Source organism: Furipterus horrens, unplaced genomic scaffold, assembly GCF_987537825.1.
Source record: "Furipterus horrens unplaced genomic scaffold, mFurHor1.1.pri manual_scaffold_11, whole genome shotgun sequence".
Lineage (NCBI taxonomy): Eukaryota > Metazoa > Chordata > Mammalia > Chiroptera > Furipteridae > Furipterus > Furipterus horrens.
Window position 1 is genome coordinate 25,977,093 of NW_028327181.1, and position 1,016,237 is coordinate 26,993,329.

At 43.4% G+C, this 1,016,237-nt stretch overlaps 1 protein-coding gene and 1 pseudogene across 6 annotated transcripts; both read left to right on the forward strand.

The window, feature by feature from the left end:
• Positions 1-20,712: 20,712 nt before the first annotated feature.
• NTM (neurotrimin) lies at positions 20,713-961,900 on the forward strand. Of its 6 annotated transcripts, XM_090291029.1 has the most exons (11): positions 20,714-21,122; positions 551,059-551,143; positions 771,372-771,604; positions 843,344-843,469; positions 940,916-941,050; positions 942,936-943,056; positions 947,362-947,513; positions 948,587-948,613; positions 950,625-950,660; positions 956,595-956,627; positions 961,252-961,900. In XM_090291029.1, the coding sequence occupies exons 1-11, from the start codon at positions 21,041-21,043 to the stop codon at positions 961,347-961,349; spliced, it is 1,128 nt and encodes a 375-aa protein (XP_090147155.1). In that variant the 5' UTR covers positions 20,714-21,040; the 3' UTR covers positions 961,350-961,900. The 6 variants fall into 6 exon arrangements, with proteins under 6 accessions (XP_090147156.1, XP_090147155.1, XP_090147158.1 ...); XM_090291030.1 differs by lacking the exon at positions 948,587-948,613 and having other exon boundaries at positions 20,713-21,122; XM_090291031.1 differs by lacking the exon at positions 956,595-956,627 and having other exon boundaries at positions 20,715-21,122.
• Positions 35,221-35,328, forward strand: LOC149997288 (U6atac minor spliceosomal RNA; annotated as a pseudogene).
• Positions 961,901-1,016,237: the final 54,337 nt, after the last annotated feature.

Sequence of the window (1,016,237 nt, forward strand, 5' to 3'; positions counted from 1 at the left end):
AGCAACTTTGTTTTTGATCCACCTCCAAAAAGCCAGTGAACTCTTCCAATCATGGAGAAAAAAAATTGGTTATGGTGAACTTTTGAGAGATGTTAAAAGGTAAGTTAGATTGTAAATAATTTTGTATGTGATGAGACTCCATTGTATTTTAATTAATATGCCATGAGATACATTTTGAAATTTATTTAATGCTTATTCTTCTATTTACTTAAGTTTTCTGCTTATTGAGTCAATGTTGGCAACCCCATATTTCTATGAAATCTCTATTTCATCTAGATATTCAAAAGTATTGGCTTAAAGTTGTACCTAGCATTCTCCCAATATTTAAGATTTGATTCTTGTCTTCTTTCTTATTTATAATGTTGCTTGTATAATAAATTTCCTTTGATCACACTAGTCTGAGTTTTATATATTTTATTGGTCTTTTTGAATAACCACATTTTATTTTTATTGATTAGATTTTTTGTTTTTATTGTGATTTCTTTTATAGCTTTCTTCTTTTACGGTTATTAATTTCTTCCATGTATTCTACTGTTCACACAGCCCTGGCTGGTTTGGCTCAGTGGATTGAGCGTCGGCCTGCGAGCTAAGTGTCGCTGGTTCGATCTTCCAGTCAGGGCACATCAGAGAAGGAAAACTCTGACTCCAAAAAACCTCCGCTGCCTTGCGGCATACCTCTTCAGGGGAAAGGCTAAGGGAGTAAACCCCGACAGAAAATCCGGAGCCGGAGTCCCTAAGGCGGTTTGACATTGTAGTCAACACCGGCAACTCCTGCGGCGCACCTGAAGCCAAGCTGTATTGACTCCGTCTTTCCCTTGGACCCTTCAGCTGCGAAGAGAGGGGGGGGTCTGCTGCATGGGCAACAGCAGACCCTCCATATCACCCTGCCCAGGCTCTGTAGCTTCAGCGTCATCACAAGATGTCGATTCAACACGGGAGGAGACAGATACCATGTCACTCCCGAGTCGGACTGCACAGCCATTCTCGGCGGTGCAGATAGACTCTTAAGAAGCTACACCATCGTCTCTCGAGACGGACGGCTGCCGACGACGACGATTCTACTGTTCATTTTCAAATTTTCCCTTGTAGCCAGCATTGGCCATTTTAGTTCTAGCCAATGAAAATTAGTAGGATTTCAGGAAAACAGTTGTTTTCATGATAAAATTAGGTGGACAAAGGCTAATACTCTCTTTGCTTTTCTCCTTTCTGCTTGGAATATGAATGTAATGTCTGAAGAAGCAACAGTCATCTTGAGAGATAAAGTGAAGACTAATAGAACTGTTAAACCACTGACCCTGATATTGTTTAACCACTGAACCAATGCCAGTAACTGGCCACCATTGGACTGCTTTTTAAGTAAAGAAACATAACAATAGGTTCTCTCCTTCTTTTCAGGCACTGCATTGCTTTTTGGCCATTTGTTATTTGCAGAAATATATCTAACAGAGAAGTATGTCTACTGAATTTATTTCTAATGTTTCTTGTTATCTAATAAGGTCTTCTTAGACTATAAAATTCCTTGGCTATATTTCATATGATTTAACATATATGTTTTTGTTATATAAATCTATTTTGTAATTTTCATCTGAACCCCTGTTTAAACCAAGATTTTGCTCTTTTGGGGTAGATAGTTCCCCTTATTTCTTTGGGAATTTCTCAGTTTATTATATTTTGATCTGAGACTATGGCCCATAGAATTCTGATTATTAAAATGTATTGACATTTTCTTTTGGACCTGAAGATTTGTGAAATTTCCATGGTCAGTTTGTGAAAATTCCATTTTGTTTGAAAAGTGTTGTCCAGCAAAACTGCCTTATAAGAGGTATCCCTACAGTACAGTTTCCGCCTGCTGTCTCACTGTTGTCATTGGGATTTCTCACTTTTTGTCTGAATGTTTGTTGTTGTTGTTGTTTTATGACTCCCAACTGGTTTCTCTGTTCCCAGCTGAGACTTAGAATGAGCTTTTAAAAAATTCCTTTTTTGCCTTAAGCTTCTGAGATTCTGGAGTTCCTTTTTGTGTCAATTACTGTCATTTATCTTGATTACTTCAATATCCATTATACTTATAACTGCTGGTCAGTCTCTCACTTAAACTGTGAAAAACTGTAGGAAACCCCCCAACCATTTACTAACAGTTGTATCTATAATACTTGTAAAATGACTAGCACACAGCAGGTGCTAAATCAGTGCAGGACCATCCATCCAATGAATAAACGTGCCCTTCTGGATGGCAAGGATGCGTTGTTACCCTGTCTGGATGAGACAGAGCCTATCACAATATCTGAAAAAAGCTGGGGTCCCATATAGTCCAACATAGGTACTTGTTGATGGCTTAATTTATGAATATATGTCTTTAAGTCTCTAACTTGACAGAGAAAAATTTAAGAAATTTTATATTACATTTAAATAAATAAAACCACTCAACATTTTGTAATAAGACCTATGTTCTAAAGTGAGTATGTCATTATGGAATCAGTCACTGTAGCATGAGGGCTGAGGGTCAGACCCCAGCAGTTTTCTTCCTGGTTTGATTATCCAATGACCCCTGATCGTTCTGCTGCTCACTTTCCCCATCTGTAAGATGGAGAGGGAAATTAAAGGTGAACAAAGAGTACCATAGACAAATAAAAATTCTGGTTGTGTTCTCAGTACTTTCCTGTTCCCATGTGATTTAGACTGAAGTAAACATAACTGGAAAGTGTATTTGTGAATGTGTGTATGTTTAACCATACGCCCAGCGTTTATGAAGAATCACATTCTTGCCCCATGTAGGTGCTTTACTTGTGCAGTGACATTTCTGCAAAGATTTCATTTTCAGTAACATCAAACATAAATACTCATTAAAGCCACTTTTCCTCACAGAAGCCTTTGTGACCATGTTATGGTATTTCTGGATTCTGTAGGAGGGATGAACCACATCGAGGTGTGCATGCCTCTATCAAAGCGACAGAAAGTCACTGACTGAAGGCTTTCTGTGCTTCCCTTCTTTCAGGAACACATCTTTCACTTGAATGGGATGGCTGCAGAGAGCAACATTCTATCCATATCTTAATAGCCAATTTTAATAAGTTTTGATATTTTGTCAATATGTATCAACCCCAGAAATCTTTTCTGGACTAAATGCAAGGACGATATACTGAAGCCTAACTAATCTATGAAGTCAAGAATCTACTTAATTAAAAATACAAAAGGAAATCAAAGTTAAAGTTAATTTAAAAAATGTCCTGAAGTGGAATTGTTTGGTCATATGGTGGTAGTTCTATTTTTATTTATTTATTTTTAATGCATTCTTTTTCTTTTTTTTTATTCTTATTCTCTAACACCCTCCCATTTGGTAACCATTTGCTTGTTCTCTATATCATGGGTCTTTTTCTGTTTTGTTTTCTTTATTCATTTATTTTGTGTTTTTAGATTCCACATATAAGTGAGATCATGCAGTATTTACCTTTCTCTGATTTATTTTACTTAGCCTAATAACTGTCTAGGTCCATCCACATTGTTACAAATAGCAAGATTTCATTTTTTTTGATGAATAATATTTTATTGTATATATATACCACATCTTCCTTAGCCATTCATTTATTGATGGACATCTGGGTTGCTTCCATATCATGGTTATTACTAGTAATGTTGCAAAAACAGAGGGGTCCATTATATTTTCAAACTAATGTTTTTATTTTCTTTGAATAAATACCAGAAGTGGAATTGCTGAAATATATGACAGCTTTATTTTTTACTTTTTTTTTTTTGAGAAACCACCATCCTGCTTTTTTTTTTTTATAGTAGCTGCACTAACTTACAATCCTACTAACAGTATACAGAATTCCCTTTTCTACACCTCCACTCCAACACTTGTTGTTTGTTGATTTATTAATAATAGCCATTCTGACAGGTGTGAAGTTCTATCTCAATATGGGTTTTTAAAAAAATCTTTGTTTTAAGTATATTTTATTGATTTCATTGTTACAGTAGTACCAATTACTTTTTCCCTTTGCTCCCCTCCACCCAGTACCCCCGTCCCTCCAGCAATCTCACCCCCCTTAGTTCATGTCCATGGGTCATGCATATAAGTTCTTTGGCTTCATCCTTTCCTATGTTTTCCTTAACTTCACCCTGTCTATTTTGTACCAACCAATTATGCTTCTTAATTCAGAAATCATTTCTCCATTTTTCCCTCTTCCCTGTCCCAGCTGATAGGCTCCAAATGATCCCCATACCTATGATTCTGTTCCTATTCTGGTTTGCTTAGTTGGAGTTTGTTGTTATTTTTTAGATTCAGTTGTTGATAGTTGTGAGTTTGTTGTCATTTTAATGTTCATCGTTTTGACCTACTTTTTCTTAAATAAGTTCCTTTAACATTTCATATAATGATGGCTTGGTGATGATGAACTCCTTTAGCTTTACCTTGTCTGGGAAGCACTTTATCTGCTCTTCCATTCTAAATGATAGCTTTGCTGGATAGAGTAATCTTGGTTGTAGGTCTTTGTTTTTCATCACACTGAATACTTCTTTCCAGTCCCTTCCTGCCTGCAAAGTTTCTTTTGAGAAATCAGCTGATAGTCTTGTAGGCACTTCTTTGTAGGTCTCTGCTTTTCTCTTGCTGCTTTTAAGATTGTCTCTTTATCTTGAACCTTTGGCATTTTAATTATGCTGTGTCTTGGTGTGGGTTTCTTTGGGTCTAGCTTGTTTGGGACTCTCTGTTCTTCCTGGACTTATATGTCTATTTCCTTCCCAAAATTTGGAGAGTTTTCCTTCATTATTTCTTCACATAAGCTTTCAATTTCTTGCTCTTCCTCTTCTCCTTCTGGCACCCCTATGATTCAGATGTTGGCACATTTAAAGTTGTCCCAGAGGTTCCTAAGCCTCTCCTCCTTTTTTCCAATTCTTCTTTCCTCATTCTGTACTGCTTGACTGTTTTTTTCTTCCTTATATTTCAAATCACTGATTTGAACTCTGGCTTCCTTCTCTTCACCATTGGTTTTGTGTGGATTTTCCTTCATTCAATTTTGTATCACCTTCACTTCTTCCCTTATGTGTCTGCCATACTTAAACATATCTCTCAAGCCTGCAAGCATCTTTATCACCTGTGTTTTGAATTCTGTGTCTGTTAGGTTGGCTATCTCCTCGTTGCTTAGTTCTCTCACTGGAACCTTGATCCGTTCCCTCTTTTGGGCCATACTCTTCTGTCTCCTAATCTTGACAGGCTCCTGTGTTTGTTTGCCTCTGTGTCTTAGGTAGAGCTGTTGCACCTGTTACATTAAAAGGGGCGGAGCCTTAGATAAACAGTGACCTGTTTCACCACATTGTGGTGCTGTATGTGGGGGAAGGGTCTGAGAGGGAAAAATGCTGTTTGCTCAGCCCTCGCCCTTTTTCCAGGCACTCCTCCCACTTCCGTATGGGCCTGACGCCTCTCTAGCTATTGCCCTGGCCGTTGTTCCCAGAGTGAGTGGATCTGTGGACATTCTAGGACCTTGGGGGCCCTTTAAACAAGTGGACTCTACTGAGAGACTGGCAGTTTCTTCCTCTGCCCCAACCCCCACTGATTTGCACAGGCAGCAGCAATGAGGCTTTATTTTCCCCAACGCTGGAACTGAGAGCTGTGCAGTCTGGTGAGGAGCTGGAAGCGCTCCCAGGTGTCCCTTCCTACTTTTAAGATGTGTGATTGCTTTCTGCTGGCCTGCTGCTGCCACCACTGTTGCTGCCACCACACCACATCCTCTCGGCCCGGCTGCATCCTTCCTACCTGTCTGGATGAGTATATCTTCTTTGTATCTTTGTTTGCTGGACTTCCATGCAGCTCAATTTTCTGGAACTTCTGGTTGTCTCTAGTTTTGAGGTAGTTGTATTCCTTCTTAGTTGTGGAGGGAGAAGCAGCATGTCTGTCTAGGCCTCCATCTTGGCCAGAAGTCTTAATATGGTTTTAATTTGCATTTTCTTGGTGATTAGTGATCTCAAACATCTTTTCATATGCCTAAAGTTCTGTATGTCCTCTTGGGAAAAACGTCTATTCAGGTCCTCTGCCCATTTTTAAATTAGAGTGTGACTTATTTATTTATTTATTTGGCGTTAAGTTGTATGATTTCTTTATATACTTCGGATATTATCCCTTTTTTAGATGCATCATTAACAAGTATCTTTTCCCAATTAGTATGTTGTCTTTTTGTGTTGTTGATCATTTCTTTCACTGTGCAAAACCTTTTTAGTTTGATGTAGTTCTATTTGTTTTAGTTTGTTTGCCTTCCTTGATCAAGAAGAGATATCCAAAAAGATATTGCTGAGAGTGATATCAAAGACTTTACTGCATATGTTTTCTTTTAGGAGTTTTATGGTTTCAGGTCTGACATCTAAGTCTTTAACCAATTTTGAGATTTTTTTAGATATGGTATAGGACTGTGGTCCAATTTTATTTTTTGATGTTTTGGTCCAGATTGGCCAACACCACTTATTGAAAAGACTGTCTTTACTACATTATATACCCTTGTATCTTTTGTCCTATATTAATTGACCATATAAGTGATAATTTATTTCTGGGTTTTCTATTCTATTCCACTGATATATATATCTATTTTTATGCCAGTACCATGCTATTTTAATTATGGTAGCTTTAGAATATAGTTTGGTATTAAGAGATATTATGTCTCCTACTTTGTTTTTTTCTCAAGATTTATTAGGCTATTCAGGCTCTTTTTGGTTCCATATAAATTTTGTAATTAGTTGTTTTAATTCTAAGGAGAATGTTATTGGTAGTTTAACAGAGATTGTATTGAATATGTATATTACATTAGATGAATAAGTACACTTTAACAACAGTAATCCTCCCAATCCATGATCAAGGTATATCCTTCCATGTGTTTGTATCTTGTTCAATTTCTTTCTTCAATGTTTTATTGTTTTCAAAGTACAGGTCTTTCACATCTTTGGTTAAATTTATTCCTAGGTATTTTATACAATCTGATACAACTGTAAATGGTATTGTTTTCTTAATTCATTTGGTTATTTGTTATTAGTGTATAGAAATACAACAGCTCTCTCTATGTAAATTTTGTATCCTGCAAATTTGCTGAAGTCCTTAATTAGTTTTAACAGATTTTGGTGAAGTCTTTAAGGTTTTCTATATATAGCATCATGTTATCTGCAAATGACAGTTTTATCTTTTCCTTCCTAATTCAGATGTATTTTATTTATTTGTCTTATCTCATTTCTGTGGCCAGAATTTCCAGTAATATGTTGAATAGAAGTGGTGATAGTAAGCGTTTTTGTCTTGTTTCTAACCTTAGAGGAAAGGCTTTCAGTTTTTCACTAAGTATAATATTAGCTGTGTCATATATGACCATATTATGTTTAAATCTGTTTCTTCTATATCCACTTTGTTGACTGTTTATATAATGAAAGAATGATAACATTTTCAAGTGCTTTTTCTGCATCTATTAAGATTATAATAGAGTTTTTATTCTTTATTTTGTTAATGTGATTTATAGATATTAAACCATCCTTGCATCTTTGGGATAACTGCCACTTGGTCATAGTGTATACTCTTTCTAATGTATTGTTGAATTTTGTTTGCTAATATTTTGTTGAAAATTTGTTTTGTTTTTGAGACTTTTTATTGTTATCCTATTACAGTTGTCCCAGTTTTTCCCCCTTTGCCCCTCTCCACTCATCCCACCTCCAACTCCCACAATCAGTTCCCACACTGTTGTTCATGTCCACAGGTCATTCATACATGCTCTTTAACTAGGCCCTTCCTCTTCTTTCCACCATCACCCCCCTCTCACCTCTCCTCTGGTCTCTGTCAGACTGTTCTATATTTCCGTGCCTGTGGTTCTATTTTGTTCATTAATTTTGTTGATTAGATTCTTCTTATAGGTGAGATCATATATTTTTCTTTCACCTATTGGCTTATTTCACTTAGCATAATATTCTCCAGTTCCATTTTTGCACCTATGGTCATGAAGGGTATTGGCTTGTAATTTGCTTTTTTGTAATGTCTCTGGTTTTGGTATCAGGATAATGCTGGTTTTATAGAATGAGTTTAGAAGTGTTCCTTCCTCTTCAAATTTTTGAAATAGTTGAAAAGTATATGTATTAAATCCTCTTTGAATGTTTGATAGAATTTACCTGTGAAGCTGTCTGGTCTTGGACTTACATTTGTTGGGAGTTTTTTATTACTTCTTCAATTTCATTGCTAGTAATTGGCCTGTTTAGATTTTGTACTTCTTCCTGATTCAGTCTTAGAAATTTGTATTTTTATAAAAATGTACCCATTTTTTAAATTTTCATATTTGTTGGCATATAATTATTTATAGTATTCTTTACTTCTTCGTATTTGTATACCTGTGGTGTCAGTCAGATTCTTTGTATATCTGTGATGTCAGTTGTAACTCTCCTGTATGATTTCATTTATTTGGGTGCCCTCCCTTGTTTCCTTGATGCATTTGGCTAAAGCTCAGCTCTTTTATTTATCTTTTCAAAGAACAAGCTCTTAGTTTTACTGTTTTTTAATATTGTTTTATTACATATCTATTTATTTGATTTCTGTTCTGATCTTAACTATTTACATATTCTATTTACTTTGGGTCTTGGTTCTTCTTTTTCTAGTCCCTTTTGACATAGAGTTAAATTGATTATTTGGGATTTTTCTTGTTTCTTGAAGTAGGCTTATATAGCTATAAACTTCCCTTTTAGCACTGCTTTTGCTGCCTCCTATGAATTTTTTTAAATGTGTTTTCATTTTCATTTATTTTGAGATAGTTTTTAACTTTTTATTTTATTTTATCTCCTGTTCATTACTAAAGTAACATTAGTCTCTATGGATTTGTGTTTTTTTCCCCCAGTTTTCTTCCTGTGAGTAATTTTTAGTTACATGCCATTGTGGTCAGAACAAAAAATGCTTGATATGATTTCAGTCTTCTTGAATTCATTAAGGTTTTCATGGTGGACTAATACATAGACTTGGAAAAATGTGTTTTCTGGAGTTTTGAGGTGAAATGTTCTGTAAATGTCTATTACCTTCATCTTGTCTAATGCAACATTTAAGGCCATTATTTTCTTATCAATTTTATATCTAAGTGATCTAGCCATTGATGTAAGTGGGGAATTAAAATCCCTTCCTGTTATTACTGCAGATTTTCCCCTTTAAGTTCATTAATAATTATTTTATTTATTTAAGGGCTTTTGGGGGTAAATAGATATTTATGATTGTTATAACCTCTGTTTGGCTTGACCCCTTTTTAATTATGTAATGTCTTGCTGTACATTTTCTGTTTTAAAGTCCATTTTGCCTGATATAAGTATTGCTACTCCAGGTTTCTTTTTATTTCTATTTGCATGGAATATATTTTTCCATCTCTTCAATTTTAGTCTGTATCTGTCTTTGTATGTAAAATGAGTCTCTCGTAAGCTGCATAGAGATGGGTCAAGTTTTTAAAATTCATTCAGTCACTCTACATCTTTTTATCGAAGCATTTAATCCATTTGCATTTAAAGAAGTTACTGATAAGTATGTACTTATTATCATTTTGTCAAGCATTTTTAGTTGCTTTTATAGTCATCCTCTGTTCCTGTCTTCTCTTGATCTCTTTCCTTGTGGTTTGCTGTTTTTCTTTAATGTTTGTTTAGATTTCTTTATCTTTGTTCTTTGCATATCTCTTGTAGGTTTTTGGTGTGTAGTTACCATGAGGTTTATGTATATCATTCTTTATATATAGCAGGCTACTTTAAGCTGATAGTCATTTAAGTTGGAATATCTTCTATAAGGACTATACTTTTACTTTCCCCCTTTATGCTTTATGTTATTGAGGTCATATTTTGGATCATTTTGTGGTGTGTGTCTCTTAACTACTTACTGCAGTTTGAAATGAGTTTGATACATTTTTTAAGAACATTGTATTAGTTTTCAATGTTTGATTTGCTGCATTTATTGAATGCTTGGCTTTACCTGTGAGGTTTGTCCCTTTCTTATATTTTCTTATATCTAGTTATAGCTTTTGCCATCTACTTAAAGAAGACCCTTTAACACTTTTTTATAAAGCTTATTTAATGGTGATAAAATCCTGTAGTTTGTGCTTGTCCAGGAAACTTTTTATCTCTCCTTCAATTTTAAATGATGACCTTGTAGGGTAAGCTATTCTAGGTTGTGGGTTCCTTTCTTGCAGCATTTTAAAGATGTTCTGCCATTTCCTTTGGCCTGTAAAGTTGCTAATGAGAAATCAGCTAGTAACCTTATGGGGTTCTCTTTGTGTGTAGCTCATTTTTCTGTTGCATCCTTGAAGATTGTCTCTATCATTTTGTCTGTGATATGTCTTAGTGTGGGTCTCTTTGGGTTTATCTTGTTTGGAGCTGTCTGTGTTTCCTGGATCTGGATGTCTGTTCCTTTCCTAGGCTAGGAAAGTTTTCAGCCATTATTTCTGTGAATAAAGTTTCTCTTTCTTTCTTGCTACTTACTTCTTCTGGGATCTCTATAATGCAAATATTCAAGTGCATGATCTTATCCTAGAGGTCCCTTAAACTATTCTCATTTTTTATAATTCTTTCTGCTTTCTGCTCTTTTTATTAATTGATTTCCAGTTGTCTTTGATAGCTAACCTGCTGCTGATATCTTCTAGCACGTTTTTTTTTTTTAAATTTCAGTTATTATATTACTCAATCTGCTTGGTTCTTTATTATACTTTCTAATTCTTGGTTGAAGTTCTCCCTAAGTTCCCCTCCCCTATTCCACTCTCGAGTTTGGTGAGCATCCTCATGACCATTTATTTGAATTCTTTATCAGGCCAATTACTTATTTCCAGTTCTTCAGGGTATTTTTCCATCTTTTTCAGTCTAGGAGAAGTGGCCTCATGTAGAAGGTATGTACCTGTGGTTTTGGCAGCCAGGTAGGAGCCTCGTGGGTACCTCGGGCATCTGAAGCACTGGCCTGCTAAGCCAGAGAGGCTCCAGGTGGGGAGAACATGTGCCAATAGTAATTCCTTGTTGATCCTGTTTGCCTCCTTTTTAGGGCAAAACAGGGCTTGGGAGACCTCGCAGGGAGGCCAGCGCCTAAACCATGGTGCTCTCATGCACCTCCCGCTCCCACCCTGGAGAATTTTTGCTGTTCCTGTAGAGTTCAGGGCCCGCCACCCCCAGTCTCCTCCATACAGTCTCTCTATGGTTTGGCGTACAGAAAGCGGTCTTGTGTAGACCCACCTGTGCAGACCTTAGGTGCCTGGTGTCCTGGGGAAGCTGCTTAAAGCTGAGTAGGTGCTTCTGGTACCTGGAGAATTAGCCCTCTGGATCGGGTGGGTGCAGTGATGCCTCGTTGTCTCCTCTTGTTCCCTCTCAAAAAGCTCCAGGCAACGCCCCAGTGCAAACGCTGCTGAGGTCACCTCGCAGGCAAGCCAAAGCCCCTGGCAGAGCTCCCACCTGCCCTAGCGAAGTGGAGGGGGATGTAAACACTGGTGCTCATCTCCTGCAGCCCGAAGGGTTCCATGCACCGAGAGGGCCCCCCTTTACCTGGCCTTCTGCATTCCATCTCCTCTCACATGTTGTCAGAAGCTGTTCGTTCAGGGCTCAGCTGCCTTGCAGAGGTAATCACAACCTTTATGCATGTATATTTGCTTTTGCTCATTGGAGGGGGTGAGTTCAGCACCCTCCTACACCACCATCATTTTGGACCTCCAAAAATCACAGTTTTAACCTGAAATCAGTGTTTTGCTTACCTAAAAATCATTTCCTCCTAAATAATTATAGTTGTTTATCTTATTGAGGAATAATGCTCTTCTAGTAGGACAGCTGATATATACTCTGTGTCTACTGAGTGCCAGGGTCTTCCCATGTGCGCTGTTTGATCCTATCCTATGTTTGGAATGTAGGATAAAACATAATTCTAGGTTTGTTTTTACCCTTCCAGTTCACTAATGGGGTGTGTGCAACTCAGGCAGCTTAATAATCCTGCAAGGAAGAAAAGCATCATGGAAGTGGGGACTTAGGAAGAATCCAGCTCTGCCTCACGTCGACAGCCACATGTCTTCTCTGTCTTTAGGCTTCTAATCTGTCCTGAGATTGTTCTCTCTCATACAATGTTATTTTTGTTAATGTTTTCCTTGTTGTTGTCACATGATCTGCATGTATTTGTATGTATCTGTATGTATTTTCTTTTTTGCTCTCCATTAGAGAATGATTACTGATGAATGGACCAGTGGAGAGAGTAGGGGTTTAGGAAACCTGGGTCCTGGCCCCGCCTCTGCAGCTGCCACACCGTTTTTGACTGGGAGCCTTTCTCTCCTCCTGCTCTCTCTTTAGGAAAGCCAGGTCCTCTTTTTAGTCCAGTCATTTCTCCAAGATTATTTTCAGTTCTCACATGCTATAATTTTCTCTGACTCAGTCTCCCATCCAGAAATGAAAAATGACAGTAACAAAGATGGCTAATATTTTACAGAAAGATTATTCAAGAGAATGTGAAAACATACTTTGGAAATAGGAATTCTACTTAGAAAAAGATACACAGGTGTTAGAGTTGTTGGCTCTGTCCATAATGATGATCATAGAACAATGTTTGCAAGGAAACTCAAATTCATTTCTTTTATGTTCTTACCATTTACCCCTTATATCATCCTAATCTAAGGCTTCTATAGAACTGTGGGAATGACCTGCACACAGAGGACAGTGGGTGACAATTTTCAGAGTAACAAAGGGTAGAGGATATGGTTGAGTGGCTCACAGCACTCAGGACTCAAACAACGGTCTCTGTCCTTCTTCTTCTGAATATAAATCAAGGACTCTAGCTTTCTAAGCTGCCAATTCAACACCTTTTATAGGCACTTCATTCATGCAGAAATTAAATATATATATACTCCTTAGAGAAAGCACCCTTATTCTTCATCATGACACATAATTTGATCTTAAGCTTTCCTATGTGTCTTATATATAGGTTAGAATAAGTCAGATGTCTGTGATGGATACTCATTGCTGCTTAGCCATTCACCTCCCACCTAGACTTTGTGTATATCCTCCTCAAAGAATCTTTATTCTCCCCTAACACAATGTTGTTTAGGGGGCATCACATGGAGAAGTCATGTGTTTTATAAGGGTATTTATTACACCATGGCCTCTCATCACTAGGTCCCTTGTTTCCTGCCTTGCAAAGCAATACCCAGAATCACTAAGAAGGCCAAGCTCCCCATCACTGTTGGCAAAACCTTGTCCTCTCCTCCCCTTTCTCCATAGTCCTCACACCCTGGGTTTTCTGTGAAAGACAACAACCTAATTTATCCATCCTTACCAAATATGGTTGCATTTTTAAAGATTTGAAACTTTCAGTTGCATATATATATACAATTTTGGATAAATGAGAATCCAGACTGTACCTCTTGGACAGAGGGGGCTTCACAAGCAGTCATTCAATTAAAGCTTAAACTAAGGAATTCAAATGCATTCTGAAGAAAAGAAATAACACTGGGTAAGGAGCCCAAAGCGTTCACTCTACTGCCAACTCTGCTTCTAACTTGCATGAATGCAAGCCCGTTATTGCCCTGCTCTGGACGCCACTTCCCAGTGCAAAACGACAGCGTGACAGACTGAGAGAAATGGCCCTGCACTCTGTTTACCACACAGTCTTCCCCAAATGTGACAGGTAGACTTCAACATGCTTTTAGATAGTATTAGGCCAAATAATTCAGAAATATATAAGTTTTTTCTCAGGCCGGATTCTTCTTCTTCACAAAGTCTTCAAATTAGATACTTACATGGAGGAAAGTGGTCAATAGCAATAAAGTCACACCCCAATGCAGGCAGGTGGGCTGTTCCAGGTACCCCCACAACCCTTCCACCTTCCTGTAAGTTTAGCTTGACTCCCACCATTGCACTGTGCTCTCTGACCAATTGCCTGGTGGGCAGCAGGCTGCAAAGAAGAGGCTGCTGGGGCCCCTGCATGCGCCTGATCCCTCATGTGTGTGACCCGAGAAAAGCCCACAAATCTGCTGTTATCCTAGGAGAGGCACAAGCTGGCAGCTCACCTAGTCTGGAAGTGGTGGGGGTGGGGTTGCTTCTCTGAGGGAGCGACTTCTTTTCCTGTGCATTCTGCCCGATTCTCCTCCAGAAACACCAAGTTTCATTGCTTTCACTTTCTTTATTCTCTCCAAATCAACAGCAGCTACGTTTCTCAAATTTATTCCAAATCTTTTAGACATTCAGGACTCTCCAGTTTAGGCCCAGACTGCTTGCACTCTCAGTACCCTTGTACAGGCTCAAGTTCACCACCCTGATTTCTGCCGAGCTTCACGTTCACCGCCCACCACTGACTAAGTGACTCCCCTGGCTGAGTGAATTCCCACCTTCTGTTATTGAACGCTGATGGAGGCCAATGCCTTTTTGGTAGCTCTCACCGACTACCCTGGGCTGCCCTGGTCTTTCTGCTTTGGGTCTCAGTTTCCTTTGATGTGAAGCCAAGTGTGGGAGAAAGAGTAGGGTCTTGAATGTAGAAAAGGCCTGTCCGATTACCACCTGTGCAACTTAGGGGTAATAGTATCCACCGTGTAGGGACGCTATAATGGGTAAGTAAGAAGGCACATGTTAAATGTCCACACGGTGTCTGGCATGCAGGGATGTTCATTAACTGGTGGTTTATTCCCTTTAGCCCACCTTTAGGAGGAGGAAAAAAAAGGTCTGCTTTTGATTCCGTCTAACTATTCTAATTCCATTTTGATAATAGCACTTATTTTTTTTTTTTTTTTTTTTTTTAAAGCAAAGGGCCTCAGGCACCTACATCTCTACCTAAGGCTTTGGATAACATCTAGGTATTTACAATATATCAGGGAAAGTACTGTAGAAAGGAGAGGAAAACAAAGGAAGTTTATATTTATCTGTTTTCCACATGGGCCCTTCCAGCCCAGACCCGTTCAGTTGCAAGTGACCGAAGCTCAATTCAAAATCACTAAGTATGTTCGATGGGTACTAGACCTATTGGGGCAACCACTTCTTAAGTTATATAAATATGTAATCACTACATTGTACACCTGAAACTAATATAACTGCATGTAAACTGTAATTAAAAATAAAAAAAATTAAAATATCCTAAACAATAAGAGACTGGGAAGTCTGGTGGTGCATGCCGGCCTTCAGGCATGACTTGTCCCACTTTTGTGTTTATTTATTTAATTAAGTGTATCAGGGTGACTCTGGTTAAGACCCCCATGTACACTTCCAGTGTCTGACTTACAATACCACATCCGTGTACTTCATTGTGTCCTCACCACCCAAAGTCTAAAGCTTGTCCAATTTAAACAGCACCCTCTTTTCTTGGTTCTCCTTTCTTTTCTGTTGACTTCATTTCCTTGCAGACTGTCTCTACCTGTTAGGAAAGTTAGCACCCAGCCATACCTCTTTGCAAAAAGCACCTGGAAAACTCTCAGTGAAGAATTGATTAATGGGGCCAGGGTCACGTGCTCACTCCTGCACCACGGGGACGGCAGCCCCAGCCCAGCCACATGCGACTGACGCTGTGCAAACGGGAGGCAAGGGGGCCAGGCATTCAAAGACAGTGGGTCCTGGTCTCCTGCAGCCTGGAGAAAACTTTTAGCAGTAAGTACCCTGAAGGCAGTGACTCCGTCTGTGAAGTTCTTACTAAAGGTTATCCAGTCCAGCGATTTGCATTTTTCCAGCAAGCTGAATGTAAGGGCACAGGAGCCACTGTGTGTGTTACGCATTGAATGAGGGCTTTCACAGTCTTCATTTTGCTTAATTGACATCAGCTCTGTCACGTAAATGTGTTATTATTTCCACTTTAAGGACAAGATGGAAGAAGATGAAATGATATGAGAAAATTGAGGACCACAGAATTAAAGGTGATAAATGGAATTAGACTCAAATCCAGGTCTTCTGATTTTACATGTTAAATTCTTTCTGTTAAACTGCAAATATGTCATATCGCTTCTTTTTGAAATAATGATGATAATTCATAGGAATCAAGACCAGATGACTGTAACTATAATTCCGATTGGAAAACACTAAAATTGCTTGTTTTGAGGAATGCAGATGTAGGTCTGTGTCCTTAATCTCTGGGCTGTTAAGGGTTAGACTTTCATTTCAATACCAGGTTAAGCAAATTATCAATAAATCAAGAAAGCTCTCACTTGAGGGCAAATTCTCAAAATAGATCGCATATAATTATATTATTTGTACCCTAGAGCCAATCCATTCACATCAAAGCGACCATTTACGGAGGTCATGCCCAAGATGGCCTTCCAGGAACAGCCCCTTGGAAAGATGGTAGATGCCTTCTTCCTGACATGGCTTTCTCCCTCCTGGAAGGGACATTGCAATTCAGAGCTGGCCCCTGCTCAAGCTGAGGTGGGCAGAGGGCAGCCGGCTTCCTCCTCCCCTGGGGCAGAGACCCTCCCAGACTGAGTCCGCAAGCTCACCTCCGAGGCAGGCCACAGTGTGCGGAGGGCAATGCAGAGCCATGGCCTTTGTTAAGTCCTGAACATGCTGCTCTTTAGATTTAAGCTCCCGCAGTTTTTTCCATAATAGCTGAGAAAAATAACAAACACTGCCCCACACCCTTTTTCTCTCTTCCCTCCCTGCATCACACATACCTATCTTCTCCCCACCCCCAACCCTGTGTACCAGGCTTTGCTGGCTGGTTCTTGGGGCCTGCCCGCCGTGTATATGGGACTCTCCCCCCCCTCCTCCCAGGCCACTGTCGGGGTGCAGCTAGCGTTCGGACAGCAGGGCAGCCGGACCTCACCGTGACATTCCCGGAGTCACTGTGTGGTTCAGTTAGGTGACAGGTATGTGCGGGGGCAGTGTACAGAGAATCAATTCCTATTTGGACTGGCTCACCACACACCACGCAGAATCTTAAGCTATCTGATGATGCAAGTTTTATGAAATGTCATCCGAGCTGCCCTTTCCTCAGAAGTTAAAGACCTCCTCTGTCTCCCTTTTCTTCTCCCTTATTTCCTATGCCTCTTTCTTATGCCTTATCTTCAAACAGGAGAGTCATTTCTGTAATAGAGTTCTCTGAAGTTCAAGGATGCCCTGGGAGAGAATATCATTTTCCCTAGAATTTGAGGTCTCTTTTCTGACATTAATTTTGTCTTAGTATCATTCATCCCAACTCTGACCCTTGGACTGGGAAGTAAATGGTGTGGAACGTGCATCTGGCTTATCCAGGAGGCAAATGTTGTCTCGAAGACACCTGATGAGAAGTACTTGGGCCTCCTAACTCGGAGGAAGGAACTTTGATTGTTGAGTGAGGAACTTCAAACTATGCCCTTCCAATCAGAACTTCCCCCCATCCGCTTCCCTAGTCATGGCATTCCTTGTAGTCATAATGATCCCTAACCGCATGGAAGGACCACCCTGACATGGAAGGACTGACATACCCACTGTTCGGGGGCAGTTGCAGCAGAGGAGCATCCCAACTCCAAGGCTGGAAAGCCCCTGAGACAAAATGGAGACTAGAAAGCAAACACCCTGACTGTATCAACGTGACCCAGTCTGTTAGGTAAGGGGTGGGCCCGTTGAACAAAAGCCTTCTGCGGACAGCCCAGGACCAGGTCTTCGGTCTGGTTCTATACCAGTGAGGCTGCTGAATGATCCAACAAGCCTGTTTTGTGGGTAACACCGTGTTACACTCCATGCCGGAAGAGAGGGCGGGAGAAATGGCTTCTCCAGAAGGGGGGTTAACTGTGTGCTTTTGTGAAACGTGAAGGCCATTGGGAAATTTTATGCTGTGTGGTAAATTCAAGCCTTGAAAGAGCTATAGCTCTCTAGATGGTTTAGCATTTAGCAGCACTCAGAGCCCAAATTAGACTTTTGGTTCAGCAGTCCCTGAGGATGTATTTTGCCTTAGTGCATGCACGAAGTACAATTCTGAAACGAATCCCTGCAGGAGCCTTGGTTCACGGGCTCCAATGGCTCCGCCCAATGACACTTAGCAGACCACATCAGTCTCAATTTGGTTAAAATAGTAAAACAAATGGAAGTTAGCTGATGGCCGCGGTGGGTGGTGCTGGTTGTAACGCAGCTATAATTTAGCAGCCCCAGTCAGACACGAATGTAGATGACTCAGCCAAAGCCCCGCAGCCCCGTGGGGACAGAGCTGGGGTTTGTACCTAGTCAGATGCAGCCCCACTCTGTGCTCTCAGTCAACAGGTCATGATGATGACAAGTGTCTCTGAGTGGCCTGCAACGTGCCAGGCATGGTTATGTTGTCCGTGTATACAGATTGACTAACGTGGATCAGAAACTATGCCAGGTTACATCGTCTACCTTTCAGAATGTTCCCTACAACATAGCAGGACAAGATGGGGCATCTCAGACAGGTCTTGCCCAAAATTTAGGTGGTATATTTTTATCTCTGATTTGTAATATATGGAATCCCTTGCCAGCAGTATTCTTCCCTCTGCCTCAGATCTAGTCTCGACCTCACTTTCAAGGTGTATCATGACTTTCACCATCTCCACTGAACTTTTAAAACTATCAGAAAATGCCTGCCTATCTATTCTTTGCATTCTTATACAGTAGTTAGGTATGCCAACCATTTGCATCTCAGTTAATTCTAAAAGTGATACATTAATTTTCCCATACTTCTATTGACATATGTTTTGTTTTATACAATTTGTAATCTCACATGCTATTAAAAGTAGCAAAGAGGCTATATACAAGAATGTCTGACCTCTATTTGAATCCCTCACAGTATTTAGTATAAGATAGTATTTTAGAAATTCATCTGAGAGACAGATGTTTAGGTTCAAATCCTGGTTCCATTGCTCACCAGTTGTGTGACTGTGGACGAGTTTTATTTGGAAAAAAACCCTCAATGTTCTCATCTATAAAATGGGGGTAGTAATTGCACCACTTCATAGGTTGTGAGGAATTAATAAGAAAAATACATGTAGAACAGGGACTATTGTGCCTGGCACCGAGCGAATGCTCAGTAAATATCCACTAGAATTATTAATTTGTTCTTTCTGTCACTCATATGGGTGCTTCATAAAAATTGGTAAATGTATCGATTTACTGCAGCGCAGGGTGAGGGCATTTACAGATGTTAGTGTCTCCACCTGTCCGGGCAGGCACTAAAGATGACGATCCTCCCTGTCAATCTGGAGAGAAGTGCAATGGCGGTGAGAGGAACCTGCCTGTCCTTTGGTCCTGGACTGGTCACACCACTGCTGCCGCCATGGCGGAGCATGTCACGGCACATGTCTCTGTGCTGAACACTGCACGAAAAGACTAGGAGAGAGATGCTATTTCTGTTCATTGCAAGCTTACAATACCAAGGGTATTTTGATGGACGTGTGAGTTATAACATGGTAGCAGGGGAAATTCCCGTTAACATAAAACACCTTTAAAATGGAAAGAAGCCTCAGAAATTATTTCGGTGGTCTAGTTTGACAGATGAGAGGCCAAGGTTCACAGAAGTAGAAGGACCTGCCCACCGTCCCCAGGTTTGTGTGGAGCCGAGACAAGGGCGCAGGGCTCCCAGCCCCAGTGCTCCTTCCATGCAGAGCTCCCGGGCTATAGCCCTGCCGGGGCCACCGGTCCCTGTCACATACCATGTTGACAGATGAACAGTACCCCTGAAACCCGTGCAAATGGCAGTACTGTTTCCATGTCACCTGTATGCCCATAATTATAAACAGACAATATGTATGCTTGTGTTATGTAGTTAAAGAACATATACAGTAAACTATTAGGGGAATTGTAAAGAAATATAATAATTAGCTGTGGAGATCTGAAAGGCATATTTCAAAAATGTGTGTTGGGGCATTGTGATGTCATGAATTTATCAGAATCAGCTAGGAAATGTCTGTGAGGGGCTACGTTTTCCTGATGTTTTATTCACATCCCACAACTTGCTTTCCATAAGGGAAAACCCAAAAAGTTAAGTTATTGACTGCCAGGGCTTAGAGTTAGGAGATCTCTCAAGAAGTCGGTGCACCTGTTTGATGGTTTCTGCCTGATTTTTATTCTTACCCATCACCAAAGAGATGAATGTCTGCAGGACATTTTGTAACCACACACAAAGTCTATACCCAGAAAGTCCTTCAGCATGTCTAACTTAAATCCGTCTTGCTACGGTTCAAACTACAAGCACTTATACTGTTCTTTGTAATGAATGCAGACTAACTAAGGCGTGCAGAATAAACTCATCCCTTGATCACTCTCAGAGAAGGTTTTCCGTATCCAGACTGCAGTTCTTTTCAAATCTCGGACGTCTTCTTCCTTTACATGGCGTCATGGACACATGGGTGACTGTAGGAAATAAATTAAGTGACTGAAACAAAGGTGACAGGAGAAAAAAAAAAAGGAAGTTATTTATTATTTCCAAAGCACCCAAACAAGAGGGTGATTGGAAATATGAGAAAGACAAGAGGGGGGAAAAAAAAATCTGTTGTTGAATGATATTTTTATCAGAGAAGAAAATGGGCACCACAAATGAAATCTGACTCCTCTTTGCAAGTTTCACCAAGCACGAAAGTGTCCCTTTATAATTTCCCTTAAGCCGTTGCTGGCTATGGGATTTTTCCAGCGCAAAGGGAATCTGAGTTCAGGAGGCTAAGGGATGCCAGAAGGAAAGGGATTTTTTTTTTTTTCTTGATGCTTGCAGCTCTGAGACTGTCAGTTTAAAAAATGAAAGTAATATAGAAGGGACAAAGTGGCATTTATCATTCCATCTCTCCAGGCTCCTGTCTCTTTAATCAGCTAGCCTGATTTGCCCAGTAAATGATTCCGGAGAGTGAGTGTGTGTGTGCCCGCGCGCGTGTGTTGTAGCTCTGTCAATCCTTGGATTAGAACCAATGATTGCAGCTTGTAGGAGGGCTGTCCAGGGCCAGATTGTACGATGTGTCTCAGTGCCAGAGTATGAGTAGAGATAATTACTGAGAAGTCACACTCTCGCACACCCCCGGCTTTCTTGTTGTGCCCTTCAGCAAAACAGTGGATTTAAATCTCCTTCCCGGAGCTTGAGAGCAACGCAATCTGTCAGGAAAGAGAGAAAGAAAATACCGAACCTGACAAAAAAGAAGAAAAAGAAGAAGAAGAAAAAAAAAAAAAAACCATGAAAACCATCCAGGCAAAAATGCACAATTCTATCTCTTGGGCAATCTTCACGGGGCTGGCTGCTCTGTTTCTCTTTCAAGGTAAGAGCTTGCTATTGATTTGCCTACAGTAGACCCAGGAATTGTACAGTGTGCCTTATGCGATTCGCAGACTCCCCAGTCGGCTCTGCTGCGCGGTTTGCAGGTGGAGGGGAGAGTGTTTAAACAGCATGGCTGGGACTTCATCCTCCCTACCAGGCTGTGAGAATATTGATTCGATTCTGGCTGCTCCTGGAACGGGGGAATGTGTATGCATAACTAAAAGGTGTCTGGTGTTCCTGTTTAAGTACGTGGCTGCGTGCTGGTCTTCCTGGCTTTATGTACATTCTTGCACACACACACACACACACGCACACACATGACAGAGCACACACAGAAGGGAAAAATTACAGATTCCGAGGGCAGCAGGGTTGCTAATGTGTTGCTTGTGTTACTGGGGAAAAAAAATTACAAGAGCAAACTTTAAATATCGGCCAGTAAACTTGCATAGCTTCAAATAGGAGCAAAGGAAAATGCAGGCTGGAAATAATCAGGTAACTGCATCCTGCAAGGTTCTGGTCAGAGATCCAACTTGAAAGGATAAATCAATTTGCAGCCGCGGTGAACAACTGTATTAGTTTTGAATGTGTTTGGGGGTGTGTTTGTGGCAAGGATGGTGAGGGATGGGGGAGGATAACAAGCAGATAAAAGGCAGTGGGAATGCGCTCGGGGCTCTGAAATTCCTAAAAGCTTTTCTAAGTTGAAGGGAGAGAGGCAGTAGGAGTCGAATGCTAATTTTCTGTTTATTATTGGTCTGGAAGCCAGGCCACAGGGGCTGCAGCTGGGGGCCAGGCTTGCTCCTGGGCCAAGTGCGTGCTCTGGTGTTGACTGTGCCCTGCGGGCTACGTTTGGAATCTGCTTCAACCCTGGGTCCATTCGCTGCACCGTGTGGCCTCACTCTGTCCCAGCTCTTCTGTTCCAGCAGCAGCATTTTCTGCTAACCTGCTACTCCCACCCACCCTGTCCTTTGCATGGGTTGCGTGGAGATGGGGGTCTGGCTTGCCTTTGTCATAGGGGTTGAGACAGGCAGAGAAACTTTGCCCGGTGGTCCAGCAGGCTCTCCCAGAGGATCCCAGGTGGAAGCTCTGTCCTGGGCAGTTGTATTCCCAGAGGAAACTTTGGTCTCGCAGGGAGAAAAAGGATAGGAAGTCCCACCCACCTCTTTCCCTTCTCTTACTGCAATATGGAGTTCTCGTGGTCTCAACTGAGTCCCCGCCTCTAGCCCTGCTGACCCCCTTCAGCTGCTGTCCCCTCAGCATAAGTTTCAGGGGCTACAGTGGGGACCAGGCTGGGAAGAATCCAATGTGTGTGTACCCTTGGCTGAAGGAGGAAGGCAAGGGGAACTGGAGGGTTCTGCCTCAGATGATCAGGAAGTCACCGTGGTGGGTTTTGCAGGGTTATCCTTGACCTTGCCTGCTGCTCCCAGCCTCAGGATCTCTCTCCTCTCCCATGGAGGCATCGGTGGGTGGAAGAGGGAAGGAGCTAACTTGGAGGCATCCTTGAATGACTCCTCTTACGTAACACGGAGCAGCAGCAGCGTGTGTGAATGTGTGTGTGTTTGTGCATCTGTGTGTGCTCTCTGCTTGTTCTGGGTGCACAGGCTTACCCAGTGAGGTTAGCGCCCAACACTGGCAGTGGGGAAACTGAGTTCAGAGCCAGGCTCCCTTGGGGAATGGGCTTGTATTGTGCTAACAACAAGGGTAGAGTGAGGGGTCAGAGGAAGGGAAAGCGAAAGCCCCAGTCCTTGATACTTTTGCATCTGTCCTGAGATCTGTGTCTCTTCTATCTGTAACACTAAACCCGAGACAATGGCCAAACTTCCACCATCAACAGCCCCATTGGCAGCATGCCAGGAGCCCTGGGGCCAAGCTGAATTTACATTTAAATTAGCATACGTGATTATTTTTTCATCAGAAATAAATGCAGGGAAGCATAATATTTGCTCATACTTTGATTCATCTGTGAATATATGAGTAGAAAGTAGTGGTGTGCAATTCTCCAGGCTGAAATCTGATTTTGTGCTCTTGTGCCCATCTTGGGGTGGGGGTGGAGGTGATGAGGGTACTTCAGGTCTCCTCTCATTCTCCCAAATTCTGAGTTTCCTGGGAAAAATAATGGCCTTATTCGTACTGGCCCACCTCCGAGTCAGCTCTAAATAGACTTCAATCTGTCATAATAAAACAAGGCTGCTCTCTTTTAAGGCAGAATGACCCCCGGAAACCTCCATACCACATGGCAGGTGGACCAGCAAAGGTGATGACTGTTGTGTCTTTCAGGGGGTGGAGGCTGGATCCTGCCAGCTACCTCTGATCAAACTTGCAGAATTACTGAAGCAGCCCAGGTCTTGGCTGCAATAATCCCCCCCCCCCCCCCCATTGCATTGACCCAGAGGGACTTGTTAAAATGCAGTACACATTCCAAGGCAATTTTTTCTTCTCCTCTGTTTTTGTTTTAAGCTAGCTCTTTCTAGAGCTGCTAGTTTCTTGCCTTCTGGAGAAGGTGTGTCGGGTGCTAGGGGCAGGATATGGACTCCTGTCTGACCTGCTCCTAGCCCCAACCTGACCAGCAGCCATGATCCAGCTTAGGCGGGGGAGGGACTTCTGAGAGAATCAGCACTGATTAGTGACCGGCAGGAGGGAGGGAGGGAGGGGGTGATTAGCACCCTGGGGCTCTGGCCCTAAGACGCACCGGGGTTGATTAAGCAGCCGCTCCTCTCCGCAGGAACAGGAGCCTGGCCACGGATTAGGCGCTGTCCTTTTCAGCACCCCGCCCACCTTCCGCCTGGAGACGCTCGGAAAGGAATGGCTGCGTCTACTGCAGCTTTTCTCTTTCTAGAAACCCAACCATTTCTCTTTCGAAGGATTACTGCTGCTTTTCACACCTTCCAGTGAGCTTGGCTAGAGTCCTGTCTTACCTTTCTAATTTTCTCTCACTTCCTCACATTCCGCACCAACTTATCTGCCCACTTGAGACACGAACAGGGCAGAGCGGAAGGGAAAGGAGACCGGGCTGAATTCACACTCTCCTTCAACTCAGCGCTGACGGCATGGACACCGTTCAGCTGGGCAGCTCGGCCAAGTTCCTGCCACTCACAGTAAACGTTTGGGTGCCGGCAGCAACCTGCGGTGGGCGGTGCTTGCTGAGATGTGAGCGAGGGAGTTGGGACCGTAACAATGTTTCCTGGCAAAATGAAAAATCAGTTTGGGGTGACGGGACCCTGGGCCTTGATGTAAGCATTATGGGTACTTGGGAGCATGGCCACAAATAAAGTATAAATAGATACATTTTAAAGAATGCAGGGAAGAGGAACAGAGGAGCTTCACAAAGTGAACCCTGCCTACTCTGCTTGGAGCTGCCAACTCGGTGCAAGTTATAGGCAAGTTGTACATAGCTCAGTAAAGGCCGCTCACCTCCATCCTTCCTGCTCAGAGATGGCCCTATGAGCATTTGATCAAGGATGCTGGGGAGCGCCTGTGGGGACCAGCAGGCCTTGCTGCATAAAGGCCATTCTTGGGATTGCAGCTTTAGTTACGAGGTGCAAAGCCTAGGCCTCATGCGGCTCCTTCCTTTTGGCCCTTTTAAAGCCAAATATAACCCCAAGGTGTTAGCTTCAGCAACAAACCCCTGATTTCAGTTGTTTCTCAGCAAGCCCCTCCTCTAGTGCATATATGGAGGGCTGCTGAACTGTGTCCTTGGAGGGTCTCTCCCTAGACAGCCTGTCTTCTAGCAGTTCCCTGGGCTCTGTCCTTGGCATGCACGCAGCCCCGCAGCCCCGAGCCAGCTGATTGTCATGAGCGGGCCAAACAAATCAGTGTTGGCTTCAGCCACAGTTTCCCCCTTGGGTGGAAGTGAGCTCCCTTGATACCCTAAGAAGTAACAATGTTTCTAAATCCGTATGGGACATGTGATTCTGGCGTGTGTGGGAAACACATACCGAAAAGATGTGCAATACTCTCCGCTGTTCATGGTGGAGATGCTTTGGATGGGACCACATCTCATCTGAGGTTTGGTTCTGTTCCAGGTTTTTGGTCTGGAGCTAACGGCCTGCTCCAGCCCACCAACTAGAATGCTGAAAATGCAAACAAACAAACAAACAAAAAACTGGGATTTATATCTAACCTCAGCAGAGGCCCTACAGAATCTTCAAACAGGCTTCAGGCCCATGCTGCTGGCCTGGGCATAGTTCGGTGGGGAACATGTACATCTGAGCTCGAAACTTTCTATCTGTTCTGTGGGGGAAACTCTATGAGCCTGTCTCCCCACCTGCCTGCCAGGCTGGGGACCAAGTCTCCTGGGTGTCATAAGGACTCATTAACGCTTGTAATGCTCCAAACATATAGTGCTAAGTGGAACTCCATGCTGAGACGGGTTGTATTTATGCAGTTTACTTCCTTTTTGCTCTGTTGGCTTGTTACATGTTTATTTTATATCTATAGTCATTTGAAATTCAATAAAACAAATTAAACATAAAAAATGAAAACATGCAGAAATAAGGTAATCAACGGCATACAGGTTGCATGGGGCTGGGCCATGCCACTGTAGCTCTCCTCCCCAGGGTCTCCTGCAAAGTCCCGTTGCGTTAGAGAGTGTGTTGGGGAGGCCAGAGGGGCTTCAGAAGAAACAGGCAGGAAACATGCCTCCCACCCATTTGTGGAAGGAGACTTCTTCAGGAGAGGCAAGCCAGCAGTGGGAATGGCACAGAGTGGGAGCATGAGGAAGAAGGAAGATGGAGCTAGGAGTTTTGGAGGGAAGAAAGCCAGCTCTTAGCTGGATTGGGAAAAGGTGGGGAAAGAAGATCCTATCTTTTGCTTTGACTATGATTTTGATCAGCAACTTCTGAGCTTTATATTTCCTTTTATGTATTTACTTATGCGACCTTTTGGATTGAGCCTGCTCCTGTTATTGCTGTTTCAATGTAAGAGAGCTTAAACTTAAAAGGTATATGTGTTGATTCACGTTACCTCTCATTTGCTCTCCCCATTGCTCCATCTTTTTCTCTCCCCTCTTCTCCCTCTCTCTTTCGGCCCTTGGTCTCCCTTTTCTTTCTACCCTCCCCCTTTTATTCTCCTTTTCATTTTTCCTACTCCTCTATGGGAGAAATAATTGATCAGCTGACAGATCTAGGTCAAGCTGGCAGGGGTTGCTTCGCTTCATGCAGGCTTGCTAGAAGAAGAAGGGGACAGTCTGTCTTTCCAGTTCACAAGGAGCCCAGATGATATGGTGCAATGGGAGGGAGGGAGGGAGAGAGGGCAGGAGGGAGAGGCGCCAGTGAAGCAATGGACAAGTTGGTCACCCCCATGAGTGTACCTGGGATCCTATTGTTCACAGTCCTCAGCCATTTGATATTCGTGACACTAATTCTCTGTATCCAATTTATCCTCGCCTCTTTCCTGCCTTTTGCTCACCTTCTGTGCCTTGCTTGTTCCAGTTTTCCTCCTTCTTTTTTTCTTCTTGTCCCTCCTTTTCTCTTCTGCTTTTCTCCTCCTTCCAAAACTACACACAGCAGATCACAGAATCTCCCCCACTTAAGTCAGATTAGAGACGCGGCCTTTTGTTTATTTGCAAGAAGAAAAACAGCAACCCTGCCAGAAGAGCTCTGTAAGTCATTTGCAAACTGCAAAACAAACCAAGGAAGATTCACATTTTCATTGCTGAGAAGAGAGCATTTCAAGAGAGACTGTCAAGCTAAGAAATCAAATATTGGAAAACACATTCTTCAGCTTTGTTACGAAGGACATCTTAGGTAACTAAATTTGATTTTTTTTTTTTGGCTTCTCTAAGAGTATTGCCCTTTACAATAATAAAAGACTGGTAAAAAGACTGGCTGGCTTTAGCTTCACTTGCTCATTCAAATTCACTCTCTAGAGGTTCTTCCTTTGCCTTGTCCTGGTGATGCCACCAAATTCTAACACACAGGCTCCATGGAGTTGCTCCTTTGTTCATTGGCTCAATCACCCAGCACGTGGTTACTGAGCACCTCCTATGTTCAGCGTATTGTTCTAGGTGCTGGGAGTATAGCAGTGACTAAGACAAGTGAAAGGATGAGACCAAAGACAGAATACAACCTCCCCGATTTCTCTTGGCTTCCCATCTTTTTAACACATTTGGAAGCCCCAACAGGAGTAACAGAAGCAGGGGGAAGACTCAGTGACGCTGCCTCTTGTTTTTTTTTGTGCAAATGATGATGGGCAGCAAGAAAGAAACTAACTCTTGATCCTTTGTACATGGGGAGCATGGGGGAGGATGCAGAGCTCTAGCTTTGGGTTAATTTAAAAAAAATAAAAATAAAAAAAGCTGCTGCCTTTGCTGCTCCATGGAGTCTCCAGCCAGAGACAGGCTCATAGATGTTTGTTGTACCCTCAGTTAGCATGTGGGCGGTGTCAGTAGGTTGGCTTTGTGACCACAGCCTCTTGTCATTCAAGTTACTGGTTGATTCTTGGCACCATCCACACCCTGTCTGTTGGCCTCTCCACCTTTTTGTGCCCAGCCTTCTACACAGGACTAGAGGGCAAAGGAGGTAAGAGGAGAACACATATAAGAGGAGGTAGGATTTGCCTCAGGCTGCTAGTCTGGGTGAGATAAATGGAGTTCAGGGAACTTCTATGAGGGAGTCAGATTTTGGGATAGATTTAGGATAACCTCCCTTCTGAGAACACTTTTATTTGCTGCTCATTCACACACCGTAATTCAGGGTTCTTGGAATAATAAAGTCGCCATTTATTTGTTGTCCTCTGGTGCTAGGCTGTGTTTGGGACCCAAATCTTTCAATCCATCAACTTGTGCTTCAGCTGTGTGTACCCAAAGGGGACCTGGCTTCTCTTGTGCTCACACTGTGCTCTACAGCCTCCATGGAGTGCCTTGGGAAGATCACTTAGGAAGACTGCTTCTACCTGCATTTCTGGGTTGGCAGAGGTGATTGTCCTTAACTTTTCTCACGTAGAGGAACCTTCCTCATGGATCTATGATTCTTCCAAGTGAAGCAGCCTAAAGCAATTCTCCATCTTTTGACCTCATCTCAGGCATTGGTAGGTCTTCAGGAGGTGGGTACAATGTGTGCTTATTTGCAATACTCCCATCCCCTAAGCCAGTGGTTCTCAAACTTTGTGTATCATTGAATTGCCTGAGGAGCTTTATAAAAATACCAATGCCTGGATTCCATCCCAGACCAATTAAATCAGAATCTCCTCATGATGGGATCCCATATTGATATTTTAAAAGGCCCTCTAAGAGGTTCCAATCTGTAGCCAGATTCAAAAACTGTACCTCTAAGATCACCCAAGAATGTTCTAGGACCTTGGATAGGACACATCCCCTATATGAACCTCAGTTTTCATATCTGCAAAAGAAAGCAGTTGGACTAAAATATTTTCAAGTTTCATTTCAAGTTCAACATTTGCAATTCTGCAAATAGTCTTTTTGAGTAGAATACTTAAATGGTAGCTGTGCTGCAAGAAAATATCCCAAAGCAGTCTCTGCTTGCAGGAAGCTAAGACTATAAACTTAGTCACAAACTGACAACCAAAGTCAGAACGTGGGAGTGGTGTGTGTGCACACAAACACTGCATACTGTATGATATAGACTATGACATGTAGCCATGTATCCATCTATATCTTTATCTGCAAGACATGCTTAGGATGGGGAAAGGGTTAATTAGTCACAGCATTTCATGTATGGAAGAATCAGGAATGAAAATGACTCTTCATTGATCAATCACACAAGAGAAATTCAGGAGCCATTTGCATGTTGGTCAAGAACGAATGTGTCAGAGCTAGATTTAGGAAGTGATAAGCACCAACGAGTTTGGAAGCAGCTCCCTGCCTAGGGGGGAGGTTGCCGTAGCCTCTAGCTCCCTCCCCAGGAGTGGGGTACCCAGCACCCTGCTTCCATTGCTCTTCTCACTCCCAGCAAAGGCTCCAGCTCCAGCTCAGAACCTCAGTGGCAATTTGGCAGCGAGGGTGTTAGACAGAAGTCCTGCTGGCTCCATTCTCCAAGCCAGTCCGCTCCTGCAGTGAATGCAGGAGCGAGAACTTGTCTCTTCTGATGGAGTCAGCAGAGCTAAGGGGGGACGTGCGGAATGGAGCCGGCATGCAGACTGGTGCCAAGGGCAGCTGCTGGGTAACTCACAAAGGGTTCACACTGCTGAGTCAGCCAATTGCAAAGTCACCACCTGCTCTGACCCAGAGGAACTTTAAAGATGATTTCTTCCAATCCCTCTCTTTGAACTCCAACACCTCAACAGTTCAGCTAGAGGGGTCCCCTAGCTTCCATCTCCAACAAGGGGGAACTTATATCTCTCTAGATAGTCTATTGTATCTGACTGTTCAGGAAGACAGGAAGAAAAGGAAAACAAAGAAGGAGGATGTCTGGAAAGGAATTATAACGTAGTGACTATACCATTGCTGGGCCCCAACACTGGCTCCGTCACGTCCTAGTTTGAAACCTTTAGCAATTTAATCAACCTCTCTGTGATTCTGTTGCCTTTTTAATAAAATGGAGCTAACTATGGGATTTTCTTTAAGGCTATTATGAGGATTAAATAAGTTACTGCAGATAAAGTATTTGGAACTTTGCCTGGCACATAGTAATCTCTCAATAAATATTACCTAATAGCATCATGATTGCTGCTAAGAATAATTTTTCTTCAATATGACTTTTCTTCAAATATTTGAAAACATAATTTCTTTCTCTTTTCCCTCAAATATCCTTGTCACTAGGTTAAATATTCCAAGCTTTTCTTCTATTTTCTATATAATCATCCATGAAAAGGATGCTGATTGCCTTTTTCTAAAGGTATTTTGGTTACTCTGGATTCTTCTTCAAGTATTCTTCTCCCACTTGCATTGAGCAGCCCAAAATATTAAAGAATTTGGCATTTCCTGATTTTAAATCCCAACAGAATGAAGTCTCAGCTCTTAGAAGAGGCGTGGGAAGTCCCAAGGATCTTGCTGGGGGCAGGGGGTTGCCAGTCTCTGTCCTAATACCCTGTTCTCCAGTTCCATGGGCTCCAGAGGGAAGGTGGGGGGTTATGCCTTTTCCTCCTCAGGACACATGTGCACACTGCTTCCTCTGCTAAGGGCTACCCTTGTCAACCTCGCAAATACTTGTCACTCAAGATGGAAGTCCAGACTCAGCATCTCCTTAAAGCCCCTTATGTCCCCACCCATCGTGTAGATACCTGTTTACATCTCTATTTCCTTTACAGGCTGTGAGCTCCTCAGGGTCAGGAACTGCCTTAATTATCTTTGCATTCCTAGCACACCCAGTACAGCCCTTGGCACAATGTGGTGCTCAGTGTCTATGGGTAGAGAGGGGAAGGGGAGAAGGGGGAGAGAAGGGGAAGGGTCTAGTCAAGGAACTAGTATAAATGACCCACGGACAGGGACAACAGGGTGGGGATTGACTGTGGGAGCGGAGAGGTGCAGGGCAGGGGAGAGCAATGGGGGAAATTGGGACACCTGTAAAAGAACAACAATAAAAAAAGGCAAAAAAAAAAAAAAAGAAGAAAGAAAGAAAGAAAAAGAAAGGAGAGAGAGATTGAGAGAAAGAGAGAGAGAGAGAGAGAGAGAGAGAGAGAGAGAGAGAGAGAGAGAGAGAGAGAGACCTGAGATTCCCATTAGGTTTTTCAAGAGCCGTATGACTTATAGTGAACTGTTTTTCAACCCTTCCTTAGTTTATGCCTGTGGTGTTTTCCTATGTATACAACAAGCTGACCTCAGAAATTGCCTTCTCTGAAATCACCCTATTAGAGTCAACTCATGTCTTCTTTCTGGCAAGACCTTTTTGGGACTCTGAATCTCATATATTAGTAAACCCCTCCTGGCTATAATCAGTAATGAGCCATATGTTATAGGCACCTAGGTAATGGTAGATGAGCTCAGTATTTCTGGCTAAATTTACACGAAAACAGAAAATAATCACTCTAGTGGCCAATAGATCAGATGAGTAGAACTTACGTTGACATCAGAGGGAACAACAGGGGCAAGGAAAGGTTGGATCTAAGAAAAGAGGACAGTGACTGGATAGATTTATTTACCTGGAAGAGATGATATGCTCAAGTATTTTTTACCTTCTCTTCAAATATGCTTTTTCTTTTTCTTCCACAAAACTTTCCATTAGAGCATTTGACTCTCCTTCTCAACAGGCAGAAGGAAACTTGGCCCAGGCATGGAAGATCTTAATCCACAGCTACTTTTCTCAATGTAATTGTTGATGCATAGATATTATGGTTGGATAAACTAGTTTGCTAATTCTGAAAACAAATAATTAATTGTTTCATATTTCTTCTTCCTTTTCCTTTAAAGCTTCTTAATAGAAGGATCTAAATGTCTTATGCCATTTTATTACTTTCTTGCACTGCTGAAGGCCAACATAATTTCATTATTGAATCAAAAAGCTTTTTTTTATAGACTCCTAGAGTTGTGAGATACTTTGGAATTTGCCCAGTCTCCCACTCAGGGCAACGCTCTCACCTGAATGACCTTCACTGATTTCTGTTCAACCATTTCAGTGACTTTCAGTGAGCAGATACTACCTAAGACGTGGTCCCCACTTCTGATTGTCAGAATTACCTGTGGAGATGGTGGTAAGCAGATTCCCAGGTCCACCTCACAAAAATTCTCATTGAATAGGTCTGAATAACTACAGATGATTACAGAATAACCCCAGGGTGCAGATACAGCTGAGACTAGCTGATATTAGCACCCCTTTTCATAGTCGATATACTCTGTGAAAAAATGCTATTCTCACGGGCATATATGATGCCTACTCAATATCAACTTTATTTTATTCTTTCTTTATAAACAATGCTCTAAATTTGATCAGGGGAACAATGTGCCCATTCAAAATACTCACCTCCTGCATTCCCTTATAGTTGGGTATGGCCATGTGATGCAGTTCAGGTTAATGGAACATAAATAAGCATTTACCAGGTAGGATTTTGAGAATCATATTCAGGAAGCTGGTGCTTTTAGAACCTTCCAACCTCCCCCTTCCCCTGTCTTCTTGAGTGAGAGACTGACATACTACCTATAGGTCTAGAAGATAATTTGCAAACATGAGGACAAACAAACCCATCAAGAATGGCACAGGCCTTTAGGTTGACCCAAATGAGCCTGCTGTTCTGACAAATCAAAAATAGTTGAGTATAGATACTTTTACAACATATGACCCAATGTAATAGAAGAACCTAGGGTTCAAAATGACATAACACTTGTATCAGCTCTGTAATACATATTTCCATACTTTTCACTTATGAAAAAAAAATCTCTATTTAATTAGGTTTTTATTACTTGCAGCTTAATATAATTCTAATAAATCTACATGGGGCAAAACTTTGCCTCTTCCCGACTTCTGCCAAATAGAGCTACTGAAAACACAAATAATATTATGGGGTCCACTTTCTAAGAGATGCCTATCATGAACTCTATTTATTTTATCTTGACATTCTTAGTTTCTTCTCATGGTTATCATAGGTATAATTTCTAGACCACTAATCATCCTGATCATTATCTTCTGAACAGACTCCAGTTTAATAATGATCCACTAAAAGACATTACCAGACAGACTGTTCTAGATGTAGTCTGATTGACAAAGTGGGGAGTGGACTATTACCTACCATATTTTGGACTTTAAAGTTTTATAAAGGTCTATTCTATTATTGTAGTAGTTTCTTTTTCTTTTTCAAATATGCCACACTATTGGCTCATATTGATGTTGCACTCATTCCTCCGACAAAAAATGTTATTATACAAGACTTCTTCTATCCTTGCTTACAGTAAATTTTTAAAAATTTAAGTATTTGAGCTTTTATTATACCTTGGGTCCATTATTTAAATCAGATTATTTTTGGGTTTGGATGCACTGTCTTTATCAGCTCTATGTCATCCCCAAGTGACTTACACATGTCATCTGCATGTGACCAAAGTGGATAAAAAAAAACAAAAAAACATAATAGATCCAAGGGACTGGCCCAGTAGTTACTTATACTTATATTTCATCCACTTCAGAATGATTTATTCAGACTGTATTGTGTACTAACCATAAACAACAAGATGTAGTTCTCACCCTCAGTGAAGTAGACAATTTAACATGACATGGTAAACGCTGGGATAAAAACAAGCCATGTTTGCCATGGCAGCATCTAGAAGATTTTTGGGGGGCCAGAGAAGTCTCCTAGAAGAAAGGGATGTAAAACTGAGACACAAATATGATTATATTGAACCAGGCAGGAGGAGCAATGAGTGTTACGAATAGAAGAAAGTGCATATTCCAACACCCAGAGGCAGGGGTCACAGTAGGAATTTAGAAATCCATATCCATTCTGGCTAGATTGGGTGTATTTGTGTCATTTGGGAGCTCAAGAGGAAAGGAAGATGGTTTTAGGTAGAAAGACAAGAGGTGTAGGCAGCAGTCAGACCCAGAATGGTCTTGTAATTCTTATTAAAATTTTTCTACTGAGGGAAGGAAGTGTTTTGAAGGGCATATGGCAAATAGTAATATGATCAGAATTGCGATTTTATTGTTAAATAGCATTATTTAGGTTACTTAAAAATGTTAAGTCATTTAAAATGTTATACTCTAGTTATAGTGTATGAAATGAATTAAAAGAAGGCAAAACTAGAGGCAAGGGAACCTCCTAGAAGAGACTGCGGCCAATCAGGTTTGAGTTAGGCAGAGTGACCGCTGCAGAGAGGAAGCGATATGGGAGTACTAGAGAGTCTGGGAGGTAACAGGGTGTGGCTTGGAGATGGGAAGAGGGTAATAAGTGATAAAGGGAAATGAAGGAGGACTTCCGGTTTCTTGGTAAATGGTGCACAGGTGGGCTTTAGAGCAATGGTGACAAGTGCACTTTGGGTAATTATGGGTTCGAAGGTGACTGCTGGCCAAGAAGTTCTTGAATATGAAGTTGGCTCGATGGCTCTGAAACTTTGGAGAGAGAGCTGAGCTTGAGCAAAGATGGTCCTCAACACAGATACCATTGATTACCCATGAAGAAACTGGGAAGTAATGAAGAGAAATGAGGGCAGGCCAGTCATATTTAAGAATTGGAAAGAGGAGAAATTTTGCAAAGGTAATTGATAAGAATCAGCTAAAGACATATGAGGAAATCCAGGAGAGCATGACGTCATTGAAGTCAAAGGATTTTCCTGCAGAAGGTGGGGACATCAGCAGTAAAAACACTGCTGATGGATCAAGTGAGATTATACTTAGTGACAAGAACGTCTTCTACCTCCTTGGGAAAACAGTTCTGTGGGGTGGAGTCAGAGCGTGGGGGACAAAATTGGGGTAGGGTGAGGACATAAAATATTTAGATAATTATTTCAATTTTAAATTTTTGTGAGAAAGAGAGGAAGTAGGAAGACAAAGAGAGGTTGCAATTGGAGAGAATGCTGTTGCATTGTAGGATGGGAAATAGCTCTGTAATGCTTGTGGGTCAGGGCTCAGAGCAGAAGCAGGAAAGGAAGTTACAGAAGGTGACTGATCGTGTGAGGTCCCTCAGGCAATAAGAGAGACTAGGACAGGTGGCAAATCTTGAGCACAGGGAGAAGAATGAATCTTGAAGAGAAGGAGAAAGACCAATTCCATTACCAGTTAAAGTAAGGAAGGAGGAACATAGTTGAGACTATCCATTATGGCTAGATTCAGCTGCAAATGACAATAAATACACATTGAAAGTGGTTTAAATAAGATAGAAGTTTATCGCTCTGTTTACAATAACATTTCACTTTGCTCATGGCTGGTGTGGTACTACCCAAACCTCGGGACCCGGCTATTTCTGTGGTTTGGATTTGTTGTGCATGACCTTGACTCTGTGGCCTAAAATGGCAGCATCTGTGTATCAGGCAGTAGGATGGAAAAGAAGAGGAAGAAGAAGAGGTGGAATGCACAACTGTAATATTTCCTAAAGCAGGTTCCTTCCCGAGAGCCCTCACATAGCACTCTTCTTCACATCCCCTTTGCCAGGACGTAGTCACATTGCCAAATTGCAATGCAAGGAATGTGGGAAATGTATTATCCACATTGGCTGAACACATGCCCAGACAAATACAGGGGCCTCTCACCATGGAAGAAAGGGCAGATGAGTATTAAGAGACAATTACCGTGTTGTGTGAAAGGAGGGGCAAGGATGGAAGCGTTCCATAGCCCCATACCACACACATATGATTAAGATATTGCTGCCTACTTTGTGGCATCTAACCATAGGTTTTCAACATCTATAATCATTAGGGAAATGCAAATTGAAGCCATAATGAGATACCACTTTACCTCAATTAGGATGATTATTATTTTTTAAAAAAAGAAAGAAATATAACGTGTTGGCAAGAATGTAGGAAAATTGAACTGGAACACTTGTGCTTTGCTAGTGGGACTGCAAAGGGGTGTAACCACTGTGGAAAATAGTTTGGTGTTTTTCAAAAAAGTAAGAAAAAGAATTACTATATGATCTAATAATTTTACTTTCAGGTATATACCTTTAAAATTTGGAAGTACACCAGAGTTCATAGCAGCATTATTCATAATAGCTGAAAAGTAAAGCAATGAATGAATGAATGAATGAATGAATGAATGAATGAACAAAATGAGGTATATACATACAATCAAAGGTTATTCTGCCATAATGAAGTTAAATGAAATTCTGATACATACTATAACATGGGTGAATCGTGAAAACATTATTCTAAGTGAAATAAGTTAGATACAAAATGACAAATAGTGTATGGTTTCACGTATATGGAATACTTATAATAGGCAAAGTCAAGAGACAGGAAGTAGAGTAGGAGTAGGAGGAGTTGTGGGGAGGAAGACATGGGAAGTTATCATTTAATGGGTACAGTTTCGGGGGTGACGGAAAGTTGTAGAGATGGATAGTGGTGCTGGCTGCACAACAACGTGAATGTCCTTAATGCCATTGAATTATATGCTAAAGATGGTTCAGATGGTGACTTTCATGTTATCTATATTTTACCCCAATAAAGAAAAATGAAAAAAAAGAGCGAGGAGGTAATCAGCTGTCCTTGGCATAGTATGGATTCGAGTGAAGGTTTAAGCTTGATGGCATGAAGTTGAAGGAGTTTGAATTTGGTGGCTTTTTCATCTGAACATAATTCCCGAAAATGTGTGTTTGCACACATGTGTGTGCAGGTTAGTGTGTGTGTCCACAAATCTATAGGCTGGTTTTTCAGAGAGTGGGGAAGAACTGAAGCGGTTACTTGTATAACAGGCAGAAGGGCTGCCTAGTACATCAGAAAGATCCCACGTGGTATTAACCACTCCCTTCCTCACGGCGTTCTCTTTTCTCTGGCTTTTTAAGATTTAACATGACCTACCCCTACCTTATTTTGGTAGCAGACCATTCTTAAATCATATCTGAAACTTATCTTCAACTCCTTTCTTGTGTGATCTCCCTAAGGAGTGACAAAGATACATGTTCCTGAACTTGGCACAGAAATTCTTCCCTCTCTTGCCCCAGCCTCTTTCTCGCTCTGCGTTTTAGCATCCTCCTCATTTTGCCTCGCTGATCCTGGACACTGTCCCAGGACCCGGACTCCCACACTGATGCCCTGTCATAGCACAGTGCCTTTGCATAGGCTGCTCTCTGATGATAACACCGTCCCAGTGAGATTAGCACAGGGCAACACGTGCATCCTTGATTCCATGTGCAGGGTGATGGCGTGAATAAGGCCAGGAGAAGAATGTAAGAGGCTGAAAAAGGAGAAGAGTGTTTTGAGACTCACTCTCACTCACCATTTCTGCACCAGCCTTCCTACCAGTCCCTCCTAGCGGTTTCCCTGGTTCCAGTCTGCATTAGGGAAGGAGGAAGGGGTCTGGGCCGCCTGTGTTGTTAGAGTTGTGGCTGCCTGAGCGTGGTCGCGGAATCAGAAAGCGTGGCCCTTTCTGACGTGCAGCTGTCTGCCTTTCAAGAAGCTCTTCAGGTGACTGACACCACATTTTAAGAACCACTGACTTAAGGAGCTGCGAGTCTCACAGATGGGGGTGGGGGGAGCCCTGTTTGGAAGGGGCCACTCCCAGTGCGGGCTCTGACCTCACTGGAGGGCCCTCCGTTTCTCTGGAATATTTCCTCCTTAGGGAAAAAAAAAAAAAAAACCCACCAGGACAAAGCAAGCTTGGTGGTCTGTAACCTATGAAAATATGTAAAGTACGCAAGTAAATGCATATTCCCTTTTACTAGGTTTACCAGATTTAGCAAATAAAAATCCAAGATGCCCAATAAATCTGAATTCCAGACAAGCAGCAAATAATTTTTACTATGCATAGCACATACTCATGCTAAAAACTTATTTGTTATTTATCTGAAATTTAAATTTAACTGGGGCATTTGTTTTTGTTCTCTTTTTATCAAGCACCTGACTTTTGTTCAAAATGTTAGGTCCCTATGGGAAATAGTCTGATCAAAATCAGGAGAGTCTGAAAGATAGAAGTAAGTTTTAATACCTTGGTTTTTTGGTGTGTTTGCTTTAATTTTATTTATTTATTTACTTTTTATTGGGGAGGAACATGATTTGGCAGGGAAGAGAACGAATAGCTTCTTTTTGTGGCTAATTGGATTATTTGTGAAATCTACATTTGGAGGAGAGAGAGAGTGGGAGAGGGAGAGAGAGGGAGATGGTTGAAGGTGGCCCACTAGTAAGCAAGTTCCTCCTCTCAGTTGAAATAACTAATAACTGAGCACCTGCTTTGGACCAGGCCCTGAGACCAAAGGCCCCATGTGAGAAGTGTGGAGCAAGCTTCATGGAAATAGAGCTCCCTCCCTCGGGGCTCTGGCTCAGGGCAGTTCTCTTACAGACACCCCCTTACCTGCCCCTGGTGGCAGGATGCCACCTCAGAGGGTGGGACTCTGGGGCTGTGACAGGGGAATGAATGACAGGCCTCCTAACAAAACACAGCTGAGGGAGCAGCTTGCTGACAGAACAATTTGCTGACGCCCAGAATAGCTGCCCAGGCTCAGGAAGCAGCAGCCGGGAGTCAGGAGACATTTGGGGATTTATCATTCACCTGCCTTGGTGTCCGGTTTTCTGCGAACCAGCCTGCTTCCCACTGTGCTCTCCCAGACCTGCAGCCTCACTCTGCCGCCCACTAGGCTCCCAGGGCCCCAGCAACAACTCCCCAAACCATTCCCTGTCTTCTCCCTCCTGAGCCACTTGTGTTCACGCAAATGACTGGAAAAGCAGTTTTCAGCTGCTTTCTGGAGCTGAAGGGCATCCTGAGAAGCCTGTTATTGAAGAATCAGAAACTGAAAAGCAACTTCTTAGACAATGAATTAGCAGCTCAATGACTGCGGGTAAAGCCAGTGTACAGTAACTGGCTGCGTTACAAGCAGGAACTCCCCTGGGACGCAGTAATCAAACACGTGGCAACAGGTTGTCTGTTTCAACCAGCGTGAGTGATCAAAGGAGATTTGCAGTTAATCCAAATGTAACGCAAGTATTGGAGAGAAGGCCAGGGAGGGCGAAACTAGAATGGTGAGGGGTAGCCAGAGCTTTCTGCCCTGCGCGTCCATGTTCAACTGACAGAATGTCGGGGTAGCGGGCCAAATTGATGCATCTGAACCCTTGAGGCACCAACTAAGCAGAGGGGTAACGGATGGAGGCTTGGCTTCACATTGAAGCCAACCAAAAGGTTAATATCAGCACTTGCCTCTTTCACCTGACCCATAATGTATAATTTGGGAGTGAATTAAGTAGCATTTCATGATGTGCTTCGAAATTCTGAGCGTATACTTTGGAGGGGTGGGGGTGAGGTCAGGGGTGAGGAAGCAGTTGCTCTACCTGGAGGCGCTGATTCCCTAGCAGAATTTCAGGAGACAGTTCCGTTTGCAGGTCCGTCTCTGTGGTTCTCAAAGTGTGCTCCAAGACGAGCAGCATCAGCATTACCTGGGGGCTTGTCAGAAATGCAAACGTCTAATCCCCAACCGCCAGACCTGCAGACTAGCAGAAACTCTAAAGCGAGGGCGTAAAGAAGCCCTCCAGGTGATTCTGAGGCTCCCCGAAGTCCTCAAGTTTGAGAACCACGGGCTAATCTGACCACGTGGATGCTGTAGGTATCAGGTGGTGCTCAGAGCTCTTCTGTGGGCTTGAGTGTGGGCACACCCGTGGCCTGTTTCTGATCCCGGAGCAATTCTGTGCTGGCCTGCCCTGTCCCGATCCCTTCTCAGGGCTACGGGGCTGTGGGAAAGGGGACTTAATGTTTATTAAACATGTGCTAGTAGTTGGTGCCAAGCCCTGGTCAATGTTTTATGTGTGATATTATATTCAATCCTTCCTACAACGGTGTGAGCTAGGTCTTGTAGGTGTGATTTTATTGCTGGAAAAAATTTGACTTAGAAAGGTCAACTTGTCCAGGTCTGGGTATCTCCTGAGCCTATACTTTTCCATGACTCTACACAGTGTCTCTGACACATGTGTCCTCTGCCCCCAGAATGCCTTGCGCGTCACCTACAGGGAGCAACTACCAGCCTGGCAGGGCCCCAGTTCTTCTATAGGACTGTCCCTCCCCCACCCCACTGACTCCTTGCCTCATGTTAATTTCCCACCTGAGTACTGAGTACTTTATAAATAGCAAATCTAAAATGAATTTTCTACCAGCGATCATTAGCTCCCTTGACATCCATTAAACATTCTCACAAGCAGAGAGAAGTGACAAAGGGGATTGATTTTTACAGTATGCTTAATAGGGGAAAAGAAAGAACGGTGTTGACAACTCTTTTTTTTTTTTTTTTTTCTCCCTGTCCTGATATCAGGAGGAATTTGAAATCAGTTGAATGACTTTTATCTGAAAAAAACAAAGGCTACGCCTGGGGGCAGGAGGCAAGAGGGTGGGGATGGAGAAGCGGCCTCCCCAGCACCCTGCTCAGCCCATTTCTGTATCTGACAGATAAACATGAAGTTAGTTACCTTGTGCCAGCCACCAAGATGAATATGTCAGATTTAATGCTTCAAAATATATAGGGTCCAGGCCGGGCGAGAGGAGGGGTGGGGAGGAAAGCAAGCGGATTTAGGGGAGAGGGAAAAGAACCAATCTTCTGCTGAAACCGCTGGCAGAAGAAATGAGTTGATGCAGTAGTTGAAGTCAGAGAAGGCTGGCAACGTGAGGCACTGTAGCTGAAAATTTATCTTTGATTTCAGTTTTCCTATTTGTCAGCAATAATTAGATTCACAAAATGTTTTGCCACTGTTCTAAAATACTAATAAGTAGAGGCCTTTGTAGTGTGGTTAATGGAGTCTTTTTTCTCCTAGTGGTCTAGAGAAATTCCATTAAAGCGGGAAGTCACACTGTATTACAGGGCTTCAACCTATGTGGGCTCTGCTGCCGAAGCAGCACCCTTCCAGAGACTGGAGCCCCGGATGTCACCCCCAGAGCCCCTGGCTGGAAAGGGGGTTTGGGTGTCATTTACCTCAGCTGTCCATCATTTCTGACCTGCACAGACCACCCAGGGTCACGGGGAAAGCCGGCCAGCTAGAGGTAAAAGAAAAAGCAAATTCAATACAGCATTGCTGCCTGAAGTATGAGCCTTGCTAAGGATCCCCAACCCCCTCATCCCCACCCTCCCATCCCCCCCAAAACAGCAGGATGAAGAGGACAGGAGGAGAGGATGGTCAGGTGGGAAGAGCAGCCCATGTCTGGGGAGAGGAAAGCCATTCCCTGCCCATCACCAAACTGGACTCCCTGCTGGTGTTTATATCTCAAGCCCCACCCAGTGGCAGAACGGATCTGGGAGAACAGATCTGGGCCTCTCCCTCAGTCCCTGTAAGCGGAGATCTCTAGAGACAGGGTTTGATTCAAAGGTCCAAGGTCTATACTTTTTCCCAGTGGCTATTCCTGGAGGTGCCTGCACCTCTCTGATATCCCAGGGACCTCCCTGCAGGCCGGTGTGTGGGGAGAGGGCCTGACTGCACTCAAGGGGTTAAGTGTCAATTTCCCGCACTCCCCAGACAACCCAGAGGCGAGGAAGAGCCTGCCACAGCCTCGCCTCCCTTCTACCCTGCACTCCACGCCAGCCCTGCCCTGCCTTCAGGGGTTCTCCGGCTGTGGGCCTGCGCAGGGTGCTGGCGCTGGTCTCTGGGTCACCTTCTGCTAGGCACACTGCGGCTGGAGTCCCTAAATGCTGGAGAGGAACTCAAGCTGTCAGCTTTAAGCTCTCCACACCAACAGGGAGAAAGAAGCCCAATGGGCCTACGGGATTTCCCTCCCCTCCCCCCATCACTCCCTTCCTGTTCAACGGTGCTTTGCTTGGCCTAGTTCAAGTGTGACTTGGAACTAAGCCGTAAATAGGAAATGATGGAGGAATAGGTAGATGGGCGGGGCGGGGGAAGGGGGAATGACGAGGATTAACCGCTCAGCCAGGATAAAGGACAATTTGCAGAAGCCACTCCTAGCAAAAGGAGGAGGGTGCATCCATTCCATTAATGCAGGGTAACTCCCTCCCTTCCCCCACCCTGACCTAGCTCAGGCATCCTGCTTTCCTGGGCTGACCCCCCCGCCCCCCCCACCGCAGCCCTGTCCCGTTCTAACCTCTGTCATGCCTACAGTTCAGAGTGGACAGAGACCAGGAGCCTGTGCCCCTTCCCGAAGCGCAAAGACCTTCCTTTGGCCAGGCTTCTCTCTCTGCCCCCCTCCCTCCCGCTCTCCCACCAATCGCCGCTTAGCTGCGGCCTTGCTGTTCCCTAGTGGCACGTGCCAGATCTTATCCCCGTGCTGCACTTCAGGATGAAAGGAGGAGGGGATATTAAATCCACCAGTGATATGCGGGGCAATTGGAAGAAGCTTTTGTTGTGTCATTTCCTACCTCCTTCAGCCTATTAAGCAAACAAAAGTGCTTGTGGAATGAGAAATGTAAATGGCCAACGCAAGCCGATTAATCCTGGATGTACAATTCCATTAATAAGGCCTCTTTTTAATAGGCGGCTCCAGCAGCAGCGGCAGGCAGGCCAGGAATTGATGTATTCTCTGTAATTGTATTGCAACTAATAGGATATGAAGAAAATTGTACCAGAGAAGCAGGACTTTCAACACCATTTTCTGATCAGCTAAAATAATGACTTGCAGAGGAAAGTCTTGAAAAGAAACGACACACACAAAAAATATACCATCATCTGGGAGTATCCATTATTCCAAATCCTGGTCTGGGGATTCTTTTTCTCTTATCTTCTTCCTGATACCTCCCCCTCCCCCCGCCACTCCCCACACCCCAGCTCACCCTCTTCTCTGCCCTGCAAGTAATAACCTTGTTACTGCCCAGGGAGATCAGCCCCTCCCTGGCCCCAGTCTTCACCTGACACAGCTGCTCACAGACCAAGGTACCTCCGCCAACCTGTGTGGAAGTCAGGAGGATGGGAGAGAGGTAGGTGCTTGGAAAGGACCTGGTGTTGGCTCTTGAACTTGTTAGTTGAGTGACTTTGCGCCAGTCTCTTCTGCTCTCTAGGTTCCCTTCCAGCTTCAAGATGCAGTGAATCTCAGTATGTTTTCAAAGAGCAGGCTAGGAGAAAAGCTGGCGTCACAGCTTCCAGAACCAGAGAAGAGTGTGCCGTCCACCTGCCCAGAAGCTCAGAGGAGCCCTGGTGTCTCAAGTGAGATCTGCTGTGCATCCTTAGCCATGAATAAATGTTTTTTTATTTTTCACTCCTTCATTTACTCCCTCATCCAACAATTACTTTTATTTTATTTGTTTATCCTCACCTGAGGATGCTTATTGATTTTAGAGGGAGGGGAAGAAAGGGAGAGAGAGAGTGAGAGAGAGAGAGAGAGAGAGAGAGAGAGAAGCATCTATCAATTGCCTCTTGTATGCACCCTGACAGGGTACAAACATGTGCCCTGACTAGTAATCGAACCCACAACCTTTCGGTCCACGGGACGATGGTCCAACAAAGTGAACTGCATCAGCCATGCATCCCCTCAATCAATAAATATTGACAGGATACCTGTGAAGGGCTAGGCACTGCTGTGGGTTCTGGTGATGCAGCTGTGAATAAAGAACCATCCTTGCCCTCATGATGCTTGCAGTCTGTTGAGTAAGCAACAGTTTTGCGGAGCTGCACTCTGTACTGTATTAGGCCTTGGGGTGGGAGTGGCCGTTGAGGCTGTGCCAGGTCAGATCCGAAAGCACTGCTGCTGTTGTGGACTTGGCTGTGGGCCACCTCTGGAGCCAGGGACCCTGGCCATCTCTTCCCACGGCCCCTGCCTGCCTTTCCTGGTGGCCACGTCTCTGTCCTGCCCATCTGTATGCGGACTTTGACCCTCCCTTGGTTGGAAAAGGCTGGAGAGTAAATATAAAAAGAAAAGGCAAAGCACATTTCACTTGAAATCCCCAAGGAAACGGATGTGATTGCTGTACAGAAATGGTTCCAATAAGGGCAGAAAGGAATATTGCTTTTATAGCTTTTGGGACATAAAACATTTAGAAAATGTGATTGACTGGCAGGGTCTAATTTATCATTTATCTCATTCCCTCTGCTCTCTCACTCTCCCTTCCTCCCCACCGCACGCAGGCAGACAGTCACAGGCCAACTTTTTTTCCCTTTTTGCTTTCCTATCTTTTTCTCTCTCCGAGACTTGGGTTTATCCTCATTCTGTTAAGCAGGAGAACTCCTATGGCTATTTATAATTAATGCTCAGAAACCTGCCAATCCATTTAATGACACTAGCAGGTCATGGCCCCCTTATAGCTCTCCATTAATCATCATTAGAACAGCTCTGAGTTTTTACATTCTTTTAAAATGTTAATTCACCTCTGTAATGCTCCTTTTAGTTTAAACTGTAAAGAGGCAAGTGGCTGGCCCCTCCATGCTGCCTGCCAGGGGAAGGCCTGGTGCAGTTGATAAAGCTTGCTAGAGTTCCTGTGTTCCTTTGTCCTCCTCCCCCTATCCCCACTACCAGATGTCAACTGTTTCTTCTTTGGTTGCCTATACTTATTAAAAAAAAAAAAAAAAAAAAAAGCCTAGTGGCTTGAAGTTCCAGGCAAATAAGCACACTGACATCCCTGGACTCTCGGGGCCAAGGCAACACTGTGGGAGGAGTTACTGACCCAGTGTTGTGACACGTGACATGGTTTTGCAGTTCCTAAAGGTGATGGAGCCCAAAGGGCTCCAGGGGTGCATCTAGTGGAGAACTGTCCCTATGGTGTTGCCATTGCTCAAGAATCTGCTCCAAACAAGCAGCCATAGTCATCAAGTAAAGAATTCTCTTCCTTCCTGTCAAGAGAGTGTGCCCTGGCCCCGTTCTTTTGCTGTTAATGACCATGAGACCTTGGGCAAAACATTTAACCTCCTTCCCCATGCACAAAATGGGGCCCATATTGGTCTTGCATTATTGATAAGTTTAAATCTGTAAAAATTAAATGGAGGTGCAATCACACTAAACTTTGCAAACTGACCTCGCAATGCAAGGTGTGAGTAGTAGTATCATGTCTTGCCTTTATCTGCTGCTTCACAAATATGTCTCAACCTCCTGCTGAAGCAGTTCCCTGTCACCATTCACACCCTTGTGTGCATGCTCTCCAACCTCCATTTCTCTTGCATTTATTTTGTACTTCTCCAGCAAGAGAAGTATAAAATGTTAAATCGGAAAGGAGGGGAACTAAATTTGAATATCAGCTCCGTGCAACTCAGAGCAACTTCACCTTCCTGAGCTTCATTTCTCTTATTTTTGTACTTTATATTTTGAAGTCCCCTTTGTCTAGTAAATCCTTTGCATTTATTGCTTTCCCTGTGAGTCAGCATACAGGGCCATGGCAGTAATTCTGGCCCAACAAGGACAAACTGGTCCCTTTGCTTATCTGTGCTCTTAGATTCTTCTTGTCTTATTGAGCAATATGTCCCAGAGTTTGGAACACCAACAAAAGCAAACACAAATAGATGAGGAAATGGAAAACATATATTTAACTCATCTTTGATGCATTATCTGATTTCTCTGGACACCAGCCACCTTTCTGCTAGGCATTTGGAATTTGAACTTATTTTCAAGGCTGCTTCAGACCCACACATTCAGCTGAGACCTCACCAGGCACCTCATAGATGACATCATAGCATCCTTTTTCATACTCCACCAAAGCAGGTTAAGCTCGTTTTGTGTATGAATGAACTGAGCTTCAAAGGGGCTCTATGTCCAGTCCAAGGTTTATGTAGTTCATCCATTTCAGGTTCACAGGTCAAACCCAGATTTCTTGAATCTAAGTTCAGATTTTTGTTTTGTATTACTTCATCTTGTTTTGCTTATTCCTTCTGCTTTTTGGGTGACACTGAGTTGATACACTTTGGGTAAATAAAGATATACTTTGGCAACTGTTCCTGTCTGGGCATGAATTGTACTAGTGACCTATGATTTGGGCTAAAAACCTACTTTCCCACGTTTGATTCCTCATTGTGCTTACGTTCATGTTGGCATTGCGATGTATGAATAAGCTTCCCTATTTTCTACAGGGAAGCCCACCAGCCACCCCTCTTTATTTTCGGTCTGCCTACCCGTGTGGTCCCAGACCTATTTCTTCCTTTTGCCCTGAAAAGTATTACTGACACCCAAACAGACACCAGTCCCCAAGCTGGGCTTGGGCCATCTGTTCTGCCCATCACTTGAGAACACAATAAAACCTGCCTGACAATTATGTCAGCACAAAGGGCAGAGAGGGCTGCGTGGCAAAAAAGCTGTGTAAAATTCCTTCTTCTAAAGGTTGCATCAAGAATATTTCGGCCAAAAAGAGCTCTAACAGCAAGTAGAATATTGTGTCATCTGCCTCTTTTTCATTTCACTACTTTGTTTTATTAATGGATTTGTGTTGGTTTCTGCTTGGTACAAGTTAATAATAATAAGACCTTATAATCATGCAATGCTGCACACATTTGAAAGGGCTTTCACAAATCTATTATATCTTTAAATCTTCTTGACTGCAGTTGAATTTTAGAATGGAAAGGGCCTTAGAAAGCCATTTAACCCAACTCTCTCAGTTGATTATTATTGATATATTTTGTTTAGTTTGAGTAATATATTCTTATTAAGTATAATTTGGAAACCATACAAAAGTAGTTTTAAAAAAGATTTAAAGTCACTCATGCACAGTTACATTTAATATATTTCTTTCCATTTTTTCTCATTCTTTGCCATGGTTTTTATTATATAGTTATAATCATATCATTTATATCTCATTTTTTTCTTTTAAGAATAGCTCAGAAGCAATTTTCCATGTCATTACATAGTATTAGTGAACATAATTTTAATTGGTTTCATTACATTACATCAAGTAGATGTACAATACCATTACCCACTGTTTGGACATTTATGTTGTTCTAATTTTTGGCTGTTATAAATAATGTTTCATTGAACATCTCTACAAATATAGACTTATTCCAGTTTTAAGATTGTTTCCTTAGGCCAGCCTACCAGTAATCCTATTATCATCATTTCTTTTATTTTACTTAGGGAATCTGAGGCATAGGAAAATGAAGTAACTGCAGGTCCCATGGTTGATTCAAAGGGCAGCAGTCAGACCCAAAGTCAGGTCTTTTGTTTCTTGGTTTTACAATTCTTCCATTATATGGTAGTCCTTTGAATTTCTGAATGTAATAAAAGGAGTTGAAACATATCTTGGCTGTTCACATGAAAGTGATTTTATTTTTGGTATCCAATGATTAAGGAAAAACACAATAAAAACTAACACACAACTTCTGTAGCACATGTAACAATGTGTATGAAATTAAATACAGAAGTATCCATATGTATTTAGAAATAATATGAGTGATATATGTTGAAAAATGCCTATTCCATCATTTGATGATGTTTAATGCACACATGGCTCCTAAACCTCTGTTGAAAACCCTTGCCCCCTGAACTAGGGCCCATTGTCCTTTAAGAAAAAGGCATCGTTAGTTTTCTACCAGGATTGTCATTCCAAGCTAGAACCCATGGGAACAACACTCACTTCATACTGGGTCTTTCCTGTCCTCTTTAATTAACAGGGGTGGTTGAATGGTAGAAGAGAGAGAAGGTAAATATTATGAAGACTGAGACTCAGAACAAGTTTTATATAAAGAGTTCAAGGCTTTACACCCTAAAAGAATAGTCCTCAATAATAAGAATAATTTAAATTTACTGACCTCTTACTACGTACCTGGTACCATCCTAGTTGTTGTGTGTTTTATCCCTGGTAACTTTTAAAATGTTCCTATGAAGTGGGTGCTACATTTATCATAATTTTACAAAGCAGAAGACTGAGGAGCATAGAAGTTCATTTCACACAGAAACTGGTAGGGGGGCCGGGGATTCGAGCTCTGAGAGAGTGGCAGCCAATCCCAGAGCCTCACTCTGTGCACACAGCCTCCCTCACCCAATGTTCTCTGGACACGTGAGAAGTGTGATGGGGCGGGTCTTGGTCCTTGTGTGTTCAGCTTTGGTTCCCACCCTTATCATTATCATTCATTCAGAAGCCAACTATGGGGCGAGGGATAATATGGGAGTCTGGGGGCCCTCCTCTTTAGCAGCTGGCTTTTCTTCCTGCATAGAAACTGATGGGTGCTCTGGTGTGTTTAACAAAGAGACGACGGGTGATCATGATTAGAGTATTAGATTGGACCACAGCAAGTTGCCAATATTCAAGCGTTTTTAAAAATTATTTTTTAATTACGGTTGTCCCATTTTTCCCCCATTGCTTCCCCCCTACCCAACCCACCTCTTCTCCCACAGTCAGTCCCCACCCAGTTGTCCATGTCCATGGGTCATTTATACACGTTCTCTACTTATCCCCCTTCTCTCCCTCTCCCCTGATAACTGTTATTCTGTTCCTTGTTCAATTTCGTTCATTTGTTTGTGTTGTTCATTAGTCTCCTGTATCAGGTGATATCCATACGGTATTTTTGTTTCTTTGCCTGGCTTATTTCATGAAGCATAATTCTCTCTAGTTCTATCCATGTTGTCGCAAATGGTAGGAGTTCCTTCTTTCTTTTTGCTGCGTAGTACTCCACTGTGTAAATGTACCACAGTTTTTTGATCCACTCATTCTCTGATGGGCACTTAGGCTGTTTCCAGCACTTAGCTATTGTAAACAGGGCTGCTATGAACATAGGGGTGCATAAGTTCTTTTGAATTGGGGTTTCAGGATTCTTCAAGTATAATACGAGCAGTGGAATGGCTGGTTCAAAAGGCAGTTCCATTTTTAGTTTTTTGAGGTAATTCCACACTGTTCTCCATAGTGGCTGCACCAGTCTGCATTCCCACCAACAGTGCACTGGGGTTCCCGTTTTTCCACATCCTCGCCAGCACTTGTTGTCTGTTGATTTGTTGATGATGCCATTCTGACTGGTGTGAGGTGGTATCTCATTGTGGTTTTTATTTGCATCTCTCTGATGGCTAGTGATGTTGAGCATCCTGTCATGTGTCTATGGACCCTCTGTGTATCCTCCCTGGAGTAGTCAACCATTTTGCTGTCCCGTACCATTTTTGTAAGACTTGTTCTAGTACATGCATGTGGCCTGATTGCCTTTTCATAGAATATTGTAATAAAGTGAGGAAGGTGGATATCTAACCGCTCTGACCCCCACCCTCCAATCAGCACAGGGAAGCTGAAAAGGAGCCCAACTAACTTAGAGCGTCGTGGGAGAAGGAAGCTGTAATGAATACAGTTAGGATACCTGCTCCCTCCAGTCTCTCTTCACGTCACCTCAAGTTTACTAGCTGACCCCAACAGCGGCAACTTTGTTTCTGTTCCAACAAGCTTTCTTGAGGACTCATGTTGAGGTTCATATCTCCTCATGCTGAAGAGCACTCTCCTTTCTGAAATATAAAGCACCAGAAAAGCCCCCTCCAGAGGCCCGATCTTTATCCCTGCACAGTGTCTCCGTTCTGAGTCCATGCAGAGCCTGTCAAAGCCTGGGGTTTAGCGCAGCAGAGACCTTGGTTCGAATCCTGATGCTGACACTCAGTTTGTGAGCTTGAATGATTTGTTTATTCTCTCTCAGCTTTGGTTTCATCCACTGTAAAATGATGTGATGATTAAGTTCTAGAATATATGTAAAGTGATGGTAAACTGTGGACACTGAATGCAGTTTTGCACCTCCTTCTTTCTAAATCAGTGACCAGAGAAGGATTTCAGAGAAGTCTGAAGGTTGTCTTTTTACACAGAAACCATATGTGCTGCCCTGTATGTTGACCCCAGAGTTTCAAGGATAGGTATGCTCATGTGAACAATGGACCACAGCATTTGAAATGAGGTGTATTTTAGAAAATCTAGGACATGTGTTCTGTATTATTTCATCTGTTTTTCTTGAGCTTGGTGTAAGACCCACTTTCTGCTCACTCCGTCTGATGCTAACCATGTTTTCTACTGAATTTCCCTAACAGATATCCCTTCTCCCATGCCAAAATACAAAAAATAAAAATAAAAAATAGCCCTGGCCATGTGACTTAGTTGGTTGGAATGTTGTCCTGTACACCAAAAGGTTGCAGGTTCGATCCCCAGTCAAGGTGCATGTGGAAGGCAATGGATCAGTATTTCTCTCTCACGTTGATATTTCTCTGTCTCTCTCTCCCCCCTTCCTCTTTCTCTAAAATCAATATACACATCCACTGGTGAGGATTAAAAAATAAATAAAAATAAATAAATGAGGCACACTTAGAAAGAGAGAGAGAAAAAGATAAGGGAGGTGGATGGAGAGAAATAAAAGACAGATAAAGAGAGATACTAGGTGACAGACAGACTGACAGATAGATGGATAAAAAGATAGATAGGAAAACCCTTAGAATTCAAAAAGCAAAACATATATATACTTAGTGCCTAGACAATGCTTTAATTTAAAACAAAATCCTAGCGGCCGTATAAAGCATCCCTAGGCCACATAAAGAATCAACTCCCAGCTCATCTAGTTTTGCTTATTCACGCCAAAGGCCTGAATTCTATCAGGACATCTGTAGCATCTGAGACAGTGTGTTGCTGCTCTTTTTTTCTCAGGGCAGAGTATCAGGATCTCTCTTCTCTATTGATTTCTTAGGTTAAAACATGGGTTTTGGAAATAAGTAGACAGAGTTTAAATCCCTGATGTGTCCTCTGCTGTATGCAAGGTACATAACCTTATTAAATGTAGCTGTAATACCTTTGTCTTAGTGTTGGGATAAAGATTAATGAAGTAATATTAACATTGCTTGATATATAGTAGATATTCAGTAAATATAGCCACTGCATTTAATTTTTGATATTTAGATGTGTCAAAACTGGTGCTTATTTCTTCTTCCATTGGATGGCCTTATGGCTCACAGCTGCTTCTCTCCTCCTTGAGGCTGTTGGGCATTTGGACAAGATGTTCTGATTGGGACAATTAGACATGGGGAGTGAAAATAATTTCTTTCAGATGCATTTTATCATCAAACTCTTCATCACCTCATAATTGTCCTCATCATCATTTGAGTCAGACTATCAAGTATATATATTTAAAAAAAATTAAATCTAGGAGTTGCACCCAGAGAGGGACTAAAGTGTGACTGATGGCCACTGCTTGGTTACTTAGTTGCAGAGGGAGGAGAGACTGTTAGCTGTGCCTTGATCATCCACCCAAATTTTTGGATGAAATCACTGCTACTGTGGGATAGTGTGCCCTGTGAGCTGAAAGTCACCCTAAGATGATTTTTTGGATATAGTGCCAAATTTGGAAAGACCACTGGCAGAAACTGGAATCTTCAATGGTTTATATAGGTGGAAACATTTAGCTTCTCAAAACCCTAAGCATAGATTATATTCCAAAAATAATGTTATGCATGTCATGTCATAACTACAATAATAAAATGTTGAATCTACTTTTAGCAATTATTGTGATTATTGCTACATTACTCAATTTCCTCCACACAGCATCACTGCTATTCAGCATCTTGTACTGGGTTATTCAGAAGAAAATGGTCAATGGAGACAAGTCTTGTCTTCAGAAAGAGAGGTAGCTAGGCTGTAGAGAAAACAGAACCAAATGTTGGAGCAACCTGCTTGCCCGGTGGCCAAATGGAGTTTGGCCAATGAGATCCCCTGGGAAAGGTTAAAGGTATGAGAAACTAAGAGAGAGATAAAAAGGAGTTTCATGAAAACCCATAGAAGATAGAGGCCCTGTTAATGGAGTCATAGACACAAAACAAAATAAAACAACCACCAGTCACTAAATGGGTAGAGTCAACCCAGACACAGTGTATGCCCACACAGGATGGAAAGAGACCCAGAAAGAACCCAAAACTGAACATAAACCTACAATATAAGGCTAGTAACTAAAAAGTAATAATTGAAACAAAGCAGATAATCCAGGGTGAAAACTTAGACACAATGGGGTAGCCTCTGGTCATATTGGTTTTACTGGAACACTCAGTAAACTGTATGGTATCTATAGGGCCCCGAAGGAGGTCAGTGGAAATGATCAAAGGGCCATATCATAGGGCGTATCAGATTGTGTTGTTCAGCAGAAAGCAATCTAAGGAGTAACTAAATACAGATTCACAATTAAAATAAAGAAAGCTCTGTGTGGATGACTAGCAGCTGCTCTTCATTAGCCTTTGGGGACAGTAGAAGGTCAAACCTAATTTAATGGCTGTAGGAAAAGCTTAGACTGCATGAAAAGGGAACACCAACCAATCCGTGCACACTTCTCCCACATTCTGAGAACTTCCCCATCCTGGGCTGCCATCAGTCTCTAAGAGGAGATGCTGTTTGCACCCACCCTGCTTTCCCAGAGGTTGTTTCTGCTTCTGCTGGATGAAATACTGAGATACTGTGCTTCACTGTTCACCAAAGATGCAGTCTGCCCCCTGTCCTAAAGCTAACTGCACAGTCCCTAAACCCAGGTTCTCACGAATATCCTATTTGCGTTTTACTACTTACTTATTATACATGCTCTGGTCCTCTTTGTAAGCCCCCTCAATTTCCTCTCTTTTTCCTTCTGTTACATTTAATCAGAAAAACCTCAAGCTGTGTTGAAACTACCTGTCTGCTGTCTCTCAACCTGGACTTGGCTGAAAAAAAACAACGTGGCTGATGTCATCTTAAATCTCTGCGTGTGCTTCCTACTGTCCAGGAGTCCTACTGTGCGTTCCTAGATGGTTTGCTGTCTTTCTTCGAGACATTTAATTTGTACTGTCTCCCCATACTCAACATTTTTTCTGTCTTCCAAAGTCTCCTTGCTCCCATTTGTTGTGAATGAGGAAATATGAGCAATCAGAAACTAACTCATCTTCCAGATGCCAAATCTTTGAGTATAGCTGCCTTTCTCTACAAATAAAATGCCCTTTTGCGTATTAGAGTTCCACTTCTTGGTTTATGCTCTGGGGCCTCTCCCTCCCTCCCTCCAGTATTTCAATCCTGCAATTATCTTCCTCTTTCTTCTACATCATGACTTTTTCTTTCCTTGCCACTGGATCATTTTCATCTGCGCACACACCTGCTCCAATATCTTCCATCTTTAAAACAGCAACTCGCATGTCAACGACTTCTCTTGATCTCATGTCTTCCTTCAGCTACAGACGTATCTTCCTGCTCTCCTTCCCCAGTGAACCTTTTCAGAAGAATGATCTTCATTTCTTGTCTTCATTTTTTCTGTACTCGTTCACTCTTCAACTCTCCTTTCTGGCATCTGGCTCCCCCAATGTTGTTCTCATCAAGGTCATTGGCAATGTTTATATTGCCCAATGCAGTGGTCAATTTCTGATCTTTCATCCAGCTCTCAGCTGCATGTGACATAGTTGACCCTTTCTTCCTTCTTAAAAATGTTCCTCTTGGCTTCCCTGGCCTCATATTCTCCTGGTTCTCTTCCTACCTCATTAAATACTTCTTTTCTGTCTCTTTTGCTGACTTGTCTCCTCTGCCTGATGGCTATAGGCTGGGTTGCCAAGAGCTCTGTCCTGAGGCATATTCTCAATCCACTTTTCTAGGACACCTCATCTAGGTCTATAGTTCCCAGTACTTTATACTGGTAACTGTCAAATTTATATCTCCAGCCCAGACTTTGCCTGAGAACTCTAGATTTATGAAGATAGCTTAAACTTAATAGGTCCACTCATTCAGTTACCTCTATTTTCCCACATTTTTTAGGCTGCATCTTACAATCAATGGCATCTTATAATCACTCTTTGCCAAGCAGAGTTGTTTAGTTGCCATTGTCTGCACAGGCACACAAACTTGGTCACGTTTTCTTCACTTCCTCGAGTGATACGCATTGTTGATACTGCATGTGTCAGTTTTAACTGCCACTTAAATTTTATTAAGAAGGGATTCAATCACACAATGATTCAGCATTCAAAAATAAATTATCGTGTATAGAGGAATGCATAGAAACAGAACAGCAGGAGGTAAATTTTATAATAAGGAAGTGCAAATTTGCTGATAGAAGAATGACCACAATAATCAAGGACTTTCTAAAACCTAAGGCAGAAAGGGTGCCCACTGCTGACGATGTTGTTGAGATATGAGATATATAAAAAAGGTTGCCTAACACACTGCAACCTAAGGTGGAGGAAATCAACAACGTTCTTTGTAATAGAAAAATAATTCAAACCTATAGAAGATGGCATGACCAGGTCAAAAGGTGTTTTGCTTTTTTAATTGTTTGTTTCCTGTTTTAGTAGTAAGTAAGTGCTGTATCTTAGACAAGATCACACCTGTGCTGTGACGTGTCCAAAGTGGAGCACACTGTCCCATGACCTTGCAGCCCACCTGGAGGCTGTTCTTATTTCCATCTTCCTTAACTTTGCACATATTGCCTCAACACAAAACCTGAGAATCATCTGTGTCCTCTCTTTTCTTTACCCCAACATCAAATCTATCAGCCTTCCTCGTTAGTTCTTTTTAATAAATAGATCTCCAATCGATTTCTGTTCTCCTTCACTCCAATACCTTCATCCACAGGATCAGGCTATCTTGCCTGGACTATTGCAGTAGCCAAGTTTGGTGCCTCCTCCTTTTTGCCCCTCCTTTACCTCCTGACTCCTATAATCCATTCTCCAAGCAACAGCCTAAATAATCCTTTTCAGCATAAATAAAACACTGATCAGAAAGAATCTATGTATCCCCATGTTCATAGTAGCATTACTTACAATAGCCAAGATCTGGAAACAGCCCAAGTGCTCATCAGTAGAGGAGTGGATAAAAAAAGCTGTGGTACATCTACACAATACAATACTATGAAGCTGTAAAAAAAAAAAAAAAAACAAGGGAACTCTTACCTTTTGCAACAGCACACATGATCCTGGAGATTACACTAAGTGAAATAAGCCAGTCAGAGTAGGAGAACTGCATGTGATTTCACATATATGTGAAATCTAATGAGAAAAATAAACTGACAAGCAAACTAGAACCAGAGGCATAGGTACATGTAACAGATTGATAGACCTCAGAGGGGAGGAGGTAGGGGGACTGGATAAAAATGGGGAAGGGATTAACCAAAGAACATATAAGGATAGCGCATCCTGGACACAGACAATAGTGTGGTGAAGGCCAAGGGAGGGGAGGCTGGGGGCGGGATGGAGGTGGGCGAAGAGTGGAAAGTGGGGGAAATCTGTATTAATGTCAACAATTAAGAAAAGAAAACCATTGCTGAAAAACATGTTTTTTCCCCCTGCCTTAAATTAGTTTCACTTTGAGTGGCTTGCATAAGGATATGGTGCAGAGCAGGAAGATTACGTGCAGCTACCACAGACCCACAAGAGAAGCCTTGTTAACATAAGCATATAATACAGTGAACTTGGAAGGAAAAGACAACTCTGACGCTCTCCCTTTAGAGCAAAATCCACTCCCCTCCCCACAGGCCCCAAGGTCCTGACGTCTTGGATGCTTGCCTACCTCTCAGAGGCCCTCCCGTATCACCATCTTTCTCAATGATTTTGCTCCAGAAACCCTGTCGATTCTTCTGTTTCTCAAACTTGCCAAGTTTGTTCTCACTTCAGAGACTTCCCATGTGCTAGGTTTCCTGCTTGGGACTTTTTCCCGGCAGACCTTCCCATTCAGGGCTGTTTTCTATAACTCAGGACGTCCCATTCAGCCATTCCAATGTGCCCTATGCTCTCTGCCACATCTTCTGGACCACCTCCTTCAGGGCACTCCCAGCTTTGTGAAACTAGCTTGTTCGTTTGTCCCCTCATATATGACTTTCCCGCAACTAATATGCTAGTGCAAGAGGGAAGGGAATTGTCTCGCTCGTCATTTTGCCTTTCAGATTTAACATTGTATTTGGTAACTAGTAGATGATTGCTGGAAAAGATTAGAATTAATGAAGGAACAGATATTCTTTTTTTTCCCCCCCCAGGAAACAGTGTCTCTGAGTATAAGAATAATATCATCCTTCCAAAACATTAAATATAACTTCCTTCTAGAAATCAGGACAATTTGTTAAATCTCATTTACCCTCTATTTACTTATTTGTATAGTAGTCATACAGAAATGTTTATCTCTCTGGAGGTTGTAAGAATTAAATAAAATAAATTATGCAAACAAATATTTCATCAAATAGGTCACTTTATTACATTACTCCCAGCGTGCACACCTGCAGTCCAGGAAAATGCACAGATGGGTATTGACCTCTGCATTGAATGAAGACCACAGGGGAAGCCACCTCCCCCCACACACATAGTTACCTGGGTCCCCATTGAGTGAGTTTTTGGGTTGATTACCACAATTTTGGAAGTTAAGTTTACTTTTTACAGTGAGTGAGATAGGGCAACATTTTGTGCTGTAAATATTGGGGACCCCAGTCTGTTGCTAGTTCAGGCAGCGGCTCACTCCTGAGAGAACTAGTCCAGCTTTGGTTTGTATCTAGGGTTTCTAGAGAATAGTTACAAGGCTGGATTGAAACAGAAACCAAGAAAACAATACTCTCAGGAGAGGACCTTTGTGACTCAACATCTCTGTTCTGGAATATAGTGCATTTTCTTCCTAAATAGATTGGTTATGTGCCCAGAAAAAGCAGTGTCATGAAAGGGAGCCCTATGCTCTGTGTTATCCTTTGTTTGTCCGGTTTTATACAAGTGCTGCATACAGTGTCCTGGCACATAACACATAGAAAGACTTGTGAAATACCTTATAGCCACACCCAGTCTGCACATTCAAAACACTGTGACCCTGGACAGAAATGTGGCAGGCCAAACGGATGTGGGAAACGAGCCCCAGGCCCAGGGAATGCTTACAGAGTGGCTGGGGGATTGGGTGGAGGACGCGTGGGGCTAGGAGAGCAGAGTCAGTGAGGCTGGAAGACAGGAAAGAAAGCTCCGAGCCCTGTTTGACCCTGGCTCAGGTTTTACCATAAGCTAACTCAGACACCATGAGATGGCCCCCAATGGACTGGATTTGACGGGAGGGAGCCACGTGATCAGAAGCACCTCCAGCGGCGTTACTAGAAGGGAGTTCCTGGCATCACACCCAGAGCAATGCTGCTCATTGGCAGGAAACGAAGGGGACTCCTGATGAGGCTTGGACCTACCTTCTTCTCTGAGCAAATACGCCAGTAGCATTTGGGTTAATGAACTGTGCCTTTTAATAAATGGTTCTTATCTCGCCAGAGTGGTGTTGAATTGTCAGGATTTTAAATTAGCTAAATAGTTTTGTGGGTGGTACTTACTCACTGGTTACTGGGAAAGTAAATTTGGCCCCCAGCCTGGGCTTCTTACTGAATTAGGCAACAGTTAGTTATCTCTCTTGGGTTTAAGGGGAAATGTTTAAGATTAATGTGCAATGCCTCAACGCACCTCTTAATGGGCATTTTTAGGCCCACCCTAAACTGAAAGCCAGTTATTCATCATTGGGTCACTTACTGTTTGTTCTTCAGGCTTCAGGAGGAGATTTTTCTTGCCCAGAAATGGCCAACGGGCTCTTGGAAAGACCCTCCCTGCTGAAAGAGAGAGAGAGAGAAAATTCTTTGCATGTCCTTCTTTTGTTCATTGGTGCAAAACGTGTCCTAAGATGGGCAAACCCTTATTCTGCCTGTAAAAAGCTTACAATCTATAAGAAAGTTATGTGAAAGAGATAAGTTATGAAAGTCTGGGATTTTTGAAAAAAAGAAGAAATCAATTCTGTCCAGAGGAGAGGCAGAGTTGGGCTGAAGCCTCCAGGAGGTAGCATATGAGCAGGGCCTTGGAGAAAAGACATCCTATTTATGTGCGTGGAGATGTGAGGAGCATGCCAGGTAGATTTTTAGGCTTGTGTTTCTGCACCTTATAATGACCAGCCTGTGGGCAACTAACTAGTGGCTACTTTTTGAGCATTTGCTTTGAGACTGGTACACATTCTTAGCCAGAACCTTATGAGCTATCCAGTGGCAGTATTTCCATTTTACAGATTAGAAAACTGAGGCTCAGATGTGTTACATACTTTGCCCAAAGCCACACAGTTTTGGGTACACAGAGAGTCTAACTCAAGCTCAGGTTGATTAGTAACATTGATTTTGAGGCAATTCCTCTATAGAGCAATGTAAATGTATTCTAGGGGGATCGTCATCAGCACAAAGCAGATTCATCCATCATGGATCAGAAATTACATGGGGAAGAAAAGAAATGACTTAGCTCCAATTCTGTGCAAAGCACAGGGCCCTGCAGGAACTGTGGCAGACTTCAAGGTGACTCAGCCACTATCTGTACCCTCCAAAGCTGCCAGAAAAGGCACAGGAAGAACCCCGTCCTCCTCGACTGGAGACAAGCAACCCACAACAGAATCTCTGGCATCGGCAAGCACATAACGGACAGGTGTGCAGACAAATACTAACCACGGAGCGAAATGTAGTAAGACTGCAAAGTGTTGGCATCAAACACTGTCTAAGGAGGAGAGTGCATAAGGAAGGCTAAAAATGGGCACTTTGAGTCGTCATTCAAGCTCCCCCAGTGCCCCGTCTATGGTCCCCAGGGGAGGTGGAGTGAATGGGGAGCCAGTTAGCCCCAGCTGCTGGTCTTTCTTCTGCAGAGTGAGGCCCAAGTCCCACAGTGAGGGAGTGAGACCGCCCTGCTGGGAACTTCACGTGTCTCTGCCCCAGGCAAGGACTCCGCTGTGACTGAGGAGCGACAGAAAACAAAACCTGGCCTTTTTAGCTCCTCGGCAGGTTCCCGGGAGAGGCACCAGGGGGCCTACTGCGCAGGGTGACCTTGAGGAGGTCACGCCGGTGTCTGAAGTGGGGCTGCAGCACAGGGCAGGAGGAGCCGTGTGGCCATAAAGGAAAGACTGCGTCTGAAAGATCCGTTCCCCTTTCTTCTGGAGCAGACGCAAGGCACTGAATTCATTTTGCATTCATAAAGCCTTCCTTTGGAAGCCGAGGGAGGCATGAGGAAGCATGTTGGAGGGTCAAACACACATCTCCTTGGGCTTTCTTTCATCTGCCTTAAAAACAAAAATCTTTCCTTTTTTAATTGCCTCCTCCTGTAAAAAGGGCTAATCTTTTGTTAACAGGGGCCTCCCATGGCACCAGATCTCAGCAATGAATACAGGGAAGCCGGGGGGGGGGGGGGGGGGGGGGGGGCGGTGCGGAGCTGGGGAGAGGGACTCAGCAGTCAGAGAGGAAGGTGAAGGACAAGGTGAGTGGGAGCTGGCCAGCTGCATGGTCACCGGCAGTGTGACTTCATGGTGCTGACCGAAGCAGGCCTGCCTCGGAGAAGGGGCTTTGGGGTGCAAGTCTGAAAATGTGGCCAGTCAGTGCAAACTAGTTCCTTCACGGAGTGGGTGGAATGAGAACGGGTCTCCATGGATGGCATCATTCGACCTCTTCTCCTGTGACCTTTCCTGTGATTTCTTGCATCAACCTATGTTTTTGGTAACTATTTGGCCTTTAATAGGGAGGCACATCCTCCAATCTGTCGTATACAGATTCATTATCTTACTAACTTCTAAATATGGTGTTTGCTTTAGAATTACATTTCTAAATCAAAATATGTTACCACCCTGCTTAAAACCTTCCGTGACTCCCCATTTCTCCAGGAATAAAACTCCCGACACTACAGCACAGCGTGAGGTTCTTGTGCCCCAAGTCTTATAACCACTTCCCTTCTGCTTTACGGCCAGGCCCGGCCCGGCTGCCCCGCACTCCCATCCTCTTGGATGAGCCGTGTTCTGATATGACTTTGCTCCAGGGGTTACTCTGCCCACGATGCTTTCACTCCATCCTCTGCCTGGCAAATCCCATCCTGTCCTTTAAAATGCAGTTCCCAAGGTCAACTCCTCTGTGAAGCCTCCAGGAACTCTTCTTCACGGCGTTTGCCACTTTCTCTGAGATGTTTGAATGACAGTCCATGTGCTGCACTAATAATGCGTTTATTATATTATTTTTAGTGGGTTGTTTCGTGTGGGCATTTTTACCTCTGTGAGATTTTTAGAAGCACGGAATGTATCTTATCCTTCTTTCTAGCAGGATGCCTGGGACTCGGGTGACACTAAACACATGTCTAAGCTAAAGATGGCCATGGGTGCAATACTATTACAATAACCTGCCCCTCGGCATTCAAAGGTAGGAGGGAGGGAGGAGGAAAGAAGTTATGTATTCTAGAGATTTTATTTCATAAGGGAAGAGTAAGCGTTTGGAAAGAAAAGCCAGCTGGAGGATTTAGGTGGGCCATGTGTGTGTGTGTGTGTGTGTGTGTGTGTGTGTGTGTGCATGTGCGCATGTTTTGGAGCTGATGAAGGCAATCATCAATGAGAAGACTGCAGTTAGCAATGGTGGGGGGGGGGTGTCCTGAAATCAAGAGCAAATGATGCTGTGTTCCCAAACTTGGAGGAGGGGTCCCCTAGCAGCCCCAAATACCAGTTGCGGGCAGCACACCTTTCTGCCCACCATATCAGACTTACAGAGCACGAAGGGAACATTGTGGGCAAATCAGAACACATGACTGTCACTTTTTTATTTTCCTTCCACAACACGTGTTTGGAACAGAGCCCTGCAGACAGCTTTATGCAGCAAAGGAAAAAAGCTACAAACAGCATTTGTCTCAGGTGAAAAGAGCTGTGCAAACCCTTCACACGGCCACGCCTGAAAACATAGCTGCCCCTCTCTCTTCACAAGCCTGGAATTCCTGGGCCAGAGCCACTCTGTACCTTGTCCCTTTCCTGGGAAATAAGAGCTGGGTGTCAATCCCATAAAGTGTCATAGAATTTCTTTCTTTCTTTTTTTTAAATAATTTATTTGTTTGTTTATTTATTTATTTTCAGAGAGAGGGGAAAAGAGAAAGAGAGGGAGAGAAACATCACTGCGTGGTTGCCTCTCACTCACGCCCCCAACTGGGGACCTGACGTGCAACCTAGTCATGTGCCCTGACTGGGAATCGAACCAGCGACACTTGGTTCACAGGCCGATGCTCAATCCACTGAGTCACAGCAGCCAGGGCTGTCACAGAATTTCTAATAGCAAATTTCCCTTCGGTGTATCGAACCATAAGAGCTATAGATTTACCTCCTCCTTTCCTATCCCATGTCAGCCAGGAAAGATGTGAGGGCTAAGGATGCAGGACAGCATTTGTTTTGATCTCATAGGCCTGCAGATTCTAATCCTGGAATGATGGTGAACTCAGCAGTCTGGCCCCTGCAAACTGGTCAGGAAAGGCCACGCCTCAGGTTCAGCAGGCAGCACCTTTTAGGTGTGGAAGGAAGAAAGGAGAAAAGAGGGAGGAAGACATGACGGGAGGGACAGAAGAAGGAGAAAGGAAGGGGTGGGGGATGAAGGAAGGAAAAGACAAGGAAGGAAGAAGGAAAAAGAAAGGGAAGAAACGGAAAGGACAGAAGAAAGAAAGAAAGAGAAGGGAAGGGGAGAGAGATGGAGAGGAAGAAAATTAAGTAGTGGTGGTGGGTATGAAAGCAAATTAACAGTTTGGTTATCTGTGTATACATTTGTGACCCTAATATTCACCTGTATAATCTTTGTCACCTGACTTCAAAATAATAACCGGAATATTAAGACAAAACTGTGTTCCTTTCCCCACTATATTAAGTTAGACATTTTCATACTTAGCAGAAGTAGAAGAGTTTTGTTCCTCAAGTAATTGATAGTAATGAATTTGTTTGCTGAGTGAGGCGGTTTATTGATGACACTTGTATCTGATATGCTCTCTGTGCTTATAAGTAGGATTCATGCTTAGCTTGTTGAGTTAATAAAACCTACAAAGTGGTTTCAAAAAAGAATACGCATTACTCAAATGTAATTCTTGGCAAAAGCAGCTACCTCTTTATGGAGAGAGTGTGTGTGTGTGTGTATGTTTGTGAGTCATCACTAATTATACAAAAGGGAAAATGCCTGCTTCCTATTGGTTTGTTGAAATGGGGAACCTCTAGGATGGTGGGGGGGCATTAGTTCTAGGATGGTTTTAGATTCTGAGTGGACCTTTGGCCTGGCCCCGTTCCAGCGTTCTTAGGCCAGAGAACATTTACGGTCTGAAAGACCTTGTGCAGGATTTGAGTGACAATGACAGAATTCCTATGTCTCGTTTTGTGAGGTCAACATAATTCCTCGATCCTCTCTGTACTCCAACTCCTGCCACATTCACAATGAATAGGGGAAACAGCTGTTTCACCAGGGGAAAGAGTAGGGGTGTCGAGAACAGAACCGGTGCCACCCTGCAGCCTCCTCAGAGAAGCCACTATTTGCAAAAATACTGTTATCAATGTTACGGAGGTGATTAAAATAAACTAATCATTTCCCAAAATATTTATGTATTGAAAGTAATTCTAACTGATTGCCTTTAATAGCGTTGTATTCTGTTCTAGTGAGAAGCAGGGTGAATGTGTTTTCTTCTGCTTTCGGGAGCTCTGGCCCAACCACTGTGGTAATGACCCCACCACGACGTGCGCCCCCTTTCAGAACAGCACCTAATCAATGGCAGGGCCAAACCTCTCACACAGAGATATTCCCGTGGCTGCCTTCTCCTCCACCCAGAGCCATTTGTCACGGCATTGGGAGGGCCCTGTCCTGCTGCTACAGTTGGCATCACCTTCTCGCCGGAAGCCTGGGCAGGTCACGTTGCTTCTTTATGCCACAGCTGAAAGAAACAGTAGTCTGATTAAATTAAGGCAGACACACGAGCAGCTGGGGTGCCAAACCCAAAGACTTTATTAAAAATAATAGTGTTTGCGGCAGTGTTGCCTTATGAAGTTGCACATAAACACGTTGTTCCTACAGGGTGGGCAGTGGGCTCTCGGTAGACCAGACCCTTGGGAACAGGCGGGAAAAGTTATGGGGATGAAGAGGCAGGAAAAATGAGCTGGCGTGACTATGGGTGGAGTGGCCCGGCAGTGAGGAGGGCAGGAGGTGGTGAGGGGGCCTGGTGTGTCAGTTACAGGCAGGGGACACCCTGGGACAAACCCTCTCGGGAGCCCGAGTTCCCAGACCTGCTTGGACCCTAACCAGCGGCGTGACTTCAGGCAAAGCCCCAGGCTCACTGAATCTCAATTTCCTCTGCCTTTTGTGCAAATGAAGGAATCTTAAATTTTCTTCCTACTCTTATGACATTCTTGAATTTTAGGGAAAGGAAAGAGTAGGTTGTTCTGGTGAAAGGTGAGATAACATGAAAAATAGCTGAATTCTGGAGAAGAACTTTACAGGGTTGCAGTAGCTCCCTTCCTGAACACTGAGAGATGAAGTGAGCCTGGGTGCCCAGGGCCGTGGCGTTCCTTGCCCTCGGGACGGAGAGCTGAGGTATCTTTCTTCACATCCAGGACTGAGTGGATAGACCATCTGCTGCTCTGGCCTCTGGTCTGCCCCTCCGGAGCTTGCCCCTGCTGAGGCCCTAGGTCACTGACCGCATAACGGGGCTGACGGTAAAGGCCAGACCGAAGCCTGTCCTAGGAGGAGAGATGCTACAGCAGTAGAGGCAGCCAGCCCTGGCCTGCCGCTTCACCAAACATGTTCATCCTGAAGTTCAAGAACTTTCAGAAGGGAACACGGTCCTCTGAAGGAGGAGGGAGCAAGGCTGGCATGCTGAGGCTGTTTGGATACATGCATCTTTGTCTCCCACGCACACCCTGGCCCTCTGCCCGGAGTCGGTGGTTTTTGCAGGTATCTACATTTGCATGTTGCCAGTGATGGGCAGAGGTACACACACGGTGTTTCCCATTTCTTTTTGTGAAAATCTGCATCTTCATTCCTCCAATTAGAATGCCTTGCTTTCTCCATCAGGGTACAGTTCACCCTCAGTATCTGTGGGAGATTGGTGCCAGGACCCCCACGGGTACCCAAATCCGAAGATGCTCGAGTCCCTTGTATGTGATGCTGTAGTACTTGCCTATAAACTACAAATATCGCCTTATATACTTTAAATCATTTCTGATTGCTTATAATACTTTATAAATGTAAACGATATATAAGTAGTTGTTATATTGCTTAGGAAACAATAACAAGAAAATCTGTACGTGTTTAGAACAGAGGCAACCATCACGCGCCTAACTACACAGTACACGTCAGCAACAATGTGACTTCGATCCGCACCTGGTAGAATCCACAGAGGCAGAACCCGCAGATTTGGAGGGCAGACTGTACACGCATTTCCCTATTTCTTGCAGGCTCTTTCTAACCCTTCACGGGCTTGCGTGTTATTTCATCAATCTCCCAACAGGCCTGTCTGTGCAACGCAGCTGCCCAGGCCTCTGGAAAGCAAGTTATGCATTCCTGAAGCCTACCAGTTTACAGTCTGTCAATCTGCCCACTTGGCACCTAGCGTGAACAATCCCAACGACTTTGAGCAGCATTAGGTGCAGGCCAGGACTTGATCCTTCCCTTGAGACTGAGAGAACCGCTATCAATAGCAAATCTGAAGGCAGGTCGTCAGCCAAGGTAATCGGGGGTGGAATTGGAATGGAGTTGAGCTGGAATCATAGATTCTTAGAAAGGATCCTAGGTGATTTTCTAAGTCAGTGGGTTGTAGACAGCTTTTAACTAGTGGCACCTTCATACAAAGAGAATCTCCGGGCAGCCTCCAGTATACAAAGCAGGGAAAGGAGCCTGCTTGCTGAAAGCAGGTTTGCCCGGAACCTGGTGTGCTCAGCTCCTCACGGAAGCTGTATAAGCCTCCTTTTGTGTCCTGTCACATTCTGAACGCTATTGATCTAAGCTAATAAACTTTACTACTGATGGGGCCATTACAGACGGAGTTTTGGTAACTCCTTTATTCCTACACTGCTTGGCTTTGTCATTCTAAGGGTGCAGTTATTTACTGTGTTATTAAACACAAACAAAATAACTCCAAACTGTTTATCTAAAGCTGCATATCAGACGAGGAATAGTACAGAAATCAGAACTGTGGACACCTGCCCCTTAGGCCAGTCTTTCTTCCTCTAATCCAGAGTCCAGGCCAGCAGCCCCATGATCATGGGAACATGTTAGAGAGGCAAATTCTCAGGCCTAGATCCAGACTTATTGAATCTGAAACTGTGGAAACAGTTTAGTCTAATAGGTCTCCAGGTACTTCTGATGCATGCTGACGCCTGATAACCTCTGCCGTGGTTAAACTATGATGATCCTTGAGTTTTCCCAGTGATGCAGAATGTTCTCAGTGTTATATGGGTAATTTTCCCTGTGGTGTTTTTATGTGTTTATTTTGGTGGTGAGCGCAGGAAGCGACAGAGAAGGTTTTAAATATACAGAATGGCCCACATCAGTGACTTTGAGATTAAGGGTTTTGGGTTTAGAGTATAAAAAAACCTAGATTCCCAGTTAAATCTGTTGTTCAGATAAACAATGAAAACCTTTGTAGTATAAGCATGCATACACACTTCGACTAAAAAGTTATTCATTTTTTATCTAAAGTTTGAATTTAATTGGGCACCATGCCTTTTATCGGGAGTTCATATTTGGGACAGATCATGAATTAGGGAAATTTCCTCTTTCAGTCTTTTTCTCCTCCCTTCTGCGCACCTGAAGTCAGACACATGTCTCAGCACTGTGCTCCTCTTTTCCAGATCCCTTTCAATATTGGTGAGAGGAGCTGAGGAGACGAGGCACTGAAATATGTGAAATGGGAAAGGAACTAACCTTCAAGCTCATCATTTTTTACCATCATTATTTTACTTACACATTCGCCACATTATAAAAACTGCTGAGTAAGAGGCCAAGCCAACCTTTGCAGAATCACACGGCTGCCTCTCTCCGCCGTCCCTCCCGCCCCAGCAAACTCCACAGCCCTGCCTTCCACCTCCAGTGTTTGCTGATGGACTCACGGTACGGGCGTGTCCACTGCTCCTGGTCTCAGCTAGGCTTTAGCGGCAAAGCCAAGTCCATGTTTGTAAGACATACATCAGACTCTGCAAACAGACCCCGTTTCTACTGTGTGTGGGGGGGGGACAGAAGTAGGGAGTATTGGGGGACAAGGGCAAGCACAGTTTCATTGTTCTCACTCTAAGGTTTTCCAAATGAACTTGAATCTCCAGCAGAACTTCATTTGAAAATCAAAAGAAACATATGTAGAATCTTGGTTTTAGGGTAGTTTTATTTAACAGAGCTTCAATTAGGGAGTGAATGGGGAGACTGGGAGGAATGTCAGCAGAGAAGCACAAGTAGAATGGAAGACAAAGAAGTGTTTTCTCTTTATATTCCTTCTCTGATTTCCCTTGGTGGCAGGGAGACTTGGGTCTGAGAGTCAGTGGGCCCATTTTCTAGTCTCAATCCTATTTTAATATTATCATGTTAATTTTGAGTTAGTCAAAAACTTTTCTTATTCCCAATCTTTTCATTTGTAAAGTGAGACTATTTGTGAAATTAGACAACTTCTAGTTGATAACTAACAAATCATATCAATTTTTTTTTTTAGAATCTGATAAATACTTTTCCAGATCTTTGCTTATCTGAATGGCAGCTTAAACCCACTTCGTCCCTGGTAAACTGATGAGAGGCAAGAGGCCAGCTCATCATCCATAGAATTATGCATTAGACAAAAGGAAGGAGAAAAGAAAGCCAGCTGGCAGTTCCCCCCATTACCTTCTACAGTGATACTAGCAAAGCCCACTCAAACTGTGGGTTCAGGGCAAACTTTAATAAAATACAATTTTGGCCTAGGGATCTTTTTGATCTGATCAGTGTAGCCTCTCCTTGATGGGGAAGGCTTTCCTGGATCCAGAAAGAGCTAAATATTGTTGGATAGTTAGGGACTTATTTTTTGATATCAGTGGGAACGAGAGAGAGAAGTTCATTGTTCTAGAGATTTTTGAAAGTATTAGTGTGCAGCCTGCTGTGTGTAGGTTAAAAACGTAATCACCAAGAGGGAAAACATTCTGATATAAAAGAGCTTTGAGGGGGCTGGAGCAGCGTATTTATGTCCTCTGGTGCGGCCGGATGGGCTTGAAGCTGGTGTGTTGAGTCTCTCCGGCTGCCACAGGCTGGGCCCATTGTCATGGGCATGTCTTTTCTGGGACAGACGTGCACTGCTGAGACAGGCACCACACCTAGCCTGTTGATTGCCTAGCTGATGTTGAAGCCATAATAACCCAAAGGTCCCCAAGTTCCAGTCCATGCATGATCAGATCAACAGTTCATTTCTCGACTCTTCCGGGGCTCCTTTCCTGTGGGAGGAAGGTCCAGCAATTAGTTCTGACCCGGATAGTGGGTTGTTCTGAATACAGCCTAACTCTCCAGAGAATTCATGTTCAGGAACATGACAGCCACTGTTCCAGGCTGATATTTTTTTATTTCAAAGGAAAGCAGCATGCTCACGATCTTATTTGAGGTGTTCATTCTGACAACTGAAATGAGTGTTGTGAAAGTTACCAATAAAGGACAGAAGGGAGGAACCTAAGGCCACCGTAGCCTCTCAAAGTTCTTCTGGATCATTCCTTTTCCTATAGGAAGATGAGACCTAACCATCCCACGTGAAGTACGTCAGTCAGTGGCTTCTCTTCCCGTGATCTGTAGGATACACAATCAGGAGGCTGTTTTTCATGTCTCCCCTAAACCTCCCCTTTGGCGGTGCAGGTGTTTTGGAAAACAAACAGTCCATGATGGAAAATGTCCTTAGCTTCTGGCAGCCTCCCGATCGGTTTGGTTACAGGTTTCATTTGCTCTTTTAATGGGATTTTCTGTGAGTTATTGGCAGTCAGAGGGGTTCAGACAACGGGCTGAGCAGGAGGCATCATAGGCTCATAGAGTCTGAGAGCTGGAAGGAACACTTGGGTTTGCCTTCCAGACAGAAATCATTTTGTCTCGGGTTCAGCTAGGAGGTAGTGAGGCAGGGCTGATTTTTATCCAGTCTTTTTTGCCACACGACTAGACTGATGGAGACCTTTAAATGCCAACAAAGCAATTTTGAGTGGAATTCAGAGCTCACTAGGAAACTAGTGTCGGAGCTGTGATGTTAGAGGAATCACAGGGCCCCAATGAACGCCTTGTATTCCAGTAGAAGCCTCCTGCCTGGGCAGCGGCCACCACAGCTTTATCAGCACCTCAGAAAGCTGCAGGGGTGAAGCAATGCAGGCCAGAAGCTCCCGGCTCAGGTCACTATCACGGTATCAGCTCAGGTCAGACACCACCTAAGATATTTAAATCATCTTTGTTTCCCATCTCCCACTCACCAGGGAGTTGGTAACAGTTCTTTCAAGGACTGGGCTTTGAGAGAATCAGAGCAGGTAGGGAAGAAGCAGACACCCTTGTCTGAGCGCCCCTGCAGCCTGCAGGTGTGGAGCAGCTGGAGGGCGGGGGCTCGTACTGGGATGAGGCCGACCGGGGTTGACTTGGCCTCCCAAACCTGTCTGTCCGCTCTCAGGCCAGACGGGGTGATGTTTGTGTCAGTCTTCTCTGCAAAGCCACTCCTTGCACCCTGGCGGGAATCACTGTGGAGGTCAGGAACAATGAGACTGACAGATTTTCCTGGGGAGGCTACTGATTCTCTATTAAGTTGCAAGAAAGCAAAATAAATTACCAAGGTCTTGTCTGCCCGTCTGTTGATTTTTTTTTTTTTTTTGTGGCCAGACATGGACAAAGTCTCAAATTGAGGAGGGTCCGTTTCCCACATTGAATCTTCTGTGAATTGAAATTAAGGTATGCCTTAGGAGCTCCACGAGTTTAAGTTTTATACTTTTATTGCCAAACAGACAGAGGCACTATTCCAGGTACAGACTTATCAGAGTGCACAGAGGCCCCACAGGCTAATGTGAGCTGGGCATGTCCTTCGGTTTAGCTTTCATTGATCGGTCTGTATTTTCCCTTGTCCACCTGTACATCAACCAGCCATTCATTTACCCATCCACCCAACAGTGAGTGTCCTAGCCTAGCATGTTCTCAGTACTCACTGATGAGAAGAACAGATCTGGGCTTTGTCTTTATCATTATCTTGTAGTCTAGTGCGGGAGTCATCAGTCCTAAGAAGAACAGCTAAATCGCTGGTAAATTATTTGTCTGATTTTATTATATATATGTTGTAAATCTGGCATTCCATGCAAGTCAATAAATATATAAGTGACATTTGTGGCAGGTACTATGACAATGTAGAGTGCAATGCGAGAGGATTAGGTGTGTGAGCTGGGGGTGGGGATTTTCACAGATAGCATGACCCAGAGAAGGGCTCTTGCAGGAGTCACATTTAAGCTAAAACCTGAAGGATGAGAAGAGACCAATGGCGAAAAGAAAAGGTAGAAGAGCATTTCAAGCAGGTTGGAGCATGAAAGGAGGGTGTGAGGGGCGAAATAGCTCAGCATGTTTTAAGGGACTAAAAGAAGCCAGTGCGGCTGGACTGAGTAGGTGAGGGAGAGAGTGGAGCCAAATGAAAGGGAAGGAGACAGAAGCCAGGTCATGCGGAGATTTGAAGGCCATAAAAGGAAGTTGGCTTTTATTTTACATGCTGTGACAAGACATTAGAGGGAGGGATAGGGATATCAAAGGGTTCTTTTAGATGCTCTGGGTAGGTAAAATTGAAGGAGAGCAATAGCAGACATTGGGAGATTATCCTAGTAGCCCAGGCAAGAGGTGTTAGTGGTCTTCATAAGAGAGAATGTGGGTCAAGGCAGATTGCATGTAATTCTTGGAGAAGTAAGACTGTCATCTGTACCCAGAAATCTCAAAGGTCTTCTGCATCCTTCTTCTTTTTAGGTTGTTGTGGGCAGGTGATCAAAACCTAGGTACAGTGTCCTTCTGTCGATTAACAGGCGGATAATGCAATTTTATAAATAACAGTGCAGTGGGCTCAGTCGTCATCGTCAGCAGCCATCCATCTCGAGAGACGATGGTGTAGCTTCTTAAGAGTCTATCTGCACCGCCGAGAATGGCTGTGCAGTCCGACTCGGGAGTGACACAGTATCTGTCTCCTCCCGTGTTAAATCGACATCTTGCGATGACGCTGGAGTGTCCTCTCCAGTGAAGCTGAAGCTACAGAGCCTGGGCAGGGTGATATGGAGGGTCTGCTGTTGCCCATGCAGCAGACCCCCCCCCTCTCTTCGCAGCTGAAGGATCCAAGGGAAAGACGGAGTCAATACAGCTTGGCTTCAGGTGCGCCGCAGGAGTTGCCGGTGTTGACTACAACGTCAAACCGCCTTAGGGACTCCGGCTCCGGATTTTCTGTCGGGGTTTACTCCCTTAGCCTTTTCCCCTGAAGAGGTATGCCGCAAGGCAGCGGAGGTTTTTTGGAGTCAGAGTTTTCCTTCTCTGATGTGCCCTGACTGGAAGATCGAACCAGCGACACTTAGCTCGCAGGCCGACGCTCAATCCACTGAGCCAAACCAGCCAGGGCATAGTGGGCTCAGTAATAACCCCTCTAAAAGGCAGGCAGATAGGCTCTAGAAGGCAGGCGGGTAGATTCTAGAAGACAGGCCAGGAAACTCTAGAAGGCAGGCAGGCAGGCTCTAGAAGGCAGGGGAGCAGGCTCCAAAAGCTGAGAAAAACCTAGGAAATGGCTTCTTTTCTGGAGCGCTCAGGAAGAACCAGCCTGGTTGATACCTTGACTTTTAGCCCAGTGAGACTTGTGTCAAATTTCTGACCTAGAGAACTGTAAGATCCAGTTATGTTGTTGTAAGCCATGATGTTTGTGATGATTTATTGCAGTAGCAATGACAGACTAATACCGAAGGTGACAATGATGAAATTGTGTAGGTTCAAGGCCCCCTTAATATGTCAGGATGTGTTTGCTGCACCCCTCCTGGTCTCCCTGGCATAGCCCTGGACTGAGGCCGGCCTCCCATCATAATGCGCTTCCCTTAGCAGCACAGTCAGCTAAGGACATGCGCGTCTTGGGTTTCTGGAATTGAACAGGCTCAGGAGACAACACCTAGGAAACCAAATAAGGAATGTATTTATTTTATTTCTTTTTCTGTTTTATAAAAGTCAATTTTAGTAAATATAGGGAACTATGGCAAGAACAATATCTTGTTAAAACTAGTGAGTATTTGTTGGCAAACACCTGGTGTAGTTGTTTTAAAGTTTTCTCTACTCAACTCTCAACCATGCTCCTGAGCATCCCCATTCCCCCAGCCACAGCACCTAGTCCTTGGCATTGGACTTTCTCTCTTGTGCCCTCACCCCTACCTTCAGGCCCTCTCCATGCCAAACCACTTGGAATATGTCTACCCTTCTGACTCTGGAGCAGAGCACTCTGATCCCTGTAGGCTGTGAAATGGGCTTGAAGCTTGAAGAAGATGTCACCAGAAGAGGGGTGTACCAACTTGCTCACTGAGAATCCAGCATTTTCCCTGAAAGAAACACACTTGTGTTTGACCACTGCTGCACCTGCCCTGGCACCCACTGCCCAGGTCTGTAGCTGGTCCTCAAGTCCAGTGGGGTGGCTCGCCCCCATGCTTCCTGCTCTGGCTGACCAAAGGACTTGGTTAGTGTTTTTGTTTTTTTCTGTGAAAGTGACAGTAGAGGAAAGGACAATGGCATCTATAAAAGACTTAGAATGCTGCCCTGCATGATGGTCCTTCCCTGGCAGAGGCTGCTGGCTTGCCTTCCTGCCTGGAAGAAAGAAAAGGATAGGACAGTGTTGAAGATCCTTTGATCTTTTTTCCACAGAGACTCTCTTTGAAACCAAGACTAATGATCTGGTAACCCTCCAGACAGGTCTCCCAGAGCAGGAACTTAGTTAAAGCTCATTTATAGGGATTTACTGCATATACTTTTTCACAGACTTCTCCAAGGGTCCATGGCAAAGACAGTGGGTGGGGGAAGACGTGTACACTAGTCATTATTTAGGCTCTCTCTTTTCCAGAACTGTCACCTCTAACCTGCCTGGTTCAGGCTTCCCACACTCTACCTCAAATTTAAACATAGCAATTGCTGACTCACCTAACATTTTTATTAAGAATGTTGCACCTTAGCCTCAGAGAGAGGCATATTTAGCATCATGATTATTTAGGGTTAGCTATTTTCTTTCTCTTATGAACACACATGAGGAGTCTCCTTTTCTTCTTAACTCTGTTATGATGACTGCCTTGCTAATAATTACCTATAAATGCGCTTTACTTGCATACTTACTGAGGAATTTAAATGCTCTCTGGAGATATTAGCTGTTCTGTCTTGGGAGAAGGTGGTGGTCAGATGCGTAAGCTGTTGAAGAATCAGTGGATCGACTAACCCAGAGACTTCTCATATTCAGACCTAAGCCCCCATTTTAGCCACAGGAAGTAAACTTTGTGTAGGTATCCTGCTTCGTCCTGATGGAGTAAGGAAAAACTGTGGTTCATCTTGATAGAGTGGAGGAGAGCTTAGGATTCTGATAGGCTGTTCACGGGGATAGCAGTGACATCTGATAGAAGTCACATCTGAATAGTTCTTACAACTATTTCAGAAATTGATATAAGCCTGGCTCCCATTTGCCACATTTTTTGTGCCAGATTGTCCAGCTAGACACCTGTCCCCTGTGTCTGAATGTGTGTTTCCTCTCCATAAGCTTTCACCTTTGGCCCCTTGTCCTGGCCAATCTGGCTGAGCAAGGTGACAAATTGCTGATTCTGCTGGCCATGTTCACTGCTTTCTTCTCTTATATTGAGTCCTCCTGTGACACTTTCTGTTCCTCTGGACTCAGTGCAGGTTTCTGACCATGAACTTGTGCTTGTGGTTACCCTCCAAAATTGACACTGTGGTTTAGGACCTCCAGGTGTTCATACCTGTGGCCTATTGGCCAGTGAGATGCTACAAAAGAGATGACAAAAAACGTAGCCCGTCTGTTTTAGTGTGTTCAGGCAGGCATAACTAAATGCCACAGATGGGGGTGGCTAAACAACAGAAGTTTATTTCCTCACAGTTCTGAAAGCTAGTGGCCTAAGACCAAGGCATCAGTAAACTATCTCCTTGGGTTGAAGTCAGCTGCCTTCTCCCTGCATCCTCAAACGGTCTTTCTTCTGTGTGTGTGCACCCCCCGCCCCAGCATCTCTCCGTGTGTCACATTTCCTCTTCTTATAAAGACAACAGTGAGATGGCATTAGACCCCATCCATATGACTTTATTTAATTTTAATTACTCCTGCAAAGAGCCTATCTCCAAATATTCTGAGGTACTGGGAACTAGGACTTTGATACATTAATTTTGGTGAGACAAAACTCTGCCTGCTGCCTATGGACATGAGAATAATAATAATCGTCGTCGGCAGCCATCCGTCTCGAGAGACGATGGTGTAGCTTCTTAAGAGTCTATCTGCACCGCCGAGAATGGCTGTGCAGTCCGACTCGGGAGTGACACGGTATCTGTCTCCTCCCGTGTTGAATTGACATCTTGCGATGACGCTGGAGTGTCCTCTCCAATGAAGCTGAAGCTACAGAGCCTGGGCAGGGTGATATGGAGGGTCTGCTCTTGCCCATGCAGCAGACCCCCCCTCTCTTCGCAGCTGAAGGATCCAAGGGAAAGACGGAGTCAATACAGCTTGGCTTCAGGTACGCCGCAGGAGTTGCCGGTGTTGACTACAATGTCAAACCGCCTTAGGGACTCCGGCTCCGGATTTTCTGTCGGGGTTTACTCCCCTAGCCTTTCCCCTGAAGAGGTATGCCGCAAGGCAGCGGAGGTAATAATAATAATAATAATAATAATAATAATAATAACAATTCCTAAAACATAGTAAGTGTTTACTGGACACCAGGCACTCTTCTAAGCCCTTACAGATATCTCATTCAAACTTCACAACAACCCTTCAAAGTAGGTGTTATAAATATTCTCATTATTATCTGATGTATAAAGAGCTTACGTGACTTCCAGTAGAACTTCAGCTGGGAAGCAGTGGGTATAAAACATGAACCCAGAAAGTTTAGCCCAAATCTGTACTCTTAACCCCTCTGTTATACTACTACTATGAATAATGATCACATTTATTGAAAGTTTATATGTTCAGGGCATGATCATAGGAGCTTCAAGAACATGACCTATTTAATCACTACCATAACCCGGCATGAGTGTTACAAAATCAACCTCTTATAGGAGAAAATAGATGTTGGAGAGATAAATGAACTCATTTGAGGTTACAAAGCTAGTGAACACCAGAATGAGGATCTGGATGCCAGTCTGTCTGACTTCACAAAGCAGAGTCCTCAACCCCCATACAACGCTGCCTCTTGACTCTGGGGAGGTTAGGGGATTAGGAAGCAGCTCTAGTAAGTAGCAGTCTGGATTCTACTAACTTGGCTCTCTCTGTAAGAGCCACTTTGAGCCATGACCTTAACGTCTTATGCCTTGGTTTCTCCATAAGGGAAATAGAATTAAAGTGGCCAAAATGAAGAGGGGCGCAAACATCTCTTCCTATTCGTAGTGCTGGAGAAAGGGATGGTTTATCAAGTACCAGCACTTTCAGTTTTACTTTGGGAAGAAGCAGTGTGTGGGGGCTGTGAAGTTACAGGACATCGCTACTATGACTGGGGGCTTGGAAATCAGTGTTTGACAAGAAACGGCTGTCAAATACCTGAGTCTTAAAAACATGGGATGACTAACTGTAACTGAAAAACAATAAAATTAAAGAATAACAATAAACATTTTTTCAATGCTAAAAAAGCAAACGAGTGTTTGATTAGGCACAATTTAAATAGAAAATCATACGCTCTGAGCTCTTTCTGAAACCTACCTGGCAACGCATTTCTGGGGTAAAAGTCAAACTCCCTAATGTTATAAGTATCTTCTAAGGTAAACTGGCCGATCCTCCTTTCTCCAGATCATACAAAACCCAAGCTATTATAGATACTAGTTAGGATAGGAAACCTCATCTGAACCCCCTTCCTTCCCCTGCCCTTCAAAGGAACACATTCCAGTATAAATTAAGACGAGAGCACAGGAGAAGTCATTGTGGATGGCCAATCGTACTCCTTCCTTCTGTACTTTAAATCTGCTTACTTATCTGATGAATGTTACTTGTGAAGTTTATCTCTCCTAAATGTTAAATAGGTGTTGACTAGCTGAACAAATCATCAGCTTAAGATCGGGGACCATATCCCTTATTGTTCATGTACCAGTGAAGGAGGTAGTCTTCAAGCAGCAACCAGTGCATAACAAGATCTACACTCGCTGAGCATTTACCTTGTGCCAGGCATTGTCCTAGGTGCACTGTATCTTTGCTACACAACGTGTGGTACCAGGACCACCAATGTTTCCTTTGTTTGGGAGATTTTTGAACATGAATCACTCAGGCCCCGTCACAGCAATCCTGAATCAGAGTCTGCATTTGAGCAGGATCCCTAAGTGACCCATATGAACATTCTAGCTTGGGAGGTACTGCTTGGCATCATTTCATCTCTTCCCTACAGTGATTCCAGGAGGTAGAGATTATTGCTCCATTTTAAAGATATGAAAACTGAGGCTCCAGAAAGTTAACCAAGTTGCTAAGGTCCTATTTTGTAAACAGGAGTCAGACCAGGATGTGATTCGATTATCTGTCTTCATATTCCATGTTTTTTTCTGTTCTGTTATAATGATGTAGAGGAGAATCCATTTATAGTCAAAATTCAGTTCCAAACATACCTGGCTTCCTTAAATTTTCAAATTCCCTGGGGTAAAACTGATATGGTTAAATACGTCTAAAGGTGCTGATCAGTAGACTCTCTGTAAGTGCAGTTCATCTGTTCGTGCACACAGAGACCACGTTGTTGTTATTGAGCTTCTCTTGGGACCTGGCAGCATTGTGGGTTCTTCTAGGATGTGCCAGTGCCTGCTGAGAGGAAGAAAAATGCTTTTACTTCTACCCTTCTAAGTAGTTCTTCCTGGCCTGATAATCAAATTATCATGAGACAGATTAACAGAAAAATAACCACTTTTTTTATGTATGTACATGCAATGTTTTCCTGAGAATATGGGACCCAAGGACAAAACAAGCCGTTGAGGCTTATATGCCATTTTGGATTCAGGAGAGGGAGTCAGGGGTCTGGAACTTCAAAGGGAAAGTAGGCAATTCACAGGTAGATGGGAAAGTGTTGGTGCAAATGAGGCTCTTCCACGGGAACACAAGGAATGCATTTCAAGGACCCGCACCAGGGAGATAGCCATGCAGTAAAATGGTTTATTCATCTGGAAGGATGTCCCCGGGTTTCCAATGATCCATCTCCCTTTGTCCCATATGGAAAAAGTCCAGCCTTGTCCTCTGCAAGGCCAAAGCAAAGGACAGTGTCCAGAATTTTTGCTTCATACTCAAGCTCAGTTCAGTCCAGCATTTGGCTAGTTTAGTTTGTGTTCCTGGCTTCGATCTGTTGATGTGCTGAGGCATTCAGGCTTCCACCTGGAGCCTGCGTGTGGAGTTCACGCAGCCCATTGGCCATGTGGATGCTAAGTTAACATGGCTGTGAAGAAGGACACACAAATGCATGAGAGAGAGAGAGAGAGAGAGAGAGAGAGACTTTTGTTCCCCTAGGATTATAATAGTTGCTTTGGAATTGACCAAGTGCTTTTTCAAAAGAACCAATCAATTTCCCAAGTTTTTGTGGACTTTGGATGGGTCCCCATCCCTGAGTCAGAGAGATAGACCTCTATGGTCCAGCACCTCCCCCCTGTACCCCCCAACAATCAAGTACCAGGCAGGGGAGGGGCGGAGTATTAATCCCCTTGGCAAAGAAATGCTATGATCCCCTGGGATGTGAAGCTGCAGTTTCCTGGTGAAGCAAACACGCTCATCTTCCCCAGTTTATTAAGCTCAATCGCTAATTCCTGTTGCTTCCCTTTCCTTATTAATAATTGGTTAACTACTGATGGTAACAAGAACAAACATAGGGTAAACAAATTATTCTTGAGCTCCCCAGAAACAAGGGACTCAGACAGGAGCCTAACAAACAGAACTTGCTTGGTTCCTCTCTGTGTGCCACAGTTAGATCACATTATAATGCTAAGGGGGTAGCTCCCTTCCTTGAAGCAGGTCTTTCTGTCTGAATACCTTCAGGCAGGTACGCGGGAGGTAAGAGGCTCTTTTAGAATCTCTCTCTCTCTTTTTTTTAGTAACCACCTTAAAATAATACCCCAAAAGGCACAATTTGGGGTGGCAAACTCTGCTTTCTCCCACTTCCCAGGAGGAAGGGTTGTTGCTGAGTTGCCATAAAAGAGCTAGCTTGTCAGAGACCATGAGTGCTTTTTGATATCAACTCAGAATCCTCATAAATGCAGGAGGCAAAGAGGTCAACAAGCGTAACTTACCTCCAGGTAACTAAGTATTTGGTTCCTTCTGCATTGCTGGTCAGGATGTAGCACCTTTCCACCTCTTGTCTAGAGAGAGAGTTGCAGAGATCAGGCGGGAGTTCCTCCCCTAAAATCAGCAGTCAGGCTCTGCCTTTGGGCCTCAGGACTTTCACAGGTGGAGCGTTTTTAATTTCCGGAGACTTCTCCAAGAAGGGGCTAGGTGCAGTGTCCCCGTGTCCCTCTGGCCACCCGGCCCTGCCCGTGGGCTCCCAGTTTACATCCAGAGTGGACAATGAGCTTAAAGGTGCCATGCAAATAAACCCTAATGGCTTCCCTCCTGCATTTACATTAAGAGTTCCTCTGACTGGCATTATGATGATAAATGGAAGATGCTTTGCACCATTACATCAAGCACTAATGCAGAGTGGAAAGATTTTCGGCTGCTTTTCTTTTTTTTTTTTTTGAAAGAAAGGGAAAACAGAGAAAAAATAGCAGATGGGACAGCAATTGGCTCCTGGTATCCCGCCTGGTATCCTGCCTGGTTATTTGCATGCTGGCCCGGGTGAAGGCTGCAGGAGGTCGGTGCCACTTGCACTGCATGGGCCAGGGCCCCGCCCACTGCCAGCCTGAAGTTTTTATTTCTCACAGATTCATGAGCCACTAGAGCCATTGGACAGGCAGGCGAGCTGAGTTGCAGACAAAGGCCGGACGTAGCCATCTAATTGTCTGTGGACCAGTATGCTTACCTCAGAAGGAACCTTCTGATAATTTTATTGTCTAGTATACAATAGCTCAGTTAATTTTATGACCTCACTTGCATGTTTACCTTCTTCACGTAAGTCCACTTTGTCATTAAGATTACTGGACTAAGAGGGAAAAGTTCTTACATGAAGTTCTTATTTTCTCCCATCCTTGCGCGCTGGAGAAGACTTTCTGGGCTTCGGTTTTCTCATTTTGAAGTAAAGATATTTGATACTTATCTCTTGGGGATTGTTTGTGTTTTGTTTTTTGTTTTTGTTTGGTAGGGGACAGTTGATAAATAATTTAAATGAAAAACACATAGGTAAGGTTTTGTACAATGTAAGGACACAGTTTACAAATAACGTCCCATTGCTGCTTGCCGAGAATACAGACCATCACGTCTAAACAGTCCAGGGTAAGTGTCTCAATCAAAGATAGTCTTTTGATGTTAAGGCCAAAAGACAATAAAGTAAATAATCAATGTTAAAATCCCTACAACATGGTAAAGAGCATTTAGAAATCTGAGCACAAAGGAGTTCTGAAGTCAAGGTGGAATACTGGCTTCCCTCCAACACAGCCTGTGAATAAGACAGAGCTGAGTTTGTCACCCTCTGCAGTAAGGACATCACCAGCTCGATGGAGTCTTCCTTGTGCCTTTGAGGGAGGAGGGCAAACCTGGCTACTTACGGAGCTGTCGAGCCTGGTTGAACTGGGTTGTTCAGTGTGAGAGCTAGGAGGGGATCCATAAGGCTCTTGATGAAATCAATCAGTCAGGACTGGTGGGTACAAAGAGCCTTGGGGCAGAAATACACTTGATGGGTTATATTGATGCCTCCATGGATCTTTCTAGAAGTTTCTGGAAGGAAAAACATAGTTAAGTACAACTATTATCTTCCTGAGCAAGAGTCTTGGGGACAGTAAAGCTGTGCCAAAGAAGACAGTGGATGCCTAAAGACTGCATATGTGCAGGGAGTCTGGTCCCCAGCTGGGACCCTGTCATGGCTGATGACAGTGGGGACCATCTCTGGAGCTGCTGATCAAGGTCCTCTGCTGCTGGTAGATGGTGAGGGCCACCCTCTTGGGGACAGTCACTGAGGCGAGTCCCGCAGCTACACCCTTCTCCCTTCGTGACCCCAGAATGGTCCTATTTGGCCAACAAGTCATCTTTTCATTCAGATCCTTCTCAGCCTTCCTTCCTGAAGACTTCTAGTGGCCATCACTGGGGTGTCAGGAGGAAGTCTGGGAACTGAGAGGTCTTGATTTCACTTCCATATGTTTCTCTGTTGGACCTGTGAGTAAGGAGAGCGGACATTCTATTCCAGGATGGTAGGGGAAAGGGTGGCGTTTGCACACTGATGTGATCCTATGTTGCTTGGCACCCTGAGGAACTTCAGCTTTTTATCTGGAAGTAACCCAGTATGCAGGGGCAGAGTTTCTCTGCTCCCAGCTTTGAAGGAGTTGTACTGAGCAACTGTGAATAAAAAACAATTAAATTTGCTAAAGGTCTGCGAAATCAGATCTAATCTCTTTGGGGACTTGGAAAAAAACAAGCAAACAAAAGAGCTGAGTTATCGATTGCTGCATTTCAGCGGCTCTTAATCTGAAATGAAATCAGCCTGGACTGGGGCCTAAAGGCCAGAGACCCTAATATCCATTCTTCCCTTTTCAGAAGGCCCACCTGTCAGGACTAGAGAGCCTGCTCAACAACTACATTAGTAGGCAGGTGGCAGGGTGCAGAGAGCTGTGGCCACTGGGCTTTCTTGGAGCACAAAAGGCAAAGAAAAAGCTAGAATATTTTCTTACATTAAAGCAGTAGAGCAAATTGAGTTCACAGGGTCAACATTACTCTTCTTCACCATATCGACAGAAGCGCCTAATCTGGCTGACAGCGCTTCACCTCGATTCTTAGATTTCCCTTTTATGAGGGGTTGTCAATCTATCATATTCCCCCAAGTTGGTCTTTACCCCTTTGACCTTCAGAGGTGGATGGGGAGGAAGGCAGTAGGACTGGTGGCCTGGGGCTTGCCAAGGAGGAGAAAGATTTTGACCTTGAATAGACTAGGTCTGCAGCTTTCCCTGGCTTCAGGTCGTACCCAGGATGAAATGAGATGTCATAGGAATCTCACGGGGAACATCCGGTTCTGAAGCAGAAGACTAGCACCTGAGAGGTAAAGGTATCTAATTGTTTTTATTTTTGTTTTTGTAATTGTAAGAAAGATAATTTCATATTCCTCAAGGCAAACTAAGTGAAGGCCTGGAATAAAAGATGTGGATCTTTTGGCAATTAACCCTGAAAACACCTGGTAGACAAGGTATATGGTCTTAGCAAACACAGCTTCTCAGTTTACCAAGGAAGAGGTAAATATCCAATACCTATGTGTTAGTGAGCCCCTTTTGTCTTAGTCCATTTGGACTGCTGTCACAAAAAACCATAAACAGAGTGGCTTATAAACAACAGACATTTATTTCTCATGGTTCTGGGGGCTGGAAGTCTGAGATCAAGGTGCCAGCAGACCCGGTCGGTGTCGGGTGAGGGTCCCCTGCCCAGTTCGCAGACAGCTGTCTTCTCCCTGTGTTCTCAAATGGCAAAAGGGGCAAGAGAGCTCTCTGGGGTCTCTTTTTAAAACAAGGGCACTAATTCCACTCACGAGGGTTCTACCATTGTGACTTAATCACCTCCCAAGTGTATCACCTCTAAGTACCATCACATTGAGGGTTAGGTTCCAACATACACGTTTGGGGAGAAAACAAATACTTCACCTTTAGCATTGTTGAACTATGGTCTCCAGGAAGCCACAAAGGGACTGAACTCAGAACACAGGTATATCTAAAAATCTTTAAAATGATAACTTAAAATTAATTCAACATGAATAGGATTGGACCTCACTTCCAATCCTGCCCCTCACTGTTCTGCCCACAAACTTCCTTCACTGCTTCACAGATGAACTTCTCAAGAGTGGGTCTCTGAATATTATTTCTCAGGTCCTGACTGGTGTGGCTAAGTTGGGTGAGCATCATGCGCAAGGCAAATGTTGCTGGTTCGATTCCTGGTTGGGGTACATGTCTGGGTTGCAGGTTCGGTCCCATGTTGGCACGCATATGAGATGGGAACTGATCAATGTTACTCTCCCTCTCTGTCTCCTTCCCTTCCCCTGACTCTAAAAATAAATAAATAACATCTTTAAAACTTATCTCTCAGCCCACTGCAAATCAGCTTCTACTGTAACCCCTGGTTAAGGTCAACCATGACATTCTTGACTGATTTTCTCATTTCGGATTAATTTCCTTAAAGAAGTTGGCATAGTGAGCCACTTCTTCCTTGAAGTGGTTCTCAATCTTGGTATCTAGGGCTCTGTATTCTGTCTCCATGGTCACGTCTTTGCTCCTCTTTGTTTTCTCTGACCGAGTTAATGTCCAGGTTTGCAGAGGTTTCCTCTCAGACTCTCTCTCACATTTCTACGCACTCTCTGGGTGATCTCTCTACTCCCCCAGCTACCAAATTTACCCCTTTAGCCCAGACCTCTCCCCTCTGATCTAGGTCTATATTTCCAGCTACCAATTAAACATGGGCCCCTGAATGTCCCACAGGCCTCTCAGACTCACTGTGTAGAGAACTGTACTCTCAGGTTTCCTCCTGCTCATCTCATTATTGGGACTGATGATTTTTCCATTCACCGAATGGCATAGACTGGAACTTTTGTCCTGTCCTTTCATCTTCTCTCTGTCCACCTCCTTATTCAGATGAAGTCCAAACACCTTAGCTTAGCACACGAAAAGCACTATAAGCAGGCCACAACCTACCTTTCCAGGCCGACACTCACGTCAAAGCCAGGACAGTTTTCTAAGGCCCTTTTACTGCTCTTCAGCACTGTAGATTTATTATTATTTCTAGATTTGTCTACAACTACCCACTCCATGAACCCTGGCTGGTTTGGCTCAGTGGATTGAGCGTCGGCCTGCGAGCTAAGTGTCGCTGGTCCAATCTTTCAGTCAGGGCACATCAGAGAAGGAAAACTCTGACTCCAAAAAACCTCCACTGCCTTGCGGCATACCTCTTCAGGGGAAAGGCTAGGGGAGTAAACCCCGACAGAAAATCCGGAGCCGGAGTCCCTAAGGCGGTTTGACGTTGTAGTCAACACCGGCAACTCCTGCGGCGTACCTGAAGCCAAGCTGTATCGACTCCATCTTTCCCTTGGACCCTTCAGCTGCGAAGAGAGGGGGGGGGTCTGCTGCATGGGCAACAGCAGACCCTCCATATCACCCTGCCCAGGCTCTGTAGCTTCAGCTTCACTGGAGAGGACACTCCAGCGTCATCGCAAGATGTCGATTCAACACGGGAGGAGACAGATACCGTGTCACTCCCGAGTAGGACTGCACAGCCATTCTCGGCGGTGCAGATAGACTCTTAAGAAGCTACACCATCGTCTCTCGAGACAGACGGCTGCCGACGACCCACTCCATGTCAGGCCTCTCTACCCTCCAACGCCCTCAGTGCCTTATAGTCTACCAGACCTGCTTTGGGAGATGGCTCCCTTAGGAAGCCTCTCTCTTCTATCAGGTGGAAGTGGCCACTCACTCCTGGGTTGTCCCAGAATACACACCTCAGCTGTGTGTCACACTATGCAGTGACATATCTGTACCCAGTCCCCAAACTTGAAGACAAACCATAAGGAAATTAACTTTTTGCTCTGGTTGGTGTGCCTAGTGATTGAGCGCCAAGTTCAAATCAGGGAAGGGGTGATGGTGGACAGAAGGGGAAGGGACTAGTCAAAGCACATGTGTGAATGACCCACGGACAAGGACAATAATGTGGGAATTGACTGTGGGAGCTGGGATGGGATGGGTGGAGGACAGCAAAGGGGGAAATAATTGAGACAACTGTCATAGAATAACAATAACTTCTTTTTAAAGGGTAGATGTGGTCATGGCAGGGAGCTCTCCCTTGGCCCCGGGAGGATGGTAGTGCTTTCTGTATGATTTTTAAGGGACTGAGGAATGGGGAGGCAGACTGGTAGAAATGAATGTTTGGATTCCCTAAGCCACACGGTAGAGAGATGGCCGTAAGAGAGGGGCAGTCTCCTCAGAGCAGAGTGCAAAGGGCACAGGAGAGATGGAGAGAATGCGGGCAAGGACCCTGTGTCCCTCAGATTCCTGTTTGTGAACAGAGATAAGATACCTTCCCTACAAGGATGCGGCACGAATTTGATGAGTGTCTTGAATGCATTCACACATCATTCATGAACCCAAATTTAGCCTGTCATTGTTTTGTAGAGTAATTATCTGCGAGGCTGATGATAATGATGATTATGAAAACATGAATAATAAAGGCACAAAGTGACACGAAAATAAATAGCTGTATAACATACATTGAAAAGTTGAAACCCGTTTTAAAAACTGGAGAATGCTAAAGCCACTAGAATCAACAGCTCTGCTATTTCCATACAAGCTATTTCGGCCCTTATCAAGCTAGAGGTCTCTCATGTAAGGAAATGCTTCAGAATACAGTTTTGTCTAGTGTGATCAGCGTTTTTTGCTTGTTTGATTTTTACTCACACGGTATATTCTAATGGACGTATTCTGTAGGATTTATAATGCAATTATGAGTCCATGCCGTAAATTGCCCTGGTCTCCTGGGACAGCTGTGTTTCCCTCCAGTGTGTCCCACGCCAATCTGATGCTGCCCTGCGCGGCACTGACATCGCGGTTGCTGGTGCCCTTCGCAGTCCGTCTCAAGTGTTATTTGAGCTTCTTAAGGACAGGGACTGTATCTTGTTCACCCTACTCCTGGTACCCGGTACAGGCACAGCTCGGAGATGTTGCAAGTTCAGTTCCAGCCCCCACAGTAAAGCGAGTGTTACAATAAAGGGAGTCATAACCCTCTTTGTTGGTGGAGAGGCTTTCCTTGGATTGGTCAAAAAAAGTGCAGCCTCCATGAAGTGCAGTAAGTGAAGCACAGTGAAATGAGAAATGAGTTATGCGTGTACGGAGTAAAGCACTCAAGTTGTGCTCAAGAGACATTTGTTGGCGTCCGTGCGTTCATTAATACCCAGTTGTGGAGAGCCTTTCACGTGCGAGGGGCTGGGCGCGCAGGAGTGCCTGCCACGTTACCTCGTAGAAACTAGACTAGTGGGGCTCAGCCCCAGGAAATGGTGCTGTGGCTCAGTGGATTGAGCGTCGGCCTGCGAGCCAAGTGTCGCTGGTTCGATTCCTAGTCAGGGCATATGACTAGGTTGCACGTCGGGTCCCCAGTTGGGGGCGTGAGTGAGAGGCAACCACACAGTGATGTTTCTCTCCCGCTCTTTCTCCTTTCCCTTCTCTCTAAAAATAAAATAAATAAGCAAACAAAGAAACAAATAAATAACTAATTAATTAAAAAAATGGTGGTAAGTGCAACAAAGCAAACACACAACATGCTAGGGGCACGTGTGAGAATTGTTCCCCGGGTACGAGGGTATGGGAAAGGATTTTTGAGAAAATTCTATCAAAATCTCAAGTATGAGGGTGATCCATACCGGGAATACAGGGTGCGTAGTGAACTGCAGATGAGAGGAGTCGTCCAGACTGAGAGAGCCACAGAAGGCCTGAGACGGGAGGCGGCATCCCCGCGGAACCTGCAGAACACCTGAGGCCCACCCGGGTAAGAGGACCGGCCTCTGGGTTGCCACGTCAGTGATTACAGGGGACCGACTGGAATCCCGGGGTTTTCCTCCCCGGCCGCATGGCAGAGCAGGTAGCCGTGGTCAGGAAAATGAGAGGAAGCCCTGAGCAATTTGAGATTGACAGTGGGCCAAGATCCAGGCTGATTACAGAGGAGGGAAAAGGCAAGTTCATCCTGAAAGTCACATCAAGTTCATCGGGATTAAATGGTTTTTCTTAAACAAGACACCTGTCTTGTACCTGACGCTGTGTTCCAATGACGGGAGTGGAGCTGACAGGAGCCTGGACCCCCACAGCAGACCCTGCCCGTGTTCCTTTATAGAGGTCTCCCTGCTGATTACCACAGCGGGGGCCTCTCTGGGCCACACATCCTGGGCAATCTGCTTCCCCAGAATGCCGTCTCCCAGCAGGATCCTGAAGGCTGCCACCGTAATAGCCTGTGTCCCCAGAGACCCCCTAAACCTGTTGCTGGATCCCAGCAGGTAGCTTCTCCTCCCCACCCCCCGCTGTCCCCCGAGGCACACTGCAGTCTCCTAGCTGCAGGGAGACAGGCCAGGTGGTTCCTAATAGCCTGATTTGCAGCAGCTCAGCGCAGAAGTGTCACAGAGACCTGCCCCAGTCCCCATGGTCTTGATTAGGCTTGCTTTTTGCTGTTTATCGGTGTTACCTGTCTGTGTTTATAGCCACTCCTCAGCCATGCTCAAGACCACAGGTTTCCTGATGGGACTCACTCCCCAGGAGCTGGAAGGGTGCTCTCTCGTTGGGGTGTTGTGGGCAGTGAGAGGGCAGAGGGAAAGAGCAAAGGAGAAGGAAGGAGGGGGATTCCTTGTTCCACGTGTGGGAGCTACTGCTCCGGTTAGGGCACACGGGACTTGATACTCTTTTTCTGCCCCAGACACCTCCCACTCCGCACCTGCTCATATTCTCACACTGACCTTGAGGGGGAGTTGGAGGAAATGACAGGCAGCTAAGGAACAAAGGTACCTCTGGCCAAAGATAAGTCTAGGTTCATGATCTGCTCACCTGCGAGGCCCTGCCTGGCCAGGCCTGGAGCCCCAGGACAGGCAGAGTCACCCGTGCTCAGCGTCTTCACCCAGCCCCGAGCAGCCTCCTGGCCCTTCGTCCTCAAGACTGCACCTCCTGCTACAGCATCTCTGGGGGAGGACCTGTGGCTCCCAGCAAGTCTGCCCACAGCAAGTGGGGCCGGGGTGACAGAGCCCAGCAAGGAGGCCCCCCAACTTCTCATCACACCCTAACTCGCCATGACACCCCGCCACTTTTTCCCACTCCCTAGCACTTCCCACCACTGCTAAACTTTCTTGTCTGGCGTGGTGGAGGGAGGGAAGATGAGAGGCATCTACAAAAATAAATTTCAAGAAGAAAAACCATTGATACTTAATGAATCTTATTTGAGAGCTTTAAAAGAAGTTTGAGTGCAAGGGATTTTGACTATACCTGCAGTGGAGGGAGGATTCAGCCCTCTGCCTCTCAAGACCCTGTCTGTGACCGGTGTAAATTCTTACTGCTAATAATCCTATAGCAGACAGGGAAGCACTTGATTCCTCCTTAATGAGGGAACTGCCATTTTTGATGTAGGAAATCCTCAGGATGAATGCAGAAGTAGACAAATTCATTCATTACTTCATTCTCTGCTAGACACCAGGGAAATACTAGTTAAGAGGCAAGAGCTATCCCTTCATAAACTCCATAACCTAGTGAAGGAGACAGATAGTAAATACATTATTTTCTCAGTAAAAATTGAGAAAACAAATTTCAGTGAGAGGCACTGACAGGGGACCTCTTTGGTTTCGGAGGGTGACAAGGAAAACATTTTTGAGGACGTAACAGTTGAACTGAGATGACAAGGAGATCAACCACCTTTGACAGGTTAAGAGTGGCTGATGAATTGTTCCAGGTCACACAGGATGTAGTAGAATTAGGACCAGAGGTAGGACCTCAAGTCCAGGACTTACAAACAGAATGCTATTTTTATCAAAATAATTAAATATCAATAGTGAAATTAAAACACAATTGGCCTCAGTCCCCTCACCCAAGAATCCCATTTTTCAAAGGCAATCATTTTCAACTCTCATCTTTTTATCTGGCTATTTACCTCCAGATTTCTAAGTAACATTCTTATAAAGTTATTTCATAAATTCTAGACATTAATTTACTGCATAAAATAAAGGTTTAGAACTTTCACATGCCCTCAACCATCGCATTTACTTTTCCCATTTTGCCAATATATAGTTTTACATTAAAATTTTTGGTTGAATCAATAAATATTGAAATTCATCAGTAGAATGCAAATTAAAACAAGTAAATTATGATTCCACTTACTTTCTTATACAACTTCCTATTTTTCTTAGAGTTATTTATTTTTCTGTGTAAGTAGGCTGATTTCCTTCAGAATGTTTCCTTGTTGTGCCATAGAAAAGATGATCAGTTTCAAACCTGAGGCAATCTAGCAGTTTTTATCATTATGGTTGCAGTGCTGATTTGAGTATCCCTTTTAGAACCTTCAATTGTCCTGTTCCAATTTGAGGAATGCTCTGAAGGCTTGCCCCACCGTTGTCACCCAGAAATGTCCCACTGTAGTCCTCTGGCACCTCTCTCTCATTTTGGAATCTGTTTCTAGGACCCCAGTATTACCAATGAAATACCATCTGTTACCATTAGAAGTGGGGCTCTTGCAGTATGTAAAGGAAAAAATTTTCCTGAGACCTGCACAGGAGGAAGGGGCTCAGTGGTATGGTTTGTTGATGATGTATAATTAAGGGGGTTCCCCTCTTGACATTCTAATGTTTCATATTCACCCATCTTGCCATGAAAAGTCCAATCTTATCTTCAGTGGGGTCAGGATGAAGGCCACTGCCCAGAGCTGATGGTCCATCTCAAGGTCCAGTCCAGTGCAACACCTGACTAGCTTAGCGTGTGTTTCCAGCTGCAGTCCGTTGCTGTGTTTCGGTACTCGGGTTCCTTCCTGGGGCCCATGGGAACAAAGAGAGCTTCATTGTTTTCCTGGGATTATGTCAGCTTGGGCGTGGGATGCACCAAGTTGCTTTCTCAAAACTACCAACTTCTCAAACTTTCGTGTGCTTCGGGTAGGCCCACCTCCCAACCAATCCCTTCTTTCCCCAGGCTAGACTGGCAGGCCTCTCTGGTCCTGCAGCTCCCTCTGTGCCATTTTGACTTCAACTGCACATGTGTCTACCTTCCCCTGCTTCCACCAGAGGGGTTGGCGAGGTTTGTTGGAGAAATGCTGTCATCCCCTGGAGTGTGAGGCTGCAGCTTCCTGGATAACAAGCAGGTTTATGCTCCCCCAGTTTATTAAACTCAATGTCTAGTTCCCTTTGCTCTCTTTCCTAGCTAAATACCACCGGTAACAGCCTGCCTTTTCTTTTCTCAATTTTACCCATGATTTCAGTTACTTCCTGAGGAAAGCATTGACAACTTGCTTGTTTGAAAACGATCATATGCATTAAAATTTTTTAAAGAGATTTTATTAATTTATTTTTAGAGAGAGAGAAAGAGAGGGAAAGAGAGAGAGAGAAATATTGAAGTGTGATTACCATTCGAATGCCCCAACTGGGGACCTGGTGTGCAACCTAGGCATGTGTCTGACTAGGAATTGAACCGGTGACCTTTTGGTTTGCAGGCCGGCACTCAATCCACTGAGCCACACCAGCCAGGTCCTCCTTGTTTGTTGTTTCATTCATAAATACATGGTGTTTCAAGTTCATAAATATTTCTAGAGGTTTGTAGCCTGAATTAGCTTGTTTCTCCCACCAATTTCAGTTTTAACTTCCCCTGCATGGCTAGATCGGTTACTATGCATTCATTTGCTTTCTGTCCTGCACAGTTCTGATGACATATTTTATCTGGTGATGCTTTCTCTTTTGTTTGATTTGTCTATGTGGGTTTTTCCCTTTGCTGTTATTTTAGAGGGGTACTGGAAGGAAGTAGAACACAACAGTTATTTAGGCCACTACACGTAGTCCTGTTAAGAGTTATTTCAAGTGCTGGGTATTCCCTCCCTTCCTGTATTGAGTGCAACTCTCTCTGGCCACAACTTAAAATGAGCTGATGCTGCCCCAAAACAAAGCCCAGAGAACCGTTGAAAGTGCCATTATCCTAATCATGCAATGTGCTCTCATTTTCATTCCTGCTGAGGGAGGAGTGCTTTCCAGGACTACAATTCCAACCACAAAAAGAAGAAAGGGCAGACTGACATTTTCTTGACTGTTTGGAAATTTTTCTAGCACCACAAGCTGTTTATCCCCACTCTGGTTCTTACTGAATTAAGAAGGGAGGGGAAAAAAATCAATCCACTCTCCATATGCTGCACGGTAAAAACCACCACTCACTAAACATTATGGAATATGTAGGGAAGGGGGGAAAAAAGATAAATCCATCAACTAACAAGATAAGTGCCTTGTTCCTCCATCTGTTATTCTGTGTCCTTATCTGGAATAGGAGCATGGCAGCCACGATATATCTTGTGTCAGGTATTATATTCCCAAGTCATATGAATGAATTTTCATGCTAGTAACCATCCATGATCTAGCTCAGCCCCAGCTAAATTTGTCCTAAGGCATCAACTGTCTTTTTGCATTTGGAAGTCCATTGAATTCACAGGCAGGAATAAGGTTGGCTGCTGCCATGGGATGATAATATCTGTCTCAAAATATTTCCAGCATGGCTCTCTCTCTGCTGTGCATGGGCTGGTGGTGATCACTTAGTTTACTTACCTCTGAGAAAGTGCTCATGTCCTTCCAGGAGACACAAAGCAATGAGAGGCCTGGAGAAAAATCTAAATAGAGGTCTCGTGTATGGACACAATGATTGAATCATTGATTAGATGATTGATTAGATGTGCCACTTCTTACTCAGAATAGTGTTCAATTGGAATGGCATCTCCGGCTCTTCAGCAGCCCAAATTATGCCGTGATGATTTCCTCATTCAAAAAACAGGCTATTTCGAGGACTCAGACTTAACTGAGCATCCAGGTGCAGAAATAGAGATGACATGTGGCATCAGAACCCATGATTTTGGCATTTCCTACAAGGGCTGAACGTCTCAGTAATAACTTATTTGCATCTATGATCAAGACTGATCCTCACATTTTATTATAACGATAGTGTAATTCTATGTTATTATTACTGTCATCACCATCATCCTCATCTACAATAGCAGCAACAGAGGGTACATTCCAGTTTTCAGCACTTTGTGAAAGTTTTATCTGTGATTTTCTCCATCCATATAATCTGAGAGCATTTAACACATGACACCTGTCATGTGCTCCACAGGGTTATTTAGGCTCTAGTGTTCATGAGCGGGATTCGTGGCAGGAGTCCAGGGAGACACAATGAGCAACTTAACTTGGTAAGTGGTAAAAAGGTTGGGAAGAAGGAAACAGGTTGAAATATGTAGCAAAGAAATTCAGAAAACTGAGGCAATAACTGTAATAGAATAAAGAAGAATGAATAACGAAGTTTGTCCTCCAGATTTCTAGCTAGAATACCTAGGTTTATGGTTGTACCATGTTTGGAAAACAGGAGAGAATAAGTCATATATGGAGAGGAAAATACAGTAAGTTCTCTAGGGAATATATCGAGATGGAGATGCCTGTGAGTCACCCAAGGAGGGATGTCCTGCAAGCATTGAGTCCATGAGTCTAAAACTTGAGGGCGATAGAGATATAGACATGAAAGCATCAGGGCACAGGTGGTGTAGTAGGCAGCCTCTACGATGGTTCCCGTACATTCATCTTCATGCCCTGTATAATCTCTTTCCCTTAAATGTAGGCTGAACATATTGACTCATTTCTTTTTTTTTAAATCATATTTTATTGATTTTGCTATTATAGTTGTCCTGAAATTTTCCTCCTTTTTTTCCCTTCCACCCAGCACCCCAACTCCTTCAGGAAATCCTCCCCCATTGTTCATGTCCATGGGTCATGCATGTAAGTTCTTTGGCTACTCCATTTCCTATACTGTACCTTACATCCCATGGCTATTCTGTAACTACCTGTTTGTGCTTCTTAATCTCCTCACCTCTTCACCTATACCCCATACACCTCTCTCATCCAGCAACCATCAAAATGCTTTACCTATTCATGATTCTGCTTCTGTTCTTGTTTGCTTAGTTTGTTTTTTAGATTCAATTATTGATAGATATGTATTTTTGCCATTTTATTGTTCACAGTTTTGATCTTCTTTTTCTTAAATAATTCCCTTTAACATTTCATATGATAATAGTTTGGTGATAATGAACTCCTTTAGTTTTTTCTTGTCTGGGAAGTGCTTTATCTGCCCTTCAATTCTAAATGATAGCATTGATAGATAGAACAATCTTGGCTGTAGGTCCTTGCTTTTCATGGCTTTGAATATGCCTTGCCAATTTCTTCTACCTGCAAAGTTTCTTTTGAGAAATCAACTGATAGTCTTATGGAAACTCCCCTGTTAGGTAACTAACTTCCTTTCTCTTGATGCTTTTAAGATTCTCTCTTTATCTTTAGCCTTTGGCATTTTAATTGTGATGTGTCTTGGAGTGGACCTCTTTGCATCCATCTGGTTTGGGACTCTATGTTTCCTGGTCTTGTATGTCTATTTCCTTCACCAAATTAGGAAAGTTTTCTTTTGTTATTTTTTTCAAATAGATTTCCAATGTCTTGTTCTTTCTCTTCTGCTTCTGGCACTCCTGTGACACAAGTGTTGGACCTCTTGAAGTTGTCCCAGAGGCTACTTGTACTATTCTTCTTCTTTTTTTCTAGATTATTTTTTTTTTCTCATTGTTCTTATTGGTTGTTCTTTGCTTCCGTGTGTTCCATATCATTGATTTGATTCTCAGCTTCATCCACTGTACTGTTGTTTTCTTGTAAATTGTTCTTTATTTCAGTTAGTCTATCCTTCATTTCTGACTATATCTTTTTTATGCTGCTGAGGTCTTCACTAAATTCCTTGCATATCCTTATAACCAGTGTTTTGAATTGTGCATCTGATATATTGCTTATGTCCATTTAGTTTAGCTTTTTTTCTGGAGTTTTGATCTGTTCTTTAATTAGGGCTATGTTTCCTTGTCTCCTCATTTTGGCAGCCTCTCTGTTTGTTTCTATGTATTAGGTAGAGCTGCTCTGACTCCATGTCTTGGTAGTGTTGCCTAATGTAGTAGGTGTCCTATAGAGTCCAATAGCACAGCCTCCCCTATCACCAAAGCTGTGTACTTGAGATGCACCCTTTGTGTGGGCTGAGTACACCCTCCTCTTGTAGTTGAGCCTTGGATTCTGTTGGAAGATCAATGAGACAGATTTACCCATGTCAGTCAGCTGCAGGGATTGGCTGCAACCACTTACCACCAACCTCTGCTGTCTGTGGAGAATCAGCTATTCAGGTGCAGAATGGTGGTGGTGCTCCAACGTGGTCTATAGATAGCCATTATTAACTCATGTCTAATGAGTAGGCTACAATAGAAGTGATGGGCCATCACTTTCAAGAATATATTATAAAAGTATTGTGACTTCTACCTTGGGCTCTCTGTTATCAGTCCCTCTTGAATTACTCACTTCAGTAAAAGTTAACATCCATGGTGTGAGGAAGCCCTATGGAGAGACCCAGCTGGTCTACAAAAAACATATGGATGGGCTTGAAAGAAGACCCCCTCCCCCAACCACCCAGGTGAACTTCAGATAAAGCCAGAGTCCTGGCAACCCCTTGACTACAACTTCGTGAGAGATCTTGAGCCAAAGAGAAACTCAGCTAAGCTTCTTTCTAATTTCTTAGCCACAGAAACCATAAAATAATAAATGTCTGTGGTATTAAGCTGCTAAGTTTTAGGATAATTTATTACATAGCAATAAATTACCAATACAAGTAGTTAAACTTATAAGACTATTTGAGCTTACCCAGGAAGATGGTGTAGAAAAAGGGAAGTAAAACTAATGTTTACCAGTGTCTAAAGTATGGGGGGTGGGGCGTGGGGGGTGAGGGGAGAGCCAATATGAGGAACGGAAGAAACAGTAGGAGTAAAATGAGAAGAACCAGAACAACATTGCATTATAAAGACCAGGGGATGCATTTTTATGGAAAGAGAGCAAGCTCCACAGTATCAAATGCTGCATGTAGCTCAAGTAATATAAGGCTGAAATGTTCTCTATGTTTGGCAATTGGAATATGGCCTTCGATTATCTTATTAAGAACAGTTTCAGTAGGGTGAGGAGGATAACAACTGGATAGCAGTGAGTTGAGGAATAAACAATACATGAAGAAGAAAAAGAGAGATTATAAACTAATTTTTGTTTTGCTTTTGACTATGCTTTAAGAAAAATGATGTAAGAAGAAAAGGATGGGATGATAAAGGAAGATATGATATAAAATGATGGTTTTGCACAATGGAAGTGCTTGGATGTGCTTATGACTACAATAGGGGCAGAAGTAGAGAGTGAGTGAGTGAAAATTTCAGAATAGGTACAAGATGGCCAATGAAAGAAAGACACAGAGAATGTGGGAGAAGTTGGGGTCAAAGACACAAGGGGAGGCAGTTGGCCAAAACAGGATCATAGCTCATTAGCTTAAACTGGAGGAAAGCTTCTTTAAAAGACTAAACACAGTTATATACATTTCTGGAAAGGAAGATGAGAAATTATGGGATATTATACTTGACTTTTATTTTCTTACAAAAGCAGGAAGAGGTCTATATCAAGACAGTGCTTTTCAAATATTTCCACTCGATATCCCTAATGAGAGAGAAGAGTTAATGCACATCCATAATCATTTGAAGTCATAGCACAAAATATTCAGCAACAAGCTAAACAATTTAAATAAATTATTATTACATACTATTTATATTTATTCATATTACAGCCATATTTTAACATGAGGCTTTGAATTTGTTATAATATTTAACTTGCCTCTAAAATTATTCAAATAAGGTGTATATTTCTGAAAGCTGCATTATGCTTATCCTGTAGTATGTTTACTTGGTTCATTGCCCTGTACCCCTCTGTATTTATAGAGCAGTCTGAGTTCCAGCATTAAACCATTAATGCCTACTGTCCCATTAGCGCTATCAGATTTTGAAATTTATTCAAGTCTCAGTGGTCACCTTGGGAAGCAAAGAGCTTCATCAGAGTGAAGAAATGAGAAAAAGAAAATTTACCTTGAGTTGAGGCCATGACATGAGAAAGTAGAGTGGGAGAGACCTTAAGCCTGGGGCAGCATTGCCAGCCTTGGGTAGGTCTCCTTGGTGTATCCCCAGTAGTACTGTGTCTTAGCAGCCAATGAACAGACAAGCTCGTGTTCAAGGTCAGACATAGTGCCCAGTAATCAGCCCCACAATGTGGGAGTAAGATAGAGATAGGTGGGAGTTGTTGAGAAGTGAAATAATGTGACACTCGACTTCCCCATTTTTTTGAGTGAGGGGACCTGGCGGGCATGGACGATTTCTGCAAGATGAGATTTATACACACCATTTAACTTCCTTTGCTTTGAGAGGACACCACATAAATTATTATGAGCCCAAATATTCTTTTCTTCTAGATCAGGGGTTGACAAACTAAGGATCACTGGTCAAATCTGGCCTGCTACATCTTTTAGTAAATATGTTTCTATGGAAATATAACCATGCGTCTTTGCCAACATACTGTCCCTGGCTGCTTTTCCCCCGTAACAACAGATGTGAGTAATTGTGACAAAGACTTTATAGTCCACAAGCTTAAAATATTTATTATCTGGCTATTTATAGAAAAAGACCCATGTTGTATATCCACCTATGTTATGAGATAAAAGTTAGCAAAGAATTTCAGCAGATCACTCCTGCTCATTTGCAACAATAATCCTGAGTTTTCAGAACTTCAACTAAAGCCTGCTCGAGCCTAATGGAGGAAGTACTATTCTATACTTGTGATTACTCATCCTCACCTGGACCCCATCTCAAGGTTGGCAGTATAAGCCTAGTAGTATTTTCTGTGCTTAAACACAGTTTGTATTTTAATGAAACTTACTAGGTCTAACACAGCCCTGTAAGAATTGGCCCAAATTTCCAGTTTGCTGTTCTATTGGGAACCAGACTTTGCATCATCTTTCTTCACGCTTCTCAGATCTCCTCCTTCCACATTTTACTTTTTCACTCTTTTAGAACTCCCCAGCAATCGCACTCAGAGGTCTGGACTCAAATTCTGCTCTTTCCCTCTTCTTTGACCCTCTTCTTTGCAGATGGGGCACAGGATTAGTTAGCACATTTTTTAAAACTACGAATTCTTCATGTAAAAGGACTTACTGCACCGCTCACATTCAGACATGCCTTTGCTCACCCACCTTCCTCCTCTTCCCTTTTGGAATCCAGAGCCCTTGGCATCAACCAAAATGAGAGCTGTAGCCTCCCCTGTCGCCCTGGGTCACCTATGCCCACACGGAACCTTTCTCAAGTCGTAAGCGCTTCCCTGATCCAGGGTTTGGGATGAAGTCAACTGTAAGGACGTGGATGTAGGGTCAGTGCTGACTCCCTACGACTCACAGTGGTTCATGCAGTTTATAAAGTCTGGGTGATGCAGTTGTAATGCTTAACACACTTTGGGGCATCTGTCTTTACCATTATCCAGAGTATTCCCAGGAAACGTGTAATTTGAATAGGTCTCAGTTGTGACGGGTCTCAGTTGAAACTTCACAGCCAACCGTTAATTGTATTTGAAGGCACGTAAAAAATTCAAACTTAACTATGGCTTACTTTAAAAATCACTGAGGTCCAATCCAATGCAGAGAGTCAGCAACAGAAATATGGATAGCAGAGTTCTGGTTTCAGAAAACCAACTTATTTATAGCAGAGCCTCAGGCAGTAGCACTGACCACTTGGGCCCAGCCAGTCTGACAGGGGTTCCATCAGATCCCAGCACCTGCAAGTCCATTCACGCAAACTAGGCCTTAAAGGTGAAAGTTAGGAGAAGGGATACTTTGCTGGGCTATCTGGATTCACAAGGGTCTTGTTAGGCACCTTCTAACAAGGTAACTGCAGAGTAATTAATTTTAAACCCCAACTAGTCCCAAGGCAGCTCCTGACCCGGGCTGGACTGGGGTACTAGGAAATGGGGGAAAGGAGGATTGTGCCTTTCCCAGATCACACGCAAAGAACGGCTGCTCTAGACTCTCAATGCCTTTTACATATGCCCGCCATTGATTGAGCACCTACTGTGTGACGGTGTAATGCTGGGCTCTTTGTATCCGTTCCCTGTTTGACCAGAGGATGATTATCACTGACTAGAACTGCATCTGCAATGCTCCTGACGAGACAAACAGCCCGAAGGAGCCACAGATCACTCCCCAGAGATCTTATGCGCAGGCGGACGCTTCAAATAGCAGGACCTTAAACTTCATTTGGTGGAGGTGGTGGCATAGCATTGTAGGTGGAGGAATTGCACCAGGGAAAGTCGGTGCCATGAGTGTGAACCTGTTGAGAGAAAGCAATCTGTAGTGAAGGTTTTTGAGGCAGTCTCACTATGGGACACAGGGCGCAGCCCCCTGCTCTCCTCTTTCTATATGCCTGCGTCCTTTGTCACTGAAAGTCGGAAAGAGCACATTGCCCCTGACTGGGAAGGGACCCAGCATCATACAGTTTCCATGTAATGACCTGTTGAGCAGCGGCCATATGCCAAGTGCCATCCTGTATACTTCAGGCATGTTTTCTTATTTATTCTTTGAAAAAGATCTCTGAAGCAGGTGACATTGCTGAACACTTACAGATAAAGTAAATGATCTAAAATCACACTGACCGTAAGAGGTAAAGGTGGGGTTCCCACCCAGGTCAAGCTCACTCCAGACCCTCACACTAGTCTGGGGCGTTCGCTGAAACTCACAGGCACCACCCCTGAGTAGTAACTGGATATGAACATGAATGTGTATTGTACCCCAAAGCCAAAAATAATTATTTTTGCTAGTTTGCCATTTTCTATGGTCCTTGCAAAAGTGCCCCGCCCACCCCCACACCTTAACATGGGAGGTTGTGCGTCTGTGCTGTGGGTGGGTGCACACGCTCACTTAGCAGTCGCTTCCATCACTCACATATGAGGATGTTCCAGCTTGGTTTGGGGATGACCAAGAGGGTTGGTGTGGATCCTGCAACTGCTTCTTAGACCTCTAAATGCTAAGGTCCAGGGCAGTTCCTTTCTCTCTCGGTTTTTTCCTGAGATGATGCTTTAGTTTATCATTGTATCTTTTCAGAGTTCACATGCTTACCATTGAATAAACGAGACGCCCCTTCCCTTTGCTTCCCATCCGGTCCTGATGGATACTGGTTGTGTCTTCAGAGATTCCCAAATCCCTGCTCCAATTTCAATCACAGAACTCTCTGCAGTGGAGCAGGCTGGGCTGCAGCACCAATTCCTAATCCCCACTTTAGCGACGATTCCTCTTTCCTGAGCACTAGCTTCGGCAGCTCTTGAGGGAGGGAGAGAGGAAGGGAGGGAAAACCTAGCAATCTCTCCAAAGAATAAATATGATTTGTTTGTATTTGTATTTGCCTCCACGCTGAATTCTGATTGCACCCTGTGCCTTGACACTACAATTATTATTAATTTCCCCGTCTGCTCCTCGATTCTCGCTGCCTGCCACAAAGACGAGATGATGGATAATGTTAGATGTGGCAACTGGATGAGCTGGGGGAAGGGAAAGGAAGGGAAAGACAGATGTTCCATTATGAAATTTTGAATCTCAGTGTGGGCCTCCAGAGCAGAGGCCTAAATTGAAGCTGCCTTTGGAATTAGGATGAGGAAGGATCCCAATCTGCTGCGCTGCTGGCCTGGCCCAGTTTTGCATCTTTGCTGCACTTATTCTGCTTATCCTTTTGTGTTTTGGGCAGTTGGATTCACACCCATTTATGGTGAATGCTAGAAAGCAAATAAAATAGGACGTAAGAGACTGGGTCATCCTGATTCTTTGGGCTGTTGCTTCCCCACTTAGTGGCTTGGCTGAGTGACCACAGCCAGACTAGGTCCTGCTGGCCAGTGAGGTTGGGCCAGCTCCTGCTTGCAGTATCTCCTGATTTTTGTTCCCAAATGAAAACTTGGTAGCCCCTGTAGTGCTCCAAACTGAGAGCTGAGGAGGCTTTGAGGCCCTGGCTCAGGTTTCCTTTGCCCCATCTGAGCCGAGGGAGAGTGAGGGGCAGCATGGCCGGGTGGCACTGAGTCGCTCTGTCCCTGCCCAGTCGTCCTCACACCAGCGACTCTCCCACCCTCCTGGGCTTGTCTGCACTTCGGTTGCTGTCTGTGGCACAAACACTAGTTTCCAGTATGACATGAGCAGGGAAAGCAGGGGAAAGCCATGTCTTTAGACTAGACACTGTGCATATTGTGTGGCCCTACCTGTGCTTCCAGGTGTATCAATTCCAAGAATGATAGAATCTAAAAGCTGCAAAGGGGAGTTGGACTCTGCCCTCTGGGGACCAGGGTGACCTCCCGGTGCTGACAAGAGCCCTTGATCACGTGGAAACCAGAAGAGGCTGCCATGCTTTTGGTTTCTTCTTTTGCTGTGTCGTTCTGTCTGCCCATGAAGACCATGTGGAAGGAAAAGGGGGCCTTAGGCCAGAGTAGTCCCTCCCCTATTCTCCTGTGTTTTTCCCAACACCACCAAGCAATTCTCCAATTCTCAGAGAACTCTGGCTGGTGTCCTGCAAAGTTAACTCACTTCTGACACCATCTACTTGGAGAAGGCATCAGGCACCACAGCTAGAGGCTCACAAGACAGCCCCACTTCAGATGTCAATCGCAAGTCCGGTCATGCTTCTGTCTGACCTGCTCTAACCTGGAGGCTTCCATGGCCCCCTGCTTAGGTTCAATTAATTTACTAGAGCAGCTCACAGAACTCAGAGAATCATTAATGATTTATTATAAAGAACACAGATAGCCCTGACTGGTGTGGCTCAGTGGGTTGGGCATCGTCCCGCAAAGTGAAAGGTCACCAGTTCGATTCCCAGTCAGGGCACATGGCGGGGTGGGGGCACATATAAGAGGCAACCAATTGATGTTTCTCTCTAACATCCATATTTCACTCCCTCTCTTTCTCCCTTCCTCCCCCTCTCTCTAAAAATAAATAAATAAAATCTTGAAAAAATATATGACAGACGATCAGTCACGTGAAGAGGTATATAGGGCAGGTCTGAAAGCGTCCTGAAGGCAAAATCTGCCGCGGGGACCGGCATGCGCCACCCTGCACTCATTCACCACCCAGAGCTTCTCACATGTCAGGTTTTCATCCAGCGTACCCTGCAGCGGCTGCTCCCCCTTCCTGGAGGTCCATCAGTGGGCGTGGCTGGAAGTTCCCACCCTCTAAGCTCTAGGTGTTGCTGGTGACCAGCCAGCCTGCATCCTGAGGCCAGGTGGGGGCACCTCCCTAAATCACCTCATTAGCATAAGCTCAGAAAGGACTTCTTATGAATGAGAAAAGATACTCTTATCTCCAGGAAATTCTTAGGGTTTGAGGGGCTCTGTGCCCTGCACCTGAGACAAAGCCCACATGTATTTCTAATTACACTGCACCTGTCCTGAGGTGCTCCTCCCCAGGTGCACCGAGACCCTGGGAGCAGGCCTCACAGTTCAGCTCTTTCATTGGGGGCCGAGGCTCCTCGTTGAAGCCATGTCGGTGATGCTGGTGACATCAAAGACAGATGACAAAGCCACTGCATGTGCACGGCCTTCGACTTCAGCCAGGCTGGCCCATGACAGAGCTGAAGGTGTGGTGGCCATAGTTTTGAAGGAGTCTTGCTGGGGGCATCTCTGCTTTTGCTTGTTGTTCATCCTTTCCGAATCCTTGAAGGGATAGCAGAGGCCTCACAAAACACACGTCCAAATAGGAGGGGGAAGGAGGTGAACAAGCAGCATTTGGCCAACAGAGGACTGTGCTGGGTCCTCCCTGGGAAGGGAAGGAGGGAGAGGCGTGGGTACTCAGGGCTGCAAATCGGAGCAGTCAGATTAAGTGCTTACCTTTATTTTTTTTCTCATCAGCACAGACACTGTGGCTGGAAATGGAGCTGCCCTACAGTAATAACTCATGCATGAGATTAGCAACGAGGAAGGACAGCCCTGGGGTGGGGGTGCTGCTGGGTGAGAGAGGTCTACGGGGGGACTGTGTGCAGCTGCTTCTTTGTGTGGGCTCCAGCAGGACCCAGAGACCGGGACCTGCATGTGGAATTTACAGGTGGGGAAGGGACCAGCAGTGCTAGCCCAGGTTCCTCATTTTACAAATGGGGAGCAGAGGCTTGGACTGAGGGACGCACTTGCCTAAGGGCACGCAGCAAACTAGTGACAGAGCCCGGCTGGGACTTGGACAGGAAACGTTCCTTTCGGGCTCCTTTCCTCTGAGCAGTCCGGCCTACAGAGGGGTTACCAGTGCAGGCGGGGTCCTCGTCGCTCCAACTTCTCTAATCACACCCTCTCTCCTCTCCTAATTAAACGCCCTCCCCCAATCCTTGTAATTTCCATCAGCCGGGCCCTTCTCACGAGCACACGTGTGTGCATGCGTGCGTGAGTACGTGCAGGATCCATGGGGGACCCAGGAGTGCTCGCTGGCTTTACGTGCCCATGAGGGGCTGGAAAGCCGCCGGAAGCCCAGGTTCTCTCGAGTGTGCACTGAGTGCGGAAAGCCTGTCCAGACAAATAAGGCTCACTGGCAGCTCGCTCTCATTGCCAGATGGAAATTGGGGGAGTCAAGGAAAGACTGCTTGCTCCTGGCTATTCACCACGCCTATTCCATTCCTGGCACTGTCCTCGATTTTACTGAGACTAGCATTGGATTTGGAGACCTAGAATTTGAGCTGTCCAGGCGTGCTTTAGGTAGAGGATCCATCACCTCATGGAGGAATCTCTGTTCCATGGAGAGCGGCCCTCTTTGCTCTCCTTTCCCGCAGACCTCAGAGGAGAATGTTTACAAAAAACCTTCAGAAGGACTAAAGCCTAAGCTTCCATATGAAACAGCCTTCCCAAATACCACCTTCCCCACCAGCTCCCTGTCATGGCTAGCTCCCCTCTCAGCCCTCGGCGTTCTTTCTGCTCATGCAGTGGGTGAGGAAGAGAACCAGGGTCCCCATGTCAGGGGCAGGATCCTCACGGGGGGCCCTGGATCAGCCTGGGAAGTGGGGCATGGCACCCGTGGCCTGTATTGTCCAGAACTCCATCACAGCTCCTCTGCCTCAGCTTGTGCCCTGGCCCATTCTGCCTAGGATTGTCTTCCCTTCTTCATCTGACTAATTCCTACTGTTGCTTTCTGAGTGAGGGCTTGGTTTTCCCTCTCGGAAACCTCACCTGGATTCTTACCCCAGGTGGTTCCCCACTCACCTCCCTGTCACACCCTGTCCTGGCCTTGAGCATTCATCACAAGTTAATTTTCACATCTTTCTCATTGGACCATGACTTTCTCAAACCTGAATTGGACCTTTGTGGCTTGCGTGTGTGTGTGCATGTGTGTGTGTCAGGGTGAGGTGGGGTAGATACTCTTTAGTTGTTCTTAATAGATATTGTAACTTAGAATCACTTGGACATCTTTAAAAATATGTGTGCCTATGCTCTACCTCCAAATAATTAAATCACAATCTCTGATTATGGGGTTCTGATATTTTTATAAAAGCTCAAATATTTTATTTGGGGTTGAGAACCAGTACGGTAGATGCCTCAGCAATGTTTGAACGAGGAAACCCTCCTTTCCAACATTTAGGAATGTGAAGGAGACGGGAAGCACAATGGGTACCTCTAGTATCTGGAAACCTGCTTGGATGGGTTAAGCTCATTCCTTGTGGTCACTATCTATAGAAATTAGTCTATGTTAGTCATTGAAAAAAATAACTCCAACTTTTTTTTTTATATTATAAATTGAAAAGAGTTAATTGCTTCAGGTTTCATAATAAGGGAGGAATGTGTCTATGTAAAGAAGGAAACCTAATTAATAAACATTTCATTAGAAGCATTCACTGAGTGCCAACTACATGTAACTATATGCACAACCACACGATGCTGTGGGAGACACACAGAGCAAAGACAAGGGTTTTCAAGTCTGGGCAGTAAAACCAGGTAGATGCACAGGACAGAGTTTGATAGATGAGTATTCTCTCTCGATATTTTTAAGGAGTACATTAGTTGGTACAGATAATTAGAGAAGAAGACAGCGTACCATCAGGTGTTAATTATGCGGTGCAGAAATAATGGAAAGGAGTGAGAGAGGCAGAACTCATTGTGGAATGACATTTCGGAGAACGTTTTGCAGAGGAGAGAAGCTGTGGGTTCAGGCTGGAGGGATGGCCCTGCCCAGGACTCGGTGTGGGCAGAGGAAAGCCAGTTCAGGCCAGGGGACTCCTATGTGCAAATTCAGAAGTGGACATGTGCATGTGGATGTTTCTAAAAAGGTAGTTCTGGCTGGGATAGAAGGCATTTTGGGAAGGGAACATGAGGAACAGGTGGAAGAGGGGAAACCCGAACTGGAGATGAGAAGTATTGCTGGTGTCTGAGCTGGGGACACGGTGGTCACAGTGTGTTAGAAAACTGGTTCTGGCGGCAGAATCAGGCAGAAGGAGCAGCAACATGGAGGCTCCTAAAGGGCATTTTGGGTTATTCGAGCATGACATCATTGGGCTCCCACCCTTGGGGGAGTGGAGGGAGGGACAGGTGTGCCGCTTCCATGACCGTGAACCTTCAAGAGTCCCCACATCTCTGGGACAGTGGCCAGCAAGGCCTAAGACACCCAACTGCATGGACTGCTTTCGTTCCCCTGGGCTCTGGTGCCGTTACCCCATTTCCTGTGTCCTTAAAGTCCTTTCCTCACATTGCGAAGGGTAATTTGGGGACCCTGAATTTGGACCTGGGGTAGAGTTTCCTTTGAAAGGGGTGGGGGACAGGGCCATGGTGAACTTGATGCTATCTTATCAACATTAAAGGCTTTTGAATGTTTGGAGTTTTCTCAGCTTAATGGGCTGAGAAATGGAAACTCATTTAACTGGCAGCAGCCTGGATGGCCAGCCCACTGTGTTAGGGCCCGAGTGCTCGGAGCCCCCCAGTCTGCAGGCCCCTCCATCTCTCAGAGGCTCTGCGTGGCCAGGAAGATGTTAGCTGGACACATTCTTTTCTCAGCCCCCTGTCCATGGGTGGTCTCAGGTGGGGTCTCCCCTTTGAAGGCATTCTCCTTCCAGGACTTAGGGAAGGACTTTTCCTTTGCCAGAGCCTGGTGCCTCAGCCGAGGGCTACTTATTTTCAGTGTGTGCTGAATTGAAATGAGCCGGCAGGAAGCTTCCGGCCCAGGGGGCATGTGCATGCCCTCCTTGGTAGACAGGGGCGCCGATGCTGCCTTTCAGTCATGTAAAGGTTAGGTCAGGAATAGGAGAACATCTGTGTAGTGGGTACTCCAGAGGAAAAACTATTATTGCGTAGACATCATTTTCATCCTTTGAAGACACTGAGGCCTGAGGGGCTTCTTGGCTTTCCCAGGGTGTTTCAGCTAGTCATGGTCTTGGTGTGAGCCCAGCTCCACAGCTCGGAGGTTCCTGAGAGCCCCACATGCTTCCCTTCCAGCAGGCACAGTGCTGAGAAACAGGCTGGCCAGGTTCTTATGATGCCTTTGGGTAGGATTTTTATCACTCAAGTGACTGTGACTGCTACTTCTTGGTCCGGTGGCCCACATAGAAAAATGAATAAATACATACATACATACATACATACATACCACCATTGCCCATCCCCCCTTTGGGACTGTGTAATTATCAATGTCCTGAGTAATAATGTACACGGGACCCTGATTTCTTTTTATACTGGGACCAGCTCTCCCAAGACTGTATTTCTACCATATTTCCATGTCTTAGTGGAACTGTCTAAAAAGCAGACATTTTGGGGGAACATGTAAGTTTCCTGAATCTCTGAGCCTTCTTTCATGCTCAAGACATCCTCAGGACCATCGGTCAAGGGCAGAAACCCACTGATCAGCCCTGCACTCCCAGAACACAGGGCAGGGTCTTCACTCAGAGGTCCATGTGGAAAGTTGACCTTGCTTTGGAAACTGGGAAATAGAGGGGAAAAATAATCCCCTTTGCAGAAAATCCAACTTCTGCATCTTCCTGGCAATGCTTTCAAAGAGACGAAGCTTCTTTATCATTAGTCGTCGGCGACGGCAGCCGTCCGTCTCGAGAGATGATGGTGTAGCTTCTTAAGAGTCCATCTGCACCGCCGAGAATGGTTGTGCAGTCCGACTCGGGAGTGACACGGTATCTGTCTCCTCCCGTGTTGAATCGACATCTTGCGATGACGCTGGAGTGTCCTCTCCAGTGAAGCTGAAGCTACAGAGCCTGGGCAGGGTGATATGGAGGGTCTGCTGTTGCCCATGCAGCAGACCCCCCCTCTCTTTGCAGCTGAAGGGTCCAAGGGAAAGACGGAGTCAATACAGCTTGGCTTCAGGTGCGCCGCAGGAGTTACCGGTGTTGACTACAACGTCAAACCGCCTTAGGGACTCCGGCTCCGCATTTTCTGTCGGGGTTTACTCCCTTAGCCTTTCCCCTGAAGAGGTATGCCGCAAGGCAGCGGAGGTTTTTTTTTTGGAGTCAGAGTTTTCCTTCTCTGATGTGCCCTGACTGGAAGATCGAACCAGTGACACTTAGCTCGCAGGCCGACGCTCAATCCACTGAGCCAAACCAGCCAGGACACTTTATCATTAGTAAAGGTGAGTAATCTTAAGTGCTTTTGTTACAGAACCCCTGGGCTGCTCCAATTGAAAACAAACCCACGGGCTCTTTAGTTAGGGGCCCAATTGCCCGCAGCCAAAATTATAACTCTCAATACCAGAGTTTAGTGAAAAGAAAAAGAATTGTTTATTTAAGTTATATAGATTTAGCTATTTGTGGATTTCTGTTGTTAAGTCTTATGTTCTTTAAAACACCCATAAACACATATCCTTGCCTCCCCCCTTCCAAACCAGGCTAGTTTTAGAAAAGTCAGAGAAACCCTTTCCCTACTTTCCAAACACAGTTCAGCTTTACCAGTAGCTGCCAATCACTCAGTTCTGATTGGGGAGACCTCGTCTGTGTTATGGGGTCCACCAGCTTTTAATCCAGAACCTCGTGGATTCTTGGCCTTCTTGTAAACTGTATAGTTAGTCCTTTTGTAATCCACATGGTCAGTCTGTTCCCAGTCAAATCCACACAGTCAGCCTGGCTAAAATGTCTGCCGCTTATTTTTAAATCCCTGACTGTGTCCTCTGACGCAGTGGGCGTTGCAAACAGTTCTGACCATTCACAGAACCTCAGGCAGGATCTGTGTGCTTTCTCCATACCATCTCCTAGTCCAAGTCCCCTCCCATCTACCTGAGGCTTTGGATGCATTAAAGCCATTTTGCATAATGAAAGACACCAGCCACCAGCCTCAGGCATGTGGAGGCATTCCGAAAACTGCTTCCTTCTCCCCATCCCCCAGCCACAAACTCTGGGGAGTTTTGGAACACCCCTGTTTCTGTAACACTTTCATTTTTAGAAGGTTTGAGGGACAGTGCAACTACTTGGTACTAAAAATCCTCCAGAAAATCCAGGAGTAAGTTTTCTGCATGAGAGTACAAACTACTTGTTTCTGGTGGTGAAGGAGGAGGTGGATCCAGAGAGGAAGGGAGACCAGGACAAGGGACAAGGAAGTTTTATTCAAAAAACAAAGTGAGCAAACAAAAGGAAAAAGGCTTATCTAGGAAGTAGCGAGCCCCCAGGCCGCATAGAATCCCCACCTTCCTGTTGCATTGGTAGCTGGTGTGTTGGTAAGACGTGCACAGGTAAGTGAAATGAAGCATCTAAACTTTCATAACCTTGGCCGCCCAATATGTACAGAAAATATAAACTATTTGCCATTTCTAACATATGCCCAGGAACTGCTCCAGATATCTTCCTGGTGAGGAGAGTGTGATTACCGTAACATTTCTTCTGTTACCTGGGCTCACCTGGGCTCCCAGGAGTGTGAGCGTGTCCCTCCAGCCCGGGGGCTTGGGGGTGTGCGGGAGAGCCTGGCGGTTCCGTGCTGGGTTGTCAGGGTTCTTGAAAGTGACTAGACTAGCGCTCCTGCCCCCAGTACTGAGCTCGGAAGGGCAATCGAGACTGAAATGCCCGTCTCCTTTCCTCCTTTCCAACTCTGGTACTTCCTCGGTGATGGCTCAAAATTTCTGTTTGGGAGCCTTTCCACATCACACGCTGCTTCATCTCTAAGCACATTTTGATTTCCTTTGACTTTTTATAAGCAGACACCCCTCAGCTGCGAGAGGATTATTCTTTTTCTCTCTCTTAAAAACAAACACTTTCTTTTCTTTTCTCGTTCTTGTGCCTAGAAGGTTACGTGTGGCAAAGGGAAGCACTCCTCTACCTGCAACATGCCATTTCTTTTTTCCTTTTTCCTTCCTTTCTCTCTTTCTTTCTTTTCTTTCTTTCTTCTTTCCTTTCTTTCTTTCTTTCTTTCTTTCTTTCTTTCTTTCTTTCTTTCTTTCTTTCTTTCTTTCTTCCTTTCTTTCTTTCTTCCTTTCTTTCTATCTTTCCTTCTCTCTTTCTAACTACAGTCCAGTACACCTCGCTGCTTCCTGCTTCTTTTCAGAGTTGGAGCCATGGCCGGGATGTTGTAGGTGGAGACAGGGGAGGCAGAGAGGCAGAGCATTTATATCCATCCAAGGAAGCACACTATTTGCAGGTGCTATAAATCTGAGGAAGTCATCTCCGTGGGCAGTGTGTGTGCACAGAGTGCTGCAGGAAGGAGTGGGAAGCAGGGAGGCACAAACTGGAGCCTTAGAAATTAATGGCGTCTGCAGCCTGCTGCCACATCCTGATTTGGTAATAAGCTGGGGCCACAGAGAGGAGAAAAATCACCTGTGTACAGATCTTGTATTTGGCATAGTTTAAATAATTTTAAATGAAACTGTCAGCCTTAAGCTCTGATAGATGCCTCCAGCAAAAGATAAACAGAGAAAAGAGAAGACCCGGGCTCCAGGGAGGGGCAAGACATCACAATCTTTAATATTTTTAATCAGCCTGTCTTCCAAAAACAGGATGCACTGTTGCAGATATTCTTGCAGACACTCTTGCAGACAATAAATTTTCTCGTGTGTGTGTGTGTGTGTGTGTGTGTGTGTGTGTGTGTGTGTGTGTGTTGTTCAATGAAAGCATGGAAGCTGCATTTCAGAGGCTCAGTCAGACTTAAAATCTCTGCCTGGCAGCCGCTGGGCCAGTGAAGATGTCAGATGCTGTCAGTGGTGGCTCAGCAATGGATCCGAAACACGCCAGGGCAGTGCAGCCGTGGCAGCCAGTCCCTCGGACACATATGCTTAGTCTTGGCCCCAGATCAGAGGCAGGAAGGTGCTACAAACAAATAAGGCAGAGGAAGAGGTGGCCCACCCAAGTGGCCATGCAGCATCTAAGGGCCTGTGGGCTCTCAAGCGTCTCTGTGTTTGGGCTGCTGTGGGAATTTCCACCATCAGACTCTCAGAGCACTGAGTTAGTCCTCTGCCTTCACGCTAAAGCCCTCCTGAGAGGCTTGCTGCGAAAGGATAGAGCCATGAACAGGGTCGTCGTCGGCAGCCGTCCGTCTCGAGAGACGATGGTGTAGCTTCTTAAGAGTCTATCTGCACCGCCGAGAATGACTGTGCAGTCCGACTCGGGAGTGACATGGTAGTATCTGTCTCCTCCCGTGTTGAATCGACATCTTGCGATGACGCTGAAGCTACAGAGCCTGGGCAGGGTAATATGGAGGGTCTGCTGTTGCCCATGCAGCAGACCCCCCCTCTCTTCGCAGCTGAAGGATCCAAGGGAAAGACGGAGTCAATACAGCTTGGGTTCAGGTGCGCCGCAGGAGTTGCCGGTGTTGACTACAACGTCAAACCGCCTTAGGGACTCCGGCTCCGGATTTTCTGTCGGGGTTTACTCCCTTAGCCTTTCCCCTGAAGAGGTATGCCGCAAGGCAGCGGAGGTTTTTTGGAGTCAGAGTTTTCCTTCTCTGATGTACCCTGACTGGAAGATCGAACCAGCGACACTTAGCTCGCAGGCCGACGCTCAATCCACTGAGCTAAACCAGCCAGGGTAGGGTCTCTAATTTTGTTGAAGAAACAATTCTATGGAGGAGCCTGACCCTCTGTGGTAAGGAAAAGGCTGAGAAGAATAAGGAAGAGTCTCAAAAAGCTTGTGGAAGGAGGATTTAACAATGGTGCCCAAAGTTAAATAGAACTTGCCTAAGTTCCAATGCAAATGGAAGTTGGAGCCCAGCACTAGAGGTGCTAGAAAGGAAGGCTGGGCTTCAGAGAAGCAAAGCAGCTCAGTGCTAGTGGGTGGGTGTGGTCTGGGAGAGGCTCGGGCGCTGAAAGGCTCTCTGAGCAGGGCAGCAGACGCTCCCAAACTCTGTTCATCTCCTGTGCTCTGGGAGCTGGGCTGGGACTTCCCTCCCTTCTGGGTCCTCGCTGGAATGCCAAAATCAAGCTCCCAAGATGGAGAGCCAGCAAGGATCCTCGCCTCAGGGAGGGATGCATGAGAAGTTGAAGGTCATCTTTAGTGCCAGGGGAAATGGGATTGAGAAGGGAAGGCAAAACGCAAAAGCCAGCCTTAATAGCCTGTAGGTAATAACTCAGAGCCAAAGAGCATCTCTGGCTGTAGGGAAAATCCTGCCTATCTGCAAGGGCTTGTGGGTGTTTACATTTTGGGTCAGGGGGCTGGAGTCATGAATCTGGACTTTTTTTTGAGACCTACAGTTACATATTTTGTATGCTCTCACATGGCCGTCTGCTCCAGCTAGTGCAGTATTTGCTGGGCCTGGGATCCCTGTGCTTCTGGTCTCTAGGTTTATGTTTAGGCTCTTCTAACACTTGAAATGTTATCTTCTCAATTTAGTCAAAGCACCATGCCAGACACCCTATTCAATGATGGAGGTGCAATGTTGTAGAATCTGCTTCAGTTATACTTAAGGAGACCAACATTCATTTTTGGAAAATGGATATGTAGCATATGACAAACAAAAAAATTTAATAAACATTTACTGAGCATTCACTCTGTGCCAAGACCTGTTCTAGGTGTTGGGGTTACAATGGTGAAAATAGCTGAGTCTCTACTCTCCAGGACATGCAATAAAGAAAAATAAAGTTGAGTTGGATAGAGGGTCTGAAGTGTATTTCTTTAGATCGGGTGGCCAGGGCTAGCATGTCAGAAGGTGTGACGTTTGATCCCAGGCCTAAAGAAAATGAAGACATGGCAGGTAGTGGGAACTGACATGTGCAAAGGCCCTGGGGTGGGCACAGGTTTGTGAGACCAGTGGGCTAAAGAGGAATGGGGCAAGATAGGACAGCAGGAGATTGAGTCAGAGAGAGGGGTGGCCATATCTCACAGGGCCACCACAGTGAAGCATTCACATTTTCCTCTGAGTGAGAAGGAAAACTACTGGGAGTTGTAAACAGAGAGAGTGGATAGTGAACAGGTGGAAGAGGTAAAAGTGAATAGATTCTGTAATGTCAAAGGTCAAAGAGAATTTGCTGACCTGAATGTGGAGTTTGAAAGAGTAGTGTCAAGTGAATCTAAATTTTTGACTAGAATTCTGGGGAGAATGTAGGTTCCTTTAACAAAAATGAAGGTAATTGAGGGAGGGGGTGGTATACTAATGATGGGAAATGATTATATTAAGACATGTTAAATTTAAGATGCCTATTTGATAGCAAAGGAGATATGCTATGTAGGCATTTTTATGAGAATCTGGAATTCAGGGAGAGGTCTGAACTGGAGATTTTTGAATTATCTGGGCATAGAAAAGAGAGCAGGTTTGAGGTTGGGTCCTGAGTCATGCCAGCACTCAGGTGAGGAGAACGGCCAGGGAGGCAGGAACGAGGAGAGATTTCTTTGTGGGCAGGTGCCTTGTGCAGGAGAGTGATCAGCTGGACGAGTGCTGCTGCCCTGGGTAATTGGGGAGAGGCCCCTGGGTTCTGCCGTCTCATGGACTTGGCGGGAGCTTTCCTGATGAAATGATGGAGACATGGAGAAATGATTAATACTTAGAGGGAAGCCGCATAGTATGTATTTACAGGGTGCAGTATCCCACCATCCCTCGACAGCTCCTTTCCTGACCTCTGCTGACCCAAATCCCAGCCATCCCTTCAGGCCCATCACAGCCAGTCATCTGCTCCATGAATCGCCCTCATCTACCTTCCCTCTAGTTCGGTCCCCGCCCAACTGGAAGGGTTCCCTTCCTCCTTTTCACACACTGGGGAACATTCATGACCCTTGACCCGGTCCTGTCCACACTATGTCCACACTATAAGCCGCTTAAGGCGGGGAGCTGGGTAGTACCTTACTCACACTTCTATCTCGCTTCCAGTTCAGAGCACATTGCCTTCAGCGGAAGAGCCACCCCAGAAAACGTTTGCTGAGTTTAATTTCGAGAGTTGTTACAGACCTCAGGCCACCCCTTCCCAAGGCCATCTACACCAGGTGTCAAGTGCTGGAGCAAGACTTCTAGGACATTTTCTCTCAAATCACCTGGAGGACTTATTAGAACACAGACTTCTGGGTGCCACCCCATAGTTTCTGCTTTGGTAGGTTTGGAGAAACCCAAGAATTTGCATTTCTTATGGGTTCCCAGTTGATACTGAGACCTCTAGCTTAGAAGAAAACACCTTGAAAACTACTGCCTTAGACCTGAAATGTCATTTCTTTCAAGCATATCTGTTACATGGCTTCCCTGGGAAATCCGGCCCTGTGTGTGTGGGCGTGTGCGTGTGTTTGTGTGTGTGTGTGTGTGTGTGTGTGTGCATAAAGGCATCTGGTCTGGCTGCATGGGAGAATGTGAATGCCAATGCCACCTCTCCATGCTGTTACATGCCAGCACTGTCATGCATCAGCACCCCGCATGGAGCAGGGGTTACGCATCTACCTGGCTTTAGAGACTGGGCCAAATAACTGTGCTTCTGAATCTACTGATATCAAGGGCCGTAGGCCTCTTACACCCACCAGGAAGGGTGCCAAGGAAACACGTGCAGATTCCCCTGTGCCTTCTTCTCTACAGTTGTACCACCCGGGTTCTGAAAGGTTTCGGTGACCTTCAAGTGTATGTATTTAAGCTATCTTATAGACTTGTTCATATACACATCATCGAAGGCCTACATTTTATGTCCATCTACTAGGTTGTCAGGAACAAGACATGAGCCACATTGATCCTGATTATTCAGAATTTTAGCTGTTACACAGGGCCTATTTTTAAGAAAACAGACTACAGACAAAAATGTATTAATAGACAATTATGAACACCTAGGAAGAAGAAGAGTCCTCACTAGTAGCAAGCACTGAATCACTGTGACAAAGCTCGAGCTGCCCGACCTCACTTCCTTCTTACAATAAGTTACTTCAGAAATTTGATGGCCATCACTTTTTTAATTGGAGCAGAGCATTTTCCAGGGGTCTCCAGGATGACCCCTGATCGTGGTGCATTTGTACCTGACTGACTGACAGTCTCCACAGTGTTCTGAATAATGGATCAATGTACCTAAAGGAAGGCCTTACTCCTCGACCCTGTCCCTGTTTAATATTTTTATCAGCATTAGATAAAAATACAGCAGGCACAGGGATCACAATTTCACCTGATTCAAAGCTGGGATGGATAGTTAATAGTGTGACAGAATTAAATTTCAAAAGATCTGAACAAACTCAGGAAATGGACTGGGTTTTATTAAAAAAAGAAAGAAAGAAAGAAACAGTTATCTCAAAGCAGTTAAAGAAAACAAGGCTCAGTAGCAGAACCTTAAAAAAAGTTGAGAACCTTTAGTTGCTAGACAGCATCACATGTCATTAGTGCAGTGTGACTTCCCCAGGCGTTGATGCATGGAGCTGTATTAAGAGACCAGCAGAGCCCAGAACAAACTACGTTTGCAGTGTGACAAGCAGTTAGGGATTCCTAGGCAAACTGAATCTTGTCCGAGTGACCTACATGATGAATAGACTGGATGATGTGCCCACGAGTCTTATGATGACGAGTAACAGAAGGAACTGAGGAGCTTAGCTCTCAGCCTGGAGAGGAAAAAACTGAAGGAAGACACAGTGACTCAAGTATATGGAACTGTCTCATTGAATTCAACTTAGTTTGAATGGCCCCAAAGGCCAACCCTAAGATCTGTCAATGAAATAATAGAGTTACAAAGTTTGACTTAATATAAACATAAAACTCCTACTATTCAATGTTAGCTACAGTGAAACAATAATGAGGATAATGATGGAGTAAGCAAAATTTCTAATACATCATGGAGATTCATAGTCCTACTCCTAATACAGTGCTTGGTTCAACAAGACTCTTAGCATGACGATTTTGATCTCACTAGAGGAATGCAGCCCCTGGCTGAGCAATGATGTTGCAGAGGAGATGCAAGCATTAGATAGGAGCTTAAAAGAGAAGACCTTATGTTCTGAAGAGACTGTGACCGTGTTTTTTTAAGCTTGTGCACAGAGAGAACTGTCAGTACAACATATAGTTTTTCTTCAAATATTTTAGATTGATTCCTCTGGGTGTTTTCAAGTATGAGGGAAGTGGTGAAGATGAGGGTATTGGTTGCAAAGTCTGCTCTTGCCGCACAGCTGAGCGAGGGAGCGAGTGCCTGTGGGCCAGAATCTATGGGTATGTCTGCAGATGATCACTGTTTGTTTTATTGCTTACAAACAAGCAAGTCGTTGGTTGTTTATGGCTGATCCTGTGCCAGTATGACCTGGTTTGGCCAGTGCATTACAGTTCTAACTCCCTACTGTGATGAAGTAGACTGTCTACCACTCAATCAGCAAGTTGGGTACCGTATAGATGTACAAATCTTAGGAAAGCATTTCATATGTCTTTGTGTCCTCAGTGCCAGTATAGTGCCTGGCACCTGCCTGTATTCAATAATTTTTGGTTGATTTAAAAAAATGAGAAAATAGCTAAAGAACATTTCATATGGAACCAACTTTAAGAGCTCTGAGAGACCGAAAACAGAGAGGTCCAAGTTCAATATATCCTTACCTTACACTCCAGCAAGCCCAAGAAAAATGAGGACAGAGGTTTGAATGCAGACCTGCATGTGAATATTTATAGCAGCTTCATTAGTAAGTTCTCCAAAGTAGAAAGCCTGAATGTCCTTCATTTGGTGAGCAGATAAAAAACTAAGATACATCCACACAACTGAATACTACTCAGGATTCAAAAAGAAGAAACTACTGCCACACACGAACGATACTATGACTGAGACTCAAATGCATTAGGCCGAGCCAAGGAAGCCAGACCCAGGATTCCATTCACATAACCATTCTTCAAAGGGCAAAACTAGAGCAACAGAAAAAGGTCAGGGCCTGGGATTGGTGGTTGGAATTGGGAAAAGGGGGAACAAGGCAATTTTGTAGTTGATGGAAACATCTTATGTCGTAATTAAGAAGGTTGTTACATAACTATGTTTGTTAAAATATGTAGACATATACATTAAAAATGATAAATTTCACTGTGTATAAATTATATCTCACTTGAAGAATACAACCAGCAACAAAATAGAAGCCAGGAAGGGTTGGATCAGTCTCAGAGAAGGTAGGGTCAAAACCGGGCTTTGACATGAGTGAATGAGGTTTAGCAGAGGAGAGAGATGGAAGATTTCCACCTGAACGTTGTTTTTCTTTTTGCCTGAGTTCTCTCCTCCTTGGGATGGAGTTGCTACATTTTTGACTGGGGGACTTTTTTTCCATTTCAATGACTTCCTTTCCTTATGCGTCAAGGCAGACACCAAGCAGATCTGCTCCTCTTGACAGCAGTGGACAGCCATTTCCACCAAGCTCTGTCCGCGGGCCAGCTCTCCTGAAGGCAGGCATCTGGGAGCCTGCAGACCCTGCCTTTGAGCTGAAGGAGGTGATATCAAAGATTGACCTTTAATTACAAAGTGCCGCTTATCATCTACTCCTGAGAAAAAGGCATGGGAGAGAAGAGGCTTTAACTATTTCAAAGGTTCCAATATTTCTCCTCATCCTCTTCAAATACAGTAGAGAAATTGCAACCCGAGGACTTGGTGACCTGGGTTCTGAGTCCAGGTGAACCTTGAGGTCAATGACTTTGGCCTTCTGGGGCTCTCAGCTCTCTCTTCTAGAAAAAAAGTTATAAAAAGATTATGACGTGTTTGAAGTCCTTTCCCAGTGCCAACATCCTATCCTGTTATCTTGCTGTCTCTCAGTGAAAAAGCAGCTGGAGGTCATCCCACCTGAGCATGTGCCACACAGTTCCTTGCTGTCCCTCTAAATGATGCCACCAGGTAAACACGCCAGGATGCAGGGAATCATCTATACTTGGATGAGCAGTTGCTGAGAACTAAACATTGGACATTAGCTTATTAGCCAGGCATGTAATGTGTATTTAGTAAATAATAGCTAATATATGTTGTTATATAATAATAACTAATATTATTATTATCACCAGAAACATCAAAGGTATAGAGTCAGTGTCTGGAAAGTAGTCAAACACACCAACACGCAGATGATCGTTTACCATTAAATCTGACTCATAAATACTCTCCTTTCTTTGTTGCTTTAACTCTCTACAACATCCATGCTGATTCCCAGCCTCAGTTCAAAACCAACTTGGAATCCGGATCCGGGAGGCTCCAGGCTGCATGCTAATCAGGCAATGGCTGCAGGAGAACTCTGCTGGCAGGAAGGAGAGGGGATGGAGCCTGGGGGCAGCAGCTGTGGCAGCGTCTGGCTTCCAGAGAGTGATTGATCACCAGGTTTCTGACGAGCCTGTGGAAAGGCTGCGTGATAAAGCAGCACAAGCCATAATTAAAGTAACAGCTCTTGTTTTTTGAATCCTGTTTACAGGATGCTTGGCTTCCTAGGTGATATCCCTGTCCCCCACTTTAGGCTGGAGTGTTTCTTCCCTCTGGAAAGCTCTGCTGAGCATGGGTGGAGAGGCTGGGAGGAGGGCAGAGGGAGGATGGGCGCTGCTCCAGGGAAGGTGACCCCTTGGTTCTTGATTGAAATCTCCGCAGACAGCAAGCAAGTCCTGGGAGATCCAAGACTCCTGAGAATGGAGAGTTGCAGACCACTGCCCAGACCAGGAACTTCAGGATACCTGAGGACTGTTTGCCAAGAGCGATGTCATCAGTTTCCAATGTCTGTGGCAAGGGGGAGGAAAGCCACATCATAAATTCATTACTAAATTCGTTCTTTCTGGCAGCTGTCTCCAACCTGAGCGGTATTTTTCACAGAGTATAAATAACAGAGCCCCTGCTGCAGACTTTGTCTCAGTCTCTAACAGGAGTCCCATCCTCTGGGTTTTCTCCTCCTGTGCTGATCCCTCCTCCTCTTTTTCATTCTCCTTTTCCTTACTGCCCACATCACTACTCCCAGTGTGGCAAATGTCTTACAGACTCAGACCCTGAGACACCCCCAACAGGCACACAAATCAGAGACGTCTTTTGACGGAATCATGGGAACCAGCTGTGCCCTCTGGGTCAAAATGTCCCCTGCCAGCTAAGAACCAGATTCCATCAGAGACTCCGGCAGAATTTCATTTATCAATGTCCAGCCAGGGCTACGATGGGTCAAGGGTAGCTACAAGTCATGCTTAAAAAGTTGGTCATATAATTTGTAAACTTTTCCAAGCCCTTGAACATGTCATAGTGGGTTGATATCCCCCCTTGGTTAAGTCCTCCAATTGTCATTTTTTTACCTAGTGTTTCTGCAACATTGATTCAAGGACGAGTGACATTACAATCTAGGTGGAAATTATGCATATAGACACACAGACCCTGCTTCAGGTCTAGCCATGTCCCAATTTTTCCCAGTGGTGGAAAGGTTCCCAAGAACACACCACCCCAGACTGACTTCTGTTTGGGTCTGGTGCACACTAGGCAATGGACGTATGGCGGCATGGCCTTCCTGATGGGGCTTTGCTCGGCTGGCTGATAAATGAGTTTGTGTTCCTTGAATACACCCCAGCTGGATGGGTGGTGGCCAGCTGCTCAGGGATGAGCTGCCGTGACCCCACACATGGGCGGCCTGCTGGATCCTCACCTCTCAGGGCTGCTATGACCATGCTCAGTTACGGCTACAGATACCAGCCACCAGCCACTTTTTTCTCTGAATTCCAGACTGGAAGAAGGAACTGTTATCTCTAAATCAGACTAAAATCTGGGAAAAACCCAGCGGGTCCTGTCCTAGGAATAATAGGCCCACCGGAGCGGGAAGCTGCCAAGAGGTGTTTGCCCATCAAGAGAGAGTCACGCCCAACATTTCGCTCACTTTGCCAGCTACTATGCCACCCTCTATACATAACTGAAGTCCTTGTTGTGTATGGGCCCTCGTGCCCCAGGTCCTAAGGCCTTAGCCTTTGGGATCTGTGTACTAATCCAAGGCTATGTGGGTGCTGTAATTACACTGAGCTAGCACTAACTCTTATTTGAAAGTCAATAAAGTATTGAATTCCGCAGCAGACACTGTCTCTTTCTTTCTCAGAATCCTGCACCAGGCTCTCATTAGCACAGACAGACAGGACTGGATGCGCCCAACTCAGGCACCGGAATAACTCACGGAGGTCTGTGTGAGAGGAATTGTACCTAGGCTGGCAGAGAAGGTCTATGGTGGTCCCCTGGTTATTCCTGGAGTCACGAAGCCCTTTTCTGCCCCCCAATGCCACAACAGGATGCCCTGATGGGTGCTGATAGCCCACAGATGGCTGATGACCACCAGGGGCCTGGCCCTTAGAGCTGCCACGCCGGGGGGTGGGCACTATCACCCAGTGGGGGTTTCAAACAGAGCAGGATGTGTGTCTATCAGGAACCTATAATCTTTTGCCAATGCCCACCTGGCAGCAAAATGAGCAGGTGCATGATCTATTTGCCCTCAGACATCACTGATATTCCAGATGCCTGCTCAGAGTGGTTCCCAGCCCTGACAGCCGAGGGTTATGTTCATAACAGGAGCCTCGGGGAGAAAGCAAAGGAGAGAGGAAGACAACAGGAAAAATGAGCAAGAAGATGGGGAAGGAAACACAAACAAGAGATGTGAGGATATATTTCAAACTGATAGTGTTTGTGAGAAAAGCATCTTGGGGGACCCACAAAAGAGAATGAGTTCTGGTGGTAAGATTTATATGGGTGGAAATAGAAGGCTGTCCCCAGATTCCCAATGTCTCATCTCCATCTGTCCCACTCTGAAAGAAGTCCAATCTTGTATTCATCAGGCCCAGAAATAGGGCCAGTGTCCAGAGATTCTGTGCCATGCCGAGCTTAGTCCACATCAAAGCTTTGTCCAGTCCCCGTCTGTGCTCCGGCCAGCTGGTGCTGCTGTATCCAGTACCCAGGCTCAGCTTGGAGCCTGCTTGATGTCCACGCGGCTTCTGGCACAGATGCTAGGGCCACATGGTCGCTTTGGAGGGAGAATATGCGAATGAAGGCGGCAAGTGCATGTTACTGAGAGAGAAGGCTCTTTTAGTTTCGATTACACTATCATGGGTTTGGGAAGGACCAGGTGCTTCTTCACACTAACCAATCAGCTTCCTAAGCTTTCACACGCTTCTGATGGGTTCACCCCTAACCAATCTATTTCCTCGATCTTCTGAGGTTCTGTGTCTCGCATCCAATCCAATTGTTTTCCCAGGCTAGACTGACAGGCCTCTCTATGGTCACCACTTTGGCATCTCCTGAACATTTGCTTACCTCCTCCCATGGAATGGGCAAGTGAACAGGGAAGATTGAAAAGCCAGTCCTTCTTCCCTTTACAGGGGAGGGATGGGTGTTAATCCCTTTTGAGGGGCAATGCTGCGATCCCCTGGGGTGCCTCTGAATGCCGCAACTTCCTAGCAAAGCACCTTTATGTTTCCTAGTTGATTATGCTTAATTATGTCTGATTCTCTTGGCTTGCTTTCTTTAATAATATCTAGCTACCTATGCTAACAATAGGTCAGCCATGATTCAGTGAGTAATTTCTAGGTCCAGGGCTTGTACAAACTATATCTCGTTTGATTCTTACAGCAAGAGCTATTATTATTATCTTCAATTAATAGTGGAGGAAACTTTAAGTAACCTGTCCTAGAATATATATATATATAAACAGACACACAGCTGGCATAAGGCCTAAGAAATTGGGAAAGTTTGAGAAAAGTGATAACTATGCCCTAATACTGGCTCTTAGGAATGCACCCTGCCCTGGGGACCTGCAGCTGTGTGCTGGCGCCCCCCTCGTCCCCCAGAGAGGAGGACCATTCTTCTTGTCTCTCTCTCTCTCTCTTGCATATTCTGAAGCACAATTAGTTAATGTCTGTAATGTGTTTTCAACAGGGAAGTGCCACTTTACACACAGCTCTGAAACCTCTGGCTGGCTATCCCTACACATGCTATCTTTATTGAAATGAGGTGGTTGAGTGCATGATGGCTTCAACTCATTGCAATTGCTGATAGAGAAACAGAATCAAATGCAAAACTAATACACTTAGAAGGGAGGCAGTTTTTTTTTTTTTTTTTTGAAAGCAAAATAATAAAGCAATGATTTCTTCTCTCCTTTTAAATTATTTTCTTCGTGTTGGGGATTTGCAGGCTTATTCCTCTCTCAGTGCCCTGTTGTCAGCCTCTCCTACGGGGGGAGTGAAATCATCCATCCGCTCTCCAGCTCATCGCTCATGCACACGCAGCCCGTACGTGGATTGCAACCCAGCTCTTAGGTTTCTGGCCTACAGGGACTTTGAAGAATTGCTTTAGCAAATTGTAAATGATGAATGAGAAAACTTAAGCTATATTTGAGTGGTATGTTTTTGTATTTAAAGTTAAGATAGGGGAGGGAGGGGGTAAAGGAGGATGTGAAAAAACATAAGGGGAACTAAGGGTCAAGGAGGGGCAAAAAGGAAAAAGAAGGGGAAACAAACAGTAACTCAGAGAAGCCTGGATCTTAACAAGCATGTCCTTGGAAGTCTCCCTCCCATGGAGACATACAACAATTTCTCTACTTCCCATGGCAAGTCGGTAGCATGAGGAGACCAGCTCTTACCAGGAGTGATCTGGATTCCATCTGCCCAGCCTCTAGCTGTTGCTCTGGTTGCCAGTGGAAGTGGGTTTTGCAGTGTTGCAAGGGAAGCATTTCAGGAGACCCACAAGGGAAGATAAAGTCTGGTGATAAGACTTGTTTGTGGCACCAGATGCAAAATCATGGGAGTTCCCAATGTCCCATCCCTGTTCATCCTGCCATGGAAAAAGTCTACTCTCTCCTTCATTAGGCCCGGACATTTCGTGCCATGCCAGGGCTAGTTCTTTCTCACCACCTGGCTAACTTAGCTTGTTTTTCCAGCTGTGTCTTGGTTAGGGCCCGCATTCAGAGTCCACTGGCCATCAGGGTCACTGGTGGCTGCTAGTTGCACGTGGCTGCTATGGGAAGAATGTGCTAATGTATTGGGGTGTATGTTACCAAGCAAGAGAAAGAAGGGGCTCCTTTGTTAAGCTAATCATAATATCTTGGGCTTAGGATGGAGCAGGAGCTTTTTCAAAATAACCAGTTAACTGCCAGAGCTTTTGGAGTCTTCTAATTGGTCCACCCCCTAACCAATCCATCCCTTCCCCAGGCTAGACTGCCGGGCCTCTGTGGGGTCCATCTTGGCTCTTACTGTACATGTGCTCACCTCCCCCTTTATTGTTCTATCTCTCCCTCCAGCGATCTGGGGGGATGGACCGGGGGTTCTCTGGGGAGTGTGTGAAGCTGTAACTTCCTAAGGAAACAAGCAGCTTTAATCATGTCTGATTCCCTTTGCTCCCTTTCTTTATGAATATCCAGCTACCTATGCTAAGAGTTTCACGTAACTAAGGAACTCTGCTGCACTTCAGAACTCTGTTACAGGGACACTTTAGAACTGGCCATTATGAAAGTTTCCCCCAGATGTTTTTGTACTGTTTCTTCAAGGTAGAGGCCTGCCCTCTCTACAGCTCTACTTATTTTCATAAACCTGAATAGCTGACTGTTGGACCAAATTAGTGTTACAACAAACTGCAGGTTGTAACCCTTTATTAAATAATTTAGTGGTTTTCACCCGCGATTTAAAAAATGAAATAGAACAGAATTATCGAAGTGCATGACATATAGTAAGGATATTTTATGAACATTTTGCTTCAGTGGTGGTGGTGTGTCTGTGTGTGTGTGTGTGTGTGCGCGTGTGCGTGCGCATGTGCAGTGTTGTGATATAAAATAAACTTGTTACTGTGGGTCACAGTCTAAAGGGTTAAAAGCCTTGAGGCCAAATAACGTGGCAGCCCTCAGAGAGTCTGCAGACCTCTTACTCTGAGCCACTCCACGATAGTACTTGAATGTGGAAAATCTGGCAGGGATATCTTCTGATAAACTCTTCTATTTCCTCTGCCTGTGGAATTAGATGTTAGAGGAGACTCTCGCATACCACTGCCATCCTAAACTTTATAGACTCCTCTTGAGTCATCCCTTTGGATAGTTTGGGATGAGCATAGTTGGGGAAAGGAATGAGCTAGGATAACTCTAAACTTATCTAACAGGACAGGCATTTAACACAATGGCTCCCAAGGTGCAGAGCTCACTTTGATGGCTGCTGCGCCTCCTGCACACCCTACACTTTACCCTCCTTCCCTTCTTGCCCGTCTACTCAGTCACATCTGATTGACTGGCTGACTCAAAGAACCTAATAAGAGGTAACACCCCATATGATGAAGCCAATGCTATGTAATGGGTTGATTGACATCTCTGGGATCTGACTGTGCACACAGCCCCTCTTGCAGATAATGTTAATGGTTGAAGAATTAAAACATTGCTCAGTGCCTAATGAATGCAGCACGTGCCTTGTATTAGCACATGCCAGCTGCATTTCTGGGTACCAGGAAGCAGCAGAAATTTCTAAATTATTTATCAGTTTCCTTACCTCTACCCCAAAAAAGAGTTGGCTTATGTATGTATTTATTTCATGAACAGATATGCAGAGTAATTGCCTTGGGTTTTGGTGATTTTTTTGGGGGGGCGGGGGGCTATGGATTTTCTTTTCCTGATTCCACAGCAGGGGGAGAAAAGAGAAGATATCATGTCAACGTCATTGGAATCATAACACCTACTAATTTACTCCCCTGAATAAATAGAGAAGTTTATTTATGAAACACAGACAAGATGTCTGTCGAGTTGTTAATAGAGGGAGAGAGACTTGAATAGGCAGGGGCAATTGCAAAAGTTTGCAATCTCCAGAGCTCCCTTGGGAGGAGCAAGCAGGCAGCTCCTTCCCAGGCCAGGATCCTTGTGCCTTGGCAGCTGATTGACCAGCCAGACTTGGCTGTCAGAACCCATCACAGAGCAGACCAGGAGGCTGTGAGGGGTGGGCAGTACCTGAGGAGTGAGGGAGTGCGGCAGCTCCTTGTCCATTTAAAGGAGGGGAATGGATAAAATACCAAGGTGAGAGAGCAGATATTGCGGGTTACATTGTCTGTGCTTCTAGTCCTTTTCTTCTATTTTGGTTTTTTATATTTATCATAGAGGGGCTGACTACTGCTCTTTGTTGCAAACACACACACACTTCCGGTGCATCCTCTCTCTGTCTCTCTCCTCCCACAGCTGGCCCTCTGGGCCCCAGCACATGCTGCCATGTATCTCCTCTATGAGCCCTCCCGAAAGAAGCAGTATGTTGCTGAAGTAATGGCTACAGTCTGCTGACAGCCATGTCCAGGGGCTCTTCCCAGTGCTTTACATATAGGGTCTCATTTAATTCTCACTATAAACTGTGAGGAAGATACTCTTCAATGACAATTTTATATAGATGAGAAAGCCAATCTGGAGCAGGCTAATGAGTTGCCCAAGGCCATGCCCTCTACTACATGTCCAGACAAGATTTGGGTCCTACCATGTAGAGAGACAGGCATCTGGAATGTGGATCAGGAGACCAGGGTTTGATCCCTAACTGCTGAGTTATCTTGGGCAAGGTGTCCACACTTCTATGACCCTCAGTTTCTAGGCAGCAATTAACTATAATAGGAGGAAGAGTGTACTTAGGACTAGATTTCTTGGGTATAGACCCCAGTACTACCACCACTAAACTTGGGGAGTTACTTGACCTTAGTTTTATCATCTATACATGGACATGGTCATTAGCATCTCCCTCATGGGAATGGTTTTGATGACTAAATGAGTTACTGCATGTAGGAGAGTTAGAGTTGAGCTGGCTGCACAGTCAACACGTAGTATTTCTGAGCATTGTTCTTTCGCTTTTGTCTGTGTGTCTGTATTTATAACATGAGATGCCATGATCTTCAAGGTCTACTTTGGACTGGAAATCCTATGAATCAGGTTTGCCTACACTTCCCTAAAGCTTCCAGCTATGTATGGTGTGATGCCAATGAGAACAAAGTCAGAGGATAAAAACACCTTGCGTATGTATGTCTCTTTTATATTGTCAATGCCTGTTCATGTCTACAGCTCATTTCATGTTAATGTATAAACCTCACGTTATTCCTTGTGGGTAGGGCAAGGATTATTTTCCCTATTTTTAAGAATTATTCAGTGATTGGCTCAAGATCAGAAAGTTAGTGAACAGCAGGGTGCCAGGTCATGTACCCTGTTTCCAAGAGAGTTCTCTGTTGTCTTCAAGACAAAGGGACTTGAGAGTCTTAGTTAAATCCCAAGCAAGGAGGCGCCTCAGAAAATGAACTTTTGTCTAATTGTATTAGGCATATTCTACTCCAAAATAAAAGACTGGGCAACATGTCCTGGCTGTATTTCACTAGCTCATATTTCTCTAAACATAAAAATTTACTACTTTTTCTTTTTCTAACTAGAGAGCAATTAATCTTGTCTCCTCTAGACCCTCACACTGGCACACATTATAACTATCTTGAAAGCAGATGGTTCCCTGGGAGAAGAGAGATGTGAAATAACCCAAAGCAATAAGAAGGATTGGCAAGTTCAAAGCCCGGACAATGGGAACCAGTGCAAGTTGCCCTGAAAGGCTCCCCCAGATCCACTCCCGGAGGGCACAGGCAGGAGAGCAGGGGTCAGAGCACCAAGGGAACCCTGGTGGGTCATTTGCACAGAGCAGGACGGTACGAGGTTCTGAGGGAAAAGACAAGGCCAGAGACCTGTGAACTTAAAAGAGAAAGCAGCCAGCATTCTAGAAGCATCTGTCGAGTGAGAAGTATGAAAGCAGTGCCTGTTACCACCTACACTTCCAAACTTCCCTGGCCTGTATTATCTATACTGTGTAACCCATTTCCAGGCTCCCATGGGCTGCCTGAGTGGGCATCTCAGGTCCCTGAGGAAACCATAGCTCGGAGTTGACAGGAAACCTGCCGTGCACTTTTGCATCCTCTGCAGCCTCGCAGCAAGCTGGGAACATAGCAAACACTCGGTGAATTCCTGAAAAGCCCAGTTGGATTGACCAAACTGGATCCAATAGAAACATTATTTGTATGAAAGTATTGTGAGCTCTTAATCAATGGTGTGAGAAAGGCAATTGTGACCCAGGTAATCCAATAGGAGTAATTAATCCCCCAAATAATTCTCTGATTCCTCTAAACACAATGTACACTATTTTTCTTTCCAAAGAGGTTTTTCCTTATTTAATTCCTTTCCTATTCAACTGATATTAATGGGGCACATGCAACATGCCAAGAACATTACTGGTACGAGGACATACACAGCATGAAAACAGCCACAGTCTCTGCCCATGCAGAATTGGTCATGTATGGGGAAAAGATTGATATCACACCATAATTGCACTAATTGTATAATTGTGATAATGACACAGGCTACTGAGAATTAATGAGTGCTTCCAGAATATATAACAGAGAATCCTACCCAAATTGGCCCCGTGTGCAGGGTGGAGGTGAAGGAGCCACACCGAGGACGTATGTTTATATTGAGATTTAGGGGGTGAGTCTCAGGTGCTACATTACCTCACGCACAGGTTGAGGCAACAATGTTAAAGTCAATTTGCCTTCCTTAAGGACGGCCTGACTGATTGCTGGCGAGTTGGCATTGGAAGTGTGCCAGTAAGCCCACTCTCTCCTCAACGGCAGAGGCTCCGTCCAGGGTCTTCCCGGTAGCCTGCCTTCATTCGTGTGAGAAAGGGTCAGGAAGGTGCTCTTGGAAGTTCTGTCTGCTCTCTGGGATTGTTGGGAGTCACTCAGATCCTCCAGCTCCTGTCTTTCCACCTGCGGGCTCAGTGGTTTCAGCCTGTGCATGAGTTCTTCCCACCAATGACTCCAGAGGAGGAGAATCAAAATTTGCTTATTTAGAGATTTCATGGGGAATGTGGTTGTACTGCCCCGAGATGTCCTGGTTGGAGATTCCAACTGGCTTCCTGCAACTAAAACATCTCCCCTGACGGGCGGCACCCACACCAGGGCTCCCCCTTCCCTGGTGTGTCAGGAAGAACAACAAACTGGCCCAGTCCCAGGCTGTAACAGAGTCTCTTCTTTCTTCTGACACCAGCAGGATCCCCTTGCGGGAGTTGCTGTGTGGATATTTAACTGGGTGACACCTAGGGGGAGCGGGCCCCACTTTGCTGACCTGCTGTAGGTGTACCCCACAGGTGTCAGTGCTGTCCCCTGGGGAAGGGCTCTTGGATATCACTCTTGCTCCACGAAACTATTATAAAGGGAAAGACCAGGGACAAAAGGAAATGGTTCACATCTTTGAAAAGCGAAGGGAACATGGACAGAAAAGGGGACCGATCCCGTGAACAAAAGCCAATTGCCCTGGTTTAGAGATTTCACTTGTTCAGGGACCTAACATGTATTGGTTGGTGTGTGTGTGCATGTGTGTGCATGAGCATGTGTGCACGTGTTTGGGGCAGGGTAGGTGAAGGAGGGGAGGAACACCGGAGAGTATCGTAATCACAAAGTATGGGAGAGCCAACGTCGGTGCCAGAGGAAGGTGTCGGCATCTGTCCAGGCAACACACACCGTTTTCTTCATCCAGGAGGAAAGAAAGAGGAGAATTTAACTTTTTCTTTTTAAACTGATAGGTGTTTGGCGATAAATATATGAAACTTTACTCCTTTCAATAGCCCTCTGAGGTGTTCAACATGCCCATTTCACAGGTAAAAAAACTGAGGCTAAGAAAATAGAACTAATAGATGGCAGAGTTTTGATTCAGACCCGTGTCTGCATGACTCCAAATCCCACATTAATTCCACTGTATGCCAGGGCATCAGTCAGTCCTCAACCCTTTCTTAAGCTTCCTGTATATCACATTAATGAATTAATGTGCAAAATATTTGAGTTTCCACTGCAAGCATGGAATAGATTTTGGCCCTATAAGAAATAAAAGAAATAGTAATGATACTAATAACAATAATAGCTAACATTTACACAGTGATTACTATTTTCTAAGCTTTGTTCAGAACATTTAATAGATACTAACTTATTTAATGAGATGCCCGCCTCTAGACAACTGATTTTCAGATGCATCAGAACCATGCTTGGGAACAGGGAGCCTCTCATCTCTGATTATTTTGGGGTAGGGGCCAAGTAGTGGCAAAAGCAGAGAGCAGGCTATTGATAACCCCCTGCTGAGGCCAAGGCAGGCAGGGGTACCTTGGGCTGGGGCACAGTAGCTCCACGCCAAAAAACAAATTCCCCATGGTTTGCTGATTGCTTCAAGAAATTTTCCTAATGAAGCTTACGAACAGAATGTGTAGATCTTGGATGAGGGAGGGCGGGCTATGAATCAGTGGCTGAGGGTGCGTGTACCAGACTGGATTTGTTCCGCATTCCCTATAGAGGTTCAGCGTTCATCTGCAGCATCTGGGGCTGCCATAGATAAAGATGTCCTTTATCCTCTCAGCAAAGAGCCTGGGATGGGCAGGTCTTAAATCACATCAGGAGAACAAGAGGTGAACCATTACTTAGAGCTTTCTGGCGGAGAAACTTGGAAGCATACTTGAGTTAGAGGAGGGAAAATGGAAGCTAATATTGTTGAGCGGCCACTCTCATAAAGCACAGCAGTATGACGGGGTGTATTGAGCTCCTTCTCCCATTCCCTTCGTGGTTATTTCAGACCAAGCTATTCGCCCAACCTAGCATCGTGCGGTGGGTGCTTTCCTTCTAATCTTAGAGGATGAGGTGTCCCCGGCCCTGCTAAGGGCTGATCCTGCTCCTTCTGCCATAAATTCTGCTGGTTCCATCTCCTCGGGAACTTGGGTCCATTCCTCTCATCCATCTCTCGCCAGCATTTTCAACCTCTCCTTCCTTTGGATCTCATTCACTCATTCTACTTTTCTCAACCTATTGAGTTTTTCTTAAACATTTAGACTAACCACAAATCTGAAACATATATCCCTTTCTAATAATCACCTCATCTGTCTCCTTTCATCATCATTCTGATTGTTTACAGGAATAGTCCACCATCTTATTAGCCTACACTCACTTCTTAATCAACTATAATCTGGCCTCCAGTCCCACTATTTCACTAAAATTGCTTCTGTTAAAAGTCAGAATTGATGATCTCCTACTTGACAAAACCAAAGAACTTTCTGAGTTTCTCTGATATTTCTCTGAACATATTTGCATCTCACATCTTTGTGACAGCTGATGCAGCTAATCTGCTCGCCCATTCCAAAGCTCTTCTTCCTCAGCTTCTGTGATGCCTGCCTCCCCTCTCTCTTCCCACAATTGTCGTCTTAAGTGGTTCATTCACTCTTGGCTCACTTCTTACTCAACATGTTCTCCTTGCCAATTTCACTTGCATTCATATTTTTAAGTTCTATTTGTATGCTAATAATGGCCAAATCTTTATCTCTAGTCTGTGAGTTCCATACCTACACACCCACCATCTGCTGGACAGTCACCTGAGTGTTTCCCAGGCACCTTGCGCTTCACATTCCTTATATCTAACATTAAATTCATCATCCTTATCTCCTACCCCATTTACTGTCGAATTATTTTTTTCTTGAGTTATAGCATCTTCCTCTGACTCAGTTGCCCATCTAGGAGTCTAGACTTTTCAACATTCATCTTTTTCCAGAGCTCCATTTACAACCAGTCATCAGTCTTGAAATTTTTAATTCAAAGGAATTTCTTCTTTTGTCATACATGATGCCTCTGTCTTAGTTTAGCTTCTCTTTGTATTGCCCTTGGACTATTACAATAGCCTCCTATCTGTTATTCTTACCTCCACTCTGCCCATCCTCTACCCGACTCAGACATGTCCTCTGCACTGTCTCTAGAGCACTGTCTCTAGAATGTGAGTGTCCATATTCAATCAGACAAAGTCTAAACATTTCTGTGTTACTAGAAAGGTTTAATTTATTTGTCCCTAGCCTACCGCTCTAGCCTGTGCCCTACCCTTGCTCTTAAGGTTATATTAATAGCATGCTAATTTTAATCATCTCAGCATATCATAGTTAAATCTCTTTGAGTCTTCTGCTCAGAGTATGCCTTCTCCCTGCAACATCCTGTATTCCCCTCTCCTCCACCATGTCTTTGGCTCCACCAGCTTTTTATTTTGTCTTCCCGTTGAATGAGCACAGTCCTTTACAGGCACAAGGGAATGAATTTGTCAAGCCAAACCCAAACTTTATAAGTAGTCAGAGTAGGTGCCCACCCACATGGTTTGAATAGTGGGGCTTCTGGAAACTCACACCTAGTTATCTGTTATAGTTTAAACTGACTTCATTACTGGGTCATTCTTTTGATTGCCTTTGTTTTATTGTTTTTGGACAATCTTTCATAAAGTTCTCTGAGAGGAGTTACAGCACTTAAATCTTTATCAGTTCCTACATACTATGGGAAGGGTGTCATGGCAGTTAGCTGAGGACAAGGCCCTTGGTAAAAAGGGACATGAGATGATGAAAAATTGCAGTGAGGAAGGGGAGGAGTGTTCCAATAAAGAGACCCAAGGAAATGTCAGATATAACAGTTCATGTCACAGATCTAACCTGGTGGAATCATGTGGATGATGCCAGGAAGTTAGAATTCTACTAATACCCAGATCATGAATAATAAAAAATAATAATAAAAATGGTTTCCTGATTAATACAGAACAGAATCATCACCCATGTAGCCTTATGTTCATTAAGAAAAAAAAAAGAAAGAAAAGAAAACAAGCTGCCAAAAATAGATTATTTAATGGGATTTTACAGTATGGGCCAAAGTATGTCTAAAATTTAGAAATGAAAGATAAAGATAATCAACTGAGTACACTACAGGCTGTTGTAAATAAAGTGAGAAAGAAATTACGTTACCATCAACAGACAAGAAAGAGAGGAAGACAAGCAGGAAGAGAAAGACACATTTGATACACACGTCTTGAGCACCTACTACCCAGACACTGCTATGTCACGGGGACTATATTGCTAATCAATCCTTGCTTGAGTATCTACTTGTCACATGGAACATACTCACTATAAATATTTGTGGAAAGAAGGAAGAAAAGAATAAAGGAAGGATGAAAGAAAGAAGAAGGAAGGAGGAAGGAGGAAGGAAAAAAGAAAGGAAATGAGTGCCCTATTGTTAGTTCGTCTAGGATACTTTAAGTTAAATCTTCATTAACAGTTTTACTGTTTAGCTTTTCATCCTGTGGTATGTTCTTGCCCATGCTATGTTATCCTAGAAAATTCATACTAAATCCCTTCACCATCAAGATTAAAGAGCACTTTATCAGGCTAACCTACAGATTACACATGAATCTGACATGTAAAATTTGACGAGTTATTAAAACAGACAGCAAGTGTGTAGAAGAGTTCAGATTCTAAATCCACGTACCAATAAGACCCCAGCTGATCATGCGCAGGCCCTGCAGCCATTCGAGGAATTAGCTAATGCCTCCCTGCTTCTAGGCCACTTGGTGGGCCAGCCTTCTGGCACTCACCCAGGAGGGGCAGGTAAAGGTGGAACAGTGCTCGTGGCTGTGGCAAGTTCAGTCTTTGTTTCCTAATCATTCTCAGTTATTTACGAGCCCCAGAGCCATGTTCAGAGGACAAGCCTGTAAGTGTTGATCAGAGGGGTTTATGAGTGTTCTGGGCCAGTTTTATAAGAGAGCGGCTCCAATAAAGAATTTATCAAGACAATAAAAAAGAGAGACAAGAGCCGCAAGATGCTCTAGTGAAAACAGCTCTTTTATATTATGAGAGTCTAACAGGGAACACTCTGAACAAATGCCAGGCTTTGCCCATGCCCATCCCACCCATCCTTTCTCCTACCCAGCCCAACACATAGGCAGAGGATCTCTCTAATTGTCATCTTAGGGTCTGAATACTAAAGAACATTGTCATTTGTTTTTGTCTTATGATACTCAACCCCAATCCCTTAACCCAGATGGGTTTTTCTTCCACTTGAAATGGCTTTTGCGTTTGAGCTATTCTTGGGGATTTCAAAGATGGCTAGTTCTGGCCAATGAAACAGTTTTTAACTGAAATTGGACATCTTGACCCTGTAAAGGCCAAGTGCTTTTTCACTTAAACTGTCACCTACTTTTCAACTCAACTGGGTTTTTTATTGAGTGCTTACCATATCCCATGCATGTGTTGGGTGGGAGGGACAAAAGGTAGATTTCAGACAGCTCCTAGACTTGTGGGGTTCACCGTGAACACCCATGGGCTGAGTCCATCACTGATTACTAGTGCCTTGCACACTGCCTCGCGAAACAACGAGCTTAATAAAGGCTTATTTATAAGCATTCTGACTATGATAATTCAATTACTCAATCACTCATCATTTATTTGTATAACCGTCAAACTTGTTTTGAGCACATGCTATATACCTTCCATACAGAGATGAATTAGACATTCTCCTTGCCCTCATGAAGCATTTTAGAGTTTTGGTGGAAAAGACAGACGCACCAACAGACAACTACAATAATGGGCTGTTAGTTCTAACAGAAGTCTACAGAAGGGGTAAGTTTTCCAGACAGAAAGAAGAAACAAGTGATCTAGGCAGAGAGAACAGCCTGAATAAACTAAGAAGAGTGGAAGGGAGCACGAGAAGCTCAGAGGACCGTGAGCTATTAGCTGTAATGCATCGTAAGATGAGTGTTGGTGGACTATCTGAGGAGCTTGGATGAGGAAATGGCAGGCCCTGGGAAGCCCTGTGCAGTTCTTAAATAGTGGAAATAGTGGGGTTACAATATGTAAAGGGGGAGTTATAGAAATTGGTGGACCAAATAGAGGTCTATCATATTAATGCAAGAAAAAAAGGAGGAGGAAATGAACAAGGCCTGCAGCAGCAGGTATGCAGGGAAAGGAGTGATTCAAAGGTAACTGGCGGGCAAAGCAGAGGCTCTGAGAACTGGCCATGCGTGTGAACCGGGCGGGGTGTGGAGAAGGCGAAGCAAGTGAGGTGTTCACCTCAGCGCAGAATGTAACAGGGCACCAGAACTCAGTCATAAAGATGAATTAAACTTTAATGCAATACTTAAAAAGTAAAATCAATACTCAACATAAACACCCCATGAATAATAAAACATCAAAATTTTAGTAGAAAAAGATCAGTAGTACTGATTTTTTCCTTTTGCCTCTGGCTCCAGTGTGGCTGAAATTGGTCCTGCGCTGACTTTATTCAAAGTGTTGGTAGTTCGTTATGGTTTTTTTGTAGAGTTTTAATTTAAGAAATATTGCATTACATTTTGGTTTATCGTGATTACCAGTTTTTAAAGGCACTCTCTACAATTTTGCACCAAGGCCAGTGCCCCATTTACCTCACCTTAGTCCCAGACCTGGAACAGGAAGGGGGCGTAAGAGAGAGGAGGTGTTGTCGGGAGTGATTGCAGGGGTGGGGTCAGGTAGGATACATTGAGGTGCACCATGGTGTCCAACTCCACGGAGGAACTACTCGATCTGCTTCTAAAAGTGACTGTCCTCCCTGGATACCTTTCCTCTATCCACTGAAAGTTGTCGTCTTATGCTAGGAGTTTTTACCAAATGCAGACCCCGTCTATTGCCCTGCCTCTGAGCAAACAGAGTTTGGGTCACATGATGAAACTCACGTCCAGCTTGTGTACACCTTTCCTAAATGCCACAAATGCTTTGGAATAAGCATGGAAATTGGTTTCTAAGCTCCAGCAGTTTTTCAAATATGGGGCAGTTTAAAATAAAGCAGTATTATTAAAGGGATTCCTATAGAGCAGATTGTGGGAAATAGCAGTGAGCTTCCAAAACAGAAAATCAGGAGGAAGAGTCATAAAGGGCAACCAGCCATTCCTAGGAAAACGCTATGCGGGAGGGAACCGTGGAGGCCAGAGAGAGCCGTCAGCTTGGTCTCCGTCTCTTCATCGCAGTGGAACCCATTTCTTTCTATCCCCTGAAGCTTCTTTTCCCTTTATACCCTATCTCAGTGCAGTGTAATATATTCCAGCAATTGGGCCTGAAAAATATTACAGCCTTTGGAAATCTAGGAGAAAATTGGGTAGGGGATTTCCAAATTAATTGCAATGTGTAGATGGAGTACATCGGGGATGGTGAGTTGAAAGGGGGAAGGTATTTGCTGTATCGGAAGGCTGCTGTGTATAGGGTGATGCTTGGGTGGACAAAATGACAGAGGGGATAAAATGTGCATTACTATAGAGGATTTGGTAATAAAGGAAGGCAGATAAAAATCTGAGTAGAGCTTGTTTGACAACTTCAACTTCCTTAGAGAAGTTGGAGAAAGGTTTTCTCAGAGTGTGGGGTTGGGGTTAACATTTAGCAGGATAGTGAAGGTTAAAGGAAGTGAACGGGGAATTGAGCAAAGATAATGAGTGGATTTGGAAGCTTCCTTGCAGATCTTCTGCACTCAAAGACCGCGAACATGCATGACTCTGGTCTACATTTTGTATGAATTTAATCTCTAGCTGTGTTCAGCTTTCTGGGAAAAGACTTGGAGAAGCTGCGCCTTTGAACTGGTCCCAGACTGGGAATGTGTGAGGCATGGGACAGGTGAGGGAGCTGGGTAGTAGAAGAAGAGGGAGAACTTTGGAAGCAGCTAGTATTGGGGCAGTGACTGATGAGACCGATGATAAGGTGTTGAAAGGTATAGATGATTCGCAAGAGTCTCAAGCTTTCAGGCATCGCGCCGCGTTTTCATAGTATGAGAAACGGCTGTGGGGTCTATGTGATGAGCGGGTCCCCTCAGCAGAATCAGCCTCCGGTCAGCATCGGCTGCCATACAGCCTGAGCTTTCCAGAGACTGTGGCCCCTATTGTTATCTGGACTACAATCAATATGAACCCTGCATCATTAACAATACTCTCTTCTCTCTTGAAATGCAACCAGGCAGTCTCCTCGTAGGTAAAAAAAATGACTTATCTGCCTCTGGAGTGCCATTTAGAAAGGAGGTGTGGTAAAGAAGATGTATTTTCTTAGCAGCACTACAAGTTCCCCCTATCATCCCCACACCATCCCATAATGAAATTACTAAAGTATGCAAGTCATTGATGCAAGCAACATTCTCTGGTTGACAATGAAGACAGGTGCCATTAACATTTCTTACAAACACACTGAATACAGCTGTCAGGGCAAGAGGAAATTTGAGAAGGTGGGCTGCAATTAACCTAGTTGGAACTGGGCCAGGGAACCCAAGGTTAATGGCCCTGGGAATGGGAGCATTAATGACCACTAATGGTCAAGCCCCTTTGCATGTCTTACTCATTAGAGCTACCTTTTATATTCTATAAGGTCATGGCCTTTGGCCCTGGAATTGAGGGTAATGGAGAATTGCCACTCCCCCAGATGATGTGTTCTGCATTCTGACAGCTTCTGTCCAGCTCTTGACTCCCCATCACAATATTCAGGTATAGTGTGTAGCAGATCTCAAAACATACCAGCCATCTGCTGAGTGCTGCTGATGATAGCTAAGACATATACACGATGCATATTCATGGGCAAAAATTGCTTCGCGTTTTCATCCAACAGACTGACAAAGGCGTGACATCCTCCTGCTTTCACCTGTTTGGTTCTGGTATTCCATTTTCTACACACTCCTGGGTGAACTGAAATAGAATCTTTAACCACTCTGGAATGTGTCCTCAGTCATATTTGATGATGATGAGAATAATTAACATGTGAATCTTTGCAATCCTCCGCCCTGACTTGAGTGACAAAAAGAATGCTATTTCTGTCACCTAAGAGTCTCCTTTTCTCTTATTCCCTTTACCCTCCAAAAGGATTCTACATTTGCCATAAGCTAAATTTATGTGATAAGCTTTGGTCATGCAAATTTTGGATGCAGGTTAGAGATATCAACAGAACTGGAGTAGGGCAAAGGGGGGTTATCAACTCAGGGGAGAAAAGAAAAAGCAGAGACAAAGGAAAAAGGGGAAAAAGTAAAATTCAACGTGGGTGTGATTTGTTGGGGAAAGTTGGGCATTGGGATTGGAAAGAAAGAAACTTCAAGACAGCTCTGTTTGATGTGTGAGAGAAAAAGCAGAAGTAGGGGAAAGTGAAATTTTAAGAAGTCGGGTTGATGGTTATCAATCAGATCTCTTTGAGTATTTTTAGAGAGAGAAGGATAAACACTGGTGTTAATTTTAATTATGCCTCACTGTCGGAGTGCTTTACTTTGTGAAGGACACCTTGAGACCAAGTCAGGTGCAGTTCTGGGACTGTCTGAATTCACATATTTAAACAGAAGTCTGAAGGTGACACTTTGAGGGGAGTTCAAACAAGGACAATGACTTTGCTTCTTCCTTCTCTTGACCTTGAAGTCAGAAATGCATTTCGTGGTGCTACCTTCCCTAAATTAATTTCAAAAAGCAGAGTGAGGGAAAAATAGCTAAATATCCAGAAGTTCCATGTTATCTGTGCTAACATACATTTCCTCAAGACTTCATGGTTACACAGCAGTTTTATGCGTTCTTACTTACACCTTAACATAAACTCTCAGAAGAAGATAGAGCCTTTCCATTTCTTAAATGTGAAAACTAAACTCTAGGGCCAGAGACGTACTTGTTCAGTTACAAATTCATAAGAAGCACCTCAACCCTGGGTAAAAGTTTGAATTTTTATAAAAGAGAATAATGAAGAAGGAGAGCCGTTAAAAGTGAAAATTAAGTTCTTAAATAGAGGCAGGAATTCAGTGGGGACTCGGAGGTTTCGCACACCCAGCTCCACGCACACAGTTACTCTGAGCCCTTTGTTGAGAGAGAGGAACCAGCAGAAAGACAGCTGCGTCTCTCTCTGCTGCATCTCCTCCTGCATAATAGTCTCAGATGGCTGGGGGTCTCCTCTGCTTATGTGGCCCTTTTCTTTGGACCCAACAAAAGGGCAATGGGGGGTGAGAGGCAGGACAAGGAGAAGATGTCTGCATGGTGCTGCCAGCGTTGGCATTTTCTCAACAAACCTGTAAGATAATTCAAGCCATTGAATCATCCAAAATCATATGCAGTGACTGTCACTTTTCTGTGTGAACATCTCCCCGGCTGAACACAGGCATCTCAATAACCACAGTGCCCTAATTTTCTTTGTCGGAGGCAACAAAACCAGAAGCAATGATAGGAGGAGGGACTGAGTCCCAGAGGCACACTCTCTGGGAAGTCTCTTGGGCTTCAAGACATCTAAGGCAGATCTGAAAGAAAGCAGTGATTAAGGCTAATTTTCTGCCTGCATTGTGTTCTGTGTCCTGTTGTCTACACAAATAGCAATTGCTTTATGCCAGAGACATTTTTAGTGACTTCCTCTTATTGGGAAATTTTGTATTAAAATAAAAAGGAGACTAAAGGAAGATTTTTCAATTGAAAAGTGAGACTATCAGGGTACCAGTAAAAGATACAAGACTGGCACATACCCGGGAGTTGATTTTCCTTTTCAAATGCTAATATTGGAGAAGGAGAAATGCTTGAGTTCTTTAACTTTGCCAGTTAAGGGCCTGCAGGCCAAACCTTTCGTTTTAGGAGGACACAGTTCTGCCTCTTTGGCAAGAAAGCTGACGGTGGCCAAGGTGGGAAACATGGGTGACGAGAGGCTAACACGCTTCACCATTCCTGAGTCATCCAAGGTGGACCGTCCACAGGCGAAGTGACAGGGTCACATGGGATGCTTCTTTCCCCGGTGTGGACACTGTCCCTTCCCCAGGAGGAATGAGAGTTGGCTCACCCACTTCACTCTTACCCTTCCAGTGTGGGTTTCAAGTCCTACAGTCACTTATATAATATTCATCTATTCGCTCATCATCCAATCTATGAATGTATACAAAGGATCTTCTGTGTTGCAGACAGCAGACCAGGCCCATAAACTCAAACACGCAGTTTTGAACAGGAAGCATGATAGTCAAACAGAAATTGAACAGGGGCATTGGAATTAAAGATCTGAATGAAAAATTTCACCCAAACCCTTCTTGCCTTGGATAAATAACTTATGAGCTCACACTAGTGAATAGGGGGAGTAGGGTGAGAACTACTATACCTACCTTAGAGAGCTGGTGAAAGGATTCAATAGTACATGCAAAGCAACCAGCATAGAGCCTGTCACCAAACCAGGGCTCAGTAATGGTGACTTTATTCCATATTTCTTCTGAATTCTCATTTATTACCAGAAACCTTTTCTTTCCCCCAGGGATGCTTCTTACTTACAACTACCAGGGCATCAGATCCCCAGACCATATCAAGAGACACTTACTTGTGCCTGTTCCCATGCAAATCTGTGATTGACTTAACACCAATGGGCTGAAAGGAGGGAGGTAGACTGTGCCTTGTATAGTGGCACAGGGAGAGTTTGGGACCAGTTCCAAGCGAAGGCTACAAGGAATGGCAAGAGGCCCTTCCACACTGGGCACCATGCTATGCCCTCTGTTTAGATGATTTTGCAGGCCTGTGTGTAGGATGGAAATCCTGCCCCATCCGATCTCAACAACTCCAGGGGCATGCCAACTGTAGCGCTGGAAGGACAAAAAAGATGGCAACTTTCCAGAGCCCCAGAAGAGTCCTACGCCTTGGTCTTTGACCACCACAGCCGCCCCATTCCTGAGGATGTGTGGCAGGATCATTAATTTTTAAAAGGAATGAAGATGTGTGTTGAAGTTGAGAATAGGCTATAAATTAGCAATTAGTCAACTTCGTATCCAGCATCTCCTGCAGACAAAGTTTGGATACCAGGGAAGATCAGCTTGCTTTCCAGCCAGCCCCACTGGGAAGCTGGGACTTAATTTAAGCTTGCCTCCAGGTGTCACGTACCCATGCTGAGGTGTGTGTTCCACTTTTCTTGAACATGCTGACCCCAAGCTCCTGTCCTGCACATATTATTATGGAATCTTATCAGTGACTAATGACCTCCAAGGCTGAATGCAGGTTCAAGGGCATGACTATGAAAGAGAGAAGGAAGGTGTTGGTCTCTTTTTCTTGAAGAACCTATGGCTTAGAGCTTAACCCACACCTTGCCTGTGATGAACTATGTGACCTTGAGTAAATTATTTTATTTCTTTAAGGACGTTATATCCTCTGTAAAAATGGGGATTGTAACATCTGACAAGGTTGTTGCAGGCTTAATTTAGTTAACATAATCTCAACACCAAGCAGAGCAACCACCTTTTACTAGAGGCTCAGTTAATATTAGTTCCTTGACACAGGATGAAGGGCACTTGGCAAAGATTTGGTGTTTGATGATGATGATGATGATGATAATGACAGGAACATCACTGCATATGATCAGAAAGGAAGGAAAACATGGGAGTCTTTTGCCTCCAGTACTTGGCAGTGAGTTGGGTGCCAAGAGTGGAAGTGGGAGTGGACGCAGCTTTGCTGATCCATGCTACCAGCAGGGCCCCGACGTCCCAGCTCCTGGCCGAAGAGCCATCTATGGCCTGCACTACAGCCAGCTGCACGAGGAATTCGATTGTGTCGCTGATCCCTCAGCCCAGGCCTCTGCATCTCAGGTTCCCGGGGCCAAGCCACAGTTCGTCTTTTCTCCTCACAGTGAGAAAACTCTCAGAGGAGGTGTCTCTTGGCTCTCTCACCTTCAGCTACTACTTCAGCCTCTGAGTAACCCTTTGGAGCCTGGCAGAAATGGATTTCCGAAATAGAGTTCCACTGGTCTGGAAATGGCAGGGCAGGGACGTAAATTACCGAACCCCACACAATTCCTTCTCCCAGACCCGCTGGAACTTGGAGGTAGTTTCCTCAGGCATTAAGTTCTCTCACAGGCAGGCTGCAGAACCCCAATCACCCGTGGCCAACTGCCGCCCTCTTCCCTTTTCTTCTTTTCCTTTCTATCCGCGATCTTCTCCAACTTCCCTTTCTCCCTTGCCTTTTCATTTAGCCTTGCTCAAAATTGCTGAGTCCCAGATTCTTTTCTCTGCAGCCCCTCTTAGAAAGCAGACAAATAGCGACATGCCAGCGCTGGATGGGCCATAAATAATGCATAGTGCCCAGAAACAGCTGGAGAGGCCCTCTGATTACAAAGAGAAGATCTTTCAAAAACACATCATTGTCTTTACCCATCTTAATGCCACCAGTTCTGCATTCAGCAGAGACACATACCTACCTGTTCATCAGTATGAAGCCCCAGCACAGGGACACTGTTTCTCCTGTTGTCTGATCCCAGCTCCGCCACCAGGAAGGCCTGTCTGACAACCTCTCTTCCTAATTCCTGAGCTACCATTTCCTGAGCCATTGGAAACCTGCCAGAATGGTAGCCAGGCTAATTTCACTTTGAGGCTTATGTTTCATTATTTTAAACTCTTGTTATAGTCTTGATGTCTTGATACTTGCTGCACTCTGGAAGGGATAAGGAACTTTAACTCCATCATTTGATATATTTAAATACAGTGCCTAATAAGTTGCATATTCAGGACTAAGGGCTTAGTAAATACTAAGTGCCACACATACAAACCTATGAAGTTGATTATTATCATATCCGAGTTCCAGTTGAGGAAATTATGACTCAGATAAGTTAATTGATTAGTTCTAGGTCACTGAGCTAAGAAATTATAAAGCCGAGATTGAAATCCAGTATCTATGACTTCATGTTTCATGTTTATTTTTCTTTCTGCTAATTAGGATTCAGAATTTGGTAACCGCCATAGAGGAGTATATCAGTCAGAGTAACAGCAGAAAACAGAATTCTACTTGCTTCAAATGAAGATGTGATAATGAAGGGATGATCTGCAGAATTTGTAGACAGAGTAAAAACTCCAACAGGAATTTCGAGGCACCTAGTGATTCACACTCTAGGGAAGCTATTACCACCTCTAGACCTAAAGGAAAAAAGGGAAGAGCTGATGTAACTGGAGCCAAGAGGTGGAGTCTGGAAAAAGGGTCTGCCTGCCAGGGTCTGTGACCTGGAAGGCTTAGCACTGTCAGGACCGCAGCCATGAAGGGAACAGGGAAAAGGCCACTTCCGTTGTGAGGCATTAGCCAGACACTGATGGACCCAGCCAGCAAGGGAGGAAGTGATGTCGCTGGTAGGCCAGCATTCCTTGAGATGGAGCAGAGCAGAGAATGGCAGCGAACGGTGTGTCAACGGCTTGGCCATGGAGAACCAGGAGCACACGGGGCCCACGTGTGCTCCTTTCTCATGCAACTGACGTGTAGAAGAGTCATGCTTTCCTCCCCAGGCTCTGGACCCAGAGCTGCATATTCCATGAAGCTGATACAATTTTAACCTTTAAGGTTTATTTCCATGAAGTCTTGTTGAATAATAGACTACCCAGGAACTTGATGACTTCAAACAAATGTAATTCATTATGTCTTCTATTTCTATGGGTTGGCTGGGAAGTTCTGCTCGCCACACCATCAGCTAGATTCACTCATGGAGCTGCATTCAGCTGGGAGCTTAGCTGGGTCTGAAACATACAAGAGGGCCCCGCCTGCATGTCTTGGGTCCTTGGTGTCATGGGCCATCCCCACTGGTGGCAGCTATTCAGGGCTCTTGGGCATGTACTTCTGGCTGTCTGGCCTCCCAGGACCTCCTGTGGCCCCAGCCCCGGGTCTTGCACTGGCTGCTTCCAGCTCACCTGCACCCCAGCTGTGGCCTTGTCCCCCTCTTCCTGCTCCAGGCCTCAGGGCCTCCGAGGTGGTGGCACGTGCTCTGTTCGGTACCCCAGGCCTTCGTTTGTCTACCATAGTCTCAGTTCCTTCCAGGAAGATGGTGAAGTAATAGAAGGCCACGGAAGGATATACCGGATGGTGCATGGGAAGGGGGAAGTGCACTGAGCATGGGCCTCCGTTGGAAAAAGGAGGTGAGCTGCCCTGCACATGGTTTCTCTCTCTCTCTCTCTCTCTCTCTCTCTCTCTCTCTCTCTCTCTCTCTCTCTCTCTCTCTCTCTCTCTCTCTCTTTTTCTCCATATCATCACTTAATATCCTAGCCTAAATTTTCTTACATAGTAGTTGGCTTCCAGAAAGGCATAAGCAGAAGCTGTCAGGCCTCACAATCCTAGTTCAGGAACTGGGACACCATCACCTCTGCCTCATTCTATTGGTTGGAGAAAGTTGTGGGCTAGCCCAGGCTCCAGAGGAGGAAATAGAGACTCCAGGATGGGAGGAGAAGCATGCACACACAGGGTGGGAAGAATTGTTGGGGCCTCTCTTCAGAAAAGCCTGCACAGTTGCCTTCTCACTATAGCAATTTACACCCTTCTTATGCAGACACTATATTTACCTTTTTCCAAGACACCTCAAGTTTTCATCCCATCATGGTGTCAAGTTCAAGTCCAGTATCTCATGATCTGTCATGGGTAGAGATGTGCATGAAGCTCCTTGGGTTTGATGCTTGTTTAGCTAAAGAACTGTGAACTGAAAAATACAAATTCAGCTCCCCCATATTCAACAGTTAGCTGTAATACAATGGTAATACAGGAAAAGGATAATTGCAAAAAAACTCCCATTCAAAAAGGAGAGGAATGGGAAGCACATAGCCATTACTGGTCCACAGCAATTCTAAAATCTGAACAGGCATTTGCTGCCCATTCGCCTTTCCTAGGGGAAAAGACTTCCTTTGATTAGGACCCAGTTCTGTCTCTGTGAGGGTTTCCTAATCCACTGCTCTTGGTTCCACCATCTGAACTCTTGGTTTTCCTCTTCAATCTATTCTTCTTTTTTTCATAAGCAAAAACCCACACTTGCAACTGAAAAACTTTCTCGACCTGGTTTCTTCCTACAGGAAGTTGGGAGCTCCAATGCCTCTGGTCACTTTGAACTTTCCTATTCCTCTTTCCAACCTGGCAGTTCTCGCTTCAGGACAAAGCTCTTGAAAATATTGGGTGCTCTCTACCAGTCTAATTGGGGTTTTCTCCACATCTCTACCCCAGCACAATTCTTTCTGAGATTGACCTCTTTCCATTTTGCATGCCACTCTTATGATTCATAGGATTCCTCTTGTCTCAGAGAGATCTTAACAGGGGGTCCTCCAGACACACCTTGATTTGATCTTTGGTCTCAGTACCTAATTTGAGAATCCTTTGCCACTTCAAGAAACTGTTTTGGGGCCCCAGGGTTTCCTCTAAATTTTGCTTGAAAACTAATCAGTTCCTTTTTGGCATTTGTGTGTGTGTGTGTGTGTGCAGTGCCCTAACATATGCTACCAAAATAAGCCAATTGGCATCTTCAGCATGTTGCCTGGAAATCTCCTTGGCCACATTTGCAATGTGCTCGCTCACTGCACGGCTCTTGAAGCCTCTACTAATGCTCTCCTCTTCCAGCTTCGCCTGACACATCCACCCAGACCCAGTGCCACATGTCAGGGTGCAATGTAATGGTCTGTTGCTGTCTTTGTTATCTATTATGGAGCAGAAAACCTTTCCAAAATGTAATGGCTGAAAACAGCAACTGCGTACTTGCTCGCGATTTTGCAGTCAGTACAGGGCTCAGCAGGATGACTCAACTGTGCTCCACATGGTGATGCGGGGTCATTCTTGTGGCTGCGCTCAGCTGGGCGCTCCTTTGGGACTGGGCATCTAAGAAGGTCTCAGCCCATTATGTTTTGAATCACACTGTTGTAGAGCAGTAGGTAACAGAAATAGGGCCTCACTGGACTAAATCCTTTCAAAGCCCTGGAAGAGGCACTAAGAAAACAGTCACCTGGTCAAATATATTTTATAAACTATGGAAAAATAAGACTGCAATTAACCAGGACTTCTGTTACTGTTATTCTGACATAACGTTCATCACTTTCTCTGTGTCAAGTGACATTTGAATGGCCACAGCATTTTGGGATCCAGCTAAGAGGTTGAGTTGGGGATACGTTTAATTTACTTTATGTACTTTACAGTCTCCTTCATGCATATTGAATTCTTAGATGTTCTGATGTAGGGAGGCTCCTAGGAACATTCCTACTGCCTACATGAGACACCCAGTGTCACCCAGATGTAACATTGTAGTATGAACGTGTCCTTTGGGTCCTAGCATTGGAAATATATAGAAGGGAGGTAGAGGAAAACAGGTTGGAATGGTAGGGAGCTAAGGAAAATTCTTCCAATATCATAGCACACAAATGAAAGAGAGAGAGAGAGAGAGAGAGAGAGAGAGAGAGAGAGAGAGAGAGAGAGAGAGAGAGAGAGAGAGATTTCTCCAGGTTTGGCTGAAATCCAGAGAACCTATGTGACATTTTCAATCATGGTTTGGGAAGCTGAAAGCAACTGGTCTGAACTATCAGTTGAAAAAAATCAACCATGCTACAAGATATAGTGATCTAGCTTTCTATTCTTTCTACAGAAAATACGATAAAACCATGTAACAACATGATACAAATTATATAGCTAAGAATGGAGGGAAAATATTGCTGAAATATATTGGGGAGCTTAATAGCAATGTCATTTTTTAAAGTTTCTGAAGTTGTGGGTAATTTTTTGTTTTTTAAAATTTATAGCTTATGATTTTTCATTTTAAATAAACTGATTTATATCTATTTTGTTATTTGTAATTTCATGTTTTGTTTTGTTTTTCTTAATGAGACCCTCAAAACCGTATAAGGTCCAGGCCCCACTGAATCTGGGCCATGTCTGTACTTACACCAGAGATTTTTCCCTCTTAGGCAATGATAAGATATTAACTAATAAAATCATGGCACTATGCTATCTCTCAGCATTGGAGGAAGCATGCTCAGTGTAAAATGACTATCTGGGTTGTATCTCTGGGTAGATAGGGAATCAGAGGACACCAGAGCAAGAAGAGATGATATGAGGGATGAAAAAAGCAAGAGGGAAGTTTCCTGACCTGTTGGCTGCTGAGACAGAGATGGGACCAGTGCCGTTGGGCCACGGGATGCACTCAAGCCTAGTCAGGATCTGCCAGCACAGGGAGAGCAAAATACTGATGGTAGGGACACCAACAATAAAAGCTTAAGTCACTTATTCAATTCTTGTTCCAGACACTGGTTCAAGCACTTTGTATGGATTAACTTATTTGACCCTCCCAACAACCCTGTAAGAGTTTCCACAGTCCTATCCATTTTGTAACCAGGGAAAGCAGCCAGAGAGGGGCAGGGACAGGCTTTGGGGTGGGCTGCCCGTGTGGGGTGCAGCGGGGGCAGCTTCTCTAACCACTTGCAACGCTGCCTTGCGTTACCAGAGCAACACGCAGTTTACTGAGCAATTTTACAGGGAGCTTCTCACCAGCAACCCTAATAGCCCTGAAAGTTGGCAGGACAATTGCTGCTGCTCTCATTTTATGGGTGATTAATTGAAATCCACATTTGCAAAGTGACTTATTCATGATCACCCAGCTAGTAAGTGGTGGTACTGGAACCGAACGCCAGCTCTTGTCTGCTTTTCATTATGTCACACTGTGGATTAATACATTTTGGCTATAGCACTTTGCAGTTTCTAAAACATCTTTATGTTTAATAATAACGCAATAATGTCTACATCTTTATAAAAGGCTATTATTATTATTATCCTAATGTTACCAAAGAGAAATATCAGAGTCAGAGAGATTAAGCGCAGACCACATTGGCTTTCCGATTCCAAATTCTCAAGCAGCGTTCACTCCTTCACGAGTGTTTCCAATCTGCTCACTGAGTTCTGATGACAGCGGGGCCCTTCAGATGCTAGGAAAGCAGAAGATGAACCAATACCCAGAAACTTGGAAGTGCATGGTGGGCTCAAGGACTTTACGTGGCTTGATGTGGCTGGAGCATAGGGTAGATGAATATCAAGCAGAAAAAAACATTGGGGCCACATGGCGAGGGCTGGTAGTCCCATGGTGACCGCTCTCTTGCAGGGAACAAGCATCGAGACACACGGAGCTCTGTCCTGGGCAGTGAGGGAAGAACCTGAAGAAATTAATGTTCTTCCGCTGTAAACTGCCATCTCAACCGAAAGTAACAAACGTGTAGAAGGAAAGGAGAAAACAACAACAAACAATCAAGTGAGAACTGAGAAGTATTTATAAAAGAATAGATGAATGACAACATAAAATGATTATTGTGTCTCCTGAGTCTCAGGATCACAGACAAGGGTGTTATAATAGCCATAGTATTTAAAATGGCCCAAGGAACTATGGGGAAAGAGCCCTGTTCATTAACTGTTTTCTGTTTAAAATTGACCTAGAAGGTGGTACAGATCGTAGTGTCGTGGGTGGCCACTTAGGAGTGGGAGAACTCTCTTTCCCCCTGCAGTTCACTGGACTAGTTTTCCATAAGCTCCTCAGTGGCGATGTTACTAAGGGGGAAGCTGCCGAGGCTGCTGCTGCTGCTGACTGCTTGCTGTGCTGGGTGGCTCACGTACATCACCTGCGACCCAGCGCCACTCTCAGCTGGACGGGAGTGCTCCCATTTCAGAGGAGGCAGTGAGGCCCAGGAAGACGCAGAGACTTTTCCCATGCTAAGCCAGAGCAAACCTTGGGTTTAAAAGCATATAAACCCTAGGGTCTTTTTCCTACACTGTTCCCTACCCAACTCCTTTGTCCAGAAACCTGTACTGGGATTCTATTTTCTGCTCAGTCAAGGCTGAGCAACTAATATTCATGCTTGTGGCATCTACAGTTGAACCAATCTGACATATCATCCCAATTTTTTCTCTGTAGCCCCCATTTTAACTTTATTTTCTTAGAAACTTATAATCATTTGTCCTAAAATAGCTTTTATTTTCTGAAGTGTCTGTCATACAACAATTTCTATTTCCCTAGTTTTTATTAAGTACTATACTCAACATGTACACCATTCTCTCTTTCTAGAATGTGCTTCTCCCAGCTCTACCAATTAAAATTCTGTATGTCATTTAAGGCTATGCTCTCATGTTTCAGGCATGTAGAAAATCTTAATAAATGATTACTATCATTATTATTATTTTCACCATTACTGTTTTCCTGCCAATAAATATTTGCATGCCTACAATGCGTCCAAGCACTATGAGGTGTTAGAAATACAGTTATAACTAAGACACACTATGGGCCTTGAGGAACTGCTGGGGGGATGGCGCGGGTAAGGGGGATGGACGACTGGGAGGGAAGTGTGGCAATAGCAATACAGAAGGTGTTGTGTGACAGAGTGACTGGTGATGCAGGGGAACTATGAAGTTCATTTTGACATTGTCATAGAAAGTGTTCCAGAGGGGGGACTGGCCATGCTTCATGAACTTGTCAGCCAAGCAAATACAGCTTCATGGTGGACAACCAGTCAGCCCATTTGCCTGGGACCAAGGGCTTTTCTGAGTCTCTGATGGTTGAGTGCTACAACTGGGACAGACCCAGACACACAGGGATGGTCTCTCTCAAGGTAGCAGAGCCTGACAAGGTTTTTGAATGAATGAATGAATGAATCATGCATAAATACATGAAAGGGGTAATCCACTACACATTGACTGCTCTTTGAATAATTGCAAGCCCAGACCTGGTCTGGTGTTTTCAGTTGCCTCCTATAGGCTACTTCCCACCGTGGATGTTCCTTTTGAAGTGTGTGTGGATGGCAGAATTTTAATAATGAAGGGGGAGCTGTGACCAGAGCTGGGTGAAGGCAGCTCTGAGAAATCTCTTCTTCTCCCCCTCCCCAGACTGTGTGTTTCATTTAAATATGTATGACAACATTTCTCCGTATGTTATTGTATTATGCCACCCTTAATTGCATAATTCAACATTTTCAAGGGTATTTGGAGGAGGAAATGTGAGTGGTTCATTGACTGGTATTTGAAGGAAGCTGTAAATTAAATTAAAAAAACATGAGGGAAAATTAGTAGTCAAAGAGACTGATTGAGGGTTGACTGGGCCAACTCTGAGCCCCGGCCCTGGTGCCCAATGAACACATTTCTTTGGGTCTTTGGCCTCCACCCACAGCCCCTCATTCCCAGCGTGGTCACCAGGGGACAGCCAGAACAGGCCACCTCTGCAAGAACCCCTCCTGTGTTGTTTGTGCTTGTGATTTTGACACGCGTTTTGCAGATTGCATGTCTTCGCCTGCTCGGTGGAGCGTGGAGCGCACCCCGCACACCGGCTGTCAGGCTGATTGCAATCACACTGATTGGGAGGAGGTGCCCACAGCCCTGGCCTGCTCCTTCGTCCCCTGTGCTGCGTGCGGTCTGCCGGGCTCCTGGCTCCAGCTCTCTGCCCTGCAAATTTTCCTCTCCCAGGATGCTTCCCTTGAACTTCCCCCCACCCAGCATCACTTTGCCACCTCCCTTCTTCCGGGTGCTGAGATCATGTGCAGCGGCCTGGGCGAGCAGCCAGAAGAAGCTGGCATGAAAATGAGGCTGGGCAGAGGTGGCCCGCAGAGCCCGCCCGTGGCACATTTCAGCTCCAAAGCAGTGTTCCTGCCACAGGAACGGCCCTCCTCTCGGCTCAGCAACGGCTCTAGGTTCCAGTCCGCTTCATAGTCTTGCTCCAGACAGCCTGCACATTACTGCGTGCCTCAGCAGCCCATGTGCAAAGTGGTTCACCCCACTTCCCCAGGGGGTAGTTGTCTTAGCCAGAGAGACCGCTGAGGATGCAGAGGTGCCATGTCATCAAAACGGACGCCAAGAATTTGCAAAGTGATTGCAAGAAATCTGAATGGTTTTCCAGCTCCAGTGAAAGGTAAATGGGAGATGTCTGGCTGAAAGGAAAAATGAAAATGAACCCCTTAGGACTCAAGGCAAGCTGACTTCTGTGGTGGTACGTGAGTGGTCTTTGGCCAAATGTTCAGAATGGAACGGCTCCCTCTGTTTCCCTCTCCTGACACTGCACTTGTCCGGGTGTGGCTAGGGAGCAGGGGCCATTCTGGGGTCCTGTCCTTGTCTGAGACTTAGGGTTCGTGGCTGAAAAACCTGGGCAGTGAATTTCACCCCCTTGCCCCAAAGAATGCTTTTAAGGTCCCACTGACAGTCAGCAGGGGTTCAGTCTGTGTCTGAGACAGGGGAGGCCTCAGGCTGTTGCAGCTGTTCTCCCGTCCTGCCTGTGAATGGCCCTTTGCTCTCTGGACAGTGGTGTTTAGCTTGAAATGGGCCTACCCCCAAAGAGCAGGCCTTGTTCCTGCCTACAGACAAAGCAGAAATGGACCTGAGTCAGGTCAGGGGCCAGCAAGGCCAAGAGCAAGGGATGCTGGGGCCTGAACCACAGTTCTAGCTCTTGCCCTGCATCACCCCCTCCCCCAGAGGGGCCCCAAGATCCCCTGGGAGCACATGCTGAGTGGTGAGGATGGCAGAGCCCTCTTCACCAGGTGAAGCATCTTGACCCAGCATCTTCATCAGCTTATTTGGAGTGTTTAGCTTGTTCTGGTTCAATAATCCATTCAATGAAACTGTTAGTCCTGACATGAATCCCAAATTGGTGCAGGGCTGCAGGCATGCTGGTCTTCCCGCCTGGCAGAATGGCCACCTCCCCCAACCCTGTCAGCGAAAACCAGGTGATGTTGACATCATTAGCACAGATAATAGGAATCATGACAGCAACTCAAAACGGGCGCGGAGAGTCTCTGTGGGGCCCTGCTCACACAGCAAAGCCGCCCACAGATCCCGGGCCCACGTCACGCCCCATGCCTCTCCCTCCCGCTCCCTCCTGAGCAGAGATGGGATTTGCTGCCACTGAATCCTCTCCAGCAGGCGTTTGGTAACTCAGAGCCAGGCTTTGCTTCACAGCAAAGCTCTCAGGTTTTGAAAGAGAAACGTGGCTCTAGCTGCTGCTCTGGTCATGGACCGAGCGTTCCATTCCCATCTCCTCTCCTCCATGCCAACCCCTGGTGGTGAGGCCTCCGTCTCCCCCGCCCCCACCTCTGGTTTTTGCCATAGATGGGTGCTTCCAGGTCCTTCTCGAGCTCACGTCGTCCTTGGTGCTGTGGGTGGTACAAGCACTTTAAAGCCTGCCTGGGGACAGAGGCAGCCTTGACTAGAAGTTAGGAGCAAGGCTCTGCAGTCAGACAGACCGAAGTTCAGCTCCTGGCTCCGCCGCATCCTGGGAATGTGACTTCCGACAGGACGGAGCTTCAGTTTCACATGCCATCAAATAGGGATGATTGATGTACATATTGCTCGTCAGGTAGCTAGTATATACTGAGTGTTTACTAACAGATACTAGAATGATATTAAATATTTTGTATTGTTGTTTTACTGACCCTTTTGCTATTTTCATTATGATTATGATAAGGTTCTTCTGAGTCCTACAGATGGCTCTGACCTCTGCCCTGGGGCTGGGACCTTGTCCCTCCTTTTTCTCTGAAAAGAATCACAGCAGGTTATTTCCCTCTGCTTCTGCTCCATCCCTGTGGTCTTGCTGCATTACGGATGCTAATTCCCCAGCCTGCCTCCTCATCCAGCCTCTATGTACGCCGGAGCAGCATCTTCCCACCTGGGGCAGCTGCGCTGGGTCTGCAAGGGAGCGTTGTTGGGCAGGGCAGGCTGGGAAGCAGGGCCTAGCTGCCAGGGGCGGCCCCTTGCTCCGCTCCTCCCTTGATCTCCTTTCTTCTCTCGTGCCTCCTCTGGAGGCACCTGCTGGTAAGCAGGAGGATGGTGGCTCCTGGGACGCGCGCTACTCACTGGCATTGTCTTGCCAGTGGCAGCTCCTGGCAGGAGATGTGACCTGTGTGCTCTGCGGTGGCAGGAGGCTGGTCCTGGCATCCTGGGAGCACCGTCGTGTGGCCAAGTGGTCCCCAGGACACTCCATTCCAGTACTCAAAGGTCACTCTGACATTCAGGGAAGGTAAACAAGAAAGCAAGATGATTATTATGGCTCACGTAGCACTAGACAGTGTTATGTGCACAGAGCGAGTGTCCATAATCCCTTAGCAGAATGTCAGGCAGCATCAGATCGATGGTGCCACACATTCTCTGTGGAGCGCGTGACGTGCTGGACGAAGAAAACATTCCTGGGGTCTCTAGATGTGGTTTCAAATATGACCTTGTCAAAGAACGCCTACTCTGAGCCCCAGTGTTCTCGTTGTAAAACGGGTTTAGCGGTAAATACTTCGAAGAGTTAAGATGGTGTTGAAAAAGGTCAAGGGAAGGGCCTTGCTTACTTATGGCCATTCCACCCCCTTTGTCAGCCCCCTGGGCCTCGCCACTCCGCTCTGCCGCCGGGACCACTTCAACCGCTTACTGAGTCTCTCCACACCTCACTTGGCTTCTGCCCAATTCATTCTCCACACCATGCCGGAATATCCTTTTCAAACATAAACTAGATCATATCCTTTGCTTGTTATATTTATTTATTTTTAGACAGAGGGGAAGGGAGGGAGAAAGAGAGGGAGAGAAACATCAATGTGTGGGTGCTTCTTGCGCACCCCCAACTGGCCACCTGGCCCACAACTCAGGCATGTGCCCTGACTGGGGATCAAACTGGTGACTCTTTGGTTCTCAGGCTGGTGCTCAAGCCACTGAGCCACACCATCCAGGGCTCATTTGTTTTAAACTCTAATTTGGCTTCTTTTACAGAAAAAGTTCAAAATTCTCTAACTTCTGTGACTTCCAGTCTCATTGCCCCAAAGCTCCCTCCTGCCCACCATTCTCTAACTATGCTGGCCTTTTCTTATTTTAAAAAATATATTAAATTCCTTCTGAATCAGGAGAAAAAAATCTCCAGTCGCTACAACAGATCAGGTTCCTCTCCACCCAGGTTCACATGCTCTGAGAGTATCCTGTGACTTTGATGTGTGCGTGGACATCAGCTGTAGACATACCGCTACTAGTTTGCTTACCTTTTGTTACTTTGTGAATTATGTGCCCTCTTGGAGAAGCTACATTGCTGCCAATGAAGCCTCTGGGTGATATGCATTCTGGCCCCCATCACAGGCTACGCAAAGTACGATGGGGCCCTGGAAGTGGTGGGCGCTGGGGGATTCCCTGGGAAGACTGAAAGTTCTGTGCTGTTCTCCCAGCCCTGGCCTCCCTAGCGGGGGTGCTGCCCTGGTCCCATTTCCAGCCCAGCCATGACTATCTTGCTGCGGAATGTCACCTCCCTGACATGCTCAGCCCCTCGTGGCTGCAGTGGATCTCAGGGAGCGACTACCCCTCCCGAGCCATGAGTCACAAAGTTGTACTGAGAGAAGACTCCACACGTCCCTTCCCTTTTTTGGCCAGGTTATGCATTTTGCAGGCACAGACAGCAATAGCAATAAACAGAGTGTTTGACTCTTTTTTATATTTCTCTCCCTGAGGGAGTCATTAGGATATAAGATTTATGTATTCCACAGACAGGCAGTGAGTAAATATCCCCCAGGTCCACATGTTCTGTGTTTATTTATTATCTCTTTAAGTCTTATAACGTCCCTACGAGGGAGGTGTTATTGTTATTACCCTTATTTTACAGATGAGGTAACCGAGGCACCTCTCTAGGTGAAGGGATGTGCCTAAGACCCCACGGTTAGTTAGCGGTGCAGCTGGAAATCAGATGCAGACAGCCTGCCTCCCAGGCCGGGCTGACTGTCCAACCCAAGAGGCAGCAGCATCCTGCCCTCGTGGCGCGCGCATCCTGGTGAGGCGAGCAGGCAGCACACATGCGGAGACAGGCAACACGTCACATTTTGCAGAGAGAGCAGTGAGTGCTGCCCAGATATGAGGGAGGGACAGAGACGCAGGGAGACGGGGCGGGGAGGGGGCGTCTGCTGGGGGAATGCTCAGCAAAGGCTGTCGGAGGGGTAATTTGGGGCAGTGAAAAGGAGCTGGCTGTGTAAATCTCTGTAGGAGGGATGTCCTAGGCAGAGGACAGGGTGGGAGACTTGTTGTATTTGGGATCCACTCTTATGCTGGACCCCAAAGAGCAAGGGGGGGCATGGCAGGGAATGAAGTTCAGAAGGGCGGCAGGACCCCCACAAGAGGACCTGGCAGGTCAGCTGAGGCGTTTGGGTTCTATTGCCACATATGGTTTGGGGGTGGCCACTGCGGGGGGGAGGCGTCACTGGTCAGAGCAGGAAGCTAAGGTCTGATGCTGAAAGGTCGCTCTGGCTGGTTTCGGCAGAGTGAAATCGGGAGCACCATGACCAGGGTTTCGCCAGTCCAGCAGGAGGCGATGCTGAGGTGGGAACGCTCAGCCTCTGAGTCAGAGGGCCAGTCACGTGGCGCTGGCTGCGGAGCTGACTGTGGGGCAGAGGGTACAGGAACGCACTCAGTGCCCACCACGGGTGGCCTGAGTGACCGCCAGGAGGGTGACATTGCTTATGAAAATGGGGATGGCTCGAAGGGGAGCGGGCGCATGTGCAGCTGTGAGCACGATGCTGTGGCATGGGAGATGTACAGGCTGAAGTTCAAGGGCAGGTCGGGGGCTGGAGACACCAACATCCCGATGGCTCTGAAGCCCCGGCCTGGGTGAGGGCACACAGAGGGGGCGTGCAGAGAGCAGGGCAGACAGAGACTAGAGGAGAGGAGGCGCGAGGCCCCGCAGTACCGGGGGGAAACCTGCCGAGGAGCTCAGGAGCGCATGCCACCCCAGAACGGCAGGGAGTGAAAGGGATCCGGGAGGGGTAAGGGATCCGCTGGGCAGATGCTGCTTCGCGTCTGGCTCTAGTCTGGGCAGGGCTTCGCTCCCCTGTCTTTGGCTCTGTTTTTCCCAGTATCACTGGTTCCCTCCACTCAACTGAGGCACTGTGTGCTGGTTTAGGTTCCCGGGAGTCTTCCCACCCGCATGCAGTTTCAGCGGGCAGGGCCCTTCCCCTCTTTGGTCTATTTAGAGACGCGTCCCTGGCCCCCAGGACAGGACCTGACACTTCCTAGGTGCTTAACAAAATACTCATTGAATGAATTTGTTGTGTGAGGGGCAGATTGAGTGAGGTGAGGACTGAGAACCAGCCGCTAGCTTCGACAAGACAGAAATCTTTCGTATTCACCACAAGGTATCTTGCCACAGCGTCCCTGAACTCTGCTCGAGGGGACGTGATGGTGGGACTGGCAGACAGAACCTGCTCGGTGGTCCGGGGCGGCCTTTGGTTGAGGCTGGTTGTCTTTGTTTTCCCTGGGAGACCATGGAGAGCGTTAGCCGGCCCTGTGTGCACACTGACCGGGATCACCCAGCAAAGGGGGCGGGGGAGGCTGCCGGTGGTGAGGAAGCAAAGATATGGCGGAAGGCAGGGGCGGAGTCCGGAGCAGGGACAGCAGGGCGGACCCTATGGGGCCCTGAGCTCAGACAAGGGGGTGTCTGGAGGCAGGAGCAGGAGGCTCACTCACGGGAAGTAGAAGGGACAGTAGAATGGATACGTGAGGGGTAGACTTAGGGGGGAAAGATGAACTGTTACAGCTTTTGGGTTTTTTTTTTTTTTTTTTTTTTTTTTTTTTTCTGATTGCTCCCAGCTCCTTGGAGATATAAGTGAGGTGTTTACTGAAAAGAAGAGAAGGAGGAGGTTCAGAAGCTGAAGGAGAAAGCAGGGGCCGTAAGGTGCTCACCTCTGGCAGAAAGGAAAACAAATTTACTGGGAAACTGTAACCAGAGTTATGGGCAATTTCAGGCCCACTTGATACTTGAGGTTATAAGTTTAAACTCAGGCTAGGTGGCATCATGATGCATTTCCTTATAACCCACCGAGCTGTTCCATTCGAGGCAAAGTGAACCAGGCTGGGGATTAACTCAGATGCCATCAGCAAGCCCTGCATCGACCACAAAGGGGCTGTTAGTGCTTCCAGAACAGGCAGGTCTCAGCAGCAAGGCCTGAGCCATGGCCTTCAAGGGAAATTGAGTTCCAACAAAGGCACTCCCTGCCTGGCTGGGACCCACACTCCCGGGGACCACTCACGGCAGGTCCATCTGGCCGTGCAGCTCCCCCCTGGCCCCCTTCTTATGACTCCACCCCGGCAGACACTGACTCGCCCCTCCACCCCAAATCCACCTTGTGTCAGCCCCACCAGCTGCCCTGACTTGCCCTTTCCATCCCTCCTGCACAGCCCCGCCTGCCTTTTGGCAGCTGTGCCCACCTCTGACTTCAGAATGTGGACCCACTGGGCTCAGGTCCCAGAGGCCACCACTGATGCCTCTCTTCTCTTGATAGCGGGGGGTGGGGGTGGGGGTGCCCTCCAGTCAGGTGGCACTGCAGCCCCTGGCTCAGCTCTGCTGAACCCCTCGGGGCTGGGCAGGAATGGCTTTCTTGGATTAAGTTTCTTGGCAGAGAACCCAGAGGGCTTTGACAGAATAACACCAACATACTGCCTGTTCCAGCTCCAAATGGAGTTTGGAGTCCATTTCTCACGGCACGAGGGCTCTCTTGCTCACAGATGGGGTTGTCAAAATCACGTGTGTGCTTCTCTGTCCGTCTCTACCTCTACCTGGATTTACAGCTTTGTCAAACCCTCCCTGGTCTGTGCGTGCTCATGCCCTCTGGGTGTCGGTGCACGTCCGTCAGCTGTCAGCCTCCCTGGATATGGGTCTATGTATTGATCTGTGGGTTCCCTGCCATCGTGTGTCTGTTCTGCCAGCCTGCCCTCCCCTCCACTTCCTCTGCCTGTGCGCACTGCGCCTCCTCCCTTCTTCTGGCTCATGCCTCAGAATCGACACACACATGTGGAAATCAACCTGCCTCATCCTCGGCAATGCTATCCGAGCCAACAATAGGCAGATGATGTCCACTTGAAGGCAGGATGCTGCTCTGTGCCTGCAGTGGACAGAATGACATCTGGTCTTACAGTCATTAAATCGACCTCCCGCTTGACTGTGGAAGTCACTCACCGTGCGGGCCTCATTCACTGCATCTAAGGAATAGGGACAATGTGCACTGTCACACAGAAGTAGTTCAAGGTTCAGATAACAGGGTGTCACTGCATATCTAGCTCAGTTTCCAGAATATAGATCTTTAAAACTGTTCTTGAACCTATGGTGTATGGTCTTAAGCTCAAAAATAAACCATTGATAACTACCATTTGTTGAAGAATTATTCTCACTGTGTTAAGGATTTTGTATGCTTCATTGTATTTAATTTTTACAAAAGCCAATGACCTCGATCATCAAAGAGTGATCTCTGTAAGCTGGGACTTTCTTAAAATGCAGAATTTCCCCAAACCTTTTTAGTCAGAATTGTCATTTTAACAAGACCTCCAAGATGCTGAAAATGACACAATGCCATTAGGTATGCTTGTTTGTACAGAGGAACACACCAGCATCGAAACTGGTTGAACACTTTGGGCACACGAAGCGAACAGGGCAAGCCTGGGTTCTGAAACCGGCTTCCTCGACTTCAGTGCTTATCTCACCATCAAGCGTCTGCACTGGGAGGGTGTTAGCCAAACACACACACACACACTCACACTCTCATGTGCACATGGGGAGTAGACCCACAGCCACCCAGGACATCGAAGCTCGTGACCAGAAAAACCCGTGGGCCAAAGACCAAACAGGCTGGAACCTATCCCCTCACTGGAAGGGGGTTACGGTCCGGGAATGAGGAGACTACAGTTTAGCTAGCTGTGGGGTCCTGGGCGTGGTACCTCCTCTCTCTGAGCCTCCGGTTCTTCCTTAATAAAGCCAGATGATTGGACCAGATATGATAACAGCGGACCTCTGTGGTGCAGGTGATTCTGTCTTGACAAGCCACGTGCTTGAGAAGTTTGTCAGTGTTTGTGTTTGCTGTCAGCTACGGCTTGCACGTGGTGTCTGCGCAGGGAGAGAGAGTAACGGCCTTCAGGGTTGCTGCCGGATGGCTGAGTTCTGCACTCCCGGCCTGGCTTCGCTGACAGCCTTCCTCCAGCACAGGCAAATCAGATGGCCTGTGTCAGTTCCTGCTGTGATTACTCTGGAGCTTGTTTGTGGGACTCGAGGCCCTTTCATACATCATTCTTAGAACTTTCTCAAGGGGTTTATGGACCAAGGACATCTGGTGCCTGAGGCTTTATGTCAGGTGGTGTGATCATCCAAACAGGGGAAGGGCCTATAACACTCCAAAGGCTGGTGCCCGGATATCTTTAATTCCTTCTGAAGGGTCGGGGTTATTTCTCCAGCGGGAGTACTAATGGGATTCTAATACCCTGGCAAATGGGATTTTTTACAACTGCCATTCTGCAGTTACTGAGATGGCGTGTCACTGGGACAGCCCTATAAATCCTGCCAAGTCGCTCGGAGGAGGAGGAGGAGAGGGGAGCACAGGGCGAGAGCGCTCACGCATGGGGCCCGCCACGGGTGGGCTCGCCGAGCGGGGCCTCTGGGTCTAGTTCTCAGGATGAATTACTAACTCTGCTAGAGAGCCGAGATAAGCTGTGGAAATATGGCAGGGTGCGCAGCCCCGGGGCCTGAAAGAAACCAGACAGAATTTGATGGGAGTGAGGCAATGGGTCTCTATGAAATACACGTTACTCATTGCCTCTTTCTTTTTCTATTTGGTTTTCTAAGGACTCTGTTTCTGAGGGCTTATGAGCAGAGGAGTTAAGTGTGTTTGTTAAAAGCAGGTAACTCTGTTCTTTTGAGCCCAGTGGAATAGGACCCGCAGGAAGGCTTGTGGCGCGTGATTGTGGAGCAGGAACAGGCAGGCCCGTCCTGATGTTGGAGTTAAAACGGATGCTTCAGAGTGAAATCATTGCTAAAAAATGATAGGTATTTTGATAGAGAGATATTTAATGTTCAAACTAATTAGTTAACCTTAAGCGTAAGTTCCTTGTGAACCTAGGACCTCCGGTCAGTGCACTGTTTGCAGATCACCTTTAGATTACCGAACTAGGGGAGAATGAGAGGCGTATCGTGTACTTTCCATTCTAGAGGAGAACAGGAACACTCAAAACTTTCAAAAAGTTGTTGTTCCAGAATATACCAGCTTTAAATTGCTGGGTTAAGACTCAGAACTAGATGTGGTGATTTAAATCCAGCCCCTCCCTCCCCTGCAACACCAGGTTGCTTTCTCTGGGAAGATACTAGGCACAAATCCCCTTTCCTGTTCCAGGTCAGGCTACCTCAGGAGGCGAGCCGCACTGAGGAGGGATCTTAAATTGGGGGCTTGGGGTTGCTTATGAATCAGAGGTTTGCCCAAGGACCCTGATCCTGGTGCCACTGTGCGTGGGCATACCCCAAGTCTCCAATTTGAGTTCCCATTTACTCTGTCCTGGGAGCGCATTTTTAATACTCTTTGGTTTTGCATTCTTCCCCCCCAAGTTGGCTCGTCTGCTGCCATCCTCCCCCAGATAAAGACAGGTCACTCAGGACATTGCATCGTATTGCGAACACGCTGTAGTCCAAACCAAAAGGTAAGCTTCTCTAGGGTGAAGCTCACCAAGCATTTACTGGGTAAATGGTTTGCATATCTGGACCCTATGGGAGGTATGAAAAAACGTAAGACCCAGTTCTAGTTTTCAAGGAACTTATGGATTTCCTAGGGAGATGGGACATATCCATGAGTTAAAAACCAAAGTAATTTGTTTCCATTATATAGCTCTTTATAATATACTGCATTTTCACAGCGGCATCTCATTCTGTCCTCTCATTAGTGAGAGGAGGTTGGGATTTTAGTTTGTTCTATAAAGATAGGGAAATGAAGGACCAAAGAGGTAAACTGAGGCTTGTCCAAATTTATGAAGCTAAGATGCTTCTAAACTAAAGCTCTATCTTGGGCCTGTTTCTTTTTCTTTAAACTTTTAATTAATTTATTTATATATTTGAGAGGGAGACAGACAGACAGGGATTTGTTGTTCCACTTATTTATGCATTCATTGGTTATTTCTTGTATGGGCTCTGACAAGGGATTGAACCTGCAACCTTGGCACATTGGAACGATGCTCTAACCAGCTGAGCTACCTGGCCAAGGAATCCTGGGCCTGTTTCTGTAGACTTTTCTCTTCACTTCAGTGACTGAGTATGCAGCAACACCTGTGGAGGGCAGGACTGTGCGCCGGAGGACACGTGGCCATCGCAGGGATCAAACTTTGCAAATTGCATGAAGCAATCCAGACTTTTCCACTGAGGGGCACGCTGTGCAATTTCAGGGCTGGAATGAGCCCTGTCACCCTCACCCCAACTGTCACACTCCCATACTCCCCGCTTGGCCTGCCAGCCTTGGTAGACTTGCAACCCTGACCCTGGCTCAGCGTCCCTGCAGCTCCAGCCCAGAGATGCCGAGCCTATCAAGGTGGCATTTTCCAGGTCAAAGCAAACCCTGCTCCCAGCACTGCTCAGTGCTTCTGTCTGTGTCATTTTCCAGGTACAGTTGGGGAGTGGATGGCTGGGCCTGCTTAGCAGCTCTCCTTCCCTCTTTCCTCCCATCCAAAGTGTGGGGACTGGAGCCAGACAGCCCTCGGTTCAAGTCCAGCTCCAACTCTTAATGGCTGTAAATTGTGGCCAATGTACTAACTTCTAATAATCTAATAACTTCAGCCTCATTTTTTCTTTTTCAATTTGAATAACAATCTCTACCTGCCACATCACCATTACTATCATTTGGTTATTATTGCTTTGATTTTATTACCACTAGACCTTTCTAAAGGTCTCAAGGGCCTCTGTAACTAAAGGAACTGAAGTTCTACGGGCATGGCTGGAGCAGAGCTCTGCCTTCTGGGAAGCCCTGGGTGGGAAGGGTCTGTCTGACCCCTCAGCAGTGAGGAGAACTCTGTCCCACAAAGGGTGGTGCCTCCTGAGTCTCCGGAAGGAGCCAGAAGCCGTCCATGTGGATGTTGTCTCCTATGCTAAGTTCTGTCCCCAACTTACCATGTGCTTTGTGGACGTTACTTCACCTCTCGGAAACTCCAGACCTTCAGGTTGAAAACAGTTTGAAGGGAGTAGGGTTCGCCAAGGCTGTAGGTCAGAGGCGAGGGCCATGAGAACAGGTTAAAAATTTCGTGGCCATGTGCTCCAGGCCATGAGGACTTCTGAGCAATGCTTCTAGGAGCTCATGGTCATGCGTTCCCCTGAGACCTACAGCACTTGTACATTAGATGCCTCTGAGCAGGGTCACCAGGCGATGTGTATACACAGGTTCCTGGGACCAGCAGCAGAGGTTCAGAAGGAGGCAGGTCACCCTCTCAGAGCCCGAGCCAGGTGGATGAGCCCAGCAGGTGAGGCTGGAACAGCAGCCACTGGGAAGAGCACATGGTCCCAGCTGAAAGGCAGGCAGTCTGGCTGCCAGAGACCCTCGGCCTTGGCCTGCCTCTGCCCAGGAGTCCCATGATAGTCACGCTTTTACCCTGTAAACTTAAAACACCCCTCATGCCCCTCTCTGTTTAAGGATGGCTTACATAGGGTGATGTCAGTGTTTCCTGATTTATTCTACAGCCTAAAGCCTAATGTAAGCTTGACGTCAGGCTTATACTTTAAAAAAAATCATCCAAGAAATAGGCAAAAGAAAAGAACAAAAACTCCGAGGTTATACATATTACATGACTGTGTCCAGTCTCTGTTTAGATTGATTTTTCTTCATCCCCAATTGCAGGAAGCCAGAGAGATGGAATTGTTGTCTTGGGCAATCACGAGCAGAGGCACCTGACAGCTGAGCCCCTTCCTCCTCTTTCTGCTGGTAAACAGGCAACAGCTAGTTCCATTCTGTCCCCAGAATCCTCAGCTCTTACGGCACAGAGGCATTTACTAAATCCTATTGTAACTGGAAGCACTGTGCAAAGCCAATCTCTGTGTCAGAGGGTGACCTTTCAAGGCATGAGTGCAGAAGAGCCAGCCCCACACCTGGGAAGACAGGCACGAGGCCCAGCCCTGCAGCCCAGGGTCCAGCCCACGCCACCTGCTGCCCAAACCGATTCTGCTGAGAAACGAAGGGAAATGAGGCAGAGAGGTAACCAGGACTCAAGTACAGAGAACACAGCTTCTCAGTGCAAAGCCTACTGGCAAAGGCCAGGCCTGGGCACCAAATGTCTGCTTAGGGAGGGGTTCAGTGGCCGGGAGCCCTGAGGACACAGGTGGCCAGCTCCTGGGCTGCTTCTTTCCTTTGAGTGCCACTCAGTGGCACACACTGAAGCGTGTGCTGAACAATTGCAGAAATAATTTGTTCTGTGTTTGTTCATTTGTCTCTTTGTTCTCCTTCTAAGTGTATTTAAAATCTGTCTGTGTTGTTGCTGCCGGGCTCCAGTCTCAAGGTCTCAGTGGCTCCTTCCTGCTGCCTTGGCTCTGCGTTGCCCTGGCTGGGTCCAGCCCAGGCGGTGGCTCCTAAAGACAGAGCCCCGTGGGGACGGCCCGGACTCCGGTCTCACCTGGATGGAGAACCAAGAGGCTGACTCCTGCAGCTGCACTCCTGGCATCTGGCTAGGAGAAGCCCAGTGTCAAACGGCCAGGGTGCTTGTCCTCACTCTCTTCTGGTTTGAGTTTGTCTAGGTATCACTAGGCCCTGTCCTGCCGCAGGATCAGCCCTTTTCTGAGTTTCTGAGCTAATGGCAACAAAGAACAACGCCAGGAACAGCATGGACATGATGAGGCTCTCCAGACTCAGCGGTGCTGGCTGTGGCCCAGACTGCTCTGCTTTGTCGTTCACCTTCTCCCAATCTCCTTAGCCGCCTGCCAGACCAGGATCCACAACCGGGGTGGTAGGAGGTCCCATCACGTATGTAGTCCCTGGAGGGCCAACCCTGCACTCTGTGCTCTCTCCCTGTGTTGGCCTGGGTTCTCCTTCTGGGAAGATCCCCTTTGCTCATTCTTGATAAATGGCCCCCCTGAGCATTCTAGCGGCTGGCGCCTGGTTCTGAGCCCAGACTAGAGGCAGGTCCTGGTGTGCTGTCTGGTCCTTCCCAGCCCTTTTCTCCAGCTGCATCCAGGCCCTTTTTCTATCCTGTGCCTGCATCCTTTCTGCCTATGATGCTGTGTCGCCCTTGTGTTCCCAGTGCATGTTCTCTTGCCCTTCACTGCCTGGACCTCACAAACGATGCTGAGTTAACACACAGGCAGGGTCCTGCCCACAGCTGAGGGTGTGCACCCAAAGTGCAGAGTGAGCTCGACACACTCTCTAGAAAGAACCAACCTGACCTGTCTGTGCTGCTGACAGAAAGCATCCCTTCACTAGCATGTGGGAGGGACATTGTGTGGAGCCCACAGAGAAGAACTCAGAGCTTCTGCACCCAGGCTCTTGGGTTTCCACAGTGTATGACAGAGATGGCAATAGGCCATGGAGGAGGCCAAACCAGCAGACCAGAAACACCAAAAAAGGACTGAAACGACATTGGAACACAAGTCCAGGGCCAGCTCCTCTCTGAGCCTGTGACATGAGGGGAAGGGGTAGCGATTTCAGGCTTGTGGAAGACGGGACTAAGGAAGGATAGCTTCTTTCCTTAAACCGTGAGATGTGGTGAGGATAGGAGGAAAGAACCAAAACGAAAGCGCTTTGAACTATTTCAGGTTCAAAGGAGCTTTCAAGGATCTAAGGTGTCAGGATTATCTTTTAACCGCATGATAATATTGATTACATAGGGAGTGCGGTGGGTGTCTCTGGCTGCCTGGGCAGGGTCCTTGAAAGCTGAAAGTATTGCAGGTATTGTTGTGTAAAGGTCCTTGGCAGAGTGAGATTCGGAGGGAGATTTATAAAGGTGGTGGAGGGCCAGAGGTTAAGTTTTAGCTTAATTGTGTGTTGGGAAGTGGCTTTCTGCCAAGTCACAGCCCAAGGGGAAGAGAATCAAAGGTACCCTTTTCTGCGGCAGCATCACCCTCCCAACTGACACCCCTAATACTTTGTACCATTTTCACTGCAGCTCCTGCCTCAGGCACTCATGCTACCACACCTGGGCCTTGGGCTTAGCCAGGAGAAGTTATTATTAGTGATGATGATAATAATAATAGCAGTAAGTTATCTGACTTCCTTGCTAATGTTCTAGGTGAGAAAGTGTAAGAAAATTGTCCCTCACATAAATACTTTGACTGAATTTTCTAAGTTCAGATTCTGCTGCAGCTGATCAGGTAGAAAGAGCACCGATTTCAGAGTCAGAGGAAATGGGGCACGGATCTGCCCTGATGTTTACTAGTTCCGTAGTCCTTGGCAAGTCCCTTGGCTTTTCAACATCTTAGGTTTCTTTTCTTTACATGTAGGTAACATTAATACCTACCACATGATGTTGTTGTAAAATGCAAATGGGATGGAGCATGCGGGGCACTCATCTGACAGGCCTGCACATCATGACAGTTGTGTAATATCTGCTCTCATTAACAAGGATATTACTGCCAGCCGTGAGGAGGCTCAGACCCACCGTTATATAATTTTAAAAGACAGGTACAAGAGGCCTAATGAATCAAAATCTCTTTTGATAGTGATCTCTTTTTATACCAAAAATCAAAATCCCTGACCTAACTCCCAGTCTTTGTGAGGATATTAATTTAGATAATGCATGTCACAGAGCCCAGTGCCCAGTAGGGTCCCAATATCTGGTTCTACTCAAACTGGGGGAAAGTCCATGGCATCAGAGAACACTACAAAGAACAAGCTTTTTGCCAGGGATATGTGGTGCTTCCTGCCTCCATTTATTTATTTGTTTGTTTGCTTGTTTATTTAAAGGGGGGTGGGAGGGGAAGAGAGAGGGAGAGAAACATTGATGTGAGAGAGAAATATTGGTCAGTTGCCTCTAATACACACCCCAACCGGGAACTGAACCAGAAACCCAGGCCTGTGCCCTGACCAGGAATTGAACCAGTGACCTTTTGCTTTGTAGGATGATGCCCAACCAACTGAGCCATATTGGTCAGGGCCCTGCCTCCCTTTAGACATTTACTTACCTGCTCAGAAATGTTGTGCTGTGTGTCCTTTTCTCCCACCAGCAAGAGCCCTAAGTGAGGGGGATGATTAAAGGTAAAAATGACAGGAGCGAGTCACCTACCCAGAGAGTATGTAACAGATGAGGTAGGGGTTCTCTTGAGTTCAAGGTGAGAATTGTGAAGATCCTTTTCTGCTGGTGTCAGGAATGTTATTTTAGAAGGTGCAATTCTGGCCTTGGAAGCCAACCCTAGCTCAAAACAATAATTCACTGTTAATGAACTCACAGAGTTATGGCCCTAGTATCAGTGCTTCCCTCTCGTTCACTTGGGCAGTTTGGCTGGATCAGGTGTTAAGCATAGAAATGAGAAATGGTTCAGAGAGATTGCACACATAAAACGTCTTGTGAATACCCAGACTAATTTACAGTAATTTTTGTTTAATCGTACTATGGACCCCCATGCTAGGGCTGACCCAATGAGTCTATTTTCTACACAGATTCTAGATGAGGATCCAGCCACAAAGAGAAGACCCATATGGAATTTGGGTTTAGAAAATATGGACAACTTGTAAAACTTTGTAACTTTTGCAATGAGCTTAATAGAACTTATTCATCCCACTGATAACTATATGTATTTGTTTGTTTCTTGAAAAAAATAAGTACACTATGTATAGAAGGGGCAGTGCTTGATTGACTAGGTTTCCTTTAATCAATGTTTTGCTTGGAGAGCATGCTTTTAATTTCTTAGAGTGCTTTTACATATACTATCTCCTTTGATTCACACAGCGACCCTGGGGAGCAGGAAGCAGGTGTTATTTTATTTCATGTACCGGTGAAACCGAGGCTTGAGCTCTTGAGGCACTTCATCCAGGGGAGGTGGTGGCATTGCTGGAGCAAGCGCCTCTGGTTTGGAATCTGCACTGTGCCCTTTTCACAGGATGCTCCCATCACTCTTGAAGAGTTATACCTTGCATTATGAGAACATATGTATTGTATTAACTTGACATCAGGGGATGGGAAACTTGAAAAATGACAGAAAAATGTCTTGTGTGACTACTCAGGGGGAAGAGTGTCACTCTCGGTCTCTCTCTCCCTCTCTCCTGTAATGTAAAAGAGAATCTTTTTTTGTCTTCTCCTGGGCTCTTTTAAGTGCTTTCCACTGAAGTAGATATAGAGCCACTTTAGATTGCATTTCAGAGTTGGTTGCTGGAGCAGGAAAGGTGGCTATCTACCTTGATACGGCAGGGTGGGGGCGGGAGAAGGGTCATCATTGGAAGGAGCTCTGTGGGGAATCTTTGCCAACTTGGGCACACACTTGAATCTTCTAGGTAGTGATCAGAAAGTCTGACTCCTCATTGCCTGTGCTGTGGCCCAGGTCTGAGCTGCTGATTGGTCTCAATTTATAGATACCACAATCATGCCCTGCAAAAGCATGCTTGATTGTGTCTGTACCCAAGACATTTGTGAATGATTCTGAATAATGTGTAGAAAACGAGACTCTGGCTGCCTGAGTCGCATGCCGAAGACTCCAGGGTCACTGTAATGGGGAGCCTTCCCTTTTAATGTCAGCTCTGCCCTTTCTCTGCAGCTCAGTATGAATATTAGCATCGGGTGCACCCGACAGCTCAATCACAAGAGTTATTATTAACAGGCAAAAATGATACAAATGTTGGGAAGTGGTGCTGCAGAGATCAGATTGAGTTCTGCTGCGTTCCCCTTACATGTTAAATCCCATGTCTTACATGTGCCCTTTCTATAACCTTCTTAATTGGTTGCCCAAGCAGCAGTCTTTTTTTTTTTTTTTTTTTTTTAACTGCCTAGAGTGGAATCCAATCTCTGTGGCATAGCTCTTCTTTGTTTCTGCTCAGGCTCAGGCAGAATGGCCTTATAATCTTTGGCATGGTTCTTGAAGAGACTTTATAAGATCCATGGACCTGTATTCACCTGCCTTAAGGCCTTAGGTCTAATTAGCCCATTTTCCAGCCAAAGTCCCCATTCATTTAACTTCTCTTAATTACTTTCCCATTCTCCAACCTGGTCCCCCTCGCCCCAGCCCCTGCTGCTATCCGAGGTCGCATGGCCCATCTGTACCACTTAGTAGTCTGAACATCTACTCAGCCGTTGGAATTAGCACCAGCACAAACATTCTCATTTACATGGAATGCACAGAAGGTGACATTCTGCCTGTAACAATAGGTTATAATTATCATGTCGCTCATTTGTATTCTATTTTACAGCTTCTTGAATTGTTTTCACATGCATTACCCCATCTGAATCTGCTTACAGCGCAGGGAGGTTGGCAATTACTTATTCATTCCTTCACTCACCAAATATTTATTGAGGTGATTAAGACAGGCGTAGTTCTGACCTGGTGCAGCTTATATTCTAGACCGAAGCTTTGCTACTTTTTCCATTTTACAGCTAACCTGAGGTCCAGAGAAGTGAAAAGACTCTAATCACTCCCGTAATAGGTGTGAGAGGGAGAACTAGAACCCAGATCTCAGGACACTTTTCCTGAGCTTCTTCCCTTCACCTGGTTGTTCCTCTGAAGATACAGGGAGTCCGAGTCCCGCAGAGCCTGTGTTTCAGAAGTTGAGTACTTGGAATTCAGGAAGCAGCCTCCCATAGAAATTGTTATAAATGGTTACTGTGTTACAAGGCCATTCAACAAAAGCCCAGTTAACTCATTTAACCCATAATGTAGCTGAAGCATGCTACACAATTTCTTCCACGGCTACACCATTGGGGAGGTATTTCATTGGGATCATTCAAAATCAATGCTATGTGAATAAAATCAACTTTTGGCCCTTAGGCAGAGCACCATCCCACTGTAACAGGCCCCCATTTTTCCATTTTTAAATTTTCCTCATATTCTCTGCTTTCTCTGTTTTTTTTTTTTTTTTTTTTTTTTTTTTTTTTTTTTTTTATGTTTTGCAAGGAGCTAATGTGGATAAGCACCAAGCTTAGTTTGTGTGAATTGCATGCTATTAAATGAGTAAGTGATTGTCTGGCTTAAGGACAAATATATGACTGTTTCCATAGATACCTGACAACTAATTAGACCAGCATGTTTTCCACAGCCTATTTCAAGGACATTTCAGTTGTAACGCACTCTGATGTCCTATGTTGCAATATATATGTATATATTTCTTTTTATTAGCATCAAATAACTTCTAATACCTTTAATGAATATAAATTTGGAGTTTGGCCATTAATGTGTTAAAGTTGTGTTAGGTAAATATTAGGTCTCACCTACATCTTGAACAGTAATAAGAGGAGTTTCTTGCAGGGGTGTTTTATAGGGAAAAACCCTGAGTTCAAAATTAAAAACCAAGGGTTTTAATTTAATTATTATTTTTCTTTCTTTCCCCATCTCCTTCTCCCATTTGAGGTTTCACTGAGGCCTGAAACCTGCCTGATGGGGGAGGCATGGAGTTACAATATCAATGACCAACCCCACTCTTCTGTGCCTCTGGGTTTCGTGGGAGGCAGCCACTTTTGTTTAGTTCCTGCATTAGTACCTAGGAGGTGGCGAGTGGGCTTGAACCTCCATCCTCATCCACAGTTGCCTCATAGAATTACCAGATAAGAAAACGTCCAATTTCCAAGTGACTCTGTAAACTGTAATTCCTCTAGTGTTGGTAAAGTAGGAGCTTCCAGTAATAATAGTAGTTATAATAATAATATTTATTGAGCATCCAGTGTATAGAGGCACTCTTTTGGGTACTTTAAAAGGCAGGTTTGAGTCCTCCAGATAATCAGGTATTACCAACAGCTTTAAGATAAACAAACTAAGCTTAAAAAGTTTAGGTGATTTGCTTTATACTTTAAAGCTTATACATGGGAGAGATAAAACTTGAAACCGGAAGTCTGTTGACTCCAATACACCAAGAAGTTCAAAGGACTGTGGGTAAAATCAAAAGTCTACTATCTTTCATATCTGTCCATAACCCTTGGGTGGTGTCCAAGATAGCAGTTTGATTTACAAATGTCCTTAGATCTTGAATCATTCTTGGAAACTCAGGGAGCAAGAAGAGTTTTTAAAAAATTCTTCCAAATACAATTGATCTGTGATGATAAACTTGAATTCTACCCTTTGTGTTTTGTGATAGCTGCCAGTCATATTGCCAGGCCATGGAGTTTTACTTTATTTTGATGACTTAATGAGTTACAAGCTTTGTGTATATACTACCCTAAGTGGAAACATTCTCTGAAAGCTTTCACTCAGCACCACCTCCATCCAACTACATACTAAAAGGAATCTGTATTTATGAATTGAAACATGCTTACTTCTCCAGATGTTACTAAGGCCTCCATACCCATACCTTGCTACCTCCTGCTTCCCCTTTCTAATCTCTGAAAAATGTTATGCCTAGATTTTTCATTAACCCATGTTGCTCTCATGAAGAGTGGCTCTGGGTTCCTGGATTAAAGAAATCAGTAATTTTATGACTGGTAATCAAGCTCATGGGTGTATATTGATTAACTTCTGGGGTCATCCAATATCCTTCTCTTTCCACATTTGGTATCTATAGGATCTCTTTTAAATAAGTCTTATTTTTCTTGGGGCCACTGATAACTGCAATTATTGGAAGGAGAAACAATTTAGGAGAACTGAAATACAGCCTCAGCTGACCAATAAATTAGATGATCAAATGCATTGCTAACAACATTTGCAGAATAACAAAGACAAGCCTGCCTGTTTAGACATAGGGTCTTTCACTTTTAGCTAATGGAAGTGTAGAAATAAGACAAAATGATCTGCTGAAATCTTTACTGATAGGCATTTTATAACAACTGCTATGCAATTCACAGGTAAATTGATGCATTTCTGTGAAGCAGAGGCATCTAACTTAGAAGAATTTTCTCCAGGGAAACAGATCTATTTGAGCTAAATCAGAACAAGATTAAAGAGTGATTAACGTGCTGCTAATAAGACCTATGTAGAAGGTTGGAGGAACTGACATCATTTGACCTGGGACAGAATGGCTCCACAGAGATTTCCGGAAAACTTCATGTCCCAAACATACTCCAACCAGTGCTTTCCTGCCTCCACAGACTGTAGAGCCCAGGCAACGATCTTAAGCTGTATTATTAGGGATTTAGGCCAGTCTGTGGCTCTCAAGCCCCAGATGCAGGTTAAAATAACTTAGCGACCATTTTAAAACTTACTAATGCTTGGTTCTTACCCTGGACTGATGAATCTCCAGAGGTGAGACCCAAGCATTGGTATTTTATTTAAAAGCTCTGTTCATGATTCTGATACATAGCCAGAGTTGAGAACTACTAGTTTGACTAAAGGGATGGATTTCCTGTAAACACGTGTCCCAGAAACTAGCCATAAAAGCATCTATGAATGTCTTTAAAGCTTAGATGAGTCATATTTGAGCTGGATTGATTGTGGCTATGCCAGTTGACAATAGCCCCATCTCGGACTTGGTCATTTCTTCTAAGGCTACTAAGGCCTGGGAGCTTCAAGTCACAGAGAGTATCTCAGAGTACATTCTCAATTAATATTTGTTGAAAGAAAGAAAGAAAGAATGAATGAATGCTAAAAGACCTTAAAGGAGGGCAGCTCACAGTTTGTAATGCTGGTCTGCAGCAGTGAATTTCAGGAATGGCTTCCCAAAGCAACTGGTGCTTAGCAGAGAAAATGCCACTAGACTTTTTGATTCAAAAAATATCTGCTAGACTTTGACTTTCATATCAGAAACTGGTAGAGATAAAAGTCAGAATTCAAAAGTTAACAAGGGAGTCGGCAGACTAGAAGTGGAGGTAGCATATGTTGATCACTCATTTCAAAAGTGTAGAAGTGAAATAAAGAGAAGACAGTAAGGTCCACCTGGGAAATTCTCTGTGTATGTTTAGATATAAAGAGGAAGGATTGGTGGGGGAAGGTAAGATGCTGGGCAGGGCAGCAGAGCAGAAGGAAGAGGCTCCAGAGGAGAGATGACCGAGGACACAGGCAGAGGACGCTCAGAGTGTGTCACTGGTCTGGTTCACTAATGCTGGACAGCTGGCCACCCTGAAACCGTCCTCATCTGCAGATCAGCAATTTGCTCAGAACTTGCCTGGGCAATTCTGCTGCTGCGTGTCATCTCACGTCGGGTCAGTTGGTGGTGTTCGGCTGGTGACTGTGTTGGTGTAGAGGGTCCGAGAAGGCTTGACTCATGTGCTCACATCCCTTGTTGCCTCGGAAGCCCCAGTCACTTTGGCCCCTTTTCTCCTTCGTGTAGACTCAGGAATTTTCTGTGTGGTATCTCCAGGATGTTTGCTGGGCTTTGATGAGATAGCACAGAGCTCTGAGAGCCTAGGATGAAGCGGCCAATCCTCTCAGGCTGGGCCTGACTGGGATAATATCACTTCTTCTGAATTCTACCGGTCTCTCAAGGCACTGAGGCTGGCCCACATCCAGAGCGAGGGGCCTGGAATCCACCTCTCAAAGGCAGGACTATCAAATAATTTGAGGCCATTTTTAATCTGCTATAGTTACTCCCTAGAAGGAATAGATGAATGTAGAAAGAACAATTTTGAGGTAGAAAACAGGGAAAATTCAGTAGCACATACACTGAATTGTCTGGACATGTCAGTAAAACAGGGGTAGAGGCAAAAGAATGTAGATGGGGCTTCGGTATATACCAGGTTTCTGACCCTAGCCATTCTTAACCAATTAATGTTGGACTCTTCCCTCAGCCATCAAGTGTGGTTAGTAGTAAGACCTACCTGCGCCTGAAACTGGGTTCTTCAGGAAGCAGAATCTGAGACAAAATTTACCAAAAGGTTGTTGGTCAAGGTGCCCTTAGAATCCACATCTGTGAAAAGGTGGGGAGGAAGCAGACTTGAACTGCAGGACAACTCCAACTGTGATGTCGGCCAATAATCACCTTGTTGGACCCCATAGGAGGAGCCGTGGGGGGACAATGGCCCTTCAGAGTAATTCAACTAGGTTGAGATGGCCAGGTCTTTACTTAATCATTGCACGTGGCCACCTGGGGCAGGACCAGGCCCTTGAGCGAGATGGCTCTCTCCCGCTGATTGGCTTGCTAAAGGGACTGAGAGCTGAGGGCCCCTGCGGATAGCATGCCTGGCAGCTGGCACCACAATGCCTCACTGGAGGGGGATTGGAATGTGCACCCCATTTTTCCATCGTGGGGTGTGAGTAATCCTTATAGACACCAGCGCAGCTCTTGTACACAGTGCTCACTGTGTACATGACAGCTTTTGTTTGCCAGTCGCAGTTGTGATAAATGTCTGTAGGCTAGAAGGGAAAGGCAGCATGCTGACCGACGATGTGGAGCAGGACCAGAAGGTAGCTAGGGAGAGTGTGCAAGGGTCGTATCAGCATTTAATAGAGTCTGGTGGGCAAGGAGTCAAAGGTAGCCAGAAAAAGCCCCGCTAATGGACTGGGCAGATTTGGGAAATTGCTAATACTTTCCCAGACCTGTGTCAATAGGAAGCACTCTCTTCACTGCGTGAGTGAATGAAAAGGTCATGGAACCACACTTTCTCTCTTTCCCATGATCACTCAGCATTGCTGGGGCAGGAGATAATGGGAAGATTATGGGCTCTGAGTTCAGATCCCAGCTCTCCCATCACCAAATGTGTGAACCTTAGCAAGTTTATTAATCTCTCTGGTCCTCAGCTTCTTGGTTTTAAAAGAGAGACCACGTGGCAAACTTATAGGGGTGCTTAGTGGTAACGTATATGTAAATTGCTTGGAATAAAGGCCTGGGATCAACAAGTGGGAATTTTCATGGTGGAAGAGGTCACTGTGAGCTGCTTCTTTGTCTGTGCAGACATTACCGCTAGGATGAATCCCAGAACATTAGACTTCACTTAAACATGGGACAAGCATTTCTGTGTCAAGCTCTGAAATGCACACTTGCACATGTGTGCTCTTGCTCCAGCCTCACAATGGCACCACAGGGAGCATGACTGTCCCCCCAACTGAGGCTCAGAGAAGCTAAGAGACCAAGGGGTTAAGTAGTACATTAAGCAATATTGAACCCATGTCTTCTGACTCCAAATCCATTCTTTTTACTGTGTCCCAATGACCTGCCCTAAGCTGAGGCACAGTGAAGTATTTCTTTGCATGCCAGCATAGAGCAGGGGTCCCCGGTCCCTGGTGGTGCTCACAGGACAGGTCTCCAGTTTCAGGTTGACTGATCGGTGCAGGCTGGGTGCGCATCTCCACCATCAGCTTGGACTGTCAGCTTTCTTCGTGATGATTAAAGGAAGGTAAAGGAGGCGGAAAAGAACTAAAGAAATCATCTTTGTACATTTTAATCTGAGTCCTTTTTGAGCAGTGTGATAAGGCAGCTTGTGGAAATGTCAGCCTCTCCTTATCTCTAATTGACTTCTGCAGAGGCAGCTCTAATCCTTGTGTGCACAGGAGCCTGGAATGGAGAGATGAGGCCAATTGATTCTTCCTTTTTAATTAACAGATGGTCTGCTTAAAAAGCAGTAGTATGCAGGGGGCAGTTTGGGAACAGGGGGGAGTGTGCGAGAGGGTCTCGCCTCCATTGTGTCCACATTTAGAGCAATATTGACAAGCATCAGCATTTGGTTTAAATTGCATCTCATCATGGGTGTGGTCACAGAAGGCTACGTCCTAGGTGATGCGGGAGCTTCTGTTTTTTTCCGGACTCTAGCAGGAAGACATGTTCATTTACTAGGCGTGGTGCATGGCATGGGAGGTGGATTTCAAGGTGTGCATTTATGCACATTGTTCCCCACACTGCCCTCCATGCAGTGCTTATCCAGGGCAGTTAATGAAGTTAGTAGTTTTCATCCTATCTAGTCCCAAGCCATGCAGACTCAGTCTGGCTTTTGGGGAGAGGTCTCATTCATACGACTGAACAGAGTATGGAGCCATTTTGCCCCAACCATCGCTGACACGCCCACATGTCTCCCCACACCTGGAGCTTACTGCCTGTTCTCATCTTATGTACCTGGTTTACGGGGCTGGTTTTTGTCCTCGTTCGGGAAAGCCTCCTTATTCTGAACTCCAGACTCATTGACTGCTATCTTTATTTTCTACAAAATAACTTCTATTCTTTTCCCCACCCGGGAGCTGGATTTTATATTGGGCACTCTCCTCCCCTCCTTCGTGACTAGTCTTACTTTAGCTTGACCAACACAATACATAATTGTGATTTATCTTTCCTGTTCAATGAACAGTATTTCTACCCGGATATTTTCATTGCCATACCCATTCTATTCCCAAAATTAGTCTCCTGGCACACAGTTACCTATCCAGATAAAAAGTAGGATTTGCTTTGTCTCCTGGACATTGTTGTTGGAGCACAGCTTTGCCCCAGGTGAGGGTAGGAGAGGAGGAAGAAGCATTGTTGTTGAATTAGCTTCCCAAGGCTCATCCCTGCGAGATCCAGTTCTATTATTTCTTCATTCTTTGGCTATTTTCAAGATCCTAGCACTCCAGTGTACTTCAGGGCCAAATGGCCTTAGGTCATGATACTTACACCATCATTGGAGCATGCACTAGAGGATAATGGGCTTTTAATTAGTGCTCTTAATTTATTAATAGATGGGTGATAGGGGAATGGACTCGATGGCCTCAGATGTTTGCACTTCCAGGATTTAAAGATCTGGCTGTTCTGTAGTTTGGAAAGCAATAAATGAAATGGCTATTCATAATGTTCTGCCCATTCTGTCATACAAAACTTCCACTTTTCTCTTTTTACTGTTGTTCTTATTTTGTTTGTTTTCATTTTACTTTTTATTTATTCAGGAGGACATATCAGTCTGGGATATGTCTTTATTCTCCATTAGAATAATATAAATATGTTCCATCAGGATGGGGACTGTGTTTTATCCATAGAGGTAGCTCCATAATAGTAATAAAAGCTGACATTTATGAGGCACTTACTTTTGATCTGAGATTGTGCTACCTCCTTTCCCTGTTCACTTCAGTTAGTGCTTATATTCATTCTGTGAGGGAGTGCTGTTATTATCAACGTTTTACAGTTGAGGAAAAAGAAGTTGGGGGATAAGAAACTTGTACAGGTTCATGCAGCAAGTGAGCGTCAGGGATGCGTCATCAGGATGCAGCATAGTCTTTCTGCATCTATCCCAGTGGCTGACACATAATAGATTCTCATTTGTTATTAACTGAATGAATGATAAGTTAAGACTTGGATACTGTTTCCAATACTGCTACTAACTTGAACAGTCTCTAAATAACTGAGTTTTCGTCACCTTATCCGCTCCCTTCCACAACTCCCAGCATATAGCAAGGGTTCTGTACATATTTAATAAATAAAAGTTAAATAAATGGATGAGTGAATGGTTGATCCAGAAGTCTTTTCTAGGTCTAATAGTCTATAATTGTAGCTTACTTTGTGATCTGTCTCTTCTCTGGTCTCTCATACTCCCTCTGTGTTTAGACGTTTGGTATATTCTATCCTCTGTTGGTTCTAAATATTCAATGTGTATGTTGTGTATTTTCCCAGTAAATTCTGTTATATTTCCCTTGTCTGTCTCATGGCGCCTAGCCCAGTGCACAGAATATAATTGAGTATTGCTTCAGCACACTTCAAGTCAGAAAGAACACTGAGAAAGAAGTAACCTCCTGGGCTGTTGTTTCAGTCTTTAGAGAAACTGCCGCGAGGTTTCTGCTAAACAGATGCTTTTGACAGGTCAGGGAGCAACGTCCAGGCTGCTGGCTTAGGTACAATTTGACATCCTGCCAGAGTGAACTTGCTGCCTGTCTATGAGTGCGAGTCTCTAGAGCAAAAGGGTGTTGTACAGAGTTTAGGAAATCTGGAGTACAATGGTCTGAAAGACCCCAAGGTAATTGATAAAATACCTCTAACTGAGTGAATGGCACCCTGAGATGGTTGTGTGCTTGCACACGTGCACACACACTTACACAGATGACCCTGCTTTAACTCTTTCTGACCCTGAAAGCAAATGTGAGAATGCAGATAGGCTTTTACTTCCCAAGGAAATCAAGAAGAACCATGGTAGTCAGTGTGAAGAGTAGCCAAGGAAATTGCAGCTCCCTTCAACAGCCGAAACTCCAGGACAGAATGAGCCCTAACGTGAAATCAAGTCTGATCGGTGCATGTGTTGGCTTCATGGTATGGATATGCATCTGGAAATCGTAGTTTCTCTTAGGAAGTGATTAAAACTCAAGAAGAAGATGGGAAAATCCAGGCTTAGAGTGACTACTCACCTACCCTTATTGATCCTCCTTGCACTTAATCAGCTTGTCTTTCTTTGAAAAAAAAAAAAAAGCATAACCATTCCTGTTTTATAATCTCATAAATAATTCACCCTTAGAAGGAATGAACTGTTTTATCCTAGTCAGCCCGCCTCCGCAGCCACTCCCTCCCTTGCCTGCCCTCTCAGGAATCCCCCGCTCCCCCCCTACACCTATGTGGAGTTCATCTGAGGTTTGTGCAGATGCCTTTGAGAAGGGAGCAAACTTGGTATCAGTCCTTGTGCATCCACCTCATGCCACTGAACCCTTCTGAAAAAGCAGGACCGGTCGGTGCTTCCCCTGTACTTCAGAACACCTTCATACATTAGATATCACGTCACCTGGCTGTGATGCCTTCCTCGGATGCTCTCTAGGGCAGGGACTGGGCCCCTCTGGTGCCTAGCACAGTGTAGGCATTTAATAAGTATTTGCAGAATACACAAATGAAAGAGATTATACTTGGGCTTGAGATTTACCTAGACTACTGTGATGGAAGCTTATATCTTTTATAAAATCTATTTTTCCCTTCAAGAAGGTGGAATGTAGGAGACTTGAAGGGCAAAAAGGAAAGGAAGAAATGCATTTACCATGGCAGTCATCCAGTAAAGTTTGGTACTTTAAAAACAACTTATTTAATTGGGGGACTTGAGACCTCACAAAAGAGAAAGGAGGGTGGGAAACTAGGAGGGGAAGAAAAAGCACTTTCTCTGCTGTAGGGAGGACTGGGGCATGAACAAAAGCCCAGTGATTCCCACAAGAATAGAAGCTGGGAGGACTACAACTACATGCCAAGGTGCAGAGGCCCTGCCAACCACAGCTCCTGTGGGCATTTGCCCTTAGACGCAGCCAAGGAAAGGGATTTAAGCCGGTGAATGACATCCTCCGAACAGCTCAGCTGGAAAGGCCACTTTGGAGAGAAGACGGAGCCTTATCCTCATCTTACCTTCTCTCTTTCCTAACTGCTAAAGGAAGCAAAAGAAAGACTTAATTGCTGGACTACAACAACCAAGACTGTGTGGCTGATGGAATCATTTATGCAGAAAAAAAATGTGGAAGCCAGTAAGGCATGACTATGAACTGGAGTGGGCGAGAAGGGAGAAAAGCAGGGGGTGGGGGGACTGATCAATGAGCAAAGTTACGAGGAGAGGCCCCTGCATTGGAGAGCACAGAGTACCTGGACTCTGAGCAATGGGCTTCGACCTATCATCTCCCCAAATCCTCACCATCAGCATTGCACGTGGACCAGCATGCTGTCCTCCCACACCCTAGATGAGGAAGCTGGGCTTCAGCCAGGTTAGATAAGAAGGCCCAGGCTGCATGGTCAGACCCCATGTGTCAGATGCCACAGTGATGCTATTGAAGCAGAATGTCTGGAGGAGAGGGAACCCCTTCTTTTATCTGACTGGATGTTTCTCTTGTGGTGTTGCAATTCTAACAGCTTTTTCTGAGCCATCAAGGCTTCCTGTCTCCACACTGCATAGAACTAAAGCAAAACAGAAACGCTTCTAAGACCAACCAGTGTAATTAAATATTTATTGAGCTCCTGCTATGAGTTAGGAATGTTACTATGTGCTGGGGACACAAACATGAGTAAAACATTGTCCCTGACACAGGAAACTCCCAGTCCACCTAAAGAAATCATAGTGAAACAAGGTAGGGTGACTTAATAACCCACCGCAAATGTTAAGAAAACAAGTAGGAGAACAGTAAGACTTCAGACGTGAGGAAATTAGCCAAAGCTGCTGTGATAAGTTGAAGTTTTTGAAGACAAGATGGGAAAGACATTCCAGAAAGCAGGAAGAGCATGCACACAAACCTGGAGAATGGCAGGGACCATGACGTTTTGGGTCTAGGGATGTTTCATGAGGAGATAGTCAGCCTTCATGATCTGTTGCCTTAATGCAAGTATTTTTGTTTTTGTTTTTTTGAGGGGGACGTTAGCATGGTAAAATATACATAACATAATAGTTGTCATCTTAACCATTTTTAATGCACAATTTGTTGACATTAAGTACATTCACAGTGTTGAGCAACCATTGCCACCATCCGCCTCCAGAACATTTTCATTCCGAACAGAAACTCTGTGCCCATTAAACGAAAACTGCCCATCCCTCTTCCACTTCCCTCCAGCCTCTGGCAATCTAGATTCTACTTCGTGTCTTCATTAATCTGCCAATTTGAAGAATTTCATATATGGGAAGTCATACAATATCCACCCTTTTGTGACTGGCTTATTTTACTCATAATGTTTTCAAGGTTCATTTATATTGTAGCATGTACCCGAATTTCATTCCTTTTGTGGCTGAATCATATGCCATTGCAAGTATGTACCACATTGTGCATATCTGCTGATGGGCAACTGGGTGGTTTCCATCTTGTGGCTATCAAGAGTAGTGTTGCTCTGAACATTGATGTACAAGCATCTGTTCGAGTCCCTACTTTCACTTTCTTCCTGGAGCTGCAGCATTATAGGGTAGTTCTATGTTTACATTTTTGAGAAAATGCTAAACTGTGTACCACAGTGGCCGCACCATTTTGCAATGTCATCAGCAACACACAAAGGTTCCATTTTTTCCACACCCTCACCACCATTTGTTGTTTTCTTTCTTTTTTAAAATTATATATGATTCTCAATCCTAATGAGTGTGAAGTCATATCTTACTGTGGTTTTATTTGCATTTACCTAATGACTAGTGCTATTGAGTGTATTTTCATGCACTCACTGATCATTTATATACAGCCATCCCTCTGCATTATAGCTCCACATCCACAGATTCCATTGATCACACGTTTAATCAACTACAGACTGAAAAAATGTTGTTATGTAGCTATGATGGTTGCATCCGTACAAGTACAGACTTTTTAAAATTATTATTCCCTAAGCAATACAGTATGACAACAATTTGTATAGTATTAGGTATTAAAACTAATCTAGAGATTATTTGAAGTATATGTGAAGATGTGCATAGGTTATATGCAAATCCTATGCCATTTTATATAAGGGACTTGAGCATCCACAGGTTTTATCTGTCAGGGTCTTAGAACTAATCCCTCATGGATACCAAGGGAGGGCTCTTTTCTATTTTGGAGAAATGCCTGTTCAAGCTCTTTGCCACTTTTGAGATAGGTCTTTTTCTCTCTTTGGTTGGTTTTGAGTATCAGGAGCTATAAAATTGGAACTAAATGTAACCAACACAGTTTTAAGTTGATTCGTTTTTATGTCTAGTAAAGCACAGCTCTGCCTTGTTGAGGCGTGAGACTGTCATTGCTGTATGTTTTCTTATATTTCCTGAGTAAGTAGCTTCTCCACAGTCCCTCATGGCCCAAAGTAATAAAACTCAGGGCAGATGTGGGAATAGTAAGTTAAATAAAAACCCAGAAAACCACCAAGAAACAACCTGAGAATATCAATCGCATATCGTGAAAGCCACCGGTGACCCGCTCTCACGCGCTCATATCATGTGAGCTCCCAGGGTGATTTACGTCCCAGAATGTAAGGAAGTGGGAAAAGGTGGTTCAGCTTGACCTTTATGAATGAATGCCTTTCTCCGAATCAGTAGCTCTGGCCCTGGAGAACAGAGGAGTGGATATTTTTGATCATGTAACTAGGGGGCCTAGGTCAAGGAGGACCCTTGCTCACCAGTTTAAGGGCTTCTCTGCCTGGTCCTGACTTGGTCCTGGGTGGTCAGATAAGCTACAGTTGCTGCTCAGTCTAACAGATTTAGTCCAGGATTAAAGATTAGAAATTCTGCCCTCACATCCTAGCTCTGCCCACATTCCTTGGGCAACCTAAACCTTAGATTTCTGTTCTGCAAAGTGGGGGGGGGGGGGTTGTCACAGAAAAAAAGCACTGTGATAGGTTTCCTATAAAACAAAGCATATTCTGTACATAGTTGACCTGACAAAAAAATACAGTTTGAAAGATGTTAGAGAAGAAGGAAAAAAGTGCAGGATGAGGCAAAAGAGGTGACACTGGCAAAGCACACCTCCATGGAACGCACATGGCAGCTCTGCCCAGCGCCCAGAACGGGTGTTCTCTAACCGTCGGAAATGGGTTTCATTGTGTTCTGCTGTGAAGGCCCCCCTCCACACTCTCAGAAGCCTTCTCCCCACCTGGACTCTCCTTTCTCCTGGGCCCCCAAATTACCAGGCTTCACAAGCACCAACCCCTACGGTGCCTCCCAGAGGGAGCTTCAGCTGCATTCATGAATTCTGCATTAAATCTGTCATCTCCCCAGTCCAAGGGAGCAGCTGGTAGTGGATACTCATAGCATGGGAAGAAGTCATCACTTTGCTGGGTGTTTCCTTGAATAATAAGTGAATCGCTTGTGACATTTCTGAAAGCATCTGACGTTGCTGTCACCAAGCCCACACTACAGCCCGGGTGTCAGGCAGTGTGGGCAGGCTCTCTCTAGTTTGAAACGTGGGTAATTTGGAACCTCTCCTGATGCTCATAGTCAATTGTCATGAACGATGACATCGAACCGGAGCCAGGGGCCTGGGGAGTCACACACGGGCATTAGAATCAAGCTTTTATTATTAGCTGGTGACCTTGGGCAAGTCGTAAAGCATTTCCAAAGCTTGGTTCGCTCCTCCGTGAAACTGGGAGTGTGGGAGGGGGACTGATCTCACCAAAGATCTCCCGTGGGGGTTAAACAGGATGATCTACCCCACCACAGGTGCTCAATAAATCTTAGTTCCTTAGTTCCTAACCTGTCCTAAAAGAAAACCACGTGCTTATCTTGGCCCAAAACATAAAGCCTTATTGCAATATTTTGGGGAGAGAACAGAAGCAGGAGGCAGAAAAGGAACTTTCCCAACAATCCCCTGGGATTTTCCTGGGCACAGAGCCGTTCTTGAAAAGCCGCGTGCAGCGATGGCTGTGCCCCGGCCGCGGCAGGAGGGGTTATGCTTGGCCGGAGCGGGGCTGTGAGGGTCTGGCACACCAAGCCCTGCAGACCGTGCTGCACCCATGACGCTGCAGTGAGCTCAGCCCGCCCACGGCTGCGCAGCCGCCCGGCACAAATCCCGTATTTTCAATGGAGGAGCCGCTCCAGTGGCACTGAAGAGAGGGGAGAAAATTAGACTTTTCCTTGCAAGCAGGTTGGCTCTGCAACCACCACTGAATATGTTTTTAAAATTCACGTTGGGTTTGCCGCCCGGGATCCTTGATGCTGCTCACAGAGGGAAGGGACACGAAGCTTATTTGTTTGTGTGCCCCTGTAGCCAAGGGTGGTCCAGGGGACAGCTGGTAGCTCTGAAGCATGACAGGCCACAGGCAGAAGGAGGACTTAATTAATGAATGTACTGATTGTGCCGCTACTACAAGCCGGGCACTGTGCTAGGCACAGTGGTAGATAAAAGCAAGGCCCAGGCTGGCCTTCTGGTGTCTTCAGTTCCAACAGAGGGTGAGCATACATCAGGGCGTGCAAAGTTAAATAGCAGTGTAAGAAATACGCAACAACTCAATTCAATACTATGGAAGATGTCACCCAATACTCCAGTCCGTGATTAATTACCGAATGAATGGCGCAAACATTAGTGCTATGGGAAGAAATGGATCAACGTTTACTTATTGACTGCCTCCTACAGGCCCACAGCCGTTAAACAAGCAAGGTGTTTCTCAGGACCCCTGCCCTCACCTCTTCACTGAATGCTGTTTTGATGCTCTTGATAGTCCATTAAGTGTTAGGCAAAAAACGTCCGTATCAGAATCTCTAACCTCCTGCCTTCTGGATGCTCAGGCTTGGTACTTCCGTCCCCAAAAGGAAGGAGGCAAAGGCTACAATTACCCAATAAGAGGCCAGCAGCCATATCCTCTGGTGCGTATCTCCCTTGGAGTAGTTATCACACAGCCTTAAAACTGTCCATGCATCTGTCTCCTTCATAAGAGCACGAACCATCCATGGACAGGGCCTTGCCTTATTTGCTGTGGCAGCTTCCTCTTTCCACGGTGCACTATGACCAACACGCAGAAGCCACTCCCAAAACATGGTTGACTGAATGTTCATAAAGAGTACTACTGACTTAAAGAATTACTACTGCCAAACACTCCCATGTCCATGGCGAACTCTCAGGATGGGACAATGCTTTACAGGAAAGAATGACTCTTGTCAAAAGGCTCATACTGGAATAAAGATAGAGATGGTTGTTTGGGTGGCAGCACCCCCCCTTATTTATTCCTTCTCTTGACAGAGAACTTGGGGATGGGGAGCTCTAGGTGAATTATATCTTCCCTGAGACAGTCCCAGGAGCAAATGGATCACTTCCATCCCACTGGCCTTAGGATCATGTGGGCCCTCCTTCTGATTGGGGCAGAAGAGACAGACGGCATCCATGAGAGTAAGATGCAGCATAGCCTGGTACCGCTCAAGTTTGCTGGGCCTGTGGATGAATGTGGTCCAGCCTTGAGGGCAAACCCAAAGGCAGGTGCAGAGTGGAAGTTCAACCTAGATTTTCTCAGCATCACCCTCATTATTAGAGGGGACGTGCACAATGCAGCAAGCAATTCATAAACATTTAATGAATAAACAGATTAATAAACAAAGCAGTGGATAAGAAGTTTTTAATTTTTTCTACATTTTTATATGGTTATAAAACATACAGAAAAGGTAACATAATTTTATAGTGAACACCCAGTAACCCATCACTAGAACTTACCATTAATATTTTACTTAGTTTTCCTTCTCAGAAATTCACCGATTTATCTACTATCTACCCGTCAATCTGACACTCTGGATTTTATAAAGAATATAGTCCACTTAAGGAAGCAAGGCATATATGTGCAAAACTATTACTCAGTGTTGTACAGGATGGAGCTAAATAGTGAGATAGAGGCACCATCTGGTTGGAGCTGAGAAGGCGATCTTCCAGAAGAATGAAATAGTTAGAAACCCTTTCATGGGGGGAAGCAGGGCCTCAACTGGGCCCAGAAGATAGTGTAAGATTTGGACAGGTAGAGGGAGAGGGCCTGGGCTTAGTAGGGGTGGGATCCCAGGGGCCAGGTGAGAAGCACGGTTCTGACCAGTTGCTGCACCATCCCCGTCCTCATGCCTGGCGCAGTCCTGGTGCCGTTCTCATCCCAAACTTCGGTGCTGAGAACGAAAGCTCCGTAGGAACACTGAGGGCCTTCAGACCCTGAGGAAGCTGACCATCTGTCTTCTTAAGTGGAATTCAAGACATTGGGTCAAAGGAATGAGCCCTTTTCACCCAGAATGAAGTTTGAAAGATATATAGTTGACTATGTGTGGGACGCTGGAACTTGAGGAAGTGGTTAGGACGTGGATGGGGGATTTTGAGGTCCGTCCTGAAGGTACCTGGTGAGAGCTTGTCCGCCTGCTTCCCAAGCAGGGAAAGTAACACACACCTGATGGGCGCCTCGGCTCCAGGGTGAGCTACTGCCTCGGGTGGGGTAGGGCAAGTGGAGCAGGTGCAGCGGAGGGTGGAGGCAGTGTGTGGAGAGGCAGCAGCTGACAGACCCATGAAACACCAGCCTTCCTCTCGGCGTCCTCTTGGGAAGAGGCTGCTGAAGATCAATTTTAAAAGGCTCTTATTAGTTTGTTCCTCCTTGGGACATTTGCTGGTAATGGAAATCAGGCAGAATCCAGGCTTGCACTTAAAAGTCAGGTAGAGCTCGTGCAGGGCAACGACTGAGCAGGTCTGCACAGTTGTGAAAACCGGTTACCCATCCCCTCGCAGGACAGGGATTGGTTGCCTGCAGCTGCACCGCTCTGCCTGACCTCTGTCTCTTTTCCTCTCCTCTATCCCAGAACCGCCCTCCCCTTTAACCTGCATTGTTTCTCTTCCTTTGAATGGTTTGCTAAACATGGATTCGGTGCACGTGGAGCTCCCTGGTGAGGGAATCCACCCCTTCACTGGGCAGCGGTGGCCCTGGACTGTGCTGGCTGGAGTTGGGCCCGGGGGCCTGGTGTTTGCAGAACAAAAGATACCTGTCCTGTGAATGGCTGAGCCATGCTCAGCCAGGGGGAATTCGCGCCAGTGCAGTGGGGGGCAATAAGCCCATTCGCTTTGCAGGGCAGCCTCTGTGCACATTGTCAGCAGGATGGAGAGCACTCACTGTTTTCTCCAGCTTTAGAATTTCCATATTTATTGCTTGTTTGCTACCACTAGGGAGATGAGAAAAGGAGAAAGAATAACTTCCTCCATTGGAAAGTTTAAATATGAACATGTGAGCTTTCCTCTCCCATGTCCCTTGCAGTTCCAGCAACACAGGGAGCCCTAGAAATGTCAGAGCTGGAAGCACGTGAGAAACCCAACAACATTGCTTCATTTTACACACAAGGAAACCATGGACAGAGAGAATAAAGACAGTTGGTCAACGTTGCACACCTAGGTAGTGGCAGGTATAGCCACGTAATCTTATGTTAATTTCTCATCACTACACTATGCAGGCTCTACTTCTATTTGTCGGAAATCTGCTTTGTGTAGGAGGTCCTACTATGTGTAAGGTGGAGTGCAAGAGCCTTGTGTGTTACCTGCTTTCATCTCCATGAGGCCACAGTGGGGAAGGAATTCGTCCCCATCCACTCAGCTGTTGAAGTGATGCAGAGGCAGGGCCGGAGGGAGGAGTGGTCACTGCCCTGGGGGACCACACCATCTAGCAGACGTAACAACACAGTAAGGAGTGGCATGCATTGGAACGTGAGCACTTCGTGCCTGGCATGCGTTGTGTGCTAGACGTTCATTAAAGCACGAGAGGGGCTCTCCCCCAGCAGGGAAAGGCTTTCCGAGGGAGCAGCACAGAAGTTACCTCCTGGAAGAAGTTCAGCTGATAGCAAGTGGGAAGGCATTTCTAGCAAAAGGAAGAACATGAATTAGGATGTGTTTGGGAAACCCCATGCAGGCATGTATGCATGGGTGATGAATGTATGTGCAGAGGTCATGGGAAGGAGGACTAGAAGGTGGGCTCAGTCACTCATAAGATGGATATTTACAGGGCCTGCCATGTGCTGGGCACTCCCGTAGGCCTGCAACTTTGTAGCCGGTAAGACAGAGGGTGGAGGCACATGCTCACACAGATTGATGTGACAGAGAGTGGCTGGGAACCTAATTTGACTGGAGCCATTTGAGGTAAGACGTGAATGACAAGGAGAAGCCAGCCATGAGAAAACCGGGGTCAGGGAGCCCTCCAGGCAGAGGAAAAACAAGTGGAAGGCTTTGAGGCGAGAGCAATCTTGGCACATTTGGGAAAGAGAAAATAAAAGGCTCATGTGAAATGAACTTTGGTGGAGTCTACCAGCAGGAGAGGAGCTTGGGCAGCTGACCAGGGGTCGGACTAGACAGAACCTTCTGGTCCGTGGTTTGCAGATTGAATTTCATTTCAAGTGCAGAGAGAATAAGGTCTAACTTCCTTGCCTGTGTATCTGGCCTGGGACTTGGTCTTGTGGGAATAGCACACCTGGGTTTGCACAGACATCCTGGTTTGAGCCCTGATAGTCGTGCAGGCTGTGAACACCCTCAGCAGGGAGTCAGTCACCCAGCCTCCCACTTCATCCTTGCTTACTGCAGGCCTGCCACAATTGTTTGGGACCATATTGTGGAGCCCCTCAAAAATACCTGGCCAATTTATTAGAAAATAGATGGCCATTCATGATTTATAAAAATGGAGCTAACATAATTAAAGCCATTTAAGCATGGTTAAGGTACTAACAGCCTCTAGGGTAATTCAGTTTACACAAAGATGTCTTTCTGTTGAAATTTGGGGACTTGTTTGGATGTGGGAAGGATAGGGGGCCAATAGACATGGCTTTCTTGGAAGTAACAGAAGACCATCTCTATCCAGATGTGTCTGTCAACACCCTCTCTTGCAGGCTGACTGAACTCTGCAGCCCTCATTCTTCAAGACTTGAAGTTAGAAAGGAACAAGCTTTCACATGCCAATCAGAGCTGAGAGAGACGGTGGACTCTGTGCTTATCACCCCTGCGGTTGTGTTTTCCACCCTCTCCTCCAGTTAGGTGTGACATCTTAATAGGACCTGCTGCTTTAAGAATCTTTACCAAGTTAATGAAGCTCATGATCTCACAATCACATAAATCATTGCCAGCCCCCCTAAAGTCAATTCATATTTCTGTAGTTCGTTAGTGGCTCGGGAGGAAATTGCATTTATTATAATTGCCTCTAATTGCACCAGATTAGTGATTACAATTATTGATGGCAGCTGATTATTCATTAGGCATCAAATCAATTCCCGTGCTTCCTCATTACACCAAACAGTAACTCTGATGACGAGAGGTCTAAAGGAGGCCATGTCCACCCCCCTCCCTGCATGGCAGGCAGCCTCCCTGGGCGGCCACTAGGCGTGCACCTGAAAACAATTTACAACTTAAAGTGAAAGACTGGAATTTTTCCCTTTCCCCATTCAATGCTTAATGCTGAGCCCAGTGCTGACTTATGATATTGTGGAATCAGTTAAACATCGCCAAAGGTTATATGGAGGCCCCAGAATGCTCCAGAATCAATCCATCTTCCAGGATGTCCTTCTTGGCTACATAATAAAAACTTCAGAGCTCCATGCCCAAATCTTCTGGAATAGATGCAGCCTCGAGTGTGGAAAGAGAACAGGCCTTAGAGCCATACAGACCAGATTTGAAATTCTGGCTGAACCCTTGCAAAGTATGTAAACCAGGCAAGATACTTACCCTGTTTGAGCTGTTGACTCATCTATAGACTATAACTCAACAAGTATAAGGTCTTCTCTGCTTCTTGTACTGACTTTTGGACTCTCTCACCTGGAACAGTGTTGGCAGGGAGTAAGCACCCAATAAACACCTGAGGAGCGAATTCAAGAGAATCACAATATCCTCCTGTGAGAGGTGTGATGAGGGCTGAATTAAATATCATATTTAAAGATCTTGTCTTGTACCAGCCAAGGCTCCATTGCTAAGTAAATGTCACCTCTTGCCCATCTCTATTTCCTTCATACTTTAACATCTAAATTATCTTCAAAAGTTTTATTCTTTATCTCTATACATTGCTCAATATTTATTGTAAAAGTGTCATTCATGTATTTTCTTCTTGGTGAACACCAGTGTATTTGCAATAAAAGAGCAGCTTCCAGAAGACCCTTGCATGGTGGGTTTTGTTCCTTGACTCACTCATCAGTACCTACAGCACTCCAGGTACTGGATCTAGAGGAATTGAGACATAACTAAAACATAGATTTGACCTTGGACATATCACAACCAAATGGTAAACACTGCCCATTCTGTTTTCATGATTTGTTTTCATTCAAGGAATGTGCAAGGTCTAATAAGTCCATGGAGAACAGAGAAATCGATCTCAGCTTGGGGGGTCAGGAAAGCCTCAGAGAAGTAGCATCTGAGATGAGCTCTCAAACTGTATGGAATTCTTCAAAGGCTTAATGGAGTGACTAAGTTTCCAAGAGAATGAGTAGCATCTGAAAGGACAGAAAGGCAAACGTGAGCCTGTCTTCAGAGCTCTATGTGCATGTCCGGGTGTTGCTACGTGGCCCCATGGGTAACAACCTTCATGACTAAGGGGCCTTTCCTCGTCTAGTAGATGAGATCTCAAAAATGTGGGGTTGCTCAGGAACTTTTTTTCCTGTGGACATTTTTGGGACCATATGATATCTTGGACGACACAGAATCCTAATATAGCTTTTACCCCAAATTTCCTGGTCACCCAGATCTCCCTCCCTGCTTCGGCAGCATCCTCATCCATCAGCTCTCCTACTTTCCCCAACCCCCCTACTTCCACTAGTGGTCCAGTTCGAAGACCATAAGTGTCTGCAAGGAACAGAGGTATGAACACATGTCTGTGAAGACACAGAGTCAGTCCCCTGCACCCCAGAGAGGGGAGGGGGCGGTGGGGGAAAGGAGGCACACAGCCAGCTCCTGGTCTACATGGGAGCTGGCACTAGGCCCCTGGCTGCTCAAACCTGAACCACATAATGGATCTGACCTATACCCAGGTCTCTAGGGATATAAACATTGATTCCCCAAAACTATCTAAAGTCAGGGCCAGGACCCTGCAGAACATATCCCTGGTGCTTGTTCTCTTTCAGGCTTTACCCCCTCACAGCTATCAATCACTGTGTCTCTTCCGGGGCAGCCAAGGGGAACATGGGCCTTCTCTGGGCCAAGTGAATTCATCTTCTGCCTGAGTCTCTTGTGCATCCTACCTCTGAGCCAGTTGGAACTTCTTTATTTTGTCTTCATACCTCCCTTTCCTACATGCCAGGTTGCTGATCCAGGCAGCAGGAAACTGACCCTTTTCAGTAGATGGCATGTTCCTCTACCACCTAGCTTCCAAATGTCCCATATAGTGGCAGTTTCCTCTCCAAAGGCTGATCACTCACAGGGAGGAAATGCTTTTACTAGGAACATCGCTTCCAGAGAAACAAGAGAATATCAATATTGCATGATAAATCAAAATCCCAAACAATACTTTCTCTTTCTTGGCAAATGTACCCCCCAGTCACTTTTCGAGACCCACTAGGGGACAGTCTCTCCTGAAGGGCAACAGGACACTTGACCACTGACTCGTAAAGGAAATTGTGTTCCGTGAGCTTCTGGTGGCCAAGAAAAGCCACTGTGGGAAGAACCAGAGGGAAGTTCTGCCTGGGACCAAGAACACAGGGGTTGGTCTGGGTGGCTGCAGGGTGTTACCTAGAGCCTGCCAGCAGCTCTGACATGAGATAGAGTCTCTGCTCTACTCTGCTCTCCTTCGCTCTGGCAGAGCTCCCCCTTACTCTAAACTTGCAGGAAAATGCAGGTCCGCCCCCACCTCTGCCCTGTTCTCCATCAGCCTGTGGCCTGAGTCATCCTGGTGACAGTTGGTAAATGAGTCCCAGTCTAGCTGCTTGCGCAGGATGGTTGTGCAGTAAGAGCCTTCATCCTTATGGCAGGCACATTAATGCCAAGTTTGCTCATCCTAATTAATAACAGTCAGTAAACACCAAAGCGAGCTAATGATGATTACAGGCCGTAGCTCCTACATGTTGGCAAACACACCAGGCAGGTGGCTTCCCCTCCCTTCCCAGAAAAGAGGCTGGGACTGTTTCTTGCAGAGATGCCACCCCTCCACAAAGCCACGATCCCCATGTTTAGTAAATCCCGTGTTCCTCTTCACCCCAGTTCCTGCCAAACAAGAAGAGGACAAGATTTGTGTAGCTCAGTGGCATGGAAAAAAATCTGGCTTCAAGAATAGATGGCTGGGAAGCAGGCCCTCGGGTCCTTTCAGGTTCCAAGATAGCTTCCCCTGGCACTTCGGAACAAATACATTTTTCTGTGTTTTCCAATATTTTAAAAATATTTTTCCAGCTTCCAAAGTAATGCAATTTGCTTTGAAAAGTTAAAATACTACAGAAGTATGTAAAGAAGAAAGGGAGTGCCTCCGTTAGTCCTACTGCAGCGGGGGATTGAGACACTGGCTGGCCTATGGCACTCCACCCCACCTCACTTTCCTCCAACTCCTCTTCTTTCCCAGCTCCCGCTCTGATTTGATTCTTTTGTATTCCTGGCGTACACTTAGCTCCGTTTGACTATGAAAGGACCCCTGTTATGAACCTTTCACTCCTCATCCTGCACAGCTTTTACCCGCCCTCCATTCTGAGCTGCTTTCTCCTGATTCAGGGATTCGTCCTGTCGCTGCCTTTCTAGGTGCAAGAAGGCGGCCCGAGGAGGCTCTCAGGCCACGGCGTCCTGGGAGGCCGCCCTGTGGAATGTGTTCCAAGGATGAGGGGATGAGACCCAAGCATATAAACACCCCCTCAGCCAGGTCTACGGCGACATTTGGGGACTGTTTCCCCTCTCAGAATGGCCCTGACGCTGTCCCCCTGGGATGCAGGCAGCTGTGAAGACAGAACTAGTGGGTTTAAAAGATCTTCCTCGGGAGGCCATCAGCCCCAGGTTGTGAGCTCCCCGAGCCACCCCGGAGCTGAACGGGAACTGGATGTCCAGTCACCTTCTAAGGTGACTCGAAGACAGCGGGGAGAGGGCATCCAGGGAAGAGAGCAGGCCACTGTGCTAACAAAACTGCATCCAGAGTTGGGTCTTTGGCTGCGGGACCTCAAGATCCTCTCAGTCTATCAGTATTTCTTTGTTAACTTTATTCTTCTTCTTACAGAAATTAGTTCATTAGGCCATAAGAATAATGTTTCTTCTATCACCATTCAGGCAATGCTTTCTTCTTCCGTGGACTGCTCTGTCTATCCCACTGAGAACTGGTTCTCTGAGGGCTTGAGAATGAAGGGCATATAAAGAACTGTGAGCCCTGGCTGGTGTGGCTCAGTTGGTTGGAACATCGTCCTGTGGACTGAAGGGTCACAGGTGTGATTCCTGGTCAGGGCACATGACCAGGTTGCAGGTTCAATTCCTAGTTGGGGCACATATGCCATTAGGGGCCTGTATGAGAAGGCAGCTAATTGATGTTTCTCTCTCACATCAATGTTTCTGTCTGTCTGTCTGTCTGTCTCTGTCTCTCTCTTCCTCGCTCTCTTCCCCTCTCTCTAAAAGCAATGAAAAAATGTCCTTGGGTGAGGATTAAGAAAAAAAAAAGAACTATGAAAGTGGTCATGCAGGATTGGTAAGGATGCAATAAACAGATATAAGTAAGTAATAGGGTGCTGGGAGAATAGCTTATCTTGTCTTTCTAAATGTATGTTTGCTTTCTATGTCCCTCTTTCTGTGACTATTAGTCACTCCTCCATTTTCTCCACCGCTTTTTTTCTCTCTTATCTTTCTGATTCTCTTCCTTTTCCATTTGATTACTATAAGAAATTGAAGGGTATGTCTAACTTTGGGCCGATACATTTAACACATTCATTTATTCAGCCATTCATTCACTTCAGCAATGTTAACGGAGCTCTCGCTCGGCATCAGTGTCTTGGCTCGGTTCTCAGCACAGAGAGATGAATAGACGATTTCTGCTCTAAAGCAAAACTGAATCAGCAAGGGGAGAGATACGTGAAATCAAAGGAACGATTAAATACAGGCAGGATAGGATGGGAGTTTAAGGAAGGTAATGAGCATGCCTATGGGGTCATTTCAGGGAAAACTTCACAGAGAAAGTGACATTTGGGCTGAGCGCTCAGCTGTGTTGAAAGTGTTGCCAAGTGGAGGGTGAGAGACAGGGGGCTGGTGGGAGGATGGCTTTGTAGGGAGAGGGAGCTGTTTGAGCAAAGACCTGGAGGCGTGAAGCAGCCCAACTGCTGGAATGCCTGACAGTAAGCTAACCTGGCTGGGGAGGGCGGCTGCGAGGAAGGAGCGGAATGTGATCATCAGGATCTGGGAAGCTACTAGGAAATGCAAACAGTATTTCTGCTTGGATCATTAACTGAGGGAATAAGGGGGGGGGGGGCGTTTACATTTTACCTAATACTTTGCTATCCTATATGAATTCTTATAACTCGAGCATGAACTGCTTTTATGAAAAAGTAGCACTAATAATTTATAGCACCCTGTGCCATGTGAAGGCATTGGGCCTCTTCTTTTTCACGATCAGGGAGGCAGAAAGGATTGCAAGCAGAATAATGGTATGGTTAGAGTTCAGTGGCTAATGCTCCATGTGTTCCGTTCCTTTCCTTTGAAATAGCTGAGTATATGTTCTTTATGTATTTCTTGAACAAAATAAACCAAGTTGTTTTTTACCTATATGTAACCCTTGGTTGATTTTATTTTCTGTATGTCAGTGACTCTGGATAGAAACAAAATTTCCTATTGCTCCATCAGCAATTTCATTCCACCCCTGATTGTTGTCCCATGTCCCCGTTATCCCATTTCTAGACACCTGCCTTTTCTTTTGCATTCTGCAAAGCAGGGATTTCCGCTACGGCTGAAAAAGTGCTTACCAATCCCTGGCCGATGTGCACTATGTCATGTTTTCCAGACCCACAAGTCAGCCTTGTGCTGGCCGATGCACTGAGCTGCCCAGCTCCTCTCATTCGGAGCTTCTCCATCTGCTGTCACCATGCAGTAGCAAGAGCGACCCAGCAGCCTCTGCAGCTGCCTCAGCCCCTGGGGGAATGTAAATGGAACAACCGCTTAAACCAGGAGTGACAGACACCCTGCCGATCTTTGTGCAGGGCTGCCCAGTTACCCTAGGGAGGAGAAATCCGCTGGACTTGGGGTTTGCGAGGGAAGTGAAAGGTCCAGATGAAGAACATATCCCTTTCTTACCCCTGCTTCTCATGCTGTACCTTTCTTCTCCTCCAGCCCATCTCCCGGTCTCAAAACCCTCTGAGTGCCCCCACCCCCACCCTCACTGCTGCTGGCCAGCCCGAGTCTTCCAGGCAGGGCTGCTCTGTCCTTGTCCCAAAGACCCTAGGCCTTGACTTTATGCTGACCATGGCCTTCCCACAGTGCTGCTCCTCCGTATCCTGTCCTGTGAGCCCTGCCCCACCTTCCTCCTCCCAGACGTCCCTTGGACTTGAGTCCTTGTTCATCTCCTTGTCCTCTCCACTCCCACGGACCTCACCACGTGCTTTCCCACAAAATTCACATCCTTCCTGGATTGGCTGCTCTTGGTTTCTCTGTGTGTCAGCTTTATTTCCCTGTGGAAAGTCCCAGGAAGTGGAGGTCAGGATGGATGCCATCAATATCTCTCAGACCCCACAGCACAGTGCTAGGCAGCAGATGCTGTGGGGTGGGGGGGTGGGGGGAAGCAGAGGAAGATCACAAACTTGTTTTCAAGATCATACCAAAAAGAGCAGAGACTTCGGAAAGAGACAGAGTGGTTCCCACTCAGCCTCTGCCATATTAATGAAGTGATTTGGGGCAAGATCCTGAATTTAAAGGAGCTTCTCTTTCCATAAGTATAAAATAGGGTCACTGATACTTCCCCGGAAATTTCAGTGACTGTTAACTAGCTATGTAAAGCAAGTGACTCTGGGCTTGGGTTCCTAGGTAGTTAGGAAATCCCTTCCTTCTGAAATCTTTGCAAGACTTTTTCTCTTTTGGTCACAAGCATGTTTTCCCTCCCCAACCCTCCCTTTCTGCATTTTTCTAAGCCAATCCCACCCAGGAAAGAAATAGCCCCCAGGCACTACCTCCAGGTGATGCCTCAAGCAATGAGTCAAGAGAAGACAGAAAAAGAATTGTAGAATATATGTACATGTGTGTCTGTCTAGAAGGGAGGGGTGAAGCTTGATCACCTTCTTTTATATTCATGGAATTCTTTTCTCTCCAGAGACTCAGTGCTATATAAATGTAAAGCTATAATAATTATGGTAATACTCAGATTAAATGTGATACTGAAAAGGCTTCAGGAGATACAAAAATGTGCTGATTTTCACTGGAATGGGTAGAGCAAAGTCAGCTTTGCCATCTTGACTTCTTCATTCTGATCCAGTGGGACTGCCTAGCCAGGGGGTGCGGGGAGGGGGGGCAGATGAGAGTCTGATTCCTTGGTGCTTTAATTATTTATATGATATACTTCAAATGCACCCATTGCCTCTAGGCCTCTTAGTATATCTAAACCCAGCAGTTAGCATGTAGAGGAAATGAAAAGAAACAAGCCGGCAGCAAACTTCCACCATGGACCAATAATTTAAAGTCAGTTACCAGATAACTGGGAATTTGGAACACTGGTACAGAAAAAAAAAAACTACAGTAATCAAGATCTGTATAGCCAAAGATCTGATTGTCCTCAAAATTGGGGGTCTTTGAAGACGGAATTCATGCCTTATGCATCTTTATTTCATGTGTGGTACATGTGAATATATGATGGTTAAAAGTATGAATGAATAAACGATCAGAAGCAGAAAAGCTCTTCATCTCCACCATTCACTACTCTCCTTAATGCCCTCAAAAATGACACCAAGAAAATATGGCAACAATTCAGAGGTAGGTTGGGCAAGGGAGCTTTACTCCTTTCTTGAATATTCTCGGATCCCACACACGAGTTTGACAGCAGAAGCATGGAAGCATGGAGTTTGAGGTATTTAATTAAGAGGGACCCTTGTATCTGTCTGTGATGGTCCTGCATTAGGTGAATGAGGAAGTGTATGTCTGGGGTCACACCTTACCCAAAAGAGACTCCAGGCAGAAATGGACAGAAGGACAGTCAAAGGTTTCTTGACTACCCACAAGCCGTCAGGCTCTAAGCCTATTATTCTACAATAGCCATGGAGTAGCGATTACATCCTTAATTTCTCAGGAACAACGACAAAAACAACAAGAGCAATAAAAAAATAAATTAAAAAAAAAAAAAAAAGCAAAAAGCCTGGGCTGGTGTGGCTCAGTTGGTAACGGAAAGGTTGTAGGTTTGATTCCCAGTCAGGGCATGTGCCTAGGTTGCAGGTTCAGTCCCCCATCCAGGTGCAAACAATCCCTGGTCTGAGCACATATGGGAGGCAACTGATCAATGCTGCTGTCTCACATCAGTGCTTCTTTCTTCCCCTTCCTTTCTAAAAAGCCATGAAAAAATGTCCTCATGTGAGGGTGGAAAAAAAAAAAAAAGACAAAACTGCAATCCAAGGATGCTAAGTCACAAAGGGCTGTTTTGTTCTGGTACCCAAAGCTTTTTACCCACATGCTCAGGTGCCATGGATACTGAGAAAAGATTTTTCAGTCAAGGAAGAATTCTGCTGGAGGTTATTCAAGGTTATTCAGTTATTCCATACAGTCTTTCAACAATCTTTGTTAATGAAGAGTCAGGAAGCAGTGCTGGGGGTGGGGCTGGGGGTAAAATATTTATTGGAGAAAATTAAATTCTGTCCCAAAGATGAGTAACAGTTCCTGATACTAACAATGAGATTCCTTCTTTCAAATGATAACACACAATTTAAGGTAGCACCCTTTCCATACTCATGTGTGCACATAATGGCTTATGTTAGTATAGTTCAAGTGGGAGGACTTGCATTTGATGTCTGACAAGGCAGACCCATGAGCACACATGAAGGGCTTGCATTGCTCCAGGGAAAGCATGTGGCTCTAAAGCTACAGAATCAGGTACCCACCTTGGCAAAAGTAGCAGGAATAATATCAAGACAACTACAAGAACAATAGATAACTGTATTAACTATTACTCTGTGCCAACATTCTTCGAAACACATTTATGAAATGAATTAAGTCTCAGAAGGAAGGAAGGAAGGAAGGAAGGAAGGAAGGAAGGAAGGAAGGAAGGAATAAAGAAAGGAAGAAAAAGAAGAAAGTCTTCTGAAATAAACACTGTTTTGTCTCTTTTTTAGATGAGGGGACTGAGGCTTACATATGTAAAGTAGTGTGTTAATGATACCCAGTTGGTAGTGGCAGAGCCTGCATTCAGACCCCAGAGGTTTACTCTATAGAGCCCTCACTACTCCATGCTATTTCATGGAGAGGAGGGACTGCGTGAGCTTTAGAGAACAGAGTAACAGTCCTGGAGTGAAGATAATGACATAAAGGGAAGACTTCTCAGACAGCCAAGAGAGTAACTGAATCTGCCAGGACTATGCAAACAAAACAGAGGATGTCTGAAGGCAAAAGGAACACACTTAGAGTGTGGAAATGCAATAGACAGACAAACAAACAAACAAATAACTGATGGTCACAGAAGTCTGAAGATATGGTATTACTCTTATTGTCACCTTGGTGATTCAATCCTCAATACTCATGAAGCCTCCAGAAAGTCTTGTAGCTGAGAAACCAATTTAACTTTGTTAAAACCAATGCGTTGCAAAGGCATAGAACCATGAGTCAACTCATCTACCATTCTGTTACAACTGTTGTTAAAATTCTTGTAGATGTTCAAGAGTCCTCTACCCATGAGATTGCTCTGGTGGCAAAATGCTTATTCCCATGGCCTCTTTTCTGCCTGTTTTGCCTTTGAGAGGACCCACAGATGTCCTTGTGGGGACATTCTCTAGGTAATTAGAGAAAGGAACACATACCAGGAGCTATGGCTGCAATGGCAAGCTCTGAATTCTCACATGAGGAAAAATAGCAGGGAGCTACAGCCAGCCAGCTGATAAGGCTTAGCAAACAATTAATTTTTGGAGGTTAAACTCTCACCTCCCATATCAAGACTACCACACACTCACATATAGCAGAAAAAAAGGGCAGGACCTCCTTGGCCTTCCAAAGCCATTACACAATAGTCAGGGGAATTGAAGTTTTCTGTTGGCTAGGATTGCTACAAATACCTTCAAAGGAAGTGTCCTGCAATTCACATGTTTTAAGCAGAGTTTAATATTTTAGACAATTCAGTAGACTCCAGTGAGCAAAAGATTAAAAGAGGCATTTTACAAATAAAAAGAAGAAGAAGAAGAAGCCCAAAAGGCCAATTTAACATCAGTAAGTATCACAGAGAGAAAAATTAAGGCCACAGTGAGATGCTAAGTTGCACTCACCAGAATGAGGAAAGAAAAAAGGGATGAATGGATCAGGAAAAGATAGGAAGGAAGAGAAAGGGAGAGAAGGAGAGAGAATAAAAAAGAAACCTGGCAGTACCAAGTATGGGTGGGACAGTAGAGTAAATTGGGGCAGTCACTCTGGAAAATGGTTTTATTTTATTTACCAGAGTTTAAGATACACACACCACATGACCCAGGAATTGAACTCCTAGTTGTAAGAAATGGGTGCACATATGCATCAGGGGATGTGTGTAGATATATTTCTAAAATGTTTAAAATAGCTTCAAGATAGAAACAATGAAAATGTCTATCACAATAGAATGAAGACATGTCTCGCAGTGCATTCACTCAACACAATGTCAAACAACATTGAAAATGAATCAATTCTGCCTACACATAACAAGGATGACTCATGCAAATCACACTGAGCTGCAGTAGCCAGACACAGAAAGAACACATACTGCGTGACATTTCCAAACAGGCAAAATTAAACTCTTATGTTTAAATTTGCATACTTAGATGACACAACTAACGAAACAAAACAAAACAAAACAAAACAAAAACAGGGCAAAGCAAATGAACACTCCAACGAAGTTGTTACGATAGAATTTAGGGTGGGGAAAGGCAGTGTGAAGGAGAAGGGACGCACAAGTTCTGGGGTGCAGGCCATGTTCTTTTTTCTTGTCTGGGTGGTGTTTACAAGGGTACCCGTTTAATAATAATTAATATAGCTGCACATCTAGGTTTTATGCACTTTTTACATATTTTATATGCTATATACTTTTAAAAAACCTAAGTGCGAACTCAGAACAATTATACTCTCATGAGTGTTAGATGAATCCTTACAATGGCCTGAAGGACAGCTTTACCTGGTGTCCAACAGATGCCCTAAACACTAACAGTTATAATTGAACTCATCACTTCTGATCTCCAAGTTAGCTTCTTCTTTTGTGCTTTCTAATTTTATAAATGGCAGTACCATCCCATTCGAGAAACCTGAAGTCATCCTGTTTCCTCTTTCCATATAGTGTATGTCCAGTTAGTTCCTAAACCCAACTTATTCCCACCTCTTATACATTAAAAAAAAAAATTATCTCTACCTTTCAGGACCACTACCACAATTCTAGTCCAAACTGCGCAATCCCTAATCGATGTGACAGTAACATACTTCCCAGTGTTTTTTTTTTGTTTGTTTCTATTATTCCTTTCATATAATTTCATTTGCCTCACTATTCCCAGAGGAATCTTCTTCAAATGTTACATCAGAATTTTAAGTTTTTCACCATTTATCTATCACCTGTAAAATTAAGCTGTAACCTCTCTGTATGGCATACACAGCTGTCTACAACTTGGCACCTACATATATTTTCACTCCCATTTCCAATGAACTTGACTACAGGCTATTTCCGGTCTTCTTAATCTAGCCTGTTATTCTCTCTGCTGCCAATGCTTTATTCCCTTTCTTTCCTTTGTTGATCCCACTCATTTAACAATTGTTCAAGGCCCAAATCAAATAGCTCCTCCTCTATGGTTGCTTCTCTTTTTGCCTTTAGTGCTTCTAAGAGTTGATTTCCCCCCATTTTTACTGTTTTGATAGCTTGGACTTAGTTTTATTTTGTTACTCAGCATGCTCTTTAGCCATTATATGTTTATATGTCTGTCTTTCTTTTATATCATATGAGCCTTTTAATGGCTTTATTATATTTATATCTACTGTTCCTAAGACAATGTTTGGCACAAGTATGATGTGAATAAAAGCTACTGAATGAGTGAACAAAAAATGACGTACACAATAACCTGTGATAACCTTGAGGTATGCCATGAACTACTAAGTTCCTCCAATATTCGCTGATATATCAGTTGTTGATCAAACAAAATATTGTCACTTACGACTTTCGGCAGGGCAAATCAAGATCCCTGACAATATAACAATTCCTAAATAAGTATTGCTACAAGTACTCTATTTTTATATACAAAATTTATGTATGTTACTTTAAGCACACACATGAACACATACATCTACAAAGGAATAACTCATGAATACAAAGGAAGATAATATGATACTTCTAAACTCTCTTCTGTTAATTTCTCCAAGTTTCCCCACTGCTTTGGACTGCTAGCTTAGATCATTCATGAGCAAGAAGCAAAAGAATCTTCAGGATTAAGTTATATGTTAACACTACTTTGCTATTATATTAAGAGCCATTAGAGTTCAACATGTTTTTAGAGTCACCTGACCTCTTTTTCTTCTTATTTCTTGGAGAAACCCAACCTCTGCCTGATGGGTTTGGTGTTGCCTTCTGAAGGGCACAGCCTTCCAGCTCTATCCCTGATCGGGGAATGGAGGCTGAGGATAGCATGACATTTTTCCAGCTGTTCTTTCTCATTAAACCACTCAGGGTGTCTGTGGGTTACCAGCTTGGCAAGACATAAGAACCTGGGTCAATTGGTTAGGTGTCATCCTGAAAAGCAAAAGGTCATCAGTTTGGTTCCAGGTCAGGGCACATGCCTGGGGTGTGAGTCTGGTCTCTGGTCTGGGCATGTATTAGAGGTAACCGATCAATGTTTCTTTCACATCAATGTTTCTCTCCCTTTCTTTCTCTCTCCCTTCCCCTCTCTCTAAAAATAAATTAATAAAATCTTTAAAGAAAAAGACCTGGGTCTTTCAAAGAAGCCATATGTTTTCCAAGTCACCAATATGTATTAAATACAGTTAATTTTACACATGTCACTAATATAAATACAGTGTTCTCAGCCTGTGGTCAAGGTCAACTTATACCTCCTGTCATTTCATTTGTTCATTTTGGGGGTTTAATTATTAGGAGAAATATGGGACAAACTGAACAAAATTCCATTAGAGGGGCCATTTTGTCATTATGATTCAATCTATATTGTAGACAATCTTGGAGAGGTGAAAATACTTGAAACCTATTAGTAGTTACACAAGTTTTTTCTTGGTGATGGAATTGCTGATAGAACAGAGCCTGCAGTGTAGGAATATTAACTAATGGTCCAGAATTACCTAAATTTTATGCAAATTTTCAGTCTGTGACATGCCAATTACAGACCGATTAGGCATGAATGAAGCATGGAGCAGTTCAGGGGCATTCTGAGAGGCTCTTTCCTCACTTTCATCCATTGGTCCGAAGCTGATTGTCAACTTTGGTGTTCAGGTGGGGTCTAGGGAGAGGAACGTTTCCAGCTCTTGCCCAGGTAGGAAGGATCCGTGCACTACCTTCCCTTCCTGCTCTTCATTGGCATGTTCTGTTTAGGTTAGAAATACACAAACAAGAATCCCTACAGAACTTGCTAATCCTTTATTCACTGAGAGTTTGCCCTCTGGGTCCAGTTACTTAGAAACAGAAACCATTCTATGTGTGGGGTGAGCCTGTACTGGAGCCACATTTACGCTCTTCCTTTGCTTAGTCCTTCTACTTGTTTTGGGAGCAGCACCGGAGCCCTGGGGCCCTTCCTGGTGCTAGCCCATCTAGCCCCTGACTGTTTGCATCACCACCTGTGCACATGACAGACCCTTTCAGATGGGCTTAAGACACAGGGGCTGGAAATATTCATAACTGTCCTACCAACAGCCCATGCACAGTCAGATTGCCAGGGAGTCAAAGGACAGAGAAGTCTGTTCCCTGATCCTCAGAGTTTTATGTAAAAATGCTACTGGTTTTATTCATCCAAGAATCTCACTTATATCTCTTTTTTCCCCTAGAAATACAAGTCAGTTTTGTTCTCAAGTTGTCGGTAATTCACTCTGTGCATATGCCCATCTCATTATTGAAAGAGTTCCAAGAAAATTCCTTGAGATTTTTAAAATATCACTTGACAGTGGGGTTGGCAGTATAATAATATGCAAGCTGTCCCTTCATTGGCCTAAAGAATATGGTATTGGAAATCAGCTAAATGCCATTAGGATCACTGGATGTAATTTTCATGTCTTTATGAAGACAGTGGTCAATCTGAGAAGAGGGGATGTGGTCCTTCCTCTGCTTGGATTTCTATGAGTGCCTGAGTAAACACTAACTATAACTTAAGACTGTAACAGAGAGAATTTAGGTGTCTGATGTACCATCCTACTTGTATGGACTCATGCTCAGAAAATGAAAAGTGAATAAAGATAAAGGAAATAGGAAAAATATATAAGCAAATGAGGTAATATTGCAATAATTATTCAGTTTAAGTGAAAGATTTGTCATCTTTCTTAGAGTGTTTGAATATTTTTGAATAAAATATTTAAAATATAAATGAAAATATAATTATGAAATACATATGAAGGTATGTAAAAGAAGGTCAAGACTAAGGATTGCTTTTGTTTGTTTTATTTCATGTAATCAGCATTTCTTCTGCCCGACTTGGATTTTTGTTTGTAAGCCCACCTCCATTTTCTGTGAATTTACAGCCATGTACCCGAAGGCCTGATCTAAAACTTTTCTTTGTAGTCTCTGTACTGAAACATGTAGGCACTACAAACAGTGTTCCTCATGTTACACCAAAAAGGCTTATCCACTGCTCCTGGTATCTCGGTCTGGTGTCTCTTGACAGTTCTCTGGGAAAGTGATAAATTGGTCTTTTTTTTTCACATTTAAGGACACTGCTTGGCTTCCCGTCTCCTTTTCTCCTAGCCTTCTTCAGATCTATGGGAACATAGGTGGTATGTTTGCTTCGCAGTCTCAAATGTATTATAGTCCTGACCCCTAACAATTTTGTGTTTAAAAACAGAGGTAAAATGTGTAAAATTGTGTCTTAGTTTCAAAGGCTGTTACAATGGAGTTCTGTATTAGTCAAGATATAGACTAAGATGCTTCAACAGGATAACTCAAATTATAGTGTCTTCATCAAGGTATAAATGCATTTCTCTTTTAAGTACTGATAGCCACAGCATTTAACTCTGGTTCCAAAGTGGCTGCTTCAGCACTTACTGTCACATCTGTAACCAGAACAGCAGGGAGGAGTAAGGCAACAAGAGGGTTTGTACACATGACCTGAAAGCACAGTACATATCACTTCTGTTCTCATCCCATTGGTCATAACAGTGTCATGTGCAGACCAAACTGCAAAAATGGATAGGAAATGTAGACTAGCTATTAAAACAGAAAGAGGAAAAGATATTGGTGAAAACTATAACTTTCTGCCACAGCTAGCTAACAGTCTCAAATTCAGGTGTTTTGACTCTGCGTATGATAATACTTTAGATGTGAAACATCAAATTAAGTCATGATTTGGCCCCCAAAATGAATAAGCACAATTGCTATATCATATGTCTTTAAGAGATCCCGCAGGTAAAAGTCTCAGGCAAATCCTATAATTCAGTTGATCTTTTCAAATCATACAGATATAAGTGACTTTGCTATTTTGTCATGTTTTTCCCATGGTCTTAACTTTCATGGGAGGCTGGGAGTTTTACGGTTTTCTACATTGAGAGCCCCAGGTTTTCTTTATTTCAAAATTACAGAGATGGCCGCAACTAATACATATCCCCATAGTTGAAAACATGGTTGCAGAAATTTTGATTAAAAAATCCATTATACAGGGTAAGGGCCAGAATATGTGTTCCAACATGCCATAAATTCTCTAGTAATCATGTACTTTTTTTTTTTTTTAATCAATACTGTGGAGTCAGCCAGTGGTATAACTTCCACGGAAGAGAATCTTTTGTGGAATTAATTTTCCATTAAATTTTTGTCGGGCGCCCTATATTCCAGAAGAAGTTATCAGCTTCCTACATTGTTTATTCATTCTGCTTGCTCCTCCCTCCCCCCTCTTTCCTCAAGTCACAGCTTCTGAATATGAAAAGCTATATTCAATGCTAAATTTATTCTTCCTGAAAAGCCTTTGAGGCCATCTTCATAATCACAACCATTTCTTATTTAATAAACAATCGCTGTCTCATTAAATGTAAATTAGTTCTTTATCCTTAGCGGTATTTGTTGAAATCTATTACTTACTGTGTTTACCAATTTTGTTTGCTATGGCTAGACAGCTTTCTGTAAACTACTCATAAATAGAAAGTTGAAAGGCAGTCACTTTCTCTCTGCTTAGGCACCTGCATTAGCAGCTTTGAACAGCCCCCTCCTGAAGTTATACTGATAGTTGCATGATTCCTGGTGGCAAGCAATTCGACCCTGGGCCTTTTTCGCTCAGGATGTCAATGTTCGCCTTCCAGGTACAGCACTGGAGAAGTCGGAGGACTTGCTGCAGGTGGGAAATGTGAGATCTTTGAAAAAAAAACAAACACAGTCAGCCTTTCGCCCAGTGGAAAATGAGTTCTTTAAAACTGCGGCACATTTGGCACTTTGATTCACTGGTTCCTTAACACGTCCAAGTTTCCTGGCTTACAGGGCACAGCGTCAGGCCCATCTGTTCCAGCAGGCTTTCCCTGATTAGATAGGATGCTTGGCAAACAGAGTCTTGGATAATGGATATTTGAATATTTTTGTAATTTCCAAGCTTGTGCCTAACAGCTTAGCAGTTGGCCCTACGTTTAAAGAAAATGGATAATAATCATGACTAATGTGGCAATTTCCATTCAAAAATTTCAAATGGTGCTTAATTAAATCTTCCAATAACATTTGGAGGCAAAGGTTCACCCTGCCCATGCTATTCATGAATTAAAAGGAGTAATAGGGTAGCGGATGGGATCTTCAGGAACTCGCGGTGGCCAGGCCGGATCAAGCGCAGAAACTGTGACCACTCACTTAATTGAAGACACTAGAGTATCTTTCAGAACTCAGCCCTGTGAATGGAACCAATCAACAGCAGCCTGGCTGGGAAACTGCCTTACAATTGCCTGGGAGAATGGAAGGACCACTCCGATTGAACCGCCTGAGGGTCTGCTGGTGGTGACAGAAGGCTGTGCTCCTGATCAGGTCCCGGTGAAGAGAAGACTTGCTACTGTCCCCATCGTACACTGGCCATTGGCTGACCAGCGGGGCTCCTGCAGAGCTTATCCTGGACTGTAGAGAATTTCTCATCAAAATAGTTCCAGAATGGATGCTTGTATTGATGTTAAAGACCTTCAATATAACAGCTTTATTGAACTCTTCTTGATAAAGTTTAATGTCAAAAACTCCATTAATAATAAAATCTAAAAACCTCACTATTTAGGAAAGAAGTCTTCTAGATGCAACCCCTCAGGTTAGGAGTGAGAAACTGGGCACCCCCATGGTCTGTCCCACCCACCCCAAAACTGATCTAAGTTCATTTCAGTTGCTTCCATCTGAGACTGGCCTGGGACCTAGGTCTTCTGACATGCAAGACAGTGACCCTTTTCTTCAGCATCACAGATGACTTTTTCTTCTGTCAAAATCTGAATCTATTTTTATTTTTTCATTTCCCATGGAGGACAGGCAGGAGGTGGAGTGATAGACCAATTTTCCAGTCTCCCACTTAAATTCATTCTTCTTATCACCCCAGGGCCATGGCTCTGTGGCCCCTCACGTCCCCCATCCTAATTCCTTTGGCCTTCCATTATAACCTTTCTTCCTCACCTCCTCTTGTCTCATTTTCTCAACGTGTAATATCAGGCAAATCGGATGTACCCTTTACCCTCTAGGGATGTTGGAAGATTGATAACATGTCAGGAAAAAGACTGGATTTATTAGAATTTCACAATATCCTATTTAAAGAGAGAATAGTCCACTGAGAACAAAAATTGGAATAACTTTCTCTTACATTATTTTTCAAACTCCTTTTCCTCCCTCTTATTATTACTATTATTTTAAAAAAAAATTGATCTGGTTCTACTATAATTTTAAGTCTTTTACAAAGGTTGCAACTGTCCCCAAGAAAGCAGGCCATGCACTGAAGCAGGACAGAGAGAAGAATGATACAGTGAGCCCAGCTGGGGGAACGACAGCCCTGTCAAGCTGACTTATGATGGATGAGGGAAAAGTCTATTTCTCATCTGTAGTGGGGGGAGGGGAGGTGTAAAGAGAGATGCACCAGGAGACTCTGGCCGATTCATCTTGCAGCAGATAAACTCAGAAGCTGCAGAGTTTTGAGCGGAAGAGAGAAAAAAATTGAAGAATCAAATTCATTATGTGAAGTATAATCTCACGAGGAAATATCAAAATATGTCAGCAGCATCCAAGCTGGGAGGGTGGGGGAGAGGGTGGGGAATTGGCTGATGGTATTTGTCAGCTGCTAAACCAGGCGTGCAGGCGGAGAGGCAGCAGCTCCACTGCTCCTGGTGCGAACAGCCTTCCTACCAAAGTGTGCAGGAGGCCCGGCAGAGCCGAGGGCATTGCGTGGTGGATGAAATCAGGAGATTCAGCAGGTGCCCAGGAGACCTCTTTGAAGGCCCTCCTTCCCCCATTGAAAACCCATCTTCACTGTCCCTCTCCTTCGCATTTCTCACTTTGAGGGCCTGCATAGGGGTTAGGTGTAAAAAATCCCATGAAAAGGGTTACAAGGAGCTTTCTCTCTAGACCATTCTGTAACCACGTCTCCCTAGCCATTCCCCATTCATTTCCAGATTCCGGCAGTGCTCTCTCTACCTAGTCCCAAGCAGCCTGCATCTTGCAAATGAAAGCGGATAGTTTGGGGAGTCCTTCACTGCCACTTGAACTGTGCTTGGTGGACTGGAATCCTCTTGGTTGGCGCCGCATAGGCATCAAGCCTCAGCCAGCTCCCTCTGACACACCTCTGCAGACCCGGCTCCTCCAGCACCCAGGGGGAGAAGCTGCAGAAAGCTCCTGCAACTCTAGGCAGGGGGCAGGTTTTGCAATTTCAATCTCAGGCCCTCTTCTCATTTCCAGAGTGACCTTGGGTAAATCACTTTCAACTCCCTGAGACTCAGTTTCCACATCTGGGAAGCTGAGATAATAGTTACCTGCCTCCTGGGCAGAATCTGCAAGGCTTAATTAATTAATGTTTGGCAAAGCTTCCGAGACCTTTGCTTGAAAGAATCCGTGTGAGTGCAAGTTATTATTATTATATCACTGGAGCCTTAACTCCAATTTTGCTGTTGAGGCTAATAATTATTTCTTTTCTGAAGAAGATAATATTAATTTTGACTCCAAGTAATTTATCAGGTAGTGGAGGAAAAATTACCATTTCTCAAGGACAGCACTGTCTAAATGGAAGTTCCAGCTGCCCCTCTCTGGGGAAGATTGCGAGAAAATATTTTGACAGCTTCCTGCTCTTTCTCCTGTCCCTGTCCTTTGCTCTCTTCACCCAGGGTTAAGGTGCTAGCCTGGGTGGGCCAAGGTGACACCTTTGCTGAATGTGCTTTTGGTTCCCAGTGCTGTGGGGTCCCCGGCCCAGCACTGAGTCCCACCGAGTGCCCTTTACAGCAGCCATTCCTCCGGCTCCCGACACTTCCTTTGGCTCAGCGTAGAAGCCAAATGCCAAGTAGCTTTAAGGAACATGCCTTCATACTATAACCTTGGATTGATTTCAAATAACTGGGCACCCTCTCTATTAAACGCATCAAACTAATTCACTTTGTCCAATGAACCGCCTCCCGCAGGACAGTGGTCCGTGTTTCCACAGGCATAAAAATAGTGCAACGTATTGGCAGTCATTTTCTCCCTTTCCTCTTCCTGTCCATGAGCCTTAATGGATTGCCTGGCTCCCCAGGTTGAGCTTCTCCTCGGCCCCTCTAGCAAACTTCCAGAACATCACTGCTTCTCACAAAGATCTGCACGTGCTCATGTTGCCGCATTACTGAGGCACCTCTGTGTCCCTGCTCCCTGGGCTTTGCCTTGACCCTCTAACCCCAGGCTCTCCAGAAAGTCAAATGAGTCTGTGTTACGGTAGGAACATTGTCATTGCATGTTAGCTTCAGAACCCGAGCATACATTGTGGGAAAGACTTTTACTCCCAGTAGTTCACGCCCTTGTTTCTGCATGAGCTTTTGGAAATCGAAGTTCACTCAATTTTACTGAGAAAGAAACTGAGGAACAAAAAAAGAACTTTTTGCTGGCTCTTCCTTTCATCCTGTGCAGCTAGTCCTAAGCCACACCTCCCAGCTTTAAAATCCATTTTCCTCTGTAAGTTTTTCTCCCCACGTCCTCTCTTCAAGGATGTGCTCACCACACACTCACTCACACACGTGCGCATCGTCACGCCACACTCACATACACAAACACATGCGCGCACACAGACGCATCTGTCTTCTGTAACTTCCGTCCTTAGCTTCAGGACACTTCACGTATGTGTTGCCCAGGCCACAGTGACCTGTTCTCTGTTGTATTCCAAGTACCTGTGACTTGTACCATCACAGCCTGTGACACCCTGGAAGATGCCAACTCTGGGGGCACCTCTCAGGGCACAAGCTGGGGGGAACGACAGTAATCCCTTGTGTGTAGTAGACGTCTGATGACTGCAAGGTGGCTGTTGAGTCATGGTCCCCTCTGGACAGAAGCAGTGAACGACTTCTGCGTGTCCATTTCCCGTCTCATTCAGTTGCATGTTGCCTCAAGGTTGCTTCCAGCCTTCGTGAAACACCAGCTCCTTCAAGAACCTGTTGTGTTGCGTGCCGTGGTGCCTTCATTCCTACTTGTCCTTTGGCCTGGAATGGCGTTAATTCCACTTCTTTTCTGGAAAGATACAATCAATATTCTTGGTCCAGGTAGAGCCTGTCCTCAGCGATGTCGTCAGGTGTAACCTGTGCCTCCTTCTCCCATCCAAGTAGGAGCGGGTCACTTCTACCTGGGTGCCACCTCCATACCTCGTGGTGACTCAGTCATTGCCATGCTGAACACCGAGCTGAACATTTATGTTCCCAAGGCTCCTTCCCCTTCTAGTCCAGGGGCGTCTTGAGAACAGTGTTGAGCCCTTGGTTGACACCCAATAGATTTTTAATGAATGAAAGTGTGAGCAAATAAAAGGCCTATGTTCCACATTTTTAGAGAAGAAAATAATCATATATGTGATTTACTTTGCACATGTGCTAGAAAAGTTCCTGAGAAATCTGTCTGGGGCCCTGGGGTCCTGCGGGCACCCTGCATATTACTCCCAATGAACGTGGTCTGATGCATCTCGCTGAAGTCATCTAGAATCACTCTGTTTTCAGCAAAACCGTGCACATATTTTAGTGACCATTCTATCCGTCAATATTCCTGGGGGGGGGGGAGGTCTTGACCCTTATGCCAGTCAATCTGCATCCTCAGGAAGTCCCACTTTTGTTCTACTTCCATTCTGTCATCCCATCAGCCCCAAGCTAGAAAACTCTCCATTTTAGAAGAAAATGAGTAATCTGTGTGTACACACAGACCGACGTGGTGAGGAAAGAAGATGTGATGTTGATACAAGATGATATTATTAGGAACCTGTTAAGTGGGCTCCCGGTGTGTGCTTTTAACGGCTCTCCCTTCAACAGAACCTCTCCACGCCACGTCTCATGTTGCGCAGTCAATGCAGTCGGGAGAACACTGATCGCAGCGCTGACGGTGCTGGGAGAAATTAAACATTTAGGGGCCTCCTCCAGCGCCATGCTGACTGAGCTCAAATGATGCTGCAAAATTGACAGGCACGTTTGTCTGTTCTTACAAGCTAGTATGTCTTCCTTGTGGAATGTATCACAGATTCTTTAACAGCAAGGAGACCAAAACAAATCAGGAGCTCCTTTATTTCAGCTCTGTGCAGCTTCTTCCGGGAGGGAGTCTTGGCGTGCCTGCCTGTGGTGGGCGTACACGGGTGCCCGTGTGCGTAAAGGTGTGCACACGCGTGCTGGATGCAAGGGGGATGCAGCAGGAGAGCCAGACTGGTGCTCCACTCATCAGGCACTCAGTGTGAGTCCTGAGCTTCCCAAGGCTGACCCTTTCTTCCTGGCCATTCTGTTAACTGAGCCAACGGTGCCAACTCCTGAAATGGAAGGACAGTCTTTTCAGCAGGGGAAAGCACCTCGCACCTCTCAGCCAAATTCGGCGCAACTTTAAATCGATTAGTAAAACTCCTAAAAAGATAACATTGTTGGGCTAAGTCCTAAGGTTTCCCGCTTTCTCTCAGACTGTATTTTTATTAAGCTGGAAGCTATTTTTAGTTTTTGTTTTTGTTTTGGCTTTTAGGAGAGGGGGAAAGGGAGAAAGAGACTCTTATGACCTGCAGCCTCTTGTTTGCAGATTATTTTTTAAAGATGCCCAGTAGAATATCAATTGCCTGTGATTAGAAGTCCACCCAGGTACTACATGGAATGGAAGCGGCTTTAGAAGTGGGAGCAGTTCCCCGGTGAAGCCACCCATTTTCGGTTCAGAAGAATGGCTCGGGTGAAATTTTACCTGAAGCGGGAGCTTGGGGAGGTGGGGCTAACTTGGGGCAATGGACCAGGCTTGAAAGAAAAGTTTTGTACCCTGCTCCTGCCTATCTTTGTAAAAAGCAGGCTGTGTCCTCATTGTCAGAGAGGTTGTTTGGGGGTGGGGGACAGGCTGGGGCAAGGGGTTAGGGAAAAGTTGGAGTCTGGTCAGAGGTACTTGAAAAAAATGGCTCCAAAAGCCTCAAGAACTCTCTCTGGACATGCTGCTGTTTCGAGCCTGTTCTATAAATTCTTTCACTTCACGAGTAGTCAGATTTACCACCCCGCCCCCCAGTATTTTTTAATCCTCACCCAAGGGCACGTTTTATATTGACTTTAGAGAGAGGGAAAGGGAGGAAGAGAGAAGGATTGATGTTAGAGAAACATCGACTGGTTTCCTCTCAGGCATACCCCGACCAGGGATCGAACCTACAACCTTTTGGTGTACAGGGTGACACTCCAAGCAACTGAGCCACCTACCTGGTCAGGACCTGGACATTTTAAAAAATATATACTTTTCTCTCTTCAGAAATTATGATCATCGTAGGTGGAAATGCATTGTTCGGATGCGTGAATGCTAGTGTTTCTGCCCCAGATGACTTCACAAAGATGCTGCCTGGACTTATGCCTGGTGTGCACCACCACGAGAAGAGTGGCACCCCCCCCCCCCGGCTGGGTGGCTGAGGGATGCTGCCCGCCTTCCAGGTCCCAGACAGCCAAGTTCTCACCCAATGTTTACAGGCACAAAGGTCCTGTTACAGCCCATGGGCTGTGCTCGGCAAGCACTGGCCTAATGAATGCACTCAAACCGCACTGATGCCTATTCTGGATGTTTGCTGTACGTGGGATCGGACAACACGCGGCCCTTTGTGTCTGGTTTCTTTCACTTAGCACATTGTCTGTAAGTCTGTCCATGCTGTGGTGTGTGCCGGTGCTTCGTTCCTCTTTATCAGGGGCTCTCTTTCCCGCGCTGTCTTCCATTGGAATGTCTTCTTATTTACGTGCATAAATATCCAGGTTGTCCCCCTCCCGCTTTTCGAGGTCCAAGAAACCTGGCCTTCCAGCGCAGGCTCCAGGTTCACCCTTCCCAGCCTCGGGCACCGTTGTCCTTAGAAGTAGCTGCGTTCCTAGCGGGCCGTGATTCCCAAGCAGGGCAGCTGCAGGGGTCCACACATCAGCTTCCCATCCTGGCTGCTTCTGTTAATTCCTGCCTTCTTCCCAGATGCCACCGAGTCTGCCTAACTCTTCCTTTTCCTCTGATCTTTGCTCTCAAGTCTCCTGACCCTGTGCTCCTCTACCCACAATGGGCCAGGAATGACCCATGGCTTATTTGAAATGCAGGTTCTTGGATCTAAACCTCAGAGGCCTTCATTCTAGTCCTCAAAATAGGCATTTTTCAAAAGAGCTCCAGGAAATTATAAAGTGGGTGGTTCTGGGACCTTAGTTTAAAAAACTATTATTTCCATATAGTACACTCCTCCCTCAGTTTTCAGAAGCCCCCTTTGTTCCCTGGTTTTATCTCTCCTTTCCAGGGAAGAAAGGCCCATTTTCCATCCAGCTCCCCATTACCTCCCCACCTTGTCAAAAAAATTAAAATGTCAGTTCTTCGTTCACTCCTTTCTTGAAGCATTACCAAACCTGAGGCATGCTAGGTGCAAAGCCGACAGAGATAAACTGCCCATGGCCCCCATTGCCAGGGGTTCACCTCACCTGGGATGGACCCAGGTATGTAACGAACTCCGTGCATTCCTCCAACATTGGCCGTGTGCCTATTAAATGGCCTGCATACGCTGAGCACAAGGCCACAGCAGCGAGCAAGAAGCAGCGTGGTCAGACATAAGTGCACAGACACAGAAATAAGACTCCCTCAGTGCTAAGGGCAGAAGAACAAACTGAGGAGAGTGAGGGATCAAGAGGGACACGAGATGGTCTTCCCTGAGCAGAAGGCAGGGAAGGCTCCTCGGAACTGGTGACTGGGGGCGGAGCAGGAAGAAGCGCTCTGTGAAAGGCATCAGGCCAGTGCAGCACCCGGAGCCCTGTGACCGGGGCTGAGTTAGCGTGCCAGGGCGTGAAGAGCAGATGCTCCTGAGTCTGTTTCTGAGCCGGTGTCCCTCGTTTGAAGCTGGGCCCCAGCCTCCCAAGATCTTGTATGAACATACTTAAGTAAAAACAGTCACCCTGAAGCAGGCCAGGGCAGATCCTTCAGGGTAGAAGGTGGACACTGAGCAGGCAGATGACAAAAGCCAATTGCACCCAAAGAGTAAAGTGGGCTGGACTTACTCACAAACTCTGAAAAATTCTAAAACCCAGAAGAGCTATGTAAACCTCAAAAGAAATGCATGTAGAACAAGTTTAAGGGAGTGGTTTAACAGGTTGTGAATTTATAAAGTTCTTTACCCACAAAAAATAGTGCAGGTTAAAATAATAATTTAAAAATAATAACCATGCAATGAACAGAATTGCTTGCCATGCGCCCAGCACTGCAGGTTCATAAATGAACAAGAGCAATCCAATCCCTGCTCTCCCAGAATGCGCAGGGGAACAGAGAACAGAGCCACTGAAGAAGTGATTAAGGCCACACAGCAGTGCAGTGTGGAGAGAAAGAGCTATGGCTTTCCAGTCAGACTGTGGCGAGTCCCAGTTCTGCTGTGTGGCCTTGGGCAAGTTACTTAGCTGCTCTGTGCTTCAAATGACTCATGTTTAAAATGGGGATAATAGTAGTGTCTCACTGGGCTGTTGTAAAAAGTAACGTGCTTTCAACAATGCCTGTCACACATTAGTATTCAATTAAGGATTAACTATTATGTACCTGGCCCTAACTGTGCTACATCTAAGAAGCGGAAGTGGAATCAGTAGTGTATCAGGAGCCCTTTTCCAGTCTGGAAGAGCTTCCCACATGAAGTGGCATTGTAGTGGCTCCAAGCACTGTACCTGGGGAGCTACATACACTCATATAAATCCCAAAAAGTCCCACAGAGCAGGTATTATTCCTGTTTTGATTTACCGAGGAGAAAAGAGGCTTTTCAGGAAATGTGAGCATTTTGCTCAAGGTTGTCCAACTACAAAGGGACCCAGGTTCCACACCAAAGCTCACGTTTGTTCTTAGCATGTCACTCTCGTGAAGACACCATTCTGGGAGGAAAGCTTTATAATTAGTTATTGATGGGGACAAAGATATTTGTGATAGCTATGCCCGGCAACGTGATGTCTCTCAGAACCAGAGTCAGAAGAAAATCCAGGGCAGGAAAAACCGTAATATGTTCCAGGGAGGCGACTCAGAACTTCTATCTATGCTCTTTGTTAGAGAACGCAGTGTGGAGGGATGGGGGGGGGCATCTGAACCCCCTCTCTGTGGCTGCTCCCACAGCTAGGGGGCTGCCCTCTGAATCTGGCACCATGTCATTAAAGGAAGGCAGGACTCAGCCTTCCAGAACTGGGTCACAGACAGGCCTCAGTGCAGAGGGACTCCTTTTAGGTAACATGGGCTTTGCAAGGAAGCGAGAGCAGATGGAAAAGTGAAGTTTGCCCTCTTAAATAGTGTGTGGTTCCACAACACCAGCTTCCTGTCTTGGATGGCTCACAACAGCCTGGGTGAACAATCTTTCATTCATTTCAGATGAATTGTACCAATGCCGACTGACTTCACAAACACAGGTCAATGTGCACACAGGCACACTCGTATGTAGCCTCACCCACTATGTGAGGCTGGCAGGACGTCTGAAAGTGTGCCCGCTGGTGTCCAGACAGCTCAGTGGGCACAAGACAGCAGCCTCTGCCTCTCAGGAAGGACACTGTGACCCCGGAACTTCTGTAGGAGGCAGGCAAGTCAGAAGGACCCTAATGTATGGTGCAGCCCAGCTCTTCCCAGTGGGTACGTCCCAGAACGAAGGACGCTTCTGACATTCTGAGCAGCTGAACACATTTGGTCGCCTCAGAAGCTCTCGTCTGTGGTGCTTCTCCAGAGGAATAAAAACCAAACCTGAATGCCGCCACTCCCGTCCCAGCCCTTCCATCCAGGCTGGGTGTTCCTGTTCCCCCCACCCCCGCGCTGTTCCCTTTGTCTTCCTGGGCCTGGCTGCGCTTTCTGATCCTCAGTGTGACAATTTCAGCTGCCACTCATGTTCGTGCGGAGCGTGTTTCCCTTTCCCTTTGGATACTGTGCGCCCAAAGAAAGGCAGCTCCCCGAATAGAAACGCGTGGAGACAAACAGCCAGCAGCTCAGACATCCCCACCAAAGCTTGGGGAACTGAAAAAAACCCCTGTTGCCCGAGAAATGGGGCTATTAAGGTGTGACGTAGTTCTCACTTTCAGGCAGAACCCAATCGGGAGGGGATGAAAACTTCAGTGTTTTAAGCTACCCAACTCTTCTGCTGATGAAGGAGAACCTCCCCAGCTGCACGTGGAATGAGAAACAGGCCCAGTCTCACAGTGAGCAGCACCCAGGTGGAGAGCGCGCAGCCCCGTCGTCACCTCCTGTCTATACCTATCTGTCACTTCCCCACAGCCTCCGGAGTCACCATGGGGGGCGGGCAGAGAGGGAGCTCGGGACCCAGTAAAGATCTCCGCTGGAGTTGAGCGGGGAACACCACCCCACCTTTGAACCCTCTCTTCTTCCCCGGAGCCCCAGGAATCCCACACAGGAACACAGGGCCTGGTGACTTATGGGGAGAGGGTTGGAGAGCCTGGTAAATTTCAGCCTTCTGGCAGGAGCCCAGGTTTTTTTTTCAGTCGTTCCTCAGAATAAAATTTGACCCACAACCAGGGTTCAGGGTTGACATTCTGGCTCTGCTCATTTATCACTGTATTCTCGAGCCTCAGTTTGCTCATTTGCAAAATTCCTGCCTTTCAGAACTGTAGAAAGGAACCCATGAAGTGTTTTATATAAAGTGCTCACAGTAGGAAGCCGATATAAATTAGCCTGTGTGGTGTTTTCAAATTGCAAGAAAACGAAGGCAGGGACTCCCAGCCAGCAGGTTAGGCTCATTTCAACTGAAAATAAATTCCTCCAGTTGTTGCATTGAAACAGAATTTCGGTTCTTTCTCCAAATCTCACCTGTAGATTAATAACAAAATACCTCTCCCAGGTAGGTCCAGCTCTGCCAAAGCCCTTTTTTCCAAAAACAGTTCCCTCTGCTAAGATTGCAAGGGAGGAACAGGAAAGAAAATAAATGGAGCTTATTTCAGCCAACAGAAAGTGCCCTCTGGCCCACCCAAGTTTTCCTGCCTCCTAATCTCTGTTGAATGAGGTGAATACCCAATAGTAGTGCTTTACAGAAAGGTAGGGAACTTGTCTCTTATAATGAGAACCTGATGCTCGGTCCTCCTGGGGGCTCCGTGGTGAGAATGAGCTTGCCCCTGCCTGTGGATTTCTTCTAAAGGGTTAGAAGTATTTTCCACCTGGAACATTCCAGTCCCAGAGGTTTTTTCCTTGGAGCTCCCAGGCATGCGGTTAAAGGAGACCACAGCAGATCATGCTAACTTAGGTGGCAAAGGCCTGTGTGTTCTCTCCCTTCCTCTGCTCTGATGCCATTTCCTTCATTGCCTCTCATGCTTCCAGCACATGGTTGTTAGACAGAATTCAGATTTCAAGGTGCGGGAAGCGAAATGTCCAGGGCGTGTTTATGGGTTGGGTGAAGATTTTATAAAGCACTTAGACAGGCCTAGCACAGCCTTCTGAAGTTCAAAAAATCTTGAAATGCCAACTTCATTCTGTATAGTTGCAGGTGAACCATGCATTAATGACTACAATTTGGGAAATGAAATGACTGCCTTCCCCACTTTGTTCAGTGAAACATGAGCCGAAAGCAATCCCAGGCATCCATAGGCCATAATTTAAAGCCCCTCATGTCCACCACTTCCTTGGACTCATACAACATCAGAGGCAGAAAAAAAGGATTGTTCTTACTTGCTCATTTTATATAGACGTGGGTAGTGGTGATGTACTGTGTCTGGGGTTATGCATGTGGGTGGGGGAATCTCAGACTCCATGCATGCAGTATACTCATGGGACCACGCTGATGGACCCAAGAAACACCACCTAGAACAGGTTTGTGCATGGGAGTAGGGGTGCACATCTGTGTGTGCACACGCATGCATATTTATATTCACATAGTGCGTGCTAGGATCACCCCTCAGGATGGGTACTCCCAGAGTTCCCTGGGAGAAAAGACAAGAGGAGAACAGCGGAGGGGAAAGAAGGGGCTGACTTAGACTTTGTAAAGAAAGCCTATTATCTCTCCTTGAAAGTTCCCTTTCTTCCCTCAGATTTGCATCAGGGACAGCCTCTTCGTCATGGTCACTCAGTAGAGAGGAAGAAGACACAAGACTCTCTCTTCTCCCCCTAACGCTTCTGCTGAAAGGGCTGGTGAGCTGGAGCAATTAGAATTAGCAGCAAGAGTCTCCGGTCCTCTGCCTCCCTCCAAACAGATCCCTGCCTGGCCAGGAGCCTAGTTCTCTCAGGCTTGCGAGAGACCTTAGGCAGCATAAATTTCAATCTGTGCTTGAGGCAAGAGCACCCTGTTTTGCAGGGCTTCCCAGAAAAACAGTCTCTTTGGATGGTTCTTTAAATAAAAAGGGAGAAGAGGGCTCTACTGTTCACCAGTTTATGAAATTGTTGCACACTTACCTTCCTCTGAAAGAGTCACAATAGAGTTGGGCACCTAAGCCTCTGAGAAGGCCTGCAACAAGGAAAACATTGTTCAATTACGGGACGACTAACAGGTTTTTATACGGACGCAGTTTAAGCAACTTCAGGAACAGGAAGCCCACTATTACATAAAACTTTTTTTCTAACGTGTTCTTACAATATGTCTTAGCGTGTATGGACATGTTTTATTTTCTAGTGGAGGTGTTTCTAGAACACAAGGACTATATACCTTATTATTTGTATCACAGTACATACCATTTAGTCCACACTGCTCTAATAGGGCATATAAAAAAATAGAAATAATATAAAGTAGTCCATTCTAACTGAGTAACATATTTAATGACATGATGTTGTTTCACTGTCGGACCACTATGACTTTCGGAGTTCAGACAATTGAATCAGAAGCTACCTTTCCGTAACTCCCAGCCTGTTCCTCCTCCTTTCACCCCATTTATGCCTATAGTTTAGCTGAATATCTTCAAGGAAATAGTTTAACAGTGTCCAAGAGCAATCACGGGTGGGGGCGAGGGATGGCAACGACAACAAAGATGCTTAGCCTCCTCTAACTCCAAAGGAGTGCATGGTGCAGGACATGTTCCTGTCCCTTGGAGCACATTTTTCTCTTAGTAACTGATTTCCTCTCTCTGGTCCCTTTACGCTCTTGCTCCCTCCTGGCTGGCTGGGTACTCTGTGGATTCCAGCCGAATTATCTCAAGTGGCAAATACACTCTACAAGGAGGAGAAGTGCAGTGCATCTTCCATTACCAGGGTTAAAATTTCATTTTGTTCCTTGTCTGATGCTATTCAGGACTGTTATCTTCCTTCGCGCTCAATAGGCAATAGAAATATATATGTCGGCAGAAAGCCAGCCTCAGACACGGCATCTAGAAGATGGGCTGGAAGGGGGGAGTCATTGTGATTTGTGCTCCTCTCCTTCCTCTCTGCTCCTGCCAATTAGAAAAGGGAAGGAGCGGCCCCAAACCACAAATAACAGCTGCACCACTGAAATCCCCTGCTTCCAAGCATGGTTCTATTCACATTAGCTACACATTCTACAGGCATGCATCCCTTTCAACTATTCTCCAGCACAGTTGGAGAAAGATGAGAGGAAACAGCAGGATGTCAATATTTAAGGGGTCTTCTTTCAAAGGAACCAGGATTAGTCCATTGTTAAATGTGCTGGAGGTAAAGTCTGTCTTGGCACCCTCTCCCCTTCCATTACACTGCCCTGTCCCCTACTCCCTCGGACTGCAGCTCAGACCTGTCTCCACCCATGGTTTGAGCGTTTGCCTTATTCTTCAGTCCTAAGATTATCAAAGATTCCCTGTGTTTCTACCTTTCTCCTTTAATGTTCTAAACACATTGGAGTAGTTCTACTTCACACCAAACCTTTAGCAACTGTGAAAGACAGCTTTTGTTTCAGCAAAAGGCAATGCCTCGCTCAAAAGTAAAAGATCAGCTCTAGTGATAGGCTGACACAGCAGAGCTCATGGGAACAGAGACAGCTTCTGAGACAGCTGCAAGAATGGCCAATGGGCACCTGCCTGTGTCAAGTGTGATAATAAGAGGAGCCCTGATATGAATAACAGCCTGGTTGCTAACAGCAGAGCCCTTGGAGTCAGGTTATGTGGATTAGAGTCTTAGCTCTGTCGATTTCCACCTGTGGGAGCCTGGGGAAGCGCTGCATCTTCATCCACAACATTAGGCGTCATCATGTCACCAACGATGGCTACTGTGAGATTAAATGAGATAATCTTTGTAAATGCTTAGCACAGTGCCTAGCTCTTTGTAAACACTCAAAAACATTAGGTTCCAATACACTGATTAGTAAGTGTAAGGCCATGAGATATAAAGGCAAATTTCAAGGACTTTGGGGTCAAACCTCAGTTTGAATTTTGGTTCTTTTGATTACAGGCTGTGTGATTGTAAACCATTTATTTAACCGCTTTTTAGCATCAGCATTCTCGATGGTAAACAAGAATAATTGTATTTTCCTCATTAAGATTGTTGTAAAGGTTGAGGAAATCATGTGTTTCAAAGTACATTGTAGCTAGGAGGCATTCAATGCATGTTTGGGGGCAGGAAATCGCTGGGAACAAATGACAAGGACTCTTCGGGGCATTTAGAAGTGTGATTTCAGTAATGGACTTGCTCAGGCGCTCTGTCCTAAGGCTATCTATCAGCTCATATAGCACTTCGGTGGGACACACAGCAAATGTGGGTAATGGCATCTCGATTTTATTAACAAAGCGAGTGTCCCAAGCACCAGTCAATACAGCACAATCAAGTACAACCCTAGGCAGACCGATGGCTTTCTTCCTTTAAAGCAGCAATTTTCAAATTGCATTTTGCATTTCACTTTTTTGAGATGGATATAAAATGGACCATTATTATAATATACAAAATAGTGAAGTGTTCGCAGTGAAGGGGCTGCGTGGCTCCTGCCTCGTCCCCCTCGGCCTGGCAGTGGCCTGGGAAGTGCCTAGAAAAATCTAGGACTCCGCAGGGGACGGTCTGGAAATCAATGCACGGTAAACACAGGGTTTTCTTCAGGCTCTTACAATGAACAGTGTGGATTAACAGTAAATTTCCTCCTGTCTCAGATTTATTAATATTAGATCATGTCAGACAAACCTCTGTTCCTAGTTGGATGATGTTTTCCAGGGAAATGTAGTAGGCAGAGTGAATCTATTTCAGGGGTGCATTTTATGAGGGCTTTTGTAATAGCTTTATTGGAATGATGAAGAAATTCATGCTGAATGCTAGTCAAATTAGGTATATTAGTAAGTGGATGAAGAACTATAGCCAACAGGTGCTAAAAACTAATTGATCAATGTCAAGCAGTGGGCTGCCAGAGTCCACGGGACATAAACGATTCCATCAGCAACTTGGATGAAGACACAGAGATGACACTTATCAAATTTGTGGATGACATGAAATTGGGAGGAAAACCAAATTTATCAGGTGATTGAGTCCAGAAAGATCTTGTCAGGCTGGAGGAATGGGCCAAATCTAAGATGATGCAATTTACCAGGGGGAACACGCAGGATCTTATGATTAGGTTGAGAAAGTAAATGACTCACTTATGAGTTTATATCATATCTTATGTTCGATTCAGGCATGGCTTAGCTAAGTGCAGGAGGTGGGGGCTCTTTCTGAGGGTCCTGTAGGTAGGTGTGAGCACTGCAGATGGCACTGGCAGAAAGGTCAGCATGTCAGGAACCACGTGAAGTCTAAGGAATATGGCCACAGGACAGGGTGTTGGGTCAGAGCTGGCAGCCAGGTACATTCACTAACCATTAACCTCTCTCTCAGAATATTCATCATAAGGCCATAGTGTATGATCTTGAATGGCCCAGGCTCTAGACTCAGACTATGTGGGATTAAAAACTGGCTTTGACACTTACCAGCTGCATACTTTTAGGAAGGCAAACTCCTCTGTGTCTCAATTTCTGTATCTGTAATATGGAGCTATATTTGTAGTTACCTGCCTGATATAGCTCTTGATCCAGATCAATAATGCATATAAAATAGTTATTCTCTAGACTGCTCTCCCCTAGGAGCACAGCTTGATTGAAGGAGGAAAGACAAGGCTTAATATCATTATTATTATTATTATTATTATTATTATTATTATTATTGGAATAAAGGTGGTAGCATTAAAACAGAACACTATGCAGGAGATCCCAAGGCATGAAAGCTTAGCAAGACAGTCACAGGAAGTAAGATGGGGAGCCAGTTACCAGGGACTTCACAGCAATGAGGAAGCTGGTGGAATACTCAAATTTAAGTGATAAAAAAAAAAAAAATTGTGGAGTCCAAGTCAAGCTAACAATTGATGGAGAGCCTGAGGTATCAGGCGAGTACACCTTGAATCTCTGGTGTTTGCGAGCAAGATTGATTACAGAGACCAACACAGGGTGGAAACTTATGAAGAATTTCTGCTCTGGACCCTGCTCTGAGGAGCAGTGGGGCACAGAGGCTGGAAATTAGGAGGAGACTAATGGATTGAAGTAGAGTTTAGTGTCAGCAGGGTGAAAAGGAAGAGGAAAAAAATAGGGTTTTACTGACTATCAGTTTCCTACAAGTTACAAGAGTGAGGTACTTGGGTCATTCACACGTGCTGCATCCCTGTGAACCAGTCAGACAATACCCAGAGCACCATGCTAACCACTGCACCACACTTTCAAAAGTTGCGAATGGCCCACACGGGCCGGGATGGCACAGCAACACGAGTGCATGCTGTGTGAACAAAGGGCAATAGAGCTGGCAGTGTTCTCGGAGAAAACCAGAGCCACGGCCACACACGGACACGGGACCTCTTCAAATAGGGGCAGGGCTGTCTTGTGAAGAAGAGTGGCTCATCCTTGCTCACTACGCTGCTGAGCACCAGGGAATGAACTTCTGTTCTGAAATTCAAAGTCGATGAAGTGACAAGGATTGACGCTTCCACTTCGAAAATGTCCCACTTGCCGTGGGGTGGGCACCGAGAGAGGGCATTTCAGCAATGCTTAAAGAGAGTTGGGCTAGATGGGTATCTTTCAAACATTTTCCCAGGCTGAGAGTCTACATTTTTATGAAAATGCTATGAAACAGTTAAGTCAACCCCAGGCTTTTGGCTGCCGTTCCAGCACATCCATGCCATCTTTGCAAAGGCTGTGCTGGACCACGTCCTCCCTGCTGTCAGGAGCAGACATCATCCTTCAGTGAGCTGTAGTTCATTGCCGAGCCAGGAGGTGGAGCCGGTCTATATCATACCTGGAGGGCCCCCCTGGGAGGCTGGTGTGATGAAGTTGAGCCCCAGAGCTCTCTGCGTGGATTGGCAGCCATAAAGGAACGGGCTAGCTAATCGGCTGCCATCTGTCTTAATTTGGCTAACCCACTCCATCGGATGCCACAAGCAGCTCACTTCCTATATTTATAAACATCCCCAATCAGTCATTTCTCTGCCCGCTGTCACATATTTGTGGCATTAATGCTGGCTGCTTTATCACAGATTGGACTTCATTTCAGGCATAACTCTCCTCTACTGTGGTTCTGAGATCTTTATAGCTGCATTACAGTATATGGCTGAGTTGTGATTACACATCAGTACTTGAGGCCACATATAGTGATCTGGCCCACACCCACCCACCTGCCACTCCTGCCCTCCATGGGCAACTACAGACACACACAAAAAAGAGCTCTATAAAAGAGAGAGAGAGAGAGAACAAAGGGTCAAGCAGATTTCTTCCAATAGGCCTCAGGGTCTACCGGGGCCATCCGCAGAGCTGAAAACTCTCAGGGTTCTCTTTTTTTGGGCAAAGTGAGCTGACAGGTGGAGAGAGGTAATGGAAGGGAGAGAGAGGGGAGAGGGAGAAGTCTGGAATTGCACTGACCTTTCTCAGGAGCCCCAGTGGGGCCATACCTTTTCTTTATCTTATGTCTGAAATCGGGATTGTCAGTTAGCATTTCTTCTTACTCACCATGTCTTGCTTGCCACATTCATAAGATTGGTTTTTTATAGAAAAAGACACACAAACAAAAACCTTCTTGTCCCATTGCATTTGGATTCTTGAAGATCCTAAATGGACCCTGGGAGTCACACTCACAGAGGAAGTAGCAACAATTCCCTCTTTGGGGAGTCATGGCGGCCAGTAAGAGGTGAAAAATAGTCATATTGGTCGGTAGATAAACAAAATACTTTGCATGCGGGGGTTGGGGGGTAAGATTTGAGAGAATTATGGGCTCTGAGTTATTGCTAGAAGAGTGTCATATATCGAGTATACAACACACATATCCAAAACATGCTTTTTCATTCTGGAAAAACCCCAATGTCCCGTCTTCATGGCCAACACTTTTTCCTTACTCTTTACAGCATTGCCTTCGGTGGGTGGAGCCTGATCTTCCTTCCCAGGGTCTCTGAGTCTCAGAGGCTGTTTGCAGACCTCCACAGGCATCCTCTCGCTGCCTGCAGCTGCTCAGGGCTCCATCACCTCGATAGGGCAGTCCCACCGCCTCTTTGCCATGTCTTTCCGCCTCTCTCTTGCTCCTGTAAGATACTGTTCTTTCCCTTGTTCCCCAAGGAGGCATGAGCACATGGTGGCAGCAGAGGAGAGTCACTTCAGGGAAAGAAGAAATTGAATTAGATATCAGATATCACCCTTCTGAAATCCATCACTCAGGACTTTTCACTGGGGTCCCCCCTCTCTTGGCACCCTAGTGCTTCTCTGAATTCCAGGGCCCCCACCTGTCCCCTGCCTGTTCTCAAGGGAGACAAGTGAGCTACCTTAGCTATCCTAATGCTCCAGAGGCATTGCTCTGCCCACAAAGAACACAGGCTTTGATGTTATTCGGCAGAGCATTTCCATCTGGATGATCTCAAAGTCCTTTTCTGGACCAGGCTCTGACTTTTAACTCGCGAAATCAAAAACATTCAGGTGTTCCTCACCCTCCACATTCTCCCCTCAAAAGCTCCACTCGGGATGAATTCTGCTCCCTCCCCACCCAGTCTCTAGCATGCAGAGAGTACTCAGCAAAATCTGTTGTAAATTAACATCAGGAATAGCCCTGAGGGGGGAAATCTGGGCTTGAGTCTTTGCGACTGGCACCAACCAGCTTAGGCGCTACTTGGAGAAGGGAAGGAGTCCTCTCTGCCTGCTGTCAGCCCTGGCCTCCGACTGTATGTGAACAAATCCCCCGGTCTTTTTTTAGAACCATAGCAGTAGCTGCACTTCTAAATTTACATGCTATAACAGCTAAAGTTAACTTAGCAGTTAATTTATGCTTCGAAGTTAACCGCCTGCAGTTTAAATTTTAGCTTCACCGCCTACTTGTTGTGTTTTGTTTTTACCATGGAGGAGCCTCCATTTTCTCATCTGAAAAAGGGAATAATATTTACCTTGTTGTTGGAGGGAGAAACAATCAATTAATGCCTGCAAAGCACCCAGGACGACAGTTACTGGTACGGAGTTAACACTTAGTTTATGCATTGAGATTATTCATAATAATCAATGTCACAATCGCCCCCCCCCCCCCCCCCCCCCGGCCATCACTTGTCTTTTGGGCAAAACCTGGAAAACGGAAAAGCAGCCCTTTCGCAGGCTTACCCAGCCTGGGGGTGATGCCACCGCGTTGGAACCGGGCCCCGGGAGTCCCCGTGGCTCCAGCTCTGCGCCTGCCAACTTCTCACTCCTCAGTCTGTGAATCGTGGCCAGGCTTGCTTTTAACTGAAGTTCTAAGGAGATGTAATGGAAGGGATTTCCTTTAGGACGAGGCTGCGAAGGCTGCTCGGCTATTATACGGTTCCCCTCCTCAGCCTGGGTACTTGCCGCCCCCGCTCCCTTTGATCAGCCCAAGCGCGTGACTAACCTATTTCCACAGCGCTGGGGACCGCGGTGGGAGCCGCTCCCGCGCCCGCCGGTCCCGCAGAGCGGATTCCGCTCTGTAGTTTCCCCACTGGATTGTGATCGCTAAGCTGAATTCCGTTCTGCTGGCCCCGGAGAGTAGAAAAGATGGTATCTGTGCTTTGAACTGAACTCATTTCAGAGAAATCTGAGGCCCCGTAATAGAACCTCCTCCATCCCCCGCCACCCCCCCCCCACAATATATATACTTTCCATTATCTAATTCTTTAGCCCTTGGGGCAAATAAGAGATTAAAATTAAATCGGTCTTAGATATCCTCTTCATAAAATATTAAGAGAAAATGTCTGTGTTAACAACGTTTTAACATGCAATGATAAACAAACTGCAGTAATTGGGTATTTTTCTCCTGAAGGTCATATGCCTACACACAGAGCGCCCTGGCAAGCGAGCGATTCAGAAGAGGAGCTGCGCCGTACCGTCAACAGGCTGCGCTTCCTTGGGTCCAAGCACCTTCTTTAACCACTAATTAGTTACTCCACCAGATAGCCTAGGAGGTGCGGGCTAATATCTGCTTAACACACATGGAAACTCGGAGAGAGAAACGCGGAGTCCTTCCTCAAGCAGCAAGTCGGAGGCAGGAGTTTTTGGCTAAATCCTCACAGATGGACTATGAATAAGTCACAAAGTGGGGCTGAGAGGAGAGCAAGGGTTATTTATCCTACATTCCCTAGGAAACTGTTTTATTCTTTCATTTGCATGAATCCCATAGATAAACCCCTGAGAGATGCCGCCATCTCTCCGCTTAAATCAGGGAGTCCTTTGTCCCAAGAGTCTCCAGCTAGATGCCATTAATGAGGATCTGCCCCTGACTAATAGGTGAGGGCTGCTGGGTTTTGAGGGCCCATTTCAGCCACAGGTGATTTTTTAAAATGTGGTTGCAGAGCACAACCCAGCGCTCCACTGCATCTTTCTGGAACTCTCCTGCAGTATGGCTGGTACAGGCAAAAAGGTCAGACTTGAACTGGCTGCAAATCCTCTTTGCTGACACCGCTGAGTCACGGCTGTGTGTCCCTCAGTCCCCGTTCCATGCTTCTCTTGAGGACTTGTAATGGCCTTTCATGTAAATCCACTTGCGACCACTCCCAATAATTACAGCATGAAAAGGGAGCTTTTACGACCGGCCACTGATCCAGCCAGCATTTTCTAATAATACTTTGCCTTTATGTCCCAGGATCGCCAAGCAATTTACGAAGATTAATTAGAAGTGCCTCAGAACTCTCATCCTTGGTGAAGGCAGGGGTGGAGGCCACGAGAGGGGAGCTAAATTAGCCTCACACTCAAGGAGTGGGGAGTGAGGATGCTAAGTGAGGGCTCGTCTGGTTCAGGCATGGCTGTCTCTGAGAATAAAACCCTGCGTCCCATTAGCAGGCAACCAAGAAGTAAAGTGTCATCTGATCTTCCATAAGGATTCAGTGGGGAAGAAGTACCGAGACTCAGTGTATTTATTTTTTTATTTGAAAAATGATATAAATACCCAAATTTATTACTATCCCTGGGGTCCTGGCAAGATGCCTCAAACATCCGTAATTTTGCAAGATTGCAGTTTGAGTCACCCAGACTGGTCTTTTTCACTTCTTGCTCTGTCCTGACCCAAAGACTGCTGTACCTGGTCCCCCGAGAGATCAAAGGTAACACTAGTGTCAATGTGACACTGTGGAAGATGGTAGCAAGGAGGCTGCCTGCTCAGGTTTCCCCCTCCCAGTGCACCATGGAGCCTGGAGTCTGGCGGTGATGTGAAGACCAGACTGGAGAAGAATAGGACTCTATCAGGCCATTGAGGAAGTGCAGCTGTGGAGGGGCCAGGGGAGGGGCTGGGGGAGAGCTGCAGTGACGTCCTGTTTTGTTTTTGCAACCAAGGCACAAATTAAGGAAAAATTAGAGACTTTCTTTGGGAGATTGGACGGATGGAAGGAGGACGAAGACAGGGAAGCAGAGCCTTTAAGGACAGCAATTTGAAGACAGCTGAGACAAATCTGTGGTCGGTTCTTTCTTTATTTATTTGGTGGATTCGTTAGTGATTTTCTTTTTGGAGTCCAGATCCGGAGGGGTTCCCCCCCCTCCTTTCCCTTTTTGCACCATGCACATGTAAATGTGATTGAGAATTCTTTCGTCAGATCTGCTGCCTTGGCTGCCTTCCTGCCAGCTGGCCTGGCTGGGGAACCCACAGTGGTGGCTGATTGTGATTGACAAGTTCTCCCAAGTTTTATGGGAGGAAGTTTGGCTTAGGAGACACTGCCAGACCCTTGTCTGGGCTTTAAGTATCTGGAAGGAAGAAGGGCAGAGGGGACCCCCCCCTCAGCAAGCATAGCGGCTAATGCATAACATTTCTTACTATTATCACCACAACATTCTGTGCAGAATTCTTGATGCCCAAAGGTCGAGTCCATCTTGAAAGGCCATGGAGCCCTGGCTGGTGTGGCTCAATTGGTTGGTGCATCATCTGGTAAACCAAAAGGTTGCTAGTTCAATCCCTGGTCAGGGCACAAGCCTAGGTTGCAGGTTTTGATACCCAGTTAGTGTGTGTTCGAGAGGCAGCCAATCAATGTTTCTCTCCTGCGTCGATGTTTCTCTCTCTCTCAAAGCAATAAAAAAAAAAATACCATCAGGTGAGGATAAAGAAATAAAAATAAAAATAAAGACCATAGAAATCACACCCCCTTCCTCTGTCTCTAAACTAGGGCCTTTCATCAAAACCCCAAGAGGTATAGAAATCTTGTCCACTCAAAATGACTGTAGTTTATGGCCAATCTTGTCTTATGCTTCTCTGTTTCAGCTTACTCTTCATTTTTTTGCCCCTGTTTTTTCTCTACCTTAGCTTCAGGCCATATTCATTTGCTAGTACATTTTCTTCCTTCTCTCCTTTCTTCTTTCAGGCCAGGTAAATTCTCACCAATTAACTAGAGCCTGAATCAAGGCTCAGACCCTCACAGAGTTCTCTCTGGTACCAAAATGGGATCATGTTTACAAACTGTTGACCATGGAGCCCGGCATGTAATAACTGCTCTCTAAGATCAATGACATTATAGCCTATCACAGATAATCTCATGTGTGTGTGGTCTTAGTTCTTCCTTGTTTATCTTGGGTTCACAAAGCTACATGTGTGACGTGCCTTTAGAGGTCACCTTTTGCATAGGGTTGTGACAGCCAGCCGCTGAGATGGCTCCTGAGATCCTTGTTGCCAGCTGTTCATGACCCTTGGGTAAACCCCTCCCCTTAAGGGTAGGCTCCATTATGGACTCAATTCTAACAAAAAGAATATGATGGATGTAATGGGATTTTACTGCCAAGATGAAGTTATAACCAGACCCGGGCTTTCATCTGGAGCAGGTTCCCTCACTCTCTCTCAGACTGCTCACTCCGGGTGGAAGGCAGCGGCCATGCTGGGAGGCAGCCCTGTGGAAAGGCCTCCTGGCCAGAAACCAGACCCTGCCGACAATTGTGGTGAGCTTGAAGATCTCCCCCTTTCCAATGCATCCTTTAGCTGAGACCACAGCCCTGGCCAGCATCTTGACTGTGGCCTCATGAGAGACCCTGGGCCAGAGTCCGGGCACCAGAAACAGTGAGGTAATAAATGTTTTCTGTTTATAGCTGCTTAGTTTGTTACATAACAATAGATAACTCACAGTCGCTTCTCAGGCCACTATAATAGTCCATTCTCCTCTTCAGATGCTTTAAATTAAAAGGATAGCCCTGGCTGCTGTGGCTCAGTGGATTGAGCATCTGCCTGTGAGCCAAGTGTCGCTGGTGCGATTCCCAGTCAGGGCACATGACTAGGTTGCACGTCAGGTCCCCAGTTGGGGGCGCGAGTGAGAGGCAACCACACAGTGATGTTTCTCTCCCTCTCTTTCTCCTTTCCTCTCTCTCTAATAAAATAAATAAAGAAAGAAACAAACAAATAAATTATTTAAAAAAAAGAAATCAGTAAATTAAAAGGATACAGGTCCTCGGAAACAAAATTATGAAACCAACTTCAACATTAAAAACTATGTTTTAAGTGTTTATAACTCTTTGGAAGGAGCAATCTATATAACTGCTCTTACACTTTCTATATTAAAATTAGAGCAACTTTAATTATTGAAAAAGATATCAGACAATACTATATATTAAATTAATTTTAGTTGATTTCAAAAAGGAGGAAATGCTAATCAGGAGGCTGTGAAACAAACGGAAGTTTTCAGAAAAGAGAGGGATACTTAACAGTGCTTATGGCGTGCAGGTGTTACTCCATGCGACGTACATTGCATTATCTCATCTAAGCCTCACATTCATTCTCTGGAGTGAATTCTAGTACCAGCTCCATTTCACAGGCGAGGCACCGAAGGCGAAGAGTTTAAGTACATCTCTCAGTGGAATGTAGCTATGAATGTCTGACTTCAGGACCCATACTCTCGACCACCCACTCAAGTTATTACCTATAATACCATGTTTTAAGACTCATAAATGTTGGTCAACTGAAAAACTGATAAATTACCTAGATATAAAATGAATTTGACATTATAATGCATATTTTAGAATTCCACCTCACATATCTAAACCTTATTTTGCCAGTCGTAACACACACCCAGAAATAGGGTAGCTGCTGAAGGCTTTGAGGAGGCAGAGAGCATGATGCAAACAGAATTTAAGGAAGACTGAGAAAGCAACGTTATACAGGTAGCCATGCCCTGGTTAACCTGAAAAAAAAAAATGCATGTAGGCCCTGATTACCAGGGAAGCCACTGGGCTAGAAGCCAGTCAGGACACTCCATTCCTAGTGAATATTCTGACATCCGTCGTCTGAGTGAGTGAGAGCGGGGCATTTCTCTTGTCTAGGACACACGTTACTCATCACAAAGTGATGGTGGAGGAGAATTCATCCCGAAGTCCTTTCAGCAGTGGCTCTCCGGGTTGTCCCCCCAACTGTTCCACAGATGTGGGTACTCCGCCAAAGCTCAGCCCCTCACCCCCCATGCCTGCCTGCCCGTGAAGCCACTCACACCTGCTTCTGCAGAGGCGAGGCCTCCTCACCTCCCGTTCCCTGAGCACGATGATGAAACCAGAATGGTGCCCTCCTCTCTGTGGTATTTAATCCCAAGTAATGATTATTGTTTTGTGGTTAGCAGCTCCCATGTACAAGGTTTTGAATATGACATATACATGACAGGGAAGCACAACGCCACCCCTGCCTCATTACCTTTTCCACACACACACACTTTATGTACATATCCTTACACACAATCTTACAGACCCCTTACACACCCATCTCACATCACACACCCCTCTTATACCCTTCTATTCACACACACCTCACGTTCATATACCCCCCACAAACCTTATACACATACCTCGCACCCCTCACACAGCACACATGTACCACACACCTCAAGCACACAGCGCACACACACTTAGCACACCACATACCTTGCTCTCACACATACACCTCACACACTTGACGTCAGGTGAACGCGCTGGCATTACTGTCCTGGCCTCATGCTGAGGAGAAAAACATGAAATTTTCAGGGGACCTATTGGCCCCTACTCAGTGTTCCTTAGGTCGAGGTGTAAGATTTGATGTCAGGAAAGATAGGGTGACAGGCATGTGCCCATAATTTGGACATTTCTCACCTCAGAAAGTAGGGAAGAATAACTTTCTCCAAACCGAAACCCAATAAATAATAAATACACCTTTCCACAGCCATTCCCAGGATCTTAATAAATGGAGACAGTCCATAAGAACTAGCATGTTCTGCCCCCAGTACTAGAAACGCCATTCCCAAGATGATCCGTGAATGTCAGGCTGCAGCCTTGTAGACTATTTGGCTCAGACCCCTGCCCCTACTCACTCTCGCTCCATTGGCAAAGTCCATTGCCATCAAGCAGAAGCCTTCTTTCCTGCCCCAGTGGAAAGTCACTTCTGACGCTTCTGTTTTCCAAGCTAAGATTGTCCTACAGCAAGGTTGGCACTGAGGGCTGGTGTCAAAAATAAACTTAGGTCTGAGCTGGAGCCAGTGGGGGCATTTAGCTGGAGTGACCAAAAGCAGGGTTGACCAAGAATTGAGTATCATTAGACCTAAAACCAGCAGATAGGTTGGTACCAGAGGGGAAGGACCAAATGTTGGGTTGGAAGGTCAAGTGTGAGCTGCAAACTAGGGAAGAAAGTCGAAACTTAGGAAGGTCAGCACAAGGGCAAAAAACATGCAAGGCACACCCCAAAGGTTGGCTCCCATAGAATGCCATGGAATCTTTCTTTCCTCTACTTTGCATGAGCGCATTTGAATGGTCTTTTAATGTCCCAATATCAGGTCACCAGCAGCACTGACATATATTATAAGAAACGTTTTCCTTCTTTGAATGCTTGCTCTGGGCCAGATATCGAGTAAGAGCTTTACAACATTATCAAAATGCATCCACGTGGCAATTATGTTGAGTTAAAGGCTATTTATTTCCCCACTTTATAGATGGGGAAACACATCTCCTAAGAGAACTTAATCTGTCGAGGTGTATCGTACGTAGTGAGTGGCAGACTCAGAGTTTAAACCGAAGCCTGACCCCCAATCCAATGTTCTTACCCCTGATTTTTGTGATCCCCACTCACCGCCTAGGGTGTGAGAAAGCAAGCTAATTTGAAGTGTTCAGTCGCCCTGGAGAGTGAGCCCGCTTCAGAGAGCAGAGAGCAGGCCAGATAAACCCAGAGATGCTTGGGGGTGGTTTCAGTTCACTGCTTCCGAAAGTCGGCAACATTGATCCAGCCAGAGCTTCCACTCTTTATGGAAATTTCTCACCAACTCAGCCTTAAAGCCTCCAATTCTTCATGTTCCCCAACTCCCAACTGCACTGCTCCCAGTCCCCTCTTCCTGACACGATTCACTCATGGCAGAACCAGAAGGCTTGCAGAGCACTGGGAGGTCCCTGGGGCGGGGCCGGGGAGGCCCTTCTATGGGAGACCAGATCTGAAACAAATGACTTCCCACGGAGACCAGCTATGCTCAGAGGCCTTGCTGAGGATGCTGAGACCTCTCTGTGGGCCTGCCTGGACCACCTGCTGCTGATGGGCTATAGAACAGAGGCTGGGGAGACTCACACATGGTGGGAGGGGGGGTCCTCTGCCACCAACCAGGTTTAGGACCCAGCCTGCTGAGTTCAGTCTCCTCTGACAGACCTTCATGGAGATCCATGGGGTCCCTGCCCAACAGTACTGTCTGCCGATGAGCTGAGCCAGGAGTTCCCAGTGGGAATAAGGCAAAGCTGGGGCTTTGTTTCCCATAAAAGTCACTGATAAAGAACACCACCGAGCTGCCTGAGAAACCTTGGGAATGGTACTTATCCTCTCTGAGACTCAGTTCTCACACCTGTGAAATGAGGTTACAATATTCACCTCTTTAAGGGCAGTGACTATATCCTTTTAATCTATGAGTCACAGGGGCTGACCCAGGACCTGGAAGTCATAGCTGATCAATAATTACTCATTTAGCAGCACGTGAATACTAGGACGGTTGTGGTGCAGACCATTTAAATAACACATTGAAAATATCTTACAAAACTTGGCATATAGTAGATTTCCCCAAAAAGTCTCGTTTCTTTTGCCCTACAGCGGTGGAGGGAGTCATGTAACCAGGTGCTGACATTTTCTCTCTGAGTCACCGCACAACACACATACTCACGTGCATATATGCATGTGCACACACACACAACACACGCACACTCCCTCCTTTGCACAGAAGGGACTTTCCAGTGCTCTCTTCTTTTCCACAGCCTCTTGCTCTCTTGCTCTTCCTGGTCCCCTCGGCAGCCCTGCTTGCCCTGTTTCCTGTGCCACAGCCTGGGGTCCTCTCTCCCTGTCCCCGCCCTCCTGGGCTCAGAGCGCATGGGCAGCATCCCACCCTCTTCTCAGATGGTGTGCTGTCCCTGTCAATCTCTGGGCATGCCTGACAGCTGGAATTGCAATTCTCCTTGTTTACAATGCATTGTAATTGCAGACACAGGCTGTGCTGTCACTTGTAATTTTATCTTGTCCTGTTCTTTCCACACGCTCCCTTGCCTAAGTGTCAAGCAGTTGCCCTTGTGAGAGGTGCTTTTGGCAGGAAATGCGCTCTAACACTCAGGAAAAAACAAACTATTATTTATTTCTCTTTCTTTCCTTCTCCACTCAGATGAAATAGGACAAGAGCAGGCCTGCCCTTCCTGCCGCCCCCCCCCCACACCCACCCTCATCTCCTTTCCCCGGTTCTCTCCAGTCTCTCCAGCCACCGGAGCACCTGGTTCAGCTCTGACAGCTGAGAAAGCCATTTCTTTGCTGCCGTCTCAGCAGGAAGGTCCCCTGCGGACAGGTCTCCCTGAGGGCGGGGACTGAGCCGCACCAGAGTGCACAGCGCAAGGTGGCTCAGTTAGTGCATCTAAACAGGGCCAAGGGAAGTCCCACCCACCAAGGCCACGCACCGTTCTGAGAAGTCCACACGTGTTCCTGTGTTGGATCTCCCTTGCAGCTCTGCAAACCCAGCATTATAATCTCTGTTTTATAGGTGAGAACACCAAGCGCCCAGTCAAAGGTCACCCAGCGAGCAGCTTGGGGAGAAAGCTGGGATTCGAAGCTGCCTCCATCTAGTTCCCAAACCCCTAGTGTTTTATTGTATTGTTGTTTGTTCATTTCGCATGTTCATCTGCATTTCTGGGCACCTCAGTCTCTGCACTTCCGATCTTGTTTTATGATTGTCCATGTGTCTGTCTGCTGCTAGACTACGTGAGCCCTGAGGGCGAGACCTATGTCTGATGTCATTTGTTCATTTCAGCACCAGCGCCTTCACAGGGCTGGCATTCCTTTGCTTAGGTTGCTGTCTGGCAGTTGCTAAATTCTCTGCTCTAGCCTTATGTACTCTTGTTTCTGATGAACATGGCAAATCCTTTGCATTTAGATACATAAGGTTTATTATTTTAAACAAAATTAGAAGGCAGAACAATTCAGAGTATATACTTCTAACAATTAGATTTAAGAAAAACATCCACACGCATAGTCTCATTTATAGATTTTTTTAATTTGGCACTTGGGAGGGCTTTAGAGAAGCTCTGATATGTTCTGTAGATATTTGAAACCCACATAAAGTTGTTCCTAACTGTCCAAGTACTAGCAGTCTTTATGTTAGGGTAGTAAATGAATAGGCATTTTTTGTTTGTGTTTTTAGCTCACCTAAGTTTTATGTAATGCCTCACATTATAGCTATAACAAAAATAAAGATTCCTAATTTAAAAAGATTGGTAGCAATCCTCTTCCCAAGGAAAGTATTACAACATCTTGAAGAGACGTAGAAAGATTAATATAAGTTCTGTCTTGTTGATCAGCCTTAAGACGTAGAGAAGTTGTAGGAAAAAAGAGACGGTCATTACACACTAAATGTCACTGCAGTCTTTTCTCCCCTCTTCCTCTGTTTGTTGTTCTGTCTTTACTCAGCCACTCACACACTGTGTGTCTTTAAACTATTTACTCAACCTCTCTGTGCTTCCATTCCCATATTTGTACAACTGAGCTAATGATGCCTCTAACTTTGGATTTTGTTAGGCTTACATCTATCATGAAATGTATGCAGAATGCCTAGCATGGTGTCTAATAGACAGTAAGCCTTCAGCTAAGGTGGGCTCTTGTTCCATTGCTGTGGTGACACTTTGGGAGTAAGAACAGTGATTTGAAAGATGTTGGGTGACTGCAACTGAGTAGCAGCATGAAGCTGGAGGCTCTTCGGCCTCTTCGTGGGGCAGCAGGGCTCACACAGCCACCGCCCAGGTGCAGCCCACCAGCTGATCACCTGCTGGCATGTGTCCCCTCCCTCCAGGGCCAGATATGCTTGCCCAGCTGAAGGCAAAGAGAAAGCTTTGATGTGATCCAATTAGGGACACAGATTCTACATTCAAGAGGGCTGAGCAGTTCATACAGTGAGAAGAAAAGACCCTGAAATTAGTCTAAGTGCCCTGATCATATATCCATCCTCACAAGCTAAATAGCAGAGAAAGATGTACTATTTAGCAAGACCAACCCTGGGGTGTTTGCCTCTCATCAGCTGGGACCCTATTATTATTTTGCAAATGACATCTGCATCTGCAATGGATGCATTCCCCCCTCACCCTAAAACACACATAAATAAGTGATATTTAGAGCTTCTGGCTGTGGAGAGGCTTGACTGAGATCAGAGAACGCAGGCCTGCATCCCGCGGCACACCCCGCACAAGCCCCTAGGACAGCTGTGCACGCATGGGGGTTCGGGATGGTAGAGAGGGCATGTCAAGCCTCTCTGCCTCCCTATTTGAAACTATAGGGACCCTGCCTGGAATGAGGGGGGAGGGGAGGCAAAAGTAGCTCAGGAAAACCTCAGAATTGAAGTCCCAGTGCTTCAGAACAGATTTAGAGACGGAGCCAGGAAGACAGTGGTTTACATGTTGGTCAACCAGCAGGAGAAAGCAGCCGGCGGTCTTGTCCACCTGGGAGAATGAAAATCACTGGTCTGCAACCTACTGGAGACCATGCCTGGACTGTGGACGTGTCTCTTTTGGAAGCTGTGTCCCTGTGCCCTCACCATCCGCACGGCAGCGGAAAAAGCCCGGGCCTCCCTTCAATTCTACGTCTTGGTCCCTTTCTTTGTGAGAAGAGGGTAACAGCCATCTGGTGACTGTACCCACCTCATGGCATGGAACGGGGGGACACTGTGTTAACATCAAAACTGTTCTTGACCTGGCTCCCCGCTTTCCTGGATGAGAAGACACCTTGACCTAGATGCCACCAATTATTCTCAGCTCAGCCTAATGCTTGTCTTCCTCTTTCATTCAAATTCAAGATTATTATTGTTATGCAAGAAAGATGTCCAGGAATCACTACTTGTTTTTTTTTTAAAGAACAAGATAGTGAATATTCTAGGCTTTGAGGGCCATGGGTTTCTACGGCAAATACTCAACGGTACTGCTGTGGTGACAGAGGATGGCAGTCAGTGACTGTGTTTCAATAAAAGTTTATTTACAAAAGAGGCAGCGAACGTCGCCTGAGGGCCACAGGGTGCTGACCCCTGACGTGCTCCACCCACACTTTCCTGCTCTGCTTCCCTCCTCATGGCTTCCCCTCCCTCCCCCTCCCCTGGGCTCTGCTAGCCAGGGCTCCATGGGGGTTTGGTAAACCCACGGGAACAGGAGGGATGTCTGTGGACAGCATCAAGGCCCAACTCTCCCCGCCAGGCCCTCCCAGATCTTCCTCCTGCACCCTTGGACTTTATCACACCAATTATCCTCCCAGTTACCTGGAGGCTCAGCTTGAACCCTCAGGAAATTTAAGGGCCCCTGTAACGCTACATGGGAGGTTTCACCTGTCTATTGCTCTTTCTCGCCCTCTTTCCTTTCTCCCTCGCCCCTTCCCCTCTCTTCCTATAGCCTTCACACTCTCTCTTGCACGCCCCTGCCCTTTCCCCCCACCCCACTTTCACTGCTCTCCCCAGAGGGATTGGTTGGCTGGTGAAGCATCTGCACGGCTTCCCTCCACACACTCAGCTGGGAAACGCCAGGCTCCCTTCCCAGCCCATCCGCTCGCTCGAGCTCCGCTGTCCAGGCAGGGAGCCTCTATTACCCCAATTTTTCATTCTAGTCCTGAGGTCAGGGAGTCCTGGCTCCCACGTCTGTGTGAAACACACCCACCCTGCAGCTTTCTGGCCAGGCAGGAGTGGGCTCTGAGGGGCTCGGGCCAGCCAGCCTCCTGAGCCTCGCGCTCGGTCCCCACAGCAATGACTTTCCTTTTCACACTGCCTCCGGACCAGGGCGACAGTCCACCAACGTGTGTTTCCTGTTTGGTGTAAGGATCAAGGGAGTATATGTAAATCTCCTGGCAAAAGGATGCTACTTCATTATTGTCATCCTTTATTATTAGCTTTAGAGAAATTGCAGAAGAATTCAAAAGGGTCCTTTGCCCAAGGCAGAGAAAAAGTTCCTGAGCCTATCATGAAATCCTAAAAGAAAGGCAAGTCCCAAAACTCGCCACATTCCCAGCCTGGGCGCTCTGGGACCCACGCTTGCCCCTCCGGGCTTGGCCTCGTCCTGACTCTTGGAGCTCCGTGGGGGCCTGCCAAGTGCAGGGGCGGCCCTCTCTGGGCCAGAAGCGAAGGAAACCAAGTATATTTGTGACAGACAATTCACTAGTTATTGGAGGTGGTAGAATTACCTTAATGAGTGTTTTTTTTACATCAGATTCTTTAAGGTAATATTAAGGGAAGGTCAGATTTCTAGAGTTTTAGAAGCTTTTCCAGAACTGCTTTCTCTTTTAGCTGTGGCACCAGATGGTAATACTCTGGTGAATTTCCACGTTCCAGGGTTGAGGGGGATCAAAAGTAATAAAGGAAACAGACTAATAACACACCAGGTCCCCTCCACCACGTTTCTTCTTCTGCACTATCCTGCTTATGCAGATTGTATGCTACAGTAGTAACACATTAAGCCAGGTCTCAGTGGCTTACCAAAACAAAGGTTTACTTCTTACACACAGGCCAGTGTGTGTGTGTGTGTGTATGTGTGTGTGTGGTGTGTGGATGCTTTCCTTGACGTTAGGCACTCAGGGACCCAGGCTGATGGAGGTCCCATCATCCTGAAGCCACACCACATGGACTTTGTGCCCTTCACTGGTACCACAGCAGCAGAAGAGAGAACAAGAGAGCCACAAGTGTGCCCACTAGTGTGCCAGGCCACTTCTACACCTGTCCACGGACCAGAACTAGTCACGTGGTCCCGTCTAACTTCAAGGGGACCAGAAAGCAGGTGGGAGCACATAGATATTCAATGAGCAGTGGATGGTCCTACCACTACATCTTTAGCATCTTTAGACATTCTTAACAGTCACTTTAGGGAGGGACACTCGGTTGGCCGTATTATTTATATTCATTTAATCATTCTAAATAATTATTAAATATGTACTTTGTGCTAAAATATATTTCTTGGCAGTGGGATTATAATGATAAGCAGAAGAGCTTCTGTCCCTCCCTAGAATATCTCACAGTTAAATAATATTGTTCCACGAATACCATAAAAAGAAAGACACAGGCCACCATGGAGGTACCTGGCAGGAGCAGTTAATATGCTCAGGGACTCGGAGGCACTCAAAGAAAATATTGGTGGTGGTGGAGGAATGAAAAAGTTGAGTTTTCTCCAACTCAGGTCCTGTATCTTTCTATCACAGAGAGTGAAGCCCCGGAATCCTATCTCCCTGGTCAGAGTTAACCCCCAGGTGGTCTCCATTCTGAAAACAGGGACAGTTAGGGAGGAGAGAATAGAGTCCGGTTGGTACAAACAGGGGCTGCCCGAGGCTAATTGTCTTTCCTTCTCCTACGGGAGCCCACTTCCCCGCCAGCACACACCTTTGGCGGCCGAAGTTGCCTGCTCGGAGGAAGCCGCACGGCTGCGTCTCTCGCAGACAGGAAGCTATTCATCACCCAGGGTGGAGCTGCATGTTTGGACCCTCTTGCAAGCGGCCTTCTCTGGGGGATTGGGGTGAGGGTTGTGGGGAGACACCTTGCTGTTTAATAAATAATAGAAGAGATTCATAAAGTGTCAGGGAAGCACATTCCTCATGCAGAAATGTTACAGAATAACACAGGATGAATAATAGAAAAGGTTATTGAAAAATTCATAATTTCCAAGTGCCAGTGAAGGGCAGCTCCTGTGCAATCTATTTGCCTGTAGAAAAGTGATTAAAATATATATTATTGTCCTGTCTATAGGAAAATGTATTATTAAGTGGATACTAGCATGACATTTGAAAAATCCATTTTGTTCCATTTAGCAGAAAGGGGGTCTGGCTGCTGCTTTATGTAGCTGTTTCACAAGCATTTTAGTAAATCATTTAAAAAACAAAAAGGGGTTTTAATTATGGCCCCCTCCCTCCCAGCCATACTATTGCTTTGTATTTCTAGTTCTTTCGCCAAAGAAATTTTAAAATATATACTAGAAAATGTAAATACCCTGCCTATATTTACTCTGTCAGTTGCCGAGAAAGCGATCAGACCAGTGACCAGTACTTGCAGGATGGAAGGGGGGAGGGCGGGAAATGGACTTGCTGGTCCTGACACAACAAGAAACAAAGTGTAAGAGGCCCGTGATCCCTGCCACACCTAATGTGTGACTGCTCTTCTAAGCAGACATCACAATATCTTTCCTGGGAAACCAGGAGTTACTTTTGAAGTATACTAATAAGTGGTTCATATTTCCGCATACTGACTTGAGTTGGGATCAGGGACCATCTGATACAGCCGTGAGCTTCCAGGCAGGATGCCCCTCCTCAGCTTGAAGATCCTCCCACGCAGTAAATTTTAGGGAGTGGGTTCTGTATAGATTCAGACTTGGCACTTGGGATGGAGCGCCGCTCTGATCTCTGCTCAGTATTAATTTTCTCCTATAAGCTGAGCAAGGGGCAGGGGGCAGGATGGGATGTTCGAAGAACTGGCCACATCCAATCAACCTCAAGGTCTGATTTAGCCTGGACAGCTGTTGTAGCCCTGCGGTCTCTCATGTGCGTACAGATGGCCAGCGGTGGCCAAGGGGACATCCAGCAGTCGGTGAAGGAAGGAAGGCAGAAAGAACACGGCGTTGCAAGGAACACATCATAGTCCCTCCCGCTTAACAAGTAATTGTGTCAAATGGCCAGAATCACCTCACCTCCCTGGGTCTCACTTTAATGATGAAAAATAGAGCAATTTGCATCAGATCGTGATTTTCAATATTTTTATTTAAATCCACCCTTGTAAAAAATAGTAAATTAAACCATTTGTTCTAATAAAAATATCACTTGGGAGCAGACAAAATATCTTCTCTAGTAAAACAATAGTCAGAGGATCAAATTGCCTCCTGCCTCAAACCAATTTCCCTCTCCTTTTCCAAGGCAACCCGAGCTCTGATTCCACGGGGATTCCTGGCATGCAGTTTGAAAACCTACATCTTTGGTGATATACAAGTCCCTTTCAGCTATAACTTTCTGATATTTAATTGTGATCTGCGTATGGTTAGTAGAAATGACAGAAATGGCTACCTTTAGCCTCAGTTTTATTTCTAGTATTTAAGCCAACATACACTTACCCATTTATTCAATATTTATTGAGAATTATACCTGTGTTACATATAGAACAGTGGGCTATGTATTGCTTGAATACAGAATATGTGTAAATCATGGTCCTTGCTGAACAACCTGCTATCATTCAAAACTCAAGAAATGAGAGTGATATTGAAGGTACAAGTAATTTTTTTAACTGGTAAAACCCACAAATTAAGTTTAGCAAGAAACTAACTAAATATCTCTATAGTGTGTTTTGCAGGCCACTTCATTTATTAAAATGCCTCGTATCCACTCTGTCCCCTGTATTGAGGGCCAATTGCTCTTCATCCAGGCTGTGTGGGAATGGGTACCACCGTTGTTGAGATATTGGATCACTTCTGTGTGTCAGTGAAGACCCTCTGGGTCCTCTGCTACCCTGTTACCTTGTACCCACTTATCCTTGACCTTTCCTTGATCCACCAAGTCTTCTAAATGCTGGGCATAGGGACGAGGGTTCCAGGACCATAGAACACTATGACTAGAGCCTGGCCAGAGTGGTCACTGTCTGACCAATTATTAAATATGTTGAATTATGCCCTCCCCCAAAAAGTCAGTCTGTGTCTTTGCTTCTTAGATTCTAAGTTCCCCGATGATGGGTTTAACTTAATATTTACTCCCTATAGAGGTCTTAGTGTTTTTTTCCGGCTTGACAATCATAGTGAAACTAACATTCCTCTTTGGCATTTTAACTTGCTTTGTATTCTCTCCATTCTCCTAGATGATCTCATTTAGGTGGCATTTTTGTGTTACTGACTCTCAAATTTCTATTTCCAGCACAAACAACTTGAGTTGTAGATTCATTCACACATCTGTCTACTCGATAGTTCTACTTGGACACCATACAGAAAGCACAAAGTTAATATTCTCAAAATTGAGTTTCTTTTTTTATACTGTGTCATATACCTATTCCCCATCCAGTTGGTACATATGGCCAGTAAATAGTACCACCATCCACTCAGCTGCTCGTGACAAACCTTGAGGAGTCCTTTCTTTTTTTAATCCATATTCAGTCATGAGCAACTCTTGTCAATCTTACCTCAAAAATATACCTTCATTTTTAAATATTTTACTTATTTACTTTTAGAGAGAGGGGAAGGGAGAGAGAAAGAGAGGAAGACAATATCAATGTGTGGTTGCCTCTCTCATGCCCCCAAATGGGGACCTTGCCCACAAACCAGGCATGTGCCCTGACCAGGAATCAAACTGGTGACCCTTTGGTTCACAGGGTGGCACTCAATCCACTGAGCCACACCAACCAGGGCCAAAACATATCTTGTAACCACCCTCTTCTCTCCATCTGTACCACTACCATCTTAGTTCAAGCATAACCATCTCTCTACCCAAAACTAACTAGTCTCTCAATTTATATTTTTGTTTCCTTCCAATTATATTTTACATATCAGCAAGCATGGTAATGCTTAAACCTTTTGATCCTTTGTAATTACAGAAAAATTCAAACTTTATACCAGAGACTATAGGCCCTGTAAAATTTTCCCCATGCTTACTTCTCCCTGTGAATTTCATGCCATTTCTTTCTCTCTGCATAATGAACCATACTGGCTACCCTCAGTTCTTCCAATATAACAATACACTGGGATTTCTTACCCATTTCAGAGCCTTGGTCCTCACTTTCTCTGTCTAGACCAGTGCTTCTCAAACTGTGATGTACAGATGAATACTAGAGAAATTAATATGCAAAATATGATTCCATAGACCTTGGGTGGGGCCCCAAATTTGTGTTTCTAGCAAGCTTCCAAGTGCTGTTTACCATTGGTCAATAATTTGACTTTCTTATTAAGACAGGTGTGGACTCTTTCTGTTCCAGCTTATTGCTTGGCTAGCTCTTCCTCAGTTGTTTTCAAACAGCTAATCGAGGTTTAATTCACATACCTTATAATTCACTTGTTTAAAGTGTACAATTCAGTGCTGTTTAGTACATTGACAGAGTTGTGTAACCACCATTACAGTCTGTCTAAAACATTTTCATCACCCCATAAAAAATCCCTTCACCCATTAACAGTCACTCTTGATATCACCCCATACCCTCAGCATTGGGAAGCACTGGTCTATTGCTGTCTCTACAGATTTGCCTATTCTGGATATTACATATACATGGAATCATACAATATGTGGCCTTTTGCAACTGATTTCTTATAGTTGGCATGATTTTTCAAAGTTTATACATGTTGCTGAATATATCAATACTTCATTTCTATGAGCAAATATTTCATTATATAGACATACCACATCTTGTCTATCCACTCACCAGTTGCTAAACATTTGGGTTATTTTTAGCTATAATGACTAATGCTGCCATGAACATGCATGTACAAGTTTTAGTGTGGACATATTTTCATTTCTCCTCCGTATGTTTTTAGAAGTGGATTTGCTGGGTCATATCGCAACTCCATGTTTAAAGTTTTTAGGAACTGCTGAACTATTTTCCAAAGTGGTGACAACATTTACAGTCTCATTATCAATTCATGAAGGTTCTGATTTCTTTGTGTCCTCCTGAGCATTTGTTTTTATTTGTAATTTTGTTATAACTTTCCTAGTTAGTGTAAAGTGGTATCTAGTTATGGTTTTAATTTTCACTTTTCTGATGCTGAATATATTTTCATTTGCTTATTATCTATTTGTATATCTTCTTTGGAGAAATGTCTATTCCGATCATTTTCCCATTTGTTAGATTAGATTTTTGGCTTTTTGTCATTAAGTTTTTTTATGTATTCTGGATACCAGACCCTTCTGAGTTATGATTTACAAATATTTTCTTTTTAGTCTCTGATTTCTCACTTTCTCAATGGTGTCATTTGAATCACAAAAGTTATTACTTTTGAAGAAGTTCAATTTATATGATTATTATTATTATTATTATTATTATTATTATTATTGTCAATAATGTTATATTGTCATACGTAAGAAACCATACCCTAACCCCAGTTTGCAAAGATTTAACCCTCGATTTAGCTATTATGTTTAGGGCCATGGTTATTTTTGAGTACATTTTAATACAAAATGTGAGGTAGAAGTCCAAATTAATTAATTTGCATGGGTATACCCAGTTCTACAACATCACTTTTTGAAAATATTATTTACCCCACTGAAGTTTTTGGCCAAGTATCAGTTGATCGTAAATGTGAAGGCTTTATTTCTAGACTTTGTATTCTATTCCACTGACTTATATGTCTTTCCTTGTGACAGGGCCACGTTGTTTTGATTATTATAGCCTTGTAGTGAGTTTTGAAATCAGGCAATGTGAGTCCCCAACTTTGTTTCCACCCCCCCCCCCCAAGATTGTTGTACCTATTCTGGGTGTCTTGCATTTCCATAATAATTTTAGGTATAGCTTACTAATTGTGTAAATAAAAAAAAGGCAGCTGGGCTTTTCATAAAAAACATGTTGAATCTGGTCATAAATTTGGGTGTTTAACATTTTAACAATATTAAGTCTTTCAACCCATACTCATGGGGTGGTTTTCTATTACTTAGGTTTTTAAAATTTCTTTCAGCAATGTTTTGTCATTTTCAGAGTACAAGTTTTGCACATCTTTTGTTAAAATTCTTTCTGAGCATTTTCGTTTTGGTGTTATTGTAAATGGGATTATCTTCTTAATTTTACTTTTGGATAGTTCATTGCTAGGGTAGAGAAGTACAATTTGCTTTTTGCACATTTAATGTAACTTTGCTGTACTCATTTCTTAGTTCTATAGTTTCTTAGCTATTTCCTTAGGATTTTCTCTCTATAAAAGCATCTCATCAGCAAATATAGATGGTTTTAATTGTCCCTCTTCAATCTGGATGATCTGTATTTATTTATTTATTTTTTTGCCTAATTGCCCTAGCTAGAACCTCCAGCGCTGTGTTGAATGTAAGTGACCAGAGTGGACATCTTTGCCTTGTTCTTGATCTTAGGGGGAAAGCTTTCAGACTTTCACCAGTATGTCTGATGTTAACTAGGGGTGTTTTGCAGGTACCCTTTATCAGTATGAGGATAATCTATTGTATTTTTAGTTTTATTAAAAAATGTTTATATTATGTAAATATGTCTTCTTCAATTTTAGGTCAGCTTAAATCATCACTCCTAAGGAAGCTTTCATCCCAACTTCCTGGATGGTATCTTCTAAATCAGCTTCCCCAAGCCCTGCTTTATAATCATTGTTTTAGCCCCGTACTTCCTCTTTTATATTACTTATTAAAAACTCAGAGTACTTTTTCAACTTCCTTTTTTCTCCTTTGTCTACACATACTACATCAATGAAGCTCTCCCCAGGAAGGCAGGAACCAAGTTTGCTGTCTTCACTGCTATATTTTCTGTTTTTGCCACAGTCCCTGGCAGTTAGCAGTTGATCAATCAATAAATATTTTCTGTTTTCTGAATAATTGAATAGTTTATGAGTGAATGAGTGTCCTATATAAGTAGATGCCAAGTGGTTACTCATTAGATGGCAGCAGAACAAACTGATGGCCAGTGATTGAAGTTTAACTAGAGGTGACAGTAATGAACCTGGGAAATGGTGGGGGGGGGGGCAGAGCTGTAGGGGGGTGGGCATGTGGGAACTGATGCCAGAAAGAACTCTGTCAAGGTGGGACACCCTCATACCTTAGCCTGAAACTAGGACATATCATGTTCAATAGTCTGGGTTGTTAAAAATGTGTTTTGTTTATTTCCAGGGTAACAAAGAGCAATGATAGCTATTAAAGTCTCCCCAGTGGGCTTGCATCCGAGGCACTGGGCCAGTCTGCTTTTGTTGGGGGGGGCGGTGGAGAGAGAAAGAGTTCCTACCCAGCCCACTGCGTATCACAAAGGAAAGGCTGCGGCACGGGAGACGGCATGGTGGCTGGCTAAATAAACCTCCAAATGTAACTTTATCATCAGTTTCATCTCATTCCTTTTGCCACCCTGGAGTTAAATCTGTCCATTTCTCAGCCTCCCCCTCCTGAGCCCACATCGTGATCATCTAAATTAAAATCTGTTATCGGTTCCTGGGTAATCCCTTCTGATGCCCTGAGGACTGCAGGATCTGTCTTGCTCAGACCTAGCATGTAAGTGCTGATAGCTTTTGAGCAGCTGAAATGGCTTTGTATGGCTCACACAAATGTCTGCATCGCTCGCCAACAGCCAGGAGCTGGCAAAAGAGACGTTTGTGGCTGGAAGTTTTATGACTCTCGGAGCAGAATTGCCTTTGAGGGCAGCTCAGGAGGGCTTCTTGCCCTTCTCTGTTCACTTCCTCAGGCAGCAGAAGAGCGAGGTCCCAGGCTCCTCAGTGGTTGTGCTGCCAAGCTCCCCCCTGCCGGCAGCCTTGATCCAGCTGGTTATCGTGGTTATTTCAGTGACCAAACTGTACAAATTATAACTTGGAAATTTTCTGCTGGGCCAGTCCACACAATCGTGACATGCCCCATAATTTCAATGTTGTTGTTTTCTCATTTCTTTCTTCCCTTGCTAATGACTTTTCTCTCCGAGGGGTCTGGAGGTGACCAATGTGTACAGTAGAAAGAGCGTATGCTTGGGGTTGTCAGACCTCATATAATCCTCCCTCTAAAAAGCACCAGCTGCAAAATGCTGAACAACGTATTTGCGTCTCTAAAACTCAGTTTCATCGTCTACAAAATGCAGATCCTGATACCCATGTAACATTTACTTTAAAAAAAAAAAAGAAATTAATGATGGCTGTTTTTATCTATTGTCACTCCCCCGAGCTAAATTGTAAACTCCATGAAGGCAGGGAATGATTCTGTTTTAGTTCCTGTATTAGCAAAACCTAGCACACATCATTTGCTCAATAACCATTTTTAAATGAGTAGATGAGATGAGCTGGTAGAAGAGTGCTCAAGCCTTGGCCAGTGTGGCTCAGTTGGTTGGAGCAATGTCCTGTAAACCAAAGGGCTGCTGGTTCGATTCCCAGTGGGTAACCAATCAATTTTCCTGCATTTCGCTCTCCCTCTCTCTCTCTCTCTCTCTCTTTTTCTCTCTCTCTCTCAAAGCAATGAAAAAATTTCCTCGGTGGGAATTAAAGAAAAGTGCTCCAGGCTCAACATGATATATGACATAGCAGGTGTTTATGGAAATAGCTATTCCTTTCACTACTTTGAATGTGTCTCAGATTCTGCCTACAGATTGGCAAATTAGAACATCTCAATTAAGGAGGAAGCTCCTCCTTTCTCCTGGGGACAATGTCACACCATTTCTCCTAAGCGATGGGCCCCGACAGTCTGATATTTTCTGATCTGGGGATCTGTGCCTTGGTCAGAGCAGATGAATAATACTCCACTCTCGTTTGTGCATCTCATTCCTTGGGACATCTGCAGGGATCCCATGTCCACCCTTCCCTTTTCCCTTTCCAACCTGTCAGTTTTTCTTTTCTCCCTCTTTCTTTCTATTTGTCTTTCTTTCTCTCGCTCTTCTCCTCCCTCCCTCCCTCTCTCCTACTTTCCTTCTTTCTCTCCTTCTCCTCACTCCTTGCTTATGAATCCTCCTTTGATACCATCTGATGAAGTCGCTTCATTTTATTAGACAAGAAAACCTTTTCAGAGACATTGAGACTCAACGGTGTCCCACAAAGTTGGTGGCAAAATTATAATTAGATATCAAACTTTTAATCCTGATCTTTTTGGCTTTCTTGTATTTATGTATTTAGAATATTTTTTTTAAAAATAAACAAGGAAGCTCTTTTTATAAAGGAAAGACCATGTACATGTCCATTAATTAATGCCAATTAAAGTGGCAATGCTTGAGTTAGGGTGTGGACAGGAAACACACGCTCAGATTCCCTCTGCACCTGAGGAGGCTTGGGGTCTAGAGGCTGCTCTCCTGTGAGCACTGGATTTTCTGAGGAGTGACTGCTGGGGGTCCATTCTCTGCATCATACTGGTACTGCCTTTAAAAAAAAATTGATTTGAGAGAGAGAGAGAAAGAGAGTCGGGAAGGAAAGAATAAAGGAAGGAAGGAAAGAAGGAAGGAAGGAAGGACCATCGATTTGTTGTTCCACTTATTTCTAAGTGCATTCATTGGTTGCTTCTTGTACGTGTCCTGACCAGAGATCTGCAACCTTGGCGTATTGAGACAATGCTCTAACCAACTTCAAGCTACCTGGCCAGGGTTGGTGCTACCTTCCTGACTTTGGTTTATCTCAGTGACACTTTAGGCTTGGGATTTTGGGTATGGTGGTCTATTTCTCTTTTATTGTGCCTGGCTTAACAGTAGGGTGTTGAGGTGTGGTCAAAGCTGTATTATTCAAGTCACTTAAACACAGACAAAACCAAGTCTGAGAAAACACACTGCAGGGAAGCACCTTGCCCACACTTGGCAATGGCAGCTGTGACGTAAGCCTTCTCCATTTCGTGCTGCAGTCTCCTCCATATCTGCTGTCATGCTGTGTGGTTCCCTGACCGTGACTCAGCGTGGGTTTCCATCAACAGGCTTGACTTAACCCAGAGAATATTGAAGAGTTCTTGGCAGGCAGAAGGTGCTGAAAAGCAGACTGTGGTTTGCATTTGAGTTGGATTTATTTCTTGTTTCTTTTTCTTTTTTCTTTTTTTGTATAAATAACAATACCAGTCCCTAAGCCTGGCACTTAATATATTCTTACTTGCTAGAAGAGTAAATAATTACTCCCCTTTATTCACTCCTCCCTAACAGTCAAAACATGCTTCTGTCTTCAACTCTTTTACCCAGTTCTTAGTTCAGTTAATATAAATGCTAATTAGAATGTGACTTTAAGGTCATTGTTCTCTCTCAGGGGGAAGAGACCAAGGATGGGCTTTCTCCTTCCAGAGGATGGCTGATCTCAGGATGCCTGTCTTTCTCTTGCTTCCATTTCTTCATCTAGCAATGGAGGTGGGAGTCTCTGCCCTTGGCGACAGGAGAAATGCATTTCTTTGTTTCAGTCACTTAGAGTCTTGGCGTATCACCCTAGAGGCATCTTGCAGAAAACAAAAAAATGTACAAGCACACATTACTCCAGCTTTCCATGGTGGGTAGCCCTAAATAGGACACTTGCCAATAGCACCAAGAAAAATAGTTAAATTGTCAAATCATAAGGGTAAACTGAGAGAGAAAATAACCCTAGTTCCGGCAAACAGACAACACTGGGCATCAGCAAGGGTACAGTGAACTGAGCGTCTACTCCGATGGGCAGGGTGTTGCTGTGCTCCTGGATGATGCAGAATCAAATGTTTTGTGTTTAAACCAAGACAGGAAATCCTGCTCTTTCTACCCAAAGTAGCTGCTGAGCCAGAAAAAGAAGAGTAAAATCCATTTTAAAAACCTTGTTCCTGGGCCTATTATTGAACTCATTTGTGAAGAAGTATTAAATTCTTGTGTAGAACAGTGGAGAAGATCCATGAAGACTAGTGTTTAAAGAATTCTGCACCTGGAACTAAGAAAGCTTGATTTTAATATAAGAATTTGATTTTATATACTGGACTATGATTAGAATCAGAGTTTCAGAGAGGCAGATTCAGGAGAAAGAGCCCTCAGAGAAGTATGATAGAAGGTGGGGAGCACAGGTGGGTAGAACGTGGGCCAGCAGGGCCAGGTTATAGCAGGAATGAACAACAGTCTGAGTAGACACACAGTCAGAGTTCTCAGGTTGGGTAGAAGTAAAAAGGAAGTAGAAATATTGTTTGAAATCAATTTTGAGGGTCTAATATGCCAGGCCAAGGAGTTTATACTTTATCTTGACTCCAGTGGAGAAATACTAGAAGGGTTTTTTGAGCAAAAGAATGAAATGATGAAAGTGGAATTTAAGAAAAATTGATCTGGTTAAAGCGTGCAGAATTGGTTGGCTTGGAGGCATTAGAAGTGGCTGGATGACTTGGGATACTGATGCAAGTAATGTGTTTAGAGGTAATAGAAACCCAGAATAAAGTGGTTATAAGAATAGGAAAGAAGGATGGAGAAGAAAACATGTCAGCATTCATCACTGTATGTATATACAGGGCAAAGGGAATCATGGTAAGCCAAGGAGATGCCGACGTTTTTAGCCCTTGCACCTTTTTAGGTGGAAACATGGACAGAAAAATTGTTAGCCAGGAGGGGGCCCTTCTTTAAGAGGATGATGAATTTGATTCTACTTACATATGTTCAGTGAGATAATAGGGTATCCTAGCATAGGTAGGTGGAGAAACTCAATTAGAACTTTAACTCAAATGACACTTTGGATCTCTGCAGAACCAAGTCCTAGTTCCTGTGTGTGTGATAGCATTTTATAATACTTTGCTACACTCTGCATATGTATATGCATTTGGTAATTACAAGATAAATTCTCTGGCTCTTTGCCTCTCTGGCTCCTCTGTGTAGAATCATATTGCTCTGGGACTGAGAGAACAATAGATCAAAGGGGAATCCACGTGTATAAAGAAAGAGGAAAAGAGCAAGAGGAAAGACAAAGGTTTTTAATTCAAATGGGGCTAAGGATCTAAACACACACATGGTCCTATTGCTAGGAGCAAGGAACTGGAGCTAGAGGCAGAATGGAACTAAAGAGAAAATAGGTGTTAGGGAGAAAGACAGAGTAATGGAACTGAGGTGGAGCTGAGTGATGAAAGAGAAGTTGCCAGAACAAATGTGACACATTAAAATATGTCAACTGAGGTGGGAAAAGCTAGACTTTCCCCAAGTGGAGCTAGAATTGTCTACTTACATGTCTGGGTTTATGAACGTATGCTTCAGCAAATACTTCAAAAGTAGATTCCAGCCAGCCTTTGAGATGGTCCCAATGATCCCTCCCCGCCACTCCCCGGGCATATGGACCCATGTCTAGTGTCCTCCACAGTGAATGAGCAATGGCCCTCGGGACTCACCACATATGGAGGAAGTGATGGTATGTGGTGTCAGAGGCTTGGTCGTAAAAGGCATTGCCATTTTTCGCCTTGATCTCTTGGATCACTGGCTTGGAGAAAAGCCAGCCTGCATGCCCGAAGCACACTCAACATGCTCCTAGTCAATAAGTATCAACAACTTGGCGGCCGTGTGCAGGAGCTGCCTTGGAAGTGAATCCTCCAGCCCCAGCGAAGCCTAGAGACAACTTCAGCCCCAGCCTGCATCATACTGTAATCTTTAAGCGACCCTGAACCAGAACTGCCCAGTCAAATTACTCCTGAATTCCTGACCCACAGAAACTGTAAGAGAGAGTCAAGTTTTATTGTAATTTAAGCCACCAATATCTGGGCTGATTTGTTATGCAGCAATACATAACCAATACACGAGAGTCATGCAGAATGTACTGGAACCCTTTAGAGTGTTCGTCTCAGTTTTTAATGTGAAAAAATATTTTGGCTGCTGCAATGCATCACCAAGCTATTGAAATTTATGAATCAGATGTTTTCAGCCCAAAACCTATCCAAAAGTGTGCAAACTTTCATGGATGGAAGCAGAGCTCAGGGAAAGAAATGGATGCATATTAGATGTCAAACATGTGCTTATTTGAATTAAATTGTAGTGAAATTGCAGATGGTTACAGATGAAGCACTTTGCATTGTCACCTCACATGTTTATCAAATGCGGAACTACTGACATGAGCGCACACCACGGAGGGCATCGGTGGTTAGCCTAATGTGGCGGAACGTAGGTTTACCCAGCCACGCTGTGGAAGGCGTGCGGCGGAGCTCCCACAGGGACAGCGGCCTCTCTCTGGCTCAGGCCCCACGCACAGAGCGACAGCCCACTCAGCCCAAGCCCCACCATGTGCATCAGCAACCTGGAGTGGTCCTCTCCCGTGGCTGCAATAGTGTTTCTGTGACACCCACAACTTACCTCCACTTCAGTTAGAGCTGGTGACATTATTTACTTGTGATGCCATCGCCCTAGACTGAAGTGTAAGTCCCTGAGACCAGGCCCTTTGAAGGACACATAGCCTTAACTGCCCTCAGTGAGCCTCCTGGTCTGACCCTCCCCAGTGGTCTTCATTCAGGCTTCCCGTCCTCAATTCCCACTTGGCTTATGGGGCATTTTGCTCTTCCTTCTGGCCCAGTTCGTGCATGAGAGAATCTTGTTGGGGGCCTTTGCCTGGGGGCTAGCCCACATGTCCAGGCACTAGAAACTCGGAACTCACTCCTACAAACAGACTCCTGATGGCCTTACTTACCATCCTACCGGCTATGAGCACAAGCGAGTCCTTAGCTTGCCCAAAGCCCGAGCCTTCGCATGGAAGCCTCTGAAATAGGACTTTCCGTTATTCCCAAGTCCCCTGTGGCCCCTGTGAAGAGCACATTTTTCTGCCAGTTGGTACCATTAGAATCTCATGGTCCCTTCCTGAGGCAGCCGCTCTGGGGTGCTTTCCCCTCTTTTCTAGCACTGATCCCCGAATGTCAGGCTGAGGAGCGAATCCATGAGCAATCTAATGGGCATTTCATTCCAATTTAGTAAAAATTTAAAATTTACCATGACTCGCATGCAATAATCCAATCTAAAAATATTAATAAGTAAAGCTTCCGCTCACCGGGCATTGATGAAGAGCCAGGCACTGTGCCAGGAAGATTACACGGGAGATCCCATTTAGTCCTCCCCACAGCACCAAGAGGTGTTTTGATCATCTCCAGCTCAGAGGAGACAGACTCAGAGTAGTTGAGTATTTATTTCCCCAAAGCTGCACAGACTGAGACCTGAGTTTTTGTTTTCAGTAGCATCTCCCCACCCCCCACCCCCTGAGGTGCTTGGGCAGTCCCGCTGTCCTGACCCTGGAGGAGACCTGGGAGAGGATCACACACGCTGGCCATGACTTTGCAGCTGGGGAAACAGAGGAGCGGCGGTCCCCAACTCCGCAGCCCTTGCTCTCTCCTACTCTGGGCACCTCCTTTTTACAGGCAGACACACGTTGTGAATTGCTCTCCCTGCTTTGCAGAAAACCTCAAATGTCAGTGTCATAGAGAGACTTGGAGTGGCCTCAATACCGGGACGCACAATGACGTGGAGGCGCTCACTCCTTGCAAGATGTCACCGGATTCTGGGGTGACAAGCTGTCACCAGCCTGAAACTGAAAGAGTACATTTTTGAGGTGCGGCCTTTCTAATTGGGAACTCCCCTCCTGCAATGCAGAGAGCAAGCCTCTCGGGGCGTGTGGGTGCAGCGGGGAGATCTGTCCCAGGTACGATCTGGCCTGAGAGAGCTGTGCAGAGCTGGGGAGCAGATCCTGTGCCCATAGCTGCCTGGGGACTGCTCCCCGCTCCCTGCTCAGCAATTACAGGTCAGCACAGGAAAAGAAACACTTTTCCTAAAATGGGTCAGTGCTTTTTCTTTTGATCTCTTATTCTTCCCAAGAGATACCAAACTGATGCTGTTCTCACAGGAGGCGAGGGGCCGCGCAGAAGCAACCGCAGACCCCTAGTGGACCCAGAGGAAGGCCTTGGGCCCTGGCCCAGGGAGCTGCGAAGTTATCCCCTAAGGCGACAGCTGGCCAGAAGCTCCTCCATGTGGAGTTTTCTGGGGCTCTCTCAGGGTGACATTTTCACTAAGGTTGTCACTGCTTTGTCAGTTCTTGTTTAAAGGTCCCCTGGGTTGTAAAACTTTCACAGTCTGCTCCAGGTCTCCAGACACAAAAAGCTGTTGCAGCTGCATATTGTCCACCAAGACTATCAGATTGGACAACAGGCTTGCATTTACAATGGGCTTCGTGGAAGGGGAGCCTCTGGACAGTCTTCCATCACATGGCCAGAGTGCTGCCGGCCCCTCCCAGCTCCTTTCCAGTCCTTTGCTCTGTACTTCTGGCTCCTGGCCTCGCCCCTCCTCTGCCCCTTCTCTGCCCCGTAACCTTTGCAAGGTGACGGAAGTGGGAGACCTTGCAGCCAGACAGTATTTGTTCACCTTGAACCTGCCTGTCCATCCCAAAGTGGCAGTGAGCACATAGCTTTCCAGTCAAAGCAATAACCTGACTTCCCGGAGGCAGCACCCACAAGGGTTAAACACCTGGATTGAGAATTTTGGATCTGAGAGACTTGGGTTCAAATCCTGACCCTTCAGAATCTACTCACTGGAAACTGGATCAGGTTACTAAGCCTTGCTCAGCCTCAGAGCCCTCCTCTGAATATGGGGATGATAACAGTATCTTTTTCACAGGGTGAGGCTAGAGTTTAGCCTCAAGCTGGCTCAGACTGAGCTCTCCGTAAACAGCAGCCCCAATAGCACACAGGAAGCCTGCTTCACTAGCTCACAGCTCCTGAAAAGCAGGGATTTTCATCTCATGCCTCTGTGTAAGCCCTTCGGAGCTTCGCACGGTTTTGGGGGTGTCCATACCAGGGCTTTAACCAGCTGATGAACAGAAAGCTTTGAGTCAGGGCCCGTGGGCATAGTGGGACCCCTGCTGGCCCAAGGCTGTGACCCAGGGGACAGCCTGAGGACTCCCCACACCTGCCCTGCAAATCAAGGTTGTGGGTGTCTGCCATCAGCCATGGGCTTAGAGAGTGGGTGACACTTGAGCGAAAATACTCGGCAAATTGGCTTTTTCTTCATTTTCTGCTTGGTCTTGAGGAAACCCTTATACAAAGCCGTCCTGTGCGCTTCATTGCTCTCAGCAGCTTCCCGGGCTTCCTGACTCCCGTGCCTATTTCTTCAGGGAGTAGTACATCACCTACAAGTAATGGTTACTGGCTCTGCTCAGGAGAACAAGGCACAGGCGTGATGGCACCTCGGCAGGCCAGTGACACAGCATGGGACACTGTGCAAGGCTGGCCTTCACTGCACCCACCTCTCCTGGGTCGCGGTCCCCAGCCCTCTTCTCCTTTTTGGGCAACACCTGGTCAAACCGCTCAGTGCAGATCCCCATCACCCAGGACCAGGGTTTGGGAGGTGAAGGACAGAAGAAAGAGAACTATTTCTCCAAGCTGGAGAGTAGGAAAGGACAGAGGACACTGGGCTGGAGAGAGCCAGGCCATCAGAGAACAGAGGAAGCAATTTGACAATGAGGTGAAAATTGCCGCTGCCAATTCTCCCTGACACCCTGAGCTCTGCCCATGGGCTCAAGGAAATCTGTCACTGCTCAGTAAAGTCTGCAAGGACCTGGTAATGATTTAGTAATGGCCTGGTGCCTCGGGATGAGATGGAAGACTGCAGCTGTGCCAGGGGAGACGCTCCTGTCCTTAACCTGAGATGAGGACATATGGAGTGTCCTCCTCCCCAGCCCACCCTCAGAAAAGCCACAGGGACACAGAATGTGGATAAAAAATCAGGTTAGGATGGGGTATTAAAAATGCACAGATGGCGTGTGTGTGTGAGTTTGTGTGAGTGTGTGTGTGAGTGCATGGGTGAGTGTGAGAGTGTGTTAATGCATGTGTGAGTATATGAGTGCACACGTGTGGGTACATGTGTGAGCATGTGTGTGAGTGCATGTGTGAATGTGAGTGTGTGCGTGAGTGCACGTGTGAGTGTGTGGGAGTGTGTGTGTGTTTGTGTGGTGTTTGGATTTCCTCTCGCTGTTTAAATGAATGTGCCTTCCCTCCTCAAGGCCCTCCTCCTCTCTCGAGCATATCTCTACTTTATGGCAAATGGATTTTGATTCTGAAGCAAATTGACCTTGAAATAAGCTCCAGGATCTGAGTTTTTACACCCCAGATGCCGGGTTTGGAAGGCAGACTGCTCGTTCAGCAGATTCCAGCTCCATCGCATTGTGTCAGTCTAACAGGCAAAGTTAGAGCTGGGGGCCAGCTGCTGCTGCAGGCGAGTGTCGGAGTCTCTCGAGTGGTTGTGGCCTGGCCCTCCTTTCTGAATGTGTGTGTGTGTGTGTGTGTGTGTGTGTGTGTATAATTGAGGTCCTGCTTATATTTGGGAATTCTGCAGTGAATGGTGGGGGTGGGGGACTGCAAGGATCTAGGGTTGCACAGTTGCAGAAACTGATCACAAATCTGTCACATCACAGGGAAACTGAATATGGTTTATGATAAAAAAAAAAAAGGTGGCTGTTAAGTGCATGCATATGTGTACATGTAGAAAGCCAAAATTTTAATCATGCTTATGTTTAAGATAGTTATCTTATTCTCAGTTTTGCTGAGCTCCTGACACTCCTGTGTCCTAACATGCCTTTTGCATCAATAGGATATCGGCATTACTCTATTGAGATTGTAATTTACAAATTTTGATGTAATATGGCCTGAGACAGCAAGTATTTATTGAGCATCTGCCAATAAAAAGACAGGGGAGTGACTGTCTTTAAAGTGAAAAGGTAGCCCTGGCTGCCATGGCTCAGCAGGTTGAGCATTGTCCTGCAAACCTCAGGGTTGCTGGTTTGATTCCTGGTCGGGGTACTGCGTTGTGGGCCCCAGTTGGGGGTGTGAGAGAGGCAACCAATCGGATCGATGTTTCTCTCCCTCTCTTTCTCCCTCCCTTCTCCTTCTCTGTAAAAAATAAATAAATAAACTATTTTTTAAAAATAAAAATAAAGTGAAAGCCTGAACAGAAACAGTTGCATGGAAGCAATTACTGGTGCTCAGCATTTGAGTGTTATACTCTGCAGGGGCCAGGTCTGATTTAAAGGGGCTAGTCACTTTAATGCAACCAGGTGCTATATTGTTCACGAACTGAACTGGGAACAGGGGCTACTGCCAACAGAACCAAAATGTGCTCTACCCATTTTCAGCTTCCACAACACAAATTATTATTGAAACTTAACATTTTGCTAGGAGTTTTTGGTTGTCGTTGAAGCTGAAGCAAGGAAACAGATTTCTGTAAAGACAACCTGGTGCCTTTTAGAGATTATAGGAGTGAGTCTAGACCAGAAGGCACATAGGCAGTGAGGGGCAGGGGGCACAAAGCCATCCACTGTGCCATCTGACCTTGGGACAAGGAGTGATGGAGTCATCTTAGAAGACATCAACACAGCCCCTCTGGTCCAGAGCTGGCCTGCTCTGATGTGGCCTGGCACCAAACCTTTGGGATGAGAGCCGGGCAGAGAAATGGATAATCGGTTAGTGCCAAAATAGCAATCCCAGAAAGGCTTGCGGCTGCTCATTTGCATGCTACTCATTTCTCTTCCAGTAAGGGAGACCTTGGGGAGTGATTTTTATAAAAGTAAGACATTAGGTATAACTCTGGTTACAACAGAAACTCAGCAGACCCAAGACCTTAAAAGTCCCCCAAGGGTTACTTGGTACAGCCCCACCCCCTGAGCATGTCTATGCCCACCACTATTCCAGAATAATAATCTTTCAGTTGAAATATTTTTTAGGAAGGCTGTTGCATATACTCTTTAATTCACTCCTACAAAGCTAGCAGAAAAACAACCAAATTTTCTCTGGGCTATGGCTCAGTGCCACCCAGGATGGGTACAGATGTTCAGAAGCAGTCACTTTAGTCAGTGAATGTGCCGACACACCTCTTCTTTGTGGTCTCTGGTGACAGAGCCTGATTTTGTACGAGGCTCCTATTTGACTCTGAGCCATTCATTTTGGTGGGAGCAACATTTTCAGTTCAGAGAAGAGTGGTGGGCAGAAGTCTTTGCTCCAGATAATGTGAGAATGTGGGCCCTACTTTAGCCTTCCCAGTGTTCAGATCAGACAGGGAAACTGGAATTTAATATTAATTGCCAGCATTCCATTGTTGGTTTGTATTTTACCAAGTTCAGGAATAAATGAGTAGCAAAAAAAAAAAAAAAAAATTCATGTATTCTGGAAACTGAAATCTTAGAACATGTCCCATGCATGGATACAAGGCACTAGTTTTAATGGGCTAGAAGGTTTGCTCTGTATATAGTGATGCACATGTATCAGTCACTGATTATTTATGCTACCAAAGCAAGATGGCACTCCTAAGGAGGTGACAATGAAGAAGTAGGAGAAGTCACTATCTGGAATGTTTTTAGAGCATATGAAGAGTGATTGACAGGGCAAAAATCCTTTGGACAAAAATATGCTGAGAATGGAAGAATTAATGTTAGGGACAGAGATATGCAAAAAAAAAGAAAGAAAAGGAAAATGTTAAGAGTTTTGCCCCTGGAGAGTGTAGGTGAAGCTTCTGAGATGCAGTAGCACTCTGTACAAAATGAGCTCAGAAGAGAAGGCACAGCCCTGGCCAGTGTGGCTCAGCTGGTTGGGCATCACCCACATATCAAAAGGTCACTGATTTGATTCCCGGTCAGTGCCCAGGCCTGGGTTGTGGGTTTCGTCTTCTATCGGGACAGGTATGAGAGGCAACTGATTGATGTTTCTCTCACATCAATGTTTCTCTCCCTCTCTTCCTCCCTCCCTTCCTCTCTCTAAGAAAATAAATAAATAAATAAAATCTTTTTACAGAGAGAGAGAGAAAGGCCCTGACTTGTGTGGTTCAGAGGATTGCACATTGTTCCACCAACCAAAAGCTCGGTCCTTCAATTCCTGCTCAGGGCACATGCCTGAGTTGCAGGCCAGGTCTCCAGTTGAGGGTGTGAGAGGCAACCGATTGATGTTTCTCTTGCACATGGAAGTTTTTCTTCCTCTCTTTCCCCCTCCTTTCCCCTCTCTCTAAAAGTAAATTTTTTAAAAAGAGAGAGAAAGAGAGAATGCACAGGCATGCACATACCTCTGGTGACAAGAAATGTATGGAAGTGGTTGATATACCCCAACAACAAAAAAAATTGAGGTGGTTAAAAGAAAACCAAGACATGGTACTGAAGAAGCTTCCTTTTTTCTTTGACCATAAAAATAATATGGGGAGGTAACCAAGGCTGACCAATTCCACAACTGCTCCCAATCTGGTTTTGTATGAAAACACCTGACACAGACAAAAGAATCTGGAAGACGCACATCCCTAGTAACATTGATTGCTAGGACAAGAAACCACAGTGGGAGGAAAGGCCTTTCCAGCACTTGATGTTCAGTAATGAAATGCAAAAAGGAGAAAGTGAAATGCAATTATTCATTTAGTACTACAACACAGGATTTCACTCTGAAACTGTAATTTAGCAGACTAAAATGGTGGGCAGTCAGCAATAGACAGAATGTACTCATGAAGAAGGGAAGAAAGAACACATTTTGCCAGATAGTCCAGAGGATCATAAAGCAAAATTCATAGAAAAAGGAAAAAAGTGCCCAGATGAAACTGTAACATTAGATCTTATGAAGGACAACAGGTATTATATAAAAAGGGATATGGAAGATAAGTGCTCATGAAAATAACAGGAAAGAATGCAGAAGTACTATTTCCACCTCAAATATTTGTATACTAAAGCACAGAATATAGGTAGTAAATAAAGGTTAAAAGATTTATGACTCTAAGTTTAGCCCCAAGAGGACTAGCTGAAATAAAGTTTTCTTTACATATATTTTCTCTGATTTCTGACCCTCTTCTATTGCATCAAGGATCTCCTTGTGTCTACTGCTAAGACCATTCAAAGTCATATTCTTCTTTAAAAATCCCTTACTGATATTCCTGATTTTACTCTTGCCCATCCCTCCCTGCTATTCACTACTTACCAAGCAGAGCTATCCTTTTAAAACATAAATCAGATCATGTCACTCTCAGCTTATAATCTCCCGGTGGCTTCTCATTTCATGTAGAATACAATGAAAATGCCCCAGCCTAACTCACAAGGCTTTTATAATCTAGCCACTGGTTATTCCACAACTTCCTGTCCTGCCAGCCCTGCTTGCTCACTTAGCCCCAGCTGCATGGAGCTCCTTGTTGTACCTGCCAAGTATGCACCTACCTCAAGGCCTTAGCACTTGGCAGTTCTCTCTGCCTGGAATGATCTTGCCCCAGATATTCCCATGGTTGCTCAATAGCTTCAATCAAGTCTATGCTCATATGCTACTGCTGCTTCCTAATATATAACACATTCTCCACCCAAGCCCTACTGTATCCTTCTTCAAAACACATTGCTGATTGACATTAGATCCCCTATTTATTTGTTTATTCCATATTATCTGTCTCCTAGACTAAGATGTAATTTCTGTGATAGCAGCAATTTTGTCCGTTGGTCCACTAATGTCATCAGAAAGGGACTGGGAGCAGAGTGAGTCTGCTTGGGCCAGCCAGTACTGTGTGGGATCTTGACTTCACGCAGGAAACATTTCACAACACAAGTCAAGGTGATTTTGAGAGCATGTGTATTAAAGCTGGAAGCAGTGAAACAGAGGAAGTGCTTAGGGTAGAAGAAGCAACAGGGGAGAACTGGGGCGGTGCCCTGCTTTGGTTCCCCAGATACGTTCTAGGAAAGGAGTGAGCCACACTGGGCTGCGTGGACTCCCTGAGAAGTAAAAGTCACAGTGACAGAAGTGGGCCACGGTGGGGTTTTTAGCTCACGGGAACGCATAGGATAGGAGCAGCGAAGGGAGAGAGCCTACCTGGTGCTCTGCTTTGGCTCTCTGGAAGTGTTATAGGAAAGAAGCGAGCCACAGCGGGGCTGCTTCTAGCTCACTGAGAAGTCAGAGAAAAAGGGGCCTTGTAGACAGGTTCAGGGAAGAAACCCGGGACACGCTGCCTCTGCCTGTTGCTGCCCCTGTTGCAAGTCTCAAGGGGACTCTTAGGTTTTAGGAAAGAAAAGATACGCACCCAAGAGTCAAGAAGGCATGCGTGCGTACCAGAGCGAGCCTGCACTGGGTCTTTGTCTTGAGGGTTCCCATCTGTTTCTAAAGGTGGGAATTTTAGGGGAGCTTTATGCTGAGGAGCCAAAATAAGATTTATTTTGCTGACTTCACCCATCCTTGAGTATGTTTGGCACAAAGGGCACTAACTGGATTTCTGTTATCTATATTCCTGAGTCGGGTGATTTAAGCTACTTACCCTCTGGTTGGAGAGGAGGAGTGTAAACCGTTTATTCTTAAGGGTCCTTGGTTAGGGAAGAATTTTGTGATTTACTAGATGGCTATAAACTGGCCATTTAACGTTCTGTCTCAGTTTCTCTATTCTGATTGTCCTGGCTTACTAGCTTGCCTCACTCATATATCCTTAGTACTCAGAACATAGTAGTTATTCAATAACTATTTGTGAAACAAGTGAACTACTAGTGAATAACTAGAAATGATATTAACCAATGCCCCTGGTCACTAACAGTAATTGAATGCTACCAGAACACAAAACTAGATGATACAAGTAACCAAAAGATCTAAGAGATGTAACATAGAAGAGTATGAAGGAAATTCAGAGCTAATTAAATCCACTTTGTTTTAAGATAATGAAAACCCAAAATGTCTTTTTTATTAATTTTCACATAACTAGTACATGGTGGCCCAGACAGTAACATAGGTATCTATATTGACTGGCCAGAGTTCTGCTGTTTACATTATTCAGCAATTTGTCTTTTACAGTGACATGATTCTAACTGGGAAGACCAGATGTATTTTGAAGATTATGTAAGAAAACCTACAATAAACAGTGCAGTGGGCAATGAGGAGATAAAGAGGGGAGAGGACAGGTGTTCTTTGGACATATCTAAAAGACAGTCATGGGCAAATGCAAGGGAGAGTGTGCTATCTGTCCTCCCCCACACCATAGAACAAGAGTCACCCTGTGGAAAATGGAGCTACAGACGAGAACTAAAAGGGCTCTTTCCATGGGGAACTTGGTAAGACATACAGCACATATTAGGGGTCTTAAATAGCAAAGAACAACACAGAGTCAGGAACAGATCTCTTCTTAGATGCCTGCAAACAGCACATTAGCAAGGAAAGCTGAGTTCTGGGTAAGGCATTCGTAGCTGTGGTCATGGTAAGAACCCTGTTCAAGCCATCTGATGGTAGTAGACACTAACAAAAGGCCAAGGGTAAGGATGGGAGGGGACCCTTCATAGGGATCCAAACCCATCAGTGGTCCCTGGAGCCAGCAAATTTTATCTATTAAAAACAGTGTGACTTCATGGATACTCACACGATGAGCACTGGGGAAAGATGAACAGAAACAAAGTCGGCAGATGTGTGTTTTATTTCTCTTCCAGTCTGCAGGATCTCATGTAAACAGGCATGAAAGTTGGGATGCAGGTCTCCAGTGCATGTCAAGCTCTGTCACCAGCCGCACTGCACAGGGACAGCCATTCATTGACATGCTCAACAGAGCCTAGTCCTCAAAAGCAGTTTAGAGAGAATGAACAGATAATCTATTTCTTGCTTGAAAAGTTAATTTATTTATATTAATATGTTGTTCATTATCTCTCAGTTGACCAGATTATTAAATTAACCATTATTTGGTAGCCAAAATTCTGCTGCACTAACAGAATACAAATTGATTGTATCTATTCCACCACAACGTAGTTGAGATGAAGAAGAAAGGAGAAAAAACAGGGGGTAAAGCTGCTTCGGTTCTGTCTCTGCTTCCCTATTCCCTGCTGTATCCAATAGCAGATGGTATGACTATATGGGGGGTGGGGGAGGTTCTGACTTTCCCCCAGGATGTCTATACCCCAGTAACTCACCAGTGATTGTCTGTGCCCGGCCCTTTAGTTAACAAAGGAAGAAACCAAATGGGCTCAGTCAGTTGCTACTCATCTATTAAAATATTATTTTTGTGTTTGTCACTAAGACATTGGTTGCCCTTCTATCCAGGAGGTCTTACTGGTACATTGGCCTTCAAACTGGAGTTATCTAGAATTATCAGGAAAAAAAAAAAAAAACAACAAGAAAAAACTGTGAAACAGCTCTGAAGAAACAGCTTATCTCGGATGATCCGATAAAACTCAGCCACTCAGGATGTCCACAGCACTGGGAGGTGGGGCCCACGAGTACACAGGCATCACTTCAGCTGGAATTCTGTTTTGTACGTTCCTCCGAGACGAGCCCACCATGCAGTGGAGAGAGCTAGTTAAGTGGTGCCGTAGGCTCAGTGCAAAAAGTCTCCAGTGAGAAGATAGGATTGGAATCCCACTTCTACCACGTGGTGGCTGAGTGGCCTTGGGCAAGTCCCTTCACCTGCCTGAGCCTCAGCTGCTTCAGCATCACTGTAGATGCCGATACTATCTCCCAGGACTATTTTGACAATCAAATGAAAATATTTGGGGAAGGGCCTTGTACCGAGTAAAACCATATACAAATACTGGTTATCGGTAAAATGAGATCCTTTGGCTGTTCAACAACTCAAAGCCCTTGGCTGAAGTCTAAGAGATGCCATGTTTTACAGCAAATGCCCTTTCACACTAACTCATGTTAGAGGGCCCAACTGCTTCCATTTTAAAGTCCCGTCTTCCACTGCTTGCGTAGTTAAATGAAAATTCATTTGGAGGCAGCATTCTCCGAGCAAGACAGTGGTGACTAAATAAACAAATAATCAGCAATGGATTAGGCCCGGTAGGGATGATAATGTAGTGACACCAGCCGGAGGGAGTGATGAGAGCCGATGGTCCTCATCAGCCAAGAGGATCCGCTCTCCCACCCAGGGAAGAGAACACACTGCACAGCTAGGCACTGCGTGTGCATGCGGCTAGTGGGAAGGCGTGGATGGTGTTTGTTTAACTTATTTTTGTGCGTGTGTCCTGCTTTTCTTCAGTCAAGAAAAACCTCATGATTGCTCTGTGTGTGGGTAGGATGCAATGGCAGGCAAACCCTGGCAGTTCAGAGTCTGAGTCCCCACATCAACTCATATCTAACAAAAGCAGTTTCTTCAACAAAGATAGCTTTCAGGGAAAAGAGTTGATGGACCGATGTCGGGCTGTTTTTGCCCCCATTTTTTCTTGGGGCATTTTGTGCTTTAAGCTCAGATGTGCTTGGCGAGACAAGCGAATGGCAGGAATCAGATTCCATTTTCCAGCTCCCAGGGGTAATTCCCTGGTGGGGTCTGGTCTGGGCATTCTATCCATCAGTGTTCTGACCATTTTTCAAGGACTGACTCACCCAACACATCTTCGAGGGGCGGCACTGGACATGCTCTGCACTTAGGACACAGCGGACCGGCTCTGTGCTCTAATGCACATTCCATAGTGTTCTCCTCAGTAAAATAGACCCAGCACGCTCCACCTCACAGAGACCCTGAGCATTCAGTGTAGGAATTCAAATACAGAGCTGCGCCGGTGTCTGCCACCTTGTGAGCTATGGACATCCCTAGTGTCACAAGTCTATCCTGGCAGTTCCACTCCCCATGGCTCCTCTTCCCCAAGTTGCCCCAGGGCCCTGCCTTATGTTTGCACCATGTGAGCTCCTTGTATGACATGCTGTTTCACAGGTGTCTGCATATGAGAGTAGGAATCATGCCCCCACATACCATTCTAGCACTTGTAGCACTTAGCCTTTTGCTGAGTGTAGGGTAGACATTTAACCAACAATTGAATTGTTAACACAAGTCAGTTTTGCTTCATGAACAGTGAACAGTAAAGTCGGATGCCATCCATGCTAATCATTCAGGAGTCCATGGCCTATGCGGAGGGCAAGCCCTGCTCTGGCTCCTCCTTCTGTTGCTGAATGCGTCCTTCTCACACTAATCATGTCCTGCGTGCTTCCCGGCACCAGGACGCTGGGGGCGGTGAGGAGGGGGGAGGCAGCCAGGGTCTCCATCTCCACAGAGCACGCAGCTTAGGGGCTGCAGTCATTGGTCTGCTTTAAGTACTTTTGCTCCTTCCAAAATGAAAACATGAATGATTCAAAGTACTTAGAGATCTCGATACCTAAAAATCTGGTTGATATGTAAACAATAACCTGCACCTTCTTATATTTATCTGCCACTGAACTGGAAACAAAGTTACCAAATCCCATTTCTTTTCTTATAGAGAGAGTGGCCACCTGGAGAAAACACCCCATTAAAAAAAATACTTGTGTTCTATTTTAAGTGAGGTAAATTAAATTATGGTGGCCTTTTTTTTTTTTTTTTGGAGATGAATACGTCTCTTCAAAAGCATATGGCTATGTCAGAAGCCAAGGGGCAGGTGAGGTCGCTTGCCCTGATAAGGTCCTCTCTGGTGGCTCACCAGGAGTCCCCTGCATAGGCACGGGGGTGACTTTCTTATTCAATTCTTGCAATTGGCAGAGGCGGCAATGAGAATCTTCAGGATTCAGAGTTGACCAAATGCATAGAAAGCAATTCAGTCACTTCTTGGGATTCATAGAAATTAGTCTTATGGAGACTAATTTAGTCTTATGGAATGCGGGGCAAAGGGGAGGGAGCAATGAAAGAAGGGAAAGCAAAGCTTCATATACTTTTTAAAAAACTGTCTTTAGTATAACACAGCCACAGCCAAGTTCACAGAACCTCAGCTCAATAAAGTGTCACCACTGAACACACCCAACAGCCGGCACTCAGATTAAGGAACGGACCACTGCACACGAACACCCAGGCCACTTCCAGCAACTTCTCCCTCCCTCGCTCCCAAGTTCCCCTCCATGTGACTCCCAGCGCTGCGCAAGCAAATGGCATTAGAGAGGACATTCTCCTTATGTCCAACGTGTACTGTGATATTCACTCACAGCCTTGCCTGGTTTTCGGTTGTCATTCCAATATGTGAATATGCAACACATCATGGGAATCATTATAGCACAGATTCACAGAAAAGGAAGTTTTAAAAGTTTGAATACATTTTGACTCCATGTAGAGCACATACCTATTAAACAGTAGTGAGAAAAATAGCTAATTGTACCAAGGCATTTAGACTTCTTCAAATATTTCTTCATAGTAATTAGTAATTACTGCTATACTAATAATTAGTAATAATCAAAACTGGATGTAAATTATTCATCATTATAAGTGGTTCCTGCTTCTTGTTTAGGTAAAGAATCCTAATTTGTCACCAAAATGAGTGGAGGGGAGCGTGAACTACATCAGGCATCGAATCACTTAGCCGTTCATCCAAGCCGTGGCAGCTTACCTTAGAGCAGGCGAAGTATTCCTCAGTAAGAAATGATCAGTCTTTGAGATATTGATTTTGAAACATTCTGTGTGTTGAGTGGTGGCAAACATTGCACATGGTAAGGTGACAGGCAGAGGGAGGAGGCGGGGAGAACTAGGGGACGCCTTCTCCCCACTGAAATGAATGAGTAAACCAGAAAAGGTGAGGGCTCCTAGACCCCCTGCACTTACGCCCCACCTGTGACCCGTGAGCAGCCTTCTTACACACCCCGCTGCTCCTCGTGGGACAGTTCTGAGAAGGCGTAAACACACCAACAAACAAACAAATATCAGAAAATAAGCCCAGCTCGTCTTCCTCAAATGGCAGCCACTTGGGCAGAGGCTTCTGGGGCGCCTGTGCGTATCCCCCCACCCTGCCCCTGGTATGAGCTAATGAGGTGCTGAGGTGCGAGGCTCCTCGGCTCCCGACAAGCTGGTCTCTCCAGCAGGAGAGTTGAGAGGCTCAGGGACTGGGATTGGAGATTAATTAATGCTAAAAGACACAGTTTGATGTGGCAATGAAATTTCGATTATAATAATCTCTAATTATCTTGTACCACGAGCGCCCTGCCTCTCCCAGGTGTTTCCCCGTGGTTGGAAATTGCTATTTGTGCATGAAATACAGCAGACTGCGCTTCTGGAGGGCGAGAGGGGAGAGGGCTTTCGGTGGAGTGGGAAGAGGACTTGCACTGCCCAGCCTGTGTGCGAGGGAGTGTCTGGAGTACGTCTTTGAGGAACGTGTAGTATTTGAGGATAGTGAACTTGGCGTTATTTTACAGCAAATATAACTGAGGCAAGGTGAGAGGAGACATGGCAAAGGAGCCAAGCTGAGCCAGCATCCTTCTCTCTTGACTGTTGATCTCCAGGCAGACACCCTTTGCTGGGCTATGTCACCTCCCTGACTACTGGAGAAAAGGTTCCCTTGTGGGGTCAGATTATCTCACCGTTCCAGGTACCAGCAAGAGTGCTTTTCGTAATAGGGCTCTCCCGCTGGGATAGAAGTCCAAGCCCTAATGAGCTAGTGCTTGGACAAAGGAAATACAGCATCCCTCTGGGAGAACAAGGGCACCTTCTTCCCACTGTCCGCGGCTTACGCCCTACACAGCCAGAAGCCCAGGCACCTGAGGTATTCACTGCTAGCAAAGGCAAGGTGGACTGTTCAAGGCTGTGAACCTTCAAGGTTACTTCAAGATTCCTTGAAAAGTTTGGTGGCCTCTTTGAGCCAGGTGAGAAAATTGACAAAACGTACCTTCTCGAAAAACACATATGGATGAGGAGGTAAAATCTTTCACATTCTACGCACTCAGAGATCAGTAAGACATTACAAGAAACTCAAACAACTATTTACAGATTCTCCTCAGGTGAACCCTTCCACTCTGCTCTGTAAGCCACAGTTCGGGGCCCCACATCACCACTGGGTGCATATAAGGAAGGATTTGCAACTGGAAAAGCCGGCATTTGTCCTGCCTGTCGCTGCAAGAATCAATATGTTCAATCAAAGACTGAATCGTTACTGGTGTTTTATTCAGATGCCAGTGCTCTGAGAAGATGGTGGGTTATGCACCCTCAAAAACCATCTTAACATCTCATCTCAAGCCAACCTTTTTTATAAGGAGAAGGAGAGGTAGGTAAGGCATTTGGAAAAAGTTTAATTAGATAAGAGTTGCAGTCTGGTGTCATTTTCCTAGTATTTATCTTCTGATCAATAATTATTTATCTGCGACATCCCCTCCCTGGAACACAATGGCTCAGATAGCATCTCCAGATCACTTGCAGACCTCCTGGGGCACACAGGTTGAATTGCTTGTCAACCTCCTGGAGTCACGTGGGTCATGTATTTCAGTTCCTGGAACAATAGCTTTCCACGTGCATTCCTCACTTAAGCCTATTAACTATAACTAAAGCTAAAGTCTCTAACTGCTGAGCTCCCCTATTAGATTAATTAGAGCTTGGCCATATATCTGTTGTGAGGATCTGGGTGCACTACTTAACCTCTCTAACTTTGTTTTATTTTAGTTTGAAAAATGTGGGGGACAATGGGGGCAAGAGAGGACAACTATAACAGAACAACAATAAACAAAAGAAAAATGTGGGGAAAAATACTTATTAATAGTTCACATAAACTATTTTCTTGTGATAATATGTTGCCTACAATGTTCAGCATGCAATAAATGCTTAATAAACATGCTTGTTACCAAGTGTCAACCTGAGAAAGTCCAAACCTGTAAGGATTTTTATGAGTTTATTTGAGCCAAACTTACAATTGCTAAGAGCCAAACTGACAACTATTACCAGGAGGCAAAATCTCAACAAATTAAGAAAATGCTATAGAGAATGGCAATTTTAGCACTTATTTTATACATTACAATCAAAATTGGTGATAGATTAGGGAGGTGGAACTAAGCAAAGTGGGGAAATCTCTGGGATTGGATGAAAAGTAAGAGGACTATGCATATACTTCTTTGACATAGGTGGGTACAAGATAGTTAACAGTTAACAATTAGCATGATGATGAGAACATTGAGGGGATCAGTGGTCTTGTGCTCCGGTGGGAGATTGAGCTCTGAGGGGTCTGGTAAAGGGGGCTTACTCTGATATTTCAAAGGTCTGTTTTCTTAGATGCACAAAGACAATAGACAGGCTTGCCGAAGGTAAAGACTGACCTTTTTCAAGGAAGCTACAGGCCTGGGATGTGACTCCCTGTCATGACTTGCTTTTAGTTAGAAATTTGTATGTTCAGAGCATCTTCTGTGGTTAATTTTGGCCTCTGAGTTTGCAAGTCCCCCAGGCAAGCCTCCCCTGACCTTGTCAAATTTAGTATGTGCCCCCCTTTTCAGCCATGCAAAAATATTTTAAGCATTCCCAGATTTTTTACCCCCATACAAGGGCCATTGAAAAGCTTTTAGATAGAATCCTGTGTGTGTGTATTAAAACTATCTGCTCATCAGTTTTCTTTGGGGCATGTCTAAGAGCCAAGAGTCAGATACTCAAATAGTACTCAGGTCTCTCATCCTCCTGCCCCAAACTCACTCTCCTGTTCTCCAAGGAAGTTACTTCATCTGACCCTCCATCCAGACCAAAGGCTACCTGAGTTGAAGACAGAGAAAGAGCCTTCCTCATGGAGATATAAAATTAAAAGTGGGCTGATGTACTGTCAGAGGTTGACCCAAACATCAGAAAGGGACCCTAAGAAATTGCTACATCCTTGGGGAAGAGGCAGTAGTCCAGCTGGGGTAATGAGCAATGTATCCAAGAGCCAGAGATGTGGTTAAAGGCTGAAAGACTAAAAGAAGATGGACACAGTCCTGTAAAGAGGCAGTCAGATGGCTCTCTTGAGGGACATCTGGCACAGAGGGTGGGAGGGGCAGGGGTCCAGGTGAAGGGAGAAGCAGCAGGAAGAGCACCTCAGCCTGTTGCTCCGCTCTCTGCTGGGCTCAAGGGTCGGGAGCAGAGAGACCTGGGACGGTGCCCTTGTGCAGCTTGTAACTGGGACTTTGGGAATTTTTCTATCATCCCCTTATTAAATGAAGATGGCAGAGGTCTTCCCAGGGACTTAATAACAGATTCAATGAAGGGTGAAGCTGTGTGGCTGCAAATAGATTAAAGATTTTTTAAAATCTTTAGAACCAGTACAAAATGCCTACGTTGTTTCCTATAAGGCGCCCTTAGTGTGCTCATTTCTCGCCATGCCAGAACAGAGCCCAGTTTCACGTCCAGCCCAGGGATGCTGTATCACACCTCCCCCTCTGCCATCCCAACTGAAGGGCTGCCCAGCCTCTGACATGGTCTTATATTTGAAATGTTTTACATCTCACCTGAGGGACACCTCCCCTCTGAGCAGAGTTCTGAACACAGGCAGCTCTGTGGTGAGAAAATGTGCCAGCACGGGGATCCGCACACTGAATAATTGACCTGCCGGGGAGAACGGGACACTATTGCCTCCTGCTCACACTTATCTGCTTAAAATTGCTTCTATGGAATTAACCCCAGGAAGAGAGCAGCCTGCTTATAAGAAACACCCTGGAGAATGCAGGGATACAGGCCCGCAATTTCAAAATGGGAGTATTTACATCTGGTTGGCTTGGCTGAACAGAGGACAGAATCTCATTTGTTTTTTTATTAGACCCACAATCTATGTGTAAGAAGGTAGAATTCAAAATTGTGTTTTGTTATAGGAGATGTATCAGTTAACACTAGGTTTAGTTGCAAGTAATAAAAGCCTGAAAAATAATAGCTTAAATAATATAGAAGTCTATTTTCACCCTGGCTGGTATGGCTCAGTGGATTGAGTGCCAGCCTGTGAACCAAAGGGTCGCAGGTTCAATTCCCAGTCAGGGCATGTGCCTGGGTCATGGGCCGGGTCCCCAGGTGGGGGAGCATGGGAGGCAACAACACATTAATGTTTCTCTCCCTCTCTTTCTCTCTCCTTTCCTCTCTCTCTAAAAATAAATAAATAAAATCATTATACAAAGATATATATGTGTATACACACACACACACACACACACACATACACACATATATATATATATATATATATATATATATATATATATATATATATTTTTTTTTTTTCTAATATAAAATTCCAATGACAGGCAGTGCAGGAGTGCAGGGCTGGTTTGGTGACTGTGGTGATCTGGATCAATGTTCCTCTGTAACATTCATAGTATAAGACTGGGCCTCATGGTCTGGGTTAGAGCTCCAGCAATCAAAGAATTTACCTTCCAAGCAGCACAAAAGGAAGAGCAGAAATCAAAGGAACATGAACCAATTACACTTTAGGACAATTCTTAGAAGCTTCCACCCAACATTCCTGCTGGCAAGAACTTAATCACATGGCTACATCTAACTGCAAAGGTGACTGGCCACATGTTCCACCAAAAAATGATAATTCCATGAAGATGAGGATGAATGTTGAGATACAAAGTTAGCAATATCCACCTCAGAGTAGGAGACATCTGTTACATATTTTCATATCTAAAAAAAAAAAAAGTGCTGTTCCCAGGAAGAGACGCTTCTCAAATATTTTTATCTCTTCAAAGTCCCAGATTAACCTCTTATGATTAATCTTAGCTTCAAAAATTTGGGCGAGCCCTTTTAAATTGAACCTAGGGAAAATCAGGGAAATGTTCAGGTTTGCTGGACTCTTCCAAGTTCTCGGTCTTACCCTTTCCCATGCTCTGCTTGAGTTGAATAAAAATCTTCGTGTGGTAAGAGCTTACCAGTCCTGATGGGCAGTTCCTCAAATTGTTCTCTCTTTGCTTAGAATCCATCCTCCCCGCATATATCATACAGCTCCATAATGGAAATGAGATCTACAATCAGAGAACAAGTCAAGAGTCAAGGGCTCTTAATATATGATCCAATCAAGATCCAATAAGCTCCTTTAGAAACTCGGCTTTCTCTCTGTTATCTCTCTCCTGGGTAAGATCATGATGCTCTGCTTTCTACCCTGGGATCTCTTCGAGGTTAATTAGTTAGCTGTACTGCAGGCTGAGCCTTTATTGAATATTGTTCTTCTCTTTATCTCTCATATATTACATGAAATTTTAACTAGAGTTTGTTAGGGATTTAGTATCTTTTTCTTCTGAAAACCTAATATTTAATGATAGCTTTGTGATTTTATTCTTCGGAGCAAGAGAACAAGTTAGGATGAAAAACACTGAGAGGAAAACCATGCTTTCAGAAACCAAGAGCTTCCTCCACTTTGTATCATCTTATATGTTCCACAATGGCCAGCCCACTTTTCAATATCCTCCTGTAAACTCAGTTCCATTGTTCGAAGTGAAGTCAAATAATTGAGGAAGTACAGCATAGTAGTTAGAAAATCAGGATGTATTTGGAAATATATTAATTTCAGTAGGGTTATAGTCCTTTCTAACAATTTGATTACCTGCTTTATTTTTTAGATGTGTCATCTGTTAAATGATTTTTAGATTTGTCACCTGCTAAATGACAGTAATAAAACCAGTGTGGGTCACTGGGAAAAGTTTGAGTCGATGTATAGAAAGCAATTAGCTTACTAAGTATTCAGTAAGTGTGTGCGTATGTGTGCGTGCCTGTGTGTGTAGGCATCTGTGTGGGTAATAAATGAATTTACTGCCTAAAGTACCCAGACAGAGGAAACCACCCAAAAACAAAAAAGCACCCAAACTGTTACAATTTTCAAAGCCAAGGTGAATTTTTCAGTCATATATTATTTTCTAAAAGTTTCCTAGAAAATCAATAAGAAATTAAAACCATTAAGAGACTGGAGTATATTTTTAAATTGCATTTTCACTCTAGACAGTAGAAATTGATTCACAACTAAAAATGATGTGGAAATAAGCACTCTGAATACTTCCTCCCACTTTCCCATTATGACATTATTTTTCATTGTCACTCACTTTTGTTATGACAATTTTCATAATTGTTTGGTCCTATTTATACATTTAAGTGCATAAAGGTTCACAACCAAGGAGTTTGTGACTTCCCTTTTCTCCATTTTGATTAGCTCGTGAAATCTTACATGTCTGGGCATGTCAGTCAATTGCCTTAACGGTAACTCAGCTACTATGATATTTGGGGTCGCATTTTGTTCCCCTGAGATTTTGGTACACACTGCTCTCCTATCATCTAGCATTGAATGTTACACTGGAGGAAACTAAGATTAGCGTGTACTCATTTATTTTATATTTTTCTGGTGATTTTTCCCCCCTAGATGTCAGAGAATTCTTACTTTTATCCTCAATGTTTTATTATGCAACAAGGATATGTTTCAGCACTGATCATTCTGAAACAATTTTTTAAAAAAACATAGAGGGCTCTCTTGATTTGCAGATTTAGTTATGTCTTAATTTTAGAGCTTTTCTCCTGGATTATATACTTGCATACTTTTTCAGTGTATTTTTAGTTTGGCTTTCTTTCTTGTTGTTGTTAAAGAATACCACATTTTCTTATGCTGGATTGCCTTCATATTATATTCCTTTAATTTCTTTAATGACTTTGAATATTTCAGGTCTTTCCTTTATGCCAATAACTGAATTGTCCATTGTGTCACCTCTTTTATTACTAATTTTCAATTTCTTAGTCATAAAATAATCCTCAGTTTGGGCCTTAGATCCGTAGTCTCATTTTCTTTGTTCACCTCATTTAATTGCTTTTCAATCTTTTTCTAAGTTTTAATTTATTTTACATTCACTGCACAGAACAAAGCACTCATGAAGAATATGATTATACATTTTAAATTATATTTTCTTCCAAACAGGGTTCTTCACTTAAAGTCTGAAAAGCAAAGTCCCTCTCTTTACTTCTAATCTGGTCTTTTTCCGTCTTCCTGTGATGCGGTTTCTGAGCTGCCATGGCGATTTCTTTCTCTTTGATCATTCTTGGGCACCTCTGTTTAGATCATTTATTTGCTCTGATATTCTCTTCTCACTGAATCTGAAACCTGCTCAAAGAGCCAGGTGTTTGGCATTCTGTCTTACTTCCCATATCCTAAGGGCCCAGCAGAAGGGAGATGTCAAGGATTTCTTAATAATTAGGCTCTGATTTATTCTCTCATGTTTTCTTAGATATACATTCCCAATGGGGTTGTCCTAAACTTTGGAGTACAATTGGCCTTTGAACAACATGGGTTTGAATAATTGCACAGGTCTACTTATACATAGATTTTTTTCAATAAATATGCACCATACTGTAAAAGCATTTTCTCTTATGATTTTCTTAATAACATTTTCTTTTCTCTAGCTTACTTTACTGTAAGAATACAGTATGTGATACATATAACATGCAACAGATGCATAGCTGCCTGTTTCTGTTATTGGTAAGTCAATGGTAGGCTATACATGAATTTTTGACTGCATGGGGTCGGTGCCCCTACCTGCCTTGGTCAGTGGTGACCTGTATTTCCTTTTGAAACCCTGAAGACTCTTCTTTGAGCGGCTTCTCTGTTTCCTCTTCACCCATTCTTTCAATAATAGCTCCTGTTCCATGGACTTCAAGTGGAACTTAATGTCTGATGCATTGTTATGAAAGGGAGGCCCAACAGAAGTGGTTATTATGGCTTGATTCATCTTCAAAACTCAGTTTTCATACATTTATTAGCCTAGTTCTATCTTCTCAATGTCTAAGGAAAGAGTTTAAGTTTGCTGCATATCCAGAGCATATCACCCAAGGTGCGCGCGTGCGCACACACACACACACACACACACACACACACACACACACACTCTAACAGCCATGCAATTTAGAAGACAAACAGCTGGACAGAAAACCTGTTTTGGTCTTCTTAATGAATCAGAACTGCTACTATGGAGAGCAATTGCAGACTCGTGTAGGGAGGGGCCCGGTCACACATGGCACGTTCTGTTCCGCCATTGCACATTAGGGGGAGAAGGAGATGACAAGGCAGCCCAAGGTCCTGATTATCCAAAGCAGCGCAACTCTATCTCTTTGAAGCTATATTGAATCAAAACCCCCTCGTGAGCTCTTTTGAGTTGCAGATCTGTTTGCAAATGAGCTTGGAGTACACTGGGTAAACCCCATGGTTGGTAAATTCTATTTCACTTCACCAGTGAGCTGAAAAAGCATTGGATAATATGTTATGAGTTGTAGATCTGTTTGATTGCATTGTTGCAAAGTGGGAATTGTTTTGCAACATAGATTCTTAATCACTGAGGCATCTATGATTCAATGCCTCCAAAATTGGCTGAAATTGAAAGTTAACTATACTGCAGATGACTTATTCTGGTGTATAATTGAAAATAAGTTCTAATAACTCTTCTCGAAAGAGTTGCTCAGAGGAAATTTCAAGCCACACTCCCCTCTCCCCCCCAAAAAGTGCTTTCTCAAACAGACTCTTCCTCTGCATATGCAACAATGAAAATGTCCTAAAGTAGTTTTTCTGTGACTTGAATGCAGTGACCAAAAATGTGGATATTGAACACTTGTAAATTTATTCTGCAATGTGCTTCTAGAGCCTTTATGTTTGTGAGGTCTTATCATGTCTACCTGCAGTCACTTTAGAATCATTTTACTAACTTTGTGACATTGGCAATTATTTTTTCCCTGAGCTTTAGTTTCCATTTCTGCAAAATGAATTTAATAATATAACTTAATTTTTTCCTGGTTATCCAAAGCAATTTTGCATGGTTATTGTAAATATGAAAAATAATGCATTTATATGAATAACATCTTGTATATATTTGGCATGTAAGTATGGAAATTAAATATGGGCAGGTGGATATATACATAAAGTCTATATATTCATACATAAAGTTTATATATTCATACAGCTATTATTTACACACTCATATCTTGCTTAAATATGTATTTACACAATCCTGCACAATGGCAGGCAGTGACTAGGTGGGAGAATTGAGAGGAGACTCCTGGCCCTGTTATGGAACAGCAATTGGGGTCCCACTGCCTGCTGCCACCGTGTAGGCGAAATCCCAGAGGCAAAGGTTTGGTGGTGAAGGGAAGGAGTCTTTATTCAAAAGCAGTCACTTAAGCCTGTCAAGTCACAGCTTTAATCACTTAAGCCTATCAATTAAGGCTAAACTCTAACACCTGGGTTCTCTATCTTTTCCCTTGTTAGTTTCTATAGGGTTAGCTTACGAACTAAAACAACGTAATACAGAAGCAGTACCCAATTCTGGAAGAATGGCAGGCTTCTGCCTCAGAGCATGTTCCCTCTAGAACACCCAAGGAATAGACCTGCCACCCTCTGCAAGCCAGCCCGATCCTAGGCTGTGCCCAGAGTTCCTTCCCATCCAAAATACCTTTCATCCATTGGGAAACGCAGGCAGCTGCAGCACTATCACCCAGGCATCCTCGAGGAAAAAGAGCCCGAGAGAGAGTTAGCTCAGGATCCAAAAAAGCCCTTGAGTTTCTTTTTATTTCCATTGGCTCTGGAGGCTTCACCTTCTCAGCCAATCCCATCTTAGACAGCTTTCCATTGGCTCAGCAAACCCCTCCTGTGGCCCCTCCCACTTCTCCCCAGTGATCTTGATCAGCCACCCTAGGAAGAGCCGTGCAACACTCTGCTCCTTCCTCCAGGAGACTCGATTTCCAATCCTGCCCCGACACAGACTTGTTTAAACCTCAATTCTTCTATATGTAAAACCAACTAATAACTTCGTATATTTCATTAGACTGTGATAAATGTTAAATAAAAGAATGCAGAGTATCTGTCATATATTAAGTTCTTTGTAGATGGACACTTGTGCCCCTTATCTCTGGCTTTCCAGTGAGCCAAGGCAGGCCTACGTAGGCTCTTTCCTGTTGCTTCTTCTGTCCTAAGCCCTTCCTTGTTTCACTGTCCCCAGCATTAATAAATGTCCGCTCAAAATCAAAGTAAATACATTAAATTAAGTGTGTACTTGTACCAACAGCAGCAGCAGCATCTGCACTATCTGCACGGAGCCCAGTGAACAAAGACTGATTGGCACCCTCCCCACCTCCTCTCCTAATGGCAATAACCTTGAGCAAGTTCCTTCCAGGGCTCCATGAGGCCTCTCCCCGTCCGTGAACGGAGGTGCTAACACCTCACGTGTCATGAAGAACCTTTACCGAGATAACGCACACGGCAGGCACCAGCCCACATTAGCTGTGCCTGGAACCCTTCTCCCCGTGTCGTTGACCTGGTTTTAGGTGGAGTTGGCCTTTGATGTTGCTCTTTCCATAAAGCCTTCTGCTCAGGAGTAGTTAGATAGGCATCTCTGAGGTCAGACAGAAACCTAGATTACCTTTCAGAGTTGGCAACTTTCGTAGCCAAAGAAAGAGTTCCTGTTCACTGCTCAGCTTTGGAAAGAAATGTCTCCTTCTTCGTCCCAGGCACTGCGTGGCAGCACGAATGTCCAAGCCGTCCACTCAGACTCAGTGTCGGCGCCAACAACACTGTGCTCACTTCCCTCCCGACACTGAGTCCAGCGATGTGTGCCCTGCATGGCCAGGCTATCTGGCGCTGGTGCAGATGCTGCTCTTGAGCTGGCTTTCTCTATGGAAGGCCTGAGTCCTTTCCCATGGAAAAATAAATAAGTTAAATTTAAAAAAGCCAAACAGCAGGAGAAGAGATACCCCAGCCACTACAAAAGTAACCTCTAAAGTCTCAAAGGAAGGTGCGCTCATCTTACGAATACTTTCAGGTCCTCTGCATACAACTGTACCACGTCTCCTTTCCAGTTCCCAGGTTGAGTTTGTCCACCCATCTGCGTCCTCGGGTCCTTTCCAGTTGGCCCACTGTCCTGGCCCTGCTGTCTAAGTCGCCCCTGCTTCTCCAGGACAGCAGCTCTACCTGCTCATCCTGTCCCCCTGCTAGAGAATGAAGCCTGTTGAGCAGCAAGTAGGGAACAGACCTCCTCTTCCTGTCATGAAGAATGAGTCATACCTGCTCCTCACCCTGTTCTCTGCTCACCTCCGCCACCACCTGCTCACTTCTGCCACCACCTGCTCACCTCTGCCAACACCTGCTCACCTCTGCCACCACCTGCTCACCTCTGCCAACACCTGCTCACCTCGGCCACCACCTGTCTCTTCCAGTTCGGTGCCCAAGCCAAAAGGATAAAAACACACCATCCTTAAGTAGATGTTTTGCATGACATTTTACCTCCCAAAAGCCAAGCTAGCTTTGATGGTACACAAGAGAATGTATGACACACCTAGGTTTAGAGGAGGAAAACAAGAAAAAAATATTCTTAACCAAATAATGTACTAAAATGTTTAATAAAATATAACAGAATAATATTTCAACCACATAAAGTGAACAGCAGTCAACAGCGGTATTAAGAACCATCATCACTGTCATTAACAAATGAGGAGAGACTTTAAGGTTCAAGTGCTCTTCTAGTTTTCTGAGAACCCCAAGAACGCATCATCGCTAGCGTCAGAATTTATGAAGCTCAGGTGCTCACAATCACTGATATCACTTTCTTCGCTATCTTCATACTGACCAGACGCCCTGAGATTCAGCAGTAAAGTGGGGCATTTAAGCATCCCCAGGGGTTTCGCATGGGCCCACCGCTTCCTCTTCTAACAGCTGCCGCCACTGCCGACAGGTCAGGTAATACATATCACGGTCTGTGACGCAACATTCGCCCCATAAGACGCATAGACATTTCCCCCCACTTTTGAGGGGGAAAGAAGTGTGTCTTATGGAGTGAAAAATACAGTACATACTTGAAACAAACATGCTCTTAAAAATGGTAGAGTCATCTGTTTGCTTCCCAGACTCTGATTTCATTCTCTGCGTGTGGCTCAGCTTCTCTGCGGACTGATCAACAACACATACCAGGTCCCCTCCTTGGCCCCAGGTCCTCAGTAACTGTATCCCACAATGCCATGTGGCTTCACTGGGCACGGCAGTCTCAGCAGGTGTGGCCACAGCGATCTGTGAGCTCCTTGGAGTCTGACAAAGCCTGGTTCTCATGCGGGTAACCTTTTCTTTTTTTAAAAAAAATTATTTATTTTTATTGTTGTTCTAGCACAATTGTCACAATTTTTCTCTGTAGTGTAAGCTTTTCTGAGAGGAAGTATATAAATGTATCCATTCATAGAAATGGCCAATTGCAGGAAAATAGTGACCCTATTGATCAGGGTAGGAGTGTTACCATCATAGGAGAGAGTCAGATGGGACGGTCGCTTGAGTTTAAGTAACTTAGGAAAATGTTGTTCAAAAGCAGGCTTAGAAAGATGCCTAATAAGTAGGTCAGATAAAAAAGGTGTTATTCTGAAGTTTCTCTGGCTGAAATGGGATGAGGCTGACCTCAGGCCCTACCTGCTATGACACCCCATCCATAGCCCCCTTTAATGGTTGGAAGGCCATACCATAAGGATGGTTTGCATTTGAGGAAGCTAGATCCTCGTTCCAAGGTTCACCTCTAAATAGCAGAATAATCTCTTCGGCCGCAGGTTTAATATCTCCAGCATGGAAACAGCATAATTCTCCTTACATGTCATTTGAAAAGTTTTTTAAATTAAAAGTTAGAAAATAGTAATACTAACAACACAGACAATAACTTAGACTCATGGAAGGCTTACAGGCACTCTTCCAAGAATGTTGGCCTGAATTAACTCAATCTTTGCAGAAACCTTACTAGGCTGGTTACTATTACCAAACTCACTTAACAGCTGAGATACTGAGGCACATACAGGTCATCACTCATCAGAGGTCACACAACAGACGAGTGGTAAAGCTGGGATTTAAAACCAGGTCATCTGAACCCACACTGGTACTACTATCTTCTCTCGCCTTCCTAACTAATGTAAGAAGATGGTGGTCACAGCAGTACACAGAGAATATTAAGATATTTGTCAGCATCAAGCTACTTGCAGTCATAGCGTTTAAATAGAAAAGTGATATTGATATATATATTTTTTCCTTTCCCGGTGTTGCGGATTTCTAATAAGTTGCTGACTGAAATTTCTTCTCTTTGCTCATAGCGTTTATTCCCTCCATCACCCCAAAATTGCTGTTTATCAAGCGGGTTTTGATAAGGTAGAAATTCTGCTTTCTATAAAGAAGTCTTAAAAGCCAAAACAAGAAACCAACATGTGCTGCCTTTCACCTCAAACTGCAGATATCCTACCCAGGGGGTCACAAACATAGTTCTAGCATCCTCAGGAGTTACAAGACTCAACTATTTTACTGGTCACCTAGGAGGTGACTGAGTCTCTTCCCAAAGAACAGACTTCCCCCCTGTCCCACCAGACAAAACCCTCTCTTGGCACTCTCTCCCAAGCAGTTGGTGGTCTTGCGGAAGTGGGGTGGGTAGCCTAGTTCCCCTCTGGGTCAGCTGACCCAGGGAAAGACAGGAGGATCCATCCTGGGAGAGGATAGAAGCAGAGAAGCTCCAATTCAGAGAATGTCTTTTTGTTTTCTTTCTTCGGTGAGTTTGTGCTGGTTCTGTGACCTCTTTACATCTGGGAAGAACACAGTCCTAAAAGGACTTTCTTAAGCTTGAAACAGTATACATCCAAAGCAAAAGACACAGCATGTCCTGATGGTGGAAGGATAAACATGCAACTTACTGTCGTGATGAAAAGACAAGGACTAAAAACAAAAATGGGTTCAAGAAAGGTTTATTATATCCACAGATCTCAGAGCAGATCATTATCAGAGAATGTGCAGTTTTGGGGTCATTTCGTACATCGGCGGTAAAGCCCGGGAAGGACTGTTACCATCCCCAGCAGAGGCTCCCCTGCGGCCTCTCAGAAGCCACATTTTGGTGCCTCCTGAACCATAAGATTGACCTAATTTGCCATTTCCTGTCTTGCTAATGAGGCTAAATACATCCCACTGCTTCGCAAAAGACCTTTCAGTGCGAATCCAGAGCCCAGGCTGCAGGATGTCCTGGGGCACAGGTGACCTCAATTAAGTGCCACGCCTCCTACACCTGGGCCTGAGCCCAGCTCCATACGGAAACCACCTGTGAAGGCTTCGGAACCAGGTAGCTTCCCCTGTCCCTGCAGCGCCAAAACGACTACATGAGGATCTCCAGGAGGGACAAAAACACCAGTGTTGTTGAAAATCTTCGTCGGTGATTTGGACACTCGGCTAAGGTCCAGAGTGACTGTATCAGACACATGGATTCTCCTTTTAGGTGACCAGAGGCTGCTAGTGTCTGCCTTCTGTTTACCTGCCAGATTAGGGCGTTAAACTAGTTACTTGCATTTTCCAGAGAGTAAAACCAGCACTGCATGTTGCTCATCAGCACAAATACAAAGGTAATTGGGGAAATGGCATTGTTCAAGGGACCTGAAATCGATCTACACAAAACACACACGCTTAGGAGCTGTCCCTCTGCACTTGTGTGCCATGCTAGGCAGGTGAACGGATGTCCACACCATCACCACTTGCTAAAATCTCTGGTCAGGCTTACATTCAGTACCCAGGTCAACATGGTGGTGATGGGGATGATAATGACGTTGTTTTCCTAAAACATTAGATGGAGGAGTTCTGTGAAATGATAAGCATGACTTTGACTGGAGCATCAGGTTTTTATCTGCTAGTCCACCACTGTGACCTTGGACAACTCACTAACCTTATCAAGGCTTTGGGCTTTTATTATTCTGATTTATAAAAAAAAGGGGAGTTGGACTAGGTGGATGGTTTTCAAAAGGTATTTTACAGTGAAAGCCTGTTGGAGTAAACCAGGTGAAATCGGACTTTCTCTGGCCACGGCCAGGCGTTAGGAGGTGGGAGCAGCTCTCCACCTCTCTGAAGTCTCCCGAGACCGCCATGAAGCCTCTGTGTCTAGTGAACTCAGAAGGGGCGAGGAGAAGGGCTGAATCTCGTCGGCTGAGGCTGGTCTGGGTGCCCTGAGCTGCCAGCTGCCCGCCTTCTCCGATGGACAGCTACGCTGGCCATGCCCTCCTTTTGGAGAGAGAGGAGCAGGGCTGAGAGGGGTGGTGATCATGTGTGGTACCCCAACTTGGAAATTGCTGCAGTAAAGAATCTCCGAGTTTTCTTAAAGCTCTGATATTCTGGATTTGAAGACTTTTGATCCTTAAAACGTCTCTTAAATGAAGTGGAGAAAATAGAGATATCCATGAAAATTTTTACAACAGGGCCATTTCCTGGCACAAACTGCAGCCTCCTTGGAACAATTGATCAGGTGAATGGACCATGATGAGCATGTAAAACAGAGCCTGGAGAATGGGAAGGACAGGGGAAGAGAGCTCAGGAGGCCCCAGCATATTAGAAGTCAAAGCAGTTTAGAGTTGAGTCGCTTTTCCATTCTAGAAACTGGGGAGAGAGACAGATCATTGCTTGTCAAAAGAATACCAATTGGGGGAAGTGGTAGAACTTACTTTGAAGCAGATGAAACAATATGAAACTCCAATACGTAAACTCAGGTATCGCTCTGGAATTAATGGAGGACAAATCAGATCTGCTGTTAACTTAAATACCCATCTGCTCACCTCCCTGGAGCCCATAAATTTGTGGGGCTAATTAGTTGTTGCCGTCCTGAGAGCAGCGGGGGCTAACCGTGTTCCCTGGGGTTTTGTTCCACACACAGTCCGTTCTCCCTGCCTCTTCAGACACCTGAGCTGGAGGGGGAGGGAGAAAACTGAGCTGCTCACTCTGGAGTATTCCAAAGGGCTTGGATGAGACAGGGGTGGGCGTCCATGGTCTTACCTGGATCTTCCTGAAAGGTAGAGTGGAGAAATCTGCAAACCCATTTATGTTTTCTGCGCTATTACAACAAACATCGCTTTTTCTCAGCTATCCAATCAGCGTCCTGTCCCCTCCCTCAGCCCCTCTGCTGCCTGACTTGACTTCTCTAAAAGCAATTCTGTCTGTACCAGAAACGGGAAGCTTTAATATAGGCTCTTTAGCATAATCACTTCTTAATTAAGTCAGGCTATGTCTTGGTTTCTCAGAATCGTTTCCAGAGGGCTTAATTTTACTTCTGCTTCAAATTAATATTTTACATTTTACTCTTACAAGAAACAAAAAAAAAAAAAAAAGGAAAGAAAAAGAACTTGGGAAGAGGTGCATGAGAAAACGGTCCAGGGAGAAAGTGAGATCATATTTCAATTCCCATTACAGAAACATTCAAGCCTCTGTCGTTATTTTCGGCAAGTAATACTCAATCTGTAACATTCACTTGAGCAAAACAAAGCATGGATCAAGGTAATTAAATGGCACAACTCGGAGTGAATTAAGGGATGATTCTATCAACAGGCAACACCTGCTGATCTGACACTTCCCATGTGCTTGCTTTGTCCTGGCTGTGCCTGTCCTGCCAGGCTTGGGGGACGCCTGCTGACTATCCCAGCACGTAGTGTACCTGGATGCACCTGTGAGCAGGCACAGTCAGAGTTCTGGGTGCTCATTGTAGGGGTGGAAGACCAAAGAGACAAATGACATTATACCTTTGTCCTCAAGAGCTAGCCAACCACTGTCCTGTGTTTCGGCCCCGGCACTCCCTGGGGCTCTGTTTAACTCTCGCTATTGATTTTGGAGACATTGATCCCGGAAAGGCAGGGCGCCTGCTGTTCCATAGGAAGGCGCAGGACTGCTGGCCCTACCCAGCAACCCTGTCTGTTATCCATTCAGCCATTCAGAAAATATGCATTGACTTCCCACTCTATACCAGACTAAGTCCAGTTGCTGGAGCTACAACAATAAAATGCAGACCCAAGTGGCGTCATCATCAAGCCTCCAGACCTGTGGGTCACAGAACATGGGTCAGGCCGAGAATTCAGCGGTACAGACTCCCCTGGAGTGCATGAGGGGAGCTGGAAAAGGGAGAGCTGGGAATCCTCAAAGGAAGTCAGCAGGTGGATCTTGAACCTATAAGCTACTTAAAAATGGCCTGATTTGGATTTTTGCAGTAAGCTCAAAATAATGTGGATACAGATGCTCTACATGTCTTCTGTCATCATCTGTTATAAGGCGAGCTCTGCACAGTCTCCCAGGGGATACAGGTGGGGGTGGGGCCTATGCTGAGGCTGATGCGCTGGAAATGAGGTGCTGTGCTTCTGGCCCTATGGGTAAAGGTTAAGTGCAATCTTCCTAAGAGAGTTCTTCCTTTTCTCCTCAGATTCCTGTCCTCTCTGCCTCCCAGCTGAGATGGGTGCTGTCATGGTGGGGGAAGGGGGTGGCAGGGAGGTGGAAGATGCTCCAAGCAACCAGTGAGACTGAGTACCTAATCACTTACCTAACCACAAAGAGTATGTGAAGCTATGAGAACATATGTGATAATCAGGATTCCCTCACTTATCGCGGATATTACATTCTAGCCCCTCCACGATAGGTGAAAATCTGCGAAGTAGGAACCTTACACTTTTTTAAGTATTTATATATATTTTAAGGCTTTATAAACACTTCCCACACACTTGTAAACCGTCCCCAGTCCCTTATTAACCTTTCCCACTCCCTTATTAACCTTTTCCACACTTTTATAAACACTACTTATGTTCTTAAACATATTCTACACTCTTAAACCTATATACCTTTAACAACATATGTATACAGTACCACAAAATCCCACGATATAGTGAAAAATCTGCGATAAATAATTAAAAACGATACTTTAAAAAAATCCCATGATACAGTGAGGCCGCGATAAGTGAGCCACGATATAAAGAGGGACTGCGCGATCACCTGAAATTCTATTTCCAGGAGGATGTTGAAAATGTTTATCCTGAGGCCGCAGGTGGCTGAGGCCGCACCAGGAGATTTCCTTCTCCCTTCCTCTGCAGGAGGGATTAACCAGGTGTGCCCCCTCGGTCCTGGTCTCATAGCCAACAAGCAGCACCAGCAGAAAAGGGTGTCTACTACTTAGCCGCTCTCGCTGAGGAGCTGCGCAAGTTTGTTAGGTGCCACAGAAGCGTATCGTGCCGAACGCTACGTGAGATGATCCTGCAGTGAATAGCGGCAGGGGCTGAGATACCCATCCATGTACAGGTTTCCCAACAGCATATACTCGTTAGACAAGTGCGTATCATAAAGGGCTTAGTGTACAGGAATTCTCATTTTCTTCCCTCAATGTTTTATCAGCGCGATTGATTTGTCTTAAGAAGATTGAAAGATACATTTTCCTTTCGCCCACTTGAATAAGGAGGAAAACACTTCTCCAGAAAAAGCATTTGCAATGGCAATAAGTCCACGTCCATGCAGGTGCTCCGTAATGGCAGCTGGGACTTCGTCATTTATCTCATTTGGTGCATTGTTACCAAATGCAGCCACAGTGGACAGGCTTGGGACATTGCCAACCTTTACTTTGTCCACCTTTACTGGGTTCAGGGTTGGAGGTCTCTGTACACGTGGTCCATATAAAAAGGTATCATGGATTGAGCCCTTACTACGCGCCAGGCCCTGCTTAAAAGCTTTATTTACAGAAGGTCAACCACAATCATCCCATGAGATAGATACTATTATTAGCTCACTTAATAGACAGGAAAATTGAGGCACAGAGAGGTTAGGTGACCACTCAAGGTGATAAGAATATGGTGGGGTCTAGTTTCAATAGCAAGGCCGTGTGCTTGACAACGTTATCCTGCTGCTGTTCAGTTAGGCCCTTCCTCTGGAGAGGCACCTCCTTCTCCTCTGGAATGTATTTATGATTCTCAGCCTTTCTACAAAGCACAGAGTGCTGCTGGTCAGAGCCCAGTGGCAAGAGAAAGGGCAAAGGCAGCAGGCCTTCTGGGGAAGGAGTGGAAGAACACTCATTACATTTCAATAACACCTTTCATATTCAGACCTACATGCTAAATAGGGAAAGGAATTCTGTTTATTAAACCTCGCAGTGTGAAGTCTTCTCTGCCCTCAATCATGTCTTGTTCTTTTTATAGTCATCCGGCTTTAAAATTCACCTCTTCCAATTATTTATTTTGGCATTCTAGTTCTTGTGCATTTAGGTCTACATAGCTAGATTTGTAGGTGCACTTGGATAAGTATATATAATGCATGATTATATTGTATCCTTTAAAATGTGTATCTGTGTTTCTTGTTTCCTCCATTGGATTAGAAGTTCCCCTTGGGAAGGGTTAAATGTTCTCTCTTTCATATCATTCTCATGATAGGATCTTAGATGGGTCTCTAAAAACTGGGTTATGTGGAGCACACAGAATGAATAAACAGCTAATGTTGGGAATTGGATCATGACCTCAATACCATTCTACAACATCAAAAATGTCCATGGTGTTTGGCCTTTGCAAAGAGAAATATAAAGGCTTCTAACTATGAAGAGTATGAAACCACAAGACCAATCTTAGCTATAACGTGGATGTACCGAAGGACATGTGTAAAAGGCCACTAAAGTGTACTTGCACAACCAACTCAGGGAAATAGGCACGAGGGGAAGTCTACTTTATGGATAGGCTTCGAGGGAAAACACACGACTGATCATCTACGACAGGGGTCAGCAAACTGTGGCCTGTGGGTCAAATCTGATCCATGATCTGTTTTTAAAGTTTTACAGAAACACAGGCAACCTCATTCTTGGACCTGTCATCCATGGTTGCTGTCACAGAGCAAGTGCAGGGCTGAGTAGGGAGGCAGAGACCGGGTGACCAAGAGGCTAAGTATTCACCATAAGGTCCTTTCCTCTGCTTCTATTTTTGATGTATATCACTTTCTTTTAAACTTCACATGAAAAAAAAAATCTTTGAAAGGCCAACTGTCTCCCCATACCTCAGCCTATTTCCTTTTTCTTCTACAAATATCAATTTAAAAAGATGTTCAGAATTTCCATTTTGGCAAGTCAATTATATTCAGTGTCATGGGTTATTTAGATACAGATTTTAGATGAGGTTACAGATATTTTTTAAATTGTACTTTACCTTTTTAGAATATAACTTAGCATAATTGGTACTAAAATCTTTTGTGCTTTGTCTCACACTTGGAATCTCTTGCCAAATCCTGCAATTTGGCTAGGAATTTCTGGGGATAAGTGTGATAAACATCAGACAGTTCCGGACACCTCCAACCAGAAATGTGTAGAGGGAAATTAAAAAGAAATGAACTCGAAAGGGGGTTTCAACTTCAGACAGTTCAGTAAGATATATATCCTGGTTTTCAGTACTTGCTTTTACATTATAGGAGAACACAGGGATGTGCTCACTGTTTTGGGGGTCAAGTTTATACTATGTTCACCAAGGAATATGTAAAGCCCTAAGTCAAGAACTATGTGGACCCAGAAAACGTGAAAGGGAACATGGGACTGATATGCTTCCTTGCAGGGGCTCCCAGGCCTTACTTAGGCTGCCCATAAAAATATTTAGCTTTCAGACCCAAGCAGTTTCACTTGATAACTCAGGGTTAACTCATCTTAAATCTCACACATTTATCAGTAGAATTATATCCCACACCAACCTTCCTTAAGTAAAGGTCAAGGGGATCATGGAGAGGAGTCTAGGGATGGAAAGGCAAGTCCTTGAGACTCAGAAGCATTTGATCTGGGGAAACTATGAGTTCTCAGCAAAGAAAGAATCTTATAGCTTACTTTATACTTGAGAGTCTCACCAGGAAGGATTTCCTTAAGTGCATAGATGGGCCTAATAGGTTATCAGCGTGTGCTAAGCTTGACACAGAACATATCTAACCTTTGAGAATGGCATCAAAGAGGGCCGCCACCAGGTTGGCTGCTGTGCTACAATGTGGAACCTTATGGGAAAGAGACCCTTTGGGGAAGCCCTTCGTTTTCAATACAAGGAAGGATAAGATATGAAAAATAACTTCAGGGTGTGGGCTGCCCACCAGACAATGAGCCGCCCAGTCAGCTAAGTATTTTTATACATAATCTCGTTAGATTCTTGCCAAATTTCTGAATACTGTAAATCATGCTCATGTAATAAATGAGAAAATTAGGCCTTAACAGAGTTAAAGAATTAGTCCAAAGTTATGTATTTTTCAAATCATAAAACTGCATACAAATTCATATATATATATATATATATATATATATATATTTTTTTTTGCTATATCATGCTGGCTCAAAATATTATTGTCTCAAGGTCTTGGGAACCAAAGCTGGGAGAAAAAGTTGGGTTTTGTGTAGCTTATAGGTAAGTTTGTGTGTTGTGTTGTTGTTGTTTTAATCTACTAAAAATGATTTTAACACTTACTTTGGGTGACCTCCATCAGGCATATGTTGTGTCCTAAGCTAAGCGCAGTTTAGGACCTCATTTCTTTTGGAAAGGTACACTCTTAAAAACCCCATCTCTTAGTGACACTAAGCCGTCTTAATGATAATACTAGAAAAAGAAGCGATAGAAAGGATGATGGCGGCACATGAACCACCATCACACACACTCTTGTCCTTTCATTATATTTTATTATATGGCAAAAGCTATAGACACCGAGACATGCTGAATATTTTTCTTGGAGGCCTTCTGCAGGAATATTCGTGAACTACTTTTTGCGGCACACCCAGAAGGAGAAAACAGGGAGACAGAAATTACCCTAGGTTACATAAAGACAAATGTAAATCAAAGCGACCTGACAGCACTTGAAGCCTTAGCCAGAGACACAAGTTGACCTATGCTATCCCCGTGGTTGTGCCTAGTTGTGTTCATTCCACCATGTCACACACCAGGTACATGGGGGCAGGTTGCCCTGCTGATGATCACATGTATTCACTGCCACTCCCTCTAGAACACTGCAGTAGGAGATAAAACATTTCTTTCCCTAAATCCTTAAGTAATAATGATAGTAATTAAAGCACTGTGCATGGCGCTAATTAATCTTAATTAGGGAATTTACTTAAATCAATTAAATGTAGAAGTCATTGCTTTGATAACCACATCTAATGTTCAGTAGGAGGGGCTCATGAAACTTCCAGGAACAGAATGATTATGCATGTGGGGGTGGGAGAGTGAGAATAAGCATTGAATGGGACAAGTGGTCTGAGCAGTCCCAAGTTCCTCTTAGTACCCAGAGACAGCAACCTAATTCATAATCCTGAAATGCATAGGTGGGTAATTGTTTGAATCACTAGAGAAACATGGTTGAAGTGTACTGAAATAAGTCATAAAACTTATTACAAGATAATAAGATTGTATCTAGTCTCTGAGGTCACATGAGAGCTTCATAAGGTCAAGGAGTTAATCACCTCATTCAGCAGAAGCACCATAGATAAGAAAGTGGTGCAAGCGAACTACATCTATGTGGGGTTTAAATCTTCCAGGCTTCCAGGACAATAAAGATGTCCAGGCAGGAGAAGGGAAAGTGCATGATAGTCTATGAATAACCAATTGTTTGGGGCTTTTCTTTTTTAACTTTTGGAATGAAAACTTCTGGGGTATCAGTAATTGTTCAATAGATTTGCTTTGCAAAGTCAGCATTTTCCAGACTGATCCTCCTCCCACGCAATTCAACTAAGCCATCCACAGGTCGCCAGTGTCGCAGGGCACGGCTGTAGAACCTGAACAGGCGCAGTTCTTCCCCACTGGCGTGATGAAGGGACCCGCAGGCAGTCATACAGGAGTGGATCTGAGGCCTCACCGTCTCTCACCTCTTCAGTCTGTCATTTGAGGGGACAAGGCCCAGGGAGGAGCCGGGCTGACCAGAGTCCCCACAGGTCCTTCACAGTGCAGCAGAACTATGAGGGGGTCCAAGCGCTATTTCATGAAGAAGGAAAGGCAGAGGCGATGGGCACCAATATCCTTCCCTGAAGATGAAATCCCTGATAATGCTAAATACATGCCCTCTTAAATTTGGGGTTATACCCTCGCATCCTCCCCCATGTAAGGAGTGGCCTTGGAGTTATGTTGGTTAAATCTGGCCCAGAAGCTGATGCAGCTCCTGCATTTTTGTCCTCCTCCGATGAGGTGGCCCACGCTCATCTTCACTCCAGGCCCGAAACCTTAAGTTTGCTCCTCATTCTTCACCATGACTTCCCAGAAGCTAGATCTCAATCTACAGCTAAGACTAAATCTAGATTTCCTTGGTTTGTCAATAAAGACTAAGGAACAGCAAAAATAACAAAACTGCCATAAGGATGTTTATAAAGAAAAAAATGAAATATGTACCTGATTCATAGGAAGGTCTCAAATAGAGTTATCATCATCATCATCATTAATTTAAGAAAAGTTGTGTTAAAGGACATAAAAAGAGGAGTGGGTGACTAGTTTTCATCACTGCCATGGCTTATTAAAGAAAATGGGTTTAAATTACAGCAAAAAAATCTAATTTTTGAAAGATAAAGTTACTGGAAATTATTTTATTGAATTCCAAGGAAATATACAAAAATACCTCTGCTATCTTCTTGGAATGATAAATGAGTTATTGTTTGGAGAAAGGGGGCAATTCAGTGCCAGCTCCAAATGTTTTCAGGCTTTTAGAAATCATTAATCATTAATTAATTGTATGTAAGTTTAAACCTACTGATCAGAAATTCTAGTTTATGTTTGTTTCTTTTCTTTCTTTCTTTTTTTTTTTGGTACGTGTGGTTTATAAAACTGTAAATGAAAAAGGAAAAAAAGATTGCTATTACTTGTTTAGTTAAACAGAACAAGATGCTCTAGGTCTTGGCTTCTACAGCTGCCGACTCCTCTCCAAAGTATTTTACTTTCAGTTTGCTTTGTAAAAACAGATTAAATTAAGCTTTCTGAATATGCTTTTATTGAGGATTTACTTTGATAGATCTGTGTAGGTGGTTATTGCAAAATTAATCCTCAGTAAATACATTTTTGATAATCAGTTGATTTGCATTTAACACCCACTAATCACCACATAAAGTCTAGTCATGTATATCTAATCAAAAAACAAGTTGAATAAATACTGTCCAGTTATTAAAACCATTTATTGAAAATTAACTCCTTGTTGCTATCTGCACCCAAATCAATCGGACACATTTAATAGTCAATTTTAAGTGTGATTCCCTGGAAAATGGAACAAATCTGACTCATTGACATGGGATAGACATTGAGCTTGGGGTTCTTTGGTTCCAAGTTTGCTTCCTAGGCTGAGGCTGGATGAAGGGAGCATAAAAGCCAAAATGAAGTCCACTGGGAAGGAGGTACTTAGGGCCGCTCACCAGCCATGCCCTTCAGAAAACCTATTCGAGCAGATGAGCACTGGCTCCAAATAGCAGGAGGTGGTCACCAGACATGCTGTCCCTTGTCCCGGAAGCTGGCCTGCTTCCATCAGAATCCTGGAACGTGGTGGGACCAGGAACCGGAGTCTGCCACTGAGTTCTCCATCTAGGAGTCCATGCTTTGTGACCTCAGGTAGACAATGGCTTCCCTAACATCAATGACCTCTCTTGTAAAATGGGAACATAAAATGTTGACTTCATGAGCCTGCGTACCAAATGTGACACTAAGGAGTGCACACACAAGGACATTTTACATTGCATAGCACATAAACATAAATACCACTATTGGGATGTTTCTCCAATGAGAACAGGCTTGAGATAACGCACAATGGTTTCTATGAGGCTTCTTTGGCAACCAGATGCATTTACTGGGAAGGTAGTTGCACCAATTAACACTCTGATTTCCAGGGGTCATAAACCCAGACTGTCGAGATGGTGCTCCCTCTCGGTCAGACCCAAGTCCACACAGTTGGGGGCTCCCCTTCCTCAGTGCTCAGCCCACACCTGCTATTGATTGTTCTGGGAGAGTGCTCGTTAGCGGTGCCGTCCCACATGTAGTGGTTCCACTTGGGGTAAGACAGCAGTTGACCCACCATAAGTCTGGAACGAGCCAGAGTGGGTCCTGGGTTGGGGAGGACGTCCATCCTTTTTCTCCTTGGAACTCCATGACGTCAGCGTCTTGGAGCTAAGAGCTCTGGAGCATGGCTCAGCCAGCACGCCCTCCCCTGGCTGCTCGGCGGCCTGGAGGGCAGAGCAGGAGACCATCCCGCTCTCTCGGTGAAGAACGAGCAAACCTGGGAAGGGGCACCGCACAGTGAGCTTGCTCCTGCCTGCAGTGCGGCGGAATCTCGGCAAGCCCAGCGGCTTCAGGCCCTGGAGGAGGAAGCAAGCGTCGGGACATGTGGCAGCTGGCGGCAGTCACTCCTCCTCAGAAAGCCACTTGAAATGCAGCCTGTGCAATTGCCTTCATTTTTTATTGCTCTGCCAGACTGTTTGCTGGAGCAAACTTATTACCAATCTCCTAAAAATCCCCATAAAATCCATAGATCATAGGCTACCGAGTTATTACAGCCACCTGCCTCCACACGGGGCCTCTGCAGTGACTCACCACGGGCTGGGTTAAGCAGGCCTCAGTCACCAGGTCCCCATGGATGCACACTTCATGGGCCGCAGAACTGGCTTTGGAAAGAAGGAGAAAGAAGGAAGAAAAGAGTCCTCGACAGTCTCTCTTTTAAAATCTTCCCTTTTATGGATTTGGTTCTGAAGGTGTTCCTTTTATTCTTCTTTTATTCCTTCAGTCTCACATATCTCCCTGCACCCTGTCTGTCTTAGCCTCAAAAACAGACAACTTCATAGTCCTCCCAACTCCCAGCGGAGGATTGGCAGCAGCCAGCAGGCCCCAGCAGAGGGCGAGGCTCCGGCCTGGCTGGCAGCAGCTGTGGGAGAAGTCTCTGATGAATTTCCAAACCTGCCTTTGCTTTGGCTGTGACCAGCAAGCACAGTGGGGCCTCTGTGTTTTGCTGTATGAACAAGCACAGAACGAGAGAAAAGGCAGCCCCCTCAGCTCTGGCTCTTCCCCTCCCTTGTGCAGCGTGGCTCTGTGGAAGGAGGACAGGGAGAGACCTGCCTACCACTCTGCCAAGGGCATGTGCCTGCCAAGAGCGGGGCACTCTCAGAGCGGGCAGAAAACAAGTGCGTTCGATCGGCACATAGCACTGTCTCCTGTCCTCATCGGTGGAAAATGGGAGCTGTTTAGCGAGATGTAAACGTGGGTCCAGCCCTCTGCTCCGAGCAGAATGTCCTGGGCAGAGAGCATAAGGGCCCCACGTGTGTGGGGTCCGGCAGCAGCTTCCAGTAGGAGAACACATGGGCACGACATCCAAGCACCCCCCCTTAGGGCTCTGCCTCCTCAGCCTCTTCTGAGCTCTCCTGGGGAGTGGATTGTGGGAAGATCAAGATGCTTTGGTGATAGGATTAAGAAATTCAAATTGGTTGTTACAGAACAGTCATGGGGATATAAAGCACAGCATAGGAAATGAAGTCAATAATAGTCTGATAACTATGTGTGGTGCCAGAGGACTGTGAGATTTACTGGGATGATCACTTAGTAAGGTATATAATATCTAAGCACTGGGGTGTACACCTGAAATTAATATAATAATGTGCATCAACTATAATTTAAAATAAAAAAAATGATTTATAAAAAAATGCTTTAATGATGAAATGTTGCTGAAAGGGGGCTGTTAATTACAAAACCCATGCAAATAAAAGCCCTGTCTGAGGTTATTACAGCCTCCAGCCTTATCAAAAAGGTGGCCTGGGTGCTCACAGAAGATTTCTGTTAAATATTTGTTGATTGAGCACATGCCTTACTCTCTCCCAGAAAACAATGTCCAATGGAGGGTCCATTCCTTGATTGACTCAACAGACACAGGACACCTGTACCAGGTGATGGTATTGTCAGATGACCTCTTTCCATCCTCACAGTTATATAGGGGGATCACAGGACTCCTCTTTGTAGGAGTAAAGTCAACCCTCTTAGTGGGGGGAGTGAACGCCGGCCTCTTTTTCTCTCGGTACCGTAGCCCTTTTGGCAGAAAGCTTTCATTCCAAGCCTTTCCCTCGCAAGGTAAGGACAAGTCAGGAGGACCTGCCTTCTCAGCGGCGGGGCTGGTGTCCTCCTGGCTACCTGTTCCAGGGAAGCCTGTGAGGATGTGTGGGGACCTCGCGGCCCCAAGAACTGAAGTTGTAATGGGAGGTAACTCTCCGAGGCCATTTTTCCTTTCAAAGAGACTGAGTGTCTAATCTAATTCAGGGCTTCTCGGGGTCTCATTCCCCTCCAGCAGCAATTTGTTAGAAATACAGACTCTCAGGCCACCCCTCAAATCTGCTTAATCAGAAACGGGGGCTAGAGGTGAGCAGCCTGTGTTTTAACCAGGTCCCTGGGGGTCCTCAGACATGTTCGAGCCTGTCTCCTAAATGTGGCTGCATGTTGGAATCATTGGAGTCATATTTGGGTGTGTGTATGTGTGTGTGTGTATAGATATATTTAAACAATGATGCTTAGGCCCCAGCCAGGGGGCTCAGTTAGTTGGAGTGTTGTCCTGGAACCAAAGGGTTGTGGCTTCCATCCCCAGTCAGGGCGCATATGGGAGGCAACTGACTGACGTTTCTCTCTACCTTTTTTCTATCTCCCCTCCTCTCTTTAAAATCAATAAACATATCCTTCAGTGAGGATTTAAAAAATATGTAGAAAGAAAGGAAGGAAGGAAGGAAGGAAGGAAGAAAGAAAGAAAGGAAGGAAGGAAGGAAGGAAGGAAGGAAGGAAGGAAGGAAGGAAGAAAGAAAGAAAGAAAGAAAAGAAAAGAAGGAAGGAAGGAAGAGAAGGAAGAAAGAAAGGACGGAAGGAAGGAAGAAAGAAAAGAAAAAGAAAAACAGTTATGCCTGGGTCCCACTCCCAGGGGTTCTGATTTGATGAAACTGGAAGGAGGCTGGGGCTGGGGATTTAAAAAACTGCTCAAGTGATTCTAAGGTGCAGTCAAAGTGGCGAACCACCAACGCAGTCACCTAAACGTTCAGCTGTTGAGAAAAGCGGGCCTCAGATCCTTACTGTACTCCAGAACTTTATGTTTTCTGTTCTCTGGAACTCACAGCAACTTTTAGACATTTGGCCAGTCATTAAGGAGAAGATACTAATAAGCCACATCTAAGCCGGCTCCTTTCACCCCGCTTTCTGGAGACGTCTCAGATCAGCAGGAGATGCGCTGTGAGGAGAGGTCAGAAACAGCTGCCGGGGCTCCCTGGAGACAGAGGGAAGTAGCCTGTGCGGCTGGTTGGGCACAGGTGGCTGCTCCCCAGCCACCGGCTAACACAGCAGGTGGGGTGGGCTGCACCCCTGCTCACAGTCACAGACCCCTTTCCTCACAGCTTCCCCTTCGACTTCCCACCTAGGAGTGGTAGAGAAAGAAGAGTGAGGCCGGCAGGAAGGAAAATTGTGACCTCCTAGGTATTTTGCACACAGCCATATCCGACTGTGAAAGTCAATAAATACACTCACTGAGGAGAAAAGAATACTCTGTCCAGCCAAGCTCTGTGTGAAGCGATGAGGGAAGGACAGGTGTTTCCAGAGGAACTCTGGCCCCCAGTGGAAGCCAGAGCAGCATGAAAACAGCTCCCTTCTGCAATGCTGGGGTCAAGTCCATAGCCCATCTTGGCACCGACCCCCGCCCACCAGTGAACACGCTACCTGGCCCCTGAGAAGACCTCCCTCATCCCAGGAAAGAACATGAGGGCACATGAAGGACTGGCGGTCGGTCAACTCTCCTGGCTCTCTGTCACTCCCCCTGCTCTCAGGTTCCAGCGGACATTTCCCTGGGCCTCGGTCTTCCCACCAGCAAAGTGTCACGCCACACCTCTGTCTCCAGAGGGCAGCAGAGTAGCTGTGGGTTGGAGAGGTAGGCGGCTTTTGCATTTTAGCAACGTCCTGCATTAGAAAAAGTGTGAGAGATTCCACACCATCCCCTTCCCCTTTGGGGGCTGGCTGGAGAAGCGCTTTTAAATCCATCCCACTGCCTTTTAGAACACTTGTCTAAAAATACTGTACATCTAGATGACGCCACATCATTTCTCTACTTAAATAGACTCAGAAGCAATCCTCCTTTCTTTTCCTTCCGGCAATCCAGCTTGGGTTGGGAGAGAGCACCTCTGAATCCAGGGAATGGCTGCGGGTCTTTAGGAGCTCTTCTTCCAAAGGCGAAGACAGAGCTGGGAGTTGGCACAGAGGCTTGAGAGGTGCGAAGGAGACGGGGTGCAAGCTTGGACCACATATGGCCCGTTACACAGATGCTGTTGAAGGTCACAGCTGCATGACGGGGTCAGAGCTCCTGCTGACAGATTTTAGATCCCTGGTTTTAACCAGGGAGGAGTGTGGGTGAGTGTGGGCAGGAGAGCAAGGGACAGGGGTCACTGCCAAGCCCCTGGGTCCCAGCACCCGCCTTCCATCCCATCTCTCCCATGGAAGGCCCAAGGGACATCAGAGTGCAGGTTAGAGAGGAGCTAGTGTAGACTGAAGCCTAGAGGTAGCCTAGGGCCCAGATGAAGAGGATGCATGCCCTGTCAGTATAAACACCTCCCTGGAAGATGACCCATTGCTGTGGAAAGCACTGAACTACATTTAGAACAGAGCACCACCCCCTTACCTGTAGTTCCACTTTCAACAGGTACAGTTACCCGCCGTCAGCCACATGCCAGAAACCTCAAGGGAAAACTCCAGAAATAAACGCTTTACAAGTTTTAAGTTGTGTGCTGTTCTGAGTGACGAGACCTCGCGATGTCTCGCTCCATCCTTGCCCAGAACACGGATCACCCCCTGCGTCCAGTGCCTCCCTACCTGTTCCTCACTTAGGAGCCCTCGGGATTATCAGATGGACGGTCGCGGTACCGCAGTGCTTGCATTCAAGTCACCCTTTTATTCTTAACAATGGCCCCAAAGTGTGTCTGTATTGATGCCGGCCATCTGGATGTGCCAGAGAGAAACCATCCAGTGCTCCCTTTAAGTGAAAGTGAAAGTTTTCAACTTAAAATAGAAATAAAGACATCATATGTTGAGGTTGCTAAGGTCTATGGTAAGAAAGAATCTTCTATCCATGAAATTGTGAAGAAGGAAAAAGAAATTCATGCTAGTTTTGCTGTCACACCTCAAATTGCAAAGGTTATGGCCCCGGTGCGTGTTAAGTGCGTGGTTAAGATAGAAGGGCATGACATTTGTGGGTGGGAGACATGAACAGAAAACATGTTCTGACTGTGTTGTACCAGAAAGCATTGAACCTATACAAGGACTTCAGCAAGACACCCCTAAACAAGAGACACAAAGCCATGCCTGCAAGTATGAGGTGTTACTATATGATGTCTTGAGAGAGAGAGAGACAGACCACATTTATATGTTTTATTACAGTGTATTGTTAAAATTGTTCTGTTTTATTAGTTATTAGTTATTGTTAATACCTCACTATGCATAATTCATCAGTTAAACTTCCTCATAGGTGTTACTTATAGGAAAAAATATCATATATAGGGTTGGGCCCTACCTGCAGTTTCAGGCATCGACTAGGCATCCTGGAACGTGTTCCCTACAGATATTCTGAATGTGCCCAAGTCCTTTGTGCTTCAGGAGCCACCCTGGTGGTCAGGCATCCTTGGCTCCTAAACTCTGAGGAGCGTCCCTGGCGGTGGGACTGAAAGGGTTAATTGAACTGTCCTTCGTACTTGCTGTCAAGGTGAGGAATGGAAATCTGGAGAAGGAGAAGCTCTTCAGCAGAGACTATTTTGAACAGCCGAGCTGTTTACCTCTTGGCGTTTTATGATGACCCTATAAAAAGCAGCCACGAAAGTCACTGCAATGGACCGGGCTCGCAGAACCTTGTGCGGGATGGAATGCACCTGTCCCTCTGCAGAGATAGCTCGCGTGTCCAGGCTCTGAGCCCTCCAGGAGGGCGAGAGCACCTGGGGCTGGGGCAGGTCAGGGGGGAACTCCACCGCAGGCTCGAGCGTGCCCTTGCCGTGGAGGGATGGAGGACGAAGGTGGTCAGCGAATTTTTCATGTAGCATTTCGGTGGGAGCGGCTCAGAAAGGGCCAGCCTCTCCTTTGAAGGCTTCCTTGATAGCCTTTCGCTGAAACCCCGTTTCGGAGCTCCGCCCCCTCAGCTCCCCGGGCCTGCCCTGTCGCCTCAGCGTCACTTGCATCTCCTCCTCTGTTTTCCTGCGAGACTGTAAGAAGGCAAGGGTCCCATCTTTCATCGCTGCAGCCCCAGAGCTATCGCAGCATCTGCTCTACATAGATCCACAATCTCTTATCTGAAGTTCCAAAGTCAAAAAGATCTTGAAAACCTATTTTTCTTAAAACTCATTTTTCAGTAAAACCCGGGCTAGGTGTTGTCAAATTTGCAAAGTCAAAATGTAACAGAAGAGTAGAAACGATAGACTCTCCTAAGTGGCAAACGGAAGAAGTGCTAAAAGCCAATGAAGCAGCAAGCTTTGGGCACAGAGGAAAGAGTAAAACATTCTCAGGTGAGCCGCGAGGGGCCTTCCCTCGGCCGAGGCTTTGGACAGGATTCCCAAAGAGAAGGGGCCGGGGCAGGGAGATAAGCCAAGGGCAGCATTGATGGTTTTCTGAGTGTTTCCCAAATGTGTTTTATTCCTTTCTTCCCATGAAGTTTCCAAGCTTTCCTAGGTCTTCACCCCCATTTTTTCTTTTCCTTCCACATGGCCCAACGGCACCGTGCGGAGTACTTTTGAGGCAGTCTGCAGAAATACAGTCATCTATCTCCTAGAATTCTCCTGTTCTGCAGAAAATAATTCTGGGCCTTGCATATACAATGAGATCAAGAATGTTTTCTTGAATAAATGAAAACTTAAGGAGCGTGACTTTTTAAATCGATAAACTTTATTTTTAGAGCAGTTTCAGGTCCCAGCAAAATTGAGCAGAAAGTACAAAAATTTCCCATATACTCTCTGCTCCTCAACCCCCACATGATCAGCGTCCCCCAATATCGATACCCCCACCAGGCTGTACACTTGTTGCAGTCCATGCACCTACTTTGGCACATCATTATTTTAACACCCGTCTGTCCTTCGTCAAGAGAAAGAATGGGGGCAGACAAGGCATGGCTCCCTCTCCCCAGATCTGAGTCAGCATCTCTCTCTCTCTCCTCTTGGTCCATTGAGTGACCTGCCCAGCTACAAAGCCATAGAGCAGAGAAGGAACAGGACCACAAGCTTTGAAAGGTATAAACACTGAGAAGGCTGAGAAATATTCCCGTGCAACAGAGGGAAACTCATAGGCATAGATTTGAAAGTTGGAAAAAGGCCTACAAGATGAATTTCTCCCCTCAGGGTCCAGAGTGGGTCAAGCAATCAAGGCACACTGGCTCCTGACTTCTCATCCCTGGGAAACTAAGGCCACCCATCCTTCCCCAGCTGCAGGGGTAGCTGAGGCCCAAGGTTCTCTGTCTTTTCCCATTAGAGCAGCCCAAGGACAGTGGTCCTGAAAGCCAGGCACTTGGAACTGTGCGCCTATGCTGTTTATGAAGGGCATTTATAGTACTGCTGTGCACTCACAGCACCCAGACGGAACAGGCAGAGTGAAGAAACCTCCCATCTCACAGATGAGGGGACTGGGGTGAGCAAGCTGAGGGGTGGGGTCCAGCTGGGTCCAGGATTCTGGGCGTGCAGGGAGGGGCTGTGCTCTCTGGAAGCCCTGGCCACAGCCTGTGAGGCCACCAGATCACTTATTCTTAGGGTAACGTATATGAACCAACAACAGAAATAGCCACCCTTCTGAAGCAGAGAAGGGTGTTTTAATTTGTGTGTAGAAAAGTAAGTTTCTGAGTCAAATAATTTTTAATAGGTTTGCACGTGGCTCCTCACTGAGGACCTTCTCTGAGTCTTTATTGCATTAACATGGTCATGAGCAGAAGGGGGCCATATTAGCTCCTGAAACAGTAGACCACACGTTTCCATCTGTGGCAGAGAATCTTGAGGGGGAAACTCTTTGGGGAATGATCAAACAGGGGACATGTGGCAACTTTTGGGTTTCATTTTTAGCTCTGGATGTCCCCCATCAAGGTTCTCAGAGAAAATTGGAGGAGAAGAAAAACAGAAAACTAAATCTCTATGACAAGACTTAAAAAAGAACTGAGCTATCCAGGCATAAGAAAAAAGATATTGACCGGTCACTAAAATCAATGTTAAAATATTTAGCATGTTCGGGAACTTGGTCCATGGGGTAGTGAGGGGCTGTTCTGAAAGTAGCGGGTACAGAGCCTGGCTGCCCTGTGGCTGTGGGAGGTGGGGGTCCCCTTGACTGTGAAACCAGGGAATGATAATCATGCAGCTCCCAGCTAGCCTTCCGCGGCTGCAATAATGAGCGATTTCTGTAGAAGCAGATCTGAACGGTGGGACTCAGGGGAAAGTATGGATGCTGTGTGACAAAGAGGAGGATGGAGATCTTAAGTGAATTCAGCCCCACCAAGAGGAGTGAGGGGAAGGTGGGTGAGGGAGGAAGAGAAGGTTCCAGAACTGTGGTCGGCCTCTGGAGTAGGCATCAGCCGCCACTGGCCCCGGGCCCTGAGGCCCCCATCTGTGAGAAAAGAGGCTCCATGCACCTCTCCACCTCAGTGCCCATGGCTGAGGTCCCCCCTTGGTCTGTGTGTCTCCCCTTGTTCCTTCCTGACCTTTTCTGAATGAAGAGGGGGAGCAGAGGGAGAGCGGTAAGGGTTGGGAAGACAGAGAGCATGTGGGGACAAAGCAAAGGGGAAGTCATGAGTCAGAGGTTGGGCCCCAGGAGGAGCACCTTACTGAATCTCGTTTCATTAAATACAGCAAAGTAGGATGATAAAGTAATACTCACCAAGTGTTACCATTTCAAAGCTGGAGTTCTTGGCCTTGAGTTCAAAAAAGTTGTATATAATGTGATGCGTGGCTTTTTCTTCTGTCTCTCTTTTTATAGGTAAGTGACATTTCATTCTACTCATCCCCAAGGCAAAGTTGGATGTTTTTAAACTGGAAAAAAATGAATGGAGAAAGAAACGGGGAAGGTGGGAAGAGGTGGCGGTCGAGGGACAGCACAGGTAGGTCCCCACCGAATTCCCCACCCTCCGCCCAGACAGGCAGGGGGAGGCTTCTTCCCCAGAGTCTGTGGTGGGTGCCTTTCCTCAGGACTCAAGGTCAGGGGCATGAGCATGGCTTTGAGAGGGAGCTGCCTTTGCTCCTGGAGAGAGGTTGGTGCTGTCACCCAGGGCTTTGTCCCTGGTGACATTTCAGATCTGAAATGAGTTGGAGTCTTGTGTCCTGTGACTGGTGGGAGAGAAAGTAGGGGAAACCTGTCTCCATCTGGAGAGGCAGAATTCAAACATTCCAAGGATGAAAGCTGGGAATGTGCCCAGTGAGCTTTCTTGTCATGGCAGCACTGTGAATGTATGGGCATTTCTGGGCATGACAGGAATTTGTGGGAACACTGAGATCTTCTGGTACATTTACTTAATTTGGAGACCTGTCTAATTACTGTATGTGTGGTTTTCTGCTCCTGCCTGGTCACTGGGGTGAAAATACAGGAAGGAGAGTGGCTTTCTAGAGATGGAGGCTGACATGTCACAATAATCCCCTTACCTCTTCTTGATCATTCAAGAAGGGCACTTTGAAGTTCAAGACCAGTTTGGGTTTTCTACTGTTCTGAAACTCAACGTCTCTCCCCTAAGATTCAAGAGGAAATGCTTTTATTTTTTCTATAACTTTGAATGATCCACTGTAATAATTGACTGATGGCTCTGCCCAGATGTATTTGTTATTTTCTTTGAGAGAAAGACATATAAAACATTGTGTTTAACAGTCTATAGATCTCAGCTAGGGACATAAAACTCAATTCAATAAAAATATTGAAAATGTGCAGTCCTATCTTATGTCCAATTAAGGGAGATAAACAGAATTGATTCCGGCTGGGTTGGTAGGAAGGGGGCAAGTTAGCAAGGACTTCCATCTGTGCCTAAGGACTCAGAGAAGAACATCCCAGCCATACAGATGAGGAAAATCTGTAGATATAAGAAATTCTAGAAAGAGGCTAAAATACCAGAGTTTGTCATTAAAGGTATTTAATTTTGTTTCTAAAATTTGGATACACCAATGTTCTTTAAATTCTCTTTTTCTCAATGTCAACAAAGAGGGGAAGAAAAGAAAGCTCAAAATACAGCTTGCTCCTCTGAAATGGGAAAGTTTCATTATACTGGAAAATCACAAAACAGCTCTTTTTATGATGTGGTATTTTATATTTCCACTGAAAACATGGTGACTCGGTTGCATTTCCATGGCTGTAGACAGGCCTGGAAATGCTTCCCAGGATTGCCCTGCATAAAGGGAGCAACTGAGCCGTCATCTCTCTGGATCCCAATCCAGGAGAATGCTCTGCACACCCCCCAACCTGCTTTGAAAGTAAGAAAATCTGCAACCAAGAAGCAATCCTATACTCTTGGCCAATATGACAATAAAAAGATGGGTCCTTAGCCATAAGGTGTTCTGTGTCCCTTTGTCACAGACCCAGAGTTCTCTTTCCTGCCTTCATATCATGGTTGAGTGAGTCATTGACTAACTTGGAAAATTTGTCTTTTTTTTTTGCATGTGTGTGGAATTTGTCAACAGAATTAGGACTGTGACAGTTCCTCGTCTTGATAGTCTGCCTTTTATGCAGATGGCAAGAACTGGATGGGTGGGGAAGGGCCAGCATGCTCTCCCTGGCTTCTCCCTTGGGTGCCATAGCTTGCTGGGTCAGCTCAGAGACGGGCAGCATTGCAATGCATGAAGTCACACCTCAACATTTCCTGTTAATAAGGAGGTAATAGAGTATATGTTAATTTTATAAGAAAAGTTTCCAGAGTATATGAGTGCATGGGATCTATTTGAATAGTTTTAATATGTGATGGTTCTCTTCTCAGAAACATGAGAATAAAATTCTATTTGCACCTCCCTTACAAACAACACCTCCCCCGGATCACTGCACCCTGTGGAATGAGAGGGCAAGTGAGTAGCACTTGGACACACATACACCACAAAACATGCCAATGTGCCCATAACTCACACACACGCATGCATATTTTTAAATGCAAACACACAGAGTTGTGATTTTGCCTTTAAAAGGTGACAAAAAAGCAAAAAGACCGTTTTCAGACTGATCTGTCCTCTCACGGTTGTTTGTGAGATACGTTTGTGTTTCTGTTTTATGGCTCCATCACTTACCAAATGCCGCGCCCAGTCACTGTGTTTACCTTCACCACGCACTCCGTTTGCTTTGGAATGCATCGATCTGGCTGCCTCCCCCGCTCCAGCGCCCCAGGTTGAATAGTTAATCATGTGGGCTCCAGCATTGATCTACCTCTCTCTGTTTTTCTCTCCACTTCTGCTTGGCCTTCCTCGACCCTTTCTCTTTTCACACCAGTTCTTCCCTGAAAGGAGACCGGGCCATCTGATGGAATCTGTGCTTCTTGCGCACTGGGGTTTTGGGGTTTCAGGAAGCAGCTGAGAGTGTGAGGTGGTAGAGAGAGAAACAGAGGATGTATAGCAGGCCACACCAAGCCCAACCCACTGCCACACTTGCAAAGCCTGCTTTGGGGGGCTGCTGGTATTCCCAGTCTTCAGGCAAAGACCCTTTTGTTACATCTCTCTATAGCTAACCTTTACTGAGCTTCAGACCCCATGTTGAACAGTACATACATGCACATTTACACATATTTTATTTTCAAAACAATCCTGCATTGTTGGTTACATCACACTCTTTATACATACAGAGAAATCAAGGCTTAAAGAGGTAACTTTTCTAAGGTCACCTGACCTTGAATACTAGATTTTAATTTGTAACCCTTTTGCTCCAATATCCAAGGATTTAATTGCTTGTATGCCACCTCTGTCACTTATATGACCCCAGAGCAGCAGAGGGGAACAGGGAAGGGAAGTCTGTAAACTGCCCTGGGCTTGCACCTCTTAAGCTGTTTAGATCAACTAAACTCTTGACTTTGTAGACTCTCTCTGCACAGGGTTTGGGAGGAGCCAGAACAGGTGGGCAAAAAAGGACTAAGCACAGGCAGAAGAACTTGAGTTTGAGGCCTGCATCTGTCATTCATTCACTGTGTTCCCTTAGCTAATTTACTTAATTCTCTGAGCCTCTTACATCGTGACAAAGGCATAGCAAGTATAATGCTATTTCATAAGCTTAATAGGAGAATCATACCTATGAAAGGATGTTCTAACAAAACGTACATATTACCATTACCTGAAAAACTTCCTTTCAGTCTGGCTCCCCGGATCTCTAAGCCTAGTTCCTGATTTTTCTGATGAGGTCTAGAATTTTTGCCAAAAGAAAGGAACAGTTCTTGGCAGCTTTCTGAGTCTTCACTTCCTTTCAATACCAGGCTGAGTGGAGAGCAAAATTAGCCTGCCAATCACTCAGAATCGTGTGGGCCCCAGGAAATTAAACTCCCCCCCTCTCCAGCTGCCTATCCCCAACTGCCAGGTACCAAACGGATACGCAGGCCACACGTTTTTATTCCTATGTCTCCTTGTCCTATATGTTAATTTGATCACTTTATTAGAACAAAACAAATAACAAATCAAGCAGATTCGAGATGCGTGCAGTTCATTACCCCCAAGGCCAACGGTTATAGAATGCAGTCAGTGAGAAGGTAAGGATTGCTGTCTTACTTCATCCTTTTGGATTCCAATATTTTTTTTTTCCCTCCAGCAATGTTTAAAAATCTGCCATTATACATTGGTTAGCCTCTTCTAACACAGACTGAAAGAAGAGGAGATGAACCCGGGGCTTAGGTTCCCTCAGCACGGCCTTGGAGCTGTGTGACTGACTTAGGGGCTTTCGTGCATTTACGTGGCACTGAGAATAGAGCCCACGTGGCTGCTCTCTGCGGACCAGACAGGGGGCACCACGTGCAGTTAAGGGAAGTACGCTCTCAGTGCTGCTGTGTTTGCCCGTGGGGTTCACACTCTACCTCCCCCCCACACCCCCACCCCCACGACCCCCAACCCCCACCCCTGTCCCTCAGGGAAATTAACAAGGATCTCCTCTGAAGACGGACACCTAGAAAAGGCTGCTTTGTCTCACTCATCCTTTCAACACCTCGTTTCTGGAGTGAGTTATCTTAACCTTGACATTTGCCTAAGTATTTAGAAGAAAAGCCTTATTTTGTACTGCAGGGTGAAAAATATTTTGGGCACTCAGTGATTGTGTTGATGTGAAAAGAAGCGTAGATCCGATGGCTGGCAAGTGAAGGATAAAGAGCTTTAGATAAACTATTTGGTCGCTGTTATGGGCCTGACTTGTATCTCCTCCAAAGTGCGTATGGGAAGGTCCTAGCCCCCAGATGCTCAAATGTGACTATATTTGAAAACGAGCCCTTAAAGGGTAATTAAAGTAAAATTAGGTTACATGGGTGGACCCTCCTCTTCCTCCAATCTGTCTGGTGTCCCTATAAAAAGAGGATATCAGGACACAGGCACACACAGAGATGCTCGAGGACACAGGGAGAGTGGCCGTCTACAAGCGGAGGATGGAGGCTTCAGAATGAGACCGACTCCAATACACCGTGATCTTGGACTTCGAGTCTCCAGAACTTGGGAAATGAATTGGTCAAACCACCCCGTCTATGGTGCTTTGTTACAGCAGGCTGAGCAGACTAATGCAGTCACAGCCGGAGCTAGCTCATCAAGATTCAGCCTGGGTGTCTGGGAGGTGCTGAGACTCCCGTGGGCATGGAGAGGAGACGTACAAGCCAAATCTCTTCTTTGCCGGATTCGGCCTGACCTTTGGCAAGTTACCATTGCGATCCTCACTTTCTTATCTGTACAGTGGATATAGTGTCTGTATTGTATGGCTCTTTTGGGAATTAACTAAGATAATGAATAACAAGCATTGTAAGAATCAGTGCTCAATGTCAAGGTCTCTATCTTTTACTTCTCTTAATAATGATGGAAATAAAGGTTAACTGTAAATAAAATGTTGTGATTTTTAGTATGTGCCAAGCATTGTGCTAAATATTTACCCCAAAACTTCACTTAATCTGGCCTTTTTTACTTCTGGTAATTGAAGACAGCAAGTCTGTTCTCCAGACTCTCTGCCTGGGACTGCTGAATTCATCAACCTGTAGGTTAAGATCTGAATGAAGGCTCGTGACATTTCTACTCTTCATTTTCATCAGCTCTCAGCCTTACTGCATGGGGAGAACGATGTTGGATCATCGCTCATGGGAAGTCCATACCCCCTGTCTTGGCCTTCTGCCTTCTCTCTTACCATCTCCAGATGCTTCTCTATTTTAATGAAACTTAGCTACAAATACCTGCAGCCAGACTCTAAGGATTATTCACTTATTGTGATTTACATCACTGAGGATGAGATTATTGACCATGAATGCACAACACACCACAAACATACAAGACATTGAAAGGAGAGGGGTGAGACCATTCTGCCAATGTCATGGTCTTTTTGGCCATGAAATCTTACCTACAGCACACCCCTTGCAAAAGGGTGGGTCTCAGAATGAGGACACATCCTCAGTGAACACACACAGTTCTGACATCCTGAGATGAGAGAGGGCTCTGACTTCAGGCAGAAGCCGACTGAAACCCGAGAAGCCCTGGATGATGTACACCCATTCTGAGCTCACCAAGGACCCTGTCTTCAGCCTCTTGGGTCCACAGACAGAATCAGCCTATCCAACATGGCCAGACTCCTGGTGCCAGACTCACAGAGCTACACAAACTGAGGACGGGTACTCCAGAATTCCTACTGATCACTTGAATACGCAGGACACGTCTTTCCGGAGGTAACTGATATCCCCATTTCTGGAACCTGAGCTATTGACCAGTTTCCTGGTGGCTAAAGATCTAGAGCACAGGTTCTCCAAGTTTTTCTGCTGCAGCGTATCTGAGAGATACAACCCACCTGTTGGCAACCATGTCTAGGGCCATGCTGATTTTCCATAAGGGGCTGTGCAGAGGGGCTGTGTGTGCTCTGGCTGCTCCCTCACACCATGCCATCACCTGGGCCCTCAAGACCAGGGCGCTAGGAAGTCAGTGGGCTTGAGGGTTGGCTTATTCCATCTGGCCATCCACCTCTTTGTCTCACGTAAAATTCCTTCATTTATGATCTTTATTTTGCCCTTAAAGAGAAGGACCCAAATACGCAACCAAATCCGTGAGGCTCTGCAGGTTTCTGGTCTCTGCTACTCCACAGCTCATCTCTTTCCTGTGTTCTCCTTGCTTCAGCCACATGGTCTTTGCACTGGTCTTTAGTCCTCCTGCTTGACAAGCACCCCTGCTCTTTCTTTACGTGGGTGACTCGAGGCATTCTTTATAAGTCAATCCAAGATCCTTCCATGGGAAAACATCCCTGGCCCCTCAGCTGGGCCATGGCCCTGGGTGAGCCCTTTTCCCCTCCGTGCCTTTGTTCTGAATTGCATCTAAGCATTCACCGCTGATCTGATCCCAACTCCCCAGCAGACTGGCAGCCCCATGACAGCAGGGCAGGCCCTGAAGCTACTTTTTAATTTTAATCCTCACCCGAGAATATGCTTTTATTGATTTTAGAGAGATAGGAAAGGGGAGAGAGAGACATTGATGTGAGAAACTTCGGTAGGTTGCCTCCTGTATGTGCCCTGATGGGGATCAAACCTACAGCCATTTGGTGTACAGGACAATTCTCCAACCAGCTGAGCCACCGGCCAGGGCCCTGGAGTTATATTTGCTCCTCATGCTCTGCCCCGAACATGGGTCAGTGTAGGGACTAACCCTGCTCCCGAGGGACCCAGAGAGATTTCCCTGTCCCATAGCCATGAACTCCTTCCCAGAAAGGGACAGACCAGCTGTGGAACAGCTGTGGGACACAGCAAGGCTACTCTCTACGATTGATGCAAGTCCAAAGTGCTCACCACAGACCTCCAGAGATTGCACGATTTTCAACCCCAACCTCTCTTTAGAACTACTGCGAGAGCTTCTAAAACACTGATGCCTTGTCCAGAGATTTTCACCCAGACAGTCTCGGTGGGCCTGGGCACCCTCAGGTATTTCCACGTGCAGCCAGACTTAGGAGCCCCTGCCTTCCTGGGAGACATTTCCTCTTCTCTTCTCGCTGTGAGATCTTTGATGACTTCAACCCCAAGTGTGACTGTTTCCCAAGTTCTCATAGTTGTAGCATACTGGGTGAACTGCTTCTGGTTCCTCACCTAGCTTGATCCTCGTAATGACAAGAGGTTCTTGTGTCTTTCCTGTATTATGGATGAGAAAGTGTAGCCCAGAGCGATTAAGCATGTTCAGTGAGGACACACACAGCTCACTTGTGAAGAGGTAGCATTCAAACTCATGTCTACCTAACACCAGAGCCAGGCTCTAAATTCTGTACCATATCACTCTGTGCTCTTATTGTGAGGACTTCGGGGAGATGGGGAGATTTGGGGGATATATATATATATATATACCAACTTCCCACAATATGTACTGATCTACTGTATTCCTATGAATCCCCAGGTCATAACACTGATTGAGAATCAAAGTTAATACAAAAACTTGATTATATTACAAATGCCTAAATCCCTGGGCTGTGCTCCCTCGTCTATTGCTCGGCTCTGAGTTAGGAAAGGGCAGAGCTTGCTTGAACAGGAGTTGGGTAGAAGGTAGAATGAGGCAGCAGCAAAGACTTAAGACAACTAAATTTTTCCCCTTCTAATCCCCAATTTTGGACCAACGTGGGGCCCAGAAGTGAGTGAGGGAATTAAATTAATGAACACAATTTCTCCCTGTCATTGAACTCTGACTAATGAGTCTATTTCTGGGTAATAAGAAGGAGCAGGAAGTGACAAGGCAGTGTAATGAATTAGTGGCCCAGAACCTCGTTAGTCAGAATAATCTTTCCACGAAAGATAAATGATGCAAACATTAATTATAAAACCAGGATGGAAATGCATCCCATTATTTGGCTTCCTAAGAAATCTATCCCAGTTATTACAAGGCATTTCAAACAACAATAAAAATAATAAAGTAAGGGCTCAGTGAGAGCGGCGACCCCCAGGGAGACTCGGTGGGGGTAGCAATTGGGGCCAGCCCTGCTTTCTAAAGGGGCCTATTCTCTATTTGCCAGGGCGCTGACCTTGAACTCCTGGCCCAGGCTACACCCTAGGAAGGAAGGGACTGAGTCCTGCCCCAGCCTCCCAGCCTCCCGGGGATTTACAGCCTCCATGTCTCTCCAGCTAGGTCCTTCAGAGCCAGGGACTCTGGGTCCTGAAGACCCAGGGGAGGGGAAGACTTCAACAGAAACATTCTCTGCATTGAAAAAAGAGGGGGAAGGTCACAGTTTTTGCCTGAAGCATCCTAAAAAGAGGGTCAGAGATCAAAACTACTACAGAGGAGAAAATTGTGAGTTAGGGAATCAGGCTCTGAACTCTGCTAAATTCAAATCCTGGCTCTGTGTGTTTGGAAAAGTTACTTAGCCTGTTTCTTTGTCAGAGAACTGGTGATCATGGAGGTACCTTTAAGAAGATGTTTATGAGAATTGTCAGGTTGAGCACGGAAGATACTTGGCAGCTACTGAGGACTCAGTGGGTGCCAGTCATATACATGCATGTGTGTAATATAAGAGTTAGAGCGGCAGTGACACGGGTCATTGAAGGCAGTTCCACTGTGCAGATGAGGGAGGTGGGCAGGGAGCAGCAAGGTGCCTGCCCATGTCCGCAGGGGCAGCGAGGGCCTTGCCTCCTGGTTCCAGGCTCCCAGGTTCTGTCCTGTCTGGCTGTATACTGTCACCTGGAGTTTTGGCAGAAGTCCAGAAGGGAAGGCTGCGAGAGGGAGGAGGACTACTCTCAGAACAGAAGTAGAGAAGGCTGAATCAGTACAAATGTGGTTGCTGAGGCCATTACTCCAGAGAGTATATAAACCAGAATTAAAAACTATAAAAAAAAGCACTCGGCAGCATCCTGGTAATAAACTTGTCCATGACTTCTCGGGCTCAGAGCTCAGTGGTTCCTTGACTGCTGAAGATGTTCGCTCTCTCGTGCCCCTGAGGGGCGGGTGGTAAGGGAGGTCATCTGGGGAAGGGAGAAGAGCTTGAGCTGAAGAGGCTGAAACCCTCCAGCCTCCTACCCGGTGGCCTGCGATGGAAGTGGAGGCCGCTTGCTGCTTTTGTTCTTAAGGCTTTGTTGCTAACTGACGGGCAACTCTTCCTAATGAAAGAAGAAAGAAACAGTTAATTGGGAATGAATTTTAATTGTCTCTGACTTCTCATTTGTAGGCTATTAAAATGTATTCCCTATTAAGCAATCATATTGGGCCACAGCATTCTCGGATAATGGGCATCGTCCACCCAACCTCTTCCCTTAAGGCAAAAACTGAGCTCTTGGGTTTTAAGTAGATTGAACCAAATAGATGACAAAAAAAAGAAAAAAGAAAAAGAAAGAAAGAAAATCCTGCTGTTAAATTTTTTCTTTAATTTTAATTTTTTTTTTTTTAGCAAAAAAAAAAAAAGAAAAATGCCTGCCTTAGTTACTCTGCGGCCCTTGGTTTCCTTCGCATTTTGGGGTGCTGGGGGAAGGTTGTTCAGCTGGCTTTGGGCCGCCACCCCGACAGCTCATTCATTGTCCACCTGGAATGAAGGCTCCCCGTGGGGCTACACAAGACCCAGAAACAGAGCCCAGGCCAGGGCTGGAAAAGGACCACCCACTTTGGTTGCTTCCCCTTCCCCTTGCTTCAAAGGCTCAGTGAGCCTGATGTTTTTTAAAGCTTTATTGAGGTGTAATTCACAAATAAACTTGTGTACATTTAAGTCATACAATACGATGATTTGATTGATATCTGAATACATTGTGAAATCATCACCACAATCAGGCTAAGTAATGGATTCATCACTCCTCAGAGTTTACATTTCTGTGTGTGCATGTGTGTGTGTGTGCATGTGTGTGTGTGTGCATGTGTGTGTGTGTGTGTGTGTGTTAAGAAAAATCAGCTCTCCTAGGGCTCTCCTTAGCAAGGCTACAGTATGGTAGGGGTCCCTAACCCGGAACCGGGGGCCTGTTAGGAACCTGGCTGCCCAGCAGGAGGGGAGCAGGGGTAAGGGGGAGTCAGCAAAGCTCCTCTGGCCTCACGGCCTGAGCTCTGCCTCTGTCCCCATCTCCTCTCCTCTCCCCCACCCCCTCCCATGTCAGTGGAAAAATTGTCTTCCAGGAAACTGGTTCTTGGTGCCAAAAAGGCTGGGGACCACTGCGATACAGTGTCGTGAACTAGAGTCCCTGGCTGTGCATTAGCGCCTCAGAACTATTAATTCTGCATGACTGAGACTTCGAACCCCTGACCAATCTCCCTGTTGCCTCTCTTCCCTGTTCTGCGTCCCTGAGCTCTACTACTGTAGATGCCACCTGCGAGGTCACGTGGCCCGTGTCTTGCTGTGTCTGGATTATTCCACTTAGCATAATGCTCACTGCACCATTCAGAACAGCCAAGACACGGAAACAAACTCGGTGTCCGTGCGCAGATAAAGGAGAGAGAAAGAGTGCCCTTCAGTGCGATCTTCCTCAGCCGTAGAAAAGGAAGGCAATCCGCCATCTGGGACACGGATGGGTCTGCGGGGCCGGATAGGTCGCCTCGCAGGGACAGGGCCCACTTCACTGCTTGCCCCCCTCCCACCCCACTCGCCTTTGGCTTTTCCCAGAGGGGACTTGGGGTGTTGAGTACCCAAGCCATTGGGGACACCGTAGGTCATCAGATGTTGCTGAATAAGACGAGTCACGTGGTAGGGGAATGGGAGAGCCTCACTCTGGAGGTCACGGCTCCTGCCTCAGCCCCCTCCGTGAGGCGCTGTGTTAAGTGTAGGCCCGTTAGATGCTAACTGCCCAGGCCTCAGCCCCTTCCCTCTCAGCTTTCCCTAACCAGACCCCCACCCCCCACTCCGCTCCCATTCTCATCTGACATTGTCCTCACCTGATCCCTGCTCATGCCCTCTTCCTTCCTCCCAGGCCACCGCCCTCCTCCCCAGCCTCCCCTTCCTGGTCTCTTTTCGTTTGAGCCTGCCATCCCAAACGCCTTCAGGAGCCAGGCAGGGGTGTACGCGCGCACAGCCCCTGGCGAGGGGGCAGCAGGTGGGGACGGGCGTGGGCCACGCGTGGGCTGAGCGCCTCAAGCTCTGCAGCCCTGAGGACCCACAGGAGCCCCTCGGCCGCCCCAGGCAGCGCGCATACGCACGTGCGCCGCTCAGCCCCTGGGCACCAGGACCCCGGCCGTGGCAGGTCTTCTTCCAGGCTCTTCGGACTTCCTGGGACTCCTGTGCCTTCTCTGCCGACTGGCCACCTCCCATCCGTCCTTCAGACCCGTTCACACCACCCCCTTCTCCGTGTCCCTGCAGCCCTAGGACGGCATTAAGTACAGCGCCATGTTGGTGTTCGTCTTCTTCCCCGCAGGTTACCGGCACGTATGAGACGGGGACACGATCCCACTTGGGTGCTTATTTTCCTGGTTTACAGAGGGGGCTTCATGGGGGTCTATGGAATTGAAATAGCCGCGAACTGGCCCAACCTCTTCTTCCCAACCCTCAGAGCAACGCCGTGTGATAAACGCATCCCTGAGAATCAAGGAGGTCACCACGCGTTGGGGCGAGAACCTGCTGTGTTCCTTGTCTGAAGCCTAAAAATATGAAACTAGATCTGGACAGGCAAGTGGGCAGAGAAGGGCCAGGGGGTCCGAAGCCCGCTGACGTTCTGTGGGTGAGTTGTGAGGGCAGGGATGAGTCCGGGGGCGGCCCCACCACGCCCCGTGGCGCCCCCCAGCTGCGGCGAGTCCCAGGGCAGTGGTCGCGGGCGGGGCTGAGCGCTCCGGGCCCTGCCGGTGGGGCCCGGGGCGCGCTGCTTCTCACCCGGGAACATGCTGCTGGAGACGACACAGGGGACCCAGGGGGCGGCTAGCCTCCTCTGCCCAGGAAGCACGGCGACACCTCAGCTCAGGCTGCAGGTCTGCACTTTGTTGGAGCTCTTCCTCCATCGCATGTGCCCATATAAGTGCGCACATACGTGTCCTTTCTCCCATCCCTCACCCTCCTGGTCGCCCAGCTGTGGACAAAGCCTCCATTTTAATCCAACCCCCAGATATCGACACGACCGTTTTGGGGTGTCTGCCCACTGCCCTAAATGTCCCCTCTGTCAGGGCCTGCCCTCAGCGCCCAGCAAGAGCAGAGCTGGAGGAACGGCTAGGAAGGGCTCCTGCGGGGGGGCTCCCAGCTGACGCCCGAACTCCCAGGGAAACAGCATCACGTCAGCCTTGCGCCCTCTGGGCTCCCCGCTGGGGCTGGAGAACAGAGACGTTATGTTTGCAGACGTCCTTTCAAAACAAAATGCCAGAACCGGGAGACAGGGATTTGATATCTCCAGTGAGGAAAAAGAGTTGCTTTTGGCCTCCCCCAGCCCTTATTTCTCAGTCTGTTGGTGGCAGACTCGGATGTGTTGAAAGGCAGCACAAAGCAGAAGGGGTTGGGGAGAACATCGTCTAGGGGAGATAATTGACTTCAGAAAAGGTATGTCTGAGATGTAAGGAGAAAAACAAGTGAAAATATATTATTTTATAACCTTGATACTCCTGACCTCATTGAAAATAAATATACAGTCTGTGGGCTATCAGGTAGACTGGAAGAGGGGTCCTAGCACGGGGTGCTGGCGCCCTCTCGCGGCCATTAGAAGTAGTGCCACATCCCTTGTTCGTTTTACTGCCCGAGTTAAAAACCAGAAAGTGCCTTAGAGCCGACTGAGAGGAGAGGAGTTAATGCAAGTCTCTCTTCTCTGAACAAGGCATTTTGTCACTCTTAGGGCTGGCGGGCATTCTAGAAGAGGAGAGGTAGATACAGTAGGAATAAAACGCAATCCAAGAGTTTGGTCTGGTTTTTGTGACTGCATAGCTTTTCTGGGTCTTAGTTTAATCACCGCAAAATGAAACACGGGAAATGGACGGATGTCTGGCTCTTTCCAGCGGGCATAGTCTTTCAAGTCTCAGTAGCCCTTAAGGAAGGCTGAAACATCAAAAATCTGGCAAGTCATTGATTTTAGTCTGGTGGGGAAAGTGCTCGGGTTTTCTGCTTTGCATTTAAACTCATCCTGTGCTATTATTATAGTCTTTCTCTAGCTCCAGTGACTCTGGCATTAGCTCTGGGTAACAGAACCAGCCCTCTTGTTCTTATTTGCTGTTACAAGAACATTGCCATTGTCATTACTAAGTCTGACTTCCCTATCTGGTTACTTGTAACGCTACCTCCTGAAACTGGCGGGAGAGAAGCCTTCCCCTGGGCCCCAGAGGCAATTAAGGTCGGTTGAGGCCCCGGGCACAGAAGAAAATATTGGGCCCCTTAAAAAAAAAGAGAGAAACAGGGAAAATAAAAATACATGGTTTTGCGGGACCCTTCAGAAGTAGGAGCCCAGGGCGCGCGCCCGGTGCGCCCACCGTTAAATCCGCCTCTGCCCTGGGGATGTAGCGTAGAGGCAGCTCAGCTCACTCTGGATGTGGGGGATGGGTCCACAGAAGCTGTGAGCAGAGGGCACCCTGAGCTCTGAACTGGGAATCAAAACGTGGGGCTTCCAGTAAATCGATCTTATAGTTTCCTTTTCATCTGAACCTCAAGTCAGTTCCCCACTTAGTGCTAGAAAACGAAGCTCCCCAGCTTGTTGGGCATGTCAAAAAAAAGTGGGGGGGACCATTTTCTGCATTAATCCTTCCAGAAACAAAAGTCTCTGTTGCTTCAAATTTTTAACTCACGTGAGCAGAGTTCAACCTTCATTCTTCACCCTCCTGCCCTCCCGGAGGCCTTAGATGGACTTCCAGACGCTTCTTCCTCATAACTGCTTCCGGTCTTGGGTAAGACTAGCAGAGTCACTTATCTAAACCCTTGGGATATTTCTGTTTAGCAAGACAGCAATTTCAGGAAGACGCGCTGTTTTATTAAGTGTATGAAACAGTAGAGTAGCTCATCTGTTGGCCACAGTTTGTGAGTGGTTCTCTTGGCTCCATCCCAACACATTCTTAAATTCCTACCAGTGAGTGACTGGGATGTGATTTCACTGATGTTACTATAATTAGCTTGTTTCTTACAGCCTAAAAGAGAGTAGACCTTTTGCCAAATGCATTATTATAACCTTTTTGGGAATGATGGTCACATTGATAAGGAATTGGTACTTGTTGAGTGCCTACTAAGGGCCATGTAGTTTTGTATTAATTCTCCTATTTTTTGTTACAGCCGTAGAGGGGACATAGTAGTCTATCATTTTTGACAGACGAGGACAACAAGGCTCGGGAGGCTGAGGGGCTCATTCAAGCTCTCCTGGCTACCAGATTTGCAGGAGGCAGAACCGGCTCCCAGCTCTGGCTCTGAAGCCCATGCATTTCTCACAGTAGCCCTGGACCCCTCTCCTACCTCTGTCGGAGTTCCATGTGGGGCCTCTCCTCTCCTGGAAGGGGACTCAAGCTTTGGTGCAGGGTCTTTTTAGTCTGAGTATTCTAAAAGAGAAGGGCTTGTCCTTGGAGGAGGGGAGGCATTCGGATGTCTGCCTGCCTCCCCGGAGGAGCAGGAGTCAGGGCCCAGACGTAAAATCTGCGGGGGTCTTTCATTGCTTCAGTATTCAGCGCTGGGCAGGCAGGGAGCTCAAGAGAAAAACTTGGCCCATTAATTAGTCTCTTAGAGCATAACCAGGCTGGTTTATACCACCGTGTCTAAGAGGACTGATGACCACATTTTGAAATAAACACCTTGGACTTGAGCCCTAGGCTTTCTCTTTTGGAGAGTTGGAGATTTGACAGGAGACTATCAGAAGACTCAGAGGTCCATGGGCTCTAAAATATGTGTACATGTGGAAGAAGAACTGAAAAACAGGAGATGAAGAACACAACTGATTTCATATATTTAAGTGCTGTTGGGTAGGAAAGGGATGAGGTGATTTCTGCATGGCCAGGTAAAGCCAAACCAGTAGCCTAATTTAGGGGGAACAACCAACCCGATATAGAATAAAAGTGGAGGTTTGAGGTGATCAAAGAAGTAAAGGTGTTATTTTTAACTTTGGAGTATTTTAGCACTGGAGATGTGTATGTGTGTACATGTACATGTGTGTGGATGGTTGTGCATGCATGTGTGGTTCTGTGCATGTGTGTGGCTCTGTGTGTGTGGTTCTCCATGTGTTGTTCTGCATGTGTGTGCTCTCTGTGTGTGTGGTTCTCCATGTGTTCTGCATGTGTGTGCTCTGTGTGTGTGTGGTTTTGTGTGTGTGCAGTTCTGCATGTATGTGGTTCTCTGTGTGTGTGACTCTGTGTGTGTATGGTTCTGCATGTGTGTATGGCTCTGTGTGTGGTTCTCTGTATGTGTGTGGCTCTGTGTGCATGCGGTTCTGTGTGTGTGAGCTTGCATGCATGTGCTCACACATACAGAAGAAGGGGCAAATAGAAGATAGAAGATTTAATTAGATGACCTTTCAGATTCCATATTATATGGACTTCTATAATTAAATTTTTAGTCTGGGCCTTCAAGCACCACATTCATTATAGGAGAGATGTATTTGCACAAGAACTCTGTGGGGTGCATCCTTTTTTAAAGAAAAATTTCAAACCTTCAAAAATGTACTAAGAGGAGAATTCTGAACAGCTTTTACCCATATTTGCCATGTATGTTCTAAGAAATTCTCTCATATAACAACAGTGCAATGATGTAAGTTCCAGGGAATTTAGCAGAGACACGTCGCTATTCTCTCCAGCTTCCCTGGCCTGGCTCACTCAGCTGCACTCACCTGCCACCCTCCTGTGGACTTCTGTGTCTGCCACAGCTCCTTAGCCTTAGTCTTTCCTGACAGTGACATCGGTGGAAGCCACAGAAAGACTGTTTGGTAGTGCTGGGGGCTTTTCAAACGTTGCTCAAATCACCAGTAGATAGATCCATGCCTGGCACAGAAGATCCAAGAAGTATTAACAGGATAGGAGGAGATCACACTGTGGCCACCAGTCCCAGAGCCCTGGTCTGCTGGCTAGCGTGATCAGGGCCAGAGACAGCAGGGGTGGCGGGATGGCCAGGGCTTTCTGCTCTGTGCCCTCAGTGTGCCTCCTCAAGCCTCTGCTTATCCTCAGCTTCCTCACCTTCGCAGCGAGGGGTTCTCCTGGCGACAATGAGAATTAAGTGGCATATTGTAGGTAAAAGTGCTTAGTAAACTATATAGCAAAGTTTTAGACCGGTGCCATGTATTATGATTTATTATTAATATGCCAGTGAGGCTGCCTGAAGCTAGAATAGCACAGTGAGATTGGAAAGTCTGTGAAATGCTGTGCAGAGAAACAAAAGGGGGGAGGCCAAGTGCGATTGCTGGTTCTGCCTCTGGACACGGTCCTTCCCAGGATGCTGAATGCACCTCCTCTTAGCACGCACGTGCACAGGCTCTAGAACTAGGAGTGGCCGCAACCTGTTAAGCATTTACGGAGGGTCAAGTGCTTTGTCAAGAGAAGTCCAAATGTTGATAATGACTCTGAAAGTTCTTATTACCTCTCTGATAAGGTGCTGAGTTTTAGAGAGATTATGTTACTCACTCACAGTCACATACTCAGAAACAGCAGGACCAAGAAGGGAATTTCCAACACCTCCTGCAGAGGCAGTGCAATGTGCACGTGTGGGCACGTGTGTGCATGTGTGTGTGACTTTGTTCTTTCACTCTTCCCAATACATTCTTAATGGCCCAGTGACACAGAGCTTGTCAGCAGCAGCGCTTAAAAGAACAGAGTTATTTGAATCTGTAAATTACCAACCCTCTTTAAACAGGACCTTATTTAGTCATTGACATGCAGATATCTGCTAGTAAGACCTGGTTCTGCATTTCATTTGATGACTTTCTTAGGTTCATTTATTTACTGATTTTGCGAAGTGGTGAGAGTCTAAAGAACTCTGAATTCATGAGCACTGCAGCTTCCAGGGCCCCTGGTAACAAGCATCCTCTCTCCCTTCCCCTGCCTGGGACTCAGACCAGGGCTTGTGAGGGAGGAAGAGTGAGGTCCCAGACACCTTTCTCCAGAGCGTACCTTAGGCGTTCACCAGTTTCCCATGCCAGTTTCACCAGGGTCGATATTCCATCAAAGTTTATGGACTGACACCAGACATTAAACTTGCAAATATCAGATATTGCCATTGGTCTATGAACTGCTTGACTTCAAAGGGGTAGGGCAGCTCAGTCCTCAGGCTCTGTGCCCCTTGAAGCGGCATTGACCACATCCAGGACAGCGTGGGTCACACAGCATTCTGCTGCCTCAGATTCAACACGGAGGCAGTCTGGGTCTGTGGGCAAGGTCTCCTGAGTCTCCCACGAGCATGGCATAGCAAGAGGAAGCCATGTGAAATGGATGTCCTTACCCTCTCCCCTACCCGCCCCATCCTGGACCCACTCAGGTGTGTTCTGGAAAACCCTAGCTGGTGAGTTTGGAACTTTTAGACATTTAACAGTCCAGATGTCTGTTCATATCACGTCTACAAAGACAGCTCTCCTTTTCGTCTCTCCTTCTCTATCTCTTTCTCTGACAGTAGCTCTTTGGTTTTCTCTTTCTTTTCCATTTGAAGGAAGGGCTGTCATGGCTCTGTCCACCCTATACCATTGGCCTTTGACCCCTGCCCTCTGACCCTCCCTATGAAGCAGTAGCATGGCCCACTTCCCAGGGTCAGCCAGCATCACAGCCCATGGAGAGAGTTCCTTTTCAGGGCCCCTGGGACCAGTTTCCCCAAATCCCCGCCCCTGCCTTCAGGTACACAGCTTAATTGATCATAGTTATTGAAGTATCATGTTACATAATTGCCTTAAAAATGGGAAATATTCAGTTTTTGGAGGAAGTGCTTAAGGAGAACAATGGCCATCCTTGCTTGCCCTCTCCTTGTGCACTCTGCACCAGCTCCAGTTCCAGATGCCCTAGGGAGCACAGCTCGCCATGAAAATCACCCCGATTCTGCTTCCTCTCACATTAAGACTTGTTTCGCCAGGGGTCTTCCTCTGGCTCCTCTTTTGGTCATGGGTCCATGTGGCCCCTGTGCACAAAGTCAGAGGGCAGGTTTTCGGCATGAGTGAAGGGGTGAGCAATGGGGAAGGCGCCTGCGATAGTCTAGACTCTGGAGCAAATACTGCAAAGGGTTTCCATCTTGCTCGCCAATGACGATCAGCTTCACTGGCTTTCTGGACTGACAGGTGGAAGGCCGTGACTGACTGATAATGCCTGACAGGGCCCAGGCAGAGCAGAGCTGGCACTCAGCCATCCTCGCCTTCCACGGTGCTGATGCTGTGCCACTGAGTACACTGTCTCTTCTACTGTTTGTGTCAATAGTCGCATTTTGTCTGACATCTTCTGGGGCCATTGGTTTCCTCCAATAAGGTAGAAATAAATGCTGTAAAATGTTCCAGCGTCGTTATCACCTGAAATTTCTAAGAAATGGCAGGTCTTGGGCTCCAGCACGGGCATACTGACTTCTGTGAAATATGATCTGCCCCCAGGTCCTTCTGAAACAGGCTGACCTCCGAGAACCACTGTGGATCAGAACAGAAACACATGGGACGTGGGAGTTGAAATGGAAAAGGCTAGAGGTAGAGGTGACTTTTGATGAACTCCTTTCTTTTAACAAAGCCACGGAAAGGTAAATCTACTGGTTTAGGGTTGTCCGGGTAACATGGCTTGAGAAGCCCCTATATTTGATAGTATTATTCAGGGCAGATTTTACCAGGCTTCAATAAATCTCTCCTGGACAGTGGAGCACAGGGCCCTTTGGCTGGCAGCGTGATGTGAACCCTGACCTCCATCCTACACTGGTTTTGATGCTCTGTCTTGACTATCACATCAGCTTGCCTCCCCTCTGAGGCCTGTACTTGCTCATGACATTGGCATTCAGGATTTTACTGGAATGAATCAGAGAAGACACTGCATTTGGGCTGCTGGTGAGGAATGGGGATACTGATGACATAAACAGTGTGTATTTGTGCATGTGTGCGTGTGTTTTCTCTCTTTGAACACTAGAGCTAGAGAACCAAGGTCAATGAAAAGTGAATAGGTGGAGCTCCCCCCTCTTTCCAGTCTTGGGTGATATCTCTAGAAAACACATCCAGGGCCCAGACAGGCCCTGAGATATCACTCCAGCCATTGGGCGAAATGTTGCATTGCTTCCACAGGTCCCTGGCTTCAAACCTTTCTCATCAGCTGCTAACAGGTGGGAGCATTACTATTGGCATGCTCTATATCGGAACAGCCTCAATTTTATCTCCTGGAAAATGGGGTAATGCTGTCTCCAAGGCTGCTGTGAGGCCTAATCCGATGATGCAGGCACATAAAACAACTCCTACAGCTTAAGGAGCTTTGAACCCTGCTTCTAGGGCCATTCTGCAAGAATCAGGGGGCCAGCAGAAGGTTCTTCCTCTGCATGCTCTTGTTTTCTTGACTTCGCAGTGCCTTGGAGCTGTAGCATGCTAAGGCTGGCCATGGCCAGGTCTTTCCTGCGTCTGTCCTTGCTCAGTGCTGTAGGAACATAATTGCAGGACAGGAGAGCACTAATACCCACCCCCCCACCCCCCGGTGGCAAATGAAGTCAATGCTGCCAGGCTGGAGGAAGGAGGCACGCGGGCCATTCACTTTCGAAGACCTGACTCGGGCGATTGGGTCCTTGCTTCTCACTCCACTCTGAGAACATCTCTGCTCCAATGAGCTCTTGGTATCTGCAGAAGAGAGTCACCCAAGTTCAATCACGGTCTGATAGTTCTGTCTGAAATCAGCTACCTCTCACACCAGAAGCGATCTCTTTGGCTCTTGACTCACTTCCACTTTGGGTGTTGGATTCCTTCTTGCCCCTGGAAGCCCAAGAAAGGAGCAGACCCAGCACCCAAGCTGTCTGTGCTGAAGGTGTCTATCTGTGCTCACAGATCACTGTGTGTTTCACCTGCCAGCTAGAACCACCCTATGAAATAGAATATGCTTAAAAATGCATATACATGTCATAGAGACCCAATACCAGCTTCTCTCTCTCTCTCTCTCTCTCTCTCTCTCTCTCTCTCTCTCTCTCTCATACACACATATGATGCAGGGACACTTTGCTGGTGTGAATAACTCCCACATTCATCTCCACAACTTTTTTTTAACACTATTTTGTTTTATTGTTTTATTTTATAATTTCTTTTTTATTGTTGTTCTATTACAGTTGTTCCAATTTTCCCCCATCTGCAGAGCTTTTATTCCCCATAACTGAGCTCTCCCTCTCAAAGCAAAGCTTCCCTTCCTTCCTGCTACATCAACCAAAAGTTCTGCACATTTTATTACTCATCACAAGGAGATGCCACCCATGCCTCCCCTGGCTCACCTTGCTCCCTGGATCCAGCAGCTCACAGACTTCATCACCTCGTCTTTGCTCTGCTAGTAAGATAGGAAAGCATCCCTCAAGACGCTTCACTGGATCAGCCCGTGCCCTCCTGCGCCCTGTGCAGGGTGCAAAGGGAGGGGGTGACATGACCCTTGTCCTTGAGCACAAGGGAGAGTGCCCCTCCTAGGAGGTGATGAACGATGTAAGGGACTCCAAAAGCAGAGTGATGAGGTACATGCCTTAGAGCAAACACCAAGGCTGAAAATGGGTCCGAGGTATCGTGGGGTTCATTGAGCATCATTTGTGTGCGAGGGTAGGTTTGATAGTGTTAGGGGCTCATCTTGTCAAAGGTCAGCAGCAACCAGCCCTGAGGGCAACTGGAACATGCGTCCATAATGAAGTCACAATTGCTCTGGAAGGGGCGTGGCTGAGCTCTTAGGGGAGGTGGGCTGATGGGCAGGCAGTAGGTGGTCACATTTTGGGGGGGTTGCAGGGGACGTTTCAGCAGAAGGTCCTCTAGGCAGAAACTCCTGGATTTCCCGTTTTCATGGGATCTGCTGGTTCCCAGGATCCTCCCCTCAATCTTCCTAATGCCAGGGCCGCGTGGTTGTAAGGAAAGGATTCTCCGTGAGCGTGGGAAGGGCAGGCCGCGGTAAGAGAAGGTTCTCGTGATTGAACAGATTTCAACAGGACCGGGGTCTAACGGCAGCTTGCTGGCTGTGTGGCCAAACATTGAAGTTAACCCAGCCCGGGTGCAGTTTTGCCGTCAGAAAAATCTGGATTTGGTGGTGAGGACGAGGTGAGCCCCGCCAGTGCACGAGTGTCCCCCGCAGCCCCAGCAGAAGGAAAGGGGCTGGGGACGGCAGTGCCAGCATGAGGATGACATGGTAATGGCAGCCGACTTGGCCCCACCAGCCTTTCCAGGTGATCCACGGAGGGTCATGCTGGCTGAGTGACCAGCAATGAGCCTGCGATCACAGAATTGTTGCCTGATCCCACTCATGACCTGGAAACGGAGGAAAGGGGTTCTCTCTGCACTTCCTGGACCAACGCGGCCTGCTATTCCCGGCCTGGAAACCTCTCCCCACGGCCTCACCAGCTGGGCCAGGGGGTTAGGAGGGAGCACGAGGGTGGGGATGGCGCCCACCCACTCACAAACACTGTCCCAGCTGGCCTTCTGTCCTCTGGCCTATGCACTGGGGGTCTTTATGCTGATGATAAACAATGGGGCCTCTCCAGCGGGGAGCTCCATCTGCCTCCTTCCTGCCTCTTGACCCTCATCTCTGAGGAGCCCCCCGTCCCAACACTGCATTCTGGGAGAGACCAAGAAGACTTCTGGAAGCAGAGGATTGAACCCTGGCCCCCGTGTGACCTGGGAGGGTAACAGGCCAGGATCTCTCTCTGGGACTCTGTGTGCCCAGCCGTGCAGAGAGGGAGCTGAGACACTGATGTGAGGAAGAGGAGCAGGGTCCGTGTGTGGGGAGGCTCAAGAAGGAGTTTCTGAGGGTTACTGAGCTTTCCTGAGAACTCACAAAAACCTGATGTGGGCAACATGTTGGCTGAGACTAGAGGGGGCCACATGCCTGGTGTGGCTCTGCTCCAGGGCCAGAACTAGGGCCATCTAAATGGAAAGCTCAGCCTAAGAGACAACGTTCTATACTGGGTAGGAGGTAAGCTTCCCTTTGGTACCTGACACGGGTGTCTCACATGTTTTACAGCAGCCCTGTGAGGAGGGGATTCGGATGGTGTTTCAGAGACGAGGAAGCATGGCCCAACAGCTGGGGAACTTGACAAGGCCACCCAACCCCTCCTGTCTGTGCTTAGCTGCCCCTGCATTTGCCTCCTGCAGATCCTCTTCTGCAACCATCCTACGCTTGCCCAGGACATTTGCACGTGTCTCTGTCTTCCTGCTTGCTCTGTTCCATGTATCAAGCAGACTGTTTCCACTCTTTTTTCAGGTCTCTCATCCAATGCCACTTCACCAGAAATGCTTTCCAATCACCCTGAAGAGTAGAAACACTGCCATTGCACTCTAGGTTACCTTGGTTTAATCAGATTTCTAAGCTGTTTCTAAAATCTGACATATTATATATGTACTTGGTTATTAATTTAGTGATAATCTCTCTGCACTGGAATTAAAATTGCGTTTAATCATGGCCATCGTTCACGTGTCTAGAACACTGGCACAAAGAAGGCATTTAATGCATACATTTTTAAATTCTAGTCATGGTAAGGAGAGGGCCTTTTTCAACTCTGAGACTGTATGACGTTATGCTGGTATTGACACACTGGGCACCAGAAATCTAGACTTGGCCCTGTCCCTTGGATTTTATCATGGAGAGGGAGAAGCACATGTAAAGTGCGCAATAACCAGGGGCCCAAAAAGAGACCCAAGAGGCAGCCTTTTGGCTGTGCTGGTTCCCAAGAAGGCCTCTGGAAGGCCCGGCCTGGGGACTTGCTCAAGGTCATCTGATTCTGAGACCCCTGTCTGCACCTCTGACATGGACCCATGCCACACCACAGTGAGGCTGTTCGAGAGGCACAGATGAGAATGGGCTAATTTCCTTTGATGTTTTCAAAGGAAGAAAACAATTTCTCTCCCCTTCTGAGAATCTCTTAGCTGTAGGCTGGGGGATGCTCCATCTGTGTGAAATGCTAATTAGAACCTGTTTCACCCCAGGCCTGACCTGCCAGGGCAGAGGGAGTGAGCTCAGTGCCCCTGGTCTGTGGATGTGTGTGTGTGGGGGGGCAGTGGAGCCAGGGCGGCAAGCCACTTTCCCCAAAGCCGGCACTGACGACCCACACTGCGGCGCTGGGAGAGGGCGCAGGGTGAACTGCGAGACTCCGTGTTTGCAGGCCTGGGGGCTCGGACTCAATGTGCCTCTTCTTCATGAATGACCTCCACTGTTGTCAAGGAGCGAACAGTTCAACTAACCCAGTGTTCCAGGCAGTAACAGTGTTAATGCACGAAATGTGCAAAACGTGAAACGTGGTAGTTAGGAGTCGCTGGCCTGCTGGGAGCACGGGGTCTCAACGACCTGCCTCTCCCACGGTCCCCTCCACCCCATTGTCTGTATGTGGGGTTTCTGCCCTTGAAGATGTCTGTCTGCCCCTTCACCTCGGGTCTCCCTCAAGGCACAGGCCTGCTCTGTCACTCCTCAGGTCTACAGTAGAGGGCAGCAGTGTGCATCCTGCTGGGACACGACCCTCCAGGGTCTGGCAGAGCCCTCCGCTCCCAACCACTCCAGCAGGCCGGCCACTGGGTGAGGGACATCTGTCTTCCCTGTCTCCCTCAGTGTGTCCGCAGAGCTGCGCAAATACAGTTCACTTGCGAATTAATGCTATCCGAGCACCAGCAAAGCCAGAGTCAGGCACTGCTGGGGGAGAGGAGCATGTGGGCAGTGGGCACAAAGATAAATGGCCCGGGACGCTTCTCGAGGAGCAAACAACTCGACCTTAGTGTCATCAGGAAGAGAGGAACAAAGGGCCACAGGTGGAAAAGGGGCACCCTGAGCTGGGCCCCAAGAGGCTGTGAGCTGCCCTCTCCTGGCCTCTGCTGCTGATCCTTGAGCAGTTCCCAGCGTACCCTCCTCACCCCCCACCCCGCTTCCTTTAGCCGCACATGCGTGCGCGCTCCCCCGTGCTGGTGCTGAAAGTGCTGTAGCAAAGCAATCAAGTGAACTTATTTTAAAAAGAAAACTCATTTACCAAGCAGGCCTCTAGAGCAGTTGATGGAATAGCCCTCCTCTGGATGGAAATAGTGGTGTAATGGCTTCCCCGGGGCTATTATTGCACTGACATTACAGCAGGCTAATAAACCCCAGAGGGGTGCGATGTGCATGGCCCCCCAGTCTGCATCGGCGAGCCCGCAGGTGTTAGTGGGGACTGCTGTGCTTGCAACTCGGCAGGACGGCCACGGGAGGGCGCGCCTTTGCTCCGGCTGCTGGCTCCTGGCTTCCCGGGTGAACCGGGCTGGGCGGCTTCTTGCACGGGGAGGGCCCTTCTCTAGGACGCCCACCGGGGGCACTACGGGGGTGGGGTGGGGAAAAGCAGCCCCCTGCACTCTCTCCCCTTGCTCCTAGCAGCATTTCCATAAAACAGTTTGCAAAGCCAACCACACAGGCAGGGTTGGAAACTGGGTGGGTAGCTCACATCACTAAATCAGAAACTGGAATGCTAATGATTATTTTTAAAGCTTTTAAATCCCATTAAAATGTGTTAAATGTATTCTCTATAGGAGAAGTCTGTGAGTTGTGCTCCGAAACCCCAGACAGGACTAGTCTTTGGCACCTCCCTTCCACTTGCCTCTCTTGGGGTGCCCGTGGTGTGGTGTGGGCACCTCTGACGGGCCCCATTGTTCCCCAGCGACTGGATTCCTTTCCTTTGCATCCCTAGTATCCAGCCGATAGCAGGAGTATGCACAATTCATGTTTGAGCTGAACTTGGTATTGCTTTTTCTGGGGTGGGGTGGAGCCTGTGTAGAAGATGCCAACTACTTCCCGGGGTGTGACAACGACATCGTCTGTCCTGCTGTCAGACCATATGACAGTATTTGGGACTAGAAAATAAGGCCATCAGTCTCACAGACCAATCAATGGCAGATGTGCAATTATCACCTGAGATGGTCTCCCCCCAATCTCAAAGCTTGAGAATTCCAATACATCTTAGAAGTGTTTCCATAGCATTTCTAGACCGCTCATGAGCACTACAATGAACATGTTACTTATTTAGTTCTTTTTCAATGTAATTAGTTAGTTTGAATTTTACATGAGCGTATCCTTCAGAAAGAGCAAGTGCTGGCCGATCAGCAGCGGGTTTAAGTAAAACCCCCGGCCGCCCCCTGGTGGCCGAGGAAGACAGGGACGCTAGAGGCCAACAGGGCTTTCAGCTCTGAGCCAGCCTCTTCTTCTGGGAAAATTGAACCTTTCCTCGGGGTGTCCTCTGCCTTTGCCTGTGGCTCTGGGTGGGAGGTGAGCGACAGCCTGGGACCACAGGTGGTAAAAACTCAGGTGGCAGGGAAGCTGTCCAGGCCATGCCTTACCCTTCGCAGTGTGGCCTGAACTCCTGGAAAACATGCTCCCTACCCGCCTCCTCCCTGCCCCCCACCCCAGCCCACCTGCACCTGCAGAAGGAGCAAATGGCCAGTGAGTTTATGCCCCTTCCCATCCCAGCTCAGGACAATAGCTTTTCTTTAACGTTCAGAGCATTAAGTCAAAGGCTATTCAGTCCCCAGGCCAGAACTTAGAGGCTTATCTTGTAGTATGCAGTTTTTCCACACATGTTGCTTTTTACCCTCGTTCTTCCGAAAGCACTGGTTATTTCTGAAGGCAGGTGAGGTCAAGTCCACAAGGAGGGGCTGGCCTGGCTTGCCACGCCCTCCTGGGAGGGAGGGCTGGGCAAGGCCTTGTGCAGGGAGGGAATAGGGGCCTCAGCACAGGGGCCACCTGCTCTTTCTCTGTTTCTCCTGCTAGGAGGCAGGTAGCAGGTGCTTGGGCTCACCTGCGTGCCTTCTGAGAAGCCCAATTCAGAAAACACCTCCGCTTCTTTAGAGACTATGTTCATCTTCTTCTGGGCCACCTGCCTGGCGTTTTGTTACTTAGTCCTCTCCTTCCCCTCTTCGCTCCCTGCCTGCTGTGAGAAATGGGTGAGGTGTGGAAAAGAGGGAAATTATTATCTTACCAGCACTGCATACTCTTTCTCTCATTTCACAAAAGATAACACTGAATACCAACACTAACAGTGGTGACTGCACCTTGGGGGCGAACAACCTAATTGTACTTCTCATTTAGCGCCTTTCTCGCATTTCTTCTAAGAAGTGGGTCCCACCATCACCCTCACTTTGCCTCTGAGAAAATTAAGTCACAGAGCAGTTGCAAGTTGTTTCTGACCAGTAGGCTGGGCTGCTACATAGGCAGGAGCCACCGGAGTTGCCCAGGAGGCCTGGCAGGCAGAAGAGACGCTGCCTGACAGTTCTTGTGTATCTTCAGTGTGTTGGGAATAAAGAAATAGCTTCTATCGTTTCTCAGTTACCCCAGTGATGAAAAGTATATGGAACAGAGATGCAGACACATCCAGCGCAGAAAAAGGGAGGCTGGCCAGAGTGACGTGAGTTTTGGGTTCTCCCTGTTCCCTCTCACCTCCCTACTCCTCATCAGCCCTCCCCCACGCTTGGACCACAAACATCCAAGGGCTGAGACCAAGGCTTGCCTCTCTCTACCTTTCTTGCTGGCAGCTGGCACCATGGCCTCAACCACCTGCTCATTGTCACCACCTGCCAGCTCTGTAGAAAGACTTAACAAAGAAAAGGAATTATTTTGTTTTACTAGTAAATACAAGTTATTGGTCACATGCTTCTTACCTGGGACATCGGTATTTTCTTTGACACTGTTGGCTCCCTGGTCTGCAGGTGATGACTATTGTACATTGTCTGGTGATTTTGTGGGTTGGAATTCATGTCGCTGAAGGCCATAGTGAGGGGATCATGATCCACACTCAGGACTTGAGGCCATGGGTCTGTCCCCATACACATGTTGGTCCCTGAGCCCATCCAGTTGGAGGGGACACATGGACCTGGTGAGGAGAGGCCTAGGTCCTGGATTAAAGAAGAGGTAGAACTTACAATACAGCCAGGCCTTCCCGGTACCCTGGTCCAGATCACACAACCCATCAGAAATACAAATGAAGCTGCCACAATCCCGGGGAATGGAGCAGCAGGCCTTCCTCCAGGGGAGTACACGGGGCCGGGCTAGCGTGCGCCCCAGCATGCAGGGGCTGGGCAGGGCAGCACATGCCTTCAGGCTGGCACTCAGAGGCCAGAAGTCCTGGAAGCAATTTTTCACAAGCAGGATGCAGATTGTAAAAGATCTATCCGATAAATGGACCACCTAATAGAGGTGGCAATGACTGTCCTCTCCCACCAATAAAAATCAACCATGGAGAAAAGAAAAAGTAATAAATGTTACAGCCAGAAACTCTTCTCTCAGAGTAGACAAACCTGGCCCAAGGGATTGAGGATGAGTATGGCATTTAAAACTGGGGGAGAGGGGGTGCTGGAGGCAGGCCCAGAATCACTGGGATGAGCCCTGCCTGGAGGGGTCCTTTGAGGCCCAACCCTCCTGACATCTTCTACCCAGCATTTTCTCAGTGACAGGGCTGCATGGACTTAGATGCCAAGGCACCTGCTTGGGAGGCCAGAGCCTCCGTAGGATGCCAGAGAGTTGGCAAAGAGGCAAAGAGGCTGAGGAGCATCTGACTATCTCTTGTGGGCTGATTGCAGCCTTTCCCACAGCCTAGAAGGCCCGGGTGAGACCCCTGTACTCCAAGCTTGGGGTCAACCCACATACCTGGGCCCAATGCATGTTATGTAATTGGGCTACGTGGCCACTTCTCTCCTTTGGTAAGAGTCGGGGGGACTGACCACGATAGGGGAGTGATCCAGCGTGAGGATGTGGAGTGAGGCTACCCTATACATCCATTCTAGAATTCTTAACAGGAGGGCAGAAAGGGAAGGTGACTGCCTTTCATGAAACTCAGTTGGGGAGCAGACTGCTCTTCATGGAAGAGCTCTTGGATAAGCTGCTTGGTGAGGACAGTAAGAATAATGATAGCTAATGACTAAGCGAAGGTCCTTCCCTTTTTATTTTTATTTATTTATTTTTTAGTTTGATTATTTTTGTAATATGCTTTATTGATTATGCTGTTACAGTTGTCCCAATTTCTTTTCTCTCTGTTTCCCTCCACCCAGTGACCCCCCTCCCTCCAGTTGTCCCCCCAGTCCATGCCCATTGGTTGTGCATATAGTTCTTCTCAACATCTTCCTATCTACTCCACTCTCTCCTACTATGCTTCTTAATTCCTGTACCATCTCCCTTCCTTTCCCCACTTACCCCTCCCTGCTGACCTCCCCCCAAAATGTTCCCCATACCTATAATTCTTTTCCCACTCTCGTTGCCTACTTAGTCTGCCTTTGTTTCAATTTCCTAGCTTCTGTTGTTGGTTGTTGTGATACAGTTTTCATTTTAATGTTCATAGTTTTGACCCTCCTTCTTCTAAACCAGTCCCTTTTACATCTCATATAACAGTGGTTTGGATCTGATGAACTCCCTCAGTTTTAGTTTGTCCTGGAAGCAATTCCTCTGCCCTTTTATTCTGAATGACAGCTTCACTGGAGAGAGTAATTGTGGTTTAAGTTTTTGCTTTTCATTACTTTAAATATTTCTTGCCAATCCCTCCTTGCCTGCAGAGTTTCTTTTGAGAAATCAGCTGACAGTCTTATTGGGATCCCTTTGTATCTAATTTTCTTCTTCTCTCTTACTGCTTTTAAGATTCTTTATCCTTAATTTTTGACATTTTGATTATAATGTGTCTTGGTGTGGTTCTCCCTGGGTCCAGTTGTTTTGGAACTCTCTGTGCTTCCTGGACCTGTAAGTCTATTTCCTTCTCCAAGTTAGGGAAATTCTGCTTCATTATTTTTTTACATAGTTTTTCAGTTTCTAGTTCTTCTTCACCTTCTGGTAATGCTATAATTCGGATGTTGGCCCGCTTATAGCTGTCCCAGAGGTTTCTGAGCCTCTCCTCATTTTCCTCACTTTTTGTTTCCTCTTTCTGCACTGGTTGACGGTTTGTTCCTCCCCTATGTTCCAATTTGTTGATTTGATCCCTGGTTTTCCTTCCCTCACCACTAGTTTCATATGTGTTTTCATTCATTTCAGCAGGACTAGCCTTCATTCCTCCCCCATCTTGTTTAAGATCTGCTGTTAGGTCTGTAAGCATTCACATAATCAAAGCTCTGAATTGAGCCTCAGAAAGATTTCCTATTTGCTGCTTCGTTAGATCAGATATTTGCTCTCTGGTCAGTTTCGTAACTGGGATCGCTATGATGAGCCCTGCCATCCTGACAGTTTTGTGTTTTCCTTTGCTTCCTGGGCAGGGCTGTCACACCTCCTATGCTATAGAGGGTGGAGCCCTATGCACTTGTCACTACCAGGCGACCCTTCTCATCATGCTGTGGTGTTTTGTGTGTAGGGGCGGGGATCCAAGATGGATTCTTGCCTTTTACTCTCTGCTGAGAGACTGGGAGCCTTCTCCTCTGTCCCCACCCCCTCCGGCCCTCACAGTCTGAGGTAATGGGGGTCTGCCTTCCCCGGCATTGGAATTGCAAGCTGACAGGTTTGGTCTGCAGCCAGAGTTGCTCCCCAGGTGCTTCTCACCTCCCCCTAAATACGGTGTCTGTGCTCGCCGCTGTCCTGCCACTGTGGCTGCAGCTGCCACCGCCAGCACAGCTTGACTTCTCCGCCCCAGCTTCGCCCCTCCTACCTGTCCAGATGAGCACCGTTTCTTTATAACTTCATACGCTGGACTTCCATGTAGCTTTATTTTCTGGAACTTCTGGTTATTTCTGGTTTTGCGGTAGTTTCAGTCCTTCTCAGTTGTGGAGGGAGATGCAGCATGTCAGTCCAGGCCTCCATCTTGGCCGAAAGTCTTGGCCTTTCCACTTTTAGAAGGGTGTGCAAGTCTGGAGCTGCTGAGTGGTCAGAGAGGAGGAGAGGTCATGACTGTCCCAGGGACAGCCCGCAGGGTCCCTCCTCACAGTCCCCAGATGGTGGAGCTCTCTGGGTCTTCTTTAACAAACACTCACCTCCTCCGAGAGGGCTGCCCTACCTAGATGGCGCCCATGGACCGGACTACCCACAGGGCTGGGTCCCCCTCTACCTGCCCACCCCAACCCTCAGGGCCAGAAGCAGCTTTCTTTTCTTCTCCATCCTTGACTGAATTTGCTTCAGGTCTGAAGGCACAGGCAGGGCCCCTCTGTCCAGTGGCCTGGGGCAAAGAGGCAGCGAGCAGTGTTCTAGGCCCCTGTGGGTTTCCTGCCTGAGAAGCCTCCCGCACGAGCCACCCACGTGAGCCCAAGGCCTGTGTCTGTGACATTGCATGGCGTAGCTCATCCATGGGCTTGGTGGCTGCTTCTCTCCTTCTTCAGGGTCTGCCTGGGGCTCATGTCACTGGAACTTGGGGACCCAGTCTGACCGAGCTGATGAGAGGTCAGCTCACCGGGCATCAGCAGGCAGTCCGTCCCTCCGGTCTCCGTCGCTCCTGCCCCCAGACCTCTCTCCACAAGCACTGTGTCCGCAGCACCTAGGAGGGACCCCAGCTGCAGGCCTTCCCTCATCCTCCTTCGCACCCTGTCTCCTCCTTCATCCTTCCTCAGTATAAACCTCAAAGGGGAGGACAGTATGAAGACCGCAACCCCCAGATGCTCTAGCCACCTGCTTCATTTGGGTGGTGAAGTGGCCACACTGGGCCCAGACCCTGCTCCAGTAGGTGGAGGTTGCTCATCTCTTCTAGCCTGAACTTGGTTGGCTGGGATTCGTGAAGCTGCTGAAAGCTGGGGTGGGGTGAACTAATATCCCCTGAGCTTGTGCTGTGTGTTTTAGTAGTTTTTCATATGCTATCTTACTCATTTACTAAAAAACAAGCAAACAAAAGAACTGCACAAGATACCATGAACTTTAAAGGTTTCTTCATTGACAGCTTTTTAAACAAAGGAATTGACGGCAGTTTTGGTGGGTCTTGTCATCTGGTCCAGGAAGAAGGGTGTCTGGAGCAGCTCCTGGGTGGCCTGTGGATGTCACTGAAGTCATGCCATCCCGAAAGGAGACACAGAGCACCAGGTGTAGCAGGGAAGAGAAGAACACTCCTGTAGGAGTGGCAGCAGCTGCTGGCTCAGACTGACTTCTGCAGCTCTTTACAGCCCAGGGTCTCTCCCTTCCTTCTCTGCTTGCTTTGAGACCTTCCCTCTGTCATTTACTGAGGCCCCCGCTAGGGAGGGCTGTGGAAGGCGCCCCTCCCCGAGGCAGACTTCTGGGGGTACTGACAGGTGGCTGGTTCCTCTTTAAAGAAATCGAGGGTTAGAGGAAGAGGAAATGGAGAGAGAGAGAGAGAGAGAGTTAGTTTCTATGTATTTATTTCCATTCTGGCTAATGTGCCAAGACATGGGCACAGATGAAACTCGTAACTGGGCTCTGATGTGGCATCAGGGCAGAAGGGATCTTTCCCGGGCTTCACAAAGGAAGTCAGATAAATGTAGAGAATTGGGCAGGAAGCCAAGGAAACAAATCACCCCACCTCAGTACTACTCTTTGTGGGTTAAAGACACTGAGAATAAAATCCTAAGAAAAGAGGGGTTAAAACAGAAACCTGATTAAGGTTTAGTGACTCCAGAACCATTAAATCAAACAGAAGAATGTCACTGAGTGTCCAGGGTTAGTTTCAGATGCTTCAGCCAAAAAATAGCATGGCAGGTCATTAAATGAATTTAGTTGGGATTCTGGGTTTTTATATTGTGGTTAATTAATCTATGTAAGTGTTTATAATGGCAGAGCAACCACGAGCCAAGACAAATCATTATCAGGTTAAGTCATGGGCAGCCTTGGAATGGAATGGGGAGGGCCCTGGAACTGGGGGCTGGGCCTTACTGGGAATCACTGGGTTTTGAGTGTGGGGGTGGGGCAGAGGTCGGCCAGAGGAACTGACCCACAGTCTCAGAGTTGAGTCTCAGAGCCACGGCCAGTGCAGGGGGCCGGGGGTGGTGAGTGGTCCCGAAGCTTGCTCAGGGGCTGCTTTCCTAGTTCTGAGACAGTCTGTCTTAGTGAGGGATGGCGAGAAAATCTCCAGCTGCAAAATGTCACCTTCAACCTGACACTGGAGCCAGAGCATTTACAAATCTGCCTGTCACCATGACAGCCTGACAGATAGCAACCCTAGCCGAGTCTGAGTTAAATCGGCATCATAAGTCCTGCAAAAACTTTTGGCTCTTAAGAATTTTATCATCAAGACAGGTTAAGGGATGGGGGAGGGAGAGGTTCTCAAGGCTTGCAAACAGGAAGGAGACTGAGCCTCCTTAGGAACCCGGGCAGCTGCGGGATTATCTATTACCTGAGGGGAGGTGACGGGAGGAAATTACCAGCATCAGCCCCATCTGTTGCTGAGCACGGCTTGTTTCACCTTCCCTAATTCACTCCGGGTGTCATTTTCCCTTTGTCTCTTGTCATCTTCCAAACCCTCCATCCATTTGCCCGGGTGTTCCCACTAGGGGTTGTGGCTGCAGAAACAGCCTCCGGTACTTTTTCAGTGAAAGGCAGTCACTCCGAGCTGAGTCTCCCTCTCCCCTCCTCTCTTCACTGCCATTTCCTCCATAATTGATTAGGAACTGGAAGAGCAGGAGGAGAAGCTGTGATTGCTTTTGCAGCCTGGGTCTGCAGGCAAAGCACATTTCTGTGTCTGGCGTCCTCTCCTGGGACCTGCCTCTGTCAGGAAGAGGTGGCAGAGTATTAATAAGGAATAGCAGACACATGCGTGTCCCTGGAAGAGAGGTTGCAAGCACTGGCTCTCACATTATCCTCGCATGCTTGAGATCAACCTGCCTCCAACCTTGGCTTCCCCATCTGTAATGCAGACCTAATGCCTGTGCTTCTCCCACCGGCCAGGACTATTGTCAAGACTAAATGAGATAGTGTGAGGGGAAGCTCACTGTGCCTATTGAGTGAGAACGTTAATTTAAAGCACTGAATGGAGGGCCTCCGGTAGAATAGATGTTCCACGACTATCATCGTATGAGTATGCAAATATTAGTAATTGTGATTATGTTTGACCCTTGCAGTATCTGCTAGTCTTCTGGTTTGCAAGCTAGCTGCAATTTTTTTCCCCACATCTATTGAGTGAGCTCTATGTACCAGGTGCTGTATTCTGTCCTGGGGCAGCTATGGAGATTTTTAAAATGCAAGCAAGCAAAGGTGGCTCCTGGGTTTGGGAGCACAGAGTCTGGCGAGAAGATGTCACGAAGTTGAGAACAGGGGGCTTAGGTGTGCACCTGACTTGGAATGAATGGGGGAGGGTTGCCAGAAAAGGTCCTAACTGAAGAAATGACATCTGTGCTGGACTGGGGACAGGAAAGGGCATTGGAGGTGAAAGTGGGACATGGTTTTCAATATTGCACACAGACAGGGCATGCACCTGGCCCTCTCTGAGAACCGCAGGGCCCCGGCTCCGATGGAAAGGCCCCCTGATCTGAGACTGGATATTTGGACAAAGGAAGTATCACGCAAAAAAACATGTTTATTTCATGACAAGAATCATGAGTTTTCCTGAGGGCTGTGAAAAGCGTTAAAGGCTTTACATAGGAGTGATCTGGCCAGAGTTGCCTAGCAGATCCCTCTGGATCGGGTGAAGCCTGAATGAGGATCACTATGACATCACACCCCCGGACTAGCTCCCAGCTGAGGAGGTGCTCCCAGATGTGCAGCGTGGGGCGGAGGGTCCCGGGAGCCCGAAGGGAAGAGCCTCCAGGGAAGAGCCCCCACGGGCCGGCTGAAAGAGCGTGAAATTGCGAGCTGCCGCCACCAGAGGGCAGTGGCGGACGGGTGAAGTGCAGGCGGCAACCCGTTCTCCAGGCTCAGACCCAGGGAGAGTGGAACTGGCCGCTGTCTGCGGGGGGAAAAAGGCAGAATGTGTTGTCCAGGACACTTTCACCTTAAGATGTGCCGGGCCAGGCCAGGCCAAGGATACCGCTAAGAACGGATCTCCGCAATCTCACTGACTAGATCCACACTGAGAAGCCAGGGAAGCCGTGGTCCTGCTGGCGCACCTGTCGGTTCCCCGAGAGGACGCTGCAGGTAGACTCGGGTCGGCGCACGAAGCCTTCCTGAAAGAGCGATGCCGCACGCACGTCTGCACGTGTTTCCCTCATTGTCTACTGAATCCTAGGGCACACCTAAGAGGTACATACTTACACTTAACAAATGCCATTTAGGGGAGCTCCATGATCTTCCGGGAAACGAGGCAGGCAGGTCCTGACCGCAGAGCTCAAATTCTGCTTTTTCCCACCAAATTCTCCCAGTCGTCTGTGTCCGCTGAAACAGACTGTTTTTCTGTTTCAAACCTGCGGCGAGTCTCCGGAGAGTATCCCTGAGAACCCTAACCTGATACCCACCTTGAGGGTCATGCGAGGTGGTGCAGCAGGTTAGGGTGGCGGGACCCCAAATGTGTGAGCGTTAACTGTACCTGAGTTGCTTATGGACGTTTCCTACTTAATCCTTGGGGCAACCCCATGGGTGGGATTATAAATCCCATGTTCAAATGGGGAAACTGAGACTCAGAGAGGTTAAGTGTATCGAGGCAACTACCAGCATTCTGCGTACCCCGCAGCTGCTCTCTCTGCTTCCTCTTGCTCTGGGACAGACAGAAGAAGCTGAGTCTGAGTGCCCCTGGGACAGAAGGGCTGAAGTTCAGGAGCAAGGCTGAATGCGCTGTCTGCACTTATTACCATTCCAACAAATCCTTTTCCAATAAAAAGCTTCCTTCACATGATATACCTGTGACAATCCAAAGCCTAGGAGACATCTGGCTTACTGCCCCGCAGGGACAGTGGTTCATTCCATTTGGGGGGGGGGGCTTCTATTCTTAGAGGGAACACATTTCCTAGCAGGGTTGAGTGTTGAGGCCATGTTGGGTGCCACTGTTGCTGTGAGCACTGGGAGACAGAGACAGGGGATCCCTGACCCTAGCTAGGAGAGGATCACGGGCCCAGGAAGGAGAGCACAATGTGAACACAAGAAACCAGCGCCGATGCTGCCCTGGGATGCAGCCTAAATTGTTCCCTGTGGGGGTGGGGGGTCACTGTCTCTCAGGTTCAAGCTGTCTGGGAGATTCTGGCTATGCCAGCAGTTACTTGTTAGCATTTAAAGGAGAGAGCATTCCATGTAGATGATGCATTATAGAATCATACACCTGAAACGTATATAATTTTATTAACCAATGTCACCCCAATAACTTTAATAAAAAGGTAAAAAAAGGAAAAAAGAGAGCATTCTGTTTTTCCCCCACAAACACAGTACGGTTCTTCGGTTTACACACCAATTCTGGATTCTTCCCAGCATAGTGTTCTCTCTCTATTCTGTTGTTCTCATTTTCTCATTTTCTTTCCTAAAAATTAGGTTCATGCCTAAGTGACCCCTCTCCTGTTACCTAACTTCTCAGAACCTCATTCTTCTCATTGGATAAATGAGCATGATACAACTCTCTGGGTCTGGCTGCTACAAGAATGGAAAGAATTGGCATATATGATAGTAATTAGCTCAAGGGATGGCATATATTAAAGCTAAATAAATATTGGTTTTCTCTCCTACTTCACCTGTGTGTCTCAAACACACACACACACACAAGGCAAATCACAAATCTCACCAATAAATCTATGCTAAGTCAGAGGTTAACTTAGAAAATCCACAGAGTGCAGAGGCTTTGAGAGGACTGACATTCCTGGGGTTATCGAAAACAATCATAATAAATCTTTGGGAATGTCACCTTGCCCCTGGCACTGAAGACAAGAGCCTGAACACGTTCGAGGGATAGCCTTGAAGTGTGTAGAGAAAAGCGGCAGAGAGTCTGCTCGCAGCGGAGATGGGGTGGCGGGTTTTCCAGAGAGGTCACGGGGCACAGCGGATGATTGATTTGTCAGACTCTGTACTTGTCTGTTCCTCAAATTTAATTCCAGGAGGAGGAGCCGAGGCAAATGCAGTGAATGTGATAAAGGCAGAGATCACGTTCGTTGACATTTTGGAAGGAAGTCGAATATGTGGGTAGATCAGTCTAAAACCAGTCAGACTGCACTTCTTCAAGTCTCTCAAACTCCCCTAGAGGCCACTGTGGTCGCTGCTGGCATGGTGGCAATTGTGCTGGTCTACCATCGCAGCTTCGTCAAGAGTGCTTCACTTTTGAATGCTTTATGTATTGGCTGATTATTTTCGGCGCTTAGGTCCTTTAGTGATTTTGGAGCATTCTTAATCTTTCATTATCTCTTCAATATTATTTCTCAGCTCTCTCTTTCTGAAGCTCCTAGTAGGCATGTATTGGGTCTTCTCATTCTTAACTGCTATTTTATATTTTTCATTTTTATATTTCTGGGCGACGTCCCCAGATTTATTTTTCATTTTGGTAAGTTTATCTTCTCTGACAATGCTTAACATTTTTCATGACTTTGTTTTTTAGTTTTATTTTGAAAAGCTTTATATTTCAAGGTTCCACTTTTATTACATCTTATAATTTCATGTGTTTGATTCTGGCCTTTTAAAGAACTTTAAGATGAATTATTCCATAGCCTCTATTTAGCTATTTGATGACTGGGGGTCCATAGGGACCTAAGAGAATGTAGTTCTTTCCTCGTATGTTTGGTAGCTTTGGGTGGGTTATGAGCACATCCTGAACAGGAAAACGTGGGCACCGGAACTCTTGTGTGGCTGGGCTGAGAGCAATTCTGGGTTCACCTAATTCAAAAACCCAAACCCACTCACTGTCTCCATGCTCATTTTAGAATTTTTTTAAATGCAACATTTTTTAGAGGCCTCCAAGGGCTCCAGCCCTCTGTGTGAATGTCCTCCAGTTCCCAGCCTCAGTCCCCAGGCCCCTGTCAAGACTCGGCCTCTCACCTCACACCAGAAGTCGCACTCCCCAGCCCCTGGCAGTGCTGCACCAGCCAGTGCACTTGCCTTTCTATTTTTAAGTTCCCTCTTTGTTGCTGGTCCTTGGAGAATCCCCTTATTTTCTTGCAATCATCATCATCATTAGCAACATCATCACCACGGCTAACATTTATTGAGGCCTTGCACTAGGTGCCGGCTCCGCTCTGATTGCTTTATCTGAATTAGCTCATTCAACCCTCATAACAATACTCTGAGGCAGATGCTATAATTATCCCCATTTTACAGATGATAAAATTATAATTTCCTTTAAAGAACAAGCACTCCCCACTGGGGAAAAAGAAAAGTTCTAAATATTTAGGTAATAATTTGACAGAAAAGGAAGAAGAATCAGATTCATAAAAGCAGAGCGTTTTCAAGGTGCCCAGAGCTAGTTCACAGCAGAGGCAGCCCCAGCACCCCCGCGTTCTTACGCTCAGTGCAGAGCCGAGTGTCTGTGCTGAGGATGCCTTTAATGAAGAAAGTTACTTCTTACATTGTCGGCAATATTTGTTTTGTGGAGGAAAATGGAAAGAATGATAAGGGCATCCTGTCCATAAAGTTAACTTGGTCAGTTTTTTCTGGTTTCTGCTTTGCAGTTGATCTTCTAACTTGCCTTGTACTGGGAAGATATCAAAGGGATTATGCCAAGGGATCACAGGTTTTTTATAAGAGATTGGCTGTTATATTTTGTCTTCCAAGGAGGGTGTTTCTTATAAATACAGATAGATTTTCAAATACAGATGGAATATCTCGCAATGAAAAGTGCTAAGGTTCATGTGGACTCCCTCCCTTCATGGGAGTTATTTTGGAAAAAAAAAAATCTATCTATTGAAATCCTCTAAACAGTGTCTGGATTGTGCTTTGAAATTAAATTGCTATTCTTACAGGAAATTAGGGTTAAAAATTAAAAAGTATCAGGGAAACAAAGGTTCCTTCTGCCACCTTTTAGTCCAGAAGGTTTTCCTCTCATCATTCATGAGGATGACTGGGCCTGGGATGAAAGACAGGACCAGTCAGAAAAGGTAGGAGTAGAGGTCCAGCTGTCCTTGGGGTGTGACAGGTCTGATAAGGCAGGAAAGAGGAGGAAGAGGGCTGACACAGCCTTCTGAGTCAAAGAAGGCAAAGAATCAGCCAGAATGGTCAGGTGCCTTCACGTCTTAGAAGGCAGCTCTCGGCTCTCTTTGATGCTTTCTGTAGCCTACAGACTAGTCAAGTCCAGAGCCCATGGGTAGCCTCACCCCTCCTTGGGCAGGGGCAGGATGCCAAAAGGTCATGTGGTATCTCCAATATTTTCTACTTGTGTAGAAATTTGCATTCTTACTTTCATCAATCCCTGTCTCATCAACTGCACTGCTTGACTCAAAACCTCTGCTCGAAAAAAACTACCCAAGTTCAACTTGCTGTCTTCCTGACTTCGCCAATATGCTTTCCAACTCAGGCATCTTTTCTTGTCCTTTTCTTTGCCACCAAACCATGGATTTCATCTTCTATGTGACAATAGTTATTCCAATCAGTTCTCATTCATTCTCTTTATAAAACCTGAATTGGGTCCATCCACATCTATGCTATGCATCAAAGCTTCTGGCTTGAAGCAGATGTTTAGGACCATGGGTGGAAGATTAACTGAGGAAACACACAAGGGAACTTTCTAAGATGATACAAATAATCTACATCTTGATTACGATGGTATACAACTGTCAAAATCCATTGTCTGGCACACTTAAAATCTGTGCCTTTTAATGCTTGTAAATTACATCTCAACAAAGTTGACTGAATAAAAAAAACCCTAATACTGGACAAGGAGGGGCCCAGAACACTGGACCTTCACCCAGTCTCTGAGTCTCATCTGGAAACAGAAGTGGGCATGGACTATACAAAAGATGCTGAAATTAAAAATGTACTTTTTAATAATACATTTTTTTAAATGAGCATCTTTAAGCACCCATGGTAGTCAGGCACTATGCGAGGTCCTGAGGTGATAAGTAAAACTATCTCTAGTATAAACTTATAGTCTAATGAGGAAGACAGAAGAGTGGAAAGTTCCAATTCAGTGGATAAGTGCCGTGTTAGAGGCAACAGTAGAGAACTATGGAAGAACATTCAAGCCAGATGAATAGCACAAAAAGCATTCTGCAGGGTGTTCCTACTGAGCCCTGGAGATGAGGAGAAATCCTCCAAAATCACTGGCCAAAGCATCAGTCAGAAGATACTGAGCATGTATGTGTTGGCGTGTGTGTGTGTGTGTGTGTGTGTGTGTGTGTGTGTGTATTCAGTGTCTTGAACTAGACCATAGCTCTTGAAGACCAGGACTCTTGACCACATAGAAGCTTGGATACCACATTTGGGTTGAGAGCTAACTGAGGAGATGGGAAATTGTTAGTGCATGACGGCGCTGGGCACAAACTCTGTTGATCATGTTGTTCAGGCACTAACTAGAGAAGTTTGAGTGGCTGGGGTCCCCATTCTCTAGGAGTTAGGTTAATTCACATTTTATTTGTTATTTTTGATTATATTGGTTACCATCCAAGGAATTGTCTTCTTTCTTCAGACTTAAATATTTCCTCCTCATTGAAACTTCAGAAACTTTCTAATGACCAGACTTTATTTAATATGTCAAAGACAATTTGTATATCTATCAAGATGCTTGCTTGCTAAGGATCTCCTGTCATTCTATCTTTCTCCTTAAGAGATGTCCTTTTTTATCCCATGAATTTATTTATCATCTTTAAGGTCATAACTCTTCATTTTATATCTCTAGCCAAGATCTCTCTTCCTAGCTCCATTTGACCCAGTTGCTTACTGGGTCATACTAATCTTCTTAGCTTCACCATGGCCCAGTTGTTTACTGGGCCATAATAAAGCAAACACTTACGTAGCACTTCCTCTTTGCCAGGCAATTTGCATGTGTTAACTCATTTCACCTTCACAGGAACCCTTTAAGGAAGGTGCTATTATTGTATAGCAGCCTCTGGGATGCCTTCCAAGCACCCCAAACTCAGCATGTCCACAAGCGATGTCACAGTCATTCCCTCGCAACCTGCACCTCATCCTTCTACAGCTCACATTTCATTAAATGACACCATCTTTCCACTGGGTGCTCAAACATGAAACCCAGAGCTCATCCTTGACCTTTTTCAATCTATGTTTAATCATCAAGTTTGCTTCACCTTGTCCCAATTTTTCTTAGAAGAGGTGGCATCATAGAATGACTATAGGTTGTGTCTTTGGAGACAGACTGTTTAGTTCCTGCCACTTAACAGCTATGAGTCCCTATAAAAGTTAAACTTTCTGAGTCCCAGTTTCATTGAGAGAACAGAGAGAGTTAAAACATGTAATGCATTTAGAACAGCATTTGGAATATGATAATGAGGTATTTCTTCATCTGTGTCGGGTTCCAGTTAGTGGATAATATATAACACTAAAAAGAACAAGGAAATTGGTGACAGACAGACCTGGGGATACATGCTTTTTCTTAGCCACTTACTATATATGTGTGACTTGGTCCAGTTTCTTTATCTGTACAATGAAGATAATACCACCCAACCATGAGGCCATCGTGAGGAATGAAAGAAGAGTTCTATGTAAAGCCCCTAGCACAATGCCAGGCATATGAGAGACACTCAGTGACTGTCATTCCTCTTCTCCCCTGTCACTGCTGTTACACAGCCTCACCCACTTCTAAGAGGAAGATAAGTAGCTGTCAGAGTGGCATCTGGGCGTGGTGGAGGCAAAGAGGGACAACTCAGCAGATTTGTCAGCTTGGCCATGAACTACAGGATCCAGAATCATGGGCAAACATTGTGCCTCTCTCTAATACTCCTTCTTTCTTACTTTTTACCCTTTTTTAAAAAGATCTGAGTGTACAGTGAGCTTGTAAATCATGACCTATGTTTTAACTGTACAACCAAGGTCGAATACTAGCATTTCTGAACAAGTACATTCTCCAGCACTTCCTCTTTCTCTCTAGCAAGTACACTGCTTAGCACTTTTAATTTCCTCATTTAATGGTGTGTCGGTGGGGCCCTGGGGGTGTGGGCCTGGATGAACACAGGGCTGGCCTCACCCCCTCAGACGGAAGACCTGACGGGCCGTGGACGTGGTGGGGGTAGGACAGCTGTAGCATGTGCAGGGCCTGGTACAGAATAAAGATGTAGGACACGTGTTCAAATATCAGAAGCCTTTCAGGGTGGCAATAGGAGGCATGAAACCAAATCCAGGCCTTTCGGAGTGTGGGACCCTGTGGGGAAGACCTGGCTCTTGAACGCTCGTAAATAGCCCCAACTTCCTCCAGGCATGGTGTCTTTTTACCCTCCACCCTACTCACACCCCAGAAGACTTCCTTCAGGGGCAGAGTCCCTGACATCAGATCTCTGATCTCTCTTTCACCAAGACTCACTCCACTTTCTGGGTCCCCGATTCATCAGACTCTGCGTCTCCAATGACCTTCACTCCTTCTCTGTGAACAGCAAGGATGGTAACGATAAAGACATGCTGATTTTTGAAAGTCAGCCTTTAGTAATTGGTTATTTAGTTCCACCCAAAGGGCTTTAAAAATGATTTTCCTATTTAATCATTAGAACCATCTCATCAGTAGTCACTGCGATCACTCCATTTTACAGATGAATTGATGGACTTCAACAGAGCAAGTGTCTTGTCCAAGGACACGCAGTGAGCAAGTGGTGGAGCGGGAGGTGGAAACCACGCACTGCTTCCAGAGCAGGGAAGGGCACCCCAGAGCCCGGGAGACATGCGATAGGATGAAACAGTGAGCTACAGCCACGGCCAGCAAGCCAGAAAAAGGAGAAACTAACTGTATTTCTGACGAGAAGATTGAATACTATTAACATGTCAGTTGTTTCTAAATGACTTTATAGTTCTCAGGCAATTCTGAGCAAAATTCTAATAGTTTTGTTTTGTTGGAATAGCTGTCAGGGGAGAATAATGTTCACCTCTGTCCACAGCCAAGAAAACCCCCAAAGAGAAACCGAGCGGAGGGTGGGAGGAACAGCCTTGCGTATTTTAAATCATTTCACAAAACTACATATAAACTGTAGGATTCTGGCATAAGAATCAATAGATTGATATATGTAACAGAATCGATCGCCCAGAAATGCTTTTGTGAAATACAAGAGTTTTGTGCTTGAATACGACAATTTCAGAAATCAGTTAGGAAAGAAAGGGGTACTCAATAAAAGTAATGTAGTTTTTTCTAATAGTGAAAAATCTATATAGAGCCCAACTCCAAAATTACAGTTGGATTACAGAGCAGAAATTAAAATAGAAAACCATTAAAACTCGAAGTAAATTTAAGTACATCTACAAGGGGATTCCAGATGGAGAAGGTCTGCTTGTGCACAAAAGCAATGACATAAGAAAAAGAAGCTGATGGATTTGGCAACCTTAAAATTAAATTTTCCTCTGTGTTAAACACCTCAACATTTATAAGCAGCACTGGCCGGGTGGCTCAGCCGATCTCAGCATCATTCCGTGCACCAGAAGTCTGTGTGTTCGAGTCCTGATCAGGGAACATCCCTGGGGTGCGGGTTCACTCTTCAGTCGGGGCACATTCAGGAGGCAGCCAATCAGTGTTTCTCTTTCCCTCTTCCTCTCTCTGTAAAGTAAATAAAATATATCATCAGGTGAGGATTAAAAATTTCAAACAATAATCTGGGTAAATATCTTTAACGATAAAAGACACTGTTAATAGCTTTAACACAAAACACTTCAAAAATCAGTAAGAAAACAAACATTTCAATAGAAAAACAAGCCAAGGATATAAAGGACTAGTTAAAAATATGTTCATAATCATGTAATATAACAAAAACTTCAAATCACTTTTCATCAAAGAAATTTAAATTAAGATGGAAGTATGCGTCTTCTTGCCTCGCAGATTGGCAAAGGTTAGAAAAATGTTAACTCTGTCTTAGCAGTGGGTATTCGTAAACACTGCTGTCAGAAACGTAAGTTGGAAAGAGTTTGTGTGCAACGAAGGGTTTAAAATCACTACGCCCTTAAAATGTAACTAACAGAAGTATTCTTTTTATAAAAGGCTATTTATTGCAGTGTTTTATATAACAGTAAAGTAGCGAAAATAACCTAAATGCCCCGCCTTCATGGAACATACAGTAAAAGCGATGCAGATTCTGAAGTCACATGTTTATTCTTTCATCAAAAATCTATTGAGGACCTTCTATGTGTTAGAAATGGCTTTAACTCCTGCGAATGCATCAGTGAGCAGAACAACAAAAATCCCTGCCCTTAGGAAGCTTACATTTTGTATAAAGAGAAAATAGATAAAAGCATAGCATAAAAAATTATAGTAAATATAGGAAGATTTTTAAGTATTAAGAAGAAAAATATAGATGGTTTGGTAATAGACACTGACAATGAATGAGGTGGTAGGGTTGTGATTTTACTTTTTCATTTATTTGTATTTTTTAAAAGATTGTGTTTATTTTCAGAGAGAGCGGGAGGGAGGGAGAAAGAGAGGAAGAGAAACATCAATGCATGATTGCCTCTCACGCACTCCCAACTGGGGACAGAACCTGGCCTGCAACCCAGACATGTGCCCTGAGCTGCAGTCACTCTTTACTTAGTGTGTTACCTTTGAGATGTCTCTTAGCCATTCACATAGATTTTGAATAGACCGTTGGTTATGTGAGTCTGCGGGTTAGGGCAGAAGTCTTTCTTGCAGGGTTGACACATTTGGAAGTCATGGACATGTAAATGATTTGTAAAGCCATAAAGCCTTAAATCTTGATGAGATCACAAAAAGGAATAACGATACAAAAGAGAAGCTGCTCAAAGTGTGAGCCACAGACTCACCACCACGGAGAGAGTAGTTATTGTTATAACTTTGTCATGGAAGAAGAGAACCAGGAAAAGGTTTAAGAGGGAGCAGTTCTTATGATACAAGGGAGAACAAAAACAAGAACAGGAGAGTGTTGAATTCTGGAGAGTACAAGACTCAAGTCTGCTGTAGAGAGGAAATAATCAACTGTGTGAAATGCTGCTATTGGGTCAAGTGTGATGAGCACTTAACACTGGACAGGACACTGGATTAGCCATGAGTGACCGTGACAAGAACAGCGTTAGAGTAGTGGGGGTAAAACAACTGGAGATAGAAGTCTGAGGCAACCCACCGTGGTGCACAGAAGCATGTCCTTTTGCTAACTCAAGGACAATTCTCAGCTGTTTTTCTCGTATCAGTTCTTGTTCCTGGATCACTCCCACCATCTACCAAAACATAAGATTCCGTTTCTTTTCTTTAATTTACTAATGTAGTGGTTTTCAAAGTGTGATCCCCAGGCCAGCATCCATCAAGAGCACCTGCTGAGTTGTAAGGCGTGCGGATTCTCTGGTCTCACCCCAGACTCAGCAGATCAGAAACTGTGGGTTCAGGGCCAGAAGCCTGTGGCTTACAAGCCTTCCAGGCCATTCTAACGCACGATTCTGAGGCCGCAACAAACTGAAGGTTGTGGGACGTCGGACATGGTTTGATGAAGACGCCTGCGACTTACCTAGTAGGATCACATCTCATGCCACGCTGCAAACACCATAAAAATGACTAATAGGTATTTCTTGCTACAGGTCCTTTGGCCCGCGCGCACCTCAAGGAGTGCTGCTTCCGGCCACTTCACTGATTCCTTTCTCTCCAAGGTCTCCTTCTTTTTCCTTCATGAGCTATGCCACACGCTCTTGGGAGTAAAACACAATGCCTCCAATTTCCTTTTAGAGACGGTTTAGCCGTTTAGCCACTCCTAACCTCTGTCATTTCTCAACATTAGTGCTTTCAAAATATCCTCCCAAATAAGGACAAATAGACCTCCTGCAGGGGAAAGACTCTCCTGTATGTGTTAGGGCAAATATTTTATCATATAGTATTTGTGTGTTTGTGTGTATATAGGAATAGAGATTATTATTTATATATATGTATATAACATATATATATATATATATATATACACACATATATATGTATGCACATAATTGGGAATATTAGTAGAAGGCTTTTGTCTTTTCTCCTCCTCCTCCTTCTTCCTTCTTCCTTCTCAAACTTTTTCTGCAATAAACATATTTCACTAGGATGATAAAAAAACAAGTAAAGATTGGAAATAAAAAATAATAATGAATTAAGAAAGAAAGGAAAGAGAGAGTAAAGAAAAAGAGAAGCACACTAGCTCCTCTGTAGAATATTGGGTGTTGTGGTTTGACTGAGAGGAGGGTCCACGGGTTGTCAGAGTTGGGAGCGAGGCCAGCCAGGGCGTGGAGGTTTAAGCATGTTCATGATGGTGTACATGTCCCCAGTATTCCATCCCATCAGCTGTAGATGCTGCCAACTGCCTCTTAGAACAGCATAAGGCAAGGAATTAAGCCTGTCTTTGTATGGGAAAATAAGAATGTCATGCTACATATTGAGTGTGTAATTATAAAGAAATGGAAATTTTTCGAGCAATAAAATAGAAAATAGTTGAGTACATGTTCTAAAAATAAACTGCACAATGCCATACATGCAAGTAAAAGAAAGAGAAAAAAAGATTACACTCCAGCTACGCACAAAAGGGTATTGTTGTCACCTAACGGTGATAAAGTTCTGTTTCTAACCATTTTCTTTATTGTCCTCTACTTATCTACATGGTTCAGCCGAGTCTGTCTCAACTTAGCCTCAGCTATTAAGCCAAGTCCAAATGTTAAATGCCTCATTAACACTTCCTGCCACTAGTAATTTTTCTTAACTTCTCTAGGTCCCATTTATTTAAAAAATTTTTTTAAAGAACTAATGTCTGAAAAACTTTTCTCTCTTTCCTTCTGCATATTGTCCTTTTCTCTTTTATCCCCACATAAAGGTAGACAAAAGTAGGGTGACCATATTCTCTTCTCGTTGTACTTACAAGTCTTACTCAGGCCTGCTCCCTTCAGCTTAGAATCAATTTCAATGTGCCATGACATAGATTAAGCAAACACCACCATTAGAAGTAGCGTATATATCATATATCTTCACATAGAGTTGTCCCCTAGTCCATTGTCACTCCATGATGTCTAGGATACATCTGATACCACATTGCTCCTGTCCCTCTACAGAGAGGGGCCAGCTTCCACAGCCTTTGCTATCTCCCAAGGCCAAGAAACAAGGTATGGTGTTCTGAGTGGTGCTATTTCACTTGATTTAGGCTCATTTACATTTATTAAAATGGATTCCTTAATTTTTGAAACTGAAGCATGTCTAGAGCCACACTTGCTTAATAAATGTTTTTTTTTTTTTTCAATGACAAAATAAAGAAACAAGACTTGATTGTGCATGAAACTATACGAGGTGTTTCAGGAAGGTTCACAACAAACACCAGCTTCTAGGAGCCGATGATTATTAGAATGTGCTTCTTAGGTAAAAAATAGGCTACCCCTCCAGTACAGTGACTCAGCAAAGTAGAATTCGAAGTTTCTCTCACTTGACAGCTCAGAAGTGAATAGGCTAAGGCCACACAGTGGCTCTGTCATCTCCAATGTTTGTTTTCTATGAATGTTCCAATTATTACCAATTGGTAATGTGGAAGAAGAAATGTAGGGCAAGCAATGCACGTCTCTTCTGCTCACAGGCCATTGACTCTAGCTTAGTCACATGACTACACAGCTACAAGAAGCCTAGGACAGGTAGTCTGTTAAGCGCACAGTTGGAAGCCCAACTAAAAAATGGGAAGTGGGGAGAAGCAGTTTCTATTCGGGGAAAAAAGAGAGACAAATGGTTTCTGAAAGGTTCTGTTAGTTTTCTAGGGCAGCCATAACAAATAACCACAAACTGAGTGGGTTAAAGCAACAGACATTTATTTTCTCACAGTTCCAGTGGCTAAAAAGTCCCAAAATGAAGGTGCTAGTGGTGTTGGTTCCTTCTGAAGACCTTCAGGAAGCATCTGTTCCAATTTTTGTTTTACCTGCTGGTGGCTGCCAACAATATTTGGTGTTCCTTGGCTTAGAGACCTATCGTTCCAATATCTTCTTCTGTCTTTACGTGGTGTTCTCCTCACTCTATGTTCATCTAAATCTCCTTCTCCTTTACCTTATAAGATTCTAGTCATTGTAGGGACTACCCTAATCCAGTATGATCAATCCAGTATGATCCAGATTGTCTAAAGGCCGGTTTCTTGTGAGACCTCTTTCCTTGGCTCATAGATGGCTACGTTCTTGCTGAGTCCTTACATGGTCTTTCCTCTGTGTGCATGTCTCTGGTGGCTCTGTGTGTGTCCAGATTTCTCCTCCTCAGGATAATAGTCAGATGGCATACTGGTCTACCATAACAGCCTCATTTGAACTTAACCACCTTTTTAAAGGCCTGAGCTCCAAATATAGTCACATTCTGAGGTACTAGAGGTTGAGGCTTCAACACACAAATTTTGTAGGGACACTTCCATACAAAACAACACAATATCTTAACTTGATTACTCGTGAACAGACTCTGTATCCAAAGAAGGTCAAATAAACAGGTAGCAGGGGTTGGACTTGAATTTCATAACACAATTCAACAGAGACTATTAGAAGCATCCTGCATATTATGTCAGTGAGATATTTATATGTATACTTAACAACTTGATGAGGTATAATTGATATGCAATAAACTACACATAAATTGGTATACAATAAACTAGTGTGAAATTTGATGTTTTGATATATCTGTAAACTCATGAATTTTTTGAAGTCTAATTACCACGAGCAAGAGAGTAAACATAGACCCACCCTATCATCCCCTTTCCTGCCCACACAGCCACTGACTGACCTCTTTTCTGCCACCATACATTAATCTGAGTTTTCTAGAGTTTTAGATCTTTGAAATCACGCTCTTGGCTGACTTCTTCCACACAGCGTAATTACGTTGATAGGTTATTCATGTTATATGTCTGAAGTTTATTCTTTTATTTTTTTTAACAGTATTTTATTGTAAGAATATACATCCGTTTGTTTACGCATTCACATATTGATGGACATTTGGGTTGTTTCTAGTTTTTGTTGAGTAGAAATAAAGCTGCTGTGAACACTCATAAACAAGTCTTTGTATGGTTGTATGGTTTTATTTCCCTTGAGTAAATATCTATTACATAGTAAGGGAATGTTTAGTTCTTTGTGAAATTGCCAAACTATTTTTCCAAAATGCTACCACTTTACATTCTCTCCACAAGCTCACTATAGTTTTAGTTCTCCATATTCTTGCCAACATTTGAAATTTTTTTAATAGCCATTTTAATAGATGTGTAATGCTTTTGTGGTTTTAATTTGAATTTTCTTAATGACTAATAATGTTCAGTATATTTTTGTGTGCTTATCTGCTAATGGTATATATTCTATGGTGAAGTATCTGTTCAAATCTTTTGGCAATTTTTATTGAGTTGTTTTATTTTTATTATTGATATTTAATTTTTTTTATTATTCAGATTATGTGTTTATATATATTTATCAGATATATGATTTGAAATATTTTCCCAGTCTATGGTTTATTTTAATTTTCCTAATAGTTCCCTAAAGACCAGAACTTTAAATTTTGTTGAAATCCAATTAATTTTTTTCTTTTATAGAGTATGCTTTTGGTGTCACATCTAGGAAAGTATTGCCTAATTCAAGGTCACAAAGGTTCTCTCTTATGCCTTTTCTGTTTTACATGTAGGTATTTGACCCATTTTGGGTTGATTTGTGTATATGGGGCAAAGCACAAACTGAAACTTTATTTTTTAACCTGTGGATATGTACCATTTGTAGAAAAGAATTTATTTTTTCTCAATTATGTTGCCTTAGCATTTTTTAAAATCAATTATTTTTACAACTATAGGTCAATTTTTGGGCTTTATTTTATTCCATTGATCTATTCTATCTTTATATTAATATTACACTGTTTTATTTACTATAGTTTTATAACAAGACTTCAAATCGGGTAGAGTGAAGCCTCCAAATTTGTTTTTCTTTTACAAAATTGTTTTGGTTATTGTGTATGTTTTTCATTTTCCAGTCAGCTTGTCAATTTCTACTAAAAAAAAACCAAACTATTAGTATTTGGATTGAGATTATATTAAATCTATAAGTTAATTTTGAGAGAAATTTAATCTTAACAACAAGTCTTGTGACTGATTAGCTCAGTATAAATCTCTGCCCTTTAATTTCCACCAGTGATGCTTTGTGGATTTCAACATATGGGTCTTAGGTGTCCTTCATCAGATGTAGCCTTAAGTATTTAAACTCCTGATGACTTTTTTGAATTGCATTTTTTTAATTTAAATTTTTAACTATTTATTAGTAGTATATAGAAATTCAGTTGATTTTTAGATACAGTATTTTATCTTGCAATATTGTTACATCAGTTCCAGTAGGTTTTTCATAGATTTCATCGTATGTGCTATAATGACAATCGTGTTGCCTACAGAATAAGTTTTACATCTTCCTTTCCAACCAGAATGCCTTTTATTTCTTCTTTTTTCCTTATTGCATTGGCTAAAACCTTCAGCATGATGTTGAATAGAATCATGTGAGCAGATATTCTTGTCCTGTTTTTGATTGTAGAGGGGAAACATTTTGTTTTTAACTTTTAGATATGCTGGTAGCTATAAGGTTTTGATAGATAGTCTTTATCAGAGTCAGTAAGTTCTCTTCTAAATTTATTGGAAGATTTTTTTCCATAATCAGGAATGATTGTTAGACTTCGTCAAATGATTTTTCTCTGTTGAGATAATCATATGCTTTTCTTATTTTAGTTTGTTAACATTGAATATTATTACATTAATTTGATTTTCTATATATTAAATCAATCTTACTTTCCTTGGATAAAACTTTCATGGTCCTGATGTAGTCTTTTAAAATATTGTTGAATTCAGTTTAGTAAAATTTTGTTTATAAAAGGTGTGTGTATGTTCAATGGGATATTGATCTGTAATTTTAGTTTTCAAATGTCTTTTTACAATTTAGGTGTCCGGATATGCTGGGCTCATAGGATGAATTGGGAATTATTTCCTTCTCTTCAGTCTTCTAGAAGAATCTGTATTTGTTTTATATTATTTCTTTCTTAAATGGTCACTGATATTCACCAGTGAGGCCATTTGGCCTTACATGTTTTTTCTTTTCTTTTCTTTTTTTTTTTGTGGGAGAATTTTTTTATCCACATGTTCAGTTTCTTTTGGCTCTTATTTTTAAGATTTGTTACGCGAGACCAGTGCAAGGCTCAGCGTTGCCTCACTCTTGAGGCAAGCTACCTATGGGTACAAAACTCAGGGCCTTACAAATCACAGCTTTTCTAGTCCGGCACTATTCTTGGCCCCGCGCGAGGGCTACATGCCATTCCCTCAGAACCAGATGGTTCTTTCCCCAGACTTGGGTAGTTTCACCACACACGTGCAATGACTACTCTGCTGAATACTCGAGGGATGCTCTATAGATCTCTGGAGTTGCTGCTCTGTTCAGGATCACTTTCCTGAGAGTCTATTCAGAGAACTCTTAGCTGCCTTGATTTCCCTAGTCTCGTCGGCTCACTCCCGGACGTCCACTCGGCTCTGCCCGATGGCGTCTCTCCCAACACTCTCTCCAGACAGTCATCACGGGCGACGGCAGGGTCACCGCGTTTGTTTCTCACCTCCCAGGGATCACTGTCTTTCGCTGCCCGAAGTCTAGTGTCTTTAAAACCATTGTCCCATATAGTTTGTGTTGCTGCCATTATCATTTCAGAGAGAAGGTAACCTGGTGCTTGTTATTCCATCTTTGCCAGAAGCAGAAATCAGCAACTTGCTTTTGAATTTAGGGGAAATCATGCCGTGTCGTCCAGGAAAGGCAGCTGTTTGGCTGTGCCGGCTCCATGATGTCAGAGAGAACATTTAGGGAGAGGAGTAACAGCAGAGCCCCTAATAATCCATAGACGGCAAAGCTGCAGTAAAGTAAGCAGAGATCATGTGGAAGGTTCTTGTAACAGAAGCGCGAGGCTCAGTGACATGCAAGCTTCACATGGTAGAGGGGTCATTGCCTTAGGAGGACCGAGGCAGAGAAATGCTACGCTTCTGGATGGTCCCCTAAGTGCAGCAGAAACTTCACAACAAACCGTTCCATCCCGGTGGTTCCAGGCTAAACATGCTACTTACCTCGTAAGTGTGGAGGCATTTATGGAGGTCAAGGGGACCTTGTTTATTTTAAGTGTTTCGTTGTGCTCATCAATGCTAATGGGAATTGAGCAGCTGAATCATCATGCACACATTACACCCACTGGGAAATTCTCTCTCCAAAATTTAAGTGGAAAAGTAACAATGCTTTCAACTTCAGGAAACACTCATAAAGGTGCAAGTTGCAAATAATTGAAAATTACTTTATCCCGCATGTGCCCTGATAACGGGCTCCTTCCTTCCTTCCTTCTTCCCTCCCTCCCTTCCTTCCTTCCTTCCTTCCTTCCTTCCTTCCTTCCTTCCTTCCTTCCTTCCTTCCTTCCTTTCTTTCCTTTCTTTTTTGCAAGGTGTCATTCTTGCTAATGTTTATGCTTGCTTACCTTGAGTATATTTTTGCTGTCAGCTTTCTTGAAAACCTTTATGGAAGGGAACAGCCCCACCACCCTGGTGTTTCAGTGAGTGCTTCCTTAGAGCCAAGAAGCATGAGGATTCAAAAAAGATGACAGACACAGGCTACAGATACTGCTGCTTCAGTTGGCATTTTTAGAGACAATAGAGAAGTTACTAATTATTGAATGCCTCCATCAGAGCCAGGCAATATGCTAAGTGACAGAGGTGCCACTTTCAATTCTTACAACGAGAATGTGTGACAACATGACCTCCCATTTATGGAGACATAAGTGCAGAATCACAAGGCCACGCACCTTCTGAGATGCAGTTTGTCTGCTTTCGTATCTTAAGCTTTTTGCTTATGCTACTTGGGGACTCTTTAGGTTTGACTTTATAAATCTATTTAACTTATTCTGTGAGGTACTCTTGGAAAGCAGAAAGCTCTGGAGCTTTGGAATCAGACACATATAGTTTGTAAGGATGGCTTTACCCCCTAAATCATTCACTTATTCAGTAGATATGTATTGTTAGTGATGAAGAGGAATGAACAGAAATAAACCAGACTAGATTCTTACTCTGATAAATATGGTAGCCAATTGATGGTAGCAATGTTGGGATTCAAACCCAACTTTGCCTACCATCACCAGGTTGATGAGGCTAATGAATTATATTGGGTTGGCCAAAAGACACATTTTCCATTTCACCAATAACTTTATTGATTTGGATATTTTGAATATGTCAGCTATCTCCCACATGGTATAATGTTGATTGTTCTCAATTAATGTCTTGATTTGACCACTAACAAACAACTTCAGCTGGTCCACTCAATTGTGGAGCATCATCTAATGAGAAATTTCCAGCACAAAACTTCATGAACTCTTCTGACACATTGGATCAGTCATAGCACCTTCTCCATACACTGCATTTTATTTTTACATTTCAGTTGTGTTTTTATCTTTTTTGAAATAATAAAGCATAATATGCTGAATATGTTGCATATTTTCTCCCATCTTCAATATTAAAATGGCTACACAAAAATTCACCAATTTTGATGTTTTTTAAAATGCATGCTGATATGACAGCTGTCACAATACAATCTAACATAATTGTTCTGAATAAAGTTAAAGACAACTAGAGCCCTCTTATAAAAAAAAAGAAAACAAACTTTCTAACTCCAGAGGCAGTTCATTGCAGTGGTTAAAAGTATGGCTGTAACATAGTCTGCCAGAGTTCAAGTCTGTTCTTCACTGCTTACGGTCTATGAGATCTTGGGTAAATTACCTCAATCATCTTATTGATAAAATAGGGGTGATGAAAGGTGCTTACCTTACAGGGTTTTCATGAGGGTTATATGAGTGGAGCACTTAGATGAGTGTTTGGTTCATTGTAAGTACTCTAAAAATTACCATCTTTTTTCCCCTTGTTTGTATGTAGAAATACTTCCCTCTTTAGAGTTGATAGGAATGTATTGCTTTCTTATGGAAAAAATTATCACATAGTAAATTAATAATTTAAAAACTAGAAAGAACACTAGAAAATATATTTTAAAATACATACTGTTGTTCTGGCCAATATGGCTCAGTTGGTTAGAGTGTCAATGTCATCCCACACTGAAAGGTTGCAGGTTTGAACCCTGGTCGGGGTGCATACATGAGGCAACCAACTGATGTTTCTCTCTCACATTGATATTTATCTCTCCCCTCCCTCAAAAAGCATGAAAAAAATGTCTTCAAGTGAGGATTAAAAAAAAAAAAAAACATAATGTTGTTACCAGTCTGAAAAACCCCTCCTACCAAAGCTAAGGATCCTGGAAAACCAGAATAACCCAGATAATGAGCAGAAGAACTGCTACCAGCACCCAGAGGACCACAGGGTTTCTTTTTCCTTTATGCTGTGACGCTAGCCTCTCTCAAATTCCATCTTAGCATGGCAGCTTTAATGAGGAAGATACATGGGAGAGATTCCTGACTCCTCTTGTGGCTGGCTGGATGGCCTGGCACAAATTATCTAAACCCTCTGAGCCTTGGTTTCCTCATCTATAACATGGAGATAACAGTTCTTTCCTTATTAGGTTTTTGTTATAATAAAATGAGATAATGTTTATAAAAAATTTAGCACATTAGCTGGCATCGTAGGTACAGTACTTAATAGAAACTAATTATGCATAATGGCTGAGCACTGCCTTTGGAGTCCAGTATGTCTGGATCTGAGACCCATCTCCACCTGCCAGAGAACTGTGATCCTTGGCCAGTTATGGAACTACCTTCACCATCCTTTCAGGCTCTGGATCTCTATACAATAAAAATTGCATTGCCTCTCTCTTACGGTTGTGAGGATTAAAGAAAATAATGTTAATAAAGCACAAAATACACTGTCTGGCATATAGTCAGGGTCCAATAAATAATAATAGATGCAAGCATAATTATAATAACTTTACTATTTTTTAAATCACCTGGTATCTACTGTGTCCATACCATTATGTGCTTAAATAATGTGCTCCAATGTTCTGGACATGCAAATCAGCTACTACACTAATCAGTAACATCACCATGTGCCTGCTGCCTGGCTGCCAAGGGAGACTTTGGGGAGATTCCTTTGATATGGGCTTGTTATTATAGAGCAAGATCCCAGTCACTCTTCGAGCATGTAAACAATTGAATCCGTGTTTCAACTTAGAAACATGCAGAGTTAAAGATTTTGCCTGACCCTGGTAGAGAGAGAAGGAGGAGTGTGAGGGATAACCTGCTGATGAAGGTAAACATGTTTGTGTTGGTGTTTTATTTTCTACTCTCTAACAGATTCCAGTGGGGAGGAGGATTTCAGGGATGGTCACAGGAAGATGCTTGATTCATTTGGTTTAGCTCCAACAGACTTGAGGGGAGCTTCAGGGACTCTGGGGAGGGAAAAGGTCATTGCTATGGTGAATCAGTCCTAAAGAAGGACATCTCAAGGCCATCAGAACTAGTTTTTTCTCCTGTTCTGAGCTGCTGGCCTGAACTATCAGTTCTTCTTTGTCTATTGTTGCTATCACACAGTTGCAATATTTGTAATGTTCACCTTTAATTTCTAATTTTCCCAGTGAGGAAATGATGACCCAGAAAAGTCAAGTAAAATATCTAAAGTCTCATGGTTGGTTCATGAAGAGGAGAGACCAAATGTCATCTCTGACCACATTTTATATTTCTCATATCTCCGAATCCCAACATATATTTTATTACTATTTTCTAATTTTTCAGAAGAGGAACATCTCTGCACAGGAGGTGAAAGGACAGTTATTCAGGGTTGGTCCTCTAGTTATTTGATGGCAGATATGAAACTGGAATCCAGTGTTTCTGATCCTCAATTTCCGTGAAAGAAACTTTCTGCTGTACAACTTGGAAATATGAAACCTTCTTTTCAGCGTCTGGCCTTTGAAAACTATGAAGCATTATCTTCTATCATTCATATGATCTGGTGGTGTTTTAAGCTTGCTTGCCATGGCAACCATTAAAATATGAAGCCCCTCAAAGCAAAATGAGAAAGGCCACTGCAGTTCTCCTATTGTCCCTGGTGCTGGACAGTGCAGAGCCAAGAAATCAGTTGCCACTGAGCCTCTTCCACGCAGGTGATGCAGCTCACACAGCTGTCAGGCCACAGCTCAGTCTTCTCCAGGATGGTTTGCTGTCTGGTATCTGCCCCTCAATAGGCTCATGCTGACCATAGAGTAAATTAAAACAAGAATAAAAATGATAGGTTACAGAAGATCACTCCTACTCTTACTTATTTTCTTCCTCTCTTTCTCTGTCCATCCCTCACCTCCTTCCATCCTTCCTCCCTTACTTGCCATGTAAACAACAGAACCCTCAAATCCATGTTGCGTTGTAAATGGTTTTGGCCAAGCAGATAAACTCCAGCCATTGTCCCGAAGCCTCTGAGAGACCAGACACTGGACTTCATGAGAAATGTAATAGAAGTAAATTCAGCTCATTTGCTTCACCACCCTCTCCCTGGTTCTAATTTCCCCTCCTCCAATCTCTTCAGCAAAGAGGTGTGTGCATGTGTGTGCCTGTGTGCACATGTGTACATACGTGTGTTAGAGAGATCTGTGAAGATACTGAGTGTGTCTGCTACAGACAGAATGATGTGCTCCTGGAAGGTGGTTTGCTAACCGTTGACCCTGAGTTAAGAAGAACCCGCAGCGGGGTGGGCAGGGTGGTGGCTGAGTCGGTGGGAGAAAGTAGCAAGAAGGCCTAAGGGGCAAGGCAGTTTCTTTGAACCAAACACAGAATTGATGGTCAAGTGACATTTTAAAATAATTTCCTGGGTTGACGTTATCTATCAGGCAGTGCATCTCTTTAAAGAGGTCAATGAGAATGAGTCAGTGGAGGGAGGAACTGTACTTTTTATAGCAGGGATTACAAACTGATGCTGTAATTAGTTTTAAGTGGACAAGTGTATGTGTGTTGGGGGGCGGTGCAGGTGTCTAGGCCATTGCTTTGTTCTCCTGTCCAGATGTTGTGCCAGCTGCAGGGTGATGAGGGAGCTCATGGTCCTCACCTTCCCTACTTGTCTGATTCGTAGCTGGAGGCTTCTCTCTTTGGCTGACCATCTGGCTCCTGGCACCAGGAAGTAAAATTATTATTATTTTTCCAAATGAAGGGCTTTGAATCACAGCTGTTAATTACCCGATGATTATTAAAAACACATATTGCCTACTGAGGTTTCAGAAGACAACTCACGCATACTGTCTGCCCTCCCTCTCAGAGGCTCTTATCCTTAATCCACGTATATGTTTCTTCAAAGGACAAAATGTGATTTTATATACATTCAGGCAAATGCAAATAAGAAGGGTAATGAAGAGATTCCAGGACACAGTTTAAAATAATAAAGACTTTTTCTCCCAGCACAGCATGCTCCAGAAACTCAAATCACTTATCTTAGCCCAATGCTTAACTCAGATTACTTCTATTTGGGGGTCTTACAAATACCTACAGCTCCTCTCCTGGTGCTGACTAAAGCCAGTGTATTCAGATGGCAAGAAAGAAATAAAGAAGAAAATAAAGAAGGAAAGGAAGAAAGGAAGGAAGAAAGAAAGAAAGAAAGAAAGAAAGAAAGAGAGAGAGAGAGAGAGAGAGAGAGAGAGAGAGAGAGAGAGAGAGAGAGAGAGAGAGAGAGAGAGAAAGAGAGAGAGAGAGAGAGAGAGAGAGAGAGAGAGAGAGAGAGAGAGAGAAAGGAAGGAAGGAAGGAAGGAAGGAAGGAAGGAAGGAAGGAAGGAAGGAAGGAAGGAAGGAAGGAAGAAAGAAAGAAAGAAAGAAAGAAAGAAAGAAAGAAAGAAAGAAAGAAAGAAAGAAAGAAAGAAAGAAAGAAAGAAAGAAAGAGAAAGAAAAGACCTGGCAGAAGTGCTCTAATAAATTATAGATCTTGGCTGTCATGCTGGATTCCTGGAACTCAGGTGAGGGACAGATGGAGGCTGCCTGAGCAGGCAGAGGCTGGGGGTGGAGAGATCAGTTTATGAGAGGCGGTTCTTTGCCTGCCGGGGGAAAAAATTAGAAATTATGTCTGGACAAGGAAGAGGAAGCAAGCATGGAGCTTAGGACTGTGTGCTGGATTTGTGGTGCTGGCGGGGTGGATTCTGAATGTGGGGCATTGCATGGGTGTTCCACCTTGAATCCCAAGTCCAGAGAACAATGTGGTCAGACCCTTAATTGAGGAGTATCATGTGCTCTCTAAATTCTCTGTGTGGTGCTAGGCATGGTGGGGAGGTCAGACATCCAAGATGGGGTATCTTTTTCCACAGGCTTACAAACTAATTGGCAACAAAGACTACAATGGATGGTGTAGTTCATGAACAAAGGAAGACAGAAAATAACTGCTAATTTCACATTCAACAAATATTTAATGAATACTCATTAAATATCATCACCACATAAATCAAGTCCAGTATCAATGAACAAAATAGAAAAATGAGAACTAAGGACTCTGTTCTCTTGGAGCATACATTCTAGCAGAGGGAGACAAAATACATAAAATTTGAGGACGTGAAATATTCTCAGTGTTATATGTAGATAAATGATATGGGCAAAATAAATCAGAAAACAGGAATGGGTAGTCTTGGTGGGGGTGAACCTAATTACAAGTAAGGTGACCAGGGCAGACCTCATGGAAGAAATGGCTTGAGAATGTCATTGCCTGAGCAATACAGGCAACTTGGGAGGTGCATGCCAGGCAGAGGAAGCAGCGCCAATGAAGTCATGGAGGCAGAGGCAAGACCGGCACATTCTCTAATCATTAGCCTCAGTAACCGGAGAGGGGTGAATGACAGAGACTGTGGGGTGGCGGTGAAGCAAAGGAGGTCAGGGAGGACACAGGGGAACTGCTATACACACAGCACCTTGAAGGTCCCGTTTATTCCAAATATTTGGCTTGTGCTAGGAGTGAGGTGGGGCTCTCAGATGGCACTGAGCTGAAGAGAGGTATGATGTGACTGCCACTCTAACAAGATGCCACTGGTCCCTGTGTTGTTCTCAAACTTCAGCACGTCTCAGAATAACCCATCTGGCTTGTTAAGACACTTCTTGCTCAGCCCCACCCCTGAATTCAACGGGTCTGGCATAGCGAGTGAGGATTCGCATTGCTAACAGGTTGTCAGGTGATGCTGCTCCTACCGGTCTCCCAGGTAACATTAAGAACTGCTCTATGAGAAACACCAGGAAGAAATGAGGGGTAAAGCATTAGAAACTCCTTCCTGAAGGAAGTGGATTGATTTTTTTTTTTTTTTTTTTTTTGTCCTCATGAACAGATAGCATTTTGGACGGCAAAACGTAGACGCACTGAAGAAGAGAGGAATTACATGAGCAAACAAACAGTGATTGTGTTTTTTCTCCCCCATTCTGTCTTCAGCTGCGAAAAGTGTAGGGCAGTTTGTAAAACGTGGAACATAATTATCTTCATCAACACCTCTCTACCAAGCTCACCTTTGGCAAGTTCTGGTCCCTTTGGTGCCCTTTTCAAGGTTCTCCTTCTTGTATTATGTTTAAGAGCAAAGGGAGGTCTCACCTGTAAATGCCAGCCTTGGTCTGCGCTGCAGGCTGCTTGCTGTCAATACCTCCAGCACCTCTCACTCTTGGAGTCTGTGGCTGCTGTACCCTTTTGGCATCACAGGGCTTCTGCAGGACAGCAGCCTTTTGTTCCGTTGTCCAAATCACCCCAGCCCGGGGCTCCTCTGAGTGACGGGCTTCTACTGAAGTCTTGCTGGGCTGGGAGAGTTGATAGCATAGCACATAACAGGAAACAGCTTCAGGCACCCAAAACCAGGGTCCTAACAACTCCTCAGTCATCTGCAACTCTAGAAATTTCTCGTGAGTCATTTTTCCCAAGCCTCAGTCTCCTGTCTTAAAACTAGACCCTCTGTTCTCTCCCAAGAACCCAGCGGCCCTTGACCTTGAGCTGATTCCTATGTCATCTGATCGACTTCTAAATTCCTCTTACTTTGTTATCCAGAGTAGCTTGACTCTTCCTTTGTTTTGTCTTTACTCTTCCCCCAGTCTATACCCTTGGGGGTTTTGCTTTTCATCACCTGAAAGAGCCCAGCAAGGCCTTTTCCTAAAGAAAAGCAGAGTTTCCTTAAGAAGACAAATTCCATGGTTGTCTAGGGATTTCTAAAGCAGTTAATTTATATAGCAATATCTCCCCTGCCCCTTCTAGAAACACATATGATATAGCAAGATCAAATATATCTTAAATAGCTCAAAAACTGTGAGGGGGACTAAAATGAGGGGAGGAAATTAAAGTCAGGGTGCCAAACACATATTTTTACACCAAAGCATTGCTAGATTAGTTGTAAATTTGGCTTTTCATATATGCCTTTGGGGCAGCAAACTGTGGGGACCTATTTGTGAGCTGGTGACATCAGTTTACTGCAGCAAGAAGAGTAACTACCCACTAGGGGAGTTAGAGGGGCCAGCTTAGAAACCATGCCAGAGGAAGGAGTTTAGACTAAGTATTTAAGAAAATGAACTGTCATTGAAGGTTTTTGTCCAGAGGAAGACAGATGTTAGATAACATCTAAAGAAAATCATCTGGCAGAAGTCTGTAAGCTAGGTGATAACATAGAGAGTCTGGAACACGACAGCTATCCCACGGCTCAGACTAGTGCAACACCCAGGTGAGGGCCAACGGTGATCTCCTGGACCATTCTGCAGCCAAGCACAGCCCTGTGCCGAGCCCAGTTCCATGCAACCCCTGTCACCATCTTTCTGACCTCCCAGCGTGGTAGCCCTCACTCTGTCCTCTGCTCTTCTGTAGCACAGAGCAAACACACACCGCTTGTTATATCTCCATTGTAGGTATTTGTGGACATGTTTATTAGAAATATGTGCCATGAGAGCAGGGGCCATCTCTATTACCACTTCGCCTAAAGTAGACTGGAGGATGGTTTAGTCATCATTTCAACAACAACAGCACTTACTGAGAACTCCACCACTCAGCTAGGCTCCCTCTCCAGGTCCACAGGGAGTTGGGGGGCGGGTAATGGAACAAGTAGAGGATAATGCAGTATAGGATTGGGTAAAATGTATCAGTTTAGGAGTCAGACTGCATGGATTTGAAATCTGAAATGTCCAAGCATTTATAAGTATTATGAGTTTAGGCAGTTACATAATATCTGCCCTGAGTGTGTGTGTGTTTAGATTTTTAAACTTTTTATTTTTAAATGTTTTCCAATTTCAGAATAACTGCCCAAATAACAGAGTTTAATGTGACCTGCACCCAGCTTTCCCTAATGTTTACATCTTACAGAGCCAGGGCATGATGATTAAGACCAAGACCGGCACGTGGATGCAACAGCACAAGCTGAACTAAATGGCTCATGTATCTTTCACCAGATTTTCTGGCTTAAGATCCAGCACAGGATCCTATACTATATTTTGTTGATCTGTCTCATTAGTGTCTTCCAATCTGTAATAATTCCTCAGTCATTCTTGGTTTTTCATGACCTTGATACTTCTTAAAAGTCATCTTTTTTCTTTTTAAGTATAGTTTATTGATTATGCTATTAATTCCAATTTCTTTCCTTTTGCCTCCCCCTCCAATAGGTACCTCCCTTCCCTCCAGCAATCTCCCCACTCTTAGTTCATGTTCATGGATCATGCATATAAGTTCTTTGACTTCTCCCCTTCCTTTACTATTCTTAATGTCCCCTATTTTGTATGTACCAATTATGCTTCTTGATCTCTGTACCTTTTCCCCCATCCCCCCCGAGCCCCACCATTGATAACTCTCCGTATGATCTCCAGATCTCTGTTCCTGTTCCTGTTCTAGTTGCTTCTTAGTTTGTTTTTGTTTTTTAGACTCATTTGTTGATAGTGGTGAGTTTGTTTTCATTTTAATGTTCATAGTTTTGGTCTTCTTTTTCTTAAACAAGTCCCTTTAACATTTCATACAATAAGGGCTTGGTGATGATGAACTTCTTTAGCTTTACCTTGTCTGGGATGCAGTTTGTCTGCCCTTCCATTCTAAATGATAGCTTTTCTGGATACAGTAACCTAGGTTGTAGGTCCTTGCTTTTTATCACTTTGAATACTTCTTGCCAGTCCCTTTTTGCCTGCAAAGTTTCTTTTGAGAAATCAGCTGAGTTTTATGGGAACTCCTTTATAGGTAATTCTCTTCTTTTCTCTAGCTGCTTTTAAGATTTTCTATCTTTAACCTTTGACATTTTAATTATGTTGTATTTTGGTGTGGTTCTCTTTGGGTCCAACTTGTTTGAGACTCTCTATGCTTCCTGCACTTGTATGTCTATTTTCTTCACCAAATTAGAGAAGTTCTCCTTCATTATTTTTTCACATAAGTTTTCAATTTCGTCCTCTTCCTCTTCTCCTTCTGGCACCTTATGCATTTGCTGTATTTAATCATTTCTCTCATCATCATTATCAACAGCGTTTTGAACTCTGCATCTGTTAGGTTGGCTATCTCCTCCTCACTTAGTTCTTCTTCTGGAGCCTTGATCTGCTCCCTCTTTTGGGCCATACTTCTCTGTCTCTTCAAACTGACTGCCTCCTGTGTTCGCTTCTGTGTATTAGGTAGAGCTGTTGCACCTGTTATGTTTAAGGGGTGGAGCCTTAGGTATGTATTAGTATGGGGCTACTGGTTTCACCACATTGTGGCATTGTATATGGGGAAGGGATCAGAGAGGGAACAATGCCACTTGCTCAGCACTTGTTCCTTTCCCAGTCATTTCACCTGCTTCCTGTATGTGACTGGCACCCCTCTAGCTGTTGCCTTGGTGATGATTCCCAGAGTGGATGGGCTTGCGGATCTTCTGGGATGAGGGGATCTCTAAATAGACTCTCACAAGAGAAGGGCAGTTTCTTCCTTTGCCCCACCCCCCACTGATTTTCACAGTCAGAAGCAATGTGGCTTTATGTTCCTGGTGCTGGAACTGTGAGCTGTGCAGTCTGGCCTGGGGTGGGGGTCACTCCCCAGGTGTCCCTCCAGGCTTTTATGATGTAGGACCATTTCTTCATCTGGCTGGCCACAGCCCCTGCCTTGTCACTACTGCCCATCGCCCTCCATTGCCGCCACTGCCACCACTGCCACACCATGTCCTCTCTGCCCTGGGTTCCCATCTCTGCCCCTCTTACCTGTCTGGGTAAGTAATGCTTCTTTAAATCTTTATTTGTCAGACTTCCCTACAGTTCTGTTTTCTGGCAGTTCTGGTTGTTTTTGTTTTGAGGTAGATGTGATCCTTCTTATGATTGTGCAAAGAGGGAAAGTGAGTTTACCTACACCTCCATCTTGGCCGGAATTCTGTTTTCTTTATTTTTTTTTATTACAATCGACATCCAAGAGTATATTAGGTTCAGGTGCACACCCTAGGATTAGACATTATATAACTCACTAAGTGATCATACTGATAAATCTTATGTCTATCTGACACCATCCATAGTTACTTGACCATTATTGACTGTATTCCCCATGCTGTACTTTACAGCCCCATGACTGTTTTGTACTTCTTAATCCCTTCACCTTTTCCACCTTTCTCTCCAAACTCCCTTCCTGTGTGGCAACTGACAAAACGTTCTCTATATCTATGAGTCTGTTTCTGTTCTGCTTATTCATTTATTTTTATTTCTTTATTTTTAGATTTAATTGTTGGTCAATATGTATTTTTTGCCATTTTATTGTTCATATTTTTTATCTTTTCTTCTTAAAGAAGATCTTTTAACACTTCATGTAATACTGGTTTGGTGGTAGAGTGGTTGTTAGGAGCACTAAATGAATTAATATGTATAAAGCATATCAAAGAACATCTGGGATTGCCTGACTAGTAAGTACGTGTTAGCTAATAGGGCCACTACACAGTGGACATTCAATAGATTCTGGTGGGGTGAACTCAGGCAACTTGGTGCTTGAGGTGACATGGTGTAACTATTAAAGATGGGGTGTTGAGAAGAGTTGTTTTGTAAAAATTAATTTTACAGGTATATCTGTTTGTAATTAAGGTATAATTCATATACTATAAAGTGTATCCTTTAAAGTATACAGTTCAGTGGGTTTTAGTGTATTCACAAATTTGTGCAATCATTACTACTAATTCCAGACATTTTATCACTCCAAAAAGAAGCCCTATCTTCATTAGCAATCACTTCCCATTCTCTCTCTTCCCAGACTCTGGCAAATGGGCTAATATTTTCTATCTTTTCATATTTGCCTATTCTGAACATTTAATATACATGGAATTCTTCAATTCACGGCCTTTTGGTGTCTGGCTTCTTTCATGTAGCATAATGTTCTCCAGACTAATCCTTGTTGTATCATGAATCAGCGCTTCATTGCTTTTTGGGGGGGAGGGGGTTGAATAATATTCCGTTAGATGAGCACACCACATTTTATTCTCCATTTATCATTCGATGGGAATTTTGACTGTTTCTACATTTTAGTTATCATTAACAATGCTACTATGCACATTCGTGTACACGTTCTTTTTGTGGACATCTGTTTTTAATTCTCTTGAGTAAATACAAAGGAGTGCAATTGCTAGGTCATGTGGTGATTCTAGGTTTAACATTTTGAAGAACTACCAAACTGTTTGCCAAAGTGGCTTCACCATTTTACTATCAGCCATGTATAAGGTCTGCATCTCCACATCTTTGCCAATACTCATCAGTTCTCGTCATTTTTATTACAGTCACCCTAGTGGTTGTGAAGTGGTATGCTATGATTTAGATTTGTTTCCCTAATGACACTGAGCATCTTTCCAGATGCTTATTGACCATTTTTATGTCTTCAGCTCATTTTTTTTAACATTATGCTTTTGAGGTGGAGATTGTAAATCTAAGTAAAATCATCTAGGGGGTAACACATGCCTTATAAAGACACGGGCATATGTGTGAGCAGATTAAGACTGGAGTTAGAATTTTTGTAACAATCATCATATGGGTGTTTGATGAAGACCTAAAGAGGCAAGGGTTTTAGAAGGAAGAGAAGAACAGGGAATCCTTGAGCTTTGAGAAACATCCACATTCAGTGGGAGAGTAAAAGAGGAAACAAGAAGAAGAAAGAAAATATCTGCAGTAGTCAGAAATGGACTTAGGATACCTCATTGAGAGCAAACTTCAAATTTCAAGGAATTAGAATCAGCAAACTGCCAGAGGTCAGTGGTTTTTCCTTGAAATAAAACAGTCCCCAGGAAGATCATTGCCACTTCCAGAACCCAGTCAGTAAGGTTTCACAAGCTTTGGTTATAGCAAAAAGACAAAAACAAACAAACAAACAAAAAAATCTATAGGATAGGGTACCCAATGTGTCTTATGTCAGACTAATAGCCTACTTAAAAAAAAAAAAAATCTGTAAAATGCTTCACAGCTTCAAAATGCAGAATTGTGTTTCTTTTAATTTCTCAATTCAGAAAAAAATAAAACTAGTTTCATGAACACCTCGACTGTTGGTTCTAAAATCATGCATGTCCCACAACCCCCTGCTCCAGTGTGTGCTCTCCTTTTGCTCCTTCACATCCAATCTCTAGACCCCAGTTTTGCTCTACTTAGAGATCTCAAAGGAAAATCACAGCATTTTTGGGTCTTTCTCTATTTCATGTTCACCTAGTTTCTTCAGATCAAAGATATGTAGATCAGACCCCATTTTTCATGTTGCTTAAAATAACTCAGTCTGTTTGGGTAGGTCAATGGTTAGTTTTAATGCTGATCTTCCATTTGTGTCTGAGATCAGAACATTTCCTTGTATATGATGTTATTTAATCAACTCCAAATTCCTCAAAAAAAGCCCTTAACTGTTCCTGTTTATCAACTCTCATTTTAGTTCATTTTATCCCACTTTGGGCACAACTGCCGCTCACCCAGGTCCATTAATGAAAAATAAAGGTCATGGCTGGGGGCGGCAGTCATCCCCTTTGCAGACTTCCACACAGGCTTGTGTGTGCGTCTGTCAATCTTTTCAATTTTCTTCTGGATGTAGCAGAAGCAATCAAAACGTTGGCTGCAAAGCTTCCTCAAAGAAATGTACCCACGGGCAGGCAGCTGGCTGGCTGCACCCTATGATTGAGTTCACCAAAATGTATTTACAGTAGCAAGGGCCTGCCCAACACAGTCTCAAACACAGAAAATTCCTCTTTGGAAAATGCCTCTCAGGCTGGACATGCTGGCAGTTGGTGTCTATTCCATGCCTTGGGGCTGATTTCTCTGCAGACTTCCCCCCAGCGCCTCTATCTGTTCATGGGCTTGATTATGTGATCTCCTACTGTGCATGGTGTAGCATAATGGTTAGGAAGAGGCATGTACTTTCAAATCAAACTCTTTCTGTCACTTTTTAATTGGGCAATCTTGGGCATATTTTACATAAACTCTCTGGGCCTCCATTTATTTGTCTGTAAAGTGAAGATAATTAAAGAACCTGTTTCATAGAGCTGTTTTGAGAGTTAATGAGATGAGCTCTAGCAAGTTCTTTGTACAACAGAAAGGACAAAATTCATCTTGCATTTTGTTATTTATTAATCCAATTTGTTATTTATTCATCCAAATGTCCAAGCTAGATATTTCTGAATCTTGGTAAATATATGCTTCTCTCCTCATTCCTATTCTCTGTGTCTAATTGGCCTCCTTTCCTGCTGATTGTAGCATAGCAAATCTCTAGAACCCAACCAACCCCTCCTCTCTATTCCTGCTGCCATGGGTTCATTCTGGCCCTCACCTGTCCCAGTGGCTCTGCTTCCCATCCTCCACCTCCCTGTCCCTCTTGTCTTTCCTGAGGTCATCAGAGTTGTTTTCCTTACACCCAGAACTGGCCATGTCAGATTGAAAAACTAACTTTCTCAGTGTTAGGTTTTAGTAGGGGACTTTCAAGGCAATTTATCAATTGTAATTTTGATAAAATGCCACCCCCACAGTTTTGATATTTATGGGTCTTTTGCTCACACCCAGTCTTATTATTTCAAGCCTGATTCCATATTATTCCATCATATTTGCATTGCTAGTTTTATGTATTGTTAGATAACACTGAGTAGTTCTTAATGGTGTGGATATATATATATATATATATATATATATATATATATATAATTTGCTCAAGATACCAGGTCAAGGACTATAGCTGATATATATTTTCAATATGCATATACACATGTATTTTACTTTAAATGTTATTTTATTTATACTCATGCATTAAAAATAGATGTATTTTAATACATATATACCAATATTTGAAACAGTTTGATAATGAATCACATCTAAAGTTAATAAAGAACACATAAACATTAAAACATTGGTCAAACAGAAAGCAGAATGAAAGGAAAAAAAGAACCTTAGCCATAATTTTCATTTTTATTAAAGAGAGGCACCTCCGAGAAAGATCAAATCAACTAGTAATATTCATCCATATTGCAAAATAATACATGCTTGAGAAAGTGAAAGTCTCAAGTGCTTTAGTCATTTATTCTCCAAAATATGCTTCTTTTATGATTGATTCTGTTGGTATAATATAATGCTTTACATTAATATTAGTACAGTGATGAGCACTTGTTAATTTATAACATTAGCATAATGAATGTAATTATTACCCAAATCATAAATGCTTGCTTTAATGAAAAACAAATCATTTTCATGTCAGCTGATAGCTATGTTACCCTGCCATATAGAAATGTTGCAAGTTCCCCCGTCTCTGGGACTTCAGTCCAAATTCTGTTAGAATGGCATTCAACATATAATCTACTACTCCACCTCCTTTATCATTGCTCTACCAACAAGGACTTTGACCTTTACTTTTGTTTTCTGGTTTCATTCCCGTTTAACATTATCCTATGTCCCCGTGCCATTAAAACTATTCTAGAATGTTATTTTAATAACTGTATAATAATCTATCATATGGATATGCTGTAATTTATTTACCACCCCCACATTGTTGATTTTTAACATAACTTCCAATTATCAGATATCATGAGTAATACTATAAAGAACATCACTATTCTTAATTTTTGTCACATCCGTCGATATATTTTTGGATAACTTATTGACAACCATAAGTATGCTTAAAATAACAACTGGTGGCAGACTCCTGCTTGGTATAAACATATGTGACAACAAAGGGACCGTGCAATGGGGCAGTGCAGGGAGGAAGATGAGGGAAGATGGTGACAAGCCCGTTATCCAATGATGTTCCGTCCATAATTCTGCCTCAGAAGCTGACTTCTTGTATTAATTAAGACCTGCCCTTTTAATGGTCACTCTGGGAATATACATAGTTTTGGAGTGGCTGAATAACCATTATCATTGTAATTCAGCTACCATATTTGATAATGTCTACTTAAGGATCCAGTATATCCCTCCCCTCTGTCTTTGATTTATGTTTTTTTTTTTTTATTTTAGTGAATCCTTCCTTCCTGCCCACCTTCCTGCATTTCTATCTATCTGCCTACCAGCCTCTCAGCAAGCATCTCTGATGGGCCAAGTATGTGTTTGGTGGTGAATGAGATACAACCCCGCCCTAAAGGAATCAGCCCCATCATTTATAGGATATAGAGTCAATATTTTACTCAGGTCCCTAATTCTGGTGACTGCCAACTATTCATGTGCTTCCATTTTGCTGTCTTCTCTTACTTTAGGGAAGGTACATTATTAATACCCAGCCTCTTCTTCTCTGTTTTACCCCAAGATGTGTGAGTGTACGCAAGTTAATATTTCTCTAAAATACTCTGAACTTCTAGATGGAAACTACTCTTATTATTGCCACTATTAATAAGTATCATTATTAATAATCTAAATAATATCAGTATGACCAGCAGCACAGTATCCCTCCTGTGCCACCACTCACAATCATGGTTAGTTATTATACTTCTTTTTATTACTTCTTCACCATCACCCAGGGGTTGTTCAGAAAATTAAAATCCAATAATAGGAATGAATAATAATTAAAATAACACCAAGAACAATAGAAATGAGATGGCAAATATTGAAAAAGCAAAGAAAACATAACCAAGGGGCCAATTTCACTGTGACAGGTGCTAATAAGGTCAACTAGGAATATGTGACAAAATCCTTCCTGAGAACTTGAAAATTCCTTTCTTCATACTCAACGGCCTTTTTGCCACTGAGGTCCCGAGAGGTGCTGGATTGTATAACACTTATTTAGCTGATCCTGACAAAAATATGCTGCATGGGGGAAAAAGATGAAGAAAAAAGAGCACTCCTTCATTATGAGAGTCACACAAAGACTATTTTCCCTCTGGCTAGGTGCTGGCAGAGCTCCCGGGGGCTCCACGGCTGTCTGGTTCCTGCAGAAGGCCTTGTGGGGCTTAAAGGGGACTTCTCACTTCACTTCCTCTGCACTCCATTCAGCCTTGTAGGAACTGACCTTCAGTTTCTCCATCTGAAAAATGGGTGTATCGGTCAGACATACCACTCCTGAGAAAAGCCAATTACAATGGCTGTTTCTATGCAAAACATATACCATAGTCATGCAACAGTCATCTTGACGAAGCCTATAGATATTGAAAGTCAGACAGGCTGGAATTTTACTGTCTGAGACAAAATAAGGTGAAAAAAAAAGGAAACAGCTAGAATGGGCAGGTTCTGTTTCAGGTACCCCTTGGCAAGGGGTCTGACATTAAACAGAGAATGAATCACTGAGTTTTGCCTTTACTAGACACTAAATCATCACTTGTGTTGTCAGGTCCGTTGGGCACTTTTTACTGTTAATCTTATGACTGCAGTCAATGTTGCTGGCCCCGCCTGTACACAGAGCACTAGAGCAGGAGCCTGAGACCCCGGCCCCCCCTCCCCTCAGGTTTTCATTCATGAGATAACTATTCCTGTGTATGCTTGGGCCAGGTCTAGGTAAATAGTCAAAGCAGTATGACCCCCTCACCCCCCACAGATCACTCCTCTCAATATCTTAGTTTTCTCATAAAAAAAAAAAATCAGTAAAGGTATTGGGTAAGCTGTCCCTTTCTATTCTGATGCAGTCTGTCATTTCAAAGATGAGAAACTAAGGCCTGAGAAAAGTGACTTGTCCGAGGTGATGTGCTTCCCTGGATGCTGGGCTTCCAGAACCCCGTGTAGCCAGTTCTAGAATCCAGTGTTATTTTCATGTCAGCAAAGCTACTTTGTAGCCACAATGCCCTAAAATAGTCACACCTGTTCTTTATAGAGACACACATCTTTACATGTATTCTACCTGTCTGACAGCCATATTCTACTGCTCACAAGTTCAAAAGTGCTCCGCAGATACAGTTTATTTGGTGACTGAAATTGGCATTGTCTCCTGTGACACGTACTCTTCTCCACTTACAAAGTCCCGTGGCACCCGTCGAAGGGGCAGGGCAGGCCTGCCGACCCCTCCCCATTCTCTACTCTTTGTATCAATCAGCCCAGTGTCCGCTGCCTCCCCAAATGGACTTCACTTCCTGTTCTATCTCCTCTGACACTTTATCAGCTGGAGATGCCTCTGGACAGGGTTCTGTCAGCTCCTGAGATACGTTCCATAGCTGCAAAAACCTGTCTCTCCCCGGCAAGGATGCTGAGGACACAATAAAAAAGAGAAGAAGAGGCAGGTGATTAGTTTAACTCAGTTTTGGTAATGTAGCGTAAAACTCACCCCCGACCACTCTTAGGGTGGTGTGAGGGGAGGGAAGGGGAGGGAGGGAGGAGGAGAAGGAGGAGTGAGGGGACAGCTGTCACCCTTGCTTCTGTCCTGGAAGGAGTTTTGTCCCTCTTAGTTAAGAAATGAGTATTGATCCATCACATGCTCACGGATTCCTGTGGCATGTGTTTACTTTGACAAGGAGCCATTTTTAATTGAGGGTTCCCAGGCAGGGAGCAGTGCAAGTTCAAGGTGCCTGCACAGCACGGCTATCCTCAAGGAGCTTAAACTCCTGTCTGCTCTCTCATACGCACGGGGACAGTGCTCTACATTTAGTCAGAAACGCGCTGCTTCTGGGTGCCAAGCTGTCCGACAAACAGTGTTGGGGAGAGGAAGGGATGGGCCACCCTGGGTGCTGGCACACGGGGCATGTCAAGGTAGCCCCATCCAGGAGCTCACTGGAGAGAGGGGACTGTGATGTAGGAAGAGCCCCAGCCACTTGGTGCCGTGAGGGCCAAGGAAGGAAACAGAGGCATCGGAAGGATTGAAAAAATATTGCAAAGGGAGAGGCACAGCTGTCGGGGGGGTGGGGGGGGGCAGGGAATGTGGGGCCCGGCCCCTGTCCGGACCACAACCATTGGAGCTCACGGGGAACCTTTGTTCTGAAGTTCGGTTCCGTGCTTGTCCCGCTCCACTTCTCGGTAGAAGAGAAACCATTCATGCTATTTGTTTTACTGCGCCTCTGTTTTTATTTGGTATAAGCTGTGCTGATTTTTCAGCATTTTCTTATTCGTTATTGTATGTGCCCTCCAGAGCTCAAGGGGGGAAAAAAAGCATCAGACTTCATTTTGCTTCTCTCCTCCTGATCTTGGGGGAAGATTAATAGCTCTGACTTTATGATGTCTGTGTTTGCTGCTCCCTTCCCCCCTTTTCTTTCTTCTGTATGTGCGCCCCGGGCACCCCTTTCCCTGGCGTCCACAAGCACCTGCTTGCTTCCTGCCCCGGAGGGAGGCACGGCCGGGGAGAGCTGACACCCGGACCCAGGCTGCCATCCTCGGCCTTTTCTCTCCCTCGTCCAGCTCGGTTCCAGAAGTTCAGTGGTTTCTTTTCTGATATGAAAATTAATTTCGGGACAAAAAGAATTACGGCTGCACGGGGGCCTCGCCGGCGTTGTCTCGCCGCGCGGCTGTAATTACACTGTAGATCAAACTGCCTCCTTCCCTTCCGGGCCCCCCACCCCCACCCCGGCCGCCGTCCCTGAGGCGCCCCGTTTCATTAGCGGTGGGCCAGGTGGACAGCGATGGATGGGCTGGCTTAGCCTCACTGGGAGGTCTCTCTCCTGGGATTTTTTTTCCGGATGGACACATGAGATCCAGGCAAACCCGGATGGACCAGGATTCGGGTCCCTCGCCGCCGCGTGGAGTGCGACGCCTCGTCTTCTGCTTCCAGATGTCAGCCACGCGCGTCTGACCCGCTCCCCGCGGCCTCAGCATCGCTCCCGTTCCCATCCCACCGAACGCAGGCCCGTGTTCCGCTGCGAATGGCGGCCGCTGTGGGCATCAAAGTAAGAACCTGTGAAATAGGGCAGAACCGAGAAGACATTTCCCAGGGCAGTGAAAGCGAAGTGGCTTTTATGCTGTGTTGGACAGCGCGCGTGCTAAAGTACTCCCAGAAATAAACATGGCTTAACTTCGTGCCCCAGCTCTTGTCGCTAATTCTAAGGACACGCACGGGCGCCACGATTGTTGGTCGCTGTGATTAGACGCGGGTACCTATGGCTCTCCAGTGGACGTCTGCTCTTTGCCAATAAGCCATGTAATTATTACTCTCCAAAGAAGCTTATTTGACTCTGACATCTACAAGGCGCGTGCAGACTAGGTGTTCACAGATGTGACTGGCGTTCCCTTAGTGTCCCCGTAGGCTGGGTCCAGTGACTTGTGCGTGGGGAGAGGAGCGTTCACACAGACTTTATACATTAAAGGGTCAGTCTGGGAGGTGTGGGCAACACCCCACAAATGAGCCAAAGCTCAAGAATGAGATTCTGTGCTCCCTTAGATTAAACTGGGCGCCCAGGGATGTGGGCTCCCATCCCCGCTGCCTGGCCACTGACTGGCAATGGCCGTCTATCTTGTCGGTCCACTAGCCAGGTGAGGTAACAATCTCTCCCATGCTGGGCTCTCACTAGCATTTTAAGGATGATTGGGCTTCAATGTCTCTGAGGAGGGAAAGTTTTTTCTCATACTCCCACCCCCAAAATTATTTTTAATGAACCAATTTTAATAGTGTTTGGACTGTTCCTGAGAAATCAAAAAGCTCACTTTGTTAGAGTGGGAAAAAGCAAAAGATGTTTTTGGAATCAAGCATTTTAAGGTTCAAATCCCAAACTTCTTACTATCATAGATACACTATCCAGTTTCTTGGAACTTTATTTTTCCAATCTAGAAAGTGGAGATTATAATGCCTCCTAGTATATCAGTGCTCTTTCAACAACGAGACTAAAATATGGTTGTTGTTTCTAAGCTGCTTTATAACCTATGACAAACCTCTCGTCATCACACACCGTTGGCCTTTTTATGCCTATTATCCTGTCCTTTCTGACGCATACGGAGGACTTTGGAAATTAGGAGCGCTCAAGGCCACGGGCTGAACCCTGCCAAGCCACAGAGCACCTGCCATTTGCTTCCAGGCCAAGGTGGAAAGGCACCGCAGTCCTATGAGGGCTCTGCTCCCGGTCAGAGTGACAGTGTTTGCCAGCTGGTGAGGAGGGGTGTTGCGGTGTTACAAACAGTCATGGGTGGAGAATGGCAGTTGCCAGAGGCAGCCTGAGGTTCTGATTTCTCTTCACTCTTCAAACAGAGACAGGGACAGAGCAGCTGACCCTACCGTGAGAGAGGGGCTCAGATGAAGAGGAAACACCAATAAGGAGGAGGGACCTAAATGCACAGCCTCTTACACCTGGGAGGGTGATTGATTATCTGACATTTTGGTTTAATGGAAAAGAAAAAATGGTTTGGGAGTCAAATGTGGGTTTGAAGCTTCCCTTCGACACTTGACTCAGCAGAGTGCTGAGTAAGTTACTTACGTCACTCACTCTCAGCTTTCCTGTTCACAATACCAGAATACTGTCCCCCACAGGGTTGTGGAGTAAGACTGTTCAAATCCCAGCCCTACCAGTTTCTGTGTCTGGGTCTCATGGACAGCTTCTCACATCTATGCACCTCAGTTTCCACATCTGAGAAGTATCACCTGTCTCAAAGGGTGTCATGAAGGTGAAATGACGTGAGGCACACAGTACCCGCCATAATGAATACTCTACGGATATCTCCATTTTCCACTAGTAAGTGGCAGTTGTTAACAATAGAATTCTTTTATTGATATTCATTTATTATCCACAAAGTAGAGAGTTCTCAACTACTCATTAGACTAGAATAGGACAATAGTTAAGCCCTGTGCATGTTTTTAAGTGGCTTATACTAAAATCCCTAGGAAAATGTTACTTTATTAGAAACAGTTTTTAATTCTAGAATTCCCTGCTCTGTAATCCATGGTTCATATCCCCGCTCCTGTCCCCCTCACCTCCGTGCACTAAAACAAAGCTGCAGGCAGTCAGGTCCATTTCAAGGCAGCTGGCTGCGAAAAGCAGTTAGAATAATAGCTGCTTGACCCTGACTGTGGCAGCTGGAACTGAGGGCAGCCTAGGCTCTGGTGGAATGTAATCATCGTAATAGATCTTTCATTGTCTTTGATCATTTCCTGACCTTTAGACACAATATGTTTGCAGGGAACCCGGTGAACACCCCCAGGGCACCCACACCCAGGGGGTGACCTAGCCCACAGAGGGCTGGGCCTGGGTAAAAAGGAGTCAGGAGACAATGGTGAGGACCCTCTCACCTGTGGTACACTCACCTGGGGGTGTGGGCTCCATGTCACCAAGGGGTCCGTGTGCCTGAGCTCCGAGAGATTATCGAGTCCCATAGTGAGGCTGAGCCCCAGTTCCAAGTATACCAGAGCCACACAAAAATGCTCCTTTTTCTGGGTCATCTTTGGAAAGTGCGATTTTCCTCCTGAACACTTACTTGCCTTCTGCATTTGCTGCGGTGATTGCAGGCTTTCTGAAGGAAACACAGTTATAAAATAAAGAGATATTGATGCTGGATTAATATTCCAGTATTGTGAGCAACTAAGTTTGCAAGTGGAATTACAAATAAAAGACAGTGGGAAGGTGAGACTATGGAAGAGCCTGAGAGAGAAAGGGGAGAGCAGGCAGGGCTGAAAGAATGAGTGAGGAGCCCATATTGCATAATGTGTGGGCTAAATGTAGCAAGACAAAACATTAGAATGTATAGTCACAGAATACTATAAATTTAATCAAAAAACTCAAAATATGTAAATTCTGGGAAATTTTGTTGTGACCTTTAGAAGTATTTCTAAATAACATGTTACCTAATTCTGTAAGTGACTACTTTTATTGGTTGATTTTAGATTTATTCATTTTGTAGTCATTTGGTTCAACTATTTCTGTGGAGAAAAACACTATGTAAATTATGTGGTTTTAATTTTTTATTTTTTTTTATTCTTCAAAGAAAGCACCAATACAACTAAAGAGCATTTGAGTATCTTCTGGTATCTGTAATCTAAATTATGGTGTGGTTTTTCTCTTGAGCTGGAGAAATAACCTATGTGAATTACATAGAAATTGAGATTTTAGCCAAGTTATTTCCAATATTAGATAAAAGGGCACTTATGTCAATTTAAAAATGTTGTGAGCTCTGGATAAAATGTGTGAAAGAGGGAGGGTAAATTATTTACTTTCATTTAATTTCTTTCCATTCGAAGCAGGGGGAAGCGATTGTAAACAAACTGTTCTGCTAAAAAACAATGTAAGTAGAATTGATTGCTCTGGGAGAAATAGACAAAAGAAACCATGTATTCAAGTAGCATAAAATCTAGGTGAAGGGTGAGAACATAGAAATGAAATAATATTCTGCTTTTCACGGCAACAATCCAGCGAGCGCGTAAATTAAGTCTGTTTGAACCGAAGGCCTGAGTGCTGATGGTGTTCTGAGGAAATGTGTGAAGATGCTTCTCTGAGGGCGGACGCCACAGGCTGGTGGGCTCAACTTCACTTTTTCCAATGTTAATACATTGGAAGCCCCCTCTGGGGGCTTTAGCTTTGTTTGATGGTTCAGTTCAATTATTGCAAGAATGAAGTTCAGAGAAAACATCGTTGTCTTCTTTTCCTTCTCTTATGAAGCATGTGATTGTTTCAAGCTGACACTTGGTGGTAACCTCCCAGGCCTGGGCATCTGTTTAGACTTAACAAGTTGTTTCTTTGTGTCTTGATTATTTATCTTTTCCAAATTGTGTGTTTCACTGCTTATTGTTAACAATTATTTTTAATTTAAAAAAATAATAACTCTTGCCCCTACCAGTGTGGCTCAGTTGGTTGGGTGTTAGCCTGCAAACCAAAAGGTCGTGGGTTTGATTCCCGGTCACGATGCATGACTTGGTTGTGGGTCCGAGCTCCAGTCAGGGCAAGAGGCAGACATTTCTCTCTCACATGGCTATTTCTCTCCCTGTCTTTTTCCCTCCCTTCCTTTCTCTCTCAAACCAATAAAAGAAAAATAATAATAACTCTTATTTAGGATGTATCCATCTGGTGTCTGGTAGTTACTTAAGAAATAATTTTGATAGAGATAAAATGGAAGATAAAACGTAAGAGCCATATTATGAGGTTTTTTTCATTTACAAAATTTTCCTTAAAAATAAAGATGTTGTTTTCCAAAATGAGGTTTGGCAAAGCATATGGTAAAACAAAACAAAATATAATGCTAGAACCTTCATGGTACTCTTCCTGAGGGGTTAATTTGCCATGTGGATTTTAAGTTAATTCAGGATGATCGATTCAATGATATTTAATTGCCATAAGCAGAGTTTGTACTAAGTGCTTGGTTAGAATGAAGCCGTATCAGATTGATGAGTTATCACATTTTCAAATATATTTGCAAGCCACTGCGAGAACTTTCCCTCCACGTTTCAAGAACAACAATGAGCTTGGGAAGTTGTGAAATAGTGGCAGTGGTTGTTCTTATTCTTCTGAAAATGTACGCATCCTTCAGCAAGATCCAGATAAACTAAGTGCTTTGTCTAGAATTTTTAACTCAGAACCTCGGGGCATAGCTGTAGTCCCCAGGACGATTCTCTAATACTTGGAGTGCTCCGCCATCTATTATACTCATTCCCACACTCAGGTCAAACAGACCTTTTGTGGTCATTTCTGTTTCCCTTTCGGTATGTTTTTTCTCTAATACTCTGCCAGCATCTGATTGGTTCTTAGGGTAAAAATTGAATATATATTTCTTACTCTGGAAACTCTTGATATTCTAAAATTAGCCCATATTTGAGAAGCAAGTGCTAGTGCGCTTCCTACTTTCAAGATGCTTTCTCTGGCCCTGACCCATGTCACTCAGTTGGTTGGGCATCATCCTTCAGAGTGAAAGATTGCTAGGTCAATCCTTGGTCGGGGCATGTGCCTGGGTTGTGGGTTCAGTTCCTGAATGGGCGTGTAGGAGAGGCAGTCAATTGATGTTTCTCTTCCTCTCTTTCTCCCTCCCTTCTGCTCTCCCTAAGAATAAATAAATAAAATCATTTAAAAAAAGATAATTTCTCTGTAACTTGAAACAAGTCTCTTAACCTTTCCTGATGTCCCCATCTGTGAATCAGAGCTAATTTTTCCTAACTGTAGGAACCACTGAGAGGATTAATTTGTTAATGTTTGTAAAACTACTTTAGATATGTAAAGTGCTAAGCATTATTAAATTCCATACAAATAAAATTGCAATCTAGAATCTAAAGGGACTGAATAATTGACTTTATTCTTATGAGTTTATAATATTTTAGCAAATTTAGAAAAAAAAAGTGTTTGTTTCCCATCTAAATTTGTATAGAGATATTATTTGTAATACAGAACATGCAAATCAACCCCTTCTTCCTACTCAAGTTAATACAAACATAAAAGAAATGACAATCATTAGAAGCAAGCTAAGTGTCCTGGGGGAAAAGTAGCTTGCAATTTCAAACATTGCTGACAATTTCCTCTTTACACAGTCTGCAAAAAACCTGTCAAAGAAGGTAAAAGGAGTAAGGAAGTTTATTCAGGAATTGGATATAGATTGGGCAATTGATGGTAAAAACAGAAAGAATTCCCTGATTGGGTTGCTTTCTAGACTCAGACACAATTTTGGTGGATCAGCACAACATATTTGCCCCCATGCCCAACTTCTCCTGGACATGAGAATACAATGTGGAACTGCTTAGATGTTCTGTAGCCCAGAGACACTCAGGCCCTGATTATTATATATTCCCCTGACATAATTGTACCCCTGGTGCATCAACTCCAGCATGTGTGTCCTGCATGGACCGCTGGAAACTCACTAAATATTAGACCGCCTGGACCACTGGCTGCATGTGGCCTCACCTCCCAGGTGGGTGCAAACTCTTCGCTTAGTGACACAGGGCCCAAACGATGATTCAGCCGAAGCCATTGTCTGTATTTACAAAGGGTTGGTCTTCTTTAAGGAAACCCCACACACAAAAGCGGGCACTTCCCCTGGGGCTGCACTGACTTGCTCTCTGATTGATGGTGCTACCAGAAGCCACTTTGTGGAGTTACAGCCTTGGGGGACAATGATCATTGCTCCTGTTGCTGCGGCTGTATTTCCTGGAGCTGTCCCTGTAGGATTTGAAGGATTCCTAGAGAGAACAGTGTCAGGTCTAGGGATTAGGAGGTGCTGGGGTGAGCAGGGGGTGGGGGGCAGGTCAGGTTAAAGGCTCCGCCCCTCAGTCTCCTCATCTTTCAAACAGGGAGAATTATTAAAGCTACTGGCTGCCTTGCCGCGCGAAGCCAAAAATGATGTAACAGCATGAAGGTGCTGGAAAATTTAAAAGCCCTAGGGAAGTATGATCGGTGCTATCCAAAGCGCTATTTTTGCTATGATCAGAGCCTTCACCCTGGCTTAATAACGCCTGAGACTCCATCACTCCATCTTCATGTGTTATGGTTCACGCTTAGGAGACCTCAAGTCCTTACAGAGAATAAGTGAAGTTACAGCACAGAAATAAATTCCTCTCATGGGGGCAAAGAAACCTGATATTCTCTTGTGTTTTAATTTCACCGAGGAAGCGTTTCAAGGGAACACGCTCATTCTCTAATTGGTGCCCCCTTCTCTGCTGTGCCCGTAACACCTGGGCTGCCGGGCACAGGACAGAGACTATGAGGAGTGCTATGAGGGGTCAGCCTCTCAGCCTGTGCTCATCTATCTGCGGCCGATGTAGTTGCCCTCTCTCTGGGAGTCTTTATACTCTCCTGCTCCTGTGGATAATTAGAAGGACGAGGCATGTCGATATAGCAGAGAACAAAAAAAGGGGGAAAAAAGGAAACATCCCTCATAAGGTGACTTTCAGGGCTGGCGAGATTTAATTTATTTCTCTGTGGCAGCCATCGGGGACGGACATCTTTCACAGAGCCGGTTGGACATTCCCTGCATGCCGGTGTGACTGGGACAAACGCTCCTCTTTTTCAACCCTGGAACAGTGAAACATCGCCCACTGGGGAGCTCCTTGGTGGCTTGCACATAGGGCTACGATGGAAGTTTCACAGGCAAGGAAAGAGGAAGCTGCAGAGAGAAAGAAGATGAATGCTCAGCCCCCAGGCACTGAGTTGGCCTTTCTTGATCCTTACGGTATAATTTTCCAGATCAAGCTAAGCACTAAGCATGTTGTCGGTCTGCTCCTGTCCAATGGGCAGTTTCAGGCTGTGTCAGCTGGATGCGGAGGCATTAGCAAGCCTGCGCATTTAATAACCTTTATCTGCTGTGGCGCTCAGAGTGTTACACATGGTGGGTCATCGCTTTTCCCCTGCTTCAGATACTTAGTGTTCTTATCAAACTTACCATTTCAGTATCATCCTTCATGAGTTTTGTGCACCATCAGAAAAAACACAATGACAACAACGTCAACAAATTATTGTAACGCAGCCCCAACAGTACATACAGAAAAGAATCAGAGAACTGACGCGTTAAGTCCTGACTCAGTCGCTGACAGACATGCATTAGTAGTTTTAGCCAGCTCGCTCAATCTCAGAAACTCCATTTTGTAACCTGTAAAACTGACATTAAAATATCCACCCTGTAGGCTTGTGGTGAGGGAAAAAAAAGGGATGTCTGTTCCATTGTGAAACTCTATACAAATATGAGATGATTGGTATAAACATTTCTTGGAAGCCACTGTATCTTTTAGGAACAGTTTACTTTTTATGTAAATATGCCAGTGAGAAACTAAGGCACAGATGGGAAATGTACTTTTTCTTACTGCAATCTATAAACTAACAACTCTCAAAACAATTAATGCAGTCAAAACCCCTCTGAGCTTGAATCCCCTGCATCAGGATGCCGGCTGAATAACTTACAAGCACCCAACCTCAGCATCTCCTCTGAGTTTTCCCTGCAGATCTTTTCCTCCTTCCGGTTCCTTCTTCCAGCTGCCGGCACACATACCTGCGCCAGGAACTGGTGCACCACCCTGGCCTCCTCGTCTATAGAACAAACAGGCCTGGCTGGGCTTTTGCTTGTACCTCCTTAATCTTTCTCATGTCTGCCTCATTATCAATACTACTGATATCTTCATCGTCCCCTTTGGTGTTTCCCCTAAATGCAATAGCGTTGCTCCTGGCCTCTCTGACGCTAGTCTTCTCCTTCCCCATCCCTGAAATGATCTTCCACCATCTTGCCAGATCTACGGACATAACGTGCAAAAGAAACCATGCCACTTCTAAATGTAAAGCCCCCAATGGGGCTTCTTCAGGATAAAGAGGCTTTTTGTCATAGACCCCATCGAATGCCAACCTACCACCAGACATAGCTCTCACTGAAACTGCCAGTGGCACCAGGTCATTTTCCCGAAAGCCCATGAAATGTTCTTGTCTGTGCCATTCACATCCCCTCTCTTTGCTTAGAATCCTTCCCCCTGTTTCTTCATCTGGCAAGCTTCTCGTTATCCTGTGACCTCAAACATGTTTCTACGGGGACCCCAACAACACAGCAACCCTGTGTCACTGTGAGAGACAATGGGCCTCCCCCTGTGCTTGCCTCTGTTGGCTCTCATGGTGACTTTAGTGTTACCTGATACATCTTTCTTCGTGGGATCCATTGATTGGGTTCAAGAAGCTTCAATGCTACTCTTTATACAAGATTATGGAGCCATAGGCCAAATATGTGCAATTCTGTTGTAGAGTTGGTAGATCAGCATAACACATGCAGTCCCTTAGCCATCTTTGTTAAGGGTTTTTAATGTTCCAGGTTACAGTAGGTTCGAGTCAGCACAGCAGTGAAGGGGGTTCTAGGTCAGGTGCACAGGCTTCCCGGCAGTCGGTCCCCAGTAACACATACATTTGTGAACATAGACGCCTAGAGAGCAGAGGATGAGTCTTACCAGCAGGTGTCGCTGCAGCTAACCAGACACCCAGACAGGACTATCCTCAAGAGGCGTTAGGAGCTCTGTCTTGAATTAATAACATTCTAAATGTTTTCTATTTATATGTGAAAACTCACATTTCTTTCCCTTTTGGGACCAGGCTAGATCTATTCATTCTCCTTTAATGGCTTTGTAAACACCGTGGCTTCCGTGACCTGCTCCTCTCCTCTCTCTCTCCCTGCACCCATTAACTGCTTTTACTACATGGAGTGAGGAGTGATTTTTATTTTGATTGTATTCATTTCCTATAAGGAGAGAGGCTGTGAGTGAATTGTACATCGTTTCAAATGACTTTCTGTTTGAAAAATGTTCCCGGAGGGGCGCAATTCTTTTAATTTATTTAATCTGATGTGCTTTTGCAGACTCACTCTCCTCTGCAAAACAGATGGGAGGGGACTGTGGCAGGGCCTCTCTCTCCCTCTCTCTCTGTTCCCCTCGAGACCTGGGCTCCCTACAGAAAGTGTGAGAAGTCCTCGGGCTGTGGTACCACTATGCAATGCAGAAGTGCCTCTCCAGCAGCATGAGGTCCTTGACCTTTGAGGCCCTGGCTTCACCCTTCTCTGGGGCCTGCCTGTGTGACCCGCCTCCTATTTTGTTTGCACTTAGAAACAAGGATGCAGAGAAGCATGCATTCTCAGCACTTGGAACCATGACCATTGCATAAGAATCATACCCTTCTTTGGGCAATATAATAGATCAACCATCAAAGCAGGGGTGGGTATAATACAACAGGTGTGTTCAACGTCATTTCCCAGTGAAATTTGCTTTGAATAAAGTCATCATCAGCAACCATAAAGTCATCAGAAGCATGGGCCTAGAGGCCACACGGACCTGGTCTTGAATCCCAGTTTGGCCACTTCCTGAGAATGGTACCTTGAACAAACTAACATTTTTAAACCAGTTCTGTAGTATATCATAAAGGAATGAGAATATTATCACCTCCTGGGTGTGCTCTGAAAAGAAATGGCACAGAGCTTGCAAATTGCTCAGTCCCAGGTCTAGCACAGAGTAAGCATCCAAAAAGTGTCAAAATGCATGCAGTTTATTTTATCAAATGTACAGAATTAACACTGTAGGGAGATCATCTTTTGGGTTGGGGACACGTCTGTTCCAGCACTCACATCTTGGCATTGTCATCGTTTTCCAGGCACGACCGCTCAACCTCCTGCCATGGGCTCTGCAGGGCAGAGGCTGAGCCATCGGCGTCTCTGTGTCTGTCCTGACTAAGCGGGTTGTATCACAGAACAGCTTTCTGTGAATGCCCATGGAAAAGAAAGTTGCTAAGTTGTCAGTGACCACTTCTTGGTTTGTTTACTTAAGGTCCCACTTAGGTGACCTCAGGTGACAAGCCATTAGGCACCTGCTTACATGTGACAGAGAAAAAGCACCAATGATCTTAATGTTCCCATTTGTCTTGAACTCTGTCTTTCAGAATGCCTACCTTGCACTCCTTTTTGAGAAAGACATCTTTTTCTTTTCTTCATGAGCTTAGGCACTGCCAACTTTGTCCAAGGCTGTTGTACATGGTTGGTCAGACTTGACATTAAACAATCTATATTTCTGTGTGGGGTGGCTTTGAATCTCCCCTCAGTGTCTGGTTAGAGAGGGGCCCAAGGGACATTATACTCGGTTACATGACTTTGCCACATACTCGTATTTTTACTCTCTTTGTTTTCATACTCAGGAAAAATGTTACTCTGGCAATAAGACTATTACCTCCTTCCCTTTAGCTGTCACTCAGGTCTTCTGTACAAGTTTCTGTAGCAATTATAAGGCACCTAGTTCTGTCCCCCATCTTCCCGACTCCCTGTTGGGTGCCTCCATCAACTTAACTGCTCAAGGAAAAAGACCCAGTAACCCCCTGACACTCCCTTTTCTACAGTCCTGTCATCTAAGTCATCCCCAGATTCTGTTGATGTCACCTCTAAAATTCATCCTGAACTCTCATTTCCACTCTGTCCTCCAAGGCCATGCCTCATTCACCTCCTTAAACTACAGCTAGAGCCACTGACCAGTGTCTCCCCTCTGCCTCGCGCAGACCGTTCTCATCACTGGAGTCCAGGTGAGATTTGGAAAGCGTCACTCCCTTATGCTGCGCCTACGTCTCTATCAGTAAATCTCCACTCCACTTAGAAAAGACAGATGCAGAAGATGATAGATGGTAGAGCTGTGTTTCCATGCATGTGAAATTCTAGGAAAACAAAACGAATCTATAGTGACAGGAAATAGAGCAGGTGATATCTGGGGCTGGAGGAGAACGAAGATTTTATGATTTTCAGAAAAGGATGTGAAGAACTTTCTGGAGTGACGGAAATGTTCTTTATCTTGAGTGGGGTGGTGGTTACATAGATGTATACATTCATCAAAACTCATTGATATACATTCCTAAATAAATGTTTTATTGCATATACATATACATATATGCATATGCATATATATGTATAATACCTCAATAAAGTTGGTTTTAAAAGTTCAGTTGTGCACATAAGGGAACATCAGATTTAAATGGTCATATACAGAGGATTTACTTTGGACCTAGGGGAAATCCCATTGACCCTGGGAAGCAGAGAATAGCAATGATGCAGAGAAGAAAGCAACTAAGTTTTCCTTGATGTCATTTTTAGTTTGTCATAGCAAAATGAAGCTAGGGGCTCAAGGCGTCAAGATGCAGATGGACTACATTTAGCATTGCCAGAAAAAAATACAAGACGACCAGCTATATTTCAACTTATGATATACAACAGATAATTTTATTTATTTATTTATACATGTAAAATAATTAAGAACTACAACACAGAATTTTAGTATAAGTATCTCCCATGTAATATTTGAGACATATTTATACTAAGAAAATTATTTGTCATTCATCCAAAATTCACATTTAACAGGTTGTCCTGTATTTTTATTTGCTAAACCTGGCAACTCTTCTAGCAGCCCATATCATTATCAGAATGTTTGAAGTCATATGTGGAAAGATTTTTTAAAACCCTTTTGTATTTTGTGATGCTGCTCCCATGGAAAATTGGAATCGATACTATATACTGAAAACATTGTGGATTTTGTAGTGAGTTAGACCTTGACTCTAATCCCAACTTTGCATCCTGTTTTATTCTGAGAGTTTGGCCAAGTTATTTAACATTTCTTCAAAATGAGGATAGCATCTAACTCGTAGTTTTGTTTGAAGAGTGACAACAGGAGGATTGGGTATTTGTCACCCCTTAGGCAGAGGACTCTGCTTCTTTTTTTCGTGTGGCCCCACTTTGGTCAATAGAAATTGGTGTCTCAACTTAAAGAAACTAACATCACAGTGCCTGGATAGGAGGCAAGACCAGTTATTGTGGGCAGCAACCCTGATTATAAAAGGGATGGCTGTCACCATCAGCATCCCACACTGTCCCTGGTGCTTGTGAAGGGAGAGAGTTGCAGCAATGGCAGTAGGGATGGGACTGAGATGTCATTTTCACTGTCTTCTAATGCTTCTTCTGAGATGGAAGGAGGTCAAGAGCTGAAGAGGAAGAGGGAGGGGCTGACCTACTCTGGGGAAACTGGGGTGTGGGGTTCTTCTCATGTCAGAGAATTCCTACAATGGTGGATTATTTTATCTCAGGATGAGAAAAGGAAAGGATGTTCAAGGGGAATAATGAAAGCTGCTTACTCCTCTGACTTACTGTACCTGACAATAACACACAGACCTGAGGGCACATGGTGGAGTTTATAGCCAGTAAATTCCCTGCCATTAAAAGATAATGCTTCTTTATCTGCTATGCTGTTGACTGCTGTGGGAGGTCATTGAAGCAGAACCAGGGGCCATATTTAAAAAGAGGACCCAGCAATTTTATGATCCATAAAATCTTGGCTGGTAATGCAGCTTGGAGCAGGAACATCAAATGTCACCTGGGAGCTCATGGTGACAACTGATGCCTTCAGCTAAGGCTGTCTTTGGGACACTTCTTCTAGTTATATATATATATATATATATATATATATATATATATATATATATATATATATATATATATTTGTTGTTGTTGTTGTTGTTGGCAGCCGTCCGTCTCGAGAGACGATGGTGTAGCTTCTTAAGAGTCTATCTGCACCGCCGAGAATGGCTGTGCAGTCCGACTCGGGAGTGACACGGTATCTGTCTCCTCCCGTGTTGAATCGACATCTTGCGATGACGCTGGAGTGTCATATATATATGCCTTCAGCCCTGGCTGGTTTGGCTCAGTGGATTGAGCGTCGGCCTGCGAGCTAAGTGTCGCTGGTTCGATCTTCCAGTCAGGGCACATCAGAGAAGGAAGACTCTGACTCCAAAAAACCTCTGCTGCCTTGCGGCATACCTCTTCAGGGGAAAGGCTAAGGGAGTAAACCCCGACAGAAAATCCGGAGCCGGAGTCCCTAAGGCGGTTTGATGTTGTAGTCAACACCGGCAACTCCTGCGGCGCACCTGAAGCCAAGCTGTATTGACTCTGTCTTTCCCTTGGACCCTTCAGCTGCGAAGAGAGGGGGGGTCTGCTGCATGGGCAACAGCAGACCCTCCATATCACCCTGCCCAGGCTCTGTAGCTTCAGCTTCACTGGAGAGGACACTCCAGCGTCATCGCAAGATGTTGATTCAACACGGGAGGAGACAGATACCGTGTCACTCCCGAGTCGGACTGCACAGCCATTCTCGGCGGTGCAGATAGACTCTTAAGAAGCTACACCATCGTCTCTAGAGACGGACGGCTGCCGACGACGACGATATATGCCTTCAGTTGGAGTCCTGTCATGCATGCAGTCTACCTGGCTAGTACCTGACTGATGCACCTAGACAGGTATTTCTGCCTGTCACACACCATCTTAATTAATTCTACATGGTATGTGCACTTGCACGGTTAAGGCAGACTTGAATGGAGGAAGATTTGAGTACTGACTCTCTTTCTGCTCTTCTGGTACCTGTTTTCAGGGGTGCACTGTTTCCTTAGACAATGCTATATCTCTAGGGATATACCCCTGAACTCTGGGGAGATGTAAGGTATGCCAGTACTTTCGCAGGTGTGATTTGAAATTAAACCATCATATAGTTATTGCTGTTATGCTTGATGCTTTGTTTCCTTAGGAGGAGGTTATCCGTAAGGTATTCATACAAAAATAAGAATTCAGAATAATCAAATTTTCATACAAAGGAGGGGCATTAGGACAAAGATTAGTAAAAATGTACAGAAGTTGAGAAGAGAAACCCACTCAGATATTAAAATGCGATACCATTTTTAAAAATACAGTTATGAAAAATATGAGGTCTGTCCAGGAGGGATCCAGCCATGTAACATGAAAAAGAGACATTTATTGAAGATGATAGAAGAAACATTGTATATAGGACAATGATGCCTCAGTCCCTTCAAAGTAGGCACCTTGGGACCTTATACAGTTCTCCCAATCATCATCAGCTGCCTGGTTGTATTTTCTTGAATCTCATCAACAGTCTGAAATCTCTCCCCTTTCCAAGGTGATTTTAGTTTTGGGAAAAACCAGAAGTGACAGGGCACCAAACCTGGGCTGCAGGGGAGCTGAGTCACCTGAGTGATTTGATGTTTTGCCAAAAAACTCTGCATGAGACGTGATGCATGAACAGTCATGTTGTTGTGATGAAGCTGCCAATCACCAGTTGCCCATAGCTGCGGTCTTCTGAATATCTGAATAGTTTCCACAGAGGTATGTTCAAGCTTAATGCAAAATTTGATGCAAATTTGTTGCCCTAGTCGCTCTGTCATTTTGAATGTGACAGCCACACAGTATACGTGCTAACTCAATGGCATCTACTGCCCCCACTGACTAGTACAGTGAAGTCGCCATCATTCACGCATGTGCATTCCAGTCCACTCTCCTCAGTTTCCGGGTTACGTCGATGTCAAGAAAACCATTCTCATTGTATTTACAATGGCTGAACTTTTTCCGGGTAGACCTCATGTACTCTAAAGATAATGTCTGGATAAAGGACTTAATATTTAGTTACTATTCTACTAGATTTAAATTTTAAACAGACCTCCCCTGAATAGTTTATGGGTTTAAATGGGTCTTATCTCAGAGATCATCAGCTGGCCACTGTGCACTGCATGGCTCTGCTGAGAGCAAGTGGCCTTAAGCAACAAGCAGGAAAACCTACAATATAGACTACTTTATACCACTTCACATTGTTCTAGTTGGTGGCCAAAAATAAACCTTATTTAAATATCCAGCATTCCCTCTCTGTATTGTGGTTCACTTATTGTGACCTCACTGTATCGCAGGATTTTTTAAAATATTATATTTAATTATTTATCATGGATTTTTCACTATGTCACAGGATTTTGCGGTACTGTATACATATGTTGTTAAAGTTACGTAGGTTTAAGAGTGTGTAATATGTTTAAGAACATAAGTAATGTTTCTAAAAGTGTGGAAAAGGTTAATAAGGGAGTGGGAAAGGTTAATAAAGGACTTGGATGGTTTATAAGTGTATAGGAAGGGTTTATAAAGCCTTAAAATATATATAAATACTAAAATAAAGGTAAGGTTCCTACTTTGCAGATTTTCACCTATCGTGGGGGGGTCTAGAACGTAATACCCATGATAAGTGAGGGATCACTGTAGAGCTGCAAATGCTACCACTCTTTTCCCTAATAACTCTGATCTCATAATCCAACTTCGGTCTTTTTTCCACTCGCTAGTTGTAGCAAACTCTGATGATGTGGGCTTACTTTATTCTTGGATGTCGGTGAGAAATTGAATGTTATTTACACTGAAAAAATTAAGTCATACTTCACATTCACTAAAAATTCTGTCTTTAAAGCAATATCCCCAGAAGGGGGGGAGAGAGAGAGAGAGAGAGAGACTTTTTAAAAGTACATTATCATCCCCAAATTTATCAGCTTCGTACACTTGAGTTTTCTGAATAAGCCATTCATCTGTCTAGATGAGTCCTAATAGAAGTGACTGTTAGAACATGAGGGGACCAGCCATCTTCATTGATATAGGAGCCAGCCTTAATAATTCCAGGCATTTATTTTTGAAATGTTTAGCCTAGGATAATCCAAAGAGAAGAGCAGCGTTGTACCCTTATAAATACTGTTTGGAATGCATTCTCAGGAAACCTTCCCCCCTTCATGGTTCCACTGAGATCATAGCAGCTTCCATGAGAAGGTTTGCAGCTGTGCCATCCGGGTTCAAAGGGAAGGACTGGAAGTAACAGTCTTACTATACTCCATGTTCCCCGGTGCTGTTCATTGGCATATTTATAAGTCCTCTAAAAAATTGCTTCACGTTTTTCAGGGAATTGAGAAAATAATTCCATCTTCCTAATTCCAGGTAATGTATTCCTGAGGCTATAAAACCAATACTATAGAGGTTAAGACTGGCTGGCATTCTGGAGCCTGAGAGCAAACAGAAGACAGTATTCAATTTACACGACTTTGCAGATCTTATTCGAATATGCATTGGAACAAGGATATTTTCATTGGCTCGTCAGCTTTTCATTCATCACCCACTTTCCCTAGCTCTTATCCCCTCCTCCTTTTACTTCTAACTCATTTTTTTTTTTTTGCAAAAACAAACTTCTGTATTTAACAACAATTTTATTTGCTTATAGGAACAAATTCACAACCATATAAAAATATGTAAGAGGTTAGAAGGAAGGCTGCTGCTACATAGGAAGCAAGTTGTTTGAACATATTTAAGACATTTCTCATGGTGTTAATACTCTGGCTTGCTAGAACTTATTTTCATAGCTGCTATCAAACTTAGCAGGAAAGAATATACTTTACTTAAGTCATTAATTTACATTTACCTTCCTGAAATTGATAAGAAGCCACCAAAAACTTGATCCCAAGGGTACTGATCTCTCCATGAAGAGACAGACCCTAGTTTCATTTTTATTTTTAATGCTTTTTGAGGTATTCTTTATAGGAGAGAAAGCATGATGGCAGAACGTTAATGAAAAAAACTAAATAACTCTCTGAACATGAACCCATCATCTGAAAAACAGAAGCTAATTTTGAATTATTAAAGGAGGCTGGATCACAACTCACCACAGAGAAACAGAGGGAGGGAAAATGGTGTTTGGGAAGTCCAATTATTTCTAAACCAGGGACAGCCTTATTGAGTTGGGCAGAAAATTAATTAAGCTAATTAGAAAACCTCATTGGAATTCAGCAAGAAGTTATGAGAGGAAACATGACAACATTGGATGTAGTGGGAGAGGGAGAAGGTTCTGGGGGAGAGTGAAATGAGCTTTTCAGGAAGCAATTGGAGGGTGATTCACACACATTGTGGCTGATCGTTGGGTCACTTCGGAGAGAAGCAGCAGGGTTTTATAGACTTTCTGTTTCCCATTGTGGCTCTTCACTGAGCATTAAAAATGATGCCTGGTATATGTTACTAAAGAAAAAAAAGAGGGGAAAAAAAACCCTGAGATTTATTCCGAGGTTTCCATGGGATTTTATATTTATTTTGGTATTTCCAATATGCTGGTTCATCAGCATGGTGCATTGTTAAAAAGTGCTGGGTGGGTGGTTTTTTATCTTCGTGGATTTATGGAGTCCTTAAAACATCTGTTCCGTTCTGATTCCCCTGCTCAGTACAAAGACGTTCGTCAGGGGAAGTGTCTCACGTTGCACTGTTTCACTGCAACCGACATTGCAGCCACGAGCAGAGACCTGAGGGCAGAATCTTGGTGTCTCTAGCGGGGAAGGAAGGGCAAGGGGATTCCATTTCCAGGAACAGGCTCCTGGAAACATGGCTGCATGACTGGGTTTGGTGCTGAGAACAATGACACTCTGACATGAGGGAAAAGGGAGCCCACGAAAGGGACACTCGTGATGGGGAGTCACGGTGATGGGAAAGGTCTGCTGTGTTTCTCCTAAGGCCCCATTACAGACACCCCTTCTTCGGGGGACCCTTAGGAGTGGAGGAGCCATCGTACCTCCTAGGGGAAATAGTTACTGCTGTTGTTTTCTGAGAGAGTAAGGTACAACCTCATCAGGATGGACAGAAAATCAAAGAGGGGTAGGTCAAAACTCATGATAAAACACAAAAACACACACACACCCCCCCCAAAAAAACAAAAACCAAAACCAACTGATGCTACCATAGATCAGAAACACATTGAAAGATGAGAGGGAGAGATCAGAACTCACACTTTTCAATACCTAGCATGTGTCAGAAGGTTTTCCTCTTTTAACTCTTCTTCTTTCCCATGGCAGGTCCAGTGTAGTAGGCATTGTTAGTCACCCTACATAAGGGAAGTAACAGATTCCAGGCATTGAAATCTCACAGGAGCCACACCTCCTAAAGAGAAAAAGCTGGAATTCAAACCCAGCTGTTATATGGGCTGGCTGTTTGTGTCCTGCCAAATCCGTATGTTTAACCCTTAATCCCCAACATGATGGTTTTTAGAGACTGGGCCTTTGGGATGACGTTAGGGTTAGATTAGATCATGGGGGTGTGCCCCTCCTGATGGATCAGGCGCCTCTCAGAAGAGAAAGAGAGACAGACTTTTCTCTCTGTGTCAGGGAGAAACAGCTATGGGGCAAGCCCCGGACCCACCCAGGCTGGCACCCGGACCTTGAACTCCAGGTCCCAGAACTTGAGAAAACGAGTGTCTGTTGTGTAAGCCACCCACCCTATGGCATTTTGTCATGGAGGTCTGAGCTGGCTGCTCCATCGGGCTTCTCCCTTTCCCAAGGCCCAGCACTTTCATGGGCACCATGGTGCCTCCAGGAGCCCCCTCAGCAGTGACTGAGGAAATGGAGCATTTTTTGCGTAGGTGCCCACGCGGCTCAGTATAACAATGGGAAGAGGAGCCCTTGGAAAAGTTCTTGAAGTGCCAGGATGATGGAAATTTGCCCTCCTTACCTAGACAAGGGCCCTACTTTTACCCTCCTCTGGGGAAGAGTCAAAAGGCTTTAAAGGTGAAATATTGAGGCTTGGGGACAAAAAGATGCCAAAGTGGCTGAATTCTGAGTGTCCTTCATCACTGCAGCTCAGGAATACAGGCAGATGGTCAGCAGAGCCTCCCTACAGGCCAGGGGCCAGTCAGAGCTGCATGTTGGAAAATTATGACCTGAATGTGTGAGGCTGACACCGGGCATTCGGCTCACAGTCCCCAGACCCAGCAGGTGTGACGGCTTCTCGGCCCTTCTTTGGCGTGGGCCTCTTCTGAGGTCGTTCTTTTCCAATCACTAGCTTTGCCTGTCAAGCTGAGCCACGTAATGAGACAGGAGTCAATTAGTTCTCCCCAGTAGACCTCTCCCCTGTCTATTCTCAGCCTCCCAGGTGACCCCATTATGATAATGGCCCAACCTGGCTGCTCTCAGAACAGGCCGGAGGTAGACGTGAGGGCCTCCTTGAAATATGAATTACAGAGATGCTGGCAGACTACGGCTCTGTTCCCTGCTGGCTCTGGACAGGAGCCTTCTGTGTCCCCATCATCACTGCGGAGAGATGCCATGTGCTTATTCACACCACATGCTGCTGGCATCCCAGGAATGTCCCATCATGCCACTCATCCCAACAAGGAGCTCGATGTGCTGACACCTGCAGAGACAGGGGATTCAGAGAGCAAAATGCGTTGCTATCACTTGGGCATCCCAGTCTGAACTCAGTCTTTAGAGTAGGTGTACATTTTATGCCTTCAGGTATATGATAATGTCCCTCACTCTGGGCCACAATAAAGATATCTTTTTTATAAAAACTAGGCAGCCTCACTGCAGAACTTTGGGATAAAAATATTAGCAAGTCAGTCAGTCATCTAAATATGTAATTTAACATCAAACATCTTAGGCCTTCCACGTATTTGTGTATGTTAATATTGCGATAATACAACTGAAGAAACATTGTGATACAGTGACTGTTTCAATAATTTTAAATAATCTCAAAACAATACCATTCTTCTTGCCGGTGGCAATTGTGTCCTTCCCCAGAATGCCCCCCACCCCCAGGAAGGCATTCCGGGGGTCCATGTATGGGAGATTGGGGAGTGGTAAGATTGATCTGTGGTGCCAGATGGAAAAAATCTAAGGTGTGCCCCTGGGTTCCCAACGTCCCGTCTCCATCCATCCCACCATGGAAAAAGTCCAATTTTGTCTTCATCAGCGCCAGAAACAGGGCCAGTGTCCCAATATTTTTGCTAATATTAAAGCTTAGTCCACTGGAGCCCATGTGTCTGCCACACCCCCATGTGGCGGCTAGACCTTCATGGCTGCTATGAAATGTGTGAGTGCATGGGTCAAGCACATGATACCTAGAGAGGGGAAGAGAGAGAGAGAGAGAGAGAGAGAGAGAGAGAGAGAGAGAGAGAGAGAGAGAGAGAGAAGCTTGTTAAGTTTGGGAAGGACCAGGCACTCCTTTCAAACTAACCAACCAACTTCTCACACTTCCATAGGCTTCTGATGGGTCCACTTCTAACCAATCCATTCCCCAGCTCTTCCAGGGCTGTGTCTCTTATCCAACCCATCCCTTCCCCAGGCTAGACTGTCGCGCCTCCATGGTCGCCATCTTGGCTCCTACTGCACATGTGCTCACCTTCCCTATTATTGTTCTGTTCCTCCACTCAGTGATCTGCTGGGAATGACAGGTGGCTCCCTGGGGAATGGTTGAAGCTATAACTTCCTGGTGAAGCAAGCAGACTCCTGTTCCCTAGTTTATTATGTTTAATACTGTTTGATTCCCTTTGTTCCCTCCTTTGTTAATATTTAGCTACCTGCACTAACATTCTCATCCTCTGGCACAAATTCCATCCTGCCTGCACACACTGGTCCTGGTGTCAGTGCAGGTTGTCGTAGAGTAGTTATATAAAATTTAGCCAAGACAAAAGCTAAATTTTGTGATAATTTAAAGTAGATTAAATGTATGCCACACGTGATAAGCTGTTTAGTTAAGGGGACTATATTTTCCAAGTGATTTATAGCCTCAGACAAATTACTTTGTGTTCTGAGGGTAAATAAATCCACATGGATGTCTGAATCTAAAATGGGAAGCTGAGGAGCCCTTCTTACTACAAACCCCAGAGCTCCCATTCTGGGCCCATGTTGCTTAGCTTCATATCCATAGGCAAATCTTTAAAAAAGTTTTTTTTTTTTTTATTGCTTAATGGTTTCCTTTTCTCCTCCATTCTGTAAGCTGCTTTATATAGTGCATGTCCCTGTAGTTCTGGGATAATTTATTATTTAATTATGTAACCATTACATAATTCTTCAGCTTTACCTTCAGTGTTTCTATTGTTGTTAATGTAACTGCTATGGAGGCATGTAAATTTTATTTATTATTTCCATTGCAGGGCAATAATTATGTAACTCTACAATTGTGCAACTATTATTTCTATTTGTTTAATTACATAACTATAATTATATTAAACCTCTAAAACATTTGGTGATAGATTTATGCAGAAGATGCTAGAAGATAGCAATAATAATGATATATCAGAGTAATAATAAAACTGAATAATAGTATTAATATTAATATTAATGGCAATAACAATAATAAGCAGCGTCATTATCATTTTCTTTTTCTTCATGCTGTATTTGGTCTCTTTAATGGGTTCCTTCCCAAATCGCTGTGGTTAATTAGCTATATAACAGTTGGTACTCAGCAGTGGGTACAACCTCATTTCCAGACTTTACCTGGCAAGGCTGAGCTTTATAGAATACCAGATGGAATGGGTCTGTTCTACCGCCTTTTAATAAGACTTGGAGTGGGCAGATTTCTTTCTTTTTCATGTCACCAGGGTTCTTCCCATAGATAAGATACCCTGTGCCGAGAAACACAGATGTTGCGGAATCCTAAGACCCTGAGATGTGTTTGAGATGCGGGTGTGTGCTATGGATGGGCTGTTATAGTGGAAAGAGCATGGGGTTTGGAAAGAGACAGATCTGGATTGAAGTCTGGATCTGCTACTAACTAGGTCACCTTGAGCAATTACCTAACTCCTCTGGGGCACAATTTTCCATATCTAAAATGGGACTAGGAATATCTACATTGAAAAACTGTTATGGAAATGATTAAAACTATGGGTGCAAATTTCTAGGCTTATTGGCAGCTCTTATTCTGGAGTCAATGCTATTAAGAGGGAGATCTGGCTTGAAGTTACTCCTTTCTATGAATCACATTTTTCTAGCCTTCTCAACTCATACATGGCTAAGAGTTCCTTCCCTCCAACACCATAACATTTAAAGTCACCATAACAGCCAAAAAAAGGGCTAATATTAATCCAGGAATCACTGCATGCCAGGTTCCTTACATGCATTTTATGATTAATTATCACAACCACCCTAAAAGATAAGTATGATTATTATTACCTAGTTGAGGAAATTGAAACACAGTTTTTAAAAAATGCCAGAACCCTCCTGGATCCTTTGTAGAGGTGTCTGGATTGAGCTCAGTCAGCCCGTTTCCACAGCAGGTGTCCTTAAGCTACACTCTGTGTTCCTTCCAGGTCCCTATCCCAGCAGCTACATAAGGAAGAAGTCACAGGTACCTCCTGTGCTCTGAGGAGCTCACTTCCTTCTCTCCTTCTCGTGCCTCCTCTCCAATCCATTCTCCACAGAACAGCCTATATAGTCATCTTAAAATATAACTCAGGTGTCATTATTTATCCTTTTAGACCCTCCAATAGCTTTCCATTAATCTCAACTTCCTTCAGGGCCTAAATCTAAACATCTTCAGGACTTGACCCCTGCTTACCTCTCCAAATTCACCTCTTTCAACTGTGCGCCGCATGCCTGGTCCTGAGGCTCTCTCCAACTATGCCAAGTCTTTCTCAGGCTGTCGCACTCAGTTTCTTATGCCTGTTGGTCTCCATTTACATATAATTTCTCTAAAAAATATTTCCGCAAATCCTTACCTAAGTCATGCCGTGCCCCATGTCTCCCTATTCATTAATAAACTTCCTGTTTGTTTCACATATAAAATGTACTATTCTTGCAGTTACTGCCCTGGCACTGTGTCTGGCTTGTTCAGCCTTACCCTTTGGCATATATCTCAGGATCTGCAGTTCGGTAAACATTAGATTATGGAAAAAATGACCGTCTCCCTTTGGGTGGGCATATATGTCCAGGAGGTTTAAATCGTTCATGTGTGGTGGGAAGAAAGGGGGGTTGTACTCTCTCATGAGGAATACTGGTTAACATCCTGGAAGTGATATCATGCCCATCTTCTTAAGTTTAGACCCTGACGAGCATAGGCCGGGTACCAAGAATACGAAAAGAGCCGGGTAGTTATGTGGTCAGTTTGGGGACAGAGTGTGTCAGGGAGGAAGCAGCCGAATCACAGGCATTTGAAAGGCTGATAGAGAGAGAGCTTTCTTGCTCCATGGATGTGGGACAAGTCAGGGTTGTTGTACACTGACATTTGAGTGGGAACCCGGAGACTCATTCCAGGGGTCACACAGCCATCCCCCATTCTGCCAAGAATAACTCTCATGTATTCAGTTACCACCAAAGAACTCAGACTGACCAACCATCTATTGTAAAACCTGTCCTCTAGTTACTATTATTTTACTAAATCCTTCCTTTCCTTTAATTATACATATGTAATCTTAAAAATATTGGTAACATTATTTATAGCAATGTGTTCTTCCTCCTTCCCACACTTTTCTTTTTAAATCAGATGCTATTCATTCTTACACATCACATTTCAGTCACTGCCACATGAATAACAGGAAGCATAAATATTCAGATCCAGCCCTCTTTGTCCCTTTTCTAATTACCATTTTTCTTCTCACTTCACCTTCATGGGGATATTTCTCTCCCTTTTCTCCTGTGGTTTTGTCACCATAACTCTATCTTCTTCAGTAGTCATCACCCTATTTATCTTATTTGTAAATTAGTCACTAATATGACCAAGTAGGAATCACTTCATTATTTCATGTCCTCTCTCTGTATGTATTTTTTAGTTCTACCCAGAACTATGGGCAACTCCATAAATATCATGTAAGGGTTGCTAAGTCAGGCTTCAGAATCAGTTGCTCTGGAATCCTAATTTCAACTCAAGGGCACATTACTTAATAATTTTAGATCTCTGTTTCTTCATTTCCAAAAAGAGTTCAGCAATTTTACCTCACAGGATTTTTAGAAGAATTAAACAAGATAAACCATATAAAGTACTTAGTACTTTCTCAGCATAGCTCACTTTACTATTTTTGGGATGATGATGATGATGATGATGATTTTGCAGCAGTAATGAAAGCATTTATGTTCCTTGTGGCACCAGTGAAGTGTAAGACATGATTCCCAATCTGTGGGGCCCAGACCACACACAGGGCAGTGTAGACTTGATAACTAACATGACCTGCATACTTTTGTATTCTTTTTGTAAGTGTGTCGTTGCTGTCATGTTTAATAATAAGCCCACTTAAATGCTACTGATTTCATCAAATAAAAGTGAACCTGAATTGTGGAAGTATTGGCTTTAACAGGGTCTTGAAATCTGAAGGAGTTGTTAAACTCTGGCATAAGGAAACGGGTAGGAAGACCAGGCCTATATCACTGCCCCAGGCAGCTCCCTGTCAGAGCAACACACAATGAAACATTTGATGGCTTCTTTTCTGTTGTTCATGTTTCTACTGCACAGAGATTTCTCCTAAAATTTCTTATTTTTAACATTTCACACCCACATCTGAATCCTCTCTCTTTTTTCCATTCTATCAGTCCTTATTTTATTCTCCATTGCTTTGGTAATGTTAGTTGTTTTTTTTTTTTTTTTCTTTGTTTTTTAAAGACAAAAAACATCTTCTACTAAAACTATTCTTTCAATTAGGATGAGTAGCATTCCAATCCTCTTCAAGCTTATACCTCTGTGAAGATGCTAGCAGAGAAACTTCAGAATAAAACCAAGACATGGAAAGAAACAAGGAGGAAAGAAAGAGAAAGAAATAAAAGAACAAAGGAGAAAAATAAGTGTTCATCAGTAACTAGCATCTGGTATCCGTAAAGCATTTACCGTTTCCTTTTTATCTCAAGGTGAGAAAGTGCTCAAGGCAACAGCCAGTGATTCAAACCAAGGCCTTGGGCTCCAAGTGCTGTCCTCTTTCCACTTGTCCAAGAGAGAAGGCTGGAGAGGGGACCATCAATCATAGCACTGCCTTGAATATTCTGAACCAATTGAGAAATATACCAAGAAGTCAGATGACAATATTGGCTTTGTCACTGGTAATAAATAGTATGCAGTCTCAGGCAGACTGTCCATGCAGTCTCAGGCCTCCCGCCCATCTCCAGGCCTGTTTACCGCATGGTGGAGGGGACACTGCATTCTGGGTCACCTGTCCAACCACAGAACAGGTGCTCTGGAAGTTTCCCAGGCTGACCAATCAGGTAGATCTCTCCTCCCCTCAGGGGAAAGAGTGAGGGGGGAAAAGTTTGATTCCAGTTCAAGTTTTCTCATAGAAATAAGAGGATGAGGCTACATCCAAGTAACCCATTCTGTTATTTTGTTTGATCAGGTTTTAATTAAATTCTTTTTCCAGCTAACCAGGAAGCAGGATTTGTGTCTCCAGGCATCTGGTTTGCCCCTGCCCTGACAGATGGCCAACTCTGAGCTGTCTCAGACGTTTGCCTCCCTCCTTCTTTGTACAAAAGGTGGAGAGCCCAGGGTGTTACGGTGAAAAAGGAACTTGAGGCCTTGTATTATTGGGTTGGCCAAAAACTCAGTATGTATTTTTTCTGTAAAATAAAAGACAGATTTTTTATTTTCACCGATAATGTTATTGATTTGGATATTTTGAGTATGTCAGCTATCTCCCACAAGGTAGAATGTTGATTGTTTTCAATTAATGTCTTGATCTGATCTCTATCAACTTCAACTTGTCTACCCAACTGTGGAGCAGTGCCCAGTGAGAAATCTCCAACATGAAGCTTCACAAACCACTTTTAAAACATTTGATCAGTCACAGTACCTTCTCCATACACTGCATACATCATATTTTTTTTTGCATTTCAGTTGTGTTTTTATGTTTCCTGAAATAATAAAGTATAAAATGCAAAACATGTTATTTTCTTCTATCTTCAATATTAAAATGGCTGCACAAAAGTTCACCAATTTGGATACTTTTTTTTAATACACTCTGATATGACAGCTGTCACAATACAATCTAACAAAATTGTTTTGAATGACGATGAAGGTAACTAAGCACTACTAGAGCCATGTTATGGAAAAAAAACCAAACTTTTTGGCCAACCCAATAGCTCTAGACCCAGCCTAGCTGTAGAGAGCTGAAGCAGTCAGTACAGTGGGAGCTCTCTTTTCCTTCCATCAGCAGCAAACATACTCAAGTTCCACATGGCAAAACCCAAGGTCCTAGGCTTCCAGGGACAGTTGGCACAGCTTGCCTCCCATGTGCTCTTGGCAGGTCTGCTTGGCATTAGGTTTTTACTTCCCAGGCTCCAGGGTTATGACCACTTCTAAGCCCTGACTTCTTAAGATTTTCTTAGTAAGAAAAAAGTTTTCTAAATTAATTTGCTAGCCCGTGGGTGGAAATGTTAGCTTCCACATGCAGAGATCCCCAGATTCTGAACACCAGGAAGTGGAAGTCCTGATGTCTTTTGCTCATTGTTTATTTCCAGTGCTTTGCCATTGACCCCCGGAATGAGTGGGGGCACTGGCCTTCACAACTTTGCTCTACAGCGTCGCAGTCGGTATAATGCATGTCTGCTTGCTGCCTTCTTCTCTTGAGCCCATGTGGAGTCAGGGTTTGGTCAGAAAGGCCCATCATTGAAGAGACACCATCTGGGTCTGTCTCTATATCCACGGCCTGTAACTTTTGGTGGGTGGCATAGTTGTCTCTCTGTTGCTGTTGTACACACAGGACACCGGGTTTGCAGATGTTGAGATTCAGGATAATGCACCCCTTCGCATTTTTGTGGCCCCCGTTACTCACATGAAGAGGTCCTCTAAGCAGGGACCTAGCAAAACAGACCACCTCTCTGAATGAGCTGTAACCATCAACCATTCTCAGATGTAAAGTTGATGGAATAATAAGTCTGGCAATACAAAATGTAGTTTTTTGATACGAGGCATCTTGGAAATTCTCTAAGTGCTATATATCCATGTCACTGCAAAGCTTTGACCAATGATGTTCCTCTTGTTCGTGATTGCAGTAAAATGCAGTTTAGGTTTTAGATAATTCTGGAAGCACATGCTGGACATAAAGGTCCTGATGTTTGAGCTTTGAGCAGTGTCTGTCACATAAAGGACAAGACTGGAAACAGAGCTTCCAGATCTTCAGTCTTTTTCCCACCAGAACCTGATGAGCCTGAGGTCACAGTCTGTCCAAGGATGCTTGACCTCAGCTCATTCTGTGCCTTCCATCATCTTCATCACCCGACTAAACCTGAGAGTGGCTTAAAGTGAAATCGCAAGGCCCTCTTTGGGACTAGGTCTATACTGTCTCATAATTTCTTTATGATTTGGTCAGAAATGTCCATGTTTTAAAAGAGAGGGTCTCCCTATCCTGCTGGTCCCACGTGGTGGGCAGCCTGGGCTTTTCAGGTGTGGATGGAGGTTTCTGTGAAGGTGATGGGCTCAGGTGCAGCCATTTCCAGCACCAGCTGCACACACTTGGGCTCCGAGGTCCTCCCCCGACCCTCCCCCGGCCCTCCCCCGGCCCTCCCCCGGCCCTCCTCCGGCCTTCCTCCGGCCCTCCCCCGACCCTCCCCCGGCCCTCCCCCGGCCCTCCTCCCTGCTCTAGACCTGGCACTACCATGTGCCTTCCATCCACCTCTGCCCCATGCAAGCGCCTCTAAGCTCTGGGACTGGGAGAGCATATGCACCAGATTCCTGCACGTCTGAGGTGGTCATGTTGTTCTCTTTGGTTAAAAAAAATATCTGGAGAAATTTGACAATTGCTTTGGTCGTGGTATAAAACAGTGTGTGCTTTATTAAAGAACTCTGGAGTGAGACATGGAGGCCGAATTAGACACATGGTCAAAAGAGAGCTTCTATGTTCTCCAGGAACTTTCTTTTCCTTTCCACTTTCTACCCTCCTATGTTATTTTCAAATCTATTTCTCATTAATTACCTCAAAACCAACCTCAAGGTTTGCTGCTGTTTATTGTTTATGTGTTGTTTTGTTATTTGCATTTAACTTTAAAGAAATTGTTGATTATCTACTATATATTTGGCATTATTCTATTTGCTAGGGGTGTTGATTTGTGAAGAAATCTTGCATGTGTGTGTTTCTGTGCATGCGTGCGTATGAAGGGGATAGACATTTATGGCTTTGATATTATCCAAGGTGGGTTTGTACAACAACCTGTGCACTGACTATGTGAATGGTAGGGCACCAATGCTCACTTTAGTTTTTTCTTAATGCAGTAATTTTACGGTTATATTCATAGACTTTTTATGGGTAAAGAAGTAGAGTGAAATTCATCTTCATTTCCCATATCATTGATGCTCCACATATGTTATTGTCTGACACTTTCTGTATCCCTTTTCTCAGCATGAGTCTCCTATGGATACATTTTAAAACCAGAAATACATCATTAATGCATGCGGCAAATAATGCAAAGTGGACATCTTTATTTACCTCACCTCATGGCACTCTCTTCTTTATGACTTACCCCTGTTTTTATATGGCTAATGGGTTACTTCAAACTCATAATCTTAGCGACTCAAAGACAATGTCTTTATCCAAGAGTGGTAAGCAACCTGACCATGTTCCAAATTCAGTATGTCCTACTTTTGCACTCCGGGTGACTAAGCCATGCGTGATCTTCCTCCCTTTTATTACATGGTTTGGGTCCTCGTGTATCATTCTGTCAGCTACGATGGCTGGACTTACAATGCAATTCCCATAAGTGTTTTAAAACTTGAATTCAATAGTGCTAAGGACCTTCAATTCCTGACACCTTCTGTCACGCCATTTTTAAACAAAATAGTCAATAGCCTTGGTGTCATTGACTCTGCCTTCTTCTGTTTTTCCAAAATTGCTTTGAAACCGTCCACCAAGCTTGGAGCACTTAATTGTCAGTGAATTCTTCATAAATGTCAGTGGGAAAGCCATCTATTCCATGAACTTTCCTTTATCTCAATAGCTTTTATTAAGCTTCCTACCCCTAAGGCACTGGTTTTTACCCTTACAACCTCAATTTCTTCTTCCGTAGCAGCAACCAAGGGAGAACACTGAAGTGCTTCTTCATTTCTTCCTTCTCCCCATTTCTGTTTTCCTCTTGGGGATGTCCATCCTTATCACTCACACTAACCCTTGACTTTTCACACAATTTCATGAACTTTCTTAAGGATCTGAAGAAGTTGTTTTTAAAAGTTCGCCCAACCATAATCCTTTTTGGCAGAACAGTATGCACTTCTCCATTTTCTGCTTTCGGACTAGTCTTCTCTACTGTGATCATTCTAGCTAGGTGAGCAGAAAATCTGTTTGCCACAAATGTATTCATGGCCTACCGAATAAATGAGGAGGTCATATTTTTGGCTCCAAATATAATTTTCTTTCCTTGTTTTAGATAACTGTGTGGTTGCCAAAAATCGTAGCAAGAATTTTTCTATCACTTGCCATTAAAGGACATTCCTCAGAGCTATTCTCTCGTGGTTTCCAGGAATGCATTAAACTTAAGGTGAAAATGACTTTGCTTCTGTATTCAATATGAGTGTGTCTGTCATTAATGATCCCAGTGCTATTGTGGGTTACTTCCTGCCTAAGATGCCTGTGGATTTCAGGGCAGACAAAGATTTCAAAACTACTGAGAGAACCTCGGTCCTTCGGAGAAATCTGTGATATCTCGTGAGAAAAAGCGTACGTATTTCCTTCCCCTTTCTCTTCTTCTCCCTTCCCTGCACATATTCACACAGTTCAGCAATGCGTATCTCTCTCGGTGTTTTGTTTTTATGGAAGCTGGGAATAATCACTGCAAAGGTAAATTCTTTCCCAATTTACCGTCAGACTCGCCATTGCTTCTATTTCAATATCCCTGGATTGCAACTCAGCACAGGGCCCCTCCAGGGGAGACTGTGCTTCCAGCTAATCTATAATTTACAAAACACAGTCGGCTGCGTCTTAGAAAAAAAATATGTGAAAATGCTTTGCATGGGTCCTGTCCCCTGAAACTGTTAGATATGGAGCATCACTACTCAACTGCATTTGGCATCTTTATTTATTAGTTCACTTGGTTTGTGGTTTAATATCAGGTTGTTTTTTGCTGTGCACAGCACTTGCCTGACAATGAAAAGATCATGTTTTTGGTTTTTTTTTCCCCCTGGAGGTGGGCTTCTCTGCCAGGCAAAGAAGAAATGAAATGTTGGCAATTTTTAGACAGCAGAAATCAACATCATTGAAATGTTGTCATTTCAGTTTTTCTCACTTAATACATCCCCAAAGGAAAACATTTGCCCCCACGATTTCCCTCTTTTTCCATTGATAGCACCTGAAGGTATTCATTTAGGAAATATTGCTTCCAGATAGTGTCTTTGATCACCTCTTTTGTCATAAAGGAGTAGGCATTAAGTAACTCTTGGTACATGGTACATATTATAGCTCTGTCTGACTTAGGCACACCATGGAAAGAATTGCATGTACTTGGCCTGTTTCCTCTAGGAGCCATTAAGGTATACAGGAATAGAGGAAGCTCCACCATCACAATGCCTATGTTCAAATGAAGGCTTTCATGCCAAACAAACAAGGGCGATATGAAATTGGCACTGAGCCAATGCAAGTTGTGATGGGACTCATGCATAATAAGCCACTCTTTGGAAACGTATTGGGTAGGGCAGAGTAAGTGCTTCAACAAAGACAATCCACACTATTCATTGTTTTTCCAGCCAGTTCCCTGGGCCCGCAATCACACTAAACGTTCCTTTCTGGAACAGTATGGGTACCTGCTTTATTTCTACACTATACCTCTACCCTGCCCCTGGCTGGTTTGGCTCAGTGGATTGAGCGTCGCCCTGCGAGCTAAGTGTCGCTGGTTCGATCTTCCAGTCAGGGCACATCAGAGAAGGAAAACTCTGACTCCAAAAAACCTCCGCTGCCTTGCGGCATACCTCTTCAGGGGAAAGGCTAAGGGAGTAAACCCCGACAGAAAATCCGGAGCCGGGGTCCCTAAGGCGGTTTGACGTTGTAGTCAACACCGGCAACTCCTGCGGCGCACCTGAAGCCAAGCTGTGTTGACTCCGTCTTTCCCTTGGACCCTTCAGCTGCGAAGAGAAAGGGGGTCTGCTGCATGGGCAACAGTAGACCCTCCATATCACCCTGCCCAGGCTCTGTAGCTTCAGCTTCACTGGAGAGGACACTCCAGCATCATCGCAAGATGTCGATTCAACACGGGAGGAGACAGATACCGTGTCACTCCCGAGTCGGACTGCACAACCATTCTCGGCGGTGCAGATAGACTCTTAAGAAGCTACACCATCGTCTCTCGAGACGGACGGCTGCCGCCGCCGACGATACCTCTCCCCTGTGCCTCTCTCTCTCAAGGGAAGGGTAAGCATCGTGAGGCTACCTGGAACAGCAGGCCAGGGGGAAGCCCCATGCTTAATCTGGTCTCAGCTGCGAGGCTGTGCTGCTGTTTCACTGAGAAGTTTTCTTGGGCCTTTGTGGCTACAAGGCTTTTAAAGTCTTCCTTCATGTTGTTTGTCCTCTGGAAACAGTTACAAACCCGTGCAATTCCAAATTTCTGATATTTTTATTCCATTTCTTTTTATCTGCAAAGCAACTTACTCTTTCTTGACATACCTCGCCAAACACGGCAAGGGAAGAGGAACATATGCTAGCATTCTGGCTCTTTCCAACCACTTTCCTGAGATGCACAGACTCAGCAGCACTTGGTCTGCTTTCCACGCTAACAAGGGTGACAGTTTTACCAAATGTTTCACTACAGCAGAGCAGGGATATCCAGCTTGCTAGATCTGTTTCCTCACTGCCTACTGCGAAACTGCTAAGCTCCTGTCAGATATTTCAGCTACTTTTTTAAAGGCAGCATGTACTTCAAGGCCTTGATTTTTATATTGTTTTGGGTAATGATAGCTTCTGCAGCAAACAAATCTCACACTTTACTGGCGTTACAAGATAAGAGTTATTTTTCTTCCTATAAATCTTAGTGCTGGTCATCCTGGGTCGGGGGAGGCTGGCTTTCCTCCGTAGGGTGATGCAGGGATCCAGGTTCCTTCTGTTCTGTGACTCCACTCTGTCCTCTAAGTCATCAGCCTCCTCCCAACCCCCAAGCAGAGGAGGGAAGAGTGGGAACCTTTTGTGGACCGGCCTTGGAGGCGATGTAATATTACATATGCTTGGCTCGCATTTTGCTAGAACTCAGTAAATGGTTTCATGAAGTGTGAAGAGGCACATAAATGTGGTCTTTCTCTGGGAAGCCACTTCCCAGTCACAACAGTACACTGCTGAAGGTCAAAGCACAAAGTTCTGGTGGCAGGAAGCTACTTCCACCATGTGTGGAAGAAAAGGTTTGGAGGAAATTACTGAGCTCATTATAGAGGAAAAAACAATATTCAGTAATATTTATGTGTTTATTACATAATATGACCCTGGCTGGTTTGGCTCAGTGGATTGAGCATCGGCCTGCGAGCTAAGTGTCGCTGGTTCGATCTTCCAGTCAGGGCACATCAGAGAAGGAAAACTCTGATTCCAAAAAACCTCCGCTGCCTTGCGGCATACCTCTTCAGGGGAAAGGCTAAGGGAGTAAACCCCGACAGAAAATCCGGAGCCGGAGTCCCTAAGGCGGTTTGACGTTGTAGTCAACACCGGCAACTCCTGCGGCGCACCTGAAGCCAAGCTGTATTGACTCCGTCTTTCCCTTGGATCCTTCAGCTGCGAAGAGAGGGGGGGTCTGCTGCATGGGCAACAGCAGACCCTCCATATCACCCTGCCCAGGCTCTGTAGCTTCAGCTTCACTGGAGAGGACACTCCAGCGTCATCGCAAGATGTCGATTTAACACGGGAGGAGACAGATACCGTGTCACTCCCGAGTCGGACTGCACAGCCATTCTCGGCGGTGCAGATAGACTCTTAAGAAGCTACACCATCGTCTCTCGAGACGGACAGCTGCCAACGATTACATAATATATATGCATAAGTATTATTATACTTATATACAAATATTATTATACTTATATACAAGTATTATAATAAATACTTATATATGTAAGTGTTATAATGATATTATATATTATAATATATATTAAATATAACATTTTCACCAGTACCATCTAAAGGTGAGGCGGACACTCTTTGCAGGCCTGAGTTAGACAACTTGGTCTGAGAAGATTAATGTCAAGTAGAAAATGTAGGTGCCATGAAGAACAAATGTTACCAAAGCAAAGTCTGTGTGCCTGACGCTTTGAAAGGCCAAAACTCAAAATATCAAACTTTGGAGTAAGAAAAGTTTTATTGACTGAGAAGGTGCCAACCAAGAAGTTTGGAGACCTAATGGTGGCTCAGATCCATCTTGCTGGCTGGACTAGGTTAAGGGTTTTTAAAGCCCAGGAGAAACAGGGGTGCAAAAGTGCTGGGGGGCAAGTTTTCTCTGGAAGACCTTGGAACCTGGCTATTTATGCTAAAGGGGTGTCAACACTACATCTTCCTGGACAACAGACCTCTTGTTTCTGAAGGGTTCTGGTGCTCACGTTCAGGTTATGTCCTGGTCCTTTGGATCCATGTGGGTGAGGCTGGGGTTGGGCATGAGACTTCAGTTCTTGGTGCAGCTGCAAGTCAGCTAGTTCTCTCCTTGACACACACCCTGGCTCCATGACGTGTGGTTTTTTTTGGTCTGCTGTCTCTGAAAAGCAACTCAATATTTCATTAAATAGAATAGAACCACTTTTAAAAATATTTTATTTATTTATTTTTAGAGACAGGAAAGGAGGGAGAAAGAGAGGGAGAGAAACATAGATGTGAAAGAAAAACATTGATTGGTTGCCTCTTGAATTCTTTCCTACTGGGACCAAATCTACAACCCAGGCATGTGTCCTGAGCGGGAACCAAACCAGTGACCTCTCACTTTGTGGACTGACGCTCCAACCAACTGAGCCGCAAGGGTCAGGGCAGGGTAAAACCATTTTAAGGTGGTTCTATGGTTACACACACATCGTCTTTCTCACAAGAACACAGACACACCCTAAATTAAAGTCTTTTTGTAAACAATAGGAACCCAATTCATCTTTATGATACAAGGGCTTCTTTAAAAAACTTGAAATATATAAACTATCAATTTTCGTACTTGATTTTTTATGAGCAAACATTTTCCCATACACAACCCTGGTGTTAGTCTACACTGAAGCATACACTGTCAGATCCTTCTCTCGGCTTACCATCCTTAGAAGGAGTTGGGAGTAGATGCTTGACCTGAACAGTATGCTCTTGTACTGCTTCAAATTTTAGCATTAAAAAAAAACCCAAAAATATTTACTCTCATTTTTGCAAAAATGGCTCCCAAAAGTATTGTTAGTAACACTGCTAGTTCACTCTAATTTTCTGGCAAATTGACATGCTCAGATATTACAGGTGGTACCAAGTTCCTGGTTGCTTTAGAAATGTTAGCACTGTGTTAATGTAATAACAAAGTTTATCTACATAATTGTGAATGCTCCAGCATGCACTTCCACCAGAGTTTTTTACATTAATCACAAAGGGGATTGATAATGGCCTATCAGGGTTTTTACCTATGAGCAAATGTGTTTGACTCAATTATGCTTTCATGATGAGAGACGAATATACTGCATTTTGATACACAGATCATTGGTGGGTTTCAAAATATTTATCCCAGGGGAATAAGCCATGAGTGAGCAAGTGTTAAAAATTTTTTAAATTGATAATACTGTCATTATATCACCTGTCACAGTTTAGAAGTTTAATCCCATTCCATGAAGGAGATGAAAAGGTAAATCTGGTATGTTCAATAACAGTAAGCACCTGTCATTCAAATTCTAGGATTCAGATAGATTTGTAGAAAAGCAGCAGACACTCTCTACCAGGAGCCCAAACCTGCAGTGTTAGCTGGTGACTCACTTTCTAGAAGGTTAAGCCAAGCTAATGTAAGTGGCTCTGTGCATACTTACACTTTGCAAAAAGATAAGCTTCCCATCTTACTTCAAAAGCCATCAACTTTATTCTTGTAAACTTGAAGTTTATGATTCTATTTAGAGTCAGTAAAGTTGAGCAAGTAATTTAAGAGTGACTGATCAGACTTAATTCCACAGTAAAGTCCTTTTCATACACTTAACTTTTCAAAGATGGAAGGATTTTCACTTGTTTGTTTGCATTGATTTGAAATAGAAGGTGATTATAAGGTAGAAGGAAGATAATTTTAGTAGCAGTCAGGAATACCCCAAATTACAAGGCCCTCAAATTTTACATTCATCTACAAAATGAAGATTTTAAGCACATAATTTCTTTTTAAATCCAACTCTAACATATCATAATGGTAAAACACCATATCTTGATTATATATTTGAATCTCATTTTATCTTCTTCTTCATTATTGGCTCCCTTTCCTATTTTCCTAAACTTCTCACAAGCACTTGAAGTTTTCTAGTGACCAATTGTGGAGGGGAGAATTCAAAGATGGCCCACCAGGTTCTCACGCTCTGGTGCATGTGTGTCTGTGCAATTTTCTGTCTCTGAGTGAGGGCCGGGCCTGTGAATGTGATGAGATAGTCCATTGTCACTCCCTTGGCTAGTATATGTTTTGATCACAGCCTACTGGAGAGGGATCAGAAGTCAGACATGGATTCCAGCTGGCCTGGAGGAAGGCAGACCACCTTGGTGTGATGGGCCTGAAGGAGATACACCAAAGAGCCACACTCAGCCTCTAGGAGCTGAGAGTGAGCCCAGCTGATGACTAGCAAGAGCATGGGTACCTCAGTCCTATATCCAGCACAGGGAATGTGTTCTATCATGACCAGGGAGCTAGGATGACAATGCTAAGCCTCAGGAGAGATCACAGTGCTGGGCCAGGTCATGATGCCAGCCTCACCGGACTCAGGACAGAGGACTCATGGACATCTAACCCATGGAAACTGGGAGATAATACATTTTTTTGTTGCTTAAACTGCTAAGTAAGTCTGCGATAATTTGTTATGCAGCAAAAGAAAATTAATACGAGTATATATAAAATTCACATTAATGCGCAACTTCTTCCTTTTTATTTTATATTCATGCATTCTTACAAAAGGTATTTATTAAGTAGCTACAACATGGCAGATTGTGTACTAGGTACCAATACTATGCCCTTCAAGTACTATAACTTAGTGAAGATAATTGTTGCACTCCAAAAATAATCTAAATATTAAAAATGAATCACACATGCTCTAAAAGTAGCTTATAACTTGCATATCCAGGGTATCCATAGGGAAAGGGGGACACAAGGAAAAATTCTGTTATAAAATGCAACTTGAGTTAAGAGTTAAAGAGAAATAGATGTTCTTCATGTGTGAAGGGGAGAGAAGAGTGCTCCCAACAGAGTAGCTATATGACTAGTCACGCCAAGATGCTTTTCTAGGCATCGTCAAGGTAAGGAGGTGAAAAGGGCAGGGCTGCAGTGTAAGAGAGGGAGAGAAAGACATGCTTTGAAATGAGTATGAATAGAAAGATACAGATGTGCTATTCAAAGTACGGTTCAAGGGATAGCAACAGGGGCATCACCTGGGAACTTGTTAGAACACAGAACTTCGGGCCCCACCTACGTCAACCAAATCAGAATCTATGCTTGAACCATGTCCTCAGGTGACTCACGGGCACCTTCATGCTTTAGGGAGTCTTGATGCTGGTGAGTCTGAACATTACTATCCTTTAAATAAAGAGAGCATATTGATGTTTTAAGGTGAGTATTAGCACCATCAAATCTATTTTTTGCAAAAAGCGTTGGAAGAAGTGAAAAGGGATGATTGGAGGAGTATGAGACAGGAAACAGAGAAATCAATTAAAACATTATTTTAACACTTTAACAATTCCGGAACAGTGGGCATAGAAAGGAGTAGATAAGTAAGATAGATATTAAGAAAGCAGAATATTTAAATTTTGAACAACAGGCTAGATGAGCTAACCAAGGGACTCTGCATTACTTAAAATGAACCTCAGGTGTCTGGTTAATATGACGATGCAGAATAAGTGGTCATTTTTAAATGTAGGAAATACAGGCAAAATAATGAGTTTCACTGTGGACATGCTGCATTTGAGAAGCCTGTGAGGCTGAGGAGAAGACATTTGGCAGGAAGTGGATGCATGGGTCTAAAGGCACTAGGAAAGCCTGGTTCATTAATTTGGGTATCACTGAAGTAGTGGGAGTGAGTAAGTCTTCTAAACTGAGCATTTCAATTCCAGCTTCTAAAGTTTTTAAGACTTCTGGTCAAGATTTCCACTGGTACTTAATTTTTTCTCTTCCAACTTATTAAAAAATATTTATGAAAACACATACATGAATCCATTATTAAAAGGTTTAATGTGGGCTAAGCACACCAGGCCTCCCTTTAGATTGTGATGTGAGAGTATTCTGACTGCTCCCAGGTAGGAAGTGATGTTGGCATGGAGGAAAATCCATGTAACCATCAGTTCTCACATACCTTCACACTCACGGAAAAGTACACAGAATGGAGTAATGACCATGAAAGACTTGTGAAATGATTCAGTAGAATCTCTTATACTTTCAAGATGACTGTCATTAGATCCAAGATATCAGGGAGGAAACACAATTAAAAAAAATTGTACTACAGAAAACAGGAGACAACTTTAGAAGAAAAGCATCTTATATATACTTTCCATAAAAAAAAAAAAATGTTAAATCACTAGCTCTGTGGGGGAGAAAAAGGATAAAATAGAAGATAATGAAACAGCAGGTTGAGTGAAAAAGAGAGTTCCATTATATAAAGAAATATTTAAGGAAACTAAACAAGAGAAGTATAGGACAGACATAAACCTAAAATTTAATTGAACACATCTAAGATTACTTTTCAAAAGTAAATGATTAAAAGCAGAAAAATGAAAGCAGAAAGAATAACAATCTTCTCCTAAGGAGAATTTGTATCCTATAAAAACATACCATACAAATTGAGAACAACATATATTCAATACGTAATCATTCGCTGTTACATATTAATTTATAGAAATAAAACATTTAATAAAGACTAGATGAAATAAATTTTTTAAAAGAATATAGGGATATAGGACTTCTATTCAAATATATTATAATATTAATTTCTAATTATGCCAGTACCATATTATTTGGAGTACTATCCCTTTGTAGTATAGTCTGAAATCAGGATGTGTGATGTCTGCAGCTCTGTTCTTCTTTCTCAGGAACGCTTTGACTAGTTGAAGTCTTTTGTAATTCTGTACAAATTTTAGAATTCTTTTCTATTTCTGTGAATAATGCAATTGTAATTTTGATAGGAATTGCATTGAAACTATAGATTGCTTTGGGTAATATGAACATTTTTACAGTATTAATGCTTTAGATCAATGACTACAAATATGTTTTTTTATTTATTTTGTCTTCTTTAATTTTTTGTGTCAATATCTCATAGTTTTCTGTGTAGAGATCTTTCACTTCCTTGGTTAAATTTATTTATAAGTATCTTATTGTTTTTGCTCCTATTACATGGTCCTAACATCCTAACTGGGCTTTCTCTCTCCTCTTTTTTTTTTTTTTTTTTTTTTGCTTTTTCAGGTAGTTTATTGTTATTGGGTAGACCTGTTTTTATATCTGGAAACTTTTCTGAATTTGTTTATTGGATTTAACAGTTTTTGGTGGAATCTTTAAAATTTTCCATATACAAAATTATTCTTCTTACTTTCTAATTAGATGCCTTTTATTTCTTTTTCTGTCCTAATTTCTCTGGCTAAGACTTCTTGTATTATTCTGAATAAGAGTGGTGAGAGTAGACACCCTTATCTTAGAGGAAAATCTTTCAACCTTTCACCGTTAAATATGTCATCTGTGAATTTGTCACACGTGTCTTCTATTATTTTCCCTCAATACCCAATTCATTGAGTTTTTATCAGAAAACGATGTTGAATTTGTCACTTTTTTGGCAACTATTAAGATTATTATATAATTTTTTCTTCCATTATATATTTTTTTCTTTTTTTTATTTTGGTTTTTCAATTACTCTTCCATTATATTTATGTGGTATATTATATTTATTAAATTACATATGTTGAACCATATTTGCATCAGAAATAGATTCCATTTGATCATGGTGTATGATCCTTTTAATGTGCTGTTGAATTTGGTTTGCTATTATTTGGTTAAGAATGTTTGTTTCAGTGTTCATCAGGGATATAGGCCTATAGTTTTCTTCTCTTCCAGTATCCTTGTTGGGCTCTAGTATTAAGTTAATGTTGGCCTCATAAAATGAACTTAAGAGCATTCTCTCCTCTTAAGTTTTTTGGAAGAGTTTGAGAATTGTTATTAATACTTAAAAATGTTGCATTCAGCCCTGGCTGGTGCAGCTCAGTGGATTGAGTGCTGGCCCATGAACCAAAAAGATCGCCAGTTTCATTTTCAGTCAGAGCACATGCCTGGGTTTTGGGCCGAGTCCCCATTTGGGAGTGTGTGAGAGGCAACCCCTTGATGTATTTCTCACACATTGATGTTTCTCTCCCTTTCTTTCTCCCTCCCTTCCACTCTTTAAAAATAAATTAATAAAACCTTTTTTAAATGTTGCATTCAATTTTTACTAGTTCAGGTGTACTGTCGATTGGTTAGACATTTATATAACTTACAAAGTGATTCCCCAGTGAGTCTTGAACCCACCTGACAGTATATATAGTTATTTTAATATTATAGACTATAACACCTAACCTCTACTTTACATTTCCATGACTATTTTGTAGCAATCAATTTGTACTCCTTAATCCCTTTACCTTTTTTACCCGGTCCCCCAACCCCCATTCCCATCTGGCAACTGTTATTTTTGTTCTCTGTATTTGAGTTTCTCTTTTGTTCATTTATTTTGCCTTTTAGATTTTACATAGAAGCGAAATCATATGGTATTTGTCTTTCTCTGTCTGGTTTATTTCACTCAGCATAATAACTAGGTCCACCTATGTTGTTGCAATGGTAAGAATTTGTTCTTTTGTGTCTGAATAATATTCCATTGTGTATATGTGTTTACTTCTTTATTCATTCGTCTTTTGATTGGAACATTTACATTTAAAGTAATTATTGATAAGCATGTAGTTGATGCCATTTTATTAATTGTTTCCTTTTTTCTTTTCCTTTTTTATAATTCTTCTCTGTTTCTTATTTTCTTGCTCTCTTGTATGTTGATGATTTTATGTAGTGTTGTGTTTGGATTCTTTTCTGCTTATTTCTTTTATATTTCCTACAGATTTTTGGTTTGTGGTTACCATGTGCTTCATATAAGCCAAACTATGTTTATATCGGTATATTTTAAATTGATGGTCGCTTAAGTTTGAACACATTCTAAAATCACTACCATTTTCACTCACCCCCTACATGTTTGTTTTTGTCATTATTTTTTACTTCTTTTGTGTGTATATTTGTGTTTATCCCTTAATTTACTGTTGTAATTACACATCATCTTCCTACTTTTGCCTTTTAACCTTTGTACTAGCTTTGGTGTGTTGATCCACTGCTTTTATTATGTGTTTATATTTGTCAGTGAGTTTTTTTTTTTTCTTTGCAATATTTTCTTATTCATACTTAAAATTTTTTTTTTCTTCTTCTTTAGCATTTCTGTAATACTGGTCTGGTGGTGATGAACTCCTTCAGCTTTTTCTTGCCTAGGAAGTCTTTTATTTCTTTTACTATTCTAAATGATAGCCTTCCTGACTAAAGTAATTTTGGTTGTAGGTATTTGCTTTTCATCACTGGATATTTCATGCCAACACCTTCTGGTCTGCAAAGTCTGCTGAGAAATCACTAATGGTCTTTTGGGAGATAACCTTGTAGGTAACTCCTTTCTCTTGCTGCTTTTAAGATTCTCTCTTTGTGTTTAACCTTTGGCATTTTAATGATGTGTCTTGGTTTGGGCCTCCTTGGGTTCATATTGTTTGGAACTCTCTGTGCTTCCTGGACTTTTATGTCTATTTCTTTTTTCCAGGTTAAGAAAGTTTTCAGTCATTACTCCTTCAAATAGATTTTCAACCCTTTGCTCTCACTCTGTCTTCTTCTCATAGCCCTATGATGTGGGTGATATTACACTTAATGCTGTTCCAGATGTCTCTTAAACTATCATCATATATATATATATATATATATATATATATATATATATATATATATATATTTAATCTTTTATTTTTTGCTGCTCTGATTGGGTGTTTTCTGTTACCTTGTCTTTCAAGTTATTGATGCAATCCTCAGCTTAAAACCATTTGCTGTTTGTTCCACCTAATGTGATTTTCATTTCAGTTATTGTATTCTTAATTTTTGACTGGTTCTTTTTCTTTTTTTTTTTTTTCTATTTTATGTTTATATCTTTGTTGAAATTCTCACTGAGACTATTGATTTATCCCCTGAGTTCATTGAACATCATTATAACCAGAATTTTGAACTTCATGTCCGGGAGATTCCCTTCCTTTTGCAGAGTTCTTTCGTTATAGCTTTGTCCTGTTCTTTCATTTGGGGCATGTTTCTTTATCTCCTCATTTTTGCTGCTTTTCTGTGTTTGTTTTTATGTATTAGGTAGATCGTTTATGTCTCCCAGTCTTGACCAACTGACCTTATATAGTAGGTGTCCTATGGGGTCCAGTGGTGCAGCCTCCCTGGTCACCTGAGCCCATGCTCCAGGCATGTTCCTTGTATGGGTTGTGTGTGCTCTTTTGCTGTAGTTGAGCCTTGATTGTTGTTGGCATGTCAGTGGGTGAGACTGACCCTTAGGCTGACTGACTGTGAGGACTGGCCATAACTACATTGGATAACCTGTTGCATGGGGCTGTCCCCACGGAACAGAATTTGCTTTAATGGGGCTCCGGTGCTCACTGAGTCCACCCTTTAGGTTTGTCATCTGTGGTGCTAACTGAATGTTGCTCTGATGTAGTCTTGAACTGGCCACTAGGTGTTTTGATTCTGAGGCCTTCTGGCTGGGGCTTCAGTGCAGGCCAAGGTCAACCACTTCCTTTGTTCTGCCAGAGCTGTCTGTGTTTTGTACCTGCCTGGGCTGGGCTTGGAAGCATCTAGTAATGGCTATGCTATGAACCAAGCCTGGCTGCCATTAGCTCTTGGCTTGGGGCTCCTTGGCAAGAGGTATAGGGCATGCTCAAACCAGTCACTGTTTGTTTGGGTTTTGTGAACCTTTGAGAGATTTGAGAAAAGTCTGCAGCATGGACCCCAGCCAGCCACTTGTATGGATTTGCCTCTGACAAAGGTTCAAACCTGGTTCATGAATTGGGTGGGCAGGGTCTCAGAGAATCATCAGGGTGCCAGGTTAATGGTGACTTAGATTTCGCATTCACCTGCACCTGTAGGCTGTGGTGGGTGGGGGGAGAATGTAACAAAGGAACAGTAGTGCCTGCCAGCACATTAGTCCTAGAGAGAGCTACTCCTCCAACTCTCGTCCTGAAACCAGACAATTCAGTTCCTACCTGTATGTCCCTGATGCTTTTCAAGCTATTGTCCCTTCTCTGGAGCTTAGGACAAGTCTTTGTGAGCAAGAGAGTTTGTGCTTGGGCTCTTTAAGGAGATACCTGGATCTCCAGCAACCTTCTGTCTCACCTGGAGTGAGCGCCTAAAGATTTTCACAGTCAGCTATTGTGGAGACAGCTCTTCCTGGCACTGATGCTCTGGGCTTGGGAGCCCGGAGTAGGGCTGGGACCCCTCATCCCTTAGTGGGGACTTTCACAGCTGAGATATCCTTTCAGATTCCTACCTGTCACATGTGGGTGTGGGACCAGCCTGTTTTCCATATCTGCCCCTCCTACCAGTCTCGACATGGCTTCTTCATTATACCCTTAGTTATAGGAATTCTGTTCTGCTAGTCTTCAAGTGGGCCTCAAGGGTGCGTTTTTCTAATTTAGTAGTAATTTTGATATGATAATGGGGGAGGTGAGCACAGTGTTTTCCTATTCTCCGTCTTGATGGGAAGTCTCATTGGTATTAACTCTTTAAGTGTTTGGTATAATTCATCTGTGAAGCCATCTGGTCCTGAGCTTTTGTTTGTTATAAGGTTTTTGGTTACGAATTCTATCTCTTCACTTGTTATTGTTTTGTCCAGATTTCTATCGTTTTATAATTCATACCTGGTCAGTTGTAAATTTTCTAGGAATTTATCTATTTTTATAAGTTCTTTAATTTATTGGAGTTCAAAATAGAATTTTATGATCTTTTGTATTTCTCTGGTATCAGTCTCCCTTTCATTTCTAATTTTATTTGCATCTTTTTTTTTTCTTTGTAATTTATGCTGAAAGTTTCTCAATGTTTGACTTAAAACCTGTTTTATTTGAAGTAAGTATAGCTACCTCTGCTCTCTTTGTTTCCATTTGTGTGAAATCTTTTCTCATTCCTTCACTTTGAGCCTATAAATTTAGCAAGGTTGGTACAGGATCATTGTACAGAAATCAAGTTTATTTCTGTATCCTAGCAATGAATCAGAAAATTCTATTTTTAAAAAATCCCATTTCAAAAAACATGAAATATTTATGTGTGAAATTTTAAAAAATATGTATAAGACTTGTTCACTGAAGCCTACAAAACATTACTAAGGGAAATTAAAGTAAATATGAATAAGAGAAGATATATCATATCAATAGGTTAAAAGATGATGCCTTTAGATGCCAATACTTCCCAAATTATATATAAGCTCAACAAAATTCCAATCAAAATCTTAGTGTAATTTTTTTATGGAAATTGAAAAGGTGACTAAGAATAGCTTATATACACATTCAATTGATTTTCAACGAAGGTGTCAAAAGTTTGCATTTTCAGTGTATAGTAGCAAAAAGTAGTCTCAATATGGAAAATTAAACATCCATCCTTATATTATGCACAAATATCAACCCAAAATACCCCATAGTTCTAAATGTAAGAACAAAAACTGTAAAATTTCTATAAAAAGGTCACAAAGTAGGACATCTTTGTGACCTTCAGATAGGTAAATATACCTCATATCTGATACAAAAATCACAAGCTAAAGAGGAAAACTAACAAATAGAATTTATAAAAATTGAATTATTTTACTGTTTGAAAGTGTAAGACAATGGCAAGGCAAGCCACAAAATGAAAGAAAATATTCTTAACACATTTATTTGACAAATGACTTGTATATATAACCTATAAACTGATCCTACATCTCAATAGTAGGAGGTCGAATAACACAATGTTTTTTGTTTTAATGGGAAAATATTTAAACAAATCATTCACAAAAGGAAATTTATAAAATCTCAATAATCACAAGAAAATATATTCAACATCAAGTAAGTCATCAAGCAAATGCAATTGAAAACCACAATCACTACCACTTCTCACTTTCTAGAACAAATAAAATTAAAAAGACTAAAAATAAAAGTTTTAATCAATATATAGGTACAAATAGAACTCCAATATATTGACAGTAGGCATGTAAAATTATACAGTCACTTTGGAAAGTAATTTGACGTGTTTTTAAATAAAATTAAGTATCTAATATATAATTTATTAATCCTTAGGCATTTATCTAAGATAAATAAAAATGTGTCCACACAACAACTTGCACACAAATGCTCATAGTAGTTTCATTCATAATAATCAAACACTAGCCCTGACTGGATGGCTCAGTTGGTTGGAGCACCGTCCAGTACACCAAAGTGGTGTGTGTTTGATTCCTGATCAGATCCAGGCTGTAGGTCTGATCTCCAGTCAGGGCACATATGAAAAGTAACTCACCAAGGTTTTTCTCTCTCTAAAAATCAATAAAAACATATCTTTGGGTGAGGATTAAAATAAGTAAGTAAATAAAATAATAGTAGTCAAACATGGGGAAAAATGGTGATAGTCCAAAAGCCCATCAAAAAGTAAATGGATACAAAATGTTTGTATTATAACTATAAAATGGAATTCTATTAATAGTACACAGTAACACTTGATACACAAAACAAAGTGAATGAATTCCCAAAACATTAGGCTGTGCCTACGAAGCTGGACCCAAAGGAGAACAAATGATTTAATTCAATCACAGTAAATTCCAGAAAGGGCAAAACCAAACAATGGTGAGAGAAAAACAGAGCTGAGTTGCCTGGGGTGAGGGTCCAAAGAAGGGTGCAGGGGATGTTGATGAAATAAACCTCAGAGGAACAAGTGCTAATTTAAGGAGGTTTGGGAAATCCTCTTTCACTTGATTGTGGTGGTAGCTGCATGAGGGTAGATAATTGTCAAAACTCATTGGACTGTATACTTTAAATGGTTACATTTTATGAATGGTTACTAAATGTATTTTAATAAACTTAATAAGAGTGAGTTTACGAATAGTTTTAAAGCTAGTTTTTTGGCCTTGTTGTATTTTCCAAATTCTTTGAATTTATGTGTGAATATTTTCATAAAGAGTAAACTAAGTAAGAGACTGCTTTTATCCACTTGTATCTCTCTTGCAGTAGGTCTGTGTGAATACTCTTTGCAAGCAACCTCGTCAACTCTACCTAGTATAACCTAGAGTTACAAAAACTGTGGTCCTTTAAATCTTCTCACTGCATGCATTTGTAGACTTTCTTTTACCAAAGACATACTGGATTCAGCATGGAAAACAAAAACAAAATCTGGCAGGAGGTGATTAGCCTTTGCTTTGGATACTAGATTTACAATTTTCTTCTTCCATCTTGCTGGAGCTGACCTTACATTTCTCTCATCTTGTTATTAAGAGCCTGGGCACTGGCAGGAGGGGACTAGGCAACTCAACCATGCACAGAATGAGAGCAGCTGAACCATGGTGAGGTCAAAGCCAGATCAGAAACAAAAATCAAGATTATATGAATTTTAACAGGTGAAACATAGTGTGAAATGAGACAAAGATAAAAACACAGTTCTGAAATAGTCTCGAAAATGAGAGTCGATTCTTCCAGAGACCTAGAAAAGCTAATTTTACAACTGAGCCTTTGACAGCTCAGGCCAACACAGAAAGGATGTAGTATTACCTAATTATCCTTCCCCACTGCAAGAAAGCATGCCGCGTTTCTGATAGAAAATGTTTTGCCGGAGCGGAACTCAAGACAGAATTTAGCATGAGAACAATGAACTTTTGGTAATGAGGTAAAGGGTACCTTCAAATGAACTTTTTAAAAGTCAGAAACCCTGCTCAAAGACACAGCCCGTGTGCCCAAGAAGGCAGAGGAGGTGACATAATAAAGATGGTCAGTTTGGAACACAAGGTTAAGGCATTGGTTTTTTTTGTTTGTTTGTTTGTTGTTGCATTTTTTATAATCTGACTAAATACAGTGGTAGTGGCACCAGGAGAGAATAAAAGGAAACATAGCTGAGATGCTAAAAACCTTGCTCAACTATCAGTTACATTAGAAGAGCCTCTGGCTGATGCTGGGGCTCAGACAAGCTATGATTGAATCCTCTAACAAGTGCCTGGAGTGCAGGCATTCTGTGTTGCCACAATGGCCATATGCTTTCGATACCAGATGGGAAGGAAGATGTCACTCTGTTGTGAAAGTTGAGGAGCCAGACAGAAGGCTATCTCACTTCAGAACAGGTGGGGACAGCAGGGTTTCTTTCAGGTGCAGCCAGAATTTTCTTCAGGGAAGAGCTTTCTGTCTTCTAAAGGACTTCAGCGCATGTTTGGCGAAGACCTCAAAATTTTATACAACCTGTAAAAATGGCTATAACTTGACAAATTTTAAGACAAGTCTTATCTTTTCATTGACTTTCTAGGGGTGACACGGGTTAGCAATGATACAGGTTTCAGGTGCACAGTTCCACAACGCATCACCTGTACCCTGGTGTGTGCACCACCCCAAGTCAGGTCTCCATCCATCACCATTTATCCCCCCTGCGCCCTGCAGTCACCACTCCTTTGTCCATGTCCATGAGTGGTTTCTCCTTTTTCCTTTTGTGCTCAATCCCTCCCCACTCCCACCCAGTCCCCCAAAACAACAGTCAGCCTGCTTTCTACCTCTGAGTCTGTCTCTATTTTGCTTGTTGGTTTATTTTGTCCATCAGTGGATGAGTGGATAAAAAGCTGTGGTACACTTACACTAAGGAATACTACTCAGCCGTAAAAGAATGAATGAAGCCTTACCCTTTGTGACTGCACGGATGGACCATGAATGCTAAATGAAATAAGTCAGTGAGAGAAAGACAAGTACCATATGATGTCACTCATATGTGCAATCTAATGAACAAAATCAAGACAAGTCTTATAGCTGACTGCCTTGTTCATCATAGGAACTCTGGTGTTAACATTGTGGAGTACTCTTTAGACAGACTACATCTTGATGTGTTTGCCAAGATAATAAGCTCCACGGTGAGTTGAAAGCTACCCCTGTGCATTGGGGTTATGTATGTTTTAACATATTTGTATTCATATAAATGCTTTACAAATGCAGTATTTGCAATTTTTGTAAAAGTGATGCTGAGACTTCTGGGTTCAAAATCTCTTGAATTTAACCATTTCTAAATTTGGAGACTGGAAAAAGGCACAGTTTAATTCAGCAGTATTTTTTTAAGGTGTTTTCTTTTTAAAATTTTTAAAATTGATTTTGGAGAGAGGTGAAGGGAGGGAGAAAGAGGAAGAAAAACATTCAATTGAGAAAGAGGCATTGATTGGTTGCCTCCTGTACGCATCCCAACTGGGGACTGAACTTGCAACCTAGGCATGTGCCCAGGCCAGGAATTGAAACAGCAACCCCTTGATTTATGGGACAAAGCTGCAATCAAGTGAACAATCCCAGTCAAAGCTAATTCAACACTACTTAAGGTCCAGATGATGACTGAGCACTCCCCAAGATATCACAGAGATCGAGAAACAGTGATAGGCACTTAAGGGGATTTAAAAGAAAAATAAGAAAATGAGCCTGAAATGTACAAGTACATGATGAATCTTTTCGACTTATTATGTTATTTTATGCATATATATATATAATGTATTATGAAAGGAGAACTAGAAAATATGTCAAAGTACAGCTCTAATTGATAATATTTGATAACATTCAGAGACTGCACCTGCAGAAGGCTATTTTCATCCTTAACTGAGGTCGTTAATAGTAGAGGGTTTAGATACAAGTCTGAAGAGGCATTCACAGAGTACAGTCTGTCGGCCAGAGATCATTCCTGTCCACTGAGCTAAAGGCCAGTTTCCCAAATACTGCAAGCAGACTGAACTTTGTCATGCATGTTTTAATATGTTGGAATTATCTAAATAGAATTATACAAATTTTGGGTTTCTGTAAACATCCATGCATAGGCCATTCTGTGAGCAATAATATTACTAACTCTGCAGTTGTTATTGCTTTTGACAGCCAAGGCCAAACTTCTAATTAACTATAGAAACTACTGTCATTAAAGAAGAGAGAGTACATTTTTAAAATCTTTAGCTGAAATAGCTCTCAACCAATTCTTATTTCCAGCAAACTCTTGATTCTATTCCAGTTTTACATAGAGTTCCCCTACCCCTGGGATAAAGCCATACTTTATTATAATATAATATTGCTTAGCTAATGAGGTATCTGTGTCTATATGCAAGAGTGAAATTTATTTATACTCTTTTATATAGGTTTTGGTATTAATGTTTTGTGGATTTACAAAATAAATTTGGAAGTTTCCTTTTTTCTATGGCCCAGAATAGTTCAAATATCACTAGAATATAAACTTCAACTGTGAAACCATATGGTTCTTATTCCTGTCAAAAATGGCAGGTGTTCAATTCGATCTGCTCAGGGTTTCCACTTCGAGGCGACTCCTCATCAGTTTACATTTCGCTGGGAGAACATCTATTTGTCTATTGAGTTTCATTTGGTATTCGCTTAAAGTGCTTTCATCTGTTTGGAGTTGGGTTCTTCTTTTCTTCTTTTTCTTTTCTCACTTCTAATTGTGTCTATATTTGTTTATTTCTGTTTTCTTATTCAGGCTCACAGAGGGCTTTTCAGTGAACAAGTTGTTGGTTTTTCCCCCCTTTCTCTTTTTGCCTGTTTGTTTTTAATTAATTCCTGAATTCGTCCATGCTAATCCTTTCTTCCCAAATTTGTTTATTAGTTTTGTTGTTCTGTCTCTAATTTCTTAAGAGAAGTGTTTAGTGCATGCATTTTCATCTCCCTTCATTAATAATAGAGACAGTTAAAAGTACATTTTGTTTCTGGTGTTCTGTAGTCTCAATGCGAGATGTTTTAATTCAATTTATTTATTAGATAACTTGTGATTTCTTTTTCTAACCCAAGGATGAACTGGGATATATTTCTTATTTTCTAAGAAAAGGTTTTCCATCGTGCTTTTATTATTTATTTCTAATTTAAAGAATTTTGATCGGTGAATGTTACCTGTAAAACCTTTAATTTTTAGTATTTCTTGAAGTTACCTTGTAGTCCAGTGAAATATTTATTTTTAAAACTTTTCCTTGTATATACATAAATTAATACAGCATATTAGAATATAAGATTACATCTTAGGTCAGTTTTATTGACTATATTTAGTTCTACTTTTCATTATTATGTTTTGTCTACTAAATATGCCAAATTAATGAAAATTATATTACTTTTCCCCATTATAACTATTTTTATCAAGTATGTCTTGCATTATGGATAATTTTGTTTTATAAAATTGACTATATATATTGTACAATATATATAGATTTATATCTACTACATCATAATTAGTTTTATTTTTAAGTATAATTTGTTGAATATGCTATTACACGTGTCCCAATTCCCTTCTCTCTTTCCCCCTCTCTGCCTGGTACCTCCCTTCCCTCTAGCAATCCCTCCACCTTATTCATATCCATGGGTTGTGCATGTAAGCTCTTTAGCTTCTCCCTTCCCTATACTATTCTTAACATCCCCTGTCAATTTTGTTCCTACTAATTATGCTTCTTAACCCCTGCACCATTTTCCCCTCCCAGCTGATAACTCTTCAAATGATAGATATGGAGATATCTATGACTCTGTCCCTGTTCTGGTTGTTTGTTTAGTTAGATTTTTTTCTTTTTTAGGTTCATTTTTTAATAGTTGTGAATTTGTTGCCTTTTTAATGTTCATGGTTTTGATCTTCTTTTTCTTAAATAAGTCTCTTTAACATTTCCTATAATAATGGCTTGGTGCTGATGCATTCCTTTAGCTTTACCTTGTCTGGGAAGCACTTTATCTGCCCTTCCATTCTAAGTGACAGCTTTGCTGGACAGGGTAGGCTTGGTTGTAGGCACTTGCTTTTCATCACTTTGAATACTTCTTGCCAGTCCCTTCTTGCCTGCAAAGTTTCTTCTGAGAAGTCAACTGATAGTCTTATGGGAACTTCTTTGTAGACAACTCTTTGCATTTCTCTTGCTGCTTTTAAGATTCTCTCTTTATCTTCAACCTTTGGCATTTTAATTATAATGTCTCTTGGTGTGGTCCTCCTTGGGTCTAGCTTGTTTGGGACTCTGTGCTTCCTGGACTTGTATGTCTGTTTCCATTGCCAAATTAGGGAAGTTTCCTTTCATAATTTTTCAAGTAAGTTTTCAATTTCTTGCTCTGCCTCTTTTCCTTGGCATCCTTATGATTTGGATGTTGGAATGTTTGGAGATGTCCCAGGGGTTCCTAAGCCTCTCCTCATTTTTTTTCAATTTTTGTTTCCTCATTCTGTACTGGTTGACTGTTTTTTTCTTCCTTGTGTTTCAAATTATTGGTTTGAATCCCAGCTTCCTTCCCTTCTCTGTTGGTCTCCTGTGGATTTTTCTTTATTTCACTTAGTGTAACCTTCACTTCTTCCTTCTTTCATTTATTTATTTATTTATTTATTTATTTATTTATTGCTGTGCTGAAGGAGTTCTCTGAGCATCCTGATAATCAGTGCTTTGAAGTCTGCACCTGATTAGGTTGGCTATCTCCATTTTGCTTAGTTCTTTTTTCTGGGATTTTGTTCTGTTCTTTCATTTGGGTCATATTTCTTTGCCTCCTCAACTTAGCAGCTTCCCTGTGCTTGTTTCTGTGTATTAGGTAGAGCTGCTTTGACTCCCCGTCTTGCTATCATGGCCTATTATAGAAAAGGCACCTGTAAATTGTGTGGGCAGAGCCTTAGGTAATTGCCAGGGTGGGGCAACTCGCCTCACCACTTTGTGGCTGTATGGGGAGGTCTCAGAGAGAGGACAATGCCACTGCCTGGCACTTACGCTGCTTCCAATCACTTCACCTCCTTTTCATGTGTGGCTGGCATCCTTTCAGTGCTGCCCCTGTGGTGAATCCTGGAGTGGGTGGGTTTGCATATATTCTAAAACTGTACTGACCCTTTAAGCAGTGAAAACCCAGCAGTTTATTCTGCTCCCTAACCCCCACTGGTTTTTACAGCCAGAAGTAATGGGAACCTATGTTCCCAGTGCTGGAACTCTGAGCTGTATGATCTGGCCTGAGGCTGGGATCACTCCCTTCCAAGGTATGCCTCCTGACTGTTCCCCACTGCTGCCACCTTTCCGTGCCAGACTGCCTCTCCACCCACCCCCAGGACTCCCCCCCCCACCCCACTTATCTGGATTAATGTGTCTTCTTTAAAATTTTGGTTGTCAGACTTCTATACAGTTTAATTTTCTGATGGTTCTGAGTGTTACCAGTGTTGAGATCTGGTTGTAATTCTTTCTATGGTTAAGTGAGGAGGCAAAGCATGTCTACCTATGGCTCCACCTTGACTGGAAGTGCCAACATCATAATGACCCTTCATTCTGTGGCCCCCTCTTCTGTGTTTTCAGGAATTCCAGTCTACATTATTAATAGTTACAGTCTTTTCTGCTGACAAAATCGTACATATTTTTCCTATTATTTGAAAACAATATGAAATATAATCTCCCCAGTAAGATGAACTTTCATCTACAAAAATGTTCTGTGGGAATTTCATACTGTTTCCCACAGTGGCCGCACCAGTCTGCATTCCCACCAACAGTGCACTAAGATTCCCCTTTCTCCACATCCCCACCAGCAGTTATTGAGACTATTACGCTAAGTGAAATAAGCCACTCAGGGAAAGACAAATACCATATAATCTCACTTATAAGAGCAACCTAATGAACAAATTAAACAAATGAATAAAACAGAACCAGAGACATGGAAACATGGAACAGACTGACAGCTGCCAGAGAGGAGAGGGAGGAAAAAGGGGGTAGTGGTGGAAATAAGGTGAAAGAACTCGTTAAAGAGCACATATGAACGACCCATGGACAAGGACAACAGTGTCGTGAGTGGCTGTGGGAGCAGGGGGTAGACTGGGCACAGAAGGGCAAAAGGAGAAATGTTGGGACAACTGTAATAGAATAAACGAGAATAACACTGGGGAACATAATTTTTGTTGAGTTAGATCTGACACTTGTTTTTTAACTAACTTTTGGCATCTGAATCCAAAAATGACCGCAGTTTTTCCCTATCACGTCAACTTTTTAAGGTACAAGATATCCTCCCTTTGTCCCAAAAATCACACAAAATGTACATACAAAGGAAAATAAAGAAAAAATACCTGAATGTACTGTATACTTAGAGTTATTTTATTCATTTAAAGGCTATATATTGTTACTGTAAGTCAAATTGTGTACAAGTAGTAAAGTTCTGCTACCAAACATACATATTAAGGTATTTTATCTTTTGAAACGACAGGCTAGAAAATGCCAAAATGCGGTACTTGAAACAGTCTCCCTCAGTTGGCAAACTTTAACAAATTGCTTCATGAGACTCAGTTTTATTTGCAGAGGTGGGAATATAATGTTCTTTCTGTCAACGAGTGACTCATGTAGAACTTTTGGATCACCAGGTTTGAGGTCAGGTCTTGGATGCCAATTCAACTTCACCCAATGCTTCTCACAAGCTCTGCTGTCCCACATACACAGAAAACAGGGATACTTGGTATATCCACGTTGTTGACCAAAAAGGAAGCAGACCATTTTAAGGTCAACACAGATGATCCAATTGTGCTTGTGATATTGCAACAGATCAATGACTTTCTTTATGTCTTCATATTCTTCATGAAAACAAACTGAATGGCCAATTGGGACTGCACCAAATAAATTGCCATTGTGGAGGAGGACACACTTCAAGCTCCACTTTGAGCTATGGATGAACAGTCACCATTCAGTTGCATTATAGATCGGAATTTCCAATTCCTCCATTAAACCATGTATGTTATGGCAATACACAAAGCCACCGTCACTTCAAAGTACTGCAGAAATGCACTTTCTCTTGATTGAAAGTAGGATACCTTTGCTCCTTTTTTAAGCAAGTTTTTCTTGTGCAGTCTTGATGCTAGGAGTTCTGAAGCCTTTTTGGATAGCACCAAATCTCATGCCAAATCATTCAACTCATGCTGATCAAACCCCTTATGAACTGAGTCATTTTCAATTTCAAAATCTTCATCATTGCTCTCACTTAGTTCTTCACCATACTCCTGTTTTTTGAAAGAGGGTAGTTCAATGAAAACTGGCACTTGGATTTCATCTGAATAAGACACTGGGTGTACCACTAATGGTAGACTAAGACACCCTATTTTACATTTATTTTTCTTGTTATATCCTGACATTTTCACTATACAAACGTAACAGTCACTTGAATGATCTCTGGGATCTTGCCAAACCATAGCTATACCAAATGACAATTTATCACGTCTTCCCTTCACCCACATTTGTAAACTTTTGACACACTGCTTTCAGACCTTGTGAGGGGCCCAAGGCTTATCTTGATCACCAAGTTTTACTTTAAAATATGCAAAATAGGCTTACCTGACAAATGCGCTGATGTTTATCCTTTGACTGGGAATGGTGAAACTGCCACAGATATAACAAAATGAATCAGGGTTGTTTAGGCAATTACGATGAGAAATAGCAGAGGCTGAAGTGATCTGAAGGAAAGAAAATAAGTATGTATGTAAATAAAAAAATAAATCTGCTAAATCCTTGTATACGAACAAGAACTCAGACTACAATTTGGAATACGATTCACTATATAGAGCAGCACAAAACCTCTCACCACACTGTCTCATGTGTAACTGAATAGCCTAGACAAGTATGAACCTGTCGCTGGTCTTCAAGGTTGTCCCCCACCCCTCCCCACTCAAGGGAGTTTGCTCTCAGCCAATAGGAGAGCAGTAGTGTTTCCCTCGATCCAGGCTTGATCCAGCCTAGAGTGGTCACAGTAAGATAAGTTGTACAAAAACAACTTGATGTGATAGAGGAAAACTAACTGCAGTTTTGAAATCAGCATGCCTATTTAAGTCTAAAACAGCTGAAAAATCAAACTCAACAGGAATTATGTTAAAACCTGTTCCCCTGTGTAATAAGAAAATAGTCTTTTTCTTGCAATCTCCTATCCTCCTGAGTTAGATATGATGTGCTTGGGAAATTTTTCTTTCTCCTTCCTCTTAACTCACATCAAATCCTTGATATTCTTTAATTTACTTCTCCCACTTTCTTCCCCCACCCCTAACCTGAAGTTGTAGGTTTTGATGCAGCATTCTGGAACACTTTTATCATTTCTTTTTCAGTGCATGCCTTCTTTTACAAGGGTGGGCTTAAACACATGGCGAAGCAATCGCTCCTGATCCACTTTGGGAGGAACACAGAGAGGGGCTCATTTTTCCCTCCTGTTTCTTCTTCTCTCACCTCCCCTACTCTGCAGCTGCTGTTCTGTCTCATCCTTTGTGTGCTCAGAGTTGCTCTGGAGTATCTCCCTCAGATGAGCTATATGCATGAAGCAGTTTCTGAATTATTGCCTAGATTCAATATCTTTCTTTTGCTCTGACAGGTGAATGATATCTTGACTGAGCATAGGATTCTAATGTTGCCTTCATTTTCTCTCAGTCACCTGTGGATGTTATGTCAAAGTCTTCTATCGCCTGTGCTGCCAATGAGTTCAATGCCAGTCTGAATTTTTTACCTGGTTAGCCACTTGTTCTTCCTGTGTAGGAGCTTGTAAGATTGTGTGTTTATATAAAATTCTGGAACGGTATTGCAATATGCTGAAGCATGTGTTTTTCTTATCAATCTTGCCTGGAATAGAGGAAACACATTTAATATTCAGACACGTATATCATCAGCTTCCCCTCCCATTTTCTTCTTTCTTTCTTTTTGTTTTTTTGTTCATATTTTTGCCTCCTTCTTTTCCGTTATCCCCCTGCTGTGCATATTAAACAATTTTTATTTGTGTATTAAAGTTTTGTGTCTATCCTCATGATTATCATCCCTTTATGCTTTTAATATGTGCTTTGAGATAGACTTGGCCTCTGGTATTCCAGGCAAATTATTTGGGTCTCAACAATGGCACTTTCTCTTTCTATCGAACTTCAGAATATTTGATTCAGAATTTATGCAATTTTATTTTTACTGCAAAAACTTTTATGTGCTGTAAATGAATATATATATATATATATATATATATATATACATATTCACCTTAAGCAGGTTTATTTTGCTGAGCATATGCCCTCTTTTATTTGAAAGACTCTTCTTCTCTAACTGCTGTCTCCTCCCCTTAAGAGATTACATTTTTGTCAATAAATTTGAATTCAGGTCATGTTGAGAAATTACTAGAGATGTGATGGAAAATGTAGTAGTCTCTTCTGGGGATCAGTAGTGTAGAAAGTGAAGTTTCTCCCTGTCCCCAGTTTCTTTTAGTCTCCTGGTCATGGAAGCAGGGAGGACTCATCCCACTTGCTTAGCTTCTTCCTGAGGACCTGGGAGAACCAAGCCATTCAAACCAGGCAGATGGTAGATACGAATTTTTCACCTAGGATCATACAACTTGCTGTGGGATAGGCTTGTCCCAAAGTCCACCCGCCTTTTGGTCTGAACAAAGATTCCCTGAGGATGATTTCTAGTTCTTTCCCAGTGCACAGAAAAGCAAGTCCTATAGAAATTCTCTGCACAGAAATTCCAGTAGAGTTACTGGTATAAGAATGCTTTCTGGCCCCAGACATGTGTCTCAAGACAGATGAAGTTCAAAATAAGGAAAAGAGAGAAACATGAAGGTCACCACTCGACCAGGTTTGTTTTGGTCTCTCAGAAATATCTTTAAAGTAACTCTATCAAACTCACAATGCAAGCAGAAGCCCTAGCAATAACTACTGATGTATAGGAGTGCCCTAAGGTTCGCCAAACACATCTGATCCTTGAATTCATTCTGCATTATAGGAGTTATTGTGAGAAAATAGGTTCAAAATGTTTAGTACAATACCTAAATTTACAAGTTGGTTAAGAACAGCAACAACGAAACCAAGGTATTCTCTCTCTCAGTCCAATAATTTTTGTACAACTATTTTAACAAACAAGAGAAAGTCAAGGCTATTCTATCTACTTTAAGCTGAGTATATAGTAAAGTAATAAAAAGTATATATATATGTATATATATACACACACATACATAACACACATACATATATACTTTATAAAAATGTAAATAATACTAACCATTAATATAAGTAACATGCTTTCAGAAAATTGTTAATTTTTGGCTAAAGAAGAGTTATTTTTTAGTTGATATAGTGGTGTTCTTCTAAAGTGAAGGACAGTATCTTTCTTGCTTATTTGTTTTTGTGCATGTTTACACTTCTATTAAGTATCATTTGTGTGTATGTATACATGCATTGATATATACATACAGAAAAACCCACACATCCTCAGTGTGCAGCTTCATAAATTTTCCAAAGTGGACACATCAATACAACTAGCAGCAAGATCAAGCAACAGAACATTACCAACAGCTAAGAAGCTCCCTCCTGCTCCTTTTCACTCATCATCCACCCCTCCAAGGGTGATAATTACCATGACTTCCAACAGCTTCCCTGACTTCTGCAAGGACAGCCTGACTTACCATCTATAGCCAACTTTTAACACAGAAAGGTGGTTGTGTTTGATAAATATTTGTTGGGTGAGTGAATGAATGAATGCATCAATGAATACCTGAGTGAACCAAGTGTTAAGTGAAAAGATCCTTAGAGGGTGAAACATTGCCAAATTTGGCTTCGGAGGCAGAGATTGGAGCTTAATGGGTTGTGTAATTTGAGGAGTTATTTAATCTCATTGAGCCTCAGGTTGCTCATTTAAAAATAGAAACAGCAATGCATTTCTCATAGAGCTGTTTGTCATAAGCCTTAAAGTTAATGTATGTAGAACCAGTGGTTGGCGCCTAATAGGCTATTTATTATTGGGAAAGAAAAGGAATCCAGCTGTCTGTATTTGGGACATGACTAATCCCCTTACCTTGATCTTTTCTGTTTTAAATAACATTCACATTCTTTTGAAAATATGTTATTTTAATGCAGTGGAAAGAGTTTAAATATACTCAACATCCTAGCAAAGAAAAAATCAACAGAGAATGTCATGGGGTGTAGGGAGAGGCAGTTAGTTTGTGACCTTGAATGAGTTCAGGTTCTGTTCTGGATTCTTGCTCCTCTGCCTGTAGTGTGTCTGATCATAGTTAGTTTTCATGCACTTCTGATCCTCAAGGCCTTCGCTTATTCCTGGTGGTAGATGACCTGCCCATCTGTTTGGATTTAAGTTGGCATCATATCAAGCCCAAGTTCCAGTTCCACATGTGGTTGTTTCAGTTCCCATGATAATCTAGTCCCAAGCCACCCTCTGCCCCACCACTAGAGCCTACACTCTTCACTTGTGTAGCGTTCTACCACCTCCTCTGCACAAGCTCCCTCTATCTGACCACCACTCCAGCTATCCTTATTCCATCTGAGCCAGCAAAGGATGCAGGTAAGAGGCCATAATAAACGACACAGCATCTTCACACCGCTCCTCCTGAAACACCAAGTGTGGTCCTTGCTCTTTGAATTGGTATTGCTTTCATTTTGTTTCCAAGTTTAAAGAATAAGTGTAAAAGCAGTTGACTTGATATTTAAGGAGAATGATTAGGCTATAAAAATAGTTCGTTTTCTGCATATCTTGTCAGATATCTCTTTAGTAAGTATATATTTGTGGCATAATTTACGTAAGTTGTTTAACTTCTCTTATTAGCAGTTGCCTCTACCATAAAATAGAATGTCTGTATCAGAGTCCCCAGAGTGCAGCTGGCAAATGCACACACGGGAGGTGAGTGGAGAGAGTCCTCCTACAATGCAGGCCCTGGGCTTTTCCTTAGTGAGAATTGCTACTGCTTAGAAAGACTTTTCAGGTTCCTTTTTTCAAATCTGTTACCAAAACTGCAGAGCACTGAGAGCTACTTTGAACGTGACCTGAGAGGTGCTTATGGACCCTGTTCTGTTTTTAGAATAGTTTTCATAGTACTAACAATGATAACACAACTGCTGTTGGACTGTGACTACTTACTTAATTGTTATTACTAATATTATTAATGATAATAACTATGCTAAGTATCTGCTGAACTTCATGAAATATTCATCTCTGTCTTTTTTATACCCTAACCTCAGCACTTAGTTATAGAAGAGCAGAGATGCAAAGTCAATATATATCAGTTAATGACTGAATAAAGGAATGCCAGGCACTGGGCCCAATACTTTGCTATATTATCTCCATCAACTTGAAGCAACCCTATAAAATAGAAAGTATTATCTACATTTCACAGATTTAAAAAATAAAAATGAGTAGCAGAGATGTTAAGCAATTTACCAAACCAGAGCACCCAAACATTTCCCTCCCAAGTAAGTCTCCTTTACATCTGTATAGTGCCTTCCACTGCTCTGTAACAGCGCCTACTTTGGGAAATACAAGTCTTCTTTCAGATCAGTTACAATCCCTGGATTATGCAAACCTTACCATTCATGCCTCCTGAATTCCTCCCTATTTTTATTTTTATTTAAACGTGGGAATAAGAGCAGTAGGAGGAGATCCTGACAGAAGATTCCTGAAGCAGAGATGCAGAGTCTTGAGGCTTCTGTATGGGTCTGAGCCTCAGAAGGTAGGCACGGTCAAGCTCCGCCTTCCAGCTGCAGTGCTGGGCTCTGCTTCCCATCGTTCCTGTATCTAAGCGAGGTAGACAAATGGAAAGGTCGTCACCATAGAGCAACAAGAATGATTAGAGGGCTGGAGGGATTGACTTGTGAGATAAGATTAAAAGACCTCAGCATTTATCATTTGTCTGAGTTGTGACTGTGGGAGAGACAGGATAACCATCTACAAATAGTTGCTGGGTCTAATCACCTCAGACCACTGAACTCTCCAGGGAAGCAGATGCTGGTTGTCAGCAAGGAGGGAAGGGGGTTGTGGGGCCAGGCAGAGTGACAGCACACACACCGTGCTGAGTGCCACACCGCCTCCTGAGCCACTGGGCATGTTTGTGGGCTCTTCTGCACCACTTGCTTGGGGAGGGTAACTCCATCTCTGCCTTGGCCCCATGCACATTTTGGGTACAAACTGGGGTAGTCATTTTGTTATGGCCCACTTTAAAATAAGGCAACAGGGGGAAAAGGATAATTCTTTAATGCCATGGTGCTTAGAGTTATGGAACTCAGGTAGCATACTTGCAATAGCCATTATCCAAAACAGTCACCTGATGGCTTTATGACCTCTAGTTTCTGGTAGAAATTAGTACTGTAACATAAGTAGGCTGCCTTTCTTTCTTATCCATAGTTTACTACTTTATTTCCTTGGGAGCTATTTCAAAGAAGACAGATTTTCATTCCTTGCTACTTTTGACCAATTCATTGATTCAATTCCTCAAGTGCTTAAATAAATAATGACAATAGACTGGTAGAAGATAGGTACTCAAGGACCGTTCGTTGAACAAATAAATGAGTAAATGCGTAAGTAGTACGTATAGGGTCATACTGCACCTTCGTGTAGCCATTTTTCAGACATAGTGCCCTAGAAGGCATGAAGTCTAAAAACCAGATTGTGGAGAATTTAGAAAAGTAGAAAACGTCATGTCATGTGGAAAAACACTCCTGTTCTTTGAAAGCCTCTATCTGGATTGCTCTGTGTGAAGTAAAAAGCTCAACTCCCAAAGCTGCAGTAGGTAATGCCTTCTACGGATGCAGATTGCAGTCACCCTGGCCCTGTGGTAAGTGGTAGGTACTTAAGGGCTTGGAGTTAAGGGAACTGAATTTACATTTCGGCTCCACATCTCACTGGCTGCGCGCCCACAGGCAAGTTACGGAAGCAGTCAACAGTGCTACATTTTTGGACCCTGAGGTCAAAGGGGAAAACCACCAATATTATTTAAAATTTTTACATCATTTTGATCATTAATTTTTACATTCATTTTGATGTTTTAGAAATATATATTAAACTATGTCTGTTAATTACTGAGTTTTTTCACTCCTTTACATTTTGCTCCCAATGTAAGACCTCACTTACCTCACCCTCCTCTCACCCTTACAGTATTGCTTCTTCCTCGCCGCAGAATAGGAGAACGACTTCTCCCTCACAGGGTCCTGTTAGAATTTAATGTGATAGTGCAGAGCCCAGGAGCTCAGTAAGTGGCGGGTATTATTGTTATTGCTATTTGCTTAAGAAAGGAATAGTGGTGCTTGAAGACTATCCTTAGATGGGACTATTGGTACAAGATCAAATTTATAACTTAAAGAAGAGTTACCAAGTCACCTCTGAGCTGCCTGTTAACCTCCTTTTCTGTGGTTCTTTCTCACAGCAAAGCACTGTTCTATCAGAAGGCAGCAGGGCAGCAGGGACATATTCATTCGACGTTCCTCGGAGAATCCCGGTCCCACCAGTGCACAGGCGTGGGAGCCTCTTGGGAGTGTAGTTCATGTTTAGGCCAGTAGGGTGTCATGGTAAACTAGGTATGTGTGACACTTCCCTCCACTGGGTGTGGTCCAAGGTATGGGAGAGGCAGTGGCTCATCTCGTGACACGGCCAGGGACAGGGGATGCAACCGACAGGGCAGACAAGGCCGTAAAGGCTTCCGTGTGCTGGAGTAACGGGCAGGGGCAGGGTGCACGCGGTGCTCCAGGGACGTGCAGAGGGATGCCTCGTGCAGTGCCGAGCTGGAGGCTTCTTGGGGTAGGCGATGCCTGAGTGCGTCATGAGAGCTGACGAGACCTTCCAGATGTCAGGATGGGAAAAGAGGTTCAGAGGAGAGTGAATCAGGAGCAAAGGCCGTGAGGCAGCATTTGGGGTAGAAGTGTAACAGTCGGTGTGGGGCACATAGAGGTGCCCCACGCTAGTCATTTTACCGGAGATGATCTAATTTAGGGACTCGAGCAACCAGGTGTCAGAGGATGGAAAGGACAAAAGGAAGCCTTGACACCCTCCCGGCTGGGAGAACGGTGGACGAAGTGAAGCTTGTGGGACCTGAGAGCGGTAGGACGTGTAGGAAGGGCCCTGCCGGGGTGGGACCAGTTCTCCTAGGAGTGGCTGCCGCCTGGCTGCTGCTGGTCCTCAGGAATGGACGGGAGGGACCATGCAGAGCTGCGACCTAGACCTCCGGGGGCGGGGGCGCTGCCACCGCTCACGCGCGTTCCTGGGATGGTGATCAATGACGGAGCTGACTTGGGGAGTTTGGAAAGAGTCCTAGACTCAACATCACAAGGCGGAACACAGAGGGTGATTTGGAGCTGAGAGACACAGGGGCTTATAGGCAATGGGGACAGCTGGGCTCAGTGAGTGAGGTGAGAGGCTGGAGCGGGAGTTACAGCGGACAGCAGCCCTGTCCTGTGAGGCCCCGTGTAGACCCTGCCTGTGAGGCCCGGTGTAGACCCTGCCATTGGGGAAGGATGAAGCCCTGCCTCTCTTCCTCCTGGAGAAGATGGCATTAACAAATCAGCATAGAAGGAGCTGAATTTGTTACACTTACAAATCATCAAAGTGATCCTTCGCAAGTCATTACAAATATTTAGCAAGTGATTACATAAAAATACCTTTATTCCTTTTGTCTCCTCTTAGTAAAACTCTTCATTGTTTAATGAATGACTAAAGGATGTAATGATGTAAGTTTAATCAAATGCTTTTTAACATAAAAAAAGATTCTGAATAATGATGTGTTTAGTAAATAATAGTGTTCACCAGCAACTTTTACACCAAGTAAATGACTTAAGACTGTGTATTAGAAGCTAGTGAGGTTGTTTTTTATTGTTTTTCTCTTTGCGGTTTTCAAGGACGAATGACAGAACATCAACAAAACATTAAAAAGCATTTTGCACAGATGAACAACGATCTCTGTTCCATGTCTCTGTTCCCACACTCAGTGTGACTCCATCTGGAGGACGAGACAATGAGCCTAAGGAAAAGGCCTGTTTCCTGCCCTCAAAACATTTGCAATTGAAAGGGAGAGAGGCAGTGGACAAGTCGCATTTGTGTATGCCAATGGTGACATATTTCTTTGTCCCAGATAGAGGTCAAGGACACATGAGAAAAGGAGGATCCACTAAAATGCATGCCTTTCCCTCTAGTTGATGGCCCACTGTGGGTGCCATTGCTTACTTTTTTGTTCTTTTGCTAAAGTAGGCAAGAATCCCTCCAATATTGAAAAGTAATAACACAGTAAGTTAATCTGCATAAATCAATATGCATTTTACAATTACTAATGTAAGTCCCAGGTGTCTTCTCTCATGGATAGACTTTTTTATATTTTCTGAAAAATAACAGTCACTTTAGTATGTATCACTAATTAAAAACTCTTGAATAATTTCCAACAAATATTAAGTAATTATTGGCAATTCCATGTTAGCACCAGTAAATAATTATCTCACCTTGTATCACATAATTAAAATTACAATACCCCCACAACAAATATTAAACAATCATAAATAATTGCAATTGTGCACAAGTAGCAGCCACACATTCGACTCAGTTGTGTTTGTAATTTAAAATGACATTTTTCATTTGACTGCTGATTTATGAAATTTTAAAAAATCAATTTGCCTTTCTTAATGGGCCAATGCCCTCTGGGAATACACCAGATGTTCTTCTGCCCAAGGTTGGCAGCTGGGCAGGAAAAAATTAGCCAAGCATATTGATACAAGACCTAAACAAGAAAAGGGTAGTAATAATGGGTGGCGGGGTAAAATAAATTAACTAAAGATTTGCTTTAGTGGTTCTTGTGATCCCGAACTTGATAATGTATGTGGATATACAGGCTGCAGTCTGCAAGTTCCCCTCAGCACCTCTCTGTCCCTCTTTCTAGTTGCCATTGTTATCAGTGTGACATCAGAGGACCAGTACAGTGGTGTAATTTCCTTCTCTTGTGCTAGAACAGCATCTAACTGCAGGAGAGAGAAAGGGCTCATTCAGATGCTTCCTCGCATTTGCCCTCCCATAGGCTAGCTTCCACCAGAAGAAGGGCATGGGAGTGGGGCTGGCAAGAGTGAATCCAAAGCCTGATTACCTTAGAGAAAATAGCAATTTTTCAGTTGATTCACTTAACAAATATTTAGTGAGCACTTACTATGTGCTAGGTACTATGGCTGGTGCTGATTTTAAGGTTTCCTAAATTTTAAAAAGAGGGGAAGTGTTTTATCCCAAGCAATTTAAGGCCTTTTGATCTATGTCTGCAAAACACTATGTGGTCGTTGTCCATTTCTACTGCTGTGTGAATAACAGATGTGATGAAGATAGATCATCTCTTACTTAATGGATTCTGAGATATTATTATGGGTCATTTAGGGTATCTGCAGTCTTCTTCCTTGTAGATAGAAAATGACCATCTGTACTTGCACCTGTTTGGGGTAATTTAGGTGCTTTCAGGAAGCAGATGGTAACATCCACTGAACTTCTAGCTGTTCAATGATCTCCTCCCTATTAGACTATTAAGTTCCATGAAGGCAGAGTCCATGCCTATAGTAATCAAAAATTCTAAAACAGTAAAAAAACACAGCACAAACTTGGCAACACCTTGCACTCTTTAAAATCAATTAATATTTATCTTGAAAGACAAATAAGACTACATATGCTACTCCTCCCCCATCTCAATTTAACCCTAATTGTAAATAACATCCTATATGACCCTTAATGGACAGCATGCTTCAAACTGTCCAGTGCTAAAGCACAGAGTCAGGCTTGGGTGTTATACTCAGCCCTGAGCACTGCACAGCTCCGGAAACCACACCAAAGACAGTTTTATCTGGGCCCATGGGCATCTTTGCCCCTTTTATCAAGAAGGACTTTATTCATTTGTTCTCTATCCTCAGGTAATATGTTGGAATGCATAGGGTGGGGTTCATTAAAAGGTCTAGGTTGGGACCTTGGCTGGGTGACTCAGTTGGTTGAAGCATCTTCCTGTAGACCAAAAGGTTGTTGGTTCAATCCCCAGTCGAGGCATGTATGGGAGGCATCCGATTGATATTTTTGATATTTCTCTCTCACATTGATATTTCTCTCTTCTTTCCTTTCTATCTAAAATCAATAAAAACATATTCTCAGGTGAAGAGAAAAATAAATAAATAAACAAACAAACAAAATAAAAATCCTAATAAAATGTCTAGGTTGGAGAAGATAATTGGTAATTAAAGGCCACTGAAGACAGCAGGGAAAGCAGGCGGTCTTCAGGGTAGGAGTCCACTGGATACATCTGGCTCTGTGGGGAGGCAGGTTCTGGAGCTCTGAGTCCATGGGCAGCTGATCAAAGCAATGGTTCCAAGTGGATGGGAGTTCTTCTTGGAGATGGGCACCTATCAAGAGGGGAGAAGAAAAGACATAGAGGATGGGTATTTTTATGAGTGTGGCCCAATTGCTGGGTTGGCAAAGTATAGTCTGATTTTCTTAATAAAGCATTTGATTCATATCGAAAGTCACTTGAGAAAGCCTTGTTTGAATAGGTATATAGATAACGGTTCAAGAGGATGGAAAATAACACATGAGAGTTTCAAAATTATGATTGGTGTAAATTTCATTAAACAGCCAGGTTGGCCATATTGATATGTGGAGACACTGCTATGGGATAAAAATGTATTACTTTTGTAAAAAAAAAAAAAAAAAAAAAGATTCTTGTGGGTGGGACCTAGATTCTCAAATTGCTATGTTTTGGGGTACCATAGTGGTTTTATTAAAATTTAGTGACATATCCAATAGGATGTTTAATGGGTTCCTACATTTGTTAAATTCCCAAAGGATACAGTACAGAACATTTGGCAGGTAGCAGAAGGGTAAGTGAAACTCCTATGTCTCTGAGAGCTCTTTTTCGGGCAGCTCTAATATAGATGCTTCTACATGGGCACTTGCCAACCTATTTTTTGGATGATTGCTTTGTAGAATGCCAAATTTCAGTAATTTAAATGATGTGTCATTGTCATGTTCTCTCAGTCTTTATACTGACTCTGTCCTTTAAGCACTGACCCTTCTTTGAGAATTGGAACCATTAAGTGAGTCCTCTCCCTACTAGTGTTTAGTGCTCCAGTCAATGACGGCAGCAGGCCCACACGATAACATGAATTTGGACTTTGGCACCAAGTGAGTTTAGTGTGCATCCTAGTCTACGTCTTACCACTTATAAGACCTTGCCCACTTTTTTAAACGTTGCTGAAACTTACTACCTTGTTTTTTTTTTTTTTCTTTTGAGAATGGTGAAGCAATAGCCACTCCAAGGTCATTAATGGATTTAATGGAGTGATGCATGTGAAGCACCTGGTGTGGACCTTGGCACATTCTAGATCCTCAATAAATCTCAATTCCCTATGCACTTGGCACCAGGCCAGGCAAAATGGGCAATGCTGAAGCAGGAAAAGTGCTCTTATAAGTGCTTACACCTAAAAAGCAAACACATTTACCAACACAAAGGGCTCATGACTTTTGGAATCTTAGAACAGTGTTTATAGAAGTAAGCACAGTCCCCGTTGTCTTATCTGGAAGAGCCAACCTAAATAAATGACATTTCCCATGTATTGAAGACAAAGAAAGCAGCCTAGGAGGTCTGGCCGCCATTTAGTCCAACATTCTGTGTTTGCACTGGGAGAATGTGCTTTAAAGCTATGAACTTCAACTTCTACCCCTCCCTGGCCCCTCGGCTCTCAGTGGGAATTCTGAAACATGGAACCGCTGCTGTCCCCAAAGGAGGCTGTATGTCTTCTTTCCCTCTGCAAAAGATGTGGGCTAAAGAAATTGGAGGGGTACTTTCTGCTTTGTTTAAATAACATTTGGTTTTGCTGCTTTTAATCATTGGTTCCCCTGAGCATGGCATGCTTTCTGCAGCACACACTGGCTGCATACCTAACAGATATTTTCAATACAACAGCTTGACTTCCCTGCTGCTTAGATGATGGCAATTGGCTAGGTGTTCCATCCTCTTCCTTCTCCCCCCTCTATGGATACAAGGAGATTTCAAGTGCAATTTGGCCTTGCACATCAAACAGCAATTTTCCTGTAGAAACCACAACCTCCAAAAACTCTACCCTAATCAAATCTATCAAGCCCAATTTAGGGGTGAGCTTCTGTCTGTTTATCAAGGAAATGGAGTTGAAATTGCCCCCTTTAATGGAATCACAGCTGCCCACCATAATCTTTCACATGGATGTTTGAATTAATGGCAGGACGTAGCGCATGCTCTCCAACCTTGGAATTTGATTCCAGTTATAGGAAATTGCTATAATTTCAGTTCTGGGATTCTCATGGATGTTGGGGCGTTTTACGCCAGGGTTAGAATTAATGTGCCAGAGAAATTAAAGAATTCAGAAGTGGTTGGGGAAGGTTAGCACTTTACACAACACACAATGAGTCACCTCTGCATTATATCAAACCCACTGAGACCCATGTAAACTACTTTTACCAGTCCAGGAGGAAAAATAGAGGAATGACTTTTTTCTGGCGTTGAGGTTTTAAATCAGAATACAGCAGGTATAGGTAGCATGTATGTGTCCTTCCAAATATAGGGCAACTCACTTGGTTCAATTGCATGTCAGAAGTGGCCACATCGGGAGTGGGGGGCAAAGAACCCAGCTAAGATAGCTAGGGGCTTCCTGAGCAGGGACAGGCCAGCATCTGGCTGTAGTGCCACCCTCTCCCCCTTGTTCCTCCTGCAGTAACCTCAGGACATGCGGCTGTCCCACCGAAGACACAGTTTCCCTTTAGAGATTGCACTCCAAGCAGCACATGCATGCAGATGCCACGGCAGTTTCAGGCTAGGACTGAGTCATTTCATTTTTAAAAATGTCCTTACCAAGAGATATGCTATTCCTCCTTCAGGCATATTATCATCTTGTATTTATATAGAGCTATTCTAACTTGTTTTTTCCTTGCACATTTTTATGTTTTTATTCCACTCTATTCTCACAGTACAGAAGGGAGGGGAACTATTTAAAACGCAATATTGTAAATAAAGAAACCAAAGCTAAATGGCATCTCTAATACTGGTGGCATTAGAACAAAGCCTCCTTCCTGCAGAGCTAGTGCTCCCGTTATAGCGCTGACACCTCTCTGACACCTCTCGTGTTCTCGCAGTTCCGCCTACGCACTTGAACTGGGCACCTACATCCCCATGACGTCGATACAACCTGCCCTGCCCTGCCCACGCACACCTCCGGCTACACCTTTCTCCCTAAAGGAAGTGTCTCCTCCGCTTCTCCCTCCCTCAGGAAGTCATTCTGAGCATCAGGATAATTAGGTAATCGAGTTCCTTGCTTTGTGAAATGCACCTGAAGTGTTCCCCCTTCCCATTGCCAATAAAAGACTCCTAAATTAGAGAATCATACAAATTTAATAGATGTGGAGAGAAAGCCTATTCATTTTCTTCAAGAGTGACTAATGCCTCTCAGGAAAATCTCCCATTTAGAATTAATCAAGCTTTCCTCTTACATCCTTTTCTCGTTCCTTCCCCTCCTCCCCAGCCCTGCCTCTTTCCATTTTCCTGGAGGCCATCTGCATGAAAACAGCATTTCCGCCTCTTGGGGTTTTATCTGCCGCTCTTTGTTCTCCCTCGGAATTCCTAATCCCCCAGTACAGCCTTCATCTACGCACCACCAAGGGTGGGGCACCTTCAGGCAGGAGGACGCATGCCGCTGCTGCGATGAGCACCCTGGAGGCCTCCGAGTCTTGGTAACCAACAAGGGTTGCCGCTGGTACAGTGCGGGGCGTCAAGGCAGGGTCCTGAGGGTGGGCCGCCAGGACGGCCCTCCTGGGGCACCAGCAACGCTGCTCTGGTCCCTTGACCAGTGGTCAGGTGCTGACAGGTGTGGGCGTGGCTACGTGCCGGTGCAGTGAGGGCATTGTGCTAACCTTTCTTCCTAAACTTCCTGTGGTTGCCTAATAGCCTGAGCATCTGCCAAAAAAAAAAAAAAAAAAAAATAGGAAAAGCAAAAACAGTGCTATTTCCCCCCCCACTTTACCAAATGTCTCACGGGCCTACTGATTGAATTTTATCCCTTCTGTTGGGCTACATCCTCTGTTGCTGCTGAGAGCTGTGGAAGGCCGTCTCTCGCTTAGGCGAGAGTCTGGGGTGATGCCCACAAGGGCGGGGGGCCCCCGGGGCAGACGCAGACCCAGCTCCGGACCGATCAGGAATGGTGCAAGTAATCCAAACACGTGATGCATCCGGTGTCCTCAGTTTCCAGACATTTCACAGAGCTGTCAAGGAGCGAGTAAGACAAATTTACATAACTTTCCCCCATCCCTGGGGGGTGAGCTTAGTTCTGTGGGGGATTTTCTTTCCTTTCATTGACATACTCCGTCAGAGAACGTCGTGCGCTCCACGCTTCTGTCGTGTCTGTGCGACACCATTCTTAGCCACCGCTTCCCCCCTAACAGTCCAACCCTCCTCTTAAAGTGTTTCACTGACATTAATTATCAGATAAATTGGCTGAGTCTCCATCCATCCTACTTCGTTCTGCAACGTTTCACTTGGACCGTCTAGGGCTCCTCTCTGTGAGACTGGCCTTTCTGACCCTCCTCTACTCCTGTGGCCCCCACTTGGCACCTCCGCCTTTCTCTAGCTCCCAAGCACAGGTATTCCCCAGGGCTTGATACCGGACCCTTTCTTTCCTTCGCATTTTTATACTCTCTTCTTATCACCTCTGTGGGAGTGATGCCAAAATCTGTCTCCAACTTTCACTTCTGTCTTGAAATCTAATCCCTCATTTATAATTGCAGGAGGGATGCCACCAGCTCTCCCTCCCTTGTCCCTACATAAAATCTGTCTCTCGGGTCTGTCCTTTCATTGATTCTAACTTTATATTTTTCCACCCCCTCCTTTCCATCTTTACCCCCTTCATTCTTGTTTATTATTTAATTACTCCTCACTTGAACTATCAGAGCAAGCAACTAATTAATCTCTCTCCCTACGGTTTCTACCCTTGATATTATTAATCTTCCCAAAGCACAGCTCTGACCCTGACATTCCCTTATCAGAAACCATTAATGACACCTCCTTGCCAGGAAAGTAAAGTCCAAATTCTTTTTTCCAGGCACGGGTGAAAGAGGTTAGGCCAAACTCATAAGCCTGACACTCGTTGCCCTGTGCATGCTTTGCTCTGTCTCAAGCCGTTGCCTCTTCCTCTGAGTGCTCAAGCCTTTGGGGCCACACTTCACAACCCCTAGTTTCCTTAACAGGCCATTCCGGATGATGCCTCTGAATTGGATCATGCCGTTCCCTCTGCCAGGATTGTCATTCCATCCCCTATCCCTTCCTCCCCCGCTCCACCTCCACCTCGACAAACTCTATCATTTCTCAAATCTCAGTGTAAGGGTTATGTTTTCTGCACAATCTGCTTTCACCCAACTTGGCAGGGTTAGCCATGCCCTTCTCTCTTACTCTCACAGTGCCCTGTACACAGCAGTCCCTCGCTATATCGTGGTTCGCTTATCGCGGCCTCACTGTATCACGGGATTTTTAAAAATGTTTATTTAATTACTTACCGTGGATTTTTCACCATATTGCGGGATTTTGTGGTACTGTATACGTATGTTGTTAAAGTTACATAGGTTTAAGAGTGTAGAATAAATGTAAGGTTCCTACTTCGTGGGGGGTCTGGAATGTAATATTCACAATAAGTGAGGGAATACTGTGATAATGTCTGCTTCTGTAAGGCTGGGGCCACCTTGGCCATCTTATTCATCTTTATAGCCCTAGCACTCAACACAGAAAATAACATGGGATCAATGATCAGCCTTTGCCTTCTAATCAACATGGAATATTTGTTATTACATGAGCATTACTAAGAGTTCTTTTCTTTTTGCTTTTACGCTGGTTCTCCATTCCAGTTGGGATCCTTTCTCTGTTACCTGCTCACCAAAATTCTATCCATCCTTAACATAAGTTCAGTGTAAATATCTTCTCCCACAAGAAGCCTTCTTTGATCTTCTTTTACCAAATGTAGTTTTATGTGTGTGTATGTGTGTGTGTGAAACCCAAAACAAGGAAAGAGCATGATTTGTAGTTACCAGACTTGCATTAGAGTTTGAACTCAGACAAATAGAACTTTGTCCTTTCATTTTCAAAATGTTTGCTCTACATTGCTCTAATACTACAACTCCCCTTTCAAGGAAAATAATACTTATGAGGGATCCTACTGTCAGGGCAGCCTTGATCTGAGAAATCACCAGGACACCACTGTGGGAACAGGCAGTGGGTTTATTGAGGGAAAAAGGCGAAGGAGGTGAAGGGGAGAGGCAACTCCCAGACCAACTCAAGGGCCCATAGGAGCAAGGGGAATGAGGAGCAAGGGAATGGGGAACAGGGAATGGGGGCTGGAAATGGGGAATAAGGAATGGGGACTGGGAAATGGGGAATGAATGGGGACTGCTGGTCCTCCTCTTGGGCCCATAGGAGTCCCACCTGCACTTCTGCAGGCACCTTTTTAATACTTGTCAACCACACATTTTGGTGAGGATGAGTTTACTTATCAACATATTCAGTAGGTTATTTACATCTCATCGCTCCCCCCCCCCCACCAGGTTAGTTAACATATCGGGCTAGGTCCATTACCATTTCCCCTGGGAATGGGTTCAGTCCATCAACATATCCTTTGGGAACTGCTAAATTCATCAGCATATCTTTGGGAAAGGCTAAATCCAGGGCCAGGTTGATTAGCATATACCAGAAGTCCAGGTGGGCATTCTAGCTGCCTCCATGTTCTGACACCTATTATAGCACCTGGAATCCAGCAAACAATCAATAAATGTTAATTGAGGCTCTTCCTTATTTAAGGCACTTACCATTTTATGACTTTTAGCACAGAGGTTCATGCCATTTTCTCATTGTCAATAATAGAACAAAGCTTCCAGTGGAAGAAAAATATCTTATTCACATTTCTTTCTTCAGAAGTGACTATCAGAGCTCCTTATATTTTAGTTTAGAATACTTGTTTAATTTAATAAGCGAGCTGATTTATAAAGCTTTATGCTTCAAAAATATATAGTTTTATTGCTGGCACAAAATAAAACCTGATGCATATAATCATGCCTATAAAATGTTGGACATTACAATTTTGGTGAGGAGTGTAACATACGTGATAACATATTTGTATAGGAAAATCAGATTAGACAACCATCATTTCAATTTAGTGACTTTAGCACAATTGTTCAGTCTCTAAAAGAGGATGACCTCTTATATCTTTATAAGCATGAGAAAATGAAATAGCATTGACTTGACAACATTCTTTTCGAAGGTGGTCGATGAGGTAAATTACATTACGTGGTAAATTGCATGCAACAATTGAGCTTTTCTATAAATCTAAGTGAAAATTTTTTGAAGAACTTTGTTCTCAACTATGGAGAAACTTATAAAGAATTGTTTATATGCCTTTAAAGGCTATGCCTCAGAACCTTAGGTCTATCAAGTAACTTTCAAATTTAAAGCTCACTGAACTTTTGTTTTCTGTTTTGGCTAAAAAAACAAAACAAACAAAAAAAAAATCAACAATTGTCACCTTGCTTAGATTGCAAAGTTGATATGAGAACCATATATGAGGTTCTTGATTCCAGAGTTTGTTTATACATCCTTAAAGCCAAACAGAGTGTCTGGAGTAGAAAAGGTCCATAACTTTTTATTGAATACATAAATAATAAGAGGAAGATTTTTGAAGCTTCTAAAATGTAACATAGAAGAATTAATAGTATTATCTAGAGCCGCCCTTTCACTTTAGATAAATAATGAAACTCAGGGAGGACAAGGAAATTGCCTAATATCACACAGCAAGCTACTGGTGGAACAAGAAGCAGATTTCAGATTCCATGTTTCCTGGTCTAATGCTTTTTGCTCACATCACACCAAATCAGCTACTTCCCAGATGTGATGCATTCTTTAAAAATAGAACCAATTCAATGCAGCTAATATTTATTAAACACTTACTATGTTCCAGGTATGGTGCTAAGCACTATAAGGATTACAATATAAATTACACAGTCTCTCCTCTTAAGTTCACAACTTGGATGGAGGAGAAAAACTCATAAACCACTGCTAAGTACTTATTAGGAAATAATACTTCAATGGTGATATAGAGGAAGTGCTGCAGGCTTTCAGTATAAAGAATTAATACTTAGGATTATAGGATGGACAAAGTTGAAGGCTGTGGAGTGGTATTTATGGGAAAAGTAATATTTTAGCTGATTTTTTTAAAAAGCACAGGGCAAACATATGCTAAGAAAAAAAAAAAGTAAACAGTTTGGATAAAGGAAAATTCAGGAGCACAAAGAAGTGAGGGTGGGGGACTGTCACTCCCTCCCCCAAGGCTGGGACTTGAAGGAGCCATAACAGGAATTAAAGGATGAAGACTGGAAGTAGAAATGTGACCAGCTCCTTAAAGGCCATGGATGCCAGGTTAGGAACTGGGGCTTTGATATGTAGCAGGGAGCCTTTCCCGGTGCTTGAGGATGGACAGTGTCCTTTTTGGACGGCCATTCTGTCTGTAGCATGATTAGCATGGTGAGATGGGTGGGAAGGAGAGCAGTCACAAGACCACTCCAAAATCCAGAAACCAACTCAGTAGGCACACAGGGCTAAGAATAGAAAGAACAATTTGCAGAAGTGTCATGTAGAAGAATCAGTTGCTTGGGCTCTGGGTTCAGATGTGTTGTTTCTTTTGTGTCCTTTTACAAGTTTCTTAACTTCTCTGTGCCCAGTTTTTTATCTGCAAGGTGTGCACTTGCAAAGTGTTATAAAGCGTGCCTGGCTCACAGAAAGGTCTCAGTAAGTGTGAGTGGCTGATGGGCTGGAGGTGTTAATGTGGCCCAGGGATCTGATGGCAGGTACTTCGTTCCATTCACTCCTCTATTCCCAGTGCCTAGAAGAGTCTCCGACACTTATTAGGCATTTAATAAATATTTATTATTGCTTTTGCTATCATTATCAGAGTTTTCTGCCTTGTTTCCTCTCCCTCTATACCCTGTGATATGATTGCATATGAAGTTATTTACATGCGTTTTATAACTAGTGTATTCAGATGATATGCATTGATATGTGGAAGATGATTAATGTCACAATCTTTTCCAGATCTATCACTTTCAATGTATTCAGCAGAGGACTCGGGAAACAGAAGCTTTAAGTTGAACACTTTGGAGGCATTGCTCTTTGAATTTGATTTAGAAGATCAGGGAGCTAAGTTTAAGTTGTAATAATTCAAAAGACTAGGGTTCTGTGTGGCTGCTCAGTTGACTCACTGGGTCATGATAGCAGAGTCATGCTCTCTCTATGACTCAATTTACTTAGTTATGGAATGGTATTTATGACCTAACCTTATAGAAATTTCCATGTATGAGTGGATAGGTTTTGCTGGCTTAGGGAGGATGAAGGCTTAGTAGTGGACAGGGTGCATAGAGAATGCACACATTCCTAGTGATGATCAGGGGTTGGCAGTCCACTAACAAGTCTTCATGGACTGGAGTCCTTTGTGCATTTCTGCTTTATGTGTGTACATTCTTTTGATCAGAATTTTTTTTTTTGAAAAATGAAATTTCAACTTCTTGCAATAGATTTCTTTATTTTGAAAAATGAAAACCTCAGTAGTGAAAAAAGATTATTCCAGCCACCTTCAGTAATTACTTATACAGCATCTACTGAGTCACACACTCTGTTAAGCATGATATAAATAAGTATAAAGAAGCCACAGAACCCACAATTCATAGAACTGTGAACACCAAGGAATCATAACTATAAAATAGTAAGTTCCATAAAAAGAAAAGTGCTCAGATGGAGATGTATAAGATAGAAAACAAAGAATTAGCTCTGTTGAGTGGAGTTGGTGTTGTTCAAGGAAGGCGCTGGAGTCATGAGCTGGGTGTGGAAGTATAAGATCATGGTGGGCTGGGGGTACGCCAGGCTGTGGGAAACTGCACCTGCAAAGCTTGTACTAAGTGATCACTGTGCAGTGGTCTGCCTAGAGGGGAGCATATTAAGAACTAGTTTGGAAAGGGAGGAATCAGTCAGGTCTATGGAAGCATGCATGTGTGTACACACACACACACACACCAAGAGGCTGGTGGGACATAAGATAAGGCCTGGATGATGAGGTCAGACAGATCTAAGCTGGAATCCTAGTTTCTTGATCCTTTTGAGTCTCAATTTTCTCATCAGTAATACAAGGTTCATCAAATCAATCTAGCAGTGCTAATATAAATAGAAATGTCTAATGCTTTTTATTAATAGAAAATAAAGGAATTAATACATACATATGTGATAAGTAATATATTTGCTTAGTGGATACACATATACAATTCTGCATATATAAAATGTTCACAGAGAAAGATACTGATTGATTTGGTGATGGACAGTCAGTGCTTAACTTCTTTAAGTCCCTCCTTGATTTATAGAAAAACCTTTAAAGAATAGCACAGTCATTTAGATCAGCATGCAACAATGGCACACATTGGTTAGCAAAGAAGGGGTCCCACACTGACTGCTTTCTTGGGGTATCTTGGTCAATGATTGAACATTTCTGTGTCTGGCTCACTTTTTCAAGTTGCAGTGCTGTGCCGTGCATCCAAACTCTTCTCTCTCAGGGGCTTTGTAGCCATCGGTTCATGACCACACCTTCTGAAGTGGCCAGTAGTCACTGCTGTGGTCACGTGGAGGACATGAGCATAAGGCGGGGACCATAGAGGGGGAGAAATTACAAAACAATGGGCACCAATGGGGCGGGCTTCTGAGTTACACCTGTGCTTAAAACTGGGTTTGAACACAGGCTTCAGAATTACCTCGTTACGTCCTCATCCCTTTGGGTCAGTTGCTGTCTGTTTCATTGCTGTGAAATCTCCTTTCTCCTCTTTGGAGAACTCACCCCAATTTTGATCTGAGGCAGCTGTCCCCTGGTGACAACCAGCAATTCCTGCTAACAACACCGGTATAAGTTCTTGGCTTCCCCCTCGGCTCCCTCACAGACACAGGGGACAGGGTGCCAAGTGACACAGCAGCTTCTCTCGCTCTGCCCCAAGGTACGTGGGCTCCCAGTGGCTGTCTTCCAAATCACCTACCAGATTTGTTTCCCAAAATGCTGCTGTGGTGTCAATGTATGTTTTGATAGAAGGTTAATGCATACGTGAATACACAACTTTTTGATTTATTGTCCATGTGAGCTCATCACTCTTTCCTTTAAATTAAAACTCTCTCCAGATGGGGATCTGTGACACAGATTTATTGATCTGCAATAAAACCTCACTCATAATCTCTACAGATGCCCATTCATCTTCTCTAGAAAAGGGTTCATTATTCTGAATGCCCCAAGAATGAACGCAAGAAGCTAACTTTCTCCTTTTGTTCCCTTCCTGCCCCTCCTTTGCTTTTTGATTCTCTCCTCCCTCCCATTCCTTGCTCACCCCCTCCTTTTACTTCATGACACCAGATGAATCCCCCAAACAGAAGTGTTCCCTTTCCCCACCTCTGTCATGCTCCACCATATTTTTTACCTCTATGCCACCCACCCCCAAAGATGTCCTTTTTTGTGGAAATCCTGGAAGGGTTGTGACATTGAGTCCAATTTGTGGCTGTAATCAATAGCCTAATGCTCCACTCCACTCATTCAAGATGGGTTTGTATTCCCTGGTCTGGACAACACACTCTGAACTCAAGAGGTGAATGAGGTCATTAGACAAGGAGGCTTATGCAGCAAGACCGAAAGAAATCAGAGCAAGGGGCAGGTAGGCAGGTGCTAGGTCTGTGGATGAAACAGGGTGCCTGTGGATAAATAATGCTAACTATTGTGTGTTTTGTTGGGTCCAAAGAGCCTTCTGATTTATTGCCTAGGAGGTATTCCCGAGTACACCCATGATCGAGGCTGCTTTCACTGGTCAACAGATGGCTTGGTCAGTGTGCCAGGAAGCAGGGGAAGTAGCTGCTATCTCAGGCTTGACAGAAAGAAGGGCAAAAGGACTTTTGGAATGATCAGATGGATTGCCTAGTCAGGTCAGTGGAGTATCTCTTCACATTGCTAAAATCCTCTTGGATTTCCCAGCTGGACAAAGACACACAGACATCGTCTAGTCTAGTGTATTCCAACTGGAGTGCCATTATACACTGGTGTGTTTTGATTGGCTGCGTGGTGTGGTGCAGCACCCAAGCACATCACAGGTATCTTGTTATTGTTATTTTTTATTTACTTTTAAAAATATTTTATTTATTTTTAGAGAGATGGGGAGGGAAGGAGGAAGGGAGAGAAACATAGATGTGTGAGAGAAATGTCCATCAGTTGCTTCTTGTACACCTCCAACTGGGGGCCAAACCCATAACCTAGGCATGTGCCTTGACTGGGAATCAAACCTGCGACATTTCGGTTTGCAGAACAGCACCCGATCCAGAACCACACCAGCCAGGGCAGTAACTTGTTACTTTTAAAAATAAAGTGCTGAAGTTTGCAAATGAACTACCTAAAACAATCAATTAGAATAGATTCAAGGTTATACCTACAGTAATGTCATTTTTACTCACATGGAATATGATGGGATTACTTGAATAGGAATCAGATGCAGTTAGAGGTAACCTGGCAGAAATTACAAAATGTGTCTAGGGGTCTGCTGGGCAAGAGGCTGGCACCCACCACTAGGAGATGAGAATTACTATCCTGGTCTGTCCTCCTCATCTAGGCTGGAGAGTTGTCTTTAGAAACACCCTTTAAGTATTCATGTGTCCTCACAGCATGATCAAAAAGGCAGCTTCCCCTCCTCATTTTAAAATAGCAAAGTCATAACCCAAAGCCAAGCAGTGATTGGCAAAGTCAGGGTTTGAACCCAAATGTACCAATTAGCCCCCCGGTGTGTGCTTTCCACCGACCACTGCCCCTCCAACAGGCAGGCCTGAGGGGCCTGGGACTGAGGAGGGGGAGGTGAAGGAGGAGCATGTGGGAAACGCATCAGCATTTATCACTGTGATCGGAAGCTAGCCCAGGCAGGTTTAATCACCCCATGCAGAGAGGGATGCAGAGCAAGTTTATGGTTTACAGTGAGCAGGCTGACACAGCTGATTGATGTCAAATATGTCATGATGTATATTGTAAAGCGGGGAGATTTAATGGTGTAACTCGATGGCAGTCTTGGAAGTGAGTTGCTGCAAAGTACGGAGTGATGGATGGGCTCATTTACATGTAAAATTGCCAATGGCATTGACAGCACCGGTATGTGAGGGGAAGATAAGAGGCCCATAGCAAGTTCACTCTTGCCCTAGTCCTGGAATATTAAAATACAGCTGTGGCAGCATCTGGACTTTGCAATGGACTTTAAAGATATAATTATATTTTTACCTTTTAGCCCTGAGATAATCTACATCTTTTATAAGGTTTTCTGAAAAGCCACCATACCATCCCTGGTGTGGGCATTAACAGTAGATAGTGATGCTGGCATGACATTTATTTGTACAGAAGTTGTCCACAAACCAAAGCACTCCATGGCTTTTATGTGTTCCCAGCCGAACAATCTCAGAGTGCTTGTAGAGTGACAATGTAAAAGACCGACTATAAAATTCTGTTTGTCTCCCCCAAACTCTTGCCTTCTTGCAGTTTTCCCTGAGCTACACCAGCAAGAGTCTCTCTTTTTCTCCCCAACCCCACCCTCTCTCTCTCTCTCTCTCCCCTCCCTCTGTGTGTGAGAGTTTCTTTGCTATTCTCCCCTTCTTTTTCCTCTAATGAAACTGCCATTATTATACGTGGGTTAGTGTCTTACACATGAGAGTACAGGGAATTGATTTATCCTTTCAACAGTAATGATGTTTGGATCAACTCCAGCCAAACATTTGGCCTTGAGGATAGACTCCTCAACCTAAATTGTCCAGTAAGAGCACTTTATACTTGTCCTCCACCATTAGAAAAATGACAGTAGAGCATTAGAGTCTGCCTGCCTGGCTTTCCCTTCTTTCTCCATGCCTCTAGCCCTCCTTTCTTGTTTTCTTCTCCACACAACGCACCCCAGCATTGTGCTCGGTGCTGGGGACACAGCACCACAGGAGACACTGGGTTAGACCATGAGACACAGAGAAGGAAAGAACCTCACGGCAGTAGTTCATGCGGCCGCTGTCATTGCCCTGGAGGAGCCATGGGGACGCACAGGAATATCCCATGGGGCAAAAGGAGAGGTGTGGCTGTCAGGTAAAAGGGAAATTCTTGGAGGAATTAGCATCTGAACCAGGACTCAAGGTAGCAAGGCAAAGGAGAGCAAAGTGGGGAGGGAAGGTTTTACCAAGGAAACACTATGGCGCCCATATGTCCAAAGAAAGAAAGTGTTCAGAAAAATTCAAGGACCTGCAACTAGGATGCAAGAGGAAGCACCTGAGAAGGGGCAAGAGAAAAGGCTGAAGAAACCATCAGTGCCCTGTAGAGTCTGACTACAACCGATAAAAATGTGCCAACTATGACACCAAAGGGCCCCTTGGTACATAGGGTGATATTTTAGATTTGCCCTCTCTATGAGTTTGCCTCTCATTAGCTGGGTCGTTATTCTGGATATGATAGTCAATTGTGTGGTAAGAAAAATAGGTTGACAACAACAACAAAAAACTATCATCAAAGCCATGCTTTTATTTTGGGTGCTCACTGCTTGGAATAAAGCACATAATAGTTGGAACTAAGAATTTACCAAAACATGTTTGTCAATTTAGCTTAATGCGTTTTATGTATCTTTCACTAACCAGATGATTGTTACAATGGCTGCAAACTCGTTTTATACATTAGTTAACAGCATTTATATTTATCCAATTATTCTTTTATTCCTTCAGAACAAACTGAGAACCTACTAAGTTCAAGGCACCTTGCTAGGTGAGGGAGACATAAAGATAATAGCTTTTAAGAGTCTTTCTCATGGTATTTATATTATATATGTATATACGTATATATATATATATATATATATATATATATATATATATATATATAAAATGATTGTTGATACATCATAAACTGAGCTATTGTGAAGAATGAATCGGGCTCTGGAGAGTAGAGGAATTTATAGCCTTTTCTGGAATCTGGGATACTCAACAAAATAGGTATATGTCCTTTATCTTAAAAAATGTTTAGGAGTTTCCCATGGGCAAATTTTGCTGATGGAGAAGCTAGAGAGTTTCGATGCACACCCACATTGAGTTTTATTACATTTCAACAATAAAATTAAAATAATGATATAATTATTAGGTTTATTCAGCGCTCTACACTAATGTTTTATTCTCCTAAGGACTCGGTTGTGACATTATTTCTATGACTTGACTGACCATCAGGTGGTGGTCAGGACCAGAACCTTAGGAATCACAGAGACTGGGGCTCTAACTTCGTCTTAGTCACTTAATGGTTCTGAGATCCAGGATGGGTCACGTAGGCTCTTCTAACCTCCTTCCTCCTCTCTTGTAAAGTGTCTACTTCACAGGTTTCATAGAATGTTAAACAAGGTAATGTGCTTAGCTTGGTGTCCAGCATGCAGTAAGAGTTAAATAAATGTTAGCCATATATGATTAATAATATTATCATTATCTGTCATTTAACGCCCAATGAAACACTGAATGAACCACAACACAGTGACTTGATTGAGATAATGTACCTTCTAGAAACTAATAGAGCGCTCCTCTCATCTCTCTTCAGGAAGAATGTGGTCCCGTTGCAATAAATCACCAAACAAAAATGGGTACACCTGATTCTCCGCTCTCCACTTGGTTTTGACTCCAATTATTTTGCTATTTTCCCTAGCGTTTCCTTTATTGCTATTCAGCTAAAAACTTCATGAATGTGCAGTTTACTTTCTCTTCCAGATCATTAACAAAGCCGCGATGAACGCTCACACCTGGCTCTCCTTCCTCGCCACCCCTCCCTCTAGGTGCCTCCCCAGCTGGTTCTCTGTTAGAGCAGATTGTAAGTCCACGCAAATAGGTTCTTATCACACATATTTGCTGTTGTGTGAAAGCAAAGGTTCTCAGACCCTTCCGTGCAATTTCAGATGGAAGAACATTATCACTCCTCCCCACTTGGATCCTGAAAGGCACTCCTAAGCTTGGTCCTGTTCTTAATCCTCGTGTGCGTGTGTGTGTGTGTGTGTGTGTGTGTGTGTGTGTGTGTGTGTGTGTGTGCAAACAAAACGAAACGCACAAGACAGATGGGAAAGTGAGAGGCACCCCCGTTCAAACCACGCCGAGTCCTTGCTGCTTGTTCTGCGTTTACCCCCGCATTCCCCGCATTGCTCACAACCCCCACGCCATTGCCGTTTCCACAGCTGCCCTTTGTTCTGCGTCGCTGCAGCCTGGACTATGGAAACCTGCGCTTCACTCTCGATTCCTTTCCCTTCCTCAGCCAGCACATCCAGACGACGCGTCTCAAAGCCGTCCCCTCTCCTTAGCGCCACTGCCACGTTCCTCAGAACACACTGCCGGTGGGGGCTTTACATCCTTCACCTTTACTCTTCCCCAAGTCTTTTTCCTACTCGCCAGAGGTCTGCTCCAAGGCAAAGGTGATCTTGCGGCTCTCCTGTTGGAAATATCACCATAGCTTTCCAGCAGCTCACGATGAGATCCAGCTGGAACTCGTTGCTTGGCTGAGAAGAATCTTCCTAACCTTCCTGACCCGCCACCCCCAAGGCCTCCTCTGTTACCTGCCCCCGAACCCCACTTTCTGCTGGCACTGGCTAGCTACCATTTATGTGCTAGTTCAGAGCTTAAATACAGCCTCCTCTGAGAAGCTTTCCAGCCTAACTGCACATGTGGTCTGCTCTATGCCCGCTTTATGTTTCCATTGCTGTCCAGTCCCGAATCCCTCAGTCCGCCCCCACCATGCTGCGCTCCAGGGGCGTACCAGCCGCCGTTCTCCCTGCTGGGCTGTGTTCTGGGAGAGCAGGTGCCACCGCTGTGGTCCACAGGGGCCTTCCAGCACTGTTCCGGGAATGCAGTAGCTGCTCAATATGCATTGAGAGAATTCTTTAAGAATCATTTGAATCCTTTCATAGAATCCTTCCAGATTGGGGGAGGGAGAGAAAACCAGTCAAGGATGAAACCAAAATGACTGTGGGAGAGGGCGTGAGGACCTCTTTCTGTGCAGAAAGGGACAGTTTAGTTTATCCCCATGGTGGCCGTCCTGCCACCTGTATCTCCAGATAGTTCCTGTCCTGATCAGGACCCACGCCCTCATTTCTCTTAACTTGACAGTCAGCAGATGGGCCTAAATTGGGACATTTTCCAGAGGCAGGTTGAGTAAGCACCCACTGAGCTGACCCTGATAGAAATGCTTAAGAAGCTTTGCAGGAGGATTAAGCAGCCGCCTTTAATCTCACTTCCTTCTGGATGGTGGGAGCAGATTCCAGTGTGTGGCTGGGCTGCGTGGGAGCCTGTGAGTTGTGGACTGTCGGGGGGATATGCGCAGGGGAAGTCAGGAGGTGGGAAGGAGGGGAGATCTGGTAAAAAGCCAATCATTTCCATTTCAACATTAAAATGCCCCAACTGAGTATCTTCTCTTTTCTCCTTTATGTACTATGCAGAAAGCTTTCCTATTTCTAAATGTGAAGTGCTCTCATTAGTGGTTGGAACATTCTAGATTTGTGGGTTAAAGAGCAGCTGGGGATAAACCCAGAGACACAGAAGCAAAGGAGGGTTTATTCCTGGTCACATCAAGTGACTCCATGGAGGGGGACAGCCAAGGCTCCGTCGCTTGTCTTGATATGCATCTCAGGTTATCTGTTCTTTTCACAAGTGCCATGTGGTGGGCTTGGGGCACAGTGTTTGTCCCTCGGTTCCCAGTACTCCTCATAGAATAAACAGTTGTCCCCAAGATTGTCCTGCATGATAGTTTATTCAAAGACTTGAAAAGGGAGAGTTGACATTTTTACAAAATCCAGGGTATGTCCTGTCTCGGATAACCTATACCGTAGAGACAAATGACTACTGAGTGGGGAAAAAGTCATTGGATATTAAAGCTGGAAAAGACGTTTAAGGGCTATGTAGTCTAACTCCTCACTGACAGGTGAAGAACCTGAGTGGTGGAGACTTAGCCTCAAATCACTCAAGCCTGGCCTCCTTTGCCCTAGCACATTCGAAGCCCTAGCGGTTAAGGTTTGTGCCTTTGCTAGGAGCCCTAAGCAGAGCTAAATAGGTGTGTGTGTTTTTCGAGGCTCCTTTCGGCTTGAAGGCATAGAGTTGAGTTTCTAGGTGGAGGGCTCATTCTAAGCATTGCCTAAAATATAGGAAGTGCTGAGCGAACATTAATTGGATAAATGTTGAATTCGTGCTGTCTAGTTTCAGGTACTATGAGTGGGTTTTCTGAGTGTCTGGAAATTCCAAATATTTTACCTAACACTCCCGGAGATTTGTAACTGTTTTTCTTTGTTTCCTATGGCACAGTATCTATTTCCAAATATTTCTTATTCGGGCTGCATGCTGTGCGGGCCTTTTTAAAACTCTGGGGAACATGAAGATACATTGCCTAATTTGGGTTTAGCTCAAGCTATTGTTTCAGGTTTTAATTTCAGTATTTTAAAGTGAGCCTCTCCCTGAATTGCTCAGGCTTTCTCTGCATGCACATCCAGGCTGTTCTTAGTACTCTGTGTACCTGCATGGATTTCTCTGAAAGACTCAAGTGTGTCATTGTACCTATGTGTTAATAATGTATCTGATTCATTACTACTGCACGCCAAGCAATATGACCTCAGGGTGTGCTCAGGGCATGTACATGACATTTAAGACCAAGAATTATTTCACATAGAACAGGTCTGCTTAAAAAATAAAATAATCTTTAGGAATTTAGGGAGAGTGGGAATTTAGTGGATGGTGCTGATTTTTAAAAAACAAAGACTTAACCCTAAAACTGCTTCTCTCCATCTTTTGTTATACTAGGATTAGGACACTGGCCTCTGCCTGACCTGAACTAGCCTTGCCCTCATGGGGCATCTCAGTAGCATCTCTCACAGCAGAGGTCACACCCTCAAATTTACAGCTGCTCTGTCATTTCTGAGCCAATAACACAAAGAGACAGGGAGCCGATCTCAATGGCCCAGCAGTTCTCAGCATTCCGTGTGCAGCACACTTGGGTCTTCTGCAAAGGTTGTCCTGGAAGGGGTGCTGAGCTTCTGTGCTGGTCACCGACATGGCCTCCTCCCATCACCCTGGCTCTCCTTGCCCGAGCTTACTCATTGTCCAGCACGAGGCACTGGCCACACAGTTCCAGTGAACAGCGATCAGCCCTTGCGTACACCGGCTTGAAACCTGCCACCGCTGCTTTGTGTCACTGGTTTACGCCACACGGTGACTGAATATTTCCCTAACCTCACAGGGAGGGGATATGAAGTAGATGAGGCTGGTGCCAGCTCCTATCGCTGGGTTCGAATCGGCCCACTTACTGTCTTTCCAAAAACGGTGGATTCTCTTGCCTGTGCTTATTTCCAAACGGATATTTTATCACCGAACAAACTGCAAACGATAGGCTGGGGAGCTGGGTGTTGGTAATGAACACCCTGCACTCGCTTCCTCTCCCACATTAGCAGTTTCTGTATCCAGCAGTCGTCAGCTGCAGAGCCTGAGAGGGCCGAGGACGGGAAATCTTCCTCACTGCTTCCGAACCCACCTTCACGCTCCAGTGCCTCCCGCACAATGATTTCCAGGGAATTAATTTTAAATGCCTTTCTCCTACCCTGTCAGTATCTCCACACAGGCGCTCCCACTCCCCCAGGCCCTCCTGATTGCAACCAGCTCTCCCCTACTGACTTTAGTCAAGGGCTAAAACACATTGAAATAAAAGAGAAGACCATTTTTTTAAGGAGTTAGTAGGATCTCTACCTACTGACATAGACTAAAATCACACTAGGTGCAAATGGATCCTTCCTGGGGAAGAAACCGTATCCTCCTCGCCTCTCAAGCTATGCATTTGCATATTAATAGAATCTATGGACTTGTAGTGCTGGGCTGGGATATTAGAATCCGTCAAGCACAATTCAGTGCAGCAGCGTGCCCCTTGGAAATTTGTGAAAAGGGTGATTATTTAACATCTAGTGAAGCAGAAATACTCAATTTTCAAAGACAAGCCACACTTTCATTCACTATTAGAAGCAACATTTATTCATTCATTCATTCACTCAACCAATCATTATTGAATGCTTTCTCTCTCAGGCATTGTCAGTGACTGGAGATACTGGGGAAGAATAACAGTGTCAAAGTCTGTTACTATAGCATTTATCTATACTGCTTATCCAGATGTATCAATTGTTTGTGTGTAAGCCAGTCTATCTAGCACCTATGCGGGGTATAACAGGGATGATAGTAACTCATCTCTGCTTAGGGGAACATCTTAGATCTCCCCACAAAGATTTAGGACACAGAAAATGGACTGGGTCAATATTTGGGTTGGCTGTTTGACATGAGTTCTGGGTCATGGAGTTTCAAGATCAAACCTTAAGGGACTGCGGAGGTATCTGATGATCAGATTTCCCATTTTTTAATAGATGAGGACACTGAGATTTAGAGAGTTTAGTTTGCTTGCTAAAAGTCACAAGGCCAGTTATTGGTGGAGGTAAGATCAGATTCTACTTGTCCTAACTGCTTTATGGCTAATCTTTCTACTGTGTAAGTTCATGACAAAAACCTTTAAAATATAGCTGAAGAAGACTGTAAGAGACCATGTAGTCCAAAAACTTTCAATTCTGAATAGCCATTTAGAGTCACCTAGGGGAGCATGTAAAACCACTGAAGATGGGGTTCCAACCCCCCTCCGCATTTTAATTTACTTGATTTGGGGCCAGGTATGGAACTATGAATTTTTTAAAGATGTCCTGGATGATTGCTCGGTGTTGCTCTCAGGGACAACTTGAATGGACCATTCATCTATGCATTCTATTGCATGTTCACTCATTTCAGTCCACATATTCTCTTCAATATTAATTTCTTTGGGGAGGCGCACATAGACAATCTCCAAAGTAGTCCATATTCTTGGTCAGGAAGATTCTGCTAGCCTCCTGGCACACTGCAGGTCCTTCCCACACACCTTCCCCAGCCACCCAACATCCTTACAAAGCACAATTAGCCAGCCAGGCCCTGAGGCCAGCATCTCGTCCTGTTTTCCAAGTTTACCTCACAGAGAAGCCACTGAGGGCCCTGTCTCCATCAGCTGGGACCACATTTGTGTTCAGAGCCGTAACAGAAGGCACCAGGGGCTCGTTTCCCTTTATTTACCTTTAATTATAATTTTGCTGCGTGGCTCTGTCCTCTCGTGAGAACGGTGGCACCCTGTTAATGGGATTATGTGGTGTAGATGCCGCAGTGTGCCCGTGCGACTCCTCCTGTCTCTGAATTTCATCCAGATAATTGATTTGGGTCTGTTCCTTGACACTTGCCTCTGCGGCACAGGGTGTTATTAAGGCCTTTGTTCCATTTTTGAGTGACAAAGCCTTTACAAGCCAGCCAAGCAAAAGCGATTGGTGCATCTCTCACTTTCCTTATTAACTAACAGAGAATTGCAGGCAGCTTGAAACCCACTGAGAGAAATAATAACATAAGCAGCAGCTTGGGAGCAAAGTGGGTCTTTTCAGCCACAACAGCCTGGTGAGATTAACAAGGGCCCCTCCTCTCATGGATCTGTTGACTTCCATCTCCTCCGTCTTTCCCCCAATGACATCTCTGGCTGCTCCTCGACACTCTCCTAGTGCCCAAAGCAGCACAGTGGTCCACCGAGAAGAGCCGCCTGAGATTCCGAGGGGCAGCAGAACCCCCACATCGACACTGGGCATATACTCTATACCTCAGTTCTCTGGGGATTGAAATTACCCATCCCCATGATTGTTACTTCTTGGTGTTCAGGAGTTTCTATGCTTGCTTTTATGTATGGTTCAATAAAAATACTTATTATAAAAGATCTTAAACACACAAAAGAGAGAGAGAGAGAGAGAGAGAGAGAGAGAGAGAGAGAAGGTAAACATTAGTGTATCTGCCATTCAGATTAACAAAAAAATAAGTCACTCCTCCAGAGGGGTCGCCTGAGAGCCCTTCCCTCATCCCTTAGCCTCCCCCCATCCCCATGGAATTCAGTACTATTCCACATTTGATACACGTCATTCTCAGGCATTTTTATATATCTACCACATGCATGTCGCTAAGCAATGTGAAATACTGCTGGCATCTTTCTAAACTTGCACAAATGATACCGTCCCACACATATTTGACAATCTTAAAGTATTTTTTTGTGAGATTCTCCCACATGATACATGAGCTAAAGTTTTTGGATTTCCACCAGAGTACTAGATTCTGCCATTGGATGTGTCACAACAGCGTACTTGCCTATTTGTTTGTTGGAGGATGTGTGGTGCTTCCATCCGATTTTCTGTTACAAAGGTCAGTGGCATCATACCTGTGGTAACACATCGTCTGAGTATGCACGAGCCTCTCTGTAGGCACAGATCTCTATGTGGGCTTTCAGGCTGTGAGAGTCACACCTCTTCAGCTCTAGTGGGTAATGCCTAGGTGTCTCCAAAGGGATTTCCTCCTAAAAGTGTAAGAAGATGAAAAGTAGGAATTGCTAATTCCATTTTACATGTGAGCACAGAGAATTGCTGCTACCCTTAGTGCATCCAGGAAGACCTTAGCACTGGGGAAAGGAAAGTCATATGCCCCAAGCTTCCATTCTGGCTCTCCCACCATCCAGGGCATCTTAGCTGAAATGAAGCACCTCAACCTGCTAAAGGAACGGGGAGCTCATCCCTTGCTCCTGCTTTCCTTGGTGACTTTGATGTCTGTCCTGGAGCCATTGATGGGCAGGATCCTTAGACGTACTCTTTCTTGCAGCCCAAGCAGAATGGATTCTGCTCCATGAAAGGTGCTCTCTGTAACCATTCCCCCACCAAGCTCCAAGCACATGGGCACTCTCTCCTTGCTTTCCATGGAGTCAGGTGGGCACACTGACAAAACTTGAGCTTTGCAGTAAGAGTCTTGAATTTGTAATCTCACCCTCACTAATTTTGTGATAACAAACAGATACTTAAGTTCTCAGGTTCTGCTTCCTCATTTGTAAGGGAGGATAGTCACACTGCTCTCACGGAGAGGTTGTGAGGGGGAGGGCAGCAAACCAGAGCATAAGGGCTGGCTTGGCATTTGGTGCCCGACCAGGAGACAGCAGACGTGGCTTTAATACAAGTGTGCCCAAGGGGGGCCTGAGTGCGCTGCTGAAGGCAAAGCGGCTTCAGAAGAAAGCCTTGACCCCCACCTCCCTTCCTTCAGACTGCAAACCCCATGGTTGGAACACACTGGGGATTCTCAGCTCAGGGAGTGATCATGACAGTTTAAGAGAACAGGACACTTAGGAGACCTCTTTTAGACCTGCCCCGATTCTTACCCTAAGGAGACAAGTAGAACCAGTTTCTCTGAGGACAAAATCTCAGATATGAGTGCCTGAGACTTCTTATCTTGACCTTCTTCTTCACCTTTGTGTAACTAACTATACTTTGGGGAGGTGAAGAAATAATTTCCTTTCTCTCTCAGTGAAGACTCAGAAGTGTCAAGATACCTTTCAGATCGCCTTAGAGGTGGGAGGCTGGGTTAGAACCCACTGTGTGCTCCGCGGCACAGAGCAATGGCACTTTTATGCTGCTCTCTTCCTAGACCTCGTTGTCTCCTCATGCAGCTGTCACCCCATTTAATCACCCCTTTTCCTTGATTCTGTCTTAGCTCCGCTTCCCTGATGCTCTTCCTTCTCACCCTGCACTTTTGTTTTCTTCCTCATTCTCTCTGGCCCCTGGGAGCCTCACAAGTCACTCGCTGTCCCCAAATGTCCCCACAGAGTCTCATGCAGCCCTGCTGAATGAATGATTAGTAAAAGGAATATAATTGTTTAAAAACAACAACAAAAATGTCTTATCTGCACCAATGTGTAAAATGTATAATGAGAAAGCAGAATGGCACTAAATGCATTTTTTTAAAAGTCACCAACCTTTCAAAAACTATTATCCCTCAAATCAGGAGGAAGAATAAGGATGTGTGCACAGAGGTAGCTTTTCTTCTTCTGTGAAGCCAATAGCCCCTCACAGCAGCTGGTTCCCGTGTCTTGAATGAATAACTGATAAAGGGAAGGAAAATAAAAAAACTCCAGTAAAGAGTTTTTCACGGTGTCAGATGTTATATGTTACTTTTCTGTGGAGTTCAGATGAGGTCTGATAGTTGAGAGAAGGGCTCAGTACCTTTTTTGCTGGCTTAATGATGTCTTACTCCATAGGATAGGGCAGATGCATAAAGAGAAATTATGAAAACCAATGTGGAGGTGAATATGGAATTTCAATATTCAAGGACTGATTTGCTTCTCAAAAAAGGCAGATTTAAAAGGAAAGCCATACACACTAGAAAATATCCCATGTGACCAGACTAAAAGGCAATATCCTTTTGGGCACAGGCAGTAGCTTTTCTTTCTTTCTTTCCTTCTTTCTTTAATTCTTTCTTTCTTTTTAACACTCAAAGTCAGGTGACAAGTAAGCTGGTCTTTCTTCCAATAGGAGTCTGGCTTTCATAGAGGTGTCTAACCATTAGTGTTAGGAATAGGGAAGAAAATTATATCACCTGGGATGTGAGTTGCACTAATGGTGAGAATCACAGGCCATCCTAAGACTATGGAAATTCCTCACTGACTCCTAGCAGGTTATATTCTTCCCAAGGTTGGACAAAGAAACTTGCCCTTTGGAGTCAAGGCAGAATCCAAACAGATTCTTATCCTGTAGTCATTCACAACTTCTTTGAATTCACCGAAATCTCTTGGTTTTGTCCTTCAGAGGAAGAATAAATGGCCAAGGCATTAGTTGAGTATGAAATTAGATGTGGGAGAAGTTATTATGTCAACAGCGTTAGCCCCCCTGACCCACAGGAGATGCACATCACACTGCAGCTGAATAAAGGAATTTGCTATGAACCACCTGGTTGACCTGTGATGAGACTTCTAATTAACACGTATCTGGCTTTGGCTTTCTATTAACTACAGATAATACTGCTTGCTTGACCTTAATATAACAGAATACAGTCCTTAAAAATGCCTCAGGAACATTGGGTACAAAAATATAGAAATATAAATTTTTTTTGTTATCATTGCTTAATTGAAAAGACCATTTTCCTATCATATTTATATAGTCATAGATGGTTTTATCTTCTTTAAATTGCCCTAATATACACTGCTTAAAATAAAATAAATTTTAAAAAATAGAGGCAACTTTAAGTTAGAGAAGTAATTGTAGTCATATTATTTCAACTGGAACTAAATGGATTTCAATGACTAACCCCAGACATAAAAGGTTGTTACTTTGACCTAAGTTTACATTTGAAGTGCCCAAATACAAGGATGCAAGTCAGGAGGGTGAGAGTAAGTGGAAGACTTTCCCATTTTTGTTTGTTCTTGGAGCATCTCAAGGCTGTGTATGATTGCAGAGTTAGTTGTGTTTAAGTGCTTTGCTTTCCCCTGGGTTACAAACATCTAAAGGAGGAGAGCGGAGAAGAGGATAAAGAGAATTGAAAAGAATTCTCAGAAGGCCTTCTGAAGCACATCAGCTGAGGAGTGAGTTATAAATGAATCTGAGAAAAAGACATTTAATTTCCTTCCACATAAGCTTGAGGCTAAAGAGAACTTACTGGGCATAACGTTACTTATCAGCACCAGCAAATTTAAAAAAACAAAACAAAAACAAACTCCTTAGTGTAGGGGAAAATAATTCAAGCCATTTGGTAATAGTTTTCCCTTACATTCATTCAGTACATTGCAGGTCGTTGCTCTCTACAATTCTGCATTATTCAGTTTCACAAATGTTCATTGCATGCCCATGAGGTTCTTCGTGAGCACTGGGTTTGGCAACTTAAGGCTCAAAGAAGTCCTAGCCTCTAGATCTCCTTTGAATACAAGGTAGTATAGCAAGTTCTGTAACTGAATAGCACAAGTCACTAGGAAAACATAGAAGAGTGAGCAATTATTCCTGCCTGGACTTGCATTAATATCGACCCAGGATATGTACTTATGGAAGTATTCATTCATTCGATTGAAGCAAATAATTCTTGTTTGCCTGCACTGTGACAAATATTACACTAGTCCAAGAATAACATGAATGAAACAATCAGAAACTAAAATAAGCCGAATAAAAATAAACTTACTTAGGCTGTGGTCTTCCTCAGGAATGCCGTTCCTCATCTGGTCATGGAACTGGGGAATTAGTAGGAGCTAACAAAGTGAAAGAGAGAGGGTAAGCATTCCAGACAGAAGGAAGGGCATGTGTGACGTTCTTTTGTAGTAGGTACACATGTTATGGAGGAGAAGGCAGGCCCGTACGTCTGTGTGTCACAGAGCAAAGAGGCACATGGCATGTGCATTTATTTGCTAGGGCTGCAGGAATAAAGTACCATAAATGACGTGGTTTAGACCAACAAACATTACTGTTTTATAATCCCAGAAGGTAGAAGTCTAAGATCTCAGTATAAACAGCATTGGTTCCTTCTAAGGGCTGTGAGAGAGAATCCGTTCTGTGCCTCTTACCTAGCTTCTGGACATTTGTCAGACATATTTACTGTTCCTTGGTTGTAGAAGCATTATGCTGGTCTCTGGCTTTATCTTCAGGTAGCATTCTCCCTGTGGGCATATCTGTGTCAAAATCTTCCCTTTTTATAAAGACACCAATGATGTTGGGTTAGGGGTCCATCCTCTTGTAGTATGACTGCATCTTAACTTAATAACCATATCTTCAATGGCCCTATTTCCAAATAAGTTCATACTCAGAGATATTAGGAGTTAGGGCTTCAGCATATTAATCACAAGGGGACACAATCCAGTTCATAAAAGTATAAGATGAAACTGAAAGTGAGGCTGGCACTTTGTGCCTTTGACTTCTTTGAGGACTAGTAGGTCATGCTAGGGACTGGCTCTTTACCCTAAGATTTTGAGCAGAAGATGCATGGTCAGATTTATATTTTAAAAAGGTGTCCTTCTCTCTTCATCATAAAAATTCATCATTAAAATATTGGCTGTGGATGGAGTCCTTGGAAACTATTGTAATATCTAGGTGAGACGTGATGGACTATAGTATATGAGGATAGAGAAGATAAAAATAAAAAAAATAGATTAGGGAAATGTTTAAAAGATAAAATCAGTTGGACTGAATGAGAGATTTGGATGATAAGAAGATGACAGGGTCAAGGATAATAAGTGGATGAAAGGTGGTATCATTTAATGACACAGGGCCAAACTTAGCAAGGAGAATTTTGACTTTAGTCTTGTGTATGATAGTATAAAATACCTTTGAAGAATCCCGAAGGAAATATTAACTATGTTGATAGAGCACCTTAGAGTTCAGAAAAGAAGTCTGAGCTAGAGATATATGTTGGGGAGTGATTGCTTTATATGTTAATTTTCAAGTTAAACTGGGCATGTGAATAGGGAGGAGAGCGTATAACATGGAGAAGGCCCAGAAATGTGCTTTGATAAACCCCAAGTCCAGAAGACGATTAGAGTGGTATTAAGCCCGCAGAAGAAGAGTAGTCAGAGAAGTAGAGCAAAGAAGCCAAATAAGTAAAAGGAAGAAAGTGTTTCAAAGGGGGGAACTAATTAACAATATAAACTGTTGGTGACTGAGGCGCAACAATGGGACAGAAGAGATGCCCATTGGTTTCATTACATGAAGTTCATTGAAGCTGTAGCATGGCACCATAGTTGCTGCAGTGGGAGAAGTAGTAAACAGGAGGAAAGAAAATATACTATATATATATATATATATATATATATATATATATTTATATATGTCTTTTGAGAATTTGTTTGACTGTGAAAGCAAGAAGAAAAACGGGACTATGGATAGAGAGAAATATGGAGTCAAAGGAGAGATCCTGATGAAAGATTGAGCATGTGTAATGTTGATATAGGAGACAACCACTTATACAATAGAGTGAAAGAAAAATCAACAGTATCAAATTCTACAGAAGGCTGGCGGGGATAAAGCCCAAGTAAAATATTGAGAGAGAGAGAGAGAGAGAGAGAGAGAGAGAGAGAGAGAGAGAGAGAGAGTTTAACTAGGAGGAGCAATAACACCTGTACTGTAGAGAGTAAAAACAGAATGTGATCTGATACAGGTATGAGAGTGAATACACTCAGTTTGAGTATGAACACAGAGTGGTTCCAATAACGTGTCAACTTTTTCTAAAAAAATAAAACCTCCCTTTCCCTACAGCTAGCAGGGATTCTTAATGTCTGTTTAATTCTATAACTATTTTATTAAATTATTAAAACTCGTCCAGTCCAGTTTAATGTTTTAATTTAATATTTTATTCAAATTTGCTTCCCCACACAATTCCAATTTTGGTTTGAATAGCTTGTAATGTATATGGGGCTGTGCATATGGTCTTCTCACTCACTCTTTAAACCCACCTGCTTTCCATGGATAGATAATGTTCATGCAAGGAAGGAATTAAAAGGAAAAGATCAGTCTCTGACTCCTGTTAGTTTTAATGACACACACAGGCTCAAAGTGAAGAGATGGAGAAAGATATTCCATGCAAAGGGAAACAAAAAGAGAGTAGGGTAGCTATAAATATATCAAATAAATAGACTTTAAGTGAAAAATGGTAACAAAAAGACAAAGAAGGTCATTATATAATGATAAAGGGGTCAATTATTCAAGAAGATATAAGAATCATAAATACACACACACCCAATATCTGAGCGCCTAATTATATTAGGCAAATACTAACAGTCCTGAAGGGAGAAATAGACAACATGACTATAATAGTACAGGACTTTAATACCCCACTTTTAATAATGGGTACATCATCCAGACAGAAAGTAACCAAGGAACTGTTCGACTTGAATCAGACTTTAAATCAAATTGATCTAATGGGGGGGCATATACAGAATATTCTAACAACTGAGCACAGAATCATATTCTTATCAAGTACACATGGGATATTTTCCAAGATAGATGTGATAGGTCACAAAGCAAGTATTAGCAAATTTTAGAAGATTGGAATCATATCAAGTATTTTTCCAACCCTGATGGCATGAAACTAGAAATCAGAAGGGAGATTCAAAAATTCATAAAGACATGGAAATGAAACAACACACTCCTGCTCAACTATTATGCTAAAAAATATTTTGAAACAAACAAAACTGGAAATATAATACCCCCAAACTGACGGTAGGCTGCAAAAGCAGTTCTAATAAAGAGGTTTATAACATTAAGTGCCTATACTAAGAAAAAAATCTCAAATAAATAACTTTACACCTAAAGGAACAAGAAAAAGAACAAGCTCAGTCCAAATTAGCTGAAGGAAAGAGATAACAAAGATCAGAACAGATAGGAATGAAATAGAGATCAGAAAAGGAATAAATAAAATCAACAAAATTAAAACTGTTTTTTAAAAATAAAAATGTGACAAAATTAAAACTTTAGCTATATTAAGAAAAAAGAAAGAAGACTCAAATAAATAAAATCAGAGTAAAAGAGGAGACATTATGCATGCATGATACCAAAGAAATACACAGGATTATAAAACACTACTATGAACAATTATATGCAAACAAACTGAATAACCTAGAAGAAATGAATAAATTCCTAAGAACATATAACCTATCAACACTAAGTCATGAAGAAATAGAAAATCTGAACAGGCCAAGAATGAGAAGGAGATTGAATCAGTCATCAAAAACATCCCCACAAAGAAAATCCCAGGATCAGATGGTTTCACTGGTGAATTCTACCAAAATTGGAAGACATATTAATACCAATCCTTCACAAACTCTTAGAAAAATTTAGGAGGCGAGAACTCCTAAACTCATTTTATGAGGCTAGTGTTGCCCTGATACCAAAGCCATTACAAGAAAATAAGACTACAGATCAATATTCCTAATGAATATAAATGCAAAAAATTTCAATAAAATACTAGCAAACAAAACTCAACAGTACATTGAAGGGATTATATATTTCAATCATGTGGGATTTATTTCTGAGCTGCAAGGATGGTTCACCATACACAAATTGATAAATGTTATTAGAATGAAAGATAAAAAACATATCATCATCACAAAGAGATGCAGAGAAAGTATTTGAAAAAAAAATACAACATTCTTTCATGATAAAAATTGCTCAATAAATTGGATATAGAAGGAACATACCTCAGCATAATAAAGCCCATATGACAAGCCCAGAGCTTATATGTATATATATATATATATATATATATATAGAGAGAGAGAGAGAGAGAGAGAGAGAGAGAGAGAGAGAGAGAGAAAGAGAGAGTATATATATATATATATATATATATATATATATATACACACACATATTCAACAGTGATGAAGGGTTAAAAGTTCTTTCTTTAAGAGCAGAGGCAAAATTATATGCCTATTTTCACCAGTCTAATTCAACATAATTACTGGAAGTCTTAGCCAGAGCAATTGGCAAGGAAGAGAAATAAAAGGCATCCGAATCAGAAAGAAAAAGTGGAAATTGTCTTTGTTTGCAGAAGATGTGATCTCATAAATAAAAATTATAAAGAGGTCATCCAAAACTTATTGGAACTAATAAGTCTTTCAGTAAAGTTGCAGAATATGAAATTAACATACAGAAATCAGTAGTGTTTCTATACACTAACAAGAAAACATCTAAAAATAATAATAAAGAGTCAACATCAAAAAGCAATAAGATACTTGGAAATAAATTTAACCAGAGAGTTGAAAGTTCTGCACACTGAAAACCACAGACTTTAACACAAGAAATTGAAAAAGACAAAAACAAATGGAAACATAGGCCATGTTTATGGATTGAAAGAGTTAATATTTTTTAAATGTTCGTGCTACCCAAAGCCATACATAGATTCAATGCACGCTCTATCACAATCGCCATTTCATCCTTCACAGGAATATACAAAGAAAATACTAAAGTCTGTATGGAATCACAAAAGACCAGAACAGTTGTGAGAAAGAAGAACAAAAAGCTGAGGCATCACATTTCCTGGTTTCAAACTATACTGTAAAGCTATAGTAATTAAAACAGTATCATGCCAACATAAAAATAGACATCTAGACCCATAGAACAGAATCAAGAGCCCAGAAATAAATTCTCACATATACAGTCAACTAATATCTGATAAGGGTGACAAAATACTCAGTGAAGAAAGGACAGTTTCTTCAGTAAATGGTGCTGGGAAAACTTAATGACTAGATGCCAAATAATGAAATTAGACCCATAACTTTTATCAGTCACAAAAAAAAGATGTCAATATGGATCAAAGACTAAATCATGAAAACTAAAACTCTAAAACTCTTGGAAGAAAACATAGGAAAAAACCTTGCCATTGGTTTTCACAATGCCTTTTTGGATATGGCATCAAACATACAAGCAAAAAAGGCAAAGTTAGTAAGTGGGACTACAACAAGCTGAAAAGGTTGTGCACAGCAAGAGAAAAAAATCAACAAAATGAAAGGACAACCTATGGAATAAGAGAAAATATTTGCAAACTACATTTCTGATAAGGAGCTAATATCCAAAATATATAAATAGCACAACAAGTAAGCTTATTAAAAACTGGTAGAGGAACTAAATAGACATTTTTCTTAAAATGATATACAAATGACCAAAACATATCTGAAAAGGTGCTTGGCATCATTAACCCAGGGAAATCAAAATCAAAACCATAATGAAATATGACCTCATATCTGTTAGAATGGTCATCATAAAAACAACCAGGGATAATGAGTGTTGGTGAGGTTGTGGAGGAGAGGGAGCCCCTGTGTACTGTTTATGGGAATAGAAATTGGTGCAGCCACTATGAAAACAGTATCAAGGTTCCTCAGAAATTAAAAATAGAGCTACCATATGATCCACCAATTATACTTTGAGGTAAATATTCAAAGGGAAAACAGAATCTCAAAGAGATATCTGCACTCCCATGTTCATTGCAGCATTATTCACAATAACAAAAATACGGAAACAACCTAAGTGTTTATCAACAGATGAATGGATAAAGATGTGTTCAGATAGATAGATAGGTAGATATTTTGTAGCCTTGAGAAAAGAAGGAAATTCTGTCATTTGTAACAGCAAGAAGGGACCCTGAAGCTATTATGCTACATGAAATAAGTCAGAGAAAAACAAGAACTGTATGATATTACTTACATGTGGAATGAGAAAGGCCAAACTTATACCATCAGAGAGTACAACAATGGGGCTTGGAGGTGGTGGTGGTGGGGGGTGGATGGGGAATATTGCTCAAAAGGGTCAAACTTCCAGTTATAAGATTACCAAGTCCTAGGGATATAATGTACAACATGGTAATCATAGTTAAGACTGTATTTATACCTAAAAGTTGTTAGGAATTAGACATGAAGGGTTCTCGCCACAATGAAGAAATGTAATTATGTGACCTGATTGGAGGTATTAGCTAATGGTCTAGTGGGAAGCATTTTGCCATATGAAAGTACCAAATCAATACATTGTACATCTTAAACTTACACAATGTTAGATGTTAGCTACGTTTCCAAAAGCTGGAAAAAAAAGGTGAAAAAAAGTCTCTGCCAGAAGGGTGTTGGTAGCACTCTCAGTTGTGGGTCTTAATTCCTCGTTCAGTTTATCATCTACAGACTCAGGGAGGTCAGGTGCAGACCCCAACAGGCCCAGCTAGTGGAGTCTCCCCTAGTTGCTGTTAGTCCCTTAAGAACCAGAACTTAATTGTTTCTTCCAGCTTACTCATCACTATGTGCAGATGCTGCCAACCCTTTGCTCCATTCTGATGAAGTCCCAGCAAGCCTCAGCACCGGAACCTCATCCACTCCCCTCCCTTATGGCCTGTGAGTCTCCGGGACAGTCTGTGGTCTCATCCTCTGGACATACACCACATCATGTTAGTGTTCATCTTAGTGCTCATCTCGGCACTCCAACGATATAGCTCAGGTCAGCAGGACTTGCAGCTGAACACTGTTAACCAGGGGTCACTGGAAGACTTATTTTATTATCACAGACAGCCATCAACTTCATGAGAAATTTTGGTAGCAATCATGTTCCACTTGAGGGAGGAGAATAAGCCAAGGGACGTCTCCCCTTTCTTTTCCTGTCCCTCACAGCAGAAACCTTTTAGTCAGGTCCCTGAGGAGGTTATTGGCACCGTGACAGCCATTTCTCTGAACTGAGGATGTGGGATAAGCTGTGGTTGGTAAACTTAGAAAAATTGGGAGGTATCTAGTTAGTACTTTATCCCATGTTATTACAAGGATAAGATAGCAGGAAGTTGAGAATGGGAGAGAATTGGAATACAGGTCGGACAGAGTAACAAAAAACTTCAAACATTAATGGGGATTCGCTAGCAGTTATTGATGACATGTCTGTACAGAGGTCAATCTGCCCCACTGTTTGACACCATTGGCTGCTTAGGTGCAAGCATGGATCATACCAAGTTTTGGATTCCTGCCAAGCTCAAGGTATGAGAAAAATGCAAAGGAAACAGAAAAACATGGCAGTTTGAGATACTGGCGAGACTGTAAGTAATTGACAAAGAGGGTCATAGAATCCAGACAATTTAGGAGAAAATGTACAGAGGTTGTTGATTTTGGTGAAAAAGCAGAGGGATTGCAATACAACATCCAAATATAATATTGAAATATCAGTGAATTTGAAGAATTTTTTCAGCAAAAGTTATTGAAAAAAGTTAAATAGTAAGATGCCGTGTCAAGAGACTAGAAGAGAAGCTTAAGTCAGTAATTTAAAAAGTAGATTGGATACAGGTTATTGCAAAAGTTCTGATCCCTATAGGAGTAGATCCTTGAGGTGGAATAGAGAAAAGGGTCATTTATTGATTGTTACCATGCAAGGACCTGAGAAGTTAGGGAGTTGGATAAATTACACAGATTTCAAAGTGTGATGAATAAGGGAAGTGATAAGAGGGTTTGCAAGATGGCAACGCAGAGGAATAGGTGTAATTGACAAATGAGGGAGATTTTCAAAGCAGCAATTTTAAAAGGAAGGTGGATGAGTAATTGTATGGAAGGGGCATGATAATCAGGAAGGAAACGTCCATATCCTCAGGCTCTGAAGCAGCTGGGAGCTTGAGAGAAGATAAAGGTAAGGTTGCAAGGAGAGCAGGGTCCTCAGTGCATATCCAGATTTAGACAGCTCGAACAGTCGGCTAAGTTAAGGGATCTGTCATAACATCTTGAAAAATTAATGGAGGAAATATTCTAAATGGCACTGATGCATGAGAGAAACATAGGAGAGAGAGGAGCAAAGGTCAAGGATGGAACAGATGGATCTTCTCATTTTGATCTTGACAGAGGTGATTAGGGACAAGAACCAGTGTGGTTTAGTGGTGCAGTCTTGGACGTCCCTTTGGGGAGCATGTAGGAAGGTGTGTGCTAGTTAGTAAGAGCCAGAGGGTGGTTTCTAGAGCTTTTGAAGTGAGCTCCAGAATCTGCGGTCTCTGGGTCTCTGCCATCTAAGGGGCAGTGTGGTTGAAGACACAGGTGTGCAGACTCTGTGCTTACACAGCATGGGGCAGTGGCATTTCAGTCAGCCTGTGTGCAGATAAAGCTGGATGATGGTAGGACTCAGAGGGAGTGCATTCATTCAGTCACTCATGCATGAATCCATTACTTTCAAAACTCACTCAACAATTTTTTTTGAGCATCTACTCTGTACAAGGCTCCAAGTACACATTGATGGATGGAAAATGTTACTCTTGCCTTCATGCTTTCTAATTTTCACTTGGGAAAGAAAGAAAATAAATAGCAAACAAAGCCAATGAACATAAATGTAACTATATGTTGGAAAATGCTATACAGGTAGAAGGTAAGATGACAAGATAAAAAATAACAGGAGACACATTCCAATATAGAGACTTTGGGTCTCTGTAGACATAGGGCTTTGGAAATCTGATGAATCTGGCCATGTGAGCCATGGAGAGGAGAAGCATTCTTGGCAGGGGGGGAAAGGGCAATGGGGAGCACTGTGGCTTGCACACAATGGAATGGCCAAGAATCACTGACTGTGTTGTGGAGGAAGGATTGTAGGACAAGGAAAGAGGAATGAAGTGGTTAGGAACATTTGGAGTTCATCTCTGTAGAATCTGCGGTGTTGTGCCTGTCATTTTGTCCCTCCTGAACCCGTTTTCAGCAGCCTCTGTTTCCTCAAAAAATCTGAAATTTTGGAACCACACTGTATCCGCTCTGTCACCCTCTTCACTGTGATTATGCAGCAAAACTCGAGCTTAGTAGGTTGACAAAAGGTGAAAACAAAAATCTATTTTCACACTGAGTGGTTATCTTGAAGTTCAAGTCAAGTACAGGAAGGTAAATCATAGGTATCTGGCATCTGCTTAATTTAGCTTGCCATGTTCTAACAAAATAATCAAATCTGATAGACAGTTACCTCTCTAATTTCTAGGCCCATCTTTTTTCTACTCTTAAGATTATGCTCATCTGTACTTTAAGCAACTCCCTACCATCATTAGGGGATTACACTCTCTAGGTCTCCCATTTTAGGCATTGCCACATAAACCAGTTTTCCACTGGGACAAACTTATCAGTGTTTGGGCCTTAATTTTTTCTGTCTTTTTTGGGCAGAATTACAAAATGGTTAAGCTCTGGTATCAAATGGCCTGGGTTCAAATTCCTAGTTCAACACATAGCTTTGTAACCTTGAAAAGCTCTTAAAGGGTCCATGCCTCCCTTGCCTCTTCTGTAGGATAGAGGGAATAAAAGCCTTTACCTCACAAGGCTGTTTTTAGGTCTAAATGAGAGGATTTATGTACAGCACTTATCACAGCCCTGTCCATAGTGGTGTGCAAAAAATGTCCACATTATTATTGTTGGCTTGATTTTCACACTCCCACCCACATCAACACTATCCCCACGATCATCACTGTCACTACCACCAACAATATCACCCTAACACTCTACTACCACCATCACCCCACCACTATTACCACCACAATCACTGCTCTCACTACCATCATCACTATCACCACCACCACCACCACCACCATCACCCCACCATTATCACCACCACCACCACCACCGTCACCGCTATCACTACCATTGTCACCCTCTACCACCACCATCACCACAGTCAATGCCACACCGCCCTTACCACCCATATGATCAACACCACCACTGCCACTATGTGATTCTGATCAGCAAGTGTCTTTTCTTGGCGACTTCAGAGCCTCTCTCCACACCAAATCAATCTATTGAACTTTTAGTCCTCTTATTTCTTTTTTCCCCCTGTATTCATAGTACCATAGTTTCTATTAACCTCTCAAGGTATCAGAATATCTAAAGTTCACATTTGTATGTGAAACCAGTCATGAAATTAACCATAAAAATGTGAAGCTGGCAAAAAGCATTCATTTTAGCCTCATGGCTACTGTCATACCAGGAGACAGCCCCTCTCCCCATTTTTGTATCTTTCTCTGTCTCTCTCTTTCTACGCACACACACACACACACACACACACACACACACACACACACAGAGTCTAAAGCTCAAGGCATGCAGTTTCCTTACTCAGCCCTTTACCTAAATCTAGACACCTGTGGTAAGAGCTTCCAGGGCCCTGCTCCTCTTTATTGCCTCAGAGGAAACTTTTTCCTGTTTGGGATTCAATTCTTTAATCAACAGTAGTAGCTTTCAAGATGTTGGAGGGCTTCTTTTCATGTCTATATTCATAAAAATTAACAGGTGAATGAAATGGTTATGGTTTGCTATTGCTTGCAAAGCATGTTAACATATCTGGTCTCCTCCGAAGGCCCAGCGTGACCATGAGGGAGCCCCAGTGCCCCATTTTACAGAGAAGCAAACTTGGGTAGGAGATCACAATAAGCCGAGCGCTGAACCGGCCTCTGCCATGCACGCTCACCAGGCCCCAGGGGCATGGTGCACCAGCTCTAGCAGGAGGCTCTGCCCTAGTCTGGTGACTTCAAGGCTCCAGGAGGTCAGACTGGAGGCAGTCTTCCCAGGGTTCAGGCCACTATTAAGCCCCGCTCCAACTCTCAGATATGTAAATGTGGAAACTTTCCAGGGGTCCTCACTGCTGTGTAGCAATAACTTTCTCTGGGGGAGCCGCTCTGTGAACTCCATAGGAGAACATTCTGAAATTGTATTTATACTACATCTTTTCAGGAAAAATTAGGTCACAGATACTCTCCCTCTAGACCTCAATGAAAGAGAATGAATTTTACTTGACTCCTCTCAGACTAGCTCCATGATCAGATTATTCTAGGGTTTACAGAAGCCCCTTAAATATTCATGAAGGTGTAAAGAATCCCCAAATTAATCTACATAATGAAGGTAGAGAGCAGAGAGGTCTGATTTCCTACTACATATATATGTGAAACGCCAACATTACTCAATTCTCATGCAGGGGAAGATTCTTCTTTACACAAATGGATGAACAAAGGAAAAAAGAAAGCACTTTGAAAACCTACTCACACTCCCAAATCACCCATCAAAACAAGCCCCCCAGCCAAAGCATGAACACTCATGTCACACTGTAGAAGTCAGAGGGAGAAAATAAGCAGAGGACTTCTTTTGTGTGTATGCACAATGCTTCCTCCTTCCACACACCTGCTAACTCCATGTCAGAGTCCAGGAGACCAAATTCAGACTAAACAGCCAAGGGACTGAGCATGTGATGTTTGCCACAGCAATCATTACAGACAAAGCTCACGTCTGAGGGTGAGAAAGAAAACGGATGCCCTGAGGAGGACTTGACCCGTACATTTGTTCTTTGATGGTAAAAAGAAAAGAATTACGATTCTATAGACTCGGTAGCAGTAAAGAATTCACTATGAACTTTATTTTTAATCCGAACATGGGATACATTTTGTTGTGATAAATCCTAATGATCTATGAAAATTAGTTTTGTCTTCACCCTCAGCTTGGATATAAGGCAATCTAGTGCAGGAAACTAAGCACAAGATCTAGTGTGAGTTCTGAACCAATCACTTCCTAATTCTGCAGCTGTGACTAGGTCACTAAGACTTTCCAAGTCCTAGCTGCCTTGCCTGTAAACCAAGAAAAACAATAGTAACCCCTCAACTGAGGGCTATCAATGCTTGTATGAGAGTTTGCATGCAAACACACACATATACACTCACATACATATATCGAGTCGAGTCGGCAGCCGTCCGTCTCGAGAGACGATGGTGTAGCTTCTTAAGAGTCTATCTGCACCGCCGAGAATGGCTGTGCAGTCCGACTCGGGAGTGACATGGTATCTGTCTCCTCCCGTGTTGAATCGACATCTTGTGATGACGCTGAAGCTACAGAGCCTGGGCAGGGTAATATGGAGGGTCTGCTGTTGCCCATGCAGCAGACCCCCCCTCTCTTCGCAGCTGAAGGGTCCAAGGGAAAGACGGAGTCAATACAGCTTGGCTTCAGGTGCGCCGCAGGAGTTGCCGGTGTTGACTACAACGTCAAACCGCCTTAGGGACTCCGGCTCCGGATTTTCTGTCGGGGTTTACTCCCTTAGCCTTTCCCCTGAAGAGGTATGCCGCAAGGCAGCGGAGGTTTTTTGGAGTCAGAGTTTTCCTTCTCTGATGTACCCTGACTGGAAGATCGAACCAGCGACACTTAGCTCGCAGGCTGACGCTCAATCCACTGAGCTAAACCAGCCAGGGCTTACACATACATATATACACACACGCATACCTACACATATGAGAATACTTTGAAAATTGTTAAGTGGTATACAAATAATAAGCTAATTTTTAAAATACAATTTAGGCTGCTCTGTTGTAAGGTATTTGTTGTATGAGATCTTGTCTTTAGTAATTATGAATTAATTTGCTATTACTCAAAGAGTGAACAAAATATTTGTGAGATAGCAGGATTAGAATTATAGTTAATACTCATAAAAATAAGTTTTTCTCTGATAGTAATTGCCCCAGAAAATATTAAACTCACAGAATTTAACTTATTGGCTATGTCTTAAACAAAAGCTTATAAATATAATTCTCACCAAAATACTAGAGATTATGCCTGTTCATGTTTCCCTTAGATATCTATCCTAATTTTTGTATTTAAGAATTGAGGCACAGTAGAAAGAATGTGTGTTTCGCAGTCAGATAGACCTGAGTGTGACTGTTTGTGCTAGCATTTGTTACCTTCATCAGCACAAGTAATTCACTTAAAAAAAAAAAAAAAAAAAAAAAAAAACCTCACCCAAGGATATGTTTATTGATTTTAGAGCAAGAGGAAGGGAGAGAGCGAGAGAGGGAAACAACAATGTGAGAGAGAAACATCAATCAGTTGCCTCTCATAAACGCCCCGCCTGGGATTCGAACCCACGGCCTTTTGGTGTACGGGACGACACTCCAACCAAATGAGCCACTAGGCCAGAGCCCAGTAATTCATTTTCTATATATTATTGATATCAATACTTAACATTAGCTGCCACTCTATATACTCCAGGAAATATACTAACTGCTTCAAACGTGTTATCTCATTTAATCGTCAAAATGCCCAATGAAGTGGATGAAGTGGATACATATTTATCCTCATTTTATAGGGAAGGAAACTAAAGCACAGAGAATTTATAGAATTGGCCCATGGTAACAAACTAGTAAGTGAGAGAGAGGAGCTTTGGACCGCAACTGATTCCAGACTCATGCTACTAATTGGAAGAGAAGTTCTTAAAATGAGACATCATATTTATTACAAGAACAACTTCGAAAACTAGTCATCATTACCACCTGGGAGAGCCAGCTATATCCAGACCCTTCTTTTTAGTGCTTTAAATATAATATACTGTTTTCGATCCTTACATTAATTTTATTAAATAGATATTATTTTATATGTTTTGTAAATAAGAAATTTGAGAGCTAATAGGTTACTGTAAAAAAATTTACCCACATCCTGTGCACAGGTCACCAAAGGTAGAACCAAGATCTGGGCCGAAGTCTGCCAGCCTCCAAACTCCAGGCCTTTCCAATAGGCTTCACTTCTCTGTAAGGCTCATACTTCTCAGCAGCCCAGCCCAGTTTCTGGATAAGCTTCATCTAGAGCCTTAATAAGATCTGAGATTCCTGGAACCAGGCCCAGGTTTGGCGGTGCGAGATTGCTAGTTGTGGACTACGGAAGCGGGCAGGGCATAAAGACTGCACCCAGGGGTAAGGCTAAGTATTAAAAGGAAAGGACCACCTAAAGGAAAACAGAAGCAAAGAGGACCAGGAAAAGGTGCTACCAGGGCAAGCAGTGAGTAGGTGCTTCGGAGTTCCAATTGGCAGTGGGGACTGGAGCCATTAACGGACCTTAAGTGGGTAAAGACAACTCACAGGACTGAGGTCATCCCTCACTGTACACGTGAGTCAGAAGGCGGCTGAGCAGGCTACAGGAGACACTGATTGTGACTTCAGGCCTTTAAAAGTAAAATTCGGTGAAAGGAACACTCAGCTGGTATTTAGTTATCTCTCCATCTTGCCCCACCTTCTCTTCCATTCACCCCTGTGCCCTAAAGGCAGGCGCTCTGCCCTGTCTCCTGGGGCCTTAGTATCACCTAACAATAGTATAGCCTAACAATTAAATGTAAGAGGGAGTAACATTCAAAGGCACACATTCTGTTACGCAAAACAGGTAACTTCCTTTTTCTTCCTGTAATAACTCAGTTTCTGTTTCAAGATTGCATTTTGCTCAGTGACAGAAATCGTCATCTAATTATTTCCAAGGTTTGTTTTTTCTTTCCTCAGAAGTTGTACTAACTCCCCTTGTTCCTTTCCTCATCCGTTGTCTTCTTCCTTTCTACTTGGGCTTCATTGATTCTAGAAAGATTATGTAATTTCAGGGCATGGGAATGGGGTGAAGTTGGCAGAACATTAGATATATTGATTCTCATTTTTTATCCCAACGTCCTGTCTTGCCTTTGTTCCTTGAACTCTCTTTGAACCTCACTTGATTTCTCTACCTTTGTGCTACTCAGAATGAACAGGGAGCTCGGAGCCCACCATACTAAGGTCCCTTAAGCAAGCTTGTAAAGGTTGAAGTTTTTTCATGCTCAGGCTTAGGGCCTCCCCCCTTCTCACTCTATATAGTCTCTCACTCTCCACACTCTCTGCACCTACAGCCTTAATTATGATCTACACAGCACATCTTTGTTTGACATAATTTCATAGTTTCTGCCTCGAGTTACTCATTCCTCTTTTGTTCAGTCAACTACTGTTGATTGGTTCCTTACCATGTGGCAGGCAATACTTGAAGTAATAGCTCTGAGTGACAGAAGATGAGGTCTGACCACATAGAGCTGTAATGATCTTCATCATCACCATCATCACTATCATCACCATCATTATTACCACCACCATCACCAGGTATAGAGCAACTAGACCTCTGCTACATTGTTGTTGAGTGTCAAAATTGATACAGGCACGTTGGAAGATTGTTTAGAACTAATGACTACAGAATGTCACTTTATTTCTCCCAGATTAGATTCCCCAAGCATAGATATTTACAGGCTCCAAAAGGCATTTTACAAAAATGTTCATAAATGTACTATTTGTTTTAGCCTCAAAATGGAAGCATCTCAAATGTGTGCAGTCAAATGGATATATGAAATGAGATACAGTCATCCAACTATATTATAAAACGATAACTGACAAGCTATATATAACGTGGATGAATTTCACAAATATAATGTTGAGCCAAACAAGACAGACACAAGTGAATCTGTTTATATAGAGTGTAAAAACAGGCAGTACTAACCTGTTGCTAAAAGTCAGGAGTGTTACCTTTGAAGAGGAGAGATGGGTGGGGCCAAGGGCAGGGGTTCTCAGTTTTAGCAATGTTTTATTTCTTCAACTGGTCATGGCAATGCAGGTATATTCACTGTGAATATGTGAATATTTATCATGCTGTACACTTATGATGTATTCATTTTTTCTAATGTATAAAACCTTTTATTTCCATAAAACTTGTCTTAAAAATAACTAAGATATTTACCACCTTCCATATCCTGGTTCTTTCACTGTTTTCCAAGGTTTTTCAAGTATATATATATATATATATATTTTTTTTGAGACCTTCTCCAGGGCTGAATTCTTATTATAGATATTTGTAAACCTTTTATAAATCTTTTTGGACTTAAGTAATGAATAAATTTAAATAGTTGTTAAGGAAACTCTCATTTTCATATACCATTACACAGTACACTGCCTGGTACTAAGGGAGCACCAGATGCTTGGTATGGGATAAAAGGATGAATTAATGTTTTCTAAACCACATTAGTAAGCTTTCTTTTTTAGCATCTATTCTAGTATGCAATCTCTCAGACCCGGGGAATTTAAAGTCATTTCAAATAGATTTCTAATGAGCATGATCTTCCTGTGTGGTTCTCTCCATTTTATGAGTGGCTGGATCTTTACTGAGTCACTGCGGAAGTCAGTTTCCCAATAAGAGATGCTTTGTTTACTCTAAATATGTAAAAAATTGCTCATTCCTCAGGGGATTATTAATTGCTGGTTTACTAATTACTCTGTAACGTTTTTTACAAAATAAATTTAGGCAGTTGTTTGAATGAATTCTTATTTAAGTGAGTAATTAGTTGGATCAAAATAATTGATTAAATTAAGAAATTCTTTAATAGACATTATTTAGGTGTCAGTTTGATTTTGCTACTGGTGATGCATAATGAATTCATTGAATGATTAGTAAAAGATCTGTCACTCCTGAAGGGATTATTTTTTAAATAAAAGGGAAGTCTCTTATAAGGCCTATGAAGAACTCAAATATTTCCGGTGTGAGCTAGTAAACATTTTGCATTTTGTTTTTAAACTTTAGTTTACTGATCAAACTCAAAACAAAAGAGTCTGGGTACAGAAGAAAGTACATATATATGTGTGTGTGTGTGTGTGTGTGTGTGTATGAAACAAACAAACTGATGGGGAAGAAATAGGAAATTTTGAACCATGTTTGTGTCAAGACCCAGGTAGGGGTTGTCCTTTAGAACTAGGCATTTCAACACAGGCTTCTGTGAAGTTTACTTCTCCTTCAGGATCTTTTGAAAGAGGCTTTCTCTCTGTCCTGCCTTCTCTGACCCTTACACCCTCAATTAAGTAGGCAGTGACTCTGTAAGTTGAATTTTTGAACAGATTGTTCAGATTCTAAAACACTGTTCTCATTATAACATAGGCGTTCACTGGTAGACTGTCACCTTTCCCGGTGATTGCCTTTGTAATCTGGAGAATCAGCCCAGCTATTAAAGAGGGAGGCAGCAATGCATGAATGAGTTTATATGTAGGACAGTCACATCCGGTTGGTCCTTGCTGAGAGCCCTTTCTCTGTTTCATGACAGCTATGATTTTTCTAATGAAGAAACAGATCACTCCTAAGTATTGCTAATTCTTCCACCACATTTGCCCAGGATGGTTCTTAATCATCAGTTTGAAGGCCAACTAGAAGAAGCCCAGCTAAGAATGTTTAACGTGGGCCCAGCTTCTGGACCGAAAAGTCACTGTGCCCCCAAGGGCCATGGATAATGGTACAGGAGCCTCATATTGATGAACAGCCTTAACACAGGCTCCTCTGCAGGAGGGGTAACCATGTGCTCTGGGGGGATGCGGGAGGGGGTAGCGGGGCGGGGTATGTTACGGTGGTGACGTTCCCTGACATTGGGACACGTGTTCTAAGTGGGGATGACTTTTAACTGCCTGAGTTAGAAAGAGGTCGTGTATAATACCAGGTTTTATATGAAACGAAAATAAATTTTCTCTAACGTGAGTTTTCAGACAGGTTGTCCTAATATATTAACTTCTGTCTGTGTTTTGAATAGTCAATTTCACGGTGAAATGAGTTCTTAATAATATATTTACCACCTGGGAGAAATCTCCCAGCCACCTGGAAAGGAGAGGGGATTTAGTGCCTCCAAACGGAGACTGAATTATTTTCACAGTTATTTATTTATTTTTGCATCAGGTAACAGGAAGGGAAACCTGGTCCCACGGCAGCTGCCGCAGTGGGCGGGGCGTGCCCTGCGCCTCGCTGTGAGCATGCTCAGTAACGACTGATCTGGGACAGCGGACCGTCAAGTGTTAGAAATCTAGCCACATAGGATAACAAGGACCCTGAAGGAGTATCCTATGTTCCATTAAGTACTGGAGGCGATACAGAAATAGCAAAATCAAGTGTCGGACCTTGTTGGTATGCTACATTCCTCTGGGGCCCAAAGAAAGTAGAAGATCATAGCAGTGACCTTAGACTGGAAAACACTGGATTCACACCCTGGTTCTGTGATTTATTAGTTGTGTTTTCAATTAATACATCCTTCTGGGTTGCATTTTCTGCATATTTAAATGAAAATAATTATATCTACCTTTCAATGTTGTTGTGAGAATTGCAAGTAATGTAGGGGACATGTTTAGTTCAATGTCAGGATGAATGACCAATAGGGAGGTCATCAGTGTGAAAATATGAACAAATGAAAAAAAGTTAGAAACATATAACCGTGTGTGTATATGTCTGCATGTGCATGCACACACATACCTCAGTACAAAATATACACTCAAATTGATCTAACAGAAGCTATTGGAACTGGATGGATAAAAAAGTCATAAACCATTCACTCAACAAATACATACTTGGCACCTACCAAGCACTCTTCTAGGTGCTTTGTATATATCATGAATAAAACAAATATCCCTGTCCTCTTTGAGTTTAGTTTCCCAAGGTGGATAATTGAACAGACAATAAATGTTAAATGCAATAAGTAAATCATGTGGTATGTTTTAAAGTGCTAAGATAAAAAAAAAAAAAAAAGGGTTAGGGACTGGGAGTTTCAGGGCTGGGACAGGTTGCAGTTTTAACAGGGTATTCAGGGTAGGCATTCTTTATAGAGTGATATTAGAGCAAATCTTTGAAGGAGGTAAGAATATGAATCATGTTGGATGTCAAGGGGAAGAACAGTCCAGGCGAGGAATCAGCCCATGCCAAAGCCCTAAGGAGAATGTCTGGCATGCTCAGTGAGTAGCAAGTTTCTCACTAGCTGAAGCTAAATTAAGCCCAGGGACATTGTAGGAGTGAAGGTAATAAAGATAACAGGAAGCTAGAAAGGAGAGACTTACAGGTTATTGTGAAGATGTAAGCATTTACTCCAGGAGAAATTGACAGCCAATGCAGGGTTCTGCAAGAGCTTCCCTTTGGAAAACATCATGACATTTTTGGTTTCAATGTTGAAACTAGGTTTGGATGGCCATGGATAAATGCAGATGTAGGGAGAAGTGGTAAGTTTTTGGACAAACTCCCAAGGTAGGGAAACATGGTTTTTCTGATGAACTGAATTTGGACTGCAAGAGAAAGAGAAGAGGCATGTATGATCACAAGACATGTGACCTGGACAACTGGAAGGATGGACTTGTCATATGTTGAGATGGCAAGAACTATGAGTGGGTCATGTTTGGGAGGTAGGTCATGAGTTTCATTTTCAGATGCTGATTTTATTACATCTATTAGACATAAGTGGAGTCGAGGGGCTGCTGATTGTGTATTCACTTTCGCAGTTCAGCTTTGTACCAGAGACATACATTTGGGTGTTCCTGGCATATGGATGTTACTTAAAGCCATGGGACAAGATGGGAACTCCAAGGAAGTGACTGAGAATAAAGAGAGAAGGGTTGGGTTCTTGAGCACTCCAGTATCAAGGAGTAAAGAAGGAAAGGAGGACACAGAGAGGCAACTGCAAAGGAACAGTCAGTGATACAGAAGGAAGGCCATGACCCTGGACACCATGTGGAGAAGGCATATTGCAGTGGGTGGAGTAATTAAATGTTGCTGATGGATCAGGTTCGATGTGACCTGGGAAGCGACTCTTAGATTTTGGGCATGGAGCTCAAAAGCAACCTTGAGAACATTTTCAGATGAGCAGTGAGAATGGAAGTCTGTCTGAAAAGAATTGAAAGAGAATATGAAGAGCTAAACAGGAGACATTGAAATATACAACTTTTTCTGAGGAGATTTCCTGGCCACAGATGGTAGCAAAAAAATGACGGAAAAAGTAAGGTAAATTAAAACGACATTTTTTAACGGAGTAAACAACAGCACATTTGCATGTTGATGGAAATGATCCAGAAGTAAGAGAAAAAATGCCACATAGGACAGAATCATGTTTCATGCACAATAGATGAAGCAGGATTTGGTGCTCAACGGAGGCAGCTCTGATACAGATGCTGGAAGGTGGATGGAGGAGTGGTCAGTTACAGAAGCACTCTTCTAAAGTTTCAAATTAAACAAATATGTTTATTGACTTGAGAGAGAGGAAGGGAGACAGAGAAAGAGAGAGAGAAAGAGAGGCACATCAATATGAGAGAGAGAGGGAGAGAGAGAGAGAGAGATTCGTTGTCTCCCATTTGCGTCCCTACCAGGGATCAAACCTGCAACCTAGGTATGTGTCCTGACCAGGGATAGAACCTGCAACATTTTGGTGTATGGGATGATGCTCCAACCAACTGAGCCACCCAGTCAAGGCTGAACAGTTTTAATTTTTTCAGTGAAGAAGGAGGTGAGGCCGTGAGGTGAATCTGAGGGTGATGGAGGTAGTGCGAGAGGGGGAGGAAGAGAGGCGAAGGTGTAAAAATAATCATCTCGGGGAGTAGGATGGTGGATGAACTAGTGAGAATGATACAGCTCTCCAGGCCCTCTTGAGGCTTTTGATGATTAATTTAAACTGAGATCTTTCAATTTATGGTCAGATAAATAAGTTAAGTACAAGTTTTTGAGACATTTTATAGGTCATGAACTACTCGTGGCTCTGGAGATATAAAAATGAATAGGATGTAGTCCCTTTCCTCAAAGAACTCATCATCCTGCAGCAAGAGAGACTGAAACATGAAATCAATAACTATAACAAATAGTGATAATTCTATAATTGAGTTATACTCATTGTTCTGGGAATTACTGCCAACTGCTGTTGCCAAATACGGTGACACTGCAAGCTGGCGCAGTATTTCACGTCAGAATCAGAATGTGGTTCTTCATAGTTACCGTTCGTTCACTAAATAAACAGTTGCTAAGTGTTCAGCACTGTGCTAGGTGTCCATGGTACAATGGCAAGTAACTTCTGCCCTCAAAGAGCTCACCAGCTACCAGTTAATATGGTAATTTCCAGTGTTAGCTACACATTAGAATATCCTGTGTGCCTTAAAAAATCCAGATACCCGGAGCATATTTTATACTAATAAGTAAAATTTGTTCAAGTTCTCCACTGTTTTTAATCTGCAGTCAAGGAAGACATCTGCTCATCTAAGGAGCAGAAGTGGCAAAGACCTGAGGGATGGATGAACATGCTCCATTCAGAAATATGTGAGCAGTTCTATAAGTTCCGAGCAGGAGGCATCAAATAAGAGTGGAGGAGCAGAAGATGCTGAGGGACCAATAGCCAAGAAACACATCGGGCACAGCAAGCTCTGGATGGTTAATTAAACTTCCTGAGCAACAGGCGGAGGGAATCTCAGAAGGGCAGGGAGTTGGGAGAGGGCACTTTCCAGGGTTCTGGGCATTGGGCTTAGATGTAGGATGGTTTGAGGGCAGAAGTTAGTGAGCGGGGACTAAGGAGGGGTGGGTAGCTTTTTGTCAGCGATAAATCAACTTGGTCTAGTCAATGGCTTTATTTTAGAACAGAAGGATCTGAATGATTGGGTATTAAAAGAATTTGAGTTTAGATGGTTTGTGTCTTGTGTCACGGTTTGGTAGTTTATCTGGTTGGTGAGTTACAGCACAGTTTTGCAGGCTGTGGCTTCTGTTTCATTCCTCACGATTCAGTCAATTAAGCGAATGTGGCCTGCCAAGTAGAACACTGAGAGGAGCCTGTCATAACATAGTGTCCCCACAGAGGCCGCCACCTGGAAGTGACCTGGAGATGAGCAATGTTATCTACTGAGCATGTTCATGGAGGTGGAAAACTTCATGGAGAACTGACCTTTTTAAGAAAGGCAACTGTGGCCTTGATCGGTGTGGCTCAGTGGGTTGGTGGTTGTCCTGCAAAAGCAGAAGGTCACTGGTTGACTCCTGGTCAAGGCACATCCCTGGGCTGTGGGCCTGGTCCCTGATCAGGGTGAATGCGAGAGAGAATCGATTGATTGATGTTTCTCTCCCTCTCTGTTTTTATCCCTCTCTTCTCTCTCTCTCTCTAAAGAAGAAAAAAAAGAAAAGACAATTGTAAAGGAAATACATTGATGGCCTGGACATTTGCAGATGTTTTAATGCAAACACGAATAAAATTATTATCAACATGTATAATATGGATATTCTAAATATATATAAAAACAAAGAATAATAAAATATAAAAACACATACTAACTATTCATTTTTCTTACATCTTAACATTTTAGCCAAATTTACTTCAGACCTCTTTAATACAGAAATAAAACATTATGGTCAAACTGAATTGCCCTGTTTATTCTACTTCAATTTTATTTTCCATACTCTCTTCTTTCCCCCCAAGTATCCATAATTATTAATTTAGTGGGATTTTTAAAAAATTGTAATGCATTTGTGTATGTAAATAAAATATATCATTCTCCATAACTTTGAACTTTTATAAGTGATCTCAACTTGGTTATATCCTTCTAGCTACTTGCCTAATTTATGCACCTTTATGTTTTCAAGATTTGATTTATTGCTGTTGATAATATATGTATATTTGATATATTTGTCACAATATATACCGTATATAGTTCATTTATTTTAATTGCAGTGGAGTATTCCATTTTATGAATATACCACTGTTGGGTTTATTGTTGCAAGCCAATGGGTTGTTTCCGATTATTACAAACAATACTGCAATAAACATTCTTGTATGTATCTCCCTGTGCACCTCTGAGAGAGAATAACTGGATGTAGGGTAAGAGTACCTTCAAAATTTCTAGATATTGCCACATTGCCTGTTAAAATGGTTTTACCAGTTTACAGTCTCTCTAGGGTGCACGAGAGTAGGCAGTTTGCTGAGTGTATAATAATATCTTATTGTTGTTTTAATTTGTATTTTCCCGATTACCAGTGTTGAATATCTTTTTAAACACTTATTGGCCATTTGACTTTTCTCTTACTGAAATGCCCATTTTTCCTATTATTTTTTTTCTTTCTTGGCTAGTATGTATTTTAAATTTTTTTTCATATTTTGAATATTAATTTGTTTATAGTTATATGCATTACAATTGCAGGTTTTTTCTCCATCTGTGACTTGCATTTACACTTCATGATTTTGGTTCAGGGGGTGGGGTGATAGAGAAGATTTTTTTGCTTTTGTCATAACTAAAATTATATTAAATATAGTTTGTGTGTGTGCATGTGTGTTTGCATAAAAATTTTTTTTGCACGAGAAGCACATTAAAAACTCTCTTCTATTTGTATTCTGAAAATGAAAAAGCTTTGCTTTTCATATTTAGCTGTTTTATCTGCCTGCAACTGATTTTTGTGTATGGTTGGAAATGGGGTCCCAGCAATGTCTATCGATTTCCTAAGAATCTTTAAAGGTCATCTCTTTCCTAAATCCAGATTCCACATAATGTGGTCTGTTTCTGCCTTTCATTTTGTTCCAGTGGTGCATTTGTCTATTCGTAGACCCATACCATAGCGTCTTAACAGCTGTAGCTCTGAAACATACTTTGCTACCTGGTAGAATTGATTATTTCTGACCCTTTTTTTTCCCTCAAGTTAATGTTCAGTACCCTGCAAAAATCTCTTGGGGTTTTGAGTAGGGTTGTATTAAAATTTATAGGACAGTTTAGTGAGTATTGACATAGTTACAATGAAATTAAATTTATAGGTAATTTGATGTGAAATGACATCATTTTGATGGTTAGGTTTTCCATCCATGGACATGCAATGTGGCTGCATTTATTTAGGTCTCATTTATTGGTTTTCACTAAAATCTTATAACTTTTGCTGTAAATCTCTTACCTATGTTTCTTAGAGGCATCCATTCCCACAAACCCTATTTTGTTTCCATTATAAATACAGTGTCTCTGCTAATTAATTTTTTATTTGTGTCACTTGTGTTTAAAATTGAATTAATATTTCTATAGAGACCTTATAGTCAGCAACTTTTCTAAACTCATATGTTAATTCTAATTAATCTTTTGATTTACTTGGATTTCTACATAGACTCATCATATAATTAAAGGTCATTATAAGGCAGTTTATTAAAAATAATCATTTCACCTTTATTTCTTTGCATTGTCTCCCTGTCCTGACTCTGACTTCAAAGTTACTTTTGAACCCAAGCAGTGAGAGTGAGCATTTTGCTTTTGTTCCTGACAGTGATTGCTTTTAACAGTGGCACTACTGAATATGATACTTGTCATATTTTTTTGGTAAGCACTTTTTTTCAAGTTATGGAAATTTCTTATATTCATAGTTTTCTTTGAGTTTGTACCATGAATGTATTAATTTTTTCTCAACAGTTGTTCTGCATTAATTTATATGAATAGTAGTGTTTTCCTCCTTAAAGTTGACTAATCATCCCAGAAGTTAACCAAATAAATGTAAGTGTAACCCACAGTCTGGCTAAGGAAAATACCTGAGATGACAATAAATAAGGATTGGATAAGATGGTATTAATATCTAGAATTAAGGTGGAGAGATGTTCCTGCCAAAAATGGAATTCTACTCCATCGAAAACAATCATCAGCCTTGTTGCTTCTCAAATACAACTGAGAGGCCAGCAGCTTTGGCATCATCAGGGAGGCTGTTAGAAATGCAAGGTGTCAGGCCCATCCCAATGCTACTAAATCAGATCCTGCCTGTGAGGAAATTCCCAGATGCATTGTATGCCTGTTATAACTTGTGAAGCCTTGTTAGACATCATTCTTTAAACACCCGAGGCAAATCCATTCATGTAACTTAATACATTAATATGGACATTTTCTAAAATTATACCACATTTGCATTTCTGGGATAAAGCAACTTGGTCATTAAATAAAAAGACATCTATGAATATTTCATTTATATAAGTGAGAGTGATCTGTAGTTTTCTTTTTCTGGTATTATTCTTTTCTGGTTTTGGTATCAAGACTTCTAGCTCAGCAAGTGATCTGGGGAATATTTCTTCTCTACAGTTCACTTATCTTTATATATATATATATATATTTGTCGTCGGCAGCCGTCCGTCTCGAGAGACGATGGTGTAGCTTCTTAAGAGTCTATCTGCACCGCCGAGAATGGCTGTGCAGTCCGACTCGGGAGTGACACGGTATCTGTCTCCTCCCGTGTTGAATCGACATCTTGCGATGACGCTGGAGTGTCCTCTCCAGTGAAGCTGAAGCTACAGAGCCTGGGCAGGGTGATATGGAGGGTCTGCTGTTGCCCATGCAGCAGACCCCCCCTCTCTTCGCAGCTGAAGGGTCCAAGGGAAAGACGGAGTCAATACAGCTTGGCTTCAGGTGCACTGCAGGAGTTGCCGGTGTTGACTACAACGTCAAACCGCCTTAGGGACTCTGGCTCCGGATTTTCTGTCGGGGTTTACTCCCTTAGCCTTTCCCCTGAAGAGGTATGCCGCAAGGCAGCGGAGGTTTTTTGGAGTCAGAGTTTTCCTTCTCTGATGTGCCCTGACTGGAAGATCGAACCAGCGACACTTAGCTCGCAGGCCGACGCTCAATCTACTGAGCCAAACCAGCCAGGGGAAAATATATATATATATATATATATAGTATTTAAAAAACTGTCTCTTATGTAACTTGCAGGTGTACAGCATTATAATTCAACATTGTTATACACTACAAAGTGATCACCAGCATAAGTCTAGATATCATCTATCAGTACACAGTTTACCCCATCACCCATTTCCCCGATCCCAAACACCCTTCCCTCTGGTGACCACTAATCTGTTCTCTCTATCTGAGTTCATTTTTTGTTTTGTTTTGTTTTGTTTTTTGTTTTGCTTCTCTTAGATTCCACATATGAGTGATATCATACAGCATTTGTCTTTGTCTAACTTATTTTACTTAGATTTGTTATTGTGGATAATATAGGTGTATATATGGTATATATTACAATACATACCATATATTTCATTCACTTTAATTACACTGTATTGTTCCATCTTATGCATATACCACTCTTTATATCACATCTTTTTTATCCATTCATCCACAGATGGACACTTAGCTTGTTTCCATATCTTGGCTATTGTAAGGAATGCGGGAATGAAAATAGGGGTGCATATACCTTTTCAAAATAGTGTTTTCATATTCATCAAATAGATACCAGAACAGTGTGCCATATGGTAGCTTTATTTTTAGTTATTTGAGGAATCTCCATACAGTTTTTTAAAGTGGCTGCACCCATTTGTATTCCAACCAACAATGTACGACAGTTCCATTTTCTCCATGAACTCCAATATTGTTATTCCTTCTCTTTTTTATAACAGCCATTCTAATAGGTGAGGTGATATCTCATTTGCAGTTTTGATTGGCATCTTTCTGATAATTCATGATTTGAACATTTTTTCCTATATCTGTTGACTATCTGTATGTCTTTGGAGAAATGTCTATTCTAATCCTCTGACCATTTTAAAATTGGGTAGTTTATTTTTGGTTATTGAGTTGTATGAGTTTCTTAGGTATTTCATATTTTAACTTTGATCAGATGTGTGGTTTGCAAAGGTATTTTCCCATTTGGTAGTTTGACTCTATTCTGCCAGTGGTTTCCTTCATTATACGGAAGTTTTTCGTTTGAAGCAGCTCTATGTGTTCATTTTTTATTTTGTTTCCCTTGACTTTGGAGTCAGATTCACAAAGACATCACTACGGCCAATGTCAGAAGCTTACCATCCATGTTTTCTTTTAGGAGTTTCACGGTTTCATGTCTTACATTAAAGTCTGTAATGCATTTTGATTTCACTTATGTATATTGTGTAAGACAGTGAAGTGTGCCATTGGGACTTGGATAAGAAATGTGCTGGATCTAGAGATTGCTTTAGGTACTATGAACACTGTAACGCTGTTCATTCTTCCAACCCACAGGCCTGAAGTATCTTTTCAACTTTTTGTCTCTTCTGCAATTTCTTTCATCAGTTTTTTTTATAGTTTCCAGAATATTGTTCTTTCTCTTCCTTGGTTAAATTTATTCCTAGGTATTTTATTCTTTTTGATGAAATTGTAAAGGATATTGTCTTCTTCCTATATCTTCTGGATAGCTTGCTATTTCTGTATAGAAATACCTCAGATTTCTGTATATTGTTTGTATTCTGCAACTTTATTGAGTTTATCTGTTCTAACAATATTTGGTGGAGTCTTTAAGGTTTTCCATATATAGCATCATATCATCTGAAAACAATGAGTTTTATTTCTTTTTCTGATTTAAAAGTATTTTCTTTTTCTTGCCTAATTGGTCTGACTAGGACTACTGATTCTCTGTTAAATAAAAATGGAAAGAGTGGGCATCCTGGTCTTGTTTCTGATCTTAGATAAACAGCTTTTAGCATTTAGCCACTGAGAGTAATGTGAGATGTGGATTTGTTGTATCTGTATTTTTGTTAGAACTTATCTGTAAATCATTAGGTGCCTAATTATATTAACAAAGGCTAAAGAGACTTTTTGGCCTTTTCAGAAAACTACATCTTTTTTTTTTTTTTTAATTTTGGTTTTTCAATTACAGTTGTCCCCTTTTCCCCTAATTTCTCTCCCCCACCAGAAAACTACATCTTAACATTAGCAGTCCTTTAGGACTTTTACCTATTTTCTATTCTGGTACTTTCTTCTCTTCTTTTTATTACTTTTTTATTCCATATATTTCTTGAGTTTACTCTGTTGTCATTTTCTAACAATATTAGATTATTATATAATTAATTTTCAACTTAAAAAGTTTAAGTCTCCTATCAATAATTGTTTTAGCTGTATCTTCTCCATGTTAACATATAATATTTCATTAAACTTTAGTTCTAAATATTTTTGAATTTTTATTATTTGATCCACTGATTCAAAATTGTATTTATATTAAGGTATGATTTGCTCTTCAGACTAAATAGTAAATATCTGTGGTAAATATTCCATGTGTACTTGATAAGAAGATGTATTATGTAATTATTCTCTAATTCATTAGGTGCAGGTTTCTAAAACTGCTCAGTCAGGCAAGGCAGAAACTCTGGGGAGCTTGGGGACAAGTAGATGCTTGGCGCTGGGCTAGGAGAGAAGGATTAGCAGTAGCTCTCCAGTATGGAAGAGGACCTGTGTCATCAGTTTAGGACCAAGTGGCAGAGATCTAGTTATGCTGAGGGGAAGAAAATAGCAACAAGGTAGAAAATGGGGTAAGGAAAGGCAAGGCACGGAACAATGGAACCAGAGCTGAACCAACCAAGAAGTAGACAGTAGCAAAACCTGCCCTGGGGAAAGGACTGGAAACTCAGCACTGAGAGTCTGGCATACCAGTAATAAAGTAGGAAATTGATCATGTTGTAGTTAAGGTTTCTGGTTCTGGATCACAGATTTAATTTTAAATCTTCCTCTTTTTTTTTTGTTGTAGGAACCATGGTCATGTTATTACAGTGTGATAACCTTAATTTTCTTTTCTATAAAATATGAATAACAATGTTCTCCATATTGAGTCATTGTGAAAATTAACGTGTTTAGTTGATCTCTGAAGTTTATTGATGACTAAATGAATATTAGATATTATTGTATATTACATTTATTTTAATTATATCATTTAATAATATGAATACCTGTCACTGGTAATAATAATAATAAGAAGAAGAATTAATAATAATGTAAAACAAAATGAGAGAGGGTTCAGGACTAGAAATCTACACATTTCTGCTCAGAAAGCATCAGCACTTGCTCTCAGAGCCTAGGCTATGGGCAAAGCTGCAAGAAGAGGAGTCAGGACCAAACAGCTCCTTTAAGGCAGAGTCAGTATATACCAAGAATGAAGTCCCTTTAGAAATTGAATAATCATCCTCGTCTCCTGGGCACTGAGCTCCATCCAGCACTATTCTCTCATCTTCTACTCAGTTGCAGTGGCAGTAGCCACAAGTCAGATATCTGTCCAGAGCTGACCAACAAGTTCTTAGCTCAAGAATGGATCTTCTTTTTACACCATAGAACCTGGCACCAGAAAATCTCTTGAGATCAAACCCCAAAACCTGGGGTGGGAAGTCAGGATAAAATTCAATGATCTGGGGACAAACGTGAGTATAAGGAAGTCCCACTGCTTCAATATTAGCTCTTTACTTATTATTTTTCAGAAACTGAGGCAACTGCATGTGGGCCTCTGCCATGACTATATTTCAGTCCAGTGGATGAGATTTAAAATTATTTCGAAAAATGCCTTCTATTTGCATAGGCTTTTCACTCTGCAGGAGATATTTTCCTTTCCTCACCACTGTTATTCTTTTCTTCTAGGTAAGGGCTTTGCTGTTGTCTATGTGACTGCAGCCTTCTGGTCCTGCCTGTGTTGCCTTCCATAGAGAGGGTGCCAAATTTAAGGGACAAGTATACTTAAATTGTTATTTCTGAGAAAGAGTAGGATAGAACTCATCTGTCAGGTTGATTCTGGCTCTAAAAATATACTACTTATTTGTCTTATGAGTCAGGATGTTGGACAAATTGCCAGGACCCATTTACTACCTACCAGCTACAAGCCAACTAACTATATTATGATGCTAATATGGTCACTGTTGACTCCAATTCATAGAATTCTCCCATATCAGAGCCACAGCAATACAGTGACAATTTAGCCATCTAATAGAATAAGAATGCCTTAGTAGGAATTCCTGACTGACTAGTTCTCTCATGACCAAACAGAAAATCTGTGGTGTAAACAGTTTTCCTTGTGGAGGACTGAACCACTTCATCTGTAAATCACCTGGTTGCTAATCATGTTGCGAGTTGTTCTGTGTGCTTTGTGGTAATAGCCCAACCTGACCATTACCCACAATGCTTTAGGGTCAGTTCAATAACTTTACTGGGGATTGTGTTTCATATAATCTAACTATGCCATTCATCCCCTCATTTACCCACCGGGATGTATTCCATCACATCTGTACTGTGATAGATGAGAAGGATAGATGATGGATGAGACATACAGCGGTTCTCAAGGAGCTCAGAGTTAAAGCACAAAGGCAGGCACAGGGGCATATAGCTGCTCACAATGCAGTTCATGTAATGACACCAATAAGCCCACGGCTGTATGGGCACCCAGAGGGCTGCCACCTAACCCAAACTGTGAAGATCAGGGAAGACTTCTCAGAGAAACTATACCTTATTAGGCTCTTAATGGATGCATAGACTTTGTATATGTAGAGATAGAGGCCAAGAGAAGGGTGAGAAGAAACCAGCTGGAGAGAAGGTGCAGAGCAAAGGTACGGGTTTGAAAGAAATGTCTTACACATGGGAGCACAGGCCGTTCAATATTGTCTGTACACAAAGTGTAACAATTGAATGGCATGGGATGGAGCTGGAGAGAGAGACAAAAGTCAGGCAGGGCAGGCTTTGTACCATGGTAACGGGCTTGGATGCTACTCTGTGGGTGATGGACAGTCTGCGTGAGTTCTGAGCAAGGAAGTAGACATTGGCAGATCTGTGTGTTATAGAAACTTTGCCATAATTTGCGGGCAGAACATCAGTTAAGAAAAACATTAGGAATCTTATGAGCCTGCACAACTTTATTGAGCATTCAGTGTAGTGCCTGGTACATGGAGAATTACTTATCCATTGTTGCACAGCAAATGACTCTGCAATTTGTTGGCTTAAAGCAACAGACATTTATTTTCCTACAGTTGCTGTGGGTGAGGAGTCTGGGCCCTGCTTATCTGGATCTTCTGGCTCTGGATCTATCATCAGCTGAAATCAAGGTGTCTGCTAGAACTGTAGTCATCTTAAATCTCTACTGGGGTGGATCCATTTTCAAGCTCATTCCCTTGGTTATTGGCAGGATTCAATTCCTCCTGGGCTGCTGGCAAGACGCTGCACTCAGTTTTTGCCACATAGACCTCTCCATATGGCAGCTCCCAATGTGGCTGCTGATTTCATCCAAGGGAACAAGCAAGAGGCAAGAGATAGAATGTGCGCAAGAGAGAAATCACATTATTTTATAACCAAGTGTTAGAGAGTGCTGTATCCTGACGCTTTTTCTGAATTCTATTTGTTAGAAGCAAATTACTAGGTCTAGTTCATATTGAAGGGCAGCGGATTTACCTAAGACATAAATATTGGAGGGAGGGAAAGGTCATCGGGACCAACTTGAAGGTTGGTGACAGCACAAAAGGAATGTCCATTATATATTCATACAATGTTTAATGAATGGATAAACACTTTTTTCTCTCTTATTTATTTTCCCATTTTTGTAGCAGACTCTTCTGAGTATTATATAGATGTGTTGTGTCATTGAATGAAATTTTGTTTAGGGGGTTCTAAAGTTCAGCTATAAAACTTTTCATGGAAATACATATATATCTTAACCTCACCCAAACTTCCTTTTCTCCATGAAGGCGTAACTTTTATATTTCCCTTTGGATTTGATCTAAACAAATTATTTAATAGCAGTAGATAAAGACATGGAGTGCTCCAAGTAGTCATAACTCTCAAGTTAAAGTTTTGTTGATTGTTTGTAATAGATAGTTGATTCTGATCCTCTAAAAAGATAAAATGGTGGCCATTTAGAACCCTTTTTATCTACATGAAAGTTGCTTTCCTAATGATGTAGTAATATCCATCATAATGTAGCCTTCAGCAGCCTGCAAGGCTGTGGGGAAGGTAGTGATGGATATTATAGAGAATGCACACATCCCATGAAACATTCATACTTACACCAACCTGCTCCTTGCTGCTTCTTGAAGAGATCCACTTTCCCGAGCTTTGAGAACATGAATGTGTTGTTCATTTTCAAAATACTGTTAGTAACTAACATTTAGACAGTCTTTTACAAAGACCTGTTATATCTGGCATTGCCCTTGGTTTTCATTCCAGCTCATAAAGGTGTCAGATTCATGTCAGATCCTGCTTCTAGGGAATATTAGAGCCAGAACTAAAACCCAAATCTTCTCTTCTGAGTATGATTTATTTACATTATGATGCATTATAAATTTCCAACACTGTTTTGTTTTGTTTTGCATAATTTAAGGAGTGCTATTTGAGTCACTAGCTTATTATATTACCTCTGCATGTTTCTAGGGAAAAAAAAAAGGAGCCTTAAATAATTACTTTCCAAATAACTCACTTTTCTTATATGAGCTATTTTGCTTCTTATAAAACTTGTTTTCTCATATATAAAATAGGTGGTAATAATAATTAATTAGTTATATGAGACTAAGTGAATTCAATATAGTTAGGTTTCTAAACTTAGTTATATTGGTTTACCCAGGGCATGTTTAAAACAAAGCCCAATAGTAGATGAATTAAGAATTGAAAAGGAGGTGGAAGCTCAGATCTTCCTCCGAGGATAGACTATAATACAGAGCAGTTGTTCCCAGTATATTTTGGGTTAATTCATTGTTTAGGTCCCTTAAGGACTATGACCCTTACTTGCAAAACCCCCTCTAACAAAAAGATATTACATAGAACTTCAGAGGCAATTACAGATTGGCTAAAACTCATCTTTGAATGACAGTTAAGACCTAGAGGCACATGTCCTGCACTCCAGATGCTGAAGTGCCATTTACAGTGACCATTAACAGTAAGTTCATGCTCAAGATTAGCTTCAATGGCCTGTTAATAGTGAAAATATAAACACTTGAAATCATCCTATTGACAGGTAAAATGAACTTTCACATTTACAGTTGCAGCTTTGGGTATTTGGGTTAGCAGTTAAACTGTCTGAAGTGAAGGATTGCATAACTAATAATAGACATGAATATTCACTTAGTCCATTCATTAGATTATATCTACATCCTAGCAGTCGTTATATGGCATTAGCCCATTGTGACTGAAAGAAAAATAAAACTAGCATTATTTTCTTCCCTTTTCTACTTTATTTGTCTCTGGGATTAGCAAGTCTGACTAAACTATAGAGCCAGCCCTTCCTTCTTGACCCTGCAGCATATGCATTTCGATTAGGGAGACCCAGAGTAGGAAGGGTGGGTTGGCTACAGTAGGACTCCTTTCCTTGACATGAAACTTCGGCTTGTCCTTCCAAGTATAAGGTCATTATTCCTTTTCCACTTAAAGAAAACCAAACTACACACAAAAATGGATTAGCTGAAACTCTTTCAGGTATAGTGGCCGCGGAGAATGGGCTAATGAGGTGAACAGCAACAATCGATGTTCAAACGGAGGTCAGCAGGTGAGGCCGTGCCATCGGAGTTGGCCGGGATTGTTTAGTCAATAAATGACCCGGCAGGACATTGCCATAAACAAACTGCACCATCTTTAATGCAGGTGTGGGCTGAGGGGAGAGCGCTGACCCTTAGCATTGCTAGATTAGAAGAATAGGCAGCAGGTTATTTTTCAGACTTTTTCCAACAGATGGATCTACTGAGCGGAGTTGTGTGTACAGAGGCATTCTCTCTGCCCTCCTGCTCTGCTCTGTCTTTCCATCTTTGCAGGCAGCCATCAGTCCCACGGCTGTCTTGATAGCATTAGGGGGTGCCCATGTGCCCTCCTGAGTGTCCACACCTGAACTGTCACTTGTTTCCATCTGAGGAGAACCGCAAAACAGGGGACGCTTGGATGCTTTGCCAAATGTAAAGGAGAGTATTTTGAGTTCAAGTTGTATGTAATTATTGGTGTCAAATAAGTCTAAATAAAACTAAATGAAAGTAAAAGCTGGGGTAAAGATCCCAGTGTTTGAAGTCTTTGGGTCCATGTAACAATAGATCTGTGAAATATTGGGCAATGAAGAGTCCTCAAGGATACCCAGCCCAGCACCTGCCTGTCACAGATATACAATAAAACTGAAACCCTAAGTGATTAAATAATGCCCTGTTCACACGTCCGTCCTCTTTCTAACAGAAAAAGGTAGTTTATTATTTTTATTGTTGAGCTAACATTTCTGTTCAACGTGGTCATTACCCTTCAGTGAATCTATAAAATAGCATTTCCAGATTCGGGAGAGAGGGTTGATTTTCCCTACGATTATCTCTAGGATTGCTTGTGTCTCGAACCCCCTGGACTGAGTTAAAACTTCCTGCCCTTTGCCGCTGGCCTATAATCTTCTGTGCCCTGTGTCTGTATGTCTGGAGGCTGGGGGTGCGGGTGAGGTCAGCAGAAGGCTTTCCACTTCTGCGGAGGGTCCCCTGGGCTTCGCATCAGGGTTCAGCGTCCCTCTTTTGTGTCGCGTCTCCTTACACACATCTCCAGTAGAGCACCATCCAGGACAGACTGCTATTCTTGTCCTCTCGGGTAATGATCTACCGGAGGGCAGGAAGCATCCATCCCCACCCAGCATGGGGCAGCCATAATTAATAATTAAAAATAACTTTGTCAAGTGATGAATGTGAGAATGACCCACACATTACTCAAAACTCTGGTAAGATAAAAGGGGAAATAAAGGAAGAGGGAGAGAGGCGAGGACTGAGAAGCAAGCGGGAAGAGTGCGTTCTAGTGCAGGCGACAGTTCTGAGGAAGGATGTAGGTCACTCCTCTTTTCATCTCCTAAATCAGTTTGCCTGTCTGGAGCCAGGGCCTGGAACGTTCACCATGTTGGCAATGAGCTGGCTTTAGCGGCTGCTGGACTTGCTGCTAGAATTGTCCTTGATGTCCCGGAATGGAGAGAAAGGCAGCGGCTGGCAGAGAGGGGTGTGCAGCAGGCTCCTGCAGGGACGGCATGTGTAACCCGCTGGGGCAGCTCCCCGCGGAGCCGTGAGCTGTGTGCAAATGCAGTCGGCGGGCGCTTTGAAGTCTCTAGCTTTGGGAACTTCAAACAAGGAGACAACAGACAGATGATCCATGGGAAATTGATATCTAACAGGGCACAAAACTGCCTCCCTGTCACCTCAGTATTCTGCCCGCTCCCTGACAGTATTTACTTTCTGAACGTACCAAACATTTACTACCACAGAGTCTCCCACACCTTTAATTTTTCTAAAATAGAAAAGCTTGTATTTTAATAACAGCCATTTTAACTATTTCCCTTTTTATCTGCTTCACCTTAAACTGTAACTTTCTCTAGGTTTTGGAAGGCTCCCCAGAGAGCAGAGGAGTGAACAAGGTTTGAGGAAAGAGCTAGGCTGGCTGGTGGAATGCCCTGCCATGACTCAGCCCCACCCTGAGGAGGCTCAAGGACTGGGGTTCAGAGACAGCACCCACTGCTCAGGAGCAGGTCTTCTCCCCCTGCCTGGATAGAAACCCACACACCCTAGGCTCTTTGATTTGATCACTGTAGTAGTTGAGCTTACATTAGAGTCTACTTGAGAAACAAATATGGTTTCCCTCTGTTTATTCATCCATCCATCCATCCACCTCTCCATCCAGTCATCTACCTCTACATCCATCTATTCATCCATCACTCATTCACTCATTTGAATATTCAGGCAGATAGCCCATCTACAAAAATTTCTAGCACTCCTATTATATATGCCCAGCACTGTGCTAGGTGCTGGTAATAAGAGAATAATGTACAGTCCAGCCCTTAAGGAACGTTTATTCAACACCAGGAAAGAACCATAAGCAGACCGTTCCTTTATACAGCCCTCTTTGATATGCTCAGGGCAACTTGTCCCTCAAGTTCTGCTTTGATGGCCCATCCATAGTGACCTCCATTTATTACCACTTACAGTGACCAACTAGTTCAGGTTTGCCTAAGAGAGCCCAGAACTTCCCCACTTTTAGCGCTGAAAACCTCACTTCCCAGGAAGTCCCTGTTTTAGGCAAACTGGGATCTCAGATTCTCAACCAGTGGTTCTCAAACTGTCCCCAGCACCTCCCCATCCACTCAAACCCCACATATCCAGGAGGCCTCTGCATCAGCCAGGAGCTGATAGAAATGCAAATTATTGGGCTCTGCCCATGACCCGCTGGATCAGAAACTTGGGGTGCTACAGCAATCTGCATTTTAATGAACCCTCTCGATGAGTCTGATGCACATGAAGGTGTGAAAACCACTATTGCGAATTGGTCCTGACTTCTGACCCATCGGTATTTTTTTTCTGTCTTTAGGGGATCTTAGAATCCTGTAGGTGACTGACTGATTGAGTAAAGTAATTATAACCAGGTGCCAATGTTGATAATATATTTTCTGAACAAATAATAATTAATGAAGAAATAAATAAGCAAGCAGACAAGTAAACAGATTAGGTGTGATGGCTGAAATACACATACGGCAGCAGCAGAGAGCTGGGAAGCCGCATCTGGCAGCCTGGGGGTGTCCCCGTGAGAGGGCAGCATGACTGGGAGACCAAAGCAGTGCCAAGGCTCGCGCTGATGACCTGGAAGAGCGTACCCTCTCCTGGATCATATTTTTGCAGAGTTCTACAATGATTTTGTATAAAATCTCTTTAGCATTTGCCTTTCTGCATTTGGAGCAAATATTTGGAGAACCGCTGATGTTGCCTCTACATGAAGCCAGTTTCCAGAGCCAGGCTAGGAGTCAGAGCACCCGGCCTGTCACCTTGGCTGGGGCACTAAGTGGTGCTGAATAAGTAAGTTCGCAGGTTCTTTTGAAAACTATGTTATCATAAACTGCTGTTTCTGTGATGATCAGTTTATACACACATACTGTGTGTCATAACACAATATGTGACTGCTTTATACAATCCCATATGGAATAAATAATATATTTGGTTTTTCTGTAACAATAACAATGTAGAAATGCTAATAATAGAAATTACTGCATTGGGAGGGTCTGGGGTGAGTGCATGTAGCAAGTTAAGAAAGCAAGCCAGACACACTGTGACACATTGTGATAGCTCTATTTCTTAGGCTCACACAAAAAAAAGCATTGACAATCATAAAAGAGTCTCACAACGGAAGCATTCTCAGACTAAAACGGGTGTTTCCTAGAGCGTTCTCATGTGTGAGCCCTGGGAGGCCCTGGCCACAGGTGCGGAGAGGGTCCCTGGCCTGTCTTCATGGGAAAGACGCCCTCAGGTATGAGAGGTGCCCAGTACACAGTAATCCACACCGCGCACCAGGGCTTTCCCTTAGGGAGCAATGAGGGGAGAGAAAAGGTGCAGTGATAACTCACACATTTGGAAACCAGGCCGTGTCTGTCTTCCTGAGCACAGCAGACACTAAAGATGAGCAAGAGGACTGCACCTGCAGAGGGGGTGCTGAGGGAAGGCCTTCCCAAGGAGGGTGCATTTGGGTTAAGATCCCAAGGAAGAGAGGCCAGTGCCACAGAAAGTGGAAGGGGTTGCACTTCCACAGAGGAAATGCCAAGTGCTCAGGTTGTGACATCAGTGTGGGCTCACAGTTTGGGGGTTGTGACATCAGTGTGGGCTCACAGTTTGGGGGTTGTGACATCAGTGTGGGCTCACAGTTTGGGGGCTGTGACAGCAGTGTGGGCTCACAGTTTGCAGGCTGTGACAACAGTGTCGGCTCACAGTTTGGGGGCTGTGACAACAGTGTGAGGTCATTGTGTTGGGGGCTGTGACAACAGTGTGGGCTCGCTGTTTGGGGGCTGTGACAACAGTGTTGGCTCACAGTTTGGGGGCTGTGACAACAGTGTCGGCTCACAGTTTGGGGGCTGTGACAACGGTGTGAGGTCATTGTGTTGGGGGCTGTGACATCAGTGTGGGCTCACAGTTTGGGGGCTGTGACATCAGTGTGGGCTCACAGTTTGGGGGCTGTGACAACAGTGTCAACTCACAGTTTGGGGGCTGTGACAGCAGTGTGGGCTCACAGTATTGGGGTGGAAGAGAGTCCAATGTGGCTGCAGCACAGAGGGTGGGGCAGGGCAAGATGAGGTCAGGAAGAGAGACAAGCCCAGTATCTGGCCCTTGACTGGACTTTATTTTAATCACATTGTGAAGACACTGGCCGTTTTTAAAGCAGAGTGAGAATTTTAATTTATTATCCAATGGAATTGCTTTTGTAAGTGTAAAGGGCATACTTAATAATTACACCTGGGCAGCGGGTGTCACAGGTAAATTGGGGCTTACATTTTCTTTACCTTTGAGCAGCATGGTGACCTAATTTCTGTTGGCAGCTGACAGTGGAAGCCGCCGCATAGCAAATACAGGAAAGGAGAGTGATAGTGGAAATGGGAGCAGTGGAAACGGGGGTGACGCTCGTGGTCAGGGAGGAAGGCCCGGCCTCAGACCGAGGCTCAGTCACTTACAGTGCTGGGCAGGAACACTGATGAGCTGGCAATTTCAGATCATCAGAATGGAGAGGCACCATGTGCAGATTGGAAAGGGTAAATTCAGAGCAATTAAAATGAAGTACTTCTTTACTCAGCAGGCAGTAAGGGCATGAAACATGTTACTTCAAGACATGGTACAGGCTGCTAATCTAAAGAGGTTAAAAGAAAGTGAATAAAATGTGTTGCTAAGGGAAACTTAGGTTATTTTAGATACACCCATAATGCTGAGAGATTAATTTGAAGAAAGGAAAGTAACTATGGCCTCATCATACCAACTCCAGAAGCCATAGAAGACTGAAAATCTTTGCTTTGGGTTGATCAAAAAGTCCATTTAGTTTTTGCTTTTTTTTCTGAATAAAATAAAAGACACAATTTTATTTTCACCAATAACTTTATTGATTTGGATATTTTGAGTATGTCGGCTATCTCCTTCATGGTATAAGGTTAATTGTTCTAAATTAATGTCTCAAATTAATCATTATCAACTTCAACTGGTCTAGCCGACCATGGAGCATCGTCCAGCAAGAAATCTCCAGCACAAAACTTTGCAAACCACTTTTGACATGTTCAATCAGTCACAGCACCTTCTCCATACATGGCACAAATCTTTTTTTCCTTTTCAGTTGCATTTTTACCTTTCTTGAAATAATAAAGCATGCTATGCTGAAAATGTTGCTTATTTTCTTTTTCTTTTTTTAATGCACGCTGATATGACAGCTGTCAAAATACGCTCTAACCAAATTGCTTCAAATGAAGTTAAAGACAACTAAGCACTGCTAGAGCCATCTATGGAAAAACACAAATGAACTTTTTTGGCCAACCCAATATGTAACTCTGGCAATTTTCTCCTTTTACATGTTCCACTCCATACTAATAAGCTCAGATCCTATTCCTCCTAACAAAAAATAAAATAAAACAGATTTAAAAACAGAGCAAAACAAAAACCTTCTTTTGACTCTGTCATTCCTCAAACTAGCACATTTTTTCCTTTTTCCTGTTGCTGCCAAATTCCTTTAAATAGCTGTACATACTCACTCATCTCCTTTTGCCCCCGTTCATTATTCCTCACATGAATGCCTTTTAACATGCATCCGAACAGTTCCACTTAAATGTCTTTCTCAAGGATGCTCAAAATTCCTTAACACCCAATGCCATGAGCTCTCTCTTCTGATTCCTTCTTTTTTGTTTGCAGCACTGGGAGATCTCTGCAGTCCCTGAGATGTGAGACCCTCACTTCCTTCCATGAATTTTGACCTCCTTGGAACTGGGGACTGGGACTCATACATCCTTGCACCCATAGTAGCTAGCTTAGTATCTGACACATAAGAGAAGCTCGTGAAATATGGTTTTAATTAAGTGATATCTAAAGCGGCCTATGGTGTTAAGTGCTAGATCCCCATTTCCGACAGATGGTGACCACCCACTAACTGTTTCTTGAATGAATGAAAAAGGAAACTGTTGCACTGATGAGGCGGTCGAAGCTTGTGTGCTGCACCCCTCTGGGATGCGGCACGGTGTGAAGGCCACTGGTGTTTGCATCCGTGGGTAAAATAAGGATCCTGCGTCTACAGACGTAGTGAGCTCATCACCCATGTACTCCTTAGCAGCCCGCTGTGCTGATTTTTCCCACATTTTCCCACTACTACAGACTCCCCATCTCTGAAAGCCTAGCATCGTTCCTGCAAACATCAAATACAATGACTTTTTTTTCAAAGAATTGTGAACCATATTATTGTATAATTAAGGGGCACTTAGAGATTATGCCAACAGTGGCCAAATTTTCAACAAATACTACTCAATTTTTAAATTCCCATAACGTCAGTTATAAGACTGTCTCCCTACATTTATAATCAGCAAGAGCTCATTTTCTCCTTTAAACAAGCGAACTATGTATATATATACATTACCATTCAAAGTGACTGATCAGCTTTCATTAATAAAATGAAGAAATATTTATTTTGTTGCTGTGTCCCAGTGCTGTTCTAGATGCCAGAAATTAAGTGATGAATAAAAACAGATTATTCACTCATAACCCTGACCTAGGATGGGAACTACCCAGCATTACCATGCTGAATGTATGTAATTCCAGCCAAATAAAAGGCACATTTTAGTTATATTTAACTGCTCTGCGTACATGGAACATTGAAAATAGACATAACCATCTTTAAAGGCTCTACTACACCAGCAGAATCTCCAAATATTAAACCATAAACTTAGTCTAATAGCCCATTTTACAGCCAAGCATGCTGAGGGCCGGGCAGATTTTTAGTGGCTTACTAAGGGGCACGCACCCGAGCAACCATAACGCTGGGGCTAGCACTGAGAAACGGGTTTCCAACCTTGTGTGTTTTTCCTTTTATTTGTTTGTAGCTTTTATCCTCTTTCTCTGTCTTTGTATATATCGTTAGCGTATCTGAGAAGCCAAGTAGTAATGGAACCAGTTTTAGTTTTTAATCCATCATTTTGCAAACTTAATTTAACCATCAGCCTCTCATTTTATAGACTGGTTATAAACCTCTCCTGGGGCACAGGCCTTTCACACAACAGATTTAGGGGAACTCCGGCCCAGATAAAAAAAAAAGCTCACACTCTTTAACTTATTTAAATTTCTTCACCCTCCATGTGTTCATTTTTATCTTCCATACTTCTCATCTACATACACATCCTCTGCTCAAGTCAAACGCTGGGTGACTTTCTTCCCCGCTGCATCCGTTCTCCTGCGTCCTGGGCCCCCCTCCATGGGCCCAGCTCACTCCTGCCCGTCTATGAGCACCGCATCCAGTTTCCTGCAAAAAGTGCCTCTGGAAGCAATCACGTCTCCTCTCTGCTAGTATGTGCGTCTCTACCCCCGTTTGTTAGGGGAAAAAAGTGTGACTCTTTGCTGTGAGTTGTCGTTGCGTGTTTGTATGTCCTCGCCTATCAACAGGAGCCTTGTCTTATTCTTTATGGTGCCCGTAGGGCAAGCAGGCAGGAACATCTGAGAGATCTGAAAGCCAGTCAGCAGTTCTGCTTCCTCTCTGCCTTCTCTAAATGACATCTCCCATGTGTACATCTTTTCCACTCCCTTGTTAAAGCCTCAGTCCTGGCCTGTTATCTCTTGTCTCGTCCATGGTATCGTCTCCTAAGCAGTCTCCTTATCTCCTGCTCACCCATCTCCAATCATCCTCTGCCCTCCTACAAGATGACCTTTTCAGAATAGAAATCTGACCAAGTTATTCCAATGCCATCCCATCATCCGCAGGGAAGAGCCCCAACTTCTTCCCACGACCCAAAAGACCCTTCGTTGTCTGGGTTCTGACAATCTTAGTCTCTATCTCTCCCCACTCCATCTCTTCCCCGCTCCCTACCCCTCAACTTCCTTCCCAGCCTGTTTTACCATCTGAGCCCTTAGAGATTCTGGACTACACAAACTGTTTTGTGATTTTTTTGTGCATATGCCTGGAATGTTAACCCCCGCTTGCCCACATGCTCTCTCTTCTATCTGGTAGTTTTTCATTTTCCTTCATCTGCCATGCTTCTGCCGGTTACTACAGTTTTTGTAAACTGTCCAGGATAGAGAAGATGAATCTATGCCCTGCTTTGAGTTACGAGCAGATAGAAACCCTTTTTGAATCACCGTTCTATCTATATTACTTACCAAAGAACCAGGCCTATGTAATGAGCTCACTATTTGTTGAATAAATCAGCAAACTGATACATGGTCATAGTTCATGGGACCAGGGGGCTCCTGTGTATCGGTGGGCTACATGCATATAAAGTAGGACGCCCAGTTAGGTGAGAAGGGCCCTGCAAGGGGGGCAACAGCAGTGGCAGGTGCTTTCTGTCTCACCTGGACCGACTCTTGGCTCCCTGAATTTGCTTAAGTGATTTAGGAAGTTGAGCCCTACCAGCTGGGGCCCCACACACCTCAGTCCTACTTTCTGAAACATAGACCGACAGAGTGAAAGACTCACAAACAGTCCGTGGCGCTTAATTCTTCTTTGCAAATCCCCAAATCCAATGACATTGGCAAGAATCCAGACAACTTCCTTTCTTTGCCCACTGTTTCTCCATCCCCGCTTTCACATAGGGGTACCTCAGGTGCATAAAGTACACAAGGGGATAGAACAGTAGAGAGAAACTTTATTCTTCTAATCTAACTAATTCTTAGCCCAACTTTACCCATTGAGGAGCAGATTCCTAGGCAAGAAGAAACATGTGTTCCTTACATATGAGAACTGCAGTACCTATTAAAGTCCTCTGAGCGCTGAGAGAACCCAGTCACTTCTAGGGTTTATGCACCTATACTGGGCCACAGCTTAGATCTACAGCCTCCATGAGTATCAAAATGAAATCTCAGAAGCAGACGTGAGATTCTGGGTTGAGGGTGGGGCGAGAGCTGGCTGGAGAGTTTTTTTTTGAGAGAGGAGGTATCAGGGAACCCCCAGAGCACCTCACAGTTTGGAGATACACTAGAAAGACTCACAGGACTTAGCATAAGAGTTTACTGATAAGTAAGATTATTACAGAAATGTGGTGAGGATGCACGGCAGAACCATAAGGCACAGAGACACAGCTGGAATCTGGAGGAATCCGAACAAGGCTTCTTTGTGCTTCTCCTTCTGGGGGTTGGGGGGGTCACCCAGAGCTCACTCTGTTCCCAGAACACGTGCGATGTTTCTGTTCTGGAAAGCCCAAGAGAGACTCCATGCCCACAGTTCTCACTGGGGCTGGTCATGTGGGCATCCTCTGCCTACCAAGTACTAACCATTCCAGATTCCCAGAGGGAGGCAGGGCTCCAGCGGAAACCACATTTTCTGCACCAAAGTCCAGTCACAGGGAACCAGGCTTATCAGTTAGAAAACAGTGGAAACCCTCCCCAATTCCAAGTTCCCTGATGCCAGCCGAGGGCCTAGCACGCTTGCCTTTTTGAGGACAGCAGCCTCAGGCCTGCTGGGTTACCTCGTTTCTACACAGAGAACCATTCCCTTCCCTTGACGACAGCCCTGTTTGCCACTCGTTGACTTAGTCCGGGGAGATTTTTGAGCCAGTCCTACGTAAGGTGGGGCATTAGTGAAGAGCCCCCCCACGGTCCATGTGATTTATCTGGCTACTGATGACCCAGAATGAGCTGCAGGGAGGCCGTGTCTCTCCCCTATCTTTTGGCTCTGCCTCCGTTTTCCTTCCTCACAGACTCCAGTTCTCCATTATGTCTGGGTCTCTGGCCCAGGCCCCAGCTTACCCCCTTCACCCACCTTCTGAGTTCTTAGCTACTCTTCCTTGGAGGATGTGTTAATGGTTTTTACACCTTCATGCACACACAGTTCTCACCTCAGATCTGACTGGCTTGGTCTTTGTGAAGGGGCCTGGGTATCAGAAGCCATGGTCATGTTCACGGTAAGTGAGCTGGGCCTCACCGACCACACTGGCCAGCTACCTCTGATTGAACACTACAAAGAATTGAGCCCAATGTGCCATGGACTTTGCACCCCTCCCATTGACTGTCAGCCCCTTCCCAAAGGGTACGATCTTGGTATTGAAGGATTGTTCAACCCTGCACCTGGCTTTCTGGCTTCCCCATGGGAACCCTGTTATAAGAACTGAGCATGTCTTTTGGTGAAGGGTACCATGGAGTCAGAAAGAAGACCCCTGTCAGGTACCCACAGAGGACATCACCTTCTGTTCCAGGTGAGCTCCCCCGTCTGGTGCCAGAGAACGCCTAGACAGCAACACCAACAAATTAACAAAGAGAAGGCTGCACCGTCCTGTCACCAAGCTCTGGAAATGCCTTACACCGATGTGACCTGTAGCTTAATTGCCCACTTTAAAGGAGCCATTCTAAATTAAAACGTGATCCTCTGGCAATAAGAGGCATGGGGTGCGCCCCTCTTTTTCTCCTAGCATTTCCTTTCTCTCACTCTTCTCTTCCCATCTCCCTTCTGGTTTAAATCTTTTTATTTCTCCTGTCTTTCTGTCTGTTCATCCTTCTATGTCCTCTACCCATCTTTTCTTTTCTTGATGAAAATTAGGGGAAAAAAAACAACTTGATAGATTTTCCGATAACCTTCCAGAAAGTCTCACTGGGTTACATTTTGCTTTAATAGCATTTAAGCCAATCTGCCTGATGTTGCTGTAAAGGTCAATTAAATTCACCCTAAAAATTTCACTCCTGGCTCATTATACAATTGGAAAATGAATTAGAAGCACATGCTGCCCCTGAGGTTTCTGATATTTCACTAATGAATATGTCTTAGAATGTGAAAAAAAAAAAAAAAAAGGTGTTGTGAGCCACACAGCTCCTTGCAGAGTCCCTTGCCTGGCACAGATTCCTGCCAGAGAGAGCAGCTCGAGATAGATGAGTGTCATGTGGCCCTCGGCCCACCCCACGTTAGGGGATACGCACACTTGTCGAATGTCTAAGGGTGCTTGTCTGCTCTTCAGTGTCCCCCACCCCCACCCCACATATCTGGAGCCCATTCTTAAACCCCAGGTGAGACATTTAGCTCACCTTTCTCCCCATTGGCTGTTCTGAGTGTGGACGCAAGATCTACAGGTTCAGTTTAATATTAGCCTAAAAAAAAAAACAAAAAAAACAGGAATCTGAAAGTAAATCTTAGAAGGATCTGGGGATCCTCAGATCCTGTCGTGTGGAGAGACATGGTAGCTGTCAAAGAGAGAACAGTGTGTGGGAGAAGGAATATGCATTTCTGGCTTAACTGCAGCCAAGGGTACTGGGAACACAAAGTAAAATTTTGGTCCAACTTAAGGAAATAATTTTTAACTGACCCTCCTCCCCACTTAAAAGAAAAAGCCACCAGACAAGATAATAATTTACTTGTTCCTGAGTGGGTAGCAGCCTTCTTTCCAGGGGGTTTATGTTCCAGGTAAGAGGCTCATTCATTCATTTATTTATTTGTTCATTTAACATATGTCTTTACTGATGTGTCATGGACAGAACCAATTTGGGGGATGGATCTAAGCCCACATTCTGAACTACGCAGCCCCCTTATTAGCTATTAAGTTGTTTTGTTGTTTGTCTTTTATGTGGGTGAGCTTATGTTTTTAAAACTTTCCATAATTAGGTATCTAGTATCAAAGCCTGTGCTGACCTTCAGGTGATTACTCACACTGGGACTGCGGAGGACTTTCACGTCCCCCAAACAGCCAGGGCCCTGCCTCTTCCACTTGCATAAAATTGCAAACTGGTTTTGTTTTAGGGCACGATGGCTTCAATCCTCACCATAGGAGTTACTGAATTTCTGTCTCAGGGTTTAAGTATAAACCTAGCTGAATGAACTAAAATACATAGAGACAATTTCTCAAGTGTTTTAGGGAGGAGAAAGGAAATCTGTGCCACTCACCCTATATGTCTCGCACATATCCATATGGGATCTGAGAATTTCAGAGCTGGAAGGTACAATGAGTTCATCCCTTGGAGTTTTTCACTTCTAAAATGAGGAAACTGAAAGGGATTTCCTCAAATTGTTAGTGCAAAATAAGCGACCTTTCACACAGCGTCCCTGGACTCCAAAGGAGTTCCTTCTTCTCTGTATTGGCCCCCTCCATTTGCAAACATGTGCTTCTCCTGCACCTGCTGTCCTGGAAGGCGGGAGCCAGCGTGATGGGTGTTGAGGGCAGCCAATCAGGCAGTGAGGAAAGGCAGGCATGGACGGATGGCAGGGTTGTTGCCTCTGAGTCTCAGAGAGGGATCACCCCTTGCTGTCCCGGGCTCCTCAGAGCTGCCTCTGAGAAGGAGTTGCTCACATGCTCTCGATGTTTCCACTTTCATTTCCTGGTACCTGGATGTTCTTGTCCTTTATCTCAAGCCGAGCGTTCATTAGATGTTCTTGGAGTCCTTCTGATGCCACTGTGCATCACGCTGAGCCTGTTCAGTGTCCCTGCGAAGCACTGCATCTGAGACCCAGGAAGTGACAGTGGAAGTCACTCAGTCACTCATTAGAATCAGTGACTCAGCAATTGAGCCTTGGAGCAGCAGAAATAGAAACTAACGAGAAAGCCAAGGGCTAAAGATTGATGTTGGCCTGAGGGAAGGGTTTTCCTTTTCCTTCTTTCTAAGCTCAGCCTGCACGCCATGACTTTGAAGGCATTTAGCCTTCCAATCTGACTTTTACAAAACCAGGACACAGGGCAATATGCGTACAGTCTCAGGGTCTGCTGCCTGCTCCCTCCCTCCTCCCGTTCGCCGTCTCTTCCCCCAAACCCTCCATGAGCCCAGAATGTCCTCCTGTCCAAGAACATGAGCTCAGGCTGCCGTGCGGCCTTGGGGGCGTAGAGGGTGGGGGCCACAAGAGCTTGTGGGGCCGGCTAAATTTAGAAAGCATATGATACATTCGTATTGAGAAATCAGAGTTAGTTATACCGATATGAGCTAACACAATCAAATTTCAGGTAAACCAGTGTAGGTCCTGAGCGTGAACCTGAGGAATCTGCTGTCCCTGTAAGAAGGAGGTTGGCAAAATCAAGAATGCATTGCATGGGGTACCTCAGTTTGTGGTGCTGTTCCCAGCCTGGCATTTCAGAGGGAACAGAGAAGAGAGGGAGGTAGGAAGAAAGAAAAATGACAGGGAGTTAGATCTGTCAATCACTGAGTGACTGTGAAGACAAGAAATGGAAGGAAAACATAGTTTAGGATGTGATGAATCCTTCTTGAAGTGTAAGGGAGGAGGAAAGCAATCCAATTAACGACAAAATCAATCAACGAGAATGAGGTACTCCTCTGCCCATGGCAGGGCTTCTGGTCACTCGAGTTTTGCCACGTGAGGGCGTCTTTTCAACACTGCTGGGGAGCAGAATGGGCGGGGCTGACCCCGAGATCCTCTCTTTGGGCCAACCAATTTAAATTAAGACTATCATGGAAGCTAATTATCATTGTAAACCTACCCTCAGACTCACTCTCCCTCGTGCTCTGAACGGATTGCTTTATGGTCCTGTGCAAGGCTCTGGAACGGGTGCCGAGGATTTCCTGTGATGCTTTAGACTCCAGCAGGGACCAGGGAGCTCCAGAGTGTTAGGTTTTAAGGGGAAATAGAGAAGCTGTACCCTCTTTCTCTTTCATAGAAACAAAGACTCTTTGCATTGGGAGAACACTCGATTTTGGATTTTGATACAGTCGGGCCTTCTGCTGCATCAAAGAGCATCCCTGCATGAGATCTCTGACCAGGATTACCTGGCTTTGTTTGAACCCAACTGGTGGCAGGGAGCTTGTTACCTCTGGTCCTTTGTTGGGCAGGCTTCACAGTCAAAATGTCTCTCCTAATGTTGAACTGACATTTGCTGTGGCTCATTTCCTTGCTTTTGTCCCTGTTCTGCCTGCGCGCAAGGGCTCTGGGCGGGAGCAGCCCAAGGCCCTCTGATCCCAGCAGTACCTGAGCTTGGGAAACAGGAAAGCTGGTTTGTTCCCTCACTGGCTCCACCACTGGGTGCCATTCCACACTGGGGGTACTAGGTTCTGAGGGAGGCTCTCTTTCCTATTGCCTGGCTTTCGCTAGACGAGCAGGGAGACAGAGAGCCACACATTTAACTTACAGAGCTGTATTATACACAGTGTGTAAATACCATGGAAGGTGGGCATTCATGTCTCCATTTCCAAATAAGAAAGCGGAGGCTTAAAAGGATTAAGTGGCTTCCCTGTGGTCACATGACTAGCAAATGGAAAACAGCAATATTCAAGCCCATGTCTGTTAACTCCAAACAGGGTTTTCTTAGGTCACACCCAACAAACCATTGGAACACTTGGTTTATCACATAAGGATGTGCTTGTCGGTCTACTGCTAACAGCTACTGGAAGTTGAGGGTGTCCAGAAAAGTGCTGAATTTGTTGTATTCATATGGGCTAAATGGTCAGCTAGCATAAGAGTTTTCCAAAACTGGTTCCAATACTTTGCTTGACCAGCCTAACACTTCCCGCTCTGCACTTGATAGCTGGTACACACAAATAAACAAACAAAAACAGCACTAGCAGAGCCTTAGTATATCTGCCCACATGCTTGGTCTGACCTGGTGGGGCTAGCTCCCTCTGCCACATCCTCCCTACACACACACACACACACACACACACACACACACACACACATACACACACACATACTCTTTTGCCTTTTTATTCTTTATCCTATTTAGTCTTCTCTCAAATCACATTGGAGGAAACCAAACCAAACAAAAATATGGATGCCTATTGGGCGTGAGGGTCAGCACCCTCAATATCACCGGTAGATTGATGACTGGTGCTTCGGAACTGCCAGGCCAGTCCCTTGTGATGGGTGAAACTCAATTCTTAGTGAGGTCACCTGGGGGCCAGGAGCCGGGCACAAATCCACCCAGAGAGCGAAGCAACAGGGACCTGGGTACATTTGTCTGCAGGGACAGGTCAGTTTCCCCTTCAAATCTCCAGATCCCTAGGGAATGAATATTCAAAATGAAGAACTCACCTTGTGTTCATTTAATGTGTGCAAGTATGTTCCCCTCCTACAAATCTGTATGGGCTAAATATACCTGCACCCCACATGTCAGAAAGAACAATGTACCACAGACCGCCGACAAAGGGATTTGCAGTCAGAACGCCCTCAGATCACTTTTGAAATAACCTCGCTTACATTTTAAACAGGATGGTGGATTAATCATTTAGGCTACTGCCAGGAGGCAGCTATTAAGAGAGGTGGCAGGGAATGGCATTTTTCTTAAAAGGTTAAAAAATGTGGTTATTTTCATTACAGTGTCATGCTTTCTCTGGTTTAAAAATAAAATCCATTTGAACTTGGGCTTCTGTAGACAGACTGATATCTTCAGGAAAAGTAGGTTAATAGGAAATGCTTTTGGAGGGACCTGGTTTCTTCCCTGTCCTTCTGGAATTACAGCAGGACACTGTGCTGCTCTGCCACGAGGGCGAGCAGGAGGCAGACGGGTGGGAAGAAGGACCAACCTCTTTCCTTCCTGGTCCCCTGGACTCAGGAGTAGAGGCGAGGAGGACATTGCAGGATCAATTAGCAGCCTGCAAGTAAATTCACCAGCAAATCAACTTTTTAGATGTCCAACTGTTCGTCCTCTCAAATATTGCAGGCCAACCAGTCTGTCGTTTTCACTTTGCATCGGGGCTTGGGGAAAGAGTGTAGTTCAACTTGAACTCCAGGGCCTGCCAGAGACCAGTCCCCAGGGGCTGGAGAATGCCCAGTGGGTTTGGGAGTAGGCGGGAGGCCACAGGGACAAGGTCAGGGAAGCAGGGCATTTGCAGCAGAGACATCACCGCCGGAAAGGGCCAGAGTGCGTCTGCGTGCGTCTGTGCGGATGTGTGTGTGTGTGAGGCAGGGGATGGGACGTGGTGAGTTAGTGCTGAGGGCGCGAAAGGGACGATTTTACACATGACCACAGGTCACAGGATCCCACGCCAGCAGATGGCGCTGTGGGTACAAGTTTAAAGGCGGTGAGGATACCGGTTTGCTGGAGACCAGAGGTGATTCTCGCGTAGGATGCTGGAGTTAAGGGCAGATACCACCCTGTCTGCCTGGGGAAGGAGAACATCCTGAACAGGCTTAGGAGTTCTGCTTCTTCACCGAGAAGTCCATGTTGTTTCCACTCTATTGAATTGCAGCTTACAACTAAATAATTCCTCGTGTGGTTTCATCTGTAGGCACGGCCCTCCCACACCGCACCATGAATTAGGACTTTCGATTTTGGATGAACTTTAGAGTACAAGTCTTCCCTTTTGTTCTACAGACGAGGCGATGCGGCTTAATTCCGTGGTGCTTCCCTCTCCTGCAGCCTATCCCGCCATTCTTCGGAGGCGGGGTGGGGGTGGGAGGTTAGTTTTATCAAAACATCTTTTCCCTCATTTATTCCCACCCCCACGAAACTCCCCCACCCCCTGACATCTGAGCTCACCTCATCCTCTCCAGCTGGGGCTGCGGCCCGCCGTTGGCTGCTGCCAGGCGTTCACCCCCCAGCACAGCTCTGACGCTTCGGCCTGGGCCCAGGCAGGTCAGCGGTCGGCGGAGGCAGCCTCTGAGTCCGGGGCAGAGGATATAGCGCCCCTTTCCAGCCCCACTGGGGGTCGCCTTTCTGCTCCGCCCATTCAGGAGCCCAGAGGAGCTCTTCGCTCTTTCCCCTGGATACCTTGAGCTCTGTTTGTCTTTCTACGTTTGTTACTGTTTTTGTTTGTTTGTTTCAATTGGCCTTCTTTTATTTAACTCTCAAAGCCCCAATCTCATCAAATCTTTTTCAGTTTGTTGCCTGCCCCGTGAAATCAATCTGATAACACCAACTTAAAATATGCATTTCCTGCTCTGAACTCTCTGAGACTTTCATCCAGACCCCGTTTATAATCTGCCCCTTTTCCAAGATATTGTGGTTCCTTGCACAGGTTACCCCCCTTACCCTGAAGGTGGCTTACCTCCTCCTACTCCCCTAACTATTGCATGGAGGAACTGAGTAAAGCTTATGGGTAAATTAACACAAGAATTTGATCTTATATGCTTTTCCTTAGCTAAGCTTCAGTTTGAGGCAGCTGATGATGGTCTTTCCTCCAGCCCAGAAACAGGAGACAGTAGGGCCCTGTCTTTTCCACTAACTGCATGGCCATCAGCAATCACTCTCCCATTCAGTCTCCAGTCTCCTTAACTCTTAAATGAGGACATTCGTGGGATCAGGGATTTTTTACACTGCCCTCTAGTGGCTGACACGTCTACCTGCTGATCTCTCTCCACAGCATTGAAAGAAAAAAGATGGATTATTTCCATGACCAGGTGTGCCTCAGTTGTTTGGGCATCGTCCTTCAAGGCAAAGGTCGCGGTTTGATTCCTGTCTGGGCACATGCCTGGGTTGTGGCTTTGGTCCCGGGTCACGTACAACGTTTCTCTCTCACACTGATGTTTCTCTCCCTCCCTTCCCCTCTCTCTAAAAATAAAATTTAAAATAAATAAAGATAGGCTATGGCTTCTGGCAGAAACTTACTGCCACCTCTTCTCTGCAACTCATTTGATAACCACTGTTTCAGAGAAAGTCATTTCCAGCCCTATCACTCATCATGTACCGCTAAGATTACTTTTTCTACCCTTCGTAGTTGAAGGCTTTTCTCTTTTGGGGTGGCTGTGGAAGAAAACCAGGAGCTGAGAAGCTGCTGTCTCTGACATCTGTTAACATTCACTGGCTTCCCCAAGAAATTGGCCTGGCCTTTCCTCGCTTGTCTTTTGAACCAAATAAAATTTAAAATTATTTCAGATGACTTAGTTGATGCCAACTTTCAGCCTCTCAAATGCTATTTCTAAAAATGTATGCTCTCATTTTATTTTAATCTTAGTAGGATTGTAGACTGTTAGAAACAGAAGGAACTCTTCATGAGAATCTGAAAGACTTCACTGTGGGTCCCCAGGCAGCTGCCGCTGCCACACCTCTCACATCTTGTCCTTGTCCTTCTTCACCCGAGATCAGTACCGGAGCTTCTTTTGGGGTGAGAGCAAACCTTGAGGCTACCCCTTGGCCCACGTGTCTCTGAGCCGTTGCTCTCACTCCCCTTCCCTACACCCCGGGAAGCCTCATCGTTGCTCCAGCTTTGGTAAGCCAGCATGGGCGGATCACGGCCTACCTGTTATGTAACAGCCCTCTCACTTAGTTCACACCACAGCTCTACAGTGTACATACCAGTCTCGCAAGATGAAAAAACTGAGACATGAGAAGTTTAACTTGACTAACAGCTCCAGCCTTCAACAGGTGAAGCTGAAATATGAGCTTGGGAACTCTGACTACACAACCTTTGCTTATATTCACTTTACTGCGCGCACGTGTGAAGGCAAAACCCCTGGGGAAGGAAACATAGCCCCACGGTCAAGTCAGAGTAGGAGAGTGGTCGAGCTCTGGGTTTAGACTAAACTGAATCAGATCCTCCTTTTATCAGTCATTCATTGTATGATCTTGAAAAGGTTATTTTAATGTTTCTGAGCCTTTTTGCTTTCCTAGAAAAATGGAAAAATAATACTATTTCCAAAAAGAATACCACATTAACTGAAAGGCTAGGTGTGGCACACCTGGCAGGGGTGCCCAGTGAGTATTAGGTGCTCTCTGGATGTTGGTTTCCTTCCTGTGAGTAGAATGTTTGAAAGCCCTTTACTTGGCGGAGACCTTCTCTGGAGCTTAGACTTGGGCCTGATACCAGGCTGTGACCACTTAGGGGTCTTCTTTATGCTCTGCCCCTGTGGATCTTCGAGCAGGATCACTGTCCCCTTTCTACTGGGGCAAGAGATGCATTTTCATTTCCAAGGGCCAAGGCACTCTATTTCCCTTGAACTTCCAAAGGGAAAAAATGCTGATACAAAGATACCGACTTGCAAGATTTAGGGGCCAATTCTCAGAGAGAAAATAATTAAAATAAAATGCTTTCAGCTCAGTGTTTATAGTGTTTACCAATCAGGAATGAGCTTTGGAAATGACCTGTGTGTACGGCTCAATATTTAACTTCTTAAAAGGTGCCTTTGAGTTCCCCATCTGCTGAATTCTACTGAATCCTAATATTTGAGATGGAAACTCAGTTCTGTATTTTTAAAATATCCTTATTCCAGAACCACTGTGCTAGGCATGGTGGAAGGTGCTATGCTTGAACCTATTTAAGGACCTGACCTAGCCTAAAAACAGAATCTGCAAGCTGCCATCCACAAGGAGCAGATGGAAGAAAGCCCATTTGAAAGCGTTGTTATATATTTTATAAAACTGTAACTAAAGATATTGTCAGTTCATTATCTGTTGCTGCACATGCTAAACAGTACCAAGAAAGAATGTGTATGATCATGTGAGCTGGTTTGCTTCTGTTTTAATCCGTGAGGACATTAAAGCCAACATACGTTGTCTCTTAGTCTTGGCAGCTTGGAGCTAAATTTAGTGCCCGGTTGCGCTCAGTTGACCAGCCCAGGTGGTGCCTGGTATATTTCTTTCCTTATTCATTTTAACTGCTTTGTTGTCCCTATCTTCATTTTTAGCTATTCTGCTGTGTGTGTGTGTGTGTATTTCTCTAAGTAGGTGGAATATAAATCATGAGTAAATAAATAAAGTTGCTGAGGCAATGAGTGACTTATGAAAAAGAGGAGGTATCATAGGTAGGCAGACACAGCAGGACTGGATATTATTATAATGGGTTTTTATACTTTAGTGATGGAATTATAGCTATTAACTATGAAATATTGTTTATGCATTGTTTCCTGTTATATGTTTATTAATCGATTTGTATGAAGTTACATAAATAGTTTATCAATAAAAATACTTCACATTTATGGGCTTGTTTTCTTCCAATTAATTCAAGGAGAAATCTGGCAACAGCCTTGCACCTTCAGCTATCTCCCCCATCCCCCACCCCACCGCCCCGTCCGCCTTCTGCTGCTCCTACAGGCCTGCCCTGGGCTCTCTGGGGAGCCCTTTTCTCTCTGCGGTTACAACCGTAGATCCCTAGGTCCTTCCTTTCTCATCACGTACCTTGTCTTCTTTTTCTCATTATTCTGCAGCTTCTGTAGTTTCTCCCAATTAAGTACGAAGAGGTTCAGCCAACTGAAGCCCTAAAATGGGGGGAAATGGTCTGTGCATTTAAGGGACTTCAAGGCTTTTCATTAAGACATGCTGTGTACATACACAGAACTCCCTCAGCACTTCCACAGGCTTCCTTCATTCTTCCATGCTAGTGGACGGTGTTTTAGTGCACCTAAGACTTGGTACATATCACCAAATCATTCTCTACTGGGGACAGTGCTGCCCAGTCCCAGACGCCTGCCAGCAAGAATAGAGTAGACTCAGGATGCGAACTATTCACAGACAGGGGAGGAAGCAGAGCTCAGGTGTTTGGGCCAGTCTTACTTGACCTTCAGGCAGTCCTTCCTTAAGTTTTGCTGGGAATCAGCAGCGTCTGGCTTTGGGTGGGAAGCTTTGGAAAGATTATGCACAAGGAGAAATAGATATCGACACACTTAGGAATGCCCAGATTCATCAATTTCTCACTGTCTTTCTACCTTGCTTCATTTGTCTTGATTCTTGGACAGGGCCAGTGGCTGCCTCACATATTGGCTTGTTCAGCTAAGATCTATGTTCGTCAGTTTTCCTTTCTGCAACAGACATCCTATTTGTATCGTTGAAAAGTTACTTATTGTTTTCTGCTTTTCTTTGTGATAGCCCCATAGAGTCAGTGTATCTACGGGCCTGTGTGCAGGTGTAGTTGGAAGAACAGGGACAGTGCATGTAACGAGTACAAAATACAGCTGCGTATTTAAGAACACATCCTATCTGATGATTTATATTCGCCCATCAGTGGATAGTGGCTATATTGGAAGCTGAAACTATTAAGATTTCCTAATGAATAATGCTATTATGCTGTTGGGTATCGAGCCAGATTTAAAATGTGCAGTGCTGGCAACAAAACTAGCAACAGAATATTTAGTAACATGCCTCAGTGGTAGCTTCAATGTGAAAAGAAAACAGAGATAAGGACCTTCTTGGTCTTATTTAGGCTCCTACCGTTTATATCGGTTGGAGAAAATGTGGCCTGTCACCTCTCCTTCTGCACACAAATGGTGTCAGTCACTTTGACTGACAGTCCGGCAAGACAAACAATGAGAACGGCGAAACCATGGCATGAGGCATGCTGCGTGTATTCATGTTTCTCATCCTGATTTTAAGTGTTTTTTTTCAAGATGAGCTGTTTCCATTATGCCACTTAGTTTTCCAATTGCCATTATTAAAGATAAAAACAACAGCAGCACCAGCAAGATAAAAGTAAGCTATTCTTCATTAAAGAAATACTGCTTAGCATCATATAAAAATTAAATCTAGATTTCTATACATTTAATTGGTCAAATTTCTTAATTATTCAAATCTTACAGGCCCTGACTTTTAGGCTTGTAGTTAAATCTTGACTATTTTGCCATTTCTTGTGAATGCTCAGCTCTGGCCTACCAGTTGGTTTAAGTACAAATCTATTCAGATAAAACTTTCTCTATTCCTTCAAAAACTGCCTAAGTTATTCTGTAATATTCTAAAATAGTTAATCTAAAGGTAGGAAATGGAGGGTTTGTTTGTTTGTTTATTTTTTCTGGTTTGGTTAATCTTGTCCACGTCCACCAAGTGATTGATGAAGGCCTTTGTTACTGCCAAAGTCCTCCTTCTGATCCAGAGATTCTTGATCCCAGTTTGGATTCTCTGCGCCAGGTATATGGCTGCAGATATGAGAAACTTAGTTATATATTATGATCAGAAAAAAGCTCAGGTCAACTGGTGGTCATAGGCATCGTTCCCGTGCCGACAGGAATCCACACTTTGGGGTGCAATGAACAAGGAAACTTTATTCAATGTAAAACATTTCACAGCTGTGATACAGCATGGCTGTCAGGTGGCCCTGGGGCCAGGCCCCTCTCCGGCTACACCACGCTGCGCTCCTGCTTGATGGTCCGCTCTGCCCTTCTCTGGCGAGACATCTTCCATGTTTCAGCTCCGTCATGGAGACACTCTCTTCGGTCCTCAATGGAAAGGAAAACTGCACTGAGGACAGAAATCCCCACCCCTTGATCCCTAATTAGTCCATCCTCATTCAAATGAGGATGTCGAATCCTTGAAGTCTGAGTCGTTCAACAGGCACTGCCCTGATTGGTCAGAATAGATCTGCTTTGATTGGCCAGACCCTTGCAGCTCTGATTGGGTGGGGAAAGCCTCGGTTTTATTGGTTGAGACAGGATTCCAGAAACTCCTTTATAAGGGCTGGCTCAGATGGCAGGAACACAGTGGAGGCAGGAAGTTCAGTAGAGAAGTAGGCAGTTCAGTATTGGCTTCTCCGTGAAGTGCAATTTGTGTGATAGGCCCTGTGCAGAAATGGCTGCTGGGCTCTGTTTTCTAAAATCTGAGCCCAGTCAGCCACCAGGAACCTTCCTTAGTAAATCCCCCCACACACACACACGCACACACGCACACACTCGCATGGTTCACAGATATTAGCTTACTCTTCAAAGGATGAACTCAGTGAGACAAGACCTTGGTTCCCTTTCCTAGTGCCTCTTTGGATTTTATGGGTTTTAGGACCCAGTGGAGCAGCAGCTGGAGAAATGGCAAGAGCAGGGGGTTGAGCTCCAATAGAATCAGTGCCACATCCTGGATCTCTACCTATTAATTACAGTAAAATTAGACCAAAAAAATTACCAAACCCCTCTGAGCTTGATTTCACTACACATCAAATGAGATGAATACTTTCTTTTTTAAAGTTTCTTCCCCATTAAATAGAAACTCTAATTTATTGGTCTCATATATTGTGTTTCCTGAAAACATTTTAGGTAAAGATATTTTCCTAGACTTCAAAAGAAAAAAATAAAAGGATTGAATATCACACAGTGGTTGGTGAAATTCTTGAGAGCAGGATTCATGGCTTAGCTATTGCTCTGTCTTTAGACCCCACCGAGGACCTGATATAAAATATAGTAGGTTCTGCATTGATTTTGGAATGTCATATGGATGAATAAATGAATGAAAAAAACTATAATAATGCAAAAAAAAAAAAAAAATCTCTTGTTTCCTGTCCCTTGGCCAAGCACTGTTATGATTGCTATCATACAGAAGTAGAATAGAAAGCAACTCAAAGAAGCTTTCTGTAGGACTGGGAAATATGTGATGGGTTTTAATTCATAAGAAGGCAGAAGTATCCCAATGCACTTTCCTATTTACAGTGACCTGTATATAACCCTGCACAGTTAGTCATTTAATACAGGCTTTGATAATAATGACACTGAAAATGATGATAAACCTCTATTATATAGTTTCCAATGGACATTGTTCCAGAGATGGATATGACCATTTGGCAGAGGAAGATCTGATACCCACTCATTTATTTGTCCCTTTGTGTATTTTCCATTATTCCCATTGGTGAAAGACTGTTCAACCCAAGGGCTATTTTTTTTTTTTTTTTTGGTCCACCCTCCTTTGGAGGTTGGAGAAGTGACATCCTGAGGGGTAAAGGATGACGAAAGCAGTAAGGCTGCTAAAAGGCAGGGGAAGAGGAGCCCTTTGTGCAAGGGAGAGGTGGGCCAAGGGAGTGACACTTCATAATTTTGTTTTGAACTTCTCTGTTATTTCCAGTAAAGTGATTTCCTTGACATTTTCTTGTGGCATTTGAAGGAGGAGGGGAGTAGGTTTTTTTCTTTACCATCTTTTTTCCCTTTTCTCCTTCTTCGAAGTGATTTATCTGTTTTTTTTGTCCAAAAGACAACACTCCTCAGAGTCTAATAAACAGGGTGAGTGTTGCAGAAAGATGCACATTTGCACTACATGCTGCGTGGGGTTGTGTGTACATGGATGTGTGCGCATGCATGTTGAGTCAACATCTGTGGCCCGCATGAGACAAAATGCTGTTACATAAAGCTTGTGACAAAGACCCCAGTCACTGCACAAGCTGCTGCGGCACATTTAGAGGCCCATTCAGGTATATTCCACTCATCTCACACCACATTCAAACCATCCGGCTTGTGGGTTACTCATAAGCAATCTCTAATTTCCAGCTTGCCCTCAGATGCCTGGCCCTATTACTCACCTGATGTGTGATCATGAAAAGACTAATTAATTTTCATCTTAGCCCGAGCAAAACATAATTAGAGAAATCTTCTAGAAGGACAACATATGAGGCATTCCAAAGGCAAAAGCAGGTCATATTCTGCCATGAGAAGTGTCAGGAGACTGTCTGTTTCTGTCTTCTCTCTGCACGCCAGAACCGCCTTCAGAGACACGACTCAGGAGTGCAGCATCGGCAGGAGCTGAGAAAGATTGGTTACAGGAGTGAAACATTGTGTTTTCTCTGTCTTTAGGATAAAAATTACTGTGACTGTGCCAGAGGAGTAGGATAAGATTTAAGGAAATTACATGTATAAACCCTGAAGTGCTATATGAACGCAAAGTGTAATTGATATTGAGCTGAGGCTGGCTTTCCTGGAATTGAGTCCAACTCACTGACCTGCGATGGCCACTCTTTCAGTTCATGCCAAGTCTCCCTTGTTAAGGATCTGCATTGGTCAGTGCTGCCCGGCAGGACCCACACAGACTCACCACTTTGCTCTTCCTCACCTTGCTTCTCTCTTCATTTGATCTGGGGCTTTTAAGGGACAGACTATCTTCAAGTTCACTCCCAGAAGGAATCTGGCCAGAATCTCTGACTTGCCAAAACCTAAGAGAAATATTCTTACTTGCCAAAGACTTCACCCACAGCAGCAGAGACAGCAGCCGGCACCTGCTGGCCCGGAAGGGCCCTTCTGCGTCTCTTCTGGGACGTGACACCCCACACGGCAGTAGTGAAATATACCTATGCCAGGCATGCTGAAATCTCTGTGGGGTCCCCATTTTTCTTTCTTTAACTGATTACGGAATAAATGGAATTTGTAATCAGAAACCATAAAATGTCTGATTTATTACTTATCTTGATGATAATATTTAATAACTTGTGTATATTTCATCCCATTTTTCTAATGCTCTGCTGTGGAATTTTACTTAAAGGGATTCCATCCTCTATATCAAACTATCTTTGGCACAAAGCACCCTTTGGAGTAAGGGGTGCAGAGGTGTTGGGGGAACTCTCAGCTCCCTGCAGGTGGTTTGGGAATCTCAGATTCTCCAGGCAGGGCTAATAATCTCTTCTCATGTGGCAAGATTCTCACTAAACCTGTTGTGTGAGGTTTGGCAGGCTTCAATATCTACTTCCAGGGCTAGAAATTCTACACTTGGAGATTGATTCCTCTGAGCCTTGAAGACATTTTCTTTTTAAACTTCTGGTATCCTCAGAAGGAAAATATTACCAGGTAGATCGGGGAGTTATCTAATAGATGATTGAAAGAAAGGTCCCGAGAGAAGTAGATACAGAGGAATAGCTGGAGGTGGGGAGAGGAAAAGGCTCAGGAGGAAAAAAAAAACCAAAACAAAACAGAAGTGGGGATCACAACTAAGTTCACACACTTAGTCATTGTGCAGGGGTGGGGACAGATGTATCCTGTTAAGCTCTTATTCCTTTCTCCTGGTCCAGACTCTCTTCCGAGAGAGAGAGAGAGAGAGAGAGAGAGAGAGAGAGAGAGAGAGAGAGAGAGGTCTTCCCTTGATATCATACCCCATCACCCCTATATACCTCAGTGTTCACCTCCCCAAAATAAGAAGTCTACTTTTCTTATCTGCCCACCAGGAAATCAGTCTGAGGCCAGAGCAACCTTCCAGGTCCCAGAAATCACTCATATGTTGCCAATGGCCACAACAATGTCTTACTCCTTCCTAGTCCTGGATTTACATTAAATTCATTAAATTCTGTTGTTCTAACTCAGTGTTCTTCGATCTGGAGCAGTTGCTTGGCCTTCTGTCTTTCAGTCCCTTTCACACTTGGAGTGCATCCAGGTCTTCCGTTCTATGGGAAGGCCCTGAGCATGGGTCGGTCCCATCTTCCTTCCTGCCCAGCCCTAGGCAGTACACTCTTGGTGGGAGAACCACACAAACGGAGCTGCACTCCTCTCGGTGCAGCCCACTGGCCCACCTGTTCCCCTCCCAGAGATGTTACCCTTGATTCTGTGGTCAAGGAGGACCTTCCTGAAAACAATGTGAAAAAGTCTAAATTTGATGTCGCCTTGATGCCACTCCCACTCCGACACCCCAGTCTTCAGCACTCTTGTGCTTAAACCGAAGCACAGATGATGAGGTTGATTCGGCAAAATAGAGAGCTTCAGCAAGGTGGGGGTGGGGAACGGTCTTACCTGGCAGCTTCACACCGTCATGCTGTCCCAGGAAGGACATGGCAGACTTCATAGACAAAATACTCTCAATTACATTTTTAAAAACACATTTATTGGAAGGATATTTATTTTACTTTTCACCATTTGGATCACAGAAAGTGATGAACTCAGCTACTGCAGTACTTAGGAATAGACTTCCCCCCAAATGCCTGGCTCATGTTGTGCCTCCTCTCCTGCCACCTTTTAAATAGTTGCCCCAGATTCCTTCCTTCTCTCTCTATTGTATAGTCTTCTTTATGTTTCTGTGGTCTGTGACCTTAGAATCTCAACTAACTGAAAGGAGCATCTATGTTATGACAGGGTGTTTTATGATTTTTGTGCATATATGCATAGCGTTCATGATTTATTTATTTGGTTTTTATTTGCTTTTTGATTTTGCCACTTGCAAGAGTTACAATAGAAGAGTCAAGTCACAGTGGACCAGCAAGACTGGAGACTGGAGAAAATGGATTTCCCTCTTCCTACACTGCTTCCTCCTCCTCCCCCACATGTGCACTGCACACCGCCATCTGGGAAAATCCCTAAATCTCTTCTAACCCAGCAGCCAAATCATAAAACTTTTCATAAAGCAAAACCGAGATGACCATTTCTGAGAGTGAATTTCCCCTCCTTTTTGGAACCAAGGCTGAAGCCTTAAGGAGGCTGCAGGGTCCTTCCTGCATTGGCTCTAGCAGCAGGATTTCTGGGCATGCTCAGTTCCATGGCTAACAGACCCGGGGTAAAACTAAATTCTAGTCTAGAGGAGGAGAGGACTCAGGGGGCAGAAGATCACAAACTATAAATACCTTCAAGGCAACAATGCAAATGAAGGAAGGAATTATTCATCTGCTCAGCAGGTGCGAAGACCAGGAGCAATAGCCTGGAGCTGAGGAAGAGAAAGTTGAGGCTAGGGATTACTAGAAAACCTTCTTCTACAGGGTTTCCTGCCCAAGGTTCTGGACTTTAGAGTCCAGCACCAGGCGCCGGCAACAGAAGCATGAGAAGAGGCATTGGGAAGAAACCCTGACAGATTCAAGGTCACGGGGTAAACACAGAGCTTTCTGGTTATTATCCGTATTCTGAGGATGACAGCAATGCACAATCCTTTGCCTCAGGCATGTCATTTCAAACTTGGCTGTGCAGGAAACAAATTTCTCATGTTCGATCCTCTGTGACAGCTGAAGACCAACTCCTGCCCAGTCTCACTCTGGTTTCCTTTGCCCCCAAAGCTGGGATATCTATAGACAAGTCATGATCTACAGTGTTCAGTTATGATAGGGCCTAATCCCACATGCAACATGCAGGCTCCTGAGCCAAACTGTTTGGGAAGGAAGTGATATACGTAGATGCTTCAAAGATGGTGGGTGCAATGGAAAGAAAATTTCAGTAAGAATCATTAATGATTAAATTATTGTTTGGTTGGTTTCTGAATGTGTCTTACCTCCTCAATAAAAGTATTACCTGGAACAGGTAATACTTGGCTGGTGTGGTTCAGTGGATTGCATGCTGGCCTGCAAACCAAGGGGCTGCCAGTTTGATTCCCAGTCAGGGCACATGCCTGGGTTGTGGGCCAGGTCCCCAGTTGCGGGCGCGCAAGAGACAACCACACATTGATGTTTTTCTTCCTCTCTTTCTCCCTCCCTTCCCCTCTCTCTAAAAATAAATAAATAAAATCATTAAATAAGTAAGTAAATAAATAAAGCTTACCATTTGTGACAGCATGGATAGACCTAGAGGATATATATATATATATATATATATATATATATATATATTTAAAGTATTACGTGGAACAGAAGGACAAGTAAGGCCATGAATATGAGATCCACCTGGGTCTGAATTTCGCAAGCTAGATCAAAGACATTGAACTAGTGTCTCCACGGCCTCTCTGAGCCTGAAAAACTGGGATAATAATGCCTGCTTGGATGGCTGGTGTAAGATTTAGGTGAACTAATTAATTAGCACAGGCCTGTTACATAGCAACATATAGTTTACCTATTTCTCTTTCCCCTCACTGCCTCCCAACTCACCCACCTTCCAAGAAGAGTGCAAACTGCCAGAGTTGTGGAGTAAATTACATACATGGACACACATACATACCTGTGCATGTGTACATGAAGGTAGATATATATGAATATTATATATATTCTCTATGAATATTATATACATTCTTCTCTTCACCCAATCTACCAGGCCTACCTAGTGCAAAGCTGGACACATGGTGAGCAGTTGAAAAGTACTTATTGAATTACATTACACAGAGTGATGTCAGCATCTCCCAAGCATCCTTAAAATGAAGATTCGTGTTTTATTTCTGGTCATTTCTACTGTCATCAGTTCAGGACATGGATTGGTGGTAGAAATTATGGCTATTGTTAAATAAGCATAGATCTAGGCTAGAGGGACCCCCCCAGGTTCCTACACCTTGAAAGCTACATGAGCGCAGACACTTTGGGCCAGTCTTCTATCTACCTTGTGATGAATCTCAGAGCACACAGTGGTGCCACGACTTAGCGCAGCTTAGCTGAGACACAGACACCATTTAGCAAGTGTGATACCTACATGGCCATTTTACTGTGAACACATTCGTCTGAAGGTCAGCTCTTCATTCTCTTATCCTGGTCTTGATTCGGCCAGGTCTTTCTCTTACATCCAGGGGCACCTTAATTGCTGGTGGAAATTGGTAATACTTGCAGCTACCTGGCATTCCTAACTAGGTCACTGCTGCATGGATTTCTTACTCAGAATCTCCTCATTGAGGCCTTTCCCCAGGTTGCTTCTTGTCCTAGGAAGTGTCCAACCATATAAGGCATCCATTAATCTTAGACGGAATCTCCTGAGCCTCTGTAGAACTTGTGAAGTCCCTCTTAGTGAAAGGAAATCACTATATCTGCATATGATCTGCTTTCCTATGCAGACATCCTATGTTTTTCAGCCTTGATTTTGCTACTTTCTTATCTCCTGCCAAGGCCTTTGCTCATGTTATTAATCGAATTTAGATCTTCATTGTTTATTATTTGCCTTTTATCAAGTTGTCTTCATTAACACATATTGAGCAGTTACTATTTCAAATTAAGGCAATATAAATATAGGCAAATATAATTATTTTTTACAATCCTTATTCCCAAGAGTTTGAGCAGGCTTTGTAGTTGTGGAAAGTCCATGAATTTGGAGTCAGAAACACTGGGTGTAAAACCTAGATTGGCCATTATTAACACTATGATCCTACCTAATTTACTTAATCCTGCTGAATTTTAGTCTGAGGATAATAAAACCTAGAGTAAATACAAGAATGAGTGTAGGGTTTAAATTACACACACATACACACAGTATCTAGCACAGAGCAATCAATAAGTAGTAGACACTAGTATTAAAGGCACATTGAATAAACTGTACAAACAGCAAGAGTGTGTATCCCCCTCTGACTCCCTCATTAAGTTAAGAAAGGTCCTAAGGAAGTTTAGAGGAGAGAAAGGTTGTCCTCAACCTTCCTTTAGGGTGGCCCAAGGAGACTTTAGAATTGTCGTTTTCAACCTATGATTCATTTCTTTCCAGTCACTGAGTACCTTGCCTCTATACTATTCGATGCTAGTGATGGGGTATTAAGCAGGTGGAAGTGAGGAACAGACTGTACCCTCAAAGAGACAGGGCTATGAGACGTGAGAGGTATCGAAGGACACGAGCCCCATTGTTCAGGATGGGAAGCTGCAGGGTGAGAGCAAAATGTCTGCAAGGGTATCTCCATCACTAGCAGAGAAAAAGTTTACACAGCTTTCTTCTTTTTGCCTAATGTGGAGTAATTGAGATATAGAAATAGGGGGGAATCCAGGGAAGCTTCACAGACAAAGGGAACATTCCAACAAAGTTGATGTTTGTTGATTTATTGATAATAGCCATTTGTACCAGTATGAGGTGATATCTCATTGTGATTTTAATGTGCATGCCTCTGATGATTAGTGACATTGAACATCTTTTTACATGTCTATTGGCTACCTGCATGTCCTCTTTGAAGAAGAGTCTAGTCAGGTCCTTTGTCCATTTTTTAATTGGATTGATTTTTGTTTGTTTTGTGTTGAGTTACGTAAGTTCTTTATACATTTTGGATATTAACCTCTTATCAGAAGTGAATGTGTTCTCCCATTTAGTGGGTTATCTTTTCATTGTGCTGATGGTTTCCTTTACTGAAAAACTTTTTAGTTTCATGGAGTTCCATTTATTTATTTTTTCTTTTGTTTTTCTTGCCCAAGGAGATACAGAAGAAAAAATATTACTATGAGAAATGTCTGAGGTTTTACTGCTTATGTTTCTTCTAGGATCTTTAGGACTTCAAGTCTTATATTTAAGTCTCTAATGCATTTTGAGTGTAAGAAGGTGGCCTAGTTTCTTTCTCTTTTGTGTGTGTATCCGTCGAATTGTCGGAACACCATTTATTAAATAGACTATCTTAAACCCCACTGTATGTTCTTGTCCACTCTGTCAAATATTAATTGACCATAAAGGTGTGAGTTTATTTCTGGGCACTCTATTAAATTCATTTGATCTATATGTCTGTTGTTATGCTAGTAGCATGCTGTTTGGATTACTATGGCCTTTTGGTAGAGTGTGATATTTGGCAGTGTGATTCCTCCAGCTTTGCTTTTCTTTATCAAGTTTTCTGGGGCTATTTAGGGTCTTTTATTGATCCATATAAAATTTTGGAGTATTTGTTTTTGTTCTGTGAAAAATGCCATGGGTATCTTGATAGAAATTGTATTGAATCTATAGATTGCTTTGGGTGGTATGGATATTTTAATGATATTAAATCTTCCTGTCCATAATGTGGTATACACTTCCACTTGTATCTTCCCCAATTTCTTGTTTCGGTGTTTTATACTTTTCTGAGTGTAGGTCTTTTACATCCTTGGTTAAATTTATTTGTAGGTATTTTTTTCTTGAAATTGTAAATGAGATTGTTTTATTAGTTTCCCTTTCTGATAGTTCATTATTGGTGTATAAAAATGTAACTAATTTCTGAGGTTTTTTTTTTTTCTGTCTTACTTTACTGAGTTCATTTATCAATTCTAGTAGTTTTTTGGTGGGATCTTTAGAGTTCTCTATATACAGTATCATGTCATCTGCAAATAGTGATAGTCTTACTTCTTGTCTGATCACTATGGATAGGACTTTCAGTATTATGTTGAAAAAGAGTAATGAAAACAGGTATTTTTGTCTTGCTCTCCAACTTTAAAAAAATGCTTGTAGTTTTTGCCCACTGATTATAAAGTTGGCTGTAGGTTTGTTATATGGCCTTTATTACATTGAGGTATGTTCCCTCTATTCCCACTTGCTGAGAGTTTTGTCATAAATAGGTGTTACATTTTATTAAATGCTTTTTCTGCATCTATTGATATAATCATGTTGTCTTTATCCTTCATTTTGTTTATGTGGTGTATCACATTTAGTGATTTGCAAATATAGTACCAACCTTGTGTCCCCGGGATAAAACTCACTTGATCATAGTGTATAATATTTTAAATATATTTCTGGATTCAGGTAGCTAATATTTTGTTGAAGTTTTTAGCATCTATGTTCATCAAAGATATTGGCCTATAATTTTCATTTTTTGTAGTGTCTTTATCTGGTTTTGAAATTAGGGTAGTACTGAACTCATAAAATGAGCTTGGGAGTCTCCCCTCATCTTGAGTTATTTGAAAAGTTTGAGAAAGCTAGGCATTAGTTCTTTTTTGAATGTTTGGTGATAGTCAGCTGGTGAGCCATCTGGTCCAGGACTCTTGTTTGTTGGGAGTTTTTCATTATTGTTTCAGTTTCACCTATTGTAATCTGTCTGTTAAGATTACCTGATTCTTCCTGATTCATTTTTAGAAGATTGTGTGTTTTTAGGAATGTATTCATTCCATCCAGATTTTACAATTTGTTGGCATATAGTTGTTTGGAATATTTTCTTACAATCCTTTGCATTTCTTTGGTTTCAGTTATTTCTGCTCTTTCACTTCTGATTTAATTTGTTTGGGTTCTGTCCCTTTTTTTCTTGATGAGTCTGGTTAAAGGTTTGTCAATCTTGTTTAGCATTTCAAATAACCAGCTCTTGCTTTCATTAATCTTTTGTATGGTTTTTTAGACTCTATTTTGTTTATTTCTGCTCTGATTGTTATTATTTCCTTTCTTTTACTCACTTTGGGCTTTATTTGTTGTTCTTTTTCAAGATACTTTAAATGTGAGCTTAATTATTTATTTGAGATTTTTCTTGTTTCTTGAGTTGGCCTGTAATGCTATGAAATTTCCTCATATGACTGCTTTAATGCTATGAAATTTCCTCATATGACTGCTTTAACTGTGCCCCAAATATTTTAGGTTGTTGTGTTGTCATTTGCATTTGTTTCAAGGTGTCTTTTGATTTCTTACTTGATGTCATTGTTAACAAATTCATTGCTTAGTAACACATTATTTAGCTTCCATGTGTTTCATATCATTACCATCAGAGAAGATGCCTGATGGGCTATTGGTCTTCTTAAATTTATTGAGACTTGTATTGTGTCCTAACATGTGAATCTAACCTAGAAAATGTTCAGTATGCATTTGAAAAGAAAGTATATTTTTCTGTTTTGGGGCAAAATGCTCAAAAAATGTCAATTAAAACCATCTTATCAAGTGTGTCATTTAATGCCACCTTTCCTTGTTGATTTTCTGTCTGCAGGATCTATCCTTTGACACCAATAAGGTGCTTAAATGTCTGTATTACTATCAGTCTCTCCATTTATGTCCATTAAGCTTTGCTTTATATATTTAGGTTCTCCTATGTTGAGTGCATAAATGTTTACTAGGGTTATATTCTCTTGTTGGAGTTATCCCTTTATCATTATGTAGAGTCCTGTTTGTCTCTTATTATAGCTTTTGTTTTAAAGTCTATTTTGTCTGGTATAAGTATTGCTACTCCAGCATTTTAAAATTCCCATTTGCCTGTTTTAATTTCAATCTGTGGGTTTCTTTCATTCTGAGGTTGCTCTTTGTAAACAACATATACAATGGAACCTCAGTTCTCAAACTTAATTCATTCTGGAAGACTCTTTGAGAAGCAATTTGTTTGAAAACCAAATCTCCTTCGGTGTCTGAGAGACATGTGACTGAGTATACAGGTATCAGCATGAAAGTGTTTTGGGGTCAAGAACCAAAGTTTTGTTTGATAACTGAGACATTTTTTCCATGAACAACTTGGTCAAGAACCAAGTTGTTTGAGATGGGAGATGTTTGAGAACCAGGGTTGGATTTTATATTTGTCTTGTTTTCTTATCCATTCAGTTAACATATGTATTTTTATTGGAGCATTTAAGCTATTTACATTTGAAGTGATTATTGATGGATACAAATTTATTGACACTTTATTTTTTAACTATGTTTCTCTCTTCTTTTTCTTCTCCTTCTTAAAAAATATTCTTTAACATTTCTTATAATACAAGTTTGGTGGTAATGGAATCCTTTAACTTTTTCTTGACTGGAGATCTATTTGTTTCTCCTTCAATTTTAAATCATAGTCTTGCTGGGTAAAGTAGTCTTGGTTGTAGGTCTTTGCTTTTCATTACTTTGAGTTTTTCATGCCAGTCCTTTCTGGCCTGAAATGTGTCTTTTGAGAAATCAGCTGACAGTCTTATGGGAGCTCCTTGTAGGTAACTGTCTTTCTCTTTCTGTTTTTAAGATTCTCCCTTTACCTTTAACTTTTGCTACTTTAATTATGCTGTGTCTTGGTATGAGTCTCTTTCATTTCATCTTGTTGAGGTCTCTTTGCCCTTCCTGGAATTGTATGTTTGTTTCCTTCACCAAGTTAGAAAAGTTTTCAGCTATTATTTCTTTATATACATTCTCAATCTCTTTCTATACCTCTTCTCCTTCTGATACTTCTATGATGTGGATGATTATACCTCATGCTGTACCAAAGGCCCCTTAAACTAGCCACCTTTTTAAAAATTCGTTTTTTTTTCTTTTTTGCTGCTCTGCTTGGGTGTTTTCTGATACCTATCTTCCAAATCACTAATTTTGTCTTCTACTTTATTTAACTTACTGTTTAATCCTTCAAGTGTTATTTGTTATTTCAGATATTGTATCCTTCTTTTCTTACTGTTTCTTTTTTATGGTTACAATATCCTTTTTTTATGCTGTTGGATTTCTTACTAAGTTCCTTAAGTATCTTTATAACCATTGTTTTGAATTCTGTACCTGGTAAATCGCTTGTCTCCATTTCACTTACAGTCAAACCTCAGTTCTCTAACATCTCCCCTATCAAAAAATTCACTTCTCAACCAAGCTGTTCATGGAAAGGATGTTTCAGTTGCTGAAAAAAACTTCATCCCTCATCCCAACAACCTTTTCATGATAATACATATATGATCAATAGGTCACAAGGGAGGAGTGAGGGTGTTCACCAGATTTATACAAGGTCAAACTTGATGCCAATGCTGGGTCGAAGCCACTCAACATAAGTCCAAGGGTACAGAAAGGCTATCTGCTATCTGCTGGTTGCCCACAGACCTTCGTGATGGAGTGGGGTCTCAGAGAGTTGTCAAGATGAGGCTGGCCTAGTTTACAAGGCCAAACAGACTGAGATTTAGTCATGTGAATAGAGGGCTCTGCACCTGTCAGGTATGCAAGGAAAAGATGGAAAATGGCCCCTGTCCTGGAGCCACACAGCTCAGTGAGAATAGTATTTTGCCTGGATGTCCTGGAGAGATGGGACTTGGCAGAAAGGGGTTTTGGGGAATCCAGTGGTTGGGGCTAGCAGATATCCTGTGAAGGGAAGGACCTGGTCAGGCTTGTGAGAGGGTAGAGGGGATGTCCCCCAGCCTAGAGTCACATAACTCAGTCACTGAAACTCCCTGCATCTTCTTGGATCTCTACACCCTGGGTCCAGGCACCTGGTTCTGCCACAGTGTATGAGCTTCCCAGAGTGGGACCACAGGGAGTCTGGAGGATGGAGCTATTGCATTCCCCCAAGCTGATGCGGTATGGAAGGTAGTGTTCCACCCAAGAACAATGGTGTCTGCAATGTGGAAGAAGGACTCACACAGAGACCCTAGCAGCATTCCCTTCTGCTCTTTCTCTGAAGTCCAAAACCCCAGTCTCTCCTCACATGACTGTAGTCTTCCTGCCCTCCCTCTACTGGAGTCCAGAGAGAGCAGGGGCAAATGAGATTTTTGTGCACTGACCTTTTTAGAGGTAGCCTGGGTTTTTAGCAGAGTCCCATCTTTCCTTGCTGGTCAGAATCCTCACTGATTTTCACAGCCATATGAAATGTGGGGACCAGTTCCCAGCTCTGATGTTCTGGGATGAGACCCTTCCCTCCTCAGGGAAACTTTTGCCACTGAGATATCCTTCCAGATTCTTAGCTGCCACTCTTGGCAGCGGGGCCAGCCCTTTTCTCATCTCCACTTTCCTATCAGTCTCCATATGGCTTCTTCTATCAACCCTTGGTTATAAGACTTCTATTCAGCTAGTCTTCAGTTGGTCATCTAGGTTGATTGTTCTATAATTTATTTGTAATTCCAGTTTGGTCCTGTGAGGAGATGAACGCAACTTCCACCTACTTCACCACCATCTTGGGTCCTCCCAGTCTTCTTATTAATGCCTTCCACTAACTGAATGAGACCCATCCACATTGTGGTGGGTCATCTGCTTTTCTCAAAGTCTACATATTTAAATGTTAACCCCATGTAAAAACTCCCATTACAGAAACATCTAGAATAATGTTTCACTAAATATCTAGGTGTTGGGGCCCAGTCACACTGACAGATAATACTAACCATCACAGCATGACAAAGAAATGGATTCATGACATGCATACTTAACTCTGCTCACTGTAGTACTAGAGTGAATCAGAGAGTGGGATTTGGACTGAGGGTGGCATGAGGGGGTGGGTATGAGGGGGAAGTCAATTCACAACTGAGCTGAGAAAGTAGGGACTGGTAGAATAGAAAAAAAAAAGAGTAAGTGTTCTCTGTAATTTGTGATGGGTGTTGACATATATGGTTCTCAGACTAATTACAGAGAATATTGAATCCCATGTTGAAAAGTTTAGGCTTGATGAATAAGCAATTGATAATAATTAAGAGTTTCTATTTTATTTTATTCCTTTTTTAAAAAATAAGAAAACAGAATATGGATCAGAAATGTTTAGGACATCATAATTGTATGGGTCAGGCTATATTAAACGCACAAAAAATCATACCCTCTGTAATAGAAAATAAGTGGTATATTCTGCTTACATATTCCTATGGAGGATGGGGAAAATGGCAATATCTGGGAGAGAAAAGAACTCTTGTCTTTATCCTCACACCCAGGAAATGGCCCAAGCAGCTCCCATAAATGAGAAAATCAGGATGCCTCTTTATGTGCGCTTGTCAAGACCTACACAGTAGCACATAACCTTTTCATGTCAATAACAGTGCATCTCAAATAATTAAAAAGGAAAAGTCAAAACATTAATATTTCATATTCAGAGGTCACAATATCTCCAGTCTCCTTTCCAATGCTGGCGATAGAGAGCTTGTGGACTTCCCCACCATAATACCATAAAATCCAAACAAATCACAGGTAGGCACATTTCTACTCAAGACATCAGGAACCAGGGTCTGTCCAGTTCATGGCCAGATTCTCTGGGACCTAATTAAATCTCATTTTTTACAGCAAAAGGAGAGAAGGGACATCATCAAATCTTTTCACCTGGGAATGGCCTGCTATTCATAGGCAGATTATATAGAATGGGAGGAGTCTTACCTATAATTAAGTGACTGTATATTGTGTGTGTGTGTGTGTGTGTGTGTGTGTGTGTGTGTGTGTTTGTTTGTTAAGGAGGTACGTATAAATACAGATAATAAAATTTAATATTTATTGAATACTTAATATGACACAAGAGCTATTCTAAGACCTCCAAGGGAATCCACTCATTTAATGTTTACAATAATTGTATGAGATACTACCAATTTTTCTATTTTATAGATAAGGAAACTGACATGTTTGCAGTTGTTAATATGCCTAGGTTCTCATAGCTAGAAAATGGCAGAGGTGAAATTTGTGACTCTGGAGGCAGGGCTCAGTTCCTACTTGTACCATGGTGCCCATCTAGCTTTAGATATCTAGAGAAGAAGTCATCTGTGGAAAGTATGACTTTTCACAAATATAAGAGTTTTGCATCTAGCATGGGTAAACATTGGGTTCCAAGAGAGAGTACACTATGGGAAATTTGGGAAAGAGGGAACTGAAGGAAGAAGGACAGCAATCTCATATTGAGTTGTTGAAAAGATTATGCCCCTGAAAGGTGGATTGAGTGATCCCAGATAAACTCTGTCCCCAGTGAGTTTCTGGGACAAAGTATTCAAATGCAGAGAAAAAAGACTAAGGTCATTTTCTAGAACTTTATAATGGCTAATAATTATTGAGGGCTTCTTGTGTGCCAGGTTCTGTTCTTAGGCTTTTAGAGGTATTATCTCCTTCACCTTTACCTCAAACCATAAGGCAGGTACTGTTAGTGTCTCTATTATCCAGTAGAGAAAGCTGAGGAATGGAAAGATTTCAAAATATGTACCCAGATTTACGGCCAGGTAATAGCTGAGTTGACTTGATGCTTTGACTCATGGATTTGGGTCTGAGCTACGCAAGTCCTCACCCTAAAGTGAGGGCTGGTCTTTAAAAGTGGACCAGGGTTGATGGAGGTCTCAGCTTTGAGGACTAAGAAGGTCTACAAAGACTGGGCACCAACTGTTCACGGCCTGGGAAGCAGGGTGGATGGGATTAAGATATTCACTTCTGTTGAGCACCCCCTATGTTTCAGGCACTGGGATACAATCATAGAGAGGCAGGAAGGCCTCCTGCCCTCATAGAGCTGACAGCTTAACAGGAAGTCCCAGGAAGGAAAAGAGAAGAGAGCTGGCATATCAATAAAGATCAATGTAGTGTGGCAGAGCCATTCCCTGAAACCAGCATTTTTTTTACACTATCCCAGGCAGGTGGGGGCCCCACAGAGAGCCTGCTGACACATAAAAATGGCCTTCGGCATTTCTGCTGACACGTCATCTGTATCTGATGGAGCAACATCTTCATTATGAAATTAAATGAAAATCCTGATGCACAGACTAATAGATCACATTCACGTTCTTCCTCAGCAGCTGAGCAATAAAAATAGCAAAGAGCAAGGAATGAAGACAGAGCCTGCCTCCACCCCATCTGATACCACTGTCATACCCACCTGTCCTCTCTCTACAAACGCCATTAGCTCACAGAGGGGACAACATCTCATTACATTATCAGGCACCACCAGTGGTTCAATTATGGAACAACTAGATAACTTTTATCCAAGAAGTTCCTTGATGCAGTAGTGCTTCCCATGCACCCAGGACCCCTTGTTTTCGGCACAAGAGTGAGCAAACTTTCTATATAGGAAGTCTGCACACAGAAGCCATTGAAGATCAGAGAGCTGAGTTGATAGAAAAATCACAGAGGATATCCTGAAGACACTTTGATTCATTCTTTCCCACACAGGACAGACACAGGAATGGGTAAATCCCTTATTGAGAGACCAGGCCTTGGCTCCATGCCTTGCCTTCATTCTCTCTGGTTTTTCCATAAGACATCTCTTTACCATGCTGGCTCTGTCAGCTGGCACTGTTTCAGCCTGTTGCATGAGAACATGCTGGGCACAAGCAGGGCTAGGTGGAGCCAGGGCATAATTGGGACTTCCCTCTGTTTGGTTACTCTGTCCTAGATAAAAGCTCCCTTTTTCTCAGTCTCTGCCATCTCTCTCTTTGTGTTAATGGTCTCTGCCTGGAAACCACCAATTCCACGGCTGGCCATGGAGAGAGAACTTCCACACTGGCTGCATGGGCAGCTGGATCTCCCGACTGCCTCTAATTTCTGAAATGTTACTCATGCTGACTCAGCCCTCTGCCCAGGGGTGCAGTGGGAGGGGGATTTGTACTGAAGGAGTCTTTCAGCTTCGGTTCTAGTTTGTAGCTGGTTGAGCAGAACACTCTCTGATTCTGGGTTGAGTTATTTTTGCTCATATTTGGACTCTCAATCTGGATGACCATGACCATGGCAGAGCCATCCTTTGCTAACAGCTATTTTTTTACTTTTCTAGAAAAGAGGAAGGGGCTCATGTGGGTCCCTGGACCCAGTTTTCTCTGGAGACTGCTCCTGCAATTTCCATCTACCCTTCCTGGGTAACATTAAGGGCTCATTTATAGAGTGTCTACTGTGTGCTAGGCACTTTCAAGTGCATTAGTTCATTTAATCCTCAGGGTAAACCTGTAAGTTAAAACCATTATTTCCATTTCACAACTTGGGAGCCTAAGGCTCAGAGTAGTTAGGGCATTTGTCCAAGGTCAACTAGCTAGTAAAATCCACATCAATATAACGCAAAAGCCCCTGATTTTTCTATATTTTTGCATCTAGGTCCTTTTATCTACCTCCTGCCTATTACGAATTCATCTTGGTTTAGGCCCCAGTCCATTGTATTTCTCGCTACCTCTACTTTAAGACTTTAGCTTGGGACTAGAGCTTCTTCCAGGCCCTCCTTTATGTCCCCAACAACTTCCTAACCAGATCCAAGAAGGCTGACTCTACTCTGACAAGACTGAATCTAACTATTAATGTTCTTTAGGGGGTCACCTTTCGTCTGATGTGAAAGACACATCCTCGGTCCCCAATGATCTGGCAGACCTTTACTAGCCAACATTTATCCTTTAACACTGACAATTCTACCCTTCTCTCTGAGGCCAGCTGAGCCTTTGGGGTTCAGGGAAATATTCTGTCATAGGCTAGTAGGGGACCCATGATTAATACCTGACAACAGAGGAGAATTTGGGTTATGGGTCACTAATATGCAGGGAATACTGGAAAGACATGGGGCCTTTTTCCCAAGCGCCAGAGGGAAGCCAATTTTGCTTCTGATGTGTCAAAACAAATGAGCCTCAGTAGCAGTGTGCATTAAGTGAGGCATTTATCTACATGGGCCAACTAATAGCAGAGACAGCCTTCCACTGCGGGGCAGGTGACAGAGACCCAGGCTCATGAACCTAACTACAGAGCACGAAGTCCAGAGACAGGCAGACACCACAAGGAGCAGATCCATGATGTCATCTGTATCCCAGAATTTTCTTATCCTTTCTCCCTGCAATCTGTAGTGTCAGATTCTTGTCCTGATAGTTGAAGGATGGTTGCTTCACCTCTGCCCTCACTTTGGTTTCCATGCAGGGAGAAAAATAAGAAGTTAGGAGGGGGAAGAAGAGGTGCCAAAATCAGGAAAGCAATGCTGTCCTAAAACCCTCTGGGAGGTTTTCACTTTCAGACCCCTGGCCAGATCCTTGACATGTGGCCGCTTCTCCACTGTATGGAGGGAGGGTTTTTGTTTTGTTTTGTTTTTTTTGCTTAAGCCCACAACTGACCTAAAGCAACTCAGAAACAGAAAAGTAAGGAAGTTGGGGAGGACATCTAATAGGCAGATCACCAGCAGTGCCTGCCACTTTCAGGTTTCTTCAGCCACGTTGGCTTCTCCAGGGCAGAGAGAAGCACTAGAAGGAGACTCTAACATTGTATCCTGTACTGCTCTTCAGGACAGGCCCCTCCACGCTGCTAACACTGACTACTACAAAGGTCCTTGACAGTATCCCATCCTGTCAGTCAGTTATACACTGCTGCTCAAGACACCGGTGTTGCTCTGCTGAAGTTTGGATAATGCATTTTCCCTTTCTTTAAAACTGCTGAATTCCCATTTGCAAACAAACAAACAACACGGAACCAAAACTCTCTAGACAGCCATGTGGGGTTCCTCCTCCCAGCTTCTCTTCTCACCATCCCTGAGGCACAAGTGAACTCATTGTTTCTTAAACAAGCCATGATCTTTTAAACCTCAATTTCTTTGTTTGTTTTTCTATCCATTGCTGCAAATAATCTGATCCGTCTTCTCCAATAGGTAATTTTCTACCTGCCTACTCTACAAAACCATTTTGTCTAAGTGTTCCTCGATTCTTTTGATCCTTAGGTGACCTCATCTCCAAAATCTCAGACTTTCTAGGAATCACTGACTTAGCTCTCGTGCTGCTGAGAATTTATGTCCACATCTGTCTCCACCTTTAAGCTGTGAGCCACGCTCTCATACACCATGGTGGCCCTTGGACCTTGTCAGTGTATTTTCCTTATTAGCTTCCTTGTATTTATGTATTAGATCCTTACAATAGCACTGCTCTAGGCACTTTATATGAAGAAGGTACTATTATGGTTAGCCCCCTTTTACAGAGGAGAAAACAAAGCAAGAGAGTAAGTTGCCATAGTTACACTATGAGTAAGAGAAGAGTCATAATTGGGACCTTGACCTCTGGCTGTGGTACCTAGGCTTTTAGCCCTTGTTCAACACTGCTTCCCAGGCAAATATTTGGATAAAGAAGGAACGACACCATCGACATTGTCCAGCCTGTTTTGGAAAGGGCATCTCATACATGCTGAAGAGAAATATGTCCTTCATTCCTCTCTAGCACAGGGCTCACTTCTGACCCATCTGCAGGCCCAGCTCTTGGGAGCGTGTCGCAGGTCGGGGCTGACTTCCTTTGGATTCAACCTCAGGTTCAGTCCTTTCAGGTCAAAACCCACACTGTAGAATCTTGACTTGGCTGCCATGTGGTGCCTGCTTACCCTCTCCTTCCCCACCCCTGCCCTCTCTCCCGCTCCCCATTTCTCTGTCCCTCTGTTTCTCCCTCCCTCCGTCCCCTTCCTTCCCTCCCCTCCTTTCCTTTCAGGCTATAGCTCTCAATCTTTCGCTCCCCTTTCTCTGTCACAGATGTAAAATCCCCACAGCCATCTCTGACGCTGCCAACCGCAGGCATTCGGGAACAGCCTTGCTCCAAATCCTGCCTCCTATTTTCATATTTCCTGTGGCGCTTTGTAGAAATAGCAGAACAATTGCTCATCCATAGGAGGTAAAGGCAGCTGAATTTTATATAATTAAATGTTAAAGTGACAAAGTCTTCAGCCAATGGAGGGAACAGACGGAAGGGAAGATGGGGTGGGGTGGTTCGGGGGTGAAGGAGAAGTCCGGGCTCAGGCGGGGCGCCGCTGAAGCGGAGCGCAGCTTCGACTCCGCAACAGAATCTGGGCCTTCGCTTCTGCGTCTCCTCTGGCGGAGCTGCAGCCACCAGCTCCAAGTGGCCTCTGCCAAAGACCGCGGAATCAGCTGCTTCCAGAGGGACCTCGGGATCCTAGAAGTGTTGATAATCCGTTTCCATCTTCTGCATGGGTGGAAAAGGAAAAATGGTGGCTCGTCTCCCAGAAGGAACATTCTTAGCATGACGAGGGACAGAGATCAGAAACACCTGTCCGGGGCAAGCGAGCTCGGAGTTTCCGCATAAACACAGGTTTCCATGAAAACCAAACAAAGGGACCTAAGAGAAAAGCCAGACACATTCCACCGCAGCTCCATTTTAAGTGTCTCGGGGCCTCGTTCCTTTTAAGGGCAGGGACCGGAGGGCAAGCTTGGGGCAAGGCTGCACGGGCCCCCACCAGGGCCAGCCTCACCCCGGCCGCCTGCCCTGAGCAGGGGCGCGCAGGTACATGCTCGCCAGTCATTTGTTTCTTTGATGTGTGCTAAGTGAAACATAATTACCCACTTTGTCACATTGCATGTGCCTTTGAAGGCCTAGTGTGTGGGTTTTTTTTTTTTTTTTTTTAATACATTAGAATGTTCTCAAGGAGAAACTGTTATTTTGGGGGGTTGTGCCAGGAGTTCTACATGGTTCTAAACCACAGAATCACCAGAGCAGTGTCTCCCACTCAGGAGTGGCTACTTCACTGACTATTACCTACACATAGGTTTTAAAAAAAAAAAAAAAAAGAAAGGGAATATGGATTGGGGAGGGGTGCAAAGAGGCACATCTGTAATGCTTTGAGGAACAAAGCGGAAAGGACAGGAGGGGAAAGATGGGGCAAAGACTCACGGTAATGCACAGCTCGTGCATGAAAAACTGTTTCCAGAACCACGATGGCCATCTCTTGGGAACCCTCTCTCATCCTCCTTAAGCAAGCATTTAGTACCCTTCCCAAATCTCTGGGACTCAAAGCCCCGTTTCTCTGCTCACACAGGCTCCTCCTTCCCTGACATGCAGAGCGGCTCCTGGACAGCAGCATCCACCTCTTTCCCAGGATCCCCTGTCCCTTGACCCAGCTCCCCTTCTAGAGGAGGGCAGCGGCTGGCTACTCTGAGATAGTGAAGATCCATGCACACATGCAATGCGCACACACATGGAATACACATGCACATGGAATGTGCATACACCACGTCCTTGACCTTCAGAGTCTACACTTCTTTGTGGAGACACACTATATACCCCATGGTGACAGAGCTTCCTAAACACATTGTGAGCCTGTGAATGTTGCTAGGGATCAGGCTGTGAGTTTCCTTAAGTGCAAAGCCTGCTCATTATTGCAATTAATTGGCATTGCTGCGCTGATCATAAGGTGGCCGCCTGTAACAGCGACAGCAGTGGCCTGCTGTGTGTAGGGGGAGCGGTGGGGGGAGCTAAGCCCTGTGTAGTGTCTACAGTGGAGGATATAAGAAATCCATATGCATGTTCGTTTTTTGTAAAGCAAGGTTGCACTATTGGGTTTATATTAGCCATTTTCAATCATCTTTTATTAGTGTGAGATTGATTTTCTGTTCACTTTTTAAATGTATTAAACCATAATAAACTGAAGAACTTTTATCCCTGGTCAGCTGATTAAAAACATCATCTACCTCCCAATTGCTTATTAAGAAACTCGAATGAGCCCCTCATGAACACTCTCTTGAATGGGAACAGACATGTACTAAATGGAATGGTTATCTTTAAAGTGAAATCGGCTTATCATTTCCATCTGGACCCCTTTTGGCCATGGAATGGCAGGTGTCAGGGATTTGTCGATCATTCACTTACTCAGCCTGTCACTCTGGTCTTATTCTAGGCAAGCACTTCCCTGAGCTCAGGGTGCAAATAAATTTCAGCTCTGTTCTGGCCCCAGAACTTGTCTCAACCCCATCAGCTCACTAGGCCTCCGTTTCCTCATCTATAAAATTAGCACATTGAGCTAGTTGAATTACATAGGTCTTTTCAGCTGTAAAGTAAATTGATCTAATGAAAAGATGAAAAGACAAAGACCCTTTTAACAATGAGATTGTCTTCTTGTAGGGAAAATGTCATGTCTTTACACCCAACTGTAATGCAGGCAATATGTTTTCTATTCTACAGGAGGTATATGATATCGCAGAAATTTAGAAGAAAAAGAGAATTATTTCTGATTGGAATCACCAGAGGGGGGCTCTGTGGAAGGGGCAGGAGTGTCATTAGGGTTGTTTCTTGAAAAGTCAGTGTTCAATCAACAGGGACAGGGTAGAGGGTGGGGCTTGCCTTGTAGTGGTCACATCTCGTTCTGAGAAGCAAGGAAAGGGGAACTGGGATGACATGTGCCGTCTTGAATTCCAAAGTCCGAGGCCATTTCCTGATGGAGAAGAGTATTTCAAAGGGGCCCCATGCTGCCAAGAGATCAAGGAGGCTAACCATCACATCCTGAGCAAACACGGCTCAGAAACAGGCCGCTGGGCCTCCAGCTGCACCCTGCCTGGTCTGCCAGTGACCATCTGGGAAACCCCCGCAAGGTGCTCTTCCTGGTGGGAGCTGTCTCCAGGCTCCCCACGCCTGCGGTGTCTATAAATCCTGCTTATCGTTCTGTGGACAACAAGTGCTGCTTTTGCAGAAACTCGGAAGTGACACACTGGGAGATGAGTGGCAGGCAGGGTTCAGGGCTCAGACATTTGAGACCATCTTTCTTTTCTTTCTCTGTGACACATTCTTTCACAAGGCCTAGTTCTTGACCATGGTTCTGGTTCTTGTTCCATCTGTTTCTGAATCGTTGTCCCTCATAAATTATGGCCTTTACCCTATCTGAGTGCTCCCCATCTGCCCTATGAGTCATGGCATAACTTCTATTCCTTGGGAGGGAGGCTACATTCTTGCATTTATTGATCTGTAGTCAAGTAAAATGAGTCTTGAATTTGGAGTTAGAAATTTGGGTTTGAGACCTGGTATTTTTCACATGCTACCATGGGAATTTTGTCGGCTTCCTTTGCAAGTAGGTACCTCAGTTTACTCATCTGTCAAGTAGGGACAATGCTTCTTCTGGACAAGGGGATTGGGAAAGAATCAAATATCATGACAAAAGATCATTCATTTTGCAGCTTCAACACTTTAATAACTATTATGGTTATTATAACTGTGCAAAGGGAGATAATCTTTATCATTTAAAAAATGTTTAACAACCATTCCTTAAAAGAGTAATGTATGTGATTTAAAATGTTGTATATATGTGCATAGCTTCTGTAAAGCAGTGTGCAAATTCTTTTACTGCCAGGAGATCCCAGCTGATTTCTAACTTAAGACAGGTATATGGTGACTTGTCGCCTACTCTCATTTGTGCATTTTCTACTGGACACGGACTCCCTTCGGTGTCTTCACGGAGCATTTGGCTGCATTACTGTCCTGAAGGGTTACCTCCTCCTGCCCTCTGGGTGGTTGCACTTAAGTGATGGAGGGAACTGCTAGGTCCTGTGGCAGCCCAGCCAGTTTGTTCTCTCGAGGAGCAGATCACGTTGTGCACAGGACTGACAGGGAACCCTTGCTCTTCGCTCTGCATCGACAGTGACACTCAGACCCACTGACAGTCTTTAAGAGCAAGAGAGTCTTTGTCCTGAAGGGAGGCCATGGTGGGCTGGAGCTTCTCTCTGCAGGAAGCCCACTGCAGGCACCCGGCCTGCCGGAGCCCACAGGGTCGGCACTCTGCTTACAGAAAGGCAGTTTTTCCCCTGACCCTCATGTTTCTTCCCTGGGAACAGTCTGGGTACATCCTTTCTCACTCCAACGTCATTCTGGGAGCTTAGAATTCACTTTGAACCTTTGAGCTCTATGTTGAAATATTCTTCCAGGTCTGAGAAGATACGGGGAGGCAAAACAAAGCCAAGAGCGTGAAAGGACAGCGTATTCTTCCCAAACTGGGGACGTGGACATTGTGTTCTCAGTTATTTGTAGGAATTCCTAGAGGGTGAGGGGTTTTAGAAATATGAGCTTGTGGATGAATTACTTTGGGTGGGGTGGTGGGGCTCAGTTGTTCCGGAGAAGGCCCTGTAACATTGCGTCATTGATGGTCTAAAATATATTTGAAAGTGCGAATGTTGGAGGAGGAGAGGGTGAGGCAGAAGCCCACTCATGCAAATATGGGGACATAAATGACTCAGTTTTCTTCTCCATAAAGAAGATAATGATGCTGAGTTGCTTTGCTGGCAGGTTAGTTAATTGAGTGGGTGTTGTGTTAATTAATGTTGTAAAGAATTGCACCAGCTTAAAAACTTTAGAAGTACTCTGGTGTATGTAGTATGATGCCTGGTGCATTAGGCAGCCTGTATGCCAATATTTATGAGAGTGAGGGAAGAAGAGAAAGCTGGCAGCAAGAAGCAGAAGACATGCACACACAGAGCAAGGCTAGTTCAAGGCCGAGTAAAGGAATCTAAAGTAGTTGAGTCCCACCCTCATGATCCTAACACATTTTTCTTGATGAAATAGGCATGCCATCATTTATATGCTTGTGGCTACAAGTAATCAAATCTTTACTAATGGAGGCTTAGAAAATCCAGGCAGCAAAGAAGCCTGGAGGTAGGGTGTCCAACAGGTCAGTAATAGTCTCCGGAACCCAGGATCTCATAGTTAGTCTTCACCATGCTTGAGGTGTGGGGTCTTTCTTCCATGAGTGGGTGCTAGCTACATTTCTCCAACTCTTACCCTGTCACCTGAATATGACCAAAGACAGGAACCAAGGGGTTCTGGAAGGATGCACCTGTGTCTCTTTGATTAAGGAGGAATATTGAGCCTGTTCACCGTGTAACAGAATCATCCACAGCTGCAAAGGAGACAGGAAGGTGGGTCTCCAGCATTTTTAGCCTGTGTTGTGGGGGGGCAGGCTCTGTAAGTAGATGAGAAAGGTGGGGATGAAAGAAAAAAGGATTTCATATTGATGTTGGCATCTAACATCTTTGTAAACTTTGGGCTTGTCGATAAAGAGCTGGGATTTGTTGGGAAGTATGCACTCTGTGAACATCTGAAACAATTGTGCAGCTTCTCCCTAACTGCCAGTGACATTCTTGCCTAATTAGTCGCTGCAGATCCCGCCTCTCTGTGTTCTGTCTGTAAGGCTTTGGCTTTGCCATGCCGCATCCCACTCATGGATCATGCACAGCAGACCTTCCTGGATGTACACACGGCGCCTGCCTTGGAGCCTGAATTCCTCCATTGTAGCCCACCCGACGGAGAAAGTATATGACTGAGGGCTTGGGGGCCTCCAGCAGCTGTGTGTTCCTGTGAGGTTTACTAGCTCTGCAGAACAGGATATGGTAAAATATGTGTATGACAATCCTGAAAACAAATTCTGAACCCCTGCTTGGGCCAGAAAGAAATGGGAGCCGTCTATTGAAAAACCAGGCAGAAGGCCTAATGAGAAATTAGTCAGATGTTCAGTGACACTGTCTAACCCACAGGCTTCCATCTGCTTGCACCCCTCTTTCCAAGCATACCAGTTGTGTGTGTTCAGTAACCACCCGACCATCCTTCCCCTCATCTCCTCAAATTGCAAACCAGCAGCAGCAGAGTTTCTTCCCTTTCAGACCAGAGCCGCCCATAAAAGTTGTTCATGCTCTTCCCTCATTCCTGATGCATTTTTCATCATTAAAGGGAAAATGTCACTTTGGTGACAGATATTAGTATGACTGGTGTCAGGAATGAATCTTCCTTTCTCTGTCAGCCTTGCTTCACACAATCCTAAGACAATGTTCTGTTAAAAGGCCACTTCCATTTCCAACTCAAGTGGCATGCGAGAAGGGCAAGCTTTGGCCGTGATGGATGAGTTTAGTTAAGGCTGGAGCAGGGCCAGGGAGCACAGCTGGAACCTGACCCTTCCACCACCAGGCAAGCTTGAGGAGGTTTCTGGGAAACACATGTCTTATTTCCGGCTGAATTCTGTTGGAACATAGTCATAAAAGGACGAAGCCTGCAGCTCTATTTGGTGACAGCATTTAAGGGATAGAAGATTAGCCATCATCAACGGCATATGGAGTGATATAAATCCAAACTCTTATATTGGAAAGCAGATCTAGAAATGGAAGTTTTTTGTTTTTGTTTTTGTTTTTGTTTTTCCCAACAAAAATGCAAGCCAACCTCTCTAGATGTTTTCATAGGTGCAGGTCTGAGCCTTGAATGAGCTGGAGATGATAACATGCTCCCCTCTGCAGCATGGCTCAGCTGATGCTCTACATAAAATACCTTTCAGAACTAATTTAAAGCTCATTTTCCTCACGCATGAAAAAGACAATGGTACCTAGGCACCTCTCTCAATTACTCAGAGACCAATTGGATTCAATAAATGTTTGTTGAACTCATACACTGGGCCACATTCCTGGCTCAGTCTCAGGAAGGTACAAAGGTGAACAAGAAATGGTGTCTACCTTCAGAGAGCTTAGAGCCTACTAGGTACAATCAGGCAAGCATTCAATTATAATACAACAGTGTATGTTAAATGAGTTCAATTTATATAAATATATATGGATGTTTTTTAACCAATGGGGGAAATGAGGGAGAGGAGCATGGGACATTGGTACAAGTGTCATTTCATGACGGAAGTGGAATTTTAACTGGTCCTTGAAGTTTGAATGGGATTTACAGATTTGTGGGTGGAAGGACAGTGAATCCTGGCAGAGCAAAAGACTGCGTAAATACATACTTTGAGATATACAAATAGGCTGAGTAGTCATAGGACGGTGGATGAGGGTGAGGGGTGCAGCAAAAAAGACTAACACTAGAAAGTTTGCTTGGGCCATTTTTCAGGGCCTTCCTTGCCAAACTTGGGATTTGAACTGTACATTGTAGGCAGGGCAGCCACAAAAATTTCCTGAACAGGTGAAGAACATGAAAGAACAGGTAAAGAACATTTACAGCCAGGATTTCCTGACAGTAAAGACTTATACTTTAGCAAGATGAAGCTGGCTTCTGTGTCTGGAACTGTTTGAATCAGGAGTTACTTACATATTCTGACCCAGATATTATTAAAGACTATTTTGAAAAACTCTTATGACTTTGTAAAATTAAGTTTGTAGATAAAATAAGCTACCTATACACCTACTTAAAAAATGTCCTCTATAATGTCCTAAGTGGTTATACAAGAAAAAGAAATAAGGAAGATTGACAATCAAATAAATGTAAACTAATCTTCAGGCACAGCTCCACTGTAGGATGCAATGACGTGCAGGTGCCTGTGTCCGTACATGGAATCTCCATAAATGGCCACAGTACAGACCACGGCAGGGATGTAGAACTGGGACTCAAATACCGTGAAAAGCATTACCATGGGTCATGCAATTTTCTAAACTAGTGAAAAACTCTTGGTGAAGTTCTCACCAAATCAAAACACAACTTTCCCTTAGCTTAAGGGGAGTTTCATTCTCAGAGATTTTGTGAACATTAAAGTCTTGCAAAAAAAATTTGTGTTTATATATCTAATGCAGTACATGTTAGGCTTTTGATTAAAAAATAATAGGTTTCACTCACCTAAATGTCCAGCAGGCATCCGGCATCTGTGACTGAATTCCCCTGCATTGCTGAGTGTCTCGCCTCCTTGATCCCACTACCTGGCAGGAGTGTCTCAGCAATTATGGCGACAACCAGTCTGCTCCCCCTGCCCAGCTCCTTACCATCCCCAAGGAGTTCATGCTTCCCCTGTAAGAAAGCCCTGGTTTAGGTACAGGCAGAGTTGGGGGCGGGGCAGTTGAGTTAAGATTTAATTAAAATAGTAGAGAAAAGAAACAAGGGCGCCTTAGCTGCATCAGTGAAGTTGGAGAGATGGGGGGATGCAGGAGACATCCCTACGCAAGTGACATAATGGATGCAAATGGCCATAGTCAAGTTTAAAGCACTATGCAAATATTATTGCTGTTATACTAAAATGCCATTATATTCACTTCACAGAAGGGAAATCCAAAGCACTAAAATGGTGCAGTGACTTTTCCAAAGACATAGAACAGGTCAGAGATTACATTAGACACCAAATGCCTCAGACCTACATTTTCACTATAATTGCTAATGCAAAGGAGCGTCGACTCAGTGTGGATAATTATAAGCAGAGAACTAGAGCAGAGCAAAGACAAAGATGGGTACAACTTCTAGAAATAGTCCTGTTCCAAATGCCTATTTAGCACCTCCTTAAGCTACGGAATGCCTGGAAAACTCTAGGATTCCAAACAAAGATCTAGAATCTACAGTCCATTCACTTCTGTGTTTGTTTAAGCCTCTAAATATTCATCAGTAACATTTTGAGACAAAGGGAAAAAGATAATTATAAGGAGGATTTTTTTTCAAAATATTAAAGGTTAACAGGATTCTTGGCATTTGTGTCCTGTCAATTTCCATGTAATTATGCTCAATTCCCAGAATTCAGAGTCAGTTGTGCCTGTTAATACTTAAAGATGATATCCTTGGAAAATAATTTATAAGATCATTTCTCAAAATTTTCAGGTTCAAATCAAGCACCCTGGCTAATAGTTTGATTATTATTAATGTTATTCTTGGATAGGAAGTGCTAGGAGGTCATAAATTGGATGTTGGGATTAGAGTAGATTTTTTTTCGAAGAGTGTGATGAGCTAGCATTCCCAAGAGCAACATGAATGTACTGAAAATATTTATATAGCCTGATCTGTACACTTCTCCTATTTTTGGATTGATAAATAATAAGAACATGAGAAGGGCACCCCAGTTCCCTAGAATCCTATTGCCTCTTAGAAGAAATAAAGGGGTCTGGTAGAGAAGTCTGTGTAGGGCAGCGGTTCTCAACCTGTGGGTCGCGACCCCTTTGGGGGTTGAACAACCCTTTCACAGGGGTTGCCTAAGACCATCATAAAACACATATATAATTACATATTGTTTTTGTGATTAATCACTACGCTTCAGTTATGGTTGGGGGTCACCACAACATGAGGAACTGTATTGAAGGGTTGCAGCATTAGGAAGGTTGAGAACCACTGCTGTAGGGGAAGGTACAACTAACTGGCCTCACAGAAAAATATTGAGATGTTAGATTCTAGATGCTTTTACATCTTTATTCATTCAATAAGCCTTCTTACATTGATTTATCATTGAACATATTTTATCTGATCTTAGCTGAGATAGAGTGATTATGAATAAGGCACGGCCCCCTCCTTTTTCTGTTCTCTTGTAATCTCACACTTTCTCATTGTAATGTGTATTCCACTAGTGATTCATTGATTATCTGTACAATTATTCCTAATGTTTGTCTCTGCAGCAGACTCTAGCCTTGGGGGCTGGATCAAGAGCATGACAGTTCCTGTTATATCATATAGCCAACCCTAGTACATACTTGTTCAATAAATGCAAAAGGGGTGCTTTCATCTCAGCTGGGTAATCAGAAACAATCTTTCCAACAAACTTATTTGAACCTCAATTTTGGGGAACATTTTCTAGAGCCCTCTGGTCTTGTGATTGCCATTTCTTTGGATCTCTGGGGTTCATGTGCATGTTATTCAACTGTGTCTTCAGAAGATAAAAGTAACTAAGGCAGGTTCCCAAATGAAGTTATAGTCACACGCCTCCTGGAGAAACGCATCACATGGGACATAATCTAAGAACATAGGTTTGTGCATTGTCTATTGTTTTGGACTATGGCTGTCATGGTTCCTTTCCACTAGACTGAAAAGGTAGAATTCTATAAAACTGATTGTTCCCCATTATGTCCTGAAAAGTAGGCCAGCACAGGGAAATAGCAAGGTGGACCATGAAGACCATGAGGCTAAGAGTTTTAAGACACACGTAACCAGCTCTTCTGGAGTTGAGCCTTTGGAATGAGGGAGTTAATGGAAGTCTGGAAAGTGCTAGAAGTATATCCTGAGGTAATGTCCAAGAACACACTGCATGCAGGAGTCCTAAGCCATTGTTGAGAGGGGGAGTCAGGAGTCAGACATGGGGGAAAGAGCCGAGGAAGTGAACAGTAAGAACAGAAGGCAGTCCAGCTAATTCTACCTAAAGGGCACTTTCCCTTTGCTCAGAGCTCCCTTTTCACGCGAATCTCACACACACACACACACACACACACACACACACACACACACACACACACACTTTTTCTTGCAGCATTTCAAACATGTTCTTACGAAGTGTACACACATATCCTAGAATGGGTGGCTGTAAGGTATGCATGGGGAAGAATAGCATGATTCCTTATCCTAGCAATGTAGACAAATAGAATTACCTCACAAAAAGAAGCATGACATTAGAAAGGTCATACCAGGCCATATCAATTCAGATGTCCTAGTTACCAGTTTTGGACAGTGGTGATTTTGCATGGGAATCCTATTTCAAAGGTTAGAGCTATATATCAGACACCCCTAACCTAATAAACCAGTATGGGTCTGTCACCCACTAATTTATTAAAACCCTTCTTTATCCTATTTAGATATCATTTTTACCTTTATAACCTTTATACAGACATGCTTGTTTTTATGCTTGAACTCTCATTTTTTAATTTATTGGGGTGCTTTATTTCTAGCTAGAATTTGGACATTAAGTATATGGATACCCTACCCTTACACTTAATAAATACTGAATGTCTTCATCTACTTAATGTTCCCTCGTTTGAACTTTCTGCCAGAAAATCATTTTAATTTTTAAATTTTCCCCAGTTGTACTATTTACTTAAAGTCAACGACTATTTATCAAAAGTCTCTTATGTGCCAGAAATCGTGTTAGGCTTTAGGAATATAACAGAGCAAAAGACAGAGTTTAAACTCTTTCAAGTATTATGAATGTTAGAAGTACAATGCAATGGGCATTTATCCTAATTGAATGGAATAGTTAAAGTGAGGTCTTTATGGGGAAGTTAGACAGAAAAGAGCAAATAGAACGTAGACTGGGAAATATAAGGGCAATATTTTAGTCAAGAATGCACCATATACAAAGCCTCTGACTTGAGAAAGAGGAACCTTTGTGGGATTAAAAGACCAATAAAATAAAGACCAATATAGTTCCATAAGGGAAGAAGTGCCAGGAAAAAAAAAAAAAAAAGAGAGAGAGAGAGAATAGTCATGGGCCACACCTTCAAAGCTCAGAGACTTTGTGAAAGATTTGGGGCTTGATTCAAGCTGCTGTGCAGAGCCACTAAAGATTGGATTGGCGAGTGGCTTCATCAGATTTTCAGGAAAACTTCATTTCAGTGTGGAGATTGAAATAGATCTGGCAAGAACAGATGGGAGCAGGTCATGTAAGAGGGAACAACTGCAGTGCAAGAAAGAAAGCAGGACAATGGGGTAGCTTGGAGTAGAGTGAGGCAGTAAGTCTATGCCTGGACATAGAAGATATTTTGGGTGAAGAACTCACAAAAGAGAAATGATTGAATGAATCATGTGGGAGTGTGCAGTGGTGAGGGAGGAGAGATTAAATGTGACTCTAAAAGTCTCACTTCAGAAGTTGGGCACATGAAGTCTGTATTATTTGTGAGGCAACATGGTGACTATTATAACTAATATTTGAATACAGTAACAGAATAACCTGTATGGCCATGTAATACAGGACATGGTAATTTTGCATAAAGGCAACATTTCTTTATTTTTATATTTTCCAATATCCTAGTAACTTTCATGAGATGTTTGGCCCAACATTTTTTAAGTTTTTTATTTTTTTGCAGAAAGTCCTCATACCTGCAGGTAATAACACGTAGTCTCCTGGTCCAACATGTGTTGTAAGGACTACAGCTTGGAAGCCCTCAGCCATGACTGTTTCCAAGACTGTTCCTGGATGTAAAGGATAATCACTAGCAACAGTTTGTGGGGCTTGTGCCACATGTCATTCAGGGGCTTCAGTGGGTACCTTACACGTACTATCTCATTTAACCCTCCCTGCAAATACATGAGGTAGCTGATATTCCTAACTAGTATAGGAGAAAATTGAGGCTCCCAGAGGTAAGAAAATTATCCAAGGTCAAGCTGACAATTTGCTGAGCTAGGACGTAAAGTCAAAGCAATTAACACCAACATCCATGCTTGGTTTACTCCTTATCACTGTTCCTTAACCACGGCCCAGAGCCCAGCATCCCAGAAGCACACTTCAGATGATTTTTCCTGAAATATGTTATATTGCATTTACTCACTTCTTCACATGATCTCATAACTTTATGGATTATTTGAAGCTCATCCATGTCAACTGAAGATTTAATTAGTTAAGGAAACTTAATGTTTCTGCAAATTTGGGAGAGTTCTCTATGCATTCCCTTTGACAGATCATTGATAAAAATATTACATTTGCTTTGTCCCAGCAACTCTCCTTTAGGGAGGCCAGTATTAATCCTTCTCCATATAGAAACATGTCAATCTAGCCCTGATTTGTGTCTTAGCTTTAAACTAATTCCCTACCTTTGAAAAAAAGGCATCTTTGACCCTGACACATTGTCAAAACTGTTGTGAATGCCTAGGTAAATTACTTCCACATGTTGTCACTTATGCACATGTGCACTCATAACATTTTCCCTGTTCTCTCCCCACCCCCCAGGTTTAAAGCTACCTGAGGAGCATTTAAGTCCATGCTCCCAAGCCACTTACAAATTGCTCTGACTTCCTCACTACCTGCAGCGCCGTTTGTAGCTTTTTGGTAAACTAGATAAAGAACGTGTACAAAGGGTTTAGGGAAATCATTCCTTTACAGAAGGGAAAACCCATATCAACTCCCAGGTTAGAAGGGATGTGATGTTCTAACTACAGCCCTCTCTGCTTCCTTGTGAAAGGCCCTGAACTATTAATGGTAATGAGTAAAGATGAACAGATAAGATAAAAGCCAGGATAATGCACAAGTATATAGAAATGTGTTCAATTATTTCTTGAATTTCTAAGGTTCAACAAAATAAAGAATAAAGAGCTCTGAATACAAAAGATTTTTTTAAAAGACACGGTAAGGACTGTGTGGTGTCTTTAGTCTACCTTGACAGTGATCGTAGTAAGGCAAAACGGGAAGTGGGATGGTTTATGTATTAGCTTAGTCAGAAATACAAAGAACCATGGGCCCTATAGGCAGGGTGATGCAAGCCTTCCACAAACAAATGGTGGGAAACATGTTTAGTCCTCAGAAACATGTGTGGCATACCGTCCTGTCCCCCTATGCCCTCGTAAGCCCCCCTGATCATTCTCCTCTCCGGCTCCATTCCTCTGAGTACCACCCCCTCTCCAGGCCCTGCAAGGCAAACAGTGAATATTTATAAATCTAACTCAGGGGCCAAAACCTTTAGCATTCTTAAGGTAAACCAGTTCCTCTTTCTTGAGGGAAATTAACTCAGCTTGAACACTAACCCATCTGGTTGGGTGTTTATCTTTAATCCACATGTTTTACTACTAAATTAATTGGATGAAACCAGTGGGTGAGTGTGTGCATGTGTCTGTGGGCATGTGTGTGCCCGAGTCTGTGTGCAATATGGAAATGTCATAAATGTGTTATAATCATAGCAAAATAACATCCCAGAAGTTCAGCCAGGGCCACATTCATAATAAAAAATATTGATTGATTTCAGGGATAGCAAAGATCAGTTCTACCCAATTACACCCTCACTGCCCCTTATAAAGCAGCGTGACTCAGGCTATTTCACAGCTCTTAGTCTTTTATATACAACTGCTATTATAAAATGTTATTTGTGACAAATAAAACACTCTCTACGTCTATGCATAAGCATCTCTCTGTGTATACAGAATTTCCTGTGTGTTAAAATGGCTCCGCTAAGAAATTCAGGAGTGACTGAGACAAAAACACAGCTGACTGAGTCTAAAATACAAAGTCCAGTGGGAAAAAATACCACTACCAGAAACAGGGGAAGAGGGGAAGAGAGAGAGAGAAAAAGAGAGAGAGAACCATTAAAATATTTTTTAAAAAATAGGAGGAAGAAAGATAGTTATGAGGAACACACTATAGACCCTTCATGAATAGTTGAGAAGAATAGGCCCCCAAGAAGTCAAAAGACACAGGGTATAAAACTCACTAGTCCAGGTGACCTCTAAGGCCTTTCAAAGCATGGTATTCTAACAGTCTAGTCTTAAAGGATGGCTTAAATATTCTCTTTATGGCTGAATGCCTATCATAGACTATGATCTAGACAGCCATGTTCCAGCTAGGCTTTAGGGGAAGATTCCCAAATGGGCAATTAATTTAGATTTAATAGGACACTTACTGTAAGTTTAAATAAATGCCAGTTAAATATTAAGAGCATATTTATTGAAGATTAACATTGCTGGTTGCATTGTGGGATTTTCTTTTTCTTAACAAAACCCTTTATCAGAAGAATTATAATCTTCCTGGCCCTTCCACCAGCTTGCTTTACACCCAGTACGGCTCATTAATTACTCTGTATAGCACTTTTCTGACTTTTGAAGTAGATACCTTGGTGAATGAGAAGAGAGGAAGGACATGATGGGAACTAATAAGTGAATAAGAAGGACAAACAGCTTTTGAGAGAAGTGTTGAGAAGCATTAAAGCTACAGACCACTCGCATAAGAAGGGTCCTTGGCAGTCATCTAATCCCAACTCTTCCCTTCGACGGAAGGCAAAAGTGACTTGGGCAGCTTCATACAGCCAGGAAGTGGAAGACCTGAGTCTTGGATGCAATGCCCTTGACCTCCAGCCCCTCTACTGAGCTGTCATCTTATTCTAGAATAGTTCTTTCAAACTTCAAAAGTTCATTAACCCATTGCGCTGCATTAACATGAGATCTTCCCAAAGGTCCATTTAAAAGGATGGTTCCCTTAACAAATGAGGAAGCTAAAAATTAAAGAAAGCAAGTGGCTTATCTCAGGTGACATCGTGATGACTGGAGTTGAGACTAGAATCAAGGCCTTCTGGTTTAAAAATGATATTTACGGAATGTCACTTCTGACAAAAGGTAAAATGTGTTATTGAGCAAATTCTTGTCGCATTATAATTTACTTCTGCTGCTGCAGCTCTTGGCTGGAGAACAATGAGTAAAACCTCTAAAGAAAATGAAGAGAAGGATTAAAGAAAAACATGTGTAAGAAGTGATTGTTTAGGAAGAAAAGCATGCAGGGACAGAGGCAAGAGCCGTTCCTCTGGCAGCAAATTGAGGCTTTTAAGCTCCACACTGGGGGATGGAGAACTTGCCATACAAAGAGCTCTTTCTAGATTAGAAGGTACCGGCTGACTCTGCTTGGGCTGCACCCTGAAAACATTAGAATTCTGTCTATTTTTGCATGTAGACAAATGTTTGCATGTAACCTTGCCCCCTTCCACAGAGGGTACCAGGCTGATCCCGGATCACTGCCCTGGGATGTGCACCAGTAGAGTTGAAGAATCAGGCACAGGATATTATTATCAAATAACTAGTCTACCATCTAGACTTGGGGAGCCTTTGGATCGAGCCACCAAGCACACAGCAGCAAAGAAGGGTTAAAGGCTTCACCAGAAAGAGGTCAGAGGGTGGCGCTCCCGCATGATGAGATGCAGGTGCCTTTTCTTTATTTCAGTGTGTTTCGCTACCTTTCTGGTGACTGTGGGAACATGACTGAGAAAAGTTCCCGGCTGCCCAGGAAAGAGAAAGCTTATTCCTGTTTCTCCAGCAGAGGCTCTTTCCCACAGGCCTATATCCTGTGTGCTCTTGGAGAACACTGGGGTTGCCACACTGGGGTGCGAGCCGGAGGGTCACCCCTCTTCCTGTCCGGGTTTGAAAGCTAATCCACTTCCTCTCTCCGACCACATCCCAGCATGATGCTTTTGTTCCGTCTCTGGGATGAAACCCGCCAGGAGGTGTACACAGACGGTGCTCTCTGGCCTATGCTCTGCAGGCGGTTGGATTCTTCGGATGAATGTCACGCCTACATCGCCTGTGAATGAGGGAAGTGCCTCCACTGGCCGACCCCCCCCACCCCAGCCCCAGGCCAGGGCACAGGACCTGCTGTGCTTTGCCCCCACCTCGTAGCGGGGCTCTTGCTCAACTCTTCCCATCGCTCATCTCGTTTCATCTCACACCAACTGTGCAGTAGGTACCGTGATCACCACTATTTATCAAACAAGGGGAACTTATTTCCCCACGGCCACCCAGTTAGTCATGGAGAAGATGAGCGTTTGACTTCTGGTCCGTCTGAGTCCAAATCCCATGCTCATGCTTAATCAATAAATATGCACTGAATGAATCGATGAATGCATGAACGTGACGTTGAAGCATCTGGGAGTTTTCAGTCAGACACACAGCCCTGCAGACATGCCCATCCTTCCTTTAAATGAGCACCATCTGTGAACATGAAGGGCAGTCCATGCTTCTTCCGGGCTCAGGCTGTGAAGATTCTGTCCTGTCTGCCTGCAGCTAGGACCTTGCTTACACCACCCATCCCTTCATCTCCTTCTCACTATGAAGTCCTGGTTTAAAGTCATTTCCTTAGGAGAACCTTCCCTGACCTTCCAGATTCCATGAGAACCTTCTGTTACATGCATTCTTCCATTTACTCCTCATAGGGATTTTTGTAATTGTCACCAGCAACTGTTTCATAAAATTCTTCCTTAAAATCGGCCTCTCCTACTACACAGTGTGCTTTATAAGGGTACGTAATCCCCACATTGGTTTTGATATGTACCTCTCACCCATGGCTTAAATCCACCATCCAGTGCATAACTGGCATTCACTGTGCACCAACTGCCTGTTTGCTGAGGTGATGAACTTCTTCCCCGCATTTATAAATCTTTGGGAGCATCCCTTCCCCTCCTAACACCACTCGAACTGAAGCTCAGAAAACCATGGTCAGTGTCTGGATATCAGGACAAGTGTAATGGGAAATTTTTTTCCAAAAAGTAGGGACTTCCCAGCTCTTTTTTCTCAGCAACGAGAATGTTCTTGGGCTTACAGTGAACATGAGGATGAGCTCATTATAACTTCAACAGTCCTGAATGTATATACAAATAAAATCCCTGACAAGCCCAATAACACTGTGCTGTAAACAAATTGAGGGCAGGGGTATGCCTTCCATCTTGTGTCTCTTAACTTTCAACAGTTCTTGGTACATAGAAGGAGCTCAAGCCCTACTCATTAAAGTTTACTGAAAACACTGAGTGCAGTTGAATAATTGAATACCCAGAGATATACTGGGCAGTAATGACTTGACTTCCTCTATAATTCTGTCTTGCCTGTAGGCATAGCAGCTGAAGGAGGTACTTTACTACTTAGCTCTTAGGTAGTGTCCTTACCTGGTAGGTGCAGTGTAAAGAGCACTGGATAGGAGTGGGAGTCCTGAGTTCTTGTCCTGATCCACCAGTTATTAACTTTAGTCCCTATAGCAATTATCCCTCTGTCCTGGGGTTCAATCCCCATTTATAAAATGGGAGTGTGATACTATTCATCTTCCAAGGTTCCATCTGACTGTGTCATTCTGTGACTCTAGGAATACAGGGTCTTATTAAGAACTAAAATCAAGATGAGGAAAGAGTCTTCCCCACAGACCTCTGGCTCTTGGGATGTGCCCCTTTGAGCATGTGGCTTTTGCTTTTAACGTGCTTTGGCTTTGATTATTCACCCTGCTCCTTTTTCGTTTGCGTCTACCGACCAAAGGTTCTACTGGCCATCGCTGTGCTTCATGCATCTCTTACGAAGTTTGATGGCTTCCGAAGTGTATAGATAGCCTAACCTTTGTTATTTCTTCCTATCCTCCTTCTCCATTTAATTAGTGCCCCCTTTTTCCTCCGTGGAGGCTCCTCTCCCTCTTTTGCTCTTCCTTTTGAAATCCTAGTATGCTAGACTCTAGCCCAGCTGCACGATTTTATTTTGATCCTGTAATCATATAGGAGGAAGAATAAATAACATGTATATTTCCCGAGCCCCGCCCTGCCCTACGCCTCTGGAGGAGTCTCTTGACCCGGAGCGACATCACCTTTCCTGAGCCCACCTTCAGACACCTATTTGGTGCCATGCTGCCCTGCATTTGTCATCTTCTTGCCTGCACTCCAGTTTGGAATCTCCACCAGGAGAGGGGGGCCTTTAGCCTTTCTAGAGAAGAGAAACTGGCATTTCTTAAGCTAGTGCTCCTCTTTCGGGCTCCTGGGCAGAATATTCACAGCTCTTTAGCTAACCCAGGCTTGCTGTAGGTAGCAGAGTCAAACACAGACAACAGCTGGTTTCCTTTCACTGGAAATCGTTCCCCGTTCCAGCCCCGCTGTAGTGTGTGGACGCTGCCTCTGCCAGAAGTCTCCGTGTCCCTGTCCCCTCACCTGCCTGCCAGCACACCCTCATCTGCAGGGCAGGCTCCTGCACACCTCTCCCTTGCAGTCACGGGATTACTAAAGGGAATATGATTGTTTTCTTTTGCTCAGGCAGTGTGTACATGTGTGTGTGTGCATGTGCGTGTGTTTGAAAGGCATTGTCCTATAGATATTTTTATAACCTGAAGCAATTACAGCTGTCAGCACAGAGACAAGCTGTGACAAGTTGATTTATGTGTACAGTATGTGTGTATGCAGGGGGAAAGGGAGGAAGGAGAGGAAGACAGGGAGAAGGTGGAAGTGGGTGCTCATTAGGAATCTGCTTTCCAGGATGCAGAGGGGAAGTGGTTTCTATGAAGAACACAAATAATGAAATTGCTCTGACTGTCATCCCTTTTTCATTAACTTGGATATGTTGGAGAAAATACAATAAATCCAGCAGTTTTTATGAAGCAATAGACAGGAGAGACGATAAGCCACTAAATGTTGGTTATATTTAGTGATTAGGGGATGGGGAGGGAGTTAACATATGATTTTGATCTTCACCTATTTAAACCACTTCAATAAAGGGTTTGAAAGAAGTATTCTGCCTTGTTAATTGTAAGGGCCTCTGATCTTTCTCCACTTTCTAAACTTGCATTTTTTAATAAAGTTTGGATCCCTGGATTCAAGGAGCAAGTATGAGGTTGCGAGAGTGGATTTTCTTTGTTCATCCTGAGCAACACCCGAGCTCTGCTGGCTCTCCTTCCAGGGACTGCTTGGATGCTGCAGCTCAACACTGTCCCTTCATGGCCAGAGAAAAAGATGGTCTGACTGTCTTAGATCAACTGCTTGCAGACTGGTATAAATGGGACATCTTAAAGAGCCCGGAGGAAGAATTATTTTTCTGCCCAGCCATAATAATAAACTGGTGGCAGGCAAAATGTATTAATAGAGCATCTTCTACCTTAAATGGATGTCTAAGTATTTTACTGTAGAGTTAATCATGTATGTAGGCCCCTTGGGAAGGCCTGTTGTTGTCATTATCCACATTCCTAGATGCAAAACCTAATGCTCATTTGTACCTACCTGGGAATTAGATGCAAAAGCCAGGATTAGAATTAATCATGAAAGGAATCATCCCTGCCATTCTGGCTGCAGGGAAACAGCTCCAAAGACAGAGGAAGTCCCTCTCCTTCCTCTCAGCCAGCCTTCATTCCACATGAGGCAGTGAGAACACATTTACAAAGAGGGGTTGGTGGAGGAGGGAGAACAGGAGTAGTTAAAATGGGTGGATTCTTAGAGGAGAGTCCTTTGGCTTTTGGGAGAGAAAAACCCCAAATTCAGCAAACTGAACACCAGGAAAGATAATATCATACTGTAAGTCTGTTATCGCATAATATCTTAACTTGGTGAAATCACTCCATCTCCTATTTCTACCACTCTCCATTGTAAAATGGAGATGACATAGGGACTTGCAAGAATGAACTGGTGCTAAATAGGGGAATTCTCCTCCTTCTCTTTCAAAAATATAAACAAAACTCTCCTGCTCCCCATAAATGTCGTTTTTGCCCCTGATAGTAAAGTCTTTCATTGTGGTTGTAAGTTGACAATTGATTTTTTTGGGTGCTATATATCAAATGGTCCCCAGCAGCCAAACGTAGCAAGTGAGTCTCTGTGAGGATTTAATATCAAAAAGTCACCAGAGGAGAGTAGGGGAAAATGGGTCTAATGATAGGTTAATTGAGACCTTCAATGTAAAGTTGCTCAGCTTTTCATGGCTGATCACTTTCTGGGCAATTGTCAGAAGAGAAGAGTCAGCCTGCTCGGTCTTTCTTTGCTGCCTCGGAGTTTGGCTTCCACCCCTACACACCTGACCTCGGTCCCTACCAATCTAAAGTAGTTAGAGTGAGGGCAATGTGACAGGGGAAATGCTGGTGCCATCCTAACACACGCGTTACTTACGTGAAAGTGGTGGACTTTCATGGTACTAAGACCCTTAAAATGATTCTGGCTCTTTGGTGTTGGCTAGCTGGCTTTTGAGAAAGAATATTTTTGTTATTTGACAGTTTATCTATATCTATATATCTATATCTATTCTATCTATCTATCTATCTATCTATCTATCTATCTATCTATCCTCCTGGTTAGATTTGATAGAACGTTGAGGGGAAAAAACAAAGCCACTGTTGCCTCCTCTCTGTCCCCAGGGAGGGTATGAGTCAGTGCATGGAGCTCAGGTCTGGAATCCCCAGGAAGACAGCGTGGCAATGTTAGCCTTGCTGTGGAGGCTGGGAGGCTGGGGTATTCCCTCCCTGTTGCTCAGGAGCCAGGCCCTGGAAGGGGAATTCACCACATCCCATCAGAGCTGAAATTAAGGGAGACATAGAAACGTAGGTACCCAGGGACCTGCAGCATCTGCAGAGGGAAAGTGATGGGAACTGAGATGAATTCAGTTTCCCCCTAGACTTCAAAAATTTGAAAAACACACCTATTAAGGTGAAATCAGCTCTGCAAGAGCATGAAGCCCAGGAAACTGGGGAGTCCAGTGCATGAATGAAGCAAGAGGCTCACATTCATCTGGGTGAGCACTTCTGCAGGGCTAGCTAGCGTCTCTTAACATCCATAAAACAAGGACAAAGAATGTAAGTCAGAGCTTGATCAAGATTTTGATGCGACTGTCAGTTTCACACACTAAGTGGCTTCTGTGATTTTGCGTTTGTTTGGTACATGGACGATCTCTGTTTAGAATGGTGGCGTAGAGTCTCTGGTGTTTTAAACTAATTTTTATGGGCGGGGGCTTGGTGGTGTGGGCATTGACTATGGAATAAAAATGAGATTGTTCTAAAACAGCTTCCCGACACTCTAAGCGCTAACGGAATTAATCTGATAATTTTAAGGTGCCTGTATGCAAGCCACAGGGCTTTTCTTTCCTAATTAGTTTGTGACCCTTATTAAGATGTCCTGGGCTTACGAAGGCTGCGTGGTAACTTTGCCTTCTTAATTTGGAAGTGACAGTGTTTCAAGGCGGACAGTGGTTAAATTCCTTGGCTCAGCTGGTGCAGTGCAGCGGCGCAGCTCGGCGTGGCGGGGGTTAAGGTGGGCGCCCGCCTGCGCCCCACGCCTGCCCGCCCGCCCAGATGAGCGCGCAGTCCGCCAGCTCGCGCGGCCCCGACACCGACACCGGAGAAAGTGGCGGTCAGTGATGGAGCTGCTGCCATGACAACCCCGGCGGTCGGGGCCCGTGCGCGTTGGGGCTGCTCCCGGGAGGAAGGCGGCGCGGAGGCCGGGGGCGGCCGCTGAGCGTGGCGTCCGCGGGGCTCGGGTGCCGGCTGCGCCTCGCTTTCCCCAGCGAGCGAGCGAGGGAGCGAGCAGGGGGCCGCCGCGGTCCGTTTCCGCCCGGCTGCTCCAGCCTTGGCCGCCACCGTGGCCACTTCCCCAGCCGAGACCCGCTACATCGCGGCAGCTGCAGCGCGCATTTCGGCTCCGAGGAAGTTGACCTAGGAGGCTGCGGCAGGATCCCCGGGGCCGGATCCTCGCGCAGCCGTCTTCTCCTCGCACACCCCTACCGCCTCCTGCGTGTTCTACTTTTCGTCCCTGCCATTGTTACAGATTGTATTCTGCGGGCAATTCTTCCTCTGAAACTTAGAAAGTGTTGGATTTTCCCTTGTTCGAACTGAGCGATTGCAGACCTCCTCTGCCTAGCCGGATCTAACCCGCCCTCTGTCCCGCTTCGGGTACCAAAGTGCTTATTCCACTCCAAAGTGCCATGTCTGAACAGTTAATGGGAAGAAGGGACTCCTGAGACCTGCCCACACCTTTTGCACCTGCCTTGAACTTTCCCCTTTTCGGCCACCTTCCTCGGCCGAAGCAGCACCGAGGAACCCCTCCTTGAATGCCCTCCGTGGAAACTGGTTCTCCGAGGCCGGAGCGCTGAGGCTGGGCTTGGGGCAGGACTATTAGGCTCGCAGGAGTCTGCGCGCTTTTCTCCTGCCCGCGCCTCTGGATCACAGCTAGTTCACTGCTCCGTCCCTGCGCTCGCGCCCCCACCCCACCCACTTCCTGTGCTCGCCTGGGGGGCGTGTGCCGAGCGGCTGCCGGCGTTCTGGGAAGTTGTGGCTGCCGAGGATGGGGGTCTGTGGGTACCTGTTCCTGCCCTGGAAGTGCCTCGTGGTCGTGTCTCTCAGGCTGCTGTTCCTTGTACCCACAGGAGTGCCCGTGCGCAGCGGAGATGCCACCTTCCCCAAAGCGATGGACAACGTGACGGTCCGGCAGGGGGAGAGCGCCACCCTCAGGTAGGGAGCTGCCATTCTTCAATGACTTGACAATGATTTGAAATGGGGATGGAGAGAATGGGGTTGGGGTGCAGGTGTGTGTACTGGAGCAGCTGGTAGGGCGGTTACTGGTTCGGGGGGCTGCACAGTTCATGGATGCTCTGGATGCTCTGTCCCGGGAATGTTGGTGGTCTCATTGCTGTTCCCCCGAAAACTGGTTTCCTTGGCTCAAGAGGTGGGAAGCATGAGGGGTGGCTGGGCCAAGGAGTCCCTAAGATTGAGGACGGTGGCACTCCCACGCTGATGGCCATGGTGACTGCAGCCTGGATGGGGCTCAGTGTGAACAGTCTTTTCCGAAGGTAATGAGTCCCAAAGGGCTGGTCTGGCTTTCTGGGCATGACCTCACTCAGCCCAGGTCCTGGGGAGTCGCCAGCCATCTGCCTTACTCTGGCAGACTGGCTGTTTTGTCCTGGGCCTGACTGTGCCTGGGTTTTCTTGGGGACCTTCATGCCACAAGCTGGTGGGCAAGACATGCTTCTCCTGTTTGAACATTGCTTTCTGGGATCAAAATCATGCAGATGAGTCTGATTTGCCTGTGGAAAGTATCAGTTACTCTGGGAACTGTACTCCCTTGGGGCTGTTCACCAAAGCAGTATGTGCCAAACTCATCTGCCAAACAGAAGCTGAGTTTCAGTGTTGAGTCAGGCCCTGACTGGCTTCTGGGGCTAAGGATTGCAGGAACTAGAGGAGGAGGAGGAGAATCTCAGTTATGTTTGTGAAAAGTAGCAAGAGTCTTTCTCCCTGGTCACCCTGCCTACTGAAACGCTAGCTCAATTTCTAGTGTCTACAAACTACATGACTCATGGGAGGGCTACAGAGCAATTGTAATGGGACCTTACTCTCTGGACTTTTATAAAAGAATCGGCCTGAGTAATGAGTTGAGAAGATGGGCGGAAAGAATGGTTTTCCTATGTCTCTTTGACTTAATGTGCTCTCCTAAATAAAGTTTTCAAAACTGGGCCACTGAGTGAACCATGAGGCAATGTGACAATATGGCCACCTTTTGCATGTGAAGATGCTTGGGGCGAGTGCCCACTCTATTGCTCCCTGGTGATTGTTCTTCTAAGATTTGATGGCTTGTGGATGGTACACTTAAGGCAGTTCCCATGGGCTAGAAAATGTTGAGGAGGGGGTGCTGGCAGGACATTGCCAAAGGCAATGTGGGTTTTAAGGACCCACGCAGGTCCTGCAGACATCCCATGCTCCTTTGTCTTTTGGGAGCTAACTTCCATTGCCCCAATGAATTCCTAGTCACTCCTTGCTTCCTGAAACCAACCTCTTCCACTAAGTCCCTTAGGGATTATTTTGAACAAAGGTTACACATCTAACTACCTCTCGCCCTGAAATAACTGTATATCTGCTTCATAAAGGGGTTTCATGGAAGTCCAAATGTACTGCGATTTCAGATTACTTCAGAGAAAAACAAAAATGAAACTCTAAAGCAATAGAGTCAATGATATAGTCAACACTACATATAGTCAACACTGCATATAGTCAATGGTGTGTAGTGTTGTCTGGATGCCCCTTTGTCCCTAACCTTTGGATGTGAAGAGTAACCCCCAACAAATCAAATAGAGACATTTGCACGGGGAGAACATTTTAGAGAGAAATGGGATGGTATTTTCAAGGGGAAGATGGAAGGTAGTCAGCTCTATATTGATTTGGAAATAAAGAAGACAGAGCAAAGGGCCCTTGACAGACAGCAGCCCCCATGTGAGAGGGGCAATGAGGGGTGCTGGACAGTCCAGGATCTGGCCTCCAGGAGACAGCCCCCGAGACTCATGAGAATCAGAACTCTCCAGAGTGGCTCAGTTTAATAAATGCTCAGCCAGGGGATGAGCCTGGGTTAGTGGCAGCTTCTCTTTAAAATCATATTATCATGTACTGGCTGGCATGTCTCTCTTTGTCTTTCTTCCCATGCCTCCTCTTTTCTCATTCTGGGGTCCCTCTCCCTGTCTCTTTTAGGCACTAACATTTGTTTTTATTTTCATGTATGCCACAGACATACTGGCCTTGTCTGGGTGTATGGAAGAAATGGGATATGGCAGGGCTTCCTCTCTAGGCCCAGCTCAGCTGTGGCATAAAAAGGAAGGACCTCGTGGAACTTCTGCCCTTCTGTGGCAGCCCTGGGGCTGAATGTCCTCCTGGCATCAGGAGGAAGAGCCTCACAGTGAGGGAAGCCCTACAGGGCAGGGGTTAGAGGAACTAGAGTCTGCCTGATACCAACCCATTGGCCATGGACCTGAGTTAGGATGTGAAGTGGGCAGCAGGTTTATCAGGCAACCTGCACAGAGGATGCTCCTGCCTCAGCAGAATGACGCTTTTCTTCTCAGGCTCTGATGCACTGGAGCAAGGAAGTGCTGCCATATTGGGGTATACCTGTGTGAAGTGGTAGCTCTTAAACTCTCAAACACAGGCTCTGCATTTTGTACAGAGTCATGTAGGAATAGTGTACATAAAATTTGCCAATTTTGCACATGACCTGATTTCAGGATGCAACAATCCTGTGGTTCAGGGCTCTGAGTTAGTTTATTTTTGCTTTTGTGTGTGTACATGTGGGTCTTTTCTTTCTTTTTTCCTCCCTCCATCCTCCCTTCCCTCCCTTTCTTACTTCTTGTTTTCATTTACCATGTGACCAAACTACACAGAACCAGAACTAGGGAAGCCCTGAGCACCTCTGCTCTACCCTGGAGGGCCACTCTGCCCACATCACTGTGGGTGACAATGACTGTGATGCTTGTAGTTTTCTTCTCAACCAGCAGAGGACTTTTTGCTCTAATTTCATGTTATTCTGCTTTGTTCTCACCAGTTTAATTTCTGGAGGATCTTTTCCAGTCTTCAAAGAATGAATGTTTTCAGCAGTGGATTCTAATATGAGGAAACTTTTAAAACATGTTTTCTTTCATTTAGTTAGCATCAATAATTCTTGTGGAGGAATTGGGAAGACTTTTGCCTAACATGCCACTGGCAGCCTGAAAAAATTGCAAACAATTTGCAGTTTCCCACTTTGTCTGCTTTCCTGCTGATAGTCTGTGTGCATATTTTTTAGAAGGGTGAGGTCACATAAAGCAGAACGTACAGTAATAGGAATACTAACCAAAGTTCATTGGGCACTCACTATTTGTTAGGGCCTATTCTAAATGTCTTATATAATATCGCACCCATCATCCAACCTCGTAATGTTAGCAGTTAACCCTAATGAAAAACCTTATGATGCAGAGATTGTCATATCCCCGTATTACAGATGAGGAAACTGAGGAACAGAGCGTTGACACCATTTGATTAAGGTTGCACAGACAGGAAGTTTTGAAACCATATTGTGAGGCATTAGTAATAATAATGTTTAATGAGATGAATGCTCTTTCAATTATTGGCCAGTTGCTGTGTGAAACATTTTGTATATGTAGTAACATTTAATTCTCACAACTCTCTGAACTAGATTTAATTATTCCCATTTGATAGACGAGTACGCGGAGACCCAGAGAGGGGAATGCACCTAAAATCACACAAGTGGCAGTGCTGGGGTGTTGACTCAGGACTTTGCTCCTTGATTTTGTGCAATGAATTCTTTCTCCTGATTCGTCCCTGGCACTTAATCTCTCCACCTCTTATTGCAGCTTGTACCATGTGTTATCTGCCTCTCTATCTTCTTTCTCCATGTGTACTGGGGAGCAGCTAGCTCTTGAAAAGCAGAATCCATGCCTTGTAATGCTGTGAGCACTGTGTGCTTGCCAATATTTACTGAACAGATGAAATAAATGAAAATAAGCCAAACATATCCCCAGCCTACATTCAGTTTATCTTCTTACCACAGTTCTTTATCACTGTATTTAAAAAATACAACTGTGGTCAACCAGTGAAGATTTATTGAGAGGTTCTTAAGCGAAAGGCACTGAGCTGGGTGTTGGGATGTGAAAAGTCATGAGGTGGGGATGTCGCACTCCAGGGTCTGGGGTCCAACTCCGAAGGCCCAAAGGCAGGACTGCGGACAGGAGAGAATAATGACAGAGACAGGCACACAGTCAGAGGTGAGTGCTGTCTCTCCCGGGGCAGGACTGAGCTCCTCCCAGGGGGAAGCTGAGGAAGCAGTGAGAGCAGGAGAGGTTGAGGTGCCCAGCTGTGTGTGTGTCCATCATGAGAGACCTTCACGAAGTGTCTGTGTGTCACTTGTCAATTTAGATGAATCCGTGTCGTGCTTTTATAGATTCCCCAGATATTTCCTTGGGATCATCTGGAGAGTGAGTATTAGAGGCTGAGCTACACATCTGTCATGTATCTAGAATGTAGGCTTTGCCACTATATGATGATTTTTTTTTTTTTGGCGGGGGGTGGGTGTGAGTTAATAAAAATGTCTGAGAAATGTACAAGATTGAAGTTGAGTTTGATACAGCAGTTCCATGGCAAAGCACAGAATAATGTGGTTTCTGATACTTGGGAAAACCCATGGAGTCTTCTAGATGTGGGACACTGTGGCACTTAATTTGTCTCATGTAAAACACTCAGCATTTCATTTTTAGACAGGTGGATCCTCTGTTAGTCTCTCCAGCTACTCCATGGCCTCTGGAGGATGGAACCATGCTTTCTTCAGGTTCACATCCCAATACCTGGCTCATGACTTAGCCCATGGTTTTTGCTAATGAAGTCTGAGCAACTCTCCTCCCACCCCTCCCTTTACACACTCTGCTGTGGACATCTGGCCTTTTTTCTGTTTCATGAATACAGAAAACCTGTTCTTTCCACATAGCCTTTCTACTCATGGTTCCCATGGTTGGGAATACTCCACCCCTCCCCCTACTCTAGATCTTCCCACAGACAGTTATCGATCATCTTGGCCTTGGCTTACATGGAATCCCTTGCTCACTGAAGCCTTTCTGGACACTCACATGAAAATATTCCACTTCCACTTCCACCAGTTTCACATTGGCAGGTCATCCTGGCTTATTTCTTCAGAGCAATCCTCTGTATCTGAAAGTGTTCCCTTTCATTTATTTGGTATGCATTGATGATCTGATTTCCCCAATGGGACTGTCATTTCCTTGAGGGCAGGCACTTTCTCTGCCTTATTCTCCACTGTGTAACAATGTGGCACATAGCTGTGCTAAAAAAATAGTTTTGTTTGAGTAAATGAATGACTCAGTCTCTGAGGTCACTGTCTTCTTCCCTTTGCACTTCTCTGACCTTCTTCCTTAGTTGTCGTGTGGTGTCCTTGCCTGGACATGTTACGGTCCAGGTTGTGCAGCTGTGAGAGGCTGTTCTTCTGAGATGCGAGCCTGCTTTTGAGGATGTTACAAATACACATTAGTAACTGAGCTGGTGTCTTTCTGTCCAGGGCACGGATGGGTTGTATCAGTTGCCTGATACTTCATAGCTGTGCCCCCCCACGACACATGCCTTCTTTCTGCCAGGTCACCTCCCTACCCAGTACATTTGAAGACATGCTACTACTGTCTGTTGATGTGCGTAACCCCAGGTGAGCCTCAGGGAAATTAGCATTTCCAAGATAAAAAGGGCCACAGAAATGCACATCTCCACATCTCACCTCATCCTTCTTTCTCTCTGGAGTCTGCTGGCCATGGCTGTCTTGTGGTGTAACTATTGATCTGTTGTTCATGAGTTAACTCGTTCAGAATAGCAATGCCACTCAGGAAACATATGCTATGCCGACTGCCCCGCCCCTTCCTGGGATGACTCCTGTGTGCTCACCTGCAGGGCCTGCCAGGCATCCAGCCGGTGGACCGGGCTCAAAAGAGCATGCACAGATGGGGCTGCAGAGGGAGGCTCCTGGAAGCACACTCTGTCTGTCTAAGGAGCCAAAAACTAAAATGGGAAAATGAAAAACCCAACCAACCATGGGGCAGGAGGAGAAGGAGTGTGCCAGTTGTCAAGGGAACCTGGAGAAGGGTACAGAGGGACAGCCCAGGTCTTCAACACGCCTCACTTCTAAGGACAGGTGTTTTGCAGAAGTGTTTCTCTAGCGTTGGAAAGCATTACAGATAGCAGGGAGTTCACCGCCTTGTTTTACAGATAATGAGGCTAGTGATCATCAGTTTCCCATGCACAAGGTCCTCTTCCTGAAGGGGCGATGAGGGACTGACACCCAGCCCACACTAGCCTGTGAGCCTGATAGCCTAGGGCTACCGGCACCTGGAAGGAGGCTGTTTTCTTCTACTAAGTACAAAAAGCATCATGCTGACCCCACTTGTGAGGCTGTTCACTAATGGTTATTACTGTGCTCTCTCCTAGCTGCAGGTTTTTTTGGTACTAAAGTCGGCAGGCAGGCCTTCTTAGCCCTGATGATGTCCCTCTGACTTTGTTTGGGACAACTCTGTTTACCGGGTGTCAGGGGCTAAGCACTCTATGGGCAGGGGCTTATTTAACCCTCATAGCTGCTCCACAAGGTGGATGCAATTACTATTCCAATTTTACAGACTGGGAAACCCAAACACTGGGAAGCAAAGTGAGACATTTTCCCAAAGCACGCAACGTAGAAGCAGCTACGCCCGACTTCTAGGTTCGTTTTCATTTTTAACCGTAGGGATTTTTTCATTCTACCATGACTTCGTTGCCAAGTTCTTCTCTTCCCAGAAAGTGAATTTAGTTGTTTTCCCTGGCCCTGGAGCACAAGAATCTTTTTTCTTAGAAGTATTTTCAGAATGGGGTTAGTGGGTATTTAAGGTAGTCTGTGTAGCCAGTGGCATGGAGACACAGAGACGACCCAGGTGGCCTCCAGGGGTCCTTTGAGTCAGAGAACCCTAGGCTCTCCGTGGTGTGTTCAGAGTAGGGCTTTCGTTCCAAGTTCTTCCGCTGGCCTTTGCTTCAGGTACCAGCCATCTTGGGCTCTCTCACGGAGAGTGAATGATCTCTCAGGTGTCTCCGTGCATTTCACTGGAAGTGGGTATGGAACAAATCTAGGCGGAGGCACAACTCTCGGAAGAGTCTGAACGCCAGTGTATCTGGCTGTCCTGGCAGAAGTGGGCACCACAGTGGGACCTTGGCCTATGCATTTCCTTCTTTGTTGTACTAGAAATAGGATCATGGGCCTCTCTCTTGGGGAATCTTAAAAAAATGCAATTAATATTAATAGCATCTCTTTTTCTAAGCTCCAAGTCTCCACTTTACATGCTGCCATAATGGTAATATGTATAAAAATACATACTACCATTAACGCCACCAAGATGGCCAAATAAAACTCCTTTTTAGGAAACGAAGACTTGGCTGGGTTTAGGATGTAATTTTGAATTGCATGTGTGAGGAGAGGCGTAGCAATAGGAAAGTTAATGGACGTGCCCCTGATGGAAACAGTGATCAGCAAACAAGACTTTAGTAACACACATCCAACAGGGGTGCCATGCTAGAGGGAAAATGGACTGGCGGGCAGGGTTCTGTTAGCCCTAATGTGAGCACTTTCTCTGTGTGATCTTGGGCAAAAATGTTTAATGGCTATGTGTAATAAAGAGGACGGTTATCATCTACCTCAAATAGTTGTTTCAGGTTGAAATGAAATAATGAACATAAAGCTGAGTGTTATAAGCATGACTTTCTTTTCACGTGTATATCCACAGATATGCATGGATGATGTATGAACATAGAATATTCACACACCTAGCAGTGGTCATTATAAAGTATTATAGGTTAAGCACTCATGTAGCTACACTTTGACAGGTACACTGTGTCTTGCTTCTGAGAGATTTTTGAAGAAAGGCCCCCATCTCCCTGTGATTGTGCTCTCCTGTGTGTTTCTCTTACACATCTGTGTAGATTGTAGGTGTTTTCTTCAGTTCACATAACTTCTTGAGCTATTTTGTTCAAACAAGGGAGTGAGAAGACAGGTGTTTTTTTAATTTTTCATAACAAGATGGTTGCCTAGCAAGTTATGACAGTTCATGTCTCTGAAGATGAATTTCCTCCCAGGATAAACCATACAGAAGGTTCTATGGAGCCAGGTTATCTGAAAAAAAAATAGTGGGGTCAGGAATTTAAGGATAGATTTTGAATTTATAGACCCTTTTTTTCTTTATTTTCCCATGATATTCCACTGGAGTAAGCAGGCAAAATGAGGGTGAGGATGCCATTGCTTGCAGGGGTTCTCTGATTGTATCTTGCCCCTTCATTCACGTCTTCTCTTCATGGAGAGTCTGGCTCAGGGCTCGTGCAGATATGGGGAAAGTAGAAAAGAAAGCCTCTCTGCATTTGGTAATTTTTCTTATAGGCAAGTCTGGGGCAAGACCGGTGTGTGTGTCTGGCGTTAGACACTGATTCCTCAATTCACTGATGGCACCACAGGAATGGCACTTCTCACTTCAAGCCTATGTGATGGGGTTTAAATTGGTTTAAATTACATATAGCCATTCAATCTTGCATCATCTGCTTTCCCAAAATCTCATTATTTCATATGGTTATGTTTTTAGGGTTTACATGGGTGCATTTGGCCAACTTGTTGTCTTGTCAGTGTGAGATATTTTAGCTTTGAAAGATTTGGGGGGGTTAGAATTATCTCACAAAATCAACATATAAATTATGCTTACAATATTGCTGATGGTTTTTTAAAATAATAAAATTTTTAATGAAAACAGCATCTACCACTAGAATGAAAATGGAAAAATGACAAAACTGAAATTATCCTTCAGGCAAAGCTTTGTTTGCCCCGTGAAAGCAAAAGAAGATATAACTCCATGAAAATAATTTCTTGATCTTGTCTGGCTTTTAAGCAGACTATAGTGTAGTGGCTAAATGGAAAAGTGCTTTTATACTTAGAATAATCATCTTTGGGGAAATTTACTCATCAGGAAAGCTGAATCCCAAACAATTCTAACCAGTGGGAGCCTATGAGGAAGAAAGTAAGAAATGCAAACTATATTTCATTAGGTGCAGTAGTTATACATGAAAACTGTAGAAGCAACCCTTTGGTGTGTAGGTTGAATTGTGCCACCTTCCATCCCCCACGCCAAAAAAAAAAAAAAAAAAAAAAAAGATACATTGAAATCCTAACACCGAATACCTCATAATATGACCTTATATGGAAATAGGGTCATGGCAGATGTAACTCGTCGGCAGCCGTCCGTCTCGAGAGACGATGGTGTAGCTTCTTAAGAGTCTATCTGCACCGCCGAGAATGGTTGTGCAGTCCGACTCGGGAGTGACACGGTATCTGTCTCCTCCCGTGTTGAATCGACATCTTGCGATGACGCTGGAGTGTCCTCTCCAGTGAAGCTGAAGCTACAGAGCCTGGGCATGGTGATATGGAGGGTCTGCTGTTGCCCATGCAGCAGACCCCCCCTCTCTTCGCAGCTGAAGGGTCCAAGGGAAAGACGGAGTCAATACAGCTTGGCTTCAGGTGCGCCGCAGGAGTTGCCGGTGTTGACTACAACGTCAAACCGCCTTAGGGACTCCGGCTCCGGATTTTCTGTCGGGGTTTACTCCCTTAGCCTTTCCCCTGAAGAGGTATGCCGCAAGGCAGCGGAGGTTTTTTGGAGTCAGAGTTTTCCTTCTCTGATGTGCCCTGACTGGAAGATCGAACCAGCGACACTTAGCTCGCAGGCCGACGCTCAATCCACTGAGCCAAACCAGCCAGGGCTTTCAGATGTAACTAGGCATTTAAGATTAGTTAATATTAAAGTAGGGGGGGGGCCCTAATTCAGTATTACTGGTGGTGTCCTTATAAGAAGATGACAATGTGGTGACATAGTAGACACACAGGGAAATGCCACATGGTGATGAAGACAGGGACAGGAGGTCTGCAGTTGCTGGCCAAGGAATGCCAAAGACTGCCAGCGACCCACCGGAAGCTAATCAGAGGCCATGAAGGATTCTGTCCTTCAGATTTCATAGAAAGCGTCTTCTGTCAACAGCTAGATTTCAGAGTTCTGGCTTTCTGAGCTGCGAGGCAGTAAACGTCTGTGATTGTAAGCTATCCAGTCCGTAATGCACATGTACCACAGCACCAGGAAACCAACGCACTCGGGAATCATAGTTCTCTTAAATAAGCACCACACGTAAAGGGCCACTGAAGGGCCTGGATAGGCCACCCCATCACCCACCATGACATGAGCCACTGTGGTCCATGGAGGAGGCATCAGAGCTTTGCATGCGCTTAGTGTGACCCAGCAGTGATTTCCCAACCTTGTCACTACAAATACAAGCACACCTCATTTTACTGCACCTTGCTTAGTTGTGCTTCACCGATGTTGCCTTTTTTACAAATTGAAGGCAACACCCTCCACCAACCGAGAGCATATGAATCATTTACGGTGATACTCGCTTTGTTGTGGTGCTTGGGAACCAGACCTGCAGTATCTCCGAGGTGTGTAGGTATTTAGGAGGCTGGTCTGGTGTAGAGCTGATTACCCTCTTTTTCTCAAGAGACCATTGGGACAAACCCTATTGTATTTTACTTTTCAGGTTATCTTAGCTACCTCAGAAGTCAAAGACACCCCCCCCCACACACACACACAGGTCATGTATCATGGGTTAGATTCTTGTTACTCATAAGATCCTGTACATCCGATAATCTGGCCCAACAGCAAACCTCTCCCTAGATTCTTTATAAACACTTTTGCTCTCTGGTGTTTATGGCCTATCACCAGCAAAATCCCTCTGTCCCCAGTCTCTTCTTTTCTGAATGGTACTATTTCTTTTTGTTTTGTTTTTTTTCCCTTAAGCTGAAATTTGGCTATTTCCTGTGTTATTTCCATACCTGTATTCTGCTTACCAGCAGGCCTGAAGGTTTGAGAGTCATTCTCCTTGTTACTCTGTGACTATGAACACTTCTTTTTCCATCTTTCTTGAAATCCCCAGTTATACGGGGCACACGCCTTGGCCAGAGCCCCTTTCTTGCTGTGGTCCTCTGCTCGCTCTCCTGACCAGGGGTCGCTCTGCAGCTCCAGGCTGCACATCCTGTTGTTGATCTCCAGGTCAGTGAGTGACTCAGACCTTCAAACTCGATGCCCCACAACCAGTGCTCTTGACGTGAGCCCCCATCTGACGCATCGCCAGCCTCCCCTGACACAGCTTCCTGCAGTCTGTCCCTGTCTGAAGAGTGGGCACAGCCGTTCATCCAGCTGTTCCCGCCTCAAATATAATGGATACATTTTTTCCTTTCTCTCTTATGCTGTAGCTGATTCATCAGTAAATCCTGTTTGTCTTTACTTTTAAGATATATCCTGAATCAGATCACTTTTCACCAATTCAAACACTGCCTTTGTAGCTAAGCTGCCACCACCTGTCTTCTGAACTATCTATTCCAGTAGCATCTCATTTGGTCTTCTTTCTTCTGCTTCTGCTCTATCAGAGTCCATGCTCCAAGTACTAGTCTGAGTTATCACGTAAGAATATTAATCAAATCGCATCAGTTTCTGTTACAAACTCAACGGTGGCTTCCAGTTGTATTTAGAATGGAATGCAAACACCTCAGTGGTATAAACGACTTTGTGTTACCCGGTACTTCCTACCCTTGGTCATCTTCCTGCCCTGCTCACACAAATGTAGCGCACGGAACTTCTCTGCTGTTCCTGGGACCTGCGAAGTCCACCTGGGCCTGAGGAAGTGCTTTTCCTTTTCCAGGACCCGCTGCGAGGTGGAATTGTGGGATCCTTCATGGCTCTGCTCCGATATCCCATTCTTGAATAAGACTTCGTAGACAATGCTATTGGATGTAGTCATGCCCACCCCCATATCACTCTATCCCCTATTTAACTTTAATTTTCTCCATAGCCCTCAACACTTAGAAAACTCTGTTATCTATTTGCTACTTGCCCTCTCTTCCACAAGATGTCAGATCTGCTAGACCGTGGACTTTATTGACCTCACTTATAGCGGTGAGATTACTGCCTGGAATATGGGATATATTAAGTAATATTTGCTGAGTGAATGAAAAATTTATTAGGAATAATAGCAGGCTATTAATAGGGAAAATTATTAATTTTTTATGAGAGAGCAGAGACTTGGGCCTATCTCTGCCTTGGCATGAGTTTCAGTGTTCTCAAACGGAGCTCAGGTAGCATGTGTGTGACCTAGCATTGGTTTTCTCTTCTAGGACGGTGACTGGGACTGGGCACTCGGTGGGGATTGCTGGGACAGTGGGACACACTTCATGAAATCCACATGTGCAGACTCTAAATGACCTTTACATTTCCACTGTCTGAAGAGGTCTTAGAGAAAATCTAATAAACACTTGAAAATAAGGATTAGTTTCTAGTTCAAAGCATACAAACTTGGGGGAAGGGAGGGAAGCCAGAGATACGCAGAAATCAGACCGTGAGCCTGAAATTTATCAGATTACTCCATGTCTGCTATTTTATTTTAAACTTTTTCATGAAAGAGATTTTCCTTGAAGGCTGGAAATGTAGAGTTTAGAACTAGACCTCTCCCTGGGGTCAGATCCTGGTTCTGCCACCTCCTAGGTGTGTGATCTTGGGCAAATGGATTAACATCACCGCCCTTCACTTTTGCCTCTGTTTATGTGAACTAATCATAGGAATACTGAGCCAGGAATGAAATATGAAGTATTTAGGACAGTGCCTGGCACTCTGTGTGTGCCAGCTTTATACAGCTGGGGACGGACCGGGCATGACATGGATCTGCTGTGGGCAAACAGCACTGCTCTGTGGCTCAGGACCCTGGGGGAAGCACCATGGAGCAATACCTCAAACAGGAAGTGGCCTGTCATTGGTGCAAATTCTGCACCTACACAGGCCTTTTCCTGAGGAATGATTTTCAAAAATGTTGGCAAGCGTCATTGTGTTTGGAATGTGAGTACTCATCTGGGACTAGGGTGGCCTGCGCTTTACTCCTAGCTCTGTCTGAACTCCCTCCCTGCAGGATGTTTGAAAAATGCTCAGCTCCTCCAGGCTGACGTTTCCCTGTTTCCGAAATAAGAAGGCGGAACATGATCTGTACTGTGCTGTTCAGTTCTTTACAGTTGAGGAAGAGAGTCTTAGCTGTTTAAAAATGCATATTGTTTATTCTCTTCCCTGGGCAGAAAGCGGGGCAGCGTTTCCCAGCCTCTTTTGAATTTAGGTGTGGTCATGGGACAGAGTTCTACCCATAGGAATGCAGTGCATGGATTGGCTCATAAAACGCCCCCAGATGGAGTACTTCTTGCTCTTCCTCCTCACGCCATCTGGATGTTGATGTCCAAAATTACCTTGGAAACCGCTGTCCTATTTGGCCAGGTGGTGGAATGCTTACACAGAGTGGGGCTTCCCCCCCACCCCCACCCCACAGGCTGACCCAGAGCCCCATCTGTTAGATTACTGCATGAAGGAAAAATGCACTTCCGCAGTGGCAGGCTTCTGAGACCTTGGAGTTCATTTGTTACGGTAGCGAGCGCTAACCCATGTAATTGAACGCAACTCTTATCATTCATCTTTTCTGGTTTCAGCTGCATAGAAATACACAGATGCATGTTTTAAATCCACACTTAAGCACTCATTAAGATTTCCTGGCAAGGCTTTTGGTGATTTTTGCATGGGTCTGTAAGTGAGAATCATGACCTTTTCAAACTGAAGTTTCAAAGGTTTGACTTTTGTCTGCTTAACTCTTTACATCTCTGAACCAAGGAAGATGTCTGTGTTATCCTGCGCGCAGGTGAAAACCAGGGGCAAAGGAAAGTTTTACGTTGGAGTGGATGTGCCCGTGGCCACAATGGAGCCAACTTGAGACATGCTATAATTAGCGAAAATACCTCTGAGATGAAAACTTGCTTATGAATGGCTGGAGGTTTCTTATTTTATGCCAACTTTTGTGCCAGAGATATTCTAACATTTAGTGTTTTCATTGACACCCAGTGAAGAGACAGATGGGATGATTTGTTGGCTTGTTCTTTAAAATGTTGAAAATGAGGAGAGAAAGGCATTGTCAGAGGTCAGCTTTTAGAAGAGCAAGCAGGTGGCAAGGTAGTCCCATGTGCACCTGGCTGAAGGGGGAAGGCAGGTGTGGACAGGGAGGGGATGGCAGCTGTGCTTAGGGGTCTGCAGTGAGCCCAGGCGATGCAGAGACATCGAGGCATCATGGTTTGCTGGGGGCCGGGGCCCTTGTCTCAGCATGCTGCACAGTACCTGGTGCCTGATAGGAGCTTAACATGACCTTGAAGAATACATGGATACACTGTCCCATGTCACTGTAGCACTATTTACTATGCACCTGGTCCATTCCAGGCACTGTTCTATACACTGAGTTCCCCTCCTCACAGAGTGATTTGTAGTGAAGGGAGACTGGGACTGTAGACCCACACACTGAAAGAAAAAGAGCATCCTCTCCCAGCATGCAACTTGCCCAGACCAATTAGGAATAGGTGCCCTTCCCCCAGTCTGACAAGTCAGTCTAGGGCTCCTGGTTGGACAGACAAAGCTGTGCTTCTTCAGCTCTCTCCATCCAGGTTCTTTGAGCAGCACCCAACCTGCACAAATGTACCTAGAAGGCTCCAGCTGTCAATCAGTACGTAAGTAGAAAAAGCATCATGCCAGAAAGTAAAATATGGGTAAGGGGCAGCGTAACCTGGACTGCAGCAAGAGGGGCATTCCCAGGGTGGTCTGTCGGGAGCATGACAGTAGGGGAGAGCCCCGCAGGGATCAGCAGGAATCAGCCAGTTCCATGACCTATGAAAAGAAGAGCGGGGCAAGGAGGAGGCAGTCTCTAAACCAGACAAGGGTAAGGAGTGAAACAAGACAGCTTCGGACCTTGAGTGATTGTGAGAACTAGTACAGCATCAAAGCGAAGGAACGGATGATGATCGCAGCACAAAGAATAGCAGATGAGAAATGCATTTAAAACTCTCACATAAACAAACACAACACCTGTGTCCATGGTATTTGCTGTGTGGAGACGCCCGGCGGTTTCCATGGGGATGCACGCCAGGCGGTTGCAGCTGTGTGGTTCGGTGGCAGCCAGTGTCTGGGGCCTGCCCCCCCCCCCCCATACACATAAGCCATGGAAGTCTGGTGTTTTCTAATGAAATGCCATTCTTCTTTGGTCTATTATTCTTTGTTATGTTTTTATTTATTGCATCTCAAAATTATAAACATTTAAATACCAAATCACATCCCGTGTGCTATAATACCTGTTGCCATTTCCAGGACATTATATTGTGAAATTAGGCTGGCATTTTACCATCACGTGTGGATGTGTGAGTGTGTGTCAGCAGACACATATTTGGAATTAATGGGCCTATAGAAATCAGAGATGGATTAGGCCTAATGAGCTGTTCAGAAGAATTATTTAGCACATATTTCATATCTCTATTCAGTAATCAAACCTACACACTGTGTATGCTAAGAAGGTGAGGTTTTTTTTCCCCACTCCTTGACTTATTGCCATTTGTGCCTGGAAATTTAACATTTCACCCCTAGAGCATTTTTTGCCAACTTTATTAAGCATTCATTTTGACATTTCTTTGCCCTACGGGTTATCTTCAGTAGTGAAAAAAAATAGTTGCTTTGATTGTTATCATTAATATATAATTAGTAATTGGTGCCTGGCTCGAAGGACCCCTCTGGGATGCTGGGCCAGCTGAGATCAGGTGGTGGGGGTCATCGGGGACTGAGCCCTGCCATCTCCCCATTTCCTCCCTGTCACTGGGAGACAGAGCTCTGACCTTCTGAGTGTAACTGGAGGGGAAACTTGGAGAGGTAGCCTAGGTGGAAGGTGTGAATACATATATTTTTGGAATTTTTATTGAGAACAGATGATTTCCCTTCTGCCTTCTGTTTTCACCTAAGGTATGTAGGAGCTAGTGACCTTCATGCTGCAAGACCAGGAACATTGGGTTATTGCCCACTTTGGTTCATGTTCTTCCTTCAGGCATACATTTTCAACAGACCTTCAACTTCTAGTCACAAAGAGTTCTCTCTGCTAACTAACCAGAAGTAGGAATGGAAGGTGGAGTATTTGACAGGATGGAACTTTATCCAGAGAAGGATTGACTATTTAAAGCTGTAAGAGAGACAGGAAATTATGGGACTTGAAGGAAGCCACAGAGATGGGCTAATACGTTGTCCACTTCCAGTACTCCAACGTCTACCCTGTGGATGTTCTTTATGGCTCGGTTGGATACAGTACATAAATATAGATCCTAAACACATATACGCAACTTTTGTCAGTCTACAGAAAGTATGCTAATTGAGAATGTATTCAAGGATGGGAAAATAGATTCTGGGGTTGGGACAAATTTGAGCTCAAACTTTTTTTGTAAAATTAATAACTTCTGTGAGGCTTTATTTTCTTACCTGCAAAATGGGGTTAAATGATACCTTAATACCTGTTGTTGTAAAAATGAAATATAATAATAAAACCAAACACAATCTCTTTAGCAACATTTAATGGGGACCTATTATTCTACAATAAATGCTTTATCTGAACCATCTCATTAAATTATAATTATTTATAATAATTATATAAGGTGACATGTAAAAGCTTAAGAATTGTGCCTGGCATGTGTTAAGCATTAAACATGTTCCTTTCTATTGATAATACACAAACTAGCATAAAACTAGTTATAACTACTTATCATGGAGAGATGATGGCAGAAGATAGGCTCTCGTACATTCTGGCTCTTGCAGAATTGTAGACAAACCCGTTCGTCATCTTTTACCTGTGCTTTGCCCTGCTGTAAAGGTGCCCTTCCCATGCTCCAACACAGCCTTCTCTGTGGCTTACGTAGCTTGGTTGCTTTTCCCACCCCTTCTTCCTATTCTTTCTCTCCTCTGTCCCAGACACAAGTCCTGTGGAAATCCTATAAAAATCATAAATCTCACTCTTTCCTTGTTCTTTCCAATCAGAGCAGAGCTCTTTTTTTTTTTTTTTTTTTTGTTCCCATAGTTTGTTGTTAACAACCACTCGAGTACTCATTTATTCATCAAATCATTATTCAACATGTGCTAAGTGCCAAACACTCTTCTAGACTCAGGGATGCAAGAAGACAGTGAATGAAGAAGTTATCTAACATAAGGTCAGGCAGTGTTGCAGACTCTAAAGAGGAAAGCAGGCAGATCAGGCGATGGGCAGTGAAGAGCAGGTGCTCATTTTAGACACACTTTCCGGGAAAGGTCTGTCTGAGGGGGGACCTTCAAGTGAGATCTGATGAGTGAGGGAGTGAGCACCTGAACATTTGGGGGAGGCTATTCCAAGCAGAAGCACAGACGATACAAAGGCATAAAGGTGGGTACATCCTTGGCTTACACAGACGTGGAGAGGAGGCAGTAGTCCAGGCCAAGTTACTTGGCCATGGTGATCACAGGGACCACTTGGGGTTTTATTCTTAGTATGATGGAAACCACAAGAGCAGTGTCATAATTTTGGCTGCTGTGTATTAACATTTTTGGTTCATCTTTCTGCATTGTATTATTATTTTTATGTCTTACCTGTGTTCGATTTTAAGTTCTCTAAAATCAAAGGCCATGTTTGATTTGTATCTTTATATCACCAATGAGACAGAGATCTCAACTTGCCAAAGGGACTTCCCTCTGAGCTCCTACAATTACTCGCGCCACCTCCTCTTATCAGCCCTTCCTGTAACATATGGAGGGAGAATCTCTGTGTGTGTGTGTCTGGGTAGGCTCACAGTGATGCCCAAAGGATGAGGCCACTTCCAACTGTACCATTGCGTGGGGTTTCCCTGATGGATCATAAAATTCTCCTGGAGTACAAGCCCACTGACTTCCTTGAGTGAAGAAACACTATGGCATCTGTAAACTTTCATTTCATTGATGATAAAAGGCTCAGCTACTTTGCCAGGGTACTATTGCTCAAGGTTTTATGAACATTGAAATTGATGAAATGTCCCAAAAGTATGATTCGTGATAAATGCTTCAGCAGCGAGATCATAAGCTGTTATTCTATTCTTATCTTACTTTTTAATTGAAAACAAATTTAATTACTTTTGAAAAGTAAATAATTTGTGTTTATTTCACTTTGTTACTGTTGCCTTGACTGATGCTGTGTTGTCTTTTAACCTTACAGTGTGCATTGATGCTTTTTGAGGTCTCTATTTCACAATGATTACTGATCAATTGCAAGTAAAATATTACATGCTTCTGTTTTTAAGAGAGATACTTACATATAGCTCCTTATGGACTTTTCTCTTATTCCTTTATTTTTATCACCAAATTCATTTCTACTAGAAAGTGGGAATGCTTGGGACAGGGAGTGGTGAGGTTTTGGTTCAAGCAGACAGGCGTTGTTGAAGAATGTGTATTACTTCTTACACTGAGATGGGTCCTTCCTCCCTATGTTTAACTTTGAGCTGCTGGCCTCTCACACTGGGCCTGGCTCATGGTAGTTACTCAGTAAATGTTTGATGAAATGTTCACTTGAGTAGCACAGTCTTCTCTGTATACTAGGAGCTAAATATATATTATTTTCATTATTATTATAATATATTTTACATCAATGTCCATATAACATATCTACCTATAAAAACAAAATAAATTGATAACTTCTGTGCCTTCCACCCACCTAATAACTAGACCTTCTTATTATCCATGGAACTTCCTATATTCCCACATTATTTCATACCATGTCTCTTCTGAGGAACTAACCACTGGCCTGAACATGTTTTTTTTTTAATCATTTTCTTCTTTTCTTTAGAGTTTTACCAAATATATAAGCATTCTTAAGCAACATATTTTCTAGTCTTGTTTGATTTTTCTGTATATAAAAATAAATTTTATTTATTATCCTGAAAGTGTTTTTCATTGTTTATTTTATTTTCTAATAATTTGAAATTAATATCATCCTGAATATGAATAAAGGCAGACATCTGCTTAAGTCATTCCAGGTAATTAACTGGTCTACAACTCATTACTCAGAATGGTTCAATCTGTAGACGTGTGAATGTGAGTGTGTGTGTGCCCATGCGCACATAAACACTTGCTAAAACCAGTAAACATGGCTTTGACTTTCTCCTTGCATTTTCTATAATGATGCATTTTTTAAAAAATTAAGTTTTAAAGCCCTCACCAGTGTGGCTCAGTGGGTTGGTCATTGGCCCGCCAAGTGAAAGGGTCATTGGTTCGATTCCCAGTCAAGGGCGCATGCCTGGGTTGCGGGTTCTGTCCGTGGTCAGGATGCATGCAAGAGGCAACTGATGGATGTTTCTCTCTCACATCGATGCTCCTCTCCCTCTTCCTCTCCTCACCTCTCACTAAAAATAAATAAATAAAAATCTTTAAAACTATTAAGTTTTAGTGTTCTAAAATCAGAATAAGGTCAACATTATAAAATCTAATAAAATAAAAAAATATATATTTGATTGCCTTTTCCTCCCATACTGCTCTGTATTGGTCATAGGACACTTTGCACACATGTTACCATGCATAGGGCTTTGTGCTGAGCACCGTGGGGGCAATAAAGATAAAGGAGCCACTGCTCCTGTCCCCAGAAGCCTCCGATCTGGCCAGGTAAGGAACGCTTCAGAGCCAGGGCCTCAGAAGGAGGTTGAAGAGGATACTACTGTGGTCAGGGAGGCCATTTGGAATCTGCGATGGGGGAGGATCACAGAAGGGCCACTGTGGGCTTGCGGGGAGAAGGAAGCAGGAAGGGGCCTGAGTCTGTGACTGGAGCAGCGGGAGCTCACAAACTGGAGCTGGCGGTTTCTGGAGTGGGGGCGGGCAGCCGAGTCCGAGCCGCCTGGGATAGTCCCTGCGCTGTGGCCATTTCACATCTGAGCCTAGAGCAGTCAGGGTGTGCCAGAGCAGACTGAAAAGGGAATGTTCTCTATGGCTATCCTAGATTCAGTTTTATTCAGCAAGTATGGGTTGTTTGCCAGCCGTGTTCCAGGCACTATGCTGGGCTCTGTGACATACGGCAGTTAGCAACAGTCATGACGACCCCAGTCCTCGTGAAACTTATCTTGCAGCAGACTGAGACGATGAAAAAGATGAAATAAAATATGGAAAATATCAACTAGTGAGAGTGCTGTGGAGAAGAATGATGAATGTGAGGAGGTAGAAAAAGAGGATGAAGACCATAGTTTGGAATAAGATGTCTAGAGAGGGCCTGCTCAGTTCCTCTTGGCTTACCGTGCATTTCAAATTGTCAACAAAAAAAGGCATTCCATTATTTTGACATAAGAAACACATTAGGAAAAAAATTAAAGGTAACAGTTTAAGGCAGGATATACTTTTTTCAACATTTGAGGAAAAGAGATTGTACAGCTGTATCAGAAATATGTTTTTGTGTCTAAAACTCTTTGCAGCCCGAATGTTGATCTTTATCACCCAAATTCTTCTTTCCTCTATCTTAATTGCCCTTGTCAGAAAGAATAAAAAAATGGAAGCACTTTGTTCAGCTCTCTCACGGAAAACCTGTCTCCGGTCCACAGGAGAGGAATAACGAGATGGTACTGATTATTCATAACTTAATGAGCACACGCTTATCGTCCGTGGGCTTTGCAGGGAGCAGGCCAGGGATTTACGCTCTGCCCTCAGGAGGCTTGCTGGAAGCCTTTGAGCTGAGTCTGAGCTGGTGCAGACACAGGGGCCTGTGGGGACAGGAGAGCCTCAGGACAACGTTTAGCCCGAGGGCCTTTGGTACCAAATGGCGTGGGACAGTTTCACTGTCCGCACACCCAAAGCCCCTTCAAAACAATGGCCGGTGAATGAGCCAGAAGCCATCCATATGACAAGGAAATAATGGAATTAATACACAGATAGGGAAGCAGTACCAATGCTGCGTGCACCCGCTAGATCAAGACATGTCAGCTTTTCTCTCGGCTTTTCCTCCCCAGCGCCAACTGTCAGTGATTTAACTAACATTGTGTAAATAAATGTGGCACTCGGACAGCTGTCAGTGCGCCTGCTATCAGCACTCCTTTTGTCACGGAGAGCTGGCAGTGCCGCACTGTTTCTCCTGCAACTGTGGCCTGCACTGCCAGTTGGCTCCTGGGCCCAGGACTGGTCAGGGAAACGCACAGAGACCAATGGTGGGGTGGCCCGCGTCCTCGTGACCTGTGCAGACCCTGCTCTTAGAGAGCCACAGGCTTCGCTGTGGGCTCAGCTCTTCTGGTTCCTCTTGGCCAATTTGTGAGGCATTACATTTTCACACCCGCCCTGTCGCCCCAATTAAAAGCAAGGCTGTTGTTTTCCAAGCACCTTCGGGCTTGTTAGGAATTCCGCATCCCTGATCCTTTAGTTTCCCCCGATGGATTTGCTCTTCCTAAGTAAGGCATTTATTTATCTAGGTCAAGATACTAAACTTGCTGATTTCTACCATGGATGCTAGATGATTATTTAATGTTACGGAGCCGGATTCTCTTTGCGCTTTATTTTCCTCTGGCGCATAAGACAAATGGCTCTGGACTGTGTGTTAACTCTCCCAGGCTTAATCACGAAGTTTTATTAAGTTAGTGCTTTGGCGCACCTTGTTTCCCTGGGAGACTCTCTCTCAAGAATTCTTGCCCTATACCCAGCAAGAGCAGAGAGAAAGGAGGAATCTGTCTTAATAGAAGAGCCCCGTGGGCAATACAATTGGGTTATTGTAATATATGGAATCTAGCTCAGTGAGAAAAAGGGTGTACTGGGTAATTAAGCAGTCAGAAATATATTTAGTAATAATAAAAATTCTAGCAAACTTTTACTGAACTCTTTTTTTGGGGGGGGAGCCATGTTTCTCTTCTAAGTGCTTTGCATATTATTTTTTCTAATGATAGCCTGAACTACAGAGACTTTGAGGAACCTACTGAAGGCCTTAGGCCTGAAGCATGTCAGAGTGGGGGATGGTTCCGGACAACGAATCCCAGGGCCCAGGCTCACGGCAGCTGCATTGCACTTCCCCCATTGCATTTAACATGCGTGCTGGGTATAGCATTACCAATGTTAAAGGACCCAGGGCGTGATAAAATAAACCCACGCTAAAACTAAGTAACCAACTTTGTTTCCCCCCACTGCCCCTCCTGCTCCCAGTGAGTGAGAAGGCTTTTTATAGTACTGTGGAAACCCATCGGGAGCAGGATTAGAGGCTATCATAGTGTTATATGCAGAGAATATAGGGGGACAATGAAGAGAACGGACTCTGGTGTCACTCAGAAATTGGCTTAACCTCCTTGGTAAAGTAAGAATAGTAATTAATAGAAACCACCTTGTACAGGATGTTTTAAGGATCAAATGAAATAATTAATAGGAAGTATTTAGCAGTACCTGGTGCAGAGTAAATATTGATTCTCTCGTATTTATTTACATACATATGATGTGCCATGGATTCTGCAGTGTGTAAGTGTCAGGCTGTGCTTCTGGAACTTATATTCTTGTGAGCGGAGATAGTGAACAAACAGAGACCTATGCAGATATATCAGATTCAGTGAAGTGTGATCCATGTCCCCAGAGTGGCTGCTGTAGATTGGTGGGTTAGTGACAGTCTCTCTGAGAGGAAGTGGCGTTTGCGCTGAGATGTAAATGGAGAGAAGGATCTGGGACTTCGGCACTTCAGGCATGGGGACAAGCTTCCTGTGCTGCAGGGAGAAGGAAGGGGACCTTGCCTCGGAAGCAGAGCAGACAGTGGGAAGAGAGATGCAGGGTGAGGTGGGAGAGGCCAGACGGGCCAGGCTCTGAGAGCCAGGTCATGGATTTGGTTCTCATTTCCTTATAAAAAGGAGCCACTCCATGACATGGCCTGAGTTCTGGCTTGCAACAGGGTGGTGCTGGCTGGTAATTTGGGGAAACGTTTATAAATCCAAGAAGTTCAAACTCTGATACGTATAGAGGTTATGCCAAATCCAGGTGGGAAATGGAAGAGGATTTGACCATGGAGGGAGCCGTAAAGATTGAGAGATGCTTCCGAACACATTGCGTGGTAAATCAGACTAAGCTGATGTAGTTAACATAAGGGTGTTAGTGATTGCAATACCTGTACTCTGTGCACTTTGAAATAACACAGCGCTGTTGGTTTTGTTGGAGTACTATTATTGCAGCATTTACATAATGAATTATTTACCTCTTGAGATGTACTCAGAGAATTATTTGCCACATTACTACTTTGAATCAAAGATGGGTGTTCTGGTTTAGAAAGCATTACTACCCACCTCCCTGATTTAAAACACATTTAGGGGTGCCTATTTTTTGTTTTTACTTCCTTTCCCTATTTTACTTACGAAACTGAGATTGATTTTTCTTGTTTATTAGTCATAAAAATTTCCCCAAGAGTCACTTTTTGTCCCAGCCCATATCCAAAGTTCCCTGGAGTTATTTTGGAATTGAAGTGTATGTGTGTGTGTGTGTGTGTGTGTACACAGCATGAACACTGGCTACAGATAATTAAGGAAAGCACAAGGGGGGTATGATACAGGATGTGGTGAGGAGAGGAAGGGGGGATAGAGGATCCCCTAGTCTTGTTAGGTGGAGCTTTATAGCCCAAACTTACAGAGGAATCTTAGCCCTATATTCCAGCCCTGAGTCATGCAGGATAAAGAACAAAGACTGCAAACACTTTTTAATAAAATGCTGGCATTCACTATCATTAATACTGATATTTTGTTCTTATGCAAAATCAGAATTAACTTCGCAGCATTGTAATTTTGCTCAGGTATTGCAATAACCGGGAGTGATAAACATGAGAAATCAAGGAATTCACAGCTATATATGCATATATAAAGCATATTCTTAAATATCTCATTAACTTCTATGAGTATCAATATAAAATTGATGTTCAGAATGATGAACCAGAGATATCAACATTTAAAAATATATTAAATTATGTTCAGCATACTCAGTCTCCAGAGGCATTGAAGTGAGCCATATATTTTAAGCAATTTGTCATCAAAGTTGGTTAAAATTAAGATGATAATTTTCCTGCATACAGAATTAAACTTTAGTTTGTGTCAACATTCATTTGTATGATACATTGCATTTCTCTATATAATACAAAAAAACGGAATTATCACTGGAAAATGCATATTTCTTTTCTATGTTAGGTTTTAAGAGTATTTTAAGAAAGTACTGTTTCCCAGGTTGGTTTTTTTTTTTTTAATCAAGCCTTAGATATAGTTAAAGGAAACTGTTTTTCAAGATCGGTCCTTGCTCTGGCAGAAAGATCCTACCCCACGGTACATCAATGAGTGGAACTGAGGTGTGTGTAGCTCTTAGACAAAATCAATGCCAGGAGTCATCAGTCACTTATTATGTACCAGGTAGTATTCCAAGTGCTTACACCTGTCTCAGAACAATCTATGAGACAGAGTCTACTGTTATTCCCACTTTACAGGTAAGGAAACTAAGACCCAAATTAAATAACATGACCAAAAGTATGACTAGTAAGTAACAGAACCACACTTCTTATTCAGTCCTAAAGGAGAGTCTTATCCTAGTCTCATCCTAGTTACAAAGGAGGAAATCCAATCCACCTACCATTTTAACTCTAGTTCTGAGCTGTGAAAATATAAAGAAAAGAAGCAGAGGGGATATTGTTCCCTGCCTAGAACCGTGTTCAGCACATCTCCTCTATTATTCCGGCAGAAACAGAAGCTCTGCATTTTCACTCAGGCGTAGAGTCAGCAGTTTATGTGTATGTGTGTGTCTTTTAAATGCTCTCTTAGCAATTAATTATTCTTTTTAATAAACACAATGAAAAAGAATTATTATTGGACTCGTACTTTAATTGAATTAATAATTTATCCTGGCCATTAATGTTTTTTTAATATTCTGTGTATTATTTCTTGTTCTATTAGACAGCTATGGCAGGGAGATGAAATGTGAGGCTACATGGGGCCCGTGTGGATGGAGCACTCTGTATAATGCATGGGCTGCTGACAGTGATGGGTGCTGAGTGGGCGCATGTTGCCGGGAGAGAGTGTGAGATGCACTGATGCTTTCTCACCACTGCAAGCATGATCAAGGTCTTTTGGATAATTTCTTAAGCAGAGGTGAATGAAATAGCAAAGTCATTCACATACGATGCAAAATTCTACATCTGAAAGTGACTTCTAGAATCAAGTCCACTTCCATTTCTCTAGTTTTAGACTTACCTAGGCAAAGGGATACTTCACATTTAATACCTTGATAGCTCGGTTTTGGGTCTAACTATAAGAAATAAATTATAATCCCTTATAACCAGTATTCCATTTTGAGAGATAGCCTTTATGTTACAGTTCTAATGAAAGGCATGAGGTATGGATTAGTTATTTTCTAGGGGATGTTCAGCAAACTCAAAGGACAGAGAAAAGATGAAATTCTTAGGTTGTACACAGTCTGTCTTCTGTACTCAACTGCTTTTTATGTAAGATTTCTGAGCCAAACCTCAGAATATTATTGCTTGTTATATCTGGGTAATAATAAGTGTGATTTATATCCATTTAGCTAGCATACATTATGAATTCATTTATTTACTTATCAAACATGTATTGAGTGCTTGCTATGTGCAGAGCATTATTCTAGGTGGTCAGAATATTTAGGTGACCAAGATGAAGTCCTTAACTTCATGGAAAGTCACATTTTAGCAGATGATAAACACACAATTAAACAATGACATTTTTGACAAAGAAAAGGAGCAGGTGATGTGATGGAAAATAACTGGAGCCGGGTGGCCAGCAATGGACTCTCGAGATAGGCATAGTTGAACTGAGTCTTGAGGGATGAGAAGGAGCCAGCCAGGCAAAGAGCCTGGAAGGAAGTACAGAATTCTAATGAGAGGGAAAACAAGTACGAAGCTTGTGTGGCTGCAACTGTCTTGGCATGTTTGGGAAAGACAAAGAAAGTCATTGTGGCCAAGCAGAGTGACAAGAGTGAAAATGTGGTAAGAGAGGTCAGGTAGGTAGGCAGGAACCAGCTCTGTCCTGCCTTTGCATTTTTCTGGGCACAATGGGAAAGATTAGAGGTTTAACACACATACACACACACACACACATGCATGCACACACAAATAGCTTGGTTATTTTTGTGTATACTTCTAAAACACCATGACTATTCCATGTTTAATGTAAAGTGGAGAGAGTGACAAAAATAAAAGGCCACTTTAGAGGTTCCTGTGATCATGCCAAGGAGAGTCAATGGTGGTAGCTTGGACAAAGGATGTGGTACTGAATATACAGAGATATTGATATAGAAATACATGTTTTAGAGGAGAATGATAGGACATGATGCTGTAATTTGTTGTGAGAGAGTGGAAGGAATCGAAGATAACATCTAGGGATCTGATGTAAGCACTTCATGGATTATGATTCTTTTTACCAACATGGAAAGAACTGGAGAACAAGTAGTGGGGATGAGGGGGCTGGTGGAATGAGGAAGAAAGAGAACTGTTTTAGGTTTACTAAGTTTAAAATCAAAAAGAGTTTTCAGTGGATTCATTGTTGTGGAGTTCAGGGAAAAGATGAGAGCTGAGGGTATCAGTTTGGGAGAGATCAACTTGTATTTGTTGTTAAACTCTTGAAATTGGATAAAAATCATCAAAATAAAGAGAGGGTGTAGGTAGAGTGCAGGATCAAGGACTGGAGCCTCAAGGTTCTGCAATATTTAACATTTGGAGAGAGGAGGACCCAACAAAGCCTATAGAGAATCAGCAGCTAGTCACGTAGGGAGGAAACCAGGAGAGCATGATACCAACCAATCCAAGAGAAAAACATGTTCCAAAGAGAAGTAAGCAACTCTGTGGAATGCTGCCACAGCCAGGAACTCAAAAGGAGAAATATCTTGGCAATAAGGATTTCAGAAGAGAAGTAGGGGAAAGGAGCCCAAAAAGATGGTGGTAATTAGAGCTGTAAATTAAGTCAAAATAATTGTGTGTCATTTACAGGCAAGAAGAATGTCAAATGCCTTGCAACTGAAAAACAAATTGTGTCTGTGTTGGTTTTCAGACACATGCTAACTAGAATTTGATTGTGTGCAGAGGAGAAGGTTTTAGTAGAGATGGGATCACTATGATGTAAATAGAAAGGTGTCCTTGGCCAGAAGAAAGGACTCACCCTGGGTGTAAGAGTACTTCTATTGCTTGCTTTTTAAAATTTTCTTCTCTTAGCACCCCTTGATTCTTGTAAACTACTCTACTGGGCCAATTTTATTACACAGTTTTATGAATTTTCTAATGAGGCAGTTGAAAGTATGAGGAATTTAGCATACAAAGAAGAGGGTTTTCAAGATTTCTCATTTAGCGCCTAGGATGGATGACAAGATATTTTGTGGGACATAAGGGGCAACTAGAAGAGTAGTAGAAACGGATGCCAGTTTGGAATGGGGGGAATGGGATCTAGTGACAGTAGACGTGTGAGACAATATGAATATTGATTTGAGGAGACTCATCATGGGCTTCTTCATTACCCTTAAGACTTTTACCTGTATCTTCTCTTTTGTCAAAGCATTGATAGTTCCATTCTACGGATTGGAGCTGAACCAAAAGAAATCCATTTTAAGCTGTATATAGAACTTCTCTCTATTGTTAGCTTCCCTGTAGATGACTCCCCATAAGGGATGGAAGGTTATGCAGGGTTGGTCTCTATACCCAGTCTCTAGACAGAGAGCCTTACCAGGCACTGTTCGAAGACAGTTTCTTATTTGCACTCTTGATCTACTGCAAAATGCCACATGCAACTCCTGTACCATTCCACCTCCATATAATATAATAGGATAGCAACAAATTATTGTCAACCTTTACCAGGCATCTGACGCTTGAGGAAGGAGAGTGGGGAGTGCTTGTTGTCAATCAAACAAGCAGGACATTAATTGGTGTAATTTACAGGATAAATATTTTAAAGTTTACCGGAGATGGTCTGTATCCAAGTGTTTTCCATATAATACCAGGCACACACACACACAAACAAATTTCCATGCACACTGTACATGTCATTGCCTGCCATTCCATTAAAAGTGAGCCTTGTAGACACAGCTCACTTAATTGGGTTGCAGGAGTTATAGGCATTTTTTGCTGCAAATCATTGTCCCAGAACATTAAAGAACGTTTTCTTATTTTATTTTTAAAAATAACTCTTGGTGTTTTCCAGGGTCAGGATATCCTCTTTCTGATACTGGGTAAGTTTAGTGAAGTATTTGAGTACCTGATACAAAACAGGGACTCCATCACTCTTTGTTCCCAGCAAATGTTAAGTGTGGAAGACCAACTCATTGCTGAATATTGCATGCTATTCTAGTATTGTTACACCCTTGAAACACAAACACTATTTAATAAATTGACCAACCTTGTTTAGATGACATGATTAATTTATGAACCGATGCAATCGGGGCCTTTTAAAAACACTCTTTCCAAATATGGGTATAAATTATCAAAATATTTTGTCAAAGAGGACCCTTTCCAACAAATACATTAAACATTTCTTGTTAATTGATTCTGTTGACTGAAGGGTAAGTTTACAGGACAGTGTAGAAGGGTGTGTGGAAGGGCCCAAGGGGAGAAGGACACTATAGAGGATAAAAGATAATAGGCAGAGTTTACAATTTCTCACACATTTTTTTGGGGGGTTTATATCTTTTTTAAAAAGAGGCATTAAGCCATCAACCTGTTGCTTTGATTTCATTCACTAGTCAACATGTTTCCATTTTGCATTTGTGGGGCAGATGTCAACTCAGCCTGGAGCAGAAGGTGCACCTCTGACCACTTTTCCTTCTCCACCGACCCCAGCCCCAGTTCCTTGTAGGAGGGAGAGTGACTCAAAGATAAGAGCCCTTTGGGACAGGAATTCAAATTCTGTCTCTCCCACTCTATAGTTGGGTGTGGCCTTGGGCAAATTCATTCATTACTTAGCTTCTATTTTCTTACCTTCAACCATTTTTCTGCCCAAGGATTAAAGAACATGATGTGCAAAGGCATGGAGCCCATTCACCTCCCAGTCTTGGTGTTGCCCAAGGCCCATGTCCTCTTCCTCCTGCTAAGTCAGCTCCTCTACAATGGTTCAGGCCTTCTCAAGGTACAGGGGCTGTGGCGGAATCCTGAGGAATGTGACCTCAAGACTGTGTAGGTCACAGCTAAGCTGAGGTGGCCTGGGCTTCCAACCCATGCCTTTCTGACTCTTCTGTGTCCTTGATCTTTTTCACTAAACCATCCTGGGTCCTCAAACTGAACACGGACTAATGGCTCCAACAATCTATGTAGTTCTTTTCAGATTGTAAAGTATTTTCTCATATTCTCTTTGCTTATCTGTTTCCCCTGAGACTGACTGTACACACCTGTACAGCAGGGGATGTATCTTTGATCTCTATATCTCCAGAGCCTGGCATGGTTCTTGATCAATGATATTGTGGAACAAATGCAGGCTAAATGAATGATTGACATCAATTTCACGCCTACTGGAAGTCTGTGAGGTGTCAAGAGATTGGGATAAAGCTGGCAAAGCACCTAACACAGCCCAATCAATGCAGGTTTTTACTGTTATTGGGGAGGAAGTATTATTGACTTGGAACGATCAAAATAAAACAAAAAAAGCGCCACTATATAATGAATTTGAGCTCTCAACCCAATTCTTGTGTTCCACTTGACTTCATTGCCCTTCAATATGGATGAAGTGTATATCTATTCAACTGGGCAGGTGTTGGCTGCATAATCATCCACGTTAAAGAGCACACTTAAAGTTATTGAATGTCATCCCATATTATATAACTGCTTTTTTCTTCTACTTGCTTCCTTTTTCCCCTCCCTTCTGCAGGTATTTATCAATTATCTATTTTATGCCAGGGTTTCATTAGGTGCTGGAGATTTTAAAAAATAAAGAAAGCTATAATCTAATGAGAAGATGGACACTTAAACAACTCACTGTGATATAAATGGAACATGGTATAGCAGGGGCAGGGGCAAACCACTCTGCAAAAACAGAAGGGAGAGTGAATTAGTCAGGTAATTATTACTCGTGGCTGTAAGAACCACTTTCAGATGCTAGGAGGCCACCACAGTACACATTGATTTCTTACTCATGCAGTGTCCACTGCGGGTGACATAGTTCTCCTCGGTGACCTCTTCCATGTGGTGATTTAAGGACCTGGGCTCTTTCCATTGTGTGGCAAATTTACTTTGGAGTCTTTGCTTCCTTGCGAGTGGACAGAAGAGAGAAGTTAGAGAATTATGCAAAACCGTGTGGGACCAGGCCTGGAAATGAAGCCAAAATGTCACGTGTCCCCAACTAGGTGCAAGGGGGCAGGGAAAGACAACCTTGCCCTGGGCCTAGGAGGAAGATGATAATGATTTGGTGGGTCCATAACATTATTTCTGCACAGAGAACAGTTATTTCTATTGAGGGCAAGAACAGCAGTCCAGGAATCCAGGACAGATGGCACTGCGGAGGGGACCGCCTGTGCCTCCCTCGTGAAGAATGCTTAGGGTTGGCCTGTGGAGACGACGCAAGGCATTCCAGGCAGAGATGCTCAAGAACTAGACCTGCACCTGCAAAGCACAGGTAACATCATCAGGAGAGAGGTTTTGAGGTGAAGAAGCATTCAGGCTACATTTTGCTGTCGCTGCCTCCTCAGGTCTGCTTCTCGTTGCTGCCTTCCACTGTCCCACCTGATGGGTGTGCGTTTCCCTGCTTCCTTACCCGGTATCCAGACTGTCCTATCAGAGGAGATTGTCGTGTGCATCATGGAGGGGCCACAGGCCCATGTCCCCTTTGTCAGCTCTCTTTATTCTGGCCTTGCTTATCCCCTGGGCAGCTAGAATGTGGACACATGATCCAGGCCCAGCCTAGCCAAAGCCACATGTACGATATCAACTCTGGGCTGGCGGCACAACGGAGGAGAGGTGGCGAGAGGCCAGCCGTGCCCTAGGGTGGGTTAAGCAACCCGTGATTTAACAGACCCCTCCGGTGCTTCTGGTGCACGCTGCAAGTTGAGGACCAGTCCTTTCACCCGTTTCTCCTTGCTGAGTGCACCCTCAAAGTTCCTGATGCCATAGGTCCGGGATGGGCTCTGAAAATCGGCATTGCTGACAGGTTCTTATGTAGCACCTAGGCTGCTTGTCCAGTGCTTTTGCTCTATTGTATTACATGCCCAAAGATATAAAGAATAAAAAACAGACAGAGAAGGGTCATGAATGGTAGACTCTCCAGCCAGAGGGAGAGAGACCTGTAAGGGCAGCTGCGCAGTGTTACTTCCTACCTCTCTTTTCTGCCTTAGTCCTCTGAACACCTACTCTCATTTCTGCCCATCACTTCCCATCATGCCCGCCCACTCATACATGGGTAAGAATTTTAGAAACGCACCTTTCTTTTCCTCTCTCTCTATAGGTGCCAGTTCTGTCATTAGACATGTCTTGCCAAATTAGATCACAAATAAGCTAAGAATATCCTTCAAAATGCAGATAATCAAAAGCGCAGCATCAGGGTCTGATCGTTCGCTCCCATATCCATGGTGACGGCCCAGAGCTGCTCTCTTTACAGCCTGCCAGACATTCTAATTCTGACTCACATTTTTCTAAAAGGGGAAAAAAAAATACCTATTAGATTGACAGTCCTTAAAGATTCTTTCTTGGAGGAACTTGATAAAAGTCATATTTGGGCATTATTTGTATGTGAAAATTGTGCTCTTCCTGCTCATAAACTTTTGTGAAACAATTTTTTTTCCTTTTTTTGTGAGAGCTTAGAAAAGGTCTGGTAATTTTAAAACGTCATATGTGACACTGATATGCTTTTGGTAGCAGATAAATGCCACTGGCTGGAGTGAAGACAATTTGCCTGGGACATATGAAGGGCTATATAATCAGGACTGCTAGGCACACAGTGAAATTCTCCATTTGTTAAAAAAAAAATAAAAATAAAAAAGAAACGACCAGACACTGACTTGCAGTAGTTAAGTTCTGTGTTATCTTTATTACTCCTTCTACTTACATTGCATCAGCCATGGGAGGCAGGAGCTGCGGGTTAAGGCAGCAATTTTCACCCCTTTTCATCTCGTGGCACACATAAACTAACTGCTGAAATCTGACCCCAAAATAGGTATAATTTTGATTCATTCACATCGGGTTTTGCATTGGGTGTTGCTGGTTTTTTTGTTTTTGTTTTTTAAATTGACAATCTAAGGGAAAAGAGGTCAGTGCCCCTGACTAAATAGCCAGGTAGTGCATGTTTTAAAAATTTGGTGGCCCACATGGGTGAGCCATGGCACACCAGTTGAAAACCGCTGGGTTCCAGGCGAGTTCTTAACGAACTGTGTTGGGGAGGTCCCTCAGGCCGTCCTCTGGTCCGCACACAAAACAGGGAACACACAGGGCAGTTTGAACATCCCCATCCCAGTTTCTCCTTTGCTTCCACACAAGGAACAATGATATCAGCATGTAATCTCAGCGTTTTGCCCTTGAAATAAAATTCCGCCTGCTGCTCTGATATCCAGTAGCTTGCTCCTCACTAATTCGAAACGGGTCCCCGTGGGCCGGCGGCCCCTCCATCTGAATTGCAGTCTGCACTGCATCTCCTGTTTAGAATGAGGATGAGCGTGCTCACAGTGTTTAAGGGGTGGGCGCGGCTTCGGGGTTGGTATTCGTCGTTTCATGAATTATTTATTCAAGAGAATGTATACGGAGCATTTATGTGTTGGAGTATAAGCCTGATCACACTCGAAGGGGTGTCCTGGAAATGTTTCATGGCACACCATCACCATTTTGACATATGTAGCATGTGGAATCACAACACTGCTCCTGGGATGGAACAGGATTAGTTCAGTTTGGAGTCATTTGGCTCTCATGATGCAAGACTAAGTAAATGCGTTTTATCATCTTCCCTGTTGTGTGGGGATAAAGCCCCCCCTGGATCTTTTTGGGCTTCATGCCTGGAGTTTTGAACTAAACACAGTCCCATTGGTGTGGAGCTGGGTTTCATTGTTTTTGTTTTCATTTTGTTTGCCCCTTTCACCAAGCACACATCCAAGGAAACAGCAGTATGTGCTATAAAGGCTTATAGCATTTTCCTTATAGGGAGATTCACAAAGAATATAAATCAAGTTCAGTTTTTAACTATTTGTGTAAGACAAAGCCTCTGCTTTATTTCCTTAGTGTGTCCTGTCACAAGCATCCACGCACAGGCCCATGCAGTCAGAGGTCTCCTGAGACACCTAACCATGCATCCGAGATGTTTAATTTGAAGCAGTGCAGGAAATGACATGCACGAAGAGCCTTTCATAGGGGGCAGATCCAGCTGCGAGGTCACCTGGATCCCTTTTACTCCTCCAGGTGTGGCTGGGGCAGCTTCCTGACTCCCTGGACATCTTCACCTGTTCCTTTCTGGTCCGCTGGAGGTTAACGACCGAAGTGTTTATGTTTAGCCCCTAAAACATATGAAAGCAGATACTCCTCTCTGAAAATAATAAGAGCTTAAATATTACGAGTAAAAGGTTAACCAGGTCTTCTTCAACTTTTTACCTAAACAGTCAATAATTTCAATATCATTTGAGAAATTTACTCCAAAGCACATCATCAGCCAGACAATGTTTGTCAAAAAGAAAGGGCGGATTGCATACATTACTTGGTTAATTGCCCCTGTGGGGCAGTCTCTGAATTGTACAGTGACCTCCTCCTGTACCTTTCCCGATACCCTCCAGAGTCCCACGTGGAAGGTAAGTATAATTGCTCACTACGATGTGTCGGCCCTGAAATCTCTGGGCAACGGGAGTATTAAAATGAATAGATGGCGTCTGGCAGATCGCTTCCTGCGAGTGATAAGCAATCTTACCTATTAAGTGTCTCCCAGCGCAGGCAGATACTTCTATTCCATGCACAGGCAGCAGCGTGGGGTGATTGATTGAATATATCTGTACTTTGTATACAGCTAATGAACTGGGGACGGTTGCTTAAAAGGAAGACTGATAGAACCCAGAAGCCTATAGCCAGATTCTGGCCAGAAGGAGAATGAGAAAGCAGTCCAGGGAATCGGGGGAAAGGGGAAATAAATCAGGCAGATAGACATTATAAACAGGCCTGGGAAGCTGGGGCTTGCAGGCAGTGTGAGAGAGTCAGGGAACGGGAAGATGAGGAAATGGACCGCTGATGAATGCTTCACTGCTTTCCACCCTGAGCGCATTTGGATTGGGCAGCCGTATGTGCTTTCTAAAAGAGAATCTTCTTTCTAAGTCCTAGAAACATTCATCAGAGAAGAAGGCTGACATTGTTCCAATGCCTTTATTTTAGACAGGAGAAAGCCCCTCGGTAATAGAAATAGCCTCAAATTTAAACAGGCAGATTTCCCGGTCTTTATTGTTCTTTAAAATAAAAAAGGATAGATTTTATCATTGTTGTTTCAAAAAAGAAAAAAAAGGAGTAAAAGGACCCATGCTCACTGTAAAAGCCTTAATAATTCATTACATTAAGAAGGAAAATGACATTTGCTTGGAGAGCACTTGCTCCTCCTTCTTCAGAAGAGTCCATGACTTTGTACATAGTTTTACATTCATTTCTGCCCAAGTACAATGCATACAATATGAATTGTTCACGAATGAACTATGTTACACGTACTGATCTGTGGTTTCTTTTATTTACAAATAGTATATCAGCACTATGCATCCTTGCCAGTTTGGCTAAATTAATATCACTTCTTTCACCTAGATAAATAATATTCTATTCTGTAAGATGACATCATGTATTTCACTAGTTCTTTATAATTTATGTACAAGTTATTTCTAGGTCTTCTGCTCTGCCAAACAAGGCCATTATGGACATCTTGGTGCTTAATATGCAAGGTTCTCTGTAATGTGAACCCCTAGATATGGAATTGAAAGTTTGAGAAATATTATAAGACTTTCTAACAAAAAGATTATTGTAATGCACCATTCCACCAACTGTATATAGAAGCTTCCAAAAAACCTGGCCAGTAGTGGATGCTTTCAACTTTTTCACATTTGCCAGACTGGTAGGAGAGAAATGTTTAATTTGTATTCCTTGAACTATTAAGGTGAACATATGTTAATGTATTTACTGGAGATTTTTATTTCATTATTTTATTGTCTGTTTTTTTTCCATTTTGTCTATTTTTTAAAATAAATTTGCAAGAATACATAATGTGTGAAGGTAATTTAACCATTTTCCTGTATGTTATAAATTAATTTCCAGTTTGTTGTTTGCAATCTTACTTTATTTATAAAATATATTTTTCCTACATAAAATTTTTCATTTTTATGTAGTGAAATAAGTTTGCTTTTATGACTTCTGAGCTCTTCCCCTTCTCCAATTCAAGACTTTGAACATTGGGAATTAGTTCCTTAATGGTTTGTATAATTTAATTTTATGTTTAAATTGTTAATCCATCCGAAATGTATTTTATTTCAGGAGAGGGATGCAGCATTTTTCTTCTGTATAAACTGATTCCTAGTCCCGACGTCATATATTAAGTAACTCACTTACTCCCCCTGATTGGAAAAGCCATCTTATTATTTAAAAATGGCTGCATGTACCTGGAATAAATTCCAGACTCTTTTATTCCATTGATTTGTCAGACCAGTACTGAGTCAATTCTGTGCTGTTTGTAAGAATTAGAGTTTTGTCAATTTCTCAGTGCTTGTCAGGGAGGAGCTTTTCTAACTGCCACCCAGAGGACAGGACGGGAAGACGGGAGGTCACTCCACTCTGCTGGTGCCCCCTGTGGTCCTGATGACCATTTTGGCCACCCTGGCTCCTCAGAGCCTTTCTCCCCTCCATCTGAGACAGTGACCTTCACCTCACGAGCCCCCAAGGACTCTGGCTTTCTTGGTAGCATGGCCCCCCTGTTGGGAAGCTATTTGGCTCCCCATCTGCCTCCCCTGCACATGCAGCTGGCCAGAGCAGGGCTTCCTCCTCTGGAGAAAGTAGTCTTGCTTTGTAACACGATGCTCTCTTACATTATTTTCTCCCCAACCTGGCACCGATTTAATACAATTCAAGGAAAATTGCCCATCTACACCTCTTTTATTAGGTGTGGGGTAGCTTCTGGGTCCACCGGAGGGACTGTGTTTGCCTGTGGAGCAGGTGTCTACCTTGCTGGCCAGTGCTTCCTGCTCTCCGGTCAGCCTGTCTTCTCCTCAGACTGTGACCCATCACCTGTCTCCACTGGATCCCAGCTCCAAGCAGAGCGCCTGGCAAATATAGGCACTCAAAAAGTGGTTGACACTCTGGTCGGTGTGGCTCAGTTGGTTGGGCATCATCCCACAAACCCAAAAGTCACTGGTTTGATTCCTAGTCAAGGCACATACCTGGGGGGCAGATTCAGTACCCAGTCAGGGCCAAGAGAGGCAAACAATCAATATTTCTACCTCTTACTGGTGTTGCTCTCCCTCTCCTTCTCTCTTCCTTCCCCTCTCTCTAAAATCAATGAGCATGTCATTAGGTGAAGATTAAAAAAATTAAAGTGGTTGATGGAGGAAGAAAGGACTGAAGAGAGGGAAGGAAAGAAGAGCAGGGATGATAGAAGTATGTGCCATGCAATTAGAATGAATGCAACGTGTGTGTGACATGGGGCCCATGATTCTGACTTCATGATCTCGCTTCAACACTTGAGCTCTTGGAGGCCCTGTTCCCCCACACAGGGCTGCCATTCCGTTACCCACGTGGGGAGCGGCTCATATGCCTCAGTTTTTCCTCCTCAGGTGAGAGGTGGGGTTGGGATGAGATAAAGCATTGAAAGCATTTGAAATGGAGGCTGCTATTAAATAAGCACCCAATAAATATTAGTTTCTACTGATAGGATTTCTATTATTTTTATTATGATTATTGTTACTATCTTATTAAGTGGTAGGATAATAAATGCAATTACGTCTTTGGCCACAAGGCCATACTTACACTGAGCAAGGTATGATAACGAAAGATTAAATCTAATAATGATTATATCCAAAGCTATATTTTGGGGAGAACTAACAAAACTTAGCCATTCTCATGTGCCCAAAACATGGAGTTTGCATTAGTGTGATGAAGGACTGAATGAAAGGTAGTGCTTCCTGCTCAACTCTTTAGCTTAAACACCTTCAACACTCGCTGTTCCCTCTGCTGCAAAGATCTCCCCTAGGAACCTCAGAGTTCTTTTCTTCTCTCAAAAGAGCAATGTACAAGGGGAGACCTTCACTGTCCGCCGATATAACATAACACTACCAGCTCAACTCGGGGCAGTTCCTTAGTACTCATTACCACTGGACATACCCATGTCTTTTTATTTTTTACATTTTTCTTTATGGTTCTAAGAACATTTCACATGAATCTACCCTCTGAACAAAGTTTTAAGTCTACAGTATAGTAGTACTCAATGTGGGGCTATTGTTCTACAGCAGATCTCTAGAACTTGCTCCGCTTGCGTAACTAAGATTTTATGTCAGTTTGTTAGCAACTCTGTATTGCCTTTCCCTGGCCCCCGGCCTCTGGAAACCAACATTCTCCTCTCTAATTCTATGAAGCTGATTATTTTAGATATCTCATGTAAGTGGGATCATGTAGCATTTTTCCTTCTGTAACTTGCTTATTTCCCTTAAAATGTTTTCTAGGTTTATTCATATTCCCACTTACTGCAGAATTTCCTTCATTTTAAGGTTGAATGATATTTCACTGTCCGTTCAATCATTGGTGAACTTTTGGGTCAATTTCCACATCTTAGCTATTGTGGCGAGTGGTACAAATATATTTTTGTGTATTTATTGTTTGCCTGTCCATTGCCCATCATCCCCCACTAGAACCTAAGTGGCACAAAGGCAGTAGTTCTGCTTTGTTCACAGCTCTATCCCTGGGTCTAGAACAACACATTGTCCTGGACTCAGATCCCAGTGCATATTTCCTTTGTCCTCAATGGTGTACTAAGATGGAAAGCAACCTCGGTCTAAGCTTTAGACGTGCGCAGGAAGAAACTCCCAATGTGACTGGAGAACTGAGCAGCTTCGGCACCCCTGGAAAGTCAGGGTCTTGTGCCTGGTCCACCCTGAATACTGGTCCTAGACTCAGAACAGTGACCCACATTCTCATGGTCTCAGGTCCATTCTTTTGAATCATGACTAGTGTCCTGTACTAAGTCCAAGTCCCTTGTCACTTACAAGCCTGTTTTTAGCTGCAGATCCAGACCCACTCAGGACTAGAAACAGTCTGCCTTGTGGTTCATTTTTATAAGAAACAAATACTTCTTGCTCCTTTTCATGCCTGATATCACTATTTTTCCATCTTGTTGAGACTTTTATAGTTACCCATATTGCTTCCAGACTTCTTACACTTACTGTTGTTTACTCTGTGTGATTATTCTGTTACTGTTTTCCTCACTAGAATGTAAACTTTATGAGGGACGCTGCCCTGTTGGTTTTGTTCACCACCCTGTCCTGACTACAGACAATAGTCAGAGACTGTTTAGATAGTGCAGATCGATGGACTGACTTTGTTATACCTTCCTGCCCATATTACCCCCCATTGATGATAGGAATAGGATGCCTGCCCCTTTTCACACCTGCCTTCAGCTCCACATTCCTTGGTTGCTCTCGTGGCCTCCTATTTGGTCTCCCCCCCCCCCCCCCCCCCGTCTAGATTTCTCACCTTGCCATGTAGCTTATACATCAGGGATCCCAGAAGGATGCTTCTGAATTACAGCCCAGAGCGCATTTCTCCTCTCTTCCTGGCACATAAATCTTTGTCAACTAGATGGCATCGCAATGCCCTTGCCTGGTTGTCTGGCCGTTCAACTCTCTTGCTTTACCTTTTCTTTCCATCTTACCTCCCCTGTTTCTGCACTCTTGCTTCAGCCAGACCAGACAACTCACCTTCACCAAATATACTCCACATTTTCTTATTTACTCCGTTCACACGATACCCTCTGTCTGAAGATGCCTTTCACTCCCCCTTTACTGCATCCCTTTCTTTGCATATTTAGGTTCTACATAAACTTTAAAAAAATGCAGAATCTGGTTATATCCTGAATCTGCTTGGCCAGTGGCTAGCACTTCCCTGAGCTTGTGTTTAATATTCTGTTTGGTGGGGTAAGTAATGCCACCTACCTCACGAGGATGCTGTGAGGTTGAATTAGATATTGTGTATTAATGCTTTGTCATAGAGTAAGTGGTGCAGAAATATAAGCTATTATTTTTCTTCAAAGCCTGACTCAAACAAATCCCCCTCTGTAAACCCTCTTCTAATCTTTCCTGACATGGTCCGTCTTCTTCCTTCCCATTCTCTTGGAGATCATGGCAAAGTTGGCCATGTATTAAAACTCTTTATATACATGATCTATTTCTCCGTTATCCGCTTAAAATGAGAAACACCTTGAAGTCAGGCATCCTGTTTTGTGTTCTGCACAGTACTCTGAACATTGCAGTTGTTCCAGAATGGTTTCTCTGTTATTAATGAACTGAACCATTTTGCTGCTGCCACACTTCTTTCTATCATGATATCCTGTAGATTAGGTAAGGAGATACTATTTATCACTTTGGTAATGGCCCAGCAGCTGGGCCATTTTGAGCTGATAATATGGTACCAGGAAAGTTACCAACATTGAAAGAAATAAGAGCAGGGGGTGAATCAAAAGGCATTTGATGAGGCTCTTGGTAAAACAGTATGTCTCACCCATCCTTTTTCTTTAGTCTTTGCAACAGGCAATTGCCTGGAGCCTTCTCGGCAGATGGACCACGTTCGTGCCTCAGCCACTTAACAGCCATTACCCTAATTCCATGCACTGCAGCCAAATTAAATAATAAGTAAGAGCCTGTGGAAAGCTGGTTCGGAGACAATGTTGCTGCCTTTCACTTGATGGCCTCTCTGAAGCAGATGCTCGCTTTTCACCCTGTAAACCTGGTGCTGTGACTAAGGAGTGCTCCACACAGGAACAAACACAGAGTCTTGGAGGAGACTTGTCGGAACTTGAGAGATGGGGGAAATGTCCAGATTATGGAAGTCCAGCTTCTACCCACCACTCCCATCCTACTTTGTCACCTACCGAGAAGACAAGGACTTCAACCCAGAATCACAATAATGTGATTTCTGCTTTGATTGGTTACAAGTTGATTCTTGTGTTAGTAGATAACATAATGACCTACCAAAGTTCTCAACGAGGAAGTAATACCCCCGTCTTTTTCCTAACAGGTCTGATAATATGTCCTCCTTTATTAGCCCTCTTGTGTTCTTACTTACAGATCCTGCCCTTAGGAATGCTCCCCCACCAATTCCCAAATCCTATACAGCAGTCCCTCTCTATATCGTGGTTCACTTATCACAGCCTCACTATATTGCGGGACTTTTAAAAATATTATATTTAATTATTTATCGCAGATTTTTCCGCTATATTGCAGGATTTTGCGGTACTGTATATGTATATTTTTAAAGTTACGTAGGTTTAAGAGTGTAGAATATGTTTAAGAATGTAAGTAGTGTTTATAAAAGTGTGGAAATGGTTAATAAGGGAGTGGGAAAGGTTAATAAGGGTCTGGGAATGGTTTATAAGTGTGTGGGAAGTGTTTATAAAGCCTTAAAATATATAAAAATACTAAAATAAATTAAGGTTCCTATCTTGTGAATTTTCACCTATCGCGGGGGGGGCGGGGGTCTAGAACGTCGTCGGCGGCGGCGGCAGCCATCCGTCTCGAGAGACGATGGTGTAGCTTCTTAAGAGTCTATCTGCACCGCTGAGAATGGCTGTGCAGTCCGACTCGGGAGTGACATGGTAGTATCTGTCTCCTCCCGTGTTGAATCGACATCTTGCGATGACGCTGAAGCTACAGAGCCTGGGCAGGGTAATATGGAGGGTCTGCTGTTGCCCATGCAGCAGACCCCACCTCTCTTCGCAGCTGAAGGATCCAAGGGAAAGACGGAGTCAATACAGCTTGGGTTCAGGTGCGCCGCAGGAGTTGCCGGTGTTGACTACAACGTCAAACTGCCTTAGGGACTCCGGCTCCGGATTTTCTGTCGGGGTTTACTCCCTTAGCCTTTCCCCTGAAGAGGTATGCCGCAAGGCAGCGGAGGTTTTTTGGAGTCAGAGTTTTCCTTCTCTGATGTACCCTGACTGGAAGATCGAACCAGCGACACTTAGCTCGCAGGCCGACGCTCAATCCACTGAGCTAAACCAGCCAGGGCTGGTTAGAACGTAATACCCATGATAAGTGAGGGAATACTGTGCATCCTTCAAGGACCAGACTAAATATTCCTATCCCCGTGCACATGTCTCTGAGACTCAACTTTACTACCTACTGAGACTGACCACTTCCTCTTCTGAGAACCCTTCACACTGAATCTGAATATAATTTTTAATGGTATTTACTGCTTTCACACTTATATAGGGGAGGGCAAAAGTAGATTTATGGGTATGAGTACATAAAATGGACTTCATTCTTGTGTTAGTATTTATTAATTATTGTATTACTTTCCATATGAACAACTGTAAACCTACTTTTTTTCCAACCTTGGAAATACAAATATTTTCCAATACAAACATTTTGAATATTTGTATATATTCTCTACTGCCAGGATTGAGATTCCTGGGAGGCACCAATTCTATATTGTTCTATGTGCTTTCTACAAGTCTAAACGTATTTGTAATATATCTCTATATAGTCATATGTGTAAATACACATATGGTAAATATTTTTGAATCAATGCATGGAAACTCATGACATTTTAACTTTACCCTCTCTCCCAGCTCTCCCTGAGTGAGCCCAAATTCTTCCTGCGTGAAGGCAAATAGGTCCCTATGTCTGTAAAACATCCCTATCAGCTGTCAGTGCTCATACATGGTGGTCACAGATTAATTGAGATATATTCTAGAGAGTGTGGCTGTATTTTTCAACTTAAATTTTGGCAAAAAAGAAGCAAACTCAATTACTTTTTGTCAAAAAGAGGTAATTAATTACTCTGATATAAAATTTTTTATTCCAACTTTTACTTTATAAATAAGCAAACGTGGTTCTCAGCTGTATAGCTCTGACTGGTGGCCAGTCCACTTTCGAGCTCCTCTGCTTCTTTTGCTACAAGTTCCCAAAGTACAGAAAAGAGAGACCAGTCAGAGTTATTTCGTTGTGTTCTGCCATTAAGATGGCATATAGAGATCTAAGGTCCCTTATACAAGTAACATACACCAATTTGTTTGGGGTCAATTTGATCAATTTTGCAAAATTAGAAGGTAGCTACCCATCATGGCTCCTGAAGCAAAAGTGTCCCGCTCAGGTTCCTACAGGTGCTGCCCAGGAAGGGTGTGAGATGGAAAAAAAAAAACTGGGAGGTCTCTTGTGGCAATATTTCTTTGATGTTGCATAAGTGTGGAAAATGAGATGCTAAGTTATAAAAAAGAAAAAGAGAGGCATAATATAAACATTTTTCCTGATATTTTAATATTTTCACAACATAGATTAGAACCAAAAATTGAGACCCATTTTCCTGGTTACAAAGGTGGGGTGGAATGTGGCATGCAAGGTGTTTAGAACGGCGAAGCCAAGTGTGTGTGTGTGTATGTGCGCGCGCGCACATGTGTGCACACAATACTGAGGACAGGCCTTTGCAGACCGAGGGAGCATGAAATTAAATGAAATGTAGTTTTAAAATTATGTTAAATTCTCTGGAAAAGTAGACAGTGTTATCACCTAATCCAAAGGAAGAAGCTTTCTCTAGGTCGGTTATTTCATTGAATTTGTGGCTTTCTATGGTCGGTTTTGGGTGGAATTCTTGGCCTGGGCAGCATAAGTCCAGCCAAGCTCAGTGCTGGGCACAAGACAAAAGGGCCTCAGGCACCCATGCTTTTGGAGGACAGCAAGTCACTTTCTGTTGGGAAAGAAAGAGGATAAAAAGGTAGGGGAAAAACAAAATTGTTGGTAGGCTGAAAAGAGTTTAATGAACCAAGAGGAGAAAATATAAGGCATTCCAAGGTGACAACAAAGAGGAGAAGTGACTGGTCAGCCACAAAGAGAAAGCATACCTACAGCTGAGCCTGTCCTCAGAGAGGGGGATGGCTACCCCAGTCCTCCTCCGTATTACTTAGCATCCCCTGTCTCTGGTAATATCAAGCCATCTGTCAGGTTGGAGAGGTGAGTTGGTTTTATTTAATGATTTGTAGTTAAACAAATCAAACCGGAGGGATACAAGAGCCGCTCCCAACGCTGGCCCAGAGTGCGGTGCTGACAGAACTGTGGTTTAGGATGGGACATCCTTTCCCCTAAAGTAAACACCTGAAGGATGCCTCCTGGCACTGGAGGGAGTCTGGAAGCCAGGGGTCAGCCGTGCGGGGAAGGAGACGCAGGCATTGCAAACAGCACAAGGGGCTTCTCTCCGCACACCAGGAAGGGTGCCTCAGTGGGCTTGTGGGAGGGGCAGCGGTGCAGGCCCGGCCTGCTGTGCTCTGTCCCAGGCCCTAAGAAGAAGGGACGCAGCTATTGCAGCTCCACAGCACCAAGGCTGCCAGCCCCGCCTTCACCTGGAAGTGTGCAGGTCCCAGCTCTCTGCCGGGAACTGCCTGCTTTTCTTCTGGACTTCACTGGGTCTACTTTAGGCCAACAAGTTGGCTTGCTCAGAGCTCCCCCTGCCACAGCAGGGTTAGGCAGTCTCCCCTCTCTGCCAGCACCTCCTGAGCACCTGTGTGCCTGATCAAGCTTCCTGGTACAGTGGTGTCTAGCATCAAGTGTGTGCTCAATCAACTTTTTTATAGAATAACTGAAGTTTATTTAGGAAACAAAATTATTGCATGTTTGGTGTGGAAGTTTTAAGAAAAACAGATAAGAATGAAAAACACGTTCAATTAAAGCCATTTGTGTGTAATTCATCATCCACAATGTTCATCATTGTTTACATAACAGTATACATGCTTTCTCTATTTTATATATTTATGCACCTAATTATATTAATATTTTCTGTCTAAAAATGAATCTCTACATTACACAATTTTTTGTTATATGGAACTATGTAATATCTAATATTATAGATTATAATATCTTTATATATGTTATATATATATATCTTTCCATTTGATTAGTTTATAAATTATATTTTGTTGCTACGAAATATTCTCTTTTATATATAGATTATCATTTATTTAATGATCATCTATGGTTGGGCAGTAAGGCCATATCCAGTTGTTTTACTGATATACATATCATTCAGATGAACATCTTTGTTGTTATGTCTATCCACAACCATGATTATTTCCTTAGGATAAATTCTTCCAAGTGGAATGGTGGCAGAGGATATGGAAATAGCATGTTGATTCCTGCTGTCAAACTGCCCTCCAGATAGGGGCTCCATGCACTCCTGGGGCAAGGGAGTGTCCCAGTGCTCATTTCTCTACGCGCCCTCCACCCCAGTCAATGCTGACTATCCTAATTTTGTTTACGTTTGCTAGTTTGATAGGTAGACATACCATGTTGTTGTTTTAAATTCCATTTCTCTGACTAGTAATGAATTTGAACTTTTCCCCACAGAGTGATTGGCTATCTGATTTCCCTAGTGACCCACACACATGGGTCCTTGCTGGGATTCTGAAAGCACAAATAGGACCATTTTTAGGCCTCCCCTTTTCTTGGAAAGATATTATGTAGAACATATGGCTCATCAAATGTGTCCACACATATTTTTTTTAAGTATAAGGGGGGATGTACATGATCATAGAGGCAAATTGTAAACTGAGGGCAATTATAACACTTTTAAATCAAGGCAAAACTCAAAATATACATAAACAATAAAGAAAAGCTACATCTCAGGAAAAGCGCTCATTAGGTGAGAATCCTATGTTGAGTATGTTCCATCAAGAAAAGCTGGAAGCAATGCACCTCCCTCCCCCGACCCCACCCCAGTGCTCCAGTGTGACTTAAGGACAGTGTTATTTGTACAAGTGTCCTCGCCAGGGACACATCCTACCCTAGCTCACTGATACCAAAATATTCCCCTCCTACATATAAAGTCTGGGCTTTAGCTTTAAAAAGAAGAGCAGAAAATGACCACAGGGGCACCCTGTGACGTCTAAGGGAGCTGGGGCAAGGCAGCCTGTTCTTAAGATAGCTCCATCTTTGTCTCCCTGAATTATTTACAAAACCTGCAGGGGCCCAGGCTGAGTGAAGGTACTTCCTTTCTGAATGTGCTCAAGAACTCCCAGGGCCAGGCAGGGCCGCCAGTGTCTCTAGGATGTCTGATACCCGGAGTCAGGGAGTCTGCCATTGATTTTCTTTAGAACAGATCTCTCCGCAAATGCCACGGGCCTGCATTAGCCTGCACTACAAAGACCTGGTCAGAGGCAGGCAGACAGAATAGGGAATCCCAGTGCTGATGGCACTTCTGGTCTGGACCTTGGTTCATTTAACTTCCATATCTGAATGTCAGGAAGAAGACAGGTGTTCCCACATGCAAGTCGGCACAGTGACCTCAGGCATTTCAAAATTCTAGTTATTAGAGATACAATTAGAGCCATCTGCATAAAAGAAAGCATTTGAGAGTGGAGGGATATGGAGAAAGATGACTAGCACGGTCTCTTCTCAACAGAGGTGATTTCAGCAGACTTTCCAAGACAATTTTTGATACTCAATCATGACCTTGGGTCTCTGGCCAGTTTTTCAGTTTTGTAAAACAGGGAGGCTCTTAGGAATGAGGAAACCTTCCGAAGCCTTCTAGTCTTTGGGCTACCACTGAGCATGGGTGTGCTCCTCTTAATATTTGTCTCCAGGTGGGCTGGGCCACAGTGCAGCGGAGCGCTGGGCACCGGCCCTTCCTTCCAGCCCAGCGACAGTGTCGTCTCATGCACATTTATGAGCGTCCTTCCCAGTCCCTTAAAATTTGCATTTCTTTTGTAGCTAGGAGGTATCTTGCCGCTAACTGATGGAAACGGGGCATGAGTGAATTTCCTCCTGCCTTGCTCTTTTTCTCCAAGGTTAGCCTCCATTTGTGTGGGCCAGTGTCAACCAGAACGATGCTAGCAAGCCCTGAGTCCTGTAATTAAAGGTGGGGCTCAGAACTGGAAGAGACATTAATCAGATTCCTGACCTGTCCCAAAGGATGGGCGAACCCACTTTTATTCCTCAAGCTTCTATTTTGTGCCCGTCAGTTATTTCATTTAACCCTTTTACTCTTCGGTTAAGTAGAGAATATCCTCCCTGGTTTACATATTTGGTAACAGAGGTTTGCAGCAGTCTAGGGTCATATAAGCTACTCAGTGGCCATCCTAGGATTTAAACACCAGTTCTTATTTTAGTCTAAATCTTGTTCTCTTTCCAGGGTATTACAGCTGCCTTACTTCACAGAGCTGTTGTGAGGATCAGATAATTGTAATATATATGAAAGATAAAAGGAAACAGCCTATCTATTGTTTGATAGTGTTCTTATTGCTTCTGTTTTTTAGTCACCTGTTTGTTATGAAAAGGCAAGTTTCCAAAGTCTCAGGCTTTGAAGGAAATAACACAACTTGGAGAAATGAGGGCAGGGAGGGTTATAGTCTCACTGCTCATCCCAGGAAACCAGTTCCCCTCCAGCCTCGTTCTAAAGATCCATTTGTCAAACTGGAGATTGAGTGTAGCCCTGTTCCAGGTCCCTCTGCTCTGGATGGCGCAGGGCGGGCGCAGGGCGGGCGCAGGGCGGGTGCAAGGTGGGCGCGGGGTGGACGCGGGGTGGACGCGGGGTAGGCGGGCCCTGCAGGGGGCTGGGTCCCCTTGCTGCGCATGCTCACGTGTGCTGATGTCATTGAGAAACACCTTCCTGCAGCATCTCAGGGCTCACGCTCACACATCCTTTGACCCTAGAACCCAATCCTTACTCATGATTCATTTTATTTTTATTTTATTTTCAAAGCTGGTTATTCAAAAGTTTAATAAGACAGGAAATGTTTCGGAAGGGAATTCAAGAACAGTGAAAAAATACATTTTACTGTTCAGATAAACAAAATGGAATAAAAAAATATAACGTACAACAGCCATGACATAAAGACAAGAGTGTTATGAAAAACTGTATTGTATTAAATATGAAAACATGATATAAATATATTTCTTAAAAATGTATTAAAGTTCTAAAATTTGATGAATAGAACACTGAATTGGTAATCAAACCTTCAAAACTCTCCAACACATAGACATCCTTCTCTTATTTCCAACTGGGAGAGACTTCATGTAAAATTTGATTATTAAGAATGACATTTCATTTAGTTTGGGGTGTGTTTTTGGTTTTTGTTTCTGATAGATTAAAAAAATAAATGTAAGCTTCATCCTGTATTTTTGGTATTCTCCTATATAATCATGATATATTATTTATGATTTAACACATATGAAATAGTGCAATGAGCCAACATTTTCTTTTTTTTACTGCCTATATTTTGTTTTGGTATAAAACTTATTGTAGCTACATAAAATAATTAGAATATTATTTTTCACGAACTTTAAAAATAAGAGATTTATTAAGTATACTTCAAAAATTTGGATAAAACTTATTTTGTTTTTATTTGTTGGACCATAATACAAATGCAAATAAATGTAAGACTATTTTAATTGTCATCCCATTAATGTTAAACATCCGCTCTTTCTATTCATCCCTCCCCCACCCTGGAACATTTAGGAACATGGGAGATTAATTTATCATCTTATCCTATGTTCCTAATCTCAAATTGGAGGGTTTGGAGTTTTAATATTAATATAAACTTTTCAGAGCCAGAGATTGCTTCCAAGGCATGTGTGCATGTATGTGTGTGTGTAATTTCTTCTATGGCTTCTTGCAGAATGCTTAAAGATCCTGGACATTTTGCTCGAGGAATGGAAGCAGAAGAAGCCAAAGGCTTCATGGTTGATTGCTTTTCTGATTGGTGCCATTAAAAAAAAAAAAAAAAAGCATTAGAGAGAGAATGTTTGACTTAAAGAGCACCTAGATGCCAGCACCACCTCTGTTTGTTTTCCTTCCTTCAGCAGAAACCTTATAAAATTTTTATGAAGCATTAATGGACCTGAGATTTTTCTCAAGCAAATTTTATGAGGTGAGCTTAATCCCCACACATCCAACCCAATTTAGCAGTCTTTAGAGACAGAGAACATAAAACGCACTCGGAGATCGTTTGTGGGTGCCCCAGTGCCCCAGGGAGAGTGGCAAAGGGCAGTGAGAGGGAGTTTGCTCACACACCATGCTTTGCTCTGAAGTTCCAGACCCTGCTGGGCTGGGAAAGTAGTGACTGTGCAGGACGGAATAACGAGATACCCTGGCCGCGAAGAAGACCACACAGGTAAGCCAAAGTGTAGGTACTAAATCTTAATTCATAATTTAGCACTGACTTCAAGAGCTTCTGTATAATTCTATGCCCCAATGAGAAAATCACATGGGGGGAAACAGAAATTTATTTGTTCTGTAATGTCAACCTGAAATCAATGGCTTTGATCTCAGCTAAATTTACATCCACAGATACACACACACTTACACAACTCTCCTTTCACTGTGCTTTGTTTTCTGTAGCTGAAACAAATGAGCTTGGAGGATGATAAATTAAGTTTTGGTGTATGTTGGTGAGTGAAACTGCATTCTGTAATGTGAAGTTGGGTATTCACCAACCAAGCAACACAATGTGTCTTAGCATCGTAGAGAAAGTGGGTGAGTCCCATCACTTGCCTGTTTCTGCTTCCTTTGTCCCTCTATGGAGAGTTTTTGTCACTTACTGTGGACATTCTGTTAGATTTATGATTAGCATGACAGGGGGAACAATGTGCTTTGGAAGAGAGACCAGAGCTCTTACCCACTAAGGCATCTCATGGCCCTATTCAAGGACTGTGGAGGTTTTGAGACTTTTACCTGACATTTATGCTAACAAAGTAGTCTGCCAATGGTTCATGGATGCTGGATGAAGACACAAGGCTTCTGGGTCAGAGACAGGGGCCTTCATATACATGGCTCAGCAAATGGCAGTAGCTACTTTAAATTAAACTTGTCCTTCAAATCCCAAGAGGGTGGTGAGTAGATGGCACAGGTGGGTGCTGTATGCTGTGAGTGTGACTATGGCAAGGCTGTGGGAAGACAAGTGAGGATGTTTACCGATGTTTTGTGAGAGATGCAGGAGCTGGCTGTCCTCTACTACTGGCTCTGGTAAACTTTTCAGTGAGGTCAAGCAGAATAGCAATCAGATTGTGGTCAGAACCATCAGGAGTGGGATGGAAGACCCAGCAATCAGCTAAATTATGGTGTTTTCAACAATTCAGGAGAGCCGTACTAGGTCATTTTCCTCATGGAGATGGCTCTATAGTCAGTTCTAATAGACAAAGGTGATGTATATCCTTTCCTCCTTGTACTACCCAGAGTCTAGGGTCTCCCTGCGCAGGTACCTGAATTTTGCTCTTTAATTCTGCAAAATTGGTATGTCCTATCGAGTAGCTATAACTTTACCTTTTCCAATTATCTCCTGTTTGTATATAGGTTTTTTATGCAGAAGAGTCAGGTGGAAGAGGGTCAAGGACTTTTTCGTTACACGGAGATGTATTATGTCCCCAGCTTGGCCTGAGTGGGCCACTGTAAAGGGTTTCTGACAAGAGTATACTTGACTGTGCAGTCATTGTCTTTTGGATCCAGCACCATGTCAGTCCAACAAGAAATCCAGGAGGCTAAACTAGAATTGAGTTTGAATTCTCTAGATTGACATTTGGACAGACTCATGGACAGAGGGTAGAGCAACCAGGCTGGCCTTGGGATTCTTGTTAGGAGAATGGTCAGGGGGAATTCTCGATTTTTCAGGAAAGACTTTTATAATGGCTTCCCTCGCCTCATTTATTTTGTCCTGATCATTATCCAGGAAGTAGGGGGGTGGGGAAAGATGATGTCTTTCTTGGAACAGCCATACTCAAAAACCAAACTGACATATTAAGGTGTGTGTACTGGGAAGAGGCAAGGGAAATAGAGTCAGAAATCTTTCTTATTCCATTTTTCAGAGGCTGTTCGCACGCTCAGTAATACCAGATGCCTGTGGCTAGTAGGGAGAACAAAGGTCCATCAAATACCTTAACTATCAGTCCTTTATTGAATTGCTTTCATGACAAAAGGTGCAGCATTTAGACTGCAGAGGCTCTAGAAAGCTCAGGAAAACACATGACCCAGATTAGTTGCAAGGGCCATACGGATTGTGGCTAGAATGAACAGATTCTACCAGAACAGCAACACGGCACTCTGAAAAAGTGTTCACCACAGCGAGGCAGCGTCAATAACTCTGAAGTGGGTGGGATCAAATGTCACATGTAGTCAGTCTTTTAGGAGTGGGTGGAGAAAATGCACCAGGCAGAATGGCCTCCCCCAGTGCAAGATACATCAGCCAGCTCTTTGCAGGAGTCGGGGTGGTAGCCCCTGCATTAGAAACCTAGAGTCCTTTACTACATGCCCAATGTAGGATGCATTGCCATGTCTAGTACGATGATGTACCCAGACGTCAGTGGTGTGCATGGAGTTGGCACAACTTAACTGCAGTTGGTCTCATGAAAGAAGAGACTCTTGCTGGGGCACCTGTATGAATGACCCAGACAGTTTGATTGGTAGTTTTGTGATTTGTTTTCATGGTTCCTAGTGTTCTAAGGGGCAGACCAAAGAGGTAGGCCATTGACAACAGTACAGGAGTCCGTGAATATGCAATAGGACTCATCAAGGAGAGTATTAACCAGAACTATGTGAGAGAGATGGTATCATTATTATATGGGCCATTAAAGAAGACATAGCCTCTGCTCTGGAGGGAGACACTCTCTCATTCATCTAAGGTTATTTATTCTACAATTGTTTGTGAAAAGAAGGTCAGATCCTCTACTTTTGAGATGTGCAGAAATAAAGATGATCATGGCAAATTTTTCCCGGATCCAAACCAGAGGCTCTGGGGCAGGTGACCATTAGAGTTCTAGCTCTAGCTCTGGCTTGAAAGCAACCCTGGTTCAGCAACTACTTACCAGAATGTTCTAAACTCTGGAATAGGCAGAGAATATGCAATCAATAACATAGTAATGGTTTCTTCCCTCACCGAGCTTCGATAGGCTACATAATAATGATGGCTACACTTATATAGTGCTTACTCTGTCCTAAGCCATTTATAAGTAATTTCCATTATAATCATCAAAATGACACTTTGAAGTAGATACTGTAGTCATCATTCTCTTATTTACAGATTAGAAAATGGAGGCACTGAGAGAGAGGGTGATGGAGTCAGGCTTCAAACAAAGCAGTTTCTTGAGTTTGTGCTTCCAGCCACTCTGTCTTATATGCTTTGAGTGGAATTACCACACAGTATCATGAATTCATTGAATTTATAATACAAGAAGAACTGGGATCATGTAGGAGAACTTTCTGAGCCAGCCTGAAGGACATCACAGAGGAAGTGACATTAAAGAACGGCCCTGAAGGTGACTGTGTATTAACTAGTTGAAGGTGGGGGAAGGGACTTTTCTGTAGGGAAACTGCCTGTGCAAAAGCATTGGAGGTGAGCTGGGATGGCTCATGATGTCCTCTTTGATATGTCATTTACTCCAAGGCACATGTTTATTTGGAATGAGTAAGCTTGATGAGATTTCCTTCAGATTGCTAACTCAGAGTTTTTTGTTTGCTGTGCATTTTTAACTAAAACACTCCATACTTTTGTTGTTGAGGTGGCCCAGGGGCCTCTAAAATGTCAGCAAAGTAAGCCAGGGCACAGCGGAGATGCCAAGCAAACTCTTATTGCCTGAGCTTGTTTTGGTTTATGTAGAACTCATAAACCTCAGGTGCCTAATTATTTATCAAGTGGAGAAATTAAAGCCAGCTATGCCCAGGATTGTGGAAGAAAAGAACCAAAGCCTACAACACTGTTTGGATCTTAATAGCTTCTTCGATGGTATCGCGTTATTATGGGATTCTACTAGGCATCGTTTGCCCATGACCAGTGGCAAACTCTTACCTTTATTGTCTACCCCCTGGAAGTATTGGTAGGTTCCCTGGGTTGTGACACTAGTCCAGTCTTTTTTATTTTTTTTCCTCACTAACCTTCCCTGTAATCATCTCGTGTTTTTCTACTCAGTATCTCCAGATGGAGAGCGCGCAGTGATCTGACAGCTCTGAATAATTGATACCTGCTCATACTGCAGTCGAGTTTAGGTTTTGTGGTTCAGCAGGATGCTCTACTCTCGTTGACTTTAACCTTCAGAGACACTTGGGCATTACCAAGAGATCAATAAAACTTCATCTGGCTGGCCTGGGAGGACGCGAGCCTGACCGAGAGTGATGGCCAAGACAAGAGGAAGTGAAGAGTGCGCCGTAACCTAGGGAACAAGAGGAGGGAGGGCGTGTGAGGCAGTGGGGGCGGGGAGGCTGTAAGTGGGAGGGGTAAGTACGGGGGCATGTTGAGAATGAAATAAATCATTTTTAAGAAGGATGAAATGAAAAATAAAATGATGGGAAGAAAAGGGATTTGGCAAAGAGGGAGAAGCATTGCAAGGATAATAAATAGAATTACAGGATAAATGAGGGAAATACAGGAAAGGAAAGGAGATTTATTTCTTAACTCATGAATTGAAGTCTACAGTATGTGCAGCTATATACTGTGTTGGTCTCAAGGAACTCAAAATCTCATGGGAAACAGACGAGTAATTAACCCTTAGAGTGAGACAAAGTAAAACAAGGGCCCCGATAAAGGAATTAGGTAACCACTGGGCACTGGAGAGAAGGCAAAGGGACTTAAGGATTTAATGCCAACTATAGGCTAAAAGGGAATCTCCATACTATTTAATTGAGTTATTTTTCATTATTTTTATTTATTTAGTATTACATACTATATTGCATATAATTATTAATTATTACTTTGTTTAATTATCAGGTAACCCTTTCAAGTAGGAATTTTTATCCCTATTAAAGATGAAGAAGTAGACACTTAAAAAGGTTGAGTGTTTTGAGTAAGCGCGCTGATGAGCGGTGGAGCTACACTATGCACTCAGTTTGCCCTGACTCCTAGGCCTGTGTGTTCTTCTTGCCCTCCCAGGCTGCCACCCACAAAGTGAAACATTAGAGTGACTTATTCATGCAGAGGCACTGGAGGGATCTTCAGTAGACTGTAACCTAATTTAAGGTAGGGGCTGGGACTGATTTTTAAAAATCTACCATAGCTAACATAGTAAATACTGAATAAAACATGCTAACATGTGGAAAGAAGGAAGAGGCGGAGGGAGGCAGGGAGGCAGCAAAGGAGAGAAGGAGGGATGGAGGAAGGAAGGAAGGAAGGGAGGGAGGGAGGGAGGGAGGGAGGGAGGGAAGGAAGGAAGGAATAGTATTTGAGCTGGATCTAGAACAAATAAATTGTATTTCCCTGGAGTGGGTGTTGGGAGGAAGACTACTTGAGGTTGATTAGTGTAATCAAAAGCACAGTGTGTATTTGTGTGATGAAAGAATGCAGGTTTGTGCTAGCTTGATTCCAGGCAGAAGAGAATAGTGGGAGATAAGATTGCTAAGACAGAAAGGGTCCTCATTCATTCATTTATTCATTCCTTCATTCACGCATCCATTTGACAAGTGTTTATTCAGTGGTTACCATGGCTGGGCATTGCTAAAAGGGCTGAGGGTGTGTCAATGACTCAAACAGATAAATACACCTACCCTTATGGATCTTACATTCTAGAGAGGAGATACAGGGATTAAATATAACTCAACTTCTGCAGAATGCAAACAGTTGTAAATGCTTATGGGTGGAAAAAAAGAGAAGAAGGTGCTAATACCGCTTTAGGGTGCCATCTGAGTAGTACATTGAAAGAGGTAATGGGATGATTAGCACATGTGTGTAGGGCATGAATTCCAGGCAGGGGGGATGGGATGTGTAAAAGATGCCAGGACACATGTGAGCCTGGCATGTTCATGGGACAGCCAGAACGCCAGTGCGGCAGGGGTGCGGCGCAGGGGCCAAGGCTAGGGGTTGGAGCGGTGACCGCAGTCTGGACCGCAGCAGGCCTCCAGGACGGTTTCACCATGAGAGAAAGAAGATGGTTTTGAGCGGAAGAGTGACAGAGGTATGAAAAGGGCTACTAAGGCAGCCAGGTGGGGGCAGGTGGGGCAGCGGGGAACCAGTTAGAAGTTTCTGCAGTCGTCCAAGCTGCTGGCAGTGAAGAGGACGATGGTTTCAGAGGACACTTATCCAGGGCCAGATTCCAGATACTTTTAAAAAGAAGAGCCAGTAAGATTTGCTGATGGATTCGATACAAAGTGTGAGAGAAAGAGTTACAGGTTAATTCTAAGGTTCTGGGCCAAGTGGCCAATATCTGGGATTGGAGTGTTATGGGCGGCTTAAGTTTGTCGAAAAAGATCAGGAGGCATCTTTTGCACAATGAGATGATTATTAGATGCCCAAAGTGGATATGTCAAGTGAGCAGATGAATATAAAAGAAACTGGAACTTAAGGGGGGATGTCCAGGCAGGAGGTTTACACTGGGAAGTTGTAAGCACACGGATGGTATCTGAAACCCTGAGATTGGAATGGACCAGCAGAGAGAGAAGTGAAGAGGTCCCAGAATCATAGGTGGTCTTAAATGCCATGCTCCCAGTTTGGAACATTATTGCTTGATTGATGGGGAGCTGTTGGTATATTACTTTTGAGAATAGGAGTAACAAAATCTCAACTGGGCTTGTTTTGTGGATGCTTTTTGTTTGCCTGTTTCATACAGATGCCTCTCTGGTGGTTCTATGGCAGATGGCCCGGGAGGACCGGTCAGGGGGTTGGCGCATAGCCTCGTGAAGGGACCCCTGAGGAGGACCTGCGCCAGAACCAGGGCAGTGGGGATGGGGGGGAGCCGGGAAGGGGAGAAGGAGGCAGGGGAGGGAAGACAGCAAAACCAATTTTTCTTTCACTCAGTTCAAAACAGAAAACACCAGATCAATAGAAAAGCAAACATAATTTAAGCCTGAAAAGAAGGTTTGTGTGTGTGTGTGTGTGTAACTGCTTGAGGCATGGCTATAGTTTATAATGCTTCGCATCCTGGAGGCATAGCTGACAGCAGTAGAAAGAGAAAACAGAGATAGTTTTCAGTGTTTCAGAAAACCAGTTTCTATCTGAACTGTGGAGGGTGAGGAGCTTGTTCTTTTCATTAACTGTTTAGCATGTTCAGAATGTGGGAGGTAATTTGTGAGACAAATAGATCTGAGTACATTCTTATAGAAAGATAGAAATGTTACCATTCCCCACCCCCAGATCCATTGGCCTGTTAAATATTTGCAATCATACTGCCTTATATAGGAATAGATTAAAAGCAACAAATATAAAGTAGCTTGTCTAACACATGGTAACTACTATTTTACCCACCAGAATGCTTTACATTTCAAATCACTTTTATTGGGTTGGCAAAAAAAATATTCGTATGTTTTTTTCTGTAAAATAAGACACATTTTTCATTTTCACCAATAACTTTATTGATTTGGAAATTTTGAGTATGTCAGCTCTCTCTCACGTGGTGTAATGTTGGTTTTCTCAATTAATGTCTCAATTTGATCGCTGTCAACTTCAACTGGTCCACCTGACCATAGAGCATCATCGTCCAGCGAGAAATCTCCAGCATGAAACTTTGCAAACCAATTTTGACATATTGGTCAGTTACAGCACCTTCTCCATACACTGCTCTAATCTATATATTTTTTTGCATTTCAGTTGTGCTTTTTTACTTTTCTTGAAATAATAAAGCATAATATGCCAAAAATGTTGCATATTTTCTTCCATCTTCAATATTAAAATGGCTACACAAAAATTCACCAATTTTGATGATTTTTTTAAAAATGCATGCTGATATGACAGCTGCCACAATGCAAATCAACAAAATTGTTCTGAATGAAGTTAAAAACAACTCAGCACTACTAGAGCTATCTTATGGAACAAACCAAATAAACTTTTTGGCCAACACAATACTTTTATCAGAATGAGTTCTCACAGAGATCCTGTGAAATATTTCTCCCTCCACACCCATTTTACTGAGACTAAAGAAACTTAGCTCTGACCAGGTGAAATGACTTGCTTATGTCGCAAAGAAATGGAACCCAGAATCAAACCAGTTTGTAAGCCGAGGTCTGCTTTTTCACATCACATGTTGTCTGGAAACATGGGGACCATGCCACTGAATTCCTGGTGTGTAGGGCACCCTCGGGCCCATTATGTGACATTAGAAGGCTCTGATCCTCTAAACCCAGTGCTGTCTTTGACAGTCGTTTCTTGAAAATGTTAAGGTTGCAGAGGAGGGCTACAGCAGCCGTCCACAGGTGCATCCAGCAAAGGGAGGCTGCAAGGTCATGGAGGGAGAGTGGCAGCCCGTCTCTATGTGTCTTTACTTCGTCAACTTTTGTGGCCTTCCTCGCTCTGTGCATTTTGCTCTGGTGTCTTGCTGGCTGCCCCCATGTGTTGTAGAAAGGGAATGGCAGGCTTTTGAGTTGTGAGGACTTTGCTGGGATAGTTGGTCTCTGACAGAGCACAGGTGTGATCATTCTTTGTTCACGTTTATAAATCACACCCATCCTCTCCAAAAGGAGGAATGGAGCTTTTAGTTGTTGAACACAGCCTTCCCCTTTAATTCTCCTGACGAACGATCATTTTAACTAATTCCCCACTGACCATTTCTCATACCGCAGTTCGTGTCTGTTGAAGACCATCAGGTTTTAAGACCCACCTGATGGATTCATTTGTCAGAAGGCAAGGGGGCTCTGCCTCTGTCCCTGAAACATCTGTAATTAAACATAGTTAATTATAGGGCAAACACAATACAGCAGCAGGGCTTTTAAAAATCAATTAGCATGTAATTCAAGATTGAAAGCAGGAGAGGACCAATTCTGTCTTCAATTTGGTGGTAGTCTGCTTAAGGAATAGAGAGAAAATGACAAGTCTTTGCAGGAATATTTAATCAGAAACAAAGAAAGTTTACCCAGTTGTATTTGTTAAACGTGAGAAGTGGGAGGTTTCATGAGAGAGAGGTGGTTGAAGGCAGGGCACATTCTCTAGGAGAACTTTCGTGGGTTTTTGTCTTCTTAACCTCAGATCTGCTCCATTCTTTTAGCCATTCTCTGTATGAGTTATATGTTCTCATTCATGCTTTTCTGCAATTATTCAAAACTATGTCTTCTTGACCTATACCATTTGCCCATCAACTCTGGAGAGCAGGGTCCTTTAATCCATTGGCTTTGGAGGCTAAGTGGGGTGGGGGTGGGGCACACAGTGAGTTCTCCGAGCCTTTTGCTAAAGATTAGAGCCACATAATAGATGTCAGGGGTTTCATGTTCTGAGTTTAGAGGTATATGATGTGAATAGTTGTACTTCAGACACCGGACACATGCATCCCTTTGAAGTCCTCCTATTATGTCTAATTTTGAGTACTACGGAATGGACACTCTATACATTTTGAAAATAATAACCTTTTCTCTAGGCTGAGTTTTTTATCTAACTCCAGGGGACCCTCTTCTCTTTCACCTCTTTCTGTGTTTTCATCGTAGTACAAGGAAAGAAAGATTTAATTCATAAATCGTTGTCGGCAGCCGTCCGTCTCGAGAGACGATGGTGTAGCTTCTTAAGAGTCTATCTGCACCGCCGAGAATGGCTGTGCAGTCCGACTCAGGAGTGACACGGTATCTGTCTCCTCCCGTGTTGAATCGACATCTTGCGATGGCGCTGGAGTGTCCTCTCCAGTGAAGCTGAAGCTACAAAGCCTGGGCAGGGTGATATGGAGGGTCTGCTGTTGCCCATGCAGCAGACCCCACCTCTCTTCGCAGCTGAAGGGTCCAAGGGAAAGACGGAGTCAATACTGCTTGGCTTCAGGTGCGCCGCAGGAGTTGCCGGTGTTGACTACAACGTCAAACCGCCTTAGGGACTCCGGCTCCGGATTTTCTGTCGGGGTTTACTCCCTTAGCCCTTCCCCTGAAGAGGTATGCCGCAAGGCAGCGGAGGTTTTTTTTTTTTTGGAGTCAGAGTTTTCCTTCTCTGATGTGCCCTGACTGGAAGATCGAACCAGCGACACTTAGCTCGCAGGCCGACGCTCAATCCACTGAGCCAAACCAGCCAGGGTGAATTCATATATAAAGGCAATGAAAATAATTCAGGCAGAAACTTCATTCACACCTTATCAAAACCAAATTATAATTGTTCTCATGTATCCAGGTCAAGAATGACAATGTTAAAAGACACTCATCATGACTCTGATATCCTTGCGTTTTACCTTAAGTGAGCTTGTGTTACTCATGGGATTCAGTTGTGTATTTCCTACCTGCTTCCATGTTCTGCCTGCCAGTGAGCTTGGGGTGAGGTTCATTTCCTTTGGGCCCCTCTCCACTTCTGTAAAGGGTAAACTGTGATTCCACACGCACCTTCCAGTTTGGTAAGCCCAGTTGTCGTTCATTTGTCAAGTTTCATGCCATCAATCTTCTTCTGCAAGCTTTATCCTTCTCCAGCTGGGCTACTTGCTTCCTACCTAAAGATTCATGTCTGCTTGTAGTTCCCAGGACCCCTAGACTAAGGCAGCTGTTACTTAAGTTGTTGTTGTCCTAGCTTCTGAGAGTCAGCAACCTTTCATCCTTGCAGCTGGTTTGACCATGATTGGCATTCCAGTTCTCACATATGAGCTCTTACTTTCTTCTCCATCCCTAGTTCCACTCATTCTTCTTTGTTATTTACACCACAGATGTCAAATTGTTGAGGGCTGAGTTCATCACATTCCTCAGTTCATAGCACACTGTCATTCCTAAAAAGGGTTTCATAGATCTCCAAAGACTATGATTTTGTTTTTCCCTTCATCTCCAATCTCACTCCTGTTCCCTTTCCTCTGCAGTTTTCCACACAAAAGAGTTTTATAAATCTTATTAAATGTGCATGTATCTTATGAAACTTGATGGCATATTAAATGTATGTGCCACTGACTTTCCAGTCCTCTGCTTCATCAGGGCTCTTTCAAATTCCCCTCTATCCCAAACAATTCCACAGCAAGCTTTCTTTGTACGTCATTGTGAAATGTCCCGTGGAAAGCATTGTTGAGCCATAGGACTCCATCTGCTTAATTGGATTAAGAGCTGTCATTTTGCATCTCAATATGGTTTCACATATCTACACTTCAATAGAAAATAAGTTTCTATCTGGGTTTTTAAAACCAGTTCATGGATATAAAGTGATACCTCATATTATTGTCATGTTTACTGATGAGTATAAGCATCTCTATGGATTTGTCTGCTTTCTGGGCTCTTTCTTCTTTGTATGGAACATTCTTCTGCCTATTGTTGTGATTGAGCTGCATTTTTAAAAATAAATTTGCAAAAATTTATTTATTCTAGATGTTGATTGCTTATCAGTTTTAGATGTTGAAAATATCTTTTTTTCCCCTTCATTGTCTATTACCTTTGCCAATGGTGCATTGTATGGTGGTTAAGAGTGTGTGTGCTGGCACCGAATAATCCTAGCTATGAGGCCTTAGTGATGGTCCTCGGGTTTCTGTCTGTAAAGGGGGGTATTAAGGTTACTTTCTTCAAAGGGCTTTTACTGGGATTAAATGAGTTAAAATTTATGAAGAATGCATCACAGTACTCATCAAAAAATAAGTTCTATCTGTGTTTTTTAAATGAAAACAAATAATTTATTTTTCAGCTCTATAATTTCTCTTTTCCCATTTAGGTAATTAATATGAAATCTACCTTGAAGTACTATACTATAATCTTAATATGACAGAGCGTAGGGATCTAGCTTCGTTCTCCCCATGTTCTGAGACAGTTGTCTAGTATCAACTACAAAACATTCACTCGTTCCCGTTTCTTTGTGGGGCTACTGTTTTCGTGTTGAGTTCCTATACGTGCTCGGTTCTTTTTCTGAGTGCCTTGTTTATCCATTGTTCTTTTGTTCCTGGGCCTGTGCCATATTGTTGTATTGATCTGCCCTTATTCCCTGGTAGGATGGTTTTCCTTTCACTTTATTTCTAGGGACTGTGTTTCTGCCTGGGCCCCTATGCCATTGTTCTGTCCAGCTGTGCTGACGGGGCACGTGGTATGGCTCTCGTGTTTTCCATAAGATTCTCAGAGGCTATCCTGGACCAAAGGACCCTTAACACATTTCCTCTCTCTGTTGTTAGATCATAAACCTCGAGGGACTGCCACCTTGGATCCATGTTCTGGTCCTCTGTAAATTGCCAGGTATGGTGTCAGAGGTAGTTAATTAAGATGTTTTCAGATAGAACTTACCATCTCATGATATCATTGTAAATGAAAGGAAGTCTAATGATTTTTGTGCACTGTTGAGTGATTTGTAAGTTAGCTTTTTACTTTTGAAGCCATTTCATTCAGAGAGGTCTAAGTCACTATATACCCTCTAACTAGGCTGAAACAATACAAACCAGCCAATAATCAGATAGATAACAAACAAGTAAGAAAACTTACCACAAAATAAATACTATACAGTTAACAGTCTACTTAACCTCATGGGTCTTCAGGACACAACTAAATTCATTAAAATGGACACCATGTCCCATAGAAAGTACTCCCCTGCCCAGGGCCATCTCCTCCCTATGTTTTTCTTAGCAGGATGATTACATGAAAGGGAAGTTTAAAAAAAAAAAAAAAGGCCAGATCTCATTTTCCTTGTAATCCTCTTGGTTCATTCAGTCCTTTCAGTAGAACACGGAGGAGCTGAACACGAGACTCTGCTGTAATAACCAAGGGCTTTGGACTGAGCTCACCACCTTCTTGCCATCCAAGGGGAGACTTGCCTGCCACTCCACTCCATCGTAGTGAACTCTTTAGGGCAGGAGTGATGTGCCTTATTCTTTTATATCTTGTGTTGTTTAGAAGAATGACTGGCACAGACTAGGCATTTAATATATTTGAAGAAATGCAAATGTAGATGAGTGAGTGGATTGTGATAACTTATATATGAGATACTTATTACTCGTCCCAATTATATTTAACCTGGTGCTTTGTTGTTGTTGACACTATTACTGATATCTCCCATTTTCCTCCCCTTTGCCCCCTCCACTCAGCCCCCACTTCCCTGGCTTTTTTCACCACATTGCTGTCTGTGTCCATGGGCAATGCCTATATACCTATATGTTCTTTGGCTAATCCTTTCCCCTCTGAGAGCTGTCAGTCGTTTTCATGTTTCTTTGCCTCTGGTTTTATTTTGTTCATCAGCTTATTATGTTCATTAGATTCCACATATGAGTGAGCTCATATGTTATCTGTCTTATTTCACTTAGAATGATATTCTCCAGGCCCATCCATGCTGTCACAAAGGGTAAGAGTTCCTTCTTGTTTATAGCTGCACAGTATTTCATTGCATAAATCTACCACAGCTTTTTATTAAGACAGGAATCCTTTTGCATCTAGCTTAGCATCCCAAGATATTTGTCTTATAGGTAACTTGAATGATGATCAGCATTTACATGTTTATCATTTACATGAGAATTCATGCCTCTTTGATCTCATGCTAATTCAACAGATATTGATTTAACATGCCCCATGATCATGGTATGATGTCTGAAAGGTACATGAAAGATATGTGTAATGCAAAAATAGATGATAAGGTGTGAGCATGGGCTCTTGGGTCAGATTGCCTAGGTTCAAATTTTCACCTTGTCACCTAAGTGCTCTTTGCCTAAGTCTTCTTTTCCAAAAAAGCACTAGTTTTCTTATAAAGTTACTTGGAAAATTCTATGAGATAACATGAATGCAAAGCCTGGCACATTCATAATATATCATAATTGTCAGGTACTCGTGTTATTATAGTCTCACCTGCAAAACTCTCATATGGACATGGGAACATAAGGCACAGTCTGGGGCAGTTCAAACTTTTGCAAAGGTTGAAACATGCCACCAATATTCTAAGTCATCTCTGTCTGTAGTGCATCCTCTGAGCCCACACCCCAGTGGGTTTGCAAACTCCTAGAGGGGCCCCCCCCACACTGACTGATGAACATTCTGCTCTCAATGGATACTCTTCAAATGCATAATCTGATACCTTTTATGCCTTAGAAAGTATTTAGATTCAGAAAATATTCTGCTTTCCCTATTCATTTTCTGCTTCTTCCCATCTTCTATAGCTTCAGATAATGAGTGCAATCTAAAGGTCTGTCTTATGGGAAGTCTGGTGTATCCTAGACTTATAAACCACAAAAACATTTAAGAAAAGAAATTCAAACAAACATTAAAAGCTTAATTACCTACACCCTGATATAATACATTTGGCATGATTGCATCTGTGTGTGTGTGTGTGTGTGTGTGTGTGTGTGTGTGTGTTTATCTGCCCTTCTCCCCCACATGGATGCTGGAGTTGCTAACACCCGGTTGAATACTGTGGTTGTTTGGTGATGTTTCAGTCCGAGTCCATGTGAATGTCTTTTCCCAAGAGTGTCCTTTTTTTTTTTTTTTTTAATAGATTTTATTTATTCACTTTTAGAGAGAGGGTGAAGGGGAGGAGAAAGAGGAGGAGAGAATCATCAATGTGTGACAGATACATGGATCGGTTGCCTCTTGCACACCCTCAACTGGGGACCTGGCCCACAACCCAGGCATGTGCCCTGACTGGGAATCGAACCAGAGACCTTCTGGTTCACAGGCCAGCACTCCATCCACTGAGCCACACCAGCCAGGGCTGAAGAGTTTCCTTCTTGTGCAGGAGTGTATGGGTTGGATTTGAGAGTCCTCCACTTACCGCTATTATACTTGAAAGGAAGAGGGTCATGAGGGGAGTGGATTTCTGGAGTGGAATTTCAAGTCTCTATGGTCATTAGGAAAAAGAAGTTCTGCTCAGAATTTTCTCTTGTTTATTCTGAAGAGCTGTGTGGTATGTTCTGTGCAGCATCGGGAATGCAATGAACTGGACTTGGGAGCCCCACAGGCCTCACAGAGAATCAAGTACCTCCAAGCATCAGCAGCCAAGTGTCCTTAGTGAGGCCTAACCCGTGTTCCACGGGGTCTTGTTACCCTTTCAAGGAGAACAAGTGGTATTTGAATACATTTTAAACATGTGATTGGTGCAGTCTGATTGCTGTTTCCTCTCTCTTTTTCTTTCTTTTTAACTTGGAAAATCTTGAATGCAACTTAACTCAGGTTTCAACCTATTTAATGGGATACAGTTGAAGCAATGTCGAGACTGTGGGTGGGCTTACCACCGAGCGTGGGTGAATAGAAGAGATGAGGTGTTCTGTTTATTCTTGTTCCTGTTTTGTCTCAGCTACCAACTGGCCTGGTAGGAGGCTGTCTGTTCTACTGGACACAGGCAGTCAGCTCTTACTTATAAGCTGCTTTTCACATTTGACAATTTCAGTGTTCTCTTCACATTTTCTGTCCTTAGGGATCATCTGATATGTTCATGTTGTCTTAAAATCTTCCTTGCTTACTTCCTAATATATTTCTTTAAACTGTAGGAGATGGGCACCCTGGTTAACACAGTTAATTGAGAAAGAAGCTTCAGAGTAAGCTGTCTCCCCTACCCTGGTTCCCTTACCTCCCCCCCTCCCCCCCACCCCCCGGTTTAGGAGTAATCACCTTCACAACTTAATGAATCCAGTTAATAACATAAAGAATAAAGTCCAATATGCTCTTTGGAGTTCCAAGAGCCACAGTTCAAGGGCATGCTCCCAGGATGCAAAGACTTTGTTATGCCTCTGCTTCTATTGTGAGATGGAAAGAAGCCCGTGTGGTGAAGAATATGAGTTGTTTTGCATTGAAAAGAAACGCAGCAAAAAGTCCCACGTGATAACACAGCTCCTGTTTCCATAATTCTGCTCCCTCCAGAGCACAAGCATGTTTAATTTCTCACAACTGTTACCTAAATGAAGAGCAGTGTGAGGAACACACAGAGAATGAAAAATGTCCACCTGTGTGGGTAGTACATGGCCACTAATCTTTTCTGACATTTACTCTCACTCATGAGCGCAGGGGTGAGCAGCCCCACCAGTCCTAGATGCTGAAGATAAATGTCAGCCCCATCCATTGGAAGCTTCCTATGCATACATGCATATTGGAAATCAAATATATCTGGCATATCACACACTGAGGCTGGAGTGCCCATCCTTCAGACATGCATTGATTGCTCTCTGCCACCCCACTTCCCACCACCATTGGATGGGATTGGAGAATGGTAGAACAGTTTGCTGCATTTTTAATCAAAGTAAAACTCCAACTAAGCTTGACAGTTTTTATATCACCTGCCTTTAGCGCTGTGCTTTGTCTCCCCACGTGCTGCCAAATTTCCCACAAGCATCTGCTCTTCCCATTGTGAAAACGCTGAGCCGGTGCATGTCACTCAAGGGCTGTTCTATTCCTGCCAAATAGTGCTGTACATTTTAATTGTCCTTTGATCGGACTCTACCAATCACTCAGGTGCAAACCGCTTTTTCAGCCATAGGCAACAAGGGTCCTAACATTCATGAGCTGTTGCTTCCCTCACACTGAAAAGAAAAAAAGAAGAAGAAAGAAGGAAAGAAAAAAAAAAAAAAGAAAAACAAAGTTTTGATTTTAAGGGTTGCCAGTTCACTGACTAATTTACTCTAAAGCTTGAACATATAAAGCTATTTGAATATTGTGCTTCTATAACATGGTTAAGGGCTTATGTAAATATATCTAGTAAGGGCTGGAATCAGAAAACAGAAAGAGGATTTTTTTAATTGGATACTATAAAAATACGTCCCATTAAGATCTGAAGCAGGAATCTTTGTAACACAATTCAATGTGAGTTGATTTCAGAAAAGAAAAAATGGAAAACTTTTTATTCCATTCCCAGGGAACCGTTAACAATACAGTATAATGTGGCCTCTGATATGCAGAACAGCCCAAAATAATTTATGGAGAAAATCAATCATGAGCTGAAAACAAAAGGAAGTTGCCCAGATTAATCACAAAGTCCAGAGGGATTGGCAGAGCAGCTGACGTAATGTCCAAGGAGGAGGAACCCCCCTAAGGGCCTTTCATGGTCAGAAGGAAAGGAAAGAGCTAGGTGAAGTCAGGGGCAGATGCAACTTCTGGAATGTTAACAAAGAGAGCAGATATCATTTATTCAATTGAAATTGAAAGTTGCTTTGAAAATAAAGGTGTATCTCACCCTCTTGAATACAAAGTCTGAACTGACAATGGAAGGACTGACAGCCTGGGCTAGAAAACCTGGAACAAAATCAAAATAACTTGAATCTAGAGAATGCAAGGAAGCTAATGATTTGAATATTTCATCTTGTCACATATTTTTCTTAAAATAGTTGTCAACTCAGAATGTTTGCAGTGGAGGTGGCATTAGAACATCTAGCCTGCTGGTTTTCAAATGACTGAGGTCAGAGAACCTTTCTTCTGAACAAATATTATCCAATTTAAAGAATTAAAGCAAGCAAACAAAATCAGGTGACAAAAAAAAAATAAATAAATAGTAGACCTGCTGTGGCTGACAGGCAGACAGGTTTGAAGCTCCCCTTCTCTGCCCGTGCCTGTCCTGGAGGCTCCCACAGTGGAGCCCAGGGCTCTAAGGAACAGGACTGGAGCACAGTTTTCCCCACGGTTACTTCCCAAGTGTTTGCGTACTCTGGACCGAAACATGTTGAATACGTTTTTATTTATTTTTATTTTTTGACTTTAAATAATTTTTTTATTTTTCAATTAGAGATGACATACAATATTATGTTAGATTCAGGTATATAAAGCAGTGATTAGAGATCATATAACTCACTAAGTTATCACCCCCCAAAAAATCCAGTACCCATTTGACACTATACATATCTATTACAGAATTATTGACTATATTCACTATGCCCCCACAACTATTCTGTAACTATTAATTTGTACTTCTTAATTCTACACCTTTTTCACCCATCTCTCCAACTCTCCTCTTATCTTAAAGAACACCCTTTAACACTTCATATAAAACGATTCTGGTGGTGATGAACTCTTTTTAGCTTTTTCCTGTCTGAGAAATTCTTTTATCTGTCTTATAAGAGCTCCCTTGTTCTTTTGTTTTTAAGATTCTTTGTCTTTAAACTTTAGCATTTTAATTTTATGTGTCTTAGTGTGGGCCTCTTTGGGTTCATTGTGTTTGGGACTCTGTGCTTCCTGGACTTGTGTGTCTATTTCCTTTACCAGGTTAGGGAAGTTTTCCCTCATTATTTTTTCATATAGATGTTCAATCCCTTGCTCTTTCTCTTCTCCTGGCACCCCCATGAAGTGAATGTTTGTATACTTGAAGTTGTCCCATAGGCTTCTTATACTATCCTCATTTTTTGTATTCTGTTTTCTTTCTACTGTTCTGATCAGATGTTTTCTGCTGCCTTCACAATCTCTGATATGATTCTCTGCCTCGTCACTTGTTTTGCTGTAATGTAGTCTTCATTTCCAACTGGTTCTTTTTAATGTTTCCTATCTCTCTGTGGACATTCTCCTTAAGTGCATCTATTATTTTCCTAAATTCATTGAGCATCCTATGACCAGTGATTTGAGCTCCTCACCTGGTTGATTGTTTGTCTGCATTTTGTTTATGTTATTTTATTTTATTTTTCTGGAGTATCGTTTTGTTCTTTTATCTGAGACATGCTTTTTGTTGTTCTTGTTGTTCTTTTTTTATCTCCTAATTTTGGCAGCCTCCCTGTTTGTTTCTAATTATTTGATAGAGCTGCTACATCTCCTGAGCTTGATGGAGTGGCCTTATGTAGTATTGTCCTGTAGGTTTCAGGGGCAAACTCTCTCTGATCACTCAAGCTAGGCACTCTAGGTGTGTACCCCTCATGTGGGCTGTGTACACCCTCTCGTTGTAGTTGATCCTTGATTTCTTTGGCATCTCAGCAAGAGGGATTTATCCCCAGGCTGATCAGCTACAAAGACTGGCTCTGATCACCATGGAGAATCTTTTGTGCATTGGCTGACCGCACAGAGCAGAACTTATTTCACAGAACTCTGGTGCCCACTGAGTTTGCTCCTTGAATGTGTCACTTGTGGAGGTACCTGTGGGGCCTCTCAGGAGGTGTAGGCAAAGGTCAGCTGATACTCTGCATGAGCTACAAAGCAATCTGCAGATGGTTGCTACTTGTGCTGGGCTTGGAGGTGTCCAGGTGAGGCCAAGCTGTGAACCAAGACTGGCTGCTGCTAGTTCCTAGTCTGCGCTTACATAGAAAGAGGTACAGGGCATGGTGAGACCAAATGCTGCTTGTTTTGAGAGATTTTAGGAAAATCTGAAGCATGAGCCATGACCTGCCACTTGTATGAAAAAGTCACTGGAAACAGCTTGGGTGGGACCACAACTGGGTGGGGCAGAGCCTCAGGAGATCACCTGGGTGGGGCAAACAGTGATAGCCAGGTTGCTGAAGACTCATATATGGGACCCACTTGCTGGCTCTGTGGCTCTGTAGGGGAGAGCTCAGAAAAGGAACAGTGGCCTCTGTCAGCACTTCTGTCTGGGAGAAAGCTGCCTCTAGCTCTTAGCCTGATGCCAGACAATTCATTTCCTCCCTGCATGTCTCTGATGCATCTCAATCTGCTTCCTCCACATTGGAGAGGGAATGAATCCAAGTAAGTCTGTGTGGGGGCCCTTTAAGAGGAACTGCCTGCGACTCCAGAAACCCTCCATCTCACTAAGCTGCAACCCCTGCTGGTTTTTACAGCCAGAAGTTATGGGGACTTCTCTTTCAGGCACTTGAACCCTGGGATGGGGGGCCCAGTGTGAGGCTGAGACCCCTTTCTCCTCAGTGGGGGACCTCCAAAGCTGAGATATCCCTCCCTCTTTTAATTGCCCCATGTGGGTGTAAGACCAGCCTGTTCCACATATTTGTCCTTACCAGTCTCAGTGAGGCTTATTCTTTATATCCTTGGTTGTAAGACTTCATTCAGCTAGACTTCACGTGGTTTTGAACGATGGTTGTTCTGTAATTTAGTTGTAATTTTGATGTGGTTGTGGGAGGATTCTAGTACCATGTTTACCTATGCACTGTCTTGACCAGAATTTAGTTTAGTACGTTTTTAAAATGCTGCTTATAAAACCCAGACCTAGGGGAATGGCAATACACATTGAAGACTTTGAGGAATCCTTTGGCTTTGACATGTGTTCATATATGTTTGACCTACTGTATAAACTGCATATGTGAGTGAACTTGACTTGCAAACTCTTTAATCAGAAAGATCTATTAATATCTGTGGTACACAAGTCCCCTAGAATGCAGATAGGAATTACAAATACTTGCAGGGTTCTGGTTTAATTCTTTTATTTTTCAAATGAGGGTACTGGGGCTCAGAGGACTGCTGAAATAACCTGTTCTAGGGGACAAAATTGAAGCATAGTTAAAAACCAGATGTAGGACTGCTGAGTTCATGAAGCTCAGGGCATTTTCAGATATATTCTCTTTAATATCTCCACATACCTAGCAATCACATGCTGTTCTATCTATACTATACACTGAAACACAGAAAGTCAAGGTTACCTAGTCAAACTCGAGTAGTTTCATCTCCTGTGCCCTGATTTGCTTACTGTGTGTGCAATGATTCTATCTTTCTGATGTAGGGAAGAGCCAAGCTTGTTCAATTTTTATACATTAGTACATATGCCAAGACTGAGATTTAGAGTAAATAAGGTGTGTGATGGCATTATTAGCCATTGTCATAGTAATCTTTTTTAGATTTAAAGAGACCAGTGCACACTCACAACCTTGGTAGTGTTAAGGGGTTTTGCTATGTTGTCATTAGAAAACTGGGCAAACCTCTGGCCAGGGTGAAGTACAACTCATGGAGATGCAATGAACCCTCCCTACTGCTTGTGCTTAATTAAGATATGACCAGGCAGCCTTTCTGTGGCCATTAATTTATTGTGTGGTAATTCAATAAGGGGTCATTGTTTGAGGGTGTTTGAGAGACACTTGCCTCTTTATTAACTCAAAAGTGCCCAGAAGGCAGCACTAAGATGTCATTCTTTCTGCCCAGAAGGTATGGCATTGAAAGGCATTTGACACCCACTTTTTGATGGTTAGATACTATGGTTCAAGCATTGGCATGTCTGTAGATATTATAATGGAATTAATGACATCTTATTGTTACAGAACCCCAGCCTATGCTGTTCTGGGACAGCTGTGGGGTCCCATTGCTCACTGCCAAGAAGCATGATTCCCAATACAAAAGTTTGGTGGAAAAGAAAAGGTTTATTTAAATGTTTAACAGATTCAGAATAGTGGCAGGTTTCTACCATTATGTCCCCCTGCCCTTCAAACACCCCAAAACACTTAGTACTGCCTCCCCTGCCAAACCAGGCCAGTTTCAGAATACTCCAGTCAGAGGTACTGTCGTTCAGAAATGCAGAAGTCCAGAGCTGTGTATTCCGGGTCACAGTTCTGCATTTCAGGCATCTCCAACTACCCATGCTTGGTTAGGCAGGTCCCCACAGTCCCAGCCTCATCAGCCGTGTTCTCCAAGAAGGTTTCCCAGTGGGTCTCCTCTTTCTTATTCCAGGCCTCATGGCAGACTCTCTCTCCAAACCACATGGCTTTCCCCTTACACCCCAGCCCTCCTCGCTGACTCCTGTCTACACCCTTTTTAAGATCTGTGGCTTCTTTCCTTTCTACAGCTGCCTGCCCTTATTTTAAATGCTGACCCAGAGCACCATACTTCATTGTTATGAAAAGTATTTTTGCCTCTCATCACCCTTTTACCTGGGGGAAGCATAGTTTCACTCCAGGAACGGTCTGTATCTTAAGTGCATCATCTGCCCTTTTGCCCTTGGCCTAATGAGCACAGCTATTCTCTAGTTACCAACTTGCCATGGATATGCAAGGTACCTTAAAGATGTATTATCTCCTTTCCCCATCCCCCAAAACCATGAGCCATGGGGACTTTTGGGACCCCTAATTCTGTTACATTATTACTAACTGGCAATTAATTATAATGGCCGTTGGTTAATATGTAGGGAAATTCTGTACAAGGAACTCATTGCTCTTTGCACATATGGATTAATATAGATAAGCAGATTGTGACAGAAAGGTAGCTTTAGTGTTGTATTGATGCTGAGTAAACTGAGTCATATTCAAATTGTCCCTCATTGATAAATAACAATTGTTTGTTGATTTTAAACCACATGGATTATAGTTTTAAAAATAAATGAACAGGAACAAGAACTATAGGGAAGTGGAGGGAATGGATGTCAAGAGAAAATTCAAAGTTTTATTAAACTATTTAGATGCCTTAGTTACTTCTATTTGTATATTATTGAATTAGAAATTGGTAATTTTTACTGGATTGGTAGCCAGACCTTAAGCAGTAGGTAAGCTTTTGCCAGAGTGACGTTTGTCATATCCAGAATAAAGTTATTTTACTAGCCCCCCAAAGAGCCCCAAAGATGCTGAATTCTATTGTCAAATTTAGCCTGGGTGTTATTGTTCCATCAATTCTGATAAACAGATATAACCAATGTCCACTTGCCAAATCGACTTGAAAATGGAAATTTTAATTAAAAACAAAATTGATTACATTACTTCTACTGATCACCTCCAAACCATCTACGTTGTTTTATGATGACTTACCTATGGAATTAAAAAATAATGGTTTTTAATAACATATAATTACTCAAATTTTAGTGTTAAAATACATCGTGAAACAGCACCATTATTTTATATATTATTTTATTGCCAAGTATTTAATGAGCACATATGATGTGCCAAACACTGTGCTGAGTTGTGGATTTATTAACAGAAGAAGCTTTGGTTGTAAATCTTAAGTCTAAGACACTCCGTTTTGTGATGGAAAAGAAGGTAAACAAATAATTATAATACAGATTATAAATTCTGCAACAAAACATGGGCAAATTATAAGGCATAGTGGGGCAAAGAAGGGCAAGAGTTAACTTTGCAAGTAGCCCAATGAGTGTGTGTATCAGAATCTGTATCAATTAAGGGAAGTACTTTGCTGTACAGACCTATCCACCTGCCATTCAATTTGATTTCATAGTTCTACAACTTGGACCTGTGGGGGGGGAGAAGAAGAGGGAGGGAGGGAGAGAGAGAGTGAGGACAAGAGAGAGAAGAAGGAGGAGGTGGAGGAAGAGGAGGAGGAGGAGAAGAAGAAATTTAACTTGATTGTTTATAGCTTCACCAATACCCGATGGTCCCAGTTTTTTTGACCTCAGGGAGAGAGATGAGATTTGGCATGCAGTAAGCATTTTGTGTGTATAAATATGACTCCAGCCTTGAGATTAAAGTGGACAGACCCTGAACAATTGGGGCAGGTTAGTAATGCGCTGTATCTTTTTAGTCAGAATTGTGTACAATTGAGGACCGGGGACGATAAAATCTGCTGAACCCGAGTTCCGGATTGCTAGGGGTTTTGTAGGCAACACTGTTTGCACCTAAGAAGCTCCGACATGGCTGTGTTTGCCTGGTAGCTTTCTGCTCATCGGCGAGACCACAGCTGGATGCCCCCTGCAGTGTTTCCCCTCACCGGCTCTCCAATCATAGCCTGGAATGGCCCTGATGAGTCTCGGCAGGCACTTCCTCCTCAACCAAGGGATGATTCATTGGCATGCTGTCTGAGCGATTAAAATAACACACTTGTAGGGAAACATCCTGCTTGCTCTGCGCTCCCTGGCACCTCTGCCCTGTCTCTGTGGCAAGAGAGGACCGGGTTGGGAGTGGCGTGGGGGAGGGTAGGGGACACACATCACCCTTGCTTTTGGCTCTTGTTAGAATATCCAATATTTAGTTCAGATCACCCTGTGTGTGCTCTAGGGCCCTGGAGAGGAGAGGGCAAAACCCAAACAAGACAGCTTGGAATTATGAGAAAGACCGCCCATCTGCCTAACGGGAGAAGCAGTCTAACCAGAACAGGCTGCGGACGGCGGGGGCTGTGCAAAGGGACGGCTTTGTGTTTGGTTTTACTCGGGAACTGTCCCTGAGAAGCGTTTGGGATCCTTCCCAGCGTGAGGCTTCTTTGTTGAAATAATTAAGAGAAAGCGGGGAAGGTGAGAGTGTCAAGCGAAGGAAGGGGTGCAGACCAAGGTGAAAGGAGCTGGAGGACGGCAAGGAAGAGCAATTGCATGGACTGGCCGGCGAGGAGGAGGGAGAGGCAGGGGCAGGGCTGCTGTGTCACTTGCCAGGGGACCGGCTCAGGGGAGAGGGTCCTTCCAGCCTGGGTGACCTCCTACGAAAAGCAGAGTTTCTGCTTCTCTCACACGTGCCCTTGGCGCAAGCAACAGTGGTCACACATAAAATAAAAGGAAAGGAAAGCGGGATAAAGGGGAAAATCATAATATTTAGATGAATGACTTAGCAGTGTGATTGGGGTTCTTTTACTCATTACACATCATAAAGGACCCAGGCTGTGTTGCTCATAGCTTTAAAATCTAGGATCCTATTAAAACCTTTCTTGTGCTTTGGAAGCTCACTAAGAAGAAGAAAAAAAAATAATCAAGGCAAGATTTAACACAAAGAAAGGCCCTGATCTTGCCTTTCTGCAGAAAAAGTTTCAGGATAAAATGGCTTATGGTGTTAATTTACCTAAAGAATCCCCGTGGAATCAGCAGCTGGGAGAGGGGGGTCCTTTCATTAGCTTGCAGGGCACACCCAAATGTTGTTTCTTCACACTGAGGCCTGACTGCCTCCTTAGCTATTTAAAGAAAAGTAATTTTTTCAGTAATGTAATTTGGGGGGAAATGATGATGTAAACTAGGGGGCAAAAACAAATCTACCTGATGTCTGAAGGTAGGAGAAGGTTGATGGTTTATCTTCGCCCCAATAGATCCCTTCCTCGATGACTTGATAGTATATCATCAATTGCCAGAGGCTAGTGTGGCTCATTGACAAGAAATGCTGCTGTTGGGAAGATATAGACTGGAGTTCAACTCCTGCATTTGTGATCTCTCTCACTCAGGTAAATTATGTTCCCCAACCTTCGTTTTTCGCGTCTGTAAAATGGAGGGCATCGTATTGTACCTCCTATTAAAAACTACAAAACTTCACTGAATTAACTCAATGTGAGATTTTGTTGTGTGCACTTACCACTTGACAATGAGTGTGTCTGATTGTTGGTGAGGAGAGAGTCCCTGCTCTACAGTTGCTCAGGGACTGAGGCTGACAAAGGCCTTGCTCTCATGAGCACATGGTGTCCAAGGTCACCCTGAGCATCATCTTCCAGCCAAACAAAGAAGAAAGAACTTAGAAGAGCACAGACAGGTGGCTTTTAAGGGTTATTATAGTACATGGCATTTTTCCCCTCACATTTCTTTGGCTAAAATGCGATCAGTTGGTCTATCTGACTGCAGAGCCTGAGTAGAAGAATCTAGTCTAATGTTAAGAAAAAATGGGGAAATGGATTTAAGTGTATTGCTACCAATTATAGCTACAGTATTTTCACCAAACATCCATTTGCAACATTCTTTACATATTCAGAACACACACAGCCCCAAGTTAGACAACTCAGAATTCAATCCAACTATTGCATCCAGCTTAAAATCCAAAATCACTAGGGAATATTTACTCCTTTTTCTTCATGACCGGACAAGGATTTTCATGGAAAAGTAATCTATAACTAAAAAGATTGCCACCCATTATTCTAACATATTTTTAACTTATTTTTTACTGAGATGTGATTGACATATAACATTATATTAAGTTTCAGATGTATGACATAATGATTTGATTTTTGTATATATTGCAAAAATATCACCACGCACCAGTTGACATCTGACACCATACATTGTTACAGTTTTTTTTCTTGTGATGAGGACTTTTAAAGATTTACTCTCTTTGTGACTTTCAAATATCCATATAGTATTATTAATATAGTGACCATACTGTGCATTTTATCCTATGACTTATTTATTTTATAACTGAAAGTTATGACATCTTTTTGAATGGAGTTGCAGGACTGAATTCCCACTATGAAATATTTGGAAGCTTTGGAATGTAAGGAAGAGAAGAATTGGAGACATAAAGCAGGTGCTGGCCCATGGCAGTTGGGCATCTTTGTCCTGGCCCTTGGAGACATTCCTTACATAGACTCCGATACTGCTCTCCAGAAGGAAATTTCTTGTCTGTTGTTCCCTGGAAAGTGCATCACCCACTGGGCAGTTCTGGTTTGTTTAATATTCCCCATGACCGCATCTAAAGTGGTCATTGTTGAGCGCACACCCTGCTTGGAGTGATTTATGTAGCCTATTTTCTGTGAGTGTATGTGGGGGAGCCAGTCAGTTGTTTTGCAATCATAGGCATTTTAAAAGTAGACCCATGGTTTCTTTAGCTAGACAGTTTCTTCAAAAATGCCATAAACTTTGGCTCCGCTTGTTTTCAGGCCACATGAACTCCCAAGCCAACATTATTTTCTTCCTTTTATGCCCTGTTCTCCTCTTTCTCAATTGAATGTGGCTATGCTGAGGTCCTCTGAGAGAAAGGTCTTGGTAAGGAAGATAAGGTAGTAAAGTAGCCATCCTTTGAGAACTTCCACAAAGGTGAGATTTTTTAACCAACTTAGATGTCTTCATGGACCTTCGCTGCTTAGAACTGTTTCCTATCTTCCTGATATTTGGGATCCGGATTTGGTTGGTTTTTCCAAACCCAGGAGACCTCAGATTTCTAGAATCAATCTCTTCCTCTTTCTCTCTCATTTTAATGTCTGCTTGAACAACACAGAGCAGGACATGAAGGAGGCTTTGAAGGGTCAGGCTTGGAAAGTCGTGCCTGTCACCTCTGCCCTCAATCCATTGGCTAGAACTCAATCACAGCATTACACCTGATTGCAGGAAAGTTGGGGAAATGGTACCTAGTGGAGGATGCGGGAAGAAGGGAAAGCAAGTTTTGGGGAATAGCCATCAATGTCTCTCATAAATATCCACTACCTAGAATTGTTGTAAGGACTGAAATAGGCTATAGAAAGGGCCTGTCAGGATGGAACATCTCATCCTAAACACTTGGTGTTAGTTCTCTTCAGCTCACCTCTCACTCTAGATAGCCCCACTGTAACCAATAAGTACTTAATAAATACAGAATAACAAATCACTATTCATAGTTACTTCTCTGAATTGGGGGCCTTTGAAATCTGACTCCGTTTTGGACTGATCTATGTTAAATCTCTTGGGGTTTGATTTTTCTTTGAATTAGAAACATCTGTCAGGAAACCTAGACTATTTTCCAAAGAATCCCATCTGGTCCATTGGAAACTGTTTCAAATTTGAATCATCAACCCAGCCAGGTCCTTTGGCCACTGAAGAGTCCGCCTTTGGGGACATGCCTGTGCTGACTATTGACATGAAATAGCATAGCAAAGATTGCATGAAAGTCATTTGCTGTGCTGGATTTTGCATCCTTTTAAATGTAGTTTTCACAAACAGTTGATTTTCTTTTCCCCAGATTTTAAATCACTTTGTTTTATTTTCTTTGAATATCTAACCAGAAGTGGAATTGCTAGATCATATGGTTGTTCTATTTTTAATTTTTTAAGGACCTTCCATACTGTTATTCATAATGACTGTACTGGTTTCAATTTCCACCAACAATGTGCAAGGTTTACCTTTCTTTCATATCCTCAATACCACATGTTATATCTTGTCTTTTTTTAAAAATTCTCACCTGAGGATTTTAGAGAGAGAGTAAGGGAAGGAAGGAGGGAGAGAAGCATCTATGTGAGAGAGAAAAAATTATTGGTTGCATCCTGTATGCACCCTGACCAGGGATCGAACCCACAACCTAAGTATGTGCCCTGACCAGGTCAAACCCACAGACTTATGGTGCACAGGACAATGCTCCACCCAACAAAACCACCTAGCCAGGACATCTCTTCTCTTTTTGATGATAGCCATTCTAACAGGTGTGAGGCGATATCCCATTGTGGTTTTGATTTTCATTTCCCTGATACTTAGTGATGTTGAGCACCTTTCCATGTACCTGTTGGCCATTGTATCTCTTCTTTGAAAAAATTTCTACTCAGGTTCTTTGCTCAATGTTTTAGTTTGGTTATTTGGGGGAGGGGGTTATTTGTTTTGTTTTGCTGTGGGGTTGTATGAGTTCTCTGTATATTAAGGATATTAACTCCTCTTTGAAAATGTGGTTTGCAAATATTTTTTTCTCAATTCATATGTTGCCTTTTCATTATTGTGTTGATAGAAGCTTTTTCAAACATAATCCAACTTATTTTTTGCTTTTTTTGGGGGGTGAGGTCTCTGCTTTTGTTGTCAAAATTACAAAAGCACTACCCAGACCAATATTAAGGAGCTTACTCACCATGGTTTTTACAGTTTCACATGTTATGTTGAAGTTTTTAATTCTTTTAGAGTTGATTATTGTGTATGGCACAAGACAGGAGTTCAGTTTCACTCTTTTGCATAGTTTATTAATTAAACATGTATCATACCATGGAGTACAGGGGACCCTCCTACATTTAACCTCACAAGAGTGAGCCTTTCCCTAACCCTCCTGTCTAAAGTCACAGCTCCCTTCATCCAGCACTTTCTGTCTCTCACCTCTTTTTAACGTTTCCCTTAGCAGATTAACTACTAGCGTATTACTTACTTCTTTAGACTGTACTTGTCTTCCTCATCCAGGAAAAAAGCTACATGAGGGCCAGATTTTGTGATTGCTTTGATTACTGCCTAGAATATCGTCTGACTATAAAAGTGTTCAATAAGTTGAATGCATACATGATTCTATTCCTAAAACACTTAAATTCTAGTAGGGAAAATCAAAAACACACCCACACAATGATAAGGCAAAAAATATTATATTAAGTACTTTAAGAATTTATGGTGTTAACAAAGAGGGGAAAAAAGAGAAAGAAAAGGGAAGTGGTTTTTATTTATTTGACTCTATAATGCCAAATAAACTTTGCTTACATTATTTTATTGATTTTAATTCATACTATAGTCCTGAAAAATAATTAACCAGTATTTCACTTTACAGATGAAAACACTGGTTCTCTAAAAGCCAAAGTCAATGTTACTAAAGTAGCACATGGTAGAAAGAAGGTATTATTAGTAAGGTATATCTGGCTTATTTATCTATACCAGTGATTTATAAAATCCATCATAATTTCCCATAGAAATACACAGATTTTAATTGTAATGTAGACAAGTGCTCACATATCTGTGCATGCATACAAGTACATGGATACACAGATGCACAGAAGTATTTACTTTGTTATATTAAAGCTTTTCGATATTTTAAATGAAATCTATTCTATTCTATTCCATTCTATCCAATAAACTCTGTTTTATTCCATCCCAACCCATCATATCCTATTTTTTAATTTGATTTTGACCCATTAAATTGTTTTTGCAGCAAATCAAGTAGTTTGCAAAGCAGAATTTGAAAATGTATGTTCTTTGTCGTGTTCCCTGATGTTGACAGGAACTGGAGATCTGGGCCATGTGCTGAGGATTAGGGAAGGATTTATTTAGGAGGTAATGTTTGAGCTAGGCCTTTAATGATGGCTTGAGTATCAGGGAAACTTTAAAAGTAATAACAAGTTGACTCATTCGGGCAATGTCACTCACATAATTTAGGCTTCTGTCAAATAATCCAGATGCTTGCGATTTATGATGAGCCTGAAGAAAAGTCAAATGCTCTAATGTGCTGCGTTACTCATTTGAATAGCCCATCAGCCAGCCAATTGATAAGTCATTGTTTTCACTCAGGAAATAATTATTGAACACTAGTTATGTTAGGCAGTGGGCTCAGTGTGCTGTTTTCCCTTAAGGAGCACATGCTTGTATTTTTTTCTATGAGCTGACTTGACAACTAATTCTGTGCATTGAGGGCATGGAGTCTATTCCACTGTCCCTGGGGAGCTGGTGTTCTTTCTTGGCTGGGTGCTGGGCATCCTGGGGACACAGGATGGCTCTTTCTGTAATCCTTCTGTCCCGATGACGTAGTCATTTGTGATGGTGGGTGTTCTGTGTAAAAGCCTTCCTTCCATGTGATGATGGTTCCAGCCATGGCCAGGTAGGTTTATAGGTCTTGTCATTTCCTCTTTTGCCTGAGATCAGGGTTTCTTCCCCTCATGTCAGGGAAATGAAAGTTGTCTCATTCATTTAAATCAGAGATTTTTCTACAGAAATCTGTATGTGTGGCTCTGTGGGAAGCACCTCCAATTTAAGTTTTCTGGGTCTGTTAAATTGATTTCTGGCAGACCAGTGGTCATGTAGCTGAGCTTAGGCACCGAGACCTCTGACAGGAAGGCCACTAACAAGAGGCCCCTATTTTATGTAGACTTCAGATGAGTAAAACATAACACCAACAATACGAAAATATATTTCCTTATTTTAAACCTGTAGTAATGAACTTGGATTGTTTTGGAATGGATGTATAAATAAACCAAAATATATAAACACCAAACAACATAGAAAGAGACAGCACCTTTCTGACCCTGTAAATCTAGCTAAGGTAGTCCTGGAACATTCGATAGCATTTTTGTTTTTTATTTTTAATTGATGCCATGCAGAATATTGGTACTATAATCAATCACTGAGATATGTTGCTGAAAGTGTGGCTGCTGATTTCCTTTTATAAGTCCTTTGAAGATGGTTCTATGTTATATTCATGTTATCCTCTGCATAATGTTGGATAAAAAGTAGCTACTCAAAAATATACTAAATGACAACTTAATACAAACTAATACATCAACACAGCAATTTGTTGTTTATTAAGCACTTTCATATACATTTCATCATTTGATTTTTAAAAATCCATAGTGGTTTATTTAGTGATTTGTTCTTATTAAGCCTTTCTAAAATGCTTAATTTACTTTTCATTGAATGAAATTACAATATGAAATTACATGGCATGAAAGAAACTAATTCTTAGCAGTTACTCACCCACTTGAGGGATCAGAAAAGTGCTAATGTACTAAGTATTAGTCTAATAACTTTGGGCTTGCGGTATCTTCTTTTAGTAGAAATAGAGAACATCTGTTAATCTGCTGGTGTATTTAAGTGAACATTAGTTAAGAGAGGTTTTAAGGTGTATCAGTAAGCTTTGGCTAAGTTATCTGGCAATAACGAATGTTTGCAACATGTCAGTGACTTACAAACACAAAGGTGGCTTGTAGCTCTGTGTACATTATCTATCTATCTATCTACCTTTCTATCAGTCATCTCCCTATCATCTATCTGTCTGCATGTATGTGCATGCACATACATTTATTTATTTAATTCTTGGGCCAAAGTTTGTAGGAATAGGTTTATTTTGGACATGCAATCTTACTCCAGAGAGAAAAGAAGGGCAGAACCATGCGATGGCTCTTAAAGCCTCTATTTTATAGTGATATGGGAGACTTATTTCTATTGCATTGACCAAAGCAAGTCAAATGGTCAAAACTGATGTCAACAGGGTGAAATGTATAATCCTTTCATTGGGAAAAGCTGCAAGTACTTGAAACAATAAAACAATATACCCTATACTCTTACTATGGAGTATTGAGATCTGGGTAGAAGAATCAATCTCATATTGATTTTGATCTTTAAAAGCAACCATATGTTTGGCAGAATAGATTTTATTTATTGTATTTTATAGACAAAAAAACCTAAGCCTAATTTGAAAAAAATTCAGGTCTCATAATTGGTAATAAGTGGCAAATTCTAAATTCGAACTAAAATTTAAATCTTACTATTCCCAACCTATATATAAATCTAATGCTGTCCCTCACTGTGCTGCCTGTATGTCTGTATGCCAAAGACCAGAATGAAAACTTAAAATGTTCCAGCTGTAGGATACTGGAGAATTTGTTTTTAAATTTTCATTTATACAGTTTATATTCCTTTATAATGGGTTTAGGAATAAGAATTCAGAATACCAAGTTGGAAATGGAGTCCAGGGGTCTTTGTTAAGTATGAAGTACGGGTGAGACATACAAGTAGAAATAGCCAGCAGGCAGCCAGAGAATTAGTTCTGGCATCCAGGAAAGGCCAGGAACATAAATTGAAGAGTTAGTGGCCCAAAGGCTAAAATCACTGAAGTGTAATGAAATAGTCCTTGGTGTCTGCTGAGAGCCAGGAGACACTGGTGGTCTTATGATAAAATCCTTTAAAAATGTGAGCATTTAAGCAACCACAAAGGAACTGCTGCCTTTCTTAACAAACTTCTGCCAACATACCAGTCCACATTAGCTGGCCCTCTTTCTGTGCACTTCCTGATGATATCACTCATTTTTGTACCGGCAAATTTAATAAATATGCTAATTTCATAAAATTGTATTGAGAGCCTATTTAGTTAAGGGGTTAGAGATCCTCCCCACGGGCTCCCATAATATTCTATATGCTTCCATCAGAGCTTATCACTTTCTACTATAATCTTTTTATTTGTCTTTCCATTAAATTATTAGCCCATTGAATTAGAAATTATGGATTTCAGGACTCCCAATCCTGCCCACAGAATGTTTACTCAATGAACACATAAATGAAGTTTACCATTAATGGGAAAAGCTGACATATGCCAATAATATTAAAGAATAAAATTGCTCTCCTCAAAGTCATAATGGACTTGCTCCCAAATGCAGTGTACATTTTTGGCATTGGCTAATCCTGTCCTTTAAAAAATGTTTTCCTGCCTTTTAGGGACATGAGTCTTTATTGATTTCTATCCTATATCTGTTGACATGTCTCCAATACAGCTGCTCTTTCCAAAATTTCTTACTCCCCCTTAAGTTTGATGTCCCCCAAATCCATAGGCTTCTTTGTCCTTAATTATATCCATCCCTGGAAATGTGCACCTCAATATCTTCATCTACGATGTGCAAAAACTCCCATATATCCAACTGTTTCCTGGACGTGCACGAATGGCAACATATCTAACACACAATGTCAAGAATCAGCTCATCATCTTCCACCACAAAACCCAGTTCTCCTCCTCTGTCACCTCATTACTTCTTTACTTATCCTAAGAGTATGGGAGTTGTTCTAGATGCTATTCCTTGTCCCTCCGCTATAACCGATGACAACAGCTGCCAGTTCTAACATCTAAATACCTCTCCTCTCTATTTTCATTACTCCTGCCCCAGATGAGATCTTTCATCTCTCCTGGGTAAAGGTAATAGGCTCCTAGGAAGTCACTAAACTCTCCTGCTTCCCTTCCACACTATTTTCCAGAGTGGGTATACTGTGATGTGAATCTACCCCATGACATTTCCCTCTTTCCTCTTGAGGATTCTGCTCTTTTTAATTATTTTTAAAACAATCCTCACCTGAGGATATGTTTTTGTTGGTTTCAGAGACAGAGGAAGGGAGAGAGAGAGAGAGAGAGAGAGAGAGAGAGAGAGAAATATTGATCAGCCACTTATTGTATGTGCCCTGACCAGGGACAGAACCTGCACCCCAGAGATGTGCCCTGACCAGTGGTAGAACCCACAGTTCTTTGGTGTATGGGACAATGCCCCAGCCACCTGAGAAAACTGGCCAGCGCAAGCATTCCTCTCTCCTTTAAGATTAAAATCTAAATTTCATAAAATGGTTCCCAATTTAGCTGGTCATTAGAAATATTTACTCAACTTTTGAAATACAGGTCTCTATACTACACCTCAGATCTACCTAATCAGAATGTTTAGCCAGTAAAACTCTAAAATATACTGGTGAATGTTTTCAAAATTCCAAAAGTTATTATAATGTATCTTAATCAGTAGATGGTCATTTGGGACTCACTTATACAGTGGGTATATTTCATCAAGACCCCAGCCTCTTTCTCTGGGAATTGTCAATATACCTATGCCCCTGCAGCCCCATGTTCACAGAAACAGTGTTCGTACTACACATTCTAGCTACAGTCAAAGTGCTGCAGTTCTGGTGTAAGGGCAGGTACCTGAACTCAAGTTGACTAAACCAATGTCCTTCCCAAGAGAATTTGTAAATAAACACAGAGAGGCAGTCAATCTTTCCAGGTGATTGTGTATGTATGATATAGCGTCTTGGCATCGTGATGGTCTTACCTTCTGTGTTCCATCAAATGGATTGGAAAAGTATATGTTATTCTGTGTAATGAGGAGAATAAGAACTAAGAAGAGAACAGTAAAATTGAGGTTCCTGATGGAATTCCTGTCTTCCGTTACAGTTGGTTTTGAAGCCAAGCTATAGCCCTGTATTTGTACTCCAGGACAGAATCTAATATATTAAGCAAGTTTCCTTTCTTGCTAAACTAGATGGAGTTGTTATCTGTGCATAAGTCCAAAATCACACTGATTAATAAACATGGACTATAAGTGTTTCATGACTTTGACTTTTATCTTACCTGTCTGCTGTCATCCCCAACCTGCCTCCTCCTCCCAAATCCCCCATACTTCCACTATACCTAACTACCTGTCATGACTGCTTATACCTGCTGTTTCTTAACCATCTGCTGGGATGCATGCTACAACATAACATGTCTTGAGTGTCCTACCCCTTCCTTTATCTGGGTAATTAGTCTTCTCATCCATGAAGATTTGTTTCCAGGACTACCACCTCTAGAAATCCTTACTTGGATGTTAAATCTAGAATATTTATTCTTCCCCTACATCTTAAAACAAAGCATGCTTATTCTAACATAGGTTTTGTCACATGCATTGGGATTTTGGGTTGACTTATCTGTTTTCCCCATCGGGCTTAAAGATGAATGGCAAGGCTATGCTTATAACTGTGGTCTCTATTATATAGCACAGTTCTGGGCACAAAGAATGACCTCATTTAAGGTTCATTAAATGAAGGACTGAAGCCATAATTTAATCAATGAATCACCTATGAATTACTCTTTACTCAGAGGAGGATGCCAAATGAAGAAAAGGTTGGAAGTGGCTATCTATGGCCTGTAATGACTTAAGTCCCAACCTCCAAGCCACACCCCCTTGTTATGGAATGACTGTTTTCAACTATTCAACATAGTAGGTAGATTTTTCCCTCATCATTTTAGGGAAAAGAAAGCCGGTCAAGCGGGGAATAAAAGGCTCTTTTAAATACTGCTTCCACAGCATCTCCCAGGATCATATAACACATCTCTTCAACAAGAAATCCTCAGCAGCAGGAACAGTATTACCTCTTCTCTATAGTACACAGTGTAATACTAAATGTACAGCAAATATGAATCGGACTGAATGAGTCATCCAGTCCATTTGCTGTGCAGTATTGGTTTTCTGAAGTCAATGTTCCTGTTTAGGTTAGTGAGTGTGTATACCACCTATACAGAATATGAGTTATTAGGTAACTGTCCTTAGAGTCCACCCACTCTAAAACCAGACGAGATTCAAAATGAAATACTCCTCTTTTAGTGGAGTGTGCTTGTGAAAAATAGTTTATAAAGCTCAGTCCCTGCCTCATAGGAGATGAAAATGTGATCCTTGGCTAGCTCAGACAAAATCCTCTATGCTACATTAGGCTTGATAGCAAATTTTGTACTTGCAAGCTTTTATCAAAACTGTATATCTGAAACGTTAACAATGCAGAAAGTTGGATTTGTTTCTGTTCTCTGTTCAGGTTTACATCAACATAATCAGAACTAATTTCTGATTTGAAACTCAGCAGCGTTAGCTGGATCTGTAAGAAAATTTTGTTAGGGTCCTGCAGAGGGCTGAAGAAACCTGACTTTCTGCACACACATGCATACATATGTCAAAAATGGAAATCTTAATAAAAGAAGCTAAAATGATGATCATATTCATGAACAGAGAGAACTAACTAGGTTCTGTATTGGGACCAGATCATGTGAGGGTCATCCTAGACACCTTCCTCTTCCCTATTTCCCATTGTCTGCTGAGTTTAGTTTTGAATGACTTTTATCTCTCATCTGCATTCCTCCTGCCACTGTAGTAGGTCAAACTCCTGTTCTCTCTTTCCTGCACTATTAACATGAACCAATCTCCCTGAATCAGACCCCCTGCCCTCTAGTGCATCCTTTTGCAGAACATGGCCATAGTGACCTTTCTCTTCCTTTACGCCAATGCCCTACTTCAACCCTTGGTGGCTCCAAACTAAGTATAGCTTCCTATCTAAGCAAGTCAGCAGGCCACGCAACACCTTCTTAATCTGTCTCCAGTCTAGGCCTATTGAGCAATTTAATGGAGTTTTATTTTTCCATACTGTCTGCCAAGCGCTGAGCCAGATCTTTGCATAACAGTGCTCCTCTGATGGCATTTACATTCTAGTATGGATGACCGAAGTGAAATGGGGAATTGAGGACTCGGTAAGTGTTTGAAAGAAATGACTGGAAGGTGTGCCTATAGAACTGTGACTTTGGTGAGTCTGGGTAGCATGGTGGCTCGGTGGCACGATGTGCCTGCCATGGGGACTTCTCAAAGGAAGATGTGTCTAGGCTGAGGCCTGGGGGGTAGAGGAGGAGTCTGGTAGGGAGATGTCGCAGGGCGGAGAATGGCACGTGTCAAGATGATGAGTGGAAGAGACTGTGGTGTGTAGAAGATGGAGAACAATGGAGCAAAAGGGCCAACGCTAGGAGATGAGCTTGTTTGGACTTCAGGAGGGGCCAAATGGTGTGACACCCATACGGCTGTGTTTAGGGAACCTGGACTTTCTCCTACGGGCTGCAGCAAGTGGCGACAGAGTTTGAAGGGGTAGTGACATGACCAGTTTATGTCTTAAGAAGACAACTCTGTCTACTCTGAAGGGAAGGAATTGGATGATCTCAAGAATTAGGCAGGAAAAGCAGCCATTTTTCTGGTCTTACACGCTATCATCTCCTGAGCCCACTGCCCGGCACCTTCCAAATCCTGCATGGCACCTGCCACACCTGTCAAGCCAATGACTTAATATGCAAACCTTTCCTACAAGGAACTGATGCTCTAGGCATAGCAGATGTCTTACTGCCCCTAAAATAAGGGCTGTGCTGTTACACCTGCTGCCAGTGAACAGGTTTCCTTTACAGGAAATGCTCCTCTCCTTTGGGCATGGCCAACCATTAAGATGCTGCTGCTCAGATCCTGCCTTGTGCACCTTCTGTCCTTTAATCCTTAGAGCAACCAAATTCTGCAACTGTTTGATCCCCACTTTATTCCAGATGAGAAATAAAAGGCTCAGAAAGATTAGGTTGCCCAGAATCATATAGTGAGGTCTTGGAGTTTATAGCTGAGTCCCTTTGTCTTCATACTTGTTTTCCCCACTCTGCAAGGCTCCTGGAAACATGTAAGATGGAAGAGGAATACCAACTCTGGGTCACTGCTAGAGCCTCAAGGCAAACCTCACTCTCTGGACTCCTGTTTGCCCTCCGCTGGGACGTCCCTAGCCTGCCCTCTGCTCATTGTCCCCTTGTTCTGCCACATCTGTTCCTCTAAATGGAGGGATCTGCTCCACACAGCACTAGTGCTACCCCTGCTTCTCTGTCTTTCTTCTCCAGCCCCCAAGCGCCAAAGCCTCTGCAGTCATCGCAGTTTATGAACAATTTCAAGTTCACTGTGACCCTCACTGACCTGGACATTCTGGGGGCAAAGCAGCGGAGGTGACAGACTCTGCCTGAGGCATTTCAGCCTGCCTTTGCCTCTGTTCCTTTGATATTCTCTGAGATCTAAAGTCGGCATGCCTCATACCTGCTGCCTTCCTCAGGTCCTGCAGGTGGGGGCTGAGGACCGCAGTGGGCCTGCTGGGAAGCGAGCTCCCCCCACCCCACCCAGAAGCTCGCCTGCCCCTCTGTGAGCTCCCACTATGGCTAATAAGTTTGGATAATTTAAGCATCCAGGTCAAGGCCCAGGATCAGGCTCTTTCAGTCACAGCGACTCAGAAAGTGGTGGGATGGTCTTGAACTAAGAGCCCCAGCTGAGGAGCAGGAGCAGGGTTCGCAGGCACTGGGCATGCTCTAGCTGGGCAGAAGGTGTTCTCACCCTAAATTACCTCTGAATTGTGTGGGACCATTGAAGTGCACTGAGCTGGTGGCCAGCTTTATCTTCTCTCTCTCTCTCAGTCTCCCCTCCCCCAACCTCCCCCATAATGCAGGTGTCGTAATAATGGGAAAAGCCCTTGAAAAAGAGCTGTGGAGCCTGTGATTCCCTGGTGACTTCATTTTTAATCTTTCCAACGAGGGTACCTTTCCCCCAGCCCTTGTTAGTCATGAATCTGTCTGCCAAACCATCATCTCCCACTGTGTTTGGTGAACAGTGTTGGATTTTGGCTTCACGGCATTCTGAAGTCACCAAGTGTAAGGCCATGGTCAGGGGCATTTCTCACACCTGCCTCCACCTTCCCTTGCTTTCCTTCCCATGTCTCCCCTCACTCCCCAGTCCTTCCACCCCACCTACACCTGCCTTGACTCAAGGCAACCCCCCTCAGTGTTTCCTCCATCCTTCCTCGAGGCCTTGTAAATGTACAGACCATTTAGACTTTAAGACAGCGGGGCCACTTTTCATCTCAGGCCAGGCTGCTGCCTGGTTTTACGGGGTCATAAAAGTCCTGACAGGAGTCATAAAAGCCTCCAATTGCACTGCAGAAACCCTTGGAGTATATTTTAAGGGCCCCTGAGTTTTCATTTTGCTGCTTTTATGGGGACTCGTAAAAGCTTCGTGGTGGGAGCCCTCTGATTGGCTGCTCAGCACGGAGGTAGTTAAAATTACAGCTTTAGACAAATTGTTCCAGTCCTAATAAATCAGCATCCGGCATGAGGCAGGAGGAAGGCTCCCAGTTCTGCTGCATCTTCGTGGCCTCCCTGTGAGCCTGAGCTTGGGGCCAGCCCTCTCAGGCTGCCATCATTCCCCAAAGCCATTCCCTGCAAAGAGAAAACTTGTTAATCGGCTAGCTGGCTTTATGCATTTTACAAATAGCTGGTGACTTCTTTTATTTTCAGAAACCTGACTTTTTTTTCAACAGAGTGATTTAGTTTTAAGTCAACTGCAGTTAGAGACATACTCTGAGACTCTTTGCATTAGCGAGGCTGCAGTGTGCCTGCTGATATAACCTACTTTCTCCGTGTAGATCCTCTCACATCCGCTCCCCCCATCTGCCTGACTTCTCTCCGCCTTCTTCCTGCTGCTGTCTTAGCACCTCTGTCATAAGCCTGTGCTGGAGCAGTGTAGGGGTGCTATAAGGCCAACAGAGCAGTGGGAATGTCATTCTCTGAACCCATCCCAGTTTCCCACGGGGTGTACCTGACAGAGAACCTAATCAGACTGGGTGTTATGGGAGGCTTCTTCGTTTTGCACCCTTATCAACCTTTCATTCACTGATGGCTCAGGTATATATCATCAGTCTACAGAATTCTCAAGACACTGAATGGAGTCGCAGACATTATTCCTCTCCCTCTTTCCAGACCCAGAATCAGTCAGGCTTGGCTGAATTTCCATGCCAACTATCTGAGGCCCAGACTCTTCAACTGAGATTTGGAAGTTAAGAAGACAGGGTCTGACTTTTTACCACTTTGTACCCTCTTCCTTCGCAGCAAATAAAGCTTTTGGGAGAGGCTTTGATGGTGGTGGAAGCAAGGAGGGGGCTCCGTTCATGCCCCCTTGGGAGAAATATGCTACTCCTATTTGTGGGGCCTGCCTCTGTTCCCATGGCAACTGCTTCTCTCCCCTGCTGCTTCTGAAGAGTGTGTGCTTGGGGGAGTCTCATTCTGGGAAAAAGAAAATGATGCTTACTTCTCCTCTGGAGATTAGCCAAGTCAATACCTTCAGTGGCGCAAGTATTTTATTACTTCGGAAATGCCCAGTGAAGTGTAGATCGGTGGAAGAGTCACGGGAAATGCGGAGAAAGACTTGGGCCAGGAGAACGAAAGGGAATGCTGCCAGGCAGTGCGTTAGCCTGGGAAACTGAACCAAGAGATATGCAGAGACCCTCTTCTACCGTTAGCTGACTTCCAGAGTCATGGGCTGACCCATCGGGCCACCTAAGGCAGGGAGGAAAAGGGACGCAGGCACCACCGCGAATGAGGGGAAGATGCAGGTTCCTGCCTCTGATTTGAAGGGCCTTATTCTTTTCTTTAATAAATGATCAATCACAAAGGTTACAGGCTACGTGAGCGACAAACACATCTTATTTCTGTCGGGCTCTAGTTTTATATAATTATTATATCAACTGCGCGTGATCAAAGCATTCATTAAAGAGAAACTATCTCTCCTATGCTTTTGTTACAGTGCGGAGAGATTTGACAGGCTTTATATGTCTCCGGCGGTATTTCCCTTTTTCTTTTTTACGGTTGATTTCTCTCTTCTTCCTCTCTTCCTCCCCTTTCAACATATTGGTGATTTCTAACGCTACATCCCCCGTTTTTCCCACCCCGCCCCCCATCTCCACCTGGCTTAATCAAATCTCAGGCATCAAGGGAACTGTGAGCCAAGGCAGCTCTGGGAGTAATAACTCCGTCTAGGGGGTGAGCACCGCAGCAGGTCTCCCATTTCAGAGAAGAGATAACCCACCTGCGGCTTCACTAGACATGGCCCCTCCCCCCAGCCCTCGCTCCCTTGTGTCTGTTTCCTGGACTCTGATTTCTGTGCTGAGTTCCCTGCTCTGTCCCAACAGCTCTTCCCAAACACAGGCGCACATCCGAACCCCTTTCCCGAACCTGGGAGGAGTTCCGTGCCAGCAAAGGATTCCCCTATGGTCAGTTCTCTACTTTTTGCAGACTCTCATTTCCTAACGCAGTTTTTGCAGCTCCTTCTTCCAATGCTGTTCTTCCTGTGGAGGTTTCTCCACTTTATTTCTCATGAAGGGTTTTCCCCTAGGGATTTCAGCAACCCAATAAATTACTGTAGGATGGGATGTGAACACAGAGAATATTCAGGGCAAATGGGTAGAAGTACATTTTTCATATTAACATGCCTCTGTGTCCCATTGTGTCACATAATTTTATCTTATTCTCCATGGCCTAACGACAGACTTCTTCACGAATTTATAAAAGTGATTTGGTCTTCAGTCTATGTTTCATCATTCATTTATTCATTCCCTCAACACACAAAGCACAGACTATGTGCCAAGTACTATGCTGGTGCCTGAGGGCCATGGTGATAGATAAGAAACAATCTCTATTCTCTTGCAATTCATAAACAAATAGGGCAGCAAAATGTAATCAATTTCTTAGTAAACGTTGTGGAAAATACAATGATATATAAGGAGGAAGTAGGAATAATCAATGACTTTCTGGGAGTGTTTAATCTTATTTGTCTTATCCTCAAGAGGAAAGAATAAGCAAAGTGCATTTCAGGCAGAGAGAGCGACATGGGAAACTCCCAGAAACACAAAAGAGCATGTTTGTGGCATTCATGGTTCTCCGCTGCAGAGAACAGGTGAGAGAAACCCTGAGCGATAAAGAGGCTGAAGAGGAATTCAAGGTTTTTTGAGTCATACTTGTATTACAGGATATACATGTGGATTTTAGATTACTAAGGAAAAAAGCAGCATTATGTATTTCCATATCAATGTGGGGCATTGCATGTCTCTTCAACTTAGAAAATACTTATTGAGTGTCTGCTGTGTGCACAGTGTACCAGGTGTGAAGAGATACAAAGATATGAAGCTGCACCTTAGTACTAGCTTTCTAAGGATCAGAATTTTTATTTCTTTGAAGAGACAGGGTATAAACAGACCAAAAAAAAAAAAAAAAGCTGATTAATAACAATACAGATACACCAGACAGCAATGAAAGTTGAGATGACAAGATATTACAGGAGAAATTGTCAAGTAATCTTAAGGACAAACACTTAGGGAAGTAGAGGAGGGCAAATTATAGAGACATGATGGTCAAGAAAGTTCATGTAGAGGTGCATTTAAACTAAACCCAGAAACATGGGAAATGTTTGGAAAGGTGGAGTCTAGACGTATAGGAAGCTTGGCTTTGAAAGTGTAATGGCAGGAGAGTCCAGATCTTAATTAGAATGGAGAAAATGGCTTACACTCTCTGGGAGGAGGGACTGGTAGCTGGGGCTGGAGGTATATTGTCTGTGGGTCTTGAAGTGTTTTCAGATATCAGGTTAAGGGTATTGGCCTTCCCCGTTGGCAGCAGGGAGTCACTGATGATATCTGCAGGGACATGACCTGGTATTGGTCAGACCTCGTTTGTGGGTTGTTTGTGGCACCTTTATTGTACAGAAGCCATCACATTGAGTAATCTAGTTATCTGGAACATTACTAGAGTAAAATATCCTTCATTTTAATGGGAATTCAGGAATGGATGTTTACTGATACACAACTGAATTAGGAAGATATCAGCAGGGGAACTTTGGGGTGAATAGGATAAGAAGGCAGGTTTTGAGTGGCAATGGTCCCAGATTAACCCTACTGTATCGCTTTCTTGTAAGGAAATACAATTCATACTCTCAATATCATGCAGAAAAATGAAACAGTACCTTTGTGTTTATTCCCAAAATGAGGAGGCTTCTGGCCATTCCTGAAATAACCTTCTCTCATTTGTAGGCACAGATTTGTGTTTTTTTCCCCCTTATTTTTCTCTTAATACCTATGATTCTCCGAATTATTTCTTTCCCCAAGAACTTCTGTCTATGTATTAAGTTTTATGGCACTGGATTGCCTGGGTTTGGACCCTGATTTTGCCACATCCTTGCTCTGTGATCTTGAGTGAGTTGCACCCCAGGTGACTCATGTGGAAAATGGGGGAAATACTGGTAACAGTTTCCTAAAGTTAAGGATTAAGTGAGTTCTCCACATATATTAGTGTTGCCATTCCTGGGATGTTTCTTGTTTAGAACTTATTTCTCCCTCAGCCGCTCAGATTCTCTAAAAGCTCAATATTCTCTTGTATCCTTTTTTCTTGAGCATCCTTTAGCCCTTGAATGGTTCAGCTCTCCTATCCTTATTTTTCAGGTCTTACGGTCTCCTTAATCAAGCATTAGCATAATGTATTAGAATAGCTATAGCACAATTATATTTTGATTGCTCTAGTATCAGTCATATTAAAAGATGCCGTCAATCTAGATATAAATAATTTAGAATGTTTACACCAAAGGGGACTTAGAGAGGAGGAAGAAAAAGAAGAAGAGAATTCTCTCTACGTGTGTGTATGGGGTTGGGCAGTGTAGGGTAGTGATGGTGGCCAAAGACAAATTAGATTGCCATTTTATCTTGCCCCTCTTCTCTGGGCTGTATTTAATAAGAATACATGTGTGTATTTGTGTTCAAGACAGAGACACCATTTTGAATAGCTTCAGATCTTCTCCTTCCTTTAAATCTCACTAAAGCTGCCAAAAAATGTCTCATTGATTAAGCAAAACATAGAGAGTGATTTTAAGCTTCTAGTCCTTCTTTTTTGGCCAGATTCCCATGTAAATTGCACCTTCCTATGCTTCATCTTTGGGTGATCTCGCTTTCCTTGTCCAGTTAACTTCCTCAACTCATCATTAATATCACGTCTTTGTGCTACTTTTTTTGTGAATTGGAAACCTGATTTCCCTTGATTGGTGTACTCTGCAACAAGCTAAATGCTATCTTATTATATTTTATCTCAAAAGATGTTTCACACAGACACACACACACGCACTAATGCATTGCATCAGCTGGAACATGGGCATGTCTGTGGTAAGATCACAATCACTCAGAACTTGTGAAGCTCTAGCTGCCTTGGAGATTGATTCACCTTTCAAGGAGCTGTGGGTGATAGGTAAAAAGACTGCTCTCCTTGGGACTTTTAAGTAATAACTTTATTGGTCATCCTCTGAGAAGCATGGAAAGGAATTTAAGGTCTGAAATAAAGACCCCTTTTTTATAGTCACATTTAGAATGGGTGGCAAGTGTCTGGCCATCCCATGGAACTTGTTAGTTCTGAACCTTCTTATCCAGAATGTCAACAGGAGGTTTGAGAGAAGCGGTTTTCTGTTGTACCTGATGGGGAAATGTGATGGATGGCAGCTGGGAGGGCATATGTGGTACTAAAGTTAGGGGATGCCACTCTGAAATGGTAGCATTGGTATGACCAGTCATTGGATGAGTGTCACCAAGGAAGCTTAAAAAATACACACTCCTAGACTCCCAACCTGGAGAGTTTGCACATCTAGGGGTGGAATTCCATAAACTAACTGATAATCTGCCAGATTAGGGCAATCTGGGGTTAGTTGACATCAGAAAGATATGAATGTGAATCTTCTCTTGGCCAATTAATAGCTAGAAATCCTCAATTAGACAAGACACACCATTTCTGAGCCTCCGTTTCCTCATCCTATGGTTATTGTTTTCTAGCTCATCTTACCAGGTAGTAAATGGCTTTTTGGCAGAGTGTAGGAACCTAGGTAATTGTTTTAGAATGAATGAATAGTGAATGAATGAGTATCGGGTAGAAGAAATATATCAGTGATATCTCATTCATTTTTGTGCTTATTAAATGTTACTCATATGTAGCATTCCTGACATACAGTGGAGATTCAAAGAAGTTTTCATCCCCTTTCCATTTTTATCTTGCACAATCCAGCATGCTCATGTTATTGTTTTCATATTCCTTTGTGTTTCTTTTTCTTTTTTAAGGGGTAACATGGTACTCAGACTTTATTTCTCCTATTATCTGTTTCACTTGCATCGACCCACAGTAGATCTCTTAGCATGTATAACTAGCCACCTAGATTTACAGACTGTCATTTTGACTCAAATCCTTCTTGCTTCTCTACAGAAAATGCTTCTTTTCCTTAGAAATTTAAACACAACATTAAATTTAAAAAACAAAACTTTTGTAAGAAATACAGATTAAAGGATTTTAACTACATCTGTGGATTTCAGTTACTGGTATTAACCTGTGCCCTCATTAATGAAGGTGAGACATGTTTGTATTATAATCCTTTTATAGAAAAGCATTTATAAAAACACAGCCCCCTTTCCTTATTCTATTCTGATGAGGTATTCCCATCTTTTGGAATCCTCATCTAATTTGGCTAATAGATGTTGAAAACTCCTTTAATAAAAGTGCTTGGTGTTAGCATCCAAGGATGTGCAGTAGTTGACAAAAATCTACCTTGCAATCTTCTCATGGCTTTAGAATCACCCACTTTGCCTGAGAGACCTAGCACCTGCATCTCTCAACCCAAACTGGTGAGAAAGTTTGAGAAGAGGAGTGGCCATTGATTCAACAGATAGCATTTGATTAGTTTGTGCTTCTTCTCTTCCTTGTAAAGAGGCTAGAGGGAGGAAAAGAATTTGGGAAGTAGAACAGGTTTCAGTCTACCCTACCCCCCCACCCCCCGCCAAAAAAAAATCTAACAACAAGAAGAGTTGAGAGATGTGAAAAGATATTTTCCCTTTGGTAAGAATTAAAGCCTCGATTATAAGGACATCATAGGACAAATGTATCTCTGCAGGACTGGACACCTTGGCTAGGCACAGAAGACATGGTTCTCACACTTAAAGACAGCCCTGCAGGAGGCATCCCACAGGGAAGGTGTGGCTGGGCACCTATTCTGAATTCAGTAGAACTGCAGTCATTTCCTAGGGGACAGTGTAATCAGGGATACAACTAGGAATCTCTTTTATTCTCAGAACTAATGCAGATCAAGTCACCTAGAACTCCCTTTATGCATTTGTCCCCCAGGATCCCAGGATCTGAACCTTCATGTTCTCAGTGGTTGTAGAATAGCTTTGGGTATTGTGTTGGGCTGTGGAGATTATCAGTGCTACTCATTGAATGTTTTAGACTTTCTGCATCCTGAGCACTTGCTTCAGCGGAATTCTACCTCCTCCATTTTGAAGCGCCAACATGTGATGAGTTATGGCCAGTGTGAAGTCCTCCGGAGTGCTCCCTTCCCTCTGCCATGACAACCAATGGCTTTTCTTTAAAGATTATGACTAGTCCATCAACCTGGGTCCCTGAGTGAGCAGAGGAAAAGAGCCCTTGGGCTTCTTCCTGCCTTCTTACCTGTGATGGATACCTAGTGTGAAAGTCAAATAAAAACCTGTTGTTTTAAGCCATTAAGACTGTCCAGTTGTTTGTTATTTCAGCATAACCTAACCAATTCTGACTGTTACAGAGCATGATTCTAATGCAACAAATGATCAGGAACTTAAGCCTGACTCTCTGCAGTGGCTGTTTTATTTTTTTGTTGTTGTTTGTTTGTTTGTTTGTTTGTTTGTTTTCTTTGAGACTCAGCATACTGCACGGTAATCTGGTGAAATGGAATAGTGGCAGTTCAATCCAGAATGGCCTGTGAGCACAGATACAAGTGGCACCCAATGCCAGGTTGTGAACAGGAGAGGACCACTAGGAGAGTCAGTAGGGCATCACTCTTGCTAAACATTATGGACACAGCAAGTGATTTGGGGCCTGGCAACAGCTGAGGGCTAAACAAATCGGCTCAACATGTGTGTTCTGCAAACAAATATTCCTGATGCTCCTTTTCACTGCAGTCTGCTTTGCTTTATTTATGCAAAGACTCTATCCCTGGGGGGGAAATCAAGTCGTATCATAAATGCATCAGAGAAGCTTCCTATTTAAGGAAGTTTATGATGAATCCTTCTGTTCAGGAATAATCATCCACCATGATTTGCATTTGCTTTGTGAATCTGGTTTATTTGTGTGTCTCAGGTTTTATGAATTTGGGGCACATCGTAAAATAATGCATAACATTAAGTGTAGAGTGCAGAGCTGAAGTTTAATTTTAGGTCAGCTAAGGTACATCGCTTAACATTATATTGTGGACAAAGTTAGGGGCATCAGCCAAGTATGACTTTTTAGCTATACATTTCTGCAAGTTGAGAAGTTAGGTGCTAGGTAGATGGTGAGAATAACCAGGTGGGGGCTAGATTTGATATAAGAGAGGCCAAAGAAATCAAGAAAGCACTGAGTAGATCAAACTTGGGTTTTAGAATAGGCCTTGGGCCTTAGGATCAGAGTGAGGAAATTGGGAAAATACTTCCAGCACTCTGTCAAGACCCTCAATGAGGAGAGCCAACAGGAGCACATCCGAATGTACTAAGAGTGAGTGACTAGGGCACTGTGATTACATTTTCCAAATTTGCCCTTGATTCCACCTTGCAGGGTCATGAAATAGTGGAAAGAGCATGGGAACTATCATCTGCGATCGATGGAGGTTAAGTTCTATCTGTGCCACTTGCCTCTTACTTAATGCATCTCTTTGGGCAAGATTTGTAATTTTTAAAATTTTATTATCATTATTTAATTCTTTCTGAGTCTTGTTTTTCTCTATCCATATGCTGAATGTCATGATTCCTCCTTGCCAAACTGTCGTTTGGATCAAGAACTCATGGGTGTCAAGTACTTAATGTTATAGCTGACCCCAGATAGAACCCAAGAAATTACAACTATCAATATCATTGGCTGTGTGTTTATTTTTTTAAGATTCTAAATGTAAAGTGTTAGTATACTGTCCAGTCCATGAGAGGGCTTTTATAAAAATTTATTGAAAGAATGAATCATCCTAGTAAACCAAGGAGTATGAAGAATGAAAACTGGATGTGAAAACCAAGGGGCAATGAGCCTCACGCTGAAATCCTTTGCCTTTCCTCCCCAGAATTACAAATGCCCTCATTTCCTTCTCAAAATATGTCTGTAGAACAGAATCCACATTGCTCAGAAACATTAAAACCACTTCCAGTGATTTTTCCATGTTCTTTTGTATCCTTTTTCTCTTGCCACGTCAGGTTCTCTGACCATTGGATTTTAACAAATTAGAGCATTTCTTTTTTCTTTTTTTTTTCCCTTTCCTTTTCTTTTCTGTTTTCCTTTTTTTTTTTCCTGTTGTCAGAGCCCTAGGAGTTTCTTTTCCCTTTTTAATTAAGAGCAAATGAAGGTAAGAAAGTGTTTCATAACTGGAGAGAATTCACCAGCAGGGAACCAGTGGGGAAATTCACATCATGAAAGAAAGGCAGACAGACACTCCATCAGCCCAGTGGGGAAGGTGACCTGCGACTGCTCTGTGTCCTGCTGTCTCCGTGCCCAGCCCTCCCCCTGCCCATTAGCCTGGAAGTTTTACCTCTGGCACAAGTCCCCCTGCCTTTTGTTAGAAAAAGCTGTGATTGGAAGCTTGTGTGTGTGTGTGTGTGTGTGTGTGTGTGTGTTTAAGCATTTTTAAGGACACAGTGTGTTCTGTCCTGAAATGTTTCAGATGCTTCCTACACGTTAATTCCTGCTGCCCAGGGAAGTGTCCTAATTTTCCCTGACTTTCACTGACCTACTCTTTTTACGGTGTCCCTGGCTGTCTTTAAATACAAGTACAGTTTGGTATTGGAACTGCAAATTCCAAGTAAGTGTCTATTAGACGTATATGCATGGCTGATGAAAAGCAAAGACTGGGGCTGAGAGAAGGAGAATGTTTGTAAGCAGGGAGAAGAAGAAAACCCTGTGGCAGAAAGCCTATGGAGAGAGAGACCCTTTCCGGTGCCCGTGTTTTGCCCAGTACAGCATTGTCACCGCGCTCTTCAGGCGGCCCTGGAGCGCTCTGATACGGGAGAATGGGGCGTCGCTGGAGCCCAGAATCTGACTCCAGAATCTGACTCACTGCTTTCCCGAGCTATGCTTTGCATACTGCGCTTGGAAGATGGCATTATGAGATTTTTAATGAGGAAAGCATGCTTTTATTAAACTCCTGGACCAAATTGCCTCCCCGTTGCCCTCTTTCCTTTTCAAGAGACATGATGGGTTATTACATTTGTGATTAAAAAAATCCGTCACTGGTTTGTTTTGCCTTCTCAATTTTGTTGGAATGGGATTGTGACACCAGTTCTCAGAGGAGCAGCAAGATGGAAAGGAGAGGGCAGATTCTGACATTTAAGGGGCTTGCCGTGCAGAGAGAGTTGACCCTTTTTTTCTGCATTCGCTGCTAACCATGGACTGAAGCAGCCGTGGACGCTCCCTGAGGCTGACCACACACACACACCGCACCAGGTCCGCACAGCAGGAGTGACGGGAAAAAGGCCGATTTCTTCAGCCGGTAACTAGATGTTCATACAGATAATTCTTAAATTTAAAAATACCTAAATGTTTACTCTCATTATGACACCCATAAAACCTAATAAGCTTTTTGCTTCATTTTAGGCTTGCGCTTATTATCTATTTGGGTCTCAATGTTTCAAACATGACTTCTTTCCTATAAAACATATTGACCACAAAACAGCATTTGCAATTCAACTACCGTGTGATAAAGTTAAAGCCCCAAATTCCAGCTTACCTTGGTTACTCAGATATCAGCGGAGGATGAGGGTAAGAATTCTGTTTCTCTGTGGTTACACTGCCTGCTTAAGGATCAGGCTATCAAGTCATAGGGATGACCGATAAGTACAAATGCCAGTTTTCTTCAGAATCTCCCACAGCTCTTCTCAATGACTCGACCCATACCTGGGTTTGCTAGGATGGCCTCCTAACTAGTTTCTTCATTTCTAGCCTGAAGCCTCCCATCTGTTCTGTATTATGGTATAGTCCTTTATGTTAAAAGAATGCCTTGATCATGTCTATTCTCCCCTTGAAAAACTTCAATGAATTTCCCATTCAATGGCCATTCTGTCTTATCCTAGCATTTGAGGCTCTCTAGTAAGTTACCCACTTTCATTTCTCTTTGTCTTATCCTCCTCTAGACTCTCACATGAACTCCCCATGGCCACTGAATGGTACTACTAGCTATCACTGAAGGGTCTCTTATACTTACCCTGCTTTGGGACTTTGTTGGTATCTTTTTATTTCCCTATAAAACTCTTCCATCCTTTATTTTTCCTCTAAAATTTTTCAGTTTTCTCAAGGCACAACCACATGCTATCCTTCTTAAGAATTTTCTGATGGAAGTATCATTTACTCGATGTCCTGGCTTGTTGTATCCTCAGCTCTTGGATAGGACACTAAGACTTCTATTAGTGTCAGTTACTTGTCTATTACAATCTCTAAGTGCTCTTGGTCTTCATTCTGTACTAGGAAGTGACATAATACTTACATATCTCACATGGGTATTACTGCTTTGTATGCTGTCAATGAATTGTTTGTATCCAAATTAAATCATAAGCCTTGGCAAGCATGGAATCATTTCTTATATGATTGGCATCCTTTATAGCAATTAGTTTAATGATTTGTAAAATCTGTTAAATATACGAAGAACTGAATGAAACCACCTCTAGTGAAAACTTGATAATGATTCTGTAATTTAAAAAATAAATATGTAAATCAAAATGAGGGACTCCTAGAGACAATGGTCTGTTGCAGTGTTTCTAAAGTTTTCTTAAAGTTACCCACATGTCTTTTAGTAACCTGACCCCTCTTTGAAGGGATGTGACTGCTAACAGAGCTCTGGAAGGAAAGGAAAGGGCATCTCTGTTAAGAAATGCAAAGTAGAAGGTGGCAGGAGGCCTTTTCAGAGCCTCACCACTAGCTGGGGGAGTGATTGCCAAACATTTGTCCTGTATTTCTTTAGCAGGAATGTTTATATCTAATATTCTTTTTGTGTGTGTAAGAAAAGGATATTTGCATTTCTGATTTATATTCTTATTACCTACAAGGTACCTGACTGAGCTTTATGAGCCTTATCACAATTAATTATTATAATAATTCTATGACTGAGATAACATAGCATGTCTTTTAAAGTTGAGAAAACTAAGATTCAGCAAGTTTAAGAAACTTGACCAGGGTCACACAGCTTGGACGTGGTAGAGCTACTATTCCAACCCAGACCTATTTGATTCCAGAGCTCATGTGCTTTCCTTGCATCTCTGGGGTGAATCCCACTTGATCACAGTGTATGATTTTTTTAATGTATTGCTGAATCCATTTTGCCAATATTTCGTTGAGGATTTTAGCATCCATGTTCATCAACGATATTGACCTGTAGTTTCCTTTCTTTGTTGTGTCTTTAGTTGGTTTTTGTTGTGTCTTTATCTGGTTTTGGAATTAGGATAATTCTGGCCTCAAAGAAAGATTTTGGAAGTCTTCCCTCTTCTTGAATTTTTTTGAGTAGTTTGAGAAGAGAAGAGTTGCCTCTTCCCTAAATGTTTGATAAAATTTGCTTGTGAAGCTGTCCAGTCCAGGGCTTTTGTGTGCTAGGAGTTTTTTTATCTTTTTTAATTTTTCTTACTACTGCTTCAATTTCACTAGTCATTAATCTATTCAGGCTTTCTACTTCTTCTTGATTCAGTTTTGAAAACTTATATGTTTCTTGAAATTTGTCTGTTCACCCAGGTTGTCCAATTTTTTGGCATATAGTTGTTCATAGTAATCTCATAATCCTTTGAGTTTCTGTGGTATTGGTTGTAATTTATCCTCTTTTGTTTCTGATTTTATTTATTTGGGCTCTCTCTTTTTTTTGTTTGTTTGTTTGTTTTTTTTCATGATAAGTCTGGTTAAAGGCTTGCCAATTTTGTTTCTTTTCAAAGAACCAGCTCCTGGACTTATAGATCCTTCAAATTGTTCTTTTAGTCTCTATGTCTTTTAATTCTGCTCTGATCTTGATTATTCCCTTTCTCTTACTTGCTCTGGGCTTTGTTTGTTGTTGTTCCTCTAGTTCTTATAGATGTAGAATTACGTTGTTTGAAATTTTTCTGTCTTTTTAAGGTAGGCCTGTATTGTTATGAACTTCCTTCTCAGGACTGCCTTTGCTGTATTCCATAGGTTTTGAGCTGTTGTGTGTTCATTTTCATTTGTTTCCAGAAACTTTTTGATTTGTTTTTTGATCTCATTGTTAACCCATTCATTATTTAATAGCCTGTTATTCAGTCTCCAAGAATTTGAATGTTTTTGAGGATTTTCCTTGAGGTTGGTTTCTAGTTTCAAGACATTGTGGTCTGAGAAGATGCTTGATATGCTTTCAATTTTCTTGAATTTGTTGAGGCTTGTTTTGTTTCCCACCATGTGGTCTATCTTTGAAAATGGTCCATATGCATTTGAAAGAAATTTATATTTTGCTTCTTTGAGGTGATAAGTTTTGTATATATCAATTAAGTTCATTTAATCTTGAGTGTTGTTCAATGGTACAATATCCTTGTTGTTTCTTTGCTTGGAGGATCTATCCATTGTTGACAGTGTGGTAATATTATCCCCTACTATGAGTGTGTCACTGTAGATATCTTTCTTGAAGTTCTCCACAATTTTCCTTATATATTTGGGCACTCCTATGTTGGGTACATATATATTTAAAAGGATCCATAATATGCTTAATTATTATGAAGTGTTCTTCTTTGTCTCTTTGTATGGTCTTTGTTTTAAGATCTATTTTGTCTAAGTATTGCTACCCCAACTTTTTTTTTCCCATCTCCATTTGCTTGAAATATTTTTTTCTATCCTCTCAATTTCAGTCTGTGTAGATCTCTTGTTCTCAGGTGGGTCTCTTATAGACAGTATATATGTGGGTCACGTTTTCTCATCCATTCAGCTACTCTATGTCTTTTAATTGGAGTATTTAATTTGTTTACATTTAAGGTTGTTATTGATAGGTACTTATTCATTGCCATTTTCCCCCTTTGTACTTATATTCTCCTCTCTCTCTCTCTCTGCCTCTCTTTATCTTCTTAAAGCAGTCCCTTTAGCATTTCTTGCAATGCTGATTTGGTGGAGATGTATACCTTTTTAAGATGTTAGCCTTTAAATTTTTTTTTCCTGGGAAACTCCTTATTTTGCCTTTCATTTTAAATGAGAACCTTGCTGGGTAGAGTAGTCTTGGTTGCAGGCCTTTGCTTTACATCACTTGGAGTATCTCTTGCCATTCCCTTCTGGCTTATAGTGTTTCTGTTGCAAAATCAACTGACAGCCTTATTAGAACTCCCTTGTGTATTACTAGCTGTTTCTTCCTTGCTGTTTTTAAGATTCTCTCTTTGTCCTTGAATTTTTCCATTTTATTTATGTATCTTAGGGTGGGCCTCTTTGTGTTCATCTTGATTTGGACCCTCTGTGCTTCCTGGACTTGCGTGACTTTTTCTCTCATCACGTCAGGGAAGTTTTCTCATTACTTTTCAAACAGGTTTTCTATCCTTTGCTCCTCTTCTTCTCCTTCTGGTATCCATATTATCCAGATATTATTATGTTTCATGTTGTTCTTCAGCTTCCTTAAACCCTCTTCATTCTTTGTCAGTCTTTTTTCATTTTGGGGTTCTGCATGAGAATTTTTTTCCACCTTGTCCTCAGCTCGCTAATCCAATCCTATGTTTCATTTAGCCTGCTTTTAATTCCTTCTGCTGTGTTCTTCATTTCAGAAATTGTATTCTTAATTTCCTTCTGGCTCCTACTGGTAGTTTCTATGTCCTTTTTCATGCTGATGTAGTTCAGAGTAAGTTCCGTGTAGCTTCCCTGGAGTTCTTTGTAGTTCCCACTGAGCTTATTAAGAATCCTAATAACCATTATTTTGAACTCAGTGTCTTATTGTTTGCTTTCCTCTATTTTATTTAGCACTATTTCTGGAGATTCCTTCTTTCCTTTCGATTGGGAGTTGTTTCTTTGTCTCCCCATTTTAGGTGACTCTTTTTGTTTGTTTCTGCTTCTTCGACCTGCTTTGACTCCCTGTCTTCAAGGCCTGGCCTTCTGTGGTAGGAGACCTGTGGGACTTAGCAGTGCAGCCTGCTTGGTCTCCTGAACTTGATGCTCTTGGATTTTGGTTGTTCTCAGGTCATTCTTTGATGGGTCCTTCATGCTGGCTGAGTGAGAGTCACTCCATCCACCATGGCTTGTATGCTGTTGTACAAGTGCTGCCAGAACAAAACCAAATAGCTCAGGAAAGAAACCCACACCCACAAAAATAACCCCCACCCACAATCACAACATCAACAGCAAATGAGCCAGTATTAATAAAGGTATAAAGAGAATAAGATTATTACAAGAAAGAAAAAATACATATGAGATTACTAACTGAAGAAAATGATTTTGAGAGGGTAGTAGGAGTAGCAATAATAAGAGTAGGGAATAGGGACAAGGCAATGAGAGAATGTAAATTTTATACCGTAAATAAAAAAGGGAGGAAAGAAGGTAGAATAAAATCAGAAAAGGGAAGGACATAGTATTTGGTTTAAATGGAAATTAATATATATAAAGAGAAACAAACAAACAAATAAGAAAAGACAAAGAAGAAGAAAGAGAAAAGAGGAACTGAATTGGAGAAACAGATCCACCACAGCACTGATGCCACTTGGAGGGGTGTTGTCTGCCTGAGCAAGATGGCTTCTGAAGTACGGGGGTGGTGACTCAGCATGAGGATCCTATTGGCGGCTCCCTCAGTTCTCTCCCCATAGCCTCCATCCCCAAACTATTCTCAAACATCTCTAGTCTACTCTGTCCCCCCACCCCCCGCTTTGCCGGAGCTCAGGGTGAGTGGGTGCCAACAAAATTTTGTGCATTGGCCCCTTAAGAAGCTCTCTGTGACTCCAGCTGTTCCTCCCAGGCTGGCAAAAACTCCCGCCACTTCCAGCTTTTCGCAGCAGGACGCTGTCTGGGTTCCTTTCTGACTCTGATGCTTTAGGCTGGGGAGCCCAGCTTGGGGTTTAGAGCCCACACTTCTCAGGGGCAGACCCTTTGGCCACTGGAATATTTCTCCATACCTTCAGGGCTGCCTGTGGGAGCCCAGTCGGCCCTGTCTCATCTCCTCCGTACTCCCTGCCAGCCACGCTGGGGTAAAGTGGTTTCTTCTGGTCTCTCCGTGGTAAGAAGGCTTCTCTCAAACTAGTGTTCAGTAGGTTATTCTGGACGATTTCTCCACAAGGTAGTTGTAATTCCATATTGGTCCTGGGAGGAGGTTAGTGTAGCTTCCACTTACTCCTCTGCCATCTTGGATCTCCAGTTTTATTACTTTTAAGAACAGAAAGTGAAGTTAACTAATGGCTAACAAAATGTTGTCAAGTGGCTGTTTTGTCGTTCTGACTGTAATTAATTAACTCTATTTTCATAACTGCAAAGTGAACTTGAGCCCAGCCCATCTCCAGATTACTGGGAATTTTAAATGAACAGTCTGAAATAATGAGTTTAAAGAAGGCTAGTTAGGTGTCTAGAGATGACAGCCTGTATTGATAAGGAAGGCATAGGGCATTTCTAAATATTTTTACTCTTCAAGCAGTACAAACCAGGGCTTTCATAATTGTTAAAGCACATGTAGGGCCTTATTTGCCAAAATTACGGCACATTTGGTTAGAATTTTAAATCATTTATTTCTTTTCCTTCTTTTGATTAAATGATTCACTCATTTAAAAAGAGGACCTAAAATGACTGTCTTAAGACTATTTCAATAGAACAACAATAAAGACTTCAAAAAATATAAAAAGACTATTTCAAAATTGCTAAAATGATACCGTAATAAAGAGGATCAACCCAGCAGCAGAGGGGGTGAAAGCAGGAGATAGAATAGAAAACTAGAAATCATAAGAGAGAGGTCAGGGAAACTGCTCAATAGCTTCCAAACCTCCTAATTAAGTGACTATTTGGGAAGGGAGAGGGAATACAGAAGAAGAGGAAAGAAATTTGTGAACAGGAGTATGAAATTTAATTTGGGGCTTACTGTCTCTGAAGTGTTTATGGGATATAGAATTAGAATTCTTCAGCCTAGTTGACATATGGACCTGAAACCCAGAAGAGAGGATTCCTCGAAGATAACCCATTTTAGAGTTATTGGCAGATGTGGTTAAGTGAAGATTTTCACAAAAGAGTGTTGGGTAAATTCAAAAGAGAATAAAACAAGGGAGGGGACCATGCAGATCGAAGGGAAGACTCAGAGAACTTTATCTAATAAATAATTTTGAGATGGAGTATTTAGAGAAGTCAAAGAAAGACCCAGAGAGAGTGGTGTCAACCAACCTAAAAAGAAATGTGTGTAAGGGACCTATTAAGGAAGAACTGCAAACCACCTCTCAGCTCTCAATTTTAGACTCTCAGAGATGAGGGAAAGCTCTCTCAGGGTGGAGAAGGGAGCTCCTCCGGAGCCAGCTGTGGGATGAGAAGTGATCAAGTAGCCTTTTCTATCATAGGTTGTTCTTTTAAGAAACTTAGAGATAAAAGGAAGCAGCAGAGGAGACTTGGCAGAAACAAAGGGAATAAAATGGGATCTAGAAAAAGTGGCAGGTGAGTCATCTTGAACAAGGACCATGTCATCCTTTCCACTGACAGAAGAGTGGGATAGTGGTGAAGGTCTGCCTTCAAGACTGAGCTGAGTGAGGAGTTCAGCTCACTGTTGTTTGTTTTTGATAGCTTTGCTGCAGTCTAATTTACATTCAGTTATTTTTAAGGAAAATTATAGCATTCAGTAACCATCGCCACAATCTAGTTTTCCATCATTTCTATCAATCCGGAAACTTTCTTTGTGCCTGTTGGCAGTTAATGTTCACTTTACTCCTAGCTCTTGGCAACTACTGATCTATTTCCTATGTGCATTTTCATTTTCTGGACATTTCCGATAAATTGAATTATACAATATGTAGTTTTTACATTTGGCTTCATTCATAATGTTTTTGAAGTTCATCTATGTAGCATGTATCAGGAATCATACTTTTGTATTGCTTAATAATATTCTACTGTAGAAACATAACTCATTGTGTTTATTTGTCTAATTGTGAAACATTTGGATAGTTTCCAGATTTGGGCTAATATGAATACTGCTGCTAGGAATGCTCACCTACCTATCTTTATGTGAACATATGTTTTCATTTCTCTTGTGGAGAGTCCTACAAGTGGAATCACTGGGTCATACAGTAAGTTTATTTCTAACTTTAAAAGAACTGCCAACTGGTTGTAACCTTCCAAAGTGGTTGTAACATTTTTACATTTCTGCCATCAATTTATGAGTTCTCCATCTTCTCCACATCTCACCAACACTCGCTTTTGTCTTTCATTTTGATTATAGCCATTCTGAGGGCTGTATAAACCAAAAGGAATATATCCTAGTGTTTTTAATTGGAAATTTTGTAACGACTAATGATGTTGAACATTATTTTCATGGCTTATTACCTTTCATATATCTTCTTGGGTGAAGGGTTTATTCAAATATTTTGGCGATTTTTAAATTACATTTATAATCTTAAATTGTAAGAATTCTTTATATATTCTGAATACAAACCCTTCATTAGATGTATGATTTGCAAATACTTTCCCATTCCTGGCTTGTCTTTTCATTTTCTTAATACTGTTTTCAAAAACAATAGTTTTAAATTTCATTGAAGCTCAATTTGTCATTTTTTCTTTTACTGATCATTAGCTTACTGTTCATTTCAAGAAGATGAGATTTTCCTACATATTTTTCTAGAACTATCATAATTTTTAGTTATTATATTTAGGTCTGTGATCCAATCTGAATTATCTTCTGTGTATGATATGTACTTAAATTTATTTTTATTCACATGGATCTTCAACTGTTGCAGTTCCATGTGTTGGAAAATAGTTTCTTCCGTTGAATTGTCTTAACACTTTTGTCAAAATTCAATTGACCAGAAATGGGATGTATGACTCTTCTTTTCTTCCTGAGAATGTGATTCATTTTGGAATCTCAATTCTAATCCATTGATCTAAATAAATGCCTATCTTGCATCATACTACACATCGGTGATTACTGTGACTATATAGTAAGTTTAAATGAGGTAGCATACGTACTCCAATCGTGAAATTGTTTTTGTTCTTCTTCATCCTTTGCATTTCCACACATAATTTAGGAACAGATTGTCAATATATATATCAGCCTGCTGAGATTTTGATAGGGGCTGTGTTGAATTTATAAATCAATGTGAGGAGAATTGCCATCTTGACAGATTGAGTCTTCAAATCCATGAACATGGAATGTCTCTCCATTTATTTAGATCTGTTTTAATAATATCTCTCCACACTGTTTTATAGTGTTTAGTGTAGAAATTTTTTTCTAAGTATTTAATTCTTTTTAGTACTACTGTGAATAGAATTGTTATCTGAATTTCATGTTTAGTTTGTTGGTTGTTAGTATACAGAAATGCAATTCATTTTTGTTTATCAATGCTGTTTTCCGCAGCCTTGAAAAATTGTTTATTAATTCTAATAATTTATTTGTGGGCTCCTTAGGATCTTCTGCATCCAGGATTATATCACCTGAGAATAAAGACAGTTTTATTTCTTCCGTTTAAACCTAGGTACCTTCCATGTTTTTATATTCTCCCTCTCCTTCTCCCCCTCCATCTCCCTGTCCCTGTCTCCCCCCCCCCCCCCCCCCCCCCCCACTGAGGAGAACCTCTGGTACACTGTTGAATACAAGTGTCAGACTTGGCTATCTTGTGTCTTTCCTCATCTTAGGAGGAGAGCATGCAGTTTTTCATCATTGTTATATGATCTTAACTACAGATTTTTTATATGGCAAATACCTTTATCAGATTGAGGGTGTTTCTTTCTAATCCTCCTGGTTGAGTCCTTTTATCATGAATGTGTATTGAATTTTATCACATGTTTTTATATTCTTCTGTTGAGTTGACCATGTGGCTTTTTCTTTTATTACTGGTGTGTTTTATTAATTGATTTTCAGTTACCAAATTATCATTTCTGTGATAAATCCCTGTGGTGTTGGTATGTAATCCTCTTTATATATTGTTAGATTTAGCTTACTAATGTTTTGTTAAATACGAAATATTTATCTGTGGTATTTTTTCTTGTGATTTCTTTGTCTGGCTTTAATATCACATAACACTAGCTTCATAGAATGAGGGTAGTGCTCCATCTTTCTCTATACTTTGAAATAGGTTGTGAAATAATTAATACTTATTTTAAAAATATTTGATAGAATTTACCTGTGAAACCACATGGGCCTGGCTTTTCTTTGTGGAGAGATTTTAAATTACTAATTTAATTGTTTAAATTCATATTTTCATATTTTCTATTTCTTCTTGTCAGTTCTGTAACTTGTGTCTTTATAGGAATGTGTCCATTTAATATAAACTGTTTGATGTTGGCACAAAATTGTTTCAAATCTGTTTATAGTCATATGCTCTTATGGTCTGTAGAATCATGTCTTTTCATTCAATTTTGGTAATATTTTTCACTATTTTTTCTTGGTTACTCTAAATATTTGTCAGTTTTGCTGAAATTTCAAATAACTAATTTTTGATTCATTGGCTCTCTTTACTGTGTTTCTCATTCTACTTTATTGATTTTTCTACAAATTATTATTTTTCTTCTCTTTGATTTCAGTTTTGTTTTCTACTGTTTTTCTAGTTTATTAAGGTAGAAGCTTAGGTTATTGATTTGAGATTTTTCTTTTTTTTTAACATGGGTGTTTACAGCTATAAATGTCTTTATAAGCACTGCTTTTGCTATATTCCTTAAATGTTGACATGTCATATTTTTATTTTCATTCAGCTCAAGATATTTTCTAATTTTTCTTGTGAGTTCTTTTTTGATCCATGTGTTATTTATGTGTATTGTTTAATTCCCAAATATCTGGGGATTTTCCAGATTTATTTCTGTTATTAATTTATAATTAAATTATGTCAATATTGGGTACATACTTTTCAGGATTCAATTCTTTTAAATGTTGAGATTTATTTTGATCTACCATATGTTGAATTCTGGAAAATGTTTCTTGTGTGTTTGAAATAAACATGTATGCTACAGGCGTTGGTTGGAGTCCTCTAGATAAATAAGTTAGGTCAAGCTGGTTGATTGTGTTGCTAAAGACTTTTAGTTGTTCTATCAATTATCTAGAGTGAACTATTAAAATCTCCAAATTTAAATGTTGACTAGTCTATTTGTCTTACAGTTGTGTCAGTTTTTGCTTAACATATTTTGAGGTTTTGTTTTTAGGTACATGTACATTTATATTTTATATCTTCTGATATATGGATCCTTTATGAAACTCATTTTATGTGGGTTTCATTATGAAATGTCTCTGTCTTTAACAATGTTTCTAATCTTAAAGTCTATTTTGTCTGATATTAAAATTTGTCTTTTTCAGTTTGAATGCCTTCTATCTTATGGTTACTGTTTGCATGTTTTGTTTTGTTTTTTTTTTTTTATCCTTTTACTATTAACCTATTTGTAGCTTTAAATATAAGATGTGTCTTTTTTAGACAGCTTATGTTTTTACTGAATCTGACCATCTCTGCCTTTTGATTATAATTTTTATATCATTTATATTTAATAATAATTATTTTTATGGTTGGATTTACATTTGATATTTTGCTATTTGTTTTCTGTATGATTCTTGTCTTTTAAGTTATCCCATTTCTTTTAAATTGGCTTATTTTGTGTTAAATATTTTAGTGTACTGTTTTAATTATTGAGATTTTATCTGTATTTTTGAGTTGTGTTTTTATTGGTTGTTTTATTGAACTTTTAAATTCAATTTTGCTTATTAAAATCTACTTCAGATTAATGATAACTAAATTTAGGTAAAATATAGAAAATTTGCTTCATTATGGTTCTTTTCTCCTCCCCCTTTTCTTTGTGCTATTGTCAGATATACTATATCATATGTTATAAAAACAATAATACATTATTATAATTTTTGGTTTATTTAATTTGATATTTTAAATAGTTTAGATGAGAAATGAGAGAAAATATTTTTAGAGGTTTCTGTATGATTCTACATATTGATCATTTCTGTGTTCTTCATTCTTTGTGTGAGTTCAAGTCACCCTCTAGTCCTTTTTCATCCTGAAATGCTTTTTTTTATATTACTTGTAAGTAGGTCAAGTAGCAACACATTGCTTGTCTGAAATATCTGTGTTTCACCTTCATATTTGAAGGAGCGTTCTGCTGGATGTAGAACTTTTGGTTAACAGTGTTTGTTCTCCTCTCAGCACTTCGAACATGTCACCCACAGCCTTGGCCGCCATAGTTTCAGACGAGAAGTCAGTCCTGACCACATCCCTGCTCTCGCTGCTGCCGGTACTTCCTGTGTCCCTTAGATGCGGGTCTGTCTCTTTGTAGTTATCCTACCGTGGGTTTGTAGGACATCTTAAATATGTAAATTCATGTATTTCCTTTACTTTGGGAAGCATTTTCAACTATTTCATTGAGTATGTTTCCTCTTCTTTTCTCTTTCTTTCTCTCCTGAGACTCCCATTCCGTACGTGGCGGTACTCTGAGGCTCCGTCCATTTTCTTCCCCTTTGTCCCCTCTGTTTCTCAGTCTGAGTAATTTCTGTTTATCTTTTTCCGAGTTTAGTGATTCTTTTGTCCACGATCTCAAATCTGCTATTGAGTTCTCCAGTCAGGTTTTCTTATTCACATTATGTACTTTTCCACTCCAGAATTTACATTTGTTTTTTTATAATTTCTGTTTCTGTGTTGAAAATCTCTACTTACTGATTTATGGTTGTCGTACTGGCTGGTTTGGCTCAGTGGATTGAGCGTCGGCCTGCGAGCTAAGTGTCGCTGGTTCGATCTTCCAGTCAGGGCACATCAGAGAAGGAAAACTCTGACTCCAAAAAACCTCCGCTGCCTTGCGGCATACCTCTTCAGGGGAAAGGCTAAGGGAGTAAACCCCGACAGAAAATCCGGAGCCGGAGTCCCTAAGGCGGTTTGACGTTGTAGTCAACACCGGCAACTCCTGCGGCGCACCTGAACCCAAGCTGTATTGACTCCGTCTTTCCCTTGGACCCTTCAGCTGCGAAGAGAGGGGGGGTCTGCTGCATGGGCAACAGCAGACCCTCCATATCACCCTGCCCAGGCTTTGTAGCTTCACTGGAGAGGACACTCCAGTGATATCGCAAGATGTCGATTCAACACGGGAGGAGACAGATATCGTGTCACTCCCGAGTCGGACTGCACAGCCATTCTCGGCGGTGCAGATAGACTCTTAAGAAGCTACACCATCGTCTCTCGAGACGGACGGCTGCCGACGACTTTATGGCAAAAGCATGATTTTCTTTAGTTTTTTAAACATATTTATAATGGCTGTTTTGAAGCTTTGACTACTAAAATCAGCACCTGGGACACGCGGTTTCTGTTGCCTCCCCTTGTGTCGGTGAGTATGGCCACAATTTCCGGCTTCTTTGTTCATCAGATCATTTTTTATAAGCAGACATTTTAGCTAGTACATTGAGTCAAATATGGGTCCTGGATCCTCATCTTTCCTCCTTGAAGGTTATAGTTGTATTTATTTATTTATTTTGTTTGTTTAGTAAACTGGCTAGAATAATCCGTTCTTTCCTCTCTGCTGTGCAATATGCAGTTACTAACGTCTTTGGTCATACTTTTAAAAATATCTTTGTTTTAATTTTTAAGGCTAGCCTGCTACAGGTTGCGCCTGTGTCTCAGTAGCTCAGCCAATGACGGACAGAGGTTGAGCTCCAGGACCTCAAGTCAGTAAGCCTTCTGCTGATACATTTGCGTGTGGGTAGGAGAATGCATTTAAGGTTCAAGCATTTTCACACCTGTCCTGGTTTTTACCTTCTCCTGGGCCCCTTTGTGTCCTTTCTGCTCATGTTCCTGGCCTCAGAGTCAATGAAGAGTGGATGCTGACTTGGAGACTTTCTAAGCAATGCTGTACTGTATGTATTCAGATATATTCCTGCCAAAGCTTGACCAAAACCTCAAGCTACTAGTATCATTGGCCTTCCCCAGCCGTTGAGAGTGTCCTTCCTGTTGACAGCGCCAACAATAGCATCACGCACTGTGCAACGCAGGTGAGCACTGTACACAGAGACAGCAGAGCGCCTGGTCCTCACAAGCTGCCTTACCCTGGAAGACCCTTGGCATTGACTGGGCTGGGGGAAGGGGAGGAACACCACAAATCCCCACAATTCTTCACCAAAATCTATCAGTTTTATAAGAATAGATGCTTCTGAGAGTGTTGTCTGCCCTAGCTCAATTTTCATATCAGTTATATGGTTGTTTTTGTCAGTTTTGTTCATCTTCGTAATCTATTTTTTTGTAGACCAGTCTCCTTTCCTTGGCATAGCAGAGGTCACTGGTTTTTATTTAGTACTTTTCTCAGACCTTTAAGTGTGTAACTTCAGGTGATGTTTTGTCAGAATCCACATGATATTTGTCATCACAGCTCCCTAAATTTGTAAGTAAACTTTTAGTCCCATGTGACCCAGCAGAAGACACTGCCCCCACTTTCTGCCAGTTACCACGAGCTCACCTAGGAACCTTATAACACTTAGCTTCCAATATGCTACTTCTGGCTGTGAGGTGAAGTTAAAGGCTCCTATTTGTTGAATAGAATAAGGTCAATGGTAGTCCCCAACCTGAGCTTCCCTTAAACTAAAGACAAATGTTTCACAGGCAGCTTTAGCCCTGAAATTGTCATGTGGACTGGATGCCTGTAAGTGCAGTGACTAATGTACAGCAGGAGGAATCTAAGAAAATGTACGTTGTGGTCTTTTAAGATTTGAAAGCTGCGATTCAAGGGCTGTTAAGACCTTCAGCTGGTGATAATTGGATTCGTGAGACAGCGCAACATGTGATAAAAACACCCCTGTTGGATGGGATCCCAGTTTTCTTCTATCCATCCTATTAATGTGATAAATGTTGCTGTCTCAGCTGATGGGGCCATGTTGGATAATCAGATTGGAGTCAAGTCTGAGTTCCTTAGGCTGCCTTCACATGAAGCTCATGGGACAACTTGAGAAACATACTGCAGAGAGTAGAAGGGGGCTTGGGTTGAAGAAGGAAATGTAACTGTTATTATGAGGCTCTGTGGTTCAGGGAAGATTCATTAACCGTAACCTTCAGTCACGTGCTGCTTGCGCTGCATGCCATATCCCAGGGGAGGCTGTGAGGACAGGATCTCCATTGTTACCGGGCACGCACTTTGTGGAGGCTGGGGAGAAAACAACAGCCTCTCTCCGTGTGCGTGTGGGGCCAGGGAAGAGCCAACAGAATGTTGAAAAATTAAACCTGTCTTAATTAAAGCTGAGGGTAAACAAATTTGAGTAATATGGCCCTACAGCTGGGAAACATAAGTAGGATTTGAAACTAAACAGCTGTGAAATTGGGCCCTCTGGTCACAGCTGGGCCTTCTCGAAGGCCAGACGTCCTGGCAAAGGTGTCGCTCTGCCTGGAGGGCAGACTGGGCCAGGGAGAGGCAGCCAGAGTGTTTTGTTGTCTTGATTATTTTTGAACAATGTACCCCACCCAGACACCCAGCTCTCTGGGTTTCCCCAACTCCTGGAGGCTGCTCACCAATAGCTCCCCTTTGTTTCATAGGGTTGCTTAGAGTTTTCTTCTTCCTGAAGTCAGCAACATCGCTCTGAGTGGTGGGATTGGAGAAGAGTCCCAGAGGGAAGCAGAGCACAGAATTTGTTTGCTTAGTGTTTTTAAATCTTTTACCCATTCATTTTGTTTAAAAAGACCTCTAGGCTGCACCCGTCACTGTCGATATGGCCCATTGGTAAGTTCCTAACACTCTAATCTGACCATTCAGTCTTGATGGCCCTGCATAGGGCAAACCCAGAGCTCCTGTGTCTTCTTTTACATTTATCCTTTACCACTAGCAGACTGTTCAAATATCGTCTGGCTGTACCTATGCTGGGATGAGTATTTTAGGCTTTTCCTGAATTTTTCAACTTCTGACACTGTCCCATGCTTAACTTCTGAGGTATGTAGCTATCGCTTTCTTTTGAATATTTTCCTTAGGCCTCTTTCTTACTTATCTGTCCAATTCAGTTGATCTTTTCAGAAGGTTAGGAATAAACCCAACCATGTACCCCGATCATCATGTGTGTGTCAGATGGGCTAGACTATCCTGCAGAAACCAGATCTGAATTCTTAGAGGCTAAGTCCAATAAAGTTAGCTCTTATCCCCTTACTGCCTGCAGTAGGCTGCACAGACCCATCAGCCATCTCAGAGAACTGGTGAGTCCTGGATTGAAGTTCCCTTCTGTGGCATCCAGTTGCAGATGAGAGAGAGGGAGCCCAGAAGAGTGGGCAGTGGGAGAGTGTGGAAAGTGGAGTGGGGCATTTCGTGGCCAGGCCCAGGAGTGTCCTTCATTCCTATGTCCCACTGCCTGGTAGGCAGTCATGTTCTGTCACCCTCTCTGTAAGAAACACTGGAGAATAGAGACTTTCCATGTGCCCATGAGTTGGGTAGTCTCTACTGCACCTCACTGCTAATACCTATCTATCTAGTTATCAAAGTCTAAGTGCCTGGGCTGGAAGGGATCTTTGGAAACAATTCAGTAATTCTTCTGTCAGCATCTAAACTACCTTAGTTGGACAAGTGCCTCTAAAAGTGTGGTTCCGTAACCAGCAAACTAAGCTTGGCCACGTGGCACCTTGACACATGACCCAACAGTTAGTGTTTAAGAAAACAGGTTTTTATTAATAGGATTCAAACCTTGGGAGGGGCACTGAGAGAACTCCTGCTCAGAGCCCTCCTCTCCCATGAGACCCAGCACTTCCCTTGCTCCCCAAAAAACTAAGAGCCAAAACCATGCCCAGAAGTTCCCCATATCCTTATCTGTTCTGAAGCGGGCTGCACAAACAGATCTCTGTCCTCTCTGGAATGTGCACTCTGGGTTTCAGAGTTGCCATCCTCTTGCAGCAGCTCTCCCCTTCAGCATTTGGGATACGTTGTTCTCAACCACCATGTAGTTGTTTAGGGAGACATGTGCCGTGTTACACTGGATCGTGGTGGAGTATAGGGGGGTACATGTCCCAAGAGAGTGGCTTCTCCGTACATCCTTCAGAGAAGCAGAAGTTTGCACTCAGCATTCCTGGTCACAGTTCAGCTCCAAGCATCTCCCATGAATCGGTGTTTGGTTAGGCAGGTGCCCACACAGCTCCATCATTTCTGCCATGGGCCTCCTCTTCCTCCAAACCATGTGGCTTTCTTCTCATGGTGGACCCTATCCTATATCCTTTCAGACTATATGGCTACTACTTACATCCTTTTGGCCCGTATGGCTTCTTCTTAAACACCTGGCCTGATGGTGGACTAGACCCCTTCTCTTCAGCCCCTTTCTCTGCATGCCTTCCTCCTTCTTGTTCAGCCCGCCCTTATTTTAAGTGCTTGGCCTGGAACTTCCTATGGGACCTCATCTCTGGCCCCTCCTATGATATGCCACTTTTGCTGGTTCCCCTATATCTTTTACCTCCTTTTGGCTGCCATCTTTAGTCAGGGCAATAGTTTCTCATGGCACAGGAGCATCCACTTCCTCTGGCTATGTCGCAAGTCACTATACGCTTTTAAAATCACATACACCAAAGGTTTATGGGGAATATACTCTGCTATTTTCCGGGGCCCTGCATTATGCACCCCATTACAGTTCTGGGATAAGAGTGATCTTTTGTATCACCTGGAACTTGTTAGAAATGTAGATCCATGGGGGTTACTCCTGACCCACCATATCAGAAATTCTGGGCATGGAGCCAAGCAATTTGCTTTAATAAGCCCTCCAGATCATTCTGATGCTCCCTAAAGTTTGAGAGCCACTGTCCTAGATCAGCAGTTCTCATTAGACCATGACCACCCATTATGATGGCTTGGGAGCTTTAACAAGTGCTGATGGCTGGGTCCACACCCAAGAGACTCTGAATGAATTGATCTGGGGGTGTGGCCTGAAACAAGGATGAGAACCATTGTGCTAGAATAATTTTTGAGGACTGCTTCCCCACCCCTGAACTTCTTCATGAAAATAGATTCAATGTGACTTCAGTTGTATTAATAACCACTCAAAGGCAGTGGGAGCAAAGATGAAATTTTATGTCCTTAAGCACTTCCCTTTCCCTTTCAAATGGAATCAACATCTCTGCAAAGAGTGAAGGCAAAATAGAGATTTTGGAACTTGAAAATGGAATACTGATTCTGTCAAAGACTCATCATGTGGCCTTGGGAAAGTCAATTAATTTCTTTGTGTCTTGTGTCTGTAAAACGGGAGTAAGTAACACTTGCCCACAGATGTTGCCAGCATTATCTAATTAATGAGCAGAGTGGAAAATACAACGTACTATACAAATGTTAATCATTATGATGAATGCAGTGCCTATTGCAGATACAAAAATGCTGTGTATATGCTCATAATTATTATAATTATTACTGATACCAATAACATTGCTATTACTAATACATTTACCTTGCAGTGGGATCTCAGTATGTCCTTTGGGTTAACATCTTCCCCCATATTGTCAGGGAGTCTTGCTAAGCAGCTGTTTAATGATCATTTCTCAGCACCTCCCCAGATAGTGGCATTCATCAGGAGGATAGACAATCGTGTATGCAAACTATTCTAGGGTTCTCTTGTGAAAGGTCCTAATAGGTCACTGCTACATCATGTTATAGAAGTTCTTCTTCAGGTTAAGGAAGTGCCAGAATACAGACTCATCCTCTCTTTCTAGTATTTCCATCAGAGGCATAGCTTTTTCCTTCTACTGCTGGTCTTTTATCTGTAATAGTTTTGCCGTCTGCTTTCATATGGTGGTAAATGTGCTGAAGAAAATCCTAGTGTGTGTTGGTAAGTGTGAATAGGTTCCGGCGCTGACAATTCATAGATATTATCAGCAGCAGTTTGTGTTGAGAACAGGATGGATACTTTTTGCTGAGGTTTTGTTTTGTTCAGTTTTAGCTTAGGTTTTGATTATGGGGGGGTCATGAGGAAAGGCGATTGTGCCCCTCTTTTCACCTCTTGAGAAGGAAATGGACTGCTGATTGTGGGATTGGTTTGGGCAAAGCAGATTGGAAACAAACAGAATCAATAGATCATATCAAGATACAGTAAGCAATTAAAAAACCATTGCCCCGTATTTATATTCATTCTGACACCAATTCTCCGGTAGTAATGAGACCGGATAGCAAGAAGCTAGGAAAATTCCTTGGCTAGTGGAATAGAGAAACAGACAGATAGCTGAACACAATGGCCAAGCAATTTACAGCCAGGTGCAGATGGTCCCCTGGGGCAAAACTGGGAAAACAAGATCCTTGCCCCCAGGGTACCCTCTTCTTCCCTGGCCTTTCTCGCTGCAGATAACATCTAGGCCTCAGTTATGTTTCAGCTCCAGGTCCAGAAAAGCAGCAAAACCAGGTGGGTGATGCCAGAACCAACTGCAACAGCTAAAGACCCCCTGCCTTGTCCCTGACCAGTCAGTAGAGAACGCAATCCCAAAAGAACGCACTTGGAAAAATGATGAATATTCTCCTGAAACCCTCCCAGAAGACCTCCCCAAAGTTTCCTGCCTGCGAGAAAGAGATAAAAACCTCAAGACAAAGGACCCAGGGACCTCTCCCGCTGGAGAGCAGCCCTTGCCATTTCCTTTCCCTTCTCCTTTCCCCACAGGCACGTGTCTCCTAAACCCTAAGGCAGTGAGTAGCAGCAGCTTGTCCCAGACCAGCTGCTCCCAAAGCCCCTGAACCTGTTCCCAAAGCCACATTTACTCTGACTTCCCAGTGAACTGAGGCAGCCCAGCTTAGGCTATCTTCTTGCTTTTGCTATGCTAAGCCCTCCCTGGTTTCACTGTCCCCAGCTTTAATAAATGGATTCTTATAGTCACTGGGACTCATGCTGTGGAATTTTTCCTACATGATATCAAGAACCCACACACTAAAACTGGCCCTAGGCAGACCCACTCAGGCCCAGGGTTCTGTCCTGTAACAATAAGACATGGACGTCTACATTGCTTAGACTTTGTCCACACTTCTGCTCCCTGATTTATTCATAACAAAATGGAATGAAGCTTACAAAATAAATGCACCCTGACAATTATTTCAATTCAGTCCAAGGCTTTAGAAAAAATATGGAGTTGCCTGGTTATTTTTACCATAGACCCTGCAGGCCCCTGTGTATCATCAACTTTTCAAAATCCTGATGGCTGTCTTCCTTTTCCTTTTGATGAGGACACACATGATAACTGAAGTGTCTTTCCTTTAGGCTGGAACTACATCAGTTGAAAGAATTAGTGCTGATTTTATTATGCTGATCAGAAGCTCTGATTGACAGAACTGTCTTGAATTTTTTAAAAAATAGGTAAACAAAATTATTATCACTTTTGTGTTTTTGCTCTACATAATTTGCCTTCTCTGTGAAGAAGTTCTTTTTTAACTTTTTTTTTTTTTGCAAGGCAGGTGTACTAGCAACAAACTGAGAAAGTATTTCTTTTTCACTTTTGTAGAATCATTTTGCTGGATATAGCATTCTAGGTTGGTGGTTCTTTTCTTTTGACACATGAAATATTTCACTCTACTGTCTTTCCTTTACATGTATTCTGATAAGAAACCTGATGTAATTCTTATTGTGGCTCCTTTATAGGTAAGGTGCTCTTGCCTCCATTGGCTTCTTCAAGATTTCCCTTTTGTCTTTGATTTTCTGCAGTTAAAATATGACGTGCAGACGTGTAGATTATTTTGGACTTCTCTGAACTTTTGTGATCTGTGGCTTGGCATCTATCATTAATTTTGGGAAATTCTCAGTCATTATCACTTCAAATATTTATGTTCCTTTCTCTTTCTTTCTTCTTCTGGTATTCCCATTACACATATATCACATCTTTTGTAGTCATCCACAGTTCTTGGATAGCCTTTTTGTGTTTGTTTTTGCTTTGGTTCTTGTTTTTGGTCTTTTTTTTCTCTTTTCATTTCAGTTTTGGAAGTTTCTTTTGACATTTTTTTCAAAGTCACTGATTTTTTTCATAGCTGTCTCCACTCTGTTGAGGATCCTATCAATGCCATTCTTCATTTCTGTTGCGGTGTTCTTGACCTCCAGCATTTCCTTTTAATTTTCTCTTAGAGTTCCACCTCTTTTGCTTACATTGCCCATCTGGGTTTACACATTGTCCACTTTTGTCTTCGCAGCCCTCAGAATATTAACCATAGCTGTTTTAGAGTCTCACTCTGATCATTCTGACATCTCTGCCATATCTGAGTCTGGGTCTGATGCCTACTCCTTTTCTTCAAACATTGTTTTTTGTCTTTTAGTGTGTTTTATAATTTTTGCTGTTGGTGGTGGTGTTGTTGAAAGCCATGAAGGATATATGGGGTAGATGATACTGGGGTAAATAGGTGTTTAGGGTAAAGTTTTATGTTTATCCGACTAGGCATTAAATGGTGTTTTCTGCTTGCTGTAGCTGTAGGGGTCAGAGGCTGAAGCTTCCTTTGTCTTCCCTGTTGTCTGTGGGGTTCCAAAAAGACTTTCTAAATAATACCTGATGTTTATAATTCCTTCAACTGTGCGCCCTGTTGTTACTAGGTGGGATCCCTTCTGATGCGGAGGTAAGGTGTGGGACGAGGAAAAGCGCCCTATAATCCTATCATTGGGTTTCAGCTGCAGTAAGCCTGTGTCTCAGGACTGTGGCTTTCACACCTGCTTCGCCGTTTTGTTCCGTTTGCCCCCTTCAGGTGAGACAGGAAGACAGGAAGGCTTGAGCCACATGCAGTTGAGCACATCCCTTTTCCCAGGTCACGCAGACACTTGCAGAATTATTTTTCTTGACTCCAGGCCTTGTTAAGAACAGAACACTCACACTGACTGGTGTGGCTCTCTGGGTTGGGTGTCATCATGTAAGCCAGAAAGCTGCTGGTTCAATTCCCAGTCAGGGCACATGCCTGGGTTGTGGGATAGGTCTCCAGTCGGGGGCGTGTGAGAGGCAACTGATGATGTTTCTCTCTCACGTGATAGTCTCATGTGATAGTTCTTTCCCTCTCTTCCTCCCTCCCTTCCTCTCTCTCTTAAAGAGAGAGAGAGAGAGAGAGAGAGAGAGAGAGAGAGAGAGAGAAACTGTAACATTTACACATGTGTTTGGAAGCATCTTTTAGAATGGGGCCCTCAAACGTGTCTGCATTGAACCTTCAACAAATCATTGATTACAGTTTAAATGTTCCTATCCCAGTACTGATTCCCACACTTTTTCTTTTTTCTTTCTTTTTTTTTTTTTTTTTTTTGTTACTGGTCTTTTTCTTCTGTAAGTTGGGACTCTGTATCCGCTTATCTGTCTCTTCAGTTTTGGGGGCAGCAATTTGCCCTGTGACTTTAGTTCTCTGACGAATCCAAGAAAAGTTGTTGATTTTCAGTTTGCTCGGCCTTTTTTATTGCTGTGTGACGAGAGTAATGGCTTCCAAGTTACATGCTGGACTGGGAACTGGAAGTTGTATTTGCTCTAATAATATCACATAACAAATTCAGCTGGTGTAATTTATCAGGCAGAAAAATCATCATATGGGCCTAAAGTGGTGAAAAGGTGGGAATTGTGTTATGCATTAACTTACACTACAACTATTTATTTTTACAAACTGCCTTTTTAAGAGAAAAAGAAGAAAACCACATAAGAGTGGGGAGAGGTGGGTCAGAAAAGAGGAGTGCTTTTAAAATCAATTCTGCCCATTCTTCATGGGGAAAGCGTAATCAGCACATTCATTACAAATCCTTATGTTGATATAGGAAAGTCTTATTTATGAGGTACCGATAGTGTTCCACATGGGTGAATTTGTCATATAACTGAGCTATCATCCTTTAAATTGAACTTAAAACATTACAATCCTTTTTGATAGAGTTCTGCTTCTAAAATATATTATTGTTCTGTCTTATTGAGCAAAGCATAGAGAATATCATTTATCTTATTTTGCTACTCGGGTCATTATTGTAAACATCAGTCACAGAGCGGCCCTGTTGTCATGCAGGGCAGCTCTCAAGGGCTCCAGAGGTGACTGGGATCATTTGCACGAAGCACAGTGCCTGCCTTGCTTCCTAATTCTTATCTTTGCCCCTTCTTCTCACCAATTACTAAACCTAAAATGAAATTAAATATATTTTACTTATCTAAATTTTTCCATGTATCTCCTAAGATCATGCCACATATTAATTTATGATGCACATACAGCAGTTGGAAAAAAAAGAAAAAAACTTCTTTATGTGATAGGGAGAATTCAAAATCAGGCGGGGACCTAATTTTATATTTGTTTAATTACTAAGCAGACTCCATGTACAAAAGTAAGTACTAAAGCAAAAAATAAACCAAAGCCAGGGATAAGAAAGGGCTGGAGGGAGGAGCGGTCACGGATCACCTCTTGTTAGGATGATGACTGGTGTAGGGAGTGAAAGAGGTGAGTAATGAGAATCTCTGGATATTATGGAGTAGGGAGCAGGGGCTGCATATGAAAAAGCCCTTTGTCAGGGGTACACTCAGGATCAGGGAAAATAAGAGACAAATAAGCCTTTGGCAGAGTGAAGGGAGGGGAGAGGAAGAAGGACCTGAGAGCTGAGCGGACAGGAGAGGTGAAATCATGCCATTGGTCAGTTGTTACCACACAGTGCTGCGGACAAAGCTTAGGGGCTGTGATGGCTGAGACTGCAAGATTCGGGGCTCTAGCCTCTTCCACTTATGTTCATTCTGGGGCCAACACTGAAGAACCCAGAAGCTCCCTCAAATCTCTTCTCTAGGCAGAACACCAGAGTGCAAGAGGAGAGCCTAACCACCTATGCACTTCGCAAGTCTCAAGCCTGCTCACATCCTGTCTGCTAACATCCCACAGACCAAAGCAAGTCACATGGCCAACCCCCGAATCTACAGGAGAGGAAAGCACACCTTGCCCACAGTGGGAAAAGGATAAGGAACTGTGCTCAGTATTTCAGTCTACCACAACCAGGGAGGGATCTGTAGACCACTGAAAGTATTTTAACTTTTACTCTTTATGCTAAGGGGAGTTAACTAATATTGAGCCAAGTCATGACTTGTTCTGATTTTCATTTTCAAACAGTAACTCTGGGAGCATGAATGCAAGAACAGGAAGGTGACTATTGCCATATTGCTGATGAGAGATAACGGTGGCTTTGACTACGGTATAGAAGTGGGGATGATGTGACATAGTCATTCTCTAGATTGTTTTACAGGTGAGCTACCCAGATTGGTTGATAGATTGGATATGAGAGGAAGAGAGTGGTCAAGGGAAGGACTCCAAAGCTTGCGGTTGGAGAACCTGGAGGCTGTTATAGAACAAGTCTGAGAGCTGGGGCTGGGGAGTCTGGAGTTCTGTTTGGATCATGTAAGTTTTGAGAAGTCCATTAGACTTTCACGTGGAGACGCCAAGTAAGCAATGGTATGTATGGACCTAGGGTTTAGGAGGTAGGTCCAGGCTGGTGATAGGGTTAAATTATAATTTATAATAGATTTAGACTCGTGTTTGTCTTGTATGTTGAAAATATTTTATTTAGAGCCAAAATTTGTTATAATATCTCTGATAGTGGGAGTCTCTGACTGCTCTTGTTCTCTTCTGGCTTTCCCCCCAAAACATAACACATCCAAACCCTCTGTTCCCTCTCTTGCTCTTTCTCTGCCTTTCTTACATTCTTAATTTACACTCTTGAAGAATAATCTACTTCCTCATTTCTATTCATTTCTTAACCAGCTGGAATCTATATTCTAACTGCTACATCTATAAGAACTTCTCTGACCAAAGTCCCAAACTGCATGAGTCAAAAATGTGCTCTGAAGTACCTGATTCACTGCTGCTTTCAGGTAGTTGGACCTCTCCCCCTCCTGAAACTCACTCCAGCTTCAGCTTCCTCAGGGCTGCCTCCCCGCCTCATTTCGTTCATGCTGCGCAGCTGTCCGGCTTTGTCCACTTGTGTGCATGGTCTCTCCTGTCTCTTAAACATTGGTTCTGTTCATAACCCACAGCTGTTAGCCCTCTAGATGAAAATATTACTTATTTCCTGGATTCTATCTGCTGCTCATGTGTAGGAGCTGCCCACATTGCCATCCCTGAGTCTGATCCCTCATGTGAATGTAATCAAAGTGTTTCCAACTACATATTGGGTACATCCAAACCAATGTCCAGCAGGTGGCTAAATTTCAACATATCCAAAATGAAGCATTCCCTGGTTTTTGGAGAGGTACAGAAAAAATACTCGTCCTTTAAGCTGTAGTGACCAAGACCTTCATCATATATATATAATATACATTATGTATATGTATATGTGTATGTATATGATACATATATCTCATCCTCACCAGTTCCCACTCCAACACCTATTCATCTCTGATGTTCCCATAGGGGTATGTCCTCTGAGCCATGTTTTTCTTTCTTTTCAGTTATTATACTTTAAGACATCTGATTCAAATGATATCTCCTCCAAGAAGGCTCCTTTGAGTTTATATCTTGGATACAGTATTCCTCTTGGGTACTCTGACAACATCCTATTCACACGTCTCATCATATTATGTTGACATTGTATGTGCATCTTTTTGCCTAACTTCATAAATTTAAGTTCTCCAGGGAAGAATGCCATATTCATCAGTGCACCCCAAGCACCTAGTCAGTAATCAGCACTCGGCAGGATCTCAGTAAATGTGTTTGAATTTAATAGAAATGACATTTGAACCAAAGAATCCAACTAAAGATGAGCAAGACCCAGACATAACTGGAGACATGTAGTCTTTTAGACCTCAGCGCTTCACCTCTGGAATTTGTAATATCTTTAGTCCATTCAAAAGCTTTTTCTTCATGCCCATTACACACACATAATGAGAATGTGTTCATGACTGTAGGCAAAAGCATTGGATGATTTACAGGAGTTCTGACAATTCCTCTGAAAGAGAAAGTAGCCCAGTCATCCCTGGCTAGTTGATGAGTGTGTCTCAGGTTATTTCCAGGCAATGTAAGGTTTTATTTTTGTCGTGCACCAAATGGACTCGGTGTCAGGCAGTCAAATGTCTGGCAGTCTGCCTAACTGACTAGATAGCATGAGTAGTGAATAGAACATTATTGCATGATAGTGCTTTCCAACAGCTATTGAATATACATTCCAATGCAAAATAGAAAGCTTTATTTTCAGGGGAGGAGATATTGATTGTGTGACCACTGGAAATGAAATGAAAAATGAAGGTGTAAAGAAGTCCAGTCCTAGCAGAAGGACCTGCTGCCTCCTGAAGCTAAATGAAGACCCACTTGATGATGAGCACTTTGGAGAAGTTCCCCTGATGCTGTTGCCTCCTTGAGGAATGTGTCCCGGGAAACAAATGAAGCGTGTGAAACATAGGTCTCACCATAGAACAATTACAGTTCCTAAATGCAAAGTCAAAGACCTCTGCAGATCAACAATGATTTGTCACAGTGTAGTCCCCTAGGATCATGCTTGGTTCTTTGAGAGAAAATGTTTTATGACTCGGAGATAGGTTAGAAGCCTAAATAACTGAATAGTTTTATAGACTTAATGGTTGGTTACAACAAGAGCCTTTTTTTTCTTTATCTACAGTTTGAGATTGAGGATGTGATTATTTTTCATTAGTATTTGAAGAACTGATCATTATAGCTTTTCTAGTTCATAGACTATTCAATCTAGGAAAGACCTTAAGGACTATCTCATTTAATCTTTTTATTTTTCATTAAGGAAATGACCCAGAGGTAAGTAACATAGGCAAGATCACATAGTTTCCTTGAAGTTTTTTTTTTTTTTTCTTAAACATTATCAAAATGTAGTACTCTCTTTAACTTTACTAGAATTCATGTGACTATAGAAGATATTTTCTTTGGGATGACACTAATTTATTCTAGAATGAAAAAAAAAATCTTCAGTGAGACATTCTTTATTCTTAAGAGTCAGAAGGAGTGCTGACTCCCTCTCCCTTCTTGTTTCAGAGCCTAGAGGGTGTATTTTTATAATTCTTTCATTGGTAAGTACAAACTCTCTGGTGCTCACCTCTTTCTTATTCTTGCCCAGCGATCAAGTGTCAGAAGGCCTGATCTATCTCAGGTTTGTCTCGTCAAAGTTTTTGTTGGGCTCTGAACTTCAATGTCACTAGGTTCAAGTTCTGTACCGAGTGTGTCTGTGCACCTTACACATCAGTGAAGAACATTTTCAGGGTAAATGCTGTTGAATATCTATGACTGGAAGGTCGGCCAGTCAAAAACTTGCTTAAGTATGTGATCACACAATGGCAAATGGTTTTCCATTACATCCAGAAAAAACCCAAGAGGCCATTGATTAACTCTCATCAGCAGCTGCGCTGTAACTTTATCATGGTGCTATTCTCTTCACACCTAGTTAGGAATATAAATCAGAAGGTTGAGTTTAGGGGTGAACGAGTAGAGAGACAGGTATAGTCTGTCCTCACTGTCTCAGAGAAATACCCACATTGATCTCCAGTGGATTGTGTCCCATGTTAACTGCACCATGGCTGTCTGGATGCTTTGAGTAAGCTTTTGTACTTTCTTAATTTGATGCTCATTAATTCTCCAGGTCTTGAACTACTTGCTAAATCCCTGTGTTGGTCAGAAAATGTTCCTGCTGCTGTGGATAGATTATCTACATATACAACCAAGTTATTAACACTCAGACACTAATGGGATGTTGAAGATATTTCTATATTTTTGGTTTGCTAGCACCTTGTTCATGCTCATATCTGTGATGGTTTTCTTCCCAGGGTTTCTTTTTTCTTAATGAAAAATAATGTGTTTTATTCGTTATTCCTGTTGTTGTTGTCTATTTCGTTTTGCAGAACTGAGAAGGCTGGGAAGTGAGAGAAATTTGAAATATCTCTTTCTAACAGACCTTAAATGAACTTAATATTTTGGCTCTTAGATGTTCATTTAATTTATAAGAAGCTGTATTTATGATTATAGTACCCAAAAGTGAGTTCCCTCTTTTTTTCTACTTCTGCAGTTCTCATTGTCTGTGTCAGTCATTTGGCAGTTAATTATGTACCACCCTGTGGCATTATAATTTAACTTCTTATGTATTTACATTATCTCTGTAAGTGGACCCAGATTCTTGAGGGAGAGAATTGAATATTATGCTTCTTTGTTTCCTCTCTAACACCTAGCAGAATGCTATGTGCACAGTTGGCTGTCAAACAATATTTGCTGAATAATCTACCACACAGAATTTTGTTAATGTCTCTGCATAATGGTCCCAGGGAGAATGTTGCATAAAATGAGACTCTACTCTTCCCAGTTTTAAAATATTCAGTGAAATGCTACAATAGTGATGTTTTGAAGGTCTGCAGATTAAATGTTTCAGAGACTGCAAATTGGCTGTTGGTTGTGTGGGTGTCTGTGCACATGTGTAGTGTTTTATGTGCTTGTGTTGGGGAGCCTGTTCCTTTCATCTCTAATATTGGGACCCTTAATCAATTTCTCTGAGTAAGGATGAAGAACACTGTCCGGGTAATGGATATCTTGCCATAAATGGCAAGAAGACTGTAATGCCTCAACTGAAAAATCATTAAATCCCAGATTTCAGCCTCTCTCTCTATCACCTATCAGCAGCAGCAAATCTGCTTTAACAGCCAAGAACTCCCTTATCTCTCCGTGGCTGTGGACCATGTGCTGCTGCTTTCTGTAGATGGGAGATAGAGCTGCATCATTACCCAGAGGTGACAGGGATATAATTTACAGGCTCAATCAGTTCTAGTTACCATGTAATTACGGAGTTATTACATGGTCATTTGTTCCTGATGGACACCAGCGATCTCTTATCGTGTTCGGCTGTAGTCTGTTTCTTGTGCAGCTAAGATGTTTAGTTTCTTGTGCATGGAGTGTTAAATGGTGTACTGGGGAGGAAGAAAAGAAACAATTTGGGATAAGATGTTGATTATGCTGAGATGCTATTTGTTCTCCTCAATTGGCCTGGTGATAATAACAGCATCCTGTGGCTTTCCTCCCCTAGGCTCCAAGTTCACATTTTCTCCATAAGAGAGAATGGAGACAATATTCCACTTGGCAGCATGGGGGAAATTGGGTGTAAGGAATATGCTGACCTATCCCGCGCGGCCATGAGATGGCAATGTCAACCTCAAGCTTATGTCACTGCCTCTTGAAATGTGAAGCTCATGTTAACACAGCACCTGTTGGAAGAAAAATTCCCTTTTATAATGAAAAGAAGTGGAAAGCATTTAAGTATGTAATTTAGTATCACAGGGAAATCATGAGAAGGTTCCATAACCTGCCCAATGTCACTAAGTGTATTCTGTGTCTGGAATTCAAACGACAGGGCTGGGCTCCTTCCACTGGAGCACATTTTAATGAATTCCTGTCATTAGGTGGCACCGTGCTTTCAAAAGCACAAGTACTAGATGCCATGTGAAGAAATCTGAATATTTCTACTTATTTGCTCCAGTGACTTAGGACAAGCTCCTTAACCCTGTTTTTATTAATTACCAATTGATGTGATTCCACTTCATTTGCTGACAGTGTCTAATGCATGTGAATTCCTAAAGCCATGGCGTGATGCAGGTTGTGTGCTGGAATCAGCGCTGGAATGATGATCGGGAGACCTGGGTCTGGTCCCAGCGTTTTTCATTCATCTGTACAGTTCAGAGTCCACTCATCTGCCTGCCCAGGCTTTACTCAGTTACCTTCTCTGGAGAATGGTCGGATGGACCTGATAATTGCCGACAGTTGTCTATGACTCCATGGTTTAAGTTGGCCTGCCGACAAGTCTGAAAGCAGCTTAGCATCTTTGGGCATAAGGTCACGGGCAGATAATATTCAATGGTGTGATCAGAGAAGTTTCACGTACATGGAAAGGTGCTAACATTTACATCACATTTCGGTTGATGGAATGCTGTGAATTATTAACACACTCTCCCCCTTCTCTCCACTCCAAACACCTTGCCAATTTAATTAAAATACTTTGTTTTCTGTTGAATGGCTTAAAAACAGCACTAATTATAATGTAACTGCTATGTAACTAATATGTGCAGGTAATATTGTGATTATATATAGATGGCCATATGCTACTATGCAGCCATTTTCGATGTTAAACTGCTGAAGCAGAGAACTCCATGTCCGTGCACAAAGTAATTGCATCAAACTAATTTTTGTTTGCAAATAAAACCCAAATTAACTATGTAAATAGGCCGATCTGTAAACAGATATTATAATGTGCATGTGTGCACACACGTGGGGCTGCATGGAAGTGATTTTCTACCTGCGTGAACAATGTCAGAAGACCTGGGGCTTGCCTGTGGGCCTTTCTTGGCTTCTTGGCTTCCAGGTTCCTCCGAATTCTTGTCCTGCATTAGTAATTCTGATTCACGCTGTTCAAATGTAGGGTATTGAAAGTGATACAAATTTGTTTTCACTCTAGGTAAAGGGTTATTTCGCTCCATCCACCTTTCTTGACCTCGCTTGCTTCCCTCGTGCATTGCCTGGCCAGTGATGTTTCCGGGATGGTCCTCTCTGGATAAGCGTTTAATATGGAGTGAAGATTTTCTCACTGTCAGGAAAGGAGAGTTGGTTCTCTGACTTGGAAATTATTAGTGTCTTGAGGACTGGATGGCATTTTCAGCCAAAGGTATTTGACATCCAGCTCCACCTTGGGCAGGTCACTTAACTGCTCTGAGTTTCAGGTTCCTCAATTGGAAAATCAGCAAGTGATACTAGGATTTGCTTCATAGGCTGTTGGAGGGGCGAGTGAGTACGTGCCTGCCGTGCTCGGTGCCGGGCCTGGCACGGGATCAGGGCTCAGTCACTGCTGCTGCTGCTGTTCCCATGTGTGATGCCACTGTGGTGTGGTCCCCCTGCTATCCCAGCACGGCTTCCGGTGCCCTGTCAGCAAAGTTAAGACTGATTTCAGGCTAATCCTGATGTGGGCTATCAGTGCCAAAGAGGAAAGCCCGTGGCATTAATCAGGGCTCTCCAGAGAGATTAGTAGGTTACAGGAGCCATGTCCTAAGCATCGGCCCATTCTCCCTGTAAGCCCTCGTGTTCCATCATGGTGCCTAGCTCCACTGTCCCCCAGGCTATTAGGACAGGCAGTAAGGAGTGGTGCGCAGACCGTTGTAAAACTCTCTAGCCTTTACATTCTGAGAACCCAAGTTTCTTTTGCTGTCATCCTCTTCAGTGTCTTTGGGAACCTTTTCTTCTGCCAATAGGTGATCTATTTAACCTGTCCGAGTTTTGAAAGAAAACAGATTTGAATCTGTGCACGTGCTTTGTTTTCAGATTTTGGTTCAGATGTCAACTCACCATTTGCCAGCTGTATAACCAGGCGCACACCATTGGAGCACCTTGTGTTTTTGCTGGTATAAAAAGGGGGTACTAGACCCTGGCTGGTGTGGCTCAGTGGATTGAGTCTTGGTCTGCGAACCAAGTGTCGCTGGTTTGATTCCCAGTCAGGGCACATGACTAGGTTGCACGTCAGGTCCCCAGTTGGGGGCGCGAGTGAGAGGCAACCACACAGTGATGGTTCTCTCCCTCTCTTTCTCCTTCCCCCCACTCTCTAAAAATAAATAAATAAACAAACAAATGAATATTAATTAATTAATTAATTTTAAAAAGGAGGGGGGGGGGTACTAGCTAGTTCCATGGTGTGGCCAAGACTGAACTAGTTAATATTTGTGAAAGTACCTAGATTGTGGCATATAGTAGCCTCCAGTAAATGTTAGTTTTGCTCTTCTGTTTATAAAATAAGCATGCTGTTTCTTGTCTAGAATTTAGAACAGAAAACCTTTTCTGTTCTAAATTCTAAACATGCACACAGCCTCTGTCTCTTTGTTATTTTTGCTCTGTGTGTGTTTTATTCATGGAGTGTGTGTTTTGAAGGGAATCTTTTTTGTGCATTTTGTTTTTGTTTTGTTAATTTGTAGGTGAGGTGATGGGAGAGAACTCCACGTAGAGCCCCTTATGCTGAAGATGAGATGTGGGGTGAAGAATGTTCGCTAGACTTGGTCTAAAGTGCTGAATGCAAAGGACTAGTTTACCAAATGCACTCAGAATAAACTTACACACATTTAGACAGCCATACATTTTATCTTTGTCTCTGAGCATTAATGTGCTGACTTGTGGGATTATTAAACTATAATTCCCTAAGATATATTTATGTCACTCAGTGGGTATGCATGCACAATCATTAGCAAAGCCAAGATTTGGGATTCCTGCTTCTTCTTTGTTAAATGGAAGCAGATAAAGGATTATGATAATGTCAGAAGCTGGAACAAACACCCACCACTATTCCTCAGTCACTGGAAAATTCTGAGCAATAGTGGAAGATTGTAGGATTTGTAAGCAGAAGACATGGGGACTCATTCTGGTATTGCCATTTATTAGCAGTTTTGCTGCTGGTGGAAGGTAGAAATTGTTTTCTTTCATGGGATTGAGAGAAAAACCTTCCACAAACTCAAATATGGGAGATTCTGGTGTGGCAAGATTTATTTGGGTAGAAATAGACAGCTGCCCCTGAGTTTCCAATGTTCTAATCTCTGTCTGTCCTGCCACATAAAAAGTCCCATTTTGTCTTCATCAAGGCCAAAACAAAGGCTAGTGTCCAGAGTTTCTGTTTCATATTAAAGCTTAGTGTTTTGGAGCACATGCAGTCGGTTGTAAACCCCAGTGGCTGAAGGACCCATGTGGTTGCTACAAAGAGAATGAGCAAACCAGCGGAGTGAGCGTGTGTCATCGAGCAAAAGAGAGAAGGGCATTGTTCCCTGGGATTATATTATCTCTGGCTTGGAAAGGACAAGTAACTGACCAATTTCCCAAGCTTTCCTGGGCTTCTGATGGGTCCACCCCCTAACCAATCCATTCCCAAGATCATCCAGGTTTGTGTCTCTCACCCAATCCATCCCTTCCCCAGGCTAGACTGACGGGCCTCTGTGGTCGCCATCTATGCTCCTGCTGCACATGTGCTCACCTTCTCTTTATTGTTCTGTCCTTCCACTCGATGATCTGCAGGGAGTGACAGGTGGTTTTCTGGGGATTATGTAAAGCTGAAACCTCCTGGTGAAACAATAATATCTAATTCCCTTTGCTCTCTTCCTTTTAAAATATCTAGCTACCAACACTAACAGTTTGACTTTGGGCAAGTCACTGAATCACTCTGAGGCTTTGTTTCCTCATCTGTAAAAATGGAATAATATCTGTCATGTTGTGAAATCAAGTAAGCTACATACAAGTATATTAGCAGATTAATAAACTGTGAAACACTAAATAGAGTTATGCTATTTTTATTAGTCATCCTGAGTTATTACTGTTTCTTTAATCTGGGAGTTATGCAATGTTTAGATATTGGTGGGTGACAGATGACTCATGTAATCTCTTTTCTGCACTTTAAATATCAGGTAAACGTCTACATGCTTTACTCTAGAACCCAAAGGAAGGACTCAGTTGAGTCAGAACTTAGAGAAGCAGCTTTTTTATATACCAGTAATGAAAAAGTAGTATATGAAATTATAAACACAATGCCGTTTATATTAGTACCCTCCCTAAATTAAATACTTAGGTATAAATCAAAGAAAACACTCGCAAGATCTACGTGAGGGGAACTAAAATATTTGATGAACAAAGTCAGAGAACTAGATAAATGGAGAGCTATTGCATATTCATGAATAGGAAAACTCAGTATCGTTAAGATGTCAATTCTTCTCAACACGATCTTTAAATTCAAGGGGAGGGCAACATGGGAAAAATTGGGACAACTGTATAAGAACAACAATTTAAAAAAAGACAAAATAAGCAAATAAATTCAATGCAATCCCAATCAAAATCCCAGAACATTATTTTATAGATCTCAAAAACAAACAAACAAACAAACAAACAAACTTGTTCTAGAGTTTGTAAGAAGCGGCAAAAGACCCATAATAGCCAACACAATATCAAAAGAGAAGAACAGACTTGGAGGATCATCGCTACCTGACTACAGAGACTTAGTATAAAGCTCCCGTCATCAAACAGAGTGGTAAAAGAATGCACAAATGGATAAATGGAACAGAGAAGAATGCAGAGGATACATTTCATTTGGAGCTTAGGTGTTGTATAGCACACTCCTTATCTTGGTGGTCTCTGTATTAGCCGAGGGGAATAGCCACCCTTCTAAAACAAATATGGTTGCTGTAATGGAAAATGCCCAAGAGGCATTTACACTTCCTGCTGGTCAATCATCTCTCTGCAGGGTTCCAGATACGTTTCTTTGTCCTGAAGAAGAATGATTTTACCAAACAATAGAAATGACATTTAATCTCCTTAGGGTCAGGGTTTATGTCCCTTCTGTTCATCTTTTATCCGCTATACCTAATACTCTGCCTGGCACACAGTTGATGCTCAAAATAAGTATTCATGAGCATTCTTCTATTCACTGAGCTTATTCCTACACTGGGTGAAGGTACTTAATTTATTCCTCTGTGACATAGTAGAAGTGTGAAGAATCCAAGATTAAAGTAGGGAGTTCTAGAGACAGGGGCTGCTGTTAGGAGGCTAGAGCATATATAAATGGAATTCAGAAATAATTTTACATTAGTTTATGGGACAAGGGAGAGTTGGAAAGGATTTCTTTGGGCAGTATTCGGAAGAAGCCTGTGTTAACTTTCGTATTCTTGCTACTATTTGTTTTCGGTTTGTATCTTTCCAAACTTCTATATGATGACTAAGGATCTGGGATCTGTTATAAGGGTTGGCCTAATTCTTTCTCCTCTAAACCACATGGGCTCTGGTTAATAGGTTTGTCAAAAGCAAAAGGAACAGCCTCAACCACCTGTCACTTAGCAAAGAAGCACATGACTTTCAGCACAGGTTGGGGAAGGTGCTTTTGACGGACTGTCTATCCCTCATAGAGTGCCCAGTGCTATATAATTATTGAAGTTCAGCGTGTATAAGGCAAGGGACTCAGGGGCATATGCGGCACTCCATGGAGCCATAGACCCTGACTCAGGCAATGTTGGATCACTCACAGTTTGTACAAGATTGGAAAGTGGTCACTCATTTGCCCTTGGCTACTACTTCTGGGTCAGTTCAAGCACATGATGTAATCAGTCTCCCCATAGCTGGATGTCAGGGGGAAAAATAGTCACAACCTCAGCTACTCAGGGAAACTGTGGGATTGCTGTTGTTCTAGCAATCTCAATTGGTGTCTATGGGGGCAAAGAGAGTTAAGACTGCCAAGAATCATGCCAAGAATAGTAAATTCTGGTCTGTATATATAACTTGACAAACATCACTTTACTCTAGAATCATTCTCCTGGTTAAGGAAGACCCAATCTTATTAGGGTAACTGACCATTGTGCCTTTCTATTAGCTTAAAGGGCACATACTGGCCATGTGTGTGTGTGTGTGTGTGTGTGTGTGTGTGTGTGTGTATGCATTTGAAATGGGCCTTATGTACCTACTATGAGGCCATGCTAGGGTTTACAGCTATCCAGTCTCTCATAATCTCAGCCCCACTCCCCAGAAGTAGGCCTCCAGTGATAATAACTTTGTCTATGTGACTCGTTCTTTCAAGAACATACATACAAGACCTTTGCATATTAAAATTTATGCTACTGCTGCAGTATATACAAATCAGGACAGGCAAGATGTTTCATGTTTCAGAGATGGGAAATCTGAGGCCAAAATGAACATGACTTGTAGAAATGTGTGTGTCCATTCAAGGGAAAAGATGCTTCTCCTGAATATTGTCATTTCATATTGCCTCTTGGGTGCGTCTATATTTCCTTATTTCCATATCCCCAAGGTGGCCCACAGCTTTGAGAGATGATGAACAATACAGGACAAAAGGTCTGGGAAATGAATGAGAATGAAGCTGCCCCATTTGGTATCACAGGTATTTCCTGGGGCAGGGGGAACATCAGTCACCATAACAGGATTCTAGACATAGCAAGTCTTCTAATGAGGCTGCCTTCCAAAGCAGCCGGCAGTTCCCCAATCTGGTCTCCATTGAGTCCTGCCTGGAGAAAGGGAGCTTCAGGGAGATGAAGGGAAAAGGCTGCTTTCCTTGTGTAGGAATAGCTTTAGTCTCTTTGTCAGGCTGTTGGTAACATTCCGTTTATTGCTGGGTGGCACCATTCCTGCGATAAGCAGTTACACATTTTCTTGTACTTACTCTTTAAAGGGTTAAGCTTTCACAGCTCTGTGAGGAATTGCAGATCTAAAGGAAGTGAGTAAAAGGTGATGCTGACAGTATTTCTGGGAAGGAAGAAAAATGGGAGGGAAGTCAAAGTGAGAAAGGAGGGGACAAGGGCATGGGTAATGGAGCTTGCCCCTGCAAACGTATTAGACTACCTTCTTTAAAAATTGATAACATTTTTGAAGTTATTCTTTTGGTACCTTTTCTGATATTTGGCTTATTTTACAAACACAGTAATATAATTTCTTATATGAGTAATTATTTTTTAGACTCATGATTACAATGGCTATCTACTATTCTATTCTATGGCAAGTCCACTATTTCCTTAAATATAATTCAACAAGAAAGGCATGGAAGGTCTTTAACTGCCAAGTTTGAGTGCGGCTGGATTAGAGACAGGGGTTTCCATGAAGCACATTTCTCCTGGGGGGGTCAGTATCATTGGGGAAGAGGTGTGCTTTTCTGGGCTCCTCCCTTTCCTATGGCACAGAGTGACACTGGGTCACCAGCTCACTTTCTCAGAGTCCCTGGAACAGGTGATCCTTTTTTTCTGAGTTTTTTCAGGACTCCCATTATCTTTGGAAATCCATCAGTGGGTCCACAGCAGTGTTTCAGATGGGGAATAAAAAGACGAGAGGCTACCGCTGTCCTGTTTCTGTACAAGTATAGAAATATGGTTGCTGCTATAAACTTAAGGAACTAAAGTGGAATTTTATCTGTGCAGCTGTCTTTCCCACCAGACTGTAGCCATCCTTACTGCATGACCTTAGATGAGTTACTCAACATATTGAAGTCTCTCTTTCCACAACATGAAGATAATAATAGTGCTGACTGCATAGGCTGGTTTAGAGGACCAAATTAGATCAGTGAGGTAATGTGCAGGAGATGCTTAGCACAGAGATTGTCTCCTTGCAAATGCCCAAGACATGGTGACATGCTTGTCATTTTGTCATTGTTGTTACCATTCTGAGATTTTCCACAGCAAAAGCAAATACATTTGTCTTTGTTGAAGACATCGATACATGTTTGTTGAATTGAACTAAGGCTTTTAAGTAAAGATAAATAACTAATAAAAATAAAAAAATCTATGACTTTATTTTATAACACATCACTTCTACTGTCCAATGGAGAACGCATATATCCTTACTGCTGTGAGTCATTATATTCTCTGAATAAACATAAGCCTTTCATATGACCTAATGATTAATGACTTATGCAAAGAAATTTTAATACCATTAATAAAAAGAAATTAAGCAGCAAGCTCTCCCCACTTTTTTGACAATATCAGGTTTTCACCTGTTCTGGGATCAACAGGTTTCTAGGAGCATGCTGAGCACTTAAAGTAGACCATTCTCAGATGGGGCTCCACTGTGGTATATGCGTCTTCCTGACCAGGTGTGGGCTGGACACAGGTACTCTTCAGAGAGAAGGACCTTTGTGGCATGAAGAAAAGAGGGCAGCTGAGGTCCCTATCCATCCTCCATCTGTCTATCTATCTGTCTATCGATCTATCTAGTATCCTTTAACCTCCTTTGTTAACGCCAGTCTTCTGTGCACTTACAGACTGAGATCAGAAATGGATATCAGTCATCCAAGGAAGAATGAGCAAGATTCTGACACAGAATGCTCATGAAAGGGAGTCATATTCAGTTAACTGAACAATCTTTCAATATTGAGGCCCAAATTCAATCAGTGTATCCAGGATGGACTGGTGCTGATTCCTGAATATCCCTTATGAATAATTTTTCTCCCAGCCTTTGCAGAGCAGTGTCTGCACCACAGATGACATGTTCCTTTTCTTGCAAAGACTTGGTCTCAAACTCTGTTATTCACTTTGAAGCAAAATGTCCTAAGTTCTGAAACCAGAATTCTCAGACTTCGAGTCTAGGGAAGTCTGCCAAAACCCGGGCATCACTGAAATTCCTGAGAAAACACTGGCTACCAGCCACAGCTCCATTCTTGACCACAAAGGACTGGGCTGGACAATATGCTTGCATAGCTAAAGACTCATGCATTTGGCAAAATTTCATTCTCTGGGACCCCACTGTTTTCTCATGTAAGTGTTTGGAGGCCAAGAAAAGAAAACTGTGTCTTTCCCAATAAACTACTCCTCAGTATGATTTTGAGGATTCCATTCCATCCTTGGCCCATCGACGAGTTCTGACTCAGATGAACATTACGCAGGCCAACCGCTTGCTGTCCAAGTGTATGGTTGGGTTGCCCTTGTAGCCCTCATGCCCTCACTTCCTATGTTGACCTAGAGATTAATTCTTAATTAGTTCACATTAATTTCTTACAGCTCTGTGCACCTAGGCTTAGGCTTGCACATGTACTCTTCTTAGCTACATTTAAACCCTTAGGAGGAAGAGGCTGTTTATTCTTTATTCAGCTTTGGGGTGAGCTTGGAGTCTAGAGGTGTACCTGAGAGTCTCAAAGCACATGCTGCCTGACCAGTGCATGGGCTTCCTCTTCTCTGCTGAATCTGAAGGCAGAGGGGCAGTAATGCACCCATGCAGGCATGCCTCCAAAACTCCCTCCAGTTCCCAAGCAGAGCCCAAGAGCCTCCCTTGAATACAGGCTATCTTTTTTGTTCTGTAAAGATCTCTGGATCCACCCACACCACACACAACCCCATCACCTGTGTGGGGAAGGCGTGTGCCATTCTTTGGTGACAAGAATAGAAAGTGCCAAGTATCCCATCCTGGGGGTGAACAGCAGAGCCACCAAAGCCCTGAGATCTCTGCTTGTATTTTCTCTGAACACAGTAAAAGTACAGACTCTGGTCATCGTTCAAGTGGAAAGGTTTCTGCCTTTCTTGACATGATTCCAGGGTCCCTCCGAAGCTGTGTGTGAGAAAGCAGTGTGAACACTGTTGACGTTTGTGGATGGCTGGGTCCAGATGGCACTAACAATGGCTCAGGGACCCAGAAGTCAAGAGATCCCAGCAGAAGTCGTTTTGGTCTCAGCATTAGCATCCGACACCCTCAAAACAGATAAACAGACAAACCAAAGCAAACAATGGCAGCAGCAACAACAAACGGAAGTAGAAAGAGTATGGTCTCCACACCTAAAGACCGGTTTCCTTCTCAGCTGTTGCTGAAACACTACAGCAGCCAGTGCCCTCACTTCATGCTTCTCTGTGTGCAGTGCTAGGGGGACGGCCCCTGAGAGTCAGCCCCTCCCCTATAGGAAGGAGACTCCGGTCTCACTTACACAAGACCGAGGACTTTTGTATCCTGGCCCAGGAGTTCAGTGTTTATTTTGTTGTCAATTCTGAGCCCAAAGGAAAGGGACTTTAGTGTTTCAGCTACGACCAGGTCACAGGAAACGTAGCTGAAGGACCATATAATTGGAGGGTGATGCAGCCTCCAGACTTGATGGTTACCAACCCCAAATGCTCACTGACAAGAGACAAAAGGAACAAGGCAGAAACACATGACACAAAGGAGAAAAACCAGAGCATAAAATACATATGAAAACAACATTCTCTAGGGACCCCTGGAGGAAGATGTTACCAGATGGCCCAGGCACATAGACCACATGGGATCACCTGGGCACAGGGCATTTCTGAAGATAATGGGCAGTGAATGTCTTTCCCTTCACCCTGTCACCTCTGTTGGGACTGGGCATCTGTGATGAGGTGTGCTGGGTCCTTCTTTTTATCCATTTTGAACTCCTCCCTGGAAGCAGGGCTGGCTTGGGGCAGGAGTAAGGGGCAGCACTTCCAGTGAGCAGGGGAATAACTCCCCCTAAAAACACTGCTTTTCCCTGTCGGTGAGATCTCTCTTGCAGTGGCAGGCAGCAGGTGAGGCGTGCCCTTTGCTGTGACCTCACTGGCTGCTATCTGCGCTGCTGAGACATTGATTGCTCCCATCACACTTGCCGGGGACTGCGTTGGGGGTAGGGTGGCTGGTGGGGATGGGGATTGTCTGGGGAGGATGGTGCTGTGTTCAGCTGGCGGTGTGGGCGGGGAACTCAGGCAGAGGAAAAGACAAACCTCAGAGGGGCAGCTACCTGTCCAGCTCAGTCAGGTGGGCAGCCCTTCAGGCTCTTGTCCGTTGGACGTACCTTCTTCTAGATGGAGGAGGAGCAGCCACCTCAGGAGGCCAGCCCTCGGGGAAATGCTGACCTCCCGTGTCTGAGTCTCTTTCTGCGGGGCTCTTCCAATGTGTGCACAGGAGCTCCAGCCCCAGCACCAGGCTATTTTGAAAGATGCTGTGGCTTCTTCCTCGCTGTCCCAGTGACCTTTTCTGAATTGCTGGGTTGGGCTATCCCAAAGGCAGTCGGAAGTCTGCTCAGTGGCATTTACCTAACTGAGGCCACGGGCAGCCTAACATGGTTGGGTGACTTCCAGGTTTGGGAGAAAGCACTGGTGGGAGAATGGAGAGGGCAGGGCAGGAGGGAGAGGAGACGTAGCCTCCTCTTTCTTGCAATGCCATGCAAGGCTGGAAGGCAGGCTAATGATTACCCAGCCAGGGCAGGCAATGGGAGACCCAGTGCCGCAAGCAGGACTGTTTGAGGGACACACAGACCCTGGGTCTGAAGCTGGCAGGGCTTGAAGAGCTGTCTGTTCTCACAGCCCCTGCCCTTCTGGAACAGCGAAACATTCCACAGCGTGTCCTCGCTACTAACGTGGACAGGGCTGCCTCCTGAAGACTTGTCTTGCTCTGGAAATCCCTGCAATAGATTCCTAGGAGACAAAGAACGGAAGAGAGGTACTGGGTAGTTCTTTCCCCAGGGGAGATGCATTCAGTAGTAATTTATTTTGTATACCTGGCACTATGCTCCCTTTTGGAGCAAGATAAGAAACCGTCCCTGCCTTCATGGATGCTATAGTCAAGTGAGGAGACAGATATCAACATGGAATCACACGAGGCACTGCTTGCAGTGGAGGTCTGGGCTTCAGAAGAGACATGTGTGCTCAGGGAGGGTTCGGAGGGGACGCAGCCTAGACTGAAGAGCCTACAAGAAGTGCCGTTTCAGCCGAGACTTCAAGGAAGAAGAGGAGGAGTCTCAGTAAATGGGGAGTATATAGAGCTTTCCCTGAGCAAAAAGTCCTCAAGTCAGAAGCAGCAGAACACAGGGACACAAAAAGGCCCCTTTGGCCGGGGCAGTGGCAACAGAGGGAGCTTGCGTGGGCTGGCAGGTGACTCCTCTCTTCAGCCTTTATGCACCTGCTTCTGTTGTTTTTCTTTTCATAATTATACATCTTGCTTCCACAAAGATATGATAAGCAACTCACATTGTCTTGTTCCTCCTAACTGATAGCAGGAACTCCACAAATTGGACTTCATGAATTCAGGACTATACTGTGTATCGGGGGCTTGGGGGTGTCTTGGTGCCAGTGGGCTGACTAACCTTGATCAGGAGAGGTGTCCTGTCTTGTGGTTGAGGACTTGCCTTCTGGAGGCAGATATGTGTCTGTTCCCATCCCTGTTATTTTGGCCAAGTTACCTAATCTCCCTGAGTCTCAATTACACTGTAGAAAAATACAGGTACTACCTACCTTTATTCATCTGCAGATAATAATGACAACACACTTATATGTCGGGCACAGTTCTGAGTGTTGTACAAATATTAACTCAGTCAATTCTTTGAGCAACCTATGAAGCAGATAATATTATTACTCCCATTTTACAGATGAGGAAACTGAGGCACTTGAAAGGTTATTTGTACAGGTGCTGTGGGTTAGAGCCAGGGTCTGGATCCCATGGACTCTGGGGTGGAATCTGCACTCCCATCCACTGTGTTTTTATAACCTTTTCAGTTTCTTTGGAGCTGAGTCTGGAGTTGCTGGGGATACTGCGTTCACAGTGACCAGAGGGAAGGCTGTGCGGTGGCCACAGTGAGCCAGTCTCCCTTCTAATCCCTCTGTGCATGTCGCTATTTTGTCTAAGGCTATTATTTTCCCGTGACGTTGGTCTCCTGTGTCCCTGGGCTGAGGAGGGAGGACCCAGAAGGGAAGGCTTCCACTGCTGCGACAGCAGTCCCTGGTGGTGACAAGCTGACAAGCTGGCAGCAGGAGTGGCGCAGGGGACCGGAAGGCCCCTGTTCCCCCAGCGGACCCCACAGGAAGAGTGCCACTGGCCACTCCTCATCGCTCACCCAAGATGCCCATCTGCAGTTTTCATCCAGAACGCGAGGACCGGAGCTCCGTGTGAGCTTTCTCAAGTGCTGGGCTCATTTCAGAAATGATTGTCGGGAGCTCATGGCTGCTGGTTGCTTATTGCGCCATGATCCCTGAAGATTGGATTCAGTGCTGTGGAAGCTGGCAGAGTAATGGGCCTGCCCCTGCCCGTGGGGTCACTGACTGATTGCACCAGCCGGACCGGTGCTCATCTTCTAGGCCGCGCAGAGATCGGAGGCGAGGGGATTATGTAATTGAATTGGTAGGGGGAGTGTCGCCTTTAAAATGTGAAAAACAAAACAAAACGAAACAAAACAATGCAGACCCTTTATACACAAGTTAATGTAATTATTAAAGGGCAATAAACACATTGGCATGTTAGAAAAATGATTTAGAGAAGTGGTTTCTAAATCCTCAACAGATACTTATCCAGAGGAGGAATGTTCACTAATCCAAATTTGCTCTTAATCCTTAATCCACAAAGCTATGATCCCACGATTTCACCAACTAAGAACTGGCATGAATGCTAGTTGGAGCTCTCCCTCTGTCCTTCCTCCCTTTCCTTCTTGGATATCAGCATCCCCTCTGAGTTTGGGAGGCCTGACTTCTTCTCCCCCAGGAGGGATGGTTTGGATCCCACACTCACTACTCTCGTTGGCATTCACAGTGGAAAAGACACTTTATCAGGTGAGAATATGAATGTTGTCAACAGCCCCCGCTCTGCCAGCTTATCAGGGAAAGGGACAGGGAGAGCAAGAGCCAGAGAGATGTACCTCGTCCTGTTCATTCCCGAAGAGTGATGGATAATAACATTTCCAGTCAAGAAATGGCAGGAAATCTAATGGACAGGAATTAAGGCGCCAAATGGAAAAGTCAATTGCATACTCAGTCCAAGTTTCATATTTGAAGGAAATGTTATTTGATTTGGAGCCTCCCTCCCCACCCCTACTCTGCTTCCTTCTACTAGGCAGGCAGAATAGCAGAATTAATTTCTCTCTTCGCAATCAAATTTTCCAGGCTCAGTGAGTCTCTGTGTGCGTATGTATAAATTTTCCTTAAACTTGTACTAATGTTTTGCAAATATATATTTGTCCACTGTGTTAGGTATTTCAAAGCTCCACATATATAAAAGGAAGAATCTGTTATTTCTTTTCTAGTGATGTCTCTTGTTACCTCTAAAATAGACCTAAAGCAAGAGCTAAAAGATACAAATAAAATTAATCATGCTGCTTCTGCAGTGTTATCTGTCTCATTGGTGCGGTGTTTGATAGTTTCTCACTGCATTTGCATTGCTGTTGATCGAAACCACTAATGACAATGGAATAGCAATCGCAACGAAAATAATTATCAGTTAAACACTGGGCATGCATGATTTAAGTTAATGCTTCCCATAGTTCTAGGAGGGAGCAGTTCTCACGGTCAGTCTTCATTTACCAATAAAAACACGTAGGCTTACAGAGGTCAAGCAATATTCCCAAAATCACTCGCTCAGTAAGTGGTGGAAATGAGATTTGATCCCAGCATATCTGGCTCCAGAGCCTGACCTCCTAAAAGTTTCACTCTCTCGGTGATGAGAATGAGGCAAAGGATTTGTCAAGGCACAAATGAAAGAAGGGCAGATCCAGGCTCCTGACTGAGGTTTCGTCGCCTCTTGCAGCTGTTCTTCTTACCTTGCGTAGGCAAGAAACGAAGAGAATCTAGTCACCGAGACACGCTGATTCCTATAAGGCAGGGACGCGCTGTTCCTTTGTCAATGCAGCAGAGAAAGGCCGTAGAATTCTGGACCAAGCCTATAGGGGTTAGTGAGGGTAAGAGGCCGCTCTCCTAAGAGTGAAATAATATGAAAGAAATGAAGAAATACCCTCTCCTCTCCCACTATCCAACCTTCCAAACAGAATTCTTGCAAATTGTGCAAACACTAGCTTCAAAGGCTCAAATAGAGAATTCATCTTCTCTAAAGCGGCCCAGGTGTTTCTTAAAACAGAAGGTATTTAATATGTTTTCTTTGTTCCCCTTGTGTTGATTTCCCTAATTGGTGAATTCCCGCCTAGTAGCGCTGCTAATCCCTCCGACCCCCACCTGCCCCAGAGTAGCTGCACTGAATCTTGGGATCTGTTTACAGTAGCACATAGTTACCCAACAAAAATCAACCCGGGGAATAAAAAAGAAAATTAAAAATGGAAATGAAATAAAAGGTTGTGCCTCAGCCTCCCTCTGTGCAGAGGGCCTGAGGTTTACTACAGAAGCTGTGTGTGCTCCAGGTCAGGCGCCTTCAGCCTTCGGTTTTTGTGTTTTATTCTTCCCTTCAAGCCAAGCTGTAGATTTACTCACAAAGCTTTTGTCTGTGCATGTATGGATGAACACAGGTGTTTCCATTTGGAGTCATAGTCACTGAAAATCGCCAAATTATTTTGAATACCTATCTCTTTTCTAAAGAGCTCAAAGCAACATTGTGTTTATTAGATTGTTGCTTCTCAAAATACTTCCTTAAAATGTTAGGGTGACCATGATAATTTCCACTTTAGGAGAGGGAAATGGATGAAGGCACAGCTAGTTTGCAGTGAGACAGAAGAATGCGTCATCTCCTTGAATGTGCTGGTGGCTGGCACACTCGACTGAAACCAGGAGGACAGAGGGACATGGAGGAGAAGAGGTCCGAGTGGACACACCGAGTTATGAACTTGAGGTTTTGGAGCACTATCAAAGCTACCTTGAACGGAAAACAGAAATCTCTCTAGATAGTGCTGGTAACCTTCTAAAATCTCAGCCTAGTGCTTTTGTAGTTTATGACTAATTTAGCCAAATGATTATGTTCGATGATGGAACTGAGAGGGAGAAAGTGGAGAGTGAGCATCCCCTTCCTGTAGGGACTTGACCTCAGAATTATCCACAGCATGGGAGCAGCTGAAGGACAAAGGCAGGTGCCTCTCAGTCAGCCTTCAAACGGCTTGGTGCAGGGACGTGGTAGAGGGTGTGGGGCATGGGTAGGAAGCAGGGCCTGAGAAGATCTCAGAGGTGCTGCAGTGGGTATTGTCCAAGGTGTTCTTCTCACTGCGAAAGGTGCCCCTTCAGGGAACGTAACTGCTGGGGACAGTGAGGTATTCTGAGTTCCTGGCCGTGCAGATATAACAACAGTTGTCAGGAGCTGAAACTCACACCAAATGAATATGTTGTGTGTGTTGTGTGTTGATTCTGTTTTGCTTTGTTTCGGTTTCTCCTCAGATTGACCCCAACAGTAATGACTCAGGGCAACACTTGTGCACTAGTGACTGTGTTAATGGCCTTCACTAAGTTTCCTTATTCTACTTTCCTAGCCTGTTGTCATCACCTGTTTTGGAGGTAAGGAAGTCAAGGCTCTTAGAGATTCAGAAACGAATCCAAGGTCACAGAGCAGGAAGTGACCATAGGGCATGGGTACTCAGCCACTACTACCTCAGGCCTTTCTTGTTAAGTTATTTAAAAAGAACTTTTAAATTCCCATTGATTGGCACAGGTCTCAACTGAAGTATCCTTTGACCAGATAATGTTGTAGTTAGCTCTCTGGGTTCAGATCCTGGGTCTGTCACTCACTAGGTATGGCACTGTGATCAAGTTAGTTAACCTCTCTGCGCCTCCTCAGGCTGGGGCAAAGAATAAATGAACAAATGCCCATAAATTGCTTCAGAAAAGTTATTTGCCATTACAAGACTTTGAGGAAAGCTTTCAGGATGAGTGAATAAAACCAGAGAGAGCCTGGACTCATTGCGAGCTGGGATCCAATACGGCTGTATCTTTGTCAATTCCACCCTAAATCTCCGCACTCAGACATTTTATTGGCACTAAGTTTGGTTTAGGATAATGAAAACTGATGCTCTATTTAGGCCCTCACCCCACTCACCTACCTGCCTCGTCTCAAAGCACACGTCTTCACTCAGGACTAACTCTGGGCATCGGGGAGCCCATGTGTTTGGGGTGGAGCCTGGCACTGGAGAGCTTGGTTCTGGAGAGTCAGAGCCTCAGAGGGGTTAATGCATTTTCTGGGCAAACTCTCATAATGTGAGCCCATCAGATAAACAAACATACCAACTCACAAATGAATAGAAACATGTTTATTAGAGTGGAAGGAAAACAGCTTTTTGGTGCTACTAGCACTATGGCATCAGGAGTGGCAGCTGCAGCCTGGGACAGCAGGCAGGGAGTGCTTCATGTCAGCAGCGGATATTTCCAAGCAAAGAGGAGGTACGCACACATGTGTGGATGTGTGTGTGTGTGTGTGTGTGTGTGTGTGAGAGAGAGAGGGGGGGGGGAGAGGAGAGAGAGGGAGAGAGAGAGAAGGAGAAAGAGAGAGAGAGAGGAGAGAGGGAGAGGGGGGTGAGAGAGAGAGGGAGAGAGAGAGAGGGAGAGGGGGGGAGAGAGAGGGAGAGAGAGGGAGGGGGGGGGAGAGAGCACAGAGAGATGTAGAGGCACGGGGACAGAGACACAGCTGGGTGGCACACAGGTAAAATGTCAGTAGCAAGTGGACATGAGCCCCAGGTGGCCCTTAGACCCAGGTGGACATGAGCCCCAGGTGGCCCTTAGACCCAGGTGGACATGAGCCCCAGGTGGACCAGGGTTTGAATCTTGTCTCTTCCATCTAGGAACTGGGTAGCCTTGGTGCCTTTATTTGACCCCTCCGAGAGAGCTTCTTTATCTGCCCAATCCCACGCATAATCTGTCCTTGGTGGTCTTGTATATCAGGGTCACATGAGGTATTTTAAACATCTAGGACAGGGTCTGGCACACAGAAGGTGCTCAATAAATGCCAGTCCTCGCTGCAGGTTTGTAGTAGAATATTCCAAGAAAGCCCCATGAGATCTGTGCTCCTGGAGGAAAGGTGAGGTGTGAGGTGGCAACAAATTATGAACAGACTACTTTTATTGATGGAGTTATTTTTGCAGTGGGTAAAGAAATATGAAGTGAGGAGCTTTTCTTTTAAAATTAAGAATTAGAATTAGAATTAAAATGTCCATTTTGTGTCAACAAATGTAAAATATGACTAAACTATACCCTTGTTCTAAGCTTGGACAATTCAAAAGGGAGTTGGGGGGAGGAGAGAGAGAGAGAAGAAAAGAAAAGAAAAGAAGAGAGAAGAGAAGGGAAGGGAAAGAAAGGGAAAGGAAGGAGGGGGTTAGAAAATACTGATGGTTATAAGAATGAGTGCTGGACTACAATCCTGGGTTTCTACATATTCTCCCATCCTAACCCTGAAAGAGCAACTCAGCTTTTATAACTTGATGGATTTTTAATATACAGTTTCACTGGGCGATAAGATTCCACTACTTAAAAAACAAGTATCATAGCCACTGATGCCTATAATTTGATATCTGTTCTTCCCCAGTCAAATGCTTGAGCACAGGGATCAATAGCACATAGAGCAGGTGATCTAAGACATAGGATGAGTTAAGGAATGTGTGAGTAAATGGATGGAGGGACCCAAAGAGGAAAGAGGAGAGAGGACGGGTAGGAAAAGGAGAATCAGAGGAGGTCCTATCAAATCCCCTGGCCTATACGTAAGAGGACGTTCTCTTGTTTTTTCGTTTGATGTGCCCCTAATCTCATTGTTAGCCAAGTTCTTACTCCTCACCCCGTATGTTCGACTTCTGCACAGTCCACAGACTCTCCAGTCTACTGCACTGAAAACACATCTCAACAGCCACCTTTGGACTGCGTGCCCCACTGACGAGTGAGCACTTGCCCTGCGGGGCTGCCGCCAGCCAACAGCTTAGTGACGAGAGTGCCACCCGCTTTGTCAGTAGAGCAGTGTTTGTACACTTGTTTGACTCTATACTGTGCTCTCCCCCACAGATAAAGGAAAGTGCCGGTACCGGTGATTGGAAGCATGGGTTTTGTAAACGTCACACCATTGAGGCAAAGCCGGAAATAATTATATGGGAACAAAGAAGAAAATGTTTAGCCTCAGTCGGGTGCTTAGTGCTGGAGTTGTCTGTGCGCTCAGCTGCGAAGGGAAAGAGATAGAAAACAATGCAGTAAATATCGTCAAAGATTACATCTAAAATATATGGTGCATCTTGAAATCATGTGGTCTTGTTTAGGTTTCTGGGGGTGCAGACATTACACAACTGTTTTAGTGTGTGTGACGTTACCAGGAATTTCTTACTTGGCTCCCTGTCCTTTTTCTCCCCGCTCCAACCCATGATTGATTTGTACCAACACCACATCCTCCTTTACCGCATCGCTCCTCCACCACAAAGTCCACAAGAATTTCCTACTTTGTTAAGTGGACTAAACTATGTGTTTTGTGTTTAAAAATTTTAGGAATGTCTTCTCAATTATGCAGTATTTAGAAAAAGATCCATGAAAAAAGAGAAAGAAAAATGCTTGACATTTATTCTATTTTTCCCAACACGAAGTCTCCACTACACACTGCCCTTCTCAAAATACGGTATCACCCCACCTCCTCTTCTCCACTTCTAGATTCTGCTGGGACTTCACATTTCCTCTTAAAGTTTGTTTTCTTCTGGATCCGCACTAGTGGGGTGTTCCTGGTACTTACGTTGTATAGAGCAACCATGCCTACCTAGGAGATCCAAAGTAAACCATTTAATTAAATTTTAAAGTCAGCCTAAATTTCTATTTTTTCTCAGCCACTTATTTTTACTTTTCTTACTCTTTTTTTTTTTCTTTTCTTTACTAAGAATGGCCAGGATGTAAGGACTATTACTCTGTCACTGTTTGGGTGTTTTGTATGTGTGTGTGTGTGATTTTCCTCTCATTTTTTAATGAATTTATTTAGTTTTTCAATTATTGTTGACATGCAACATTATATGTTTCAGGTGTATAGCCCAGGGATTAGATATTATATAACTTACTAAGTAACACCATACATAGTTGTTACAGTATTATTGGCTATATTCTCTATGCTATAATTTAAATCCTCATGACTATTCTGTAACTACCAATTTGTACTTCTTAATCCTTAATATTTTTCACCCATCCGTCCTACCTCCCACCCATCTGGCAACTGTCTAAATGTTCTCTGTATATATGAGTGTGTGCTGTTCAGCTTGTTTGTTGGTTTTGTTTTTAGATTACATATATAAGGGAAATCATATGGCATTGTCATTCTTCCTCTGCCTGACTCATTTCATTCAGCACAATATCTTCTAGTTCCAACCATGTTGTTGCAGATAGCAAGATTTATTGTTTTATTTTATTTTGTTATGTCTGAATCGTAGTCCATTGTATATGTTCACCACTTTCTCTTCATTCATTCACCTATTGATGGACACAAATTGCTTTCATATCTTGGCTATTGTAAATAATTTTGCAGTGAACATATGCTTGTTTGTTTTGATTTAGTGTTTTGAATTTCTTCAGATAAATACCAAGAAATAAGTATTGCTGAGTCCTTATATGTCTCTTGTTATATAGCCTTTGTCTTAAAGTCTATTTTGTCTGGTATAAGTATTGCTACCACAGCTTTTCATGTTTGTTTGTTTCCATTTTCATGAAATATATTTTTTTCAACCCTTTGCTTTCAGTCTGTGTGCGTCTTTCGATCTGAAGTGAGTCTCTTGTAGAGAGCATATGTAAGGGTCTTGTTTTTTAATCCATTCAATCTCCATATGCCTTTTGATTGCAGCATTTAACCCATTTGCATTTAGAGTAATTGTTGATAGATAGGTATTTATTGCCATTTTATTTTTCATATTTTTAAATCTTTCTTCTTCTTAAAGAAGACCATTTAACATTTCTTATAATACTGGTTTGGGGTAATGAACTCCTTTAACTTTTTCTTGTCTGGAAAGCTCTTTATCTGTGCTTTGTTTCTAAGTGATAGCCTTACTTGGTAGAGCAATCTTGGTTGTAGGCTCTTGCTATTCATCATTTTGAATATTTCTTGCCAAGCATTTCTGGCCTTCAAAGTTTCTGACAAGAAATCAGCTGACAGACTTACGGGAGCTCCCTTGTGGATTACTAACTGCTTTCTTCTTGCTGTTATTAAGATTTGTTCTTTGTCATTAACATTTGCCATTTTAATTATGATGTGTCTTAGAGTGGGCCTCTTTGGGTCCATCTTGTTTGGGACTCTTTGTGCTTCCTGGACTTGTGTGTCTATTTCCTTCACCAGGTTAGGCGAGTTTTCCATCATTATTTTTTCATATAGGTTTTCAATTCCTTGCTCTCCCCCTTCTCCTTCCAGTACCCCCATGATGTGAATGTTGGTACAATTGAAATTGTCCCAGAGGCGCCTTATACTGTCCTCATTTTTTGGATTCCTTTTTCCCTTTGCTATTCTGAGTGGGTGTTTTCTGTTTCTCTATCATCCAAAGCTCTGACTCAGTCCTTTGCTTCCTCTACCCCACTGTTGATTTCCTGTAGTGTATTCTTCATTTCAATTAATGTATTCTTCATTTCTGACTGTTATTTTTATGTTTTCTATCTCCATATTCATGTTTCTTATCTCTTTGTTGAAGTTCTCACTAAATTCATCTATTCTTCCCCTAAGTTCACTGAGCATCCTTCTAACCAGTGTTTTGAACTCTGCATCTGGTACATTACTTGTCTCCATTTAGTTTAGTTTTTGTTTTCTTCCCTGCAGTTTTGTTCTGCTCTTTCATTTGGGACATTTTTCTGTCTCCTCATTCTCACAGCCTCCCTGTGTTTGTTTCTATGTAGTAGGTAGAGCTGCCGTGTCTCCTGGGTTTAGTAGAGTAGCCTTATGTAGTAGATATCCTATACGGTCTGATGGCACAGCCTTTCTGATCACCTGAGCTGGGGACACCAGGTTCACCCCCTATGTGGGCTGTGTATACCCTCCTGTTATAGTTGAGTCTTTATTGCTGTTGGTACCTCAGTGGGAGGGATTTACTCCCAAGCCTATTGGCTTTGAGAACTGGCTAGCTGGCTGTGATCACTAAAGAAGATCAGTTGTGCAGGGGCTGACCTCACAGAGCAGGAGCAGGACTTACTTCACCAGGGCTCTGACACCTGCAGATTCCACCTCTTAAGTGTATCGCTTATGGAGGTATTTTGGTAGTGCTTCCATGTGATTTAAAGCTGTCTACCAGGTGTGCTGGCTCAGTGAACTCCCCAGGAGGTTCAGGCCAACATCATGTTTTACCTGTGCCCTGCCTGGGGCCACCCAACATGATCTATGAAGTGATCTTCAAATGACTGCTACTAGTGCTTGGCCTGAGGGCACTTAGTGAGAGGTATGAGGCATGCCAAACCTAGATGCTGCTTGTTTGAGAAATTTTAGGAAAGTCTAAAGCATGAGCCAAGACAGGTTGTTTGTATGAAAAAACACCACTGGAAACAGCTTGGGTGGGCCCACAAGGTGGGTAGGATGGGGTCTCAAGGAATCACCAGGGTGGGGCAAATAGTGATTGCCAGGTTGGTGGAGAGTCAGGTATGGCACCCACCTGCTGGCTCTGTGGGGTGGAGGCTCAGAAAAGAAACAGTAGCCTCTGTCAGCACTTGTGTCTGGAAGAAAGCTATCATGATGCCAGACACCTGAGTTTCAGCCAGTATGTCCCTGCCACTTTTCAAGCTGCTGCCCCAGCACTGGGGCTCAGATCAATGAGTCTGAGTGAGTCTGTGTTGGCCCTTTAAGAGAAATGCCTCAGATTCCAGCAGCTTTGAACTCAGACACAACCTCTGCTTGTTTTTATAGCCAGAAGTTTTGGGGACTTCTCTTCCTGGCACTGTAACCCTCCCTAGGAGGGCTGGTGTGGCGCTGGCACCCCTTATTTCTTAAAAGGGCCTTTACAGTCAAGATATCTCTCAATTTTTATCTGCCACACAGGGGTGTAGGACTGGTCCATTCCACATCACTTCTTCTACCAGTCCCAATGTGGCTTCTACTTTATATCCTTAGTTGCAAGACTTCCATTCAGCTAGATTTCAGGTGGTTGTGAATAATGGTTGTTCCATAGCTTAATTGTAAATTTTATGTGGTTTTGGGAGGAGACCAGTACCACTTTTACCTATGCTGCCATTTTGACTGAACTCCTCTTCTTATCTTTTTCTCATTCCTCTTTTAGCTCTGATTTTACTTATTATTTTGTTGTTGAGCCTTTTTAAACTTTGTTTCTCAATTGAATTTTCATCATATTGGTCTGTGTGAAATGTTTCATGATCCTTGATTGAACATGTATCTGTATTAATGCCCGTTGAACCGTCTGCTGCATGCCTTGTGCATTCTGATGGAGGAGGTGAGCAGGGCATGCTGCTCATGGGTGTGCACTGCGTTCGGGATAATGGGAAAGGAGTGGAAGGTGCTATGGGCCAGAGCACCTGGTCCTGGCGCTGATTCATCCCTGTTCCTCCCAAAGTCACCTGCCTTGGGAGCTCTGCCCTACACGTTGGGCCTGAACTTTCATACTCACACCCCTAGCCTAGGTCAGACACTCCATGTCTTACTGATGGGTAGAGAGATTTAGTCTGTCTGGCTGTTCCCACTGCAGTGGAAAACTAATGCCATGTTGCTCCAGAGCTTCGTCCCACTCTTGGCAGGAGCACTGTACATGGCTGAACGTGTCCACACATCCCTTGTTCTGTAGCGTTCCTTGGTGGTGGTTATTTTGCTCTGCATTTTAGCATCGGTGATTATTCAAGTTCTTATTTCTAGTATCTTTTCTCTCTCATTTTCATGGGTTTCTCTGTGGCAGTGTATTCAGACAGGGGGAGAAAGACTGCAGCAATCCGTATAAAACCAAAAATTGCCCACTTCCCAGCATATCCCCAAACCCCTGGCTTTGCTGTTGGAACCCGAATCCCACTGTTTGAATTCTGTCATATGTACTTAATCTGTGCATCTCTCTCTCTCTCTCTCTCTCTCTCTCTCTCTCTCTCTCTCTCTCTCTCTCTCTCTCTCTCTCTCTCTCTCTCTCTCTCTCCTATTTTCTACTTCTTTCCATTTCTACTTTGAGCAACCCTATTCTTTTCCAGTCAATGTGACCTAGAATCAGGCTCTTGACCTACAGTTTCTCTTTGAGTTTTTCACTTAACTGCTTTCCAGCTCTGGCTTCTTTGTGGACATGGCCTGGTCTGACCCATTGGGAACATGGAGCAAATGGTTCATGGGCCTGGCAACAGAGAGCCTCATAAGCCTCTCTTCGTCCTGGTCAGGCTCTTCACGGCTGCCTCTAAGACTTATCATTTGGCCCTTTGAGAGTCTGGCCTCCACAGAGGAGGCGTGAAATACTGCAGACAGAAACATGGCCCCTAAGCAGCACTGCTTTGGGAGTGTTGCAGTCTGAAGTATGCCCTGAGCCATATTCATGTGTTGAAGGCTAAGGCTATTTGGAGATAGGACTTTTAGGTGGTAAGGAAGGTTTAAGTGAGGTTATAAGGGTGGAGTTGTAATCTGATAGGGTTGCTGGCCTTATGAGAAGAGGAAGATGCCTCTCTCCCCATGGACACACTGAGGAAGGCCATGTGAGGACATGCACAAGGAAGAGAAGCCAGAAGAGGGTTCTCACCAGCCCCTGAACATGCTAATCCCTGATCTCATACTTCCAGCTTCTAGAACACTGGGAAAATAACTTTTTGTTGTGCAAGTCACCCAGGAAATGGCGTATTGTTTCGCAGTCTGAGCCAAGTAGGGCAGGGTGCTTACCCTTCCCCGAATCATAGAATGAGAGAACAAGGAGAGGCCTTAAGGATCACGTGATGATTGATTAACAGTTATTTTAGACAAGATTGGATACACTCAGGGTAGTATGGCCCCAGACTACAGTTATTTTAGAAATAAAGTGATTTCCAAGCCAATTGGTGGCACTGGCCAGATTAGAATTCAGATTCCATGATTACCAGCCCAGTGAATTGGTTAGCCAAACCTCCCTAAACCAGGAAACTGTCTGCAAAAACTAGACCTCCTCATGTGCCCAGGACAGGTGTTTTGTAACTAGTTTCCGTGGAATCCATTTCTGAACCCTTTGAATCTACGTGTAAACTTCACCTTGCCTTATAGTCTGATTTATTTCTTCAGGGTATCCATTTCAAGCAACGCCACCTTTTTATTTTCTTCCCCCTCCAGTGATCCCCTACTCCATTCCCCTGCTAGACCCAAAGCTGCACAGTATCTCAGGGGCTCCTTCCCTGCTCTGGACTCTCCAGAGTATCCTGCAGTATAAGGAACTGGATGCTTATTTTCTCCAGGTCAGGGTCTCCTCCAGACACCTGTAACCATCCAAGATCCTCAGACCGGAAGGAACTTCACAGCCTCTCCAAGTCTCTTTTAACAGTCCCATAGCTCCAGCAAAGCAGGGGACATTCTCTAAGGTCCAGGGGCAGCTCCCCCTCCTGAAGATACATAGACCCCTGGCTCAGTGGCAGAGCTGCCTCCACAGGCCCTGACTCAATCATGCTGCTTCTCCTGAAGGTCACACCTTGCTTTGAACTTGTTCCTGAGGAATAGCACATCCAGCGACTCAAGCTCTTGGTTAGTGCTGGTGTTCGTTCTATACTTAAGTGTCTTATTACAAGTTCCTTCCAATAGGGAACTGGCTGTGAAGCTGTGTGGGAGGACTTAATTTACCTGGTGTATTTAGTGCTGACCACCTAAGAAAGCACAGAGAAGGGAGGCATTGTCTTCAGAATTCTTGTTTTCCTGAGCAAGTCTAGCCTCTAGTGAGGGCTTTCTAAATCGTAAATGCTAATGTGCAGTGGATAGAGACGGTGTCCACATTTCATGGGACACAGGCAATAAGAGAAAGTGAAATATTTGAGCAGCTGTTTTCCATTGATGTAAGGTGAATAGAGATAGCTTTTTGCTACTGGTAGACCAGTAAACACAGAAACATTGAGCAATGCAGAAAACATTTCACCCTGTCACATGTTATTGGTGGAAACTATTCATAGAAACCAAAGCCCGACTTGGACTTTCAGCTACAGAAATACTATACTACATTGGAGTCCCTTGAGAATATACAATCTTCTGTGCAATTGTGAGCTGCTAGTATTTTCCTTCCATGAGGGTCTAGACCTGAGGTTGCAGAATAACTTGGAAATCAGTGTATCGTCTGCTTCACATGGTGTGATTAATCTTTTTCTTTTATTTTACATGTCTACAAATGGTGTTAATGGTCATAACTGCAAACTATTGCTATTTTTATTGGCCTGGAATGTGAATGTTTGTGTTGAAGCATCTGCAAAAGCAAACATGTTTGCAATGATGAAAAATAATGATCTAAGTGATTTTAAGATAGTATTTTGTGAATGAACACTAAAATGCTGCTAGATTTTTATTTGTTTTACTGTTAATGCTGCATTGAAGATAGAGTCATACTGCAGCACAATTTTTTGTGTGTCTTTTTTTCCTTTGTTTACTGAAATTCATCCCTTCTAGTTGCAATTTTTAGCAGGGCATTTAGATAAGTTCATAAATTAAGAAGCAAATATATATCAAAGTAAAGCATCAGCTAATTTGTGTCATACATAAGTAATATTTTGCTTGGCCTGAGCATATTTTCTGCGTACATTTTAATAGACTGGCCAATATATCACAGTCACCTAAATGTCTTTATCAACACCTTAGGTGTCACCCTCATGATGTTTTGCATATTTCTTGTTGCAATTATAAAGGTCCCTCATACCCTGGCTGATCAATTATTTGGGTTCCTTAGAAACAGAGGTTACGTTTAACTAATTTTTATATTGGCCTGCACCTAATAGAGTATGCAGCTAATGAATGTGTTGAATTAAACCAAATTAGATGGAATCAAATTGAACAGAAATAAATTGAATTGTACTGAATTATAAACCATAGAGCAAAAATATATGGCGATTTAATAGCATCTGATAACAACAGCATGCTGCATTTTTCTGTCCAACTTAGGAGACATTTGAGAACTCCTAAGTGAGAAAACCACCTTCCTCCTATGCCTTTGGGGTCCTTGCCAAGTGGAGATGACTGTCTCATGAGACCCTGTGCAATTCCACAGTTCCAGCACCTTCTGTACTTGTGCGGTGGTACACCATGGCAGGACAGTTACAAACCTGCTTTAGTTTTCTATTTGTCACCAAGTAGGAGCTCCACTTTTTAAATATATATATTTCTATTTTCCTTTTGTTCAGCGGCAGCTGCCTCTGTGTGAGCACTGAGAATACAGAGATGTGAGTGTGGGTGTGTCAGATAGGGGGTATCATTTGCTAGTTTTAATTGGTAGATTCACCGTCTTCCCCTAACAGTGCAGAAGCCACTGGCTGAGACGTTACCATGGTAAATCAAACTCTGGTGTTTGATTGGGAGACTTCTGAAGCAGGTACAGCCGCTTTAATCAACTGCGGGAAAGTTGAGGCCATCTGGTTTTGCCTCACCTGGAAGTAATTTACCACCCCAGGTGCAAAAAAATTACTCTGAGGTCAGTCACAGTAAAACTGCCTCAAGATGTTCCAGCAGAGCATGAAAGAGGAGCAGTGTCACATAGTAATTTTTATCTTTTTGTTTTTATATTTTTGAGCTCGGAAAAGTCAAGGGCTAATCAGGCAAATGAGAGCCAAGAATAGGTTTGACAGGTGTTAACCCAGCGAGTTCCACATACTGGAGGAACATCTCCCAAACTCATTCTATAACAGCTGTTTTAATGGTACAGTTCTGAATGGCTAACAAACTGGGACTTTATAAAAGGAACTTTTTCCTAAGAATCTGGTTGCTCAAGAACATGGTTGAAGACAGCGTGTGTTTTGAAGGAGTAAGGAGTCAAATGGAATACGTTCACAGTGGGGAAGTCTTTTCAAAAAGCTTTTCCCTCCCATAATGTATTTTGGGCATGTACATTTTATGTAGCAACATAGTGTTTTAGATATTCTTGCAATTATATTAGCATGTAGCAAACCCTAACCCGAATATAGTGACTGAGAAGATTACAGAATCATTAGGTCTTTGGAGTAGTTAGAAGGATTTATTTGGCTCATGTGACATTGATTTGTTTTGGCTGCACTTGAAATGTGTGGTCTTTGCAAGTCAATAGAAATGAAGTCCTTTATTGAATCAGAAAAACTCCATCAAATGAATTATAGAAGTAAACAGAGTCAAAGATGCTCTGTCGTCTGTATCTCTGTGGGAGTGGCTGCCAGAGTATATGGGCGGGGCTTTGGAAAGGAAAATACACGGACTAGGGAAAAGGGGGGCAGGCAGGGGTTGCAAAATCAATAAAAGGGGAAAGCATGGAATTCCTTAGTTTGGAAATTGGCAAAATGAAATGGTGGTCATGGGAAGCCCAGGAGAAGGGGAGAACAAAACACCACAGTAAGTCACTCGAAGGCATTGCTTCCACCGGAAGTGTCAGAATCCCGGAGGACTGGGATGAAGAGGCTTTGCAGAATCATGAGACCTCTTGTTTTATTGGTGAGGGTGTAGAGAGGACCACAGATTGACCTAGGGCAGAGCCGATAAGGCCTGGTCAAAGCAGAGGTGAATCCTAGTTGTAGAGAATCTACCCGGGAATCTTCTGATGCAGCAGAACCTTGATAAGCTAATGGCACCTTATCTGCCCCCACCCTTTCCACGTCCTAATAGTTTAGTTATTTCAGAGCTTGACTCCAGTCATTTGATGAGATTTTAATATAGCAGGATTGAGATGGAATTGCTTGTTGTCCAGATTCTCTTTGATTGCTGGCTCAGTTTCAGAGAGGACAGAGCAGGTAAGGAATTGAAGTGTGGTTCTTTCTCCTGTCTCCCGGGCTTTTTCAGAAGAAGAAGCACAATTAGAGCCCCTCTTAGGCGAGCAGCCTCCCACTTCATCTCCCCTGCAGGAAGGGGACAAGCACGCACCTGCGGTCCGCCAGCCCCTCTCGCGCCCTTCACTCCCTTCAGTATCAGACACAGTGAGAACACTCTGCGTTGACCTAAAACGCAAGTGCAGGTACAGAACAATCAGTTTTGAAAGCCAACTAACCTTGTCAGGACTGAGGAGAGGGCAAGCTGGAAAAGCAGTGGGAAGGAGAGAGGAGAAGCTGGAAAGGCACACACAAGAGGCTGTAAGAGAAAACAAAGGGAGAGGAGAGGAAGAGAGACAGGTTTTGTCTAAGGGTCAATAATGTGAGTTACACATCATTTTAAAGGATCTAGTAAAAATGACAATCATTTTCTCCAGAAAACTAAAAAATAAATGTTTTCTATGGATCTTGGGTAAGATACACACACACGCACACACATGCCTAACTTAACTGTAATTTAGAAAAATCACATATATTATATAGTATTTAATATAGATATATGCATATATATGTAGATATATGTGTTTTATATATATATCAAATATATATTATATATATATTATTATATATATAATATATATTATATATATATAATATATATTATATATATTATATACACACATATATACACATATATACACTTGTGCCTAACTTAACTATAATTTAGAAAAATCACATATAATATATAGTATTTAATATAGATACATGCATTATATGTAGATATATGTGTTTTATATATATGTGTGTTTTATATATATATCAAATATATATAATATTATACACACACACACATATCTATCTAACCCAACTGCAGTTGGGTTAGGCACATGTTACCAAATGGAAACAGGACACAGATATTCAATACAGTCCCTCATTATTTAAAAGGTATAAGAGTGAATAATGACAGGGAACTGAGCAAAGACAAATTTAAGATGACTGTCAGGAATGAAGAGTTAATAGTGAGGCCTCCCACAATGAAGCAACTGCTTTGAAGTAAAGGTTTTAAAGACATAGGTCTTGGGCAATTTAAAATGAGCTTTACTAAAGCCCTGGATAACGCCATGTGGGAAACAAACCTGAAAATAGCTGGAGGAGCAGGCAGAGATGACTAACAGATCTTGATTTTTGAACTCCATGGTTCCCTTCCATTTCATCTTTCTTCGGGCTAACAACTTTGCTTTCCAGAGGGAAGGGAGTTTAAATGACCGCTACACCTCAGATTATGGGTCAAAACATCAGACCTTACTTACTATTATAAATGGATGAATATTTATAAAATGGCTGCATTTCATTTGTTTTCCAGAACTGATGATTCATTGCATGTGTGTTTCTGCATTTCTGCTTAGTTGTGAAATGCAGTGTGATATTATGAATTCATTGTCACACCTGCAAGGAAGTGCATGTATGCTAAAATCTAAGAACACATTTGTCTTTTCTCTCAAAGGAAGAGGTTAGGGAATTGCATGTTCTCATTGGCCTCTCTGTGTCCAAGAATGCAGGGTCTGTGACTCCAGAGGAAACATACAGCTAGCCATCAGCATCATCAGGACTCCTGAAAGGCAGTCTTTGTAAACATTGCATGCATCCCTAGTCCTTGAACATTGTGGCATTTCATAACCCGGTCCCTCAGAAGAGATGCCAAGTTCAGATGTTCTTTCTGGAGTAGCCTTTCATTATTTCATTATTTCATTATGCCAATTTTCATCAGCATAAACACACATGCAATATCTTCTTGCCACTGAGTGTCAGATATGCCTGGCCATCTTTCTGCTCCCTCAGAAATAGAAGTCAGAAAAGCATAGTAATTGAAAATGTGCTTCTTGTGCTATCTCCACCCTTAATTGGGGCTTTATTATCTCCTTCCTGGAAGCTCTTGCCACACTGAATTAAAGTGAAGAAGTTGTGTAGCTGTGTGACAAACATCACCTTATTATTTTAACAGACAGGTGAGTCAGATGCTCTTATCCCCATTGGTTACACTGAACACAGGAAGATACGGTACTGTATCTGTGGACACACAGAGGTGCCTTCTTTAAACTTGAGTCCATCGGATGCTAAGGCCCATACTTTCACCATCCTGCTACACTGCCTGTCTTTACCTCTGTGTTCTTGGGATGCTTCTCTTTTCCAAAATAAAATGTGTGTGTGTCGGGGTGGGAGAGGGTCAGACTAGACCAGTGGTTTTCAATGTTTTTTATAGTTTTCCATGTTTTATATGAAACACAATTTGAAAGTCACCAGAATATCTCTAAGAAGATGCCTGCTCTAACATTCTCACTTTGCCTCTTGGTCAGTATTGGTCCTGCTCCACCTGTTCTCAGCACCATGAGTCTAATGGTTCTTCCATGTTGAAAGGCATCTTCCCAGAGCATGCTGGTCATTTCTGTGCCTCCACTTCTCCCACTCCTTTCACATGCTCTGCTCCCTGTGTCCTCTCCATCCAAACAGCAGTGCCAGTCTTTCCACTTCATTCTTGTCAGCCCCGTGTTAGACTTTTCTGAAAATTTGTCTTCCATGGATTCTGAGCTTTTTGAGGGAGAGTCATCACTTTTTAATCTTAGTTTTCTGTAGAGTCGGTATTGATTTCCTGTGGCTGCTGTAACAAATTACCACAGACTTGGTGGCTTAGAACAACACACATTTATTATTTCATAGTCCTGGAGCCCAGAGATCCAAAATAAGTTTTACCGTGCTAAAAACCTCAGGTGTTGGCAATGCCACATTCCCTTCGGGGGCTTGAGGGGAAAACTCTCTCTCTTGCTTCCTCCAGCTTCTGGTGGTTGCCATTGTTCCATGGCTTGTGGCTGTAGCACTCCAATATTCAAGACCAGCAGGTTGAAATCTCTCTGCATCATGCTCACATTGCCTTCTTTTTAATGGGTGCTTATATCTCCCTCTGCCTTCCCCTTACAAGGATACATATGATTGCATTTAGGGATCCCCTGGATAATTCAGGATAATCTCCAGGTTATAGAAATAAGCTTTCACTGTCCCCGTCCTTCTAGCTGAGCTCCCTGTATTCTGTCACACGGGCAGTGATGATGATCTTTCTGAAACATAAATCTGAGAACTGTGCCAAGAATACAGGTAAAACACCTCAGAGTATCACATAGCCCCTCCCTGATCTGATCATCCCTTACTTCTCTGGCCTATCTCTTTAACAACTATTTCAAGATACTTAATTACCTGTGAAAAAAAATTCCATATAACCTTACATCCACGGGTTTCAGGGACTGGGATGTAAAAATGTTTTTTAGGGCATGCACATTTTTCAACCAACCATAGTTTGCCCAGTAGTCCCAAGAGATTCACATCCATTTCACATGCAGAATACATTCTCCCTATTCTGATATCCCCAGATTTCTCAACTCATTGTAGCATCAACTCAAGTCAAAAATCTCATCTAAATGTCAGCAGCATCCAAAGTCCAAACATCGTCATCTGAATCAGGTACAGGTGACAGCGGGCTGTGATCCATTCTGAGACAGGCTTATTCCACATCTGTGGACCTTGAAACAAGAAACATGTTGTCTGCTTCCTAAATACGAGGGCAGGACAAACTTTGGATCAGTGTTCTATGCCATTATTACTCCAAATAGGATGAAAGAGCAGGAAGAAAAGGGTCACAAGACCACAGCACTTTCAAAATCTAAGAGGGAAAATTCCATTAGGATGTAGTTAGCGCTGGGAATCATCCTTCGGGGCTCATGTCTCCACCCTCTGGGCCCACAGCATTGCCTCCAGACACTAGACTTCTGAGTGCAAAGCTCAGCCCTCAGAGTCAACCTTCCTTTTTCTTGAAGGGAGGCACATGTTTGCAACTCAATAGTTTTTGTCAGCCTGTTTCCTGTTTGTAGAATTTTGGGATTCAAACTGTTTCCTTTCATCTTATCATATTTTCATCACTTCCAGTCTAAGCTGGCAGTATTTCTGCTTTTTAATGTTTTCAACATCTTTGTGGGTCTCCTCTGCATATTATGGGGGTTCGTACTATTAGGCAAATGGGTCTTTCACAGAATTTTCTTGGATAATCCCATCTCTATTTTTGGCTCTACTGATATCATGGAGTGGACCCAGGCATCACATATCAATGTCTTCAGTGCTAGTGAAAGGTTGTTCTGCAATATCTTTGGTCTTCTCTCTAGACCATATTTTCTTGGCAGTGAATTTCCCAAATTTAGATTTTTTTCCACAATTTAAATAGGCTAAGAATTTTGCAAATTGTCAAATGCTAGATCCATTTTGTTTAATATTTTTTTCTAATCTATCTCTTTTCCATAATATTTTACTATAATGAAAAAAAAATCAACAAACAAAAGCAGGTCATGGCTTCCACACTTTGCTTGGAAATCTCCTCAGCTAAAACCCAAGTTTATAACTTATAAGACCTATTTTCCATTAACTGTAGGACACAATTCCACTTTATTTTCTGCTGCTATATGGCTAAGATCACCTTTCTTCCAGTTTTCAATAACATGAACTCATTTTCTTCTTATACTTCACCAGAAGTGCTTCTACTGTCCATATTTCTAGCAATAATCTGTTTAAGGCAATCTAGGATTTTTCCATCATGTACCTAAAAATTCTTCCAGACTCTATCCATTATCTAGTTCCAAAGTCAATTCCACACTTTTATATTTGTTCCGAAAGCACCCCATTTTCTGGTACCACAATCTGTGTTAGTCAAGGTTCAAACAGAGAAACAGAACCAGTGAGAGACATGCATTGAGGGTTTATTGCAAGAATTGGCTGACATGATTGCGAGGGCTGGCTAGACAAGTCCTAAATCTTAGAGCAGGTTGTCAGAAAGGTTGCCTGGAACGCCGTGGGACAGGTGGAAGATGCTGTCCACACTGGAATTTCTTCTTCAACCCAAAAGTCTCAGTTCTGCCTGTAAGGCCTTCCAACTGATTGGATGAAGCCCATTCAAATTAAAATCTGCTGAATTTGCAAATTAATCACATCTATAAACTCCCTCCACAGCAACATCTACATTACTGTTTGACTGAATAACTGAGCATTATTTCTAGCTATGCTGATACATACAACTGACCATATGGGTTTGCCACTGTGCTTGCTATAATAGGTGCTGGAGATGCTGTGTGCAGATTTAAATGCTATGGTAGTAGACGGTTACACTCACACCAGTGAAGATCTCATTGGACTGAAGAACAACTCCATTAGACACGGTTATAATAAGAATGTGGGGAAGAACATACTAAATGTTTGGAAGTTAAACTTCTAAAAAAAATGAGATATTCTAGCATGGAGATTCAGAAGGCCCATGAACTCCTAATAATTATAGGTTTTGTTTGTGTGTGTTGGGGTGAGGGGGTTGAGAGAACACATACATTTTTCTGAAATTAGGGTCCATAATTTTTATCAGATTCACAAAATGTTCACTGTTTTACTATTTCATATGCTATAAAATGCCACCTCATATAGCCAGGCCCTCCACCAGTAGAAATAGCCCTTCATTTATGAGTGCAGACTATGTATCTAATAAAAGGTTGTGTTCAAAAACCCATGCCCACTTGGATATTCCAGAGTCAACTCTTGGAGAACTCAGTGGTAATGCTGATAATGGTTCCTATGGGGAGTGTTTAGGGCAGAATAAGGAGGTGCCTGTTACCCCAAAGCCTACTAAGAAATGTTTTCCACTAAAAGCAGGTGTCTCTGGGCCCAGACCAATGACTGGGTGGAGCAAGGAAGCAAGCAGGGAAGCTGAGCAGCTCTGGGAACAGCCGATCACAGCCCCTCCTCTGGCTGAGAAGGGGGTGAGTGCGCACAGATGGCTGCAAGCCCCCCAAGCAGTCAGCATACTGTAAAACGATATTAACATCACTGCCTTTTGAATACCGTGTCTTGTAAACCCCAGGATATGACAAGTCTCTTTAGAATCTTCTTTGATTGTGTTACTCAGTCTCCCATAGGGAAGTAGGGAGGAGTAGGGGGTAGATACCAGAGGAAACGTATCATTAGGCATCTCTTGGAACAATAAGGGTTCTCAAACACATACACAGGAGGCTGACTTGTTGCCTTTGATATTTCTGTTGGTGAGTAATTAACCAAGTTTTGGGTGAGTGTGGACCAGCTTGGGCAATCTGATTGTTGTGAACCATGGAAAAGGAACAGTCCCTTTTAGCTACGTGTTCTGAGAAATACTGACTGCAGGTGTGAATGGAAGGAAAGGAACGGACTTTATTGAGAGATGCCATTATGGTGATGTCAAAATGTCTTCTCATGCTCAGATAAATCTTTCTCATTATCACCCTTATTTTCAGTTTCACAGAGGACAGCGGGCCTGTTTCTATGGGAAGGTACTGCGCGCACAGGTCTGCCTGCCACCTGCCCAGGACGGAGCTGTGGCTGTCTCTGTGGGCCTCTGGCTCCTGCGTTTACTGCAGCGAGTCCTCACCATTGCAGGGAGTGCCTGCTGGCCAGGAGGGTGGGGGCCGTTTACTTTACTGCTGGAGTAATAGAGGCTTTCTCCTGGGAACTCTTCTGAGAGAAAAACAAGTTTTTCACAAACCCCTTCTGAAGGTTGTGCTATGGCCCTATCTGAAGACGGTGTCATTTCTGAAAAATGAGGCTGGTTTAAGAGTCTGGCCCTTGGCACGCTGCCTGCAGCCACCAAGCCTCTCAGCTCTGAGATGCTCTAGCTCTGCTCATCCTGGGACTGCTTGGCCTTAATACCATCGGCATGAGAAAAAAGAGTTTGGCAGTTCTCTAGGCTACGGTGTTCCAAATTAAGTGGCCTTCCAAATTAAAAATAGAGTGCCCAAATGGGAATGTTTGTATGTGTGAAGTGACTCTGAAGAAAGTGAAATAATTTAATATATTTTGGAGACCTAGGACATGCAAGTTTTTTTTCTGGGTCTTAGTTTATCCGACCAGAAAACTGGGAGCAGAGGTGGCCCCTTATCCATAGGAATGCTGTGTGACTTATGGAAGCGCTGCATATGTAATTCTTTGCTGATGCCCGGGGCCCCGACAGTATGGTGCATTATGGGTAGTAAGTTTGTCAAGTCCTTGGCCCCTTGGATAAAAATGATCTCAGGAAATGACATGCTATGGGTATTGTCAAAAGGAGAAATGGCTTCACCAGTTTTCCAGAAAAGTATTTGAGGTATATAGGGCCACTTAAGTAGTATGGGAAGAAATTTAAAGTACCCTGGCCTGGAGCAATCCTTAAAAACCAGCAACCCATGATGAAATTCACCAAGCTGACTGTGAAGATCCATTCAGTTTGGAAACGAAGCTCCATTAATAACTCATCTGTCCAGTGGTTCAAGCTCCAGTATGGCCGAAGGTTGCATTCCGAGGCCAACAGAAGTGCTGTGGCTGAGGAGTCCCTGCTTCTATGTAAAGTATTTTACTGCCGGCAGCCTCAGGATTCCATTCCTTGTTTCTTTGCTCAGCTCTCATCTCTGACCACCGACTTGTTGGGAGTTTGATGGGCCATCAACCCACACTCACACATGCTGTTCCATCAAGTCCCCAGCTGCCGAGGACACTGCGGGTATGCTAAGAGGTTTCTTTAGGGACTTTGGGGGGCTCAACCTGATTTAAATATGTGCTGTCAGGCTGCTGCCACCGTGATGGCTCTAACTGGCAGAGGATGAGTCTTGAAATGTCACAGAAAGATTTATCTCTCAACCCAGATTCTCCCTCAAACAAATCTGCAATAGGCCACGGAATAAGGGGTTGTTTGGAAAATAATGCAGTCTTGGGGGCTTTTGTTTCAGAATGAACTTGGTCGGCTTCTTGAAGCAAAAGGACACACATGGGAATGACTGGTGTCAAGACTATTGGCAGAGGATGCAAGAGGCAGGCCTTGTTTCCCAGGGATTTGGCAGAGTCTCTTCTTCTCCCGATGTCACTGTGGGAATCATCAGACAGGTGGGCGGAGACACCTGTCTTGGAAGTTAGGGCTTGTGAAGAAATATGGGGCTTGACATTTTGAACCTATTATATCAGCACCAAGAATTAATTTCAGAGAAGATAATTCATGATAAGCAGATTTTCTCCACTCTCTTTTGACTTCCCAGGAAAATATATTTTGTTGATTCGAAGGTGCCATCAACTGCAAGATGCTTGTTCACTGAATAACAGCTTTTTAGCATTGGGAGCAGGAGATGGGTACCATGTTACATGCACATGCAGACTGTAAGATAAATTTCTAATTCAGAAATATTAAAATGTGAAAACATATTTTGAAAAATTGAGGTAAGCAGTATTTTTTGTGGCCCACCAGCAAATGTTTCACAGATATTTTCTATAGAATCTTACCAATGGGGTTCCAGATTGATATCTTAAGGTAACTAAGAATTTTGTCTTTTACTTGTTATTTTAGACATGTGCACAATTGTACAAGAAGAAAAATTCTGATGCTCGTGAGTTCAGACAAAGCCTCTGACATCTCCAAACAGCTCTGGATCTATTATTAGCTTGGAGAATATAGATAATTGCAATCTACACAGGAATCTAAAAATAAAGTGTTTATTCATTATCTCTAAAGACTTTTTTTTAGCACACAGCCTTTTTCCAGAAAGGTTTACAAGTGCTTAGATTAAAGGATGACTCTTTCCATTTTCCTCCCTCCCCCTAGAAGGTTGAAGAAAAATTGAAACAATCAAAGACAAATGAGGAGAGAAAAGAAAGTGCAGCCAGTTTCTTATTAATCTGTCTGGGAATGTTTGAGAATTGAGTGAAGATCTAATTCTTCTTATGCAATAGATAACATTTATCTTGCTGACATTTACCTGACGAAAGTAAACATTGATGATGTTGGTGGGTGTGTAATCAATGTATGCTTTTATCATTTATTTTTTTATACAACAGGCATCATAGTATTGATTATTCCATACATTTTATACTAATAGCTGCACTAATATGACTTAATGAGTAGCTGTTTTTGGAATAGTTGTCCTACAACTGTAACCTATTTTTAGCAACAGGCCTGCTTGCTAAATTTTTTTTTACTTCATCTGTAAGTTCAAGTTGATTCTTATGAACCAAGGATCCACAAACAGGAAACATTTTAGGCCTTAAGGGCCATACTGTCTCTGCTGCAAACTATTCAACTGTGCCATTGAAAGAGGAAGCAGTCACAGATACTATCCAATCAAACTGTCATATCTGTATTCTAGTAAAAATTCACCTGCGGAAACAATGGCTGGGTGGATTTGGACCACAGGTTGTCTTTGCTAACCCTTATCGTGGTCTAAGACTTGAGAAAGAAACCCTGCCCTGGCCAGTGTGACTCAATTGGTTGGGCATCACCCTGCAAAGCAAAAGGTCACTGGTTCAATTCCTAGTCAGGGCATATGCTTGTGTTGCAGGTTCAGTCCCCAGTCAGGACGTGTACGAGAGGCAACTGATCAATGTTTCTCTCTCACATTGAAGTTTTCTCCGTCTCTTTCTCCCTCATTCCCTCTCTCTAAAAAGAGAGAGAGAGAGAGAGAGAGGCCCTAATCACGATCATGAGCGCAACTATGTAGAAGTCATGGTTCAACTCATGGTGGCAAGCTGGTTAACTTTCCTATTCTGGAGCTAATATTCTCACAAAGAAGAGGAAAACAAAAAACTATTAAGCAAATAAGATAAAATATTAAGTTGGGAATAAGCTCTATATGGAAAAAAAAGGTGATTTGCTAAAGAATACCTTACGCTTGGGGAACATAGTTTGTAGTGAGGAAATAGAGAGTCCTGCAGATGAAGTCATTTATTTTAGACCCATACCAACATGTTCTAAGGAATCTTGCATTATCTCTCTCAGCCTCAGCTTTCTCGTTAATAAGTTAGTAGCAATACCTATCTCATAGGGTCACATTAGAGATTAAAAATAAGGTTTCCGAAGGATCTTCTGTGAACCAGTAGAGTCCTTACATGTTCATTTCATCTTATTATTAATATTATTTTTGATGCTCTTTTATCACCCATATCTTTATTGTCCCTCACATTTGCTTGTAGTTTTGTTCCAAAACTTCACAGAGATTCTTTAAAGAGACTGGGAGGGCTACAATTCTTTACCTTTCATTTGCACTTAAGAGAATTTCTCTACGTCATTGGCAAGTTGAAGCCACTATCTTCATATTCAGTGACATGAAAAACCAGTGTTTAATATTCATACTTAACTCTTATATAATACCTGTCATTGTCAGAAGCCAATCCTACAGCCTTGTTGGTAACATAAAAAATAGGCGAACTGGTCCAGCCACTCAAAAAGAGTGTGAGAAAATACCTTAGAAATCGTTCTTGCCCCTCAGAAGATTCATAAACATCTATTGATAAAGGTGATGCATGACAAACTTAGATAATCAAGCTTTATCACATTCAATTTTCTTTTTGATTCAAAATAACATCTGAAATGTATATTCTGTTTCTAGTTACTGGAGGAAGGTGTCAATAAAATTCAGAGTTCTTAGGAAATCCATGCCTCACAAAGGGAAACAATAGCAGCTACCTTCTGCTGAGCCCCCGTGAGCCAGGAGCTGTGCCTGATACATTGGAGTTAGCTGTCTTCTAAACCCCATAATAAACTACCGCAACTATAAACACTAGTAACATTCCCATGGAACAGAAGAGGAAAGGGAGACTCAGACATTCTCAGCGTCTTTCTCAAAATCATCTGGCAGGTGCTCGGCAGAAGCAGAACTCAAGCCCAGGTCTGCCCAACCTAAAGCCAACAGGCCCACACTGTTTACCATACAGTAGTCTCTAAGATTTTTTTTAATTGCTTACACCCACCAACAGAAAAATAAACCACACAAGCTAAACCAAAAAACAATTATGAAAAAGTATCACTCGTATGTATGAGTGCATACGTAATATATGTTTAGATATCACCCATGTTATGTGTATATTTACTAACAAGATAAAATTTTGTACCACTATACTAATATATGCTGAGCAAATTATCAGTTACAAAAAAATGTAGAAAGGATATATGAAAGAAATAAATATTAATGGACCAACTCGCATTTTCTTTCTTTATGTGAGAATATGACCACCTGCTTCTAATGATGTGTATACTTTGCAGACCACTATACTGGACCGCTCCAGCAGGCCATATAGATCCATGAGATCTAACAGTATTATGTCTCCCTGGTAAATCTGGCTGAACCTCTGCCTGTGGCCCTGCCTACGTTGGCTTTATCTCCCAAGACATCCAAATGAGGGCTGCATAGTCTGGTGAGACTGGCTCAGGCCACAGGAGCTCACACTCACTGGTGCATGGCCTTAACCCTAAGGGAATCAATGGCATGTGGGTTAGATGTCATCAAGAGCAGAGCTCAGCCTCCCACTGAGCTGTTCTGGCTGCAGCTGCAAGGAGCTTCCCACCTGTGCACCTGGGTGAGTGCTCCTGGGTGACCTAAGCAGAAAGCCGTGGCCATTTCAGAAATGAACTGCTTCTTCCAGTGCACAAATATCTTGCTAATTAGCAATTAGTTGTCAAGGGAGAAGAAACGGAGATGAACGGGCTCTGAAATACTCTCCTAAGAGACATGGGGGAGTGGGGGCGGGGGGAAGCGGCACTTAAAATCAAGCCAGTAGAAACGAGGAGCTGCCTCATTTGGGCAAGATGTCTCATGTTGTTTTTCTAAACGTTTTAGATTCATCGAAGAGCCCCAATGCATTCTGGCAAGTGCTTTCCCTTTAATTTTTAAATGCATTTAAATTTCAAGGGGAATTTAATCCGTATGTTTCTGGTTCTTTTACACTTAACTCATCAAAATGTTGTTCTTTAAGAGCTGTTTGATCTGTAAGGCTTATGGGCCTTTGTAATAAGCCTTTTCAAAACCTCTTTACCCCTTTTGAACCAGCAAATGTAATTGTGCCAATTCTGAATGGGATTTGAATAAAGAGAAGTCCAACTTTAGGATTAAATGCAGAACCTCGAGGGAATCTGAGCTGACTTTACAGAGACCAACCTTTGACCCTCGCATGGTAGTCGGACTAGTAGCATCATGGGTACACTGGGCACAGGGAGAGGTGCTTATTGTAAGCCCAGAGCAGAAGCAGTGAGCCTCAGAGGGCACGTACCTTTACTAGAGAACCAGGAAACCTTAAGGTTAACCTCAGGGGCCCCAGCTCACCCTTCCGCTCAGTGACATCTGTGACACGTCATACTGTAGATAATGATATCAGTAATGGTAGCTAATATTCAAGAGCACCACCTACACTGCCAGCTGCTTTTCCAGTGCCTTGTCTGTGTCACCTCCCTCAGCCCTCGTCACAGCTCTGTGAGGCAGGTGTGGAGCTAGTGAACTTCAGTGGATACAAGCTTGGGATTTAGAATCAGCTGGTCTGGGTTTGAGGCTAGTATCAACTTTTATAAACTCTGGTCCAATAGGAAAGTTCTTTGTCCTCCCCAAGTTGTGCTTCCACTTGTTCTTTCTGTTTGGTTGTTGAGGATGCTGCTGATGTCACAGCCATTGCTCCGCTGTCTTATGGGGCAGCCATTTCCATTGTTAGCTACTATTGTTAGATAGTTGTTCCCACTTTTTCCTTATGTTTCTGTTTCTGTGTCAAAATCTCTTCTATTTCATGCCCTGGCCAGGTGACTAAGTTGGGCTGGAACATTGTCCTGTGCCCCAAAAGGTCACAGGTTTTATCCCTGGTCTGGGCACGTATGGGAGCCAACCAATCGATGTTTCTCTCTCACATTGATGTCTCTCTCTCTCTAATAATATTAATAATAATAATAGTAGTAATAATAAAACATATCCTCAGTGAGGATTAAAAAACCTCCTATATTACAAATCATGCCTGTAAGTTCTAAAATAGTTAAGATAACTTCTCTCCTACATTTGAGGACTTCACACACTTGAAGACAATTAGGATATGCCCCAAACTTCTCTTTCCAGGGTTACTAACCCATATTTGATTTGTAGTTCCTGGGAAGAACCCTTTCTTGGCCTCTGTCTTCCCAGGTTGGGCTGTCCTGAGGCCCTAGAAGGAGCACAACACCTTAGGCGAGGTGTGATAAGTACGAAACACAATGGAAACCTGCGATCTAGTTTTTCCTTTTATACTCTGATTAATATGGTCTTACGGTCCTTCAGCTGGGGAAGTCACATCACAGCTCTCTGTTCATCTGAGTCCACGTCAGTAATGTAAGATTTCCTTTTACATAGACTGTTTCTGTGGCAGCTTTCCACCTCCTGCACTTCTGCAGCTGATTTCATGTTTCAAAGTGGGATATTTTCTTATGGACCCTGCTGAATCAATAAAAACAAATAAGGATTTAACAGGGAAATGCACGTTGTACTATTTAGATGTTAAGTGGGGATGTGGTCAGACAGGAAGAGTTTCATGAATCTTGTTCATGTATTAACTAAATTCATAGTCTGTGGATTCCAAGCCATCAAAGCCATAGTCTGAAGAGTCATTGTAAAGCTCAGGTAAGTTTTATCATGAAAGAATGCTGAAAAATTGATGGCCCCTGGCTTCCCATTGGGTAAACAACTGAGAGTGAGCTTACAGCCTGCAGAGGACATCTTTTAATTTGCCAAGTGACTACATGTGGTCACTGCAGCAGGCGTCCACCAGCTGTGGCCACGTGACCCACTCAGCTGGCCTGCCTTTCAAAGGACAGGGCTCATCCATCTTACCTTGGAATTAAAATCCCATGCCAAAAAAATCATCATTGGGCTTGAACATGTGCATGAAATCCCAGCAGTCAAGAGTAGACAGCTTTGCTCGGCAAAGGCAGCTCCCCTGCAGGCCAACGGGTGACTGCTAGGGAGTGCTTTGCCCACTGCCGGGTACTGTGCTCAAACGGGCAGGCCCAGGGACTGACTGGCCATCGGCCTTGCTGATGACTCTAGCCACCCATCCCTTTGCCTTTTACTGGTTTTCATCTCCGTTTTCTCATGGGTTGTGACAAGCCCTTTAAGCCTCACTGACCTGTTTTGCCTGTGAGCTGGGCTGTCCCTGTGGGTCCTTACTTAACCAGAGAGCTTTTCAGATACATCTTCCTGGACATTTTTTCTCCTGCTAACAGTTCTTGGTCTGCATTTTAATCTCTGAAAACAGGGTAAATGTACTTGTTCCATATGATGTTTTTCTGAAAGATTACATAGAGGTCCAATAGTCAGGTAGCTTATGACAAGTGGGAATAAAGAGAATTGATTAAGCAATAATACCTACATTTCTTATGTGTGCCCAGCCCAGTGCTAGACACAGAAAAAAATATGGACCTTGAATGCAGGTCCCCTGTCCTCTAATCAGTCTTGACGACTGTATAATATGGTGGAGGGATGCAATTCATGTGTAAGAGGTAATTGAAGCATGTAAGAGAATATGAAAGTGGGTGCTAAAAAATTTGCTACAAGATGCAAATTCTGTGCTCATTCAAATGAGGAATAGCTCCCTGTAGGACAAAAGAATCCAGAAGGCAGGACAGGATCTGATCTCTTGAGCAACATAGGATTTAGATCAATGTAGAAAATGGTGAGATTTGAGAGTGAGCATGGATCACTGGAAATGAAACGCCCACTTACATGTAACACACACACAGACACATATGTACACCACAGAAACAATAAGCCGAAGACATTTTATTCTCCTTTAATTTTCTTATAACTAAAAGTTATACATATGTTGTTGTAAATAGTGATGTTCATTGGCAACTTTCTAATAAGATGTACTTTCACTTCCTAAGAGGATGGACACTAACCCTATTGAAAGGCAGAGTAGCTCTTTAAATCTCTAACACTTGTCTGAAATAATGTCCAGAATAATAGTATATGAAATAGCCCAATTACTGGCACAGAGAGGGAAAAAATACACTTATTTATTATTTGTACTCTTTAGAACACTTACTGTGTGCAAAGCACTCTCTCAAGTGTTGATCTCTCTCTCTCTCTCTCTCTCTCTCTCTCTCTCTCTCTCTCTCTCACTTTCATATAATGACTATATGCATTTCATGTATATAGACTCTCACAGCAACCTCTGAGGTTAGGTGATATCACTACCCCATTCACAGATAAAGAAAACAATGTATTGAGACATTAAGTTAATTGAGGACAGAGTTAATAAAGGCTGGGGTGAGGCTATGAACCAGGCATTCTGACTCCAGAATAAGGTGAGCATTTAAACAGTGTGCTCTATGTAATAAAATTACCCAACTCTGCCTAGGAATCAACCATTTGCAAATAATCTTATGTTCATGTGTGGTCTCCTTGGTCCGTCAACCTTTGCCATGGCAAAAGGGTTTGGCATCCATAGGACAGCTGAGGCACAGAGAGGCTCCTCCCAGAGGCCTCTCTGCACTCACTCAGCCACGGCCCATGCTGCGCTTCTCCACCACTCAGCAAATGCCTGCTCTTTCAGTGTTTTTACCTTCCCAACTCCAGGGAACTTCCCTTTCATGTTAGCTTGTTCTCTGAACTCTGTGATCATGCCCAGCTTCTCCAGCTCCACGATCCCTAGATCACATCTGTCCCCAACGTCCTGTCCCTTCCAGCTTGTCCATTCAGTGCTTTCTCTTCTTTGCCTTCACTGAGACCTACGGCACCATGACTACTCTGCTTCCTTCCCCCAGTCTCCCCGCTTCCTCCTGTCCTTCTTCACCCGGCCTCGATGTGGTGATGATCCGTGGTTTCACCTACCATCGTCAATGACCTTCGCATCCTTGTCCCACTGTCCTTGTATCACATTCTCTTAGCCAAACTCAATTCCAGAACAGATTCTATCAGAAGCGCTTACACTGGGTGCTGCTGGGGAGAACCATGAAGTTACTTACAGTGATACAGGATAAACTCATGATCTGATCCCACACAGACCCACGAAAACACATGCTGGTTTCTTTTCTCTTTCTCCACATCTCTCCCATTCTGAACAATGGCTAGTTTCAATCTTCTCCTAAAGGCTTACCCCTTCTAATCCCACTTTCCTCCCTTATTCCAGAGGATTACTTTGCCTCTAATTTGATCTTTCTTCCTTTGGCAAAATTCTTTTAAGACTCAGTTTAAACACTTTCTTAAGGGAGCTTCTTCCTGAAACCAATGTTTTTTCCAAGTTGCCTACACTCCCCAATTATGTAACAGATATCACGGGCCTTTGTTACTTGTTTAACTTTACCATTAACTGTAACTTTCAAGAGTTCAAACCACAGGTATTGTATCCCCAGCAAGTACACATTTTAGTAGGCGCCCAATAAATACTTGTTGGAAAAATAGATGAATGAATAAATTAATGAATAAAAAACACATATACCACCCCATAAGAACTGTTGTAACCTCCAGTAACTGAAATCATGACCCCTTTTCCTTTTTATCTTTTGTCCTCTTAGGAAGGAAAAGCTGTTCCTCTCCCACCCAAAGCTATATCTTCCAGTGATGCCAGCAGCCTCATTTATTCCCAGTTTTGGGCTACCTTGTTTCGTAATTGTCCTTCTCTTTCATATAGCTTGAATCTCTAATTTTACATTATTTCTCTTTAGCAATTAGATGATTAAATCTATTTCATATTTAAAAATAAAATCCCTTTCTTGATTCTGTGCCCAACTTCTGCTCACTCTCCTCCTACACATCGTTTGCACTTGGTGTTGCTACTTCTTCAGCTCACATTTATTTCCCGCTGTCCCTGACCTCTGTCCCCACCATGCCACTGAAACTGCTGTCACCAAGATGAACATCAACTCTGCTGTTGTTCCCTCCAAAGGGAGCGGCACATGTCGCTCACCTGGCCTGCTGCTGTCATGGGGCATCTCTTCCCTTGGTGCAGGAAACTGCAGTCCCCTGACTCTCTGGACCCATCTGGATGGCATGTGACATTGCTCTTTGTGGCCCTACGTTCTGTGACAGCCATGGGAATGCTGCCATCTTCTCCTGGGCGCCAGTGCCATGTACATGCTGTGACTCACCAACGCACAGCCCAAGCCTAGTCCCCTCTCACCCTCAGCCATTGCCCTCTGAACATCTCCATGTAGAGACCCACAGACACCTCTAACTCAGCAGCTCTAAACCGGTGATTCCATCAGTTCCCCAAACTCACTTTTACAGTGATCCCTAACCCAGAAGATGAAGCCAGAAGCCTTGGTACCAGCCCAGCTCCTCTGTCTCCATTTCCCAAATCTCCCTCAACATCGGCCGCTTCTCCCTACTCCCAGCACCACCTGGCAAGTTCAAGCTGCCTCGATCTCTCATTGGAATTACTGGCAGGACGCCTAACTGGCCTTCTTTCCTCAGGCCGGCTCTGGACCAGGTTATTCTCCATGCTACAGTCTGAGGGAGCCTTTGGAATGAAAATGTGATGTTACCCATTTACTGTTTAGAACTTTCCATTGGTTCTCTCTTTATGTTCAGGATAAAGTCCATCTCCTTAATGAGGCTTAGGTGTCCCAAGTCTTTCACCACATGATGCCTTCATGTCTCTCATCCATCTTCAAATGCATCCCCACCCTTTTCCTTCCAACATACCCCATGCAATCCACATTCAATTCTGGGGCAACACTGAGCTGATTCCAGTGTCCTCCCATCCTCTCTCCTTTACCCAGGCTGTTCCTTCCACCTGGCATCCTGGTCAGAAGATCTGTCACAGTAGCACCTGCCCACTGAGCCCACAGACTGCATGGTGCACCAGAAAGAACACAGGTTTTAGAACCAGACACCTGGCTCACCTATTTATTCTTCCATCTCTCTCTCCAGCCATCCAAGAGATATTGGCTAGAGCATTCTTCTCCTTCCTTCCTCTAAAACACACTTCACCTGACTATCTCCAGCTAATCTTCATGCTGTATCCTAGGCATCAACCATGCTCCAGAGAACTTTCTTTAACACACACACACACACACACACACACGCACACACTTCTCTCCTTTCATATGTTGCATTGTATACCAAACATTTCCCATCCCAGTGGCTTCTTGCAGTCAGAAATCTGATCACCTCTCTTGTATCAGGCATTGCACTGGGCTCTGGCTGCATTATATGGGGATCATTTACTTGTCTGTATTGTAGGAGGGACAGTATGCTCCTTGAGGGCTACAAGAGTGAGCATTTCACAATTGCATTATGCTAGTAACTAACACTATTTCTGGATTTGGTGAACTATCAAAAAAATTTTGTTGCCTAGCTAGCTGGCTAGGTAACTATTGGGTTGGCCAAAAGTTTGTCTAGTCTTTTTATATGATGGCTCTAGTAGTGCTTAGTTATCTTTAACTTCATTCAAAACAATTTTGTTAGATTGTATTGTGATATCTGTCATATCAGTGTGCATTTAAAAAAACATCAAAATTGGTGAATTTTTGTACAGTCATTTTAACATTGAAGATGGAAGAAAATATACGTGTTCAGCATATTATGCTTTATTATTTCAAAAATGGTAAAAATGCAACTGAAATACAAAAGTAGATTTGTGCAGTGTATGGAGAAGGTGCTGTGACTGATTGAAGGCATCAAAAGTGGTTTGCGAAGTTTCTCAGTACTGTTGACGTTTTGGCCAAATAATTCCTTGCTGTGGGGCTGTCTTATGCATTGGAAGATTGTTAGCAGCACTCTTGGTCTCCACCTACTAGAAGTCAATAGCAGGAAATAGCCGGCATACTCAAAATATCCAAATCAATGAAGTTATTGGTGAAAATGAAAGACATGTCTTTTATTTTATGGAAAAAAAAAACAAGCGAATTTTGTGGCCAATCCAATGGAAAATGGAAGAACAAGTTGGCACACCTGGTCTCTGGTTCCACACTCTGTGGGTGCCCCTCCTAGTGTACCCTGCTGTGTGGGGGCTCGGGAGCATGAGGTACCTGATGGCCCATAGGGCCACTAGCTCTTCTCCTGGGGGCAGGGCTTCCTATCCCCGGCCGCTCTGGTCTCGCTGCCTCCTTTCTCCTGTGAGAGTCTCAGCAATGAGAGATCTTAGTCCTTCTCTTAAGGGAGGTCAGAAAAGTGCCTTAGAGTTCCATGTGTCCGAGGGATGAGGCTGTGTTAGGAAAGTCTGAATGATTTGTTTAAAATTTAGCACTCCAGGGAGGGCACTGGACTCCAGGTGTTGGTAAGTAGAGGTTCCTTTCAGCAGAAGAACAGCAGGCTTTTCCCCCTCTTTTATTATGATGATGATGATTATTTTTGTGGTTCCCATGGAAACAACGGGAGTGAGAGAACAAAAAAGTCAGGGAGGTTAGAGTGATGAGATGGCCCCTGTATGCTGAAGGAGACTGAGTGTGTCTGTGTGTGCGTGAGCGCGCGCTCTGCACTCACTTTGTTCCGCACACTGCTGGGCCACAAAGAATGGGAATGTTTATTCTCAGCATTTGTGACAATCGGGCTCAACAAGGAGACAACTATCAGCTTTCAGCAATTAGGGAGCCTTTAATGACAGCTCCATCAGATTAAAAGCAGAGGAGGGAAGGCAGAGATGGAGACATTCAGAGGCGAGCCAGAGGCATGTCAGAAAAGAAGATATAATATCAAAAATGGAATCACTGGCTCCACAGCATTCCCTTCCCGTGTTCATCGAGCGGGGTCACGCAGCCTCCTTGTTTGGGTTTATTGGGGTATGGTGAAGGCAAATGTGGGCAGGTCTGAGAGTCCTTCAGCTCTTCTTGGCTGCCCTCACTTCTGCTCCTGCCCACCTTTTGGGTTCTTCACCTCAGGAAGAAAAGCCAGCCCGGAACGCCTTTTCAGAATGGCCAAAGCAGAGCACTAATAACTTGAGCCTCCAAGACAGGGTCACGGGCAGCCTCCACATGAGCTCTCCCATCCACTGCCTCCCCTGTGGCTCTGGAGGTACTGGTCATTTGTGACCATAAGGATCAGGAGGTACCAGGACTTACATGATCTCTCAATCAGCAATGACATAAAATAAACGGACTTGAAACCCCTGAACTAAGAGAGATTCATTCTGATTGGCATCTGAGTAGAGAGCACAAAAGACAAGAACCAAAGAAAGCATCCATGTCCGGCACTTCAGTTGGTATTCCCTCTTCAGCTGTGTGTCTGGAAAGCCAAGGATTCTGTTCCCAGCCACCCTCACATCCCAGTGTGGCCAGGTGTCTAGTCCTCTCCACGTGGTTACATGGGTCACTTCCAGACTTTCCCCCGGCTCTTTGTCAACAAGTAGGGTGATCTTACAGGACACGTGTTAAAAACAGAAAAACCTCATCACCCAGGGCCCCTTACCAACTGCTTAGAGCAGCGCCCGAGCTGACCCCAGTCCTAATGCCCAGGAACAGCTCACTGGAGTGTACCAGAGCCAAACAGATGCTCCCTTTGTGCCAACCATGGAAATATTTGAGTTTACGAGTCACAGCACTCACTGCTACCCTAACTAATACAGCATCTCACTCTACAGTGGGAAGAAGTGCAATGTCTTTCCCGACATTCCCTTATTGCCTTATCAGCCCCCTGAATTTGCCACAGGTTCTCTCTAAGTGCAGCCAAGCCTGAGGTTCAGATGCCACCTCCTAGTCCAATCCTCCTTCTCCTTCAATACCACTGCTAGTTACTTGCCCCCCCATACCATTTTTGTTATTTTTTTTGAATGATTTTTTTTCTTTCTGACCAGTGTCCTTTGATCACAAGGAGCAACTCAGTTAAACATTACCAGAGTAACAGAGTGTGTTGTAATTGGCCAGGAATCGGTCTTGAAATGTCAAGGCAAGATTTATTTCCTAGTGCAACCTCTCTAGGTGCTAATTTTGCTATAGGCTGCCGGATAATGGTTCCCACTCACAATGGGCGAGAGTTCCTAATCAGAATACAGGGCTGTAATTGGGTTGAAGGGATTTTAAATCATTAAAGTTGCATTTAGAAAGGGGAATAGAAATAGAACCCCAAGATTGAATGACTCACTTAGTATTTAATGAGGGAGTCATGGAGTATTACTTATAATATTCTCTTAATGACCTTACAAGCAATGTAACTGCCCTTGCCCTCCAGGGTCTATTCACAAGACACAATTCTGCAGCCTCAGATCCAACACTCTGGAGCAATTAATTACTGACCCATCAAGGAGCAACCAGGCTTCGTTCTGCCAGCAGAAGCACTGATTTCTTTCCCCACAGTGTCCTTCCTCTTCTTCTCTCTGTCTGCCTTGTTCTAGGACTGCCAGGGGTGGAGTTGACATTTCCCAAGCCATAAATCATGCTTCAGGTGTTGGGAATCCCAGCTTACCATGAGGGCAAAAGGGTGTCTGACGGGACCCCATGGAGGGCCTGAGAGCAGGGGGCATCAGGAGGACTGAAGACGCCAGGGAGTGGACAGTCTGCCAGTTTCAGAGGACAATCTCTGGTGTGTCCATCTGGATGGGAAGGCACCCGTGCATCCATTCTCAATCACTAGCTTAGTTCTTTTAACAACTGGATCTGCACATTACTGGGAAATGCACTACTGCTAACCACCGGAACCAGAGAGCAAACGGTGTAATGGAAAGAGAGCAAACTTTCAAGTCCCGTACATCAGCACTGCCTCTTATGAGGGTTCGTCTCCAAGTGTCCGGCACCTAATAGGTGCCAAACAAACGGTAGCTTCCCTTAATATGATGGTGACCGAGGCTGGCCAACCCATCCCTCCCTTCAGTAAATGTGTTTCAAGTGGAGTGAAGCTCCAGCACTCATTTTGGATTTTATCTCCAAGGAGGTTTGAGCAGCCCCCAGATGTGTAAATGGAATTCCTAGGACTCAGGGGTTGAGGGGCTGTGTAGGCATGTGTAGCTATTCCTACCGCAGATCCAGGAAGGGCCCGGCCCTCCAGAGAGAGCACGTGTTGTCCACATGCTGGGTGCATCATTGCAACGCCCCCCTCCTACTAGGGACACACAGCTGGGAAACAGGATCTCTCATAGAGTGACCCGCATGGCCTTGGGGTCAGAAGATCCTGAGTCACCGCCCTGGGCCACCAGCTCACGTCAGCCAGGCTGCTGCCGAAACACCAGCTGAGTACACTAGCGACAACGCCATTCCCGGGCAACAACAGTCTGCAATTCTAAATGGTCAGTAATGTGCCTTGTTCCATCCTGAGTTAGGCCCTTGGGAAAGTGGCTTCATTTCTTTTAGTGTGTACAAAATAACCTATGCGTTTCTTTTATGCTTCCGCTGCAATCCCTCCTGCCTTAACATTTGATGGTGACTTTGTGATGAATCATCCCTCCTGTGGCCTCCTGGATCCAGCCGGTTGGGGAGACTTGCTGTTTGAGTAGGGTTATGAGCACAGCCCTGGGTGGAAGGAGGGCTTCATAAACACCCGTGAAAAGAATGAGCTCATGGGTAACACCGGTTTTTCTCTTTAAAATTACAGTGTTATGTTTCACTTGGGTGATTGTGAAGAGGACCATCCCTCATGAAAGGGCCAAAGGGAAAGGGAACTTCCTCCCACTGGGCAGATGGTAGGCTGGCCACTGCACAGAGAGGAGCTTATTTATTACGCCTGCTGTGGGTCCAGGTAAATCTCACACAGCTGCCTAAAATCTTCCTTCCACCAGGTCTGCCTTTGTCCAACTAATGCAGGTACCGATATATGGCAAATATTTTGTTACATTGTGTTATTATCAATATCCATTGAGCTGGCTACAAAGAAATGTGTCGAGATACAGAAAGTTAAAAAAAATTGTGATATTCTTTAATTAAGAGGAATTGACTGAATTCAAGTTCATAACTGGAAATATCAGTAGTTATATTGGTTGTTTACCAAAAATTACAAACGATAATACCAATTTCATACATAACAAGACCAAAACAATATAGCATTGTGTATGAGAGAACACACTCTATTTTATGCAATTAGTCTCTTCCCCTCAAATTATGACTCATTTATAATAAATCTAATAATGTCTTAAATGCACAAAAGGTGGCCAGTTATTTTAAAAACTCTGACCGAGACTCTTGTGTAAAGACCGCTTGGCCTTGCGGCCATTTCCATTAAGTCATCCATCTGAAACTTCCCATGTCTCTACTTTTCTTTTAAAGAGGACCACATGTGTACATTACAAACTGCATTATTGGAAAGCCTCTTCATGGGCTGCAGTTTTTACTCACCCAAGTGCTGGAATTATTGGCACTGAACTCCAGACCACACATCCAGCTACTTGCAGAAGGTGGCCCTTTGACAGCTCCAATACTATTGCTTTGGCTTTTCCATTTCAAGTTCTAGCCAGGGCTGGCCACTAGCCCACAGGGCACCTTTTAAGAAGTGGAAAACAGTCTCGTGGGCAACTGTAACTCCCTATGTGCAAGGCTTAGTAAATGTACAGCATGTTTGTGCCAGTTAGATCTGGGGATGCCACCCAGACCCAGAACTCATAGCTGGATTCCAGCTTGTCCAGGCTATTTTGTGTAGTGAACAACCTGCCCCTCCCCACACACGGCAGCCCTCTTTCCCACAATGTGAACTGTTGTGATCACAGCCAGAGCAATATCTTAGGGATCTGCTAAATATTCACCAGAACTTTATGTTTACATTTAGTTGGGAAGGATAGTTTTGTCTTGCTTGTAAAGGCACTAGATCCCCCAAAGCTGGGCAAGAGCACAGATGTTTACTTCCTGCAGAATCTGCTGCCTCTCTCCTTTGCAACAGTCTGCCTTCTAGAGATCATGTCTTAATTAACTCAGTGTTATCGAAACTGAAATTATAGCAACATTGTAAAATCAAATTATAAATGAAAGAGAAAGGGGAAAGAACTCTGTCAACCAGGGAACAGAGCATAGAGACTCTCTCTTGAGCTGGCTATTGACGTCAAGCTGGTTGGTGGAGACTTGCTGCAATTCAGGATACTCAACTCATTTTGTGTTCCATTTGGAAAGGCTCTTCTAACGCAGCTATTTTCAAATATATATATAATGTACTGCTGTACTACTTATTCTTACAGTGTTCAATATAATTTGATATTTTCTATGCTATTCTATTTATTTCATTTTAAAAATTGCTGGTTAGAAATCATCCAGTTCATGACATGACCCACCACACAGTCACAACATAAAGACTGAAAAACTATGATCTAGTTCAATTCCTAAATTTGGAGAGTTAGGGATTGAGGGCTGGAGAGGCGAAGTGACTCATCCCAGATAGATTTTCAGTGGTGGGGCTTGTTCTGGAACCCAGGACTCCCAGCTCCTTCCCAGCAGCTCTGTGCCTCCCCTCTGCTAAATAGGACATCACTGGGAAGCAGGGCCTTGCGCCTTTTAGTACAACATGGGCTGAGCACATCCAGGCTGTGCCATGTGTGGAGACAGGTGATTTCTCGTGTACAAAGCTTTTCTAGCGATTCCTGGTATTGGCACTCGGGTCTGTGCTCTCACCCTGGAGCAGTGGGGGCACACGCACAGGACTGCCTGTGACGTCCTGCGTCCTTACGTGCTCCCCGTCTCTCTCACCCCCTTTACCCACGTTGCGCCAGCTTATTCAGTCTTCACTCTCCTCTACTTGACCTGCTCCTCCTGAGCCACTGGGCTGAAATGATAACCAGAATAGGCAGGTCATGGAGACTATAATTCCATACTTTAAAAAGAAACATACTTGGGACACCGTGACAGGCGTGTCTTCATTTATCTGCCTATGTCTGCATATTTTCAGTGTACTGAGAAGTGTTTTCCAAATGAAAGCCTTCTGGTGGATAATCACACCCATATGCCGCATCTCTATCACTCTTCAAAGCAAGGTATGGACCAAATCAGGGTTTTAGTACCTCCCTATGACATTGATCAGCATCACTGATAAAATATGCCCTTGGTCATGTGTTCTGAATGCGGATGGATTTAGGAGCTGACTAGCCAGCACCCACAGCGATGCAGCCAGCCCTGGACAGGCGAGTCATTAAGCCGGGGTGTGTGTTGGGCCAGATAGTAGAGCAGATTTGTATTATGCAAGTCCCCTTTGGGTTCCACCCACCAGGGCACGCTTCTGTGACAGTTTAACTACAGTATATAGAATTGGCAAACCATTTCTGTTAACCTCTCAGCATTCCATTGCCTCATTTCCTTTTGCCCCCAGGCATATGGGCATGGAAGTTCTTGAATGGCTGCATTCAGAGAAGCCCAACTTTCCAGAATAAGCTGTTGTCAACTGCTGCTGCCTTGGGATGATTCTATTCACTCCTTGCCGAGGAAACCCTCCCCCCTTTCTTTTCTCTGAACATTTCCTACCAGCCCCCCACCCCCTCACTCACATATGCAGACACTGAGCTGTGTTTAGATACGTGAGGTGGGCTATCAGCTGTGATTTAATGAAGAGTATCACTGTCAGATTTCACAAAATGAAATTTCATCAGATGGTGAAGGAAGACTTCTGCGTAGAAACTACAGAGGGAGATTTGACAGCTTTTTCAATCCAGTTATCAAAGCACTCGCAGTTCAAGGCAGGTGAAACAATAATATAATCTTAGCTCAGAATGCTCGTTTGTATCGGAGTGTTTCAATAAATAAAATGGTGGGGGGAAATGAAAGCAGACCTGTTGTCTCCAATCCACTAAATTTAATATCCAGCGTATTGACTGACAGCTTTTTATCACCATAATTAGTATGGATTGTTCCTGAGGCCATTGATCAATCTTTCCTACCTCTGTGGACTTGAGTTGCTGTTCTCTTCCTTTCTAGCCCTCCCTGCCTTTTATTTTAATATCGATCTTGCCAGTTGCCTTCTACCATAGGGAAACTGCTCATTTAGACAAAGGAAACCTGGGAGCGAGGAGAGAAAGCCAGGCAGCCACCATTCCTGAGTGGTTTTCCTACTTTGACCTCGCTGGGCCTCATCAGCTGTGATCCTGTGGTTTGGTTCCTGGGTGCCAGGGACCTTCAGCTTCTTGGATGTAAGCAGCACACTCTTTCCCACGAGGTGGGACGCTGCAGCAAGACAAGCCACAGAGGCGGTGGTCAGCAGATACTGGTTGAGTGCACATCTCTTCTTTAATGTCACCAAGCTAAAGGAAAGAGTTTGGATAGACTGATGAACTCAGCCACGAGTGTGTCCATGCACATAATCTGTTCCATGGAATTCAGACCAGGAAACCATGATCTTATTTCTCACCAAGTTTTTCCAATTTCATATCCTGATTCCTTTCTGCCATCCTCCTCCCTCTTTCTCTGGTCTCTCAGTCCCCAGTTATATAGTTGTATTTTTTACTAGCTCTTCCCTCAGCTGTTATAATCATTTACTATCTAGTCGCCTGCCTCAGACAACCTCAGCTTTCTGTCCTTGAATCCCCTACACAGACAACAAGTACGTTTATGTAAGGTACACACTCTTCTTCTGCCCCTTGAAGCTTCCTTGTCCAAGCTCCTGGCCATGGCATGTAAAGCTTTCTGTATCCCGACTCGTCCCCACCTCAAAGCCCCATTTCCCATTACACCCTACGGTCCTTGACATTCCAGGGAGAATCACCTGCATAACCCCTCTTACTCCCACCTGTCTCACACCTCCTAGTCTTTGCTCACATTGTTCATATTGTCTGAAATGGCCTCTACATCCTTTTCCCCCTGACTACTCTCTCTGATCCCTCAGGAATTAGCTCAGATAGCATATTTTTCTGGAAGCATTCTTGTAGCCCCCAGAGTACCCTAAGCATATCTTTCTTCTGTCCGCTGAGATCTTTTGTGGCATGTGCCCACATTTTCTTTTTATGTGTCTCTGTGTCATAGTAGAAGGTAAACCCCTTGGGGACAGGGGCTGTGTGTTTTTCTTCATTCTATCCCCAGTGCATGCAACAACACCTGGCACATAGGCAGTATTTTTATACTGCAAATAAGAATCCCTACAAAGAGAATCAGTGGACCTCAAGAGCAAGGCATTGTTTGTGTCAAACAAAATATGTTCACAGTGCGTGTAACATGCTATGCCCTAGAGCTGCGCCATGAGCAAGCGCTAGGCAGAGTCTCACCTATTCCCCGAGTGGGGAGAAGAGATGGGAAAATGCCCCTTCTGCAGGTGAGGGAGTGGCAAGGTATCTTTCTCTAACCATAAAGGGTGCAAGTATTGCAGATTGAAAGAGCTGAGCAACCTACACATCAAACTGGTGTTTTGTCGTTGGTCTTCCTAATGAACTTCCTCTCTGCCCCTCCTTGCAGTAAAGGTTACACTATCAGCATCGCTTCTCTGGAGGATGTCTCCTATGGGGAGCAAATGTCGTGTATTTCTGAAGGAGCCCAGGTGTGCCCCGTGCACTGGCGTGGCTTCCATGCTGTCTTTCCACGCCTTTCTAAGCCTGCCTTCCCTGCATCCCAGCAGCCCACTCTCACAGTTTCAGGCTCCTGCACCCATCACATGCCTCCTGTTGAGGCTTCAAACTAAGCGCCACTCTTTTTCCTGACCCAGCAGGGCTGAGCTAAATTGGACTGTGAGGCCACACATTCCCTAGGGCCCCAGGGAGCCTGCAGCATCCGCACTGCAAATCGGCCCCACAGGAAAGCAGACCACGCCAGAGCCAGCCCTCATTTCATCCCCACCATGCCTGTTCTGGAGCGTCAGCGGCAGATGTTCCTGGAGGTGACCCCCAGAAGCACACGAGCACACAGAGCACCTCCTTCCCTGGCAACTCTAGCCCGGCTTCTGTAGGAGAGACTTGCCAGACTGATAGTGACAGGCACAGCTCCCCTGCCAGACTGGAATCAGGCCCTTCTTCCGTCTTTGGGGTCCATTGTGGTTTCAAGGAAAAGCTTCGGAGGGGATATAATTCTTAGCTACATGGCCAGCTTTCCCTTTGCTAGCATGCTGGCATTTCTAAACCCCGGCATGTTGTTGCTGTAGAGCGCGAACTGTCAATGCAGCCTCCAGCCTAGGAACGCTGGTATTTGCGGGCATGGGAAAATGCCTTTTCAAGTTCTTGCAGTCAGTCTGCTCAGTTCGTTTGACAGTAAAACTACCAAACGAGCTTCTGATTATATCGTAACAATCCTACAAATTCAGTTATATGTGGCTGGGGTGGGGGTGGCAAAAGCTAAGAAAGACACCTGCTAACTTCCTTTGCCTGCAATTTCTGTGGCTTGTGCACGTACATACTAGAGCTGAGAAGGAACATCAGTACTGACATTTTGCCTCCTGGGCCCATATTTCGACTGTACCACTAACTGGCTGAGAATTCAGGCAAGACGCTTAATTTTTCTGAGATTTCCTTTCCACACCTTTGAAGGGCTTTGGTGGGTGTGAGGGTTAAACAAGGTAATGTGTGACGCAAATAGTGTCCCTTACGACAGCCTTCTCATTGGAGGGCCTTCACTTCACAGCACCTTTGAACTTGAAATAGTTTATTAGTAGTATAATCCCATTTTGTTATTCATCCATTGTCCATGCACACGCATACGTATGTTACATGTGAATGTGGGTGAAGACACGCAGCAAAATATTTATAGTAGAGGAGGCATTTCTGAGCGAGGAGTAATCTTTCCTTTTCCCTTTCTCCTTCCCTCCCCTCATTTCTTCTTTTCTTCCTTTATCTTTCTTCTTCCTTTTTTCTTCTCTGTCTCTTCCTCCCTCTCTCCATTTTCTCATCTTTCACTCTTTTACTTTTTCCTGCTTCCTTTTCTGCCTCCCTCCCTTCTGTTCTTCTATTTATTTTTTTAATGAACCTGTTTATAAACTAGTAACAGATAGGGAAATACTCCAGCTCTTTAAAAATTGATGAGAGGGGAAGCCCGATGCAGAGGTCCACCTTGCTGTCCCAGGAGGAATCCCGGCTGTGCGACCCCTCCTCTTACTGGGAGGAAACCGCCCGTTCTGTGATGTTCAGCTAACCCGCGCCTGACCCGCATTCCTGGCACCTTCCTTCCAGCCCATGGAAGGACGCTCCCAAGGCACGAACAGCGCACGGTGGGAGGAACCTGACCTGGAACCAGAGGTGAAAGCAGAGTTTAAAGTGGAACGCGACTGCTTGAAGCTGCACCCCGTTTAGTGAGGATAAATGGCAACTTGGAGGAGAAACTCCCAAGGGAGCGGGAGGCTGCAAGTTCAGAATAAATAAATGTGCCTTCTTATTACTTTAATGTGTGCTGTTAGACCAGGGGCCCATTGGTATCAGTGCAGAAAAGAGAGCTATTAAAAGTCATCTCCAAGGAGAGAAACATGAGAAACCAAAGAGAGGGAGCAGGAGCAGCGTAGCAGCATGATGACAAGTGGGGAGGGAAGGGAGAGGCAGCAGTGCGGGCCAGGGGGACAACCTGACTAAGAAACAGGAGTGGAAAGAGAAAAAAATGGAAAGAGACGAAGCCAAGGGACCCAGCAGAGAAGGTGTTATCCTGCGTTTGGGCAATCAGCATCAAATTCAAGGTTCTGCCGCAGCCTGTGCACATGGCTAATTGTCCCTAATTGTCGAGAGTTGACTCCTCCAGACCCCCAGGCCTGGGTTACGGGTGGTTTTCTCTGCTTGGCTGGATGTCACAGCAGGTTTCTATCATCACACGGCCCTCATGGGCTGGCCACCCCACGCTGAGCCGCTCGCTCTGTGCTGGGGACACTGGCGTGGGGCCCGCCTCCACCCTACCCATCACTTTCTCCTTAATGTAAAGATTGTCTTGAGACCTAAGAAGAGGGCGTGTGGTAGGCGGCACCACGCACGCTCTGAAAGGAGGGAGGGGCGGGGTGCTCTGTCACTGGCCACACGCACCTGCGAAGCCCTCCCTGTAAACCCAGCCCCTCCAGCAGAGGGATCTAGAAGCTGAGTCAGTCTGAGGGTGGTCTGGGAGCCTGTGCCCCAGGGCTAATGGAGGCGATGTCGGTCTGTAATAAGTCAGTGAAATAGTGAGTTTCAATTACTTACATGTTCCCTGAAGCTGAAACAATTGCCATTATCCCACATAATATTGCTTGACCTACATTTTTACTTGAAAGCCTTCAGCTAGTAATTAGTTTGAATGTTGAGTTATAAATAAACACTCATATTCCAGAAGCAAAAGGGAATAGGGGAGTGATGTCTGGAGCTCGTCCTTCTCTTCCGACCCTTTTTCCTTGGCCATGTGTTTGATGTTTCAACTTAGCTCTTCCAAGGTGATCATCACTGGGGACTTCTTCTAAAGGGGGCCCTGTTCAGAAGTAATGAGGCCACTGGGCTTTATCTGGGCAAGTGGCGGCACCGTCGGCGCCGGGGAGATTTGAGCCATCTGGATAAAAAGGGTCAAACTATCCGCTGGCAGCAATTAAGCAGCTCCGTGTGGAGAAGCCGTGTGACCGCGCCAAAGGAGCTGCCAAGAACAGGAGATTAGTGAGCAGAAGTACACACCAGAAGGTGTCCAGGTTGGCCACCGCTCTGGCCACTTGTCATTTGTGCAGCTTCCTCTCTCTTTGGTGTCCCATCTGTCTGAGTCCACTGCCCACCTATAAGCTGTCTGCAGAGAGTTTAAACAAACTCAGACAGCGCTGAGTTTGTTTAAAATGTTGGAAGCCCAGAGCCAGGTCATTCATGCCGATAAATCGCAGGCGTCCACAGCAACGTTCCCAATGAATCCATAGCGCCTCTGACGTTCCCCTGCTTCGCTGGGAGAAACCAAAAGGTCTGCTGTCCATCGGAGTGATGCTTAATTTTCTGATGATGATTGTGCTAGTTTATCCGCTGATATTTACAACAGGTTAAAGAACATATGCCTGGATTATTTTAGTTCAGGTCTTTGTGATGGTTTGAGGATAAACCAAGCACCTTTCTGGGTTATAAAAATTCCATACAAGACAGGTAGAACTCTCGAATGTAGGCACTTCCTTATTCAGCACTGGATCAGTCCCTGAGGCTATAAGAGAGACCTGTTCTTAAGCATGTTACCTTTTGGTAAAAGGAAACCTGACCAGCATTGTGGCTGTGGGGCTGTAGGCTACCACTACCTCTGTCTGATATCCAGATGGAGTCAATCTCCCGTGATGCCAAACTAACTTTTCCTAATGACCTGAGGCTTTCCCATCCCCTGCAGTGTGCTGGCATAGAATGGCAGTTCAAATAAAAGATCTATGCTTTTCAGCATGATGCATTCTCATGACTTCTCGTTGTCTTAGTTTCCCTGACATTTCACACCCTGTACTTTCCTTTGGCCAGCCTCCCTGGGCATTGCGTGCGCCCCGTTCCATCTTGAAGGTGGGCACGCTAAATGGCTGAGTCCTGTGTCTCTGTTCGTCATCTGTGTGTGTGCTCTCAAGGTCCCTTTCATGAGTTTACATCTTTGCCCCAACATCTCTGCCGACCCCCGGATTTACAAGAATGGTGATCTGATCAACAGCCCCATGCAAACTTGTAATGATAATGCTTATTAAGAATGCAAGGCATGATTCCAACAGGCTATTATATACACATGTCTAAAAGAACATTACAGCTTTTTCTTTCAAAATTTTTTAAGCCTAAATGCAGCTTAGTAAAAAAAAAAAGAAAGAAAGAAAGAAAAGAAAAAAAGAAAAGAAGACATTACTATCTACCCGGTTGATCAGAACAAAAATGGAGAAGTGGAACTTTATACCCCCTTTGTTGTTCCTACCAGCCCTGCCATCTCCCATGTTGCTAACCCATCCACAAGTTTTGCTGGGTTTACTTCCAAAATAAAACCCTAATCCACACTTTGATCTTTATCTCCAGAGCCTCTAGTTAAACCCAGCATCATTAAAAATGACAATAATTATATGACCTTCCTAAATGGCCTCCCTGCTACCTTGATGTTCCTTTACACTCTGTTCTCCAGAAAGAAGTCAAAGAGATCATTTCATAACATAAATCAGGTCATATAGCTTCCCTGCCTAGGACTCTTTAGACCAAACTCTTTGCACTTAAACTCCTGTCTCCTTACTAAGGTGTCAGCCCCACAGGACCCGGCCCTGCCTTCCTCTACCTCCAGGCTCACAGTGCTGCGCTGGGCCGTCTGCTCCAGGACGGCCTGGGATTCTCTCACTTCCCAGCACATCCTCTTCTTCTGTCCCCAGATCTGCACTTGCTTGACTCCTGCTCATTATTTAGATTTCAGGACAAATGCCACCTCCTCAAAACAGACTTCTGCAAGGAAAGGGCACCCCCACCCCTCTGCTCAACACTCCCATGAACTTCTAGTCCTTTGCCTAGCGTGTGATCTGCAGAGTACTCATCGCTCTCTGAGATAAACCCGCACCTTGTTTTAGTGTCTCTCTCCTCCAACCAGCAGGGGAGGAGGAGTCTTGTCTCCCACATACTGAACTCCAGGGCCTAGAAATGGGACTGGCTACATCTTGGTGCTGGGCAAGTATTTGCGAAGTGAACAGAGGATGGAATAAATGATAATGGACATCTCTTCCCATAACTGTGGTTTTAAAAAACTCAGGAAATAATGCCCTCTTCACAGTTTCTACTTGCTTTATCTCTGTCGAGGCCAACTGCCTCTCTGGGGGGCCCTGCCGTTAGCCTGGGGCTGAAGTGTGAGCTCATGGGCGGGAGGCACGCACTGAGAACGCTCCTCATTCACAGATGCTGGTGGCATGGACTTCAGTGTCCTTTCCGTTTTTGGCTAATTGCCTAGACTGCAAATGTTTTTAACCATATTTATGTTAATCTGAAATTGGGTGACAAGAAGTCATTGAAGAATTTTGGGAATTTTTTTTATTTGAAAATTACATTAAAGCACGCTAGTATTTCTGGATATATTTTGAAGATATAGGTGAGTAAATACAGAGCTGTTTTTTGAAATTCTGCATTTATATAGATTATATGCACAAGCCCTCTTCCTGAAGTGGAAAACAAGAGTGTTAAGTTCTCTTGTGGTACAAGAGAAGTGAAAATATGGCAGGTAGTCTCCAAAGGTTTTGGTGTGTGTGTGTATGTGTGTATGTATTGTGTATGTATATATACATATATATGCATATACACACACACCAAGAGAGAAATATATATGCCTCTATTAGCTATCTAAAAAATTTAAGATCTATTGAATTTTTTTCTCTCTATCCCTTTTTGTTGGAAAATTCTGGGGTGAAAATGCCAAGCCTAAAATTCTTTAGAGTAGGGTAAGTGAATGGGAGAAAAGTATTATCCTGAACTCCTTTTTATAAGCTTAAATAGAGCTCTGATACAGCCTAGAGATTTAAACACAGGGATGAACATCAGGAAATGATGTCTAATTTTTAATGCTGTGCCTCTTGCATTCCTGAGCAAGCCAGGAGCTCCTCAGAGCCACCATCTCCTACGTGTACAATGTGAATTGTTTTAGAAATGACCTTCTGAAAAGAGTTGTAGATGCCTCCAATGTCAAAGTCAACTAAAGAAAAATATGCACTAAGCTTTAGATTATTCTACTGAATGACTTCCTTATCAAAATTCTTTAATAGGTAAGATAGAGAATATTTATCCAGCCAAGCAACACCAACTGGGATTGGAGACAGCCTCCCTATTCATGACTATTAATAAAAATTCTTTAGCACAAGTTTGCGTGTGCTGGCGGGGTTGTCAATGATTCGTGCTTGAAGCAGAAGGGAGCCCGTTTGATTCTAACATAGACTTTTGGCAAAGAAAGAAGGAAACTTTACTTGTTTTGACAGAAATGACTCAGACAGCAAGTAGCTGCTCTGCCACGCAACAGGAGGTCACTGCCCCACTCTAGTTTTGCCTTCCCCGATTGTCTGGAATGAGGGCCAAAGTAATCATCACTCCTCCCCAGTTTTCTCATCTCACAAAGCATGGCCTTTACGTGGTGCCTTCTGCTTAGTGAGTGACCCAGGCGGACACAGTGCCATGTGGAGAGATGCCTTGTAAACAGACCCCGGTGGAAGTGGTCTTGCATCATTTGTCCTGTCCGCCGTCAGGCGTTGCATGGTCCGTGAAAGAAGCCAGTGCTCCTGCAACATTTAACTTTGTTATATGTCTTGAAAGACAAGTTGTGTAGACAGCTGCAGCTAACCTGTGGTGGGGGGGGAGGGGAATACAAAAGAAAAAAGGAAAAAAATAAATTTTCAGAAACCATTCTAAATAACGGCATTTTTGAGGAAATCCCTTGAGTTGCTCTGAATTGATATAAAATGGTATTTGAGCCTTGCTCCGGGCACGGCTGGTCTAGATTCTCCTTGGCACAGCATGCACCGGTAAGTACAATGAGGGCAAACGTGGACCTCACCCCACCGGGGGCGGTGCAGCCTTCCATTAGAGAAGGTGCCTGGCTTTCTAATGCTAACCTCCCCAGGCTCCGGGAGGCCAAGGTTGGACCTGAAAGCCTGTGTTCGTCTAATAAACATTTATAGGGCCTGAGAAACACGTTCCCTTGCATGTTTATGTGACAACAGTCTCCTGGTTTCAGGGGAGCAGCTACTAATCAACCACATCCCCAGGCTTTTTTTTTTACAGCCTAGCTTTGAATGAAACAATAGCAACTCTTTTTATATTTTAAACTATTTACAAATATAAATGACTTTTTACATTTAAATAAATAAAGATAATAATTTAAAATACTTAAAAGTAATTTAAAGATTACCAAGATAATCTGCCCTTTGTCCCAGTTGGTGAAACAGCCAGAGGAGGTCTTGTCACCTCCAGAAAATCCCTGGAAGGCACTCGAATTCCTGCTGGAGCTACTGGCCTATCCTCTCTGTTTTTAGACAGAGGAAAGCTTGTTCTGGTAGAGATTTTGATCTCTACTCTTCCCAGTCACAGTCTCGTAGTTTTTGTGCCCATCCCACAAGTGTGTTCAGTTTTGTACACATTGTACAAATTGTCTGGTAGCCTTGGTCCAGGGCAGGATACGAGCAGGCTCTGTCCTTGCTGAGTTCCGTGGAAATGCCGCCTGGGCTGACCTCACTTAGGCACTTCACCTGTGTGGTTGGTAAGATATTCATCCAGTGGCTTGCTTTTTAAATAACTTTGGAATCATAACTGTGGTTGCAATAAATGCCTCAGTGATTTGCATTTAAATAGTATTTTCATCCACGGATCACAAAGAGGAAAACTATCTTACTTAACTCAACATCATGACCTGAATTCTCTTCATCTCAAAGCCAGTCCATGTACACCAGGTACAAATTTTCCCCCCTGTGGCTCATTCAGGTCTGTGTACCCTAGTGATAAAAACAAGTGTTTGCTTGTGTCAGGTAGTAAGTGCCCAGACGGCTCAGCCATGCTCTGGGTTCTCTGCCTTGCACACACATCTTCAGCCTGCCTCCCAGTGAGCTTGACTGCAGAGCTTCTATCCCAGGCTGGAATGTGGGAGGCAGGAGACAGGGTGTGGTCTCCTCAAAGCCCAGAGGGTGTGTCTAGCACCAGGCAGTTAAGAAAATGTCTTGCCCTGACTGGGTGGTCCAGTTGTCCAGTGTTGTCCTGTGCACCAAATGAGTGTGAGTTCGATTCCCAGCCAGGGCACATACCTAGATTGGAGGTTTGATCCCCAGTCGAGGTGCATATGGGAGGCAACCAATAGATGTTTCTCTGTCACATCAGTGTCTCTCTCTCTCTCTCTTTCTCTCTGTGTGTCTCTCTCAAATCAATGAAAAACATATCCTTGGGTGGGAAAGGAAGGAAGGAAGGAGGGAAGGAAGGAAGGAAGGAAAGAAAGAAGAAAGAAAGAGAAAGAAAGGAAGAAAGAAACAAAGACAATGCCTTCCTTCATTTCTCGGGTTGTCAGTAAAGTCAACTTTACCTGGATGTGGTTGAGAGGCAGTGAATGCAGACCCCCAAAGTTAGGCAGCAGTCACTTTCCAGAGTACAGCTGCACCTGAAGGGATCCCCCATGCACTCCTTGGGGCTCACTGCTTGTCAGCTCCTGGGGAAGCACAGGAGACAAAGCACTGGCAGAGCGCAGGGACAGGAACGGGGTCTGAAGTCAACATCAGGCACAGCAGTCCGGCCCCTCTGGTGACAGCTCCACCCAGAACATCGCTGTGCCCTTCTCACAGGCCTCCAGCCTTTCTGTCCCTTTTCATGTAGTTCTTCCTCCTCTTCGACAGGATATATTTTATACTATACAGTTGAACTTCTGCCCTGGCTGGTTTAGCTCAGTGGATTGAGCGTCGGCCTGCGAGCTAAGTGTCGCTGGTTCGATCTTCCAGTCAGGGTACATCAGAGAAGGAAAACTCTGACTCCAAAAAACCTCCGCTGCCTTGCGGCATACCTCTTCAGGGGAAAGGCTAAGGGAGTAAACCCCGACAGAAAATCCGGAGCCAGAGTCCCTAAGGCGGTTTGACGTTGTAGTCAACACCGGCAACTCCTGCGGCGCACCTGAACCCAAGCTGTATCGACTCCGTCTTTCCCTTGGACCCTTCAGCTGCGAAGAGAGGGGGGGTCCGCTGCATGGGCAACAGCAGACCCTCCATATTACCCTGCCCAGGCTCTGTAGCTTCAGCGTCATCACAAGATGTCGATTCAACACGGGAGGAGACAGATACCATGTCACTCCCGAGTCGGACTGCACAGCCATTCTCAGCGGTGCAGATAGACTCTTAAGAAGCTACACCATCGTCTCTCGAGACGGACGGCTGCCGACGACGACAGTTGAACTTATTTCATCATCAACATATTTTCCTCTGCCCCGTGGATTCTTTAAAAGACATCCTTTGAAGATGTGTTTTTTATTCAGACACAAGCTTTTGTTTAAAAGAAAAATAAAGGAGGTGTAAATATGGAATGTTATTGAAAAGGTCTTATCTTGCTTTAGACATGACATCTAAAAGTGTGTTCAAAATAAAGAGCAAGTGTTGTACAAGGCATGTGTCAAGGCAGTCGCCGCCTGGAGCAAGAGTGGTGCTTCTTTAAACTCACCTCGGCCCTTGCAAGGGCTTTCATGCACCGGGTCCCTGCGACCCCAGCTCTTCTTTAGTACATGCCCCTCCCGGGCCCACCACCGGAGGCGCATGCAGGGCCTTTGGTGTGTTGCCTTGCTCAGATGGCCACAGTTAGACTCCCTAAATGAGGTAAAATTAGTTTTCCAAAAATGATATCACCCTCATGAAACTTTCTTCTTTGGCCACCGCTGTTTTTTCTTTCACTGCCCACCCCTGCCCGCACACTCTGCATTCTCTGTTTGCTCTGCCACGGCATGGGATACATTCATTGTTCCAGATGGTAGAGAAGAGTACGGGGAATTCAGATTTGCTCTTTGAACCCTGACTACAATAGTGGAAAACTCAAGGAGAAGCATCTTGGAGGTCCTCTAATTTAGCCTCTTCAAGATAAGGAAGCCCAAGTCCAGAAAGGTAGTTTGATTTACTCAAGGTCACACAGTAATCAATGAAAATTATTCCCTGAAACATTCTGAATGCTGTCCCCTCTGAAGCTCACCCCTCCAGGTGCACAGTGGTCTTCTTATTTAATGTTTGTTAACCCCGATGCTTGGGACCTTGCATTGTACTGTTCTGTAGTTAAAAGTGAGGGTAGGCATACCTAACACTTTCCTACAAAACTTCAGGTAGCTGTTCTGAAGCAGTAGGCCAGCTCTTTTTGTACAGAGAGGCACAGCCCTCCCTGTGGACTTGTGACATTCCACCGTAGTTGGTCACAGTGCCAGGCAGCAGCCTTAGGTTCCAGCACCGGGCCCGAGACATGCAGCAGATACCATGACTTAGCGTTTCCCTGACTAGCTGTCCTTGTTGTTCAAATGTGTGTTTTATTTATAGAACAGTGATATTGCATTTGTCCCCCTTCATTGATTAGCACTCAAACCTTCTAGGAGTCTGGAAGTGCAGATCATTCCAAATGATCACGGCAGAGGTGGTTGAGTTCCTTCACTGTCACAGGATTGTGGAGATCATCTGCCTATTTGGGGCTGTGGGCACTAAACAAAGTGACCAAAAAAAGAAAAAAGAAAAAAGAAAAAAGCCTTTGCAAATGCTAATCCTCCTCCTGGATGCAATTAGCCCCTAATCCTTTGACTTACTGTGACAGAGTCTTCCAAATTCAGCTCAGAAGTGATCTCCTCTGGTACTCTCTGAGCATCTTTCTACCCTCCTCAATCTGAATGAGGTGCCTGTACCAGTCAGAAACCACTCTTCCTATATGACTTCTTGGTTACACCAGTGAAGGAGGTGATGAAAGGGCCGAGAAGTCGAGTGGGGGCTGACAAAGCAACCAAGAGGTTAAACAATAGCCAATCATATGAGGTCTGTCCAGAAAGTATCCAGCCACATACTATGGAAAATAGAGACATTTATTGAAGAAGGTACAAGATACAAGAAACATTGCACATAGGATAATGACACCTCAGTCCCCTTCAAATTAGGCTCTTTGGGACCTCCCACAGTTCCTGATCTTTGTTGATTGCAGCCCATACCCATTCAACATTCTCAGGTGTTCTACTTGTTGCAGGCCTTCCAGAACATGGATCACTTTCAACAGATTCTCATCTGTACCACACTTTTATCTGTGCTGCACTCATTGCATCATCCCTGAAAGCCTTCTGAATCATCCGAATAGTTTCCTTGGAGGAATATTTAAGCCTAATGCAAAAATTGATACAGATTCATTGCTGTACTTGCTCAGTCGTTTTGAATGCAACAGTCACACAGTACACATGTTCATCGGCATCTACCGCCCCCACTGACTAGTACAGTGAAGTCATCATTGTTCACACATGCGCACTCCAGTCCACGCTCCTTGGCTGCCTGGTTGCATCGATGTTGCACAGACTTTTCATTATACTAACAATGGTTAGACATTTTCTGGACAGACCTTGGACTACCCTCCTCCCCATTCACGTACATCTCCACAGCAGGAGGGATGTTGGGTGAAGCACTGGTTTGTGCCCAAGGTCAGGCCCAACAGCAAGAGCTGCGCTGTGCAGGGAGGGGCTGGGGTCCCTGGGGAGACATGGACATGGCCTTTAGTAGCACCCAAACAGAACAGGAGGAAACCTTCTACCACCTCCTACCTTTCCACTGACCAAGCCACGTAAGAAGCCAGCGGACCAGGAAGACTGGAAAATATACCAAACGCAGTGCTTTCCATACAGAGTGGAGTGGGGAAAACAGGGAGTGAACAAGCGGGAGATGTGTGGGTGGCCAGGACTCTGTGCTGGACTCTCAGCTGCCTGCACTCACTGCCCTTGTAATGGTCACCTCATTGATGTAGGGTCACTTTATGGCAAGGAGCGCTTCCCATCCCGCAGACAGCTAGCGCAGCGCCTGGCACCGAGAGGTGCTGAATGAATGAAAGCCTAAGTCTGGGAAGCGACGGTATGCCATGGAGACACAGGTGATCACGCCAAAAGCGTGACATCTGCTGAGGATGACTGAGTTATAAACCTTTCTTCACCACATGTAACACATGGCTCAACCCTTTTCCCTGCTGCCATCCTTGTTTGCTCACTTGAAGATGAAAAGTGTTGCAGTTAATTAAAATATGGTGAATGAGTGAACTATGGGTTTAGGGGAGAAAGGCAGGCGTTGTGATGAGCCAGGGTGAAGGAGAGTGTCCACAGAGCGTGGTGATACAGAGCTCAGGCTAGTGCTTTCCCCAGAGGTGCGGCGAGTTCCTGGCATGGATTGGGCAAGGCAGAAGCCTCCCGCCCCCTGAGTCACGGAAGTCTGATGTTCCCCAGGGACTCTCGTTCATTCAAATTCTGCTTTGGAAGAATTTTTATTAGAAACTGGGAGTGTTCTTTTAAACTATCGTTTCTCTGTATTGCAACCATTTTCTACTAGTCTAGTAAACCCTCTAGGGATGCAAATTGTATTCCATTTTGCTTCATGAAGATAAAAAGCATCTTTTCCAAGCTCTCTATAAAGGAAGGAGACATCATTTTTGTTTTTGTTTTTCTGTTGTTGAAATTGAAAAGGTTAGAAAGGTGTGTCAAGCATCAAACTGGGGCCGGCGAGCATGACCCCCTTCTTGGTCTGTGTGTGAGCCCTTGTCTGTCTTACTGCCCATGTCACGTAAGAGCCTTTGTTTTTTAAGCGTTGCTGTTGGAAAAAAGTTACAAGTCATTACTCTCCAGAGTGGAGGGCTGTGATTTGGCAGGGGGCTTTGAAATTACCCTGATACATAAAGCATTCCAAGCATTAGTGTAACTAATACTAAAGAAATACTCCTACGGGGCCCCTTGATTTCTCCCAGGAAGAAAACCCCAAAGGCTATGGGCTCTAATCGGCTTAGCCCATGTGACGCAATCACGACAAAATGGTAAAATAGCACCGCCATCCACAGGTCTTCTTCTCCTTGGGCTCATTTATTTTTCTCCTTCGTACGTATCATCTGATGTATTTGCTTATTTTTATTTTTGTTTCTATAAGCTCCACCAGAACAGGGCTTTTGTCACTTAAAAAAATTTTTTTCCCCTGCTCTATTCCTGGCTCTCAGAGCAGACACACAGTGGGGGCTCAATGAGTGTGCATGATACAGAATGTACATGTTCTAGACGCCTGTCCTGCTTCGTGGCAGAATTCTAGCCAACAGCTATAGGTGTCCCTCTAGTTTCGTGACTGTCCCCACACCCCCAAATTTCTAATTCAAAACAGAAGAACTTGGGCTGCTTTGAAACCAGCGACACTTGGCTATTTTGAATTCAATCAATCTTGTCACTCCCATCTTCCTGCCTCCGTGTCAGTGAGGATTAATTACAACACAATATAAAACACATTTATATAGCATCTTCACAATAGTCTCAGGGTCCTTTACAGTCTTACAATCTAATTAAATCGTAGCTTCAGACATGCTCTTCTTTATTTTAAATGCACAAACTAAGCAAACAAGACTTTTTTTGTAAAAACATTCTTATTCTAAAACTAAAAGACCTGCTGATTTCAAAGTCCCTGAACATTATTAATTACCAGTGGCCCAAATCAATGCACAGGGCTTGTCTTGAAAGCTATTCCCTCCTTAGGCGAATGGCCGGGAATACAATATGCAGTAATCAACCTGTGGGATAGTTGTAGATTGTGACTGAAGATGCAGGTTGAGGAAAGGCTGGGGCTTGGTGTTGACCTTCGCCCCTCTCCTCTGCAGATGGCAGAGAAGGGATTTTGACTTTGCAAGGAAGACAAAGCATGGTGGAAATGTTTTCATTGCTATTCCATGTGGTCAAGTGGCAGAGAGAACATGGAAGCTCCAGAACACGGGCTTCCTCTCCAAAGACAGCTACCTGCAGTTGGGAGCAAGCTGATCTGCCTTCCTTTCCCTGTGGCAGAACTGCCTTCTTGAGGCATTGCAGGGAGGAGACCAGGAATGGATGAGAGTCCACCCGTGAAAAGAATGATGAAGTGGCCCTTTAAATATAAATCTCTGGAGCCCTGAACCTGGTGGATGTTCCCTTAAGTATTCAAATGAGATTGCAGCATCAGATTGGTATGCATTAGGCTGGTTTCAATGAAAATTAACATGTAATTGCTTCAAATGAAGTAAGTGAGGAGGTAATCTGTTCTTAAATTGGATTCCCAGGATTTTGTGGTACCATAATGCAGCTGTGAAATGAAATATATTTTAAGGATGATGTCCTCAAGGGGGCGAATGGGGGTAGGAGGAGGAGAGGAGGGAACAGTGTATCGTGGAAGCTCCTGTCCCCCAGCCCGGCTCAGTTTTTCTCAGCCTCATCCTCCAGTTGCCAATGGATAAAAAGATATTCTCCCACCGAAGGGAGACTCCCCTTTCCTGCCACCTAAACGGACAGAGCCTCCCAATGAGGGGTCAGCTGGTCCTCTTTACTGTCCTATAACGTCTGGAGCGGATTCCCAGAGGCACTCAGTACTCCCAGATGCCACAGCTGTGTGGTCTTCCCTTAAAGCTGGGTCTGTGGGAAGAAGGTGCCCATTCTGCATGTGGTTTCTGCTGAGACCATCCTTGCCTGAGTCGGGGTTGGTTATATGGCCCAGAGCACATACTGCAGTGCTAGGGACCACGGTTGGCTGGTATCTGAGTGTGGGTAAATGCGGACGTGACCCCATGCCTGACGCTTCCGACAGAAAAGATTTAGCTGAAGCGCCAGCAGCAGCAGCCACCAAATTCATCACCACCGTGGTCCTCCAAAGGCCGGGTGTGGCCAGACCAGCTCCCCCACCGCCCCCCTCGGCAGCCATGGTATGGTCTGTGAAGCCTGAAGATGTGCCTGGAAGTAATTAACCTTCTTACCCTTCAATCAAGATGGGAAGTGGCTGGGTGAGGAGTCCATGCAGGTTAATGCATTAAATTGTTTGCTTTTGCCGTCTTATGCTGAAATGGCATTTTCGGTCACAATCGATTGAACTATCTGGCAGTTCTCTGGTCTCGTGGCCTCGCTCCTCTCCACCAAAGAGCCTTCTCTGGTGGGCTCTGGGGTTTTCTGCAGCAATGCCACAGACGGGCGGGGCTGTTAAACAAACCCGATCACCTGGGGACGCTCAGGCCAAGGTGTGGCTGGGCGTTCCAGAGGCAGCGCTGTGCTGGTCTAGACGACGTCCTCCAGCAAGGGGCCAGACCGACTCGGCCTCCGCTCATGAGGACATAAGGATTTATAATGTGCCGTATAAAGAATATATGTTTCAATAAAAGAGTCCCCGTCAGAGCTGTAGAGCGAGAAAATGAGTAGGAAATCGAGGAGAGTGAATTCTGTGATTTCACGACTGCCCTGTGGAGCCAGACCCTGAGTCTGCGCCCGGCTTGCTTTCCCTCTGCTCGCGGCCCACCTGTACAGCTCGGCTGAGGACTTTTTTCAGTGCCTGTCTTTGTTTCTTTCTCTGTTTACGTTGCTGTTTTCTTTCTGCACAAGTTGCACAGCTCTGCCTTTAAAACTGATCAGAGCTAATGGATTTTTCAAATGTGCACATCGTATTTCTGGAGCTCTCTCAGTCCATGTGACCAAGAAGGGCTCTGAAAGGACACCAGAATGTCACCCTTCTCCCCAGAGCTTGGTGGACCAATGGACTCAAAGAAGAGACACGTGAAGAGAACAGGAGTAAGGAGGGATGACAACTCTCAGCTTACCTGGCTGAGTTTAGATCTTCCTGGGAACAATGGACTGAGACCCTTAAGACCCTGGTTCATGGGGTTTGTGTCCTACTATAGGTTGGCCGCAGGTTGTAGAGAAAGTCCTACACTGGGTCTTCTCTGTGGTCAGGAGAGGGACTACCCACAATGATGAAATTTTTTATCACCCCATGTAGGGTGTCAGACATCTGGCTATTTCTAAGAGAAAATTTCTGCATCACGTTGGACAAAATATCTATGTTGATTACTCACTTCTTTCTTCATCTGATGGTGGGGGAGAGTACTGTACACCTGTCTGCTTAGGGCTAGGACTTTTACAGATTCATTAAAGCTTAGCCATCTTGTCCTCCAGACTCCCAGGGAGAGGCAGTGTGATCGCAACAGAAGAGAGCTCATAATGCTGCTCTAGATTGTTCACAGGTGCAATAGCTCTGCTTCACCACTTATTTGTATTCTAAACCCCACAGCCACACCTTAATAAGATCAGACTGGGCTACTCTAAGATGAGCTAAGTTAGGAGAGGCTGGATGGAAACGGATTTTGTGGTGTGTTGTGTGTGTGTGTGTGTGTGTATCTATAAGCAAGTACACTACTTATTATTTTTTGATGATCTGATATTTCCTATTAATCATCTTGACACTTTTTCCTGCCATTTAATCTTTCCAATGATCACCTTGATATGTTCTTCTGGCTTAACACTCTTCACAGTTTGCAGTGCTCACAGGAGAAAAGTAGGAAAAAGACAGCAGTTTTATTCCCATTTTAGAGACAGAGAAGAGCTTTTCACTCCATGCCCGAGGAGGTACAATTCATCTTAATCATGAGCTCGTCTCCTGTGGTGACACCCATAAGCCCTTCTTCCCGGGACCTCATTCACTTTGAATATAAAATCGGGGTCATGGTGTGAACTCCCTGCTCTTAAAACACAAACCAACTTCAAGGTCTAAGCATAGAAAGTAAAATATAAACCAAAATGCATAAAGCAGTCGCAATAGTTGATACTATAGACTAACATGGAATACGGGGAAAATTGTAAGTTATGTGTCTTGACCCCTCCTAGGGTCAAGAGGGGCATGATGAAATGCACAAAATGAGGAACTAAGTGGAAAATGCCTGACTGCATTTAGGTAAAAGGACTAGGATGTATAGAAAATATAGGTGTAAACGGGTTCCTCGCAGGATCCTATTCTTTGCCATTCCCCCTTTTGGCCTGTGAAATCGCCTCCTGTTCCTCTCTTAAATTCTGCGCCAAAAGCTTTACTTCTCCTTTATTCTCCTTCCCCACCTCTTTAATCTGTGTCCTCACACAGCTCCATGTCCCTCTGTTCCAACTGGCAGACCCGCCCCTACTGTTCATCTTTCTCTAAAGAGCCTAGACTGGCAATGTTGTCAATAGTTTTCATACATAATAACTTAAGTGCATCGCTTTTCTACAAACATGTTATCCTTAGAGTTCAATTCTTCTGCCCCTAGCCTTTGTGCTTGGTAAATACATTCCTTTGACGTGTGTTTTGGAAGATGGCTCCATTTTATGCATGTGCCATTAGTGTCAATTGCACAAAGCAGAAACACAAATTACCTGCATTCTGCCGACATGGCTAATAACCTAGACACCATGGGCTGGCATTCACTGCAGCCTCCGCCTCTGCGCCCGAAGCTGAAAGGGGAACAGCCAAACTGCCTATTAATCTGAAATGTAGGGAAAGTGCTGCAGGCACTGAATAACATGTTTAGGGAAGCAGTGGCCAGCATCGCGCTAGCCCTCACTCACGATGGATGACAACATGCCCGTTCCTTTAGGGAGATCTGAGTCGGGGGAGCTTAGGAGCTCCCCACAGCTGAGAATTAGTACTAAAGGCGATCTCTGTGGGAGACGGAGCAGGAATGTGGTAGATAAGGGGTGGGGGCCAAGTGGGGGATGTCTTGATGTAGGCCTCCTGGAGAGGCAGGCACCGCTTTCCCACTGGAGTGTTCTGTAAGATTCTCTTCCAACTGGTTTTGTTAGGCAACTCCATAGTCAGCAAATCAGCGTCCCCTGAGGCTGTTCGAGTCAAATCAACATGGTTTTCGCAGGAACAAATACTTATAACAAGGAACTTGAACTCCGCCAATGCCACCTACTGTCAGACTTCATGACTTTGTTGAGGGAGCATAAAGATGGGCCTCATCTGCCCCAGGGGGTGGTGGAGGGTGGAAACAAGGGCCCCCTCTGCAAATGAGCTGAGGAGCCTTTGCTTCTCTGGCCTGGAGTTCCTGAGGACTGATACCAGCAGTGCAGCCTCTGAAAGGGAGGGGCTGCCCCGGAGACCCAGGGGTGCCTTGAGCAGACCAAATGCTTTCCAGGGCACTTTGTGTGGGAGCCTCATGCAGGAGGGCAGCCTCTTCCCAGGACCACCCCTCCTGATCCCATCTCAGGCTCCTTAGTCAGTGTTTCTTTACAGACACTGAACCTTGCCCTGCTCTGAATTTCTCCAGGTTTGGAGCTTGTCACAGTGCTACTCAGAATTGGATTCCTGATGTCTTGCGACACACACACACACATACACACACTCATTCATCCAACAGGAAACCGCAATAACCCCAAGAGAATGGGAAAACCTGTCTTAGTTTCCTTCTTGTTCCCATTTATAAAATGTTCTTCCTGTGTTCTTCTTTGCTGGCCTTCTCATATGATTTTTCTCTTTTTCTATGTCCTGTCCTGTCAATCCTTCTGTCCCCTGGTCTTCACTCCCGCCCTTGCTTCTTTCTGCCTCTCTTCTCTCATTTGCAACGAGGCTGCTCCACTGCCGGCAGGTCAGTGCTGTGTATCACCGAAGGATCAACATGAGGGCTGCATTGACAAGGAAAACTGTCATCACACTTTACAGCTGCCTATAAAATTCACTGTTCATGGCAAGGACAGAGAAGGAGCTGGAAGGGCACAAGGGCTGGTTTGGGGAGAAGGGGGTAGACAGAAGAGAGGCTTTCTATTGGATGAGGGGGTAGGTAAATCTCTGTGCTTTCTTCAAAAATGTATTCATGGAGACAAATCTGCTATCTCTTCTAAACCCAAACGTGTCCCTGGAGGACTCACACGGAGACCCATCAATTGCTAAAAGCTCCGGTGATGGAATATCTGTGGTCCACTGTGCAGAGCCATGGAGCAGGCCGCTCAGAGCTGAGTGCTTAGGAGTCACAGGCAGTTTTATAACCGAAAGCCCTTCTTCCTTGACAAGCACTAGCAAACTCCTGCTACCAGTCTGCCCTATAAACAGCGCACATTCGGTACGCCAGTCAAGAGGTGTCTGCACACCTGCAGAGGGGCCTGCTGGTATTAACCAGCCCTGAGGCCCAGCAGCATGGCCACTGTCCTAAAGGCATTAGCCACCTGAGTGGGCAGCAAGGCCAGCTGCACGAATCAATGAGAGAGCCAGCTATGACCGTTCAGTATGCAGACTGTAGTTCCTGCAAGCGCAAAGCCTTCCTCTAGTTCCATTCCTCCATCTGGCACCCTGCACTCACCCACTAACCCAAAGACAGAAACGGGAGGCTGCACGGGACCTTCTTATAGAGCCTGGGTTTCCTAGAGAGAGACCACCATTGTTCTCGTTCCCACCCTGCAGTGCATTAACTAGGGGGCCTTAGGCAATCGATTTTTTAGGCTTCACAATCCTACCTGTAAGCTGGAGATATTTCTGACAATCCCTTCACAGAGTGGCTGTATGAATCAAGTAAGATAAAACATGTGAGGGGCTCAGCACCGTGCCTGGGCTTGCAGGTGATCGACAGATGCCAACATCATTACTGTGCTACACGTTGTCCTTTCTGTGTGCATCCCTTCTGCACCCTGAATTTTTAGTCTGGGTAAAGGTCTTTCGTCTCTGCCCCTCCTCGACAACCCCAGGGCACTGGCTGGGATGGCCCGCTGGGGGTGGTCTGGTGGGTGCTCTCTGCTTCTCTGCTGTCCAAGCACATTCTTATCCTGTTGGAAACTGCATACCCAGCCGTTATAGCCCAAATGCCTTAGGAGAACTCAGATGGAAGGCCTTTCATGAAACACCAAGTTGTTTTACACATCTGTTTCCTACCCAAATCCCCCCCAGCCACCGTCAGTAAGGATTCTCAGGTTACACACCAGGAAAATCTGTGGGGCTTATTTTGCACACTGGGTGTTGTGGGAATGCTTTTAGAAAATGTAGTGTCTTACGTATTTTAATTCCACAAGTGTGTTGGGTGTGCATTTTACACTAGAAAGCACTAACGTTGCTCCAAACACACCCTGCCTTTGGCCCCACGACAGTCAGACACCCAGTCATATTCATATTTGCGTACTTAGCCTCTAGCACAGTGATTGGCACACAGTACGGATACTTTTTTTGTTTCTGACTGACCAAGTAAATAAAGGATGCTCCTCCTGATACCCATATGTGATACAGCACATATGCCAACAGGGTTCAGGGAAGTAGAAGACTATTTTGTGCTGGGTATGTGTGTGTGTGTGTGTGTGTGTGTGTGTAAGAGAGACTGGGGCCCAGAGTGGAGAGTGAGTGGTGTGTGGGCTGTTGGGGGAGGAAGGACCACAGCCCAGGACAGGCGTAACATCACATTCTAAAAGCACATGCATGAGCAAATGTGTGTAGATGGGAACAGAAATATAAACAACGAAGATCAAGAGGATCCTGATTCCATCAATTCTTCCCAGAAGAAAAGCCTGATAGATGGAAACTGTAGGTGCCCGAGTGCTGCCAACAGTAGCAGGGAGGTCATGTCCCTGCAGCCCAGCTGTGTCCGGTGGCTGCTGAAGGGCAAGGCGGTGAGGTCCAGGACAGGACAGTGCTGAGGGTGACGGGAGACGCCTGCACCAGGTATTCAGTCTGGGAGTCCAGGGTGGCTTCCTCCCCCTACTTTCCATCACCCCTCCTTTCCTGTGATAGGTGGAGACCACGCTGTCTGCAGTTTGCAGAGGCTGACAAAACCAGGCGATCAGATTGAAAATCAAAGCTCTCTCCTTGGCTGGCAGAGTGCCTCCACTTCACAGCTAGCTCCCCTGGCGGGGCAGGGAAGAGGGAGGAAGCAGCTGCTGCCTTTCCCCCCGAGGAGTTGTTTTGGGTTTTACTATTATTTCTCCCAAGACGATAGGAGCTGGAGAGGGTAGCCATGGCAGCAAAAGAAAAACAAGGAGAAAAGGGGTGAGAATCGGTACGTACACCGAGAAAGAGCCAGCCGTGCAAAGGAGCCAGGGAAGAGGGCAGAGGAGAGCCTTGGGAATGTGCCTGTTCTCGGCTCTGCCCTGGCTGGGACCTTGCACCAGGCTTCACTTGCAGGATGCCTCGGAAATGACTCTTTCCTCTGCTCCTGTGACAGGTGGGGAAACTGAGGCACCACACACTTGGGGCATTTAACTCACTCCTTATTGGTCCTCCTTTCACTCTTCGGTCCAGAGTGCTCTGGAAGTACCCCCGCATTCACCTTACAGGATGACAAGTGTTTTCATTGCTTTGTTTTTAGGGCCCTTCTCCCAGGATTCCTCCTCTACAAACTGCCCCTCAGGGTCCTGAGCTTGAGTCTTATGGGTTGACTCTGCCCTCTGCTGGATGGAAAGGTGGAGAAGGAGACAGAAAAGTGGACTTACTCCAGAAAACATACGCTGGCAGGCTTCCCGGGAAAGTCTTTGGTTAAAGCAACCTGAACCCTAAATGAATACAGCTCAATATGCGTGTGATGTATGAATACCTTGATAAGCTAGTCAGAACGTGTTTCTAAATAGACCTATTACATAAGTGGCAATAAATACTTCCATCTCTCCCCTCTCTGTGGTTTATGCACAGAGAGGAATCTATAACGTAGAGCCCCACAGACTGAGTTGGCAGTTCTGACCCCCGGACTGATGGGAAGCCCTGCATCCCTTACAGCACAGGCGCCCCGTGGCATCCGCAGCGCACAGCCTGCCCTTTGCCCACCATTTTCACGACTTTCTATTTTGTTTTACAACCTGCAATCTGCTGCACGTCCCGGTCAACAGTATCTCTTTTTTTTTCTGCTGCGGCTTGCTGTCTTGGATGCCTTTATGGGCATTGATTCCCTTCACTGGTTCCCCAAAGAGGTTCTTTTCCTTGAGCCAGAGCGTCGTTCCAGCGGATTACAGTGTCTGCCACTCTGCACGCCAATTTATTGCCATCCCGGGTTTTATTCTCCCCTGCACTTGCAGCCAAGCCTCATTCATTTCATTTTCTGGGGCAAGCAATGGAAGAAGTTGCTATTAATAGCAGAAAGGACGCCGTGCCGGCAAGCTTAGTGATGTCGAAGTTTATGGTCTATAAGTTGCAAAGCCCAGCTCTGGCCTCACATCGACCCTTCTTCCTCCAAGTGACTGAACCAAGCAGTGTCCCCGCATAGGAATCAGCCGCCTGAAAGCTTTATGGTCTTTTTCAGGCTTTTGTGGACACATGGTATTCACTCTGTCTGGCCAAGCTCACCTATACATCCTCTACTTTCCTCTGCTTGTGGCCATCAGTTTGGATTTGGAAGACAGCTGGACTGGGTTGTACATAACACCTCAGCGCAGAGGGACGGGCGAGAGGGAGATAGAGAGGAAGACAGGGAGCACATGCCAAGTCACACAGCCGGGCCTCTTCAAAGGGTTTGCTTTTTAGGTTTCCCAGACATAAATGTATGTGAATCCGATTAAAGTCACTCTACAAGCTTTATTTACTGTGATCAACATATTTACTAATCGTTTATCACAAATCAAATAGAGCAACTTCTAAACAATATTCTACAGATAATAAATGTGTCTTGAATATGCATAGAGCATATTACATCTCAGCAGCGGCGAGTCCCGGCAGTGGAATTTAGAAGCTACTGAGGGGTGGCAGAGAGTAAAGAGCCAGAGGCTGCCTCTCCAGAGACGTGTTGGAGCTCACAGTGCACTGGTCCAGATTGTATAGATAGATTCACATCTCCTCCACCCAGGAATAGGAGTGACAGACGATCTTCCAGGGCATTACAGTCAGGGATGTAAGAGTTCATCTAAACCAACAGACTTCCCAGGACATCACACACAGACAGATGACTGATAAGGTCAGAAGTCCCGATGGACAGTACTGGGAACTTTTGTCTTGGGACAGAATGGTATTTGGGGGAATAGAAGTCTTGTGTGTAAAGACTTCTATTAACAGTATGGTCCTAGGAAAGTACACTTTGCAAAAGCAGTGGGGGGGGGGGATAGAATGGGATGGAGATAGTCTCTTTGGCAATATATTCCAGAAGAGAAGTTTGGAGATGGTCCTAGGTGCTTGGTACTAAAAATTATTTACATTTCTAGAAAGAGCAATATGGCATAATGCATACAACTGTGTAAGAAGTATTGCTATTATTAGGTTTCTAATGATAATTTTAGTGCCAATTTAGAGGGTCGTTTCCCAGCCTCTCACATATGAATTGATCCAGAGTGTTTGGCTTTCCCTCCAGTAAATAAGGAAAGGGGAACAAACAGACCCCAGAGCCCGAGTCCCTTGGGAGCCTATGCACCAGAGCTCTGGGGAGTTGAGCCAGTCACTCAGACCCTCTGTGTTCCTACCCTCACTTTTAGGACAGGAACACTATATTTTAAGATGGAATTTATAAATACAAACCTTAGGTGGTTTCTGCATACCTACTGAAAAGTGAGGTCAGCTTTGGATCGATCTACAGTTTTCTGTCTGCTGTGCTTTAAAGTCATTGAATGAAAAGACTTGTCAGGAAATAAAAACTGTATTTTTGCTGTTAGTATTCTAGTTTTTCTTTAAAACACTGGCCAAATAGTTGCCTCCCTCCACCAATCACTTCAAGTCGAGGTTTGTGTCACTATATTAGAAAGACAAGAAAGAAGAATCCAGAGTATTGGAGGTACCGAAGGAGCAGGCCTCACCATTGGAAAACAGGGCTAGCTCTGCTCACTCTTCTCCTGCCCTCTCGCCTACTCTCTTCTCTTTTCCTTATGTTTCCATTTCCTGAATTTCCGGGTGCGATTTGTTTCTTTTAGATTTTATTTGTTTATTTTTAGAGAGAGGGGAAGGAAGGGAGAAATAGGTGGGGAGAAACATCTACATGAGAGAGAAACATTGATCAGCTGCCCTTCATATGCATTTCAACTGGCGTCAAACCTGCAACCCAGGCACTTGCCCTCACTGGGAATCGAACCAGCAACCTCTTGCCTTGCGGGCTGACACCCAGTCTTCTGAGCCACACTCGTCAGGGCTCTGGTGCCCTTTGACATGGGCTTTTTATTGAGAATCATCTTTGCTCTTATAGATAATGGTATTGCCATTCCCTTTCTCCTTTGATGTTCTGATCACCGAATGTTTTAAACAGGTTTTGATGAAACTAAAAGTACCCAAATGCATTTTATTCTTAATTAGAAGAACCCATTTCCAGAGGCTGTTGGGACTTTGGGAGTAGGAGATTTGTTTTAGCACTAAATATTCTCAGAAAAAGGAGGGAGGCCAGAGGTGACCAGTATTTGGAGATCGTCTTGGCAGAAAGACTACTTGCATCTAGAAATCAAGTGATTAGCGGGGTGAGGAGAAGAAACAAAGCCTCCCAAACGACAGCAGGTTCACTTGGTTAGGGAGCTGCTTGGAAGTAGCTTATCAGTCGTAGTAAATTCTCAAGATTCAGGGGAAAATAATGTGTCTGGCAGGTGGAAGGAAGGCGGAGAGGCTACGTTTTTACCCCTCTTGCTTCGTTTGGTGTGACTCTCCTGATAATGACAATGAAAGGAGCAACGCTGTTTCTAATTTTGCTCTCCCCATTTACATTCTGATTAATATTATTTGAGTTTTTGTGTCCAACGGAGGTGAAATAAAACGTGCTCTTTTGTACTTACACTCCTCCTCCAAGAATTTGCATAAGAAGAGGAGGCACGTTTTCATTTATTGCATTTTAGCGATCGGCACCCTTGCTTGCTACTTCAACTGCACTTGGTATTCCAACCTCCTAACCTTCCCTCTCTGTTGACCTTGGCAAAGAGAGGAACAGAGACGGGTTTCAGACAGTGCTCATCAGAGAGCAGGGCAGTGGTTATGGAGGTGCTGGGCACTCCTGCAGAGCTGCGGGGCTCTCAGAGACCACTTTGTCTTGTACAGATGAGGAAACTGAGGGTCATGAAATCATGAATTTCATTGTCCCAGATCTGGGGTTAGAAATTGGTTTCCACCTTCAGCTTTGTTTTGATGAGTCCATGAGTTAGAATTACAAGTTAAAGGATTTTACACGCTGTCATGCACAAGAAAAGTGTGAGCTCTTATTTTTCTGGGTAATTAACAACAACAACAACAAAAGAATTCATGTAAAATATGTGCTGCATGCTCCTTTTCCCTTTTGCAACCTTCTGCAGAGCACGGCCTGTGGCTTGGTGACTTCTGGGAGCACAGCTCCCCCGGGCTGCACGTGCAGGACCTCCGGGCTCCTGGTGTCCTGGCGCATATGACCATGAAGCACAGTGCAAGAGCAGACGGAGTATCTGGGTCGCGCCTGAGGCTAGCTATTGTCTCAGACACCTGGCTTAGGAGGGATGCCTGCTGCAGTGGGCTTCACTGCAAGCACAGTGATAACAGACTGGTACCACGGTGGGCACAACACACCTAGGGGTTCACAAAAGTAAAGATAAAGAGGATACACCAGCCCCACCTCAGCAGTTGCCATGTGGCCGGGGAAGTGACGTGCCAGAGGAGTGTAGGTGCTGTGGAGTGGCGGACGTCGGTGCAGCTGGGAAGGGCAGAGGACGCTAAGGAGGAGGGTTCATGTGGGTAAGCAAGTAGGCGAGGCGCTCTAGACAGAGGGGCCGGTGTGGGAACTGGGCTGGAGGTGGGGGAGAGTCCATCACCCAACAAAACTGCAGCCACTGGCAGCGGTATGGCCCCTGTGCAAGGCGATGGAGCTGGGGCAGCTGGGACATCCTGTCGGGTTATTCTGAAGTGTGTGAACTTCACCCTGGAGTCTGTGGCAGCCCCTAAAGGGTTTTGAACAAATGAATCTGTAACAGATTTGCTAGAGAGGTCCTTCCAGCAGAAAGAGAGGTGAACTCTAAGGGCTAAATAGAGGCCAGAGGCCAGTTAGAGGGACTGGTTGCAGGGACCAACCCACAGCCAGGTGAGGTGAGGCTGGGTTCTCCTCCTACCCACCCCTAGTGTCCGGGGCTTAGAAGGAGGTCCACTTGAGTGAAATTAGGGAACTATTTGACCTTGTTGGATAAAAAAGATCAGGGACTAATTTACGCAGAGAAAGAACTATCTCTGCTACAGCCCAGCTAAACTCTTGTTCTACAGAAACCCGTTAATTGAGGATATCACCAAAGGTACCAAGAGCTTCCATGAAGGACTTAGACAATTACTCGCCCATCATTGGTCAAAGGAAATTACTTTGGGGGGAGTGGCTGATGCAGCTTCCTCACTGAGAGGACCCTTCCCTGCTCCCCCCCTGCAGACCCACCCACTGCGTCCCCACCTTCACCTCTGCCCTCACCCACCCTCACCCCTCCAGGCCATGGTTGCTCTGTCTGCCAGCAGCAGGATGCAGGTCTTAAGGGCTCCTGCTTTGAGTTCAGGGCTGGGCATTGTATTCTCAGGGTCACACTTGAGCCACTTCATTCCCGTATCTGTACAGTGTTCACTACTCAACTGCCTGTGTAGGTCCCCTGCTTTCTTTCATTTAAGGAGCTGTTATCTTCTCTGTATCATAAGCTCGTAAAATATAGAGAATAAGGAGTATGTTTTGTTCTGGAGAGTGAATACTGCCTCTCCACAGGCATAGAAGCACAGTAAATAAATGTTTCATGTTCAGCGAGGTGATGTAGGCATCTATATATAATAGTTACTCGAACGCAATACTGAAGATAGGGAAACTTGAACACCTCCCTGGTAAACTTGACCACCTCCCTCTTCTTGTGGAGTCCTTTGTACTCGCCCCTTACAGACCGATGTCGACCTTCATGAAAACCCCACGAATGGAGTGAGCAGACAGTTTTCCTCATTTGACACATATGAAAACTGAGACATAGACAGTCCAGGGATGCAGGCTTGTCACAGCAGGTTCAGTGACAAAACAAAGACCCAGCTAGTTCTACTCCGTGGAAATCAGGCCAAAACCTCCTCTGGCCTGGTCGCTGCTTCTCTTAAATATGAACATGCAAGCAGAGGTTCTATCAGGTAAGATGTATGATGCGTAGCAGTTTCCAGGTGGCAGAGATCTTGCTGAAATTAGAGTAACACTCAATGCCTTGTCATGTTTTCGGGATGTTCATTACAGAATCTCTCATGGGATCCACTAACCCCAGAAAACACTATTATTCTTCTTAGCTTAAGGAATCAGGAGATGCGGATTCCCATCCTGAGTCTTTCTTGAGCTAAACAGCTACATAGCCATAGGCTTATAAATGAAGTCGCTGCATTGACTTAGCTTCTCTAAGCTCTTTATCTGTAGGTCGGTAGATCTTCAAAGCACCAAATGTATACTCAGTTTTAAAGGTTTCAGCCAAAACACTTCAACTAGACCCTCCCTGGCCCCTGAAACTAGGCTTCCCAAACACTGATCTATTTTCTGTATGACATCGCATCGTATCCTCTCATAAGAGACCTCACACTTCATTAAAATCTGCCTTTTCTGCCTCTTTTCTGCATGAGCCCAACGTCTGCCTCTGTGTCTTGCTTGCTTCTGCACTGCATCGCATTGCTTAAGGCTTAACGCAATACGTGGCACATAGTAGGTGCTCAAAAATATTTGCCAGATAAATGAAAAAGTCAATAACCCTCTTCCTATACACCTCAGTTCATTCACATTGTTTGCGATAACAACTGGAAGTGAAGTGCAAATAAAGAGAAGGGGGAGGGCAGGGCTGGGGACAGGACGCTTGTCCCGGGAAAGGCTATGAAAAGGGCCTGAGGCGTGGGGGGAGGAGCCCGGGAGCCGCCCCGCCTGCCAGCGTGGTTTGAATCGACCGTGTCTCCATAAGACAACGCCCGCTTAGATATTGGATGGTGCGAATACGAACCACCGTATTCTGGAAGGGAGGCTCGTCCTGGGAAGGGGAACCTTAGCATCTATGCAGTTCCTGGCAGCGACTGGCTCCACTCTCCACGGTCGTCAATCTCCTACGTCTCACCCACATGTGACTTGATCACGCCATTCGGCACCCCGCCCCCTCACCCAGCAGCAGCCCGCTGCTGAGCAAGAGAGCAAACCCGTCAGCACGGCATTTGGACCCTCTGCAAGCTGACCGGCATCTTCCTTCTTACGCTGTCCCCACTCCCTGCCCAGGGTCCCCACATCTGTCACACTAGACCCCACACATACAGCCCTACCCATAGACCCCTGTCCGGACTGCATTTTCTCCCTGCGGGACACTCCCTCTCAGCGTCTCTCTATTTACGCAGACGCGCTTCTCAGTTATGAGCTCAGGGCTCCCTTCCTCCACAAGACCTCCACTCCCTGTGCTCTTCCCACGCGGCCAAAGTCCCGGAATTTTCAGCAGATGCTTCTTGGCGGACTCGTGCCCGGCTAGATCGCAGCCCCCTTGGTGTCAGTGTCCCCGGGGGTCCCCAGCTCTCTCTGCTCCGCTTGGCCAGGCTCCTCCCAGCCCCACCGTGTTTCCTGTCTCCGGAGCCCAGGCTGCGCACGCTGCCCACGCTGCCAACGTCTGACTGCACAGCCATGGGCATCTTTATGGCGCCTGTTCTCTGCAGCCTGCGAAGCTTGTCACGCTCCCTCTCCTTCAAGACCCCCGCTTCTAATCCCAAAACATTGGTGAGAGTTACCGGCCAGACTGTCTTCATTCCAGAGCCCCAGAGGCTGGCCCTGGGATCGGAATTCCTTCGAAAGTGACTTTATTACGGAAGTGCTCCTTAGAGAAACCACAGAAGGGGTGGCCTGGGGAGCAGGGCAGGGAGGGACAAGAAGCCAAGTGGAGGCTCAGTTTTAGGCAAGTAGCCACCAGAGGGAGGCCCAGGCAGGTCCAGAGAGTGGGCTTCCACTCTGCCACTGTGGCCACTGCCCACTGCCCCAGGGGACACAGCCAGCTCTCTGCCAGTGGGTGACGGGGCTCCCACAGCCTAAAGGCAGGCCTCCAAGGAGAGTGACATTCAGAAGCAGAGGTGCACAGAAACCTGGGGCCCGGGGCGGGGGGGGACTGACACTACTGCAATGTCCCGCACTGGCAGGGACATCACTACTGACCAAAGCCCTGGGACCCAGGCCCGGCTCCCGGCCGCCCTTCAGAGTGGGTTCTCCAGTTCCACATTTCAGTCCCCTCCCTCTTGCACATTCCCATCGGCAGCCTGGTCTAAAGTGACTCCAGGACCCTGTCCTCTAGGGCAAAGGTCCCGAACCCCAGGGCCAGGGCGTGGCACTGGTCTGTGCCTGTCAGGAACCAGGCTACACAGCAGGAGGTGAGCTTGAATGCAATGCACTTGAATCATCCCGAAAGCATCCCCCGCCCCCAATCCCAGTCCGTGGAAAAATTGTTCTCCACGAAACCGGTCCCTGGTGCCAAAATGGTTGGGGATCACGGCTTTAGGGTTTCGTCAGCAATTGAGTTAGAGCATTGTGTCCCTGCCTTCAGTGACAGTACCTTGGAGGCTTTTTCTAGATCTCTCCTTCCAGCCTAGCAAAGGGTCTTTCAGGGCTTTGTGAAGTCTTCAGTCTATGAGAGAGAGGCAGTGGGATAGGCTGACGGCTGTGTCCCCCGCCTCCACCACAGGGTCCCCTCCCAGCAGCTCCTCTGGTTTACGATGGAGAAGGTGAGGAAGTCAGAGCGGGCTGACCCTGGTCAGCAGCCACCTTTAACTACAAACAGGGTTGAGACATCTGTGCCCTCCCAAAGAGAGAGCACTTCAGCCAACCAGCTGTCAGAGGGGACAGATGGAGAAATCTGACAGGAAATATTCAAAGGGCGGATGGAGGAAGGCCTGGGAGCTGCGGCAGGCCCCCCATGAGGAGGTCCCTTCCCCTGGGAGCGGTCGTCTTCCTGGAGGACACACCCTGCCCCCCTGATGTATCACATCATATAAATTAACCACCAGGAAAACACCAGGTACCTCTTCTGCACTTAATTATTCTTTCGCTTCCTTGTAAGGAACGCTGGTTTCCGCAGCCCTGGGGACCCCTCTCTCCACAGGTCAGCAGAGGATGCACACACGGGGGGCCTCGCGCCGCTCCAGCCGGCATCCTTATTGGTTCAGTTCTCCTGTCTCTTGTTTCAGCCTCTCAGATGGCAGAAATGGCACTTGGTACCTGGGCAGCTGCTCCCCTGGGAGGAAGCCAGCCTGCTTACCAGTGTCTATGATGTCCGCGCGGGCCCTGGGCAGTCACGTGAGATGCAGTGGCACCACCCAGAGCTGGTGACATGTGGCTGAGGTCAGTTAGCGAGAAAACTGGGAAGGGCCCTGTAACCCAGGAGCCCGCCCTGGCATTTGGAGTTCCAGCTTTACCAGGTTGTTCCTCCTTCCAAGGTACCGAGGAAGTTCATTGCGCTGGGCTGCCTCTTGCTAGGAAAGGAAAGGACAGCTATAAGTTTTCAACTGAATTGCTTTCATTTGATCTCTCCATCCCCCAACATGGGGTCATAGTGCCAGTCTCTGGGGTGAGAGCCAGAGAGGAAGGCAGCTGCCTGCTGACGGATCAGACCCACCGGGTGTAGACTCCACACTCACTGCGAGGGAAACGTCAGCTGCTCTGGGTCTGGGTTGTGATTTTGGTCTCGTGAGCCATGAGTTCTCCTCGTATTGGTGGTGTTCAAGTCCTAAATACAGGGGGTCCTTTAGGGATGATAGAAGGGGCCCTGGCCTGGGGGAGGGGTTTAAACTGTTTTGCAACAAGGTGTTGAAGTTGGCACTGGCCCCAGAGATGGGGACAGGAGTGACACTCGCGCTGACCTCACTTGAGGCTTGCACTGTGCACACGGCTGCCAGCCTGCTGCGGCTTTCCTTTCCAGTCAAGGGCCTGGCCTGGGCGGAGCTTCCAGCATCCTTTCAACAGTGACACAACCTGCCTATTGTGTACTGTCTGTGCAGGTTTATCCAAGTGAGTCCCACTTTTCCAAGTGTAATTATAAATGTCTGGATCAGACAACAATTAGTAGCACCACCACCCCAACACACACACACACATACACACACACACACACACACACACACACACACACACACACACACACACTAATGTCCTGCCTGGCTGGATCTAACTTCTCCAAGATGAAGCCCCATTTCAGGTCTGGGCTGTACACGGTCCAGCTGGTGAGGACAGAATCAGAGACAAAGAAGAGGAGAAAAAGAGATTGCAAACAGATTCATTTTCTGGAATCCCATTTTTTCTTCATAGCCCACCCCTGCCAGGCAGGAGGCCCCTCCCCTTCCCCCAAGGAAGAAAGAGCCAAGCTTTTGTGCCTTTTATAACCATCCATGATTTTTTTGAGGTAGCCGTTGCTAAGTTCTTCATTTTGGTTCTCTGGTCCTTCTTGTGTTCAGGATGAAGTAAACCTTCTTTTACGTGGCATACTGCACTACCTGGAATTGTCAGGGTTCCTGGAGGGTATGTTCAGTTGGGTAATTAGAAGAGAGTTTAATAAAATGCATATGTACAAAGATGCAGCCAAAATGAAGGAAACCCGCGGAGGGGAGTCAGGGCCGGGGCTAGTACAGGAGGGCATTACTAACACCTCTAGGTGTGAAGGGGTAAAGGGAGGAGGTCTCAGCTCCCACCGGAGATAGAGGGCTGTGTGGAGAGGGCCCCAGGCCAGCAGCTGTGATCTCTGACAGAGGGACATAGACAGCCTGTGGCAGACCCTCCCCTTCTTCCTCCGCCTCATCTCCCGCCCCTTCGCTACTGCGTCCCATCCTGCCCTATCCAGTCCTATCTACTGGACCCAGCTGGAGGCTGGAGGTCTGGGCAGCCTGGTGGTGTGACTCCCACACTGCTCTGGTCAGTCTGTAGTGAATCATGGGGTATACAGGGTGTACTCACTCACGGGTGTCATCTCTTGTGACTCCTCCTTTAGCAAAGCCTTGTTCAGGGGCCCGATTCCCATCCTTCCGCAAACACACCAGGACTTGTTCACAGCTCCGTGGTGATTTGCTCATGTGCTTCCCTTGCCTGGGATGCCCTGCCCTTCCCTCTTTTACTTAGCAAGCTCCTTGCAACCTAAAGGGCACCTAGAGTCTCATAAGACCCCAATCGCCCTGGGAGTAACCAACAGTCCTTGGAGTTCAGAAGCACGTTGCACTATGCACTTCCTGCCCTGCCAAAGTGCCGCCCGTCACAAGAGGACGGAGTGTGAACGAGCTGCTGTCCCTACACCCCAGGGTGGACGTATGTCCACAGAACATTCATGCAGGCTTAAAAATGTTTGCAGGAAAGATGTACTTGAGATACAAAATAATATTTAAAACTGCCCTTGATAGGGAAGTAGAAATCTGTCTAACAAACAGTAAGGAAGAGCATTCCAAGTAAAGTGAGTCCCTGAATCCTCAAACTGAGCAGAGTGCACAGGTCATGGTGAGCAGTGGTTCTATAGACCAGATACATGTCTGGCCTGAGGCGGTGTCGGGAGGGCAGTCATCCGATGGATCCCAAGGTCAAATGGCAGGTGAATTTCCACTGAGCTCTCTCTCAGCGCTTCTGGGCTCTCTCCCCTAGGAAATGTTGGTCTCTACAAAGGGGTTCAAGAGACCCTCATCTCTGTTTGGATGATGTTTAATATGTTAGGGGAAAAAAATGGAAAGAAAAGCCTCCAGGTGACCTGGCGTTGGTCACCCAGGGAAAACAAAAAGGCTCTATTGATTTTGTCTGAGGTCATAGGTCACAATCAAGAGGCCTCTTTGCCCAGATCATTCTGAGTTTAAAGTCCTTCCTCACCACATGGATGTGACACACAGTTATTGAATAAAGAAATGTCCATGGGAGCTATGGTGACGAATGTGATGTGACCTATTGAGCAGTCCCCAGCCTCCTTCAGCATTTGAATTAGTATTGGGTTTTTGTCACTTGGGCAGATCAAAATAACTGTGCTATTCATTTTAGCAAAGTCATGGCCCACCTAACTCAGCAGAGTCTGTTTTTCAATTATGCAACTTGGACTCAGACAGGAAGGACACATGGGCAGGTATGTATATGGAGAACTCTGCTCAGATGGCCACAAAGCCAAGCCTTTGTGTCATTACTAAGGCAGTAGAGACATGAAGGGGAGACTCCATTTCTCTGATTCCCACGAGGAGGGGAGAGAGATGTGTGCACTTGTGTTTGTAAATTCAGGTCGCAGGGATGTGCAGAACAGGTATCTTCACACGACCTGGGCCTTCATTACACGCCAGCCCGTGGCCATTTACTTCTCAGGGTTTTGTGAAAGGGGGGATTTTAATCAAGGGTTAATCAGTTGACAGTTATTTACTGAACGCTCACTTTGTACTTGATACAGTGTTGCATGGGAGCACAGAAGGACAACAAAGCCAGGCCCTTGCCTTCTAAGGACTTAGCATCTAGTCAGTGACGTAATGCATGCACCCACCTAAGATGAGACAGCAGTATGTACAATAGATTGCATAATCATATTGTTGGCTGGGTGTCTAGTACATACGAAGCAACATAGTTGCATGAATGGGTCCATATAATCTCCTCATTAACCCCAAACAGGAAGACAGGTTATTTTCATCACAGATGCATTAAATAAGCCTCAGTGAGGGGAGAGGGCTCGTGGAGAGGCCACTGGAAGTGAGGCACTGGGACTTGAGTCCAGCAGGCTGACTGCAGAGCCTGCTCTCTTTCCTCCGCCCTGCCCTCCTCAGACTCCAGCCCCTCCAGCTGTGTGGGCCCCCAGTGCAGCCTGCGCACAGCTGCCTGGGCCCTTCACCTCTCTTGAGAGTCCCAGGCACGATCAGCCTGGCCAGAGTGTGAGTTCCGTGTTCTTGTCTATATATCACCCAAAGCAATTTTATAACTATTGAGACGATTTTAGATTCCAGGAGGATCAAAATGAGCGCCCCCCACTAGTGAAGGCTTCTCCCCCACTAAAGAGCTAAGGGGCAGTGATGTCTGAGTTTTCAGCAGGCCGGTGACCAAGCAGCCTGGTTTGCCCATTTGTTGGTTTCCCGCAGAAGCAGATCTGGAAGAGGCACCTGCCAACCCCAGGAGCTGGTGTTGGTATTTCTGAGCCATCCACTTGGTAATGTTTCTCTGGGAAGCTTGAGAGGAGGGCTGGGCACAAGCCAAACACTCAGAGGAACCAAGCTTAGGGGCAGTTGGAACGTGTCTGGGTGATCACAGGAGATTGGGACCAGGTGCTGTTACGGGCAGACGCACTCATTTCACTGCAGTCTCAAGCCTGGCTCGAGATGTGTTGCTTTTCGACAGCAGTTAAAGGGCCATTTGATAGAAGGAATGGCTGGATTACCCACTGCCTGGATCCATTATAGTCCTCAGCCCTTCAGGCAGGTGTGATTAAGAAAGACCAAGCTGGGATTTTTCCCTCTTTCTTCAGTAGCCCTTCTCTTTATTTCAACACATTCGTTGTCTTCAGAAGAGTCCACGCATACTTATACTTTGGCTCTAGTTTTTTGTTTGTTTGTTTGTTTATTTTTGTTTCTTCCAATTCCCAGCACATGTCCTCTCTCTCCCTTTCTCCCTCTCTCTCTCTCATCTCCTCCCAAACCCAAAGTGGCTTGAGGCCCCAAGTCCACACTCTCCTGGCTTTGTCTCTGTAGTGCTCGCCCTGGGCTTGCTTGCCCGTTGTTTGCTGTCCCTCTGTGTATAAACACAGCAGGTGTAATGAAGCCACTAGTCACCAGCCAGAGACTAAGGGCATAGAGAGCTGCATTTCCAGCCTGGGCACAGTCAGTGTAGCTGCAGACAATGGCAGGCGTGGCAGCTCTCTGCCATGTGCCAGACTCAGATGCAGGGTCCAGCATGGGCACGCGTGGCTGGTCCTCACTGGTCAGTTACACATGACGTTTTATGTCATCAAAGGAAGTGCATTGCTGATCCATGCAGGCTGGGCATCTTTGATAATCTGTTCAAATAGAACAGGCCTATTCTCTTGAAGAAGAAACTTCTCCAAGAAAAGGAACAGAGTGCAGACAGACACACAGACTGAGAAGGGCATTGTGGCTCAGCAGTGAAATGGTAAGGAGATCCTTCCAGGATTAGCATAGGTGAGGCCATGGACTGTCCCTGGGTGTGGGTGTACCCGGGGGCAGGGCTGGGCTGCAGGCTTGGTGAGAGGGCAGGGCCACTGGCATAAATACAGAAGGCCAAGGGCCACTTCCTGGAGGGCAGCACTGAGGCTGGAGCATGGAGGCTTCCTGAGTAGAGAGATGCTTCAAGTGTGGTCGTTGGGGGTACCAGGTCAAAATCCAGAGCCCTGAGTGTGCAATGGTGGTTTCTCTTGTTTGTTTTTGCCTGTGTGGCAGGTTGGGCAGAGAGGGAGCATGGGTGCAAGCTTAGTATATGTCAAGATGGTAGGGGAAAGGTGAGAGGCTTTCAAGGTTTGGGCAGGGCACTTGCAGCCCTCCCTCCCTCACCATTTCTCTCCCTGGCTGCCTCATGCTGAGCTGTGACCAGTTCCCTGATGACAGGTGGCCACCTCCCGTTGCACTGCCCTGGGTTAGTCAGGGAGAGCTGAGTTTGCAACCTTCTTTACTCCCCGTTAATCACTGTCCTGAGGGAGATGAGATGGTGTGTTTCAGGAATTATTTTGTAGAACTGTGTTAAGGGCAGTGTCTGTATATAAGGAGCCTGGTGACTGAATTCCCACCCCCATCTTTTACCGACTCGCCACCAACCAAAGCTGGCTGAGAGAGCAATTATGCTCATTCTGCTTCTTTTTAAAAAAAAAACCTGGGAGAATTATCTCCTCTGTATTGTTGTGGAGACTCGATAAATGAGACAGATAGATGAGGGCAGGTATGAGGAGGTGACAGGAGCTGGCGGCCAAGTTCCCTTTGTGATCCATCTCTGCAGAAGCCAGCGTTCATTCCGTGGAGACTCGGCAAGACTGATCTCCAGCAGTGACAGTCTGGACATCTAAACATGACCTTGGATGTGCCCAAACCACAGCTGAAGCTATGCCAATGTTTCAGCGTAGTGTATCACAGGGTCCGCATGCTGTGCTCAGAATCGGCTGCGTTTGGAGCATTCGTGTATTTGCAAATGAGCATCTTTGGCTCTGTAAGGGCGGTGCAGTGTGGTGATGCTGCTTCCATACCAGCCAGTTCCCAGTAATTAGACACTCACAGGATGCCCAGGACAACCCTGTATGCAGCAAGAGGCTGTGTGATGCCCCCATCACGGATGTCTGAAACAGCGATTCAAGCAAGCGAGAGGTCGGTGATCAGCCCTTCCTGCACTGCGGCCATTCACCTGGTATCTGGGCAAACGTTCAGCTGTCGGAGGGAAAAAGAACTAGGGTTCTGCCTCCCAGAGCGTACTGGTTACCAGAAAGTTCTCTCCTGTAAAGTAACGGAAAGCTGTGTCAAACAAGAGTCATTTCCTTACGCCCACTCACTCTGCTGCTCTCATTTTACCAGAAACTATATTTTTAAATTAATGGTTTTTAAAGTGTGGTCACCAGACCAGGTCAAGGCCAGCAATCTGTATTCATCCGGGCTTCCTGGTGATTCCGACAGACGTTGAATTTAAATATTATAGAGCTTTTGGGAGTGCTGATAAGAACATTGAAGACCACCGAATTTTCGGGAAAAAATCAAAACAATAGCACACCTTGTTCTGAATCTTGGTTCTGCGGCTTAATATTGGTGTGATCTTAATCAATGTGGGTATTTCCTAGCCTCGGTGAATCCATTTCTAAATTTGCAATGATAAGTGAACCCAAACGATTTTTGGAGATCATAAGTTTGCTCGATACCAAACAGATGGTAGTATGCGTTCAATAAACATTAGCCATGAGTATGAGTTTCACTAATTTCTCTGCTTGAATCCAAGCACAATTAAGGGGAGGGAACACCTTTAAGGTTATTAATACAAATAACATCCCAGGTACATTACTAGCAAAGCAAGTGGGGGAGGGTTTCGTTTTTAAGAGATTTCAAACCCTTGTGGTTCCAAACCCACTTTCAGGTGTGGCAGCCCCAGAGGAGAACATCAGATCTATGGGGAAGGCGTGGGAAGCTGCACATCAGGTGCTTCCTCTGTTGGCCTGGCTGGGCTTCTCTGCCTCTGTTCACTTTCAGAGTGTATTCTGAGTATTGTCAGCAAAGCCAAAAGGCAGTATTGAAGTATACCGCAGACCAGGCTAAACTTCGTGTACATCTGGTTACCTAGGCATCTTATTAAAATGCTGTTCCAGTTCATTACTTCTGCAGTGAGGCCTGAAATTCTGCCTTTCTAACAAGCTTCCCATTGATGCTGATCTGATGGGGTGCTGACTACCCTTTTATAGAGTTAGGTCCTTACTCAGTGCTTCTGAAACCCTAACGTGCATACGATTCACCTCTCGCTTTGTGCTACTAAAGGAACCATCAGCAGGCATATCACCTGGGGGATTACTGAAACTGCAGACTCTCAGGCCCCTCCCCAGACCTACCCAATCAGAATGTGCGTATCAGTAATTTCCCAAGGAGATTCATAAGCGCAGTGAAGTCTGAGATCCATTAAGGATGTGTCTTTATTCACACAGGGTCCTGCACTCGGAAGCCCCCCACCGCGGTTAAATGCCCTGCCATCACTATCCTCAAATCATTACTAATTCTCAACCAAAAGGCTCCGCGTTTTCATTTGGCACCAAGCCCCACAAATCAGGTAGCTGGTTATGGGGATACATCGCTCTACACCAGTGTTTTTCAAACTTCGGTGTGTATGTGACTTAACTGGGATACATTAGGAATTCATGTTTCGGGGGTTCCCGAAGATTCTGAGTCAGTAGGAAAAGCGAATCCGTAACAAACTCCTCACGTGAGTCTGCTGCAAGCAGTTCATGCCCACTTACAGAACACTCCCCGCTCGTTTCCTGGTCAGGTCTTCCAGCGCCTTCCCCCTGCTTTGCTCTGAAACCACAGCGAGCAGTTCAGCAGCCGCTGGACCCCCGAGCCCAGGCGTTTCTGGCCGAGCAGTTTTCTCCGCAGGCGCTCTCAGGGAGGCTTCCCACCTGCGCCCGGAGGCCCCGCCGTGATCGGGTGACATTTACAGAAGTGCACGCACGAAGGATGCGCAGTACAGGATATCGCATCTCGAGAGGGACCACCTAGGGGAGCTGGCATGCTCAGCAGCAGCTCTGAAGCTTTTTATGGTCACAGACCCTTTTGAGAATTCGGTGAAAGCCATTGTCCCTCCCCACTGAAAAGGCCACCTTGGCATCCCGCGGAGCACACGCGAGCTGGAGTTAGACTGTCTGGCTGAGAGGCCTGACTTCACTTCCAAGCTCTTTACCCTGGGGCCAGTTGCCAGACCATTCCACCCCCGCAGTCCTGATCTGTAGAGGAGAGAGTGGGTAAGACCATCTATGTCACAGGGTTATGGCAAGAATCTAATGAGACAGTGTTCATGTTTACATGCTTTTTACACTGCAAAAGAATATATAAAGTTGAGGCACCATTATACACACGGTGCTACACTGCTATTTCCAGAATTATAGGTGGGGTCAGGACACGGTGTGTGTGAATGTCGCTTAAGGCCATAGAACATACCTCATGTCACAAGAGAAGAAAATGAATGCAGACAGATAGATGTGATGAGGGCTGGGTGATAGTCACTGGGGAATTTCAAAGGGTAGGAAAAGAGAAGGGAGCGTCCACATTTTCAGAACTCTAGATGCAAAAGTAAAAGAAAGGACATCTATTTTTACATGTGCGACCAGTTTTGAGATTTTGGAAAATGCGTTTAGTCTCACGATAATTGAACATTTCTGCCCTTGAATATAATGAAGATAAGTGGCAATGGCAGTGGTGCATATTTAGTTTTGACTTCAGAAGCCTTCTGTCAGAATTCGCTATTCTGAGATAAGGAAAAGAATGTTTAGTAGCGAAAATCTGGGTATCTGATCTAGCTCACATTATCTGTGTGACTCGGGAAAATGTTTAGTTTCTCTGTGCTGTAATTTCTTTTACTAGTGGAACCTTCCTCTTGGATTGTTGGAAGTATTTAATGACTTAAGACATCTAAAACACCTGGAAAGTAATCTAAGGGGTTACCACCATCCACATCATGGATGTCCTTGGGCAAAAGGAGGCTGGTCGTGCTGGAAGGGCCCACCCATCCGGTATGGAAGATGCCTCTGGGCCGTAACTCTGAACGGTTAGGACTATTGCAGTAACCCTGCCCTCAGCTGGTTTCAGAAGCATTGAATTGCTCAGGACCCAGAAGTCTGAGATATCCAATGCTCTAAGGATGTAATCCCATAAGACTTCTGCCGCCAAATTCCAGAAAACGCTATCCATGACAAATCAAACAAAGGAAATGTATGTGTATATACTGGGGGCGGGGATTGAAAACAAGGCATAAAAGCTCCTCCTTGCCACAGACCCCACTCTGATGGCTCCCACTGTCTCTGACTTACTCATCTGGCCTTCCCTCCAGGTGCACGATTGACAACCGGGTCACCCGGGTGGCCTGGCTAAACCGCAGCACGATCCTGTACGCCGGGAACGACAAGTGGTGTCTGGACCCGCGTGTGGTTCTCCTGAGCTACACCCAAACCCAGTACAGCATCGAGATCCAAAACGTGGACGTGTATGACGAGGGCCCGTACACCTGCTCCGTGCAGACGGATAACCACCCCAAGACCTCCCGGGTCCACCTCATCGTGCAAGGTAGGCGGTGCTGGGCTGGGCCATCCGAGTGGCAGCTGAGAGCGCCTGCGCTGAACGCTTGTTCTGTGATCCTCAACAGAAATGAGTTCTGTTTGTCCCATTCAGCCAGGACAACTTGTTAATTGTCATTTTGCCATCAGACGCTCAATTTCCAAATAATGTTCCCAATGAATAGGACTACGGGTCTTTTTTTTTTTTTGTTGTTGTTGTTCCAATAATATATTTTCTCAGAAAATTATCATCTAATTATTGCTTTCCTTGGCTTGTCTCTCCTCTAGATTTTTTTTTTTTTTTTTTAATGTTCCAATTCTAAGCTTGCTTTCTTTTCGGACTAGCATTTTAGGTGTGGCATTATACACCCGCCATGCCCTCACGCAGCCTTCAGAGAAAGCAGAGCCAGACACAGTTGTTCTGATAACCTGCTGGGCTGCATCCTTCACAGCACCTGTAGCATTTCCCACTTGCTTCATCTCCCCTTGCCTCCCTTCCCTGGGGTTCTGATACCACATCACCCCTCTGCTGCCTATGTCTCCATATTTTGGTATCAGCCGCAGCTTGTGAGAACTGCATATCTGTTCTCTTTTTGCATCTCTCTCAATTGGGTTCTCTCTGTGTTTCCCAGGCCCTGGGAAGGGTGCTCACCTTCTCCATGAAACAGAACTGGCCCTGGGTCATTCACACAACACATAATCATGTGGGCAAATTCCTAACTAGGGAGTGAGAACTCAGAATCAGATGCAGCTGCTTTTTGGCTGGGAGGCTTTGATGAAGTTACTAACTGAGCCTCAGGGCTTCCTTCCATAAAATGGAGTCAGTGTTATGAGGAGTCGTGGTAAGGATTGCATTCTACATGGACTAAAATGTAAAAGGCTTAGAAGAGACCCCGCAACATAGAGATGTTAAGTGTTAGCTATTTAAAAAATACTGTTATTTTTTTTTTATTCTCACTAGAGGATATTTTTTTTTAATTTATTTGAGAGAGAGAGAGAGAGAGAGAGAGAGAGAGAGAGAGATATTGATTGGTTGCCCCACATATACACCCTGACCAGGAATAGAACCTGCAACCTAGCTATGAGTCCTGACTGGGGATCGAACCTGCAACCTCTTTTTGGTGTATGGGATGATGCTCCAACTAATCAAGCCACCTGGCCTGGGCTACTGTTGTTATTTTTTAACTTTTTAAGACAGCTTTTACAGTGGACTAAATGCCTTGCTTTATTATCTCAGACACATAAGCTGCTGAGTAGTGTGGCTGCCTCCTCTGCCGCTGTTTCTTTCCCAGTCTGCTCCCCAGTTCCCTTCATCCAGCTAAATGGTTGGTTTGGGCAATAAGCTTCTCTTTCAGAGGCTTCTTCAGCTGCCCTTTCTTCTCAATGTGGCCTTGGTTAGAAAGACAAGGGCAGGAAGGTGGCTGGAGAAGGCAGAGGTGACCAGGCTGGGAGAAGGGGGGGAAGCTAGCTGCTAGACAGCAGGAGGGAGCGCAGCTGGGATCGTAGATATGAACATGAAGAGCCAGGGGCTGACCCGTGAGGCGGAGAAGACTCCACTGCAGTGAGCAGAATGTGGGCACACTGGCTCTGGTCAGGGATGATGCCGGTGGACGCTGGAGCCACTCCTGTTGTGACAGTGTGGTCACACTAAGTTGTTTTCTTTTTTCTTTTTTTTAAAAATACTTTTCTTATTTATTTTTAGAGAGAGGGGAAGGGAGGGAGGGAGAGAGGGAGGGAAACATTGATGTGAGAAAGAAACATCTATGGGCTGCCTCTCATAGGCACCCCGACCAGGGACTGAGCCCACAACCCAGGCACGTGCCCTGACCGTGAATCAAACAGGTGACCTTTAGCTTTTTAGGATGACACCCAACTCACTGAGCCATGCAGGTCTGGGCTAATTTTTTTCTTATTCTGTATTTCCAAAAGGAAATTATGATGGCTTGCTCTTTTATTTGTTGTCTAAATGAATAGTTTTCAAACTGCTGAGTGCAAATAGCACTTTTTGAAGGAAATAGAATGGCGTAGAAGGTATCAGAGTGTATTATAAACAGCAAAGTAGGTATTGTTACATAAAATTTTGTGTCACTGAAAGTTTTTAATGTAAAATACATTTTTTTTTTTATTGTGGATAGTTGGCCAGAAATGCTGGAGAATGACCTTCTGGGAGGGGTTTCCCTGAACGCTGCGGCGGCCTCATTCACAACCTACATCAGGTGGTGCATCTGAAACCATTTTCCAAGCCCCTCCCCCCATTACACATACCTATTGTTGAGAGCAGAATATCAAGTATTAACAAAGACACTGGGACACGACTATTACAGACATTTGTTTTAGGAAGCAGGACTGTTATGGAACTGGAAAATAGAAGCAATAGTGAAGGTTTTTGAAGCCTCCTTGAAAACAAAGACCACATTTTTGTTATTTTTTTTAAGCCCACACCCTCCTGCCCTGAGCACCGAGTGATTGCCTCATGCACAGTGAACATTTAGTAAATGCTTATGGAATCCAATGGCTGGAATCATGGCTCAGAGGCCTCACACAGGCTCAGAGAAAGAAAGCTGTGTGGGGATGGGGAGGTGGGAGGAGGCGAGGGGATGGGGGCGACATCAGTTTTCACTCATGTCCAAGCTAATGAAAAATGTCTAATCCCCAGCTAGGTGTTTCCGTCTGTGAGTTGGCTAGGTGCCCTCCTAGCATGACACACCACCTCAAGTATTGGAATCTCATCTCGGGCTAATTTTCGAATGCTGATGGGTGTATTGATCTAGAGACAAGCTGGGTTAAAAAAGGCACTGGTCTTGTACCTAGGCTCAGCCCAGACTAATCTGCTGTCAATATGCCCGGCCTCAGCATTATTGACACTTTAATGAATAGAGGACCATAGTTTTTCAGAGCCAGACTGTCCCCCCTCTTAAAAGCAATCAGACAAACTAAATAGAGCCAGACTGCCCTGTTTCTGTATTGGAAGGAGGATACATCACCATCCAGGATTAAAAAGTGTATGTATTTATCTTGGGATCATTTATTGTACTGAACATCAAGCCTAATTCCCCCAGCAGAAGCTGACTATCTGAATTTTGTTGAAGTTGCTATTTAACCCTGAACAGAATGCTGTTGGGATGAAAGTTAGGCATATTAAGTTTTCAAAATGACATTGTGATCATTAAACACACACATGCACACAATAGCAGCAGCAAGAAAAAAAAAAACTAAACTGATATTCTGCCCATGAGTATATGTATTTTATGTATATGCAGTCAGCTTTATATATAAATAAACCCACACAGAAGGAAGGTAATGCATTTTTATAGTATCATGCAAGCTGCTAAAGGCCTGGGATTGTGCCTTTCTCCTTACTATCAAATGCGCCTTCTGTCCCACTAGCTCTTTGCACTGGAGCTTGTCTGTGGCTGTGAGGCAGTAGGTGTCGTTCTTGCTGGCAGCCAGGGTGTCTGAGTCAGATCCATTGGCCCTTTGAGCATCCACTTACTTTTTCAAACACTTTTAATATTTAATCTTCATTGTATTTTCTCCATTACCATTCACTCGTCTTACACCCCCTCCCCCCAGCAATCACCACACTGTTGTCCATGCCCATGAGTCCTTTTGCCTTTTTGATCAATCCCTCCACCCCTCCCTCCAGCCCCCTCCCCAACTAGCTGTCATCTGCTCTTCATCTACAAATCTGTCTCTGTTTTACTTGTTAGTTCAATCTGTTCATTAGAGTCCACATATGAGTGAAAGCATATGCTATTTGTCTGTTCTCCAGGTCTGTCCATACTGTTGCAAAAGGTAACTGTTTTTCTTTTTTGCAGCTGAGTAGAATTCCACTGTGTAAATGTCCTATAGCTGTTCTTTCCACTCATCTACTGATAGACACTTGGGCTGCTTCCATATCTTGGTGATTGTAAATAACGCTGAGATGAACATAGGGGTGCTTATGTTCTTTTGAATTAGATGTTTTGGGTTCCTTCAGATATATTCCCAGAAGTGAGATTGCTTCATCAAAGGCAGGTCTATTTTTAATTTCTTGAGGTATTTCCACACTGCGTTCTACAGTGGCTGCACCAATCAGCATTCCCACCAACCGTGCAAAAGCGTTCTCCTTCTCCACATCCTTGCCAGAAGCTGTGTATTGATTTATTGATGATGGCCATTCTAACAGGTGTGAGATGGTAGCTCACTGTGGTTTTAATTCGCATTTCTCTGGTGATCAGTGACATTGAGCATCTCTTCATATGTCTATTGGCCATCTGTATGTCCTCTTTGGAGAAGTGCTTATTCAGGTCCTTTGCCCATTTTTAAATTGGATTGTTTGTTTTTTTGTTTTTATTTTGGTATTGAGTTTCAGAAGTACTTTATAAATTTTAGATATTGACCCCTTATCAGATTTTTTGGCAGACATGTTCTTCCACTCTGTGGGTTGCTTTTTTATTTTGTTGATGTTTTCCTTCATTGTGTAAAAACTTTTTAGTTTGATGTAGTCCCATTTGTTTATTTATTTTTTATTTTCTTTCCTTTAGTGGGGGAAATATATCTGATAAAAGATTTCTATGAGCAATATCCAAGATTTTGTTGCCTATGTTTTCTTCTAGTATTTTTATGGTTTCGGGTCTAACATTTAAGTCTTCAACCCATTTTGAATTTATTCTTGTTTGTGATGTAAGAAAGTGGTCTAGTTTCATTTTTCTGCACATATCTGTCCAATTTTCCCAACATTTATTGAATAAACTATCTTTGGCCCATTGTATGTGCTTTCTTCCTCTGTTGAATATTAATTTATTATAGAGGTGTGGGTTTATTTCTGGGCCCCCTATGTGTCTGTTTTCAGGCCAGTTCCAGGCTGTTTTGATTCCTATGACCTTGTACTATAGTTAGATATTAGGTAGCATGATTCCTCCAGATTTGTCCTTCTTTTCAGGATCTTTGTTGCTATGCAGGGCCTTTTGTGGTTACATATAAATTTTTGAAGTATTTGTTCTGGTTCTGTGAAATACATCATTGGAATCTTGATAGGGATTGCTTTGAATCTATAGATTGCTTTGGGTAGTGTTGACATTTTAATGATGCTAATTCTTCCTATCCATGCATATTCTTCAGTTTCTTTCTTCAGTGTCATAATTTTCCAGGTACAAGTCTTTTACATCCTTGGTTAGGTTTATTCCTAAGCATTTTATTCTTTTTGAAACAATTGTAAATGGGATTATTTTCTTAATTTCCCTTTCTGTTAATTCCTTATTGGCATATAAAAATGCAACTGATTTCTGAATATTAATTTTGTATCCTGTTACTTTGCTGAATTTATTCATCAGTTCTAGTAGTTTCTTGGTGGAATCTTTGGGGTTCTCTATGTACAGTACCATGGCATCTGCAAATAAAGACAGTTTTACCTCTTCCTTTCCAATTTGCATGCCTTTTATTTCTTCTTGTGTGATTGCTGTGGCTAGGACTTCGAGTACTATGTTGAATAAGAGAGGTAAAAGTGGACATTACTGTCTTATTCTTGATCTTAAGGAGAGTGCTTATAGTATTGCCTGCTGAGTGTGATGCTGGCAGTGGGTTTCTCATATATAGCCTTTATTATATTTCAGAATGTTCCCTCTATTCCCACATTGCTGAGAGTTTTGATCATAAATAGGTGCAGGATTTTATCAAAAGCTTTTTCTGCATCTATTGATTTGATCATGTGGATTTTATCCTTCATTTTGTTTATGTGGTGAATCACATTTATTGATTTGTGAATGTTGTATCAGTCTTGCATTCCCAGAATAAATCCCACTTGATCATGATGTATGATCTAGTTGATGCATTGCTGTATTTGGTTTGCTAATATTTTGTTGAGGATTTTAGTGTCTATGTTCATCAGGGATATTGACCAATAATTATCTTTCTTTGTAGCATCTTTATCTGTTTGGAATTAGGATAATGCTGGCCTCATAAAATGAGTTTGGGAGCCTGCCCTCCTCTTAAATATTATGAAATAGTTTGAGAAGGAGAGGTATTAGTTCTTCTCAGAATGTTTGGTAAAATTCACCTGTGGTGCCATCTGCCCCAGAACATTTGTTTATTGGGAGTTTTTTATTAGTACTTCAATTTCACTAGATATAATCTATTTTTCAGATTCTCTGATTCTTCCTGACTTAGTTTTGGAAGATTGTATGTTTCTAGGAATTGGTCCATTTCATCCAAGTTGTCCAGTTTTGTTGGCATATAATTGTTCATAATATTTTCTTATAATTCTCTGTATTTCTTGGTGTCAGTTGTTATTTCTCCTCTTCTATTTCTGATTTTATTTATTTGGGTCCTTTTTCTTTTTTTCTTGATAAGTCTGGCTAAAGGTTTGTCAATCTTGTTTATATTTTCAAAGAACCAACTCATGGATTCATTGACCTTTTGTATCATTTTTTAGACTCCATTTCATTTGTTTCTGCTCTGATATTTATTATTTCCTTCCTTCTACCACTTTGGCCTTAATTTGTTGTTCTTTTTCAAGTTCCTTTAAATGTGAAGTTAAATTGTTTATTTGAGCTTTTTCTCTTTCTTTCTTTCTTTCTTTTTTTTTTTTTTTTTTTTTTTTTTTTTTGAGATAAGCCTGTAATGCTATGAATCTCCTTCTTAGAATTGCTTTCCCAGTGTTCCACATAGTTTGGATTGTGTGTCCTCATTTTCATTTGTTTCAAGGTATCTTTTGATTTCTTCCTTGATCTCATTTTTGACCCTTTCATTGTTGAATAATATGTTATTTAGTTTCCATGTCTTTGCATGTTTTTCATTGTTCTTCTTGTGATTGATTTCTAGTTTCATAGAATTGTGGTTAGAGAAGAAGCTTGCTGTCATCTCAGTCTTTTAAAATTTATTGGACTTTTTTTGTGCCCTAGCATATGGTCTATTCTACAAAACATTCCACATGCACTTGAAAAGTATATAAATTCTGCCACTTTGGGGTGAAATGCTCTGAAGATATCAATTAAATACATTTGATCTAGCGTGTCATTTAAGGCTGCTGTCTTCTTCTTGATTTTCTGCCTGGAAGATCTATTCATTGAAGTCAGTGGGGTGTTAAAATCCCTGACTATGACTGTATTTCTGCCAATCTCTCCCTTTATGCCCATAAAGATTTGCTTTACTTATTTAGGTGCTCCTACGTTGGGTGTGTAAGTGTTTACTGGGGTTATATCCTCTTATTGGATTGTTCCCTTTACCATTACATTGTACCCTTCTTTGTATCATATGGTAAACTTGGTTTTAAAGTCTATTTTGTTGGATATAAGTATTGCTACCCCAGCTTTTTTTCCCTTTCCATTTGCATGAAATATCTTTTTCCATCCCTTTATTTTTAGTCTGTGTGTATCTTTGAATCTCAGATGGGTCTCTTGGAGGCAGCATATATATAGGTCTTGTTTTCTTGTCCAGTCAACTATCCTATATCTTTCGGTTGGAGCATTTAAACCCTTAACATTTAAGATAATTAATGATAGATACATATGTAGTGCCATTTTCTTGTTAGACTGCTTTCCTTGTTTTTTTTTTCCTCTTCTTCCCCTTCTTCTCTTTCTCCTCCTCTTCCTCTTCCTCCTCCTTCTTCTTCTTCCTCAAGTAAGCCCTTAACATTTGTTGCAGTACTGGTAACAAACCCCTTTAGCTTTTTCTTGTCTTGGAAGCTCCTAATTTCTCCTTTAATTTGAAATGACAGCCTCGCTGGGTAAGGTAGCCTTGATTGTAGGTCCTTTCTTTCCATCACCTGAATATTTCATGCCACTCCCTTCTGGCCTGAAATGTTTCTGTTGCATAATCAGATGTCAATCTAATTGGTGTTCCCTTGTAAAAAATTGCCTGCTTTTCTCTTGTAGCTTTTAGGATTCTCTCCTTGTCTTTAAGCTTTGTCGTTTTAATTATGATGTATCTTGGTGTGGGCATCTTTTGGTCCAGCTTGTTTGAGACTCTCTGAGCTTCCTAAACTTGTGTGACCTTTTCCTTCACCAGATTAATCTGGGAAGTTTTTGGTCATTATTTCTTCAACTATGTTCTCAATCCCTTGCTCACTCTCTTCTCCTTCTGGTATTCCCATAATATGGATGTTGTTATGTTTCACGTTGTCCAAAATATTTCTTAAGCTCTCCTCATTTTTTAAAGTTATTTTTTCTTTCTGCGGCTCTGCCTGGGTGTTTATTCCTACCTTGTCTTCCAAAACACTGATTCTATCCTCTGCTTCATCTAACCTACTGTTTATTTCTTCCATTATATTATTTAAGTCAGATAGTGCATTCTTTGTTCCTGACTGGTCCTTTTTTATGGTTTCTATGTCATTTTTTCATGCTGTTGAGCATCCTTATTAACATTACTCTAAACTCGCCATTTGATAAATTGCTTGCCTCCATTTCATCTAGTTCTGGAGAATTCTCTTGTTCTTTCATTTTCGGTCTGTTACTTTGTCTTCCCATTTGACTGCTTCTTTGTGTTTTAGGCCTTAGATGTTAAACTAATCAATCCAATCAGGCACTTATTCAGTCATGCCATCAGTGATTGCTGAGAAACAACTCTGGATCCTGGCATGCTGACCAAGTGATTAGCATGTGAAGATGAGTAAAAAACTGCCCTGCAAGAGTTAGTTCACATTTATCTGCAATGTTTGCCCAAATCACACACAGGAATTTAGCTTCCCAGACTATAGCAGATTTATGCTGGGCGCCAGCCTGCTGCAAACGCGCCTGGACACACCTGCAGAGTGGGTTCTCTTCCCCTATGTTCTCTGATGACACATTTTAATAGAACTCAGAAATGACCTGCACAGTAGTCAGGCTGGTCTAGCTACGTGGCAGCCAACGCTCCCAGCACTGCTAGGTCCCAGGCCATTCACCAGATCAGGCACGGGAGTGAGGGGCTTGGGCCTCTCCTTGGTTTCTTCTTCCAGAGCTTCAGTGGAAGCCTTGTCTGTGGCCCTTCCAACCCTCAAAACAGCCTGTCACTAGGGGCAGGTTCTAGGTTTGTGCTCTGTTCTCTAGAATATTCTTAAAATGTGCTGACAACACTATCTTTGTGGCAAAGGAAAAGGGAAATGTTTATTTCTTTTTTTTAGTGGGGCATCTCTTTTTTTCTAACTACCTAATGCTGTTAAACTATATCCTCCTCCTTTCTTTTCTTTTCTTTTAATTTTTTTCCTGGAAAGAAGCTCTAAGGCTACCAAAGGAGCCCAGTGGTTTCTAAAGGTCCTGGCAGGGCAGGTCCAATGTCTAGAGCATAGACCAAGGTCAGTCTAGCCTGGGCTCTGGAGTCACTGCTGTGGGCAGCAAAGGAGGAGAGAGGGGCCATTATGAAGTACAACCACAGGCTAGTTTCAAACCAGAGAGAACTCAGCTTGTTGCGGGAAGAAGGCAACCTGCTTCCGATTTGCACTGTCCAGGGTCACACGGCGGAGATGGGGAAGAGGCTCAAGGTTGCAGACAGAACCCAGTGATGCATGTGGGCCAGTGTCCTGGCAAAGCCAGGAATGGGGGCAGCCTTGGTGAGGACAGTGGCCCTGGGGACAGGGTGGGAAGGAGATGGAAGGGAAGGCAGTGGGGCTGGTGTCAACAGGGGGTGGTGACAGGAAAACTGAGCTAAGTAGGTACTCATCAGAGTGTCTCTTTAAAATTAAATTTAAATAGGCTAAAACAAAATAAAATGTAAAATGCACTTCTTCAGCCACACTAACCTCCTTTCAAGTACTTCAAAGGCCACATGTGACCAGTGATACTGCATGAGACAGTACAGACGTGGAACATTCCCATCGTTGTGGGCAGTTCTACTGGACGGTGCTATTCCATATAAGGAATGACCACTGTGGTCCGGCAGGAGTTAAAGAGAGAGTGAGTTTCTCAGACCAGAAGGCCAGGTGTAGTACAGAAAGGAGAAGGGAGTTTTGTAGAGATGATGAAAATAAGAAAAGATGGAGATCTTTTAAAGATGAGAATTGTTTAAGAAGATAAAAGACCAGTGTTCCTTTGTTCACCAGGACAGAGGAGAAGGGCCAGAGTCTGAAGATGTCACTGAAGGCAACTAGACAGCATTTGGGGCCTGGCTGCACGTGGGGCTGGGGGAGAGGCATCCATCAGGACATTTAGATTTCCACACTGAGGTCCTGGGAGAGGTTGAGACCCAGACGTCTACAGTGTCAGGTGGTACCACAACCTGTGGTAGCAGAGGTGGAGAGGTTCAGGTACCCTGACTGCTGGTTTCAAGATGCCTGACAAATGTCATTCAAAATGAGTTCATGAAAAGTAAGAAATACCCCCTGTGGGCTTGCACACCCACTTAGACAGCCAGAATATAATTTTTTAAGCCACAGTGAGGGAACTCTATCTAAGGCTGATTAAAATGTGGGTCCAGCGATTCCCATGCCTTTGACCCTGGGGAGTTCTGCTTTATGAGTGTAATTAAGAAGAAGACACTTGTGTGGAGTTTAGCTGTCTACTTTAGCCCTTCCTCCCTCTAGATCCTAAGGCAGGCTTCTCAGACTATCTAAACTGGACACATCCATCTCCCGTTTCCACATCTCGGAAAGCATCACGTGAATACAAAATTCCATGGGCCTGAATCCTTTGACAAATTAAGGACAGTGTGGAAGACCTCTCCCAATCCCTAAGTGGATTTCCAAAAGCTCCCCTGTGGAGATGCTGGTGCTGCAGAGACACCCCGGGCTCTTCACAGGCTCAGAAGGGCCCTCCCTTTCTAAGCAGAGGCTGGATAGCATACCTGTGGTTTTAAACCCGCTTAAAGATGTATTTGTGTGATAGACAAGGTAGGACGCAGTGCTTTAAAAAATGGAGATAGCAGTGTAATAGTAATAGTCACAGAAGTAGTAATAATAAGAAAAGCTTTTGTTCTCTTCATTAGTTCCCAGGCCCTATCCTGGTCTCTCTTTTGTCACTGGAGCCTCTAATCACCTCCTCCCTTTTGTTTGGTGTAAATGAGTTTTCCTGTTTCTTCCCAGGCAGAATTAATCTGAAAATCCTGCTATTGTTTGACAGTTAATAACCTGCTTTTTGGAGTCCAACAGCTCTGACTCTCCCGTGAAAGGGGGAGAGCGTGCTCCTGACTATGGAATGAGACAGGGGTGCGTGAAAGGAGCGGGGGCTTTGCCTGCATTTCCTGTGCTAGTGGAATTGTAGAGAGAAAGGGACGAGGTCTGGGAAATGCCCAGCCCAGGCACGTGACACCTGCCATTTACCTTTTATTATCTTCCTGTCCTGAACTCTCTCCTCTTATCCACCTAATATGTATAATTGTGTTTCTTTCCAATCCTGAATAATTAATTGACCTTGTCAAGCCAAACTCATTATTTTGATTAAGAGAACAGGAACAATAACTTTTAATTTGTAGACACCTACTCTCCATAGCCTCCCGTCAACCCTGAACCTGAATAAAAGGAAATTTGAAGCACAACATATCAAAGAGAATAATATGCTCTAATCCTTACATTGAAGGCAAATATTTCTGTCCCTCCAGCCACATCACCCAGAACATAGCATGCCCTCCTAGCCCTACAAGGTTCCCAAAGAGCTGAACGGAGCTTTGCGCCAACTAATTTCCACTCAGCCTACATCTTTGCTGAGTCCGTGGTAGAGGGAAATGTTTCTATCCAGTTCTGAATCAACAGAAGTCACCCTCTCACCACATCTGTGTTCTTCAGGTTTCAAGAGCCATGAGTGACAGCCAGCCACACTTGCCATTCCAAATCGCTTTCCCAATGACCCTCCTCTCCCTGCACTGTCCAAGAAACAGATGAAAATGCCCATGCAGCCTGGTCATAAGAACGTGCATCTGAATTCCACAAAAAATTAGAATGTTCCCCAGAGCAACCTGGAGAATGACAAGGAAGCCGAGCACTCTATCTAAAATTAATTTATAGACTTTAGACAGCATACAAATGAGGCAACACAGTTTTCCCTGGTCAGTTTTACAATTCCTTGATGCAGTTACTAACAGTGGAGGGGCAAACATTGTTCGTGGATTTAGCAGCATTTCAGTAAACCCACCAAAACATCATCTGTCTACAAAGCCAAGTAGGAGAGTCTATTAAACTAAAGTCATCTTAGCAAATTGCTATAATAAAAATCATATTGATTTAATAATGGCATTTTCTATGTTTTCTGGTAAAGCTGGGAAAGTCCTTATATTTCCTGAATAGAATAGGAAATCTGCAGCCTGGTGCTGCCTGGTATGAACAGTAAATGACTGTAGGTCCCCCTGTCCAAGCCATTCACACTGCTTATGGCCCAAAGGAGGCAGGAAGCTCAGGTGACTCTATTGCTTTGCAGCAGCCACGGGAGTTGTACAGCATCGCTCCAGGTAAGCAGTTGAAACTCCCAAGGGAAGGTATTTAGGCAACCACAGGATTCTGATCTCTCGGGTGGTTTTCCCCATGGGGCCTGAGCTGCCTCAGATTCCACTACCTTAGGACTGAGAAAAGTGGCTCTGATTCCTCCTGGATCATATATCTCTGCAGCCTCTGAGGGAGACATGGCATCATTTTATTTAGGGGGAAGGACCAACATTTTCTAAATGCTCTCCTTTAGACTTCCATCCCCATGTCCAAAGCCCCCTGTAGTTTATTTAAGCTGAACTTAATGAAGGATAGAGTTGTCTTTCTGGTCTCATGACCCCCTGGTACAGATCTGACTAATGCTGGAATATGTCCAAAACAACCTGACCACTGCCTTCCCAAAGGTTTCATTGTCTGCACCTGTGTGGACTGTGTAAGGTGATATGAAAGGCAGCGTCATTCATCTGAATGCCATGACTGGTACAGAAGATTCTCAAGTCCTCAAAGCCTCAAAAGTCTCTGACCATTCTCTTCTTGCTGGAATGGAAATACTTAACTCCTCAGGGCAAGGGAAGAAGTTGGTGACTAAATCTCTTAGTCTATTTGTTGTCACAATGAGGACTGTCAACTGACAAGTTTCAAGGCAGTAAATAGTATTCTGAGGCCAGGTACTGGGAGCACAAAGATTCAGATGGAGTCCCTGCTCTACCTAGCCAAAGACAATTATACGAACAGCCAAGTCTTCTATATGGTATCAGGGAGTAGGGGGCTTATACATATAAATGTTATGAATACACCAGATGAGATGAATTGAATTTAGCTGCAAGATTAGGCAAAACTACAAGGTTGCATTTCACTAGGGTCTCCAATGGATTTTTCAGAGGGGGTGGAAAAGAGCAATGGCACATGCAAGGCTTGAAAATCAGAACATGAATGAAATGTTGAAGGAAGACGAGGACTTGAAGTGTTCATGGGGTGAAATCACTAAATATGAAGCCAGAAAGATAGGCTACGTCGAAGCTGGACATGACCACTTGAGAAGAAGTAAGCCTTGGGCAATGTATCTGTTCAACACAGGCTTGGTTTTCTTTTATGTTTATTCAAAACTACCACTTCTCTTCCTCAAGGGAAGTTGCATTAGATTTCTTTGACATAGGACAAATATCCTGAAAGCTATCAGTAGAACAGAAAATGACAGGGATCGAGTGAAGAAAGAAGTATTGGAAAGAAAGCATATAAGTAAACCCAACTGCCTCTGTGCCGGTGTGTGGCCAGACACAGAGGGAAGACTGCTGAGGACTCCTACTACCAGGTCATTTCTCTAGTGCACTAAAAATATAGGCTTTATAATTGCAGTCCCATTCCCCTCCCCGCCCTGCAGTACGGTTAAGGTGCATGTCTTTGTACCCTAGCAAGTAGAGAGAGCACATAGTCCTGGGGCTTTTGGCTCTGTCATTAATGTGATGACTGCCCCAGAGAATGTGAGCATATTACTGAGGGCCACACAGCCGCAGGGTGGGAGGGGGGCATCCATGGCCCTCAGGCACCATGGGGCGGGCCCATCGCATGCAGCCACCTCTCGCTGCACCTGAGAGCCCACATGCAGATGAGGAGACTCAGTGTTCTGGATGCAGTGTCTCCAGGCTGATTTATTTAGGCTTTAAGGTGTCACCGCTTGGAGTATATCTTAAGACTTACATTCCCATTGAACATCGTCGGGGTAAATTAGTGTCTAACGTTGGCACAATATCTAATTGGCTTCCGCCGGAGTTGGTGGAGCACAGTGTTTTTCTTTTGAGAGATCTTCATTTCATGTTATTTGAGAAAGAATTTATTGATTTAAAATTAGGACAGTTTAATTTGGTGGCATGTTTTCTTTATGTCTCAATTATATATTCATGTCTTTGTGGTAAACTCAGCTGGTGGGGAGATTAAGAATTCAAAATAGAGGAATTTCACTTGGCAAATAGTGCTTTCTACTGTGATTAATTGGGAATCTGCTCGGTGAACCCGGAGTTGGCTCCCTTGGGGAATGAATTGCTTAGTACAAAGAAGTAAATTTCAGGATTTAGGAGTCCTGGATACCAGTCTGATCTTGAAAATAAGCACCTGGAAAAATGACCTACTTCTTTAATTTATGTTAGATTAGACACACTTTATGGAAACCTGTGATATATCACTTAATCTAATTTGAAGAAAAGTTCCAAAAAGATGCAGGGAAACTGGGCACCACTACATATTAACATCCTTCATTTTTCTTACCATTTATTAGCAATAAAGGTTTTTAGGCTCTGCCGTTTATCTTATGTCGGCTCCTTTAACAGACCTAATGTTCTATACCGATAATTCATACATATTCTGTGGCTCATCTGGGGCCCCATTTCCAACAATTTTCCTGGGTTGCAGCCCCTTTTCCCAGCCCAGTTCCTTCCTTTGAGCTCCAGTGTCCTGGTTTATGTCCTGCTGACCTAGTGATGTCCCTCCACTCTCTTGCCATCACCCCCTTTGCTATCAGAATGCCTTTTGGACATGGTTTATGGTGGTCTTACACTGCAATGAATCTGGACTTCGGAGAGGGGCATTTATGCTAATGCTGCCCCTCCTCTAAATAGCCAAACTGGCCAAGCTTTTTCTTCCTAACCTAAGAAGGGGAGGTCAGAAATTTTTATTTTTCCCCCCTTTAACTCCTGCATAGACTACCATGTGTCCAGTACTGAAATACAAGTTAGGACAGATAAAAAGGTGAACGAGACTGGTCCCTCTGACCAGGATACATAATGTGGGTGGGGGCAGCAGTTCACTTGTCAAAGGGGAGCTGCTGTGCCATTCACAGAGGACTAAGAGGGAGGGACATCCCCAAGCCTGATGGGAAGGCTTGGGGTCTGAGAAGGCCAAGCAAATAGGTCTTTTGAAAGGGATGATCTGACATGTTAGTTCTAAGGTGTTAAAATGAAAATAAAGCAGCTAGTCTGCTCACATCCACTACTCTCCACCACCCACCAAAGCCACCTTTTCCAACCCTAATTTGATGGTACTTCTGAGACTTTGCCTTAACCTAAGAGAGCCAATTCCTTACCAAGGCCTGGGAGGAGCTTCACCTGCACCCCTGGTTCACACCGCTCCTGCCTTACCCTTCTCTCTCATTTTATTTTACCTCTGTGTTCTCTCTGGTCGTGGGCTCCTTCTACATTCTCTTCCCTCTGCCTTGCATCCCCCTCCTCTTTTCACCCAGTTAATCCTATTTATCCTTCAAATAGTAACTGAAAGATGCTTCCTTAGGGATGCTTTCTCAAACCTGCCTCTCTTAGGTTAGCCACCCTCCCACCCCCACCTGATTTAGAGCCAGAAACTTTGCATTTCATGCCATGGTTGGCATTTGTTTCTGTGATTATATGACTATGGCTGGAGCTTCCTGAGGGCCAGAGGCCTGTCTGCTTCCACAGTTTATCCTCAGCAACTAGAGCTTAACAGGGGCTGCTACTTGTGGGGTGAGTGGTTCTTTCTTTCTTGCCTTCTTCTTTCTTCTTCCTCTTCTTCTTCTTCCTCTTCTTCTTCTCCTCCTTCTCCTCCTCCTTTTCCTCCTTCTTCTTTCTCTTCTTCCTCTCCTTCTCCCTCTCCTTCCTCCTTCCTTCTTTCTCCTTCCTTCTCCTCCTCCTCCTTCTCTTTTCAAATCATTAAGCAAAGTGATTCAAAGTGTGTTGGGACTGGCTGTGGTAGGCTGAATAAGTGCCACTGAAAGTGATCAAATTCTAATCCTTGCAGTTGTCACTAATGCCTTATATGAGGTCATCTTTGCATATGCGATGAAGTTAAGGACTTGAGATGGGGAGAGTATCAGGGATTATCCACGTGGGTCCTAAATGTAAATGCAGGTGCACTTACAAGGAGGCAGAGGAAGATTTGTTACAATATATACACAGAGAGGAGAGCTGATGTGGATATGGGAGCAAAGTGAAGGATGCAGAATTGCTAGCCTTGAAGACTGGACTTATATGGCCATGAGGCAAGGACTGTCAACAGCCACCGGAAACTAGAAGTGGCATGAAATAGATTCTTCCCTAAAGCATGAAGAGAATGTTTGGCCCCTTAGCACCTTGGTTTCATCCTAGCAAAACTGATTTTGGACTTTGTGGTCTCTAGAATGGTGAGATAATACATCGCTGTCATTTAAAGCCACTGAGTTTGTGGTGATTTGTTTTAACACTCACAGGAAACTAATACTGGCCTTCAATGTTTTTAATTTGTGATGACTGGAAATCAGAAAAAAGTTGGTATTCCCAATCTGCTAGGAATTTAGGTTTGACCATTGTGAGATGAAGCAAGACTCACCTTTGGGAAGACTGTTTTTTTTTTATTATTTCTTTTCATAGGGATCTCTTCGGAGATCCTACACTAAGACTCTGCTTTGGAGATCAATGCTAAGGGGAGGGGGACCACCTGTGGCCACACATGACCCTGATGGAAGGAGACTGATGTTGCCTCGCACTGGGCTGTGAGGTCAGGCAGGGGAAATTGGGACTAGAATCGATGACAAAATTGCCAAGTGTTCTCTTGTTAACTAAGAGAGGGGCTATACCTGGATTTGACCTCTAGCATTTATCTCATAAGCATCTCAAATGCCAAAGACACAAAGTGCATCTCTTGAATTCTAGCCCTTTTTTCAACTGCTGCCTGACCCCAACCCCAGAAAATAGCAACTCCATTCTTCTAGTAGCTCATGTCAAAAGCCTCAGCATGGATCTTGACTTCCTTCTTTCTCCTATTCTCTTCCTCCACTTTGAGTATATCCTGTTAGATTTGCTCACTTTTGAAGTGTATCCATTTGACTGCCCTGCCCCAAGCCACCAGCGTCTCTTGAATATTCCTCAGTGACCTATGTATATAGACCCCACTTTTCACTGTTGCTCCCTATCATCTGCTCTGCACTCTCATCGGGAGTATTATTTTACAGACTGTCATTCCTCTGGTCAATGCTCAGATTCATTTACTGTCTTACACAGGGTAGACCCCAAAATACTTATCATGGCCTGTGTCCTTCTACCATCTGGCCCCCATCTGACCTCCCCTCCTAATACACTCCCTCTTTCTTACGGTTTGCTCTCTTTGGTGTTCTCAGAATATGCCTAGGGGGCTCCTCCCTCAGGGCCTTGCAGCCCCCTCTGCCCGTTCCCCGGGCACTCCCCTCTCTTCTTTAGGTCTCTTCTCAAAGGTCACCTTATGCAGAGGCCTCTCTGACCACCTGTATAAAATAGATCTTGCCATCCTACCTCATCACTCCCTAGTATCTTCCTCTGTGTTTCTAATATAGATTGGGCATGATGCATGTTCACATCTCTATGAATTGTAGTCCCTTTCACTCCACAACAACACATGTCCCAGGAGGTTAGGAATTCAGCCTGCTTTGTTCACTGTTGTATCCAAGTGCCTAGAACAGGGATAGGTGCACCGTAGGCACTCAATAAATGAATATCCATTGAATAAAGAAATGAATCAAAACCAGGGTCTGCCATTAAGTAAATGTAATTTTTGTTTTACATCGATGTTGTTTGTTTGTTTGAGTGTGACAGTGTAAACTTTTTTATTATTTCTTTCTAAAACTTTTACAGAACAGGTATTCTTAGCAAGGTAAAGAAAGGGGCTAGTGCTTCAGACTTAAGGAACAGCACACAGCAGGAAGAGTTTAAGTGACTAGAGTGTGGGTTAAGCCATAGGGTGGACCTGATGGAAAACATAAACTGTGGAAAAATGCCCGAGTCTGGAGAGAAGAGGACCAGACCTCTGACACCGCCTTTGACATCAGAATGGAGAATGGATCAGGGAAAGAGAGTTTTGGGACAGGGTCACTGAGCAGGTATGAGGACATGTTTGTAGCATGTGATCCTCTGTTTCTGACCTGGAGAGATCCCCTGTCTTCCTGAGGGGCCGACCGAGGCCAGAGGTGTGCAACATGCAGTGAGACTGGCGCTTGATTCCACTTTTCCTGGATGGTCCAATTCCAGAGAGACCTATACTTTCCTCAGTGTGTGTTTTGTTAAGGTTGAAAGTAGATAGAAGGCTCTGTTTTCACCTTTGCAAAAGTTTTATGTTTATACCTTTACCAATGACGAGGAGGAGGAGAGAAGGGGAAGGAAGGGGCTGACCACTTTCCAGACCAACCGGACCTGAGTCACCCAGATGGAGGTGTGGGTCAGCGCCCTTGTGCTTGTGGTTTAGAAGTCACAGGTCTAGGGCCCAGCAGAGCTAAGGGACAGAGGCAACTGACAGTTAAATTGAGGACATTTCTTACATAAAAGCCTAAATTATGTTTATGCTCCATAGTAGGAGTTGTGTCAAGTCAAGTGGGCAGGCTTGTTCCATGTCTCTAATTATGGTGTAGCTTTCATCTCCCTGAACTTGTATTATTGTTCAAGTGAAATACAGCAGTCTCTCGCTATATTGCGGTTCACTTATCGCGGCCTCCCTGTATCGCGGGATTTTTAAAAATATTATATTTAATTATTTATCGTGGATTTTTCACTATATTGCAGAATTTTGTGGTACTGCATACGTATGTTGTTAAAGTTATGTAGGTTGAAGAGTGTAGCATAGATGTAAGGTTCCTACTTAGCACGGGGGGGGGTGGTCTGGAACATAATACCTGTGTTAAGTGAGGGATTACTGTATATGAAACAAAGAAGAGCTGTTCACATGAGTGGGTCTGTACAGCCTTCAACTCATATTCCCAACTCATTTTGGAGTAGTTTCTAAAGAGTTATTAAGCTATTATCCTTCACTGCTACATGCTAAGACGTCAGAAGCCCTCCCTCTTCTCTCTTTCAGCAGCAGCATTCAGCCTATTGAGTATTTAGTAAAGGGCTTATTTAGTCCTCTTCTGGAATGAACATGGCTATTTCTCCCATGGCCAGGATTAACAGGTCCAGGACTCAAATGGTGGGAACGGGAGTGGGGCCACTCACTATTAGTCTGACGGATCCGCTACTAAAATCTTTGCTTCCTGTTTTCTCAACTTTATACTTTGCTTGGCCTATAGACTTTAATTTTAAAGGATGGAATGTGTATTCCACCAGGGGACACAAGAATAATTCCATTGGGCTGGAAGTTTAGACTGTAGCCCAGCCACTCTGGACATTCTATGCATCTGAATCAATGGACAAGGAGGGGAGTCATGGTGTTGGCTGGTGTGACTGATCCAGACCATCAGAGGAAATTGCTGCTACTCCACAATTGGGGTAAAAAATAAAAAGGTATGTAGGGAATACAAGACATCCCTTCAGACATATCTTAGTATTGCCATGCCATATAATTAAAGCCAGTGAAAAACCAACAACCCAATCCAGGCAAGACAACTAATGACTCAGACCCTTCAGGTCACTATGCCAGGTAATGAACCATGGTCAGCTGAGGTGCTTGTTGAAGACAAAGGGAATACAACGTGCTTAGTGGAATAAAGTAGTTACAAATGCCTGCTGCAACCATGTTATCAGTTGCAGAAATGAGGACTGTAATGTTCATGACTATTTCAATAGTTCCTTCTTATTTTGAATATGTGTGAATGTGTGTATATGCCCACATTAAGAAAATATCTCTGTTGTCTTTACTCTCTTACCTGTTTATCATGTAACATAAGATGTTTTGCCTTTATATCAGTATTTAAGTATCATTAACTTTGTATCATAATTATTTAAGTTACAGGATATCAGAAAAGTAAACATCACTCAAGGACTTCGCCTCCTTTTCTGGGGAAGAGATTTTCTTTAGCACACAGAATAAGTGTATTATGCTAGGTGGAATTATTCCCTTGTTATTGTCTTTATTTGGAGATTAAGTATGACTCACAATGCACATCAGTACCATGTTAACACGGAGTGGACTTGTAATTGTTAATTTTATTTCTCACCTTGACTAGACTAAGGGATGCCCAGATAGCTGGGAAATATTATTTGGGGGTGTGTCTGTGAGGGTGTTTCCAGAAGAGATTAGCATTTGATTCAGTGGCCTGAGTAAAGATGACCTTTACCTGTGCAGGCGTGAGTCATCCAGTCTACTGAAGACCTGAACGCAACAAAGACAGAGGAAGGGCAAATTTGTTCTCTCCTCTGGCGCTGGTACCTCCCACCTTCAGAAATGGGTGCTCCTGGTGCTCAGGACTCCAGACTGGAACTGAATCACCCCACTGGCTGTTCCGGGTATCTGAAGATGGATTACAGGCCTCAGCCTCCACAATTGCATGGGACAGTATCACATCATTTCTCTTTCTCAGAGCACCCTGACTAATACAGGTGGCAGGTGTGTTTTCCATGCTAAAAAAGCTTTGTATGGAAAAGCTTTTAGAGTGAGTTTAGTTCTGTGGGAACAGCTGGTGACACTGGGATATGTAGGCACAGGTAGTGAGCCCATGACCCTCAGAAGAACAGGAATGCCACTTGCCTGGCAATGGAAGGTAAGTGGAAGCAGGGTCATTACTGTCTCTCCTGCCAAACACATAGCAACTCCTGGCTCACCTTTCAAACCAAGGTCTGGTTGATGAAAGAAGCATTTATAACATAAACTTCTTCCTCCTTCATTTATTCACTATTTAAATATTCATTGAGATTTTACTGTGAACTGCAAATCATGCAAAGAGTCTGGGTGTAGAACCCAAAAACCAGATACTCGTCCCCATGAACAGTAATATTCTGGTAGGTGACAAGTGATGTAAATAATTTATTGTAATATAGTGAGAGAGTCAGGCAAGTGTCAGGCTGGGGCAGTCCCATGGGAGGCTCTTGCCCCTGAGCACTCCAGGGGCTTCCAAAAGGAAGGTTTTCCTGGGGTGTGAATGGAATAGGATTGTCTACGTGAAGTGGGGATGGTGAGCTATTCTAGACAGGTGACAGTGTATGCAAGGACTAGGAGATGAATGGAAGTGTGGCCCATTCAGAGAACACAGCGGCATCCCACGGCAGCTAAGAGGAGGGAAGAGAGGAATGCGAGGTGGGAGCAGAGAGGGCAGCAGGAGCTGGATTCAAAGAGGGCTTGTAAGCCATGCTACAGTTTAGAATTTTTCTTAAGGGCCAAAGATGCCCAAATTAGGGGAGAGCAGACCCTTTTCAGGAAAATTTCTCACAGGATTCCAGGTTTGAAAAGAGAGTATGTGGAAGCAACAAAAAGACAAAAAGGCCCTCCCTCCATGGTTCACCATCCCTGTGTGGTTAAGAAGAGGCGATGTCAAAGCTGAACTCACAGTCTGTGTTTTAAGCTCAGGCAGAGTCTCAGTCATTGACTGATTCTCGAGCTTGGCTTCAGGAAGCACCTATTCAGAAGATCAGGAGAGTCGGTGTAGAGCTAGGTATACTAGCCGCCCTTCCTGCGATGGGTGATTTTCCACCTCTGTCATTTTCCATCTGTCTCTTTGAGGCAGCTTTTTATCTGGTCTTATCAGCGACTTCTTGTCTGTCACCACATTACCTCCATGTTGTCCTCTGCCTGTGGTTGCTTTTCAGCTCCTCTTGTTTCTTTTTACTCTTGTTCTGTTTTCCTCCTCTCATCCTCCTCTGCCTCGTCCCCTGCTCCCTCGCTTCTGACCTGCCCCGTTCTTCATTTTGACCTGCTATTCTCAGGACTGCGCCCTCCTTGGCTCATGTGCTCTTTGTTCGAACATTTTCTGACATCTTCTCCCCCGCCCCCTGCGTTTTTATTCTCCCCCTTCCCCCTTTCTCTCTTTTCCTTGGTTTCCTTGTGCTCTGGCGTCCCTCACTGTTGCCCACTGATGTCTTCCCTCCCAGTTCACAGCTCGGTGCTGCCCAGGCCGCTGCCCCTCTGGCCTTTACAGTCCCTGTCCCCCAAACTGTCCACAAGAGCTGTTTTGCCTTCAACACTAAGAGCCCACGTTGCCATTGTGGAGAGGATATGATAATCAAATGTGCCAGTTTATTTATTTATTTTTATTTCACTTAATAAGCACATTGTGAAATTCAGCTGCAGTTCCCCTGGGGAGTCTACATTCAACCTCAATGGTAATTCTCTCCTGCACAGCGCAGATAGGGAAGGCGGTATAGCTAAGATTTCTTTGTTGAGGCTCAAACCTGTGGCGTCTGTGCACTTTGTCCCTAACGCAGTGTGGATATGCATGCCATCTGAGTATGAGTTTGTGTGGGAAGGCTTCCATTCATTTACGAGGCAGAAGGCACTTGCAGTTGGTCATATATGTAATGGACTTGCAGTGTTTATCCAGAGCAAATGTGAAGAACATAGAGGGGAATAGGGTCAGCCCCAGGGCTGGGGATTACTAGGGCGGCTCTAGAAGAGGGGCCATTCCGAAAGACCAGATGCTTCATTTATTTCACGTAACTCTCCACTGATCCACTCTAGAGAATGACAGATTGTGACAGTGCCAATCCTCAGAAAGGTCCACTCCACCAGCCACCCGGAACCCTTCTCTGATGGGAAGTACTGCCTTTTATCAGTCCTGGTCTGGCCATGGAAAAGAGCATTGGGAAAGCAGGGTATCCTGGGTGGTGCAGGGGGCCACAGTGCAATAAGTTAGGCTAAGCCTCAGGGGACTTCTCTGGTCCCCACTATGTCCAGAATTCTCTTCCGCTCCAGGCTGGGGTACTTTATTGAGGTGCAGTGATTCTGATGTGCCCATGGGTATTGTGGTCATAGAAGATTATAAACATAGCTTCTCACCTCAGCAATATTACAGGCAACGGTAGGAAAATGGTAGCAGGCAGGTTTTCATCAGGCAATGATAATAATATTTATAGTTATACCTTATTTAAACCTTATTTTGAAGTAGCCAGAAAATAAATATAGCTCTTTATTTATATTATTTCATTTAATTTCAAAACAGCCCTATACAACAGATGCTATTATTACCTTTACTTGAGAGACGAGGAAACTGGAAGTTAACTATGGGTAAGGGCACATATCAATACGTGGCAGAGCCAGAATGTGAGCTCAGTCTGACTCCACATAGCTCATCCTCAGACTCATAGTGCCCTTTATAAGCAAGGACTCAGGGTAATCTGACTTAGAGGACTGAATCCCAAGTAGGAATTGGTTCTATCAGCATAAGCCATAAGCTCACATTATTTCAGAAAGAGAAGCCACCTCAAAAAATACCTCGCCAATGATTCCTGACTCTGTTGCAAATTCTAATTACTTAGGGTATTATTAAAGAATAGCAATTTTAAGGTCCTCCCCGCAGAGATTCTGATTCAATTTATTGGGAATAAGGGCATGACATGATGATGATGATGATGATGATGATGATGATGATTATTTTAATCCTTACACAAGGATATGTTTATTGGTTTTAGAAAGAGGGGAAAGGAGAGAGAGAAACATTGAGTGAGAGAGAAACACTGATCAGCTGCCTCCCGTACACCCCCTGACCAAGGATCAAACCCACAACCTAGTATGTGCCCTGACCACAAACCCAACGCACAACCTTTCGGTGCATGGGACGATGCTCCAACTAACTGAGCCACCTGGCCAGGGCAGCAGGATTATTTTTTACAACTCCCAGGGTACTTATATTTTCCATCCATGCTGCGGGCCAGCATTTTAATATTACAGCTGGGAAAACATGAAACCTCAGAGGTTAACTGATTCGTCCAAGGTCATACCACTTGGTAAGGGCGATTGAGAGGACCAACCTAAGCCCTCTTGGCTCTCATCCAGGGCTCTTTTCCTTTCCCCTGACCAAAGGCAAATCTGTCCTGATAGCACAGAGTAGGTGGAAGTTACTCTCACCTCTTCCCAGGACCAAAATGCAATTACAACTAAAACATACAGTAGAACGATCAATCTGAATAACTAGTTGAAGACTGGCTGAACGGAAGTCTTATAACCAAGGATTTATAAAAGAAACCACATCCAGACTGGTAGGAAGGGCAGAGATGCAAAAAGGGCTGGTATCCCAGATGCACAAGTCATCCGTGAAAAGCGTGGGGTCTGAAGTCCATGCTGGGCTCCCCAGCTCAGAGTCCTGGAGCCAGGAAGAGGCACCAATATAACATCTGGCTGTGAAAATCAGTGGGGATTCTGACTGACTGCCAAGGAGAGGCAGGAATCTGCTAGAAACCCAGGTACCCTCTTAGACAGCCAATGCATAAAATCTCATTTGCAGCTCTTCACCCTGGGCTGTGGAGGAGGGAGGGTGGCTGGAAGCAGAATAGAATTGTGTGAAAAGAGACTGGGTAGCATGTCCCCAGGGAGACAGCTGAAGAAACAACCTCCAGGGACCCTATGCTGCTCCCTCCCTGATACCACACACAGGCGCCCTCTATTTGAGTCCAGCATCCCTTCCATATGGTACTAGCCTGGGGGAATGTAATAGCCTTGTCCATCCCCCAGTTCCATATCACCACCCCCTGGGGAGCTCATGCCCTATGGAGCAGGCAGCTGCCTGGGCCCAGGTTGTAGAGATCTGAGTGGACTCAGCAGGTGTCAGAGACAAAGTTGTATGGCTCTGGGGCGGAGGTCATCCACCCCCTCCCCACAAGCCTGACCAGGGCAGTGGCCCCACAGGAGATCCACAAGCACCACCATCCTGCATCCTGGAGGTCCTGGTGGATCCTGGTGCAGACTGAGCTGTGTGGCTCTAGGTTGGGGGCATTTTTCCATCGCATGCCTGACCTGTGCCAACATTCCTGTTCAGAGCCCTCCCTTCACATGACAGATCTATGTGTTTGGGCCTGATGAACTCTGCTGGCCTCACCCTGACAACTCCCTGAGACCCCACACCACCACGAAGGTCTCAAGGAACCTAGCAGTGGCCACTGGCCTTGAGGTGCCCTGGGACTTTGCTGAGTGACTGCAGACCCAGCACTGGCACTGAGTTTGAATCTGTATCAACCTGGGGAACATCACTCACCCGACCTTACACAACTTATGTACCTCACACAACTCATGAGCCACCAGAGGCTGCTTTAGCGGCTGAGCCTAACAGGGAGTTGGAAGGTGGAGGCAGGAGGAGGTGGATCTCAGGTGCCTTGGGGATTTTTTTTTTTTATCAGACCCCTAGGCTCTGTTCTGGTGGAAGCCAGCCTTCCTGCCCAGCTTGGCCTTTCCCCCCGACACCTGGCCTCAGCAGAGGCAACCACAAACTACAGTTCACAAATTGTAGTTATAAACAGGTTGCCCTTGGCCAGTCACAGACAACATCTCACATTGGCCTTCACCAGGGTCTCTCCCAAAACTCCAAAACAACACACCCAGTGACCAGCTTCAGACCAAATCAGAGCAGGATCTAATTAGCTTCATGAGTGGCACAGCCAAAGGGAGATCACAGCAGGCACCAGACTGTGCTGAGGCAAGTCCCACTTCGTGTGGTCAGCCCCTGCACAACAGCTGTACACTGTGGTCAGGGTCGGTCCTCACAGTCAGCCAGCCTGAGGGTTGACCACCTGCATAGATGAGCCAGAAACAATTGAGACTCAATTACAACAGGCGGGCTTACACAACCAACCCAAGGGACATTCCTGGAGCACCTAGATCAGGTTGTCAGGGAGACCGTGCCACTGGGTCTCACAGGACACCTACTATATCAGGTCACCTTACCCAGACTGGAAGACATAACAGATCTACATATTATATAGAAATAAACACAAAGAGGCATCCAAAATAAGGAGACAAATAAGTATGCTCCTATTGAAAGAAAAGCACAAATTTCAAGAAAGATAAATAAATGAACTGAAGGCAAACAATCTACCAGATATAGAGTTCAAAACAATGATTACAAGTATGCTTAAGGAACTTAGTGAGAACTTCAAGAGCATGTAAAAAGAACATAGTCACCATAGAAAGCAATCAGAAGTGAAAAATACAATGTCTGAAATGAAGAATGCACTAGAAGGAATCAACAGGTTAATTGAAGAAGAGGGTCAAATTAATGATTTGGAAAGATATTAGAAAACATCCAATCAGAGTAGCAAAAGTAAAAATAATAATAATAATGAGAATAGTTTAAGGGACCATTGAGACAACATGAAGCAAAATGCATCTGCATCATAGAGGTACCAGAAGGAAAAGAGAGAGTGATTGAGAACCTATTTTAATAAATAATTACTGAAATCTTTCATAATCTGGTGAAGGAAGAAGACACTCAAGTCCAGGAAATGTAGAGATTACTAAACAATATGAACCAAAAAAGATCCAAAACAAGACATCCCACAACTAAAATGGTAAAAGTTAAATAAGAGAGAGTCTAAAAAGCAGCAGAAGGAAGACAGTTACTTACAAGGGAGCTCCCATAATACAGTCAGCTGATTTCTCAAAAGAAGCATGTCAGGCCAGAAGGGATTGGCATGAAATAATAAAAAGTGATGAAAAGGAAGGACCTATAACCAAGATTACCGTACCTAGCAAAGCTGTCATTTAAAATTGAAGGATAAATAAAGAGCTTTCCAGACAAGAAAAAGCTAAAGAATATTATTATCACCAAACCAGTATTACAAGGATAGCTAAAAACCCTTCTTTTAGAAGAATAAGGGGAAAATGAGAAAAAAATTATAAAGAATAAAATGGTTATAAATATATACATACATTGCTTCAGATGTAAATGGCTCAAATACTCCAATCAAAAAACAGGGTAACTGAATGAATAAGAAAACATGATCCATGCATATGCTGTCTCCAAAAGACCCACATCAGAAGACTAAAAGTAAAGGATGGAAAAATATTTCATACAAATGGAAATGAAAAAAAAACTGAGATAGCAATACTTATATAAGACAAAATAGACTTTAAAACAATGGCTATAATAAGAGACAAAGAAGGACACTACATAATGTCAAAGGGATCAATCCAGCAATAGGATATAAACATTCTAAACATTTCTGCACCCAATATAGGAGCATGTAAATATGTAAAACAAATCTTGATGGACATAAAGGGAAAAATAGACAGTAAATAATCATTGTAGGTGCTTTTAACATCTCACTGACATCAAGGGATAGAACTTTTAAAGAGAAAATTAACAGTGGCTGTAAATGACACACTTGACCAGATGAATTTAATTGGCATTTTTAGAGTATTTTACCCCAAAGTAGCAGAATATATATTCTTTTCAAGTGGAAGATTTGCTAGAATAGACCACATGTTAGGACCAAAAATATATCAATAAATATAAGAAGATTAATAGTTTATCAAGCATTTTCTCTAACCACAATAGAATAAAACCAGTAAGCAATCACAAGGGAAAACACACAAGCACGTGGAGACTAAATAATATGTTACTAAACAATGAATAGTTTAACAATGGGACCAAGGAATAGATCAGAAGATATCTTGAGGCAAATGGCCATGGGAACACAACAACCCAAAATTTACGACACAGTGAAAGCACTCTTAAGAGGGAAATTCAAAGCATTACAGACTTACATCAAGAAACAAGAAAAATCTCAAATAAACTATCTAAACTTATACGTATAGCAACTAGAAAAAGAACAACAAACAAAACCCAGAGTGAGTAGAAGAAAGGAAATAAAGATTCAAGTGAAAACAAACAAAATACAGTCTTAAAAAGCAATCCACAGGATCAATGAAACCAAGAGCTGGTTCTTTGAAAAGATAAACAAGATTGATAAACCTTTAAACAGATTCATCAAGAAAAGAAGACAGGTGACCTACCTAAATAAAATCAGGAATGAAAGAGAAGTAACTGATACCACAGAAATACAAAAGATTGTAAGAAAATATTATAAATAACTATTTGTCAACGAACTGGATAATTTGGAATAAATGGATAAATTCCTAGAAAACATACAATCTTCCAAATCAAGAACTAGAAAATCCGAACAGACTAATTACAACTAATGAAATTGAAGCAGTAACCAAAACAATTCCAACAAACAAAAGTCCTATACCAGATGGCTCCACAGGTGAATTTTACCAAACATTCAAAGAAGAACTAACACTTATCTTATCATGCTATTCCAAAAAACTCAAGAGAAAGAAAGAAAACAAATAAACAAGTTCATTTTACAAGACCAGCATTATCCTAATTTTAAAATCAGGTAATAACACTACAAAAAAAAATTATACGAGAATACCCATAATGAACATAGATGGAAAAATCCTCATCAAAATATAAGCAAACTGAATCCAATAATACATTTAAAAAGTCCTACACCATGATCAAGTGGAATTTATTCCTGTAATGCAATATTGGTACAATATCCACAAATCAATTAACATTATACACCCCATGAATAAAATGAAGGGTACAAATCATATGATCATATTAGTAGATGCAGGAGACTATTTGATAAGATCCAGCATCCAGTTATGATTAAAAAATAAATAAATAAACTCTTAGCAAAGTTGTAATAGAAAAAAGAACACATCTCAACATAGCAAAGGCCACATATGACAACCCCACAGCTAACATTACACTCAATGGGGAAATACTAGAAGCGTTTCCCCTGTTACTAGAAACAATACAATGATGTCCACTTTCACCACTCTTATTAGACACAGTACTAGAAGTCCTAGTCACAGCAATCAGACAAGAAGAAGAAATAAAAGGCAACCAAATTGAAAAGGAAGATGTACAACTGTCATTATTTTCAGATGACATAATACTGTATGTATATAGAGAACCCTAAGGATTCCTCCAAAAACAACTAGAATTGATAAGTATTCAGTAAAGTTGCAGGATACAAAGTAAATATTCAGAAATCAGTTGCATTATTTGGATATATATACCAATAATGAATTTTCAGAAAGGAAAACTAAGAAAACAATTCTCTTTACAAATAAAATAATAAAATAAATAAAATAAAATACCTAGAAATAAATTTATCCAGGGATGTAACATCCTGTACTCTGAAAATTATAAGACACTGAAGAAAGAAATTGAAGAAGATACAAATACAATATGTGAAAGCATAAACCATGCTCGTGAATGTAGAGGATTAACATCATTAAAATGTCCATACTACCCAAAGCAATCTATAGACTCATCACAATTCCTATCAAAATGCCAACAGCATATTTTCCAGAACTGAAACACATAATCCAAAAATTAATATGGTACCCCAAAAGACCCTGAGTATCCATAGCAGTCTTGAGAAAGAAGAACAAAATTGGAGGTATCATGCTAACTGATGTCAAACTATATACTACAACGCTATAATAATGAAAACAGTATGGTATTGGCATAAAAAAAGGCACATAGATTCATGAAACAGAATAGAGAGCTGAGAAATAAACCCATGTCTATGTGGTAAATTAATATTTGACAAAGGAGGCAAAATGTACAATGGGGTAAAAATAATCTATTCAAATTGTGGTGATGGAAAAACTGGACAGGGGCGTGCAAAACGTGAAACCAGACCACCTTCTTACATTGTGTACAAGAATAAACTCAAAACGGATTAAACACGTAAATGTGAGTCTCAAAAGCATAAAATCGCTATTAGAAATAATAGACAGTAAGGTAACAGACATTTATTTTAGTAATATTTTTGATATATCTCCTTGGGCAAGGGAAACCAAAGGAAAAAAAAAAAACAAATAAAACTACATCAAACTAAATTTTTTTGCACAGCAAAGTGAATGATTAACAAAATGAAAAGACAATCCACTGACTAGGAGAAGATATTCTCCACAGATGCAGCTGTTAAGGGATTAATATCCAACATTTATAAAGAACTTATAAAACTCAATTCCCCCAAACAACAATCCAATTTAAAAATGGTCAAAGGATCCTAAAAGACATTTCTCCAAAGAGGGCATACAGGTGGCCAATAAACATATGAAAAGATGTTTAATGTCACTAATCATCAGAGAAATGAAAAATAAAATCACAATAAAATATCACCTGACACCTCTCAGAATGGCTATCATCAATAAAACAACAAGTGCTTGAGAGGATGTGGAGGAAAAGGAACCCTTGTGCACTGTTGGAGGGAATACAGATTTGTGCAGCCCTATGGAAAGCAGTATGGAGTTGCCTCAAAAAAATTAAAAATGGAACTGCCTTATAACTCAGTGATTCCTCTTCTGGGTGTATATTCAAAGAAACCCAAAGCACTAATTTGAAAGAATATATGCACTCCTATGTTCATTGCAGTGTTACTTACAATAGCAAAGCTATGGAAACAAGTCAAGTGCCCATCCATCGATTATTGGTAAAAAAGAAAAACAGTGATACATACTCATATATACAACAGAATATTACCCAGCCATAAACAAGAATGAAATCTTGCCGTTTTTGACAGTGTGGATGGACTTAGAGGGTTTTATGCTAAGTGAAATAAGTCAGTCAGAGAAAGACAAATACCATGTGATTTCACTTATATGTGGAATCTAAAAAAACAATATAAATGCACAAACAAAACAGGAACAGACTCCTAGATACTGAGAACAGACTGATGGTTCCCAAAGGGGAAGGAGGTTGGGGGACTGAATGAAAATGATGAAGGGATTCAGAAGTACAGATTGGTAATTACAGAACAGTAAGGGGATATAAAATATAGCACAGGGAATATAGTCAATCAACTTAGTATTTTAAAAAATAGTATGTGAGTAAAGAATATTTATTAGAACATAAACACATTGAAAATGACATGTGTTGACATGTGTTCTCAAAATGGATATTTAGCAAGTTTTGGGCCCTCACTGAGTGTTCACTGATGACTGTTCTGGTTACTGGTTTGGCTGGGGTCAGCCCAGCATTCAAGCCTTGGGTTGCCATGTTGGCTTTCTAGCATATGAATCACAAGAAAGGTCGTTTTCTGCCTCCCCTGTTCTCCTCAATCTCATCACCAGAGTAGAAGTGAAGGTGTTTATAGAGTTGATGATGGGGAGTAACATTAACACTCGCCTTATGGACTAACCAAGCCTTTTCCCTAAGGAATTATTACTGTTAGGTGTGTTTTTTTTGTGTGTTTTTTGTTGTTGTTTTTTTTCTAATTCTATTCAGTAAGAAAGCCATGGTAGAATGGGGTTTACTCTCCAAAGATCCTTTCCCTTATCATTAGTAATGTTATTCTTCTCAAGCTCCCCCTTACATCACTAGACCTTTCCTATATGGCTGCTTTATTCTCAACTTCCCCCACCGGTTCAGGTCACCACATCTTACTTCTTTCTTCTCCCTTCAGTTACATCATATACAATGACCTTCCCAAGCCCAGGACTTCAACTACTGTGGTTTCAGTAATCACTGCATCGTCCTTACATCCACCAGCTGAGCTGTATCTGTAAGAGCCTATTAGGTTCTCCTCTTGGGAGTGCCACAATATGTTCAAACTTAAACAAAATGTCTTACCCCACTACCCTCATCACTCCAGATTCCTCTGGCTTCTAGATTTGCAATCTTGAAATATGGAAAAGTATATTCCATTGTGCAGAATAGAGAACAAGAGGTAATCCTGAATTCCTTCCATCACAAAGCACTACTCATTCAGTCAGACTCCAGCTTTACTGTCACTGCCGCGGTTCAGACTTTTATGCTATTTTCCCCAGCTGATTGACTTAGACACAGCCTCTGTTCCCCACAATGTATCCTCTGTCCAGCGGTTGCAGTAAAAATAACTTATTGGCTTCTCACTAGATGACGGGTACCAGGCTTAGCACTTACAAATCTCATTGAAATCTCACAATTATACTTAGCAGATAAGAATATGATGTCTATATTGTAGGCAAGGAAACTGAGGCTACTAGGCGTTAAAATCTTGCCAGAAAGCATAAAGCTTCCCAGTGTAATGATGAGGTTTGAACCCTTATCTGCTCCTGAAAGAATGCCCGCGCTTGGCGCTGCCCATCCTCCGGAGCCTCAGCTCTTGCTAAGTTCTGCTTTTTGCAGAGAACCCTTTTTCTCTTATTTGTTGAGAATTTCCCCATTTCCTCAGTCTTGTTGATTTCATTGCATTTTCACAATATTTCATGCTTTAATTTAATGTATTTAGTGCTATTGTACAATGCCCTGAGCATCTCAGAGGAAGCAAGAATTTTATAAATAAAATTATTATTACTGCTGCTCTGATAGCAGCCCCTGAGCTATTTAAAAGAGATATCAATTACTCTCAGCGTTGAAAGTTTTCACCCAGAGCCTTCGATGGCCCATGCTTTCTTTGTCTGTCGTTATTCTGTTTCGCTTGTTGTAGTCTTGACACAGCCATGTAGCATTTCTCCTTGCTATCCCCATCAGAATTGAACAGAGAGCAGTTCAGCCGAAGTTCCATGTAATGTATTCTGGAGAACATGCCCTAGTTTCCTTAACTTTTTTTGAATCACTGAAGTTCCAAATCCCATGTGGACCTATAATATCAGTTTTGCAGTGAGTCAATCCTCCTCACCTACCTCATGCTAAAGAAGATCTCATTATTTACCCTCACCCATCTCATGCTAAAGAAGATCTCTTATTTATTAGTTTTCAGCAGAAACTTCTTCCATGATACATGGCTATAAATTGATCATGGCTTATTTGGAACCTGGGGTTTCAGAACTCTGAACTTTGAGACTTCACACAGACACCATTTTTGTCAGTATTTAAGGGAATTGGAGCCCCCCAAAGGGGGATGGGGTAAGGGTCACTTATTATTGACCATCATTTCTAGCATGAAGGCTACTTTCTGGATCCTGCCCGCTTCCTTACAGTCTCATGGCACTTTCCCAGCAAGAGATGTGCGAAGGCCATTGTCTTCTAATTTTGGCGTGTCAGTGACATGCTAAGGAATCCCCCAGATAAACCAGCGGCCAAGCTGGGTTTTCTCCCTGGACATCTTTCAAAGCATGCTTGTCTTTCACTCTCCCAAGTCCCCACACAGCATGTTCCTTTCCTGTTCTTTCCCGCACACTTTACTCAGTCACCCATTCCATAAAAATTGCTAAGCACTGGCCATGTACAAATTCTATGGCTGGCATGTGCAACAGCAGGCAAGACTGACATAGCTTCTTACTCCTTCTTGAGACTGGGTTCTTTTCATCACAGCTTGACTTTCCTCCCTTTCAAGCATATATGCTCTTCATAATTTACAGTTGTATTAAGGATTTCGGAAGAAGTTTCCTCAGTAACCAGGAGCAATATAGTTCTGTCTTGAGTTTGTGTTTTTTTGTTTGTTTTTTTAAGAAAACAAATGCAAGTAGCCAATCTGTCCATTACAAATGAGTTCATTCCTATTTAGGCACCAAGTGTCACATACCTTGCCTGAGGCTTCCTATGTTATGTACAACTTAGTGGCATTAGTTGTCTGTACTTCTTCCCAGCTACTCTGGGATCCCTAAATAAATGGAAGACACGAGAACTCAAAATAATTTATTTTATTGTACATGGTGACTGTGTAGTTTCAGTAACAGGAAGCACGATAAGCTTTGCAAGGTTGGTATGTATAGCTCTCTCTCCTGGCCAGACAGAGGTTGTTTTATATCTGACAACTGTATTTCTTTATAACCAAATAAGAATATGAAATGAAGTGTGGCCCAGATATCTAGGTCAGCAGGAAATAAACAGGATAACGCATATTTTGTTCCTAAAGGGAAAAACAATTTCTAACAAAAAAGGACTAACTAGAAATATTTAAATTGCTCTAAAAGGTGCAGAATTGCAAGCTGTCTAATAAGTTCAGTTTTTCTGTAGCTCAAGTACTTTGCAATCTACACAGTCATCAGAGAGAACCCAAGAAAGTTTTCATTCGTAAACCAAGATACATTAATCACTCAGTGACAGCATGCATCCCTACTAAGCACAAATGACTGTTCTTGGAGTTGCTTGTGCTAAATAGGTGCATTCAATCACAATTCCTCACTTTAAGATGAGTGAAACCAGACACACTCATCATTTGTCACCTCTCTGGAATCATCTAATGAGTTACAATTCTAGGACCATCCTCCCTCTGCCTATTCTCCCAATAAATAGTGAACTTTGGAGGCCCTCTTACATGGGTCAAGACCATCCTGGATTGCTAAGTGAAGGCTGGTTTGACCCATTTGTGGCCACTCTATTGGGTGCCTCACATCACTCTCATTGTAATTCTGTGTTAGTCCTTTAATAAAAAATGGCCAGCAAGCCCAGAGATAACAAAGTAGGAATCAATGGGACTGCGGTTGTCTGCATGCCAGATGCTCTCATCAGAACAGTCGCCAATCCATCCTGCCCACCCAGCCTCCTCTGAGACTGAGACATTTGAAAACAGTGCAGCGGCCTCACCTCCTGGGCAGTGTTTTCCTCCATCATTTGCTTTATTAAATATTGATTTTCTGTTGCATTATTAAACCTTAAGTCCAGAGCATAAATTCTGGCCTGATACTTTAATCTGGCTCTCCTCTTTTTTTTTTTTTTTTTTTGGCTTCTAGAACTGATATCCAGGCCAGCTCTCCTGGGGAATCTTTAAGTCAACTCAAAGCCTGAGAGAAACCTGCCTTCAGGAAAGGGAGGCACCCAGACCTGAGAAGTAGCTTGTCTCACCAGAGGGCTACAAAAAAGATTGAGCTTGCATAAAGAAGATTTTTATTTTACCCTTACTCAAGATACAGAAACATATCCCCATTGAGGTTCAGTGACTGTAACCAGGAAGGTCTTGAGATCCACACCATGAAAACTATGGAGTAGGCTGATGGTATATTGAACCAGACATCACACAGGGCTCTTCAGACATTCCCTAAACCATTATTCACTCACTCCCTTTTCTTTTGATCTCCATTATCCCTAGGATTTGAATCATCAGTTCTAAATACATAGGCTTTAGGGTTTTCACTGATTTCAGGTCTTTGGTCCATTCTTATTTCCCCTTCCTCTCTCTTTTCTCTAAGGGCAAGTGGTTGAGTAGTATTATCTCAATCTGTTGTATGATGGAGCCATTATACCTTTATAAAATTCTTTCTGAGTGATGTGAACATCTCAAGTCAGCCCTGTTCACTAGAGTGATCTCCAAGTTTAACTCCCCATTCCTGGAATAGCTGCCTAGCCTAACACTGTCATTGGCCTACTCCTGGGGTCTTGCCCCTGAAGATAAGAAACAGAAGGGATCATGATGTTCTCTTTGTCTTCAACAATAACAGACAAATAAGAGAAAAAAATGGGAGTAAATACTTATGGGGCTTCTCTAGCAGGATTGAAACATGTTGTTGTCTATGTGGATGTCTTTAGAGAGCTATGACCACCTCCTGGTCTGGTCTTCAGTTTGTCCCAGCTTTGTCTCTGTGTCCTGTCAGGTCCTATGTCTCCAGAAGTCTAGTGTTTGTAAATTATCCCAGGAGCTGCTCACAGTAACTGGTAAGGGGCCAGGGGTTAGGAAAAGTCTGAGCGGTGACTTACTCTGTGATGCAGAGGGAGCACGACTAACTCAGGCTGCCGCTGACACCTGCCAAGTGTGAACGTTCACACAGCACGGGGGGTTCACTAAGCCTGCGTAGCTGTGTGTGATGCATTTTTAAAAAGATCACTGAGGAATATTTTACAGAAAATACGGTAAGGTCAAGGTGCCAGAGTTTGTCTACTCCATTTTCTCCAATATGTCTCCTGTCACCAACATCCTTAGGCCTCCAAAAAATGGGAAATGTGCTCTGGAAGATCATGGGAATTACAGGTCATATACCTTCCTACATTTTCTTCCCCAAATTTGAATCTTTTCATAACAGCTAGGTAGGTAGAGACTACCTATCATTCATTTGAATACTGTCAGTGTTGGGCAACTATTTCCTCAAGTAGGTCATACTTCCTTTAATAAAGCTCTAGCCGTTCTTTTAATTATGTAAACAAAATTTGCCTCCCTTAATGTCTGCCTCTTGGTTATTTCTGCTAGAACTACATAGAATATTTGAATCATTTGTAGTAATAAAAAAAAAAGTGCTTGGCTTTTAATTAAGATATATGGATTTTGAATCTTACTACCTATGTAAATTTCCACAAATTATAGGTCTTAAATGGCTGAGTATTAGCAATTACATGTGTTTCAATCTGATATTTAATCTCTTAGTTCCAGCTTTCTCATTTGTAATAGCTTGAATATAAGAACTCATCAGTTTGTTTTTGTGTGTGTGTGTGTGTGAGGCGGGACAGGAATTAGATGAAATACTTAATATTAAGAAACAGTCAGTATATTTTAAAATTTAATTTGACAAGTATTTGTTAAACCCATGCTGTGTGTCAGGCACAATGGTAAGTGCTGGGAATAAGAAAATGAGTCATAAATGGTCTTGATTTCACCACTGGAATTGCAATATTTGAAGATGCCCATTACATTCCTTAAGTCTCCTCTGCTTCTAAATATGCATTACATATGTCTATCTTTGTACTCACTTCCTTATATTGTAATTATTGCTTCACTCAAAAGATGTAACTCTTTTGGGCCCAAGAGCCATTCTCTGAATGTTAGTTATTTTTCTCAGTACATGTGGGTCCTTAAATGCATTTCTGATTCTTCATCATTTCTTTTGTGATAGATTCTGATGTCTTCATGTCTCTCATCAGAGGTTAGTGGACTTCCTCCAGGTCAGCACCCAGCTTCTGTTGGGAGGCCAAGCAAATGCTCTGCTGGTAGCACAGGTGCTGCTGTGACCCTGTTGCTCATCCTTGCACATCGACTCCCGCTATATTCCCTTTGAGTTTCTCACGGACAATCGCTACCCACACCACTGGTGCCATGGTTAAAAACCCACTAGAATTACAGAAATTCATGCAAGTAGCGAGGTAAGATTTATCAGAAAGATGAGCTGTACTTCATGGAAACAATGACAGGAGGACCAGGCCGATTGTGTAAGAAACAGCTGCCCTAGACGTTTCCTCTCTGAGTCTCTCTCTTTGGGTCTCCATGGCTTCTTCATTTGTGCTTCTTTTTATGCATCTCTATGGTCTCTTAAGTCCCTTATGTAAGGTTTCTTAGATCCTCACTATCTTCATGTGACATGTGACCTTGGCCTGCTCTGGTACACATTCAGATAGCTCGATAGATCACAGTCAACTGACTGGGTTTTGGTGCTATAAGTCCAAATTATCAGGAACATTTGTCAGACTGTCTTCATTTGAGTCAGGTGACCACCCAGGTTCCCATCAGCTCTGATTGGGGTGAGGGCAGAAACTATATAACATATGATGTTATCTATGTCTATTTAGAGCTCTCCTATTTCAGAAAGTTGATATGAGTAAAAGGTTAGCAATGGACAGCCCTGTTACGAAGATGTTTTGTATAGTAATGTCTACCTTCTCTGCCTTCCTCAGTTTTTTTCATTTACCATACTCCCTTTCTGAGCACTGCCAAGGAAATTCCTCTGGCATAGTCATAAAATGTGTCCAGGGGCTAGAAATCTCCATAGCTTGAAATGCTTTGGCCTCAATGATGAATGAGACAACTATAATCTACGTAAATGTTAATAATTAAAATCAGGAACAGTTTTGGAAAAGCCAAACCATGTTCCAGGAAAACTCCCAGTTCTCCCCTCCATGCAGCCTCACAAGATGTATAATTTCTCATTTGTCCACAGTGGAGGGTTTCGGGCCACATAGAAATGTATAGCAAACGGGTTGAGGACCCAGGATCTCTGAGCTCTTTCTGTCTCAAGCTATTTTGATGTTTTCATTTGATGCTGTCAGAAACTTAGGAACCGATCATTTGTGCTGGAAATAGCACAAGTTCTGCCCTTTGTTTCGATCGCTTTTGCCATGTTTGATTGGTGGATTTGATTCCTGGCCACAGAAAATTGCATTTGTGTCAAGAGCATTCTGAACAGATCAATGTAGGAGGAAACTAGGCAGGATCAATTGTAATACCAACAGACTAGTATCAAAAGGCATGTAAGTCAGTTGTCATCCTGTAACTCTCCGTGGCTGAACATCCCTCAGGTTATTCATCACAATTTACTGGTTAAACATTATAATACCCCATGAGGTCAGTTAGTGTCTGATGCTAGACTCTAGAAGAGAGAGAAATGATACTGTGTCAATCCTATTGTCCTCACACAGAAGATTGGCAAAAAAGGTGAGACAAGATATAGTAACCCAAATGATCATTATCATTGCTTTACATGTCTTCCATGTACTGTGCTATGTTTTCTTTGTACATTTCTAATTTAAACCTTGAAAGAGGGTTATGAGTTAAATTTCTTTATCATTACCATTTCATGGCTAAGGGATCCAACCTGGAAAAGTTAAGTAATATGTTTAGGATTGACCATGAGTGCACACAAAATGAACACTGGGACTTCTGACTGTTCTGAATTCCATTCTCTGAACTATCTCCATTTCCTTTTATTTGTAGTTTCAAACCACAGTACGAGGTACCACTATGAATAAGCATCATTGATGCTATGGTTCCTGTTATTTACCAAGTTCAATAGGTGTACGGGAGGCCATCTATTTTCTCTTCTTCATGAAAGGACACTGTGATCTTTGGAGGACAGTTACTCGAACTCTTGTTATGTATGTAATAGTTACATGCATTTGACTTTCTATAGTGGCTTCCCTGTCTGTTATCCTAACCAGCTTATGATGTAAGTACAGAAAGTATTATCAATCCCGTTTTCTCAGTGAAGAAAGTGAAGCTCACAGAATGCGACTAGTGTAGTAAAGAGTGCAGCCTCCTGGTTGCAGAGCTTCTGGTCTTTCTACTTTCTTACCCTCTATAACACAAAGCATTTTTTTAAGGATATTACAGCCTAAATAGTATAAAACTTAACAAAATGATTTGCCTGTCTTCACCCCTACTCCCTTAAACAATGAAACAACAACCGAAAAACTGTTGAGAGTGCCTTAGTCAAAGAGTGTGTCTTATGCTCTTTTTGCTTATACCTTTCTTATGAACCTGTTTGGCCTTACCTAGCCTTTAATAGACCTCCTTCTACAGAGAGATACATTGGGAAAATGCTTTCACTGGCTACTAGACTTTAAAATATGTGATGATTTAGTCCCATTGCTTTTTATTACGAAAAAAAAGTGTATATTGATGGCCTCCTGAATTCTAGACCCTCGGCTGGGCACTTAAGATGTGGCTGACCTTGAACAAGACACAACTTCTTCAAGCTTTTATTCCATCATCTGCATAAAAGGCACAATAATGCTTAGTTCCCTGTTTCAAATGGTTATTGTAAGAATAAAATTAAATCATGAATGTAAATTGGTTTTATAAACTAATGAGTCCCTTTATGTATGTGTTGTATTGTTTTAAGCTCTCAAAAAAATGTTTGTAAATGAATTATCAAATTAAGAATGACCCAGGAGTAACAGAAAACAATGCTGAAAAAGTGGCATTAGGGACCCAGGTGAGTTGGGTGAGGGGCGGAGCAAGAGGGAAGTCACCAAATCCTGTCTTTTTCCCTCTGGGTGGAGAGGGCTGCCTTTGACAGGATTTAGCCACTCATCTTTGCTCTTGGAACTGCTTGCTCTGAATGGTGTGATTTTTGTGACATTTTCTCCTTTTTCTTTCTCTTTCTGGCAATGACTCTTTGAAATATTATTTCTGCTTCCTTGATGGCAGGGCTGTATAATTGATAGCCTCTCTGGGCTGCTGAAGCCCTGCATTTAAACCATGCTTGCCTTGGCTCCAAAGCCTCAGAGTTCATTACTTTTTGAAAAGCTTCACGTCTGTTTGTGTTCAGATTATTGTTGCTCTGGAGAGGGAAGGTTATTGTCAGGCAGGAAAAGGAGTGTGGAGCAGAATTCATGATAATCAAATTCTCTCTTCTCCTTAGATGAACACTTGTGGGTAACAGGACTTCACAGTTATCTGATATGGCTTTTCTGAACCAGGAGCCAAGGACCTTGACTTTTCCCTGCAGTACACTGGAGGGAGTTCAGCAATATTGAGTCTTCACATGTGGGAGGCTGCTGCTATGCAAATAAAGTGGGTAATGAAAGTGCCTAGCTCTGGTACTAGAGAATGATTTAGTGCAGAATATATACATGTAAGATTTTTAATTAAAGGCGTGGGGTATCCTGGTTCTCAATAACTGTAGGGGCGGGGGGCACATGTCTACCCCATCTGAGCCTGTGATCTTGTCTCAGCTCTGCAGTGACCACCACATCATTCTCAGCCCATGAATGTTCAAACCTTGTTTTCAGCCCTCCATGTTTTACCACCTCCACAAATATTAGAACCTCAAATATGGGAAAGCCAGCCAAGTTTGTATGAATGTAGACTATACCAGAACATAGTCTTTATAGCAGATGAAAAATGATTCTTCTCCTTTCCAGAGATGGAGTCACAGAGGCTGTCTGAAGTGGTTGTGGGAAATAGAGCCAGAAACTATTAATGGTGATCTGCCATTCTCTGCATTTTTCTTCTCACCCTGAAGAGGAAATTGTACCACATTCTTAAAGACTGAAATTTACTTCCTTTTTTTTGAGAAGCCACCCTTTGATATCCCCACACTCCACCCCACTTCATTTCTAGAAAGCTGCTGGGCTCCTTCCTTGAACTTTCAAAGATTTTTATCTGTATCATTGCTGTAGCATCCCTTACACTGTTCTGTGATTATCCCTCTCATGGGAGTTCCCTTTGCCCTTATTGCATTCCTTGAGGACATGAGCCAGGTTTTTAAAATTTATTTCTGTATTCTCACCATCTAGTGTGGCCCTGACATATGCTTGACACTAAAAAAGAGGTTCACTGAATAAATCCATGAAAGGATTATGCTTGATCAAAGCATATTCAGATTTTCCCTCCAGTTAAGTGTTGCTATATGCAGAAGAGAATCTGTGTAATGTGCAGAAGACTTGCTCATTTATCTGTCCTTGGGAAATTCACATCACTTCTCATTCCAGAGGGAGAGGTAGTCAGGGACCTAGTGCCTCAGGTGATGCTATTTGCACAAGGCTAGCTGATAAAAAGTAGACATTTAAAAAATGAGATTTTTTTGGCATTTTGGTCAGTTAGAGAGATAAATCCAGTCTTCAAATAAAAAAAAAAAAAACATGGAAAAATCATTTCAGAAAGAGTTTTCATCTCTATAGGAGATGAAACACTTTTAAGTTGAAGGCAGGTTCTTTCCTCACTGCAATATAATGAGTAGAAGATATTGTCACATCTAGTCATTTGAAAGCTGTAAAACTATGTTATATGAGTAACCAAGGCATCATGCATATGTTTGTATGTAACAAAATAATAAATATTTAAGAGGTTATTCTCTATACATAACGAAGGATTTTTCATGTAACCAAGGGGTAGACTTACTGCCAGATTATGCTTGAGATGGGGTATTATATCTATATATTCTTTAGCATTCTTGGAATGGAGAAGGATTTTAGCCTCTTTAAATCCTAGTCAAGTATACCAGCCTAAAGTTTTTTTTTTTTTAATTGTTTCTCTGTTACTCAACCTTCTCCTTGATTTATTCCAAGCTAGATTGTGTGAATTATAACAGTCTAAAGCTCAGTAAAGTGGAGGTGATTATCAGAATGTGAAATGCTGTGACATTTTGCTGCCAAAAAGTAATTGATTTCTTAGAGACATTACAATACGTGCATGATTCAACATAAGAAATTTCTTTAAACTTGTTCAGTATCAAATCCTGTGGGAGACTATTTGCTTTCAGCACCATGGACAGAAACTCTCTTTCATTCCTATTCAGTTGGCCTTATACAAGTAAATATTATAGCTCAACAGTAGCACTGCGATCCACTGGCCACAGTATGATTCAATTTAATAGCTTTAACAATTCCAACGGGCAAGTGCCAGAATATTAATACACTGGTTTTGCACTTACGTTGCCACAAAGTGGAACAAGGGACAGGATCCAATGAATTTATATTATTATCATTACTATCATTATGTTGCTAAAAATAATGATAATATTTCACAGCAAATAAGATAAAATATAGAACATTTCAGAAGCCATTTGACTTTTTCCTAACAAGCAGATTCTTAGTAATGCTATACTTCAAAACTTTATGCAAGGGGCCATAATTGAGTTCAGTGGTTCCACACCTGAGCAGTGAACCAAACAGGCTAACAAAATGCCTAAAGCTAATGAAAATCTTGCTGAAACCCTTGAGGGGCATGGGGTAAAATAGTGGTGATATTAAGATCTCTGTTTTAATGAATGTGAACTAATATATTTATCCTGACTAGGTAACCTCTAGTTAATTTCAAAATGTTTCAGACTACTGTTCAAAAACTTTTAAAATAGAGACAAATTCTTAATCCAGGATCCTGTTTGTTTTCATATATAGCATTTATCAATTATAAATGTTCCAAGCCAACTTTATTCATCCTCACACACATGTAATAATAAATGAAAACTAATAATGGACTATCCAAGAGGTTTTTCCTGAATAACTCATATTAAACTGAATTATAGAATGCATATCTATTTTTATGCCTGAGTTAAAAATATTTATAAGACATAAGATGATATAGTTTTAGATAACATGAGTCACAAGTAGGGAAATTGTTGATCATCAGGATCACATCATGTGGCTGATGTGTCAGGGATAAACATGTGGCTTATACTTATTACCTGTTTGGAAAGTAAAAGGGGTGGAGATAACATTTAATACCATGTAACTTATCTTTTTTCCCTCTTTGTTATCCAGAAAAGCTGCAATGTTTACTACTTACTTAACAAAACATCCATTTAACTAAACATCATTCCCATTTTACCCTGTCTGTAAAAAAGCTCAAAAAAATTTTAAAGCTTACCATCAAAATTTATGTTGACATGTGCGGTTGCCACTTGCGGTATTGTCTTTTCTCTTGGTCCTTACTTTATGTGCTTATTTTATTATTTTATTTTGTGTTTTAATTATAAGATGCCTCCAATTTATTGTGGAAATAGTGGAATGTAAATAATTGTGAATAATTTAACAAAGTTTTTATATATAATTTAGTATTATTTTAAATATGCCCTGGACAATTGACCCCTGTGCTTTTTATGGTTGCAGATCATTTGTTCATTTTGAAAATTGGGGTTAGGGGAGGAATGCTCATCATTTGTTCATCAATAAAACATGATGGGGGAAGGAAATTAAAAATTAGATCAAGAGAATAAGAATTCTATTAGTACAGACATAGGCTTTCTAAGAGAAAAAATATTTTTATTCAGAAATTTTTTTTAAATATGGAAAATGCTTGTTATAATAATTTAACATTTAACTTGTCAGTTGGGTTAATGGATTCAAAACAAAGGAAAACTTGGGTATTTTAGTTATTAGTCAAGTAATTACATTAATTAAGATGTATTCACTTTTTGTTCCTGATTTTATTTATTTTGTTATTCATTTATTGGGTACATGGGGTGTTTCAGGCACTCTGTATCATCTGATCATACAGGGATTAAAGAGAATTGCTATTCTCAGAAAGCTCTAACCTCTATTAACATCTAATACAATGAATTGTTGAAAGATGCTTGAGAGAAAAAAAAAAGAAAAGAAAAGAAAGAAAGAAGGTCAAAACTAAACTCCTTCAAGGTGAAATGGAATCAGGGGAGGCATCCATATCTCTGTCTAGTTGTAAAGGGCTAAGAGGAGTTCACTACATGAAGATGGAGTGTCTACCGATTCAAGGAACCAGAATAGATGCACAGGAGAGAATTCTGGGGGAGAGGGGTTTGGACAAAGATCCTGCCTGGTCTACAGGTAATACTGTGCTAAAGATAGGTGTGGGTAGGCAAAAGTTTGTGTGTGTGTGTGTGTGTGTGTGTGTAAAAGAGAGAGAGAGGGGGGGAGAGAGGGAGAGAGAGAGGGAGAGAGAGGAAGCTGCAGTAAAGAATAAGGCTGGAGAGCTTCAATATGCCAGTCCTGAAGGTTCTTGCTGTATATACTCAGCTAAGGATTTTACACATGGCTAACCTGAAAGAAAAGTTAATACTTTAAAATATTATAAACCTATGAGATTTTCATTTCTGAAAAGATAATACAAAGTCACTTTGCAAGAAGTTTATAAAGGGGACAATCCGGTAGTCTCTACTGTGGTAATTTTAGGAGAGCAGTGAGAGTAGCCTAAGGTTGTTAGCCACGGTGATGGAAAAAGTATAGAGTTGAATAATTCTTTACCAGAAAGAACCCATGAAACTTGGTGACTGATTGGTGTGGCAAGTAAGGACGCTAAAGAAGAATGGGGAAGTTCCTTGTCTGAGAGGTAATATAGCATAGTGACTTAGCATGTGGCCACTGAGTGAGGGTCGGCTGTTTTAAAATCTGTCTATATGACCATGATATGTTCCTTAACTATTTTTGCTTTGGGTTCTTCACCTAAAATGAGAAATGGCAATAACAGTAATGTTGTTTTGCATGCACTTTAAGAAAGTTATTAGAAAATCTTAAATTTCTTTAAAGGACCATGGGACCCAGTATAAGAGCTCTTGGTGTCTGAAAGAGGCAGTGAGAGAGGTGACTGGGTTTGGTTAAAAGAGTTCTTCATTCAGTTTGGGACTTCATGTTCACTCTGTATGATGCATTCACAGTCTAAGAAGTTATTACGTAATCTGCGAAGATGCAAGGAAGTAAGAGAGCCCTTCAAGTGCTGAGCCAATCTAACAGAGCAGTGCTGGAGATGATTAGCCAGGGTATTCAGATGGTAGAAAGATGTCAACAGTCACGTTAAGTCAAACATGACATTCAAGGAAGCTACCAAAGAGTGATGAATTATTATTCAAGGCAGAGATTAAACAGGAAGTAAAGCAGCCAACTTCAAAGGAATGAGATAAATGGAGGGGGGTGTTTAAGTCCTTAAAGTAAAAGGACATATTATAGAAAAGTTATACAACCAAACAGCTTTTCCTAAACACGTAGTTCTGGTCTATTCTTGATTCCAGAACTGCAAGCTTACAGGTTTCTGAGCCCAGAGAAGAAAAATAAAATAAAATGCCCTCAGACTTTTCTGTAATTTGTGTTCTACGGCCGTTCATAAATACAAGGACCCGAGTTACTAGTCTCTGTAAGGCTGATAGATCTATAGTCACTGTAGCTGGCAGGTCAGCTCAACACCCTCCCTTCATTTGTCCTTAGAAGATGAAAAATTAAAAACTGGTGAGGCTTTGTTATAAAGTTGCCTTTCCATTTTCTACCATCACCTTCCCCAGACAAACTTTAGTCCTTTCCTGGAAAGAGTTTCAGAAGAGAAAGAAAAAGAAATGAGTGGAGAGAAGAGGAAAGCAGTGATAAATTTGGTTCATCGCTATTTGGATATGATCAGTCACCTGAAATATAAATTAAAGCTATTTAATTTACTGCAGGTTCTCAGAATAAGTTATGGAACATGAGGTGAGCTATTCTTGTGAGGACACCAGTAATGAGTGCCAAACCCCATGACAACTTTTTAGTATTCTTTCTGCTGAAATTGATGCAGTTGCTAACACTCTTCTTCTTGAGATTCTTGCTTTTCTAATTTGTCATGAAACCGCTCTCTCCTGACTTTCAGCCAGCTCTGACCCACTCCCTCTCAGTTTCTGCCCCCCTTTCTGGTCACCTTGGTCTTTCTCGTAAGCAAGAAATGTTGGCATCCCCTGGTCCATCTTTGAATTTCCTTCCTCCGTGTCTTTTCCAGATGATGCTACTTGGTCCTGGCACTAGCAGGGAAATATTGCTTAGGGTAGTCCTCAGGGTGTGCTCTGCCTTATCTCTTTTCTAAATTTCCAAATGATTACAAGTTATATACTGGGTATTTTAATTTTATGTCTTGCAGACAACTTGAACTGAACGCATTCCAAACTGTTGGTATTATCTTCTGTGCCTAATTGGGTTCTTTCTATGAATCAACAGAAATTGATTCTGGCTGACTTAACAAAAAAAGGAATCTAACTCTGGCTGGGTAGCTCAGTTGGTTAGAGCATCATCCCAATACTCCAAGGTTGTGGGTTTGATACCTTGTCAGGGCACATACAAGAAGCAACCAATGAATGCATGGGTAAGTGGAACAACAAACAGATCTCTCTCTCTCTCTGTCTGCATCTCTCTCAGTCTCTCTCTTCCTTCCTCTCTCTGAAAAAAGATACAATAAATTTAAAAAACAAAAAGGAATTGATTACAAATTTTTATAGAACTTATAATTGACAGAAGGTTGATTAAAAAGGGAAAAAAGATCACCCTGGCTGGTGCGGATCAGTGGATTGAGTGCTGGCCTGCAAACTGAAAGATTGCCAGTTCGATTCCCAGTCAAGGCACATACATACCTGGGTTGCAGGCCAGGTCCCCAGTTGGAGGTGTGTGAGAGGCTACTGATCAATGTATCTCTCGCACATCAATGTTTCTCTCCCTCTCCTTCTCCCTCCCTTTCCCCTCTCTCTAAAAATAAATAAAAATAAAATCTTTAAAAATGGAAAAGAGGTCAATACACAGAAAAATATTATAAGATAGAAAGAAGATCCAGATTCTGGGTAGTAGCTTAAAAGACTGTCAAACAAGCATGGCATCCCCCAGGAACTAAGCCATCTCTTCAACTGCTATCGCTCATCTCAACAAACAACGCCAACATGCGTGCACTCAGCCAAGCTAGAAACCTCAGCATCCTCTACAAGTTTCGCTTGTTCTTTAGGGGGCACATCTGTTTTGCTCTTGTTTATTTAATTCACTAAGTCTTTCAGTTCCCTCTACCAAATATTCCTTAACTGTTTTCCACTCTACTCTCTCTGCTCTCAGATCAACCCTATGTTATTTTTAAAGAGGACTTTGGATACTTTCATGCAATGATGAGGTTAAAAGCATTAAGGGTGTGGGCTTCTGAACACCTGTGTTCAAATCATATTTCTACCACTCACTAGATGCAGGACATGAGGCATTTTACCTAAACTTGCTCTATGTCACATGTGAAATAGAGTTTTTGCAAGGCTTGACTGAGGCAGTATGCTTGAAGCATTTTGAATGCTCACAAACAACAGGCATTCAATAAAGGTAAGGCAATGCTAGAAGTGAAAAGTAGTGGTGGTGGGTGCAGGTCCTGAAGATGGTAATAGTGGTGGTAGAAATAGTCTCACTCCCTCTAATCAGTGCTTGTTCAGATATGCAGTCTCACTTGCTGTCAACATTATCTTTCCAAACCATGAATTTGATTTGTTACTCTCCTGCTTAGAATCCTTTGATGGCTCCTGTTTCCTATGAGATAAAAAAACAAACTCTTTAGTGAGTCATATAAACTCATGCAAAATAGGGCCCAAATTATTTCTACCACTGACTTCTGCTGCTCATGCTGTTACTGCTCTCTGCAGCCTTGGAGCTCCTACGCCTCCTGTAAGGCCCAATCACGTGGCAGCTCCCATTGCATCACACCTCCTTCCCTCTGACTCTCTCCTGTGTCTCCCTCGTACTTGGTTCATGCATTTCACATAGCAGCAATGCAGATGCCATCCGTTTCTGCAGCTGCTTGTGTGCCCTTGAACTGACCTATCCTGTTGTGCCCTTGAACTGACCTATCCTGTCTAATTTATTTGCCTCTCTGTTCTGTGGGACTGGCACATAGTAGGTGCTCAGGGAATTGTTATTCAATTGCCGCATTAATGAATGCATTTGTAGTAACGTTGTGAAGACCTAGAGGAGTGCAGGGAGAGGTGCACCAACTTGTTTCAGACAAGTGCTGTCCCACTGGCCACACTTGGCAGTGACATGAACTGGAATAGCCCTTGGGGACTTTGACTCCTGCAGCCCTGCTGTAATCATTTCCAGTTCACGCTTGGCAGCAGGCACCGTGCTAAAAACTTTGTCAGGATACCAGGAAGACCTTTTTTTCTGAAGAAATGTTCATTTCAATAGAAACTTTGGATTAGAGGACCTCATACTTATGAGACTCTGGAGCCAAGTTTTCAATCACCATTAAGAGAAAGAGCCAGAGGACTGTGCATGTCCTACTACAATATTCTAAAACAGAAATTACTATCTTTATGAACACAGGTGTTTGAATAAACTCCTTGTTCCTTTCAAGATCCAAGGTGAGTATATTGTCTCTAGATCTAAAAGTTATAGAAACTTTAGGCCTCCTGTACAAAGAGTAAAATCAAGTCACAAATTCTTTCTCAGGGGACCTGCCACTTTCTTTATGGTATTTGAAAAAAAATACCGAAATTGGGTGACATGAAATTATCTAATTGGAAGTAAGAAGAAGACACCAACTGAATTCAGAAAATAATTCTCAAGAAATTAATTATTGAAAAAGAATGAGTTTATAAAAGTCCTGAACCTTCTTTTCGTTTGTAGACTATACCACATTATCTAGATAGAATCCCCATGGAATAGTAAGTTCTGGGGACTAGAGTTGGGAAAATATCAGTATGAAATGCTTTCATCCTAGTCATCATGCCTGATTCAAAAATAAAGGACTTCGGTGGGTATTTGGAAATTATTCATTATTATCTGATAAATGACTATGCAACTGCAAAGGCACAGCACCTTCATCTCGCCAGTCTAAAAGGTTGCACTGAATTCCCTGTAGTCAGAACAACCACCACCAAGTCCCCCACGGCCACACAGCAACCATCACTGCTTTAGAATCCGATGCCTTTCCACTTTAATCTTCTGCAATGCCAGCCACGCTTACTTAGGAGCTCTCTGGTGAACGTTACCTATGTTGTTAGTGTGGGGACTTATTTGATCTTGGCATCTTCCATACATACAATTGAACATAAATAGAAAGAGATGCATTCTATGTTTCAAATATTCTAATTTGTTTTGGGGAACTTTGAAAGAATCAGGTTTGGAGGTACTCATGGTTCTTTCTGCCTTATATCTTCTGTCAAACCCCAGAAGAGGGAAATTCCACCAAAACTTTTGCCTTCTTCCTAGGGCTGAAGGAAAGGTTTGCTTCTGAGTCTTGCCCTTTTGCTCTCCTGGGGAAGCGAGTGTGAGGCTGGGCAGATCCAGCTGACCTACAGATCATTGACTACTTGCAAGGCAGATTCCTCCCCAAGCCCACTCCCTTTGGATAGGTAAATGTTTTGCCTGTGGGGAGAGGGCACTTGTGCTTTTGGAGTTCCTGTGGCACACAGAGTGGTGGGGCTCTACTCCTTCTATGAACACTTTTCTACCTGTTGTTGGATAAGTAGATCGTATTGGCTTTGGGCAAAGAGCTGTCCTTTTTTGTGTCAGGAAGAAAACAGGAAGTGCCCTGTCTGCACTCTCAGTTCTCTCGTCCTGCCAGGAAGGCTGGTGAGGCCCTGTGATCTCACTGGAAGCTTTGCTTCATCCCTCAGTTGTTAGTGCCAGATGGAAGGACCAGGGAAGGACTAGCACCCTAAAGCTCCAGTGGCACATTGTTTGCTTTTATGTTATTTATAAGTCCAGCTCACAGTATTGTGTGGAGTGAAGAATTAGCTGCACATAGTGTTCTGGTAAAAAGTGTATTCAATTATAGGTAGTTGGCCTTCAGTCAAGTCCACACAGCATCATTAATGTACGATGTCACTGTCGATCTATGCTACGCATCATTGGGTCAAGTCTTGCAATTTCAGAGACAACACTCTTATGAATCTATATGGCTGGGCCTTCTGTTTTCAGCTCCTCATTTCTGTTGTTTTAACTTCTGTTGGTTTGGTTTATGATATTATTATGCCCCAGCACATCAGATTTTTTGGCTGAGGCTGTTTACACAGTGTAACAACTTAGTGATGTCATCTCATCTGTTATCCTCCTAGTTCCTTTAAAAGAGTCTCTTGCCTGTTCAGTGCTATAGAAATAGAAGAACTTTTGACAACGATAGAAAACAAAACACAAAAAAAATAAATCATTGATGTTGGAAAATATTTTATGCTGAAACATCTCTCTGTTTTTCTCTCTATTGCTCTCATTCCCACTTCCTCCAGAATGTGTGTACATGTATGTCAATATGCACATACGCGTGTGTTTATAAGTCTACACACATACAGATAGGCATATGTACAGACAAACATATATGCACACATTTTTTTGCAAGAGATAGCAAACCTTTTCTTGTTTCCTTTGACGCTCTCTTCTCACTTTTCTTCTGAAGAGAGGAAGTTTCCTTCATCAGAGCATCACTCTGAAATTAGGCCTGCATTTATAATTCATGTGAAGAGTTTTTTCATACTTGTCTAATGAGAAACAATACCCAAATTAGAGCTTGATCCCTTCCCCTTACCCCATTGCATATGATTTTGTTATATCATAAACAGTTATTTTTCTTCTTCCCAATAGCTTCATAAATGGGCCATGGTAAACTACTCCAAAACAAATAGGCAGACATTGCTATTTTTGCTGTATATAGCAAAAAGAAGCTATTTAAAAAAAAGAATATCTGAATATCTGGTTTGTATGTACTGGCCACAATCACCAAAGAAAGCTCCAGATCTTTGGCATGGAAGAAGGCTGGGAGTCAGTTCTTCAGGAGCACAGCTGTCCTGGAGGCTGGGGGGAACCCAAGGTAGGCCACAGGGCTCGGGAGCATCAGCGGCTTCCACTTTACTTTGGTCTTGGATTCCCCAGTGTTGACCCTGTTTCGTGCTTAGGCAAATAATGGGTCAGGAGACTAGGAAGCAGACAGCTGCGCTGGACTTCATTCAGCCTAATCAACAATAATGGCTGTGATTGCTTATTAATCCTTTTTTCACTCTTGAAGTGAGAGATTAGGGGGGAGAGTGAAGTCAAATCTAAAGCGTTCTGCCTTAGACGGTTGAGAAGATGATTGAAATCAATAAATCCCAGGCTTTTGGGAAGCCCACTTGATTCCAAATGTACCCAGGACAAAAAGAAAGAAACACCAGCAGGAACATTTTGGTGAGTAGAACTTGACCACTGAGCTATTATAAGCAGCTCTCTCTTCACTGGGACCTCCTATGAGGAGCCTATGTATTCCCTGATTCCACCTCATTATGATGTTCTGTCCTTAAGGAGCGTAAATCACAGCGACAGCATGATCAAGCAAATTGGGCCAAAGTTGAAGGGATCCATCCATGGCCAGCAGAGCTATGATTACATTAGTTCATTTCTAATAGCCCCACAGCTGGTCAGTCGAAATCCAACAGGTCTCAGGTCCGTCAGGTGGCCTCCTCTTTTCAGTTTGGCTCCATCTGCAGGTCACCTGAAGTTCACTGTGATAGCGGCAGGGAGAGACACCATCTGGTCATGCACACAGCCGCTGCGCTGGGTGACTTTCCACCTGCCCCAAGGTGTTCTGGCTTCCAAGCCATGGCCTTGCAGCCATACCTTTACTTTATTGATATGAAAATACCATCACACAAGTCACCTAATTTGGTTCTCACAAAAACTCTATTAGGCAAGGCAATTGTAATAATCCGTATTTTATAAATGGGGTCTGAGATATCAACCCCTTGGCCTCAAAGTGTACCAAACTAGGGGTCCCGCAGCTTTGCCCTGGTTCCAGGGCCCATGGCTTTGCTCCTTCGGACACCCGTGGCTGGGGCCCCTATGACCTCATGCAGGGGGTCTGAGTGCTAGGATACCTGGGCGTGCAATGCACTCGAGCTAACGCTTTCAGAGAGGGCTGAGCGGTGCTGACAGGTACTGAGCATGACTGCAATTGTGACCCCATGTCTAGGAGAACATTTTATGTCCCTGAATGCCAGTATCCATATATGTCCCATCTTCTAGTCTCCGCTTTGTGCATGATGGCACTGGAGCTGGGTCTGTGGCCTTTCTGACCTCACTGTGCAATTTCACGACAATGCACTGACCTGGGGACCTTTTCAGTCTTGCTTCCATCTGCCTTCTTGTCTGCTTCATCTTTACTGGGAAGGAAGTTGCTCAGATGGTAGGATTTGTATTTTTTTTTCTTCATTTTGGTTTGTTTGTGGTTTTTTTAGGCTTGGGCACCCTGAAAAAACATGATGTTCAGCAACAACATATCAGACTTCTCTGCACCGCCCCCCAACTCTACTTCATATTTTTCTTAGCTGTTCTGTTTTAGTTAGTTCCAATATAGTGCTCCCTCCCACATTTCCCTTTAGGGTGAAATGCCTGCTCAGTATGCTTCGGAAAGGCAGTATATTTTAGGCAGCCTGATAAAAGACTCTAATAGCCCCAGATTAATGCATTCACTCCTTGCCAATTGAAGGCTTCATTACAGTGCCGGGGCCAAGGCTCGTCACTGAAGAATCTGCCCCAGTAATGAGCCATTCAGCAGCTGCTACCCTGCATGGCTGGTAACCTGCAGAAGGGGACAGTGAGATGGGGCTGAGCAGAGGCAGGTCAAGTGCAAAGAACGGAGGAGCTTCTGGGCACCCCCAGGTCCCACAAAGCAGTTGTGAGAGCGAGAAGGTGCTTGTAGCCATGGCATCTGCCCCTGGAGCCATGGGGACTGAGGAATGTGACCGTGCACATAGCACTGCTGCACTTCGAAAGGCCGAGGATGCACGTCTCTGCTGTGAAAGTGGTCCCTGAGTAGGCAGCTGGAAGGAGAAGCTACCAAACAACTGAAGCCTGTGCCTTAACTAACATTTCTAGGTGGAAATTTCAAAGAGGGGAAGAAGAGACCAAGTCAGAGAAAGTTAGGAGATATCCTCAGAATCTGGGTGCCCAGGAGTTCTGTGGGATGGCCAGGGGTGTGGTGGGAATTGACCAGGGGATGTTTGCTTGGGGACATTCTGGTTTGTCCAAACTTTTGGGGTGGAGGGGGTGAAATGCTCTAGCATCCAGTAAGTAAGGACCAGGCACAGGGCACCCCCACATGACAAGGAAGCCTTTAGCCCGAAATGTCAGAAGTGCCAAGGCTGAGCAACTCTGGTTAGCCCAAACCTCTCCTATGATGGGCGAGGGAGCTGAAGCACAACAGAAAGGGACTGGCACACAGTCACACTGATGGAGAACGGAAGAGCTGAGATGGGCAGAAGCCTGTGCCTTTTCTCTCTCAATGCTGTGCCCTGAGAACCGGGAGGCCTGCTTTCAACATCTGCCCTGATCAGCACTGTCAGACATGAAGCTGCGGCCCAGGCTCCAGAGCACCGTTCCCAGCCCACGTCCCAGTCAGGAAAACTCCTTTGGCTGCCTCTATGAACTCACGTGGTCCCTAACCACTTGGTCTGGCCAGCTGTCTTCTGGGGGTTAGCTTATTATATCTGTTATGCATTTTAGAAGTAGACAGTGCTGCTGATAAAAATATAAATTGCCAGAGGAGCTAGCACCAGACATTATGAGTTGCCGCATGTGCAAAGTTGTTGCAAACAGCTCCCCATGAGAGTGGAAAGGAGACCCCTTCACATACGCCTAACTGTATCTCACAATTATTAAATATTGATTCATCTCAGCAGGGGCCTGCGCCTGATTTCAAATGAAGGCAGTGCATTAACTTGTGCTAATCTAATCTGGACCCAGAGCACCGTACCCCTGGCTTTCCCTACTGACCCTGGCTCTCTGATTGACAGTGTAGATGGGAGCTGACTCCTTTGCTGACCATTTTGGTTCTGGAAGTAAGCATATATGAGTTTTTATCTGGAGTTACAGGATATGCGACATGTGAGCACTAGAGCTCAGTAAGGAAGAAAAGAAGCCTACATGATGATGCATAGCAATTACAGGCAATTAGGTTAGTATCAGTGTCTGGAGTAAGCCTATCCGTTTTCTGGTGCCAATGTTGGATGGTGTTGGAAAGACCAGGAAGCAGGGATTGAAAGAAAGGAAGAGAGGCCAAAGATGAGAACAAATATGCAAGTCCATAGTGTGTGCTTATAGAACTGAAATTTATTTTTCTCTATATCTTCTTAAGCCTCTGGATAGATCACCAAAAATACAGCCAGCCAGAAAAGAAACAGCCCAAATGTAATTTAAAGGACAGCTATTTAACCATCACTTCAGCTAGGAGACACCTATCCTATGTTCCTTGAAGATTCCCAGCTCTGGGGAGGAGTATTAAAGTTACTGATTTATCTTCAGTTGCACAGACCTATTTTTAATTTATTGCCCAGTGACAGGTTTTTTGTTTAGCTTTTCTGGGTTACTCAATACAGCCTTCTCAGTAAAAGAAGAATAGCTAGTAGGTCATTGTTTTCTTTGATGCCCTAGTGCCTTAGAGAAATAAACTGAACTTGGCTTCTCAAAAACGTGTTGACACTTTCTCTGGCTTTATGAATGACAAGCAGCAAGTTTTCAATAGGAAATATGGCTGCCCTACCCTCTTATTGACACGAGATGCGTGTGTATGTGTATGCATGCGCGTGCCCAGACGTAAGAACACCAGTGTATATTTGAGGTGTGTGTGGCGGTAACAGTTTAATCATCCCAGTAGTAGGTTATGAAAACTTTTTTTTTGTTACCAGAAATGTGTCTTTTAATAACATAGAGCCACGGGAAAGATGAAGTGTATGATTCAGTTCAAACATACAAATGAACAATCATTTGTGGTACCCCTACTGTTTGCAAGGAACACTGCTCTATTCTGGGAGATGTCAAGGTGAAAACACAGAAAATAATTTAAAATATTATATATCTTTCCCTTTTAAGTCTTATGTTCTAGCGCGGGCTGCAAAAGGACAAAGAAAGGATACATTAATTCTGACCGTCAGAGTTTATGTATTCAGAAATAGTCGTGGAGTCTTACTTCATGCTGGGTGCTGTTCTAGGTGACAAGAAAGAGTGGGAAGACACGGATATAGTTCTGTTCTACAGTTTACAGTCTAACAAGTGGAGGTAAATGACAAACAACAAACAGATACATCCGATTTGGAGGAAATGGATACGTGCCACACAAAATGCTAAAGCAGGGCGATGGGTTGTGGCAGGAGCTGTTTTAGATAGCATGGCTAGGGGAAAACTGAAACGAGACCTAAATAAATGATGGTCAACTCACCCTATGAATATAGGGAAAGAGCATTTCAGGAAGAGGGACGGGAATTCTGAACCAACTAGTCCACACTGGAGCCAGAGCTCCTCAGGGGCCAGATGTGCCAACTCTCAAGACACGGGTATGCACTCTGAATTTCGTTTTAAGTGCAATCAGGTGCCAATGGAGGTTTTTAGGCAGGCAATGGTATTACCTGATCTATGTTGTTGCTGTTAATTATTCCAGCTATGATGCAGAGAATAGACTGTGTAAATGGTAGAAACAGGAAAACCAGAGAAGAGATGTTAGAAGTGGGTAGTGAGATGGAAGAAAATAATAACAAGTCAGTGCGAACTTTCTTTTAGATATAAAGCCAACAGGACTTAGGGATATAGAGAAGAAGAAAGGAGTTGTAGTGATTTTTGTTCTTTTGTTCCAAGCAGTGTGGTAGATGATGGTATCATTAACTAGGATGGGGTAATAAGGACGGGGAGGTGAGCAATGCATAACTCTGTTTGGGACAGAGTGAATTTATCTATTGAACAATTAAATAAAGATGGCAAATAGGCGAAGTCACTGTTCTGTATGGAGCACACACTATATGCTCGTTCTAAGCTCTTTATGTGTATGCAGTAATTGAATCCTCAGAATACGTCTGTAGGAAGGGTCATTATTAGATTTTTTTTTTAACAAAGAGAGAGAAAATCAGGTCTATAGCCACACAGCTAAAATGTGTTGAATCCAGAATTGGATGTATGTGAGTGAAAGGGACAGATGAGGCTGGTACATGGGTTTGGAAACCATGAACGTCTGGAGGTAGAGAAAGCCAGAGCCAACGTGGGGTAGCATTTTAGTTCAAGAAGAGACTGATGATCCAGTGATAGAATATGTTAGCATTTTTACTTTAAAATTGAGACATGCCCAGTAAGACAGGAGGAAAACAAGAAGAGTGTGATGTTGCCAGGGCAAAGAAGGAAGTATATAGATCTGGGTCAAATGCTGCTAAAAGATTAAAAATAACAAGGGCAGAAAATTGGCCATCAGCTTTAGTAAGTTATAGCACTTTGGATTTGTTTACACAGAGATTGGGGAAAACCATTTTAGTTGGAGCGGTGTACATGCATGCTTGTTTGTGTGTGTGTTTTCATTGTTGACCCCTTACCATGTGCTAAGTACTTTATATGAATTATCATAATCACTCGTCATAATTGCCCTGTTAAGTATTATTACCATATGCACTTGCAGATGAGGACACTGAGAAGCTGTTTCAGAAATACATGACTATTAGAAAATAGATCAGGATTGGAGTCCGAGTCTGACTGCCGTTGAGCATGAGCTTTTGGCTGCAATGATATTCGGGAGATTTACAGATGGCATATTAATTGATGCAGATGTAGAAAGAAATGTATATTTTGGTCAAGGACAACTAGAGAGAAGAGTAGGAAGATAACTAGGAAAGACCAGGTAGCCTGATTCTCAAACCAAGGACTTTAAACTTTACTCCCTGCATGGAGGGAGTCAGCAAACATTTGAGCTTTTAAATTAATTCACTCATCACAGTCAGAGTCTGTTCCAGGGAAGGAACGGGTCCCAGTACTGTTGGAGACACAAACGTGAGGGCATGGTGGCAGACCTTAAAGCCCTCACCAACTAGGGGAGCAGAGAAAACTGCAGCCCTAAATAGTATGTGAAACCTGTGCTAAGATTCAACAGAGTACAAGGCAGAAAGAGACCATCCCAGCTGTGCAGGTGCCAGCGAGACGGTGGTCATACACGGCCTGGTGGGGAACAGGTGACTTTCTCTAAGAACTAATAGACGGGCAGTGTTTCATATGCGTGGTGCTGAGAAGTGAGCCTGATAAGAGGCAGAAGCATCATCATAAACAAAGACATGGAGTCAGGAAAGTAACAGAGAAGGCCGGGCTGCAACAGTCATGGTCCGGGTGGCTGTAGGATTAGTTCTGATTGAATGACGAAGCATGCATTTTTAAATTTCATTCTGAGAACAGCTCTGAGTCATGTAACATAAAACATCATAAGGCATCACCGATTGGAATCTAGGAATGGAAAAAAAGGTCACAGGTAGAGAGTTCGGATGATTGCAAAGCATAGCAGTATGGAGTTGTCTGCCTTATTCATTGGGAGGAGGTGTATTCCATTATAGACGATGTCAAGGGACTTAGGGCCTGAATTTTTGTCAGGCATGAAGCACAGTGTCTGCGTCTATGTGCCTTTCTGTGACTGGACATGTTTTGGGCGTAGTGGCCAGGCTTCCTAATGTGCACAGATGAATGAAAGTTGTGCAGCTCTTAGGGCAAGGGCAGAAGCTGGCATGAGGACCACACAATTTCCCGTTGTAAGTGGTCAGATGCTGCCCACTGCTCTGCGCCAGGAAAGGAGGACCCCCTTCCTGAGGGATGCTGGGGAGCAGATGACCTCCTGTCAAGATCCAACCACAACCGCTGTGAGCTGATGAGGGAGAACGGGAGTTACTGTCAAATCCCCAACTTCCCCTATTTTATATAAAGTTCACACACACACACACATATATATATATATATATATATATATATATATATATATATATATATATATATATTACTTCAGTTGCTACTGCATTTTGTTCTCAGGAGTGCGAGAGACCCAGCTTCCTGTGTAGCCTTTAATTAGTTTCTGGATGATGGCATCTCCACCGAGAAGCACCCGGTTCCATCCTTGCAATCTCGGGAGGAGATAAAAGAATCTAATAAAGACATTCGGTATTTCTAAGGTGATGTGTTTGACAAGCTTTGTATTAACAAGAAGTCATGTTGAAACTTTTTTCTTTTCCCAAGTGCACTCTCTCATGCGCTCCAGCACGGTGACATTTCACAGGGGAGGTACAACGTCACCGCTCTGGCTTAAAACGTGTAGCTTGAAACAGACTAGCCTGTCTCTCTGCCCCTCGTGCTAGAGGGCAAGAGCTTCACCTTGATATGTTGTAGACCTTAGCCTTTATGAGGGATTTACTGGCAATAAGGCTTCGGGACAAAAAATCAGTTTTAAACCAACTGACAAGTTACCTTGGACAGCAGTGGGGCCACTTCCTGGGCTTCGGGACCCAAGGCTGAATAATGAGACATTTCTTCCACTTGGTTCAAGTTATTCCCAGAGACAACAGTACAGGGAGTATGGGTGTAACTCAAGTTTCCAAGTTTTTAGTTAAGCAACATCGGTACTGTGCTAGAGAGAGGCAGAAATTCCCTTCAGGGCTGTCTGCCATCCTCTGAACTCAGCCTGGCAGGTACCTGAGGTGAGAGAGAAGAGTCTGAAAGAATCTGTGCCATACTGCAGTCCGGGGGGGAGCTGAGGGGGACTGCACCACCACCTCCCTAGGCAGTCAGCACAGTTCCTGCTGCCTCCGGCTCTACAGCGTGCATCTGAGGGCATAGCTGCCAGTGTTTCCAGGCAATTGGGAGTCAACGTGCTGATGATGCCATCGAGGCAGCTGAAGGGGGAAGTGAGCCTGGTGCTGTTGGCAGCTGGCAGATTGGCAGCTCAGAGAGGCAGGTCTCTGCCCAGCTGACCCCAGGAGCACCCAGAAGCTGGTGCCTGGCCCTGCCCTGCTGCCTCCACTGGGATGGGGCCACCTGCCCACCTGGCGGATCGTAACGGCAGAGGGGAGTGTGAAGGCAGAGGAGCATTGCCAGGAGTCCAGGAGAAAGCAATGACACACACACACACAGGTACTGGTTTACCAGCACCGTCTCAAGGAGGAGCAGCCAGGCTTCACCCTGGAGTTGCTGAAGGCACAGACGAGTGCAGAAAGACCATTCCTCCTCATCAAGGCGGGTTGTGAGCAGCAGCAGGAACACCCATCTAAAGGAGAAGAGTCACTAACTTCTTCTGAATGTGGATAAAAATGACCCCTGGTGCAAATGAAGTGGTGCCACAGGAACTGCAGACTCTAAAACTGCGATGTATCTAAAGGCTCCCTCCAGTGAAGGCGGGGCCTGCCAGAGCACCTGACCTCATGCCCTGAGCCAGAGGCGGGTCTCTGTCTCCTGCCTCAGAAGGTCTTTTGGAGCTTGTGCCAAAAGTCTTACTAAAGGAGAGAAACAGCTGATGATGTAGGAGGTGAAAAATGTCAGAGGCGGGTGTATAGCTTTTCTTAACAGGTCGCTTGGGTTTAATGGACATCAGCTGCATCCTCACTTTAGGAAGAGAGAGACATAGTAAGATGCCAGGTGCCACGGGGACAAAGGAGCTGCTTAAGGAGGCTTCAAAGACAAGCCCGAAAAGACAGGGCGAAGCTCTGGCTGGTGGGAGCAACAGGAATAAACAAATCCTGGGGAGGAGAAGTTAGAAACACAAGGGGTCAGACCCTCTTTTTAGCCCCTACCTGTGACATGGATGTGAAGAAAGTGTGCATGCCACTAGATGATCCAGGTGTGCTGTAAAGAAATTCCAGACAGCAACTCTAGGATGGCTTTTGCGACAGATTATCAGGCTGTTTACCACTAATTGACTGACCTCCACATTATCTCAATCACAATAGCATTCATTTGTAGAGTGATGAGCAGTCCACTAAGTGCTTTTAATTATTCCTACATATTTCATTTCATTCCAAAACCCTGTAGGAAAAGGTTGGCTCTGACCTGGAGGGAATTATGCTAAGTGAAATAAATTAGTCAGAAAAAGGCAAATACTGTATGATTTCACGTATCGTCGTCGTCGGCAGCCGTCCGTCTCGAGAGACGATGGCATAGCTTCTTGAGAGTCTATCTGCACCGCCGAGAATGGCTGTGCAGTCCGACTCGGGAGTGACAATCCCTGCCGCACTTGTTGCAGGTGAAGGCAGCTGGCCGTTGTTGCTGCTGTTGACGCTGCTTCCGCCTCGATCTTTTCTGGACCGCCTCCTCGTTGCGCGCAGCCTCTGCACGTGACGTACCTTGCCTGACCGCGAGCCTCCAGGCTAGGCGGTCGTCTGCTTGAACTTCCCATGTGTTGAGATTGATGGAGCATTGTGTCATGTCCTTTTTGCAGATGTCTTTGAACCGCAGTTTTGGGCGCCCTGTCATCCTCTGGCCTTCTGCTAGCTCGCCGTAGAGGAGGTCTTTGGGGATACGGCCTGCATCCATTCTTTTGACATGGCCGAGCCACCTGAGGCGTCTCTCGCTAAGAACTGCATGCAAACTGCTCATATTGGCTCGCTTCACCACCTCGGTGTTGGGAACCTTATCCTGCCAGGCGACATGCAGGACGCGTCGCAGGCACCTCATGTGGAAGCTGTTGAGTTTCCTTTCGTGCCTTGCATAGGTGGTCCACGTCTCGCTGCCATAGAGGAGAGTGCTGAGTACGCAGGCTTGGTAGATGCGCAGTCTGGTTTTCTCAGTGAGGCTGGAATTGTTCCACGCTCGCCGGTTCAGTCTGGCCATAACTGTGGCTGCCCTGGCGATTCTCCGGTTGACCTCCAAGTCGACTGACAGAGAGCTCGAGATGGTGGACCCGAGGTAAGTGAAGTCGTTGACAACCTCCAGGGTGTATCCGTCGATGGTGATGCATGGGGGAGTCCCCGTGCCTTGAGCCATAACATTCGTCTTCGTCAGGCTGATGGCTAGTCCGAACTCCTTGCATGCATGGGAAAGGCAAGTGACTAGCTGCTGGAGTCCCTCTTTGGAGTGTGATGTCAAAGCTGCGTCGTCGGCGAAGAGCATCTCACGGATGAGCACCTCTTTGACTTTGGTCTTGGCTCGTAGACAGGCCAGGTTGTAGAGCTTGCCATCGGATCTGGTGTGAATGAAGACACCCTCGCTGCAGTCCTTAAAGGCGTATTGGAGGAGCATGGAGAAGAAGATTCCGAACAGCGTAGGCGCGAGGACGCAGCCCTGCTTTACTCCGCTGCTGACTGGAAAGGCCTCAGAGGTTGCGCCGTTGTAGGACACCATGCTGTGCATGTTGTCGTGAAAGGACATGACCACAGCAAGCAGATGTGGTGGACAGCCAATCTTCCGTAGCAAGCTGAAGAGTCCGCTTCGACTGACCAGATCAAACGCCTTCGTGATGTCAATAAAGGCGAGGTAGAGTGGTTTATGCTGCTTGTGACACTTCTCCTGCAGCTGGCGTAGGGAGAAGATCATGTCCACTGTTGATCGGCCAGCTCTGAAGCCACACTGGGACTCTGGGTAGACGCGGGAAGCAAGGGTCTGCAGGCGGGCAAGAGCGACCCGGGCGAATACTTTGCCGACGACGCTGAGGAGAGAGATGCCCCGGTAGTTGTTGCAGTCGCTGCGGTCTCCTTTGTTCTTGTACATGGTGATAATGTTGGCGTCTCTCATATCCTGGGGGATGTAACCCTCCTTCCAGCAGAGACAGAGTAGATGGTGGAGCGGCTGTAGCAGGACTGGTTTCCCGCTCTTTAGGATTTCTGGATGGATTCCGTCGCTTCCTGGTGCTTTCCCGCAAGCGAGGCGGTCGATGGCTTTGCCGAGCTCTGCCGCAGTAGGTGGGGTGTCTAGCTCCTCCATGACTGGTAGGTCTGGGATGGCGTTAAGAGCAGTGTCTGTTACGGTGTTCTTCGTTGCGTACAGCTCGAGGTAGTGCTCGGTCCACCGCCGCATTTGCTGTTCCTGGTCAGTGATGACCTCACCTGTCTTGGATTTAAGGGGGGCGATCTTGGAGGGGATTGGGCCTGTTGCCTTCTTGATACCCTCATACATTCCTCGATTTCACGTATATGTGTAATTTAATGATCAAAATAAATAACAAAAGAGAAACAACTTTATAGATACAGAGAACAGACTGACAGCTGTCAGAGGGGATGGGGATGGGAGGCTGGATAAAAAAAGTAAAGAGGTTAAGAAAAAAAAGCCCATGGACAGGCAACAGCATGGTGGTTATCAGAGGGAAAGAGGTGGGGGAGGAAGAAGAGAGTAAAGCAGGGATAAGTGGTGATGGAAGGATACTTGACTTGGGGTGGTGAACACACAATGCAATATACAGATGATGTATTATACAATGGTACACATAAAACGTATATAATTTTATTAACCAATGTCACCCCAATAAATTCAATTAAAAGAAAAGAAAAGGGTGGGACTGAGATCTGCCATTTTCTAGCTCAGTGACTTTGAGCACATTGTTAGCTATTTAAAGCTTTAGTGTTCTGGATTAAATGGGGAAATATTTGGAACAGACCTGGCACTTATTAAGTGTTCAACAAATATTAGTTTTCTCCCTCGAGGAATGATAATAATAGAGTAATTTTGTCTTGGGTTTCTCTCTTTATTTTTCCTCATGAAATTATAAAAGTGAATCAGGATATTAATTGACTCCCTTTCGGTAGCGACATTTAAAAAAAAAATTAAGGCCCTCTAGTTTGTGTCGAGTTTAGCTGATTTTTTTAGGGACACCTTATTAGAGAATCTGCAATAGTCTGACTTCTGGTATAACGAGGCTAGTTGCTTGGTTTCTCTGAGTTTCATTGTCTTTACTGAACAGTGGGAGTCATGTCTGAGTTCTTGTGAGGATTTAAGAGGAAGAAGCAAATGTTAAGCCCCCAGCAAAGTGCTCAACATGGAAGGTGTTCAGTGGCCCTTCCCTTCCCGAATTGTCCCCCTTCCCATCATGAACTGATCTCTGAAGAGCTAGTCCTGCTGCGAGTGGGGCATGAAGCCAGCCCTGTGCCTTCAGCCCACAGCTCGTGCCATTAGACTAGAAGCTGGAAAGCAACCAGTCCTATCTGGGTGTCAGAGCCATACCCTGATTAGCAATAATTCCCCCATGTTCCCATGTTCAGCAATCGATGAAGAGATGTGTCTCAAAAATTTTGTGGAGGCTGCCAAGTATGATGGAGCACTTATGCTTACCGTTTGGTCGCTGTGAACTTCAGTCGGCACTAAAGTGCCCAGAAGCAGGAAAGCATGGAGTGAGGAGTGTGTGGTGTTTGCTTCATTCCCCTATGTCTCCATCAGGAACGACTAAACGGGGTCAGGCAGCAGAGCTCATCAGACTTCCTTCCACGTTTCAGCTGATCCTGAAAGCAACACATTCCAAACTTCAGAACCAGTGGTTTATGACTAATCCCAAATAAATCTCTAGGTTTTCTCCCAGGGCTTTGTGATTTTCCAGCAAACACGCATGGTTTTAATATGGAGACAGGGAAAGAAAGAGATGTAAGAAATGACAAAAGGGCTCTGGTAAAAGAAATAACAACCTGCCCAGGGCTGTGTCACGAGGAGTCCTCTGCGTGTTCAGAATCTAATCTGGGATGCTGAATGTGATCTGACTTGTCCCTTCTGGGAAAGGGAGGCAGCATGCATACTGCTGGCAGGGGAGAGGGTCCCCGTCCCGGCTGCACCCTGTGCCCTCACATGCAAGTGCTGTTTGTCTCAGAACCACCAGTGCATCTGAAGTCATGGTTGGCATTGGCATGGGAGGTGTGTTCCTCTCAATCTCTGAACCAAGGCACCCCACTGCGCCCAATGCCTGTGTTTCTCCTCAGATATCTCCTAATGTCCAGAATGTGCATTTTTAATAACACTAATAAATCCTATTTGAATAATACTTTATGTTTAACATATAATTTGTCATCGTTTTTATTTTTTTCCTGATCCATGGAACATTTATTTTAAGGAACAAAATAGGTATTAATAGACTTAAAATAACCAGAGCGAAGTGATTTGCATGAGTTTATACAACTAGTATTACTCTTGGGTCTGAGCTTTATACCTCATTTTCTGATGCAAAGCTTAGGGTTCTTTTTTTTTTAATCCTCACCCTCACCTGAGTGTATGTTTTTACTGATCTGAGAGAGAGAGAGAGAGAGAGAGAGAGAGAGAGACTCAATGTAAGAGAGAAACATTGATTAGTTGCCTCCCATAGGGTCCCCAACTGGGGATCGAACCTGCAACCCAGGCATGTGCCCTGACCAGGAATCAAACCTGCAACCTAGATTCCACAATACTGGTTATACATTTTGTCACACAAATGCTTCTGTTGGAAAAAAGGAAGTAGGAATGATGGAAGGAAAGAAATAAGGAAGGCCAAGATGAAGAACAGAAGAAAGGAAGTACTAACTGAGTCATCCTCTCAGTCAAAACAAGCCAAATAAATCCCTTGATCAGTGGACTCCGCAGTGGGTTTAATTGATTGCTGCTCTGGTGCAGAGAGAGCTAGGATGCCTGGTTACAGGAAGCATCAGCCCAGTGCTGCCTCTGGTAGAAGCTGTCCTGGAAGGCCCTGCTCTCTTTTCACGCACACCGGGCGGAGGATGAGCAGGAGCACAAGGGATAGGCAGTGCTGGTGATGGAGCAGGGAGGAGGAAGAGGTATTTAGGAAAATGTGGGAAGGTCCAAAAATATACTAATAGCACTTCCCACCCATTCTTCTGAGAAAGATTAACACCACATGCGAGGGACAGAAAGGTCTCACTTTCCTCAGTGTACTATGGGTAGGAAGATGTTCACCTGGAGTTTTAGAAGAGGATGCTTGGGGAGGCTCAGACCTGCAGGTGGCCGGGTGGATGAGCAAGAACACTGTGTGGAGAATCTGCGTTCTATGGACTTGACTGTTCAGGTCCCACCTTTGATACTTGTTATCTGGGTAACCTGGGGGACCCACTAAAATCTCAGTAAGCCTTAGTTTCTTTATTTTTAAATATAAATACTCATAGCACTGCCTCAATGGGTTCTTGTATGATTAAATCGTCATTGGAATCAAGTGCCTGGTCAAATGTATAATGCACAACAGCGATTCATAATGTGTCGATGCATATATGTGTGTATATAAATATGTACATATTTATTTTTTGATTTCTTTATCCTTTTATGTGTGCATTCATGATTCTGTTTGCATTTATTTTCTAATCCATATAATCTCACATTAAAAAAAAAACACTCTGCAGCTCTGTAATTTTTAATTAAGCATTCTTGAACAAGTTTCTTGACTACCCTATATATAAATACCATTTAGTAAAATGTGGGAAGGGAAATAATTTGCCATTTGCTTGAAACTTTCCTGACTTCAGTACTGAAAGTCCCATGTTCTGGGAAACCCCTTAGTTCCAGGTAAACCAGTACAATTAGTCACTTTAGAAATAATATACACTTGTGGGGTTAATGCAGGCATAAAATAAAGTAAATATAATATGTGCAAAATAGCAGCTATACAGCAGGAATTATCAACTGGTAACTGTCAACATTATTGTAGAGGCTGAGGGTCTTTGGAGGCTATTTAAAGATCTTGAGCAAGTTTATTCATGTCAATTTACAGTCTTGTAAAACCACTCTCATTCATTCAAAAGTATCTGTTGAACACTAACTATGCCAGACATCATGGGGTGTGCTGAACACATCAACGAACACGACAACAAATGACACTTATATTTTATTTGAGAGAACAGATAATTATCCATCAACCTAGTATCGGGAGTTCTCCTTTTGAAAAAGCTATGAGGAAAGGCTTCCTAGAGGAGCAAAGGTTTAAAGCATGAGACGGAGCCAGCCAGGTGAGGAGCAGGAAGAAAGACAAACAAAAAGGATCTGAGTCAAGGAACAGCTTGGTGTTTTAGGGCGATAGGAGGACAGTGGAGTCAGAAAAGGGAATGAAATGGGCTGTGTGTGAAGAGAGGAAGGCAGGCTCTGGTTCATAATGGTTCTTGGGAGTCAAAGGAGGAGTGCGTCTTCATGCTCCATGATGGACTCATGTCTTTGTTCAGTGAAAGAAGGGAGGTTCTAGGTCAAGCATAATTTTCACAGCTTGACTTCACGCCTTAACAACTCAGCTTTGCCTTAGAGTTTGCCTTGGTCCAGAGTGGCCAATGTTAAAAGATGGATTAGTCCACAAACCAGCATCAGCTTAGCTGTTTCTTTAAGAGTTTTCTGCTCCAGACTGAATGTGCCCCAGGCTGTTGCCATAGGCCCCAGTGCCTCTGTGTGGATCTGGAAATCAGGAAAGTTGAGGTACTCCAGATTGGTCCTTATAATTCCTTAAAGACAAAGGTCAAAAAGCCATGCAGTGACGTGGTTCTTGCTGTGAAAACTGTACCGAGTTGCCATGACATCTCAGGCCTTCGCTACAGAGGGGAGGGAGGGGAAGCAATGCCACTGGCAGCAGCAGAAGGCGTCTGGGAGGCATAAATCTGCCTGTGCCATGCGGAGTCACCTGGTCCAAGTAGCTTAGGAGCATTCTCAGCCCCACAGGACCGTGCAGTGCTTAATAAAGCTTCCTAATTTGGATTTAATAGGATATCTACTGTGTGCTAAAAACAGCAAATTGCTATTTATTAATGACATAATTATTAAAACTTAACACCTGGGCAGTGGAAGCGAAACCAAGAGTGGAGAAGTTCCCTATAATACTGCTTTAATAATTATGTTATTTAATTATTTACATCTTTGAATTAAAATTCAATACAAGCCAGATTAAACCTTAGCATAACGTATTAAATGGGAAACTGTATCTAGAGTGCGGCTCATCAGGTGTCTGCCTTTCTTCCCACACATGACTTAACCACTTCTAGGTCTCCCTCTTCCTGTATGTGAGTGTTTTCTATGTTAGACCTCAAATGCCAACAGAGACATCACTTGCATGTCTGGAGAAGCAAGCCAATGGCCTTTTTTAAGGAACTGTGAACTCTTAGCAGGTCTCAGACCGCACCCCAGACCTTTGATTGTACAACTCCAATTGCTGACAGACTAGCTAGCCTGTCTATCTGTAGGCTTCCCCTTATCATCTGACCATAGCATGTCTAAAACAGAAGCAAAGTGATCCAACTGATGTTCTACCCAAGAAAAGCTCTCCTTGTAACACCCAGGGATCTGCTAGCTCAGCCATCCAGCTGCTCTTGAACAAAATGGTGTTCGTATCGCACTTTGTATTCCTAGTCCCAGGCAGTCGTCAAATTCCAGCACATTTTCTTTGGCATTACTCTCAAATCTATCCTTTTCTTTCCATCTGAGGAAAGCCAACAGTTTAATCCAGGTCTTGAATAGCACTCATATGGATTGATTTTCTCTGACTATAGTTTCTAGACAGAAACTAGATTCCTATTTCTAAAAAGACCTCTAGTCATTCTGATACATTGTTACCAGACTATTTTGCTTAAAGTACGTTTAAAATATATATAATTTTATCTTTATTTTTTTAATTTTAAAGGCTTGCCATTACCTACAGGATAGAGTTAAAATATAGGACCTAGTCATTTAGGTTTCATAATCTGGCTCTAGCTTATTCATTCTTCCTTGAGTCAGTTAAACTTTATCAATCATCCATCTATGTTGAAACTACAGACATGTGTTTGCCAAACACATATAATATAAAACTCACTGACTGAGCACTTTATATTTATAGGAGCTTCTCTCAGTATATTTTATAAACTTACTCCTTATATTCTCAAGAAAATCTCTCTGAGGTCCATTCCACTATCAGTTCCATTGCATAGATGAAAAAGTAAGGCACAGAGAGGTCAAGTAACTTTGTCAAGGTTACCCATTTTGAATGAAGGAGAGCCAGGGTCTCAACCACTACTCTCAACTGCCTCCTGTAATATACACTTAGTATCTTCATACCTGCCATGGCTTTCTGCCTTCCCTTCTACGTCCATGTAATTCTGCCTCCCTGAAGCAACTCCTCATTTTCTGCCTCTGCAGTAGTTTCTCATTTGTAGATATCCAAAATAGACCCTCTGTCTGAGGTGAAGCCACTCCGACACTCCTACTTGCTATGATCCTCCCTCTGTGAACTCCAAGAACTTAATTTTTGTGCCCTTCATTTAACATTCAATCACATACTATTTGGTGAAAACAATTGCTTTGCTATTTAGCCCTCTGGGATATTTATATGCACTGTTTCCTCAAACAGATTGTAAACTCTTGAAGGTCCAAACAATTGTATATTTCTACAAACCATTCATATACTTAGTCCACAATTGTGTATATAGTAGGTATTCGCCAAATGGTTACTGAATGGCTTTGGGCCCAGCCTCCATTAACAGCTATTCTTACATAATGATTACATCTGTGGTTTATTTGTGAGGTCTTCTTTGCCCAGCATGTCTTCTGTCCTCTTCTTCTCAGAATCAACTTCCACTTATCTTCCAGGGCTTAGCTCAGGTCTCACATACCCAAGAAGCCTTCGCGGCATCCATCTGAAGGCCGGCTCAGGTGTCTCTCCTCAGTTTTACCTTAACACTTGATCTTTCTATGTCACCATACATGAAAGGGATGTGCATGCTCCTGTATCTGCATTTATGTTGCTGATCTGTCAATCCCTTGGGGACAAGGACTGTGTCCTTTTCATTGTTATGTCCTCAGTGCTAGGAACAATGCTGGTATATGGAGGTAGTCAGGATATTGATGAATGAATGAGTGAGCAAATGAAAAAGAAAAAGCAATCCTAATCCATTTCTAGCAGTCTACGTGATGAAAATAGGTAAGATGCACAATGTGTCCATGGGAAAATATAAACATATAAGAAACCCATTCTCAGTTGGTCAAAACTTCTTTATGAACATGCATTAACTAAAACCATAGTACATCCTTATTAATTCAATTCAATTTTAAATACTGACAATGTGTTAGAAAATGCTACCAAGAAAATGATACTTCTAATCCCCTAACATCTTAGGCACCATACCGCTTTAGTTCTGATAGCTGGTTAAACCTTCAGCTCTACGCCATGAATGGTTTGCCTTTGAATGTAACCAGGAGAAATTCTCCATATTCAAATTATACTCGTTGGTGGGATTAAAAGGACAGCAAGCATTTCACCAACTTCTATTTCATGATTTGGATATTTTCCAATTGTTAGAGGAGGGAGGTAATTCTAGATGATTCTTCCAAGGATGAGGTGTGACTGTCTCATTTAATATACTTGCTTTGCTGACAGCTCTGGCCCAAACCACCTCCTATTCTACTTGGGGACTGTCCATTGTTCTCTAGTGTGTGATTAGCAGATCAGCTATCATGTAGGAAGCCAGGAAAATGAACTCCCAGTCAGCCTTTCCAAAGCAGAAGTAATTCATTACCCAACCTGATTTCCACTTAAAATGTACTTTAAGCACACTTCCAACTAGAAACCCTAAATCACCCTGTGTTCACAAAGTCCATCATTTTTTATTTTATTGCAGGGAGTTGGTGTGACATAATCCCTTGCAGAGCATCTTGGACTGCTTTACAGATCAATAAATTACTTACCTGAACAGTTGAAGTGATGTCTGCAAGGCCAACACAGTCATTCTGCAGGCAGCCTGTCCTCCAAGAAACAGGCAACGCTGTGTGGGTGCCAGGGATGGGCAGGAGCAGGGCCAGGGAAATGGATGGGCTGAGGGAGTGCTGGTCCAAGAAGTGAACACTCCAGTTAAAACTCTGTGAATAAAATCCATCAAGTTTAAATGATTCTAGAACTAAGAGAGTTTAGTAAGTTAGATCCTTCAGATAGTCAGCAAATCGGGTGTTCTGCCATTAACTCATCAATTATATTTCTGTTCCAGAAGAGTCAATATGGCTTTTAAAACGATGTGGCCTTAAATCATAATATTACATCATAGAGGTCCTGGATCGCGGAGCCAAAGGTCACTTCTCCACCTTTGTCATGCTGATTCTCCATTGTTTATGTCCTACCAAGTACCCATGAGAGTGCAGGTAACTGTGTGTGCACGTGCACACATTGTCTCTGTCTGAAGCTGGATGGAAATTTAAATCTAAAGCTATTCACTGGTGCTTACTTTATGGAAGACACCCTATTCAGGACAGCAGAAAAAATTTTAAAAATTAGCAAATCTCTTGCTCAATCTCTTATATTCAGATAATCATAACATAGAAAGATGAGACAAATGTAACCTAAGAGAGTTAATTTTTTAACTTCTTTAAAGAAGGCTATGGGATTCCCCAGAAGGAAAGGTCACATCCTTTTGGAGATCACAAAGGGTGTTAACACAGCCAGGACCCAAACAATTCCAATAGGTACAGATAGTTGGAGAGAAGAGCCTAGGTGATCAAAGTCCGCATTAAGGACATGAGGATAAGAAGACAATGTGGAACTCATGCTTATTACTGAGTGTTCCAGCTGTGTGCATGGGGAAGAAAATTTTAAGGAAAAGGAGGAAAAGGAACAAAGGCTAAGAGAAGAAGATATCTGCATGATATTCCCTTTTTGTGAAGGAGGAAATCCAGCACAATCAGGAGTGATAGATTAATCCTTCATGTAGAGAAAAGAAGAGCACTGACATTTCCAATCAACCAACCTGAGTTTCATGTGACAGCCATGAGACAGGGGATAAGGTTCATGTTCAGCTCTACTGGGATCTCCGGGAGGCCAGTGGCATTGTACACTGGGTGGGTGATGCGCCCTGGAATTCCATGCTGTGGTGGCTGAGATGAGTTCTTATTCAAGGAAAGAAACTAACATGAAGAAATTTAAAAGAGCTTGGTGGAGGGTCCACTTAATTTGTGAAGAATTAATGAGTCAAATCCACTGTCAGTAGAAGTGCAATGGTGTGTGTTAATAATCCAATTCTGAGGTTGTTCTGAACATATAGCAGGTTGGGAAGGTGGTTTCCTTGAACAACCATTATAATTCCATCCTATAAATATCTGTTGAGCTTTCATTATGGATATAAATATAAGTAAGTCATGGCTTAGGTCATCAAAAATCTCACAGTCTAGTGGATGAGAGATGTTAAGCCAATAACCATAACATAGTGGGATAAGTGCCAAGAATAAGAGTTGGAGGTTGCCTAACAAATGACACCCCTACTATATAAACCAATTGGAAGACAAATGAATAGTCAGTCATGAACCGGATATCACATTCACTAGGTTTAAATATCATGCTGGAGAATTACGCTTAAATGTGTAGCAACAATTAGCCCCTAAGACTGAACCCCCAAATGAGACACACAAATACTGCTGGCTCTGCTGTGGATGTGCCCACACTGGGGAACATTGCCCTGTGACACATGAGGGGGAGATGCACAATGGAACAGAAGTTCCTAAGAGAGGTCTGGCTCCAAAAATAATGACTGAACAGAGTGGGGTCCTGTCCCCAAATCTACCAATTAAGATGAACCTCTCCCATCTTTGGAGGGATCTATTCAGGGGACAGTGAAAGAGACCAAAGATGTCTGGCTAACTGACTTTTCTTTTCTTTGGCTCACCATCAAGCCTGTGAGAATATGGATAGGAAGTAAAAGTCACTTAAGAGTTGTGCAGGGTGGCAGAGAGAATTAGGGATCAGAAAAGCTGCAGCCAAGTGGCATTTGATTTGGACCTTAAAGTATGACTGGGAGTTTCTAGGAAGGACCTGCAAACAATATAGATCCCAAATGCTCAATGACCAGCAAGGACATAACGTATTGGGGATGACAAGGGATACACTGAGGCAGAATCAGTGGAAAATTCAATGGAAACGTAGGTTGATGCTTGATTCTGAATGACATGCTATGCTAGGATAGCACTTGTGGATATTATCGGGTAGGCAGTAAAGAACAATTGAAGTTGTTTAGGCAGAAATGTGATATGATCAGAATTGCATTCCATTCAGACAACTCTGAACACAGTGTAGAGAATGACTTGTGAAAACATGTCGGAGGGGGTTGATGGTGGGCATTCAGACAGGAAGAGGGTGAAGGTGGGGAGCATAGTTACTGCAGTATTGCATGGAATCCGTTCCCATCCATACTGCCTGACTTTGGGTTTAAATACGAAGAAATAAAAGCTAAATTCAAGGTAAGATGTGTCTTTTGTGTTTAAGATAATTCCTCTAATTTCTCATCATTTATTTCTATAACCTTTGTATTTCAGTCCCTGGGCTCTTCTGCCAACTATCATTTTAAGACAACAAAGAAGTGTTTCACAGGATATTTATTTTCCTTCTCCTGCTTTTGTCTTCACAGTATCTCCCAAAATTGTAGAGATTTCTTCAGATATCTCCATTAATGAAGGGAACAATATCAGCCTCACCTGCATAGCAACAGGCAGACCAGAGCCTACGGTTACCTGGAGACACATCTCTCCCAAAGGTAAGAGAGCAGGTTGGTGTAATGTGTCATGAAAGGACCAGGGGAACTGCTGGCCACAGCTAGGAGGTTAATGGGCTGCTGGATTTGTCTACCAGGCCCTACATTTTTGGTAGCCGGATAATGATGCTACCAACTTCTGTGTTCTCTGAAAGACAGCTGTGTCCTCTAAGACTTCAGCAGTCATACTCGAGGGTCTCTCCAATCCCTGCGGACTGAATCCCAGTTGCTGGTGAATGAAATGGTGGTAAAATGTTTTGGAAGAACTTCATTGGCCATATTTGATGTTGGGACGATTAGCTTTGGTGGCATTGTTCAGATGGTTGTTTTAAGAGACAAAAAACACAAACACAGGATGATAGAGGAGAGCTTCAAATGACCATAGTCCTCAGTGGAACATTTCCAGATCTGTGCTTCTTCCACATTGCCAAACATTGGGTCTCTGTTGCATTGTTGTTTTGTAGTGTTGTTGTTGTTTTACTACGATTAACCCCAGATAACTAAATGGCAAACTTTACTTTGTCTTAATGTTTAGCTATTGTACAGATGAGACTAAGCATCGTTTTGTGCTTTCATGGATTGAACATTAAACTTTGAGAATTTAAGGTAGATGCCATTTACCATTAAGCTAACTTTTATTCGTGTTGCATTAAATTATTTTATATTGCTTGCTATAGTCTAGGCATGCTTCTAAGCACCAAAAATACAGCAATGAACCAAAGCATACAAGTTCCAGCTCTCATAAGCTCACGTTCCATGAGAAAAAATGACCAAAAACTGAATATACAATATAACGGGTGGTTATAAGAATGAGAAAATAGAGCAGTACACATTGACAGAAGGAAAAGAGGTTTGGTCAGGGAAGGCCTTTGAAAAGGGGACATTTGAACAGAGACATCAATAAAAGCACTTACTTTCATAGCTTATTGCCAGTTAATGTATACATATGAATGTATGCACGAAGATACAAGTATTGCTGAGTAGTGAAGATTTCAGGATTTTAAAGGAATTATAGTGGTAGTCGTTTGCTAGGTGTTTGAGGTTGGGTCCCCCCCAAAGCTGACTCTATAAGGTGATTGGCATGCAAGAAGTTCCTCCAGGACTCTTGGAATCAACCCTTGTGGAAGAAAGAGAAAGAAGGGCTGGACAGTTGGCGGAGCTGAGCTGCACTGAAATCAAGTGGCATATCTCATCAGCTGATCTTGTGGGGAATTCTGAAGCTAGGGTGACCCTTCAGAACTATTCCCTCTTTGAGCTGAGGGGGCTGGCCTTCTATACCAGCACAGCAGTCAGTCACTGAATTTGGACTGTCCGCAGAGAGACAGTGACCTTGGGCCAGGCATTTCCCTTTGTAGGAGACAATCCCCATAAGGTTGCAGCTGAGCACTGTCCATCAGCACCACATTCACCCCTGGAGCAGACACCCTCTATTCCTGATAGTGGCAATGCATCACAGTGACCACTATGCTTGGACATTTTAAAATACAAGTTTGGGCTCTGAGTGGGCCCCAAATACCAAATTCTTTCTTTTAGATATTAACAATTCGCCCTGGTAGAGGTCCTCAGAGGAATCATGAGATTTTCAGTGTCTGGCCTGAATTTCTGGGAGCATTCCCATGCCATCATTCCTGATGCCGCCACTGTGAGCAAAAGGACCAGAGAGCCACGCGCATCTCTGCCAGTCTCTTGCTTTGGAATGACCTTAGTGTGGACTGGCTCGAAATCTGGGAGGAGGCTTCAGGTGTGCACAGATCACTTATGATGTAATGTGGTCCTGGGGCACCTCTGAAAGAGGTGCTATCCAAAGGGACAGACTTCTAAGACCATGGTGCACACCACCCATCCCTGCTCGATGCTGAGTTGCCAGTGCTATTGAATGCAAGGGATATCTGTGCCTTCAGAATCTGCAGGACAGTCATTATCCCAGGAAGACTCACTCTGCCTTATGTCAAGAGGCCCTGCGCCTCTCACTCTTGCAGGTCTGCCTCTGTCTCGTTTCCTCCTCTGGCCCTTCAGCTCTTTGTCCTTGTCTGGGTGTTTTCCTTTCTTTCCCCCTTCTTCTCCATGCATCTTCTCCTTTGGTCTTGCCCTTTTATGCTTTTTCCTATTGTTCTTTGCTTTCCCTTTCTCTCACAGCTTTCTAAATGTTTCCACTTTAATTTAATTTTTTTCCACAGTTTTTTCTCTTTCTCCCCTTCTTTCTCTCCTTTGCATGACTACTTTTGTCTTCCCTCTGATGTTGGAGCCCTCTTCCATTCGTCTCAGATTTACACTGTTGTACCTTAGACTCTTCTTCCCGTTTTTGGAGACATCAGGCAGATTCATTTCCCCAGGAAACTTGACCTGAGCCTGGGCCAGACACTACTTTTTTTTTTTTTTTTTTTTTTTTGCTGCTATGGAAACAGAGATAGATCAAGGGGAGGGAGCCGAATAATCAGAACCTACCTGTGGATTAGTGTAATTGAGATGAGCAGTTTTTCCAGATCCTTGGTCCAGATTCACTCTCCTACATTTAAACTGATGAGACAAGCCAAGCAGTAACTAATCACCTCAGGACTCACCAGGGTGCTCTTTTCCTAGTGACTGATTATTTGGAGATCAGAGATGTCATTGGGCTGCTGCCAAATCTGAACTGAAGCTAGAGATCCTTAGCAGTCAGACCTCCACCTTTCCCCACTAAATATTTCCAAAGGAAGCTTATTTCAAACAAGTTAGGACCAGTCTGAGGTTCCTTACAGTCCAATATATGTTGCACCTTAGCAAGGATTCCCAAGGGAGAGAGCTGCTACCACCCTTTGCCCCATCCTGTGTGGGTAGACCATTGTCTCAGTCAAGATCATGCTTAAGCACATTCCCCTGAAATCCCTGAATGGAACGCTGACCGAGGCTAAGCACTTCTGGCAACCCCAATGGCTTTATTGTGTTTTCTCCCTCTAGGCTGATGTGTTTGTCCCATATGTTTCTGAATAATCCTAGTTTCCTCCATCGCAACTTGTATACTGTAACTTTCAATAACCTAAGCCACTTTAGAATATGCATTTTTAGTCTTAACCACCTTTTATGTGGAAAGAGAATGCAGAAATGTTAACCACCATTTTATTAGTAGTGGCTCATGCATTTCAATACGCAGGAGCTAGGAGTGCCTGCCCGGTAGGAGGAGGCTTGTCTTACGGTTGTCTGCCTAGCACTTTACATCAGATAAAAAAAATGTCATTTATCCATATCCAAGATGAAGAAGGAGGTGAGGCCTCCCCAGCTACCTGTCTGCATTGCCATTGATCCTGAGTAGTTTCCTATCTACTATTACTGGTAGCATGATTTTTTCATTTCCCCACATGAAGTTACTACTCCCAAGCGTTCAAGTAGAAAGTTCATTAGCTCTGAAAAGACACCTGCCCTCATCGGCACTCCTGCTTAGGAATGTGCGGGCGCCGCTTGCACCTGCGTGGGCCTTGGTGTCCTAAAGGAAACACCCCCGCCTGGCTGTCTTTTGTGCGGTCTCGAGCTGCATGAATGCTTTTTAGGCCCTTCATCAAATTCTGTGTAAGTGCTAGCACACTTCTCCAGGTGCCAAAGCACCTTCAGTGCGCCCACACTCTGCTTCAGACGCATTCCCCATTCATGGCTGTTTTGTATTCTGCACCTTGTATTTTGTCTTCTTCTAGGGATACAGGAATTTATTTTAGCATGGCCCTTTATCTCCAAGAGAAAACCTTTAGTATTCTTGATTCCCCTGCATCTTTCTTAGTAAACAAAAATATCGTCTCTTCAAATGCATCCAAAGGTGGTTTTTAGGACCTCATGCTTCATAGAAAAGTATCCTCAATACCCAGTTTTTATGTTTCCAGTTTCTGTTGGAGTGTAAGTTCTTTAAAGAGAAGGTTGAGATTCCTATGTTGCCACATTTCTGAGAGCGAAGCATAAAACTCAGTTGAAGGCATGAATCCAGTCACTGATGTGTGGGTTCTGTGACACTGTGGAATCAGGGGACACTGAGTGTCCTGATGCAGGTCCCCTCTTGGGTGCACCTCCCTCCCTCTTTCTCCCATCAGATAAAACACAGAAAAAAAAATACCTCATGAAGGCTACTGGTAGAACACCTTGTGCACAGATATCGGTTGGGGCTCAGTGAGCTGTTTACAGAGATGCTCTGATCTCTAATTCATGAGATTTTGAGACCAGAGCCTGCATCTCATTCATCTTTGATTCTTCACCTCCTAGCACAATGCTCAGCACCTAGAAAAAATTCAAGGAATATTTGTTGCATCAGTAAGAAAGCGCTTATTTGGGGCAGCGCCCCACAGGGGCATGCCTGTTCACCCGGTTCAAAGACTTCATCCCGATTCATGAGGAATCCTCGTCCACTTTGATGTTGCAGTTGAGATCTGGTGTGTTTCCTGCTTAAACTCTGTTGGCGAGTCTTCAAGACAAATTCTCGGGTCTTCACAGGATCTTCAAGCCTTTCCCGAAGATCCCCTAGTGGGAAACCTGCTGTGGCAGGGCTTGACTTCTCCTTCAAGGAGAGACTTTTTTTTTCAAGTTCTCTTTTGCAAAAGTTGAGAAAGCTCACAAGTGACTTTGAAGGTGGGTCTTCAGTGAGCTATGTCGACCCTCATAATGGCGTCATGCGATCCCACTCCTGATATCTGTGTTTCTCTGGCATATTCTTTATCTGGTCTTTCCGGGCACCTGAGCCTTTGGGTGTCTTACTGTTTCCAACCCTACCTGTGCCTAAACCCTCCATGACTCCCAAGAGTTTCAGTGCCTATGGGTTAAAAAACAAAAAGAAAGGAATCAATACCAAAAAGAGAAATAGCATTAAAAAAAAATCGTCCCACTTCCCACAGTGTGTATATGGAGGTGGGACAGAGGTCAATAGGTTGGTTTCCTCCAGGGCCGTGCAAAGACCCTGTGAGCCACAGTGTACAGCGGTCACTTCCGTGTGCCATCCACGCCCATACCTGTGGGACTGTGCAGCCATCGTGTCCTCAGAGCCAAGGCCTCTTTCCTGTCCCCTCAGCATTCCTGCTGTACCTGAAGGGGCCCCGTGGGCAGTCCATTGTCCCAGCCTTTGCTTCTCTGAGTTTTCAAAGACACCAAGTTGCTGAGGACAGAGTGACCGCTGGATGGAGGCTCTTCTCCTGGCCCATGCCCTGAGCTTTCCCCTGGCCCTGCCATGCTCCCACCTACTTTCCCATTTGTCACCCTGACAGGCTTTCCTCCCCAGCCAGGCAGGACACCGAAGCACTAATTGGCACGGGAGGTATCACAGCTTGAGTTCAACCAGGGCTGGCAGGCTCCATGCCTCCGGTGACAGCTCTGTGAAAAAGTGTCAGGAGCAGAGCTCTGGCATGCCGTCGGCTGACGGCAGCACCCTGGCACTAATGAGCAGCCTGTCAGCACCAGCATTAGGGGCCCGTGTGGCACGGTTATTAGGACAGCAGACGAGAAAAATTTCTCCAGCAGAAAGATCCGGGGAAGGGAGGGAAGAAGCACGGAGTGGAACTGACGGGGTCCCCATACACGTGGAGAGTAACCACCCAGCAGGAGAGGACCAATTAAAAAAAGAGAGAGAGAGAGAGAGAGAGAGAGAGAGAGAGAGAGAGAGAGAGAGAGAGAGAGAGAGAGAGAGAAGGATTTTTATATAAGATCTCTATCTGTGCCAACCAACTCTGGACAACTCTTGGAATCTCATTTTGGTTGGATTGCCCTGTAATTAATCGATACAGGCTATAAATCTTTTCTGCAGTAAGCCAAGAAGGAACTCAATGACTAAATTAACTCTCTGGTCATGGCCACCGTGCTGTGAAACAAGGAAGTTATACCTAAGTTCTCAAGTGACAGGGACCCGAGGGAGAAAGGAAGGCTTGGGCTATGGGTCTCTTTGTCGTTTGTCAGGGCAGCCTCCCTGTTCTGACCTCCTGCTCAGCTGCCTATCTGCCTTCTGCTGGAGGATAGAATCCAAGAAAGCCAAACAGCAGGAGCTTTCTCCCATCACTTTGTCCCAGAGGTGGGCATGCGGAGCAGCCAGGGTGTCAGCTCTGTTTCTCTGCTTCCTGAGGGCAAGTGTGAATTTTCCAGCCTGTTCATTATTCTGTGTCAGTCTCAGGACTGGGCAGAGCTGGCCCTTCTTCATTACTTACCAACTGGTTCATTGTGAGCCAGTGATAAATCTCTCTGCAAATGCACTTCTTGATTAATGTGGTTCTTTTTTCTGGGTGTGGCAAGCAGAGTTTTAATGAATTGATCTTGGGTCCCAATGGCCTCCCACACTGCAGACACACTAACAACTTGACCTTCACCCCATCCTTGGCATTGTCACCTTGCACCTACCCATGCATTCCCCCTGGAGCATTGTCCTGTGTGCACCTTTTGAATAAAGTTCTGCTTTTGACTGAAGACCACACTCAAAGGCTTCGGTTAGGAAGCTTCTGATGACATTCCTCAGGCAGAGTGAGTTACCCTTTTCTTTAGCTCCCACACCACCTTGCACACATGCCTAACATTGGAAGTTCTTACGGTTCCTCACAAGCCCCGCTGTGGTCCCAGAGATCGGGGGGGACAGGAGTACCTCCTAGGCTGTGTGATGGATCCTGGCACCAAGCACAGCACCAGACCCTGTTGGTGGTTGTTGAAAAGAAGTATCCAATCTGTAGATGCAGCGTTTTTCCTTTCCTTCTTAAAATTAATTCTTTCTGCTACATAATTTAAAACAACATCAATTTTAATGAGTAAAGGGTAAGACACAGGGGCTTCATTTCTTCACATCACTCTCTACCATCTATCATTTGTTTCCCAAATCATTAAAGAAATTCTTCAGAAAAAGCTCTTCCCTCACTTCACCTTCTGGTCTACCCATAGGACCAAGGCTTCAACTCTTCATCTGCAAAATAAAAACTATAATGTCTTTCTACTATGAATGAGGTGTGGATTCGATGTGCTCTCTAGCGCAAAGTGCTGGTCCCCTAAGGACACATAACAGGTGCCCAGCACTGTTAGCTCCAACAGCCTTGGCCAGCCCCTTCCTCTTCACTCCCACCCATGGGACAAGAACAGTTGGGAGGAAATTATTACTGTTATTTTTGTCTGAAAAAGGTTGAATTCTTACAAAAGCCCGAGCTGAGTCCATTACCAGAATGGATAAATATCCAAAGGTGCTTAATCAGCACCTCCCTAAGCCCTACCATCTTCTAATTAATGAAGGTGCTTGATTAAAATTCCCCAAGTACCCCGAGTAGCTGTCCCAGGAGGGCCAAGTGATTGCTGTTACAAAAGATATTACCGTGGTCATCGATGGTGGGGGAAAACATAATTGCATCATAATGGGAAGTGGCAGATCTGTCCAGGGCAGCAGTGAAGCATATTGTGTAAGAATGAGGGCCCAACCTCCACAAAGAAAGTAATTTATTATGATAAAGATACACCAGTGGTCCAACCTCAAGTATGGGGCAGAGTGATCCAGAAACTATTTAAGAAAATGATTTAAACACAGACATGGAGACCAAGGTGGGAGAGAAGAAAGTGAAGGAAGACATTTATAAATCACTCTTTAACTTCATCATTCTCTTTAACTATAAAATTATAGCTAGATAGATACAGTTATGGTGAAATTTGCTAATGTCAATAAGGGTTTTTGTAAGTTTAATATTTATGTTCCGGTTTAAAGCAATATTATAGCTGTGAAACTTCCTACTTCAAAGAAGAGAAAAATCATAAAAAGACTAGTGGAGAAATTAATGAGTTCAATGTGCTTGAATTGAGAACATATGAAATCAAACCTCAGTCTAGAAACCAAGGGCAGGAGTGCACACCACAGACACTGTTTGTGGTTTTAACCAATTATTTTAAAACCCTTGAAAAATGTTGTAGAATCAGACATCTGCTGAAATCAGACATTGCTAACAGCATCCTCCCCCACATTCCCCCCGAGTCTTAGGCTATTTATGCTGGCACTTGGCGACCGTTACCATGCAGAACTGTTTTGATGGAACAAAAAAGGAAACACAAAAGCACAGAGATTGAATCATCTTCCCTACAGATGCTAACCAACCCTGGCCCCGTAAGATGCAAAGGCTCATTAAAATGGCAGCCCCTCCAAGCTGGGAGACCCCATCTCTGAGGGGCACCCATGACAGACGGTGTCACCACCCACCACAACCACAGCAACCCGCCCACCACACCACCCCTGTGGACCAGTTAAAGGCTTGGGGAGTTCCATGGTTAGTTAGGATCTACCATGACTGCCGTGGGATCTTGGAGGAAGTTCCCATTCAAAACATCCTAGTCACTGGGATTTCAGTGTGTGGGTCTGACTCTGTACCTGCTTTTGGATCCTGTATCTTGTCATGACCTCTGAGGACTGCTTCTTCCCTAGAGTCTAAATTATAATCAGAGTACTTATCATACCCAAATAACAATAACTGACCATTCTTAGATGCTTAGGGATGTGTTGGACATTCTTCTGAATATTTACATAGACGAATGTGTATTTTTTGTATTCATGGTCAGATCCTATAATTAGCCTGCTCTGCCAATGAGCGAGTAAGGCTGGAAGATGTCAGGCTAGTGGGGGAAGGTCACACAGCTCCACTGGCAGCAGCCCCACCCCAGACAGTGTCTCCAGAGCACATGCGCCTGACCACCGTGCTATACAAGCACTTTCCCAGAGGGACCGGCAGCAACACCTTCTTTATACCACAGACCCAGTAAGGGGCCCATAAACCTTCATTTTAACAAATCCCCCAGGTTATTGTGATACACACTCAAGTTCAAGGATTATTGCCGTGCAGTATTTGCTATGTGCTGGGCACTCCGCTTTATATACATTATAGAAAGCACCCTATAAGTAGGCATTAGTTTCATTTTAGCGATAAAGAAATAGAGGTTTGAGGGGACAGCTTGCCCACAAATGGTAAATAGCCAAGGCAAAATTTAAATCCAAGCCATTTTTATTCCACGATTCACTGTATTAATGTGTGTTGATTTCCTGTCTGATCTCTAACCCATTGCTTCTTCTAGATCAGAGATGTTCAAACAGCGTGCCACAAGAATTTTTAAAACATGCACTACCTGAGTGTTTAGTCGGGGGCACTGGCCTCTTCTCCCTTAGATTGCCAAATTAAAAAAATGACAACAGCCAACACAAGAGCCATCTAGTATGAATGAATCAAAATTATACTTATTTCTGTCATATCAGCGTGTGTGTGTGTGTGTGTGTGTGTACTACAGTGTTATAGTATTTAGTTTATGTGTGCCATGAGACGAAGAAGGTTGAAAATCACTGTTTGAGATCTTGGGGACATGACTGTTTTCTGGTTCAGACCTCCTGCCAGGCTAGGACATTGGATTGTCCTCTTCTTCACAGTATTCTTACAAAGCCATCCAGACTCTTGTCCAGGTGATGGACTCCAGGTTGGGCAGTCCGTCCTCCCCGATAATCGCAGGCTCCTTTCAGTGACATTTGCATGAATGTCTGTACACAAAGGACGTAGCCCGAGCATAGAGGGCTGACCGCTCTTGGCTCTCAGGTGAGTTCTCCTCCTCCCACTGAGTATGCCTTTTTGGTTTTACGCTCTCTGCCCCCTCCCCTCCCCCTTGACCATGGCCCACAGCAGTGATAGAGCTGCTCTCCGACTTGGTTTATTTTTTCCTCATGTTAAATACTATTATCCACTCACACAACGGCATGTCCTCTATTTTTATTGTCATTATAAGGTTGTTGCACACTTTAACAGCTTTAGATATGGAACATCGCTGGATTTCAGGGTATGGTTTTCGTTATCCAACCCCATTTAGTTTTCCTGCACTTCCTGTGGTATTTGGCATGCTCCATCCTCCTCGTGTTGTAAAATGCTTCTGCCACGGGAGCCAGGGTGGTTGGAAAGGAGTGAACAGAATGCCAATTCAGCTCTTCTACAATCGAGGTTCCAGCTCCCTTCTTGGCTCGGCTGCACAGGTTCTCCAAACACTACTTACTGCACAGTCGGCTTGGTCATTGCCATGGCATTGGGGGTCAGGAAGATGTATCCATTTCTTTCTTAAGAAGATCGCATTGGCCCCTTACTTCTCTCCAATAGAGGCTGATTTCTCTCTGCTCACCCCTCCTCTAGCCCTGAGAAACAAATTCCTCTTGCCTCTTCTAACAGAGAGTTAAAATGAATGACTTTGGACATTGTTGTTCCTCCATAATAGATTCAGGACCCCTCCTGTTTAACTGATCTGCGGCCCAGGAGCCCCTGTGTTTCTTCCCTAATTCCCTGCATCACTGCTTTGCCCTTTATGGAATGGTTCGCTGGGGTCACTGTGGTGGGAGCTGTTTGGCCACAATAGAGTAAGACAAATGGCTTTCTCCCTCTATTGATTTATTTATTCCATCTCATACCATCCCAGAGAAGGATTTAAGCAGAGAAGGGGACATGAATTTTGCCCCCAGGAGAACTCCTCAGCAAAACAATGTTGAGTCTTCATACACTGATTTATTTATTCACTTGATAATCATTATGGAGCACCCGCCACCAGGCACTGTCCCAGGCACTGGAGGAACATGAATGGATAAAGCAGGCAAATCCCCTGGCATCATGGAGCTTACATCCTAATGGGAGAGACAGAAAATAAGCCTATTGATAAGTAAACCTTATAATGTGTTATTGGTATATACTGTGGACAATTAATCAGGAAAAGAGCTAGAGGTTATCAGAGCATGTGCATGGGGTGTGATCTCAAACAGAGTAGATGGGGTGGGTTCATTAAGAAGATGCCCCATAAAAGTTTGGGGGAGAAAAATGCTCCAGCAGGAGTATTCTTGGAATGGTTAATGGTGAATAGAAAGGCACCCAATCAGGACACATCTGGCATGTTAAAGGATCGCAGCGAGGCCTAGTGGCTACAGAAGATTGATTTAATACCTGCCCTCCTCTCGATGGACTGTAAGCTTTATGATGGCAAGGAGCATGCTGCATTGTGTGCACCTGTGCTCAGCATGGTGCCTATCCATTCGTAGACATTCATTAAATATTTGTTTAATACATGAGTGAATAAAATAAGTATGGTGTTACAGTGTGAGTAGTTAAATAAGCACACTGGTAAGTTACAAGGTTCAAATAAGAAATTATGGTCCCGTAATCAGTGGTTTCAGGTTCCAGAGAATGACATGTTCAGTGGCTGCATGTGACTGAGGCAGAGAGGAAGGTCCATGGAGAAGAAGGATCCAGGTAGTTGACAGTGCAGATGCCTGACATCATCAATGGGAACGTGGAAGTCACCCCCACTAATGGCTGAGGTTAGTGACATGTAGGGCTGTAAGCCAAGCATGAATGCTCTGAAAGAATCAAAAAGAGATCAGCACATCAGCCATTGACCACAAGGAAGAGGAAGAGTAGACACAACATTGCCAGAGGACAATGACTGGAAGGAGCAAGGGTTTTCAATAAAGATGTGAAAGAGGAATGCTTTCCAAGAGATCTTGAGGAGTGAGGAAGACCATCACCTCAACCTCAATGCCGAGAAAACAACCTGGAAATTTCTTGAGAGTGCTCGTGAGGAAGCGCTGAGTGCAGAAACTGCTGGGTTTAATTGATAAGGGCAATTCAAGAAATACTCACCATAGAGGCTTCGGGCCTGGGAGACCATCGTGCTTAGGGAGCGGGTGTTTTGGGGACTGCAGAGATCAGACCTGGAGGCAGAGAGAAGTGAGGAATGAAGGTGTGTCACAGCACTGACGACGGAGGGGAGAGGGTCACACTGCATGGTCAGTCAGCAGCAGGAGGTGCGAGGTGTGTTGGAGGCAGTCCCTTGTCCTGATGGAAGGCAGTGAAATCACATCTCACAGGTTTCAGCTACAGCATATCCATGGTAAGGGATAGAACTCCCTGTTTTCCTGAACCTGAAAGGTGGGGGAGGGGGATGACAGCAGGTATCTGTTGGCAAGGTCAAGCCTTCTGTGAGCCAAAGCAAGGAGACTGACCTTCAGGGTCATGCGTTAGCAGGAATGGAGAAAAAGAGATGGCATGTAGAGATATGTAGAAGGCTGAATTACCAGAACCCGCTGATGGGTTTCATGTGGTTCGGAGTGAGGTAGCGGTAAGCTACAAAGGAATTCCACATTTCTGGTTTGGCTTCCATTATTGCCTGTTTTGGGGGACTAGGGATTATTCATCTGACTTTTTGCCCATGTATTTATTAGAAAATAGGCAGAATATTAGAAGCTAGCTGGTGTCTGATTTATTTCTAACTATTGGGCCATGTGGGTAAGCTCCCCTTTCTCCAAAAATGGTCATAGCAACCCAGACCTATTTATTTATTTATTTTTTAGAGAATCAGGATTTATGAGATTGAACAAAAAGGATGAAGTGCAACAGAGGTATGATAAAAAAGCAGGACGAATCATCTTTTATTCGGTGAATATGTATTAAGTACCTAAAAAGTGACAGTGCATATTTTGATGCTTTGACCTGTGCTGTGAATGCAGCATTCAGAGCCTCTGTCCCACAGGACCACAGTGTGGGACTATCAGTAATATATGACAGATTAATATGCACCCTCATGTCAGGGAGAGGTAGTACCAGGGAGAAGAATAAAACAGAAATGGGGTAGAGAACAAAAGATAGTGCTACTTGAGAGTATTGAAAGAAAGCCTGAGCCGAGACCTAGAGGCCTGAGTGAAGAGAGACTGTGAATGGGACCTATCAAGAGAGAGTGTTCCATGCAGAGGCATCTGCAAGTCCCAAGGCCATGAGTTAGGGATGTCTTTATGTGTCTGAGGAGCAGCAGGAATGTTAATGCAGAGACAGGTGACAGAGGATGCTATAAAGAGAGCCAAGAGTAAGATCATGTAATGCCTTGAAAACCATGTTAAAAACTTTGGAATTTGTTTCAATTCAAAAGAAAAACACAGACAAGTTTTAAAGAGGAGAGTGAAATAATTTAATAAACTTGCATAGTTATTTTAACTGCTTGAAGGGAAAGACGGGGTCAAGGGTGGAATAAGTGCAGCACTTAGAATACCAGTTAGGATACCATAGCGCTAATCAATCCATCAGGAAGTGATGCTGATGCAGGCTGCAGTGCTGGGGTTAAAGACGGTAAGACTATGTTGGATCCAGAATTGATGCTGAAATTAAAGCTCAGATTTGCTGATTGAGTGCGTAGGAATTGTAAGAAAGAATTAGGAATCCAAAGTGACCCACGGATGTGTGGCCTGTGCCCCTGGGAACTAGTGTTATTATTTCCTTCTATGAAGAACCCCAAGAGGGCAGGCTTATGGGTGAAATAAGGAGCTTGGTGCTTTAGAGATATGAGTAGACATTTTGAGTAGAGAGTTGGCTATGAAAGGGTATATGGGCTAGAAAAATAAAGCTAAAGGTCACCAGCATTCACATGGCATTTAAAACCATGAGGCTGGCCATTGCCACCTACAGACAGGAGATTGATGAGCGTTCTATGGGTTAGTCTTTGTGACATTCCAACATTTAAGTGTCAAAGTAAGAGAACGATAAGTTCCCAAGTATCCTTCCAAAATATTTCTCCTCAGAGTCCTAACAAATTCCTTCTCATGGCCACCATCTCCCTAGAGGTATTTCTTTTCTTGGAGAGAGGAAAAAACAAACCTTGATTGCTAGAGCATGCTGTGAGGTATGCAAGGATTGGGGAGAACTGGTTTCATTGCTCTCTGTGTCTCTGTGTCTGACCAGAACCCAGCACCCCTAAGAATTCAGTGCAACTGAGCATGACCACAGTGTTTTCTTCAACATCCTTTTGCTTCCTCTGGCTTTGCAGCCAAGTGCCCACATTGACCAGTCCCTGTTCTGCTCTTGAATGGTCACATTTCTTTGTGTGTTGACATGTTTTCTCTCTTTATCACAGCACTTCGCTAGACCTCTTGATTTTGGTCACTTAGGTGTTGTCATGGCAATGACATCCTCAGCAAAGTGGCTCTACTCATGTTGTCATGGTTATAAGGACCTCTTGATGAGAGCCCCGCTTCATTGTCATCATGGGGACAGCAGTAAGAAACCTGCAGATCTCTTGGCGAGCTTTAAATTCTTAGTCTAGAAGCTAGTGGCTTTGTCCCTGAAAATGCAAGGGGCAGTAATTAGAAAAGTAGCAGCATCCTGAAATCGTTAGGTTTTATTCATTAAAAAAAATAAGAAGAGTAAAAGAGGAATTACCATCACTATCATATCATCGTCGTCATCATTATCACTGTCATCATCATCACTGTCATCATCATCATCATCATTGTCATCATCATAGCTAATATTTTTATTATAGGTTGGCTATGTTCCACGCACTGTTCTAAGTGTTTTACAGAATGAACTCTTTAATTTTCTTAATGTAAGTGTTATTACTGATCTTTTATAGATGAACAGATTGAGTCACAGAGAGCTCACTTAAGTAACTTGCTAACATGTGAAACGGCCGAGACTTAACCAGGCATTTTGGTTGTAGAACACCCATTCTGAACCCATTAGTCGGCTGTTCACTATTATTCTGCTTTATTACTGATAACAGAAATCAAGATGTTATCAGCTGGTAACTCAGATAATCTTTTTTTCCCTTTTTTCTAGAATTCAAATACTTTATATTTTTGCACCACTTTTGAGTTTTGATATAGTTTCATAACTTAATTTGATTCCCCAACAACTGTATGATGTTAGAATTGCTATTAAGCTTATTTTACTGATGAGAAACTCAAGTTTGGAGACTCTGTGACTTCCCAAGGAATCCTGACTACTGAACTGTGTCAGACTAGGACTGAATACATGATGATCTATTGATTCAGAATCTAGTGTTTTTTAATGCCCTGTGGCATATCATAGCATATCATAGAGCCCAACATTCAGCTCTGTAAGGAGAGTGGCCAGAATTGCTGCCAGCTGTGAGTGCTGTTGGTGATGGAAGGTAAAAGTGGCAGGACTTGGCATGTCATTTAAATAGCCATTCATCCTTTTTGGCCCACCTCTTTGTATCCTAAAAACTCCAGTGATAACTCCATTGATATTAATAACTAATAACTTAATTGTTAAAGTAGGTTTTTTTCTATCACAATATAGGCAGAAGAAGAACAGCCTTCACTCGGTTACAACTACTGGTCTTGATTGTATGCTTCTTAGAGCAAGTCATTTAACCTGTGTGGGAGAATCCCAATACGAGGTTAATTAAAGCTCTATGTTTATGCTGATTTTCAGAAAGTGACAAACACAAATAAGTTACTTAGAATCCGCCCTCTAAGAAAGTGCAGATTTTAAGGCAGAAAAAGTTCAGGTCTATCCGTTGATAGGTCTTCTAATTTGAATGCAAGGAGATTGGAGACAGATGTGCTGAATGGGGTACAATAAGGTTAACAGAGATGATGAAAACAACAGTAGCAAAGGCTTATAGTGCTTTTATAATGTGCCAGCACTTTACCTATATGAACTCAATCTTTGGAAATACTGTGCGAATTTAAACACTAGTATTATCCATATTCAACAAGTTAGGAAACTGAGGCACAGAAATGTTAAAGACCTTGCTGAAAGTCATGTAGCTATCAAGAGAAGACCCTGGAAATTGCCTCTTGTTTTCTGGATCTGTCTGTAGATACTGGCATGCTGTCTTCACGGGTATAGACTGTGTTCCTAGAACTGGGTCTGAGCTTAATCAGAGGCAGGCATGGGATGTTTACCTTCCGAGCCTTGAGTTTTGATGAATTCGCTTTTTAAGTTGCGTCCCCTTAGCCACAATGCCCACCCTCTCGGAGCCGTAGCCATCTTGTCTATACAGTGAGGACCTGGTAGGCTTACTGGAGGGACTACATGAGATAACATGGGTAAATGCATGCCCTGTGCCTGGTATAAAATGTGTGTTCAATAAATGTTTGTCGTTGGAGTGGTCACATCAAAGGTGGTAAACAGCATTAGACTGTGCAATTTAGTCCTGTCCTTGGCAAGAGTATATATCTTATTTTTAAGGATAAGCAGGCCGCTCATAACACTTGAATAAGGTTCAAAGGTCATACATGGCAAGTAAGATATGGGTGTCCGACTCAAGTGCCTTAATCTAATACAGAGTTTGGCCTGTGTAGTGTCCAAGGGACCGCTTGACAGCCTTTCTGAGAGCCTCAGTTTACCCTTGAGTCAAACCTACAGCCTCTTCTAAGATTCCCAGTGGGCATTGTGGGGAGTGGGTTCTAACTAATGTCTCTTAAACAAAGAGTGAATGCCTGCCTTCCCACGCTTTCCTTTACCTGAAAAAAAAAAAAAAAAAAAGTTCACAATTAGCAGCAACCAGCTTGGATAAAAACAGAAGCTTAATTAAAATAACAGAAAGTGACCGAAATGTAACCAAAGTAATACTTTGTCCTAGGTTTTACAACAGAAACTAAAATAGGACAAAATTTCTGCTTTAGAAAGATACCTTATCTGTAACTGTCCAGCCTAAACCAGGATGTGTTCTTGTCATGTCTACATCAGCAACACTCCATACATGTCAAATGCAGTGCAGGTAGCTGTCACCAGTGATCTCCGGTCTGCGGAGATGTGAGGTCTGGCAGAGAGCTCCCCCCCTCCCACTGCCACTTCCAAAAATAGTAGCGTGGAAATAGGGTCGATGCCGCCCACCAGACTTGATAATATCAAGCTTGCGGCCGTCCTCATCTGGCGAGTAAACATAGCTTTGTGGTTGTTGCCATGTGCCGTTTTAAAATGGAAACTCTTTTCTTGGCCTAACGAATTATTAATGGGGCAGCCTAAGTGGGGCAGGCCTGTCTGCGGCCGTCCCCAGCACCATGGCGGCTGGGTGAGTTGAAGGCCGGGAGACAGAGAGCCAGGAGGGTCACAGTGGTGTCGCTTTCAAGATACAAGTTAGATACAAAAGGGAATTAAAAACTTCATGTTGAGTTGTTGTCACTCTACCCGGGTCTCGCCTCAGAGGTTTCTACAGCTGGAGAACGCTGAGAATTCAGCCCTTTAGAGCTATTACAATTCATAGTGACTATAAACTTCCCACTGTGCGGATAAAGGAAGGGAGGTGCTTGCCAAGCGCTCCGAGGGGTGCATGCAAGTTATTTCACCATCTGATAATATACACCATGTTGGGAAACATTAGGGGGAAAGGGAAGGAGGGAAGAAAGTGAAGAGTGTGTGGAGAAGCTGACAGCCCATCATCAAGCGTCCCCTATGAAACTCGGGTTGGGGCACCGAGTGCAACAGAACGGGCGTCCGGGGTGTAATGCCCCCCCCTTCATTAACAAAGGGTTTTGTCTCTGGCCCACACCTGAGAAGGGAGAACCTTCACCACGCAGTCTAACGTGCCAGGGCTGCACGTGGTGAAAGGAGGGGGCAGGGGATATGGGTCGTGCACAGCAGTGTTGTTGGGACACTTGGTTTTCCTCCTTGCTCTGCCAGTTAGTAAGTGGGTGACCCTCAACAAGCCCATTCACCTCTCTGCACCTCTGCTCCCTCATCTATCAGATAGGATCAGAATGAGAAAATTAGCAGTCCCACATCAAGGGTGCCTTGTCACCATGAAAACATCATGGGCATTGTCCTTTTTCAAAAGTTCTTTATTAATCAGGCATATTCTCCAGGGAATGCCAGGCAAGGCAAGAAGGCAGGGAGGAGAGGTGTGAGCAGAGAAGAAGAGAAACATCTCAAACAAAGAGGTTTTAACATTTTTGCAGCACAAAAATAAAAAAGGAAATGATGTGACTGTTGTTTGTGACCGTTGTTCGAACAACAATCGTCATTTATTCCAGTTACTTTTGTTAAGTTTTACATTTCTTTGTGCAGCATAACTAATTTGAAAGGTCATCTAAGAATTTCACAAATGCTACATAGAATGTAGTAGCCCTAGTGCTGACTGGTGTGACTCAGTGGATTGAGCACCAGCCTGAGAACCAAAGGGTTGTTGGTTTGATTCCTTGTGAGGCGCATGCCTGGGTTGCAGGCCAAGTTCCTAGTTGGGGGTATGCAAGGGGCATTACACATTGATGTTTCTCTACTTCTCTTTCTCCCCCCTTACCTTCTCTCTAAAAATAAATAAATGAAATCTTTAAAAAAGAAGAAGAAGAAGAAGAAGAATATAGTAGCCCAAGTGAGTTTGGAGAGTTGAATCTGGACCTTGCTTTCAAAGGACACAACTGTGCAGAAGAGAAATCAAAAGGGAAATCACAGGTACAAAGCAGCTCAGGATCGGTGCCAGTTTTAGAATGCGGCTGAGTTTCTTACTTCCAGAGCGTCATGACCTGGGATTGGTAGACTATGCCAGCGGGTAGGATCTTACCTGCTAGCTGCTTCTATACAGCCTCCGAGTTCAGAAAGAACCTTACATGTTTAAATGGTTGAAAAAATAAAAGAAGAATGATACTCCATGTGATGTGCAAATTGTTTGAAATGTAAATGTTAGTGTCTGTAAAAAAGCTTCCTGATAACACAGCCACACCCCTTTTTGTCTCACGGTGTTAGAGTTGAGTTATTGCAGCTAGACCGGGGGCTTGCAAAGCTTAAAATATTTATTATATGGTCCTTTAGAGAAGAAGTTTGCCAAGATCTGTACTTCATGAAGACTGGCCCTCAACAATTTTGATCACCGCTTTTACAATGCTCATTGTTATCCACACTGGCTTCCTTTGCTCTCTTACTCTGTGAACTTGTAATTATTGTAGTTCTCATATACATTCAACCCCCATATCTCTGTCTTTTCAAGACTGACCCCAGGCCATTCCCCTGTGGCACCTCTCTGGGCCGCAGGGTTTTGGTCCCTGGCAGCTATGTCTTACCTTGGTTTTGACCTCTGCTACCTGGTGGGACTGATTGACTGGCCTCAGAAGAGTACTTTGCTGATTTCCGAAACTATTCTGTGTTCTATCCTCTTTAACTTTGAGGGAATCCTTGTTATTTGGAGGCTTCCAAAAATCTCGCCCTAGTGCTGGGTGTTTGATCTTGTCCACTTGAAACATGTTTACTGGTCTGTTGTTGATTCCTGTTTTATCCTGGGTAAGGTTTGTTAAGACATTGTTGCTGTTTTTCATATAGCGTTTTGGGGTAGCATCGCAGCCTGCCTCCACTGGTAGTCTTAATAGTGATACCATCTTCCAGGAGGAGCACATTTGTATTACATCAGCACCTTCCAACCATCCCATGCCACTGCAAATGCCTCAGCTGTTCTGTTTTCACACCCAGACTTGACCGTCACCAGCAATTCCACTGGCTCCACATTTCTGTCTGAAACGTCTGTAGCTCTGAGTAGATTTGTGAAGCCAAGGTGATAGGACGTAGTGTCCTGGATGATCCCAGTCTTATGAGTCTACTCACTTTATTACATTCCTTCTACATTCCTCAGGCATCTCCTAAGAACGATAGTCTTTCAGAACCCTATCATTATGATTTCATAGTTTGAAAAATACTTCTCACATGTATAATAATAATAATTTGACCAATATGAGAAAAGGATCATTTTGTCAGAGATTTCTATATAGATGGACTTTGAAATCTTGTCACTCACTTTCAGAAGTGAGTCCCAATTTTTGTATCACAAATTAAGTAGTGATTATTGCTACCTTTTGGAGGTGCAGGTGTTATTTATATTCTCCTTCGTAGCTTTTCCACTTTTCAGAACATTTAATAGGTGTTTGCCACAGTTTTGTCATCATGCACTTAACCTTCCGAAATAGATTTTCCATGTTAAGCTCTCACAAGACGTGATTGGAACTGACAACATGTTGAATTAAGAAGACGAGGTCTTTGGTGAATTACCATCAGCATGCCATTCCTTAGACTAAGCCTCACCTAAGGACAAAGCTGGGGTGTATTAATTCATCTCCCCCTTTTCTGTGAATCATCATGCCCCATGTGGTCTTAAAACTCAGTGTTAGCAGAAACCAGAGCCATGGCATTTCCTAGTTTCTGTCAATGGGATCAATTCTGGAGCAAGCTCAGATCTTAAAGTCACCCCACGAGGATTTCCGGATGCGGAGGTCATCATCCCTGCTTCTATTTTCAGTAAACACCATGTGAATCATCGTCAGATCTTTGGGGAGATGGAAAATGGCAAAGTCCTCCTGTGCTGCATCCATAGGAAGCAGAGAATGTTATTATACACCTATCAAGCTATAATTGTTCTCTGTGTGTGCACGTGTGTGTGCACATGTGTGTGTGTGTCTTCAGTTCCTGTGTATCTGTTACCTTCAGACTGTTCTTCCTCTTCTGTGTAGCTAAATTGAATGGAAAAGTGATGATGTTTTAGAATGAACAGATGCTTAGCATTCAGTACTGAGCATAGGACTAAAATGGGAGGGGAAGCTATCAAAATGAAATTTGTTGTCTTTTCTCTCTTTGTCTCTATCACTAAAATACTCTGTGCCCTGCAAAAGTCCCTTTTATCACTTAGCTAAGACACGTGGGACTTAGAAACAGTCCCCACTGCAAGAGTTGGCAGTTAAACCGTTAATCTACCCATGGTGGTTCTTCAAAATAATTTATAAGACTGCTTATCATCTCATTATTAGGGCTTTTAAAAGGGAACCTCTGGGAAAGCTTGCAACTAATTAATATCCATCTTTGTATACATGGTCTGTTTGAACAACATAGTGCTGTTGACAAACACCAGAACGTAGCACTTAATGACCCCTCGGCCATCAGCAATGCTGCCATTGCTGAGCACGGTCTCCAAATACTTCTCATGGAGGTGTCAGGCTTTATTTAAATCAGTTTTTCGACTAAAGGAATATGTGTTTAGTACTTTAGACAAAATTTATGAATATAAACCCATCAAGAGTATATTTATTTATTTACTACTCATCTAACTCATGATGCTTTGATCCAAATGGTTGTTTATAAAATAAAATCTGTACCTGAAGAAGGATTTTGCTCTCATTGACGTTATTTAAAAACATCGTTACGTAAATTTCCTGAGCATGCACTCTGCCAAACCCTCTGTAGAGTCTCTACATCTATGATTACATTTTACCTCATTGGAGCCCAGTGTGTTAGGTACCACTATAGCCATTTTACAGATAAGAATATTGAAGCTCACAGAACTGAGGTGGCTTTCTCAAAGTCTCACAGATATCATTGCTGTGGCTATTTTTTACTCGCTTCTTTGGTATCTATAGAAACTAATTTGACATAGAAGAGAAACAGCACAGTGGGAAGAACATAGGCTAGGGATCAAGCAGACTTTTGTTTGGATTTTTGGATGGCTTTTTAACCTTTTCCAGCTGTTTAGTTATAAATTGGGAATAATATATATTTCTAACAGTAGGACTGAATAACTCATACATATACTAATTATAGGCATATAAGAGCATTTAATCAACAGCACTGAGGATTACTAGTGTGATTATGAAGAGATGATGAGAAAAGACTTATCCTTACCTGAGTCAATTTAGGGATGGACAGAGCAGGGAAAATAATCTTGATTCCAAAGTGGAGGGAGAAAAGCCATGGCGCTGCTGTGGAAAGGTACAGAGCACATGAGCCTGGCTTAGTGGGCTGTGCTGGCGTGGAATCATGTCCCTGGATCCACTGAGATACTCCTGTGGGAGGGATCCTCCGTCCCATCCCTGGACTGGGGGCTGGTTTCGTGCCATCTTCCTAGTGAGCAGAATGAGGTGGAAGCGAGTCTGGGTGACCCCCAAGGCCAGCTCCCAAAAGGCCATGGATTTCCGCTGGTTTCTTCTGGAACACTCTCTGGGGAGTTTCAGGCCACCATATAAGAAACTCAATTGCTGTAATACTGTCATATGGAGACACTGTGTGGGGAGGCCCTGCAAGAGAGAGAAATTGCAGGACCCCAGACCCCCCTGGCTCCGCTCTGGGAGTCCGGGGAACAGACCTTCCATGGGATGCCAGCCCCAGCCACCATCCATCCCCCTGCCTCCTGCTAGACCATGACGAGATCGCCAGCCACGCCCAGCCAACTCCAGCTTCATGAACACAATAATAGAACTTCGTAAGTCTCTGTTTTGGGGGTGGCTTGTTACCTGGCAGTAAATCACTGGAACACAGGCACATCCTATGTCCACTTAGGTATTGCATCGTCCTTCTCCTTCCCCTCGTGCCTTGGTTTCCCCTCTGTGCTGCCCTTTTCCCTGTGGCAAACGGCAATGTGGACCTAATTATCCTGGTCACATGCAGGCTTTTCCATGCCTACAGCTGATGGTCTTGAGTTTTCCTTTAGGATTTCAATAACGTGTGTGAACCCAGGGTTTCTATCTGACTTCAAGGAGCTCCACACCTGCAGAAGGCTGGGTCAGGAGCTGGGACCTGGAAAGTAGCTCCCTGCTCCCCCTGTCTCTAGGCCACGGCACCCCTGGTACGGGGGTAGATTTGGAGAAACCTGTCGTGTAAAGTTCTTCGTTTCCAGCCCACATGTTTTGGTCCATACCTCCTCTTAAAGCCCTGCTTGCTCTCTGTGTCTCGGACCGGGCAGCCCTCTGTGGATACTATTCCCACTTTCTGGAAAACGCAGGCAGGGAGACTTGAAGCCCTTCTCTGTCATTCTCTACAAATCTGAAGCAGGGCAGGCGGATGCTTGGGACCCTCCGTCTCTCCGTAGCCTGAGGAAATGAGAGCAGAGAGATGTCTGGAACACTTGAGCAGGGGATAAAAGCTTCATCCTACTCGCTCAGCCTGTCCCATGCCTGGGCTCTGAGTAAATGAACTGAACCATTTCCACAGGGTTGAATTCTGACGGCAGCTCAACCATGCCCTTGTTTACTGTTGAAATAATTACTTCTTTGCCATAATATTAGCTCTGAACCATGACTCCATTACCATTATCACTGGAATATTACCCATTTATTATCTCCCCACAACCCAGAAGATGAATACTGGGCTTCAGAGACCAATTGTTTTACAGCAGGCAGGATCTTGGCGTGCGCTGTTTAATAAGGTAAACTACGGGATAGCCAGCATTAATTTGTCTGTAGTGCACTCCGCTCAATCACTCCTAACCTGTGAATCTGCCACCATGTTTGATGTGCACTTAACCAGTGAGGAGGGGAGACGTCGTATGAGAAGGGGATGGAGCCCAGGGGAGGGGAGAGGAAAGGATGAAAGGGAGCAGGCCCGTGTTCCATGTGTGAGTGCAGGTGAGGGAGACCATGGAGGTGTGGGGGTGGGGGCAGGGGAAGCAGAAGGAAGCAGGCAGAGGACGCTCACCCCCTGATCCTTTGGGCAAAACTCCAGAGACGATGTGAAGGCGGCGTGATGGTTTAGACAGAATCCACATGCCTTCGCTCTCCCAGCTCAGGTGTTGGGAGATCCGCTGAAACCATGTTGGGTCACTTTCACTGTTCTCTCCTTCTTATTGACATCCGTAGTGTGATCGCAGCAATGAGCAACAGACAGGCTAGGAGAGGCAGAAGACGTGCAGACAATGAGATTTTCCTCTGGAATGAGGGGCTGGAGAGATCCCAGACCCGCAGTCCCCGCGCCTTGCAGAGCACGCAGGACTGCACATGTGCCCACGGAGCCCAGCGCACGGAGGAAACACAGTGGGGAGAGGAGCAGCTGAGGAAAGGGGTTTCTACATCAGGCCTCCCTTACCACCTAATTCCTGCTTCTCCAACCTAAAGGTGCCAATACTTCACCTGCGGACCTGTTAAGATGCATATTCATATTTGGATGTAGCAGGTCGGGGGCAGGGCTGGAAATTCAACATTTCTAATCAGCTCCCAGGGAGACTCATGCAGCCAGCGCAGACCAACCTCACTCTAAGGGGTGAGCACCTGCTACAAAGAGAGGAGCCTCTTCTATGGGAAGCAGCGTTGCCTCTCTGGAAACGTGGTCACTGGCCTGTGTCAGAACATGCTCAGAGCAGCAAGAGAAGACAGCAGCACCGTCCCCACTGCAGAGCTAGGCAGACGAGCGGAAATGTGTTGCTTTTGCTCCATCAAATCTGGAGACTCCCACACCAGCCCTGGGATGAACAAGGCATGGAAACTTCTCAGAAATATTGTTCTGAAACAATGAAAAGCAGGAAGACTTCCAGAAATTGGTGCCATAAATGTTAGGGTAGAATGCATTGCATTCCTGAAGTGTCCTAAGACATTTTTAGATTGTAAATCTAGGCAGAACCAAAAGGGCTTCAGTGAAACTTTGGATTCTTGAAACCCCAATCTAATCTTCTTCTCTAAGGAGAAATACATTCTCTTCCAAGCCACTCGAGTGTCCAAAAATAACCTACTTTCTGGATCTTGAAAACTGTCTCTACTCACAGCTTTAATATGTACCCCAATAGTCAGGGATGAAATTGACAAAATTTAGGGATTTTTTTTTTTCATTAAATAGTGAAGTTGACATGCATTTCAAAAATCTTACCCTCTTATTTGTTTTCCCATGTACTACTGAGTTTTCCAGGGGGAGAGAGAGAGAGAGAGAGAGAGAGAGAGAGAGAGAGAGAGATTGATTTATGATTTAATAGGTAATCTTGGGAGCAGCACTAATTGGCACACAATATATATTAAGAATTTATTTTACTGCATATCTCCCCTAACAAAGTCTTTTGTTTTTTCCATCTCGAAAACTTATTTTTATCATTATTTTTATCTCAAGGTATACTTCTGAAGTGCAATGTCAGTGTGTATGTATGTGTATGTATTTGATTCTTTATAACACTAGAATAACAACAATAATTGTCCTTGTAATTTAACCATACTTAAATAAAAAGAACAATGCCAATTTAATTTTCTATTGTTTGTCAAACTATTCCAATAGTGGTTGGATAACATTTACATGGTTTGGGAACATTATGTCTTCCCTGGTTTATTTATCCATCCATAGACAAACATTTATTTAGCATCTATTAGGTTCCAGTAAAGCTGGAAAAAAGATAGATTGAAAAATAGAGATAAATGAGACATTTAACAGGAAAGGCAAACATCAATATTTTATTGTGATGAGTATTTGGTACATTCCGATTTATTTTTTTCTTTCCCGGATCTGCAAACAGTTTGCTTTATCAAGATTATCTATAATATCTTTATTGAACCTAAGACTAAAGGATATGTAGAATCAAGCAGGACGCTAAGAGTATAAACTTGGATATAATATTGAAGTAGTGATGATAATAGTCTTTTGGGTTGGGGGGAGTCTCCGATACAACTGCAACACTAGCTCTTTGCCTTGAGTTCCCCAATTATAAATGTAAGCTACACTAACTAGATTATTCCATCCAACAATTGTGTTGTAGTTGACAAGGAAAGACTGTCTTGTTCAAAATATGTTAGGGCCAAGCCCTGAGCTTACCTTTATACAGTAGCTGTGCACTGCTGACTCTACATGTCTGAGAGAAGAAACACATCGCGCTGAGAATGCTGGCCCAGCCAATGGCATTTTCAGAAGTGGGAGACTACTGAAGAAAATCTGTCCAAAAACTTGAGAGACAGTGGGGTCAGAATTAATACAGAAAAAAATATCCAAATGCGGAGAAATAGATCATCAATAAACAGTACTTTGGCATATCAAAGTAGTGAATTGAAGCAGTTAATCAGGAATACTGCAGGGATGAAGAAATCCCAAATGTTTCTATTAGGTGCATTAAGATATTTATGTTTTAGAAAATTTTATCACTAATCAAATATATATTACATATTATGTTTTTAAATTATATATGCATATTATATTAATTATGTATGTGTACATATGTGTATTATACACACTATACAAAATATAATTGTTTTTTTTTCTTCTGGGACATGAACACATATATTATTTGGTTGATAATCATGTGGTCAGTGTTTTGATACAGATTTAACCATATTTATTGAATGGTTCCCATGTGTTGGATTCAGTACTGTGTAATTAAGTTTAATATTATTTAGTCTTCCCTCCCTCCCAGCGATACAAGTCAGTGATGTCAAGCCACATGATCCAAATTAACTAAGGGCCTGTTGTGGCTATTGAGCAGGAACACGCAGAGTAATTCAAGTAGTAAATACAGTGTCCTTTTGTAATTGGGCTGTCCAGGGACCTCTGTCTCTGACCATGACCTATCACATTTTTCTCTATAAAATGAAGCTAATAATGAGTTGCTCCCTACTCTTAATTCTCAAAATATCTATGATAGTGATAAAAATCTTCTGGAGCCTTCCTTAAAAGCTATCATGAAAATGCAAATTAATTTACATGTGTTTTTATATAAGCCTTTTATTCATCGGTGTGCCCTTCTGCCCTGCTCCCTTGTTTCCAGTACATTTATCAAGCCCAATTGCCCATAAACAGCAGAAGTGCTGTTAAGAAGCAGCATTTTTGAGGAAAAATGCAAACTAGCCTTTGCTGTGATGGTCTCAGTGTGTGTGTGCTGTGTTCTCTCTCCTTTGGAGGCAAATTGCTGTGGGTAAAACATGCATTATGCTTTCAGGTGCCATCCCAGCCTCTGCTCAATGGGTTGTGGTAGATTGATACCATCTCCTTGGTTCCTTTCATCCTGTCTGATGGTCTCTCAGCTAAATGGCACAATTCGGAGGCCCTCAGCAGGTCCCTCTGTCCTTAGCCGCAGCTCAACCAGTCAAGTGTCCACCTCCACCGCCTCTCGGGAACTTCTAGAAGTCCATCTTTCTTTATTTACATTATTATTTTTATTTAGCCACTCTCAAGGGGCACATCATCCCAATGATTTAAGTACATATGAAAAGATGTCTGATGTCTCCTTTTGACTTCCTTGAAAACGGGAAGGGGGGTCATCCCGAATAAAATATTTAAACTTCTCAATTTGTGAAGACAAATGGTAAATTTCAAAAGGTTCTGCTTAGCTTTTAAAAAGTTGAGCAGGAGCAAGTGGGCAAAGAAAGAACAAAAAAGAAAGAAGAGGAAGTCATTTGGGTATTTCCCTTCTTTTCCCTACACCCTAGTCACCAAAATCGCAAAGAAAGCTCCACCATCCACCCTCCGCACAGGTGCCCCAAGGGGGCCCAGCCTGCGCCGAGCTGGGGGCAGGTTTTAGACGGCCCAGTAGCCGCCCTGCTTGAAAGGAAAGCCAGAGCTGCTACAGAGTATCTGAGATTCGTGAGATCACTCCACAAATTAAAACCTTTTATCAGCCTCTAATAGCTGTGCAAACTAATTATATTTTGGCCAAACTTTGCCAATATCTCCCCGAGGTATTATTATAACATTTTTGAGCTTGAAAATGCGTCCCCATTCTGTCAACATCAGGATGTTTCAGCTACAGGAATAGGGCTCCAGCTCCTTTTAGCTTCCATGATGTGCTTTGCATAAACCATGGCATTAGCTCGCTGGTGTCGCGGGAGGGAGCAGAGGGAGCACAGCTGTACTTGCAAACACACAACGGTGTATTTCCAGCAGCTAGACTTCAGACACAGGGGCTCAGTTTCAAGAACAATCCATTTTTGCCCTCAAAGTTTAAGGAACGCTTCAGCGTTCTTACATCAAGATATAAAAGGCCTCCCTCTTCTGACACAGTTTGTAACTTTGGGGGGTGGGGTGGGGCGTGGCACCTCCTTTCCCAATAATTCCATTTCTTTATAAGCAGGAACAGCATTTTCCAGTAGGTCCCAGCACAAGCCCTTTGGCAGGTATTAGAGCGAAATCTGGAGTAAGGGGGCATTCTGGAACAGCTTGATAAAAAGTCAGTAGACTCTGATTTGTCTCGGAGAGTTTAGATTTACAAATAATAAGAGTTCAAACCCTATGTGTTTCAAATATAAATTAATTTGTCAGTCAACAAGTGTGTTTCAAACACACTCGGGCAGTGGGCATCGTTAGAGGGGCGGGAGGCACTTACTGCGCGTGTGTGCGCCAGAGATCCTTCCTAGCCTTGAGCTTGCTAATGACTCTCTGCAGGGCTGGCTCAGAGCGTGCAGCCGCTCTGCAGGAACTGCACCCTTCCTCGTGCCCCAGGATTCACGAAACAATCCTGAGGGAGAGGCCCAGGCTTCCGCCTCACCCTCAGCTGGCTATGGGGGCACAGAGCCAGGGGATGGGGCTGCTGTTCATTTTCTTTGCTGGCTTCGCTCGGTCCAGCTGAAACAGAACATGGAGTGTGGTGACCTTCCAGTGTACTCAAGCCCCTTAGGACAGTGTGTGCAGACCACCGCCAGGACTGACCATCTGCCTAACTTTTTGATCAGCCATGGGCCACTGGTGTATCCAAGGAGCCTGAAGGGTCAAGGAAGTAGGAGGCTCTTGACCAATAGTTTAGGGGAGAGTTTTGGGGCTGGCCTATCAGGATGCAGACCTCCAGCCTGCAGTGAGGCCCAGAGCCCGCCCTGGCCCAGGGCAGAGGCGGGAGGCGTGGAAGAAGGAGGCGGCCAACGTCCACATTCTTCCTCGCCATAGGGTCCCAGGCTCATCTTTGTCTCTGCCATCTGCCCTCCCATCTCCAGAGCTCCCACTATGGGTTCATCACATTCTTGAATGCTTTCCAGTTGTCACTAATTACAATGCAGATCAGTAAATCATCCCTGGCTAGGGCTGACAGGGCGAGAAACAGGCCCTCTGCCATGAGGAGCTGGGCCGCGCTGCCACACCTGCAGCAGGGGCCTCTGAGGCAGGCCCTGGGGCCACTCCATGCAGACGAGAGGGACACCAGTCAACCATGCCCCAGGCCTCTATCCCTGGGCTGCCCCTGCATAGGACCTTCCTACCCTGGTCCCTGTCACAGGCAGTACAGGCGGACTAAAAGAATTGAGGCATCATGCCTCTGACCAGAGGTTTTGATTGCTGTCGGAATACTGAAGGCAGCTGAGGGGTAAGGTGATGTTATTATTTCATCTGGAGTTTTATGAAGTCTGACAGCATCTCAAATTTTGTTACTAATGCTATGGATTGATTCATTGATTCTGGGATGGGGTGTAGAGATCTGTATTTTAAATGTCTACCCCAGGTGCTTCATGGCTGGAGATCCAGTGCCTCATTTTAAGAACATCTCTTGGGGATGTGGTCTCTAACTGACCACCTGTTTCTGGGTGGGGAGAGGTGCTGTTCTCTTTACAACCTTGCTGTTTGAATAAGGTCACAGCTTCCTTCTACCTAAAACCCTACTTGGCCTCTATATATTGGGGCTGACCGCACAGCACAGGTGCACAGGCAAACAGCTATTGCTCTGGGAAGACCGGTGAGCTCCTGCAGTCCTGCAACCAGTGAGGTGGGCTTGCAGGGAGTGGCCCCAGCACCCCCAACCCTGGTTCCCAGCCCGGCCCTTCCCTGCACAGTCTGCTGGCTAATGGGGCGGAGCTAGCTGAAGTGCCTTCTATTAATGGAGCAGAATCTAAACAGAATAAAGCCTTCATTTCCCAGGCTGTGGTTTCATTATTAATATACTTTACAGTTCACAGGTTGTACGTTTGTACCCGTGTTTTCTCAGCTGGTGTAAGCTGCAGCTCCAAGTGAGAACAGTCATAAAATTTTCATTTCCAGTTGAATGTGCATCCAATTCGCCATGAAATGTTCTCTCTGTCGTGAATATTAAGTGCACTGAAGCAATGGCCGCTGGATTAGGCACAGAGGTTCCCTGGCCCCTCCCAGGCCTGGCAGAGAACAGAGGTTTGCTGGGCTTTGGGCATGACTCTCTCATGGGGCAGCAGCATGGCGGGAAGCCCCTGGCTGTGAGGCTGCCTCGAGGCGCTGTGCTGGAGGAGAGGAAACTCGGGCAGAGGTAGCTGCTGGGTCAGAGATAATGGAGAATGTGCGCCTCTGAGCCAATGAAAAGCAATCAGACAGGAGGTGAAAGGGGACTGAAGGTCAAGTGCAGAGAAGAGAAGAAGACGAGGGCAAGGTAATGCCGGGGCAGAGGTGAGGACACAGAGTGGCAGGGGAAAGGGGAGGGGACCGCAGCGAAAAGAGCAGGCCTGAGGGGAGAGTGAACATGGGTGGCCTGGTTGACAGGCATAATATTAGAAAGAGCAAGCAAGCATTTTATGCACAGTGCGTTTTTAGACACATCAATAAAGCGGTGAGGAGAGAGAGCAGTGGGGGAGGGGCCTGGAGAAGCAGGAGGGGCAGCAATTAAGAAAGCATTTTGTCTGATGGCCTGCAGGCTTGGAGCAGGGCAAGTGGCAGGGAGCCTTGGTCTGGAGATCAAACGTTACCTGCTGCCCCCAGGAAGTTATTTGCCTCTCAGCACTAACTTATTATCCTTCCCTCTCAGGCTCTTCCACCTGCTTCTCTCTTGCCAGATCCCTCTATCTTCCTAGTTGTTACAGAAGTGTGTGTTCCAGGGCCTGCCTGCCCAGGACCAGCTCCTTCCAGAGCTGAGAAGTGCCTCAGGGAGCCAGAGTGGAGGTCGAGACCTTGCAGGACTCCTGGAAGCTGGTGGCACTTAGTCATTCCAGCTGCTGAGTCAGGAACTTCCTCGCTTCCAGTCCCCACTTTGGGCCAGATGCCTATCTTATAAGAGTTTGATGCGATAGCTGCCCCAGGCTGGAGGGGAATGAGAGGCAAATAGGAAGGCTGAGCTGAGTGGGAGCAAGGGGAGTCTCATTGCCTCAGGCCACAGCCTCCTTAGTAACTGTGGGAGCAAGCTGGCTGTGCCCTACAGAGGCACCCCAGGAAGACACAGGCGTGGCTTTCCCAGAGGTCCAGCGCTAGGCCCATCCAAGGGCCCAGCCTGCACCTTCCTCCCAGGCAGGGACTCCTCCAAGCCCAGCTAGCTGGCCCAGAGAGAGAGCATTGGAGGGAGAGAGACCATGCACGTGTGTGTGCTATAAACACCTAATCACACACCCAAAGTCCAGTGGCCACCTCTCCCTGGATCTTTGCAGTTAAAACCCACCACAGCGAGCAATGGTTACGCTCATTGTGGGGGAGGGGCGCAGCATGATTGCACGGTGATGAGATGTCTCTGAGGCCCCAGAGTGGAACTCATGTAGAGTGAGAAGAAAACACCTATATTCTGATTTGAGGTCCAGGCCCTCTCCTCCCCCAATTACTTGTTTGACTCCCTCTCTTCTGTGTCCAATTTGTTTTCTTTGGATAACAGTCAGATAATTTTATTTGTATCAGGAGAAGGAGACAATGTGATGGGCAAAAACGGTAAAGCAATCAAAAGTGAATAACACACCAAGGAAAATCCAGAACACACCCACTTAGGACCTTCAGTAGGTAGCCCGTTCCTCCTCACACCGGCTGCGCACCTGCTCACCTTAGTTGCCAAGAAGGCCTGGCGCCCCAGCCCAGCATCTGTCCCTGTCCTCGCTCGCTGCTGCTCTGCAGGGCTCCCAGTGCAGACGTGCTGTTTCTGTGTCTCTGCAGATACTGTTCCCTCTGCTGGAACATGGCTCTGTCCTCCCCCAACCTCATGCTCATCCTGCAGCCCTCCCAGCATCAGCTTAAGGCCTCTCTTCTGGGCATGCTTCTTTGGCACCTATTTGTACCCTCAGATCACAGCCTCTCCTCCCAGACTGCCCGTGACCTCAAGCTGGACGCATGCCCCTAGGTTTCAGCGTTGATAGCACAGGGGTTTGCCATCTATTTGCATGCCCAGCTCCCTCAAGAGATGGGATCTACGGAATGTGTGTTTTTCAACAGATCCCCAGCCCAGAGCCTGGGGGCACAAGCATCACCGTTTGACAGATCAGGGTCCCAATCCCTGTGTGGCCCCTGATGTGCCCCATGGCTGACTCACTCGGGTAACCCACTTGTGCCTCCACAGTCTCATCTCTAAAGCGGGGGTCTTTCATGGTTATAAAAGACCAGTGAGGTAATATATGTAATTGAAAACTTAGAAAGATAACTCCACATAAAAAAGTGGTCTCCGAATGTCAGTTCACTTTCATTTAATAAATAGTGCTTTCCAATAAATGTTTACTGAGTGAATAAATAAGAAAAATGTACATAATAATGTGCAAAATTAATTAACAGTTCAGATTTCAATTGTGCTCGGGATTCAGAAGAAAAGGATCATCAAGAGCAAGTATCGCCAAGGTCTTCTAGGAGGAGCTGGGCCTCCAAGTGACCTTCAATTTAGAGATTAGTGACTTCTCCTAAATCTAAGAGGTAGCCCCATACATCTGTACCTCACTCCCTCTCTTTCTCTCTCTGTCTCTCTCCTATCCTATTATCTGGTTCCTTTCCTTTATTGCAGTTGAGGATTTATCTGTCACTTCCTGCCCCATGGAGCCTTAACCTTACATCTGAAATGGTTGAATTCTCAGAAAGGTCCCTTCGAGGTCTTAATTCCTGGGATCTTCCAAGAACTTCATCTTCTCTCCACAGACCCCAGAGAGACAGGCATGACACGGCACCACATGGTCACAGCCCCAAGCATCTACACATGGGAGAAAATGGGGAAATGAGGAGAAAATGCTCTCAAAGTGTGCATGCCTGCTGAATCTTTCACCCTACCCCTTGGTGGTCAGAGCTGCTGTCCTGGAGCTGCATGCAAAATGATTCCAGCAGTGGCCCATTCTCAGGGAGAGACAGGGGGAAAAAACTCAGCATCCTCCTGGCTTGTCACTGTGGAGTTGAGATAATAATAGTCTTTTTCTGATCCCCTGAACTTTCCCATCTGCTTCATAAAACAATGGCAATTTTTTTTCCCCTTGCTCTGTCTTCCTCTCTCTCTCTCTCTTTTATTTTTATCCTCCTACACTATAATTTAAAACTGTGGCAGTGCTATAGCCCTTGAGGCTTTTTTTTTTCTTTCTTCTCCCCTTGCTTTAATACATGACTGTTATTTAAAATGGCCTTTCATCTAAGCCCCAGGAAGCTGCTTGAACAAGGAAACTGCCTTGTGCCTTTCTAGGGGGAGGAGAGGGCCCATGTGGCCCCTGGTCTTGCCCGCAGCTTGCTCCCTTCAGCACCGCCATGAAAATCAGAAGCGTCATTTGTGTGCTTGTCCCCCCCCCACCCACACACACACCAGGCATTTTTTAACAAGATGCCAGAAGCCCAGGTCCTAGAAATGCTTCTACCTCTGCAATGCCCGTTCTATCATGCAGGTGAGCCCCAGTGGTTTGCCAGACACCGAGTCCGAACAAAGCCAGTTCTCCAGAACGCAGAAAGTTCAGTGTGCCCGTAGATGCCCGGAGGGGCACAGCTGCTCGGTGCCAAGACAGAAACTTGCAGCTGTGGCTACGCACCTTTTCCTCAGCTACTCTGTCACTTGGACCCCCCCCACCATGCATGTCTGCCTGGCTGGGTGGGTGATGCACAGGAAAGGTGCTGCTTTCCCGGGGACCATGCCATCTATCTGGGTGTCAGGAAGGAGGGCCTCTGACCCTGGTGCTTTCCATGCAAATGCTACAGAACCCCTGCTTCTGGTTTGGACCCTGGCTAGTTCTCACCCTGCTGGAAAATTCTTCACACTGCACGGCCCATCTTGCGAGAGTTCATTTCCATGTGTGCACCTGTACCTCCGAAAGGGATTTTGGCCTCATCTTTTCTCTCCAGAGTGCCGTGTGAACTGGCATCAGCAAAGCAATCATATTGTAAATGATCTTCATGAAGGAAGATGCCATCGCAATAAAACACAGGAGACAGGACAAAGCTGAGGCTAGGCAATTGGGGTGTGTGTGTGTGTGTGTGTGTGTGCGTGTGCGTGTGCGCGCGCGCGCGTGCGCACATGTAGGGAAGGTAGCCCCAGTCCTCCCTGAAGGGATCACTCCATTCTTTGGAGGACACCAGCTGGAGAAGGAACTCAGGAGAAGATAGGGGCTTCCTGTCTCCAGCTGGTCTGCTGGGGAGGCCCACACCTGCTGGAAACAGATGACGCTTTCCCCAGCTACAGAGGGCTGTTTCCTTGGCTGTGATGCCCAGAAGGACTGCAGGCAGGAGGAAGTTCTTACAGACCTGGCCCTCTGTTTCAGTTTGCTGGATTAGGGCCTAGGAATCATTACTTTAGTTCTTCCTTCTCTTTTGAAAGTCTGCCTTGTTTAAAACCCTGGAAATGATCTTTGGAATCACATAGAAATTTAAAGACAGAGGCGAAGAAGCCAAGGGCCCGACTGACGCATAGATGTAATGCCCAAGCCTGAAGCGGTGACAGAGGTGAAGGCCGACAGACTGTGCCTCCCTTTACTGTTTCTTTCGTTTTCCAAAGGGCGATTTTAATCAGTATCTTTTCCTGAGTCTCTGACAGTCCAAGGATATCGGAATATTTTAAATTTATCTGTCCTCATTCCAACTTCATTTCCATTGCTGGCCTACAATTTAATTAAAAGTATATAGGTATTTTTAAAATATGGCTTTATACAGTTTTCATCCATCACGTATTTTTCATATACTTTGCTCATTTCTTCCTGCACCTCCATCTTGGATTTTTTTAATTTTTTTTTTCCTGTTCTCTTGCTTGAAGTTTGTTCTATAGTATTTCTTCTCATGTTGGTCTGCTTGTGGCTTTTTTTTTTTTTTTCAATTTTTCTTTAGAAAATGACTTATTTTGCCCTGATTTTTGAAAGTATTATTTTTGAGTAGAGAGTTTTAAGTTGGAAGTTATTTTCTTTCGCTTAATAAGGGCTTTGAGACTTTAATTGTCTGTCTTACTTTTGGTTCTGTGAACGATGTTGCCTTCTTTCTCTCCACCTCCAATGATCCGCGATGCTTTCAGACTTTTTCTGTGTTCGGCTTTGGTTCTGTGATTTCACTATGCTGTGTCGAGGTATAGTTTTCTTCTACTTGTTGTTGTTCTTCCTTTTTTTTTATTATTTTACTTGGGATTTGTTGTTATTCCTGAATTCATGGATTGATATTTTTAGTAATTATGAAAATTTCTCAGTTATTACCTTTTCAATTACTGTCTCCTGTTCATCCCCCTTTCTCCTCTCCTTCTGGGATTCCTTGCTAAATGCTTGCTAGACCTTCTCCTTCTCCTTATGTTCCTTACCCATTGTTCTACACTCGCTTTTCGTCTCTTTATTCTACTTACTGGATAATGTTTTTCTTATTTATCTTACAGTTACTTGATTCTCTCTTTAATCATGCCTCTTCTTTTCAACTTTCCCATTCACATTTTTATATGTTATATATATATACATATATATATATGTATATTAACTTTGAGGTCTTATTTTGATAGTTTTCCTCAAATGTGTAATTTAATCTTTATAATTTTATATTCATGGAAAGTTTTCCAGTTCGTTATTCATCTCTGCATAAAGCAAGCAAGGCTGTAGTCTGTGTCCTTAACTCTGCTGCCTAACACTTTTTGTCCATTTGGTTCTAGTCTCACTCCTGGTATTTTATTTTCTTGTGAGCCTTGTTAGGTTTTGCTGTGTGATGTTCATTGTATTACAAACAAGTAAGTGAATTAATTTGAGAACAAGGATCACAGTGCCTTCATTCAGAGGTGAGTTGGCATTGTGTCTGCAAGATGGCTGCGGGTGTCTCTGTTTAGAGCAACTTTAAATCAATTAAGATCTTCTGGTTCCCCAAACAGCCCAGGTAATTCAAGCCATAATGCACCTTTTTGGAAGGGATGTTCAGCTTAATACCTCTCTCATCTTGGGGATATGTACAGCCATCTGAGGCCTCAACTTCTTGTCCAGGGGATTTCCTATGGGACACCCCACTTTAAAAGTCTCTTGGGTTTTGATTTCTGTTCTCCTGGTCTTTTAGGTTGCCAAACTAAGGTTAATTTTGCCTAAATCAGTAAATGCACTCAGGTCAGGGGTCAGCTCTTTCTTTATTTCTGTCTTTTCTTTTATTTAGGGTCTGGTAATTCCACATCAGGAAGGAAGCTTTGGGGGAGGGGGTTAAGGCATGTAAAATATGTCTTATCCGGCTCTTTCAGTTGATTTCCAGAGAGCTGCCTGAAAAACTAACTCAGCCCTTTCCAGAAATAAGAAGGTTGATATTGCCTTAAGCCACATCACTCTTCCATGCAAGTAGTAAAATGTCTTTATATGATGATGAGTATACTCAAGGGGAAAGAGCAAGCCGTGTGGGTTCCATGCCACTACTCATTGGTTGATGGACTTCATAGGAAGTTTTTATCTTTGTGGGTCTTAGTATCCTCGGATGTGGGAAGGGGAAACAAATAGCCTGCACTGCCTACCTCACAGGCTGATTGCAAAGCTTAAATAGGATCACCAATGTTTGTCTTTTTAATTGATTTGATGGTGTCTATGAAAGTGCTTTGAGCTACGCCAAGTTTACTACATATTTACTAGGCTTGGAACTGCCTGTTTCTCAAAGAGGGTGGAGTTGAATGATGAAGAGAGACTGAAGACAAGGGGCCAGGCCTCATGCTGCCGCTGGCTGTACCCAAGGGAAGAAGGGTTTCAGGCTAAAAGTGGCGATGCACAGCATCATGGATGTGTGACATGCCCCTGAGCCCACGGGCTGTGCCGGGCAGGGGGAGACTACAGGGGATTCCAGAGGAAGCGGCCTTCCGATGAAATGCCTTGGAAGTTTAGTTATTCTTGGAGCTCTCACCACCCCTCACAGCCCCTCTGTGCCCCTCTGTGCCCCTCCTCTCACGTGTCCCTGCCCTCCCCTGTTAGCCAGGCTGGCCACTCCATGGTGCTTCTCCTTGGCCGGCCTTCTTTTCATCATCTTTATTTCAACATTTGTTCCCTGCCTTGCCTGAAATATTAGAAATGTATCTACAATCATTGCTTTGACTCACCTCCCTATCGGCTCCCCCTGCTCCTCGCTTCTCATTTATTTCTGACAGGCACCGTGCAACACAGTCTTAGCGATGAGGTAGATATAGCCTGCAGGCACAACACGGAGCTGGGCTCTGGGAGGGCTGCAGGGCCCAGTAATCCCCCGCAGATTCCTGGAAAGAGGTGGGAGTGGGGCAGGCAGGAAATGAAACTCAGTGCTGGGTAGGAAACATGGAAGGAAAGGCCCACACCTGGAAGGAGGGTGCCAGATGGAAGCACCCGAGGCTCGGGATGTGGGTGGGCAGGTGACTGCACAGGAAGGTTATTGCTGGTTGAGAGAGAGGCTATTTACAGCTTTGGGATACTCTTTGCTAATGAAGGATGAGAAACGTGGGCTTAGCTACATGAGTACTTGGGTCTTTTTACGTCTGACATGGCTGGGTAAGTAAGAGTTGTGTCTACATAGACCCCTCTTTCTAAAATTATGTTTAGAGTACCATTGATAGTGTCCGAGAAGTTAATTCATATTTCTGTAGGGAGAAAAAATGTACCTTAGTCAAACATGTTTAAAAAACTGGGTGTTCTCTATTCCCCATTTGAAGATGCATTGTGTATATTAAAAACCTATCAAAGATTCTGAAGAATTCTACACAGCGTTTATGTAACCCAAGTTTCCCCATACTTGTTCAATAAAGAAGTCTTCTTTTTTTCCTGAATACTTATTACAGTAATATCTTGCAGGGCACTTAAAATTTGGGAAAGAACATTAATTCTATAACAATAGCCGTCCCTGTTTTACTTCTATATTCAGAGACTTTCTGTCAAACAGCATGTTTCCAGAATGGTACCCGTGAGCTTATCTCTCTCCTTGGAACACATCTTCGTGTCCTAGCAGCTCACTGTCTGACGATGACAATATTTTCATTCAGCGAGGGTCTGCTCTGTGCCCTGCATGCTTTGCCCATGCATAACCTCTAACCCTCAGGATGATTTTACAGGTTAGATAGCATTATCCCCATTTCATGGTTAAGAAAACTGAGTTGGGCTTGTTCAGTAATTTCCCCAAGGCCAGTGGCTACATCAAGATTTGATCTAAGGTCTGCTGATTCTGATGCAACGTTTTTCTACCATACTACATCAATTATGAAAATGACCACATTTGCAAAACAAAACAATTCAAAAGTGACCTTTCTAAGTGTATATATAAGCACCATTTAATATTAGTTACAGAAAGAAAAAAATAAAAACAATCCTGAAATTTATCTGGCCTTATTTTTAGTTTCCATTTGCAAACAAGAAAACTGAGATCTGGAGAAAGTGAAATGAGTGGCCTGAGATCACATGGCCAGCTGGTTTCAGAGTCAATATGATCACCACCAGTCACCCTGTCCAGAGTTCTTGCCAAAGGCATCTTTTTCCTCCTCTTATTGGAATGAGCAGAAACTCGTTGTCATGCTTATTAACCAAAGTGTTCAACTTGCAAAGTGAAGATGAGTCCCCCAGCCCGTTTCTTACATGAGAGGGCACCAAGAACAGAGGCCTCTGTCATTTGTGCAGGCTGAGGGCCTGGCACGGTGCCTGGAGCCAAGGAGAGTAGGAGCTGAGTTAGCTGTCGGCCAAGATTCTCCTCGAGTGTGGAATCCAGAGAAAGTAGAGAGCCTCTGCAGCTTGGGCTCCGCGCAGAGCCCAGGAGGGGCCGGAGCACAGCTCCAGTGCACTCTGTCTGCAGCCTCGTCCTCACCGCGCGCCCCTTGCCTTCCAGTCTCTGCCTGCAGCCCCCCCTCCATGTATTCTAGGTCAGAGCTGCTCCATACAGCGGACAAGGGGGCACTGTTAGCTCTCAGACAGGGTTCCGCTCTGTTCCTGAACACAGGCTGATGCTATTATCATCTGCCCGCACCTTCCCCTGGGAGCTTCTTTCCTGGCTGCCTTTTCCCCTCGACTTCTCCATCCTCTTCAGTCACTTTTCATCTCAACACTTTACCTAGTATTCCTATGATTTCTCTCCTTCTCTTATCTTTGTCTAGAACTGTTGTTCTATATTCTCTTCATTTCTCCCCTAGTTTCACAGAATGCTGGCCTTATTCTCCCCACCACCTCTCTGACACGTGCCCTGTAAATACACGTTGTGCCGTCTCCCTCCTAGGCGCATCGTACATCCGACGGGGTCTTCACCCTCCTGCCCTTGGCGTTCTCCGGAGTGACTCCTGCCACCCCCCTTTCTTCTAACCATATGCTGTCCTCATTTTTCCTTCCTTCCTTTTCTCTTAAAATATTGTTCCTCTTCCATCTTGATTTAAAAACAATTAACACCCATTTCTTGTTCCAACATGCTACCCCATCTCTTTGCCATTTGCATGGCAGCCCTTTCATCTCTCCTAATCTGGGTCATTGCTTTCCTTATTACTCGAAGACAGAGTGTCCATAGCCCATAGCGATGCCGATGGCAGTGAGTCAAAGGGAGCCAGGAGTGTCGTTTGCAGTGAGTGTGGGGAGAGCCCAGGTGGGTCAGCATCTCTGGCTCCTGCCTGCACTCTCTAGCCCGGGGTTTTGCAGCCTGGGTGCTATTGACATTTTGGGCTGGGTAACCCTTTGTTCATATGGTATTTACAGCATCTCTGACTTCTGTTCACCAAATGCCAGTAGCACCCACTTCCCAGCAGGGACAACCAACAATGTCTCCATATGTTGCTAAGTGTCCCCTAGGGGGGCAAAATCCCTCCTGAGAGAACTTCTGCCCTGGCCCGCCCACAGCCCGGCAGCCTCACTCCCGGAACCTGATGCTGAAGTGAAGACACAGAAGAAACAGACTGTCAGGATGGATTTCAGCTTGCCTTTCTTATTGTTGTTTGTCTGGTCCCTTTGGCTCTGCTTCGACCTTTTCTACTCCCTTCTTTTATCTTTTTCTCCATGTTCTCAATGGCCTTCTTCCACAATCATCCACACTTCCTTCTCACATGACGACATGACACTCTTGAGTCCCAGTTTGCTAAAAACAGACCTGATTAAACTCTTTCAAGGATTCTTACACAAGAGGCTCTGCTGGTGCTCCGTCTGTAGCCTCGGAAGGTCAAGGTGTCAGTTGGCTGCTGGGGGAACTCAGCTTCTGGGCTCCCAGGAGGTTAATGCCTGTTTGACGCGCTGAACCACAGAACCCAAAAAATGCCGAGAGGCAAATCCCAATTCTCTTTTTAGAATGAAGCTCACTCCCCAGTCAGGGGAGGGGGGGAGACGTGGTAAGTTACACAGCTGTGAAACTTGCAACAGGTAAGCAAGCACCGAGACTCCGTTCTGATGTGGCCCCTCATCTGCTGCCCCACCTGGCTCGCGGCAGCTGACTTCCAGCCGGAAGACCCAGCAGAGCTCTCTGCGGCCCCCTCTGCCCAGCTTCGCCTTCTCAGCTGTGCGCGCGCCTCTGTTCCAGGAAGCCTCCTTCTTCACTATTTTGTTGCTCTCTCCTTCCTTTCATTCAAGGCTCACTTTCTCAACCAGCAGGCTGGTCTTTGTTTGTACATCATCACTGTGCCTCTGTAGCAAATACATCTCACTCCCAGATCTGCTTAAAAAATTAAAACCGAAGACTAGAAGAAAGCAGACATACCCAACAATACATAAAACACTCCCCGCCTTCTCTTCTCTCTCCACGTACCCCAGTTGTGCATACTGATGGCCCATCCCGAAAGGCAAGTGTGGACTATAAAGCCGAGGCCGTGCATATGGTGGGTTCCTGATGATCATGCCTCCTATGCTATTCTCCTACACACACACTCTAGTCCAGCACAATTGTTGCCTTGCTTGTCAAACATCCTTTTCCACATCCCAGTGAGGTCCCCCCATGTGTGGCCATTTATTTGGGAAGACAGCACTCTGGCCCTGCAGTTATGGTTACTGCAGCATCACACATAGTTAGGGCCAATCATCCAATGTCTCCTCGGGTCTGCTGGTGATCACAAAGGTAGTGTGCGACGAAAGTTGGCTGGGATTTAGAATGTCATCAGTGGCCTCTGTAACATGTGTGCTTCCTTCTCTGCCTGAGCCGATTCATTGCCCTCCACCTTTGACTTAAATAACTCTGCCCACCTTTGTGACTCTCTTTGCCTTTCTGTCTGTTCATGGCTCAACAGGTCATTCCTAAAAAAGGATGACTTTCACTGCGTTGGTCTGTCCTCGGGTGGAGAGGGTGGAGCTACTGTAAATGGGTCATGTATGTGTCTACACAAAGCCCGCCAGATGATCTACAGTGACTACAGAAAAGACAGGATGGGTTCATCAACCAGAGACTCAAAACCTCATAGCTCACCTGTGACACCTGCTGATTTCAGCCAAATGGACATGGGCGTGCCTCCCATGTACCCATGTTATCACCTGGAGGCCCCCAGCTCCCATAAACAGGATGTGTGTGTTTGTCTGGCTGAGTTTCTGCAGAAGCATCTGTCACTTTCCAATATTTCCTTTATCATTGCAGCAAAGTATTTAAACACTACCCACTGAACCCCATCTGTCACTGCGCCCCATCGCTGTCAGGGCCCTGCCTCCTCAGGTCTGTGAAGAAACTCGCCGGCAAAGGCTCTGTGCCAAACAACAGGGCAAATTAAATCAAAGCGCGCTCTGGCACCCAGGGGGAAAATGCACATCAGCTTTGACTTATTGCATGGAGCACACTTACAAGAGAGAAAGCAGCGGCTTTTGTCACTGCAAGGGGCCATGAAAAATGAATTAGGGCCTCTGCTGAGAGAGGGCATGGAGGAGAATCTTTCATTCTGAAACGTTGTCCTCTCTCACCTTGCAAGAAGGAAATAATAAAAGAAGAACTTGTGGAGGTTCTAAGTCTCTCTAAGCTCTGACTGTACCCTTAGGCGCTCCAGGGTGCAGAAAGGAAGCAAGGAGTTGGGGAGAAAAGGGCTTTGCAAGGAATGGGGATAACCCCAGCCACGTGGCACTCCCAGGGGCCAGGGGTTGAGCAGCTGCAGCGAGAGCACACACAGCTCACTGGGGACCACAAAGGGGACCGAGGAAGACACAGGGTCTGGTCTTCAGCCTGGGGATCAGCTCACACCACGCGCCCTTCCCTCACTCCAGCTCTCATACCAGGATGACCATGCTTCATACCTAATTTCTTTAAACCCTCATGTTGCATGAGACAGGAATTCTTTCTACCCATCGTACAGATGAGGAAGCTCAAAAAGTGAAAAGCAGTTGCACGCAGCAACCCCGTTGTGCACGGCAGGGCCAGGATTCGGGTCTGCCTGTGTCTGATTTCAAAGCCCATTGTCTCCCTTTACAAAGGAATTTCTCCTCCATCCCTGCCTCCTCATGAGACACAGCTCGTTTATTTTCCTATAATGAGGGAGGGGCCTCTGCTTTCCTAATAGATTGCTCACCTGCCGTCCTAATGGAGCTGGCATTCACCGTGGGTTTAGCTGCAAAGACTTACCCACCAGACACATTTGTACTTGGTGACAGCGTGGCCCACGTGGACAGCTGCTCAGGAGTTTCTGAAACAGCCCTTCGCAGGCAGAGATCTCGACGGCAGACAGCAGGACTACATCTTCCAGGAGAGAACGAGACCACAGACCATCTCTAATTAGCTCCCAGGCTAGGAGGCTCAGCCTTATGCGCTGGGAGTGAGCAGTGAGCAGTGGGCGTTAGCCAGTCTGGCAGAAAGGACACGGGACTAAGGGACAGGTTTCTGTGTTCTGTCCTCCTTTCAGCCGTTAGTCATCTTCTCTCCCCGTGTACCCCCCTGTGGGGCCTCACACTTTGTGACCATGCGTTTTCTTCAAGGTCTGACTCAGGCATGGATAAAATATATTAGGTGTTGGCTTAAATGTTTGGGAAGTTTTTCAGTCTTCTGGAGGATTGGTGAATGTCGCCAGTGTTGGGCAGGTTTGGACTGCTGGTGCATTTCAAGCAGCATGTGCTACCCTGAGTAGTAGCTTTGCTGTCTGCACCTCTCAAAGCTGGGAAACACCCAGGCCCAGTTTTGTGCTCTGTCTGTATATTGCTTACCTCTGGCCATCGTTTAAAGATCATTCACCACGATAAGAAAGCAAACAACCACAGGCCTAGGGCTGCAGTGTAAACAGACCACTGTTCCAAAATGAGCCTTTTATCAGACCCACCATTTCTGCTCAGCACAAGCAAACAAGGACACCTCATGGGGGAGAATAATACCGGGCTTTATCAAAAATCCATAAGCATGTTATCATAGCGAACAAGTGTTCTTCCCGTAAGACAGTGACAGAGACCCTTCAGGCATGTGACAGTCACACTGAATGTTTGGATGAATTCAGTCAAAATAGTCCAACACAGTAAAAATCCAACAGTTCTGTCTGGAAGCATCTTCTGTGTTTACTTACATAAGTTTTTTATTTGTCGATTCTCCCACAACTTAACTGCTAGAAATATTAACCATCTATTTTGCTAATTTAATGTAAGCATTGCCCACCACCACCATCCCAGCTTGCTATCCCTTTGAAAATTAATGTTACACAGGCTGGCTGGTGGGAGGGAGGGACAGAGGGTATGTAAGAATATTATATGTATAACCTCCCTCCCCACAAATACTCATATATGGTTTTCTAGCACAGAAATGCCTTTAGAATAGATACCATCTTCAGTGTGAATATAAGTTTTGATGGGAATAATATTGTAAAGACAGTTAAATTCCAGGGCCCAGAGTTCCAGGAAAGCAGAAGACCCAAGGACAGGCTGGAGAGTCCATGCGGGACTCAGATAAACGTAAAAGAAACATGAAAGCTGGAGCCTGGAGCACGGTGCCGGGGGAGTCAGCCGTAAAACAGTCCTGTAATTGATCGCTAATCAGCCAACAAGGACAGTTTGAAAAGTTTTGAGTAGAATCAGTCAGTGAAAGAATTTGTCAAAGAGGGTGGGGAGCATGAGAGATGATGTACCCCAAGAGATCCTGTGGGGTATTGTGTCACTGGGGCCCTGGGGAGGGAGAGGACTACCATGTGGGTATTTGGTGATTCTGCTTTGCATAGAACTCACCCTGACCTTCAGTTCAAACTTATGACTTGGGATAATCTGAGGTTGCCCAGAGAAGTTTATGGGTGAAACAAATGTAATATGGAAGGAATTTTTAAAATCACACAGCCTTGATGACTTTTTTTTTTTTTTAAGACAAGAAAACGCACGTTTAAAGTAGTTAAGTAAACGTCTCAAAGTCCCACAGCTAATTAGTAGCAGAATCAAGATTAGAATTTAGGAAGTTTGACTTGTATTGTAATGTCCTTTCTATAACATCATTCTTAAGGCACTAGACGGCTATTTAATTTTGTTTGCGTGCTTGTCTTTAAGAAAATTCTATAGTGTTCCTTTGGATAAAGGTGCTTCCAGATGTGGATGATGCAAACGGAAGCTGGGAGTTAGATGAATGGGAAGATGGCTGTAAACATCTCAGTAGCATCAAGCTGAAAGTTTAGTACGAATCTCTGTCCTCCGATTTGAATCGTCTGTAGTTTGCACAACGAGATTATAAAATAGTTCAAAACATCGTGTGATTCACAATTTGGCCAAACGGATGTGTTTTGGCTGAGGCTGTGCAGCAGAAGAGGGTCACCAGATGGGGAAGCCCTTCATCTCGAGAGCAGGCCCGCAGGCACAGCTGAGGTTTAGGTGCTGGCGGAGCAGCGCCTCCGGAGCGCGAGCCGTAATCCTCGCCGCCTGGTTCGGAGAGTGACTTATAGGAGTCTTGGCGTTCTCTCCGGGGCACAGCTGGCAGGCCCGCATCCTTCAGGAGAGGAAACGAGATCATGTGCGTCTTACATGTGCAGCTTGTACGGGAAGGCGTCCTGGAGGGAGTTTATGCTGAGCCATCCGAGGATTTGGCTTCGATCGCTGGCTCTCCTCATTTCGGCTGCGTGGTCTCAGGCTGGTCTGTTAACTAGAGGCGAAGGCAAAATGGTTCTCTCATTTCACTGCTTGGCCGGGTGCACTACACCGCTGTCTCCTGCCTTACCTGTGCACAAAAGTGGGCTTCCCATAGAGGGAAGAACCGCCTTTACCAGGGCATGCAGGTGGCTTCGGTTACCTGCTGGAACTTCCACACAAGCTCTCAGGAGCCTTCACACGTCACCTCTCTGGGCTTGTGCCCTCAAGCTTAAGGTCAAGGGGGCAATGATACCCCCCGCACCGTGAGGGGGCAGGGCGGCAAGAGCAGGAAGCACCGCGACACAAATTGGGACCCAGGTGTTGTTAGTCTGCCTCGCGCCCGGAGACGCGTTTCTCGCACCCCTGCAGAGCCTCACTTTCGCCTCTCGAGGTGCTTGTAACACTTTAAAGAGGAGCTACAAGGGCAGGGCAAGGGCCAGGGAAGAGGGAAAAGCAGGGTCTTCTTCTTTCTTTGGTCAGAACTGGTTAAATACATAACTGACGCAAACTGCCCACAGCTGGGGGCCTAGATTAGACGAGGGCACCTCTAGCATGCTTTTCAAGGTTGGAGATCGGAGCCCAGAAGGCCATGCGGGCACAATAGATGGCAGGTTTGTAGTGCATTGTCTGGAGAATAGATGGGCTGCAAGCTTCGGTAGAATAGGAGCTGCCAGTCAAGTAGATTTAATAGAAGAGGAGCCGATAGATTTCAAATAAAAGAAATGAGTATAAATATTGTGAGTGGAGGAAGGGAGAAAGCAGAGAGATCATGTTTGATTAGTCACAGTGGGGAAACTTCAAGAACTCTAAACCAAAATCTTTTAATGCTGAGACAGGCGCCCGGGTTGAATCTACTGACAGCTGTGAGTTCACGGGTGAGGCTCCGAGGAGAGAACTGCTCTTCCCAGGCAAAAGCCTGCCCCCTGCCATTCCCCAAGCCTTCCATTTGGATGGCTCCTGGGTTGTCATGCTGCTCTTGGGCTTTAGCTGTGACTGTAGACGCCTTCCTGGAGGTGTCCTGCTCGCCCCAGCCTTGCTGTCACCTCCCTGCACTCCTTCCCTCCAGGTCTGTCCTCTCTCGCTCCAGCACCTCAGATAGAGGCTCAGGCTGGTGCAAAGGCTAGCTCTGGTCCTTGGAGGTGCTGATGCTAATTCAAAGGATGTGGTTTATTCCAACAGAGTTTATCTTATACTTCCTGCTAGGAGCACAATGGCATGAATAACTATGGATCCTATGGAACTAAAACTAAAGAGAACATGATATCCTCTTGATAAGGAATGGGGTCTGGTATTTATTTAATACCCACCTGGTCCAAGTCACTCTTTTTAAAAGTTTTCTGCCTGAGTGTGTTTTGTTTGTTTGTTTGTTTTTGCCATAGTCTACGAGCCTCACCCGACTGCACCTAAGCCCTGCTTTGGCCTTTTTGGGGGCACAGCATCCAGAGCTGCCTTGTTCCTGTTGGATCTTATCGTGGCCTGCACAAAATCCTGTACTGCTTTCCCATCTCACTCAGAGAGTAAGCCTCAGTGAGCTCTTGGCCTAATGTCTTCCATCTCTTTCCTTTCAACACTGCTCCAGCAGCACTGCCTTCCTGGTTGTTCCTCAAATCTGCCATGCAGGTCCTGCCCCAGGGCCTTTGCACTTGCTGTCACTTCCCCAGACAGCTACGTGCGTGACTCACTTCCTCATTTTCTTTAAATTTTGTTTCAAATGTCAATTCAGTGGAGCTTCTCTGAGTTTCCTATGTCAATTCATTTTCCCTATCCCACTATGCTGTTTCTTCCTTTGAAGTACTATCGCCATTTATAAGTATTGATTAATTGATTGGTAGATGGACTTACTTTGTCTGTATCCCCATTCTGAGGTATTAGCTCCCTGAAGGCAAGGCCTTTGTCTATTTTGTTCAGTACTTTACCCCAAAAACTAGCATAGTATTTGGCCTATTAAAAGTGCTCAATTAATGTTTGCTCAATTAATGAAAAGTCTTATTCACTCATGTTGACAGATAGCTATCTTCTAAAAATTTGTTTGTACATTTATAAATATGTCGTCATCGCAAGATGTCGATTCAACACGGGAGGAGACAGATACCGTGTCACTCCCGAGTCGGACTGCACAGCCATTCTCGGCGGTGCAGATAGACTCTTAAGAAGCTACACCATCGTCTCTCGAGACGGACGGCTGCCAACAACGATATGACACACAAGTCATATATAAATGTGATTCCACTGTACTCAAAGTTCTATAACTACATTTTAAAAATTAATAATATATTATATAATTTTCACATGCATCTATTTAGCTGGATGGCTTTCACATTAGTGCTGCATAGTCCGTAGTATGACCACATTGTAATTTACTAAACTTTGAGATAAAGAGTGACTTCTAATATTTTACTCTTTCAAAGGATACTGCCCCAAATATCATGTGATGTGCAAAGGTTTTTACATATATATGAGTATTTCCATAGTTTGAGTCCTATGATGGAACACCTTGGTCATAGGGCATAGTTATTTATTATATAAATATTTTAAATTGCCACCTAGATTGACCCCCCCCAAACATAGGCCAATTAGCAATCTCACCCACACCTGAAAGTGAACAGATCCTTAAAATTGTTACATTTCTGCCAATGTGGCAGGCAGGAAGTCATACTTCATTTTCACTTGCGTATCACTGTTAATAGGGAAGTTAGCATACATATTTTTTCATGTTTTATATGTTTATTGGGTATTTCCATTTCTTCTGTGAATTGCTTGCCCCTGTTCTTCATCCATTTTTCTATTGTGTTCTTTATCATTGTAAAAAATTGATTTGTGGAGTGCTGTATACATAACAGATGTTAACCCTTTGTTATAAATGTTGCAGATATCTGCCCTGCTCTCTCTCTTGTCTTTTACTTTATTTTATGGAGCTGTTTATCATATTGCAGTTTCAGATTGGTGTGTAATAAAAGCTGTCAGTCTTTGCCTTTACGGCCTCATCATCTCGTGTTTTGCTTAGGCAGGTTTTCACACGCAGAGATACTGTATTGTGTATTTTTGTAAGCCATCCTAATTCCCTTAAAAAAAATAAAGGCCTGACATAAAAAATGAATGAATTAAAATAAGAATCGTTCCTCCCAGGCACGACACATGGAAGATGGAGGTATCTTACATTTATACAGCACTTTTACTTCCCAAGTGTTTTTAGCTTGATTATCTCATTACTCTGGTGGGCAATGTATCCAATAGGAAGGACTTCCAAAGGCTCCCTCAGGCAGCCGCTCCTTGTAGTTACCTCCCTGCCTTCTGCTGCCACCCCTGGACAGTTGTGCCAGCTCCTCTGGGTTTGTAACCGGGGCCAGAGCCTTGCCCCACAGTCCCTGATTGCTCCCCCATGACCCTCTGATGGGTCATCAGTAAGCAGACGCAGTGTAGGGGACAGAGGCACCTGGGAGGTGTTTGCGAGTGCCCCATTAATCAGTGAGTGGACGTGGACCCTTCCTGGCACCCTTTGCCCTGGTGGTTACAATTCCCAACTATTTCCTCCCTAAATTTCAGGGAGCATGAGATGGCAGGAGGCTCGCAAATGCTACTCTGAGTGAGCATTTAAGAAGCAGAGAGTGGGGAGAGGGGGCAGCAGGGCAGAGGAGAGACTTTTCATCCCCAGTTCAGTCTGAGCCACCTGGCATTTAACTGCTTACATACTGACAGTGGGAAAAATGTGAAAAAGAGGCCGTGTTTTGGGAGGCCGGTCCAGGCATGGAAGTTGGAGGCTGAGGTTAGCCTACCAGCTCCACCGCTCTGGAGATGGGGCGGGTCATCTTACCTCCCCGCATCATATCTGTCTTGCCATTACCATGACATGGAATCTACTCTCAACCCATAGGTGTGTTCTTGCGTTAATACTCAAGAGAAGCCCATATTTTTATTAAAAAGTTAAAAACTTCAGAAACATCTGTGTCGGTAGAAAAGGGATGATTTTCGTGGGCATACCTAGGTTTTACTCCTGGCTGGTTTGGCTCAGTGGATTGAGCGTCGGCCTGCGAGCTAAGTGTCGCTGGTTCGATCTTCCAGTCAGGGCACATCAGAGAAGGAAAACTCTGACTCCAAAAAACCTCCGCTGCCTTGCGGCATACCTCTTCAAGGGAAAGGCTAAGGGAGTAAACCCCGACAGAAAATCCGGAGCCGGAGTCCCTAAGGCGGTTCGACGTTGTAGTCAACACCGGCAACTCCTGCAGCGCACCTGAAGCCAAGCTGTATTGACTCCGTCTTTCCCTTGGACCCTTCAGCTGTGAAGAGAGGGGGGTCTGCTGCATGGGCAACAGCAGACCCTCCATATCACCCTGCCCAGGCTCTGTAGCTTCAGCTTCACTGGAGAGGACACTCCAGCGTCATTGCAAGATGTCGATTCAACACGGGAGGAGACAGATACCGTGTCACTCCCGAGTTGGACTGCACAGCCATTCTCGGTGGTGCAGATAGACTCTTAAGAAGCTACACCATCGTCTCTTGAGACGGACGGCTGCCGACGACGGACTCCTGGCTCTGCCGTCTTCCCGCTGTGTGATCTTGGATACGTCACCCAACCTCTCAGACAGGCTCAAGTTCTTCCCCAGCCCAGGGGGACCTCAGGTCTGCTCTGACGCTGCTCCAGACACAGCACAAACCCTCCGTTGCTAAGCAGGAGCTGGGTTGTACCTGTTAGGATTCTTGCCTGGCAAAACACCTGCTCTGAGTCTGACTAACCATAAGTTAACGAGAATATAGAATCAAGAATTTGGAGGTCCCCAGAATTTAGATAAAACTTGGCCAGAAGCAGGAAACAGGGCAGTGAGAAGGACAGAGAGAAGGAAACACAAATCAGACCGGTGATGATGATGATGATGACACCCTGGGACAGGGAGTCTAACGGTGATGTATCGGGCCCTACGCCTTTAACGTGGAATAATGCTGCAGGTCTCATAAGAACTGGAAGGAGGTCTGTCTATTATTAATATCTCCATTTATATACGAGGAAGCTGACACGGGGCAGGAAGTAAAAGGCCTAAGGTACCGCACCCAGAAAGCGGCAGAGCCGGGATCAAACCAAGGCAGTGGGCTCCGCTGTAGCCCTTCAACACCCACGGACTCTGCCTGTCCTGGCTCAGGGATCCTGGAAAAGACAGCCTCGGGCCAAAGTCTCACCGGCTGACTCCTCACTTAGGATCCAATCCTGAGGAAGGAAGAGCAAGTCCAAATGCAAAGCTAGATGGAAGGAGGGGAAGCAGAGGCAGGGGGCTGCCTGGCCAGAGCTGGCTGCATTGTCACCATCCTGCACCTGCTGGCCTGGTGTCTGAGACGACTCAAGAGAGTCACACGGAAGGACTGTACCAGGACAAGGGGTCACCAACTGGCTCCTTCCCAGCTCTAGTCTTAACTGGTGGAAGTCCACCCCAAGGTCTGCTAATATCCCCCCTCTCCTGGTGTGCTACCCTGTCTCCCAGGGAGCCAGAGTGTCCCCGGGGCACAACCACTGTCCCTTCCCTCATGTCGTCCACACCATGTGTGTGCTCCTCGGTCTGCGGCAGCGGTGGCTGCTGTGGCCTCGTCATTACAGCCACAGAACAACGTGTGCCGAGGCCAAGGCCGCTGTAGCTGAAAGCCCAACAAGCACCCAAAGAAACTGAGTTCCACCCTCCATTTGAATATCATTTCACGTGAAGATCACTCTATCAGGGCTGGACAGTGGTCACATGTGATGTGGAGAGAGGCCTTTAATCTTTCTCTGATCTAAGTGTTAAAGATAGAGAACTCAAAGGCTGGAATAATCTTGTGATTTGAACAAGATTTTATAGCATTTAGACATGGCGGTGGAAAGAGAATCCAGGTGCCCTAGACCTATCTGCGTGAAGACCTCTGCGTTTCAGGTTTCCATACAGAGCTCATGTGCTCGTTACAGTTCAGGGTCAGGTGGGAGGAGTTCCAGAGCGGAGGTGTGCATGTGTGCGTGGATGGAGTATGGCCACCTGTTTTGGAATGTGATGGTTGAATGATTTAGGTAACATCTGAACCAAAGAAGTCCACTAATGGATTTTAACTGTGAATGTTGTATTTGAAACAAATGATTGCGTCAGTACAAACATTAGGAATGTTACTTCTCATTAAGGAAGGTTGGCGTATCAAATCGGGATGAAAACATCCAACGCCCAAGCTCAGGTAACATAAGAGGAAAGATGGGGGGCACTCGCTGTTCATTTTACTTTTCATGCGCTAGTACTTTGTAATAATAGGGACAAGCCGTATCTTGTAGGTATCCGCTCTATTTCCTTTCCCTGGAGTAGCTAGATCAAAGTAGTTCTTGCGAAAGCTCATTTAGTCTCATGGCAAAGATTCAGGAGATGAAAGATAGTCCGGAAGTGAAATCAATTAATTTGAAAACCACTTTGTACTATATTATAGCTGGTTACTTAGATGCTTGCCCTGGCTGGTTTAGCTCAGTGGATTGAGCGTCGGCCTGCGAGCTAAGTGTCGCTGGTTCGATCTTCCAGTCAGGGTACATCAGAGAAGGAAAACTCTGACTCCAAAAAACCTCCGCTGCCTTGCGGCATACCTCTTCAGGGGAAAGGCTAAGGGAGTAAACCCCGACAGAAAATCCGGAGCCGGAGTCCCTAAGGCGGTTCGACGTTGTAGTCAACACCGGCAACTCCTGCGGCGCACCTGAAGCCAAGCTGTATTGACTCCGTCTTTCCCTTGGATCCTTCAGCTGCGAAGAGAGGGGGTGTCTGCTGCATGGGCAACAGCTGGCCCTCCATATCACCCTGCCCAGGCTCTGTAGCTTCAGCGTCATCGCAAGATGTCGATTCAACACGGGAGGAGACAGATACCATGTCACTCCCGAGTCGGACTGCACAGCCATTCTCGGCGGTGCAGATAGACTCTTAAGAAGCTACACCATCGTCTCTCGAGACGGACGGCTGCCGACGACGACTTAGATGCTGCTGCTAAAATAGTGTAAAGATCATTGGAAGACACGTTAACATTTAGATACACACATTCCTCAGCCTTTGGTTACACCACCCTCCTTAAATCGCCAGAATTTACATGATCTCACTCACTCACATTTTCTTTACCCATAGTTAGTGAGTTTCAAATACACACCCCAGCCTTCAGCTTAAGCACTTTTTTGAACAATCTTTCATTTTAACTTTGCCCAGATGCCTGTTTTGTTTTCTTTATTTAAAATCCCATGGAATCTTCTCTTTGTTAAGCCTAAAGGCATTTCAGTAAGTTCTAGAGGTCATTTTATTCCAGAAAGCTGCTAAAAACTAATTTTTATTAAATAATTCATGATTAAAACTATATTCTAGATGCAGAAGAGCAAACCATACCTGAAACAGGAGTGGATGTGGTAGGAGGCAAGCAGGGACGGGATGGGGGGAGGTAGGAGGTGCTTCATTTCTCCCTCCTTATCCAAATGTATTACTTCTTCTCAGCCAGTATATCCAGCACATGCATATTCAAACATGTACAGACTCAAAACTAAACTATGTAGTTTCTAACCAGCACTCTAAATTTTCAGTTCATTTATGATTTTCAAAAAAACTTATGGAAAAATCATGCCATGACTGTGAAGTCCATGTGAGTGTTTTCTTCAACATGCAGGAAGGAAGCTGACGTGAAGGAAACCTAGCCTAGCACATTCCGAGAACACTCCTTGTCCCTCTTGTCTCTATCGGACACAAGACTCTTCAAAGTTAGAGACTGGTTCTTGGGTCATTAGCATAAGTGTCGCCTACGTTATTACCAAAATCACGAATCTAATAAATATCGATTGAGTGCTTCCATTGTGCAGAGACCTGTGCCTCTGTGGGGCAGGAGACACGCGGACAGAAAAGCCCCAGCCCCTGTCTCTCAGCTCAGGTCTGCATGGGAGTCGGAACCAGTTCCAACGGGGGCTGTCTTACAGAATAAACTTCCGGAATCCTGTATTTCCCTTAATACTCACAAACCTAAACGAGTTCTGTGTGACAAAAAGGAAAGGCAAACATTTATTGAGTATCCCTCTGTGTCAGGTACCGTGCTAGTTAAATGTATGTTACTATTTTATTTTAATCTATACCACACACATGCAAAGTAGATAATATCATTATTTTTCAAATGAGGGATTTAGACTCCATGAATAGTTTAAGAAAATTTAGTCGCACTCATATAATTAACACCTCCTACATCATGTTTTATTTTTGTCTTAGAAGGTTGGTGTAGGGTCTTGTTTGGTGAAAGGAGAGATTGCCCACGTGTGGGATCAGCTGATGGTTGTGATTACTAATTCAAGTATGTGTGTATGTGAGTGTGTGTTCGTGTTTGTGTGTGTTTTGGGGATGGAGAGATGAATTTATGATACACTTGCATTGTTCTTTTTTTTAAATATTTTATTTATTTGTTTTTAGAGTGGGGAAGGGAAGGAGAAAGAGGGAGAGAAACATCAATGTGTGGTTGCCTCTTGCATGCCCCCATCCGGGGACCTGGCCTGCAACTCAGGCATGTGCCACGACCGGGAACCAAACCAGCGACCCCTTGGTTCATAGGCCAGCACTCAATCCACTGAGCCACATCAGCCAGGGCGAACTTGCATTGTTCTTAAAGGTATACTGAGCTAGAGTTAATTTTGTAGTTCATGCACAAAAAATTCCAGTTTGCTGAAAGGGCAATGATATTCATAATGAGATCTCGAGCAGAAAATAAATTGTGGTGAATATGGGTTGCAGATCTGGTGATGGTCAGTGGGAGATGGCTACATCCCTGAGTGACCTGACGTGGCCATCCAGGTGTGGTCAGCTGCAATGGCTCAGTCTCAGACGTAAAGGGAGGATCACCAGAATCTTCATTCCTCTGAACGGCTTGACCCCCTCTATTCCATCGCAAAGATAGTACAAAGTTAGGGTTGGGGAGAAGTAGTAGCACATCTGAAGGCAGATGCATCCAGATGAATCGGATATAAGAGCGGCTGCTATGTCAGGCAAAGGGAGAGAACTCAGGAGAAAAGACATGATGTTTTCTGAAGCAGTGAAGCTGAGGATGTACAATGGAATAAGAAATAACATAATAAAAAAAAACTATTATTTCACATGCTTGAGAATTTGTCTTTCATGCACACTAACATTCCACAGCAGATCTAGAGATCTGGAGAGAAAGAGAGGGAATACTAGTGATCTGTTTTGTTTTTTTTTTTAAATTAGTGTCCAAAGGTAATTACATCTTCCCTCTTTATTTCACTGGAACAAAATGAGACACCTCTAACTAGCAGGCTGGCATGCTTCCTCAGCTAGGAGATCATTGTGCCATCTAGTCCTACTCAAGGAACCTCCAAATATTTCAGTACAGCGTGTACTTCTCTGTGTAGATCCGTAGTAATAAAACACTTAGCAATAACAACTTCATCTAATATGGCAGATGGTTATACAGGTCTTACATGGTTCAATTTGTGCAACAACCCTGTAGAACAGGTACTTACAGGCCAGGATTTATATGAAATATTGCACAGCTCATGAATGATATATCCAGAATTAGAATCTGGATTCCTGACTTTGGAGTCAGTGTTCTCTGAGTCACACAGGACTGTACAGAGATGATCAGGACACTGCTGCTGAGCAAGGAGGGTATGAAACAAGTCACTGGGTAGTAATTTGGGGGTCCTGGGACTCAATCACATTCCTGAAACCTCAGCACTCAGGAACAAACTCTGCAAACATCTGGAAGATGGCTGATTTACTTCATCAAGAGGTTTGCTTTTTTGAAATCAAAGTACTGAGCTCTAATTTACATACAATGAAATTCAAGCATTTTCAGGTTGATGGCTTTTGACAAATTATATACAGTCATTTAGCTACCACCTTGATCAAGATGAAAAATCTTCCCAACTACTAAGAAGGCTTCTTGAAGTCCCTATATGGTCACTGTCTCTGCTTAGCACCCAGCCCCAGGCAACCACTGTTATGAATTCTATAACTATAGAACTAATTTTTCTAGTTTTATTCCATTTTTAAAATTGTGTTTTAATTTTTCAATTACAGTTGACATTCAATATTATATTCACTTCAGGTATACAACAGAGTGATTAGACATTTGTATAACTTACAAATAAATTGAGTACCCATCTGACCCCATACATAGTTATTGCAATATTATTGACTGCATTTTCTATGCCATACTTTCATTCCCATGACTATTTTCTAACTGCCAATTTGTACTTTTTAATTCCTTCCCCCTTTTTGCACCCATTTCCCCTACTCTCCTCGCATCTGGCAACCATTAGAATGTTCTATATATCGGAGTTTGTTTCTGTTTTCTTCGCTTTTTAGATTTCACATATAAGTGAAATCATGTGACATTTGTTTTTATTTCAGTGCCTTTCCAATAAATTTAAATTTTAAAAAAGCATGGGTCTGCCAGTGAAATGTACATCACATTAGTTCCGGATAGATGATAAAGAAATTGCGTGTTCCAGAAAAGACAAAGAAACAAAAGCAAACAAAAGCAATAACGAGACAAAGAAGGACCTAGCAATTCCGCTTCTGAGTGTTTAATGGAAGACACCTAAAACACTAATTTGAAAAGGCATACGCATCCGTATGTTCATTGCTACATTATTTTTAATACCCAATACATGGAAGCAACCTAAGTGTCCATGAATAGATAAAGAAGCAGTGCATATATACAATGGGATCTGACTCAGCTATAAGAAAGGGAATCTTGCCATCTGCAACAACATGGATGGACCTGGAGGGAATTGTGCTGAGTGAAATAGAACAGATAGTATATACGTGACATCAAACAGTATGCATTCTTCTGGATGAGGCATCTCTCACTTAGCATAAAGTCTATAAGTTATATCCATGTTGTTGCATGTAATATTACTTGAATGATTATACCATAATATTTTATTCACTTATTTGTTCAAGAACACTTAGGTTATGTCTAGTTTCAGGCTATTATGAATACAACTGTTATGAAAACTTCTATACATTTCTTTTAGTGGATATATATTTATTACCATTGGATAAATACCAAGGGTTAAAACTGTCACATCATGCCTTTGCCTGATGGCTCGGTTGGCTGGAGCATCATCCCATACACCAAAAGGTTGTGGGTTCAATCCCTGGTTGGGGCACATACCCAGGTTGCATATAGAAGACAACTGATGTTTCTCTTTCACATCGGTGCTTCTTTCTTCTCTCCCTCCCTCTCTAAAAATCAATAAAACATATCCTCGGGTGAGGATGTAAAAGAATGGCCACATCACATGTTTAATGTATGTTAAGCTTTACAACAGAAATCAAGACAGTTTTTGAAAGTTGTTGAATCACTTTAACATAAAAAAAAAAATACATGAGCTTTCCATTAGATCTACACTTAGCTATTTCAAAGTGTGCCATGTTTTTTGGTGTTATAATTAATTAATTCACCCTTTTAAATGCATGCATTTCACTTTTTAAATACAGAGCTGTACAAGTATCCATTTTTTTCTGTGCAACACACTTTTAGAAAAATTTTATCACCCTCCAAAAGAAACATGTATCCTTTAAAAATGACTCTCATCTCTCCCTTCCCTTTACCTGCTCTCAGCACTAGACAAATACTAGTCTGCTTTCCATCCTTAAAGAATTGTCTCTTTGGTATGTTTTATATAAATGGATCATAAAATATGCGATCTTTTGTAATCATCTTTGCTGAATTAGCATGATGTTCTCAAGGTTCATTCACATTGTAGCTTTTATCAGTACTTTATTCCCCTTTATGATCAAATAACATTGCATTGTATCACTATGCTATATTTTACCCACTCATCAGTTGATGGACATTTGGATTGTTTCCTCTTTTTAGCTCTTGTAAACAAATAGCTAAGACAATCCATGTGCAAGTTTTGTACAGGTATATTCATTTTGCTTAGGTATACCTAGGAGTGGTGTTGCTGGGTCATATGGTAGCCCTATGTTTCACCTTTGAGACACCACCAGACTCATTTCCAAAGTTTGTACATCATTTGACATTGTCACCACAATGTTTAAGGGTTCCAATTTTTTGATAACCACACTAGTCATTTTGATTTTAGCCATCCTGGTGAGTGTGAAGTGCTGTCCCAGTGTGGTAATGATTTGCATTTTCCCCATGGCTAATGAGGTGAATATCTTTCAGTGTGCTTCTTGGCCATTTGCATATCTTCTTGGGCTAAATGTCTATTTAGAATCTTTGTTTATTTGTAATTTGACTTTTTTTTTAGTGAGCTGTAAGAATTTTTATATTTTCTATATAAGAGTACCTGATCAGCTTTATGACTTACAAGTACTTTTCCCCATTCTATGAATTCTATTTTCACTTTTTTTCATGGTATTCTTTGATATTAATAATTTAAAGCTTTAGCTCTGGCTGGTGAGGCTCAGGGGGTTGAAGTGTTGTTCAGTAACCCAAAGGTTGCATGCTTGGTTTCCTGGTTGGGGCGCATACCTAGGTTTCAGGTTAGATCCCTGGGTCTGGGTGCATATGATCCCCGGTCCAGATGCATGGAGAAGGTATCCAAGTGATATTTCTCTCTCACATCAATGTTTCTTTCTTTCTCCTCCTCTATTTAAAAGCAAAAAAAAAAAAAGTCCTCAGGTGAGGATTTAATAAAATAAAATAATAATAACAACAATAATAATAATTTCAAAGTTTGATAAAGTTCAATTATGTATTTTTAAAATTTTACTGCTTGTACTTTTTTCTTCATAGCTAAGAAAGCATTGCCTGATCCAATATCATGAAGACTCCCCCTATTTTTTGTATTTGATTTCTAAGAGTTTTAGTTCTTACATTTTGCATTAATTTCTGAGTATGATGTATGGCAGAGTCAACTTCATCCTTTTATATGTGGCTATCCAGTTTCCCATGCATCACCTTTTTTAAAAATTATTATTTTCCCTATGAGTTATTTTGACACTTTTGTCAAAAATAAATTAATCGTAAATGTGGGGATTTGTTTCTGGACTCTTCATTCTAGTCTACTGATCTATATAGTTATCTATACTTATATCAGAACCACACTGTCTTGAATAGTGTGGTTTTGTAATGAGTTTTGAAATCTGTAAATGTGAGTTCACCATCTTTGTTCTTCTTTTTCAAGACCAGTTTGGGTATTTTGTGACATCTTAAGTACCATATAAAATTTCTTATCAGTTTGTCAAATTCAGAAATAAAATAATTTCAGATTTTAATAGCAATTGCACTGAAACTGTAGATCATTTTGGAGAATAATGTCATCTTAATAATATTAAGCCTTCCAATTAATGAACATTGAATGTCTTCCCAATTATTTAGATTTTCTTTAATAACTTCCAACAATAATTTGTAGTTTTCAGAGTATAGCTTTTACACTTTTTTAAAAAATGTATTATTAAATATTTTATTATTTTAAGCTATTGTGAATGAGTTTTCATAATTTGATTTTCAAATTGTTTATTGAAAGTGTGTAAAAATACATTTATATATATATATATATTGACTCTGTATCCTGTAATAATGCTGAGTTCATATATTAGTTCTAATAGTTTTTCGTGGGTTCCTTAAGTTTTTTTATGTGTATAATATGAGATTATGCCTTTGTGATTAGAGATAGTTTGACTTCTTTCTTCCAAAGCTTAATGTCTTTTACTTCAATTTTAAATTAATAGCCCTGAGTAGGACCTGCAGTACAATGTAGAATTGAACTGGCTGATAGTGGACATTTATTCCTTATTCCTGATTTTAGGGGGAAAGCATTCAGTCTTTTATCATTAAGTTTGATGCTGACTATGGGGTTTTTGCAGATCAACTTTGTCAAGCTGAGGAAGTTTTCTTTTAGTCCTAGTTGTTGAGTATTTTTTCAGGAAGGAGTCTTAAATTTTGTCAAATGTTATTTCTGATTTATTAAGGTTATTTCTTGTACTTTATTTTGTTGGTAGGTGTATGCATTAGTTGATTTTCAGATGTTGAACCAATCTTGCATTTCTGGTATAAACCCCATTTGGTTATAGTGTATAATCATTTTTACATGTTCTTAGATTTCATTTGCTAGTGTTTTTGTTGAGGTTTTCAATACCTGTAATTATAAGAGATAATGGTCCATAGTGTTATTTTCTTGTGATATCATTTTCTGGTTTTGAAATCAGAGTAATACTAGCCTCATGCAATGAGCTGGAAAGTGTTCTCTTTTTCTTTGCTTTGTGAAGAACTTGTAAATAATTAGATTAATTTTCTTTAAATTTTTGGTAACATTTAACAGTGAAGCCTTTGGACCCAGGCTTCCTTTGTGAGCAAATTTTGGTTACTAACTTAATCTCTTTACTTGTTGTATGTTTATTCGTATTTATCAATTCTTCATGAGTCAGTTTTGGTAGTTTGTATCTTTCTATGAATTTGACCATTTCATCTGTTACCGAGTTTATTTGGCATATAAATATTCATAGTATTTTTATAATACTATTTTCTTGAAAGGTTTGCAGTGATATCCCTTGTTTCATTCCTGATTTAATAATTTGAATTTTTGGTATGTATGTATGTATGTATGTATTTTTGGTTGTTTTTTCTAAAGTCTTGTCAAGGAACCAAATTTGGTTTTGTTGATTTTCTCTATTGCTTTCTGTTCTCTACTTCATTAACGTTTGTTATATTCTGTATTATTTTCCTTTTTTTACTTGCTTTAGATTTAGCTTTATTTTTCTAGTGTCTTAGGGTGGAAGTTTAGGTTATTGATTTCTGATCTTTCTACTTTATTTTAATATAGGCATTTATAGGCATAAATGTTTCTGTAAGTATTGCTTTAGCCCCACCCCATAATTTTTGATATAGTTTTTCTTCATTTTATTTCATGTCACAGTATTTTCTAATTTTTCTTTGACCCTTTGGCTATTTAGAAATAAATTTTTAAATTTTCACATATTTATGAATTTAACCATTTCTCTCTGTTACTGTATTTTCTTTTATTCTTGTCTCTTGTGGTTAGAGAGCATACTTTGTGTGATTTCAGTTCTTTTAAATTCATTGAGGCTTGCTTTATGGACTAGCTTATGCTTTAGTTTGGAAAATATTCCATGTATCAAGTATATTTAAAAGGTGGAGATTTATTGTATGGAATAGTCTGTCAGTCTTAAAATTTTTGCCACTGAAATGAGTGTTAAGGGTTATTTCATTATGATTTTAATTTATACTTTTCTACTGACAATAATGTTAAACATCTTTTCATGTTTCTGAGCCATCAACATATCTTTTTAAAGAATTTTTTTCAAGTTGTTGCCTATTTATAAGTAAAATGTATGTTGTTATTGAGTTATAAGAATATTATATATTTGGGTTACATGTCCTTTGCCCAATATATATGTTTTGCATTTTTTTTTAATTCTCTGACTTACTTCTATTTTCCTAAGATATCTTTTGAAGAACAAATTTCTCAATCTGATGAAATCCAAATTATCTATTTTTCATATATATATATATATTTTCATATATATAGTCTTTACGGCAATTTTAATTATCTTTGTCCTACATTAAGATCATGAGGATGTCCTATGTCTTCTTCAAAATATTCTATAATTTAGCTTTTATATTTAGATGTACAGTCCATTTGAGTTATTTTTATATATAATGTAAAGGGCGGGTTAAAGTTATTCTTTATTTTTCTGATTTGGCTATTGCATTTTCCAGAACATTTGTTGGAGAGAATATTCTGTCACCCACTTAATTCCACTGATGACTCGGTTAAAAATCAACTGAGCATGTATGTCGGTTGTTTTGGGACTATTCTCATCCATCAATCTGTATGTCTGTCTCATGCTTATACCATAATGTTTGATAATTATAACTTTATATTAAACCTTAAATGAGATAAATTATCCTAGTTTATTCCACTTTTATCATATTTTTGGCTACTCCAATATATATATATAGATAGATAGATAGATAGATAGATATAGATATAGATATAGATATGTGTGTGTGTAACTTTGTGAACTTATTTTATGAAACTGTGCTTTTTATTGGAATTTGTTCTAAAAAAGTTAATAGAGCAGACTCAAGACAGCTACCTTTGAAAAGAAAGAACTGCTTGCAAGGTGTGCCCTTGGGTAGTATCAAGGAACTTGCTTGGTAAACTGTTCCTGGCATTTACATAAATCTTTCCCTAACTGATACGGGAGGCTCACTGTACCTGAACTGTTGGTCCAATGCGGTTTATGCTTCACACCAGCTTTCCTCCTGGGAGCCTGGGATTCTGGCAGAGTGCCCTGCATGGCCAGCCCCAGTTAGTACCACGGCACTGAGTCTCCAATGGCCTTTGTGAGGCAGAAACGTCACACCCACATTGCTGCATGTGCACTGCAGGACGAAGGCTGAGCTCTCTGTGACCCCTGATGGGAGGGAGAGACATGCAGAAACCTTGGACGGACTCCTTCAGACTGCACCTGCATCTTTGTCCCTCATAATTCAGTGTCTGTCCTTCCTATATTTCTGTACTAAATCTCAACCATGGGCACAACCCTCTGCTGAGCCCCCTGAATTCTGCCAGCGAAAGTCTGAGTGTGGGCATGGTCTTAGGGACCCCAACACCTTATTCTACCCCAATGTGTTGTTGCTAGCATATGGAAATACAACTTATTTTTATGTGTTGACCTTGTATTATGTGACCTTGATAAAATTATTTATTAATTCTAGCAGGTTTTATAGATTTGTCCTGTTTCTACTCACACAATTATATAATCTGTGAGTAAAGATAATTTTAGTTCTTCTTTTTCTAATCTGTAATCTCTTTTATTATTATTACCTTTTATGATATTACCCTGGCTAGGTCTCCTTATGGATGGAAGTGCTGAGAATGCATCCTTGCCTTGTTGCTTATCAAAGGTGAAAGACATTCATTAGCTCATTATTTATTTATTTTTTACTTTCCCAGCTGACTTATGACCCAATGACTTTACCAGTGCTTATTACTTTTCTAAGAGCACATTATCCCTGAATAGAAAATAAAACCATAGCATGTATGGCGTGGTTAGAACATAACAAAGATGAAAAGAGAAGATTTTTATTGATAAGGGTAAAACAAATTGAAAGGTAACATTGTGGTATCTAAGGAACTACTTAACATCTTTTTCAGTTTTCTTCTCTAACCTGCCTTTTTTTCTTCTTCACTTCTACATCTCTTAGTCCAATGCCTAATATAGTAGATTCTCAAAAAAAAAAAAAAAAAAAAAAATAGGCTTTTAGAATACTTGAATCAAAATTCAGTCTTTACAGGGCCTTATTATTAATTGTTAGATGCCATCATTGTATTTGTTAATGTAATATCAGATGCATTATTTTTAAGTACATATTTGAAAGTAGTTCCAGGGAAAATGACGTAATGTCTGGGATTTAGTTTAGAATATCCAGCGAACAATAACAGTAACTAAAATGAGACAACTGTTAAAATATGGACAACTGTGAAAGCTAGGAGCTATGTATATCATACTTAAAACATCTTTTAAAAATATCAGTCCCCTTTGCTAGAGTTTTGGAACAAATAGATACATTCTGATATAGGAACTTTGATTTTCTGAGTTATAAGAAATTAAAAGCACGTGTGCCAGTCGGTTTTTTACAACAGATTGTTGAATACTGTACAAGACATTGGTACTGGCCTGAAAGATAAGAGACACGAGCAGGAAGCGCGGTCTGCTTTCAGCCGCTTCCTCCTCAGGCCATGGCACTGCTTACCTCCCGAGGGTCTGACGTCTCAGCTCCCCGCTGCGCTCAGGTGCTCAGACCACAGGGGCCTCCCAGGTGTCAGCTCTGATAGGCACGTCATCTGTCCACCTCTTTTTGCATTGTCTGCAGACTGTTCACTGTTCTTTCAGATTTCCGTTGCTTGGCTCGGCCTCTGTTCTGCTTGGCTAATGCAATGAAATAACCCATCCCTAAGCGTACTGGCGTGAACTGGCCATTAGATCACGCTCACAGATACCTTGGGTCGGGTGTGTGAACAGAGCACAGTGGGGACAGCTTTTCTTTGCTCCATGACGTGTGGGGTCTCACCTGGGAAGACCTGCGGGCTGGGTGACCACACAGCTCGAGGTGGAATCATTTGGAGGCATCCTCGCTCTCCCGGGGAGTTGGCTGAGACCTCCGCTAGGCTGTCGGCCAGACACGTGCGCAAGGTCTCTCTGAGCAGTCTCTCTGCATGGCTTTGTCTGGGCGTTCTCACAGGAAGGTGCCTGGCTTTCTAGAAAACAGATCCAAGGGGAAGGGACCACAGACCCCACCTCTCAGTAAGAGGACCGTTAAAGTCATTGTGGCACGAGAGACGTTGTAGAGGCATCTCTGGAAAACAGTCTGCCTTCGCCTCATAACACGGTTCTTCTTCCTGGTTGAAATTCCCTCCTTAACCTTAGTCTGGGCTCTTGTTCTACTTCCTGCCTAAATGCCAGGAATCTCCAGGGTGAGTGCGGTATGGGCCCTTTCCTCTTCTCACTCTACACTTTCTTCTTTTATCTTACTCACGCCCCCAGCCGTAACTATCGCCAAAACGGAACTGCAATAAACAATGTAACAAGCAGATCTGTACAGTTCAGACTTCAGTGCTGAGCTCCAGATCTAACTGTTTACAAGATGGCCTATTTTAATGCCTTACAGACACTTTAAACTTATATTATCCAACGGAATTCATTTGTTTCCTGTATTCATTATTATAGGAAATGCTATCACTCTCCGGTTGCTTTAGGCAGAAAATTGTAAGCTATCTTAGATTCCTTTTGTTTTGTTCCACATCATTTCAATCATTTCCAATCTAAGTTCTAGAAGGATTCCCAATCCTTATAAATATCCTTTTAATATATTAATTTATCTCCATCCTCACTGCCAATGCCTAGTTGAGGCGCATGATGCCTCTTACTAGGATCATTGCCCTATTTCTCTTACTAGTATTTTTTGTCTCTTAGACTTGTACTCCACTTCCTGCTGCCTTCTGCTGCTGGAGGGTGCTGTGGATCATAGGTCGTGTATCTGATTATGCTACTCTATTGCTCAAATGTTGCAGTGGTTTCCCATGCCTCTCAAGAATATCCTAAACACTTTGCTTGTCTTATGCAGGTATCTGCCCAAATACCCACACTCAATGCTCACTATTCTTTCCACAATGGCACTTTAAACCTTTGGAGTAACAAATTACTTATAAACATCTCTTAAAACACAATATAGTATTTTATGCTTCTGAGCCATTGCACGTGCTAGTCCACTTGCCTGAAGTCCTTTCCCTCCTTACTTTTCAGGCTTTTTGTTTATATTGGACTTTTTTTAAATCTCAATTTAAGTGTTACCTCTTCCATGAATATTTCCCCCCACACACGCACATGCCCACCAAAGTTAACCATTGAGAGAACTCAGTGGACAGAATACTCTGATTTCATGGTCGCCTCTGTGTACCTCCATGTAAAACACCAAAGCGTATCATAATGGTTGCATTACGCAACTCTCTGCAGTCTGTGAGCCTCCTGACGGGAAAACTCGGCCTCAGGAATCCCTTCTGTGCCAGTCCTGTCAATAAGTAATGGTCAGTATCTCCTACTCTAGGCCAGGCATTCTTGTCAAAATGGGTGCCATGGTAAAGGGACTTTGTTTAGAGCCCATCTGCAGCTCACGGTAGGAATTCAGAACATCTGTTTTGAACTTTTAAATAAATAAACTGCGAGCTGCTGTAGGGAATCACTAAGTGTTTAATTGTTGGTGAGAAAAAAGTCACCTCTATGAATTTCATCTGGGGTCATTAGAGAAGGCCTGTGCACAGGAATTGTGATTTACCAGTTTACATAACGCAAGTAATTTGAAGTTTGCTACTAAAGCTCCCCTGATTTATCTTAAGGCTCTTTAGATCTGCATTCCAAAGTAAACATGGTAATTTAGCATCATGGAAAGCCAGGCCTCTTGATCAGACACCCATATTACCTGCCCAGCCCAGCTCTTGTGCTCTTCGGGCCAGGCTAGCCTGCATTCCCTGGAGCACACCAGGAGAGCCCCACAGGCCTCGGTGTGTATTCTCTGGGGATTTGCCCCCATTTGCTTCTTATGATTTGGGCCCCACCCCGATTTCAAAGCCACACATGTCAGTTCTTCACCATTCCATGGACTCCACTATCATTGCCCACGGAGCCATGAGAACTCCAGAGGGAAATCATGCCTTCGGCAAATAACATGATTTCACTTTTAGCAGCTTTTATCTTTTGTTTCTCTGGCCTCTATCACACTGTAGACATTATTTTTTATAATGGGCATAAATCTTTATTTAATTTCACTTGACATGTGCTGCTTTCAAATTGCCACATCAACAATGAGTATCATTCATTTAGTTACTGAATTGTGCTCACAGCTATAAAGGAGTGACCCTGGGTGCAAGCATGGACACATTTTGATTGGCCAGACTTTTCTTTGGTCCACTTAGTCCACACACCAATCCTGAAGTGTACTCACAAGCCTGAAGGGAGCAGGGACCTTTCTTACAAGGAAGCAACATTGCTATTTTTCTCAGTATGTCATTATGTTGAAGTAAATATCTGACAGTGTCTGAGTAAATACATTCTGTGCATGCTAAAGCACATTATACCCCCCAAATAATTTAAAATATATATATATATTATATGTTTCTCACGATCCTACTTATGCCAGTAGCACAGAAACATTGGCTCACCTTCACTTTGGGTTGTTTACTGTGTCCTTATAGCTGACAGAGGTCCTTGCCCTCCCAGTGGGCATGGGCTGTGGAAACCCCCTTTCCTTAATAGAGCTCTGGTCTATTCTTAATAGAAATCTAGAATATAGACACGTGGTGGCAGGAAATAGCCTGTGAGCTTGATGGCAAAGCATGGAGCATGAAACCCAAAGCATGACTGGGCAGTATGCCTTCACTCCCGTATAGGTCATGCATGGGCATATTTTTCTTCTAGCTTTGGAATAAGGGTTCATCACACAATGTAGGAAGCATTCAGGAATGTAGCCTTGTGAATTCTCACAGTTACAGGTTATGTCAAAAATTAATTCACACATGATAAAAAGATCAAGAAAGCTGAGAATTCTTTCAAGTCTTAAAAACAGTACTATTATATTAATATCATAGATACTATTTATTTTTATTAACTCATACTTCTAAAATTTCAACCAGTGTGCATGCTTTAAGCCCACAACTTATGACACTGTTATGTTTTATTGCGAAGAGTAACTGCATATTGATATTTCAGAAATGCCGTAGGGCCTTTATGTAACCAGTTGGTATTTTACCTCAAAAAATAAATAATGCTTCCTGTTTTTACTTTCACTTATCTGGAATAAGTAGTTATTGACATCTGGTAAAGTCAGTATAAAGATTTATTTACCTGAGTGCAAATATTGACCAATAGGGAGCTTGGCTCAGTGTTTATATTGAAGGACAATAAATTGTGATATTGACTGGGCTGAGACATCAATATTTGCATTGTTGTAAACATTTTAAAAATATTCTTCAGAAATTCTTCTGTCATGAGACTAGCTAAGCTGGAGCTGTTTGGGGACTAACTTGTGTCTGGAAGCAGGTGGTTAACATGAAATAGCTATAAATTGTGCTGGGTTCCAAGTTTACACAAAGTATATTTTTTATGGTGATGGGTAATGATGATTCTCAGGAGCTTTCAGATGACAATTCAAAACATCACTCCCAGAAAGAAGATATTTTTGTCCAAAACAGCTCCCTGAGCAAAAATATTCTCCATGATCAGCTTATGTCTTGAAAACCTCATATTTTCCAAAGATTATCTGATTCCCCAATATAGTATAACATCAATTTCCAACTAGATTAATTCATAACTTGGGATATTTGGACTCAGCTGGGATGAATTTATGTTTACAATAGAAAGATAGTTTAAAATATATTAGGGCATGTGAAGTGATAACCTGAATACTTATTCAATATAAGAAATGAATCCATATAAAATGTCATAGCTACCTATAAATGCCTTTATTCACCTGAAACTACTTAAGTACAGGGGATGTGTGTGTGTATTTATATAGTATATGCAATTTTTAACTAATTTTTTCTGATTAGTTAACATGTGTCCATATGCGCTTAGAAGAAATAAGATATAGGCAACTCCTATTATATATTGTATAAATGAAACTTCTGGCTAACTTTAAATTCCTAATTATTTCTAAGCTGGTAAAGTCATAACCTAGAGGGCCAGCCCAGTAATACTAAGTGAATGATTCAAGAAAATGAGCCCTGCCTTTTGCAGAAGTACAGACTGGATGACCTAGTGCAGGGTTTGATACCTGACATCTTTGTAAAAGAAATGCAACTATGCCAGCATTTTGCTCAGAGATCAAAGAGCTGGATAAAAAGAGCAAAGCATGATGCTTCTTAATGTTTGAGAATAAATCTGGGTAAAAACTTCTGCAATCATGGGTATATCCCTAGAGGATCAAAACAAGGAAAACGAAAAGAAGCCTTTGGTATTCCCTGCAGTTGCTTAAGTCTCTTCTCTTGGATACTCTTCATAATGCCCCGTTGGGAGTGCAGCTTGGAGACTGGCAGGGTCTTTGGCTAAGGAAGGCCAAGAGAGGTCAAGCTGAAATGGGCCTTTCCTGTGAAAGGAGGACTTCTGAGGGAAAGCGGACCTTCTTCTGACAATAATGATGACTGCAAATACACGTGAGCTCCTGCTCAGTTCCCGGGGCAAGTCCCTGTCCAGCCATCACTCTAAAGGCTCCATTTCTGTCTCCTCCTACCTTTCTCTGGTCCTTTCCTCCCGCTGGTCTCCCCTCTCCCTGCTCCTTCCTCCCTTTGGAGAAGCTGTCTCGTGCAAGTAGGAAGAGCTGGCTTCTCAGCCAGGTGGGCCTGTCCTGTGGCTTCCAGGTTCCATAAAGGAGGACTGTTCTGAGGATTATTTTAACATAAGATATGTAAATTAATTGGCAGTCCAAGGCCCTCATCAGATAGACTGTCCCTCCCTTCTGTAGGCTTTCTCTTTACACAGGGGAAGAGCAGACAGAAACCCAGTTTGCTGGGACTGCCATGACAAAGTTCCATGGATTGGTGACTTAAACAACAGAAATTTATTTTTTCAGAGTTCTGGAGGAAAAAAAATCCAAGAGTGTTGACAGGATTGGCTTTTTCCTAGCCTCTCTTTTTTAATTTTTTTTTTAAATTATATTTTATTGATTATGCTATTATAGTGGTCTTGGTTTTTCCCCCTTTGCTCCCCTCCACCCAGCATCCCCACTCCCTCAGGCCATCCCCACACCATTGTTCATGTCCATGGATCATGCATATAAGTTTTTTGGCTACTCCATTTCCTATACTATACCTTACATCCCATGGCTATTCTGTAACTATCTGTTTGTACTTCTTAATTCTTCACCTCTTCACCCATTCCCCCGCAGCCCCTCCCATCTGGCAACCATCACAATACTCTCAGTATCCATGATTCTGTCTCTGTTCTCGTTTGCTTAGTTTGTTTTTTATATTTAACTGTTGATAGATATGTATTTATTGCCATTTTATTGTTCATAGTTTTGATATCCTTCTATTTCTTAAGTCCCTTTTAACATTTCATATAATAATGGTTTGGTGATGATGAACTCCTTTAGTTTTTCTTGTCTGTGAAGCTCTTTATCTGCCCTTTGATTTTAAATGATATCTTTTTCTGGGTAGAGTAATCTTGGCTGTAGGTCCCTGCTTTTCATGACTTTGAATATTCCTTGCCAATCCCATCTAGCCTGCAAAATTTCTTTTGGGAAATCAGTTGACAGTCTTATGGGAACTCCTTGGTAGATAACTAACTGCTTTTCTCTTGCTGCTTTCAAGATTCTCTCTTTAACTTTAACCTTTGACATTTTAATTATGATGTGTCTTGGAGTAGACCTCTTTGTATCCTGTCCTCTATTGTTGACTTGGAGATGAATCTCTTCTTCATGGGCCCTCAAATGTTCTTCCATCTGTGCATGTCTGTATCCCAATTTCCCCTTCCTACAAGGACACCCATCATCATGGATTAGGGTCAACCATAATGGCCTCATTCAATCTTAATACCCTCTGTAAAGGCCCTATTTCCAAATGCAGTCAGTTTCTGAAGTCCTGGGGGTTAGGGCTTCAATGTACAAACTTGAATTTGGGATGTACACAATTCAGCTGGTAACACTCAATTATTCTCTGTCTTCTGCCATCTCCAGCTAATGGATTGCAAATGCCACCTGATTCTTACCACTGTGGCTATGGGAGAACAGGACAGGGCCCATAGGGGCCTCAAGTGTTTTCTGGAGGTCCCTGAGAACCTGCCTTGAAAGCCTAGCCCCACAAATGCCAGAGCCATTAGGCTCAGGAATACTGGTGCATACGTAACTTAGGGATTTGATCTCATGTTTTTGCCACAGAAACACAATTACGAGGGCACAGTTTAAAGATAGGAGAGGTGCTTGCTCACCTGGGTATGCTATGAGGAGAAGGAAGAAGATCCTATTCTGGGCCACTATCACAGGACAGTAAGAAAAAGCTGGAGAAGGAACAGGTGTACCAGGGCGGTCAAGGAAGGGAAAACTGCTCTCACTGGTGCTTTTCTCTCCAGACCCACCCAAGCGCTCAGCTCCCCCGCTTGCCACGCTCCTCCCACCTGGACCACACCTCTCCCAAGGGCCACTCTTTGCAGTGTTCTTTCAGCCTACCTACTTCTCAGAGGACTGGGCCTTGACACTTGCCTTCCTTGTGGCTTCCCTTAATTAGGAGAAGTCCTGGCTTGTCCACATTCCCATTTCCACCCCCATCTCCAGCCTGTAGTCACAGCAATATGGAAAGCCAGCTCTCTACAGCCTCTTCATACCTCTCTCTTTGGGACCTTTCTTTTTCTCAATTGCCATCTATAGCTTGAAGAAAATGGAACACAAGTTTTGTGGTCTGGGAGACTGTTTTTCTGATTGTCCTTCTCCATTGCAGCCCAAATGTGACTGGATTCTCTCTCTCACAGTTTGTCCTTCTTCCTCACTCCAAGCCTGGGACACTGCTGTTCAGGAGCACCCAGGTATGGCCCTGCTGGGCACCTGGGCTTGCCATGTGGCATGGCCCTACCCACCTCACTCCCTCTGTTTCTCCGTGGGTTGTATCTCCAGCCACTCTCACGAGGTCTATTTTGCAAAAGAAGTTTAGCTCTTTGGTCCAATGACCTCACAGGAGGCCTTTTATTCACAGTTTATAATGTGCCTGTGTTAAGCCAACTCCTGTGCTAAGAAGAGACACAAAGAAGACAGTTTCCTGCCCTTCAGGGGTCTCCCAGACTAGTACGGCAAAGCCTATGAAAGGGCACTAAACGAGGGGACTGCATGTTTATGGGGACAATTATGAATTTTTTCTCACAGACTCCTGCTTATAGCCCTAGTCAGGTAAGTACTACTATCCTCATTTTATAGGTAAGGTCTAGATAATTTATTCTTTCCAGCATACCTCTTTCTAGGGGAAGAAATCTTCCCTCTTTCCCCTCCTGGCCCTGTTTGCTGCCACTCCTTCAAACTGTCTGCCTCTTTCCTGCCCTTGACAGATGAGTCCTGCTGCACCAGGGTCTTTACTATTCAAGGCACAGTCTACCCTCTTGTAGATGGTAATCTTTTTAATGTATCCATGCCTTATCCTGTTGTGCCCAGTAGAGCTCAGCTCAAGGCTGACTACACAGGTAGGCAGAGTTGGCAGACACCCACAAACTAAGAGTTGTCCGCTGTGAGGAAGACCAATTACCCCAAGTTCTGCCCCCAGATGCTTGGCTGCTGGCCGACAATCAACTATTATCACCTTTAGTGTGAGTAGCTGGTTTCTGTGAAATAATAGCTTCTCATATCTATAACTGTTTTACAATTACAGAATTTTTCAATATCTTTAAAATATTTAACCAGATCTATAAACTGTATGATAGATATTAATTTCCTCTCACTTTAAAGGAAATATGAGGTAAGCAACTTTCCCAGTATAACACAGTGACAAGCTAAAACCTAAACTAGTCATGACTCTGACACTACAGGATATCTTCATTACAACAGACTGCCGCTCTGTAATTATTTGCAAGAGAAGTGGTACAAACTATAAGTATATAGTTCTTTTCAAATGAGGTTGTGTTTCTGGTCCTTTCTTGGAAGAGGTCTAGTTTAAAGGATTAGCAGATGACAAGAAGGAAGGAGACTTAGAAATCACATATAAGTGCCACTAATGAAAGAGGTAGGGAGAGAGAACACAAAATTGCATGCACTTTGTATGGCTCACTGCTAGTACCACCTCAGGAATGAGCAATTTTAGCCCATTTATTCTTCCTACCTCTCTCCCATGTTGTTGCTGCTAGGACTTTTCCCGCTTCATCACTATGCCTGGAGAAACTTGATATGCAATAGTTCTCAACTGGGCGCTCTCACTAGGGAATGTTTGAATGTGTGAGGGCATTTTTGGTTGTCAGTAAGGCTCAGGGCTCTGGCGTTCAGTGGAAGTGAGACCAGGAACACTAAGCATCAACACTGTGTAGGGCAGTCCCACATAGTGTTAAATCATCCTGACTACCATGCCCATGAGGTCTGTCCAGAAGATATCCAGCCATGTAACATGAAAAATAGACATTTATTAAAGAAGACACAAGGTACAATAAACATTGTAGGTAGGACTGTGACATCTCAGTCCCCTTCAGAGTGGGCACCTTGGAACCTCAGAGTTCTCCCAGTCACCATCAGCTGCCCTGTTGTATTTTCCTAAATCTCATCTACCATCTGAAATCTTTTCCCTTTCAAAGGTGATTTTAGTTTTGGGAAAAGCCAGAAGTCACAGAGCACCAAATCTGGGCTGTAGGGGGGCTGAGTCACCTGGGTGATTTGATGCTTTGCCAAAAAACTCTATAGGAGATGTGATGCATGAGCAGGCATATTGTCGTGATGTAGCTGCCAATTGCCAGGTGCCCATAGCTGTGACCTTCTGAGTCATCCAAATAGTTTCTACAGAAGAATGTTCAAGCCTAATGCAAAATTGGAGGCAGCTTTATTGCTCTGCTCACTCAGTCATTTTGAATGAGACAGCCACACAGTACACACGCTCACTCAGGGGCATCTACTGCCCCCACTGACTAGTACAGTGAAGTCATCATTGTTCACACATGTACATTCCAATCCATTCTTCTTGGCTGCCAGGTTACAACAATGTCTTGCAAACTGTTCTCTTTATATTAACAATGGTTGGGCTTTATCTGGACAGACCTCATGGTATAGTGACACCATTGAGAAACTACACTAAAGGGATACATCGAACTTAGGAAGCTCTGACATTTGTCCACAGTCTTCCTGAGAATCCAGACTGACCACCCTGCTCTGTTTTTTCCCTCTGCTTGTACCTAGTGGTTCTTCCTTTGAGATTGTACCTCTCTTTGGTGCTATGTCTTTCTTTAAAAGTGACTCAACCATATAAATTCCTTTCCCTGATACACAAACAAGGGTGCCTTCCTTCTTCAAATTTCTCCTTAGTGTATACTTATTCTTAAAAATATTCTCTAGACCAGTTGAGGCCGCTCAGGCTGTTGATGACAGAGAATATGCTAACACTCATCAATCATTCCTCCTTGTCAGATCTCTGTCTAACCAATTTTTAAGCCCTGTAGGCAAGACCAGTTTTAGTTCTATTTGGTGCAGAGCTGAGTACTTTACTAGTATAAAAATAATGGTGAAATAATGACTGTTATAATTAGAATCATGGTTTGGTAAGTGGAATATGCTAAACTTTCCAAGTGCTTACTTTTCATAACGTATAAAATGAATAACGGAAGGAACATGGGGCTCATGACTCAGATGTTCTGTTTGAGTACATTTTCCCCTAATAATTTGAGTGGAGCCTTTTTTTATCCATCAGTGGGCCCATGAGTCAGGCCAAGTGTGCATGTGACTGAGCAATGTGAAGCTGTCAGTGTGTATAAGTTTAAAGTTCTTTGAGTTTCTGGGGGAAAAAAAAACAGCAAAATATCTGGTTGGTAAGGAAAATTAAAATACTAAAAAGACTTAAGAAAAAGATCTAGGAGACTGAAAAACTTCTAGAGAATATCATTATAGTAAGCCAAGCACAAATGAATCAGGGACTTGTGATTCCATGATATTTTTCCAATGTAGAACATCTGAAAAATAGATTTAAATTAAATAAAATGGCAAATTAAGTGCTATGCTAAACAGAGGAAGAAAAAATGTGCTAACATGTGCATGAGTGGTCATGCATGTGGGTGTGTCTCAGATCACCTTACTGTTTTATAAGCTTATGATTTGGGGTATGCGCTCAATTCCAAAGAAAGTATATGGTGTATGTGAAAAAAGGAAAAACACAATGTTCTGGGATGTGCTTAGTGTATAAGTGTCTATTTTGAAGAATACTGAGAAATAATTAGGACTATTCATTCAATAAACATTTATGTGGTTGATGGGCACACTGTACATAATCCCTGGAGACAAGACTGTTTAGAGGTGAAGTTTTAGTTACTTTTTATGCTTTGGTTGTGTTAAATATAATCTCTCATGTCAAAACCTGTAGTATTGCATGCGATGCACAGAGCTAGAGTCAGTGATTCTCTGGGAATTGAAGCAGACAGTTCTCCCCACCCATGTGGGGAGGAGACAGCCTGGGCAGGGCACAAAGCATGGGTGGGAGAACATGATTGTCAGTTGGATCCACAACCAAGAGCCACAGAGGCCCGAAGCATTATGAGCTTTCCAAGAACCCCTCACTTATCTAAAAGAACTTGAGTTTCTCACTGTGTAGAAGATCTAGGTATACTTACTGAAAAGGTAAGTAGATTTTAAGAAGCTATCAAACCTGGGGACATTCGAGATCCTGACATAGGACATGTAATTTGCCGCCTATGTTGTATCACACACTGTGTTAGCTAGTAAAGTTCGCTGCTGAGGAGTGCACATTTCGTGGGTTTGAATACATGTGAGATTCAAGTATCTACCAACAGTGGGACTAAACAGAAGTCATGACAGGCCTGCACCCAAGACATTTATTGTGCTGCCCTCTTGTAAGCAAATGCTTACCCCTCTCTTAACCTCTGTTGTTCAGACAAGATGGTTTCTAGTCATCTGTCTTCAAGTTCATTGACTCTTTACTATCTTTATTCTGCTTTTGAGCCCACCTAGTAAATATCTGAAGTTCTGTGCTAATTTTGTTTTATTTGTTCCTTGTTTATGGCTTTTAGCTCTCTGCTGAAAAGTTTTATCTTCATATTCATTTCAAGAGTGTTCACCTTTACTTCATGGGCATAGCTGTATCAGCTACTTTAAATCTTTGATAATTGAAACACGTAAGCTTCTCAGGGTCAGTTTCTATTAATTGTCTTTTCCCGTGTAAGTTGTTTAGCTTCCCCTTGTTCTTTGTATGACTAGGAATTTTGAATTATATTTTGCACACTTAGAATATTATGTCAGTAAGCTCTAGAGCTTGTTAAAAGCCTTTGAGAATATAACGGGATGTAGAACTCGCCGTTTCAGCAGCCATTTAGTCCAGTTAGGTTCCTGCCACCAGTCCTGACCTGTCTTTTCCTGGCTGTGGTTCCAATGCCTCATCAGTTTACAAAGGCTTCACAGTGCTATCAAGGAGTACTCTCCATTGGCCGGCTCAGACTCCGCGTGGTGATATACACAATGGATCAGTTCTCAAAGCCTTTGGTACACTGTTGTGGGTGAGTCCCACGCGTGTTCAGCAATGAACCCTAGGACTTGATATGCTGCTTCCTATGATCCCCATCTTGAACTTCCTTCTCTCGGTGATTTCTGTTCTCTCTCTAGCTACCATGGGCCCCCTTTTTCTGTGCTCTCTGCCTGGAAAGCAAAAGTATGAGCCCCTCCTTGATGCTTTTCATTTCCTGTGACTGAAACTCCAGGGCAAAGCAGGAAAAGAGAAGAAAGGGACAAACTATGTCACGGAAATTCCTTCACATTTTTTAGACCACAGGGTCCACTTTTCCCAGTTTCTCTGGCCAAAAGAAGGATTTCCCCTCCAGTTTTAAGTGTTAATGTGGCCGCTGGTGCTACAACTATTGCTGCTGCGGGACTGCAGTTGCTCGATGGAGGCAGAGCTCAGGGCAGCGCCAAGAGGAAAACCTGCCGCCGCCACCACCACCACCACCACAAACAACAACAGCACAACAGCATCCTAGGATATGTCCGTCACTCTCTTCATCTTGAGTCGCCCCTTTCCCTGGCCTCAGACCGAAAAAGAGTTTATCCTGACGCCTTCTCTATTTACGTCTGTCACATTGTGCCAGGCTTCTGGCTGCTTGGAGTCTAAGCCAGAAAATGTGGCGGGGGCGGGGGGGGGGGGGCGATAAAACAGGAAACTTACCAGCGTATTGTTCTTTCTTCAGGTCTTCCACAAGCTGTTTGCTATTATTGACTTTTCAGAGTCCTCGGATCATTTTGTAATGCATTCTGTCTAGTTGTAGTGATAATGGAGATCAGTTGAGGTGTGCTTACCCCATCTAAACTGAAACTATTTCAGAGGTAGAATTAACAAGAATTAATCACCACTAAAATAAGTCCAATTTTAACATCACCACCATGAATGTGCAATTTTAAACCATGTCAGTGGACAGATATCACCCATTGCCCCACCCTTGGTAAACCACTGATACAGAAAAAAAATGGAAGCTGGCATAGGTTATCAAAGAATTTAATAAGAGTGGAGTGCTTCATTTTAGGGTTCTGAATGTATATTTGGATGTAGAGTAGGTTCCTCTAATAGGCCCTGTCTATACAATATAAACAGAGAATTAATGTTGACCGAGTAAACTATAAATTCATTGAGAGCAGGGAAAGTGTAAGTTGAGACACTTATTCATTAATTCTAATTCATGCAGTATCTATATACTGCGAATACTAACTACTACGGATGCAGAAATATTATCTGCCCTTAATGGACTTTTAGTCTGAAGAGATAAACAGATAAAAATAACCAGACTATTTCAATATAGTGTAGTCAGTGTTATCACAGATAAAGGCACTGCCTGATTAGGATGTACAGTGAAGAGAGAAGCAAGGAGGTGCTATGCCAGGGGCACCAAAAGGGTTAAGGAATGATTCTCATAAGAGATGAAATCTAAGCTGTGACCTGGAAGAAATGAAACAGCCCGAGAAAGCAGGTGTTGCCAAGTGACAGCATAAATAAAAACAGATGAAATATAAGATGTCATCATTTTGGATTATAAGCTTTTTTCAGTAAGAACTGAGCCAAATATGGAAGTATATTCAGGAAAAAATGGTAAATAGATAAAGAAGAGTTAGGTCATGATAGAACAAACAGTAATTTATGCTGAGTTTGGGTTGACAGGATCAGATGTCTAACCTACTTAATGGTATTATTGGAAAAAAAAAATAAATTCTGTAAACAAATGTTGCATAGTAGGAAATCCAGAGGCTATTTCAGTAGTCCATGGAGAATCAGGTGATAGAGGCAGAAATAGAGAGAGGAGGATATATTCAAGACATATTTTAGAGATAGGATTAATACGACTTAGTAACAGATGCAGTATTGTGGCCGGAGAGAGTAAGTGTTGAGAAAGACTTCCAGGATTTTGGTTTGAGCATTTTGATCAATAAAGGTGCCATTTGTTCATAAGAGAAAAACTAAAGGAAAGTCAAGTTGGGAGGAGAAAATAAAAAATTCCATGTTGGACATACTAAATTGGGGGACCTATGAGCTTTCCAAGTGACTGCTTTAGATAGGCCATTGCATATCTGAGCCTGCGGTCCACGAAAGAGAAGTAAGGTGGAGATCTAAATTGTTATTGCCGTGTAACTGGATGTTCAAACCTGCTGAATAAAAGATGCAAGGTGGGAATGATAATGCAGTGGAAAAGAAAGGAAGAATGCCTGGGACCTGGCTCTGAAGCACCCAATGCATAGAGGTTGGGTAAAATAGAAGAAGCCAGTAAAGGGGATTTTGAAGGAATGTCTGGAGAGGCAGGTGGACAGTCAGGAGAATATTGCATCACAGAACCATGGAGAAATCTATGTAAGAGAATTAGTTGTCAACTGTGTAGATTGCTGCCAAGAAGTCTCTTAAGAAAGTGCTAAAATGTGTGCCATGAATTTGGCACCTTGGCAGTCACTCAGTGACCTGAGTATGAATGGGTTCCAGGGAGAGATGTGGGCAGAAGCCAGATTGGACCGACTTAAATATAATACGAGGTTAAGCATTCTATATAGTACATTTAGACAATAATTTCAAGAAGCTTGGCTGTGAAAAGAAGCTGTGAAATAGGGGTCAGTGGAGAGGAGTGGTGTTAAAGCAGACATTTAAAAACTAAAAAAAAAAAAAAAAAAAGGAAATCCAGGTAGATTACAACTATGAACTAAAACTGGGGTGGCAAACTGATTTTTATCTCTTGAGAAAAGTCAGTTGAGGTGACTTCCCAAATGTGTGTGTGTGAGTTTGTGTGTGTGTGTGTGTGTATAAATTGTTTTTTATATACATGCATATATACATATACTCATATATACACATGTACATATACATATATATATATATATATACACACATAGCCCTGGCTGGTTTAGCTCAGTGGATTGAGCGTCGGCCTGCGAGCTAAGTGTCGCTGGTTCGATCTTCCAGTCAGGGCACATCAGAGAAGGAAAACTCTGACTCCAAAAAACCTCCGCTGCCTTGCGGCATACCTCTTCAGGGGAAAGGCTAAGGGAGTAAACCCCGACAGAAAATCCGGAGCCGGAGTCCCTAAGGCGGTTTGACGTTGTAGTCAACACCGGCAACTCCTGCGGCGCACCTGAAGCCAAGCTGTATTGACTCCGTCTTTCCCTTGGATCCTTCAGCTGCGAAGAGAGGGGGGGTCTGCTGCATGGGCAACAGCAGACCCTCCATATCACCCTGCCCAGGCTCTGTAGCTTCAACACGGGAGGAGACAGATACCGTGTCACTCCCGAGTCGGACTGCACAGCCATTCTCGGCGGTGCAGATAGACTCTTAGGAAGCTACACCATCGTCTCTCGAGACGGACGGCTGCCGACGATATACACACATGTGTATAGATGTATATATCTCCATCCCAGTATTCAGTAATTGATAGAGTGAAACCTTTGAAAAGATGAGAAAGCACTTGGAATATTTAATTTGCAAATAATTGGCTCTGGCTTCGAACATGAGAGTCTCTGTTGTCATTAGCAAGGCTGTAGTAGTGATAATATATTTGTGAAATCCCTGAAGAGAGAGATTGACTTTCCAAAGAAGATTGGACTAAGCCTTTTGAACTTTTCAGCTGGTACATTTTCAAGTTCACCATTTCCCCTCAAGGTTTAAACATGCTTCTTACCAGGTTCTTATTCTGGGCAGAGTTTGAGCCTGTCTCCAGGTCTATGTCAAGTTTCATCTTTCCACTAGATAAGCCAGCATGTTTGCAGTCAAGGTGTGTATTCTTCTGCATTTGACTGATGATCATTTCACATATCTACACGAATTGGAAAGTGATGTTAATTTGGGAAGCAAGTCTAACAAAGCCAGCTGAATACCACCTGAATGAGCTCTAGTGCTGAATCATACAATAAATATGTTGTTGTGTATGAAAAAAAAAAAAAAAAAGAAAAGATGAGAAAGGAAGAAGTCCATAAGTCAAAAGGAAGACTTGGCTTTTTGGTAGAAGAGACTGAGCACTGCATTGGACAGCTACTGTAACACAGGAATAGAGGTGAAGAAGGGGGTGGGGGTATTTTCCAATGAGGGATTGCAATATGGGTCATAGAATCTAAGTTTTCTAAAGCTTGGGAGACAGTGAGATGGTGAGCACAGACGTAGAGCGTTTTTAGATTTGATCATGACAGAATGAGTGAGGCCTGTCGAATGGCCTCTAGCTTTTGTTTTGTTTTTCCTCCCTTCAGTGAAGCATAAGGCAAGGTCATTAGCAGAGGGCAGCATAACTGGAGGGAGAGGATGGTGAGGCAGTGAGGTGTTTGAAAGAATGCTGGAGGGAAAAATAAACTTTGAGTGTGCGGGAGTGGTTATCACAGACACACTGTAGAATTCCAGGGGAGTGATGAGTGCTCATCTTAGGTAAATGATCATGAACACAGGGTGAACCCCAAATACTTGTTTATGTGATATTCCCAGAGAAGACAAATATTTGGATATCTAGAATGGGGTTACCTCAGGCCAATGAAACATAGTTTAAAGGTGAAACATTTGGGGGCTATTTTGCAGTGAGAGATTACAGTGATAGGTCATAAAAATCTAAGTTGTATCAAAAGGGATATAAAAGTGAAGATTAAAAAGTGTTAATTCAGTGGGTGAGAGGCCTTGGTGAAGTGAAACAACTATTTCCATAAAGTCACAAGCAAATGTTTTGCGAAGATAAGAAGTCACCGAAAGAGTGAGATGATCTCAGCAGTGGTTCAGTATCTTGCAAGTTCCAGGTGCCACTGTGAGATGGGCCAATGATGTGAGCAGGGGCGAAAACTCTTGGGACATACGGAGGTCAAGAATGTGAGAATCAGGATTTTGATACATTATAATTCTGGAGAAATTAGAATGTTGGTAGGATTGGGGATGGGGACGAAGACTCTAAGCCAGGGACAAGGATGTTCAGTGGATGCGAAGAAACAGCTAAGAGGTCAGTAGGAAGCAGGAATGTGGTAAGAGAAGAGAAGTGAAATAATTTGGATGCTATGAGCATCAAAGGCGCAAGGTTTTAAAAAGATGGGAGTTGAGGAATTTCATTGGAGAGCAAAATACCAACTTACAGAACAAATCAGTAGCTTCCACCTGACAAACAAGACCGGTTGACAGTGGAATCCATACTCCCAGACAGGGAGGTGGAGGCAGCTCTTCAAGAAGAGCTGGAGGATATAAGGGAGCATATGAGGAATGGAGTAAAAAATGGGGGGCTTTGGAAGGGGGTGTGTGGAGTGGGGCACATGGGAAAGTCTATGACACAGTGTGATACAAGACTATGGGAAACGGAGGAAACTGACGAGGTTTAGATTTGTATGTCGAGGGTCAGTGAACTACGGGCCTTGGGCCAAGTCCAGCCTGCTGCTTGTTTGTTTGTTTATGTCCTGCAAGCTAAGAATGTGTTTTACCTTTTGAAATAGATAATTATCAATTAGCCCTGGCCTGCAAAACAAAGGGTTGCAGGTTCAATTCCCAGTCAGGGCACATGCCTGGGTTGCAGGCCAGGCCCTTGGTTGGGGGCATGCAAGAGACAACCACACATTGATGTTTCTCTCCCTCTCTTTCTCCCTCCCTTACCCTTTCTTTAAAAGTAAATAAATAAAATCTTTAAGAAAAAATAACTAGCTAATTATCAATCAAAAGAAGAGTGATATTTCATAATATGTTAAGATTATGTGAAACAGAAATTGTGTTGTTCATAAATAAAGCTATATTGTAACGCAGCCATGCTCACTCATTTACATATTCTCTGTGGCTACTTTATTACTGCAGTGGCTGAGGTCAGCAGCTGCTACAGAGGCTGTTTGGCCTGCAAGGGCTAAAATGCCTGCTCTTTGGTCTTTTACAAAAAAGTTCACTGACTCTGTTCTAGAGGATTGGTCATGATGGTCTCTTGGAGAAAAGCAGTTATTCAAGCTGGGATCTTCAAATAGGATACTCCAGTGGTGGTCAGGCCAGCGGTTCCCACAGGCTTCGTTCATACAAAGGAGCGGTTATGGCTGATGGCTCCCAGAGGGGTGACTGTGGCTCTGAGCTTTGATGAGAACATAGTCGTCATGGGAGTGAGCTTCTGATTTACCTAAGCCACTTGATCATTGCCTTTAGCAAACACATGCATTCTGCTTGCTTTCGTTGTTGGACTGAAATTTCTGAAATTTTAACATCTGATTATGCTCCGGCTCTCTCACACTCCTCTGCTCACCTCTCCATTTTATCTCTCTGTCAATATATGTATTTTTCTAACTATTTATCTATCTATCAATCTATCTGCCTACCTACCTATCTATCTATCTACCTACCTACCTATCTATCTATTCACCTTCCTACCTACCTACCTATTCTGCCTTTACCAGCTGCTAACTCCATTGGCTCGTTCATAAGCTTCTGCACACTTCTCCACTCCACCATAGAAGGTGTGGTCAAGTTTTCTAATGTGGCAGTTAGTCACCTAAAGCTGAGAGTTCAAACATAAACAGAGAATAACTTGTGACCCACCCATCAGACAAGTTTGCTAGCCTTTTATCAATTCAAGGATGGGTGACATTTTGGCTGGCGGTCAAGTAAAATATTCCTGTATCCTCTCTCAGAATTGTGGAAAAGAAAGAGAGTTAATAAGCTTGAAGAAGACTAGAGGAGACGGAGCTACTGCAATTTAAGTTGAGCAGTTGAGGATATGCCAAGGTGAATGGAAGATAACTCTGTCAGGGGCAGGCAGATCCTGGAAAAGAAGGGGGACAAGAGAGGCAAATGAGCATACATGTAAGAACATGCATTTATGCATGTTAGCTTCAAGCGTCTGGAGGCAGGTGACAGAGATTTCTCTGGTATGTACAGTATTGCCCTATTAAGCCGAGTTCAATATTTTCTCAGTAAAAGCAGCTGTTGCTTGAAATCACATGCCCACTGGCCAGCTTTCATCTTTCACATAGCACTGCTCATTGGGGTGCTTGTCATTGTTATTGTTTTTGTTGCTGGGGCCACCCCTTCTTCTGATGAACCCCATTTTGTGTGGACGGCAGCACTTCTTATCCTGCCTATCCCAGGAAGGTAAAGAGCCCAATCACGTTCCCTGCAATCATTCCACCGCTAATTACATAGAGGCAGAGCTGAATCACCACACTGATTCCATTCGGAACACATTCAACCGAATTGATGATGACATAAGAAAGCTCTCTGAGACACTTCTGATTAGGGTACGCTGTACCCTAACTCATTTGGAGGAAGCAGGGACATTAGCTACAAGAGCTTTTAACTAAGGATATTTGTGCAGATGGCCAAACCTGGCTATTTTCTTATTCACGCCAAGCCTAGCTTGAGGAAGCCTTTTTTAGTCTCCCTTGGGAAATGTAGAATAATATTATTTATCCTTAGGTCTCCTTATGTGTCTATATTTTATCAGGAAATTCACCAAAGAAGATTTTAAATAGGTTATTTTGACAGCTAGAGCAGTCACCAAAATTATAATCAGCAAGTTTGTTCATTCAATGTTTGACAATATGTGTTACCTTCTGTATGTTAAAAACTGTAATTGATATTGGAGAAGAAAATATAAACGAGTTCCTTCTGTCTTGGGAATTTGAGTCCAATAAGGTAAACATATGTAAAAACATAACAATGCAAAGCTATTAGTTTAACATTAGAAACAAACAAAGACTGACTGGGTAGAGAAAAGGTAAGAACATTTGAGTGTCAAGAAAGGGTCCCTAGAGGGTTTCTCTCTAAGACTGTTTTGAAGGATGTGCAGACATTTGAAAATTGACAAAGTGGGTATTAGATCCTAGATAGAGGAGGAGCAGATATAAAGGCACCATAAAGTCCTCATGATTTAGAAGCTTTGCTGGTGATCAGTAGACGTGGGGAGAGAGGAGCTGGTCATAGGAGAATAAGGAGACGTAGACAAGAGCCAGCTCACAAGGAGCCTCTACTTGCTGTGTCAGTGAGGAATGTGGGGCAGTGAAAGGGTGTAAACAGGGGCGGATTGATTTTTATTTTTAGCAATTATTTTGACATGCATAAAAATAATGAACTAGAGGCAGGGAGGACCGTAAAGAGGGTATTACAAAAATCCAGAGTAGGTAATGAGTGCCTGAATTAAGATCATTCACAATGAAAGGGGACGGGGGGAGGGGAGGATGGGTAAATAAAAATAGTTAATAGTTAATAAGATGTTATACAGGAAACACAAACAAAATGCCAGCACTGGTGGAACTCATATCTTTGTCTGGTCACTTGAGTAGATGTGTCACTTACCCGCTCTAAGCCACATTGACCTAACAGGGTCATTTGTCAAGATGAGACAATGCATGCAAAACACTTGGCAGAGCTCCTGGCACACAAAAGTGCCCAGTTCATCTAGCCACTATTTAAAACAAATTTTTAAAAAATAGTTAACAGTAAAAACAGAAAAAAGATAGATTTGAAAACTGTAGAGGCAGTAAAAACAACAGGATTTGTTGATTGGATATCAGGAGTGAGAGGAAGGGAAGAATCAAATGTGACTTTTTTAATTTTAGGCGAATGGAGTGTTAGCCTTGCCACCAAAAGAGATGAGTGCACACTGGGGTGAAAGCAGTTTGAGGTGCAAGATGATGACCCCAGACTGTGGTGTCTATGAAACATGCAAATGAGGCTTTATGTTGGACCTAGAGCTTAGCAGATCCTCCTGGCATGGTGATGTAGATGATGAGATTATGAGCATAGCTGGTAATTTAAACTGTAGGAATGGGATTTCACAGTATAAATAGACTTGGAGAGGGAACAGCTGTAGCAGAGTTGAGTCTCTTTCCTCCTATAGAATGTTCATTCTAACATGTATTGACTATCTGTGAATTTGCCAATATCTCTTCTGTGCATTTGCAAAAACTTTCTCACTTAATTCTCAAACCCGATCTATGGTTAATAAAGTCTCCACATTTTACTAATGGAGAAACTGAGGCTCAGTAACTTCTTCAAGGCTATCTAATTGCTAAGAGGAATAGCCATAATCAGGACTCAGGAACACCATGCTTGTTCTGGTAAGTCACGGTTGTCTCGTTTTTATACCTTGCATTTCATCCAGGACCCGGGTGTGCATGCCTAGGTTTAGATTTTATGTGAAATGAAGAGAGAAGAAAACAGTAGTATAACTAATGAAAGAGAAAATCAACTCTTCCTTTCCATATTCTTTCTCTTTTCATAGATTTCAATGTGGTTGAAAATTTCACCTGTGTGGAGTGGAACTCTTAGAACCAGCAGGTGAACAGGGACCATGCACATATTTCAGGCACTACAATTTGGTAGCAGTGTGGTTTGGCAGCAAGTAGCTTTGTTGATGGGTAGAGTTTGAGATTTATATTTGCAAAGATTATAATATATTTATTACATGTATAATATCTAACATTACATATATATGTATACACTACATATATATGTATACACACAGACACACACACACACACAGACACACACACACACACTAGTCCCTCTCTATCACAGTTCACTTATTGTGGCCTCACTGTACCGCGGGATTTTTTAAAATATTATATTTAATTATTTATCATGGATTTTTTGCTTTATCACAGGATTTTGCGGTACTGTATACGTATGTTGTTAAAGTTATGTAGGTTTAAGAGTGTAGAATAAATGTAAGGTTCCTACTTCACGGTGGAGTATAGAACGTAATACCCGCGATAAATGAGGGAATACTGTGTGTGTGTGTGTATATATATATATATATATATATATATATATATATATACGTGTGTGTGTACATATATATACATATATATACACATACATATATATATATATACACATACATATATATGTATATATATATTCAAAGACTATAGTCAAATAGGTTGAATACAAAGTTTTTCTGTCATGTCTCCCTTTCTCTCTGGGCCCAGATGATTCTTCACCAACAGGGTTCTGCTATTCTATGGGTATTCCCATGTGGTTTTAGTGAGTCATTCTTTTATACACATTCTCCTACCCCATGCCAATGGAAGTTCACATGTGGTATTTTCCTTTCTAGTACTAAAGGTACTTTGTAGTTTTCCCACATGATATGGTCTGAATTTTTCATCAGAGTGTCTTAATCATATCTCTGACCCCACCCCAGCTTTTCTACTTCTTTGGCTGCAAGTAGTCACTTTGTGATCAAGTGTGTGCTTGGTGCAGTAATCAATACATGAAATTCTTCAGGAAAGCCTTCATTCTGCTCTGCATCTGAGGACGCTGGTGCAGAGTGAAAGCCTTGCCTCCCTCCTCCCTTCACGCACAACAGGCTGCTGGTTACTAACCTGTGGTCATGGGTCTCTGGGGGAACAGGAAGAACAATGCAGTTCATTACCTCCATCCTACATCTTGATGGGGAAAGAACTCCTCTCCTTTAGTGAAAAAAGAGCTCCTCAGATCTGCATATCCATTCTTCAGATGCATTGTTTAGAGGTTACTTTATGTCCATCCTCCACAAAATATTTAATGAAACACATACAAGGCTATATTCTACTTCTAGAATTCGTGTTCTTTTTCCTATAAGCAGTTATACTTTGAAGATTTTCTGTTTGCTTTTTCCTTTGTAGCACTGGAGGTTGATATGGATTTGATTCTGCAGCATCACTGAGGAATGAACCAAAGGAACACAGAAAAGTTAATATTAATATTTTTGCATTCTAAGCTAATTTTATACCACTTTTCAGAAAGATATAGAATCTCTCATTAGGAAAAATGAACATACACATGTAATGTCATATCCTGAGGTTCAAAAATTCCTGGGGTTAGAGTTCCACAATTCTCAGATTAAGAACTCCTGTTCTTAATATGGCAAGTGTCTTCATGGCTAAAATATAGACTGTACAGACTGCTCTGCTCTCCCAGGGCAGCTCAGAGCCAGGGGACTAAGGTGATTTGACTACAGGTGGACTTCTGACCTGAAGGTGCTGGATGGTGTCAGAACCTTAGGCCATTAGCAGCCTCTCAAGCTAACATAATTTTCTTACATTATTCTGGGCAAGGAATTTCAAAGCAATTAAAGTCTTCTCAGCACTCAGTACTGGCTTCTGTCTCTAGAGACGTAGAGAAGAGAAAGCAAATAGCCAAGATACCGAGGTGATGTAAAGCTACGGAACTCTATAGGATCCCCTGCCAATGTCTTTCAGATCAACTTGGCTGATTTTACAAATCAAAAGCCGATTTATTTATTTTTTTCTTTTTAATTTTTTTTAGCAGCCGTCAGCTGCAGCACTGTGAATACCCAGGTTTCAGACATCAAGCTGTAAAATTCCAAACATCCAGCTGTTTGCTTTCCGACTTTGATATCATCACCCATAATGGAGGGTCTGCATGCAAAGCTGAGCTCACAGCCTCACAAACAGACACGTGGCCAAGGAGCACACCACTCTCGGGGGCCCAGCTGGCTGCTGAGGGCCGTCTGCAAGGGAAGCCGGTGAGCGGCTTCAGAGATGCATGGGGCCTGGCTCGGCGGGGCACAGGGGCTCATCTGCAGAGAATTACATTTGGGCTACAGCTCCTTCCTAAGATAATACTTATCCCCAGAAAATTTCCCAACCAAAAAATTAAGGGACTGTTTTTACTCCATATATGTATAAAATGCATTACATTTCATATATGAATAGTCATAGATAGATAGATACATACATACATACACTCAGTTTAAACTAGCAGATGAGTTCTGAATACATGCCAGAATCTATGCTAAGTATTTTGCTGTTATCTTGATGGACAGATACATAAACATACAATTAATAGATGGTGTGAGTTTATATAATACTTTTATTGGATCCCGATGGCTTTGGAAATTAATTTTTAAGCTATCAACTTACATTTCATCTTAAGCAAAGAGGACAGTGAGCACTGAAGCTGTTTGAGGAACAGTATCTTCTGTGTGTAGCACATGGTGCAAAAGGAGCTGTGAAAAGCTGAAGGAGCTGGGAAGCAACTGATGACTAGGTACCTAACAGAAAGCACAGAGAGAAATGATGGGACACATCTCCCTGGTATGGAAGAGATGCAAATCTGAGACTTGGAAGGAAGTAAGGGTGTGGGGACATCACTACACTGAACACTTTATGACTTCAGCTCCTGGCTCACTAGCAACTGACAATAACATGTTTAAGAGAAATTCTAATTATACAATAGAAGCCAGCAATTCAGTATGTCCCATTCCCCAGAGATGGTACCTATGTTTGATTCCAAAAGTAATTTTCTCATCAACTGTTTGAAGATGTATCTCAGTTCTATAGCAAGCAAAAGCAGGTTTGGGCCCTCCAGAATGTTTTCTCTGAAAGAGATCTTATAAGTTCCTTCATTCTTGGATAGTTCATCAGACTATCATTCCTGTATCCAAAGAAACAGGGAGAAAAATGCATATAAAATATATGTATATCCTTTTATTTTTTGTTGTGAAATTAGAGACATTTCTTAAGTCTTCAGCAGGCTATGCAGTTATACAGACTTCCTCTGAAGAAATCATCCTAAGATATCGTACCCCTTGTAAATCAAATCCTATTTTAAGTGAAGGGAGTAAATAGAGCCTTCTAATTAAAGGATATGTGATGGAGCCTTTAAAAACTTTATTATTATGAAATCCCTACTAGAAAAGCAGAGATCTGATTCCACTAGGGAATACAGTTTTTGTTGAGTTAGATCTGACACTTGTTTTTGACTAACTTTTGGCATCTGAATCAAAATTTTATGTCAGTTTTTCTTTATCATGCCAACTTTTTAAGGTACAGGATACCCTCCCTTTGTCCCCAAAATCATGCAAAATGTACATACAAAGAAAATTTACCTGAATAGATTGTTCATTTAGAGTTATTTTATTCATATAAAGACTATATATTGTTACTATAAGTCAAATTGTGTACAAGTAGTAAAGTTCTGCTACCAAACATACATATTAAGGTATTTTATCTTTTCAAACAACAGGCTAGGAAATGCCAAAATGAGATTCTTGAAACAGTCTCCTTCGGTTGGCAAAGCTTTAACAAATTGCTTCATGAGACCCAGTTTTATGTGCAGAGGTGGGAATATAATGTTCTTTCTGTCAACAAGTGACTCATGTAGAATGTTTGGATCACCAGGTTTGAGGTCAGATCTTGGAGGCTAATTTGACTTTACCCAATGCTTCTCACAAGCTCTGTTGTCCCACATACACAGAAAACAGGGATACTTGGTGTATCCACATTGCTGACCAAGAAGGAAGCGGACCATTTGAAGGTCAACGCAGATGATCCAATTGTGCTTGTGATATTGCAACAGATCAATGACTCTTTATGTCTTCATATTCTTCATGGAAACACACTGAATGGCCAATTGGGACTGCACCAAATAAATTGCCAGTGTGGAGGAGGACACACTTCAAGCTCTGCTTTGAGCTATCGATGAACAGTTGCCATTCAGTTGTGTTATAGGTTGGAATTCCCAATTCCTCCATTAAACCATGTATGTTATGGCAATACACAAAGCCACTGTCACTTTGAAAGTACTGCAGAAATGCACTTTCTCTTGATCGAAAGTAAGATACCTTTTCTCCTTTTTCAAGCAAGTTTTTCTCGTGCAGTCTTTTTTTTTTTTTTTTTTAAGATTTTATTTATTTAGTTTTAGACAGAGGAGAGGGTGGGGAGAAAGAGAGGGAAAGAAATATCAACGTGTTGGTTGCATCTCATGCGCCCCCTACTGGGCACCTGGCCTGCAACCTGGTCACGTGCCCTGACTGGGAATTGAACCAGCAACACTTTGGTTTGCAGGCCAGTGCTCAAATCCACTGAGCTACATCTGCCAGGGACACTCGTGCAGTCTTGGTGCTAAGAGTTCTGAAGCCTTTTTGGATAGCACCAAATCTCAGGCCAAGTCATTCAACTCATGCTGATCAAATCCCTTACAAACTGAGTCATCTTCAATTTCAAATTCTTCATCGTTGTTTTCACTTAGTTTTTCACCATACTCTTGTTTTCTGAAAGAGGATAGTTCAATGAAAACTGGCACTGGGATTTCAGCTGAATGAAACAATGGGTGTATAGCTGATGGTAGACTAGAATACTCTATTTTACATTTATTTTTCCTGTTATATCCTGATGTTTTCACTATACAAAAGTAACAGTCACTTGAATGATCTCTGGGCTCTTGCCAAATCATAGGTATACCAAATGGTAATTTATCACGTGTTCTCTTTGTCCACATCCGTAAACTCTCAAAACACTGCTTGCACACCTTGTGAGGGGCCCAAGACTTATTTTTCATCACCAAGTTTTACTTTAAAATGTGCAAAATAGGCTTACCTGACAAATGCACTGGTATTTGTCCTTTGACTGGGAATGGTGAAACTGCCACAGATCTAACAAAACAAATCAAGGTTGTTTAGGGACTTACAATGAGAAATAGCAGAGACAGACATGAACTGAAGGAAAGGAAAGGAGTAGGTATGTAAATAAAAAAATAAATTCTGCTAACTCTTTGTGTACAGACAAGAACTCGGACTACACTTTGGAATACAATTCCTTATACAGAGTGGCACACAACCTCTCACCACACTGTCTCATGTGTAACTGAATAGCCTAGACATGTAAGAACCTGTAGCTGATCTCCAAAGTCATCCCCAACCCCTCCCCACTAGAGGGAGGTTTGCTCTCAGTCAATAGGAGAGCAGTAGTGCTTCCCTTGATCCAGGCTCAATCCAACCTAGAGTGGTTGCATTAAGATAAGCTGTAGAGAAAAACTTGATGTGATAGAAGAAAACTAGCTACAGTTTTGAGATCATCATGCCTTTTTAAGTCTAAAACAGCTGAAAAATTGAACTCAACAGGAATTATGTTAAAAATTGTTCCCCTGTGTTATTTTTTTTTATTTCTATATTGAGATATTCTTATATCAAGGATCTTATATGTTAAAAGGCTCTCAAACTGAGTCATGATATCAGTAAGAATAATGGTCACAAAGGCTACCATTTATTGAAGTGCTTACTATGCTCTAAGTACTTTACACATATTTACTTATTTAATTCTCACAATAACCCTGTCAGGCCGTCTTGTTTTCCCCATCTCACCAAAGAGGAATCCAAAGCCTGGAGAGTGAACTGTCAGCTGGTAAATGCCACAGGGCCCAGTGTGAGGCATCAGAAGGCTGCAGGCCCCTCAGTGCAGCAGCGGGCAACCACGCTGACAGCTGTTTCCCTCTCACCTCATATCAGGCCCTCGAAGGTGTTCCATGTTGATGCCATGTTTGGAAACACTCTTTAACATTGATAGTCTTATGTGTTACAGCAGATACTGCTCTCTGGGCTTTGTGTGTGGCCCACCTGTCCCCAGCCTGATCCTGCCACACAAGCACTGCATCCACACCCCGTGCACCTGGCTCTTAGGGCCCCCCTGTAGGCCTGTAAACTGCAGCTTTCCCTTGGTCTCCTCTCTTCATTTCTTGGGGTGCCTACCACACGTCAAATGCAAGTCTTCTCATGTTCCTCCCGTTCCCCCTCAGTGAAGCCCCTTACCTTGGCCTCTGCAGCGGAGTGAGAAGAATGCTCTTCTCTGAACGGTCATTGGCTGTGGCACATGGTTCCCGGTGGCCAGGGATGAAGAAGGACTTCCCTGGATCATTGGCAGGTGTGGTCGCTGGATCTCACAACAGCATCACAGACCTCAGACATCTTTCAGAAACACATCTTCTATAGTTTCTGGCCCTAATCACTTCATTTATCAGGCGACAAAACCAGTCCCTCTGCCTTTTCAGGGCTTGGTGTTGAGAAACAGTAATGACACCTCTATCACATTGTTCTTGTGTCGTTCCTGTCCTCCTGACCCTCCAGCCTCTGAACAAAACCATGTCTGTCACCATCAAAACACAAAACCTCCCATGCTACTCAGCTTATAATAAAAGCGCCTGGAGGGACGCCAGCTGACATGCCCTGTAAACAGCTGTCTCTGGAGCCCCGTCTGAGTGGGACGGGAACAGCCGATCAAACCAGGTGGAGAAAGGACTAGTCTAGGAACAGACTAGTCACAATATTTAAACTAAAATTTTAAAACAGTTCATTCCAACTCTCAAATTCTGGGATTCTGTGTTCTGTATTTCTTTTGTTGTTTCTGAGGTCCAGTGAGTTATATATCAGCTGGTATAAATGCCGTAAAAATATTAAACAAGGAGACAGCTGTGGCTTCTCCTCTCCAGTAGCTACAGCTGTTCTTCTAACAAGCTCATTCTTCGGTGTGATAAAAGTGATAATCGTTGCTATTATGATTTGCAGTTGTAAAGGCTATAGATGTCCAATCTATGAACTCAGAAACTTGGGGTTTTCTTTTCCAAAGGGGCACTTTTGTCCATTATTGAGGGCGGCTATGAGCTCAGTCCATTGGGCAGCGTGGGACTCCTTTGGGGACTTGCGGGTAGGTATAACCCCATTTGCAGCTTGCTTCACTTCATGGCTTGAGTTGTCAGATTCTACTTAATGAAATAGCTGTGCTCCAGAAAAGTTGGCTGTAGGACAAATTCTTTTAAATACATCACATTTCCTCATTGATCTTCATTTTTAAATTAAGGATATATTTCCCTAGGGAAATAATTGGCCTCAAGACTAATATAAATTATACTAAACACTCAATAAACCTTTTAAAATCACATATTTAAAGCAAATCTGTTAGAACATTAATACTCATGCTATTTTTTACCATCAGGAAATACAAATATGCTAAGAACAGTTACCAGAAGTGGTGCTGTCGTGGGAATAGAGCCACAGAGGGCTCGGGTGAGCAGCATGAAGTCCCTGAATCTTTTTTATTTTTAAATAGTCATTCTGAGTCTATCATCAATTTATTAATAAAAATTTAACAAATTTCAAATTATGTAAACAATTTTCCTAGGTGTCTTGAAAGTCAGGATGTTCAATACTTAGTTCTGCTGTCAAAGAGTTTCAATTGCATTGGAAAATAAGACCAGTGAATAGACCAGAAAACAGCCAGGAGAAAATGCTAGTGGAGTTGGAGAAGTTGCGGACTGGCCAGCAAGAGAGCTGGTGTGCTCTGGCTCTGAACAGATGTGGATTTCTCTAAACTGTAGATTCCTGTGTGAAATATACAGGGTCCTCACAAAAACCACTAATTCCTTAATTTGACGAGAAATGAGAATTTCCTGGTAAAATTATTAAAACTTTTCATCCCAGGATATTATGATTTATTAGGTATGGTGGTATTTAGGAATCTATAATTAAGTAAATATTCTAGGGGATCCTGCTGAGTCACCCTATGTATGTCCTAGCATAAAACTGTGTGATTATATAGCCGTTAATGACCCTTCAAGCTCTTTAGTTTAATTTTTTGATTCTAAAGACTTGATGAACTCTAGGTGAACTAGATGGGTTCCATATTCAGGGCAGCTACAAGCAGTGAAAATTAGGAGGTTGACCGGAATATATTCGTTTCCTGTGTTTCCACCACAAAGTAAAAGCAGAAATATGTTGTCTCAAAATTCTGAAAGCTTGAAGTCCAAATCCAAGGTGCCAGCTGGTCCATGTTCTGTCTGACAGCTAAAGGAAGAGCCTTCCTTTGTCTCTTGGAGCTTCTGTGCTTACCAGCCACCGTTGGCTGTCCTTGGCCTAAAGAGGCATCACTGCAGTCACGTGGCCATCTTCTCCTTGTGTGTCTTCACATCATCTTCCCTCCATCCCTGTCTGTGTGTGTACAGATTTCTTCTTTTTATAAAGACACCAGTCATATCGGATTAAGGTTCACACTAGTATCTCATTTTAATTGGGTTACTATTGTAAAGACTCCATTTTCAAATAAAGTCATGTTACGAGGGTTCTCGGTGTATTTTTTTTAGGGAGACACAATTCAACTCATAACAAGGAATTTCCATGGAAGAAAAGAAACTGAAAGCTGGGTGGTCTTTTCATGGGACTACAGAAAAGCATAGTTTCCTAAGGGATAGAGTCAATTTGTGAAAAAGGAATTATCTTGTTTGTCCAAGATGAAAAATAGTACGGCCTGACTTAAGAACTGTGGCAGAGCACAGGTGGTGGGATTGCCAATTGGTGCAGCCACTATGAAAACAGTATGAGGGTTCCTCAAAAAATATTTAACATAGAACTACCATATGACCCCACAATTCCACTCCTGGGAATCTATCCAAATAAAATGAAAACACTAATTCGAAAAGAGATATGCACCTTTATGTCTATTTCAGCATGACTTATCGTCGTCGGCAGCCGTCCGTCTCGAGAGACGATGGTATAGCTTCTTAAGAGTCTATCTGCACTGCCGAGAATGGTTGTGCAGTCCGACTCGGGAGTGACACGGTATCTGTCTCCTCCCGTGTTGAATCGACATCTTGCGATGACGCTGAAGCTACAGAGCCTGGGCAGGGTGATATGGAGGGTCTGCTGTTGCCCATGCAGCAGACCCCCCCTCTCTTCACCGCTGAAGGGCCCAAGGGAAAGACGGAGTCAATACAGCTTGGCTTCAGGTGCGCCGCAGGAGTTGCCGGTGTTGACTACAACGTCAAACCGCCTTAGGGACTCCGGCTCCGGATTTTCTGTTGGGGTTTACTCCCTTAGCCTTTCCCCTGAAGAGGTATGCCGCAAGGCAGCGGAGGTTTTTTGGAGTCAGAGTTTTCCTTCTCTGATGTACCCTGACTGGAAGATCGAACCAGCGACACTTAGCTCGCAGGTCGACGCTCAATCCACTGAGCCAAACCAGCCAGGGAGCATGACTTATAATACTCAAGTTATGGAAGCCACCTAAATATCTAAGTGTCCATGGGTAGATGAATGGATAGAGGCATGAGATACATGCATTTGTGTGTGTGCACAGATGTTACTCAGCCATAAAAGGAAATTCAATCTTTCCACTTGCGACAACCCTAAGAAAAATAAGTCAGAGAAGGAAAAACATCATGTGATCTCATTTAAAATGTGGAATGTAAAAGAGAAACAAATGAACAAACAAAACAGACTCAGACATAGAAAACAAACTGATGCCTGCCAGAGGGGAAGGGATTTGGGGCGAGGAGGACATAAAAGGTGAAGAAGAATAAGAGTAACATTTCCAGTCATAAAGTTGATGACTTGGGAGTATAAAGTACAGCATGGAGAATATAGTCAATAATATTGTAAAAACTTGGTATGGTGTCAGATGGGTACTGGACTTATCATGGTGATCATTTCGTTAGGTATATAAATGTTGAATGACTATGTTGTGCCTCTACAGCTAATATAATACTGTCTATTAACTATTTTAATAAAAATAAATTGAAAACTAAAACAAATAAAGTGGTTGTTCTATTTTTTAAGAAGAGTTGTAGAAGTAGCGTTGGTGATAACGATGGTCATAGTGGCTAACACTGACAAAACACTTACCCACGTGCCTTTTACTGTACCTCCACTGTCAAAGCGACCCTAGAGGAAGGTGATGTTACTATGGGTTGTAGAGATGAAGGCATGGTAGCATGGAGAAGTTAACGCATCGTGAAAGTGGAAGGTAGAGGATAGGGTTTGCCTAATTCCAAACTTTGGCTTTTTTACCACAATGACCTCATTACATGGATGTGAGTTAAACTTGGACGAGTGGATTGGGGCTGCCTTACGAAGGGCTTCCCTATGGATGTGGAGTTTGTGTTTGATGTTACAGAAAACAGGGAATCACTTGTAGTGTCTGAAAGGCATGGCATGATGAAGGGGATATTTTAGGAAATTAGTGTGTCATTTCTACACAAGGGGTACTTTTTTAAGAAAAGATTTATAAATGAGAAGCTATTGGCCATGGAGAGTCTATGAAAGAGACTCTCCATGGTTTTTTCAAGTGATTTTCCTTTTTCACACTGGTATCTCTTAACCAAGAATTTCCTTTACCACTTTAAAAAGTATGCTCTGGTGATCTTTTTAAAAAATATTCTTTATAAGTTTTCCTAGAAGTGATAAAGCATTGATCATTTCATAGCCAGAGCATAAATGATGTTAAAGGAAAACTTTCCTTGAATTACTAATTCTATAAATTCAGATTTTAGTTTATTTTTTTGTTTGTTTGTTTTCTCTTTTCTTTGATTGTCTGAGGCAGCACCTATAAGAATCTCATTTTTGGTGGTTCAAAGTTTAATTTGTTCTGTATATACTGATTATCTTTCTCCCTGGTTTTGCCATCTATGCTCTTAGTAGAGAAAAATGTATGTAAAAAGAAAGGTGAAAACAATGGCAAGGGAAGCTAAAATATATAAAGCGTTTTATTATATACAAATGACTTGTCACATGCCTTTCCCAGTTGAATCAGAGTGTACAGGTAATTGGTGAGGAGCGAAGTCATTATGGTTTTTCTATAATTCTGCACTTGATCTGGACAACATATGATATTGAAATTGAGCCCTCATTGTTTTTTTGTAGCATGAGCTAAGAGTAAATTCCCTTCCCTGGTATTACAAATCTGGATCGATGGAGAACATATGCCTTCCCCAAATCTTAAGCTATACTACTTCTTTCCCTACGTAATGCTTCTTGATACTAATAAATGAAATTGAATATGTTCACATAAAGATTGGTGACTTCTTGATTGTGATTAGCCTAATATTTGTAAACTTGCATTACAGTCTATGACTGTCATCTGCCTACTTGCTTCTCCATTTGGGTACCCTTATAGCAAGGTCATTTAAGCTGAGTCCTTGTAAATCTCACTGTGGTCACACAAGAACATATGTAGATGGTAGAAATGAAATAGATGTTGAGTCTCCAGTTGGAGCAAAGAACAGAGACCCTGAGAACTCTGTGGACTTCTGTTTTCTTGCTTTGATGATTTAGTAAATGGCCTTCCAGGCCACCGAAGGTCCTACCGGTCACTGCTCAGACACTGGAGCTCAGTCCAGAAACAGCTGTCCAGAACTAATTTATTTCCTAATGCTACGGCACTGTTAATTTATAAATTACACTGGTAATTCAAGCTATTATTAATTTCAGATGGTGTAGGGCAAGCCTAATTAAAATATGACATCAATTGTCACACATATGTATCAAGGACTACCATTTAAAATTAATGGGAATATTAAGTGTGACACTGGTCTCTGAGAAGCTTTGCACAGTAATTATAGCATTCTAGCAGGGAAAGAGCTGACAAATGTGGGCTTGAGTCTGGTAACAAATAAACAACAACAAGATAAAAGGAATCAGAAAAAATTTTAAAGATTTTATTTATTTATTTTTAGAGAGAGAGGAAGGGAAGGAGGCAGAGGAGGAGAGAAACACCGATGTGAGAAAGAACATCAATCTGTTGCCTCTTATTTGCACCCCAGTCAGAACCAAACCCGCAACCCAGGCCTGTGCCCTACCAGGAATTGAACCAGTGACCTTTTGGTTTTGGAGGACAACACCCAAACGACTAAGTCACAGTGGTCGGGACAGGAATCACAGACTCTTTGTTTCAACTTTTTCTCCTGCTTTTCTTCATATTTTCTCAAATCAAGTTTAGTCCTTCTCTCCCCAAAGATGCTTAGAAAACAATACAGAAAAGCGACTGTGACAATTAGAAGTTTCTTACTGATTGGGACTAGGCGTTTCCATGATTTCATGTTGATTGTCCGCTCCACATGCTAGAATTTGGGGCCCTGTTTTCTGTTTACTGACATGTTTCTGATTCTCCCTGTGGATTTATAACTCTTGCTTGCGTGCTTCAGCAGCTGTAGCCTGTCCTTGTGCTCTTGGGTAGGCAGGAGAGTTCCTGCACATACGTAGTGTGGGTTTCATACAGCGTGGGGATACAGGAGAAAATGCCCAGGTTGGCAGCACAGAGTTATCATGTCCAAGGAGTGGTGACGGAGTTGGCAGGTAGTGGCCCTTTCTTACAAGACAGTTGTTTTGTTATTGTTGTCACTATTATTACTACTGGTGTCATCTTGATGAAAATGGTGACCCCGATGTCACATAACAAATACAACTCTAACTTACATACACATATATCATTCTTTGTATTATATTAGTGTTGTTATTTTCATGCTCTGGAAGAGCAGATACATGTGGCATTATGGAGCGGTTCTATCATCTGGAGAGAAGGCTCCTTTCTTCCCTTTTTGACTCCTATAGAGCCATTTATGTTGCTATAGCTTCACTCCACCTGAGACTGTGCCTCCAGGTAGAGTACAGGATTGCCAACTAAAGCACCGGTGTGCTGCACATGAAAGTTTTCAAAGTGCTTTCATGTGTATATGTAATGTGTATATATATGTGTATATATATATATGTGTGTGTATATATATATATATATATGTATATATATAGTTTTTCATTTGTCACTCCAAACAACCCTCTGAGGTATTAGGTATTAGGATTATATATATATATATATATATACATTATGCCTAGGAAAATGTCTCTCAGTTACTAGTGAGAGTCTCAACTGATGCATGTTGCCTCATAATATTAATGGCACCCCCTTTTACTCTTAAAGGTATCCCAGTTTTCATGATAAATGTATCGTCATGCTGATTACTTCATTTAACAGGGGAGGCAGGACACTTTCCTGGGATGAAAGCAATTACTTTTGTTCTCCACTGTCTTTCCACATGGAGGCTGGAGCTCAGGGTGCCTATGGGAGAAAACCAAGAAACCCGCCTCTTAGACTTCAATGCCATGGTCTTTCCATAATCAAATCCTCACGGCCAGACCTCAGATGGGAAGTCTAGTAGGTAGAGCGTTGTTACTATTATTCACAATTTTTCAATACAGAAACTGGCTCTCAAGATGATGAAGTGACAGAGTAGGATTTGTAGCCATGTCTTCTTGTTCTTTCCTTTCTGCCAGGCTTGTGGTTAGAGTGTAGAGTCCCTGTCGCTGGTGCGTCTTCAGGATCCCAAGAGCTCTAGCAGATTAAAGTTTACAAAATTGATTTTTGCTTATCAACTGAGAAATTAAAATGTATTTTATTAGTGCTTTCACTGCCTTCTGTGATGTGTGTGTGTGTGTGTGTGTGTGTGTGTGTGTGTAACTGCTCTTGTGGTATTTTAAACTGATTCGTGGTCTGGAATGCAGTCATTAGCTTTACACTTCAAGGTTCAGTCTACATGATAGTTGGATCCAAAAGAATTAATATACATTTAAAGTGTCTAGTGTAGATCCCAGAGCCTGACTGCATGGTAAGGTCTGGGCAATGTAAATGTTGCAACTATGAACCACTTATGAGGATCAGTGATTCTCTAGGCATTTTGTTTAGTCCAGGTAGGAACACAAGCATCTCACCTAGTTCACTGGGGAACTAAGGAAATGGTGGTGGCGGAGGTGGTAGAAGAGAGGGGGAAGCGTGAATCAACACCGTTCCTAAGACTCTGAACTTAGAAGTGGCTGGCGTACCTGTATTAGGCTCTGTTTTCTAAGAGAACACCTTTGGTGTTTTTTTTTCCTCCTATGTCATCGCACCTCCTCCTGCAGCCGTGGGCTTTGTGAGTGAAGACGAGTACTTGGAAATCCAGGGCATCACGAGGGAGCAGTCTGGGGACTACGAGTGCAGTGCCTCCAATGACGTGGCTGCACCGGTCGTGCGGAGAGTAAAGGTCACCGTGAACTGTAAGTGGTGTTGTGAACCCCGACCCTGTGTGGACGTGAGGCTGGCTGCTGCCATGGCCACAAAAAAGAGCTGGGTCACAGAGCCAGCTGCTGACTCAGGATGGGAAATAATGTGGCATCATTGTTCACCATCTGCTTTTAAGGGCGATAATCCTGAGCTACTCGACTTATCTTCCCAGAAGGCGGTAAAATGGCATTTGAAGCATAATTTATATAAACGTGTCTTTCAGTCCCAGTTTTTCCCTTACTTTGCTTATGATGTCCCCAAGCTTCTCACTCTCTACATCAGTAATCTCCATAATGGGGAGCAAAAATACCATGTCTCTGAAGGGAATATTACAATTTCTATTTATGGTATATTTATCTTATCTTTTCGCATTTATATATGTCAGTGTGCATATACATTTATAATTCAAATATAAATAAACATACACATATTAGAGAGTGCATCTCAAAACCTGATTTTGACTAATAGAGCTACAGAATCTAAAAGGTTTGGAGGCCACTGCTCTAGGTCACCCATCCTTCTTTGTCAACCATCCAAATTCTCTCTGACATTGATGCTACTCAACTTTCTCACCTCTCTCTCACCCCTTCCCTGTTTGATTCCTCATTGTGTACACTGACTCAGTTATTTATGTCATTCTCAAAATTTTCTCTGTGGTACCCATTTGGGAAGTCTTATGACAGACTACAACTCAAGAACTAAACCAACAAACAGGAAGACTTTCTTCTTCAAAATGTGGGTGGGTGGATGTAGAGGAAGAGTATTCTGTACTTTCTTTACGCTAATGTTTTATTTCTATTACAATTTGAACCTAATTAATACGAAGCAGCACTTTAAGAAGCCAGAAAATAGGTATAACAATGTTACCACATTCTGTACCCTAAACAATTTTTTTAAAGGGACTCAAATGACTTACAGTTAATAAAGACTAACCTGAGGAGTAAGGAAATGTAATCAAAGGGAAAACATATTTTGAAAAATATGTGCAACCTAAGGATAAGTCAGCATGTGAAATATATACCACAGGTGGTTAGGTGTGGATCCAGGACTTGGTTTTGAGTTGCCAAAGCAAAAAGAGAAAACATCATCTGTTTTAAGGTTTATATCCATAAGACAAAAGCAAACTAGTTACTTGGGAAGAAACACTTCTTTTTCTGATGCTGAGACCTGAAGAATTTCATCTTTAGGGTCTCCACAAGTAGAGCATATTGAAATATAGTCAACAGCAATGCGTACAATATTTCTGTATTAAGTAGAATGGCGAGTTTGTTATGGCTGTTTTTCATAATGCACTTTATTGCAAACATTGGAATGTCAAGCATTAGGTGAAAACTTCAGATGGATGTAGGCCAAGTATATAGGTATAGTTTGGTCTGGCTTAATTCAGGCATCCATTTTAGAATACCTGGAAGAATGATGGATCTGTACATCCTTCAGGCAATTCTCCACGAATATTATTTCTTGCAACTGAGCTTTTGATGGGAATTGAATAGTATGAGGTTATATACTCTGGCAAGAACCTGGTTTGCAGAAAGTCTGTAAGGCTGATTAAAAGTGCTGACTGTCAACCAACGGAATGTAGAGTTGATGGGCTGGCATCATCCTATGAAAGTTAAAGAGTTGAAACAGGAAATAGGACTGAATCCCTGGTCATTGCACCTCTGTTCAGAAGGGAACAGAAGCACTACTTACTAGGAAGACCAGTTTTTCCTTAGAACAACCTTGAGTGGTTTCATTCTGTAGGATGATTTGTGTAGTAATTTGTCAGCTCAAATACGCGAAGTAGATCAGAAGGTAAAAAACAGAATCAGTGAGTGAAGCAGCCGGCCTCATTTTAGAATGCATTCTCAAATGCTACAGGACGTCTTCTCTCTGCAGATCCACCATACATTTCAGAAGCTAAGGGTACAGGCGTCCCCGTGGGACAAAAGGGGACACTGCAGTGTGAAGCCTCAGCAGTTCCCTCAGCAGAATTCCAGTGGTACAAGGATGACAAAAGGTAAAGACCCCCTCCCTCTGTCACCCCTCCCCCACACCCAAAGAAGAAGACATCTCTTCCAGGTTCCTGATTCCAGATGCTAGCAAATGAATCCCTGTAAAAGCCTCTCTGAACTGCTCTCACCTATAAGGGGAAAACAATATACGAGCAAGTCTTTTCTTAACATTAATGAATGTTAGCGATCCTTTCAGTGTTGCCATTCGGCATCAGCTCTCCCCAACTCATAGGCCTGAATGAAAACATTTTTTTTAAGGAAAGCAAAATCTTGTGGGAAAGGCCACCAGGATCATTGTAAGGCCTGCCGATTCTTTATGGGCCAAGACAATGACGCGTTCTGCCTGAAGCTATGGTTAACACATTCTCAGGCTTGCGGTGGGCATTAAGAATGCTCACAGCCACTGGGAATGGCTAAGAAGTTAGCTGCAGTGCGGGGTCTCAGTTCAGCCTCAGACACTATCAGTGTGGGTTTATGAGTCTATGACTCTATTTAGCTCTCCCTTTGTACCCAGGTTGTTCTTACACTGCAGGAAGAAACACAGGGGCTCTTCCCTTCCCTCTCAGTGCTGCAGCCGTCATCGGATATTTGTTGTGGTTCACTGTAGACTGTCATTGCCAGGAGCTCTCAAATGGCACGTTAGCACCAGGTTCAGCCGCTCAGCACAGTCGGGCTCTGTGATCAGCGCCGTTGCCAGATAGCTATTTTAAGAGAGATGAACAACACATAAATGTGTTTATATTCAAAACACTTTTATAAAAAGTGCACAGGGAACGCTGCGAGATCGTCCTGGGGTGTGTTGTGGGGTGGAGAAGGAGGAAGGCCTTTTTTCGGAGGCTGAGAGGCTGAGAAGGAAACAGGACAGGGAGGGTGACGCGCGGAGAGCCGTGCGCGCGATTCCAGGCCGGGAGGCGTCCAGCTGTTGCCCAGCCGGCGCAGAGTATCTCCAACAGGCTTGGGCTTCTTTCTTTATCAGGTCAGCCAGACACCGAAAGCTCTCTGGTCTCTTAATCAATCATTAAATTTTGTTTAGGACGAGGTCACTTCGTCGGAAGATTCATCGTATCTTATTGTAACCCTTTCAATGAGATCCGGTGCGTTTTCATCTGTAAGCACAGATTCCGGCAGCTTCTTGGGGAAGTGCACTGTACTCATCTAGTTCACTTTGTGGATGGAAGAACTGAAGCAGAAAGAGGAGAACAAACTCCCAAACAGATAAGAAGAAATAGCTGGCTTTCCCTCTTTTCCCAAGAATTCAGAATGAAGCAGAAGGAGTCATGTTTTTTCTAATAAATAAACATGGTTATCTTCCTTAGAAATCCTGTGTCTCTTCTCTCTCCCTCCCTCTTCTTGAAGGACCTTCTATATGAATGTCTAGTATCAGAGGGAAAAAAAGAATACCGAGCTCAGGGTCAGTGCCTGAATCTTCCATTATCTAGTTCTTAATGAATCTTTTTCCAGTTTTTTATGGAAGAAAAATACAAACCAGATGTACGGGAAAGCAGGATCTTAAACGATTGGAGGACCGTCATGACAGCTGTAGGCAAAAGTGGCCCTCGGAGAGAGCTCGCTCGGTGTGGCCACTCGGGCATCGTGGGCAGGCGGCAGTGTGCGCCAGTATTGACCTGGGAGGCGGTCCGAGAGCATCCCCACAGAGGGTCCTCAGACGCCCCTGGCTCAGGCACCTTGGATTCCTCCTTTGAGTTCTCCCCATGGCAGCTTTTTCTCTCTCCTTCAACTAATTCTGGTCAGTTTTCCCCTTGCGGCTCCTTTATTTCCAGTGTCCTCCCACTGAATGGAGTTGTCTGTCCTCCTGGCACCCACTTTAATGAGAACGTTTCTGCCCTTACGGTCCTTGTCGCGGCCCGTCCTTCCCATGCCGCGGAGGCCGGCCCGAGCCTCCTGCAGGCACGTGACAGAGGGCAGGCACGTGACATCCGCCTGGGGACAGATCAGCTCTAACCGAGCTCAGGTTTCCCGAGAGATGAGTGGACTTCCGAGACCAAGCAAAGGACTCTGTGTGACAGGAGAGCAGTTTTCTCACATGTTAGGGTGTTTCTTTGTGACTACAGATGAGCACCAGCCATTGATGGCACAGGGTGAGACATCGATCAAAGGGAGAGAAAATGCAATGTTGTAGCTAATAAGGCCGACCTGTGTACCGTGCACAGGGACACGAGCCAATAAAAAGCTGGCAAGTTCATTAAGAAGCTGAAGCCTGGCAGCAGTGTCAGATGGGGACTGTGTAGCCACACAGGGAAAAGGAACATGCGTCATCCCAGAAGCTGCAAGGTGGTGCAAAATGCTGCTGGCACTTTTTTTTTAGCTCAAGACATTTCAAAGCTGTCAAGTAGGAACCTGCTTCGGGTTAGTGGCTCTCCCCACTACAGGGAGGAAATCTAATTCACAGCTTGGTTTGGCGGGAAGCCTTCACCCCGACTGAGGAATGGCATCAAAATGGCAAATGGGATCAATAGGCTTGAGGAGCTCCCAGAGCCTCCTGATGGGTGGGCTGAGGAACTATCTTTGCCCAGCTTTCCCTAGAGGAACAATGTCTATGTAACAAGCAGGAAGTAGAACTGGGGTCTGGCCCCACAGCCGACGCCTCATTCCATTCAGAGAGTGCTCACATTTTAATGAAGTTCACTGGTCCTAGAAGGACAGGCTCCCAGAGGAAAATCTCCATAATGAAAAGCAAGGCAGCTTTCTCCAACCAATGGTCTGACTTCCCTGGAGCCGGTTGTTGGCTGAGAACCACAGCCAGACCCGGCTGCTCTTGTGGCCACTGCCACTGTCAGCTTGGGCAGTGGCGTCGCTCTGTAGTCCTGCAGGGGGCACACCTCCAGGTGACCACAGAGCAGATGCCCTCCCTGCCAGACCTGCGGTGACCCAGGGATGGGCAGGAGTTCTCAGTGTAAACTCCACAGAAATGTGTCATGTGGAATTACATTTTAAGGCTTACAAAGCATTTTCTCATCATTGCCTTGCTAAACTCCCCTTTATCTCTGCTTTGAATATTGTCTTTCTCGGTGTGATGACTCTGATACCAGCCATTTGCCCTGATTCATGCCCCCAGAGCCTGTTCCAATATGTGTCCATCTTGACAATGTTTACTCTCTACACCCCCTGCTCCAGCCAGACTCTGAACAGGCAGCTAAAGTGTGTGACCCTGCTCCCTTAGACCCCCCCCCACACAGAAGGATTTGTGTGCCCCACTAGAATTCATATTTCTCATATCCTAGACTCAGCTTCTGGGCAGGGAAGACCAGTTCTTTCAGGGAAAGGAAAAAGTTGGCTTAAAGCCCATTCTCTGAACTAGGACCTTCCGGAGTTTTCCAGAAGAACAGGGTTGGTCTCATGATTTCTATGTAGACATGCGATTATAATAGGAATTGCTACTAACAACCTTGTGCAGTGGAGGCTGTAGCCTTACTAACCCCTAAAACAGCTTTCTCCTTCCCCGCTCCCTCTACCCAGTAATGGCATCTGTGGTTCTGATACGTATAGCTAGCTGCTTTCCTCACTAATAATCTGTGGTGCTTCTTTAGTGGCCCCTACCACCAATATGAGCTCTGTGGCATATCGCACTGCCCTAACAAATTGCTCAGGGAGACTGTCCTGGCTCTGTAGGGTCATAGTCTCAGGAACCTATAGTCCCTCCCAGGCTGAGTTGCTATGACACTCTGGGCAGATCACCTCTCTCATGCTCTTCAGAGTCTGCCGATTAAAAGGACCTCTGATTCTTGTTTCCTAGTCACAGCCCAAAGTAAGGTATTATGTGTAAAATGCCTCAGATTCTTACAGGAAAATTTGGTTACCCAGGTGCTTGAAAAACATTATTTTTCCTTCAAACCCCTCAGGTGGGTCTTCTCTTTGAAATTTGAGTTTTTCATTTTCATGGTTGCCATCATCATCATCATCACCATTTTCATTATCATCATCATCAACATCAATTAAGTCTACATTTTTTGAGTACCAACTCCTTGAATAATACCATTCTGAATGTAACACAGTTGGCACATTGTATTGTTTGAAGGCACCTGCTTTTAGATATCTTAAATACCCATACAGGGAGGCGAATATCCATATAGCGCCACAAGTACCTCCAAGCACATGCATAAAAATAGAGAAATAAAATTATATGTGTCATTGCGTGTAGACTCACTGTGTAGTTGAGTGGGGGGAAATGTAGTGATAATGTCAGTAGGGGAGAATGAGATAATTAATTCCAGATTCTATCTTCTTCCTATGAGAAAAGTATAACCACCTTATTTTTCTCCCTTGTTTTGTCTCTCTCTCCTTTGTCTCAGACTGGTTGAAGGAAAGAAGGGAGTAAAAGTGGAAAACAGACCTTTCCTCTCAAAACTCATCTTCTTCAATGTCTCAGAACACGACTATGGGAACTACACTTGTGTGGCCTCCAACAAGCTGGGCCACACCAATGCCAGCATCACACTCTTTGGTAAGACTGAGCCCTGAGCTGGGCAACAAAAGAGGGACAGGGTCGTGCAGAGGAGGAGGAGTTGGGAAGGGAGGTCCAGGAACGAAGACAGAAGAGAATCAGGAGTCGTTCTGCAGGGGTGATAAAAGGAAAAAAGGGGGATGAGAGAAAGAGAGGGAGAGAGGGAGACAGAGATGAAAGTAGACGCTCGGAGTAGGGAAAACATATAGAAAGGATGCTCATGTTTCATTCTACAGTGAGCAAAAGCCTAAGACAGGAGAAAAGGACTTTGGGTTTTGAAGTGGCACTTAATTTTTTTCTTCTCAATGATATCTCCTCAATGGGCTATGGCGATTGTAATTAGTAGTACAGAGCCCAGGGAGGGACAATTACTATATCAATACTTTGTTCACTGAATCAGTGTAAAATGTTACCATTTCTGAAACTTTTTCTGGCCATTGGTACCTAATAGAAATGAAATTATATTCATAAAAGTAGAATTATGGAGGGAGAATAGACAGAGAAAAAGGGAATTTTCCTTGTTTTCCATTTGTATCAAAAGGTCTTGTCTAGCTGGATTAAGAGCTATGTGTTCAGCCAACCCGCCATCCTGACAGACGTCACCCAGTCATTCATACATTGATTCATTAAACAGCCATTTACTGAAGGGCTCACATGTGCAGACAAATCGCTGTGCACTCCCTACGTGTGGGCCATGACCTTGGTGCCAGGTGAAAGTAAAGGAAGCAAATAAGCCCGCGCCCCTGTAGACCCGGTGTCTCCGGTTCTGTGGATAGAACAGCTACTCACAAGTGACCTGGAATAAGGTCTGCAGCAGCAGCAGCAGCAGGCCCTGGTGAGGACTTCCATCCCTCCACACTTGCAGACTCTCTTAATGGGCTTCAGGGTCCACATCTCGTTGCTTTGGGGGTGAGTCCCTCCATGCCTCACCAAGTTCGGTTAGCTTAGCATTTTTCAAATCGATTACCCTTGGTCTCCATGTGATCAAGTGCTCTTGAATGTGGTGGGGAGGAGAAAGTGAGGAAGTTAGCAGATGATTGGCAAGAACATAAATTCTTTTTTTTTCCCCTGAGAATTCCCAGATGATCCTGTAGCTTCAGGTACCTCGCCCCGGCTCTATCACAGTCTCTCCATGACACATGTGTCCAGCTTGCTCCCCATGGCCCGCCTGTGCTACCCACTGTCCTAGCTCTGCTTCCAAATCATATTTCTCTTCCTTTTACCCGGCACAAAAAAATAAAGCCCAGCCTTATGCAAGAGGACCGGGACGGGGAGGGCTGCCCTTGACCCCAGAGCTGGCTGCTGGGAGTGGACAGAGCTGGGAGAAGAGTGATTGATCTGTCTGATATCTCTCACACAGGGACGGTCATAATTGCCTCTCGCATTTGTCAGGCCTTTTTGGCTTTCTGGCAGGTGTCTGTCTGCATGAAGAGAAGGGCCAGGATTAGAAGGGAAGGTGCCCCTCCTCCCCTTGCCTTGCAAACCAAAGGCTCTCCCTGGCTTTCCCGCCGAGCCCTGCTTTCCAGCAACCACAGTCATCATTCCCATAAACAGTCTTCCTCTGCCTTTGACCTCCTCACTCTCCTGATTTGGATGCATGAAATGATTTTGCAATTGGCTTCATCACTTCTGTCCAGTTCCCTGGCTTTTTCCCCTTAAGCCATTTTAAGAAGCGAATGGGAAGGAAAAGCAAACTTAAAATTGAAATAATGGCATGTGTGACAAGAAATGCAGTGGAGGCTGTGTCATCAATCTGCTCTTTTCAGCAGACCCCTGTGAGGCAATTAAGGCCTCTGCCCATCCCCCCTCCCCCACCCCAGCTCGGCCGTGGGTCCCCCAGCTTCACCTTGCATGGCATTTGGGACAGTCCTACAATTTCCGGCTTTCTGGAGTGCAGGGTCCTCTTTTAAAGTTACATGAAAAGGGATAGTGTGTGTTGACACAGGTCTGAAAAATCTGGAGCAGACACAGATGAGTGGGGCGCACGTGGAGCTGTCCTTTACTGCAGGAGCTCTGGGAGCCTCTACCTGCTGCATCTCTAAGAGGGAGAAGAGTTTACAGCACTCCCCAAATTTAATCAGACAGGCGCCAAAATGTCAGCCTTCATTGAGAGACTATTCCTGAGGAACCCATCACAGAGATGCTGCCTGGGTGACACAGTTCCACGGAAAGAGTGACATCCATAAATGTGCAGGAGGGCTGTGCCCAAGGCTCGCCACCACAGACACTGCGGCCCCTGAGCTCAGGATTGAGGCTCACCATCCCAAAGGCCTTGTGACACAAGGATTACCTTATTGAGGGTCCCTATCATTTTCCCTTATTAGAAGCCCCCTCAGTTCAGAGCCATCAAGAAGGCTCGAAATTAGCATTTATTTTTTTGCAAATATGCACGCTTTGTCACGAGGTTCATTTTTCCATAACATCGCAGAAAGCCAGCTAAATTATCATTGTTTTACCACCCACTCGTGCCTGACCCGCACACGCTCTCCACCCGACCTGAAAGCTGAAATGTGAGCGAAGCTGGTGCTGCGAGACTCCCGCCATGGCCAGTACCTCCGAGATACTTAAGCCCAGGAAGGGCAAGGATGGCCCTGTTTATGGTGCACCAGAGCTAACAGGGTTCTGAGCACCTGGTCTCTAAGACTGCAGAGATTGCAGGGGACGCAAGTTCTGCTCCCATTGTTCTGAGTCACAGTGGTTCCTGGGGAATCTTGTTCCTGCCCTGGTGCCTTGGGGGCAGAAATTCCTGAACTTGATCTTCCACAGTGAAACAATAGGGCGGAGAGGTGGGACAGAATTCTCATCTGAAAAGGAACATCGGTCCTTTGTCACCACATCAGCACCCAGCCTGCACAATCTGCCCTGAATACTCACAAGCATCCAGCCCCTCACTTCCCAGTCGCCACATCTGAGCATCCAGCACTTTGTGTTTCCCATGCTCCATGTCGTCCCACCACCTTCGGTTGTTGTGCCTCCCTTTATTTACCCATTGCTCCAGAAATGTTTGTGAAAGGCAGTATACAAACTATATATGACAAATATATAGCTACTGTATATAATATATGTGTTTGTTTTCATTTTTCTCTCCTGTATGTCCCTCACCCGATTTAGAACTAAATGAGCCTACAAGCTCAACTTTGTTGCAAGGTCAGTATCCTCCTTGCTTTACGGCTTCTCCCCCTTCCCCTTCCTCCTGGAGCCCCCATTGTCCCTGCTCCTCTTCCCTGCCCCTGTGCGCATTACCTGAGGCTCTTGCCTGTGAAGTTTGTCAGGTTGCTTAGAGGATGGTAGCGGAAGCTAAAGTGGTTACTGGGAGCTGGTGAATCTCCAAAGACAGATAGCTCCCTTTTCTCTGCTCAACCTTGCCCACACTTCTCCAGAAGGGCTGGGTGGGGGGAAAGAAAAGAAACACTATTAACTTCTCAAAGTCCAGAGACCTGCAAGACTGAGAGAGTGAGTCTGCACCGTTATGAGGACAACTCAAATCCACTGAGCAGTTTTCATAGCGGGAGTCCTATTGATGTTTGCTCAGCAAAGAAGCAAACATTGGGTACCTGAAGGTTCAAATGGTCCCTAAAATGCACCAACCGGTTCACAGGGAGGTCCTCCAGGGGAGGAAGGGAGGCATGGCACAGTGTGGGGTGGGATGCCACTGGGTCCTGGTTCTGAGCTCTTGGACAAGTCACTAAATGCTATTTAGACTCAATGTCCCCTTCTACAAAACGGAATTGATCTGCCTTGTGTACCTTAGAGTTGTGCTCACATTCACCTGGGGACGCATAGTAAAAAGGCTTCGGAAATGGCTTGGTGCATTTTGAGTCATTAAAGTCCAGTCTCCAGACGCAAGCTGAAAGACAATGGCCTCTCTCAGTGCAATGACATAGGGGTTCATTAACTCATTGCTCAAACCCTGCTCCCCATCCTTCTGACATTCTCCTCTACTCGAAACCCCTCTCTGTGTGAGAATCCTGCAGAGCTTGCCTCTGGTTGCACAGCCGTTCAAATTCTCCCAAGGCCCACTAGCCTGGCATGGGCCACGCACTGGACTGTGACCGAGCTGAGCACTGGGGCAGAAGCAGGCCCCGACTGAACGGTTCACAACACCTGCCGCTTGGGCTGCTTTTCCCTCCCTGAGGACCATGTTGACAATAAGCTATCCCCACAGGAAGGCAGCTGTGGAGACAATGGGGGGAACGGGTTTTCTCACCCTCCACCCCAAACCCCTGACCTTTCTCTTCTCGCCTGGCTGTGCACCATCCTGTTCACCCATTCACGTCCAGCTGTGCGGTCATTGGATATGGCATTCGATCTGGAAGGTGAGGGAGCAGGCAGGAGGAAATGAGGTGTTTGGGAAGCTGTTGGACAGATGAAGAAAAACACTTCTATCATATAAAATTCAGGGCTGCATGAGTCACCTTAGGGATGTCGCGTGCCTTGATGATGAACCACAAACAGGAAAATGAAACAACAGCATAGAAAGAAAACACGAACTCAGTAGAAGCATTCAGGTTCAACTTGTGATTCATCTTATGTTTGCTGAGCCTCTGTGCGCGGCATTTCACAGATCTAAAACAGAGAGCATTAGAAAAGTACCTAATGCGAACGGTAAAAGGGAAGCGTGAGAGACGGGAGCAAAGATGGTGTTGCTCCAAGACGAGCCTTTAGAAGTGACGAAGCTCATTCTGATCACTGAGTTCTTCATCCTCAGAAGGAATAGGAGCATTTAAAACAGGTCGTGGTTGCCAAGGAGCTAGTATTTAGCTGAAGGTGTACAGAACGGATCGAGGGAGCATTGTCCCACACCAAAGACAATGAGAACAAAGCCAACCAGAAACACACAAATCACTACGTGGCTGCTGAGCCGGGGGCCGGGAGCAGGACGCCTCATTATCGGGCTCCACCTGTGGAGACAGAGCTGTGCACTATGAACTTGGGTGACAGGCTCGCAATGCCCGCTTTCCATCTCCTTCTCAGCACGCTCTCCCCTCGTTCTTCTTACCGAAGGCGAAACCACTGGACATGGCCAGAAGCTGTAGATGGTAGGCATCGGGAACCTCCCAGGATTTGCATTAGCGTGGTTCTCGGCACAGCTGTTGGACACTTTTGTACAACTAGGGGACATTTTAGAGAAAGCAGGCCTCGCATCTTGGGAATTTTTCTCATTTATCTGTGTTTTTTTTTTTTTTCTTCTTCTTCCTCCTCCTTTGCTAGAATAGAGAACTACCTATTTTCTCAGAGAATACCTCCAAGTTATGCTCATATCATCTCAGAAATACCCAGTGAGATTTATACAAGAGTGTGGATTTCCACTGACAGGAAATAGCTGGCTTTAAGAGAAGTTCTGAGCTATTTTGCCACCCCATATCTGGACAGACTAGAAAGACTCTTATTAAAAAATGTCATTCCTCCTCAGCATTTTCTACCACCCTTGAAATATTTCTTTGCTCCCCTTTTGCAAACACAACAGATTGCATGTCACCCTCTCGTATTAATATTTGGTGTCACAGGACTCCTTCCATGAGAAATACAGAATCGGAGTTGCCCACCATCCTTCACTGAACCTCCTCGCAGGCAAGAGAGGGGGCCCACACTGCAAACTCAGCTGTTAGGTGGCTGTTCATTTCCCATCCCCTGGTCCTTTGCCTTTTATCTATCTCCCAGGCATTCAGTCAGATTCGATGGTGTCAGTGGGCTGGGAAAGATTGGCCGGTTAATGCCTGTGAACCTCACGGTGACCATCAAACCAGCTTATTAAAGAATGGAGATTGAAATAAACTATATCAGGAGAAAAAGATGCAGTAGAGAGATGATTAGTTCTTGCGTGCAGAGGATTAAAGATAGTTAATTAGGCCCAGCCATCCAGCAGTTAACATTTCTATAGCATATGTGTCTAAATAGCAGAAGGTGTAAAAACTGTTTTTACCTTTTTTCTAGAAGGTTTATACAAGGGGGCGCCTCCAAAAAACATTTTCTTCTGGAGGGCTGGCCCCTTGTAATACACACTTCCCCCGTTAGGTGAGAGTTCTAGGAACTCATCTTATCAGTGTACCAGCTGGCATTGTTGTGAGAGGCTGCAATTAACTTCAGTGGGTTTTTTTTTGTTGTTGTTTTTTTTTTGAAGATTCTTTCAACATGTTGCCTATTTAATGATGGCTGATTTGCAAGTGCATCTGCCCACAATGTGCTGAGTGTTCAGCAATTTTTAACAAAAAATGACATAACCCCAGGCCCCACCCACCCTACTCACCGGATATTGCCCCAAGTGACTTCTTTTTGTTTGTTTCTCCAAATGAAAAAAAGTCCTCAAAGGGAAACGTTTTGCCAGTGTGGAAGAGGGGAAACAAAAAACAATAGAAGCACTAAAAGGCATCAAAATCAACTAGTTTAAAAACGGTTTTGAGCAGTGGAAGAAAGTCTCAATAGATGTATTGCATTAAATGTAGAGTACTTTGAAGGTGACTGAAGTTTAAACATGTAAGAATAGATACACAATTTTTTATAAATAAATTCCAGGGTATTTTTATTTGTTTTTTTGTTTTTTTGTTTTTGGTCTCCCCTTGTATATTCATCCCTACATGACACCAGCCCTTCTCTGCTCACTGGAATAAGACAGCAACCCTGTGCTTACACAGAGGTACCTAGATTCAGTTATGAACATTGACTTTGGTGCTAAGAAGATTGCTTTATGATTGACCAGAGACATGGGCTTGGATGCCTGGGAGGGAGTGCATCTTTTTTTTCCTTTTATCTTTTTTTTTTTTAATACTTTGTTCCCACTCTACCTGGTTTGTCATTCATATATCAACAGAAAGATCACATATTTTAGTCAGGCTCTTGGTGAGGAAAACACAGGCTTAGATTTTAAGGGACTGTTTGTTTTCTTGATAGCCAAGTGTTAACTCAAGGACTTGAGTTTATGACTAGTACTCACTTTGGGCCCTCAGGCAAGACGTATACTTCTGGAAGCTGGACCCAGCAGTGCTAGTGCATCGAGCATTGCAGTGTTAGCATTTCTACACCTCTTCTTAGCACCAAGTCAAAGGGAATGGGTTGGAATGTGCCAGGACAGGTTTAGAGTAAATATAAAGAATATCTTGGCCACACTTGTCCCTCATTGGTGAGATAATAGCAGAGCAGGAACACCTTCTAGCTAACTAGAAAAGTTGAAACATTGCCACCTGAAAAAGGCTAAGGGTAAATTCTAGCTAAGGTCACAGATGAGTGTCCATCGTCCTTTACCTGTATGGGCGGGCACTAAACAGTGTCACCCTTCTTTTAAGAAGCATGTGTTGGAGATTCAGAAGGGAACAAATAGCTGGAGGGGACCAATTAAGCTGAAGTTTTCAGATTTTAATTTACCTTATAGAAAATCACTTCTGGTACTTAGAACACTGCAGAAACTTGTGCTTTTCATTTCTTTCTTTCTTTTATTTTTAATAGTTCCAACAAGCCAGATTACCAAGTAAAAATCTACCCTGTGCTCTTCCTCTAGCAGAATCTAAACCAGCCCATCACTCGCTCTGAGTGTGGTCCGGGGCAGAGGATTTATACCTGCTTTATCCCTCTAAGAGTCTCTCTTCAGACTGCCCTCCCTCCTTCCAACTACCCTCCATCTGGGTCAGAGAGACTCAAGTCAGTGGCACTGGAATGAGACAGTTCATGCATGTGGCCCCTCCTTAATGACTTCTGGGCTGTCTTCCTTGGCCCAGCAATCACCCCAGGGATGACCCTTGCCAAACACACAGACAACCTGGCACCAGCACTTTGGTCTTTTCTCTGCCACCCTGACTCTACATAAGATCTTCTCTGAATCACCCCTTTGATCCTTGATCATAGATCACCCTTTACATTTTTTCAGAGTGGCTTCTCAGGTTTGCTAATGTCCATTGAGACCAAGAGGGATATCATATTTCAGGTCCACTCAAAGACTAGACCAAGCATATGAATGCAGAAGTATGTATTCTGATTCTGGTCAATAGCCTTAGTTGAGTTTAGGTCAAGTTATATTTAAGTTGCCTTTCTTTCTACCTGTGAGGATCTTTGCACAGAGAAGGGTATCACTTCAATGCAAGAGACTTTAATGCCATCTTTGCCCTTTTTTTTTTAGCTTTGCTAAGGTATAAATGACTAAATTATAAGACATTTAAAGTGTACATTATGGTGATTTGACATACAGATACACTGAGAAAGGATTTTTCATCCTCTTTATATCCAAGGTGAATAACTGCAGAGGCCTCTACCTAAAAAGGGAAGAAAACAATTAGATATTGTCACCACTTCAGGCCAGCCAAGACATATTTTCAGCAGAAAAGGCTCCATGGATTGTTCTGAGAGCTTGAAGTTGAGGAAAATGGGGTCTTTTGTAGTCTATTCAACAGGGAACTGGAATCCTGATATTTCCATGGGTGGGTCATAGCAAGTTCAAGTGTAACAGCATAGACGCAGGTCTTGTAGCCTCAGGCTGGCCCAAGGAGAGGGAGCCATCCCTTTGCACCAGCTCAGTATAACCTGGTTCCTCAGGAGAAGTCAGATAGCCAAGGTCTGGGCTCCTCTGGCACATGTAATCTAGCTCAGCAGTGTTTGTAAGACACATACGTGAATGCCAGTCATACTTCTACACCTCAAACATAGCTTGGGCACCTACGTTTGAATCACTACAGTATAATCCACGTGTATGCACCAATTTCATACTTAAGATCTACAGACTTTAAATAATTAGGGGATTGTTGGGTGACCTAAGAAAGAGAGTTGTTCTACAACCAAGGATTTGTTGGCCTGGGGCCTCAGGCTTGAAGGTAGACCCAAGTTCCCTGTTAGGACAAGGTGGCTGTGTTGCCTCACTTCTGGTTAGCAATCTAATTGTGACATCATTTATATCTTTCCCCAACTCACCCATTATGGCATCTGACTGACCGGCAAACTGGAGCAGTGCACATGTGAGGGCCGGGCATGTGGTCGGGACAGCAAGAGGCTAATGCAAGAAGGCTGGGACTGTAGCTCATTCCTAAAACCACCTGAGGGCAAAGCAAGGCCTCCGACTGCTTTCTCCCTTAACAGTGGCTTGTTTTTCATTTCTTTTAGAAGTGAAATCTACAGCCCTGACCCCTTGGAAAGGTTGGTATATTTCTTTCTTAGGCAGCTACTGCCTTGGTGAGGATGGGATATGCAAAACTCTTGTCCTGCTTGCAAAATGCCTTCTTTTCTCAGCTAACCCTGAGAGCAGCCCAGTGGGCACCCACCCTGCCCTTGGGCTGTCTCTGCGTCAATTTAGATTAACCCATCCCCAAGGACAACCCATTCTCCCTCGGTAGCTTCACATGCAGAAGTCTAACTTCTCTGCTGGCAGCACTAATGAGCACCTGTCAGCACCCAGAATAGCTCCATGTCTGGGTGCCTCTGTCCCAGGCCTGCCTCTTTCCTTGCACATGGTGAATCTGATACAGCAATCTTCTTAGATCTTGCATGCTGCCCCTTGCTTACCCCATTCTCTCTCTCTCTCTCTCTCTCTCTCTCTCTCTCTCTCTCTCTCTCTCTCTCAAAACTGTAAGGGAAGTGGTTGGAGCGAGAGGAAAGTGGAAGGAAGGGGGAGGTTCTTGTATGAATCACTTGGCTACTAATAAAATGAGGTACTTTGAGGCTTTCATTCTTGCCAGATGTTTCTGATGAGTAATGAACACTCATCACAGTTCTCTGGGACCCTAACGGTCCTGATAGTAAGTCTCTTTAGGTTCCTGAGGCTCTCTCAGGAGATAGAGGCAATAAAGGCATCCAGTGTGGAGTGGAGGGTGACTGAATGGAGAACAGAGGCCTCATCTTTGTGGCCCATGTGACCAGGGGTAGATGGGCTGAGCGGGGACTCTGGCCAACACAGGCTCTGGGTGAGCTTTGCTCCAGGATGCTGGAAGGAAGAAATACAGTTTGGGTTTGATTTTGTTTCATCTGAACCACGCATACAAAGAAGAATGTATACCTGTTGATCAGGCGCATTAAAGCAGGTGAGAAATCTCAGAAAATAAAAATAAGAAAAAAGAAAGTGGAAGGGTGCTTGGAAGAGAAAATTGAGGTAGGTTTTACTTTTCTTCTCCAAGTAAAATCTTAAGGCAAAAAAAGACACCAAGACTAAATACGGATTTGTTTACATGTATCACAATATTCTGGCTCTTTCTTTCCTCCAACAAGCATCTATTGATTACCTGCCACAGGCCCAGATAGACATAGACTGCCCTTAAGGAGCTTATAACACAGAGGAGGAAAGACAGAAGTTAGGTGAATAAAGAGAATTACAACACAGGGTAGTAGGCATTTTAACAGTAGGATGCATGTGGTGCTGTGGAAACAAGCCACAGTAAGCCAAGGAAGGCTGCCTGGAAGAGGTGACTGGGACAAGCTGTGGGCGAATTAGTGAAGAGCATCCTAGGCAGAGTGGCAGAAAGTGTGTGGATGAGAAGAAAAAGGAATATGGTTGTCATTGACCGGTATGGCTCAATTGGTTGGGTGTTGTCCTGCAAAGTGAAAGGCAAGTTCGATGCCTAGTCAGGGCACATGCCTGGGTTGGTTTCAGGTTTGGTCCCTGGTTGGGGCATATATGAGAAGCAACCAATAAATGTTTTTCTCATATTGCTGTTTCTCTCCCTCTCTCCCTTCCTTCTCCTCTCTCTAAAACTGAATAAATAAATCTTTCTAAAAAAATAAATAAATAAGAATAGGGTTTGAGGTTACGCACTCACGTGGGCATGTATGTGGGTGTGCAAGTAACACATGCTTGTGTTGCATGGAGTTGGGGGCAGGGAGAAACTGAAGAACACATGGCAGAAAGAACTATTAAGGAGGCAGAAAAGCAAGCAGATTACAAACTGTGGAGTATGTACTCTACCAAGGAGTTGGGAGGTTTTGTGAAGGCCATAGGAATTCAATAGGATTGTAATGTGATCAGTTTGGGAGTGTAGAAACATCACCCTGGGATTAGCATAAAAAATAAACCTAAGGGATCAAGGCCTGATGTGTGAACTTTCGTGGACATTGAAAGGAGAGCTGCTCTGGCGGCCTTCTTTGGGAGGACGTGTGGAGAACCTCTGCTCCTGTTTCCCTCTTCTGTCCAGCTTTGTGCAGGTCGGGTTCCCCAGGCATACTGAAGAGAAGGGTGGCTTGGGGTGAGGGGAAGAGAAGGCAGGCTGGATTGGGTCCCCCACAGTGAGTGACAAGAGACAGGAACAGCAGAGAGGCCCTGGGAGCTTGTCCAGGGTCACAACACACCAGAGGAGGCTCTGGGGCACTCCATGGCCTTTTCCTTCCTTCCATAGGAATAGTTTTCTGACACAAAAGACCAAGACCCCTCTCTACAGGCTCTCTGTGATGCTGCCCAGCAGGCAGCAGAGCCACAAAGGAACTCCTAGGAGCTTGACAATGAACCTGAACACAGGGCTGCTCAGCCCTGCCAGGTGAGGTGTCCTGGGTGGGAGTTGCAGTTGATAGCAGCCTCCTCTGCATTGCTGCAGAGTCCTTGGCCTGCACTTTTCCCCAGGGGATATGCTTCATTTCATTTACAGTATTGTTTTTAAATGAATTTGAACGCTTCCACTGGAGTTTTCACCACTTTCTATAATCTCACACCCTGCCCATTTCACTTCTATACGTCCCGACTTTTCTTAGGTGGTAACCACCGAGCCAGGCCCCCACGGGGCTGTATACCTGCCTTGTGGCATTCTGCATCCTCCTTCCTGAAGAATCCCACTGGTGGCCCCCTGAAAGGAGCGCATGCAGGAGAGGATCTAAGTGGTGGGGGCTGTCCTTTGTTCCCCTTCTCTTTTACCACAGGGCCTCTTCTTCCCAGTGGCCAGGGGGCAGGGAGAGGGAGGGAGTGAATGGGAAGTGGAGTTCTAAGCTGTGTGTGAGTGTGTAGCAGAGCAAAGAGAAAAATAGAAAAAGAGCCTTGTTCCCATAGTTGCATGTCTGGCCAGGAGTGCCATGTGCCAGGGTGCAGAATCATTGTGCCCCGTGCCCGCGGGAGGTGGGATCCAGCCACTGCCTCTGACCTGCTGACACACAGGACCTGGCTCCCACGAAGGCTTGTTGGTCCCGGGGACTCAGGCATCATCTGTGTCTCAGGGTCAGCCTCAGGCACAGGCAAGGGTCTTACTGCGAGGGGTCTTGGAGTGGCCCAGAGCAGAAGGGCTTCCTCACCAGACAGAAGCATAACCTTGCCCCTAGAAGGCATCAGGGAGTGGCTTCTCTCTTGGGATTCCAAAGAAGGCTGTGGAGAGAACAGGGTGAGGACCCTAAAGAGTGAAATTCCCCTCCCTGCCAGGTGGAGAGTAGAATAGGTCTCCTGGTGCGTCTCATGAGAAATGGCACTGCCAGCAAACCTGGCCTGGGGAACGTCACAGCCTGGAGAACAGGACCCCTGAGGTCAGAGGACATGCTGCATCTCAAACTCATGATGATTAACCACTGCCTCATGATCATGGTTCTCCCAAAGGTCTAAGAACTACAATCATATGGCAGTGTTCCCAAGCCAGGAGTTTTAGGACTTGATGGAATAGTCAAAGATGGAATCAAGAAACCTGGTCTGATGCTCAGCATCCAAGTCCAGCAAGCAGCTTCTGGCTTTGTTCCTTCACCCCTGGTGAGGACAAGGACTTAGTGAGGACACCAGCCACATGTCCGTTAAATTCATTGCAGCAGATCATGCCGGTGCAATTGCAGTCTGAGAAGGTGCCCTGCTTTCTTGAGTACCTAATTCATCGAGTCCTCAAAACTTGTGTGTGTTCATGAATCATAGCTCCATCGGCCATGGGCATTCTGGCACCAGGCTGCGGTCACCAGAAATCTTATGCTTCACAATGATAGGAAAGCTACGGAGGAATTTTATGACCCCACCGTTTTCTTGCCTCCCACATCTGGCTTCGTTTCCAAGAGTGTGTGTTAGCAGGCCAGGCTGGCGTGCACCTCAAAGGGAAATGGTCCATCCGTCTCCACTCTCAGACATGCTCCACGGCAGGTTCTGCAACCCCATTTCCACTTACACCTTCCCTTCCTGCCATGTGCACAGCAGAAGGCCACCTGTTCCTTTACTTGTCCCCACCTGCACTTTGTGTGAGCTGGGTTTGGCTTTTGGGGCACATGATACTTGAGCTAGGTCTGCTGTTACCAAGACCAGAAGGAGACGAGGCCAAGTGCTCCGGGTGGAAACCCAGAGCTCTGCCCTGAGATGCAGCCACTGGCGGGAGGACGATGAGCCCGGTGCAGCTGCGGCAGGGAGGCAGACTGGAGTCCGACTGGCCCTTCCCAGAGCGACAGGCGGAGCAGCCAGAGGGTTACGCGAATGTTTAAGGCAGGCAGTGCTTAGAAGTGGTGAGTGACGATGCAAATGCTCCAAGGTCTCACTTTATCGAAGCTCTGTGTAAGATAATAATAAATAGGCCCTTTCTTCTTGAACCTGACCTTGAGCCATAGCGTTAGCATATTACACAGTAAGGGAGTAGTGGCCACCGGCACGCTTGAACCTGAGCTTCGTGTTCTCTCTTTGCCAGGGAAGGCTCCCCATTAGACGGTGTGCGTCCGTGGATGGAAGCTATAGAAGGTTTATTGGTAATGCAGCCCCCCTCCGCAGGGAGTGGGAAGCGCCAATGCTCCCGGTTAGAGAGATGCCTTATCAGAGGCGAGGCCTAAGGACAGCAAAGGAGGCGACAGCCGTTCCCTCCCGTACCGGCTGCTCATGACCAGTGTGCTCTCTCCACAGGCCCGGGCGCTGTCAGCGAGGTGAACAATGGGACGTCGAGGAGAGCAGGCTGCATTTGGCTGCTCCCTCTCCTGGTCTTCCTGCTCCTCAAATTTTGATGTGAGTGCCACTCCCCCACTGGGGAAAGCTGCCGCCTCTGCCACCACCGACACTACAGCACCGGCATCTCCGACCGCCACACTAGCAAACCCGTTCCTAATCAGATGTAATCAAACAAAATTCAGAGAAACAGATCCTATTGGGACACAAATTCGAGGGAGGGGAACAGAGAATACTTTGGGCAAACGCGTTTAAAAAGGAAATTGGAAATCGCCTTGCAGGCCTGCAGGTGTGCAGGTACAGCTGAGTTTTCTTTCTTTTCCCAAACGGGAGGAGCGCACACCTGGCTTTGGACCCACCCGCACGCGGCACTGTGTGACCTCTGTTTCCAGGGTGGACGAGGGCTCAGCCACTCTGCCCGCTCAAGTGCCCCTACCAAGGAAAATTCTGGAGTTGGCCACCCCAGATTCAGTCAGTCACTAGAGATGAACGCAGAGTGAGACGTGCGCCCCCGCGCGCCCCGGGGGTCCCTTTCGTGGACTGTGCCGCTGTTTGTGTGTTATGAAACGAAATTTAAAAAATAAATAAATAAAAAGGAAACTAAACAAGACAGCCTGACAGCTACAAAAACCCCACAATCCACAGTCACAGCAGATATTGTGAAACTTTTATTTTTTCTTTCATTTTTACTACATGGACATCATGGATAATAAGGGATTCTGATTCATTATTAATTTTATTAATTATATTTTCTGATATGAGTCTAGAAGTTAGTGAAAAAAAAAGACAAAACAAAAAATACACACAAATGAAAGGGGTGAAGAGAAGTACGTTTGTTAAGGATTAAAAGTGGATAGTGCACTTCTTAACTAGGTTTACAACTGGTGGACCACACACCGGGCATTAACCGCCCGGTGAGGAGTTGGCAAATCCACCAAAAAAACACATATGATTTAACCACTATCTCCACCAGCGCTACAGATTTCTCCTTATTCTGGCATTCAATGCAGACAATACTAACGCTTCTCCATGCTGTTTAGAAACAGAAGGGTGATCTGCACTCCATCTTGCCTTTGTTGGCTACGCTTCCTTTGGTGACATATATTATACAGTATATATATATACATATATTTTTTTTTGTTAGAGTCCTAGCCATTGTCTTTCTCAGCAGGGTCCTTTCTCAGACATTACTGCATGCTGTATATGGCGTTAGCTGTGTGTTGATCTTCTAAAAGATGATAGAGTTTACTGGTAATTTGTAATCAGCTCCTGCCTTTTTCTTTTCTTGGGCTATTTACATGTCAGAGACATTTATAAAAAGTGAAAAGAGAAAACAAACACTAATGCCAGGCGCAGCATCTTTTCTGGGTGCAGCTCCCAGAGGCCCTCGCAGGTGCCTCGCGTCTCCATCCTGAGCAAACAAGCAACTGAACCAACTAAACAGTCAGTGACCACTTGCTTTAGCCCGTTTGGGAATCTCTGATGCCTTTGTGACCACTGGAGAATTGAATCCTCTTGGTTTATTTTATTTAATTCCCCACCTTTGTGTGTGTGTGTATGAAAGAGAAGAAAATGCAGTTTTTAGATCATCTTTTTTCCTCCCCTGAAGTCTGGGGACATGAGAGGCCTCGGGGAGGGGTCCTGGATGTGACGAGGGAAAGTGGGGTTGGGGGTTAGGGGAGGGAGGGGTTGTCTCTGACTTGACATTAAAAAGTGTTCCATGTCCCTCTTCATCTGGTGTGGTACCTCATTCTCCAGTGGGGGGCGAGGGGGAGCAGAATCTGGAGGGCTCACGTGTGAAGAACATGGAGGACGATGGGCTCCTGGCTCAAGCAACCGTTCTTTAGACCCCTCGCTGGGGTGAGTGGGGCTCTCTCTGCAGTATGTGCTCTGACGACAGACAGCACAGTCAGAAACCCTCTTCATCCTCCTAACAGAAGCAAGGGTGGGGGTCTCACAGGGTCTGTGTCTCCAAGGCCTCCAGAAGGTCCTATCCGAGGCTGGCAGCATCCTGCTTGCGTCCAAACACCTCACCTCATGACCAGGGCAAAATGTCAAGTCTAGTTAGGGACAGACTTTTAAATGTGATTATTCTAGAGACACAGCATAGGGAAGCTATCAGGAAAAACAAAAAAACACAAACAAAAACAAAAGTATGGGTTGGTACTAAATAAGCCCAAATCCCATCAGCTGATATTTTGGAGACTCTCTTCCTTCCATGCCTGCTCTCCAAAGCTTGCCTCTAGCCGAATGTTAAGAGGGAAAGTAAATATTAATACAAAATAATATTCAAATAATTATAACCTCTTCTGATTCATTCTGGGAATTAAATAGTAAGTGAAGATTCACTGAGAGGCAGAAATCAAGTCAGAGCTGACTCACTCAAGAATTACTCTACCTGAGTCCTCAGGGGCCAATTCCACTGAGAGGAGTAGGAAAGGTTTGCATAGGAGTCCATTCATTTCCAGTGGCTACTAAAAAAATGAGAAAAGATTGACTACATGCTTTTTTGTATGTGCCTCTGCCCTTCCATCCCCACCACCAGGTGCCAGGTACCCCAACTTCCTCCCAGTAAAATGGTTAGAAACAGTTTGGCCAAGCCTCACAAATTTTGCTAGAATCGGTGTCATTCCTTTGTTATGTTTTAGAATTGCCAGAGTCAAGGGTTTTGGGACTGTCTCCTTGGAAGAAAAGTGGGTGGATGAGATTTACTAGGTCCCTCATGTATGGAACATCTGCAGACGCTGATCACGGGATTTGGATGCACAACATGGCTCACTGGGAGAGAGTGGAAACTACACAGGTAATCACTAAACTTGTGCTCAGAAACACCTCTGAATAAAATATACCAAGGCATCTGCAAAGAGGTGCTTCCTAGGCATTGCTGGGACAAGAGAAGACAACAGCAAATGACTTCCATTTGAATCAAAACCTTCTTTTTTTTTAGCGACAAAACACACTTTGATCACTCTATCACCATCCTCCCAGCAGTCCTTTATAAAGTGACAATGTCAACTTTGTAAAGTGACATTCATGAGGAAGACTTAATTTTACCTGTTTGCCAACTCAACTGCCCTTCTTGTCTCATGGTTTTTAAGGCTCTGTTTATTCAGGAGCATGTCCCTTGCACAACCAGCTTTGCCATAACTGATGGGTACACAAGATAGAACTTCCCATTCTGCCTCAAGAGGGGATTCCTCTCACTTTTGCTTAGTGTGCCACATGAGCCCCAAGCTGCTGAATTTTAGTCTTTAAAGGAATCATCCAGGTGCCCGTGAGCAAGGGCCTTCAACCAGATCGAGAGTTCAATCCAGGACAGCGTGGCTTTGAGAGAAGTTTATAGGGACAATCTGTTCCCAGGAAACAGGAGCATGGCCAGACAGTGTTCATTAACATAAATAAAGAAAGACGTCTTGAATACTACATGCATGCAGGTTGGGTTTTTTTTCTGTTTCTTTGTTTGGTTTTTTACAGGTACTGATGGAAGACAATTTCTATAGGCTGACTTGGATTTCAAATGAACCAGACCCCTTTAGACTTATACATAAGGCACTGTCATACTTTAAGATTTAGCCACTACCCCTGACATTCAGATGCCCCTTGAAGGGATCATAATTTAGGTTTGGCAGATTGATAGTCTCTCATATGTATGTGTGTGGGGGTGGGGGTGGGGGGGTAAGGGGGGATTTCAAGCCCTAACTACTCTAACCACTGCTGTAGAATCCCATTCATCTCTTCCAACAGAATGTCTGCTCCTCTCCAAACACACAGATGTGCCACGGCTCTCAAGTTCCTACAGTTAAATATTTCCCCATCAATGCTTCTACACAATGAGTTCAAATGTCCTACTTGAAGCATTGTGAGTACTTGTCCAGGGACTGTCTTGATGAGTGGGACTTGCTTGCAAAGCTGGGGCTGTAGTCACAATGGAAGACCTATGAATGCTCATTTGTCTTGATGCAGATAGTGATGAGGATGGTGATGATAAATGACAGTTATTGTTATTCAAGCTGCAGATAAATTAGCAAATGGATGCACGATAAAATCTGACTGAGATTTAGCACATTTCATTGGACTACCCCATCTTTACTTCTACCCTTGAACCATGAGTCTAAAAAAAAAGATCATCGCTCTAGTCAGTCTGAGAATTGACCCTTTAATGGGTAGATTGGTTTGATAAAAACATGAAATTGGAATCAGCAAAATATCCACAATTTTCTATTCTTATGATAGCCAACTAGATGGTCTCTGCTCATGATGTGCTCACAGGCTCTTGTGCTACTATTAGTCAAGTGTACATGCACTCACTAGTCATTCAGCCTCCATCAGACAAGCAAGCTTACTAAATAAAAACTCTTTCTGGCATTTTTAAACCAAATCTCAGGAGTAATCTGAGATATGATTGTATAGTAGAGTCTCCTTTGTCATCCCATAACTGCTCAATAAGGCCATTCTAAAGCCTTAATTCTTCCCTCTCCCTGCTCTTGATTCAAATCCTATTTCTGTGAGTGTTCATATCTATCTGCCTCAAGGCAATAAACTCAAATTAATATGCCCATGATCTGTAAGTAACTGAGATGTCTGAGTCTCGCATCTTCATTTCCATCTCCCTGTCTCACACAACATATTTATATCATATGACTAGAAAAACACAGCTTTGTTTAGCAAAGATCCCCTAATTCCCAAGCTCAAGTTAAGATCACTCTTACAACCTGCCTGATGTATTTGGTGCATTATCATTTATAAAGGAGTCTTTGGTTGGCTTTAGTTTTTTTGCATTTTGATTTTACCCACATTCAAGCCTCTAATAACTTACATATCTGCTTCAGGCATATTGTAAAAGTATATGACTGTATCCCTATATTGAAGGAATGTTAAAATTATTTAAAAGTAAATTATTTCTCTGCTACAATATCTAGAACTTCCAAGCAATATAAGTTGCCTGTGGCCATAGCACTTACTTTGTTTCAAATGAATCTAATTTTGAATTTCTGAGTATCAGTGCAGTTTTTGGATTCAGAACTGAACTGCTAATCAGTAGAACTAGGTTCTTCTATTCCAGATTCTATTACTAGCTAGTTGAGTTCCCTTTTCTTATATTTTTATATAATATATTAATATGAAAGGTAGCTAATGTTTGGATCTTTAAAATTCAGTAATCAAGTAAGTTCAGATTCCATAAGATTTAGGCAAGAAAAAAATAGGAAAGCTGCATTTTTGAGAAGTGACCATTGAAAGTGTAAACCTGGGGAAATTCCAGAGCCAAAACATTGTCTTTGTTTCCAGAACGGCTCATGAGAAGGGAACGCTCGCAACTATACGTGTCATTTCTACAGATTTTTCAAGTGACTCTTCCAGGAGGACCTGAGGAACGGTGCTGCAGCCTGGGGAAAGGAGTGCTGTCTAAGAAAGTGCAGCAGCTCTTTCTGGAACGGGAACTGATGTTAGCCCCAAGCTGCTGTGCCGTTTGGCTCTCCGTAGGACACAAGCAGAACAAGAGAGAATAAAGTACAATGGATCTTAAAGCCTGGAGAAGTAAAAAATATGAGCACTAGGCGCAATGCTCAGAGTTCTCACTTGGGACCCGTGTGCATGTGGATGTGTGTGAGTATGTGGATGTTACTTACTGTAATTACTTAATTACCCGTTCTTCAAAACAGATGACACTGGTTATTCCCAAGATTCATCTTTAAAATAACAGGATAGAGTAATGAATAGAGGGGGTCTCCAGAGAAGGTTTGTAATTATCATATCACTCCATCCTGGTAAGTGTTCTGCTCAAGGGCCCAGAAATGATGTGCAGGTCACACTTGACATATCTTTGTATCATTGGTTCAAGTCTAAGTCCAGCAGCTCCCCCTACCCCCACCATTTCATCCTGCTCCCTAGACCCTGTCATTCATTTTTAACTTCTCTGTGAAGAGCAGGAGGACCAAAGAGGCAGTGGGCAAAGCTCAGACTGAACTTGACAGAGGAAGATGTGGGAGCCCTAGTCCCTTCCCCAAATGTTTGTCCCCAGACTCTCTTATGCTTCACTTTCTTCTAAAGCTCCACTTGCTGAGTTGGTGGAAGGATCAGATGGAGTCATCAAGCCATTCCTCGTGCTCTCTGTGTACTATAAAGGGAGAAGAGCACAGGCCTTATAGTGCACATGTGGTGAGGGGTTTTCCCCTAAAAGAATGAGAAAGAAAAGGGGCAAGGAAAGCCAGTGGTATGTCATTCTTCTTATTCATGTCCCCAATTCTTCTTATTAATATTTGTTCACTGGAAAGGAAGACACAGGAACTAAGATATACAACAAAAGATGCTGTCTGTGTCCATCTTAGAAATTAATAAGCAAAAAAAAAAAAGAAGAAAAAGAAGATAAAATGATAAAATAGAGAAGAAATAGGTAAAAATATAAAACCTACACTTGAGCCTATATGTGTGAGGAGGTGTATGTATACATGTATCAAATGTGTCCTGTGGTGATAAAACTAAGTTTTTACAGCATAGAAGGCAAGGTGCTGCCTCCTTATTCGATGGTCACTGTGAGCATAGGCTCTTGGCAAAATACAATCAGCTTTTGTATATTCAAGGTAGCCTGTGCTATTGCATATTAATTTCCCCTCATTTTCTTGAGGAATGGGCATAGGTAGATGAGAGAATATGAATCAGGGAGTCCAAAGATGCATTGTAGCCCAAACACAGCCTCAGGGTTGTTGTGGGAGCTGCAGCAGATCACTGAACATTCCAGGGCCTTGATTTCCCAATTGGCACAATTGGGCAAGTTGGTTTCAGAAGGCCTCCAGAGATCTGAAACCTTCTGGGCCTCCTTGTGCATTCTTCCATAATTCACACCTATTTTCTGAAAGAAGAAAAGTACACATTTGAATCCAAAGAAAAGCCTTTAGGGCAGGTGTTGGTCTCATGGGAAAAAAATAAGAGGTGTCTCTATTTACACTCAACTAAGAAGAGTCGCTTTTATTTTATTTTTTTTTTTTTTGGCAGGATAAAGAGATGAAAAGCTAGCATTCTCAAACCTTCAGGTGTCAGGATTCTCTTTGAGAAAATGAAGAAAATATATAGACACTATCAAAAACAGAAATGCAAAAATGTACAAATGCAAAAAATACTCTAGATAGTACCAGATGGCCTATGGATGATTTAAAACTTACCAATGAGCTCCAGTTAAACCCTACTGTGAAGTTTCATCCTGGATTGTTCTTACAGATTGCTTGCACTTTTCACCTATACTTGATAAGAATTGTATCGCACATGCTTTTGATCTTTAGCTGAATAAACAAAAAGCAAAAGACCCTCTGGAATCACCCAGGGAGTCCCTTGTGGACTACAGCCCAGCGTATAGAAATCAAACTCATAATGATCTAACGGCACAAGCTCATTATACCTGAACTCTTTCTGCTGACTGACTCCTCTTAGTATATGTCCTTGACTCTGAGAGTTATACCAGTTTAGGTGAAACCAAACCTGTTGGTGCATTTATTTGTAATAGTTAGGGATCATGACTCTTTCTGTCAGCCAAATAGCTCATGATCTATAGTGAGTCAAGGAAATAAAATCAGCTCTGTTTGTTTCCCACTCCTGTTAGGCCTAAGGAAGTCAAGGAAGCTTATTGGGATAGTTTATCCTTCTTAATAACATTTTCGTCCTTATGTTCTGTGTACAAGATGCCCCTTCCAAGGGTAGAACATTTTTTTTCATCTACTAGTCACTTGTTTGAGCCAAGACCAGCACGACACGTGTATAAGAGGGTCAGGCAAACCATTTGTGCAGTCCTGATTCTGGACCAAGAGACCAATCAATACTCCATGGTGTAACTCACTAGTCAGCAGTAATTGCCCTCTATCACAGCACCACAGGGGAACTAAGTTCATTACAACGTGTCCACTGCCACTTCTCGCATGTACCTCCACACTGTATTTTTCAAATAGTTCAGACACCCTCACTTCCTGATCATTTTTGTGTTAATGTATGTCACTTTTCCAAGCTATGTATAGATTCATTCTTCCAAACCTTGAACTCTAGGAGCATCCATATTAATGTCACATCATTTCTTGTCTTCAAAAATATAAAATGATAATCAGGCAGGTGGAATCCTTGGCATAAGATTCTATGGGCAGCGAGTCAAAATATGTGAGTAGAAGCCTAGGCTGTTTTCATTAACAAATATAGCTGTGTGAAGGCACATCCCTGAACTATCAATGAGAAAGTATTTCTGACTAAATAACCCACTAACCTAGCTCATCCTGGTCTTCTTTAGCTGTATTTTTTTTTTATACACTTTCTGTTATCTATTTTTCTCTTTCTCATTGCCGTCCTCCAGTACAGTCTACCTTTGCACTAACAGCCTAAGAAACAAGATATCCAAGAACCTATTTGAAAAAAAAACAAAACTCAGTTTCATAAGGTTGTTTTAATAGCCTTTTGTTTACATGCAGCATTTAGAGAGTGACATTATCAGTTAGAGGAAAGCTATTTGACCTGGGTAGGATACATCTTGGACTATCCATTACTAATACCTCAAGTTAGCTATGTGGTCCCATGAACTACACATCAGCCCAGATAATGTTCAAGAGTTTAGTTGACACCTGAGGTAGTTCTATGCTACAAGTTGCATCAAGAAATCGAAGCAATTTGTTTAACCTTAGTCAAAAGAGTAGGTTGGACTCAGGCACATTCTTCAGCTTTAACCATCTGATAAATAACCCAGGTTAGCCACATGAACAGAACAACTAACAAAGAAGCCCCAGTTTCCATTCTTCAAAATTTCCTTGGCGGGTGATGTCAACAACATGACTGATCAGATGTCTGAGTTGTAGGTAAAACCCTTAAAAAATATTTAGCATCTATCTATAGACAAAAAAGTACCTTTGTGGGAGCTGTGGGATCCAGCACCATATGTCAAGGGACTGGGCAGAGTCTTGCTCACCTGTGCATCAGGTAATAATCATACAGACCTCAGTCCTGGCTGTAGACCCTGCAGTGGGCCCTGAACCAGCTGCAGCCTCTCTCAGCCACATCCCAGGAGTGCCTGGAGAACACTTTCTTACACAATAAACCACAAACTTGAGAGCCTTTGCAGAAACCCAGGTTCCCAGCAGAGAAGTTCCAGCACAGCATTAGAGCTAAAAATAGAGCGTAGATTTTTGGAGAGGGAAAGAAGGACAGTGTGACTTGACCTGTGTGACCCATTCCCCAAGGTAACACAGCTGAGTGCCAAGTGAGACGTTCTTAGCCCATGATATTTTTTCCTACAGGGGAAAGTAAGACTGTGTGAGTGAGCACTGGCTTCCCCAGGTGTGTGGAATGTTGCCCAAGAGGCTCAGTCCTCCCTTGTTCCATCCAGAATGCTAACTGTGAGCTGTATGACCTGGAAGCTGGGAGAGGTTAGGAGAATGACTGACAGGAGTCCAGGGAGGCAATGAAAAGGGCATGAATCCTGAATCCTACTAACTGGCTACTGACTCCTGCAAGAAGCCTTTCCATGAGCCTCTGGTGATGTCTTGCCCATGGATACATCAACTGGTCTATGATCACCCTGTCATTTTGCTTGCCTCAGCCACACACCCCCACTTCTTGACCAGCTCTCAGTGTGTGCTCCTGACATGGGAAAGAAAGAAGACTAGTGAGCAGGCACAGAAAGTCAGCCCAAATCTGAGGGCCAGGGATAAATGACAAACTTGAACTTTGTTACACTCTCAGGAAAGCAAAAGGGAGGCATCAGCACATGGTCTAGTGTATTACAGTATTAAGAGAAAGCAAACAAGCTTAGGAATCTTGCCATGGGAGAGCACAAGTGTAGAGCTGGCATGTCCATAGAAGGTCTGGGAAAGCCTCTGAATCCTTAGCAGAGCTGACAGAAGGTATTTCTCCACCAAGGCAATTTAGTCAAGCCTGGACTGGAGGGGTAACTACTGCAGTAAATGTAAAAGGAGCAATGCAAGACTTCAAGGAACATTTTAAAAATTAAGAAAACATGACACAACTGAAGAATCACAATAACATTCTGGTAACCTACCCACAAAGGCATAGAGTTCTGTAATTTCTCTGGTAAAGTATTCAAGATATCTCTTTTAAAGAAGTTCAGTGAGCTACAAGAAAACACAGAAAGACAAGTTAACAAAGTTGGGAAAACAATACAGTCACCAAATTAAAAGTTTAACAAAGAGCTAAAATCATAAAAAAAAAAGCAAATTAAATTCTAAAGAATACAATGAATGAACTATAAAGTGCAATAGAGGCCATCAACACTAAAATGAATCAAGAAGAAGGAAGAATCTGTGAATCAGAAGACAGAATCTATGAAATTATGCAGTGAGAAGGAAACAGAAAAAATGATTAAGAGTAAAGAAAGTCTACATGATTTATGAAATACCATCAAAAGAAAAAACCTGCATTTTATTGGTTTCACAAAAGGAGAAGAGAGGGAAAGGAGAACAGAAAACTTATTTAAATAAATAAGAGTGCAGAACTTCCCAAATCTGAGGAGATATTTGGATATCCAAGCTCACAAAGCTCCATAGGTCACCCAACAAACTCAACTTAAGGAGATCTTTGCCAAGACATGTTATAATAAAAGTCTTTTCAAAGACAAAGAAATAATCTTAAAAGCAGCAAGAAAAAAAGATGTTTTAAAATTTACAAAACAACTCCCCAAAGGCTATAAGTGAATTTCTCAGCAGAAACTACATGCCATGAGAGAGATGCTATATTCAAAATAATAAGAGTAAAAGAAAAAAAACCTGCACACAAAGAATACTTTATACAGCAAAGTTGTCCTTTAAAAATGAAAGAGAGATAAATAGTCTCTGAGACAAAAACTTAGAGAGTTCAGCACCACTGGACCTGCCTTACAAAAATTCTAATAAGAGTTTGTTAAGCTGAAATAAAATTACATGAATTAGTAACTTGAAAACATATACAATATACAAAACACCAGTAAAGTAGGTCTACAGACAATTTCAGGATACTCTAGTACCGTCATATGATAATATGCTAACCACTTAACTCTAGTATATAATTAAAATACAAAAGTACTAAAAATATCTATAGTAAAATAATATGTTAATGAATACACAGTATATGAGGAGGTAAATTCTGACATCAAAAATATAAAAAGTGGAGTGAAAGGGGAGAGTGTATTTATTCGAAGTTAAGCTGCTAACATAAATTAGGCAGTTATTTCTTTAAGATGTTTTGTGTAAGCCTCCTGGTTACCTCAAAGCAAAACCTGCAGTAAATACATGAAACAGAATCTAAGCAAACCATTACAGAAAATCATTGATATACAATGTATAGCATGATAGAGGGAGACAAAAAATAAGCAAACCACAAAAACATCAGAAAAAACTAATATGGTATTAGTACATCTTTACCTATGAATAATTACTGTTAATGTAACTTAATTAAATTTTCAAAATCAAAAGGCATAGACTGGATGGATGGGTATAAAAACAGAGGCCAGTTTGATGCTGCCTATAGTGACTCACTTCAGCTTTAAGAACATGAATAGGCTCAAAGTGAAGAGATGGAGAAAGGTATTTCATACAAGCGGGAACCAAAAGAGAGCAGGAGTAGCTATACTTACTTAAACTAGACAGAATAGACTAAAGCTAAAAACTATAACAAGAACAAAGATAATCATTATATAATGATAAAGGGGTCAATTTTTCAAGAGGATATAAAAATCATAAATATACAGGCACCCAACATCAGAACACCTACATATATTAAGCAATACTAACAGGTTTGAAAGGAGAAATAGACAACTATTGAGTAATAGTCAGGGACAGCAATACCATTTTCAATAATAGATAGATCATCCAGACAGAAAATCAACACAAAAATGTTGGGCTTGCACTATACTTTAGCCAAATTGAACTAACATATACATAACATTCCATTCAACAGTACAGGAAACACATTCTTCTCAAGTGCACATGGAATGTTCTCCAGTATAGTCATATTATATGTTACAAAGTCTTAGCAAATTTAAAAAGATTAAAATTATATCAAGTATCTTTTGTGACTTCAATTGTATGAAATTAGAAATCAAATGCAGGAAAAAATCTGGAAAACAAACAACTATGTGCAAATTAAGCAACACTCCTGACCAACTGATCAGTAAAAGGTAAAGTAAAAAAAAAAAAAAAATTTAACCTTGAAATAAATGAAAATAGAGAAACAACACACCAAACTTATGGGGTGCAGCAAAAGCAGTTCTAAAAAGGAATTTTATAGGGATAAATGCCTACACTAAGAAAAAAGAAAGCTCTCAAAAATTTTTTTCTAACCCAGCTTTATATCTCAAGGAACTAGCAAAGCAAAAGAAAATAAACACAAAGTTAGCATAAGGAAGGGAATAATAAATATTGGAACAGAAAGAGATAACATAGAGAACAGAAAAAAGCATAGGAAAGAACAAAAAAACTATGAGCTATTTTTTAAATGACAAACTTTTACTTATACTAAGAAAAAGAGAGAGAAGACTCAAATGACTATAATAAAAGTGGAAGACTGATACAACTATTCTAAAAATATATAAACAAATAAAATTCAAAAGTACCTTAAAATGATCATACACCATGATCTAGTGGGATTTATTCCTGGAATGTAAGAAGGTTTAATATATGCAATCAATAAGTATGATACCCCACATAGTAAAATGAAAATCATATAATCACCTCAAAAGATGCAAAATGAATAAAAATATAGCATTTTTTCATGATACAATCTCTCAACAAAACTGGGTATAGAAGAAATATATATCAATGCAATAAAGCCATATATAAGAAACCCACAGCTAACATTATATTAAATGATCAAAGGTTAAAAGTTTTTTCACTAAGTTTTGAAACAAGGTAGAGTACCCACTCTCACCATCTTATCCAAGATAGTACTGGAAGTCTTAGCCAGAGCAACCAGGCAAGAAAATGAAATAAAATGCATCCAAATTGGAAAGGAAGAAGTAAAATTTACCTTGTTTGTGTGGAACTACAGAAAACCTCAAATGCCAAGACAATTTTGAGAAAGAACAAAGCAACACAATACTTGATTTCAAACTATATTAGAAAGCTATAGAAATTCAAATAACATGGTGCCAGCAGGGAATTGGAACAAATCTTTACATATACAGTCAACTAATATTTGCCCAGGAAGCCAATATACTCAAAGGGGGAAGGATAGTCTCTTCAATAAATGATGTTGGGAAAACTGGTTATCTACATGCGGAAGAACAAAATTAGACCCATATTTTACAAAACTCAAATGAAATTAACTTGAAATAGATTAAAGACTTGAACATAAGACCTGAAACCATACAACTCCCAGAAGAAAACATGTAGAAAAATCTCCTTCACCTTGGCATTGGCTATGGCTTCAGGAGATAATAAGAGCACAAGCAACAGAAGCAAAAATAACAAATGAGACTACATTCAAAGGCTAAAAACCTGTGTAGCAAAAGAAACAATCAAAAAAATGAAAAGCTAACCAAAAAAATGGGATAAGATGTTGGGAAAACATCTATATGATTGGGGTTAATATAAAAATACATAAAAAACTCATACAACTCAATAGCAAAAAAAGTCTGCTTTAAAAAATGGGCAGAGGAACTGAATAGATATTTTTCCAAAGAAAACATACAAGTGGCCAACACATACATGAAAGTGTGCTCAACATTACTAATCAGGAAGGAAATGCAAATCAATGCCAAAAAGAGATGTCACCTCATACATGTTCAAATGGCTATTATCAAAAAATAAGAGAGGATATGTGCTGGCAAAGATACGGAGAAAAGGGGTCCCTTAGACAATGTTGGTGGAAATTAAATTGGTACAGTCACTAGAGAAAGCAGTATAGTGTTTGCTCAAAAAAATTAAAGCTAGAACTACCATGTGATCCCGCATTTCTACTTCTGGGTATGTATTCAAAGAAATAAATTCAGGATCGTGAAGAGATATCTGCACTTTCATATTCATAGCAGTATTACTTACAATAACCAATACATGAAAAGGATCTATATGTCTCTCTATGGACAAATGGATAAAAATATATTATATATACATGCACACACATATATGTGCATATACATGTGTGTACATATGCATATAATTGTATATACACATACACATATGTTTGTGTATAAATAATTCAGCTGTGAGAAAGAAGTAAATCCTGCCATTAGTGACATTATGGATTAGTCTTGAAGGGATCATGCTGAGTGAAATAAGACAGAGAAACACAAATACTGTATAATAACATGTTTACATGTGATCTAACAAAGTTCATTGAAACAGAGAGAGGTTTCCAGGGGCTGGAGGGTGGCAGAAGTGAGATGTTGGTCAAGGGAACAGACTTCCAGTTGTAAGACAAGTTCTGGGGATCCCATATGCAGCGCGGTGACTACAGTTAATAATACTGTCTGATGTACTCTAAAGTTACTAAGAAATCTTTAATGTTTTACCACAAAAAAGAAATGGTAATTATGTGAAGCAATGGAAGTGTTAACGAACACTATCATGGTAATCATTTGGTAATATGTAGTTAGATCACATTATCATATAGTAAACCTTAAATTTACACAATATTGTGAGTCAATTACATCTGAATGAAGTTGGGGTGTGTGTTGCCTTAATAAGGGAGGGAAGGGGTCACAGTAAACTCCAGTTTCTCAGAGGATAGTGGTTTCTGGTATAAAAGGTACTCAATACAGGCTTACTGAAAGTGCTCACGTCAGCAGTGATACCCTATGAGCACCTTAAAACACGCGTTGGGGACTTTAGGACTCCACAAAGAGTGGAAAGGGGAATTCAACAGAGTTTTGAAGTTGCTGATGTATTTAAGTGTATGTAAGGACTTTGTTCAACCTAATTATTTTCCTTATGTTTCTGAATCACATTGTCTTCTTTCTGGTGCATCTGTTTGTAACAGTAAACAAGTACCTTTCTAGAAATCAATGAGCAGCCACCATTCAGGAGAAAAATAATTACACTTAGAACTGGATATGAAACTACATGGGTTTATTTATTCCCCATTATTTATTGGGGATCTTATATATCCCAGACCTTGTAGTAGGTGCTGGAGACAAAATGTTGTGCAAAACAAAAATTATATTTCCTAAGATATTTCCAGATTCTCTTCCTCTGTGTCTCTCTTTCTCCCTCTCCCTCTCCCTCCCCACCCCACCCACACACACACAGACATGTGCATGCACACACACTATAAATGTGCCCTGCCCAGGGTGCTATAAACATAGGTAATGTGAAGAACCATCAGGAGTCCAGGACATGTTCCTGATGAGGTGAGACCGGAGCTGAGCCACTAAGGATGAGAAGGCAGTACCTGTGTAGGCTGGAGAAGGGAGGCAGTAAGGACACAGTAAATACAGATACTGGGACGTCCCTAAAGCCAGAGGGAAGACCACCATTACAGAGAAAGCCTGCATGTACAACTTTAATCTTCTTATATATATCATTTTAATCAATTACTATTTTTTCAAGTACAGAGAATCTTCGTACATATAATTGAATGCAAGCCAGTATAAGTGCCAATTCTTTTACACACACATTTACACACAGAGTCCGCCAACCTGAATGCAGTACATCTGAATCTCTAATGAGATACCTATTAAATAAGAATCTTCAGGGAGAGAGACATGGGATGTGTATTCTAAATAAATTCCCCAGGTGATCTCTCAAAATGAATAAATCCAAAACAGAACACGTAGTTCTTCCAATTTTTTTTATCTCCATAAATAACACCTTCAAACTTGACGCAAATCAAAAACTTAGGACTTATCCGCGCCTTCCTCTCCCTCGTTACCCCGCAACATAATCCATTAGAAAGTTGCACCGTTTCCATTGTGGATCAAGTATGTGCCACCTTCCTCAAGCCCCTGTTGTTGCTCCAACTCCTCGACAATAGTCCTTACCCATTCCACAGTAGCCCCTAACGGTCCTCCGCTGCCTCCTTTCCCCACACGGCTGCCGAGGTGATATTAAAAACAAGCAAGCACACTCATAAAACCTGTCATTCCACAACCCATTTGTCGCTTTTGAATCATTTTAAGTTAATTGGTCCATACAGCTCTTCCTTGGGGTAAGGACTTCTTGGACTCTTAAATTTTAGGTCCCTCTGCTCAGACACAGGGAGTACTCACAATCACTGAAGGGGCAGCCAGGATATTAACCAGGGGTCTTACTCTGAAACCTGCAAGCTCAGTCCCTGAGCTACAAACCAGCTTCAGTAAAGGCTACTTTTCTTCAATTCTAAGATGCATACTGTTTCACTTCAAAAAATTTGGAATTAAAGTCGGTCCTTGCAATCAATGGCATGCAGTTTAATCGGTATCATTTTCCTTGTGGTACATAAAATAATGGCGTGCCTTACCACTGAGGAGGCTCTCTGAGTGGGCGAGATGCAGTGTTTGCTGAACAAATGGGTCAGCTTTAGTCTCTGCATCCCTGGGAACACCACTTTTTCCATTGGAAAAAATCAGTAAGGTCCTATATAACTATTCTTATAGCCATATTTATGGCTCCAATTAATTAAATTTTCATGTACTTAATAACAACAAAAAAGAGAAAATTACATTAGAGTAAACTTCCCTTTGCTTAACATTTCTAGTTATTAAAAATTTACAAACTCAAATATTTCTTCCCAACTGCTATTGTGAGATGTTTTTAAGGCATTAAACTCACATGATTTTACATCATTCTATGTGGCTTGAGCACATGGTTCTAATTTTAGTCTCCATTATCATCCTTTTCTGTGAGTCACACATTTCTAAAAACAGCCCAGTGTTTCTTTGTGTTAAAAGAAAAGAAAATCTTCATCAGCTAGATATGACAGTTGCCTCTCTAGTGGTTTGCATGTATTTTATTTATTACTTTATGTGGGTGATTTTGATTGGATATTGGGGGATTTATACCATCATAATCAGTGAGTGAGGAATATCTAGCTATACAGTCATACACCAGTAAAAGTATTAAAAATTAAAATTTATACTCATCTATTCTTTGTAGTTTTTGAAGTACTTTTATGTACTGTATCTCATTTAATTCTCTTTAAAGCTCCCCATCACTCTGTAAGGCGAGACACAGTCTTCCACGCTTTGTATCTTCACAATTATATCTCTCTGTGAATACTCTCTGGGCTCTGACATGACTACTTTACGTAGGTCAAACGTCATGATTAGCCAAGGAGACACTGGGTTAAGTATCCCAGCAAATTCTGGAAGTGCTTTTCTGAGCAATAATGAGCCTGCATCTGCAGAACAGAGCTTACTCACATGGGCTCCACGCCCCCGACATACAAAGGCTGGGTTAGAGAAAATCAATAGGGCCGGGCCTGGGCAGCTAGAACCCCCGAGCTAGCACCAAATTGCAAACAGCTTTGTCTGTTTAGCCTCGTGTCCTAGTATAACACACGTTCTATGTGTGCTATGACACATATAATGCTGAGAAACACTGCAGACCTCTTAGCCGATTAGCACTTCCACCTGGGCCCTACCCATCTGGCACACTTCCCTGCACAAGTTCACGTGGTGCCCATACCGCTGGTCTGCGTGAGGAAGGTGCCGCAGAGCTGTGGCCTTTACAGTCCCCATGGCGCGTGCCTCCGCCCTGTTCCTCTGCTACATACATGTTAAGACCCCCTCACTATCGAAGTCAAATGTTGCCTCCTTCCCAGGACCTTTGCAAAGCTTTGGGGCTCTGGAAAATTTCTAGATGATCTCTGGGGAACTAAAACTCAGAGTAAAAAATACTGTGAAACCCTTTGTCTGACTGCTTCTGCTCTCCCAGTGACTGAAAGGCACTGACTCAGAGGCACTTTGACAGACTCCGTCTTCTGCCAAGACGAACCTCCTAGGGGAGACTTCCCGGGGGGCTGGAGAGGGCTCGGGCGCGGTGCCCGGCTGCAGCAGAGTCTCTGCGGCCAGCCCTGCGCTATGGGCCTCCGAGGGAGACAGGCGGCTACAGCCCACGAGGTGCGCATCCGCTCTTACTTAAAACATGTTAGCAGCCCAGCCAATAAACAGAGCTGTAACGCCAGAGGCCCCAACACCCTCCAGGAGCCCACAGCCTCTGCGAGTTTTTACCTTCGGTTCCACTGACATCCGAGAGGCGTTCACCCTGCTGCCAGCCCCAGAGCTGCTGCTGAGGCCCAGGGAGAAGCTGCGAGGAAAAGCTGAGGCAGTTGCTAAGCAAAGGAAGTCTCTGGGAGGCGACTGCCAGAGCAAAGGCAACACCTGCTTAAACCGAAACTGACATGAACGCTCCCCTCAGCTTTACGCTGCTTGTGTAAGGGTGAGAGTTCCATCGTGAATTCTGAAAAGGCGATAAACACAGAAAAGCACGGTTCCTCCAGACAGGCGTTTCCACGCAGTGGGGCAAACCACGAGGGGAACAACGGGTGTTGGGGTATGAGAGGATGCTCAGCATATTTACAGTGCCCTGGCACTCCGTGTCCTTTGTGGGGGGTGGGGAGGCTGCGTGGAGGAGGCAGATCCAGTATCCTAACATCCCCCACCATCCTCATCCAGCAAAAATTATCCGTGGGGGAACAAAGGCTTCTTCCTGGTCTGGGGAGCGGGGCTTTAGACCCCGGTTGTAAGAGGGCAGGACTCTTGACATCTCGGCTTTGAGGGGTTTTGAACCAGAGGAGCCCAGAAGAGTCAGTCATCCGACCTGTTTTCCTGTGGGAGCCCGTAGCATGGACTCGGTGCTGTGCTAGGTGTGCTGGGAGGTTCAGGAGGATCTGCTCACAGACCCCCCCCCCCAGGTAGTCTCCCTTCTCTAGCACTGATCCACAAAACAGAGGTTGAGTTTATGAAATTGCAAAGTCTGAGGACATCCTAAATAGCATTGCTCAGATTCTTGGGACAGCAGGTGTTCCAAGGAGACAAGGTGGGGGGAAGCCGTGAAGCAGAACTCTTGAGTGGGGGCCAGGGAGACAGGGTGTGGACAGCAAGAAGCTAAGCCCTTCTAGCGGGGAAACCCATGAAGGAAACACCAAGTTGGAAATGAGCAGAACCATGAGACGGCTCTCTAGTGAGAAGAGATGGTAAGAGCGGTTGAGACCCACACAGGGCCGTGTTTGCCATCCTCTAATGCACATTAGCAAAGACCATCAGGGACTCCATGGACAAATGCACTCAGCTCATTGCTGCGAAGCCCAGGCAGGACACGTGTGGGGCACAGTCCTGTTGCCTATTTATTTCAAGACTCATCGTCATAAGAGCTAAAGGAGTTGATTCCTGTCCTCCTTAAGCTGAATTTGACTCTTTTTTTTTTCTGCTGGTGGTAAGTTCAATGGGATGAAAAAATGTAATGAAAAGAGAAAAAGGGAGAACTATATTCTAAGACCTGGTGCTTTAATAAGAACCCAGGACCAGGATGTAAGTAATCCTTTACAGCTGGTATGGCCAGGGCATCAGCAGATCAGGACAGACCCCAGCCCTCCTGCATCTGGGGAACCCCTGCTCTGCCTGCTCTACATGCTTAGTGTTGAGTATCTTCCTGGGCCCCTCCAATCCAATCGCTTTTCTTCTCTACCCCGACCTGTACTTAGGAAGCTGGCCTTCACTGCCAGTTTCAATTAAGTCCCCCTGTTTTGTAGCTGCAGGATGAATTTGGCTCATGGGGGCCACTAGTGGGGAACGACAAGGGAGAGGAAAAAGAAGGTGGGCATTTCATTCCCTGGGCTGCACCCTGCAGGGCTGAATTTGGTAGTGGCTATGACCCTTCCTAAGAGCCCTGGCTCCCATCAGCTGGCTCTCTCCATGGCTACAGATCTAACCACATTCTCCTCACCCCACGATGCCCTTGACCTTTCACGCCAAGGGGTAGCAGTGGCTTCCCACCTCAGCTAAATCTGGGGTATCTCACCATTCCTGGGTGGTTTTTCTTAATCTCAAATGCATCAGTATTCTTGAGCCTCCATTCAGCTCTCTTCAATCACCCTTTGGGTTTCTTGCAAAACCCCTAGATGGTCTACACAGAACTCCATTGCAGAGACATCCCGGATGCTCTAAGGCAGGTTGGCTGGGTATCCAAGAGGGATGGGGACATGCAGGGGACTTGCAGCAGGGATTAGGTACCAGACAATATGGAAGCATTTTCGTATTTTTGTAGCCACTATAATCATATAGGTGGGTAATGACTGCCTATCAGCCCCGTCCTGAGAATTAACTGCTTCTATCTAATTTTTCAAAGAAAGAAACTAAGACTCAGGAAGGTCAAGTGAAATGGGCCATTATAATTGCCCTGTCTGCAAGGGTTTGGGGCTAAAGCTTATGAATCCTTTCAGGATGATGAATGCCACATTCTATATATAAAATCATGACATATAAAGGAAACATGTAAGAAAGTCTTTCAAAAGGGGTCAGAACCCTGACTGCATTTATGTTCGTTACCTGTGATTTTTTTTTTTTTTTTTTTACCAACTCAATGAATTTAGTTTCTCTGCTCCCTGGGGAGGACTTATATCATAGCAGGAACCTTACCTAATTCTTTGTTTTGGTACAATGTGTAATGTGTGTTTGGCCTTTAATGAATGTCTAATAATAACTCCTGTCCGTGGGAGGCCCTGCGCTCAATATGACCACCTGCTGTGTCACACACAGACCTATACGGCAAAACAAAGGAGGGACTCTCTTTTCCATAGAAGTCGTAGATCAGCCCTTCAGAGAGCTTTCAGGGGTTCTGTAGTTCAATGTTCTCATTTTCACCGAGAACTGGGTTTGAATTGTGAAAATCAGAGCAACGTCTCCCATGGCACTTCTGCACAGGTCCCTGGAGTCCCCTCCACTCCACCCTCTCCCAGGCTCTGAGAGCCCAACAGCATGAAGACACCTCCTCCAGTTTAATCTAAATCTCTAAATCCCTCCTGCCAGATTCTGCCTACAACAGTGGGCACAGCAGGTATGAGAAACCAGTCACAGGCTAGGCAGGAGGAAACACATGAAAAATGAAAGCAAACCGAGTAGAGAATTATGGCAAAGGGCTGAGCGGCAGGGGGCTCATTCCTTCAAAGTCAAAAGCAAAAAGCAGGTGCTGTTTTAAGGACTTTTGAAGGCAATTGTGCATTCACCCCCAAGGGGGCAATTGCTGACCATTCCTTATGTTCCAGGCCCCGTATTAGGCACTAAGCATACAGGGAAGTAGATGGGCATAGAAACAGGTTATAGGAATGAGTCCTGTCCATGAGGAGCATTCTTTGTTTAAACAAGAATGACAAGTAGAAAACAATACTATGGTGTGCTATTTATTCCCTTCCAGATTCAGAGAAGACCTATTATGTTCTAATAGCTTGAGAAATGAGCAAGATAGTTTCAGGGTGTTCATTTTCCAGCAGTTACTTTCTAGAGGTAACCAATCACTGTTCCCGATGAACAGTCAGATACCGTGGTACTGACGACTTTGGGGTTTGTTAGGAATAAGTGAGTTAATACATATAAAGCCCTTGGAACAGTGCCTGGTCTCTACTAAGGAATATAGGAGTGTCTCATGAATTGAAAAAAACCCCAGAGACCTGATCTGCTCTTGGAGATCAGAAGAGGCCTCCCGGAGGGAACATTTATGTGGAGATCTGAAGCCTGGGTGTGGCCCAATCAGGCCACGGTGGCATGAAGACTGGTAGAGAGCCTTCCAGACTGACAAAGTGGCATCGTGCGGACACCATGGAGCAAAGGGCTGGGTTACAAAGGGGAGGCTGAAGTGCTGGTACAGCAGAAGAGAACGGTGAGCCATGAAGCTGCTTGCGAGTCCAGGCAGCTTCCCTGCCCTTCCTCCTTTCTGCACACCCAGGGTCCTGCGGTGCTGAGGACCACTGCTTCAAAGGGTCGGGGGGGTGTCCATGTTGACTGAGCCCTCTCTTGATGTGCTTACCAGGGGAATGGGCCCTGGAAGCTGAGTAGAATCTGCCTGGGCCAAGTCACATCAGGAAACAAAGCTACACCCAGTGAAAGGTTCCCAATCAAACCATCCAGCATCTTTCCCATTAAAACGTGTTTATTCCCATCACCTGGAGTATGGAGCTCCCAGACAAGCGGAGACCTGAAACACCTTGGAGTCGGCACTCCAGGACTGTCCCCTCCCAGAGGCACAAGGAGAGGGCTTAATACCGTGGGGAATGGTGCCCAGGCACTGAACCAGCACTTGAAGAGAAAGAAGCCGCTCCATGTCGAATGCTGGGGAAAGACAGGAAGTGGCTCAGAAATGGGCAACGGAAGCAGTTTGGGGATGTGGATCCTTCCCCAGCCAGCCAGGCAAGGGTGTGCAACCCGGTGACAGAGGTAGTGTCTTCCTTTCAAGCTAATGCGGCTCTACCGTACTCCATACTCCTGGGGCCCATACACCCCACCAGGCCTGAGCTGAGTCCGTGTGTGAGGGCTCACATCTCAGGGCACCTCTACCGCCTGGAGGGAACAGTGCTGTGGCTCTGCAGCTTCCAAGACCCACAGGCTCATGAACCAGAACTCCCAGCCCCCTGTCTTCCCAGAAGGCCAACATGCCTGAGCCGGAGCAATTTGTTTTTCTCTCACAAAACACAAAAGATCTTGTTCACCCTTTCCCTGGGGCAGACGCCGGAGCCTACCCTACTTCCTCTCTGAAGGAGGCTGCCCTCAGTAGCTCCTGAGTGACCTCCCTTCTAACGGACTCACCCCAGGACTCCTTGGGTCTCAGGGTGATTCTAAGAAGACTTTTCTGAGTTTGCCCGAATGGTGAGAAGTGGCTGGCACTTCCTCAATGAAGAAGACAGATGTATACATGTACAGGGTAGGGCAAAAGCAGATTTACAGTCATTCATATGGAAAATGAAAGAATAATTAACTGGTAATAATACAAGAGTAAACTGCATTTTGTGTACTCACACTTTTAAACCTACTTTTGCTCCACCCTGTTTGTCACCTCAATGGCAGACCCTGTTATAAAGTTTTTGGGACAATTCTGGTCAAGGACACTAGTCTTAGGAGACTGTAGGAAAGACTTCCATGTTCAGCCCTGGAGGAGTAACAAGGACTAGATTTATCCTCCTGCCTTAAGCAACTAGAAAACAAACCGAATATAGAAACTCAGATTTCAGTTGTTGGATAATATAGCCAAGGAAGCATAACATAACAGATGCATTCACAAAAAGAGGAGGAAAAATGGGTGAGGTTGGCTGTTGCCCCAGCTACTGCTCAAAGAAGAGTTTCCAGGCTTCAGAGCAAGGGCCCAGTATTAGGCTTGGTGGTCTGCTGGGCTGAGAGAAATCAGAATTCAGGGAGGTCGAAGCAGCCAGAATCCACAGGCAGAGCATCAGAGAGAAGAAAACTGCATAGAGAAAGGATGCTGAAGGTGTGATCAGGTTTCCATGAGTCTTCCCCGGGAAACTGATCACGTGTGCATGTAAATGCCTATGGGAGCCACAGCCAGGAAAGAAAGGGTCAGGTGGACAATGACCCCACACGACGCAGGCTTAGAATCTGTCCTGGGCCACCAGACCAAGAGCTGCTTCTGAAAAATAAATCAGCTGCTTAACACAGCAAACATGTGCTTTCTACTTAAGGAATAATCCCACTTGGGTGGTCATGGTCAGCTCTGGGGCGGACGCAGTGTCTGCAGCCAGCTACGGGTCCGGGTGGAGGCAGGCTTGGCCACGTCCAATGTTGGCTTCAGGGCTGCCCTGCAGGTGGGCATCCCTCCAGCAGCTCAGGAAAGAGAGACTGGAGACACTGCACCTGTGTCTTGACCACTTTGTCGTGGAGGCCACACATGTCATGTCTTCTCTCATTGTTTTGGAAGACGTTGTCACACTGGCCCATGTACAACAGGACTTGAAGTCTTTCTGCTTGGGCAGCCACTTCTCAGCATCGCTGAGGCTTGGTTTCTGCAGCAGACCTGGTAACAGTCCAGCAGGACTTGTTGTTTCTTTGTTTCAACCGCTGACCCTAGAAGAAAGCTGAGGGATAACTGGTGAGAATTAATATGGTTGCCATCTAAAGACCAAATCAGGACTCTGAAAAATAACCTAAAAACCCTAAGTGTACAGTCATTTCGCCTAATGACGTTTTGATCCTGTAAGATTCTCATGGAGCCAACACTCTCCTATCACCTGGTGTCACTGCAGCCATCATAGCATAGCTCAGGGTGTTACTTGTGTGTCCGTGGCGATGCTGATGTACACACACCTCCTTCACTGCCAGTTGTATCAAAGTACAGCACATACAATGATGTACAGTGCATGATGCTTGATGATGGTAGTGCGCAGTATGTTACTGATTTATGTATTTACTCTACTACGCTTTCATTGTTATTTAGAGGGTATCCTTTCTACTGATAGAAAAGAAGTTTTTCTGTAAGAAAGAACGCTGTGTTGTGCCTGCAGCACTCCATACAACTCTTGTTTACCACATCTATTGATTGCATTATATGACCTTTGCTTAATTTAATCTTGTGTTGTTTTGTACCGTAGCATGCTGGGAAGGCTTACAGCCTATGAGCAATAGGCGGTACCGCACGGTCTAGGTGCGTAGGCTAGACCATCTAGGCTTAAGTGATGATCACACAGCTATGATGTTTGTGCACGTGGTGTTCACACAGCTATGATGTCTTCTCAGTGACGAAAGCGCCTAACGACACATTTCTCAGAATGGATCCCGTCTGTTAAGTGATGCTAGACTGTATTACCCATTGTACTGATTGCCTACCAGCCCACTGCAACCTTAGAATCCTTCTCACCCAAAGCTAGTCCAAGCTTCAACCAAGCTCTGATGAACCAATATGGACAGTTGATAGTTCAGTTTGCCCTTAAAACCATCATCATTTTATCAGTAGGTAGCATTTGAGAAAATAAGTGTCAAATTCATACTGAAGGAAAGTAGTCAGAATGGGAGACACGGCCCTCCTTTTTCCCCTTGTGCCCACATTCAGAAGCAAGTTCTCCTGCTGCCATGACTAATGTGTCCAAGTTCAGGAAAAATAAGCAATAACACACAGACCATGATAATTTTCTTTTTTATATAGCCACCTTTCTAAAACCTTTCCAGTGCTGTAGATCAAAACCATAGAAATGTTTTTTTTTTTTTTTTTAAATCCTTTCAGTGGCATAAGCACTTTTGCTAATAGTCCTTTAAGGATGATTCTACTCCAGTGACTAAAAACCTCATTGCATCCAAAAAAAGCCATGGGAGAATTGCTCTAGCTAAAACCGTCTCATGGAAACGGAGCGCGTGGATGTAAGCTGTAGCGGGTGGTTCCGGCCCAGTTGGCTGTGCCAGTGCTGAGCAGGAGCAGGGCCTCTCGCTCCCTAGACATTAACTTGAATGAGAGAAAAACAGGACTCAAAGAGATCTTTCTGTGTCTGAGGCCCCAGGGAAAAGACGAGAGAAAGGCATTGGCTGCATTTCCAGCCTGTGGATTCTGAGTCTAAGGAGGGGAGGCAATCTCATTTTTTGCAAGGAAAACATCACATTCACCAAGAAACACAACCATATCCTGGCTGCTTGGGACATTTTTGTAACCCTGAGAGGTGGCATTTTAAACGGGACTGGGCATTCCCACAGAGGGAAGGAACAGCAGTGACAGTGGTGTCGTGTCTCGCCCGCATCATCGAGGAAGCCTCAGAAGAAGAGAGGACATGGTCTTTGTGAGATATTAGGGCAGAAGGAACAAGGAAACAGCCCAGGGAACTTGGATGACAGAGACAGGTCCGGGAGACGGGTGTGAGGTCCTGCAGCTACTCAGATAGGAGGACAGGCCAGCAGTGCTCATGTCTGAACTTCTCAGGGCAAAGCCTGGGGTCCAGGCGGTTATATTTCTGGTAGCCTGATGCAGGATTTGGGGATTCTGGTGCAGGGCCCATTTGCACCATGACTAATTGCTGTGTGTAGAATAGGATCAGAAGTACGTTTTGCCTCCAGCTGCTCACGGGCCCGCAGAGCAGACTTGCCTTCAGCACCTGGGTCCTGGCATGTCTCAGGACAGGAGAAGACAAGTTGTTGGAACTGCTTTGAGGTCAGGATTGGTGCCCCTGAGGGATGCCCTATTAGGAACTGAGGATATCAAACAAGGAGGAGGACGGCACCATTTTTTATGAACTTTCTAAAGCAGTTCATAAATCTCTCAAAAGCACTTGGGGAGGAAGAGCCTGGGAAGATAATATGTATGTTAGTATCTCTCTATACCCAATTTCTAAACTACAGAAGAATTTTCTTGACCTAGAAAGGTCTATGGCAGATGTACTAGGAAGACATCAAGCTGTGTCTGTTCTGCGTGGACATCGGCACAGCAATGTGATAGGCAGTGAAGCCCAGAATAAGGTCCCAAGAGCACCTTTAACTGCTGGAGATTTTATGAAGTTCAGTGACAATACTTAGAAAAAAATTTAAACTGTGACTCTGCCAAGCTATATAGATATTATAAGACTGGCAGGTCCCTGAAGCAAAGCAGGATAATAAGTTTAAAAGTCTACAAGCCCCTGCATAAAAGGTCATCTGTGATCTCAAAACTACGAATGCCTCAATACCTGTCACCAAGGACTTTACGCTCAAATATCAGCTGATCATACAGAGGCTGTTGGGACCTGCCGGTCAATTTTCTTTACCCTGAAACATGGGGCAGAGAAGACCCTGCACAGGTGTTGAGGTTAAAGAGGCTGCTACAGGAGGGTGTACAGAGAAAGACACTGGATAGAAACAGGCGAAAGGGTTCAAGTGGACCAATGATATTAGACACACTTAACCTGCAATGGCACTTTACCTAAAAGTACACTTTTGAAGTGGAATGTTCACTGTGAGTAAAGTTCATTCTGGGGAGGAAGGGGGAGAGTCAGTGACAGCGATTCTCAGGCAATAATAGGACAGAGAGCTCAGGGAAGCTGCACAGAAGGCATCTCTGGCCTTGCGGGTAGGAGCTGGTGTGGCTGTCAGAGCGCCCTGGGGTCAGCCTTGAGCCTGGAGGCTTTGTAGGGGGCAGTCAATCTTTCCTCCAGGCGGGACTTTATGGGTACCAACCAGCTCTTCTGCTGCTGTCAGAAACTGGAATAAGAGCAAGTCAGCTGGGGAAACCTCCCTCTAGTCTCTGCGGGAGCAGTTCTAAAAAAGAGTATAGTGGTTTTAGAGGCCAGGGATTTTGCATTTCTTTTGGAGAGGAGGGTCTTTAAAGCAGCTTCTACCACAGCCATGTCAAACGAAGCCTGGAACAGCTCTCAGAGAGGAATACTTCTAGAAAGCTCTAAGGCTGTGTGAGAGCAAATGATTCCATTGTCAGTAAGGCAGGTATCTTAGTTTCCTATTGCTGCTGTGATAATTGGCACATACTTGGTGACTTAAAACAGCACAAACTTATTACCCTATAATTCTGGAGGTCAGAAGTCCAAAGTCAGTCTCACTGGGCTTGAGTCCAAGTATCATTAGGACTGGTTTCTTCTGGAGCCTCTGGAGGGAAGATCATTTCCTTGCCTTTTTCAGCTTCTTGAGGATGTATGCAGGTCCCCTGGGGTAAAGCAGGGTAATGATTTGCACAAAAGCTCACTTTTGACCTCAAAATTACTAATGCCTCAGTACCTGTCACCTAGGACTTACCTGCATTTGCACAGCAGCTGGTCATGTGGAGGCTGTTGGCACCAGCTGGTTAATTTTCTGTACCCTCTTTGCTTCTTCCTCTGTCTTCAAAGCCAGCATCCTAGCACCTCCAGCTCTCTCTGATTCTCACAGCTCTGTTTTCTCAATCACATGGCTTCTCTGACTCTGACTGTCCTATCTCCTTCTTCTGAGACCTCTTGTGATTAGATTAGGCCCTCCCAAATAATCTATAGCAACCTCAAGATCTTTAACTTAATCACACTCTCAATGAGATACCACCTCACATCTTATAGAATGGCCATTGTCACTAAGACAAGAAACAAAGTCTCAGAGAGAGTGTCGAGAAAAGGGAATCCTCATTCACTGCTTGTGGGAATGTAAACTGTTACAGCCACTGAAGAAAACAGTGTGGAGATTCCTCAAAAAATTAAAAATAGTGCTATCATTTGACCCAGTAGTTTCCTGTTCTGGATATGTTTCCCTTAAAATTGAAAACATTCATTTATACAGACATATGTACCCCTATGTTCACTGCAGCATTATCCACAGTAGCCAAGATAGAAACAACCTAAATGTCCTTCACTGAGTAATTAGATAAAGATGTGGTACATATATACAATGGAATATACTCAGACGTAAGAAAAGGTGAAACACTGCCATTTGTGACAATATGGATAGGTCTTGAGAGTATCATGCTAAGTGAAATATGTCAGATGGCAAAGAAAAAGCACCAAATAATTTCACTTATGTATGGGATATAAAACAGAAAGCAACAGACAAAACAAACAAACTCATAGACACAGACAACATCACGGTGGAAAGGGAAGGGAGTGGGAAAAGGGGGGGGGGTCAAATATTTGGTGATGGAAAGAGGCTATACCTTGGTGGTGAACATACAATACAATATACAGATGGTATATTATAAAATTGCACCATTGAAATTTATATAATGTTACTAAACAAGGTCAATGCCACTCCATTAAATTTAATTTTTTTAAAAAAAGCAGCACCCAGCGAAGAGGTCTTGGAAAGACCTTCTCTATGACTGGTAGCAATGGGCAATTACCATGGTATTCATACCCAACAGACCAGTGCTGGGCTGGAAGAGCCTTGCCTAGGAGGCTTTCTTTAAGAAGGAAAAGCTCTGCTTTATGTCCATCACAACTTCCAGAGATTCTGGGAATGGTAGACAAGGAGGAGCATTGCTCAGCAGGCAGCCTAGAGCTGTCAGCTCCTGCAAGGTTGACCACAATTGTTAAAAACCTCACTCAAGGCCATAAGCAGCCTGAAATGGCCCACGTGTGTTGACAGTGAAGCATTCTAAATGCATGGCTAGTCTGGATGGAAGAAGAACACTCTGGAAGGCAGCACTTTTCTCCAGAGCTCTCTACCAGCTCATCCAAGACTTTCCTGGCCTGGATTATGGTTGCATCTCTCTTTATGCCCAATTCTGCTTCCTTCCCTTCCCTTAACAGGTGTTGATCCTTAATACATATCTGGCACCGCAAACAGCATACAATTTGGTGTTTGACTGGAAGTCCTCTGCTCACAGAAGCATGACCAGACTCTGTAAGACGTAAAAATGGGAGCACAGATGGACCTGAGCAGAGCTTGGTAGCAACAAGGGCAATATCCTCAGGGGAAAACAGATGCTTGTTCAAAACCTAGCACCCTGGGTAGATATGGTTACAGTAGTGTGTACCATCATGGTAAGCTCCTTGGCCCCAGGCACCTGGAAGGAAAGCAACTGAGCGTGTACTCACCAACTAAGAAGGCAGTTCCTCAGAGACCAGGCATGTGGCCCCACGGTAGTGCTAGCAGGGATGCCAACTGGCAAAGGCCTCTTAGCAACATGGACAGAAGCTGTTCTCAATAGTGACAACATACTGCAGCCAGAAGGCATAGCAGAACATGTAGGGTACTCCTGTTCTTGCTCTGCGTGGCATATGAGAGTACTTTGCTTTCCCCTTGCTCCTCTTTTGGGCAAACTGAGTTTCTAGGGTCTTGAATAATTCATGCTATGTGCTTTAGAGAGTGAAGCACTACTTTCTATTAGTATGGGCATGAGGGTTCTTGAGTAACTGATTGGAAATATAAAATAGATGTGGGTATATTTTCAATCAAAACAAGCAGAGCAGATTATAAAGATATTATTTAGATATTCAAATTTGGACTATCATTAATGCATACTACCAAATTAATACTAACATATAGACCCTCTATTTCCTATGTGTGGGAGAGAAGTTATTTGATTTTCTTTAAATATAAGAGAGTCTCAAGGAATATTATTCATGGGTATGTGGAGTGGGGTAGTGGACAAAGTGAATTTAAATTTCTTCTTCAGAAAAGGAGATAGAATACTGAGGGAAGTCAATCCTTTGGTTTCAGAGGGGTGACTCTGGAGGCCCCCTTCCCTCCCCTTCTCTTTGGGAAGCAGGTTGATCAGAGTAGACCATGGGCATGCCTCCCCATGGAGTAACTGCAGGAGCTCGGAGATTTTTGTGCAGTTTGCTACTCTTGTCATCTATCATCATACAAGGAAGATTGTGTGTTACCAGCCTGCATCACGGTGTGCTTAACACAATAATATGAAAACCATGGTGGTAGCTTTTCATATTCTTTCTCTGAGGCAGGGGCTCAGGTAGGATATGTGCCCAGAAAATAGGGGTTTGGGGATGTTTCCTAAGAGTCTCTCCCAGAGAGTTCAGTGAGGGCATGTCATCAGGGACACAAACGGGTAACAACTAGGTTGGCACCATTCACACACGGCCCACACAAAGGTGGTGCAGATAACAGCAGAGCTGACCTTTCATTAGGGACCCTCTGTGGCCTGAAGAAGACAGTGACAGAAAGGTATGAGCTCTAGGTCTCTGGGAGATGGCTGGAGTTCCCACTTTGATGTTCGAGGCAAATAACTCTCAACAGTCTGTATAATTAGCGGAGTCAGTCAGTCTTGAGGCATGTCACAAGCAATTTGTTTGTAATAATAAAATAGCAAATTTTGTCAATGATTTCTTTCTTCATAAATTAGATTGTGTTAAGACTTCTTTTATTGTAACTAGGAGATAACCAAATTGAGTTAGTTTGGGAAAAATAAGATATCTCCCTGCAAGATCCATGAAACTATAAGGACAGGGGAACGGCTGGATGTCACCCTGGACTAGCAACACAGTGTCCCCGGGATGTACTCATCTCACCTCCCAAAGCCCACTTTTGTCTGCTGTTGGATTCATTCTCACTGCAGGCTGGTCACCTCTGTATGGCAGGAATCCCAGCTACACACCATCCACAAGCCTCAAGTATCACGCCTTTGGCCAACAGAGCATCCTGGGTCTCTGTTCCCAGTTTGACTATCTCTGAAGAATGGTTCTTACTGGCATGTCTTAGATCCCGCAGCCACTGTGTGAGCAATCAGCTGTGGCCAAGGTGTTAAGGTGTGTCACATTTCGTTTCACCTGCCTCCAACAGAAGCCCACATCTCCCCGATAAGCCTGTATCAGCCAGACCCAATCTCCAAACCACTTAAATAGCCATTACTATGGTCCAATCTCTCACCTCTCTCCAAATTAGATTCTGGTCTGGAACTTAACTCTGTCAGTAGACATTCCTCCGCATCCTGAATTCCTGCCCTAAAAGTGACATTCATGTTCTTATCCTAACTGCCCTCCAAGATGTTACATCTCCAGTTATTTTCTCAAGTGGAAGCTGATTTCTCTCTGTCTCTCTGTCTGTCTCCTCTGTCTGTCTCTCTCTCTCTTTCTCTCTCTCTCTCCATCTCTCTCTCTGTCTCTCCATCTCCCTCTCACTGTTCCCTAAATACTTCTGGACCTCTACTCCTTGTTTTTTGTTGCTCCCTCCAAACCACTGTTACCTTGCTCAAAACCCCCAAGCCTTGCATCAGGCCATTGAAATGTGTCTACTCCTGACCTCTTTCTTCTCTTCATCCATTGACTTTTTCTCCCCTCATTCATTCAACGTTTGAGCACTTGCTTGGTGATCATCTTATCCACCCCATCTTTCATACCCATGAGGACAATTCATCAGACTTCCTGATGTCATATTTGCATTATATTTGGGCCCAAGGACTGGATGGGGTGCAGAGGACAAAAGGGAAATAAAATGTTGTTTTAAAAACTGAGGCTTCAGCTCCACCCTGAATTATCTAGGATTCTTCTGGGTGTAGGTCAGGAACAGGTGTGTCAGGGGAAGAGAACCATATGAACAGCCTCACGGGGACTAGGAACAGTCTTATCCCATTTCAGAAACTGGACCTGTTGTTGATGGGTCGTGACATAGGGGACGTGAAAGGTGCAAAGTGGTGAGTGAACACAGTAGAGATCTAGACTTTGGGAGGCGATCGGTGCCACATTTAAAGAGCTTCTTTTACCTGTGTTTCTACTAATGGACAATTGATCGTTTATTTTAGCTCCCATCCATGTCTTGATCGAAGTTTCACACATGATACAGGAACTTGCCTCTGAGACTCTCTCCTCTGACTGTGGATTCCTGAGCAAAAGGACAGTTCCATTGGTCTTCACCTCTCCTTTAGCTGACAGCGCACATACTGGGTGTTCCCTCTTCAATGGATGAAAGAGTAAAACTTCGGTGAGGTGCCTGAAGATTTACTGCTCACAGGCTTTTTACAGAGAAAAATATTAGTATAATAAAAACGTATTCCAAGTTAGGAATAATAGCATTATCAAATTAGAAACCCATGCATTCCAGACTCCACAATCCACAGGAATAAAAAAACATCGTGACTGACAATCTCTCAAATCTCCTCTTGAGAACCAGGATTAAGCTGGCTGTGCCGAGGATGTTGTGAACAAGGCTAACACTTTACATGGATTTCTTAGGTTACCATCTTCAAGGTGCTTTTCAGGTACATTATTGCATTAAATCCTCTCCATCAAGTCTGGAACAGGGAGAGGTAAGTCTTATTATCTTTACAGTGAAGAAAGTAAGGTTGGGATTGTTAGTCACTTGGCGAAGGTCATACGACAAATAAATGGCAGAGCCTGAACTTAGACTGGGATCTTTGGTTCCAAATACAGTCATCTTTTAGTTGCTTTGCACTGCCTGTAGATAACAGCGAGGTCATCTGACATTGGAGAGACTGCAGTTAACAAGTGAGGTTGTTATATGGTACCACTGTTTAAAAAAGAAAAGGTAAAAGCCATCTGTGCTAATAAGTGTGTGAATTGCCAACAAAAACTGGCAATACTTTTATCCTTTCACTGCTTATACCATAAGTCAGACCCTTGTATTATGTCTGGTCTGAATCTTAGTATTTCAAGAGTGATGTGCAGAAATGTAAGAGGGACTCAATCTGTTATATCTGATCTGTCAAAGAATATTATAGGGAGGAGGAATATGTTCACCATCCCCACAGAGGGCACAGCCTTACAGGAAATTAGTGAGTTGCAGCAACACAAATATAAGCTAGACCGAAGGAAAAACTTCTTGACGGTGAGGGCTGTTAGACGCAGAGAATGTGTTTTCAAAGCAGGATATGAAATCTCTACCACTACAGATTTGAAGAATAGGAGAAATTCTGCTCAGAGTACATTGCAAAGCCTGGAAACCAAAGGATATATAAAATTAACCCTGCTTCTGTTGCCCCCTGGGTGGGATGGGGCAATGGTGGCCTTGGGGCTTGCCCATCCTACGTATGTTGCTGTGTAGTTTGCTTACTACACGTACACTTTTTTTGCTCTCTTTATTATTTAAAACATGGAAAGTATGATCTGGGTTTACATTCCCAAAGAAAGTCTGCTGTCTAAAAGGTACCCCCTGTTGGTGATAATCGGAGGTGAAGACCAAAAATAGAAACTAAGCCATCTGTCTCTTCCCTAGCTTGGTTCCTTACAGAACCCATAACTGAGTTAGAAATATTACACAACACTTTTAAAAGGATATTAGTTATTTTTTCACTCTTTATCAATTGCTTTATTCTGCGCTCTTCCTCACATCCAAAGTAATTATGTTTGTCTTATTATTTAAAATATATACATATATGCAAATGTGTGTGTGTGTGTGTGTGTGTTACCTGCCATTGACTTGCCTCCAACTTCTGGGGACCCTGTGAGTAAGTGACGTCCGCAGGGTCCAGTCCTCGAAAGCCCTGCTCAGCTCCTGTAGACTCCTACCCATGGCCTCTTTATGGAGTCAAGCCCCCTCATAGTTGGCCTTTCTCTTTTCTTGCTGCTTCTGTTTTTTTCAGCATTATTGTCTCTTCCAAAGAAGCCTGTCCTCTCATGACGTGCCCAAAGTAGGACAGCTCCAGTTGTGTCATTTTTGCCACCAGCGAGGTTTCAGGCTTCATTTGCTGTGGACCCAGCTGTTCCTCGTCTTTCAGGATGCCCCGGGTATCTGCAGAACCCTCCTGCAATGCCATATTTCACATGAAACATTTTACTCCCCTATCAGCCCTTTTCTCTGTCAGTTTTTTCTTCTACACAGAGTGATTGGGACTACGAGGGCATGGGAGATCTTAGTTTTGATCTCTAACAACACATCTTTGGTCTTAAGGGTCTTTCCTGATGCTTCCATTGCTGCCCTCTCAGAGTCTCAGCCTTCCCTGATTTCTTGGCTGCAGTTTCTACTTGAACTGATGACCAAACAATGGTAAGCAAAGTCTTGAACGATATTCTTGTCCTCATTGTCTATGTTCCAGTTGTGTGTTTCTCCTGTAGTCATGATTTTTGCCTTCTTGATGGTCAAATGCAGTGCTGCTTTGGCACTTTTTTCTTTCACTTTTATCAAAAATCATTTCAAGAACCCATATAAAAGACTCATGGACATGGACAACGGGGAGGGATAAGATTGCGGGAGAGGGGGTGGGTTGGGTGGGGGAGAGAAATTAGGGGAAAAGGGGACAACTGTAATTGAAAAACCAAAAAAAAAAAAAATCATTTCAAATAATTGCTCCTTTCTGCCAGTGAGATGGTGTCATCTGCATATCTTAAGTTAGTGCTATTTCTTCTACCAGTTTTTATTTCTCCTTCCTCTGAGTCGAGCCCAGCTTGTATGTTCATGTTTTTCTTCTTACGTCTTTGCACACTATTGTTCGGGTCTGTGAGACAGGTTTCAAAAAGGACACCACGTCCCTTTCCCTGCACCCACATGCTCTGGAGTTGTAGGATGGGGAGAACTGCCGCTCTGAATCTGGACTCAGCCTGGGGACTCCTTCGGTGTGTAGGATGTCAACAAATGTTACACAGAGGTTTTTGAAGTGTGACCACCCTGAGAAAAATTAGGCTGAAGAATGAGCGGCCCCATGCAGAGATAAGCAAAAACAAGCCACTCCGGCAAAGGCAGGACTTAAGTCTATCCTAGATTATCCAGACCCCTGACAACTCACCCATTGACCTCAGTCTCATGAGAATCCAACAGGGATTGACCAAGACTAAGTGAGCATGGACCAAAATAATCACCAGTGCATGTACAGAATCATTAACTAAAGGTGTGGTTTTTTAAACCACTCAGGTTTTGCATGGTTTGCTACACAGAGACAGGTAACTGATAGAGTCCATAAACTTCAGGATGTCAGGATTTGCTCTAATCTCTTCCCCTTTGGGGTGATACTGTTTATTCAGAAAAAAAAAAGAAAAACTAAAAACTAAAAACAAAAAACACATAGAGATAAATGAATTAAACACCCATGAATACAACACCAAGATTTAAATTATTTCTTTCAAATTATTAAATATAGAAAAAATATTACAAATAATGTTGACTTCTTCCCAAACCCATTCTTCTTCTTAAATTACTTTCATAAATTTGGTATGTATTTCCCCTGCCTAAACTTTTTCACTTTTGCTATATGTGTTTATGCATGTTTTCTTTAGATAGATGTTTTATTCAAAAAGACATATATATTAAATTATATATAAATTTTCTTCATATATCTAAATTTGGGTTTATTTTCCATCCTTCATCAATAGGCATGCAGGATTGCTTCTAACATTTAAAAATCATGTTTTGTATAGATTCTGGTATATATTTCCTTGTGTACACATGATAAAATTAGCTAGAAGGAGTTATTCAGTCATTTAATGTTCAATTTCTCAATTTTACAAAAAATTGCCAACTCTCTAAATAGTAATAATATTTAAGTTTTAATTAGCAATATATGAATTTCAATTTCCTCACATGAAACAAATACTCTATTTTTTTAGGTAAGGGCTAAAAAGTCAGAAAATTATATAAAGAGAGGTGTGTACAAAATGCATAATAAATGTTAATATATTTTAAATCAGATAGAGGGAAATGGTATCTCATTTTTTAAATTTTATCAGTTACTGGTAAGGTATAGCATTTTTTTATGTTTACTAGTTATTCAGACCTTTTTTTGTGAATTTCTTGTATATATCACTTGTTCATTTTTAAATTGTGTTTTTCTTTTATTATTGCTTTGTAAATAGTTATTTATATGGATATTGACCTTTGGTTTTATAAGAATTTTGAAAATTTTCCCTCCAGCTTTGTTTTTGGTTTTGGCTTTGTCTATAAAAACTTACATTGTGATATAAATTAATGTAATCAATTTTAATATGTGTGAGTTTTATGTTTCACTCTATTTAAAAATTATTTCATTTAACAAGTTTGTAAGATATTTACATATATGTTCTCAATAATTTTATAGTTTTGCATTAAATGTATGTGGGATTCAAATTTGGGTGAAATAAGGAAGGGAGTATTTATTATTTGATCTGGAGAGAAAATTATTCATATACATTTTTAACCATTTTTTCTTTTCATATTTACTTTAAGAACCATCTCTATTAAATCATAAGACCTTAAAAATGCTTGGCACAGTTCTAAGTTTTCTATTCTGCTTTGCTGATTTTTCTTTTTATTTTTTTCTTTATCTATTTTCTTCTTTTTTTTCCTTCAATACCGCATTTTACTATAACTTTGAAGCTTATGTTGACATATGGCAGTATAAGTCTCTTCTCTTTGTTCTTATTTTGTAAAACTCTCCTTGCTATTCCTATTAATTTACTATTTTATATTAGATAATATTTTAAGTCTTATAAAAAGTACTTTGAGATTACAATTAGAGTTTTATTGCATTTAAGTGTTAAATTGAATAATTATATATTTATAATATTGAATTTTTCTACCAGAATAGCTATTTATTTATTTAGATCTTCTTTGATGCTCTTCATGAGGTTTATATTTCTTTCCATAATGATTATGCACATCTTTGTTACATTATTCCAAAGGACCTTTTGTAATTTTTTGTTGTTACTGAAAATAAGATTTTCCTTCACTGTTACATTTTCTCTTTGATCATTTCTGGAAAAGAGGAATATGCTTTAATATACTCAGATTATATTCAACAACTCTACTGTTCTTTTTATATCTATAGGTTATTTTAGAATGCAATCACATTTTTAATAAATCAAAAAGAATTTCTACTCCTCCCTTCCAGTTCTAAAGCATCTTTTACTTTTCTTTTTTGCCTTATTGTTTAGGACCCCCAGTAAAATCCTTAATAGTCATTTATATCCCAAATGTTTATATATGAGACCTCTGGCCAAGATGAAGGTCTAGACAGACATGCTGGGTCTCCCTCCACAACTAAGGAGGGATAAACTACCTCATAACTAGAGACAACCAGAAGTTCCAAAACTGAGCTGCATGGAAGTCCAACAAACAACGATATAAAGAAGAAATACTCATCCAGACAGGTAGAAAGAGTGGAGCCCAGGTGGAGAGGATGTGGTGTGGTAGTGGCAGCAGCAGTGGCAGTGGCAGGCTGGTGGAAAGTGCAGTCACACATTTTAAAAAGTTGGGGAGGGACACCTGGGGAGCATTCCCAGCTCCTGACCAGATCCAGCAGCTCACAGTCCCAGCGCCAGGGAATATCAAGCCTCATTGCTTCTGACTGTGCAAAACAGTGGGGATTGGGGCGGATGCAGAAACTGCCGGTCTCTCAGCAGAATCTGCTTGTTTAAAGGGCCCCCATGGTCCTGGAACATCTGCAGAACCCACCCACTCTGGGAGCGATGGCCAGGGCAACAGCTAGAGAGGCACCAGTCCCATACGGAAGTGGGAGAAGTGCCTGGAAATGGGGCAAGTGCTCAGCAAGCAGCATTGTTCCCTCTAAGACCCCTACCCCACATATAGTGCCACAACATGGTGAAACAGGTCGCTTTGTACTGACGAATCCCTAAGGCTCAGCCCCTTACAACATAACAGGAGTGACAGCCCTACCTAAGACACAGAGGCAAACAAACACAGGAGCCTGTCAGAATGAGGAGACAGAGAAGTATGGCCCAAAAGAAGAAACAGATCAAGGTTCCAGTGGGAGAACTAAGAGATGTGGAGATAGCTGACCTAACAGACAAGGAGACAGTCAACCTAACCAATGCACAATTCAAAATGCTGGTGATTAAGATACTCACAGGCTTGACAGATATGCTTGAGTATGGCAGATGCATAAAGGAAGAAGTGAAGGCTATGCTAAGTGAAACGAAAGAAAATCCACACAAAACCAATGGTGAAGGGAAGGAAACCTGGGTTCAAATCAATGATTTGGAACATAAATAAGATAAAAACAGTCAACCAGTACAGAATGAGGAAACAAGAATTGAAAAAAAAATGAGGGGAAACTTAGGAACCTCTGGGACAACTTTAAACATGCCAACATCTGAATCAAAGGGTTTCCAGAAGGAGGAGAAGAAGAGAAAGAAATTGAAAGCTTATGTGAAAAAAATAATGAAGGAAAACTTACCAAATTTGGCAAAGGAACCAGATATACGAGTCTGGGAAGCACAGAGTACCAAACAAGAGAGATCCAAAGAGGACCACACCAAGACACATCATAATTAAAATGCCAAAGGTTCAAGATAAAGAGAGAGTCTTAAAAGCAGCCAGAGAAAAGCAGAGAGTTACCTACAAAGAGGTGCCTCTAAGACTGTCAGCTGATTTCTCAAAAGAAACTTTGCAGGCTAGAAGTTTTCAAAGTGATGAAAAGCAAGGACCTACAACCAAGATTACTCTATCCAGCAAAGCTATCATTTAGAATGGAAGGACAGATGAAGTGCTTCCAAGACAAGGTAAAGCTAAAGGAGTTCATCATCGCCAAGCCATTATTATATGAGATGTTAAAGGGATTTATTTAAGAAAAAGATCAAAACTATGAATACTAAAATGACAACAAACTCACAACTATTAACAACTGAATCTAAAAAATAAAAACAAAATTTAACTAAACAAACAAGAATAGGAACAGAATCATAGGTATAGGGATCACTTGGAGGGTTATCAGCTGAGAGGGGGAAGGGGGAGAAATGGGAAAATGTGCTGGGATTAAGAAGCATAATTGGTTGGTACAAAATAGACAGGGGGAAGTTAAGAATAATATAGGAAAGGGTGAAGCCAAAGAGCTTATATGCACGACCCATGGACATGAACTAAGGGGGGTGGCATTGCAGGGGGCAGTACTTGGCAGAGGGTATCAAAGGGGAAAAAATTGGTACTACTGTAACAACATAATAAAATATACAAAATTTAAAAAATTTAAAAAAAAACTATCATATGATAGATCCTGTTTAGATGTTTGCAATGCACAGTGGACAAAACAGAAAGAATATTTCTTTCCTCATGTGGCCCACATTCTAACAATAGATCATGTATATATATCTAAACAATCTTAAGTGTTATAAGAAAAAATATAAGTCATGTTTGGAGGTTTTAGGCTGCAGAGAACAAGTGTTGCAATTTAAATAGGATTAGCAGGGTAGGCCTTAACAAAGTGATGTTTGAAGAAAAACTTGAAGAATTAATCCTCCAAATATTTGGGGGAAGACTAGCTCAGGTAGGAGGAATTGTTCAGAGAAAGTTCCAAGTAGTGGGTAAGGAGATAAATAAGAAATTATTGAATTCTGGGTTTTCTGTTGGATTGGATGTGATCTTTGAGAGAAAGCAAGCTCTCAAGAAAGATTGTAAGGTTTGGGGTCTAAGGACCCAGAAAGATTAACGTTCTCTCAGCTAGGAAGGAAAAGGCCAAGTTTAAGCAGTATAAGGAAAAGAACAGGAGCTTGATATGTTGTTCATACATCCAAATAAAGATGGGATGGTAAGTTAATGTTTAGCCTGAAATTTAAGAGAGAGGTGTCTGGTTTGAAATAAAATTTGAGAGATACTGGCAAATTGAAAGTATTTAAAATCAGGAGACTAGATGAAGTCATTGAGACCAAGGACTGAAATTTGGGGCTCTCTAAAATTAAGAGTTGTAGAGAAGATGAGGAACCAGGAAAAGTAAGGGAGAGGAAAAAGCTAGTGGCTTCCTAGAAACTAAATGAAGAATGCATAACGAGGAGGAAAGGGTGAGCAATGATATCAAATGTTATAGACAGGCCAAGTAGACTGTCAAAGAGTTAAATACTGTATATAGTAACATGGAAGTCATCCGTCATTTTGATGAACTTATTTTCAATAGAATGATGGAGATAAGACCCTCTTTGAGAGATCTGAAGAGAGAATGGAGAGAAAACAAAAAACAAAAAAACAGTAACTATAGAGAACTTTTGAATTTTTTTAAAGAGCTCAAAATAATACTGTGACTAAAAAGTCAGAAAATTATATAAAGAGAGCTGTGTACAAAAGACTTATAATAAATGTTAATATATTTTTAGTCAGATAGAGAAAAATGGTATCTTATTTTTTAATTTTATTACTTACTGGTAAGGTAATTAATGAAGGAGGGAAGGAGGGGTGGAGGTGAATGAAACAGATGGGGGGAGAGAAAGAGAGAATAAATCAATGGCAGAAAGAAAACAGGTAGAGAAAGAGAAACACAAGAATGGAGAAGTCACATATTTATATGATAATGAAAAATATCCAATAGCCAGAGAAAAAATTATGTAGGAGATAAAGAAGAAAACTGTGGAAATGTTGTCCTTGAGTATGTGAAAGTGAATGGCATAAAGCAGTCTATAGCTGGAGAAATAAGTTTATATAGATCTACTAAGGAATTTCTAATCAAGACATGGACATGCCCTTAGATTCCACTCTGCTACAAGATTGCTTTATTCATAAGAACATAAATTTAAATCATATTATTCTAAGAGACCTATTTAGATAATATTTTCCTCATTTTATTAATGTGGTATATTAGTGACTTATCTCATGTTGAACAACTTTGCATACGTGCAATAAATACTACTTAGTCATGATGTATTTTATTCAATATTTTAAGAATATCGTTTCTGTGTTATAAGTTATATAAGCTTATCATTTTTGTATGATCATTGTCTAGGCCAATATTATACTAAAGCTTAAAGTGAATTGAGTAGTTTTGCCTTAAAATTTTTTTCTCTAAAACAGTTTTCTAAGACAGAAATGATACCTGTTTCTCTTTCTTGAGGATTTGGTGAAATCTCTAAAACTAGACCTGATGCTTTTCTAGGGAGAAGGTTTACAGTAATGATTTAATTCCTTCATTATTATTAGTATATTCATCTTTTCTACTTATTCTGGAGTCAGTTTTATGATTACATATAATATTTCATATTTTTAAACGGTGGTTTGGAACAAAGTTACTCACAATATTGTCTTAACTTTACCTATAATTGTGTCATCTTTTACAATCTTCGTTGTCTTGGAATATGTTTATTAGTATATAATGTTTCAAAAACTTATCATGAGCATTTATTTTTACTTACATAGATATACACAAGAAAAAATAACTCCTAAATGACTCTTAATTCCAAGAGAAGCTCTATATTTGAGTTTAATTTTCAAAGCTCTTTGAAGAGTTATTCAGTGGGCACACATTATAAGGTTTATAAGTAAATTTGACTTTCTATAACAAACACCCAATGAGTAAATATAATTTCCCACAACCAACAACTAAAACAAGCATTGTACTAATCTTAACCTTGAAACTGAGTTATATTTTATGGGATAAATAGAAACCATTTGGGTTAAAATCTCTTAAGAGACTTCCTTGTAAATTAACTAGCTAAGAAAGCAATTTCATGGCAAAATATAGGTAAAAATCTAATTAAAGAAAAAAAAACTTATACCACCTGACTAAAAAGCACTTGTAGCTACAGACCCTCTACTTACATTCCTCATTGTTTAACATTAAACAAGAAGAATGTGAGTTATTCTAATTTTAACTTAGGCTGAATCAATGTATTAGGACTTATAATTTTTGTTTCTACTTCTTTCTCTTTCTTAAATTTTTGTCATAGGTTTTCTATTGCACTATTAAAATTCATAGAATTAATTAACTTTCAGTTTTGTTGAAAATCCCTAGACACATTTAGTTTTTCTGTGTCAATTATTTTTACTTTTATTTTTATTATTTCTTTCATTCATTTTGTGGTTTATTCTTCTTAGTCTACATTTGTGATTGAATGCATAATTCATAATGAGTAACTCAAATTTCAGATTTTATGTTTTATAATTCATTCATTTAAAGCTCTAAAATTTCCTCAAATTTCTACTTTAGCTGCAACCTGCAATATGAATACATACAGCGTTCTTTGTCATTCATGTCTATGTATTTTATAAGCCTATTGTGATTTCTTTTCTAATTTATGATTTACTTAGAAATGTGTTTTAAATTGCCTAATATATGGAGAGCTGCCATTGAGTTTTTTTTATTGATAATATTGCATTGTGGTCAAGAAATTTAGTCTGCATGATATCTTTATTTTTGAATTTGTGATAAATGTACAAATACATATATAAACCTAGATATAATGGCATCTGCTCAAAAAAAAATGATTTTCTTCTGTCCTCCGCCCAGATATTTTCTTATGAAAGTCTTGTCTTTGAATTATGGTGGGGAAATGAAAGGCAGCAGGAGATCCATTAGGGAATGCAGGGAGGAAGAGGGAGAACCCACAGATCTCAGAATTCTTTTGGACCAATCTCTCCAGTTCAGATCAATAAAATGGATGACAACAAACCTGGACAGCTCTGGCAGGCACAGGATCCAGTGCTGTTTCCATGGATGTGTCAGGGAGAGTGATAACACTCATCAAGTGGCTTAAAAATGAAGCTGAAACTGAATTGAGTTTCGATTATGTATCAAGATCCTTGGGCCTCCTATCATGTCCAATCTTGTTAGTCCCCTTTCTTCTCTTCCTAGGATTACTCCTTGTATAGGTTTTCCTTAGAAGAAATCCAAGAAGTCCCATGTGTTGAATCCATTCACCTGTTAAATGACAGGTTGCAGCTTTCTCTTGCCTCGTTGCAAGGTGTAAACCAGCTTAGTAAAGCATTGTTTGCATTGCTTCCTATCTCTCCTTGTTTCCCGTTCCTCTAACTCACTCTCACTGACCTGAGTTTGCACCACTTAAATAGGAAGTCAGCACAACAATGCTTGATTCAGGCTCTGTTATGTAGGAATCCCAGATGAAGGCAATTAATATCACAACTGAAATATGGAAAGCATATTCTTAAAATTGTTTTTGAATTGGATTGTCTACCTGTCTAGAAGAAATATAGACTTTATTGCTGTGAGTTAATGGCATGATAATAAACTCTGGTATAGAGTAGCATTTCTATTGATTGAGGCTTTCATTGGTGGCTAGTTGGGATAAAATGCAGTTAGAAGATAAGGCATTGGAAAAGCAACTTTCAATATCAATCAGGATAGGAACCATAGACATTACAAAGCTTATGGAAGAGGTAGATGATTGTGATACTACTGGAGATTATGAATTAAAAAATAACAGGCTGAAGCCAGCTCAGTATGTCCTAAAACTAGAGGCCCCCTCTTGTAGCTTTAAAGAAGACTTACATTCTGCAGTGCCAGAGTAGACGAAATGGAAAATCATATCCCAAATCTAATTGGATAACAGAAATGTAAAGATGACTACCTATGCAGACAAGAGAAGTATTAATGTTAGTGTTTTAACAGTGAAAATTGGAATCTAGAGACATGGAAACATGGGATGTGGCCATTTTTACGCATAAATCTAAAAATATTGAACTCACAAGTTTTCTGAACATACTTGACAGAAAATTTCTCTAGAGTCAAAAACGATCCCTTTTCTACTGACAAAAAAACACGTCATCCTTTTACTGGAAGACCATGTGATAATCTCATCTAAAGAATATACTTCACAACATGATTTATTCTCTATAAGATCCCTCCTCATTGTCTCCACCAGGCTGTTAATCAGAATCAAATCTAAGGATAGGCTAAGGAGAAGGGGGGAAACAATATTTTCCCCATAAAGAGGCAATCTACATAGCAAAAGGACTTCAAAAGCTGGTAATATGTATAGCAGGAAACTTGGGAACTCACATTGGAGTGAATCTTGGAGGTATTAGAACAAAGTTGAGATGAACCATAAAGTTGGACAATGGAAAACTCATTAACTTGGGACTACACTCCCACAATTCAGGAATCAGTATTTTGGCAAGGACTTCTGGAGTAAATTCTAAAATTATTACTGTAACGGCTTCTTGAAACCTGGGATCAACAATGGTCTGCACTAAAGTAAGTAATTATGTCAGTTTTGAAGAAGGACTAAGACTTATGGAGATGGACTTAGCATGGGTGTGTTATGTAAAACCTAGGATTCTTCCATTTGACATCATTCCACAGAAGAGTCTAGAAGATATACATCACTAGGGCAGCAAGAAATGCACTGGTTATAAGTACATGGGCATTTTTGAGAAGCTGAGTTGTAGCTATCTTCTGAGGTTGATTGTGGATATTGCTAACTTTAAGTGAGCCCCTTTTGTATAAATATCAATATTGTAATTATTAAATGACAGAGCTACATGGCAGTGCATAACTATCCTAAGCAAGGTGAGTTTACTTGCTGCAATATGCCATAAAGGTGTCTTAACCTATAAGAATATATAGTAGTACCCAATAGACCATGGTGTTTTTAAGGACAGGACAGGAAAGAAGACTAGGGTATTGTACAACGTATAAACAGAGGTATTGAGTAGCACTTAATGTTAACTGACACAATAATAAACCACAGTTCCTCACCGACTTATCAGATTTAAGCTAGTTCACATAAGAATGGTCCATTGATAGAAGAGGGGGACATTCCCTCATCAAGTGTTTGCTGTAAATATTTCTCTGATCCTTTCCCAAAAGGTTTTAAGAAAAGTAGGCAATAGGGAAATATATATCCCTATAACTGTTAGCTATGGAGTCTGAACGTATACCATGAAGTGGAAAATTCAAACACAGACCCCATGAGTAGAGTCTGAGCTTATGGAGGTCAATTAAAACATAGATTTTGGCCTGAGTTTATCTCAGTTGCAGTTTCGCTGAGTCAGCAGGTTTACAATGTGGCTATTTCCCTATATTCCAAGTGTATAACTGGGATAAATATTTTTTAGCATCTAGCAGAACCTTTATCTTTGGTTTCTTAATCTGTGCATATTATGGTAAGTAATAAAACAAAATAACTTCTGAAATGACTTTCTCATCATTCTTCCTCCCCCCATTGCCAAGAAAGATAATGTATTCCTTGAAAAATGTATACTTTTACATCACAACTAAAGACATAAGAAGATGTATGGTTGATAATCTCTATTATAGCTTTTTAATTTCCCTGTCTGACCCTTGCAAAAATGGCAGATGGTTGTAGTCTACAAAATAGCTTCATGAGATGGTAGTCTAAATCACAGTTGTTTCAAGTGTCATCTTGACTGACACAATTTCTGCCACTTGATATGTGGCCAATAATCTGAAAACTGCTATTGTTTGTTGTCTTTAATTCCGATAATAAAAAGGATTGAAAATAGTTTGCCTTTACATGGCAAGGGAAGCAGTATACCTTAATGCCATGCTTCAGGGCATGTCAAATATGATGCTTTACGTCTAACATAGTCAGTTCACAACCAATTTTATTGTCTTGACATTCTCTAGAACACCAAGCCAGTGAGCAGTGACTCCCTGCTACTCATACTGTCTGTGACGAAAGTCGATTTAAAAAGTGTTTGTTGTGTTTTTGGTGTGCTTTATGTTAACTTCCAGTCATTCTAAAACTAATACTTTTGTAAAATTCAAAGCTAAAAGCTTGGATGCTGTGCAAATGTCAAAATAATATAAAAAGGGGTCTCATCGCTCTCACTCTGTACATGTATTAAGTTACCCTTTGAAATGTTTAATGTATCTTTTGGACTGATATTTTGGACTGGTAATAAACAGTTTATAGATTAGCAGTGCTTTCAGGATTATATTTTGTATAGCATTGCTCTAAATGTCTGAGTAAAACATATATACATATATACACATGTATACTTGTGTGTGTGTGTATGACATGAATGTTTTATTCTTTATTTGTCTATTTATATATGTATAGGTATATATGATATGCATATGTACAAACACACACCAATATACCAACCATAGAATAAGAAATTTTAAAAATGCACAAATTTGAAAGCATGCCATAACAGTGAAGATTTTAATTATCGTGTGGTCTGGTGTATGCAGTGACATTGTAAAGTGCAACTTGCGGCATTTTGTACCTCCCTCAAGTAAACAAAAGGCATGCCATTTGTTTGTTCTCTTTGGTTGGAGAGGTAAAATATGCTTTGTTTTGGAATATTGCCTCAAGTATTTATTGAGTCATCTGCAGATTGCCTTTAAAAGGTTTTCATTCACTACACGCTGTCGTGCCCTTTAGGCCACATATTTTAGGTTCTAGATAGCACGTGATAGATAAGGGCACCATGTGAAATTTTTACTGAACTCCAATAGAAGTCACAAAGGTGATATCTAAGGTTCAGGCCCAGAGCTATGGCTTCTCTATCAGAGAACTACTTCCCACTTGAAACAAAAAATAGCTTCTAGTGAGACACTGGGGCACAGTGGACACTGAGCACCTGATCATGGAAAACCAGACAACTGTAACTTGCAATAACAGGAGCACGAGGGCAAGCACACACACGGAGGCATGTCTCAAGTTCTGCTTTAGTTATAATTCCTAGCATTCCATTGGCCAGAGAAAGTCACAAACCTAATCTGAAGTAAATGGGCAAGAAATTACATTCTTCCCATTCTGAGGTCAAACTACATCAAATGACTGAGACAAACATCAGTGGAATCAGGATGTGTACCCCTCCCATGGAGATGGACTGGGAGGGAATATTTTGCAACAATAACATAATTCATCACATCTACCAAATTATTACATTGACGGGTTGATCAGAAGCCTATCATAGAAAGGAAGTTGTACATTTGGGAACTAGTTCAAACAGATCCAGGAAGCACAGATGTGTTATGTGAAAAGATATTGTCTGCATTTGAAATCCTACCTTTGTCTCTTCAACCTGATGGTGATGCAAGAAGGTTCCTATGAAAACCTGATGAAGAGGAAAGGAATTTGATCTGATTCCCAGATGTGTTGGTACAAAATGTTAGCAGTAACAGGAAATGCACTACTGCCTCATGGTCTCAAAGGCATATTAGGCAATAGTAAAAGATAATCCTTTTTGGGTAGAGCTAAACATCCATCTTACATAGAGGGAGAGGAGACGGGAAGAAAAGACACGTTCTGACAAAATGGCTTGACTGATTCATCAAAGGCCTAAAATGAATAAGACTAGAAGAATGCAGATCAGTAGATCAAGGGAGGAGTGATGTAGATGGCCACCTGAGAGTGGAACAAAGTGTGGGAGCATTTTGTCTCATACGAGGTCTGTCCAGAAAAAGTCCAACCATTGTTAATATAATGTAATGGTGTGGGAAACATTGATGTAACCTGGCAGCCAAGGGGAGTGGACTGGAGTGTGTGTGCATGAACAATGACAACTTCACTGTACTAGTCAGTGGGCCCAGTAGATGCCATTGAGTGAGTGTGTGTACTATGTGACCCTCACATTCAAAATGACTGAGCAAGTAGAGCAACAGATCTGTATCCAATTTTGCATTAAATTTGAATACTCCTATGCAGAAGATGTTGGGATGATTCGAAGGCTGAAGCTGTGGGCAACTGGCGATTGGCAGCTTCATCACAACAGTGTGCTTGCTCATGCATTTCACCTCGTGCAAAGCTTTTTGCAAAACATCAAAACACCTGGGTGACTCAGCCCCGCTACAGCCCAGATTTGGTGCCCTGTGACTTCTGGCTTTTTCCAAAACTAATATCACCTTTGAAAGGGAAGACATTTCACATGGACATGGACAAGAGTGTAGTGATTGCTGCCCATTGATGTCTCAGCTGAGATACAAGCAGTGCATGGGTTCTCTCCTCTGGGATTTGACATATATGTTAAATTAACTACCAAATACATGGCTCTGTATATCTGATAGCTAGAATACATGAGTTTGGCAAAAAAAGGTTGGAAATAAGACTGGCTCCTGTCACTATCACACCCAGTGGCTTAGCTACAGAATTCCTGCTTTCTATTCCTCAACCTTGAGCTATGCTGAGGTAGAAGCCTCAGTTAACAGGGTGTGAAGAAGGCTGCCAGGGGAGACATGAAATGTTTCACTGAACTAGAAGCTGCAACTCTCACCTTGTTAATTTGGGTTTCTCATGTGAGTAGATAAACAGGCAAAGAAAGGAGTTAATATAACTGGTGTGGTTAATAGGTCTTGTTTACCATGAAGAGCCGGGATTGCTACTACATGATAAGGGTAAAGGAATATGGCTACTTCACTACGATGTCTCTTACAACTTCTGTACCTGATGATAACTGTCAATTAGCAATTATAGCAAACACATCCAAAAGAGTAAGAAGAAATTAATGGCCTAGATACCTCTGGGATCAGCATCTGGATCACCCTACCTGACTGGTAACCCCGACCAATCTAAATGATTTCCAAAAATGAGGGGAATCTAGAATTGCTGTCAGAGGAGAGAAATGATAAATGTTAACTACAGGCTTGGGACCAGCTGCAGTGGTGGGTACGGTTCTTTATATCATTAACTCTCTTTGCTTAAGTGTCACAAGATTTCACAAAATTGGCTATAACCTTAAAGGAGGCTCTACAAGCATCTGAGCTTGTGCCTTAACTCCCTGCCCTTTTGGGAAAGCATAAAGTTGGTTATTTTCTCAGAACACATACATCCACACGCAATGGAGTTCTTATACGGTGGGGGGAAAGTTAAACATAGTGAGTAGGTACACTTCCTGCCTCTACTGCTGCCATCCTGCCAAGCCCTGTTCTTTGGCCACAGCCACACAAATTTTCTTTGCTTACAGTTTACAGCTCCTAATAACACTTTCAATATTTGATGAAACACCACACTGTGTTAAGATCTCATATCCCCAGTGACCATGAAAGGAGTGAGACCTATATACGTATTAAGCAATTTCTAAGTGACCTGCTTTGTCTCTTCCCTGCTGCATTCGCTGTGAAGCAGTAGCCATATTGCTTTGCACTTTAAGTCTCTTATTGTTAACACTCACTCTTTCCGCCTCCTTGCTACCCTGGGTCTGCAGCACCCAAATGAAGCATCAGCAGTTCCTATTTCCTGAGGAATCCTGACTACGTTATGGGCCTTCATCTGTGCACACACAGTCTAATTTTTCTCCTCTCCCAACAAATGTTTCTCTTATTTCTACCTAAAGGCCAGCGTCCTTGCACAATAAAGTTTATACCCTATCTGCCCACTTAAGCTCAAGTTTTTGCCTTGCAATTATTTCCAGTTCTCTGCGTTGTCTTTCTCCTTCTTTACTGGATCAGTCCCATCAGACCATCTACACGGCAACATTTCCCATCTTTAAAAATCTATCCCTTGTTTTCATCTTCCCCTCTGGCTACTACTTATTTCTTAGATATCCTTTATGGTGAAACTATTTTAAGTTAGTCTATTGTCCCTACTTGCTCTTCATCTGCTATTTTTTTTAACATATGACAGGATATTGTACTCACTACTTCACTCCTTAAACTGCACATCAATGCCTGTCCTCTAAAGAACAGTAATATTTTCCCAAAATATATCAGCCAAATCTTAATCTTAATCCTGTTATACTTTTGGCATTTGATCACTGCCTTTGGAAACACATTTTCCATTTGACGTCTAAGATACCATCTCTGTTTCCTTCCTCCCTTGATGGTAGCTCATTCTCCTTTACTTGGCTATGCTCTTATTCCTAAATTTTAAATATTGGGTTGTAGTCTTGTTCTCTTTTTATCTGCAATTTCTTCCCTGATAACCTTTTTCCAGATCTGGCTTTAAATTCAACCTGTAGTCTGAGGTTTGCCAAATTTATATGTCTAGCCCCAAGTTCTCCTCTAAGCTCTAAACTCATATATTCAGTTACACAACACATAGATGTCCAAGAGAAACCTCAAATGTATCATGTGTGTAAATGGCGTGTGTGTAAATAGCATGTGTGTTTGCACATGTGAGCACAAACACACACACAAACTTCCAGTTTTATCTAGTGCAGTGCACTCCTGTTCTTCCAGTTGTTCAAAAAATAAAACTTAGGAGGCTTCTTTGATTCCTTGAGTTATCTTTCTCTGTCATACTCTACCACTGATACATCAACAGATTTTCTTAGCATGTTCTTAAAAATAAATCCTAGACCAGAATATTTTTCATGATCTCCATCATAGGACCTAAGAAAAGCCAACAAAATGTCTAGCCAGGATGATTACAATAGTTTTCCAACAAGTTCCTCTTTCTTCTGTTCCTTTTTTTTTTTTAACCTACTCTTCACAAAGCAACCAGGAATGTTACTTCAAAAGTGTATATTAGATCATGTTATTTCTAGTTTATAAGCTTCCATTGATTTCCCAATCCACTTAGGTAAAAGGAATAAAAAGTTCTTATCTCACTTAACAAGGTTCTACCTAACCAGACTTCTGTGATTTCATTTGCTAACTCTCTATTTTACTCATACAGCTCTAGCTTGATTTTGTTGCTCTTTCTCCAACACCCAAGCATATGCCTAGCCTAGGCTCATGCTTTTTCTGGACTTCTGCTATTTCAGCTGTCTGGAATGCTTTTTTCCTAAGACATTATGGCTTGCTCCTTCACAATATTCACATCTCTGCTAGGTTTGTCTCCTTCAGCCCATTTGATGTTTCTTCATAGCACTTATTACTACCTAACAACTTATTACATGTTTACTTAAATATTTTGTCTTTTCTACTAGAAAATGAGAGCCATGAGGGTTGGGTATCATTTTATTCATTATTGCATCCCAGCACTGAAAAAAGTACTTGGCCCATAATTGGCATCCCATAGGTATCTGTTGGATGACTAAATGCCTTAATCATTCTTTATCATTAACGCTCATACCTACATTCATATTTATAATTTTTTTATTTATTAACACCACTTGTTCTTTCTTGTGTGTTTATAATACCTTCTTACTTCAGAAATTTTAAGTTTCCTCCAGTTGTACATTTTTACTTTAAATATTGTGGTGTTGGATTTTCATGTAAATCTTAATGTTTTGAGATATGAATTCATTTTTTTCAGACATCTCCTCCTGTGGATATTTTATGTGTTCTGTGAACTGGAGAAGCTTCCATAAGAGGTGATTTCCTTATTGTCTCTGTCAAATTGTTACAAATTTTGCATGTTTTAGACCAATTTTATTGAATACAAAAAACGTGGGGCTTACATCCTAGTGCAATTCAGACTAGGGTCTCTGATTGTTTTCAGGTGAATCATTTTCCCCACTGCGGTCTAGTTGGAGATATCGCTTTCCTATTTGTTTCAGGCCAGAAAGTGAAGGCTTTGTTGGTTCATTTTTCCCCAGCTGTCCTGCACACACAGGACTAGCAAATGATATCCACCCCACGCAGATAAGGCTCCTACAGTATATATCCTGACCATTTTTCTTTACAGATCCTATGTACTCCACCATGTACTCCACCTTTCTTATGAAAAATGGAGTTAGTCTGTTTACTTCCATGCTTGCCTACATGTTTTATTTCTTTAGAAAATATTTTATGTAGTATTTTTTAATGTGTTTTAAGTATTAGGTGACTTCCCATACAGTTCAGTATACTCTGGACTAAAGATCTCTAATTTTATTTAAATATATTTTAAACATAGGCTCTAAGGCCCTTCATAAATCATACGCTCAGAGTTCACAGTGATGGCACTGTAGTGGTGACAATGTGGTATATTATGTGGGAATGTGGTAGACTCTAAACAGGTAAACAGTATTGGGAAATGTACTATTTCTGAGAAGAAGCAATAGATTCTGTGGTTGCTATAACAAATTACCATAAAACTAGCCATTTAAAGCAACACTTAATTATTCTTTTGCAATTTAAGAGGACAGAGTCAGAGATCATTGCCAATGTGCTGAAATCAGTGTGTTGGCAGGGCCACACTAATTCCAGAAACTCCAGGGGGAGATCAATTCCTTGCCTCTCCCAGCTTCTGGTAGATGTCAGGACTCCTTGGCTTGTAGCTGCATCATGCCGTGCTTCTGGGCCAGAATCGTAAAATCTTCTCTGCTCTGTGTTCACATCACCTTCTCTTCATATGTCAAATATCCTCCTGCCTCTCCCTTATAAGGATACACGAGATAGCATTTAGGGCCCACTGGATAATCCAGGGGAGTTTCTTCATCTCACGATTCTTAACTACTAAGTCAAATCTGTAAAGTCCTCCCCCACTTTTTTTTTTTTTTTTTTTTTTTTTTTTTAATATAAGTGTAGAGTCACAGGTTGCAGAGATTGGAATGTGTGTATTTTGTTGGGGACCATTTTTCAACCTACCATAGATGGTGATAATAACTATCAACAAGAAAAGTTGTCCCTCTTCTCCCAGCATCCTAATGAGACAATTTCAGAGGGAGAAGCAGGAGTAATAGAAAGCATGTGAGCCAACACCAGGATAATTGATTTATAGAGAGAAATCAAAAGAGGAGATAAATCAAGTCATAACTGAAAATGTGCATGACAGGGACGGTAGTTTTGAGATGACTGTCCCAGAGGAAGAAAATTGAATACAAGGAAGATGATGCAGCTGCCTCTGACCCTCCCAGCTCTCCACAGCTCAATTGATCTTTAGGCAACAGTGTTTACTTTGGAATTAAAACAGGGCACAATAGCTATGAATAGCTAATGGAACAAATCTGTAAAATTGGTATGTCATGTTCTCCCTTTTCAGTAATTCCAGAAGTATAAGGAGCACATGGATCCTGAAGAACGGGGTCAGACAGAGATCAATACATTCATTTGCAGTTCACTGGGGTCAACCAAAGGTCAACAAAAGTTTCTCAGAAAAAAATTGAGGCATTTTTCTGCCAAGTATATTTCCTACATGTGGGCAGGGTGAGAGGAAAAGACCTTGGTCTACAGGGGTCACATAAAAAGAAGGGTGGGATTGCACAAAGTTTAATAAATTAAAATGTTTATTCGTGTAGAAAAGAAATTTTTAGAGGTCACTCATGTCCAGTTAGAGTCAAATTGATTGCTGTTCTCTCTTCAAAATTAAGGACAAATTCTCTGAAGACAAAAGAAGTCACAAAAAAAGACAGGAATTTTTCCACAAATGCATTAAAATTTCTTGAGAGTTAACATAAAAAATGTAGGCAGGCTACCATTTCGATGTGAGGATCCAAATAATGTATTCACTGTCTTCTGACACTGGAAAAAATAGTGGCGAATCCAGTGGTCTAGGACCTGAATCCAAAGGGTGATGGAAAACCCCACACTTCCAAGTCAACATGATCTCTCAATACATCCATCTTTTTTATTAATGCAAATAAACCCTGAAAGAACAAGCATCCTGGTCAGTTACAGACCTCAGTGTGAAAGTCTGTAATAAACTGATCTCTTTGCCTTGCCGGTGCTGCAGCTCTCAGGACTGAAGTACAATCTTTTGATTAGAGAGCATATGAAGAGTTTAGAAGGAAACCGAGACAGGTGAAATTTGGGGCACCCCAAGATGACAATTTCTTAAGAGATACCGGAACTGTGAGCCCTGGTCACCCTGCGGGAAGCCAAGGGAATCTAACAAGCATTTATTTTCAATGAGGGGCCAAACCTATTAGCACACGATCACATTGAAATGCTCTTAACAGCCCTGCGGGTGGGAGAACTGTCAGTGTACAGAAGCAGGGCAAGAAGTGCAACCTCTGCTTCTTTGTCATACCCCTCAGTCAAGAGCATTCTGCGGGTGCTGGGGACTGGGGTTTGAAAACAACTGAGGAATGTAGGGCCAACGTTCCTAACCTGCATCTCAATGGCCTCGGACCTGGGTCAAGAAAGAGGTAATTAAATCCTCTTTCCTGCTCCTGCTCCTTCTTCAAGATAGGATAAGTCCCCTCCCGTGTGTTCTACCATCCTGGGCTCAGTACTATTGCTTTACATTTAATTGTCCCTGTTCCAATTGCCGTCCCCTCTCCCACGCCCCCAGGCTTCCTGAGAGCAGGGACTGTCTTCCTGAGCCCCCTGCCTGGTGCCCCGCACGAGGCTGGTTGTAAATGAATGGCGCAGGCACCGCACGTCCGCCCTGTGCAGAGGAAGGGAGTAGTCCCCACGTCGCTGGGATCTGGGGGCCATTACAGAGCTCCTCCTGGGCACACGCCCCCTGCCAGGCCATCACACAGCATTGTCAGTCATGAATTCTCAGACAGCCGTGCGACACAGCTATGCTTGCTCTTAATTCCACAGCTAAGGAAACTGAGGCTCAGAGAGGTAGAAGGGCTGGCCCGGTCTGAGCACGTGTCTTGTGGCTCCCAGTTCAGAGGGCTGCACGCACCCCCAAATGCACCGAAAGCCCTTCCACGGACACAGCTCTCTATCGGGAGCGGCGGGAGAAAGCATGGCCTTCTTACAAAGGCAGCGTGAGAGAAAAGAAGACAGAGAAACACCTCGGGGTACTTTAGAAAGCAGCATGCTCCTCTGTAAAGTTAAGGGCCAAGTGACCAACACGCTGGGGAGACACGGGGATTAGGAGTGATGCCGGATAAGTGGGGTTAATGAGAGAGGGCCTGGTTTGCTAGAGGAGGTGGCATCTGAGCCAGCATAGCCCCCAGGTCTGCAATGCAGAACCGGCTCACCGAGGAGCCGCTGAGCTGCCTTAGAAGTGGGTGTCGCCAAGCCCTTCCCCGGCGGCGCCGCGCGCGGGGTCGCGGGGCTGCCGCTGCGTATTGCTAGCGCCGCCCGGTGCACAAACGGAGAACCGAGCAGCTTGCGGGCAGACGAGGGTGGCAGTGCTGCTGCTTGCCTTGGTCACCAGAAGCCTGCATTTCGCTTCTAACTTCCCCACACTAACATTTCGAAACCGCTCCTTCAGTCTGAGTAACAACAGAGAACTCGGCACGTCTCGGGGCCCAGAGTGAGCCCTGGGACCTTCCCTCTTCCCCTCCCAGCACACGCTGCAGGTTTCCCGGGGCTCCCTGCCGTGGGCACGTGTGGGCAAGGACGCGCTGGAGAATCCCTGCAGAGGAGGAACTGGGCCGTCTCTCCTGCCTGCTGTGAGCCAGGGCAGACAGGTCT

Excerpts from the sequence above, each read along its gene's own strand:
- NTM (XM_090291029.1), top strand. The coding sequence starts at position 21,041 with ATGAAAACCATCCAGGCAAAAATGCACAATTCTATCTCTTGGGCAATC. Across the intron at positions 943,057-947,361 it reads TGGTACAAGGATGACAAAAG|ACTGGTTGAAGGAAAGAAGG; the intron begins GTAAAGACCCCC and ends CCTTTGTCTCAG. Across the intron at positions 950,661-956,594 it reads AAGCTCAACTTTGTTGCAAG|AAGTGAAATCTACAGCCCTG; the intron begins GTCAGTATCCTC and ends CATTTCTTTTAG.